Raw genomic sequence first — 1,153,433 nt, forward strand, 5'->3', positions numbered from 1 at the left:
TTGAAATGTCCCTGTTTGTCAATTTTAAAAGACAGCTTTGCTGGATACAGCAGTTCCGGTTGGAGGTATTTTTGTCTCGTGCTAGCTGGCTTTCCAGGGTTTTGTTGAGAGGCGATCGTATTCTGATTTGGTTCCCCGTATGAGCTGATTTCTTTCTCTCTTGGCATTCGTATCGTTTCTTCGTTCTTTTAGCCCCTTTAATGTGGCGTGGAAAGGTGGTTTTGCGGTCATGCTTAGAGTTCTGAATGCCTTTTGTCCTCGAATGTTATCTCTTTCCGTGGACTCGGGGAATTTTCCGTATGTAAAATGTATGTCTTCCTGAAATATTTTGTTTGCTTTTAATCTTAGCTTCTACTCTGTGTATTCTTAGGTTGGTCCCCAAATATTCCAGATTTCTTGGAAATTGTGTCATATTTGTTTATTATTATTATTGTGTATATCCATTGCGCATGATACTGTTATGTAAGGACATTTTGATATAAATATCTGCTGTATTGAGCACATTCCTTCCAACCCCTTGCCCCTGCCCTTAACCACCCCTGTCCTCTGAGTTTGGTCCCCTTTATCCCATGAAGTTTCTCTTCTAGGACGTCCGTGCCGTTTACAAATACATGATACATTTGATGTGTCTATAAAAAAAATCAGCCATGCAGTGGTGGAGCACGCCTTTAATCCCAGCACTCGGGAGGCAGAGGCAGGCGGATCTCTGTGAGTTTGAGGCCATCCTGGTCTACAAGAACTAGTTGCAGGACAAGCCCCAAAGCTACAGAGAAACCCTGTCTTGAAAAACAAAACAAAAACTAGGTCCCACAAGTGAAAACATAAGTGTGTCCCGAGACTGACTTAATTCACTTAGTATGATTATGCCCAGTTACATAGATTTTTCTGAACATAATTTCCTTCTTTGGAGCTGAGAATAATTCCATTGTGTATCCATAACCTCATTTTCTTTATCCACTATGTTTTTGGACACCTAAGTTGGGTCCACAGCTTATCTACTATTTCTGTTTTTTGGGACACTTCCTTAGTGGTTGGTTTAGCTTACATCCCCTCCATCCATGTATAAAGTTCCCCTGTGTCCTCATTCTCAGCAGGATTTGTTTTGTGTAGTTGGAGGCTATGGTCTCACGAGTACTGGAACTCGGTGTATAGTGTGGGCTGGCCGTGAACTCTCAGTGGTTAACCCGCCTCTGCCTCCCAAATGCTGGAGTTAAAGGTGTGCACCATCACACCTAGTGCGTTTGTTTTCTAAGTAACTGCTGTTCTGAGATGATGGAATCTTATTGTAGTTTAAATTCTTATTTCTTGGGTGGCTAGTGAGGCCATGGGACCTGGGAGACTGGAGCCAATAAATGAGGCGGACTGAAGTCTCATGCAGTAGCCAGCGTCATTCAGATCACCAGACAATGTATACCGTGTTGAGAGTCACGTGAGTAAGGTGTTCTGTCACAAGGACAAGCTGCATGTGCAAACATTGTTTTTCCATGGAGGCCGATAAATAACAATAGCCAGTTGTACTGGATTCTGAAGTCAACCTGCACTGGATAATCACCTGAAGTCAACCTGCACTGGATAATCACCTGAAGTCAACCTGCACTGGATAATCATCTGAAGTCAACCTGCACTGGATAATCACCTGAAGTCAACCTGCACTGGATAATCTGAAGTCACCCTGCACTGGATAATCATCTGAAGTCAACCTGCACTGGATAATCTGAAGTCAACCTGCACTGGATAATCATCTGAAGTCAACCTGCACTGGATAATCACCTGAAGTCAGCCTGCACTGGATAATCACCTGAAGTCAACCTGCACTGGATAATCATCTGAAGTCAACCTGCACTGGATAATCTGAAGTCAACCTGCACTGGATAATCTGAAGTCAACCTGCACTGGATAATCACCTGAAGTCAACCTGCACTGGATAATCACCTGAAGTCAACCTGCACTGGATAATCTGAAGTCAACCTGCACTGGATAATCTGAAGTCAACCTGCACTGGATAATCACCTGAAGTCAACCTGCACTGGATAATCATCTGAAGTCAACCTGCACTGGATAATCTGAAGTCAGCCTGCACTGGATAATCACCTGAAGTCAACCTGCACTGGATAATCTGAAGTCAACCTGCACTGGATAATCATCTGAAGTCAACCTGCACTGGATAATCACCTGAAGTCACCCTGCACTGGATAATCACCTGAAGTCAACCTGCACTGGATAATCATCTGAAGTCAACCTGCACTGGATAATCATCTGAAGTCAACCTGCACTGGATAATCTGAAGTCAACCTGCACTGGATAATCACCTGAAGTCAACCTGCACTGGATAATCTGAAGTCACCCTGCACTGGATAATCATCTGAAGTCAACCTGCACTGGATAATCATCTGAAGTCACCCTGCACTGGATAATCACCTGAAGTCAACCTGCACTGGATAATCTGAAGTCACCCTGCACTGGATAATCACCTGAAGTCAACCTGCTCCTCTGTGCTCCTCCTGCGGGGAGAGGCATGAAATGGCACTCCAAGAACAATTCTGTGTTTTTGAGGAAACTGAGGTCACAAGACTCTTGACTCGTTTTCTTGGCGATTTCTCGCAAGCACTCAGAATTCTCACATGACTATTCTTAGGCCATATTGAATATTCTTATGTTTATATTTTTTTTGAAAACTGGCCACTAGCTTATTTACTATTTTCTTTATTTCAAGGCAGTTGTGAATGGGGATTTTTCAGTGTTCTTTGTGTGTTTAGGAAGGCTACTGATCTTTGTGTTAATCTTGTCTTCTTTCACTTTGCTGAAGACACTGGTCACATGCCCACAGTGAGAAGAGAGCAAGGGATGTCTGCTGTGTCTCAAAATCCATTGTGGGTGCTGGGAACCAAACTCAGATCATCTGGTACAGCAAGCAGAATGCGCTCCTAACTGCCGAGCCATCTCTCCCGGCTTCCATTTACGCTCTTGTTCACGGCATTTCCTAATCTTAATTTTGAACATTTCCAATACAAACTTTAATCTGTGTACTCTGGGCCTGTCTGCTGATTGCTTTCTTGCTTCAGTGGCTTCGCATGAGCTATTTTCTTCTCTATTACTTTCCAACCCCCTAATTTTATTTTTCCCTAACTTCATGTTTTATGTATCCTTGGAAACAACCTTCAAAGGTCAACAGTCTGCCCTGCCTCTCTTGGACAGTCTCCCTTTTCTGTTGGCACTTCCTTTTCTTTATCCTGCTGGCATTGCTTATTTGTCTATTGCATCCTCTCCCCCCCTCCCCACCAATAGATCATACAACCTTGAATGGCTATGTGCTTTCACCCTGGCGTCTAACGTAGCTCGTCCTGCCACTAGAGGCTCAGTGGATGTTGGATGACTGAGTTCCCGAGTGCCTGGATGCTCACGGGATTCTCTTGCTTCCCCATCTATAAGGTTATTGTGAAGCTGCTGAATCACGTTGTAATCTATCACCAGTTTTCCTTATGGCCCCGTTTTTTTATCGTTGTCCTGTGACAGACACATCATTTAGGGGAATGTAAACCTTTCCTTGGATGAAAGAGGTTTGCTGCTAAATTACAGCGGATGAATAAACATATCCCCGGAGTGTTGAGGTCTGTGAGTGAGGCCGTCTATTATCCAACAAACGCTTTCTGTTATAATTTTCGTAGTGACCTTTAGAGAAGGAGAACTGACTTTCTAGTAATTCCCAGTCTCTGAAGAGCGTCGCTGGAGAAGATTGCTCGCTCGCATCGCCTCCCTGCTGAATGGTGTGTGTGTTAAGCAGTTATTAAGATGCCTGAATGGGAACCTCAGTTACTCTTGGGCTGTGAGGTCAGCTGCAGACAGAATGCCCTTCCAGGCATCTGTTCACACGGAAGGGGCTGAAGAATTAGATCAAATATGGTGCCCACCAGAGACCAGGCCTTTGAAGTCACTTAGCACTGGTGATAATTTGCTCCTGGGTCTCCCTGCTGGTATGAGAAGACTAAAACTTGGGGAATTTTCATTTATGACTCTAGAAAGTGAGTTGCCAGCGTTCATTGTAAATGCATTTATGAGGTCAGAACTCCAGGACTGGGAATACGGCCGATCACACAGAGTGAATAGGTGAATAGAGAGGGCCCCTTGCCATTTCCCATCACCTTGGACTAGGGGCATCCATGGCCCGGGTCTGGGTGTGTAGTCTCAGCAGGGCTGGGGGATATCCTAAGGAGTTAGAGACTGTGGCATCATGCATCCTCAGAAACACTTCCTGTCTGCTCCAGGCATGGCCTCTCTCACTTCATTTCTGCAGTGCTGGAGGTTTGCAGACTAGACATCCACAATCTTTTAAATTAAAATTTTCATTTTTTAAATTAATTTTGTGTGCATGTGTGCATCTTCATGCCGTAGTGTGAGTGTGGAGGTCAGAGGACAGGAGTCAGCCCATCCTGTGGGTCCTGGGGACTGAATTTAGCTCATCAGGATGGCTGGCATTGTCTTTTCTCACTGAACCATCTTGTTATCTCCCGCCCCCTTTTATGTTGTTTTGTGGAGACAAGGACTCATTCCAGGCTTGCCTCCAACTCCCAATCCTACTTCATTTTTCCAAGTGTTGGGATTGTATCGGGGCACCACCTGGTTTTTGGAAGAACTAACCCCCAGTTATCAGTGATGAAGCTGAGGCTGGCATCTAACCCAGGTTTTCCTATCTGGGGGAAGTCCAGACTCACAGGTCAGCTACAAGTTTCAGGTGGGACGTGACCGCGTTTCATGGAGATGAACTACCTGGGGGACACAGGCTTGCCTTTCAGTATCTGGGGAAGATAATCCGCCAGTCTGGTAGTGAGATGTTCTTTCTGCCGTCTTGGGATGCAGCGGCTCTCCTCTCCTCACCCGGGACTTGTTCTCCTTTAACACTTTGTTGTTTGTTTCTTTTTTTGAGACAAAGAGTTTCCCAGTAGCTATGGAGCCTGGCCTGGAACTACTTCTGTAGAGCAGGCTGGCTTCAAACTCACAGAGATCCACCTGCCTTTGTCTCCCGTGTTGGGATTAAAGGCGTGCTCCACCACCACCTGGCTCACTAACACTTTTTTTAAAAAAAGACAGGGTTTCCTGGAGCACAGTAGCCCTGGCTGACCTTGAACTCACGTAGTTGTGGATGACCTTGAACTTTTGACCCTTCTGTTCTAGTGCTGGGGTTGTAGGTGCGTATCCTTTTACATGTTTCACTCAGTGCTGAAGAAAAAAAAATCTGGGGCTTCTTTCATTTTTTTATTTTTATTTTTTATTATTTTTTAATATTTATTTATTTATTTATTTATTTATTTATTTATTTATTTATTTATTTATTTATTTATTTATTTATTTATTTATTTATTATGTATACAATATTCTGTCTGTGTGTATGCCTGCAGGCCAGAAGAGGGCACCAGACCTCATTATAGATGGTTGTGAGCCACCATGTGGTTGCCGGGAATTGAACTCAGGACCTTTGAAAGAGCAGGCAATGTTCTTAACCACTGAGCCATCTCTCCAGCCCCCTGGGGCTTCTTTCATAACAGGCAAGCACTCTACCGGCTGTACTTTTGAGAGTGCTTTGAGTGCCAAGGTGTGGGCAGGGTGCTCTACACACATGATTTAACTGGATCTTGAGACAGAGCTGTAGGATGTTAGTTACCTGCCTGGAAACACACACACACACACACACACACACACACACGCACGCACGCACGCACGCACGCACGCACGCACGCACGCACGCACGCACGCACGCACGCACGCACGCGCGCGCGTCAAGTCTCTAGGCTATCGGCAAGCGGGGAACAGGAGTTTGGCAATCTAACTGCCTCCCATGGTAACTCAGTCCGGCTCTCCTGCAGAAGCCTGGGGCGGGAGGATCTGGAAGCATCATTTCATTTCTGTACTCTGTCCATAAGCTGCATGAGCAATGCATCAGCTCCGGCCGTCAACATCAGATGACATTTTCTGCCTCTGGTCGTCAGAGTCCCCATCCTGGTACTTACCGGGATGCCCTTGGCCGTTCCGATAGGAGCCTGGTGGGCAGCAGAGATGGGAGCGCTTTGGGTCTGCAAGCGCTTGGCAGCTGCCGGCCTGCTCTCGGTTCTCATGCAACATTGAGTGTGAGAAGTCGTTAGCAGTAACCTTGACTCTTCTTCAGAGGGGCCTGTTTCTACTTTGAACCAGGCACGTGCGCGCGTATTCACGTGTGTACAGTGAACATGCACATGCGCATGCGTGTTTGGACATGCAGGCCCCAGGACAATATCAGATGTTGTTTCTCAGGTTCCATCCATCTTCTTTTGTTTCTTATGGGTCTCTCACTGGCTTGGGGTTTGCCAGCGAGCCTAGGCTGGCAGGTCATTGACTCCCAGGGATCCACCTGCCTCTGCTTCCTCAGCACTGGGATTACAGGCTACTCTACCACGGCTGGCCTTTTACGTAGGTTCTGGGACTCAAACTCAGGCCCTCAAGTCCTCAGAGCTTTTAAGGAAAGCCCTCTATGGACGGAACCCGCTCCCTAGCCCCTGCTTTGGAACTCCTTAAGGATTTATTCCAAACTGGCATCAGACTGGGGTCATCTATCTCCTCTTCCTCCCATTTGCAGCCTTACAGAGCCTTGGTGTCCTCATCCGTCAGAGAGGAAATATGCCAAGGACCCCGGGGCCTATGGGAGGCAAAGGAGAACATATCAGGCGTGTGGCATTGGCCACAGTGATGACCCAGTCACTCTTGGCGCCCGTCCTGCCCAGGGCTCCTCATCTCTCGGCCGGGCGCCTGCCGCTTCTGCACCAGGGAACTTGGCTCCATCTGAGCAGCTTCTGCTTCTTTCTCCCTGTGGCTGTTGCCTTTCCAGAGACCCTTGGCTGAGCAGGGAGGCTGTCACTTGCTCTCTTCCTCACTGTTCATTCCCTTAGGGCTGTGTGTGCACCAATGGCGCAGTCCAGGAGGATGGGGGATGAGGGGTGCTTAAGACTGGGGGCCTACCTGGCCCGTGGCTTGGGCATGCCGGCACAGGATGGCGTGGCTGGCCATTGAGCCAAGTGTTGACGGCGCTAATGTTCTAGCAGTGTGGCCCCGACAAATGGTTTAGTATCCTTAGGGATCTGCTTCGGGGGGGGGGAGGGGGGAGACCGCTGTTGTGGGCAGTTCTGGGGGACTGACGTGCTCCTCACCTCTCACCCCATCCCAGACCTTGCCCTCTTACAGGAGACGGGACCCAGGCGGTAGCTTTTAAGGTTCCTATGTGATTCCAGGATGTAGGTAGAGATCAGAGCTTGATTGGGACCTGGACAGTAGTTTTTAAAATTCCCGTGTGATTACAGGATTTCCTAGAGATTAAGGCACATCGAGCCCTCTGCCCTTGGCCGTGATGCCTGACCAGGCCGGTCTCCTCGGCACTACAGGCCAGTGCCCCTGGGTTGTGTGAGCTGCTCCTTAACCTTGCTCTGCCGCTGTCATGGTCTCCGCTGTCATGGTCTCTGGAGCCAGTGAGCACATCTGTGTGCTAGCACAGCTGAAGGGACTGTCCCCAGAATCATCACCAGCGCCCCCTACAGGCTCTCTCTCCTTTTGCCCCTTCCTGTGGTGACCGCCCCCAAATCCAGCTTCTCCCTGTTCCTTCACTAACAGCCTTGACTTTGTTGGGAGTTCCACTGGGCTCCGTCAAAAATATCAAAAACCATAACAGTTTTTATCGTCTTAGTAAGTAGGGGTGGGCCGGGAGCTTTGTAAAGTTGGAGGGTGGAGCTTTCTAGAAAGCCTCTTCCAAGGTCTGTCGCCCAGGCAACACTACCAGTCTTCAGTCCTTACCATCCTTTCCTCCTCTCTGGAACATGAACACTCAGGATAGTGTCCAGCAGCTACATTGAGACGAAGAGGTCTTAACCTCAGGGCTAGAAAGCACAGGCTTAGGTTGGCAGTGTAGGAATCTAGATGAGCCTTGGGATTCGGATGACAGACCAGCGTGGCCTGTCTCGGAAATTCATGTTGCGTGAAGGAAAACTCACCCACTCCCTGGTTGAAACCATGGCTGTGTCTGGCCTTCTAGTCACCAGATTCAGTTCATAACGGATACTTTCATAAAGCGATCAAATATCAGAAGCATTGTCAGCATCTTCTGCCGCCACCTCCCTCGCTCTCACTGCCGTGTGCCGCGTGCAGGCGTGTGGAGGTCAGAGGGCAACCTGACAGAGCTGGTTCTCTTCTTCCACCTTTAGGTGGGTTCCAGGAATGTGCCATCTCATCCTTTTCCTGGTGGGCAATCTCACCAACCCCACACTTAACTTTTAGACAGTGGGTTAGTTGCCAACATTTCAAAAGGTCTTCCTTTCCCATAAGAACCCAGCTTTCTTAGAAAGCCTGCAGAGGCAGGGTCTTCCTTTCTACTCTTGACCATGAGTTGGAGCTGAGGCATAGTTTCCTCTCAAAGGACACCTGACTCACCTCCCGGGGTTTCTGAAGATAGCACACCCCGGAAATGCTGATGAAACATGCCGGAAGTGCCTTTCTTCTGTCTCCCAACTCAGCATTCAACATATTGGAATTTCTCTCTCTCTGTCTCTGTCTCTCTCTCTCTCTCTCTCACACACACACACACACACAAGGCATGTACCTTTGAGAAATGTGCAGAAATCAGTCTCTCAAATGTCAGGAAATAGTTGATGTAGCTCCTTCCTGGGGCGGTCTCAACTTTTCCTCAGGGCTGCCTTGTGGCCTCTCGGAATGGAGAGTAGCACACACTGTCCCTGTGGGGACAGCCTGATTGAGTCATGGAGACTTCAGAGGACAGCTGTATTGGGTATTGGATGCGGATCGCTTTGATAGCATTGATTACCTCATTGTGAGCTGACTTTGAGCCTGACTTGTCGCAGCCCCTCCACCAGGTCAGAAGTAAGACCCTGTAGAGGATCTCTCTGTGGGTACAGAGAGGTGTTGGGTGGGGACTGGGTCACAGGTCCTGCTCTGCTTGGGGGCTGGTTTTTCTGGGAAGCAGGGCTCTGTTCCTGGGGTCAACCACACTAAATGTTTGTGGGGCCAAACGGGACTTGTGGGGACCAGGGCTGTAGGCGGGCTGGCTGAGGAGAGGCTGCTGGTCTAGGCTGGTTGGTCATGGTTTCTATTAAGACAGAGTTTATCACCGTCTAATTGCTCCTCATAGGAAATGAACGGCCAGCCAACAAGCAGGACTTAGATGTAATGTCAGTTAAGAGGCTTTATTCATACATAGTTCTGAACACAGACATTACATCCCAGCTCACTGGAAGCCAGACGACCCCACAGATTCTCAGTTCTTTTTAGGAATAGGAGTAACATTACTTGGGGTCCAAGTGCAAATTTTCACTGATTTTTCAAGTGTATCCACACACCCTTGCAGCTGGAACTTTTATTCCATCTTATCCAAACATCAGAGAGGCTGGCGACATTCCCAAGCAGGCCAGCTTGAGGAAAACCACTTTCATCATTTATTAACAGGCCGAGCATAATTTTCATATGGTTCAGTCATTCAGATTTATTACAGAACACCATTTAATAAGAAAAACATTAAATGGATCAATTGAATTCAAGTCTTTCTGTAAAGGGAGCGTTTAAGTTCTCTTTTGATTAATGTTAGCATTTAAGGGCTGTCACTTTTACCTTCTGGTTTGTGAATGTATCAAATATCAGGTTTTCCTTAAATAAAAAGAAAATCAGCTACACATCCTATATCCCATGCCTGAGCTGGCTTTTCTGCCCCAGGCAATGCCCCTTTCATTCCCTGCCCTGCTCCGGTCACGGGCTGCTCTTGGGCCCCGACCTTCAGTGGGTTTGTGTCATGCAGGTGGAGGGGTGAAGAATGGACAGGGGGATCAGGGTCACCCCTGCCTTCTTTCCTGGGGGGTCACCACAACTGTGTGTCCCCCCGGTCTGGAGGTGCTAACCCTGCCACGAAGCTTTCTCTGTCCTTATTGCCCCTCCAAGCGGCACCAGCACAAGGAGACTATCCCATTACACCGCTATGCAAGCCATATCTTTGAATTCCTCCCGACGGGAGAGTGCCACGTACTTCCTGCTGGAACCACCATGGTCACAAAGACACATGTGATGAACAGAGATGGTCTGTAAGAGGACTGGAGAAAAGACAAGGTCATAAAGGAGCAAACTAGCCCAGTGGAAGCCTCCTTCAGGAGAGACGTGTCCCAGGGTCCCTTTCAGCCCGGCTTTCCCTAGTTTAGCTCTCTTGGGTTCAAAGCTCCAGGCCTCTGCATGACAGGCAGAGAACACCCTAAGACTGCTTTGGGTTTCCAAGGGTAGCAGTCATGGGCTGGGCGGTGGGTGACCTGAAGGTCAGAGGACACGCAGTGTGGTGATTACTGACCTTAGGATCAGCGTGACTCTGATTGGCTCCTCACCCACTTTATAGCAGGGACAAAGGTGTCTAGTGGATGTTTGTATAGGATGTATAGAATACATGTATAGTGGATACTTTCCCAGGCAAGCCACCTATGTTGTGCTATATAAGCAGTCCATTCTCGGGGCGGGGGAGTCCCCTCTGTCTTAGAAATGTCTGTCTTAACCAATCCCCCCTTATCTGCCACTTTGAAGTGTTGGCTTATGGCTGAAATTCAAGCTCCAGAAGTTAGTGTTTCTTTTTCAGACTGTGTGAATTTGGAAATGAGCAAGTTTTTCTCAGTGATGTTGCCAATTGTAAAAAAAAGAAAGAAAAATCTTGATCTGTGGCTGCTCAGAGGGCGGGGCCTTTGGCCCCCCTCCTCAGTGGGAGTGTGTTGTGGGGGTGCTCACGGAATGATGCCAAGCACCAGTCACTGTACTTCTGTTTTATTTTGTGTGCTTTTTTTTAAAATAGGATATAAATAATGACAAAAATTACAAAATTTATAACTGGAAGCCCAAGCTTATTTACACACACGCATGTGTTTCGGCAAAGCCACAGGCTGCTTCGCTCCTATACAAGTTCCTTTTGGTACCATATTCTAGTGTTATTTTCCTCTCGGATTACTACATACATATCAACAGTGAATAGGCAAAATATATACAAGGAACTATTCAGTTCAAGTAATTTAATATTGTATTAAAATTCTCTGACACTGAACTAAAACCATATACATTTGTCAGTGGAAATGAAATTTAGTTTTTTTTTTCAAAACTCACCAACTGATGAATGTGATAATCTCAGGTTTAAAATAATATTGGTTAATAAAAAAACATTAAGACAAGTTCACAATTTATCAATATCGCTATAATGAACTTCAAAATGAGTCACAATATGATCAGTTAGAACAATATACATTAAAATGTTATTTTTCTATAATGATATTGGTACTGTTTATATAATTTGATTCTACAGAAATATACATTATGATATCATACAAATACTCCACAGAGACATTAAAAAAATTAAAATGCCTTAAAGAAACGTAAGTAAATTTATTTAATCAAATAGTAAGCAAACATTTTTTAATCTTTTTCAAGAAAAGTCTTTATTACTTTGGAATTTCTTCTTTTTTTTGTGTTATTTATTTTTTTTTCTAGAAAAAAATTTGCAATAGAATTTTATTAACACCATTCTCAAACAAGGTTTCCATGACAGAAATCTTGACAGCAGGAGCCCTAGATTATATATTTATTTTTGTTAAACATGTTCTTTAAAACACTTCGAAGGTTAAAAAAAAAAAATCCCTAAAAACCACTCGTGCGGGCTATGGCTGCGTCAGCACTTTGGGTCACCCGAGTGGGCGCGAGCCCGATCTCCTGCCTTTGGGACGGTGTCAGAGGTTGTCACAACTGAGCCGATCCTCGTGCAGTAGAGATGGAGTCACTTGAAACCAGAAACATCCCGCACAGCAAGCGCAGTGTTCTTATGAATGCATTAATGAAACATTCTTTTAATAAAAATATTTAATACAAGACACATTTTTTTCTGTGCATAATAAATTCCTCTGTTTTAAATCACTTTTAAATTTTTGAATCATTCAATAAAGGTTTCCTTTATCTGACATAGTCGATTACATATAAAATCCACAAATATAGAAATCAGGAGACGGAATTTCCTGGCAATCGTGAGGGTTGCTTTGTCTTTTTGCATGAGACTGCACTCGGTGATAACAATGATTTTACAGATGCTTTTGGGGGGGCGCTAGTACTGTCCTGACTTTCCCTTCAAAACTGCTGACGGTGAAAACTTAAACCCCAAGATGTTTGCAGACTTTTAGGCAGTACTGGAGACCCCCTCCATCACTTTTAAAAAGATTTTCTCCCCAACTAAAGCAAAGCAAGTACGGGGCAGTCGAACAGTACCTCGGAGGCGGTGGTAGCAGAGTTGGGGTGCCCCGCGCAGCCCCCTTAACCCCGCGCCTCTAGGGGCGACAAAGTCTCGCTGGCAGAAAGCTCCCTAGGGATGGCCGGTGGCCTTTCCGCCCGTGACGAGGCCACGCGAGCTGAGCAGTCTTCCTTCCGGGCGGGTGGACACGGAGGCGCGAAGGAAAGCCTGCTGCGGGGACTGCTTGGCGAGCAAGGCACCGCGAGGACGGGGCGGCGAGTATCAGAAAATCGTGGTTTCATACTTGGTATTAATGGCCCTCTTGGCTTCTTGCCCCGGCTCCACAATCCACGGCAGATTGGCCAGAGTCTTTTGCTCAGAAGGGTCCATCTGCTTTAAAACAGAAAGGCTGATGCCCGTTATCCGGCAGCTGGGCGGCGGCGCGGCCGCGGGGGCGCCGCTGGAACCCCACCTCGGGCCCCGCGCGCCCAGCCGCGCTGCGGGGCGGACCTGGCGTTCGCGCTTTCGCACCTGCACTGCACAGCGACTCTGCAGGAGCCTGCAAGGGTGAGGCGAGTGAGACCTGGCCCCGCCCCCCAGGGCTCAGGCAGCTGGGTGAGCAGTGGCGGTTCCCACCCTCCAGCGGGGTCCCTAAAGAACCCTAAACCCTCAGGAGGACCCTGCGGGTGCCCACCCACTTGCCTGCTGAACTTTCTGCCATGCTAACCTGAAGCTGGACCTTGGCCACCCATCAGCGCGCACAGCCTCTCCTCTCCCCTCTGCTGGACCTCAGACACCCATCAGCGTGCACAGCCTTTCCTCTCCCCTCTGCTGGACCTCAGACACCCATCAGCGCGCACAGCCTCTCCTCTCCCTGCTGCTGGACCTGGGCACCCAGCATTGCACAAGCACTGTCCTCTGCCCGCTGCCAGACCTCAGACCCACCCTCGCGCAAGGCCTCTCTTCTCTCCGTTGGCTCTTAGCCAGGATGGTCCAGGTCTTGACTCGGACATCTCCTAGAAGCCGTACCCGCCACACCCTTTACTAAACTGCACCTCGACTTTTCTGCTTCCCCCTTCTGCTCTCTTACTGATACATATGCCAGCCGGCTTCCTGTCGTATTCCCTCTCTACAGTGGCTGCCCACCAAGGTGGGGTTTTATGTTCCCTTGATTGCTGTGTTCTCCAAACCTGGCAAAGCTCCTGGCAGCCCAGTGCGAAGCAGGCATAGAGTAAATATTTGTACGGTCAATAAATAGTGTTAAGACAATGAGTGGGCTGCCAGGATAGGAGGAGGTACTGGGGTAGACAGAAGGCAGGCACAGATCCCTGGGGGAGATGGACTGTGAGGTTGGGCCTTGACCTCAACTGTCCTTGTCTTTTACAATGGCCAAGCAGGCCATTCCCAGGGCAATAGCTAAGGTCTGAGCTCTGACAGGCCGCAGTTAAGCTGGTTCCCTAACGTCTCTCATCCTCTGGGCATGGACTTTGCTCTGTAAATTGGGCCAAGGGATTTCTGGAAGGCATGCTCAGCCTTCCTCTACCAGCTCTTCAGCCTGCTGGAGGCTGCAGGGTTTGTCTGTGCCTAAGCGCCTGTTGGGCTGCCTTCTGCTGCGTTTCTGCTGTGTCTCCTTAGCCGCAGGGAAGGACTTCCCAGTCTTGGGAGCACTATTTCCTAACAGTAAACAGCCAGAGCTGAGGAAGTGGGAATACTGAAGTCTGGTGAGGGACTGGAACCAGAGCCAGGTAAAACCATTAGCCGTATTCACTGTGTATTTTCCCGGTTCCCAGAGAGGGCAGCTAGATGAATATTCTATGAGCCCTTACGGCGAGAAGCTCTGTGTGCATCTGGAAGAAGTCTACGCGGACCCCCGTGAACAGACTTACCCAGCCCACACGAGAAGGAATATAGTAGCCTAAGTGACAATCCCCCAAGCATGCTGTGCGTTCCTGGACACCCAGAAGCCTAGTCAGACTCAGAGACACATTTGTTAAATCCACCGGCAGGATCTCACTTCTTTAAGAACAGATGTGTGTTAAGTGGATGCTAAGGCCCTGGCCCCCGGGGTCACAGCATGCCAGTGTATGTCATGAAGTAGAGAGGCAGAGGTAAGTGGTAAGAAAACAAACTCAGTAAATACTACAGAGAAGGAAAGGGGGCTAGAGTGTGACCAGGCATCTATTTCAGTCAGGAAAAGCGTCTTCATGCAACTGTGACTCATAGGATCCCGTGGAGGGGGCCATGCAGGGCAGGGATGGGGGCGGGGGCTAGGGGAGGTGGAAGAGAGCCTTCCTGCTGTACGGAGAGAGTGGCACCGAGACTTAAGCGGCACTGAGAAGTGGATAGTCAAGGAACGGGGCGGAGTGTGGTATTTCCTGGGTGCCATGGTCTCTGCTGTGTGGAGAAAGGGAGAAACCAGGAAGGGCTTGGATTGGAGGGGCGGGGTTGATGGAGGAAATGGAGAGGAGTGGGCAGGCTGAAGGTGCACTCCTGGGGAGCAGAGAATGGCCCCTGCTCGTGGGTTGGATGGAGAGGTGTGGATGCAACAGCAGTTAAGGGGACTTGTGGGTTTGGATGCCAGCAGCGTGATGGAGGGTTGTGCCATTTACGGGGCCCAGAAGAGGGAGGAGAGAAGCAAGGATTTATGTTGATTTCGGTGGAGATGCTTAAAAATGGACTGAGCATGAGCAGGCGCGTCCCAGTTTGGGGTTTGGCGGGACTGGAGAGAGAGAGAGAGAGAGAGAGAGAGAGAGAGAGAGAGAGAGAGAGAGAGAGAGAGAGAGAGAGAGAGAGAGAGCGCGAGCTGGGAGCATGGGCTGGGGTGGTGCTGAGGCAGGAAGGTCAGGGGTAGCAGTGCAGTGTGGGATCTGAGAGGGACAACCCTTGGTGATGACCAGTCAGCTGAGGGGTCATCCCCGCGGGTGCAGAAGTTACCTAAGACAGGAGCGGGGCCCCAGAACCAGTAGCCACATTGTCACCAAAGGAAGGAACCTCTTTTGGGAGGTTAAAAATGTCTATTTCCGCATGACACGGAGGCTGAGGGCTGCTGGGAGGAGAATTTGGCAGATGGAAAGATTGCAGGGTGAGGGGGGCAATGCATTCTGGGGGCCTGCCCGGTGCCAATCCCAGAGACTCTAGGATGCAGGATGGTAGGTAGCTGGAGCAGAAAGCAGATGGGAAGCTGGTTGGGCGCCTTCCAGCTCTGGGGTGTTGCTACTACCAGAGGCGGCCGCTTTGTAGTCATACCAGCCTGTTGGGACAGGATGTCTGCAGAGCCTGTGGGAGGGAGGGAAGGGAGGAAGTTCCTGGAGGGAGGTAGATGACAGGGAGGAGGGGTGTCACCTTCTAGCAGTGACTAGGCTGCAAGGAGCTTCAGCTGTCCAGAGGGAAGGCACACAGGATGTGGCCCAGGCATCGCAAGGATGATGCCTTGGCCTCTCGAAAGACACAGAAGCTGGGGGCATCTGGCGTTTGCCAGGAGGGTACCAGAGCATCGTCACCCTGAGCCTCTGCAAACCTCTCTGGAGGGGCAGAGGCCTGACCCGGTTAGGATGGCAGGCGAGGCCTCACAGAAAGCTTCCCCCAGAATTTTCTAGACCTTCTGGGAAGCCATACCATAACAGAAGAGGCAGCCAGTATTCTGCCCTCCTGAGGCTGCGGCTGCTGCAGGTGGCAGCAAAAATGGGATTTTTCTCTCTGGTACCTTTGGGTCGGGGAGAGGATTCTCTGAGACTGCAGGAACCAAGATAAGGATGATGGTCACATGCCAGCAGGAGACCAAGGGAAAGGACAGGGGAGGGCAGGCTGGATTCTAAAGGCCTCCCCTACTGCAAACCGGGCCCTGTTTGCAACCCCCACCCCTCTGGCCGCAGGCTTAGAGATGCCTTTCTCTACTACTTACCACTGACTTGCGGATGCTAACGCGGGGCTTGGGGATGGGTTTGGAGGGCTTGTTTTCAAAGCTTTCCGGAAGCGTGGAAGAATGTCCCCCCTTTCTCGCTTGTAGGGCTAGCTGGTAAGCGACCTCAAATGCCTGTCCCAGGGTTAGGATGATTTCATAGGCTAAATTCTGCAAGAGAAGCAAACAAAGCATTTACTACTGGCAACCAGTGGACCAGAATGAATGGCTGAGGGCCAGTGTAGGACAGGAGCTAGGGAGGACCTTCAACTGCTCACTCTACCTGCAAGCTGCAGTGACTCCGGGGAAATCTATAAGAACCAGACACCCTGGGCATTGGCCACCAAGGGAGCATCTGTGTGGAGCCACACCGCGGGGTCTCCATTAATCCTCTATGTACAGCTCCCTGTGCAGCCCGCCAGCCCCAGGTGCTCTCCAGGTGGAGCTCCCATGGGGGTGGAAAGGGGTTAGTAGTGGTGTCACGCCTGCGCAGACGATCCCACACGCTCCACAGGAGGTGTTCTGGAGAAGTTTGGGTCTTTTTTCCCCCCTCCAACATCTGTGATTCGCTGGATATATACACAACACAATCAGAATCTAATTTAGGCCAGGGAGAAGTATTAGTCATTCTGGTGTGGCGTCTCTCAGCAGCAACAGCAGCAGCGAGCATGCAAACACCGCTCACACGGAGCCAATTATCTGTCTGTTTCTTAAGGATTTCTGCACTCCCCAAGGGTTCACTCTATATTTTATCATCAAATCACCAAGAGACATGAGAACCTGTCGGGCTGGGACGCCACACCAAACCTCTCCTGCGAGGTACGTGTCTTGTCTCGGACCGGTTCTCTCAGTGTGGTCTCTGCCCTTCCTTCTTCACGTACTTCTTTTGATTTCTGCTTTTTCTCCCACGTGAAGCTTTCCCCCTTCACCATCTTTCACAGGGACAGCATGACATTAGCCACTCAAAGGAGGGAGGTCAGGCTGTGCCGTAGAAGGGGATGCCTACCGGTCCACACAGAATGTGCGTGGGGACTGAACCTGTAGGCTCATGCACGCTTAGCGACGGCTGTACGTTAAGCCACACCCCGAGCTTGGGAATGTTCTCAGCCTGCAGCAGCGGAGAGCAGCCACCATCTGTCTCAAACTTTTCACTCTCTGATTGTCCCCACGGTGTTTCTGTGTGGCTTTTCAAATTTGCAGGTAGCACGCTTTGTCTTGCTGGTCTCATTCCGAATCCTCCATGCCTTCTCAGCGGGCTGGGAGAAGTGTTGGGGCTCTTGTTGTTTTTGGTACTCAGTGAAGAGGGATAACGTGGGACGGCCTTCCAAGGCCATGGGGAAGAGACTCACCAACTAAGACCAACCAGGTTTTAGGTCAAGGCCATGGTCTTTGAACCAAGTGGGGCAACGCCTATGATCTCGAGGGGCTGGTTTGACAGAGGGTGAGACAGTCTCTGAGCACCTAGCAAGTGGACATTTGATGCTGAGATACTGTCCCTTGCACAGCCAGGTCACACTCTTCCCTGAAGTACAGAGCTAAGCCGTGTTTGCCTCCGCGAATGAGTCAGCCGAGTAAATTAGCACAGCAACAATAGTGGAGGAGGACAAGGAGGCAGCTCTGACCATCACTGCACAAAGAGGGCTGAGCCCTTGCCTCTGCCTACACTCGGCACACGTCACAAGTCCTTGTTGGCTTTGCCTCAGCACTGGCGGGGGTCCTGGAGGACTGATGGGCCTCCTGGTGTCCTTAGTGTCAGGAGCGCATTGCCGTTTTTGGCTTTGTTCAGCCTTCCTGTGGAAAGTGTCTGTAGCAGACACTTGTGTTCGGGGGCTGGTGAGAATCTGAGCAAGCACGTAGGTGCAATTCCTTCACCATCAGCCTCAGACAAGTTCCTCCAAGTGAGAGCTGTGTAAGATGACAGCATCTTCACGTGGAAGCCAGGACCACTCATGTGAGCAGCTGGGACTTCCATGTGGTTACCGTGGGTTACGATGGGAAGCCAAAAGCTTATGCATGCTAAACAGATGTTTTGCCCTTTTAAATGACCGACTGAGAGACCAGATCATCCAACCCCCAACTGGCTTTGAACTTGTGACAGTCATCCTGCCTCAGCCTCTCCAGTGCTGGAATGGCAGGTGTCTTGCTTTTTTTTTTCTTTTCTTTCCGGGGGGGACAGGGTTTCTCTGTGTAGCCCTGGTTGTCCTTGAACTCTCTCCGTAGACCAGGCTGCCCTCAGACTCAGAGATCTACCTGCCTCTGCCTCCTGAGTGCTGGGATTAAAGTTGTGTGCCTCCACGGACCCCCATCTTTTAAAGGATGATTTAGAATGTTCTTTTGTGATTCAGTGAAGAATTAGCTATTGTTACCTTTCTGTCTTTCCTGTGGCCTTGATGTTTGAAATATGGATGCTGGATGAGAAAGAGGGGCTGTAGGCACTGAGACCTTCACTGTCTGTCTCAACTGTACCAGACCCAGCAGGGAACGGGTGCTGTCAGGGAGGACCTGAGGACATACGTTTACTCCGTCCTCCCCCCTCCCCCCGCCTCTTCCCAGGGGTGGAACCCAGGGCCCTGGGCAGGCAGATGCTTTACATGGAGCCACACCCTCAATGCCCGCATCTTCCAATGTATTTTTTGCAGGATCATTCTGCCTGCTTCTCCTGTGTCATCCCCACGATGGACAATGGAAAGAGAATTTTTTTTTCTTTATGAGAGCTGGACACTGTTAGGACAAAACAGAAAGCCATATTGTAGTAGGACTTAATTATACATTAAGGATATTCATTATGTTAATAGGTTAATTACCATGAGTAATGTAAAGGCAGTTTTATTGTTATACAGACTGGGAGGAGTCTTGTAGCCTCTGCCCAGGCAGCATTCGCTTTGGGAGTTAGGACTGTGTGACGTCTGACCACCCTGAGGCCACTATGCCCGGATGCCGAGTGGACCAGGGGAAGGTGCCACCTGATAAGGAGCGGGGCCGGATCAGTCCAGGCACCACACAGTTCCCAGCCGAGCCCCTAGGTATAGGACTTGAGGTGCCATTCGGCACACAGGACATGGGGGAACCCCAGGGCCTAGGCAGATCATAAGCTGAGCAATAACTGTAACCATTCGAGCTGGCCCAACCAAGACCCCAGATACTGGGGAGCAAAGAGCAGAACCTCGGGGTCCAGCCTGAATCGTGGACTTAACAGCATCGCAAAAGGCTAACGAAGCAGGTGTTGTTTCCTGCCCCCAGCTCATGTGGTGCTCATTACACCACCTATAATGGGACAGTATAAATAGCGGCTCCGCAGTGTGGAAAGTGGAGCCTCCAGCCTCTGAGCTGTGGTGGACAGTGCTTGGCATGGGAGCCCCAGGCTGGATTCATCCCACCCCAGCCCTGGCTACCAGGAAGTTGCAGTCGAGGGTCCAGCCCTGTCAAATGTCACAGTTATTCTTTCAAACAGGCTTCAGACCTTTGGAGTCAGCATGACCGGGCTCTCCTCATCTTGGGTTATTGCCCCCTGTGGGTATTCACAGGAATTCATTTAGGTTTATATTCCTTACTTCCCAACTCACAGGCTGCCTGGTTGCGACTCAGGCTCCTCCCTGTGTTGTGTGGCTTATGCAAGGACAGTCACCTGGGGCTGAGGATGCGGCTCAGTGGTAGGATGCTTATCTGGCATGTTCAAGGCTGTGGGCACGACCTCCAGTTTACCTGTCCACCATAGATCTCTAGAGACACATGGCAAGTGGCTTTCTTGTGTTTTCTGCCTTACGCAGACCAGTGAAACACGCATGGGCATGGTTGATTTGGTGTGATTGTAGGGGTAACTATTAGAAACAGCTTACTGAGACCTTCAGTTTTCTTATCTTACATAGCCACCTACCTTACTGGATCATATTGAGAGGCACTAACAACAGTATTGAACCCAATGACAATACAGACCAACATTTATTATTTACTCTGTGCCATGTACCATGCAAAGTGCTCTACATGAATTATATCGCTAAGGATAAAGACGGAGAGTCCCAATTCAATGCAGTAAAAGTGGGAGAATATATACAAAAATCTCACCTTCCCTTCCGTTTCCTCTTCCCTAAGGATCTCTAGTCAACGAGGAACTTAAGGGGCCACCCTATCTCAAGGACGGAGTCTAATGGTACCTAACGTATGCAAACTTATTTCTCCTTTGCAAAGTGCAGATGTGGAGGTCACTGGCATTTACTGTCGACTCTTCCAGACAGCCAGGGGTGCAGTTTTAACACCATCAGGATATTTACTGAGCTTGTTGTGGGCATGCCCCTGCTCCCTGGCCTGTAGACACAACCAATAGTGTCCATAAGATGCTCATTCAGTGATGGAGGAGACAATGGTTCCACCAAGCTTCTCAGCAACAAAGGGGGACCATGGAGAGATAAAGAGATGCACCCTGCACCCTAGTCCTGAGGCTGACCTGGCACATCCTTCAGTTTGATTGTAGCAAATCTGCATCATAGACTGTGGGCTGTCTGCCCTCCCCCAGGAAAAGTCCTGGGCCCCAGGGAACGGAACATGTTAGTACATGCTCTCTAGGGATTCTCCACTTAGCCTGACAATCTGTTAGGCTCAAGGATTCGATGACATTGTGTCTGAGAGCACTCATTACAATGTATAAAAATCTCACAAAGTGGGATTCTGGGTAGTCATTTAAGAGGAAAATCGATGCCAGATGGGGGTGGCACACATCTTTATTCCCAGTACTTGGGAGGCAGAGGCAGGTGGATCTCTGTGAGTTTGAGGTCAGTATGGTCTACAGAGTGAGTTCCAGGACAGCCAGGGCTACACTGAGAAACCCTGTCTGGGAGAAAAAAAAAAGAAAAGATGAAAATAGAGTCATTGGAAAGAACTGGTTAATAGGCTAAGCAAAATTTAGACATGTTGGTGAACACCTGTAATCCTGAGTGCTCAGGAAGCGGGGGCATGAAGATCCCAAGTTCTAGGACAGCCTGACCTATGTAGTGGGATCCTTTCTTTAGAAATATGTAGAAATATATGCATAAAAGCCAGGTTTATCTTGAAACATTAACACTAGCTATCATGGCTGTTGAGCTTGTGGATGACCTCCCTCTCCCACCCTCTCTCCTCTGTCCTTGTCCTTTCCTCTTCCTCTTCTCCGTCTGCAAGGGCTGAGGATCAAACCTAGGGCCTCACATCTGCCAGGCAAGTACTCTATCGCTGAACTAAACCCCCACTGTGGATGACTTTTCTTAAACATCTTTTTGTGTTCTGAACTTCATCTAAATGAAGATGAGTAATTTTTCAATTGTGACATTTTTCTAGTTTGATGCTCGCGCTCATCCTATTCATCCTTCATGTTTCCCCGTGGGCATTCTCTGCCTCTCCTTCCTTCTTTGGCTGGGAGGACTGGGAACGATTTTCCAGCACGGTCCAGGACGCATGTGCAGGTGTTAGACTGGCTTACCTCCATGGACCAGCAGGCTGGCCATCTTCTTGGTCATGAATCTTGTCTAGAGGCTTCAGTTCTCACATTGGATTTGAATTCTAACATCTGTTCGGTTGAATTTTAAAATACCTAGTACTTTCTCTAGTTAGAAACCTCCAAGACTCTTCTTTAGGTACCAAAGAGTCAAATCATCTATGGTCTAACTTCTGTCGAGCTGCACTGCAAACATGTCCCACTGTGGACCCTCACTTGTGGACACTCTCAGTCTGCCCTCACCATTGTGTGGGGTTGGAGCTTAGCATCAAGTCTGATCCCTGATGAGCTAGGACTGAACTGTATTTCCTCCATGTCAATGGAGCCTCCTCCTCATCTAGAACTTCTCAGCAATTGCCACAGGACTGTGTCGTGTCCCAGAGACCAAGCTCTGGACCAGAGGTTCTCAACCTATGGATCTGACCCCTTTGGAGTTGAAGGATCCTTCCACAGAGGTCACATATCAGATATCCTGCATATCAGATATTTACATTACAGTTCATAGGGGTAGCAAAATTACAATCATGAACTAGCAACAAAAATAATTTTATGGTTGGTGGGGGGGTCACCACAACATGGGGAACTGTATTAAAGGTCACAGTGTTAGAAAGTTTGAGAACGACTACTCTGGACTGTCTTATATATCTTATATAGAATAAATTATCACCTCCCTTTCATATATGAAGAATAACTCAGGATCAATGACTTGATAAAATTGGCCAGGTTTACACATTTACCAAGTGGCAGCGTCAAATTCAAGAATGACTTCTGGCCAGCCAGTGTTTTGTGTAACTTGGATGTCCTGCTCCATGTTCTTGCATGAGTCTGCTGGTGTCCTGACTCCCACATTTATTGCCCCCCTCCCCCCATCGTATAGCTGCTAGTGGAGAATGGGTACGAGGGGAAAGATTCTTCATGGGGACCAGGAGAAGGATGTCTTTTCCGACTTCAGTCTCGTTTGTGAGGAGGGAGGTCTACGCTCCTTTTAGAGAAATCGTGTCATTCACCTTGACCTCCAGAAGGTCACAGGGCAATCTTTGGTTCAGCCCTGATAACCATCGAGAGCTCTGTGCTGTCAATTGGTACTAGAACTGTGATGTTCCAGAACTTTGGCGTGGCTTCTAGCCTAGTTCACATTTGTGTGTCCCTGTAGAGTATCTATTGATGGGGGCTCTTGAATCTTATATAGAATAAAGCATGAGGTGTGGCCATACACTCACTCAGTCATTGCAGGGGTCACTTTGCTTCCCATCCCTGACAACGTGCTGATACGGAATGCTGCCAGCATCCACGCCATCAGGTAAATGTGACAAGGACAGAAGTGAGCTGCGGTGGGAAGGACCCCCCAGGGAAGGGCCCCTAGGCAGGCAGGGAAGCCACCCTTTAGCCACCGACCATTCAGACCTCACATCAGTACTAGAAAAACAGTGGCCACATTTTCACGACTGGAATCACAGAACAATGTGTTGGTGCCATAGCCCTGGGAGCCACAGACCTGGGCCTGGCTATTCCTTAACAGGAGCACTTCCTGAATCAGCACAAGGCTCCCTGCCACCGGGAAGAGGTTCAGAACTGACAGCAGGGATCAGAACTGTGTCTGCACCTGGGAGCAAGGGCAGAGAAACCCAAGTGTCATAACTAGCTTCAGGTCAGCTGTATCCGTGCACTCCAGTGATAGAGGCCATAAGTAGAACCCTCAGGTTTTCTGCATGGACTAAATACATCAGGGCTGAGCTCCTTATCACATTCACCGTAGAGACAGACTAAGAAGTGGGTGTGAGGGGCTGGATAGTTGGCTAGCTAGTTAAGAGCACCTGTTGTTGCTAAGGACCCAGGTTCTGTTCACAGCACCCACATGGAGGCATTACCACCTCCTCAGGCACACGTGGTGCACAGACCTACATGGAGGCAAACACTCATGTGCATAAAAATAATAGAAATAGGTCTAAAAACTGAAGAGGGTGAGATTCCAGTGGTCTTTTGGTCTCCTATCCTAGGAGTGCCTGGATTCTCAGGGAAGACACCGCCATCAGTCTTCCGCCCAGTTAGTTACTGACAGAGTCAGTAAAAGATGGCAGGCACCCACAGGGACATGTGTACAGTGATAGCCACGCCAAACAGAAACACAGCATTCCAAGGCCCAATGGTTAGTGCTTCAAGGGGCAATGACCAAGGACTGGTGTCATCTTAGAAAATAATATTTCATCTGGGCCTGGAGGTGCAGGCCTGCAGTCCTAGTTAATCAAGAGGCTGAGGCAGGGGGATTGCAGATGTAAGGCCTGCCTGGGCTAGAGAGTGGATTTAGGCCAGAGTAGGCAACCAGTGTGGCCCTGTTTCAAAGTAAAACGAAGCTGTGATGGAGACCCTGTCCAGCATGCATGAGTCCCTAGGGTCAATTCCTGATACCGTAAAACCCTTCGTTTCAACAATCACCTCCTCCAAAACTGTTCCAGAATGGCTGATTGCGTTACTCAGCATGCACCCTTTGCTCGTCTGTCCTCTGTCCCCCATGAGTTACTGCTCATCTTTGTAGACACCCTCCAGCCACGCGCTCCTCAAGGCTCTCTCCGTATCTCCCTGCCTTTCCTCCCAGGCTAAGTTTGGATCTCTTTCTTGTAGCCTCTCAGCCCTCGGGCATAATTCTGCCACCGCATGGCGTTTGTCATAATTTTCCCTCTGTAGCTCTGACCCCCTGGCTGACTGAGTGCCTTGAGCAGTACCAGTCTCCTTCAGCTTTGCAAGTCTAAGGGACTTAGTGTACGGTACCGTTGGTCCCCAACGAGGAAGAGGAAGCTACAGTAAGTTTCTAAGATAAGGGAACTTGCATCTTAGGATCAAAATAAGTCCACGGTGGATGACTGGGCCATCCCTTCATTTTATCTTTTCTCCCACGGAAAGACACGGTGAACAAGTGCCGAGCAAATGCCAGTGGAAGGCGTCTTCAGTCTTGTCAGTATGGCTTCCGACAGAAGCTGTAGTTCTCTTTGTCTTCATTTTGCTTGAGTCCTTGTGTTTTAAGAGCTGGGATAAGTTTTATCTGCAACTTGCTTCACCCACGTCCAGAGGCAAAAATAACTGAGAATATTCTGGGCATATTCACAGATCTCATTGACATCTCTACCTATAGTTAATCTTCCCAAGTACCACCTAGGAACGACCCCACTAGTTTCTAGAAATACATGTCATTGCCTACTTGTGATCTTTGGTATTTAGAAAGAAGCAGAACACCTCCGACAAGAGGCATATCTGGACCAGGACTGACATATTAACTGGCCACCATTCAGAGGCCTTCTCCGGAGCTAATTTATGCTAACTGAATGAGAGAGGAAATTATTTCCCCACCCTAATTATAGTAGGAGTATACGTAGATGATGTTGGAGATACAGAGACTGTGGAAGAAATTAGGTTCACCTGTAAAATCCCACCGTTGGGTACAGCTACTGCTATATTCTGTTGTTTTCCTTTTATATTTGTATATACCCTCACGTACTTCATAAACTCCATGAATATTTATATATGTGAATTTAAATACCAAATCAGGGTAATATTTTATGTGCATTTTTATAAGTTGCTTTTCATGTAATGCTGTATCATGAACAGATTTTGCATGCCATTATACATTTTTCAAAGACAATACCCTGGAATGTGGCAGAGCATCCCACGGTATCTATTAAGGTTTAATGTCATGCTTCACCCCAAGCCTAGGTAGACACGGCATGCTCGCCGAGTCAGGACTCCCTTCCTGGTAACACTCCAGGCTTTCCACAGAGGCCTCACACAGTGGCGTGGGGTCAACTGTGCTCAAGGGTTCATTCGCCTTCTAAGGTTTCGGGCCAGTTTGAGCTCTCACATCACCATACAGGGTCAGGACCACTAGAATGGAAGGAGGCCCTCACGTTACTTGGCAAGGAAATGGGAGAAAGCGTTTTCAGATCTCTTCGTCTTCCTCTTCAACAGCTGAAGCACTTAGTGGACGCGATAGTAAATTCCTTACTGGCTCACGAAGCCTTGGGAATGGGGCCCTCACCAAATTCAAGACCTCTAAAAGAGTCTTGCTGTTAAAAATATTTCTCAAATGGATGTGCCCATTTTCTTGAGTTAGTAAACTCAATACAGCCATTCCTCTGTGTTTGGACCAAACCGAGGATGCGTAAGTGTCTTATTTCTGATAGGGTAGGATTTGACCTCACCTGTGAACACCTCCTACGCTCTATGCCGTCTCTAGATGACTTGAAATACTGAGCAAGTGTTCATCCTCTCCAAATACATCCCCATGTGATATTGGTTAGGGAATAAATGAGAAGAAAAATCAGTTGGTACATGTTATTGAGTACATAGTGCTTTTCAGAGCACTTTTGATCTGTGTCTGGTTAGACCCGTGGATACAGAGCTTGTGGAGTGGAAAGGCTGACAGCACACACAAATGCCTTTTTTTTCTTTGTTTATTGCAGATGCCTGCCTAATGCCTCAGGCTCATCCTACTGAGTTGAATTAATGAGTTGTCATGTCTCCAAGCCTACCACATGTCCTCACAAAGTAAATGGACAGGCTTCCAGCCAAGTATCCCTCCTCTGAGAGACCCCATCCCGCTGGGCACTGGGGCAACCTCAGGATGGCATGGGTGCAGTTTTAGTGCAATTACCTGTCTCTAACCCACGTAGATCCTGAGCTCTTAGAGAGACGACACCTGTAGATGGCTAACAATAGGCACACGATGAGCACAGGTGTGCATCTGTGTGCAATTTTACTTTCCCTCTCAGATGGGAGCTACAGAGCACTAAGCTTATGTGGAAAACCAAAACCCGAGACATAAATCCCAACTCGGGAACAGATGACAAGAATATCATACCACAACTGTCCCTCCCATTCTCTACATCCTTAGCAGCCATGCTTTATTGAAAACGAGAGTTGTAAAGACTGTATGTGGTTCCTCATTGAAAGCATGGTTCTTCCCTAGGAGGTGTGAGCTCTGTCATTATCTCTGTGTGTGGCAGGAGCTTCCCCAGGAGGTGAGCACCGCTGTTATCTCTGTGTGCGGCAGGCGCTTCTCTAGGAGGTGAGCACCGCTGTTATCTCTGTGTGCAGTAGGTGCTTCCCCAGGAGGTGAGCACCGCTATTATCTCTGTGTGCAGTAGGTGCTTCCCCAGGAGGTGAGCTCTGCTATTATCTCTGTGTGCGGCAGGTGCTTCCCCAGGAGGTGAGCTCTCTCATTATCTCTGTGTTACAGAAGAGGAAACCAAGGGCAAGTGGTATTATTGATCAAACTATGACAGAATGAACCCACCTTGGACTTAATACTAGTCTGACTGCAGGGATCACACCCCTAAATGTGACTGTTACCATAGTTATTTTGGAGGGCTGTCTAAATACAATCCATTGTCTATTTTAATGATTCTGCATGTGTAGGGAAACCTGCATCTTGATGGAACATGTGTGGACTCTTTTCTATGTCTGTTTTCCAAGCAGTACACTATGGGAAGCATTTACATAGCACTGACAGTGAATGATCATATAAAGTATGCATAATATTGCATATGTAAATGACATAGGCAAATACTATGTCATTTCATAGAAGAGACTTGAATGTCAGTGGCTCTGTGAATTCTTTAGATTTAGAACTAACCCTCCTTGGATACAGATGGATTGTTGCACATATATAAATGTAGTGAAGAAATCTGTGACAAAACTCAAAATGCCTGCTTTCTAACTGTCCAAAATGAGATTGATTTAATACATCATCCATTACTATGGAGGCCCCAAAATGTGAGCCTATTTCCACCTTGTCTGAAGGCCAGAGATTCAGCTTGCTCAAAGTTGTTGCCATTCCTTTCTGACCAAAGGGACCAAAGGTCAGAGAGTTGGAACTTCTATTCCTTCAAGGTTATTGTGTTTCTACCTCCGAGGTCCCACCTAGATTTAGATCAGAGAGTTCTGCTTGATCAAGGTTATTGTCAACAGACGTGGCTAAGTCCAGACTTTGTATTTCAGGAAGAAAAGTGGATCTAGTTCTACCCCAAACAATAGTCAAAGGATCCAACTAAGTCCCCGCTCCCCTAAGAAGATAACAATGGATTCCACCCCAGGAGTGGTTTGCCTACAGAATGTTTTGGTCTAGGGCTTGAGTGTGATTTGTCTGGTTCTGGCAACAGAATATTTAACTAAGAGCGTAGGTTACACCCTTCAACTGGTCTGTTCATTTCCTTGTATCATGGTAATGCAGTTTTTTTTTAAATCTTATTCCTACCTTTTGGGGCCGGGGTATTTTAAGAAAGTGGACATTAAACACGGGCGGATTTCAGTATTCACTGGTGCTATCCTATGTTTCTGCTTTATTATTTTCACTCGCATCCTCGTTCTCTTTACTCTTTTTCTAATCCCCGTGCCCCTACCCTGGTAAGTGGTATCCTTGTTGAAGCTGGTGTCCGCTATGTTACAGAAAGGATGAGGGGAAAGGATATTAATCTCTGCATATCCGTGGTTGATACAGCTTTATGGTATGCTGCCGTGTGCCAAGGTGAACCCTTCACTCCTGAAGTTGTTTTATCAGAGCACCAACCAAGGCAACTTACCCGAGACCCCCATTTTGTTCTTGTCTATTCTTTTTACTTTTCACCCCCCTGCCGTTTGAGAAATGGTAAATTTAGTGTCGATGTAAATACTGGAAACAGGCAACACGTTATATGTATCGCCCCACATACCATCCCCCAACCCAGAAGTGCCACTGCTGTGGAAGGAACGCTCTCCAAAAGTGGCTCCTGGACCAGGTGAGCTTGGGAGACAGCACACCGTCCTCCTCCAGCCTGCATGCATCCAGGGCACCAAGTGTCCCCTAGGACACGAGCTCGGAAATTCAGTCTAGCTTCCTTAGGAAGGCCTTGCGCTCTCTTCTTAGGCCACAGGACTTCTAGGGGAAACTGTTCCGGGACATTTCACAAACCGGAAGCTTCCTGTACATCACCATCACCGAGGCTTATTCTGACAGCAGATAAAACGCATGGGATGTGATGTCAGTATGAAAAAGTACCCTGCCTGCAAAAGGTCTATGAGAAGCCGATAACCGGATACTTAGAACAACAAGGCCACCACAAAGCCCCACCCATCCATCCCACCTGTGGGGCTGAACATGCACTTGAACTTCAGAAGGGATCTGTTACTTTATTTTGTCATCACTGGTAACCCAGAGGATGGCTCAAATGGATTGTAAGGCCTTAAGATTGGACTGGGAGTTGCTCTATATAAAGAACTGCTCAGGTCCAGGTCAAGGCGGGTGGCCTTTGTCATGATTTTGGAAGTTCAACAAACTGCGTGCACTTAGCAAGGATTAAAGCACCAGATTTGGGTAAAACGAAAATCCTTTGGAGCAGACTCAAGAACTGCAAGCCCGTGAGTGTCCACGCTAAGCCAGACATCTGGATGAAGGATAAATGCTACAGCGGTTTGCCGCACGTCCTCTGAATTCATCAAGACACGCTGATCCGAAAACTAAACAGCTGCGGTTAGATTTTTCTCCCCTGCCCCTCCTGAATATTATGGAGGTGAACATATTTATCATGCCTAATACTTAGAAACGGTACCTAGAGCAACCTGCAGAGCTAACAAAGGGACAGGAGGCAGGGAGATCTTGCTGTATTTTTGGGACTAGAAGAAGGAAGGGATTTCTCTAATCTGAAAACTGGAAGTTGAGAGTTGAGTCTCAACAGTTTAGGTATAAGGAAAAATACAGAGTTCTAACTTGAACGAGAGACTGAAAATACAGGAAACTCAAGAAAGCTAAGCCTGTTAAAATACTTCTTATTTGGCTTTCTGGGTGATCGCCTTGAAAAATCCCATTTGAAGATCTAATCTCTAGGGGCCCCAGGGTGTGATGGGATTGGGAGACAGAGCTTTTAGGAAGATGGCTGAGTTAAAATAGGTCATTAGTGTGGGCTCTTATCTAGTCTAACTGGCGCCCTCAAAAGAGAGAATTTGTATGCAGGCATCTCTGTGGATGGAAGAACACAGAGAGGACTTCATGAGAAGACTGACTGTTCACACACGGGAGGGGAGAGAACTTAGAAGAAACCACGCTTACTGTAACCTTGGTCCCATACTACAGCTTCCAGAAACGCAGGCAATAAATTCCTGTTGGTTAAACTATGTAGTCTGTGGTGTTTTGTCACGGCGGCACAAGCAAACCAGTACATACATCTATGGAACATGTATCCAGAGCAGGTGGGGACTCACCACATCGAAGGCAGTAAACACGTGGCAGTAGTGGTGGTTGGACTTCAAATCTTTCGTGATATAAGCGAACGTTGAGAGGTCTTCTGGGTCCTGGGCGGCGCAGGAGATATTACGAATTTCATGCTCAGCAATTATGTTCTAGAAGAAACGACACAAACCATCACCGTTTTCCTTGGAGAACCTGCATGCTTTAGAATCAGCACGGTAATTCTGGGAACCCAGATGCTTTTCTTTTTCTCTAGGATGTTCTAGGCCAGCAGTATTCAGAGTGATTCAGTGTGTCCATCCATGGGCAGATGTACACCAGGTCTGGAAGGAATATTTGCATTTAATAATAATAATAATAATAACAACAATAATAGTAGTAGGAATAGTAATGATAATAGTAATAATAATAATCCTAAAATCATCATATCCTGGATGAGCCCTTGCCAGACGCTGTGCACTGAAGCAGTCTGGGGGACAGACAATTAGAAAATGAAACAAAACAGTAATTGCTAAACATGTCGCCATTTCTCTTCCCCACATCCTGCTGTAGACAGGCAATCTTGCCTACTGCCAATCCTGTCTGGAAGCGGTCATCTGCCACTTGCATGTGTGAGGGGAGCTGTGGGTGCAGGAGGCTGTCCAAATCCTTCACGGCTGTGTGTGTCCTCTGTTCCTCCCCACCCCTTCGTTCTTAGGCGCTGGGATGGAACCCGGGACCTGGATCATGTTGGAGATGTGCTCTACCTTTGGTTCTATGCCAACTTCTCCACTCCCAAAGCAAGGGCCCGGTCAGGACAAAGCAGGTGGGGAAGCCTCAGAGTGTGCTCTCTGTCTTTCTGTCTCTCTCTGTGCAAGGTTTTCAGAAGGCTGAGAGTGCATGGCCAAGGGAAACACCACAGTGTGATAGTCAGGCTGTGGTGTCTTGCTGGATGCAAGGACCTATGAATAGGATAGCTCTGTGCTCACTAGACCCACCACAGAATAGTGGTGTATGCGTGCATGTGTGTGTACGTGTGTGCATGTGTGTACGTGTGTGTGGCTGTCACTTTCTTACAGGTGAGGAAACTGGGCTTTAGGGGCCTCACGCAGGGCAGGTGTGAGGTCTGGGTTGTTTGGGGGTGCTGACCCTCTTGAGGACACTGCCACGTTTTACATCCCCCCTCCTCGCCTCTGAGAATAACTGGTGGGAGGAACAGGTCAGTACCATTGTCCTGAAGCACAGATAGCCAGAGAGCAACATCTTTGCTGCAAAACCTGCTGGGAGCTTCTCTTGATACACAGATGTATTTAAAAAGCCCTACAATGGTACAATCCTTTTTATCTTAAAATTTCTCATGTCTTTTGCAGTTGTCATAGATATAAAAACCCCAATGCTTCAGTTACCCTAATTACTTTTTAATTGCGTATTTTAAAGAACCCGTTGGCAATACAATGTTCCACGTCTACTCATCAATGCTGAAAAACACTGACAAAATGTCCTTCCCTGCCAGCGCCCTCCGCGAGTACTTCATGTCCCTCACTCTACCAAGCTCTGTGGTTGGGAAGCAATTACAGAATTAACACATAAGAGAAAATTAAATTAAGACATTCTTCACTGTGGCCTTGAATGCTGACACTGTGTGCAGCTGCTCTGTCAAAAAAATAACTCAAATTGAAATTGGAAACAACAAACAAGCAACATTGTACCGCCAGATAGCTTTGACATAGGAAGCCATGGTCCTCTTCGTGCACTCAGGTACCGAATCAGGAACCCATGGGCCTTTAGAAGGAATTTTAAGGTCTTTGTAGTCTTTGAAGGTACCACAGAGAGTCTTGGTCCTCACTGGATTGCTGCTGGACTTCAAAAGTCTGGACTCAGCATTGGCTTCAGCTGCCGTGGTAGGGACTGCTGTCAGCTGGACAAAAGCTACCTTAACGTGGGAGAAGGGTTTCTGGGCCTGCTCGAGGGGGGCTATCTTGATTATGTCATCGAGGTGGGGAGGCCTGGCCACTGTGGGCAGCACCATTTTATGGGCCCACTTCTAGACTGACTGAGAAGCAGAGAGACAGCTGAATGAAACAGTTGCTTCTCTCTGCTTCTCCACTGTGGCTGCTATGTGATCAGCGGGCGTAGCCCCTGCCCGCTGTGGCATCTCTGCAACCATGGGTGATGATACCTGAGCTGTGAGCCAGGGCAAACCCTCTATCCCTTCAGCCTTTTCCAATCATGTATTTTGGCATAGCCATGTGTAAAGTAACCCAAACACCTGCCCAGGAGCTACATTGAGCTGGCGAGTACCGGCTCCAGCTTTCAGTTGGCATTTGTGTCCTTGAGGACTTTGTCAGCGCTGGGGAGATGTTACATTAACAAGTGCCCTGCAAGGTTTGCAGCACTGCATTTCCCAGCTCCTGACGGTTCACTGCGACCGTGCTGTGGTCCCCGACAAAACTACGAAGCAGCTAAGTTGGGTCTCCAGTGCTCTGCCCTCCTGTCTTCTGAATCCTTCCCAGGATTTTTTTTGAAGGTCTTTTCTTTCTTATCCCCAAGAGCCCAGGAGTGGCAGAGAGAATGGAGTCATTATCACTGAAGCTCACCCCCAGGGGCAGGGGTAGCTTTGATGTTCCTTTGAGGCACCTGCGATGCTTGTGTTATACAAACGTCATTGTTCCTCTCTACTAAAAATGTCTCAGCTAGGAGGAAAGCGATACCACAAAGACGGTCTATCCTCAGGCAGGAATATACTCGCAGAGCTTTGTGAGAGATCCCTGGTAGAGCCTGGTGAGGACTGGGATGTCTGAGGAGAGATGTCGCCTCCCTCATCACCTTTGGGAATGCGAGGCCAGGTCTCGATCTGTGGAATGGCTACAAGGCCAAGGGCTCTGCAGCTGCAGGCATTATGGAAACTGGATCTCTCGCTCTTCAGTCAGGCTTCGGTTGTGGCTGCTCCGCAGATGAGATAGCTCAGTGGAAGACCAGCCTCTGTGTGTTAGCTTTCGTTCCTAGGAAGGTTTGTTCCAGGGAAGGCTCATGAGAAGAACTGGGGAGGAGCTCACCTACTCTCCTTTGGATAGAGTTTGGCCACTTAATGCTTTTCAACTTCTGCTCGACCCTCACCTTTCACTATGTGGAGAAACAGCTATGGGTGTGTCTGGCTGTCGTGTGCGGCACAGAATTGTTTGGCCCGGCCACTTAATATGACGGTTCAAAGATGGGTGTGGCTTAAGGATCTACCTCTCATATATTCTTTAGTCTTCACCCTACCACAGAAAGTCTCCCTTGACCGCTTCCTTAGGCCAGACTCTTTCCCATCAAGGGTCTGAAGTGCGCCCTCTAGAGAAGGACCAGGATGGAGGCAGCGCTCTGAGAGGCGGTTAACAGAGGATGCCCTGTGGGATGATGGATGCTGAAGACTGTAGTACCTACCAACTGTGGTCTCTCGGGACTCCCAGCTGCTTGTGAGAAGCATGTGCTATGAGCACTTATTGCCATGTTGGAGGTTGCCATTCGAAGAAAAAACAATACTCAGAAAATAAAATGAAAAGGATTCCAATCCTATACTCCTCCTAGTGCAGTCACTGGGAAGGCTAGGGAGAGAGACACCATAGGAGGGGAAATATGACCCAAGTCTCTGTCATTCCTGGACATTGGAACTGGGTCGCCTCTAAGACCCTGCTAATCTCAAGAAAGGTCAATAACCAAACAGCTGGAGTCCTGGTGGCCAGGTTCCTGCAGGGGCTGATTCTGGGATGCTGAGCTACGGAAGCAGATATAATTTCCCTCCAACATCGTAGGACTAAATCTATCCCAGGTTCCAGTTCAAATTCAACATCCCCTTTGCTTCTCCTTTCTTAAAGCAGGCTTAGTGTGTAGCTCCCTAAGTTGCTAGGTGGTACCGTTGTGTGTTTATAACCAGGCATCTGGCCCTTCCCCACGAACCTGAGCTATTCCTTATTGACCGAAAAAGAAATGCCTCATTGCATTGGAGGCTTCATCTTTGCCTTCTCTAATCGGGCCTAATAGGAAATGAAGGGTAATTAACATCTAATTCATTACCCATTGTACTTTAAACTAATCGGCAGCAGGTAGCTGAGGAGTAATAGAAAATGTATTAGGTGAGGCAGTGGGAAAGGTGTGATAAATAGGTTGTGCAGTGGGCAGACACTGGACAAAGGACAGGGACCTTAAGGTGTCCGCGTGGACTGGACAGACCTGTCCGGTTTAAGGCGGAGGGACACACACACACAATGGAAACACACTGAGGTGTGTCTAGCCCAGGCTTCCTGGTCACCAGCTTCTGAAAGGATGCGATCCTCTCACACACTTCCACTCGACAAGCGCTCTAGCCGAGATAGCACTTTCCAGTGGGGGATGTCCAAGGACTCTAGGATGCAGCGGTTGCCTTCATCTCTTCTCCCTTCCTGCAGCTCTTGCATGCCTTCTGAAGCTAGCCCCTCAGCCCTGGGCATCCTCCTCAGCTCCCAATGCAACCTTCTACTACTCGTCTTTCATTCTTCTCATCAGTCTCTACTTCACCCTCTCACACAGCAACTGGGAGCCTCTCCTCCCAGAGTCTCCCAGACTCTTTCAACACTGTCACACTGGGCAAGAGCAGTTACGTGGCCAACTGAAGTGAATGTCCTTTAAAGAGCCAGGCGTGTGTCGACAGTCATAGACAGCTTGGTGCCGCCAGCCACCAGACGCCCCGTGCCTGTGCTCCTGAACCTGGAAATCTATCACAGACCACAGCGCAAGGACCTGAAAGATACCCTGATCTCCTTTCTTCAGGGTTTTTAATTACATAAAACTACCTTGCTGATGCTTTCCAAGAGGTTGGTGAGCAGGGGTCTATGCAATCACTGGCGATTGAGCTTGAAGCCTCGCAAGAGCATCCGTGATGACGTCCCTTTGTGTGTGTCTCTCTGCGAACTGCAGCTAAACTGAGTCCCAGCTAAGCTCCCCTCCCTGTTCTGATGGTGGGGGTCTGGGCAGAGTGGATGCTACTGATGTAGGTGGTTATGACACCACTAAATGACAGACCTGACCCTTCAGACTGCAGCAACCTTCAAGGGAAAATGACTTGTGTTCGGAAATTGTCAGAATCTAACTCAGTTAGGCAGTGTTAAACTCAGCATTGCTCTTCAACTTCTTCAACTCCAACAGGGTAGAGATAGTTGCTCTAGGTTAGGGTGAAGGGTGTGCGTGTGTGTGTGCGTGTGTTGGCGGAGGGGTCAAGTACCAAAGTACCAAAGCCTTCCTTTCACATTAGCTGAAATGAAAGCAACGGTATCTTCATGAACATTTAAACATTAGAACTCTTTAAACAACTTAACTCCGATTTAAGGATAAGGCAATTTTATGTACCAGAACCGAAATTCTCCAGGAAATAAAAAAAGTCAATCAAGGGTTGTTTTGATTTGAGTCTCTGTGATTGCAAATCTGACATCATAACAGCCAATATCATACTGCACAGCTGAGTCGTCATTAAAGATAAGGTACTTAATATACTTGGGCTACTACTGTTAGCCATCATGGTGATGCTGTGGTATAGGTTTTATGCCTGAGTTCTAGAATTTTCTTCCAAATTGGGAGGTTGTTATTTAGCATAGTTAGGAACGCTTGGGCTCATTCAACTGCCAATGAAACATTTTATAGAAAACCAACTCGGAAAATTTCTAAAGGATTGTTTCAGATGCTTAAGTTTAGAGACACAAAAGGGTCACCATCCATGGGATTTTCCCTGATATCACAATCCAGTTGGCTCTGGCTCCATCACCACTGCTAGAGTTGACTTGCTTCATGACTCCCCATTCTGTTTCTCCAAAATGGAGTGTATCTAGGGGCAAGATCGGGGTGAGCAAGGCAGGGGACAGACACTGTGTACAATGGTGATGACCTCATCTCTCCCTTCTGTCCTTTATCAGTCGAAGGGACAGGCGAGAAAAATACATGGACCATTAGGGTTTTGTTGAGAAATCATTCAGGTTTTACAACAGTGACAGTGGCCATATCTAGCATCAGGATTCTGTGGTCTTGGCGCTGACAGGAGTGCGAAGATACTTTTCAAGGAAAACACAATCCAGTTGGCCACACTTGACCTCAGAGCTGCCAAAAGTTCCCACTGTGAGTACCAAGACACAGCATGTTCTCGGTTGGTTTTTTTGATTGCATCTCTTATGAAAACAAACAGTAGCAACTCTCTTCATCCCATTAGTGAGGAATAAAAGGTAGTTATAGAATATAAAAAGTCAGGATGTGCTCCTTACCCAGGTATTCATGAGCTGTACCAAAAGAGGGACAATCACTTCTTGGCCTTTTGGCTAAGATCAAGTGTAGTTTCCAAAGGCAAGAATACACACACACACACACACACACACACACACACACACACACACACACACAAACACACACACTCACTGAGAACCACAGAAAGACCAATGTCCTCACCCTTTACCTACTAACGTTCTTATGGCAAAGAAATGGCACCATGCCTTTAATAAGCGATGTTGTTGTTGTTTCAGTGTTCTCTAGATCCAAAGGGACATGACTGCTAAATGACCCCAGTCTACCAGAGGGAACACTGTGATATGGAAGAGCAAAATACTTATAGCCATCTTAGCTCAAGACCCCAAATAAATCATGCCTTTCTGTGTGTGTAAGTGGGTCCACACACATACATTCACAGCTCTGGTTGTAAGCAGGAAGCATGAAGGCAAGGAGGGGGAGGCGAGATACAAATGGGGAATGCCGGGGTTTTAGATCACATACTCAGGGCCGTGTCGGGAGTCTGAACCAAAGAGAGGATTGACACCTACCTTATTTGTTGCATCAATAAACTTGACTCCTTTATATGAGACTGAAAGAATAATAGTGGGGACTTTCTTCATTTGCTCTGTAGACTTCTGAAATTAAAATTAGAACGCTGTTAGAGCAGGGTGTGTTGCATGGCAACCGAAACGCATTGTTTTTTTTTTCCTCTTGAAAGATAAAAATGAACTGAGGCTAAAACCACACACACACACACCCCAAACACAATCAGATTTAAATGCCTGTCTCTCTTGCCATTAGCTATGCTTTAGGCTTATAAAGTATCTGTTGGCCTTGCTACTTCTTATGGGTCCAAGGGTGTCCTTTCCCCTCCCCCCAGCAGGAGGATGGTGAACTCGGTGTCGATTTCCTCGAGAAGAACAAAACCACGTTACATTTAACTCCAAAGGTGCGTTCAGCGGCAACAGAATCTATACCATCACTGTTCTATGCTCCTAGTCTCTTCATTCTTCAAGGCATAGGGATGCTCAGATGTGGACTTAAAAGAGAGATTTAAAACACATCCCTGCAAACTTGCTTTGATCCTGGCCAAATCCCAGAAGTGGATATAATATTTATAGCAGAGTCACACTGGACCACATAGGATTTCATACAGCTTGATGACAACTTAAGTCTTCCAGGAGGCGCCCTTAGCCACAGCGAAACCCTAGACGGGACAGGCGAGCTATTTTATCACACAGCTCGGCCATGTTCCTGCAGGCTAAGCTCTCGTGACGGATGTTCACACCGGCTTCACATGTGGGGTCTGCAGCTTCTCCCGTTTGTCCAGCTGCGCAAAGTTCCTGTGTAATTTAGCATGCGCCTTTCCTGCTTAGCCCTGCCATTTGTCTCCGTCACCGACAGTCTTGTTCACTTCACTTTCTTCCCTGCGTCCTCTTAATCATCGCCTTACGCATCGGAGATGGACTTACCTGACAGTTGGCCTGCAGGATTTCCCGCACAGGACAGGTAGGTACAGAACAGGAGAGAAAACACATGAGAGGGTGTGAGAAGAAGGAACCATTTCAATAACCCGCCAACAGCAGAAGGTCACTAGAAAGTAAAGGCTGAGCAGGCCTCACAGTCGGAAGCAGAGGCGGCGAGGCTTTTCACGCTGACCCTGCCTCTGGTTCTCTTCTTTCTGTGTCCTGTGTTGCAGAGCCTTAGGACGGACATACCGGAAAGGTACACCGTGGGCCTTAGCCAGCCAGCTCTCTACATTAGGGGACTCAGGAAAAGGATAGGAACTTTTTTTTTTGGTTTATTTAGATCACTCAGTCCATTAAAAAAAATTCTTAAATGTGACCAGATTTAAAGAAGGCTTTTAACGGGATGAGTGGCGCTCACGGCGCTCAGTGGTGATAATTATGCGGTATCTATTTTTTGGCCACTGGAAGAGGTGCTTATTGTCCTGACACAACATTTTTTTTTGAGAGCTACCATATCTGTTTCAGAGAAAAAGAGATTTATTAAGAGTATGACAATACATAAAGAGAAGCTCTCTTGAACTGTATTTTAACTAGTTTTAAAATTACTTAGACATGCCAATTTTTTTTTTAAAAATTACTAAAAAAAAAATCATCCTAAAAAGTGGAATATAACATTACATACTTTCGTGCTCTGAATGTTTTTCCTAACTGCTTCCGAACAATGTGCAGGACAAATCAAAGGCAAGGCCGGAAGAAATCAGATGCTCTGTGCTGGTTTTAAGGCAAAGCAGTGGCTGAATCTGTGACTAAGGCCGGGGCGGCACAGGCAATCATTTCGTGGACTGAATTTCGTGTGAAGAACTCTACAGTTTGTAAAGCGTAACAACGGATTTCAGCAAACCACCTCGCTCATCTCTTGGTGTGAGTACTTTCTCCCGGATAGACCTATTTGTAACCTGAAACAATATATAGCTACATTAAGATGAAAATACCAATATTTTATTTAGTATTAAGAAAAACCCCTTATTTGCTCAACAGTTGCATGGTTATTTCGGGGCCGCCCGCTGTGCTAGTCAATGCAAAGCTCGGGGTCCACTTCTCAGGGGTGTGAAATTGTGTGTGAATGCTACCGCTCTCACTGGCCACCCGAGTTAGCTCTGTGTTGCGGAGAATTGAAGTGGGAAACGGGGCTGGGTAAGATGGCTTCCAGGGAGAAAAGGCATGGCAGCATTGGGAGCCCATCTTGGCTCACATAGCACGCATTCTTGGCTGAACTGGGCATGAAGCAGGGCCACTGGGCTGATGGCTAGCAACAACGGCGATGTGGATAGAGTTCTTTTGGAATAGTGACTAGGAAAACATTCACCTTCAATCAAAGGGCAAGGTGGGTATTAATAAATTTATTCATTTATCAAGCTTGATTTCCTGCTGGGGGCACTGAGCTGGCTCTGCCATCTGAGTGGCAAAAAGAGGAAGAGGGGGCTGTTCTCAGAACAGAGTCACATCCATGTGTAAATGAGAGCTCTGTGGTGGTTTAGGTGTCGGTCGGGGAAAGAAGGTCGTAGAGTTGACTTGAAACGGCAGGCTTTCCCTGTCAAGAGCAGATTCACTGCTAAGCAGGTAGGGACTTGAGAAAGATGCCTTTGGCGGCTATGCAGAAGATGGAAGCTGAATGAGGGACACGGGAAGCTGCTGTGAAATCCAAGGACTGATGTAAAGTGTGGACTGCAGGGGAAGAGCCCCACCAGGGAGGGCGAAGGATCAAGAGGCTCTCTGTGACATCACAGAAGATGAAGGAGTGGGAGGCTGTCTCAGATGATGCAGCCGTTAGCAGAGATGGCACTGCCAGAGGGCAGACAGCATCCTTTCGCAAAGACGGACAGAGAGATGCTTTTGCATCCTCAGCATGCTAATCATCAAGAAATGAGAGACGGAACTCGGACTTCAGAGGGGTGGCTAAGATGGAAGCTGAAGGTGTCTTAGGGTGGAGTAGGAACCTCCGCAGAAGATTAGTCCCACCCTCAGTTTTTAGGACAGGGTTTCACTGTATAGTCCAGGTTGGCTTTGAACTAGTAATCCTGCCTCAGCCTTCTGAATGCTGAGTGTACAGGTATGTGCTACCACATTCGGTGGGAAGATACTTTCTTTTTTTTTTTTTTTTTTGAGATAGGTTTCATTATGAACCTCAGCTAGCCTGAAACTCACAGAGTTCACCTGCCTCTGCCCCGGAATGCTGGAACTAAAGGCTTGCAACACCATGCTGGGCCAAAGATGAGTTCTTAAGAACTAGGAATGGCATGGGAAGATGAACACAGATGATGTCACAGAAGCCAAGGAACAGATTGGTTAGGAGGCACAAGCAGAGCACAATCTCCTAAGAATGAAGAAGACACAAAAAGCAGTCTCTGGTTGGGCCGGAGGATTGCTTTTGTTGGACTTATGGTGTAAAATCCCAGGCTTTAGTAACAGGAAAGACCTGTTAGTAATTTTATTAGTGGTAGTTTGAGGAGAACTTGGGCAGTGGGCTGACCTGAGGGTTAATCTGATTTCTATAAGTCTTCAGACTCCCCATCACGCTCATCCAAGATCCACACTACAGAGGAAAGACAAATGGGCCAACAGTTCCCGCCCCCATGCCAAGGCAGCTCTGGGGGGTTCAGTGTTGAGGTTGGGCACAAGTCTCTGTGGTGACAATATTGGAAGGGGTCACACGTTCCAATATGGAGCCCAGACTGTCCTCTTCCTACTGAGTTCTTTGGCAAGAACATGCTGAACTGGGCTAGCCAAGACACCAAGCTCAAGGGGACCCTGGGAGGTCTGGAACATCACCTTTCTCCATCAAGGCATTGTGTTTTCTAGAAGAGCCAACAATCCTCTTTCTCGGGGAATTTCTGATGGTGTACTTTGATGGAGCTTTGAAAAGAAGTATTTTATATATAATTTTAATGAAAGATGAGCACTTGTAAAAAGAAGGCAAATATACTCAGTCTTCAGGGAGGCAGGAAATCCAGTATATACGTGTTCATTTCATGAAAGCTTTACGGGTTCAGGGAAGGGAACGCAGAGCTTCTGCCCCGTCAGGGGTGGTCTAATGCAGTCTTGACTCCACTGGTTTGTTCCCCGAGGGGCCATCATGGTTCCCTTCTCCTCTTCCCCAGGTCTGAGGACACTTGACCTAATCATTCACCCCTCAAGTAACAAAGGCTGAGCTCAGGAGATCTGGGTTTTAGGATTTAGCTTTCTGCTTTGCTGAGGTCCGTCTGTCTGTCTGTCTGTCTGTAGTCACAATGCCCCCATGTTCACGTGGAAGATGCAAGGCTTGTTACTTTGCAGATAGAAAACTCCCCCATGAGGAGCTCAGGGCAAACCTTGGTTTCTTGTTGCTTTGCTCTATCCTAAGGTCTTTGTGGCATTCCTGAGGTTTCCTGGCCCTCAGATTCTTTCTCCTTTGGTGCCAGCCTTACACCAGGGACACAGAATTGCAATGAGAGTCTCCTAACACCCAAGCAGCAGGATATTCATGGATAAGGCTCCAAATAAGCTTTATTGCATCTTACTTCCTGCGAAGACTGCTACGGGAAAATGCAACCATATTTTCCTTCTATTTTCCTAAGTTAAGATGATGATTCTTTTATTATTGCAAGAGAAGCAGTGTTTGGTGGCACAGCAATGCTGCATCTCTGCAATCTATTTGCTTCTTGGTTTAGACTGTCTGCATCAGCAAGCAGAGCTGAGTCATAATATCATATCTGGAACACTGTTCCTAAGAAGTAATTGAACACTTTTAGATTTTTTTTTTAAAAAAAAGAAGAGAAAAAGAAATAATGTTCTTTCCTATTTCCTGTTTGTGTGGGTGTGTATTCCTATATGTATGTGTGTTCCTGTGTATGTACACACACAGATGTCACATATAGACACATACATGTGCACACAGACCCATATATACACATATATGTTTGTACACACATATAGAGGCCAGAGAATAATTCCACAGCTCTCATTTTTCTTCAGACAGGACCTATCACCGGCCTGGAACCCACGAACCAGTCTAGTCTACCTGGCTAGTCAACCCCGGGGAGATCCACCTGTCCCTTTCCTTCTCAGCACTGGGGTTGCAAACATGCCCCCCATCCAGCCTTTTGTTTTAAGATTTATTTTATGTGTACTTTTCTTTTGGGCCTGCATGATGTATGTGTACCATATGCATGTCTCATTCCTGCAGAGGCCAGAAGAGGGTGTCAGATATCAAGAACTAGAGAAACAAATGGTCATGAGCCTCCCTCCGTGTAAGCGCTGGGAACTGAACCCAAGTCCTCTGCAAGAACAGTCAGCGTGACTGTCGAACCTCCCCGCCTCATCTCTCGTTTTAGCACGTGCTCAGAACCCCAGGCATTCAAGTGCTCTACCAACTCACCTACCTCCTCAATTTTGTCTTTTTTGATGTATGGAGGGTCTCAGACAGCCCAGCTGGCCTCAGTTATAGCTGAGCATAATTTAGAGCTTTAGTTTATTCTGGTCAATCACCCACATGCAGGCATGTCAGGTGTGAACCACCATTCCAACTTCTTTTTGTTTTTAAATATAAAGTAAGAACTGTTTGGTGCCAGGTCAGAAGTTATCCCTGCTGCTTTGACTTCAGCCTTAAAGCGTGCTCTGAAAATAAGTAGAATTGTCCCTCAGCATGGTGCTTCAGGAGTTCCTACAGCCAGTAGCCTTTAAGTTACCTGCCTCTTATACTATATATGCTGATATAAAGCATGCACCTGGCCTCTCTTCCAGCTGTGGGATTTGGTTGCTGTTTCCCATTAAAGCAGAGGATTGTAATCTGTGAGTCTACCCCTAAATAAATAACCCTCTATTATACTCAGTTCTGAGCTAGTGTGGGATTTCTCTTAAGTGTCTGTCTTCATCTGGTGCCCATATGACCAACTGAAATCCATTTAAAAACCTGAGAAAGCTTAAAAAGGAATTTTAGACACCAAAGAACAGAGTTAAGCATGGCTTCTTGGTAGCCAGCATTTTGCTGGCAGTAAGCTGCAGCTCCTTTAAGAGAGGTTTTCCTGATTCAGTGGTAGAAAAAAACCGCTGCTGTTTTGAAATGGCTGCAGCTTCCTGGTCTGTGCTACCAGAGCAAACCCTCATGAGGTCTGTTTATCGAGCATTTAATCGGGGTTTGTAAGCAGTGTGCTACAACTGCTTAATGGCTTGATATAGATCCGCTGCATACTTGGAACTGGGCAATGTGCACGGCTTGCAGAAGTGGTGAACGGGCTTCCACCATGTTGGACTGTGCAGAGCAAACAGGCAGGGCCATAAATACCCTAGTAAAGCTGCCCCTTAAGGTTTTAAGAAGCGCTCCTGGACAGTAAAGAATTACAGATACACAGCAGGACAGATTCAGACATAAAAGACCTCTAAATGGGTCACGGTGTTGGATAAATGTACGCAGGCTTGGGAGAGAGAAGAAAAAGAATATAGACATTTATAAAAAGAAGTAAATGGTATTTTAAAAAAGGTAAAGTCTTTAAAGAGACAGAGTACAGTCATAGATTAAAAGAAGTAAAAAAAAAGTTACATAAAGATGGAATATGCAAAGAGAGTCTGGATTATGTATATTATTATGTTTTGAGTTTTTTGACTGTGAAGGAGCTAAGTACAGAGAGACAATTCACTGTATAGGCTGCTAAGCTAAACTAATGTGAAGGTATCTTGACTTTAAAATTTGAGTCTAAGGATATGTTGCTTTGGAAAAGAGGTTCTTCTTTTGTTTCCACAGAGGATGAGAACCTGTGGGTTGCTTACAGACTAATATGGTTTGATGCACCAAGATCCCCTGAAAGGTTGCTTTGAACACTCCCCCCAAAATTACTTTGCCCAACTGCTGACTGAGATGAACCTAGCACACAGGATACACCATGAAAGACCTGATTAACAGTGCCCCCAATGAGCAGGAAGTAGTCTAAAAAACTATGCCCAAATTCCTAAATAGAGCTTATAAATGTTTGTTTATAAAGGGGGATATGCTATAGAGATTTGCATTGGTATGGATCTTGCTTTATTGATACAAACTTAAGGTCAATTTTGTTATATGTATATTTCTGCTCTTGATTAAGGTATTGACTTTGTACAACTCATTTAAAAATGTAATGTATAATTAAGAAATATAGGTTAATGGAAAGTTATATACAATAGTCAAGCTTGTAGTCATGTTAGGTTTTCTAGATATATAGCAATATATTTCAGTTATATAGGTATTCTTCAGATCTTTCAAAGACTACAGAATATGGCATTTAAAATGTTTAAGAATTTAGGATTTTTCATGACAGTGAGACACATCTGCTCCTGGCAGCACCAATCTACTTTAAGAGGAAGATGGGCACCGAAGAGGCTCCTTATGGAGTTTGCTAGCCATTTAGGCAAGAAACTGCCCTTGCCTGGACTGCTTGATGGTATGCTATATAAACGGGACATGCAGGACCCACAGAGAAATGACTGCTGAACTTTCCTAAAGGTAAGACTGTTCTTCAGGGTTCCTGCTTCATAAAAGAGTCTGTAGGACACAGAAGAAACTGACAAACTGCTAATATAGGTAGAACTGTCTTTGAAATTTCATGCTTCATGTAAAAATCTTCTGGATACTATGGGCTTATAGGCTAAAGATAGATGCTCCAATGATACAGAAGAACTTTGGGTGACTGTCCAGACAGCGAGATGTCTCTGTCCAGACAGTGAGATGTCTCTGTCAATTCTAGAGCTTTGGAAGTTGCTTACAATGCACTTCCTGCTTACTTAGGTAATATCATATCTTTCTGGAGTCTTTGATGGAGTTGAAAAATTTATAGTTTTCCTTATGATAAAAGATAAAGTAGATATAAATATTGTAACTGTAATTCTTGCTTGATACCTGTTTTGTTTTATGTAATTTTACTATGTTAAAGTTAAAACCTTCCTTTTTATTTAAACAGAAAAGGGGAGGTGATGTGGGATTCCCCTCTGTATGCTGTGAATGCCATTGGTTAGTAAAGTAACTGCCTTGGCCTGTTGATAAGTTAGAGCAGAGTTAGGTGGGGAAAACTAAAATGAATGCTGGGAGAAAAGAGGCAAAGTCAGAGAGAAGCCATGGAGCAGCCTCCAGAGACAGACATGCTGAACCTTTGCTGGTAAGCCACTGCCCTGTGGCAATACACAGATTAATGGAGATGGCTTAAATTTAGATGTAAAAACTAGCCAATAAGAAGTTAGAGCTAAGTTAGAGCAGTGATTTAAATAATATAGTTTCTGCATGATTATTTAGGTTCTGGGTGACCGGGACGAACAAGCAGTCTCCCCCCAACAGCATTGTGGTCTGAGAATGACTAATGCCAGAATCTGGATTCCCAAGGCATTAACTGCAGTAACCTATGCACATGTTCTCAGTATCTTAAATCACCACTACTTACAATACCTAGTACAATGGAAACAATATATATCATTGTTATTCTGCACTGCTTAAGGGACAACGACAGACAATAAAGTGCACCCAGCACAGCTTCAATACTTGCTGCAAATATTTTGGCAGTTGGTGGATGCAAAGCATGTATCCACGCAGACTGCCCCCTAGCTGTATCCACGCAGACTGCCCCCTAGCTGTATCCGCGCAGACTGCCCCCTAGCTGTATCCACGCAGACTGCCCCCTAGCTGCCCCACCCCCCATCTTTCTCTTCCAGTAGCTCATCTGCGTAGCTCAGGCTAGCCCCGAATTCCTAATCCTCCTCCCTCAGCCTCCTGGGATCAGCAGCTGTCTTTCATTTCTTAATTGGGACTCAAATGGAATACCTTTTCCGAGTGCATGGACTCACTGATCTCAGAGCATGCTTTTCCTGAGTGTGTGTGAGCGCAGAGCGGCTCACGATGGGGTTGGGGGCAATTCAGTGGTGAGCTAGCAGGTTCGGTGAGAGTGAGGCTTGTGTACCTAGTAAGAATCATCTGTCCCTTAGCAAGAACAGCACAAAGAGGTAAAAGAGTGCCTCAGCTAGCCAGTCTTCCTCCCTGCCTCCCTCTCTTCCTTCTGTTCATGTGTGTGTGTCTGTGTGTGTGTGTGTGTGACAGGCAGGTGCACTCACCCATTTGTGCGTGGGAGGAGGCCAAGCATCAGCATCAGGTGTCTCTCTCTGCTGCCCTTGTATTTCTTCTTCCTATTATTATTTGGAGATAGGTCGCCCACGGAACCTATAGCTCATTGCTTTGGCTGGACTGGCTGAGCAGTGAGCTTCCACAGTAGTCTACCTCTGCCCCTCCAGCGCTGGGGTTACAGATGTGCACTGCCACACCTGGATTTTAGTGGGTGCTGGGTATCCAAACTCAGGTCCTCACGCCTGGACAGCAAGCACGCACCCCATGAGCCACCTCCGCAGCCCACAACCTCCTTTCTCACAACACCTCGGTTGCTCTCAGCATATCTGAAGCACAAGCTGGGAAAGAGAACACTCTCTAACTAGACTTTGGGTCCTGAGAACTCTGGCACAAAGGCTGATGGAACAGAGACCCTAGCCAAGACCATGTGACATGAGCAATGCACAGTGACCACTCCAAACACATCTCCTTGTTGGGAGGGTGAACTGCTACAGAGCTCATCAAATCCTGCCCAAATCGAGCAAGGCCCAAAGTGATACCCTCTTTGTTCTAAGCCTGGCCCATCTCCAGACACAAGGACACAAGACATCTACCCAGAACAGCTGATCTACACAGGATCCTTGGTGGAAGGCCCAGGGGACCAAGGCAGTAGCTCTCCACCTACGGATGGTATTTGAATTCTACCTGGTAAATGACTGATTTATTGGCCCCAGTCCCAGAGGCTGGGGAAGGTGGGGTGGGGTTGGGGCTGTGCATTTGCAATGCTAACACATTTCCAGGTGCAGCTGACGCTGCAGGTCTGGGGCCCACACTTGAGGAGTGACTGCTCTCAAAATGCAGTTGATCAGTGTGGCTGAACGTCCCTGTCAGGGCTGCGCCCCTGCGCACGTCACCCTATTCGCGAAGCATCCCGCGTTCACACCAAGCAGCTAGTTTATCAAAGTGCTTGACAAGCGATTTCCAAAAATCTGCCATTAGCGTTTAGCTACAGCTCTTGGTCTGGAGAGCAATTAGCAAGGATTATTTAATCCTTTCGTGGTTCCCAGGGACTGTGAGAGCTAACATCATTCTTCCCTTGAAATAAGAGTCATAAAGAAGAGATTTACATCCAGAATAGATAACGGTAAGACTAGGCAGTACGCCGAGGATGCACGGCTTCTTGTGAAGTCCCCGGTTCTCTCAGCCAGGAGGGGGTACCCAATAGAATACGCACAGGAGCCTCAGAGACAGCACAGGATGCTTGCTTACTTGCTTACTGAGTGTGTCAGCTGTAGCGAGTTTATCAGGCGGCCGCTTGGCATTAGTTCTGCAAAGTTTCTAGATGGGAATGCCCTTTGGCTCAATTAATGACTTATCTGGGGAAGTAGTTAGCACTTTGGGGAATCCTGGAGATAATTTCAAAATCATTGAAAATGGACACAATAACCAAAGGAACTGGCTGGAGAATTGCTTTAGCCAAGGGTTGGAACAGCCACTAGAAGTAATACTGAGAACAGAGAGGTACTGAAATACGTGTTTTTATAAACCCCAAATATAACTGTGGTTTAAAATAGACCGTAAAACAACAGGTACAGAACATCTCCAGTTTTTAGTGAAAAAGAAATGCCCAGGAGTGCCTAAGTAATCACTCTGAAGGATCACACGTGAGCGAGGTGTTAACAGGGGAATGTTTACCACTTCGGAGTGGTAAAATTAGTTGTTTTCCTTTCTTCCTTCTGTTCTCTTTTTTGGAAGCCCATAACTATGGCTTTGTATTGCTTTGCAGTAAAAAGACTTATTTTTTGTTAAAATTTTAAAAAATGATTTGAGCTTAAGAAGCCAGTTTATTGAACCCTCTTGTGTGTGTGTGTGTACACATGTGTAGGTGGATGGTGTCTGACAACCTTGGCTATCTTTCCTCAGATGCTGTCCGCCTTGCTTTTATTTTTGTGTGTGTGGTATATGTGTGTATATTAGCTGTCTTACTCCATTGATTGCTCGCTGTCTTCCTCCTCCTCCTCCTCCTTGTCCCATTGTCCTCATCCTCCTTTTTGAAACAGGATTTCTCACTAGACCTGGAGCTCACTGATTGACTGGACTGGCTGGCTGGCAACCCCCTAAGATCATTCTGTCTTTGCTTCCCACTGCCAGGATTATAGGTGTGCACCACCCACACGGCTTTTTACATAGGTGGGGGTTGAAACGCAGGTCCTCGTGCTTTCAAAGCTGTCACCCTGGTGCTGGGTCGAGTCTTTAAATCTCTTATTTGCAAATAGAACTTCAGCAGTGTGTGTGTGTGTGTAGTGTGTGTGTATGCATGCATGCATGCATGAGCGTGTGTGTGTGTGTGTCCACCTGGATTTTATGATCCACTTATGAGCTCATCGTTTTGGGAGACCTTACAGTGCTGTGAACAGAACACAGACAGAATACAGAAGGATATCTGGGTACAGTAACACCTATATGCCTAGAGTCCCAACCAACAGGAGGCTGTGGTAGGAGATTTGTGAGTTGGAGCCCAGCTTGAACTACACAGTAAGACCACGCTTCAAGAACAACCAAACCAACCCCAAAGTGGCATAGGAACACATGCTTAGGTTCCTGGCTTATTTCTGCTTCTCCCTAGCTCTGGAGCTAGCTAGCCTCTCTGCTCAGTTCCTTCATTTCTAAGACGGTCCATGCCGCATCCTCTTGGTACAGACGTGAGGATCAGACCAGACAAGTTAGTGTTTGGCATATGGTAGACATAGGTGAACTTGAGGCAGTGCTGGTATTCAGAGGATCTTAGGATGTGCTCTTCCCCAGCCCACGAGGCTGCTCTGGTGAGGCTCTGGCAGCAGGGAAGAGGTTAGTCAGTGCCTGGTAGACACAACGATGCATTTGTGTCCAAGACACCTCCTTATTTATTTGAGACAGGGCCTTGAACTTGCTATATTGCTCAAGATGGCTTTGAACTTTTGATCCTTCTGCTCCAGTCTCCCCAGTGCAGGTGTTGCCAGATGTGGCCAATGATGTTCACTTAAACATATTTAGAAAGACTTTAAGACTAGTAGAGATTAAGGCAAAGGAAGAAAGAAAGACAGAAAGAAAAAGGAAACCTGCCATCTTTCAGTGTGCTGGGAAGTAGCTCATTGGTAGCTGTCAGTCTGTGAGAGGTCTTGGGCTCAGTCCTCCCCACAAACAGAGTCTAGTGGGCCTCAGAGGAAGATGGGGACCTGGCTCCACGATTCTATCAGAAGATAATGATCTAAAATGCAAACCTCAGCACTCAAGAGGCCCTGGGTTCAATGTCCGACATCAAAATTTAAAACAAGATGAAAAAAAAATGGATTCCTCCCTGAAATTTTGGTAACAGAACTTTAAAATAGATCTTTTAACGTTTCCCCATCCTGGTTCCTAAGATGTCTTTCCTGAAAACCTTCTGCAGATCGCGGTTCCCCCAGAAGGTTCTGTGCAAAGACAGAAGAACTCATCGCGGAGTACTTTTTAAGGAAGGAGGCATTCTATCTTAAAAGAAAGAAATCTCCCAGCTTCCTTCTGCTGTTGTTTCTTTGAAAGCACAGGAAAAAGCAAAGACCATAGCCATGTTTGGACCAAAGCACCGCCTATTCTCCAGAAGTTTACATATTTGGAAAGTCACCCTTTAGAGGTGCTTCCAGCTTGAAAGTTTGCAAATAATACAAATTAAGGAGACTAGATCCAGGGAGACCGGTGGTAAGCTCCAAAATCTTAAAGTGCTCCAAGGTCCGGCCTGCCTATCTATCTATCTATCTATCTATCTATCTATCTATCTATCTATCTATCTATCTATCTATCTATCTCAAGACAGGGTTTCTCTGTAGCTTTGGAGCCTGTCCTGGAACTTGCTCTGTAGACCATGCTGGCCTCAAACTCACAGAGATCTGTCTGTCTCTGCCTCCTGAGTGCTGGGATTAAAGGCGTGCGCCACTACTGCTCAGCATGTTTTGAGTTGTGAGGGAAGCAGGCTCTTTACACGCATCCTTGTATCCGACCATCACAATAAAGCAGGTGCCGCAGAGACAGGCACAGCACACCATCCCTGCTTTCAAGGGGGAGGGGCAGCATGAGCCACCAGGCATTTAAATGGTGTCATGTGAGGAAGACACCAAGAAGGCTCTGCGCTATATGGGGAACGCTGCAGAAAGGGCATCGGATCAGCACTCTGTGATTAGGAAATGGTGCTCAAGTCTTAGAGCATGGATTAGCCGGAGAATCCGACCACTGATTTAAAAAGGCAGCACTAAGTGACTGGTGGGATTAAAGAGAAATCTTTCCCCGACTCTCCGCAAGTCAGTAATATGTCTGCAGATCTGTCAGAATACAGGAAGTGAGCAGCTTGGCTACTATGAAGGAGCAATACCGTCCCTAGGCCCCAGTACCCAAGCTTCTCAGATGTCAGGCTTTTATTAAACAAAACCTCAAAAGACAAAGCAGAAATGGTATTTTTCACCCCATAATAAGTTGTCAGCATTCAATGGCAGATTCTACTGATTCTTCACTAAACACGTATGAAAAAGAAGGACATTATTTAGAGTTTGCACCCAGAGAAAAACATCTTGCAATAAATACCCGGGTACAGATGTTTCTATTAATAGCAGCTGTACAATTTCCAAGACGTGGGAGCAACCAAGAAGAAATGGTAGATACGTCGTTACCTATTTGTAGAACTCGGTTACCAGGAAGGATGAGTTCCAATGTCTACCGCGAACTTTAGTTAATACTGAACATCAGACTGGCCCTAAGTACGACAACTAAGCCACACTAACGCAGGAGTTTGACAAGAGGGGGAGCTGTAAGTTCAGGAGCTGTAAAGGGGGTGTATGCCAACACGGTAATTCCTGCACCGCTTTTCTGCCAGTCTGAAACAGCTCTAACAGAGCACTTCGGGGTGGAGAAACGACTGTGGAAGGTAACAGCAGGCACAGGTCATTGTCAGTTTGTTTAGATTTACAGGACGTACGGCGGCAGGGGTGAGGCCTGCTGTCAACTATGGGCCCTGGGATTTACAGTGTCAGTGCAGCCCCACCAGCTGTAACAAGTGTACCGCGTATCCGCTGATCATGGAGGAGGACGTGCACATGTTGGTTAGTGTGCGGCTGGTTTTATGTCAGCTTGACACCAGCTAGGGTCATCTGAAAGGAGGGACCCTCAATTGAGAAAATGCCTCCGTAAGATCCGGCCATAACACATTTTCTTAGCGACTGATGGGGGACAGCGCAGCCCACTGTGGGTGGTGCTATCCCCGGGGAGCTGGTACTGGATTTTTATAAGAAACCAGGCTGAACAAGCCAGTCAGCAGCATCTCTCCGTGGCCTCTGTATCATTACCAGCTCTTGTCTCCAGGTTCCTGTACTGACATCCTTCAGTGATGGACCACAGTGTGGAAGTGTAAGCCAAATAAACCCTTTCCCCCCCAGCTTGCTTTCGGTCAAAATATCTCATCGTAGTAACAGTAACTAACCCTAATTACAACAGACTGATACCAGGATAGCAACAGACCTGACCACGTTGTTTTAGGGAGCATCGTGGAAGGACTTTGGAGCTAGAAAAGCCATTGAGTATTGAGAGCTCAGTGAGCTGTTCTGCAGGAGCTCAGAAGGTAAGAACATTGAGACCAGCGCAGACAGCGGAACTCTGGTGGCTTGTGACGGTTTCAGAGGGAAGTAAAGACTCTACCGGGCCTTTGGTGTGAAGAATCTGTGGTTCTTATCTGCTGGGGCTGAAGAATGGGCTGTGATTCAGAAATCAGCATCACTGAGGTGGAATCTGGGAAGGGTTTCCTGAGAGCACAGAGAAGCTGGCACCCAGTCAGGTGGCGCTGGTTTTGATGGCGTGAAAGGGTCATGGAGAGCAGCTGAGGGGCACCGGGTGGCAGGGTTGGAGCCCCTGGAGAGAGCCCAGGAGGGGCCACGGGTGAAAGTGAAGCCTAGTTATAGCCGAAGACCCCACCGTTTTTGAGATGTCAGTCTCATGGGATGACCATCAAGAACAGCCCCAGCAACGGAGCCAGCCTGAGTCTAGAAGAGAAGCCGTGTGTGCTACAGCGAGCAGACCCAGAGAAGTGACCCAGGCCCCTTGGAAGAGCTCAGAAGATCATGAATCTAGATAATCGGATATTGAATTGTTTACATTTTTGGAGTTCACATTGGAACTGCATCCTGATTCTTCCCTCTTGAAGTAGGCAAGCAATTAACTATTTTTCTTAACTTTACAGGAACCCACAGTTGAGAGACTGAATTTTAAGACTTTGGATTTTAAAGACAGTGAGTTTTTAAAGACGTTTCCAATGTGGAATGTATGTGTTGTGATCTTGGGGAAGAACGAGAAAGGAAAGGTTATGACGTGTTTCTGTGACAGGTTGACAAGGGGTCAGTTAGGCTGGCTAGTTGATGTCAACTTGACACACGCTAGAGTTATCTGAAAGGAGGGAACTTCAATGAAGAAGATAAGATCTGGCCATAAGGTATTTCCTTAATTAATGACTGATGGGGGCGGGCAGCCCATTGTGCGTAGTGCCAACCTTGGGCAGGTGTCCTGGGTTTTATAAGAAAGCAGGCTGAGCTAGCCATGATGAGCAAGGAAGGCAGTGAGTGGCACCTGCCCCCATGAGCTCCGCATCAGCTCCTGCATCCAGGTTCCTCTACTCCTTAAGTTCCTGCCCTGACGTCCTTCAGTGATTGACTACAGTCTGGAAGTGTAAGCCTAATAAATCCTTTTCCCCTCAACTTGCTTTTTGGTCACGGCGTTTCATCACAGCAACAGTAACCCCACTAAGACAGTCGGGAGTATACAAGAAGCATTTGCTTTGCCCCTTTCTTGCAACTTTTCTGTAAAGCCAAGCGTGCTTAAAAAACAGTCTATTAAAAATCAACTCGATTAGTTAAAAACCTCTTAAGACGATTCGGAAGAGGAAAAAAGTTTCACCTGAGCAAACAAAGAAATTATCCCATACTGCATAATAACGCGAATTAAACTGCCATCTAACATGCTAGTTTATCACGGCAGACTTTTAACTGAAATAATACACACAGTAAAACACCAGGAACAAAATGAAAATGAACTTGAGGAGACCGTAGAGATGGATGGCTGGGTTTAGACAGACACGGAAATCAGCCAGTTGTAAATATCAAATACTCCCATGCCTCTGGGAGGGGAAACTGCTCAGATTCTCCTGATCAAGAAAGGATGCTGTGGAAGTGATGTGTGGGGGAGAAAACCAGCTTAGCGATAGGAATGTTGTTGAAAGTTTAGTTTATGTTAATACCTTGGAGTATATCCCACGTTACTAGATATATCTGCACCCAGATGGTTTAATCTGGCCAGTGCTAACATCAGGGATTGCTTAGGGTTCCTGAAGCTATTTCTTAGGCTCATAAAGGGCCCACCATTTTAGCTGGTATAAAACTCAAGACATGCTATAACCTACTGCAAATCTAGGATGTGCTTGAACCTGGAGGTTGCTGGGGAAAGTTACTAATTTTCCATTGGCTTTTGTGCTATTAACGTGTACAATGAACAACAGTAAAATGCGTTGAGCATTCCCTAATTCCATGAAGCTCCATGGACTCAAAGCCCTGATAGTTTCTGCACGTCAACATGATGGCACACATGGAAAATTTTCTGTGCAGTGGGTTACAATAAAAAGGATGGTACAGTATAAAATACCGCCTAGCGTTATCTTGGGGCTTTGTGTACAAGGTGCACGTGGAACAAAATCTCATTATGCATACATAATCTGAGAACTGTAAATCAGATTACTTCGGGGCCCTAGCATCTTGGATAAGGGCAGTGCCCACCTCGTGAACTAACCTGTGCAGTTCTCCTGGGCTAGGGGTGCAAATGCTGATGGCTGTCAGCCCTAATGAACCGACTTCAGGAGACCTCAACTTTATTTTCGGGATTATTTATCAGGATGCCTTAGGCTGGTGGCAGTGTGGAGGCACATGTTAGGTGATGATTCTCCTGGTACAGGAGAATCACGTGCTTACACATTGCTCCCCTCCAGGGAGCTCTCAATGCAGTGAAGGTAGGAGTCACACCCTAGCCATCTCTGTGAGTGAACCTCACTTAAGAAAACACTTCTCAAAAATCTAATCTTCTCATCGGGAGTTCATTTCCACTAATGTGCATACTACCGAGCAGAAAACTTTTTTTTTCCTCAATTAAAAGATTAAACTGGGTTAAGTTTTGATCTGCAGCGCTTTAACCTAATACTATCACTGTACACTGACTTTCAAGAACATCTGTGTCCTTAAAGTATGTCCCCTGGCAAGAACTCGATTAAACTGGGTCTTGAGGCCAGACCACCATCATGTTAAAAGCAAAGGAAACATTTGGCGGGGGGTTTAGACTGAAATGAGCTGCAGTTGAGGCATGCATCTCAACTCGGTGAAATTCCTAAGTCAGAACACAACACTCCCAGGCAACAGCTCTGATCTTCACTCCTAGCTTTGCAAGGGCGCCAGTGAAGGCAGGCTGCGTTACTAGATGGAGACCTGAAATTTATTCCATCAAGACGGAAAATGAGATTGTATGATATTCTAAGAAGCAATGAGGTTTCAATTCTCATGTAAATGACCCAAAATAAACACACACAGGGAGCGAACCAGAAAAATGCCCCCAAAGAACAGAGGAACGGTTTCTAAATAGACAGGGTCCCCCCACCCCACCCCGCCCAGGTTTCATTTTAGGCAACAGAGAAGTATTTAACTCAATTATTCTCTGTTGAGACTATTAAAATGGCTTTGCTATTGCTATCAGGAGGTAATTTCAGATCCATTCAGTTTTGAGAAACTGATTGATGCTCATATCACAACTCTGGTGTATCTTAATGATGCTGCAGGCACAAAGCAATGCGTTTGTTGACTGGAACCCCGCAGGAGCTGGACTCCGGTAATTCAGTGACTAGTACAAAGAGATGCCAAGTTCATTTCTTAGGCTCCTGGCAATCTCTGAAATCTTCAAGATTTGATGATGGGAAACTTTTCTCTTTTCCTCATTGTTTAGTGGCGACACATTTTAGGGCAGACACGTTCTATTCAGAACACAAGATTCCCAGAATTATAAAACCAGGAAACTCCTCAAGGTGACCCAACCTGAAGTCCTTCTCTGGGGATGGAAACAGAGGCTCTGGAGTGGCAAGGGACCCAGGGTCTGCAAGTTCCTGCTCTCCAGTCAGACGGACTTAAACTCTGTTCTGGGTTGTCAACTTCTCCTCCGTGTGACCTCGGAAGGGTATTTAACTTCTCTAAACCTTATCAGCTATCACTGTGTCCTGAATAAAGGGACTTTAAGGCAGGAAAACAGAGATTATCAAGGATCAAAATGTGTTAGTACCATGCTCAGAATTTGACTACGGATCTCAATCATTTTGCTACCTGTTTGACCAAGATATTAAATTAGTGACTGTACACCAAGGCCTTATTCTCGTGGAGATTCACATATATTTGATTCCAATTAGCACCAGACACTTCGTATCTGTCTCAAAACTGCTTTAGCTCAGTGCATGTTTTCCATTATCCAAGCTCCAAACTCTTCGCTCACATGAAATTAATGACGATATGCTGGCCACAAATAAAAGCTAGGGTTCTTTCTCTAAGGGTCTGAGATTGGATTCTGATGATTTGCTGTTCTGAACAGGTCCCAAAGTCTTAACGTTTTAGTGCCAGATATTTCCATATGATCCACATGTCAGCTCTGGAGGAAGCGAGAACGAGAGTCTCAGGGGAGAGGTGAAATGTACTTTGCTTAAAACTCAGGGTTCTAAACCGGGCAGTGGTAGCACATGCCTTTAATTCCAGCACTTGGGAGGCAGAGGCAGGCGGATCTCTGTGAGTTGGAGGCCAGCCTGGTCTACAAGAGCTAGTTCCAGGATAGGCTCCAAAGCTATGGAGAAACCCTGTCTCAAAAAAGCAAAATAACAAAACAAAACCTCCCCAAAACCAGAAACCAAACCAAACCAAAGCAACAACAACAACAACCAACTCAGGGTTCTAGTGGCCACCGGTCATGGATGTTCACGATTACACTTTGCCAGTATCTATTGCCCTGATATGTTCCACACCACTCAGCATCAAATGCTCTTCTTATATAAAACCAAGAACAGTTAAGAAGAAGCCACACAAAGTCCACTCTATCTCATACGCTCCTGGTACCTCTCTGCTTTTGATGGGTTTTGGTGTATTAGCAGACTCTCCAGCGAGCGTCCTCAGACTGTCAAATTGGTGCTGAAAACATTTTCTTGAAACAGACTAAAGATTACCCCCAATCTGGAGAATGATCAGCATGTATAGCTAACTTTCATCTTCTAAAAATGATCAAAAGCGAATGTAATAGGTTCTAAATTTAGCAGAGAGACAGCATCATTAACTACAGCCAGATAAACCCAAGTATAAACATCCACAGAGCCCAAACACCTTTTTATGTGACGCCAACGTGATCAAGAGACCAACTGCTGAAGGAAACGGCGGTCTGAAAGGTGGCAATTTGTGTGTTACACCCGGTACTTAGTATTTCAGCTACTAAGATGAAATGGTTTGGCAAACTCACCCGCATCTTTGCGCAGGCATCTTGGGTTGACTCTGTCCCCCTAAGCTCTTTTATCAGCATAGAACCTAAATACTAAAACACACAAAAATCAGAAGGACATATTAAAAGGAGAGTTACAAACATGAGTAATGATTTGAAAGCAAACCATGGGCAGGCCACCAGCTAGGGTTTCTTGGCTGTGAGCAGTTGAACACTTTGACGCAACTAGCATTCACGGATCCCTGTAAATGGGCGGAACACGGCAGGGTGAGCCGTGACTTCTGGGGGCTATAAATTGATCTTTATAAACGTTGTGGCGTTTTCTGAAGATGTCAACTTTCAAATCATATTTAACTGCAAAATGGAGGTATCTAAAAACGTTTCCCCCCCTTTTTTTTTATTTTTGTGAGGCGGCAGTGTCTGCAGGAATAAATCACACTATTCTCAGTGAAATCGCAGGGTTGTCTGCGAGAGCTGAGAGGCGAGGCTGTGTGGCCCCTGCTCAGGCTTTGCAGCATAGATAATTAAGATGGGGCAGTTAGGAGGCTGAGACGCAGTTTTGGACATTTTTTTTTTAAATTCACAGCTGTGCGCCCAGTGCTTCATCCACCCTGGGAATGCTTGGCATTTGACAGGGACAGAGCTCGCTCCCTGGTGCAGAGGGACAGACGAGGGGCTGGATGGAAGCAGAGGAAAACCTCCCCAGCACGATGCGCCATATTCATGCTCTGTGACTGAATCGCGGGTTCCTGCTACATTCTCTCGTGTCTGACGGGACAAATAAATTCAAGCAAAACTTCTTCGCTGTCTGTCCCTCTCCATCCCCCCACATTTAAAATAAAATCAATTCATTTATCAACTTTTTACATCTTCAGCTGGTTCTTTTTTTTTTTTAATTTTGCCACTCTTCCGTACCCTTAGAAATATTTTTACATGTATTTTAAAATAGGGGTTGCAGAAGAAGTTGGAAGACAGCGTCCTGTTCCCGTGGAGGCACCATGCAGGCACGGGCTTTTCTGTCAGTCCCGAGGACCAGGAGAGCACAGGTTCACAGAGAAGGTGTAAGGCAAGGTGACCAAGACTCAGTCTAGGCTCTAGACCTAGGGCCTTGTTCAAAAAGCCTCAGAGATTTCAGGTTTGAGCTTTGGAGGAAGCCATAAGCTACAGGAGAAGGAGACAGCACAGTGTAATATGCCCAGACTGGGAGGAGATTACCAGACTGCGTCTTCATCCTTAAGGAAAACAATCTTAAGCAACTTTTTGTCCTTTTACATTTTTAGGAAAGTTTGCCCTAACTGAAATATTTCTTTTAAAGAGAGTCAGTTTCAAGGTTCAGCCATCTTGCCCCTACCCCAGTGTAGTCATGACAACCACCACCTGTTCCAAAGCCTACAGGACTTGCTGAACGTTGACTGTTCACACTTCCTGGGAAAGCACAGATCCCTTTCATTCCATAAAAAGGAAAAGAAAGAAAAACAAAAAACGAAACAAAACAACACAACACCAACCAACCAGCTAATAAAACCAAACCAAACCAAATCCAGTCCTGGAATCCCATCCCATCGCCGAGGACAGCAGAAAGAATCTTGTATTTACAGAACATGCCAGACCCGACCTCCTGAGGTCTGCTTCATTCACACTCCCTTCCTTTGATTTTACTTATTATTTGTGGAGCTGTGGATGGAACCCAGGGCCTTGCAGATACTAGGCCAACATTCTAGTTAAAACTGGGCTTTATCACATGGCTTCCGAAATGCACTTTATACAGAGGCGAGAACAAAACTTAACACTAACCAGACGCAAAGGGCTCCCCAAAGCTCCAACTACCTGGGCATTTTCAGGAAAAAAAGGAAGGGGAAAAGAAACCCTTCAGAAATGGCCGTGATGGACATTCTGGTACAGTTTCAAGACTGAAAAACTGATCAGGGGACACATCCTCTGTCTCCACTGGGCTCAAATACTGGGTAACTTACAAAAGCTTTGTAGTCACATGACTGGAAGATGAGCTTTTCTGGATGATGCTGCCAGTACTGGACCGGAGTTGAGGCTGTGGCTTCATTTGGAGGTCGCAAGGTGATGGAAGGTTCTCCCCAGTCCCCTGTCTGGAAATGACATTTATTTTAGAGGCAGTATATTCAGTGAGCAGGTTCATTCTCTCTAGCTAGTCTGGGTTTACCTAACACACCTGAGCTATAAATGCACAATGCATTTAGGTAATATTGTATGCATAAATATTTATTAATTTGTTTCTATATGAACTAGTTATTCTAATTCCTAAAGCTGAGTATAAAGGTCAAAATTAATCTATTTTCAGACTAAAACCCTAGGCTAACTAATTTTAAAAACAAAACATGAAAATGTCTGTAAGCAATTTACCAATTCATAATATTCTGTTACAACAGAAAAGCATGTTTGATTTTTTTTTGAAAGACTGACTGAAAATTTCAGCTTGAATTCCCTTTAGCTTAGAATACATAGTTCAATTTCAGTTCCCAGCTATGACGTTATCATGTAACTGTGAAAAATTTTCTGTCTGTGGAGAAAGGTTTTGCAGGTAAGACACTAAAGAAGACACTAAATTAAGAACTTACTAATGGGTGACAGCTAATTTCCCTCATCGGAACTCAACCGCATAGATGCAGTGTTTCTACGAGGGCCTTGCATGTACTGAGCTGCCTTCTGCGGTACTGCAGTGGTCCACACTCTGGAACGCAGTTCTGCTCACAGGAGCATGTGCGTGTATGTGCGACCCCTGACCCTGAAGCGTGTCACATTGATGGTGTGTCCTGTGACACACCTACCCACTAAGACCGACCTAAAAGAGGCCGTGCCGTCATCCACTGTCACTTGGATTTGTTTGACATGGACGAGCCTTTATATACTCCAAGCGCTATCCTGGCAGGTCTTCCCTTGGCTCTCATCTGACCTACATGTCACAGGCAGAGTCCGTTTTATTCTTTCCCATGCTAAGGTTTCTGGCTTCTCAAAATGCAATTCCTTGTTCTCAATGGACACAAGGAAAACTGGGCTATCTAAGTGTCTCCACCGCTCCTCTCTTCTAACCCAAACTTGGCTAGTCTTACAGAATTGTAAGACATTATTTTCCTCAGGTGTTAGAAGCGTATAACAGGGCCTTATGAGCTCCCAAACCAAACGAAGCTTGGCTGGGGACCATGTTCAGTGGAGTTCTAGCGGAAGGGCTGACACGCTGTGGGGGTTTTGGGAGGAATTTTCAAGGAGTCTCTGTCTCCCAGATGCCCCATCTTGGAGAAAAACAGGAAGTGTGTCCCTAGATCCCCAGAAAGGCTGTGGTAACCCCAAAGGCTCAGAAGCTGGCGCCTCCAGGCAAGGCTTAGACCAGCGAGCACCATGCTCTCTGTGCACTGTAGAATTCTGTTAGGTGGGACAGAGGCGGCTGCCAAAGGTACAAAGTATGAGGCAAGGGCTCTGCCTTCTGGACCTTTCTAACTGGCTTTGAAAAGCGGGAAGAAAAATTCAGAGTCCAGTAGAAAGGCACAGGCCTTTTCACGGCAGCGCCCCTGGAGCCTTTCCTTTGTGCGTGGCTCACCTGGAATCACAGGTGAACCTGGTCAGCGTCCTGTCCTTCTCTGGGCTTTTCAAGGGAGTGAGCGTCTAACGAGAACTCCTTATGCCCTTGCTCTGTTCTTAGCCGCTGTCCATGTTTTTCTTTAGTAGTTGGTTTGTCTGTGTTGACTGATTTGCCTAGTCTCTGCTATTTTTGACACATGTCATTTAAAATATATAATGGCATTTAAAACCTTAAACAGTAGTATAAACACTTAGTTTTGAACTTTATGCTTTATCTCTGGGCTCACTATTGAATTTTCTCTTTATATGAGTTATTCGTAAAAGTAATAACTAATTGCAGTTAATTTCAGGATTAAGCTTTTCTCTGATTTTATATTTTGACATTTTCTTTTCCTTATTTCTCAAAGTCTGTTTTTTTTTTAATTCTCTTTCTAGTCTTTATAAAGCTGGTTATGCATTGCCCTTAAGAAACCATATAGATGTCAACCTGACGGCCCTGTGGAACTCACTACCTGTTTTAAAGTCGAGTCTAAGAACCTTTATAACCCTGGAAACACTGCAGCATGAGCTCTTAGAAGGTCTCCCCCAAATCTAGCAAACGACCCTCCGGCATCCCGTTAAGCTCCTCTCCCTCCCACCCTCCCTTGAGAAAGCGACACAACACAGCAAACAGGTATCGAACACGCAGGTCACAGGTGACGCCGTTAACAGACCAACACAAGTTTGCACGCAACTCCGTGGAATGATACAAAAGGAAGATTTGGGTGACATCAAAAGATCCTTTGGACCAGTGTCTGCTGATGTGACAACCAGCCAAGCAACAGATTTTCCAACCCTACTGTAGCTAGCTGAGGTAACCCTTGGTGGAGTGTGACAGGCGGGGGCTGGGGGTTCTGCAGGCTGTCGGGGAAGGTCTGGGACTAGGGCTGGCTAGGAGTGGGTGCCGTAAAGCAGGGAAGTGGGGTGTCTCACAGGTTAGTGCATTAGGCATGCAGATGATGGACAGGTTCATCCTTACACTGTTGATTAGGCCACACGCCTAAACCTGAATGTGGCTCTGTAGATTTAATGCAGAGCTGCAAGCGAACGCAGACGCAAATGTTTACGTCATCCTTAGAAATTGTAGCAGCCATTTTGGGCGTAACAAACCGAGGCACGCGCTTCTCTGTAATCATCAAAGATCGCTTGTTCAGCCACCGTCTGACGAAATGAGGGGCGCTGCCATCAACTGCTCTCCCGTGGCTCCATTTGGTCCAAAAGTCACAGAGCATCTGCTTTGAGTCCAGAGTGATCCAATAGGGCCTCCCAAGAAGCTATGGGGGAGATAATTCTAGGGGAGGGAAATATAATCCCTGCTTTATTTTCCTCGGAGTCTTGAAATGTTGCTCCAGTCCAAATAGTTTAAAATTCCTCACAGGCAATGCATTGACCTTTCTGGAAACAGACTCCAAATTTCGTCATGCTTAGTGCTAGTTCCAGAAACGTATTTTCAGAAAGAAAAGTGTTCTTTGGATTGGATTTATAACTAAAGAATTTTTTCTTCCTGGAAATTCAACTTCCTCTCTCTTAAAAACATAAACAAAAACCCCTCCAATCTATGACTATTTAGATGAATCAAAATGCTGATGCTCGGTGCCTTTTTTTTTTTTAAAGAGTCAATGTGAAAGGAAGAACTCCAAATGGGCTTAGTCTGCTAGCAAAAGATAGGAATGACCTTGGCCTTGGGCTGGAATTCAGCTAAGCTAGTTGACTGCCAGGAAAAGACAAAAGAGTTCAGAGAACAAGGGTGCCTTAGGTCTCAACCCAAGGTAGAATTAAAGCAGGAATGAACCTTGGAGGAGCTGGCCGGGGTAGTTAGTATATGTAACAGCAGAAAATAATGAAAGATAAATGACTTTTGCCTACATAATTTTGAAATTATATAAAACAATTTCAACTTAGCTCTTGAAGAGCGAGCTACACATTCGTACACACATACAATACCTGTATTTCTTCATGCAATTGTTTTAGATTAAATTCATTAATTTTCCAGTTTAAAATTCTGATTAAAAATTAATAAAAATCAAACAGAACTAAGAGAAGTCGTTTGCTTCAAATAAAAAAACCCCTCTGTAATGAGGAATAGTCTAAGCTTGGAAACAATGGTGCAACAACAGTTAATTAGAATAAAAATGAGGACAATTTTGGTGGAGACCCTTGTCTTATTTAAAACTGTTTCTGACACAGTGATCTTAGAGGACTTCTTCAAGTAATTACAGAAGACACTGCTTTGAATAGCTCTTAACAAATGTCTTCAGGCTCTTTCTTTAGCGCTCAGAATACTTAGAGAAAACTCTTTAGATTAATAATCGTAATATGCTAAGAATTTGGTCATGGCTTAAAACTTCATTTATTTGGTATTTATTATATGTTTTTATGTATGTATTATATGTGTATCTCTTAAGGCTTTTTTGTTTCATTTTTAAATAAATACACTGGAGGACATTCATTTAACAGGAGAAACTATACATCACTAATTAGCATTTCAAGAATTCAACCTTCTAATATTATGGAAAAATATAATTTGATATTAAAGTTTTAAACAGAGCAGTTTCTCTCCAACAGGTATCCACCAACCACCAACCATTACTTCATACTCTGGATGAGCGGGAAGGACTTAGAACTAGGCCACATAAAAAATAATGCAATTAAATTAAACTTTATTTTATACCACTAGCTGAGAAATATAATACCACTAATTGAACTTTGTTATATAAAACTCACGGGTGCCTCTTGGTAGATTTTTATTAGATCAATGACTCAAATGCTTTTGACCTCTGGCATTTTATAAGGCAGCATGAACTGACATAGAGGGAAAGTTCCAGCTTGCGCATTCTACGTAGCAAACACGGACAGGGCACATAGGAAGTGTTCTTTATTTTTAATTTTCTTCTAAAGAAAAGCTTTCCCAGAGAGATCAGCAAACAATTAAAAGCCTTGATTATGACTTAGCTTTCAAACATTATAGAGAGGTAGGATATTTTCTAAGCCTTGTATAATTCTTTTTTTAAAAAAAATTTAAAATGGAGACTTAATTGATTTTTTTCTAAAGAGAAGCTTTTAGATCTCTTCTGCTAGGAGCTACTCCCACCTACCTGCTTATAAATTTAGATCTGAATATTAACAAACATTATTCTCTATTTCTTCAGCACACCTCATGAACAGCTAACGGGATTTGAGGTGACAATTGCTACTCTGAGGTTTCACTTTCTGTAATTCTGATGCTCTTCAGAGCAGGGGCACCCAATCACACGGAAGCAATTATATTTACCTCCCACAGCCACTAAGGGTTTCTAGAGTGCCACACAGAGCTCCATGCTTGGGATCTCTCTCTCTCTCTCTCTCTCTCTCTCTCTCTCTCTCTCTCTCTCTCACACACACACACACACACACACACACACGTATTTGGACGTGATCGTAAGGGAGGGTCTCCTACCAACATTCACACATGGGAGAGCCAGGGGCTGCAGCAGGTGTCTGAAAAAGTGTCCAAGAACTAAAAGCACTACGTGGTCATGCAGCTGTTCGTTGCCGAACGTGCTCTATGGAGGAGGAGCAGGGACGGCCACGTCTGAACACTGCAAATCTGATGTTAGCGCTGTGCACTTGGGAGGGGGACTCGGGGTCACGGAGCACCAGGGCAGGCAGTGTGCAGACATCAGGGTCCTCAAGAGCCAGAAGTCCCATGCACGGGAGGATGGATGTACCTAACGCAGCACCCCCAGAGAAGCCTTTCACATGCCACCCCAAGAATTTCCAGTGATTCTCAACCAAGTGTCTCGAGCTCCCAGACCACAGACTAGCCAATGGGGAAGGTTTCGGCGGCTGTGGAGATAGAATTGTAATTTAAAATATAAAATGTAAAATCTATGCCAGAATGTTTTTGTTTCAAGTGATTTTTTTCTGAAGTATACAAATGTGAAACATGACTATTCAAATATTAAGCAGCTCAGAATAAAATGGGTCACAATTTCATATGCATTCCTAAGATCAAATCAATGCTGCCAAACGGGAAAAGGCTGAGAACCACCGTGTTGCTCTGAGAATGCCCATCCTCCTCCCGGGCTCTTCTCCCCCAACATCTCTATCAGTTGCAGGGAATCTCATGCAAGTCAAGTATTTCTCACAAATAAAGTGCATGGACCCTCAGAGTCACTGGACACAAAATACAAAATAGCTGTGGACATGAAGTACGAAAGGGGAAGAATGAGGCGGATATATACATGTCTCTCTAAGATATCAATTTACCCTTTGCCTTTTCCCTGTAAAAGCAAGGTTAAGACAGACACCCAGGATGAAAGCCAAAACTCACACAGGACAGGTTTTAATCGTGGATTACCAAACCAAGGCTGTTTCTCATTTTAGGACAGTGTTTACACGCCAACCAGTCACGAAGCACAGCGAATGGAGGGTCATAGACAAAGCATCTCGGAAGCCACCAGACAGCACAAATTTTCCGCATTGCTGGGACGCAGTACCTTGGGCTTAGTGACACAAGACCGCAACACAGCACACAGTGAGTTGAGAAAGAGAAACACAATCATCTGTGGCCTTACATTATGGACCTGATGGATCGCTGAGAAAGGAAATCCAGCGTTCTGATTCGTCCATATTTCACAGACAGACGACTGCTGGTATAAACAGAAAACTGTCTTATCTTGTCAATATTTAAAACATGGCAGCTACCCACGTCTATCCAAGAGGGGAGGGAGAACAGCAGAATACACAAGTTACATTTCTTTAAAAAAAAATAAAAGAATGCCTGGGGCATTCAAGGTTTAATAATTGACTTCCAAGTCTTTCATTTTGCTTAAAAGTATGTTGGGTTGACTGGGAGGGGGCGGGGGCAGGGGGCGAGACCATTTACGCATTAGTGCTGCATCAAGGGAAATTACCAATAAATCCACACCTCAGAAAAAGCAAACTATTTTTTACTTTTGCCATAAAGAAAAAGCAGCATCCTTTCCCTCTTCACAGTGTTATTTTCAGAAAGTAATTATTTCATTGAATTCAAGACAGATGGGTAAGGAAATCTTTAAAAATCAGTTAAACATCTGGATGTTCTTATCCTCAATGGTCAAAAATAAACAGTAAATGGCTACCAGCGGTCTCTAGGGCAGGGCCCTGGGGCTGAGGAACCACAGGAGCTTGATCCCCTGTAGCAGAGGGTGTTTTGGAAAACCCCGCCCGGTTGAGGGGGAGGGACCAGGGCTAGGGAATCTCAGCAGCCATTTAGGGGTGCAGTGAGCCAGCATCTTCTTAACTGGGCTCTCCACTACCCGAGCAGGAATCTAAAACTGTAGTGCGTGCTCAGAATCAAATGCTCCACCAACCCACACCCCCTCCCGGGTGCTGTGGCAGAGACTTCCATATAACCTGTGGTGCTCGTGGCCCGACTCTTTCGGAGTCCTTCCCGTGAATGTTGTCACCATGAGACACACTGTAACAAATAGGCTATGTGATCCTAGGACTTGGGAGGTCAAGGCAGGAGGTTTGCTCAGCTACAGAGGGAAACTGTCAAAAACCAGAGTCCTTCTCCTCCCCCCAAATAAAACCCAAAACACTGAAACTGAATAATAGGATATGGTCTGAAGTCACTTAGCAAGTCCCATGTGTGGAGCGGACAAAGATCAGTGCAGGGAGGGGACACATACACCCACAATATGTCTCTGAAACCCACCGAGGGGAAGTTTCAGCCATTAACAAACTATGGGAGCCAGCTCGTCCGTCCGGATTAAGTTTCCTCCTCTCCCACCATCGCAGAGACAGATGTCAGCATCTCTCTCGTTAAGATGCTTCCCCACCGCACTGTGCCTTTGCTTTTGGTCCTCTGCCGTCTGCCCAGTGCGCTGGAGGCAGAGTCCAGATTCCTGGTACTCCGTAAGGGAGCTACATCCCTGGGGTCTGGCCATCTCCAATTTATTGCTCCCACTTGAAGCTTCAAGCCATTTTCTCTACAAAGAGGATGTCTTCCTATTTCCCAAAAATTCATTCTCCAGCAAGTCAAGTCTTGGGGCTATTAACCCTACCTTCCCTATCCCTAATAGCTTCTTTCTGATTTAAAAGTACAGTGTCCCTCAGTCTCTATGAAGGATCGGTTCCAGGGCATAACCTACCCACACCTCCTGCACACTGGAAAGAACGTAACACATGGGTGTATACTGTCTCGGGAAGAATGACAAAGTCATGCAGCATGTTCAGTACTTTTGATCTGCTGTTAGTTGCGTCGACGGAGGGCCACCTGTACAGACTCCAGGCTTAGTTGGATTACTGTCTTTACTGGCACTAAATGTATTCATAGGATGCCCTCAACCCGGTGAACCCTCTCACCCACATCATGAGTAAATTCTGCCATGTGAGTCAAAGCCTCTAGCTCTTGTATGGACTAGGAGCTAACATGCCACCAGTCACCGAGAGGACTTCAACATCCAGAGAGACCAAGTGACTGGCTGGGGTCCCACGGAGTTGGCATATATACTAACTTCTGGGAACTTGTGTAGGACTTCACCAGAAGGCAGAGGGCCCACTGAGAGAGGCTTGGATTTCTGAGCTGCAGGCAAATACCTGGAAATGGGGCTGCTCCCCCGGACAGTCTCAACTCCATAGTTACCAAAACACGTAAAAGTTTCATTCCCTTTTCACCCTTAGTTTTTAATGGACCAGACTCTCACAGGTAGGTAGCATAGCTTCCTGGTCACTTTCAGTCATGAAGTGACTGGAAGATAGAAAAGATGTAATATACTATCTCGTTGCAGATTCTAACTTTTCCCTCCTCAGGATGGGCCAGTTTTGGGATGTAGGACACCAGAGGTAGTGAGTAGGGCTGAACTCTATCTTCCTCTAGGAGGAAGGGGTGGGAGGTGTGCTCTCTCTTGGCATGTCTTCTCTGTGTTTCGTTCAGAGGAGGACTTGGGGAAAAGATACGGTCTTTCTCTTGTGAGCTGATTGCGTCCGATAGTTGGTGCTACTGTTCAGTACACACTAGTATGGCGTGCAGGGGTGGGCTCACCACTCTGCTTTCTCACTGCACACCCATGCCACTCACGTGGCATGCACACATCCTGGCCGGATAGAACAGAAGGCAGACTTTTGGACTGCTCATGGTCTTTTCCAGGACACACCTGTCTGTCCTCTGAGGCGCAGCAGGTGCTAAGTGCATCCAAATCTATCTTGGGTAAAGATGCCCCTATGGGTGTCCCCTGAGCCCCTTTCCAGCCCTATGATGGGAAAGCACAAGGGCAGACTGCCCTGTATTCCATGGGGATGGAGGAAAAGCCTCAACCCTTTTTCAGGGACTCCGCTCTCTGCCTGTCCCCAGCACTGAGCCTTCTGCCTGGGGACAAGACCCTGACATTGGCAGGACAGGCCTCACTGATTTTGGAAAACCCTGAGCAGGTGTGAGCCTCTTGTGTCAGCAGCTTCTCTCTAGGATGTCCAGTGTTTAGTTTCTGCAGGGTAATGTCCTCTTAGTGTGCTGTTATATGGCGGTATCTTCTGATCATAATACTACCAGAGCTAAGCAATGTCAAGAGTGCCTGACGCAACTCGTATTTGACAATGTATTCTCTCTGCTCACATATACTGAAGACTTCATGCGTGATTCTGCCCATTGTAGCTGCTACAATAGCTAGTTTCTGTGGATAAGCAGTCTTGGGTGCACAAGGAGTAAAAACTTCAAGATTCCCAATACCTGTGTGAGTCGTTGTAAATGGTGAAAAGTCTGATTTTTAAAAGACATCTTAAACAAAGGGAAGTTAATTAGCTGTCTTGGTTAGGAAGATTTTTTTTTCAAGTAGACACATTCCAGAGAGCCCAGTTGTTCTGCTGGCAGTAAATAATTTGCCAGATCTACTTGCCCTCAAGGTCAGGCAGGTGAGCTGTAACAGATGACTTCCTAATATGAGATGGCCCTTCTCCTAGACAGGACCACGAGACTAAACACAGGTGAAGCCTTCAGTATGGACACTCACTCTATCTATGAAGATACAATTGCAGCACACAACACGTGCTGGGATTTCAAAGCTTTAAGAAAGAGAAGAAAGTACCAAGGACATCATTTTGTCTAGGATGGGAGGTGTTCTAAAAAACTGATGACTTAAAGCCATCTTTTTTTCAATAATTTAAATTATGCGTTTAATATATTATGTGGGTTTATGCACATGAGCTCAGTGCCCTCAAAGGCCAGAAGAGAGGATTAAATTCCCTGGAGCTGGCGTCACAGGCACTTGTCATGGGTCCCCTGCCAGAGCAGTACACGCTCCTAACCATCCCCCAGCCCCTAAAGCTAAGTTTTAATGACCCTTTAGAATATCTTCATCTGCAAAAGACAGTTCTTGGCTTACTTGTTTTATCAGGCCAACTCAACACCCACTCTATATGAGAGAGGGATTTTTTTTTTCCCACAGCTAACTTTTCAGAGGCCCAGAACACAGGAGGTATTCAGATGTATGTATGTATGGAATCCATGAGGAGCTTTTGGTAAATGGTACTGTATTGCAGAGAGAGTCAGCACTGTTATTCATTGGTCTATTTTATTATTGCCATTCGTACCACTAGTAAACCAATCCACTACCAACACACTTCCCGTAAGACGTTTCAGAGATTAACCTTACAGAGTTCTAAGAAGAAGAAAAAAAGAAGAGGAAGGAGAGGAGGAGGAAGAAGAGGAAAGGGAAGAAGGAAGAATATGAAGGAGAGGAGGAGAAGAAGAAGAAGAGGAGGAGGAGAAGGAGGAGGAGGAGGAATAGTAGCAGTAGTAGTAGTAGGAGGAGGAGAATGAGGAGGAAGAGGAGGAGGAGGAAGAGGAGGAAGAAGAGGAGGAGGAAGAAGAAGAAGAAGCAGCAGCAGAAATCCTTATTTTTTCCTGATGAAGGCTAACAAAAGGCTGCCTGCTTTGCTGGAGAGATGGAACTCTTGCCACTCTGTAGCAGAGGCTGCTGCAGAGCTTGAAGACAGAGCTGCAGAAGAACATTGTCTCTCTGCTGTTTCATTTGCCTATCAGTGTTTCCCCAGCGCCCTGTCCACATAGACTGCAAAAGCTGATTTAGTTTGTCTGAGCTGGAATTACTATGAAATCCAAATAAATGGGTTTAAGTAAAGATAAGGTAGTCCTTCAGGGTTTTGTTTTTTCCACATTTATTTGTACAAGGATGGAGGCCAGAGGACAACCCATGGTCTGTGGGTTCTGGGGACCAGAGTCAGGTCTTCAGGTTTGGCGTTAAATGCCTTTACCCTCTCGGCCATCTTGCCAGCCACAGTAGTCTTATAATTGCGACAAAAGCAATAACATAATTTTACTTCTTTGATGGCAGTTAATACTCATTAGAAGGAATAAAATTAGGCTGGGTATGATGGTGCACACCTTTAATATCAGTACTCAGGAAGCAGAGGCAGGGGGATCTCTGTGAGTTTGAGGCCAGCCTGGTCTATCTAGGAAGTTAGGACCCTGTCTCAAAAAGTCAGAGAAAAAAGAAGAATGGAAGGAAGGAAGGAAGGGAGGGAGGGAGGGAGGGAGGGAGAGGGGGAGAGAGAGAAGAAGAAAGAGGAGGAGAAGGAGGAGGAGGAAGTCGGCAACTAATTTTCTCTTGGTTCAGAACTTTCCCTTGATTCTGGCCTGTGTCCTTATGTCCTTACAGTGCACATCTAGACCTTGTTGTCTTGTACCGTGTGTTACCACGACATCATTTAAGAAAATATCAGTACAGCAGAACTGCATTCAAATCTGGACATAAAACAGAAGGAATGTCACCAATCTCCAAAGCTTTCTTCCTCGACATGACTTTCTTTTCTACTCAACTGATAGCAATCCAGTGAACCATCTCTCTCATCACCCATTAGGCCTTCCCTACTAGGGCATTCTCAAAAAGAAAAAAAAAAGCTCAAAATCTTCCATCACAGAGCAAAGCATTCCTGTTTTCCCCAGTACCGTTCTCCATGCCCAGCTCAATTCCTCGCTCTTTAAGCAAAGTAGCCTCCACCTGAGGCTGCTCTACTGATGGGGGAAGAGTCTTCTGTTTTGTGTTAATTTCATTGGTTAAATAAAGAGACTGTCTTGGCCCTTTAATAGCACAAAAAATTAGGTAGGCGGAGTAAACAGAACAAAATTTTGGGAGAAAGAAGCCGAGTCAAGCAGTCGCCATGATTCTCTCACTCCAGACAGACGCAGGTTATGATCTCCCTGGTAAGCCACTTTGTGGTGTTACACAGATTATTAGAAATGGGTTAATCTAGATGTAAGAGCTAGCTAGTAAGAGGCTAGAGCTAATGGGCCAAGCAGTATTTAAAAAAATACAGTTTCCGTGTAATTATTTCGGGTAAAGCTAGCCGTGCAGAGCTGGGTGGGAACGCAGCCCATCGCAGCTCCTCATTCAACAGAGGCGGGCAGAGACTACGTGGGCCTGTGGAGTTTAAATCCACACAGCCGCAGCTGAGGAAGGGCCCAGCTGAGGAAGGGCCCGTGCCAAACCGAGCTGGCCTGGCGGCAGGCAGCCAAGGAAAGGGGGAGGTTGTAAAACCAAACGTTCAGGCACCAGATGAAGGCGTAAGTCACAAACAACCCCACAGCAGTTTGGAATTATGATTAATAGAATGATTATTTATTTAAAGGGGAAAACTTACAGATCACCGTCCCAGACAACAGCCCTCTGCACAGTCAGGAAAGGAGCCTAGTCGCCGGAAGCAAGAGAGAGAGGAGAGGGAAGCGCCCGCTTTTTTAAAGGGAGAGAGACTACACCCCAATGGGCTGGTATCTCAGCGGCTATTGGCTAGCCAATCAGTCAGAGGCCAGCAGTCCCCAACCCAATCAGTAGGCGCCTACAGTCACCAGCCCAATCAGCCAGTGCCCACAGTTCCCTATTCCTAGTTCTGTTCTGACACTCTCTGTCCAGCAGCAAATCCTCCAGCACTCAGCTTTCACTGTCTGAGGTTCGCCACCTCTTTTCACCCACCAGGTTCACTACCTCCACCATCACTCTCTGAGCATATGTTTATAATACAGGAACCAAAGCGACCCACTTCAAACAATAGCCAGACTATGCCACTCGGCTTGCCTTTTCTGAGAAGACAAAGTCTCCACAGTGGCCTCTAAGATGCTCCATCTTCTGACCCCACCCCATATGCTTCCCCTCCTCTGGCTCATTCTGCCTTAGACAGCCGCATGCAGATAACTTGCTTCAAAGCATCCACAGCTGCCCCTCTGCTGTAGACATTCTCTTCGTCCAGATGTGGCAGGGCTGGCTTCCTCATGCCCTGCATTGTCCTCTGAGGACACGGGCTCAGAAAAACCTCCTCTCAGGCCTCTTGCATTTTCTATCTTATTCAGGACTGTGTTTCCCATATTGCCAAATGATTGTTCTTCCGTTCAGAAGTGTAAGATCTGGGGAAAGTTCAGAACGTGAGGAACAAACCATCTCCCTGATGCCCTGACATTCATCCAAAGATAGCGAGGGGCCACCTAAGGCAGCAAGGACAGGAGCAGGGATCAGCCCCGTTTTTAATTGACATTTGTGGAGATCTGATTGCTACGGACGTGATCTTTTCCATGAACACTGTCAGAGAGAGCAGTCAACTGGGGCTGAGAATCTGGTGATGGGTCTCCGATAGAGTAGGCTGTTGACAGCTTCATCTACCCAGCCATTCCAATTAGGCTCCGGAAGCCTTCGGAAGCCTTCGGGGACGGCCGCTGATGTGGCGGAGTTAGTTTAATACGGAAACTTCTGTGAATACAGCCCTCCAGTCAGATTCTGCATGTGACGAAAATTTCTCTCTTAGTCTAGCCCCGAAAAGATAAAGGACTCTCCCTTGCGTTTCTTTTGTTAGTGTAATACTTTTACACTTCAGGGCAGAGGTTGTTCAGGAAGACACATGAAGGGTGAAGAACGAAAGCTAAAGGAACAAGGAAGTCTATTCCTTCTCCCGGATGACAGTGCTTTTAAGGCAACATAAAATGGGCTCGCAGGCAGAAGGAAAGGACGCGTTGCCAGAGGAAGCCTCGGCCTTAGCCAGGGATTTTGGCAGCTCCTTGAGCAGGCCTGATTAGATCTGTCAAAAAATGGAGTCAAGCAAACCCAGCTCAGCAAAGGCCCTGGTGCAGACCTCCTTCTAAGCAGCCATGGTCCTGTGGTTCCTCCTTCTGTGTGGGCACTAACTGAGCCCCACCTGGATGGCAGAAACTTCTGTTTCCTATGAGCTAACTAGAGGCTGCGGGTCAGCAACTGATCCCTTCTGTCCATCTCCCCTAGACTGAGACTGATCCTCCTATCTTGTGAGCTTTGAGATTAAAAACAAAACAAAACAAAACAAAACATAAACTCTGGGCACCCTCACCACTGCATCTGATTCTGATTCTTCCCAGCAGCCACACTGCCAACCTCTCAAGCTCAGGGCTGGCATCTGTTTCTGGTTTCAAAGAGGGAAAGACAGGAGCAACCGCCTTGCTGACCCTCTTCACAAAAGGTTTCAGGTGAGCTATTTTGCTCGCAGAGAATGACAGACTCAAGAGAATGCCACTTCCCACCCTTTCCCTGCCTCTCCGAAGAGCCATCTTACCAAAGCGTCGTGGTCATGACCTTCCCCTTATGTGTGTGTGTGTGGGGGGCGGCGATTCTTGGAAGGAGAGAGCCGCGCCAACTGGCATTTTGCTAGTAACGCCCGCATGTGGGCCTCAAGAGTGCGGGAGTCGGCATCAGAGAAGTAGGCGAACGTAAGAGGAAGCAAACTGTGCTTCCACTAGAGTGGTGCAAGTTCCGGAACTGTGTGCTCAAGATTCTCCTTGCACCACCCACCCCACGCCTCTCCCCTCCTCTCCTCCTCCTCGTTAATCTCTCCGCTGCCAGTGTGGCCCACAGGGTTACGGTATTCCTAGCACCCTATTTGTTGCTATAATCTATAACGTGCATTTCTTAAAATGACAGTTGTAGTTGTCCTTGGCACGGCTCAATTATTTGTAAAAATCTCCTCACGGCAAAAACTACAGAGGGGGAGGAAAGCAGAAGCTATCTGTGTGCTCACTGGGCAGCTCTCTAGATGCTGGAGTTCTCTCTGCTGCTGGGAAGTTAAGACAATCAGGACCATTGTATGTGTTCTGCTTCAAGGCTGAGAGGGCAGAGCTCCTGCCACAAACATGCTTCAGACCAGCAAAAGGCAGAAATATTAATAGCTCCTTCAGTAAGGCAGCAGTCAGCTTTTTATCATAGCATGGATTGCTGCAAAGAAACTAGATTCTTGTGAAGTAATGCTTTTTTTTTTTTGCCAGTAATGTCTCTCCAAAATATACATTACAGTCATTTCTTGCAAACAGAGGCTGTCATCTTCTTTATTTCAACTCATTTGTTAACTGTATGTTCAACATTTGTTTCTTGCTTCTGGATAAAAAGGCGCATTGGCCAGAGCCACTTGTTAGGGGATATTTTCCGAGATTCTACCATGACCTCATTTCATCCTCATGGAAAAATTGGAAAAAAAACCCATCAAGAACACTAGCTAGCTGAACATTCAATCACCTAGAATGATGTCAATTTAGGAGGTCTCTGGCAGGAAGCTTGGTTTCCCTCCACTGTACTTTGATCAGTGTCTCATTTGATGCACTGGTGGAGGACCCGAGAGGTGTGTGCTTCTCAGGTTACCTTCTTAAATTTAGTCCAGCACATTGCTGGGAAGGAGCTCAGGGATGTACTCAGTCAAATCCAAGTTCCACAAACGCTTCGACGGTCTGGAATCAGTAGGCAAACAACTCGATAAGAAATAAAATAACTGGAAAAGCCCAGCACTGTTACAGGCTAAGAAAGGAGGCATGGCTCAAGCGCCTTGGAGTGGCCGGGAAGATGTCATGGGAAGTTCAGAAGAATCAGTGATAGGCTAATGGTGTTCAACAAGAAGATGCAGGCATGGCCAAAGCTGAGGAGCCAAGATGATGCGCAGCTTACATTCCATAGAAGAATGCTGCAAAGGACTTAGATGTGGCTAATAGAGAAAAGGGAAGGCATCCAACTGCCTGTTGTCTTAATCCCTTGTATATTCTCCACACAAACATTCATTCAGGTGTAACAGCAGTATCATAAATATTTTGTAAGTGAAAATATAGTTACACATTTTGAAACATATAATTCATGTTAAGATCTTGACAAGTTCAATGTATTTAAGGAGGATTATAAATCATAAATCTTTCCCCCAAGGAGCTCCAATGCTGAGCTAGCTCATTGCGTGGGCAGGAGCTCCTTGGGCAGGGTTTGCAGTCACAAGGGCTACTACTATTTCCGCACCAGTGGAGAGATACTGGTTTGGGCTTGCAAGCTGGGAAATAGGAATAGTTGTGTAAAACAGTTCAATTTTTATGCATTTATTCTGTTGCAGTTGAAAAAGCATAATGAAGAAGAAAATTAAAAAGTATCTCATCATCATCATAATTCTGCAGAGAATCCAAATGCATAGATTTGAAGTTTCTAAAATGTTTTGACAAATATTACTCTATTTGTGCTCCAAAATAATGATAGGAGATAGGTATTAGTTACACTCGGAGAACTAAGGAGCTGTCCAAGGTGGGATTTTGTTTTTCTTTCCTCCCTCCCTCCCTCCCTCCCTCCCTCCCTCCCTCCCTCCCTCCCTCCCTCCCCCCCCTCCCTCCCTCCCTCCCTCCCTCCCTCTCTCTCTCACTCTCTCTCTTTCTTTCCTGACTTTATTACTTCAAATCTGAGAGTCTAAAAGCTTATCAAATTAAGTATGGAAGCTGATATGTAACGAACTTCTATTGGATACTGACAGAATTGGAAAGTCAAGTGAGTTTTCTCAGTTGCGCACTGTGGCTATTTTTGTCTGCTTGGAAACGAAGCCCATTTCTGGTTAGAGGAATCTGACTGTCCATGCGGAGAGCTCCCCTCTCCCCGCCACAGACACAGACAAGCACACCTCTACCTCTGTGATTAGCTGAGGGCGAGACAACTGGTCCAAACCAGACTGATGTGAACGGAGAGGACTTTAACACCACACTTTCGGGATGGAAGGATCAACTCTCTGATGTTGGTTCAACCCGCCGAGGGAATGGACCTGAAACTCCCACACAGACAGAAAGCGTAGTAGAGAAAGGAGCCAATCCAAAGGAGCATAGAAAACTTCAGAGAAATGATCATGGGGGGGTTGTCAGCAAGCTGTAGGCACTATAAAAATCATAAGATTAGTTCCACCCAAATGAGGTTTTCAGATATTGTCCTATTTCTTTATCCAGTTAAAAATATGATCTTTTCTACTGACTTCAAAAAACAAAAAACAAAAGCAATAAAACATGGTCTGGTTTTAATTGGCAACAACCCCTTGGTTAAGCACCAGCATGTAGAGGGAAGGCAGAAACACCAGAGCTTAATGATTCTGGCTGTAAGACCACCTGGCTATAAGACTACCTAGCCATAAACACCTCGCTATAAGAATACATTGTCATAAACGCCTGGCTATAAGACCACCTGGCCATAAACACCGGCTATAAGAATACATTGTCATAAACGCCTGGCTATAAGACCACCTGGCCATAAACACCGGCTATAAGAGCACCTGGCCCTAAACACCTGCCTATAAGAGCACCTGGACATCACAGGGAAGTGACTCGGTATAGTCCTTGCCATGTAAGTCATCTCCAAGTGTTTGAGTCCTTACTGACATGGTACTTCAGCCAATACATCAACAGAATTAACTCTGAGAGGTGTGTGTCACCAGCCCTATTTCCTCCATACTGAAAGAAAAAAAACCCCTCTTTTATTTTTATCACTAGAAAAAGAAAAGGGAGAGGAGAATGAAAGAATTCTTCTAGCCTTTAAGTGTTAGCAAGGTCAGATTTTAACAGCCGAAACGCTGACCCACGGACTCAAGAGCTGGACTGAATATAATGAGGAACATTCCCCAAATTTAACAAGTAGAGAAACAGCCTGGTGTGTGTCTTTGAGAGCAAGCTGCTCAAAGTCAGCAAGCCTCAGGCACCATGAAAACCACAAGGTCAGTTCCACTGAAGCAGGATTTTCAAACACTGTCCTATTTCTTTATTCAGTTGAAAATAGAATCTTTTCCATTGAATTAAAAAAAAAAAGTCTGGTTTTAATTTCTCTAAAAAAATGACTGGCGGTGTTTAGGTCTGTTTGGGTCTGTTGGGACAAACTCCAGCTGTCTCATTTGCTTCTTTCATGGCTTGACAGAGAACAAGACTCTTGATATATAATACAAGGAGCCAACCTCAAGAGGCCATTCTCCCATTTCTTCTGATTATGTAAAGATTGATGAGGGGATACAAAAGGCTCTAACCATATGAACATTCCTAACCCCAAAGTTGTCAGAGCTACACTGCGTATTTTGAGAAGAGGCAATGGATTGACTAAATTAATAAAAAAAACAACAACTGCACAGCACTCCAGGAGTTTGTATCTGAGCCCAGAAGCACTGTTTTCTCCCTGTGCATGGTGTGAGGTCTTCAGTAGCAGAAGTGGTCGGTCTGGGCTCAAAGACAGCACCAACATCTCAAACCATGGCTGAGCTGAGGTGTCAGCTTGTCAACCTGGCCAGCTGTCGAACATCCGGAAGCTCCTGCTGTCAAAGGGTTTATTCCTAACCTTCCTTTTGGTTCCATGTTACCTGTCCATGCTTAAGTCCGAAGAGTTTCTCCTTAGACCATGGAAGAAAAATTTGAAATCATGGACAGGCAAAGCGTTTATAAATAGGTCCTCTCTGCTGAAAAAAATCTAAATTAAAATGGAGCCACTAAGGGATGGACATTAGAAAGTACCTGATGTTAATACAGCAATAAAAATTGTTTTTTTCCAACATAGCTGTTATTTTCTGAAAGTTCATTCTGTAGCTTCCAAAACCGCTGAGCACTGGGTAGTCTTTTTTTCTTGGGAGAAACAGGATGATATAAAGAAATAACAAGCTGTCTTCTATTTCAGAGAGGGATAAGAGCTTCTTGGGGATGTCTTTAGTTCTCTAGTTAAAAAAAATTAGGTACTACGTGTTTTTTAAAAGTCCTAAATTTCAGGGCTGATGTGATAACTCGGTCATCTTGCCAAGAAAGCATGAACCTGAGTTGGGATCCCCAGCACCCATGTTCAATGTCTGCATGCCAGTGTGCACCCTGTCACCAGCACTGAGGAGGAGACAGGTGGATCCCTGGGGCTCACTGGCCAGCCAGCCTAGCAAACTCAGTGAGCTCCAGGTTCAGGGAAAGATGGTGTCTAAAAAAACAACAAATACATTTGGGTTGATTGAGGAAGACACCCAATGCCACCCTCTGGCCTCAACGAGCACAGATGTATATGTGCCCTTCTGCACACATGCACACATACGTGCAACACACACATATACAAGTTCTAAATTTCATGTAAGAAAAAAAAGCCCTCATCTCACCTAAATGTTTTAGACAATCATGGTACAATATATTATTTCCACAGGATTTCCTTGGCTGTATTCTTTCGTGACTTGAATTAGTAGAGATGGATTCCTACATAGGCTCATTCATATATTAAGGTGCTTGGTCCCCTGTTGGTGGAACTATCTGGGAAGAATTAGGAGGTGTGGCTTTCCTGGGGGAAGTATGTTACTGAGGGGTTGGGCTTTAAAGTTTCAAAAACCCACACCTTTTCCTGTCAGTGTTCTCTCTCTCTCTCTCTCTCTCTCTCTCTCTCTCTCTCTCTCTCTCTCTCTCTCTCTCTCTCTCTCTCTCTCTGTGTCTTATAGCTGAGTCTTAAGGTATAAGCTTTAGCTACTGATCTAGTGATATGTCTTCCTGCCTGCTGCCATGCTCCCTGCCATGGTGGTCATCAACTAGCCCTCTGAAATGTAAGTCCTAAATAGCCTCTTTCTTCTCTAAGTTTCCTTGGATTTGTTGTCTTATCACAACAATAAAAGAGTAACTAAGACAATCTCTATCTATCTATCTATCTATCTATCTATCTATCTATCTATCTATCTATCTAATTTATCAGTCATCTATCTACCTATCATCTATCTATCATCTATCTACCTATCTATGATCTATCTTATCTATCATCTATCTTATCTATCCACCTATCTATGATCTATCTTATCTATCATCTATCTACCTATCAATCATCTATCTTTTCTAGCATCTATCATCTATCTCATCTATCCACTCTATCTATCCCCCTATCCATCCATCCATCCATCCATCCATCCATCCATCCATCCGTCTGTCTGTCTGTCTATCCCTCTATCTATCTATCCCTCTATCTATCTATCCCTCTATCTATCTATCCCTCTATCTATCTATCCCTCTATCTATCCATCTATCTATCTATCTATCTATCTATCTATCTATCTATCTATCTATCTATCTATCATCATTCTATTAACATCCATCCATTTAGCATTAGTCTGTCCATCAACTATATAGACTTCTATCCAGCCTTGATAGTTTATAATATATTTTCACACACATTTGATACACACAAACCTGAGAAGCAGGCATTGTCCGCACCTTAAAGCCAAGTAAATTAAAGTTCAGAAATACAAAGTGACTTGGTTCAGGTTGCACAGCCAGAATGAAATCAACTTAGAACTCTGACTGAAGACGTTATGAAGAAGACAGCTTCAGATCTGAAGCAACGCCCGGGCAAGAATGTCTGTGGACAGAATGTACTCTGCATCCACAAACAAATCTTTTCACAGACATGGGGAGACAGAGCACTGCTGGATGGAAAGGGTCTCTGCTTTGTCTGTTTGTTTACAGGACAGGGTTTCTCTGTGTAGCCCCGGCTGTCCTGGAACTCGCTCTGAAGACCAGGTTGGTCTCCAACTCACAGAGATCTGCCTGTCTCTGCCTCTTAAGTGCTGGGACTAAAGGTGCGCACCACCACCACCTGCTTCAAGGGGCTTTATCTGCTATAAACCTTACAACTTTTTACCTAACAGGCTTCCCGAGGCCACCATGACCTGATTCATAATGTTTCCACGAAGCTATTCGTGACCTTTTCTTCTGCTACCTGTACCTATATATACACAATCCATCACAACACACGGGAAGCTGATATTTGTTGAACTGTTATCAAACTATTTTATATGGACATCAGGGGCTATTGGGGAAGAAGTGTGACAGAAGGTATGAGCGACAGTGAGCTGCCATTTATTTACCGTGAGCTAACGACCTCACCTACCTCAGTGCGGACAGAGTATTTGGTGGTTAAATGAGAGAAATGGACAGGAAAACCCAGTAGGGACTGGCAGAGACCAGCAGGGACTAGCAGAGACCAGCAGGGACAGAGGTAGCAGGGTCCCTGCATGGATGCTTCTATTTCCTTCTCTTTAATAATATCAAAAGAAAGAAGATCTGTGGAACTAATGCATGCAAAGTACTTTCAAACGAGGGAGTAATTGATCTAGTCATACATATTAAGTAATTCTTCGCAGATCAAGAAATATTAGGCTTTCGACTGAATTAACTTTCTAATGAATTAGAAACAATTTGGAAAAGGTCTTTAGAGTGCCTAGTATCTGCTCTAGGCAATATTGTGGGGCTTTGTTTTCTTTTCATAACAATGAGAGCATTCAAAACACAAGGAATTCCACACTGTGGGTTTTCCTTGGTAACATCTGAGCTGATGTTGGTGCAGACAAATGTGTTCCGCTTGCTGTTCATATATTTGGGGAAAGATACGCAGCATTTCATTTTTCCCCTATGAATTCCTGCAAAGGGGAGTCTTCTACAAATGGCCACAGCATGTGGGGACTCCTGGCACTCTTCTGCCAGAGTCTGAGACTGCCTCCTGAACCCTGGAAATCCAGCCTCTTCCTTGACCCATCTCAAGTCTACACTGACTTCTCCAAAGTGTCATTCAAGAAAACTGCCAGGTGTTGTGATTAGGCCCTAAGCAGTGGGGACGCTTTCCTCCGTCTGGTCTATCTCCCATATTTACGTCTACTGTCTCAGCTTCATAGAAATTAGAACATGATGCTGCCCTGCCACGTACGACATGCACACCAGCAGTGTGCAGGGCACCTTATTTATGCTAAAACAGGTAAAACAGATGCCAGGGTCCTCTGGAAATCAAAAAGCACCACACACATGAAGGTATAGCTATCTAAGTGTGAGGGTGACGTTTATTTCTTAGGGGTAGGGAAATGGAGACCTGTTTAGTAATTCCCAGTGACAGGCTCTATCTATCTATCTATCTATCTATCTATCTATCTATCTATCTATCTATCTATCTATCTACCTACCTACCTATCCATCCATATCTCTCTCTATTCTTTGTGTTCATGCATGTGTGTGTGCATGTGTGTGTGCGTGTGTGCACGTGCATGCGAGTGCAGCATGTGTGTGTGTGTGCGTGCGCGTGCATGCGAGTGCAGCATGTGTGTGTGCATGTGTGTGTGTGCATGTGTGTGTGTGCGCGCCTGCATGTGAGTGCAGCATGTGTGTGTGTGTGCATGTGTGTGTGTGCGTGCATGCAAGTGCAGCATGTGTGTGTGCATGTGTGTGTGCGTGCATGCAAGTGCAGCATGTGTGTGCGTGTGTGTGTGCGCGTGCATGCGAGTGCAGCATGTGTGTGTGTGAGTGTGTGTGTGTGCGTGCATGCGAGTGCAGCATGTGTGTGTGTGTGCATGTGTGTGTGTGCGTGCATGCAAGTGCAGCATGCCACAGTATACGTGTGGAAGCCAGAGGAGGGGAGCGAGTTGATTTTTCTCTTTCCACATGTAAGTTCCAGGGATGAAGCTCAGGTTGGCATGCTTGGTGGTGGGTGCCCTGACCCACTAAGCCATCTTGCTAGTCCAAGGCAGAGCTATTCCATAGTGGTTTAGATTAGAAACAGGGAATTAAATACGACCCCTGGCATCGCAGTTTCCATACCCACTAACCAACGAGTTTGACAGGTGGAATGGATATTATGCTGACCTCCATTTAATTTTTATCTTAGACTTTTTTTCAAAGTAGATCTTCCGGGCAGATTTCAAGAAGGCAAAAGTCCCCTGAGCTACTGCAGCCACTTAGAACCAGAAGGTTTCTGGCTGGGGGGGGGGGGGGGGGGGCTGGCATTCCAAATCTCTGTGGAGGGGCTCCAAGGAATGGAAAGATGTAGAGGGTTTCTAAGCATGAGACACTGTTGGGGGGAATCTCCTACCAACTTCCTCCCCCCTCCCCCTCAAGAAATCGAGCTTAAAGGTGGACTTCGTATTTTATGGGAAATACAGAGGGGATTAACCCCCCTAGTTGTAAGCCTCTTGGGAGAAACCTTTGGGGGAGGGGCACCGGAACCATGCTACCGGTTGGAGAGCTGTTTCCTTAGAGGGTTTTTAACTGCTATTTCCAACCCTTTGAAACCCCAGTTGAGAAGCTCAACATAGAAGTTCAGGGGGAAGACACGGTCTGGGGCCAGTGTTTCAGACAGCTGAATAAAAGCCAACAGATTTTAAAAAATTTGCACAGCGAACGACCCCCAACTCCAAATGGGGAAGATTAAGAAACAGAACAAAACGAAGCATCAACTGAGCCGCTGACTGTAATTAAAGGCAGGTGAATGACACTGTACAAATAACGAAATCACCAAGTCCTTTAGATTTTGGACGGTTACAGTTCTGCATCGGCACTATTTTAAGCAGCACACATTCATTACGCCATGGGTTTTTGTCCTTACGAACACATTCTCCAAACCAATTCCCAAACTGAAATGAATACAGCCTAGAGACCTGCAATCCCAGAATCTCTTTTTCTTATTGATCAGATTCCGGTAGAGCCATCTTTTTTTTTTTCCTCTGCAGCTAAAGTGCTATATTGAACTGCAGGATTCTAGAAGGCGTCTAATAAGCTCCGGGCTGCCGATGGAGCCCGTCTCCATCAGCCATTCGATCACTGTTAGTCGAACCCGCGAGGTAAATAAGTGGGCCTGAAGCGGCTCTGCCGCAGCCCACCAACCTGCTAACCTGCTTTCCGCTTTCGGGTTTTCCTCCCTTGGTCGGATAAAGATGCATTCAGTTTTCTCAAGGCATGAGAACTCCTGAAAGGGATGCATTTCAGGGTGCGGAGACAGGGGGAAAGTGTGGGTTATCAGAAGTATTCTTGGCCCTGTTTGGGATTCTGGAGAAGAAAGGAAGGGCAGGATTTTGCTGGGTTACTCTGCTCTGACAATAGGCAGAAGAGGAATTAATTTCTCTTTGAAAAGACTCTGCCCTGGGTGGAGAAACTGCACCAATGATTGGGAGCTGAGACAGGTAATTTCTGGTTCCTGCAGGTGCCTCAGTCAATAACAGTTAATGCTCATTAAAGACCCATCCTGCCTCACTCAGGAAGACGAGGGTCCAGAAATGACTGGATTTTAATGACTAAAGACCACGTGGTTCAAGGCTGCAAACCACGTCTCTGAGGTGTTTCCATTAGATATATTGAACCACACATGTGTCCCACAAATACTCAGAGCAGGAAATGCAAGAAAGGCTTGCGGGAGGAAGCCTCCATCCTCCCTCTTTAAAAGAATCTCATCTGAAACAGCAGCAGATTTACAGATAAATTACCCAACCCCAGAGAACAGGAAAATTTATCCTTTTCTCCCCTCTCCCATAGTCCATTCTATTTACAAAAACCGTAAGCCCCATCACCGCCACCCCTGAGAACAGTTTAGTACTGAGAGACAACCTTGCAGGCCATCTCTCACCAAGGCTGTTGTAAGCAGTACAATCGTGGTTTCTAGAACTTTCTCGCAACATATTTCTTCCTTGAGTTACAATATAGAGTGTTTTCCAAAGACTTTAAAAAACACAACAATCTCACTAAACAGTTGAGAAAAAAATTAACGACTCAGGCAAAACAATTATAGTCAAATTTTCACCGTTGAGTTCCCAGCTAATGTGTGGGAGGCAGAGGAAGGCTCGGAGCTGCGAGCTCAACTTCCAATGAGAAGAGCTGATTCTACCCACAGCCACCCAACGAGGGGTAGAGGTGCAGAACCAGCTGCCCACCTGACATGGATATGTCGCCGTCTAGCTATGGCTGACTCAAAGTTCTGAACAGAGATCCAGGGACACAGCTGAGTAGACATTTGTCCCGAGGAGGGAAGGGGCTGACTGACAGATCTCTCTTTTCAAATACTTGTGCCAGCAGAGTTGTTATTTCTAACTGTTCATCGCGATAACGTGGGATAATGCAATGACTCCCGCTAATTGGCTGAGAAGGGGTTTCAACAACACGCGTGTGTATCCACCTCCTCGAGGGGGCTGGTTCCAGCTAGCTCCAGAGAGCACAGAGTGCAGAACGCTCTATAAAACAGCACAGGTCAACCTCGGCGTGGCGGGCCAGCGGGCGTCCGCGGGGAGCTAACTGCTCAGTATCTAGCCGCATGACCTGCTGTGGGTGAAAGGCAAGAACATCACGGAGGCTTCGAACGAACACCTTACCTGAGCCATCTGCCTCTCCAGCTTTGACCGGGGGATATCATCGAAGTAGTTTTCGTTTCTTCTCCGCCTTGCATCGCCCTGCATGATAATGTGAGGGACGTCTAGGGAGCCACCAGTAGTGTAAGTGCTTTGGCTAAGTGATGGAGACAACTGAGGAGGAGTGTGGTTACCACTGGCTTCCTGAATGGAAATACATCATGAAGTAAATACCATGCTCTCGCGGGGGCCAGCCTTTGGTTTCAAAAACTGTGAAAATGCGAACACAACAAGCTACGGGGGTAGGAGGATGGGGGGTGGGGGTGGGGGTGGGGCGGGAGTAGTTCTCATTCATCTGCTGGGATGTTCTACTAGATGGTGTCATCAAGTCAATACTCCTGCCTCCCATTGATTTCAGGTCAAAGTCTTAAGGTATAAAGAATCACATGTTGTTGTTGTTTTAACCAGGACTACGGATGATCTCTCTAGGAAAGCAGAGGTTCATCTCTGCGGGGGCACCCCATCACTCTCGCGTGTTTACCAGGGGAGGGGCTGTGGGTGGAGCATCCTCGCTGCGGTGGATGCTAACGTGGGACTAGGTGGGTCTCGACCCTCTCTACCGAAGTGCGGTGTGACAATAGGGCTGGGGAGTGGACACAGTATGGCAACATAGCATGTCACGCGACGTACAGACTGCGGAGCGATGCGTATAAATGACAGAGGATGCTTTTCCAACAGCAAAGACAGCCCTAGCTGCAGACCGGCCAGAGCGGGGTGAAGGACGGCAGCGGCTGCCGCTCTGGCCTTTTCAAGCCACAAAAACATGGGAGCCATGAGATTCTGCAGGCCACTTCTTCCCCTGACTTCCTTTGGCAGAGTTAGGCCCACTTTGGCTAGAATCCCTCCCTGCCCCCCTCCGCCCCGTCCAGTCTTTAATTTGTTATTTCATTAAGTCTCTTCTTGGGAGTCAGGGTGAGGGGCTCAGAAGGGAAAGGCCAGAGAGCTGTGTAAACTGGAAATGGCTCGCCTGAGGAGATCTCTCAGTGTGATTACGCACGTGGTGCTTGGCGCCTCCCCTCTTCCCACGAAGTAAGAGAGAGGCATGATAATGAGCCCTTTGTAGTTTAATTGTTCTGATGGACTGGAGGCCTCTTATGGAGGATAAATATGCATCCTACCTCCGCTTTCCTTACTCGTCAAACCCTGAAGTAGCTTACATCTACCTTCGCTCATCCTGATGCTCCTGGTACTCAGTTCCTCTTGTGGATTCTTGCACCTCATGGGCCCCCTTTCCTCTTGTAATCTAAATCAGACTCACCATTCTGGAAGGTTCTGTCCTGCCCAGTGCCCTGTCACACTGACTGTGGCCCATCAGGAGCATATGCACAGAGGCCCATGTTTGTGTTCATCATTTCCGGCTGCCTTTCCTGACATTTGCCGTGGGAATGAGATGCAAGTGAGTGTAGGCCTGAGCTTGTCAAAGGAGACCTGGGCTTTCTAAAGGACTTTGGAAGAGCCCACTTGAGCTTCTGGGAAGAGGGGTGGGGCTGTGACTACGCTCTCTGCCTCAACCTCTTGATTTCTTTGGGGTCTTTCCTTCTCACGTTTCCTCTTTGCTCTGACCTCTTACAGGTTTCTCTCTAGTTTCTCTACCCCAGGTTTCTAAAAACATAGCTGAAGAAAACAATTGTTAGTTTATTAAATAAAATTTTAGAGTCTATCTTTTTAAATTTTTTTTGAAGTGGGTAAAAAAAATGGTCATTTTTCATTTCTTGCAAAACAGGAGGACCCTGAGGTTAATTTTAAATTGATTCTTACTTAACTGAAGTTCCCGATCGATTTCTTTTCTGTGGGTTTGAGTCTGACAGAAAACTCATTTCCTTTCTCTTGGGAGCGGGAGTCTGGGGATGAAGGGGTGGTCTTTAGAAGATGGTGGTTAAACAAACTGAATTCCCTTACAATGTAGTTCTAAATCTCTGAATTATTTATATTGAGAAAACCAGACACAATCAAAAGGGAGACTGATAAGGCAAGCGATGAGGAAAACGGCCTGCATTTCCTCCTCCACGGCTTCTGCCATTTTACTGCACAGTACACTTTTTGAGGAGAAGGGAGGAGAGCAAAGTGGACGTGGCGGCACTTACCCTGAGCGTGATGGATCGAGGGGGCTTCTGTGGAGGCTCCTCATGCAGTCTGTCTCCCAGAGATGCCAAAATGCGTTTCCTGTGGCCAATCAAACTGATCTTTAAAACCTGAAACAACATGCATTTGGGTTAATTCTTTTATCTAAGGTGGGGGGAAGAGAATTTGTATATGTCCTACAACACAAATGGTACAAAGAGGTTTATGCAACATTAGCCTGACCCTGTGAGAGACACAGTATGAAATCAGGGGCACACTTCGGTCTAGAGAAGAGTTGGAGGGAGTAACAGCCAGTGAGCCTGGGTGGAGAAGGCGAAGGGGGCCCAGATCTCACTGTGCACATTGGCTCTGAGACCCCTGACACACAAACCGGCCCTTAGCAAAGACATCCTAAAAACTCGCTGGGTTCCTAAAGCTTTTAGAACAAAGACCGAGTGAGCTTCCTCCTTGCCTCATGGCTAAGAACCTGGTGCAGTGTGTCCCTTCACACTGGACTCTCAGTCATGGGGGCCTGAGTGATTCTGCCTGTATGCCTGAACACGCCACACACACACACACACACACACACACACACACACGCGCACACACACACATGCACAAATGCACTCATGTGTGTGCACGCACACACTTGTCTTCACCTGGGACCTGTACCCTCCCCCCCACCTCCCCCAACCACACCCCCTTCTGCTTCAGCACCGGTAGCCTTTCGAGTAGCTGTACTTCTGTCTCTCTATTCCTCAAATGTCTCCTGAGGAAGAGAACTGCTTTCACCTCGTCACTAAAAATGCTGTACCACAATTCTATAAACTCACTGTACCACAGTTTTGGTTTTTTTTTTTTAAAGCCATTCTTTGAAATGACTTTGTCAGAATGCTTGTGTTTAGGCATCAGCTGCTCCCACGTGGGGTCCCTAAGAGCAGAGCCTTGGGACTTGTTTATCACTGTTATTTCTGCAACATACCAGACAAGCCTTGAAACAAGGCAGGGGAGGGGGGTTAGGGTGGAACTCAATGAACAGGAGAGATTGGGCTTGGATGAGGATTAAAGTAGGCAAGCTAGGGTTAGAATAGGTGCTAGGGGTAGATTGAGTGTCCAAGGAAGGCACTTTCGAGGGCAGGACTGCAGACGCATCTGTGGAAGAGATACCCAAGGGAGCCTCGGCCCCGGTCCAGTCCCGTAATGTTTGCCAGTCATTACCCTCTGCCTCCTGAGCTGAATCAGGCTGTCTGAACGGTAAATGCCACGGCTTCAGTGGTTAAGAGCACCGCCTGCTCTTCCAAAGGTCCTGAGTTCAATTTCCAGCAACCACGTGGTGGCTCACAACCATCTGTAATGAGATCTGGTGCCCTCTAGAGGTAGAGACCTGGTCAGTCATCCCCATCCACTTAGATCATGAAACCCAGTATGGACAAGTTCAACAGAGCCGCCGTACACGGGCTGCCCATGCATGCTGCAGCATTGCCAGCTGTACATTTCATTCACTCAGTTTCAAATCTATGACATTTTGGGCATATCTCCAAATTATGACTACAATCATAAAAGCATTTTCTCCCTCTGTGTCTATGTGTGCCCCAGGATGTAAACAGCTCTTGACACATACCTAGCTTTTAGTTATATAAATAATTATTTCCATTCCTATCAAGATTTACAGAAAAGAAACTGAAATTTATGCAATATTTATATAAAACTGTATATATTTATAATATTAGTATTATATTTATATAACATACATAACAAATTTCAGCTATATATGCAACATATATATAATATATACTCACATATAAAATATATATTATGCTGCCTTGAATTTTGGGTGCTTGCTACCTAATGGTTGTTTGTTTGGCCTAACTGATATAGGTTTAAGGTTTTTAAAAATATTTATTTATTTATTTAATATATGTGTGTGTATATGGGCATATGGGTGCCATGGTACATACGTGGAGGTCAGAGGAGAACTTGGCAGAGCCAATCTTCTCCTTCCACCATGTGGTTCCAGGGGATTGATCCCAGGCTGTAAGGCTTGGCCGCAAGCACCTTTATTTCCCAAGCTGCCTTGCCGGGCCTTCATTTAGGTTTTAAAAAGCTCCCTGTCCTATTCTTTCACATGGTAAACGCTAATCAAGTTGAGCACCAGCATGACCTGTCCCCTGGCCCTGTGGGTTTATAAATTCTCACTCCCCTGGGCTGAGGAATCCTGACGTTTGATAAACAGTTCTTCTCGCCTAGCAGTGATTTCACCTGCGCCTTCCCCCATTTTATTGCTGCGGCGTAAGGATGCTGAAGAAACACGACTCGGGATATTCCAGCATTCAGTGAACCACGGCTGTCAGTGTGAGTGGTGTACTGTTTTCTGCTTTTAATGGCCTCTTTATAGATGTTCCTTTCCTGTCGGCCCGATGGAAGGCTGATCTTTTAGATGCAGGGTGATCATGAATATCTACATGAGACAAAGGTGCGTATTGGGCCATCAAATCTCTTCATTTTGCTGGAGTGGACAGTTCAAATCCCCGTAGTCTTGGGAGATTGGTTTGGATCGCGTCTCCCTAAACTCCTCATCCTCCAGTTGTCCACGCAGGAGCCCATCTGCCATCCTTCTGCCCACTCACGCGGCCTGGCGCTGTCTTTCTGCATTTCTATTAGCCAGCTCGGCATTTCACTACATGGACGAGCGTTCCAACTGAATCCTCCGTGCAGATTATGAATATGCTAATGAAGTAGAGTCCTGTGCTCATAACTCACAGGCAGCATTACCTACCGCAGCCAGAGAAATGTCCTTATATCCTTGTACTGTTTCATTTTCTGAGCACCAGGACCAAAGATTCCTCCATCTCAGAAAACATACAACACTCATCTTTTCCCAAGGCAGTCTGCAAGTCTAAACACACTTCATTTTGTTTTATTTTATGTGTGTGGGGTTTTTGTTTTTACCTGCCTGTGTATTTGTGTGCCACTTGCACACCTGGTACCCAAGGATGCCAGAAGAAGGAGTTACAGATGGTCGTGAAGTATCATGTGGGTGCTGGGAATCGAACCTGCAACCCCTGGAAGAGCAGCAGCCTGTGCCTTGACTAATGAATCAGCCCCCTCTGATTCCCCTTTATTCTTATTCTCTATTACTTTGCCAAGAGCTTCTATCAGATATTATTCCTGTTCCTCCTAAAATCCCCACCTCTTCTTCTTTTCCCAGCAAGTGATTGGACCCAGGGCTCATGTTGCTTCGCTGGGCCCCTGACTACTGCTGAGAAATGATCTTTGGGTATCTTTAATAAAGATACTCAATTTATGTTCTAAAAAAACAAACAAAACAAACCAAAAACTGACACTAAGCCACAACTCCGTGATTTCACTCTTGTGTTTGATTTCCTCTCTCACACTCAAGTTTAAGACAAGTGACCTGTCTCCTCTGGCCTCAGTTTTCCCTCAGTAACATAAGGGGACATTGTTGCCCTTGATGGCCAAGGTCATCAGAAGGATAAGGAGGAAGGGCATGATGCTGGGTGTGGTGGTTTCCACACCAGTAATCTTGGTGCTTGATAGACAAAGGGGGAGAACCACTCTGAGTTCAAGGCCAGCCTACTTTATGTAGTAAATTCTTGACTCTAGGTCAGAAGGCTACACAGAGAGAAATCTCTTTCTCCCTCTCTCTCTCTCTCTCTCTCTCTCTCTCTCTCTCTCTCTCTCTCTCTCTCTCTCTTCTTCTCTCTCTCTCTCTCTCAAACACGTGCGCGGGCGCACACACACACACACACACACGCACACACGCACACACACACATGGAGGGCAGGAAAGAGGGAGGAAGGGAGGAAGAAAGGAGGGTGTAACAAGAGTTGTACCTAGAACTTTCAACTCTACTGACTAGTATTCATGGTACTGGAAGGTACACTGCACACTTCCAAAAGAGAAAGGTAAACACCAATCCAGTCACAAACCCTTCAATCTATCACGGTATCCTGCCTGCAAGATGCGGTAGTGTAATAATGGCATAAAGTTTATGGGAGTAGCCAACCAAGATCTAATATGATTTAGGGCCCACTTTATGAGATAGAACCCAGCCCTGATACTGCTCAGGTGGCCGAGAACCTGAGATCAGATATGCCTGGGACCTAGGGGAAACCAAATGCTGATGTTCACTAGAGGAATGAAGCAGCAAAATGACCCTAAAGACATTCTGCTGTACTCAAAGATCAGTATTGTGCTCCACCAGCATCAGAGAAGCTTCCATCTGCAGTAGATGGGAAATGAATAAAGAGCTGGATGATGTGCAGAGAGTGAGAGACCTTGGGACACTCAGCCCTGAAAGGAATGTTTCTATCAAATGCCTCCCTTCAGGACTCAGGGAATCTTGCAGAAGAGGAGGCTGAAAGATTGTAAGAACCAAAAATTATGGATGATACCAAGGAAACAAGGCCCTTCTAAACACAGGAGGATGGATACACACGTGAAATCACAGACTGTGGCAGCATCCTCGGTGCCTGCACAGGTCTAGAAAGTAGGCCAAGTGTACTATATGTGCGCACACATGCCTCATCAAATTGTTAAGGTAACCTAGGTATTCTCATTTGCATGATGCCAAACTTGAGACTCGGAAATACTGAGGAACCCGTGGGCCGTGCTGCCCACAGGTGTCAAGGCTTGGAACGGTTCCTCAGCCCTCAGTCACTACTGACTGCTCGCCAAGCTTCTCTTCCTGCTGTTCCTTCCATACTTTCTGGCCGCAGCCATGCCATGGATCATGGCATGATTGTACTGAAGCGGGGGCTTCTAATGAATCCCAACCGCCTGAATGCATTAGAACAACTCGTTTCTTTGACAAGTCTCAGAGCAAAGAGCAAAGAGCAAGAACTTTCCAGCATTCCCCAGAATGCAACCCAAATTAGCTAATATCAGAGTAATAGAGAAGGCATGTAACTTTTGGCTTCAAAATTCTCAGGTTGATTGAGAGACATCCAACTGGCAGAGCAATTACAGAATATTCCAATGAAAGATGGTTTAAAAGACCAAGGCAATCTGGTCTGGCTTGAATGAGAACAGCTTCTCGCATCTTTGTAATTGGAGCTCGGAAGAAGTGAAATCCCAGACACCTAGGATCTGCAAGCCAACCTTCCTTTGAAAGCCTCCAGCAGTAGCTATGTTTTAGAGGAGAATTTGACAGCATCCTAGGAACATTATTTTGGACCTAATGAAAGTAAAAAGACAAAGCAAGGGAAACATTTTGGGCATCTGGTTATTTTAAGATATTGAGACAATTCAGCTCAACTAACAAAATATTAGGTTTTTGTCACAGATCATTTTGAGGATACCAAAGGGAAATTACTTACGGAGTTTCTAAGGTCGAAAAGACTGGGCAGAAAGAGATGAACTGTCAAACTATTACTGAAGAAAATAATTACATACACATGAGAAAGTGGTCCTGACTGCAGAGGAACATGGACCCAGAGGAAACGGATCTAAATAGATAAGGAATCAACGGCAGAAACGAGAGGGAGAGGGGACTGATGTTACGGTATGTTTGAAAGACAGTTATGATCACATCGGTCATTGTGTCCATAGCAAGGAATTCTGTTTAAACACCATGGGCCTCCTGGAGTTTTCTACATTGTCAGTTAAAGAGGACAGCCTCAGAAACTCTGTCCCAAGGTTGGGCAGTAGGAGAATATCCGTGCTGGATGTCAACACTGTAACATTATGTGACTGTCACTTATAAGTCCAGGGATAGCTGTGAGAATTCTGTCAGACAGACAGTATCATGACATTCTCCTTGCACTGAATGGCTCGCATCAGAATATATGTCAGAGTAGAGCTAAAAGTTGGTATGTGTAGACTTTTTCTTTTTAAAATGAATGTGATCTAAATTAAACATGTTAAATTTAATGTGGTGTAATGCATCGCTTTGTCTGCGTTTTAAAAATTAAACAATGTTTTGATTATAATAACAGTGCTACTTACCCATTCTAGATACTTTATGAAATACAGAATACAAAAAGCAAGCATATTAGTTATCCCCAAGCTATTAACATTTAGCATGCACGCCAGGCTGCCCCCTGTGTCGACAGATGCGAGAGAAGTTCAGAGAAGCCATGTTTTATCGCGGTGATGTTGTAAGGTCGCCTTTCACCTCGGTATTTTCACTTCATATCAAGTCAAGGAACTTTTCTCCATATACAAGTCTGAACAGACACTTAAAGTAACTCAGTACACTGGTTCATAGCAGAGTTTCATAACTCCTTAACCATCCCTTTGTTGGTATTTCTTTTCTAAATATCACGTACTCCACATGCTTCAAAATATACTCTTATCCTACCAATTCCATCTACATTGTCATTTTGAGTGGACACGATATGGAATATACTAATTAAAACCGCGAGAATGCACGTGAGTCACGGAGAGACGTCAAGCAACAACAGCCTGTCTGCACGGTCTGTTGAAATCTCAATCCCATCATTGCTGGCTGGACCACATTCCCCGGGGAAATCACACACCCACGTCGCGTTCCTCAGGGTCACCTCTTGCATTTGTTGTGTTTTAGAGTCTGGGTTTAGTGGACAAATGCGATAAAGAGCATGCAGCTTAAGTCCTCTAGGGATCAGATTTGATTCTGAATTGTTTTCCCAGCTACCTGGCCTTTTACACCTTGGAGATCAGACACCTCATTCAGTGAGCACTCACTGGGTATCCGGCACATGCAATTACCATGTTACATAAGCTGTGAGCCACAAAGAGGAGAGAAATCATGCAGGGTTTTAGGACACTAAATATGAGGTGGAGAAGTATATGTGTGTGTAATGTGTGTATAGCTATTTCTCTTCTCACAATTATCCATCCATCCACCCATCCACCCACCCATCCACGCATCCTTCCTTCCACCCTTCCACCCATCCATCCATCCATCCATCCATCCATCCTTCCACCCATCCATCCATCCATCCATCTACTCATCCATCCATCCATCCATCCATCCATCCATCCATCCATCCATCCACTCATCCATCCATCCATCCATCCACCCACCCACCCATCCATCTAAATGTTTCTATCTACCCAGCCTTCCCAGCCTAAATGGACTCCAGAGGGTTGGGTGAAGATGACTAGGAAGCTGCTCTAGAGACTCTGGGGCACTCTGCTCTGCTACGATTTCCGTTTAGGTATAATGGAAACTTAAAACTTTCTCTCTTCTCCTTAAATAACCCCAGGAGCAATATTTGAGTGCTATCCTTGTTGCTTCAGAGTGTTGCTATGAATTTCTCTGGGTAGATTTTAGATCAAGAACTAGGCCTTTTACTTCTCCAGATTTCTCTCTTATTGTCTCTAGCTTCCTGTATGCACACCTCTGCATGTTCTAAAACATGCTTGCTTCTCTTGTTCCAAGAGAATCTTGCAAAGATGCAATCAAGACCCAACTAAAACTTCTCTCAATGTGTATTATATAGACTGTGTTTCTGAACTTCCCTGGTGTTTGTGGGCTATTGTTGACACTAGATACAAGTCTTGACATGTACAGCTATTTCTCTGTCTCTATCTCTGTCTCCCCCCCACCCCACACACACATCTTACCTGACCAAGTACACTATAAACTTGGGGAAATCACACAAAGTACCCTTGGGCCCTAGGGTCTTTCACAGCATCTAGCACACAAGTACACCTCCTAGGTGGACCCTAAGGCCTCATCTCTGATCCCTTCCAAGGTGGACTAGCAAAGCAGGCAAGACAAGACCAAAAACAAAGAGAAAAAGAGGAAAGCATCCATTATCTTAGTCTCTTTTTTTTTCCTGCTCTTGAGAATTCTCTACTCTTAGGCTCTGGCACCTTAATTTCCATCCAGTCTCCTCACAGGAAGAGAGGCAAGCCTTCCTCACCTGGTGCCGCTCTAACTCCTCCTGACTTCCACCATTCCATCTACAAAACCCAAACTCGAGCTTTCCTCGTTTATTACCATTCAAGACCACACCTACTAAGTAGCTACCCAACAGCAGTTTGTAGGACTGATGGCAAGGGTTACTAGTAACCCGCAGGAAGGAAAGGTGTTCCCGACGATACAGCTCTGCAGAGAGCAAAGAGTGAGCAACAGGGATGTGCTTCTGAAGACAGACCGGCTCAGTAAACAGGAAATACTAATCATGGGGAAATGCAATAATCTTCTCGTAGAAAGACAGAGCGTAATGGAATAATTGCCTCAAAGCATTTAAGGGTTCGGAAGGTACAAAGCCTTCTTTGTAATCGATGGGGATCTCAGGTTTATTTGTAAAGCTCCCCGAATTACCTCTTGATGAAGGCACTAATTTTCTGATTATATTTTACCATAAACAGGGCTCTAGAAGACGAAGAAGAACCCACAACAAACCAGCCAATCAGTTTCTAATTTCCCTGTGAGTTACTTTTAAGTACACCTTGCGCCAAGTTAGCTTTTCGTAGGGAAAACTGGGCTGCCCCGTGCAAAGCCAACCATCACGGTTACTGTAAGAAAAACTAGTTTAAGTAGAAAGCGGGACTGGTGTCATGCTCCACCCCTAAGGCCGTCATTTACGTGTGCTGATGTGCTAATGGCATTTTTGAAAGTGGAAGCTGCGAATCGCTCTGTGCTTTTGTTAATGCATCTCAGAAAGCAGAGACAACTGATTTGCTTAGGTTTGTTAACCACGCAAGGTTTTACAGCTACTTCGGGTATTTCCCAACTTGCTGAGATCAATTGTAGAGCACAATCGACTCTCTCAGTTTGAAAATTAAAATGATTGTCACCAGAGCTCATTAGCCAAGGTTTGCATGTACAAAACGAACTGAAATATACAAAAGGTGAGAATATACTCATATCTGCAAAGCGAGGCTTTTAAGAGAAACTGAATCTTCAAGAGACGATTCCCAGTAAGCGAGGAGCGGTTTATTCAGTTCTTAGCTTATGAATGGTCTTTTCTGCTTTGTCTTCTCATTCTTCAGTAACCTTAGTGGCATATAACGCCTTCCATCAGAGACAGAACAGTGAAAGGTGGCAGTGAACTCAATCCTGTAAATTCCTTTTCTTGTCAGAGGCTCTGATAAAAAGAATTTGCTGAGGAGGAGATAAAAATCTATCTAATGGTAGCTAGAATTAAAGTTCCAGAAACATAGCCCAGGATTGGACTTAACCCATACACTACTGCTTGCTAGCATTTGACACTCACACATTCAGTCCGTACGTGTTGGGGAAAACAATATAAGGGTTCAACAAAAATTTGCTCTTAAGTAGATGTTGTCAGTCCCGAGGACAAGTTCAAGATGGGAAAGGACCCCTAGGGTAACGGCAGTGATGGCTTTCTTATAATCCCCTTTCTTGCATCAACCCCTCTGTCATCCCACAGCATCTTCATCTCCTGGAGATTCACAGAGTAGCAAAAACTGGGGGATCACTAAGGAGCCGCTAGAAAGACTGAAATAAAAATGTCAGACCAAGCCCAGTGCTGGTAAATCTGGGAGCCCACACAGGGCCAGTTGGAATATAAAGGAGACACAGTTGCTTTCAGAAAAATATAGCCCAGCAAGCTCACACAAGAGAAATGGAAACATGTCCGTACAAAGACTTGCACATAAACATCTAAGTGACATTTTTCAGAACAGCTGAGAACTGCAAAGAGATTAATGTCCCATCCATCGGCGAACACATCAGTAACAAATGGTGACTCAGTGGCCTGGTGTAGAAATGGGTGCAGCCACTGACTTCCAATAGGCATGAGAAGCTTTTTGGTGATGCTGAGTATGTTGACCGAGACGTATTGAAATGTAGAGTTTAAATGGTGATTTTATGATCTGTAATTAAATTGCTTAATAAAGTTGTTAGAAAAAAAATACTGGGAGAATGCATATAGTATTCAGAAAGGACAGTATAAATGAGGTCATTTCTCAAAGATGTAATTCGGGCTGCTCCAGAGACACCTCGGTAATTCTGGAATATACCACTCGTCAGTTGGAAGCAATCCAAGCTATAACATGTTCGGTACATCTTAAGGGAATAAAGGGAACCGTGAGCCAGAGGGCAGCTTTGCTCTGGACACTGGGCTGTTTAGCTGGAGGCTAATGGATGGTGAGCATATTTCTTGTTATATGTGTACAATAAATTAGCACTGATTACTTGTAAATGAGCATCTTCCTGAGGGTGTAAATCTTCCAAGCCAACGCACATTGGTAACAATGCTGATTCTTTCAAAGTGTGTATGTTTGCAGGATACAGTGATCTCTGAGGCCAACGTGGCTCTCTCTTTAGGGTAACAGGTGGTGATAATGAGACCCTCCAGTCTTAGGGTAGAGTAAATATAGTCACTGTGGCTTTCTATTTCAAGAAGAGTCACTGGGAGAGGGTGGAAGACTGACCACAACTTAATCCACCTAAACACAGAAAGCATGTGTCAGGGAAGGGAGAGGATGTGGGATGGAGGGAGACGACCGGAAAGCCAATGAGGAGACCCAGCCTTGCTAGGGTTGCTGGTGACAACCTCAGGCATCCTGCCTCTCATAATACAGAGACTATTTTGTCAGGGGTCACGTTGATCCCAACCCAAACGACCCTCAGAAATTCCTCTTCTACTGGGTTCACCATGCTAACAAGCAGCATTGCTAAGTCAGCCTTCTGGGTACCACACAGTAGGGAAGGACATTTTTTTTAAATACTTATTTATTTATTATGTATACAATATTCTGTCAGTGTATATGTCCGCAGGCCAGAAGAGGGCACAGATCTCATTACAGATGGTTGTGAGCCACCATGTGGTTGCTGGGAATTGAACTCAGGACCTTTGGAAGAGCAGGCAATGCTCTTAACCTCTGAGCCATCTCTCCAGCCCTAGGGAAGGACATATTGAAGATGATCTGTGCTGGAGTCTTTGGTCGCAGTGTTCAATCCTCCTACCATACACTGACAGACTGGGAGGCATGACATGTTCTTGTTCCCGCTTCAGTCAAATAAGACCAACACCCCTGTGGCACAGAGAGGGCACAGTTATTCAGGGCAGGTCTCGGAGTCATGGTGACTTGGGTGTGAGTCATGTTTCTGATTTTGGGTCAATGGATTAACCTCTTTCAGCGTTTCCCACGCTCATCCAAAATGAAGGTGTTAAAAAGCAGTACTTATTTCTCGGTGAAAAACCAGAATTCAATGAGACTTAGCACTGTGTCTGGAGAAAAAGGGGTCTTGGCGGACAGCAAACTTCACTCAATGTTTTGATTAAATGCAGCTGCTGAACTGGAAGTGCTGGGCCCCCTCTTAGAACTTAGCAGGTTCACTGAAATAATGCCACGGCTGCTCCACAGCAGCTCCGTGGCTGGCCACGAATCTGTGCCCTGCCAACAGCTCTGCATCACCAGCCACGCACCGTTCAAAATTTCAAGGATCTCATTAAAAATAAGTGTTGCTGAACTATGTTAATTTCCTTTTTCTTCCCCCCTGGCAGAGTTATTAGAATGAAGCTGACAGACCAGGTGAAGGGCAGAGATACGGTGTCTTTGCTTCCGATAAAGCACTTGACAGAGTCTTCCATTATCTAGGTGCGGGTGGGCTCTGTGAGTGAAAAATTAAGTGGATTCACAGCTGGGGGTACAGCGGCACCCAGGAGGCTTGATTGACGGCTCTGTCACAACCTGTAGGGGGACCACTGATTGAATGTCGCAGGGCCGTGGCCCTGGATTCTGCTTCATTCAATGTTTTTTATTAATGGCATTAAAGTAGGCATAGGAGAACCACATCAGATTTTTCAATGACATGAAACGGTGAAGTATATTTAATACGATAGGAGGCTGATACAAAACTTCAAAATTCTCTCAACGGGAGAAAGGCAAAGCTGGCGCCAGGATGAGGCAATCGAAGAGGGGCAAATGTTCTGTCCTGTGTCCGTGCGCCAGAGGCACTGTGTAGGATGGAACCAGGGAGGATGGGCCCTTGCCAACAATTTCAAGAGACATCTGGCTTCCATGAAGCTGAACACAGGAACTGAGTCTTAGGGGGAAGAGCACAGGAGCAAGGGACACATTCATAGATGATTTTTATAAAACATCTTGTTTACCTCCTTACTTCAGCCTGATGAGGCTGCTGATTCCGTGACACTTGTGGAAGGGAACAGACAGCCATGCTCAGGATGCTGAGGGAGTTGTCAGAGTGTTGCCAGCAAACTCAGGACACCGAGATGGTTCTGACGTCCAGAATGCATGCTTTTTTCTATTCTTCACAGTATGCTGTTGACTCTCTCCCAGCATTCTCTGGGGCTCAAGGGAGATGGTTTTAAAGAAAGAACCAGCCCCGTGCCTGCCTCTGCTCCCTCCCATTCTGCTCAAGAGTTGTTGGCTCCCTGAGAGACTCATTTAGATGTAAACCGGGTGCTTACCTTGCGACTGACACTTTCTGTGTTACTGTATGGACACCACAGTCTGTTCTGAGTCCTCTCAAGGTTTATCCACAAATAAAACACTACAGAAATGATTGTCGCATCTTTCCCAGCTTACCACCTTCCAAAACAGCTTCCTGCCAGAACAGTAGGCTCTGGCCAGAAAAAAGGTAATGTGGGATGCTTGAGAACAATCTGGAATCTGCGGCTGTCAGTAACGAGACCCAGGTAATTAAAACTTTTTAAAATGAAGGTAATTTTCTGGGGCTGCATTAATGATTCAGGGTTGCATATTTACATGAGAAAAGCCTCAATTACCTTTAGATAATTAGGCGGTGTGTTAAGTAACCCGACTATGATGATATGCACTTGGAATGCATGAAATTAATTCAATTATTGAATTAGTTTGTATTAGGGCTTAAATGTTACTGGCTGTCACTGGGGTCCTTACCACCCTTGCTGAGAACGCATTCTGACATCCTCCTCTCTTGGCTAGGAGCAGCGTATTCCTGGATATTTGGAGTGCTGAATTGCATCCGAGTCAGGTCCTAGGAAGACCATTTGTCTCCAGTGTCATAGCAGAGAATTGTGAGGACTGCACGGTATCCCAGAAGAGTACCCTTGCTTTAATACATAAATTCTCAGGAGCAGCTGGCTGTCACTATTGCAAAGGCTAACACTAGCTGCGTCAAATTCCAACTTACAGAGCTTAGACAGTCATGAAGGGTTCTCGGGTGGGGGAACTGGCAGCCCCCCTCTTATTTTTCTTCTTTTTTCTAAGCTTAGGCCAGCCAAGATTCACAAAGCTGGAGAATGGAGTCCTCAAACAGATGGCAAGCCACTGGCTGCTGACCGTGCTGGCCCCATCTTGATGAGAGGGGTGGCCCGCTGTCATGAGTGTTCATGATGACCTCCGCGGTGGACAAGGTGAAAACCTCCGCCATCAGCTGTCTCAGTTACACAGGCAGAAAAGGAATGACGGAGGAGGGAACTGGAAGTTGCTTTGAACTCTAAAACACTTCATCTGCAATCAAGTGTGTCAGGTCCTTGATGCTCATTTTTTTACACAAGGTCTAGCTATGTTGGTCTGGCTGGCCTGGAACTTGCTATGTAGACCATGCTGGCTTCAAACTCACAGAGATCTTCCCCAGGCTCCTGGGATTAAAGGTGTGTGCTACCAATCCCAGGTTCCTTTAGTTTCTGGGGGACTCCAGTGGACCTGACCTCCTCCTGAGCTGGGCCTTCTCTTCTCGCTCTGGGAAAACCCTGCACATCTCTTAGCATTTCAATACCAGGTTCAAAGAGTACTTCGTGAAAAAGGAAGCTTCCACCAATCCCCTTCGCCACCCACCCCTACAAACCACAGGTGGCACCGCTGAGTGTTTACTGGTTCCCTTCTTGAGGTCTGAACCTTCTGGAAGGCAGAAACGAGTATCACTTACATTGCAGTCCTTCCATAGAGCACAGTAGAAGGTTGCTTAAAACCAAACCAAACCACATGAAAACAAAGGAATCTCAGAACAGCAGACTTTTGAGTAACTGTGTCAAATTAGTCGTGTTCTGGGAAACACATAGAACATGGCGTGATGATGGACATATAAACAGCTGCGCATATTTCGTTTGCAGGACTTGATGGATTTGGGCATAAGGAGGTCTTTCTGAAACCAGAGCCACCACCTTACAATCTATTCACAAGTGGACAGAGAGGTTGACTGATTCCACACCTCCACTACTGAGATCTCAACTACAGACATCAGGTCTTGATTTCAATTCCTTTAAATACCCAGAAGACTGCTGGACCAAATGGGTTTCCTATTTTTAATATATAATCATGATAGGCAATATGAAATATTGAATCAGGTTGTAAGCTTCCTGGTCAAACTTATGATTCCAATACAGACAAGCGAAAGAAAAGCACCCATTTCTTGTTAAGTAGCTGCTGAACCATCAAATGGCAAAGTAATATCCCTGCTTGCCAATATAATTGATTACTACTTGCAAGTTTCCAATGAAAATAATGTGATGTTTGATTAGTGTTTGATTTTAAAAAAGCTCAGCATCTGACTGTCACTAAGCTCATTAGTTGTACCTCTTTCACACAGTGAGGAAATACTTTTCACTTCAAGACAATTTGGAAACTGAGTCACATAGAAAAACGGCATATGAAGAAAATCTGGTGATCCACACTTGTATCGCGATAGAATGACGGCAGCATGGAGCACGCCACTAATGAATGCCAGTCACACGTGACATCAATGAAATGTTTGGTTATCAATGAGAAGGTCACAGTGCTAGACCACACTTACAGATCACACCATGGTTTCGCCTACCCGTGGTTAAAATCTTCTGAAACTCGAGCAATCGTGACTGTTCATTGAGAATTTAAATCCCAAAGATCACTTATGATGTATGAAAAGCACCTTTTGCCACAGACTTATCCTAGTCTCAAGTTCTTTTAAAGAAAAATAATTCTTTATGTGTGTGTGTGTATGTGCACATAGGTGTTCTCTGAGAACAGAACGGGTGTGTCAGATCCCTTGGCACTGGAATTCTGGGCAGCTAGGTGGCATCTGACCACAGATGCTGGGGACTGATCTCTGTTCCCCTGGAAGAGCAGCGAGTGCTCTAAACTGCTGGACCATTGCCCTAGCCCTGGAATCTCAGCCCTTTAAAGAATTTACTAACTTTGCTTGGGGATAAATGCTTCTCATCATTTAATTCCTTGAAACAAAAGTGGCCTCCTCTCCCGAGCAGTTCTTCATGTTTACTTATATTTAGCCTTCTTTCTGATCGGGGGTTTATTAAAAATGATATTTCTATCTCCTGAACATGACAGAATGTGTTGAAGGCTTCTTGTGGGAAAACCACAGGAAGCTATAGAAATCTTTGCGGGAGGCTTAGCTGGAGTGTCTGTGGGGAGATGTTGCCTTTGAGAGAAGCTAATTAAGAAGACCACCGAGGAAAAAACTAGGTGCTACCCTTCCAAACACAACTGTGCAGACACAAGCATTATTAACACAGACTGGTTTGATGAAGCCACATGAGGCTTACATAATAATGGCTTGGTTCTTGTTTCCAAAAAAAAAAAAAAAAGACTGTTTGAACAAACCAAAAACTGAATCATTTGAATCATGAATCTGAGATTTTAAAAATTCTTCATCTAGTTAGGAATTAAATACAATGCAATTTCTCCAACATTCTTTTCTCTCTCTCTCTCTCTCTCTCTCTCTCTCTCTCTCTCTCTCTCTCTCTCTCAAGTAGGTTACATAGCTATTGCAAAATCTCTAGCCATGCAAAACCTGTAAAAAGACTATCTGGACCTTAGACTGCAACACGACACACATTTACAGGGTTTTTACAGGAAGAAAGTTCCTTTACTTTTATTGTCCATCTTTTTCCTTCTGTATGAAATGGCTTAATAAATATAATAAATAAATAATAAAATAAAGACTAACGTCTAGAACCAGAACCTGCGCCAGGGGCTGCTCTGGTCCAACAGCTACTATCTTAATATATACAAGTATGTCTCTGGTTACTTTATTTGGAAGCTGGAAGAGCCGAACTGATCGACAAGGCAACACAAGAGATAGGTTTTGTCTGATTGGCTCTGTTTACTTGATGATTAAATTATCATGCAGAAATTTTTAGTGACGTCTGAACGAGAGAAACAGATGTCCCGTGGCAGGTTCATCATTTCAGCCCCACCCTCATTAAGGAAAAAAAAAAGTAACGTTCACAATCTGTGTCAAGTATCGTCTGTCCCTTAGTCACCGCAGACCTGCACTTCGGGAAGTGGGGTGGCTTCTTGTTTCTCTACTTCTTGGTCTAGCGTCTCGTTTCCCACAGCCAGATGCTGTGGAACATTGGATAATTTGGGTTTCAAGTTGCAGAAATTCTACGCGTCTGCCCTTCCGTTAGCAGAGACTCCGAATCCAGGAGGCTCACTGGATCCTGAGCTACGGTTTAGACAGAAGTTCTGCTTTACTTACAATCATTTTCTATGGAACTCAAATGATGCAGACGAGAGAGACAGCCTCTAAAGGACGGTGGTTCTCGCTACTACCCTTATCCACCTTCACAACGCAAAAGGCCAGCCAAGACCCAATTTCACAAAGAACAAAGTTCTATCTTCTTCGAGGCTTAACACATAGAACCCCTAAAGAAATAGCCAGTTTAAAGAACCAAAGCTCGGTGTGTCAAAGCTAGTCACTGTACTCGACAGAATTCTTTCCACTCTGCGTGTCAACGTTTTCTCCGGTAAATTCTATTCTGAGTGTGGTGCCTTGGCGGAGAACAAATAATAGTGTTTACACTTGTTCCCTCCTCCACTTAACAACCCCGCCCCCACCCTGAAGATGAGTACGTCAGGTGGCATTAAGTTGTTGAGAGGGCATGCGGGAATAAATGAGGTAAAATCATAGCCGCAAGGAGCTCCCGGTCTTAGGCAGGATGGGGGGGGGGGCGGGGTACCGAGACAGACATTTGAAGGGAGTGGGTTCACAGCAAGTAGGGAGAGGCTTCGGTGGGGTGGGAGTCTGTGGATGGCCTCATGGAGGAGGAGACAGACTTCAGGGATGGCCGGGAGCCTTTCCAGGCGGAGAAGTAAGGGAATGAGCTTTCAGGAAGAGAGAGATTGTGTGTGAGATCAGAGGAACAGAAGTGAATAAGCATATTACTGCCCCAAAAGTATATCTGCTAACAGATATTGTAGAGAGGGGTTTTATCTGTGCCTGTGGTAGGACAGGGGGGCTACAAGGGTGGGCCAAGTCAGACGAAGGGTCTTCTACCAGGACGGTGGTCTTCAACTGTAAATTCTACAGTGTCAGAAGGGTACGGAAGGCTGCTGGCCAGAGAGTAACTACTTAGTGAACACAAGCCGTGGGCGTTAGGGTGAGGCTGAAGGGAAATGAAGGTCCAAAAGGAAGAGGGCCGGAGCTGGCTTGTGACCATAACCCTGTTGCTAATATTGAGAATGGATTGGGGTGGGGGTGACTATGTAGGCCAGGAAATGAGAACTCACTAGGGCGAGAGTTAGGAAGAAGCTTTGTTCACTACTGTATGTCAGTGTCCAGCGGAGCGGCAGGGTGTAGTAGGGGCTCCACAAACAGCTGTTGAATGGCTAAATGAATGGCGGCGATGGGAAGAGACAGCCGCTGGCTCGGAGAACTATCTAGGCAGCAGAAATAGCAGGGCCGGTGAGTATGGAATGTAGGAGGGTAGGAGGGAGAGGGGGACTCTGGGAAACTGGGCTTGAGGGGAGAGAAGGAAGAAGAGGGTTGCAGGGAGGAGGAGGGGGAGCCCAATGAAGACAGCACCAGCATAGACTTGTAGCACACGGCACACCCTGGGGGCAGGGCTTGCTGCCTTCCTTGTTAACGCTCTGTTTCTAGGGAGAAAGACGAGGCTCAAGATGACCTAGGACCTCAGCAGTGGAGTCCAGATTTGAGACGCGCATTCAGGGGTGGTCATGTGGGACCCAGAGATAACATTGCTGCCATCACTCCTGGCTCACGAGCCAGGCACGCTAACCAAGCAAGCCTCCTGGCCTGCACGACACACAGGAGAACCAACCGGGGCACCGCCCCTCCTCAATCTCACAGTAGGTGCCTGTTCTACTTAAATATGCAAGACACGTAAAAATAATTGCACAGACAGAAGGATTCGCAGTTGCTCAGAGTAGACCAGGGAAGGGTTTGAACCATTCGGTGGGTGGTGAGACTGCTGGGGGGGAACCAGGAATGTTCCAGGGGTGGGGATAGAAACCACTCCAGGGGACAGTGCTGTAGGAAACACTTGACATGTTTGAGGGCATAGGAGGTTCTGGAACCGCGCTTGCTCTCCTCGGCTTCTCTCACTGAAATAAATAAACTGCTGAGCACTGAAATGAGTAGATGATACATAGTGTGATGGCTGAAAACTCATATACGACTAGTTTATGGGCCCGGCTTCATGCATAATTCATCGCATTAATGTCTCGCCACCTGTACAGGCGGCGACTGCCTGCTTTACAAATGAGAAAACAAGTTCAGGAGGCTTCGTGAGCCACTGAAGCTGTTAGGAGTTTAACACGTGGGCCTTCTTCGCCGTGGAAACCAAGCCCAGAGAAGTGGAGGACGCAATTCTCAATTGCCTTTGGCCATGTCACTTCTTAGGTATTTCTCACATGCCTTTTCGAGGCAGGGAACACGGTTCTGGAAGCCGGTTATTGTGGCTAGGGTGGTGGGCGGAGACATGATCCATTGGGAAGCAGGATCAGGAGGTGGCTTGATTCTTGGTGTCACCTGGAATGCCTGTCACTCAAGCTTCAGTCATTTCCTACTGAGCAAATTTATTCCAAATAAATAGGATTTTTTTGGGGGGGCAGGGGGTGTTCTTTAAAATCCACCAATCACCTTACAAACACCCTGCTTGTAGAATACTTATTCCACTGCAAATACATTGGTCGGTCCCCGTCTGAAGACGGTTCTTGAATTTGACGTCCTGGCCACAGCCGCCATATTTGCAGCTCCAACTCTGTTCTGGGGCTGTGTTTTGCTGATCTGTTCATGCCAGAGAACTTCGGCTTTAAATATGCCCACGCTTACGAACTGTTGCTCAGTGTGCTTATTTGCCAAGTTTTGAGAATAGCAGCATATTCTGGAACCCATTTCCTTTTCTCATGCTGGAAAGGATCGCAATGGCTCATCACCAAAACTGCACGGAGAACTTGCATATCAGAGGTGAGCGGTAAGCACAGCCCTAAATGAAGACGATAAATGGAAATGGGGGGGGAGATCATTCTCATAATCCTACCCACGTTCTATTTGTAGCGATTTTCTGCCTTAAAACAAACTACGAAATATATGTAGTTTGTGTGAGAAGCTGAGTAATTCAAGATTGGATCTCGATTTATTTATTTTGAAAACAAGGTCTTCAAAGGCTTGTAAGAAGCAAAAATGCTTTCCCTACCTCTCCCATTTCCTTTTTATAACTTGCGCTGCCCGTGAACCCCTAACCCTGACACATCAGTCAGCTGCTTGTGATTCTTCAGTAGAGGGTGTCTGCTCCTACCAGCCCGTCAGTACAGCATCTTCCTCACGAAGCACAGGCTTACACTTGTAGGTCTGTGGTAGGGTTGTGCTTCAGGTCCGTCTTTCTAGAACTGTCTATTCTTCGTTGGTCCATGATTTTGTCATAGGATGTCCACGTCCTTTTGCAGAGAGCTAAATAAATCTGCAGTGAACAGCCTTCTCTTGGATGCACATGTCAGGGGGTTAGGTCTAAACCGAGGCTTAGTAAGCCACTTGTGTTTTTGTGATGTATACACAGCGTAGTTATAAATATTCTACCACAAGCTATACTTATAAGCCATGCAATCAGCTATGTTAATCAAGTCTCCCTATTTTTGAAGTCATTATATACACTGGCTTCGATGTGAGGCAGACTCAAGCTGTATGGCTTAAGGACTTTGGATCACTGGGGAGGTATTTACCTTTCCTGGCTTTGTTTCTTCATCTGTGAAGTTGTGACGATAATAAGATCTATTTCGTAGATACACAGAAAGCACTTAAGCGCACCAAGTGTTTGTTGCCGTGGTTTGTGTCATTCAGATTTCTATGTTGGAAACTTAATCCCCAATTAGTGTGTTACTGGTGCTTGGAGATGGAAACTTTGGGGGTGAATGGGTCATGCAGACTCGGCCCTCATGAATGGATTAACCTACTCATGGACTCCAGGGTTAATGTTTTTGGGAGCTTGAGCTATTTAGCCAATGACATTTGGAGGTGACTTGCCCTGGGTGTGATTTTCTCTGATACATGATCGAATAAGAACTGAGGCGGGGGTGGGTCGCACACTCTCTCTTTTGGACATGGAAGGCTTGATGTGCCATTTGGTAACCTGGTCCAGAGCCTTCTCCATCCCTCCACGGAACGAAGAGGCAATGGTGTCCCTTCCCACCGTATCCATGAGTGTACATGTTCCCTATTTCATCCCTTAATAAATTAAGAAAATACACTTTCTTCCCATGCATCTGTGGATTTCTTGCAATAGGTTGTCATGCGGATGGCTTTGATATAGAGGTGATCCTTCTCTGGTAAATCTGCTTATATTGCCCCCTGATGCCCTCTGCGATGTTACGATGCAGGAAGAACATCCTCTCTAGATGTCAGCGCTCAGCTCTTCAACTTCCCAGTCGCCAGAACCGAGTGCTAAATAAATCTCTACCATTTATAAACAATCTAGCCTCAGGTATTTTGTTACAACAACAGAAAATGGACTGAGAAAAACAGAAAATATACTAACTGATGTCCACAAAATGAGATGACTTCATACGTGCTTGAGTGTCTACATGTCTGGTATGGCCTTACTCATGTTTCCTTTCCCTTCTGTTATGATTTATTATTTATTGTGACTGTGAGGAATGTGGTCAGAGGCATCACTTCCTTAGAAGGGGATGGATATAAAATGAGGGGAAGGGCAGCCACAGGCAGCTCCTGAATAATCTCTGAGTCTAGGTGGACAGATGCATGGGATTAGCTAGGGACCAGAGAGGTAATGGTTTTAAAAAGCAATATTTTCTTCTATGGCTGGAAGAACTCATTAGAAAGTGCACCATCAAAAGCAGGTTTCTACTTGAGAGGGAACACAGAGTTTGCTTTCATTAAGTCCTAGCTGGTGACAGGAAGGAAAGCAGAATCATGGCTTAAGCATCTGTTAAAACATCAGCAACGCGAGGCAGCTACACACAGGAGATGAAATGATAACTATAGTAATACTTCATTCGTATTTAATAGATAAAGCTTGCCTAAAGATCAGAGAGTAAAACAGCCACACTGATAAGCCTTACAGACCAGGCAGCAAAGACACACACCTTTAATCCCAGGAGCCACACTAGTTTGTCATAGAAATCGGGCGGGAGTGGGGGCATGCTTTTAATCCCAGCCCTAGAGAGGAATATAAGACGGGAGGAGACAGCTCTCAGACTCAGCCTCATTCTGAGATTCCTGGAGGCAGGATCGCCAATTCAGACTGAGGTCGAGGTAAGAGCCAGTGACTGGTGTTTTGTTTTTCTGACCTTTAGGTTGAACCCCAACTTCTGTCTCTGGATTTTTATTGATCGTGCTACAGACATCTGAGACTCCCTGCACACAATGAGTCACAGGCAAACGAGGAAGCATGGAGGGACCGAATATACTGTCCTGCCTGGCTGTGGTTAGACCTCGGTGAAAATACCAGAGGGCAAGACGTCACAGAAAAGGAAGGATTTCTAAGGGGGCAGGGGACAATCAAGGGCACGACAATTTCAGCAACGTTTTAAAGACAAAGGGTGTTCTATGAAAAGGAGCCAGGGGACAAGGACATTAGAGGCCCATGTACCACCTGCATGGGTGGGCATTGTGAGCAAGGCTTGGAGAATCATGGGTATCCTGATATTACTGGGTCCGGAGATCTCAGGAGCCAGGGTTGTGGCTACACTGTTGTATGCTGGGAGAGAACTTATGGCATTTGGGGAGAAGAGACGGGAAAGGACACAGAGCACATGCCACCAGCCCTGGAGAGAAGACGGGATGGGTATTTTTCTCAGTAGGTAAGCCCAGATGGTGCCTGAGCGAATCTAGAGAAGAGGAGAGAGTACATTTGAAGAAAAATGTGTCTATGTCTTCATACTCCACACGCGGCAGGAGACGACTGCGTTTGGCTGGATAAATGGAGTTAGGGTAGAAGTAGAAGGGTAAAATAGAGAGTATCTGCAGGGCTCGGGAAACAGAACGGGTGACGGCTGGCTTCTGAACACAACGCATTTATTTGCGAGCTAGAAGGAGGTTATCACACATCCTTTTCCAACACAGAGAATCCGAAATGAACGGCTCATAACATAAGCGTGTCAGGAGGGAAAAAGTATCCTTATGAAATGGTTGGGAAGGAAATTTATAGCTACATTTTATATAATACACTATGGTATATTAAGATTTTTAGGTACGTGTTAAAATTTTTCATCGCTGCCTTGGTGACCGCAGTAAAATCTCAGTTTTATCCACATTCCTAAGAATGTTGGGCATGCAGGCAAATTTTTGTCGTGACTTTGGAATCCCCTGGGTGTACTTCCTCTCCTGTCTCCCACCCTTAGGCTCTTTAGGTCACAGATGGTCTTCTACTGTCCCCGCGAACAAGTGGGTGATTTCAGTAAGTCAGTAACAGACCACAGCTCCAAAAAGGAAGCTTATTTTTATTAGCATATATTACTTACACAAAGTAAGAGGTTGCATTTTGGCAGCTCCACATGTGCGTCTAATAAAATTGATCACATTCATCTCCTCTATTGTGTGTAACAGAAAATTCTTGAATCAGTGTAAAAACATAGCTCAGAGCACAGGACAGAGGCACTGCGATTTGGAGAAAAACTGCTCAGTTGTACAGGAAGGGCTTTTTAGCCGACCTTCGAGAGAAGGCTGGAAGAGCTAATTGCGGTTAGACTGATTCGATGTGTTACCAGACATCCTTACTCCATGGCTAAGAGGGAGCCATTGAGCAGGGATGGGGCCTTTATCTGCACTGCTGTAAATCATGATGATTGGTCTAGACTCTTCAGATTGACTAAATACAACCTTAGCACATATCCCAGTTTTCCATGAGGACAAGAGGCTTGTAAGTCATCTCTTTTCTGTAAGACAAGAGAGGAACGCACTCTGCCATTCACATGGAGATATCTGGTTGCCCTCAAGGTTGATGTCACTTTCTGAGAACTCAGGCAGGTGAGTAACTATTTTCATGATTTTCCTACCTGCCGAAGAGCACTGGGATGCGTTGCAGACAAGACTCTAATACCGTGAACTAATTCGGCTCTCCCGTTAAGCAGGGCTACATCCTAGAAGAGTTTTTTTGGGCCTAACACCAGGACTTCTGACCTTACAACTAAGAATAGACGGTAATGGGAGCTCAAGCTCCCAAAAAAAATACTTGAATAGAACAGTCACATATGTGGCGGCATCAGAGCCCCAGTCTTCAAAGAGAAATATTTTGAAAATTCTCACTGATTTTTTGGCAAGAGTAGCAAATCTTGCTCGTTCAGTTCTTTGTAAAAACAACAACAAAAGACTAACCATTTTAAACCTGGGCATTAAGCAACTGTTGACTAACGCCAACTAATGATTTGAGTTCTACTATAATTCACCATGGGGAGATTAAGGGGCGCCGAATAGCTACAAACAAGCCATTACGAACAGCTTATAGTGATTGAACACATGAGCTGTGATTAATAATGACTCACAGGCACAGCTATGAATGGTAACAAACAGAAAGGACTTGTTAGGCTAAGAATCAAATCATAAAAATATTATTTGGATGTTGATCGGACATTCACAATGGCAACAATAAGAAAAGTTATCTTTGACACATTGGTCAGATTGGTAATGAGACATGAAGCTTCACTGTAGCTTAGGCTACACAGGCTGGTGTGGTCTTTTAAATATATTGATATTATCTATGGGGATATTATATATGTGTCAAGTTTTAAGGTCATTATAAGCAGAATAGGACAGGCTTGCTAAGGTCGGGGCTTTTGTGGCAGGGGGAGGGGGCACTGTCACTGTGGCTTACACTGGGTCTACACGCTGGCATTCTGACTTGTGATGAGTTTCTGAAGCCCCACTTGGGACTTATATTTTCCTCATCACACATTTGCTTTATTGCTTTATTGCCCAGAGAAACTGCAGCTGAACTGAATCGATTTTATAAGCTGCAGTAAGAACAGCTCCCAGGAACAAATGCGGATGGAACACGCAGTCCTTACCATATGTTTCATGTAGGCTAGCCACGTTTCCCCCCAACCTAGGATGCTTTTCAACACCTGTTCTGTTGATGTATGTCTGCAATTCTGCAAGTTTAAAGATTTAAAAACCGATGCATTGCCACGGTCCTGAACACACTGATGTACACCATTTTTATACCTGGATGCTAAACCCAGACAGAGCAACATTGTCCTTGCACAAAGGGATCTGAGTGGCACCGTGGGTTTTCAGTTACAAGTTCAGGCTTATCCCATGCTAGCTACTCACAGAAAGGCCAAGTGGAAGGAAGTCCTCTGAATTGTAAGGAAAGACAATTACTGAAACCCTTGGGTTTCAGTAAGCTTGACCTTTTGTTGTCTATCTCTGCTCTTCAGAGACACAAGCATGCTCTATGCTTACTGAGTGGATATTAATGTCTTCATTAAGCCTTTCTAGGGAAGCCCACCACAGCCCTCAGTTTCAAGATGAACAAAATGAAGGGGCTGGGGAGACAGCTCAGTTGGTAAGAGCTTGCTGTGCAGGCATCGAGACCTGAGTTTGAGCTTCAGAACTCATGTAGAAAAGTAAGATGCGCCGGTATATGTTTGTAATCCTTCGCCAGGACATAAAACAGGCAGGCCCCTAGTGCTTTCCTGGGGGCCATTCTAGTCTAATCATCAAGGCCCAGGTCCCACGGAGATATTTTGTCTCAAAAACCAGGGTGGATGGCCCCTGAAGAATTACACGCAAAGTAGATCTCTGGTCTCTACATATAGGTGCACAAACATGCATGTGACACACACATGCACATGCGCGTGCGCACTCGTGCGCACACACACACACACGAACATGGCATCCTCCACCACAAATACACAAACGCAGAAGAAGCGAGAAGCCCAGGTGTTGCAGGTCTATCAAAGAATGAAGAGGCACCTGATCTATGATGCGTCCCTAGAGCTAAGCCTGCTTTCATTTCTCCTCCAATGTTTGAAGTTTGTTAGTGGTTTTAAATCAATAATCAAAAGAAGGGCAACAGATTTGTGGCAGTACAAAAGATTCGGACCAGCTTCCTTCCCTCTCGGAGTGAGGTAGCCGGGAAGCATCCCAGATTTCCACACCAGATTCTGTTGAGGTGGCGTGAACTCAGCGTCTCCTTTGGAGTGTATGCTGCTTTCTTCCCCTCTGCTGGAGTGGGGTATTTAAAGATCATAAGACATAAACACGGACGGACTCAGTATCCACTGGGTTGCCCTCCTGACTCTATCCTATGTCTCTACATTTCTTTTGTGTCTCTGTTTTTTTTTTCCTGCCTAACATTTCTAATCCACACGCCCCTACCCTGGAACATATGAACCCGTTGAGGTCGGACCCCAACAGTTGTCGTCCCAGCGTGGGACCCCCGACAGATGGCTCCTCAACGTGGGGCTTCTGACAACCCCTAGCCTGACCATTAAGCTTTCTCTTATCAAATTTCCAGGAGTCTCTTGGAGTCCAAATTCTGCTACACACACAAAATCAATCTAGTGATGCCGAGGAAAAGGGAGGAGGATACAGGAAGGAGAGGCGAGATGGCTTGCTTAGTGTCACCCTTGCCAGTTTGATGTTTCATATTTTTTCCCGACTGTGTGGATCAGAAGTGACCATACCGTCCTGGGAGAGGTGGCGTTCAGCATCCTCAGCAAAAGACCGAAGAGCTGCCGTGATGGCGGACTTGATGTGATCAATTACCAACGCTTGAAGAGAAGGGATGCTTGCCCAGCTGTTGGCCTCATCAGAAAAAAAAATCCAAACAAACCCACAATAATCATCTTATAAAAGAGCATGATTAGTTCTGATTCTAAGATAGCACAAGGATGCTGCACACCCATTTCTGCCGTGAAGACATTCACGATAATGAAGATACTCATCAGAGCTGGCAAGAGCTCCGTCACTTCAGCGGCTGCCTCTCCAGCGAAGAGGAAAAAACTTTGCGAGTTTTAAAAAACCGAGACTCAAGAAGGTGGTGTGCTCAAGGTCACTTGGAATTTGGGACTGGATCTGGGACTCTTGAGTTCACAGAGGCTATTTTCTCCCCCACTGCAAACCACACTCTTTGAGAGTCAGACTTTGAAGAACGACAAAGTAACAGTGCCATTTCTTTGGGGATTATCTTTCTCTTATGATATGATTCTCTTTTGAGAAAAAAAGGACTTTCTTGATTCCACATGTTTAAAATGCTACTAACACTTCGAATCCCATTTTCCTTTCCTTCCTCCATCCTCCCTCTCCCCCTTTTATCTTCTCTCTCTTCCTCCCTTCTTCCCTTCCTTCCTCTTCTCTTCTCCTCCTCCTCCTCTTCTTCCCCCCCCCCTCTCTCTTTCTCTCTCTCTCTCTCAACATTCAGCAATGAGTCTTTAGAGATGAATTTACTATATCACCTCCTGAAGGTAAGAGTTTAGGTCAGGTTTCTTGATCCAAACTCTGCAAGCCAGCCTTCGGTGTAATAAGATTTTGGTCTGGTTTTGCTGACATTCAAGTTTCCTTCCCTGGAGGGAAAACTCATGACTTGACCTTGGCATAGTAGAAGGGTACAGGCCAGGAGGTCAGCTAGCTGGAGGTAAGAATCCATCCTACCTTTTCCTCATCTGCTAGGTAAGAACAGGAGGTCCTCTCTCAAAGAGCTGTCGGGGTTGGAATTGAAGCCGCACAGGGACTGGCACAGGGTCAGCACTCGGCACAGGACTGGCTCCGTTATTAGCGACAAAGCAAAAGTGGTTTTTATATAACTGCTTTTTATATTAGCTGGGGCTCAGCATCACAGTGCAAACGGGTGTATGAAATTTCACCTCTAAATCTGAATAGACTTTCTTATGCAAAATTCTTTGCTCAAGTAACTTTGCAACATCTATCTCTAAGGTATCATCTTAGACATGAGTTCATATCAATGAGGCTGGCACTCTGGAACTTTGCAAAGAATAAATAACCCAAGCACATCAGTATGCTGGCATTCCCAAGTGTGAGTCAAAATGAGCGCCCTGGGCCCCTCTTTGGCTAATAGCTCTGCAGGAAAACCTCGATTTATAGATTACATGTATGTAGGACACGATTCTGAAATGTGACATGAGCAGTGAGTATCTGTAGAGAGACAGGCTCCCAATTTGTACAATAATGAAGCCCCGACTACAGACTGTTGAATGCACTGGTTCAGTATTGTAACTGCATGGAAACCGGTTGGTAATTCAACACGATGCTCAGCACACTAACCCCTGTTCACTCTGAAAAGCATCCATGCCAACCATTCTTAGATCCTAGGCTTCTCTGTAACTGAGGTGTCACAAGACACACTTTTGGGGGGCCCTTTCAGGTACACCAACAACTCCAGCCTGCGCCAACAGACTTCACCCTCCCACCTTGTTGGTAAATGTGAATTAACCATAATGACTAATAATGAAGAGGTTCTGGCCTCTCTTGCCTGGGAAGAGCAGAACAGCAGGTGTTTTGGCAGCTCAGCTGGACCTCGGCTGGCTCGGGTGACCTCCGCTGCTAACAGGCTCTCCACAGGCAATGAACAGGAGGCACCCGCTATGCAAATTAGAGCGCGGCTGCTCCCTGTCAGCTGCCCGACTCGCGGGGGCCCTGATGTGACCCACATGAGACTCTGTGCTCCGTGCCTGGCTAGGTGGAGACCCTGGGCACGGTGATGGTGTTAATCTTTTCTCTCCTCTGTGGGAGGCATGACAACTGTTGGCTTTCTAAAGGAGAAATATGTTTCTATGTATGTTCAACAATGCAGGGAGGAGAGTGTTGTTATACATGAAATAAATTCGTATGTCTCATGCTAGTTTGGTTGATTATTAAACAAAAGAGTTTTTTTTTTCATTTCAATACAGGCCATTGGGAGCTAACTGGAAAATGAAAAGCACATGGATGGATAGTGAGGAACATAATGCCCGAAAATGTAAGTGAAAATCTCGCTGGGTGGCTAGTTCACAAATACCACTAAATCCTTTTCCTGTGGTCACTGTCATGGAGGCAATTAGTGTGCGATGACTCAACAAAGCTTAACATTTGGGTAGTATTTTCTACATGTGGGCGTGGGTGGGCGCACACACATGTGCAAGGGGGTGTGCATGTGTGAGTGGGGATGTGTGGAGGCTTGAGATCCACTTTGGTGTGTTTTGTTTTTTTGAGACAGGGCCTCTAACTGGGACCCGAGGCGCTTGCACCCCCAGGACCAGCCTATCTCGACCTCCTCAGTGCTGCCTGTCATTATGCCTTGCTTTTTTTTACCGGGGGTGCCTAGGATCGAACTCAGGCTTGCAAGGCAAGCACCTTACTTATGGCCGAGCTGTCTTCCCAGGTCCCTATTTCGGTGCTATTTTATGTTACTTACACACGCATCCATGCTATCAGATTTATCCTAAAGATAAAAATGGCTTTATATTTTTGGAAGTGGCCTACATCATGCTGATCGGCATGGCATCAGTGTTGTCTGCTTCAATACCCAGAGGAGCTGTCTCCTCCCTGGGTTCTACATGCCCCAGTCGGGAGGAGCTTGCCCGTCCTTGCTATTTCCCTAGTGACAGCTGGTTCTTTCTAGATGTCTGTGCTGATTAAGTCTATAGATCAGTTCACCTCAGACATGACACCCGGGTATATTGTCAGACGTTCACAAGGGTGTGGCGTCCCTGGTTGCGGGGGTTGAATGAGAGAAGCATTTCCAACACTAGATTCTCAGTAAAGGCCATCTGAGTGGGAGAGGGCTTCTTTCAATCAGCGGAAGACTGAACAGATCGAAAGACTGACCTTCCCCGAGTAAGGAATTCTGCCAACAGCCAACCTCTGGGTGTGTCCTGCAAATCTGGGACTTGCTAGCTTCCATAATGCCAGACAGACAGACTCCATAACAGAAGCCTCCTGTTCATCTAGCCTGTTCGTTCTGATTCTCTGCAGCCCATTCTGATCCCAATCAGAATCTGCTGAGGGATGGTTACAACATGGTCCTGCCTCCCCTCCCTTCAATGCTCGCCCAGGTCCACTCCACCCTGGCTTTAGAACCTGCCCAGACCCCATCCTCCGAGTTTTTGTTTAATTATCTGCTATTTCCCTATTCACAGTTCTTTCCCTTCCCGTTCCAGGATAAACTGTAGGGTGCTGCCTGTGTCTTGGGCACATCACCCGTCCCCTGTGATCTAATCAAGCCGGTCCTCAGCTGCTAATCAGATCTCACATCTTCCTGTCCAGACGGTGTTCCTCTTTTCTCTACGAATGAAGGCTAACTGGAGCTGGGCTCTCAAACCACTCAGAACATAGTCCCAAAGTCCTACACAGGACTGAATTTCTCCTGTCATCAGGGGCTTGGATTTTATAAAGGAGAAGGAACATAAAAAAAATAGACTTACAGGGTACATTAGGTGACTATATAAAGGGATAAAAACTAGAATGTGAGGGGTGGCAAGAATTGAGGTGTAGGGAGGGCAGTGTGGTGTGCAGCCAATAACAGGCTTCAATGGAAGGTGCTCTTGGAGCCAAGCTTCTAAGGGAGAGATCACACACACACAGATGCCTGGAGGCACACATCATTTTTAAGTTACAGTAATGGCAAGGGTAAAGAGCCTGTCTTAGTCCTTTGGGGTGACGATAACAAAATACCATAGGCTGGGTGCCTTTAAACAGTAGGGTATTTATTTCTCATCGGTCTCGAGGCTGACAACCCCAAGATCGAGATGGCAGCTCACCTGTGTCTGGTGGGGGCTGGGTTCTCACAGGATGTCCTCTCTACCTGTGTCATCTCTGGGCTGGTCTCTTGCTTTCCTGGACCAACTATCACCTTTCAAAGGCTCCCAGTGTTAGCAGTTCGCAGTGTGGGAATTAGGATTTTAACAGATGCATGGGTGCACAACCAGACTCCAGCAGGCCCTAAGGCAGGCGTCCTAGCTGTGCTCATGGAACAACGGCCTTTGTGACTGGAGCTGACGCTGTGTGCTTCAGGACCAGCGTTGAGGTGAAACCTTGTATCTCTACGCCAGTCCCGCTACCATCTCCAGCCAGGCTCCAGTACTTTCTCAGCCCCAAGAAGGCGATTTGCTAAGCGGTTTTCTTATGTCTTTTCTTGTCCCACCTCCATCTATTTCCTACACGTAGGAAGAAGGGGTTCTCAAAAGTGCAGGTGCACCCAGGCTTGGAGTCATCCACGATTCCTCTCTACCTATGGATATTTGCATATACTGGGGGTTTAGCTTTCACCTCCCTGGCTCTAGTTTTCTGCTCCACCCTCTTCTCACTCAGCCTTGGAGCGTGGCTGGAGACCCTGTGTGAGGCCCTCTGAATGCACAGGCATCTCTGGTTTTTATATCTGTGTGGACGATGCTTTCTCTTTGGGAAGGACCTCTAGCTGCCTCGCCTCTCACCACACCCTCTTCATCCGGAGGTTGGCTCTAAGCAAGGGTGAGGCTCCTCGCTTTTCAAATCTCCAGTGCATCTCATGAGGCCCCGGGCGTGAGGCCCAGTGGGCCTAACCCGAGTCTGGTGACCTGTCTTTGGCCATGACTTCCGCATATGAGTGACTCAGCACAGCCCGACCTTAAACCCGCCTCTGCCCAGCCACGGCTTATGTGGCAGAATATTATTGGCCCTAATCCTTACTCCATCTCACCCCCATCCTAAGACTCCCACCCCCTATCACAACCCTATATAAGTTCCTACCTAATACAATTAAATGAAATTCTGCTTCGACAAGACTCCCAACTCAGTGTGTTTCTCTTCGGAGATCAGGGGAGGTCTGGATCACCATCCCACTCAGCCTCAGGGAGAGATGGGCAGGACTCAGCCCTATCTGATGGAGATCCTGGTAACACTTCATTTGATGCATAGGAGGGGCTGTTTAAATACGGCTCAAACGCGACTGAATGTACAAGTATAAATCACAGAGGCGAAGAAGATGGTGAAAATACATGTTGGGACTGCATATAAACTCCTCTAAAGAATTTCTTACAGAAGCCCCAGGCAGCCAGCCAGTAACTATTTGTGCTTCTGTCACTGAGTTAGAAAGAGGTTTTGGGTCAGCTGGATTCTCGGATCCCTCTTTAGAGCTGTTACAATAAACCTCATCACAAGGATAAGGCTCCTCTGTCACCCGATGTCTTCGGAACTCTCTGCTCCACACCATCGCTCAACAAAACAATCTCCATGGCTTACAGACAAGGAGGACATAATCCATTTCCTACATGGGACCACAAAAGAAAATCTAAACGGGCGTGGAGACGTAACGGTGACATTATACAGACGGGGTGGGGGAGTGGGGAGCGCAGGACCGAAATGAAATGTGACCAGATCAATCAGTGAATCGGAACAGGGATGCAGCAGCTGTCACCTCCATTCCTTCCCTGAGCTTCTTAAAGGAAATTATGTCTGGAAGAAGACAAGTCAGCTTTCTGTCTGAATATTACTTCTTAATGCTCCTGCTATGAATGGGAGGCAAAGCTGCCTTTGTAGCCTCCACATCCAGAGCTCCTTCTGGATTATTCATCAGAGTCCACCCCCTCTTAGCATAGCAGACTCCCCAGCAGCTCCATCTGATACCTCTGTTGGTCCCCCGTCACCCCTGATGAACACACACCGACAGATCGAGAAGCATGCTTCAGCAGCTCCGGGTGCTGAGGGTCTAGAGGGGAAAGGCCTAGCTAGATCAGATCTATGGCTCTGGGATTCAAATCGGAATCCATGGCTCTCGGGCCTGAGGGGGCTGCGGGAGAGGCGCCAAGTGTGGGCAGTGCGCTGAACGGGAACACTGGTGCTAGGTGTGGGCTGCCGGGAACGTCCCTGGCGCAGCCTGCCTCACGTTACAGACGAGGCATACAGCTGTCTGGAGGTGGATGGTGCATAGTGCAAAGGCGTGGCTTCCAAGCCGTCGGCAGGACGCGCACGCGCATGTTAGTCGAGAAGTCTCAAAACAATGCCACAGGAGCACGGAATAGTCAGATGTCGATCTGTGGCTATTTAGGTGAGGCATTGCCCAAATTATCTTAAACATGGATGATGCGACTCATCGCCTACTTAAAAAAAAAATCAAACACACAGAAAATTAACCACCTCATATGGAAAGGGAGAGAGGACTGAGCAGAGCTGATTATCACCAACAGTGCCATACGGTGTGATAGACACCGTGAGTGAGGCCGAGGACCCGTAGTATACCGCTTCGGTAGAGGAGCATCTCCAAAGGCTCTAGAGACATTAAGTATGCGTCCAAGGACACGGAGACGTGCGGTGGAGAAGGAACGCGGTTGCAGGCATCCAACAGCGAAACCCATCAGTGGGAACTAGAAGACGCCTTGTCGGGTCCCAGGTCAACCTGTCCTCTTACAGATTCCTCATCTGTGTCACTGTGCTCCTAAAGGCACCGTCTGCAAGCTCAGACCGTGGAGAATTTGATATTTTCTTTCTGCCTTCCAGGGAGCTCAGTGGATGACGCTTGGTGCCCTGCATCTAAAGAGGAACAAGACCTGGGGCCTGGGAGGAGTTTCTACCCCAAGCACCGCTTCCTGCTCTGTCATCCCTTTGGAGGGCCAGGCATGCGCCAACACTCCTGGGAAGGAAGGAGGCTTCTGGCTGGGAGTGTCAGGACGCCTGAGTCCAAGCAAAACTTGCCCTAACCTAGGCGAGAAAGGAACTGTGAGAGCCTGGATGGGGTTGTGACCTGAAGACAAGGTTTTGAACCTCTGGTAATTCTCAGTTCTAATGAAAATGGAAACAACTAAATTCCTTAACTCCAGAGGAGTCAAGAATTCCAACAGTTGGCCAGGGGGTGGTGGCGCACACCTTTAATCCCAGTACTTGGGAGGCAGAGGCAGGCTGAGCTCTGTGAGTTCAACGCCAGCCTGGTCTACAGAGTGAGTTCCAAAGCTACAGAGAAACCCTATCTCAGGGGGAAAAAAATGTAACAGCTATCTCTAGTGGTTATTTCTTAAATTAAATTTTATAGGATTTTTAGTTATAAAGGTAAAATTTATACCAACTTATTTTGGCCTTTCTCTCTCTCTCTCTCTCTCTCTCTCTCTCTCTCTCTCTCTCTCTCTCTCTCACACACACACACACACACACACACACACTTTGTCTCCAGCTCTTGTCTTAGTGGCAAGTTCAGTTTCAAAACAAAGTGAAGTCACCCACACTTCCATACTAATTTTTTTTTTAATACAACCATTAGCTTTCACTTCAACCTTTCTGTATCACAGGAGGAGCTTGGAATGGGATATGCTGGAGTCCTGAAAGCCAGAGTCCTTCATTCATTCATTCAGACGGCCCTGCCTGCTCTTTTCACGTTGCGTGTTGTTGCCAAGGGAATGGGCTCTGGGTCGCACCCCTGTGATTTAAAGGGAGCCTGTGTCTCTGTTTGCCTGCACAGGTATTAGGATGACTCCATGAGAAGCACTTAAAGGGGCCAGCGCACGTACTAGCTAAGATGGTTTGCTAGGAGCTTCTGGCTGCTTCCAGGGCTAGAGAGGTAGATTCTGGTCAGCTGTGTGTTTCCAGAGCAAAAGGGTCTTAGGGCAGCCCCTCTCGGGGCTGTGCGAGGGGTGTGGAGCTGGCAGACCTGTGCAGGGAAGGAGGCTGCTGAGATCATTTTACCAGACGGAGAGGACCCAATAGAGAGGGATACGTGTCTGTACCTGTACATCTGTGCTCTTGTCCCGCCTTCATTTTTTTCTTTCCTATTAGAACAAGCCACATCATTCAAGACTGCCTGCGAGAAGTGTGGGCCTCTGGGTGTCTTACTGGGAACTGGGAAGGGCACAGCCCCCCCCCCCGCTAGTCTACCCCACCCTCTCCATCCTCCCCAATTGTGGATGACAGCAGCGACATGATCCTCTGGCCTTATGTTCTCTTCCTGTCAGTGATGTTCCTACCACAGATGCAAATGCCGGGTGACCTGACATCCATCTTCCCCCATACTCTGCCTCTGTGCAGGCATCCAGCAGGCAGGGCCATGATGACAAACCTCCTTTGTGCCACACTCTGTGGGGTACCAGGCTCTGACAGTGCCTACCAAATGCTTTTGCATCACAGTAACAAGGCACGTCCCTTAGGGGGAGGATTTTGCAGAGAAGACGGGTGTGGGCCCACACCGTCCCTCCGATCACTTAGACCTGGGGCAGAGGCCGGACGGTCTCACTATTCGAGTCAGTCCTCTCGTCTCATCAAAGCTTCCTCCCACCTCTTTGACCTGGGTCTAGGTCTCTCTTCTCCCTTTAAAACATCTGCCTCAGAGACATCCTTCCCATTCTACATTAAAAAGGACTTTAACGGGCTAAATTCTAGCTTCTTTTTCGCATAATGTAAATGATCTGCAAGGCTACCTATGTCTTACGTCTTTGAATTTCAATTTTTTTCCTAAATCAATTCCATCTTGAAAAGGCATTATTACTTTCTGCTTCATAAATACTGTCACCACCATTTTCTCTTGCCCAACATAAAATATGACTTATATTGATAGTTAAAAATAAATCTGATACTTAAAGTATAAGTTCTAGCTTGCCTCTTAGTTTAGCAGTGGTCTCCACAAAGGCAAAATAGACAAGCACAGAAGAGGTGATAATATGATCTGGGTGTTGAAAGAATGAGAAACACAAACCTGATGGAATTAGAAGCCGCGTCTATATCACAAGGCAGTGTGTGGTCTGCTTGAAGTCAAAGCCAACATCTGTTCATTACATGACTTTTTCAGTCAGGACCCCTAGAGGCCACGGGAGAAAAATGAGGAGTGTTTAAGAGTCCAAACATTGGGTAGGAGAGATGGCTTAGAGGTTAAGACCACTGGCTGTGCTTCCAAAGGTCCTGAGTTCAATTCCCAGCACCCACACGGTGGGATCTGATGCCCTCTTCTGTCATGCAGGCACACACGCAAACAGCACTCATATGTATAATAAATCCGTCTTAAGAAAAAAAGAGAAGTTTAAAATAAAAAAAAGAACCCAAACATTCCAGACGCTCCCGTTTAACAAGTTTCCCCAGCAAAGTAGCCAAAAGGCAGCTCAAGATTCTAAACAGCTGATTTCTGTTCTGTTTGTTTCCAAGCTGGGGATGGAGCACAGGGCCTGGACCATTCTATAACTGAAAAACAGTCCATTCCTAAGGACTTGAAAAAACAACAAAAACATAAACTACATCCCTTATCTGTATTTGAATTTTGTACAATCAATCTAAATTAAGATAAGTGAGTTTATCCCTATAGAAGGAAGAAATTATTGGAATTGAAGCAATTTAAAGCTTGATCCCTTTGCGAAAGGTAATTTACGTGAGGTAGTTTTCTTTGCAATATATAGATTGTCACACATTCTTGGTCTTTAAGCGCAAAGTGGAGTGTTTTGTTTAAACTTTACAATATTAAAATTTTTAAAAATTATGTATAGAAGTGTGTGAGTGTGTGTTTGTGCATGCGAGCGAGGGCTCCTGTAGAGGCTAGAACGAGCTGCCGGACTCGCTGGAACAGGAGTTTGAGGCAGATGGGAAGGGAATGCTGGGAATGGAACTCAAGTCATCGGAAAGGGCAGTACTTGCTCTTCACCACTAAGCCCTCTCTCTGGCCTCCGAAGAGAAGTATTTAATGAAAAATGAGTTCTGGGGTATGCTGATTCTAAACAGAGCTCTGGAGGAAATTCTAGAACATTTACAACAATATTTAAAGTGCAAAACACTGTATCCAGCAGAGGACCTAAGAGTTCATCGAATGTCCTGTTAGTTAAGCCAGGGATATAATACTTCCAAAGATAATTCCGTAATACAAATACTTCCAAAGACTGAACGAAAACTTTATGTGTTAAACAGATTCCTTAAAAATCCCTTTTGCTGAAGCCCTCATTCCTGAATGGGGCAGTATTTGGAGACAGGGTGTTAGAAGGAGGTTGCTAGGGTGAGCCCGACTACAGTAAGACCAGTGTCCTCATAAGGTGATGGGCACACAGATGCCAGTGACTGAGCATTGGCCTTGGGAGGCTACAATGAGAACACGGCCATCTGCAAATCTAGGAGAGCTGCCTCAGAGGCAACAAACCGCCAAGGTCTTGACTGTGAGTTTCTGGAACGGTGAAGACATGTTTCTGTTGTTTGAGCCCTGCTCTGGGTAGGGACTTGGTCAGGGCAGCCCTAGTAAGCGAACACACTTCGCTAGCGTGACGCTAGCCTTCTTCCTCCAAATCTATGCTTTTGTTCCAGATGTGGCTTCTTCTTGATCTGCTAGCACTGCAAGGATAACACATCTAGGAGGAGGATTCAGGAAAAAGTATCAACTTTGTAAGACAGAAAAAGAAATGCCCAGAAAAAGCATCTATTTAGTCTGCATTGAAACCCATCCTGATTCCCCTAACCCTGTAGTTGGGAGTCTCCAGAGCCTCCATCTTTTGGGGATGGATCCCCGTGGTGGCTTACAAATCAGCTCGGACACATACGTATCACATCACGCTAGAAATGTTTCCTCTGCTGACGTCTTCACAAAAGCCCGTAGATGCCATGAAAGGCGTGACTCCTAACTGTGGTTCGGAATTTGACACTCAGGATCTATCTAGTTGACATCAGTCATCGTTGTTGAGTAAGAGACACTGACAGTGACACGGAAACTCGAAAGCATCCTAAGATCTGTGGGAAGAGATGGATGTTTATTTATGAGCGTCTGATCAGGGAAGAAAGGAAGCGAGGCTGCAAAAATAGAGCATGTGGAAGCCGAGGCCTTCCCAAGTGGAGAGGGTTGTGTCTGGTGCAGACTTGGTTAGACAAATGCTCACTTGGGGAAAGGAACCGCGGGGACCTGCCAGAGTCCAGCTTAAAAGCAACACCCTCATCACGAAGCTCAAGAACTCAAAGAATACCTCACACACTGTTGAAAAAATACACAGTCTTGGGGAGCAGGCAGCTAGTAACGACTGACTTCTAGAGGGCAGCCAAAGCCCATGATCCAATGCTCGTGGGTTTGAAGAACCAGCCTGCCTCCATCTTAGGTAGGTTTGAAAACCATTTTACAATAAAGACAAACTAGATTCGTTCCTGCTTACGGCTAAATCTCTGCTTCTTGGGGATTGGGCTATGCCTCACCTGGAACCTTAACGACAAAAGGTTCCGTACTGCCTGTTCCAGGAAACAGCAACCATGTCTTTGTTTCAAAAAGTCGTTTATAACCATCTTGCAACCTCACCTTTGTTCCAAAATGTTATATGACCACCTTGTCCTGACTACCTTGTTATGCCCACCTTGCAACCACGTCTTTGTTTCCAGAGGTCATTAGGACTAACTTGGTATGATGCTCTCTGTTCCTGGAACCCCACCTATTTCACCCACCAAATCCCCCATTAGGAAACCCCCCACTCCTAAGCTATAAAAGCCTTGTCTTCCTCATAGCCAATGGCCTCTTAAACTCCGCCTTAGGGGAGAAGGCAGCTGTGTACACGAATAAAATTGCTTGTTTTAATTAATTTGGCCATGATGATTTGGGCCGGTGGTATTTCTCCTCTCCTCTTTAGGATTAACAGTTTGTGGAAGGAGGGAAGACCCCAGAGGCCACAGAACCCTGGGACGTAGCAGCACCCCAGCTCCTTATGAGAGGATGTGAGGTGACAGGCAGAGGGGTACAGTGCCCCCTTCTCATATTGTACCATCCTAGCTTTCCATGCTTGTCCTCGAGGAAAAAAAATGAATCTGGCTAATGTAAGACACACAGTCAGCAGGAACCCAAATATTTAGTCACCACAAAACAAGGAGAAAAAGGAGAGCCTCCATGTTCAAACAATGAAAGTGACCCTGGCAATCACAATTTGGCGAGTTTGCAATATTGAGAGTAATAAAAAATATGTGCTAACATCAAGAGGTAATAAACCCCAAAGTAATAAAAAGCTGAGCTCTATGAAAGAAAAAAAAGCCACCAAATTTGATTGCTTTTCGGATGGAATTACAAGACGGCTGTTTTAAGGGGAGTGGAGCAGATGTGATGTATTTGAATTTTATTAGAGTGTTTGGGAGAACGTCGCGCACAATTTCCCTCACAAAACAGCGGACTGCGGAGATAATAAATGATGGCAAACAACAGGGCACTGCCCATTTCCCTGAGAAGCAGGGCCCACAGAGGTGATGCTAAGGGTCCCACTGTTTGGGTGGACGGAACATTCTCTTCTTAATGGTCTGTGAAGGAAGAGTCAGAGTGGTGGACAGGAAGCCTGAAGATACATCGGGCAGGGAGTAGCAAACTTGAAAAATACCCACACTTGGAGAAAAATGAAACCTAACTGTTTAGCCAGGAGAATAGATATACTTGGAAAGAAAATCACAAAGTATACGCCCAGGGCAATGGAAATGAAATGAGTAACTAAAAAGGACCCGGGGGAAGCGGTTTCCTAGGAACACGAACTGGAGGAGGTCTTGATAATTTCTATCCTGCTGATGACACATGACACACTTGGCCCCAAAGAAGCCTTTAGGATCAGAAGGGCAAGTTTTACTCCTCTTTGGGTCTAATCATCGCACATTTTAAGCGCTAGGTTTGGCAACACAATTTTCTAAGTTTAAACAAACCATCCCAAGGCAGAGGAGATACGTGGCATAAGGTTCCTGGGAGATGCTGTCTTGCTTTGGATCTGGTTCTGCCACACTGATTTCTGGGTAAATGGCCCCTCTTCCATGCAGACTTGAAGAGGTATTTGGGCATCAGGGTGGAGATGCGCTGCTGTTACTACTTCAGAAATCTCTCTTCAAAGTTAAATTTAAAAGCACTTAAATAAACGATCCTGGTTTTGTAGGTTCTGAAGAGCCATGGTCGTGTCCCGGACACGTAGGTTCATGAATTTGGAATGAAGTTGTAGTCATTCTTATTGAAGTGTTGGAGCCCTGGCCTGGGGCCAACCCTGGGTGAGCCCACTCCATTCACTTCCCATTTCAGTGCCCCAAATCCTTGCCGTAAGAGGGATAACGTTAGCGTCTACCTCTCAGGACTAAGAATTAATATGATGCAAAGCTCACAGTGAGCCCTCTATAAATGTTAGCTCTTCAAAATAGACTCGCTGTGAGTAGCTAACAATTTGAGAGGTAAGCTTCGGAGGAAAACTTTATATATAGCCCTAGTTGCTCATCAATGACGGTGCGCTGAAAACTGAATTCCATTTCATTCAGATTACATAATCGAAGGATGCGTGTCTTTAAGGCAGACAGACCATGCAGTCAGTCTAAACATCTGAGATAGGAAGAGATGATTTCAAGACTAATCCATCGCCTTAGCTGTGTTCACAGTGCCTCTGTGGCTACAGAGTTAGGACACTTTCCTTTATACAGCCTTACAGGATTTGAAGAAAAATGGTATAAAAGAGTTTTTCTTTTCTCTCTTTTTTTAAACTCACAAGACTACACAGGGCTTAAAAAGGAGTGTGAATTTGGGATAAGAAATTCAGGGGGACAAGCACCCCTTCCTGTGACAGCAGCAGGCTGTTCAGAACCACATAACCACAGAGATGTCCCCTGGAAACCGCCACCATCAGTGACCCTCCGACCTCATGGCTTTCCCCGAGTCTTCATCCTTGCTCATTGCCACACTCGTGAGGCGTTAAGCTCCAGCAGTATTGTCTCCCTGTCTCTCCTTCAGAGCTATCTTCACGGCTCCATGCCACCTATACGAACTGGGGTACTCCTTCCTGGTGCTCCATCCAATCCCAGTGTGAGAGGGAAACGCTCCCCATATTGTCCTTTTTCCATGTGCTCCTCCGCTGTCACAGTCACCTTTCCGTAGGGCTGGCCACATAAATTCTCTGTGTTTCCTGTGGCACAGGTGCAGGTCTTTGAAAACTGGGTCCCTTCTGGTCTCTAAGCTTCCTCCTCCTTTTCCATTCTTCAAGAAGCGCTTCCGGCTTTCAGCAGCTCTGTTAGATTCTTAGGCCTGGACACTTCCTCCAACCCTGTTCCTTACTTCTTTCCCAGATTCCATGCAGCGATACATCCTGAAGGAAGGCCTTCCTGGTCCCCCTTCTTTGCTTTAACGTCTACACTCTATCTGTTAATATCCTTTGACGGAATTTTTTACATGTCTGTAGAGAGGGATGAGATGGTCCTTCTCTCTGTTGATTGCCTGGGGTGTATAATAGGCCCTCAAGTATATGCTGAACGTATTGATCCAGACTACTAACACACCAGGGACTGCATCTACTCTTAAGGCAAACCCGGGCTTGTGATAACAGTTAGACTGGTTTCGTGATCAGCACACAAGAGATGGAAGTGGCCTACAAAAGCAGTACAGTGAAGACATTATGTACACATGCTGAGGGACTGTCGTGATTGCCACAGGCAACCTGTTGGCGTGTGGCTCTTAAATTCTGTTTCTGTCGTTCATCTGGACTGGAGAGCTTAGGTCAAACTTTATAAGACATACTAAAAATGAAGGGAGGGACTTGTAGTAAATATAAATAACAGCTCAAGATGAAAAAGCAGACAGATCCAAATTGACTCTTCCTAGTGACAAATACAATGGAACCAAACTTCCACGTAGCCTCCCCCCGAGTGGTTTCCTGTTACCGGGATGCTGAGGTCTGAGGGCCTCACTAGTGCCTCTCCCTGGTACCACAGAGCGGGCTTCCGTGCCTGCGGCCCTGCCTTTTTCTCACTCCAGCTCACCCCCTCCCTCATCCTGTCCTCAGGTTTCCCCAGTGAACTCCTGATCATTCCGGAGTCTTCCACCTCTGCGGAGAGGCCTCTCATGAGCTCTCTCCTCTGTACAGCTGAGGCTCCTGCTCAGTGTCACCAGGGTACTCTGGGATGACCTGTTTGGTCACAGGGCAGGACATAGGTACATCGGTATCTGTCACCTTCTTGAGTTTTTCCTCACATAACCGGCTTTATGTAACACTGTATCCTGGTGACCTTAGTACCATGCCTGTACCAGACTAAGAATTCAAATTGTACGTGAAGTTGTTGAATTCACATGGAAGAGAACACAAGCTTAGAGCCTGAAAGGTTAAACTGACCTTTGGTTTTGTTTGACAATGAGACATTGGTAGGAGGAACTAACACGATCATAACTGTGCAGAAATCGGTAACTTTAGAAGAATCAGTAACTATGAGGACATCAAACTTTTTAGCCAAATAAGCAGAAAGAACAATCACAGAAAACAGTATTTTAGGGATCTTAGGGTATAGGTACAAGTCACGCGGTATTTGCAGCTCCTTTAAATATTCTTCAAAGCACTGTGGAAAGCAAAAACAACCTTTTAGAACTAGCATTTTGCATCAGGTAGTTAAACCCTACTTTGACTATGAGTTTATTCAGAGTAACTGTACAATAAAGAAAAGCACTTGGCCTCAGGTCACTATGTATATACAGCTAAATTATGCAATTAGATGACATGTAATTAACCAGAATAGCAACACAGGCAATCTAAGGGGGGCAGTTAGGGGCTGAGTGACTCATAAAAACATTCTGCAGTTAAGTGATAAGCAAGCCACAAGGACTCTAAATTGCTGGTGACCCACAGTCTAACTATTCTCTCCCATGACTAAAGAGATAATGGACAAGGTCTCTGAGACAGGGCAGTGTTGATGCAAATTCTGCCCAAGGAGAAGATCAAGTGCCATCTTGATTCTAATTATCCAAATCTTTTGACAAGACTGGAAATCTCTTCAAACACACCACCGCCAACACTATGTGGTTGACTGCGAACACTATCTGGTTGACCACCAACACTGTCTAGTTGACCGTTAACACTATCTGGTTGACAGTGAACACTATCTGGTTGACAGTGAACACTATCTGGTTGACCACCAACACTGTCTAGTTGACAGTGAACACTATCTGGTTGACTGTGAACACTATCTGGTTGACCACCAACACTGTCTAGTTGACAGTGAACACTATCTGGTTGACAGTGAACACTATCTGGTTGACAGTGAACACTATCTGGTTGACAGTGAACACTATCTGGTTGACTGCCAACACTATCTCGTTGACAGCAAACACTATCTTGTTGACAGTGAACACTATCTGGTTGACAGTGAACATTATCTGGTTGACTACAAACACTATCTGGTTGACCCAAAGCCCAGAGTGAGAGGGAATCATTGGTAAAGCTTCGTTGGAATCAATTCAAAGAAGGCAACGACTACAGGCTGTAGCTTGGTAAGTACATGTTGCCCAAATGAATGTTCTCCTTTTTCTTTGGACGACTGGAAGCATGAACAGCCAGAGCTCAGGGCTGCTAGGTCTTTTGTACGGACTGGTGTTTGTAGCTGTGGAAGAGCCACTGATTTTGTTTGCTCATGTAAGGCATGGCCGCCATCCAGCTTGGACAGGATTCCAGATATGAGTAAGAAAACAGCCTTCAAGAATTGCTCAATTACCCCTGTGTTTATCTCTTTTTCCTCACACTATTCTCCTCTAGTCCCTCCGTCTTGTTTCTGCTCCCTCCTCACAGTTTCATGTGTATCTGCAAAGGATTCTGGGACTTGCAAAGGAGAGAACCCGTGACACTTGTCTTTATGTGTCTGGCTTGCTTTGCTTACTATGATGTCTCTGGTTGCGTCCTGCATTGTTTACAGTGAAACAAAACTGCACTGTGTGTGTGTGTGTGTGTGTGTGTGTGTGTGTGTGTGTGTGTGCGTGCGTGCCACACTTTCTTTATTCCTTTATTTCTTTATTCTGCTGACAGCTACTTCAGCTGATTCTGTAACGTGGCCGTTAGGTCCAGGGCTAAAGCAAACAAGCGTTTTCATCTTACAATATTGATAAGGAGAAAAAAGACCCCAGTTTCTCTATTCAATTGCACATTGATTCCTCGCTAACATGGGCTCACTGGAAGCACCAAGAAGACCCTCCCCCTTCCTTGACACAGCTTCCGGTCTGCCAGGGGAATTAATCTGTTACTCATTCCTTACTCCCTTCTTCAAAGTGACTCCAGCCTGTACGACTTGCTCTGATGGTGTAGACAGTATTCATTTCATACACTCTAAGTTATAAATACATACACGTGTATTTTTCCTATCTCCAGTTTCATTGCTATATAAACAAAACAGCTCACAGTATGAGAAATTGTAGGCAGGCTTCAGGCACTCTGAGTTTTGAACAAGAGGGTGCTTCTTAATATGTTATCTGACAGCAAAATACAAATGATTCTTTTTCCTTTCTCTATTCTATAATGGAGATGTACGACTTGTATATAAAGAAGAGTTACGTTATTCATAAAAGATGGAAACCCCTTTTTCTGGGTAGTCTGATATCTCATCCTACTTTTGAGTACTTAAGACTTACAGCCTGAAATCCACAAAAGGGCCATCCAGGGCTCTGCGGACAGTGAGGTCTATTACAAGCAGTGGTTCACACATCCGCTTCCCTCTTAGCAAGGGGGCCCTGGAGGAGGTGTCTTATCATGAGTTCTGCAACTCAGTGTCATATGGATCCAGCCATAGTGCATGCATGTGATTAGTATTTGGGAAGACAGGAGGGCAGTGGTACAGGAAGAGGAGAAGAAGAACTGCAGGCATACATGCTTCTGAAACCTTTTATATTAAAAAAACCCAAGTTCATGTAATCATTTTGGTGGACAAAGTTAAGGAGGTTAGAGGCACTATGATGGCATAATTTGTACTATAAAAAATAACTTCATTCCTCAACTAACTCTACTGTTGGCTAGAATGTCCCTTTCCAGAAATGTTGGCTTTCAGATTGTCCCAGGCAATAAAGCCAATATAAACACACATACATATTCATACATATGCAGATATATGTATGTGTGTGCATACACACACACACACACCACACAGGCATGCACCCGCAGGAACCTGAAGGCAGAAATTAAAGCAGAGGCTATGAAGGAGCGCTGCTTACTGGCTTGTTCCTCATTCCTTGCTCAGTATGCTTTCTTATACAGCTTGGGCCCATGTTCCTAGGGATTGCACTGCCCACAGTGAGCTGGGCCCACGTTCCTAGGGATTGCACTGCCCACAGTGAGCTGGGCCCACGTTCCTAGGGATTGCACTGCCCACAGTGACCTGGGCCCACCTTCCTAAGGATTGCACCGCCCACAGTGAGCTGGGCCCACGTTCCTAGGGATTGCACTGCCCACAGTGACCTGGGCCCACCTTCCTAAGGATTGCACCGCCCACAGTGAGCTGGGCCCACGTTCCTAGGGATTGCACTGCCCACAGTGAGCTGAGCCCACCTTCCTAGGGATTGCACCGCCCACAGTGAGCTGGGCCCACCTTCCTAAGGATTGCACTGCCCACAGTGAGCTGGGCCCACCTTCCTAAGGATTGCACCGCCCACAGTGAGCTGGGCCCACCTTCCTAAGGATTGCACCGCCCACAGTGAGCTGGGCCCACCTTCCAAAGGATTGCACCGCCCACAGTGAGCTGGGCCCACCTTCCTAGGGATTGCACCGCCCACAGTGAGCTGGGCCCACCTTCCAAAGGATTGCACCGCCCACAGTGAGCTGGGCCCACCTTCCTAAGGATTGCACCGCCCACAGTGAGCTGGGCCCACCTTCCTAAGGATTGCACCGCCCACAGTGAGCTGGGCCCACCTTCCTAAGGATTGCACCGCCCACAGTGAGCTGAGCCCACCTTCCTAGGGATTGCACCGCCCACAGTGAGCTGGGCCCACCTTCCTAAGGATTGCACCGCCCACAGTGAGCTGGGCCCTTCCACATCAATCACTGAGCAGGAAAGCCCTCCACAGTTTTGTTTTTAGCCCAATCTTATGGTGGCATTTCTCAGCTGAGGTTCCCTGCTCTGTATTAGATGTCTCTAGCTTGGGTCAAGCTGGCAAAGATCTAGCCAGCGCACAAGAAGACTTTTAGAACCTAAGTATTGAAAATGAAACAAAAATATGGATATGATCATTTTTAAGCTTCTTAAATGCAGAGAGTAATAAAACAGTTCTAGCGGTCGGGGACGTGGCCTAGCACAGCATCTAGAGTGGCGCTGGCTGGTGTTGGGATGCAGTATTCAGTCGCTCTAGGCTTGCTAAGGTATTAACTTCTAATTGTGTCTGTAATTTTGCAGATCCATATAGTCTTAACTTGGGGGACATATTATTTACCTTTGGGAAGTAGGGAAGAAAGGAAGCCTGCAATAGGTCAGGGACCCTCTTAAAATAATAGTGTTTAAAACTTTAATAAATTCCATCTATCTATCTATCTATCTATCTATCTATCTATCTATCATCTATTATATCAATCATATCTATCATCTATCTATCTATCTATCTATCTATCTATCTATCATCTATCTATCTATCTATCATCTATCTATCTATCTATCTATCTATCTATCTATCATCTATTATATCTATCAGTCATATCTATCATCTATTTATCTATCATCTATCTATCATATCCATCTATCATATCTATCAATCATATTTATCGTATCTATCATCTATCTATCATATCTATCAATCATATCTATCTATTAATTTTGTGTATATGCACATGTGTGTGTGTGAGGTCAGAAGACAACTTGTAGGAGTCATTTATTTCCCTTCCACCAAGCAGGTCCTCGGGGCTACCTGCTGAGCCATCCTTCGGACCCTACCTAGCGTTTTTTGAGCACCTAGTATGTGTCAGAGAGCTATCTGTCCACCTAGCAGATGCTAGTTCTCAGAATAAGAGTAAGGTAGACATTCTCACTGTCTTATAGATGAGCAAAAGAAGTCTTGGAAAGGCTCTGCTCCATAATTTCCAAACAGATCTGGTTAGTGAGGCACAGAGCTGAGCACATCTCAAAGGCTGTTGAGGGAGCCTCATTGTTCCTCCCGCTCCTCTGCAGAAGCACAGCAACTTGTACCAAGCATTCTGTTGACACGCTTTACAGAACGTAACCTTTCAGTTTGTTCTTTATCTAGCGCCTTGCATTCCCTCCCACCTCCAATTTCAATTCCTCATTCTCTTCTGTTTTTGTGGCATTTGAGAAATCTTTGTTGAAGATTCCTTCCTAATACCTGCAGGTCTTCCGAGAAGAACAAACGGCATACAAATAGCATTCAGATAAAATATCACATTGTATAGAAAATTATACTGAAGCTTTAAACGTTGGACAAATAAACTCTCTCAGAATCCTTCTATTCTCTCTCCCCCACACACTTCCTTTTCAATCTGAAATGTCATTTACTCTTAAAATTATTATTTAATATTCCTCTCTCCAGCCAAGATTTTCATGATGCCTGACTAGGCAAAAGGAGAGCTGCATCCTGACATGCCCTGGCCTTTGTTTTGTTTGCCATGAGAAAGTGGCTGAGATACACGTTACTAACACACAAAGCCACTAGAGACAATGCTCTGCAGAGTGCGACCTTCACAGGCCCGAGACACTGACCTCCTGACAGCTAGGGACCAAACTCATCAGCATGCTTTCTTTTCTTTGACCACAGGGCCTTTATTATTACGAGAGCCTCAAAATGAGACACAAACGCCTTATGTTTATAGAACTCTCTAGCTTCTTTTACCAGAGACAGGCTCAGGGACCAGGAGAGAAAGGAAGACCGCTATTAAAAATTTAAAAATCATCCACTAGGGATTACCAATACGGCTGTATTACCAACATGACCGCATAACCATGAGGGAACGAGAATAGCAAGAGACGAGCTAATATGGATGTGGGCGGAGGAGCCCAGAGGCCTCAACCCTCCACAAGGAGCTACAGGCAGCTAAAGAAGGCAGAGAGCTGGAGAAATAGTCTTCCTCTGGGAAGAACACACCGGCCGGTTATCCAGTGATAATGAACAGCCCCAAAACTATCACGCAAGTGACAGGGCAGGTTGTATATAGGTATTGAGTTCCTGTTTTAAAGAAAACAGCTAAAAGAATGTGGCAAACAGCAGAAGATACGCAGGGTGCTGAAAGCCCATTTCACTTGTATTTCAATAAATAAATCTGCCTGAGGATCAGAAAAGTAAAACAGCTACACTGGCCGGCCTTATAGACTGGGCAGTGGTAACACACACTTTCATCCCAGTAGCCACACCAGTTGCCATAGAAACTGGGTGGTACATGCCTTTAATCCCAGTGGTGCACACCTTTAATCCCAGCCCTAGAGAGGATTATAAAACGGGAAGAGATAGCTCACAGACACAGCCTCATTCCGAGATTTCTGGAGGCAGGATCACCATTGTGGACTGAGGTTGAGGTAAGAGCCAGTGGCTGGCTGCTTTGCTTTTTGGGTCTGCAGAATCCAAATTTCTCTCTCTGAGTTTTTATTAATCGTATTTCACCACACAAATACAAAAAACCCCTAACATGAACCTAAATGCCAATACAAAGGAAGCCAGCAGTCACCCAGAGTTGGTGTTTGATAACCACCAGTATCCCAGTTGGAGATAGAAATATAAATTACCCTTTGATGGGCCTGGTAGCACATGCCTGTAACCCTAGCAACTCTGGAGGCTAGGGCAGGATTGGTGCTTGTGATGGGGTGGGGGGAGCAGCCTCCTGGGTTTCAGGCTACCCTGTGTGGGTGTGGTCATCCAGACCTTACCTTGGAAGGGGGGGGGGAGGGAAAGAAGGAAGAAAGGAAGAGAGGGGGAGGAAGGGAGGAAGGAGAGAGATAGGTTACCCTTAGCAGGAATGCACAAGGGTATTCAGCCTTAGAGAATGGCCAGGTTCCTACTAAAACCTGTATAAATAACGTTTTCTTTTGAATTACTGAGGGGGAAGGAGGGGACAAAAAGTGAGCAAGGACTTGCAGTAAACTCTAAACTATGACGAGAAGAAAATTATCTTAAATGGAAAACGGATACCTGCTTTGACTCTGCTTTTCAAAATCTATAAAAACCAACGGTGATGTGAATCGGATAACAGCACATTTTCTCAAATAAAGGGAACCTTGTGCGTGATTCCGACAACACGGAAATCGAAGGGCAAGTCAGAGTTCCATTTCACGCTTGGCATTTGAACACCACACGGGACGCTAAACATGTGACACAAAGAGCCACACAGATTGCTGCTAAACCACTCTGTGGAGTCCCCGATCTTGCAGTCCATATCCGAGAAGACACTCGCTTTCCTCTGTCTACTCAAGGCTGCAGAAATTCAAAGTCGTCAATCATGGCGGGCGGCATTTACAGCTTCCCAAGCAGCAAGAGCTGGGTTTTATTGACTGTAGACACTTAATTAGTATTATTTAAACGAAAATTTCCATATTAAACTATTTTCTCCACAAGCTAGTGTTCTGGTGTGCTGACTTGTAATTGCAGGGTTATCTTGAGTTCACCCAACAGATGGTAAGAAATTGTCTGTTTTTTTGGTTTTTTGTTTTGTTTTTGTTTTTGTTTTTTTGTTTTGTTTTGTTTTTCTGATTCCCCAGAACACATTCTTTCTGGTATTACTGAAAAACAGCATCTGAACAAATATTTTCCATTCTTTTTTTCTTATGTGATTGTCCCATGAGCAAAATCTTTCAAAGACTAACTTGGGTGCTAACATCACATATGGTGATGTTTCTTACGTTAAAAAAAGGGACGCGATCACAACATCTAATTAGCCCACGGATGACATGCTTTCAAAGGACAAGGGTCAACAGACCCTTTTACACGACAGCACAAAACACTGTTTTGACCTTTTATGAAAAAAAAAACAGGAGAAAGCACTTTAATCCAGCATGTAAACCCTATCCTGTATAAACGTGAGCAGCGTATGTGATGGGCAGAAAATAAATCTGACATATTTCACGTGGTTCCTTCCATCCATAATGAAACATCCGTGCAAAGGAATCCGTGAGATCCAAAGAAGTGATATTAAGGAGAAAACCCAGAACCAACGGCAGAGAGTTTTCCCTCATTTTTAGAGAAATCCACCAACGGTCGTTGAAGCGGCAGGTCTTCTCTTCAATGGTAACTTTCGTTAAAAGACCTCAAACAAGACAGCACCACGGATTATGTAACACTGCCGTATTGCTATGATTTCAGCTCTGTACCTGCGGGGGTGGGGGAGCCAATACATTCTGTCAATTCTTTAAAGAATGTCTTCGAAACCACCGGCAACTTCCAGGTGTCAGCCACAGTTTCGGAGCAATTATGCTACTGGGAATGGCAAGTGATACGCAACATAATACCTGTGCTTTGCTTTTTGTTTTTGTTTTGTTTTTTATGAAAAAACCAAACAACTTCCTGACACTGGAATAGGCAGCATGGCAAACAGCATCTCTCTCCTGTCCGCTGTGCAGGAACGGGGATGCTTTTGATTATGGTCAGCCAGCTGGAAGGAGGATCAAATCAACAATCTAGCTGCTGCTGCCGTGCAAGGCAAATGATCGTTCTTGGTGGCAAAGATTAATAATTGCTTTTTAGAGAAGATGAGAGCGAAGCTAGCTGCGTGAATTACCGCACACTTTCCTGTTAAGTGCACGGTGAATACACGTGCGGTCTGTTGAGCCGTTGGCAATATGGCGTGCTTTAATATTGGATATAAATAATTGTCACTGAGAGATCATCCGCTTCGTGTTCAGAAAAAGCTATAGAGAGCTGCCTCGTTACCTAGCAACTGCCATACTGTGAAAAAAAAAGTCCCCCCCTTTTTTTTTCCAGGTAGAATGTTTATAAAACTGCCCATGAAGGTGTTAATTAAGCCAAAGTATATACCCTAGTGTTGATTATAAGAGGTTAGCTTCATCTATGGCTCCTGTTTTAAAACAACAGGAGGCAATGAAAACCGTTAATATTTAGATTTAGGATTTGAACTGGCTGCAAGCAGCAAGGTTCTGTTTTCTGTTAGACACTCACCATCATGACTGATTTCTTATTCTCATTGTCTCACAGACAAAGGAACTCGAACCACTAACAAGCGGATCTCTAGTGATACTTGCATATGTAAAAATGCAGTTGCAATTAGTTCATTCCAAGGGATCCCAAACCCTTATCTTGCATATAACAGCCTAATGTATTGAAATTATAACATTAAAAGGGATCTGACTCGATAGCTGATGTAAGTTCTCTTTCCTTTTTTCTGAAAATTTGAATTCTAAGACTGTGCATAAAATTCTCTTCAAGATAACAGTTGGGGTTAGTAACGTGACTTCTGAGATTTGAAATATGCTCATGGCCAGTCTTGTAGTCTCAATCTGAGCCCCATGACCTCAGGTTTGGATACACCAGTGAGAAAAAGCTCTACAAGGAGGAGAGATGGCTCTGTGGGCAGGCAGTACTGTACCTGACCCCAAAATGCCTGTGACATTCGATCTGTGTGGGCACAATGCATGATGCCTCATTTATTTTCATGTACAGTGCACAGATACAACTTAAAATTGCTTTCCAAGGCCTGGCACGGCAGTGCATGCCTTTAATCCCAGCACTCAGGAGGCAGAGGCAGGAGGATCTCTGTGAGTTTGAGGTCGGCCTGATCTACAGAGTGAGTTCCAGGACAGCCAAGTTTGTTTCACAGAGAAACCCTGTCTTGGAAGAAAAAAAAACAAACAAAATATTGCATGGAATTGATATCAAAAAGTCTAATTAAAGAACTGAGCCATATGGAGCATTGGCTCTGTCACACACTCGTTTCTAAGTCTCTCTTACATTACTACCAAGTTTACTCTTCTTATCAGAAGTATTGTACTGAGTGTGGTAAATAAATCAGATTTATTGATAAGCAGGAGAACGAGTCATCAGAGTTGGGTGTGGGTTTTGTGAGACAGGAGCGATGAACAAGCTCCAGTATTCTTTTCTTGACAATAAACAGTCATGCATCCAACTTCTTACTTAAAAAGAAGGGAAACGTGTTTTTTTTAATGGTTGATAAATTTCCCTTTCACCTTTATTTACTTATTTATTACTTCTTGATATGGGGCACACTGGGCTGACCCTGGTCTTGAACTTATGAACTCTGTTTCTACCTCTCACGTGCAGGGTCTACAGACATGGCTATACATATGTGTCATCTTTTTAAACAAGGACACTATGTAACCTAGCTCATTTGGCTTCCAGCTCTGTAACCCATGGAAATACAGATATGGACAGTGCCACCTGATGGGGAGGAAACAACAGCCAGTAGGTAGCTTGCCAAAAGCCACATCCACGGATAAACAACAGAACTGAGAAGCCAGTCCTGATTTTCACTTCAATTTACAAAGTTCTAGGCTTTTTAATTAGAGTAAAATAACTCAGTTAACATACAGAAGTCTAAATTTCATTTGCTGGAATGCACGCTGTACACAAAAATACAACAGCCGTTTAAAACAACAACAACAAAGTGGCATAATGCTTTGTGCTCCGACGTGTACTTGCAGATTACAGCGCAGTCATCCAAGTTACCCATCTGTCTCAAAGCAACGGACAGGATCCCAGAGAACACCGCACAGATGTGCATCTACCTGTACCAACATGGGAGGGTTTCCAGACAAGGGCTGGAAGAGTTCCACAGTTACTCTCAAGGTGCTAGAAGAAGGGATGGCATTTGGAAGGGCGTGCACAAAGGCCAGAAGGAGGATGTGTGCACTGTAGAGCCAGCAGTCCAGCATCTCTCCATGGTTTCCAATGGTGCCCTGTCATGGGATGCTTCACCCTCACTCAGTCATACCGTTCTACTTCCATTTGCTTAAGTACCACCACAAAGGCCTTTTTAGACTGCTTGGTGAGTACGTACACTTTAAGATAAATTTTCTCACATTTTTTAAAGCAGGAAGGAAAATTGGGTAATTCATACCAACCATTAACCCGATTCATTTATATTAAAAGACTTCAGGCATTTGCTGGATTAGGGATAGTCTACTCTTAAGGCCAAAAAGTGCATAAAAATAGATATTTTGAACAATGTGGACTTCTCATGCACATCCCTCGGTACAGGGCTTTGGAGTAAATGTGTAACTAGCATTCCTGAACTTTCCTGACTCCAACTAGCTGCTTGACATGATCACATTAATTCTAAGTCCTCAAGCTGAAAGGCTTAACCGAGAAGGTCTGATTCCCTCCCTCCAGTGTCCCAGTGTGCTTATCATCCTTTCTGTCACTCAAGTGAGAGACCCAAGACCCATCCTGAACTCTGCTCTTTCCCTCGTCTTTCAGACCAGCCCAACAGCAAGACCTGCCAAGCCATCTCTGAAATGCATGACATCATCTGCCTATTCCACAGAACCTTCTCTTTTAAGTATCTATGGAAGATAAGAAAAACAGCAAGCAGTAGAGGAAGAGGGGAGGGTGGGAGGAGGGCTAGAGAAGGGGAGAGGGAGAGAGACAAGAACCCATGGAAGGAGCACAAGCAAACACAGCTGACACCCAAATCAGCAGCGAAGGATGGAGGCAGAAGGTTCTAGAGCAAGACGAAGCACAGAGCTATTTTGTTCTTAACTCTGTTTGTCTTCCCTAGAGGGGTGAGTCAACAAGATTCTGACAATTCTCATTAATAACCCTAAATTTAGAGAAAAGCACACCCAGTGAATATCTTTATCCATTTCTACTCTCTACCAAGGGGCAACAGAAAGCACCACATTGGACAGAAAAAAAAAAAAAGCCAAAAGCATACTCAGTGAAACTGAAGACTTCAGGGCTGCCCTTCCCCTTGGGGAAAATGCATGAAGTCCTGGGCTCAGGAACCTTCAATTAAGTATAAAAAAAGATATTCCTGGTATCTCCTCCCCATACTCCCATTGCTGGTAAGAGAGGTATTTAACAGAATCAAAGAGGAGCCCAGGGCAACTAACCAGGGCTGTCTACAGCTTGAGCTGAGCCATGGCTGCGATTTCTTTATACAGCAAAGTAGACAGGCAAGAAATTATGACTAAATGGGTTTCCCCAAAAAAGGGGAGGGGGAGATTCAAGAAGCTGCTCCCACTATGTCTCAACCAAGCTGCCCAAGTACTAGCAAGACAAAAAGAAACAGCAAGGCAGATGTGCTAGCATTTGAAAGAGAGGATGGATGGAGAGGCAGGAAGAGGGATGGGAAGGAGGACGGAAAAGAAGGAAAAAAATACGCCGGAAGGGTGAAGCATCGAGGAAGTCCACTTACAAGAACTGTACGCAGTCGCAAGGAAGGAAATTCTCACACAAACTTCCTTCACAGAAGAATGCTTTCAATTAAAACAACAACCACAATAAAAAAAATACAAAACACAAAACCAGAACCTTAAAAACAGAAAAATGAGACGATGCGAACGAGGCGAAAAGGGCCATTACAGACCCAAGGATGCAAGTTAAGGAGCAAACAGTATGCTTGCTGAATCAATAAGCTACTTAGAAACATCAAGAAATAGGGTCGACGCTTCTGAAAACGGAGCTACCAACAGAAGAAAGGACTGAAATACCGTGAACAGCGATGAGAATGACAAAGGAGTCGGCAATGGAGGAGCAACCGATGAGGAGGAGCTACAAATACAAGAGAAGGATAGTTATGTCCCCAAAGGAGGCACCTATACGGCTGGATGAAAACGTATGTTCAAAGATACAACCACAGCAGCATTGAGGAGGATGCTGTAGCGTAGACTGTGACAGAGCTTTAATTCTCTAGACACCCCAGCTATGCTCAGAGAACCTTCTGGATCTCAGGCAGAAAACTCAACCATTAACAAAGGGTAGCCTCATGTAGGCCAAGATTAAATGTTAGCCAACCAAAATGTCATAATGGCCGCAAAACGACAAGGGGAAGAAAACGTGGCAGGAAATTTTCACCCTTGGCCACGCTATGGTCAATGATGAAAACACGGAGAGACATCCTCCGACTGTTAGGAAACAACAGACCTCGAAGAGGCAGTAGTCATGATTTTTCCTTGAAATTGGTACAAGAAACAGCTAACGATGAGATTGAGGCATAATGAGATGAACCAAAGAACTCGGTTAGAAAAGGGGAGGGCACGGTACTGAATGAGAACAAGCCAGCTTCCCGGAAAGGTTTCTGCACCAGCTACCTTCCCTTTGGACCACATTTCTAGCTTCAATATCTGTTAGTTTCCTCGCTGTTCTTCTTTTCATGTCTGTACCGCTGTGGTCATGACAACAGGTCAGAAAGTAGCCGTCACAAACGTGTCCAATAGAAATTAGTTTAAACAAGCTTGCTAGCCAGGAAGGGAGGTGGGCAGTATGTTAAAACATTCAAAACAAAGAATCTATGCAATACGTTTAAAGCTGGGGTGTGTAATTTAAAAAATGTAATAATTCCAACCCTGAAGTGTGTTTAATGTAAATCTAACAAAGCTTAGCCAGTGAGGTCCTTAGTCCACAAGGGTGGTGTGTGTATGTGTGCCGTGCCGTGCGTGTAGGTTAGGGGTCAATGTTGGATGCATTTCCCCATTGACCTCCAACTTATTTTTCTAGACAAGTTCTCTCACTGCACATAGGATCTATTGACTGGGGTAGGGCTGGCCAATGAACTCCAGGGATCGACTTTTCTCTACCGTGTCCCCTCATACTGGCAATACAGGCACTGACTGCTGTGTCCTGATTTTCATGTGCGTGCTGGGGATTTGAACTCAGGTCCTCGGGCTTGCATGGCAAACATTCTATTCACAGATGTGTTTCCCCACAGCTTACTCGCTTCGTAGTCTCTGGGAGAGACGACAGTGCATTTGAGCTCTCACTCTGTAAAACTGTAAACCATGCCCCGTTTGCTTGAAGAGGCTCACAACCTGTATCACGTTTCTATAAACTCTTAATACACATCAGTTTTGCTATGTCCATTTTTATAAATACAAGAAACTAATTTTGATGCTTTTCATTTAAAAACAGTACCGGCAACATGATCCCATTGTTACTAAAAGCATATAGATCTATGTATTTATTCATAAATATGAAACTATGCTATAGACATTCTTTCTAGGTAGTAAAATTTGAGGATGTTAAAAAAAATTTATTTATTAATTATATGTAAGTGTGTGTGTGTGTGTGTGTGTGTGTGTGTGTGTGTGTGCAGCACATGTGTGTAGTACTCACAAAAGCCAGAAGGGGGCATGGTGTGTGGGAACTAAATTTAGGTCCTCTGGAAAAGTAGCAAGAATCCTTCACTGTTAAGCCATCTCTCCAGCTCCTTAGGATAATTTTTAGAATACTTTTTTGTTATGCAAATTTCCTGAATAGTTGAATATAGCCATATTCCAAATATTTCTAAGATACTGATTTTTCTTAAAATGCCAATATACTACCACCTATTAGCAGAGAACAATTTTCTTCATAGTACTTTCTTGTATTTAAACTCTTTCAAACTTTGTCAGGTGGTGGTGGCGCACGCCTTTAATACCAGCACTCGGGAAGTGGAGGCTGGCAGATCTCTGTGAGTTCGAGGCCAGTCTGGTCTACAGAGCGAGTTCCAGGACAGGCTCCAAAGCTACAGAGTAACCCTATCTCAGAAGAAAAAAATTCACACTGTAATATTCTGAGGTTTCCCACATTTCTTCTCATTTTATTACCAGCTTTCTAAACGTGGCACCCTTCCCCCACTACATCCCTCTGGAGCACTTCATCTCACAATTTGGCTTTCAGGGCACTTATTATCACCCGAATTTATCTTTTCCATCCATCTATTGATTTGCTTCTTTTTCATGAACCCTCCCCCACTAAGCATTTGATTTTAAAAAAAGAAAAAACAAAACAAAACAGGGACACTTGTCTTATGCATAATATTCCCCGCTGGAAGAACAATGTTTAGAAGACAGCACACATTCAGTACCCGCTCTTAACTGGATGCACACACAGGGGCTGTTTCTCAGCTTGAAGGGGAGGGCTGTACTGAGAAAGCTGCCCTTTAAGATGGTGTTTAGAATTCAGAATGCACATTCTTTTAAAGAAGCCCCAGAACAAACAGTAACCATAGAACGTAGCCCACAAGTCTGCCAGACCCATACTCTACCAGGCTCCAATTCTGCATGTCGGCAAGAAAATACTAGGAAAAAAATCAGCATGATGAGTCACACCTCAGGAGAACAGAGCATCTCAAAGGAACAGAGCAACTTGCACGAACAAATTATAACTATTGCTTATCTTTCACAGTGCTGAGGGCTTTTGCAGATGTTCTGAAGGAGACTTTGGAACATTTTTTTTTTAACTGCATGTAACTTCACTCTAACTCTTTCCTCACAGACTCACCCTTGGTCCCACCAGTGTGTCCTAGTCACGTCTGAAGTCTCTGCATGGGAAGGAGAGGAGAGAAAGCCTCTGGGCAGGGGAGGGGATGTGCAATTTAAAAGCTACCTGACCTAAGGCTGCCGACTGTGCAGGCCAGAAGCTAGCGAGGTGTGGTCAGGGGAAGACGGAAGAATTCTTCTGGTCACTGACTGGCAAATTCGGTCTTCCCAGACAAGCTGGCTTTTGACTGTAGTAGCTGTGACTAGGTACAAGGAGGGAGAGTCGGTTTGTAAAACAATGTTGAAACTTGGGAGGGACCCTGTATTTCTAATTTGAGGTTTTGTCCCAAATTGGGGTTGGCATGAGCTTTTATGACTAATCTACCAGGATGGAGAAATAAATAGCATCATTCACATCAAAAGTACCAACCAACCACCCTCTGGGAGAAACTGGGTTGACAATGCCTAGTGGGGCCTCCCATTCTGGAAGGACTACTAGAGCGAAAGAAAAAAAAACCCAGTAAAATAGTTAAGACATACAAAAATGTATCAGCAGTCGAGAAACACCGCTCCTGGTCTACAGGTTTCTTTTCTGGATAAATGAATAACGTGGATGGAGAGAATATTTTTTTAATATAGTTACATGTTTATGATTTCAGTATTTTTATTTTATGTGCATGAGTATTTTTCTGTTTGTATGAAAGTGTACCATGTGTGTGACATGCCTTTGGAGGCCAGCAGAGGGAGTCAAATCCCTCGGAACTGGAGATGGTTGTAAGCCATCTCCATGTGGGTGCCGGGAATCAAACCCAAGTTCTCTGAAAGAGCAGCCAATGCTTTTAACCGTCTCTCCAGCCCCTAGTTAAATTTCATATAAATAAAATAGCTATGATAGGCTAGTGATTTCTAAAGCAGCAGCACAAGCAGACTGTCCATTGCAGCTATGACTATATACAGGCCATTCTCAAGCCTTCCTCGAAATAGAAGAAGTCATAACATACAGTTATGAAAGAAAGTGTTGTAACTGAAATACGCTTTCAAATATTCCTGAGACCCAATTTTCTATGGCCAATGAAAAGTCTTGGTTTTTAGATGGCTACAAAGCCTCGCCTCACCCAACGTTAATGGAGCGATAGGCATGAGATTCGCCTAGACGTGTGGCCAGATTATGCCGGGGGAAACCAATAATCCCAGCATTTTCCCCAAGTCTCAGAGAAGCCTGAACGTGGCTCACTTGGGTGTCTAGGAGAAGATCGATGCCGTTTCTGATTTCCGAAGTGGATTCTTGTAGTCCATCATCTGGGATCAGCAGGCCCCCCAGCCTCAAACGGGGGGTATTCCTAACACTCATTAAAAGAACAGTTCTGCTGAAAGTGTTATAAAGATCTTTAGTGACTGGCGAGAAGAGAACATGACTTCCGCTTCTTCTCCTTCATATTCTGCGTCGTTACTGTCTGCAGCCCCTCCAGTTCTCACATGAGAAAGCTACCAGCAAACCTATGCTCCGGAAGTAGAAAAGTGGAGAGATCTGCCAGACAAAAGATTTTTTTTTTTGAGAACTAATTTCGGATTTTCATCTGAACAAGCCAATAGGCTCTCACGATTTTTAAAAGAAAAAGACATGACTCAGCTTAATCATATTTTGACATCTAAAAAAAAAGACAAAAAGAAAGAAAATTCTCATGATTTCTTGAGGAGAAAGCAAAAGCCAGATGATTAGGAGTGGCTTGTGTCTCACAGGAGAATTAGAAAAAAGGTTAATTTTCCCATGAAAATTAGATCTACATGAAAATAGCTTTCTGGAACAATATGTTATTGACAGCGACGCGGGAGGATGAATGCTCTCATGTAAATGTTCTTTCTCGAGCAACTTATTAAATATTGACAATACCGCACTTTGAAAACAACCATTTTTCAGAAGCCAGATATTAATACTGGAGTCAAGATATCACAGTGGAGGTACACTTTCACTCAAAGCCATGCGCATGGGACGATTCTTTTCCCAAAGTGCGCTTCCTGACGTCCACCACAATTAAATTTAACAACAAGCACTTATGCTTCTCTGCTGCCCTCCGCCCGTGGAAGGCAACAAAAGCCAGGTAGCCAAGGCTTCGTCTGCATTCTGTGCATTGCTGGCGGCCAACGAAAGACCTGAGGCTTTGATTGTTGGTAGTGGCACCGGTCAAGGCCATTGCTCATTCGCTGCTGTCAAAGCCCAATGTGTGGGAAAAGAAAACACTCAGGGAGAAACGGACGTTAGACTCGTGACCGTCAATGATTTTAATCAGACAGATCTCCGACTTAATTCTGCTAATTGCTCAGTTACTGGCATCATGGATCCTCCTACTCCGCACGTTGACACCGACATCTGCTCCCAAACGAGGACATTAATAAACCCTACCTGGTGTTCCCGCGGCTTGTATCGGTGCCCGAAACACATCATTTCAATTCAACATTTCGCTGAATGTGTCTGCCTTTCATAAAGAGAAAGGATAAACACGGTTCCAAATGAATGGGGCTCAAAATTAAGTACTCAATGAATGGTGGAACGAGAAGGGCTCGAGACGAGGCTGGGAAACACCTGTGAGCATCTGCAGTCAGAGGGAAGCGCTGGCGATGCCGCTCCTGTGTGCACATGTCTGCTACTTTTCCTCTCTTAGAACACAGAGGACTTCAACACGTGCCACTTTAAAGGAGGCAATCCTCCAGTGTTTCTCCTCAAACGTATCAGCAGCAGTAAATAGGCAAGAGATGCTACCAGAAGTTCATAAATGTGTCCAAATTTGGCTAAACCTGCAAACTTGGAGATCGTTAATAAATGATTGCTCAGAGATTATTTTGGATTGCTGACAAGTGAGTCCACTCATAGTCTTGGGGGGGGGGAATGTTGTTCCATATGTCTTATTCAATATTGTACCACACTGTAGCTATATTTTGAAACCGTCTTAATGTCAATTTTATCTGCATAGAGAGGCCAATCGCCATTCTGGTTCTGGTCTCCATTAGGAGAATGCAGCAGTCTGTAGCAAATCTATGGTCACTATTATAATCAGGGGGGAAAAACATTGCTTCTAGTAAAAGCACAATGGAATACCATGCAAAGAAAACCATTGCAGTAAAATTACGTTTGGCAATTGGCAGGTGCAGGGCAAAGTTCAACTCCCAACAGAGATCCTTTCCCCTACAAGGTGAAGTTAGACTGGGTTTTGTTTCTTTTAAACTGTAAGGACCTTTCTGTACGACATCATCGCCCAGGCCACCAGTGAGCAGGCATCGAATTGGAATTCCATTTGCGAGCCTTCCTCCTTCCCCCCACATCTCAGCCCAAGGAGATAACTGACATCCCACGGAGCAGTACTCGGGACTGACAGACAGAACCAAACACTTCGGGAGAAAGCCCTGGCGGTGGCACAACGCCAGCACTGGTCACTGCAGCCCTATTTTGTCAAAGAACCGTCAACACTGTGGACTCAAATAACCCAGACACTACTGGAATCTCATCACACAACCTCATCTCCTGAGTACTTAGCTCAAGCTCGGGAAGGAACCTCTGGGGTTTTTCCAATCACTTCTCTCTCCCATAAGACTAGGAACTTCACGGGGAAAACCTACCCTAATTAAAGACTCCTAGAGAGGTCCTTTGCTAACTCCGTGCTGCGTTCTACCCTGGACTCCAATTTCCATGTTGCCATACCACTAATATACCCCACAGCCTGCCCTCCCAGAAGCAAGTGCCCATACAGCCTGTATTCCGGACGAGCGTTTAGAATAGTTAAGGACCCTGAAGTTCATATGCTTCCAGTTCTGTGCACCTATGCAGAAATTTAAGTCCTCAAACTAACAGCTCAATGTTGAGAAAGGAAAAATAACTGCAGTGTGATAGCCCTTCTGGCCAGTCGCTGGAAATACAAAGCTCTCGCTAGCCGACCATTTGTTTTAGGGACTCAATGTTTATAAACGACTGGTTTTCTTGGGGGAAGTAAATAAACAGATAAATAAACAGCGGTGCCAACATCCTCATAAAAACGAGCCCTTGCCGGGCTTTGGCAAGTTTCAGCCTGGAGTTAAGATACCCTGCAAGTTATAAGCACAGAATTTCACATTTCAGGTTTCAATGGAAATGCTGACCCGACCTTCCCGAAAGAAGCAAACTGCAGTCTCCGCTGCTGTTGCTGCTCTCAAAGGCGTAGCTTGAAGGGTCCATGCCCACTTCCCTCTCCGAAAGACCAATGTATGCTCTCACACGCGGAGAGACAGCAAGCTCAATGCAGTCCCTGCCGGCCCGCTGTTCCGGCTACTCAGTACCGGAGACTCTAAACACACCTGGCAATCGCATGGTTTGGCATGAATTTTTTTTCCCAGCACCGAAGACAAATGACCTTTGGAAAACACAGGCTCCTGAAAGTCAAACCATTCGGAAAGACACCCGGCACTTTACCTCTTCAAACTCCTCAGAACCCTAAGGTTGAGGAAAAGGAAATGGAGAATGAACCCAGCTCCGGGTGGTGATGGGCGAAAAAAACCCACCAATCACCAAAACGGGTTACGAAAAAGAAATCCCACACAGTAGAGACCGCTAGCCAAGGCTGCCACAAACGCCCCGCAAACCGTCTCTGCAGCCCTTCGAGTCTTTCCTGTCCGGACTTCCTCGGCTCCTGCCCCGGCTGCAGCCGCACTTCTCAGAGCCGCATCTCCGCCAACGGGGACCACGCACGGGGGAAAGAGACCGAACCCCGCGCCGCGCTGCGCGCGCGCGCCACTCACCCGAGCCGCGCCGCACCAGCGACGGCCGTGGGCTGGCCGGGATCCGGGATCCGCGAGGGCTGCCGGGGCTCCCGCCCCGAGGACGCGGACGTGCTCCTCACGCCTCTGCCGCCCCTGGCTGTCGCCTCAGAGCATCTTCTGCTGCGGACCCCCCGGTGAACGCGAGCGGCGGCGAGGGCCAGGAGGGAGCGCGCTGGCGAGGGTGGGAGAGGCGTCCGATCCCCGCGAGCTCCAGGGGCCGGCGCGCTCCCCCCCAACTCTCCCCCCACCAGCCCCGCCGCGCGCCCCCGCCCCCCTGCCGCGCGCCCTCGCTCGCTCTCCGGTTTTTCGCGGCGCGCGCTAGCGCGGGTGGCAGCGCATCCTCACCCCCCCCTCCCCATCCACCGCCCGGCGGCGTCTCCAGGCAGCGGGAGGCGCTCTCCATTGTTCTGCGGCCGCGGAGGGCGGGGGCAGTGGGAGGTGTCTGTCCGCAGCGGGGCCACCCCGGGCTTACCTTTGCGTCCCGGCCGAGTGCGGGGCGCCTGTCCGCAGGGTGCCTAGCTGGACCGGCTGGCGCGCGCGGGGGGTGGGGGAGGCTTAGTGCTCCCGCTCGCCCGCGCTCCGCGCCCCTCGCATCCTCTGTTACTATGGATATCTCGCGCCTCCGCCGCCGCCCCCTCCTCGCGCTCGGAGAGACACCGCTGGGGCGGCAGCTCCACCGGCGCCCAGGTGACCAGCTAGGTTAGCGGCAGCAGGGGCGGCAAGAGCCACGGTTACTACCACTGTTACTGCCCTGGGGAGAGGGGTAGTGAACCGAGGGGGGCGAAGACGGGCTCTGCTCCTCCACCTCCACCCCACTCCGAGGCCACCCCAGCGTTTCCTCCCATTGACCAAGACGCTTTGAGTTTGCGCCGCAGAAGCCACCCGCAGTGTAAAACTCAACTTGTGTGGACTGGAGCCATCCTGTGCGACTTGGATTCCTGCGGCACTCACAGGCATAACATTGGCCCAGTAGAGCAAAGGGTCTCAGTGAAGATTTGATAAGGCTCAAATAATCACCTCCACCCTGGCTTCCACCAAACAGTTGCACTACTACCAACAGTTGCAGAAATTTTACTCTGGCTAAGGCTTGTTTTCACAATCACGCCAAATTTAAAAGGAAGTGCTGATCTTAAAACAAGGCGTTTGTCCCATTTTGAAAATCCTAGTATGTTTTCTTTAAAGTGAATAAATAGGAATAATTTTTGTCTTAGTCTGTACAATGTCATAACGGTTTCATGAGCACATCTGCCCACCCGCGCGTCTCCGTTCTCAGATTCTTCCACGTTGAACCTGCAAGTGTTAAGTGGCCCACTTTGTTTCCTACGAAGCCATAGATTCTCACTGAGAATAGTCGTGGTCTCAAAACACCTCAGGGTCTGTGTAAAGATTGAAACGAAATGTTTAAGGAAATGGCTAACATTATGAATCCCTCACAGTGCCTGTGCAAGACAATTCACTCCCCCCCCCCCCCAACTTTACCTGTGAGCGTGTATTGCCTTTAAGCTAAGGCAGACAGAGGTTCTGGTCAGCTGCAAAAACTTGGGAACCGAAATACACACACTAATTGTTTCTTGTAGGAAGTAAGGTTTACTGAGCAACTTTTTGCTGGGGGCTGTGCATTACCTCATTTCCTCCTCAGAACCCTGTGGCTAAGTTTCACCTTTACTCTCTCTTTGCACATGAAAAAGTCTCAAAAGAGAGATGCCACGAGAACATCTTCAGAAACGAGAAGCACCTGTTCACTTTTTGTCCATTGCCCCGTCCACTACCTGCTTTTGTGGGATTCACACAATTCCCAGGGCTTTCTGCTAGCAAGAAGCAGGCCCAGGACATAAAGCCGGGCCTACATGACTTGTGAAGTATAGACATCTCAATGTATGAAATTTACATTAACATTCTCAACTACACCAGGAAAGAAATAAACCCTGAAACACAACCTCCCACCCCCACACACTGGGGAGTGAAGACAGATCCTATACATGCAGGCAAGCCCTGTACGGCTTAGTTGCATCGCCAGTCCGAAACCTTTTGTTTCTACATCTTACACAGGCAAAGAATCGGACTGGATGTTGTCTGTACGCTAATGGGGGTGACCTGTCCTCTTTTGGGAGGAGGAGGGAGATGTTTGGGATAGTTCTTTTTGAGACTAGCAAGCTTTCCGTGGCTTTGAAGATGGGTCGTATGGTTCAGTACTTCATTCTCGAGCTCAGAGACACCGTGTGCTGAGGCAAAACTGTCTCCTTGGTTTTACAGTCACAAAAACACCAGAGGAATACTGTTTCCTGGAGTGTTGCTCTCTTGTGGATAATATTTTCAGGTTCCTGATGCAGGGCAACACAGAGATGTCTTGGCTGGGAATGAACTGCAGGCTGTTAGGCGGGATGCGAACTATTTCTTTCTCCTGCGTTGAGTGCACTGCACTCTGGAAACATTGGGGACCTCTAGGTCATCATACGACTGCTCCATCTCTAGACAGCGAATGGGAACTTAATTCCCTGTCAGCTTTTGTGCCAGCGGGTGGAAACAGCTCTGAAAGGCAGCCCTGTGGGAAAGTTGCTGTCCATGGTGGCCATTGGTCCCATTCAGCTGAACTAGAGAATTCACACCCTGATGCTAAATGTCTGGGAATAAACTTCAACATGGTACTAATGGAACCTTGGAAGAACCTCCAGGTGTGCACACTAAAAGACAGAGGTATTGGGTGGGTGGGGGGAGGGTTGGAGATGGCTCAGCTGAGAGTTGCTCTTGCAGAATACAAAGGTTTGCCTCCCAACACACACACACGCAAACGCACACACACACACACACACACACACACACACACACACACACAGCACCTCACAGCTATATGTAACTCCACTTCCAAGGGACTTGATGCACACTTCCGGACTTAGGCGTGCATGTGGGGCATAGATGTACATTCAGACAAAGTGCTCATGCATATCATATGCAAATAAAATATAAATATAAATGCCAGCGTAATTCCCCACTACTTGAGGGAACATATTAAATAATCTACAGAGGAAAAGACGTTTTGCTGTGAACTCAGATATTCCAGGAAAGGTTCAAGATGTGAGACCTAGTTCCCAAAGCCTTTATATTATAGACAAGGAACTTGATTCCTAAAGGGGCTAAGTCATTTGACTAAGGGGCCATCCTTATTGGAGGCAGGACAAAGTGACAGATCCTTGCTACTTGTCCAGAAACTTGTCACAGTATTGTGGCCCTCCAGAAAACTCAGTGTCAGAATTCTTTTAATTCTTTTCCTTTTCTCTTGTAATTATTGTTTCTTCTGCTAAAAAGTCATTCAAGTTCTCATTTTAAATTTGGAGACCATAAAGTCTTATGTTTCTTATCTTTAAGGTACTCTAGTCATATCTTGAAATTTGCAGGCAAATGGATGGATCTAGAAAATATCATATTGAGTGAGATAACCCAGACCAAGAAGGACAAATATAATATGTACTCACTAATAAGTGGCTTTTAGACATAAAGAAAAACCAGCCTACAATTCACAACACCAGAGAACCTAGACAACAAAGAGGACCCCAAGAAAGACATACATGAATCTAATGTTCATGGGATGTAGAAAAAGACAAGATCTCCTGAGTAATTGGGAGCGGGAATTACAGGAGAAGGTAGAAGGGGAGAAGGGAGGGAGGGGAGTGTAGAAAAATATATAGCTCAATAAAAGCAATAAAAAATAAAGTACACATATAAAAATAAATTTTAAAATAAAAACACTCCAGTCATTTTAAATAATATAGTGTTTCTTGCAAAATGATACAATTTAGAAAGAAAAAAAATCCCAACTCTTCACGATGCCAACACTTAGCTCCAGAAAAAAGGAGAGCACTCGTTTCAATCAGGAATGCAACCTTCTCAACAGTAACTGAGTATTTAAGGACAATCATCTTCTATGGGACAGACTAAATTAGAGATACTAGCTTCTTTAATTCTTCCTTTGCATTAAAAACCAAAAGTAACCAGAGGATTGATTGATGATCCTAAAGATGGTGGCGACTTTCCCGAGAAGCGTGTCAAAGATTGAGATGAGGCGCCTTGGTAAACATTTAGATGAACACGGTCTAATACCTTGCCTGTTTGGTGGTAGCATACTGCATGGTTTGGCTCCTAAACGTGGAATTATATCTATGGATTCAAGTCATGGGTACACCACCTAAAAGTTCTATGATCTTACACACTCCGCCTAACGCTTCTGAGTCTTGCCATTCCAATTTGTAAGATGAATGTGGTGATAATGGGAGCCACCTCTGAGAGTGGTGGTTAGGAGGTAAGGGAAGTAATTGTATGTAATGGTCTTTTTGGTGTAGGAACTTGCCTGGCTGAACGTTCCCAGGCATCCAGACACTAACATAGGCATTGAAAAGGTGTTTTGTAGATGTAATTAAAGTCCATTGACCTCAAGGAGATTGGCTTAAATGATCTGGTTCAGTCAGAATTCGAAAAGCAGAGCTGAGGGTTCCCTGAAGAAGAATGTAGTTGGAACCTGCTCCCAAGAGTTCAGCCCACACGTCCGAACAGACTTCAGATTTACCTGGGGAGACCCCCCTCACATAAGCTGATCTTTTCCAATACATCTCTTAGAACATGTATCCTACTGGGTTGCTCCTCTGAATGAACCCTGACTGAGACACCATGCATGATAAAACAGTCACAATAGGGTTTGTAATATACCTGGAAAAGTTGGCTTAATTAAAAATTAAAAAAATACTAAACGCCTCTTACAGTACTGAGATTGCTGCTTGATTTTACAAAAAGAGTTCTGAGGATCTGGGGAGATGGTTCAATGGTTAAGAGCCCTAGCTGCTCTTGCTGAGGACCTAGGCTTGATTCCCAGCATCCATAGCTCACAACCACCTGTAACTCCAGCTCCAGGGGGTCTCATGTCCTTTTCTGGCCTCTGTGGGCACGGTATGCAGGTGGTGCACAGAAGTACAAGCTGGCAAAACACCAGTATACATAAAAGTAGATAAACCTTGAAAAACCTTTGGATAGAATAGGGGCAATTATCTATTCGTGTGAATGACAGTTAGCCCAATCAGAAATGGATTTAACGTTTTAGTAAAATATCCAGGACATGGAAAAAGTGCTGGTAGTGTTGAGAGCCCATCTGGAACTACGTCAGGAGAGTTTTCCAAGTAGAGGGCGAGCTTCCTGAGGGAGGAAGATAATGAACACAAAGGCAGCTTCTCCTCTCCCAACACCGCCTGGATACAAGGGGATTGGTTTCCATGAATCAAGTATGGAATTCTGTGAACTAACACAGACTCAGGCATGACTTAATCTTCAACCAACTACGATTACGTGCCTAGGAGAATGGCTTCAAGGTCTTGTCGAAAGACATGCCCACCAGTAGGTATTGCAGTAAAAATATTTCTTATCTCAATGCTAGCTTATCCTTGTATTCTACATTTCTGTGTCTTGGAATTTTTTTTTTGTCATTTGTTTTGAGCAATCTTAAAGAAGGGAACATACTTTCAGAATATCACTGGAAAACATGCAAGATACAAATGTATATATTCAGAACAGCATCTGTCCTTCAGAATTATCATGTAGAGTCTGCAAAACAAGCCTGGAAATGCATCAGATAAGCAAACAAACATTACAGAGGTGGTCTCAGAAATGCCACTAAAAAGTGAGAAAGCCACAAGAAAGCCTGCTCCGTTCAACCTTTTAGCACAGCCCAAAGCCAAAGTGTCAGTTTTACAAGTGTGTGTTTTTAACGGTGTGTGTGCACGCATGTGCTTTTCTGTGCATGAAGTACAGAGTGCTGTCCCAGGATTCTTAATACCCCGTTAGTGATTTTTTCTAAGATAGTGATTAAAAATACTTTTTACTGTTTTACTCATGCCTATGATTCAAATGATGAGGTGGCTGTTCAGTGATGGGAAGTTAAATTACAGAGGGACTCTAGTCTTGTGGAACACTTTCTTTGGGTCATTACAGTTTGTGGATTTCAGTTAACATGTAACTTTCCTTAGGAATAATTTTTTATTTCTTTTCCTCTGAATTGGCAAAGGAAGTACCTTTTTGCTGACATAGTAAGGTTTCTTCCATTAACATTGCATTTATCATATTAAATTATGATTTCAGTTATAAATATCATCGTAAGAAGGTGTGGTGGATGGTGCCTTGCTTACGTGGCCTTGTATGTATGGACAGAACTTTTGATAAATGGGCATTAAGAAATTTACAGAGCCGGGCAGTGGTGGCGCATGCCTTTAATCTCAGCACTCGGGAGACAGAGGCAGGCGGATCTCTGTGAGTTCGAGGCCAGCCTGGTCTACAAGAGCTAGTTCCAGGAACTAGTTCCTAGTTCCAAGAGCTAGGCTCCAAAGCTACAGAGAAACCCTGTCTCAAAAAATAAGCAAAACAAACAAGAAATTTACTGAGCAAGTGAAAGAAAGCTTAAGACATGATGAATTCTAGTTGCTATCCAACTAGAAACAAGGAGAAATCAGACAACATAAACCTGGGGCTCAGAAGAGAGATACAAATCTACTGTCACCCGAGTCTTGGTAGCTGGAAGGCCTGGGAGTGGATTTTCATCAACCACAGTTACTTGTAGAATAAGGTCAGGAAATGTCTGAGGTCAGAACTCTGGACAGCGACCACGCTGCCCATCTTTTATTGAGGGAGAAAAACCCTAGTAAACGAGAAAAGTGGTGGGAAATCCCACCCACAAATCTTTTCAACACTGTGGATACATTTTCAGCAGACAGATTTCCAGAACTACGCCACTGCAGAGATAAGCGTACAATCAATATGGATTTAGAATTTCCGCACTGTGGAGTTTTACCTCCCAGTACATAGGAAGCAGGGCTTGGGATTTTGAAAGGAAAAAAAAAAGAGAGAGAGATATGTTTTGATAGAGGGCACGGGATAGAAATAAGAGGACATGAAGGAGACACAAAGAGAAAGGGGGCAGGGAGAAACTGCATTGAGGGCGCAGTGGAATGAGGGGTTCAGGAGAGTCTGGCATTGGGAAAGAAAGGCTTTGGTGCTGAACAATCCTATGTGGTTTTCAGTGGTGTCTGCCCACCGCAGAAGCAGCACTGTGCTTTCTTGATTGTGAGGTTTGTTTAGGAGTAATGAGACAGATAAAGATATAGCCTGACTCCTGCTCTCAATAGATTTTTGTTATTTTTATTGCCCTATCATGCTTTCATTGTGATAATAATAAAAGGGAAATCCCTTTGTTTAGACGGCAATTTGAAGACGATGTACAGACCTGCCTATTAACTGTAGTGTAGTTACAGATCTGACTGCCAAGCTGAGATGAGCCAGCCGGAGCAGAAGAGACTGAACACTTTTTCCTGAAGGCAAGCAGGCTTGGAATCCAGGGGGAATGAATGTAGACACTGAGGCCCATCTGCTGGAAATGTTCTGCCCCAGTCTCCTGAATTAAGACCTAGGGACTTTTTTTTTGTTAACTATATCCAGGGCCAGAGCCATATGCAGCTTCACTGAGCCATAGCTAAGCCCTCTGCTGGCACTCATTGCTTACCACCAACCCCTAGGACTTAGTTTCAGCTGTAAAACACAGGTGGTAAGCACCTCACCTTTTAAACACCTTTAACAGACAAGGCAGCCATGGGCAACAGATGCAGCTACTTCCAGGGCTGGCAGCGAGACATTTCTGGTAAACGCTTTCACTAAGTGACCACCGTACACCCCAATTTCCCCAGGATGTCCCTCGTTAAATGGGTCAGACCACACAGTTTAAGGCACAGCAGAGACCCATACCGGGAATTCCCAAGGATGGAACACGATATGAAAAGGTCCCGCAGTCTTGGCTCCGTGTTCCTGGGAAGCTTGATTGTCTCTCTATGAGCAATTGCTTACCCTTCATGCACCCTCAGCTTCTGCATCTATAAAATAATGGCGATCAATCTTTAAGGGTGTTGCTCAAGGCTGAAATGAGCGTGCTCCTGTGACACCCCAACACCACACCGACAGCACAAATTACCCATCCAGAGAAGGAATTCATCCTGGTATTTATTCATGAGCCTTCAGAATCGTGAAGCCCCTCTACTTTATCCCCAGAACTCAACAACCGAGCTCACCCCCAGCACCTTCCCTCAGCTTATCAGCTGAGCCAGTGAGAAGGTGTGCAAGCACCCTGAAAGTCTCTGCACTGAAGACACATAACAAAATCTCAGGTTTCTTTTCTCACTGGGATTTGGTAGGGGGATAAAGCAGTTTTAAAGATTTTTGGTGATTGTATACAATATTGTAATTATCTAATGGTGAATATTAAATATATTAAAATATGTTAGAAGAACAAAGGAAAGGAGAGTTACAAAACAAACATCAATAGCAATAGATCTGATGCCCGGAGTGGATCTCTGATCCATCGCCAGGTGAGGCTTCCATCATTTGTGTACAGTGGTTCATCTGGGGAGGGACAGGACAGGGACTCTTCTGGCCCCATTGAGAAAGAGGATCCCTCCTTCCACTGGGTTTTCTGAGTTGATGGACGTGGCATTGCCAGGATATTGTTGACGACAATGTTGGAGTGTCTACCTTTGGGTGAAGCTGGTGCAGAATCAAGAAGAAACAAAGACACCAAGTGAGAGGCTAGGTGTGGTGGTGCAAGGCCATGACTCCAGAACTGGGGAAAACGAGGAAGGAGAATCACAAATTCCAGGCATTAGATTCAATCTTAGAGACTAATCCATCACTGGGCGGTGGTGGCGCACGCCTTTAATCCCAGCACTCGGGAGGCAGAGGCAGGCGGATCTCTGTGAGTTCGAGACCAGCCTGGTCTACAGAGCTAGTTCCAGGACAGGCTCCAAAGCCACAGAGAAACCCTGTCTCGAAAAACAAAAACAACAACAACAACAACAACAAAAAAAGAAGCTAATCCATCACAAACATACACACAAAAAAGGAGAAGGGGGTGAGGACCTGGAGAGATGGTTTGATCAGAAAAGTAGGTTGTGGAATATTATTTGAAGATGTGTTACATTCCCCATGGGAAGAGGAAATAGATAAGAACTCCAGAGAAAATTGTGAGCATGGGGGGGGGGGGATAAGGGGAGGGAGGAGCAATAATATGAACAAAGGGGTCAAGACCATGATTGGGATATCCATAGAAACAGCTGACTTAAGCTAGTGGGCGCTCACTGACTCTGGACTGACAGCGGGGAACTGCATAGGACAACACTGAACGTGGCTGACAGTTGTGTGGCTAGACCATTTGTGGGTTCACTGGCAGTGGGACCAGGATTTATCCCTAGTGCTTCAACTGACTTTTTGGAACCCATTCCCTTTGGAGAGATACCTTGCTCAGCCTAGATATAAGGGGGGAGGGACTCGGTCCTGCCTCAAAGTGATGCGCTAAACCTGGTTGATCCCCCCCATGGGAAGCCTTACCCTCTCTGAGGAGGGGATGGAAGGTGGGGTGGGTGGAAGGTGGAGAGAGCGGAAGGAGGGGAGGGAGCGGGAACTGGGACTGGCACGTTAAAGGAGAAAAGAGTGTCTGAAAAATAAATTTTTAAAAATCTGGCTAGAAACAACCCAAGATAGGGCCAGGCATTTATAAGAAAGAATAAGCCTCTGTGTGTGTACTTACTTGGGAGGTGGGTGGTGGGTCCCCCGAAGGGCCGAGATCAAAGCATAAAAAGTGAAAAACAAACTAACAAACAAACCAAAGTGCTTGCCCAAGCAAGCATGAGAACTTGAATTCAGATGTCTAAAACCAATGTAAAAGCCTGGTGTGACAGTGTGTGCCTGCAGCCCCAGTACTAGGGAGCTAGACAGTCCTTGGGGGCTGTCTAGCTGAATCAACGAGCTTCAGATTCAGTGAAAAACACTCAAAACACAGCACAGCAAGAGATAGATGAGGCATCCAGTTGGCATCTGTGGGTGAGCCCCACCCTCACCCCATATGGGATGGAGAGACTAAGGGATTCCAGTGAGAGGTTTTGGGGCTCAGGGTGTGGCGATGCTGAGAACATCCAGACATTACCCCTTATAAGAACTCGAAACATTCTCATCTTGCTTGAGCCATTTTAAGTAAGGTTTCTGGCACGGGAAGTGTCCTGCCTGAGTTGGAAGGAAACTTAAATACAAGTATGACAATCTTCTCCGGTTGCCAGGGAGTCTTCTCTTCAATTTCTAACAAGGTACACAGCCAAAGCTTGGATTCTTCCAGCAAAGGAGAGCTCATTACCAGCTGGAGAAACCTAGTATGTTTTTTTTTTCTTTTTCTGGCTTTCACCACAACAAATTTGTGTACTGAGTGAATGTTTCCTCACTAAAGTTACCACTTGTTACATATACGTCCTGGGCTGTAATAACAAGCATACTTCATTTAATTTTCAAAAGTCACCTGAAGACACAAATACTAATTTGGAAGCCACCGCAGGAACTGTTACTCAGCTCCGGGCCCACTTACCAGGTCTACTACTGGGCAGATCTCTCCACAACACGGCCGTAATGATCCCTGGCAATGCTGGCTCACCAGTGCAGAAAATGCTGAGCAAAGTGTCCTCCTCTTCCTTAGTAGTTCCTGAAGAATCCCTGTTCTCACCCTCCCTGAATGAAGCACTGTGGATGAGTGGTGGAGCCCTCTGGTTTGCTGGTGGATCATAGATCCACTCCGTGGTGAGCTTTTGAGGGAATATCAGGGGCTGAAGCAAGGACTATGGCTTTTTGCCTTCTCTTTATAAGGTGAGGATGGACTCATGTAGATAGAGGTGCATACGAGTGACTGGATGGCAGGTACGAGCTAGAGGGGGAAGGGATGCTTTCAGAACCCTAGAAATTGAACCGCGTGGAGCAGAAATGGTGAGAAACAATGTGAGCAGGTAAAGATGAATGTTCAGGTTACCCCAAGAAGTCTGCTAAGTTGAAAGTTAGGGTCAGTCATTCCAAGGTCACCTGGTAGCTCTCTATACGCCATTAAGAATTATACTGAATTTCATTCAATATGAGGAAACCATCAAGAACAGAATCTTATGCACAGCAGAAGAAATACTTTAAAAGGTAAGTTTTTGCGGGATCTTTCAGTCCCAGACCTCATCAGGATAATACGTTTGTGGTCAGCCCCACAACTGTCTTCACGCATTTACCTCCTTCCTGTACCCCAGGAAGCAGAGGAAAGAGCAGAAAACTCAGCTCGGTTCTCCCAAGCCACAGCTCCAGGATGCACAGGGCAGTGAGTACCGGCCGAAGATGTTCCCGGTGTGGGAAGGAGGTACACAGGGAAGGAACACGCCTCTTGGGTACCTGATGTGTACCAGGCCCTTCCTTCATGTGCCTTGCTCCAGTAATTCTACAGAACCTTGCCATGATTTTACTACCGCCTCTTCCCCGATGAAGAAGTTGTGGGGGACCTGAGAACGTAGGCAGTCTTTCTAAGATCAAGCAGTATACTAATTATTCCCCCCGAACAGTCAGTGGTCATGGCAGTCCCTCCTTGTCTACTGGGGAGTACACTCCGAACACCAGTGGATGCCTGGAATCAAAGCTAACACCAGCCCCATACGAATGGTTTGCTCTTCTACATACGTGAATTTATTAACTGAGCACAGCAAGAGGTGAAAAACAATAACAGTAAAGAACGCTGCAATGAAAAGTTATTTTAAACCCACTGATTGCTTATTTACGGAGTCTTCCACTTAATATATCTGGGACGCAGCTGATTGAAGGTAACTGTAACCACGAGAGAGGAGCTACTGTAGGAGATTCCCCTCCCAATTCACAACACACAAGTGTGCAGCCCATCTCTGAAATAATCTGTCAAGTTGGAGTCTTAATGTTGCTATTATATAGGTGAGGAAATTGTGCCCTAATGATGTCACTGACTCAAGGTCACACTAGGGAACCAGAAGCAGAGAGAGAGAGAGAGAGAGAGAGAGAGAGAGAGAGAGAGAGAGAGAGAGAGAGAACGAACATGCACCAGTTCCCAGTGTCATGTGTTTTCCCATAACTCCTGCCTGGGGCAAAGTGTTAAAAGCTAGTCTTCTCCCAAGCAAGGACTGTATTAGCGTGGCTGTAAAACATCCCTTCCCTCGAACCATGCCCCATACTTGGTGATGGCTGGTGTTATTCAGTCATTGTGCCACAGCAGAGAGACTCCAGAGAAAAAGTAAAACACGGATCTATATACATGGAGTTCCTAACTGTAGGTGGAAAGGGTGATCCTTAAGGGACCCCAGCCCCTTCCTACTGCACCCCAGGGTGTGGTCTGCCATTCAGGGTAGAATGGATTTAATCTCTTAGGCACATGCGCGCGCGCGCGCGCGCACACACACACACACACACACACACACACACACACACACACACACAGGGTCTCTGGAGAAAAAGAGCCTGGGGCTCTTTAGGACAATGAGGACTCTCTGGGTTGAAGTAATGAGGGAAGCCCATTAACTCTTTCAGGCCATTAGGCTATCATTTGGTAAATTACTACTTCCCTCTAAATGGTTCCTAGTGGGTATGGAGGGCGAGCGTGTCCTAATTTGCCTCTTCCATCTCTCCGCTGCGTTCTCCAATTATGACAGAGCACCAGAAGATGTTTAATAACGGCTTTCTTCTGGATCCCTGAACACACTTACGTATACGAAAAACCCGCTGCTCTACGGAAATGTGCGCCCTCAACCCTACATGTGAGGGGAAAGGGGCTGCAGGCTTCATCTGAGCAGTGGTCAGGGTGTCTCCTGCCTTAACCTTCTGGCATATGTATGATAAAAAAACCTTTTCTAATTGGGGCGGGCCAAGAGGCAGGTCTGTCTGTCTGTCTCTCTCCCTCCCTTTCCCCCTCTCTCTCAGAAGGAAAGAAGAGACAGTTCTGGTCTGAGAAGTCAGCGCCTCCCCCGTGTGCACTCCATGGGAGATGCATTTGAAGGGCAGGATGCTCCCGTCAGACCGGCTTCACCCTGTCACTCGAATGCCTGAGCGCCGTCAGTGCACTGAACTGAGAACAATCCCCTCCCTGGTGCAGAGCTGGAAGTGTTGGCACTGTCCTTTGCGCTCATAAATCTGGGGCCGCTAAGTAAAAGCCCTATAACCGTGCGAGGGCCCAATGTGATTACGTATCAACGGTTATACCCATAATACTTTGCGTTTACACAGCAGTCAGAGATTTGGAAGCCTTTGCATATTGGTTATTTTAAGAATTTGTTTTACCCCCCCTTTATTGAAATATAATTGGTAAATGAAACTTGTCAGGGTGTGTATTATGAATGAATGTATGAAATGACTTCCACAAACAAACAAATCCATCACCCTGCATGGGTTTTCTTTCCTTGCCTCTTCCTCTGTATATATTGAGAATATTTAAGACCCTTAGTGAATTTCAACTACATGATACATTATTAATGAGTCATTATGCTGTATATATAATTATTAACAAGTTATTATGTGGTATATTAGGTCTCCAAATTTGTTCACTTTTTTTTTCTGTACATGTGTTGTGTGTGTGTGGCATATGGACAGACGTGTATGCAGGTGCGCATGCCTATGTGTTTGCCTGCAGCGGCCAGAGGAAGATATCAGGAATCCTCTATTATTCCCCACCTTAGTTTTTGACACAAGGTCTATCCTTGAACTGGAAGCTCCTGTTCCAATGGCTGGCCTTCAAGATCCTGGGATCCATCTGTCTCCAACCCCCCAATGCTGGGACTACAGGCATTCACAGTGATGAATGATTTTTTTTTTATATGGGTCCCAGGGATTTGAACTCTGGGCTCCTTGCTTTACAGCAGCAAGCACTGTTACCCACTGAGCCATTTCCCAGACCCCTTACACCATCAACGCTGTCTCTTAGACCAACCTCTGATTTGAGGATTTATTGTTGTTAAGGTTGGCTCTCTGGCTATGTTCCAGGATTATCTCCGAGGGCCTGCCATGGCTGGTTTTGCTTGTCAGCATGATAGCATAGAGAATCACCCAGGAGACACACCTCTGGGCGCTTCTGGGAGGATGTTCCCAGAGATTAACTGGGGATGGCAGGGAGGCCTGCTCTCAGAGAGGTCTGAGGAAAAGTCGGTGTGGACTGCTGCCTTGCTCTCTTCTCCCCGAGTTGTCCGTCACTGAGGATGCCATCCTCCGCTGCCATTGGACCCCGGCTTCTTTGGCCTTCCTATGTGGACTCCACGCTAGCATTTTCTTCAGGGAACTCCCAGGCTCTCAGCACTGGACTGAAACTGCTGAAGCGTTCCCAAAGGGCTCTGTCTTTTCGGAGAACAGGCAGCTGTTGCTGGCCTCCTTCGACCTTATCACGCAAGCCAATAAAGGCCCTTGTTTATATTATATACACATCCAATCCGTTCTGTTCCTCCGGAGAACCCTGCCTGACACAGGGCCTGGTGTTTAGATGAAGGCTCTGAAGCTATGACCCATTTATTCTGGATCACTTCGACTTTGAATTAGTCTTTTGTACGTGAAGCCTGTTGGGACATGGGGCCACCTGCTGGCGCTTGGAGTCTCAAGTCGCGATGCCCCTGTGGTCCAGGGATGAAGTTCCAGTTACCGGTTCTCTACCCTCGCACAGCCTCTTCTCTCTAGCTTGTCCCACAACCACTGCTACTCCTTGCTTGGGTAGCATTATTTGGCATTAACAGGAGTTGGCCTGCATTCAATCCTTTTCCTTCTTCTTCCCCCACTGCTGGTACACAAAGGAGCTTTCCATGGAGGGATCCTCACCCCGTGGCTTCTTGGGTTTTCTCCCTAGGCAACTCTGTACAGATCTCTCACCCATTCTATAGGTCAGCATCCCCGAGAAGCAGCATTTGTCTACAGCAGGTCAGAGAGACAAAGGTGTGGGGAGGGGAAACTGGCTCTCTTGCCCCCCATGCCTTCACTGGACTTTGTGAACTATACAGCAAGCGCTATGGTTGACATTCATTAAGTTGTCTGCACGAAACAGACGGGACAGGGATGATGCTGGGGCTAGGTTTGTTTCTGCTATTATCATTCCCAGAGGAAGCGGCCATTGCCGTCTATGAGACTCGTGCTAGGAACAGCTCGCAATCCGTTGTCCTGTAATCCTAACGGCAAATATTCAAGGCAGGGTTTGTTCGCAGAGGTGGCTCCCTAGTGGCCCGGCGTTTCTGTTTCCTCATCTACAAAATTGGCAGAATAATGCATGCTCACAGAGACAGTGTGCGGATGAAATGTCACGGTGTGTGCATCGAGAGCTTTGCCCGCCTGTCCTATTCCATTGCTGTCTTTGTTTGGAGAAATACTCCAAACACCGATGGGAGGTGGGGTGACATCTCACGGTGACAGTGGACTGTGCACATCTGATGTGATGTTTGCATTGTTCCAAGAGGAAGGGGGCATCAGTGAGGGCAAGGTCTTCCTGGGGGGCAGAGGAAAGATAGTAATGGCAATGTAGTCTTTGGTGAAGGGAAGTTATGAATGGAGCTTTCCATGAGCCGCTCGCATGGAGTTTACGTTGAACCCTCTCTAGCCGGCCACCCTCAGGAAACCTTCAGTCAAGACGAAGAAGCTGACTGCAGCTCGGGTGTGTGATCAGGTTACCACAGGGGAAAGAAGGCTGAGATTCACATCCATTGTTGGCATGAACTGAAGGATGCGCGCGGAGCTAACGCTGAGTCAGAATCTCACCCCTGGACCACTTCTTCTCAGTGGTCTCTGCATTTAGGGGATCGGGGAGGTACTTGACAGTGGTTTCTACTCCTTTACAAGCCCCTCCACCAGGCTCAAAACACAGCAGACACTGAAGTGTTGGTGCTGACCAGTATGGGCAGTACAGTGCATGCCGACGAAAAGAAACGAACACAGTGTTATGCCGTCGTTTTGAGGACCCTGTGATGCTTATTGATCTAGGAAGCTCCAAGAGGCTAAGAAACTTGGCTGGTATCTACTGAGATAGCTAAATCATGGGACAAACCTGCTCTCAACACAGACTGCTTCCTAGTCATGCAGCCTCCAGGAGCATGTTTTATTGAATTTTGCTATGACCTGTAGATGTGTGCTTTAAAATGCCACCAAAATAACAAAGTGGAAACGAAGCGTTTGTGTGCCATCCTCCAGAGCAAAGAGTAGAGATGCGGAAGGAAGAGTAGACCCTGAAGCAAGGTCTACACAGCCCAGCCCAGCCCACCCGCACCTCAGGTGACCGCGGAACTGTATTTGTATTAATCGCTGGACTGTAATGGCACCAGAAGCGGAAAGTGTGCCAGGAAGCTGCAGCCCGCTGCTCAAGAAAAAGCTGTCTCCAACGTGTCTGGGAGCGCGGTTCTGGCTTCAGCCAAGTCAAGTTCAAAGGAGCGCATGAATAATTGGCTGTGGCTACCCTTTAAGCGGGTGCCAGCTCGCTCTGTTCAGGTTGATACATCTCCAGACCTCGGGGAGCCGCGAATCAGCTGCCAGCAGCCAGCGGTCTTGCGAGCATGCGTAACCAGACCAGGTGCTGATCCATCAAGCTAATTAGCAGCCTGTGGGCCACAGTTAGCTGGAGAGGTAGCGGCTTTTAACTCTTTTCCCGACAGACCCTGTGTGTTCTGAACAATGTTCTGTCAGGAGACACACAAAGAAGAAAGTACGTAGGATTCAAAAGGAGGGAGGACCAGGAGGAGGCACATGTTTTTTTTTTTTAAGTGAGACGGGCGGGCCAAAGAAGTAAAATGGACGCATGTGTGCACACGTGACATTTGGTAATACTTCACTTTCCTTACAACACTGGCCCTACTACAGAACAGGCAGTCAGTAGCTCTTCATTCTCACTGATAATGATATGGTGATATTTAAAACAATAATAAGCAAGAGAAAATGGGACAGAAACACAAAGGAGTAAGAGATCTCGCTTGGTGGTACCTAACATGAATTCGGTCATCTGGCTCCCCAAAGAGCAGAGGCACCGGAGTCAGCTTCCACCGCAAACAGGAGATGTGTTGAGAGTTCAGAAAATGGAAGGCTGACTTTAACTCGTTCAGGAAGCAGATGGAATACACTAGAAAAAGTGTCACTGTGAATTGCCCAGATGGATGACCCACTGCGTAGGTCAGCAGAGAGTCCAGAGGGTCTTAGGAGAGCTGGAGGGATGTTGTTAATAGTGCATTTAGAATTAGCTTTATTGTGATGAGAAAAAAGGTAAAACAGAATTCAGAATTCACAGTCAAGCCAACATGGCTCCAAATACACAGGAAGCATTTCACTGCCAATTTGTTCAATATTTATGACTTTAGGAGGTTTCGTTGATCGTAGATCCCTTTGGAACTGCTCTAGTCCATGATCTAGAAAACTGTGAGACAATGAAGTCACCCAGCCCTTGAGGTAGCCAACAGGAACATCTGAGAAAAATGGAAGGCAGGATGCTGGCGGCAGCCTTCAGACAGCGCTAACATTCACAGGGACGTCTGCATGGGCTCCGTGTCAGCATATGGAGAGCCCAGGAAGGGAGTCAACAGAAGCAGGGTTTCAGGGGCACCCTATCACCACCATCTGGAGATTAGCTCCACGGTAGATTTTTTTTTTTATAAAAGCTGTGGTATCTTACTGATGAACTTTGTATCAATGACAAGATCCTAGCCAAGGTTCTCTAGAGCGACTTACTCCGCGACTGTTTGCTGCCTGATTCTAGGGTTAAAAATAGGTTTACGCTTTGCTGAGAAACCAGTGCCATTGTATTTGCAGAATTAAAGGAGGAAGGCGATAAGGTTGAGATGATTCCAACAGCGTCAGAGACCTAGAGAAAGCATTATAGAGCCGGAGGAGGTGACGATATACGGGTAGCAATGTCGATTCTATCCCTGAGAAATTAATCTACGTGTTGAGATCACCAGCATCAATCTTTCCCCAAATATTTACTAAGTGAAATCTTATTGAGTGGTTCCTCAGGGAGAGCAGGGCTGGGAGCTGGATTCCTTTTGCTGTAAGAAATTACAGCACTACCTTGACTGTAATCAATCCGGAGACTGTGATCTTTTAAATGGACTATGGCAAGTGATTCGGGGTCAATAGACCACTGGACTCATGCCAGATGCTAATTCTGCAGAATACTTCCTGTATGCAACGCAGCTGAGGTACATCCAAGTCTGTTCTGTGACTGTCTGCTCTACCAAAAGCAGGATCCCCACATCTCCCCATCCCTGCAAACAGTCTGTGGTTTAGTCCGAGCTAACCCCTCGAGTGCTTCCTGAATAACTCATTTATTATTAGCACAAAGGAAGAACGACCACACCATACTTAGGGCCCTGTTCTAATCTACCTCTCTAGCCTCAACTCGGGGATTTCATCAGACCCTTTGCTCTGCCTGCAGGGAAGCCTTTAACTGGAAACCTTGTCTATGGGACTTTCTCTGCCTGGCCAACTGTCCTACCCTCTCCTGAAAGTGTTCCTTGACAACTGAATCGAACTCTGCCCTTGCATTGGTGCCAGGCAAATGCTCTATTAATTGCATCGCAGTTCTCACCGGGGCCCTGCGAAGCAGAGACTGTTTCAGTCTCTATTTTAGAAACAGAGACATCTGAAGACAGGGTGCTAAGACACTTATTTACAGCCACAGAGAAGGAGCAGAGCTGTGGCTACAAACCAGGGCAGCCTGGCTCCGGCACGTCGGCTCCTCTGAGCACAGGGACCCTAGGCTACCCCACAGTGGCCTGAGCACAGACCACCAGAGAACAGGCTGTCTCACACTACAGCCCTGTTGTGACCCTCCTCTTTCTGTGCTATCCAAAGCCAACCAATTGCATAGCGCTCATCTCAGGCACTGTTTCGCTCCAATGAAGCCTTCCTGATTTCACTGTGCCCCAGATTAGGGTGTGTGTGTGTCTGTCACGGTCCACACCAGACTTCCCAACACCAGAACACTTGTCAGAACACATGCTTGCTTGTCTGTCTGAACTCTTGGAAGACTCATCTGTTAGTATGCAGAGCAGTGTCTGACAACGGAGCCACCACTTAACAAACATTTGTCTGGACAATAGACGGCTTCTGTGGCGGCGACATTTTATTCTGTCGTGCTGGCTTCCAGCTTTTAAATATTTATTTTACTTTAATCTATGCGTGCCTGCATGTGTCTGTGTGGGTATGTGGGTGCCCTCAGGGGCCAGAAGAGGGTATCGGATCCCTGGAGCTGGCACCATGGGCTGACGTGTGAGTCCCTGACATGGGTGCCAGGAACTGAATTCTGGTCCTCTGCAAGAGCAACAAGTGCTCTTAACAGCTGAGCCATCTTTCGAGCTCCACGGCTTCTAACATCTGTAAGTAAATTAAGGATAAAAGGTCCGCCGAAATCCCAGGGGAATCCAAATGCTTAGCTCCAGTTCAGAAAGAAGCCAGGCTCTTGTTAGCTCATCTTTATCTCACTCCTCACAATTTGTTTCTATTTGTCTATTTTTTTTAAAATTTGAGCCCCTTTAGGCAGAGACTGCTTTATTTCTCCACATTCTGCGCTGTACTCAGTCACAGTGCCCCTTCACTGATTTGCAGCGTCAAGGCCTTTGGTATGAGATGTCCAATTCGGTACAGCCCACACTCCCTGGCCCTTCAGCAAGGCTCCCGGGTCTGTGCAGAGCAGTCTCCACTTTCCTCATTAACTTATCCCACTTAGACACACATTCCACTCTCTGACATCATCATCTTGTTGAGTCTAGTTCTTAGACTGACCCAACACCCTCAGGGCTCAGCACCATCTCTGTGGATTTCGTACATGATGCTGCAGTAGACGTGGGCTTCTAACCCAATGAAAGCAGTGGGCTTAGAAAGATACCAACGCAGAGGGGAAACGACACGCAGCAACACAAGGGGAGGCAGCCATCTATACGCCGAGGACAGAGCTCCCGAGGACCTAGCCTGCTGACACTTTGGTTTTAGACGTCTAACTTCTGAAACTGTGAGGATACATTCTGGTTGTTCTTTCACCGGTCTGTGGCACTTCGTTTGGGCATCCCTAGTAAATTGACACAGTGCTCCGAAATATTCCCAAGAAAAATGTATGGTTGAATAAACGGAGACTAATTTTCCCAGTGAACCCCAGTGATGGTTGAGAAACTTGCCAGAAACACAAAGTGGCGAATGAGCAGAAGCAAGCCTAAAATCCAGCTCCCTTCTTCTCCACCCGGCTCTCAGCAACCATGGTTTGCACGCACAGGGGTCCCCAGAGGCGCTGCCTTCCTATTGAACACCTCCACACAGTCACATATCCCTGACATTACTCGTGCATGTTTGCCGATTCTCGGATCTCTCAGAGGAAAGCCCCGTGGAAGGTTCTCCCATTATTCTGGAAGTAATGAAAGTTGTAGTCATAATATATAGGAAGAAAAGAATGATTCATCGCTGAGCCATCGAGCCACGGGGAGCAACCCATGGTTTAAAGCAGACGATCAGCAGAGATAAGTCAGGATGATGTCACAACGAAGTAGACAAATGCCCCTCTGTGGGCTGATCCAAAAGAACAGCGCAATTAAATCAGCTCACTCCTGAGCATCTTCTACATCTCTGAGTTGCTGCTCCCCATCTTGGCAGCCCTACTGAGGGTCGATAAAAGGGGTGACAGGAAGCAGCAGTCTACCAACATGCCCCACGTGGGAACAAGGGTTTTCAGAATACTACCTAGACAACGGACGTTATTTACGAAGACACGTTCTGGAAGGTTCACACATATTCAGACACCCACCCACTGAGTCAAGGCTAGAGTTTTCTTTTCAGAATGGAATTACAGAGCAACATGGGGCATGTGAGAGTAAAAACCATCGAGGCAGATTCTCAAAAGACTTCAAAATGTGACTGCATGGGCCACCAAATGTCAAAACAGGATTAGGGAGGCATGCATGCGGCTGGGTGAAACTCCCTTAGCTTCAGCCCGAGAAACGTCCTGCACCTCCCTGACCCTAAGTTTTAGCTTCTTCTTTAGAGCCCAGCACATCATCCTTCATTCAAGAGGTACAAGATCAGTGAGTGCTTGTGACTAGGTTTCTCTGCCACATGACATGTTTACACGCCATTATTATAGAAGTATCGGCACATGCTAAGTTACTCAGTCCTTACAACAGCTAAATTTAACTACTGTTGCTACCATTTTACAAAAAATAAGCCAACTAAGCCAAGTAAAGGAGGGAGAGGTGAAGCAGTTGTTCTCAGGGTCACACAGCTAACAAGGGCCTAACTGGGGCCTAAGAAGATCCAGGTGGTCATGACTGCAAAGGTTCAATTCCTGCTCTACAATAGGACATGTGATTCTCCCAAATCCCCCACACGAACTGGAGAGCCAGTGTCCCTACACGCCCAGCATTTCTGCCTCACAGTTTTAGCTAAAGGATGTCATTGGCCCTCAGTCACCAAGTGCTTTCAATTTCAGCTTAAGTGTCACCTGCGTGAAGCTAGGGGAAGAAACCAACACAAAATGTGACATTACAAGCTCGGAAGGCTGCTCTTTTGTTTGTCCTCTTAATTCACACATAGCGACTGTGTGCATTTATGGGGTTCAGTGTGGCATTTCAATACCCGTATAAACTGCAGACTGGTCAAACCACGATCACGGAGGTTTGTGTGTCCTGACCGTTTCTGTGTGGTTCCTGCCTCCAGAGCCTCTGTTTCTTCCTGAAGCACACAATAGACTGTTATAAACTACACAGTCACCCTGCGCTAAGGAACACCAGAACTCATTCCTCCTGTCACACGGTGGCTTTTTAAACAAATTTAGTATCAGCTGAGCTCATTTAATCGAATGGAGAGTCATTTATCCCGGCCAGTGAATCTCACAGTACCGAAGACGCCCCAGTGCCTGGTGAGCCGCGATGAACCCATGGCTGCCGATCACTCAGTGAGGGAAATACTGCATGAATGAAGAAGAAATGGGATTCGGGATAATACGGAGGGACGGGGGCAGAAACCAACCTTTGTCGAACAGCTACTTCATGCCAGACCCTCTCTAGGTGCCTGTTCTTCACCGTTCCCTTTAATGCTTACAGAAGCCCAACCATTCAATAAACACTTTCTGGCCAAGTGTGGTGGTGCATAACTATAATCCCAGCACCCAGGAAGCTGAGACAGTAGGAGCTCAACGAGTTCAAGGCCAGCCTGGGTTAAACAGTGAATCCCGGACTAGCCTGGGCTACGGAGTGAAACATTTGTTTTAAACGCAAGCCAACACTGTGGTCCCGGGTCCTCCGGGAGACACTGGAGTTTCGAAATGGAATGTATCGTGGTTCCTGAGCCTCTAAGCAAAGCAAAGTGAAATGAGGCGATAAAGAAAAACAGAGAAGCCATCCGATGTGGTACTTCGCTAAGAGAATGCACAGACAGGAACTGTGCTATAATTGCTAAGATGATACCTGCCGGGTCTGCAGCTCCTGCATACAGGACACCTGCGTTGTGCACCAGGCAACACCACCACCACTCACAGAGAGTCCCCGAGTCCCCTCACGGAGCTGGTTGTGACTCCACTACATGAGCGAGTCTTCCTCGTAGGAGGCTACATTTGACTAGAAGAAACATTGAACAATTGATTACAGGGGTGGGAACCAAGAAGGTGCTCAAAAAAAGAGAGCCGGAGTGGAATGAAGCGAGGCTAAGCGGACCACGCATGTGTGAACGGTACGCGGCAGCAGGAACTACAAGCGGATGAGCTACTGGAGGAAGCTAGATGGTTCAGGGAAGACAAGCTGCGGAATGAGAGGGTACTCAGTGTACCGCAGCTTATTTAAACCTGTCTCCCCGATGCTAGATCATTCCGATTTTCTGTATTAAAATGAATACCGTGAGGAATATCCTTATATATCAATATTCGTGGCTCTTCTGATTAGTTTTTCAAGGTGTCCTTGGGTTATAGGGCGTTTCCACCTTAAGTTTCCAGAGATAAACTGCATTTTTCTTTCCTGGTAGGTAGAACAGGTCTTCTACTCCTTTCAGTATTACGAGAGAGAGAGAGAGAGAGAGAGAGAGAGAGAGAGAGAGAGAGAGAGAGAGAGAGAGAGAGAGAATGTATCTGTCTATCTGTATGTGTGTTTGTATATGTGTATGCGTGCATGTTTTTGTGTGTCTGAAGAAATCTTCCTTTTTTTTCATAACAAGGAACTCACCATATCAGAGCCAAGTCCAACTCATGGCTTTTTCTTAATCTGAGTATTTCTGTAAAGATACCATATCTCTAAATCACATCATGTGCTGAAACATGGGGCTTAGAGTTCAAAAATATAAATTTAGGTGAGGACACATCTGAACTCCAAACACAGCTACACAGTCATAAATTACCGAGTCAGTTGTTCTGACACATGGATAGGATATGGGTATCTTGTGGACAGACTGTTTTCAGACTGGCTCTTACTAGATCCGTAACAGTGGGAAGCCGCCCTGGGTCTGCTTCTCCCACTGTGAGAGGGGACAGGTTGTTATGGTCAAGAGTTAACCATCTTAGCAAACAAATGCTCTCCTAGGGTCAGCTACATGTGAAACGCTTAGCATGTTCTACTTCTGTACCTGAACATGCTTAGAGCACAGCAGTAACTTACGGACTATGAAGTGAAACAAAAATACAACGGGAGAGTTTTACTTCAGTACTTTATTGCTCCCACATAAGGACCTAGTTCTGTGGTTGTGATAGAAGTATTCAAATTTGACAGGCTTGGATCTGCTTCAGAATCGGGACCACATTCAGTTTACTGTAGAGAGACAGAGGTTGAGACTTTTGTTAAAAGATCTTTAAAAGCAGCTCCGATATGTACCATAATTAAAGTAGAGGAGATGCAATGGATTGATCCCTGGTTCCCCCCGAGTATAAATGCAGCTGTAACTATAATCTTTTTACCCCATTTATGTTTACTCTTTGGGATATGTGATCCAACTTAAAACTAACCAAAAATTATGAATCAGTATTTTTAAGAAGATTTATATTATTTCTGTTAGCTAAATTTGATGTTTGATTCACTAGTCCATGTTCCCTGAAAGAACAATTAAAGATCTAACTTTGTTCTCCATGATAGGCTGGGGGATAAACCAGCAAGAAAAGTGTTTCAGATGTCTCTCAAAACTTCTTGAGAGGCATTTGCCTTTCCTGAGAGCCAAGAACCATGATTTCACTGGAAGGTACCTTCTTGGAACAATTTCTAAGGCAGCTGATTAAAACAATATATATCGTTAGCTTCCAGGGAAAGGTATTTATTTCTAAAGAAACCCCACGCATATCTTCAAACTTCTGGTTCTGGTTGGAAGTTCTGTAAATCCCTCCTCAGTTCTTATCTTCTGATACTTGGAAGATACCATGCCAAGGGGGGGGGTCTGCAGAAACCTAGTGCTCACTGGAATGCAGTCCAAAAGCCACTGTGTTGAGAGCTTGTCCTGGAGAGGAAGGAAGTAAAGGCTTTTTGCTCGGCAGGCCTCCACAGCCTGCACAGTGGGAAGGAGGAGTGACAGGAAGCAACTTTCATAGAAGAGAAAGGGAATCGCATTGGGACACATGTCCTGTGATGCCCGCAGATTCTAGCAGTGGTCTCTGATGACCACATACAGGTTTCTTTTCCACCGGGGAGGGAGGAATTGGTTTGAGAAACTGCCTAGAGTTCGCATGCCATTTTGCTACTCACTGGCAACACAAGCTATGCTTCAAATACCTTATTTACTTCTATGGTTACCAGTCATTGTCACCTAAGACTGCTCATTCTCAGCCCTGCGGACCTGAAATAACCACACGGGAACTGTGTGAATTAAAACACTGCTTGGCCAATCACTTAAGCATATTCCTAGCTAGCTCTTATATCTTAAATTAACGCATTTCTATTCATCTGTGTATTGCCACGTGGTTGTGGCCTACCAGTAATGTTCCCTCTTGTATCAGGCGACCAGCATCTCTCTCCTGTGGCAGTTACAGGGCTTCTCCCTGACTCCTCCTACTCTCTCCTCCTCTATCTGCTTGGAATTCCCACCTTGCTCTATTCTGCACTGCAATAGGCCCAAAGCAGATTCTTTATTAACCAATGGTATTCACAGCACACAGAGGGGAATTCCCACATCAAGTCACTACATCTGTATCCTGTTTCCAGATTGCTTACCTGTCAGTCTCTAGTAAGAAACTCACTGAGGACGAGGGCTATGCCTTCTTCATTCTTATAGTCCCCCAGCACGATCAAAGCCATTATTATTGTTTGAAAAGCTCCTTACATCCGTGGAGCATTTCCTGTTTGAGCACTCAGCATTTGCATGCAGTTCAGTAACAGAAACTGGCACAGAGAGGTGGCGTGGCTTACCCAGGCCATTGACAAGCAGAAGGCGTGGTTTGTCTTCTTTGATGCTTTTAGATTCCCCTTGTGCCAGGCACTTAATAGCTGCTCATAAGAGCAAGAACTTTTTCTCGAAGAGCTTATGGAATGGGATGCTCTCCAAATACGTGCAATGCAAATATTTGTTCCATGTGTGGACAGAAGGATGGTATTTCTACCTTGGCTCCCATTTTCAGGTGAGGTGGCAGAGCCTTGGGGAGTCAGGGAATGCTCCCTTAGTGACATAGCTCAGCTGTAACAGAGGTAGGTCTTGGCTCAAATTCAATCTTTTCATCTTGGAGCCCTTCCTTGGCATCGACGTATCAAAATACTCAACGGAAAGCGAGCTGAGCATCCACATTAGTGGGAGGGGGCTATAGACTGAAGAAGTCCAGAGATCCAAATTTCAGAGCATTGGTTTTGCCCCTGGTCAAACGTTTGCAAATATTTTTTTTCACATCTAATGCTCTGTGGTCCATAAGTCTTAATGTATGTGTTAACTTGGCCCGAGCGTTAGACGGCTACGTGAAGGCTGTACGATAGAGCTGTAGTGTGCTATAGGACGCCCGTGTCTGTCTCCTCTTTGGATTTCCTGCAAGTTTTGCATCTTGCAGAGCAGAGGGATAATAGCACTCTGTGCTTCCAGGTGTATTTCAAGCTCAGCATCTGCAGCTGGGTATAGCCCTGCCAGCTACTGGCTGAAGGGGATGGGTAAGAGCAGGGGGATGTACCCACTCGGAAAGCCAGGCTCCTTAAGCACACAGCACTCAAGGGGTTCTGCCCCACCCACCTCATCACCTGCTAATACGACCTCTCCTGAGATGCAGAGTTTCAATCAGTGATCTCGATGCAGCGCTTACAGATGCGGACGTGCTGTTTTACTAAGTGCTAGTCTGGTAGACTCCATGACAATTGCAAAACACCCTCAAGTGGTACATTGATAGAAGCCAGTTAACGCGGACTGCCGTTTTCAAATAAGATCCAAGGCCAGGCGGTCTCAGGGAGAGAAAATAATTTCTAGGTTTTGTTGAAAGTATTTTTCTTCTCTCCCCATCACTTTTTCTTTCGAAGATCTCTTCCCCGATTTCCTTCTTTTTTTCATATTTTCCATGTATTCACCAGACTTATAGAGAACATTTATCACACATCACGGCACGTACCCTATGACAAACACACACCACACATTCCGAAATCATAAGAGATAGCTACTTCCCACTAACTCATGATCTAAGAGAACAGCAAAGTCGCTCATCACTTGAAGGCCCCTTGTGAAGGTTAATATTGATCATCCAATTCTCAGGATCTAGGATCACCTTAGGAGGTAAGCCTTCAGGCAAGCCTGGGAGGGATTATCTAGATGAGGTTAGTCTCTGGGTATATCTGTGAAGGATTATCTAGATTAAGTAAATTAAGGTGGGAAGACCCATCTTGATTGTGGGGAGCACTATACCAGAGGCTGGAGCAAAGGAAAGTGAGCTGAGCATCGGCATTGATTGCTTTTGGCTTGGGGAAGGCAGATGCAATCAATTAGCCGCTTCCTACCCTTCCCCACCAAGACAGACTTCCAAAATAACTGAGCCAAAAGAAAACCTCCCTTCCTTAGGCTGCCTCCCCCCGCCCTACTTTGTTTCAACAGTGAGGTTGAAACACTAGTATTGTTACAAACACTATTATTGTATCAAAACACTAGTATTGTATCAAAACACTAGTATTGTAAACTATGACATCTGGGTCAAAGGACTCATCTCTCAGATGTCTTTTGTGCATTCCAAGATTTTCTCTTTTGTCCCCTCCCCTTCCTTCTGGAATTCATCGTAATAGCCTCAGTGGCACAGGACTCATCCAAGCAGCTCAGTATGTTTTCTGTCCCTGACTCAACTTGCGATGTTCTAATGAGGTTTTAAAGAAAATACTTGACCTTCTGGAGGGCATTTAGTTATCTAAGGAACAGCAACCACCCACATGCCTGTCTCGTGAAGCAGGTAGAGGGGATGACGAATGAACTAAAGGGTCGCTAGATGGCCGCTGCTGTGATCTGCTTGCCTGCTCTGATTACCGTGGACGCCTTCTCTGAGGAAATCATTTGACAGGAAGTGATTATAAATGAAGGTGAAATCCATCTCTAAAGACAGCGACTATCAGGATTAACTCGAAGAAAAGAATCCGCCTTCCAGGTTGTTTCAAGCCTCAAATTTTAATAAATGATACATTCTGCAGTAAATTTCTATACTGTGCAAAACGAATCTTCAAAAAAAAAGTACAGCACAAAAGTGTTTTCTTCTTATAACCTCAAGCAACGCGAGGGCTGTCTGCTCTTACAACTTTTATTACTTCGCAGCAGCAACACTGAGACAGTGATTGAGTTAAGCCTTTGCCTCTGCACGCATTCCGAGTCTCGCCGCGATTGCCTGGTGCTCCCATCTCACCCTCAAGTGGCAGTTCTGCTTCAGAGTGATATTTTTCATTATTTAGCGTTTTCTGTAATTTTATTGTGTGACGTTAATATTTAATATTATCACAGCCCCAGAGGCATCTCTGTGCGACTCTAAGGTGCACACATTTTGTGGTCCCCCCCCCTTCTTGTATGATTTTAACCTTTATGCCTCTAGTATTCAGAATATCTGAATATAAGAAGATTCATATGTTATTCTGGGAGGGGTCTCTCTGGTCCATAACTAGAACTTACAGCAGGTCTTCCCTTGAGGACACGACTCACTCGCGCCCCCCCCCCCATCTCTTCCTAATTACCTAATCATAGGAACATGGAGTTGCAGTAGTATAATCCTCTCAAGATTTTAACATGAACATCACAAACATACACGTCAGAAATAAACTCTGATTTATTTGTAGAGGTTTGTGTTTAAATAAGATTTTCCTAGAAATACATGACACTTGCTATTATATACAAAAAATGTGGTTCCCAGCTGCTAGATGTAGGACAATGATAGTAAACTCGAAGCTTCGTGGACAGGGTAGGAACACAATAAATTCAGAGGGAGTGTTCAGAAACTACTTTTTGGATAACTGACAGAATATTGGTTGCTAATCACTTCCTCATTGCTCCCAGCCACTGGCTGATATTTTAAAACACAAAAATCACTCCCATTTACCTTTGGGAATCGAGGAGAAACAGCAGGCTCTTTCAGCATCAATAGAAAGGCTGACCCTCTAGATTTACTTAGTTCTGGAAATCACAGCCAGTCCTCATTTTCTATCTTTCCGACTTTTTTTCAGGGCCACTTCTTGCTTTCGAATACTTTGTCCTGCTTTGTACTTAGTACCTCTGGGGGACACTGAAGAAGTCGTTTCTCTCTGCATTCAGTAAAAACGGGTTTATCCTTGCCTTCCTGACCCATTCATTATCCCGGCTAGGCATAGGAGACCGGTGTCAGAGCAAATGAGAACTGGGCATAGTGAACCCCGGCTGCGGAGGCTGTCACACTTGCCTCTAAGCTCTCTCTTTCTCCCATTCTTCCCCAGGAAAGGATGAAGAGGTGACCGAATCTGATGAAGACAGAAACAAGCCACTGAGCCATTGCCGCAGGGCTGGGATTGCATGCTGCCTCTAACATCGCACAGAGGCTTGCAACATTGTATCGAGATTAAGCGCGCCAACATTCTCTCTGCTTCCACACTGTGCGAGAGTGACCTTCAGTGTCTAAACTAAGTGCTGTTGTTGTTGTGGCTGTCACCTGTTCAACGGGGTAGATGATAAAAGCTTTAAGAAAGCGCATCTCATTCCTTGAGAGACTTGATTCCTTTTCCTCTCTTGCATTACTTAGTTTTCTTGTGCTGTGACCATGTAACTGACAAGACGGAACTCAATGGAAGAAGAATTTATTTTGGCTCCTGAGTCGAGGGCACAGTCCTTCGCCATGGAGAGGGTCAAGCTAGCAGGAAGGAATGAGGGGGCAGCAGGCGAGGGAGGGTGCCTGCGCACATCTGGGCGGGTCAGCAGAGAGAGAAGAATGGCAGGGTCTCACTGGTGTTCTCCTTTCTGTTTTTATTCAGTCTGGGACCCCCCCCCCCCACTTTTAGGGCAGGTCTTTTCCCTCAGGAAATCATCTATGGAAATACCCTCACAGGCATGTCCAAAGCATGCCTCACGAATGCCAAACAAACTAGATGGAGAATCAAAATTAATCACCATAACGCTCTATGTCTTGGTGTATTTGATGTCTGCAACCAAGTAGCTATGTTCAAATCCCCTTTGGTCTTTTTAATTTTACCTTGTCCATATATTCATCCTACCAATGCAAGGGCACACTGTGTGAGGGGCTCACACAAGGGATAGATTTGGTTGCTTTATTCTGAGGTCATACAGTTCTTCTGATGAGTATTAAAATCTTCTATGGTATCAAAAGAAAATTTCCATTTGTAAGAAGGTCTTAAGGATTTTTAGAAAAGAATTAATTCAGAATCAAGGCTAGATTTTTTCCCCCTTAATCAATTTTCAGAGAGTCTCCATCACACAGGGAAATTGTTCTCTCCAACCTCAAGCTGAGACATTATTTTGAAGTGGATTATCAAATAATAAAGGAGACTACAATTTCCGTAGTCCAATGGGTAGGAAGATAAAGTACATTATTTGCTAAAGCCAGCGCTGGACTTGTTCTGAAGACTTTCATATTCAAATTCCAGGTGGGACAAGGAGACAAAAAAAAAAGTTCTACTTAGATATGTTTCCAAAGTGACCCGTAGCACACAAAATACGGTTCCATTGTGTCCGCTGACGCTTTCTTTGTGGAGAACAATGAACTTCAGCAGAACAGCATACTGTGGCACCTCAGAGCTGATAAGCTCTCCGCAGAAGAACAGAAAGGGACCTTTCTTATACAGTTCTCTGTCTACCAATTGCCCAGAGGAAGCATGTAATGACTATTACCGTTAATAGTAACCATCTGAAGTTAATTGGTTTATAATGAACCAGGCGAAAATGCCGAAGCCGAGACTGGGTTATAAAGAGAGCGCTGAAGAATGAAACTCGTGTTTCACAAGAATCACACAAAAAGAACTTAATACTGATAGCCTTTTCATTTTTGGACAGTACGGGGGATTTAACCAGGGGTGTCACACCTGGAAGTCCTCGACCACTGAGGAGGGAAAGCAGAGAGATAAGGGGCATTCTGATTGGGAGGTGTGGGGGAGACCAATATAAAAGAAGGAGGATGGAGAGACAAATAAAATCAAGGTTGTTTGAAAAAGACTCAGGAATCATATTCCATACCTACCTAGAAGTATATACAACATATATAAGTGTGCATATGTGTCTGCATATACACACACATATTTACATATATGTGTCAAACGGTGCTTCCCCCAAGAGCCGTAGAGCAATGAAAATCCAGTGCTAAATATGAGAACACTCCAGTTGAGTTGCTGGTCAGGGTCCTCCGGGTTTGCTGCTGTCCTTGGCTGTCTCTCAGAGGGTGAGGCTAAGACCCTATTCCTGAAGACACTGCACACTTAGAATGCAGGACTCAGATGGTTTGGGATGGACCTAACCTGTAAGTCCTTCCTGTGGTCTAGCTTCCTCAGACCAGAACATACTATGCAAACTGCCAAGGGAGGCAAGCAGTCAAGAGTACTGTCCAGCTGCAGGACCTGGGAGCCACAGCAATGACCAGCCTGCCAAGCTAACCTTAAAGACACAGGAGCTAACAGCTGGCTAGCTGGGTTTAAGACTCACTTTATAGGCGTGAAACCGTGCTTGGTATTAGAGACTCAGCCAACGACAGGGGACATGAGAGCTCAAAGATCTTTGAAGAGAATCCGTTACCACCACTTCACCAGACCAGCCCCACTCCTAACCAAATTCTAAAACTCATCTTTAGGCCCAAAGGTAAGTACAGCCCTCGTTCTTCATCAACAAAACTTTTCTCTACAACACGGGGAGACCGTCACGGAATCCACAGCTGGACACAAGGTGGAAGTCAAAGGGTGACGGGGAGCCTAACCCCAGTGGACCAACCTACAGCATCAACTCCTGAGCCCAAAACTCAGAGGGCCCCTCAAAGAGCAGGTGGAAATATTTTAAGAGCTAGAGGGCCAGGAAGTCTGATGTGAGGTTGCATTTCCTCAAAATGGCTGCTTAAACAATACCTGGAACATGACAACATCTATAGACACAGTAACGCGAGCGGAGGAAAAGTCCATGGGGTCCAAGCCTGGACAAAGAGCTACAGGCAAGTAAGGGCTACTGAGAGAGGGAGATTAGCTTCTCTTCTGGTTGAATCCCATAATTATCCAATACAAAGTGGTCAGCCCTGAAATCACATACACAAACAACGAAAGTAGACTCAGCAGATTCTATTTATATATTTGTGCATATATATTTATACAACTATACATATAAAATGTTTATTACTAATACATGTGTATAAATGTATATATCCAGAATGGATATTAAAGATCCCCTCCTCAAAGATTACTTTCTTTGCCCTTCATGGACACCAGACGTGATCTGTGGCACAGACATACTAGTCAAAAATGACTCATATACATAAAATAAAACTGTCCAGATCAGCTTCTTGGGAAGGGCAGGCACTGGAGCGCCCCCCAAACCCTCATTCTGAGAGAAGGCTTGTTATTTAACCAGCTGGGGGAATCCCTGAAAGCCACATTCTGAGCTTTTTGCCTCCACTCACAGTTCGATGGGTGGGAACAACTCTATCTTTAGGACGTTTGTGGAGACAGGAGCAGCAACTGCTTCACAATGAAAGCTTGCTTCTAGAAGTAGTGGTATTGATGAAGGCGAAGGAGAGTGTAATCAAAAACCGCATAGGGAAGATAACTGGAGAAAGAGATGTCTACACGGGGTCTGAGGAGCTCTGATGTATAACTGTGATGGCCATACATATGGGCGGGGTTTTACGAGTGCCCAGGAACCCAGCAAGCCCTAATCTGCCTCCGGCTGAGTTTGAGGGTCTCTGCAAGCTTAACGAAAAGGCTGACTGTAAATTGTCTGCTAGAGCATTGGGGGTGTGCACCAATGTGCAAAGAGTTATTTGCAATGGTGCAGAGACTTCTTGGTTCAAGGCATGTAAGACAGCTTGTCACAGAGCTTGCATAGCATGCACTAGGCCCCAGGTTCAATCGCTAATAGAGAGAGGAGAAAAGAGAAAGGAAAAAGAGGAGAGAGAGAGAGAGAGAGAGAGAGAGAGAGAGAGAGAGAGAGAGAAAGGGAGAGAAAGGGAGAGAAAGGGAGAGAGAGAAAAGGAGAGAAAGAGAGAAGAGAATGAGGGAGAATGAGGAGATGGGGTATGAAGAGAGAATTGAGAGAATTGTCCTATTATATATTTAAAATGTATACATCTCAATAAGAAACTGTAAATGTGCCATTAAAGAGAAAAGAATAGCTCATGCATAGTGAAAGAAGAAACCAATGGTAACTGTCTCAGAAGATGAGCTTGCAAGACAAAGGTTATAAACAATCTACTATAAATATATTCAAGTCACTAAAGGAAACCATGATTAAACAATGTACCACAAAGAGTTAAAAAGTATACAAACAATACAACAGAAATTCTGGAGTTTAGCAGAACAGCAACCACATGAAAATGTTACTGCCACACTCGGTGGAAGAAAGGGTGAACAAACTCAAATCTAGTTCAGCTGAGATGGAAGATTTCGGGGAACAAAGAGGGAAAAGGAATGTCAGAGAAATGCTTCAAGCGCCATGACAAAGTTGACTACACTAATTAATAATGGCACAGGGAGGCCACTATTACCATCCTTCAGCAGCCTCAGGAAGTCCATTTAAGAACTTCCTACAGATCCCGGAATCAGTGGCTGCCCAAGTCCCACATATAAATGGACAGTTTGTATGTAATCTACGCACAGCATGCTATATAACCTAAACAACACAGATTACTTATAATACCCCAAATACAGCATAAATGCTACACAAATAGTCTTCTACTCTATTGCTTAAGGAATAACAGAAAAACATCCGCACACATTCACACAGGAAAAAGGCTCCCAAATATTTACAACTGATTGTATATCCATGGGTATGGGACTCAGAGACGTGGAGGATGGATTATATGCAAATATTCCTACACACTAACAGTGATCTATTTGGAAATGAAATTATGAAAAAAATTTCTCATCTAATAGCATCATGAATAGAATACCTAGGAATAGACTTTTTTTAAAAATGAAAACTTTCATATTGAAAATTACTGAATATCATTACAAGAGATTAAATAATACTTAATAAAAGAGAATTAATTTATTTTCATGTATCAGAAAACTACATGTTGTTAAAATATTGATGCTCCTCAGATTTATCTACAGATCAACCGCATCTCCACTGCCAAAATCACAGCTTCTTTTATTTCCAAAAATTTATAAGCTATTCTTAAAATTTACATAAAAATATAAAGGACTCAGGATAGTCCAAAAAACCTTGAATCAGAGAAAAAGATGGAGATCTCATACTTTCTGATTCTAAAACTTATTGCAAAGTTATAGAAAGTTAATGAAGACAGGGCAGTACTGGTATAAAGATAGCAATATAGATCAATGGAATAGAAATACAAGTCCAGAAACTGACTCAATTAAATTTCAATAAACATGTCAGGACAACCTTATGGAGGGAAAAAAGGGTCCAAAAATGTTCTGCACAAAAAAGTAGTTAAACAAAAAAGAGATAATACAATCAATAAAGGGATAATGGAAATAAACACATTTTCAAAAGAAGTACAAATATACAACGAAGTCCAACACGGGAGGTGTTGAACGTGCTTAGCCATTAGTGACAAGCAAATTCAAACGGTGTTGAGTGTTAACCATGGAGAAGAGAAATAACCACTGCCGGTAGAGAGGCGAGGTGAAAAGGGACCCTTAGTCACAGCTGGTGGGAATGAAAATTAGTTCAGTGACTGTGGAGATCAATATGGAGGCTCCTCAACAAATTGCAGTAAGAACTTGTGTACAATTTAGCATTCCTTAGAGTATATACCCAAGTATAAGTTTTCTTCAGAGAAACCTTCATATGGATATGTGTTGTGGTATTAATCATAGTAGCCAAATCAGTCTAGGTGGTTATCAACAAATCAACAGAAAGAGAAAATAACACACACACACACACACACACACACACACTGAGGTTTCACTCACCTATAATGAATACAATTATATCATTTGTAGGAAAGGAAGGAATTAGAGACAATCATGTCAAGAGATAAACCATACGCTAGAAGAATAATATGGCACGTTTTCTCTCATATGTTAAAGCTACAGGGAAACCAAGAGGGACGTGAGATTAAAAGGGGAAGTACTAGAGATCTAGAAGGGGAGTGAGGAGAGAGGTCATGTGTTAAATCAAGAGTGATAGGAAAGTGACTCTAATCAAGTACATCATACGTGGAAATGTCTCGATGAAACTCCTTACAACTAATATCCACCAGATATAAAACAAGTGGGCTGGAGATGCAACTCAGAGGGTCAAGCATTGCTGTGTGGGCACAAGAACCTGAGACTGGATTTCCAGAGCCCGCTTAAAATCCAGATATGGCACCATGTACCTATAGCCCCAGAGTAACGGCAGGGTGGAGACAGGCATAGTCTAGGGGTCACTGGGCAGGAGGTACAGCCCAAGTGGTGAGCCCCAGGCTCAGTGAGAGACTTTCAAAAGACGAGGTGGAGGAGAGATTGAGGACAGCTGCCCCAGTGCCTGCATCAGGTTCCCACAGATACCCACGTGGGCAGATGCGTCTGCACACGCATGCATACACCACATGCACACACATAAGAGCCACGGCGCTGTGACAACTGGATGGTCAGTTCAGAGGGGTGAAATGGATGCTAAGATATGCAAAAACTAATATGCAAAAATCACAACGAAGGGCTGGAGAGATGGCTCAGTGGTTAAGAGCATTGCCTGCTCTTCCAAAGGTCCTGAGTTCAATTCCCAGCAACCACATGGTCTAGTGCCCTCTTCTGGCCTGCAAGCATACATGTAGACAGAATATTGTATACATAATAAATAAATATTAAAAAAATCACAGCGAATCACAAAGTAAATCATTAGGTAACTGCTTCTTTCAAAAGACTACAGGAACAAGTGACAAATGATTAAAAAGAAATCCATAACTGGTTTTAACTAAAATTAAAAAGTTTTGGGAGTCAAGGACAAGAGTAAGAAAGTTATGACTAGAAATGAAGAAAATATCTGTAAGCAAATCTGACAAAAGATTTTACTCAGTATTTAGAGTTAGCTGGTATTGACCAGAAATCCAATTTAAAAGCAGGATAAAAATTTAGCCAAATAATTCTCTAAAAAGATATGCTAATGACCTGTTTATCTGTAAAAGCTCACCCTCACCTTAAAGAAAGACTAAATGAAAGCCACGAAGAAACAACATTTGATTTCCAGTAAAGCACCCGAAATAAAAGACAATAACAAGTGTGGACCAAAGAAGAGACATTTGAAGCCTCTATGTTATTGGTAAGACTGTAACAAAGTAAAGCCATTTTGAGGGGTTGCAGTGCTGTTCCTCAAAAAGTTAAATTTAGAATTACCACACAAGCCAGCATTTCTTCTCTTAGGCATACAACCAAGAGAATTGAAGCCAATGTCCATAAAGTAATTTATAAATGTTCCAAGCAGCATTAATAAAGCCAAAGAATGTTAGCCTGGAGGTCCACCAAACAAGAAAATGAATCACTGAGTAGATAAGTAGTATCGTATATTTACAATGAATAAATGTTTGTCAGTAAAATTAAGAGAAGAACTTATGCATATTCTAATATAGATGAACTTGGAGAAATTCTTCTGCGAAAGAAATCAGGAAGACCAGCTATCAAATGATTCTATGTCTACAAAATACCCAGTACAGGGGAGGAGAGAGGGGGAACAGAGAATGAATTTACTAGGAGGTGTGAAATTCTTTTTCAGGACGGTGAACTGGTCTAAAATCAGGTAGGAGTCATAATTCTGAAGGACAGAAGGTAAATTCAATGGGTGGTGAATTCTAGCTCATCAAATTGTTTATGGAAAACCACACGGCATAATTTGGGCATTGTTAGCTCTGACCTTTCTTTCCCCATCTATTTGGACAAGTCAGGAGGTTCTGTGCTGCTGGTAGCTTCGTCAGAAAATGATGGTGAGAGCAAGTGACATGTCAGGAGTGGCGTTTAAGGCACCAGGAGCAATAGCCCGAGGATAAATCAGAGTTGTTAGGCTACTCTCTGTCCTGGAAAGGGACGGCAACCCGATTCTGTCCATCATGGACACTGGTGACTTGAGTTGTTGACGATGTCCTCCAAAGCTTAGCATCCCTTGTTATATTTCCAGCACCCAGTCCAGTCAACAACACCCTCAGCCTCCGATTCTGAACTTTCAAATCAGGAGAATGTGAGGTCTTCCAGTCATGGGTCAAAGGGAAAATCTATTGTTTATATGTGCGACCAGGAAATTAATTTGAAAGGATTTTTCAACAGAGAATGAGGGAAAGGCAAAACCACGAAAGCTGAGGTCCTCTGACCTATTCCCTGTTAAACTTGTAGTTTAGGGTGAGCCCTGTCCAGGAATGGCTCTGCAGACTTCAGAAGTTTTGCAACAGAACATCTTGTATTGTATTTTTGTGCCAAAGTCTTGTTACAATTATGCTTTTGTCCTTGGAGGGGAAAGACCCAAACTCCTCTCGTCACGTTGTCAAATATTTTCTAGATGCTTTTGTGTGTGGTGTGAAATACCACCCCTCATCAGTCCTCCTGTTTCATCTCCCGTTTTCTAAAGCTTCTAAGCCCCTGGAAGGGATGGGAAAGGGCACACCTGTGCATTGGATCTGAGTAAACCTACATTGTGTTCATCACTTCAACAGCTTGACAGATCCCATCAACCTCAGCCCTCCACACTATCACTGGCTGCAGCCCCTTCTGCCTCTCTCTGTATCTCTCTACAAAATCCCTCTTGAAGATCCTCAAACTCCAGCAGGGGACCACAATTCATCACAGACTGGCCCCATATGCTCCTCCTGGTTTTGACTGCCGTTTTCTTTGCTCTACCCCTGCTCTTGATTGGCCTCACTACCTAGTCAACCTGCGTCCCACACAGAGAACTCTCTCTGAGGAGCGAGCTCTCCTTATTGACAGTCACTTGAATAGGAAGGGAAGTTGTTTGGTATGCAGTACAGGCGTCCATCTTCTCTGAAAGCTCACAACTGAGTGGGATCATTTAATTCCCGGATGCTCAACCAGTCCATGATACCTTTCGTTTTTCTCGTCCCGAAACAAATTTTAAATTCATGAAAGGGATGGCTGTTGGAATCATTGTCCTGGAAGAGGCTGTATAATTGTCCCTGTTCTGTGCCTGCTAAATCTTACAAAGGACTGGGAGACACAATCTCATCTGCCTTTGGCTTTCTGATAATACCGCAGAATGTACCAAATGGAAGCTATCTTACAGATTTTGTTTTTTAGGTATTTCTCAAACTTTTTTTTTTTAAACTGAATATTTATTCCTCTGTGATGTTGATATGTATTCTTAGAAGCCGGAAAGGTTTGCATGGTTAAAGAAATCTGAGAAATTTGCTCTCTCTCCTGGAAGGCTTCACAAAATCTTCAGTAATGCTAACGAGGTTAACAGGCTGTGGTAGACTGCCTTTAATTTTTTAATTTAAATGTTTAATTTAATTTAAATTTTATAATTACGATTGTTTTATTTAGTACCATTCTCTTAAGAATTAGCTTTATTTTAAAAATTCTTTGTGCACCTACCTGACGTGTTATATTCTAAAATTTCATGTCATTGTAGTACTAGCCTATAGCACAAGATCTACAGGGTTTTTCACGCATAACATCATTCTCATGACCAACAGGTGTAATGAGTAGCTGATCTCGGAACCCTGTTCATCTTGCATAACAGGAACTCTGGCCTGATGACCAGCAGCTGCCAACTTGCCTCCTGGCATCCCTGGCAAACCACTTTCGCTCACATTGGTTCTGTGCATTGGACTGGTAGGTAACTTCATGCAGACCTGGAATCTGGCATGCTTGTCTTTCTGCGATTGCCTTACTACCCTCCATGAAACGCCCTCATTACTCCTCTGCTATGTCTCAGATGGTAGAATCCGCTTTGAAAAGTCTGACTACTGTTCCGTTTATACGGCGTGTGTGCACACACCACGCTTTATCCGTTCATCTGTTATGAACGGATATGAAGACCATTTACATGTGATGGCTGCTGAGATTGGGACGGCTGCTAGCATAGATCATCTCTCTCTCTTAGATTTTGATTTCAACTAATTTTTTTTCATAAGTGCCTGGAGTTGGACTGGCTGGATCATGTTGTATTTCCATGTTTAAATTTTTGGGGAAGCCTCCCACTGTTCCACCAGAGGCTGTAGCATATTGCATTCCCACAAAAAGTGGGCATGGCTCAAATTTTTCCACATCCCCGATAATACTAGCTGCTTTTTTTTTTCTTTTGGAAGTAGCCATCCTGGCAGGTGTGAGGTGGCATCTCATGTGGTTTTGATTTGCATTGCCTTGATGACTAGTGACATGGAACATTTTTTTTCACGCACCTGTGGTCATTTGCATATCTTTTTCTGGAGAAATGTCCAGCCAAATCGTTAGCCCATTTCGAAAACACAGGCAATTTGAAAACATTGAATCATGGGAGCTGTATCTCTATTTTCTAGAACAACCCCTCCTCTGACATGTGGTCTCCCAACATGCCCCTCGCTCAGCTGGCTGCCTTCTCCTCTGCTGCTTGCTTCCTTCCCTGTGAATAAGCTCTTTGTTTGATGTCATGGTTGCGTGTCTTTGTAGGGTTCACCTGTCATTTTGCTGCCACTTCCATGAAATGATCACCGACACGAACATCAGGACAGCTCACACTTCCAAGATGTATCTTTAAGACGCTAAGCATAAAGCTGTTTTGATGTGACCTTTTTTGTGTGTGTCTCGGTGACAAAAGTCAACTTCATTCTTTTGCAGGTGGATGTGCAGTTAGGCCCGTGCCCTTTGCTGAAGAGGTTACTCCTCTTTGTATTGTGTGTTCCTGACCTACTTTGTAAAAGTCAGTTGATTATATATGTGCAGATGTATTTATGGGCTTTTTATTCCATTCTCCTGTATATGTCTGTCTTTATTCTATTATCACACTGTTTTGCTTGCTGAAGCTTTGGGAGACACTTTGACACCAGGGAGTATAAAGACTTTCAGCTTTGTTCTTGGTTTTCAATATAGATTTTGGCTATGGGGATTAGTATTATTTTATCATGTAAGAATAATACCCCTGGAATCTTTACAGGTGTTGGGCTGATTCTAGAGATTGCTTTGGTGAATACCTGTATCTCAGGAAAGTAGTGCTTTGTGAAAGAATTTGTGAAATATAAATTTGTTAAATTTATGTTGTGACCCTACTATAACATTTAAGAGGAGAAAACTCGGCAAGTAGGACTTACTTCTATTTGTTGGTCCTCTACAAATTTCCTTTGCTTAGACAATTAGCAAAAATACTCTTTTTGTTGTTGTTGCTCTTGTTGTTTTGTGACAGGGTTTCTCTGTGTAAAAGATTTAGCTGTCCTGGAACTAGCTCTTATAGACCAGGCTGGCCTTGAACTCACAGAGATCCTCCAGCCTCTGCCTTTGGAGTGCTGGGATTAAAGGCGTGTTGCCACCACTGCCTGGCTGCAAAAATATTCTTGCTGCAAATGGCACTGTAAAAGTCAAATAAAACGGTGTATACATATTAACAGAATCAAATGCACTTAGTGGGCCACAATAAATGGTACCCATTATTGCTAACAGAAAAAAAAAAGATAATTTAGCCAACTTTTTCCAATATCAAGCTAGCATGCTTTGTTTTACACTAATGATGGATTTTCTAAAATGTCTTCTCCATGGTTTAGGAAAGAGGAAACTATAGGTAATGTTCATTCCAATTTCAGTGGTTGGCGGAGTTTTTGTATTCTAGTTACTGAGGTAGGGAACGGGAGAAGAACTGCTCTCAGGAGTTCTTACAATATTCATAGGTCTGCTGGAGCAGAAATTACTCAACTCCGTTTCACTGACGAGTGAGCTTCAGCGAATTCCCTGAGTTCATGCCAGGCGTAGTAAGAGGCAGAACAGGGGTTCAAGCTCAGGTCCCCAACTTTAACCCTGGTGTTCAGCCTCTACTATCCCATGCTGCCGTCTTTCACATGTAGGAAGTAGTTCCTTCTTATGTGTACCCGAGAGTTCTCGATTGAGAACTTCATTTCTTGTCCATTTTTAATAAGCATTTCACCCACTGGATCTCAAGACAGTGACCTTAGTTCAGTCTTCACCTCAGTGGTCTTTGCTGGAATCTCTTATGTTCAGATACGAGGTAAGGTCATATAGTTGAAAGCGGAGCTGTATTTGGCTTCTCAGCAGGTTGTGGTTAGGAGCGTAACTCAGGGAAGGCAGCGTGGGTGGCATACTGGCTTGAGTTCTACCCAGAAGCCCCTGTAGGCTCTATGCTTTCACTAGCTGCACGACAAGTCGCTCTGTATTTAAGGTTTCGGTTTTTCTGTTATGGTTGGTCCCTGACTTACAACACTTTGACTTAATGATTTTGACTTTTAAATTTATGGTAGTGTGGAAGTGACCCGTAGAAACCGCAATTCCAGTTTTGATCTTTTCACGAGCGGGCAATATGCAGCACAATACTCTCTCAAGGTGCTGGGCAGTGGGAAAGAGCGGCAGTTCCCAGTCAGCCTCAAGATTCCTAGGGGAGACAACAATGGTCTACAGAGTACTGGGTTGCTAAGGTATGATCTTCCGCTGGTAGGTATATTAAACGTATGTTTGACTTATGATATTTTCAGCCTGTAATGGGCTCGATGGGATGTAATCTTGTAACAAGCTGAGGCACATTTGTATTTGCCTAGGCCTCCTTTTGCTTCATGGTCTCTGTGAAAGATAGATTAAATCTTTTATTGGCTCTCTAGGTCTGCAGAAGTAGCATTGAAGTAGAAGGCACACACTCTAGGGATAAGCAAGATGACCCACAGAGGTGAAGAATACTGAATTTCCATTTACAGTATCTGTGTGTGTGTGTATGTGTGTGTATGTATGTGTATGTGTTATGTATGCATGTACATGTGTTCATATGCGAGCATGTATATGTGGAGGCCAAAGGTCAACCTTGGTGTTATTTCCAAATACTATTCACTTTGTGTTTAAAGATAGACTTTTTGTTTTTGTTTGTTTTATTTTGCTTTCTTTTTTGAGACAATGTTTCTTTGTGTAACCTTGGCTACCCTGGAACTTGCTCTGTAGACCAGGCTGGCCTCGAACTCAGAGATCCGCCTGCTTCTGCCTCCTGAGTGCTGAGACTAAAGGTGTGCGTCACCACTGCCAGGCAAGGTAGGCTTTCTTTTTGGTATGGGCTCATCAATTGGGCCAGGTTAGTCCCAGAAATCCTGTCTCCAGCTCCTCAGAGATGGGATCACAAGTATGTGCCACCGTGCCTAGCTTTTTGGTGTAGATACTGGGGATCGAACTCAGGACTTAATGCTTGCATGCTATGCACTTTACACACTGACCTATCTCCCAGGACCCTATTTATAGTAGCCTTTGTGATTCATTTAGCTTCATTTACCAGTCTGTGTGTCTCTGAAGGGCAATTGCTTTAGCTGCCTAATTTTTCGTTTTTGTTTTACCACCTTCTATGGCTCCTGGTATGTGCTGCATAAATACTGATTAATTATGCAAACAGAAAGCCAGTTGTGAGAGTACCATATATTAAAGTCGTTATTACTAACATATGTTGAATTCCAGTGGGTGTCAGTGCAATCTTTAAAAATCTTAATCAAGTGACAGAAAAAAAATCACTGACATTGATAGGAGCTGGTTCTCAACTGGCAGCCTGTCTCACCGGGGACTTGCAAATGAAGCAAGGTCAGGCTCCACGTGTGAGAATTTTGACTCCATACGGATGAGATGAAGCCCAGGCATCTGTGGATTTTAAAGCCAGAGGATTTTTTTTTAAAATGTTCAGCTATAGCTGAGAACCGCGGCTGGAAATGCCATGGACAGAAAAAGAAAGGTGCCGGGGAAAACCCGAGAATGCAAGTGAGGTTGGAAAAGTCTTCAGTACCCTGTTTCCTTAGGGCTGATGCCTTGGGAGAACACACCCCTACATCCCTTAGAAAGAGAGAGGGAGAAAGAGAGGAGGGGGAGAGAGGGAGGGAGAGACAGAAGCAGAGAGAGTGGGAGACACACACACACACACACACACACACACACACACACAGAGAGAGAGAGAGAGAGAGAGAGAGAGAGAGAGAGAGAGAGAGAGAGATTATTTACTGAGGCCAAATAGGTCACTTAAGCAAAAATGTGAACATCTAAGATTCCCTAGCAGGGGTTCACTAAGAATAGACCATGCCGTGGAAACCTGACAGGTCCTTGGAAGGAAAGCTGAAGACACCCACAAAGGTAGACCCAGAGATGAACTTGTAAGGAATTTGATGGCCGGGAAAGGGACAACACCTTACCCATGTGTCATGAAATGGAAACGGCCTTGGTGGGAAGACAGTGGAGGTGACTTGCAGGAAGCATGCTGAGGCCTGTGAAGGATGATGCTACATCTAGAAGGAGTCAGATTCAGGGTGAGGGGGGCTTTCTCTAACACTCACTGGCAAGGAGGGTGTCTCGGTTAGATTATGTGGCTCACAGAAAGGCAAAACTTCATTGATGGAGGAAGGTCATTGGCTAATAAAGGAACTGCCTTGGCCCATTTCATTGGTTAGAAGATAGGTGGGAGGAGTAAACAGAACAAAACGCTGAGAGGAAGAGGAAGTGAGCTCAGACTGCACAGCTCTCCTCTCAGGAGCAGACACCTCAGAGACACCATGCTCCCCGCACCAGGGAAGATGCACGCTAGGAAGCTCCGACCCAGGATGGACTTAGGCTAGAATCTTCCCGGTAAGACCGGTGCTATACAGATGATAAGAAATGGGCTAGTCCAGGTGCGAGAGTTAGCCTAGAAGAGGCTAGGTAGAAATGAGCCAAGCAGTGTTTAAATGAATACAGTTTGTGTGTTGTTATTTCGGGGCAAAAGCTAGCCTAGCAGGCGGCTGGGGTGTTGGGGATGCAGCCCCACCGCCGCTCATATTACTACACTTCATTGGAGCAAACCCTGATTTGTGCAGCTGACCCCCGCCCCCTTTTCACCTTGGGGCTGTCAAAAAGTCAAGAGAGACCACAGATGAGATTCCAACTGCGTCTCTGGGTGAGCATCGGCTAATATTAGCCTGGAGGAGACAGAATTTGCAGTGTCTACAAGAATGTCTTTGAGAAACCTTGTTAGGATTGGGCGTATGTTGTCCGCATGAAAATTTCTAGAGATCACAATGGAAAGCCACTAAATAAGACAATACCAATTTTCATTCCGGACATCAAGTCCTCCTGAGTAGGAGTTACCTGTTCGCACCGCATACAAATGTGGGCATGGCTCTTGTGGGCTTGCAAACAGTTTAGCCTCCACTCTGGCTGGAGCTTCCTTTGGGTAAGGGAAGAATTTGCTGAGCAGATGGGTTGTCTGCCAAAGGCCACCGCACTTAATCTTTCTAAGGAAGAATTTCAGATCATCCCAGTGCCCCATGCTACAAATCCCACCAGTGTGCACATGGCAGGCTTGCCTGCCTGTTGAAGTCAGGCCATGGTTAGTGAGCACTTAGCATTGCCTATTGCATTTCTCTCAAGTGTTTGTTAATTTAATTCACCCTCACTCCCTTTTGTGCAGCCCAAGTTTCTGGTGTTCGAGTTGCCATGTGTTCATTCTGTGGACACGTTTCTTCGAACAGACACAGGGAGTCATTTCAAACATCCCCCTCCCCTCACCGGGTGTGGAGGCCCACAGAGGGGGATCTTGACTAAAGGTCAGAGAGTTCAGGCCTATTCTTGTTCCTTCGAGGTTTTACAACAGGAGTCTTTTGCCACACAATATTCCTGCCAATCAATAGATAACCTTCCCTTTTCCTCCTTATGTTGCTGGGGGTCACACCTAGGTCCTCACACTAGCTAGATAAGTGCTATACCATTGAGCCACATCTCCAACACTACTCATAATCTTGTTTTATGTGCACTTCTGTTTAAACATCTTATGTAGTATATATTAGTGATCCATTAGCATTGAGTCTGAACAATAGCTGTGTAATTCTTGCTTAAATCACAGATATATTTCTCTTGAAGAGACACTACAGCCTTTTTACGCTTGGGGACACTAGGAAACACGTGAGCACTATACTTGAGTGCCATTTTAATCAGTGAAATAATGAACAAACAGCACATAAGTGTGGACAGAACGGCACTAAGTCGACCACAAGGAAGACTCTTCCGGCGTAAGAGCAGAAACAGGGGAGTGCCGCCCACTTCGCCTCTGCTGGGAAGGTGAGCACTGGCCACGCGTGCTCCCCGCGGCACTGTGCACGCGCACACCCACTAACGACAAACAACACAAGAGTATTGATTTTGAGGTTGCTATTACATTTTAGTGAGTAGCTCCCTGGGCATCCTCCGATAAGACTGCAATGCCCATCGGTCGGGAAAGGGCTCGGAGATGAGCCACTCTGGAGGCGACTTCACCATTGCAGGTGAGCTACTACTTAGACAGTGGAAGCCTATTGACTGACTGGTCAGCACATTACCTCAGATTGGACAGTGAGCCTTCTCATCACCACACACAAGGCACAGCAAAGAAGGTGTGGAGACTGCAAACTCATCTGCAGGCCAGCGACTGGCTACTCAGGCTGCTTCAGAATTCGGGGTTTTGACCTCTGGGGATTCTCAGGAGCATGGTGCGCCATGCTTCTGATTTAGAAGTGCGGCGTGCCAGGTAGGCTGACTGATACGGCACTGCCTGCATTTTCTTTTACAAGTGGTGGATTTGTGAGCGTGGAATCTCCAAATGATGAGCAATGACAATCCATGCTCAAAGGAATGGCAAGGGAAGCCCAAGCTGTTCTCAGAGTAGAGGCATTGTGGTCATACACACACCGCTATGTTTCGTGTAATCTTCCAAATTCCTGAAGTTAATTTGACTTGTTGGCTAGCTGTGTGACACAGTACTTTTGAAAATAAAAATGTCAAACTACAGGTATGGTGGTTCCAACATGCGGAGTTATAACTTTGGAAAGTAGTCTTTAATTCCCTCTTATATTTTTGAATGGTTGATATAGTCAGGAACAGGGTGAGTCTGAGGATGGACTTGATTGGACCAGAAGGAGGAAACGGGAGCCTGGGTATGACTGAGCCCTGCAAACACACATCACCTATCGAATGGCTTCAGCTATGCGCCAGCCATCCCGCTCCACATGGCCCAGTGGCCCTCCACACCTAACGTAGCGCTCTCTGCATTATGTTGTAAGTTCTGGCAAGTATCTCCACCCCCAACTCAATTTTAAACCCTGTGGAGTCAAAGGACCAAATGTCACTTGTTTACTCTTGAGCTATATTGCATATGGTGTCGCTTGGTGCACAGCAACCATCAAATAAGTATTTGTTCAACACATAACGGCATGGTCATGCACCAAGCGTCCCAACAGAGAACGAGATCTGTTAGAAATGGCACTTTTAAACATGAACCCAAACCTCATATAACACCAAACCCCATGCAAAAACGCACAAGAGTTCAAATAAGAAAACTTCATAGTATTAACACAAGGCCAAGATTTTTTTTTTTAAAAAATATTTACGGCCAGGTGAAGAGCGATAACAGAAATAAGAACCTGGGCTACATCGGAAAAGCAAACACAGCTCTTATAATTGCACAAGCTGTTGGGTGACCCTCTGGCTTGTGACCGCTGGCAAGTACACAGCAATTTCAAGAAGTGACCTGACCACAGAAAGCTCAATTTCTGAAATACGCTACTATAAGGTGGGCTGGATTCAGCCTTGAATTTCCTTCCTTACGCATCTGAGGATGTTCCACTTGCATGGCATGATTCTATCAAATGATAACGGTTTTAATTGTCTGCTGCAATTGCAACAAATTGCCACAGCTTAACGGCTCAAAACCGCCCAATTTTAATCTTGCAGTTCTGTCTATCAGAAACCTGACCCAGACCTCACGGGGCCAAGATCAAGGTGTAAGCGGAGTACATGCTAATCCAGAAGGTTCTACAATGAGAAGCCCCATCCCTGCACTCTTTAGCGGCTGCCTGCTTTCCATAGCTAAGGGCCTTCATCTTTCCTCTTCACAACCTGAGTTATTTTCATAACGCCATCCCTTTGGTTCTTCGGTGTATGTGTATGTGTGTTGGTGTTTGTGTGTGTGTGTGTGTACAGGTATGTGACATAGCATGAATGTCGGGGTCGGAGGACATCTTATAGGTCTTGGAGATCCATGTCAGGTCACCAGGGTTGGCAACAGCACCTTTCACTGCTAACTCATCTGCCTGGCCCCTACCTCCTCTCTCATTTTTAAGGAAATTTTGTGGCTATACTGGACCCTCCTGGGGTAAATCAGAACTTAAGAAAAAAAACCCTTATTTTAAGGGTAGTCTTACAAGTTGGTGGTCTTCATTTCCCTCTGCAGCCTTAGTTTTCCCCCATCTCACATAATACACTCACAAACTGCTCGGATTAGGATGTGGACATCCTCAGAGCCACTGTTCCGCACACGGCACCCAAACTGTGGCTACACCATATTTCTGTGCAATCTTAGAAATACAGCAGTCACTTAAGAAGTTGTCACCAGGGTTTGGGAGATGTCTTAAGGGGGTGTTTACCTTGAAGGTACAAGGAACTGAAGCCCAGAACCCACATTTTAGAGAATCTGGGGGTGTTTGGGTGCCTGTCTCTAATCTCAGTGCTTGGGAGGTGGAGAGAGATAGAAGCCTGGGGCTCACTGACCAGTCCAACGAGTCTGCTCTGTGGGTTACAGGCCACCGAGAGGCCCAGCTTTGTTTTGTTTTTCTTTTTTAACTGGTGGACTGCACCTGAGGAGGACCAACATTCGAGGTTGTCCTTTATCCTCCACATACATATATGTACATGCACATATACACACAGGCACGTTTAATCTGTCATAAACACACGCACGCACGCACACGCAAGTGCACACGCTTCAGACTATAAGCGAGGCTCTTCCTTTGCTTAAGAACAACATGCCCAAGCACTACTTGTGTGGAAAAATACCTAGTCACAGCTTAATTCCTTGAGGTCTCCCCCCTCGGCGTGAGCAGAGAGGAGCATGCTAGCAGTCTGTCTGTTTCCTGCTGGCCTGAGTGTGTGTGCACAAATTGACCTGAAAAATCTCTTCTTCATCATCATCCCTCTCTCAGGAATTTCCCTTATCTCTCTCATTTGACTAGGCAAGGCATTCCTAGCCTCTGTTGCTTTTTCGACAGCAGAGGCAGATTCAAGGCAGTCTCGGGCTGAGGGTTCATTGACTGGAAATCTGCAGGGGTGATAAGCCTCTCTGCGCGTCTTTTATGCAAAGGCAAAACACTGTGGAACGAGGAATATCAGATTCTTTGACGCCTACGTCCCCATCGGCCCCAAACCGTACATTTAACAAACAGAACATGCAAAGGGTCCATAGTCCATCCCTCATCCCCGCCCCTCACCCCCAACCCCACCCCATCTATGAACTGCAAGAATATGCGACATTTGTTATATTTGCTTTTGAGTGGAACCGGAATCAATAGCACATTTGTTCTGCAGGCACTCCTATAAATAAAAATATATTTGTTCTGTGAATACGGATCAGTGGGGACGGTGTGAGACCGCCACGCTGGAGCTGGCCGATTGCGCAATCCACACCAGGGCTTCCATGGCTTCTCGGCAAGGCCAATAAATCACGGAGCTGAAGTGCTTCTAAATTCAGGCCTCCACCACCAGCAAAATCATTATGGTGCTTTCAACCCTCCGACTTCAGTTCTTAAACCATCCCCCCACCGCCGCCCCATTCCCTTGGCCAGCCTGTCTCAGCTGGCTAATGCTGGAGAGGGGACATTGGGGTTGTCTCTATTATCTCCCTCCACCACTGGGAGGCAATCTTGCAGGTGAAGTGACTCTGATGAATGTAGCTAAGGTCAACCTAGTCTTTTCCATCCTTCTTCCCAGAAACAGAAAGGATGGCGCACCATTTCCCAGGCAACAAAGACAGGTTCAATTTGGGCCCAATAAGGCAGCAGAGGTTTGATGGGGCCTCTAGGCAGTGTCTTTAATCAAGAGACTCAGAGATCCTTCTTCCATCTTCCTAGCTGCTCTTACAGCCTTTTTTTTTTCTTTCAGACATCTGGTAATTCCTGATGAAGTCACCGGCCCAGAAGTGTGGGGTGCAGAACTCACTCCCTAACATCCTGTCTTTGGAACTCCATTTCTGTCGCCTTAGCTTGTTGGAGTGGGATCTTTTTGCAATTCTTTCCGACAGGCAGCTAGAGATGTTTGCTAAGTACCAAGTACTGCTGTAGGTGCTAAGTACCAAGTACTGCTGTAGGTGCTAAGTACCAAGTACTGCTGGAGGCATTCGCGGCATCGCACGGGGCCAAGAGTTCCCTCCCGCTATAGTAGAGTGGTGTGTGTCTCTGGGTGGAGACATGCCCTTGCCTCCTCCCTTAAGAGTTAATCCAGCTGGGGAGATCAATCATCTGGCCAATAGACCACCTCTTAGGAAGGGAGACCCACCTTAAGCTGTGCTAGAACAAGAGCAGGGGTAATCAACCCTTTAATGAGATGATATTCTTTTCTTCCAAGAATTCCCACTCTCCAGCCTAATCCTTGTGAGTTGCCGTGAGGTTCAGCGGGGACTGCAAGCCTTTCCAAGTCCTGTCTTAGGAAGGTTCCCCCTCCTCTGTCTCTCTCTTGGATGCTGACAAGTCGAGATCATGCTTTCTTTGACCCTTTGGCTTCCTTACTCTTCTTCAAGGGGTCCCAGCTACATGGCTGCTTTTTGCTATGTGACTGACCCCTGCGGGCCTCATTCAAGTGGCATGGTTTTTTCTCCCCCACCCCCTCCATTCTTCTCCTCTAGGAAATGGCTGAAATGTATCACTTGCTGATCCTGAAACGCTAATCAAAATTTCCTCAAGCTTCCATTTCAGTCCACCCTTAAATTCTTTTACAAATGAGACCAACAGCCCCAGTGGGGAACCCCAATTCCCTGGGATCACTATCTTCTAGAAGGAAGGGAGCTTTGGAGGTCATTCTGTTTTAAGGATGAAGAAGCCGAGGTGCTGGGTGGTTAACGGGATTGCTCTTGACTATCTGGATTCTTATCGTGAAACTGTGCTTTGGGGCACCTGGAATAGGTATACAATTCATCAGGGATGAATTCTTTAAGGGCTGCGTAGTACCTTGCTGTTTAAACCGATTAACCAATGGTAACAAGGCTGAGCACGGGAATGGACCAGTGAACGCTTGTTCTGAGCTAAGAGCTTTGCATCAGAGACTAACTGATGTACAGAACCTCGTAAGACAGCATTGGGGGGAGGTAGGTGGAAGAGAGAGAGAAAGACAGACAGAGAGAGAGAGAGAGACAGAGAGAGAGAGAGAGAGAGAGAGAGAGAGAGAGAGAGAGAGAGAGAGTGTTTAATTACTTTTTTTTTCTACCATGCCAAGAAAAGAATAATAGGAAATTTTCTGGAAAGGGTAAAAGGCGAGCATTAGGTACTTTTAAGGTGGCTGTGAACATGGAAGAGTTTGGGGAAAGGTGGTTTAGCATCCTGGCCCCACAGCAGCTGTCCTTGGCTCAGGCTTCTGAACCGTCCCCTTTCCTTCTATTCCGAGCAAAGCAGATGTTGCTAAACAATGTCATCAGTCTGTTTAAAACATAAAGCTAGGAAACGCAAGACCATCACTTGGTTACTTCCTCTGAATTGAAGCATCGCTCTCTGGAGGAAGGAGGGAGGCTCACCGGCTCAGAGAGTGAAGGAGGAATGAATACCAGGGAGCTCAGAAAACACGAGAGTCATGTGACACAAAGGAGGAGGAACACCCTTTCTGGTGGAGCTGCCTGCAAGTTGCGCCTGCAAGGAGCTGCATGGGCACGGTTTCTGTGTGCCGTGATGCTCCCGCCACCTGTGCTGGGGTAGCCTTTTTGTTCACACAGGTCTCTCTGAGTCACTCATGTTCCCGTAGGTAACCCTCACTCACGCTGCCTACAAATAAATCCAATCTCCTCACTGGTTTACCAAGTCAGACATGCACGGAAATGTCTCTTTGATCAATTGTAGATGCCCTCTGCTGGGATGTACACAAATTCTTGCTTGTATCTTCTCAGGAAAAGTCACACCACAAGGAGAGAGGGGTGGAGTTGCGGACTAAAATGTCTGAGACCCAGAGTTCCCATCCCTGGGAATGAAGAGAAGAAACTATATTCATGTTTCCCTACATGACTGCATAAACATGGGTTGAGCAAGGAGGACACCAAGAGGCATGCCAAGGTGGACAGAAAAGGCCCACGGGGACCCAACCCTACACAGAGGTCTAGAGGTAACTACAGAACAACGAGAGCAGGAGAAATGGTCTTCCCCAGGGGAGAACAAACCTAATGGTTGTTTGTTCTCAAATATCCAATGATCAGCCTCAAATGTACAAATAACAGCGTTCAGACTGAGCAGGTTATATGTAGCAGGTTATACACACACATATGTACATGCGATAACATCTAATGAAAAAAGAGGACATGAATTTGAGAGCAAGGAGGGGTACATGGGGGTTGGAGAGAGGAAAGGGAAGGGAGAAATTTAGTTATATTATAATCTCAAAAAAAAGAGCAAGAGAGCAAGCAAGAGAACGAGAGAACGAGAGAGAGAGAGAGAGAGAGAGAGAGAGAGAGAGAGAGAGAGAGAGAGAGAGAGAGAGAGAACAAGAACAAGAGATCAAAAATGAGAGAGCAAGATAGGGGAAGAAAGAGGAGAGAGAGACAGAGACAGCGCACAGGCAGACAATAGGATCAGTCTCCCATCAGGGAGCTTTTACAAGATTGGTCTAAAGATCCTGAACTGTTAGCTGCAGAGGGCCACAGCCTGATATCACAGTGTGCACTTCTCAGACCTGTGACCTGAGCCCTTGCTCAGTGCTGCCCTGTGACCAACCAGGGCTGCCCTCATTCACCCAGCTCAGTTTCCGAGGTCTTCTACGATGAAGAGCTTGCCTAGCTGGAGATTCCGTGCATGGTAGTTGGCACTAACTCCCCCAAGTTACACACCGACCTCTTTGGATTATTTGTTCACATGCTGTGATTTACATGCTTAGAAAATGCACATAGAGACTCACTGTAACTGAGCAGTTCCCTCTCCCAAATGGAAAGCCCACACACATCCTTCCCCACAGGTGGGCTTCTAGCTACCATCCAGCCTGCTGCCCTGTTATGCCCTTGCAATGCAGCCAAAACATTCTTCTTCCTGTTTGGTTCTAAAGGGTGAATTCATTCACTGCCTGGCCAATCTCTTCCTGGCTACTTGTAGTGAGCTGATCACAGAAACAAGAGTTTGTTCAGTGGTCAATATTTGAAATGTCAGTTTTGATGCTTTATGGTTTGTTGGATCGGGCCTTGTACCTAGCACTGATATAAGGATGAGGTGTGAAGGGCGAAGGAATTAAGAAAGGAGAGATTCATTCTAGAGCTTACTGGAAAAGATCTTACCTGTAGGTCAAGACTGCATGGAGGTAAACAAGAATTTAACTTTGCCATACATTAGCTTCCTGAAATAAGAATGCTGCCTTCAGGGACCTGAAACGGAAGACCACCTTCTGGTGGTCAATCTCTCGAGAGGTTGGCTGAAGAATCAAGTCGCATGGAAGTCAAGGTTCAGCCAAGAAATCCATTGATTTCTGAAGTGCGGGGCTTTCTGTGTACACTCTCTTCAAATCATGATAATGCACCGGTGAGCAACCAGCATACCCCAGTCTCAAGAGGAAGCCTTTGAGGGAGCAGGCTTAGTACTAGATCCTAGAAATGAGCCCTAAAGATGATGAGCTAAAACAAGATAGCGGGAAAGGTTTGGGCTGGCAAAGGCTAAAGGAAGGAATGGGTATCTTCCAAGAGGCGTGGTAGCCGTGGTGGGTGAAGGAGAGAGTGAGCGGAGTGATGTAGATGCCTTCACCCCTGAAGGTCAGGTTCAAGTGCTTTCTCCTATGTGTTCTGTACCTACAGTGACTCCTGGGAGCATCTTGGCTACCTGCCAAGGAGGGCAACAGCCCTGGGCTTGAAAGAAAATAGCTGAGTGGCTTCAAGTCATGGTTTCTCATCAGAATAACTCTGGTTAAGTAAAAATCCAGACTTGTGAACTCTGCTTCCCAAACCCTGGTTCACCAGCAGGAACCTCCCAGGTAACGCCTTCAAGATGCCTCAAGAGGAATCACGTGGGGCAGGTGATCCCGATGTCTATAATTGTGGGTGTCTGTGTGCTACTTCTGAGATGTTTCTGGAAAATCCCCTCCTCACCCAATTCAGAGATCTTGAGTATCTGGGGCTTATTGAATAGGGCCTGGTGTGATGAGACTTTTGACGCTGTGACAAGGTATGTCATCAACAAACATGTTTGGTCTTATTTACAGGTATCTTTTCAGGTATGAGGCTCGTGGACTCGAGTTAGACATACCTGTTTAGGTTAGGGTCTGAAAAATCCCTAAAAAAATTGTCTGTGAAACTTCCCAGGAGCCTTTGCACTGTGGACAGTATCAAAGGCACCTGTGGTCCTCAGGGGGTTGAGGTGCCACTTCAACTGTCCAAGCTCTGGCTGGTCCTCTTTCCTACTGGAGACTTCCCTTTCCTGGAAACTTAACATTTAACTATGAGACATGGGTTGAAATTCAGGAAAGAGGCGATCTCTTCCATGCTTCAGTCAAAATTAATTTCTTCAGAGGCATATGCCTGCAATATTTTATTTCCACAGAATGCTGCTCTCTCATTGTAAGAAGCAACTGGAAATCTATGAGCTTCACTAAAATGCTGTTTCCTCTGTGTTGGCCCAGGCGCTCCCTTCTTGGCCAGCTGATCTTAATTCTGTGAGCCGGCTTCTCTGAGTTTTTCCTGCTCTACTCCTGCTCACTGTTCCCAGCGTAAGACCTGGCTCCTTAATGTGGCATCTGTGCCCTTTATGATCTGACTGCCTCCTGCTGTGCCCCTAATTGTTCTGTGTCCCAAGCTAACTGTGTCCCTCATTGTTGCTCAGGTCCTGCCAGTGTCCTCTTCCCTCTGGGCCTGCGTGGCGTGTCCTCCCTCTCCTCCCCATCTGTCACAGTTTACCCTTGGTTCAAGGCCTTCCTCTTGCCCATCCCTCAGCTGCTAATTCCCCCTCTCAGAGCATCAGTTGCACTGGGTTCACATGGTCGTATCACCTTCATTATGTATTGATTTGCTTTATTATTCTCAAATCTCGTTTCTCTTCTTCCTTACTTGATTCTAAATATGTTCCTGCCAAGGTCCCCGAGGCAACTCTGCATCTGGTGTATTGTTTGTCACAGTACAAAGCAGAGAGAAACTTTTATAAGATCTGAAGAGTATGTTTTTTAAAAAACCTGGTTATTTTAATTCAGAAAAACAGTCGTGTTTGTCTTGTTCCCCGGTTAAGTTGGATAAGCTTAACCACTGTGTTTTTCGTGGTTCAGAGAACCCTGCTGATGGCTTGTGGAACAGGTACTTTCAAAATTATTTATGCTCTTTCCTTTTGCATCTTATCCTCAGGAAGCCTGTCGCATTGGAGGAATTCCCCCTCTTTTGTCCTGTGAGGTGAGAGGGCAGGCAGCGCCCGGGAAGTGACAGAGCCAGGGCTGGGAGTCTGGCCTTCCGAGGACATCTTCCCAAAGTGCCGCGTCCTGAGACAGAAGTACAAATGTGGTCTCACATTGCCAAAGCCAGCTAAGACAATCACAGGTTCAAAAGTCTGACTCTGCATAGGCAGGATGCATTCAAAAGGCAAGCTGCATTTTCTCCCTCTGCCGGCCTAGGTTTGGTACCCCAGGATCATTTCTTCCCTTCTTTCTCTTCCCTAATGAACTGTAGAGATTAAACCTCAGCCTTGGCTGGAGGCATCTTCCTCCAGCCAGCCAGGGTTTATTTATTACTGCATCCCACCTAACAGGTAGACTGAGACCATGCTCAAGCCAGAGATGCACCCCCTTGTATTCCTCCTATTGCTACCACATCTCAGTTTTAAAGACAAAAGATGAGAGGAAGATGGTAAGAAATGCAAAGATCCTAGGTGTCCATGGAGATGGTCATGGCATAAAGCCTGGAATGGAAAGAACATTTCCAATTATAAATATCTCAATCTTTGTTTTCTTGACACAGGGTCTCACTCTGTAGCCTGGGCTGCTTTGTAACTTGCTGCAAAACCCAGGTTGACCTTGGATTCATAGCCAGCTGTTTGCCTCTGCCTCCAAAGGGCCAGGATTCAAGGTGTGGGCCCCCATGCCAGGCTGAGGCTTTAAGCATATTTTGATCACAGAGTGTTTACTACCAACAAACTCATCCAACAAAACGAGTGTGCCGGGAAGGACTAGAGGACAAAGCAGTCTTTATCTAGCTTGATGGTACATGTCATCCTGCACTTTCACGCTGTCTGGAAAACACCGGCTTTGCCGGGCTTGGCGGAAGGTGACTTGTGCCAGTGTATACCGATATAGTGTTACTTAACTCTTTTATTAACCTAGGTTCAATGAAGTTCAAAGAACGCAGTAGAGTGTGTTAAAGAACTCCAGCATGGACTTATCACTTAATTTCTTTTTCCCTTTGTGTGTGTGTGTGTGTGTGTGTGTACGTGTGTATGTACAGGTGTGTGAGTGTGTGTGCAGGCATGTGTGAATGTACAGGGGTGTGTCTGTGCGCGCGCATGTGTGCAGGTGTGTGTGTGTGCAGGCGCGTGGAATGTACAGGGATATGTGGGTGTGTGCGTACGTGTGTGTGTGTGCAAGTGTGTGTATATACAGGGGTATGTGTGAGTGTGTTCAGGCGCATGTGTATGTACAGATGTGTGGTGTATGTGTGTGTATAGGCACGTGTGAATGTACAGGGGTGTGTGAGTGTGTGTGTGTGAAGGACAGAGGACCTTCAGGCACCATACAGCTTATTTTAGATGGAACTTAGAACAAACTTTGTTACAAAATTATATCTGCCGATCTAGCCTCAGGGATCCAACCTGTCCCTGACTCCCTACTATCGGGGATGTGTTTGCCAACATGCCTAACCTATTACACATAGGTTCTGGGAATGAAATTCAGGTCCTTATGCTCACAAGGAGAGCAACTCCCTCCTCCCCAGAATGTGGCATATTTCTATCAATATGCCCCTGCAAAGAGGGCAGAGACACGCACTGTATAAATTTTATGCATAATTGATAACACTCCACACATACAATTTTCCTCCATCCTTTTAACTGTCTCTCCCTGTGTGCATGGAATAATTGGGATAAAATATGAAATATTATTCTATCCACAGACTAGAATATTCTAGTGCTATTAGACATGTTAGCAATACATCACTTCTTAAAATAAAAATTCTTCTCTTGGGCTGGGGATGTAGTTCAGCTGGTGGAAGGCTTGCTTGGCATTCAGAAAGCCCTAGGTTCTATCTCCAGCACCACAGAAACATGGGTGTAGCCATGAGCATCTGTAATTCTAGCACTTGGTAGATGAAGGAAGTGAAGGCAGGGTGGGGGTCAGAAGTCTGGATTCCATGAGACCCTATCTCAAAAAAATATTCCTCCTTTCTACAGGTCTTGTATTTTAGTGGAGGAGAAAAAACCCAGAGAAACAATTATCACACAAAAGAACAAGTGATTTATATAGTTTGATTGTGGTATCTATTGAAGGAAAAAAAAACCAGAGACATGGATTGTGAACTAAATAAGGAGTTTGAAGTGCCCTCCTGGTTTGAGAGGGTAAAATTTGAGGAAGAATCTGATGGGGTGAAGGATGGAGCTTTTACTAGCTGGGGGGGGGGGGAGAATCCCGAGGAGTGGACTCCAGAGCCACGGGCCAGCAAAGCGTGGAGATACAAGGCTGGACCCAGCAGCCCCAGTTCCGGCTCTCGCGCAATCTGGCGCAATCACACCTTTCCAGTTTCCACAGCTGCGGTTTTGTAACCACTTGCCTTCAGTTTGCCACCCCCTACCCCTCCCTTCACCCCATCCATGCTTCCTCCACCTACCAGCCCCTTAGAGAACGCCAATCTACCTTTTAATTCTGCTCACTCCATCTCCCTGTATTAGTGCTTTTTCTTTCTCTTCCTTCTTTTAAATTCTTTCAGGACTTCAAAGAAGGTATTTTTTTAAATCTTTATTGAGTCTTTGTGGATGTCACATCATGCACCCCAATCCCACTCATCTCCCTGTCCCCTTCCTTACCATCCTTTGCTCTTGCAACCTCCCCACCCCAATATAAAATGATTTTTTTTTAAAAAAAGACAAAAGCAAAACAAAAAAATCTTGTGGATGCTGTAGCATGTCTCAGTACAACACACACACACACACACACACCCTTTAGTCCAGGAAGCTGTAGCATGTCTCAGTACAACACACACACACACACACACACACACACACACCCTTTAGTCCAGGAAGCTGTAGCATGTCTCAGTACAACACACACACACACACACACACACCCTTTAGTCCAGGAAGCTGTAGCGTGTCTCAGTACACACACACAGTCACACACACACCCTTTAGTCAGGGAAGCTGTAGTGTGTCTCAGTACACACACACACACACACACACACACACACACACACCCTTTAGTCCGGGAAGCTGTAGCGCGTCTCAGTACACAGTCACACACACACCCTTTAGTCCACACATCTTTACTTGCAAGTGCTCACGGCAGTTTTTATCAGTCAGGGTCGAGGCCTCTGGCTTCTGCTACACTACCAATACTAGACCCTCACCCGGACTCCTCTTGGATACCCTGCTCTTACCCTGCCTTGTGGAAATCCTGGACTGACACTTCTCTTAATCTCCGCACCTTTAAAAAAGCTTCTTCCCTCAAACAGCATTACTGAATTGACTAGCGAGGCTAACCCTAAATGCACTCCAGCCCTCAAACGGCGTTATTAAATTGATTAGCTCTGCGGGCGAGGCTAGCTCTGAACACTCTCCAGTGTCTACTCAGAATGTGGGTTATTGCTTTGAACCAGGAGGTTACACCTGGGCTAGAATCTCATTCTGGAGTCTTAGAGAGAGAAAGCCTCTTTTCTCTGGATTTGTCCTAGGGTTTGCACGCAGGGCAATAAGTTCAGGAATGGGTTCAGGGTAACTGAGCCCGGTTTCACCGGGCTGTACTGACACTTGGTACAACAGGACTTTGCAGTAGACACAACGTTTAATGGTGGCACTCTGGCTGAAACTAGGTAGCTTATCATGAAGCTTGGTGGGAGGCTGTCGGGGTGGGGGAGGGTTGACGATGAAGCTTGGTGGTAGAATGCATGCCTCGCATGGGTAAGGCCGTGGAGTCTTACTCTAGCATAGACACAACTGAAGTTAATTTAAAAGAAAACTATACAACAACAAAACCTACAAATGACCAAATCAATAAATGACTAGTAAAACAGGCTATCCACGAATTATGAAATATGAAAAGCCAATAAACACAGGAAAAATGTTTAACTTGACTAGACACCAGAGAAATGCTAATCACAACTCCATAGAGATTCCACCTTAACCCCACCAGAATGCAGACAGCAAACAGCAATAAATCCCGGCATGGAAGTGGCTGTGGCTGTGGACGAAAGGGAACCCTTATATCAACGGTTCCCAAGCTTCCCAGTGCTGTGACCCTTTTTACAGTCATGTTGTGCTGACCCCGACCATAAAATTACTTTGTTTTCTACTTCACAACTATAATTCCGCTACTGTTATGAATCATAATTAAATATCTGAGATGCAGGACACCTGATATGCGACCCCCAAAGGGGTCTTGACTCACAGGCTGAAAACTGCTAACTTATGTACTACTGGTAGGAATGCAAACTAGGCTAGCCTCAGTGGAAATCAGTATGGAGGTGTCTCAAAACACTAAGAATAGGAGAGGAGTGGGGGGAAGGGGAGAGGGGTGGGAGGAGGGGGAGAAGAGTGGGAGGAGGGGGAGAAGAGTGGGAGGAGGGGGAGGGAAAGGGGAGGCTGGGAGGAGGTGGAAATTTGTTTTTTTTTTCTTTATTCTTCTTTTATCAATAAAAAAAAAATTATGTAAAAAAAAACACTAAGAATAAATCTATCATAGGATCTGGCTGTTCCGCTCCTGGGAATTTACTGGGAGGGCTCTAAGTCAACACATCAGAGAGATTCTTGCACATAAATATCCATTGCAGCATACCCATAACATCTAAGTGTGTCCAACAACAGCGGAACTGATAAAGAAACGTGATCTATAATCTTATTAAGCAAACTAAGTCAGTCTCAGAAAGAAACATATTGTCGCTTTCTCTCTCATTTATGCTTCCTAGATTTTATGTAGCCACATAAAATCATGTATGTTTATATACAATGAAGGTAGACATGACATTGTTTAGCCTAACAGAGGAGACAAACGAGAGAGGAAATACACAAAGAAAAAGGGAGAGTAAGGGACATGGAAATAAAGACAGGGGCTAAAAAAACATAAACCAGCCCTTAATGCTACCACTGTACAGGAAGATGACGGGTGAATTCCTTTATGTGCACCTGTTCGTCCTTCCTGATCTGTCGTGAGCTGTAGCTCTTAGAGCAGGCACTCAGCTTCTATCAGAAAATGCAGGAAGGTTCAGTACTCTAAGTGGATGGGCGGCGGGAAACGAGGATGGGAACCAGGAAAGGTGGCGCCCTTCCTCTTCTGTCTCTTCACACCTCCTAAGAAGCGCACACACCAAGGGAGTACTTGCGGAATGAGTGCGCAAACTGGTGGACAGAGAAGTCTCATCTCTCACGTCTGGAGTCTCTCCCCTTGCCTCCATGCTCAGATGCATACACACATACACATTCAGATGGTTCAAAAGATTGACTACATTTAACCAACACTAGTCAAAAAGCCGGAGTCAACTTCTGGGCTCCCTAGCTTTTGGCTCGCAGCGTGTGTGTGGCATATTTTACACGGCAGCCGTGAAAATGGACGTCTGGTCCTTGTCTTACGGCTGACATGATGTTAGACAGTTAACAGCTCAGTCACCAGTGAAGCATGTATGTAAGGGACAGCACAAAACCAGTCTGGTTAGGATAAGACTACAGTCTCCAGCTTCTTAGCGTGGCTTTGATCTCATGTCCCCATGCAAATGCGCATATGAACACATACCCCAAACACCACAGCAGGGTTAGCCCTCCCCTTCTCAACTGAGCATTTAAAACCGAGATTGCCACAGTGACCGGCAGTGTGTCGAAGCTATAAGGATGCTGACTTACAAAGACCGTAGCTTTACCAGAGAGCCGGGGCAGACACTGCTGATGTGTTTAACTTATTTAAAGAGATGCTTTCTCTGATAGCACTTAAAACGCAGCCGCGTCGGTGGGAAAGTGATTATGTATTAATTTGCCGCAGCATTCGGATGTATCAATGAGACATTTTATAAATTAAAATCACATCAACTAAGGAGACTGTGTTGATTACGGAGCCTTATTATGTATGATTATAAAGTGCCTTGCAATTATGGCAGTTTAATAACTCCTGCGGTTATCCTCCACAACAGAAGTCACACACTTACTAATATGGGTAAGGAAGGTCTACGGCGAGCAGAGAGGTAGAAGAGTATTGACTCCGAAGCTTTGAATTAGATTCCTATTGATCTGACGAATGAGAATTTCACTCACTGCAGTCAGTGTCTTCGTGAGCTCAGAGTCTATTTACCACGTGCCAGCAATTTCAATGGCTGTGGGCAATTGACCAATGAGGCGCCAGGGTGTGGGGATATCCAGAGCCCCACGGATAACTTTGAATCACTACTGGGGATGGCAAAGTCCTTGCCTACCTCTGTCCCGTCTCTGTTTGGGAGGCTGAGCCACATATTTCTGCACAAACTTCATACAGGCGCTCAAAGGTGGGGTGGTCCCTGCCTGCTGTCTAGTAGAGGCTAGTGGAGGTTGTACCACATTTGCTGGTCCCAAAGCCCCATCGCTCTGATTCAGACAACTGCTCCAAGTCAGTCATTTGGGAAGGGAGGTTTGACTTTGTTGTAGTTGTCATTTTGAGATAGGCTCTCATGCACCTAATTTACTATACAGCCAAAGCTGGACTCGAACTCACTGATTTTTTTTTATACCTCCCAAGTGCTAGAATTACAGGAATGTGTCCCCATACCTGCCTCAAATCCACATTATATCAGAGAACAATAACAAGGGCTCGGGAGGCAGGCACATTGATTCTTTCATTGAAAATATATTTGCTGAGCACGATGCATCATACTAGGGGAGGGGAAACAGTGAGGGTGGTGATGGCTTCATAGACGTCTACTGTGATGACTGCTTATGTTCAATCTTAATTCCCATGCCATCTTGTTTAAGATGGTTACAGACAGAGCTCCAGTGTCCTCCTGATGGGTACCAGGTTCACGTTTGTTGGGAGACTCAACTGTGGTAGTGCACAGAAAGGAAACATTATTCCCCGTTCTCTTCAAATATCAGTTACTTTTATTCTTGAGCAAAAAAAAAAAAAATCAGATGCAAGCCGTACTTATGGCATCAGTTTAATTGGCTCTGAATGTAATCCATTAGTTGAAATGCCTCTGACTTCAACGCTCTTACTCAAGTCTGGGTAGCATTTATTTACAGAATAGGAAGAGGAACACGACAATGGGAATATGATTGCTGTGTTCCTCGTGTTTTGCTTTCCAGATGCACACAAGATGAATAGCCAAGCGTCTTTCCCTTCAGGAGACTGAGAATATGAACAATTAACTTTTTTTTGTTGGTGGTGGTTGTGCGGAGAGCCATGCACAGACTGTGTGAGACTCAAAAATATTAAGGACAAAAGAAAATCTCCCAATTCAAGGCAACATGCATTTTAAACATCAGAGCCGTGGCATTAGAGCCCTTAGATCAGGCATGTTTAACTAACAGATCCTTCCTTTTGTTTGAAGAAGTTTCAGTTTTATCTTGTCATTGAAAGGATTCAAGGAGAGGAGAGGACCCCCGTTTGTTGTAGAGGCCTAATTAACTGTCGAGCTGTGTGATGTTTCCTAATAATTGAATTAGTTGCATCAAAAAACCACGAGGTACTTTCAAGTGTTGAAAGGAAGGTCCTAAATCAGTCACCTGCGTACTACACTCCTTTACCAAAACATCCAGAAATCCGTCTAGGCTGGGGGTTGCTTCTATCATGCTGCCGCAGCGACTACTGGCTTGTCCGAATCTGTTAGCTCTAAGGAGTCACCTGAGAGGCAGGCAGAGGAGGCGCTGCTTGCAATGAGCTAGGGTTAGGGTGGCTCCCACGGCGGGCATTAGGAGAAAGCAAGAGATCCTGGTGGAAGTCTGAGGAAGGATGAGTTCAGGCTGCGTTCACAGACGAGGAAACTCATTAAAAATGGGAGCCCGGTGCTTAAACTCTCAGAAAGGTTTCCGAACACAATCAAATCACCTGCAAAGAGCTCTTGTTTTATTTTTCCAAATATACATCTTAATTGGTGTGTATTTTGTTTCCACAGTGATGGGTTTCGTAAAGACCTCCTCATCTGAGTGTCTAGTGTATTGTGATTATATTCACCCCCAGACCTCATTCTGGGCATCTTTGGGGCTAGGGGCTAGGGGCTAGGGATTGAATTCTAGTGTAACCACGAGGGAAAGAAAGCCACTGCCTGGGCCAACAGTGCTCAGAGTATGTCCCTCAGATCAAGGTCCCCTTGCCAGCTGTGGAAATGCAGGCTTCAGGTCCCACCCAGACACAACAGGGTAGAAGCCAGGGACCTGTGGCTGAGCAAGCTCTGTAAACGATCCTAGTATGCGCTTAGGGTGGGAATCATTATCTGAGACCAGTCAAGTCAGACACGCCCATTCAAAAAAACAAAAGCATCAAGGCAGGTAGGAAGGGAGAAACAGTTCAGGCTGGACGTCCACTGTGATTCCCATCTGCACTTAAAAAAAGAACTGAAAACTCAGGCAACTCACCCCACCCAAGCGTGAGTGGAGAGGGAGTCTGACCTTCTATTGTTATCTCCACGAAACCTCGTAGGAGGGAATCAGAGTCATTCCAGCAGGCCACGTGATCTTAAACAGAAGGCAGAGAGCGATTCTGGAAGCCAGGGAGACCACCAGCAAAGACAGCTGCCCTGGCACCTAGCATGGACGTATTTAGTGGGGGAAAGGCTTTCCAGGCCAGGGAAGGAGAGTCTCCTAAAAATAAGAGAACAGAAAACTATCGAAAGCAAACATCTCCTTTTCCTTTCCACTTCATGAAAACAGTGGCTTTTGGGGGACATGTTTCTGCTATGCTGATAAAATGGAATAAAGTCCCCAGCAGTTAGTATTCAAGATGAACCAAGAACTGCATAAGGATATATTTTAATGACGCGTTGGTTTTCTCGGGGTGGTGCCATCCAGCCCCCAGAACATTCTCTGGCAGCGCCCACACTCTCCTGTGCTAGGGACAAGGCTGGCAGGGATAGGAGCCTCCCTCCCTCCGCCTGGGTGGAGAGGGATGTGCCCGTGGCTGGAAGCTGGGCTCTGCCGACTCAGGGTGGTGTTAGCTTCACCCAGATGAACTCAAATGCCAGAGTGGTCTGTCTAGGGCTGGGAAGTGGGCCAGGAGGCACAGCCAAGCACTGTGTCACACGGCACAGGCTCACTGTGTCTCCTTCTGGCAAATGGGCATAATGAACTCAACTAAAACCCGTTGAAGGTGAATTACTACTTGTGGGTCAAACACTTTATGGGCTTTTTTTAAAAAATTACTTTAACTAATCCCCTCATACTCACGGACTCTGTATAAATACTGTCCTTATAATTCAATCATCAAACCAAATACATTCCTATATGTGAATTACATATAACAGCTAAATAAAGATTGTCAACAAAATCCAAGAGAGTTGATTTTATGAATAGAAATTCCTCCCCCTTTTGGCCTATATTAAATTTATTTTATGAGAAAATAAATGCTACATGAGATTTTTATTTTAAACACAAATTGCATTTAACAGACAGTGTTGGGTAAAGCCTTTGGGTTGTAAGCCAGCTGCTAACTGCATTCGACTCAAGGCTGCGAAATGCCATTTCTGCGAATTATTGTGAACAGAGACCCTACTGCCAATCCTTCGGCAGCCATCGGTGGGGAGAAATGAGACCACCACCGGGTACCTGTTATTAAAGTCAGGTACTCGGTGACCCCGGGCTTATTCGAACTGTGCAGCTAGCTTCTCTGGGTTTACAAGGATGAGATTCTGAGGAGGGAAATGAGAAAGAGAGAGCCATTTGCAGACACAGAGCTAGCAATTTGAAGCTGCTGTCAGGGCTATTTTCTCTTCCGTTCGTCTCATTCCAGCCTCTGACAATGCCCGGGGACTATTTATTATTCTTTCCCGTCTAGCAGTAGCTATGTTTCAATTACGGCCTCTGCGCCAATAGTAGACTATTGCTTTTAAGACTTAGAATGAGCCTTGGTTAGATATATTTATCCCCCCATGTAAGTTCCATCATCCCCCTTTCTTCACAAGAGTGTTCTCCAATGACCTTCACTCACTTTTTGCAGCTGTTGTTTATCATATTTTCACGTGTTCGACTCTGGTCCTTAGAGTCCTCCTAACACCCCATCTCACCCTTGGGGCGCTCTCTAGAATACTGCCGAGTGGCCCACTGCCTCTTATTTACACGGCACAGAAGGGCTGTGAGTCTTGCCAACGGCAGGCTGCTCTGGTCTCCCTGGCACCTGGTAGCGAGCAGACCCTCAATCAATTTCAATGTTTAATGCCTGCCCGAACGAATGACAATAAATGAGCTCAGCAATTTCGCTGTAACCTTATACAAAATTGTAAACTAATAATGTCTGCCTCTTTCACTGTCTGCCAACTTAATTTTTTTCTTCAAATTGGCTTTAAAAGAAAAAAAAAAAAGAAAAACAACTGGTTCACGTGAACCAAAATCGACTCCATATACTATGTTGATGAAAAATGTTCCCTGATTTTGGCATCTCATCCTCTGATACTTGATTGGTTCCTGGATAGGACATGCTCAGCATACCATGGGATGGTTGGTAACTGAGTCCCTTCTAAGCGCAACTCACCAATCTTGAAAGGTTGGTTGTTACTGAGAACTGTGACTTCTCAGCTCTAGGACAACTGTCTAGCAGCAAGGGTTCTTCAAGGAAGTCTTGCAGAACCGGGGCTTTGGTAAGGGAGACTAGGGCTGAAATCCCACCTCTGCCTCCGACTGGCTGAGACTGGCTAAGACTTAAAGTCTCAGCTTCAGTTTCTTATGAGGTGATGATGAATATGTAGATGGTAGGATCTGAATTAAAACCAATGTTTTCTGGCTCTGAAGCCCAGGATCACACAACTACTGTCCTTTCATCATTAAATGAGACACTCTGCACAAAAACGCTGGACGTGGAGTAAATACTGTTAAAGCGTGTTAAAATAACAGGAGAAGAAACCGTTTACATCAAGCGGCCACAAGGACAGTCACCTAGAGATCCTCTTGTTTTTACCGTGATTGCAAAATCAACACCGGAAATTGGGGAGAGAGACGGCACAAACAGTCATGAGGACAGAATAGGGGTTCAGAGAGCCGAGGTGAGTGGATGACATTGTTTGAGTGGGGAGTAGAGGTCTCCCCTGACCTTCAGACAAAGGACAGAGTAGGTCTTCTACTCTCAGGGGAGGCTGAGCAGCTAGCCTTAAGTAGATAAGTCAGGGTTCCCACTCGGCTATGCCGCAATGGGAGTTTTGTTGGCTCAGATGGTCGAATAGAAGACTGGAAAGCTATCTTCATGGAACATGGCAGTCCTGGCGCTATCCATTCTCATAGAGGAGAGATTTAGAGGCCCAGTATAGAGGAGGCTCGTCTGGATCCTATGGCAACTTCACTATAAATATGAACGGATCTGTAGATCGGGTATTAGCTGATCCACTATATTGCTCTGACAGCGATAGGGGACCAGAGTTAGGCTTGATTACATTGGAATGATGTGAATTTATTTTTGCTTTTAACTTAGACCTTTTATGGTTTAAGATGAACTTAGTCACTGGGCTGAAGGAAGAACGATCCTGTCAGGATAACTTAGGGTCATATCTGACCAAGAAGGGCATTCCAGACATATCTCATGTGACTTTCTTAACCACAGGATATGGTTGACTGTGTCCTGATCATTGTTTATCAGATAAAGACACAGATTCAGAGCCATCTCCAAGGTCAGAACATTGTCCAGGTTGGTGAGAGATAAACCTGAGACACAAGTCCGTAGCTTCCGGTTGCCCATTCTAGTCTGTGCTACGCATTTATGTAAGAGGGAAGTGTTTTTAAAATGGCACTCTGGCTGCCTGAGGGGGATGGAAACCAATACTAAAGACAATGATATTGTAACTGGGAATCTGGACTTGCCAATGGATGTCTTTATCAGCACATAGTAGAAAGTATATACATAAGGAACATCAAATGACTTAATGTGTGCCACTTAGTATCACTGGGTCCTAGCATGCAGCAGAGACTTCATTTGTGGCATGACCAGGTGATCTCTAGCGATGTCTGTGTCATTTTTAACATCTTCAGAGATGAAGGATAGGTGTTTCATATCCCACACTATAGTAGTAAAATTATAGAGGAACCTGGGATTTCTTGTTTTATCTTAGAAAGGAAATGCGTGGCAGTGAAAGTCGGAAACAGACCTCAACATTTCTTGGCATCCATTCTTTTCGTTGACAACTTGGATATCTGTGAGGCATTCAAAACTTACATGTAGCTAAAGCGAGTAAAAATTAATTCACTGGTTATCGAGTATTTACCAGCCACGTGCACAATGCTTTTCAAAACTCTTTAACGCTTTGAGAAAATCCTTTTCCCCCTCTTTCTTTCCTTTTCCTTCCTTTGAAGCTGCCACAACAGAAGACAGGAGCTGGCAGGGGATACAAGTAGTGCAGAAAATCCATAGGAGTATTTGAAGGCATTCCCATCTGCATCTTTCTCGAGGCAGCTCACGATCAACCGGTCACAGCATGCCAGAAAACTGAGCCTTTACAGATTGTGCTGACCAATGCTTTTATTTGAAGAAAGTAGACCTTAACCCTGCAGCTTTTTCAAACAAAATTCTGCAGATAGTCTTGTGAAGTAGCCTGATCTGGCTTGAGCTTCCTAGTAGTCCAGGTTGGCTTTGAACCTGTGATTCTTCTGCATGAGCCTTCTGCATGCTGCGACTGTAGGCCTTGCCCCCTTGTCTAGCTCACCTTAGGAAACAGAAAAGACTCATCCCAGGCCCCAGAGCCAGCAGCAGAGCAAAGACAAGCATCCATGCTACCTAGATGCCAGTTAGGGCTGTTTCTGTCCAGTAGGTACTGACAACAGTTAGGAACATGGGCCTTAGAACCACACTATCCATGTTTAATCTGTCTGGATGACTGAGATGAAATTGCCTCACTGCTCTGGAACTTGGTTTTTGTCAGAGGTCAACTATCTCCTGGAGTGCATCTTGCAATGAAGAAATGCACGCTGATTGGGCCTCAGACCATTTTGGTAACCTGTGTGGTAATACAACCCCCACTCTTAGTACACTCTTAGAGTGAAGCCTCGTTTTACCTGTCTATGCCTATGCGTAGTTGGACATGTCTAAGACTAAAATCAGATGCATTATGGGAAAGGACATATGCAGCTGAAAGAGATTATGCAATTTGAAAATCGTAAGTCAAAACTGAGAACCACTCTCACTATACTGGTGCTTTAGTGACCAAAGACCTCCTTCTTTTGAACCCCATTAAAGAAAACCTCACACAATAATTGGGGCCCTTGAGAACCTCACTCATGTGGCCTGCTATCACTCTCGACTGTGTAGTTTTTTTTTTATATACAAATATAGTTCGTCTCTTTTGAATAGCTTCCTTGTTGGTTTGCAAATCTGTATGTGCCATTATTTTGCTTCTTTGAATAAGAAATTGAGAATCTGGAAACATGGGGCCCAGACCTCTACCACCAGTGACCAAATCATCAAAAGGCACCGATTCTAAGTCAAAGGAAGAATATGTGCAAGACTGAAAAAAAAAGCACGCACACTTTATAACCATGAAGTTCCTGAGCAGGTACATCCAGCAATCTGTACACACTGGGAGCAGAGAGACTTCTCTGGCAGACTTAGGTAAAGACACTTAAGACCAGAATGCCACAAAATTCACCATTCAAAAGTGCACACAGCTTCCGGAAATGGGGAAAGTTGTACCAAGCTCCGCCACAGTTACTATGGTATAAATGGAAGAACACGACTCAATAAAGTTTTGAACCAGAAAACACTTTCTCATTTGTAGTTTGAGACTATTTCTCTCTCTCTCTCTCTCTCTCTCTCTCTCTCTCTCTCTCTCTCTCTCTCTCTCTCTCTCTCTTAAATTCATGACCAAATGTATTAAATTATGTTCCCATCAAGGATTTCTGGAAGGTAGTAGCAAAAGTCGCTGAACGGAAAGGAATATTGATATTTCTGCAACAATCAATGAAACGCAGAGGCATGAACGAACATGTACAACGGAACCGACAGAAGCAAATCATACAGCATCTCCGGCTATTTGCAGTCTATGTGCACTGACCTGTAATAAAATCCTAGTGGCAGACATGGGACACGGATGAGTTTAGCTGTAAATACCTCAACATTCTAGAAGCACAGAGAATATTGTTGGTATGTGTTTAGCATCTGAAATGTGAGTTTTAAAATTGTTTTATTAGGAAAACCTTGTTCAATCTTAGAAGAAATTTGCATTTCTATGCAAAGATGGAACACAGTATCCTTGGCTGAGTTAGGAAAGTCAGCACCATTTTGTGGTATATGATTAGCACATTCGGAAGGCAACAATTCCAGAAAGTGTAAATTTAGCCGGGAAAAACCGAAGGCATTTATCTATTCATGTTTAGGCATGGGAGTGTAAGCTTCACTTTGGTGCTTAAATGCTATTTATTATCATGGAAATCCTAGGAGATAGAATTACTAGATTCTGATTTCACATTTAGAAATCACATAATTAAAAAAAAAACCACGCTGGTCTGTAAATAGCAAAACAATCAGATCTGATCAACTAAAATGGTTGCGGGGTGGGGGGGGAACCTACTTTTTTCCTTTGAAGATAAATAGTATGTAATTCTTACCTGATATTCTAGGTCAGTTAAGACTAGAGAATGCATGAAGTTTTCATAGCTTCCATAAGTTTTGAATTTTTGGAGATAAAATTCAAATACTGAGCATTGTTTTAGTTAGGGTTTCTACTGCTGTGAAGAGACACCATGACCATGACAACTCTTATTAAGGAAAACATTTAATTGGGGCTGGCTTACAGGTTCAGAGTTTTAGTTCATTATCATCACGGCAGCAAGCATGGCAGCATGCAGGCAGACATAGTGCTGGAGCATGAGCTGAGAGTTCTACATTTTCATCTGTAGGCAGCAGGGAATGAACAGTCCTACCGGGTGTGGCTTGAGCAGAAAGCCCGCCTCCCAGTGACACACTTCCTCCAGTGACGCCACACCTCCAACAAGGCCCCTTCTATGGGCCAAGCATCCAAACACTGGAGTCTATGGGGGCCATTCCTCTTCAAACAACCACACCATAAAACATTGTTCTTCATGCTAGCAGTCGGTAGACCCTGTTGGTAGCGTAGGAAAGAAATGCCTGGGTATGCATCTACAGCAGAGGTTCTCAACCTTCCTAATGGTTGTGGTGACCCCTGACCATAAAATTATTTTGTTGTACTTCATAATTATAATTTTGCTAATGTTATGAATTGTAATGTAAACATCTGACATTCAGAATATCTGATATGTGACCCCGGAAGGGATCTCAACCCACAGGTTGAGAACACTGATTTAGATGGTAAACTTAGACCCAGAAATAGTTAAATTGTTGCAATTGAGAAGTTTATCAAGTTAGGTTCTTCTATGGAGCATGAGAAAGGTATTAAATACCTATAAAAAGCTGAATAATGGCCATGCCATCCAAAGTACAGTCCTACTTCACCTGATTCACATATTTCTCACATTTAAAGTAACGCTTTCGCAGGGTAGACCTGGGTATTGCTTTACATTGCATTAATTCAATGTTTGTTTGTTCTCTATGTTGGGGACCACACCCAAGGCCTTGTCATGCTAGGTGTGTGTTCTGCTATGCAGCTAGACCCCTCCGCCCCCAACATCTGTATTTTAATTTCTATTAAAGTTATTATTAATATGGTTACGTTGAATGCTATTATGTTGTTTTCTATTCATTTATTCTTGTTCCTTTTCTGTTTTCGATGAAGTATGAGTCTCGGTGTTTCATTTCGTTTTCACTATTGGCTTCTTAACTACACTTTTTGCTTTATTTGTTGTCCCAAGGTTTACGTATGAACTTTCAGCTTATCATAATATATCTGAAATAGCTAGGCATGGACTCTGTGGGCTGTCTCACTTAGGGCCTAGGTAACTGTAGAGACCCTTTTGCAGTAACTAGCAAGATATTCAGTGCCTTCCCACCCTGCTGTCTGTTCTGAGAGTTGTTCTTATCAGTAGTCCTTGGATCTCTGTTTGGGTCATAAAGTTGCATGGACCATGCAGATTTTGTGAGCTGTAATGTTTTTTGGTCATTTCTTACTTGTTTTCTAACCCCCTTTGATCTCTACAACTTTGCTCGCAGACTTCTAGCTCTGACTTCACCAAACTCTGACTCTTTATCTTCAGAGTCAGCAAGGAAGTCATGTCAAGCTCTGTGGTCCATAATGGCAGAAACTTGGAGGCGGCTGTAGAAATCACTGCTCCCTCTTTTCCATATAGGAAGTTCAAGGCCAGTGTGGACTTGATGGGGTCTCAGTCTCAAAAACAAAACGAAGCAACGCACAAAAGAAAGAAACTCGTTTAATCTACTGAGGTGTCGAAATGAGTACAAAGGATATAAAATGGCAATTATTCCCCCCTCAATTAAACGGTGACGACATGAATGTTATGAAAGTTAGCTTCAGATGCTTCATGTTGTGGTAGTAACTTTCCCTCTCGTTTTTGATAGATAAGGTTTTAAGGTGATTATAAGAAACCTGAGCATTTAAAACATCTAGCTCCTTATAAAACCGGAGTGTGATGTCAAACATGAACTGATACTTTAAAGTAGCTTTTATTAAATATTTATTTGATACAAAAGAAAATTCACAAAATTTATGCAAATTTTAGAGCACTACTCTTCAAATTTTAATGTACAAACAAACCACCTGAGATCTTGTTAAAACGTAGATGCGACTTCAGGCAATCTGGGGTGGGCAATATATGACCCGTCTTCCCCATTCCAAACAAAATCCTGCGTTTCTGCTTTGCAGACGATCATTTGAGTATCAAGAGTAAAGCAGAGCTAACACAGCCATCACCTGTGTGCACCCGTACACTGTGCTAACACGACCGCCATTGTGTGTACCTGCACACTATCAGTCTCTCTGGCGGGCCTGTGTACCCTCCCTTGCCCCACCCATTCCTCTCCTCTAGCCTCTTGATTATGTTCTCATTATCATGTTGCTTTTGATTATTTTACTACACATGGTTGCCATCCCCTCAAATCATTTAGTCTTACATGTTATTGATTGAATGAATGAATGAATGGAATCACTTGTATATATAGGCTGCCATTTGATTACTTGTTTATTTATTATGTCTCGAGGGTCATTCATATTCCTTTATTATTGTTGTTTTTTCATTCATATTCCTATGGATAGCCTTAGCTCGTTATAGAGAATTTTTTACAGTCTAACTCATAAAGCTTGCCTGAAGATTAGAGAAGCAAGAAACCAACCGCTAGAGAGCTCTTAACTCCATGAAATCTTCAGGCTGAAAAGAGAGCAAGTTCCTGTCTCATCCCAAATATAGTGATGCTTTGTTTATGATCTAAAAAATAAAGCTTGCCTGAAGATCAGAGTGCAAAACTAGCCACACTAGTTAGTCACACAGGCCGGGCAGTGGTGGCATGCACCTTTAATCCCAGCGGTCACACTAGTCAGCCATACAGGCCGGGCAGTGGTGGCACGGACCTTTAATTCCAGTGGTCACGCTAGTCAGCCATACAGGCCGGGCAGTGGTGACACGCACCTTTAATCCCAGCACTAGAAAAGAGTATTAGGCAGGATGAGACAGAAACTCGCTTTTTTACAGTCTGAAGATTTTGTAGAGATAAGAGCTCTCTAGAGGTTGGCTGCTTTGCTTCTGTGATCTTCAGGCAAACTTTGTTAGATTATAAACAAAATATCACTATAGTTTGTTCTTTTTCATTGCTTTATGGGATCCTCTCTATGAATGTGCATATATATATGTGTGTGTGTGTTCACAGACGTGTGCATACATACATACACATTTTCTGGTTGATAAACTTTGAAGTTTCAACTTTATGTGGTCATGACGACTCATGTTCAAATTCCTTATGCACATATTGAGACTTAATCATGCTGTACACATAGATGTTAATCCCCGTTCCTAGGATATGCACATTTTCCACTTTAGTGCCAGTTCGGATGCCAACGTATTTACCCTGTGGTTGATTGCTTTATACTGCCACCAACTGTGCAGATCTGTGTGTTCTCATCTGTGTTGCTTCAAATTGCTGCCTAAGAAACTGTCACATGCTTTGGGGATTAGAACCGCAAGTACTTTTTTATGTTATGACTCTGTAAGTCGGAAGTCCAAGGGAGCTCATCTGCATTCTCGGCTTAGGGTCCACACTCAAAAGTTAATGCGTCACCTTTTTGTCTGAGGGCTCTGTGGGAGAATCTGCTGCAAAGTCTGGTAAAGTCACCGGACCAGCCTCATTTTCTTGTCACCCGTCTAGAGCCCACTCTAACAATCAGAGGACACTTTGACATCATATCCCAAACCCCCTTTAGGTCATCCACAGAGAATTTATATGCACGACCTTCCTCTTACATTCCAAGTCCCTCTTTACCAGAGAAAAGTCTCAATTTCCAACATGCTCATGGGATTAGTTAGATATCCTCAAGTAATTCCATGACATTCAGTATTCTGGAATCACTGGGAAGAGATGGAGGAGGAGGGGGAGGGAGATGGAATCCTGCCCACTACAATTCACTGGTAACCAAACTGGCCTCCACGGCTCACTAGACCCCACCCACACAGCAAAAATACATTCACCACTTCTCCAACTCACAGCCTCAGGTTGGAGCTCAGAATCTCACCCAAACCTCAGTGTACAAAAGTCCAGCTCAAGGCAAGCAGGTGGTGAAGAAAGCTGTATCAGGTCCCTGGCTGTTGCTGTGATGGACTGCCCCAAGGAAAAGTAACTTGGGGGATGGAAAGTTTATGGTGGCTTACAGTTCCAGAGGGGACGCAGAAGGCATGGGAGCAGAGCCAGGCTAGGCTTATGGTCAGGAAGCTGACTGACCACATTTTATTCACAAACAGGAAACACACACACACACACACACACACACACACACACACCTATGGACACCTGATTTTTGATTTAAAAAAAAAAGCCAGAAATACACATTGGGAAAAAGACAAAACCTTTAACAAATGTCTCCAGTCAGACTGGCTGGCTGCCCCTAAAAGACTGCAAATAGATCCATACTTGTCACCCTGCATAAAATTCAACTCCAAATGGATCAAAGGCCTCAACTTAAGGCCAGGTACACTGAATCTGATGGAAGAGAAAGTAGGGAATCGTCTTGAACTCATTGGTGCAGGAAAGACTTTCTGAACAGAACACCGTTAACATAGGCACGAAGACCAACAATTAATAAATGGGACCTCATGAAATTGAGGAGCTTCTGTATAGCAAAGGACACCATCGTTCAGACAAAGTGGAAACCTACAGAATGAGAAAATATTTTTATCAACTATATATTGATAAGGGGATAATATCTAAAATATATAAAGAACTGGAAAAATGGATAGCAAGAAAACAATTCAATTAAAACCTCTTGAAATCTGCATGCAAATGGATGGAACTAGAAAAAAAAATATCCTAAGTGAGGTAACCCAGACCCAGAAAGATGAGCATGGAACATACCCACTCATTGTTAATCCTGGCTTTAAAGCAAAGGAGAAGGAGCCTATAGTCCATGAGCTTAGAGAAACTAAGTGACAAGGTGAACCGTAAGAGAAACACACACAGATCCCCTGGGAAGGGGAAATAGACTAGATCTCCTGAGAAAATTGGGAGCATGGGGGTGGGGGAAGATGGGAAGGTGGAAGAGGAGGAGAAAGGAAGGAGGGGAGGGGAAAGAGAACTACAGGGAATGGGATGGTCGAGACGGGGGAAGGACAGAGATGGAGAACAAGGAAAGAGATATCTTGATTGGGGAAGCCATTATGGAACTAGCAAGGAACCTGGCACTAAAGAAATTCCCAGGAATCCACAAGGATGACCCCAGCTAAGACCCTAAGCAAAGAGGAGAGGGTGCCTGAACTGGCCTTGCCCTGTAGTCAGATTCATGACTATCTTTAATGTCACCATAGAACCTATATCCAGCAACTGATGGAAGTAGATGCAGAGACCACAGCGGAGCATTGGGCTGAGCTCCCAAAGTCCAGTTGAAGAGAATACCAGCAAAGAGATTAAGACCATGATGGGGACACCCACTCAAACAGTCTACCTGAGTTAAAGAGAGTCTTCCAACCCTGGCCTGACAGCGGGGGAACCAGCATAGGCCCAAACTAGGCCCTCTGAATGGGGGTGAGAGTTGTGTGGCTGGGGCAGACTGTGGGGCCACTGGCAGTGGGACCAGGATTTATCCCTCCTGCTTGTTCTGGCTTTTTGGAACCCATTCTCTCTGGAGGGATACCTTGCTCAGCATAAATATGAGGGATGGGGGGTTGGTCCTGCCTCAAAGCAATGTGCTAGACTTTGTTGATTCCCCGTGGGAAGCCTTACCCTCTCTGAGGAGTGGATGGGGGGGTGGAGATAGGAGGAGGGAGCAGGAGGTGGGGAGGGAGTGGAAAATGGATTTGGTATATAAAATGAGAAAAGATAGGTTTTTTTTTAAAAAAAATAAATTTTTAAAAAGTTAAAAAATAGGGTACAGATCTAAATAGAGAATTCTCAAAACAGGAAACACAAATGGTTGGGAAGCACCCAAAGAAATGTTCAACATCCTTAGTTATCAGGGAAATGCAGACAAAAAAAACCAGTTACATCAGACAGAGGGCTAAGATCAGTAAAGTAAGTGGCAGATCACGCTGGTGAGGACGTGAGGTCAGGGAGGCCCCTCTCCTTCTCTGCTCGTGAGAGTGCAAACTCGTGCAGGCAATGTGGAAAGCAGTGAAGACGGGAGCAGACCTACGACTTCAAGATCCAGCTATACCACTCTTGGGCATGTACCCAGGGGACTCTACCATCAACACTCAAAGTCTAGATTCGTACTTACCAATTTTGAGTCATGTTTCCTGCAGATAAAATTAGCTAGTCTAACTTTTATTTAGTCATTATGGCAAACTGTTTCTTTAAGAAGATATTTAGCCACTTTTAGTATATTCTGATTTATATTAGAAAATCTGTCGATTTCTCAACTTGTTTTTTCTCTTTTTCTTCCTAATTTCTTGGAGAAATATTCTTATAAATTTAATCTCCACAGTCGGAGAAATGTTTTATTATTTTTAGTGATTGCCCTAGGGCTTACATTATTCATCTTGAATTTAAGTCTACTTCCAAAATACGTAATAATCATGTTATCTCATATACAGTATGAAACCCTTGTAATATTAAATTTCCATTTCCCTCTTCTGATGCTTATAATATTGTTCCTCCTCCTCCTCCTCCTCCTCCTCCTCCTCCTCCTCCTCCTCCTCCTCCTCCTCCTCCTCCTCATCCTCCTCCTTTTTGAGACAGTGTTTCTCTATGTAACAGCCCTGGCTGTCCTGGAACTCTCTCTGTAGACCAGGCTGGGCTGCCTCTGCCTCCCAGGTGCTGTGATAAAAGGCCTGCACCACCATCTCCTAGCACAGCTTACTTCTAATGCATTATAAACTCCTTGAATTGTTTCTAATTTTGCTTTAGATTTGCAATTATCTTTTAAAATCAGTAACCTGAGAAACATGTTCCAAATTCATCACACTTATTATTTCTTATATTCTTCATGTTTTCTGGGTGTGAAGATACCAATTTCTATCTAGGGTCATATTTCTCTTGCCCAAAGAAGTTTGTTTGATGTTTCTTTCAACACAAACCTACCACCAACAAATTTCATCTTTGTTTGTGTGAAATGGTCTCTATTACCCTTTAGGTTTCAAAGACATTTTGCAGGTTATAGAGTTCTGAATAGTCTTCTTTTCTATGCCATTGTTTTTCGTGTTCCCCATTTTTAATGTGAAACCTATTTTTGTCATTCTTTGTGTATGTTTCTGACTACAAAACATTTGAAGATCTACAAGATTTTCTCTTTAGCATTGGTGTTTAGTTTGTCCGCAGTGGGAAGCAGCTCAGTGGCACAGTATGTGCATGTACCAGGCCCAGGGTTCAACTCCCTGCTTAGCAAAGGGGCGAAGTTCAGAAACAAAGCAAGATTCTGCATGTTGTGCTGGTGCCTGCAAGCCAAGCACATGGAAAACGGCGGCAGTGGGATCACGAGTTTGAGGCATCCTTGGAGTCCAAGGCCAGTCTCTTTATCACGTGCCAAGCCGCATGCTTCTTTCTTTTCAGTAATCTCGCTGTTTCCTATGCTTTTGGAATCTGTGACTTATCTTCTGTTAATTTTAGAAATTCGGGGCCAGTAAGGCAAGTCAGGAGTAAATGCACTAACTGGGCAAGCCTGGCGACCTGGTTTTGAGCCCTGGAATCTCTGATTTAAAAAAAAAAAGTGTGAGGAGAGAATTGACTCTGTGAAGCTGTCCTGTGCCTTCTACCCATGCGCCGAGGTAAGCCCCGCCCCCATTACGTAGACGCACAATAATACACGGTTTTTAAAAGTTCTAAAAGGTTTAAAGAGATTCACAGTTATCAACCTTTTTAGACTTTCCTCTTTATCCGTTTCCAGACAAGACGGTCCTTAATGTACCTGATCCTTATCCACACGCCTTTGAATGCTCTGCTTATGCCCTTCGGACGCTTGAGTCTCTTCACGATTTAGGTGATTTTGGTGAATGTGCTCTCGAGCCTTCTGACCGCCCCCCTCTCCCGGGTGAAGTCTGACCTGAGGTCCATCAGACGAGCTCCTCATCTCTGTCTGATGCCTTCCCTTTAAGGCGCTCCCAGGTTCCCGCATCCCCGATGCAAGGTTCCACTATTGGACTTTTCGTCTATCTTTTCTACTGGATCTTCGAATATTCGAACCCTCGTTGTTTAAAAGACCCTGTCTGATAGTTTTACTTGTGCCACCCCCAGGTCCAGTCTACTAACTTCTTTATCCTTTTCTTCCCCTTTGCTTCCGAGGATTGTGTGGTAGTTTTTAAGTGAATGCTAGGTTGCCTATAAAAGAACAGGAGAGAAGGAGGTAGAAGGTATGTTCACTTAGAAATGGATGTGCTTCACTCCTGTGTCAGGTAAATGGCCTGAAAATTATGCAAGGACCGACCATTATTTCTTAGAAGCGAAGCTACACAGAGCGTAATGCAAATAAGTTTACATAATAAAGTGAAGGTCTTAGTGTGCCGACGAGCCTAATTAAAATTAAGTAACTTTGGGAATTAAAGTAAGAATAATTCAGAGACAAACGTTCCTGAAAGTGCTTGATCACATTGAATATTTCAGAGACACGCTCGCGATATTTGCGAAGCGTCTGGACAGATTTTGATTTTTTTTCCCTCTCCTGGAAGAGCAGCAGAACAACAGCACAGACTCCTCCCACTTGTAAAGTAGATTACAGTTTACACAAGGCCTAGGAGAAACCTAGCTATCACCAAGTGTGTGACAAGATGCAGATTAAGAGAGGTAGGGTCTATGGCGACTCATGGTTTGAGGGCGCAGTCCATCACGGCGGGTAAATGGGAAGGCATGGCGAGGCCAGCAGGTGTGCGCTGTGGCTGAGGAGAAAGCTGCTGGCTCACACTGGTGGGTTGCTCAGGAAGCAGGGGACGGGAGGGCGCCAGTGTTCGGCTGACTTTCTCCATCCTCTGTTTTATTCAGCACCGGACCCTACTCCACGGGATAGTGCAACCCTTTAGATAGGTAGTCCTTATAGGTCCTTACAAGGAGAATTTGGTTGTTTCATTTTCGATACATAAGACCTGTTTGTCACATAAATTAGAGAAATCCTACGTGTTAGCATAACAAAAATACAGAAATGTAAGTTAAATTATTAATCTGTAATCTGTATTATAGGAATGCCATGAAAATTCAGTGAGTTCTAAAGAGGGCTGTAGCTCTGTAGCACATAATTTTAATTCTGATAACCCACCTGCATATCTACTAATGAATAGTTTGTACATAAGCATTAAGTATCAAGCTAATTGGCAATCTGTTTAATCCTCACAACTACCTGGAGAAGAGGGTACAATCTATCTTCTTATTTACTGATGAGAAAAATCAAATCACCAGGGAATGAGCTTGCTGGGGGTGAACCGGCTGGTCAGCAACAGCCATTAAGTAAGAAAAGACAACACCTGATTCTAGGCAGTCTGGCTCCAGAGCTCAAACTCGGAAAGACGCCTTTTCATCTTTATTGGCTGCATTTTGCATAAATGCACAAATTTAGGAACACAACACCTGTAAACAGAATTCTGTGAATCTCCCCCACCCACCCATGGTTACTGTGCTGCTAGGGAGCTTTCAGCACAGCTGGGAAAACAGACTGCTGCTATGTAAGAAGGTAATGCTAGAAGACATGCCCCAGCAGCGGACCTGTCTGTGTGCCATGGCTCCTGGGCCACTTTTCTAAACATGTCCTTCGGCCAGACACCACAGTACAGAGAGACACACAGGCATCCCTGTTCTTCACAGGCCACACTTCCTCCAGCCTCTGTGCCTTTACACTTTTGGCAACTCTCGGCAAGACTGGCTTCTTTAGCATTCGGAACTGAGGTCAAAGGCGCCCTCCTGGACGGAATGCTCCACCGCTGCCCTGTCTGCTGTTTTTAATGTTCCTTATGGTCCATCTCTCCTCTCTAGACAGCTCCATAGCAAGAATCTTCTTTCCTATCGCATATCCTTCAGTTTTAAATCTTATCAGAAGACTCTTCCCAATTTAAGTGGCTCTGATAGGACCTCTCTCTTGGACCTGTTTTTAGGTCTTTAGCCTATGCTTTTGCACATAGGGTGAAGGGTTGTGTTTTTCCTCATCAGCACCAGCGAACCCGATGGCATGCCTGGGCTCATGAAGTCTTTTTGATCTGCAGTCCTCACCCTTGGGAGTGACTGACGAGTAACAAGGAGCTCGCCTCGTTGAAACTGATCTCCTTGCAAAGATCCCTCTGCTCTGCGGGTTGCACAGTTGGCATGACCTTCACATGTCCTTCCCTATCATTCATCCACTGCCGCAGAACTGGAAGCATAAATGAACACACGAGGCTTTTGAAAATTCTCCAAGGAGGCGGCGAGCTTCCAGGAGGACTTTGCTCTTCACTTATAATGTATTTAGAGACGGAAAGAGTTGACTTGTGGACTAAGCGCTGAGAGCCACATGATGAATGGTGTAGAGCACGGAGCTGCGAGTTACACACTACTTTCATCTCCGCTTAAAAATCTAATTCACATTCATTTTACTTCATTAATTTTCTCAGTGAAGTAAACACATATAAAATGATGTTTAGTCTTTCTCCTGGACGTCTAGCATATTTATCTCAGCCCTGTTCAAAGAAGGAATGTGGTCTGAAAGGGTGAAATAAGTTATTATACTGATATTGAAATGATATTGATTTTCAATTATCAAGTAATTTTTATGCAAGGCTAATTTATTTGCTATCACATCATAATTAATTTGGCCACCCTCTTACTTGATATAATTTTCCCGCTTTTAAAGTGCTTTTGTGTGTGTGGTGGCTGTATCACAACGGCGTCCTTGGGTTGTACGACACACTTTCAAACTTCATAAAGCTTCTATCATTCTTATAGTGGGGGCAAATAATGATCCTGCCTGTGTCACAGGATATCATGGGGACGCACCAGCATACACACGCTCACAGTTGTGTATCACATAGATGGGGTACAGAGTGAAGCACTGCACCATAGTGATGGCCTGCGTGTGCCACAGCGGTCCCGAAGGATGGTCTATCACAGTGACGTCATACTTTGTGGAAGTACACTTTGATATTGTGCAATGATGGAACCTTCTAATGATACACTAGAACATATTCCCGTCATTAAACAGTACACAATTGCATGCGTGTCATCAGCGGATTCTTAGAATATTCCAGTAGACGGGCAAGATCGCTATCACTGCCCCCACAGTAGATATGGTGGATGCTTAGTGAGGTTTGAAACTCTGCTTTAGACAGAGGCTCGCAGATAGGAAGGTTGCAATGTTTTTAACTTATTAAGTTTCAATGACTTGTGTGTGTGTGTGTGCGTGTTGGTTTTCTAGGACTACTAAACGAGCTAATGCCAAATGAGGGGCAAGCTCCACAAGAGCCCGTCTTCAAACACAGTGACATTCTGGGGTTCTGGGGTTTAGTGCTTTGGAAAAATGCACTTGAGAAAATCATGAAGAAAACGGTAATCAATGTAGCGCTTGTTTTCTACTTTCCAAGCACATGAATTAAAGAGGTTATATGAAATAGTAATCACTATTTTAGTCAAGAAACTGATTTCTCAGCACATATGATTTATATTTTAAAAATTCCTTGAATACATTTTCTGATTTACCTAATTTTTAGTAACGTTGCGGCTTTTACTGTGTTGAAGATATTGTTACATACATTGAGTTTACCATCTGCTAGATTTTCTAATCATATATATTAATATCCTAACTATTATAACATTTCTATGGAATACTGAAATTATCTCTGTAATTATCTTGATTTTTTTTTTAAATTGGGAAGCAGAGGACAAAGGAGCTAAATGACTCGCTCAAGGCTTTCTGGGTATTAAATAGAACAGTTGAAATGAAATCCAAATGGATCAATGATTTCACTCTGTTCTCAAATGTGATATCCGGTTTCTTCTAAAATGGGGTAGCTAGGGCCAGATTCAGCCTCTAATCTAAACAACTGGGGAGCCCAGATATATGAAGCAATGGGTTGTTAATACTCTGGGATTTACTAAACAAAGGCCGGTGATGCCCAATAAGCAGGAGCTGAATGTTAACACATTTTACAGTCCAGGCTGAATTCCCAGATAGACTCTCAGGAAGTGGACAGAAAGTCTACACTCGGTTCCCTCTATATCTCCACCAGGCCACAAAAAGGTCTGTCAACCAGACTGCTTAGAAAGATAATATTAAACAATATGTCAGGAAAGACCTTGATATATTTGGGACTGCTGTTTGGTTGCTAGGCAGTATTTACTTGTCACATTTCTTGATATGCTGCCTGGATCATGGCTTTAATAGGGACACGGATTGATTGACGGGGGAGTGTTTGCTAAGAATCACATACCTTCAAGGATAAGCACAACCTAGATTTTATGTTCATTTTAATTAGAAAGAAACACATGACATGCTAAGGTCTTATCAAAAGCATGCTCGGCTGTGTACCAAGCGTGTTCTACACATATTTAGAATAAACAGTCCTTCTAGGATTACTGGAAGGCATATGCCCTCCATTTTCACAAGGTCATGTCTTTCTCCAGAGGTGACAACTATATGAGGAACAGATGGTGACAGAAGCACAAGGCGGCCCCTCCACTTTTCTATATGCCTCTGAATTGTTTGAACCAATCAAAACAATAATTAATTGTACCCTGTCACTAAAAATAAAACAAAGTATTAAACATAATAACCTTCCCAGTGGTCATTTCTTTCAATGCTGTTGGCTTACGTCAGAAAATGCCTAGTGCTTCTGGTCCCTACCCCCTCAGAGAGCTTTTTGTTTGGTCTTGGGCCATTCCAATGTTATCATTTAATTATTACTGAAAGGCACCTAGGCTGCTGTGCTGAAACACTTCATCTCAACATTCATTTTAGAGTTGACCATGCTTCTTTTCACTTAAAATGAAGGAGGAGGAGGAGGTGGAGGAGGAGGAGGAGGAGGAGGAGGAGGAGGAGGAGGAGGAGGAGGAGGAGGAGAAGGAGAAGGTGGAGGAGGAGAAGGTGGTGTGGTGGTGGTGGAGGAGGAGGAGGAGGAGGAGGAGGAGGAGGAGGAGGAGGAGGAGGAGGAGGAGGAGGAGGAGGAGGAGGAGGAGGAGGAGAAGGAGCCAGGCTGCTTGGGGTTGGAAGGCTTTCAAGGACAGGTGGATGTGTGTCTGCTGCTCTCTGCAGAACCTGTCCTTGGGCCACTGTTTCCAGGGTGATAGGAAGGGAACAGCTGTTGTCTGTCCTATCCATTCCGAGAACTCAGCACTGTGTTTGGCACCATGGGAATTTACCCAGAGTGCTGTGCAGGAAGACATATGACATTTCGTGGTGACCCTTAAGTGTCAGCTTGACACAGGAGCTGGAGGAATCAATGGGAAACTGGAAGATAAAGACTCTGAAGTGATGAAGTGATTTCGGAAGCCGGGGTGACCCGGTGTATCTTCAAAGCGAGCTTTGCTTACTGTTCTAGCCTAGGGTTTAATAGGAGGCTTCCTAACAAGGATTAGGAGAGGAGCTGGCAAAGCTATCATGTTTTTCAGAGATTACTGAAGATCATAATAACAACAGCTCCCGGGATCGCTAAACACGAGAACCGTAGTGCTTTGAATTGAAGGAAGGCGTCACAAGAGAAAGTATTTTATTGGAAACGTGTGCCTTTGGTATCAGCAAAGCAGTGACGAGCAAACTGTGTCATGCATGTCATCGGATATGGGTGCATAAATTGAATATGGTTTTCCTAATATAAGGTTAAAATTAAAACGTAGCCTTCATGTGTCTGTGCAGAAAGGAGGCAGAGGCGATAGTCCTCCGCCGTCCCCGTGATCTCTAATGAGTCCTTCCCACCAGTCGTCCAGCCCACGTGATCTAGACATTTTCACACTCCAAATTTGCTTTCACCTTTGCTGCCAGGAAAGATGGAGTCCGCTTCTTGGTGCCGCCTGCTTCTGGGTGGAAGAACACCAGACCCACCTAGTGGAATTTTCTGTTACTGCATGCTTTTGCTCTTGGCTGCCGCCGAGATGACGGTGCTGACAGGAGCCGGAAAGTGTGAAATCAGTGGCTGTGATTTCCTTGTGCGTGGTAACAGAAACCGTTCTAGTTGATCTTCAACAGATGCAGCTGTCCCTGGCTCCTGAAGGGAAGCCCCCGCCCAGTGAACCCTCTTCACCCAGAACTTTGCTGCAAGCCGAGGCCCAGTCAGAGTCAGCTGGCTGCGGAACAGACACCGGATTGGCATCTGGAGTGTGCAATTTCCCCTGAAAGTCAACGAGCAAGGTGAACTGCCAGGCGTGTGTGCGTGCCTGCGTTGAGGAGCCCGGCTTTTGGCAAGCAGGGTGGAGGACTCCGTAGCGTACAGCTGACAGGTCACACTATGACCTTTGCACGAATCCGTGGGTATGCTAACTGGGCTTACATTCAATCGTGTTGTTTTTTTGGAACAGAGTCGCTCATGTGGCTACAGTGTACCCAGGCCATTCTGTGTTCTGTCTCGGAGCCAGCTGGGACCTCTGTATCCTGGTGGTCACGACAGATGTTACATATATTCTCTTGTCACTTGGGTCAGAGAAAAAAGTGAGCTGGGAAAAGGGACTTCGGTGAAATGCAAAAGGCTACAAAATCCCAAGTTTCAGCGAATTCTGCTGCTAGGTCAAAGGTTATCATTCCCTTATATACATTGTTTAGTATCATGCATCAGAAGAAAAGAAGGTCGGGCCTAAGGGGAGTGGAGACTCGCTTCTGTGTTAGCCTGTGGGTAGTTGAACAGGTTGGCAGATGGTGGCTTCAGGTGAGGCGGCCGCTTTGCAGCAGGCCCCGCCTGTAAAGGACGCATGCATGGTCTGGCTGGTGTGTCAGCACAGGTGACCCTCAGACTGCTGCTCCCGGGTTGACTAACAATTCCTCCTCTTCCTTCCCACCTCCCTCTTCTTCATCGACCTCACTGTCTGCCCCTTGCTCCCCATTCTCCTCATTAGCATTTCCATTGCCCTCCGCCTCTTCCACAATTTCCCTCTTCAACAAGTCCTTGGTGGTGATCTCTGTGTCCATGGCTGCACCTGACACGCTGGGGCAGCCAGGGAGAAAGGAATCCAGAATTCTAGCTAGCTAGTCACCATAGAAGAGGCAGGCGCGAAGGTGGCTGCAGCCAGCGTGGGGGCAAGACCCAGGAACAATGCAAAGATGGTTTCTTGGAGCAGTTGGTGGGATCAATGAGCTTCTTTAAAAATTACTTAGTAATAGCTTTTTAAATTTTTTAAATTTATTTATTTGCTTGCCTGTCTGTCTATCTATCTATCTACTTTTTATTATCTTAGTACATGCCACTGCTTGTCAGGTCTGCTTCCTTAAAGCCCTTTTAAGCGCAGGACAGTATTGCTAATGAGAGGCCCAACACTTGCAGGTAATATCTAGAGTTCATTCCTCTTAAATAATTGATTAGCAGGTTCCTACTGCCATACTCCAGATCCCAGCAGCCCCCATGCTATTCAAGATCCGTATGAGTTAAACTGTAGATACCTCACAGATATTCATCTTTCGACAACTTATTTCCCTCTACAGAGTCTTCAAGGTTCATCTGTGTGTGCTGCTTCTTAAGATAGGAATTCCTTCTTTTCCAAGGCCTACTAATATTTCATTACAGTTGTGTTACACACACACACACACACACACAAACAGACACACACAAACTTTCCCTATCTATACATTCACAGAGAAGAACATTTCATTGTAAACAGGTCTGCAGTTAATACCGGAACGGTTCCCCCTAGATACCAACTTGACACAGTCTAGAAACACCTAAGAGGAGTCTCAGAGAAGGACGGTCCAGATCAGGTTGACCAATGGGCATGTCTGTAGGGAGCGATCTTGATTATATCAGCTGCTGTGGGACGACGGGTAGCGTTGCTCCCTGGGTAGGACCCCTGGATTATCTGAGCGGGGAGGACGAACTGAGCACCGGCGTGCATGCATGAATTCGTCCCTCTGCTTTCAACTGTGGATGCAGTATGACGAGCAGCTTGAAGCTCCAGCTGCAGTGACGACCCTGCTAAGCCAGACTGCAGCCTGGAGCTGTGAGCTGAAACAGACCTTTTCCTCCAAGTAGCTTTCGGCGAGGTATTTTTTATCATGGCCTTTTTGAAGGGAAACAGTTCATTTGTTTCTCTAAGATCTGTTGTCAACTATTTTGGATAAACATCTTGAAGTGGGATTATTGGCCCATATTAATCCAAAATATGTTTCCCAAATTTGTTTTCCAGCTTTATCAAAATAGCAGACAAATTAAACCTACATTTGAGGCCCACGTTGTGACTGTTTGATAAACAATGAGGAACGAATGATCACTGCAAAAAACCATCACACCACGGCACACATCAGTTTCCCTTTTAAAATGAAGAGCACACAAGATCTACCGCCTTTGCAAATTCCAAGCAAACAATCTACTATTATGAACCATATTATTGATAAATAATTCATATTGTTATATGTTAGATCCCTAAAACTTACGTATCATGCAACTGATTATTTTATTTTTTTGAGACAAGGACTCGTGTAGCCCAGGCTGGCCTTGGATGAGCATGAACTAACTTCTGATCCTCTGCCTCTACCTCCTGAGTGCTAGGGGTACAGGGCTATGCCACAGGATGGGGTGGTAACACACAGTTTGAATCACCATCGCTCTATAAGGTATTCGGAGATCAGAAAGTGCGATGCCTCTAGTGTTTTGTTTGTTTGTTTCTCAAAATCATTTTGATACCTTGTGACTCTTAGAACTGTATTTGTATATTTCTATAAAAAGTCACTGATATTTCAATAGGTATTATAATAATATTATGTATTATTATTATATTATTAAGTCTTCAATCTTTGAACCTGGCGGTAAGATTCTACATAAAGATCAGTTCCCAACATTGGCTGTAGGAGTTCTTGTAGCTCATAAAAATAATAACAAAGAATTATTAGCTATTTTTAACAATTTGAAAAACTATTTTATCTTTTAGCACTTAGGGAATTTTTGAAATCCTGTGTTTTGTGTATGTCAGTTCAAGGCTCTACGAAAGCAGGGCCATGCCTCTCTTACTCACTGAGGGACAGGCTTTATCACTGAAGGACAGTGGAGCGTAGTGGTTAGAGCCCTTGCACATGAGGAGCTCCTGGGTCCCCACCCTGTCTAACCAGCTAAGACCTACAGCATACATACTGACAACCAGCTGCCACAGCAAGCACTCTAGGATTCCTTTGAGCTTGCTGTCTTCATCATAGAGAGTTTTTTTTTTAATTGTCCTGATTTTCACTCTCCCAGTTTCTCTTGCTGCTGCTGGGGTCCTCGTGATGTGATTTTTCTAATGAAAGGTAACTGGAAAGCTGGGTTCTGGGAAGGCTTTGGATTCCAACTGAGAGGGACAAAAGCAGATGCCAGATGACATCACCCCCTTTTCTTTCCTTAACCTAAATGTGGACTTGATTCTTGGATGCCGGGCAGTCACTACTGCTTGAGAAACAAAAGGTAAGCCAGTTCTTGGAGATGCTGGCTCCGGAAATAACACTAGGAACCAGTCACTGATTGTTGTGGGACAGGAACTAAATGACTGCTTCAGCTGCTGATAACCGGGCTCTCTGTGATATTCAGGCAAATGTGATTTTGGACCAAATTATTCTACTTTGTTTAAAAATGGGTTCATGGGACTGGAGAGATGGTTCAGCAGTTAAGACCACTGGCTGCTCTTCCAGAGGTCCTGAGTTCAATTCTCAGCACCCACATGGCAGCTCACAACTGTCTGTAACTCCTGTTCCAGGGGATCCAACACCCTTGCCTAGACATAGGTGCAGGCAAAAAACACCAATGTACATAAAATACTGTAGTGGTACTTCATTTGTATTTTAATAAAGTTTGCCTGAAGATCAGAGAGTAAAACAGCCACTCTGGTCAGCCTTACAGACCAAGCAGTGGTGACACACACCTTTAATCCCAATACCCACACTAGTTTGCCATAGAAACGGGGCGGTAGTAGCGCAGGCCTTTAAAACAGGAGGAGACAGCTCTCAGTCAGTCTCATTCTGAGATTCCTGGAGGGAGGATCACCATTTCAGACTGAGGTAGAGGTAAGAGCCAGTGGCTGGTTGCTTTGCTTTTCTGACCTTCAGGTTGAACCCCAATATCTGTCTCTGGGTTTTTATTAAGTGTGCTACAAAATATGAATAAATAAGTTAACAGATAAAATAATCTGGTTCATAGCAATATCTTTCTCATGAAATTGTTGCAAAGATTGAATAAAATTCTAAATATGTGCGTGTGTGTGGTGTGTGTGTGTGTGAGTGTGTATGTGAAGAACACAAAATGGACACTACACAGATGTAAATTGTCAGGTTCGTTGTTATTTTGGTGATGGGGTCTTTGTAACTCTTAGCTGAACGAACAGATGAATAAGTACAGTAGGGGTCACACTCCAAAGGTACGAACTCAACCCAAGACAGCAAAAACGTTCTCTTTTTTATCTCCTGCTTGGAAAAAAAATGAGAAAAAGAAAAGATAAGTTGGTGGGAGGCAAGGGGCAAGGCTAAAGAGCCATCAGGTGGGTGCTCTGGGGGGGCGGGGGCAAAGGGACCATGAGAAACCTCTCTGTGACGGAGGGTCAGTGATGCTGAGGTCACACCTGCGGTCCCAGGTGGATCAGCATCAAGACACAGGATAGACATCTGCTGGTTCACTGATGAAATGAAAGAACAGTTAGGGTATTAACCAAAAAGAAATTGCTGTCTCTTCCTTAAGGCGGAAGAGCTGGAAGCGGCAGGAAGGCTTTTCTTTGGAGCCATCTGTACGCTTTTTATAATATTTGCCTGAGATTGTGTGGGTGAAGATGCACCGCTCTGTAATTGCCCGTGCCCTTGCAAGGAGCAGATAAGAACATCCGGTGGGGGCAGAAGCAGAGGCAGAAGGAACAGATTTCCCACAGAGGAAAATGTTCTGTTTTCATAAAAAAAAAGTCCCTTGCTATGGTAAGTAAAGGAGCGAAGTGGAGACCCTACAGCAGAGTGACAGATGCCACCTCATAGAGAGATACTGCCAGAGTTTCCCACCAGGAGCCCGCTGCTCATTACAGGAGGAACAAACGCTGGAGCCCGCACGGCGGCTCTGTTCCGCTCTATCCTGTGGGCTGGTGCTGGGATTGCAGTCCTTACAGAAAGGTGTCTCGCTTTCATTGTTGCAGCCCTGGGGGACAGCGGGGCTGCTGTCAGAGTCACCCTGTACAATCAGCTCCTTTTCATCTGCCCCTAACCTAACCCTGCTCCGACACTTGATGTGTTTCTAATCCCTACTTTAAAGTGTGGACCGACCGCCATGGGAATTTGAGAACTATAAAAGGCTTAGTCATGGGAATGAGAGGCTGATGTCTCCACAGGAGGATCAGCTCTGATGGCCATGTTTCTGAACATTATTTGCCTTAGAACTTAGCATGAACACTAGCTATTTTATCCTCTACCATTTTCCCGAATATCTCGCCTCTTGGGATTATTTTGGCTTTAGCTGTGTATACATCACATGTGGTAATCAATCAAAAGCAAGGCCTCATTCAAATAGGCAGTAGCTCTGCATTCTAATCGGGGTAGGCATATTTGCTCATAAAATAAAATAAAAATAAATGATGCATGCATACATGACACACACACACACACACACACACACACACACACACACACACACACACACACACGCCAGAGATGAGTTAAAAGCATATGCTGATAACTGAATTCACTGATGACATTTTGAGCAGAGAGCCCAGTCGGTACAGCTGAAGGCTTTGGCATGGTACTTCTTCATGGGAACAAATAGCTGGAATAAAACATGATGCTGAAATTCTTCCAGTGACTGGAGAAGCAGAGCAAAATTGGTATCTACCCCCCGCCCCCCACGAAGCTGCTGGCCAAACTTTATGGACGTCCAAGTGAGAGAGCTTCATGTGACTTTTTAGGGCAGATCCCAGCTTAGAGACACTTTCATGCAGACACCTTGGGGGCTAAGTAGGGTAGAGAAAACACAAACATTCAAAAGCATGGAGCTTGGACCAAAGCCTATTCCATTTTAAGACTGTCAACTGGAGATTAATTTATCGTAGTTGTAACGTAATGGACGGCACCAGCACTTTGGGAAATTAACATATTAATTTACCTAAAACAAACGCACTGAGTGTCCAGTACCGGCAACGGGCATATGGTTCCGGCTGGGAGGATCTCACGGTTCATTAGGAAACTAATATTGGTTAGATGATTCAGGTTTGATTTCATATTGATTGATACATATGAGAAGTTTTCTGCCTCTGTGTCCTCATTTCCATAAACATCTATTATGGGTCCATTTGTACATGGATTGTGTTGGGTGCGAAGCTAAGGGGCAAATGAGTCAGTAGGTCTGAGACTCGAGGTCAGAAACGGACCTCTTCTCTCTTGTTGCAAGTCCCGCCTTGAGTGGACTCATCCCTAAGTTGCTCCTAAAATCTCAGAAACAAGGGAAATCTAAGGATCCTGATGTACAAAGAGGGATGGGGAGGCTATTCACAAACACAAAAGCTAATACTGTGTCTTTATGATGTTTCAGACACCGTTCTAAACATCCACGTGGTTTCTCCCACTCCTTCATCATTTAGTAGAAACACCACTATTACCCCCCCCCATCTATATGAGGAAACTGAGGCACTGAGGTCAAGTCACTCACTTGCACTATTTGTCAGTTATCTCCATGGGGCCAGGTAAATTATATTTGTGTGTGTATGTGTAATGTGTGCAGTGTATGATGTGTGCAAATGTGTGCACACGCAGTCATGTGTGTGCTTGTGGGTACACATGTGCCTTGGCAGGTACATGGAGGTCGGAGGAGAGCCTCGGGTGTTACCTTGTGTGTGACAAGGTCTCTGTGTTTTGCAGCTGTGTAATTCAGGTTATCTGGCCTGTGAGCTCTGGGGATTCTCCTGTCTCCGCATCCTCTCTGGTCATAGGAACCCTGGGACTATACATGTGTGCTGCTGAGTCCGGCTTTGTGTGGTTTCCAGGGATTGAAACTCACTCAGGTCCTTGTGATCCTATGGCAAGCACTGTACCCACCAAGCCGTCTATCTCTCTAGCCTTATAAATTATTAATTATTGAGCTATGCTAGTCTTCAACTACCCTGCTGAAAACCTCACAAGCCAACTAGTTCTATTATTAATATAAAAAATGTGGTATGATGCAGCAGAAAAACCGGAACATTTCTCTTGTTATTGGTCCAGTGTTCATGTTCTCCAAATGAGCCCCAACTTAAAAATCCATCGTCATCATGAGCCTGTGCCGTGGGAGCTGGGGCTGCCTGCCTACCCATGAGCTATTTTTGAAGTACGATCAGGAGCGAGTTATGAAAGAATCATATTATTTAACCTGATCCTGCAGAACTTGAGAAACAATAGACTTGGTGAATTGGAAAATATGTAGGCAGAAGTGATGTCTCTATGGAAACAGAGGTGGGGATTCAAGTAACCAGAAGGCCCATTCGCTTTTCATGAAGAAGCAATAGATTTTACTTGCGTTCTTTGCTTTTCTAGAAACTGTTCATCATGGAGACCGATCACAGCCAGGGGCAAGCTGGAGACACATTCCTCTCTTAGTCACTGTCCCTAAACGTGCCTACTCTTTTAGGGAACCTGTCTCAGAGGTCTCATGTACAGGCACTAGATCTTAGTCACCAAACCTTTCGTTTCCTTGTTTTTTAAGACTTACTCTCATTTATGGAAATGTGTGTATATGTGCGCATGTGTGCAGGTGCCTGTAGAAGCCACAAGTCTTCAGATCCTTTGGGACTGGAGTTAAAGTCCCAAAGCCATCTGTGGAGCCATCTGACCTGGGCATTAGGAGGGCAAATCCAGACTTCTGAACAGGCAGCATCTGTGTAGCCGTCTCTCTGGCCTCTCCACCCATCTATAGCCTTCTATCCTATCAACGTTTTCCACTGTTCCACTGATGCCTGGACTTACTTGTGGCCTGACCTCCTGGTCTGGGGGCCGGAAGGGTGACTCTTTCACCTTCGAGTGTTCTAGGGGCTGCCTTCTCCCACACAACTCAGTTCCTCTAACTGTAGACGAATCGAGAGAGATGAGACGGGCTGAGGTCTCTACAACTCCTCTGGTTCAGACTCCCAGCTGCCTCCAGCACCCTGTCAGCATTTTCTGTGCTCGGTGAACTGCCTTGCCTTACTGACACGTGAGGTAACTGAAGGAAGGGTATGAACGCAGAAGGGAGAGTTTGGCTCCTTCTTAGTAAGCACTGTGGGGGTCTTCTCGGTGCCCTGTTTGTGATTTGAGATACCAAGTACCCCGTTCCCCCAGCTCTGGGTCCTATGTTCAGAGGCAGTTTCTTTGTACACCCTACACCCTATTATGATGCTAAACTAAGCAAACCCACAGAAGTATATAAGCATCTATATAAATATCATAGTGTTTCTCTGACTCACTCCTCCCTCCCTCCCTTTGTTCATCCTCCCCTCCCCCTTCATTCTCTTTCTCCTCTCTCCCATAGGAACTAAACTTTGAGGGATAAGAGACCTAGCAAATCATTATTGTTTAATTCCAATGAGAGAACTTCAGCAGAGTAGAGGAATCTGGTCAATAATAAGACAGGAACTGTTTCCTAAGGCTTTCCCATGCCCAGAGAAGCTGCCTTCCACCTGGCAGGTATTACCGCAATTAGCCACTGGGGGCTCTGAGCTCAGCCCGCTGTTCTGTTTAGATCTTTCTGGTGTTGGGAGTGCTTGGTGACTGCTCCAAGAGTACAGTTTCAATAAGAATGCCAAACTCATGACTTTCTTACAAATGCCATTGAAATGCTCCCAAAAAGTTAAAAAAAAAAAGAACTAGGAAAACCACGATATTCATATGCTAAACACATGAGGGAATTTCTGGAAAACTCCATGCAGAGGGCTGAGTGAGTGCAGGGCAAGCTGGATCTGTGTTTACCCCAGAAGGAAAAGATGACCCCTGCAGAAATCCACTGGCTGGGCCAAAGGTGAGGATTAGCACCAGAGAAGGTGGTGGCAAAAAAAAAATAGGGCCTATACCCAGCAGGAGACATCATCAGTGTGGAGGTTTTACCTATGGCAAAGAGAGTGTGGCTAAGATTAGAGCAAGTGGTCATTCCTTATGGGGGGGACCACTGAGTTGACTTTGCAAAGCAAAACCAAGCATTTGGGTTTTGTTTTTGCTTGTTTGTTTGCTTGTTTTTCACCTTGTTCAGCTACCTAACAATTGAGATACTGGTTGGTCAGTTGTCATAACTACAAAATCTAAAATCTGAGATGCTCCAAAATTAATAAAAAAACCCAAAAAGACTTTTGAGTGCTAACATAAAAAAATCTGCATTTGATTTTGTGTGATAAACACAGTTTAAATGAACAAAATTATTTAACACATTGTATAAAATTATCTTAGAATATACGTATATAAGGTATGCATTGAAACATATGTCAGTTTTGAGTTTAGATTTCGGTCCTATCCCAAACGTTACCACATCAGATATACATATGGACACGGTTCAAAACCTTATGTCTGGCACAACTCTGATCCGAATATTTTGAAAATGTGATACCTTATACCTTTTTACTATGTAGGCATATGGATCATGCAGGTGTAAAGAAACAAAATAAGATATAAGGGGTTTCCTCCTTTCATGCAGGCCTAACAGCTTTGAGCAGTATCCCCCTGTACAGACACCTTCAAGTACCCACATCCCTGCAAGGACAGCAAGCAGAAATGGCTGGAGAGAGGAACTGCTTTAGCTCAGGGAAGAGGGCCACCATGCACTCTTGGTTATTTATCTTCTACACTTCTTTCCCTTGTAGTTTCTTGTAGACTCAGTGTCCCTGTGGAATTCTCTCTCCTATTCTTTTAAAAATCCCCATTTTGTATTTTCCGTGTCTGGGTGTTTTGGCTGCATGTATATATGTATGTCCAGACACCATGTGCATTCCTGGTGCATGTGGGGGCCAGAAGAGGGGCTGGATCCCCTGGAACTGGAATTCCAAATGGTTTGGGAGGTGCTGTGTGAGTGCTGGGAACTGAACCTGGGTCCTTTACAAGAGCAGCAAACACTCTGAGCCACTGAGTCATTTCTTCGGCTCCTCCCCCTTATTCCTCAAAGCCGAAGCCGCTTTGGAGAGAGGTGAAATGTGTTTTGCATAACGTACCTAGGCCATCATCTCCTATGGTGAAGGGTTTCCTATCCCTCTCCCAGGCTCCCTTCCCTGCAGAACTCTTCCTGAAGGAAGCTTCTGGCATGTAGAAAGTTGTGGGAAACTAGGCTGAACTTGAAACAAGTGAAGAGAAGTGAAGGCTTCTGGGAAAGCACCCCATCAAAACTTCCTCCCCCATGTTCTTTCACCATTAGGTAACCAGCCCCCTGATTTCTAGACGATTATATCACTCTTCATTTTTTTTAATTTAAGAGTTGAGTCATCATCTCTTCAAAAGAAATACTGAGTGAATTAAAACCAGAAGTCTTTATGAGCTACCGCCTCAAAAGCAATAAGGCTGCACCATTTCAATTAGAGCGGAGCTCACTGGGAGCATGTGTAGGCTACGGAACTGTTGGAGGCAACGGCGAGGGAGACAATAAAGAAGGGCGCCAGAAACTTAGTGGAGGAACTACAGGGAGGTAGCAGGCCTCCCAAAGACTCTGCCTGTTAAAAACGGAGTGGGGCTCCGACCTTCCAAATGATGCTCTACCATACGGGCGAGATGCAGAGCGGGTTACTCAGCTGCAGAAAGGCCGCTGGAGGTTGGAAGGTGAGCAAGTGGGCTTCCTCCCTGAGGAAGCGAGAACACGTCATTTAACTCCTCCGTGCCCCAGTTGCTTCACCTTCCACACAGAAGTAATGTCAGTTCCGGCCAGCGAGGGCTACTGTAAGGATTGAAGGAGGCAACGCAAGAAAGGATGTAGGGCTGTCTACTGTACACACAGAGCCTGGTAGTTTCCTATTTCACAGAGAGACTGGCTCAACGTATACTGAATATCTGTGGTCCAGGATATTGTACATAAAATATAAGATCATTTAAGCATCCTGCCCTTATGAAATGAGTCTGAACACCCCCTTGTTTTGCTGGTAGGTGATGTGGGAGTCCCCTCTGTGTGCTGTGATTACCATTAAAGAATAAAGAAGTTGCCTTGGTCTGTTGATAGGGCAGAACTTTAGGTAGGCAGGGAGGACTGGACTGAACGCTGGGAGAAAGAAGGGCAGAGTCAGGGAGCGCCATGGACCCGCTGCCGGAGACAGACGTGCTAAAACTTTGCTGGTAGGTTTACATCACCTCATGGTGATGCATAGGTTCATGGAGATGGATTAAACTAAGATATAAGAGTTAGCCAATAAGAAGCTAGAACTAAAGGGCCAAGCAGTGATTTAATGAATACAGTTTGTGTGATTATTTCTGTTCTGGGCAGCCGGGATGAACAAGCAGCCCCTCCTGCAACAGGTAAGAAAATTGAGCATCTGAAAAAGTATCCCATGATACTTTTTACCTGGTTGTGTTTGGAAGTCATTCCATACCTGTGACTATGAGAAGACCCCCACTCTTCTGGCTGGGTCATGAGACAAAGGAGGGAAGGCTTCGCAGATATGATCTGATGAAAGTCTTCAGTCAGTTGATTGACTTAATCAGCTTGGGCTGGGAATACCCCAGCTGAATGATTCATTCAAACAGATACCAGTCGTTAGAGAGATTATTCTATGGAACTTAGTGAGAAGATGTCGTAAGATGGATAGAAAGGAATGGATCAGGGTGTTGGCTCTATCCCACAACCGCATGGGAATTTAATCCTGACAACTGCCTCTGGAGCTGGGAAGAAGGGCATGAGTTGGGGCAGGCATGGGGGACTCTCAGCCACAAGCTCTACCTTGGCAAGAAAGGCTACCCAGCTGTGCCCCAACTCAAGGAAACTGAGCCATGGGAATGGAGAAGCAAAGTTATGTGGCTTTAAGCTGCTAAGTTCGTGGCAATCAGAAGCCTAACACAGCCACCGAAAGAGCCATGTTATGAATTATTAAAGAGGGGTTACGTAAGTGGAGACTTGCATGTACCTGAGTTGGAGGAGTTGACATTTTCACATGGACAAACAGGTGTGACTGAAATGATCTTAATGTAGCTATTTTGGAGCCTATCACTTGGTTAATTGCAAGAGTGCTAAGATTAGGGTCGTAACAATGGATTCCAGGGCTTGAAATCTATTTCCTGAAAGTGCAGAAACGCAAAAAATGTCACTTTTGAGAAGCGCTGGGAGAAAGCAGAAAATAATTCAGAGCGCATTATCAAACTGAAATATTTGCCGAGCGGGTGATGAACTATACTGATGTCGGCTGTGGTTTGATGGCCCGTGCCTTCTCATTGTGAGCATGAACACTCTCTTCAGTGTGTGGGGGCAAAAGACATATCACCGTATTTCCCATCTGAGCCATTTTAAACTGAGTAGTTCTGTGGTACGGAGAACATTCACACAGTTATGTAACTCTCTAGAAAAGAGGTTCTCAACCTGTGGGCCATGACCCCATTGGGGGTCGAATGATCCTTTCAGAGGGGTCATCCAAGGCCATTGGAAAACACAGATATTTACATTATCATTCATAACAGTGGCAAAATGATAGTTATGAAGTAGCAATGAAAATAATTTTATGGTTGGGGATCACCATACCATGAGGAGTTATATTAAAGGGTTGCAGCATTAGGAAGGTTGAGAACCACTGCCGTGAAACTTTCTCGTCTTCTCTGATGGAGACTGTTCCCCTTAAACATCAGTGTACAGCATTATCCTATAGCTTCTGCTCTAGGTTCCTGCCTTAAACTCCTGTTCTGACTTCAATGAAGGACTGCGACCCAGAAGTAGAAGATAAAATTCACCTTTTCCTCCCATAAGTTTCTTTTGGTCACAGCAACAGAAACACTATTAAAACAGAAGTTGGTACCAGAAGTGGGGTTGTTGCTGTGGTGGGTTTGATCATCATGTTTTGGAGAAGATCATAGAAGTGTTTGGAATCTTGCGAAGCCACTGAGTGCTCAGAGCCTAAGGCATGGTTGTGGGAGCCTGGGAGATAAAAATGCTGACAAAGGCAGGGTAGGCCTGGCTACTAAGTTGCAGAGGTAAACAAAGATGCAATCAGGACCGCTTGTGTGGTATGTTGGATTAAGGATATATGGAAGCGAAACGTGGGACAATGGCTGCTGGTTAGCAGGAGCCAGAGAATCAGCACTGATTGACAGGAGATCAGTGTCCTTCACAGTGAAATACCCTGGCAAGTGTTTTCCTCAGCGTCAGCACACAGAGTCTGTGGTACAAATGGTCCAGGACTGAATCTCAAGCTGGTAGCGGGAACTTGGCAATGTCTACATTTCCCCTGTGATACTGATTTTGAAGTCAGGAGAGATGCAATACTGAGGGGGGTGATGGAGAGTACATGAAGCCTGGCACTGTGCGGCAGAGTTAAAGCACCTGTGGAGAGAGGAGGCTAGGGCAGCCTCGAGATGGCAGAACTGTGGGAAAACTGCCCAGGACTGCATTAGGTATGGAGCAAAGGCACGGGCCTATTGCAAACGTTGTGTCCATTGCAGATGGCAGAGTTGGAGAAGTGGGACTGCCTACTACAAGTGAATCCCAGTGCCAGACACTGAACTGTGAGATCCAGGTTTACACTGCTGGGTTTGGGTTTTGCTTTGATTGGACTGTAACTATGCCTTGATTCTTTCCTCTTGGAATAAGAAGATAAGTGACTTGGTTTTATTTTAGAGGAGCCCACAGTTAAGAGACTGGGCAAAAGAGAACTTGGACTTTTAAATCACTGGTGTTTTTCTAAAGACTTTGGGATTTTTAAAATTATATGATGTATTGCATTAATGTGCGATATTGGGGACAAACAGGAGAAGAACAGTTATAGCTTAAGGTGATGACTTTGTGTGTCAAATTGACGAAGAGTTTCCTGGTTATCGTCAACTGTCACCTGGACATGGTCCAGAATTGTCTCATCTGGGGAATTGTCCACATTAGATTGGCCTGTGGGCACATCTTGGGGTGTTTAGTTGATGCCAAATTGAAATAGGTGATTTGAAGCATCTCTAGGAAGGGGGTCTTGGGCTATATAAAAAAGCTAGTTGAGGAGAGGTTAGAGGGTAAGTAGCTTTTTCTACGACTTTATTTCCAAGCTCCTGCCTTCATATTTCTGCCCTGAATCCTGACTTCCATTAGTGACAGACTATGACTCAAGAGAAAAAGGAAAGAAACCCTTAGCTTCCCTTAAGCTACTTTTGATCAGGGTATTTATCAAGCAATAGGGACATAAAATAAGAACGTTGGGGAAACACAGTGGGTTTTTTTTGTTGGTGTTATTGTTGTTTTGTTTTTTATTTTGTTTTTTGAGACCAGGTTTTTCTGTGTAGCTTTGAAACCTGTCCTGGCATTTGTTCTGTAGGCCAGGCTGTCCTCGAACTCATAGAGATATGCTTGCCTCTGCTTCCCTAAGTGCTGGGATTAAAGGCGTGCACCACGATGCTCAGCAGGGAAACACAGTTTTAACTCCAGTAATAGTAGCAGTCTGGGACTGTGAAGAGATGTGGATTCACGCCTAACCATGTCAACAATTCACACCTAATCATGTCTACAATTCACACCTAACCATGTTTACCATTCACACCAAACCATATCTACAGTTCACACCCAACCATGTCTACAATTCACACCCAACCATGTCTACAATTCACACCCAACCATGTCTACAATTCACACCCAACCATGTCAACAATTCACGCCTAACCATGTCAACAATTCGCACCTAACCATGTCAACAATTCACACCTAACCATGTCAACAATTCACACCTAACCATGTCTACAATTCACACCTAACCATGTTTACCATCCACTCCCAACCATATATACAAGTCACACCTACCCATGCCTACAAGTCACACCTACCCCTGTCTACAGCACCAGAAGCAGCACATGCAGCACTTACTCCCATAACAATTCTCTGAAAGACACGATTTCTTTCCTTTTGAAAGATGTCATTGCAAAAGTCAGAAATACTAGGCAACTCTTCTAGATCCTCCAACTCGTGAGTGAAAAGCCAGAATTCTGACTCCTGTCTGAAACATTCTCAAACCTGTGTGTTTCTCACTACATCAAACTGAGCATGCCTCACTGCTGCCAGCAACAATAGCTCCCAAATCTTCTTTATGCCCTCTAGGGTCTGCAACCCATTCCTTGCCTCCTGTCCCTGGGAGCTGACTGCTAAGCCACTCAGCTTAAACACTTCTGGGTCTCTGAGACCTTGTCCATCCTGTCTGTAAGTCCCACTGCTTCTCTCTGTCCTGACGGTCTCTGCAATATTGGAACCCTTCCTTGGGTAGAGTTTCTGCTTGTTCCTCCTTGTCCCTCACAGCTACACTGTTCTCTGTCTCTCATCTCCCTCGTGGGGCTGACTGGAACACTCCCTATGGCAGAGTTCATTTTGTGACCCCTCTTCCCTTTTTCCTTGGATTCAATCCCTTCCCTGAACTCAGACATTCATTAAAGCCTTACTATGTTACTGCAGATGGCTTAAACTCAGTATAGTTTAATGGCCAAAACATTTGACACATTCAATTTTCAAATTTTCCCAAATCATTGCTCTGCCACTGTACAAATAAATGATTCTCCAAATCTCTTGTATCTAAATGTACAAATAATATGTCAATCAAAAGTAAAATATGAAAGTTCCTGCTTTGGCACATTCTTACTGGGTATTATCAAATGTCTACACTGCTCATAATCTAAAGAGTAAGAAATCATCTCCTGCTGTTGCTTCAATTTACAGTTTCCTGAAGACTAGCACTGAACATCTTTTCATATGCTTATCAGACATCTGATTTTTTTCCTTCTGTGAATTGACAGTTCATCTATTATGCAAATACCCAACCTTCAATATCTAATCTTGTTGGAATTTTCTAATAGATGTAAAAGTTTGGCGATTCTCTTGAAGTTTCTACCTAGACAACATGTGAAAGACAGAGATGCTTACAAAGCGAATTTCCTTGTCTTCCCATGCAGGCAGGCAGATCATATTTCCAAGTTTTCTTCCTACGTGGCTTGTCATGTGATTGACTGAATTCTAAAAGGGGCAATGTGGACAAAGATGGTGCAACAGCTGCCTCATAAGACTCATCTGTTTTCTTTCATCATCTTGCAGCTCATTAAGAGAAGACGAGGAGGATCTTTTAAAGGTCATGGATAAGACAGGAGTTTGCTGGGTTCTTGGGCAGTCACGTGAAAGGCTGCCCAACCAGGAGCTCCCATACTAGACTATAAGTTGATGGAGAAATGAACCTGCTAGGTTAAACTACTGAGAATTGGAAGTCTACCTTCCATTGTTTCTAAAGTTATTATTAATTAAATATTAACATATTATTTGTGAGTTATCGTATTTCTTCTCTTAAATACTTAATGACGCTTCTTTTTTATTTCTTTAGGGAGCCACCATGGAATGGATTCAACGTTAGATTTCAAGGTCCTCTACAGATTTCAAGGGATGTTGAAGTTTCTCTGTAGAGTATGCTTCACACATAAATACCTATATACATACATACATATATACACATACAGACATACATAAACACTTACTTAGGCTAATAAATTACTTTCATATTTCTAATTTAATACAAATATGTTTTGAGTTTTGTCAAAAGTTCATCTATTTCTATTGCTATAACTAACATTTATTTTTGGCCTTCATTGTTTCAGTGTAATAGATAACCTAATATATTTTTCTCATAGTAAATCATTATAGATTTCTGATAAGCCTGCTCATACATGTGCATGCACACACACACACACACACACACACACACACACACACACACGAGAATTATTATGGTCTGGGTAGTCCAACAGTAACTGTCTCCTGATGGAAGGGCCAAGAATCTAGTAGTTGTTCAATGAGTTCAGGAGACAGGATATCTCAGTAGTCCCAAGCTAGTACTGAAGTTCTTGAAGATTCCTAGGGATCTATTAGTCTTCAGTATGCACAGGAATCCTGCGGAAGCAGGGTTAATACTAGCCAAGGGACACATCAGCAACAGCTTAGATAAACTTGCCAGGAAGAGTGAGGGCAAGAGGGTAAAAGGTAAAAGCTTCCCTCTTCCGCATCCTTTTAGACAGGCTGCCACCAGAAGGTGTGGCTGGGATTAAAGGGAGGTCCCCTCAATACAAACGGTCCAATCAAGAAAACCCCTCACAGGTGTCCTCAGCTGCTTGGGTTTTGGTTGACGCCAGAGGTTATCAAGTTGACAATCAAGATTAGCCTTCACGCTAGGGAAACCGCTTTTAGCTTTGCCTCCATCTTCTCAGCTGGTGCCTTCTAGAGGCCCAGCACCAGCAATTGGTTGGTTGCTGCTTGGAGCACACCAGGAAACAAAATCTGATTTGGAATTTGGAATTAGCCTCCCTGAGGCATCACTAGCCCGAGATCCATTTTCATGTAAAGTTTGCAGTCCAGAGATTGCTAGATGAATAACCCAAATTTACACGAAGCCCTAACTGCCAGTGGGGGTCATGGCTCTAGCAATCTATGTTCGTTCAATCTCAACTGAGGCTGAGAAATTAACATACCCTGGTGTTTTGTTCTGCCTATGAGCGGGTTCTTTTGTCCATATCCGTATTTTGTTTATTTAATGTGGAGTTAGTTCCTCCAGGGTTGATGGTTTGCGAGTGATCTCCCTTTTCTGCCCTCTGTAGAGTTAGTTTCTGTCTCTTTGGCTCAGAAGGTTATTAAATTCTTTCAAAAAATATTTTATCTAGCCGGGCGATGGTGGCGCACACCTTTAATCCCAGCACTCGGGAGGCAGAGGCAGGCGGATCTCTGTGAGTTCGAGACCAGCCTGGTCTACAGAGCTAGTTCCAGGACAGGCTCCAAAGCCACAGAGAAACCCTGTCTCGAAAAACCAAAAAAAAAAAAAAATATTTTATCTAGATTTTCCAGCTGTCTCAAAGTTGGTATTTTTAGGCTAACCAGTTACTCTGGATAGGAAGCGATTGCTTTCCCAAAAAGAACTTAAATAAGTAAAGGGTGCCTAGCAAACTCAGATCCACAGGAAAAAAAAATTATACATACACAAACAGATCAATTAGAGGGAGGGATTTGCATAACAAAAGACTTTGCCATAGGACTACTTAAAATAGCAAGGATCTCAGGGGGCACTTCCAGCATCTGTGAGAAAGCCTATTGTGTGAGTCTGTCTGGTCTGTGGTTAAAGAAGAGCCGGGATGGATCCTTTTGTAAAGCGGAAAGGCCTTTTTACGTGTGAATGATCACTCTCTAATTTGCAAGTTTGTAAGTTTGGGCCTTTGTATATCTGAGTTTTGTCATTTGGCTTCAATAGTAGACATCTAGAAAAAAAAAGTCCTTTATCTAGAGTAAAGAATTAAGTCTCCCGAGTATATGTTTTTGTATTTTGACATTAGATAATCAAAACAATCTGCATATCTGAAGGACGGAGTAATGAGATCTTTCAAATATTGGATATATGCATTTCCACATCATTTCCCATGGGTCTTGTTAACAGAAATCCAACCAGGCCATTTCCCACTTAATGATAATTAATCAATATCAATAGAAATTTCTTTGGCTACGTTTACTTAAGCAAACAATAAACATCTTCGCCAGACCATAATCATTCACTCTCTGTGTTCCACATTAGTGATGAAATTGATGTCAGTATTAAATTGTTCTTACAGGGCGCACACACAGATTCCTTCATTATTTCGTCGCAGGCCAGTACTAGGAGCACTGAATAGAACGGAAATACTTTTCTTCCCTCTAGAGCAAACAATGATGATTAAAAAGCTTATCCCATTATCTCTGCAATCTGTTCCCTGAATTCCATTTTGATACATCATTAAATATTTTAATAGAGTAGGATATGCAATGCATGTGTTCTGAGAAAACAGGAAGCAAAGAGACACTGCTGCTGTGTGGTTGAACCAAATCTGATTCTCGGTTTGGGCTGCACATGGGAGTCTCTGGGGAGCTCGCAAGACCGCTGATGCCTGGCTCCTCCTCGGGAGATTTTCATTTAATTGGTCTGGGGGTGAGTCTGACATCGGACATTTAGTGTGTAGCCTGCGTTAAGAACTGAGTTGATTTAGTCAAATCTCCATAACTAAGACCCACTTCATTGGAACATTGAACTATCGGACATTGAGGACGAGGAAGGGTAGGCTGGGCTGCAGGATCAAGTTCTTTTTTGAAAAGGAAAAACGGCCATTAGAAAAGCTCCTATCAGCCTGAGCTGGTCATCTCCTGTAACCCAGCAAGGCTTCCAGTGGAGGGACAGGGACCCCAAGCCAGTCACAAACCCTTAGTCTTACCATTTGTCCTGCCTACAAGATGTGCTGGGGTAAAGATGCCACCTCTGAAACTGTGGGAATGACTGACTAGTGACTGGGCCAGCTGGAGACCCAGACCCTGCCCTGAGAGGGAGCTCACGCCTGAGGGCCAGGACCCAGATGCAGGATACCCCAGAGACTTAAGATAGAACCAAACACGACCACCAAAAAAAAAAAAAAAAGGCAACAAAACGATTCCTAATGATATTCTGCTATACTCAAAGTTTGATGCCTAGCCCAACCGTCATCAGAGAGGCTTCATCCAGCAACTGATGGAAACAGATGCAGAGACCCACAACCAAATATCAGGCAGAGCTCTGGCAAGCCTGCAGGAGGAGGGAGGGAGGATTGTAGGAGCCAGTGGGGTCAAGGATAACACAAGAAAACCCACAGAACCAACTAACCTGTGCTCATAGGGGCTCACAGAAGACAGAACTGACAACCACGGAGCCTGCATGGGACCGACTTCAGCCCTCTCTACATATGTTACAGTTGTGTAACTTGGTCTTTTTGTGAGAATCCTAACAATGAGATCGGCTGTCTCTGACTATGTTGCCTGCTTTTGGGACCTATTCCTCCTATCAGATTGCCCCATCCAGTGTTCACAGAAGTGGAGGTGACTAGTCCTACTGTAACTCTATAGACCATGACTGGTTAATAATATCCATGGGAGGCTGGTCCATATCCGAAGAGAAACAGAGGAGGAATGGGTGGGGGTTGGGGGTAGGAGGAACTGTGAGCAGAGGAGGGAGGGGAAAATTTGGTTGGGATGTAAAAACAAGACAAAACAAACCATCGAATAAAATCAAATAAAATAAAGGAACATCTCTTATCAGCCATTCATTCTAAAGTCTGCTGTTGGGCACAGACAGATCCCACATGCCCTAAACCTCTGAGTCACAATTCTGAATCAAGTAGGACCACAGAAAGAGCCATGGAAGCCGCTGCGTTAATCTGTCATGGAGGAAACAGAGTTAATTGGGTCTCGCTCTGCTTACTCCTGCATCCATCATGGAGAAGAGAGTTAATTTTAATTGTGTCTTGCTCTACTTACGGTTGGGTGGTTGACTCATAGATATTGATATAAAGCAAGTACATTGCATCTGGGTGAATCATGGTTGTAATATTCCAAGGCAACCCTTTCTCCCCCAACTATGACTTTCAATGTTTCTTACCTCTGGGCAGTCTTACTCACTGCTCGAGTTAAAAAAACAAAGTTAAAAAAATACTGTGATCATTTTGAATAGAAAACCAGTCTCAATTTGGTAATCAAATATATCCATCTTTTAAAATAGTGGAAAACTCCAATCTTGAGATGTTGAGGCCTCTTCCTATTCCAAGTTGGACTTTTGGAAGTGAAGTCTAGTCATAGACGGTGAGCTGGGCGTTGTTTCCTCCCCAGCTCTGACTGCCAGCCTGCCTGTACTTTAGATTTAAGTCATAATGGAAGTCTAGTGCTTCTTTATTGTGCAACTCTACTCCTCAAGGGTGTACAGCTAGCTGTTCCTGACCAGCTTTCACCTCCGTTTACCTCTGACATGGCAGTTTGATTTAAAAAAAATTATCCATTTATTTTAGATGTATGGGGTATGGGTGTTTTTCCTGCATGTGTATCTGTGTACCGTACGCATGCAAGGCCTTTGGATGCCAGTAGAGGGCATCAGATTCCCTGGGACTGGACTTACAGACAGTTGTGAGCTGTCATGTGAATGACAGGAATTGACCCTAGGTCCTCTGGAAAAGCAGCCAGTGCTCTCAACCACGAAGCCATCCCTCCAACCCCTCCCCTGCAATTTATCTTTTAAAACTACTTCAGGAGACTTGGCCAGTAAAGTGCTTGTCACATCAGGGTTTGAATTCAGAGCCCCAACAGTCACATAAAAAGCTTGGGTGGCAGTGGGCATCTGTGCCCCCACTGCGGGGAAGGCGGAGAGACAGCAGGACCTCTGGGCTTAGCAGGCTTGCCACTCTAGCTGAATCAGTGAGCTTCAGGTTCCTGGAGAGAGCCTGTCACACTGAATAAGGTATAGAATAACTGAGGGAGACACCCAACATTGGCCTCTGACTTCCATACATCTGTATACAGAAGAACACATATACACGCATAGGACAGCAACACACGCATACAGATACAGAAGCATGTAGGTGCATCCAGTCTCCATGGAGTGCCTCCTTAGCCAGGACTGTAGTAAGGAAGATGTCAGAAGTAATTCAGTAATGAGCAAACACTTATCTAGGAGCTTCCGTGGTGCTACTCGGGGTCAGAGATCCTTAGGTGGCAAGCATCCAAACCGTTCATTTTCCAGATGAGGAAATTCGTAAAGCCAAATGCCTGGCTGGATAATTTCATAGCTGCTCATGGGACGGCATGAAACTTTCAGCATATAATATTGCTTGATTGAATAGAATGGGACATCCCGCTAAATTAAAAAGGTTGTCAACTCCACGGATGAAACACTCACGTAAAGAACCAGGACTTATCTCAGAGGATGCTAGCCGAGCCTGTGGCGCCGTAGGAAGGGCAGAGACATACGGTCAGACAGGCTCATGGCTTCCCTTCATGCACCAGCCTTGGGCGATTTATTTAACTTTTCTGAACTGCAGTTTCCCTGAATGCAATCAACACTCACCCTAAGAATGTCTCGTTAGAAGAACATGAATATATGCAGATAAGCCTTGCTGTGCGCCTCCACGGGGCTTCACCATGCCAGGTGTTAAGATCATTACCACGACTGCTCTAGAAAATGTGTATTTCAAAAGTTTTACTGACTTCCATAAATATCTCGCAGAATAATCAAGCCATGTATTGCTAACAACCTGCTCTGCAGTAACAAAGAAGAAAAAGCTAGATATAATTTATCCCCCTTTGTTCCCCGCAAATTCTCTCTGTTACAGGGCATCCTCCAATTGTTCCTTCCTGAACCCAGTTCAGAACGGACTCAGTGGCTTCCATTTCACGGTCACGGGAGCTACTTGGTGTATGTTAGCTACTTCAGTTTGCAACATCACTCATTGTAGTTCTCTGTATCAAAGTGTGCTACTTAAACCAATTTCAAGGGGCCGGCATATTTAAAGCAATTAGAGAAGTGTTCCGAACACAATGGACAAAAGGTTCCCATCCCTGACGTTATTGATATATCCTCGACTTCTCTGTCCAGCCCACTCTTTGGGCAAGCAAGGCATCACTCTCCTGGACTCCACTTTCCTCGACAGTTTGAGATATCGAGGACGGTGGGCCGCTGACATCAGCTTAAGCTGCTGTCACTCTGTGGGCATCGTGGCGTTGCTTCTCGGAGTGAGATTTGCCAAGCGGTATCTGCAGTCATTCCTTTGAGTTCGAAAGAACAGTGTGTTTTAAAATACACATATGTGTCTATCTGTGCCTGCTTGGCCTTTGACACTGAAGTCCCAAACGCTTTTTAGGGAAGATGATGCAGCCACCTGTTAGAGAGAATTCTTCTGTCCCAAAGCCAGAGACGGAAAACCTTCTCCTTCTGGGTCCTGATGGTCACTCTTGAAGGCTGCTTTTTAACAGGAAGAAGACCCTTGGATGAGAACAAGCGCTCTATCTTTATAGAAGGGCCATAAAACTGTGTCTTTTCTGTGTCCAAAGCAGCCCAGAAACGACTCATTTTGTGGTCATGGCAGCTTCTTTTTACATGTTATTGAGTTGCTTCAGTATGAATTTTACTTATTTCGAAGAACGAACAGAAAAGGTACAGCCGTGGGGTTTTTATAATGCTTTTAATGAACACTAAATGGTATTTTATCTTTAACAGGAAATGTGGGTGCCTTTGATTACAATCAAGTTTATTAAAATAACAATTTTCACGTACAAAATGATAAATAAAGAAATCAGAGGGAAATCTAGACTGGGAATTGCAGTTATCATCTGTGCTCAATAAATCAAAACCTGCTTGTAAATATACCTAATTAAAAAAACAGATTTTGCTGGTGTAACCAACTGCAGGTAAATTATATTAACAGTGGCATGAAAAGTAGGTTTTTGTGTACCGACTCCTGCCGCTTCTCTTCTGGTGGAGGATTATCAGAGATGAAGACAGTCTCCACTTCCCCAGCAAGGTGCAGACTGGATAAGACACTGAACCATCATTAGCCTGGTAAATTTCCGATAAAGCCATCTTTTTTTCCCCTGTTCCTCCTGAGCTACCTGGGGAAGGGCATTGCCACCAGTTGGTAGCTGCCACTCTTCACAGTGGAGGAGGAGGGGCATGGTGATGGACAGGAAAAGGCTGGGGGGGTCCTAATGTTGCAGAGTGGTCTGCACATTACCTGTGAGGAAGGCTGGGTTACTTGCTCCGCAGCCCGGAGTCCCCTCTTGCGTGTTCACCCTGCTAACAGCGCAACCCACTCCTGTGGAGTGCTTGTCAGGAGATGCATCAGGGAAAGTTTCATCATGCTTAGCAGAAAGATAGAAGACCTTGGGCAGAAGCAGGCTCTTCCAGAGAAACCAACCCTGCCCCCCCCCCCCCTGAGATTCACATTTCTCCAGTAACTGGCAAGAAACCCAGAAGCGTGAGGCGCACTTCGTGTTTAGCAGATATTCTGGGAGATGGCAACGTTGAACATGATGTAGTTAAGTTATAAAAAGATCGACAGAAACATGCTTGGGGTCTCTGGAGAGAGACGCGGATTCCAACAGACCCGGGCTTGAGTTCTGGCACAGCCGCGTACCACATCCGCCGGGTCAGTCTCCAGCCCTTCCTCTGTGAAACCCAGAGGCATGATGATGCTACATCCAACCGATAGAAACGCTTGGCCAGTTACAGAGCTAATGAGAATGCTTTGGGGGAAGTAATGGGACCTTATCCCGCTCACCTGACCTCCAGGCAGCGGTCAAGGAACTGTAATTCAGCCCCAATATCCACACTTGCTCCCTGCATCACTAGAGAAACACTAGGTCTCACCATTTCTGTCTTGCTCTGGTTTTGGAAGAGGACTGTTGGCTGGGGTTGTCGGCCTGGGTACACCCCACAGACCCACTGTCAGGTCCCCGTGCCTTCCAGTCACGGGTGCAGCAGGGACCACAGCCTCTGAATGCAAGCGGGCAGGGCAGAGGCAGCCACAGTCCTCGGTACACAGGATATGGCTGCTTCACTTGCCTGGCGATGGGGACCACCTGGGAGATGGCTGGAACTTCGACACATCTTATGTCTGAGTTCTATTTCTGGGGCCTCGTAGTCCCACATGGCATAGTCCACGGCCTTCCCCTCCCTTACTTCATCTACCCCGGCATCTGGCATCTTACTGTAGCTGCTGGCTCCTCTCCTTTTCTGTGGGAGACAGGAGAGTTTCCGTCCCAGGATCCACCCCTGCTGCTGTTTCTTCCTCCTCGTGAGTCTGCACAGTCTCCTCCCTACCATGTATGTGAGCCTCCCCTCCAAGACAGTCCTGACCCTTTCCCTCCAGGGCTCGCCTTTTAGCTTTTTTTTTTTTTTTTTTTTTGATACAGGATTTTACTATGTTGCCCTGGCTGGCCCAGAACTCATCAGACCACGCCTGATCGCTTCTGCAGAATTTACGCCTCCACTAGTACTTCACCCTATCCCTGGGTGGAGGGAGGCCGTCTTTCCAATTCTTCAAGGAGGTCACTGCTTACAGTTGACTGGGGACTGCTTTCATTTAGCATATACTGTATGCAAATTGAGGTTTCTTGAACAACTGTGAGGCCATTACATTAAATCATAGGTACTGATTCTGGAACCTCACTGTCTGGGCTTCCTAAGGCTGTTGTACAAACAGAACCTGGGTGGATGGATGAAATCTCTCACAATATGGGTGATTAGATGTCAGGAAAGCTGTGCTCCTCAGAAGGCTCCACTGGAGAATCCTTCCTTTCCTATTCTAGTCCTGGGTTACCCTAGGTTACCCGGGTGTCCATGGCAGGACCTCCCCAGTCTGCTGTATCTTCTCTCACGTCCAGCTTCTCCCTAGCCTGTGTCTTCTCTCTTCTATGAACACTATTTCACGTCCATTTGAGCGGTGGTTCTCAACCTTCTCAAAGCTGTGACCCTTTAATATAGCCCCTCATGTTGTGGTGACCCCCAACCATAAAATTATCTCATTGCTACTTCATAACTGCAATTTTGCTACTGTTATGAATCATAATGTAAATATATGATATGTGGCCCCAAAGAGGTCATGACCCCCAGACTGAGAACCACTAATCAAGATTATTCAGTTTCATCTCCTGCATTTGTAACCTAACAAGGACTTATTTTTGACCACAAAGGGAAACAAATCCACAGATTCTAGATAGACATATCTTAGGAGGTCATTCTCACCATTACATATTTTTTCATGTTCTAGAAAAATCATTCCAATTGTCTTATTTTTATATTGTTGGTCTTGTGAACATTGAACATTTTAGCCTGTGTGAAGAAATACTTATGGCAACTTAAGTTTGTGTTGGAACAGAATTTAAGGATGTTTTAGGAAACACCAGTTGGGTTTCATGTTTTAAATATTCAAATAAAATATATGATATTTTAAAGTAATAGTTCTATTGTGTCCTATTTTTTATTTCTTATGTTAAATATGATATAGATGACTTAATTTAGACAAATGCATTCTGGGTGTGTGGGGGTGCGGAGGTTAGCATATAGTCATTAGCAAACAGAGGCAAATGAAGAGATTTGGGGTTATAGAAGCAAACATCCACCAGGTAATATGAAATATGGAATGACCTTAATCAGTTCGCAGGATGAGGGAGCCCCGGCCGGAGGGATGTGACACCTGATCCTTCTGATGTAGGAGGACAATAGGAAGATGGCCTGTGGTGACCCAGTCCTGGGACAGTAAGTTTAATGGCCCCAAGGAAAGGGCGTGTCTTAGTTACTTTTCTGTTGCTGTGAAGAGACACCTTGATCAAAGGAACTCTTAAGGGAAAGCATTTAATTGAGGCCTCCTGCTTATCGTTTCAGAGGGTGAGCCATTACCATCATGGTGGGGAGCAAGACGGTGGACAGGCAGGTGTGGCGCTGGAGCAGTAGCTGAGCTCAAATCTGACCAGACGAGAGAGAGAGAGAGAGAGAGAGAGAGAGAGAGAGAGAGGGGGGGGGGGGGGAGAACCTACCCTCGGTGACACACCTCCTCCAACAAGGCCACACTTTAATCCTTTCCACTAACAACTGGGAACCAAGTATTCGAACATAGGAGCCTAGGGGGTCTATTCTCATTTAAGCCACTGCAGACCATGTTTGGAGTTTGCAGCCAGAGGGTATCTAGCCTAGAATCATCAAGGACACCTCAGCAGGAAGTAGGAAAGGCAACGGGGTTGAGGGGTCTGGGCTTCTGCAGGGGTTTCAGGCTTTTCTGTCCAGACCTCAAAGGGCCCACCGTTCTGCTGGCTCAGCTGCACAGAGGTGCATCTCCATGCTGGCCGCGCGTCTCCCAGACAGCAGCTCCCTGATTCTTTCAGTTCCAATGATTCCCCGTGTCAGTTTCCTCTGAGTATTCCCGTCACGCAGGCCTACACCTCCATCCGCACGGGGCGGAGGGTGAGGTTTGATAGTTTCGCTGCGTGCGCGGGGACTTTAAAGCAGGAGGTACATAAGGGACTACAGCAGCAGAGGTCGCGATTGCCAGCACCTGACAGCTTCGATGACTGTATACGTCAGATCCCTGAAGTGACTTCATTCCTGATGCCACATCCTGACAGAACCCGAGGTCTCTCTCAGTATAGGGACACAATAGCATCTTAGTCTATGGAAATAAAGAATGGGAGGAGTTTCTTTTTCTGGAGGACGGGGAACATGAACTCAAGCTGTGGAATCTTCTTTCATTCACTCCCATGTCTTGCCAACACCGTATTCTATTGAATGTGAAGCACATGCTTTCTCCTTAAGAAATGACCGCGTGTCTTCTCATGGGTACCCTGTGATCGCTGCGACATGCTGATGTAGTTTGTGCACACAGACTCTGTCCTAGCTATTATGGGTTGGATATAACTGGCATGGAAGCCTTGTTAAAGCCAGGTGTGGATCACGTTTGTAATCCCTACGCTTGAGAGGCAGACACAGGAGGGGGAAGAAGGAGTTCAAGGTCACCCCTCGGCCACACTGGAATTTCAAAGCCAGTCTAGGCTACAGGAGACCCTAACTCAAAACCACACAACCCCTTCCCCCAAGTCAGAGGGAACAGCCTAACACGTCTAAACACGTTCCTTCCTGTGGAACAGGGGTAGAAGGTTGTGAAGTGGTCTTAAAAAGAGAAAAAAAAATTGTGCTTGTGTATGTTCTCTTGTGTGTACTTCCTTCCCCATGCTTGCGTGCATGCATGTGTGTGTGGGTGTGCGTGTGCATGTGTGTGTGCCAGGGAACACACTTGAGGTCAGAGGTCAGCTTTGCTGGAGCCAGTCCTTCCTTTCCATACGGTGGCAACTCGGAATTGAACTCAGGTCATCAGGCTTGGAGACAGGTGCCCTTGACCGTTGAGCCATCTTGCTAGCTCTAAATGGTCTTAGTACTAAGTAAAATAGCCCTCCCGGGACGATCATTTTAAATTCGACTTAAGGAAGTTCTTATGTTTTAGATTTCTGATTTTGAAAGCCAGGACTAGTGACCCTGAGGTATTTTGTTTTTTTCCTGTAACATATTCTCAGATCCATGGGAGGGAACAGTTTGGGAAGCGAGCCAGCTGAACCAGGATGAAATAATGCACACTCCCGCTGTGGACAAGTTGTCAATCACCGCGTGTGAAACCCAGCCTTGTTTGTCCTCAGGGTTAACGGTCATTCTCTTCTATCTGCTCAGGACACCGTCTTAATGATGGTGTCTGGGGGCTCTACAAATAGCGGGTCAATAGCTGAGGACGAGCTGCCCAGTGTGTGGCGGAGGAGCAAGGCAGCCGCTGTGCCCTGAGCCCCAGGCTGGCTGCTCTAATACCTGGCTGTAAAAACAAAGCACTTTTGCATGAAAGGAAGGCCTCCTGCAAGTTCAGGGCATGCACACTGGCTCTGGCTGCACAGTGGCTTTTTCCAGCCTTGGGCCACAGTGACTGTCGGCAACATCCTCGTTTCCAATGCAGAGAGGAGCTGACTGGTTGCGTACCCCCTATGTAGAATTGTTTCTGTATGTCTTTATTGGAGACATTTGGTAGGCCCTTCAACTTACCACATCCCGACGCGAGCCTGATTCTGACGATCCTGCTTTCCTTCTCAATCTCAGGAAACAGCTAAGAGAACACCAACCAGTTCTCAACCCCCTCCATTTCTCTTGCAAACAGTTTCTAGTTCATCAAGCCTGTCCTCATGGTAAAGCAAGGATCAAAGATTCCCCACCTCTTCTAACCAATGCCATAGGACTAAATGGTAACTTTGCTCCCACTAGCACCTGCTCCTCCCGCAGCAGCCACACCCAGGACTCACAGATAAACCAAGCCAAGAATCTCTCCCGCTCAAAACCCTTCTGATGCTGATGCCCCTACCTGGCACACAGCTCAGTCTCGGCATCCTCCCGGCCCTGGTCCTTGGCTAACTCTCTGACACCATTCACTACGAGCTCTGAGGTTCTCCTTCTTCCCTTTCCCTCGGACAGCTACCATAGGGCATCTGATCACACCGTTTCCTCAGCATGGAGTGCTGCTTGTGCCCTTACGTCGCTCAGATATTCACCTGATGATGTAGCCTTCTTCACAAATGATGTACGGTCACTTTTCTTAAGATCTAATCTATTTGACTGGGCGGTGGTGGCGCACGCCTTTAATCCCAGCACTCGGGAGGCAGAGGCAGGTGGATCTCTGTGAGTTCGAGGCCAGCCTGGTCTACAAGAGCTAGTGCCAGGACAGGCTCCAAAGCTACAGAGAAACCCTGTCTCGAAAAACTAAAAAAAAAAAAAAAAATCTAATCTTTTGTGTCTCCCACCCTACTTTTTTCCCTATCTGATGTTACACTATATTCTCCCTGATGACTGTCTGTCTTTCTTTCTAGAACATTGCACCAATGTAATTTTTTTCCTATTCCTGGGAACTGAACCCAGGGATCACACATGCTGGGCAAACACTCTATCAAGGAGCTCTAAGCTGAGTCTCTCCTTTTACTTTAAATAACTTTTTAAAAATATCTCTGTGTGTGCGTGTACACATGCTCATGTACATGCTTGGGTGTGTGCCATAGTACAAAAAGGTCAGAAGGCATCTTCCAGGAGCCATCCCTCCCCTCCTATCATGTGACTCATGTCACCAGGGTTGGCGGTGAGATCCTTTGTCCACCGAGTCATCTCACTAGCCCCCCATTTTTACTGTTTGTTTTGGGACAGGGTCTCACTGTGTTGCCCAGACTGGCTTTGATCATGTGACCCTTCTGTCTCACTCTCCCAGCAGCTGGGGTACAGGTGTGCATCCCCCAGTTTGGCTGTGTTGGTTTGGTTGTGTTCCCACTGGCGTTTCTATGGCCTAGAACAATGCCCAACAAAGCAACAGTCAGACAAACATTGTCATTCCAGCCTCACTACTGTGTATTTCACACACACACACACACACACACACACACACACACACACACACACACACCCCGCTTTGTGAACCTGTGATTTTAACCATGGTTGCTAACTCTTTCCCATCCAGAGGGCTCCTCCCCACCGGCTCTGATCCCACCTCTACCCAGGCAGGAGAAGGCCCTGTGCTCCAACCGGAGCTCCGGACACCACTTTTATGCTTGTATGCCCTCAGTTCTCTCTTTTATGGTTTGTGTCGAAGGCTTTCCTCACCCAAGTCCAGAAGCTCTCTTGAGGATAAGGGCTGGAACACAGTCACATATTTCTATCACTAACATGCGACAGATTTAAAAGGACTCCTCTCCAGAATCCTATTCACACTGCAAGATGTCTATAAACAGGTCTAGTGTGTGCTGGTGGGTAAGATATGCATTTATCAAGGAGCCGTGTCACTTCGATTAATCCGAACAGTGCAATGCCCGGCACAGGGTTTTTTCTATTTTGTTAAAGACCATTTTAGTCATGTGGTACTTGGATTTGGTGTTTGCATGTCTACAAAAGTAAAACTCTCATGAATGACAAGGAGTCAGAAACAGGGATTGGTATAAGACCAGCACAGAATAATTTCAGGTCTCTGGGTTCTTCTGCATTTAAGAACGGGGTTTTTCATTTAGTAACCTGCCCTGTACTTCAGGTATGCTGCCACCAGGTGGTGGTAGAGCGCCAGACATAGAGTCCGTAAGGTAAGCTTGCTGCCTTTTCTGAGGTTCAAGCTAACTGCTCTTTACCTGAAATCAAAAAGCATTTGAGACCACACTTTGCAGTTTAATATAATACATTTTTTTTAAAAAAAACCAAAATAGCTGAAATTAAACTCCTGGCAACCCTTACATATCTTTAAATCAGACATGAATCCCAAACGATCGCATCTCTGACCTCATTACTTCTCTTTCATTGCTAGTGCAAACCGCCTCCACACTGGCGGCGAACCTTCCCCTTTTTCTCGGACTTGATACTTGCTGCCCGTCTCTGGCATGTTAGCATGTAGATGAGGTTTCAAAACTCTTAACAGTTTTTCTTGGGGAAAAGAAATCTCTGGCTTTCCTTGTTCTTCCTGGATAATATCAGATTGTCTCTTAAAATAGAACAGAAAGGGTTTCTCCACCAGACCAACACGCACCAGTGGCTGTCTGCATATATGTGTATTTCCATGTATGGAGGCCCCCCCCTTATTTTCTGTACTCTGGAGCAGGTGTTTGGCTCTCAAGTCTACTGGGAGAGAAGCAGTTTGTCACAATTTGCCGGCGACAGAGCTGCATCTCTTTAGTAGCAAATTCCGTCCTAAACGTCTTGAAAAGAAGACTTTTTCGGAATAAAAAATTTACCTGCCCTTTAAAAAATTTGAGAAAAACATAGAAGAACATGTCGCCAGCTTTATTACTATGGTTTATAGTATGTGATGTAAAAAAAATCAATGAAAAGGGACCATGAGGCTGCAGAGGTTCCCATTGTCATGGGCCATCAAGGCTAACATTTGGGACAGATTCCAGACAGGTTTAGATTTATTAGGCTCATGATGACTTGTGTCTGAATGCACCCCTAGTTTCTGAGTCACTGCCCTGTTCTATTCCCTGTTTCAAGAAAAAAAAATCTGGGTGCCTCTAGATCAACGCTGAGGGTCAACGGTCAGCACCCACATAGCTGAGGGTAAGGGCACAGCAATCAGCAATTTCGTACCTAAGCATCAACATTGAATAAAAGGGGGTTGGGTGGGAGATGTTCAGGGACTGGAATTGGGGATGAAGGGGGACAGACACTGAGTCCCAATTCCTGAAGACTGAGGTTCATACACCAAATGATGTGACCTGTGTTTGTGGGTGGGAGAGGAAAACACAATTAGCTATGAAAGTGTGTGCCCCCATGGACCAGCTCCCAGCCTGACTCTGGGAAACACAACTAGCTATGAAAGTGTGTGCCCCCATGGACCAGCTCCCAGCCTGACTCTGGGAAAGAAATCTGGGGAAGTAAGAAAGAAAAGGCAAAAGGAACATAAAACCAGGGAGAAGAAAATCAGATGGATAAGAGAAAGCTGCCATTCAAGCCTCGCAGGAAGCCTAGGAAGCAGCAGGCCAGATATTATTGTCCTCTATTTATACATCAGCAACTGAGTCCCAGAGAGGGGAAGTGACTTAAGGCCGCACACTGCGTGGTGGATTCAGGCTTCAAAGCAAAGTGACCTGCTTCCAAAATAAAGATGAAAGGAAAGAGGGCCCCTTTGAAACCTGACTTCACGGTGTGTCTTACTCTTTATAAACAGTTAAGTAAAATTTCCATTTGACAGAGGCCCAGCCTTGGGGGGGGGGTCCTAAAAAACAGCCTTAGCCACCATCAAAAGCATCAGAGGAATATTGGCTATAACTTATCCTCCTTTTGATACGTGGGATTGTAATTATGAAAACGAACTCTATTTACAGGCTCCGAATTTAGGCATACCCTTGGTGCTAGAGGCAATGTTGATTCTTTTTTTATTACTATTATTTATTTTATTTTTGCCTCTGTGCCTGCGATAGTCATGGCTGGGAACAGCAGTGGCACAGAGTTGCTGACTCAGCTTCTCGCCGTCTGCTTTGCCTTCTTACTGCTTCTGACCATGCCATTCCTCCGGTTAAATCCTTTCAGTGGTCCCCACTGATTACAGAGGCTGCACCTGAGCATCACTTGGGACACTATCAGACACCTGATACCCCGCTGCCTCATCTGAGACGCTGGGGCAGCTCCTTGGAGGGGGAGGCCTGTGCCTAGCGGGTGTGAAGGGATCCGATTTCTGCTCAAGGCCGAGTCACAGACATCACACTGACGTCCCTGCCTGAAAAAGCCAGCAATCCAGGGAAATCTGCATGGAGTGCTGCTGGTGTTCGTGCTGGTAGACACAGCACAACAAGGGCAGTGAGGCCTGGGACACAGGAAGCAAATATAGGATACAAGTGGCCTCGTTTGCAGGAGGGAGGGCCTCAGAAAGAACTGGGTGTCTGATGAGATGAAAAGCACCCAGGGAGGCCAGCATGGTTAGTTTGCTGGGAGGAGGGGAGAGAATACTGAACAAACAGTACATGCATATAAAGAACCTACCTGAGGCCAGACACCGAAGCATCTGAAAAGACTGGCAGATATAACTCTTAGATCCCAAATCAGGCTGGTGATAGTTTCTATACTATTCAGGCTGGGAAGCTCTGGGATTTCAAAGACATGGTTCAAGCCCCCGGGACCTCTGCCCAATAGTGGGAAATACTAGCAACAGGCCGGACAGTATCCCAGTGTTTCCCAATAAACCTTACTCACAAGACCAAAGAATTTCTGAATTTGTTTCAGAACAATTTGGAAACGTATCGATGGGGATACAGAATTACCCATTCTGCAAAAGTATCCTTCAGAAATGAAGGCAAAATAAAATTTCTTCCAGAGGCACATGAGCTGGCAGAATTCACCACTGGCAGCCTCACGTTGTTTAAAATGTTACAGGAAGTCCTTTAGATAGAAGGCAGTTGATGCCAGAGAGAGACAAGGAGCCACACAACGGAATGGAGAACAGGGCTGGCTTCCTGCGTATGGGACCAACATTGTTTTACCACACACGCGGCAGCCGCCCTCTGAAACCTCCCGTGCTTGGTTTCACCTTCAGCGGTCGCTATCCTTATATTTTTAACAATTGCAAACAAGGGGCCTTACAGCTACAACATGCGAAGCGATCAAGTCATGTGACCAAAGAATGGGCGCACAATTAGCAAGTTTCCTTGGAAAACCTTCTGACCGCTGGGTTAGATTATCGCAGAACTTCCCCAGAAAGGTAGAAATTCAATCACTAACATCGAGGAAACCTGGCAAAGCAACCTGACCGCCCTCCATAAGTGCAAGCACAGTTTCAGAAGTAGTCAGGCAAGAAGCAAATGACAAATGAATCCATTCACTGCTGCTAAAGTAATTCCAGATGCTATCCACTGGAGAAGAGAAAGGGCTTTCACAAGATGCATATGGGTATTGTTGCCTTAGCTACTTTATTAACTTTTACCCAGAGGTATTAAAACCAAATACTGTATTACGTTTTAAGAAACAATTCTGTATTATGAGCGGAGATTTAAGAATGCACTAAATTCTATATATCTTTTTTCAATACGAACCTTTGCCATTATTAGTATTGCAGGGTACACTAAGCCTGGGCTAGAATGATTCCCTTGGTAAATGATGGTAAGGTCAATGGGAAGATATTAATTGTAGGTTCTACAATGAGATTCAAGAGTTAATGAATTGAACGAACAGTGTTTAGAGTTATTTGGATGTACCCAAGTCCCTTTAGTAGACACACAGAGATAAAAATATCAACGTTCTTTTTTATAATTTTGTATATTTTTATTGTCCAGAAAGTGAATATCGAGTTATTCACATGGGCCTTAGCTTATTATTTTTAATTTCATAAGTCATCTATACACACTTTATGGAGAACATATATTCCTTTCTGTCTAAAATTTGCCCCATGCAGAGCTGTGGAGGTTGGTGGTAGTAGATAGAAATATTAGTCAGACTGGCTAGGACCATATGCCGAGACTGAGAAACCTCTGAGAGGGGAAAAAAAATTAATGGACCTTTGAACTACTAACTAGTCATTAATTCCCTTAACAAGCCCTTGGAGGGACAGTAACTCTAAGCGGTGGTTCATGCAGCTAGCATTTACAGAGGAAACAATTCGCCTGCCATCTCTCTGGACACATCCACATTTTCATACTGAAATGTCACTAGAAAGGTAGGAATGTGATGTTACTAACCATGGTGGCCAGGACTTGAGCCAATCAGTCAACACTGGTGTCTGAATGCGAAGTCTCTGAGCTCAAAGGGTCAACTGTTGGCCAATATTTCATGCTCTCATCCGAGACAGCACTGGGCCTCCAGAACCGGCACCGCTTCCCGCCTTAGACGCTTCTCTGTGTTAACAATGGTGAGATCTCTATCCTTTCGTTTCCTCCTAACCCTTGGGTAGCTTTGTGTCCAAACCTCTTATTTGTTTATTCAAATAACCTTGATTTTCAAAAAAACATTAATATACACCACAAAGAAAAGGTCTTCAGGAGCTTTACAAAGGTGAGAGTTTTAAATACACATTTGTATGATTCAAGTCCAGAAATCTGGCCAGTTTCATATCCTGATAGAAATAGGTTACACAAGCTTATTGTACTCCTGAGAATAACAACAAGTACATTACCATCTACACTGAGTGTCTCATCAATGATGCTGATGCTATCGCCATGCCAACAAGTCTACTTGTCCTCTATTCTCCTCCCTCCTCCTGTTGACCTCTGCACCTCTCCCAGCTGGAGTTTGTCTGTCTTCCCTTCAGGAGGAGAAAGAGCCACCAGAGCAGTCTGGCTCCCTTTAAATCAGCTCCTCACATCAGCCATCAATGGTCCACTCCACAAAGATCCAGGAGGGAAACCATCAACTAGTGAGTGACCTCTGAGGGGACCTGGTCTCTGCAGTGGTCAAGGATGGGACTCAGCCACTCTACCTTGACCCATGATAGGACTTCCCTAGAGGCCTTCACTTTAGATCAGGATTATGGTAGTACCCTGTATCAGTCAGGGAACAACTTATTGGTACTCGATACTGTATTAGTTGAGCCATCTGCTACACAAGGGACCACCCCATACTTCTCTTCATTAGTCCAGATAAACAAAGGTCTTAATGTTGTCTTCTCTTTTTTGATGAAAGGGTTTTGAATTTGAGATTACTCAAAAGCTTTGCAAGCTCAAAGGCACACGTAGCCCTTCTCACACTAAAAAAACCCCCAACAACCTCAACTCCTTAAATGAAATGCCCCACTCAAGGAGCGATGAAGTTTCGCTTTCTAATTCTGTGTCTAAAGGTTCATTTGGCTTTTGGCTTTTTGTTTGTTTGCCCACAGTGAGCAAGTCTATTGAGTTAAATGACTTGCAGTCTCTCCTTGTAGAGTGGTAACTTCCCATATATAAAATGCCACGGAAATTTAAACCCAATGAGTTTACTTAAGAAAGATACGCTGTGTTGATGGCAGGCACACAGGTCAGAGGACTTTGAGCACACTGACTATGCCTTCAGACTTTGAAGCAATATTTCAAACTTGAACCCCTCTAAATCAGACCATAATTTAGTCAGTGCAGGACTAAAAGGGAAACCAAAGAGGCCACATAGGCACGAAGGCATATTTTTGTTTTCTTGTCGGAATTCAAAGGTGGTTGTGATTAGTCTCTAGGCCCAGGCAGCAAACCTATGGGCTTTCCAGCATCAGGACCTCCCTGTCACCCAACACGAGGGATACTGTAGAGCCTTCCCAGTACCGCTGACACCAGTCAGGTGAACGGCCCACACGCCACTTCCTAATCAGCTCTTCAGTAGGGAACAGGTGTATTCTGAGGGTCTGGCATAGGGTTAGTTTTCAAATTCTACCGTTAAGCACGACACATTTCAATGTGGAAACTGATGTGGCTGATGTATGGAAAAAGGCCTTGTTCACAAGCGAGTGCCTCAGAGGAACCATGAGACGAACGTCACGTCTCACAGAGGACGGAAGTCTTTACCCATCACAACCAAAACCTGAGGCGGCTTCAACTTGTTCCTTTGCTACAATGACTAAGAACAATGCTAACCAGAGCTTCAGGCAGTGGCCTTCTTTTGGTAAGGATGGTTTTTGGTGAGGGAGCAACAAGTTAAGAGTTACTAACGGCAAGCGAGAAGCCAAGATTCTATTAACTTCATGTGCTTTTTTGACTCAAGAACAATTTTGTAAAATGTCCCAGCAAAGATGTATTTTGAAAGATACATTTTCAAAAGCAAAACATATTGGCTAACGGTCATAATGCTCATTAAAATATTTAACGGCAGGCAACATGTAGAACCTAGACTCCGGGATGGAGCGTGACGGAACAAGCAGAAGAGAGCTAAGAAGAAGCAGTAAAAATTGTCGACTTTATTTCACTTTGCAAATGCCCTCCCAAGCATCAGGCTGTGAAGATAAACAACCCTCTAAAAGAGTGATTTATCACTGTATTATCTTAAAAAGGAACGTTCCCAACGCGCGAGCACAGCACAAATGCACACCATCATTTCCCGCTACCTTTTTACTTCATTCCTTCACCTGTTTGTATTTAGAAAAAAAAAAAATGAGAGTAAAAAGGAAGTGAGGAAGAATCGGAATCACTTATGAGGACTGAGTTGATCTCTCTGGGCTTGAATACATGGCAACATATGCTGGCCAGCGTCGACAAAAAATTTATGCCAAGCGTATGTATGCATAAAGCAGAGACAACATACGACTGGACGCCAACTCCGGGAGATAACGCTTTAATGACTACAGCAGCCCGTTTAGCAAGAGCAGAAGTCTCTCCGAGCACGGGGTTTGAATCCTAATTAAGGAACGGAGATAAAGAAACACGACAGAGTGCTAAAAGAATGTGATTAAGGGATGGAAACGCGACAATTCTGGCTTTTAATAGTGAACAGGGGCAGCGATCAGGCTGGAAGCTTATTTTGCCACCACATCCCTATGCTAAACCGACAAGAGTTTCCTAAAATGGAAACCCCAGAACTTCTTGGAAGGTTTTGTTAGATAATGCAGAAAGCCCCGAGGCTCTTCTTCTTATGTCTCAGTTCACCATCTCAAAACATTAAAAGACAACGACCTCAGAGTAACACACACACACACACACACACCTGTAAATCCTTACTAGATGTCCAAACAGTCACAGAGAAAGATAAAGAATTCTCCACCTGCAATAAAATTCACATCACATCGAAAGTAGAACAGTTAAGGTGTTAAGAGAGAGAGCAACTTACATTGATGAGTTCAACCTCCCAGATTTTTTTCAACAGGTCCATCGACGTGTATCCATTGATGAGAAAGGCTTTGGTGTAGTCCCCCAGCTCGATGGAATCCAGCCACTCAGCGACAGAGGTGGGATGGTAGCCATCATGACCAATGGGTCTCATCTGCAATGAAGAACGATACATTAGCCATTACTTAAACCAGCTCCCTTCGGTCCCAACAACAGAAAGCATCTGGTCACTTGCAAATTAATCTGATATAAAACATCAGATATTTCTGGATAGAGAAGTAAGGAGAAGGAAAAGGCTCTATGAACAATTCTAAATCATTAGTAATTTTCATGCTGAATTAGTTTTCAAAAATACACCCAGAAATTTCCAATTTAGCTGCTAAATTAACTCTGGGTTTGAGATGATGAAATATGCCAAACTTCTGTTCAGGACTTTGTTGGTGTTCTGTTGGGAAGGAATTGCGAGGGATGTCAAGTTGAGTTACCAGTGTTGGACGGGAGGAAGGCGAAAGGCACGGCATCTTCAAAATAGAGATGGTAATTCTCATACGCGCAACGTCCGAGTGTGTGAAAATACTTCATGACTTAGACATTCCAAGGGGGTTCATGCTTATGCAAGGCATGTATTGTAGGTAGGGCACACACACTGGAGAAACACACGGCTGTGGCAAGCCAGTTCAAAAGAGGCCCGGGTGCTTCAAGACCATGTGCTCCACCTCAGCTCTACAGTGTGTTAGACATGAATAGGGGACGTTCTGGCAGACAGGCTTCTATTTTTTGTCAGCTATATACAGATTTTTTTTTAATACTTCAGGGGAACAAAGACGTGTGACAGCAACATAATGTCTCTGGGTTTAAATTGGAATGTGAAAATAATTTAAGCAGGAAGAACTTCTGGGTTGAAGAATTTATATAGCTTCTTCTAAGTCCTTTATTTATTTATTTTTTATTTGAAATCTAAGCTGAATTCATGGTTCTTGTGTTTGACATGACTCACTTCTGAAACTTAGGCTGCCTGCATGCCAGGACAGGGTTTGGTACTGGAGTTCCTCAGGAGAGCGGCCCCCTCATCAGCCTTCAGTAAGGCGCCTGCTGGGAGCAGCTAAGTGGGCATGGTGCAGAAGGGGCTTTCCTCTTCCATCAGATTGAAGGAGATTATGAACAGAAATCTATAGGATCCTGGTTTGTGCGCAGAGGAAAAGATTAGTGTTGGCACCCAGGATTCAGATTTCCATCTCAGCATCGTGAGCTTTCTGTCACTGTGCAGGGTCCTCGGTTCAGAGAATCCTTACCTTTCCATTTTAAGTTGCCCTTCCCCCTACCCTCCTTCCAGCTAGTCCACTCCTCAATCTAACCTACAGCTCTAGGCTTCAGTACCCACCGTTTCAAAGCTACAGTGCAGTTCATTGTCGGCGCCAGTACCTCGGGTGTGTGGGATGCTCGTATTTTGCTTTTTTAATTGCCTGACCCCCCTTTGGGCAACTCACCAAATGCCTGTCCATGTGGCTCTGACTCAGTATTCATTGTATGGTGACAAGGAATGGTGAGTCAGAGTTTGCCAATCGCAGTCTAGTGGCGGGCACAGATAACTGAGTGCTGCATATAAACCTGGAGACCAGGACCCGAAGTGGAGGCTCGGATGTACTGAGCACTTTCCTCTTTGGTAGATTACAGACTACAGGTATGTGGTGCGTTCTCCCTGGTTGGTTAACAAGTGGGTGAACCAACCTGAACACTGACCCAAGACATGGGGTACTCATCTGATGGAATAAATGGAGAAAGAACAAAAGGGAAGAAGGGAACATGGGGTTGACACAACCTAACAGTAAGGTTACTGGTAGTCTCCCCAAGAAGCTGACCAAGCCAGCAGTGGCTACTTTGGACAGGCTTAAGGATCCTTGATTTTTTTTTTTTTTAAAGAAGAAAAGAGTCGGTTGTTCTTTCCCAGAGAACTGTGTAATAGGTTTCCCACAGGTCACCTCGGACACTCATACACAATTCCTGGCAAAGGGCAGTCATTGACCACCTGTCACACTTTGGTTTCTCAATGGTCACTGGAGGAATCTGGGGTGCCTCCCCCGACAACTGCAAAATGAACCCAATGGACCAAGACATTCATTGCTTCTTCTAATAGCTTCCATTTTGTCCTAAGACCAAGCAATTGAGGATCAAAGGGGGTGGGGTGTTAGTGTCTTGGAAAAAACTGAACTTAGGGTGTGTGTGTGTGAGAGAGAGAGAGAGAGAGAGAGAGAAAGAGAGAGAGAGAGAGAGAGAGAGAGAGAGAGAGAGAGAGAGAGAGAGAGAGAGAACTGGAGGTTTGAAATGGGCTAGAACCGAATTTCTACTGTTTTACACAATGAGAACATTACTGGACAGATCTGAAATCACACTAAGAAGTAGCAAAGGGAGTCAACGGAACTTGATTGAAGGCAGCGGCTGGGAAACACATTACACTAAAATCTCACTGCGTGTAGACTGCTCAGTAATCTGGATCCTCCTATAAAGTATGATCCACCCTGGAGAGGCAAGGGTGACAGGGATTTTGATGGGGTGACAGATGGGTGGCCAGAACGCCAAGGTGCAGATACTCTGGAAATGGGTGTGTGCGTATGTGTAGGGCAGCACCCGTGCATTTGCTTATTCAATAAATAAATACTCAGCGCTCTTTCTGGTGGATGCCGTGGACACAGCATAGAACAGATCAGTTAAAACGCCTCCTGCACAGTAATTGTAGTCATAAATCAAAATGTTTGTGAACAGATGACCACCAAATGATGAAAGTTCTGCGTACCTGACTGGAGGAGACACTGAGAGCCAAATAAAGTTGCAAAATGAACTTGAGACGTATTTAACGATATGTAGGGTGACCACTGCGCCATGCAGTAACTTCTTCCAAAGAAGCTGTCCCATTGTTCCCTTAATTTTGCTTCTACCGCCACTCCCCAGCTCAGGTTCTCATTACCACTTGTTCATATGAGTGCAAAATCCTTCCGCTTGGCCTCCCACCTCTGGTTCAGCTTATACTCAGTGTGACCTTAGCCAGGCTCATAAGTCTACCCTTGGACCAGAATCTACAGTGATTCCTTCTAGAGAAAAGTCCAGATGTCCTATCACACCATGCAAAGTCAACTAAAATCGACCCAGCCTCTCACTGTCCTGCTACATATGATACTGATGTGACCAAATACACACACATGTCAACAGTTACGGAGTTGCTACCAGCCACTTCCCAACCATGAACTGCACAAGGCACTCTTAATACTTTGCTCATATATTTTCCATGCCTGCAATGCTCTTGTCTTATGTCTAGAGTTACTTTTCAAGGACTGAAATCTTCATGAATTATAAAACACATAACTAAAATAAATTTTAAGGCCATCTCATATCTTAGAGCTATCGTCGACTGGAGTAAAACAACCAGTTTCTATCCTTCAGCTGAGAACAAAGTTCCCACCCACATTTCTCAGCCAGTGGGGAGGCATCAGTCCTTTGCCCAGGTAGAAGCTCAGGAAAGGGTCATCATAACTCATGAGGATGACACTCCCTACTGATTTGATTTCCAAGATGGCTTCCAACTCAGTCTCCTCCTTCCAAAGAGGGCTTTAGAATCTGGTAGTCCCAGAAGCGCTACTGATTGGTTGGGCTGTCTTTGGCAAATTAGATAGCTAGGTGAGTCTCACCTCCCTCTTTTCTAGAACACGCACCCCAAGTCTTGTGATATTTTTGGTATAGTGTGCAAACTGCCTGGCATGATGATTTGGATTAATATCTACCCAATGACTCTTCGTTTTCTTTGTGCCCAATTGTTTTAAATGGCACACACACACACACACAGATGGGAGCTGCACATCCTTGGCTGGTTCAAACTCTCTTGTCCGCCTTCCACCCTTCCTCCCCTGCACTCCCCATGCCTCTCATCTTGTTGCAGATAGGGTCTACCTCTGAGAATGTCTTTTCTTCTTGACCTCTCAGCTACATGTCTGTGCTTAGACATTTCCCGAACAAGGTAACCCAAGGATACAGAATAACTGATCCAAGTTCTTGCCTCTCTTCCTGCATTAGAACTGCACGTCTGTGCCCCACTGTGTCTCACTGTGGCTGGAGGTGCTTCCCAGCTCCACTGATGCTGGCCGATGGAATGGCTGGTTGGCAGCCTCTCTCTTTCCCCTGTTCCGCTCATTCTTTGGTGTTCTGCCTGTGCTAAACGTATACACATTCATTCTTACACCATCCCTGTACGAGTACTATCTGCTGAGTACTTGTATGCTAGTATAAGGAGGTCAACGAAGACTTATGAAGTTGAATTTAACCCAAAGCTTAGGATTAAATTTGGAGCCCAGGAAAATCCAGTCCGTGTTAGGTCACTCCAGCTGACCCATAGACGGATGGAGGTAGAAAACCAGACATTTTTGTGATTATCATTGCCAGCTACTGAGTTTTCGATACACAGGAAGAAAAGCTGACTAGGGTTACAAGTTTTCTGTGTTTATGAATTTGGTGTTTATGAATTGAACCTATAGAATCTAACTCAGGCTCTTTAATTCACGAGTCCGTTGGCAATTGCTGGCATGAGACTGAGGAGGAGGAAGGAAACTGAGCTAGCCAGCACCAACATCCTTCCTACCTCACTGAACTCCATCTTTACCCATCACGGCTGAAGTCAGTCTTTATTGCACATGCTTACCGCATGAGTTGGAGTACTGGGACATAGTCCTCCGGGCAGCTCATCTACCTCCATAACTCTGCTTCTGTTTTCTTCTTTAGCCGGAACCCTTTCTCGACCTGCTCTCCCAAGATTTCTCTGAGGCCACCTTACTTTCAAGGGAGCGTTAGTAGCACATTAGCTTCACTGCCCTTGGTGAAGAAACAAGGTCTTAGGAACTTCCGTGATTTCCAAGGCCTCCATCAGGACCATCTCACATACAGCAGGCATTTGCTAAGTGTTTATTGAATTATTTAAGTAGACACGGGAAACATTCATTTCAGAGGTTTGGGACTCATTTGCAGGAGACCTACATTCTGTACTCTGTGCCATAAAAATCAAGGATTTCTTTCTTTATGGCCGAACACTGGTACATTTAAAACATTTAAAACTTACATGTATCAAGAACCAAAACCAACTTCAGATAGTTTGCTTTACTATGAAATGCAATGGATTTAATTCCATCCTCTTGACTCCACCAGCTGTGTGACCCTGGGCAAGATACCTTGCCCTCCCAGGCTTCAGTAAGAAAGGTGTTAGACCAACGGCCTCAAAGTTCTTTACAGTAACCCCTAAGTGTTGTAATTCTATGATTTATAAATTAATTATAAGATAGTACCTGATTTACTCACCCAGAAAAACAACAACAACAACAAAGCCCGATTACAAAACTACAGAAAGGAGAAAAAAAATAGGAAAGGTGTAGACTGCGGGTTAGATAGCATCCGCGTTTCTTTCCTGGCTCTTTGGCAATACCCTTAGGTAGTAGTGTAAATGCTGTTCAAATTAGCAATGATTAAGCTCTTTTTCTAGCAGGAACATCTGGTGAGACCGCGTTAGGAAGCAACAGCCCCAGGGCCTGCCAGGCCAGCAGTACCGCGGAGCATGCGCAGGAGAGTCCGGCACAGGCTGTGTGGGCGGACAGCGGGCATTCCTAACAACGGTTCACAGCAAGGCAGCCGGGTTTGACTCGCTGAATTCCAAAGTCTGGGGAAAACCTTAGCTGGGAGCGAAAAAGGAAACAGCAGCCAAACTTCAGTCTCCACTAAATTCAGATATGCTAAAGCAGTTGCCACACGCCTTCCGGGTTGCTGCCTTCTGCCTGGGTGTCCTTCCAGAGCCTCTTGGAATATGTCTAGCTACTGTGCCCACCAGAGGGACAAGGTGAGCACCGGGACTTTAGGAAAGGGCTCTGGGCACTCTCGACCTTTAAGGGAGTCAGCTCTGGAATGTCCCTGCCCCTGAGGCTACCTGTACCTCAGCTAGCAACTCACACTGGAAATGTTTTGTGTAGGTATGAAAAGGAAGAAACGCTTTACTGGCTTTCAAAAGAAATGTGTAGAAACCAATTATGAGTGAGTACATCCCATGTTCATCTTTTTGGGTCTGGGATACCTCACTCAGGATAGTGTTTTCTATTTCCATCCATTTGCATGCAAAATTCGAGAAGTCATTGTTTTTTACCGCAGCGTAGTACTCTAATGTGTATATATTCCATACTTTCTTCATCCATTCTTCCATTGAAGGGCATCTAGGTTGTTTCCAGGTTCTGGCTATTACAAATAATACTGCTATGAACATAGTTGAACAAATGCTTTTGACATATGATAGAGCATCTCTTGGGTAAATTCCCAAGAGTGGTATTGCTGGGTCGAGGGGTAGGTTGATCCCGAATTTCCTGAGAAACCGAAACACTGACTTCCACAGTGGTTGCACAAGATTGCATTCCCACCAGCAATGGATGAGGGTACCCCTTCCTCCACAGCCTCTCCAGCAAAGGCTATCCTTGGTGTTTTTGACTTTAGCCATTCTGACAGGTGTAAGATGATATCTCAAAGTTCTTTTGATTTGCATTTCCCTGATTGCTAAGGAGATTGAGCACGACCTTAAGTGTCTTTTGGCCATTTGAACTTCTTCTGTTGAGAATTCTCTGTTCAGTTCAGTGCCCCATTTTTTAATTGGGTTAATTAGCCTTTTAAAGTCTAGTTTCTTGAGTTCTCTATATATTTTGGAGATCAGACCTTTGTCTGTTGTGGGGTTGGTGAAGATCTTCTCCCAGTCAGTAGGTTGCCTTTGTGTCTTAGTGACAGTGTCCTTTGCTTTACAGAAGCTTCTCAGTTTTAGTAGGTCCCATTTATTCAATGTTGCCCTTAATGTCTGTGCTTCTGGGGTTATACCTAAGAAGCGATCACCCACGGAGTCTACAATTGGCGAACCTAAAGAAGCTAAGTAAGAAGGTGAATACAAGGAAAAACATATCGTTATCCTCTTGGATAAGGGAAGTAGACAAAATTGCCGGGGAGAAAAGTGGGATCTTGGGGGTGGGGTGGGAAGGGGGTAAGGGGAGATGGGGAAAGAAAAGGTAGAAGGGAAGGAGGGGGGACTTGGGGAAACAGGAGGATCGGGATAAAGGAAGGCTGGATAGGGGAGCACGGAACCACAATTCTTAGTTAAGGGACCCACTTTAGGGTGGGCAGGAGAATTGACCCTAGAGGGGCTCCCAGGTGCCCAAGCTGAGGTCCCCAGTTAGTTCCTTGGGCAGCTGAGGATAGGGAAGCTGAAATGATCCCATCCTAGCGCAATACTGACGAATATCTTGCATATCATCCTAGAACTTTCATCTGGTGATGGATGGAGATAGAGACAGAGACCCACACTGGAGCAATGGACTGAGCTCCCAAGGTCCCAATGAGGAGCAGAAGGAGGGAGAACATGAGCAAAGAAATCGGGACCACGAGGGGTGCACCCACCCACTGAGACAGTGGAGCTGATCTACTGGGAGCTCACCAAGGCCAGCTGGACTATTACCAAAAAAAGCATGGGATAAAATTGAACTCTCTGATCATGACGAACAATGAGGGCTGATGAGACGCCAAGGACAATGGCACGCAGTTTTGATCCTACGCAATCTGCTGGCTTGGTGGGAGCCTAGCCAGTTTGGATGTTCACCTTCCTAGATATGGACGGAGGGGGGAGGACCTAGGACTTACCACAGGGCAGGGAACCCTGACTGCTCTTTGGACTGGAGAGGGAGGAGGAGAGGAGTGGGGGGAAGGGGAGAGGGGTGGGAGGAGGGGGAGAAGAGTGGGAGGAGGGGGAGGGAAAGGGGAGGCTGGGAGGAGGTGGAAATTTGTTTTTTTCTTTATTCTTCTTTTATCAATAAAAAAATTAAACAAAAAAACAAAAAAAAAGAAATGTGTAAAACCAGCAAAACAGAAGACTTTTGGAACAAAATGATCGCTATAGCCCTTTTCCTTTTTAGTCTCATTTTATCTGAAATACTCACTCAGTCTGGTACCACACATATATATGGTATATTATATAATATACCTATATCACACACATTATATATAATATACCTATATTATATATAACATACCTATATTATATATCATATATATACCTATTATATATCCAAACCATATATATGTGTATATATATACACACACACACACACACACACACACACACACACACACATACATACACACACAGTAACATGAGAGTACAAGAACGTTCTTGAAGCAAGTTGCCGCTCATCCAGTGAAATGATGCAAGTGGAGTTTTGCACCATCTTTGCCACGCAGGGGCATTTAAACGGTTGTAGCCATGCTGTCACAAAGGGGAGCTGAAGTCAGGTGTGGGTGAGATTACACGGGGTGATCGTATACCCAGGCCGTCACTCTTTATATCTGCTTCAAATGAGCTTGGTCTGCATAGACAGTGCTCCTACTTTATAAGACAAAAGAGGTAGAAAATGGAAGGTAATAAAAACTGATGATAGAGTCTACATAGCGGTGGGCTGTCTACAATTTCAGCAATTGGGAGAAGGAGGCAGGAGGATCAAGAGTTCAAGGACGGCCTGGGCACATAGTACATCTGAGGTCAGACTGATCTACATGAATACTATCTCAAAAACAACAATACCAATTCCCTCAAACAAAACAAAAGGCACAGAAAACCAACTAATAATAGATAATAGAAACAGAAAAAGAAAGACTGAATATATTGTATTTGGGATTAAAGCACAACAAAAGCAGTCTGCAGCAAGCTGCCAGATTGGAACTATGATACTAGCATGCCAGTTAGATCAATAGAATAAAGAATCTCCAAAGCCAATAATTGACTAGGTAGGCATTGCTTTTTTTTCTTTTTTATTTCAACTTTTTTTGTTTATGTTTTTTTTTTTCAAGACAGGGTTTCTTTATGTAGCCCTGGCTATCCTGGAACTCGCTCTGTAGACCAGGTTGGCCTGAAACTCACAAATATCTGCCCGTCTCTGCCTCCTGAGTGCTAGGATTAAAGGTGTGAGAGTCACCATCATCCAGCTTTTGTTTTAACAACGTCAAGTATCACACCATTGAGACAAGAGGTTATTCTGCCAAAAGCTTGTAAGTAGGATGGGCTCATGATTGTTCAATCAGACAGAAGACACATCAGCCTTTTGGGGGATGCTATTATGAGATATGTTTGTCATTTACAGGAGGCTAACAGAATCTAAGCATGTAGCTATCTTCCAAGTCAGATCAGCTTCAACATGAAAAAAGTTCTTTGCTCTGGAGTTTATTTCTTTTGAAAATCTTCCCATTGTCCAGAACATCAACGCCCACAGGGTAGCTCTGACCCCATGGGAAAAACTATACCCCAGAGCCTTCACTGCGAGGAGTCACACGGCAGCCAGCTGACCTGTGAGTCTCATTAAGTGGGGCTGGAAGGAGTATCAGGGCTGAAGGAGTATCTGAGCTGGAAGGAGTATCTGAGCTGCTGAATTTCTCACAGGCAGTATGCTGATGCTAAGGCTGCCAGTCTGTGAATCACCCGGAGTACACATGCTTTAGATGAGACACAGGGACAGAGCAAAGGTCCTGGGTCCTTCTGGGACTGCAGAACGTAGAGCCAACCTGTAAACCAGACTGTTCGTTTCGGAACTGTAATCTGGGTGAAACCAACGTTCTGTTCACTAAATTGCATTACGAAGCTCTTTGTTTTGGTAGCATAACCTTTACTTGAATATAAGCATAAGTGGAAACGGGAAAGCTGCACAGAGACTTTCCTATGGGGTCGCTGCCTTCATCTGACAGTGCATTGCAGGGCCTTTTGTTTGGTATGCCCATAAATGTTCACATTTGCTGCTTTCAAATAAGCTTTTCTTCCCTTAACTGCAGCTGTGAGCATCTTTCTGCCAATCATATCATCATCCATTTGCGACAATTACGTAGAGATAAGAATGAGGTTAGAGTTAGGGAGGGTAACCCAAGTTTCTAGCTTGGATGTTTAGTTTTGTGATGGTTTTACTGGCCAAGAAAAAAAAATACAGCAGAATGATATGGATACTTTTCTGACATGAGAAACTAAAGACCGTAGAACGGCACCTGAAAATTGGGGAAGAGTTCCAGGGAGTCACATGACCCTGGCATCATGAGCAGCACAGATGGGAGCCTTGGCTGCCACAGTTCCTAGTTGCCTGACCTTGAGTAAACTCCTTACCCTTGCCAAGCACCCGCCATCCGGTTTGTAACATGACAGACGGAAAGAATCCACGAGCATTGTCATATATGTTCATTGGAACAACGCAAGGAGAGCTTAATGCAATCCGTGGTGCACGCAGGAACTCCACAGATGTTTATCGTGGAGTGCTAGAGTCTGGTGGAGGTGGTACCGCAGGGGGATGCTGAAGTGTGAGAAGAGAATGAACCGCTCCCAGTGGACGAGGAAACTGACCATCAGCCTGAGGAGGCAGAGCCAAGATGGTCAGGACAAGAGGAGAAGTGGGGAGAAAGAGTTTCAAGGAAGGTAGGCTCAGTGGAGAAGGAGGCTGCAGAACCAATGGGAAAGATGGAGAGGAAGAGGGCACTAGGGACCTGGCGGGTAAGTCAGGAGGGATCTATCTCACTTAGAGACCTGGTTGCACCTGAGTGGGTGAGTGTTAACTAGCTCCTAGGAGGCAGAAAGTGCAGAGATGGAGGATTTAGGAAGCAACCAAAATGGCACAAGGAAGGAGAAGGAATAAAGGGTTGAGGATGATCAGTAGTCTACAAGAATGAACATGAGCCTGCGCCAGAGTTTGTGTGGGCAGGAAGAACTTGCTTGGTGGCTATTTTCTTTATTTTAGATCTATTTATTGTGTGTGTAGAGGTTTGTGTGTAGAAGTTTGTGTGTGGAGGTCAGAGTACAACTTTCCAGAATCTTTTTCCTCCTCCCATTGTGTTGGTCTCAAGGATCAAATTCAGGTTTGATCAAGATCAAGTCATCAAGCTTGGCAGTAGAGTGTATACCCACTGAACCATCCTTGCTGGCCTGCTTGGGAATTTTGATTGCCTTTCTTGAAAATTAAGGAGCCAAGGGCACTTGGAGCTAAGTCTGAGGCTAATAATCTTTGTGTAAAAGCAGTCTCTCTCTCTCTCTCTCTCTCTCTCTCTCTCTCTCTCTCTCTCTCTCTCTCTCTCTCTCTCTCTCCATCTCTCTCTCTCTCTCTTTCCCTCTCTCTCTCTCTCTCACACACACACACACACACACACACACACACACACACACACACACTCACACACGGGAGCTGTGTGGATTAGACTTGGGGTAGATTCTTATGTAGGCAAGGGTTGTTATATGAATGACATGTCATTGCCCAGGTGAAAACCCCCAAACCCACCACTTAATGGGCTACCTGTGCCCAGAGTGCCAAGCTCAGCTGCTAAACTTGTCCGTGCTGCTGCGATGGACTGGGGCTTCTCTTTTCCCACATGGGTGTGCTTTGAGTTCTCAGCCTGCCTGCCAGGGCAACACACATGGCCAGTATTGCCCCACAACTTGTTCCAGATCCTTGTTCTAGCATCCTGGGCTCTGTGCTGCTGGTACCCAAGACTCAGAATGTCAGTGGCCCTGAAAGTAAACCAGGACAAGCGGTGAAGGCAGACAATGTGTTGCCAAGTCCAAATGCAGGTCTGTGAGGTGGTGTGAGGATCAAATCCTGCCCCTGCCCCGCCCCCGCCCAGTCTGAGTCCTGGGCTTAGAGATCAATGCGCTGTTCTCTTCTGTGGTTCAAATGTGGTTGAAATTCTTAAAAAAATGATTGAACATGAAAGAGGAAAGCAGATCCACTAACCACAGGGTCCCAGAGAAAGGTCCACTTGCCAATATCCAAGAGCTTGGGCAGGGAAGCTTTGCTGCACAGAGATGTCTAGGGGATGAACACCACTTTAGCATCAAGGACACCACCTGACAGCTATATGGCACTCTAAAAAGCCTAGAGAGGCTTCCCAAGTGCCATCTCACTTGCTAAGGGTTTAGGTGATCTATAGGGTCTTTATGGAGTCTATGAACATGGGTTATGCTATTTCTTCTGTGGGACCTGGAAGCTGAGCCTCTGGCTGGGAAGCAAGGCATGCTAAGTTCTCTGTGCTGTACAGCAACAGCAAGGGGAAGATCCAAGCATAGAAGGTCCCACTGTGCCAAGCCTTTTTGTTTAGGTACAGACTGTGTTGTAGGTACACATTTCATAAAAGAATAGGGAGACACATAGGCCCCCACTGGTAAGAGACTTGTGTCTGAATGTTGCTATGGAGTGCATATACTCCCTAGCCTCATTAACGCTGGACTTCTGGGATGTTCAATTAAAGTTTAGGCTATCTATGTCTCTATGTCTCTATGTCTCTATGTCTCTATGTCTCTATGTCTCTATCTATGTATGTATGTATGTATGTATGTATGTATGTATGTATCTATCTATCTATCTATCTATCTATCTATCTATCTATCATCTATCTATCCGTCCAGCCACCACCCACCCACCCATACTTCTATTACATCCATCTATCTATCTATCTATCTATCTATCTATCTATCTATCTATCTATCCATCCATCTATCTATCATCTATCTATCCATCCATCCATCCATCCACCCACCCACTCTCCTATTATATCAATCTATCTATCTATCTATCTATCTATCTATCTATCTATCTCCCACTTATCCTCCCTCCCACCCATCCATCTGTCCATCCAACCATCTGTCCATCCATCCATCCATCTGTCTGCCTGTCTGTCTATTGGTGGAGAGGAAATAAAGGAAAGTAAAGTGCTTTGTGCTGGATGCTGTCTCTTCATGTTCCATGAAGTAAGAGAAATGAATTAAGATTTAGCCCAGAGAAAACCCCCAATTCTAATACCTTAAATCAGGGAGTAAATACTAATGGAACAATGGACAGTAAAGAGTGCATAGTGAGAAATGTTTTCAAAACACAGAGCCGACCAACTTCTAATCCCAGAGTATAAGGAGAAGCCTCAGCTAGGTGAGACGAGACTTCTGTCCTCAAGGACAGAGGAGAAACGTTTTCGTCAAAGGCATTGGTCTGATCACAAGTTCAAAGAACAGAATTGCCAACAGAGATAACTGTAAATCACGATTGGAAAAGAATGACAGTTTCCCAGGAGAATCTGTTGCCGGCAAGAGTGTGAGTGCCCTGTTCGCCAGGCTCTGGAATGTTTTAGCTTCATCTGTGCACACAGAGAGTAACTCTCTGTTGCCCCACTTGAGAAGAGCTAGCTACTTGCCATGGGAAACTCTGTGGGCTGTGTGTGGGAAGACCCATAAAGGGTGTACATGGGACACATATAAATATAGCACAAGGGTTGGGTGATTTTGCTGAATGATTGTATTGTACCGTTCCCTGAAGCTTTGTGTTAAAAGTATGTTTTTTTTTAAATTCAATAAAGTGAAATGTTTCTTTTTCCTATGATCTTTTAATTTACAAACCCTACTGAGATCAGGTTGACCCTGGAGCCCTGTGTTAAATATCTCTACTTGTTTTGAGTTATTTCCTTGGTGCGAGGCTCTTTTCTGAAGCAAGGGTTTAGATCAAAGGCAAACAGAGGGCTCACTGCAGCTAGAACAAGGCACTGAACACTTGCTGTCATTCACATTTCCCCAGCTCTCCCAGTGATGTGAATTATATTTAGAAAAAGACACGCGATCTCTTTCTTCTGCCAGTACATGTTTTCTGACATTCATGTAGCGATCTGGTTGTTAATATAGCTCACTGCTTTCCTCTTAAGACAGAAACCTTAAATGCTACAATCAATCAGGAAATTCTTTTGCATGTTTTTCGTTTCGGTGGGAAAAAAAATTCCTCAAACCTCAGATTTCAGAAAATAATAAAAACTTTGAATGTCAGTTCTATTTATTTGATATTTAAAAACCCTGTCCTTTCTTAGAACCTTCAGGCATATACATAACTTTATTCATTAGGGTACTTCAAACAGATAACGGTACCATAAAGCCAGAGTTAGCAATACACAAACGAATAACTTACGTTCTACCTGTGAAGAGCAGTACAGAAGGTATCATTTGTATGGGAGTCAAAACTAAGCATGCTCACATTCACTTAAGCAGTTACAGACCTGAGACCTACCCTCAATCCATCCATCCATCCATCCATCCATCCATCCATCCATCCATCCATCATCCATCCATCCATCATCCATCCATCCATCATCCATCCATCCATCCATCATCCATCCATCATCCATCCATCCATCCATCCATCCATCATCCATCCATCATCCATCCATCCATCCATCCATCCATCATCCATCCATCATCCATCCATCCATCCATCCATCCATCCATCCATCCATCCAACGATATCTTCACTCTTCAGATACTGGCTGTGCCTTCTGTACCCAAGGAACTCTTGGAGGCCCCAGGGAACAGAATGTCCAATATCACCAGCCCTTGTCTTTCCATTCTGAGAGTGGGAGACAGCTAATGGAGAGAGGCAAACACGCTGTGTGTTTCTTTGGAAAGTGGAAGTATAAGACGGGACTGGGAACTCTGGGGTATGTGTGAAGAGGGAGCAGCAGTAGACGGGTTGTCAGGGGAGGTTTCACTCAGGAAGTCTGAAGGGTCTGAAGACAGTGGGAGGAAGACTCAGGTAGGGAGAGCAGCTAGCATAAAGGCCCCCCACGAAGGGACAAGCCCAGTGAGCTTTCAAGAAATAACAAGACCTATGTGTGGATTCAGCGTGTAGCTGCGAATGAATGGGATTTGGGCCAGAGAGAGAACGGATAATCTAGTGCCTAGAAGGTCCTGCAAGGGCTCACTATGAGCCCGAGGGAAACAGAGAGCCAGTGCATGCGTGTGAGCAGAGGTCTGACATGCTCTGGTCTATGTTCCAGAGGATTCTGGCTCCTGTGTGGAGAAGGGTGGATAGAGAGGCCATTTCAGAGGCAGTGGAAGTCATCCAGAGGAAGGAGGAGCATGTCTGGGAGAGAAACAAGAAAAAAGGCGGCAGGAAATGGTCAGAGTCTGGATATATTTTTGAAGGCAGGTCAGCATGACCTCCTGAAATGCAAAATGTAATGTTCTTTGTTTTCTCACGTGGACCTGGAGCCTTTCAACTTGCTGACTAGAGCTGTGTGGTACAGCTCTCACCTTGAACAAAACCGTGTTTACCTATCTTGTGTGGGAATTTATGGGTGACCGGTAGGGCTTGATTTGGAAGGGATCTGTTTCAAATGAGAGATTCAGGAACATCAAAGATCTCTGCTCAGAAATGGAAGGCAAAGCAGATGCATTTGATTCAAGGAGCAGAAGATGCTCATCTGATGGGCTGGTTCCTCTGAACGCATCTCAGGTTCTGGCACTCTTAATGGGCCCTGGTCCTTACCCCACACACCAGGACTTAAGATGAAGAGGCCTCTATCATCCAAGTGTTTTGGGAAGGGGTGAGGGAGGACACTGGGAACAAAAGGAGTTAGCACAATTGGCTTCATGAGCAGAGATGGTGCCATTCTGCAGATATTGGTGCCCTCAACTCTGGGCATTGGCAGCTGGCAGTGACACCCATTTTGGCAGGCTTCAGTGGCATTGGCAGAACATCCAATTGGCACTGGTCAAGGTGCCCTTGGTAGGAAGACACTGGGCAGCACCCCAGGAGAACGGCTATTGTACTTTCAACACATTGGGTACCTGTAGCTCCAAAGCAGCTTTTGAACATAATTAGTAGTAGTTTGGGCACCACTTCTGGATTCATCCTGGTGGCTTGATTTTAAGCTTTGGTGACAAGAGATATCATCACAATAAACGACAACAAGAGAGGCAGAATAGGTCAGGTGTCCATGGACAGCCAGTTTTTCAGCTAATGGTATATGTACACTCTAAGGCAGCTGAGAAAGAGCCTTGCTAGGAGGTTCTGAAGATCCAGAACATATGGGAAAGTGTGGCTCCATTCTCAGAGCTTTAAGCCCATTGTGAAGTCCTGGTTGGGGTTCTCAAGAACCTCCCTTACACTGGGTATAGTGACAGATGCCTGTCATCCTGGCACTTGGGAGACAAATGCAGAAGGACCTTGTGTTCCAGGATAGCCCGCAATATGTAGCGTGAATCTGTCCTCCAAAACAAAACAAACGAAAACCCCAAGGGCTAGAGATGCAGCTCTAGGTGTGTCTAAGGCTGTAGTCTCATGTTTCAGCATTGCAGAAGCAAATGGAGCAAGTACTCAAGCATGCACGCATGCACACGCAGACGTCAAGCAACCCAAGGAACGTTTTTACACCTGTATTTTAAGGCTGGCCCAGGAAATGGTCCTCTCCCTGGGGTGGGAACTGTGGGCACAAGGAGAAAGCTTGTGGCTGGGGAAATTCTCAGGCCTCAGTCTTTGTTTTGTTATTTCAGAATATCTTATTTCTTCTGACAACGGACTGAGTGAGAACCTTCAGCGCTCCTGATGGAGCCACTGCCAGAGAGCTGCCGATCAAAGCCATGTCAAAAGCTGTAACTTGTTTAACTCATGGAGAAGGCTCCCATGGAGAACAGATAACACAACAAATCCCTAGGCATTGCCTAAAAACCAAAGGCTGCAAGGTCCCTGACCTCAGGAATAAATAATTTTCTTTAGTATACATTAAAAAAGATAAAAAAATAAAAATTAAGAACCAAAGTTCCTATATGTTTCAGAGAAAGAAAGGTTTGATTGATCCTGGAAATTGAGAGTTCCTTGTCTAGTTTCTCTTGGGAATAATATGTGGAGTGGGAGGGACACGGACACAGACACAGACACAGACACAGACACACACACACACACACACACACACACACACACACGTAACAACACAAGGAGAAAACACTCAGTCAGCCTTCCCTTTCTTCTTACTACCCAGTCCTAACAGGCAACATCTTCACCCAGAGTGGCTCCTTCAGTGCCCTAAAATACCCATTCATTCTTTGAGATTCGCTTTAAGCATCTCAAATCATCCATCCAGAAATCCTCCCCGGATCCCAGGCATTTAGTTTTCTCCTCTGAGAGCATTTTTTCACGTAATATTTTAGCTCTGGATCCACCCCTCTCTGTCTAAATGTAGGTTAGAATGACAGAAGCACAGACCAGGCTTTCTCTGGTTTCCCATTCTAACCTCAGAACCTCACACAGGGCCCACAGGAGTCGTGAGATGGCTGAATGGGTGGACGGATCTGCGGCTGTCTGATGTGTGTTGCAGGCTGGGTGTCTGTAGCTACACTGGCTCTTGTCCCTGGACCAAAGCCCTGGATGCTAATGTCCTGGTTATACGGTGAATTGTGTACTCTGTGACTACATCATGTAACACTGAGAAAAAGTGTTCTGTGCAAGTGGATGCCAGGAAATGCTGACAGATGAGGTGTGATTGAGTCCCAGAGGCAAGGGGATCAATCTTTTCTAAATTTCCTGTAATCATCTTTTATACACTGGTGAGGAAAACTTCACATTCCAATGTTCCTGTAATACATTTACTTCTTAGTATTTAGAAAGTCAGAAAATACAAGCCTTCACCACCAAAGCAGTGGTTTCTAAGTAAAGAAAGATTCAAGGGTTAGAACTGAGCATATGTTTAAGGTAAGGCTTTTAACCTGTCAGAACGCCCACGATTCATAAATTGTAACCCTAAAAATTATTTAAAGTGGGTCTGTTTGGCATTTATTCCATCACGGATTCTGAGAACAACAAGTAAGGCTAAAATGTGTTTTCTCTGAAAGCCATGGAAGGACACTGGCAGCTTCTTGATATTCAGTTCCTCTAAGAGCAGCAGTTATGTTAGCTTTAAAAAGGAAAGAGGAAGTGGAATTCCTGCTTATTGGAAGGGAGGTTAGTAGAGAATGAAGATAATGAAAGCAGGAAATAATAAAAATGGCAAGTGGCCTCTTCCTAGTGGCAAATGAACTGGGGAACGATCCCAGAGCACAGGGACATGATGGTCAGGTCCACAGAACACAGAGACATGGCGTTAGGGTCCACAGAACACAGAGACGTGGCATCAGGGTCCACAGAACACAGAGACATGGCATTTGGGTCCACAGGGCACAGAATGTGCCTGGTTCCACAGGGCACAGAGACATGGCGTTAGGGTCCACAGAACACAGAGACGTGGCATTTGGTTCCACAGGGCACAGAGGCCTGCTGCTGTGGTAACAGAGGTTATGGGGAATGCAGGTAGGAGTATAGACTCTGGACCAGGCAGAATGGCCTGAATTCTGACATCACCACTTACTAACTGAGTGGCTTTAGTCACATTACTTAACTTTCCCTGGCTTTAAGTTTTTACCTGTGACACAGGAACTTAAATGTAAGACCTCAGTGAGTTAATTGAAAATTAATCTGATGGTACTGACTGGCATATAGGAAGTATCTATTTAAATATTTGCTATTAATAGAAGGGTTTACTGTGGAGTATCTTTTGGGCATGCTTAGGAATGTCTTAGGACATGTGGGTTTCCAAGCAGACTGTTTATTTTGGGTCTGTAGGAGATCAGCCATCAGAGCAGAATCCAAAGGCAAAAGACGGATGGGAGAACTTCCAGTCTTGAAACTGAAAAGTCCCATGGATCACCCTTATCACTAACAAAAATAAACACAAATAAATAACAGGCATCGAGACAGTGTTTGGCTTGTGGGGGAAAGATATTCACTATGCCACAGCTGACATGCAGGTGCTTGCTTGATGAGACCGACATGCTTGACTTTGTAATACCTCGCAGGGCGATGTGACGCATGGGAGCATGGGATTCGTGGCAGGATTAGTGGTTCTAGCTATATGTTAGAGAATGGTTATTACACACAACAACAACAACAAAATAGCATCCCCATCTGGCTAAGCCAGCTAGGCTTTGGTCATTTTGGTGTTTTTTGTTTTTGTTTTTTTTTTGCTTGGAGCGTCGTGAGCTGTTTCAAAAATCTCATGACAATAAAGCTTTCAAGGCACACGGGAATAGCTACTTGAATCATCTGCTTCCTCCTGCAGAAACCCTCTCCTAACCCCTAGGAGAGGAGGCTTCCCCGCCCCCTCCCCTAGGCAATAGCCAAAGCTTGCAATTTTGCTTCTACTATAGTTCAGTCCATGCTCTGCCCTTGGCTGACACCACTGGGTAAATTCATCCGTTCTTTTCCCCTTACACTGTATCTAGGACCTACATACATGCTCATCACCTCTGCAGACCTACAGAACAATCATTTCTGCTGAATGTTAATTGATTAAAAATAAGAATGTAGTCAAACTGCATTCAACTGTCAAATAAATGCACAGAGTTGGGGCAACCAGGGCTTGACAATGGCTTATGCAAACTGGCAGGTGTGTTCTCTTCTCCAAAATTTGAGGAAGTTCACATCCTTGCGTGTTTCCATGGCATCAGAATGCCATTATCTATTCTCAGGAGCTACAGCGTCAGGGTTTGATGACTCAGCTTCTTAGTCTGCCTCCGTTTCCTCCATACCACGTACGTGAAACCTTTGCTCTGGAAGCTCTTCTCTGTCTTCTCTTGGCCTTGCTATAGGGGGGCAAGTTGCATTATCTCTACCAGGCAGAGACAAGCAGCTCTCTCGGCATTAAGCTAGCTCGTTTAGTCTCTCACATAGGGAGGCTGTGGTTCTAGCTTTGCATACCATCTCCCCTAGCTCTGATGGGTGAGGCAATCGCCCGCAATGTATTCCAGCGTGGTTAAGTTAGCAGATGACGACAAGCAGATTTACGGTTTTCTTCCTTTTCTTTCCAGATTATGGGAAATCTACTGGTGGAGAGAGGCAAGCCGTCTGTGAGACGCTATCGCAGTGACGTGCCAGTCAGAGATGCGGGTGCCTGCAAGTGCCTCCCTTCCGGGTGACTTTTTGTCCTATGGAGGAGTGTCATCGAAACGCTACTGATCTGTGTAAATGTGGATATACGGAACTCAAGTAGGCGGTGTAATATTAACTAGGCCTAAGTGCCAGGGCCTTCGTTTGTCCTGTTATATTTGTAACTACCTAAGCGTGAGACAGTAGTTACCTTATCTTCATCTAGCAAACAAGGAAACCGAGGAGCAGAGGATCGAAGTAACTCACCTAAGGTGACATACGTGGCAGGTGGCTACACTGGGCTTGAGAAAGCCCAAGATGGTTCATTCTGGAGCCCCAGGAAAACTGCAAGTTCTTGAGACACTGTCAATGGGTTATTTAACACACTTACCTCAGTATCCTTTGGCAGCCTCGATTTACTTTAACGTAGGGTGTTTAGATGATACAGAGAGGTGGCTAAGAACCCTATTAAATGGCTTTGACTGAGTATCTGCCTACATTAGCATGCAGATGCTCTCACCATTCCTTGTCCATTCCCTTGCTAGTGTCTGCCCACAGTGTTAGGTGTCATTACCCCCATTCTACAGGTTTATTTCCATTGGTAGGCAGAATATGATCTGCACGAGGACAATGACCTTGCGTCACACCAAGTGCTCAGAAGCTAGAACAGCACCTGGCACGAGGCAGGCAGTTCGTAAGTATCTATTCTATGAATAAATAATAGGGACTGTCTTGTTTATCGCTTCTGCCCAGAGTAGTAATTTTCAAGCATCCTTAATGAGCGGAAGGAATCATACACAGTTCGTGGTTCAGCTTCAACTTTCTTTAAAAAAAAAAAGGGCACTTACTAGACCATTATAGAGCAAATACACCAACCTAGGCTCTGCTTTAAGTGCCTGATTTACACTATGGAGTCCCTTAATTGGCACAACATGCCTATAGGGTAAAAAAAAAAAAACACTCATTACTTCCATTTATAGGTGAGGAAACGGGCAGAGAAAAGTTTACAAATTTGTTCAGGGTTGTGCAATAAGGCAGAGCCCAGCCAAGCGTCAAATGCAGAACCTGGCCACATTCCCAACCATTACGGCACGATGCTCTCTGGCTTAATGCTATGAAAATGCCATCTCCGTGGAGCTTACTGCTGTAAAGACGGGTCCTCCTTTCTTCTGGAGAATTCCCTTCCATCTTGCCCATTTTCCCTTCTTCTCTGCCCAGACCGAAGAAGAAACGAATGAGATGATTTACTTATTTCTCTTTATTCTGTTAGGCTTTCTTTTCTGGGTGCGGTGATGTCTGCAGCCGGTGATGTCATCTCTACGGCTGCCTCCAAGGATAAGCGAGACCTCGGAGGCTGCTGGCCAATTGACCTGACCTATGCAAGCCTTCATTCTTCCTTCTGGCTGTCTCTTGCCTGCCTTTTCAGATCTTTTGGATCCCTGCCTACCACAGTCTTTCCTGCCCAGCTTCAAGAACAGGGTTGAGAGGTCCATGGAGGTCTCAAAAGCTGCCTTTTAAGCCTGAATCCACGAATGAAGCCTGATATTAGAAACACTTTTGTCTTTGCTTTCATCTTTTGGCCCTGTCTGGTCTCCTTTTGGTTTCTCTCATGCACACTCATCTCCCAGGCCCTGGCTCTATGAAATGACACAGTATTCACTCAAGAGGCAACTGTCACAAGTGCCAGGGGCTGGGATTTAGTTCCAGGTTTGTTACAAAGTAGCAATCTATCCTGAATGCCTCTCCTTACCCGGGGAAAGGATGGATGCGTGCTGGATATTTAAAGTCCTTTCTAGATCTAAATTGTGATTGTTCCTAGAAAACAGATACAGGGAAGAGAAAAAGGCTCAGCTAGCCACACCCCTTTCCTTCTCCCCAGTGGCTACAGCACAAGTCCAAGGTGCCTACTGCTCTGTAGCAAACGGAGGTGAACTGCTCCAGGTTGGAGGGGGATAGCTACAGGAGAATAGCATTAGAACAGGACCTGTTCACTCCCCTAATTTCTTCTCTGTTTCTCTATACACATCAGGGAAAGCTTATTAGCACAAGATTTCAGCTCTCTGGTCTATGTTGTAAACTGCTTCAACATAAGTTCATTTAAAGGAAGGTATTGAGACATCCCCTCTCTTAGTTCCTTTGGAAGAATGTAGTAGCCATTTGACTTTTTGAAACCTCATGAAAACTTTGGAAAAAAAAAACAGGTGAATTTTTGACTGCACTACCCTCACCCCTAACAGTTGAATCTACTTGAATATCTATTGCCCCAATCATGGTAGCCACTTTGCGCCCTGTAAATAGTAGGATTTGCCATTTTGAAGAGAAAAGCGTTCTAGGGAAACATTGCTCCCAACGTGTTCCTAAAGAATCTACTAGTTATTGATTTTCACTAGCAAACACAAGTGGGGAGGCATTTATGGAGGAGGTCTCTAGAAAATTAAGGCCACCACTGTTACAGGTGGTTTATGCACAACGGACCTGCCCTACTCCTTTGTTAAGCATTGGCAAGAAGAGCCACCATGTCAGGAAACAGCTTTAAAAGCCCTTCCCTACCCCATTCAGGATGGATCTCTAATCTACTCCATTGTGAGGCTTCATTCCGTGTAGTAAACATGAAGGGAGCCTTATGATGGCCCAGCCCCCAGTGCTCCATGCTTAGATAAGGAAGACAGCACAGTCAAGATGCTAATCTTCACCCGTAGAGAAAAACTAATCGGGAGGATACAATGGTACCGTAGAGAGGCCAAATGGCTGTTCTTGCTCAGAGAAAGGCTGTCATAAGATTTATTATTAAAAAAAATACAACTTGGGGAATTTAAGTAAGGCACGTGAAGAAGGGGCCGAGAAGAAGTGGTGTTTTGGGCACAGGGTGGGCTGACTCTCAGGAATTCTACCATCATTTCTTGCGAAGTGAGTTTGTCCTTCTTGTTCTGCTTTGCCGTTTAGTGAGTGCCATGAACTTGACTCCTGGAAAAATCTAATGTGGTCTAAAGTGAGTGATCCACTTCTAGGTTAAGAAAAAAAATACCTGGCCAATCAGCGTCTATTTAAAACATGATTGACAGAATACAGACAATTCTCTCGCACCAACAGTCCACATCCTGGGTGACCTTCCAGCCCCTGACATCCCACATCCGGGGTGACCTGCCAAGCTCCTGACATCACACATCTGGGGTGACCTTCCAGGCCCCTGACATCCCACATCTGAGGTGACCTTACAGGCCCCTGACATCCCACATTCGAGGTGACCTTCCAAGCTCCTGACATCACACATCTGGGGTGACCTTCCAGGCTCCTGACATCACACATCCGGAGTGACCTTCCAGGCTCCTGACATCACACATCCAGGGTGACCTTCTGGGCTCCTGCCATCCCACATCCAGGGTGACCTTCCAGGCCCCTAACACCCCACATCCGGGGCGACCTTCCAGGTTCCTGACATCCCTCATCTGGGTGACCTTCCAGGCTCCTGACATCTCACACCTGGGGTGACCTCCAGGCTCCTGACACCCCACATCCAGGATGACCTTCCAGGCCCCTGACATCCCACATCTGGGGTGACCTTCCAGGCTCCTGACATCCCACATCCGAGGTGACCTTCCAGGCTCCTGGCATCCCACATCTGGGGTGACCTTCCAGGCTCCTGGCTCTTATGCTTTATGGTGGTCATGAGAGAATGGTAAGATGGGACACGTGGCAGAAGTGACCCAGGATCTTAACTGTCTGGAGGAAACACAGTAACAGTGGACCTTCTGCGAGTTCACAGAAAGAGTCAAATGTCAAACCACTGACATTCTGGATTTGCAACAGTTCATTTCCCAGCGTGTGCATCGTGCCAGGCTAAGGAGTAATGAGAAGGAGCTCAGTGGTTGTTGTTACTTCTAAATTTATAGACATCAAATTACTCAAGTTTTTGACCTTAAAGCCAATTATTCTTTCTTCCTTCTTCAATCTTCAGTGGCACCAACCCCTTATCCTGAGAAAAGACTAATTTTTTTTTACAGTATTCCAAGTTCTTTCTTTATGCATTCCATGTGTTCTATGCCTACTTATTAATTTTTCTTCATAATAGATCCTATAAGATTAACGTATATTATGCATGACTATATGTGTAATATTACTGCAGAACACAACAAAGCATATTATTGTATTTGTAAAATGCTGAAAATATTAGCGATATACTATATGTAACAAGATACATATATTATTCATGATATATAATGAAGGAATGCCATTGAAAACAGGTATATCTATTTCTATAATCTTCTTATTGGAATACATGCTCTGTGAAGTCAAGGGCTATGGGCTGTTTGTACTGCTCTTCATCATAAACCTGTGTGAAGGAAAGTATCCGGTGTGTAGAGGCTCTCTCAGTTATTTCCACAATGAATAATGCTAAATTAAACTCTGAGGTTCAGGCCACTTTTCTTTGAACATAGCCTCTCTTTGGACATGTTGAATTTGTATCTTATGTGGGATTCCTGGGGATCTATAAACTCAGAGGCAGAGGTCTGTTGGTCACTCGTGTGTGTGTGTGTGTGTGGTTTCCTGGGGAGATAGATCTATAAACGCAGAGGCAGAGGTCTGTTGGTCACTCGTGTGTGTGTGTGTGTGTGTGTGTGTGTGTGTGTGTGTGGCTGGGGATAGTAGAAACTCTAAGGAGCAGATGAAGGTGCCACACAATAGTATCTACAGAAGGAGGGGGAGAATACTAACCCCCAAATTCTGTGCAGTATCTGTGTGAAAGAGAGGAGGCATAAGAAGCCAGAAAACACCAAGATTGGAGACTTTGGAGTTCTTTTTTTGACGTGTGAGGGTACTGTGAGAAAGGAGAAGCCCACGTCAGATCTCACAGAGGGACTCAATAAAAACTGTTTATGGACTGGTATGTGTGGAGCCCTGAAGTGTTCCCACAGACATGGCCACTAAAAGTGACATCTTTTCTAACAGATGTCAGCCACTCCAAAATGCCTTTATCATACAGAATTTGGTGGCGGCGGCGGGGGCGGGGGGTGGTGCCAGGAGGCTGCTGGGCTATCCTGGGTCTTCCTTGCATTAGTCTGACATAGTAGGCTATATCTAAGTTTTTTTTCCTGGCTAAAAGATTCTTAGAAGTAAAAACTATCTAGCTGGAGATTTATTGCTAATGTAAGTTGGGTGTCAGTAAATTGTGTTTAACAGGACAACTATGGCTTACTGCCTGTTCTTGCCATTAAAGTTTTATTGAAACACACTCACATTCATTTCTGAATTTTCTGTGGCTGCTTTCGCTCTGTAACAGAGTTGAACGGTTACGAGCGAAGATATATGGCTGGTAAAGTGTGGCTTGACTTTTTACAAGAAGAAAGCTTGCCTACCCTTATGTAAGGGAGCATACTTGTTTGTTCCCAAACAATAAAGCATTTTTAAGAGAGCCTGCATAGACCCTGACACACCAATGAGCAACACTGCAAAAAGTAAAACACTCTATGAACTCAGATCAAATTGCGCTCTGCATTTTCTTGAGGATGGAACCTCCCCACACTAAAGTGATATATGTGTTTGCATGAGAGATTCCATTTCACAGTGTCCTTAATTGATATCCAGGCTGATACCGGGTGTCACAAAGTTTAGGGCACCCACAGGAGGGGAGGAGGAGGGGAAAACAGAAGTATAAAGAATGAGAGCGCAGAGAGGATGAGTGATGGGCTGAGAGGCTGAGGCTCCCCTGTCAAAGGTACCATGGGAGCATCTCATTGCTCTTCTGCAAAAGAGTAGAAGAAATAGGAACAAGCTTCTGTCATTTTTCTGTGACAGGGGAACGAGACTGAACCTTCCTTTCTAGACTTTTAAAGGAATTACATTGCTTGAACGCTTCTCCCCTAAAGCTGATACATGTCTGCCTTAGCCATCAAGACTACAACTCAGAAACACTTGTGTTTTAAAGTCCCTGAAAGAGCTCATCTTTAAGAGGAGGGACTTGGTGGAGCTAAATTGAGACAATGTTACAACTGTAACCCTCCCTTCCCATCCTAAGTCATCAGTGAGCTCACCACAAGAAGATTAGTTTTTTTTCTCTCCTTTGCTACAGGAGAAGCAAAGCAAAAAGCCATCACCAAATCTGTCCCTCAGTGCTTTATTTTGTCTTCTCGCTGTAAGTGCCACCAGTCTGTGTTGTCTTGTCCTTAAAGGTGTTTCAGCCTGACCCTCAACCAGCTGTGCTGCTGCTCACTGGTGGGGTTCGTTGTTGTTGATTTCCTTGTCATTTGTCACTTTGGTTTATCCACTCTGGTCAAACCTAGACTTAAAGGATGTTGTTCTTTTTAGCTTTGCTATTTCTCCAAAAATGTGTTTTCTTTTTTAATATCCTTAAGTCCTAGTAGACTTAACCACACTTCCCCAGCAGAGACAGGAAAAGGCAATATAAACCCAAAAATGTCCAGACTCGGGACAGAGGGGTGGGAGGTGTCTTCGAAATCTGCCTCCCCAAGACACACTTTTAAATGATATACTTCAAAGCCTAGTTCTCCTGCCTATAGATAGGGTTAAAATAGAAAAAAACCTAGCATCAACAGCAATAAAAGTCATCTTTCATGCCCTCAGGTCATCATATTAACATGAGGTGACTTAGAGGTCATATTTATGAACACTGAAAAAGGTGACACATAGTTCCTGTCTGTGTGGATGGTGATATAGCCTGACATGACACCACAACCCAGACACTCAACAGCAGGTTTGCAGGTATTGACTTTGTAGTCTACAGCTCACTGACACATATAAATCAATAAGCCCATAAGCACAACTTTTGGAAAGAACATTTTTTAATTAGTGTCTCATGACTGATAAGAGTATTTTCTAGCGACCGACTCCCAGTGAAGAGAATGTGGCAAAAGGATGGGAGCTACTTTTCTGGTTGCACTCAAGGTGACTGTGACTTCCATCTTGCTGGCGGTCCCTTGGGCTCACCCTGTTGAAGCTGACTGCATTTTGTGAGATGCTCTATAGTGAGGCCTATACAAAGGAACTAAAGAAGGCTTGGTCCAACTCCTGCTCCACAAGAGCTAAGCCCTGACTATAAGCACACATGTGAGTGAGGAAGTGAGCCCTTCCTAGTGAGTCTGGAGATGACTACGGCCCTGGGGGAGACCTTAGGATGGAAGGACTCAGTCATGCTACACTAGGATCCCTGCTCAACAGAAGTTGCCACTTGCCACTTTGGAGGTCATTTGTTATGTAGCTATATAGAATCTTATTTTTCTCTCAAAATAGAAACATTTTTAAAAAAACTAAGTCTTGTAGTGAGGAAAGAAAAGTCAGTGATTTAATTCAATTGAAGTGTTTGGTACCTGTGGTGGTATGAATGAAAATGGCCCACCATAGACTCAGGAAGTGGCAATATTGGAGGTATGGCCTTGTTGGAGGAAGTGTATCACAGGGGGGAGGGCTTTGAGGCTTCAGAAGCTTAAGCCAGGGACAGTGTTATTCTCTCTTCCAGCTGCCTGCCAATTCAGACGTAGGATTTTCAGCGATGTCTCCAGCATCTTGTTTGCTTGCATGCTGCCATGCTTCCTGCCGTGACAATGATGGACTAAATCTCTAAATCTGTAAGCCAGCCCTAATTAAATGTTTTCCTTTAAAAGAGTTGCTGAGGTCATGGTGTCTCTTCACAGTAATAGAACACTGACTAAGACAGAAATTGGTACTGGGAGTAGGGTTTTGCTGGTAGAGGTTGGACCATGGTTTTATGTGGACATTTTAAGTGGGGCTTAATGGGACAACAAGTAGGAGAATGAGAAACATTGGTGCTAAGGGTGATTTGTAATATGGGGGCCCAACTCAAGATGTTTCAGAAGAGACAAATGTTAGTATGTGGCCTAGAGACTATTCTTGTGGTATTCTGATAAAGACTGTGGATGCTTTCTACCCTTGCCCAAAAAGTCTGCCTAAGGCTAAATTAAAGTGTTTTGGATTGATTGCATTTGCAGAGGAAATTCACAAACAGCCCAGTGTGGATTGTGTCCTGTGGTTATTAGTGACCAGGTTTATACAGATCTGTAATGAAAAGAACTACTTGAGCAAGGAAAAAATACAATATGTACAGTTCAAGGAGGAAAAGAGCACCAGGAAGTGTAACCAGATTAAAGAAAGTGATCTTAGAGCAAGACCCCACCCAGGTAAGCTTCCAATATGCATAAAAGGAATTAAAGAAAAGCTTAGGGCTGGGTATAAGTGGTGCACACCTTTAATCCCAGCACCTGGAAGGCACAGGCTGGCAGATCTTTGAGTTCAAGACCAGTCTGAACTCTACAGAGAGAACTCTAGGCTTAGGCAGTGAAGGAAACCACTGAAAACAGAAAGCCAGTGAAAATGGTATTTGAACGAGGGGGGTGGGTATGTTCCAGAAAGTGCTCTATAATCCCATGATGACGACATGCACCAGCTTCATCAGAACGCTTCGAATCTGAGGTCAAGGGGCTCTGAGATTCAACTGAGGACATGACTAGGGGAAGGAGGAACAGAGCAGAGCCCCGGGAGCCGGAGCCGCAGAGCAGAATGTCAACAGGCTGTCACCAGGTCGGATTTACTGAAGTCAGTTAAATTGGGGATGGAAAGCGGCCGGGCGACTCTGCTCTGGTGGCCGCTGCCTGTGTGGCGGGGCAGAGGACTGGGTCAGACCCAAGAGAATGATGGGATGGATGACTGGAAAAGAAAAGAGGATGGTATTTGACTGCCGCCGAGTAACTCCAAAAGCCATGGTAAAATCAGATGACCCGGGGGAAAACGGGACATGATAAGGGTAAGTTTGACCGGGAATATTTTCAATTCCGGATGAGTGATATTAAGAGGATATGATATGAGCCTTGACACAGATCACCCTAAACCTTTATAAAATGAAAATCCTGTGAGTATCTGACTTTTAGGACCTCTGGTATTGAAGGGCAAGAACACCTATGCCCCTTTAAAAAGAAAGCATATTAAAGATTTATCCATGGGGTTCTTACCTGGAAAAGGGTAAATTACACACTGCAAATCAATGATCAGATAATTTCTCTGTGTCTAAGGGACAGAAAAAGTACAACCTGTCTAGCCTCTAAGAGAGAACAGAACTTCTCCCAGAGGTTTGACATGGTTCTTTTCCCATAAAGGGAAGAGGATGAGGTTTTGATCTTCAAAAGCTTTGGGAAGCTTCCAGGCTTGACGAAAGCCTTACTTGGGACTGGTGGAGGAAGTGGGTGATGTGTGAGAATTGACGGGCATGCTTTACTGCAGGAGGCTGAACAACACAAAAGACAGAGGCGAATTAAGGGGAAGAGGGGTTGACCCAATGCCAGCATTCTCCTGAAGAGGAGTGTGGCTAGAATACACGCTGCGTACTCTACTCCATGAACATAGCCACTGTGTTTGTAGACTTGAGGACCTCTGCACTGGTGTATATTCAAACTGACATACTGCAGGTGAAATCTTGCCGAAGAAGTTATTTTCTTTAAAATTCGAATCGACGGGAACGTAAGCAAACCATGCTTTGAAACAAGCCAACAGATCAAGGTTGTACTCTGAAGACCTTCATTTCCCTTTTTGGGAGCAACCTCAATAATTCCCAAATACAGTGTGTTACAGAGGTGTCTCAGATGGCGATTACGGAAGGCATCTCATGACAGACGAGGAGCACAAAGACTCTGAAGACCAAAACGGGGTGACTGAAACGAAGAGAGACATTCTGTCACTTATTCTAGCAGTGCAAAGCCACAGTGAATGCAGATGGCGCTCCCAGTACTAATGTTACACTATTAGCCATCTGAAGATGGGGCCCTTTACCTACCAAGGCTAAGCACCAGTTTGCCGCATTGTAGCTGTCCGCTGTGCTGTGGAGGATGGATTTGCCTATTCTTATAATTCTCTACTCATTTGTGTGCACGCAGTAGACGCTTCCGCGACAGCCTCTTGAGTGCCGCTTAATTCTGCATTGTCTCCTAGCGTCTCTCTCTACAATGGGAATAATATCCTTACTATAGTGTCTCTCTCCACAATGGGAATAATATCCTTACTATAGCGTCTCTCTCTACAATGGGAATAATATCCTTACTATAGCGTCTCTCTCTAAAATGGGAATAACTCGCTCTCCACAATGGGAATAATATCCTTTCTTCAAAACAAACATTTGATTTATTGTCCAAATCATTCTAGGTTAAGGCCTTCGGTTGTTGTTTCTCATGAAATTGTATGTGGATGACTACAGAATTACCCTAAAACTGAGGCATTCTGAGTCTTGAAAATATTTGAATGGTATATGAGGCAACATTTATTCACTCATCCATCCATTCTTTCCATGGTCATATTATTGGATGAAGCACGAGGAAATTTCAAGGCATTGAGTGATCTCTCCTATTAGGATGTTTATGTCATGTGAGAAATTATCATCAGTATCATCAGATACAAGCAAGCAGAAGGACATAAAAATCTCAAATAAATGAGAGATTACTGTATGTTCTCAATCCACAAATATTTCCTGGGTAGCTGCTTGGTGCCAGAAACTGTCAGGGGGCTGACTGTAGAAAAAGGAGCTAACGAGTCAAGGTCCCTGGTCGCGCGGGACTGGCTACCTCTCGGCAAGATGGAAACAAAGAAACAAGAGAACTTCAGGTAACCGCAGGTGCTGTGGGGGAAATAAAGCAGGCGCCCTTAAAGGGATGACAGCTGCCGAGGGGGGGAACTGCCAGGCTGGGTAAACCTCTGTGGGGTGGGTGTCTGAGTTCAAGCCTTAGTGATGGATGGGACTCCGAAGGATGAAATGAACTTGCCCCTTCGTATAACAAAGAGAAAGTCACCGACCAGAGAGTAGAAGGAGAGAATGATAAATAAGACCACGAGGTAGGAAAGGGCCAGATCTTACTGAGTTTTGCAGACCAAGGTGAGGGCTTTCTTCTAAGTCTGGAGGCTTAGAAAACCGCACTGGCCATGTACAGAGTGGGGTGATGTGATGGGAGTCATAGTTTAGAAGGGTTGGTGGAGACACTGTGAAAATCAATGTGCAGAGACCAAGAGAGCCATCAGGAGGGAGAAATGCAGGCCTGTGAAGGGCCCTGGGTGGAGAGGATCCGTGGAAAACCGGTTCTGGTAACCTAACCGTGACAACAGATCAGAATCTTTGTTGGCAGGCTTACTGAAGGGGGTGGGTATGGATATCAGATTTCTAACTGCTGGTGTAGTGAGAAGTGGTCACAGGTTAGGCAAAGTTTCTCAGAGGAAGTGAGCTGATGGCGTCTGAACCGAACTTTAAATAATGGTAGCACTGTGGAGTGGGAGGTTCGCTGATCTGTGGAGCACCGAGCTGTTTCCGGGTCTGGGACTACCCTGGGTGTTGGCCATGGCTTTATAGAAGCCCTTGCAGAAGGCAAGCAGGACATTTGCTAAGGGAATAATACTCTAAGTGGTGAGGTGAATAACGTGCCCATGGGAACAACTGGAGAATTAAGTCTAGAGAAACTTTCATTCTTTCCCTTGGTTAAGCTCTTGGCTCTCCTCGATTTGTTAATTTGTTAACTTTCTGTCCGCAGAAACTCAGATCGCCGTCAGTGGGCAAATTTCATTATATCACTTCCTTAGACACTATGATTAATATTCATTACTCTCTGTCTGAGGAAAAACTCTACCCTCCCTAGACAGGATGAGAGAAAAAAGGGAGAAGACACCGGAAACGCCGATGGGTGTAGGTGCCCCCGTTCCAGTTCACCTGCTCCAATCTTGCCTCGCTTCCTCTTTTCCCAGCTGGCAGACCCCGCTTCAACTTTCTCTCCTTCAATTCCTCTGGTAAATTGCCTCCAGAATTAAGCAGAATAAAGGATTCTAGTCATAGGCATTCCCCAGTGCCTACAAAACACATTCAAATTCCTTAGCCCTGAAGAAATGAAAGAAATCCACGCTTCCTGCTTTATCTCTGGCTACGGGCCACACACCTTTCAATTATTTTAAGCACCTTGCATTTTCTTCTATTCCGATGATTTTGGAAATTGTGGTAAATACACGTAAAACTTACCAACTTAGATATTTTAACCGTACAGTTCCGAGGCATTAAGAACATTTGCGCTGTTGTGCCGGTCCCCCTGGCTTTTAAAATGCCTAATTATTTCCCAAATGCTTCCAGAAAGTGATTGCCTAGGTAACACCTGTAATGACACGGTTCCTTCTGGCCTCCTGACGTGCCTTTTCCTTCCCTCACCAATTAAAATCCGACTACCTTGAAAGGCTGGTACTTACACCCTACCACTTCCTTCAAGCGCCTCTCAAACCTTTTCTGGAAACATAAGGTCAACTCTGTTGCTAGGTTACACAGCCTCCAGTAAAAAATGATACCCGGTTGACAGATCACACGGAGACTGGAAAAACTACTGATCAACTGCAAATACACGATGGGATGGGACACTGGGACCTCTGCATATGACGCCTTCTGTTATCAGGCATCATTAGAGTCCCTTGTAGTGTCTCCAGACGCTCCGTCTTGACGTTTCTACAAGAGATAAAACTTCTAATGGAGCATGAGGCTCTTCTGCCCCAATATTCTTATCAATGTATATTCGTTGCATATAGTGTTGGCTTTTATATAGACACATTCTTTAAGTATATCCTGGATTTTGACCATACCCATCTCTCCGCTTAGCCCCCTTCCCACTGTTCCTCTGATAGTCTCTTCTCTTCCCTTCTTTCTGTTTTCATGTCACTCATGTGTATGTGTGGATATAAAGAATTCTAGGACCCCAAAATGAAAGAAAAGATGCCATATCTTATTTGGCTTAATGTGATGATTTCAGCTGTATATATACTCTAGATAATGACACAATTTTACTCTTTTTTTGTGAACCTCTATCATATGTATAGATACACACATATTATATATATGTATACACACAAAAAAACCCACTAAAAATATTGATTCACACCAGGTGGTGGTGGTACACGTCTTTAATCCCAGCACTTGGGAGGCAGAGACAGGTGAATCTCTGTGAGTTTGAGGCCAGCGTGGTCTACAAAGCGAGTTCCTTGATAGCCCTGACTGTTACACAGAGAAACCCAGTCTCAAAAAACCAAAACCAACCAAATAAACAAACAAACAAATAAAATCGATTCACATGTTAATGGATACCTAGGCTGACCCCATAGCTGCAGTACACGGGTTTCTGTGTAGTATACTAACTTAGAGCTCTCTGGACACACACCCATCTGTGTCTACCTAGGAGACGAAAGTTCTGTTTGGAGTTTTAGAAGGAACCTTTGGAGCAGTAAAAGGGCTAATTCACATCCCTACCAACAGTACATAAATATTTTCTTTCCCTATATCTTCTCCAGCATTGGTTGTTGCTTATTTTCTTAATGCTAGCCACCCAGAGAGGGACGAGATGAAATCTTGAGCTAGTCTGACTATGAGTTTCCTTGATGACTGTCTTAGTTAGGATTGGTTTTCCTAATTGAGGTTCCCTCCTCTCACATGACTAGCCTGTGCCAAGTGGCCATAAAACCATCCGGCACAATGACTAAGGATGCTGGACACTTTCAACATACTTGCTGGCATCTCTAATTCATCTCTTGAGAGCTACCTCTCCGTTTCATTAACCTATCTATTGATTGGGTTGTTTGGTCTTGGGGACATTCGATTTTTTTTTAGTCCTTTATATAGTCCAGATATTAATTCTGTTAGACTTATGGCTAACGTAAGATCTTCTCCGATTCATGAAGCTTTTCTGTGAAGGATATTACTGTATTCACTCAACAAGAATCCCATCTTCCTTGGCCTCTGCTGTAACTGTACGTGAGTTAGGACTCACTCAGCAGAGGTATTCTGAATCTGTTCTGCTGCTCCACAGTGTTTCCAATATTACATTCTTATGGGTCAGTTTAAACCCAAGTGAAGCTTCTGTCAGTCTTTTGTGTCTGATGAAAGTGGGAACTAAGACCATTCTTACAGGCTGCAGTAGCATGTAGAAACACTGTATGCTCATGTAAATACTGTTCCACATTTGACTGTAAGTCACTGGGAATCATTCAAAGGTAATCCCGGTAAAGCATCCCTTACCTTTGGAAGGAGCTGGATCGCCTGTAGGATTCTCTGTCTGTGTCCAGAATTAAGGATACCAATTTCCAACAAATCCTGATCTTCCATAACATTGCTTCCCTGGAATCAAACCAGAAATGTTCCATGATGAATTCAGCATTTATACCATGTGAAATAGTATCTTTACATAAAGTAAAAACAACAAGTACTCCGAATTGTATAAATAAGAATAGCATCCTCCTCCTCGGAGTGTGAGGGAGGTGGTCACCTGTGAGGCTGATTTGAAGGCTGTGGGAACCGGCCTTCCCTCACACACAGCTCTCATGACTTACTGTTCATGACTAAAATTTCCTGCACTGAAGAGTCATTCCTGCGACTTCGCACTCTGTTTCTGTAAAAGTGCATGTGCTTCCAGGAAGGGTTGTCATTCAGGGTTATCAGTGACTTACAGAAGGATGTGAATGAACCAATCTATCTTTTAAAGCTTATCTGAAAATAGATTTTGTGAGGAGGGCTGATGGAAAAATTGACATGTGCCATGACAGGTTAAAAGTAGAAATAATTCATTTTAAAATATCGAATGTCAGATTCTTAAAATATGGGGATGGAACCATGTGATGCGATGCAAATATCTGTTAACAACTGCCGTTATTCCTTCCACTTGGATACTGCAAATAGGTACCATGTGATGCTTGCTAGGGAACCCTGAGCGCACTGGGGGCATAGTTATGGAGAAGATGATATAGCATCAAATGTCTGAAGTATGCTTAGGACCCAAAACAAGGACAAAGAGGAAACCACAGGCAATAACACAGAGGAAGACAAAAGACCCAACCAAACGGACATGTATACGGGGGATAAAATGAAGAGAAAATAAAAAAATGTAAGGATGGAAAAGTAAGCCCAGGCTAGACTAAACAGACATTGTGTGGCAGAGTGATAGTTTGTATCCATTTTGGCTGTCCTTGGAGAGCAGGCTCAGAAAAGAATTTATTGATGAAACTGTAAATTTAGGAAGATCATTTTGACTTTTATGGCTGGGCCTCAGTTTCCTTCCCTATAAGATGAAAAGGCCGGGGGCCATGCATTCACCAAGGACTAGTCTACACTTAAAAGTCTCAGGTCGCGACTGATTATTTGAAGCCCCTGACCAATATTTAAAACAAAAAACCAGATATTGCTCATTTTGTCCCTAAACTCTATTCTTTAAATCGAAGAGTTTCACATTGTAATTGTAATTCTCACTCACTTTTGGGAGCCGGAAAGCAGGAAAGAGGTTGTAAGACTATGAGGAATGGCTGTGGGCGTGGGATATTGGTAGATGGAGGAATTCATGAAAATGCTGTATCACACAGTAGAATAGCTATCTTATGTAACAGTTTAATAAATTCCAAAATTATTAGAGGAATTCGATGTTTTTCAACACATAAGAAGATTTAAGAAGATGTGATGTTAATCGACATATTTGACTATTACCTATTATACACATGTATCACACGACCATAGTATGGTTCTTAAATGAGTACAGGCATTACATTCCATTAAAACAAGAATAAAAGATCAAAGACTTGAGGAATGGATGGGAAGTCCAAAAATCTGTATTTCTGTTTTTTTTTTAATTTTTCTGGACAAACCAAGCTCCATTCTATTCATGTGTAACACAAGATACTTGTGAAAGAAGTGATAGAATGCTTGGTCATGGAGGAAAACGGGTATTAACAGATGCTCAAAGCAAAGGAAGTGAGCTAGAAAGGGCTACAAAGGGCAGTCCTGGGGTCCTGAAGACCATTGGGAGGATTGTTTTCACGTGACAGGGGCGTGGATTTAGGTAACAGCTATGGAAGGCAGAAAACCATTGAACCCATCAAGCAGTTTTAGTTGGAGATTGAACCTGTGGGAGGAAGAGCAATGCGGAGTGGGGCCGGAGATGGATCTAGCTGCCCTTTCTGAGATAAGGAAAGAGAGAGGGCGGGGTCTAGATTGGTACAGCGTGAGGTTAATGCCCTTCCTTCTAAGTGCCAGAATGGATGGATGTAAGCAGTTTAATACCAGACCGCGTTATAAATGGCCAGTTGGCTGTTGTTAGGAGATTAAAGCCCCGAGACTGGCACCACAGTTAGAGATCTAAGACGGGCATTCACTGAACGGAAGTACTCCACCTACTCAGAGCGTCGTGCCTATGCTTCAGCTACGCCAGCCGTCTCGGAGGAGGCGGAATGATCCCGGTATCTACCAGCATGATAATGAAAAGTCCAATGAAAAACAAATAGAGGTGGACTTGGCACAGTGCCCCAGGGAGCCCGGGTCTCAAGAAATCACTCACCGCACACCGTTGAGCTAAGAATATAAACGATTTCATTTTGAGAAATCGTTATTACTTCCAGAAACAGACGCATGCAGCCTGAGTGGACTACGTGGTGCCTGATCTGACTTCTAATCTTCGAGGGTTTCCCGAATCACTTACTGATCCTACGACAGTAACCACAAGACTGGCCATTTGTGGGCTAGACCACTGTCAGGTTCCCCATGTACTGAATTAACAGTCCGTGTCATCAACTCACGTGAAATATGGGGCCTGTTTTTTTGTTTTTGTTTTTTTTTTTTGTATATCAGCAAACATATCGTCAAGATTTGATGGTTTGTAGGACCGACTGTCTACAGCTAATCCTAAAAATTCGACAGCAGTATTTGAATACATTGATGGATTCAACAGCTGGAAGATCACCGCCTTTTCTTTACACCGTCCGCACACTGTCTTTTCTATTTGTAATAAGGGAGGTTTACTGTGCAAAAGTCTGACATTTTTTAAATGGGCACTAAATGCACAAAAACCTTGTCTGTTTGGGTCAGATTTTCTAGCATACAGGATACTAACAAAGCACTTTTGAAAAAAAAATGAGGGGAAGTATAATACAAAATATAAAGATGTGCCTTCTGAATTGGGAGATATAAAGGGATTCAATTCATTGTCCCTATTGAGGCGTGCTATTAGCATTTTTCATTTTGCTAATTATTCTTATTTGTTCACTATATGATGTATTCAAAAAAACACCACACTGTATGTGGCAAATATATATAATTATTTTGTGTCATGAGAAAGGCAATAAAAATTGAATGTTCTATTTTTCCTGTTTCTCTAATACAAAGCATAACCCCAAATATGCTGGTATATCTCTTTAGCCTGTCTTTTGCTTAAAATGTAAGATGGCTTGGACCTAGGTTTGGGCCATGGTTGGGAAAACTATGTTAAGTCTCATATTTTTAAGGCTTCTTTGTCTTACCTGTGAAATGAAGCAGGCTACTCAATATGCATTCAGTTAAAATGCTATTATTTCGGCCATGTTTAACTTTTGATTAGTATGATTATATATAAATATAGAGTGTATATTTTGCAATGAAATTTTTGCATTTTGGAATTTGTAACTTAATGTTAGCTCTAAGAAACTATTTCAGCGAAATTTGTGAATATGTCTTTTTTTGGACAAAGCAATCTGAGCAATATAAATTTATAACATTTCTTATTAAAGGAAATAATAGAATACCTTCTCTGTAGCATTATGGATTCTTATGGCTTTCCAGAGGAAAATATGATTTTACAATTCTTATGATTTCCTTTGGCATCTGGGTGGCAGTTACACTCTCAAGACCATAGACATTCAGATTCACGCCTTAGGAGCTAGCGTCTACTCTCGCTCTGTTGCCTGCTTTTGTAGATGCAGAGGGTTTCAGCTTCACACACTGCTTGCCCCTAACAAAAGCCAACCACAGTCCTCACCCCTTCACCCCATTGCTGGATCACTGGTTTGGGGAGCAGCGCTCCATGGTGGTCCTCTGCTTTACCACCTACCCCATGTGTTCCACCTCCTCACCTTCCCATTATATCGCTCTCTACTTGGCCCATTTGTTCATCTGACCTCCATAGTAAGCTCCCATCCTCCAAGAGCTCCACAGACGTCCCTGCCAATGACTGACCCCCACCTCCAGTTGCCAGAGATCCAGTCCTGAATCCAAGTACTTGCCAGCTCACTGGCTGGTGGCCACGGTATTGGATAATACTGATTTCCAGTCTGTCTGTCACTGTGGTGGGTTCTATGAGTCAGCGTCTCTCTGCACTTATAGATGGTGAAGCCTTAGTCAAATCACATCGATGGAACAAATGGAGGCCAAGAATAAAACATGCTCATCATTCCTGGGATGCAATTATTTATGCACCGTTTGGTCATAGTTCGTGGATATTAAATGTAGCATCTCTAGCAAATTCTCTCCTAATATTTTAGTGTTCAAAATGAATTATGAACTCGCTACACTTTTGGAGGCATTTATTTATTATGGCGTTAGAAATCCATGCCATGGGAGGATGGGCACAGTTGATAAATTATCGCTTAGCACCCTGCAGGGCACACTGCACAGGTGTTTGCGGAGGACCAGCCACAAAGAGAGTGGTTTTGTTAGCCACTGACTAAACTGCTAACTAGCATGATCAGAGGCCCGAGGTGCTGTTTTTCCAGCTGCTGCTCTTTTACTGACAAGAAATGACAGATCTGGGGGGCCCTTTATTACTTTCTTAAATCACAGAAGGAAGAGAAATCACCTAATATCTTATGCGCTAATAGCTGAAGCTGAAGTTTCTCTGACCGTGGGGAGATTGCTATGTATGGCAAGTTTTCAGTCTGGATAGACCACTGAGATGACCAAATAGAAATAGGAAGTTGCGTTTCCTACTTAATGGCCAGTTAGAGACAAAACAGCTGTTTTTTATTGAAATCGTATCTCAGAAATGCCCATACCGATGGCTCCGGCTCTCAGAACAGCTTGAGGAGTTCATGCGGCTTCATAACTTTCATACAATATTGAATTAATTTACAATCTCTGACTTCATACCCCATATTAAATCAACTGCTAGGGAAGCATGTCTGAGACCTTGGGAAGCTGCTCTCTCCCTAATACATGCTTGAGCTGGAAAACGGTTTTGCCCTTTTTCTTCATTCAGGTCCAAACTGAAAGCATCAAGAGATATTATTGGGGGGAGAATTGTTTTTGCTTTATACTGAGCTCAATTAGATTGTTCTTGGAATTCATGTGACCTTCTGTTTAAACAGGATACTTGAAACAGGGTGCATACAGAGTGAAACGACCTCAAGCTCTCACAAACGTGCACATGGAAAATAATATTTCATTCTTTGTATAATATTTTCTACAGAATAAAGCTGTACATAATTTTCGTAGAATAAAACACACATCTTAGCTTCTTACACTCAAGCTTTGGGTCAATTTGGTGTCAGTTTATAAGGAAATGCAATGCACATCTTTTCTGAATGATGAAGATACTAGTTATTGCAATAAGTAACAGGTTTATAATTTTTCTATGAAGCACAAGAATAACGCTACATTTAGCTCATCATTCAGATGCACAGTTAGTACAAATGGTCATATAATAGCTGCTGAGTATGCTCCAATTCCATCTATTATTATTATGATGATGATGATTAAGCTTTGTGTATGTGGGGTGTGTGTGATGTATAAGTCTGAATGTGGGCTCACGTGTGTCATGACACACATATGGGGTCAGTTTTCTTCCACTGTTATTCTGGAGATGATGCTCAGGCTGCCAGACTTGTGCAACGAGGGCTTTCACCTGCTGCAGCATCTTGCAGCTCACATGCTCCACGCTTCATTCCCCATCTCATACGATGAATCGGCATCCGAAGAGGATCTTGTAGTCCTTTTGTAGCCTCTCTGTCTTAGCCCTCCATCACATATTCTCTTGATTGCAACAGCATTTCCTACACATGCTTGATACTTTTAGTTTATGAACAGTTTTCTGGAATTTAAAGTCACATGGACTTTTGTTGAAGCTACAATTAGGATTTTATTTTCCATATTATTATACATTAAAGATAATATCTGCAATGCAATTTCATGCAGACATTATCTTTAAGCCACAAGATAAAGTAGAAAATACAGTGATCCATCAAACTACATTAGTCTGGAAGAATTCCACAGGTTCTCATTCTCTGTGGAAACAAAAGAAGAACTTCTTTTCTAAAGCAATAAACCCTTAGACCCAAATTCTAAAGTCAAGATACCTTTAAAATATATGTTGGTTTAACTTAGCAGCCCATACAATGAAATGTCTCTCTGTACTTAGCTCCTTAGCCAAAAATTCAAAGAAAACAAAATAATATACATAATCCAGACTCTCTGTGTATAGTCCATCTTTACGTGGCTTATTTTTCTTACTCTATTACTGTTTCTACAAGTTTAATATTTATTTTATTATGTTTACTCCTTTAATCTATGACTGTCTGTACCATTTTATATTACATTTACTATCTCTTTACTCATTTTTTCTCTCTCCCAAGCCTATGTACATTTGTTAAGCACACTGTGACCCATTGAGAGGTCCTTTTCATCTGAATCTGTTTTTATTGTGTAGCTGTAATTATTTTCTGACCAGAAGGGCCCCCTTCTTTTTAATGCTAAGAGGGTGTGGTAGGGCCAACACAACCCTGCCTGCTTGCTCTTCCCAGTCCAACATGGCTGAGGCATGTTTGCTGCCTCTGAGAGCCATGCACATTGCCCCAGTTTTAGGCACACAGTGGGTCTATGTTGCTATTAAGAAGGTTGTAGCACTCTGCTCATAGACCCCATTTAAATGATCCATAGCCAGATCCCATGAAAATTCACCATGAACACCTTGCCCCCCCCCCCCAAATTACTTTGCTAACCAAAAGCAGGAAGCAGTTTGGAGAGAACTATGCCTAAATTCTCAAATATTGTTTATAAATGTTTGTTTACATTTAAAGGGGGATATGCTATAAGGATTTGTATTGGTATGGATCTTGGCTTATTGATACAAATTTTAGGTCAATTTGTTGTATGTATATTTCTGCTCTTGATTAAGTATTGTGTTTGTGCAGCTCATTAAAAATGTAATGTATAATTAAGAAACATAGGTTAATAGAGAATCATTTATATGAGTCAAGATTGTAATCATGTTAGGTTTTCTAGATATATAGAGATATATTTCAATTAGATAGGTATTCTTCAAATCTTTCAAAGACTACAGAATATGACATTTAAAATGTTTTAAGAACTTAGGACTTTTCATGACAATGGGATTCATCTGCTCCTGGCAACACCAATCTACTTCAAGAGGATGATGGGCTCCTTATGGAGTTGGTTAGCCATTTGGACAAGAAACTGCTCTTGCCTGGACTGCTTAACGTTATGCTGTATGAACTGGACATGCAGGACCCACAGAAAAATGACTGCTGAAGCTGCCTAAAGAAGGTGAGACAGTCCTTTCGGGTTCCTGCTTCATAGAAGTGTCTGCCAGACATTCTGCAGGATACAGAAGAAAGTGACTGATAAACTGCCAATATATGTAGAACTGTCTTTGAAATTTCCTGCTTCATGGGAAAGTTTTCTGGATACTATGGGCCTTTGGGCTGAAGATGGATGCCCAGTGTTATAGAAGAACTTTGGGTGACTGTCCAGGCAGTGAGATGTCTCTGTCAATTCTAGAGTTTTGTAAGTTGCTTACAATGCACTTCCTGTTTACTTAGGTAATATTATATCCTTCTGAAGTTTTTAATAGAATTGAAGAATAGATAGTTATAGTTTTCCTTAGTAATGATAAAAGACAAAGTAGATATAAATAGTATAACTGTAATTCTTGCTTGCTACCTCTTTTGTTAAATGTAATTTTACTATGTTGAAGTTAAAACCTTCCTTTTTATTTAGACAGAAAAGGGGAAATGGTGTGGGAAGTTCTTCTGTCTATGTGTTGCTTTTATTGGCTAATGAATATAGAGGCTGCTTTTGGCCAATGGCTTAACAGAGTGTTACTAGGCTGGAGAAGATAGAGAAAGAGGGAGAGGAGGCAGAGTCAGGGAGAAGCCTTGTAGCTGCCACCAGGGACACATGCCTGCACTGGAGCCTGCCAAAACTTTGCTGGTAGGCCACGACCTCTTGGCGATATAGAGGTTAACAGAAATAGGTTAATCAAAGATATAAGAGCTAGCTAGCAATATGCTTAAGCCACTGGTCAAACAGTATTACAAATAAAATAGTTTCTGAGTGATTATTTTGTGGTCTGGGCAGCTGTGAATGAACACAGCTTTCCACCAACAATACAGTATTAGTAGAAAATAAACATATATAGACAAAATGTAATCATAACTCTTCCCACATGTCTATTATCAATTCAGCATCACAGTGAACATTTCTGGGTCCATCTCTTTGTTTCTTGCTTAGATATACACCACTATTCAATAAGTTAGAGACATTCCTACATTCAGGTTATATATTCTAATAAAATAAATTAATCTTAGATTTATTTTTTAAGTTGATATTTGACAGCTAATTTGGTCACAATGAAATTGTTGTCACCATTTTTTAAAGATTTATTTATTTTTATTTAGTGTATAGGAGTGTACCATGTATACTCGGTGCAGTGCCTGAGGAGGCCAGGAGAGAATTGGAGTTAGCATGTGGGTTCCGGAAAACTGATCCAGGTTCTCTGCAGGACTAGCAAGTACTATGAACCACAAAACCACCTCTCTAGTTCCCCCCTTTTTTGTTACCATTTTTTAAACTCCTATTTTTGAGGCCTCTTTCTCTTTTGAAGTATCTATTCTCAAGCACTGGAAAAGGAGAAGAAATTTGAGTAGAAAGGTATTTACTTACTTGAGTGTTGAGTAGGATTTGGCTAAACTATCAGTTGTATCTATGATTAGTTTGAGATACGTGTTTAAATAGATATTAGCACTACATGTATTTATAAAGTGCTGCAAAGGCATTTGTATAGTGATTCATATACTTCTTTGGCCAAAATTCTAATAGTTAGCAGAGAGAGAATCTAGTCTTGAAGGAGGCGGGTTCACAGCTTCTTGAGGTAAGAGGAAAAGTTGATGTGGACAAAATTTACTGGAGTGTTCATACTGTCCCCCAGGTACATACATAGACACAGAAAGACGGACAGGACAGACAGACTGCACTGGCAGTGTCCTCCACACCCATTCCAGTCCTGGTGCAGACTCACCTGCAGGAAAGGTCATTTAATGTACTTAACAGTCCTCTACCTCTCTAAAGATGATGTAAATCTGGCAACACTTCCAAAGATAGCTTCAAAGATGCTTATCTATCTATCTATCTATCTATCTATCTATCTATCTATCTATCTATCTATCTATCTATCTATCTGCCTGCCTGCCTACCTACCTATCATCCATCCATCTATCTATCTATCTATCTATCTATCTATCTATCTATCTATCTATCTATCTATCATCTGTCTATCATCTGTCTATCTACTGAATGTGTTCTAAATTCCTTCAGCATTTACACAGTGGCAGCTGAGGCAAACAACACTCTGTACTGAATTCTTTCTACATGCTAGCGAGGCACCATTCAAAGTGCCTTTTGTATGTGACTGTATTTCATTCTTCCTGCAACTCCATTGAACTTGGAGCTGAGGACTATTTTTCTGAGGGTAACAGGCACCGAGTCCCTCTCATTCATGACCTCAGAGCACCTCCAGGGTGGCTAATGCAGGCCAGGGGAGATTTGGTTTAACAAAACAAACAAACAAAAAATGGTTTGACTTAAGTCATTTGTATTTGTCTATTTTAAAAGCATATGAAATTACATAACAGCAGGTGCCCCAGTGTGTTTTATGTCTGGTTTTGTGGCATTTAAGCATCAGTGACTGCCTCTCTGTAGAAGATCATTTAGAAAACTGCCTGACCCATCCCACCCCCTGCTCAGGTCCTTTCTGTTCACTGAATCATGGAATCAGGGCTTCCAGGGACCCGTGGGCTTTTCTAGTTTAAGTGTTCCCTAACTAAGCATGACACTTTAACTTTTCTGTTGCGGCATGGTGTCTAGCTGGTTTCCCACCATTCCCAGAGGAGCAGCTGGTTATTATTATCTTTTCATGGTCTTTGCCAGCGGTTAAGTCTGACTGTGGGGTAACGTTGGGGTTGGAGGGGACACCTTGGTTCTACTTTTTCTGCTCTCATTGCAATGCGGGCTGAGTGTTAAAGGCGAGTCATTAGAAGAACAAGCCAAGAGCAGAGACGAAAGGAAAACAGTTCGCAGCTGCCCCGTGTCCTTTCCCAATCACAAGCTGTGAAGTTAGTTTTTTTTTTCCTTGAGTAGGCTGTACATGATCTTGGCAATGCTGAGTTTTGTTCTTCTGTTTAATATGTGGAACATTCATTTCCTAAAGCCTCTTGAGAGAAAACGGAGCAGCACCTGGCTTAGCGTGGACACTCTGCTCTTGCTCGAGGGGGAACACGATTCCTTGATATTTCCAGTGGGCTCCTCTTACACACGCCTCTGGCTGGGGGTGTGGGGGAATACTAAATGCCAATGATTACGTGTCCATGGTCTCCAGTACACTGCCCACTTGATTTGTAAATATTATAAAAAAATCTTATAAAAAAAGTTAGGTGGCATTGTTCTCATTTTAGAGATGACTCATTTTAGTCTTGGGAATGTGAAATCATTTCAAGTTTACATACTCAGCGTCTGAGGAATCCGAGATAAGTGTTTTATTTAATTGGACTTCAAGATAGTGCTCCATTTGCTCCAGAGAGAGAATCAAGTAGGAACGGGTGTTTTCTCCAGTTAATAGCTATGCAGCCATGCCCAGAATCGATTTCCAGGACCATGGATATTCTCTAAAACATTTTATTTCTAATAAATTATATACCATCTGAAAGGTCAAGTGGTTAGTTTTCCTTTCAGATTATTAAATCCACACCCAAGCCTCTTAATAAATGTAATGGAGGGTGCTGGGGCTAGAGCACCACACAACTTGTCCCATTCTGACCTGGGTCCACACAGGGAGGAGGGAAGCATCAGTTTGGTGGCAGGTTGGTGTGATCCAGCTCTCCTTGCAGATCCTTGTCAGATGGATGTCTAACTGGTCAGTCAACTGAGGAGAAGGTCTCGGATCAGAGGCATGCTTGGGTAACTCCTTTAGATCTTTTAAAGCCAGAATGAAGAAGGAGGATGTCTAGGAATGAATTAAGGTGGAGGGTGTCTGGGAACAAGTAGATGGTTTTTGTGTCCTTTGCTACTACGGTAAGGATGCAGGGGAAAGGGAGTGAGTTGGGGACTCTGAGAAAGGTGATCTAAGCTGAAGAAAGTGAGACCATGAAGGCAGACAAAGTCTTGAGAATCTAGTCAAAATAGCAACTTAATCATAATCCACAGAAATAACCATCTACAAGGAACAGACATGTCTAGGTTCAAAGGGGACTGGGTTTCCTGACACTGAGAAGTATGTTCAGATACATTTTAGTTGAAGAAACTCAAGAAGAAAGGAGTAAGAAGGATAAGAGAGGGAGGGAAGAGGAAAGGAGAGGAAGTATTTGTTCTGAAATGTAAAGGCAGTATTGAGCCAAATAAGGTTGCCGGGAAGAATACATTAATTGACATTTAAGGTGGCACCATGCTTTCACCTGCTTCGCTAGGTGGCTTTAGAGACAAATTCACAGAAAGATGGGAATGAACCAACAGAACCCAGTGCAGATCATTCATGAAGTCATCATAAACATAAATTTGTTCAACTCGGTTTTTGAGCCCTTCCTCTATCTCAGGCAAGATCTTCTGACATTAGAAGTTAAAGTCTAGTGGATAAAACAGGAAAATAATTAAATTAAACCATATGAATTATGATATAGTGGTCTTATATTTACTATGTGCCATTAATCATTTTGCTTTTTTTAATTGCACACAATAACTTCTAAAGTTGCTACCATTAATTTTGAAAAATTAAAAAAACGTGATGCACAAAGAAGCTGATCATGTGTGCACGCTCACACAGAAACTCAAGCTGCTCTAAAGAACTTAATGAAGTGCTGGGATTAAACAAAACTAAACCCAGAAGACCCATGTGCTGGGAAGACTGGGCAGGAAAGCTTTCGGAGGAATTTAAAGGATGAGAAGGACTCAAGAGAGGCACGAGAAGAGCTACTGGAAGGGACATTACTGGCTGAAGTCACAACAGGTACAAAGGCACAGAGGTGGGAACAGTGCTGAAGATGTAGGGACAGACAGAAGCAGCATTTACTGGCTGAAGATGAAGAGACTTTGGAGTAGAAACCAAGGAAAGGCGTGAGTAATCCAGGGACTTGCAGAACCCAATAACTTTCACTTTTTTCCAACCACAAGAGGATGAGTTGAAGGATATTAACTAATTTGGAACCAGCTCACCTGGTTACAGTGTAATGAATATATGAAGGACTCTGGTGACATATTTAACTCCACAACCCAAACAGAAACACAGCCTTACAAACATCAACTATCTGAAGGAGGTGAAATCTGACCTTTCAGAGAACAATGTGGATTGATTTCTCCGGGGAGTCAAACTTTCAAAGTAAATATAAACTTTCCCTGGAACCAATGAGAAGAGGCAGATGGTAAAGTAGGTCATAGGTACATCACAGTGGGTCACAGGCCCTGGGCAGAGAATCTATTATTATCATGTTGCTAAATGGATCTAGTATGACACGGCTCTGTTCTCTGTATACTCAGCTTTGTACCTATGGATTAATGCCACTCTCGGCCTTCATCAGAGAAAGCTTCTTTTGGAAGTGGACAGAGCTCAATACAGAGGCTCACACCTGGTCAGCCTGCAGAGAAGGGACCATGAAGGGTTTAGCTCTAAATGGGACATCTATATCACACATACCCCCAGCCCAAGGCTCAGGGATCGTCCTGAAAGAGGAGGCAGAAAGACTGGGAGAGCCAGAGATTATGGAGGAGGATGATAAACAGCGTTATCTGGACAGTACGGGCCTGTTGCACGTGTGAGTTCGTAGTGGCAATGAATGCCTGCACAGGACGTGCATGAGATCAAGCCAAGCAAAATGATAATGCGGATGGGGGAAGGGGATCATAAGACCCCGCCCCTAGTTGAAGAGCCATTGGCAGTTGATGGCTGCTGGAGGAAGGAGAGTCAGTTTGCTTCCGGGATTCAGTCCTGGGTAGGTTGCCCATGCTCCAGTGGGTAGCCCCATGTCATGTTCATGGTACCAGCTTCAACTAGAGCCAGTGATTGCAATAAAGAACTGCATGATGTTTGGAGGGAGACTGGGTGGGAGGAACATAGTGAGAGGAGGTGGGGGAGGAACCAGGGAGTGAATTTGGTCAAAACACATTGCGTATGTGTTCAAGATTTTAAAAAAATAAACCGGAACAGTATATGATAAAGATTCTAAGTCGATAAACTATAGAGAAAGCTTTAGCAGTACCCAGGCTGAAGACATTCACGCGAGAGCCCTGGCAGTCTGATTCCAAGGCTGTGATGCACGCTGCTGTTAGGCTGAGTCCCTTTTCATTTGCTACTTGCTGCTTCAAACTCTGACTCTGTTCAACGTCCGAGCCCCCTTGGAGCTGTGTTTGTACATGTGACAGATCTGCCCACGGAGAAACTTCCAGAAATGCATCTACACGCCCAGTGTAAAGGAAAAACAAATCATTTGCCAGTTTCTGTGCCCTTTAGAAAATCCTATGGACTTTGCTCATACAGAGGCATACTCTATGGAGAGATGACAGAGGGGAGCCCATGATCCTCTGACTGCCAGTTATGGATGGTTCCATTGGACGTCTGGAAGCAGAGGAGCCTGGGCTTTGGGAGAAGTAAGGATTCCTGAATACACAAGCTCTCTCCCATTTTCCACATTTGAGCATCTCTGGCCAGTTTTATGTCAGTGAAAATAATGATAGGAACGGGTCTCATGCTGTGTAATAGAAGTCAAGACAGAGGCGATGGATATTTACTGTTTGCCTTATTTTATTGTATACAGACTGGGATTGATGAACCCAAGTGTGACAAAGAAGGGAGGTTAGAAAAAGAAAGTTATCAGAATCAAGTGTGTGTGTGTGAGAAAGAGTGTTTGTGTGTATATATTGCAATATATGTAATAACATATATAATATATTAAATGGTGGAATATTTCCGACTTTTCCCTATATCATTACATATATTTAATAATACATCATATAATTGTAAAATATATCATCATATATTTAATACACATTATACATTATTATATACATTGTACATATATTATTACATATATTGTATATATGTATATATTATTACATACATTGCATATGTGTATATATTATTGCATGTATTGCACTGTTTCATCTCATTTTGACCTAAAATGGCCAAGTCTCATGAAGAGACTATTGAAGGACGTTTCACCTCTCAATTTCAGTTTCAGTCAACAATGGCTGGATATGATGTGGCCACGTGTTCAGAAGGTTGGCACTTTCTTATATCTGTGAGCACCTTTGAGCTGGCAACTGCAGCATCAGGTACCCAGAGGTTGTGAAAAGTCAGAACTCAGTGTGAAGCATAATTTTACATAAGCCTGGTGTTCTGTCAATACAACACATGAATGATAGACTCAAAACCCCACTCGAGATATTAGCACATTACACATACTGGGCTGAAATGCTAAGAGTATTGTGTGGTGTGGCTGTTCCCTGAGCTCTTGAGATGCCGAAGGGCATGCTCAGATCTTTTGTGGTCTAGCACACCTTCGGTGAACAGTAAATGGTGATCATGCTTTTGAAACAGTTGGCTGCTGGAATATTCCTGACTTTTCCCTATACTTATTTTTGGGTTTGGTATTTAAGATATTTTTTTCCCCTGAGATGTCTTTCGGATAAAAAATATTTTTCTTCATGAAAACTTAGTCCTGACTCATCTCAGTTTTAAGAGGTGGTGATGGGAAAATGCTCACCCCAGAGTCTTGACCGATGTGTGAGGAGATAGATCCCAGCAGAGCAAGAAAGTTGAACCATCTGATTGAGCAGTTAGCACAAAAATCAAGCAATGCCATAGACAAGAGAAGCCCTTAGATCTGTCTGCGGACTGGTTAATCACACCTTTGGACTGGAGGTTGAACACAAGAGGAAGGTCCATTCAAGGCACCTCCACCCTTACCACACATCTATAACGTGCAGGACGCTCGTATTACTTATTCATTTACTTGTTTGTTTGTCTTACCTTAAAACCTCCCTATCCTCATATCACTCAGCCTTGCTAGAGAAAGAAAAAGAAAGAAGCCCATTGCCACAATAAATATTATTACAGGTTCCCTTGCTTAATTTTCGATTTTTAATTTGATTCTTCTATTCAACTTTTTTTTTACCTACACTATATTTTGACCATATTCTTTCTCCTCTCCCAACTCCTCCCAGCTCCAACTTATCCCTCTCCACACCCAACTTCATGTTCTCTCTCTCTCTCTCTCTCTCTCTAAGAAGACAAAACAAAATAAAGAACCAAAGAAGCAATTTGCAATTGTGGTACCTGCTGGGAAAGACTCATTTTTCTCCTATGGAGAGTCGCTGGGCATATCAACCACACTCTAGGGCAGGCTCCATGAACAAGAGTACTTGGCCAACACAAAACAGACTTCAGACTAAAGGAAAAGTCCTAACACATTCCAGTGGTATCTAAACTGTCAGGAAATCAACTTCAAATGTATATTATTTAGAAATGGACACATCACATTTAGGTTGAAAAAGTGGTAAACAGCCTTAGAATTCTTGCTTGCTTTCTCCTAGGTATCAGATCTCTCGTTTCCATTACCAGTTGGCAAGCTTCTTGGGAGACAGGGACATGATTCGACATCTTTGCCTTTCCTCAATTCTTGTTTGCTGAGAGCCAAACAAAACTAATACTTCATTGAGTGCCATGCAAGCAGGGACGGGAAGTACAGGCTCATAAGAGAATGCAGTCTAAGGCTCAATGGGGGACATAAGGGTTCAGTCAAAGCACTGAAAAGTCCCAGCAGCAAACTCCAATACACCGGATGCCTGATGTGTTTTTTTTTTCTCCACTAATTGAAGGAAAGATAAAGATGCAATTGCCAGGACACCAGAACACCAAAATGTTCTTAAAATTTTTTTTCCAGCTTTGCAAATTCTCATGATTTGATTTCTATCCAGGACTGTCAGTGGAGACATCTGATAATCTAAAAGTATTCAGAGAATTAGGATCCCATATGGCTCAGAAATATTTCCTATCCGGCAGGGGAAAGAGAACATATTGTGAAAATAATACCAGTATATCCTTCGATGTACGTGTATGGGAGGGCAAATGAATTTAGATCATTTTTCACAGAATAATGATGATGATCATCAGGAATAATTATAAAAGCCAAAGTACAGAGGCTATGTTAATCATTCCATATTATGGAAAACCAGTATTTCAAAGCAACGACAGTAATGGGGTTTTGTTTTATCTAACAGAAGCAATATTCCTCAGGAATGGGCACCAAATTAAGAGTCCTGGCTTATTTGAAAAATGAATTATATAAACACGGGAAAGATCACTCAACTCTCTGAGGCCTTAGGCCTTATATTTTTCTCAACTGCACACATACTGAGAACCCGGTGAACCAGATGTTCCTTCCAAACACATCTGGAGGTCCCAGTGTGTGAGTCCTCATACAACTCCCCACTTTAAAGAAAAGATGATTCTTCTTGTTCGGGCAGGAGAGCCACTTTCTTCAAATAACTGTTCAGTCTGAGAGAGAAAGGGGACTCGGGCTCTGTTAGTAATTGCTGACTGCAAATGAGGATGATTATATGATAACAACCGCTAATCCCCGAGAGTCAACGGCACTGCCATCATCAGAACGAGTCTGTAAAACAGATGTTGCCCCGCCCCCATTCTAGGGACTTCGGAATCACAGAGATTCCGAAGCAACAACTCCGGAGACATCAGCCAAGAAGCAGAAGAGCTCCTGTGGCTGCCAAGGTTGGAGGGAAGCGGGTGTCGGGAACAGGGTCTCCCCCACTCTGCCACCCTGTGGACAAGTGTTAGTCACACGGTATTGTTCCCCTGGCGTCTGAGGATGCGGGCTTCCCCTACCAGCTTAGTGATCTCCACTCTCACCCATAATTCCATCCTAGGGCCTGTGGATTCGTAAGAAAAAGGATAAAGAGGTGGGATTCACAGTCTCAAGCACAGTTATCCTTCTTATTAGCAGTGAGAGTCTGGATGAGTGAAGGTTTTCCCCGTCTGTAGAATGGGAATAACAACTCTCCTTCCTTTCGGAGACGTGGTGACATAATCAGTATGAAGTGCCTTTATTCAACATGAAGTAAAATTGCTATAAATAAAGGGTGCCCACAGGAAGTACTTTTTTTTTTAAGAACACAGCACTGTAAATCTTCTAGTTTCGTGTTGTTTTTGCCAGAAATAGCCTCTTCTGAAAGAGGTGGCATGTGTAGTGGGGAAGAAAAATCACGTTTATTCCTAGCTCTGCCATTCACTTTGCTTTGTGGCCATGGGTGAGTCACTCAACTGGGTACTTCGCAGGGTTCCAGGCACACAGGGCCTCACACTTGGAGTTTATGTTCCTTGATTACTGTCTTGACTTTCTTTCTTTCTTTCTTTCTTTCTTTCTTTCTTTCTTTCTTTCTTTCTTTCTTTTTTCCTTCCTTCCTTCCTTCCTTCCTTCCTTCCTTCCTTCCTTCCATCCTTCCTTCCTTCCTTCCTTCTTTCCTTCCTTTTCTTTTTTTACTTTGAAGTTGTGTTTTATAAATGGAGTCAGATGGGACAATGGAGCATAATCTGGGGACTTGGCATCTCAGCCCATGAGGGGTCCCTCTTCCTGCTGCTTCCCAAGAATGGTTCAAGCACAAACCCTCTCTACTGCTTCCAATTGCCCTGGTCCCTGCCTGCCCTCCTGACCCCTGTCTGGTCATGACAAGGCTGTTATTCGTTATCCTAGCAGGGATCTGGTTCAGAGAGGGCTTATGTTGGGTATTCTTTGCACCTGGTAGAATGCCAGCTGGGTGCTACCCAGAATCACAAGCAGAGACTATCTTAGTACAGAGGCTCCAAAATTCTAGGGAGATAGATTCCCTGTCTGTTGTGGGTTTGGGAGATGGGTTCCCTGTCTGTTGTGGGTTTGGGAGATGGGTTCCCTGTCTGTTGTGGGTTTGGGAGATGGGTTCCCTGTCTGTTGTGGGTTTGGGAGATGGGTTCCCTGTCTGTTGTGGGTTTGGGAGATGGGTTCCCTGTCTGTTGTGGGTTTGGGAGATGGGTTCCCTGTCTGTTGTGGGTTTGGGAGATGGGTTCCATGTCTGTTGTGGGTTTGGGAGATGGGTTCCCTGTCTGTTGTGGGTTTGGGAGATGGGTTCCCTGTCTGTTGTGGGTTTGGGAGATGGGTTCCCTGTCTGTTGTGGGTTTGGGAGATGGGTTCCATGTCTGTTGTGGGTTTGGGAGATGGGTCCCTGTCTGTTGTGGGTTTGGGAGATGGGTCCCTGTCTGTTGTGGGTTTGGGAGATGGGTCCCTGTCTGTTGTGGGTTTGGGAGATGGGTCCCTGTCTGTTGTGGGTTTGGGAGATGGGTCCCTGAGCAAGAGATGCACCCAGTGAGCCCCCCCTAGATGCTGCTCCTACAATGTGTGGCCTGAGTCAGAAAGATCTAGGGTTCAAGCCAAGATGTCCCCTGGACCTGGCATCGGAATGCAGGGTCCAAAGTGCCTTGGGGTCTGTGTTCTCCCTCCAAGTATCTGTTGCTTGATGTTGTTTGCCACACCAGTGCCACATCTGGGGCCTTCTCCCTTCTAGCCTTCCTGGGGTTGCAATCCCTCCACCACCTCTCCGGCCAACTCAAGGCATCCGCGGATAAGAACCAGACTATACACCGTGAAACTCTGATAACACTGTAGAAGATGCTTATTTGAATATCTGTGTTTAAACACAGCATTTGCACAATGCAAAAACAAATGGCAAGGTTCATGCTAAAATACAAAATTTTAATTTTTTTCTTAGAAGATAAACAGCAAATAAAATGAACCACCATAGCTGTCTAGATACCGACCCCAGGAAAGGCTTTCTGTGTGTTCCCATGGCATCCTTCCTTGTTTGTAAATAAGGGGCCCTACGATTTCTCTTTGCACCGGACCCAGCAAATATGTGACCGCCTATGTTCGCAGGTGTAAACTTCGCAGAGCGGCCTGGTTTCTGGCCCACTGTTCCACAGACAGACCTGCTGTCATTCTGCCTGCGGGCTGGCCGTGGCTAGGGAGCACTGGCTGGGCGGACTGATTCGTGAATCGCTCATTACTAGTTAATCGGTGCCTCCTTCTTCACCTTTCCGAAAGGTAGGAGACTTGGAAGCCTTTCCACTAGATACCAGGAGAGTCATTAAATCTAACAAGGGTGGAGTGCCATTGCTCATTAGCCACACAGATATAACTTCCAGATTTACCTCCAGTGCTCGTTAAAAATTATGAGGATAAGGAGAGACACTGAAGTTTGTCTGAACTTACGGAGTTTCATCATATATTCACTCACTCATTCATTTACTCATTCACTCATTCATTCATTCACAGCACCAGTTTACAACCTCTATGAAGTGAATACAGATGGACCATGCTACATAGACTAGGTGAAGAGATCAAGATAATTTATTCTCTTTTCCAAAAGAGCTTAAAGACAGTGGAGGTGGGATGAAGCTGAGGTAGGAACACAGGACACATTAACAGATTTTCCCCCCGTGTTCCTTAAGCACACAGGCATAGATGAAGACAGACATCCTGGGCAGGGCGACTATAATACTAAGTGGCATGTACATATTAATTGGGATTCAGAGAGTGGAGCGAGCCCTGTGAAAATCAATTACAGCATGAACAAAGGCATCAAGGAAAGAAATATTGTTCTGAGAGTGAAAAATCAACCATCTTAACAAAACAGAGCAACAGGGAGAGACAAGTTGGTGGGTGAGCTTTTCAACAGCAAGGCAGAAGAGGTAGCTTGTGGCCGTCAGTTTTGCCTGGAGAGAACTGGGTTTCCAGTTTCGAGAGTATACTCCAGTGGGGATGTGAAATGCGGTTTGAAAGGACAAAGGCCATAGAGAGAACCTCGCATAAATGATGCAGGAAGCAATGAAGTCTGGATGGTCCGCAGCAGCAACAGTGGTGCAAAACCAACAGCGACGGTTATGACTGGCTGGATTTGATCGCTGAGTAACAGAGGCGTGGTGAGTGGAAGGCAGGAGCCAAAGGCGGCTGTGATGTTAAAGGGGGTGAGACAGACGACAGAAGGTGGCAGAACTTCCGGATGTGATGGAGGAACAGGAGCGGGCAGGGGATTCTGGTAGGGAGTTAGGGGGAGTTTCAGGTTGGAGCTGTAGCTGTGAGAGTGATAGGTATCTAGGTGGCGGCTGTGACTGAAACAGAATGAAGCTCCCATGAAGAAGAGCTGGGGACCTTCATGACAGAGGGGAAAAGGAGACAATGAGCCAAGACGGGAAGTATACTGTCCTAGAAGCCATGAGGAACCTTCATGACAGAGGGGAAAAGGAGACAATGAGCCAAGACGGGAAGTATACTGTCCTAGAAGCCATGAGGAACCTTCATGACAGAGGGAAAAGGAGACAATGAGCCAAGACGGGAAGTATACTGTCCTAGAAGCCATGAGGAACCTTCATGACAGAGGGAAAAGGAGACAATGAGCCAAGACGGGAAGTATACTGTCCTAGAAGCCAAGAGGAACCTTCATGACAGAGGGGAAAAGGAGACAAGGAGCCAAGACGGGAAGTATACTGTCCTAGAAGCCAAGAGGATCCTTCATGACAGAGGGGAAAAGGAGACAATGAGCCAAGACGGGAAGTATACTGTCCTAGAAGCCAAGAGGAACCTTCATGACAGAGGGGAAAAGGAGACAATGAGCCAAGACGGGAAGTGTGCTGTCCTAGAAGCCATGAGGAACCTTCATGACAGAGGGGAAAAGGAGACAATGAGCCAAGACGGGAAGTATACTGTCCTAGAAGCCATGAGGAACCTTCATGACAGAGGGGAAAAGGAGACAAGGAGCCAAGACGGGAAGTGTGCTGTCCTAGAAGCCATGAGGAACCTTCATGACAGAGGGGAAAAGGAGACAATGAGCCAAGACGGGAAGTATACTGTCCTAGAAGCCAAGAGGAACCTTCATGACAGAGGGGAAAAAGGAGACAAGGAGCCAAGACAGGGAGTGTGCTGTCCTAGAAGCCAAGAGGGACCTTCATGACAGAGGGGAAAAGGAGACAATGAGCCAAGACGGGAAGTATACTGTCCTAGAAGCCAAGAGGAACCTTCATGACAGAGGGGAAAAGGAGACAATGAGCCAAGATGGGAAGTATGCTGTCCTAGCAGCCAAGAGGGAAAGATTTCCACGAAGGGACACGAATCAGGTGCAAAATATGGCAGAAATGTCCTCAGCAAACTTGGTCAAAAATGTAGTGGCATTTCATTTGTATTTTAATAAATAAAGCTTGCCTGAGGATCAGAAAAGTAAAACGGCCACACTGGCGAGTCTTACAGACCAAGGAGCAATGACACACACCTTTAATCCCAGTAGCTTTACTGGATTGCCATAGAAACCAGGCAGTAGTGGTGCACGCCCTTAATCCCAGAACTAGAGAGAAATATAAGACTAGAGGAGACAGCTTTCAGACACAATCTCATCCTGAGGTCTCTTGGAGGCAGGATCGCCAGTTTTGACTAAGGTCAAGATAAGAGCCAGTGGCTGGCTACTTTGCTTTTTCTGAGCTTCTGGTTGAACCCCAATATCTATCTCTGACCTTTCAATTTAGTTTGGCATCCAACATGAGGTGCCAAAAAGCCTATGGTCAGAGAGGTCGCAGGCCATAAGAAGAATTCTACTAGGATGTTTCGATAAATGGATACATAGTTAAGCTGCCTATTTAGCTAGCATAGCCCTGCGACTTAGAGAAACCTCTCCTTGCAGCTGGCAGTGGCCAGAGCAGAGTGCAGCTGCCAAGTAGGGGACTGTTGAGTGCTCAGTTCTAGCCTGAACATCTGTATTCCTTCCTCCCTCCCTCCCCCCTCCCTCCCCCCTCCCTCCCCCCTTCCTCCCTCCCTCCCTCCCTCCCTCCCTCCCAGGCTCACGAATCACAGAAGAGGCCGTTTAATGCTTGCCTGTGGCAGTTAGAGGATGCAGTCTTGTCTTCTGGACACTACCTGGCTTTACAACAAACAGGCAGCAGTTGCACAACACTTACACACACAAACACACACAAACACACACACACAAACACACACACACACAAACACACACACAAACACACACACACAAACACACACACACAAACACACACACAAACACACACAAACACACACAAACACAAACACACACAAACACACACACACAAACACACACACACAAACACACACACACATAAACACACACACACAAACACACACACAAACACACACACACAAACACACACACAAACACACACACAAACACACACACAAACACACGCACACACAAACACACACACACACACACACAAACACACACACAAACACACACACACAAACACACACATACACAAACACACACACAAACACACACACAAACACACACACACAAACACACACACACAAACACACACACAAACACACACACACACAAACACACACACACACACAAACACACAAACACACACACACACAAACACACACACACACACGCCAGTCTCTAGAGTAGGAGAGGGACCAGTTGAGAAGACAGAGGTGAGCTGATGTGAGAGGAGGAATACGATAGGTCGAGGAGGGAGGCATTATCAATCACAAAATAATACTGTATACAAATCAGAAACGGTGACAGGTAGAAAGCTAAATTTAAAAAGCAGAGGAGGTCCTTTGATTTGGTAATATAGAACAGCTTGTGAGGGGCTACACAACTCTTCCCAGGAAAATTGAGAGGAGGAAAAAAAAACCAGATCAAAAATGACTGTGCAGTAGAAGGATGGAGGTAGTGGGCATGACTTCCAGCTTGAAAGAGAGGAGGTAGAGATGGCTAGAGATGCATCCTTCCCTCCCGACTTCTCCCTCCCCCTCTCTCATTTGCTCTTGAGAAGACACTTGAACTAGTTTACAAAGAGCTAGGGAACCAGTAGAGCAGGGCTGTTTCAGATGCAGGAGAGGCAAAGGCACACTGTAGAGGTCAAAGGTCTACTTTGGAGCCCAGGAGTTGGAAGAAGTCAAGCAGAGATGAGTGTGGGGACCTCTACTCCTGCACCCCACAGCACCTTGCCGCTGCCACTTTCGCACTAACTCTGTCCTAGTCGGTCTGCGCTGACTCCTCAAGCCCCTGTCTCCCTCCCCGAAACCGCGCTGGCAGTGTGCTCTGCAGACGCACATCCCTTGACTACTTATGGAATGCATTTTGCATGACAGTTCTTTTTCTTGGGAGTTCCTCATAAAAATTCCTGGTAACAATTCCCCAAGCCTCTAATCCTATCTTTATAGCCTTCAATCTCATAAGACTTCTTGCTATTTTGAGTAGTTTGAGGTTACCTGCTGTGAACTCCTCCAAGATCTTCCCCTCTTTCTCAATATCTTTAGTCCTTGCCTTGTCCTCAACTTTCCCTCGTGATAATAGCCAAAGTTCTACCAACCTTCCCAGTTCAGCTCCGGGGATATTCCTTATTCTGTTTTTGCTTTCATCTTTTACATATGCTTTAAAATTGGTTTCTATCTGCTAAGTTACCTTTTATATTGTTCTAAATACTTTTCAGAGTGAGGAAGGGATTTAATTCACCAATCGGTCAAGCAGCACGATACCGTTTCTTACCTTGTTCTCCTTCTTTATCTCTGTGACTCATATCACCCCCTACAAAGTATTAAATCTCCTACAAGCTAGTAAACATTGGATCATCAGTCTTAGTAATGTGAATACATAGTTCCAGCTAACTATAATAAATGGGTTGCTTGTACAGTCAGAGAGGAAAAGTATGTAGATGGGTAGATAATAATGTTTAGCTATATTTACATTACCTTGTAAACTATTTTAACTCAATACATGCCACATACTTACTAGCAATAGAAAGAATGAAACACAAACAACACATGACCTTAGTCTTCCAAAGGTACAGAATGGAGTGGAATAATGCTCATGCATATGTACATAACACTGTAATAGATGTTCTAATATCGCTGAGTGGTCTTCTACTGTGAGTCGGTGTTTACCAAGCAGAAGGCATGACCCGATCAGAAGAGCAGACATGTAAACATATGATATGTACATGGATGAGTGCAGAGTGATCGAGGCTAAGACTGGAAACAGTCTAGGAAGCAGACCCCCAGAGGGATTGGATGACAGATTGATGAAATTCTATGGAGGAAACCTGGGTGTCCTCAAATGCTGAAGGCAGATGATATTAGCAGATACGCGTTTTTAAAAGATAACGTTGGCAGCAGAATGGAGGATGAACTTGAACGAGTTGGCGGTGGGTAGGTCTGTGAAGAGGCTTTTGCAATCTTGTCGGGGAGATGACAAATGTCAAACGGGGGGGGGGAGGAGTTGGTTGCACAATCTATGATGAGTGTGCATGTGTGAACCTGTCGGCGGGGCGGGAGAAGGTAGTGTGCAGAAATGTTTGCTGGGCTTACATTCTGAAAGATATTAAGTGGTCAGCCGCAACCATGATTATAATGTATTGCCTACTCTGTAGCACAGTTCTCCTCCTTGGCCCCCAAGCGGTAATGTGCCTCTTTCTCCTCACCCTTTACTGTGGAGGTTGGAGTTTGCACGCTGCTTTGTGTGACCAAAGGTTCTTGTATTGTCTCAGGCCTTATGGTTTCCATGCCCTCTCAGGGCATGTAATGTTTAGAGAAGGATTCATATGTGACGAGGCAATGTTATTATGTATGCTTTGCACGGCATGGTAGAGGGTAAGGAAACGGTAGATACCAAATACATACTTGTTAAATTGATTGAAGGAAGTCACCTGAGGTGCCTTGAGAAATCATATATCATCTTTCTCCTCAGGCTTTGTGGGGCTTCCTATATATAACTGCATCCTTCCCATGTCTCTGCCCACTCCGCAATCCTCACCTAGTCTTCACCTAGCTAGTTTTCTTCCCCCATCACTTCTAGGGATTCTTTCTTGCTGCCTGTGCACTGAGCCAGCCTCTTGCTACCTAAGCTAAAGAACTGCTTTTTTAGTTTCTAAGCTCCACGGAGGGGGCCAGCCCACTCCAGTGTGCATACAGGAACTGATGTACAGTGAGGGTTCCACAGACATTGGTTAAGTGAGCATTGAGGTTTGTGTTTGTACCCATGAACACATTGAAATCGGAATCTTCCAACATGTGGATGAAAAGCCCTGGATAACACTCTGTGAAGGAAAGATACAGCTGACCATCTAGGAAAATATTGCACTCTTTGGCTTTTGAAATCTAAAAGTAGTTTCATATTTGTGAGAACCTTGATGCAATTAAAATGCTAGAATAAAGACACAAGGACTGTTCAAATTTCTCTCCATGCTGTCCTTTCTGAACACGCAAAGGATCTGTGAGCTTATTTTCTCATGAGTGCCATCCTCAGCTGTAAGTTCTCGGGTATGAGCAGTAAGCACCCAAGAATTGAACGCAAACTTGGCAGCAAAGTTCACACACACGTGCATGTATACCACACACGCACGCACACACACAAACACAAACACACACACAGGCACATACATATATATATATAGGGACACACTAAAATAAGAAAGTTAGGTTTCATTTCCAAGAACCTTAAATAAAGGAATAGTATTAGACTACCCAAGACCACAGACAGTACCGATTCCCTTGTTCTGGGATACTCATTTTATTCATACAAGACAATGAGTAGCTTTGTGGACTATGGCTCTTTGAGGAAGCAGATGTGGTTCCCAAGACAGGGTGTAGGGTGGATTTCCTTAGGGTTTCTCCCTGGTGGATCCTACCAGAAGCTCTCTGTGAGACCTCAGATAATCACTTCTCTGTAACTGCTCACTGTTACCATCTGGGGTGATTTCCCCCCGAGAGACCAGAAGGGGAATTTATTCCTGGAAGCTCCAGTCATAGATTGGGGTATTTCCCATTAGCACAGTGACTCTGCAGCCCATATCTCCCATGTGTTCCTCATCAGCCACGATCTTGCTGCAGTAGGAGAAAAATCCTGAAATATCCAAAAGACCTGTGTGTGAGGTGTTCATGTTGATGCCATTATGTGATCCAAAAATAACTTTGAAAATGACCAAGAAGCTACAAAGTCATTGCTAAAACCTAGGGTCAGAGAATTCTGGTCTTCTTACATTGATGTGGCCCAAAGCAATGGATGCCCCTAAGTCATATTTTGGATTTCTTCTTAACACATAATATATCTAAAGTTTTGAGCCCAGGTCATTATATGAAATGTGTATCAAAGTTGGGTAAGGAATGCCTCTGAAATTGTCACCAACTTCCAAAGGCGTCCTTTGATTTTGAATATTCAATTCGAAATAGACTAGAAGCAGAATCATAATTTACAATTTGTAGAACATTTTTTTTCCATTTAGCTTTTGTTTTTACGTCTCGCTGGGTAATAAAGGCTGACCAGATTAACTAAACTGGCCATGAGCATCTTGGGAGAAATTGTGAGAGGAAGAGCAAATCTCTTCTTAGTGTGATGTTTCTCCATCTCTAATACAGCATCATAGTGAGGGATGCTGCCGCTGAAGCACAACAAACCCAGATTACGAAAACACAGCTACAATAAATATAAATTAGTATTACTATAAATAATATCAAGTAACAAATTGATATATAAATTTAATTAATATAGAACAGACGGTTCTTCTTCACTCTTTTCTTGCCTCCAGCTCCCAGGAGCCATTTCTTATTTTCGAAGGGTAGGCGTTGCATTCTCATTATTGGCTAACACTTGCGGAAGTGCGGCGCCCGGGAGACTGGCATGCTCCTGCACACAGAAGCAGTTGGGACGCCAGATGATCACTCAAGAACCTCCACCACATTGCCTCAGACAAGTGAAGCACAAATTGTTAGTGAGATGTACTTGGCATCCTGTAAGTTCAGAAGGACTTTCTTTGTGAGTATGGATTTCTATAGAAAGAATGTCTGGCATTCCATTTGGCAATACTATACCAAACTGTGGAATAATTACAGCAAAGATGCCCTTTCCTAAGTTAAAGGTCTGCATTCTCAGAGTCGGTTGGAAAGTGGCAACTAATGAGATTAGCCGGATGATGAATCCCAGTCTGACAGAACCGGGCTGCAGACTGGAATGGTCTTGTAACTCAGTTCCTTGTTCTGCAGGGAAGAAATTAAGACCTGATCTCCTACACACACAGTACAAGCCAAAAGGCATGGAGAGACCTGACCGGATGAATGACACAAATGGGCAGAGAACACAGTGCTAGGCAAAGAAAGACATGAGAACATGTGTTCTCTCTCTCTCTCTCTCTCCTCTCTCCTCTCTCTCTCTCTCTCTCTCTCTCTCTCTCTCTCTCTCTCTCTCTCTTTCTCCCTCTCCCCCTCTTTCTCCCCCCCTCCCACCCAAAATTAAATGTAGAGACGTCCACTTTAACCTTTAAGATCTAGGATATGGTTAAGCGGTGGTGGCATTCACCTCTAATCCCAGCCCTCGGGATTAACTCACTCTGTGAATTTGAGGCCAGCCTGGTCTACAAAATGAGTTCCAGGACAGGCTCCAAAGCCACCCAGAAACCCTTTCTCAAGAAAACCAAAACAACTACAAAAACAAACAAACAAACCACAAAAGCCCAACAACAACAACAACAAAAAGATCTAGGATATCTATGTCTATATGTTTGCATCTACATTTTTTTCATTGAAACCATCCCTGGGCCTGGCAGGAGGAAGAGAACTTAAAGAGGGAGTTCATTACTACGATGAGACTTACAAAGCCCAATGACTGTAGTCTGGTCGAATAGTTCACTTCAACAACAGCATCGAGAGTCCCTCCTAATCTCCTACGATACAGCATGATAGACGATTGTGAGGCAGGGCCTTCAGCTTGAGAGCTGAAGCCAGGCTGAAGGAAGATGCATTCAGTGCTCTACAGTGACCACATCACACTGGACAGTGGGAGGGCCTCTGCTGCCTTTCCAGCTATGCTGTGTGCCTAGAGGATTGAAGGGGTCTAAACGTTTGTAGTATCAACAGTGACTAGCGCAGTAACTGATGAGTTGTAGGTGAACAGCCAATCTGCAAATAATCAATCCATAAGTGACTGAAAGCATGAGCCAATCTTAGAAAAACTATCTTTGGGCTCCCGGCTCTGGGAAATATGGGGAAGTTCACCAGGCAAATGACCGAATAACCTTGAGAACCATGGTCCTTGGCGGGTGTTAATATTAGGCGCATGAACACAGACTTGTGACAGCGAGGTAGATTACTCGTAGAAGAATAACACACTTGTTGCTTTGGTTTATCTGTTTACGTTAGCTTTGAGGGCTGAGAATTCAATCTAAAAGGAGGACTGAAAAGAAGGCAAGTGATTGGAGGGAGGCTGATAAGAAAGGAAACAGGACTTTTAAAACATGAAAGGGGCAAGGGAAAAATTGTCAAGGTGTTGGAGTGAAAAAGAAATAAAAATAAGCTGCCAGTGCGGTATTGTAAGATTAAAGATTCTTCTCTAGAGGTTCCAGAAGCAAAAAGGGTAGAGACGAGAACCTTGAGGCAGAGTGGACACAGGGACAGATGAAGGAGGAGGGAAGAGAAATGGCTTCTCACTTCTTCAATAAGCTATGTGTACCCATCCTGAAGATAGAGGTCAAGGTTAAGTCACAAATGGGATCTGTCTTTAGCTTCCTTTTCCCCTCGTTTGTATCCCCGCCCTCAGCGTTGCTTCCTTGCAACCCAGGGGACTTTCTCGAGCCTCTGTGATTTTCCCAAGCTCCTCTAGACCTTTGTGGATGGTTACTCAACCATCAGAACTTGCTTGGACTCTCCCTAATTTTCTCAGGACACCTATTTCTCTGAAATGACAAGGGAGGCTAATTGGTCTCATTTGGTAAAGTAATTTCCATTGCAGGCTTTGCTAGCTAAGGGCTGCCTTGCTGGCTGCATCTACCAGCAGTGCAATTAACAAAGAGCGAATGAGCGGATGGGCTGTTATTGTACCGGGCCCTGACCTGAAGCGGCTGAGTCTGATAGAGCAGCACATGGGCCCAGAAACAGACACTAGGAAGATAGACATGACCCAACCCATTCTCCTAGCCCCTTGCTCAGGGAAGTGTCTCCTCTAGACCTTGGATTCTTCATCTCTAAGAATGAAGAGCAAGTTTCTCATCCACAGTTTCATCTTTTATCAGAAACAATCCCGCCTGCTTTGCAGGGCTTATTTTTGAATTCAGAATATGTGTAATTATGATGATGATGAATTCATCATTTACTTATCCTTTCACCCTCAGTTCAATAAGAAGGAAGTGGAATGATGAGGTCCCCAAGCAGGAGGTTCCACAGCCAGTATTTACATCTAGGCATTTGCCTTCTGCTTCTTAACCCATACAGTGTCATGGGGCGGGGTTGACCAGATGTTTCCTCTACAGTTCTTCCCAGTGGTGAGATACTGCAATACTCTTTTATGTCATTTAACACTCGTAGCATTTCTGTGCAATGCTACCCTCCCTGCTTTGAGACAAGACAAACAAAACCCAGAGACTTTGATGCTGACCCAAACTTAAATGATTAGTGAGTGAATTTAAAGTCAAATACAGGACTTATGACTGAGATGTGAACTTGAGGAAGAGTCAGCCTTGGGCATGGGAGGGGTAGGTTCCTGCAACTTCTTTTCTGTATCTTATGTGTCTTTTTTTTTTTTTTTTGCTTTTAAAGATGTCTAATAACGTATCCCAAGCCTGGATGGTTGTGTTATCAGATAGATGATAGACTAGAAGTGAGGGCATGGTGCAAACACAGCTTTGCACTCTTGCTGTCGGGTTGTGGCTAGTTACCTCTCGCTGGGCACTGCTATGGCCAGAAGGAGGAGAAGGAGATTGCTATGAAGGTGCAACATTGCCAGTATGAGATCATGGAAGCCACTGTAGGCTGGGAACCAACGCCACCATAGAACTGCATCCTGCCTGATATCAAAGAAGGAGCCAAGAAATCACGCCAAGAGTTCCTTGGATGAAAACTGACATTTTCTGCCTTGGAGATTGAAGTGGAAGTCCTGACTGGAGAATTATATCATGAAGAGTTCGAAAATATTTATCATTGTTTTAGGTCATTTTTTCATTTACCCTCTTCATTCATGCTCATTTCTTCTGAGCCACTAGGTTGAGCTTAACCAACATGGGATGGCAATTCACTTTGTTTTTGTATATTAACATAAAGCAGGAAGCTTCTGTATCCCTCAGTTTTTTTTTTTAAAAAAAACAAAAGCATTTCTGAGAAATCCTAGAGCATAGAATGTTCTTTCTGAAATATGACCTTTGTCAGCAATGAGGAGGCTAGATTTTTATCTGATTGGGCTGTAAATTATGACTATAATTTCTCAGTCACTTCCTGCAGTCTGAGTATTTCAAGAAGAGGGAACCTTGATAAGAACAATTGAATTTGACATCGCTTCCATGCTCTGATGACCCTGGAGGCTTCTTTCTGGATCTGACACAGGCACCCTCCTGCCCAGGTGGCACTGTCTGCCCTACATTCCAACGAAGAGGTTTCTCCTCTCTGCCCCAATGAACCATCTGCACAAGGCACCATCAATCACTGTCCTCGGGACTCTACAGGGAAACCATCTAGCTTGTGGGTCTGTGCCCCCATGGAAGACAAGCAGGACAAAGGCCATGTCTTACAGTCACCTGGTGTCTGAAGACACACGGCATGCAGACAAAACTCAAAAAAAAATTGTTGATCAGCACTGGATTGTAAAATGACCACCCGACTACAGAGAGGTGGAATGTGGTTTCTGCCTACATGAGACTGACTGTTTCAAACTTATCAATAATATCAAAAATGCTGAAGAGGTGAGCTATCTCCCAGGTCAAATCTCTTTCCCAGGTTGTCGCTCTTCTGCTTACATAATAGAAAAGGTGTACATTTAAAGTCTCACTTGGATTTCTCAGGCTTGAAGGGTGCTTTTGTTACTGGACTCACACCTTCCTATTTTGGCTCTGCATCCAGCAGACATGAAAGAGGTTTGACTCAGCTACTGCCTAATATCACCCAAGCCTTGGAGAGAAGACTATTACATAAGATGATGTGTATTTTAAGGCTTTTTTTTTTCCTACAGCCAATACCCAGATGTAGCTAGCAAACCTCATAGAGGTGCTGTTACCCGATGTGTGGGAAAGAGAGGTCCCTGCTTGCTCTGTAGTCCTTATGAGTAGAAAATAAATAAAATAAAAGCAGTTGATTAAGGGTTAGCAATTTTCTTTCTTTTTTCTTTACACGTACTTGTAATTCATTTAATGCAGGAAGTGGGTTGAGTTTTCTCCTTCTTTCCAATTCAACTGTCAGAGAACTTTCTTGCCAGCCTGCTATGGTTACCATGACAACAGGACCATGGTGGCAGTAATATGATCTCATGGGCCTGTGTCAATAGCATCAGATCATCATGCTTCAGGATAATTTTGACAATAAGTTTCAGTTATACATACAGGATTTATTAGCATTTGACTGGTTACTGGAAAGATGGTGCAGTTATAGACCCAGGCTGCTAATAAAAGGATGCTTGCCGAGGCTAACCTTTTCCCTTAGATGTTCCCTTGAGTTATACCGCACCCTGCGATTTGTAAAGTGCTTTCAGATACTGTAGCTACTTCGGTTACTATTAGTCGAGATGGGCACCGTGCTCCGTATTTTATCAAAGAGGAAACAGGCTCCTGCGATGTGCCTGGGGGAGAAGGGAGCGGATCGACTCAAAGCTGAGGGACCCCAAGTAGAGGTTTCTGCAATCTTTATTCCCGTGCAGGGAATGAGCCATATGAAGAAAATGCTCTGAGGTGTATAAGATAGAGGCCAGGCAGTCAGAGCTCAAATAATTTAAATATGTCTGTGATTAACAGCATCTACTACTTTGAAAACATCTGTTTTGACATGTGGGTGATGTTTCTAATGTTTCATGTGCCTGCTGTGACCTCTTCCCCTGTGGCTTTCCTAACTCCATGACATAGACAGATGTACAGAATGTTAGCCCTGCTATAACCTCCTCCCCTATGGATTCCCTGACACCATTACATAGAAAGGTGTACAGCAGGTTAGCCCTTTTATAGCCTCCTCCTCTGTGGCTTCCCTGATATGGTATATATAGTAGGTTACAGTAGGTTACCCCTTCTGTAACCTCTTCCCCTAAGGCTTCCTGACACTGTTAGATAGATAGATGTACAGTAGGTGACCCCTGCTACAGCCTCCTCCTCTGTGGCTTCCCTGATACCACGTAAACAGACAGAGCTCCTTTTCCTTCTCCACCAGTTAGAGTGTGCGTCTTGTTTGTTGCTGGTTGCATTTATGCTCCCACCATAAACTCCTTGAAGGCAGGACTTATGACTTACATTCTTAGTTGATGTAAGTCCCCGTTCCTGGCACAGAACCTGGTCTATAATAGATACTCCATCAGCTCCTGTCGCTTGATAAATGGAAATCCACCCAGTCCCATGAGGTAGGTACAGTTGTTACTTTCGTATAAAGCCCAGGGCTACTTGCCTAGGGATGGTGTCATCCAAAGTGCGCTGGGCTCTCCTGTATTAATTAATAATTAAGACAGCCCCTCACATGCCTGCGGGCCAATCTGATCTATGGCCAATCTGATCTAGTCAATTTCTCGACTACTGCCTTCTTCTCAGATGACCTTAGGCTGTGCAACATTGACAGTGGAAGCCCAATCAGGACATCTATGACATTTGGCTTTCTTTTTTTTTAAATTATCACATTTTAATACTTATTATTTTATAAATTAGATTTTTAAAAAGTAAACACCTTGGTTTTATCTTTGAGATGTTGGGAATTGAGCCCAGGGCTCCAAATGCTAGGCAATTTAACTATATTCTCAGTACTCGAAATAAACATCTGGATACGCAGCGCCTCCAGTTAAACAACATCTGGATACACAGCACCTCCAGCTAAACATCTGGGTACACAGCATCTCCAGCTAAACATCTGGATACACAGCACCTCCAGTTAAACAACATCTGGGCACACAGCACCTCCAGTTAACATCTGGATATTTAGTACTTCCAGTTAAATGTCGGGATACACAGCACCTCCAGTTAAACAACATCTGGATACACAGTACCTCCAGATAAACATCTGGATATCCAGATGGAGAGGGGCATTTTATACTCATAACAGGAACTATTCATCAGGATGAAGTCTCAATCCTGAATATCTATGCCCCTAATATAAAAGCACCCACTTATGTAAAAGAAACATTACTAAAACTCAAAGCACTTATCAAACCACACACACTAATAGTAGGAGACTTCAACACTCCTCTCTCACCAATGGACAGGTCAATCAGACAGAAACCTAACAGAGAAATAAGAGAATTAATGGAGGTAATGAATCAAATGGACTTAACAGACATCTATAGAACATTCCACCCAAATAGGAAAGAATATACCTTCTTCTCTGCAGCTCATGGAACCTTCTTGAAAATTGACCACATACTTGGTAACAAAGCAACTTCCACAGTTACAAAAAAATATTAGTAACCACCTGTGTCTTATTGGATCACCATGGATTAAAGTTAGAATTCAACAACAATGCTACCCTCAGAAAGCCTACAAACTCATGGAAACTGAACAGTCAACTACTGAACCACACCTGGATCAAGGAAGAAATAAAGAAATTAAAGTCTTTCTTGAATTCAATGAAAATAAAGACTCAACATACTCAAACCTATGGGACACTATGAAAGCAGTGCTAAGAGGAAAGTTCATAGCACTAAGTGCCCACTTAAAGAAAACGGAGAAAGCACACATTGGAGACTTAACAGCCCACCTGAAAGCTCTAGAAAAAAAAAGAAGCAGACTCACCTAGGAGGAGAAGAAGACTGGAAATAATCAAACTGAGGGCTGAAATCAACAAAATAGAAACACAGAAAACAATCCAAAGAATCAATGAAACAAAAAGCTGGTCCTTGGAGAAAATCAGCAAGATTGATAAACCCCTATCCAAACCAATCAAATGGCAGAGAGAGAATACGCAAATTAACAAGATGAGAAATGAAAAGGGGGACATAACCACAGACACAGAGGAAATTCAGAGAATCATTAGATCTTACTACAAAAGCCTGTTAGAGGGCTGATGGGATTACAATTATGCTTTATAAGATGAATCCAGGAGAGAGTGTGTTAAAGTTGTAAGTCCAGGACAAGGGGTCGGGAGGGCCTGGAGAGCTATAACATTATGCGCCTCTGTGTGTCAAGGTCCTCCCATGGAGTGCTCCATTCTATAAAGATCTCCCCTTCTGTCTGTAAGGCAGAAGAAGATTAGATTGTTGTGCTGTGAGAACAGCATTGGTGAATGACATGACCCAGTTTACTGACTGAGAACTTGATGGAAGTCGGTTCAGGATCATGTGACGCTACCTCCTCTGGCAGATGCAAGTTAAGAATAACCATCCTATGGGATGGGCAGTGGCTGCTCGCCGAGTGGGGGGTCAGGGGTCAAAGACGTGAAGGGAAATAGTTGTCGTGTTGCCCCCTTGATGGAGAAGGTGACAAACGGAATGAGCCCAACTCAATGAACAGCAAAGCCCCACTGTGACAGTTTTCCCTTCTGATGCGGTGGTGGGAACAGCAGCTTTGACCTTGGCAGCCCTGACGTCACGGCAGCGACGTTTCAGCAATCATTTGATCGAGGCTCTTCAAGCTCCATCGCTAACGCAGGGTGATTTCTCAAATAGTATTTTTTTTAAAAATCATGTGAAATATTAAAAATATGTTCTTTAGATTCAGATAGATAAGTGTTGGGTGTCATTCCTATTTCTCCATGACACCGAGGAAAACGATTCAGTCTTCTTAAGCCTGAGACAAAAATGTGGGATTTTATGACTTCCTAATAAAAAGAATATTTGGCAAGTCTGAGCTGTAGAGGAACAGGGATATTATACATGGAGGCCCATTCCATATTTGAGGTCTCCATGGAATATTTGTTGACAATAGGTAGAAAGGAAGACTACAGAGGAAATCACCCAGGGATGATGGCAGAGCATCCTCTAAGAAGCACGAAGATGATTTGGTTGAGGTTATTTCGTTTGTTTAGTTTGCCACAGCTCTGTCTGAAATCGTTTTCTCATTCTGACATGAAATCTTCTAGAATTTTTAATTGTCAAGTTACGCCTTAACCCTTGTTCAACTTTAAGTTGGCTAATGCAGGTCTGCATGCATTAACAAAAGCCAGCACAATGCTCTTTAGAGGATGTTGCAAGGTACCCCAGCTTACTGTGCATGCATGGCAAGTAACTCCTAATAGGAGGCAACAAACCCAAAGCATGGATAATCAATTTCCAGAAATGTTTAGGAGGCTCCATAAACATGTTTTTATAAGTGCACGCTGCCTGCCAACTTGCCTGACTTGAAGAGTTGCCATAACAACCAGCAGCCCTCTCAGCAGCCTTGGCACTCTGTCGTCTCAGATCCTTCTCTGAGAATTATTATTATCTTGTCTTGAGCCTTCTAGTGCAATCGTTTAAAGTGTTGCACTGATAAAGCCATGGTAGATGCAAATGTACATATTAGCGACAGGATTCTCTTCATGAACCCTCTTCCAAGACAGCTTGTGCATTCATTCAAAAACAATTGCCAAATGCCAACAGTTACCCAGGTACTGTTCTAGACGTGAGAGGTGAAGCTATAAAGTGCAAAGCCAAAGACTTAAGTCGGATCAAGACGAAATAAAGCTTCAAGCCTGCACAACTCAAAATACCAACCAGACCAAAAATAACAACAAAATTGAAAATTTTCGTGATGCCTCCAACCTGGTGTGTGAGGTAGTAAGTGGTGAGATTGTCAGCCACTACTTAGGTAGCAAATAATTTCACAAGCAGGTGTCTACAAAGGGTGGTAGGCGTAGGGCCACAGGGTGAGAACTCTCTTCAGGTGGACACACCCGGACAAATATTGATTCTGAGAAATAGTATTTCAGCCAGCCCTGCAGGTGTGCTGGAGGGTTCTGGCTGGATCCAGACAGGAGGAGGATGGAATAACCGTAGTGGTGTGTTCAAGGCAAGAACACTATGCAATGAAATCAGGGAGGAAGGCACAGGCTGCTCACAAGAGGTCTCAGGTGCCATTGAAAGGATTTCAGATTTTACTCTCTGTGGGATGGGAAAGCAATGTAGAGTTCTGAGCAGAATAATAGGAGACCTCCTGTAATTCAGGAAAACCACTTTGCCTTTAGGGGGCTTTTGGGGTCAAGAAGGAGGAGGGACCAGCCAGAAGGCTGCTATGGTAGCTCAGGGATGAGGCAATGGTCGTTCAGTCCAGGTGGCAAATATTGAGCACTCATGAGTCTGTGGATATTTTTAGAGATAGATAGGAGAGTCTGCTGAGGGAACACATGTGGAATACAAAAGAAGGAATTCAAAGGTGACTGAGGTTTTTCTTTTGAGTACCAGGAAAAATGAACACAGCACCCTACCGGAAGATTGAGAAATCAAAGCATGTGTGTGCGAGTGTGTTTGTGATGTAGAACATTGGCAGAAGTTCTAGATACATTAACCTTGAAGTTTCTATGATATATCTAAGTGGGCATATCCAGAAGGCATTTGGATATTATAGTGAAATACTTCTACAGACTCCAGAGATCAGGGGGAGGTCTGAATTAAGGCTATAACTGTGACAGTCATTAGATATATATGGAATACAGGGACACAGGACTGAATGTGGTTACCTACAAAGGGTATAGACAAGGTATATAGATGTATAGAAAGGTGTAGAGAAAAAGACCAAGGAGTAAGCCCAGTGCAACCAAACAACAGAGGAACACTCAATCTCTCAATCTTATTGGCGGAGGGACATCCAATAAGAAAGACTGAAGAATGACCAGGAAGGCGGAAAACCGAGAGAAACCGCTATGAGAGAAGAGAGAAAGTTCAAGTGTAATACTGCTGACAGGCAGATAAAATGTGGGCCACAAGCTGACCCTTGGATTTGTTCCTGAGGACATCATGGTGACTGTGTTTAGGCCAGTCTTGGCAGAAGATAAGGAGAAAATGCCTTCTACTAGAAGAAGAAAAGCTCACTGCTAGAGCTCTGGAGAGGTTTTGTTTTAATGAAGGAAAGGTGCTAACTTGGGGGCAATATAGAATAACTAGGATTTTAAAAATCAGGTTAGAAGTTAATGCCATATGTGTAATATGCTGTGCATTGGTGAGGATAATCCATGGAGAAGGGAAAGACTGAGAGGAAAGGGGAAGGAGAGGGAGGGAGGGAGACAAAGAGAGAGATACAGAGAGACAGAGAGACAGAGAGACAGAGAGAGAGAGAGAGAGAGAGAGAGAGAGAGAGAGAGAGAGAGAGAGAGAGAGAGAGATTTTACAGGCTTTAGATAGGGTGAGGGAACACATGACTTGAATGAGGTTTCAATCACCCGTTCTACAAAGTTAAGTGAATACCCATAATGAACATCATATATAACTAAATGCCATGTACAGAGGAATGAATACAACATGCTTCCATTAAGAAGAGGTTTATCTGAAGGGGCATAAATGTTTTCTTAAATAATTTACATTCAATGTATATAATGACCACGCTAGAGGAATGTCCCTGGGCTTGTTTCATTCTGGCACATTGATTCTTAGGCTACCATGTTACAACGAGCCAAGAGATCCAAGACTTTCTTTCCCATGATGCAGCAATAGTTTTGGGTTGTGGTACTGACGAGGGTAAATCAGGCAAGGGTTTTGAGCATGAATCAACACTGTAGCTTGCAACAAATAAACCCATGAGGAGGAATCTGAGAAATATTTAAAGGGTAAAATCAGTAAGACTTGGTAACTGGTCGGTCAAAGTAGATTAAGATGAACGAGAGTGAGGACCAGGGAGAAACAGCAGCCTCCCTCGTCCAGCATCCCAGAGAAACAATTTCTAACAGCACAGATGGACAAAAATCCCCAGCCTCCCTCCCCTCTTCCCACTCCTCCTCCTCTTCTCTTTCCCCATCTTCTCCCCTCCCCTCCCACCCTTCTCTTCTCTTGCGAACCTGGAAATTGAAGGTAGGATATTTTGAAGGTTAGGCAAGAATGTTACCACCAAGCTACACACAGCCCTAAGCCTTTTTCTTTTCTTTTGAAAAAAAAAAATATTGCAAACCCCTGAATGATTTTTGAGAGTCGAAAGGTGGCCTATTCCTGCTGGTGAAGATAAAATGCTAGGCATGCTTTATGGATGATATTACATACCCAGGAACATAAGATAAAATCAGTATGACACTAGAATACTTTTTGATGCTACATAAAATTATAGAGAAGGAGGAAGAAGAAAAAGTAGAGGAGGAGGCAGGAAGGCACAGAGTTCTTGGCAGTAATTTCTTTATTCTCCCATAAAGCCATTGGAGAAACTCGATGAAAACTAACCTCAACACAGAATTGCAGTTCACAGAGGGCCTAGACTTTGCGGGTCTTATGAAAACATTATGACCAACCCAAGGGCTTTGGGAGATGAGAACATGGGTGATGTAAGCATCTCCTTCTGGGGTGTCTCCTCCAAGAAAGGAACCACACAGTATCATGTAGCTTTTGTCAAGTTTCCCAGGCAGGTGCTTCCATTCCCCTGAAGGATGAGAACAGGCCTCCCCAGATGGCAGGTGAGACTCAGCTGTGCCTAAGGGTAAGACCTGAACACTCAAGCTGCAAGCATGAAACCTTTCAAGTGTGTATGAACCGGAAAGTTCAGTCCTGTTGATCTGATGAGTTTTATGGCATCCTCACAACATACCGTGGATATTGAGAAGACCCGGAAAAGCAGAAAGAACACAAATAAAGATTCAGGGGGGCTGGAATCTTCTATTCTAGTTCTCTTTAGATTTTAGAATTTATTACACCCCACTTATTTATAAGAGGATTCCCGAATAGCTCTGGATGTTTTGGAAATGCACCTGCCTTGACTGCTTTATCTAGGAAAGCAAGAAGGTTAGTTTATACGTTGTTCAAATTCCTTTCTATAGGCTAACAATCTGCTTGGGTTTGGTCCATACAAAATGTTAACAGATTAGGGGGGATGACAGCTGAATGTGTATTCATAGGGCCAAATGACATTTTTGAAAATCAATGGAGTATTTATCAAAGCTTGAGTTGAGTTGTGGTGGACACTTTGAGTGTTTTTTTTTTTTGTTGTTGTTGTTGTTTTTTTAACTAACCTTTGGGTGACCAGAGCATGGAATCCATGTATTTGGCACAGCCTGGAAGAAGCTGTTTCTTGAGGTAGAATTTCAGCTTCTTTGTTGAAGGAGATATCAATTCTCCAAGCACCACCCTTAGCAAGCCCACAGGCGAACTCCCACCTCAGTAGACTGAATGATTTGCCTGTGAAATATCACATTAAGACTGGGGTGCTGAATGTGGTAGATATGGAAAGGAGAGGATGCTTGAAGGAGGTGCTCACTGAGATGCAAAGGCAACTGGACTCTCAGGGGGATCCCACACCAGCCCATCACCAGATACTTCTGTCAGATGCCAGGGTTTTTTTTAAACCTGTCACCCATGATCCTGGTATTTCCGCACTCTGAGATGGTAACAATGCTCCGAACGGATGTCCTCATTTCTCCATGGTTGAGAAAGGAGAAGCCCAGGAGCTCATCGTTTCCAGGGAGGGAAACGTCAGAACTGGAGAAGCAGAGCGTGGAGCCTCATCCAGGGGAGACTTAGAAAACTATGGCGTTCCTGCTCAGCACCAGACTCAATCTGAATTCCAGAATCATTTCCCTCGGTGACAGCAACCACTGGCAACACCAAATCAAGAAATGTCTTAGAAATTTGGCAGCACGAAGATCCACAGAATCTTGAAACGTTTGGCTTGCTTTCTTTGTCTCGAGAAACCGTGCGGACCTGACGGTCCCTTGCAGGTCTTCTCCTAATCTATTCTGGGCTTCTCTCACCAGGTGGATTGTGGGAACTTTTCTTTTTTACCATATCTTCTATTTTCCTCCACAGATCACATGTCCTTTTGTAAGATGGAATCATCTTTTGTCGAGGTAGGGATGTAGACAACTTATTTGAAAAGACACTATAAAATGTTTCATAAAAGATTCTATGAGGGAACCATATGTTGAAAACTGGAAATGAACAGCATTTATATGGAAATTCTCCCAGCCCTTCAACCAGCTGGTTGGATGACCATGGGCCAGTCTTATAACTTCCTCTGAATCAATTTCTTCACCTGGCAAATGCGCATGATACTCTCTTGTCTCTTGGGACTAATTAGAATCTCCGCACTGCGATGGATTCTGAAAATGCCTACTTCGAATTCTAATATTCTATAAATAGCATGCGGCTGGCCATGGGAGGGCACGGCGTCATTAGTGTCTGTTTGGGTTTCATGGTTGGCGGAACCAGGACACAGAGCATGAATGAGTTACGTAAGACTCTGAGTCAAACTGCCAGCGGTGCAGAAGGGAGCCTTCATCTGAACACTCATCACTTCCTGTTGGGATGCTGTTGTGCACTCTGGGAATGGAGGTGGGGACCTTAGCCCCAGTGACAGCTGATCTGACCCTGTCTGAAAGGCTCCAGGAATTCCAGGCGATAAACAGGAACCGGTTTGCTCGGCTGTACATTCCTCTAAACTGGTCGAAATAAACCCTCCACACTTGATTTTCTGACCTGCTTCTCAGCCATTCAGCGCCAGCCTGTGGTCTGGCATTATGAGAAATTTTCCAGTCTGTTGGGTGGAAGGAATCCAACCCCGCGACTGTGGAGGAGAGTATAGCGGCCAGGTCCAAAGAAACAATCTTGGTTCTGAGGCCTGAGAGAAGGAGAATTGGATGGTAGCAAGTCTGGACAGGCACAAGGAGAGGTTACTGGAACATCAGAAATAGAACATCCGGGCGGACAGGGCCACTCTGGCTCAGAACACGGAGACAGCTAAAGAGCAGAACATCCCATGTTCAATTCTTCTGGGCGCGATCAGCTGGTGCAGCAGGACGAGACAGATGGGACCATTTCAGGGCCAGGAAAGTGGGCCTCCCTCCTACCGGGATGGAACAAGGGCTGAGGAACCGATAGGAAAGCAATACTGGTAGAAGGAGGTGGTGCTCTGAGGGCAAATCAGTGCCCACGTAGCAGAGACCAAAAAACGGAACACAGTTAAAGTTGGCGCTTCCACCAGAAGCACTCACTGGAAGACAAAGAAGTACTCAAGGTTGAATAGAGATTATGCTCCCTCCTACACAGCCTAGGGGCTCTGGGTCAGGCTGCCCTCATTCTTCCAGACAGAAGGTGGCAGGCCAGTCATTTCGCCTAAAGCAAACCACCGGTTAAATTGTTGGCTAAAAAGCAATGTGTCTGTTCTATGAGCCCATAGAGACTATGGCTGCATGCACACGTACAGGTTAAAACCGTATGGGGTCTTAGCATTGAGGGAAAGCGAAAGCAGATTCCTAGCCCTAACCAAGAAGTTCTCTGAACTTGATAGCTGTTGACAAATGGGGAAAGTTTTCTCCAATGGAGTCTAACTGGGTATATCAACTATACCTTGAGGCAGGCCCAATGCCTGAGAGTAGTTGGCCAACACAAAACCAAGCCAATGGTATTTTTGAAAACTTTGTCTTATTTTGCTTTGCTTGGGCGTTTGTTTTGTTTTCTAATGTTTGTTTCTTTATTGCTTACTTTTTGTCTGTTTTATGAATTAGGTAGGAAGGAACTATGAGGAATTGGAGGAAGGGAAAACATGATCAAAATATATTGTTTAAAAAGAAATTTTCAATAAGATGTTTCAAAAGTCATGTGTTAGATGTGTTTATGCAGCGTGGAAGGTAGGGAGAGACTGAGGTCTGGGAAGGATCCAGGACCTGCCGGTTAACAGAGCTAGGGCACCGCATCCGGGCTGGTGAGCATTTCACGACCAGCTACACCTTACTAGGTCCCGGCTTGATTTTAAGAGTAGGCCAAGACTCAGGTCTGAGATTTAGGGGCACTGACCCTGCTGTAGAATGTTGGGGTTATGTTTAAGTTCAGAACCCAAACAGGGGTGGAGAATCCCGATGGTAGCTCTCCCTACTCCTCTGCCCATCCTTTACCTCTCTACCAGTCTTTCAGGACTGACAAATCAGAGTCACCCTTGTAAATGACTTTCTCCGCATCGCTGGGCTGTGGAGATGAGCAGGAGACACTGCCTGGCTAAGTAGCTAAGTAGCTAAGAAGCCACTGCCTTTCCAAGACTTGACAGTGCCCTGGTAATCCATCCCCCAGCAAAGAAAGCTGTCCCTCGTTACACTGAGATTTTAAAGAAATGACTACATCAACAATGCAAAGATGGTGGAACTGTTAAAATCACCAGAGCTCACGAATAACCCGATGACGGGTCATTCAGCATTTATTCCCGTATTTATTATGTAAATAAACTACAAGTGATGGACTGATTCCTTATTCACGCTGACATTTTATTTATGGTGGATTTGAGAGGGAAACGATCCTGCATCCTTGATTTGGGGATTTCAATGTCTGCTTGTACAATCTCTGCCATTTGACACAGCATGGTGTATTTAAGTGGGTACCAGACACGCTGAAGCTTGTCACGGATTTAGTAACTTCCAAAATTATCCTCAGGGACTTGCTGCACTTCCATCTTGACCTATAATTTTTGCTTCATGAAACACAGAAGAGGATACATTTTCTATTTAGGGACCATTTGGTAGGGAGGCTGGTAGAGTAAAATTTAATAGATCCCCCCGCCCCCCATGGCTCTTGGAGAAATAGCAAGTGAGTTGAGATTAGGTGGTGTCACGCACATTCCTGGAGAAAGGAAGTTTTACTTGCTTAGGCTGAATTCATCTCTGCGAGTCTTACCTATCTTTGATACCCCCTTGATCTTCCTCTCACAGACTAATGTTATCGTATTTCAACTGTCTTTGTGCCACCGTCTGGCTTCCCTCCTTTGTTGGTGGCCACAGGTAGCCGTAGTGTCATTACATTGCCAACAGAGGCCCTGTTCACAGGCCTCGACTCCGGCCCAGCCCCCAAAGTCAGACTGTTAGTGTGAAAACCGTCTCATGACATTCTACCACTCCCAGCATTTTGTGGAGAATTATTCACCCCAAATTATCTTTCTAACTCTACTTCCCATCCCCCACCTCCCATTCCGGCCTCACCAGCCCCTGCAGCTACAGCTCTCTTCTTTCTGGGTATTCTACCATGGTCTTCCTGTCTGTGGAAGCAGGGAGTTTTCTCCGCCTAGTAGTTTAATACTTGTGGACTCTTCAAACATTCACAGAAAGGGCTGGGTCAGAGACAAATTCCCTGACTCCCACAGTTAGTGAAGCCAGGGCCGCTTCCTGCATCTGAAGAACACCTGTGCCGATCATGGTCAATTCTGTTGTTAGTGAGGTTTTGTCTGTGGATCTGTCTCTTCTGTCTGCCTAGGATTTATGTGGTATCAGTGGCCGTTCACTGCTCACTGTCCTTGCCTTCACACAGTGTGTCAGGGTTAGGACCAACTCTAACGCACAAGAAGCGGTCAACAGGCTAGCTTGGAACAAGTGGTTATATTGTATAGGACACTTCATGAGTCCCTTCGGTTGAACTTTCTGACTTCTTGATAGGACAAATCTTTGCTTCCAGTTGTAGCCGTGGACAGTAATGTTTGGTTCTAGCTCTCGGTCATTTTGTCCCTCTGGCTCCACACTGGCTGTGTGGAAGACACTCAAGTCTTTCCCTTCGCTGCTGCTATAGGACAGGCTGAGGCTCCCAGACATTTTAATGAAACCAAACCGAGTTTCCAGGCATGCTCTGAGTCACCTGCCAGTGAAGACACTCTGTCCTTCCTTGCCCCCTTTCCGTTTCTCACATGGCCACCACCACTGTAAAGCTTTTATCATGGTTTTTAGCTTCAACTTTTCATTAGACACAGGCCATTTCTCCCTGTCTCCTCATCTTCAGAGACTGTAAATTATCCTGTTACTTCATTTGTAATGGGAACATATTTATTTTCTGTGATGATGGCTCCCCTGAGCCTTCCTTTTTCTTAGCTACATAAAGTTAACTTCCTCAGTGGCAAATTAAGGACAGATTACAAGCAGCCTGGGAACCAGGCTCCATCACCACAGGGGCCGCCTACTCAGCCTCCTTCTGTTCAGTCATCCGAGAGCTGCAGCTGCTAAGCCAGCTCTGGGCTGCTCTCCCTCTGTCTCTCTTGAGCTGAGAGACAGACAGAGGGAGAGGGAGAGAGAGAGAGAGAGAGAGAGAAAGAGAGAGAAAGAGAGAGAGGAGAGAAAGAGAGAGAAGAAAAATCCCTTTCTCCCCAGAAGGATCTGTTGGTGTCTGATCCAGAGTTTTCTAGGCTCCCCTCTTTTCCTCCTTCTCCCCCTACCCCAGCTGCCTACCATCTCCTCCTACACCCAGACCAGCAAGAGACTGCACTCCAAGACTCCCCCTCCTTCCAGCACTGCCGCTTAGTTTCCATAGCAACAGAAAATGTTGGTGGGAAGCAAAGATGCTGAACCGCAACTAGTGTTGGGGCTGGAAGGAGGAGGAGGTGAAATGTGGGCCTCTCTGGGGGCCTCGGAAGGAAGGAAAAGGAAGCACCTGGGTTTGGGGGGCTGGGGAGAATGCATCCAGGCAAGAAGACCTCAAGAAAGGAGAGAGATGGGGGGAAAAGTAGGTTGGCAAGCAGAAATTGTTTCATGTTAGAAAATAGAAATAGGAAGAAAGGGGAAGACTTATAAAAAGTGATGGGGAATCCCAGCTATACAGCTGTCGATCATGATAAGCAGGACACCGAGAACAAAGGATCTCATTTTGAAGGATGAGTCGTGGAAGGCAAAGAGAAGAGTAGGTGGTACAAACATGGTGGGGATGCTCAGAGCTTATAATAATGATAATAATAATAATTACATGGAAAACAGAAAAGATGATGGACCTGGGTTTAGGATGGGCCTATCTTTTTCTGAGCTCATGGAATTACTAGTATCTACTTCAAAAAGGCCAAGAGTTAAGATCAAGAAAGATACAGTCCATGAAGCAAATACTCATTGTGCGGAAGGGCAGACTGAGAAGCTTTATAGCACTCTAGTGAAGGAATGGTCCTTCAAATGGGGTTCAGAGCAAGAGATGCCACTCACTGTTCACCTAGAGTCCTGAATAGTCATGTGTTTTCTTTTTGAATCATTTCCAGCTTTCCCTGTCTCTAAGCATGTGTTGTCCTGTTATCATGTGCCTCAGCTTACAATTCATACATGACACCTTGCTACCGTGTGCCTAAGCCCATGGTTCATAAGTGATGCCCTGCTAATAGTGCCTAAGTCCATGGTTCATAGGTGATGTACGCATGTACCCAAGCCCACGGTTCGCAGGAAATGCCCCGCTACGATGTGCCTAAGCCCGTGGTCTCAGAGCGGTTCTCAGTGCTTGCTCTTTTATCGGTGCAGGCCACAGCAGTGGTGAACTTGTAACTTTGCATCTCTTCTCTTTCCTTGATCCAAGGGTTTGCTACAGAAACCGGGCTCCTTGCCCGTAATCACAGTCACAGCAGTCTGCTAGTCTTTTCCCCATCAACCTAGGACATCAGTTCCTCCAGGACTGCTAGGTAAGAAATGCTATCAAACTAAGTAAGAAGATGCCCAAGGACAAGGACCGCTAGGCTCCACCTCTGCTTTCCTTCTCGTGCCTCCTACAGAGGTGGTGTTTGACCATCAACTCTTGAGCTCACTGTCCCTATACTCTATGGGGATGGACTCATACAAACCCCACTTCAGCCCAGAGGGAGATGGAGAAGTCTATGATTTATATCATATCTCTTTCTATATATGCCTGCTGAGGCACAGGGATACAAAACCTGACTCATGGTAACAAGCTTGCAAGGGCTGGGCTGGGATTTGAGTCCTGGTGGAATTTGTGTCTTAATCATCACCTTGAGCTACTTCTGGATGAGAAAAACAGTATTTGGGCTCCTTGAAAAACTTGGGCTTGGAAATATTACCACTGCTTTTCATAGATAGCTGTTTTTTCATTCCAGAGTATAATTTAATGAATAAAGAAGCCCCAGCTTCTATTTCAAGGTGTGTACTGAACCTTGATTTATAGAATTGTTTTTATTTTCTTCAGATTTTGGAGAAAAGCTGGAAAAAGAATGTTATGTTCTCACAACAGTGAAGACAATTGTAGAAAACCAATACAGGTATGAAGATCTGACTGCATTCCTAATCAGGAAGAAAGGGGAAATGCTGGCCCATGCGGAGAGGTAGACGCAGATCAGATCTGAGGTGTTTGTAGATGCTTCCAGTCAACAGAAGCATCGTGGTTCTCCCACTGGAGAAGACGGGTTTCTGTCCTAGAAGATGAAGACAGCTGGAGGAAGAAGCTGGGAAGTCGTGCAGAGTCTGGGAATGAGTTTTAAAGTCTGTGATTTTAGTAGTTGCTTTTCTACCTATATCCACGCTCTTACCTCCCCGAAAACACACATGCACAAACACCCAACAGATGTGTGAAACACATACAACACATATGCACACACACATGCACACACTCAAGTACACACACACTTCCAAACACACACACACATGTGCATGTACCCACACATGAGCACACTCGAGTGCACACGAACCTCCAAACACACATATCATACACACATGCACACACATGCACAAACACACAGATGCGCACACCTAAGTATACACACACACCTCCAAACAAACACACACACACATACACAAACACACATACACACATGCAGAAACACCCAGATGCACACACCTGAGTGCACACATACCTCCAAGCACAGACATAGATGCCTGCATACACAGAAGTGCATGCACACACACAGGTGCACACTCAAGTACACACACACCTCCAAACACACACACACACAAACACACATACAATGCATGCACACACATGCGCAAACACAGATGCGCACACCTACCCCTCCAAACACACACTCTATCACACACACGAACACACATGCACATACACATGACTTCTGGTCTTGTAGAATGAAGCAGAAGCTTGTTTGCTCAAAACATCTTGTAAGGTCTTCCCGGAAATGGGATCCAAAGCAGCCTGCGCAGTGGAATCTGGGGTTCCCTGGTTACTATGTGGACATGCAGCTTTCTGCAGCGTGAAACCCGGAAATCAAAAATGTGCTATGAATAGAGCTTCCAGACGGCTTCCCCATGCACAGAAAACCACTTATTGCCAGAGGAGAGAGTACAGCCGACGAAGACAGACTTAAGAGCAAAGCACAACTCCAGAAACTGACCAAGATTTCACCATAGCACAGTGCCCGAGATGCTTGATGGTTCACAACGAGAAAAGCAAAACGGTGACCAGAGAAAGGAACAGAATATAGGGAGCTTTGTGAAATTGGAAACATTACTGAACACATTCTTTTAAATATTCAGTTTAGTGATTCTAAGCAAACTCCTAAGATATATGAGAAAAATAAAAATAAATAGCAAGGGGCTGAAGAGATGGCTCAGGGGTTAAGAGTCCTTGCTGCTCTTGCACAGGCTACAACTTCAGTTCCCAGAACCCATGTTAGGCAGCTCATAATTATTTTAAACTCTGGCTCCAGGGCATCCAACACCCTCTCTACTATCCATGGCACTAACACATGTGACATTTGCACATGGAGACACATGTACACATAAATAAAAATAAATATATATTTTTTTAAAAAGCTGGCAAATACAAGCTAAAGACTAAAGAATACCAAGAAAATATTATAGAAGTCTAACATCTGAAGAGAGAGAGAATGGGACAGAAGAGAAACTTTCAAAAAATATATCTTCATGTTTAAAGCACCTAAGAGGTGCAAACAAGAAGAAAAAGGCAGCTGCTTAGTCATATTTTAGTGACACATAAGGACATGGATGTAGGTAGGATGATCCTGACACTCCCAGAGAGGAAAATGGCCACTAAAAAAGGAACTGATATTATTGGACCTCTTATCCACTACACCAAGTTCACCCAAGAAAACTCGGGTTCACCCTGGAATCACACACCAAGCCACAGCCCTAATTAGCTTCAGGGGAAGAATTCTGGCATGCTCACATTTACAAGGACTTAGAAATTCAATTTTTGTGCACTTCTTTACGGATTTCCCTTCCATTTTTTTAAAAATAAAATTACTTGAATGTGTGCTTCAACAGTATGAAAAACAAAGAAAAAGATGCAATAGTAATAATAATAATAATAAATTCCATTAAACAGAGTAATGCCAGGGAGGGAGCTTTAGAATTGTACATATTTGGCAGTCTCAGGGGAGTCCAGCCTCATACAAGGGTCTCTTGAGGGCTCTCTATACAACAGTGTATTGGAAAAAAAGTGTGGTGGAGAATATAGAAGTCTAATAGACAAAATAATTGCAAAAATGAAAGGGAAGAAAAATAGAGTGAAAAATCAAGCAATTAAATTACTAAGCAGAAGGTAAGTTTCAGGGTGACATCCGTCTTCTTAGCGCACATAACTAAATGGTGGTGACAGTGCCATCATCTTTATTAATACCTGGCATCGGCAGGGGCAAGTAAGAGCTTTTACTCTCGATGAGTGTCCCCACCTCAAGAGTGTCACAGAGGCAGAGAAACCCTGGACAGGGAGGACTTGACCACCATGGACAATAGGCGTCCCTCTGGTCTTTATGATTCTGCTGTGAAGACAGGAGAAGCCAACACTGAAGGCAGTGGACTCTCCCGGTAGCTCTCTACCTGGGAGTCAAAGCTCTGAGTTTGTACACTGAGATTGCGCATCTGCCGCTGTACCGAGGATGGAGGCAGCTAGGTGCCCTCTCCGCTCATAGGGGAGGTCCAGTGAATACCATCAGAAGTTGATAAACCAAGAGCCCGGGGTGCACATTCCATATGAAGAAGCTGCCAGAAGGACAAGGTACAGACATGTTTGAGGCCTTGTGTCTGGAGGGTGGGGCTGTGGGGTGCGGAGAAGATGCCACGAGCTATGTTTAAGTTTGAACTGTACACTCGTTCCTGTTTCACATTTATCTAGGCTTTAGCTCAAACTGATTCTTTTCAATGGGCTCGGCTTTCCCGCCATCACTCTGAAAGTCCCTGTTGCAGTTGTCGCTGAAGCTGTCCTTGGCAATACTGCTCTTGTGTCTTGTGAACCCACTTCTGGAAGAGGTTGAGGTCATAAATCAAATAATTAGCCAGTCACAGGCATCTACTCACCTCTTGCCAACGCCCCAACCCCGCCCCAGCCTTCTCTTTTCCAAGAGTCTTCTGAGACCCTGGACACGAGAAAGACTCCACTTAGGGCTGACGCCCTCTTGGTTGTGGGACAATAGAAACCCGAACAACCTTAAGTTTCACCTTCTAGGCTTCAGCCCCAGACTGCTGTTGAACTGTGAAGCCCTGATTACAGTGTTTAGCCGAGACTGTTGTCTCTGCACCACAGAGCAGTCTTCTGAACCAGTATCAACAAAATGCTTCCTAACAGGCTCCCTGACACCCAAAGTCCCCACCAACGCTGCCGGTGTAATTATCATCCCTGGACAGAAGGCCCTTGTCAGGCCACAGGGATAATCACCTACAACTGCAGCTGGTGATTAGCCAGTCAGTCAGCTGACACCGAGCACTCCTGGGAGGTTCTGCGGAGGTGACGAGAGAGGAGAAGCCTTGGCAGACATACTCTGTGAAAACCCTGACAGGAGCCAAGGGTGTGGAGGAGGAGGTGGCGGCGGCGGCTGAGGTACACATCTTCAGGGTGGTAGGCAGCAATGGCCATTCCCTGCTACCTGGGCCTGGGAGGGTTCCAGGTGAAGCGGAACAAGAACAGACTGTTCTCTCAGAAAGCTCGTGATGACGGCCTTTTTTGTTCCTGTATGCTGACTAGACCCAGCTATTGGATCTCTGCTATCTGTAACCTGCACACCTCGGTTTTAGCACCTCCATGCTAATTGCGGGCATTTCCACTTGTCAGAAAATTTGTCCTTGTGGCTTGACTTGTCAGCCCGTCCATCTTTCCAATCTATCAACCACAAAGTGGTGTATATGTATGGAGATGGTACAATGAAAGCCACACTTTTGTAGGCCTACTTAAAAAAAACAAAAAAGACTTCAAGTGAACCTAACCTCTGCTCTGGAACTTAGCCCACATCCTTCAACTATAGCTACAATTAATTACAGGGCTGGGGGACTTATAGACTGTAAGCTTTGTGAGAGGAGGAACTGGGTATATTATCGTACTAAAATAATTCAAATGGCTAATATATGTGAAGCACATAGCATAGTAGTGCCTAGAGTAGAATTAATATATGATATTTGTTATTGTCCCTATCATGGCCCAATTCATAAGCCACAATATCCGGCCCGTGAAAGTGGCCAGAGAGCAAATATTTCTTCCTTTGGAATCTTGAAACATTCTGGAGCAACTGAGTTTAACTGCTGAGGAGTCAGTGGTCCTGGGTGCAGGGTGAGAAGGCAAGTATTTGTCGTAGTGTTAACAAAGACCAGAGATTATCTGAAAACCAAGATCAAAACCAGACGATCCGCTGGACAAGAAGCACAGTTTGGGAGAACCTAAGGACATTCTGATGGCATGAGCTACTGAGAACAGGTTTCTGCTGGCTTTGAGATAGAACCTCAGTTCTTAGGCTGGTGGGTGTGGCGGTTGATAACGCCAACCAGGCCAGAGCAAGTCAGCCAGGAAACACATATGAGACAGAGCTTTTAGACTAAGTTACTTGTGGAACTAAAACCAGCTCTGTGATTGGCATAATCCCACATGCTGGAATTCTGGACTCAGTGAAAGCGACAAGGCAAAGTGGAGGGCCAGCATTCTCTGTACACAGCTACCTAGATATGGATACATGTAACAGCCACCTCATGCAGGCCGTTGCAGTGACTTCCCTGACACCACAGACTAGACCCTCCTCCAAGGGTGAGTCCAAATAGATGCTTTCTTGAGTTGTTTTCCTCAGGCATTTTGCCACAGCCTTGGACACAATTACTAACACATTCTGTTTTGGAGAGACACCCAATGCAACCAGCAACTCCATTTCCATCAGCACTAGCTAGAAAAAGCCAGTTAATCAGCCTCAGCCAGATGTTGCCTGGCCCACCGTCCTTGCCGCCCCAGTGAAGTACACGTGTGTGTTGTCATCTGGGCAGATCTGTCAAGGAGCAGCGACGGGGCAGTAGGCTGTCTAACCACGACTTTGCCAAGCAGGGAACATTTTCATCCAGAGAAACACTGGCTGACCCCTGGGATTGTTGCCTGACCGGGATCCAGTTTGTTTTCAACATACTATCTGCATTTGGACATCTCGCCTCATTTGTTCAAGCTCCATTCAACTTTTTTTTTTTATCATTTACCCCATTCCTCACTATTGACACAAATGCTACTCAAGACCACGCCCCCTTCCCCGCCTTCCCTGAGTGCTGCAGATGACAGACATCTCTTCCTTCACAGACATAACCAGCCATGGATTTACGACCCTCACTCTTCCCATAGTTTCCTCCTAGGCCATAAAAGCACACTGTTGTCTTTCATTACTACTTGAGTGTGTATTGCTGTGGAGCTTTGAGTGTGCTAGACTTAGCTTCCCGAGTAGACTGTAGGGTCTTTTTAGCAGATACTATATTATGGCTCTCTGTGGTCCCTTCCACAATTAGCACGGGTAGATGAACAGAGTATGTACACAGTCCATTCCCCTATGACTGGATGGATAAACCTTCGCAGAGCCCATTAAAAAAGGCTTTCCTAAGAAAAATTTTCTATTTTTTACTTCAGATTGTCAACACATCGTGAAGGATTATAGATACAGTGCTGAAACATGGATTTATATTTAAGAATGCTACATATATTTCATATGCTTTGTGGTATGTGAATAGTGTGAATGCAAGGTTAGATTATTAATCCTTGTGGACAGAACTACTACATTCTTATGTATTCAAATATTCTTATAAAATTATGACAGGCCCTGGAGAGGTGACTCTGTGGTTAAGAGCACTTGCGGCTTACACAAAGGTTCAGTTAGTTCCTAAACCCACATGGTAGCTTAAAACTCCCTGTAATTCTAGTTTCCGGGACATCCATATCCTCTTCGGACCTCATTGGGTACCAGGCGTGCAATTGGGGCACACACAAACGTGCAAGCAAACACTCATCAGCATAAAATTAAATGAATAGATTTTAAATCTTTTAAAGAAAATTAGCATAATCTGAGCAGTTATATTAGGAAGACATTTTCTAAAGAGCGAGAGTCCTTAAGGGGGTCTGCGACTGAACTGGTCAGAACCGGATTGGCTCTAGCAACATGAGTGTTCTACAGTATTCTTCCAGGGATTCCTGGTACTGTAAGGTGGTGAGCGCAATGGCTCACTTCTCCAGGTGTGAGCATAGAGCCAATTAATCCCGGTCTGCAGTGAGTATGGAACCCAGCTTCCCAATGGCCCTGAACCTTCTTTGGTAGGAGGTCTCTGATGGGTTATGGATGTTTTGGTGTTCCTAGAATAAATCACGTAGCCCTCTTCCTTGTTTCCGGTGACAGCAAGGGAGTCTGGTGAGACCTCGTGGGCATCCCCGCACTCTATGCCAGTTAATCAGTGATTCTAAAGTGGTTTGCCAGCTCAACGGAGCAGATTCTCTTATCACAGTGATTCACTGCCTGCGAGAAGCACACGGCTGGCTTTCATCTAATTCTTAGCATCACCTTGCAAACTGGGCAATACTATCTCCAATTCTGCACATGAGAAATGATGCTGTTCACAAAGGTTAAGTGACCAGCCCGCATTCTCACCCCAGGTGGATGAAGAAGCCAGACTCTGGGAACAACTCTATGCCTTAAAGGGCCACTGTCTTTCCAATTTCTACATTTTCTACAGAACATGATGACTGAAAGTCTAAAATAAGCAGTAACCATGGTAGTCCAGTGCTAACCCATTTTCTTAGTAAATTTTTTCCTGTTTACTGATACCACCCTCCTTAGATAGGCCTTCATGTATCCCAGGATGAACTTGATCTACCAGTCTTCCTGCTTCCTGAGTTCTGGGATTATGTGTACCTAGTTCTATAGAGTGCTGGAGACTCAACCTAGGGCTTTGGGCTAAGTAAGCATTATACCTGCTAAGCTACACCACTAACCCTGAGTTAGCTTTTTAAATATCTTCTCTATCCTTAAGTCTCCCCCATTATTGCTATACCCAATCAGAAAATAGCATGAGAGGAAACCCAGCTGTACCTTCTTCTCAGCTTCCACACACAGGAGTGGCCATCCTCCATGCCTTCCCTTCAGTTGGAGAAGAGATCTCCTTACTACTGACCAATCCCTCTACTTGTCTCTGAATCCCCAGCCTCCTCCCCAGCTTTCTTCCAACCAGTCTCTCCTCCTTCTCCAATATGCTGCCTTTATTCTACTTCCTCATTCCATTCAATACCCAAGCATACTTCCAGCCTCTCCAAAAGAGACAGCTGTCCCAATGACCTTTTAGCTGCAAGCTTCTGTCTGGCCTTCCACCGTTCACTCTGTAGCACTTCCTTTACCAGCTGTCTGCTACCTATCCCATCCAGTGTAACATGGCTTCCCTGGCTTCCACTTAGCAGAATGTGCGTGTGCCAAGGCTCCTGTGCTCTCGACACCAGTGGCTGCCTGCCCTGCTCCATATGACTTTGTTTCCCATCAACGTTTGACCCCCTTGATTACTTTCCATGGAAGAAGGTTTAGGGGTAAGGGCATCCCCAGGTTTGGGCACTGAGTTTGGGAAGCCATGAAACTATATAAGAGGTAGCAACGTTCATGCTGGTTGCGGGGGGAAAAAAGAGCGTCAAGGGTGCAGGCAGGGGTTGGGAGGCCCACAAAGGAGACAGGGAGTGCAGCCCTGGGGTGTGAGACGCCCAAGTGTTACACGTTGGAGCAGAACAGCGGTCAAGAGAATCACAGGCCATTGGTAGATAAGGTTAATAAGGAGCAGGAAGCTGAAATTGGATTTGGGCAGTTAGCAGCACACTACTGGCCGTCACTTATAAATAACTTCAGGATCAGGGGAGAGGCCGATATCATCAAACCGGGCTCACTAAACCAAAAGGCGAGCCAGGGAGTACAGACATTTCTTCTGAGAACTTTTGTTAGAAAGGGAAAAATAGTAAGAGGACAAACCCAAGGGCGGAGAGTGCTGAGGAGAGTTTTGAAAAGAAATAGGTTACATCTGACCTTATTCAAGACCGCAGAATGGACGGCTCGCCAAATCCAAGCCATCTCTGCTACAACTAAACATAGAATCTATCTCTTCTGTCACCAAGGTTTAAATAATGCATGTAAGGAACAAGGCATATTTTGTATAGCATTATGCTTTCTGCTATGTCATAATGGCTGACCAGGAAGCCAATGAATTGCGTTTTCTGACTCTCTAGCAGACCGTTCCCTCTCCCTTTCTCAGAAGAACTTCACTGAGGCTCACCCAACAGTTCTTCAATGGTTGAATTGGTCTACATGATCTCTTGTGTCCTTCTGAAAGACAAGAGGGCTGTCTAGCACTGATGTGACCTGCTTGAATGTGAATATTAATTTTGCTCTGGGGCAGCATATAACCAGCCAGATCACATTGCTATTCAGGCCTGGGGAAGCCCAGATGTTCAGCTCCTTCCTTATGGAACTTTGCTTTTCTGATTCAAATAACATGGAATGTGACTTTTATCAAATAAACAGGGTTTATTTGATTTTCTAGGACGTGAATTCCAAGATCGTCTTCAAATATCTGGAAAAGCAAACCTACTTTATTTTTTGACAACCATCTAAAACAGACATTGGCAAATAATCACAAGATGTCCTACCGCTCTTTATATGGAAATATTCAATAAAAGGGAGATGAAAAAACAAAACCACCTGAAACTTAATTCTATGCACTGAAGAAACAGAAATCAATAAATTGATGTTCGGGAACCTGTCATAATCATTCATTTAATTTTCTCTCCTTTTTATACAACTCTGTAATCCATAACTAGCACCCTTATTTCTCAATAGTATTTTAAATCATATGGTCTTACGTGACCGAATAGTTCCTAACGTACATGACAGACATGGGTCAGCTCAGAAACTCTCGGAAGAAGGCTGGGGAATGACTGAATGAGCTACGGAAATTGATTTGTTGGAGTTATCCTAATCCCTAGTACTTTAGAATGTGACTGTATTTTGGACACAGGGTCCTTACAGAAACAATCCAATTCAAATGAAGTCAATTAAGATGGTGATGGTCTTCCTTACAAGAAGAGAAACGCAGGCACAGTCATGCAAAGACAGAAACCGATGTCAAAACACAAGCCTAAGGTGGCCATATTCAAAGAGAAAGGCCCAGAACAGATCCTTCCCTCAGAGCCCTCAGTAGAACCAACCCTGCTGATGCCCTGAGCTTGGACTTCCTGCCGGACACACAGTTAGAGGACGGTGGGTAGATATGAAGGTGAATTCTTGCTCGAAAGCACTGGTTCTGTGTTGGACAAAGCCCTGGTTTTCTTAAGAAGCAGTGAGGGGGAGCTGGAAAGGTAAGGTGGGTGAGAGGAAAACCTTCCATGGAAGAGCCAATGTATTGAAGACTGGGAGAGCTTTGAGAGCAGAGCCGATAGCCCCCGGGGGCCTGCATTGGGAACACTAGCTGAAGACTGGATGAAGGCATCCTCGCAGCTCACTAAAGTCAGAGAAGGTGTTCTCATCATGGAAAGCCAGTTTTGTAAGCTAGGCTCTGGGAATACTGTTCTTAGGCTATCTTGAGTCTCATTCTCTTTATTTCTAAATATGGATATGCTAATAATTGCTGATAGATGGTAAGAATCAAACAGGTTCATTGATAGGAACCTGAGTAGTACTTACAAATTTCATTCAACCAATGTTGAGAACTGACTGTGGCAGGCAGTGTGCTGGACTTTTAGAATACAAATTAAATAGGACCCAGGCTCTACCTCTGAGACATTGACTCTCGAGAGTAGGAACAGAGATCTGAACAGCAAAGCAACATAAGGACCAGCATCAGGCCAAGAAAAGGACACCGGGGAGGGGGCGGGGTGCACCGGGAAGGGAGAGTGAGTCCCCTAAGAGACAGGGCAGTGCTAGGAGAGCTAAATGGATTCAAGAAAACTCAAGAAGGAAGAGAGAGGAATTCCACACAGAGCAAAGACAGCCTTGCTCTACAGCTGTGTTTTTCTAGATCTCAGGCCTCTTCAGTTGGCTTGCTGGAAATACACTCTAGTGGGCAAAACCCCCTCCAGAGCTCTGTCAGACTCCTGAAGGCTGGAACTTGCTCTGACTGTCCTCAGCGGTGGCACACTGAGATTATCTTTAAAACAAACAGGCCCCCAGAATCCCTTCCTGTCGCCGCCACCTGTCTGCTGCCTCCCCCTCCACCCCCACGCCTTCCTCTCTCCCTTCTTGCTGGCTTTCTGCTTTCTTTCATTAGCTCTGGAGACACAGGGGATGAATGCTGATTTCGAATCGTGGGGCAGGGCGGCAAACTGGGGCCCGATGACTAATCTGCCTGTTTTAATAAGTTAAAAAAAATCACCGGAGCAGAATTTCACCCATTCATATCCATATCATCTACGGCCGTTTGATTGCAACAACAGAGACAGAGGGGTTTGGTCGCAGAGACCATACATCTTGCAGAGTCTAGACGATTTACCACGTGGCACTTCCCACAGATGGCCAAAGTCTGGTCCGGCATGTGTGTATGGTGGAAGGGAATGTGTGAAGGGAGTAAACGGACCATGCACAGGTGATTCAGCCCTGGAAGCAGATTTTAAGGAAGAGTCCCAGGGAAGGAGCATGCTGGCTTGAACCTGGAAGGTCAGAAGAGAGCTGACAACTGAACGATGGGATAACAGAGCTAAGAACCAAAGGATAGAAAGGAGTTAAGAGAGAAGAAGGATGCTTTTTGGTAGTGTGTGCAAAGCCAGGCAGCGGGAGAGAAGCCTGCAGCTGAGTTCCCTAGCACACAGAGAAGAAATAAGACGTGATAGAAAGGGATGGAGAATTATCTGGGTCCAGGCCAGCCGGGATCCCAGATACAAGAGTCACATTAAGGCTTTTGGAAATACCATCTCCTGCACATGAGAAGGATCTAAACCCCGTAGATGAAAGCAGACGTAGCCTCGGATCACTGGGGCTGCAGTTACAGCTAACATTTGTCGGGCATTGATCTGGTGCCAGATCTGAGCTAAATGCTTCGTATGCATACATGCATATGGAAATGTGTCGTGAGCAGTTGGAGGGCGCTGGAAACCAGGTATAAGGAGGTCTAGCAAGGCAAACAGACGTGGAACTTGGAGCATGTCTGCAAAGCAGAAGGTCCCATTTGGACCCTCATGGACATAGAGGAGAACTGGGTGGTGGAAACGGCAGGGTCATGTCCGATAGCTAGGGGTGGGGTGGGGTGGATGAGGGTAAGAAGGGGAGAGGGAAGGTGGCGCAAGCTAAGAAGGCCAAGAGGGATGAAGTGAGGCAGAAATGGGGGAGAATTTGGCGAGAAGCAGGTCACAGCAGTTAGCAAGAAAGTTGGGAAGCAGGCTGGATTATAGAGAGGCAAGGGCACTGCCTGGGAATGAGAAAATGGAGGTCACGGCCACTGAGCAAGCTGCCTGGGAGACCTGCTCTTTGAAAGCAAAGAAAGAAATGTGATTCTCTGGCTGGATTTCTTAAAATTAGTCTGCAACACAACAGTTTTAGTAACTTTTTAGGCTCATGATGCAAATTCCTCATCCCAAATATCTGGTCATTTGAAGCAATTCTGGAGATCAAATTATGCAAATGTGCTCCATGACTAAATTCAAGGCTAACTCATGTGAACATTAGTTAGTAATGGGAGTTACATTACTGGATTATTAGAAAATGGGGCAACATATTTTAATGCTTAAAAATCTAATCAGAGTAACTTCCAGATGGAGGGAAAGGCTCCTTTCCACCACCAGACTGGAATCATGGCTGACGTCGTTCCCAGGAGTCATTCTTTCAGCATGGCCATTTCGGCACATGCCCGCATTACCGATCTGCTGTGCTGCACAAGCAATCAGTGGCCTTCCCCAGGCTAATGGCATATACGGGAACAATTAATAGCTCTCTTGGCACCAGCACTGTGCCCTGCACCTTTAAACAGCCCGAAATATTAATATAATCACCCCAAGGAGCATTGTTTCTAGATTCCTCATTAGATTGATTTTTGCAGATGAGCAAACCAAATGATAGAGAGACAAGACCATGCTGATGAGACCCCTTCCTTCCTTCTGCCCCACGACCCCCTCCATGCTCACTACCTCTTATATTTCTAATTAAGCTGTTGTCCAGATAAAAATGGCTCCCCTTTGGCACTGACTGCTAGATACCAACAGATTCATATGCCAGTGGTTGAAAAAAAAATCTTTGGTAAGAGCAAATATAAAACTACTGTCCTACGTGAGTTTGGGAAATCATAGCTGATTCTGCAATACAAGGTTGCCCACTCAACGCAAGGCTGATTCAGAAACAGGAAGGTGGGGGAAATGCGCATTTTCGTCTTATATGTCCTTCAAGTCACAGAAACTTTATAAATTTGCCTGAGAAATAGTTAAGAAGTCATCACTGGAGTGATTCATCTTAGCCATTGGGGACCATTTATTTTTCTACATCACAGCTTTGACATCTTACCTGTCTAGTGGTTTGCTAAGACTTCAGAGGTCATTTTACCAGAGCAGCTACGAAGAGCACTCTATTCCAGCAAAGTTATGTAAAGTGCGAGCCATCTTTCCATTAGCACGTAGTACGCACCACAGACGTGGGAGAAAAGTTTCAGTTCAATATGTACCTGTCAGCTTTCCACTTGTTCACATCCTTTGATCAGACTGATCACCGACAAGGGCTCCATGGGTCTCCTTCAGTGTCTAATGGGCACTGCTCCTGTTGACCTCCAGAAAGCACTTTACGAATGTTACCCACTCAAGTGCACAAAAATGCCAATTGGTGTGGGGCTTCCTACGATTGACATCATAAAGACTTCATCCTGAACACCTTAAAAATGGCCAGACCATTCCAAGTCAATAGGTCAACAGGAGATGCTAAAAGGGTGACATGAAATATCATTTTATTCTTTCTCCCTTTAGGATTTAAGAATGTAACCGTTGGTTAGTAAGAATAGCAAGACTCTGAGTCAGCCCTCCTCCAGGTAACACAAGCTTTGTATTCTGGTCCTTAGACCATCAATCTGTTGTAGTATTGCTACGTGTCTGATGCTAGCACTATCTCCATTTTCCTTGACTTTGTGCTCCAACAAATGTTTTTCACGTTCCATTACGTACTATAATTTAATATAGGAAAAAATGGCTGAGTGATGCTGACTGTATAAAAAGATGAGGGGCAAGACCCCTGTGTTATAGGCTAGGTGGATGGAGGAACGCCAGAAGCTTAATTTCTAACTCTAGAGATAGAAATGAGTTCCAAGAAGCCACACGACTGTGGACTGTAGTCCTTAAGGAAAGTTATATAATCAAGGCAGGGAGACTATTGAGAAGGAAAAGAACAGGGGAAAGAAAGGAAATGACAGCACCTAAGGGGGACGGAGATGGCAGAAAGGAGCAAAGCCACAGAAAAAGGAACAGAGGATTTGGGACTCTGACAACTCAGGAAGCAATCATTTAACTTAGACAAAGCTGGTGGTAGCAATAAGCAGAGGAAGGAAAAGCATAAGCAACAGCACCCTGTGTAACAATTGATACAACCCTAAACTCCTTGCTGGGAACATAAGCAACGTTAAAACACAGTCATGCTAACATACACCGCAAAGGCTGAAGAAAGTCACAAGGCTCGGAGGACCCCACAGCACCCCCAGGTCTGTGGAGAAGCAGGTAGATGATGTTTGTGGAGGAAGCAGACCGCTGTGCATTGTGACGCATCTTTAGGGGGACAGGCAGGGCGGGGCTAGGGAAGACTTCAACACATGACGCGTGAGAGGACTTCTGATGTCAACACACACATGACTTTCCCAAAGTCTTAGCCGGCTAGAGGTCCTTCTCAAACTGTAGCCATTTCTATTTATTTTATATTCTTAAAGGCACTTTGGATCTAATCTGTGTGCATAATGTTCTACAAAGCAGGATGAATGCATCCAGCAAAAGTTTATGATTTTGTCTTAAAGATAAGGAAAATAATTCCTGCATCTGTAAACTCAAGGGGAAGTATCAAAGAGCCTGAAGGAGAAGTGATGAGAGATGATTGACACCTAAAAGAGTGTGGGGAGGAGCTTTCTTCTTTTCTAACCATGTCCAGGAATCATTATTAAGCAATCTTTACTAAAGTTAATGGTTGCCATGAGATAGAATCAACCACATATTGTGTTTGTGCTTGAGTATATAAAATAGATTTAGCAAAAAAAAAGTTTTCAATAAATTCTCAAAAGTTATTTTAAAGAAAACTTTAAACTTAATTTATCAATAAAACTTTAAACTTAAAACTTATCAATAGAACATCAATGTGACGAAATATTAGCTCTGGAGAATGTTCCCACAACAAAGCACACGGCTAAGCTGCCACATCCAACCAACATTAATTATATCCTTGTGATGTCTTCTGTCTTCTTCCCAAAAGCTAATAAGACCCACACGACATCACAGTTAATGGGAGTGTGGTGCCTGTTGCTTAGGCAACAGGAAGAATAAATGCAGGTCAGAATGTGCTACCCGGAAAACAAGAGCTAGAACATGACGCCGAATGGAGACCGAGCGGGTCTAACGGATTTTCACATTAATGAAATTTGCTTCTTAAAGCGGGCCAATCACTGTGCGCTTTAAGTTCAGCATTTAGCAGACTATGGCAATCAGGGAATAATTATCATACAGGTAGGCATCCTTTCCCTACGACATCGGCAGCAGCAGAGTATGGCAGCACATGTAGTGGGCTAATTGACGACACCGTTTCACGATTTGCTACATTTTCACAATTAATTAGTCCTTCTCCGAATTCGGTCTCTTGATGCAAGCCTTTGGCTTGTGTGAATTAACAAGGGGCTCTTATTTTCTGGAAGATTTCATACGATACTTGGAAATGGACAGGCAAAGCCACAATCTAGGATCGGAACTTGATCTTCCCACGGTGCTCGGGGCTCTTGCCCTTTGGATACATTTTGTGCACAACTTACACATGCTTGTTCTTCACACTCTGCCCTCAAGTCCTTTAAAACCTGGGTGATCACCTTCTAGTTAAATACTTTCGAAGGGGGATTACATTCGCTCATAAGCGTTTAATATTCAGAGGAAAATTAAGCAGAATTAAAGTCCTTCAGTGTGGCCGATTAATTCAGGGAAGCTAACGGCCAACTTCTCAGGGGCCAGAGTGAATTTGATAAGGGCTTGGGAATGAGACACCCCATTTGAAGGAGAGACAACAGAGAGATGTGTAGTCAATGATCTTCATTTTGTTTGCTAGCTCCTCTAATTATTAAGAGCATCTGTTTATTGCCCCAAGTCTGTCTTAACTCTGCTCAGGCTCTAACACCTTCCACTTCCATCCCATTTCAACACCCACGGGGTCTCGGCTGCAAACCGGTGACTGTCTGATGGACACGAGGAAAATAAATGCACAGCTCTTTACTGAAAGAAAAACAACAAGAAACCCATAAAGGGTTTTATGCATGTATTAGTTAAAGCTCATAGGATGGGCCAGATTTATGCATCTTAAAAAAGCTTGTAGGCGTACATATTTTTGTAAAATTTAACTATCTTAATAACCTTCAAATCTATAATAATTCTGTCAAGTTTAGAGAGAAACAATCCTGGAAAAGGAACTGGAAAGGCCTGACTAGTCCTCTGTTTTTATCATCATGCTGTAGGTGTCTCCCCAGCATTTTATTTCAGAGGATCCATTAAGTATTTCTATAAGCGGATGGTGTGCTACATGCTTATGACATGGAGCTCTCCCTAAATTTAGGGACCAAGCGACACGTGGGGTGGGACCTTTGAAGCAAGGAAAGGTGAGAGGGCTGTGGTGTGGCTTAAAGGGGCTTAACAAGAGGAAGCAGTGAGCGCTGGAGGAGGTCTCAGGATGATTAGGAAACTAGACTGTCGCCTGCACCCCTCCCATCCTCCTCCTCACCTATATGCACAGTGGGAAGTTTGCACACCCCCGGTTTAGACCGCACAGAGACCCGGACTCGGAAGGACATCGATGCATTTGGTACAGCAGCTCCTCTCTATCCAATTGATCCAAGTGTCTGTTTTCCACCCAAAGTAACAAACAATACTTCACCGCTCCTCAGTCGGCATGTGGAAGAAAGAGCATGCTCTCGCTAATGGACCAGCTGAAGCGGCTGGCTAATGAAGGGCTGGCCGCAGGATTTAAACTGCTTTATTGAGTGATTAGCAGGAAAAATGATCACCATACCATCAACAAAGCGGATTGTCTAATTAATCACAATGCTGATGTCCAAGTGAAATAGCATGTCTCTAGAATCTAAGGTTAGCTGAAGCGTGGTATAATATAACTGTGTGCTAAGATCACAGATTCATAGGGAAAAAATCACACAAAGAATGACAGGGAGAATATAAATGTTAATCTTCTTTCAGAGCCTATAAATAGAGCACTCACCGATTCATACAACACACATGTCTAAGGGATGCATATAGATCCCATTTTCTAGTCAGTGTCTACATGCATACAGTAAGTTCTGTCCTAAAGGCATTCGCTTTTCCGAGGCAGTTGCATATATAAAGCCCATCCATTTCCGTGCAAACCAGGCTGCCTCTGAGCCGTGGAAGACACATAGGAAGCAAAGACAGACAAAAGGCGGCTCCGTGGCCACAGAGAGCAATCTTACCATAAACTGTACATTGTCAAATCCATTAGCCATCAGGTGGTTCTCGTACTGAGGTAGCCCAATGCTTTCCAACCATTGTCCCACTGTTTGGACGGGGCATCTGGGTCCTGTAAGAGGATGAAGAGGGAAGCGTTTTAGCAGGGAGTAGCCGTCCACGGGGTAATAGCGGTAGTCCTGGGCTGAGAGGTGGCATTGCCACATCATGCTCCGGGGAAAGTTGTTCTCGAAGGAGCCCGCCAGCTTGACAGATTAACGTTCTCAGCGAGAGAGCGAAGTCAGAAGTAACACATAGTTTGCCGGGAGAGGCTGCGGAGTATGACTTGATCCTAGCTCCACATTGCCTACATATTAATCTTTACTACCGACCAGTGCGTCACACAGCCCCCGAAACCAGGCAGCAGAAGAAGGCATAGCAAGCTGTCAGCCTAGGCTGCTCTGCGTTCTGTGTGACGGTGTGAGTACTCCACAGTGAGCAATGCCCGGCCAGCAGCCAGAATTCTTTTTATCAAGTAACTCCTACACTCGTCAGTATGCGGCTCCATGCTCCTTGCTCCCCCTCGCTCGCTCCCCTTCATTACCCAGCCCAGGCTACACCTCGCATTTTCAATAATAGCCATCAGATAAGGCAGATTTTTTTTTTTTGTCTGCAAGCTGTAAGCCTGCTGCTGCTGCTCCCTCCTACACACCCATCCAAGCGTCAATCTTGAATGATGAGAGCCGTCAAAACAAATGCAGAAAATAGCAAGACTCAAAAGCCAACCAAAGCGCCTAAATCGGAATCGAATCTTCGTCCCCGGTTATACATTACCGAGCTATTTTGTTGTGGGATTTTTACGTTTCAAAAGACACCACCGGGAACGCGGAGCTCACAACAAGGCTCGCACTACAGGCTCCCTTTCCCCCCTTCCTTCCTTGCCTTTCTCCCTTTTAAATGCACCAGAGGGAAGTGTTTCTGATGGAAAGCTTCACAGTGTAATTGTTCTCTTTCTTCACCATGCAGCATACAAGGGAACCTCTCTTATTTTTTTTTTAATTTTTTGAATTACTGCAACATATAGAAACTACATCATAATCTGCAAGTCAAGATAATCCATTGCCTGCTCGTTCCAAATAACAACGGTATTAGGCACAAGAAAAGTCTTTCCCCTCCTCTGGTATTTATAACCCTATCCACCAGGCACCCCATTCTAAAATATCTATAAAGGTAACGCTAACTGGGTGGATAATTTTTTTAAATAAAGAAGAAGAGCCCTAACCAAAAATAATTCAAGAATAACAGATGTAAATGTGTGAGTTTTACTGAATGGCAGACAGACTGAGTAATTTATTTAATAATTGAGAGAAACCACAGATTAATAATAGAACCTGCAGAGCTACTGAGGAGAGACTCACGAGAAAAATGAGCCTCAAAGAAAACTGTCAGAAAGGCTAATTCACCCCCCTCCCCCCACACCCCCATCCCAAAGAAGGACTCGTGCCCTGTGTTCCTGGAAGGCCACCATCTTCTGCTTGAATGCTGCCTACGACAGGGCTCTCACCACCCAGCCAAAGCCACCGTTCATTGGAAAGCTCTTTTACTTCCTCCCGAACTCCCACTCTCTGGCTCCAGCTCTGACTCCAGAGCCACACAGATGGGGAACAGAGCCTCTTCCACGTCAAGAACTTTCCAAATTCAAGCTAATTCTCACCCAATCCATCCCACCCGACCCTGAACAGTGCCTGGCACACAGTATGCGCCCAATAAATATTTACTGTGTCACTGAACCCTTCTCTTTTCTTCTTTAAGTCACATCTTTCTGTTTCTTTTCTCAGTTTAAGGGCATTGCTAATCTCCCTGGCACATAGACATTTAATCTCAAAGCAGCTTCTACTGCTGACAATGGTCTTTGAGCTCTAGCCCCCTCCCCTGCCCCCTCTCCTTTGACTTTTGTCTTCTTTGTTTCCTGGCACCTGGCCTGAGGTAAAAATGCCCACTCCAATGGTCTTAAATCTCTGCTATATTTTTAATCATTAAAAATGTTTTCATACTGTGCATGCGCACGTGTGTGTGTGTGTGTGTGTGTGCACAGACCATAGTGCACACACATACGAAAGTCAGAGAACAACCTGCATGAGTTGGTTCTCTGCTTCCACCCTGTGGGTCCCTGGGATCAAACCTAATCAGGCAAGTTCCTTTGCCCATTGAGCCCTTTCTTGCCCACACCACACCACAGTATTTTAAAAAATCCAACTTACACACAGCGTCAGAATAATTTAAGAAACAGCTTTGGTAACTAACTCTTATATCAAAACCCTGCTGAGGTTTCCCACTGGATTAAAAATGAACTCTCAACTCTTGGTGACATTTTGAGGATCTCATCTAGCTTTCTAACCCTTTCCTCAACACTGCTTTCACAGTTCTTAACCAGGGGGATTTTTGACTGGGTTTTGAAGGAAGGCTGAAATGAGCTTGGGTTTTATTTCAACCCTACAACTCTTCTGCAATTTCCCTTGCAAAACCTCTTCTAGTCCTCCCAACAGAAAAATGTTTCTTCCTCCTCTCTCTTAAATGGCATAATTACCTTCTATCATAACAATCATTTTCTAACTTACATGATCATTATTTATGTCCAAGACTTGTTTCCTGAAAGCAGGGAACCCGTTTTCCTGATACTGTACACTGTATGTGATCAATTTTCACTTGATTTGTCAACATGAAACAATCTCAAGGTCCAAACTCCAAAAAGCTCTCTTATTTTCCAATTGAAAATTTTAATCGTATCATTTTGTTTTACTGGGTAGTTACCTTCTTTTAAACTCTACTACGTATCTGATTTCTTTATAAAAGGGGGGTATTTTGGGCTCACCAGAAATGGAAGCACAGAAGACAGAGAGGGAGAGGATACCCATCGCAAGATTGCATCCTGGATGGGACAGCCCTACTGCGCATGTGAACTCAACAGTGGTTGTGACTAGATGCACAAGACTTGTACAAGACCACGGCCACCAAAATCCTAGTATGGACAGGGAGGTCCATGAAGTGCTGCCACCTGCTACAGAGCTTTTGGGGACTGATGGCCACTAGTGGAAGAAGAGTCAGGTGTCTTCAAGGATGGAGCCCCTGAGAGGCTATCCACACGGAACAAGCAGAGTTTAAAAAGTGGGTTAAAAAAAAAAAAACGAAGCACATGAACTTGGGAAGGAACAGGGGATGAGGGGGCAGAGGGGAGGGGAAGGTGGGTGGATTTTATTCAAAGGCAATGTATGCATGTATGAGATTCCCAAACAAAAAATCAAGACATTTTAATTTTTAAATAGAATTTTCAGGTTGGGATTTTTTTTTTTTTTTGCATCATCTTCATTCTCTCCTTGAATGACCATGCCTGGGTGAATTGTATTATTCTTGTTTATACTTTATCTCTTTTTGCTCCTAGATCTTTTAAGAATATCAAAGAGGTAGTAGAGTTGCATGCACCAACTTTAGGAGACTGTAGTTATGCAACAAGACCCGCATGAGACGATGAGGACAAGACGCTCCTTGAGAAAGATTAGATCTAAAGCTGCTACCACGTGCAGTCTAACGGAAGTCTCATAGTTTCTTGGGTTCCCACTGACAGTGCTCTTCCGGGCCATTTTATGAGAAGGTAAATCAGCTCTGTAAAAACGGAATAAAAATAACCAGGGTATATTTTTGCTTGGCAAGGCATGTGCTGACTGGCTTGCTTTTAAAGCCCATCTCATGTTTTAAAATCCAAACCAGTGACTAAGTGACTAGCAAAAGTATCATTCAGTTATTCCGTATTAAGTCACACTCATTAAATGAATGAATGAATGACTCTAGAAATGGCTGTTGGTTTCTTAACAAATGAAAAGGGAAAATCATTCCATGACTTAGACTGGTTATATATAAACAGTTTAGAGAGATTATTTGTTTTTATCCATTTTAACATTTTTATATAGACTTTCTAAATTCTATGATCTTAATTATTCAGTTCTTTGATTTCTGCTTAATAATTCTCATATGTGAGCAAAATGTAGGGTGGGGGTGAACGGGAAGAAGGTGAAACAGGAAAGGGAGGAGAGAGGAGAGGTCCTGAGGCATGCTGGTTTCTGATTTTTTTCTGTTTTTCCCATGAGTCAGACTTCTAAAGAATCCTGATTTAGGCCTGAAGATCACATTCAGTGTCTAAATATATTCTTTATTTTACTCAAAATGCTTTCCTGGAGTTTAAAATTCTCACAAGCCATTACTGGGCAGGCACTTTTATTCAGTGAGGACCTCTGTGATTTTTCAAAGTGAGTATAGTAAAAGGGAGAGGAGGGAGTGGACTCAGGGCCACTGTGTCCCGATTTGTGTATGAATTATTGCCACTTGTGATAAAGTTCAAACTATGTGATAGGGCCAGGGACTTCCCTTTGGCACAGTTTTCTGAAAACATAATTCTAATGAGTTCCACTCCCAGAAACGACAATAATTGCTCAAAATTAGGGTGGCAACAAAACCAAAACAAACAAACTCCAATACCCCCCTCCCCCCATACCACTGGAAGATTCTACAAAGTGCGCCAAGACCACACAACACATGGAAAGATATTATTTAAAACATTTCTAAACTGCTGTGATCAGGAGGGTTCTGTGGCTGGTGGGTGATGGCTGGCTTCTACCTTCCCTTGTTCCAGAGTCCTCTCCACAGACACTTTCTGTAGGAACACACTCAGGAGAACGGCACCTTCTTTCTTTAGCTCCTGGGCCATAGATAGGGAATCTCATGAGAAGGGGCAGGCCAGCCTTTCCAGTCTCTTCTAAGTCTGCAGACATTAAATTCCGAGTGAATACAATTGAGAAGTCAGGGGCTTCCTTTGTCCACCCCACTCTTAGTCATGGGGTAGAATCTATCCTACTTTGGCTAGACCAAGAGCAGTTGGTGCAGGGCACTCAGAGGGGACAGTCCCATGCTCAGAAACGTAAAAAGAGAAGGACAATGCCAGCACCCACTGCTCACAGGACAGCTCAAAGTTTTTGTCCAAGGGGAGTTTCATTCCTAGGAATCTAAGTTCTAAAACTTCCCCCAAGGGGTCAATTTATCTGAAACACAAGAGGATAAGGACGTTATCAAAACCAAGAGAAAGTCAGCCACAGTGGTGTACACCTTTAACCCTAGACTCCAGAGATAGAGGCAGGAGGATCTTGAATTCCTAGCCAGCCTGGGGTGTGTAGGGGGAGACTGCATTAAAGGAAAAAAAAAGAAGAAGGGGGAGGAAAAAAGGAGATGCTGGTGCTAAACGATGAAGAGGAGGCTAGTGCACTTCATCCAGGCAAAAAGGAAAATGGTACCCTAGTTTCAGAGAAATAATGGGAGCCCTGCTGTCATCAGAATGAATTTCAAAGCCTGCTTAAAAAAAATTTCTCCTGCTCAAATTTAATTGAACCAAACTGCGGAGCAATTTCTACCTCAGGGAATTGAAGAAAACAATAGTGTAACCGCCTGGTGATTAAAGAAGCTTAATGTCTACATATCAACCCGCGACAGCAGATGATGTACAAGAATCAACAGAGAGATGGGGCAAAATGACAGTGCCTGGCCAGGCGACATCTGTGACCCGACAAATATGATGTGCTACATCCAGGCAGTGGAATATTACTCGGCAATAGAAAGAAATGGAGTGAGGCAGTATGCTACAACCTGGATCAAACCTGGAAACATCACACTAGGTGAAGGAAGGCTGAGGAAAAAAAACCAGTTATTCTGTGCTCCTGCTCATACCGTACAGACCAGATAGACAAGTCTGCAGAGTCAGAAAGCAAGCTGGGGGCTGCCTAGGGCTGCAAAGGGGATTTAAGGGGACTTGTAGAGTCACTGTTAATGGACCTGGGAGTCCCTATGGAGGAGATGAAATGTTTTAAACCTGCTGATAGAAATGGCTGTCAATGAATCATCAAAGGGGCTAGGAAAAAAATAAAGAAATTAAAGACTTCCTAAAATTCAATAAAAATGACCACACAACATGCCCAATTTTGTGGGACACAATGAGAGCAGTGTTAAGAGGAAAGTTCAAAGCACTAAATGCCTACATAAAGAAGCTGGAAAAATCCCACACTAGTAAATTAACAGAACACCTGGAAACTGTAGAACAAAAAGAAGCAAACTCACCCAGGAAAGCTAGATGGCTGGAAATAATCAAATTGAGAGCTGAAATCAACAAAACAAAGACAACATCAACAAAAAACAATACAAATAACCAATGAGACAAAGAGTTGGTTCTTTGAGAAAATTACAAAATAGACAAACCTTTATCCAAACTAACCAAAAGGTAGGTAGAGAGAGAGAGAGAGAGAGAGAGAGAGAGAGAGAGAGAGAGAGAGAGAGAGAGAGAGAGAGAGAATATCCAAATTAACAAAATCAGAAATGAAAAGGGGGACATAGCAACAGACACAGAGGAAATCCAGAGAATCATCAGGTTATATTTCAAAAACCTGTACACTTACCAAAAAATACCACTTACCAAAATTAAACCAGGACCAGATAATGAAATTAAATAGACCTTTAACTGCTAAAGAAATAGAAATAGTCATCAAAAGTCTCCCAACCAAAAAAAAATTCCTGGGCCAGATGGTTTCAGTGCAGAATTCTACAAGATTTTCAAAGGAGAACTAATACCAATACTTCTCAAATTGTTCCACACAATAGAAACATAAGGAACATTGCCATATTCTTTTTATGAGGCTACAATTATCCTGATACCCAAACCACACTAAGACATTACTAAGAAAGATAATTACAGTCCAATCTCACTCATGAACATTGATGAAAAAACACTAAATAAAATACTGGCAAATCGAATCTAAGAACACATCAGAACCATCATCCACCATAATCAAGTCGGCTTTATCCCAGAGATGCAGGGATGATTCAACACATGAAAATCTATCAATGTAATCTACCAGATAACAAAACTGAAAACAAAAAGAACCAAGAAACACATGATCATCTCATTAGATGCTAAAAATTCTTTGACAAAAGATAGCATCCCTTCATTATGAAGGTCTTGGAGACAGAAGGGATACAAGGAACATACCTAGACATAATAAAAGCAATATACAGCAAGCCAACAGCCAATATCAAACTAAATGGAAAGGAACTCACAGTGATTCCACTGAAATCAGGAATAAGACAAAGTTGTCCATGCTCTTTATATTTATTCAATATAGTATTTGAGGTCCTTGCTAGAGCAATAAGACAACAAAAGGAGATCAAGGGGATACAAATCAGAAAAGAAGAAGTCAAACTCTCACTATTTGTTGATGATATGATACTTTACGTAAGCGACCCAAAAAATTCTACCAAGGAACTTCTACAACTCATAAACACATTCAGCAACATTGCAGGATGCAAGATTATTTTGAAAAAATCAGTAGCCCTCCTTTACACTGATGATAAATGGGCTGAGAAAGAAATCAGAGAAACATCACCCTTCAAAACAGCCACAAATAACATAAAATATCTTGGAGTAATTTAACCAAACAAGTGGAAGACCTATGTGACAAGAACTTTAAGTCTTTGAAGAAAAAAACTGAAGAAGACGTTAGAAAATGGAAAGATCTCCCATGCTCTTGGGCAGGTAGAATTAACATAGTAAAAATGGCAATCTTACCAAAAGAAATCTACAGATTCAGTGCAATGCTCCGCAAAATCACAGCAAAAATCTTCAAACTCTACTACAGAACTACAGTACTGAAAACAGGCTGGTATTGGCATTAAGCAGGAGGACCAATGGAATTGAATCGAAGACCCAGATCTCAGTCCAAAAATAAACAAACAAATAAATAAAATGTAAAAAAGGTAGCATATTCAACAAATGGTGCTGGCATAATTGGATATCGACATGTAGAAAAATGAAAACAGATATATATATAAACTTAAGTCTAGATGGGTCAAAGACCTCAACATAAAATCAACCACTCTGAACCTCATAGAAGAAAAGTGGTAAGTACACTTGAATGCATTTGGAACAGGAGAACACTTCATAAATATAACCCTAGTAGCACAGACACTGAGAGAAACAATTAATAAATGGGACTTCCTGAAACCAAGGAGCTTCTGTAAAGCAAAGGACACAGTCTACAAGACAAAACAGCAGCCTACAGAATGGAAAAAAGATCTTTACCAACCCCACATCAGACAGAGGGCTCATCTCTAAAATATACAAAGAACCTAGGAAATTGGTCATCAAAAGAACAAATAATCTAATAAAATATGGAGTACAGACCTAAACAGAGAACTCTCAATAGAGGAATCTAAAATGGCTGAAAGACACTTAAGGAAATGCTCAACATCCCTAGTCATCAGAGAAATGCAAATCAAAACAACTTTGAGATTCCATCTTATACCTATAAGAATGGCCAAGATCAAAAACACTAATGAAACCTTATGCTGGAGAGGATGTAGGGTAAAGAGAACACTCCTCCATTGCTAGTGGGAGTGCAAACTGGTACAGCACCTTTGGATATCAGTATGGTGATTTCTCAGAAAATTAGGAAATAACCTTCCTCAAGATCCAGCAATATGTATATAACCCAAAGGATTCTCAATCATACCACAAGGACATGTGTTTAACTATGTTCACAGCAGCATTATTTGTCATAGCCAGAACCTGGAAACAACCTAAATGCCCCTCAACCAAAGAACAGATAAGGAAAATGTGGTACATTTACACAATGGAGTACTACACAGTGGGAAAAAATAATGACATCTTGAAATTTGTAGACAAATGGATGGATCTAGAAAACATATTGAGTGAGGTAACTCAGACCCAGAAAAACAAATATCATATGTACTCATTCATAAGTGGTTTTTAGACATAAAGAACAAAATCAGCGTACAACTCACAATCCCAGAGAACCTAGACAATAATGAGGACCTTAAGAGAGACATACATGGATCTAATCTATATGGGAAGTAGAAAAATACAAGATCTCCTGAGTAAATTGCAAGCAAGGGACCATGGGAGAAGGTAGGAGAGGGGAGAGGAAGGGAGGGGAGCAGAAAAAAATATATAGCTCAATAAAACCAATAAAAAAGAGTTATGAGTTCTTTACAACGGTATTGAAGAAAATAATAAACATATGGTTATGTATAAAAAAGAGAAATGGCTGCCAAATTATGTGACTATACCTAAAATCAATGCATTATATATTTTAAATGGGTGAACTGAATATTAAATTAATTATTTCTCAAGAGTTTTATGGCTATTTATAATAAAATGTAAGATAAAAATTAAAATTTTAAGTGCACAATAATTGAACACACAGTTGTATACGTCGATTATGTCATGTATCATATATATATATATTTATATGGTATCTGTCACATATATTGCTATTTTGGTGCTTATTTTCTTTTCATTTTTAGTTTTCTTGGTCATCCCTCTCCTGTTCCCTTTCTTCAGTCTGTATCAGCCATTGTTCTTGCAAAGATGTCCATTTTCATAAGCTAGGGTGCAAAGTCACACACTTCTCATTGTTAAACACACACACACACACACAAAGGCAGATACATTCAGGTATAGACAAATGTGTTGGGAATTATGGCATTGTTTTACAAAAAAGGGAATCATACCACACCCGCTTTTATGAGCCTTACTTTTCTGACCCAATGCAAATTCCACTGAAGAAATCAATTAGTTCTAATTTAGTATTCATTGGGTATTTTTTTTAACTTTAATAATAACTGCATAGGGCTAGAGAGATGGCTCAGTGTTTAAGGATACAGTGTTAGTCTTGTAGGGGACCCAAGTTGGTTCTGGGTGCCCACGTTGGACAACTCACAACTACCTGTAATTCCAGTTTCAGAGGATCCCCACTTCTGGCCTCTGAAGGCCCCTGAACTTCCATACACATACCCTCTCACACACAGACTCAAATAGACATAATTATATATACATACATACACACACATATATATATTATGACTGTATAGTAGTTCACAATGTGTATATACCACAGTTATTCAGTTTTTTGCCTGATATCTCTAGGATCATTTGTTTATTTTTTTTAATTCTTTCAGACACCTGGAGGTCCACATGTTGTTCTAAGGAATAATCATAAGGGGAGATGCCGTAACTCGGACCATCCACCGCTAGCTTTGAAACGATTATGAAATAACACAGCCAGGTAAGTGACATTGATAGAATCCACTGACTTCATTCCGGGTTCACCAGTTTCACACACACACATTTCTGTGTGTTCTTTTCCACATGATCTTATCACATGTGAAATCATGTGACCACCCGTGCACAAGCAAGAATCTCACATAACCGTTTATGGTCACAGCCATCTCTCTCCTTGTATTCCACATCCTCTGGCAAGTATGAATCTGTTCTCGGTGACTTTAATGACACATGGGTGGCACAGACAGCACAGCCTATCCTTTGGAGCTGGCTTTCATCACTCAGGGTATGGCCTTGGAAATCCGTGCACATTGTTCTGTACCAATAGCAAATTACTTTTTATTACTTAATATTATTCCATAGCATGGATAAGTCTATTTGTTTAATTTCCTATACATTTCTCAGAGTGATGAAACCATTAGCAAAATCCGACACTAAGTCACTCTATGTCCGTCCAACTCTGGTGACATCAGAACACTAATTGTAACACACTCCATCTTTTTTCTCCTTTCCTACAACCAAATGCGACCACTGGATGCTTTTCATTTACCTATCCACCTTGTTTAGAACCAGATTTTACAGTTTGCTGGTAATTGTTAAGATAATTGTGTGTCCTAGTCAAGTGTTAACATGTCCTGATAGTGTTTTTCTTCCATTTAACAAATTATCTACTGTGATTGAATTTACTATTTTTATTATAGTAAATATAATAATGGGCCTCCTTGCCTTGATGTCTCTTCTTTCCTTTCTTTGTATCTTTGTTAAAGACCAATTTCTTTCATTTTCAGAAAATATTTCAGCTGAATAAGTACAAAAACAGTGTATCAAACTAACCCTGTGAATTACAGCTAAAATGGCACTTCCGGGTCAATGTATAGCCAGGTGCCCACGTTAAAAATGGAGTGTTTCCGGTCAGTACCCACTGCATCCATTCCTAAGAAATATGAACAAAAAGGAAAGAAGCCAAGCCCAAAGTGAGTAAAATCCAGACAATAAAGATCACCAAGGAAATAAATGAAACACAAAACAGAAAAATCAATAGAGAGAAATCACTGAAACCAAATGTTGTTCTTTGACATGACCAGTAAAATTGAACAACTTTATGCCGGTAAATTCAGCAAGCAACCCAGCAGAAATGGACACGTTTACTTGAAGATGAACTACCAAAGCTCACTTAAGAAAAACTTGGTAACTGAAGAGTTCTCTTTTTATTAAACTTAATTGTACTCATAGTTAAAATGCCTTTCTATGAAGAAAACCCAGGGCGCGATGGCTTCAGAATTGAATTCAACCAGTTCTACATGAACACTTCAGGAAAATGATGTTGGGCCAACATCAATCCAACACCATAGTCAGACAGATGCCCTATCAGATGATAATACTGTGTATATCAAGGTCGACCGGACACAGACACAAAGACTTACAGACAAAGCTTGGCAAACACTCTCTAATATTATATCAAGGTAATACAGTATAATCAACACCTTTGGAGGTTCACGAAAGAGAAATAAAATAAAACATATTCAGATTGGAAAGCAAAAAAATAAAAGTGTTTCAGTTGATACATAACACAATTTTCTACTTGTAAAATTTTATGAGACTTATATAAAGTTAACCAGAATAAGTTTAACAAGATTTTGGGATGCAGGATCAATATCAAAAGAACAACAGTGTTTCTTTATAACTAACCACAGGCGATTAAAAATTTAAATAAAAATCTGCACTAAATGCAACAACACTAGGTATTATGAACTTCCAAGGAGTAAATGCATCAAAAGATAGGACAGGGTAGCATCTTTATGGTCATAAAACACAGCTGGGATAAATCACACAGTACCTCAATAAATTATGCTTACAGACTGTAAGACCCGGCATTATTAACACACATGGCTGTCCCAGATGCCTCTACAGAGTCAACAGACTCCTAATCAAAATCCCAGCAGGTGACAGAGACGGGGGTTTGAGTTTAGGCATTCCAGTCGGTCTCTGTGTTAGAGACGACGGAACTGTGCGTGAAAGGCAAGAGGTCTACAGAAACCGAATAGCAGCATAATGCTTTAAGGGAATTTGATAGATAATCAAACTCCAGCAGAAACTTTAAGTCCTGCCCTTCAAAATGTACCCTAAAATATGAGTATGTGTAAATCATTTCCCATAGTAAGCTTATATCATATATATGGTTTATTTATATCATATACGTGTGTATAGTTGAATCCTCCAAACTCAGTAGCTAAAAAGTAAAATAAATGTTAAGTGGATACAGGACTTGAACGGGGGTTTCACAAGAGATGGAACATGGATGGTAAATAAGCCTGTGAAAAGATGAAATCCACAATGGGATTGCCCTGACTGGAATGCCTAAATGAAAAACCCCAGGAAACATCAACTGATAACGACGGGCTAAGGTTGATGGTGATGTAGGTTGAGCGGGAGGCTCAAACACTGCTGGTAATGTGTAAAATGGTCCAACCACGAACACAAACAGTTTGACAGCTTCTATTCCATGGCCGTTCCAGACTGCTGGATTCTACCCAGAGAAATGAAAGCATACGCCAGGCAGAGAGACTCAGAACCAGGAGTTCAGAGCAGTTTTCTCTGCACAACCCAACAACTGAAAGCAGCTTGAAATGTCCACCAGCAGACGAATGGGCAAACTGTGGTTTATCTATACGATGGGTGTGTTTCTGCAATGAGCAGCTGAAACAGCACGTGACGATCAAAATCGTTCTGCGGAGCACATAAAACGCAGATGCCCCACCTAAAAAGCAGGTTCTGTGCCAACTCCACTTATTAAAGTCCCAGATAGTGAAAGCTTTCCTATCATGACAAAAATAAATAAAGTTGTCATCTTCTTCCTCCTCCCAGTTGTCCTTCCATCTTTATTTATTTATTGTGCAACTCAGGACCTCCGGAGACTTGAGAGCAGAGGGATTAAAACCCAGAGACGGGACTTCTTATCGTGACCAAAAAGAGAGCAGAAATATCTCAGACAAAACATAGACTGCGTCAACTGTTTAGTAAATCTGAGATAGTCAAGGTGGGTAAAGGCTTTGCCAGTGGCAATAGCGCTCTCTGTTAATTTGGGAAGAATGGAGAGCTTCTAAACAGGGGCTGAGAAGGAAGAAGTTGATTGGCTCCTCCAAACTGGAGTAAGCGTTAAATACTGAAATGACTGACGTAAGACTTATGTGTTCCAAAGAGTGTATCCTTCGAGTAATTTACGCCATATGTCAAAGAAGGGAGCACCTACTATATGTCCAGACATATTTATGAGTGTGTTCCCCAAATTAATTTGCTGTGTGGGTGCTACAGCGTTGGGAGGTTAGATTCTGGCCCCGCCCTCTTGACCGGATGTCTCTGATATTAGAAAGGACGGTGGGAGTGGTTCATTCTCTTCTACTTATCCTCTCTTGCCTTTCTGTCTTCTGCCAAGTGAGGACATCGCCCTAGGTCCCTCCTCAGATACAGGACCTGCAGCTCAATCAGGCTTCTCTTTCCTCAAACTGAGAGAGAATAAATCACCGTTCTTTATAAAATTGCTTAGTGCTCTCTAGCTGGTGCAGCTGCAGAACCATCCTAGGACAAGGTCGTGAGGTGTCACTGTGTGAGGCCAGCGGCGAATGTCTACTGAGCCCCCTACTGTGGTCAGGCTCTGTTCTAGTACACCACATCTATGAGCTCACTCTGTTTCCACAGCGACTCTGGCAATTAGGTCTGTTGTTATCACAGCCTTTGGGGGAGAGGACATAAGACCCGGCATCATTATAGATGGTCTGAAGTCATTAGTTTAGACTTGAACCCTGGGAACCTGGCTGCAGCGTCTAAGGCTTTATCAGTCACTCCGCTCCTCAGTTCTGGAAGGTGGGCTGGGGAACCGGGCCCTTTGGCGGGAACGCTTAACCGGTACAGTTTGATAATTCTCCTCGTTCTCAACATCGTTCATGATTCCCGGCCTCTACGTGGGTAGCAATGAAAACGAAAGCAGGTTGGGAGAAGGGCAAGTCCTACCCTTTGGGTATTTTTCTGACACTAACAGAGGGCTTTGCAGTGACTCTTCAGATTGCTGCTTCCATGCGGACTTAACTGGGTGCTCTGACGGTTTACTAAACATGGCTGTTTGTACCGTGGGTCTATGGAGACGGCTGCCTCAGTGGGAGTAGGGATAATGAAGGGGTCGAGAGCACAGGCTTCGGAGCCAGAGTGACTGGATTTCAGTCTTGGCTCTTCTCCACTGTTCAAGTTATTTGCTGTTGCTATTTTTGATCCAGAGCCATAGAACAAGTACCACTCTGCTCGGACAAATCCCTGTAGGTACGCTATTTTTGATTTCATGAAGGGGACACCTCATCTATCCCTCTTGTTGTAATATCTGCAGTTGTGATGAAATAAGTGCATGAGAAAGCCCCATGATACAGACAGACTATTTCAGTGCTGGAGATAGAGCATTCTTACTGCCGAGAGAATATGCACTGGGGTTTCATTTAGTCCCCAGTGAGATAAATTGGTCTGGAGACATGAGGTCTTTTCTTTGCCTTGGTCTCTTTGTTTCCAACAGAAAAAAAAGAAAGGAAGAAGGGAAGAAAAGGGGAGGGGAGAGAAGAGAGGAGAGGAGAGGAGAGGAGAGGAGAGGAGAGGAGAGGAGAGGAGAGGAGAGGAGAAGAGAAGAGAAGAGAAGAGAAGAGAAGAGAAGAGAAGAGAAGAGAAGAGAAGAGAAGAGAAGAGAAGAGAAGAGAAGCTGCATCTGTTAGCTGGCTGGCCAAATGACAGAGGAAAGCTAGTTGTGACCTGATCAGAATGCCTGAACTTGTGACACCAGTCTAGGCCTTGTCTCACCTGACACACACCCAGAGCTGAGCCCTCAGGACCAGTAAGCCTTGCCTTAGGAATCCCTCTGAAAGTGTGGCTGGGAGGAAAAGGGCGGGGCTGGGAGAGTCTAGAAAAAATGATTTCTACTCCTAGCTTTGTAATCAGCGAAAAGAGGTCAACAGCGGTTCCATCACATTCCAAATACAGACTGGCAAGGTCTTAGAGCCCGGTGGAGAGCACACTGAGCTTTTATGAAGGCTGTGCCCACATGTGGGGGAGAGGGGGCACCTTCAGCTACTGAGCAGTGAGTGCCCCCAGAGCTCCTGTCTCTTGTCACAGGAGCTAGGAGTGAGCCCTGCTCGCCCACCCCTCTAGGATGTTGTAGGAAAGATCCTGACACTTTTGTTTTTATCTAGAAAATAGCATTCTCTGATTTTTTTTCCCCATTCTAAATGTCTTCCAGGCTGAGACGTATAAACTACGTACCCAGGCTGCCCCTGGAGAAACGTGAACAAGGGAGATCAGCAGAGAAAGAGACAGTACCCTAAGGACAGGGCTTCTAATGACAAGAGAACAGCCGAAAACAAAAACAAAAAGCAGAGGCCGCAGGCCCCAGGAGAAGGATCAGTTATTCCAGGAACTGAGAAAGGCTGCGGGTCAACAGAGCTCTGGATCACGAAGCCAAGACTTAAACAGGAAAAAGCTCGGAGATCAGACACTGATGTTAAAATGCTAACAGGACTCAGGGGCTCTGATTTAATTTTCCCGTAGGCCTCGCATTTTATTTGAACTAAAAACTTCATGGAACGCTTAAGAAATATCAGCCTTTACTAAACAGATCTGACAACTTATGCACTGGGGTATGGTCTAAAATAGGAAATGGAATTTAAGCCTGAAATGTTAAAATCTTCTGGCAGGCGACAAAATTATTCATATAGGCCATACCTGACTGGGAAAAAAAGAAACCAGTAATTCTGTTGATTTCATGTTGGTTTCCCTTCGTTGAAGGGATCTGTCAAAGTTTCATTTCACATTGAGAAGAATCTGCTGTGAACATCAGTCCACGAGGCCTCCTGTGTGGCCACCTTTGGGCTAAAGCCAAAGGGTAGAGGAACGTGTCCCGATGGCAACAAGGGTCTTCTGGGTTGGTAGGAATACAGCTATCATACAGATGAAGAATGCCGTAATGGAATTGTGTACAAGGTATATAGAAAGTCTGGGAATGAAGGAAGGGATGGGTCTTAGTTGGGTTTTAATAGAGGCAGCCATCTGATCTCTAACTGGAGGACTTCCTAGGAATTTGTGAGGTCAGCAGAAGGATGCTACAGTCTCCAGCACAGGGATCTCAAGAGTTGGTATGCTCGGATAACTGAAAGAGACCCACATTGTTGGAAGTCAAAGGCTTTGCAAGCATGTGTGAAGGGGCTATCCAGGCACCAGACCAGCAGATGAGCAGGCAGGACACAGTTCGGGGGCTCGTGTGCTAAGAACAATGCAGCTCATCCAAACAGGGATATGTGATGGATTTTTTGCCATACAAGTATCTCTTAGAGGATGGAAATGACCAAACAATACAAGGAAGACGTCAGAAGCAGGGAGACCTAGGAAGCTTTCTAAGTTCCCCCTCATGAAGAGCTTACACACGACCCAACTAAACGCAGGGAAGTCTAGAGCAGAGAGTATTCCAAACATCCTCAGCCATTTAAGCTTCCATAGTGATTGCATTTGCTGTGTAAGGCATCTAGTCTGCCATGCCTCCACTCCCTGCCAAAGTAAAACCTGAGGTCGACTTTTCCCAATAGTGAAGACTTTTGTCTAACATCGGTTCAAACCTATATGGCAGTCACAGCAAACCAACACTCGTTGAGTGTTGGGAGGACAAGGCTAAAATTCTAGGTGCCCAGGCATCCTGGACATGAATCACAAAGCGATGAAAAAGACATTAGTACACAGTTTTATAGAATACAATTGCTGAGAATTCAAGACATTGATAAATATGGAAAGCACTCAGCATACCGTGGACACTAAACATTGATGAAAATCATAATAAATATAATCTATCACCATGGTGGCCACATATGGTTATGATACTTAACTGTAATAAATAAACTATAACATATATTAACATTAATAATCACTTTCTGATTGGAAATAAATTTCAACATGTATCTTTCTGAGACAAGTGGAAATCTGGATTTTGGAAGGACCCATCAATGGATTTGTGGGTTCATCTTAGAGCATTTACTGTTTTGACGTAAGTGTGTGTGTGAATGATTGGTTACTTGCTTGCTAAGACAACTTATAGATCTCTACTTTCTACTGAAAAAAGGCTCTAAATTCTTTTTCATCTCAATGTTAATGCTGATTTGTACTTCCTCGTGAATCCCTGAAAAACCAAGGGTGAAGACTTGCTTCTAGCCCTTCCTAATGACCTTTGTATTCCTTTAGGAAAGGTAGGAGACCATTTATTTTGAGACTATTGTAGCCTCAAATCCAAATGGCTCTTCCTACAGTTTTTAGCAACTTCAGATATAAAAATTTTAGCTTCTTCATATGGAGCAATGTTTGAAAATTATAACATAAATCACAAATAAAGAAAGAATGGAGCTGGCTTAGAAATGTTGAATCAACACACCGAAGTATCTTATCCCATAACATAAACATATAATTAGGTAATTTAAGATAAACATTGGGACTCATAGTGACTCAAAGCCATGGGAGTACGAAAACGCTTCCTTTCTGGTTTTCGTTAAAACTCAGCGCCAAACCTGGGACTCTGTCACAGGCGGTTGTAGCCACCATCCATCCCTGTCCTGACAGTGACATCAATTATTCCCTTCACACTCTCATTTCCTGCCCTTGGGAAGAGGTTTTGAACACCATGTTCAGAGATGGACATAGAACTCGAGCGTGGAAGAAGGTGGCTTACTAAGGTGACCTTGTCACCCAGTGTTACTTACTAAGGTGATCCTTGTCACCCAGTGTTAACGGCACTGTGCTTCTCCCATTCTTGCTTCTGACCACTGAACTATCTCAGTCTTAAAAAGATATCCTTTCCAAGGTTAGACTACAAAGTGTCAACTTTAGTCATTTTAGGACACCCTCCCTCTTGCTGGCTTGGATTTAAAAAAAAAAAAAGGTGGAATGATGAGTCACATGCCCAGGGGTTCAGGAAACTTTCACCCAACAGCCAGCTGGGAAATGTGGTCCTCGGTTGAACTACTTAGAAGGAATTCCATCCTACCAACACACAATTATGTGAGCTTTGCAAAGGTCTTTCCCCGGTGAGCACCCAGTGACTATCAACACATTTGATTAAAGCAGCATTCGGGTGACATTGTCTGAAGCAACAGTAGGCTGTTAAGCAATGCCTCGATTGCTGGGCCATGGAAACTATGAAATTAAAAACATGCATTGTGCTACATTGTTAATTTTGTGGTAAATTGTTAAAAAGAGATACGTCACTATGGCTGTTATTATAGATGGTTGACACCTGAACCAAATAAGAATAATCAGTTAAAGGTCAAGCAGGAGAATTATGGACTGTCCCGACCCCTGCAGCACACACAGGCCATGACACTGTGAAGGTGTAAGGCTGGCGGGATTGGCAGCTTTATTTGATCCACCTGGAACCTGAGAAAGGCGTCGACAAGGATGAGTGTAAAACTGAGAGATGAAAGGGGTGGGGCCCCTAAGAAACACAATTGCAGCTCAGCAACAGGTTTCCCTGGAAACCTAAATTCCTTTGGATATATGTAGATATATGCCTTCCTCATAATTTGTAAATGCAGACAGATGTTTGAAATGTGCCTTTCCCCCTTAAATTCATTTGCGTTGGAAGATTATGAAACATTATTAAGCCGGCATTTCAATTCATCTCCTGGTTTTCTCAGCAACATTTTAAACTTCAGTTTAAAATAGAAATTAATTATTGTTGGCTCTAAGTGGTGGTCAAAGTAGGAAGTCTCCACTTCAGAACCACTAGACTTAAAAATAAATTAAAAACAAAACTAAAAATCAACTCAGTAGTACCTAAGTAGTCCATCGAGAGTGAACAGCTCAGCATTGATGCTATTTAGGCTCTGTAGATCCTAAGGTCATGGTTTATTTTGGTCTTAAAAAGAGTATATAGAGGGCTGGAGAGATGGGTCAGTGGTTTAGAGTTTGCGCTGAACTTCCAGAGGACCTGGGTTCAGTTCCAGCATCCATTTCAGGCAGCTCACAATCACTTACTGTTACTCTGGCCTCCACAGCACCTGCCATAACACACACATATCCGCACGCACACATGCATCTTACATGCGATTAAAAACAATAAAAATAAATATTTAACAAAAGAGTCAGTGTCTGAGAAAATAATAATACAGATACATTTCCAGACATGTTGCTATCTGTGATAACTTATTTGATCGGCGAAATAACATTTTTAAGGTCTCATGACCATTTAAAAAGGACTGAATAGATTGTATTATTATGGTGTGAGATTATCATCAGAGTTATAAATAGAATATAGAGACACATTTCCAGTTTCAAAATGTATATAAAAATAATTCTATTAAATAGGATACACGGTTTGAAATGGAATTGAGCTTCTATTTTATTCATTTTTTGTGTATGTGCCTGGGTGCACATGTGAGCATTAGCATGGAGGTCAAAGGTCAGTTTTCAGTGGCGTTCTTTCTGCATTATCCACCTTGTCCCCAGAGGCTTTCATTGTTCTGCAGCTCCCTAGTGGGCTGGGCTGCTGTGCCAGGGACCCATTTGTCTCATCTCTTTCATGCTGGGATTGCAAATTCACACTGGCTAACGATTTTATGTGGATGGATTCTGGGGCCTGAACTCAGGTCCTTCTTTGGTGTGGCAAACACTTTACTGACTATCTCTCCAGCCACCCTCCTTTGTTCTTTATTTGTTTTAATAAAGTTGGCCTTCATATCTTTATTTGTTTTAATAAAGCTGGCCTTCTGATGTGGAACTATTTCTTCTATCAAAATTGTTATCAAAATTATCTGGCATACAAAATTAGCTGAAATACAAGGACACCTTCTTATCTCTTCTTATCTCTTTGAATAAAGTTTGTTATTGCATATGTGACAATAAGAGAAATGTTTCCCCAACGCCGTAAATCGTGTTTTCTGCTTCATTCACCACTTCCTTTTGTCAACCGTGTTAATTTGAAAACAACTTTGTACACATTGTTACCTCGTGGACTATAGAGAGGTGAATGAGGACTCCAGACCATGCCTGTGTAAAATCACAACAATGGTCAACAATGTTGCTATTTTGTCGTTATTAGATATGCTTTCAACAAAGCAGCAGAAACAAAATGTTATGAAATGAAATCCTGTCACATTCAAGGGCTAGTTCAACTCCTGACCCCCAAATCAGGCATCTCTTCAATAATCATGCCTCTTAACCATCAAGGACTCCACCTCGTAGCAGGATAATAAATCCAGCCTTTAGTAAGACACAAGAATACCAAAGAAAGAGCCCAGGTGGAGAAGGAGGCTAGCAATAAAGCAAACTTTAGGCCGTAACATTCATCTACAGGACGCCCGCGATTCTGAGCCACACATTATGAATGCCCTGAGGGAGGTCACCAGCTTAGACCCCAGGGCAGTTATTTGTAAAGGATTAATGCTGAAAAGATAAGCAGGGTACCATTCACCTGAACAAAGATGCTAGGACGGTACTGTGCATTTGCTTCTCTGCAGTACTTCTCTACTCAAGCTGTATTTTGTAATATGCAGCAGCTTAAAGCCATATAACTGATAAATTAGGACGGGGAGCTTTCTAAAGTAGAGGGCAAAAGCCTTTGGTATGTGACAGTGGGCAGAATCTCTCCTGAGCCATTTTCTAGTCTAGAGGGGGACCACTCTGAGAAGCTACACTGTATGTTCTTCAGTGGTTCATTGGATGATAATTAGAACAGTGCTTGGGATATGATCAACCTCTCAGAGCGCACTGCTACCTTGACTACTGTTATGGCTAAATCATCATCATCATCATCATCATCATCATAATCATCATCATCATCTGGCATGTCTTTGTTGTTCGGGCACACTCGTTCGGAGTCCATTCCTTCTTGGTCAAGAGAAGATCTTACACCATAGGACACAATGAAGCCTATTTGTATGATGACCTAAAAAATTAACCTAAGAAAAAGAGAAGGAGCCGGCAGGGCCAGACAAAGGTTCTTCACCCCTTTGCCTCCTCTTCCCTTTTCTGCCCTAAAGCAAGCTACCTCATTTCCTCCGTAAGGTACTCATGTGACAGGTACCCTGTCCCAGGGGATTCTGGACAGATCTTCCTAAGGCCCGTTGCTATTAGCTCTCAGAACCATTTTCTCTAACTGTACTTCTACAGAGTCGTGCCTTCTTCACTGAACCCAGGCGCCAGAACACAGCTTTCCCTGGGTCTTTAATTTTTGAGGGTTCATTTGTCACATAAAACTTTGATTAAATAAATTAGTTCTGTTTTCTTATCTATCTATCTGTCTGTTTTCCTTATTGACCTGTTCTTTGTTAAAGGAGTATCATCAATAGCCTTTGCGATAGGAAATGAGAATTCCTACTTTTTCTTCCCTTCAAAGAAAATCTTGTGGGAGGTGATGGTGATGGTGGGGTGTTCGTAGTGCTTTGGTCTTAGAAGACTAGCATTTTTCAAATCAGTGTAAATCCAAACTCCTAACCACTCACTGACCTGAGCTCCATGTTCTTATTGTTCTTAGGGGTTTCAGCTTTCATTTGGACAAAGATCTAAGAGAAGTAACTCTCAGAGCCTCAAAGGAAAGTATTTTTAAATAGCAAGTTAATTAACAAAAGGATTTCTTTTGGTGTTTACTCTAAATGCACATGATAATCACAATTACCACCATCACCACCATCACCACCATCACCACCATCACCATCATCACCACCACCACCACCACTGCCACCACCACCACCACCGAGACCGTCTTCATAAAAGAAAACATTCTTTTTCAGAATGATATTGACTAATTTATTTCAGAAGATTAAAACCAATTTAATGTTCCTAGGGTGAAATAAACTTTTATATATATATATATATATATATATATATATATATATATATATATATATATGCGAAGTTTCCATTGAGTTTATGAACTATTTAGAGAGGAAACTATATCTGTATCCATAACCAAAAAATGTCAAGGCAAAGATAACAAGATGGCCTTCATTTACTGTTGCTGTTTTGAATGGTTTCGATGTCATCTGGCATATAAAAGGGATGCATATAATAAACAGATTTAGGCTAATGTACTTTTTCCAGAGGCTTAACATGTCTATGAAATAATAAAAGGAGTCGTACAAAATCAAGTTCAGAGTTCAAGGAAGTTTGGAAAATGAAGGCACGGGGTTAAACAGGATTTTTTTGTTTGTTTCGTTTTGCTTATTTGCTGAAGCTGTAATTCTCATTATGAATCTCCAAGGAGGACAAAGACAAGAATTACTGTGGGCTTAATTTTTTTTAAAAAAAAATTAGGATCTTGTAACCTCAGCTTTAAATTCAATGGATAGATGAGGATGTGAACTTGTCCTCGAGCTTCAACAGCCAGCGCTCTCTCCAGAGGGCTGGACCATCGTGAGCTCTCTGCTCCTGACCCCTCCTTCATCAGAGCACCTTAAAGGACAGAGCACAAACGGAGCATATTTTTAGAATGTCTTGCCTAAGTACTCATGGCACTATCCAATGGAAAATCAAAATATCAAAATCTAGTACCACATAGAATCAACAAATTACTTATAAACCTAGAACGCACAAGCTTGAGATGGAAAGGACTCACCACCAAGTGAACGTCTTCTAAAGAACAGGGTTGATCCTAGATTATCAGATGCTAATCTGTTGTTTCGATCTGATCACTCATTAACACAAATACTCAGTTTTAAGCTTTTTATGAGAAAGCATTATGCCCAATATCAAGATAACAAAAGCCTTTAAGATGGCAATACAGCTTCTCATTGGGTTGTAATTTCATGGAACTGTAAAAGTATATTCACTGGAAAAATAGGTAAAGGCATAACAATAACATATATTTAATAAATTAGTCAGCCACGAAAGCTTAAAGTATTGGAAGATTAATATGAGAGAGAGAAAAGAATTTTATGAAGGATGGGAGATGTGAACTGGACCTAGCGGACTGAATCTAGGCTCAGTTTAGCTCTATTTAAGCTCACAAAATATGTCTGAAATTAAACAAATAAACAGACAAACAAAAAGAGGCTCAGGGCACCAAGTTTACAGCAGCAAGGTTTCCTGAGTGTGTGGGTAGAAGCTGAATTCCAACCCCTGTTCAGAAAGTCACTTCTCTGTCTCCTAAAGCTTCAGCTTTTTCATCTGAATACCGTGGCGAAAAATGCCCAAGGCTGCTGTGGAATAATGGTCTTTTATCCTGTCACTTGTATTATTTTCAATAAAATGCTGATTGGCCAGTAGCCAGGCAGAAGTATAGGTGGGGTGACCAGACAGGAAGTAGAGGCGGGGCAACAAGAATGCTGGGCAGAGGGAAGTGCAGTCTACAGTCGTGACCCATCCACAGAGGAAGCAAGATGTGACTGCCTTGCTGGAAAAGGTACCAAGCCACGTGACCAACACAGACAAGAATTCTGGGCTAATATAAGCTATGAGAATTCTTGATAAGAACCTGAGATACTGGGCCAATTAGTTTATAATTGATGCAGACCTCTGTGTATTACTTTGAGACTGATTGACTTCAGGACCAGGCAGGACAGAAACCTCAGACAACATGAGGAACTGTTACCAGGAATCCATATGGGTGGTATGGTAATGGAGCTACTGTCCAGTGTCGTCCTCAGCCATATCCATCAATGGGTTCATCAAGACAAACTGAAGAGCACCATATACAGTTATGTTCAGTAAATGTTTGTTCCACAAAGGACTGAAAAAAATGAATGAAGGTAGAGAGACCCGAATCTCGTTTGTCACTACCGAGCTTTGTGATGTTAGAATCACCTAGCCATTTGTCACCTAGGCTTTTACCTTTAAAGAAAGGATTAAAACATATCCTTATGTCTCAAAACCTTACATAACTTGTGGTTAAATGGAAACAATTTCCCTAATGCACTTTGCCCCAGGCTCAGTGCGTCCTTTTCATTACACAGATATTTTATCAGTTACACTATTGGAGAGTGTGCTCCGTGGACATAAAGCACAGCAACTGTGTTACTAAAGAACCACCACCAGGACAGAAGAAGTGGCATTCAATGTGTAGTTGCAACCTGGTACTTTTGGTTCAACAACGGTATAGGAGTATGAAGCTAGAGAGAAACAAGTCCCTAACTGATTATTCATAAAAACCTTAGATTAAAAACATAAGTAAGAAAACTCTGGCTCAAACGTCACCCAAAGCAGTCTCTCCAGTGTTTGTTGAGTCTCAAAGAACTGAATATAATGATTGGGAAATTGGATGTTTTCTTCCTCTAGTGGGTATAGCTTAGCAGTAACCTGAAGAAGGAGTTATGATAATACTGCCTTAGCCCATTGCCCACAGCTAGAACAAAACGGTGTCACTTGAGTAACTTACAAGCAGCAGAAATTCATTCGTTTAATGGCTCTGAGGGTTGAGAAGTCTGGGGTGATGGGACCACACCTGGCAAGGGTCTTTGGCCCATCATAACGTGAGAAAACATGAGAATACACCCAAGAGTGGGAAAGGGGGAAATCATGCTTTATACAGATGTCCGAGAACACATGCGTTTTCCTGTAATAATGACGCAAGTTTCTGAACACAAACATCAGACACACGTTCAACTCATGGTATCATTTATATATCTGTAGGTGGTGTCGTGTTCGGTTCAGAGTCAGTGGAAAAGGCCACACAGCGTGAGGCTGTCAAACACGGAGATGCCTGAGGTAGCACGTGGATTCTGACACATACCCACTCACTTTGATATGAATATTAAGTTAAAAATGCACTGGGAGGCAGAAGCAGGAGGATCTCTGTGAGTTTGAGCCCAGCCTGCTCTACAGAGCTAGAAAAAAAGTTAAAATATCTGCTTAATCTCCAGCACCACAATGAAAAATAACAAATAAGCATATAAATAAATAAGAGATAACATAATTCAAGTGTCTTTGTTGAGTTTCTCTGTTCTCTTTGAAGCATTCTTATTTGGGGGAGGGAAGGTTCAGTAAATCAATAAGATATACAGACTACATAATGAAAATCTGTTTGCTTTTTCAGACCATGAAGCTGCTGGCAGGAAATCAGGTACTTAGGATGTGTGCTGATGAACCCACCTGCACTATCTAGAAGGTGCGCTCAGTACTAGTCAGCACATACAAATATTCAGTACACAATAAAGCATTTTAAATGGTGTCTTAGTCACTTGACTTTCGAGAGCACATACGAGGACCGTGTGTGTGTATGTGTGCATACAGGGAGAGCTCAGAGGTCATGCATAACTTGGCTCTCTCCTTCCACTATAAGATCCTGGGGATTGAACTAAGTTTGCCAGCCTTGGCAGTAGGCACCTCCGTTCACTTGTTGGCCATTCAATCTCGCATTAAAGTTGTAATATCTGTAGTAAAACCAGAGCCGTGTGCATAATTAGTTTTTTTTAGCATTTGCAGATAGAAGTGGGCTCACGTCCAATCACAAAGGATAACCACTGAACAAGGTATTTGTGAAAGGAGTGCTCTTAAAACCACATTTTAAATAATTGGAAAACGTATTGAAACACCTTTTGATGAAACGAAAGTGTAACAGAAACCATCTGTGAATAATATAACATTGTATCTTTTCTTAATTCTTTGGCTATATATTATAGCTACTCTAATGAAAAAAATACCAAATTATTCTAATAGTTCTAGTGCCTGAATCATTCAAAAGTTTTGCTTGTCTTTGGCATTTAACATAATATATATATTAAGTGCAGCACTTCAAAAGGTTTTATATGATATTTCATATATAGTTCCATATGCCACTCTATTCTCACATTACTGCAAAGTAGGAATCCTTGATTTAACCTTTTTAATTGTTCTTCCTTTACCTCTTGGATAATCTGTCATCAAATCCCACTATTTCTTAGTTCTCCAGATTTCAACTTCCCTTTCATCGTCACTGCTTACTTTATCTCTGGAATAAATTATAGGTAGCATCACTATCCTTATTCCTTACATATAATAGCTATACGGAATGACCGCTCAGAGCACGATACTTCAACATATGGTACCTCAGCAACTGAGAAAACTCACCAGAACAAACTGTTGTCCTAACTTCCCCATCCTAGGGGGTTCTCCATGTACCATGCGTGAAAGCAGGTCACAAGGCCCCCCCCTCCAGAAGAGTCCTAACCTCTAAATCAAGGACAAGGAGCTGTGAGCAAAGAGCCTGCCTGAGGTACTTCTAGTTACCACACTGGCTCACACTCCCTTTGCTGTACAATCATACTTCTAGGAGAGAGAGAGACAGCTGGCCCTCTTGATAATACTAGGCATGAAAATGGATACATTTCCCTAGGTCTTTCAGTCCCTATTTCTGAAAGCTATTCTGTCACATAAAACTCTTGTTAAATGCATATGTTGTGATTTTTCCTGGTTAATCTCATTTGTTAGAGTACCCTCAGCCTTGAACCCCAAAATGGGCGATGAAGAATGTCACTTCTCTCTCCTAGAATGCTAAACATGATAGATGAATGAATTACTCTCTCAATTGTCTTCCTGTTTCCCCTATCCAGCCACCCACTCTCCGGGTAACTCATGTAAGATGGATTTTCCATTTTTTCAGGCTGTAAATGTGATGGAGTCATTATTTAAAAACATGTGTCCAAACAGAACACATCTATTCATGGGGATATCTATGCACATTTGAAAACTGAGCTACATTTGAATTGGGGGTCGGTATTGCACAAAAATATAAATGCATGCGTTCGCCTAACACACAAAATGTGAAATTCTTCAACAGATCTTTCAGTAATGGAATGGATGGTATTCTCATGCATACGGACCACCTCCTGATGACTTGAAGGGCCATGCTAGATGTTCCTACCTCAGAGTGAAGGCAGACCCCACCCTTTCCTTCACATAGTTACTTTAATGGTGTTTTTCCAAAACATGGATTTGACTTTAAAACAGAACTTCATATTTGATAAATGATACTTTTTTTCAGACTACTAAACTCATAAAAGGATGCTTACAAGGGGTAAAACAAAACAGAATGTGAGTTTATAGACTAAAAGTCCAAAGAAACTTCCAAACATTTTGTATGGGTATTATTAGCATTTTGTCTCAAACAAGAGGTTGAAAATGTTGAGACAATGGCAACAGGTAAGTATCAGGTATCTCATATGACATGATTATTTTATTTTCTAATAGGATTTTTAAAAAAGATGTTAGCAAATGAGATGTCATATCTTTAAAAAAATTTTTTATCTTATTTTATTTTCATAACAGTAATCCCAGTACACACAGGGGAGGAATGATTGTTATAAAACAAAACCATACTGGCTATACTTGATGCTTTGGGGGCTGAGTGTGTATATACACTGCCCTCTCTTCTTTTGTCAATATTTTAAACTTTGAATATAAAGTTTTTTTTTTTTAGCATGTGGGTAAAATAAAAGGGGGACATTGAACGCAGTTTATTGCAATGAAGTGACCTTCCAAGGGAAGATGACACAGCACACAAAGCACTCTAATAGTCTGTTCCTTGAATGTTTTCATACCCAGCCATGATATCATGCTGGGTAAGTCAGTATCTTAGAGGTAGAATCATAATCTGTTGCTTGCCAAGAACTCTGTATTTTACTTACTTCATGACTGCATTTTCCCCACTATAGTATTTGGTTGGACAAGCTTATAGGGCTATAATAACAAAAAGGTTTCTAAATCTACCTTTGCAGTGGTTTTGAACATGGCCTTGTAAAAACTGAATGTGATCGAGTCAAATGCTGATTTGGTCAAAGATGTTGTTTTCTGACTGGATCAAGCAGAAACACTTCCCAGAGTGCAACGGTGGTAGCACAATCTGCTATATTTGCGGGAGAGAAGATTGGCAACTTAAGAAGTTACTTAAGAAAGAACTTCACAGGGAGATGAAACACAGAAAGAAAATGCCACTGAGTGTGGAATGTGGGGCAGACTCCTAAGGAGATCACAGAGGAACAGCAAAGGCTGGGAGGGGCTGGGTCAGCAGGAAACAGGACGCCACATCTGAGAAACAGGAGGAAGAGAATTCTTTTACTATTTCAGGAATAAAAGGGAGCTAAATGACACACATTGCTCCTTCAGCAGGGGAAGAGCAAAAGCTGAGGGCTCCTGAGAGCAAAAATGATTGCGCATTTGGTCATTTCAGAAAGTCATCGACATGAAGATGATATAGAAGGAGAATCACTCACTATAACTTTGATTGGGAAGTAGGGGGGAAAGGGGGCACCAAAAGAAAATGAATAGTTAATGTATCATCATGTACTGTTTTGGTCCTGAGATTCATATGCAAAGCTATCTGACAAACCCAGCATCCACACACGATAGAATATTATGAAGCCAACAAAGCAATGTTGTATCTGGCCAGGAAGGTGCAAACGTTCCCATCACAGACATCGTCCTGGTTTCAGCTGAAGCCAGACATGCCAGATGTGTTCCAGCCAGAGGCTCTGGAATGTGCTGGAACCCTAGTCCTGCCACCAGGATGGAAAGAGACCTGGACACCTCATGGGTAGACTAGCTGTACCGATTGACCACTCAGCTCCCATACCTCATCCCCATCTCTGCCATGAGTCCTAAGTTCATTCTCTGCGAGAAGCACCACGACCAAAGCAAATTTGGGGGAGAAAAGATGTTTATTTCAGTTGATAGTCTATCATGGAAGGAAGTTGGGGCAGAAACTCAAGGAAGAGTTTAAAGTAGGGACCATAGGGAAATGCTTCCTGCTGGCTCCAAGGCAGGCTCATGTTTAGCTAGAGTTTTACACAGCCCAGAACACCTACCCCGACAGTGGTCCTGCCTGTAGTGGGCTGAGCCCTCATACACCAATTAGCAATCAAGACAACTCCCCACACCCACACAGGCCCATCTATAGACCAGTCTGATCTGGGGAATCCCTCAACTGAGACCCCCTTCTCGGGTGATTTCACACTGTGTTGAGTTGACAGTTGAAATTAATTGGAACATCCTGTGAAAAGGTCCAGACTGGCGACTCAGTGGTGACCCATTTCTTTGGACCTGTTCTTGCCGCTCAGGAGCTCTGCCTGTCTTTCTGCTCATGTAGCTTTCATGTGGGAACCGACAAGAAACTTCTTTCTAAAACATCACTCTCCCGGCGATCCGTCAAAATCATTTTTCCAATCTACCAGACAAGAACCTGGAGCTAGTACCTTATATGGCAATCGACTGCTGGCACCGTGATGCCTGGGCTAAGTCCACCTGGGGCTAGAAAGCCCCCAGTGCTTGTAAGAACCTCACTCTCCTTTGTTTCACAGTCGTTTGCTATTTTGTATGTGCCTGTTCATGTATGTGTATGCATGTTTGGGGATGCTTGTATGTGTGTGCATGTGCTCACGCATATGATGCCATAGATCTGTGTTGAGTGTTTTCTTTCCTTCATCTCTCTCTACATTTTTAAAGACAGGCTCTCCCACTGAACCTGGAGCCCACTGTTCATCTAGACTAGCTGGACAGCAAGCCCTAGGGTTCTTCTTGTCTCTCGATTGCAGGTGTATGTCACCAGATCAGGTTTTTATGTGAGCGTTGGGGATCCAAACACAGGTCCTCATTATTGTGACTTACCAGCTAAACCATCTCCCTAAAACCCACTTGTTAGACATTGTTCAATGTAAATAACTTTTATAGTCAGACATAGCAATAAAAATTATTTAAAGTGTAACTCCTAAATCCCCAATAGTTCCCTGCTAATTAGTTCATTTGAATAAGTTTTATTATGATTGCCAACCACTTTGCTAAATTAAATGGATTCTTTTGTCTTTAATTTCTGACTTCTGATGTATCAACTACTCCGAGTTAGTTCTCTGCCTACCTGGCTTGACTATTCTAATTTTAATCACACCTCAGCTTTTACCTGGACAATTACTGTATGGTGTGGATGTAAAATGTCCGTCACAGGCTCATGAGTTTGAACACTTGATTCCCAAACAGTTGTATTATTGGCGGGGGAGAAGGGGAGCTAAGGAGCTACCTGGAGGAAGTTGCTGAGTAGTAGGCTTTCAGGGCCTACTGACCCATGCCTCCCTCTGCTTCTTAATGGGCAGACCTAGATGTGAGCCCTTAAGTCCCAACCACCAAAACTGCGAGGCTTTCCTACAGCCACATCTACTCTACTGTGATGGACTGGATCCTCTTTTTCCGTGAAATTGCTTCTTGTCAGCCATTCATGGATAGCAAGAGGGAAGTAACTGGTGTGACAATGGCTGATGAGTGCAGCCGTGGCAACGGCAAGGACAGCGGCGGGTCTTCACCATCAGGTATTCTGTGGACTGCTGCCAAGCTATAAGTGATCCCCTAAAAAGCAAGGGGTGCTCTTCAGGGGTTTACTTTATAAGGCTGGTCTTTTCTAGCTCCTCTCTGAGTTGTTCACTCCCAAGAACTCCAAGTTGTACTGTTTTATCTTTTCTCAGTAAGTGGTGATAGGCGCAATAGTGGTCTCCAACGATATCCACATCCTATTACAGGGAACAGGATGCTGCTCTGTAAGACAAATAGTCCATTGCAGATGTGGTTAAGGACGAGGCCTCTGGGGGTTGGAGAGATAGCTCAGTGGTAGGAGCATATGCTGTTCTTCTAGAGGACCCAGGTTCAATCCTCAGCACCTACATGGCACCTTACAACTGTCTGTAATGCCAAGATTAGACACCCTCTCACAAATGTACATGCAGGCAAAACACCAATGCATACAAAATAAATAAATAAATAAAAAATAGACGAGGCCTCTGAGGTGGGGAGATTATTTGTCACTCTAACCATGTAAATTCTAAAGAGCAAAATCCCTTTCTCAGATTTTTTGAAATGGGGAGACAGCAGCCAAGAGGCCTCCTCCCACCACTGCAGGCTTTGAAGACGGGCAGTGGGAGTCACATATCAAAGAACGTGAAAGAGGATTAGAAACTGGAAAATCCAAGGGAACGGATTTTCCCTAATCTACCCAAAGTGATACAATTTGACAGAGATTTGGGTTTTACCTCCGTGGGTCTTTGGACCAGTTACAGAACTGGAAGATGATAAATACATATGGTTTGACCCTCTAGGTCAATGGCAAACAGTTCCAACAATGATTAAGACAGCAATGAACACATGTCATGCTCTGGTAGGCTTTCTTGGCTCTCCCACTCCAGCTGTTTCCTGCAAAGTTCTTCCTTATTGACCTGTCCCATGTGATCCCAGTCTAGGTGATGAGCTTATGACCATTGCTCAAAATACAACTCAAAACCAAATGTCTGCCCCTGTCTGGAGTACCTTTATCCCCATAGTGCCCCAGGACTGAAGCCATTTCCCTATATCATACTTAAGATACTATATGAATTAACTCAGAATAGATAGCTTCCCTCCACCCCCATGGAACTTTAAATTCATATAATGACAGGGATTATTATATCCACAGGCAAAGTGACACTGGTCACATCGCCCAGTTTTAATAACTGCTTGTGACTGCATGGGAACTCAGTGCATTGGTTACTCACTCTGGAACTGAGGGGCAGGGCAGGGTTGTGTTGGGACTCAGAAAACCCTGTCTCTACGTGAGCCCTATTGCTTCCACACTGAGAACACCTGGGGAGAGCAAACAGGAGGAGGGGCCTTCTCTGAAGTTCCCCTACCTACCTAAGAACCGATTCTGTCAGAGGAGTCCAATAGCTTCAGATCTTCTTACTGAATTCCATTAACCAAGGGAGAATAAACTCAAACCACAGAGGATGATGGGACTTGGAAATCAACCCTTTCCAGAGTCCGGAGGACCTTTGTCCCAGACCATCCTCTGTTCTCTGGGCTCGTTCATTCCTCCTTTATAAGAATGATTTCCCACCCACCTAAGACAGCCCAAAGTCCTCTTCCTCATTTCCCTCTTCCTTGGGAAGAGAGTATTATGCTTCAATTATCTGGGCCTTGAATTTCATAATTTGTATGGCGGGTCCCACGCAAATGTGCACAGTGACGAACGTGGGCCTCTTTGCTCTGCTGATCTGCCTGTTGTATGTTTTAGCAGACTCGATGACCAAATCTTCAGAGGGGAAGTTTTAACCTCTTCACTGTCTGAAACTGGAAAATGTTAAAACCAACAAAAACGAAGAGAAGCTTGTGTCATTGTAAGAATGAAAGTCAATGATTATTAGGTCAGTTTTCAAATACCTTGAAGACCGAGGCCCATTTCACAGAGTGTAAATCTTATTGAGATTACTGAATATGCTCCTATATCAGTGATGAAACCAGTAAATTTACAAGCATGAAATTCATTTAACTCAGCTTCCTTAATATGGCAAAGCTTGGCATTGAATCCTATTCACATGTGAGCTCGGAAAACGTGGTCTTTGCTACAATGGTATTAACTGTTAATCAATGATTTCTAACAGCATTGCCGGACGCAGCATTTACATTTGTGAAGCTGCACTGCACAGCAGCTTCTGAATGGAATCTCTGTATCACCCCCTCCCACACTCAATAGGGAGATGCGACCAATGGGGCTTTGTGAAAACAGCAGCAATATCTGATTTCTCAGGTTAGGCCCACGGATGCCACTGCGACCCCCACCTCAATGCTTTGAACTGCTTGGACTAGAGTAAAACAGTGGCTTTACTGTGAGGATGCTCAAAGAAGCCCGGGGAGGAGCTCACTGAAGAACTGAAGCTTCCAGCGATAGAGAGGACCAAGCTGCACTGTTCGAGTGAGCCAATTGGAGGCGGATAACTGGACCCAGTCGCTCAGAGGATGGCACCATGGCCGTACTTTTGTCTCTTTATTCATATAACTATTATCTCTCATTGTGCGTCAGGACTTGTTCCCACTAAATGAAATCAAGCAAGGCTGTGAGACAGCTCAGCTAGTGTATGAGTCCCTGGGTTTAATCCCCAGAACCACATAAACAGGGAATGGTTGTGCAGGCCTATAATCCCCCCCAAGGGAGAAATATGTCATTCTTTAATATTTTCTATATTAACAAATTATCAGATTTATGATTTGTGATTCTGTTCTTTGGGAAGGGTTTGATGAGGCAGGGGGTCTCATGTAGTTCGGGTGGCCTCCAGGGTGACCTCCTGGGAGATCACCTTTCTCCTATCTCTCAAATATGAGACTACAAGCCTGAACCAACCCGCCAGGCCTTTGCAACCGCTCTCCCCATTCTGCCAGTGCCTTCATCCATCTTGTTCTTTGCTAGGTAGAAGCTTTTAAGTTTGGTGTAATCCCATTGGTCGGTTTGTCTAATTTCATTTTTGTTGCCTGTGATCTGTGTCTATGGAGATGGCATGGCTACTTAGTTGTTGTTAGAATCCTGGGATTTAATGGTAGAGTCATATAGCAGAGTCCAGTGTTTCTAAGCAAGGATGGCAGGCTTGTTCAGGCTACTATTGGTCTTTGTTTCCTGTAATTATCAGGAGGATGTTAGCCCTATTAAATTTTATAAATATTTGTGAGGCTGCAGAAACGTTGTTGTTGTGTATGTGCATGTGAGTGTGTGCATATGTGTGTGTGAAGGCCAGGGAGAATGTCAGGTGTGTGTGTCTGTGTGTGTGTGTGTGTGGTGTGTGTGAAGGCCAGGGAGAATGTCAGGGGTGTGTGTGTGTGTGTGTGTGTGTGTGTGTGTGTGTGTGTGTGTGTGTGAAGGCCAGGGAGAATGTCAGGTGTGTGTGTCTGTGTGTGTGTGTGTGTGGTGTGTGTGAAGGCCAGGGAGAATGTCAGGTGTGTGTGTGTGTGTGTGTGTGTGTGTGCCCTATGACTAAGTGGGGAAGCTAGTGCTCCTTGCAGTAGTAAGAACCACTGGGATATAATGTAGACCCCAGCTTCTAAGGTCACAAAGATTCTGGCAATAGTATGTGAAGGTACAGCGATTAAATGAATTGAGAGTCGACAAGAGTCAACATGTCTCTGGCAGTGCTCTCCCATGCTGGACCGTACGCACTCGCTGCAGCTTTGGTTTTTAGCACACAGTCTGTATGCTTTGCCTCACATATGCCCTCCATCATGCAACACCAACGAACGCCGCCTCCAACACTGCAGCTCGGATTCTAGACGGTTGTGTGTTATGAACTGTGGCGCTCTTACTGCACACATGTAGCTTTTTGCTCTTAAAGAAACAATATGGTTTAATTAGGGAAAGCAGATGCTTTTAATGCTCTTCTACTATTATTCCTCAGCGTGCAAGCATCAAGGAAAATATGTTTCAAATGTATTGTGTAAGAATGTTTGGTTTTTCAAAATTGACAAAAAAAAAAAAAACCTCCTTAAATGACTTTGGCTTGAGATTAATGCAGAATTTCCCAAAATTTCTGACAAGGTTCTAAATATACTTCTGCCATTTTATACTATGTACTTATGCAAAGCAGAGTTCTCAGCACTCATGATTATAAAATCAAAACACTGATCAATTCTAAAAAATACTGAAGATTCTCTGTCCTGCAGTATCAAATATTCAGTCAAGGCTTAATGCCCTGTGTAAAATAAACAAGTACATCCATCTCACTAGTATGTGCTCTTACAAATTTACTAAGAGCAAATTAGTATTTACTCTTAATTTATTAAATTTGCTTTTATCATTAGTAAATGGTAAGATTACACCAAGACTTGCTTTAAGGGATATTTCTTTATACTTTATTAGTAAATGCTTTACTTGTATACCTATTTATATACCTGTGTACTTGAAGTCACATGAACATGTCTCACACAAAAGGGATCCTGAGCGAGGCAAAGTTTAGAAGCTGTGGGTTAGAGCTAGTGTCCCCTCCTCCACGAGTCTAAGTTCAGGGAAGTGGCTGAAAACAGAGGGCACAATCTCAACCCAGAGAGTCCACAAACAGACATCTTTCCTTTCTTGGTCATCTCTAGGCATCTGTGTATTCATAAGGATTTGTTGTCCATCTGAAGAGATGCATCTGAGAAGACACTAAAGTCTCCTGGAACAGTGGTACCTAAGAGGTCAGAGTTTTAATGGTCTAGGAAGCAGTCTTTGGCTCCTGATCTGCACTAGGTTCAGAACTTCATCACAAGAGAACAACTATCTGTATTCAGGAGGCCGAGGAGACAGAATCTAAATTTGAGGTCAACCTGAGCTGTATAGAAAGATCCATTATCAAAAATAAAGCTAAGAGAAGGGTATAAGAACTCCCATGACCTTCAGGCAGTCAGTGGAGGCTCCAAATCGATATGCAACATTTAGGATGTAATCATCACCACTGCCATGGTTAATCTTAACTGGCAACTTGACTGGATTTACAATCACCATGGAAACCCACCTGTGGGTGTGTCTGTGATGGTGTTTCCAGAAGATTTCACAGAAAAGGGAAGACTGTCTGAATGAGGGCAGCCCCATTCTATGGGTTGGGTTCCCAGATGGCATAAAAGGAAAAAAGTAAACAGAGACTCAGCAATTGTCCCACTCTGTTTCCTGCAGATGCAGCGTGACAGCCACTTTCCGTTCCTGTCTTCCCTGCCAGGACGGACTCCATCCCTCTACTGGGAAGCCAAAACAAAGGCTTCTTCACTTCTTCTCTTTGTAACCCGCTTTTGCATTGTTTTTGTGGCAATGAGAAAAGAAGCTAACACAATAATCTTGTGTTTTTGTGAGGTTTCTGAGTCTCCACCCGAGTCTCAGAAGAAAATGTGACTTATTGGACGTTAAGTGTCAGTCAATGGGAAATGTCGAGGTTGACAGATTCTGCATGGACTGATATTTGGGGTGATACGTGTAACAGGAAGTTGAGCCACCGTGCTACCTGGAGGGAAGCTGCCAGAAGCAGTGAGAAGATACCGTTAATGCTGCCTGTAGTGAGCTTGGCCCCTTGTAAAAGCAATATGGAGGCTTTTGTCATGTAGCAGAGGAAGAGTAACAGGAAATGAGTAGGGGAGGTAGCAAGGAAAGAGAGCACATGGAGTTCTGTCTGTCCCTCTAGTAACTTTGAGTTTTATTCTGATGATGACAGGAACACGTTCTTGACGAAACAAGATGGTTGGGTGCCAGTGTAAGCATTCAAAGCCCACGAGGGCGACAGGCTGTCTCTGACAAATGCTATTTTCCAACAGAGAAAGAAAGCCCTAGAAAGTCAAGATGCAGCTACATAGTCCATGAACAGTGAATAAATACTCTTAGCTCACCAGTCAGTAGATGTATCTGAAAATGATTAATAGGGAATGTACTGTGATTATTCAAGCTATCACAAGGGATATTGATTTAGTTCTTTCTGGAGAAGTTTGAATAAATTTATTATACTTTTCAGAGGCAAAGCCCTTAGGGATTTATTTTAGCACAATGCCAATATACTCCCATCTTCTCTAAGCTGACCTTTGAGGTACGCAGAGGTATGCATGCTAAATTGCTCTCTCTCTCTCTCTCTCTCTCTCTCTTTGTGTGTGCGCACATGCACACACAAACACACACCCTTGTCTTTGTTGCTGCAAATGAAGTTAAGCAATAAACTTCAATTAACTTGGTAGTATTCACAACAACAAAATACAACAAACCAAAAATCAAATTACACAAGATCTTTGATAAAGAGAGGATGGTGGGAAAGTTCAGCTTTTTAGCTCATGCTATTTGTGTGGTGTGTATGTGTGTATGGTCTTTCAGAGAACTTGAACCTAAAGTCTCACATATACTAGGAAATCTCCACTATTGTGCTATGCCCCCAGCCCTATGCTCAAGTTATTATTATTCTTTTGTCTGAAGAAAATAAGCTGGTTTAATTTTTAAATTATTTAATAAGAAGGTACTTATTAAGTGTTATTATATGCGATACATATTCCCAAGAGGTATAGGAAGGCTGCAGATTTGGACTTCATTTTTTTTATTCATTAATTTTAATTTCATCCATCAAACACACATCATGTATGAGACCAAAAAAAAGAGAAGAAAAAAGTTAACTTCAGCTACAAGTAATTTATAGTCTAATGAGAATTAAATTGAGTAATAGCAGATTTTTCTAATTCTAAATAAAAAGATGAGACTATTTCAGGTTTTCTTTTTCTTGAAAGACAGGGTCTCAGGTCTCCTAGGCTGGTTTCAAAGTTGCTTTGTAGCTCAGGGTGACCTTGAACTCCTGATTGACAAGTCTCTACCCTCTGAATGCTGGGACCACTGACAAGCACTACCACGCCCAGTTTTGTGTGGTACTGGGACTGAACCCAGGGCCTCCTGCCTGTTTCCTCACCTGGGAACAGTCTGTCAACTTTTAATCTCTAACCTAGGTTGGGATTTACTCTTGTCTACTGCCTTGGCTTTGCTCATAGTCAGTAAGACTGCTGAAACAGACGGATGTATTAGTTAAGAACTAAATGGACAGATGTATAATTTTCAAAGTTACTTCAGATGACTGTCTTTGGCACCTCCTTGGGAAGTGCTGTGGAGCTCACTCCCGTGGTCTACTGCCTGTAACCTCTGGGGCTCTTTGGATGTGCACGTGGGCTGGCTATTTCATGAAAATCCCTAGCCTCTGTTAAGAGAGAGAGTGTACGTGTGATAGAAGCAACCATTAGTTCTTACACGGAAGGTCAACTTTCTCTCTGAAGAGTCGACATTTCTGTCTTCTGAAATAAACTGGCAATAGATCAGAAGGGGAAAAGCTATGACCAATTTATTTAATAATATCTTACATAATACAGGAGCCTTCAGCCTGAAAACCCAAAGACAAAGAGTGAGTAGCCATGCAGAAATGGGACAGAGTCTAAGTGATTGGAAACCACCGAGAGGAAACCCAGAGCAGCCTATCTATTTAGTCTTTTTTGTCTTCCAACACAGCGTTTCTTCCTGTGTAATTTTTCTAGAATGGAGGTCTTATGAACCACTGTTGGTCAAGGATGGTCTTTATGGCCAGCTCTTACACAGAGGGACAGAGGAAGAATGCAATAGTTTTAGATTTTATATACGACTTTGGGGAAGAAAGCAGCTGGGTTCTATGTTTCACTTTGAAGAATAATTCTAGTCTCTGGCTTGCCGCAGGAGAGCGCTTAAGGGGTGAGAGACAGGAGAGCTAGAGCGGGTCAGGGAGAGACTTCATGTCTAGGCTGGGGCTTGGGTATCATCCTCTGAGCCCTGTCATTCTCACTTCAGTATTTGGGTACTGGGAAGTTAGTCCAATCTTGCGTTTTTGGATACTGGGAAGTTAGTCCAATCTTGCATCTACCGTTTGGAAGCATCCTTTCTGCACCGAAGCCAAATTTGGACAAACATCTCATCCTACTAACACTTTGGGGTTTTTGTTTGTTTGTTTATTTATTTATTTATTTATTTATTATGTAGACAATATTCTGTCTGTGTGCATGTCTGCAGGCCAGAAGAGCGCACCAGACCTCTTTACAGATGGTTGTGAGCCACCATGTGGTTGCTGGGAATTGAACTCAGGACTTTTGGAAGAACAGGCAATGCTCTTAACCACTGAGCCATCTCTCCAGCCCCCTACTAACACTTTGTTATATCAAGTAGACAACGGGAAATTGGCAATCTCTCCATCCCCAGACAGTTTTCAAACTATAAAATGTCTACTTCATTGATCGAATTTGTTCATGCATTTTGTCATCAGTTACCTTTTGTTGTTTTTGTTAAGCACCTCCAAAATTTAGGTTTAAAACAAGGATCATTTTTGTTCCTCTTGGTATTAGTATTGCAAAATGGGCAATACGCTGGCTGGGGTCCCTGGTGTGGTAGTATTTTAGCTGGTGGTAACTCTAGAGGACACAGAGGCAGTTGTCCTTCTCCTTCTTCCTGTAGGCTCTCTCTCTCTCCCTCCCTCTCTCCCTTTCTCCCTCTCTTCCTCTCTCCCCTGTGCTCTTGCCTCTAGGCTGAGGGGCTTGCCTTCAACATGGTCCTTCAAGGATCTCCGAAGTCCCAGGGATTTAGCTCCAGAACTGAAGCTTCCATTCTCTTTTAGCAAAAGACAATCTGCTGGTCAGTCTGATCAAGGTGGAGGAATGCTACAAGGATGCATAGAGGTGACGTTCCTCCTGGCTTCTGATGTAATCACTAATGATAACATAAACATGGGGTGTATAGAGGTGAGGTTCCTCCCGGCCTGTTTAATCTAGTAACAATCAGGTTGACAGAGAACCTGGGAGAGCAGGATGAGCTCCTCAGCAACAAGAAGGACCAGGACCCACAGGCTTTCCGTTCACGTCCCTAACCAAGCCATCCTTCGGGAAGGAGGTTACCCTATCTTGACTTTCTGCCTTTTCTGGAGCAGCTGTCTCCCACTTCTCCATATTCAGTGAGGTTGCTTCTCTCTAATGTGGCTCTGCGGTCACCCCCCCCCCCCCAGGAGGCCTTGCCAGATACCCTCAGATCCACTGCTAAGCCCTTGTTTCAGAATGCACCTCATATTTGCCTCCCCACCCCCAGAAGTTATTGCATTGTATTAAAGTGTCTGAGAGTTTGTTTCATGGGTGTGTTTTTTGTAGCTAGATTCTTTACAACCTAAAGACAAGATCCAAGTCTGAGTTTTGTGATCCTGCCGTTCTTACATACTCAGTAAAAATAAGTTAAGATGGAGCCAACATACTACAAGTGTGTCTCCAATGCTCCAGTATCACCATAGTATCTAGAATGAGGCAAGGAACATATCAGTAGTTCAATAAATATTGAAAGGTTGGATGAATATAGGAATCTATTTCTCTTAGTCACTGCATACAAGTAGAAACCCTGATTCTAGTGACCTGGTAAAATCTTCAGCAAGCTTCATAAAGATTTCAATTCCTCGCTGGGAAAGAAGCGGTATGCCTTAGGCATAACTTTTCAAGTAATATCAATGTTTAATAGCATAAACCTTTTGGGCAGGGGCATATAGCTAAAAATAAATCTGTATCCTTTCGAATGTGTAGGCGAAAACTCTGTAAGCATGTATTCATGCCACCAACACAATACAGTTCTCTTGCCTGTACAAAACAAAATGAAACCTATAGGAAACAAAATTGTTTTTCTATGTATGACAAGTTCAGGCTCCAACTGAAACAAGAGACAACATAAATCAATAGGTCTCCATGGCAAAAACCAAGAGTGGTTTTTAGGGGAGCAAAATCCAGTGTCCATTTTAAAGACACACTTCCTTCTTATAGATCAAGTTCTCTGTTTTATGCTGGAAGGAAAATGATTCATGCACCATAGCATCTGTCACTTGGAAACCCCAAATCAGTGTACCAGCAACAGGGTATCATTCTGCTTATTTTCTGGGGTCTCTTACATGCTTCATGGGGAGCTGTGGGTCTGTCTTTAACAATGCTCTCCCTAAAAACTGAACTCAAGATGCTGTAAAGTGCTCTTCCAAGTGGTTCAATGGGCTGTACCAAGGCACAGAGCATCACAGATGTCTCCTGCAGATACCATTTTGTTCCTGATTTTGGAAGCTCTTCTAGGACGTTTAGTGACATCTTGCATGAGGTAGAAAAGTAGGTTCATATATATGTGGGTTTGTAAGGCTGTACATGGTCTAGAGAAGCTACCAGACCTCTACACATTTTTAAGATTCCTCAACCATAAAGTAACACCGGAGGGAGCAACAAACATTCCTTCCCAGATAGATTTCTGTCATCTTCGCCTCGAAGGCTATTTGATCCCACCCAGTGCATAGCTTCAGGGCCCAATGAGAACTGAGGGGTGTCTCCTGAACATTATCTTTAGTTTTGGACTTGCTACCACCTTTGGCCAGACCAAATCTAGCCCCTCAGTTCTGGCCCCTGCAGTAATAAGCCATGGAAAAGTGAAAGAGGAGTAAAAAGGACACAGCTGAATCTTTTCAATTATTTGTCTTTCAGGGTCCTCGCCCATCATCTTAAGGAGCTGAGTTTGATAGAAGGTGCTTCCAGCTAGATATAATACTAGCTCATGTGAATCTCAGGTAACTATTTCCCCTCATTTTATAATTTTTGAGGTTAAGGCCAGAGAAAGAACCTTTCAGGGTTCACATCTCTAGGACGAGTGTGAGCAACAAAGTTATGTCCTGGCCATTCTGAATCAAAAGTCTTTGGCTACAGCCACTTTGCCCCGGCTCACCTAATCTCAGATGAACATAGAGTCTATATTGCTTCTTATGAACAATCAGTTTAAGATGCTATGTCTTCTCCCATCCTGAGCATCATCAGGAAGTGAAGTCTTGTTCCCCAGCTCCTAAAGGGCCATGGGGTATGCCTACGGGACCGGGTGGACTTCTGCCACTGTTGGCATTATTTGGATACCTACCCCATTTCCAACTTAGTCCTAAATCTTCCTGAGGACGGGGCATTTTTAGATTCCTTCTGACTTTACAGATTCTTTACACTCAGTGAGTACCCAGAAACAGTCGACTGAAACAAGGCCCCTGGTGAATCCAGATGCCCTGAAGGGAAGGTTAGTACTTATTTAACCTGGGAAGACCCCCTTGGTTAGACCTGCTTAGTTGATTCCTTACTCCTCCTACTCACCTCTGAATTCTTTAGCTGTGAGAAGGAAGCACTAAAACAAAGTGGAAGAGATAACATCCACGGGAGGGCAAAGCCGTGCTAATTTTTGTTGACTGGCCCATTGAAGTGGTAATGAGGCAGAATTTCTGCCTTTGGCCAGAACACACTCAGAGCTCTCCTGTCTTGTTATTCATCTTCTCCCTTGGAGTGATTAGCAACCCAGGCAGACAGTTCCTTTCCTAGCAGGCAAAGCCCAAACCCTCTGTGCACGTCTCCCCCCAGAAGGCCCTAGGCGCGAGCGAGCTTGCTTTCTTGGCAGCATCCAGGCAATGTAGCCCACCAACACGTGTAATTCAGAGAACTGGGCTACACGGGAAAACAAGCAAACGGAAGAAAAAAAAAATCCACTCTGCATATTGACTTTGTCTAATGTGGCATTTGCACACATGAACAACCACAGTTCTTACTGACTGCTGCCAGACTAATTCGTCCCCAATACTGCCTGATCCTGAACCCATTCCAGCTTTATCTCCAGAGACAGCTAGGCTTAAAATTAGAGGTTCCCCACTTTCTGGGAAATTTACACTTCTACCTTTCTCTTCTGTTTTCTCAGAATAGGAAGGTTTCAACCAACAATTGCATATATGGGTTCAGTACATTCTCATGCCTTGGAAAGCGTTGGATTTTCTTCATAAGTTAGAATTCTCTATGCTTCAAGTTCCAATAGCCGATCTGCTCCCCACAACAAACCTATTCTGACCTTCCCTGCTGGCAGAACCTTACCCTCTTCGGGGCTTGAACACAGATTTTCTCATGGTATAAACACATTTCTCTCTGCTGTGGTTTATGTCTACCTAATCTGTAGGACCTAGCATATAATGTTCAATAAATGTTTCTTGAATGAATATTAACGTTTATTTAATGAAGCCTTTCCACTGATAGGGTCTTCGGAAACCAGAAATAAAATGTACGGTAATTCATTACTTTTGAAGGTCAGAGTCAATTTGAAGACTTTGTGAAGCCTGAAGGGCCCACCGCTTCATCTGTGCACCCTGAGAATTTCCTGCTGTAGATGTGCAACATTGAATCCTATTAGTGTTCTCTGCGTCCCGAAAGGCCAACGCTGTCGCCTTCAGAAACCCAGTTCCTGGCGATAAAGCGAGTGACACTTCTTTTCCTAGTTTGTGTCCTATGACTGTGACAAAACACTGAGCAAATCCAACTTGGGGAGATCAGGATTTATCTCATTTCTCAGCTTTTGGTCTATTGGGAAAGGAACTCAGGACAGGAACTGAAATCAGGAACCTCAAGGCAGGAAAGGAGGCAGTTTACCATGGAAAACCGTGGCTTGCTGGCTTGTTCCCAATGACTTATTCAGCCTCTTTCCTTACACAACTCAGGACCACCTGCCCACTCTATTTTAAAATGGGGGCTTCCTCTTAAGTCATCTAATGGGCAGGGGGCCTATCTCAGCTTCAGACATGTTCTGAGAGAATGGAATTTGAACAGAAACCATGAAAACAGCCAATTAAGGAGCTGGGGAGCAGGACCATAAAATTTAACAAGGTCCAGATGTTCCTAAGAGGCATCCTGTCCTTGAAGACACCTTGTCAGTTATTAATGGCCCTTTGTTAGGGTTTTGTGCCCAAACACTGACCAATGGTTTCAGAAACTACCTTATCCTATGCCCTCCTCACCCAATCCCAAGGCCCAGGACTTGATCTCCCCTGATTATGGCGTGTCCCCTTTAAAAGTTATCTCTTTCCTGGGGCTCACTGCCACACTTTCCACACCCACCCTGCTGGGGTTGCTGGAAAGGGGTGGTCCAAACTCAAGTTTATAAAATAAAGATGCTCCTGTAATTTGCACCAGAAATCAGTCTCTGTGACTTCATTTGGGGGATGAGTAATTTAGGCCTAACAGTCCCACCCCCACTGAGCTGGCTCCTCCCACAGTGATCCTTAATCAAGAAAACACCCCACAGTTCATCTACAGGGCAATTTGACGGAAGTATTTTCTCAGGTGAAGCTCCTTCTCAGAGAGTCTAGCTGTGACACATTGACAAAACAGAACACAAACAGAAACCCAAGCAGGATATGCCTCATAGTTAGAGAAAACAGTCCACATTCAAAAGTCCCAGGCCCTTGGCCACAGTCGCATTTAGAAAGAACATCAGGCAGGACTCACATCCGGGTTCACATGGCTCAAAAGGCTCAAAATCTAAGGTGTCCATACTTTGGCTTTTGGTTTTGTTTCTAACACTTCACGTTTCTCTTGGAACTGTAGCTTTAATACAGTTTCTACTATTTCTAGTCCTTACCTGAGGTGCACTTCCCACCCCCAAAGCTTCACAAAAGGCCAGTTCTACCTGCTGGTGACCCGCTTAGTGTGACAAAACAGTGTGATCTCTGAGGAGGCCACAGCTTCCTTTCAGTGACTTCGAGGGCAACTTATCCTTCTGCAGCGCAGAATCCCCTGAGCAGACGCCTGGCAGCTGGCCACATCGGCAGCTCATTTGTACTGCCCTGTCTGCCCGGCCTCCTGTGATACACTTCGTTGTCCCTAACACTGTCTCAGAGGCCTGTGATTCACAAATCTGGGCTCCCTTAAAAAAGAGTAAAATCTAGAAAGAGCAGAGACCTTACTGGTGACTTGCTAACTGGGGACTCAAAATCTTTCGTAGCCTCATCTATTGAAGATCACCCTCAAGTGCTATGAAAAGAGACTTTTCTAGGCTTTGAGGAGCCCCATGACGCATGTGGCAAGCAGGAGAGGAGCTCTTTGAATGAAGGAAGCAGACTGATGCAAATATCAAACACTCTCTGAGCACAGATGATACCCAACAGCGTGTCATCAATTGTGAGATCTGCCCCACCCACGTTTTTAGCATCTCTGTGATTACAAACAACTGAGAGCTTTTGCAATGATTAGAGCAGAATAGCGGCCATCATAGTTATTACAGACCATGCTGCTTCATTTCAATTGTCAACTTGACGAGATTTAGAGTCATCGAGGAGAGGCGTCCAGGTGTGCCAGTAGGGAATTACCTGGCCTAGGTCTATTGAGGCAGGAAGGTCTGCCCACAGTGAGTGGCACCATTCCCTGAGCTGGGATCCTGTACTTTATCATGGGAAAAGAACGGGCTGAACACAATCACTTATCACTCTCTGCTTCCTGCATGTAAATGCAGTATGACCAGCTGATCCAAACTCCTGTCGATTTCATGTCCCCATTGAGGTGGACTACAGCCTTGAACTCGGAGCCAGAAGTGACCCTTCTCCCTTCAGTGGCTTTTCTTACTACACGTTATCACAGCACCTGGAGAAGGAAGCAAGATGCACAAAGCCTTTTCATGTGAGTATCAAATATGCCAGCAGTGAAATCCGTAAACCAGGCTGTGCATAACTGCAAAGGCAGCCCGAAAGTTCCAGAATTTATCTTTTATAAGTTGTTCAGGAAATGTTTTATCACCAACCTGAGCTTTATGACAGGGTCAAAGAAGGATATTCAGAAGACTCAGAAAAAGAAAAATAACATTCCAGGAAGTTCAGTGGAGTTCACAGTCTTAGATGAGACTAGGTTTTTCTTAAGTACTGGAGAAATACAGTCTCTGACAGCCCCCGTCAATCTCCTTCAAGAGCACGGCTTGACACAATCACCCTGCGTCATGGAATTTTATAACTAGACTATGACAGTAGAAAGTTGGGGTGCAAATGGCTATTTAAGGTAAATCTTAGCTTCTTTTGAGCTTGATGGGACATATGACTACATTTTAGCCAATGTTATGAGAGTAGATTGCAATACATCTCTGAGCATGATGAATTGGGTCTTAAATAATTGCCCACAACTTAAAAAGTAAAGACTTGTCCCCAGCTGATGGCCCTACTGGAAGGTGGTGGAAACTTAGGAGGTGGTGGGGTGGAGGCTAGCTGGAGGGAGTACATCATTAGGAGTGTGTGTCTATGAAGGACATCTTGGGCCTTGGCTCCTTTGCCTCACTCCCCTTCCTGACCACCATGAGGTGAGGAATTTTGTCCTGACCACAGTCCCTAAGAAGTGGAGCAGCCCGGCGAGGACCGAAACCTCTCACCCTGCAAGCTGAAGCAAGCCTGATTTTTTTTTTTTTAATTAACATCACAGGTTAATTCTGTCACTGCAGTTGAGAGCTGGCCCAAACATGGGCCATTCAAGATGTCTGTTAGTAGGCATGCTGATGGGGTGGAGAAATTGCACATATTTTCTTGCATTAAAGATAGAAGCCATGTTTTAAGGGAAGCAGAATGACTGGTGGCAACCGCAAGGCCATGACAACCTTCAAACCTTCATGCCCGCCTGTAACGATCGGCTCAGACTCTCATAAATTAATTCATGCAGCCATCTCTTTAGGTCATTCTGTAGCCAAAATGATGTCTACTTTTTTGGTTTATTCAATCTCATTCTCTCCTGCCCCAAACACGAATTAACTGCAGACACACACGTGTGGACCTCACAAGAAAGCTTCCTTGATCTATGTGACTTCTTGCAATCCACTTTCCTGAGGGTTGCTAGTCTTTTATCTTTGGCGAAGGGAGTCTTGCTTTTAAGCTACACTTCTATACTTCAAGGACATGTTTTTTTCCTCTTCAAAACCCCATTCCTGTTACTTCAAACTTCCTATTACAGTCTTCAGCTTCCTCAGGCTAACCTGAGGAAGTACTAACCATATCTTCTGTTGGCCTCTTTTTTTTTTTTCTGACTATGTGGCTTTTCTTATACATCATACATCATCAGAAAGTCAAATTGCGGCCTTTCTCATAGTCCAGAGAATAGGGGCTTTTCTCTGAGCTCGTTAGCTGGGGATGACTGGTGCAAACTAACTCTCATATATTGTAGAACCCAAAATAAGCAAGTTTTTCCTTTTTATACATTATCTCTGATCCTTAAAACAACTCTAAAAGAGACGAGTCTTATTCTTCTACGGAAGCTCAGAATAGATAAAAGGTCTTCTCCAGGAGACTTCACCCGCTTAAGTTCTGAGAGAGTCTAATGGGAGCCAGTCCACATGAGGCATGGCAGAGATGACTGTAATCCCAACACTCAGGAGGCCCAGCCTTGAGGATTAAGAACGCAAGGCCACCCCGGGCTATATAGGAGGACCCCGCCTGTAAACCAAGGGTGGGGGAGAAAGCACAGAGGTGAGCAGCATGAAGCCCTGGGTTCAATCCATACAGCAAAGTGAACCCCAAGTTCCAGCCTGCATTCTTCCTATTACATATACAAAGACCAGCGTTCCTGGGAAACAAGAACAAGGACTTAGTTGTTACGGCTCAGTCCAGGAAGAGTGGGACCAGGGAAGGAAAGAAACAGCCTGGTTTTCTGGCATGGAGGCCAGATTAACACAAGGATGATGAGAACCTTTTAGGCCTGCTCAAGAAAAAAAAAAAAATCCCTCCCCTTCCCTAAGCCCCACTGAAGGTGCTTCTATTTTTCTGACTTTGACAGATATTTCTCCCTAAGTTCTCTGAATTATTAAGGAATAAAATAGCTCATTTTAATTTCCCTAGATGTCTTTATTGAATTCTTTCACAGTGTTTTATGGAAAATATCTGATTACTGATTCATAGAATAGAACATTATGAAATTTTATGCTAAGTGGCTGCCACAGTGGTACTCAGGCCCAGGAGCTTTGCGACTCTCGGATGCTGACCTGGTCCCTGCAGGCTCGCAGGAGGAGCTCTAAGCTCGTGTATCTTGCATGCGCTTTCTGAGTAACTCATAAAGAGAAAGTGATGGCACCAGATTCCCAGCAAAAGCTTGGAAAGAGATAACGTAAAACACTTGAGCATTGAAGTCCAGAGCCTGGGTTGGGGAATAGGACTAAGTTTAAATCCAGCTGAGCTTCTTTTTAAATGAACGTGGCCAGCTTTCTTAATCTTTCTACCCCCCTGTTTCATGGTCTGTTTGTTAAGCGGGCATGATTCATAGATTGTTCTGGAATATTTGTGAGGATTACATGAGCTAACATAAGTGCTTAGAAGGATGTTATGGTAGACAGAATGAAACAGGCATGTCTACCATATGTAGGATGAACTTAAAAGTTAACTATATATTGTATTTAGAGGGACTAAGAGCAAAATACTGTAGATTGTGAAAGACCCTGTTTGTGGCCGTGGCTCCTAATGCTCAGTGAGGCCATGGTGCTCGGCGTGATTCTTCTCACTCGTCCTGGCTAGCAAGCGCAGTGCACAAGGTGGCGGTGCCCTGGGTGATGAGATGCATCTCTCAAGTAGAGTTGATTCCCTCCTTCAAGATCTGGTAGTAACAGGCAGAACAAGTTACCAGTGAGTATTAACCTTACGCTCACCTTCACTAACCTTAAGTTTCTCCCTGACTGCAGGCTGCTGACCTCCCTTTATAGAGAGTGACTGTCTGAAAAAGCATGGATAAATTTGGACTAGCTGAACATAGCGGAGAATGAGGAAGAATGGGAACTCAAGAACAATCGCAGTGGGTTTTTGATCCTACTGCACGTACTGGCTTTGGGGGAGCCTAGGCAGTTTGGATGCTCACCTTATGAGACCTGGATAGAGGTGGGTGGTCCTTGGGCTTCCCACAGGTCAGGAAACCCTGATTGCTCTTTGAGCAGATGAGGTAGGGTGACTTGATCGGGGGAGGGGGAGGGAAATGGGAGGCGGTGGCGGGGAGGAGGCAGAAATCATTAATAAATAAATAAATTAAAAAAAAAAAGAAATTCATGTTCTGCTTCCTTCTTTACACATAAGCTTTTTTTTTTCTTTTTCCAGCTTCTTCTAATTTTATCAGTCAAGAATGTGTTTTCTAAGGACCTGGGAGTCTTGCCTTTGAAATACAACCATCAGTAAAATAATCGCACAAGCTCCATGAAAGGGAAGGAGTCTAATTTGGTAAGTGGCAATTGATAACACAGATGGCTCAATTACATTGAGCAACCTTCGCTACAATGTCCTTCAGTACTGTCCACTGGTTTGCCTCAGTGCTTGAAAACCCTCTTCCTTCAGGGTTAAGGTCAGTCTCATTCCCCTGATGGAACAGTGTAGAATGAAGTCTTCCATGCCTGTTTCATTCTGTCTACCATAATTTGTATTATCATCACAGGACCAATCATGTTAAAAATGTTTCTATGAAAACAAAAAGAATAAAAGAAACTTCTTGTTTCCCCTCCTACCAATAAACAAGATTTTTCCTCAGAGTAAGGGAGAAGAAAAAAAAATGACTGATAGTGAGTGATGGGTATAGCTCATGTTTCTCAAGGTCCATTAGTCATAACTGAGAAACTGGAATTTTTCAACTCTCCAGAAGAACCAGCAAACTCAGTCTGTCAAGTATGGTCAGGTTCCTGGGATTGTGTGATCATCTACCTACTTAGATGGTCTTTAAGAAGTCTGTGGTTTAACAAACCACATAAAGACATTACTAAGAAAGAGAATTACAGATCAATCTCAATCATGAGCGTTGATGAAAAACTATTCAATAAAATACTGGCAAATCAAATCCAAGAACACATCAGAACCATCATCTACCACGATCAACCTGGCTTCATCACAGAGATGCAGGGATGGTTCAACAAATGAAACTCTGTCAATGTAATCCACCATATAAATAAACTGAAATGTAAAAATCATATGATCGTCTCATTAGATGTTGAAAAAGGTTTCAACAAAATACAACATCCCTTTATGATGAAGGTCTTGGAGAGATAAGGGTTACAAGGAACATACCTAAACATAATAAAGGCAAAATACAGCAAGCCAACAGTCAACATGAAACTAAATGAGAAGAAACTCCCAGCAATTCCACTGAAATCAGGAACAAGACAAGGTTGTCTACGCTCTCCATATCTATTCAATATAGTTCTTGAGGTCCTAGCTAGAGCAGTAAGACAACAAAAGGAGATTGAGGGGATACAAATCAGAAAAGAAGAAGTCAAACTCTCACTATTTACTGATGATATGATAGTTTACATAAGTGACCCCAAAAATTCTATCAAAGAACTTCTACAACTTATAAACAATTTCAGTAATGCAGCACGATACAAGATTAACTCAAAAAAATCAGTAGTCCTGGGGCTGGAGAGATGGCTCAGTGGTTAAGAGCATTGCCTGCTCTTCCAAAGGTCCTGAGTTCAATTCCCAGCAACCACATGGTGGCTCACAACCATCTGTAAAGAGGTCTGGCGCCCTCTTCTGGCCTTCAGGCATACAGACAGAATATTGTATACATAATAAATAAATATTTTTTTTAAAAAATCAGTAGTCCTGCTTTACACAGATGATAAATGGGCTTAGAAAAAAAATCAGAGAAACATCACCCTTCACAATAGCCACAAACAGTATAAAATATCTCGGAGTAATTCTAACCAAACAAGCAGACGACTTGTATGACAAGAATTTTAAATCTTTGAAGAAAGAAACTGAAGAAGACACCAGAAAATGGAAAGATCTCCCATACTCTTGAGCAGGTAGAATTAATATAGTAAAAATGGCAACCTTAACAAAAGCAATGTACAGATTCAATGCAATGCCCCTCAAAATCCCAGCAAAATTCTTCACTGACCTCGAAAGATCAGTATTCAACTTCGTATGGAAAAGGAAAAATCCCAGAATAGCCAAAACAATCCTGTACAATAAGGAACTTCTGGAGGCATCACCATCCCTGACTTCAAACTCTACTATAGAACTACAGTACTGAAAACAGCCTGGTATTGGCATAAAAACAGACAGGAGGACCAAGGGAACCGAATCAAAGACCCAGATATAAATCTGCACACCTACAAACACCTAATTTTTGATAGACACAATAAATAAATAAATAAAATGGAAAAAAGGAAAGCATATTTAACAAATGGTGTTGGCATAGCTGAATATGAACATTTAGAAGAATGAAAATAATCCATATCTATCACCATGCACAAAACTCAAGTCCAAATGGATCAAAGACCTCAACATAAAGCCAGCCACACTCAACCTCATAGAAGAGAAAGTGGGAAGTACATTTGAACGCACTGACACAGGAGATAACTTCTTAAATATAACTCCAGTAGCACAGACACTGAAACAATTAATAAATGGGACCTCTTGAAACTGAAAAGCTTCTGTAAAGCAAAGAAAGAACACAGTTGACAAAAAAAAAGCAGCCTACAGAATGGGAAAAAAATCTTCAACAACCCCACATAAGACAGAGATCTGCTCTCCAAAATATACAAAGAACTCAAGAAATTGGTCATCAAAAGAACAAATAATCCAGTAAAAAAAATGGAGTACAGACCTCAACAGAGAACTCTCAACAGAGAAATATAGAATGGCTGAAAGACACTTAAGAAAATGCTCAACATCCTTAGTCATCAGAGAAATGCAAAACAAAACAACTCTGAGATTCCATCTTATACCTGTAAGAATAGCCAAGATGTTGGAGAGGTTGTGGGGTAAAGGGAACACTCCTGTATTGCTGGTGGGAGTGCAAATTGGTACAGATTCTTTGGATATTGGTATGGCGATTTCTCAGAAAATTAGAAACAACCTTCTTCAAGACCCATCAATACCACTTTTGGTTTTATACCCAAAGGATGCTCAATCGTGGCACAAAGACATGTGTTCAGTTATGTTCATAGCAACATTGTTTGTCATAAGCAGAACCTGGAAACAACATAAATGCCCCTCGACCAAAGAATTGATAAGGAAAATGTGGTACATTTACACAATGGAGTACTAGACAGTAGAAAAAATAGTGACATATTGAAATCTGCAGGCAAATAGATGGATCTAGAAAACATCATATTGAGTGAGGTAACCCAGACCCAGAAAGACAAATATCATATGTACTCACTCATAAGTGGCTTTTAGACATAAAATAAAGAAAACCATCCCACAAATAACAATCCCAAAGAACCTAGACAACAATGAGGACCCTAAGAGAGACATACATAGATCTAATCTACATGGGAAGTAGAAAAAGACAAGATCTCCTGAGTAAATGGGAGCATGGGGACCTTGGGGGAGGGTTGAAAGGGGTAGGGGAGAGGCAGGGAGGGGAACAGAGAAAAATATATAGTTCAATAAAATCAATTTAAAAAACGAAGTCTGTGGTTTAACTGGAGCTGCCAATAGAAGATTTTATGAAGAAATCATGGCCATTCCTTACGCCTTCTGAGGATAAACTAGGCATCTCCAAACCTTGAAGAAACAGGGAGTATATGTACAAACACTAAAACTGTACCAGACAAGCAGATGCCTGGAGACCAGAAGTCTTGTTTCAACAATGTTTGGTTTTACCTGGCATCTCTAGTATCTCTTTTCCATCTCTTCTAGCTTCCAACTCTCACTCTCCTATTTGGTCCCACCTCTAGGCCATGTTCTTGCCTATCTCCTGCTTAAGTACCTTTCCTGTCTTGACCTGTCCTTTCCCCCTCCTCTCCTCTCTTCTTCCTCCTCATCTGTCTCCTCCTCTTCCTTCTTCTATTTATTTATTGAGCAAAGGGAGGATATGTGCTGGGTTAGCTGAGAGGTGATCGGAAGGCAGCTTGAGGGAGCCACTTCTCTCCTTCCACCATGCCCAGTGGTGAGTACTTTTATCTGGAGCCATCTCATCAATCCTGCCCTTCACTGCTTTCTGTGGCTGGTTTCTTTGTCTGCAAACAATGAGTTCCATGACTGGTCGGATTCATTCTACCAAGATATAGTCACCTTCATGATCAAATGGTCATCTCTAGGCCTCCTACCTGTACCCGGGTTTCTTTTTTGGACCTCAATGATATGACTTTGATAAAACCAGGGCATTTCTTCCTTAAGCTGGAAGAGCAGAAGTGCAAGGAAGTCAGCCTCCTCCTGAAAATGCAGAGCCTGGGGGTGGCTGTGTCATTTTCCAGGATGTAGTCACTGGATCAGGATGAGTGGGTAACCCATGGGAGCCTTTTTCATGCCCTGGAGAAGGATTTGCACCGGGGTTTTTGGATTTGTATACTCACACAGGTTGACATTTCTGTGACTTTCTGGAGAACCATTTCCTAGATGAGGAAGTGAAATCCATAGAAAACATTGGCAAGCACCTACTCAGCCATCATGGACTGGTGTGCCTCCAGAATTCAACAATATTCACTTTCATATACCATTTATCAAATCATCATCACCATCATCATCATCACCATCACCATCACTATTAAAATTAGATCCTTTACTAACCCTCCCAGTGACTGCCCAATGTCAGTCTGCTGCCCATACTTCAATTCTGTTCTATCTACAAAATTAACATTGAGATGAAAAGGTGAAGGTGGACATGGATAAAAATGTGAAGGCCCTTACACTAGGACATGGGTCAAAGAATGTGTCGCTGTGATCAACACTGGGTTATGGATAAAGTCTGTCTTAAAATTGTTCTGTAAATTAAAATTGTGACATAAAAATGAAACATAAGCAAGCTAATAAATCCTTTTATTGAAGCTACTCACACCCACTTGAATTCAAATCTGATAAAAATATCTGATTATGTGTTCACTAACAGAATTCAAATATCAAGTAGCTATCAAGTTATTAGCACAGATAACTGTAGAATTTCATTCAAATATGAATGTTTATCTCTTGTGTATCTGTATCTCCCTCCTCTGTTTGTCATTACACTTTTTTTTTTCCAAGACAGGGTTTCTCTGTTTCTCTGTTGCTTTGCAGTCTGTTCTGGAAGTCGCTCTGTAGACCAGGCTGGCCCCGAACAAACAGAGAACAGTTTGGAGTGTTGGAACTAAAGGCGTGCACCACCACCGCAGTTTAACAATAAATAAAAGTAATACGCATTCTCTGAAAAAATTTCAGAACTTTTAGAAGAAAAAGACGGCAAAAAATCAAAATCACTGGCAATCTTACCAAGAGGTAGAAACTATCAATGCTTTTGCATATATCCTTGTTGGGCTATGACTGTTGAAATTAGACCATGTATTTTCAAATTACTTTCACTTTGACCTCTTATTTTGCTAATAGTACAATGCCTAGATACTAACACACCCCTTCAGTATAAATGGATGCCACCTGTCAGGCCATTATTTTTAAATTGTCTATATAGACTACTTGCAACTGTCCATTGTAGATGAGCAAGAGGTTTTTCTATTAAATATCAAAGCGTTCCTCAAGGCATGCACACACACACGCACGTGCATGTGCGCGCACACATGTACGCACACACCACACACTCATGCATGCACACAAGCAAGTACACATGCATACACACACTTTTGTAATCTTCATTTTCATAGATTATTTTGTCAAATTCTCATGTTTCCTTATCTCCCCTTTGTTTTCCCTTCTTCAAACCATTCAGGGTTAGTCTGGTGTCTGTTTTCATCCTAGCCTCTCCTTTCATGTAATCACATATGGGTAGCTAGACAGATAATATATTTTGAAAACATGAATTTATGCTACATTCATTACTAACATCTAGTAATACATGTTGAAAAGAATGGACTTTTATTCATGCCTTGATTTTTTTTCTTTCAAAAGACTAAGATGGAAAAGAGAAATTAAGGACGGAAGATGTCATCTCTTAAGATTGACTATATACTAGAAAAGCAACCACTTTACTTTTCATTGGAACTTCTAAACTGTCAGAACAGTATTGCTTCTTGTCCTTTATCTAAGATCAAGACCCAACAGAATGAGCTTTAAGGGGTCTGAAGCAGCAGTTCGGTCAAAGAAGTGCTTGACATGCAAGTGCAAGGACCTGGGTTTGACACCTAATACCCATGCCCCTGCTCCAAAAAAAAGCAGAGTGTGGTGTGTGATGGTGTGTGCATCTAATCTCAGCTCTTTGGAGGGGAAAACAGGCAGATCTGAGTGCTTGTGGGCCGACTGCCTTGCCTCCCTGATGAGTCCCACTCTAAAGAGAGAGCCTGTCTCAAAATCTAAATTAAAACAAACAACAGTAACAAATCATGGGTGGTGCCTGAGGACTAGTACATGAGGTTGTCCTCTGTCCTCCACATGCACCTAAGTGCCCGTATGCACACACCCACACCCACACCAGCATGAACACGAACAAGTGTGCTCATGTGCATACACATGCATACACAATAGTAACAAATAACACCGACTGTTCTAGTGAAAGACTATATTCTCTCTTTATATTTTATAACACCGACTGTTCTCTTTATGTCTTATGCACATTAGTGTTTTGCCATGGGTGTCAGGTCCCCTGAAACTGAAGTCATAGACAAATTATGAGCAGCCATGTGGGTGCTGGGAATTGAACCCAGGTCCTCTGGAAGAGCAGTCAGTTCTCTTAACCATTGAGCTATCTCTCCAGCCCCTATATTCCCTCTTAAAAAGTAGGCTTATCATCCCAGGAAAGATGTAAGCAGGGGTTGGCTGATACTGATTTAGTTCTGATCAGAGATGCTCCGGGAAATATTCCAGTACAGGTGGCTGATGGTACATGTTCAACCTTCCAGGTCTCTTCTGGAGGACTTAATATTTCGTTGAACTGTAGCAACGTATACTCATTGTATTATTTATTAACAACTGACACATTATAAAAAGTGCAGGCCACAGAACATTATCAACTCTTCCACACTTATGGAATGTCTAATCCCACCTATGGCCATCATATGCAATTTCAAAATGAGAGGAAGATAGCCACACCCTAACACTCAAAACTTCTATGTACAAGTTACTTTACTTTTAAAGAACTACTGGGCATGTGTGGCACTAATTCTGGTGTCTGCTGTGCCAAGCACAATTAGGCTTAGGAAACAAGACGTCTTGATTAGCGACTACTAACTCAAATTCTTACCTCAATATTCTGTTATTAAGTGATTCCTTTGGTTTAACCCCTCCCAAACTACATGACTAAATCATTCAGTGAGGTGTTACATAAAATAACAATAAAAATAAATCTCCGGGTTTGGATAAAATAGTGTGCTTGTCTGCTAATGTATTCCACTACCCACCACCTTCCCCAGTTGGTTTTATTAAAAATAGTGCCATAAAGGGAAATAAAATCAAAAATAAAACATGCTGGTGGCAGAGCATTTCACAGAGAGGCTTTTATGCTCAGTTAACGGTTTGTGGGGAAGCGAACATTACTGGAGGCAAAGAAAACTCTTCCTCTGAAAAGGAGCGACTCCCAGATCATCAGCTGAGCTCTCAGGCCTTATCAGCTGTGGGTGTGGGCACTCACTTCCCAAGCAAGGGGCACAGTGAGGGCTGTGGCTCCCTGGCACATCTCGGCACTGGACTTTGGGAGCAACTTCAGGCTCCGTAGAGCCTACCTTAGGGCGATGATTAGTCTTTACCAAGAGTAAGTAAGTCATCTTTGCTGTCAGAACTCTGCACTTTCCAATAAATGACCTGAAGTTCTTTTATCCCAAATACAGTGTACTCTGTGAGCAAATTCTTTACACCCTCATCTGAGAAATTTTCATTTGTAACTAAAACTTGGATGAATTTTTTCAGGAGATAAAATGCTAGTTTCTTCTTTCCAGATGCCATTTAACTTGCAGGATATAAAATGCATCCTTAAAATATATTTTAAAGTTATTTTTATTTTATGTATATATTTGTCTATATTGTATGTATGTACCATGTATCTGCCTGGTGTTTGGAGGTTGAAGGAAAATGCCAGATCTCTGGGATTGGAGTTGCAGCTGGTTAGGAGATATCATGTGTTTCTGGGAACCAACTCCAGGTTCTCTGCAAAATCAGCCAGTGATCCCAACCACTGAGTCACCTCTCGTCCCCCAAACATATTTATGGCTTAGTGGGTGGAGATGCTTCTCAAAAGGCTGGCTGAGTTGAGTTTGGTCCCTAGGAACCACAGGTGGAAGAGAAGGGAACTGAATATGATTTCAGCAAGTTGACCTCTGAACTGTATATGTACACATACATACATGCAAACACACACAACACACATGCACACAGAGACACATACAAACCACACACAGCACACACACATATGCACATATACACATGCACATGCTCACATGTACACATATGCACATACATATACACTTACACGCACAAACACACACTAAATAAATAAACACGAAAATACAGCTTAATAAAATGCTATTTTCAGTCATAGAATTTCAACCTAACACCATCCATCCATTAATCCATTGGCAGTCTGTTTATCTGAATGGAAATTATTTAGAGGTAGGAGGTACTTACAAGCTGCTTTGTATTGTAACGTCTACTGCTTGGTTATTCTCTGTATTTGCTGTGTGACAACAGAAACACCTCGAAGAGGTGGCTGTCATTGCCACTTAAGTGGATATCAGTCTCATCAAGAGGACTATAATAGATCCTTGGAAAGTGTGAGAATTTTTTTTTTTTGGAGAAAAAATATTCTTCTTGTTAACCATCTACCAATTATTACAGTCGTAAACTGATGGCAGGTCCTAGATGAGATGAGCAGACGACACAGCTCTATGAACAGTGCTTCGATGCCAAACCCATACGCCAATTTAGGAAGAAAGTGTGAGAATTTGAAAAAGTAAAGCTTCCTTGCGACAAGGGCAATGACTCACTAATAAAGTCAAAGGACAGTTCCATAGATAACCTGCTGGGAGGCTGCTTCCTTACACTCCAGCTACAATCATCATGGGTCAGAAAGACAAGTCAGATTCTCCAAATGTCTTTCTCTGTGTGTGTGTGTGTGCGTGTGTGCGTGTGTGCACGCGCGCGCGTGCTCCAACGAGAAAGGTAAGTCATGCATGCTTAAATAAGAAGACAAGATGATTTACATTTCGTTCATCGCCTGCTACATTCTAGGCTACAGCAGAACAGCGTATAATCTCGTAGTAGTCTTATGAGGGGGCTGTTAAAAACCTGAATTGATAGGTGAGTAAGTTTATATCAAAGAGGCCACAATATCAGTCAGTTGAAAAGTTGGAATTTGAATCCAGGGCAATCTAATTTCAAAACCCAGACTCAGGAAGAATACCACGCTTGCAAGCCTAGCACGTACAGACACGACGATGCAGGACCCACTGTTTCATCACATGTCCAACATCACCAAACAAGCGGGTGTGGCAGGCGCAAGGTGGTCAGTACCATTGCACCCTACTGCCAGGCCTCATCTGTCTGGCATCTGAATCTGGCTTCAAGTGGGAAACCAGACAAGCCTGCGAAAATGCCATGCTTGTGCGTGCGAAGTAAGAACCCGAGGGCCGAGCGAGAATAAATTCAGTAAATTTCATTTGGTTTTATTTCTACCTCAGTCTTGGACAGCTGAGCTTGCTGGCTATGTTTCAAATGACTATATAATCAGCGAGGAGTTTGGCCCTCAGAAACCTGGTTTCACTGAGCAGAACTATTGCCATGTGAGTCACACAGAGTTCCCAGCTGAGCCGTCTCAGATTTTTAGGACTGATGATGAGAGCGATCCAACTTTCTTCCTGGTCTGCAACTGTAAATATGTAAATACTTGATATTGGGGAGGGGGGGTCACTTAAAAGTGCTGAAGCAGACCACGTGGGAGCAAGCATGGGGTGCCTATGCTGCTCCCTCAGGCATCTCCACTACTTAGTTTATTCGTGAAATCACCCTCTGAGTTTTTAAGCAACTAATGTCACAAATGCTCACAACCTTTATTAATGCCCAGCACTGACACTTCACTGGCCTTCCCAAGCTAAATTCTAAGGCCTGACAATCCATACTGTCGAATATAGTATTTCTTCTCACGCACTCAATCAATAGATATTTTCCTCTTTTCTTTGTCAGGGTTCTCTGGGACATTTTAATTTTCCCTAAGGTAACTGGCCTTCTCTGGTTGTCTATGAGTTGTCTAGTGGATTTTTATTTCAGTTGAGAAACTATGACAGTTCCAGGGATTATAGCAAATTTAATGTTAAGATTATAAGAATAGTTAATATCATAAGATACTTTACAAAAGGCTTAGAGGTATTATTAGTATTGTTATTGTTATTATTTTCTATATTCATCACATTAAACACAATCTTCCTCATGGTAGCTCAAGGTGAGAGCTAGAATTTAACACACATCTGCACGTATCTGGCACCATATGCTACTGCCTATGACTCTACCCCAATCCTATATTAGTGTCTTCATTTTAAGTGCACCAAGATCAAGCGGCTAGTAGACAGCAGTAATAGTCAGCAGTGTCTTTCTATCTGACTTTCATTTTACTATGTGATTCTCGCCCACACTCCTTACTCAAAATGTTATTTGTGGCATGACATCTTCATAGGGTGGCTAGCACTCCTTTAGAAAAATCTGGATTTAGTGTGTGTGCAGGTGGGTGGGGGCAGCAGGCTGCTATAGCTGTGATTTATAACCAGCCTAAGGACCAGTTGGAATGTTACATGCTATGGCCAATCACTTAGCAGATAATTGGTGTGTAATTAAGAGGCAGAACTAATGCACCTGCAGAGCCAGGCTTTGTCAATAGTAACGACTCTCTGTGCGGTCTCCACTCTCCTTTCAAAGCCGTTGCAGAAACTAGTAAATAAAGGTGGGGGTCGGACACCAAAAGTAGACATGGAAAGAAAACCGAGGGGACAGTCTGTGGATTGGTTTAATACTGAAATGTTGGGTTTGCTTTATCATTTTAAGGACGGTAAGATTGGAGCCCTTTTGTAATGTTTCAAATACGGCAATTGAGAATGTTGAAACAAGACATCAGACTTTTTAAAAATTTGGTGTGTGTGTGTGTGGCACATGGATGTGCTTTTGCTATGACATTTATGCCTTTGCTATGCAAGGTATATTATTTCCACTCTTCCTGTTTAACACGGAAATGGTCATTATGCTATAGAACTAGCTGTGGGGGCTCTAGACTCACCTTGTATCAAGGTTTAAAGTCATATGCATTTCTTGGTATGTGCTGCCAATCTCCAAGGATACTGACTTAGGTATAGAGTGATCTAATATAGAATTTCTATCTCAGGCAGTAACAGGATGGGGAAGGATCTGATGGGCAGAGGAAGTTTGCGGTTGAGCAGGAAGAGTGTCCCTACTTTCCCAACACAGTTAGCCACCCCACTTCCATCTTACCTGACATGCGACTAGGCTGCAGGAAAGCTGCACAACTGTTTCATCTGCACCCCTGGTGTGGGAGGTACTTCTGTCTATGTGCTGCTTTTATTGGTTAATGAAGAGAGAAACTCCTTTGGCTTATAGGAAGGCAGAACTTAGCTAGGCGGGGAAAACTAAACTGAATGCTGGGAGGAAGAAGGCAGAATCTGTGAGAAGCCATGGAGGCGCTGGAGGAGAAAGACACAAGCTGCCAGCCAGAACTTTGCTGGTAGGCCTTGGTCGTGGTAAAATATAAAATAATAGAAATGGGCTAATCTAATATGTAAGAGCTTGCTTAAAATACACTAAAGTCAATGGCCAAGCAGTGTTTCAAATAATGTAGTTTCTGCGTGATTATTTCGGGAGTCTGGGTGGCCAGGAAATGATAAGCGGCCTCCTCCTACACACCACTGACTGACAACCTGGCTTGCTTGGGGAGGAGCAATAACACCCCTCAATGCAACATCCTGCAGCTCTGAGAGCTAAGCAGCACGTGATTTGCCACAGCCCGTGGTTCTGCCAGTTCCCTGACAAGGCGGTGGCTGCTCTTAGCCAATCTGGGAATCACAGTAGGAGACTTTAAAATTATCCCAGTGCACTGGTAGCTTGTCTTTATTTAAATTTGTTCTCCATTGATTTGAACTATTAATTTTGAAATTTTTAAATATTTTATTAAAATACTTTGCATTTTGACGACGATGTTGTTTTGTACCCCCTAAAATCTTGTTTGCTAGGCAAGTTCCTTATTCACCTCACCCGAGGCTGTGCTCTGACAATGAAACCTAATTAATTTCTTTAAGTTTTTAAATAAATCTTAAAGTTTTAAAGGCACAGATACCTGGTACTTGGCATCATCTATCAGTGGTAAGCAAAAAGTTGCCAAAAAAGCTTCAAATGGCCTTCTACTTTGAGTTGTAATTGTACAGAAGAAAACAAAAATATGACGTATTAAATAGTAATGGTAAATGAACTCCGCAAGAGGTACTCTCCTCGGCAGTATGGGGTAGAAGGGGATGAAGGACATACAGTTTTTGCCAAATGGTGTTTAAGACATACAAGTTGTTAATTACGTTTGTCAGGATAAACGGGATATTTCACTAAGTGAAAAGCCACATATTAAATCATCAGATTTCACACCACTCTAAAGTGTTTTCTGCTGCATTCCACCTAAAGTTGAAGCTTCATTAATTAATATTTACTGACATAGTAAAACAGCAACCTGGGAAACACTCTCAGTTTGCCAAATCAATACACTCAGTGGATGTTTCTAGGCGGTTGGATCTGAGAACCAAAGGAAATAATTTACTGTTATTCATCTTAAAATGTGAAATTGTCTAAGGATTTTGATCACTTTCTGCCTATTTCTTAAGCAGATTGATTAACCATAGCACAGAAGACAGTCTTTTTACTTATGTGCTCACCATTCATCTCTTCAAGTTCACTGCTGACCGTTGTGATTCCAGCATCAATAGAATTCATTATTTTGTCAATCTGTGAAAAGTGAAAACCATGTAAGTGGGTTGTTACCTATATTTGCATCATTGCATTGAGAAACAACTGTGAAGTGCCACAAGCATATTATCTTGGTGTTACTACTACAGCAAACTGAACTTCAGAGACTAATGGCCCAAGATTTAAAGGCAAGCAAACATCCTTTGATTTTCAAAAATATATAAATTATCAACTTACCTATTTTTATGCATAGATAACTCATTAAGTTAGGAACTATGAATTCCTTAAACCCAAACAAAGAAGGGCTAAGGATGGGCTCATTGTTAAGGTCTACATTCTCCTTCTTCATTCTTCTTCTCCCAGAAGTCACGAGCACTCACTGGGGAAGGTGGGTTTCAGTTTGTGGACACGATTATGGGAGTCAAGTTCTAACTAAATGATTTGAGCAACCACAAGCCAGTTGGTGGCATTAATTAAAGAATACAGCCATCAAAACAATTTAAGTCTATAAGTTAAATGCTTTAAGCTTACCTCACAAGAAGGCATCCCAATCAAGATTTCTGGAGTTAAAATTTTAAAAATGGATATACTAATAAAAAATATAAGTATATAAGTTTGGAATTTAGATCTCAAACTCTCAATGCTAGACATCGGAAACTGCCCCTTCCTCATATTAGCCACCTGAACAAAATGGAAAGTTTCAAAAGGACAATGGACATTAACTTCTAGTTTGTTCACCATGAAAAATATGCAGGGACATCAAGTGATTTTTTCCCCCCCAAACAGACCAATTCAGAAAGTCATTATCAGAGTCAGGTCTATTTCCGGTTCTCAGACTACCATAGTCACTTCATGTACTTCAAAGCTAAATCTTCCTGGCATATTCTCCTCAGAAACAAAAATGTGACCTATTAGAATGAACTATTGATGGAGACTTGGTCCATTCTTTAAAGAAATTCAAGAAACAGCAAGAAGCATTACTATTTTATGATGTGATTTCCCCCAGGGAAAAAGAGATTGCATAGTTTTACAAAGGATCCTTTATTTTCTGAGTAATTCTGTCAGATTAAAGACTTTATCTTTAAGTGGAGTCTGAAGTAGTGAGACTTGACCCCAAGATGCGTTTCTCTTTTAATGTACCACCGAGAGCTGCAAATGGGAAATATTATATGATCTGTAGCATGGTTCTTGAGAAAGAGTCAGGACTGCCAGCTTTCCCACTAAGGCTAGACTCATAAGGATCTGTTCTGAAGATATAAGAAGGAAGGCATGCTAAGGAAAAGTTTAGCAAGTAGCATAAAAATATAAAGAAAAATAATTGTTTCTTCCAAAATAAGATTTTTTTTTCAAACTGTCAGCCATAGTTAGTGCCTTGTGGGACATGATGGTAGCATTCTCCTGTACTTCATAGCTACTTATTACTTCTGCTTAGTACCAATTTTTATGGAAACAAAGTGTCCCCCACGCGTGTGGAAATGTGCTCATTTTTCCACTTGCTGTGAAATTACTGTCTATTATCCACAGAACCTTTCCCCTCCAGTTGGAGCTGATGAGTTCATTACCCATCCAGTCCCCTCCCACTTCAAAGCTTTGAAAATCAGAACATCTTTCCTCCAAATCCCATTCAACTCTGAAGCCCGTACCAAGAGCAACGATAAAAGTTCGGCTTACTTCTTCCCATTCGGACGTGAACGAAGGCGTCCTTTCGGAATTATCTTTAGAACTGCGTTCAGCCGTGGACGACTCGCTCCAGTTAACCCTCGCTTTGTCCTTGGAAGGGTAGGCGATAAGATCAGAGTCAGACTTAGAGACATTTTTGGATAAGTGCATGTCGATCAGGGCTTTAGGCAGCGACCGTATTCTCCCCAGAGTACATGCTCTCTCCACAAAGCCCCCTGTACTTGTACCCCACTGGTCACCGCTGCGGGATCCGCTCCGAGATGTTCTTGTTCCAACGATGGTATGGTTCTCGAGTTGGTGGCTTCTTTTGTGGAAAATTGTTCTACTGACCACTTTGGGTTTAATTTTCTTTACCACCGTCTCTGACTTATTTTCTACTGCAGTTGGCTTGAAAGGCAGAGGGCTGCTTGCCAAACTGGCTTCATCTTGTCCATCTTCGCACGGATTTCTTTTCCCATACAGTTGGAAAGGGTTTTCAGGGGACTCACAGGCTGGAGAGGATCCGTGGAGAAGGCCTGCGAACTGCCCGGCATCATATTCTTTTGGAGGATCGTCATCTTCCCGTTGAGAGAGGTCATCTGTAGAAAGAGGAGAAAGGCTGTCAGGGGCCTTGCTTGCAAAGGACTCTGAAAGCCATGAGACAGTGGCAATGCATTTACGGACTTTTATATACCCTGGCAGTTGGTTTATTTACATGATATCGTATTTTTGCTTAGGAAATGCCCATGATCCTATACTGTTACATATGAAGCGCACATGAGCATGCGTCTGTAGGAGGAGCCTTATGTGTTTGAATTAAATGCCTTTGATGTACCTCAGGGTTCATTCCAAAGGCAGAAGCTGAGCAACACCATGACTATAGGTCCTTCTTGTCTCAAGGGTATATGTTTGGTATTAAATCAACAAAACTGGGTTTCTTGAAGTGGGACACCCATATCCCGGGCCTCAAAGTTAGTGTTTATCATGCCGTACGCCATCAGGCTGGCATTGTACAAACTGCTAACTATCTTCACTTCTCTCGTCAATTACATTCAAAAGGAAAATCCTGGGAAATATATTCAGTAGAAATTTAAGACTAATAATCCTGAAAGTATTACTTTAAGTATTAAGATAATAGTATTCGAGTTTTATGAGTTAAACAGAAAGAGATTTTTCAGGCTCAGTCCAGGCGAGTGGCACATCTGTACCAGAGGCACGACCCTTCCACAGAATGGACGCTGAGCTGTTCTGTCTTTCTCGTCTGAAACCTCACACCTTCTGGTTCCTTTAGATCTTTGCATAAAAGAAATCAAAGAATGGTGATTTTTTTTATTGCCTTAGAAATGTTTCTAAGATAAAACATGAAAACCTCTCTGTGATTTAAAACACATTATCTTCTTTTTTACAGCTTGATTTGTCTGATAAAGTGATACTGAGGAAAAACTTGTCCACAGGAATTAGCAAAGGAAGACAGTTTACCTTGTTTTACAGAGATAATATTAATTCATAGAGATCGGTAAATATTTGCCAAGATTGAAGCTATGTGATAGGCGAGAGCCTAGTCTTGTGAGGTCAGAAACATCCAAGGAGGGGCATACTGACAATACACTGATCGATAAGCTGATTGGCTGAGCCACACTTTGAAAAAGTTAATTATTATTACAAAACTCAATTCCCAAAGAGCTTATGAATTAACAAGTGATATTGAATGAGCATAGGTAACTCCTAGGCCCAGAATAGAGAGTTACTTTCCCCTTCTCTCATTTCACCCTCATGGCAACCTTGTGATTTAGTTAGTAACAATAAACATGATCTTTCTAGTAAAAACATCTATGGACAAAGTAACAAATTTTCCTACTTTTGAAACACTGGAAATCACAGTGAATTTCGGCTGACATTTGTTCAAGAATTGGTACACACAGATCTCTTCTTGGTACTGCGCATAGGTCCTTGGCCTCCAGGCTTCTCTCTCCCCTGCAGCTGGTAAAAGACTGTTTCTTCTTGGCTCTGCATATATCCAAACCTCATGTTGGTTCATGTTAAAGTTTTCCCGAGGAAACCATATTTTCCTACCCAGACCTATCCCACTGCACCCCAGAAAAGAAGAAAGAAAAGCACCAGGAATTGAGATCCAACTATCCAAACAAGAAGCAATTTTTATCCATCTACTTCTATGGTGACAGCCATATTGGTTGTAGCATAAAACCTTCATCCCTTCGCAAACGGTTATCCTGGCCTATGTCAACTGCATTTCCCATTCGTCTTGTAACAGATCATTCTTGGGACAAGGCAACCAGGAATTCTTTAAGGACTAGTCTTTATTGATCCTTCCTTCTACTTGTTAAGAAGTCAAAGCAAACATACAGCTTAGCTTGTTGAAGTTTCTGTGCTTAGTAGGGACTCCAGCATAGGCTGGCTAGAATACACATTACCACTGAGACAAAAGAATAATTTAGCATTGGCTTACTAAGAAAATAATCAAGGGAGCTCTTAAAAGAAAGGGCCAATGGTTTTCTTCTTCATGACTAGTTTTGGAATGGGAAGAACAGTAGAGAGAGCAGAAGTGTCTTGTTGGCTGTGTGTGCTTTTTCTCAGAGACAGGCTAATACTAGGAGGAAATAAGACCTGGCAACCTCTTCCTATTTATCTTCTCTTCCTTTTTCCTGGGTGACTTCGAGTCTCCACTGCACTTCCCTGCAGCAGCAGGCTGCTCGGAGATGACAGTAATGGCGGGGAATGGTAAAAGGAAGACCTGTGGATGGAGGAAGTTTAAAATTACATTTCGAATGTCACTATAAAGGCTAAAGTGGCTTAGTTTGGAAGGAAAATTGAAGAGTGTCGAAAGACCTATTATCAGAAAAAGGTCTATAAGTCTTAGTCAAAAGGGTTTCTGACCATGTTAGTTATCTAGAATAATGAGAATTTTAGGGACACTATATTTAAAGTTTAAAGGATTTCGTGAGTGGCGGTTTAAGGTTACAGTCACCTCTGTGTTTTGACTAAAATGACTATAATTATATTCTCGAGTGATTCATATGGACCAATCTCTCCAGTCACAAACAGACACTTCCTTAAATGAAAGGGAATTTAGTTCTCAGCTTGTAGGTTTAGCCTGTGAATAACAGTCCTTAGCTCACGACAGCTGAAAACACATTTGCCAGGAGTAGGGGAATAGTTCTTGCTTGTTTCAGGGGTCAAATTTTAAAGGTTACTCAAATCAAAGAAAAGGAGAAACTTATTTGAAACCTGAAATGACTGATGGGAATTTATCCATCCCTGGCCATAGCCACACCCCTCCCTATGCCACACCCCTCCCTATGCCACACCCCTCCCTATAGCTATACCTTTCCCCTGCTCACAGTCCAAGACACAGACTGTCCCTGGGGCCAAGGGGCATCGGCCGATTATAGAGCAGCAAACACTATGTGGGTGTGGACAGTCTAAAAGGCCTTCTGCATTTAACTAGCTGCTCTTGGAATCTTGCCAACACACAGCTGAATTGCTAGAGGATGCAGTGGTTTTGTTTTTTCTTTCCCCCTAAGGAATGCTGGAGTCAATACAGGAAAATGTTTATCATTGAAAAAAATAGACCATTACTAAAAATCTAAGAAGAGGGACATTTTTGGGGTGCCTTTTCCTGGCTTCTATAGGAAGAAACAAGTAGAGCCGAGAAAAAGGGGTTGAGATTGGCTAGCTGGGATCAGTTCTTCAGAGCAGAAGGGTGGTCTCCAGTTGTCTGGTGTCTGACCCTGGGTAACTAGAGCAACCTCAGACCTGTATGGCAAGCGATCATGGAGTAACAGTAAGTGCTGCCAGGTTGAGCTGAGGTGGCCCAAGGTGGAAGAAAACACCAGGATTCATGAGCTAAACGATGCCTATTATTTCAAGCCACCAAATTTGAGTTGGCTTAGTATGCTGTCATACAGTCACATGAAATGCCAACTTTTCCAAGATCAATACATTCTTTAAAAAAGTCCTGCAGTGTTTCCATTTCCATATCCAAGACATTATGATATCAATAGTACACACCTAAAAGGGTTGGGACCACTGAGCAAAGTTACAGATCTTAGTCCATTGGGCTGCTCTAACAAAACCCTATGAATAGAGCAGCCTACAAGTGACAAAGAGTGTTCATTACAGTTCTAGAGGCTGACAAGGCAAACGAAGACACCAGAAGGCTGTCTGATAAGAGTCCCCCACTTTCTACCTCATAGATGGCATCATCTAACTGTAACTTATAAGTTACATCATCTAACTGTGTCCTTACCTTATAAGAGGCAGAAGGGGGCTGATGAGAGACTTTTATGGGACACTAATCCCACTCTTAAGGATGTGGGTCTTATGACTCTTCAGACTCCCAAGTCCCCTCCTCTTATTATCTTCCACCTTGGGGGTGAGGGTGTTGACTTATGTATTTAGGAGGATACAAATATTCAGATCTCAGCAAGAAACAGACAATTTCAGTTGTATATAACAAGAGAATAGCATGTTTCTATAATTACAATAAACACATTTTAATCTAAAGGGGTCCCATGATTTATAAGGAATATTAATAAGCAATATTAACCAGTGGCTTTGTATATCAAATTAAGATTTGTTTTGACACGGTAACTATGTAAGATTTATTTACTTTATTTTTATTTAAACGCCTTTATAAGCACACTTTAGAGACTTTTGCATTCTGTTACTATTTCTTTTTTTTGTATGTAAAAACACAATTTTTTAAATTGATTTTATTGAGCTATACATTTTTCTCTGCTCCCTTCACTTCCTCTCCCCTCTCCTTCAACCCTCTCTCCCATGGTCTCCATGCTCTTTAGATGAAACTTAGGCAAAGGATAGAGATCAAACTGTTTTAATAACTTGTCTTATTTGATTTCATACTTCTCTTTTGAGAAAGTAGGCTTCTCGTGCCAAGGTATGGAAGTAAATATGTGTGAATTCCAATCTGATAATCATTAGCACTTCAAAGAAAAGCCAAAGTCTGTCTAGTGGTAAGCAGAACAATCCCCTTCCCACCTTTGTCCCTGATTTTTATCACCTACATAGATATCTGAATAATAGTAAATTAAAAATTTCATGTTAGGATAAAAACCAATTATCTATGAGGTTACTTCATTTCCCTTCAGAAAAAAATCTAATTTTTAGAGACTTCAGTGCTAATATTGGTATTTGTAGGAATGACTGATTGATTTCACAAATACATATAGAATACTTTCAGTGTGTTTGGTGGCACAATTTCTGTAGTGCCCAAGGCAAAATCACTCCTCCCGGCTATTACATTTCAGAAAAAGGCACAGCTATAGGCAAATAAGAAACAGTCTTGTTTTGGATGAAGTTATGGGGCTAAGATAACAAGGTAATGAGATAAGTATAAAGAGGTATGTTTAATCAGGTGGTGGCACAAGCCTTTCATCCCAGCACTGGGGAGGCAGAGGCAGGTGGATCTCTGTGCATTCAAGGCCAGCTAGGTCTACAAGATCTAGTTCCAGAACAGGCTCCAAAGCTACAAAGAAACTCTGTTTTGTTTTGTCTCGAAAGAATAAAACAAAGCAAAACAAAAAACCAAAAACCAAAACAAACAAACGAACAAAAAACAACGGAAAAAACCTCAAAGAATAAAGAGTTACATTAGAAGGTGAAAAGGGACTGTCTTTCTGAGGAGCTAACGCTGTGCAGACACAGGGATCACTGAAGAAGAATTGAACCTTTGGAATTTGGGTGATGGTAGTGAACAAGGAAAACTGGTTAGTTTCAAAATCACCGGAGCAAGTAAATAACTATAGTAAGCATAACAGAAGTCAGACTTCTCTTTATTCAAGGGGGATTTTCCAAATATGGAGAATAATCCAGAAGTGTGATGTACTGGAATGAGAAAAGCCCTGTTTTCAAGATACAGAGAAAGACAGGCAGACAGATGTCAATATGCCTTTGTATATTAAGTGTTTAGAGCAATTACCTAATCACATCCATTGGGAGGACCTGAGAAATGGATATGGCAATAAATAAAGGCCAGATTTGGATTTCTATCATATTTTCTCTTAGTACAGGGATCAGTTGCAAAGAGACAAATTGAAAGGTGAGTCCGGCACGTCCTGTGCTACCAAGGAAGGAGCCTTACGCACGCTAACAGGGTGTGAACACGCCACCTGAATGGCTTCCCACTGGTTAAATTGAAGATAATTTGAGGAAACCATTAAATAATCACAGTAATGGATTACAGCCCATTTAATACAATGGAAAAAAAAACACAAGCTCATGAAAACATACACATTTTTTTGAAAGTTTGCATAGGAATGAGGAATAATTTCAAATTGCCTCCTTGTAGAATAAATATGTCCTTGGTGTGAAGAGAAAGACTAATTTGATGATGGGAAATCTAGGAGGTGGTACCACTTTAATCAAATAATCAACGTTGTTATCATCAATAATAGAACGGAGCAAAACTACATTCTCATCAGCTAGGGCACAATACAAGAAATGCAGAATCATTTCTATAGTTTTCGGACAAAAGATGAATAACCTGTCTAGTCAACCAGAAATATCAGATAAGCCCTGTTTCTAGGTCATTCTACAACGTCATCTACCTGTAACCTTTAAAGGTGTGCACAACACAAAACTCAAGGAATGAGAGAACAGTTCCCAATTAAAGGAAACGAAGAATGCATTACAGTCTAACACAACATTTGACCCCATCTGGTCTTTCATCACAAAGCCAGTATTACTGGGAATGCTAGCAACACTTGAGTAGGGTCCGCGGGACGAACAACAGCAACAGATTAATGCCAATTTCCTGATTTGTTGCTGCTGTGCTTAAGAATGTACTTGGTGTCTTGATAAACAAAACAAAACAAAAAATGGATGCACTTGGCTATAGGAAAAGTTCTCTGAAGTTCCAAAAGTGAAGACCAGGAATATGTCAAATTTTTCAGATTGTTTCCATGAATCAAAACCATTTTAGGGGCCTACAAGATGGCTCAGTGGGTAAAGACACTTGCTGCTGAGCCTACCGACAAGAGCTCTGTTCCTCGGACCCACATAGCAGAAAGAGAAAATTGACTTTTACTCCTGCAGGCTGTCCACACCTACCTACCCCGCACTCACACGAATAAAAGTAAATTTTTAAAATTTTAAAATAACTTTTGTTCTAGGTTTTGATGGGTATCGCTTAAGTCAAATATTTGGATGTTTAAGGTTGTTCTTTCAAGGCTGCTATGAACTCTGGTTTTGGTCAGATGGAGAGTTTATATCAAATGTCCATACTTACTGATTATGTAGGTTTTAGCCTTTAAGTTGTTAGTGAATGAAGCTTACACATTTTTTGAAACGCTAAAACACATGACACATGGGACACCGATGGGATTCAGTGTGCAGATGGTGGCTTTCTTGCTATTCTTCCACACTGGGTTAACAGGTTCTCTGCTATTTCTGCATCCACGTTTATGATAAAATAGCCTTTTCTGTCACCTTTGCTACACCACCTTCAGGTTTGCCACAATGACTGACAGCCTCACAGTTCAGGTGTGGAAACTCTTCAATTCTCTGTAGAGTCTCTCAAAGCTCAATCATTTCTCTTCTATTTACTTTACCTTTAAAATCATCTAGTCTTCTGTCTTTTTGTGGGGATAGTTTAAATCATCCATTCGCTTTTACTGTTGGTCTACTGGACGTTTGTATACATTCTGATGCCTTCGCTATCACTACTTAGAATTTGATGGTTGACTTCGGCATTGAATTCACTGGTGTGAACTTGCTCGTTTCTTTCCTTGCCTTGTGAATCCTTTTCTAATAATATGTGGTTACATCCCCTTCTCATTCCTAACACGGCCTAGTCATACCTTTTATTTGAACTTTGCCTCTTGGAAAAAAAGGTCTCAGGTACCCTAGGCTTGAACTTTTTTTGTACCTAACTGAAGATTGCCTTCAGCTTTGGATATTCTTGCCTCCATCACCCTACTTCTGGGATTATAGATGTGGTTGTCCTGGCTAGTTTTATGTCAACTTGACATAAGCCAGAGTCATGTGAAAGCAGGGAACCTCAACTGAGAAAACGTCTCCGTAAGATCTGTCCATAAGGTATTTTCTTGATTAGTGATTCACGGAGGAGGGCCTAACCCATTGTAGGTGAGGCTATCCCTGGGCTTATAATACAGATAAAATCAACTTCTATAATTTCATGTTTCATGAGATAAGTTTCATCCTCAGGCCAAGTGAAGTGGATCATGCCTGTAATTCCAGCAGTTGGAGGCAAGACGATCAAGAGTTCAGGTTCATCCTTAGATACAAAGCAAGTGTGAGGTCATCCTCAGTTGTGTAAGACTGTCTCAGGCAAACAAAACCTTTCCATATGCTCTCAGATGGCGGATGCAAAGCCATATGCATTTTATGAGGTTTAGTTTATTGACTGACCTGTTGAAATCTTTGCTTGACTACAGGATGTCGAAATCTCCTACTTTTAGAACACTTAGAATGCCTTTATGATAGTTCTACTAAATATGTATAAATACATGGATATTATATGAATATTCTGTATAGTCATATAATTTTAAATGCATACATGCTTAGAGTTTTCATATTTTTTCCAGTGATTTGAACCTCATATAATTTCATAATGACCCTGAACGGAGAACAAGCAATGCCCTCGTGTCCGGAGCAGACCATGTTTTATGTGTGTGTTGTGGAACGCTCTCTGAGTACCTAGACTGATCTAGGACTTTGAAATAAAATAGGTGCACTATAGAGTGAATGTTCATAAACATTTCATTCAAAAGCATTTTTAGTGGAACTCACAAGTTTTTCCTATAACTCTGAATGACTTGTACTCTACTAAAATGTAGTTTATTAATAAATTGACTTGTCATGCAAATTTGTACCTTGTAATAAATGAAGCAATTCACATTACTAAACGATTTGAGTATACAGATAAAGGAGAGCTTAACTTCAACTACAGATGTGAATCAAGTAAATGCTTTTAAAATATGATTCTCCCCAAATATAATTTTATGGAAAGCAAAGAATAAATTTGAGGAGCTTTGGTAATTTTTAAAGAGTTCTAACTACCATATGATATTTAGTTAAAAATATTATCAAGCAAAATGACCATTTTAGTACTTTTTTTTATATAAATCTTAGATAAACTTGTTTTGATTGAAGGTTAGGAATCTAAGTCATTATAACACACCCGATCATCTCCCATCAAGTTCCTAAGGGATATTGGGTGTTATCATAAATTGGGAAAAGTGTTACTCATGGTTTTCAATTATCATGATCATGTGAACTTTATGAACCCAACTGGAGCACCTCCTTCTGCTCCTCTATTCACAGAGCTCACGTGTTCTGACTAGCATGTCGAGTTTTACCCAGCTATTAAGAAAACCTTTCCAACTGCCTTGCATCTCAGGACAGACAGACACTCAATGAGCCATTGAGGTAACTATTCAGGATTTACATTCCCTTCGTTCCTCGAGGTAAAAAACTGAGCTAAAATTCCAAAAATATGTGACAATATTTAATATATAAACTCCAGTTCCTTGCAAAGGGATTTGTTTCAATGATTACAAAGGCTAAGATTCCACAGGCGGCACAGACACAGGTGTAACATTCACCATGTGCCTTTTACGTCCAAGGTGATCCTATCTCATTTAATCCTCACCCAAGCTTCTGAAGTAGGCGATATGACGTGGGCACTAACAAGGAATCACATAGCTAGTCAACAGAGGACCTGCCATGGGATACAAGTCTGATGCCTGTATCAGTACATTTTCGAGGCTTTGTGTCTGTGGCTTGCCCAGAACTTCTATGGTGTCAGCATCGTACGCCATGTACAGAGCTTCTATCTGAATATCACTGGGCTTTGAAAACCATCCCATGAGCCCCTCCCAGGTATCAGCAACAACCTCTGGATATTTATTCTGACTGTATAATCAGCCCAAAGAGAGAGTAGGAAGCAGAACGTACTGACGGCATCAGGTAAGGTGGTGATAACATTCTCCCCTGCAAACGATTTAAGATCAATAGCTGCTTTTCTGAAAGCAAACACAGGCAAGCTCTATTGTTTCTTGGTCTATCAGCCCTACGCTCTGCCAAAATCAGCATTTAATGCAGGAGCTGGAGGATGCTGGATTCCTGGCACCTCCTGGACTAGAATAGACCATGCGGTTTGGCTCTGATTTCAAACATTTATAATCTTTTCTCTTGCTCCCTTTGCTCGATATAGGAGAGAGGCTATCAGCCAATTTCCCCACCGTTTATAGCAAATCCCAAAGCTCCTTCATTTCCAGCCACTCAGCTGCCTGGGCAGACTGTATTACTAAATTATTGTATCTTCTTGGTACAGTGCCTGATCTATCTTGGCATGCGTTGTGCATTGAAAGAAGCTCCTGTTGCAGCAGAGGAAGCTGACTGCTCTCGCTCTTCCCACGCGCCTTTCCTCTGGTACCCTCAACTACTAACCTCTTTGTTCGTCCTGTAGAAGCCAAGCTCACAGGGGCAGTTTCTCATCTATGCCTGTTTCCCCCCGGGGAGTTAGATGTTTCAAAGGATGTTCTGTGTGAGGAGGGTTTCCCACAGCTAGAGAGAGCCAGATGGGTAAGTGGCCTACAGTGGCAAGCATTTGGAACCAGGAGATTCTGTTCTTCCCTCACCAGAATGTATTCCTTTGTAGGGCTGCACTCACCCCAACCATGCATCTTCCCAGAGGGAAGACACTGCACTGAGAGGAGGGAGGAAGGAGCCCTTTAATTCAAGCCTGTTGTTTTCAAAAGTGTTGGCTCTTTGGTTTAACTTATTTTAAAAACTTTCTATTTTTATCCTATACCAACTGGTTATGAAGGCAGAAGGGGGGAGAGAAGGAGAGAGGGAGGGAAGAGAAGGGGGGAGAGAGAGAGAAAAGGAGGGAGGGAGGGAGAGGGAGAGAGAGGAGAGCTATTTTGGAGAAATGAAACAAATGAAGTATTATCTTTAAATAAAAAGAAAGTACTTGTGTAACATCAAAAGATGGAAACTGTTTCTCATGGCCCTGAAATGAATACTCATTCTACTTCAGGTTTCAAAGGACAGACCTTGGATTTGAACGCAAGTCATTTAAATATCCTCAGCTGAAGCTCTGGGAATGTAAAACATGCAAATGTGTCTTGTGAGCTTGCTATTCCTGTAAGCAACGAGCAGCCTAGATTTTCTCACACACATCCCGAGAGATGTCTCATCTTGAAGGAGCAGGAAAGTCATCTAAAGTCTGATCCTAGTGACAAGGCACAGCCCAGAAAATATACAGGACTGTGAAAGATACATTCTATCCAGCAAGTTCCATTTTAAATCAACATCACTGTTGCTATGGTAAGAAAACTGAATGTAAAATGTAAAAGTCTTCTATAAGGGTTTGGCCCTGTAGCCATGGCAACAATGAATGATACTTAACTCTGCTAATGTTTCCATTTGATCCGGGGAGAACTAGATGTGCTTTAAATTTATGTAAGATGGCTTAGAAAAAAATCAATTTCTTTATGGCTATCTTTCACATGCCCCTCAGCCAATTAAAGAAGACATCACAAAAATAGCAGCCAGGGTAAGAAAAGAAATGCAGAATGTATGGGCTTGCTTAGGTTTTTCATGATGGGTTTTCAGAGCTTCACTTTCTCCAAGATGCTAGTAAATGGGATACTCATTTAGCAAAATACTGTGTAGCAATTTTCAGGTTGGGGGTATCGTGTAATCTTCCATAGATGGGGGGAAAATGAAAAGCAATCAAACAGCAATTTCCATCTCTTTAATACAGAAGAGGAAATATTCACTTAAAGCGAGGAAATATGGAAATCAACGTTCCAGCTCTGCCAGCCGCTAATTCTGATTTCTCACCGACTTTCCAGACAGTCTTCTGATCCATGCCACCCCCACCACTGACACATCCCTCCTGGGACTGGCGGAATGCCCGCATTGCTGAAATGGACATTCTAGGTCTTCCTCCTACTCAGCCCGCCAGCTGCACATCTAATGCAGCCCATCACCCTGGGATGAGTCGGTTCCGTTAAGTCCCAAACAGTCGCGCCCTTCCAGTTTCCTGACACCCCATCATGGGCTATTTGTTTACATGTTGTTTTCCTTATTATTCCTCTTGTCTCCAAATGTCTGTATGAAAGATGCCTTAGGCTTGGAATACTAAGACTGTTTCGTCCTCTGTGGATTCTTCTGCTAGTCACTTGCAGTCTTGGGCTTACCAATCAGCCAGTTAATGACGACAGCCCAATTTCCCGTTAGCCGGATTTCTACCTCCAGGCTCCCAATCATCTCAGCCCATAACCAACCTTATCGTGGGCTGCAGTGGTTCTGCATCTGAAATATACTTATGATCTACTGAATTCTCACACATGGCTTTCCCACTGGATGGCTTCAAAAACCTCTTCACTGGTCTCCCAGCTTCTACTCTTAATGTCTTGTCACATACCCCATCCCACAGAAGTTCGTTAAAGCAGATAGAAGGTAAGAGTTTTGGCACATTAAGCAGGGAATCCACGAAGGCTGCTTCTAGAATCACTAGAATAAAGTTCACTAGTTGTGAAGCTGTGGGATTCTGTCGTGTGGCTTCCAGGGACTAGACAGTCCCAAGCAAAGGCAACCACATGTACGAAGGTTTGAATGCCTAATGCACTGGAGGAATAACAAGAGGTGATATGGCTAGAGGTGAGCAAGGAAAAGCGAAAAGTAGTGCCAGAAACTTATGCTGTGACTCACAGCAGTGTGACCACAGAGCTGGTACCACATATGCACATTCTCCATCACCATTAGTAGTAAAAACAGAGAAAAGGAGAAAATGCTTTACACCATTCTAACAACTAGCAATAATTACAACTAATAACGCATTCATATACTTTTTTCCTATTTTGTTTTCTGTACACATGTAATTTCAATTAAACTGGGACCACTCTAATTATTATTATTATTATTATCATAATTATTATTATTATGTATGTGTTGGGGTATGCATGCAATAATATAAGTATCAAGATCAGACTCTGTGGAGTTCTCTCTTTCCACCTTCACATGGATTCTGGGGACAAAATGAAGGCGTCCAAGATAGGCAGCAAGCACCTTCACCTTTGGACATCTGAAGCATGATTAATAAAAGCTCAGCAACAGATACTGGGATTCAACCTAAAGATCCAAAAAGCAAAGCAGCCAGCCACTGACTCTTACCTCGACCTCAGTTCAAAAATGGCGATCCTGCCTCCAGGAATCTCAGAATGAGACTGTGTCTGAGAGCTGTCTCCTCCCATTTTATATTCCTCTCTAGGGCTGGGATTGAAGGTGTGCACCACTGGGATTAAAGGCACGCACCATCCGGTTCCTATGTCACCTAGTGCGGCTACTGGGATTAAAGGTGTGTGTCACCACGGCCTGGACTGTAAGGCTGACCAGTGGGGCTGTTTTACTCTCTGCTCTTCAGGCAAGCTTTATTTATTAAAATACACATGAAATGTCACTACATTGTCTTGCTGGCGCCCCCCTTCTGTAGTTTTTTTACACAAACTTTAAATCTCACCTAAAATGCAAACATGTTTATTTTGATGGCTTTCGAGTGTCAATTCTAGACACAGTCATGTGATTTGTGGAGTACATGTGGCTTCTTCAAACAGTTTAGAGAGTATGTTCGTGTGTTTATTTAATCATCTTCAAGCCTATTTCTCTATTTCCAAGAGTATCGTGGACTCTTTCCCTTTAAAGTTAATAGCTAATGTTTATTGAGTGACTGGAAGTACTCTTATGTGCACCATCTGATTTCATCCCTGTACAAATTTGGGGAGCCCACGGCATCCCCACTTTACCAATGAGGAATTTAATTACATGTTACAGGGCAGTAAATGGCGGGCAGGATCTGAAGGAGGCTCCTGCCTGCTATATCTTTTGCATTCCTAAAATAAGAAAAAGAGCATACTCGCTATTTCCATTCCCAGACTCCCCATCCATGTCCGCATCCATGTCCGCACCCCATCAAGGTCTTTTTTCACAGTATTGCTCTTCCCTCTTTTTGACTGGACTCTGGAAGCTCGGCCCAGTGCTTTGCTGTGAATCTCTGCATCTGTTTCTATCAGCTGTTAGATGAAGTTTCTATAAGTTAGATGAAGTTCCAATTAAGGTAGCTATTAATCTGACTACAGGGCAAGGCCAGTTCAGGCACCCTCTCCACTATTGCTCAGGGTCTTAGCTGGGGCCATCTTTGTGGATTCCTGGGAATTTCATTAGTGCCAGGTTTCTCGCTAGCTCCATCATGGCTTCTCCGATCGAGATTTCTCTCTTTCCTTGTTCTCCCTCTCAGTTGGAGGGTATTTTTTTCTTAACCTTGAAATCAGAAAGATTTAAATTTTTTAGGAAAAGCTTATTCTTGTCTAAACTTTTGCCTATAATCAGTAAGCCTGTCATTTATTATTCAAGATATATTTTTTTAAATCATAATGGAGGAAAGGGTTCTAGTTTCTCTTCTGTTGTTTATTCTCTGTTTGGGGGGGTCTTCCTTCCGAAACACCAATCCCAGGCTTTCTGGGCACAGGTATATTCCTCTGTGTTTATCTTCTCCTCTGAAACTTTCTGTCTTCTCCTATCTGCCCCTCTTGTCTACTGACGGAATGTTTTGAGTTGTCTTCTACTTTACAAGTTTGGGTTCTGAAAATGCAGCGTATATTTTTTTACCTCTGCTGTACTTTTGAATTTGATATGAATGTAGTTCAAATGTATGAATCCTTTATTATCTTATATCTTAACTCTTCCCAACTGCTCATTCTAATTTAAATGGCCCAATTCCTCCGAAGACTGTTGAGGTCCATTTGACGTGCATATTTTGGAAACTTGTTTTTGTTAAGAGTAAGTTTATTTGATAGAATGGTAGTGTTTTTGTTCCTCAGAACACACTTTCTTTTTGTGACATATCACTTAGAGCACCGGGTGAAGCACAATTAATAAAAACTCAGAGACAGATACTGGGGTTCAACCTGAAGGTCAGAAAAGCAAAGCAACCAGTCACTGACTCTTACCTCCACCTCAGTCTGAAACGGTGACCCTGTCTCCAGGAACCTTAGGATGAGACTGTGTCTAAGAGCTGTTTCCTTCCATTATATAATCGTCTCTAGGGCTGGGATTAAAGGCATGCACAGCACGGTTTCTATGGCAACTAGTGTGGCTACTGGGATTGAAGGTGTGTGTTACCACTGCCTGGTCTGTATGGCTGACCAGTGGGCCTGTTTTACTCTCTGATCTTCAGGCAAGCTTTATTTATTAAAATATAGATGAAATGCCACCAAAACCGGGCCCTTTCCTGTTTGTCCACACATGTAGAGAGAGGTCTTAGCTTGTCTTCTCTGGGCATTGATAAGGATTCTGACAGACACTGAAGAAGTGCCTCATCTTCAGGATGCACAAGGAAGGAGAGGAGAAGAATCAAATCTCAGGCAAACTTCCGGTGTTCTGCCATGCATGCAATTCGTGGGTCATCTAGGCATGGAAGCACAAACACACCTCCCGCAATAGGATTTTCTGGAATGAAGAGACAATCTGTACCTGTGCTGTCTAAACTGGTACCCAGAGACAGTTTCGACCATGCACAACTAAAATATAATCTATATAGCACAATTTGTATACATAATTTCATCTTATTAATTTAAATCCTATTCCACACAGTTGCACACAGCATTGCTTACAATGTAGTGTACATATATTCTAGAGAAATTCTCTCACAGGGTGATCCCCAGCTCATCGGCATTAACATCTCCTGGGTACTCACCACAAATGAGCATTCTTGGTCTAGCATCTGTCAAAGTGTGCCTGACAGTCTATGTTTGCACAGATTTCCCTACATGATTCTGATGCGTGCTGACAGCCCAGACTTGCTGGTCTACCTATGGTGAGCTAGCAGAGGACTGAACGGCCATATGAGTTTTCTCTGGGTTCTCGTGTTTCTTTCCTACACTTGAAGGAGCAGCCAGGAGAGAACTGGGGCAGTGTCCTTTACTTCTCACAGCTGTCCTCATTAACAGCAGACAGTGACAATGCCTCCCTTAAGGGCTAGCCAGGAGTGAGCATGTTCCGCGCTCCTCTCCTGCCGATCTCTGGCAGCCTGCGTGCTTCCCAGTGGGCTGTGTAGATTCACTGACATCTTCCCAGCCTTCCAGGTCTCCAGGTATCAACTCCCCCCCCCCCAGTTGTTTTCACATCTTACCGACCTTCAATTCCCATCATTTTGTCTTTTATCTTGTAGTAAACTTTGAATGGTGCACCCATCATTAATTCCTTATGCTGACACAGTTTCTTTGTCTTCCTTATTTTATGGCTGTTGGTCACTTGTGAGGGGATTTAGAAGCAGCTGAAATTGACCCGGGCATTCAAATTTCTGCTCTCCCAAGAAATTCTATGCCCCTCTTAATGCCTGACTTTTTCTAGAACTCTATAATGCTCCTTTAGACTTTTAATTTCATTAGAGATTCAATGGCATTTGACATCCCTGTGATGTCAGCTCTCTATGATAAAGATAAAGTGACCATAGCTTCTGCTGTTTAATGGTCTTTATAAGAGAAATAGAAAGTACATCCACTTTGTGATGTCCCCAGTAGACAGGAAATGCTAGCTATATTTATTGAATCTGAATTCAATAAATATACAAACAAATGTTGCATTAAATGCTGAACAAATTCTGTATTAAATGTTTGTATTCATTATCTTATTTAAGTCTCATAACATTCTTCTATTTTGCAGATGCTAAATAAAACTAGACAGGTTAAATAACTCCTCCAAACTCTGGACCTATAGTAAAAAGCTCGGGAGCTGTCTTAACTATGCCCTTCCTGGACAGGTGTGTTAGTTTCTAAGTTCGGAGAAGAATCAAATGGTACAGGCCAAGTAAGGAGCACTGTGCTTTGTATCTCACCATTTGTTACACTCTGGGATGTTTGATTGGTTTTATCTACGACTATAAAACCCAGAGCCCAAATTTTTTAAACAAAATAAAATTTAACATAGAACAGAAGCAATCACATCAAAGCTGGACAGTGCAAAAGAACAGAAGGAAAAGAGCCCAAGAGAATGCGAGAGAATCAGAGACCCACTCATTCCTACACTCAAGAGCCCCATCAAAATATGAAACTGAAAACTACAGTGTGTATACAAAGGATCCGGTGCAGACCCTTGGAGGCCCTTGGAGCGCTTGCTGCTCCAGTCAGAACCCATTTTCAAGAAGTCAGCACAGAGGCAAACACATTAATCTGTCAAACTTTTAATCTTTGGCTTTCATTTTGAATGGAATATCCCTAACCATGTGAGCCTTTACTTCCATCTCCACTCATGCTAAGTATCTTTGGTGTATCTGATGCATGCCAGGCAGTCAGCTAGGCGCTGTGTTGCTGATGGGCAATGCTGTCTGTCTACCAACGGTCCCTGCCTGTCAAAAGGTTTGGGGAATGGCCTGGTTGCTTTTGAACCTTTCTCAATCGGCCTCTCTGATAACGTGCATTCGTTGATCGATTGAGTACTTCTCTTAGGTTCTCTTATTTTCTTCTTTGTAGATTAAGGATAATTTGGTACTGTTTTAGTTCCTTTTATAAGATATTAAAACATCTGACATTGTTACAGAACACCCGTTTGGTTGGACGCATCACCTCAGCTCCCAGGCACCCTTTTATCCAAAGAATCTGGAATGTTTGGTTGGGGGTTTAACCCCAGCTCCTGGCAGCCATTTTGGAATATTGGGTGGAAAGCCCCATTTCAAGCCCTCTCCCCTGGAAGTTGCCTCAGTCCATACTCCACCTCTGAAAAAGCCTGCCAAACAGTGACCCCTCCCCAGAGAGGGTCAACCACTCCCACAGGCTATTTAAACCTTAGTCAGAGAAGCAGTGAGCAGCGGTCAGTGAAGACAGTCACAACAGGTTAAAGTGCAGAGAATAAGTGAGCATGAGCTCTAAATGAGACACAGTTATTATATATGTATATATATATATAACATATATATATACACACACACACACACACATATATGTCTATGAAATTCTCAACAAATTAGGGATAAAAATTTGGCTACTTGCAAAAATGAACAGAGAAATATATACGTTAAGGTTATTGCTGAATCTTTACAGGATCAGCCTCAGTATTTCTCATATTAAATGCAGCTCGGTCTGTCTCTACACTTTCAGAAATGCAGGGAAGAAATAGCAGGGATAAGTGTTTTACATTTTGACAGGAGGGTCAGGAAGCCCTGAGTTGTTAAGCAGTTACTTATCGCTGGTCAAGTCTTGTCTGCTTTACTGTATAAGTGGAAGCGTGAATCTTAGGGGACTGAAAATCAAACCAGACATGTTCTCATCTCTAGCAACACTTAAAGCAATTGCTTTTGTTGCTGTGACCATGTCACCTTGCCCTCTTCTGTCGTGTTCATTACACAGAATTTGCGCCTATAGTTCCCGGGCCTAGTGGGTACTCACTGCCTGACTCGGAATCTTGAAGAGTTAGAGACCGAGATAGCAATCATACGATGATCTATATTTTGGTAACGATATAACAAGATATGCAATAAAAATACAATCTAGTTTTTATTCTAAATTTAAAGATTAAACTTTTACTTTGCAATTTTATGTTGCAATTGTTTCAAGGAGTAGAAAATATTTAAAATGCAAACTGCTATGACGACAAGAAGGCTGAAATCTCCAAATATTCTCCATTTTCTTATCGTTTCCATTAAGGGATCCACTTGAGTCAATGAGCTCTGTCTGTGGAATAAAACCCAGCTTAGGGAAGAGAATGGAATTTACCCTTCTCACTAATTCACTATACATAAAGCCAAGTGCCGCTGGTTGTGTTGTGTTTTAGAATGGCTTTCTGGAAAGTGTTAAAAAAAAAACACAAGTGAGTAGTTCTAATGTTACTTTAAGAATTGGTTTTCCACTCGAAACAAAACCCCCAGGTTACTGATCAAAACCTCTAATTCTTATCCAGGAAGCGCCCCGAAGAGAACGGATGATAATCCGCCCATTTGAATTGAAGGAATTCTTACTTGCCACCAAGGCAATTAGTTTTCACTCCTCAGCTGTTTTGTTTCTATCAAGCCATGGCACTTTTGTTTTTTTTCTGCTTTAAATATTATTTTCACTGTTCCATTTATTTAGGGGGAATTATCTATGGTGTATGGATGAAAGAGAAACATCCACTAGCAAATTATGGCATTCATAACTGAATGCTTCCTGTACTCAATCTCCAACACTGCTAAAGGAAGCCGTCACTCCGACATAAAATTGAATATGTTTAGTAAAAAACTGCATTAAACAGACCCTTAAGGCTTTTATTAATTCATTTGGAATGAAATCAGCAGAGTTTTGGCCACGTGTTTTCATTTAAATTCACTAATTCCAAAGCTTTTTTTTTTTCATGGTTTTTAAAAGCATATTTGAAATGGGCAAGGGCAGGCTATTGATAACTTGATAAGTGAATGGGCCATTGTATCATTTGAGAGAGAAATATGGAGATGCAGATTTTGGCATTGGATCAAAGAAGGATGAACAGTACATTTTCCCAAAAGGAATAGCTATACTATTCAAACACCTAACAGAGATATCTGGTTGATTAATGAAGAGCAGAATGAAATTGAGGCCAGGCATTAGGGAAGCTGAACGAGGCCCCAGTTATGCTGGTGAATGGGATTTGAATCCTAATGTAGGTTTTTGATTAGGGGGTCCTGGGTTCTTCCTCCTGTTTTACCCAGTCAGTATTACAGACCATCAGGTTTTATTTTTTTAAATATCTATAAAATCTCACTGCCTCATTCTTTTCAATCCATAACTGGTTCCAACTCATTATCAAACTCTCAGTATCTTTTTTTGACAGAGGCTTATTCTAATCCTCATTCAAGAAATCACTGGTCCTGGCCCTCTGCTGTGCACCCCTTATAGCCGCCCACCTCTTTCTGCCACTCTTTGATTTTCTTATTTTATTAACTTAAGATTACAAACTTTTTTTTGCTTGTTTTGTACCATTCCCCTCACTATAATATAATTTTTAAGGTCAATGGTTTTACAGGACAATCATTTTATTCTATCGTTATCACGAACAGCTGAATTCTGGTCCCTAGGCTAGCCTCTGGAATGTGGCAAGTGTCGTCCTGCCTCACATGGGTCACAATGAGAGTTCTCTAACTAGTTTCCTTGGTCCAGCCTTCCCTTCCTCCAGGTCGTGTTCTCCACCAGGGCTACACTGTTCTCTATAATTGGAGTTCACCTACGCTGTATCACTATTCTCAGTTCTTCAGTGTTTCTCTACGATTAAATAGATATCCCCAAAGCACAGGGCAGCAAGTGCTATCACTTTTAGTAGCTCACAGAAGAGCATTTAACAGTTATCTTTTATTTATTTTAATGTTCATTCTTATAAACCATCAAATAGATGGCACAGTAAGCCCATGATTTCAGAGATATTACTTAAGATTAAAAAAAAACCTATAAATCCACTTAGAGACCTAGGAAACAGAAGAAAACAAGGAATGTATCCTCAAGTGAGTCTGGACTGTACTGTTCTAGATAATAAAGCCCAGAAAGACTGTTCCAATTCCACTGCATCCCAGCTTTCCTTCCTGGCATAGTAGCTACCACTTTTTGTTCTGTGCTTCCTGTCTTAGTGAATTCAAACCATCTGCAGCTCTCTGTTTTTCGGGACAGGTTTCTCTTTGCAGCTTTGGAGCCTGTCCTGGAACCAGCTGGGCTCGAACTCACAGAGATCCGCCTGCCTCTGCCTCCCGAGTGCACCATCACCCTGGCTCTATGTGCAGCTCTTACCCTCATTCATATTTCTTCTCTTGTAGTCCAGCTATGTCATAGGCTTAGGATGCCACTGCTTTGTGGCTTTACTCTACTCTCACTTGACCAGCTCCCCTCATCCTTATGACATGGTTCAGGTCAGGTTACCCACCCAGGAGACCTTCTTTTTGTTTCTGTTAAGTCTGGAGTTTAGCTCCAGCCCCTGGCATCCATCCCAGCCCCGTGGCCTGGGAGTTGCATTAGTCTGGACTCCAAATCCCAGCATGCCAGGTCCTGACCCCTCCCCCAGGGTATTTAAGGGGGATCCCAGAGGAGAAACACATGGTTCCAGGTTTGCATGTGCTCCCCACTTTCCTGTCTCCCCGCCATGTTCTCGGCCACACGAGAGTGCTGTATTTAATAAAATGATGGCATTTTAATTTTGGTTGATCTGACCTAATTAGTTTTCTTTGTGCTGGTGGAGCCATCCCTGTTAGGATTATTTTTTCCTAGCAGTTTCCTCTACCCAAGTCTTCCCTTACAGTCTTTATTGCCATAACATCTTCCAAGTGGAACTTTCCTAGCACTAGGGTCAAAGCGATCTTTCAATTAATAGCCCCGACCTCTGCCATAAGGCATTAATGAATGCTTAGTTAGAACAACACTTACTAAGCTATCGAGAGCCATTCATTGTTAACTTTTTCCCCATCCACAATACTTCCTTGTATGATGTATATTGCATTCCTTCATTTCATTCAATCAATGGTAGAAAATTCAGGCGCTAGTTTGTTAATGAGACAAACGAAGAGGTTCTCACACTAGGTATTCTCTGTGGATGTGATGTGAATCTTGATTGTTAACTGGATGGGATTTAGAACCACCATGGACACGAATCTTGAGGCATGCTTGTGGAGGTGATCCAGATTGCGCTAATGGAGGTGGGAAGACCACCCTAGAAACAGGTGGGGTTGTTTCATTGTCTGGAGCCATGGATTGAGCGCAAAGGAGAAAGCCTTCTGCTGCCTGCGAGCACTTTGCCTCCTGACCATGGTTGAGATGCGATCAACCCCCCTCCCTCTTGCTCCTGCCTCTATCCCTTCACTGCTGGGATAACTGTAAGTCTACATAAACTCTTCTTTCTTAGAACACTGCTATCGGGCACTGTTCTTACAGAAACCACATAGGTTATTAATAGAATGGGGAAGAAAGATGAGTCAAGACTGGGGTGAAGTAAGGCTTAGGTAATGCTGAAAATAACAGGTGAATTATAGATAAGGAACGCTATGTCTCTTTAGAGATTGCATGGAAATCTATAGTTCACAAATCAAAGACTTGTATAGGAATGGTAGTGGAAGGTTAATGTGTATGTGTGTCTTGGGAAATTGCAGATCTTACGTATTCTGTTTTTTGTTTGCTTTTCTCTTTTTCTTGGAAAGTTGAATCAATAACAATCCTTGTGTACCTGGGAACGCCCTGAAGGGGTCAGGGTAAGTGGTTGGCTGGCACTGAATCAATACTCAACTTGGAATAAAGAGTAGATACTGAGGACCAGACGCCCTGGTGTGAGCGCTTTCATCCACTAAACAGACCATCTTATGTACCGAGGGCACTGTGGAGCTGGAGAGGAACAAATTGTGCTATGTAGACTCCAAAGTGCCATTATTCAGGTCATATTCAATGACAAACAACTGCAGTTGCCAAATTATAAAATTGCAGCAGCAGTTGTAAAATTGCTGCTCCCAATTTTACATAGCCAGTTGCGGGGGTTGGTGACATCTTTGTTGGGCACAACAGGCAGGTGATTATGGGAAGGACACCATTTTCAGAATACCTAGTGCTTGAGAAATTGCACGAAGCCAGCTAGAGACAATCCTGGGAAGACAGGAGAATAAGAAACATCTGAAAAGCCCATCTTTCCCTCTTGGGATGCAATCTCACTGGCCGAATCTGTCTGCCATAACTAGTTTTGGAACTCGGGAGTGTTTTGATGGCTTGAAACCTCTGGAGGGACATTTGGACTGCAAATTGGCTGATACCCAATCATTTTGAATTCTTAGACCAGTATCAATTGCTTATTGCCCATTGTCAGCTACAGGGTAGGCAGCTGTGTACTTGTTCCCGGAGCGGCTACACATGGCTTGAGAGAGCCAACGTGCATGCAAAGAGGGCTCTGTCCTCTAAAGATCAGCCGTTTGTGCTCTGGTCTCAGATGACTATTTAGGCTCTGGCAGAGGCAACAGTTCAATACTGTTGAAACATTTATACCACATTGTTGGACCTCCCCCACAGACACAGACTATGGTGGAATTAGAATGTCTCTTCAGATGCTCAGGAAGGTTCCTGAAGTACCAACAATAGGCTAGAAAACAACAGAACAGGCAAACCAATAACTGGAACACCCACTAGGAGCCCCCAACAACAACCAGAATGCTCACCAGGAACACCCACCAACACCCCGAACACCCAACAACCAGAACACTCAAGCACAAAGCACACCCCATGAGAGTGGAAGGTTGATTGCACGGCACATCAGTCACTTTCCTTATCTATTTGATAAAAATGCCTGGTGGAAGGAACGTACGGGAAGAGGGTTTGTCTTGGCTCATGACTTCAGGAGATTCTGGGTGATAATGGTGGGTAAGGGATGACAACAGGCACGGCACAATCACTGTTGGTGTTGGGCATGAAGCACCTGGCCGTACAGTGCTGGTAAACCAAGAAGCAGAGAGTGGGTCAGAAACATGGCTGGGCCCACCCAGTGACTCACCTCTGTCAGCTAGGTCTATATACTACAGTTTCTATACCAGTGCCACTGTCGGGGCATATATCCAAACATATATTCATATATTCAAACACATGAGCCTATGAGGGACATTCACAGTTAAACCTTAGCACATAGTTTCCAAAATATTGGATGCAAATATCTAGATTTTAACAAGAAAAATGGTAAAAAACCACAAGCCATACATTAAAAAAATAAAAACAGGACACAGAAGGAAGCTGTTTGATTTAAAGAAAAAACAAAGTGGAAACTGTTCCTATAAGAAATTTGAGGATAGTTCTAGTAGGAAAATATTTCAATTTTATTAAAACTCAAAGAACTAAAAAACACGTAGAAAGTGATCTGAACAAAACAGAAATATTGTTAAAGACATAAAACATTAAGAGGCTGCAAAAGGTAACTTTGAAATAGAAAACACACTTCTCTCAAAGATTTACCAGAGGAGTTCAAAGGAAGGAGAGAAAAATCAGTGACCTCAAAGACCGGACTGAAAATCAGTATCAGGAAGAAAGGGGAAGCATGTCCTGGAGGAGCTTTGGGGAGTCATAAGCTGGGCTAATCTATGCATCTTAGGAGTCTCATAGGAAGGGAAAAAGAAGAGGAGAGAAACAGTGACTTTAAGTCCCCCCAGCACACGGAGGATTCCAGCAGATAAAATAAAGACATTAGCCAGTAAAGTGGAGCTGTAACGAGGAAATTTAAAAACCCAGTGAAGGTGAACACGAGCAATTATAAATGCTAGAATTATTGTAACTCTGGATTGTAGCTCACATTTTCCTGCATATTTGATGAGTCCAGCGGAAGGCCACACATTCAAGAGTTATGGACAGCACCCACCGTACATGATGGGCTTTATAAACAACAAAAGAGGGACACAAAATTGGATGGAAGGAGAAGAGGAGGGGGGAGGGGTGAACATGACCAAAAGGTATTGTAGGAAATTCTCAAAGAAGACAAGAAGAAAGAGGAGGAGGAGGAAGAGGAGGAGGAGGAAGATGAGAATAGCAGCAGCAACAGAAAGAGGGAATGTATAGACTTCACTTTGTAACAACAGAAAGAGATGTCTGTAAAGTTATAAAGGGGTAAAGGTTTCCCATGTTACACAAAGTGATGAAAAGCTGACTTTTTCCCAACTTCAGTGTGCTAGTTGCTGTGTCCCACGATCACGGAGCAAACCAAGCCTTCCAGTCAACCCTGTGATCAGGTTAGTTCTCCACGTTATCTACCAAGCCCCAACTCAGAAGGATATGTTTACAAAGTTAGATTGTTTACTTATATAAATTTCAGCTTCCAGTGAATGGTTTGGGGGCTATGACCACATAGTAAATCAAGGGGTACTCAAAACTATTTCAAATAAAAGTGGAATAAATTCTCTAAAATAGAGACTGTCAGAATAGGTAGATAAATAAATATGCTCCAACCTATTCTGATGAGAAACTAACTTTACATCTAAAGACAGAGCAAGTTGGAAGGAAAAGATAGGGAATGGGAACTCCACGCCAACAGGAAGCAAGTTAGAGCAGGGGGACCTGTATTACTGTCCGACTATATATTTGAAAAGGTCCCAAGAAGGTACAATGTTTTACATTAGTAAAGGGTTCATTACAGTAAAATGATGAAAGACTAATGTGCACACATACAATCAATTTCAGATCCCCAAAACATATGAAGTAAAAACAGAAGAGAAGGGAGAAGTAATTCTATAAGAACAGTTGAGGACTCTATTGTGCCATTCTTAATAGTAAACAGAACAAGCAGATGAAGCCTCGTAAGGAAGAACATAATTATATCAGTGCAACAATCAGAACTAATGGAAATAACCTGAAAAAAATCTACCTACTGTCAACAGAATTCATGTCTTCCTCGTGAATATTAGATAGACCATATATTAGGAAAGACCATGCTAGGTTACAAACTTTTTCAATAAAAGATAAAAATTTATTATATAAAATATCTTTTTTGACCAAAACTAGAATAAGTCAGAAGTCAGGAATAGAAGAAAAACTAGAAAATTTGAAAATTTGTGTTAAACAAAGATACAAACAAAAAAACAGTGGCTCACAGGAAATTTGAAAATATTTAGGAAAGAACAAATATGAATACCCATCAAAATTTATGGATGGGGCACATCCATGCTAAAGGGGAATTTTGTAGCTACAAATGTTTATATAAAAAGACAAGAATCATCTTAATTCAATAACGTACCTCGGATGGGTGTGGTGATGCACACCTTGAATCCTCACCCTTGGGAGACTGACACAAGTGGATCTTTGTGAGTTCAAGGCCAGCCTGGTCTACATAGCAAATTTCAGGACAGTTGGGACTACACAGAGAGACCCTTTCTCAAGAAACAAATAAACAAAAAACCTTTACAAATTAAGGAAAAAGAAAGAACGAACCACACCCAAGGCCACATTAACGAAGGAAACAGCAAAGATTATAGGAGGCCAGCCAGATGGCTCAGTGGGTAGAAGCACTCACTACCCAGTTTGATGGCCAGAGTTTGGTTCCTGAGACCCGTATAGTAGAAGGCACCCTAACTTGTCATGGTTGTCATCCAATCTCTACATGCATGTTGTGATGTATACCAGTGGCTGCTTCATGCCCATCCAGGTGCATGTATAAACAAACAAATAAATTATGTATTTAAAAATTATTGTACATGTGTGAGCATTTTGTCTGCATATATGTCTATGTACCATATGCATGTCTAGGGCCCAAGGAGTCTAGAAGAGGGCAGTGGATCCCTGGGGACTACAATTCCAGATGTTGTGAGCTGCAAGGTGGGTCCTGGAGGTAGAATGTGGGTCCAGTGAATTAGCAGCCAAAGCTCTTAATTGCTGAGCTATCTCTCTATCCCAAATAAATATGTTTTCGAAAAGAAAGATTTGAACTCAGAAAAACCAAAATAGGAACAGAAAAACAATAGAGTAAAACCAATGAAATCAAAGGCTAGTTCATTAAAAAACAATCAAGAAAATAGAGACCATGAACCACAAGGGAGATTCAAATTGTTAAAATCAGAAACAAATCGAGGTATGTTATAGATTCCACACAAATAAAAAAGTATTTTTAAGAAAATATAAACATAGGCTTTCATGTTTTTCCAAATCAATGGACTTTTATATTCTGTACAGCATGGGCAATGGCTAAGAGTGATTGTCAAGGTGATCAAGAATAACCAAGAGACAGACTTCCGTGCAGGCATGTGAAGAATTTCCAGACTGGGATAAATGAGGTGACAAGACACACACCTTAGACATGCACCGCAGCATCTTATGGATGGGTAGACTACTGAGCCTCAGCCCTCATCTCTCTTGGCTTCCTGAATGTGGCAGCAACCTAGCCTGTTGCCTCAAGTCCTTGCTGCCATGCCTTCTCCCTCATGGTAGAAAGATGCTCTCAGACTGTGAGCCAAAAGAAGCCCTGCCTTCCTTAAGTTTCTTCTGTCAGGTATTCTGCTGCAGCAATGAGAACTTGTTAAGTACTCGTGGTGATGTAGAGTAGGAGCAATGTTGAAGTGCTGTGTGAGAATTTGACACATAAGATGATCAGGGGTGTGAGCTCTGCACTGATTGGTTTCTGTGTCCAAAGGCGATCATTTACATAACTCTAGGAATTAGCTCTGGGAAGGGCTATGTCTCCTCAATCAAAGCCATGGATGCTAGCCTATCCAGATATTAAAAAAATAAGAAAACATAATCAATAAAGCTCAGGCCTAGTTGTCATATACTTAAACATACAGTTGTGTAGGCATACAGGTGGAACAAATCTCTCCTATGCCCAAGTCCTTAGTACCCCTCAAAAATCACAAGGAGACTAGGACCCTACAGTGGTTGAGCAGAGATGTCTGTAAGATCTTGTTACTCCACAAGGGATTTGGTTTTCCTACATCCATCTGTAAGGTCAACGACCACAGTAACAAAGATAATAGTTAGTCTTAACTAGTACTTTGGCACAAGAACTTGAAGATGAGTAATTCCATTTGCTTTGTTAAGTGGAAGCAAACATGAACATGACAGATATTTGGGAAGTGGGATTGTAATGATGTACAGGTAACGACATTTGAATCTTTCTTCTCCACATTGTTCATCTGAAATGCTTTATGGAAAGAGCTCTTTGAAGGGACCCTTCAAGATGTTTTCCTGAGGAGCATCAGAAACCGTTTACAGAGGCTCACACACTGCTGCAGCGTTGCCACCGTTTCACAGAGCACCATGCAAGGCTGCCTCTGACCCCTGCGGTCTCTGCGGACAGCCTTTCACAGACAGAATAATGGCCCTGTAGAAAATTTTCAACTACTGACAGAGTTTCTACCTTAAAGCAATAATCAACAAATGTGACACCACATTCCAGTCATTCATCCCGTGTAATGCTTCCACGTGAACCCCAAGTCTTAATCTCATTACAACGTGAACCTGAAATACAGGCTGTTGCTCCTTCAAGCACATCCAGGTGTGGAACAGACTCCTCAGGTGTAGCTTCTGGGAGGTAACTCCTTGTGTACCATTTGTTGTGTCTGCTGGGAGCTTTAGGGTCCATACAGTCATGTGGGGTAATATCATACAGGCCGCAGTCACAACCCTCCGGGTGCCCAGACACGACAGACGGTGGTGTTTTAAAAAGGGAAGACGGAAAGTAAAGAGTTGGGTGTAGACTACTGAAACTCTGAAACCCAGTTGGGTGCAGGCTCCTGTTTTGTTTGTTTGTTTGTTTTGTTTTGCCATTTAGAGCTCAGTCCTGTTGCCTTAGACTGACTCACTATTGATTTTGGTTCTTGGAGCGATAGAAAAGAGCCTCCAGAACTGTTAGAAATAAATACATGGTTCTATTCAAACCATTCAGTTGTAGGGTTTTGTTATGCAAACCCTAGGAAACAAATATACCATCCTTAATATAAGTTCTAGTCTCCAGGTTCTTGGCTTTTCCTTCGTAATGATCTTTCATTGACTTTTTTTTTTTTACAAAAAATATTTTTATTAAAAGTAGATTCTTCTATATCACCACACAAAATTCTTGTGCTTTATTTGTACCCAGAAACCTCAGAGAGAACAATAACATCTTATATACTGTACTCTCTAGTTCTTCAGCACAATCTAAGCATGATTCCACCAGAATCATCCGTTCGGAAAGGCTACGGGGTCTGTGAGCGTCACTTAGGAAACTATCCTGTCCACAGATTTCTTCAAGACATGTCCTTTCTACCCAGAGTTCTCTACAATATTCCTGGGTGACTCTGTGTGGTCCTCAAGCACTTAAACAGATTTTCCCCTAGTGCGGAGGAGCCCCAGGCAAGGCCATGAGGTCCTGGGTCTTCTCTTACATCTGGAACCTCCCATGAAGCTCTTTGATTTTATTTTTTGAGGATCTAATAAACACATCTGATAGTCTTCCCACAGGATTATACTTTAAGCCACATTTTCCTGATAGCTCTCTGGTTATGAGCTTTGTCCAGATGCCGTTTTTCAAATACTCAATTATTTTGACATCTGGAAAGGTTAAGAAAGTAAGTCAACTAAATATATATAAATAAAGAAAATAAAGATAACCCTACAACTATTTGTGTTCAATAGTCCATCCTCTCAGTGTCATGAGACTTCGAGCCTTCTGTGTGAAAATCTTAGACCATGTTTAGGCACCCTATTTTATACTGGAAGCAACCCTTGCCAGAGCCCTTCCTTACAGAAACGGTGTCCAGTGTCCGTTCTGGAGCCTTTACTTGTATTTGCCTTACTCTGAAGACCCCGGCCACACCCTGTCCATCTACTACCTGTGGGACTTGACTTCTACTACTACTTGCCTTCTCAGGCTTCTACCTAACCTTCTCCTTGTGGTCTAACAGAATGTCACGAACACTTTTCCAATCTCCTCCCAGCTGTCCGGTTTAAAACGTTATTGTGATGTGTTTGAAGATCCTGAAAGGGCAGTACCATTTTTTTTTCTAGGTACTAAAATTTGTTGCAGTCATGGTTGCTGTTTAAAATAACATTTCAAAAGCACAATCAACTCAGAGGTCTGCTCCCGTGTCGGCTGGTTGGTTAATGCCCTGAGAGCCGAGAGAAAATACAGTTATGGACTTGAAACCACTTACTCCTCATATTGTTATGAGTGCCTTGCGAAACTTCCATACACTCTTTAAAATGGGGGGGGGGATCCCTACTAATGTCAACTGAATCAGACGTTTATAAAACATAATAGAGTATCTGGTAGTCTACAGGTACGAGAGGAATAAATCATCCCCGTGGCAATAAGACTGTGTATGTCAGCAATTAGAGATGGAAAATGGGAGTCTTAACAACTGAGAACTTTTTAATATATTTGTGATGCCTGTGTCCCTGAATCAGGCAGGTCACCTCTTCACAGCATCCTAATAGTGGATCAGGTGAGCACTGTGACTCCCTTTGGAGTTTATTCTAACTAATGGATGGTTTCTACCATCTCTTCCCTTTTCTCATGAGAACCTTTGTTTCTTGGCAACCAATATCAAGACATTGCTAAGATGAGGTATTAGGAAGTACTTATGTGTAAGAGGGAACTACAAGTAGAAATTCATTTGAAATGAACGTATGGCTGGGAGACCGCTTAGCTGTAGTGTCCATACTTCACATAAAGGAAACCCTGGGTGATTCAGTTCCCAGGGCCATAAAGGAAAAGGGACTTGCTGGTCCTCAGGCTTTGGAACACCCCGCCCTTTCCTCATTCATGCCTGTTGACAGGCAGCTCTCAATAAATTACAGTATTATTTTATGATTTGAGTCTGTTCACTTCTCATGAACACCTCATAAAAAGAAAACATTTTTCTATTACCCCAATCATGTCCAGAATGTAAAGAAAAAGAAAAACCAAAACAAATCATTCGGCTTTTTCACAGATGTTATCAGAGCTATTCTGCTGCCAGTATCAGTTAGGTTTCTGTGGCTGTGATAAAATAGCACGGCCAGAAGCTACTTAAGAAAGAGTTTATTTTGACCTAGGGTTGCAGCGAGCTAAGTGTCTACAGTGGCAGGGAAGGAAGTCATGGCTGCAAAAGCTGGAAGCGGAGAGACCACACTCAACTGCACACAGGAAGCAGAGAGAGTAAACAGGAAGGAGAACAAGGCTGTACATTCTCAACACTCTCCCTCAGTGGCAGGCTTCCTCTAGCAAGACTGCATCATCTTAAGAGTTCCATCATCTCTCCCAAACTGTGCCGCCAACTGGGAACTGAGTTTTCAAATATGGGAGCCTACAGAGAACATTTCCCACTCACCGACAGTGCAGAATGACGACTGCTGACCCTACTGATCCTCCTGACTTTTACCTTTTGAAGGGTGTTTAGAAAACAATGTCATTTCACAGAGAGCAATAAAAACAAACATTAGAGGTATCTATATCAACACATGAGGGGCTAGAAGCAAATATGCTTCTGAATTAGCCCAGAGTCCTTCCTTTCCTTCCAAAATCACCCAACTACAGAAGCCGCTTAAACTTTCAGTGTTGCTCAACATCTTGGGTTGCTGATGGAAACCATACCCAGGCAAACGGGATCCAGCTCAAGACACTAAGTGCCTTCAAACCGCTATGATTCATTCACTGGGCCACGTGGGACCTCAGACCGACAGGAAAGTAGATTATGCATCGCTGTATGATTGAGTGTACATTTTATTAGGTGCAACAGACCACGGTGAAACTTTGCCCTGGGGAAGACTGCTGAACAGGTCTCGTCTCACAGCCTGAACAATGCACAGCTGTCTTTGCCACTCAAGATAGAATTCTACTATTCTCTGTGCTCGTTCTCAGCACATTGCCTTGATTCGTAAACAACGTGATCAAGGTGAGAGCAATCAATAGGTGTAATTCTACTCTTTGCAGCATAAAAGGAAACTATTCAGGCGGGAACGTCAGAAATCAAGCTGTCCATAGAAGATTTGCGTCTTCCCATGGATAACGCTGGGGTGCTGGGGGGAGGGCAGCCTATCCAGGAACTGCATTTTTCCCATTGTTACCAAATTCAGCGGGAGCTTATGACAGAAATGTGGCATGGCGGATGTTTGCACAGCTGATGAACCCTCTGCCCATGCCTGCCCAGGGAAGTTTCTCAGACAGGCCTGTATTTTCACCATCACTGGCTAAATAGTAACAGCTTGGCTGATGCTGTAAGTCACAGTGTCCAAATGATCTTCTGTGACCAAGCTCTGAGCCTTGGACTTTGTATAAGAAAAAGAAAGGCTACTTGGTTAAGCCACTAAAATGATAAGGATGTGTTTGCTCCTGTAGCAAATATTTAAATGATAAGGATGCGTTTGCTCCTGTAGCAAATATTTATATTAACAAATATGTAGAGACTGGGGAATAGTTCAGTCAGTAAATTGCTTGCTGTGGAAGCATTAGGTCCCGAATTTGGTCCACAGCACCCATGTGAAAATACATGTGTGTGTGTGTGTGTGTGTGTGTATAATACATGTCTGGCGGTGCATGTTTGTGCATGTTTTTAACCCCAGGGCCGCGGAGGTAAGGACTGGAAGATCTCTGGCCCTCTCTGGCTTGCCAGGGTAGATTGATCAGCAAGCCCCAGGTACTAGTGAGAGGCCTCGCCTCAACGAATAAGGTGGATGGATCCTGAGATGCGTTATCTGTGGATGATCTCTGGCTTGCACACACATACACAACGGTACAATCATTTGTGCACACACTGGATCCTGCTGTGATAAAGCACTCTCTCCAAAGTAATGTGAGGGAGGAAGGTTTATTTTGGCTCACAGTTACCGATTCAGGTCCATCCCGGTTGAGAACTCAAGGAAGAAGCGTGAAGTAACTGGTCATGCAGAATCCACAGTCAGGAAGGAGAGCGCAATCAATGCTTGTACTCCGCTCACAGTCTACCGTCTGCACTGCCTAGAATTCGAGACCAGGGAATGGGAGTCACCCCATATCAGGAGGTGGGTCCTCCCATGTTCTTAGCTTAGCCAAGATCCTCCCAACACACACACTGGCACGGCCAGGGGCTCATATGTTAGGGGATGCTAGATCTCATCCAATTAACAACTAAAATTGACTGTCACAGACACACAGACACACACACAGAGGCAGAAACAAAGATAAAGACAGAGACAAAGTTAGAGACAGAGAAACAGAGATGAGGGGACAGACAGAGACAAAGACAGAGACAGAGAGACAGACAACAAATGGCAAGAAGTGTTCCAAATGTACCTTGTGCCCTCTTTCTTTGCCCACCTCCCTCAGCTCTTTCCTTTGGACCTCATCCTCTGAGACTGAGGTCAGGAATCACCTCCTACAAACGGCCTTTGAAACCCTTCTTCAAGCCAAGTCAAATACGGATGGTCCTTTGTAGGTGACTTCCTCCTAATGTAACAACCTTGCTTATGTGCTAATTAAAGAGACCCACACTAAAGTGAGGAATGGAGAAAGGGGAGTGCTTTAAGCACGTATGAAGTACAAGGCTTCTGGAGAAGAAGAAAGTCTTTCTTTGTCGTGGCAAATAAGATTCTCTAAATATTAAACATGTCTATGTGTCATTAGCCTTTCTTCTGCTTTGTATTGCCCCACATGTGACTAAATCGGAGCTCCTGGGATCTGCAGCACATTGTACTTCAGTCTTATTCCTTCACTAGACCATGAACCGCCTGAAGACAGAGGTCACAGTCTTTGTGTTCTTGTTTTCGGGAGCCAATACAGTGCCTCAACGAGTGAGTCCAGGCTGTGAGTAGCTGCATGCTAAGTGACCTGCTCTCTGGGTGACTGCTTGACAGACTCGGCCAAGAGAAAAGCCTTTATGAAATAGAAAAGATAAATAACCAAGTTCTATGAAGGATGATTGTCATTGTCTATGAACGACGATGTATGTCATCGATACAAAACATACCATTCAGTGATCTCCATTGGAGATCACTGTTCCTGTAATCTAATTTTGGCTCTTTCCTACCGTCTAATGAAGAAACCTTGTACCACTCACACCTCATTTACCCTCTCCCATCCCCAGCCCTAGGCGACTGTTAATTCAGTTTCTGCCTATACAGAGATTTGCCTCATTTGGATGCTTCATGTAAATGGAGTCATATAATCCATGGGGTTTTTAAAATAAGAATCGTATCTGTTGGCAAATGCTGGTTAACTTTTAAAAATACAGTTGGATATCATAAAATGTGATCTTTTTTTTTAAATATTTATTTATTTATTATGTATACAATATTCTGTGTGTATGCCTGCAGGCCAGAAGAGGGCGCAAGACCTCTTTACAGATGTTTGTGAGCCACCATGTGGTTGCTGGGAATTGAACTCAGGATCTTTGGAAGAGCAGGCAATGCTCTTAACCACTGAGCCATCTCTCCAGCCCCCATAAAATGTGATCTTAAATGTGCAAAAGCATAATATATTTGGAGCACTTTTTTCTTTCCGTGTGTGTGTGTGTGTGTGTGTGTGTGTGTGTGTGTGTGTGTGTGATGGTTAGTTAATGTCAATTGCCAACTTGAAGAAATCAAGAGAAAGATTTAACAATCTAAGTACAAGGTGGGGTTCTGTATGACTGAACGGCTTAGAACTGGCAGCTAAAGGAACACCTCCATCCCATACGCTTTCCTATTGGTTTGAGTTCTCTGCAGGTCTCTAATAGTTCAGGCCATAACCCTCCATCAACAGAGACTATGTTCTCTCACCTTCTGAATGGAGGGCGTCCTACAAACGTAGGGCAAAATGGAGCCACAAAGCAGGCATCTGGGTCCATGAATATGGGGAAAGAATATTACCCCACTTACTTGTATTGAACAGAGAAATGAACAAGACACAAAATTACATAAGAAGTGTTTATCTCCCGAGGATTGGTTTGTACCTGTTCAGGGCGGCCAGTGTTAAGGTAGTACATGTTGCACGACCCATACCAAGAAAAAGGAACATTATCTACTCCAGAAGAATGAGTACTTCCTTACTTCTGAATTTTTAAAATTATAAGAGGAAATTCTGAGTCCTTCTAGGAGGAAGGTGCTTTGCCAGTTGGTTGCAGGCTCACATGGTGATGTGCCTAGCCCAACCAGATGAATTACTAGACACTGCTAAGAGCTCAGACCTGAACATTTGGTCAAGCCCCTCTAAAAAGACAAACAAAACAAAACAAAACAAACCCAATCCCCCAACCCCCCAAAACAACAAAAACAACAGAAAAACACTTGATATCAGTTGGTGGGCAATTCCACATAAATTAGAAGAGATGAACATACTTCCATCACCTTTCGTGGCCTTTAACTAGTGCATGGACCCTCATGGCACCCAGCAAAGAAAAGCCCTCACGAGAAGCAGGAAATGTCTCACCAGAATGCAAATTTATTAATGGAGAAGTGGAATTATATATGAGGTGGGACACGGGCTTTGGACGTGGGCTGTCACAGTGAGAAACCGATCACTAAATAGAATCACGAAAATACTGATACTCAACTCTCTTTGAGAGTATAAAAATAATGTTTTAGGTTACCTTAATATAATCGATATGCATTGAACACCGTTGTGTGTGCTAGGCATTCAGCAAGCACCAAATCAACTCCTTGTTCTCATGAAGTGTATAACTTAGCAGCAAGAGAATACAAAATTAAATCAGATGGATAAAATGTTCATTGAGGACAGCATCCATTCAGAAAAACAAAGGTCAGGAGGTAAGTATACTATAAAGGGAGGCATTTGCTTCTTTACCGCACATGGTAAAGGTTTTGTATTTACTAAGGCAGTGTCCTGGAAAAGAACTGTAGAACAAGTAGGGTAGAACACTGGGCTACGTGGGGAAAAACAGAGGAGGTAGAGGCTCAAATAAGATTATCAGCACCCCCAACCAGCAGGACGTGGCCTGGAAAACTACACCCACATTCCTTAAAAATGGACTATGGATGTTCTTGTTTTCTTAAAAAAGGTGGGGGGTGGTGCCGGAGAATTCTGTATTCTGTCAATTATGTTTTAAATAAACACTGATTGGCCAGTAGTCAGGCAGGAAGAACAGGCAGGGCAGTGAGAACAGGAGTATTCTGGGAAGAAGAAAGCCCATTCCTCCGCAGTCCTGCCCCGTCGAGAAAGGCAGCTCATGTGGCTAACATTGTTAAGAATAATGAGTTAATATAAGTTATAAGAGTTAACAAGAAGCCTGAGCTAAGGGGCCAATCAGTTATAATGAATGCAGAATCTCTGTGTGATTCTTTTGGGGCTAAACAGCTGTGGAAACTGGGCAGGACACAAACCCCAACAAGCAGGCCCTCATGTTACACAACTGTGCTCAGTACTTTCTCAAGCAGAGAGTGCTTGGGAAGATTGCTGGAACTGAAGAACTTGGGTAACGGAGAGAGCAGTGAAAGGTGAGGCCAGCAAGGCTCCTGAAGACCGACCCCTGCTTTATAATGACTGCTTTTCAGTGAAAGATGAGATATGAGTCTGGGAAGTCTGTGGTGGGGGGAAGGAACACGTGTTTTCAAAGGATCGCTCACGCTAGATTAAAAGCAGATCTTTGGGAGCACAAGGTGGAACCCGGAGACAGATTAAAAGACTTTTACAGTCGTCCAGGTTGGGGAAGATGGTGGCTTGGACTAAGAGATGTGATTCAGTTTTCTTATGTGGAAATGGTAGGGTTTCCTGATTAATAAAATACGGACTATAATTTAGATGGATGCCAAGAATTTCAGAGCAAGTGGGGAGGTTGGAGTTGTCATTGCCATGCTAGGGAATGCCATAGGAGGAGCAGACTTTGGGGCTGGGAATGCTAGGTGCTCCCCTTGGGATGTGTAAAGCTGAAATGCCTAGTAGACATTTAATAGGGAACAAAAGTTGCAGAAACTCCAACTAGCAAGCAAAGTCTTGAAGACATAGGGCAGTAAGTTATTCAACACAGAGGACAATCTAGAGCCAACACCGGAGTATTCTGCTACTTAGGAGAGAATGAAATCCTTGGTGAGGTTGGTGGGGAATCCTTCTGTAACTTTTCCAGGATTCAATCCCCACGATGGAAAACTCAGGAAATCCTCCCCAGGTCAGCCACAGGTGAGACAAGGGAAAGGACCTGCCAGCGTCCGCAGTAAGCGTTATCCCCGACCTCTGGTGAGCTGCTATATAGATGCCACGTTTCTTGGGCTTTCTTGCATTTCTTTTCTGCCTCTTCAGTATGAATCCTATTTTTCAATAGCGTTGACAATGGCAGGGTCTTGTGATTTATCGATTGTTAGCTAAATGTCTTGGTCACAGATCTCACAGTTGTTAGATGTCCACCGCTGTTCTGTGCCTTTTTCCCCCCTCTGTTAGTGAATGGAGGGCTTAGGGTTTTAACTTTAACACAGGACTGCGAAGATGGGAAGCTGATGGATCTCTTCTTGGGAGGCGTTACTAGAGCACCACCACAACAGCTAACTGCTAATTTAACTTCAAGGGCTTCTTTTTTCAATGCCATGGAAGAAAGAACCTGCATAAAAATAGCTCATAAAGTACAGCTTCCACTGCAGCTGTTAAATCCTATTGTCGCAGCCAGTTACCTTGACTGATTCAAGATTACCTGTCTTTGAAGAAAGTCTATACTTTCTTTGGTGTAAATGGGGGTTCTTTTGCTCTGGGAGCAAAAAAAAGTCTACTCAGGAAGACTGGAGAAACATTTCCCTGAGTATATTAGGGATGGCTGAAAAAATACATGGCTGCAATCTTTTGGTTTTTATTCTATTTATCTACCTACAGCAAATGTCACCAGGTGATTACTGGGCTAATGGATGGAGAAATTAAATAAATAAATGAGCTAATATACCAATACATTATCTGCATTGGGGTGCAGGTCAGAATCCTCCTAAACAACTCTAAATAAGCTCTGGGTTGCCTAGGGCTATAAAAAAAGCATCATCAAGTAGGGATACTTTATCATCAAGAAGAGATAAATCTCAGAGTCTAGTCGCTAAGAAGTCTTAGGGGATGCTCGATTCTCCACATGAAGCAGAAGCTGAGTCCTGCCATGCCTACTTTGACTCTAATACTGCTGGACTCCCCAGGTGAACTGGACATCAGTGAATAAAGACGCAAGATGTTAGTGGTTTAACGTAGTGTTGCTCTATTGAGTGTCCAAGGTCACAGAACCAAACAGGCTGCCAGTAACACAGACAGGGGGCCCTGCTGCCAGATATTGAGGTCAGGGTTGGAACAGTTCTCTACAGCGAATCCTCCCCCCCACCAGTCACCAAAAATTAAAATAAATGCAGAAAGCCACTGAATTTTAATAAGGTTACATTCTCTTACGTCTCTTCTCTCCTTTTTAATCCAGCCGCTTTTGTCCAAACCATTCTATGTTCTGAACAAGGTTGAAGCTTTTAGTCACCCTCATGTCGCCTCTCTTGCTCTTCCATGTACTGACTGAAGTGACGCTTCTCCCGTGTAAATCAAATCAGAAAACGACTGAAAATCTTCCACTGGCTGCTTCCCATCGGATCCCAAATTAAGACCAAACTCTTCCTCGTGGTCTTTGAGAGCCTGGACAATCCAGGCCCTCTCTACCTGCCTGACTCCATATCGGATTATTGAGTAAAGGTATTTTGAGGTTTATCCATTTGACTATTAGTAAGGTCTATAAACTTATTCCCTTTTCTATGCCCAGTCGAACTGCATACAAATACAGGACAGCTTGTTGAGCCATTTTATCTCTTGAATAGTTTGAAGCACTTTTTTCCTAGTTTGGGACTGCTGGAAATAACTCTGCAGGACACTTGCATACAGGGCTTTGCAAACCACACATTCATTTCTCTTCAATAAATACCCAGGACTAGACGGCGAGAACATGGTTAAACATTGGTAAAAGTTAAACTTAAAACAACAACAACGAAAGCCCTGCCAAACAGCATTTTTTTTCCAAAGAGGTCAAACACGTTGTATTCCCACGTGCAACATATGAGACGTGTAGCCACCTCTTGTCCCCTCCTCATCTTTGTAATCTTTAGCTTTGTAATGGGTGTGTATTGAACTAACAGCTACTGGTGCACATTGGTGTGTGTGTGTGTGTGTGTGTGTTTTCCATCTGAATATTTTTACGCCTTTTGTGGAGAATGGTCTTGCTCAAAATGCTTGTTCAGTTTCAAATGGAAATGTGCATTTCCCGATTATTGAATTTGTCTTTATATATTCTGGATTTAGTTGCTCATCAAATACGATATTTAGTAATATACACTCACAGTGTTGGGTTTGTCTTCTCATTTTTAATAACTTGAAAAAAGCAGATATTCTGGGTAAGAGGAACACCCATCTATTGCTGGTATAACTGCAAATCTCTTCAGCCACTATGGAAAGCAGTGTAGTAGCTCTTTGGGAAGCTGGGGATAGAGCTACCTCAAGCTCCAGCTAAACTACTCTCGGACATAAACCCAAAGGACATCCTACTAGACACAATCACTCAACCATGTTCATTCCAGCTCTATTGACAATAGCCAGAAACTAGAAACAGCTTAGATGTCTGTCAATGACAGACAAATGGATAAAGAAAATGTGTGATATTTACACAAAATGGAATGTTACTCAGCTACCAAAAAATAAGTCATGAATTTAATAAGTAAATGGATAGAACTAGAAAAACTACCATCCTGGGTGAGGTGATCCTGACTCCAAGAGACAAATATGGTATATGGATGTTAGTTAGCTCCTAAGTCTTCAATAAGCAGGCTACAACTCATATAACCACAGAAGTTAGGTGTAGAGTAAAGGGACTAGCTGGGAGGGAAGGATTTCCCCAGGAAAGGGAAATAGAACAGATAGTTACGGATGGAGTTGGGAGGGGAGGGGACTGAAAGAGGAAGATTGAAAGAAAGAGAAAGGGAAGACGTGGGTAAGGAAGGAAGTATGAAAAGGAAGAGTTAAACCTGAGGGCCATTTGAGGGGCTCTTACAGAAAATAAATTAACACAGCAGAAGTTGTTTTTTTTTTTTTTTGCTGTTGTTTTTCTTTGAGACACAGTCTCACTATGTAGCCTGAGCTGTCCTGGAACTCACTTTGAAGACCAAGCTGACCTTGACCTCACAGAGACCCACTTTCTTCTGCCTCTGAAGTGCTGGGATTAAGGTGTGTGTCACCAATGCCTGGTAGAAGTTCCTTAAAATATACACATATACAAAAGAAATCTAAATTGGAATCATCAAATAACAGGGAGACAAAGCCTCAGTTGATTTTATTGGTTGATGAATAAAGCTGCTTTAGACTATAGCAGAGCAGAATACAGTTAGGTGAACTATCCAAGCAGAGATACAGGGAGAAAGAAGGTGTAGTTGGGTGAGACACCAGCAGCCATAGAAGGAGTAATATGCCAGAGTATTACTGGTAAGCCACAGGCCACGTGGTGATACACAGATTAACAAAAAGTAAGTTAACTTGTATGCAAGAGCTAGCTAGTAATAAGCCTGAGCAACTGACCAATTATAGTTAATATTAAACCTCTGAGTGATGATTTGGAAATGGCTACAGCAACTGGCGGGTGGGACAGAAAAGCTTCCAGCTACATTCTACTTAGCTGTAGCTATCAACTTGATACAGCAGAGTTCTCCGAGGGAGTTTCAATTAGGGAATTTGTCTTGCTCAGACTAGCCTATGGCATGTTTGTGAGCTATTTTCTTCATTGCTAGAAGTAGGGGCTAACCTACTATGGGTAGAGCCATCCCTGGGCAGGTGGGCCTGTGCTATGTAAGACAGGCAGCTGAAAGTGGGCCCCAGAAAAGTCTGTGTCCTGTTTCTGCCTGAGTTTCTACCTTGGCTTCCTTTGATGATAGACTGTATCCTGAAAGACAAAGCAAACCCTTGCTTCTAAGCTGTTACTGCTCGGAGTGTTTTATCACAGTACTAGGAAGCAAACTTACAGTGTGAGTTATAGATAAATACTTTTTTCCTTTTAATAAATGACATCTTATTTTCCAATAATAACTCTTTAAAATACTTTGCTTTCCTCACTGAAACACATCTTTGTTTGAAATCCATTAACCACATACTTGTGGACTTTTTTGTTTTTTAAAGTTCTGTATCCTTTGAATTCTTACAAAGGTTTGAAAATTGGTTTGCTAATTTCTACAAAGACCTGCTAGAATTTTGACTCGATGTCAAAAGTTATTATCATTCTGTATTTTTGCTCTCTCTTTACATAGGTTTACCCGAGGGTGACTCACATCATTTGGGTTTCAGCCCAAAAACAACGTCTTCAGAGATATCTTTCCCTGGCCATGCAATTTAAATTATTCTCCTTCATTTCTCAGTTTCAAACATTTTACTCTATTGGCTCCAAGCATTAATTACGATCTGAAATTAGCCTTGCCCATCTGTTTACATAGCTGCTCACCAGTCTTTCCGAACTGAGAATACAAGTTATAGTAGACTTTATTTTTCTTATTCTGTTTGTATTCATGAACCCAAAAAGCACCTTTGACAAACAAACACTAAGTGTTTATCAAATGAACCATTGGCTGCTTGACAAACATGTCTCTAAGGAAAGAACTAGTATGGAGGTACAGCATGCTAAGTAAGAACATGCTAACTAATTCAGAGCTGCAGTTCTCTGAGTGGATGCCGGTGGTGTTTGTTGGGCTAGTTACGATACTATAGAAACAGGAACTCTAAGAGCCTCTCAACCCATCGTTTATGCATCATTATTAGGGGTCTTGTGAACCAGGTGTAGTGGTGCACACCTTTAATCCCACCACTCAGGAGGCAAAGGCAGGTGGATCTCTGAGTTTACAGAGAAGTTCCAGGACAGCCAGGGCTACAAAGAGAAGCCCTGCCTTGAAAAACCAAAAAATAAAAAAGGGGAAGGGTGACTTAGGTTATAGTTAATTCTAATAGATTTTGCAAAGGGAATGAGCTTGAACAAATAAAAACTTTCCCCAAATATGACAAAGATAAACGGCAGAAAACTTGAGGACCAAGAAAAATTACAGGTCTTTTCAAAACAATGCTGGAGTTATTGATGACTTAGCCATAGTTCTACAGAGACAATTAGAAAATATTGTTTGATTATGCATGTTTAAAGTAAAAACTAAGAAAATCTATTTATTGAACCCAATCCACAATTCAAATGCACAAGTCAGCGTCTAACCTCAGAAAGCTCTTTCAACACAAATATAAAACCCAAGGGCTGCCTTGAGATCTACCACACAAGCAGAATTTTACCCACTGAGATTTTTCTCTTGCTCAGAACCTTTGCTGAACTCATTCAATCCATCAAATGTGGATGGGCACCAGCTGCAGGTTAGGAATGAGGCTACGTGACGGACATACAAAAGGAATAAAGAAGATGCCCAAATCTTCAAAGAAGACATAGTATTAATCATTGCTATACCAGGGAGGGAAAGCCACAATGGAAAAGTCACACAACACGACAATGATGATTTGGTTTCATTATTTCTGCTTTTGTTTTATGTGATTTTACAGAAGAGTTAAGCCTTGAGGTCCCAGTGGGCCCAACCTTGCTCAACCCAGTGACTCACAGGCGACAGCTACAGATCTAGTATTCGATTATCAGCTTCTTCAAACCTGATTATTCCAAGAAACGCTTTCTGCCAGCAACATGGTAATCATGTTTAAATATAACTCTCCCTGATCAATCTAAATCTCCTGATTTTCAACCAAGTTTCCTCTTGTTTGTTTCTTTAACTCATATTTTAATGATCCTAGTTGATTTCAACTTGTAAGGTGTGTGTCTGTCTGTCTGTCTATCTGTTTGTCTAAAGTATATAACTCTTTGAGTGAAGATTGATGGCTCTCCCAGTTGGGTTTCTTTTTTCCACAAATCCTGTGTGCACTTTGCAGACTTTCTAGAGCTTTGGTTGTCAGGATTAGAGCTGCTGAAAGGGGTATAGCAACTCCTGAGTCACGGTTGTCTCTACACCACTGAGCAGTACTGGACAACACACACATACACTTCCCTTAATATCTGCATCACTCCTATAAGGTACAGATTCTATCTTCTCATCTTAACAAAAAGTCTCAGGAAGGATAATAATTCGGTTGAATTGCATCATTAAGCAAAGGAAAAAGGACCATGCCTCAACCTTACCTGTCTGATCAGAGCCTATGTATTTGGTCATTCTATTAATATAACATATATTTTAAGTTAGATAAATACAAAGATTAAAATAAGAACCATTTCTATATCCTATGCAACTCCATTTTCCAGTCTTTCAGTAAAGCAGGGCAATAAGACTGCAATTGTTCACTTTCAGTCTTCATATGTATTTCTAATTTTAAAAAACAAGTCATTCATAGCCAATGTCTGCTCCTGTGAAGTTGAAAATACAAGCCTATAGCTGACCTTTCAGCTGCTTTTGCAATTTTGACCAGAGGTCATTTATATTCTATTTCATTTTTGTAGGTTTTTTTGAAGAATGAGAAGGAGCTTTTAAGTTAATATATAATACAAAATGTCAATAGAATGTGAAATATAGGCTTAGTTTTCACAAAAAACCTGAGTTTAAATTACTTTGCTCTTTCTCTTTTTTCCTCCTTCCAATCTGTAATAGAAATGAACATTAGTATAACTATGATCACTCTAGAGTTGCTCCTGGTCTTAGGCTTCTGCCACATTCCTTGGCAGGACAGTGTGTCTCTGTTGCTTTTGTCATTTAGGTTATGGCCATAATGATCCAGCGCCTAGCTCTCATGGGAAATGATTATCCAGTTTCTCAAAGAGCTTGTTCTGATGATAGAATTCAGATCTACATGCATGCCCATACTCAAGAAAAAGATAATCAATTGGCATGCTTTTTGAAAATAAGTAATTTTAAAAACCTCTACATTTTCTACATTTTTGGTGAAGCAATTGAACTTTATTTTTAATATTAGCTGTTGAAATCCCTGCCTATATAGCTCCAGGGATGAGTATTTGCTTTATTGATTTCTTGTCTTTCCTAGAAAGGACAATGAATGGTTTTCACCTATTGCTGTTCCCGTCTTCGGTGGGCAAATCAGTTCCTTCAGTCTGTTTATTGAATTTGCCTTGGTGGTCAATACAGCTGGCTATAATCAAATCAATTCTGGAACAAGCTGTATTGAATGCTGATGGCCCATATAAATGGATCAACCTAAAGATGATGGAAATCTATGCAACCGTTAGATAATCACTATGATTTATAAAATGAAAAATGCTTTAATTAATTTAGTAGGAGGGAAGAAACTACATCAAAAGGACTGAAATGAAAAAATATTACCAAGGACATTAAAATCCCTAAAGAGATAGGCCTGAGGGAAAGATTTACAAATGATGCCCAAATGACTTTATGCGGACCTACAGATCTAGCTAATGAGTGGTTGCTAACTAGCACAAATGCAGCTCATTATCCTTTTAGAAGGACACGAATTATAGATAATTATAGGTAAATATCAATGCACTCTGAAATGTGATGTACATGACACGTTGGGTCTTTTGTTTTCTCCCACAGTAACACTGAACATCCGCCAAGTTCAGATTTGCAAGTGAATAAAAAAATAGACCAAAAACCTGGTATAATCAACCCAATGGAGCACCTACAATTTGCCTGCAGAATAATCTTGTTTTGTTTACATATTTACAAATCACTCTCTTAATAAAAGAAAGCCAGAAAAAAGTAAAAAGGCTCATGTCCACCTGTTCTGCAGAATTTCAGCGAGCAAGACATGGTTTTCAGAATGAACTTGGTATAAGGTAGAGAACATGTATACACATGTACTTTTGCCTATTCGTTCTGTGGTTCATCCTCGGTCTCCTTTGGGGCATGAAGGTGAAAGTTTAGAGAAGGAGCTTGGCTGTCCAAATTTTAGACAACAGTCTGATGTGGATGAAAAGACTGGAAAAAAAATACAAGTGCTTCTTGATGATGAGACGATTTCATTAGCTTTCTCCAGAGCCGTAGAACTGATAAGACACATACATCTATATATAAGAGGACATTCTGGGGACTGTGCTATCTGATTCATCAGGTTTAAAAGTCCTGTGATATGCCAATGGTAAGCTGAAGAGCTAGGAAATCTGGTAGTACAATTTGGTTTGAGTTGCAGAAGCCTGTTTATGAGAAGAGTAGACGGTTTCTGCCCTACATCCAAGATCCATCAGGTCTGATATCCAAGGGCAAGAGTAGATAGACTTCTTCACTGAAGAGAAAACAAATTAGTCCTTCCTCTAATTTCTTTTCATTTTTTTCTGGATCTTTCTACAATAGGATGTATACCTATTCCATTGATAAGAGTGAAGAGTTACTTAATCTACTTATAAAATGCTAATCTCTTACAGAAACACTCACACATACATTTCAAAACAATATCTTGCTAATTATCTAGCCATCTAGTAATCTAGTCAAGTTGACACATAGAATTAACTATCACATCAGTTCTAAAACCTCCAGTAAAAACTGTTTTCTTTCAATGCATGAGCTATCCCCCAGACAGTAAGAAAATACTGAGCAAGAATTATATACTCATTTGTATACCTCTTAGGATATGGAAATGAGTCATGAGAAACCTATGATTAAGGGGACTTAGCCATTCATTCATTGACACATTTACTCAAAACCATATGCATTTCAGGTAAATAAGTAATGCATATACTCACTCACTGGTTCATTAAAACAAACAAACAAAAACTACTGGGTATTGGTATATACTACAAGCCAGGAATTAAGGGAACTGAAAAGACCCATTTTTCCTTTATGGAGTTTAAAACCAGTCAGAGAAAATGACAAATTTGTGGGGAGGGGAGGCATACACACACACACACACACACACACACCATCTATAATCATAAAAATCAACAAGTGATGTGGGATTCCCCTCTGTATGCTGTGAATACCATTGGTTAATAAGGGACTAATTTGAGCCTATAGCAGAGCAGGGCAGAAATTGCTGGGCGGGCTGGACCAGGTTGAATGCTGGTAGAAAGGAGGCAGAGTCAGAAAGAAGCCATGTAGCCCCGCCAGAAAAAGAAACTGGTTGGAATCTTGCCAGTAAGCCACAGCCACGTGGTGATACACAGATTACTAGAAATAGGTTAAATTAAGATGTAAGAGTTAGCCAATAAGAAGCTAGAGCTAATACGCCAAGCAGTATTTTTAAATAATATAGTTTCTGTGTGATTAATTTGTGGCTAAGCAGCCAGGAACCAACTCACAGCCTCCACCTACAAACAAGAGATACTAAAATTCATGTAAACATAATTACAGATATTTGATAACCTACATGTAAACTTCATGGTATATTACAATAAAGGGGGTATGTTAGCAGTAAAGCATCGGAGAGAGCAGGGTTCATGAGTTTAATGAAGTTGCACCTAAAAACAAAGAAAGGGTAGAATCTACCCAAGTGGAGCAGGAGGAGAATAGGAGGTACCAGGCAACCCTGGGTGGGAGCTGGAGCAGCGAAAACTCTCCTTAGGAGACATAGAGAACGAGCTATGCACTAGCTCCTACCAGTGACTCCAAGGTGACCTTGTTGTTTGTATGACAGAAGATGTGCTTGATGTGAAGAGGAGATTTTATCATTTAAAAAATATGTGAAATGCTTCATGAACTTGTATGTCAACACTGCACAGGGGCCATGCTAGTCTTTTCTATATTGTTCCAATATTAGTATACGTGCTGCTGAAATGAGTGCCTAAAGTCACATACTCTCTTATAAGGACTCCATGGTTTGCCCACCTCACCATGACAAACATTTTATTATTTATTATTATATACATGGTCTCACTGGGTATCCCTGGCTGGTGTGGGATTCCCCTCTGTACATTATGAATGTGTTTTACTACCATTGGGTAATAAAGAAGCTACTTCAGCCTATAGCAGGGCAAAATATAGCCAGGCTGGAATATATATATATATATATATATATATATATATATATATATATATGGCTTTATTCTTTCCTGCTATAGGCTGGAGTATCTTCTTTACTAATCAATGGTAACAAAACATATTTGTAGCATACAGAGGGAAATTTCACATCACCTGGCTGTCCTGGAGCTCACTATATAGACCAGGCTTCTCAGGAACCCACAGAACCCTGCCTGTCTCTGCCTTCTAAATGCTGGGATTAAGTGTGCCATCATATCACCAAGCATATTTTACCAATGCTTTTTTAAAATATCAAAACAGTAAATGCCTTTCTCCATTGAAAGCATGAAGCTATTTACTCAAATGAGCTTTGTATACTCCCCTCCCTGGAACCTCTCATGCATTATAGAAGAGAACATATCATTTGCCTTTCAATGAGACACTACCATCCTTATCATTTCATTTTACTTAGCTACTAATGCCAAGAGGGCTCAATTAAAGTAAATTACTTTTCAGAGTTGAAAGATGATTCCCTTTGAAAACATCCTTCAGAGGTCAATAGTGGTCACAGGCTTAAGAATTTGGGGCCAGGAATTAATGAGGGTTGATAAGACAGTGTTTTAGTGATTTGAGAGGCATATGGATTGCTGCAATGGTTTCAAAGAAAACAATATCCTGGAACAATCTTCACACTTCCTTTCATTTGACAGTCATTCTAGATTCATCCATTAAATAAACAAGAAGAGCCCACTGCTAAGTAGCTTGAAGGAGTGTACTTGGCAATGCCTCTGGGCCTTCCCTTGTCTTACTCCAAGTATAAAACTGTGAGCACAAATGGATTTAGTTTTTATTTGCTTTTCTCATAATCTTATCAATAAAATACGTTCTATATAATCCAAGGCACACTCAAAAGAGATTTCATTCAAAGATAACTATATTATTCTATTTGGGGCTGGAGAGAAGGCTCAGCGGTTAAGAGCATTTGCTGTTCTTGCAGAGAACTTCCATTCGGTTTGCAGCACCTACACCCAGTAGCTCACAACCACCTTTGACTCCAGTTCTAGGGGCTACAACACCCTCTTTGAGCCTCTGTGGACATCAGGCACACATATGATACACATACACATATGCAGATACTCACACATATACACAAAATAAGAACAAATACATTTTTAGAAAATGTCACCTTTCATGAAGACTTAATGTATAATACCATGAAAGTTCCAGATAGCTACTTATCATATTCTCTTAGCTACCATCAAAGTTCCAGATAGCTACTTATCATAGTCTCTTAGCTCATGAGTTCAAACACTGAGTTTTATGAAATGTTCACAAAAGGCCACCTCATTAAACCATCTTAGCAAATATACAGACTTAGCATGATCTGATATGGATAAGAGTCATGTAATATTTGTAAGTGGCAATAAATGGTGTTTTATTTCCTTGTGTTTTTATAAGTCAGAAGTGGCAAAACGCTCGTAGAGAGCCATGCCATTGGCCATGTCTTACATTTCAATTACTGTTGAGTTAAAACTGCATTTACCTGGGGAAAATATGTATATTACTGGATGGTATGAGTTTCAAAACTCTAAAGTTATAATAATGTCATCATAAATGACATGTGGGCTTTCTGATAGTCATCTTGTTGATTTCATCTTTCTTTCATGTTTCAAGGAGAAAAACAATTCTGGATGTTTTCTTAGTCAACTTCTCATTATAGGCTTTAGTGACCCATCAGTCAATCTAGGAACCACTTTCTATCTCTATTTTAAAAAAAAAACAGTACCTGGGTGCTAACACCATGCCAAATTATTGGATCTCAACAGTGAAACAAAGTGGCCGTACATATCATAGACAATGACACATTTTCAGATAAATAACACAGTGATGCTATATAAAGAATAAAGCAAAGCAGGCAGAGAGGGAGAGTTTTTTTTAATGGGAGGTTATGGAAGGCCTTCTGAAGCAGCTCCATACTTTCCATATATAAAATGCAAGTACTTCCCATGCAGTACTGATTCTTGGTTCTCCCATCTTCCCCCTACTGCTCCTTTCTACTAGGTTTTGCCTTTCAGAGAGTGAGTTATGAGGGGGCTGATAATGCTATTTCTGTTGACAGCGATACAAAGAGTCTTGGTTGAAAAGAGGCCTAACAATAATGGATAAAAAAAAGGTATCCTTGGATTCTCATGATAGACCTTTTCTACAGAATCTTGGGCTCTCATATTCAGATAACTGAGAATGACTTGGTTTTCTGATTGATTTCAGTTGTTCACAGGTTCTGGGAATCTATATGATGTTTATCATTTATAATAGATGATATACTTTTGTAGCCATTTTAGTTTGTCAATTTCTGAATCTCCTAGGTAGACATCTTGAGTCCTTAGTAATTAACTCACATTTTGGCACCCCATTAAACGTACAGAGTATTAATGTTTTCACACTGTATTTTCTATATTTCTGCTGATGATAGTTTAACATTAAATTAGTCCCTAACTCTTTGGCTTCTTTAAATCACTAAATTGCTGATAAAAAATGTGGACAATTTAACAGTTTCAAAGTCCAGTTTGTCTTATGGTGGTGTTGAAGCCTATAGGACAAAGAATTAATTCTGAAGAAAGTAGTTATAGGGACAAAGAAAAACATTCAATATTTCTAGAAAGAAAGAGAAAGAAAGAGAAAGAACATGGAGACTCAGAATCACTGAAATAAAGTCACAAGACATTGTGAGTTGTTGTGAGATAATGGTATTGTACTCTGTAAAGATTGTCACTTGTACCAGTCTAATAAAATGTTGACTGGCCAGTATCCAGGCAGGAAGTACAGGCCTGTTCTAGTACAGCTGACTAGAACAGGTTAATTCTGGGAAGAGGAAAGGTTCAGTCTGCAGTTGTCACCTAGATCAAGAGGAAGCAAGATGGCAATACCTCACTGAGAAAGGGTACCAAGCCACATAGCTAACACAAGAATTGTGGGCTAATTTAGGATGTAAGAATTAGTTAATAAGAAAGCCTGAGCTGCTAAGCCAAACAGTTTATAATTAATGTTGAACTCTGTGTGCTTCTTTGGAACTGAGGGCTGCGGGAACAGGAGGGACAGAAACCTCTGTCAACAGTGTGTCATCAAAACTCATGAGGAATTAAATGGAATTCTAAACCTTCTATCAGGGGCTAAATTTCCTTAAGGGCTCCTCCTTACACACCCTAGTCATGTAATCTTAAAAATAATCAAAGGATATTTCTAGAAATCAAATTTTAGATCAATCAGACCATAAAGCTCTCCCTGTCTAACTTCCCAAGAGCATAATCTACTGGGCAGCTCCCCTGCACTGTAGAGCATTTAGACCCAAACAAGAGCAAATTCACTCTTAGAGCAATGAACTTCTTCCACGCAAGATCATATGACTGATACGATGTCCTTTTGTTGAGTTGAAATATATCTCTACTTCCATTTCAGTAACAGAAACTCGATTACACTTTTGGGGAACTTCTTTCACACAGCATTTTAACTGTACACATATATTTCAATTCTATGTGTGTGCTGGACCTGTAATTTAATTTTCTGGAGGGCATGATGGAAGAAAGCCAGGAAGAAAAGGAGGCCTTAGCCTTGTGCTCTGATCCAGAATTTCCTCAAGTTCTTTCCTATAATGGTGATCGAGTGAGGTGTTGATAAAATGACTCTTCAACCTATATCCTGTTGTTCTGTGTGCAATCATTCAGCAACCTCACAAGGAGGGGCAGAGGAAACATGAATAAATCATTAAGGTACCCGTGGGTCTCTAGACATCAATTTATTAAATATTGTTACACCTTCATTTTTACCTAATAGAAAGACCTTCTCATTACTGACAAGCTGAGTACTTAGAAAATGGTTTCTTGTATGTTTTGACCAGCCCTTATAGCATCTATCACTGAAACATCTGCAAATTGAATAATTCATAAAAGTATTTGTATCTCTTCATGAAATCTTACAGGCTAAACATTTCTTCTGATAGCTTTCTGTGGTCCATGGTTTCTAGCCTATCCAGCCCTTGGATGCTATCTAGCCAAAGATTTAAAATACTCACATAATTACCACCAACTCAGGTAAAAGGATACTGCTTCTGGTTATCTGGTCACTGTAATCTCGGGGCAGTATAATTTTATAGACATTTAACATCTGATTGCAAATGAGGTCAATCAAACCTCCTAGCTCATTTTCACATGACTAACATTCAGGGCAAAATATCCTATGATCTGTCTGCTCTTATACAACTGATTAGTTTTTAACCTCGAGGCAGGATTTTATATTTTTCTGCAGTAAGTTTCATCCTAATGGTATTTTGTTGTTGTTGTTCAGTCTCTGAAGATCTTTCTGTACCAGGACTTTTTCATCCATCATACCAGCAGTTATTCCTACCAGATTTGCAGCACGTACAGGCTTGGAGAGCACGGCGGAATGATCATCTCGGAACCCGGCTCTGCTTTCTGACCTTTGTAGCTCTTTCCTGTGGAGGACTCTTTCCTCCAGGGGAATCATAAAACAGTTGAAAATAGCCCAGCAACAAACAATCCTTCTGTCTGCCTCTCGAACCTACTTCCTGACAACTGGTTATCAAACAACTAGCCTTACTCACATGAACTCATACTCTAAAGCAACAACCAGGGAGCCTACCTGTGACTGACGTAGGCCTCTAAATATATGTGACAGTTGTGCAGGACTTCTAACATTGGGAGCAGAAGCTGTCCCTAGTGCTTTCGCTGGCTCTTGGGAACCTATTTCTCATACTGGATTGCCTTGACCAGCTTTAATACAAGGGGAGGTGCTTAGTCTTAGGGCAACTTGATATGCCAGCTTTGCTGTTATCTATGGGAGGCCCGCCCCTTTCTGAACAGAAACAGAGGAGTGGTGGATTGGATGGGGCAGAGGGGATGTTGGGGGAGAGAATGGGAGGAGAGAAGGAAGGGGGAAACTATAGTTGGGATTTTAAATTAGTAAATTAAATTTAAAACAGAGAAAGAAAAAGAAAAATCAGCGTCCTTTTGAGGCAAACACTTTACTGGTTGAGTCAGATCCCCAGACCTTCCCTTTCCCTGCGCCTGAAACTGTGATAACTCTCTATGGTTTAGACTTGTGGGAAACTTTGTTTTAAACATGAAAATAGCTGAACTATTGTATTGAGTAGGGTCTGGTATGCAAGAATTTGCCTGTAAGTTTCCATTTCACTGAGAGCTCATTTAAAGTTCCCCTTCCCATGCCATATTCATTTCATCTCTCTCTGCACCAATTCTACAGTAGCCTGGTTGCTAATACTGTTATGGTAGAGTTAACAGCTACCAATGCTACCTTTCCATATTTTCACAATCATTTTGGATTCCTTATTCTCTTCATTAATTTTAGTGTATGCTTATAAAATTCCATGAAAAACTCTTCTGGAATAACACATTGGCTTTAGAGTTCCAACTAGAAGCTAAATGACATCTTTATGGTACCCAGCCAGCCCACTGTCGTTATGGTATAGGATTTTATTTCCTCATATCTTTGCTCATAATGGTTGTTATCCAACGTATGCCTAAAGAAGTTTATAGGAGCATTGTTTATAAAGAAAGGATCACACAGATATGTGAATATGCAAGTAACATACTATGTGCACACTCACACGTGCACACACACACGTGCACACACACACACACACTGCATTTGTAGTATTCTACACAGATATAAAGTGTATCAGGATGCTATTGGTGTCCCTATTAGAAATCTAGTAACTTTGCTGAACGCCTCAATAGTTTATCTTTGCATCTTCTATGAATATAATCTTACAGGTGACATGTAATTCACTATGCGCCTTTTGTTTCAACCATTGTGCCTCATATTTCTTCCCCTTATCTTTTCCCATTAGCCAGGATCCTATTATATTCTGAAGATAAGTAATGATATAGATTTGCCATGTTATGAAGAGATACATATCCATTTCAAGATATCTCCATTTGTAATTTGGCTAATGGGATTTACTTCTCAATCTTAGGAACCCCAATTCTACCAACTGCTTTTTAAGCACATCATGAGATGACACTCTTTCCCTCCAACAAGTCAACAGAAAGGCTTTCCACATGTTGAAACAGTCATTCATGCCTATGATTGCAGCTCATTGTTATGGCCCTCTGAGTCCTGATGGAATTAGTTGAAAGTATTGTTTGCCACAAAATTTCCAAAGTGGAAATAGCAAAAACACGAGTCTTTCCACTAGAGATCAAGGGTTTGCACAGACATACACAGTACTGGCACAAATTTAAATAAACACATATATGTAGTCAGCTACACACAAAGACATACATAAATCATTTATGCATATCTACAAAACAAAAGCTGAAGATAAAGGTATGTATGTACTTTAATTTATTTCAGGTCAATCACTGAAGTTCTCATTTGTGTTCACATCAAATATTAAAAACTGGTTCTAGCTGGCGTATATTATAATCAGTGTAACAATGAGAACAAAGTGAGATTCTACAGACTTTCAAGTGAGTCTAAGAAGCATCATGAGCAGCAGTCTTTCCGGCCAGCCCCTATGATGCCCTCTTAAGAACATTACTTAAATTAATCTCCAAAGCGCGTTTTCTCTTGAGTCATCGTGAGCTTGGAGTGAAGTGGCAATGAAGGGAAAAAATGAACCTGCTATAAATGGGATTTGAAAACGTCTTATGTGAATCCACAGTGTTGCTAGGGAACATGGCTTCTTAGCATTTGGAAAGCTAAAAAATTGAGCCTCTTACCTCTTTTGGTCATAGAAATATATATCGTGAATCTGATTTAAGAGAGTTGGAAATAAATTGGCTTAAGATATTTGGGTAACCGCAACTTCCATTTTGTGTCCAAGTTTTTCCTAAATAATTATGTGTTCAATTCACCTTAAGAAATGGGATAGATGACATATTATCTTTGTTTTCAGGATGCCATGTAAGTGAGTTGTCAGGACAGTGGCTAAGAGTTCAGTGGCTGTTGATTTTATAGTATCAGTTTTATTGAAATAAAAATAGGGTGCCCAGATATACGGCTGGTGAAAACATCACTGCGAACTCAGTCCCCATGAGACTAGAGCTTGTATTAGGAGAATGAGTGAAGTGGGCTGTTCTTCCTGGAATGGGGGTGATCCATCAGCTGATGGCCTGGATAGAACAGAACGACTTCTCTCCGTCTCTCAGGGTGGGGGGTTTTACTGCCTTTGCCCAAGAACATCGAATTCAGCTTTTGGATTTCCATAAAACACTGGGATTTGATGGTTTTTTAACTTTACTTACCTTAGAAGAGATTGCCTGGATCTCAGGTTTTCTGAGTCAGACTGAGAGCAAACCATTTGCTATCCTATGCCAGAGTCTATAGTTAAAGTAGAGCTTTGTCCCTTGTTCCTATGGGATGCTTAGTGAGCTAATTAATGCACTGGAACTTTCATTTCCTCATCTTCAAAATGGAAAAGACAACATTACCCGTTCAACTGGGTTTTAGGCAAACAAAATGAATTGTTGTATAGAAAATGCCTGATAAAATGTCTGACCATTGACATGTTTAATACATTTTACCTAATTAATATTCAAGTGATTGCAGCTTTGGTCATTCTTTTATTAGAGATTATGTTTTCAGAGAGCATTATTAAAAATTCTAGAAATGGATAAGTCACTAAGAAACCCACAACCTCCTGCTAAATTCACCTATACCATTACCAGGAACCCTAGTAAGTTGAAAAATATATACACAAAAAGAAAGTACCAAAACAAATGGAGTATCTAAGGGTGACTGAGCATACCCATACAATTAAACAGAAAGGGCTATCATTTAAATGAGCCACTGAGTATATATCCAAGAGTGTTTGTGTCAAAAGAGCAACATATATATAAAAAACACAGTATAATTTCCTCTACTTCATTAAAAAAAAAAGGCTGACCGCCGAGTGAGATTGATGCTATAAGTATCAGTGTGAAAGTAAATACCACAAAAGCTCAGAGACTGGAAATGGAGAACAATTCTGTATGCAAATTTAAACCACCAGGGGGGATCAAGGTAGGTGGAAGGTAATTATTCAGCCAGGAAAGCACCCAGGACACTAGATTAATAGCATGCCCACTTTTTTTTTTTAAAAGTGCCAGGCAGTTATAAGTGGTCAAAAGTACTCAGAAACTTCTCATTAGATTTTTATAGCCACAAACGATTCTGAAAGTATATAGAAATGTAATAGTCAAGACTGAACAGAGAGAGGGGCGGAATGGGAAGGAGAGAAGAGCGTGGTATCCTCATAGTCCATCTTTTCATAGTGCGGAAGAAGCTTACACTGAAACAGAATGGCAGAAATGAATGATTTCCTCCTGATGGGCCCAACAGTTCAGCGCATTATTTCCCCCTCGAACTACACTATTCAACTTCCCATTACATGTAAAGAAGAGAAAAGCTCTCATAATGAGTTTCATTAGAGAAATGTACTTGAAGCATTGGCCACAATGCAGAGATAGGTTTTTGACAGGGGCACTGAAATAAATCTTTGCAATTGTTTCTACAGTATTTTAGGCTGACGCTATCCGGGCCAAATGAGTCACTTCTTGAACCATGAACTCTGCACTCTTAGACAAGGTGCTCTTTTTTGTATTTAGGGCCGGCAAGCCAGGATTCTGGATCTTAAAAGATGTGATGTCAGATGTCAAGGATAGTCAACTGGAGGCATTGGCATCACTGCGGACATGAAGCAGGGACAGCATGGCTCTTTCTCAGGGTATAACGGAAACTGCTCACTGTCGCTACTCTATCTGCTGTGGTGAGCTTGGAACAAGAAGTCCTACCTCATGCCTACACAGAGGAGGGGTAAATATTTGCTTGTTCTAAGCTGTCTCTTTTTAGATCATTCTGTTCCAAGCTACAGCAAGAACAGTAAGTTTGCCTGATTTTTTCCCCCCAGTGGAATACAATTCCCAAATAACTACATAGGCCCAATTTGTATCAACTTTCTTCCAGGGGCCTTTTATCAGCATTGAGTGAATTAATTCATCTAAGACAGAAGAATAGATACCAACTTCATGAATAAAGACTATATAAGACAGTCTTGGGCATCCATGTAGTATGGAATAGGTCTATGGTGTTTGCTTTATCTCTGAACCTGCCTGAAAAGAATAAGCCTGAATTTCTGCAAAGTATCTATACCTATCTATTCCTATTTTCCTCTTCCCTGCCATGAACACTCTATGCTGAATCATGGCAGATGACTGGCCGTTCTCGGAAGGCGCCAACTTTCAGCTCCTTCCTAGCCTTCCTCTCTGCTGGGATTGTTCTTAGTTTACATTACCCAGCAAAAAGACAGTATCTCTTTGAGATTCAATGCAAGTGTCTGCTCACCTCCATGACCTTCCTTAACTTCTTGCCGGAGCCGTGCCTTTCCTACGTCACGCTTCAGTTGAGCCCCTCCCGTTTCTGTTACAGCAGACAGACTGTGCCACCACCCTTACGCATACTAGACAGGGCTCCCTGAGTGGAGACACACAGCCTTTGGGGGCACCTTAACCTTGTGTGCCATTCGCCAAGCACTTCTCTCCATTGTCTTACTATCTAGAGTTCCAGTTAGTAGCCAGCGGTGGTCACGTGTGGAACACCCTTCTCAGGTCCGGGTCTGACCTGAATGCTTTTCAAATGCATGAAGTCTGTCAAATAGCAGCTGTCTATTATTTTCACAGTGTTACTCGCCTTGTATTTAACCCTTTATCCACTGCAACCTGCCTTGCTTGTCACATTTAGACTAACCAGTTTAGTTTTTTTTTCTGTCAGCGTTAAAGTTTGAGGTTGGTTATTGAAACCCTGGAAACCGACTCTTTAAAGTGTGTCATAAGAAGAGGAAAAGGGAACACCAAAGAATGGAAGAAAACCAACTTCACAGAAGAAGCTGAAGACAGAGTGTAAGGCCCAGGAATTAGGGCTTAGAGGAATAAATACAACAGTAAGAGACAAAGAACTGTGTTGTAGATATACTCATATTCTTTGACTTTTAACCGCAAGTAGAATCCTCTGCCCTCTTTGGGCCTTATTTACACTGTTTGTAAAGTGAGAAGACCGCCCATAAGTCTTCTGTGTGCCACCAATATCATTTTTGCTACTTGCACTGAGAATTTTGCTTAATTAGAAGGTTACATTTGGTTTTATCTTCACCTTGGTTATCACCACAAATGGTCGTAAGTGATAATATCTGCATAATTGCAGCTTTGAGGAACTAGTTGCATATTTCTAAATGCACACTAAATGCATGGAATTTAAGGCATTTACAAGTGCCTCCATATACATATAGAGTAATAGCAACTCTTATTTAGGTGAAGCTCAGTGTTGTCAATGGCCAGTCTAGGCTCTTTGTTAGCATTAACTTATATAAGTCTCAGCGTGTCCACTTCACCCCCATTTTACAGATGGGGGTTATGGCAGAAGGAAGTTAAGAACTTGCGTATATCTGAGCTGTTTCTAAGTGGCAGAGCTGGGATCTAACTATCCTTGAATAACAGGGGACTGAAAGACACAGCTGTCCCTTCTGGCCCTAAATCCTCTCTGACTGTGATTTTCTGTGGGGCGCTTTTCTGAGTTCCTAAGAGCGCCCTTGCATGCCTACTTTACCGAATATCTTCCTATCCAGCAGAGCCTGCCTAGATCACAATTCTTTTTCCTTTTTAGTCTTTTTACTGTCCTGCCGTTACAATTATATGAAATTGCTCACTTACCCACAAATTCGGAAGTTAAATTTCAGTGCATTCTTTGAAACTATTTATCTAATAGTCCTGTGGGCATCATTCATTCTTGACTATCAAAGAAAATGTGAAGTCACCACATTCAATGGGATCAGTGTGTCCTAAGAATTTTATAATTTATGAACTACTGACACTAAGGCATCCCTTCCTGCCTCCCTGATGCTGACCATTCAGCTTCCAAATAAAGGTTTCTAATGGAGTGAGCAGACTGCCCCACTCCTGGGTTTTCCATGCACTGCAACTATCACTAACTTTCTTTAGAAAGTCAACTATATCATATATGAAGTAATCTCTTTTTCAACACACACAAACACGTAAATATATCATATAACATTACATTTTGGTGAAAGTCATCTATTCCCATAGTAGGAGGCAATTTAGAAAACTGAAAGTAAATACTGACTATAATCCCAGAGATCCATCACTGCTAATAACATTTTCCTATCATTTTTAATCTCAATGTGAATGCATATGCATCTGCTAGTGTTTTACATATATAAGTTCCAAATTAACTTTGCAGTGGCCATATGCTCATATTCTCTGCGTGTAATAAGAATTCTCCTGATATCACATACAGATGAATACAATTTCAACTATATTTTGGAAAACTAGAGCTATCACAAAGGTAAGAATTCTTTACTGACAAGAATGAGTAACACAGACCAAACTTATCTGCCCCTCCAAAAATAAGAATGTTAATATAAAATGTGTGAATTGATTTAAAAATTAGGAATGGAGAGCCAGAAATCTCTGAAAAATAGTAAATAACCCAATCTCTACAGATGTCCCAGTTTATTGGCTACAGAGATTTCCTGAGGCTTTGGTGAAGGAAGTAAGAATTCAGATAGAGTAGAAGACTTTCTGAGAGCCTGGGAAGATCAGGGTACATAGAGAATGGACAGGTGTGTAAATATGGCAGACACAGATAGAACCTCAAAGATACATAGCTGTAGAAAGTTTTTCCTAGGGTCTGTGACCTCCTCATCCATGTTTTTTGTTTTGATAGGGGATCTAGAGTTTACAGTACCAGCCATGAATTCTTTCCTGTGGAGTCGGCCTCAAATCCAATCAGAGAATGGGCCGTTATTCCTATGGCAGTCATGCCACTATTGTGGCCATGTCTTGGGGGGCAGGTTAGTATTCTAGTTTGTAGGGTTCATAGCGGAGGGAGATCTTGATGCCCCTAAGGGGCCTGCATAATACTATACAAGCCGGTCATCAGGGAGGAAGCTTCCATCTCAGTTTCTTTGTGATTCCTCTCTATATTGTGATAAAAGCATACAGTGTTCTCAGCAATAGAGCCTTATCCACTAGCTCTCATGAATGCTAAGAAGAATGGCAAGGGCCTATATTTCTGGAAGCTTCTCTTTGCAATGAACTACGGCAAGTACAGACTCGTGACTGGACAGGGAACTGAGAATCAGTGACAGCTGAGTTCTCACCCTTCAATGGGACATTTGTATCACTCCTTCTGAGGTTTAGGGAACACTACAAAAGAGGGGGAAGAGGAAAGTAAGAGTCAGAGAGTTTTCTGGGCAGGGTATGACCATCACAATCATCAGCTCAAAGCAGCTGCCTCTGTCTGGACTGGGCCTTTATAAGGCTAGGTCCATTACGAGTCACTCAGGGATCAGACCAAATGGAGACTCTGAGGACCACACCATATCCTGCTGAACTACTGGCTACTGGTGGATTCTGGGAGAAAGGCAGTCATGGTCTTCACCTGTGTTCCTAGAGGTGCGTCCACTGATGAATTTGAAACTCATTAGTCATACAATAATACTTGGTCAAACTCAGTGGATCACATGATAAAACAATACAATAGGACTGTGGAAAAGCAACTTCTATAGATGAGGAGCTAACGGAAGTCCAAGTTTCCAGAATACATTCCATACACGAACAAAACTGTCAGGGAAATTATGTCCCCCTCAAAAAATTCACAGAAAAATCCTTACAGATTCATTTGAATAGTGATCATCAGTATACTCAATTCTAGGAAAAGAACTTCCTGAAAGAATTAATGGGAATAAGATACCCAGTGCTCACATGGGCTATTTCTATCAGCCCAGCTGGGATTATGGCAAACACACAGAAGGGTCTTGCCTCATTAGTGGGAGATACTTCTCCTGTGATGTTACCACTGTTGTCTTCTGGCCTAACATTATTTAAAAATGAGTGTGTTTCCAAGTAACTCAACTGAACTCAAGAAAAAAGCTCAAGAATGTTTGTAAGGATACAGAAACACACAGGATGAAATAAGGTAAAAATGGACACTATCTGACATCTGATCAGAAATTACCAGGCATCAGAACAAGCTGGGAGACAATGAGGGGATAAAGTAACTGGCTAAACTCTTCAGAACTTCACAGATGTTAGAAGTCTATTCTGGGTGGTACACACAGAGTGCCATAAAAAAAAGCTCAAATCAAACTGACAGAGGTCAAAACTCAGTCTGAGGCAAAAAAAAGAGCAAACTCAGTCATACAAAGAAGTCGTTAGTAAAGCAAACAACAACTCACATCTTGTTTATTTATCTGAAACAAAACCCTGGGGAACAAGAGAAAGATGCACAGAGCCAGTGATTTGTGAGATGCAAAGCAGCTGAATATGTGACCTGAAGTCCCTGGGAAAGGCAGAAGGAGCTAGCAAAAATATATGTATAGGTAGTGACTGGAGCGTTTCCAAATCAGAGGACAATTATTATATCTTGTTTTAGCAGTATGTTGCATTTGGGCCCATTCCAGGTCTAAAATTCCACACTTTAGATTGTTTTCTCTATCAAGCATTGTAATTTCCTCCAAAGACTTTCTTCCGTGATTGCCTGTCCATGCTAACGAAGAGTTGGGTCGCAAAGGAACACATTCTTAATGGGGTGCAGGTGTTCTGCAGATGTTAAAGATACACGGCGTGTACTCATATAGCTGGATTTGAAAATGTGAGAAGATTACATTTGGAAGTTTCCAGCATGCATATACAAAGCTGCTCCATCTGTCGTGCTTCAAGGAGCTGACTCAAACTGACGGCTCCTCTGCAATGAGCGGGAGCTCTGAACTCAACGAAAGCAAGCTTCTAACCAATGGGAAGATGGAGGAAACTGTGATCCCCTTGGGGACTAGCTAACCAGACGGGTTTGTGTTTTAAATGGTATGCCAGACATTTCATGTTTAGAGGTTCAGGTTATGCACAATTTGGAGAATATGAAAGTATGTCAATTAAGACACATCAACGAGATCATTCTTAGGAGTTTAACATACATAGGCGGGTTCACTGAACATTGCTGGACACACATCCCTCTGCCGTCACTTCACCTGCCCCTAGACAATAACATTTCATGCCTTAATTGTTATAAATTTTAATTACAACAAAATGAAAACTAACAATCTACACGCTGGTATTGGTATGTGTTTGTAAAATAATATTGTATGCATTGTTATGTGCATTGAAATGCTCTCACGGCTTTCTGGATTGAATCTGACACCTCTGGATTTACTTTTTTAGAAAAGAGACAGAACTGTAATCCAGAGTTTGATATTATGAAGAAAGTAAACTAGCACAGCAAATGTCAAGACTCGCCTTCGTATGGCATATCTGATTATAAACTGACCCTACCAAAGCATTGACAGCTTCCGTGATACTGCGAGCATCCACAGGCTCCTACAGCTGCAGCCTAATCTCCGCTATCTCTCCTACATTTGCTTTTCCATCCTGACATTTGATCGGTCAACAGTGTGAGCACTGGCGCTCTCCTGAGCCACCCTGTGGTTCAGAATCCAGAACACTTCGCATCGCCCCGAGAGCAGCATGCTTGCAGAATAAGATCTGCATTTATCCATCACGCAGCAGCTGCTTGGGAGATGGCCTTTGCCGAGGTGAAGAGCGGCCTTCTCCCTGGGAAAGGAAAGCTTCTGGGGATGAAAATGGAGGGAAGACAATTTAGGCAGCTGGAAAGGCTTCCGAAAACAGGAAAGACTGGATTTCCAGGGCTCGGACAATGGAGCAGAGATGGTTTGAATGTGTGAGAAGCGAGCAGGAAAACCACTTTGGGTCAGCTTAAAAACGGAATCTGGGGAGCTCTTCCACAGAGAAAATCACACAGGCTGAGTCATACTGTGAGAGTGAATAGGGGGAAAGCCCGGCTCTGGGGGCCTCATTTAAAGAGGAACAAATACAGTAAAGACAACTCAGCCTTCCGCAAGGCCTCTGTTAAAGCTTGTGTGAATATATGCACAGCTGGAGGGACCCTCTACAGGAACCAATAACTAGTCCTATCCTTCTGTTGACTTCCTTCCCATGTCTTGGCCCTCCCTGAATGTCCCCTGTGAAATCCTCTCCCACGGTGGCCTCTGAAGAATCAGCACCAAAGCATCTCTGAGGAGCTCATCAGAAAAGCAGAATCGCTGCTGCCACTTGGATGTACGGAAGTGGCACCATTTGCCCTAGACATGTGTATGACTCTAGGGCACATTAAAGTTTGAGAAGCACTGCGTTGCAACATGCACAGCGCTCTGTCTGAGAGAGAGAGAGAGAGAGAGAGAGAGAGAGAGAGAGAGAGAGAGAGAGAGAGAGAGAGAGAGTGAGTTTACTTTTGCTGTTCACAGCTACGGCATATAGATTAGGAGAACTTACCATGTTCTATTCTCTGTTCAAATACTCATTTAGCCCAGTAAGTAATTACTTCACTGGCCTTGGGACTGAGGGGGTTTTGTGATCATGTATTGAACTCTATTCTGTCCATTCCTGTGTGAACTTCTAGGCTTATAATGATATGTAAACTTTGTTCCAGCCCCGAAGGAGACTACAGACATAATTAGGAAACGACTAATCTTAAAAAATTAGTTTCAATGTCAAAAACATGTCTTTGTCACGGAGGCCTTGTGAGAAATGAGCACTGGATGTATGTAGAAAGGTCATGTGCAAGCAATGGGGCAGCTTCTATGAAGTTGATAATCTTAAACTGAGTCTTAGAAGGAAAAGACAGGTTTTTTTCTCCCCCATGTTGGCCATGGGGCTGTGCTGGTGGGAAAAGCAGAAAGAAACGCGTATAAAGCAGAAGAAACAGTTTCAACTAAGCCTCAAGGGCAATAGTTGAGTTGGCCTATCCATATAATTTAAAGTAGTTCCAGAAGGCTGGGTTTAGGCTTTGAGGATGAGGGACTGAGGTCTGGTGGTCAGCAATAAGGATGGAGAACTTGGCACGAGCCTGGTACTGAGAGTTTGTAGACCAAACACTTTGGGATGATTCCTACGGAGTGATAAAAGGGAGCTGGGAAGAGTTTTAAGTAGGGCAATAACCAGATCCTGTTTGTGTTTTAGAAACATCACACTGGAGAATGTTTGGGGAATGGTGATTAGCCAATTTGGCTGAAGCATCAAGTACAGGGAGAGAAGCCACGGTGTCTGGAGATGCAGCTTTGGATACAGATCACGGAGGAGGCTGGCTTCCATGTTGTGTGCTTAGTAGGCAGTGGGGAGTAGGAGGATGCTTTCGACTGGGAAGAGGTTGGAGGCAGAAGGCCAGTTAGAAGGTTACTGCAATCATGGAGGCAAGGGGAATAGAACCTGATGGCTCCAAGAATAGAAATTGAGGGCTAGATTCGAGAAGCAGGTGCATAATTATAAGCGTGGCTTCATTACTCACTTTAGGGTGGCGCAATTTTATACACAAATCAGATCCTTGTAGATGCCTCTATTTTCACATCCTAATATAGCCTCACTTCTGCACCAATCACTGGGCGAGACGCTCCAAAGGTTGGTGAGCACCGAGGAAAAATGCTTCTGCTGCGCTAACTGCAGGTCCACACTTCCATTCTAGATGGGCACCCAAAACCAACACAGGAGTCTTCTTTTGGTTGCTTTCCAATCTTGATTATTCGTCTAGGGCAGCCAGGCTATCATTATTGCTTGTCTTCATTAACCTCCAAGATAGTAGTCTCTCCCTTTCTCACCTTCAGCCCTTCCAACTCCCTCCGTTGCCTTCTCATTAGAATCACTGACTTCTTGGCAGCATAGAGATATCAAAGCCCTATTTCTAGTTCCCAGTTTCTTTGCACCATTGCCACCCAGTCCACCTACCTCAGCTGATGCCAGAGTAGCTTTTATGTGCTCTGGAGCTATGGCGTTTTATCACAAGTGCCATTTCCAGAATTTCTTTAGAAAGCTCTTCCAAGTGTTTCAGTGACACATTACAGAATATTTATAATTCTGGGTCAAGCATCACGCTTGGCTTGACTTCCAAAATACAGAATTCTAAGTGGCTATTTTCTCCTCTAAAGACAAAAATGTTCTTGAAAAAGACAGGAAGTGGCACTCTATATATGTTTCCTGTACATCAGTTTGCACCATGTGACCATTTGCCTTCTGTTGCTGGATGACTGTATTCTTTCTAATTCTAGATCCCACAGGGCTAAGGAGTGATCTGAAGCAGCCTTAACATTTGGAAAAGCCTATTGTTATCTGAGCTTTTTATTTTCGTAAAAGTACTTAGCTGGAATAGGAGCTGGCCACACAATACTTGATGAAAATCAAGCTTGATCAATAGTGTTCAAACCTCCACCACTTTAGAGTGGTACAGAACTAGCATTAAGGTATGTATACATACATTTAAATAAACTTTATGATATAAAATTCAGATTTTCATAGCCATTTAAATATGTACCACCAAAATATTATACCTTAGCAAAAAACCCCATAAACTCTTAATATCCAGATATTTTCCTCTCCAGATACACTTTATTGTTATGTTAAATGAAAAGCATTGCTGATTTATGAGGTACCTCTATCTATTCTCCTACTGTATAAGAAATTGGAATGAGCTTATTTCTTGGACTTTAAAAGTCACAACCCTTTTTCCTTCATGTGTAGACTGATGATATAAATTGCCCCATAAGAGTGGTCATTCACCAGTTACCACGTGTACTCACTCATAAGTGGTTTTTAAATGTAAAGCAAAGAAAACCAGCCCACGAATCACAATCCCAGAGAACCTAGACAACAATGAGGACCCTAAGAGAGACATACATGGATGTAATCTACATGGGAAGTAGAAAAAGACAAGATCTCCTGAGTAAATTGGGAGCATGGGGACCTTGAGAGAGGCTTGAAGGGGAGGAGGGCAGAAAAAAAATATAAAGCTCAATAAAAATCAAATAATAAAAAAGAGTGGTCATTCATGCAAACTCAGAGATGAAATGAAGTTGAACAATATAGTATTTTTTTGATGACAGATCACCCTTCTCTGAGTCCTATAACCTAGAGAACTCTATTATAAAACCTCCCAAACACTCTCCATTCTCCCAACTCATAGCATGGGATGTTTCCATACATTTTTTTCTTTGTACTCAGTTCTTACTGTGGTTTTGAAATTTTGTTGCTCATAGGTCCATCCTGTTAGACCTGTTTAGCGAACAGACATTTTTAACTTCTGAACATTCTAACTATATTTCCTTTTGCTGTTGTCATTCTTTTTCTGGTTTTGATAAATAATTTCTAAAAGCTATTTCTTGGAGTAGCTCTTCAAGATTAAAAAATAAATCTGTCAGACTGTTCCCTAAAATTAATTTCATCTGGAAGGAATCAGCTAGTGAGTGTCCTGGCATCAGCTTTGCTTCTTAAATTGAGGCCTCCCTTGCATTCTTCCTGTTTTCAGAACCTTGCTTTGACTCTGGCCCTGACTCTGGACAGTTAACCCGGATCTGGTTCCCACTTCATGGAGCATTTTTTTTTTTATTTCTGCTGCCACCCAGAAGCTTAGTCCCCGGATCAGTCTCCGAGTCCTTAGGCCTGGTCCCATATGACTTGATCTCTATTCTAGGTACACCGAAATGTTATCCTATTTGTAAAGCTTAGCCATATCTTTTGGCGTTTAGTTTTGCTCCTAGTGTCTCACTGCTATGTGTTTTTATATAATGGGGTCATCTTGTATCTTCATTTTAGAGTCAGAAACCAACTAAAAAACAAAAAGGAAAAGATTTATCAGCTTCCCCCAGATTGCAAACCTAGTCAATAGTATAAGTCTGGCTCCAGCTCAAGACTTTTCATTTGATTCTGAGAATCAAACTTGATTTCATTTTTAGAGAGCTGTTCTCCATGAATCATTGCCCAATGGTGGTAAAGCGAAAACACACAAGATTTAGAAGCAAAGGAGCTTTATTCCAGTCCCAGATCTGCTAGTTACTACCTCCTCTTGCCTTCAGCTTGTCTGTTGTATAATGCTCTGCAGAGTCGCCATGAGCGTAATGTTGAGAAATAAAAATAAAACTCCCTGCACAAATGTAGCTGCCTCAGTTGCTAAACAACTTGTCTTTTTAAGATGTGAATAATAAGTGTTAATTTCCAAGAAATAACAAGATACAGATAGACATGAAGAGGAAAAATTCCTTGTAATATAATTTAATAGTGTATTCTACATTCTATTTTAGCACATTATTTTTTAAAATTGCAACTGATATAGATGTATGTATGTAATCAACTTATCAGTTAAAAAATGAAATTGATATAAAATTGGAGAAAGCGGAGTCGGGTTGTTTGCAGGTACAGCAGTGGCTGCTTGTCTCTGTTTGTTGTGGTCCCCCTTCCTCTCTCTGTCCTGCCTTTCCTCTCTTTCCCCACTTTCCTTTCCTCTCTCACTGCTCCTTCCTTGCTCCCCCTTGTTTCATCCTTCCCTTCTTTCCAGGTAGAGTTTCACTTCCCAGCCAAAGTCTAAAAGTCTCCATTCTTCTGCCTCAGCCTCCTGAGTGCTAGGATTCTAGCCCTGCACCTGATGACTCTGTCGTCCAGTCTTTATGTTTAGACCTAACAAAGAGACCCTCCCTTTCAGCAGTGGTTAACTTGTGGATCAAAACCCTTTTGGCACACCTCTAACTTCAAAAAATATTTATTTTACATTATAGTTCATAACAATAGCACAATTATAATTATGAAGTAGCGATGAAATAATTTTATGATTGGGGTCACCGTAACAGGAGGGTCACAATATTAGGAAGGTTGAGAACCACTGCTTTAGAGAAACTCTTTCAACACTATTTGAAATTTAATCTCTAAAACCTAACCTATGCAAACAAAGTACAGAATACGCATTCACTACTGGAGAAGAAGCATGTTCCCAGGATGTCAAGTATCACACAGACTCTAAGAGAGCTAGAGAGCTCAACTGTCATGTCACAACCAGATACAAGGCCTCTAGAATTAAAAGCGGTGGAAGAAAGACCTCATCTCATCACCTCACATTCCGGAAGAACTACCCATGTTTACATCTCGAGGGATCCATACTTACACCTAGATTTATGACACTGTATTCAAACTGTCCCCCAAAGAACCACACATCTCTTTGCGCATGTTTGTCCACTTCTAGCTACTACTTCCTTTCCCGACTCCTTCCGGTCTCTAAATTTGCTGAGTGGGACCAAGTTCCAAGTGGAGCCTTATCTTCAAGGGATTGGAAGTTGTTAACCCTTCAGGTTCTCATGTACGAAGGTGAGCTCTAACAGAAACGGCATAGGTATGAGTGGTCAACGTTCTCTATCCACCATAGGCAGTCCTTTTGCCGCCCTCATTTTAAAGATGAGGAACCTGAGTCTCAGGCAGATTATGCTGTTTTATTAATAATAACATTGATTGGGCAGGAAGCAAGATCTCAGCATTTGTATTCTATTCCAGTTTACCTTCTTAACCACTGTCACCTTTCATAATTACTTACCTGTGTGAGTCTCCATGAAAGAGTGTGAACTGCGGAGGAACCAGGGCTGTCTGAATCACTCATTTTCATTATCAGACACTAAATCATTCGTCTATCAATCCAAACCTCTGTATTGATTATCTACTGTGTGATAGAGACTCTTCTATGGACCAGGAACTATTATGGTCCATCTTACACACTACACATGTCTCATGGAGACTAGTATATAGTGGCCAAGAGTCACCAGGTAAAAGATGACTCATTGATTAAACACGACCTGAATGCTACATGGTAATAAGAGCACATTTAAATGAGAAACTAAGCTAATTTTGAAGAACAGGCACAGACTCCTCTTTAGGTAACCAGCTTAGGTCACAGAGACAGTCACATAAAACGAGTGTCCACCTCTCTAAGGACAGAGTCTGGAAAAGACTATTGCAGGTCTGTGAGGTGAACGGAATGTGTCTCAAGGCTGAAAGGAGGCCAGAGAACGGACAGGGAGCCAGGGTGGCCGGATCACTGACGGGGAAGAAAGGCTGGCTTGGGACCAGGCTAAGGTGGAAACTCAACACTCCGTGAGTGGGTAAGTGTGAGCACACTTCTAGGGGAGGACGCTGGGACTTGCAAGGTATTTTTCTTTCCACTGACTCCATGACTCCAAAACACCCCTATGGACGCAGTTTTAGAATAGGGAAAGTGGGGGGCAGTGTGGGAAGCTTTTCCAAACTCGTCTTGGTATGACAGCCTACATGAACATTGCAGAAAAAAATCAGCTTTGTGAAGGCGGCAGATTTTCTGCAAGGAGGAAAGTAAAAAGTGCTCAAATAACAAAATAATTTAGCATAATGGAAATAAAACACATGAATACTATCTTTTTTCTTTATATTTCCTCTGAGTTAGTATTTTGACCTGATGAATAGACAAACATCTTTAGAAGTTTACCTAGAGCTACTTTAAACCAAATGGAACAGGCACAGAAGATCTGAGTTAAGTAGACTCTAATTAGGGGAGGTGATGGCTTCTGTGGGAGGGAGAGCAAATTTTCTTCAAAAATGTGGCTCTTGGTTAGGTGATCATTTTTCAGTGGTACACTCAAAAGTATATGGGCATCACAAATTGGAGTAGAAGAATTATTAAATTTTTTAAAAATTTAATTCCTAGACATTGGGAGGGTGTCTAGGAAGTGGGGGTGGATCTAGGAGGATAAAATTTTCAGACTTAATAAAATATTTAAAAATAAAAGGAATGCTTTTTGTTGTTTTTCTTAACATGTTTTAAATCAAGGACAAAATCAAAGTGCCCTATTTCTGTCAAAAGAAAATTATAATTATTTTCCATCTACTTAAGGGAGAAACAACACCCCAAAATACTCAACCAATATTTAAATCATCTTTTCAACCCTTCCAAAGATTTGGATTATTATATATTTCAAAGTGATAATTACAAGCGTATTAACATACATTTGTATCTTCTATGACTGTTACCAAAAACATTCGGCTATTCATACACGTTATAGATAAGCAGAAACCACATACAGTGGAAAAGAAGTTAGTTTCCTTGAGATCACACTCAAGATTTCATGATTCATAATAGCTTTTAGAATAGGCGGTTTATTTCTCTATTATTTGAAGTCCATTTCCACATACATGTACTATGAACTCAGACACTATGCTTGACTGTCAGGTACCTGCCCTGATGTCACTTCTCTGAGTGTTTCACAGATCAGTAGACTAAGCCAAAGGCCCCAGTGTAAGGCTATTCCCTTTGTCTGTCTTCCACATGGCACTGTCCTGCTCCCCTGGGGGATTTAACTTAATTCCCACAACCTGTTCCCTCTTATCTCATTCTTTTCCTCATCAAATAATCATTCTCATCTCTCTTATGGTCAAACCAATCATTGATAAAACAACTCATCAAATGTGTTTCCGCCTACCTATAATACTTTATTATTTCTTAAGGTATTGCTTACCACTGGCAAGATGGTTCAGTGGCACTGAATACCAAGACTGGTGACCTGAGGTCAATCTTGGGAGCCACACATAGTCGGAGCACTGACTTTCAAGTGTCCCTTGGCATGTGAAGGTATGAGCGCCTCCTTCCCCAAGGAACATAAATAATTTAATAAACATTTAATTAAAGTTTATTGTCTAATATTGTGTATTATTTAACCACTAATTCACCCCCAAGATTTTTAGAGCCGTTAGCATTTGCTAGCCCCTATTTCTCACCCTCCACTGACCTCACTCTATCTGCTGTTCTTATTCTTCAATGAAATCATCGCCTGTGACCTCTCAGGTGCTGTATGAAGTGGGAGCAGGCAGGGTTGTCCCTTCAGCACCGTGTACGACATTAATTAGAAACTTGGAGCATGTGTTACCACTGGGAGGAGCAAGGCAATTTCCCAGGATCAAACACGGCAAGGCACTTAGCGAACACCACTCTAGTATATAAACAAATGCATTTGTGTTGCACTAAACCACTCAAGTTTATGAATCGCTACAGCACCTGGCATTATTTACGCTGACAAGCACATAAACCTTATTAGGTTTCCTTGAGTAGTCTCAAAGGCTATTCCTCCTCTGTGTACTCTATTCTGTGGCCACTTACAGAATTACTCTGTGTGCATGCATGTCTGCCTGCATGGCTGCTACTGCCCAGGCCAGCATTAATTCCTTCCATCCTTTGCTGACAGGCTTCTTCAGTCTCATTTGTGGTCTTCAAGAAAGTTTCTCTGCCCCTGCCAAATGTATCTCCTATGCCCCAGTGTTCAGCGCTCACAGCTCATGACACTAGATGGTAACCACCTCTGTCCCATAATGAACGCTCTGAGACTCAAGATATTTGGACTAGTGTTTCTACTGCCTTTGTTATAGATGACATATGAGAAGTGATGCTTAGTTTGGGGGATATGTGAATTCTAAGAATTGTGTATGTTGTATTAAAACGAGGCTGAAGTGGTACATGCTAAATTCTTACCAAAAAGTCTGGTAATAACATTAGATTCTGACAAAGAAGAACACATTTACTGCCATGTGTTTTGATTTCCTTTAGTTAAACCCTAACTGTGAAAGGCTTACAGCTTGCTTAAAAATAATCTCCTGCTACCACTGGTTTCAGAGATCACGTCCAAAAAACAAAGTCAAATATACTCTTTATCTCATTTCTTTTGAGGTGATTTTTTCATCCACAATAAATTCTTCTTGCAAATAATATTTGCATATGATCATATATTTTATATCTGAGCTGTATTAATGTTTTAATTGGCTATAAGCAATGAGAAAGAGATTTATCTAGTCTGTTGTGGAAGTGCTAACATGATTTTAAAAAACAACTCAGAACACTCACTTGGTTGTCAGTTTTATAACCTTATAATTACCTCATAAACAGGCAGCATTTTTTTTTCATGGTAATCACTGCAGTTTTCAAATGGCTTAAAAAGAAAAAAGGCATTTAAGCTAATTTTTTAGAACAGATGAAATGATTTATTTTGACATTTGTTGACTGTGGTTATGGACCATGTCCTTTCCAATTCTGAAAACGACAACCCAGAAAGAGCTGTTCGGAACACTGCCTTCAAACAACTCAAGCAGACCCAATTTGGGGACTCAGATAAGATGATGATCCTAGCCCATCTTTTTTGCAAAGGTGCTTGGCGGTGTCACTAGCTGGGGTGTTGGCACATTTGCACTGTGCCAATCACTCAGTAGAGGAGTCTAAATAGTTGGTGGATGGGAACCAGGGAGCTAGCTCCTTTCTTTGGTCCCTGCCAAGGGGAACAGTGAGTTTCAAGAGGAGATACAGGGCAATGCCAATAGGCAGGCATCCTACACGGAGGACAGATGGGTTTAAGAAATGGGTTGAAATCCACGTGACAGCTTAGAGGAGCATGAAAATCATGATCATAGAGTATATGAGCTAGAGGTTCCCGAGGCTGACCACAGATGAGGAGGGCAGGAGACTGAAAGGATGCTAAGCTGGGTCAGAAAGAACCATATAACATGAAGAATAAAGGGTTTTAGAGACAGATCGTTTTTAGTTCAAACCTTTCATCTTAGAGGAGAAACCGACCTTTACACAGGTTAAACCAGCTGACTTGGGTTGCATGGAGAGCCTGTGAGAACACTGCCTATGCGATCCTGAGGTGGCAATGGGGAAGACCACTAAGGATGGCAAGGAAGTGGGTCACTTTTCATTTTGATTCAGAAACACAAATCCTTTAAAAGGGTAGGTAGAGCATCTGAAAGAAAAAAAAGCTGACATCGCCTACAGAACTGAACCCAATTCTGGGGTTGGTACCCAAGCTAGGCCAGACAAAATGCTCTTTTGAAAATGTCTTCAGCATAAAATTAGTTCATATTCACTTTTAAATTTCTTTGCACCTGTCTAATTGTTTCTGGAAATAAATGTCCTAAGAGTTACAAAAGGTTTGCAAAATTGGGCTGCTGACATTTAAAAAATATTTATTTTTATTGAAAATAGATTTTTTCATATAATATATTCTGATTACATTTTCCCTTTATCTGGGCTCTTATTATTTTTAGGATCATTCTTAGATTTCCTATGTTATATAACTCGGTTTTATTTTTCCTCCTAAGGCATGCAGTTAATTATTATTCCCAATGCTATATTTGCTTCAATATAATCTCTACAATGCTCTTTAGGATATCATGAATTATATAAATACTTTGAAACTTTAACTTTACATTTTGACACACACACACACACACAGAGAGAGAGAGAGAGAGAGAGAGAGAGAGAGAGAGAGAGAGAGAGAGTGAGAGAGAGGGAGGAACCCCACATATATGAATAATGATAAGCTATAAGCTACGTAAGTTAGGTATGAAACATAAGATGTGTTATTATGAAAAAGTCACATGATAAGCTGTGTATAAAGAAATTATACATAGTATAAGAAGTCAGTAACTCCAAAAATATGTTCCTCTCTATAAAAACCCAAAGGCCTACATCAACATCCTACAACAACAACAAAAAGCCATTTTTTAACTTTAGAAAAGAATCAAAGGTTTATAGTAATCAAATTCAATCATGAAAAATTAAAAGAGAGATATTTGTAAAATAGTTTTTAAATAAAGATTCAGTTATGTGCTGTCTCCCTACCCCAACTTCAACTCTAAGGACATATGTAAGTGTAAAGGATGCAAAAGATATGCCACACAAACAACCAAGAGCTGGGATGGCTCCTCATATCAGATGAAATACAGTAAGTCAGAATTTGTTAAAGCCAGAAAACACTGATCATCACTACAAGGATCCATCTATCAAGCTTGGTGTGACGATTATAAACATTCATGCAACTAACAATGAGGTTCCATATTGTATGACACAAAATTAAAAGTCAAGGCTGTGATGGTTAGTTTTGTTGATGACACAATCTAGAAGGACCTAGAAAGAGAATCTCAAGGAGGAGGCATTACCTACATCAGGTTGGCCTCTGGGCATACCTGCAAGTGGGATTGTCTTGATGGTGCCCACTGGGGCTGGGAAACCCACTGTGGGGGGCACCATTCCCTATGACTAGTGGCTTCACTCTTCTGTCACCTTGACTTCCTGTACTGATGCATGATACCCTGGACCTGTGAGCTAAGATAAACCAGTTCTCTAAGTGGTTTTGTCTGTGCATTTTTATCCTATCAAGAGCAAAAAGAAAACAGAAAAAAAGAAACCTTAAGACAAAGGATAGAATAAATCAATGGAGGGTTATAAGATACAGAGGGGCATTTTAAGGCAACAGACTCATCAGGTCAATAGATGTAGATAATGCTCTGGAGTTACACAGTGATCAAAGTTACATAATGTTTCGAAAGGTACTAAAAGTCCTTGAACAGTGCACCTTAAAACAGAAACACTGCACGTTTTTGTGCTATGTACATTTTTTAAATAATGAAAAGTGTTCACTATGAATGTTCACAAGAAAACAGTGCTTCAGAAAGAGTAAACACTGTGACCTAAAAACGACTCCCAATTACTACGCTTACTGAAGCCCCGACCTCTCCAGCACGAGTCAGATGAAGAGCTCCAAGTCTCAGGCAGGAGATAAGAAGACAACAGACACTGCCCTCAGAGAAGTCACAATGGAGAGCTACAGGAATGGCTCTTCTGTAGATAGGAAAAAGAAGAATATTTTGGTCTTGTTTTCTGGCTGGGGGTGAGGGTTGAGACAGGGTTTCTCTTTGTAGCTCTGGCTGTTCTAGAACAAACTCTGCAGACTAGTCTGCCCTCTGAGCTCACAGAGATCCGCCTGCATCTTCCTCCTGAGTGCTGACATTAGAGGTGTGCACCACCACACCCAACTTGGTCTATGTTTTTTCTTTATTTGTGCGGGGGTGGACGCAAGTGCAAGGACAACGGTGGCCAGAGGACAACCTTCTGTGTCATTACCAAGGTTCCATATATCTTTTTGGGTTGGGCTTTTAAGTTTTATTTTTATTATTTATGAAAGATGTCTCTCATTGGTCAAGTAGGTTAGGTTGCCTGACCAATGAGCACCTGTCTCCTTTTCTCCAGTGCATGTGCCACCACGCTACCACACCTAGGTTTGTGTGTATATGTGTGTGTGTGTATGTATGTATGTATGTATCTATTATCTATCTATCTATCTATCTATCTATCTATCTATCTATCTATCTATCTATCTATCTATCATATATCTATCTATATCTTGGAGTTGTAAGAATTAGACTCAAGTCCTTTGCTTGCAAGGCAAGCACCTTCCTGACCGAGTGATCTCCCGGTCCAATAAATAGGATTCTGTTATAAATGTATAGTACAGATTTTTAAATAAAGAATTCTAAAAGGATTTGGTGCTTTAAGACACATGAATGCATAATTTGATTTAAAAGTAAACATCCCGAAGTGGTCTTCATCAACTGAGGCATTCCGAGACATCCATGTCCATCCACGCTCAGTGGTCACACAGAGATGGGTTGACCACAGCAATGTCTCCCTAAACGCACTTGACTGTGGCCACCTAGCTCTGCCTTTGCTTCTGGTCCCTTAACAGCTATTGTTCCAAACAGAATAGTCTGAACCGCATCCCTCAGGTGTGCCTTTCTCCAAAGCAATCTCATTTTATTTCACAAGTAATGTCTCCCCTTGCAGTATCCGAGGTGTGTGAGTCATCAAAATCACAAAGAGCTGTAGCATTCCCATTGTGAAGTCTTCAAAAACAAGCATTTGGAAAAACTCTGATGACCTCTATCTTGGAAGCCTGTGGAGATGCCAAAAGTCAAGTCACTATTGCTGAATTAACATAGTCCCCACACGGGAGGGAAACAGGTCCTGCCAATGTCCCCTTCCTGAGGAGCGGGGTTCTAAGAATGAGTCTGTCATGTGTTAAAGACAACTTTCTGAAGCAGGGACTGTTACCACTACAGAACAAACAATTCTTGTTTTCTGACCCTTTGTACTAATTAGAAGCTGAACTTTCAGTAGGTCCTGTTCCCAATTCCACCTGAATGTACCAGCAAATATTTTTAACATAAGGTTAAGGTTAGGGTTAGGGTTTATCTTGAGAACTACAGAAAGATTTAGCATTTCAACCTGTACTATTAGAAAACAAGTTCTAACATCCCATGGGCCTAGGCCTGAAATCCAAGCTGGCCCTTCCAAGCTCTGTCTAAACTTGAATCCCGGGTAATCTGTGTTGCGTAGTCTATAAAAAGACAGAGTTTACAGAAACCGAGATATTTTGGGATTCATCACACAAAACTATACCATTGAAGGAACCGTGCGCTCTCACAATGCATCAATTATTCACTTGAAAGAGGAAGTACAGCCTGTGTGATGGTGTCCCTCCCTGGACCACCTGAGTTCGAACCTGGATCCCATGGTAGAAGGGAACTATCTCCTGAAAGCTACTCCTCTGACCTCTACACACGTGCACTTGCATGTCTGTCTCTCTATCTATCATCTATTATCTATCTACCATTTATCTATCTATCATATATCTACCTACCTACCTAGTCTATCTTCCTATCTATCTATATTACACATAGGCATACTAATAAATACATTTTTAATGTTAAATATGCAGAGACTGATATTTTCACATTGGTCTCCCAAGCTTTTTATGGTACATACAGAAGCTCTTTCTCCTCGATACCCAAGTTTCTTTACTCTTCAAATTTTCTAGTGACAATCTATGATTCATACAAATAATAGTCCTAGTCATTCTTTTGAATGCTCTTCACAATGCAGTCATGCGAATGACACGTTTTACATTATAGCCAGTTTCAGATTATAATTAAAGCTTAAGATGACTCGTCACCACGCAGGAATCTTCCCCTCTCAGGTCCAGTGTAACCCAAACTGAACAATCCGAGCTCAAGCTCTCAAGAGAGACAGAGAGAGAGTTTGGATGCATGACAAACCATGAACACAGTTCTCCTAACCAGAATCCTTAGCCCTTGCTTCTCCACTATAAATGTACACTGATAGCAGACCCGGCACCACACACAATATGGTCTTTACAGTCCAATATAAGCAGATACAATTCGGAATTGGCTCCATTTTATCTGTGAACTATTGTGTGTGTGTGTGTGTGTGTGTGTGTGTGTGTGTGTGAGAGAGAGAGAGAGAGAGAGAGAGCGCGAGAGAGCGCGAGAGAGAGCGAGAGAGAGCGAGAGAGCGAGAGCGAGAGAGCGAGAGAGCGAGAGCGAGAGCGAGAGCGAGAGCGAGAGCGAGAGCGAGAGAGAGAGAGAGAGAGAGAGAGAGAGAGAGAGAGAGAGAGAGAGTTTGGATGCATGACAAACCATAAACACAGTTTGGATGTGCTGTAGCGAAAACTCTGGGTCAGAGTTTGTGTCTTTTTTTTTTCTCATGTGATGTTGAACTCCACTGAGCCTGAGTGCTCCCACGGTGAGCCTGAAGTGAGATGATATATGTACAGTGCCTGGCATATCATAAGTATTTCATGAAATGAACCATTTAGCTACAATTAGGATGAACATCCAGAAGAAACGCTTGTCATTACAATCACATCACTGGGCTGAAAAGCTAACTCTCGACACACTGAAAAGAGCTTGAATCCTAGATGGCAAAGCCATGAATCCATAGCATCTCTGTGAACGAGCTTAGATAGTGGGTGTGGGTTGCAGCATCAACTGCATAAAGATGGGACATCTGAGAGTTGAGATTCAGTTTTGTTAACATTTCATATCAAGTAGAGTATGTACACAGTTCAAACAATCTTTGGCTAGAGAATCAGGAAGGTGCAACACTTGCCCCTTCCACAGCTACGCAAGCAGCTTCTTTCCAACAGAAAGTTCACAGACATTTTGACCAAATAAATAATGTGTGATGAAATTAAAGGTCAAATTTATCTCTGTTATATTACTACTAATAACTAAGTACACGATAGCAGATATTTTAGTGCTTGCTCTGTGCAATGCGATATGCTAGATATTGCATATGTGTAATTTGTATTCATTTTATCTCAAAATCTTTGAAAACAGCCATTTCTTTTATCCCCCCATTTTAAACCCAAGCAGTGTGAGGCATGATCCCACAAAAAACTAAACGGTCACAATGATTCCTGTTAAGTAAGAGGTAAACACTCTTCAGGCTGGTATATGCAGGTTGTGATTATGGCTAGAATCATTTCCTTAGTTTTAATCCAAATTTCTCCTTGTAAGAAGACACTTAAGCAATTACTTCAGATTTGCATTAATTTTGTGCTTTCGGCAAAACTATTCCTTAAAGAAAGGTTTAGATTTAGTGTGTCATTTTTGTAATTTTCGAATTGTCCTTTAATGAAATGGCGAGCTATAGCAACGTGAGGGATTTATACTCAGAATTAGATAAGCCCCTTTGCCCTGCAAAACGAGGAGCTGGTTTCTTCTGACTTCATTTTCCATTCGGTAGCCTCTGCGTAGAGACTCGGGGTTCATTTAGCACTCACTGTCATGTTTCTGTCTTCTGCCCCCACCCCGTTTCTTGTTTGCTGACAGCTCTGCTTTCATTGCTATTTGCCGTTGCAGGGAGAATATTTTTACCTTTCCTCCACCCCTGCTTAAGAGATATTTACCCAGCTTATAACACGTACCCTGCTCATTTATTTGGAATTTCATATGCTTTAAGAGACTGTATCTCCTTTCCATATTTGAATAATTATGATTCTTGACCTAATATGACAAGCACTCTCCTCGCATCACTTTTGTTTGGTCTTTCTCATTTCCTTTCCAAAAGAATGAAAATCATAACACGATCATTTAGGTTCATAAAGTCCACGTACATTGGGCCATAAGCCATGCATGGAGATGATACTGTGATTTGATCAGGAAGTAGTCATTGTTTAGAGATGGCACACATTTGTAATGTTAGCACTTTGGAAGCAGAAGAGGAAGTATTTCCCACGAATTCAAGGCTAGCCTGGTCTCCATGGTGAGTTCTAGGCCAATCAAAGCGACATACTAAGACCTGTTCCCCGTCCTACAACACCAAAAGAATTGTTAGCTATCACAGATGATTATCACATGGAAGGATTGACCAGTAAGAAGCAAAGGGGATTCTTCAAAATATAATATACAATAAAAATATAATAATTGCAGCTTTGAGAAGAGCCACTATCCTAGGACTGCGATAGTTTTCCAAGGAAGACTCCCCCCTGCCCCCAGTCACTGAAGTAGGGTATTACAAACTGAAGATGTGGCCATGATGCATAAAATAGAAGGCACTGGAGTTGCTGAAGATGCACCTTCTAACACGTGCTAGAGACTGACTCTCCACCGTGCCAGGGAAAACCATTTATAGGGAGTTACTTTGCTGGAGTCTCTCCGCATGAAACTTCCCGAGGTGGTTGCTGGGAAAACTGGAGGCTGCTGGCTACAGGTTGGTCCAGTAGCTGTTCTCACTGACAGAAGTGAGAGGGGAGCCAGGAAAGAAAATCCTTCTTCCTTGCCTCCAACTGACAGAGCCCTAACATTATTCAGCTTGGCAAAAGGAAATCTTAAAGGGCTCATCTCCATATATGCAGAGCACGCAACAGGGTGCTGCCGAGAGACTATGAGTTGATAATTGGCATGCCAGGTAACACATATATAACAAGAACCTTGGCATATCATCTGGTCCAATTTCCTATCTTCCAACAGATCGATGCTTCTGCTATTTAGAGCAGAGGGTTGCTAATTCTGCTTAAACATACGTTCCTTTTAGAACCTGTTTCATTCCTTAGAAATACGAGGTAATTAAATCTATATATGTTTGCTGTGGAGAGTTTTGCAAACACTGAAAAATTATAACAAAGAAAGTAAGTCACAATGTCAGGGTTTAGAGAAAGCTAACGCTAGCTAGTATTTTGACACATATTAGTCCTTATCTGCAGAAGGTATTAACATCTCTGGTAGATACCTAAAACTAAAGGTTGTCTCAACCCCTTTATCACTGTTTTTTCTATACATACTAATAATGATGATGTATAGCGTGCAAATCAAACACAGTGAAATATATTAACAACTCATACTAAAACAGAACATTGTTAATGGAAGACTATGGTAATGTACCGTACACAGCCTAAGAATATATAGTGGATAAGAAAGCGGTATTTCTTTCAAAAGTGTTTTACTACATTGTCCTCTCTCCTTTCTTACGGTAACAGGACATGGTATAATGACGATGTGACGTATTCAGATGGAATAAACGTGAGCGTACAGGCACTGAGAGCTAGCATCAGGCTATTCTATGAGGTTAGCCTAGCAGACGCCTCGCTAACCTCTGAGAGTGAACAACTCAGACGGCTGTCGCGTGCCTCACAGGTGCACAGCACACCCGGCATGGATACGGCAGATGGAGGATGGCTGACATCCTGGGCAGGACCGGAGGGGGAGGACGTGAAATTTCATCACACTGCGCAGTAGGATACACAATTTATAATTCAGAATTTGTTCTTTTCTAGAAACTTGCAGCTAACATTTTTGGATCACTGAAATTGAAACCCCAGAATGGGGGTAACTGCTGTCTATTATGCTCTACTTTTTTTTCATCATTCACGCAATTAAAACTTATTTTAAAACAGCCTTATCTCCTATCTTCTAGGCCTAAGGGCTATGGGAATAAATGTCCAATGATGAGCCAACTAAGAACCACTTCATTAACTTGGAATCTCGTGAGGGGTGCAAATGTTAAGTGAATATAAATATATTTGTATACACATAAGTATGTGCACCACATATATTTATTTATAATATTTCAATAATAAAAATGAGTTTATTTATATATGCTGTGATTTGTATTCAGTCTATGTATTTTTATAACATTATATTTTCCATGGCGTTAACATTTTGTAGAAGCTCATTTTTTACAGTAAGAAAATCCATTTAAATGAAGCTTAATATTCTCAGTTGTTTATTATTGTTGGACAACTTATCATCACTTTAAATTATGTACTGTGCATTAGCTCTACCCCTGCACTATGGTTAAAATTATTATTCAGTGGGCTAAATAACCTTGAGAAAAACCACCAACCCGAAGAAACCACGATACTACCTCCCTCTTCTGATGCTAAGAAGAAAAATTAAAAATACTTTACTATAATAAAACCACTTAGAAAGTGCCTTAGAACTGAAATATTAGCTGTCGTCTGCCCTGCGTGCCCGAGAATTAAGCACCTCGGTATTTTTTTGTTCTTACATCCCTAATACCTAACACAGTCTTTCATTTATTATTTATTTGAGAGCTTAAATGGAGAGTTAGGTTTGGCCCAGTGGTAGAGTGCTTGCGTAGAATGCAAGGGGCCCTGGTCTTCAGCACCACAGTAGATAAATAAATGAGACAAAACTTAGGACCCTCAGTGTCTAAGGCAACTTGCCAATTACTTGACAGGATGAATCCCTATGTGTGGACTTTGGAAATAAGAGCAAGCATTTTGAAAAATTTTGATGCTTTCGAGTTCTTTTGTTTTGTTTTCAAGACAGGGTTTCTCTGTAGCTTCAGAGTCTGTCCTGAAACTAGACCAGGCTGGCCTCGAACTCACAGAGATCCACCTGCCTCTGCCTTCTGAGCACTGGGATTAAAGGCATGAGCCACCACTGCCAGGCTGCTTTCAAGATCTTAGCATACTTCAGAAAAAAAGGAATTTGTTTTCTAATCATAGCACTTGACAGAATGTTCCTCTTAGCCTGACAACACTAAGTCCTAGACGCTACAACCTCATGCTTCCCGGGTTTTAATAACATAAGAGACTGCCTTGCTGGGTTCATTTGTGTTACTCACTGGTCAGATGGAGCATGCCTTCCCAGCTGAATGCCATCTTCTTGACTAATTTTCTACTGGCAGGAGTATTTTCTGCTCTCAGGAGATGCTGTGTAGCTAAATGAGCAGTGAGCATCTATTTGAGAAGTGGCTGAGCGTAGCCACCTTTCATTACCCAATGCTGCTATGCAGTCACACAATCACAGTTTTATGTAGTCTGTCTCTTCCTTGTGACCAACTCCATCTTATCTCAAGTCCTTCACTTTATGGAAACCAAAATGATTCTCTGAACTCAGCTCCTGATCTAATGGAATTTATTTTACTCTCTGAAAGTCGTAAGTGTTCTCAATATTATTTGTCTGATAATTTATTTCTCCTTTGACATGCATAGATTTCACAAACTATTATTTATTTCATATTGAGTTAGAGTTCTTGACGTCTATTAAAACCCATACATTTCTACACTCCCCTATCACCACAATTTAAGTGATATGCTTAATTCATTATGTGTGCATATTTAGTAGGGTCTTTGAGTTCTCTGTAGTTCAGTGGGTTTCTAATTTCTACTTGCTTAGCAGTTTTTGAGACTGGCTCTTGCTATATAGTTCAGGTTGGACTCAAACTCATATGATTGTCCCACTTCAGCTTCCCAAGAATTGGGATCATATCCAGGGACTACAACACTTTTCAATATAATAAATTTAATATATGATATCTTACAGAGGAATTTCTAGTTCCTACTATACATGCAAACATAGTTGCAGACACACAGGGTAAGAAGGAAAGGAGGGATATGGGGAGGAGAAGAGGAAAAAAACATAGAACACACACACAGAGTTGGCACCGACTAAGAAGATTCTTCTCTCCTGATGAGCTTTTCTTGGACCAGAGAAAGGGCTGTTTTTTTTTTAAATGTTTATTCCAGGTGCTATGGTACTCAATGTCGATGCGAACTATTTTTAATAACTTTTATTTTACATAACCTGATAGTAATGGAAATGCAAATTGTACTTTTCCAACCTTGATTTTTCTGTTCTCTCAGAGGTTTGGGTTAAGTGTTGATATTTTTACTTGTAGAGCTTCAAGCAGAAGCTAACATACTTTAAATGGTCAATTAATTTTGGTGGAACTGAATTTGCGTGATTACATACTTCCAGGCTAAGGAAAGAGTTTCAGCGAGCTCCTGCTAGTGTGTACTTGAATTTTTCACTTCGTAAAAAAAACTTGTCAGAGAACATCTAGTCTAGAATATTTAAGTAACCAGTGGGAAAAAATAATGCACTAATTGTAGAAAATGGCAAGTTGGGTTTCATATCAGTCTTTGCCACTAACAGGATCCAATCATGGGTAACAGTCACTCAATGCTTTCAGGCCACATTTATTTGTAAAATGAAGCAATTGATTATAGCCTCCTCAAAGTCCCATTTATCTCTAAAAGTGCTAAAAAAATTAATTGACTCTCAACTGTACCTGAGAAGTTCTAATAATCTAACTGTGACCTGGGCTATAAAAGGTTATGTTACATGCTCCTGACCACTCATCTCAGCCTTTAGCATGGTGTTCCTGGGGATGAAGTGTAATCGTCTGGCCACTGATTCTGGGATTGACCTTGTAACTTTCTTTGACCTGTAGACCAGCATGGGAAGGACAGGATGGTAACCCCAGGAGAGGCTGTGAGAGGCAGTAGGGGCATCCTCCTTCTTACTTCCTCTTGAACCTGTCCTCTGTCGCAAATACCGCACATCCTGGGAAGTGGTTTCCTTAAAGCTGGGTCTCTGAGTGAAAATATGTATAAAACAGGATCGATCCAATCACAGTGAAGTCTACTCTGACACAACAGAGTAATGTCCTTCATTGTCAGCAACCCTGAGATTGCAAGATTTGCCACAGGAAAAGGAAATGAATCAAGTAACAGGTGTGCATCTTATGAAGCTAATAAGAAGATAGAATTTTTGAAAATCTTTTTCCAAATAGTTCAATAAGCAACTCCTCTTGTGATGTACTGTACTGCATCAGTTAAAACAAGAGTCTGCAACAAGGAGCAGAAGTACACCAGGGAAGCTGATAACGTAACTCTTGGGCTATTTCTCTAAAGTAGTGAAGGCTAACGGGTGCAGACAGGTGGACACCTTCAGTTCAGTCACCTGGCCCTGTTCTCACTACCAGTTAATGTATTTAGTCGTCTAGTCTGCTATTAGTCAATATATCATCAATATATTTTGGTTGAAAAGACATAGGAAAATTATCAAACTGTTTTTTTTTGTCTGAATGACTGCATTTGAATATCTGTAAAGAACTTTCTAACTTGTTGAAATTTATCACTAGGATCTGTAAAATTATAAACCATTGGAATAGTTAGCGATTTTATTTTGTTTTGTAACAGAATAGGGGCAGGGGAAATACTAAAGATCGGGCTACATTAAATTTCAGAGGACAATCAGTTAAAAATTTATTCTCTATCCTATCTTCCTTTATAGTCATGTAAATAAGATGATGATTAAGTAATTATATTAAGACATAAAGTATTATATTATCATGTAAAGCTTCTATGTATCAAAAAATGGTGACACTTTGTGTACATATATACATACACACAATCTGTAGGGAAGACGATAATTAAACATTGAATAAAAATAATATAAATCTGTAATGGCTATGAAAAAATCCCAACAGTGACTATCACTGTAAATAACATCATAAGCTCCACAGGGATTCTGACTCCATAGTTCACTGAAACAAAAGAGCATATGCTAAGATTTATGCAGACGTTCAATATTGAGGCCTTTTTATGTAGCATTAGCAATTTTATGTATGACTAGAAACTAAAACAATAAAACACAGTCATCATCTCCAGCACTAGATGAGCCCCTAATTGCCTGACAATCTTTCTGAGCGGCTGTTATATGTTATCTCATCACACACTACCTAACCCGATGATCATTTTAATAATCCCCACAGTTTTCCTTTAATCACAGGTATGCCAGGTGAAGACCTTGCCTAAGGTAAGAAGTGATAAACCTAAAAGTATGACTAAGAATCTGAGTTTGTGGGCGAGGCATGGCGATGCATGCTTTAGTCCCAGCACTTGGGAGACAGAGCCAAGTGAATCACTGTGTGTTCAAGGCTAACCTGGTCTACATTGCGAGTTCCCGGACAGCCAGGACTACAAAGAGAGACCTTGACTCAGAAAATCAAAACCAATAAACAGACAAACAAAAAAATCTAAATGCTTCTTGTTAAAGCCAGCTGTGGTGCGAGTCCCCTAAACACATAAGACTGATATAGAGAACTCTACACATCGAATTCAGAGTTACACAGGAACTAGAAGGAGAGATCAATCAGGAATTTGAGGTTTTGACTATGGTATTATATACTTTACCATATATTAATGAAAATACGAGATTTTTTTTTTCAGATAGGAAGGGTATCACTATTTAGACAAGGCTGGCCTTGAACTTATGGCAATCCTCTTACCTCTGCCTCCTGAGTGCTGAAATTATAGTCACATACCACCATGTCCATTCTAGACTCTTGAAATTTTATCTTTACATATGCATTCTTCATCAAACTTTCAGTATCACTTTTACAGTCCTATCTTAAGAGTATCAATTAATTTGTTTTATAATTTTAATATATTTTCTCCTAGGAAAAATAACCTTTTTGAAGATTATTTTATCCCAGTAGGGGACTGGGAGTATAAGGATAATTAACTCCCAAGATGTCCTTGCTATTTTACTCATATTTGATTACTTAATTAAGGGAATTGTGAGACACATAGCCAAAGCAAGTTGATCTGAGATTAAGTAATTACGATTTCCATTAGGATCAAATCACACATCTCAGTGATGTCTGAATATTATTAGAACCTAGAAAAGTGTTATGAATATGATTTAAATCAAGTGTTTTACAAAGATTGAGTGTATTTCCCCCCCATCTCATGATGAGCTTTGCAGATAAAAGGACCTTCCTTTAGATAGCCTTAGAAAGAAAGTGCTGGGAGCGGCGGCGCCCGGACGCGGCGGAGCGACACCGCATTCAGGAAGAGGCTTTGGGAGACCAGCGCAGCAACAGACACAAGCGGCAGGGTCAGGCGGGCAATAAGGAGAGCAGATCGCCCTACTACAATCAAATCAAAGAGGTAGGCCTTTGTTTGGCCAGGTCACTGGCAAACGGGGAGCCTGGTCCTGTCCGGAAGACCCTTCGGAGGGGTGAGAGGGTTCTTGGCCTGTGGCAGGAACCAGGAAACAGAGCGAGGGCATTTTGTAAGCGGAGCCCTGGGCCAGCAGGGAAACCTGATTGGATTTTTAAAAGACCCATTAGATAGGATTAATAGGAGGAGATGGGCAGACGCCAAGGCAAGAACTCACCCAATAATCTGAAAAACAACATGAAAACACCAGAACCCAAGGATCTTACAACAGAAGTATTTGAACAATCTAACACAGAAGAAGTGGAAAAAATTGACTTTATGAACGCAATAGAGTCCCTTAAACAACATGTAAAAAATGTCCTTATAGAAATGGATGAGAAGTACAACAAAAAGTTTGAAGAAATGAGTAAATATGTACATGATACCCTGGGAAACCAAGATAAAACGATCAAACAGGTAATGGAAACAGTTCAAGAATTGAAAACTGAAATGAAGGCAAGGAAGAAAATACAAACTGAGGACCAGCCGGATATGGAAAATCTAGGTCAACGAGCAGAGTCTACAGAAACAAGCATAATCAATAGAATACAAGAGATAGAAGAAAGAATCTCAGATGCTGAGGACACCATAGAGAAAATAAACGAACAGATCAAAGAAAACAGCAAAACCAACAAATTCTCAACACAAAACATTCAGGAAATATGGGACACAATAAAAAAACCAAACTTAAGAATAATAGGTATTGATGAAGGAGAAGAGTCACAGCTCAAAGGCCCAGAAAATATATTCAACAAAATTATGGAAGAAAACTTTCCCAGCTTAAAGAAAGATATTCACTTAAATATTCAAGAAGCATACAGAACACCAAACAGACTGGATCAAAGAAAAACATCTCCTCGCCATATAATAATCAAAACACAAAATATACAGGTTAAAGAAAGAATATTAAGAGCTGCAAAGGAAAAAGGGCAAGTAACTTATAAAGGTAAACCGATCAGACTTACACCTGACTTCTCTATGGAAACTATGAAAGCCAGAAGGTCCTAGATAGATGTTCTGCAGAAGCTAAGAGACCATGGATGCAAGCCCAGACTACTATACCCAGCCAAGCTTTCGTTCACTATAAATGGAGAAATCAAGACATTCCAGGATAAGAATAAATTTAAACAATACGTAGCCACAAATCCAGCCCTACAGAAAGTAATAGAAGGAAAATCACAACGCAAGGAATTCAACACTGCCAACACTGCCTACAATAACCCAGGCATCTAGTGACCCTTCACCAGCACATCTCAAAGAAGGGAGACACACAATCTCTACGACCAAAAGCAATAAGAATAACCGGAGTAAACAACCACTGGTCATTAATATCACTTAATATTAATGGGCTCAATTCACCTATAAAAAGGCACAGGCTAAAAGATTGGATACGAAAACAGGATCCAACATTCTGCTGTTTGCAAGAAACACATCTCAACCACAAAGACAGGCACCTACTCAGAGTAAAGGGTTGGGAAAAGGTCTTTCAAGCAAATGGTCCTAAGAAAAAAGCAGGTGTGGCCATATTAATTTCTAACAAAACTGACTTCAAACTAAAATCAATCAGAAGAGACCGAGATGGTCACTTTATACTCATAACAGGAACAATTCATCAGGATGACGTCTCAATTCTGAATATCTACGCCCCCAATATAAAAGCACCTACTTATGTAAAAGAAATATTACTAGAACTCAAAGCAGACATCAAACCACACACACTAGTAGTAGGAGACTTCAACACACCTCTCTCTACAAGGGACAGGTCAATCAGACAGAAACCTAATAGAGAATTAAGAGAATTATTGGAGGTAATGAAGCAAATGGACTTAACAGACATATATAGAACATTCCACCCAAATAGGAAAGAATATACCTTCTTCTCTGCAGCTCATGGAACCTTCTCAAAAATTGACCACATACTTGGAAACAAAGGAAACCTCCACAGATACAAAAAAATATCAGTGTCCACCTGTGTCCTATCTGATCACCACGGATTAAAGTTAGAAGGCAACAACAATGCTACCCACAGAAAGCCGACAAACTCATGGAAACTGAACTGTCAACTACTAAACCACACCTGGGTCAAGGAAGAAATTAAGAAAGAAATTAAAGTCTTCCTTGAATTTAATGAAAATAAAGAGACAACATACTCAAACCTATGGGACACAATGAAAGCAGCGATAAGAGGAAAGTTCATAGCACTAAGTGCCCACTTAAAGAAAACGGAAAATGCATACATTGGGGACTTAACAACACACCTGAAAGCTCTAGAAAAAAAAAGAAGCAGACACGCCCAGGAGAAGTAGAAGATTGGAAATAATAAAACTGAGGGCTGAAATCAACAAAATAGAAACACAGAAAACAGTCCAAAGAATCAATGAAACAAAAAGCTGGTTCTTGGAGAAAGTCAACAAGATCGACAAACCCCTATCCAAACTAATTAAACGACAGAGAGAGAACACACAAATAAATAAGATCAGAAATGAAAAGGGGGACATAACCACAGACACAGAGGAAATTCAGAGAATCATTAGATCTTACTACAAAAGCCTGTATGCCACAAAACTGGAAAATGTAAAAGAAATGGACACTTTTTTAGATAAATACCATATACCAAAGTTAAACCAGGAACAGGTGAACAATCTAAACAGACCTGTTAGTCGCGAAGAATTAGAAGAGGTTATCAAAAACCTCCCTACCAAAAAAAGCCCAGGACCAGATGGTTTCAATGCAGAATTCTACCAGAACTTCCAAGAAGACCTAATACCTATACTCCTTAATGTATTCCACAGTATAGAAACAGAAGGGACATTACCAAACTCCTTCTATGAAGCTACAGTTACTTTGATACCAAAACCACACAAAGACTCAACCAGGAAGGAGAATTACAGGCCAATCTCACTCATGAACATCGACGCAAAAATCCTCAACAAAATACTGGCAAACCGAATCCAAGAACACATTAGAAAAATTATCCATTATGATCAAGTAGGCTTCATCCCAGAGATGCAGGGCTGGTTCAACATACGAAAATCTATCAATGTAATCCACCATATAAATAAACTGAAAGAAAAAAATCATATGATCATTTCATTAGATGCTGAAAAAGCATTCGACAAAGTTCAACACCCCTTCATGATAAAGGTCTTGGAGAGAATAGGGATACAAGGATCCTACCTAAATATAATAAAAGCTATTTACAGCAAGCCAACAGCTAACATTAAATTGAACGGAGAAAAACTCAAAGCCATCCCACTAAAATCAGGAACACGACAAGGATGTCCACTCTCTCCATACCTCTTCAATATAGTGCTTGAAGTTCTAGCAATAGCAATAAGACAACATAAGGAGATCAAGGGGATTTGTATTGGGAAGGAAGAAGTTAAGCTTTCGTTATTTGCAGATGATATGATAGTATACATAAGTGACCCCAAAAATTCTACCAAAGAACTCCTACAGCTGATAAACACCTTTAGTAATGTGGCAGGATACAAGATCAACTCCAAAAAATCAGTAGCCTTCCTTTACACTAAGGATAAGGAAACAGAGAGGGAAATCAGAGAAGCATCACCTTTCACGATTGCCACAAATAGCATAAAATATCTAGGGGTAACCCTGACCAAGGAAGTGAAAGACCTATTCGACAAGAACTATAAGTCTTTGAAGAAAGAAATTGAAGAAGACACCAGAAAATGGAAGGACCTCCCTTGCTCTTGGATTGGGAGGATCAACATAGTAAAAATGGCAATTCTACCAAAAGCAATCTATAGATTCAATGCAATCCCCATCAAAATCCCATCAAAATTCTTCACAGATCTGGAGAAGACAATAATCAACTTTATATGGAGGAACAAAAAACCCAGGATAGCCAGAACAATCTTATACAACAAAGGATTGTCTGGAGGCATTACCATCCCTGACTTCAAACTCTATTATAGAGCTACAGTATTGAAAACAGCCTGGTATTGGCATAAAAACAGAGAAGTCGACCAATAAAATCGAATAGAAGACCCTGACTTTAACCCACAAACCTATGAGCACCTGATTTTCGATAAAGGAGCTAAAAGTATACAATGGAAAAAAGACAGCATTTTCAACAAATTGTGCTGGCAAAACTGGATGTCAATCTGTAAAAGAATGAAAATAGATCCATATCTATCACCATGCACAAAACTCAAGTCCAAATGGATTAAAGACCTCAATATCAGTCCGAACACACTGAACCTAATAGAAGAGAAAGTGGGAAGTACTCTACAACACATGGGCACAGGAGACCACTTCCTACGTATAACCCCAGCAGCACAGACACTAAGGGCATCATTGAATAAATGGGACCTCCTGAGACTGAGAAGCTTCTGTAAAGCAAAGGACACTGTCACTAAGACAAAAAGGCAACCCACCAACTGGGAGAAGATCTTCACCAACCCCGCAACTGACAAAGGTCTGATCTCCAAAGTATATAAAGAAATCAAGAAACTAGACCGTAAAAGGCTAATCAATCCAATTATAAAATGGGGCACTGAGCTGAACAGAGAATTCTCAACAGAAGAACTTCAAATGGCCAAAAGACACTTAAGGTCATGCTCAACTTCCCTAGCGATCAGGGAAATGCAAATCAAGACAACTCTAAGATATTATCTTACACCTGTCAGAATGGCTAAAATAAAAAACACCAATGATAGCCTTTGCTGGAGAGGTTGTGGAGAAAGGGGGACACTCACCCATTGCTGGTGGGAATGCAAACTTGTGCAACCACTCTGGAAAGCAGTGTTTCAGTTTCTCAGGAAATTCGGAATCAACCTACCCCTGGATCCAGCAATACCACTCTTGGGAATATACCCAAGAGAGGCCTTATCATACAACAAAAGTATATGCTCAACTATGTTCATGGCAGCATTGTTTGTAATAGCCAGAACCTGGAAACAACCTAGATGCCCTTCAACGGAAGAATGGATGAAGAAAGTATGGAATATATACATATTAGAGTATTACTCAGCAGTAAAAAACAAGGACTTCTTGAATTTTGCATACAAATGGATGGAAATAGAAAACACTATCCTGAGTGAGGTAAGCCAGACCCAAAAAGAGGAACATGGGATGTACTCACTCATATTTGGTTTCTAGCCATAAATAAAGGACATTGGGCTTATAATGCATGTTCCTTGAGAAGCTAAGTAAGAAGGTGAACCCAAAGACAAACACATAGGCATCCTCATGAATATTAACCTTCATCAGGCGATGAAAGGAGACAGAGACAGAGGAGCATGGGACAGAAATCTCAAGGTCCAAATCAGGAGCAGAAGGAGACGGAGCACGAGCAAGGAACTCAGGACCGCGAGGGGTGCACCCACTCACTGAGACAATGGGGAGGTTCTATCGGGAACTCACCAAGGCCAGCTGGCCTGGGTCTGAAAAAACATGGGACAAATCCGGACTAGCTGAACATAGAGGACAATGAGGAATACTGAGAACTCAAGAACAATCGCAGTGGGTTTTTGATCCTACTGCACGTACTGGCTTTGGGGGAGCCTAGGCAGTCTGGAGGCTCACCTTAGGAGACCTGGATAGAGGTGGGCGGTCCTTGGGCTTCCCACAGGTCAGGGAACCCTTATTGCTCTTAGAGCAGATGAGGGAGGGAGACTTGATTGGGGGAGGGGGAGGGAAATGGGAGGCGGTTGCGGGGAGGAGGCAGAAATCCTTAATAAATAAATAAATAAATAAAATCAAAAAAAATGTTAAAAAAAAAAAAGAAAGTGCTTAGGATATAAATATCTAATGGATTTCGGGATGGGACAGGAGGGGTTTTTGTCTATTACTTTTCTTACAGAGGGTCCCCCACCCATATGCCCTTCAGGGCATACAAAACCCCGATCTGCTTTTCAGCTTCAGTTCTCATAGAATAATGCCAGCTGCCCAATTTTGATCCCTTTGTCATTGATGGAACTTTCACATCAAATGAGGAAGAATGTGAGACAGAAGTTGACTTTGTGTAAGTGGGTGGCATTCATCCCAGGTGACTGTATGTGTTTGCATGTATGTGAGTGTGTTCCCTCTGACAGCGTTGTACTATTTTGCATTCTGAGAAGTAATGGATAGTTCACAGGGTGCTTAAAATGTTACACCATGTGCTATTCAGGTAAGTAAGACATAAATGTGTATTTTTGTGTTTAGTTTCTTATGAATGAGGTTTAGTGAACTTTTATGTTCTCTGTTTCTTGTCAAATGTTTTCCTCTTCACTTATTTCCTGTTGAAGTTTTGAAATTTTCACTGCTTAAAAATATCTCTCTCTCTCTCATACACACACACACACACACACACACACACACAATTAAATAAAATATTTATAAAAAGATGGGTAAATATTGCAGAAAAGGGGTCTGAAAGATTGTAAGAGCCAGAGGAACAGGAAGTAGGAAGTTTGCTGTGAGATTATGTCTTTTCCTGACAACATTAGAAGCTACAACCAGCATGACTGTCTAAACATGAGCTGAACAAGGAGGACACCAGAAGACACGTGACTGTGGATGGGGAGAACTCATGAGGGCCTAGTCCCACACAAAGAACATAGGCAATTAAGGATGCTGAGCCAGGACAAATAGTCTTCTCTGGGAAAGAGCATACCCATTGGTTATCCGATACCAAGTAACCTATCAATACAAGTAACAATATACAGATTAACAGGTTGTAATTACATATTTAAGGCAATATGTGTGTTACATATATGCATCTAAAAACAATCAATGCTAAAAGAGGCCATAAATTTGAAAGAGGGTGCAGGACATATAGGAATATTTGGAGAGAGAGAAAAGAAGGAGGAAATGGTATAATTATAAATTCAAAAATAAAAACGTAATAATTTAAAGAGCTAGGTAAATGGATGAATGCACAAACATATAGGTGGACAGATAAAAGATAATTAAGTAGGATGATAAACAGGAGACAGAAAAATTTCCGCTGCTAAATGGTAGTTGAATATTTCTTGAGTTGTTCTTCAACTGTCCTTCATTGTTTAGGTATTTTTATATTAATTAGAATATGATTAAAAATGACAAAGAAGCACACATATAACTTCAAGATAGATGATATCTTGGAGATGTTAGAGTGTAACACGATTAATAACCTAGAGACAGATGATTGGGTTCAAACTGAAGGTCAGAAAAGCAGAACAGTCAGCCACTGGCTCTTACCTCTACCTCAGTCCGAAATGGCGATCCTGCTTCCGGGAATCTCAGAATGAGACTGTGTCTCCTTCTCTTTTATATTCCTCTCTAGTGCTGGTCAGAGTTCAATAGCTAACTAGCATGGCTACTGGGGTTAAAGGTGTGTGTTACCACTGCCTCGTCTGTAAGGCTGACCAGGGTGGCTGTTTTACTCTCTGATCTTCAGGCAAGCTTTATTTATTAAAATACAAATGAAATATCACTACATTTCTAGAGTCCCCTTCGACCAGGAAGGTAGTGGGATAGCTGTGTCAGCTGCTACTGGTAACGAAAAAATCAAGTACACAAAAGCCTTCCCATCTAGAGTCCATGTCATGACAGGTTTAGTTGGTGATACTGGTAAGGAGTCTACTACAGCTGTTACTGTTATGGCTTCAGAACACTGTGATGGATACGGCACAGAATCCAGAGAGTCAATAGCTGTCTTAGGGAGACATTTCCATAGGAACATTGTAGGCTAAAAGGAACTAGAGAGAAATCTAGGATGGCCAGTAGAGCCAGGTGCATTCCGGGGATTTCTTTAACAGTCAAGCAACCCATATTCAGTATATTTACTTAAAGTTATAAAGTCAGGGCACACTGACATTCCTGGTTCACAGTTTTGTCCTAGGGCAGAAGGTATAGTCTGTTAACAGATGCCCAGTTTTGTGACACGCAGTAGTTTCGGGGTAAAAAGGGAATTATCACTTTAACTGACTAGTTGAGAATTCACAGACCTCAAATTTAATTACCTCTGGAACCGATTCCAAGATATAAGAGTTTCCAGGTTCTGGCTATTACAAACAATGCTGCCATGAACATAGTTGAGCATATACTTTTGTTGTATGATAGGGCCTCTCTTGGGTATATTCCCAAGAGTGGTATTGCTGGATCCAGGGGTAGGTTGATTCCGAATTTCCTGAGAAACCGAAACACTGCTTTCCAGAGTGGTTGCACAAGTTTGCATTCCCACCAGCAATGGGTGAGTGTCCCCCTTTCTCCACAACCTCTCCAGCAAAGGCTATCATTGGTGTTTTTTATTTTAGCCATTCTGACAGGTGTAAGATGGTATCTCAAAGTTGTTTTGATTTGCATTTCCCTGATCGCTAGGGAAGTTGAGCATGACCTTAAGTGTCTTTTGGCCATTTGAAGTTCTTCTGTTGAGAATTCTCTGTTCAGCTCAGTGCCCCATTTTATAATTGGATTGATTAGCCTTTTACGGTCTAGTTTCTTGATTTCTTTATATACTTTGGAGATCAGACCTTTGTCAGTTGCGGGGTTGGTGAAAATCTTCTCCCAGTAAGTGGGTTGCCTTTTTGTCTTAGTGACAGTGTCCTTTGCTTTACAGAAGCTTCTCAGCCTCAGGAGGTCCCATTTATTCAATGATGCCCTTAGTGTCTGTGCTGCTGGGGTTATACGTAGGAAGTGGTCTCCTGTGCCCATGTGCTGTAGAGTACTTCCCACTTCCTCTTCTATCAGGTTCAGTGTGTTCGGACTGATATTGAGGTCTTTAATCCATTTGGACTTGAGTTTTGTGCATGGTGATAGATATGGATCTATTTTCATTCTTTTACAGATTGACATCCAGTTTTGCGAGCACAATTTGTTGAAAATGCTGTCTTTTTTCCATTGTATAAGAGTGTCATAACACTTTACTGCTAGGCAAAAATGACTCTACATTATCTGAATCTGGGGAAAGAAACTGAACATTGTGTAAGGAAATATAGAACTCCAGACTCTAGGCAATTCCAGGGCTGATGGGAAGACTTACTAGTGCTTAGATGAACCACAAGTTTGTCTTTTTAGGTGAAAAGACATATTTTTTTAAGTAACAATAAACCATACTTCAACACAATGTATTGCCTTTGACTGAGTGATATAGCCATTGGTGTTGGATACCAAGGCAAAAGTGGATGAAATTCTTTGCCAAATTGTCTATTCCATGGGTTAGCTCACTCTACATGGCCCTTAGACTCTGTGTGTCATAATCTAGATATTAACTATGGAAAAAAGCTGTGGATGGCTTTTCAGGCTTTAACTCGAGTTCCCCCTTTCCACGCAGCAAGACTACTTGGACAGCATTGCACAGTGTGCTGTTTCCGTACAATTACTCACAATCTTGATTTCATGGGGAACCCCAATCACGAGACCTTGATGGAAGAGAGTAGGTGGAAGGGTTTCTCACTTGCTCAGCTTTGAAGATCCCTGTGTGATCAGTTTAAGGGGTCAGAACCAAGAGCAGAGTTGCATTTCGAAAGGGAAAGATTAAGAATAAGATTAACCAGTTGTTACTCTATTAATATATATACACATGGTGTTTTCTGGTATATGTGATTATGTATAAAGTTCTTTAGGCAATGGGGCATGTTTTTTTGGCAACTACCAGTCTAGATGTTTGTTCGATGGTACGTGTCAAACGTTCAATCACAAGACAAGAAGGCAGCAGATGGCCCACAATGATGGTGATGGGCCTGAAGCTAGCATCTGAAGTCTGGCGTAAGTGCAAAGGTTATGAGGAAAAAGACATTCTGCAATTCAAGTGTAATACCAAGCCTTCCAGGATCCTCTAGCCTTCTATCCTGGTCCATAAAATACAAGCTTACTCACTTCCACGTGCAATAATTATCCAATGAAATAACTCCCTAAAATTAACTAACCACCTACCTAAAATTAACTAACAACCTACCAATCCCAACCTCCCTCCATCTACCTATCCACCCACACACCCATCTATCCATCCTAGACTGATCTCCTTTTCTCATGTTTAAAGAAACCTAATACAATTCTTTTCTTCACTGGTAAGCACTTCCAAAACTTCAGCCTTGCAATTTTGCGTGTAAAGAACAGATTTTTGTTGCTAAATTCCTTACTGAGAACAGCAAGCCCTTCCTTGTTATTAAGGGGGAAAATTTGTCTGAAAATAAAAACACTTTCTCTTTCTGTTGATAATGCGAACACAAATTCTATCAGTATAGCAATATACTGCTTATGGGTGACACCTGAACGAATGATTAATCCTTTGCCATTTAGTATAATTTGGCACAGTGCTGAAGATACTTACTTACTTACTGGCAAGTAAGAGACTCAAATAATCCTAGTATTATTTCCATGAAAATGATGACATGGGTGTCTTAGTTTCTTTTCCCATTGTTGTCATAAAAGGTCCCAACAGAAGTAGCTTCCAGAAGAAAGGGCTTATTGGGGCATACAGTTCAAGATACAGTCCATCACAGTGAGGAAGTCAAGACAGCCATTGCACCACGGTCAACAGAGAACAACAATGCTCCCTGGTGCTCATTTCCATTCCCCATCCCATACTGCCCAGATTCCTTGTTGAGGTCCATATCGCAGATGATTCTAGATTGTGTCAAGTTGACAATGCAACCATTGTAATGACTAAGACACAACACACTTAGGATTTGGGGCAGTGAACATGTTCTAAAGGATACTATAATCATGAATACTCGACACCTAAATATTTTCACAAAGGGACAGAGTCTAAAACAGGAACCCCAGCACATACTGTGGACTCTGAGTGCTAATAGTTTCTGTGTAGGTTCACCATTTTTATAGTGACTGTGTTTCTTCACTGGTAAAAGATATTGACAATGGGAAAAGACCACTCAAGTGCATGGGATAGGAGACATGAAAATATCTATACTTATATATTCAGCTTTGCTATAAAACTAAAATTTCTCTAAAAAAGGTGAAGTCTTTTAAAAATTAATGGCCTAAGTGTGAATAAAACACGAGCTGTACAGAACATCAGGGTTTAAAGTCAACACGTGCCATACTGATAGCACTTAGGGTTCCTATCACACTGCGTTTCTTACGGCTCACTTGTAATTAGTCAGAATACACTGCAGCTGTTAGTGATTTGGGGAAGAATAAGAGTTTTAGAAAAAGGTACTGTTTCATTATCTTTGCTTTCCAAAAATCCTTTCTTTGTAAATGGTGTTTTCTATGTTTTTCCATTCCCCACTTCCAACTCTAAATAGAGTTGTTAGGTGGGGTTCTATCTCACATGATAAACTACACATCAGTTTTAATCTCCTCTTCTTGCCTTAGCTCTGTGGATGCTCTTTCTACACAGTTTTTTGTATGTGATGATCTCTGACTCCCCGTAAGTGTTAACTGCTACAACATAAGATCAATGATTTTTTTCACCTTTCCACATTTATACTCTGACACCTTTGTCAGGGTTTTAGATGTGCTATGATGCCATTTGTGTTTCCGATCTTAGCAATTATTTGAATTTAAATAGGACTTTTTATTACAATATTTGAAAGTATGCATTCCCATATAAGGTTTACCCTCTACATTATATTTAGTTGGACTTTCTTTGTAAAACCTATAGTTTCTGGGATGTGGTAATACATATTAACATAATATTATAAAAATTATATTTCTTATAGATGTAGCAAGGGACTTTGAGATACCATAAAACATGGTGTATTTATAACAAGAATCTCTTAAAATACCCAACGGACCTGCACAAGCATAGGTTCACCCTGATTTTACTACTTTCACATATAATGTATCTCTAGAAGTTATAGTAGATTCTCCCACTGGTAACAAACTACTGGGTAAACTAAGGAAAAGGCAGGAATAGGCTTTTAAGAATGGGTGGTGGTAAAGAACCAATAGAAGATTCAGAATGACAGTTGGAACATCAGAAACATTCTCGGCGGTTCATGATGGTCAGGGGATCAGAAGACAGGCAGTAGTGTGCTGGAGATCTGGCACCCAGAAGTAGGTCCTCAATGGAAGCAGCTTCTGTCTTGGCGCAGAAGGATTCTAGTCAACTGAGAACAGCAGATCTCCAGCAATAAGAGGCTAGAGCTAATGGGCAAGGTGGTGTTTAATTAACACAATTTACGTGTAATTATTTCGGGTATAAGCTAGCCGGGCGGCCGGGAGCTGGGCAGGGTCCAGCCTGCGCCTCTTACAACATCAGCTAGTGTCCCTTTCTACTCCTGCTTAAAGGGGAGATTTGATGAGATGCAGGCAAATGGGATTCCACAGGGTGGGCATCGTTTAAGTGCCACGGGGACTGGAAACCTCTGAAGATTGTTTAGCTGGATAGTGGTGTTTCATGGGTTGCTCTAGATATTCCTATTTGCTCCGGCCACTGTTTCTGATCCTTGAATATTATTATCCTGCTGTTGTGTTACAGCTGGAAATAACGCTTCTGACCAAGAAACTAGGTCTCTTTGGTAATCTGGAGAAGTTATAAAAAAAACAAAACAGAACAAAACAACTTAGCATAATAAAAGGTAGATTGGGTTTTTATTCTTTTTTTTAAAAAAAGATGTTTTACAAAAATGTGGAGGAGTTGTTTACCTAGACATTTTGGAGAACTCTGGGTAATCTTGAAACAAGACTAAGTTAGAATGTGAATCAAGACCCTGCTGCTTCATCAAGAGAAATGATGAAATAACTTCATCAAGAAAAAGTGGCAGCTGCTTGACAATACATTCATATTATGCTACACTGACAATTCCTTATACTCTTTCAATGTGACCACCTTTCATGTGGGCTAGATAGAATGTTTCAAGTCAAAAAAAAATTAACTGAGACCTTTTGATAGGCTATCTAGAAATTATTATATGATTTATGCAAGTATAGAACATCCTAGAAAACACAAAAGATGTGGGTTCCTAGCTGCCAAGATGGCTCAGTGGGTAAAGACAGCTCCTGTTAAAATGGTGATCTGAGCTGGATCCCTGAGACCTATGTGATACAATGAGAGAGACAACCCTCATAGGTTGTCTTCTGACCTCCACAGGCACACAGGTCTGCACGCTTTTGCATACACATACACATACATACACACATACAGACACCCACACACACACACACAACGCATGCACGCGCGCAACAACTTTTAAGTAGGCTTTTAAATTCAGATAACTTCTTCAAATTTTTCTATTATGGGTTTTAGATGTGACTTTAATTTAGCTTTGGCTTAGATTCTTGTCTTTGATATATTAGGGTAGATCAGGTTCTCTTTGCATTGATGTGATGCTCATTTCAGACTCGGGTAATTCCTTGCTAGGGATGAACACCCTCCTACTCTAACATTTTTACCCTGGTATCTTTCTCTAGGTACCAACAGCAAACTCCCAAGTGTCTACTGCCAGAAAGGGCACATTCTCCTCTGTTCAAAACCACTGGAGTATACCATTGTAATTACTGGCGGACATCTAGTGCCTGATAATTCTGAGTCTATCATTCAGGAATGCTACCATTTTGTTACTGACTTAAAAAGTTGCTCATTTTCTTTATCTTGGAAAAGGTGATGCTGCTATGTCTGTAATCTTATAGAGAGTAGATAAGATACTTGGTGACAAGCTGCTAAAGCCATCACTGCTGATAATGGTACCATTATCATAATTCCTAAATCCTAAATGCACGTTTTTTTCTGACCCAAATCTAAGTAATGACTAAGCAGATTTATTATTAAGTTGTCTGACAATGATTGACAAAGAACTAAACTAAAATAACTGAAAACAACTACAAAGTCATACTAACCCCCTACCATCTACATAGAGTGATTTCTCAATATAATAAGGGAAGCTTCTGGATTTAATTCTTTGAACTTAAAACTATTTTAAAAAACAAGTAATGTTGCTTCCCCTGCTCAACAGAATGTAAAGACTGGAGAAATCTGAACAATAAGAATTATATGTCCAACACTCTGATTCTAGGAATAACTTCTTCCTTTCTCCAGAGAACTGGTTCTCAACCTTCCCAACACTGTGACCCTTTAATACTAATGTTGTGATGATCCCCCAACCATAAAGTTATTTTTGTTGCTACTTTATAAGTGTGATTTTGCTACTGTTATCAATAGTAACATAAGCATCTGATATTCAGAATATCCGATAAGCGACCCTGTGAAAGGGGTCACAACCCACAGGTTGAGAACCACTACACTAAACCCTAAAATGTTAGGAGTGAAATGGGCTATGAAAATCAGTAACAACCGTGTGAAATATTGTCACATTGAACTAGCCTAAGAAATGCTGTCAAAGCCAATATTTTAAAGGAAGGAGTTCATGCATGAGCATTTCAAATCTTCTCAAGCACAAAATAGAGACGCGACAGATGAGAACATGAATTATCAAACCACTTTCTGTACGAAAATAAACTCTTGAACTTCTGTGCTTTGCTTTATAGAAAATCTTTTCTTTCCTGACTTGGTTATGACCTCAGACATGGATCAGAACCTGACTCGATTATGACTCAGACATGCATCAGAACCTGACGCAGACAGAAAAACAACTCCAGGGGGAAACTGTGAGCATGCCAGAAAAACAAAGCACAACCAAAAAGCCCACCCGAGAGACATTTCAAACCCTTCACGTTTGCATAACTTCCAACCGCCCTGAGATTTCCTGCCTTTTCCTCTTAGCTCCTCCTGCACACTCAGGTGAGTTACAGCTCTTCCCTCTACACGAAAATGCCCTTCAAATAGGACACACAAAGTTCACTTTACAGGTACATTCAGAGAGCGTTGGCTTGGTGAGTGTGGTGGAGCTTCAGAAAGTGTAAGAGATGAAAAGCACAAGAACCTATTATCAGGTTTTTTGGGAAGTAGGATCCTGATCCAGCAAGTCAGAGGCAGGGACTCTCTGAAGGAAGTCAACAAAGAACTCAGATCAAACCCAGCAGTCTAAGAAATGTCTTTGCAAGAAAATGGCATGGCTCAAATATATGCTAAGTCTCACTATGAATCGAGCCATAATTAAAATTTATTTACCACTACATTGCACAAGGGGGCCTTGTAAATAGAAGATATTTAGCAAATATTTCTTGATGACAGTCCAATGTCTCCTTTATTGCAGTATACTAAGATGAAGGGACGGATTTAATGAAGTCACACAGGGCTAGTTAGAGTTCACCCAGGAAATTTGTCCTCCTGAAATCCCAGTCCAGCTATGGGTTGAACAATAGACCGAGGACAACTTGATATTTTTATACCTGCATATGTGTTATAAACATGTGTATGTGTTCATATACACTTAGGTGCATGTGTTTATGGGAGGCAGAGGTGATGCTGGTTTCCCCTCTGTCATGTTGAACCATATCTTCTGGAGACACTTAATCTAGTACTCACTGATTCAGCAAGACCAGCAGGTCACCCAGCACCTAAGACTAGAGGCATGTGCCATCATGCCTGGCTTTTTCTGTGGGTACAGTGGGTAAGAATCCATGCCCCCACACTGATGTAGTAGGCACGTTGCTGACTAAGCTCTCTCTCCAGCCTCCACATTGAGGTCTCAATGAAGGTTTACCTGTCTACTTAATCTAAGACACTCTTCACCACTGCTCCACATATCTTTGCTTAGTTAATAGGTTGACTAAAATGTGCAGAGATTAAGAGAACCATTTGTTGGGTTTTCATGTGCAAGGTTAATCATACCAGAAGAAACACCTTCACAAAAACACATTATAGATGCTCTGCTGCCTGGGATCTAAGAACACCAATAAAAAAGCCAAGGTAAGGAACTGAAATCAAAGATTATGCAAGACAAAGAAAATGAAACATTGAGAAGATGTTCTTTCTCAACATCTGCCACAGTAGCACCAATGCTTTCAGCCATCAGGAATCTTCTAAGCTTTTCGAAAGCAGTTCCAGAGCTGGGCTCCAGAAAGTGGTTTAGACAAAAGCAAATGTATAAGAATGAAAATGTAGCTTTCCCAGGTCAACTTCTGCACATTTAAACACTGATGTCTGTCTAAAAACATTTTATCATGTTACAGAGATTATTAGCATCTTCCAAAGAAGGCTCCAGTTGAATTTTCCATACCATTTTTTCTCTACAAGTTTTATAAATTCCCCATCAAAAGTATAGACTAATTTCCTGTCTCATTAAATCTAGATGGGTTTGAGACATCTTTGGTCACCAGTACAAACAAAACACAACACAACAACAACAGCAACTAAGTCCCCTTTGCTAGATCTGGTAATTTGCCTCTTGTGCCGCGGAGCTTTCAATCCATTGCTACCTCCCAGATCGCAAACACAGAGAATCCTAAAGCTCAACACAAAATCTATGATAAGACTGCAAAATCTGCTGGAAAGCCAGGAAGACCTCACAGACTATTACAAAGTATAAAAGGCTATCAGGGGAGCTCAGAACATGCAGTCTCTGTCAAATATTATAGGTCTTCTAAGTATCTAAGGGTACATATGCCAATCATCAGCTTCATAGGGAACTTGAAACATGGAAAAGATTCTCTTAAGTTATCTGTGACTACGGCTTTTGTTCACAAGGGAGAAACCTAGTAAGATTCACCCAAAAATCCCACTAAGTTTTTCATATCTATGTGAAAAACATTGCCAGGTTGAAGCTAAATGGATCAAAGGCATTACCACAGGAAGACGGGCCTTTGGGCAACAAAACTACTTTAAGTAGGAAGTAAATGGGAAAGTTACTTAGTTTTATACATAGATAACTCATTATGACAAAGGAAAGGTTATTCAAAGGGGATAGGATCCCAGATGGCAGAGCCAAAAACCACAGGATCCAAACCAAGAGGAATGAATGGTACTCATAGAGGGTTTGCCTAAAGAAACACACCTAAGGAAAACAGTTGAGCCTTGAATAGACAATGAACATCAGGAGCCAGACTAATGCTGAAAGGAACGAGTGTGCATGTGTGCGCGCATGGGTATGCATAGATGCTCATGTGTGTGGAGTGTATGTGCATGGGTGTATACGTGTGTAGAGTGTGTGTGTGTCTGGTGTGTGTGTATGTTTGTGTGTGTGTGTGTAGGGGTCTCTGGAGAAGGTGAACATAGTTTGGTTGTAAGATAGAGGATGGATTGCCTATACTATCTTTGTGAAGATGGCCACAGCCCTATCCTCTTTTCTGTCTGTCCATCTACAATACTGACACGTTGCCTTCCAAGTCCAAATCTTAGCTCTTTAGTCTGGGGAGGCCTGTGACTCTCTCCTAACTGATAGAATGGACGGCAGTGACTCTGTATGGCTTCTGAGAGTAAGTCAGAAACGTAACTCAACGCCATATCGCTTGCCCCTGAAGACTGGCGCTGGAGGCTTCCCCCAGTCCCCAGCTTCTCCCAGTCCTCAGCTTCTCGTAGTCCCCAGCTTCTCTTCACCCCATGTGGTTCATCTCCATCCACTTTTATTGAACAAGAAACACTGGCAAGACTGATCAGCTAAACCTGTTCTGAACTATGTAACCTGTAAGATAATACAGTGATTCTTATTGTAATTGCACCACATTTAGGCTGGTTGCTATGGCAACGGATACAATGCTTCTGGATTCAAAGGGCATTTGATTTTCTTTTCTTTCTTTACTTTTTTTTTTTTAAATAGGAGAACACACGATTTTTAGACCATGATTACTTTGGTTTAAGCCTATAAATAGAATAAAAAAGCAGTTCACTAATTACCACAAGAAACTCTAAATTTGGATCAAAATAGGTCTAAATGATTTTTAAAAACCATTCAGTACTACAGACTATAGAAAGTTGCTTTGTCCTTCTGCTCCCCATCTGCCGATTAGGAATAATTAGCACACCGATTAAAATGAATGAGTTATGTAGGAGAAAGAGGCCTAGGGTGGAAGGGTGGTGTCTGACACAGAAATGCCCGAGTCAGTGCCAGAGTTCGCCTGGTGACTATCCACGGGGATGGCTCTCAGCATCACAGTCAGTCAGAAGGACAGCGTCAGCAGTGGGATGAGGCCTGGAGAAGACAGGGTGTTTCTCCAGAGCCAGCACTTCAATCCTTCTTTTAAAGAAGCAGACACTCGTTTTACCGTCAGTAGCAAGTGAGAGCCACTGTGTTGTCCTTCCTGGGCTCACATTCTTCCTAGGGACGGGCTCGGATACTCATCTCTGGAACTCAACCACTAAAAGAGCCACCGTGGACACTGAGTGGATAAGGAGGAGCTAGTTCTCTAAGACAGCTTCTTCCTAAACACGCACAGACATGGCCAACATCAGCGAATACAAAGATTTCCTCTCCTAGACCTACTTATCCTTTGAGAAACTCCAAGTACATAGGGGGTCGTGTGTAAATAACAGCCACTATATTAAACAAAAGTGATGTTGCTTTCTAAAGCACATTATAGCATGACTCATAGGATTACTGAGAGGCAGGGAAATGTCACTATGCCATGGTCAAGGGCCCAGACTCTGAGTCAGATTGCATGGCATCCAAGCCCTACTTGACCCTCCTTTAGTCAGGTAAACATGGACGAGTCAGACAAATGCTCCAAGGCATAGTTGTAATCAGAGATAACAGTGTGGATCCAGGGTTAGGGCAAGGGTCAAGTTAGCACTTTCGGAATAGGGATGATTTACATAGAGGAGTCTAACGGACAATGACATCTCTTATTGCTAGAAAGGAGGAAATTGTTACAAATTCTTTAAAACTTTTGAGGATTAAAAAAAGGATGAATTATTTAAATGAAGAAAATTGCTACATAAAGCTATAGAGGCGGTTACATAAGTACCTAGAGGCCCCCACACAACACGGTAAAAGCTAGAATCTTTAGCAACTTGTCAAAATGAACTAAAGATAGAAGAATAATAAATACTTAAGCTGTTAATGCCAGTGTCTACTTGGGATAATTTAATGACAATAAATCTAGGCAGCCCCACTGGGCTATGCCGAGATATTGTTCTAACTGTATCTAACTTGGTTGACTTTTCCTGTTTAATTAGTGAGTAGTATAATTATGTGTCTGAAAGTTCTTGTGAATTTAATACCTTCACTAATGCAAAGTAGAGCAAAATAACGAATCTTAGATTATTCTTTGCGGTCTTGCTTTCTCACAGAGAACACAATTAACTCCCTGGAGTAACCCTGATTTGCTTACAGAATGAGTGCTGGCGGGTAGAAGGCACTTCCACATGGCTCCTCGGCGACACCTGGAAGACCTCGTCTGATTTAGCTGAACTGAGGTCATGTTTAATAATCATAAGCATGCAGGCATGAGAGTCTATTGAAGATCTGCTCAGGAAAACCTATTACTGCAACCAAAGGAGATACAGTTCTGCATGTCTCATTCCTTTTAATTTCTTGATTGCCAAAATAATCGATATGACCCCTTGCCAACCAGCTCTCTGTGCAGAGAAGCCCACATGCCTTCGAAAGCGAATGGATACATTGATTTAATATGATGCTTTCTTTTGTTCTTTCAGGCTGACATACGGAAATGTTTTGCCGAGCTATAAGGATTATATTGATTTTAATCTTTTTTTTTGTAATTAGAACGCTGCTCATTGCTGATCCATTTTGGAGAATATAAAGCATTCTGTGCTCTAGAAATATTTGAGAAAGGATATGGTATCCTATAGTATCAGCAAACATGAGAACTTTCCATTAAGAAAAACAAGTAAAATGAATGAATTCTGACAAAAGCATTGAGGAATACAAATACCTTTTCTTAGGTTCATGGAAACCAAGGGGCTTTGTGGCAGTACAGAAGGTTTATGAATAACTTCCAATAATGTTTTACTGTTACTTAATGTATTTTTAGTATGTTGATTAGAAAAATAATATTGAATCACACTTCAAAATTTCATGCCTAAACCTAACTTATAAGCTTGTTCACTACTTTTTAAGATTAACTAATTCTTAATTGCCTTCATTCCTTCCATCCTGCCTTCCTCCCCCTTTCCCCCCTCCCTGCTATCCCCTTTCTCTGCAGTCAGTATTCATTAGGTAATGATTTGTGTACTACAGCAAGCAGTAGGCCTTTGAAATCCCATCAGAAAGTCATAATCTCTGCGCCATTAATTTTATGTATATGCAACATAAACAAATTTTTAAAATCACTTAGGGTGTTCCCCAAATACAACAGCTGATATAAGAAAGAAAACAGAGACCAAAGAGAGCAGAGGCAGAGAACATAGTCACAATGCTCTCAGAGCAATACCTGGATGTTGGAAGCGTGTGTACATGCATGAACATGTATGTCTGTACATGTGCATATGTATGTATGTGTTTATGTGTATATGTGTATATTTATGTATGTGTATGCATGTATGTGTTTTATGTACATGTGTGTATGTGTATATCTGTGTCCATGTATGTGTGTTATGTATTTGTGTACATGCATGTATGTGTTATGTGTATAAGTACGTGTGTATGTATATGGTGTTTATGTTTATGCATATATGTTGTATGTATATTTATGTGTGTGTGCATGTGTGCGTGTGTGTAGATTCTTCCCGCCTAACTGCAGAAGGAGCATGGGCCAAGCTTCTGGCACGCAGGACAATGAATGATAATTTCTGTTTCAAGTCACTGTGTCTACAACACCTTCTTGGGGCTGCCCTAGGAAATCTATATAGACAGGTGTCTCTAAAGCCTTGCGGATGGTGCAGGTAGAGCCATCTGGGACAGAGATAAGCTTAAGGCTTTGGAACGCCAGCTTAAACTAGAGAGAAAAGCTAGCAGAACAACAACACAGAGCTAAGTAATGAGGCCATGTATGCGACTGAGATTCTAACAACGTGTGGCTAAGCAGTGGAGCCATAGACGTGACTGAGAGTCTTGAGGGGAGTACGCAGATAAGAGATCCAGAACTCTGAAGAACAACCATCAGAGGGAGAGGCGCACACTGAGGACAAAGGGATGGATGGAGACTGGGGGAGTGCAGTACCCAGCGCCACCTGCAGAGAGCGCTCCAAGGAGAAAGCAGGACAGACTACTCTCCATAGCTAGAAGGACACCATTCTACAAAGTCCAGCAAGGGCAGACAAGTCATGCACTGGTCTAGAGGCCAGCAGAGATTCCGGGCGGGCTTTTCACATGCCTTGGCCATCTCTACTTGAATGCCCTTTCACATGACTGTGTGTTCATCCGATGAGACACTGATGTTTCCAGAGCGGTGAGAGGACGGATCAGTCAGCCCGTTATCCTAACTACTGCTGGCCATAAAGCTGTGCCCTGAATTACAGCCCCGCACTACAGTGCTTTACAGAGGCACGTCTAGACATCTGTTTAGAACCTGTTGTTGGTAGAGGCCCCTGCATAATTTATAAGGAGGGGAATTGGAGGCAGGATGGTGTTTTGAAATATAAAACATCTGACTCATAGCAGAGATGAAGAGCAGGGGATGGCCCATGAGAGGCACTTAGCTCATTGTGGGCACACTGGGCAGCCCACTAAGACATCAGACTTCTCAAAGCAAGACTGCGTTAATGAGGGTGAGTCACCGTGCCACCCCGGGAAATGAATCAGGTGCCCACACGCCTGGGCGGCTCCATCATTACAGGTTTCCCCTCCCTTTTAAATTAAAATTGAAGCCAGGTAACGAGCAGCGTCCCCACAGAACAGACTAAGCCAGATGGAAATATGCAGAGGCCTAAAAAGTAAAATGAAAGTATTAAAGGGAAGGAGCTTCTCCAGCAAGGAAAAGGAGGAAGGAAGGGAGATGGGGAAGAATACGTTGCTCTAAGAAGATGGCCGTGCCTGCTGGCCTGAAGACACTTTGAAATGCTTTTACTGCACCCTTGATTCCAGCTCATCCTGGAACCTTCGGCCCGTGGAGTAACCACAGCTGCTTGTTCTCAACGTTAAACTTTTAGGAATATGATCAGAGTTTCCTATGGTTTCCTGCTCTAGTTAAGAGAGTGAGGATTACTTAGCCCCCTCCCTCCCTCCTTCCTCTCTAGCTTCCACAGCTGATGAGGAGGAGAAGGAGTCCTGTAAAACCGTACATCTTGAATGTGTTCTTCCCCAGAGCCCGATCTGAGCAGGCAGTGACTCACCTCTGCCAGCCTCACTTCCTGTCTAGGGCCCTCAAAGCAGAGTAGAAGCAGAGTGGAAGGGAATAAGGGACACTGCAGAGCAGACGTCATGAGCTGCTTGAGACCTGGGGTCGTTTCCCACCAGGGCCAACTTGATCCTAACAATATCGGTGTGAGAAATTTGAAAACCCACGTGGGTCAAGCAGAGAATTAATCTGATGTTTGAGAGTGATTTGCTCTGTGGCTAGGGTCTCTATGCTGTACAGAAAGTGTAGCTTCTTTTTCCTTCAAAGTCTACACTCACACACACACACACAAACAGAGAGAGAGAGAGAGAGAGAGAGAGAGAGAGAGAGAGAGAGAGAGAGAGAGAGAGAGAGAGAGAGAGAGAGGTGTGTATGTCACGTATGTGTGTAGTATATGAGTGTATGTGGGTGGAAGCCAAAGGAGAATATTGGGTGGGCTTTTCCCTTTCTGCCTTACTGCCTTGAGACAGCTAGAGCTCAAGAGCTGGTGGTAAGTTTCAGGAAGGATGTGGGGGAGACGAGACTGATGACCAGCCAACACTGGTGAACCTGCAGCTTTTATGTAGGTGTCAGGGGATCCGAACTTAGATTCTCACATTTCTGCATCAGCCGTTCTTACCTACTGATCAACAAGCATTCTCACATACGCCCTCTACACTCTGGGGGCATTTCTATCATCGGTTCCAATCGTCCCACTCTTTAGAACAATAGTCTCTCCTCTCTGTGCACATGTCCTTATTTACTCTCCAGGTCTCGGACTCCCTATAGCCCCTTGACGAGAATACATCTTGCCACACTCTCCCCGCAGAAGACCTACATACATGTGCTCTTGCACGGAACTTGGTAGGATTATTGCAACTGCTACTATAAAGTCTACCTTGCCTCATGGATGATCAGCTAGCGAGAGCAGAGACTTGGTCCCTTGCAGTATCACCTAAGCACAATAATATGACGATGCAGTCACTACTCAGAAAGATACCATGATGGAATAAACCGTTGGAGGGAGAAGCCTGGCCTCTAGGGGGCAGTACACCAAGAGATGGTCTTGTCTTGTTTCTGCCACTATCTAAGTTGTGTGATCCGAGCAAATAGTCAAGCCAATGTTTTAGTGTCCTTTCTCGCTAAAAATGTGGCTAATACAATCTGTGCTAGGCACAAGGCTGTCGTGAGCCTCGGAGATAGAGAAAACAAGCATTCAGTGGGGCATTACCAAGTGCATAGCTCTAGGGTAGGTACTGACATTCTTTAAAAAAAAATACTCTCTGAAATATTATTTAAGATGTGGAAAGTAGTGAAATCGGGACTTAGGTTGAATTATTTTGACTCAAGAGGGTGTTCTCTCTCTCTCTCTCTCTCTCTCTCTCTCTCTCTCTCTCTCTCTCTCTCTCTCCCTCTCTCTCCATATACTGATTGTTTTGTTAACTGAGTCCTTACTCAAGTCATAAAACAAGTAATACCCGAGACAAGTATCACCTGCTTATGAAACCACCCCTAAATAGCCTAGACATATTTAAATGTTGCTTTCTCTATGTTTATATCATAATTCATATAAGAACATTAGATCTTAATTTATTTGTTTACCATAGAAATTTGGGGAGCATGGAGCATGTCTTTCCATCATTATATTCCCAGTATCCTGAGTGGATATTAATAATAGTGAATAGCAATAATAGGGTATGAGTATTAGCTAAATGAATAAACACTTTACCTGACATTTCCAGAAGATTCAATAATACAATTAATTTTATTTAGAATATCTAAGCTTATATTTGTGTCTGTTAATTTTCACTGTCAATTTAGTGGCTTTAGAGTCACCTAGGAGATACAGCTCTGGACGTGTCTTTGGGGGGCATGCTCAGATAGGTCCAACTGAGGACAGTAGAACCATGTGGGGAACATCACCCCATGTGCTGGGGCTCCAGGCTAGATAAAGAAGAAGGACCAGCCCTCATGTCTCTCTGCTTCTGACTTCTATACTGACAGTTTCCGGGAGGTATGATGTGACCAGCTGGCTCACACTCCTGTCACCATAGCTAGAGCTGCCTGGGAACCTCTCCCACCATGATGGGCTGCACCCTTAAACTGTCAATCAAGATGAACCCCTTCAGGCTGGAGATGGAGGTCAGTGTTTAAAAGCATTTACGGCTCCTAGGCCCAGTGTGGTGGCGCAGGATTTAATCCCAGCATTCAAGAGGCAGAGGCAGAGGTAGAGGCAGATAGATCCCTGTGAGTTCAAGATTAATTTGGTCTAGATAGCAAGCTCCCAGCCAGGTCTACATAGTGAACCCCTATCCAAATATATATATATATATAAACAGAAAAGGAACACACGCAACTCTTGCAGAGGACCTGGGTTCAGGACCTGGTGCCCTGTTCTGGGCTCCATGGGCCCCAGGAATACATGTGATGTGCACATATATATGAACGCAAACACTCATACACATGAAGCAAAAATTAGCTTAAAATTAAATTAAGCCCTTAAGTTGCTTCGTCAGGTATTCTGTCAGAATAATGAGAAAAACAATGGATACATATTTATATCCAACCAATAATTAAGTATCCAACCACAGGATTTCAGGCTTAAGGTTGTTAAAATAGAATAGCAGGTCCTATTTAAAAATAGAGATCCAAATTTATGTAAATACATCAAGATGAATTTTAACGTTTACAAAATAATTGCTGCTGCAAAGGTACTAGACCAAATATGAGGGATAAGAAAGTAATTCAGATTCCCTTTGTATTTGATTTACACTAGTTAGAAAACTAGTATTCATTTTTGTTATTGACAATTTCCGGGAGCAAATGTATTATTAGTAAACGGCAAATTACTTAGAGAACTTGACACATATATTATAATGTTGCCCTTTCTAGAAAAGTATAACTAATAGCAAAAATAAAACACAGCTGCAAATTGATGGTCTCCAACACATCGTTGGACCAGGAACAGGCCAATGATAAGAAACTAAAATAGAGCAGTGGTTCCCTTCAAATTCAGACAAGTACTGTTTGCTTATTACTCAGAAGAAATACAAAGCAACTGTGAAGTTATGTGATATGTGATCTAAATCCTTCCTCTAGGACAACAGCTTGTCAAAAGGATAATCACCAGGAATAGAGAGATTTGTTCGATGAATAACAACTCTTCCTTTTGTGTTTGCTCCTGTGCTTTCCAGAAAGGGATCGGAAATCTATACTTAGCTTTATATAGGCAACTTCTGATCATGTGACTTTATAAACCACAGATATCTGTGGTAGTAGAGGAGACAAAGACAAATGATAGACCTGATTGGTATCTAAAAGAGTGTGGTAATATAAAAATTATAACCTAGGTTCTGGAATAAGTGTGATTCTTTGTAGCCTATGTGCTTTCCTCATACCCCATTAGCTGATATAAATCAGAACCATGGACAGCTCAACAATATTGCAGAGTTAGTGTTAGCCCTAACCCTTGCAAGCTGCTGGTCAACAGGTGGGATTCTTCTCAAGTCTCCAGGTCCCAGTACAGTACATTTCCAACCTTATACACCAATGCAAAGAGAGAAACAAAATAAAGAAGTCAATTCAATAAAATAAAATAAAATATAGCCATCCTATCCTGTGCTTTGACCTTGTGATAAGACAGGGATGGCTAAAATCCGTTAAAGTTTGAGGAGCAGAAGGAGGGAGAACATCAGCAAAGAAGTCGGGACCACGAGGGGTGCACCCACCCACTGAGACAGTGGAGCTGATCTACTGGGAGCTCACCAAGGCCAGCTGGTCTGTGACTAAAAAAGCATGGGTTAAAACTGGACTCTCTGAACATGGTGAACAATGAGGGCTGATGAGAAGCCAAGGACAATGGCACGGGGTTTTGATCCTATGCAATGTGCTGGCTTTGTGGGAGCCTAGCCAGTTTGGATGTTCACCTTCCTAGATATGGACAGAGGGGGGAGGACCTAGGACTTACCACAGGGCAGGGAACCCTGACTGCTCTTTGGACTGGAGAGGGAGGGGGAGAGGAGTGGGAGGAGGGGGAGAAGGGTGGGAGGAGGGGGAGAAGGGTGGGAGGAGGGGGAGGGAAATGGGAGGCTGGGAGGAGGTGGAAACTTGTTTTTTTTCTTCCTTTTCTCAATAAAAAAATAAATTAAATAAAAAGTTATTTTTAAAATTAAGCCTTTACACAATAGTCCACTAAACAGAAAGAAAAAAGAAAATTAGTACAAATTATCAGATATATTACTTTTTGGAGTGGTTTTTATATTATGGGAGCACCGGGTCAACTATTTTACAACTGTCTAGCAAAGCAGAATATCGTCCCATTGTAAAAGAAATCTCATCTGTCAAACAAATTATGGAAGAAGGATTTACATTACAATATCATATCTCTGGGGTCATTTTTTGAAGTAACAAAGGAGAGCAAGAATCCAGGGCCAAGGAAGACCACTGTCGTTAAGAAGGAAGCTGATGTTACCTTGTTGTAAAGATGAGGTTCACGAGCTAAGCAGCATCACTCTGGGGGTCAGGTTCCAACAAAAGACACTTAAGGTCGTGCTCAATTTCCTTAGCAATCAGGGAAATGCAAATCAAAACAACTTTGAGATATCATCTTATACCTGTCAGAATGGCTAAAGTCAAAAACACCAAGGATAGCCTTTGCTGGAGAGGCTGTGGAGGAAGGGGTACCCTCATCCATTGCTGGTGGGAATGCAATCTTGTGCAACCACTGTGGAAGTCAGTGTTTCGGTTTCTCAGGAAATTTGGGATCAACCTACCCCTGGACCCAGCAATACCACTCTTGGGAATTTACCCAAGAGATGCTCTATCACATGACAAAAGCATTTGTTCAACTATGTTCACAGCAGTATTATTTGTAATAGCCAGAACCTGGAAACAACCTAGATGCCCTTCAATGGAAGAATGGATGAAGAAAGTATGGAATATATACACACTAGAGTACTACGCTGCGGTAAAAAACAATGACTTCTCGAATTTTGCATGCAAATGGATGGAAATAGAAAACACTATCCTGAGTGAGGTATCCCAGACCCAAAAAGATGAACATGGGATGTACTCACTCATAATTGGTTTCTAGCCATAAATAGGGGTCACGGAGTCTACAATAGGTGAACCTAAAGAAGCTAAGTAAGAAGGTGAACCCAAGGAAAAACATATAGTTATCCTCTTGGATAAGGGAAGTAGACAAAATTGCCGGGGAGAAAATTGGGATCTTGGGGGTGGGATAGGATGGGGGTAAGGGGAGATGGGGAGAGAAAAGGTAGAAGGGAAGGAGGGGGGACTTGGGGATAAAGGAGGATCGGGATAAAGGAAGGTTGGATAGGGGAGCACGGAACCACAATTCTTAGTTAAGGGACCCACTTTAGGGTGGGCAGGAGACTTGACCCTAGAGGGGCTCCCAGGTGCCCAAGCTGAGGTCCCCAGTTAGTTCCTTGGGCAGCTGAGGATAGGGAACCTGAAATGACCCTATCCTAGAGCAATACTGACGAATATCTTGCATATCATCCTAGAACCTTCATCTGGTGATGGATGGAGATAGAGACAGAGACCCACACTGGAGCACTGGACTGAGCTCCCAAGGTCCCAATGAGGAGCAGAAGGAGGGAGAACATGAGCAAAGAAGTCGGGACCACGAGGGGTGCACCCACCCACTGAGACAGTGGAGCCGATCTACTGGGAGCTCACCAAGGCCAGCTGGACTGTTACCAAAAAAGCATGGGATAAAACTGGACTCTCTGAACATGGCAAACAATGAGGGCTGATGAGATGCCAAGGACAATGGCACGCGGTTTTGATCCTATGCAATGTGCTGGCTTGGTGGGAGCCTAGCCAGTTTGGATGTTCACCTTCCTAGATATGGACGGAGGGGGGAGGACCTAGGACTTACCACAGGGCAGGGAACCCTGACTGCTCTTTGGACTGGAGAGGGAGGGGGAGAGGAGTGGGGGGAAGGGGAGAGGGGTGGGAGGAGGGGGAGAAGAGTGGGAGGAGGGGGAGAAGAGTGGGAGGAAGGGGAGGTAAATGGGAGGCTGGGAGGAGGTGAAAATTTGTTTTTTTTTTTATTCTCCTTTTATCAATAAAAAAAAAGGAAAAAAAAAGAATCTGGAGCAGCCAAACATTAAGTCCATAGCAGATGCCTCCTTTCTTAGCCTTTCCAGAGCCATCAGTTTTTACAACCAAAGTAGGCTCACGGCGGGTGGCGGGATTCCAAAAAGGCAAGTATCCATTGGCTTATTCAAGTATTTGACATCTACTGTAGAACAGGTAGAGTCACCATTTTAGGCTCTAGGGATACATTGCATTTGAGACACAGTCTCTCTCCTTAAGTGGCTCACGTATACAAATGCATGCATTTATATAAGATTTCCCAGAAGTACATGAAGAGTATGAAAACTGGCGGAGCTAAGAAAAGACACACAAAAAGATGGGAGCCACAGGACCCCATTAGGTCATGGAGGTGGGGGGCTCATGAATGGCACCTGTGCCCCTAAAGGAGAGCCTGGAGAGAGTTCATTTGCCTCTTCCTCCCTGTGAGACACAACGATCTGTCTGAGAACCCAAAACCACCACCAAGTCTGATGACACCTTGACATGCACCTCCCAGCATCCAGAAGAGAAATAACTTTCAGTTGTTTAAATTATCCAGTGTACAGCTGGGTGTGGTGGTGCACACCTTTAATCCCAGCACTTGAGAAGCAGAGACAGGCGGATCTCTGTGAGTTCAAGGCCAGCCTGGTCTACAGAGTGAGTTCCAGGACAGCCAGAGTTATGTAGAGAGACCCTGTCTCAAAAATAATAATGGCAATAAATAATAATAATAATGATAATAAATTATTCAGTTTACAATGTTTCAATATAGCAGATTTAATAGAATAAGATAGCTACCATTAGTCAAATTATCTGACAGAATTATGTGCTATCAGGTGGATTGGATGGGAAAACATTTTAATCTGACAGAATTGAGGTTCTGTGGGCACAAAGACAAATATGCTTACAACTTAATGGCAAAGTTGGATGGAAACAAGAATCATGATCTAAGTAAATAGAAGTTAGAATTAAATTTTCAAAAGTTAAGTTGGATACGATGAGACCTTTTTATTCATGCTCATATGAAAATTCTTTTCTTCTAAAAGGGACAGATACAATTTTATTAATATTAAATGACATAATGGTTAGTCAAATCATAACATATTGTATTAAAAGTAATTCTGTAATGATATCACATTATTAAAATAAGTAGTAGAGATCCCTATCAGATGAATAATGAACCACTCATAAAGAACATTGGGTTATGCATGTCATACAATGTCCCCAGACATACATATTTCCTGGGGCATCATATAGATATTCATGTGTGTTAGTTTTTCACATTGCTTCAGTTTGTAAGCCTCTGCTAAGCCAACAGCTTTCAGAAAGACTTTCAAAGTGATGTATGTTTAAATTTTGATGTGTTTTGCTTGAGACAGGGTCTAGCACAGTAATACAGGCTAGTCTGGAAGTCATGATATCATCAAGACTGGCCTCAAACTCAAAGTGATCCTCCTGCCTCAGCTTCCTGAGTACACAGGGATTCGAAGCAGGAGTCACTCAGGTTCAAGGTGACTGTCAAACCTGAAAAGCTTCTTCTGTTATACAGTTTTATGCATGCACATACGTTTTTAAATTTCCTTTTTTAGGCAGCACTAAAGATCCAACCCAAGGCTTCCTACATAGTGATGAGGTATAACAAATAAGTAAATAAATAAACTGAAAAAAGAAAAAAAAAGTTCTTAAGCTGTGGAATATTATGATCTAATATGTGCTTGAGAAAACAAAAGTTCTGCTGACATTAATGAATAACCCAGTCTTCTAGACAAGAAGCTAAGGTGGAGGCATCAATAACGCAGGGATTTCAGCCTGGATGGTCTCTAATATAGTGTTCCATTTTTTGTCTTACATCTTAATATTTCATTATTTTAGCATTAGCCTCATGCTTATTTCTTATTAATATAAAAACATATTTTAAAGGGAAAAGTAGGATGATAGAAATAAATCCATGATACTGAGGTGGGTTTGGGGATGCCAGGTAGAATCCTTCCCTCTCAATTGATCTGAAGTGTGCCTCAGGGCTAGGGAAGATGGAGAGCTTCCTTGCCCAAATGAATAGACTATGGGCCATTGCACTAATGTTCTACCTCTGCACACGTTACAATGAGCTTAGTGGCTATGACAACATACATTTATACTTACAGTTTACATGAGCTAGGAGTCTTAACTGGGTTCTGATTAAGGTCTAACTAGGCTGTGATCCAGGTAGTGGTAGAAGCTGCGGTCCCATTTGAGGTTCAGGGTTCCCGCTCCAGAGTTCATGCTTTTGGCAGGATTCATTTCTTCACAACTATAGAATTGTGTGACCTGCTTCTCCAACACCAACGGCATGGAGAGAAAGACTGTTGTTCCCAGTCACTGGCCTCCAGGTCACACAAGTGGAGTGACTTGTCAAGGAGACCCTGTTAGTGGCTGAGTCTGAACTGTCTGTCCCTTAAACGTTCATATCCTGTCTTGTTTTGTTTTAACACATGCTTCCAGCAGGGGCGCTGTTTTGAGTGTGCACAACCTTGGTAAGGTTGGCTGGTGGAAGTGGGTCACCTGAAAGCAAGCAAGCTTCACCCCCCAGCCCCTCGCTCAAACTCAGGCTCTCCGTTAAGTTATTTCTATCAGGAGTTTGTCACAGGAATGAGAAAGGTAACTGATAGAATCTTTCCTTTGACTAACTTAAAGTCAACGATGGAGACCTTCACTGAATTCACACCTCCCTCCAACTTTGCCATTAAACACGCAATGGAGTTACGTCCCTGCGCCTCTGTCAGCAACTAGCATACATCACAACTCACATGGACTCGAAAAGAGGACTAAGGCTCAGAAAGCAGAACGCCAAGAGTCAACTAGAAGAGCTAAGGCTTCCAAAGTCAAGGCGGCGAAGCAGTGAGGAGCTATTCGTATCCAGTAGGAAGCCACCTGGAGATTCTCGCTCTGCCGTAGGTCCTCCCTGGCATGTCACACAAAAGCAAAGCCTCTGAAAAGCAAGCGTCAGGTGAGCACACAGACCACCTTCCCATCACAGTCAAGGATAAAGAACAGACGGGGAGGATGCAGCGACAGATGTGACCAGAGGAACGGAGCTAGTAGTGGTAGAAGTTCTTTTCCATAGTGGTAGGGCGGGGATTTCTCCCCAGCCAGCATTATGGACTCAACCCCATGGAGATTCCCCCAGCTCCTTCTTCTGAAACATTATCATCATATTTCTTCTTCTTAAACATTATCATCATATTTCTTCTTCTTAAACATTATCATCATATTTCTTCTTCTTAAACATTATCATATTTCTTCTTCTTAAACATTATCATCATAGTTTCTCCCTCCCCATTTCACATTTTGTTATAATGATCACACGCATATCCCAGAAATATAACTGATAATGGAGGATGGGGAGGGGGGGCGTCAGGTCAAGTGATGAAAGCAATCTCAGCAGAGGAAAATCAAATGAGAGGGGAACACTATTCATAAAACCCAAACAGGACGGGTAACCGAAGAGAAGATGAACGCTATGGTGAATTGGATTCTCATAGAAAAATCGAGTTAATGAAATAGTTATATTTTCACCTGTATTAACGCTGGGTAAAAGCAAGAGAAAACTGAGTTAATAAAATGCAGTTTGAAAGAAAGGAGGACTTCTCAGAACATCATGTCTCTGGACCTGCATCCCCCAACCACTGCTACCTCGCCTCTGCTGGGATCTTCAACACTGGCTGTCCCCCAGAGTGACACACACCCAGCTTGGGCTGCTCTCCCATCCTAGGGCACACCAAACGGGGGGCTAGTCAATCTTCTCGCTCCGAGTCACCATAGGAATTTCAGATTCTGGTGCCCAGCTAGACTCACTTCGCCTGGATGCTCCCGATTTGTACTGGAGGTTTAAGGGTCCGAGCTGTGACTGCCACCTGGACTCACATTAATACAGTGATATAAAAAAGTGAATCTATTTATGAAGCAATTGTGCTACTGAATCAATTAAGCATATATGTTGCTCTCAGATATTTTTTAAATTTAGTAGTGCTAGTCCAACATAAAAGGAATTTCAGAGAAGAAGGGAAATCTTGCTACGCCTAAATCCTTTCTGCTCCCAGTATATTCTGGAGGCTTGTCCTCATGTAGGACAAGGTAGCTTAGCAAGCCAGCAGACTTGAAGGCAGACTGCTACGTATGACACACAGACTGGGGTCTGAAGGATGACCTACAGACACCCGAGAAGCTGGACCCAGGTGAGAAAGGATCTAACCACGTTCTGGTGCAATTTCCACAGGAGAGGTGAGTGGGAGGTAGGAGTGCATTTCCTGGGGTTTCCTGCTGGGCTCTGGCTTTGCAAGGAAAACAGGCAAATAACTGGGGGCCTGGCTTCCTAGTCTCTTAGAGACTCTGGGCATGGCCACATCCTGTTAAGCTTGGTAGTTCTTCACGGTAAGAAATAGTATAACCTTGGGGACATATTTTCTGAACCCTTTTAATTTCCTTAAGTGTTCATGAAATCCACAAGTTCCTACGACTTCCTGAAGGGGGCCTCAGAAGGCCACTGAGCTGAAAGCTGGGTGGGGTGGCATGCAGCCAGCCCCCAACATGTACATATCGACATCACGCATGGGTCCTCGCTGTTTTCACAGTTTTCAACTATTGCAACACAACTTTTCCTTTCTTTGTCAAGCATCAGGGGCAAACATCCCACCTTCCTGTGTGACATAGTGGGCTACAGGGGGAGAGGGAGAGGGGGAGGGGGAGGGGGAGGAGGAGGGGAGAGAGAGAGAGAGAGAGAGAGAGAGAGAGAGAGAGAGAGAGAGAGAGAGAGAGAGAGAGAGAGAGAGAGAGAGAGAAAGGGTTTGGGAATAAGAGAGAATAATAGGGTAACCATGATCAAAGCACTTTATATAAATAAAATTGTGAAAGGATAAAAAATGAAATACTGGATTGTTTCTGGAAGTCCCAAAACACATAATTATACATCACGCTCACAAACTCCTAACTTCCTTCTGTCCATGCACACTAAATCTTAGTTTGGAACTTAAAGATTTTCTAGGTTGCCTTTGGTTTTCTTGTCATCCGTGGGCAAAGTCTCCCTCAGCAAGCTGTGTCCAGCAACTGCTGTCATAATGAGGTCTTGACTTCAGAGGGTCTAGTTCACATCCCTGTGAACTAATTAGAAGGCAGGCCTTTGCCTCCCTTTCTGGCAATCTCTACCCAGTGGGAGCGCGCATGCCACCCTCTCTATTCTGATTTTGCGTCTCTGGTGTTTCCTCTCTGCAGAATACTGAATACCTCGTGGCTCCTGGGTTTTGTTTTTCCTTCCATTTGGAAGGAAGCACTTTTCTACTTTACTTAAAAAAATATTTCTCCTCTCCCCCATCAGTTTTCTCCAGCAGGAGGTAGATGGTTTGAAACTACAGGAGAACTGGAAGTAATTAGTTACCCAGGATGGCTGATTTGCCTGGCAGGTGCCCTTGAGACAGCGCTAATTCATAGAATGCTTTATATGGAAAGAGCTTTCTGGATTAGCTTTCTAGAAGACAGAAGAATCTGTCAGGATTTGTTTTTCTCTTCTCCCCCAGCTCCAATCCACAACACCAGTGTCTTCCTACTGACAAACGTAGTCCCCTACTGTAGGCTAAGCCTTCTTGAGCTTTTAAATTTTTACCCTTTGATTTTAATGATCATACAATTATTACATGGTTTCTCCCACTCTGCCTCAGCCCGCTGACAAACCACTGTCTCAACTACCTACTTAATATAACTCTTTTGATACCAAGTTTAAGTTAAAATGTCCGAACTGAACTTTCCCCATCTTAACTATGATAAACTCCATCCTTTTAATGATTTAAAAAGGTCCAAAGTTCTCGAATCATATGTATCTAGTTTTCATTTTATCATATCCTGTATCCAACCACCAAAATCCATGTTATCTCTACCTTCAAATAGACCCCAAATTCTACCATTTAAATTCCATCACGACTTCTACTAAAAAAGAAAAAAAATCATCCTGATCATGTTGGGGGGAGCACATAAGCCAGCAGCCACTCTAAGACTGAGATCCTAAGGAGATGGGTTCTCAGGTCAGGGATGTGGTCCATATGAGAACAAGATACTTGTGATGTATGGCGTCAGGAGCTGAGAGCTCCATGGGGGTGCAAATTTGGAAGAAATCCCCACCTCAAGAGGATCCTGGAAATCCTGGAACACAATCACCGTTCTTCAAGAAAGAGTGGGACAAAGTACAGGAGAGGTAGGTCCAGGAAACGTCCACCTATATTATAACTTACTGAACAAATGAAGACTATGTCAAATATTTTGAACAGACTAATATATATGTAGATATGGCCCTGAACACCAAGTATCTCCTCTTGAAAACCATACTGACCTAACTACAGACACTGTTTTGAGGGGTACAGGCTAATACCAGGCTTACTACCACGGTCTCAAGATCAAACCACTCCTGGGCGCATGTCCATTCCCACTGCAGACTCCCCGCTTCCATTCCAGCTTTCTTCAGTTTTGACTATAGAAGTCTTTGCCCTCTGGGATCTTCAGCCCTCAAGGCCCCCTTGTGTTTGATTGTTACTCATCTCTTTGTTCTTTCTCTCCCTTCTCCATATCCATTCTGCATCAAATTTCTATCCTTTCTTTCATTCCTATTTTCTTGCTCTTCAATTGCTTACTTCAGTATACCCATATAGAAAATCCAGAACTTGTCTAGAGTTCAGTTTTCTGCTCTTGGGTCTCCAGTTGACTAGAGCTGGAGGAAACACAGAACTGCACTGGCTAGTCTTTTCTGTGGTTTGTGACACAGCATCACTTGGGCCTTTATGTTGGTTGGGGAGGGGGTGGTGGGTCACTCCCTGCCTGTTTTCTCCTATGCACCTATTTCACCTCTTCTCAGATGCTGTGCTCTAGCTGTCTCTCTTCCCAATGGGAGCTACTGCTTTCTGCCTAACAGAATATATACACTATCAGATATCTGTAGACTGCTGCATGGGTGACCTTGCCTGCATTTTCACCCACACCCAACACATCCTTCCTGCTGGCAAGATACTCCTGTCTGAAGTCAGTCTTTCCCCTTATTTCACAGACCCCTCCCTGTTTCTCCTTCTTCAGCAGAAGTTAGCAATTCTTTTGGAAAGAACACCCTGGTGAGACTGACAATGGTCTATCCTTGCCCTCTTTAAGTCCTCACCTCTTGTTTCCCTGCACACCTTATGTTGATGCTTGCCCCATTAGTTCTAATCAGGTTGGTCTTATAAAGGTCATCAATAAGTTCTATTCTGTTAAATTCACCAGTAACTAGTCCTCTTTGTAGCCCGTGTAGGAACTATGGTCAACAGAGCCAATTAGCCAATTGCTTATTTCTGCTTCTTCTTCTTTTATTCTCCTCCTCCTCCTTCTTTTATTCTCCTCCTCCTCCTCCTCCTCCTCCTCCTCCTCCTCCTCCTCCTCCTCCTCCTCCTCCTCCTCCTCCTCCTCCTCCCTCCTGAAGATGAACACTAACCTCCCTAGTTAAATGTAATTCTGTCCATAGGATTCCCACACTTACTGCCAAAGCTTCTCCTTTCTTCAGCCTTGCTGGATGACGTCTAAACTGAAGCTTTAATCACAGTCCAGGAGGCTTTTCAATGGCTGTCCCTCAAAATAAATCTGTTGGTTCACCTAGAATTTTGTTATTTGACTTTAAAGCTAAAATAGCTTGTTGGGGGCAGGGAAGGGTATTCGATAATGCTGTGAACCCCTAATTAGCATTTGCTTTAATTAAGTAAAATTAACATTGGAGCGGGAGGATGAGTTAGCAACTAGTTGACAGAAAGTCATCAGAGGGCATCAGAGAGCACCTGGAGAGACAGAGAGAGGCATGGGAAATGTTAGAATAGGGTTTTGAGTGACGTGGCTATTTTCGTTTTTGCTGAGCTGAAGCATGGCCCCTTGCAGGAGAGAGGGCTAGCTGGTTGCTACTCAGCCCCTCTGAGCTAACAGTGTTTCACCCCAGCCTTTGAACCTCAAGTCTTATTTAGTTAAAGCTGCCTTTAGCACCAGCAGCAAAGCCAGTGCCTGGGGGAACAGAATTCCCGCCAGGCTGTGGCCAGGTCACTTCTAGAGAAGCAGACCAGTAACTGTGGAGTCGCAATTTCTGGCTGAAATAGCAGTAGATTAAGGTGTAAGCCACTGTGCTGAAAATAAAACAACATTCGTTCTTGCTCTATTAAATGCCATTTTTGTCAAGATTAATGTTTTGTACCATCATTTATAAAATGAACTGCACATGTACAGTTAATTAAATTATACTTCAAAGTCAAGAAAAGGCCACAAAAAACGCTTCTGCATTTAAAAAGTTGGCATATTTCAAGTATTAATATTAAAAAGAAAGATAAAAACTGAAAATATTAAAGAATATTAGTTTCCATAGTTTACAAAAATGAATTAACTCACATATCATGGATATTGAAGGAAGTCATTTTACTTTCTCTTTTCCAAAGAGCAAATTGAAGAATGGAAAAGAGATTTGATAGGAGATACTGAAAAACTCCAGGACGGAACACACAATACATGCCACTCGGGAGGGTCTGCGGAGGGAGGTTATTAAGTCCAAAGCATAACAAATTAACCCTGTCTCTAAGGTAATAAACTACTACTTTTTCAACTAGACAAGAAAAAAAACTATCTTAAAAAATCTTAAAGTTTTACCTTTTAATTTAAAGCAAATTGGCATCATCTTTGCGCACTATTACAAAGTACCAGTTTGCTGCTGAGGTTGCAGTGAACTGTGCGAGTGAGCCCTGAAGGATGAAGTCACGGCAAGGCGGCTGGGACCCATCTGGGGAGCAACAGTCAGGTTTCCGCTCAGCTGAAGGCAGACAGAAAGCATCCCAGGCTAACAACTACGCTACTCATTTTGGATGATGCAGCAAAAGAGAGTTCTTGCCCTCTCCTCTTGGGGTTCAGGGCTTAGGCTCTATACCTACAGCTCTGACTTTTAATGGCAAAAAACTAAAACAAAAACAAAATACAAATGAGCACAATCTCGATCTACCTCAAATATAACTGCAAGATTTGCATCCTTGAAAACCTTTGTGCTTGAAATAAAAGGAAGCTGGTGAAGTAGAGCAAATCTTGCCACCCCTCCCACTGGGGGCTTCAAGATCTGGAGCTGAGCATCAAGTAAGTTCTGGATGAATAATAATTGTATACACCCCGAATCCTTTCCAGGGTCCAAATGCCCTTTCTCTTTAGGAGGCAAATCCCACTTCCTCATCCTATACCATTTTCTTCTATACGGGAAACAGTATATACTCATTGAAGAAATGTGGGGTTTTGAGTAGGCAAAGGGGAGCTATGAGAATATTGCAATTCCTGCAACTACTATGGACAGTTACTAATATTTACTGAGCACTAATTTAGTACCTGATAGGATGCGATGTTAATCGCGGCTTCAGAAGCACTGTTACACTGTAGGCTAAGGAAATCTAATCAGTTCCTTTTTCTTTAACTCTCTCTTTAGAGGAGAAGACCTGTAGCACCAAAAGCTGAGCTTACCCCATAATTAGTAATCAGTTTAGGCAGCCTGACTTCAAGGCTTATGATGTGCCAAACCCATCTACCATAGTATACGTTCTAGAAACATGAGAGTTGCTAAGCAGAAAAGCATGACATGTCTAGAAACATGACAGTTGCTAAGCAGAAAAGCCATCGGCATTATTTCATATGCAGATAAGACCACCGAAGAAAGAAAGGAGAAAATTTGATAGAAGTAACTAGAACAAGCCAGATATTGTGCTACACACCTGTAATTCCAGCACACAGGGAGCTAGGGTAGGACCATGAGTGTGAGGCTAGCCTGGGCTACACAGCAAGGCCCTGTCCTCCTCCAGATATCACCAAAGTGAACATAGCAACAGAGGAAAGTGTGGGAACAGGGAAACTGGCACCAGGTTTGAATGCCAGCACTGTTTGGATGGGAGGCTGTTATTGCTCTTTGTGTCTGAATTTCCTTCACTATAGAAGCTACCACTCAACCTGTATGCCCACCAAGATTATGATGAGCTGAGATAATGGAAATACCAAAAACACTGTCTCACCAAGCCCTAAGTATGTGCTTTTTTTTTTTTATTATTGGAACGGTTGCATTTATTTTTGCTTCTTTCTTACCACACTCCTCATCATATTGAGAACTTCTACTCAAGATAGTACACTCTGAAGATCATGTGAAGAAGCATGACCAAGTCAAAACCTAAGTGATGCTCCGTAACATCAGCATTAAAGCACACAGCTTGCAGGTGGGAAGAAGCAGAGTGCCAAAGTCCCCGAGCCTGGGTCCTGCAAAGGAGGCCTGGGTGAGTGTGCTGAAGGTCAGGTCCCACAGCAAGTTTGGAACCAGGTGACAGATGGTTTCATTGGACATACAAGGACCCGAATCCCTCGGCACACAGCAACACACCAATGGTGCAACTTGATTTACATTTTATAAATATCTCTCCAGCTGCTATGAAAGATTGGATTATGGCTTCTACAGAGCATCAGTGTTATTACTTGGAACCCCAGAGAAGATAATTCCTTAGCTTTATATTTTTTACAATGTTTGTTCTGATGCTTTTAATAATAGTGTTGGTGAAAAGACTTAAACATGTACGTATACATACATATATTTATGTGCAGACAGTTTGAACAGACACATGGTAGAAATAACGGAACTGACTTTTGTTTAGGATTCTAAAATGAATGTAACCATATCTACTAAGCTTAAACTATTTGAATGGAAACAACTGGGCAGTGTGTTTGCTGAGAATTAGACAGAAAAGAAAGATACTTCTCACGTCCTAGTCCGCATCTGTTAGCTATTGGTTCATTCTTCTCTGAAGAACAGAAACACTGTGAATCTGATTGGCTAGAACCAGAAAGCTTTCCCTAGTGGGCGGGACTACTTCCCTCTTACACCCCTCCTTTCCAAGTTCACTTGGGTTTAAGTGGGTGACATCTATCTTAGCAACAGTGCCGAACTCAGTCTTAACCAGATGTCCTTGGTAAGGGTTTTTCAGTCTCAAAGCAGCTATCAACAGCTCCACTGTCGATTAGCTGATAGAACTGCGGGAGAGTAGTGAATGACAGTGGACAAAAAAAGCATTTCTAGGCCCTTTTTAATTATAACCATAATAATATTAAATTGTTACATTAATGTCAACACTGGAAAGACCACTATTGTATTAGAAACAATATTACACCCTTGCCATAATAAAAATATGAATACCCTATATTGTTGCTCATAAAATGTGAACCGGAAATAAAATTTGGATGAAGATTTCTCTTAATCACCAAAGCTCATAAAGACTTTATTAAAGCTCAAAAGTATACTTGCATAAAGTGAACTGTTTTACCTGTGTGCTCAGCTCCCTCATTCTTGACTTCTGTGGTTCCCACGGAAGAGGTGGGCGGACTAACTGGAGGACTGGAAGGAAAGCTGGCGCACCCTGTAGACGTGCTGATTTCAAAGTATTCTTGGTTATGATTCATTCGCTGGAAATCCAGAGAAGACACAATAGATGTTCGTTGTTTTGGCTAAAATAAACAAGACGACAAGAGTATTAATACAATCATTCCTGCCTTTAGCCATACCTCTCTTTCTAAATAATTTGAAGAGGAAAAGGTTTATTTCCCCCACAGTTACATATACCAGTTTTTCAACAAAAGCAGCAAGGACCAGAACACAAGCAGGGCAGGAACATGAGGCAAGAGATGATTCAGAGGGCAAAGAGGGGTGCTGCTTACTGCCTTGCCCCCATGGCTTGCCCAGTCTGCTTTCTTATAAAACCCAGGGGCACCAGCCCAGGGGTAGGCACACCCACATGGGCAGGTCTTCCTTCATTAACTACTAAGAAAAAGCCCTCCAGGCTTGCCTAGAGCCTAATCTTATGGACGCATTTCCTCAGTCAAGGCTCCCTCCTCTCTGAAGATTCTAGTTTGTGTCCAGTTGACATAAAACTAGCCAGCATAGCAGAGAGAGATAGCAGTCAATCAGTTGATGATAGTGAAAAGCTGTATAACTGAAAATCTTATGACACCGTTAATATGCTACTTTAGGCTATCTGGTTTCCACAGAAGATCACAAAATCAAACGCACAGCATTTCTCGCAATCATCAATTTTTGAAAGTTACAACTTTAAGTCACCTTCCCTTCAACCAACATTCATTAAACATCTGTCATTCACTGGACCCTGAGGAGACAGAGACAAATATCAAAAGGTCCCTTCAACATTGAAGTATAATTAAGGCAGTTCTATTTTTTGCTTTTTTTATATAGTCCAAGGAATTGGTGGCATTAGATGGTATCCCCAAGTACCATATGCTAGAATTAAATCACGAGAATTAAGTGAACTTATATGGAACATTTTCTAGGATCTACGAATCTACTTGGTATTTGTAGTGAACTTTGATTTTCTTTCTTAAGGATTTTAATTAATCCCCAAATAGCAAGAAAAGTCAATTTAAACATAAAAGTTAAAATCATGGAGCAATTGCAGATATAATCTATGTTCTCTGTCGGTCACGGATTACTCCCCATAGGAGGCTTCTGGGGTTTTTCTACAACAGTATTAATAATTTCCCATTCTTCCTGCCCACTAGAGCTTAGAACATTGTAGTTAAGAAAAAGTAAAACCCTTTGGACCTCAGATCTATGTACTATTTCCAAAAAAAAAAAAAAAAAACCAATCCAAGTTTTAACTTTTAATTATTCTTGTTGATAGAAGTGAAATATTCTTTCGTGCAATAAATAATAGGAGTTAAGTCTTATTCAATAAGTTTATTATCCATTCATTTCTCATAGGACAACAACCTTTGTTTTATTAGTGTTTTCTTTGTTCCAACATGTTTGGATCACTGCCTTCAGAGATCATTTCCTTAAAAAAAAAAAAGACCTCAAATTCTGTGTCTCTTCTACATCACTGTGTAGAAGTAAATTATCTAAAAACATAGAGAGAGCATGAAATGATCTCGATGCTTTACTCTTTCATACTTTTATTATTTAAAAAGCTTGAGAGGCACAATATTGTTATACAGGAGCAGGCACGTCATTTATTATCGCGACACCACTTGGGGACAGAATTCAGATTAGTACCCACACAAGATGCAGTTGCTTCTGAAGGATGAAAGATGAGGATTTAATGTCAGGCTTGGTTTCTCATGACATGTCTGCCCTGGGGGCTACTGAATCTCAGTTTCACATTCAATGTCCTTTCCACTGTTCTCTGGAGCAGCCATTAAGGAGGCACACGCTATTACAGGGGCACTAATAGAAACAGATATGGCCATTAGTCAAGAATTTGCTTTGTTGTTTTGTATTGTGCTTTGCTTCCCTTTGTATACAGGCAATGGACTGCCTTCCCACTAACGCTCCTTCCCATGAGCCTTCTAAGGGTCAAGACCACTGATGCATATGGTCTCCACCTAAATGTTTCTTAAATACATGTTTCTAAGCCTCGGCTGCCCACAATTCTAATTGCATTAAAATACAAGTTGTTATGCAATTATGAAGATAAATAGGCTAATTTGGCGGCATTAATTCATCCTACAAATATTGCTGAGTGTACACTAATTGCAGACACCAGGGCAAGTGCTGCCAGAGCAATAAAGAAGTAACATTATAGCTCTTCAGTGGGAGGAGAAGTGATGCATGGGGAAGAAACGGAACCATCTATATAGAAGCTGCAGGGAACACAAAAGACAGTACCACACATAAAGGAGCTACAGGAAGGGAACGCTAAGGTCAGGGAATCCACTGTTGGGTTTCTACTTGAGGGAGGGTACCAAAAAAGCAGTACTCCCCCCCATACCCACCATTTCCCATGGTCTCTTACTACAGGATATTTTCATTTGTTATCCATGTTTTGGTCCCTAAAGCATGGGGCTTTTCACAGCATGATGGTTAAACCCTTCCTGGCAGTCATTAGGGTGGATGGGTGTATCAGGCTTAAGAGGGCATTGGTCAAGAATCCCACCCTAAAGGTTGATGCCACCACAGAAGGCAGGATAATAGGTGAGTGACTCCAAGCCAAAGCAGAAGCTCTGTTGCCCCACAGACCTCATTGGCACAACAGTCAGACACGAAGACATGTTTTAGAGCAAAAGGGGGCTATATCCAAGCACAGGGCACACTTATAAGTAGGGTCCAGTGGGGTTCACTTGGTACAAAGCAAAGAAGCCAGACTCTAAGAAATGCCCAAACGGAATTATGAGTGACTGTTCTATTGCCAGAGTGAGGGTGATATGTATGTGTTATACTTACTTTGAATTATCTTCGCCAGTCAGAACCCATTCTAGGAGTATTGTGGAACATAAAGATGTAGGTGGAATAAATTCTGATACAACAGTAGGAACAGCATGTCATTATGGTGGAGCACATGCATGTGATCCACTTAGGATTGAAATAAAAAAGAACTCCTGGAAAACTTAAAAGAAACGGACAACTTTCTGAATAAATATCACTTACCAATATTAGATCACTATCAGAAAAGCAAATTAAACATACCTATAACTGCCAAAGAAATACAAACAGTCATCAAAGGTCTTCCAATAAAATAAAAGACCAGGATCAGATAGTTTCAGCATAGAATTCTACAAGATTTTCAAAGATGAATTAATGCCAATACTCCTCAAACTGTTCCATACAATAGAAACAGAAAGAACATTGTCAAACTATTTTTATGAGGCTACAATTACCATGATACCCAAACCACAGAAAGACATTACTAAAAAAAAAGAATTATAGACCAAACCTACTCATGAACATTGATGTAAAAATACTCAACAAAATACTGGCAAATCGAATAAAAAAAACACATTAGAACCATCATCCACCATGATCAAGTCGGCTTCATCCCAGAGATACAGGAATGGTTCAACACATGAAAATCTGTTAATGTAATCCACCATATAAACAAACTGAAAAAATAAAAACCACATGATCATCTCATTAGATGCTGAAAACGCTCCTGACAAAATACAACATCCCTTCACGATAAAGGCCTTGGAGAGAGAAGGGATACAAGGAATATACCTAAACATAATAAAGGCAATATACAGCAAACTAACATCAAAGTAAATGAAGATAAATTCACAGTGATCCCTCTGAAATCAGGAACAGGACAAGGTTGTCCACTCTTTCCATATCTATTCAATATAGTTCTTAAGGTCCTAGCTAGAGCAATAAGACAACAAAAGGAGATCAAGGGGATACAAATCAGAAAAGAAGAAGTAAAACTCTCACTATTTGTTGATGATATGATATTTTACATAAGCAATCCCAAAAGTTCTATCAAGGAACTTCTACAACTCATAATCACTTTCAGGAATGCAGAACAAAACAAGATTAACTAAAAAAAAAACAGCAGCCCTCCTTTACACAGATGATAAATGGGGCTGAGAAAGAAATCAGAGAAGCATCACCCTTCACAATAACCACAAATAGCATAAGATATCTTGGAGTAATTCTAACCAACAAGTGGAAGACTTGTATGAAAAGAACCTTAAATCTTTGAGGAAAGAAATTCCAGAAGGTGGAAAGATCTCCGAGGTTCTTGGATAGGTAGAATTAACACAGTAAAAATGGCAATCTTATCAAAAGCAATCTACAGATTCAATGCAATACCCATTAAAAGCCCAGCAAAATTCTTCACAGACCTTAAAAGAATAGCACTCAACTTCATATGGAAAAGCAAAAATCCCAGGATAGCCAAAACATTCCTGTACAATAAAAGAACTTCTGGAGGCATCACAATCCCTGACTTCAAACTCTACTACAGAGCTGCAGTACTGAAAACAGCCTGGTATTGGCATAAAAACAGACAGGTGGTCCAATGGAACTGAACTGAAGACCCAGATATTAATCCACTCATTAGTGGTTTTTAAACATATAACAAAGGAAACCAGAATACAAATTACAATTCCAGAGAACCTAGACAACAATGAAGACCCTAAGAGAGACAAAGATAGATCTAATCTACATGGGAAGCAGAAAAAGACAAGATCTCCTGAGTAAATTGGGAGCATGGGGAAGGGTTGAAGGGGAGGAGAGAGACAGGGAAGGAATCAGAGAAAAATGTAAAGCTCAATAAAACCAATAAAATAAAGAAAAGGAGTTGAGCTTTTGGGCTTTAGAATGTATCAAAAAAAGAAAGAAAGAAAGAAAGAAAGAAAGAAAGAAAGAAAGAAGGAAGGAAGGAAGGAAGGAAGGAAGGAAGGAAGGAAGGAAGGAAAGAAAGAAAAAAAGAAAGAACTCCTGACTAGGTAATATGATTCTTCCTTCCAAACTTTCCTTAAGCTTCCATTTTATGTTTCCTTTATTCTTTTCAAATCACTTAAACCAATAGGCATTTGAAAAAGCCTCTTACTTAAATTTAAGTTGATTTCCAACCACTTGAAATTGCCTAATTCAATTAGAAGGGGTTTCAGACGCTGTCCTAACCAAATGTCAAGCTGATCTAGAGGGACACACTGGTGTCAGGGCAGAGATGTGGCACTAGCAAAAGTCAATGGTCATATTAAATAAACCAGTCAGGTGAAACCGGGATGCAGAATGAGTTCTCGGGAAAGATTGCAGACTATCAGAACACTCGCTGCGACACTCACAGGACCCCGAGAAGATGACACACTTTCTAGACACCTCCCCACAGGCTCCGTGTCTCAATACAATGAGGTGTTTTCATATGTACTTTTTTTAAAAGTTAGATGGTAAAAATGAGCAGCCAGAGTATTTGCTTTGAAGGCTTTCTTCAACCTTGGCACATTCTGAGTATACAGTATTTGGGAAGTGGGATTTAATTACAAATATTTTCCCCAAATGACAGACTGTTGTACCACTATCCTGATTTCTGCACTAATGTGAAATGTCCATTTATCATATAATACATTTCTGGATGTAGACTGGGTTTGTGTGGTGGTGTCGTTCGTCTTTATTCCTATGCTAACAGGGCACTCCCCAATGATGGCTTTAAGTCTTCTACAGCCCTTTATAAATGGCTATGCTGAGCCTTCTTGTGTTTAGTCTGGGAGCATTGAGAAGCTTTATTTACTCTACTTCTATTGGTTCATACAACAGACGAACATTAGCCCTTGGCTATGTGCCAAGCCCTTCTCTAAGCTCTGGAGACAGTGCAGAAGACCTGAAGGAAAAGAAACCATTTTCAGGCATTTTAAAGACAAAATTTGCTTTGCCTTAAACTTTTAAATGCCCCCAAATAATTTAATAGCCCGTTTTTACAAATGCTGCTAAAGGTGTGAAAAAAGGAATCCTTACACACTGTTGAGGTGGGAAAGAATGTAGCCACCATGGAAATCAGTATGGAGGGTCCATTTAAATACATACCCAAAGGAACGTAAGTCAGGATAGACCAGCAATACTGGAACACCTATGTTTATTGAGACACAAACACCTAGCAGTCAAGTTATGGCTTGATCTCAGGTGTGCATTCACAGATGCACATATAAAGAAAATACGGCACGAATATACAGCATCTTCTGCAGACTTAAAGAAGAGCAAAAGTATGTAATCTCCAAAAAAAAAATGAATGGCACAGAGAAAATCAGTGAAGTGCCTCCATTTCGGAAGGACAAATGTCACCTATTTTCTTTCCTATGCTGAATCTAGCTGTCTGCAGGGCCTAGCATAATAGCCATCAGAGGCTTCATCTAGCAGCTGATAGGAGCAGATGCAGAGACCCACACATAAGGCAGAGTTCAGGGAGAAGGCGAGAAAGGGTTGTAGGAGCTGGAGAAGTCAAGACACCACAAGAACATGGCTTACAGAATTAACTAACCAGGTCTCATAGGGGCTCACAGAGACTCAGTCTCAACAACCAGGGAGCCCGCATGGGTCTGACCTAGGTCCTCTGCATGGATGTTATGGTTGTGACAGGGCGCTCCTGGGGGACTCCTAACAGTAAGAACTGGGCTGTCTCTGACTCTTTTGTCTGCTTCTGGGATCCTCTGCCTCTTACTTGGTTGCCTCATCCAGCCTTAATATGACAGAATATGCCTAGTTTTATTATGACTTGACATAGCATGTTTGGTTGATAACCCTGAGAGGCCTGCCCTTTTCTGAAAAGAAAGGAGAGGATCTGGGGGAGATGGAAGTGGGGGTGAGAGTAACTGGGAGGAGAGGAGGAAGCAGAAACCACGGTAGGGGTGCAATATATGAGAGAAGAAGAAATTCTAAAAAAAATAAGAAATTAATTTAAAAAAATTAACCCTAGCAGTGGGGTGGGAATCTAGGTGTCTGTCATTCTTCAGGTGGCTCATTTTGATCACCAGGGTGTGGCGCCCCAACCCCTCCTGCTACAGTTCACTCCTTAGGAGCTTCAGAGGCTCCTTTAGCACCTAGGCAGTAACCATTACTGTTGGACAAACTGTGAAACCCACTGCTCATATGCAAGGTGCTAATGTTCTCAGCTGCTCTGACCACTTCTAGCTGGCTTTGATAACCATGCCCTCAAGATTTCCTTCAGGGCTCTGAGAACATCAAACTCATTTCCGACTCCTCTGATGTCCTCCCTCCTGCTTGACTGTGCATTTCTACCTTTGGTTTTGTCTAAATCAAACAATATTGATTTTTTGAGAATATCCCATAACAACACTGCAATTTTCAGCACTTCTGTAGATTTATTCTTAGTTTTGTTTATTTTACTAAGTTAATTGCATGCAAGGAAAAGGAAATGACTGATCCTCTCATCTTAGAATTCTCGGTGAATCCTTTCTCTTTCTTCCTCCCAACCACTTCCTGCCTCTGTCTTCACCAGGGATCACACATGGGTTTCATACGGGCCTATCAAGCCCTTACCACTGAACTATATTCCCGGCCCTGTCCTGAGAGTTCTGAGAACAGCACAGAAAAGGGACTTGAAGAAAATCAACAGTGTTTTTGTTAGAGAAGCACGAAAACTAAAAACATCATCTACCTTCTTTCTTTTCAAAAAGATAGAACTTGCCCTCGTGAGATGTAGGGTGTGTGTGTGTGTGTGTGTGTGTGTGTGTGTGTGTGTGTGAGAGAGAGAGAGAGAGAGAGAGAGAGAGAGAGAGAGAGAATTGCATACAATGACTAAAATTTGTCCTAATAATGTAGAATTATAGTACTCAGGTTTGTAAAATACAATTCTTCTATTTTCCTGATCATGGTAAAACATACATCTATAATTTCCGCCCAGGAGTTGAAATAGATGTAAGTAAATGTCATGTACTTAGGAGTGGATGTTTTATGCACTTTAGATTCGTTTTCTTTTAAGGATTGTAACGTTGGTATTATAAGTAGATCTAATGCAGGCATAGTAGAACACCCTTCACTCCAAACTCCCAAAGCAGACACAGGTGGATCTCTGTAAGTTTCAGGACAGCCAGAGCTACATAATGGGCAGTGGACTGTGTTAAAAGAAAGAAGGAAAAAGAGAGGGGGGAGGAGGAAAGGAAGCAAGAATGAAGAAAGGAAGGAAGAAGGAAAATAAAAACAATTTAGCTCTTATTCTGTTTTGTGGACATCAGATGCAGGTATGGTCTTAGAGTCAGCAAGAGAGTATGCCAAAATTAAAACAGGTGTATGGAATTAAAAATGAGTGATCCTCCCATCCTGACTCTAGGACATAATTATTACACAGATTAAAAGGGAAGTGAATATAAAATTACAAGTATGGCAAGGAGCTTACTATTTCTCGAGCCTCATCTGTGCATCAATAGGACATTCTCCTCTTCACTGTAAGAAGAGCATTGACTGAAAATACTGGCTTTGCTTCAAAAGGTGTTGAAAGATAAGACAAGTGGATAGAAATTCAACTTTTACAGATTGTATTCTTTTTTGAATTTAATTAAGTTAATGAGTGCATATAATCTAGGTTCTCTAAAGGAACAGAACCAATAATGAAAAGTTTTGCTGTAGGAAATTCTACCACCAGTAGCCTTTACGTTCCCCACCCACTTGGGCGTGGCCTCTTATACTATATATGCTCATGTAAAGTGCGTGTCCGGCCTCTTTTCCAGCTGTGGTTGCTGTTCTCCATTCCAGCAAAGGATTGTGACCTGTGAGTATACCCCTAAATAAATAACCCTCTATTATTCTCAGTTCTGAGCTAGTGTGGGATTTCTTTTAAGCGTCCTTCTTCAATGTGTGTGTGTGTGTGTGTGTGTGTGTGTGTGTGTGTGTGTGTACGTATGAGTGTGAGTGTGAAAATGGGGATTTATTAGAGTGGTTTACAAGCTATGGTCTGGTAGGTAGTCCACCATGGCTGCCTCCTGTTGGAAAGCTCAAGTATCCAATAGTTGCTCAGCCACGAGGCTTGAATCTCTGCAGGTCAGCCTGGTGCTAGAGTTCAGGGTGATCCCTGGGCTGCTGCTGGTTTTCAGTCTATGCTGGAATCTAGTCACAGAACAAGATAAATAAACTTGTCAACAAGAGGGAGGACAAACAGACAGAAAACAATGTTTCCATCTTCCATGTCCTTTTATGTGGGCGGCCCAGAAGGAGTGGCCCAGATTTAGGCTGAATCTTCCTGCTTCAAAGAATCTGATTAAGAAAACCCCTCACAGGGGAGCCAGAAGCTTGGGCTTAGTTGATTTCAGATGTAGGCAAGCTGACAACCAGGTTAGCTATCACAGTATGTGAGTGTGTGCTTATGTGTGTGTGTGGGGGGGGCACATGCACAAATATGGTTGTGTATGTGTCATAGTGTGCATGTGGAGGTCAAGAAACCACCTCAGGTTTGCGCCCTCACCTTCTGCCTGGTTTGGCACAGGGTCTTTCTTGGTAGCCACCATGTAGGCCAGCTGGCCCACAAGCCTCCAGGGATTCTCCTGTCTTCACTTGCCATTTCCTCAGCTCCAGGACTACAGACACTTACACTGCACGTCTGACTTCTACATGGGCTCTGAAAATTGAACTTAGGTCTTCAATCTTGTACAGCAAGTGATTTCACGGATAAGCCGTGTCCTCAGCCCTTATAATCTGAGTTTCTGTAGTCACTAAATATAGAATTAAGAGTAAGGCAGGAAAAAATTAAGAATCTTATTCAATTCTAGCTTTAATCTCTTTGATTTATTATATTTTGCATAGAGATACTTAGCTATGGATTAACACATCTCATATTTTATTAAAAGGGACAGATTATAAGACTACTAGCCTATCCCCTTATATTTAGCACATATAAGCATGAGTGTAAAGTTTTAAGAATGTTTCCTTTTATGAACTTGCACTGGAATGTCATATACATATATGAAAGATTAAGTTTCAGACCTCAGTTTCAGTCAGTAAAAATATTAAGTAGCTCCAGGGCCTATGTAGACAGTGAGGAACAAGAAGACATAGTAATGAGCTTACCTCCTAGAAGCAGCTCTACGCACATGAAAACACACAAAGCTACCTTGCAAACATTATTTTAATTATTTTAAATGTTCACACATTAATATTTCAGAGATTTTCATGCCAAATTCACTGTCCTAAGTTAAAAATAAATATAGCCAGCTTTATTTCCCGGTTTGTTTTTAAAAATAAATTTTGAAATGATTTGGTTCATTTTCAGACCAGCAGGAACGTAATTATGCAACTGATTATAGAAGATATGTTCTGAGCAGCCGAAAGAGGAAGTACATAGCACTGTGTGGGCGAAGGAACTTTTACACAGAAAAGTGCACAGTACTTTATAAAAAAAAATCAACAGCTTAATGTTTAAATTAAGATTACAATTTTGAAGAACTGTAAATTCAGATGTAATTCTAATAAGTACTTAGAAAGGAGCTCGTGTGACCTTTTCTGGTTTCCCCAGGGGTAGCATCTTACCAAAATCTTGCATATCACAACTGGGATCAAGAAACAACAGCTTTCTGTCTTCCCCAGGGTTCCTTTGGTGCCTTTTATAGCCACACTCATTTCCCTCCTGCCTCACCTCCTCCTCAGCTCCAGGAAACACAAATCTGTTCTATAATCCTGAGATGCATCATGTCAAGAACGTTACATAAATAGTCCCATCCAGTGTGTAGCCTGTGCAAAGAGGCCCTTCTCAGTTGAGACGGGTCCAAGGTCTAGGAGCATTTCCATAGCTTCTGCCCTTTATTTGCTGGGTAACATCAGGGTTATAAATGATGAACTCTTCACAACTGTGTGGTGATTGGATTGTTCCAGGTCCAGCTGTTGGTTAATGATGTCACTCCACATTTTATGTGCAGGTTTTGGTGTTAGAATGTTTTCATTCAGCCTGTCTAAGCTCCCAAGGGTACACATTATGGATTGTTGGATAGTTTCATGTTTTAAGAAATATCAAACTTTTGGCGTTTTGTTTGTTTGTTTGTTTTTGTGGGTTTTTTTTTTTCAGAATGATGTTGCTATTTTACTTTCCTAGCATCAACATGGGAGCTCCTCTGTGGTCCTGCTAGCATTTTCTAGCTGCCATGGTGTTTCACTAAAGCTTTGGTCTACTTTGCCCTAATGAATAATAACATTAGGCATCTCGTGTGCTTCTCATCTGTATATCCACTTCAATCAATTTGGGGGCATATTACAGTTTTTGCTTTCTTTTGAGGGTTCTTTATAGATTCTAGACATTGGCTCTTTTACAGATAAGTAGCCTGTCTTTTAGTCTTTATAACAGCATTTTCTCCAGGGCAAGAGGTTTTCATTTTGATGAAGCCTATGGATCAATACTTCTTTCTATGGGCCATGCCTTTAGTGTTCACTATAACTCTCTGCTAGATTTAGATCTTAAAGTTTTGATGGTCTATATTTTCCAAAAAAAAAAAAGCTCCTTCATCAGCCTGAGTTATTTTCACATAAATTGTGAGACTTAAGTCAAGTTTTGTCTTGTCCAGGTATCCCTGCTCTGGATACTCACTTTCTGATACATTTGAGCCTTTGGAATTGAACATCAGAGGAGCTATTTGGAGTTTCCAGTTTATTCCACTGATCAACACAAATGTCCTTTCACTAATAATACATTAATATCTTAAGTAATGTGGCTATGAAACAATCCTAGCATTAGGGGACTTATTTCACCTGTTCCTGCTTTTGAAACCCTTTTTCCTCCTACTGGGTTGCCTTGCCCAGCCTTGATATCAAAGGTTTGTGCCTAGCGTCATCATAACTTCTTTTGCTATTGTGGTGGTTTGAATAGGAATGACCCCTATAGACTCATGAACTTGAATAGTGCCATAGGGAGTGGCACTATTAGGAGGTGTGGCCTTGTTGGAGGAAGTGTGTCACTGTAGGGGCAGGCTTTGAGGTCTCATGCTTAAACTCTGCCCAGGGTGGCACACAGTCTTCTTCTGCTGCAGCCTGCAGAGCAAGATGTAGAACTCTCAGCTACCTCTCCAGCACCATGTCTGCCTGCATGTGGCCATGTTTCCTGCCTTGACGATAGTGGACTAAACCTCTGAAATGGTAAGCCAGCCCCAATTAAATGTTTTCCTTTAGAAGACTTGATCCTACTGCATGTACTGGCTTTGGGGGAGCCTAGGCAGTTTGGATGCTCACCTTAGGAGACCTGGATAGAGGTGGGCGGTCCTTGGGCTTCCCACAGGTCAGGGAACCCTGATTGCTCTTCAAGCAGATGAGGGAGGGTGACTTGATTGGGGGAGGGGGAGGGAAATGGGAGGCGGTTGCGGGGAGGAGGCAGAAATCCTTAATAAATAAATAAATTAAAAAAAAAGACTTGACGTGGACATGGTGTCTCTTTTCAGCAACAGAAACCCTAAGACAGTCATGTTTAACTGATAATCCTGGGAGCCCCGCTTTTCTCTGAATGGGAAAGGAGGAGGAGTGGATCTGGGGGAGGGGGAAAGTAGGGGAAAGAGGGACTAGGTATGGGAGGAGGAGAAATGATAAATGTTTGAGAGAAGAATTTGAACATTTTACCTCTCTAAACTATCCTTCAGAAATGAGACGGAAATAAAAGGTTTTCCAGACACGCAAAAGCTATGTGAGTTTATCATTTCTATACAGGAATTAGTGATGGGAACTTTTTATGCTATATCAAAAGCCTCTAATTAAAGACACAACACACATGGAAGTGAAAATTCAAATTGTATAAGAAACACAGAGCCATGCTAGACTAGACTACATGCTAAATAGTAGAAAAACATAAACATATTTAATGGAATTTTATCTATGGTATAATGGCGTATCTCTTGAAACAAATATGGCTAAAACTTACTTTTAGGGAGTGAAAATCACAAAGCTGTAGCAGTCTTGACACTAAAACCACAGAGCGTAAAAGCATTGCATCTACCATACAACATTAGATTTGTGCCTAATACTCAGCTTATACTCAGTTTATTTCTGATTTTGACGCATTATTGTGACTGTAAATAATATTGTATTTTCTAGATTTCTGTGTCCACTCGTTCATTACTACTACATAGAGATATCATTTGTTTTGTAACTATATTTGGCATCCTATAATTTTGTGGAAATCATCTATTTATTTGTTTACTCCAGGATTATTTATAGTGACTATACCACTGAAGACGACAACTACCCTTCACTCAGCCGTCATTAGCTGCCACTGGCACTCCAGAGAGAGGTGGGTTTCATGAGACCCTCCTCCCCCTCAGACGGCAAGTCGACATATGTTGACATATGCTGACGTGCCCATGTGAAGCGCTTGTGCAGGTAGCCACCGGTTTTTATACATTTTCTTAGAATTTTCCAAGCAGACAATTAAGTCATGTGCAAATGGGCATGGCTTTATCACTGCCCTTTAAAAATAAAATATTGTTACTAATTCTTCGAGCATTTTAGACTCTTTCTTTTAATCTTTGCGCGTGTATTTCCCTCTTTGCCTTCATTCCACAAGCTAGATCTTACAGCAGTATGTTGAATACCAGTGGGGAAGAAAAAGACGCTCGCTCTGCTCCTGACCGGGGAAGAAACACATTCAGGTTTTCACTGTGAAGAACAATTCTGACTGAAGCGTTTCGTTAACACGTGTGCTCCTTGTCACTCCGAGTGTTCACCCACATCCTATTCTTTAGAGAGTTTTAGAAACTTGAATGTACATTTAATTTTGACTGTGTTTTCAATTAATATGATTTTATGGATTTTCTTTATTATTAGTTTTCAATATCAAATATAGTTATGAAATAAATTTGATGAATTCTACTTTTTAATATTTTGTTACATTGTTCTCTATTATCATAAGGGTTACCACTCTCCCAGCACTAGTGTAGTAAGTATTACTATGTACGTGTGTGAGTGTGCACCTATACAAATAGGCCATTTTGAGAAACAAAGGGGGATTACTAACTTCATAAACTCTACTCGGAAACTTTCTTCATTTCTAAAAAAAGATTTCTTAAAATTGTTGCTAATTCTTTCTAGCACAATTAATAAAAACCCACAGACAGATATCAGGGTTCAATCTGAAGGTCAAAAAAGCACAACAGTCACTGGATCTTACCTGTATCTCAGTCTGAAATGGTGATCCCGCCTCCAGGAATCTCAGAATGAGACTGACTGAGAGCAGTCTCCTCCCATTTTATTTGACTGAGAGCAGTCTCCTCCCATTTTATTTTATTTTATTATTATTTTTTTTTGGTTTTTCGAGACAGAGTTTCTCTGTGGCTTTGGAGCCTGTCTTGGACCTAGCTCTGTAGACCAGGCCGGTCTCGAACTCACAGAGATCCACCTGCCTCTGCCTCCCGAGTGCTGGAATTAAAGGCATGTGCCACCATTGCCTGGCCTCCTCCCATTTTATAATCCACTTTAGGACTGGGATTACAGGCATGCACCACTACCACCCTGTTCCTATGTCAAACTAGTGTGGCTACTGGGATTAAAGGTGTGTGTCACCACTGCCTGGTCTGTAAGGCTGATCAGGGCAGCTGTTTTACTCTCTGATGTTCAGGCAAGCTTTATTTATTAAAATACAAATAAAATATCACTACAATTCTTTAAATATTTGCTATAATTCCACACTTAAACTAAGGTGTTGGATACTTGATTCTTTTAAGAAAGACTACTAGATTACTAATTAAATTCACATTCTCCATTTCATATTGGGTGAATTGTGATAGTTTTATTTGAAAAAAAAAATGGTTCATCCTGAAATAAGTTGTTAAATTGATATGTGTAGAATGGATTTTCATACTCCTTCATTATCTCCTTGATGTTTCAGGGTCTGCTGTGAGGTTCTCTGCTCAATTCTGATGGTAGTAATTTCTGTCATTTCAGTATAAGAATGGCATAAAATAATAATTTAATGATTGACAGATGGCATTCTCTCAGAAGCCCCCAGAAGTCTACCTCTGTTTCTATGTCTTAGGAAATGTCTTTGATGATAATGACACGCATTGAGTACATGTCATGTCATGTCATGTGTGCTATATGTCTTTTCTAATGTAAATACCACAACTCTGTGAGGGTGTTATTGATCATATTTTATACCTGGGGAGAGGGAAGCTTCATGAAACATTGAAGGTCTTTCAGATAGTCCAGGCTTGCTCCACAGTCCAAAGCCATGAGTAGTAAATTCATTGTACTTTGTTTTGCTGTAATTACTTAAAATATCTTTCTATGTAATACAAACAACCGGGCTTTCTTATGAATAAGAAAACGATAGTTTAAGAGAATGTTTTCCCCATGGTATTTATAAATCAGTTGCCAGTAAGGCTATCACTAAGGACTATAGTAATAGGAGAAAGTAAAAGCTTAAGCCAGGAACAAGTGACAATTCTAAGCACTTCTGGATAGCCGAGAAGGCATGAACTTTGAGTACTTTTTTCTGGATAACTGAGATGGCATGAACTCTAAGAACTTCTCTGGGTAATCGAGATGACATGAAGTTTATACTACTTACATATAAACATTCCTTGAAGTAAACTGTAGCCAGTGCCATAGCATTTGTTGCCATTGGATGATAGATTATTAAATGAATATAATATTGAAATTAATTGTGGCTAATGACTTCCATTTTTTTCTGCTAAACATTTCCCAAAAATACTTAGAAAAATACCTACTAAAAGTCTTTAATTTCTCCTTGAACCATGCCTCTTGAAGAAAAAAAACTCAAAACACATGTCATAAAGATATAAAGTGAATTCAAGAAAATATTCATAAAGCAATCAGTTTCTAAACAATCAAAACTTTGCAAGACTAATTCATAACTTTGTGTGAATTTTTCTTAAGAAAAAAATCTTATTAAACCTTAAAATAACCTCTAGCTCTAAAATCTGTTTCTTTACTTTTGCATCAATGAGCAAAGAGAACACATATCTAATTCATTTTTGTATAATTAATTCAAATGATATGAATTTTATTTTCTGTAAATTCCTCTCATATTTAGCTCATCTAATCAGATTTGGAGCACAGTAAAATTAGGTTCAAATCTTAAAGACTTATAATTACAGTTGGGAGTAATTGTATAGCTGCAATGGAGGTCATAAGATAACCTTTCTCGAGAAGTCACTGTCTAACTGGGTTAACACAAAGGAAGCACTAGGCTTACGTCTAATTTAGAATAAAAGTGTTTGTTTTCTTTGTTGTAAGATCTAGCACAGGCAGAAACTGAGAGACCTACATATGTTAAAACAACACATCCCTCTTCTGAAAGATCAATAGCAGAACTGCTTACATCCACGAAGATCAACGTCACTGAAGCATTGTAATCCCAGACGGGAAGGAATAAAGGGAGAATCACTGGGGTTAGGAGGAAATAAAAAAGATAAAATTATTTTATCAAAGTTTCATCATTGCAGCAACTGTTTCAAGAAGAAACCTGCAGCGAGAATTTTTCTGGACTAAGTGTCACAGGTTCTGGAGACTGTCTACAGCTCTGTTTCTCATCTGGGGGCGTGAAGACTGAGGGTGGTAGATACCAGAAGGGAGGGAGAAAGAAAAGTATAATTTGTTAATTTCTATTATGTGAGCGAATTAATTTTTAAGAATTGCTTAATATTTTAATTCTATCTTGCATTTAAGAATTTTGCTGAGAAAATATTGCTCCAGTGAAAATATTTTAAAGTTTATTTCCAGTTTTTCTGAGCGTTTTATTGGTGCAGGGGACGAATTACTAGACTTAAAAGTGGTAGAAATCTCTTCTGCAATCATTCCAAGCCTGGCTCTACCATGCATTTACTAAGCACGGGACATACGCTCATTTAAAAAAGCTTTAAGCACTTTGTGGGTTAAGTGCTATTTCAGGCAACATTTATTTCTTTGATATTCAGGACTGGTAAGCATTTCTCCGTTCATGTTTTGGATATTTCTCTTTTCCGTTCTGATCTTAGCCTGTTTCCTTCCATCGCCATGTTAGTATTTACCAGGCTCTTTTGAAAGGCTTTTATGTAGTAAGCATTGGTTCTTTAACAGTTTATTTATTACAAACACCTCTAACTCATTTTCAGTTTATTTCTATTTTAATTGGCATTTTTTGATGCTTTATAACATTTACTTTATTGTAGTCGAGGCTCTTTGATTTTCCTCTGGGCTCATGCTCACAGTTTTTGTGTTAGGTAAATATCTCTGAGATTCAATTTGCAATACTGACAGCCTGAGGCGCTATCTTTTCATACTTCTCGTTATTTGATAGAAAAGCGACTGCTGAACTAATCACTAGCAACTGTTGTGACAGGAGAGAGAGCACGCAAGGATGAGAAGATAGGAAAATACCTCTCAGGGCTGTTATTAATCACTGTCAATATTTTGTAATAAAGCATTGTCTAATATCTGTTTTTATAATTTGATTTATTTTAAATAGTCCTTACCCCACATATTTTTACTAAATTATCATCATAGTATATTATTTTATGTATAACTGCAGTTATGTGGGTTTATACATGATATTTGTGTTACATTTTAGTGAAATTCAACAGAAAATATAAGACTTAATGTCTCTCATATTTAAGAAATATATGAAAGAATAATAATCTAATTTAAAATAATAACATGGTTTGGCATTTGACTCAGTTTAATTTAGTATTTAGTATTTAGGGCTATGGGTCTCATATAACTCTTATTTTCAGTGTACATGTAAATTTTCATGTATGTGTATGTGGTGTGGTGTGTATGTGTGGGGTGTGTGGTATGTTGTGGTGTGTGTATGGTGTGTGTGTTTGTGTATATGTGGTGTATGTATGGTGTGTGTGTTTGTGTATATGTGGTGTGTGTATGGTGTGTGTGTTTGTGTATATGTGGTGTGTGTATGTGCATGGTATGTGTGTGGTATTATGGTGTGTGTGTCGTGTGTTTGTGAGTGTGTGGTGTGTGTATGTGTGTGGTATGTGTGTATATGGTGTGTGTGTGGTGTGTGTTTGTGTATGTGTTGTGTTGTGTATGTGTGTGCATATGTGGTGTGTTGTGTATGCATGGTATATGTGTGGTGTGTGTGCTTGTGTGTATATGGTGTGTGTGTGTATGTGGTGTGTGTGTGGTGTATGTGTTTGTGTGTATGTGGTGTGTGTGTGTGTGTGTGTGTGCATGGAGGTCAGAGGCTGATACTGGCCTCTTCCCTACTTGTTCTCCACCTTAGCTTTTGGCAAAGTTTCTCACTGAACCTGGGGCTTGCAGATTTCGTCACACAGGCTGACCAGCAGTCTCCAGAGGTCTTTCTGTGTCCACCTCTCCAGCACTGTGATTACAGGTATGCACAGCTCTCCCAGGCGTCTTTATATGGTGATGCTGGAGATGCACGCTTGGTTGTCAGGCTTGTAAAACACACGCTTTCCTGACGGAGCCATCTCCCCAGCCTCACAGAACTCTTTTAAGAACTCATGCCAAATTTTCAGTTATTCTTACGGCCACTTGAAAAATATTTATTGTCAAGTTCTTTGCTGAATGTGAAGAATCAGAGGGCGACTGATTTTTTGGAGTTGATCTTGTATCCTGCCACATTACTAAAGCTGTTTATCAGCTGTAAAAGTTCTTTGGTGGAGTTTTGGGGGTCGCTTATGTACACTATCATATCATCTGCGAATAACGAAAGTTTAACTTCTTCCTTTCCAATTCGAGTCCCCTTGATCCCATTATGTTGTCTTATTGCGATAGCTAGAACTTCCAGCACTATATTGAAGAGGTATGGTGAAAGTGGACAGCCTTGTCGTGTTCCTGAGTTAAGCGGGATGGCTTTGAGTTTTTCTCCGTTTAATTTGATGTTAGCTGTCGGTTTGCTGTATATAGCTTTTATTATATTTAGGTATGACCCTTGTATCCCTAATCTCTCCAAGACTTTTAACATAAATGGATGTTGAATTGTGTCAAATGCTTTTTCAGCATCTAATGAAATGATCATATGGTTTTTTTCTTTCAGTTTGTTTATATGCTGGATTACATTGATAGATTTTCGTATGTTGAACCAGCCCTGCATCTCAGGAATGAAGCCTACTTGATCATAATGTATAATTTTTCGGATGTGTTCTTGGATTCGGTTTGCCAGTATTTTGTTGAGGATTTTTGCGTCGATATTCATGAGTGAGATCGGCCTGTAATTCTCTTTCCTGGTTGAGTCTTTGTGTGGTTTTGGTATCAGAGTAACTGTAGCTTCATAAAAGGAATTTGGTAGTGACCCTTCTGTTTCTATATTGTGGAATACATTGAGGAGTATAGGAATTAGGTCTTCTTGGAAGTTCTGGTAGAATTCCGCATTGAACCCATCTGGCCCTGGGCTTTTTTTTGGTAGGGAGGTTTTTGATAACAGCTTCTAATTCTTCGCGACTTACAGGTCTGTTTAGATTGTTCACCTGGTCCTGGTTTAATTTTGGTAAATGGTATTTATCTAAAAAAGTGTCCATTTCTTTTACATTTTCCAGTTTAGTGGCATACAGGCTTTTGTAGTAAGATCTAATGACTCTCTGAATTTCCTCTGTGTTTGTGGTTATGTCCCCCTTTTCATTCCTGATCTTATTAATTTGCGTGTTCTCTCTCTGCCGTTTGATTAGTTTGGATAGGGGTTTATCAATCTTGTTGATTTTCTCCAGGAACCAGCTTTTTGTTTCATTGATTCTTTGGACTGTTTTCTGTGTTTCTATTTTGTTGATTTCAGCCCTCAGTTTGATTATTTCCAATCTTCTACTCCTCCTAGGTGAGTCTGCTTCTTTTTTTTCTAGAGCTTTCAGGTGGGCTGTTAAGTCTTCAATATGTGCTTTCTCTGTTTTCTTTAAGTGGGCACTTAGTGCGATGAACTTTCCTCTTAGCACTGCTTTCATAGTGTCCCATAAGTTTGAGTATGTTGTTTCTTTATTTTCATTGAATTCAAGGAAGACTTTAATTTCTTTCTTTATTTCTTCCTTAATCCAGGTATGGTTCAGTAGTTGACTGTTCAGTTTCCATGAGTTTGTAGGCTTTCTGGGGGTAGCATTGTTGTTGAATTCTAACTTTAATCCATGGTGATCTGATAAGACGCAGGTGGTTACTAATATTTTTTTGTAACTGTGTAAGTTAGCTTTGCTACCGAGTATGTGGGGAGGGGTGTTGGGGGGGCTGGAGTGGGAAGGGACTCACGAGCTCCCATCCCTAACTGGAAAACTATGGACAGCTGAAGGTTTCTGAGGAAAGGGATGCCAGTTTTCTCTAGCAGGGTGGCTCCTAGGCCAACCACACCCCAGTGAATGGCCCCATACCCTGCAGTATGTGGGCATCACAAATTGGAGACTTATGGTTCAGGAAATACATGAAATTCAGGGTATGGGGATGTGGGGTAGATCTGGGAGGAGTTAGGAGAAGAGAGGGGGGTCAAATATAATCAAAATACATTGCTGGAAATTCTCAAAAAGTTAAAAAAATTAAAATAAAGTCCAACCATGCCACATTTTCGCTTAAAGCCTCTAGTGACTTCTAATGCCCTTGGAGGAGAATGGACAATTCTTATCCTGAATGCACCGGCCCTGTCTCATGGTAAACTGCTGAGCCCTGTGCTGTTCTTACATATACTTCTTGTCTACTCCTCTACTGTAACTCTGACTCCCTGTCAGGTCTCTTGTATTTCTCCCCTAAAAACATTGCCCCAAGGAATCGCTTTGCTCACCATTTACCTTCCTTCATATTCAAGCTCAAACACTACCTCTTTGTAGAAGTCTTCTTTGATCTCAAGTACTGGCCCCTGACTCCCAAGTACCATTTTCTATTTAGTTCATTCCTACAATTTACCACAATCTGTGGTTATAGTAGTATTTATTTGTTGTTGTGTGGCCACTGACTCTCCACCTCTTCTGGAATACAGGCTCCTAGAACATATCAGATGATCAGTGGAATGAGTGAGCGAAGAAGGCCATCTCGATAGGGACGCATGGGGAAGGAGTCTATTGGTCAATGCTTGCAAGTTATGCTGAAGGAGAAGCAGAGGTCAACAAGGTAAAGTAAGAAAGATGCTGTACACTGTATCTGGATGTGCGAGCGCTCATGTTTCTTGGGTGAGTTGCATGAGTTTAGTGTATTGGGGATGGTCATCACAAAGAAGATGGAATCCACGTGAGGTTGTGCTAACCTTAGATAGTAAAGATTAACTGAGAATCAGACATGCTCAGAGAGTCAAATACACCCAGGATGAGGGAAACTTGGTTTCTGGTTGCCAGGGAACAGAATTACAAATATGGGAATAAATTCTGCAGTGTTTAGGTCAAAACTGCATTATCCCATATGAATTCATAGTTTTCAAGACATTAAGAAGATGTATATATATATATATATATATATATATATATATATATATATGTGTGTGTGTGTGTGTGTGTGTGTGTGTGTGTGTGTGTGTGTGTGTATAAACATATGTGTTCATGTGTATATATCTTCATAACTACCTCCATATGCATGCATAGACATACTGTGAAACTATAAATATTCTCTATCTTTGTCCAGTAAGCAGCCTGGTGGGAGTAACAGCTAAATAGCACATGATAGGTACCTCAATCTTGGTGTTCACAATTTTACACTAGAAGGAAACAAAGGTGATTGGGAAAATAGGTGAGTCCCATATCTGTGACTAGAAAAGTATATACAAGTCTTAAAAGTAAGGTAGGGCTCCAATAATGATAAAGAGATGTCAAAAGTACACAAGGAGACTTGCTTTGACAAAATCCTAAAGAATTTGAGTGCTAAAATAATGATAGTGGTAGATTATAACTCACTGGACAATATAGAAAACCTATGGCTCCCTGTATATAAAAATATGTTTTAAAGAATTGTATTCCTTTAAAATGCAATATTAGCATAATTTCAAAATATCTTTTCATAAAAATTTTAAATTTCAGAAGTAAATGAGTAACTAACTTCACGTGGAGAAAACCTGAAGATAACACTATAATTACATGATAATGGTGATGTCATAATGACTAAGACAAATCAATGTTCAAGTCACACCTGATAGGATTCAATAAAGAAGCCAGAGAGGATTCTTCTTCTGATAAAGATTCATATCCTGGGTTTAAGAAGAAAATACCAGGTAAATTTAAACCAAGAGCCATTCTATCAAATTGCTGGCCCATTATCTTTAAGCATGTAAGGGTTACAGAAGTCAAGACAAGACTTAGCATTTGAATGGAGTCTTAAGATTAAACGTTAATAATATGCTAAAGGTAATGATCTGGTTATGATGACACGCTTTCTGTTGACAGATAAACACCCATTTATAGGGAGTAATTCACGACTTGTAGCTGATGAGGCATTGGGTCTGTAACAATTTGCATCAATTCTGGGAGAAAGAGCCTTTGTATTATAGCTCCAACTTTGTTATAACTTTGCAAATATTTTAAAATATAAAACAGCAATAACAATCATAGCACAAACAGTACTGCATGGAAAACATAGAATATAAATCCTGAGAGGGAGAGATAGGGAGCCATTAGGGGAGCTATTTCAGCAATAAAGTCAAAAGCCCTCAGACGGGCAGGGAGTGTAGAGGAGGGAGGTTCTGAGTCATATCGAGGGAGTAAAACTGACAGGCTTCGGTGACTAATTAGATATATGGAGGGGAGGAATGGGAGAGGTCCTGAGTGACTCAGGGTTCTGGCTTGCAATGCAGTGGATGGTAGTGCAAAAATAATCGACACAAGGGAAAGAGGAACCGGTTTTAGAGAAATACTTTGGATGCTTGGCAAAAGGACAAGTCTGGCATGTCTCTTCCAGAACTCTGGGTTATCTGACCCAATGGGATGCATTGTCCTCTCATTGTCAAGCTCAGCTGCTGCTCTCTACCTTCAGAGTTCCACAAGAAGAGTAATACTCTTGGTCTGTTTTCCCAGTCTTCATTCACTTTTCCCTACAGAGCGAGAGGTATTTATCTAGAACATACCCTTGGGGTGGGTAGAAAACAAGCATGGTCACAACTGCTTGTTTTGGTTCTTCGCCATCCACAGCAAGTCTAACAGGGTGATGAGCGTGCCCTCTGCTCTTCCATCGTAAAGTCACCCATGGTCCAGGTATGCCCATGACTGGGACATGTACATAACTCAAGAGAAAAGTTACAGCAAGCACATTTATCCACATACCTGGAATGATATTATCCAATCAGTTCTAAAAATGCTAAAAAAAATTGACATTTGTTATTCTAATGCGGACATCTCAGCTCTCCATTGGTTTGGAATCCAGGAGATTTGGGTGGTTCATCTGTCTCCTGCACTCAGTGTGCAGTTTTTTATTCCTCATACTGTATAATAATGTATTTAGGAAAACTTATCAAATTAATAAAATAAGACAGTGCTAAGATAATACTGTTATCTTATAGATTCCTGTAGGGGAATCTATAACTCCTTCTAGCTACTTGTTTTTCAGTTTTAGGCATTTAACAAATTTGATTTAGAACTTAGTTTTCAACATGGCATAATTACTCCACATACTTTTGTACCTTTCTTCATATATAAAATTGGAATCATAATAGCTCTATCTATATTCCATGGCTGTTCCAAGGATTTAAGTATAGATTACATGCATACCACACTGTAACATATTAAATAAAGTACGTATTTGTTACTGAGTCAGGCTGCTCCCTTTCTTAAGAATGCGAATGTGTGCTAAAGTGAATAAGAAAAATCAAACCAGAATAAAATTGTTAAGATTGGCAATACAAACACAACTGTTTTTTGTGGATCACGACTTGTGAAATATACCAGTGGGTTTCCAGAGTCAGTAGTGGGGGAAGGGTATGAAAAACTCCTTCATGAGAAACTTTAATCCTTTACATCTCCAATAGAGGCGACCATGAAAAGTTTTACCAAGAGCATTACTCATGTAATAAATAATGCTAAATAATAGGGAGTTTGACTGAGAGGAAGGGGGTAGACTGCCAATTTATTAGGTCTTCTTGATTTATTGGGAGTTCTAGTAATAAATTCTGCACTGCATTAAGCCAAAGTACTTCAATTTACCTTGCTCATCCTATGCTTCTTCTGTGGGACACACACACACAGAGTCGCACAGGCGCTCTCTCTCTCTCTCTCTCTCTCTCTCTCTCTCTCTCTCTCTCTCACACACACACACACACACACACACACACACACACACACATTCACCTGGCTAGCCCCTATTCAAACATAAAATCCAATTTGAGTGCACAGAATAGTTTTCTCTGCCATTTATTCAACTACGTTCAGTAAATTCAAAAAACACTGAACACCAATTATGTATAAGGTGGTAGTCTACCTGCTGCAGTTGAGGATTTAATTTTTCTCTAATTAAGAATGCAGTTCCAATTCTCAAGGAACATCCATTGAAACTGGAAAGAAAGGTAATAAAAATACCATGCTAGCTCAAACGGAAAACGCCATGAGGACAAATAGCACAGAGGAGACAGAGAGTGACATATAGCCAGCCTCCTTACAGTCAAGAAAGAAGGCATTGCTTACAAGGTGGCATTTGAGCAATGGTCTGAAGGAAGGATAGCAGTGAGCCATGTAAGTTTCCGTGTAGGTGTGCCATAAAAATCCACAACCGATAATAAGAACCTAAAGTAGGAGCTGCTTGGCCATTCAGGAAGGACGGCATGTCGGAGTGAAGTGAGCTCACCAGAGTGGAAGCCAGCAGAACAATATGCTACGGAGGGAAGGAAATTATTCGGGGTGCTATATACATTTATCTTGAAATGAAAGAATGGAAGATTGATCAGTTTGTAAGACTGGCTGCTGAGTTGTAAAAAGACAGTAAGGGCACCATGACTAATGCTAACATACAGGACAGAAAGATTTTCCAAAGTTCTAGATAAAAAATGCTAATGGCTTATAGAAAACTAACACAGGAAAGAGAGGAAGAAGGGCCTGGTTTAAGACGTATATTTAAATAGAGTGCTGAGGTTAAATTAGAGAACAGATGAATTAAAATATGCTCATTAAACTTATCACTAGTGCGCAATGAGTGTACTAGGTAAAAGTACTATAAAATGAAAGAAGAGAGTTGACTTTAAAACCATTTGGTTTCAAGCTACGTTCTCACCCACAGAGGTTCCTGAGAATACAACAGCAATTTTGTTCACAAGGACTATATTAAACTGATATTTAGTATACTAAAACCAAATACTGAGCAACTTATAAAACCTAAGTGCATAGGCGAACATGCCATGGTCACCAGAGGCTACGCATACTGTACAGCTTCTGAAAAACTCCACTTTGCACTCATATGGAAAAAAGTGAAACATTCTTATACTAATCCTAAAACAGTTATGGCATCACAGACTACCAAGTAGACTGAAGCACAGTCTGAGAACAGACACCCTAGACAATTTGCTGTTGGGTTGGCTATGAGATGTAGAGAAAGAAGGGAATTCAAGGCAGGGGAAAGTTGTTCAGATGGGGTGCCATTGACTACAGTATGAAGCCTAGCACCGTTTCTCTTTAGAAGCGTATTGGGCACCTCTACTAGCACTTAGAGGCACCCGTGGACCATGGAAATGGAGTTCAGGGAGGCGGTCAGGGCTAGAGGTAGAAACTCAGAGCAGGCAGACAGCCTTTGTGTTGGAAAGGAGAGGAGAGGACTGTGGGATGGCACAGACTGGGAGGAGAAGGGGACGGAGGATGACTCCTGGGTGTTTGGTCGATGGATTCCACTCACGAAATCTAAAAACCCCGCTCTAAAGAACAGGCTCGCACTCCATTCATGGTTTTCTTAGGACAGAACCCACATTTTAGTCACCGTCACATTCAAATCCTTTCTTCAGATGCCTAGCATATGGTCACATTCATATGCTTCGTGAATGAGGGAATCAAGAATAGTGTCCACTGGGACACTTTCATTGCTAAAGTCCAGGCTTTCCTAACAGTTACAATCGGGAGCTAAAATGATTAGCTACAGGTTCATCTATCAGATGTACTGCTAACCGAGCTGTCACATTAGTTCCTGTGACCTTAGGGGCAAAGGTAACTGGGAAGTTTAAAATTTACTCAGAGTCACCAACAAGTTACCAAATGGGAGAGACAAAATTAGATTTCAAATTGTAATCGGCCACCTATGCCATTAAGGAAATAATGACAACTCTTCTTTCTAGACATTTTATTTTTTTCAAGGATAACTCTGTTATCTATGCAGACTGCCTAGAGATACTCCAGTGAAAAAGGCATGCAAAAAAAAATGTCATCCACTGAGATCCTTATGCACATGGAAGGAAAAGTGCTGAGTAGGATGAAAAATTCTTTGTTAATGGCGTGTTGCAATCCATGACACTCTGACCACAAAATAAAAGTAACTTAGGAAAGGAAATAAGTATTTTTTAAAGGATATAATATATATATATATATATATATATATATATATATATATATATTATGCATAGTGTTCTGTCTGCATGTGTGCCTACAGGCCAGAAGAGAACACCAGATCTCACTATGGATGGTTCTGAGACATCATGTGGTTGTTGGGAACTGAACTCAGGACCTTTGGAAGAGCAGGCAGTGCTATTAACCACAGAACAATTTCTCCAGCCCCCGAGGTAAGTATTTTTAATTTGTGCAAAGTATAAATAATAAATAACTCCCCATTTGGTTTTATTCACACTCCTAATTCCTGAAGTTTATATTTTGTGAGGCTTTCTTGTTCTGATACTGTTAAAAACTGTGATGTTGGAAGTCATGACCATGCCGTATTTAGTTAGCACCCTTTTGGGTAGACTCAAATGATCAAAAAAAACTCAGAAAGGCTCTCAGACACGTACTCTAAAAGCTGAAGTTATTATATATGTATATTACTATATATTATTGTAACCAATATTTCACTAATAACGACTCTGAGTCTTACTGCAGCCCTGAGGAGTAGGCAAGGAAACCACTGCCCGCCCTTTGCTGACAACCACACGGAGGGACAGAAAGGTTATGCAGAGGACATGTGACAGGACACACCCTCTATCAGTTATAAGAAAAAGGTACCGAGGGACAAAATTTCACATGGATATGCCATGAATGTCCTTTGTATAACCTACCTTGGAAACCTGGGTTAAACATATAGACCATTTCCAACTTGCAATGGTTGGAACAAATAACTTCTCAATTTTCTAACAACACGATTAGAAGCCATACCTAGAACGATGAATTTTCAACTGTTTCCAGGTATGGCATGACAGTCCCTCAAGAGACGAGGAAGTAACAGCAGGTCATAAGTCTGAGTCAATTAGTCACACATGCCGAACGCTAAGATGTACAGCTCCCTATGCTCAATGTAGTCAGTGGAGTTCTGCTTTCTAGTTTCCATTGGAAAGGTTTATCAGTCTGTGCTACACTGCAGGTCCAGGACCTTGTGTGCTAGCCCTCCGAAGGATTTAGCTGGCTTTGGAAGCAGCTTAAGTATGTTTTACAAAAGCTTGCTGGGCAATCCTAATTTGTGGAGAATTGCTGGTAGATTGGGGGTTCCAGTGACTTCTTTTTCCACTTTTTTGTTTCCAAACTTCTGGTCTACCTAGGGTTATTAGGTTATTATTTTCAATAGTAGAGTTATCTCCCTCCTGGCAACCTTCTTTATCCACACAGCTTTTGCTGTAAGCCTTCAAATGAAGGACATGGCCTCTTTGTTTGCCTCCTTTGGGCTATAAACTTTGGTCTTCCATGTTTCTGCTCATCTTTCTTTCTTCCACTTCATTAATCTCCTCCCAGACTTCATCCCTCTGGACTCTGAATGCGCAACCTTGATCATTTTCTCCCCAATGAGCTAATTAACATTAATAGAAAGATTATTGACATTAGGAATTCAGAGTCCTTCCAGTTAGTGGCTGTGTCACATTGAGAAAATTATGCAACCTCTCTAAGCCTTAGGCCCAATTACTAAAATAAAGAAAAAAATACCAAGCTCATAGCATTTTTATAAGAAATAAATGAAACATGTGCTCCATAATAGACATAGTTCAATATTTAATAATAATTTTGAGGCTGCGTCTTTGACGACCTTTTATTCTTTATCTATTTTTGTTGTAATCCGTTGCAATATTCTGGGATTTCTTTTCTGAGTCATATGACTTGGCTTTCTGCATACCCACTCTAATTTCTAATTTTAAGATTTAACATATGTATTCTATAACCCCAGAGTGACCAGTAAAATATTATTCTGGATTTGACAAGAGCTTTATTGTTAACTTGATGAACACACTGAATCTCCAAAAATATTTATTTCTTTCAGGGTGCGATGCCACCTAATCCATCATGAGCAGGTGCACAGGAGTACCTATTGTCCAAACCACCCTCTGATCATATCTGTTCTTATCTCTCTTAAAATGATTTACAAACACCAGTCAGTCTCTCCAAATTACATCTAATACATCTGTCTACTGTGGATGCTTTATCCATTCATACCTGTATTCGGCATTACGGCAATAAAACACCAGATCACAATCATGATTCCATAAGTGAAAGTTATGTTAATGTGTTTTTAAAGAAGTTAAGATACATGCAATGGAGATATACTTCAGTGAAAGAAATCTTGATCGGTGTGCTCAAGACCCTGAATTCGAATCCTAGCACCTGAAAACAAAGACTTCCTGAAGGTTGTATTTTGCTGTATCGTTGAAGAAAGGTGGGGTGATGGAATTATATGCTTATCACATACAGACAAAAATACTTGGGGAAATGTCAAAATTCCCTTACATTAAAAATTCTCAGTAAGCCAGGGGTAAAGCCCCATAAACTGTATGTTATAGTGCCTGTGGAGATAAGAAATTCTTTCTTCCACAGTACAGAACAAGGCAGGCATTTTTAGGGTTAACACATCACCATATAATTTCTACCACAGTCATAATAAGAAGAAAAGGAAGAGATATTCACAAAATGAAAAGTGAACTACCATTATTCTAAACTGACATAAGAAAACCCAGTGAAACATACTGTTTATAAAGCAAAACAGACTATATCTTTAAATGAAACACATAATATAAAATTTAATTGATTTTCTAAGTACCAACAACACTTAGAAAGTTAAATAATTAACACTTACAAAGTATCAATTTAGCTTGATGAGCAGACTCTTTATCTTTGTAGTCAAAACCAAATCTTGACCCTAATTCACACAGCATATAAAATAACTTGAGTACATTATAAATGTGAACTTAAATTAAGCAAGAGAAAAAATTCTTCAAGGATGAAATATGAGAGAGTTCATTCATATCCTGGACAAGAGAAAACCCAGTACCATAAAAGAAGAATAAAATGATACAAATTGTATCTCATCTAACTGAAGCACCCTAGTCATCAAGAGATACACATGAAAATGCTTAACCAAATTTGAGACTGGGGGGAAATATTCTCCACGCATCTGTCTGACAGTGAATCCAAATCCCTAGGAATTTTGAGAGAATGAAAACAGAATTACTGTAAACCAACAATTAAAAAGCTGAAAAATTCCATTAAAAACGAGAAGTTTCTCATAAGAATGGGCATTTGCCATAGAGAAGGCATCCAATGTCACTAGTCATCAGAACACTTAAACTAAACCATAATGATAAATCATTTCACATCAATAAGGATGGCTAACTAAAAGCGATTGAGAAGCTCAGGTGTCGAGAAAATGAAATTGTCATGTTTTGCTCTTGGAGGCTCTACAAAGCAATGCCTGCTTTCAGACTAGAGGGAAGTCTATATAAAATTATCTACCTTAAGATCCAACCATGCCACTCAACATACATCTATAAAAATACACAAAGACATGCACATGTCATGGCAACGGCACAACTCCCAGCAGCCGTGATGACCTGCACAAGTCCTGCATGGCTCCCATTGGCTAAAATTTCCAGTGTGGACTGGGAGTGGCTCCTTAGTCTCCACCCCTTGCTGAGGAGCAATTGACAGTGGATGGCTACTGTGGGAGGGAGGTCGCCTTTCTCTGTAGCAGAACAGCTGGTAGGTTGCCCAGCCCCAGTGGGCGACCTCGCACGCATGCGTATATGGGCACCACCACTTAGACTCGGTGTTTTATATGCACGCACACACAAATATACACAAACACACACACATAACAAAACAACAAACAAAAACAAGCACCAGTCACCAAGAGAACTAAGAAACAAACTGTAGTGTATTAATACAATTCATTTTTAAAGCAGAAATATGCAAGAAATTCAAAAGCATATATAGAATGAAAGAAGTGAAGTGATGATACACACCAGCCAACACGTGAGTTGTAGGATTCCATTTATATAAAGTCTAATAATATATCATCTATATCTGTGACATAAAAATGATGCAGTACTCATCTGTGAGGCAGAAATGAGGGCAATTTCTTGGCTATGGTCAGGAGGAAAGCAGAGTGAAGGCCGAACTCTTGCTTAGGGTGAGATTTACACCTACAAGTACAACAGAGCAAGTGTGAAGCTGTTCACTTAAGATCTGCATGTTTTAATGGAAGGGGGTAGGATTCTCTACCAGGAAACATCAAAAATAAAACCATCTAACTTACTTCACTTGACATCCCCAGGCCATGTGGGCCATGACAAAAGCATGATTTTCTACTTCTGGATGGCTGGCTGTTTCTCCGCTGTGTGAATGAACCACGTTTTCTCTATCCATCCATCCACTGTTGAATCCTTAGGTTATTCTATATGCTAGCTATTTTGACCATTGCTGCAATGAGCAGGGAACACAGGTCGCTCTTTGACAGAGTGGCTTTAGATCTGTGCCCAATAGTAGGGCTGCTGGACCATATGGCGAGTTCTATTATCTGGTGGTCATAATTTTAGCTTCCTAGGGGCCCCCACACAGCTTTCCATAATAGCTATGCTAATTTACATTTCTACTCAGACTGTGCAAGGGTTCAGTTTTCTGCTATCTTTGCCAGTGCTTATTATCCCTACCCTTTCTGATCACAGCCATTTTTAAAGGAACGAGATGCTATCGCATTACGGTTTTAATTTGCATTTCCCTGACAATTAGTGATGTTAAAGCCAGACACAGAGAGATGACAATGGTTGCATCATTTCACTTCCCTGTGGAATATAAGGATAAATAATCTCATAGAAGTAGAGATCAGAAGAGTAGGGACCAGTGGCTGGGGGAGAGAGGAGAGAAACAGCTTTGAAAGATGCTAGTCAGAGACAGATATTTATAGTTAGATAAATAGGAGAAGTCACTTCAAGAAATCTCTGTACTGCTTGGTGACTATGTGGGTGGTAACATATTGTATACACAATGCTAAGAGCGAGGATGCTAAATGTTCTCAATACAAAAATGGCAAGAGGGAATGCATTTACTAGTGAGATAGAGCTTCCAACTCACAAAGTATGTATTCATCTGCATACGCTATTGTACATTACAAATAAATACAATTTTATATGTCAGTGTAGGAACAAAAAGCCAAACTCAAGCAATATGCAATTATTTAGTAGAAGGAAAATTGGCATGTCGATACACCTACTTAATTTTTCAAGAGAGATTTCTCAAGTATTTTTTAAGGGTAATAATCGATCTGGCTTTCAGGTAGAAGTCTGGGGGTTATTCTAAACAGAAAAACTCGGCCTTACAGGTTAATATTCTTGAGAGAAACAAAGAGAAGCCAGTAGCATATAAATATTTCAGCTCTTATTAATTAAAAATAGGATGTTTGGCAATCTGGAGGCCTTTAAGACATGAAAGGACCCAAAGAAACAAAGGTGAGGAGATCAAACAGGGATGGGAAGCCAACAGCTGCGATTTAGCCAGTTAACAAACACGCGGAACAAACACAAACCCAACGGAGCCCTGCAAAGTCTGCGGCCTGCAAGTAATTAAGACGCTACTCAGAACACGCGCAATGCTGCATCCACTCCATCTCTCCCCGGAAGCCAGGGTTCCATGGGTGCAATGGCTCTCCACATAGAGGCAGGATAAAGAGACTCAGCTGGGAATGCAGCAGAAGGGGTCCAGCTTGTGCTACCCGAGCAACATCTACTTTCAATGAATACGGCAAAGCTTACCCGCCACCTCACCTCTTCACACATCCTTCCCATGGGCAAAGAATGCACAAGTAAAGAAATGTAAATTAGTTTGTATTCTTTCTTTTAGTTTCAAAGCTTATGTTTTTAAGTGTGTGTATCTATGTCTGTCTTTCCCTCCCCCCTTCTCTCTCTGTGGTATACATGTGTGATTATGGATATGCATGTGACATGATATTCATGTGGAAGTGTGTTTGTGTGTACGTGTGTGAGGTATGTACTTATGTGTGGGTGGTGTGTACATGTGTGTGGGTGATATATACATATATGTGTATATGTATGTGGTTTAAACATGTGTGAGTATGTATTTGTATGTGTATAAGGATGAGTGTATGGTGTGCACACAGGTGAGTATGTGTGGGTGTATATGTGTGTGGTAATGTTCATGTGTGTGTCATGTGTTCATGCATGTGTATGTATCTGTGTGTGATGTGTTCATGTGTGTGCATCTTTGTGTGTATGTATGTGAGTGTATGTGTGGTGTAACAAGTCTGAGTATGGACGTGCATGTATCATGATGTTCAGTAGAGATCAGAAGACAGCTTTTGGGAATCAGTTTCTTCCACCATTATCTGGGAACTGAATTCGAAGTTCTCTCATTTCTAGTCTTAAAAGTGAAACTACTTTATGTTGTTAATTTATTATTTCAGTGCTAAGAATGTAGCCCAATGACAGAACCATCTCCTGGCATTAGCTAGGCCATCGCTTTGATTTCTAAATTTAAAATTTTCCTGCTAGTATAGGGACACGAAGCACATCTAACCAGTGATTCTAACCAGCTTTCTTGTATTTCCAGACAGAAAGCTAAGATCTGCAAGCTCTTGAGAAGATTACACTTGTGCCCCAAATAAGGCACTTATTTAAACCAATCAAGAGTTGTCTTTTCCTTGGAACAGGAGCTCTACACTGTCTCATCCCCACTCTGACTACTGGAGGGCACACTGGGGAATCTTCTGTTCCACCACCTATCCATGTTCCTGGCATGTCCTCATCTACTGTCTACCCGTGCTCCTTGCATGTCCCCTTTTACTACATATCCATGTTCCCTTGCATGTTCTTGTCCACCACCTATCCATGCTGCTTGCATGTCCTCAGGTCTCCAAGTCCTTTCTTGAAACCAACAGTTTTCTGTTTAATTCGATGTTAGCAAGCAGCTTGCTGTAAACTGCCTTTATTAAATTGAGGTGTGTCCCTTTTATTTCTACTCTCTCTGGGACTTATCATGAAGGGTGTTGAATTTTGTCAAAGGCCTTTTCTGTTATAGAGAGACAATCACTTAGATTTTTCTTTCAGTTTGTTTATATAGTGATTACATTTATTGATTTCTATATATTGAAACATTCCTGCATCTTCAGATGAGCCGACATGACCATGGTGGATGAGCTTTTTTAGGTATTCTTAGATTCCTTTTGCAAATATTTTATTGAATATATTTTCACCTATGCTCTTAAGTGCTGCTTTATTTATAATAGCCCAAACTGGGAAACAACCCAGATGTCTCTCAACAGAAAAACTGATAAAGAAAATGTGGTATATTTACACAATGGAGTATTACTTAAAAAGTGACATCATGAAATCTGCAGGCAAATGAATGGAATTAAAAAAATCATCCTGAGTAAGGTAGCCCAGACACAGAGAGATAAATATGGTATGCATTAATTCACTATTATGTGGCTATTAACCATTAAATAAATGATAACCAACATACAATCCATCTTATACAAAGACCTTTTATAAACTATACTGGATATGTGAAGATGAAATGCTATTGTCTGATGAAGATAAGACTTCCATATAATAATCTAAAGTAAGTTATAACAAAGAATGTTATTTATTAAACAAATCATTGCTTATACTGTCTTAGACATAAGATTACACTACAGATTGGCTCAACAATTTATTCATGCCCTATGTCTCAGCAGAGATGCTGAAAGGCATTGGTTGGATCTTAAGTCCCCCCTTTTTGGATTTTATGAAGCTCATTCAGAATGAGCCAGGTTGAGAACACCACCAATTCCATGTTCTAGGTCCATCTGTTGGCAAAAACTATAATGCAAACAGCTTTATACGTGCTATTTTCAATGAAATATCACAGAACAGCTTGTCCCAATGATATTTCTAAAGCTTGCCTGCAAACCGCCTACTGGGAAACCCAACAGAAAGAGAAGAGGGATGAGGAAAAACATACAGACAAGTGACAAGAATGGAAAAAAAAAAAAGAACAAAAGGTAAAGACGGATTACCAAGAATGAGAACACTGGAGGACACTCCGCAGATTAGTAGTGCGGGATCTAACATGACAGCATGAGATGCCTCGAGGGAGAGGCAGCTGGAAGCAGCTGTATACATTTCAGAGAAAAAGCACAACAGCGCATCTCACCCAGAAGAAGCTTCAGAACACAGTAGCAGCTACAGACCCACAGCACCATTGCTAGAATACCGAGGAAAATGCACAACGACCATTTATTTTTCTATGCTTCATTTAATCCTTCTCCTAATATAAAAGTTCATTTTCCAAGAGCTAATAGAGATCTCAGCATCTATTATGAACTTTGTGGGAAGCAAACAGCCGGTTTTGAGTCTTCTTCTTTTAATACACAAATCTATTATAAATTACACAACAGCCCCAGCGTAGAAGTGAAGCGTTTACGTGTATCAGTTCAGAAACATTTACCGTGAAGATGACGTCATTCTAGGTACTTACTTACCTGTGGTCGGATAACTTTTACGATGTTTTTCAGGGCGGTGTCGGGGGATGGAGGTGAGCAGTCAGGTGTTGGGCCTGTAGAGCTGCTTCTGTGGTGACCAGCTCCTGGAGCAGTAATTGCTACCTCAGAGGCATTATCTGCGAGGAAAAACAGAACATCCATGAACTGAGTCAGTTTACCTCACAAGACTTAAAATTATTTTTTGTGTGAATAATTTGTGAATATGAGCTGAGATTTTTAACATAAAACTGGTATTTGAAAAGAAATACATACTGACTGTTCTGTTTTCTTATAAGAGGATGAATATTCATTCTTGAAATATTGTTCTAAACATGAATGAGCAATATTCAATTTATGGTGGCAGATCATCATCCACAGTTGTTAAGACTACCACTGCTATATGGAAGATGACAACCTTACCTTGATAATGAGTATAGTTTTTCAATATGATGGGTTTGGCCAACAATTCCCATAATCTTTTTAATGAAAGTTCATTTTTATTAAGTAAGAATTTCATATCTACTTGGTTCCTAGAACCCACACTCAAGCCCATAAAGTAACTTTGCCTAGCCATTCTTAAATCTGAACTTTAATAACAAACTGACATTTGTAGAAAACAAACAAATTTATCACTACTAGATAATCACAGAAGCCTGCATGTTCAAAATTAAAATAGTTGAAATTTCAAGCTCTAAATGAACCTTCCCTGGTGTTCAGCATTTGACAGTGGGAGGAACAGGGAGTTTAAAAAAAATATCTTGGAATTCAGCATCTTGTGCAATATTTTCATTTTCAATTTATACTTAAAGTAACACCAGAGGTACAGTTTGGAAATGTCTGAAATACCTTGAAATGGACGGAAAATAACAGAAGTCTAGTGAGCACACAGAAAGCTCATGTGCTTGATAATAAACTGGAAGTCTTTCGTGGCTTTTAATGAAAACTATTGCGAGTGGGAGTCTGCAAGAAGTTCATTTCTGTTATGTTTATACATGTGTGTCCAACAATTTTACATCCCAGACAAATGAGCTAATGCAAATTAGACTTAGACTGTGTTTGCTTCAGATGAGCACGTTTCTCTGCTTTATGGCCACTGCTTATAGGCCCAAGGGAGCAGGGATCATTTATAAAGACACCTGTGTTCATAAAAAGAAACGGGCTAATTCCCTTAAGACTGTGTCCACCAGAGAGAAAAACGCGATTCAGGACCTCGGGAGACGGGTTAGTCAGTAAAGTGGTTGCTGTATAGGCATGAAGTCCCCACTTCAGATTCCCAACATAAAAGGTGGGGTTATAGCATGTGTCTGTAATTCCAGCACTTGGTTGGCATCAGGGAAGGAACAAAGGGTCCCTGAGGATCACACAGGCCAGGCAGCACAGCCAAGTGATGCGATTCAGGTGCAGTAAGGGACCGTGTTTCAACAAGGGAGGAGGAAAGTGATTGAGGAGGGCACCTGAAGACAAGCTCTGGCCTTACCATACCTGTGCACACATATGAACACTCATCCCCCTGCACACATCCTCATAAACACACACACACACAATTAATTTAGTTTCACTGGAGAATCATGAAACAAAAAGCAAATGTGGAATATTTGAATTATATAGATCATTCATAAAAAGTTTTGAACTGTATGGAGCACCCTTCTAAGATTTAATAGATACTGTAGACTGTGGAAAGATGGCAAATGGACAAAGCATAGAGGACCCCTGCAGCAGAGAACCATGCTGTAGGTATTATTTGGGTAGGTTAATGTATTTTACATTTGCCTAAACCAAAGATGTGAATCTCCAAAGGTGAAGACCAGATTAGACCATGAGCTTTGGGCAATCACGCAGTATCTTTGCAGGCATTACCACGCAGAGTGAACGCACCATTCCCGTGAGGGATGCTGATGGTGGTTGGAGACACAGGGATATATGGGAACTCCATAAGTTTGCTCAGTCTTCCTGTGCATCTAGTGTGATAGAAAATATCAAATCATTTTCCCAATCTAAGCTGATTTTCTTTTTTAAAAAATAACTCTGTGATGTACTGAATACTAATAGACTTCTTTCTTAGGCTGAAAGAAGTCTAAGATGGCTAAGGTCCTGTCCCAGAGAGCTACAAGGGACAGTTAGTATCAGGAGAAATAAATAAGGCTATATGAACACACATACTTTATTTTATTGCTTCTAACACTGACTTTTATATTGTGCCTTATTGTCCAATGAGTTAATATTAGATATATATTATTATTATTATTATAGCCTATGCTCTATTGTTCATACCGTTTCTGTATTACACTTACAATTGCTTTTTATATTTATTTTCCAGTTTATCTTTTCTCTCTCCAGCTGTATCTATTCTGCTGGCAAACCCCTAATTTCAATTATATTTTTAAATTCTAAAATTCCTATCTATTGCTCACTAGCTCTCCCATATCACTACCTGACATTGCTCACTTCCCACATTTTTTAAGCTTGGCTTTTATTTACTTGAAAATGGCAAGTATTGATTGTTTTAGTGTATGTGTTTAGACAGAATTTTTAAAATATTTCTAATTCAGCATGTAAAAACTGTAAACATTTATAGGGCACACGGTGATATTTCAGGATCTCTACACAATGTGCAGGGCCTGGATTCGGGTAATTAGCTCATGAATCATCTCAAACATTTATCATTTTTTTGTGCTGTGAGTAACTGGAGGTGGGTTGGAAAAAGGAGGATGGAGAGAGGAAATGAACAGATGCTGAGGGACAGATAGGCAGGACAGAGAACTTCTAAACGTGTAAAAGTCTGAGTCTGATCGCCACAATACCAAAGTTTTCAATGATCTGTGAGTTACACTCCTTAGCATCACGGCTCATCTCCACAGTCATTTTATGTTTCACTCAGGTCATAAAAGAAAAAAACCGAGAGCATTAAACATAAATTATTTTCCTCCTCCTCCTCCTCCTCCTTCTCTTCCATCACCTATTAATTCAAAATAGCATCCAGGTTTGCATTGTAGTGCTGATGCTGAATTCTGCAAAAAGCATACCTGCATACCAAACACAACGTACTTTATCTTTCTAGTTTTTGGTATTCTTTACTATAAAAAAGAGAAAAGTTACAATTATTTTCTGCGGCCTCTGTGTGCAGATGAAATGAAAGACAGCTAACCTACATGTAATTAGGCCTATACAAGTTTAATAAAAGTTTGTTTTTCTATCAAAGTGAATGTCATAGTCAAAGTGAGGAAGATGAAACTCCACAAAATAAGAAGACACCTAAATATGGTATCTACAGAAACAATATTGAGATGTTGGGGCAGCTTTTCAATCACATCTTTTATTTGTTAATACAGATTAGTAGAGACAAAATGTAATTTCAGAAGCAAGAGATGGTCTCTTGAGGGATTTCCAGAGAAAATGTACTAGAAATGTCTACACATGCAAAAAGATTTTTCTGTCAAGATCACAGATTATGAAGGCAGAGGGCTCAAGATCGGCAGCTGTTGGCTAGGAATATAGAAGAGCCAATACAAGATTCTACTTTGACTCCAAAAGACAGAGAAAAAGGAAAACTTGCAGGCTATGCTCTATCACAAAGGCTAACAAGCTCAGAACCCTAGTAGGGCCAACTGTGAAGTCCAGAAAACACAAATGCTCTCCCTCAATTCCTCCCACTCAGCTCTTCAGTCAACTGGATAAAGTCTACACACTAAGAAAGACAAGTCTGTTTGTCTACCGTTCAGATGTTAAGTTCATCCACAAACAACCTCAGACAAACCCTGAGAAGTGCTTTGCCAAGTGCGGGCCCCTGACGGGCATTTAGGTTGACACAAAATTAGCCGCCATAGAAATGACTCACTGCCAGGACTCTGGCCTTAGTCATTGTTTCTGCTGCTTGTTTGGTTTGGTTTATGTTTTGGATTTTTGAGCATTAAAGTCAGGATCAATGCTGAAAGCTTCATACAAACATAAACCAAAAGATTCTCCAGTGTTTGCAATGGTTTAGCAAAATAGAAAACACTGGGTAATCAAGGACTAAATGACTTAGCAAACACAAGTACAAGTATCTACATTTTCTGAATCTGTGATTGCCTTAGCCATTTGATTTTATACTACATCGATTTTGCATTGTTTATCGCACAGACTCATTTCTCTTATCCTCTGTATGGCTTACTTCAGTGCAGTCTTTAAGAAATATTCAGTGAAATAAGATGGACCAAGCAAAACCTGTGCCAAACATAAGCATCACAAATGTTCTTAGTAATAGCAGAGAAAGATGATCTGGCTTCTCTGGTTCTATGTTCATTCTTTCAGGAGAAGAAAAAATCTAAATAGAGGGTATTCTAGACTTCTGAAGTATACATAAAATTATGGGGAATAAATTTCATCCTAAAATACCCTTGATATATCATTTAGTTACTTATCCAGTGGACTCTGCAATATGGAGCCTAAGTCCAAAGCCAGTGTTCTGTGTTCTACCTGCAGTTGGTAGCAAGGATAAAATAAGATGGGGAAAAGCTGCCTAGAGGGAATCGCTAGGTGTACCTGGAGTTTCAGATAGAAATGAGACTCTACTCAGTCTAAGTTACTACACAGTAGGTTAGACATTGTGACTCTCAGTTTTCTCCAACATGATAATCTTAGAAATAGTAGTTTATTTAGAAGACAAATACCTTACCAATATAAAATAATCCATGTGCAGGGTGTATGTGCCACATCCTTCTCCGGACTATACTGAACAGTTAACCAATGCAAAGGACAACGTTTGGGACATACACCTGACAAATGACACTGAGGTTTCCTCCCACTGGGATTTAGGAAAGATACCAAGAGGTAGGAAGATGAATGCTACAAACTGTAGCTTCTATAAAGAAGATAAAATGTTGGTCTTATATAAGTAGAGGCAGACTATCAGAGGCTTGGCTAGATGAAGGGGGTGGAGAGTGGATGATTAATGAATACAGAATGTAGCTAGATATATTCTACAGCACTGTGGGTCACTTTAGCTGACAGTAAGTTATTGCATGCTTCAGAAAGCCAGAAGAGAGAAAACTCAATGTTCCCAATAGAAGAAAATAACAAATGTTTGAAATGATAGTCAATGACCCTCATTTCATCGTTATATACTATATGTATTGAATTGCAATACTAACCCCATAAATATGTAGTTATTAGATTAATAATTTGTCAAATGCTGTCTGATTCATCCGTAAACTTTTAACAGAAGGAAATGGCAAGGAAGGGCATTCCCAGAGATGGAAGAGGAAAAACAATAAATAGAAGGGAAAGAGGAATATTGTCAGAATTCAGGAAAGTTCAATTTGAATAGAATGCAATATTCTTACAGGAAATACTTAAAGGGAGACTATATAAAGAATTCAGGATTAGTCAAATCTATGCTGGCATCCTGAAATATTTAATCTGTCTTCTCATCTATGAAATGACACCTTTCCTATAGTGCTGTTAAGATAACTGAGACATGTATGAACAGAATTGTAGGTACATAGTAGGTAATAACTATCTATGAAAACAAACAGTGGATCATACTTATTTATAGGTCATAGACTATGGGGCCTTGCCTTAAGTACTTGAAATGAAAATGCTAGTCATTTTATGGTGAACCCTAGGAGTGTGTTATATGATATAGATATCTAATGTTTGCAATACATATGAATAATCTTCCCACATAATTAAAAATTAAGCTTGGTCTTTTTCAGACAAAAGAACCCATAGAGCCAATGAGGTGTCACTTCTGGAAAGAGGTTATAAAGTCACTGGGTTCTCTGTGGGATGTGTCCTCTTGGGTTTTCCATCTCTCAGGATCTCTTATACTGAGAGAGGAGGTAGTCACACACGAAGAACCTTATCAAACACCAGTGTAACGTGGCGAGGCTCTGAAGCCATCAGTTCAGCAATTCACCAGGACCTGAAATGTGTGTAGCACCACACAAACCAGCTTGGAAGCAAATCCCCCAGCCTTCTGCTCAAGCTTTGAAATGACCATAGTTCTACTGAACAGACTGACTGTACCCTCATGAGAGACCCTCAGTCACAGGCATTAAAAAACAAACCTTTCATTGCTTCCAGATCCAGGGAGATAGTATATGCTTGCTGTTTTCAGACACATTTTTTGGATGAATTTTCTATGCAACAACAGATGACTAGTTTGTTAGATGCTTGGCTAACATTTATAGTACGGCCAACATGTTTGCTGCCCAGGCTGCAATAATAAGTAGATTTCTTTAAATCTTTTTGGTTTTTTTTTTTTTTAGAAATTGGCCACTATGTAATGGAAAGTGTATAGAAACAAATATAAGTTATAAAACCGTGTTACTTATGCTCCATACTGGAGTTTAGATGATGACAACAGGGACCCTTTAAGTGGCAAGGCAAGTATTATTTGGCCCTAATGTACTTTCAAATAAATTACTTGAATCCATGTGGTAATTTCACGTTTAGAATTTATGCAGTTATTTACACTGGAGAGTATGCTGGTAAAATATTAAGCCATACAACTACAGAGTTATGTAGTTTTAGATAGTTCACTTCCTGAAATATTCTCTTAAGTTTGTTTAGCCTCAGTTTTGTCTGTTTATTAAGGTTTGATAAAACTATCCGATTAAATTATCAATGCCATCTATTTTTGCTTTCAATTCTGCTAATATCTGTTGAGTTATGCCTGGAAATCACTATTACACAGAATATTATATATTTAGCTTATGTCCTAGTCATTTTAATAAAACAATTCATTATATCATTTTATGTTTAAAATTTCTTCTGTAAATTTAATTAATATATTTAACTTGATATTATTTGTTTGTATTTTATTTTCTCTTGGTCAGTCTTGTTTGAGCCTTTTCAAGTGCAGATTAATTTTTTAATTGAACTTATGTTAGTCCTTTACTTTAAAATTTATTCCTTCTTTGTCTCAAAACTTATGAGTAAGCTTTCTAGAAAGATGGTAGCTTAGCTGCATTTTCTATTTACTGCAACCCATTTGCTGAGTCAAAAACACCGTTCTTGGGCCAATGTGTTTGAAATGAAGAAGAAAAAAGTAGTTAATTTTGGTATCTGTTAAATTGCCAAGTTCATATCCTAACTAATACATGGGGCAAAAGCAGTGTTAAATGACTTAGCTGGGTCAATATTTGATAGATAGTTTCCATATACCAGAGATATAGATATTTGACAACAGACATGTGGAAAGATAGCCATTTTAGTATAATGAATATGATAAAAAAAATTCCCAATGAGTAAAAAGAAAATATTACTAGCAATTTAATGAAATAAGAAAAACAAATGGGTATGGATGAATTAATGAATAAAATAAATAAATAGATAGATTAAAATAAGAAACCTAATGATGAAAATAATTAAGGAACAGTAGCTATTATGCTAAACACAAATGGAATTTTCTTAAGTGAAAATAAAGATGCAAGCATCGGACCAGGTTTTTGTGGGAAAAGCTATGTGTCACTTGGGAGAAACACAACTGAAAGAGAATGATAAAGAAAAAATGGCACTAGTAAGTGCAGGCAAGTGAGCGTAGTGGAAGGAAGCCCTGCACACTGCTGATGGGACTGAAGATCAAAACAGCCTGGTGGCTCCTCAAACATCAGCGAGGTACCCTATGATCATCTAATACCACTACAAGGCTTACACAGCCAAAGCAAAGGAAACCATGTATCAGAGGGAGATCAACGGTGATACATTTTTATTCTTGGCACCATTAACAACACATTCTATGCAACCATCAACCCGAGAACTGATGAAATTCATTTGTGCTACCTGTAATGCATCTGGAAATTTAAAAGTAAAGATTCTGAGTGTTTTCACATAAATAAGAAATATCCAGTGACAGACCCTGCAGCCAAAAACATAATAATAATAGCATGGAGCGAAACAGAATAAGATATTTGATAACACCCTCCGGCTCCCCACACAAAATTACAAACTAACAAAACCCCTGTGCCAGCAGGGGAAACGTCCCTTTGAGGTGTTGATAATGTATGTGCAGGAGACCCCTAAAACAACATAGTCCATTGCCATTTCTCTCAGTTGCATTCTAGAAACAGAAGGGAAGAGCCCTTATCAGAAGAAACCGCACTCCTTGGACAAGGACTAGGAGGACTAGAGCTGGAGCTGACAGGGATGCCTCTCCCTGGAAACCAGCTCTCACTGTACTAGAAGGGGCCATGCGAGCTGTCGATGGAGAAAAACAATCAATAGCCCACTTAGTTTTAATGCCATGACAATGATCGGCACGGCAAGGTAGCCTTGAGTGGCATTTATATTCTAAGGGCAAACAACAGCTATCAAATTGGACTTAGGTCTCACTTAACAGGAAAGAATTCATGCCTCACACTATAAACCTATCTCATTACCATGACTGATAGGGCAGACTACTGATAGAATCAACTACTGCCAGTTTCCTAAGCTAGCATACTTTCTAATTGCTTCCCAAATACCCCTGTATCCACAGGGAAGTGGAGCTCTCCCCGCTCATCCAAGAAGCTGCAGATGGATATCATTAGAGAAGGCCACGGCTGGTCAAAATGTAGAGAGGAACTGACTCCTAGGTACCCAGCTCCAGTTGATAAATGAACAATACAGCTATTGCATCTAAGGCTCAGAGAGTATCAAAGAAGAGGATGCGCAAAGAATCCGAGATCTGGAGGGTAGAGAGGTTGCCTGTGGCATAGTGTCTTCTCTATGTGTTGAGAAAGCTGTACCCATGAAAACTCAATACACAATCAAACCTAAAAACAACACAACTGGTTGACATGATGTGGGGCGGGGAGAGGCAGTCACAAGATCCTACCACCAGATAAAGGCAAGTAATGAAGGTCGCTGAGAGAGGGAGAAACAGTCTTCTCCAAGGACAAACCCCCAATTGGTTATCCAAGTGCAAATGGGCAACCATAAAAAGGCAGACATAAGAGCAACAGTAAAGAGACTCAGAGAATTGTATTTATGAGTATATTATGATATATATGTATATATATGTAGCAATAATAATTAAAGAATAAGAGGTCTTAAATTTGAGATAGGATCACAAGAGGAGTAAAGAAAGGGGTGGGAGGGAAATGACATAAATACAGTATTCCTACATGAAATTCTCAAAAAATAAATATGTAAATAAAAATATTTCTAAAGATAAAATTTAGAGGAAAGTGTATAAATGTCTAATACATGTACAAGACACGTTAAGAAAGAAACATAAATAAAATATATGAATCTGAAATGTCTAAAAGATTTTTTTCATATTGGGTCATGTTTTAAAAAGTGTCAAATCATTATAGTTGACTAGTTTTTATACTGTTAATCCAACCAGCATTTCATTTCCTTCAATCTTCAAATTTAGTTTCTTCATGTATTAGTTGAGATTAAGGAAGTGTACCTGCATTGCTAACTTCTTTACACATTAAGCAAATTCAACATACTTGCTGTGGATTGAAGAATAAAGGAAGAATTGGAGTTTCATTCTAAAAATGGAAGACATTGGGCATAGCAAGAGCTATGACAGAAAATCATTTTTATTACATTTCTACTTGAAACCTTTAATTCATTGACATAAATTTTTAAAAATTTCTTGGATGATTCTATTTATACTATAAAGTGACATTAGTTTAGAAATTTGGGAGTTCTTATAGATAAGAAATATCCAAATTACTAATCAAGCATTGTCTCATATGACATGCACAATTAACAAGAAAATAACTGTTACTTAACTTTTTGAGTCAATTAACATTTGCCATCATTTTTAAGAGGGTCCTCATAGCCTATGAGTAACTGTTTGGTAGTTTAATTAAATGAATTTCAGTTTAGGTAAAATATCTTAGTGTTCATCTTAGAGTTTTTCAGCAAAAATTTTATCTTCTACCAGATCTTACTTAGAATAAATTGTTTCCTATTCAAGAATCCAATATGCTTTATACTTGGTACCAAGCCCCCCATAATGTTTATTAAAATGTGTTAATTATATTAGTAAAAGTTCTATATTCTAATATGATTTCATGCATCAATATTATGAATATTCACCAATATTATAAAAAAGTATAACAAAACCTTGCATGAAGTGTGAGTTTTTGTTTCCTTTAAAGTCCTACCTATTTTGACTTTTAATGTTTCAAGCTTATGTAGAATAAATTATTACATGTAAAATTGTATGGTGTTATTCCTTAGTATTATGTTTCCTTAGGTTTATCATTTTATTGTTTTGTTGCATAATATCTAACCTCCAATTAAATTTTAACTGGTGATACAGCTCTTCAATGCCTTTAATTAAGTTGACCTTGCTTAATATATACTCTTGTGTGTGTGTGTGTGTGTGTGTGCGCGCGCGCGCACAAGTGCGGGTGCATGTGACCATGTATGTGCACATGTGGAAGACAGAGGTCACGATCTGCTTTATTTCTTCAGACAAGGTTTCTCGCTGACCCTGTAGCTTGCCAGTTCGGATAGACCAATTGCCAGAGAGCCTCACGGATTCTCCCATTTGTGCCTACTTAGCTCGGGGCACAGGCACACGCTGCCATACCTGACTTTTACCTGGGTGCTGCGATACAGACACATGCTTCCATACCTGACATACCCAACTCTCACATGCATGCTGAGCATGGGGATCCAGGTTTCCATGTGGGCACAGCACACGTCTTCCCAGCCAAGCCATCTCCCCAGCCCTGTATTTTGCTCTATTGTTCTGTTGCTCTGTCTTACTAGATCAATTTTAAAAAATACAAATAGCAACAGTTTTAAAAATTACATTCCACAACGTCATCTCTTTAATTAATTATATTTTGTGTGTTTTTTGTTTTATTTTTTAATCTTTTTGGTCAATTTTCTACTTCTTTTTCCTACTGTTAGAGATATTTTAATTACTAAGTATTCCTTTGTTCCTTTATTTTTCCACTACTGGCTGAAAAAATACAAATTATGTTTCTAATTTTCAGCGGTTTAATCTTAAAAATATTTTATAAAAACACATTTAATAAAAACAAAACGTTCCTTTCTATCTTAGTTTCTCTAGCTCATTTTAAAATCCGTCCACTCTATGACTATGAACCACTCTCACTCAGTTCTCACGGCCCGAGATTCTAACATACCCTGCTGCTCGCTCTCATTAGTGGGGCTGACTTTTGGCCCGACCTCCACTGAAGCTCTTTTAGCCTCCACTCCCTGTAAGTATGCATTCTGTCCATGGCTGTCTCCAATTCTTGGCCATTCGGGTCCCACCTCGCTTGTGTTTCTGTTCCAGGCAAGCATGCAAGTATCTTGCTTTTCAGAATGCTGGACTCTAACATTTTGTATTTGCCCTTCGCTTTTGGGCTGATGCACTAGGTGGTAGAAAACAGGGGCAAGGGTTCTGCTACCAAAATCTTTTACAGACCTTGCCGGGCTAAGCATGCATATTTTGGTAATCAGAACCACGTTTACTTTAAAAGTGAACCCAATTATAATATATGTATACCAAGTCTTCATATGCATGTAAAACTATGGACAGAAAAAAATAGAAGAAAAAGATGTATACTAGATTGCTAGTTATTCTGATACGTAGGATATAAAGAAAGTATATTTTCTTCTTTTTGCTTTGTATGTCTTAGGCAAAAGTTTTATTAAGATAATTTATTCAGTTTTATAATGAGACTGTAAACATTCATAAATGCTACTTAGAGGAAAATAAGCATTAATTAGCAGCAGTGTTAAACTTTTTAAAATAGCAGCACAAATCCAACAAGATTTCCAAGAAAAATAATTAAGAAAAAAGTACATGGATTCATAGTTTGGAGACATTCTGAATCATTGTGTCTCAGGATTGAGACAAAGTGTTCTCACCCACAATGTATCAGCGTGTTTCAGTCCTAACAATGGCCCTGGATCCCCACACACAGTGGTGAAAAAACATCAGTCAATCTCTACAAAAGAAGTGAACTGCTCACCTAGTTCACTGTCCTGTGCGTGACATAGCTTTTTGCATCTCACTATTCTCATTTCACTTTCTCTATGCACAGGCAAGAGACACAGACAACAATAATATATCGGTAACGAGTTAGATGGTTCTATGGAAATTAAGAGCACTGAAAATCATGTGATTAAATGGTGTCCAGTTTTCCCTCATGCTCTCTATATAAGTGGAAGAATAAGCTGTCCACAAAGCATGGGTGTGGCGAAATCAGGCAATGATAAACATTGTTGGTTATACAATGATGGTCTGCCTGGATGCCTATTGTGTCTATTATTTTATGCAATGCATTCAAGCTAAAATTTCTATTATTTTATTTGATTTCATTTTGTGTGAATCTTTTTATTGTTTTTATTGAGCTATATATTTTTCTGTGTCCCCCCTCCCTTCCTCTCCCCTCTCCTTCTACCCTGTCCCATGGTCCCCATGCTCCCAATTTACTCAGGAGATCTTGTCTTTTTCTATGTTCCGTACAGTTGAGATCCATGTATGTCTCTCTCAGGGTCCTCATTATTGTCTAGGGTCTCTGGGATTGGGAATTGTAGGCTGGTTTTTCTTTGCTTTAATGTCTAAAAGCCACTTATGAATGAGTATTTATGCTATTTTTCTTTCTGTGTCTGGGTTACCTCACCCAATATGATGTTTTCTAGATCCATCCATTTGCCCCCAAATTTTAAGATGTCATTTTTTCTGCTGTGTAGTATTCCATTGTGTAAATGCACCATATTTTCTTTTCCCATTCTTCAGTAGAGGGGCATTTAGGTTTTTGTTTTGTTTGTTTGGTTTTTGTTTTGTTTTTCAAGACAGGGTTTCTCTGTGTAGCCCTGACTGTCCTGGAACTCACTCTATAGACCAAATAGGGCTTGAATTCTGAGATCCACCTTCCTCTGCCTCTGAGTGCTGGGGTTAAAGGTGTGTGTTACCATGACCGGCTTTTTTTGTGTGAGTCTTGCACGACTACTGAGCCTGGAGGCACAGAATCTTTAATAGACACTTAGATGAGTGAGTGGTTGTACAGAAAGGGAAGCAACCCAAACAGCAAGAAGAAACACGGAGGAAGACCTGGGAAGCAAATATACAAGAGACAGATGGTTTCTCGATTAATGTCAGTACTCAGGCATCTGGACTGGCCTGTCCTTGGGGTCCTGATAGGATTCATCCTCAGCTGCAGCCACTAAGAGCACCTGCTGTGCGCATTCACTACATTCCCTTTTAAAAGGTGGACCCTGCCCACCTCCAGTCTCTTTCTCCCTCTCTTTTTCTCTTCTGCTATTCTGGCCCCCAGGCACCAGTCCCTGTCCCTCCCGACCCTCTCTTTCGGCTCCCATTTCTGCCCCTTCTCTCTCCTCTTCCAGTAAACCTTCTATGTGGATGCCATGACTTCTCTTTGTGGCGTTTTTTTTTTTAATTCCAACAAAATTGTTTTTGAATTCTCATTCCTTTCAACAAAGTATTGATGACTTTTCTCAATTGCAATATTATATATAATGACAAATGTGACAGTTTGATAAATTTGTAAATATGTTGTATTCTTAACTGAGGTTAAATAATTAAATATTTTTAACTCCCTACTTTTAAACTATTTAAGAACACAAATAAATTTTATCTATTTCATATTTAAAATTTTTCCTCAGAGATACTAACAGAACCATCTAGTCTGGATTTCTCAGATGTGTGTATTCTAATGCACATATAAAATGTAATTCACTGGGTAGAATCTCGAGTACAGTAAGGACTGATATAAAATTATTCCCATGTCAATGTATAATGTGACGAGAGCTGTATGCCAGTTAATTGGGTTAATGTTTCTTAAGTGGAGTGTAGGAGTGCATAAAGGGAGAGCAATCTTGGCATCATCTGAAGTGAACGAGAGAGAGAGATCATCTATATAACAGAACCTGAGGTGAATTACTGAGCTTGCAGTACACATATCCGGCATGTCTAGACAACACAGGGATGGGAATACAGGTGTTAAATACAGGTCTACAAGCACTAGGAAAGACTTCCGCAAGGTTATATTTTCAGAATAAATACTATTGCCAGTTTAAAGCAGCAGCGACTGAATAGGAGAAATTTATAAGAGTAATTCCATGCAGTGACCGCTTCACCGTTAGAACAGGCTGAAACTCAAACTGTGAAGTCCCATGAGCTACAGTGATGTGGCCTCTTTTAGGGGCATTTCAGATGGTTCTGTCACACAACAGTCAACACTCTGGACTCTGAAAATGACTCGCATCAAGGCTTCAACTCACACACAAAACAAGATCATCAAAATGAGGATATTCTTGGAACATACCCAAAAAGCAACTGTGCACTCTGTCTAGAGAAGCTAGAAGAAAGGATTTTGAATGCTTCTGCAGTAAAAAGGTGGGAAATGTTTAGGAGACAGATAGTTTTAATCTAATCACATGAGAGATCTACATATCGATGTATCATGTGGCACCAAATTCACATGCACATTTTTTGTGTTTATGTATAAAATTTGAATATTCTAAAGTTTAAGCAAAAATGTTCAAAATTTGTGTCTTTTCGTTTTCATTGAATTATACATTTTTGCCTGCTCACCTCCCTTCATCCCCTCTCCCTTTTTATCTTACCCATGGCCCCCCTACTCCCCCAATTTACTCCTTCCTATGTACATCCATGTATGTCTCTTTGCTGTCTAGATTATATGGACTTTGTGGACTGTTTTTTCTTTGCTTTATGTTTTAAAGCCACTTATGAGTGAGTACATATTTTATTTGTCTTTCTGTGTCTAGGTTATCTCACTATATATGTCTTTTTTCTAGATCCATCCATTTGCATGGACATTTCAAGATGTCATTTTTTTTAACCACTGAGTAGTTCTCAATTGTGTAAATATACGACATTTTCTTTATCCATTCTTCAGGTGAGAGGCATCTATGTTGTTTCCAGGTTGTGGCTATTATGAATAACCCTGCTATGAACATAGTTGAGCATCTGTCCTTATGGTATGATTGAGCATCCTTTGGGTATATACCCAAAAATGTTATTGCTGGGTCTTGAGGTAGATTGTTTCCTAATTTTCTGAGAATTTGCCATTGTGATTTCCAAAGTGGCTGTACAAATTTGCACTTCCACCAGTAATGGAGGAGTGTCCCCCTATCCCACACCCTCTCCAGCATAAGCTGTCATTGGTGTTTTTGATCTTGGACATTCTGACAGGTGTAACATGGAATCTCAGAGTTGTTATGATTTGCATTTCTCTAATGACTAAGGATGGTGAACATTTCCTTAAGTGCCTTTCAGCCATTTGAGATTCATATATGTTGAGAGTTCTCTGTTTAGGTCTTATTCCATTTTTATGGGAATATTTGTTCTTATGATGTCAAGTTTCTTGAGTTCTTGGAATATTTTGGATATTAGTCCTCTGTCTGATGTGGAGTTGGTTAAGATCTTTTCCTATTCTGTAGGCTTCTGTTAAAAATCTCTGGACAGCCAAAACAATCCCATACAATAAGGACCTCTGGAAGCATCACCAACCCTGACTTCAAACTCTACTACAGAGCTACAGTAATGAAAACAGCCTGGTATTGGCATAAAAACAGACAGGAGGACCAAGGGATCCGAATTGAAGACCTGGATATTCATTCACACACTTTCAAACACCTGATTTTTGACAAAGCTAAAAGTAGAAAATGGAAAAAAGAAGCATCTTCAACAAATGGTGCTGGCATAACTGGATATCAACATGTAGAAGAATGAACATAGACCCATATCTATCACCATGCACAAAACTCAAGTGCGAATGGATCAAAGACCTCAACATAAAGCCAATCACACTAAACTTCATAGGAGAGAAAGTGGGAAGTCTACATGAACTCATTGGCACAGGAGATCACTTCCTAAATATAACCCTAGTAGCACAGACACTGAGAGCAACAATTAATAAATAGGACCTCCTGAAACTTAGATGCTTCTGTAAAGCAAAGGACATGGTCAACAAAATTTGTGTCTTTAATAGATGAAATATTATTGCAGGAGCTTCAGGGTTTTATAGACCATACTCATTCTAAGTATATTTTGCATTCTTCAAAGGAGGAAATAATGTACATATTTAATATGAATGAGATAGAACCAAACTGTTTTGGTGAATATAAATTCAACCTTGTGAATGAATAAATTATTCTTAATCATTCTCTAATTATTATAGAAACAATTTGCATTAGTTGTAAAAAGTTTGGAGAATATAGAAATTATGCAAACAAATAAGCAATGCATATAATTTTACCAATAAAGACGGTAATGCAATGTAATATCTTCCTGGTTTCAAGCATGAACTTGCATATAATATGACCACTAAGAGGCATGAAATGTAAGTATGCATTGATTCACTTGGTAGATATTTACCAAAGGGAAACTATGTGCCATAGTGAAAATCTACATAATCACTATGCAAAAATATTACCTTGGGGTTGGGGAGTAGCTCGTTTGGTAGTGTTGCCTAGCATTCAGGAAGCCTTGGGTTCCATTCCCCAGTTCCACACAAATGAGGTGTGTGCCTATAAGTCTAGCACTCAGAAAGTACAGGCAGGAGGATCTGAAGTTCAAGAGCATCCTCGGCTGCACATAAGAGTCAGGCAAGTCTGGGATATTACGTCTCAAAACAAAACAAACAAACAAACAAAAAAACCGAACACCTTTTCATGACTTAAGTGACCCTTCTTTTTAGATGTGTCATTATTAATTTACCATCGCTCACTTTGTCTTCTGAGTTGCTCTAACTCATTCATTTACTTTAGAATGATTAGAACATTCTACAGTGTCTACAGGTGGGCTCATACAGGTTCGCTCATGAATAGTAAACAACTTCCCAAAGCTTCCTATTTTCCTTTTGAAAAGAAAAAAAAATTCCAGATTTATCTTGTGGATCTAAAGCAAACAAACAGAAACCTCAAGACTGCAGGGTTCGTTAATTGATTAATTAATTGCAAATATGGTTAAGAATATGGCCAAATCTTCTGTTTTCAGATTCTAGTGCTCTCACTGGTTAGCAAGTTCTGCGCCATTTTATGACTTGACCTTCTTATCTGTAGAATGGGAATGAGAGAGTGCGGTCTTACAAACTAGTTTAAAATCAAGCTAATATGTATCAACTATTCTAACACATTACTTAGTTTCTCTTTTACATGAATTATGGCCGGGGAATTGGGTAGAAACTATGGCTGCAATGACGAATAGCAAAACTTAGGATAATAGAAGTCACACAACAGAAACCTTAAAATAACTGTATCATTTTGGTCATAAGATTTATCGAGGAAAGGAGTATTGGAACGCACTAGAGGGGTTGAAAGGAGAAGCATTCACATTTTTTTCTGGGGCTCAGGGTGTGTGGGTGCCAAAGGGGTTTCCTGAGGAAGAACATGAGCTAACCATTCTAGAACACCTGAAGTAACTAAGAGGGTTGGTACCTTAAGTTGGAAACTGGAGAGGCCAAAGGTTAAAGCTACTGAGTGTCTAGAAAACCAAAACTATCAAAACAATAAAAAAAAGTCAGAACTCCTCATTAAGAATTTGGGCCATTTTTCCAAGACCAGTGGCAAACCACAAAGGGGTTTTACCTGGAGGAGTAGTGCAATCAGATTTGTACTTGTGTTGTTAAGGCGAGAAGACAAATTAGTGGCTGTTAATATAATCCATAAGAGTGAATGGCTATGGCAGAGAGTAAGAGAAGTCAGTAGATTCCAGAGAGAAAATAAGGACTGGAATCATCCTATCACTGATTCCTCTAAGAAAAGAAAAAAACCCTAAGATTTGGTGTCTGGATTAGAGTGTTGATGGAGAGGTAGGTAGTAAGATTGACACTTGGGTTGCTGCTATTGGGTAAATGATTAATCCTTTTACCAAAATCAGAAACATGATTCCAGGAAGAGATTGGAAAGCTGAGGTTGGGATATATGCACTAATTTGGGTGTCTTTGAGGCATAGGTATTGCTATTTAATGGATTGTAGATGGACAGGAAAATTGATATGTGCATGGGCTTTAAATTAAGAGAACTGCTTATAACTATAAATAAATATTTTCAGATCCTCAGCATACTGATTGTAACAAAAGCCACGCCACACATGAAATCACCTATGGGGGAAGGGATAGGGAGAGAGGGAGGGAGGAAAGCAGACAGACAGAGAGAAACAGAGAGAGAGAGAGAGAGAGAGAGAGAGAGATTCATTCATAAGAAGTTCTGTGACTCTAGAAAACCTTGACTAATACAGATAGACAGGAAAGAGTAGCTGAGTGTCCAGTAGGTTCGAGGAATTCTTATCAGTCAGTTGTTTTCAATGTCAATAGTGTTTTGCTTTTATTTTCTAAAAGAAAAGAGAGCATTGATCCACATGTTCAGGAGAAAAAGACAAAGAAAAACTCAAAAGGTAGGGGCTGGTAGGCATCTCAGTGGTAAGCGGTGTGACCAACTTGTGGAAGGACAGACGTGGGTTTGATCCCCAGAATATTGTGTGTTTAAGAGGGCATACCACAAATACTACTTTATATACAAACACACCAGAGGGGAGAAGATTGAAAAAATGATAAAACTGCTAAGAAGTCAGAGACTGGAGCACAGAGGATACAGCTAACAGGGAGAGATCACCCCCAGCTATATTAACAGGAGGGACAATTAGAGGAGTCAGGGGTAGTTCTCTCTGTGTGTGCAATTCTCTCTGTCTCTGCCTCTGTATCTTCTCTTTCGTCTTTTTTGTTTGTTAGAGACAATCTCAGGTATCTTGACAATCTCAGGTATCTTGATCCTCCTGCTTCCATCTCAAAGGTGCTGGGATTACGGCTGTATGGATTCTATGTTCTTTGTGAATTAAAATATGAAATCAGCTACCGAGACAAGGAAGGAGAGCACCTGGAATCGGAAGACATCAGAGAAGCAGTGGGGGACTGCCTGAATTTCAAGGGCATGGATTAGTGAATTCAGTAAGACTTCGCTCGTTACTATACACAGTCTGACTTTATAGGGAAGCGTGATCCCAGAAGGTAGGCAAACCATAAAAGCCGATGCCTTCATCTTAGCGAGAGTTCACTGTATTTTCAGAAGTCTTAATCTACGACGTATGTTACACCATTCAAAGAACAGGTGAAACTCATTTGGGGTGATTTCCTTTCTGTTTAGGATGTTGTTTTCGAAGTGCAGCAAGCTTCCATCAATGCAAGCAGACACATCTGCCTTGTCAAAATGCCCACATGGATAAAGAAGGTGGCTAATGGACCAGGACTTCACAGTGCACATGGGATTTGTGGCTTCCTTGCTGTTTCCCTCTGTTAAGCCCCTTGTTACCAATTTACCATGTAGATATCTGACTTAATAAATGGCTACAAAACCACTGGGCACCGAGCAAATGCCAGATAAATAATTGCTAGCTGATAAAAAATGGTTCTTATCAGAAAAACCAATATTTGTATGTAAAAGGATGTTTCCAAGGGCCTTAAAAATAGTTTGTTCTTTTAAATGAGTTAAACATACCCACAGAAATCCTGTTGACATTGCTCACTTCCTTAGCAGAGATAAACGTCTGTCCTGGTCCAGCTGGAATTCTTTTAATTTAAAAACTGTGGCATTAGAGAGAATCTTCACTATCTCAAACATAGATACATATGCATATATATAATAGATTTGTAACCATATAAATACCTTCACATTTGTGTATAAATACATGTGTAATCATTTAATATAAATACATTTTACATATTAGATATATATTTATATATCATTTATAATATTCAACATATATTTATCATATGTTATGGTTATGTATTCATGTTTATATGAATACAACATGTAATTATAAATATAAAATCTATATATAATATATATAATACACACAAATACATGTTTACATATTATAAGTTTATAAATAAATCTTTAAATATACTATAAGTACATATATGTGAATTTATATATTTACATACTAAGTATATAAATATAGATATTTCCATGGTTACAAATTCATTTCAGAAACCCTTGCCCTCCATCCTGCCTATGTCAGTTGACAGAAAATGTGTAATGGGGTGTGGAGGATTACTTACAGGTGACACTTCCATTTCAGGCAAACCATGGTCCAGTAAGCACATTAGCAAATCGAACAGCGGTAACTGGGACCCCCACTATGCTGGCGTGTCACTATTGAACATGGCCTTTTTTAAAAAAAAAAATCAGAGATCATCCATTCTCTCTCAACAGGATTGGAAACAGTCTTTGCTAGTGTTGTTATAAATTGCTCATTAATCAAAATGGATTTATTGAGCACCCATACTGTGCAAAGCCTGCACTAAGTGATTCAAAATAACAGGTTGCTTAGTTACCGCAAAATGGAAAAATTCCCCTGTGAAGGATAAAATTAAATGAAAGGCAGACAGCAAAACATCTTCTTTGATGGCATCTGACTATTACATAAGGGCTTTTTACTGCTATGCCAGCCATTTTCTTTTAAAGATAACTCATTCATTAATTCCTTTTTGTTGCTGTTGTTCATTTATATGACTGATTCCCCACCATAAAAATCTACCGTCCTCTGCGTGAGGAGAAGCAGATAATTTAATAGTGGCAGCACAAACGGGAATGTGATCCATCCTTACTTTAGGAGCCCAGCATTATTGTTCTTACTCCATATGAAACCCATAGTCATTGAGGTACTAGCAAAGTATTCCTTAGAGAAAAACTCAATTTATTGGTTGAATCATAAAATCTGGTTGAATATAGATAAACTACTGATTCACTTTCTTATTAAAATTAAACTAGTAGCTATGGTTAAAAAAAAGTTTTGCTTATCTGCTTAACAAATACAGAAAGGGGACAAATATACATACTTAACTGTTATTTTCAGAAGAGACACATTTTATCTCTGATTGGCATTGCCAGTTACCAGCCAGGCGGGATTTGGACTGTGCAGAATGACCCATACATGCTAATGCGTGAAACATGTGTGCTCAGTTACAGAGCTCTGTATTAGACACACAGGACCATTGTAATATAGCAGAAATGCATGGCGTATACAATCAAACTTTCCTTTCTTTAGTTCTGTTGGCTGGGGGGGGAGGGTCTCAGAAAGAGGCATGGGTAGGACAGATCTTATGAGGTCCATGAAAAAACTCTCCTCATCAGACCTCTTTTCTTGGCTTGTGGAGGGCCATCTTCTTCGTTTGCCACCTACATTGCCTTTCCCTTTGCCTGGGTTTCTGACAGGCCTGCCCCATCTTTTGTCATTGTGGTATCACATCGTTGTCATCTACAAAATCGACACCAGGGAACCACACAATCCAGTTACTCCCCCGCCAAACACCAAACAACACAGCTCCTGATCTTTGGTATAAGTTGTCAACTCCCTCATGTTTACGCTCAGGTTCATAGCTGTCTCCTACTGCATGTGCCATAGGTTGGACATGCCTGATAAGGCCTACTTAATTACTGTATTACTTCTATGAAGATGTCATCTCTAAATTCTGCTAAGTTCCTAGGGGTTAGGATGCAAACTTTTAAAGCCCTCTTGGTGTGCAGGATAAACAATTTGATCTCTAGATGTTCCTTCAAGGAGCTAACTATCTATCTTCCGTGGCTCTCTTGCCTCTTCCCCCTACATCTATCTAACCTTTCCTTAGTTGAGGCTGAGATCGGACAGCATCTGCTGGAAGTAGGTTACACCTCATATCCCTCTCCTACAACCCAGGAATATGTGGATCTACTTCTTGTGCTTACTAACCTTCAAATTTCCTAATTTTTAGGACTTGCAGGTCAACTCTGTTTCCTTAGCAACACTAACACCATGCCTGGAACTGGAAAACTGGTGGAACTCTGCACATGTTTATTGAATGAGCAAGTAGGTCATTTCCTCCTCATTCAGTTTGGTTCTTGTAGCATCCTTGCTATGTGTACTACAGTCCTTTAGCACCTATACTACGTGTACTACGGTACTACGCCTCACCTGTACTATGTGTACTATGGTACTACGCCTCTAGCATACCATGCTGGGCAAGGGGCTGGAGATTGAAATACATACACACAGAGAGACAGAGACAGAGGCTAGAACTTTATCCAGTAAGCCACAGCCTTGTGGCCATACACAGATTAATAGAAATGGGTTAAATTAATATGTAAGAGTTAGCCATAAGAAGCTAGAGCTAACAGGTCAAGCAGTGTTTTAAATAATGCAGTTCTGTGTGATTATTTTGGGAGTCTGGGCAGCTGGGAAACAAACAAGCGGCCTCTCTACAACAATTGGCACTCCAACATGTGCTAGCAAAATCCACAGAAAACCTGAGAAAGCTTGGGAAGGAATTCTAGACACAAAAGAGCAGAGTTAAGCAAGGACATTTCCAGGTGGAGTCCCTCAGTCAGACTGGGAACTAGGGACACTGAGAGATCACGCTCGGGAATGGTGAGGGTGGACTGAAGATGGGTATGTGTCTGTGTGTGCTTTCATGCCCAGACTCTTGCCTGATAGTGGTTCCGGGTGGTGCAGGAGGCACAGTTGAGATCAAGAACTAGAGACTCTCTCTGAGGCATGCCCTCCAGAAGACTGGCCAGCCGGAAAGTAATAAAGAGGAGGGTGGAGGGTGAATTGAAGGCCTCAAAAAGATGGGATGTGCACAGATGTATACTGTTGTGTTTTCTTTCTTTTTTATTTTTGACTGGAGAAAGACATTTGATTCTGGGGACTGCTAAGAAAGGTATCTTGATTTTAAAAATTTGTTGCTTTGGAAAAGAGGTTCTGCTTTTGTTTCCACCAATGAACCTGTGGATTCATTCCAGACTAACATGGTTTGATGGACCAAAATCCCATGAAATGTCACTGTGAATACCCCCAAAGATACTTTGCCCAATAAACAGTAGGAAGTAGGTTACAGAGAATTATGCCCAAATTCCCTAAATGATTGTTTACTGGAGGTTGTGGGCTCGAGGAGCGGGGACAAGCGGTGTGCAGGCGGCAAGCTTTGACACACCCCCACCTCCACTATTCCTGAGTGTGAGCCTGCTTCCCGGAGTCCCCGTGGGTGGAGAGGTGGCAGCTTGAGCAGAGCTTCATGGGTGGCAGTGGTCCCTGGCTCTGCATGCCCAAAACTTTGTGACGAGAGGCGTGTGGCCACAGCCCAGTGGGTGCCCAGCCTGGTGGAGCTGCCCAGCAGAGAGACACTTTGGGATCACTGCTGCGGCCTCCTCCGTGGCAGCCAGAATTGCCATCAGCAAGATGGTTGGTGTGACTATCTTGTAGCCTCTACCAGCATTTAATATTATTCATATGGAATGTAGAATGCGCATGTTTGCTAGGGCATTTTCCAACTTACAAGAGCAACTGGATTTTTGTGGGCTTTGCATGTGGTTAGTTGCTCTCCTTTTTCCCATCATATTTGTGCCCCATCTGGGCCAGTTAAGATCGAAGAACATTAGGTCTAATTATATAGAAAAGGGGGAGATGTTGGGGACTGTGGACCCCCAGACCCTAAATTTCCTATAAACACCTTGTTTTTCCTATGCGTGCAGCTGCTCTGAGCAAACAAGAGACCCTCCCTTGATGGCAGGGGAGTGGTTTCTGGTGGCCTGCAGCTGAAGGATCTCCAGAGCTAGGGTGTGGCTATTGATCAGGGAAGGCACTACATAAGCTGCCCTGGAACACAATAGAATTGGCATTCTTGTTTCAAGGATGACCCGTGTTTCTGTCTGTGCATCTATGTGTTTCCATCTCCAGCCCCTTTTCCCGCCTCACTAACAATCCCATAGCATAGGCGCTACAGGAACTCATCTACATTAGGAGTTGTCCTGCAAGTCCTTTCTTTGCTCTCACAGTGGGAAAACATCAATAACTCCAAGAGTGGTCAGCTCCTCCCCCAAGTTCACCAGCTCACCAAACTGCTCCCAAAGGAACAGCACAAAGCTAATCATAAGCCATGAAGTACTCAGAGCAGTGAGAGACTTGGAAAGGGTAGGATCCATGAAACCTAGAAATCCAGGTTAGCTGAATGAGCAGAATGGAGCAGCGGTGGAGGACGGGGTGCACACAGTTTCCTGACTAGTCAATGAAGACACAGCTATGCTGGTGCTGTCTCACCAGCTGTGGTGCTAACAACTAGAGAGCAATCCTTTGGGTGCCCCTGTCAGGAATCTGCATCCATGTTTATTCCTATAATTTAAAAAACACATAATTTCCATTTTAATTCTCGACTCCCCACTGGTAGAATTCATAAACACAGCCCAGAGCGCAGAGCACAGGTCTTAGGAATTCAGCTGGTTCAGCTGGTCAGGCTGATTTCTGTACAAGCCTAAGTATCAACGACAGTAGTGGGAATCATATATCCATGCAAATTAAAATCTAGCTCCATTTAGAATAAAATAAAACCAAAACAACAGCAACTCAGATAGTCGTAAGAATCTGTGTTTTCCAAAAGCAGCTGGATGGATAACTTCTCATGCTGCTATTTAGTCAGCACTCTTGGCAAAGGCCAGAGAAAGAAAATTCCTTCTACTTAAATGCGGGCAGAGTCTTGGCCACAGCAGAAGTGATGCCTAAGCCATAAAACGGAGTGCAGCTTCTGCCGATTTTCCTTGGGGTTTGTTCTTGGAATCATATTCACATTTACCCAACATATACCAAGAACAATCCAAGCAGGCCATGGTAGATATGGAAGATAGGATGTTTGTTATTTTTTATTTATTTATTTGAAATTAGCCCAGACTGATGTGGAACTCACAGTGTTGCCAAATTCACAGTGATCCTCCGGCCCCAGCCTCCTAAGTATTAGGATTATAAGTCTGAGCCACCACAACTGACGTGAGGGAGAGGGTCCCCCTCGGAGTCAGTTCAAGACACATCCAGCACAAAGGAGATTTAATACTCTGGAGGGGCAGGCAGATAGGGGTTGGGGTGGGATGGGGGGCTGCAAAGACAGCAGCAATAGAAAGAAAGCAAGCAAGCACCAGCAGGATTTTTTGTTTGTCTTTTACAGGAGTGGGTTTTTAAGGAGAAAGGGGGGAAATCTATGCTAGGGTGAGTTGGTAAATCCTGACTGGACACATTAACCAAATAACAAATTTTGATCGTTGGACCTTGGTGTTTTGTTTCAGGAATGAGTCAGTGGCAAAATGAAGGAATAGACCTTGGGGGCTAGCTTTGGGAATGTAATCTAACAGTCGGGGCGGCAGGTGGGGGGGGGGAGGGTAAAAGGCAAAACCTGTCAGAGCCATGTTTGCCATTCTGGGCCCTGTGTTTGCCGAGCTCTGGTCGGTTAGAGCCCTTCACCTGGCCTAAGAATGGATCTTGTACACAGATTCTATTACACTGTTTAGTCAAGATGCCCTGGCATAATTACTTGGAAGCAAGCAAGAAACTCCTGCAGAGCCATCTCAGAAGTGCAGCTTTAAAAGAAAAATAAATGAGTGTGTGTTGCTATTGTTGTTGTTAACTAGGTCTTAAGGTTGGTTTGTTCTGTGTGGTGGTCAATAACCAGAGGAGACTTTGACACCTGGAAATGGGGTGCTCCAAAACCTGTGGCTTTAACATTGTGACTTCTCAGGAGGCAGGAGCTGGGGACCCTAAAAACAAGTGACAATGAAAGACGAAAAGCTCAAGGGGAGAAGCTGTGGGGACCAAAGCAGATATTCAAAGACAGAAACCATGACTGGAAGCTGGGAAGACAGTCCTGACTCCTCTGGTGTCTTTTCCTTAAGTATGGTTCCTTGTCAGGGACAAAAATGCAAGAGTCGCTCACTCAGCACAGACATAAAAAACAAGCAAAAGCACACAGTGAAATGTCAGCCTCCCACGAGCCAGGAAGAACGCCCTCACCAGTAGCCTGGTCATGCTGACATCCCAGATTCCCAGAGTGCAATATGGTGATAGAAGGGAAGAGCTAGACTTTCCACTGGTAATGGAGACACTGATCTTAGAATCCAGCCTGTACTTCACGAGGAGAAACATGCCAGTCACGGAAGGCAAGCAAGCAATCCCCACGCCAAAACAAAGCTCCCGGTTTATAGACAGCTTGCCAGGTATCCAGCTAGACCCCCATGGACACAGTATCCTTAGAGTCAATTGTTCTCCATAGGCTGGAGAAGGAGCGCAGAGTTAGGGGCACTTAGCATGCACAGTGCCCTGGGTTTGACTCCTACCACAGAACAAAATAAATTAGTTAAGGTTACTTTCCAAATTCCCTAAGTGAGCAATGTGGTAGAAAGGCGATCCTCACAAAACGGAACCAGCTAGACTTGCAGATTCAGGAACAAAATCAATTACTGCTTATTGATTAAACTTATAATCAGTATAAGTTTAGTTGTGTTCAGATAGCATTAGACACACATGCAGGTAGTCTCTCTTCATAAATTGATTCTTATGTTTCCAGGACGCTCTTTCAGGTTACTTCCAAAGAAATCTATGAAATATTACATCTTCATATATTACACAAACTAACAAATTTTACTCTTCATTTATCAACCCCCGTACATCTATCAGGGCAGGGCTCTCTGGGACAGGTTTTCCTCTAACATATTGTTTCAGACCTCTGCAGCTTTGGTCAGACATGTAAGATAGATGTTCTTGATAGGAACACTCCGTGCCATGCTCCTGTTCCACCCTCTTCCCTTCTACGCCATGTTCTGACATTTTCTTCTTCCCCTCTTTCCCATTCACTAAAACTTCCTTCCGCTGAATTTAATGTCTGATAACATCTGCCCATCTGTAACATCCGATTTTGTGTTACACCCTCGGTATGGTTTGTGTGCCTTTGTACCATAGGCAAGTTGAGCAAGGGCCTGGAGATTGAAAGAACACACATACAGAGACCAGGGTCATTTGAAAGAAGATCAGCTGAATGCCAGTTTATTCAGGTATGGGGGAGTCCTTATCTACCTAACTGCTGTACAAGGATCTCCGCCCAGGCAGGTGGGAAATGACCATGTTAACAATGGAGACAATGCCCTGCAGCTAATCACCAGGCGGGGGCAGGGAGAGCACAGAAACACACAGGAAGCTTAGTTAGCTGGCCATAAACTGTCCCCGCGAATGCACCCCAGGAATAAGGGCAGACCAGGGCCCTACACCCATCCATTCACATGTTGTGTGGACCATCTTTTTCCATTCCTAGAAGGTTCCATTTTCATCTCAGATATACCCTGGTGGTTTCTTTCCAAGCTTCTCCCTTCCTGAAATTACGACATTTGACACTCTACATCTGACATCTGCAGTAGGTGAAGTCCCCTCAGGTGTGTAGATTTCCCCTTATTCTGCTGGCTCTTGGTTGAGGCTCCTTTCTCTTCAGGCTTAATTATTTTAAACTGCAAACCATAATAGGGAAACTATTCGATGGAATTTCTTGGGGCCTAAAGATAATAGAGTGTCCTGCTCTCCTTTCTGAGGGTCATAATTTTTTTTGACTGGTCCCTGACGGAACTGCTTTTAACCTAAATTCAGTTCTCGGAACTTCTGTGTGAGATGAATTTGAGGTGCTAACCTGTGTAGGGGCTAGTTTAAAGCATGAATTCCTCAGGAATCTCCCCCTTTGTTACCCATGATGAAACAAGATGTTGAAGTCTTTGTGGTGGAGGTGTGAGGCCGCCTTACTTGTGATTACTCTAACGGTGTACCCTTGACATCTAAGCCTATGGAGGACAGTGTTCACTGTAGCATGCTCACACTGGGCTGTCATGGAGATCTCTGAATTTGCTGCTTGAAGCACCACTTCTCAACAGTATGTCCAGCAAATTCCTTAGGACCAAAGCAGCTTTAACTGCTGCACTGGCTTACCACACAGGCCGAAGCTTTGTGGCCTGTCTCTCTAATGTGCTGTTAGAAGGGGCTCCAAAGCCAGGTGTGGTTCAACCCATTTAATTTTCTCACCAGGTTTTTGGTGCCATTCAGAAGTTTTTCTTACCTATATTTTTATGCAGAATTCCTTGTTTGCAGCAGAGAGCTGACCGGATCCTAGTCAGTCTTGATACCTGGGGACATCTCTCCTTTATCCTAACGTCCTTAGTTTCTAGAATACTTGTGTCCCATCAAGGGAACCTGTTAGCCTTTGATGGATAGCTAGGAGAAACCCACCTTCCATGCTTGGACTCCTTCCTCTAGCGTCACTCTTGACCCTTCCCTGTGCCTATGCCTAGGTAGAGTGCCCGTACAGTTTTGCACATTTTGCCTATATTTTCCTACCTCAGTGGGTCGTTCTCCTCAAGTCCACCATGTCCCTTGTTAGCTCTCTTGTAAGTTCTGGTGCTCACCCACTTCTATATACGCTATGAGCACTGGTCTTCTCTATGGTGGCTTGTCAACCACTCATTAGTCTCCCTTCACCCATAGCCTGTGATCATCTGATCTTCGGCCACCCTTACATCTTTTCTGATTGTCAAGGTCACATGAGGACTATCTGACATTTCTTAACACCCTGTTCTTTGTTCACAGTTCCTGCCTCTCCTCATCGCCTGACATAATGTAGCACTATAGCACACAGTGAAGAACCACTCAGACTCAAACCCCAGAGCCATCCCTAGTAATACACTCCTGTGCCATCATCTGATGTGTCAAGGCCTCCACTTCCTCGGTTTTAAAGTGATGGACAATGTTAATAACTCACCGCATCCTAAGAGCTACATGACATTATACACATAAAGCACTTAGAACACACAGTAAGTACCTCATAATTTTTAACTACTTTCATTACCATGTTTTTACCTTATCCAAAAACTAACTTCCTTTTGTATGGTTATGATTTACACAGTACCCCTTCCTTAGCACGACTCAAAGTCTATTTGTCCATCTCCGTGAAATCTTCTAGTCTATTATCTATAATGGGTTTTCTGGATTTTACTTCAACCCCTCTATAATTTTTCCATTCATTGCCCCCAATACATGCCAAGTACTGGGGCCCAAACCAAGAGCCTTGCACATACTAGACAAGCACTCTGCCATGGAACTATGCCTCACCCAATTTGCCATCTTAGGCAGAAACAAACCCATTTGGAAATGCAATAGAGTTTGCCTATAATAATAAGCACACTCTCCTCCTTCCATATCCAGGCAAGGAATGTCGGCATTTACCTAGACTATCGCAATGCCAGCATCCACCCACCCTGTTCTTGCTTTGGATGCTTCATCTTCAGTAACTCCCTCCACCAGAAAAGACTCTCAACCTTTAAACTAGACCAAGTTATAAAAACGTAAGGTAAATTTAGTAACCAAATATAATTTGATGAGTTAGAAACAAATAGGATGTCCAAAGGTCTATATAAAGACTTCTGCTACCAAGGACCCAAAGCATGACATCTCATCAAGGTTCCTAATGCTTCGTCGAACAATGCAGGGCCATCTCCGTGAAGAGCCCTTAATATTAGACTTCACATCGAAACCCACAGCTTACCTGTACTCACTTGAAATGCAAAACTGATCACTGGGACTACCCTGGGACACTTTTATGTTGAGATAATATAGTATGACATAAAAATATTAATGATGCGTCTTCAGTTATGTGAGTATGCAAATCGAATTGGCCAATGGTGAGTAGGAAAAATTACCAGTTCTCGGAGAAGGTGCCCTTGCGATTTCTAGGGAGCAGGGTTTCTTTGTAACGGCTGTGTCCATGAGATCACAGAGAAAGTTCTCATTTTCCGAAGGAAATGTCTCCAGAGAGGCCGATGGCACGATTTCCATGGTGTGATTCCTCTTCTTTGGATAAGACTCCTGAAAAGGAGAGGTGATGACGAGCTTTTTAATAAAAACACAGCCTTGTCTGATTTATAGAAATCAGAAGGGTAGTTGGGTCCACCAGCTGTTGCCAAATTGGCTAAGAACTGATGCTCTATTTGAAAAGGTCCTATAACTATATGTTGTTATCACTGGTAGCTTCAAAAAGTTCTTATCATTTGGTAAGCCCAAGTTTCCATTAGACAATAACAGTCTGGATCTTCCTCTGCTATGAATATCTACTTTCTAGCCACAGAGTAAACAGCTTCAATCAACAATCATTTCCCAGGCCCTCCTCCTTGCCTGCCTCCTAGAGATAGCCATAGAACTCACCTTCGGCCTGTTAGACACAGCAGAATTCTGGCGAAGGCTTCCAAAGGAATAGTTCTCCCCCAGAGAAGATTGTAAGGGGGCTACTCCCCCTAGGCTCCTCTCTAGAGGAAGGGAAGACTTTGTGTTTTACTATAATGCAAACTCAAGAACAAAATGATAAAAAAAACCAGAAGCTACAATATTAAGATAAAAGTGCCTGGTACCCTTATGATATCGTTGAGTTGCTAGAACAGACCTAGAAAAAGCTTCTTCAGGCTTTGTAAGTAAATATCAGCATCCTTATAATAAGTTTACACTCAGAATTGTAAGTATCCCATCCATCACATTAACATATTTCTTTGTAAATACTGTCAACTATATAACTAATCCACTATGGCTAAGACTTTTTAAGGTAAGGATATAATTTATATCCAGATTATTCAAATTTTGTTACTAATTCCTCAATATATTCTAAAAAAAAACACAATTCAATTAACTGTATAACATCTCAATTTCTTATGAATGATGAATTAACTAGTTACCAATAATTACTGCCCCTTCCGTGTGTGTGTGTGCGTGTATGGGGGGGGGTGCTATATTAAGCAGTAAAAGCTAAGCATGCATGTTCTTTTCTTAATTGGTAAGACATGGTCCTAGCTCAGAGGGAGTTCATAGTCTACTTGAGAAGACAAATTACCTGCATGATGGATTTTAGAATGAATAACATTTTGTTTTTTTCTATTTGTTACTTTATAAAGTACACTTCATAACTGGGAAACAAATAACAAGAAAATAAACTCATTTTCTGAAAATCTTCCAAGATCCATTCCATGGTTGATAGAGATTTAGTACGAGCGCCCACTTTCTCTATAATGATATTTACAGTAAGTGGAATTCAAGGTCAGGGTAATTGCTTTCAGACCACACCAGACCCTCACACATCAAAGAGTCAATTATGTTCACTCTACTCCACTGAAAGCAGGAAATTGGGAGTAATTTATTTTTAACAACAAAGGGTGACAAAGTAGAAAGCATCCAGAGGAAGCAATCAAGAGGGTATTTGCTTTAAAAACCCATGTCAGAGGAGAAACGATGAAAGGAGTCGCAGGGTTCTGCCCAGAGAAGCTGTGCAGCTAGAGAACACGTTTCCCGACATGTCTAAAAGGCTCTCCCTCAAGTGCAGCCTCGCAAAGTGGAGGGAAGGGTAAAGCTCTTAAAAGGCAAAAAAAAAAACTGAAAGAAGAAAAGACTAATGTTTAGAAGATAAGAAGGGGAAATTTGGGTCAAAACTCAAAATAAATTTATGAATTAAAGCTACTACTTGTTTTATAAAATAAATACACACTGACAAAGTAAGCCAACAAATGGAACTGGAAAGCAACAGAATAGACCCCCACTGCTGAAAATCTCCAGCTACTTCTCTGTGGCTAAGATAATGGATGAAGCCGATTTCATGGTTAGACCAGATGACTGTGCCGTCCTCCGTGTATTATGTCTTCTGCACCACCCTGTATCCAGAATCTGCTGGCGGCCCTGCCATGCGGCAGGAGTTGAATATGCCCTGTGCCTCAGTTGGACAGTCTCTTGTCCTTTAAACAGATAAAACTACTATCATCTAAAGGATTTGAACTTTTTGTTAGTTTGTTATTGCTTACTTCGTTGCTTTTCAGAGCTGAGAAGCTGTGGTGTACACATGCCATCCTGGATACGTATGAAGCTGAGGCAGGGGTATTTTGAGTTTGAGGGCAGCAGCCTGGGTAACACAGTAAAAGAAAGGAGAATGAAAGAAAGAACCTAAGGAAGGGAGGAAGAGAGGAGCGGGAGGGAGGGAGGGAGGGAAGAATGGAAGAAAGGAAGAAAGGAAGAAAGGAAGAAAGAAGAGAAAGCTGAGATTACAACAAAATCAAATAAAGTCTAATCAAAGAGTCTTCAATCTTATCTGAGTTGGAAAGGCGAGTATCAACAAAATAGGGGACAACAAATGCTGGAGCAAGTATGGGGTAATAATAATAATAATAATAATAATAATAATAATAATAATAATAATAAGAAGAAGAAGAAGAAGAAGAAGAAGAAGAAGAAAAAGAAGAATAATTTTCAACCTTGAAAATAAAATAGATAAATGAAGTCTCCAGCTAAAACCCTACATTAAATTTATCAGAACAATTCAAGGGTTTGGTAAAGTTGTGATGTCACTGTTTGATGAAACATGATTAGGATTTTTAAATGGCTTGGAGGTTTAATTACTAAGGATGGGCTAATTTACTTTCTCCATTTGTTGGCACACAGACTGGTTCCAAACCTTGATGTCTGTGAATAGGGCTACAATAAACTTGGGAGTGCATTGTAACATACCAACACACTGATTCCACATCCTTTGGGAAGATGCCCAGTAGTGGAACGAATCATTCTCAATACATTTTAATGTTTTTAGAAACTCTATACAGTTTTCCAGATGGCTACATCAACTGATCTTCCATCCAGTGGTGTTCACAACTCTCATTTTCTCCATATCCTCCCCAAACTATTCATATTAGCCGTTCTAACAGCTATGAGAGCTCACTGTAGCTTGGATGTGCATTTTCCTGGTTATTAGGCAGGGGTATTATTTAAACCCATTGGTCATCTTACATATCTTCTTTAAGGAACAGCTCTCCAGGTCCTTCATCCGTTCTAAAGGGTAAATTGTTTCCAACTATGGAGCCGAGTGCCCTATATGATGATGACGAGTGCCTTTCTATGATGCATGGTTTACAAATGCATTATCCTGCTTCAGAGGCCGCCTTATCAATTCACTGTCCTTTGCTGTTGGAAAACTATTTAGCTGATGTAATTCACTCTCTCCTTTGTTCTCGTTAATTATTTTGTGCTTCGATAAAAAGTGATTTTCCTGGACAGATATGGATATTTTTATTTTGTTTTCTGCTAGTAGCTTTACAGTTTCAGGTTTTGTGTCTCAAGTCCATTTCAAGTTAAATTTTACAGCTAGAGCGAGATAAAAATTTAAGATAATTCTTCTGTGAGGCCATCAGCTTTTCCACAAGAATTTATTGAAGAGGCAGCCCTGTTTCCTGTTTTGAGTATCTCTGCATCTATAATTATTTTAACCTTCAAATATTTGCAACAGTACCTTACTGTGTAGCCCAGGCTGGCCTCAAACTTTTCAGTCTCCTGCCTCAGTCTCCCATGTGCTAAGATAATGAGCATCAGCTGCTGTATCTAACTTTCTATAAATCATATATTAACATAAATTATATATAAATTTTATAAACTAAGTTACTTCCAACAATGTCTCATGAACTATTGTCAAGGGTAAATATAAACATACTGTCTTTGATTTATGATGTTTGACATGGGTTTCTGATTCCATGTTATGTAAGAGCAACATACATATATGCACAGGGATGATACTCAAATTTTGAGTTTCATCCTATCTTAGGCTAGTGACATGTAGTGGAACACTCCCTTATGACAGTCCTCGGTGGCAGCAAATCACAGGTCCAAATGAAACACGTGATCACAGGAATAAATAAGTGATATCTTATTGCTAAACTGGGATGCCTACAAGATTAGGTGAAGTAAATGCACTTTGAGCTTAGACTACTTTTAACTCACGATGGATTTATCAACATATGACTTATGCTGAACGCATCTGATTATGTTCAAATGATAAATTAACATTAGCTTCCCATATACATAATTTAGTAAGTTCTATCATATTGAAATTTAATGTTTTGCTCTTTAAAAATCTCTTATTTATACAACTTGTTTATATGTTCTACTCTTTTGAAATAGAATTCCCACAACAAAGGGTATCTACCATATGCTTACCTAAAGCCAAATCTGTTTCTGAACTTTCAGACCCGTTTCTATGTCATTCTGTTCTCTCTCTGGTATTGCACAGTTTTGATTACCAAACCTTAAAATTAATTTTCCTACCTGGTAGGATAAATCTCTCTTCACATTCATCTATGTCAAACCATTCCCGGTTATCCTCAGGTTTATTTGAATGTATCGACATTTTCTAAGTTCTTAAATAAGTCCCTATCCTTTGTCCGCTACCAATAAATGACACTCCCATCCAGCAGGTCACCTAAACAAGCTCGCCTTCATTTCTTATGCTTCCTCACTGTGATTCCCAGTCAGTCAAGGGCTAGACTTGAGCGCTACCTCAAACACATTTATTTCTCTCCACTCTGCTTTGTCTAGATAACCAGTGTGTCTCATTGGAACTACCAGAACAACTTTCAAACTAGCCTCTTATCTCCAAGGCTGCTTGTTTTATATAGTTATTATACTTCCGAATACCGATCAGAGGGAGTTGAGGGTTAGTCATGTTCCAATTAGTGTTCTTGCTTTTGTTGTACCTTCAAGAGGGAATAACAAATGCTATGCCATTAGTACATGTTGATCCTAAGCAGAAATCATAGCACAAATCAGAATCTTCTTACCGAGTGATTTCGTTGAATAAACAGTGACCTGCACAGTAATCACATTCATATAACAAGAGCTAGACAAATAAGCCGAGGCATCGTTTAATAAGTTGAAGCATAATCCTATTATTATGATAAATAGTCTTCATATTTAAAGTGTTTGCCTAGCATTTAGTGAAGCTCCATGTGGACGGCAGGGCAGTGAACGCATGCTGAGGAAAATGAGTGCATAAAATAACTCTTCACTTTGTGTCCTACGGTCTGCTTCTTCCTCTTACACAAGTCAAGGCCATCCTCTTTAAAAGGTGTACAAACACTTGAATAAAGTTTGGTTTATGTAAGTCTGAGACAACAACACTCAGGAAAATCATACATTGAAATCTTTTGTGTTCTGTGAAAAGAACCATATTTTATTTACCCAAACGATTCTCATTTAGTGCCCACAACGACTGATCTAATCTTCATTCCGAAAGTGGTTTTGGGAGTGCGAAAAGACTTAGTCAGTACAAGATCTGAAGAGTGGAAGGACGGGGCTCCAACCTAGAATACATGTGTTTGCATTGTGATAAAGGCACTAACACCCAATCTTTACCTCCAAATACAAGGAAAAGAAAAGCCATACATTTGTGAGTAGAATCCGGCCCTGATGGGTTTTTAAGCTCCTGAAACTCCTCCTCCTACAGTGAGAAATATTGGCTTTTGTCACAAGTGTATTGTCAATATATCATTGACAACTAACCCCAGAAATGAGCCACAGAGATGGAAACAGGAGTGAGTGATCCTGAGGACTCCACTCTACCTGATCTAACTAAACTGGGCTCTCGATTTGAGGAGCAATTGCCCTTTTCATATTTTGCCTCTGTCTTTACTTGAGATTCTGGATCCTACCCTTATTCCTGCTCTCACATTCCTGTAGTAGTAGCATAACCCCTGTGTTCTGGGGCATCGTCAGCAGCTCTCTTCCAAGGAATGGAGTTTCCGCCCTGAGTTAGAAACAGATCCCTGGGCCCTGCACTGTCTAACTTAACTGAGGAAATACATAACTTTGATGCTCTGTTGTCCTCAGCCTGCTCCATCTCATCTTCCCTATTCGACTATGAAGTGTATGGTCCAAACACTGCTTCTTCTGGATGATAAGAAACATGTGCAGAACACGAACTAAATTAGTAGGAAGTTGTGTGCTCCCGTACCTCAAGAAAAATAAACATTAGAAACCAAACCTCAATAGACTATGCTTTTAATATGCTGCTTATGTTGTATTTCCACAGAAGTAAAAACTGCTGAACAAATCAAAAATTATAATTAAATATAAGATCTTTTAGTAATGAGTAAAGAATTTTAGTCACAGTAAATAATTGTAGCTATTGGTAGTAGTCAGAATGCAATAAATCAGCTAAAGACATTAACATGGCATTGGCTTGATTTGATACAAGCATGAAATTCATACTAGAGAGAGTACCTGGCCTCTTCCCTTCGGTGCTAATTAGGAATGATTTTCTTTGGTAATTGCATAAAGGAAAGTCTAACTGGATTATGCTGACCACAGTAAGGAAGTTCAAGTTTTACTCATTATAGAGACTGGGAGAGACTTGGCCTTCTGACTTAGGAGAATCCATCACAGTCATGAAGAAACCAGGTATGGGCACAGCTGCTTCACAAACACTTCAGTGATGAGTTTTACGATCAGAAACAGGGGGCACTGGGGCTTTCTGGAGCAGCTCTGACAGACCGTACATCACCATGAATCTTTTCCTGCCCTCAACTCAGAGCCACACAAGGAGACCCGGGTGTTTAAGGAATGAAGGGTTGGCGATCGCGGGGGGCACGTGGTCTGCTGCTGAGACCCACATGTGAGGAGGGAAAAAAGCCAGACAGGGTGTTTCCTTTGGACATGGATGAGCAAAACAACCATTTGGTATTTAGCAAATGTCACGCACAGAAACGGTGAAGAAAAAAGTTACAAGGAGATATTGTGCCTCGAACACGTGAAAGGCAGAAGGGAGGTTACAATGGCTCTGCCTCTAGGACCGAAGATGGCAAACATGGGAAAATGGCAGCAGGAAGAAACGCTTCATCTACACACCAAATTTCTAACAGCCGAGTGCATTAGGTTGAACTTGGCTGCTCCCTGTAGAAGGTTCTTTGCCCGTAGAGTCGTCATACCGGGCCTGATCATCCCCAGGGTGGAGAGAATGGCAGTCAGATTAGATGAATTTTCAGATGGTGGGTGGACTAAAAAGCACTGTGTCAATATCATGAGGCCTGTGTGCTTTCACTGCTTTCTGGATTCTTTGGCTAACAAAAGAAAAAATAACCCTAAAACTTGGGAGTGTGGGTTTGTGGCTGTTTGGAAGTTTGAGATGATTCAGAATCCCAAATGACTCAAAGCAAATAAAAGCTTTTGGAAGTAGCCTGCTTTACTTTGACGTACCCACAATATCGAGAGAGAGAGAAAAAATCCTCAAAAGATTTGCAATGACATTCAAGTCAGGAACATCACAATACAAATATAGAACAATAATAAAAGAATTTTAAAAGAACGGCCATTGGCTGTAAGAAAAATTTGATGCCCACAGGACAGCCCTAGAAAAAAAGCAACACTGGCTACCGTGCTAAGGAGAATAACTCCTCCCCTCCCGTGCAGAACCATATTCCAATCACTATACCGCCAACTATATGGTGCTGCATGACCACGGGGCTTTGCAGACGCATATATAAATTAAAGGTCTATAAACAAGGAGTCAATAGTGGACTAACCGTTACACAACAGTTTCCGAGACCCAACAGGCTGGTTGAACTCACAGTGGCCGAGGCTGCATATGTAAGACCTGCATACCATCAAGTCAGGCAAAATTCCAGCATGGATAGGGCAGAGGCTCACAAAAGTCCTAACTCGATAGGAACAGAAACGGGCAGTTGACGGCTTCTGCGGAAGGGAGAGTCAATGAGGAATGCGGACCCACTTAGGATGGCCGAGGATGGCCTTGCAACCACACATCTACCAGCAGCACTGATTGGATTTGGGGGAGGGGACAGAGACAGAGAGAGGCACAGAGAGAATGAGACTGAAGAGGTGCCAGAGCAGTTAGGAGCATTTGCTGCTCTTCCAGAATGGTTCAGGTTCTGGCAGTTACTTCCAGTTCAGGGCTCTCTGTAACTTCAGGTCCAGGAGAACCAATGCCCTCTTTTGGCTTCCACAGGTACTGCAAGCACTAAATGTGAGTGAGTGAGTGAGTGAGTGAGTGAGTGAGTGAGTGAGTGAGTGAGTGAGTGAGTGAGTGAGTGGGTTTTTGATCCTACTGCACGTACTGGCTTTGTGGGAGCCTAGGCAGTTTGAATGCTCACCTTACTAGACCTGGATGGAGGTGGGCGGTCCTTGGACTTCCCACAGGGCAGGGAACCCTGATTGCTCTTTGGGCTGACGAGGGAGGGGGACTTGATTGGGAGAGGGGGAGGGAAATGGGAGGCGGTGGTGGGGAAGAGACAGAAATCTTTAATAAATAAATAAATAATAAAAATAAAATAAAAAAAAGACTACATGAAGTTGGAAGTAAGGTGTGGTAGTAGAAACCTGGAAAAGTTGTAGACGTGGCACTGGGGTGGTTTTGATAAAAAGAAAACATTGCATATTTGCACAAAATCCTCAATATATATTAAAAGTTCCTTTTAAATAAAGAGGAAGGAAGACGAGTCGATGTTATAGTAATGCGCCACGCTAGCCTTGGATCTAGGGGTCAGCAACAAGAGAGCAGGGAGATAGTTCCTTCCATGACAAGCCTTTCCTTACACGCATGCGGACCTAAGTAGAATCACCAGAAGTGCTAGATGTGGTGGCACCCCCCGTGACCCCAGAACTATAGCACTGAAGGTGGAAGACAGGCAGATCCCCGCAGCTTAGCGGGCAGCCAGCCTAGGCAACCGTGAACTTCAGGCTTAGTGAGAGACCCTGTCTCAAGGTAGAGGGCAACAAAGGGAGACACCAACATCAACCTCTGGCCTCAAGACTGTCACACCCATGCACCCACACACATGTGCATGTATCATGTGACCCACACACATGTGTAAGCATGATACGCATAAATAAAGAATAAAAATTCAGCTAGGAACCAAAGAACGTGGGCAGTGCACAGACGATGGAGAGGATGCAAGGCCAGAGTCTCCACTAGAGACTGCAGGGAAAGCAGCGTGGTTTGCTTTATTTCATCCTGCTTAAACAGGCTAAATAGGTAAAATAATAACTGTGAAATAATAAAATTGCTTTTAACCTACTAAATCTGGGGAATTCGGTACAAGAATAACAGGAAATTCGTGACGCATCAGCTGAAGAAATAAAAAAATAATTGTACCTTAATGGAAAAGAAAGTGCTTTGCGGTCAATAATCAAAGCCAGTGATTTTTATCTCTCTCAAAGTCAGTGTGGTACTGTACCATCTGCGTGCCTCCTGCTCACCTGGAGTCCTGACACAGAATCCAAAAGCGAGTTTGAAAAAAATAAGTGTCTGCCAATAACCAGGTGAAAGAGAAAACCATGGGAGGGAAGGAGGTCAGCCTTTTCCATTTTATGTTTAAATAAACATCAATGGTCTCATATAATAACTGAAAGGCAATAGATTATAAAAAGATATGTGAAAAGAAACAGTTACAATGTTTGTGGGATTTTTTTTTATATTTAGAAGATGACAATTCAAGTCAAAAGGGATACAATGGATAATTTAGTAATTGCTAGTTTGGAACAGAACAGTCATTAAAAAATAAGAACTCTGAAAAAGATCTGAAACGCTGTATCCATCTATCTTTTTTAAATATAGTCTCCTTATGTAGTCATGTTTGACCTGAAACTTACTACATAAAAGAGGCTGGTTTTGAACTTGTGGTTCTCCTTCTGCTTCTACCTTCTGAGCACTGTATTTCAGTAAATTGATATTCACTATATGACCACGAAGATTGATCCCAGGTAAATGTTTAAATAATGAGAAAATGCATTTGTTATTATAGTAACCTTAAAGAATGACCTCTGATTGAAAGATCTAACAAGACCCATAACCAGAACTGCAGAGGAAAAAAAGGTGACCAACAAATAGACATAAAGATGAATTTGTATGTGAAGAAATAAATAAAAAAATTTTTAACAAACAAGACTAAGGATTTGTATCTTTAACATGTAAAGAGAATTATATATTAAAATTAAGCAGATGAAAAACCAGGGGGAAAAAAGCAAGTGATCAGAGCAGATCATGAAAAATAACTAGAAATACCGTGTAAGTGCCGGTGTCTGGCCGCTCTTATAACTTAATATGTGTGACTTTAAGCAACTATGCTTAATCAAACTGCTAAAAAACAATGCAAAGGGGCTTTAAATGGACACTGCATATTTTTTGGTGAACATGTGAGCTTAAACATCTTTCAGCCTAGTGTGTCAGTCACTAGTCAACATGGACTTAAAACTTATATTTAACTTTTTTCCTATTACCTGGGAGTAGATGGAATCAGAAATTCCCATGTCTGTTTCTAGAGCATATCTGTTCATATGCATCACATAGCTGTTATTATTTTCCCATCACTATGTTTTACTGAAATGGAGGGCGAAAGAGCACAGCCTGCCTCTTCTCATCAAGGATGTGGAAAGCGATAACATTGCTGGGAGCAATAGTGAACACCTTTAATCTCAGCGCTTGGGAGGCAGAGGCAGGTGGAGCACAGTGACATCAGGGCCAGCTTGGTCTATATAGCAACTTCCTGGCCAGTCTGGGGCTACATAGTGGTGGCAAGTTTCAGGTAGTCTGAGCTACCCTATTGCAGACAAAAACAAAATAAAACAAAAGACAGAAGAGAGAGAGTCTTTAAAAAGCCATAATGAGATCTTACCCTTATCAACCATTTGATTATAAATATTAGGACATAATCCCCTTTGGAAGAAGTTGTTAACATGCAGGGAGCCAGATCCATTGCAAATTTCCCCTCTTCAGAATGGAAGGTTTCGATCCTCCAAACTGTTTCAAAGGTTTCCCACTGCAGAGAAACCAGGTTGCTCCTACCCAGGGCTGTTACTTTGAGTATGGCATGTTCTTGTGTGCATCAGCCCAAAAACGCATGGATGGGAGCCAGAGGCCCCGGTACCTCACAGCAGGACCTTATTTGGAAAGTGGACCTTTGTAGGTGCCTAATAGGTTTGTTAAATAAATGTTCTTGTAAAATCTGAGTGATTCTTTAATTCAATGACTGCTGCCAACTCCTTGTTTCCAACTTGGAGCTTCTAGAACCGCCAAACGATAGAACAATTGCCAGATGCCTGTGCTTTAGACAGGCAGTTATGGTAGACAAGCAAACTAATACAGGGGGCAAGGTAGAAGAGAAAAACATATCATTAATGGCCATATATTTACAAAAAAATTAAAGGATTAGTAAAATACTTGACTCGTCATTTTTAGTATCTGAAATTTTCTGTGTGGGAAGAAATCAGCAACTTGGGATTAGCAGGAGAGGCTATTATCTCTGCTCATCACAAAACTCTCAAGTCAAAAAAACAATTAAAATTCTAAACCCACATATTGTGTGGGCCACAATTTCTACCGGAAAGAAAATTCTTTTCTAGTATTAAACCTAAAATTAAAAATTCAATTTTAAGTATGTGCAGTGAATCACAGTTTATGTCAAAAGACTAAAACTTATTTTTGTCTGGATTGAAAAGATTAATGAATATCATTGATAGAAAAAAGCAATGCAGTGTAATACAGGGTCTATAGACTTGAAGCTACATAAAATCCTAGTGGGTCTCTTTTAAATAATGCAGACTTGAGACATTATCACTAAATTCTCAGTAAATCAGAAATTCTAACAGTGAGCTCAGAGGTCTATGTTGTACAAACCCCCAGGCCACTCTGGTACAACGTTCTGGTGACACACGCTGGAAGAACAGAGTACCAGTTAAAGACTAGGAGGCCAGAGGAAGAACCCAAGCTTTTCCTTTGCAGCAAATTCCCAGTTCTCTCATTTGAGAAGTCAGGAAGCAATGATATCTACTTCAAACTTTGTGAGAGTTGAAAGTGCAATAATAAAATCATTAACTTTGATCTGTAATGAGATATACTACATAAACTACACAGTGTGGTGCCCTAGGGCCTATGTGGTCCATGGATACAGTCATTGTGACGACTCATTTTAAAATGCAATGACTACAGAAGTACCAAGGCGGGTGTGATGTCAGCTCATCGTAATCCCAGTACACAGGAGGCTAAGGCAGGGTGATCATGACTTCAAGGCTAGCCTGGACCACGTAGTGAACTCCTGTCTCAAATGCAAGTAGAAACTAGGGGCATTTGTGCCAAAATACTGTGTCTCTTGAGTGAAGGATTAGGCACACCTTTGAGGGTTAACAATGGGAAAGAAGACGATATTCTCTTTATTTTGGTCAACCTTTAGAAAGCTATAAGTTCTTTTCAAGAAAATAAGTCTGTGAATATATAGGCCACCTGAAGAAGATGATGAAACAGTTACAAAAATATGCAACTTTTACTTTTGTTTCTGGTATGGTTGTGAAGAAACCTGCCTACCCAGGTGAAATTGTAAATAGTGAAATCCCAAGAATAATCTCCTTAAGGAGGCAAATAAATGCAACTTAAAATATGCCAAACACTAATCAAAACCAAACAGAGATCATCTCAGTATGAATTCTCAACAAAAACCCAGATGATCTACTTAGGAAGCAAAAAAGGAACAAATGTAGTTTACCGATGGGATAACAAAAAGGAAACGCATTCTGCGAAACACCCTTCCCGTGAAAAGATCAGAGGGCATTGCCTATATAGTATATGGTATTAACTGTAGTAGGGGGAGAGCAATCCCAGATGATTTCTGCAATGACAGCAGTCAATATCCCATCCTTTCACGTGGGTGGGGAAGGAGAAATACTAAATCATTAGAATAGTGAATTTAAAAACTGAAAAACAATGGAATATTCAAACATAAACAAACAGTCTTTACAATTAGGTATAGCAATCCAGGAAAGGCCGGTCAGTTTAAGAAACAGACAAAATACAGTACATTCAAAGGACGAAGAGCATAATTGAGTTCAAGCAAGCGATGCTGGACTGGTGTAATGTTGCAGGGACACATGTTTCCTGTTACCATGGATGACCAAGAAAAAGAGGCCAGGTCCCACCTGATGGGGTGACCAAGCTGGGGCCATTATTCTGGAGGACGTGTAGTTTGAAGGGCCAGAGCAAAGACAGAATACAAAACACATTTTCCAGTTTGCTTCCTCTTCTTTCCACCCCATCTTTTGATCCTGTGAAGAAACAGTCGGCAGCTTGCATGCCAATTTTTCCTTTGTCACTCCTGCTAAGCACACCAAGACTTCAAGTCACTCAGCTAGGAATTTAGAGAGTACAATAAGTGACTGCCTTGTTTTCTTTTCAAATTATGAATAAAAGCCCGGAGCTTAACAAATCTTTCCTACAAGGAACCGACCGGTCAACACTGTAAGCTCTGCAGACTGGGTGGCCTGTCCCCACTGGTCAGTGCTGCTGGGACAGCAGGGGAGCAGCTGTGGTGACAGGGCCACACAACGGCGGGGTGAGACTGGGCTAGCAGGAGGTTCAGATTTTCTCGGGAAACTGCCCACCTATAGACAACACAAAGAGGTTAGGCCAATAGGATATATGTCAGTGGGGCTGGGCAGACAGCAGACACCGGCTCAGACATAGAGAAAATGGGAACCCCACGATTTGGTAGATTGGTACTAAGTCTCCCAACTGGGTTCTTTATGGCTAAGCTTTCTCTGCATGCATTCTGCACCATAAAGCAGGTGACACAGGCTCAGTTAGTTCCTGTCCCAAATTTACAAGCCAGTAATGTCCCCTGAGGGAGGTAGGAACAGAGTAGTCCGGTTGCAGTGACCAGGTTACTGCAGGAAAACAACTCACTTGGCCTGTTAGATAGCTGTAACAAAAACTGTCAAAAGGCAACAGTAAATTTCCTTTTTATTATTCACAGAGAAACTAATAAAAATTTTAAAATAATAAACATGAATATAACGTGTAACAACTATTATTAATTTAAGCTCCAGATAAAGCTTGGCTCTTCATGAACAGTATGCTTTTAAAGTACTAAATTGCAGGTAAGATGAAAATATACACTGCGCTCTCTAGTCCCAAAATTTGTTAGAATTATCTAAAAAAATAAATGGCTGAGTAAGACATGTTCACAAGTTAGAGTTCAGAAAAGTTCAGAAGTTTTAATCTCACATAGTAATTAAATGTGACAAATCAATGTTAATTCCCTATCTATCTATCTATCTATCTATCTATCTATCTATCTATCTATCTATCTATCTATCTTATTCATTTACTACCTTTTCTCCTCAAAGGCGGAAAGAAAAGAAGGGGATCACTGGGAAGATAATGCTGAACCTCCATGCTGGTAGAAAGCACTGTGTTTAAGTACCCAGGCCTCCTTCATCCGGGCTATTAATAAACACTTAGTGCTGTGAACCAATTATCTCATGCAGTGATGCAGTGCAATGAACTCCTGCTTCTAGAAACTCCTGCATCCCCCTCTCTGCCTTCCAAGAGCATCACCTGCTCTAAGTACATGTGCAAACATAGCACAATGTCGTGAAACCTTTAGAAAACACCTTTCCAATGATTTACAAGGTTTTCATTCTTGGAGTTAATGTGATTTAGGAGGCAACTTGAAGATGTTCAGCTTTAGATAATATTAAAAACTGTTGGCTCGAATAACCAATAGCAACAACTAAATCGTTGGAATCATGTGTCTGCAGGCAGCTTAAGAAACTATTGGCTAAATCAAGGAATCTTTTATGTCAAAATAAGAATTTCCCATATGTTATTTATCTTAGTTACTTTTCTATTGCTGTGGTAAAATGCCATGATCAAGACAGCATATAAAAGAAAGCACTGAATTTGGGGCTTAAAGTTCCAGAGTGTTAGAGTCCACAATGGTGGATCACAGGAACAGTTGTGAGCTCACACTTAATCCACAACCACAAAGCAAAGAGAGACACTGGGGTTGGCACCAAATCCTCTGAAATCTTAAAGTCCACTTCTAGTGACACACTTCTTCTGACAAGACCATACCTTCTACTCCTTCCCAAACAGTTCCACCAACTAGGGGCTATGCATCTATGCATTCAAAAATATGAGCCTGTGGGAGCCATTCTCATTCAAACTACTCTCTGGCACCTAAGACTCAGGGCCAAATCATAATGAAAATTCATTTGCTCCAACTTTAAAAGTCTCCTAACGTTTTCACAGTCTCAACACTGTTTTAAATACAAAGTCTCTACAGAGACTCAAGACATTCTCAATTTTAACCCACTATGAAAATTTCTTTTAAATTTACATGCTTCCAGCATGCAATGTTGTGGAATATACATTACTATTCCAAAAGGGGGTAATGGAGACAGTGTGGGGAAATACTGGGCTGAAGCAAGACAGAAACCCCGCAGGGACAATTCCAAATCCTGCAGCTCCATGTCTAATGTCAAAGGGCATGAATGGCTCCACCCTTTGGGATCTGCTGCTTGAAGCATACTTCTCTCTTTTGGGTTGGTTCCACTCTTCCTATTCTGTAGCTCTCCAGCACAGATGTCTCATGTATCTGGTATATCCAAAATCTTGAGATCTCCAAAACAATCTAGGCTTCATTTTCTCAGCTTCACACAATAGCCTTCCAAGGAATCCATTCAGGGGCTCCCCTGCTAGAAGCCTGGCCTCAGTGGCTTACCTTAGCAGTGGAAGAAGAGTCCATAACTCCTTTACCACTGTATCTTTAAGATTCTAAACTCGAACCATATGGGAAACACTTTCAAGTTCAACTGCCCACTTGGGATGGAGCCTAGCCCCACTGAACCACATTTGCCAAAGCTTTCCAGTTTTTGTTGCATTTTGAGAGCAGAAAATTCCCCAGACCTTTCCTTTTTGACAAATTGGAAGCTTTTCTGGATGGGGACTTTCCCTGAGAACGTCCCTCCCTCTTTGTTCTATTTCAAAATCGGCCCTTCCTTTCATCGTCTCTTCCCTTTCAGCACAAGTCTAGATCCCAACACTAAACTTCCTACTGCCCCTTCCACTTTGAACCCCCTATTTATACTTCCTTTGTCCTCCTTGCTCTTTTCATCACAGGCCTGTATAACAGTCGCACAACAGAGTCAACATTAGGCTGTTTTGAAATCTCCAATAAGGAAATTAATCCAAAGCTTTCCAATTAGCAAATAATTAGGCAGAAAACAGCAACATTCTTTGCCAAAATATCACAAGGATAGTCTCCAGCCTGGTTGCTAATATTGCTCCCTATTGAAATCTCTTGATCTAGATTGTCATAGCCAACATAATTGTTCTCAGCGCGATTATCTTCCGAGATCCTACAAGGATGACCTATCGAGCCTCATTTATACCATTTACCTGCTCCTTAGTCCAAAGTCTCCAAGTCTTCCCTGTTCCTCCAAAACAATAGTATGATCAGGACGGTCACAATCCCCCACACTCCTAGTACCCCACTTCTGCCTTAGTTATATTTCTGTTGCTGTTATAGAACACTACAAAAGCAACTTATAAAACAAAGTGTTTAATTGGGCTTGTGGTTTCAGAGGATTAGAACCTGTGAAGGAACAGCTGAAAGTTCTCATCCTGACGCGCAACCACAAGCCAGGAAAATAGGACTAGGAATGGCATGAGTCTCTTCTAAAACTTCAAAGTTCGTCCCCAGTAACACACATTCTCCAGCAAGGTCACACCATCTAATTCTTCCCAAATTATTTCACCAAGCTGGGAACCAAGTGCTCCAACATATGACCCTTTGGGGGCTATTCCTTTTGGAATCACTGTATCATCTGTCTTCGTGATTCTCATGCTTACTCTGGTAACTCAAGCTCCTTCCACATTCTGTTATTCAAAACCAGAGTCTGTGTCATCTTGGAAAATTGACTTCTTTACTTCACTTTCCAGTTAATCCCATGACAACATTCTGCTTCATTTGCTGGTTCAGCTGGCTTCCTACTGACTTTGAGCAGATCTTTACTCATAACTGCCTATTCAAATTCTCCATCTATTTAAAGGACAGCGAAGGGAGACTTTAACACTGAAAAGAAAGTATACTATACAGCAGCTCAAATCTACTCTAAAAAATAAAGAGCAAGCAGAACTAGGGTTATGTATTGGCCTACCCCAATATCCAGTCCATCTGTCACCTGCTGCAGCACGTGAAGGGACCAGGCCTGAAGACAAAAGCTGCAGGATTTCTATGACACAGGGCAACAGCAAGATAACAAAGAGGAGTTCCATTGAAGGTCCAGCATCAATAGTGTAGCAGAAACCAGAGGCCTCAAACCAGACCAATGGCCCTTTGCAATGAATGAATACTTGCAAGTTAGAAGGTGAACCCAAAGAAAAGCATGTAGTCATCCTCCTGGATATGAACCTTCATCAGGCGATGAAAGGAGACAGAGACCCACATTGGAGCACCGGACTGAAACCCCATGGTCCAAATCAGGAGCAGAAGGAAAGAGAGCACAAGCAAGGAACTCAGGACCGCGAGGGGTGCACCCACACACTGAGACAATGGGGATGTTCTATCGGGAACTCACCAAGGCCAGCTGGCCTGGGTCTGAAAAGGCCTGCTGTAAAAATGAAAAGAGGAGAAAGAAGAAGAGGAAGAGGATGCAGGGGCCAGGACAGAGCTCAGTGAGAGAGCCCGAGCCGGCTATGCAGTAGGACCTCATTGTGATCCCAGCATGGTGACAAACATCCCCCTCCCTCCCAAAAAGAGAGCCTTGTGTTCAGCCTTGTACCATCTACCGCACAGTGGTACCCGAGTCAATAGAAATGATAGACGAGCGTGTGTGTTGGCATGAACAAATGCTCAGTTTTCCCTCCTTAATTCTGGCACTGGTGACGGTCAACATGGCAGGTTTGTATTTTCTATATGCTGTTGGTTCTGAAATCCATTTTTCCAGAGCACGTTCTGATGCCTGGCAGTCTCCAAACCTAATTCTAGTCATGTGGATTCCAATGTGTGGCAGATCACTGAGCCTTTGCAGCCTGCTCACTGCCTCACATGTGGAACGGGGTGGCAGCATCTATCTAAAATGGTCATGGGGGGAATGAAGCAAACGGTTGTTGCAGAAGATTGACCACCACCCCAGAGCACAGTTGGGAATCTTTTGAAATCAACTAGGCCCTCTGAATGTGGGAGACAGTTCTGTGGCATGGGCAGTTTGAGGGGCCACTAGCAGTGGAACCAGTGTTTATCCCTAGTGCATGAACTGGCTGGCTCTTTGGAGCCCATTCCCTATGGTGGGGTACCTTGCTCAGTCCTGATACAGGGGGGAGGGCCTTGGTCCTGTCTCAAGTGAGGTGACAGATTTTTGTTGACTTCCCGTAGGAGGCCTCACCTTCTCTGAGGAGGGGATGGGAAGTGGAGTCAGAGAAGATGGGAGAGGGAACTGGGATTGGTATGTAAAATAAGATTGTTTAAGATAAAAGAAAGAAAAGAAAAAGAAAAACCAGAGATAGGAGTCCACACCCTCACAAACATTCTACTTCACTAGCTCTAAGGTAAGTTGGAACTTAGGCATCTGGAGATGCTAAACATCTGTCTAATTAGATACACCATGCTCCCACGCTAACAACCTTCACACTGCATGAAGTCTTTTACAGTTTTCAAAAACACTTTTAAAAACACTCAGTATTTTTCCTACAAGTGCTTAAAAATGCTTGCTATTTTAACCATTCTGAAAATGTTTTCAGAATTATTTGGTTATTATTGCATCTCTCCTTTGAGCCTTGATAAATTATCTGTCTGTCCTGTTATCTGGGTCCATTTACTAGAGGCGGCCTTATAGGAACTGAGAAGGAAAGGGATCATAATTGACAGAGCAGTGGATATATCTCTAAGATTCCTATCAATTGTATGACACATTTTCCCCATTTTCTTCTTTGGAGAAATAAAAAGGGGGGATAGGCTCTTAGGTGAGCATTACCACTAAGTCTAAAAAGAAAACTGAGTGTCTTCAATGTCTTTCACTATTTCTAATCAACATTGCTTGATTCTTGGAGAGAGGCTGTCAGGTAACCCTTGACCTTGCTATGCCGCTGAGGCTGCTTTGATATCTAGATCCTGTTGGTGCACCTTCAGGGTGCTGGGATCACAAGCATGGAGCACCACACACAGACAACTGTGTTCTTTCCTTCAGGGGGGGATAAGGAGCTCTAGTCTAGCCCTAATTCTAGAAAATGAACTGGACTTCTTTTTAATATTTATTTATTTATTATATATACAATATTCTGTCTGTGTGTATGCTTGCATGCCAGAACAGGGCACCAGACCTCATTACAGATGGTTGTGAGCCACCATGTGGTTGCTGGGAATTGAACTCAGGACCTTTGGAAGAGCAGGCAATGCTCTTAACCACTGAGCCATCTCTCCAGCCCGTGAACTGGACTTTTAAAAATGCCATTTCTCTCCTAAATTAAATTTATTAACGCATTTAAGTTCTGCTGGAGTTTAGCAAACCCATTCAGCACTCGACCACCATTTATTAACATTTTTCCACAAAATAAGAAAAAGCGTAGAATGCTGCTTTTTGTCTCTTAGATTTGTGCCTAAAGAGTATAAATGAGCTAAAACCAAAATGAAAGGCAGACACAGAAAGGGGGAAAAGGCACAATGCAATGAATAGGAGTCTTAGAGTTATAGCCCTCGCTCTGTCAGTTATGATCCCTTTCCTTCTCACGTCACTGCAGCTACTCACAGTAACCCGTCTCGAGCCTGCTCACCACACTGTTGGTGGGCACCCTGTGAGATGAGGTCGTTTCTTTTTGCGCACTTTCTCAGATTATTGCACAAGTGTACGGGGGAAGTGTAACTGGACCCTTGAACTATTTGCGCACTTTCTCAGATTATTGCACAAGTGTACGGGGGAAGTGTAACTGGACCCTTGAACTATTTGCGCACTTTCTCAGATTATTGCACAAGTGTACGGGGGAAGCGTCACTGGACCCTTGAACTATTTGCGCACTTTCTCAGATTATTGCACAAGTGTACGGGGGAAGTGTAACTGGACCCTTGAACTATTTGCGCACTTTCTCAGATTATTGCACAAGTGTACGGGGGAAGTGTAACTGGACCCTTGAACTATTTGCGCACTTTCTCAGATTATTGCACAAGTGTACGGGGGAAGCGTCACTGGACCCTTGAACTATTTGCGCACTTTCTCAGATTATTGCACAAGTGTACGGGGGAAGCGTCACTGGACCCTTGAACTATTTGCGCACTTTCTCAGATTATTGCACAAGTGTACGGGGGAAGCGTCACTGGACCCTTGAACTATTTGCGCACTTTCTCAGATTATTGCACAAGTGTACGGGGGAAGTGTAACTGGACCCTTGAACTATTTGCGCACTTTCTCAGATTATTGCACAAGTGTACGGGGGAAGTGTAACTGGACCCTTGAACTATTTGCGCACTTTCTCAGATTATTGCACAAGTGTACGGGGGAAGTGTAACTGGACCCTTGAACTATTTGCGCACTTTCTCAGATTATTGCACAAGTGTACGGGGGAAGTGTAACTGGACCCTTGAACTATTTGCGACTTCAGGTCAGAACTCCTGCTAGTTGTTCTCTGGCCTCCATATGTACACCATAGCATGTACACACACACACACACACACACTCACACACTCACACACAAACACGCAATAAAAAACAGAAATCAGAAAAGATGGGAGGAAAAGCAGCCAAAACCCCAAACAGGCTAGCCACCATGATCAGGAAGCCCCTGCCGTTAGACCTAAGCGTCTTTCACTGTGTCTGGTTTTCTCAGCCCTCTTCTGTTCTAGAGCCCATTCCCTCTGTCCTCGTCATCTACAGAACAAGGTGTGTGCAAAATTCAAGAAGTCCTTGTTTTTTACTGCTGAGTAATACTCTAATATGTATATATTCCATACTTTCTTCATCCATTCTTCCGTTGAAGGGCATCTAGGTTGTTTCCACGTTCTGGCTATTACAAGCAATGCTGCTATGAACATAGTAGAGCATATACTTTTGTTGTATGATAGGGCCTCTCTTGGGTATATTCTCAAGAGTGGTATTGCTGGGTCCAGGGGTAGGTTGATCCCAAATTTCCTGAGAAACCACCACACTGCTTTCCAGAGTAGTTGCACAAGTTTGCATTCCCACCAGCAGTGGGTGAGTGTACCCCTTTCTCCACAACCTCTCCAGCAAAGGCTATCATTGGTGTTTTTTATTTTAGTGATTCTAGAGGTGGGCGGTCTTTGGGCTTCCCACAGGTCAGGGAACCCTGATTGCTCTTACAGCAGATGAGGGAGGGGGACTTGATCGGGGGAGGGGGAGGGAAATGGGAGGCGGTGGCGGGAAGGAGGCAGAAATCCTTAATAAATAAATAAATTTAAAAAAACAAAAAAACAAAACAACAACAAAAAAAAGAACAAGGTGTGGTCTGGTTTCAGAGCTGTAACCCATAGTCTAGGACCCTTGCATGGTATTGTCATTTACTCTTATGACAGGAGAAAACACCTCTCTTCCCAGGACAGATACTCAATTCTTATTTCATTTTTATGAACAAGAACACAGGAACATACATGAGAGGCCAGGGCCACTCTGTGTATCTGTGAGACACCGACCAAAAAGATGAATCCCAGCCCCAGGACCAAGGCCAAGCAATAGTACTGACTGAAGGCAGAGTCCTTAAAATGGGATCTCACCCTAACCTGACCAAAGTCTTGCTGTTGGGTAACTGTGGCCTGAAAGTATCTCTTAAACTGGGAGGCAGAATAGGAGCTAAGGAAATGGATCGCAAAGAGGCTTTTATTTTTCCCGTACCTAACTCTTCAGCACTGAATGTTTTTAAACTTAACCAAGAATTACCGAGTAAGTGAATTATTCTTATGCCCCATGCTTACAACAAATCTGCTGCAAATATGTTGTTCCTATATTCTAAAATATCAAGTATGTTTCTTGTTTTTTCACATTCTATCTCCAAGAATTATAACCCAAAGAAGTAGTTCTCAGGGATAGAAAAGGCAAAGCTACTCTTTTTAAAGTGATAACTTGATGTGAAATAAACAAGTAATTGCAAATTATAAAAACAGAGTCTGTAAAAAGAGTCTGGTTTGTTTTGGAGCTGTGATTTTATGGCTGTCACTGACACTGGCCTGTTTATCAGAGAACTAAAATAAAAATCATGTGCAAAGCCTTGGGCTTTGTCCCCAGTGCCGCATGAAACAGGGCATGTTTGTGCCACTTGTGACCATGGCACAGAGGCAGAAGTGTCAGAAGTTTAGGATTATCTTCAGCTGCAAATTGAGTTTAAAGCCAGGTTGAGAAAAGGACAGACATATATACACACACTCCCGATAGAAATGATTTCACCAGTGTTAGCTAAGTAACTTTAGAAATTTAGCTAAGGACAACCATCTCCTTGTGAAAGAATCTCAAACTGAAATGATTTTGCCTCGTCCTCAGGGATTCCCCATTGAATGCCCCTCGGACCTTCCTTATAAACCATGTCTTTTTATAACTGAGATGAAAAAGATTTGGGTAACAGAAGGCCTCCACCATTGCTGATACTCTTGCTGCACTAATACAGAGCATTAAGTAGAAAAAGGTTGGGTGGATGGATTGGCGAATAAAGAGCTTGACGCACAAACACAGGGACATGAGTTTGGATCTCTAGAATCATAGAAAAAGCTGGGCATGGTACCTCATGCCTGTAACCCCAGTACTGGAAGCAGAAAACAGGAAATACTATGAACTTATTGGCAGCCAATCTAGCCAATCAGTGAGCTCTAGGTTCAACAAAAAATCTTATATCAAAAAAATAATATTTAGAACACATCAATCCACATAAAGGCCAAGTCTATTCAGAGAACTAAATGCCAGGGTAATAAAACAATTTACATATATTCATTGCTTTAGAGTTTGTCTATAAACCTTCAAAGTTCAGGGACAGTAAGAGAGCTGAGAGAAAACTACAGCTAGCCAAACCATTAACACGGTTTCCAGAACAGCAGCTGAAGCAAAAGACCACGGAGTTTAAGGCTGGGCCTTGCCAGCTTCCTTTGCATTAAGCAGATGGTCTGTGAGAGCTCAGTAAATAAATGAAAAAGATTTGGTAAATCAAGTTATGTTAAGATACACTCACCCGTCCCCCCATCTTTCTTCTGTCATTCTAAGCTCCTTCTAGCATTGCATCTTAGCTTGTGGTACGTAGCAAGGATTCAAGCTGTCTCTAGGGTTCCATGACATGAAGGTAGCCCAGTCAATATCTAACAGAGCTTTGCATACATGGTGAAGAGACTGAGCTTAGCAACAGGGACCAGATAAGAAAAAAAATTACCTAAAGAAAATGCAAAGACTGTTGCTAGAGGCTTTTATAGCGCTGTGTCCATTAAGCCCCCTTGTGAAAGTTCTGTAAGCGAATCCATTAGGTTCTCCGAGTCATCAAGCAAATGAAGACAAGTGGCAGCATCAGGACCTAGAATGCTGCTAGCGATCCATATTCCTAGCGGTGCCAAATTTTACTTTAACAAAACCCTGAAGTTATATATGAATCTGCATTTTCTATTAACCTCACAAGTAATTACTTTGCACGCTGAGATCTAGGGATCCTCACCAAAACACTTGAGGCACAGATTCCACCTTTGGCTACTCATCCTACCTGTCACGAAAATAAGTCATCGCGCTTCCAAATCTCGTCAGACTTCAGAGTTCCAATTTAATAACTCCTGGCCTCGGGGTGACTGCTTCCTGCCCCAACAAGCACGGAAGTGGAAAACTGTGGTCCCGCCTTTGGTGGCGAGAACAAAGCATTGGAAACACACAGTCCCTGACTAGCTTCCATCCCATTTTGTCACTTTTTCTGCCATGCTTCTATCATCAAGCCATGTGATGTCACTTGCAATTCCTTGACTGCATTATTAGACTGAAAAGCTACCAAGATGTCCTTCAAATTTTCTCGGAGCTCCAACTTCCCTTTCGGGACCCCAGCTTGGTCACAGTGGGGTTCTGGAGCTGCCCTGTCTCTACCAGAGCAGCGCTCATCTACAGCAGGAGCTGTGCATGAGGGCACCGTGTACTCCTGTAACTGGGGGCAGGGGCAGATTCTTGGGGTATGCTTATCAGGAAATGGAGGGAAGGACCGTGGGCCAGATGGATGAATCAGGAGAAGCTTCACAAAATATGAAGCTTGAATGTCGTGGACTGGCAGAGATGTTGCCTACATATTTTTCCTTATCAAAGTAGCTAGCATTGAACCAGCTATCTCCTGTAACCAGCAAGGCTTTCAGTGGCAGGACTGGGACACCAGCCCAGCCACAAAACCTTAAGCATACAAGCTGTCCTGCCTGCAAGATGTGCTGGGACAGTGGTGGCTCAGAGCTCGTGAGAATGGCCAACCAAGGACTGGTCTAACTTGAGACCCAAGCCAAGAGAGGGAGCCCATGCCCGACACTCCCTGGATGGCCAGGAGCCAGAGGCTGGATGGCCTAGAGACCTAGGGTAGACCCAAACATGAATATCCAAAAATAGAAAAAGAAAAAAAGCTAAGCACAGAGCCCACTTAAAACAAGGACTTTATATGCCAGATCAGATCAAACTCTACGATATTATATATTTTTCTAAGTTAACCATATGAGTAGACATGAAATACAAAACAGAAATTTGGTGTGGCGTTCTATAACTAAGAAAGCTCTTCCAGGGAGGACTGGGATGACATCATTCAGCTAGCTCATAGCGGTCCTTATTCTCAGTCACTTACTTGTGCTGAGGATCAAACCCAGGGCCCTGTGCATGGTAGGCAGGAACTCCACACTGAGACCTCTCCTTAGTTCAGACGAAATGTTCCTTACACATATCTGAAGGCTTTACTAACAGCCTCTTAAGCAAGAGTGTTTCAAGACGCAATCCCCTTTATCTAACCCGACGGTTGCCTATTCCCCGTGAGCTTTCATCTTTGTTATGGAGACCAGGAGAACAGGATCAGGAGCCGCATGGTAAACATCTTGGCTTTTGCAGGCCATCCGGCCTCTGTTGCAGCTCAACTCTGTGGACACAGCAGGAAAACAGCCATAGGCACGTATAACTGAATAGATATGGCTGCGTTCCAATAAATCTTTATTTACAGAAACAAGCAACAGCAGGTTTGGTTTGCAGGCCAGTTTTCTGATATCTGCGAAGTAGACCATTGCTGTTTTAGCTGCCTAGCGTCCCCTGCCACTGCATTCGGCAAAGGAGCTTTGGGATTATATGCAGGTTTCTCTCTCCTCATTTCCTAATGCATGCAGTCAGAGGGAACAGACCCAGCCCAGGGGCACAAGGGTTAGGGATGTGGCTCAGGACAGTACTGACTCCTTTATGTTGCTATCAGGTATTTTTGTCATAGTAATGAGAAAAAAACAATACATAGATAGGGGCAAAGGGGGGCAGAGGGAGAGATGAAATAAATATGGCTGCCTCATCGGAGCCCTGAACCCAGTGAACCTAAACATATCTCAGGACACACCAGCTACAACAGAAGAGGGCCCGCACTTCAGTGTATGCATGACATTGTGAGCAGCCCGAAAGAAGTAAAGTGACTTGAATGAGGTGCCTGTCAGTTATGTAGTGAAGTTCGAGTTCTCAGCTGGTGGAGAGATGTTAGGCTATTAAGGGAGACTAGACAGTCACGGGCTGAATAGGAGGTGGGAGGTTTTCAAAAGCCACTGGATATTATCGGTTTTGAACCTCCATGTTAGCCACAAAGAGGTCTCTAACTATGAAGTCAGCAATTAGTTCCACAACCAGGAGGGTAAATGAGAAGTAAACACAGCGACTGTAGCATTCCGAATGCCCAGACAATACACAAGATCTCCTTAAGGGTGCCATGCTAAACACCTGTGACTCTGTGGCGTGGTATGGGGCCTCCGGTACTAAACACCTGTGACTCTGTGGCGTGGTACGGGGCCTCCAGTACTGAAGAGAGCTTAATGTTCTTTCTATACTATTGCCAATACACAGAAAAGGGGGACTCACGACTTCTATGGAGTAAGCATTTTAGATTAGCTAGGTTCAAGACAGATACTCATTTTAGGAGAATCCCATCTCAACTGAGACTTAGGCAAAGCTCAACTTGAAGATGCCACTTTGTAACTCTAGAAGGGGAGCAGGCAGTATCTATCCCCTTCGCACTGAATCACTCTGAGCTGGGCACTGATTTGAAGAACTTAATTTCTCAAGAGCCTGTGAGTCTTCTGAAAGGAATTCACAGTGGCTCGGACAGCAAGGGAAAAGCCCTAGCCACAGATTTTCTCAAGATTCCCCTTCTCTCCACTGGCCTTCTGAGAAACTCAAGGTTTGCTTGAGAAATTCAGGGAGACACATTCTCCATTTCTCAAAAGGCAGCAGTGTGACTCCAAATGCCAAGCCTCAGTCTCTGAGATCCCAGCAGCCACACCTTGGTGGCGGCCATCTCTGACTTTTAGCAGCTTCTGCTGCCTGGAGACGAAATTTTCATTTAGTCAAACCTTGCTCGTTTGACTTCACATTTCTTCCTTTAATTGACCTCCCTCCTCTCACACCTGATGAGTAGCAAGAGGAAGAGAAACAGAACTCTTGACTCTTTGCCCCCAGATCTCCCTATCATGGTATATAAGTACACCACTTACAAGCTTTGACGGCAGAGCATACAATCCCAGCCCTCACCTCGGAGACCTGAACACAGCGTCCTCCAGGTTCACATTTCTATTAAGTCTAGTCAGGGTGAATGCATGTCCCAGCCAAAGCTGCTCGTATATCCTAAGACTGGGTGATAGCAGCACCCTTGCTGGTCCCAAAGCCCCTGGCAATTGCCTGCTAAACAGCTGCGTCTTGATTTACCGTGGAGTTAGAAACTTGAAGCGGCATTCAGCTATTTTCTCCTAGCTTGGGAAACCAGCCATTGCTTAGCCTTCTGTCTGGGGCATCAGCAGCTACTCATCTACAGCTACCTCTGCAGTTATTGGGAAGATTTGGCTTCTTGCAGCGTGGGACCGTGGCCTGTAGTTTATCTATAATAGCTGCTCGCCTAGGTAGGTAGACGACAACTTAACTCTGATCCCCCCTAGGTTGCCGGGACAACATCTTCTTAAAGGGCTCACCTCATTTGGTTAAGCTTGTCAAGTAAAAGCTTTCCTTTTATTAAATTAAGTCAATGTGTTAGGGACTTTAATTGCATATGAGCACACACACACACAATTTCACATTAAGAAAAAAACCACATCAGTCTCCAGTTCCCACTTATCTCTCTCACACACACCATAGGTAATCACAAATTGCAAATATTTCTAAGACACACCATATGATGGCATACTCCCCGCCCCCCTAGGAGTGCTAAACACCCTGGATTTAAAAGCAGAAGGGACTGCTAGCAATGAAACTGAGAGAAGGGGAAAGAACAAGGTGAGTGATTTAAAGTTCTCGATGCCAAGGAGACATTCAGAGGTGTACTAGGGGTCTCCGTGAGCCGCCCAGAGTGGTTAGACCTTCCCTGATGTCGCTACCTCCACCAGGGCCAACGTGACACCATACTAAGTGACAGACAACCACCTTATTATGCAGAAGAAAGCCCAGTATAAAGGCTTCTCTTGCCACTGCAGCTCTTCGAGGGGCAGGACCGCTCTTCCATGCTTTAATGAAGAAACGATAGTCAAACGAGCCTTCCCAGTCAGATACTGTGAAGACAGACTGCGCTCATAGGGAGATGAACAGAGGCAGCTCAAGCACGGGAGTCAGCCCCCCCCCCCCCAGTACAATCTCCCACTACGTGGTTCTCCCATTTGATGAGAACAGCATATTACTTTATATTTTAAAAGCCCTGTTGATGGAATGGGATGGCAGTCCTACAATATGAGTTTCCAATGGCTGTCAGAAACTAATTACGACAGATGTCCTCCAAAAACAAAGGCATTGTTTTAATGCTGAGTAAGTCAGGACGACAGACTCAAGATGTGATAAATCAAGACGTCCAACAGGGCAACAGTTTTCTTTGAAACCTCCTGCGGAATCTGTTTTCTCATCTTCCTCAGCTTCCATAGGAGGAATGTTTTTCTAGCTCAAAAAAAAAAAACTACTTCTGGCTTCAAGGCCAGCAGTGAAGCACCCTCAAATATATTTCCTTCTCTGGCATGCTACCTCCATGTTGCACATATGATTGTGGCTACCTGGGGTCCACCTAGACTACCCAGGATAGCCTTCCCATATCAAAGTCCTACATGCCAATTTCTGATGTCGTCTCAGATAATATTTTACCCGTTTGGGGGTAACGGCATAGACATCTTTGGATGGTCATTATTCTGATAATTATTTGGCATAACTATCCAAGATCTTCCTAATATTCAAATCCAACCAGTTCTTTCAGCTACTGATTAGCATAATATTGGTGAGTTTGTTTATAAAGTTCATTTACAACTTAGTTCTATATTCTCATATCATCTGAGATAATCAAGGAATCACAGTGAAGACTTTTGTTTAGGTAACATTGTTAAGTAACAACATACTCTTCTTGGGAGACGGCACTGATGCAATAAAGTTTTACATGTCAAATTCCTCAGAAAACCTTAAAATCCTCATGTCCATGTCCCAACTATAGTGGCATCTTATTTGTATTTTGATACAAACTTCCATCTACACCCAACTCTTGGAGGTCACAAGAGGCAGTAGCAACTTATTCTTGGAGTTGCTTTAATGCATTTAAAGCATCTAATGAATTCTTTAGCGATCACTTAGAGCAAGGGAAAGACAGAATATCATCACAGAGAAGGAAACTAAAGCACACCGCGGGTTAAATGACTCTCCCAAGACAACTCCGTGAGGACTACGGAGGGAGTTATGAAGAGAAGTCTGCTTCCCGATACTCCCATTCAGTAGCTAAAAAGGCCAGGATAATGATACCAATGAGTCATTGCGATCACCCGGTGCGTGGTCTCCAAAGCACTGCTAACGCATGAGAGAAACCATCATCGAAACAGTGAATCGCTTTTACTTTGTTTTTCAACCTAGCAGTTTAGCAAAAGCTTTAAGTGGAAGTATAGAAAACACTCAATGACCTATCCGTTATGGCTGCTTGACCTTGAAAATTTTCCACTTGGATTTCTAATAGGTTTGGAAGGTTTGCAGTTAACATGACTTGAAAATTTAAAAACAAACCAACACATATTGCTATCCTGACTGGTAAAATCAGAAACTGAGGAAAGAATAGATGTACTGTCTGCAGATTCTAATTACAGGTGCTCTGAGAAGTTTGACGAGAGGCTGTGCATTGCACAGTGGAGAAAATTATCAAGACATTCCGAAATTGGTTGAAATCTCAGCTCTTCTGCTTATGCCAGCTGTGTAGCCCAGGACAACTTACCAAACCTCTCAAGAGTCCTCATCAAAACCACTAAATAGCTAAATCCTCAAGTTGATCTAATTATAATCTATGTAAAATACCTAATGCACAAAAACGTTTAGCATCTTTTCTACTAAGGGGGAAATATTGAAATGGATTTCCCTGCTAAAATTATTTGTAGTGGATGCTCTGGTGTGCTGTCTGGATTCTCTCTGCCAGGAACAGGACTTGCTCTCCAAGCCACTGGGAATACTGTGTAAGGAGAGAAAGGCCTTTGTTATCAGTTCATTACGGGGATTGTTCTGGCCTCCTCTCCTGCTGTCCATGTCCTTCACAATGCCCTTCCCTCCAGGGCCCCACCCAAAGAACCAGCATCCCAGAGCAGAATTGGTCATAGGACTGCCTGGGGCCTCTTCCTAAGCCTCTTATCTCAGGGCTTCTCCACCTTCCTTCATTCGGTTTCTCCCTCACTGATGCTCTCCGCAGAGACACAGCTAAGCTCCCACGTTCTCTATAGTCTCATCACAGGTGAGTCAGCACTCGGTACCCAAGAGTCCCAGAGAAAATCCAAACAGGACTTTAGTCTTTCCACACAAGTGCATGTGATGTAACAATTGTTTTTCTTTGTTCTCTTAGGATTCAAGAGTAAGGATTCTTCCCAGCCAGGAGTCAGCATAAGCCCTCTTCCTCAGCTCTGGAACATCTGTTACTCAACACTTTGTGCACGTCCAGATCGTCACATTGGGACTGCTGATTATCTCACCACCGAGGACACGTTCATATGTGTGCGGTGGGTTGGTGGGAATAACGCCTAATGTTGATGCCCTCTAGCTCCCTGATATTAGAGAAGAGAGGGAGGCTATCTCAGATACGCTTGGCGGAACGTTGGGGCGGACGAGACTTGGTGTCAGGTGCGTGCTACCCTGGTTTCCCTGCCTCTGCACACATCTTAACTTTTGCACACTAAAATAGTCTATTCACTTGCCTATGAAAGGGCATTGAAAGCATGCTGTAAAAGTACACGAAATGCAAGCACTCGAACAATTTTACAAGGATTAATAATGTGCTTAGATTTGGTTTTGCTACTGCTAAGTAAACAGATCTATCAAAACGTACAAAATTCATGTTTTTCTAAGCAGATAAAGTAAGTTTCTGAAAAAAATGATTCTCAAAGTTAATCTTTTTAAGTTACTTAAGATTCTCTAAAAGCAAGCTTACTAAGTTACTTTAAACTCAATGTTTACATTAGAAGACTCACCCCGCATGTAGGTGTTCTGCACACTATATGGACTAGATTATAAAGACATTTTTACAACGGACTACAAAATTATTTCAATTTCACAAAGCTCTACTTTCTAAATGTTGTCTCTGACAATAATAAAATGAGCTATAAATGTGTTTATGAAATGCCATGCAGACTGGGGATGCAGAGCATCTCTTTGCCTGGTTGGTAGGTACCTGGGTTAGATTTCTAGCATTAAAACAAAACAAACAAAAGTAGACACAATTAAAATGCAGCCAAGGAACATCTTTATCCGTCCTTGATCCTTAAAGATGACGTTGAAGACTCAACAACTGGTACCACTGGCACCATTGGTACCCACTTAAATTTGGAGCAAAAAACCTCCGTCCTATTTACACGTAATGGTTGAGAACTGGGTCATAACTGCAGTGAGAAAGTAGAGTAAGATCTGAGTACAGTTTTATGGCTGCGTAGAATGGTGGATCGCTGTGGAGCTCTCAAGTATTTTTAAGCATGCAATGAAAAGGAAACTAAAATATAATATGTGTGTTCCCTATCTGTCTATTCCTCTGTGTTTGAAACGCTGAATTTTGAAGTCTCATCTGTCAACCGTGATGGCCTCTAGCACTTTGGGAAATGCTACTGTTCAGGAGATGCTTTTCTCTACAACAGACTCGATCGCTTCAACCATCATAAAGGTGATCTAGAGGATTTCTACATCGGGTCATTAATAGACCCCGGCTTCCCACACATGCATAAGGCTTGGTGCATCTGAAACGAGGAAGGGGCCGGAGCGCTCTGAGGGAAAAGATAACTGCTGTGACCAGGAGATGTCTAAGGGCCTGTAGATGCTCGATTTTCCAAGCTTTTCTGTTACCTCTCCAGACCTCCCCGAACAAGTGAACAATGCAGAAAATATGCTCATATTGAGCCCAGTCCTGTGAGAAAGAGGACAGGTTTAAGAATTTTATGTGAAATAAGATGTCTGAGCAGGGGTGACAATCAAGCAAACTACTTTCCAGTACGGATTTGCTACCAATTATTTCTGATGACCCTGGGAACTCTATCTTTCTGACCTTGGTTTATAAACCTACAATATGAAGGCTCCTTCTAGCTATTGTATGCCAAGATTCATGAACCAAGTATTACATTTTCAATATTAATAAGCAATCATAAAAGTTTTATGTAACTGGAATAACATAATTTTGAGCAGAAATGAAAAAATTGATGACATTTTAAAAAAGATTTTTCTACAGTTGAAAATGAATGTTACTTTTTACATAGGAATTTAGGTTTCCGAGTTACATGTGTTCTATCTACTATTACCATATTCCCCTGAAGCTTTCTAAGTTAACATGAGATTGAAATTATGCCAGGCAGTATAGGGCACCCTGAAAACCTGCCTGTAAATACAACCAATAATTCATCATACGCCATCAAATTTTGTTTCAGTCAAGACTGTCCAATGTGTGTATACACAGAGACACACAACACACAAATATATGTAAAAATTGCATTATATTTATGTGTTAGATTATATTGCATAAGTATATTATATGTTAAAATTATCATCTTAATTATATGTTAAAATTTAACAACTACAATCTATATAATTATATATAAATTTCAGCTTTTCCACAATCTATAAAATTTTAAACTGTTCTGTGCTGCGTACTTGTGGGTTTATTAACAAGGAAACTACTTTATATTAATGCAGTATAAGACTGCATACTGTAATGTAATTTTGAGGCAAAGCTAAATTGGTAAAACTCAGGTAGTAAGCCTGAAATTTCAAGATCATAATAATCAAATGCAATAGAAATAATTTCTATATCTGTGATGAAAATAATAGCAACTATGGATCTGGATCACCAAGTTAAAGAAGCAATTAATTCTATTGCAAAGAAAACCAAGTATATAATAAAGCTCATATTCTCACTCTTCTGTACCATAATTTGTGTATTATTACTTCATTCATTTCTAACATCTGTTTTGCAGTTAGAGAACTTAATCAGATAAAACTCATTAAAGAAATAATAGGTTTTCAGGACTGGATAGAGAGAATCAAAATAAGGCAGCTTGCTGGGATTTCCATACTGTGGCATCTCAGCAAGAATGCCAAGACAGAAAAATAATAAATCAATGAACAGGACAACCCCCAAAGAGTGGGAGAAATGTTTAGCCAACTATACATCTGATGGAGGAATATGAGCTCGAAAACATAGCATCAAGGAGCAAAGAACCAAAGGAAAACAAAATGAACTCTAGAACGGAGGAGACAGCTCTCAAAGGAAGCAGCTGGTAAGTACTTTAAAAGGTACTCAATGTCTTTAGACATCAAGGAAATGACAAGTAAAAGGACTTGGAGATGCCATCTCAACCCAGCCAGAATGGCTGTCATTAGGAGAAGCTTCGTGCACTCTCATTGGGAAAGTAAACTGGTGCAGCCACTTTGGAAATTAGTCAGAAGGTTTCTACAAAAATAAATAAATAAATGAACGAATGAATAAATAAATAAATAAATAAATAAAGCCACCACCACATGGCCCAGCTCTACTAGTCTTGGACATATACCCAAAGGACACCATAGTCTACTACAGAAACAACTTTACATCCATGTCCACTGCTGCTCTATTTAGAAGAGCTAGGAAATAGAACCATCCACACTCCAGTAGATAGCAACACTTTTATGACCATGTAGATAGAGCAGGCTAAACTTGGTAAACCATAAAAAACAAAACAAAACAACAACAACAAAAAAACAAATTACTTGGAAGTGGGAGGGACAATTGTAAGGAGCAAGCAGGAAGGACAGGGATAGGGTGGGTATAAGAGAGTAGATATGGACAGAAAGCTATACTATATACATGATGAAGTTGGCAAAGAATGAATTTGATCTGAAATAAGAGGAAGTGTCAAGTCCTAAGTATGGCTTAAAGATATGTTTAAAGCACACACACACAATCCATACATCTGATAAAGCATCTTCATTTAAAATGTAAGTACTTGGTCTAACTAAATAAAACAAACTGGCTAGTTTTAAAGGAAGGAGTGAAGCTATGGAATCATCTTCGTTTCCAGGCAACAAAGAAATGAGTGATGGAAATTTGACTGTGCATTCGCTACAGTGGATTTATTATTCAGCCATAAGGAACAATGAGATCATATCATTTGCAGGAAAATGAAACTGGAGGTCACTGTGTTATGAGAAACATGTTAGATACGGGAAATCGAGCATATCATGACTCTCATGTGTAGAATTTAAGACAAATATACATGTCAATCTCAGACTGAAAAAGTAGTTAATAGGAAAGAAAACTGAGGGGGTGGGAGAGGGTATTTCCTAGGAGGGGATGGTGTGGAGGAGAAGCATGATGTACGTGTTATGGAAGTAAGAACAAGAAATCCACTGATCTCAAAAACAGATATTTTTCTCAAAAATATACACTCATTGTAAATCAACAAAAGTAAGAACGCTTACCGCCACTGGTCACTAGGAAAATTGAAAGGACATTCGTCAGCACACCCGTCAGAAGAGCCCCAAACTAAGAAGACAGGCAGTACCAAGTCCTGGAAAGTATGTGAAGAAACTGGAGCTCCTGCTCCTTTCTGACATAAGTCCACGGTGCTCTTGCTATTTGGGAAAATACTTCACTAGTCTCATAAATGTAGACATATATTTGCCATCTGCATCACAATTATACATGCAAGTATCATCTCAAAAGAATAATAAACATTGCTTTCATAAAAAAGAATTGCATTTAAATGTTCAAGCTAACTTTGTTCACAATAGACAAAACTTAATCCAAATATTCACCAACTGATCAAAAAAATTTACTTTGTCCAAAAAATTTAATGTTACTCGGTTATCCTCAAACCACAACAATGTATACATTGTTGTGCCTTTAATATGGCACTCAGTGTTGTTCAAACCACAATAATGTATACACTATCTCTAACCTTTGCATATGGCACTCAGTGTTGTTTTATTTGAGAATTGACAAAGTTTTGCATTTCCTTCTCATCTCTGTAAAGAGAAAAGAATCCTAACACTGGTCGAGCAGCAGTGAGAATAGAGTAGAGAAAGAGCTAAGACCTCTAGCTGCGGAGCGATGGGCAGTGTTGCCACCAGACCATTAATGGCAATACACAAAAAGTTTCTCATCTGGGCATGTTGTCATACTAAGGGCTTCTGCTGTCGTTCACTGAAATCACCCCACTGTGAGGGGTTTCAGATAGGATATTCACCTCCCAGAAGGGGACCCGATTGGAAAGGAGCTGAATCTATGAAACAAATTGAGGTGAATATCAAATGCAGGGACTGGAATGAGGAGGAAGTCATTCAGCAGAGCAGTGAGAGCCAAGAAAGAAAACGCGCTAAAAAGACAAAGAGCGAGAGCCGTCAGAAATGAGTAGTTACTTGGCATCGATTTATCAGGTACACTGTTGGATCCACACAGCGACTCCGTTTTACCTAGCCCCTTTTATTCATTTTAAATACCAACCACAGTTTCCCCCCTCCCACCCCTCCCCCTGTTCTCCCCACATCCTCCCTAACCCACCTCCCATTCACTCCTCTGACAGGGTAAGGCTGCCCATGGGGAGTCAACAAAGCCTGGCACACTAAGGCTAGGCAGGACCAAGGCCTCCCTGCTGCATTAAAGCTGAGCAAGGCATAAGGAATGGTCCCCCAAAAGCTGGCTCATGCACCAGGGACAGATTCTGGTCCTACTGCCACGGGCAGAATGCACAGTGATTCTACAAGAACAGATACCTGAAGGTGTCTGCTCCGGATGCAAGAGAACAAGCAGAATGCTAAGCTAAGTCTTAAAGATAAATTACCATGCACATAAAAACGTTCTGAGCTAAACACTCCTGGAATTAATAAGATGCATGGCTCCTCAACATTACTTCACATGATTTATACCCAAGACTCATCTACATTCCACAGAGAGGGAAGAATCCATTTTGCTCCTCTTTGTTCACGACTTCTGAACTGCCAGAGAAAACCTGCGGTGATAAAGAGAGGACTGCCAGGACTTTGTGTTTAGAGGGAAAAAATGAATCTTTATACATAAAAATGATATTTCCAGCAAACTCCCGGTAAAAATACCTTTTGAGGGCTTTTGTTTTTCAGGAAAATTACAAGTTATTTTGGATTTTTCTAGACTTTCTAGTGAAATGTCTCTCACCCTAACTAAGTGATTAGCTGGAGGGATGATCCGAGTATTTGGCCGGCTTCAGGCTGCCTCCAATCTCAGTTCACCTTGACCTAATATCATGATAAGATATCCTAAAGACCCTATCTAGTAAGAACTGACTAGGGATCGTATTCAGGAACCATTAAACCAATATATTTTCCAATTCCCCCTAACTTAGGACACCCTGAATTTTCATGCCTATTTTATCAAATATTGTATCAGATAATACCAGATGCATCTGGCAATGACCATTTCTCTTCTTTGTTCCCTGGCACAAAGCAGAAACATTAAGACTCTCCTGAAAAGAATGCCGTGTCTAAAATGAGAATATTTGGGTCGTGGTTTAGAAATAGTTCATGGAGCAATCTGAACATAGGATGCAGAGAAAAGCACCTCTCGGGTATCCTGCAGTCAAGGAGATGGGAGGGAAAACCAAAAATGTATTCAGGTTCCAAAAGTCCTTTTGAAGATGAGCAAAGACAGCCATAAAGGACCAGACGTGCCTAAGGTTCCAGAGTCACTCATTCAACTCCGGATATATTTGACTCTGAGACTGGGTCCTATCATAGCTCTTAAATCACCTATTTAAGACTCTGAAAATCTCCTACCTTGCTTTGAAGCTGCCTTGAGGAATTTCAACCTCATCCCCACAGGCACATGGCCCGCTCCTCAGTTGTCATGCCTCTGTCAGTGCCCTTGCTCTGAAAGCCTTCTCATTAGCTGGAAGACACTGTTAGCTTCAAAACTCAATGAAATTACTTAGAGTGCCCTCTAACAAAGCACAACTTTTTGGCAAACAACTTGTCAATCTATACATGGAAGGAGCTATACCTTCATGCTTTGTTTATTATGTTTCATATAACGATTGAAAACTCCACGATGCATATTGAATGTATAGTGCAAGGCTATTGCCACGAGAGCTAAAAACAAAACAAATAAATATTTAATTTTTCTGGCACCACACTTTAACAACCTCAGAAGAAATATTATAAAGGCTGCTTCTAGAGCAGCACACTAGGTTTGCTGTAATAGGCCGGATATTGCATATTAATGTAAAGACCGTTTGAAACACAACAAGATGATGTTTATCGCATTATACCCCTTGTATCCGCAGCATTTACCATGGGGCACAAAATCATAGCAATTCACGAATGTAAATGAAACCTGGAGTTTAAATGTGCACATTTGAGCAGCAGGTGCAGTAACAATTTAGACAGCTTTCTGCTTGAGAGACTGTACAGCTGCTGAAAACGTGACCCCATGAATGAGTCCGAGTGGGTGGGTGAAGAGGACATGGAAGCCGGCGGAAGACGGCACCAAGTAGAGATCACTACAGGCGAAAGACCATGTGAGCACGGAACCCGTATGTGTGAACAGTGACCATCCCGGCCTAAGGGTGGATAGCAACACCCTTTACAAATTTTTCCCCAGTTGATACCTTTTTGCCGTGTGCACAGTAACAGCCCTCTAAACAAATCAGATTTTAAAACTCCAAGTTCTTGATAATCACCCTGAGTCTGCGCATCTGCTTCCTTGAACTCTCTCCGCCATTAGGAGATGTTGGAAAAACAGTGAAAATTCAACGCTCTGATCTAGAAATAGCGTGCATTTCCTCCCGAATGTTTAAGTTAGATTGTGCTGTGCACCATGTGCACTGCAACCAATTAAACAATGATTGTGTGGCCACGAATAGTAACTGAACCACTGACACCTGTCATTTCAATCTACTTATACGATGACTCGCTATATTATTCAAATAATTTCACAAAGTTCCCGAGAAGTTTCAAGATAATTATGAGATTTCCTTCTAGATGTTATTTTATTAAAGAAGGTATCTCGTTTGAAAAAGTACTTTCGATCTGAATTGAGATAAATTGGTGTTATTTATTATCCTAAAAACCAAGAGGCAGATGTTTTGCTTTCTTTCCAGGATAAAGAAAGGGGAGGAGGGTATTCTAATGATCCAAGTAACCATGACAACAGTTTTCAGATGCATTACAAGTTTTATTTTCATATACTCTCTGTTGGTTAAAATAATAATCTATTCCTGTAAACAAAATCTGCTTCTAGCAAACTTTCCTTTCATGGTATAACAGAGTTCTTAAGATTATTCATCAATCCAGTAGCAAGTGACATTCAGGAATAACTCTTTCCCCTACAAATACCACAACACATAGCAAGCTCTCAAAAGACCAGTAATAATTTGTGATCCCCAAACACACAGGATTGCTACATTGGTCACTATGAAGGTCATTATTTTTCCACACTGTTTTCTCTCATCACAAGGGTGGGAATAGCTCTCAGCTTCACCATTCAGGCACACCGTTGTAGGGGCACCAAGTACACCCACAGTCGCAAGACCCCAGCCCTAATCAAAGCTGATGGCTCTCACATTTCCACATAAACAGAACAGACTCTCATAGCCAAGACTAAACCCTAAGCAATTAAACAATACCCCCTCCCGTGCTATTGATGCTACCTGAAACTTAAAACTATTTTAAGGAAATATTTTGGGTTTTGTCATGACTTTTCAAAACCAGAACAAAGACTGTACGTTGTTATTTAAACTACTATTCAACTGGACTGAAAATTGAACCACAGTTTCAAAGAGCATGCTGTTTTTTTAAAGCTGACTCTGTACATCCTAAGGCGATGCTGATTAACATCTTCCCTATCTGAATGGCCTTAGCTTTTTTTTTTTTACTTTTTGCAAAATTGTACACTTAGAACCATGGTGGGGATTATGCTACAGCACATGAGATGCCCCTGAGTAGCAAGACGCATGTGCATGTGCCTTTCTGTGGCACTCGGGGTGATATGTGTGGTCCTGTGATGGCTAAGCACCATGGGAGGAAATTGATCATTGCTGAATACTGGGTGGTAAAGGCATTCATCCAACAATTGCCCACGATCCAGGTGTATCAAACAAACCTAATATCTGAACAGTGACTAGAAAAGAAAGCAAAGGGAAAGTCATTTTGTATTTTAATTTTATCCTTTGCCAGAAGTTAAACTATTATCTATACCACAGTCTCTCCAGAGAAGGCTCTGAGAAAGACAGGAAGAGATGATGGAAGAGAAGGAGAAAATGAAGATGACAGGCATGACAATGGTAAGGTCTACTTGTGGGCCTCCTGATAATGGGAGCAGAGAGTGTCCCTAATTCTTTGGCTGGCTCTTGGGAACCTATTTCTCATACTGAATTGCTTTGCCCAGCCTTAATACAAGAGGGGGTGCTTAGTCTTACTGCAACTTGATATGTAATGCTTTGTTGATATTCATGGGAGACTCGTCCCTTTCTGAACAGACACAGAGAAGAGAATGGATTGGGTAAGGGTAGGGAGGAGGAGGGAATGGAAGGAAGGAAGAAAGAAGGAAGAAAGTAAGGAAGTTAGCGTGCGGACTCTGAGGACGCTCATGAAGTGGAACAACATTGCAACTATCAAAGAAAATGTTAATTTTATTGCTAGAGACCATCAACAATTTCAGCCACAATTTTTGACAAAAGCCTAATGAGAAAGTTTATTTTAAAATAGGTAAAATTATCCCATTAATTAAATAGGTAGGAATCAAAGAAGAGCTAATAGCCTCTGCAACAAAACTACACAATAGTAAATTATTTGCTGAAAAATAATTAAAAATTCTTCTCATGATTACTAAATACTAGCATATTGATAGAAGACTAATTGACTTTCACAAATAATCCTTAGTTAAAACAACTCAAGCAGCGAGGAGCAATCATAAACATGAATTACTAAGTTAGTGATAGCACTGTATTTAATTTCACCCATTAAATTAAGCAAGTGAGTAATTTTGCTTCAAAGGAGACTTCAAGAAATACATCAGTCGTATTAAGATATGACAATAGTATTTAAATTCCATAAACCTATTACAACGAAAATGCATACCCTGACATTTCCTTCATAGTAAACAGAAAGCATCCATAATAACTAACTTTTCTGTCATTTCCAGCAAAGTGCCTATAACACATCATTTATGCTAATATTCGGCCGATGTAATACATGCTATTTATCTCCATCCCACGGAAGGCAGTTCTGCCCACAGGCATAAACGCTGCAGCCCGTGTCAGGCACGTGGGAGCTTGCGACTTTGGGCAGTTATGTAAACTTGTCTGAATCTCATTTTCCTCATAGGTAAAGAGTATTTCTCGATTGTTCCCGAGTTGTTACGAAACTTAAATGACTAAAGGTCTGTGAAATGCCTGAGTAGATTGTTAACAAGGATTTCTGCGGATGAAGCGGAAGCATTGGTGGAAATGCAGGGGAAAACTGGGGCATTAGCGTGGTGATGGCAAGATCATGAAATGGAGGATGTTTTGAAAGTGCTGCAAAAACCGAAAGCAGAACTACCTTATGACCTAGCAATCCTGCTTTAGACTATTCGTTCCAAAGAAGTGTGCTAATCCATTCGTGGACTCTGCAGCACTCGTCACAACTGCCAAGAAATGCAAAGTAAATGGCCACTTAGCAGATCATTAGGACCTCACTGAAAGGTGTGATGCATGCACACAGTGAATGTGCACACAGGAAATACCATGTAGCATTCATAAGGAAATCTTGCATTTGGTGACAATATGGGTGAACTTGACATACAAATGAAATAACCCAACTACAGAAGAAGACAAACTGCATGGTCCTACTTACATATGGACTTCAAATGTGTTGAGTTAGAAGCTGAGACGTGGTTGTCAGAGACTTGGAGAGCAGGAAATCGAGAGTTGCTGCAATCATATAAAGGTTTTGTTTTGTTTTTCTTTTCTTTTTTTAGTCTTTTGATACAGGGTTTCTCTATGTAATAGTCCTGGCTGTCCTGTAATTGCTTTGGAGACCTGGCTGGCCTCGAACTCACTGAGATCCTCCTGCCTCTGTCTCCCAAGTGCTGAGATTAAAGTCGTGCACCACCACTGCCGAGCATAAAGTTCTAACTATGCACGACAAATGAGTGCTAAACCTCTGCTGTCCATGCTGGGCCTGGGGTTAGCAGGTCACCATTTAATGGTCCACATCCTCAAAGCCCTTTTTAAGAGCACATACCATATAAAATTAAAGTTCATAAAATCTGAGTTAATAAACAACACAGTCGGGATTGAGATCCTAACCTGTTACCTAAGATCCAGTGATTTTAACAAGTGTTCAAATGAATTAAGAAAAGCGACATGATATTCCTGAAGGACCGGAGATTCTGAGGCAGACTTGGGCAGAAATATCAGTTCCACTACTTGGGCAGGTCACATAAGAGTTAGACAAAATTTTACTGTTAAGCCAATTATTGTGTCAAAATCTAAAAATGGCCTGTCCAACAAAACCACTTGATGACTTCATTGTCGTAAAACATCTATAGTTTACTTTTATCAGAGCCTGTGCCAGACTCTTCATACCTGGCGTAAAACGGGGCCAAGCAATGCACATTTCTTCTCTCGCCGTTTGGGGCCCTAAGACCCCTGAAGGGTCTACAGGAGGATTTTTCTTTTCTTCTTCACTTCCTATGGTGATAATACCTCTTGGTTCTCCTGGGATTGAAGCTTCACAGCCCAAACTCTCCCCCCATCACTCCATGGTCCTTTTCCTGGGCACGTCTCTGCATCTCTTCCTCTTGACATAAGAATTCAAGCCACACTGCATTTAAAATTCATAGCAGTCCAGTATGTCTACGCTTTCAGTACTTTGATTTGCAAAATTCTATGGCTAAAGAAAGTCATACTCAGAGTTGCAATGCCCTTGAATTCGGAAAGGGGATGGTATTATTCAATGTACTATAGCAAATTTCTATTTATTTACAATTTTGAATGTTTGAAATATATTTAAGCTATAAAGTTCCATGATTCCATAATTAGGTTACCAAATGAACCTATGTCTAATACAAATACAGACATTGTATTTTCCAAAATTATCAATTTTCTAACGGATAAAATATTACCAAACAAAAATCCAACACACAAAAATGTCAGTATCACCTTGCCTTTCTAAAGCTGTCCAAGTAGACCATTGTGACCTAAGCCTAGGGAAGAGTAAGAGATGAAATGATCTGTGTGTTGTGTGCATCTACCTAGGGATTAGAGAGCACTGGTGGACAAGGAAGAGCAAACTCATTCCTCATAAGTAGAAAACCTAGCGTGGACCTGCTGAGTCACACGATAAACTTACACTTTGAAGCAATCACGAACTGTCTCATAAAAGTGACTGTAATTTTACATTTCTGCCAATAACGAATGGGCACTGTAGGTTCTCTATACCCTTGCCAACACTTGATATTGTCTTTTTTTATTATGTCCATTAAAATTACATTATAATTGTAGCTTGCATTCCCCTGGTGACTAATGATGCACCAGGTAGTCTGCTCGGTGCAGATATTAAAAACTGAATAATACATAATCCCTGGCCTTAATGCACTATCAATATTATGAAGATACAGCTCATTCCAGAGAATGTAAGACTAATCGTGTTCAATTAACCGACTGGCTCTGTCACAGTCTAGCTAAGCAGTCCAGGAGCCCTTCTTCAGATGATACTGTCATAGATTTATATTAAAAGAAAAAGGCCAAGAAAATCTGATGATTGAAAGCTATCCTTGTTGTTGTAGGGCCTTTCAGTACCTATAAATAAATAGAAATTTTGTGCGTAGTATACGCACACATGTTTACATCAGTGACATCTAACTCTTAACCCCTTTGGTAAATTACTGAGAACTCTACGAAAGAGTTGAAGATAACCAAAGCACACAGCTATATCATATCTTATCCTAAGTGGCTTTAGAAAATCTGAATATACTTCCTATGAACAAAGAGCTTTGCTGAGATCCAACTAAACAAATCCCAAGGTTGTATTCAAGTCCTCAATTTATCAAGTATTCCTTCAAAACACTTCAGATTTTTAAAGCAATCATGGAAGACATTCATTCAGCGACTTCATTGTCTTTGAAAGGCATTTGCAGTAATAGAGAGTGTAACTGCTTTTAAGTTTCCTCAGGGGAAAAATGACCACTATTATTTTAGAAGAATTTCCACAAAGATGATTTCGACACAATAGATTTTGCCAGAGAATGATATCAATCATTTTGCTAGTGGATCCTGCAAAATGAGGTGAAGGCGGATGGGTGTGGGGAGGTTATCCAGTAGTCAGCAATCCTGAATACTCCTCTTTGGTAAAACTGAATCACCTGTGATTACAAAGCCATACAAATGAGTCACACACATCAATAAGTTTTCTTTAATACTTAGTTAGAGATAACTTTTTATTCCCTCAGATAGTCTACCATATAGAGTCAAACTAGAACAAAAAAATCTAAAAATTATATACAAAGCCAAAGAATATTAAGTCCCTATCAAGAAGAGGGGATACAGAGTCTATGCCCATAAGAACCCCATTGCAGACACAATATCAGACAATCCTCTAAACTCCTAGAGCTCTGCCTATACATCACTGCCGCCCTCAGACCTCAACAGAGAAGTTTCTTCATGCAGTTAACAGCAGCAGTTAGTGCAGAAACCCACAAGAGATCAATGTAGAGACTAAACATCGGCAAGTGTTCAGCCACAGAGAGAACCTTTATCAGTCCCTCCCCAACCTTACTCGCAAGGCCTATAGTAAAACCTCATTTTCAGTCATTTATCCACTACAGTCTACTTAAACAGAAACTGTCACCCTCAGATAGGCTGGTATTTCCTTGAAAAGAATTCCTTTTTCCTTCAAAAAAAACGCTTCTGGTTTAGTTAAGAAAAAAAAATATTAAAGTTTTCTAAGAACAAGCAGCTAACACTTGCTGGTCACATACTTCCTGCCAGATATAATCTTTACATAGATTATCTCAGGAACGGGTGCCTTGTTATTACCATTTTATAGATAAGGAAGAGACTTAGAGACCCAACTCATGCTATCGCGCCAACAATCTTGAACTGAATCACCCGGCCCCCATGCCTAACCTCCAGCTATCATGCCTTCTGCACTATAGCTATAAATAAAGGATGCACCGTAAACAGAAGACAAAAGACTTCCAGCAGGTATGCTGGAGCACGTTGGCTTGCCCGAGTCAGGGAAGGTTTCACAGATTTGCTCTGAAAATAAGCAGGGATTCTCCAGACAGAAAACAAAGAAGGAACATTCCAGGTTGTGGGCAAATGTGTTGAAACACTAAATGGTCAGGGAAATAAGGAAAGCAACAGTTGTATCTGTTTTCAATAGCCATGTAATAAGATAGCGAAAATCTCCTGACTTACAACAGAAGTAATTCTCTCACAACTCTGACAGATATGTATCAGTTTCCAATAGCTGCTGTAACAAGTTAGCACAAATCTACTGGTTTACAGCAACAGAAGTAATTCTCTCACATCTCTGACAGATTTGTATCAGTTTCTGATAGCTGCTATAACAAGTTAGCACAAATCTCTTGGCTTACAGCAACAGAAGTAATTCTCTCACATCTCTAGAGGAAAGATGTCTAAAATTAGTATACTCAGCACAAATCAAGGTCATTCCCCTTCTAAAACTTCAGAAGTTCATTCCTTGACTCTTGTAGCACCTAACGGATGTCAGCATCTATCATCTTTGGACTAATTGCCCCCGTTTTCAAGCCTAGCACTTTGACATTGCCCTGAGTATATAAAAATCAGCCTATGCCTCCCTTAGGTAAAGGTACAGATGGCTCCAATGAAAACCCACTCAGATAACGTAGCGCAATCTCACGAGGTCCCCTGCAAACAGGCTAACAGTGTTTAGGCTGTAAGGATTGGCACCTGGTACAGAAGGATACGTTTTTCAGTCTATCTCATGGGAAGGCGTGAAGCAGTGACAGGTAGGAAGACACCCAAAGGCACTGAGGTTAAGCAGGAGATGAAACCTGCACTGGTTAAAGAGAAGTGTTTGTTAGGATCCTAAATTATGGGAAAAATTGAAGGGTGTGGATTCACAGTGATGATAGTCGTAAGTCACTTCCACAGCTGTTGGGAATATTATTTTCAGGTGTGTGACTTTTGTTTACGCTGCATTTGTTTAACTCTGTGAAGCTGTGTTACTGTACCTGTCTAAACCACCTGATGGGCCTAATAAAGAGATGGACAGCCAATAGTGAGACTATTGTGTATGTGTGTGCGTGTTGCATCAAGAGGAAATCCTAAAGGCACTGTAGAGGGTAGAGATAAGCATCCCTTCAGATCTGCTAATACGGAATTGTCTATGTTTCCCCCATCTGAGAGACCGATAGATGATCAGACAGGTAAATACGGAATACAAGAGAAGAAATTTAACACATATACATATAAACATGGAAATGTACACTTACAATTGTGTATCTTTGACTACGAATAGGCTGAAGACATGAATGAGATAATTCTAGCAACTACAGTGCTCACAGATAATAACACGTTTTAAGAAAGTCCTTCTAGAATGTGTACATTGTTCGGATGCCTCAAGCTGGTCACTGAGGAGCTACCGCCAGCCAGACCACAGCTCATCAGCTGCTTTTCCTTAGACATTGTGTACACCAATTTAGAAGTTTATCTTATTAAAATCATCCCATAGAAAACGGTGGTTGGTGGTCTATTCGTCTGATTATACACACTGAGGGTCCCAGAACTAGGGACCTCATAAATGCTGAAGAGAACCGCCAAATCCCAAAAGGCTTTGAAGGAGAAAAAGATCTTATAGGAATCTTTCTAGGGGGATTTTCTGTGAAATAAAAAAAAGATTATCTTAGCTAGTGGTCCTTAGAACTTTTTTTTTCATCCCACGACTGCCTAAACTGCACCACTACTTTTACAAAAACGACATGGCATAACCACAGTAATTTAGGGCTGCTGAAAGAGATTATCACTTCTCTGAGAGTACGGTGGGGGACATTCAATAAACGCTGAAAGAGGGAAACACCAGGCAAAGCCTGGAGAACAAGAAAGCTACAGGGAGGCTGCAGATCCTGAGGGTTTGACAAGCAGGTGCTTCTGTGACCATCACATCGCTATTCATAGATGTGTGTTCTGGGCCACAGAAGCCCGCTCTGGGAAACAATGCTTCAGCCATTAGCCCCAGGAGACATCAATCACAGCCTCCAAGACACAGTTAGCTCAGGAGGGAATTCAAAACTTAACTGGGTCAAAAATTGCTTCTAAGCAGGTTTCCCCCTAATCCAATCGAAGCTAAAACTTGAGAGAAACCGAAGGAATTCTGTGTTCCTTCAAACTCTGGTCTCTACCTACACCTTGAAACCTATTTTAATCATTTTTATTTTTCAAGTACAAGGCTTCTGGTCCAATGTAATGCAGTTATGGATTGCTTTTTGTAGGACATTTGAACGCCTGCCTACATTCTGACATTACATCTACCTGGATCTTCTTTTCTTTATTCGTTGGCTTAGGTCCTACTTAGCTCCCGGGAACTTGATGTATCCATGCTGGAAAGTAGACATAATTATCTCTTCAAATAATCCTGTCATTTCTACAGTAGGTAGGAAAGATGAGGAACCTTTCCTCGTGTTGGCTTTGAGTCCCCTGGGAGCACCAGAAATGTAAACATCAGTTTTGCCGCTTCTTGCATGGGATAAATCCGGACTAGCTGAACATAGAGGACAATGAGGAATACTGAGAACTCAGGAACAATCGCAGTGGGTTTTTGATCCTACTGCACGTACTGGCTTTGGGGGAGCCTAGGCAGTTTGGATGCTCACCTTTGGAGACCTGGATAGAGGTGGGCGGTCCTTGGGCTTCCCACAGGTCAGGGAACCCTGATTGCTCTTTGAGCAGATGAGGGAGGGTGACTTGATCGGGGGAGGGGGAGGGAAGTGGGAGGCGGTGAGGGGAGGAGGCAGAAATCCTTAATAAATAAATAAATTAATTAAAAAAAGATTTTAATTAACATTTAATTGACATTTTAATTATCTTATACAAAGCTAGAGGTATCTGGGCTTTCTTAAAAGAGCAAGATGTTTCTTCTGGGTAAGAGAAAGGGAATCTAAGTTCCAAGTCTGGCCCTTGGCAGAGACCTGACCTTCTTAACAACCCGAGACATTACGCACTTTTGTTGCCTCAGTTTTAAGTCCTAACACCGTGCCTGCAGAGACAGCACTAGCTGCTTTTAACCAGGAGAACCTGGGTCTGGTTCCTAGCACCCACACGACGACACACAGCCAGCTATCACTCCAGTTCCAGAGGACCTTGTCGCCCGCCTCTGGCCTCGACAGGCCCTACATGTATGTGCGTGGTGCGTAATTTTTAAAAAAAAACAGAAAAAGAAATTTAAGAAGAGAGTTAATCCAGCTGGGCCTATCAATCACTGGGTCATGAGTCCCCCTCCCCCACCGTGACAATTCACCCGAAGGCCTGCTTAGAACTTAGAACTAAGTCTACCCTCTTAAGGCGTCACGAATTTACCAGCGTTTCCACCGTGCAGTGCCGCTGCGCCTGCCAGCTCTTCTGAGCCCTAATTCAGACAAGTCAGAACTCTAAACCACCAAGTCCGAACTCAGAAAAGAATAACTTTGCCATTACCTTCTTTCGACACGTGAGAAGCCTTTCCGACGCTGGCCAAAGTCTAACCGTGCTCGCTCAACCACTCTGGACTTCTGGTTTTTCTGAAGCTGCCCCGCCCACTCGTCCCGTGGCGCAGGTTGCCAGGCTCCAGTACAAATGTCCATTTTGAGCATGCGTAGCGCTTACTGATCAACCCACTGGAAGTTCCGCGGACCCCCTTGTTTACAACATTAAAACCACTGAGTCTACTGGAAGCTTCTGTGACAAGACAGCAGGCGCTAGGGAGCTTGAGCCAAAGCGACTAGGTTTCAGACTCCCGCACCTCATTTAGAACATACACAGTTATACCGCAATGACTTGTTTATCGGACTATTTTAAATACCAATTTAAAAAATAATAGTGATTTTATGAAGACATTAGAGACAGAATCCTCTACGAGGTCCCACAAGAGTGGGCTGGATTCATAAGGAAGGCTGGTGTGGCCGGAGGAATGGCGGGATAAGACTAAGACGTGTCCCAGGAACTTAGTATTTAAAACAAGACTAATGAGTGACTCATTTTTGATTTTCAAGCCAAACCACTGTTCCTTAAATTTTCATACACGAGAAGCTCTCATTTAAATTTTCTGGCCATCTAAACTAACTGTATAGCGCTGGCAAAAGCATACTATATTATTCATGATTTAGCACTCAGGAGGCTTATAGAAGATGATCAGAGACAAAAAAAATGTCAATTAAAAGATACCAGCAGTATTTAGTTGGATTTGGGGAGTGTGTTCCGAACAACTTTCCTTCAGCCCAAAATAAATGTATAAAATGTATGGGTTTGAATAAAACAGAAGAGAGGTATAAATGAGCCAAGTTCTTATCTTAAATTTGATAGCTGTCACTTCAATAAAGGCATGATGTACTCCGACTGGCACGGCTTTCTTTTTGCTTCATTCTATGACAGAAAAGTGGCCAATGGCTTCTTTAGTAACAACCCCCTTTTCCTCGCTGCCCCCCTCCCAGAACCCATCACCTACTGGGCACAATTCTAAACACGTCCTATGTTATCTCCCTAACAACTTCATGAAGTGATACATGTCTGCAGCCTTCCTACCAATGCTAACCGCTCCCACATCAGAGACTGGTCTTCATACTAATCTTCTGGGTACCACAGAAGACATGCCCAGTAAAGAGTGTCGGTGACCTTCTCACTAAGTAGAATTGGCTAGTACATGTTCTCAGCTCTTTTTAAACACTCTCTTTAGCGTTTAAAAAGATAGCACGTCTATGACATCACTCCGATTGGCTCTGTCTGCTGTATGTGTCAAACTTTAGGTGCTCTGTGGGGACCATGTCCATACTTTTCAGCTTCTTCCATGGTTCGTTTTCTTCTTCCCATCAAAAACTGGGAGCAACACACTCGGGCACTGCAGAATTCGCAAAGTGAAAGTGTGTGTGTGTGTGTGTGTGTTGTTGATGTATGTGTGTAAGAGATGTTGCATGTGCACATCCATACACGTGTGCCAGCCAGTGATGCACTTCCATTATTTCCATCAACATTTTTTAAGACAGAGTAAATCAAGACATAATTTATCTCCCTTTTAAAGCACTTTAATCGTAACAGTGCATTCAATGTAAAGTCACATACATAAGTACATAGGTTGTTTTTTTTTTAAAGAAAGCTAGCATAAGAGGAGCGTGTTCACAAAGATGAACATCTAGTAATATTTCTGGACCCCGCTGGGGTCAAATGACATTTTCACAGGGGTCACCTAAGACCACTGGAAAACAAGGATATTTATATTATGATTTGTAACAGCAGCAAGATTACAGTTATGAAGCAGTAATGAAAACAATTTTACAGTTGGGGGTCACCATAGCATAAAAAACTATATTAAAGGGTCACAGCGTTAGGAAGGTTGCAAGTCAGTGGATATAGAAATCTTACTCATCACTGACAGTGGAGAGTAAGGGAAGACATAGGAATTGAGTCTGATGAGCATAAGAAAGGCAATAGACTGGTGTTACATAACAGAAACCTTAAAACTGTGGCTTCCATAGTGGCTAAGTCCTAAAAGATTCATCACAAAAAAAAAAAACCTCCCTTCTTGTGGGAGGTGGATACTTGGCTCTATGATCTATATGACATGGCAGGCAACTTCTTACTCAGCCCAGAGAGGAATGGTTGAAATTGGAGCATTTATGATCACAACTAAAGTAAACTAAATTCTTTCTAGGAGGTATTTGATTCCCTTTGTTATTTGGACTATATGGTGATATATTTCTTTCCATAGCAACATGAGATGATCTGACTTGAGGTGAGGGAAGCTTCATTGAGAAGTTAAGTAAGTCTTGGTGATTTCCTAGCTACAGCATGTTGCTAAAACATAACACAAGCTATGAATAAATTACAAACTTCATTATCAAAACACAACCTATTCCCTAAGCACCGTATGCAGCATATTTTAGGTAGCCATCCGTCTACCTGTTGCGATGAAAAATGGCACAGCAAAGACATGTAAGGTTTCGTAATTTTCTTTCCACATTCAAGTGACAGTGACAAACTGCTCAGGTTCCCGCCTTGTATTCCCATCATGACTACACGTTTGAAAAATCGATACATCACTTGTAGTCGAGAATTCCAAATGCAGCCTACAACCATGGCATTTTCCTCTACCTTACCACTTACTTTCATTATTCTCGCCCACTTTCTCTCTCTGTTCACTCATTCTCTCTTAATAGTTGGAAGCCATCCTCATGTGACCATACCTATTTCTCACCTCAAACTTAGTGAGGTGTGATTCTTTTGAAGTTTTTCTAGTAGGATTCATAGTAAGTCATCAGTGTTATTGATCTTAGCCCTTCTGACAGCTGTAAGGGTCCTTTGATGCGCATTTGTATTTGCATTTCCCTGATGACAAAGGATGCTGAACAATTCCTTAAGTGTATTTCAGCCATTTGAGATTCTTCTGTTGAGGAATTCTCCGTTTGGCTCCGTAGTCCATTTTTTAAATTGGATTATTTGGTGTTTTGATGCCTAGTTCCTTGAGTTCTTTATATATTTTGGAGATCAGCTCTCTGGCAGATGTGGAGTTGGTGAAGATCTTTTCTCATTCTGTAGGCTGCTATTTTGTCTCATTTATTGTGTCCTTTGCCTTACAGAAGCTTTTCAGATTTAGGAGGTCCCATTTATTGTTACTCTTAGTGTCTGTGCTACTGGTGCTATATTCAGGAAGTAGTCTCCTGTGCCAATGCGTTCAAGGCTACTTCCCACTTTCTCTTCTATCAGGTTCAGCATAACTGAATTTATGTTGAGGTCTTTGAGCCCCTTGGGCTTCAGTTTATGTTGGAGAGGATATGGATTAAGGGGAACACTCCTACACTGCTGGTTCAAGCGCAAACTTGTACAGCCACTTTGGAAATCAATATGGCGGTGTCACAGAAAATTGGGAATCAATCTACCTTAAGACCCAGCTATACCAACCTTGGGCATATACCCAAAGGGGGTTCAATCATACCATAAGAAGACTTGCTCAACTATGTTCACAGCAGCATTATCCAGAAAATATCCAGAAAGTGGAAACAACCTCGAGGCCCCTCAACTGAAGAACAGATCAGGAAAATGTAGTACATTTATTTACAGAATGGAATATTGCCTGCATGCGACCGAGGCCCTCTGCATGTGTGTGACAGTTCTGTAGCTGATCTGTTTGTAAGGCTCCTAGCAGTGAGATCAGAACCTGTTCCTGGTGCTTAACTACCTTTGGGAAACCTGTTCCCCATGTTGGGTTACCTTGCCCAGTCTTGATGCAGGGGGAGAAGCTCAGTCCTGCCTCAACTTGATGTGCCAGGCTTCGTTCAAGCCCCTGGGAAGGCTGCCCTTTTCTGAATGGAGGAGGGATAGATGGGGAGAGGGAGAGATAAGAAGGGAGGGGAAGGGACAGGAGGAGAGGAGGGAGGGGAAACTGTGGTTGGTATGTAAAATAAATGAAAAAATTCTAATTAAATAAAGAAACACAAAGAGCTCCCAATAAGCCAGTCTCGTCGCTATGAGGTTCTAGATTGGCATGCCTCCAGCCTGGTGGAGAACCATCCTGCGAAACTGAGGTTGGCCAAAGAGCAAGAACATGAAGAGGTGGATGGGAGAAGAACAGAAACAGGTCTTGGTCAGTCCTGTATTACAGAACCATACAGAGGGACATTGTCCTCCTGAGGTCCAGCGGCATGCAGGAAATAAAGGAGAGAGGAAGGGTGACAGCACCCATCCTGTCACAGTTGCTGCTTCTCCCTTTCAGAAAAAGCTACAGTTCCACCATTGCCATGGCAGAAAATAATACGAGTTGTAACTCTCTTTCCTTATGTGAGTCTTCTCTTGGTTAAATTAATTTTGCCTGGATTTTGATATGTTGGAGCCTGGTAAGTAGAACCAAATTTAGATTAGACACAAAACCAAACAGAAAGCAAAAAAAAAAAAAAACCAAACAAAAAGGTAACAAACCAGGATTCCTTGGAGTTAATATAAATGTGGTTTTAATTTTGCTGCCATGGTGAATGTAAAATAGACACAGTGTCGAAAATAGTTGTCAGCAGAAGTAGAAATAACATAACCCTCTATTGTTCACTACACGCCACATTGAGACGCTGTGTGCTTTTTACTTGGTTAGTGTCATGTATCAGTGCTTCTAATAATCAGTGGCTTTTACAGTTGCATGATGTGGTAGTAAGTGCAAATTAGAGAGACAAACTAAACACATACCTTGGCCAGTGTTCCTGGGCTGAGCAAACCCACACTGTCAAAAATGATTTAATATCTACCAGTTTATTTAATCTTCTCAAGAAAGTGGCATTGGAATTATTCTCATTTTACAGGAAAGAGAACTGGTTCAGAGAAGGTGAATGCATTACTGGAAGTTGGCAAAGTGAGAAGCAGAAAGCCCCCTTCCTAGGGTGACACAGAAGAACAATCTTGGGATTCAATACACAGTCTAAAGGCATAATGCACGTGGGACACAAGGCCAAGCGAGCTGCAGATGAAGGCGTTTCTCAAAAAATACAGAGAGCCCATAATCTAAAAATATGAACCAAACAAAACGGCTTCCGAAGGAGAGGTAACCACACATGTCAAAAGCCCCTTGGTTGCTAAGACAAATGCAACCATCTCTGGCCGGGGAAGATTAAGTTGGACTTTCAGAAGGAAACAGCATTTGAGTTAAGCCTGTTAACCTGGGCAGCTGGGCAGCAGCTTGTGGCTCACCAACATTTGGAAGAAGCTGCCATCTCACAGACGACAGAGGCCGCACATCCAATTCATTGAGAAGGTAGTGTCTAAGAATAGAGAGGTTGTACAGCGACCTTCCTGCAGGCTTCAGTTTCTGAGAAGGGAACTATTGAAGCACCTACAAGGTATCTGTGAAATCCTGCTATCACACTTTCAGCTAAAGGGTGCAGGAGTTGGTACTCTGGAATCTCGTCCACATCTCAGCCAGAAATGTTCTCCTGTGATTCTGTGCACTAGAGTTGACCTTTACCGGGAGTCGGACACATGTGGACCCTATGTTAAGCACATAGTACATGTATTCCTCAGTTTTCCTCTAGAATGTAAGACCCTCGAGTCATATAAGTGGCCCCTCCCCAAGGACCTCTAACTGCCAGGTTCCACACACAGAATACTCTGCCCGCGCTGCAGGACCCTGCCCCACCCTACAGAGTAAAAAGTCCAATCTCTGGACATGAAAGCGCACCAGTCTCCACCCTGGAAAGCTCCATCCCCTTCCCAAAAAACTCTGTGTGAGCTCTGTGTCCTGTTCAGTTTGCCATGGTTTCTCTCCCAATGAGAGGCAGCCACCCTCCTGGCTTTCTCTCTCCCAATAAATCTCCTGTGTGAGGTTTGCTGGGTGGTGTGATGTTGGGGAACATTATTTTAAGGTGTGTTGCTTTTGCTTACGCTGCATTTGTTTACCTCTGTGAAGCTGTGTTACCGTGCCTGTCTAAAACACCTGATGGTCCTAATAGAGAGATGAACAGACGAGATCAAAGAAGGAGCAAGGATAGGCAGGGCTGGCATGCAGAGAGGATAAATAGAAGGAATCTGGGAGGAGAAAGAAAGAAGGAGAACAAGGAGAGGAGGACATCAGGGCCCAGTCACCCAGCTACAGAGCAAGCCATGGAGAGAGAAGCAAAAAAATATACAGAAATAGAGAAAGATAAAAGCCCAGGGGCAAAAGTTAATCAGAATAATTTAAGAAAAATTAGCATGAAACAAACCAAGCTAAGGCCAGGCATTCTTAATTAAGAATAAGTATCTATGTGTGATTTATTTGAGAGCTGGGTGGTGGGGCCCTCAAAAAAGCCAAAAGAATAAAACTTCACACAACAGTGTGACTTTGTGGCATTCCTTGGCTCCCAGCTGTCAAGATACCTTTCCATCTGTGCTGTAGTGCTTACAGCTGGTATTCTTCCAGATTTACAAATGAGGACATTAAGACTTAAAGCGATAGATGTCTGGGATCCTACAGCCTATACTGGGGAAAGCTGGGAGTTTGGGGGATATGCTTTTGTTTCAGGACATAGTGAAATTAGATTAGGTGACTTCTTAAAAGGTGGATTGGATTCAAAGGGAACAAAATAATAACAGGAACATAACTACCATTTGTTGAGTCTTATTATGGGCCTGACTTTACTATATGCGATTAAAGTGCATTCTCTTTCATATCAACTCTTCAAATAAGTATAAAGTTTCTCTTTTGAAGATAACTAAAAAGCAATAGACAGGTTATATGACTGAAAAAAGTTACAAAGCTAAGGTCAAATCCTAGATTTCCCTAACTTCTTTCATTATTCTGTGTTATTCCCATTTCTTTCAAATGGAAGGGTCCTTCTGCAGTTCAGGAAGCCAAGCCAGATCTTAAAATGAGCACAGAAACCAGGTGTGGTGAACTCCTGTAAGCCCTGCTCTCTGGAAGACTTCAAAGCCTGGAATGGCTACATAGAAAGGCTATGTCTCCTAAAACCAAAGGACATGATGGAGCAGCAGATGTTCAACACCTGGAAAAGGAAACAGCCAGAGTGCAAATCAAGGGAGAACTACCTATGTGATTTAAACAGCCCGGAGCTGAAGAGGGGGCTCGGAGGTAAGAGCACTTCCTGCTCTGCTGAAGGCCAGAGTCCAGTTCCCAGCACCTACGATGGCTCAAAACCACCTGCAACTCCAACCCCAGGAGAGCTGATGCCCTCTTTCTGGCTTGCACCAGCCACACAAAAATACACATAACTATAGATAACATAATATTATATAGTCTGTATTCCCTTTAGAGGATGAAACAGGATGCAAAGGCGAGGCTGATGGCCAAAAGCAGTTTACAGACCCAAATAGACAAAGACCACTGGGTTCACAACCTATTGAGAGTCCTCTAGTGCCCAGCCCCACCCTCCTTCCCTTCATGTTTAATAAAGGTTGGCATATGTTCACGCCTAAGAAGATTTGTAAGCCTGTTTCCTGTCTGTAGAAGTTTGGGGATCCATATTCTTTATTTCTTTCTGCCCTCTGTCTCTCCCTTAGATCCTAGCTCTGAGTATTTCTGCCATTACAACATTCTCAAAAGCGTTGTAGGGCTAGGTACACCACACACATTTCCCGATAGTCTCCGGGTTATGTTGAGATACCTGAGGAGACCTACAGATGATAGTTCTAATCCCTTCAAAGAGCTGTGAGTTTTAAAGCCTCCGTGTTGTTTTTCTAATCTTACCGAGGCAGCAGAAGAAAATTATCTAGGCAGACCTTTGGCCTTCTCTCTGCCGTATCCTTTCTTGATAACGAATCTCTAAATATTAGCATTTTTTTCAAGTCTGGAGAGCTTAAGCATATCCTAGTCGTAAATGCTGAGTTCCTTTTTAGTTCAAAGCTTATTTCTTATCTCTTATATTCACTGTGGGCAGAGGGAAGAAAGTGGGCCATGTCTTCAGCCCTCTCTAGCATTCTACCCAGCTAATGAGCCAAGTTCATCATCTACCTGCCGCCTGTAAAACACCATCCTCCTATGCGTTAGTTACAGCACCGCAAGTATCTCTCTCCCTTCTGTAAAACACCATCCTCCTATGCATTGGTTACAGCACCACAAGTATCTCTCTCCCTTCTGGTTTTGACGATGCACCTTTCATTACTTCCGAGAACTTACGATAGCACTCTTAACATTTGCATGTCTAGCAATATCCTGTCGGCGGGGGTTCATATCTTCTATAAGGTGCATCTCCCCTAAAACTTTCCCCGGTTTCTTCTGAATGCTAACCTATAGAGCCTTTAATATCCATGCTTCTACAAGCTTTCTACTTGGAGCAGTTTGGGTTTTGGAAATACGGACTTTTCTCCACTACATTGCTTTACAAGTTCATAGCCCACAGAATGTTTGATGCTTAACTATTTCTGCTCCAGAGAACCTAGGCTTGAGCGTGCTCCACATTTCTTCTAGGAGTTTATCTTGTGTTCAATCTCAAAGCCATTCCTGCTGGGAAGGGGGCATTTTTATAATCATGCACTTAGTAGATTAACAAAAATGCTAACATGCTCTCTTAATGGTTCTCAAAATCAAAAACCCAACAGTTATCAGAGGGCAGGTTTCAAGGTGTTGGCAGGGTTAATTCATTCAGGACGATCTACTAGGTACCCCACTTCCTGCTTCCCTGGTGTCTAGAGGTTGCCTTTACTTCATCAATGGCTACATCACTCTGACTTCTCCCCGCTTCGTCTCTTCTCTGTCTTTGGTCTCCTGATTTCATCTATGAAGACCACCGTGAGTACACTCAAGCTCAATTCAACATTCTTAACCTCCTACAAATGCCTTTGCCACATAAGAAACATGGCATGCATCTTGTGAAGGGGAGGAAAGTGACGTCTTCGGTAAAAATTATTCTACAACAGCCATGTTTATTATCAGTGGGCATATGTTAAAATGTTCAACTCATACAATCAAGTCATGGTCATCTAGGTACTGCCCCCATATCCAACTCATCGTATAGAAGTAACATCCTGTCATTTCTGCCTGTTAATTTTTGATTCCATTAAAAATTTCTGTAAAAGGAGTTCAGAAACAGAACAGGATTCTATTATTATATTACTGAGCTATACAATCTCCAAAGCTATCGCTTGAGTAATATCTTGATGCTTGATTGTTATTCAGAAGGCCTCATCATATTAAAGTTTCATTTCAGGAGGGATGAAAGTACAAATGCCATGGTGAACCTGTAACTATTCTGGAATGCTATCTAACGGGCCATCTCAATTTGCAGGATGTAAAACATAGAAAACTCAAAGACGTTCATGATGGAGCCAAAGACACAAATTCTAAAGGAGAGGAAAGCATCATTATGAGACTGTCTAGTGACTAGCCACATGAAACTCTGCTCCGAGTGCGAGACTGCCTCTGCCTGCATGTGAGCTCAAGACACATTGGTCAGGGCGCTGCGCGTGACGGTTATCAGGTCAAGCGAGAGAAGACATACGGTCTTCGGTCAAGTTCTTGGTTTATAAAATCTACACAAGCAATGTGCTTCTGTTTCCCTGCAGAGGAGAAAGCTAACTCAGTGCTGTTGCAAATCCTGAGATAAATGGTCTCACATTTCTACATGATAGAAGTTATTCCAAGAGAATCAGTACTTCTATAATATTTTAAGACTATTAATTAGCCAACACCCAGTGCTATTGTCCAGTTATTCCTGTGTAAAAAAAAAAAGGAGCTCTGATGTTTCAAGATGTCAACTTAGTAAGTGTATAGCTGTCTTATTGTTCTTGTTCATTATAAGGTAAATAACAGAATTCAAGAGGAACTTTGAATACGAGGACTTTGGAAAGCCCAAGAGGTATAATTGTTGCTATGTGAGTAAGCCCCACACTAAGTAGAAGAAAAGTAAGTACTTATATGATCGGAAATAACCATATATTTCATCAGGGAAGAAATCATGTTGTCTTCACCTGTAGAAGCAAAATTTCAATGAAGATGGTTATTGGCATGCATGGTATGTGCTCATGAATGCTACCATGTCAACAGAAACCTGACAGTTATTTAACTGATAGTATCTGCAATAGCGGGCAAAGTTCCTCAGAATTTTTAAAAACCTGACAGTTGGGGAATTATGGAGGACAGATATGATATTCAACTCCCGTTTTCACGGTGTAGTCAGGGCACGGGTGTCTAGATAAAAATCTTTAATATATTAGCAATTTGGTGGCAAGTCAAAACAGAAATGTATATTGATTGTAAGAAAATGTATTGCTAATAATTATAGCTTTGTTATTCCCTGTACTTTTTTAAAATAAAATAGAAATTATCAAGATGAAAATAAAAACCACACCATTGCAAGACAAACACCCCACTGAACATAAGTACACATCCAAACACAGATGTGGGTGATTTTATGTAAATCCAATTATATTTATATTGCTAGTTTGAATCTGTTTTTATTTTTTAAAAAATTGTCAATAAATAGGGAGCTGCATAATCATGTCTATGGCTACAGATACTCCATAATGGAGAGTTCCAAATTTATTTATCCAACCTCCTGTTGAGGATACAAATCTTGGTTATCACGCTAATCTATGACTATTCCATTATAAACACTGATGAAATTCTGGTATTCTGTCCACCTAATTCTCCAATTGTCTCTACGGTACATGCCCATGACTAACGGAGTTGGATAAAACAATATTTATAATATATGTTTTATTCCAATAGAATATTTACACCTCATAGCTCACCTGACCCTTCTTTAAAGACATGTGCAGCTTGAATTAAGACATCCATATAGATATACTTGGGCGAGTCTGTTAGGTTATAAATGGGTGTTGAAGTGGACCAGGCCACAGTAATCTGTATGATTGAATGCCAGAAGACAATGGAGGGGCCACTGGGTGACAGAGTCACAGAGTGTGTGACAAGCACAGGTCACAACTGACAGGGGGATAGAAGCAGGAGCTGGACAGTTCATTCATGGAGGAACTGGACACAAAGTGTCAGAGAGGAAAGAGTAGAAATGCCAGTGGAATTTGGGAATCAAAGTGCAGAGCTATCAGCAACCAGTATTTTAGCTCCAACGTTGGTTCTGCTATTTGACGATCACATTCGCACAACAGCCTACAGCAGCTCCGCCATGAGCGTGTTTTATGCCTCTGCATAGAAATGCATCAGGAATGGAGGAGTGTTCCCCTTACCCCACATCCTCTCCAGCATAAGCTATCATTGGTGTGTTTGATCTTAGCCATACTGACAGGTGTAAAATGGAATCTCAGTGTTGTTTCGATTTGCATTTCCCTGATGACTAAGGATGTTGAAGATTTCCTTAAGTGTCTTTCAGTCATTTGAGATTTTTCTGTTGAGAATTCTCTGTTTAGTTCCAGACCCCATTTTTTAATTGGGTTATTTAGAATTTTGATGTCTAATTTCTTGAGTTCTTTATATATTTTGGAGATCAGTCCTTTGTCTGATATGGAGTTGGTGAAGATCTTTTCCCATTCAGTAGGCTGTCTTTTTGTCTTACTGACTGTGTTCTTTGCTTTACAGACGCTTCTCTCAGTTTCAGGAGGTCCCATATATTTATTGTTGCTCTCAGTGTCTGTGCTACTGGGGTTATATTTAGGAAGTGGTCTCCTGTGCCCATGCATTGAAGACTACTTGCCACTTTCTTTTCTATCAGGTTCAGTGTGGTCAGATTTATATTGAGGTCTTTAACCCATTTGAACTTGGAGTTTTGTACATGGGAATAGACATGGATCTATTTTCATTTTTCTACATGTTGATATCCAGTTATGCTAGCATCATTTGGTAAAGATGCATTCTTTTTTCTAGTGTATAATTTTAGCTTCCTGTCAAAAATCACGTGTTCATAAGTGTGTGAATTAATATCTGGGTCCTCGATTTGATTCCATTGGTCAACATCTCTGTTTTTATGTCAACCACCAAGCTGTTTTCTGTGAAAGAGCTTGATGTCAGGAATGGTGATGCCTCTAGAAGTTCATTTATTGTACAGGATTCGTTTGGCTATCCTGAGTTTTTTTTTTCATATGAAGTTGATTTTTGTTCCATCAGGGTCTGTGAAGAATGCAAACTTGTACAACCACTTTGATAATCAGTATGGCAGTAACTCAGAAAATTGGAAATCAGCCTACCTCAGGACCCAGCAATACCACTCTTGGGAATATACCCAAAAGATACTCAATCATACCACAAAGATATTTGTTCAACTATGTTCATAGCAGCATTATTTGTAATAGCCAGAACCTGGAAACAACCTAGATGTTCATCAACCAAAGAATGGATAAAGAAAGTGTGGCACATCTACAAATTAGAATACTACTCAGCAGTAAAAAACAATGACATGTTGAATTTTGCATGCAAATGGATGGAATTAGAAAACACTATCCTGAGTGAGGTAACCCAGATCCAAAAAGATGGAAATGGTATGTATTCACTCATAAGTGGATACTAGCTGTAAACAAAGGACATTGACCCTATAGTTCATGATCCTAGAGAAGCTAAATAACAAGGTGAACTCTAAGAAAAACATATATAGATCCACCTGGAAAGGGGAAATAGTCAAAATCGCCTGACAAAATTGGGAACATAGGGGTGGGGGAAGAAGGTAGGGTAGAAGGGGGAGCCATACAGACACTATCACCCGGGATACCCTGAATACCCATGTTTGACGAAGAAATCAAGAACCCAGCAGTCTTTGTACAGAATAGAAAATGAGACCGCAGTGCTTTGGGAAGAGGATTTAAGAGTCATGGAAAGCCTTGAATGCTGAGAACCCTACCCCTACTTCTAGACAGGCATGATAATTGGAAAGACCCAAGGTCAAATGAGTATCATTTGGAGACCATTAACTTTGTGAACATTGCTAGCACTTCAAAAGAGAAATGATGTCTGTGAAATGCCTAGCACGCCGTACACAGTATTAAGGGCATAGCTGTGAAATCCTAGCACGCCGTACACAGTGGTAGGGGGATAGGAATCACTGTGGTCAGCACTGTTGAGGCACAGATTCAAATGTGGGCACATTTTCCAGAAAGGGCTTCGGTAGCTTCTCTTCTACTTCACTGTCCAACTTATCTTACTGGTTTTATATAAAACTCCTGGCTGCAGCAAATCTCAGTGTTGTTTAGGGTTCTGAACCTTCATGAGTTTAGGAGGAATTTTGTTTGCAGAGGTGCTGGTCCAGTCACAAAGAACAGCTAAAACACCGCATGATTCGCTCACAGGTGTGGACTTGAAAGAGCCCATCATTTAGCCTGTTCGGTCCATTTTTAGTATTCGAGAAGGAAACAAGAAAACTAAATTCTGAAATATAAGTTGGTTCAAAACCTGGACCGAAACTGAGATTTAGGCTTATGTTCTCATTTTACAAGTTAAATTATTGCTCGAGCTTAGAAATATTGTAGGATTAGATGTACGGGTAACATGGGCACTGGGGGAGTCTGCATTCTCTTCATGAAATTCAAGCTCTGGAAGCTCGACTCGATGCTTTAAACATACAATATATTTGATACATATGAGTTAGAGTCAATTAAATTAAGTAGTAGAAATATGAAATACAAGCTGTTCTGTACATTGAATATAGTCTTTACACATCTGGGCATGTAAAATGTATAAAATGTCATTTAATGGCACCAACCACAAAGTAACCCATAGCAGACGTTAAGGAAATAGCTATTTATTAAGCTTGATATGTATATACTGACTTTAATGGTCCTCAAAATATGCTGTAAATATGAAAAACATCTTCTAAATAAAATATTTTGTAGGTTGGATGCTTTCATTTTAAAAGCTCCAAGGTTATATTATTGAGAAAGTATATCTAATCATAGGTTTCTTTGGGCAAAGTACCCAAAATGGAAAGACATTAAACACCTTAATAGTTTTACAGTGAAAATTGTTTCAAGTGGCATGTTATTCCATTTCAATACATCTCATTTGATGCTTGATGGTGCTCTAAAGAGTTTGAAAGCAATCATACCGTCAGCTCCTCACAAGTGGGGACCCAGAGCTCACTACAGAGTGAGTCCTGACTAACCACTGAGTAAATGGTTATCAAGACTCTGTGCATTCTCTATTTTCTTTTTTTTACTTTTTTATCTTTATTTTATTTATTTATTTATTAAAAATCTCCACCTCCTCCCATCCTCCCATTTCCCTTCCACTCCCCATCCCTCTCGCTCTCCAGTCCTAAGAGAACTGCCCTGTGGGAAATCCAAGCTCTGCCCTCATCTAGGAAGGTGAGTATCCAAACAGACTAGGCTCCCAAAAAGCCAGTACATGCAGTAGAATCAAAATGCGGTGTCATTATCATTGGCTTCTAAGTCCGCTCTTATTGTCAGCCATATTCAGAGAGTCCAGTCTGATCACAGCCCAGCTGGCCTTGGTGAGCTCCCATTAGAGCATTCTCTATTTTCTCAGGCTTCTCTGAAACAGAAATACTGGCTTCCTGAATCTGTGTCTTTTCAAAGTTTATACCCTTCTGGTGATAAAGCGTTATCTCTTTCTGCTTCTGAGCAGAAATCTGGATGCTCATTGCCACCTTAGAGTAACTCACAAAGTCTCCTTAAAGTTCTGAAATAACACCCGTCCTCTCGCCTCTTAAAAAAAAAGCTAAGAAATACTGAATAAATTAAAGATAAACAGTTTTAAAATATTTAAAATCTAAGATCTCTGGATGGCTAAATCATATGCTCAGAACATCCTGTGTAGTGGCTTGAAGATGATGCCAGTTACAAACTATATAAAGTACACACAGGACCCAAGAGATGGCTTAGTGGGTGAAGTACCCGCCATGGGAGCCTGGCAGTCTGAGTTCTAACCTGGAATCTAAATAAGGACAGAGGGAGAAAACCGACTCCTTGGAGCTGCCCTTTAACCCCCACACAAGTACAGTGGCATATGCATCCACACCCACTGATAATAGAACAATTTGAAATATGTGTGTGTATTAGCTGTAAAACTGTACAATTCTTTCAGATACTTTTTGAAATAAACACACACACACACACACACATATATATGTATATATATATGGCTTATTTATATGTATGTAAAGGTGAGCCTATGAATAATCATACCCAGACACACAATACCCATTCTCAAAAACTTACATGAAAAGAGCATTAGTGAGAGCCCCATTTCAGGTTTGCTAGATTAAATCCAATTTAAAAAATACTGCACCACGAGTAAATCCGTATATTTAATATTAAAGCGATTAAAGCCAAATGAGAACACTTTTCAAACTAGGCATAGTAATTATAAAATATAAAAGTTAAAAAGCAAACAATCAAATCAGGTAATAGTTTTAATATAATAACATGGGGTAATAGTACCAACACAAAGTCATGATGTTTACACACTAGGAAAGCAGAAATAAGTGAGCTCTGAAAGTAATTCCAAAACATAAGGATGAAATATAATAAGAGGAATGTGTTATTGCTCATAGGACAGTTTAGGAAAACTAGGTATTAACAAGCAAAATCCAATTTAGAATAGTATTTGTAATTGAAGTTAAAATAATTCTAAAAGCAATAAATTAAAAACAGCTTCAAAAAGTTTAATGAATTTTATATTAAAAAGCCACACAATGTACTTGTGCACATGCATGCAAATTAAGACAACAGAGGAGCTGACGATTAGGAATACTGTGTGATGAATGGATGGGGGAGAGTCTTCTGTTTTGTGTTAATTTCATTGGTTAAATAAAGAGACTGCCTTGGCCCTTTAAAAGGACATAAAATTAGGTAGGCGGAGTAAACAGAACAGAATGCTGGGAGAAAGAAGCTGAGTCAAGGAGTTGCCATGATTCTCCTACAGGACACAGACGCAGGTTAAGATCTTCCCTGGTAAGACACCTCGTGGTGTTACAGGGATATTAGAAATGGGTTAGATCGCTATGTAAGAGCTAGCCAATAAGAGGCTGTAACTAATGGGCCAGGCAGTGTTTAAAAGAATACAGTTTCCATGTAATTATTTCTGGGCATAAGCTAGCCGTGTGGGCGGCCGGCTGGGAAAGCAGCCCCCCGCTCATATTACTACAAATGGAAATATTAGTATCTAGAACATCTAAGAAACATACTGAAGCAATACCAGTCTTCGCAGACAAATAGCCAAAGAAAAATCCAACATTTAAAAGTTGTAAATCAGGAAAAAGTTACTACTAATACTTAAAAAATAGAAAATACTCAGAGCAACCATTAGTAAAGTGTTGGGTAACCAGATATAATCATGGTATTAATGATTTGAGGGTCAGAGCGTTAATTTAATGGCTCTGTAACTTTATTTTAGGAGTCCTACTTTTTAAGGTATACAACCCAATTTTTAAAAACATACTTTTACAAAGACTTGGACTTTAATAAAAATGGGCAAAGATGTCCATTATTAAAAATCTGTTAATCGGGTTAGGATATTCATAAAACGAAAATGTGTGCTTTCTTCCTTCCTCTTCACGCACGTAAACATGGGTATAGATTTTTATCCTGTGCAAGACATGACTGCTGGCTCAACACTATTCTGACTACAAGGACCTCGCTGCTATGATTCACAGATAGTGACCATCCAAGAACTGATTTTCCCTCTTCACAGAACTCACAGCCCATTATTTATTAATATCAGATATTACAAATTCCTATGGAGAAATGTTTAAATACTATATATCAAGTAGAATAAATATTTAGCTTTCCACATCAATTCTTATGGGATTTAGAAGACCACGGTCAAACTCTGTGACATAGCCATGAGGAAAACAGTGGTTTCCAGACACAGGTGCAAAACATAAAAATTATATTTGTGATATACATTTTTTAGACAAAGTGATTTTGTCTTTCCTAGACTTCTTTTCTACTTATTTTCAACACAGCTGATCTTCTTTTAGCATTATCTTCATCTGTATAAAGTTTATCTCATCTCAGATAGAAATGTTTCAGCTTCAAATTTCCTAACTCTATTATTTAATTTGGGAAAATTAGGGCCCATAATAGAATAAGGATGATTTAATAAATAATAAAATGTTTACAAATATATAATCAATATTTTAGTGCTCTGTCTCATTTTTAAAACTTTCCAGTAAGACATAGGATATATTCATATTATTCCATAATGCTTCCATGGTGCTAAGAAATTATATATCATTACTGATGTTTTTAAAACAGCGTAAAACAGCCTCCTCTAACGACATTGCACCATACTATTTGTTAAAATATTATTTTTAATGGAATATGTATAAATCAGTAACATTAAAATGTATAGGAAAAACTGAACATCACAAACAAAATTAAAAATCATAAAAATTGTGAAAATTCCCTATATGCTGCACTGATACACACAGGAAACTAACTAAATACATTTCTGAAAGGAAAAGATGGAATCACAAAAAAACTATTCTACCATCTTACATTTACCTTAAGAGAAGCAAACCTTTACCTGTGCAAGCATGGGAAAGCCAAGGTTCCTACATCCGTTACAAGGAGTTAGTGCTTCCCAAAGTCCTGTGGGCCCACAAGTGTTTGGATCCTCCTCCTCTTCTTCCACTTCTCCTGGTGACAAATTTATTGTAGATGAAGTTCTCTGAAACCAAATTTATATATATTATACCAATATATTATATCAATGCTACTTATACGTCATAACATCAATGAAATCACAATTGACATGCTTGCAAACCTTAGCAAGCCGGCTGCCTTCTAGGCTTAGTTATCAGACCTTGCCATCTTGCATTTTGGCCTTACTAGGCCAAAAATACACATAGTTCAATTAAAGTTCAAAAGTGAAGAAGGTGGGTAAGAAAGACACAAACGAATGAAGTTTGCAATGGGTAACAGGACATGGCAATGACCCAAGAAAATGTGTGAACAGCAACGAATGAGAAAAACCTTATGGTGTATCAAGAATCTAAGCTTGGTCATAGAATAAAGGGAAGTGTAGAAAGGAGGCTAATATGAAATGGTTGAATGAAATAGGAATTATTGTAAGAAATCCTTTAAGGAGGCCACCCAAAGCAAGCCCCACAAAGTATTTATGATGCGTGTGACAAGAATAAATAATACTTTAAAATTTCACCAGCAGATTACATGCCGCCCATACACACTTACCCTCTCCATGTTCCCAAATCCTACTAGAGTGACTGCAACGGGTTTATACAAATTCTTAAAATGATGAGACAAAGGCAACGAGATCGACAGAAGCAGATGAGAAGTGTGAAGAACACGTGTGGACAATGATGGGCAACTCAACTAGAGACAGGGAGGGATTAGCTAGGAAGGAGACCTTGAAAGAAAAGTGATTGCATGGTTGAGTCGTTGGAGAGATTGACAGCTCGTGAAGCTGTGAGTGGATGGCTTGAAACAGGATATAATCTCCGCTTCAGGAGGGCTATACCCTAAGCCCAACTTCTCAAGAAGGGAACTGGGTTAACAGCTATCTCTTTGTAGTAAAGGAAGACCCACAGCTTGCCAGAAGTGCCTCATAATCCACGATAGCTAGGTTTATATTTCCCAGGGAGAGGACAAGAGTATGCTTGGCTGTAGACACTAATTTACCATGGTCTGAATATGGTTTATCACCTCCCCAAACTCATGTTGTAGTTCAATGCCCACTGTGCAGTATTAAGAGGGTTGAAATTTTATCCACACATGGAGTCTGGAGGTGGGGCCTTGGAAAGGCGAATAGACAGGGTCGTTAGGGTAGAGCCCTCTGATTGAACACTGGTGGATTTGCCAGCGAGAAGACCATCACCAGATATAGCATCTCAACCTTAAGCCACTAAAAATGAGCCAATATATATCTCCCTTCTTTAAACGTTATTTAGCCCATGTTACTGGGCAACTAGTAACAGAAAAGGGACTAGCAACCTTCCTGAGAAAGATTATCTGTGACAAACAATAAAGAAATGGTAAAGTTGATATTGTTATCAATACTGTGAACTGTCCAATCATAAAACATTTCTTAATGTTTCAGCTACATATAAACAAGGGTTGTCATCAATTTGAAGAAACTGATTTTTAATTACATTTTCCTCTGGGGGATAAAGATATCCATGAAACAAGAACAGAAGAATACCATCAAATACATGCATTCGCAAATAAACACATATGTAGATACATACACATAAGTACAAACTCACAATGCAGAGAGAAGAACTGGAAAACCTGATGAAATTTCAAAACAGATAGAACACAAAAAGAAACTAGAAATTAGGAAAACTAGGGGATTTTTTGAAAGGCCCAAAACTTAACAATGTGAGTTTTATAATCATTAGAAAGAGAATATAGATAAGAAGATCAAGGAAATGACAGATGAAACTTTTCAGGAATTAACTAAAAAGTCTATTACCAAAGACCCCGCTAAATGCTCAATGGACTTGATTTTAAAAATACATACATACATATATATATATACATACATACATATATGTATATATATCTTAAATATATATATATCTTAAAAATACACATATATATATCTTAAAAATAACAACAAATGCTGGCTTGAACATGGGGAAAGGGGAAGAGTTATTCACTGTTAGTGGAGTGTAAACTGAGGCAGCCACTATGTAAGTCAGTGGGGGAGGTTCCTCACAAAGCAACATCGGGTCTACCGTAAGTTCTGGCTGACTGTTCCACTCTTGGGCATATACCCAAAGGACTCTATATCCTACCATAGAAATATTTGCTTAGCCACACTCATTGCTGCTCTATTTACAAAAGTCAGGAAATGGAAACATCCTAGATGCCCATTGATGGATGAATGAACAATGTAACTGTTATACGTTTACATAATAGAATATCATTTAGATGTTAAAATGAAATTATTAAATTTTCAAGTAAATGGATGGAGCTGGAAATATTCAGTCTGGGGAAAATAAACTCCAGAGCCAGAAAAATGAATGTTACATATTTTCTCTCATTTATAGACGATGGCATTGAATCTTTAGATGTTTATGTTTCATTTGAAATACACACAGAGGTCAGTAAGGGATCTTGAAGGAACTTTTAAGGGAGGGGAGATAGAAAGAGTGGCATAAAGGGGGAAAGATGAATAGCAGAACAGAAAGGATTAAATGGGGTGAGGGGAGGGAAGGCAGGATAGAGAAGGAGACAATAGAGGCTTCAGTCCTAGTGATTAGCTTTCATAGTGCTATATGGTACTATGCATACTACCAGAGAAGAAAATTAATCATCAGTTTTACCCAACTGTAAGCCCTGTGAGTTAAAATAATAACCTGCGTGACAAGTTATGCCCACTGGTACAATATTGACATGACAGTAATGAAAGTAACCAAGCACTTTCTCATGGTGTTTAAGACCTCATTCACAAGACGGAACTATACTTGGCACCATTATCAGAACTAGAAACCTGTGGATAGATAGATCATAGACAGGCCCTAGGAAAGAACCTACCATTCTTTTACGTGGATATAGTATTTAACTAACTCCTAGTGTCTTATTATTTTACCTGTAGATCAGTGCGTCTCTCAGACCTCATCGTCAGAGCTTCTTTCTGCAGTAGATGGTAACTAACACAGAGACCCACCCACAAGTCATCACGATGAAGAGAATTAGCACTGCACAGTGCTCATCTCTACATGGTACTTCTATAACACAGGCCATCTTCCCAAGGTTCGGGATTTTTTAAATTAAAAAATTAAACTTTGTGAAGGTCTTCAGAATGCAGTATCCAGGGGGATACTGACAGACCATGGTTGTTAGGATTGAGCAAAGACATTGGGTTGTAAAGTTAAAACTATTCTTCTCTTCCCGCTATAAATGAAACTGATTTTTCTGCACCCACATTTTAGTTCCCCCTTTATCGATTGCCAATAACTAGGAAATAGAACAATTAAACATTCTCTTAATTTGTTCTTGCCTCACATTGTTATGAAAACTTGTTATGTGGCTTGTATCATCATGGTACCATTTTCTGTTAATTATGCTATTCACGAAGCAATTGTTGAGGCAAACACTATTTACTTTTCTTGCTTTATGAACAAGAAAACCAAGGCAAAGAGAACTTGAGTAAAACCCAAAGTCACAAAACTGGCAAGTGCCAATAGATAGATAGATAGATAGATAGATAGATAGATAGACAGACAGACAGACAGACAGACAGACAGACAGAGGATAGGCCAATTGATAGATACATAAATAAGTAAAAAGTTTAATCCCAACTGCCAGCTGGAAGGCCTTCTCTTACCTCCTTATACATAATCCCGTAAACAGTAAGTAATTAAAGAACTAGGCTGTACTTTAAACAAAATATACACACGAACTTTCTCACTCTGAATACCAAACCCTCTACCTTGCAAAGTCGAAAACATTCATCTAATGCATGGAACTAGAAAAAAAAACATCATCCTGAATGAAATAAGTCAGACCCAGAAAAACAAACATAGTATGTATTTATACATGGATGCTACCTGTTAAACCATTGATAAGCATGCTCTAATCTGTATAACCACAGAGGTTAGATAGAGAGTAATGAACTAGAGGGAGGACGGTGCATCTCCCTAGGAAGGGGAAATAGAATATATAGATGTGAGTGGATGGGAGGAAAGGGAGACTGTGATTAGAGAAACAAACAGCGACCGGAAGTAAGAAGGGGTGAGGAAGGGGATACAAAGAGGAACAGCAAAACTGAGGGCCATTTGAGGGGTCATATGGAAATCTAATATAGTAGATGCTTTCTATAATAGATACATATATGAAGGTGCTCTAAATTAAATCTCCAAATAATGGAGGAGACAGAGCACCAGCTTGACATCTCTGGTCACCAAATGAAGCTTCCAGTGCCTGGAATGGGTTACATCTAATTGAGTTGTTGGCCAAAGGGGTACTATGGAAACTCGCAAACAAATCAGGTTATTGCCAAGGCTCTTGCCAAACTGATGGTGAAGTCCTCTTACTGAAGACAACACCTACACAGCTCACTGAAGATGAAGAAGTTGAACCTGTGCCTACCAAAAACCCTCACCACTAAGGACTAGTGTTCATGGTACCAGAAGGTACTCTGCAAACTACCAGAGGAGAAACGTGAACACCAAGCCAGCTACAAACCCTTCAGTGCACAAGAGTGACCTGCCTGCAAGATCTGCTGGTGCAATAGTGGCACAAAGCGTGTGGGAGCAACCAACCAACATCTGATTTGAGTTAAGACCCACTCTAGAAGATGCAGCCCATGTCCAATTCTGCTTGGGTGGGAAACAACCTGAAACTAAATGGGCCAGGGATCTAGGGGGAAAATAGATACTACTGTTTGCTAAAGAGACGTGGCAATAAACATTTGCTATAATTATATATCCAAGCCTTGTTCAGTCATCATCACTGTTCTTCCTGCAGTGGATGTGAACAAATACAGAGACCCATAGCCCGACCATTTGCAGAGAAGCAGAGAACTTGGAATACTCAGCCCTAAAGGGGATATGTTTCCATCAAATCCCTTGCCTTAAAAGCTCAGAGCACTCAGTGGAAGAGGAAGTGGAAAGAGTATAAAAGCCAGAAGGTACGGAAGACATTAAGGACTCAAGGACTTCTAGACAGAACAAGGATGACAGGCATATGAACTCAGAGACTGTGAGAGCAGGCACAGGACCTGCATGGATCTGCACTAGATGGGGTTCTAGAGCTGAGAGGAGAATGGACACATGTCCCCATCCCTAAAATTGATAGCCACTTGCAAATAAAAAAAAAATAAGTTTTCTCAAGGGAGTCTCATGAGAGAAACAAACCAGTCTTAAGGATAGACTCCATGCCTGAAAATAAACACAACAAAATGAACTCTACAGCATTTCAGGGATTATTTATCTCTTAAAGTTAAGTCAAGGCATTTTCCCCAGATATAAGTCTTTTGTATATATAGCATGGCTTCCTGCTTGGGGTTTTTAGTGGGACTTCTAGTGTGTGAACATATGTGTCTCTATCTCGATGCATGTCTTATACTTTTCCTTTGGTTCTTTTTCTTGTTTTTGTCATATCCCATTGTTTGTTTTTAAAAGATCTTATTATTAATCTTTAGACGCCTGTTGGTTTTCTATCAAGAGACAGAAGGAGTATGAACCAAGGTGGGAGGGCAGGTGTTGGGGAACTGGAAGGAGTACAGGAAGGCAAAACTTAATCATAATATACTGTATGGAAAAACCTTTTAAATAAAATAAAAATAACTTTAATCTAATAGGAACTTCTTACACACACACACACACACACACACACACACGATGAGTTAAGAAGTTCAAAGTCATCTGCCTCACCAGTTCACGATTAGTTTATTGGTTTGGGCATCAACAGGGATCCCTCATGTCACTATAAAATGTTGCATAATCAGCTAAAAATCTGTCACTATTCATAGATCAACATTTCACCACATTGATTATTTTTGGGTGCTGCAATATAATATATTATAATCAATTATACAGTCAACTTCTTCCCCATATATCTTCCTCATCCCTGTTCATATGTCTTCAATTATTTCCCGATGAATAATAGACGAATTATTCAATTTATCTTAAAGGTCCTGTAATCAGATTATTCTTTAGCTTTTTTTCCCCTCAGGACTGGAAATGAGTTTAGAGTTCTTATTTGCTGAGCAAGTATTCCTCCATGAAACTACCACTTCCAGACCCCATTTTTAAAATTAAAAAAAAAATGTGTTGCTTATCCTGTCTATTATTTGCTGTTTGTTAGCAACTTAGCATTTCTAGATGACTTGGATTCTTTTGCTTCTCTTTTATTTACATTTTTATAGAGTATATTTTAATATTTTCCCCTTCCTGAATTCCTCCAAGATCCTTCCCATCTCTCTGCACAGCCAACTTCAGGGTTTCACTAAGTGCCCAGGCTGGCCTCAAACCCATGTCGTAACTAGCTGGGGTTACAAATCAAGCACCAATCCCCTCCTTTGGCGTTAGCATTCATTCCATTCTAGCCCAGGCTACAGTCAGGTAGAATTGTTTAGCTTGGCCTGATCATGCTCTACACTTTTATCCACACCTTCCACCTTACTTCTCTATTCAGTATATAGCAGGGGTTAAGATTACAGCTTCTGTCATTAGACAGTTCTAGATTCAAGTTCAAACTGTACCATATTCAGGAGATCTGACTACTCTCAGCCTTGCTTGACTTATTCATAAAACAAAAAATAACACCCAACAGTTCTTTTTCCCCATAATCAGATGAGGCAATAGATAACAGAGCGCTTGAAATATAATAACATTTCAATAAATATTAACTATTATTTTAGCTAGTATTTTCTTATAACCCCACTGATTCCAATGTAGTTCAGATTTTGCCCTTTATGTAAAATGTTCCAGATTTCTCACAAACAGAAATTACACCACTCTGTTCTGCATGTCTGTTCTTCCTTATGCAAACATGTGTATTATGGGGTTTCACAGACACCTTGAAATAAGAAACGGCACAGCGCCAGAATGCATTGGTTTCTTTGAAGTCAAACAAGAACACGTTAAGTCCTAGCTCTGTGCCTCCCAAGCTAAATGGCTTTGAGTAAATACTTGATCCTATTATTAAACCTCAGTAACCTTGCTTGCCAATGTAGATACAATAAGAATTCCTTTCGTAGGGCTTTATCAGGATAGAATTACTTCCCTGACTAGCATGTAAAATAGTCACCACTGATAGCTTCATCATCATTATCATGGAAGAGTCGTAAGTGCACACAGTATGCTCCAGCCTTTACACACATGCACAAGGGTGGCTAACTCCCCTGTTTAATTTTAATTTATTTAAAATACAGCACAGCCTTCCTCGTTTCTGCATCATGTACAATGTGTTGTACATAATAAACTTAATAAATATTTATTAAGTGAAGTACCGGATGAATGAACTATTATTCTAATTTTACTACCTAGAAATTTTATTAAGGGTTGTACATAATTGTATCACAAATACCATGACTGATATTTCAGTTTTATTTTATATTAACCATTACAAGTGGCTATACTGGAAATAAGGAAACAATAGTGGTTGAGCACTGCCCTCTAAAGTCAGGATAGAAATCTGCTATGTAAAAGTGTATTGTGAAAAAAAAACGTTTTTAGTAATTCTTTGAGAATTTGATATAACATTTTGATCCTATTTACTCCCCAGTTCCTCTCAGATTCACACCCTCCTCTCTACCGCTCACTTTGTGTCCCCCTTCTTTTTAAGAACAGACTCTAGAACAGCAAATGCCCTCGTCCTTTGGTTTTTCTCAGTCTTCCACGCTCCTCTCCTGAGATCCTCTCTAGCCTTAGCGAGGGTCGTCAATGGACTAATTGGGGTCGCGCATCCCATGCGAAATTGATCCCTGCACTTTGACCAGAGGCAGCTTCAAGAAGCAGCCTCCATCTGCCGCAAAACCAGGTTTCTTTGATGAGGGACGACAGCTCCACTGATCTGTGGACAGAAGGAGAGGAATTCAGAATGCAGTTGATTATACCGGTGTAGGAACCTAGACGCTTCTCCTCCGGGTTCCACATCCTTAGTGGCCTCGAGGAAATGACTACGTTTACATTGCCAGGCATGACTGTCCTCCTAGTGAGTGGCTAGGACTGTTTGAAGTGAGTAAAAGGTACCTTGGAAAGTCTTTTATCAAACTAAATAAACGCTTCAATATATATGTCAAAGAAACCATATGAACACACATCGAGGCAGAAGGTGTCTTTGTTTCCCTGCAAACTGGCATCATCTTATAACAGAGGAGGTCTTACATGGACTTGTTATTGTTTATCAATTCGAAAGAGGGCAGCAGTTATATAATAGCATGACATGTCACAATATTTTATTTTATGCTGTCTCAAAGTGGGCAATAAGAGACTTGGTGGAAGCTATACGGACGGAGAGCAACCACCGCCCTAGAAAGGCAGCAGGCACGTTTATCTCCAAAACAGCCCTGAGAAACAGATAGCAAGCCATGGGTTAAGAATGTTACAACATCAAATGTAAAGTTTTCATCATCAAAACACGGAGCATCTGCTTACAGTTCCCTGAAAATTACTCTGAATGGCCACCTACACTAGCCTTTCCCATGACCGTGACTGTGCGTGCCCAGGCTAGGGACAGTCACAATAATTACATCCTCTGAAAAACATAATTGCTCCCCGATTCATTTGAAGTTAGCCATAAATCCTTAACCACAATTAAATCTGCAAGAAACAAAAACAGAGGAGGAAAATCAAGCCTATAAGGTTCACTGGGTCTACATCCTAGCAATCATGAGCCAAATGATATTGCTGTGTTTTGTGATTACTCAAACTTAGGACCAACTGTATTTCATACTTATTGGAAATTACTTCATGTGCAGTAGCTATGAAAGAATAAATTAGGAAGAGCTAGTCTCTTTTATAGAAAAAGCTCAATTCCAACATATTTACTCCACTTGCTGTTTACGTAGCTGAAATCTTTTGCCAAGCCACTTTGGAAACTTCAAAAATACACTTACTTTGCTATTTAATTTGAATACAAAGGATTTATTTGTTGTTGTTATCTCTTAAAACTTTATTCAGTCTGACTTTGGCTTGATAATTTATTTCAAACAGGGAAAAAAATCAGATTTACATACAATATGCAAAAGCTAATTTCAAAATTGCTAAGGCTATTTTAGAAACGTCAGTGAAACTTTAGTTTTTAGTAAGACTACATAGAAGGATAAGTATGTAATTTTTGAAAGCAAAATTATCCTTCATGATAGGCCATTTCATTTGAATACACATTATTTTGCTAAAGATTTATGATGTTCCTAAAATCAGGTTTCTTAAGGCATTATTTGCATGCATAAGCCTGCTCTCTGTTTTAAACTGTGCTCATGCACGGTCTCCCCAGTCCAGCTGTGGAAAGCCTCCATCATCCCTGCCAGTATTCCTCTCCCTAAAGCACAAGTGGGTTTGTCTTTTTTCAAACCTCACAAAAAATAGAATGATAAGGTACACATTCTATGTGAACTTCTTTCCTTCAACTTATTTTTGAGATATATTCACCTCTATGTATTTACATATCAGTAGGAAATTCCTATTTATTAACTATCATCATCGTCATCATGATCATCATCATCATCATTTTGTGGATCTGGGGATTGAACCCAAGGACCTTATGCAAGCTGGATAATCACCAGCTACATCTCCAGGCCACCTCATAAGTGCTTTGTAATATAAAATAGTACAAATTTTGTTTACATAATCAGCTACCAAGCATTTATGATGTTTTTAGCTTGGGAATGCCATGAAATAACATAGTACATGAGTTTAAAGGACAAGACTGTGTACCATGATTGAAAGAACAGTAGATTTGTAATTATAAATCAATCTCTCAAGTTAAATATATATATGTATATAAATATTCAGATTCTATGTTTATTAAGTAGATTAAAATTATAAATCAATCTTTTAAAGTTAATATATATTCACATTCTATTATTGAGTTGTTTTTATAATCTGTAAAAGAAAAGGAAATGGGGAATTGATGTAATTACATTTTAATTTAAAAGCAGATTAATTTAATCTTTACACCAGAGTTAGTTTAGACTCACCACTCAGACTTAAGCTTCCTTAATAGATCAGCAAGATCTCACCAATGGGCTGGTGGTAATGGATAATTCTTGACACCAGATGAACTCTGGGAATTTTTATAACATTTCCCTGGTATTGTTCTTTCCAAGGAGGTTCTTCTTTACCTGCCTTCACGAGTTTTTCACTCTATGTCTGTGGAGGTTAATATTCTGTTACAATTTAAAGAGAACATTAGGCGGCTTCCAGCCCTTCTTCTCTGTGTAGCTTCTTCATTTACAATCTTCTGCCTGAATATCATATTGGGTTAGGATGCCGCAAACCCTATTTACAACCTAGTGAAACTGTATCGCCATCTTGGATTCCCCCTTCCACTCTTTAGGATATTATATCTATGCAGAAAGCAGGGGTGTCTGGCAGGTCTGTCCATAGTCTCTTCAATTATTGTTCACAGCCTTGTCTTTCAGTGAAGTTCAATAATGGATGTTTTATTTTTTCCAGTATTCTGGTAGTTTTGATAAGGAGCTGTTCTATGCCATTATCACTCTATGTAAGTCTGGCATGAATATTTTTTCAAATAAGACATATTATTTATACCTCTGTCTCTGGTGGATAGCTCTCTTCATTGCTTGCATTCTGCTGGCTGGGTCCATTTCTTCTATTTTGAACAAATCCTTTAATTATGTTAATATCAACTTCCTTCTTACTGTACCTGCACTTTATCGCTTGAAATTACTCATTTCCTCTCAGAGTCAAGCTTTCGCCAGTTTTCCGATCTCTAGAAAAATTAGTCACCTCTCATAAAGTATTTGTTCAGTTATTTTTGCACCAATGATGCACATACTAATATATCCAAAACTAGGGAGCGGGTGTGTCTCTGACTCTTTTGCCTGCTCTGGGGACTCTGGGGACTCTTTTCCTCCTACTGGGTTGCCTTCTCCAGCCTTGATAGGAGGGCTTTGCCTTGTCTTATTGTATCTTGCTTATCCTGTTTGGTTGTTGTCTCTTGAAGACCTGATTTTTTTTCTGAAGAGGACACGGAAGGGGAGTGGATCCAAGAAGAGGAAAGTGGGAGGAGTGGAGGGAGGGGAAACTGTGGTTGGGATGTACTGTATAAGAGAAGAATCTCTTTTCTATAAAAAATGAAAAATGGAAGCAGCAAATAAAACCTTCCTCTTTTTCAACAGCAACAAACTATCATATTAACAGGAACATAATTTCACTACCACTCCAAAGAAATTTATTTAAAATTATGTTATCTATATCCACCACTTTAAACAAATTCATTTACATTTCTTAACTGTTCGTTGATCAAGAACAGCAGATAAGGACAAACAGTCTACATTATAAAGGCACATCTAGACCTCATTTTGCAGGAAGGACTCTATACACACACTGCTCAAGGTTTGCTTGTTCTGTGTCAACACTTCATCTAGATGCAATCCAAACCCACGATGAATAGAAGATTTGGTGGCAGCATCGCTTGTGAATCCTCTGCCTGCCACTGAGAGAGATGACAAGGAGAAAGGCACCAACGCCATGAGTCTCAGAGACAAGACCGGCCGAGCCTGACTGACAACTCGTTCCCCTCTCTGGATAATCTGCTGGCTAGAGACAAGATGGAAAGCAGATCTTAGGACATCAACCCACTTTCTCCGCAGACCCCTGGCTCTCGGAATGAAGCACAGTTAAAGATGCAGCTCCTGGCTCTAGCTGTGTGTCTGTCCAGTAATTACTCAATTACAAAGCTGCTGTTTGTAAGCTTAAAACTAAGGATTGAAGACAGAGAAACAGGAAACGTAGCAGGACCCCTGAACTGGAAGTGTAGAAGGGCACACACATACAGCTAGAGAGTAAAACTAGACCCATTTGAAACTAATTAGAGACAAAACAAGGTGCTGGAGAACGCCATGTTCTTGCGTTTGAGTACCAATCCTTCAGGAGATATGCGGTGATTTTGTTTGTGCTTTAATAAATTAAGCTTGCCTGAAGATCAGAGTGTGGAGCTAGCCCCACCAGCTAGACATCGAGGCCACGCAGTGGCAGCACACAACTTTTAGTCCCAGCATTCAGGAGACAGAGGCAGAAGGCTCTCTGTGAGTTCAAGGGCACCCTGGGCTACATGAGATTGAATTGGTCTAAAAAAAAAAAAAAGAAAACAGAGACAAAAAGTGTTGGCTCACATCTGTAATCCCAGCACTAGGGAGGTGGAGATGGGAAGGGATATGGCTGGGTTGAGAGAGGAATATAAGGCAGGAGGAGACTGGAGCTCAGGCATTCTGTCTGCGGACTTGTAGAGACAGGATCGTCCATTCAGTCTGAGGATTTCGTAGAGGAAAGAAGTAGTGGCTGCCTGCTCTGCTTCTCTGGATCTTTCAGCTTTCACCCTCAATATCTGACACTGGATGTTTATTACTAAGAACAATTAGAATCTGCGCTACAGAGACAGAGTTCTACGCAGAGAGGGAAAGGAGGATGAGAAGGAAGCTGGAGGATCACTGTGCACGGCAGTAGAATGGAATAAGAAGGAAGCTGGAGGATCACTGTGCACAGCAGTAGAATGGAATAAGAAGGAAGCTGGAGGATCACTGTGCACAGCAGTAGAATGGAATAAGAAGGAAGCTGGAGGATCACTGTGCACAGCAGTAGAATGGAATAAGAAGGAAGCTGGAGGATCACTGTGCACAGCAGTAGAATGGAATAAGAAGGAAGCTGGAGGATCACTGTGCACAGCAGTAGAATGGAATAAGAAGGAAGCTGGAGGATCACTGTGCACAGCAGTAGAATGGAATAAGAAGGAAGCTGGAGGATCACTGTGCACAGCAGTAGAATGGAATAAGAAGGAAGCTGGAGGATCACTGTGCACAGCAGTAGAATGGAATAAGAAGGAAGCTGGAGGATCACTGTGCACAGCAGTAGAATGGAATAAGAAGGAAGCTGGAGGATCACTGTGCACAGCAGTAGAATGGGATGAGAAGGAAGCTGGAGGATCACTGTGCACAGCAGTAGAATGGGATGAGAAGGAAGCTGGAGGATCACTGTGCACGGCAGTAGAATGGGATGAGAAGGAAGGTGGATGATCACTGCGCACAGCAGTAGAATGGGATGAGAAGGAAGCTGGAGGATCACTGTGCACAGCAGTAGAATGGGATGAGAAGGAAGCTGGAGGATCACTGTGCACGGCAGTAGAATGGGATGAGAAGGAAGCTGGAGGATCACTGTGCACAGCAGTAGAATGGAATAAGAAGGAAGCTGGAGGATCACTGTGCACAGCAGTAGAATGGAATAAGAAGGAAGCTGGAGGATCACTGTGCACAGCAGTAGAATGGAATAAGAAGGAAGCTGGAGGATCACTGTGCACAGCAGTAGAATGGAATAAGAAGGAAGCTGGAGGATCACTGTGCACGGCAGTAGAATGGGATGAGAAGGAAGCTGGAGGATCACTGTGCACGGCAGTAGAATGGGATGAGAAGGAAGGTGGAGGATCACTGTGCACGGCAGTAGAATGGGATGGGAAGGAAGGTGGATGATCACTGCGCACAGCGGTAGAATGGGATGGGAAGGAAGGTGGATGATCACTGTGCACGGCAGTAGAATGGGATGAGAAGGAAGGTGGATGATCACTGCGCACAGCGGTAGAATGGGATGGGAAGGAAGGTGGATGATCACTGCGCACAGCGGTAGAATGGGATGGGAAGGAAGGTGGATGATCACTGTGCACGGCAGTAGAATGGGATGAGAAGGAAGGTGGATGATCACTGCGCACAGCAGTAGAATGGGATGAGAAGGAAGCTGGAGGATCACTGCGCACAGCAGTAGAATGGGATGAGAAGGAAGGTGGATGATCACTGTGCACGGCAGTAGAATGGGATGTTTGTGCCGACAAAATCTATAGAGGAAGGCAAGAAGGAGAAAGGCAGAAAGACCATGTCAGGGCTCTGCCTCCAGTGTCCAGCAGATTCTTAAAGGTACTGAACACATGTCAAGGCACAATTTCTCTCTCTAGTGGTGCTCCACTAGAAAAGAAACCAGAGAGCTCCCGAGCTGCGTGCAAAGCCTTCCGGGGCCACTTGCTCTCTGAATTCCCTAAGTATGGATGGTCCGGTCAACTGACTGCATCCTTTTGAACTATGTGCTAGATGGTACAAAGATGATTCTTTCTATCATTTGTGTAGCCTGAAGTTCTAGGAAATTAATATGCACATATTCTTTGCTGGACAACTCGTAGCTCTCCTTGTTTTCTGCTTCCATTTAGACAACTGTAATATAGAAATGTCCTTGGTGTTACCATATGTATAAATATGTATGAATACATGTGCACATGTATGTATTGTACTGAAAAACAGAAAAGAACAGGCATGCTTAATGAGGTACATGAAGATTTTCAATATTCCTATAATAAAAATTGTACTACAAAACACTATTACATAACAATGCATTCTTTGCCATTTCCATAATTATATTTATAATTTTTCTCCTTCTTGGGAGGCAATAGCTATTCAGTTATATGAAAGTAAAATTTAAAACAACAAAGTATACGATTGAAATATATAGATGTTAACTAAACTTCAACAAATGAATAAAAGTTGAAATATTTTACACTAAAAAGTACATGAACACAAGTTAGAGAGTAAATCTGTGAGGTCAGCAGGAAAATGGCAACTCCGGGCTATAATAAAACCAAACAGATATAGTAAGAAAATAAGTTGAAGATTTTTGAGCAGTCTGTTTTAATATTAATGCAGCCAAGGGAAGGTTCAGGGCATAGAGCTCCTGCAAACTGTGAAGCAGATGGTTCATACTAACGATTTGAGACTTTTGGGTGACTTCGACAATTTGCATTTTTGGCTAGAAGAAATGACACATTAAGGATGGTTGTCAATTTTTTTCTAAAGTGGAGTAACATATTACTATGGAATTTAAGAAATCATGTAGCTACAATTTTTATTTCTCCCAGCTCATACACAGTCAGGCTGAGCTAATCCGGAGTGCAGTGTTCATGTAAAGATAAATGCATAAACACAACTAGAACGTGGATCACAACTTGATTAGATCATTACTTGGGAAATTAATAATAGCAGGGATAAATAATATTTTCAAACATTTAAATATACCATGACTCATTCACAAAAAGAAGATTGGAAGAGCATTTCAGAATAATTTGATGTCAGTTAAGAAATCCGATCTCTGCAGAAGGTATTTTGCTCTCCTTGTTTATCCAATAAAATATCCGCTTTTTTGTTTTCCAGTGAAGCGAAGTTGAATGATGATAAAGAATGTATGAGGCTCCTAACGTGATACACATTAATTTGAATATTAATGTGCAAAAATTACAAAATAAAATAAAGGTTGTATGTTTCTATTAGGAATCATCCAGTTCCGTGGTCTTAGCTTATATTTGTGTTCCATACACAGATTTTCAGTAATTTTCTAATCCAAAAGTATCTTCAGCTACGCCACTGATCACGGGAGCATTGTGGTGTGGACCCTAGGAAAAAGGAAGGGGACCTGGGTGTAAGCTTATGAAACAAAACTTACACATCGGTCTTTATGTCAAGGTCCAACTTTGGCAAGAGAGATTCCAAGGAAATAGTCCAAGTGGGGATTAAAATTTGGGGAGGGGAAGAGCTCTGTCTCGTGTTTGTGTTACAGCATCTGAAGCAGCGTGTGGTACGCAGAGAGTAAGTACTCCAATTCTGCGTTTACGTTTCCTAGTTCAAAAGCATTCAATAAATGCTTCTTGACTGAAATATTTTATTAATTTACACTATCCAAAGGAAACAACTGATCATATTTCTGCACCCACCAAAATCGAATCTTTAGTCAGTAAGCGGGTTAACAATGCCAGACAGTTTTTAAATCCCATGGCTTTCTTGGAATTTTAAAAAATAAAAGTGGAAAAGAGCCTTCCAGAAACACCAGGATAAGTTTAAAAGCCACAGCACTGGCGTCCAGCCTGTCCAGCACTTTCACCATATGCCAGAATTTAATGAAATGTTCGTGTTCCAACTTCAAACATCTTCATTGGAATACCTAAGCCATATCCTGCCTCCCCCAAGGCATTCAACACACGCTTGGCAAGTCATCTGGCTGAGAAGTGAAAAGCACCCAGGACCAATATAGCAGCACTTTGTGACTTAACAGAATTTGCTGTTGGTTCGCTTCCCAATACCTACCTTGACTTTCTAATAGTTAACAATTTCATCTCTTAGGAGAGAAAATTTCCTGCTCCTCCGCTACACAGTTCTACTATCAGACAATCGCTTAAAGTGTATATAACTCTGGTCAGAAAATATTTCAAATGGATCTGACCCTATGCTGCTAAGTCTGCCACATCACCTAGAACATCATTCTGTTTAAAACTCAAAGCCCTTTCTTCAGCAGCCTGCATCTAGCAACTGGTGGGTGATGTCTAAGTACCTCCTCAAACAGGCCAAAGCTGAGGACCACCGAGCATCCAGGCTCCCAACAAGGCTGCTCAGGCAGGCAGACCATCCAGTGGCTTCTCCTAGCAGGTCTGAATCCCACTGCTGGGGAGTAGGGTTGTCTCCTAAAACCATCCTTCCTAGGGTACTCTTACTAGTCAGAGGTGGCCTCTATAGCTTATTTTACATCTTTATAATAAATTACTCTCCATCCGTAGCTAATTAACCAATAATGCTAAACTTTACGCTAAGCAAGAAAGGGTAAGAAATGTCTAGAGTCAAAACAAAGGCACAAGGTTGAGATAAGATAACAAACAGATTAAATGTGTTTTTTTTAAAGATTTAAATGTGTTTTTTTAAAGATTCTAATAGCCAAAGAGATATTACATAAAATTAAGCTAGCATTTCGGGGAACAAATTAGGGAAACTGAATACTCCCACTCCATGCCAAGACTAACATATGAAAAGAAATACCTCTCTCTCTCTCTCTCTCTCTCTCTCTCTCTCTCTCTCTCTCTCTCTCTCATCTATAAAAAGAATTGAAATGATGCTCTCAGAACTGGAGAGGTCGCTCAGTGGTAGGGTGCTCTGAGTTCAGCCAGGCATTTGTGTTCATTACAATAATAATCAAACCCGCTACAGGTTCTCTAAGTTGTAAGTGAGAACTTAAATCACGAGCTAAAATCACATCGCAGATGACATTCAAATGATGAATACTTCAAAATCAAAGGCTAAAAATAATAAATCAATGCTAGCTGGATGTGGTGAGGATGGCAATCTACTAGAAACGCACTAAAGCAAGGATGGATGAAAACATGTTCAGTTTTACGGCAAAGCCTGGGATGCGCCTCAGTGGGTAGGGAACTTCTCTAGCGCGAGCAAAAGCCTTGGCTTCAGTTTCGAGCACTGGAGAAAATGGGCATTGAGTGGGCGCTTGTCATTCCAGCACCAACAGAAGTGGAGGCAGGAGGATCAGAAGTTCAAGGTCATCTTCAGTTACAGAATGAGTTCGAGCCTAGAGCACATGAGACCCTGTCTCAGAGAATACGGAAAACTGTGAAGCAGAAGACAGGTACTGTAAAAAGGAAAACACGAAATACAAAAGGCTTCAGTGGGAGAGCAGGGGGAAGGTGCGGATGTCATTGAGTGGTGAATATGAGTGAAGCTAATGATACAAATGCATGAAATGACACGGCCATTTCGTGCACCAACTAAAAGGAATAAGAAAGGAAAAAAACATTATTCCGCTTGTGAGAAAAGTAATAGAAGAAATAGTAATGGTTCAATTACTATTAAATAGCACTTTAATATTACCAAAATCCTATGAATAATCTTCACTACATAAAGACATGAGAGAAAGCATCAAAAAAAAAAATTCCCCAAAGAATGAGAGATTGCCCAATAAACTGTCGTTAGCCATAAGCTTACGTGACTGGGAAAAAAATAGCATCTTTAAAATTCTCCTTACGATCAGTGTTTATCAGGGGAAAAAATAAGCAATTTCTTTTAAAGAAGTTTCTAGCCAAAAATAACAGTAAATGTAATGCAAAAAAAGTTATTTATAGACTTTACTGCATAAGAGTTTAAAATAAAAAAATGAAATGAATTCGGGTTAACGATATCTATAAAAAATAGTTTAAGAGATTCTTTAAGTTTCTAAAATATTCAAAAGGGCTTTTAAAAAGTGAACCTTTAGCTCGTTTCTAAGCACATTTTGACCCAAAATTCATTTTTCTCTCTTACCTCTGCCATGACTCAGCCCATACCTAGTCCCTCCTAAGAGGTGTGACCATGGGACTTGGGCACCATCATCAAACTGATAAGAACATTCGTTACTCTCAGATCTTTGGGTTTTTATTCTTAAGGCTGCTCTTGCAAGTACCAAATAATACACTCTAGATAATACATAAGCTGAGAAGGATTTTTGGCCAGGACAGGGGGAGAGGCATTTAAATATAGAGTGATGGCTATATTTAAAACTACACCAGCTGAAAATAATTTCTGAAAGTCTTCCATACATTGTTGAATGAGAGCCTCCCCTGGGACCACTAGAACTTCCAACTGACATCACAGCTGCTGCCGCGACGGCTGTGGAATTGCAGATAACTCCTACCAGGGATCAAAATGACCGAGCCAGATCTCTCGCTGCTTATATTATTCTAAATAAATTTTCCAAGTTTTAAAAATGCATCCATCAGAGGAAAGTTCATTTAAACGTTTTCCACTCAAACTAAGTCAATCTTGGCAAAAATGGCCATGCTTCAGAAGAAGAAAAAGGAAGTAGCTGATATAGTATGCTAGGTTTTCCATGATACTCCTTGACAGGGGGACTAAGAAAGAGAGGACTTTGCTGATGCTGAGGAATTAAGACAGTGACTGTGCTACAAGCCACCCCTGCTTCCTCCTCCCACCTCTTCCTAAATGTCTGTGGGCTGACCTTGAAAAGAACCACAGTCTAACCATGCCAGCTGAAGAAGAACCTGGCATCTGAGATCTCAAATCCTGAAACAAGGGACTATTACTCTTCCCTGGCATTTACTGGTGTCTTCGAGACTATTCTGTTGATGTGAAGAAGCATCCTGGCTAAGGCAACTCTTGTCAAAAGAAAGCTTTTATAGGGGATTCATATTCTAAGCCCAAATTCCATATAAAGTACTCTGGTGGCAAACCCTGATTTTTACTTACCTTTTTGTCTTATATTACTACTTCCCAAGAGATTTACATAAAAACTAAACATCCGGATAGGAGGAGCCCATGCCAATGATAACGAACAGGCAAGAAAAGACCAACAAGTCACTTAAGGTGGCGAAAGCTGAAAGGGAGGTGGCTTGGTCGACAACGGTAGCAGAAGTAAAAATAATGAAGCATACTGAAGAAAAATATACTGTGACATAAAATTAAAATATTTAAATACAACCTCTAGAACTAAAATAAAGTATACTTGACTTTTAAAATTCAGCTAAGAAAAAGTCAATGGAAAAGATGCAATTTAGGGTTTTAGAAAACAGGAAAAAGCAACTTAGAGAAACAGAAAGGAAGGAAGAAACTAGCAACCCTAGTAGGCCTCCAGTTCAGAGTTGGCCCATTTTTTAAGCTAGTTAAGACTACAATAGAACAAAGGAAGATGTGACAGCCAAAGACATAATCAAGGAACACTTTCGTATTCTTCATTTTTGCTCAAATCAAAAGGGCTTGCATGATTTTAAAAAGAACTGAGTTTAGGCAGTGCATTGAGAAAACGTGTTAATTGTTTTTGAAATCTGAGGTTAAACCAGACATTTTCTAGACATGAGCTGCAGGGAGGCAGGTACACAGCAACCAGGTTAGCAACAAGCTTCTCAGCTGTGACATTGGAAGCTAAAAGACAGTGCTCCAGCTATCACAGATAATGCAAGAAAAGAACGATAACACAGAATCCTATTATCTATGAAGATACCCTTTAAATATCATGAAAAATAATACTTATAGAAGTGATGGGGTCATCACAGAGTACACATTTTAACCGCTTGGCACATAATATGGAAAGCTAACAGTGGTTTACTTTCATTGGCTCCAGTCATTTTTATACCATGACTATATAAAATTCTACATGTGCTATAGACTACATAATATACTGTAACAATTTTTACTTGAAATAGTTAAATACCTTGAAGGTGACTTTAACACGATGATAGGTGTTGGGCCTTTATGCCATACAATAGGTAAATACTCAAAATCAGATGCTTTTAAAATTCAGTCTTTTTTTCTACTTAATACTTCCTTCTATAAAGGGGTAGTTATTTCTTCCAAATAAAGAACTATGCAGCTAGCCATTATTGGGTCTAACTAATAAAACAGTGGTACAGAATACACTTCTCAGACATTATGTGAAGAAGCATGTTGGGGATGTTGGCAAGTTTGATGCCCTGGAGACAATTCCAGCACCAGAAAGAAGATAAAAAACGTAACATAAGACAATGATTGTTATTGAAACCGTATAAGATATAAATGCAAACAGAACACTTTCTTGAGGCACACACACAAAGTGAGGACACAGGAGACCCCCAACTTGTGATGGAACAAATACAACTAAACTTAAACAATAACTTGTGACCTTGAAAAGAGTCTACTTGGATTCAAGAAGATAAGCACTTGAAGGTAGTTTCATCAGTTTTATACCTTGAACATGCTAAGCATGTGCTCTGCCTTTCATAATTTATCAGTTAATGAGTATGTGGTCCATTGTTCATAACATAATAAACTCACAAAAAATTCAAATTTCATTATGAAGATCTCTGTGCAGTGATATCGCGCCATTTCCAAGATATGTGTTGAGTGAGAAAACAGAAGAGTCATTGTTGGGTCTTCTTAGCTTTAAGATGGTTTATAAAGTGAATTAATCAAAGTACTATATAATTAAACAAGGAGCAGTTGGTCCCCATCTCCCCTGGACAGAGCAGTAGGGCACAGCAGCTGGATCGTAGCGGCGACTAATCTGTTTATCCCCATTTTATACCTAAACAAATTTTTGAGCCCCTTTAACAGACTCTCGTGGGTTCATGTAATAACTTTCAGTCACTGAAATGAAAACTACCTATTCAAAAGTGGAATATTCAGCACTAAAATGAAATGAGCCATCAAACCATGAAAAACATCAAAATACCTATGCATGCTGGATACTACTTTAAGAGAAGGTGACCTGAAAGATACATTCTATATGACTTTCACTGTATGTGACATTTTGCAATAGAAGAAAACTGTCTATCAGCTGAGGAATGGTTGATAAAAATGTGGTATATCTACATAATAAATTATTATTCAGTTATTAAGAGAAATTGAGGGGAATGGAGAGATGGCTCGGTGATTCAGAGCACTACTGTTCTTCCAGAGGACCCTGATTCAATTCCCAAGAACCATATGGCAGAGCACACCTGTCTGTAACTCTAGTTCCAAGGGATCTAATACCCTCACACCAATGCACATAAAATAAAAAAATTAAATAAATTTAAAAAAAAGAAAAATTGATAGTATGGGATTCACAAGCAAATGGATAGAACTGGAAATAATAATTCTAGGTCGGGGAACACAGACCCAGAAAGACAAATCTCACATCCCTGGATGTTAGCATTGAATCTCCAGATTCAGATATAACCAAGTTATATATCAAATGCATGAAAAACATAAGAAACTTAAAATAAATTAATCCATATACCTTTGGAACTCTGCAATACTCCCATTATCAGTGGCAGTATTTGAGGACAAAAATAATTGAAAATGAACCTTGAACTTCATCAGGTAGATTTGGCGTAGATGGCACAAGAACTTAAGTGCATACACACACATGCCAACATACACACTCACCAACATCAGCCTTGGTCAGATGGGTAGTTGATACACACACATGCCAACATACACACTCACCAACATCAGCCTTGGTCAGATGGGTAGTTGATACACACACATGCCAACATACACACTCACCAACATCAGCCTTGGTCAGATGGGTAGTTGGTACTTTTGGGTATCATGGTGCTCACTCTGAGAGCAAAGAAATAAAAATGTGGATTGATAGATGAAGGTAATGAGCCTTGTAAGTATAATAAAGGAACCATGGGAATCAATATATGAGTTTTGCGTCTCCTTTTGGGTTTTGTTACTGTACTAATGCCTACTATTGTCTCCACTGCAAGACTCCCTTGCGGCACCAAGTTGCTCTTCTGAGTATTGAAGCCCCAGCTTATGAAGCTAACACTCTGCCACCTGCAGATAAGATAACTTCCTTTTCACCACTTCTAATCTGTGTGGTGCTGACTCATGCATCAAGTGTCAGTTAAATGTGACCTCTTCTGGAATATAATAAACCCCTCGCCAATCTCTACTTCAAAAAAGTTATGATGGCTCCCTTCTACTTGCTAGCTCCCCGACAGACATGCTCTGCTTGGGGGAGGGGGTGTTTCAGCAAACTTGCTAGGCTGTCTTCCAAGTCTGGGTCCCCCTCCTCACACGCTTGGCCTCTTACTGTCCTTTATACCTCATCAAGCAGATCTGTTCGTTATTGAGATTTCATTAATTCCCTGTATGTTCATCCTGACTTCATCAGGATCGAGGGGCTCTTGCTCAGTGACAGTGCATGTCTAGCAGGCATGAGACCTTTGGCCTAATCCTAGCTGCAGCACCCTCCCAAAAAGGGTCAGAAAAACAACAACAACAAAACCAAAATCAAATTCATCTCATGACACAGATGGTACATGTGCAAGTTTCCCACGTCAAACTACAGCTGTGAACACATCAATGGGCTCCCACCCCACTTCACCATGAACACACGTGTGCTTGGGCAGGCACAGCGCAAACAAGCACTCACTCCTCAAATTCTATTCCCTTCTATGCATTTTCCACTCTTTAACAAAAAAGGTTCTTTCCTTTCTTCCTTCCTTCCTTTCTTCTTTCATTCCTTCCTTCTTTCCTTACTAAACTACCCTATCAATGAATTGACCTTACTAACAAGCGATTGTTTTGGTGAATACTTTTATTATTTCTTTAATCTCTGTATTCAGGAATTTCTGTATTGCCTGTTTTTTTTTCAGCTCTGTCTCTTTGATTCTTCCTTTTTCAAGCAAGAAAAAAAAAGCCCTGGAAAGTGAGAAAATATAATTCTCACCACCTTAGCTGCTAATCTAACAACGCCCTTAAGAAAGACTCGATGATGACAACACACACTGGCTGCACAATAAACGTGGACGGAGTAAAGACAACGTCCTTGACAAGTGTTGAAGGACAGAGCCTTCGAACGCTGCGGTTTTAAATACTCAGCGAGTTCTTGCAAAATCCCTTTCCTTGTTAAAAAGATGCAAAAGAATTAAAACTTACATTTGGAGGCAAGAATGTAGACTCATCAAGTCACGGAAACACAGAAAACAAAATGCAATCATCTTGATAAAGTCACTCGATGCTCATTTCTGTGCACAGGTGCTAGCACTGATAAACGCAACCTGAAGGCTAAGTTCAGTGAAACCTTTCCCTCCAAGCAAGTTTTAAAGGCAAGCTGCTTGCTTTCCCTGCATCCGATTATTCTGACCCTGGGAACACCCTTCACATATGGCTTATAAAGCCAGCTGCCTTAAAATGTAGCTAAAAACGTCTCCTTTTCCCAGGCTTTTTATATAAGTATGATGGATGCAATCAAACTGTTCGGAGCTTAGATGGTTAGGTCTGCTGACTAAATAACTCACTTGATTTCTAAATATATTAATGCATTTTTAAAGTTTGTACAAAAGGTAACGTTAAAACTATGAAAACACTTTAACGGTGTTAGACTTTTGTGTGCTCTCGTCTTCAAGAGGAACATCTTACAAAAGGGGGGTATTGATGAGGCAAATGCTATTATTATGACTGTCTCCTACAAAAGGGAACATGGATGGGTGCATGACCTGAGTCCCATGGCCTGAGTCCCAAGAAATACCACCTTAAAGTTGAATTCTGTCACTGCATTAACTGGGATAGAGAGCTTAACTGGATTCCTGATCCACTTTCCTCTTCCAGGCTCTGGAATCCACTGGTCATGTCTTTACGTCCAGAAACCTGTGAGAACACTTGGAGGAAACAGGAGACAAAAATGTGACCATAAAGAGAAAACCAAGCTCAATCAAGTGTCATCATAAACTGGAACCCAGGGCAATTTTAAACAATAGGCAATAGGCAATCAGTAAAAATGATACCATGGCTACGCTGCAGTCAAGACTTGATTCTGATTGCACATATGTAGTTTAACATGGTCACAAACCCAAACATCCTGACGTTTTCAGTCATTAAAATCAATGTGCCCTCGACGTTTCCATTTTGAAATATGTCTGACTGATAGGATTTGAATTGGATGAGTCTGAAACAGTCTCCCTTTGAGAAGGCATGTGACCAATCATCCTGGTGTTCCTGGCATTAAGGAGTTTCTTGGAACACAGGATTCTTATCGTGCTGAAACCCAGATAAAACAGGACAAGCAGGAAGTTGGTCACCCCAGGTCAAGTATAGGATTGATATTTTCATTTACAAGAGAGTGAGAAGGAGGGTACTGGGGAGTCCCTGTGACTACACAGACAACAGCTGTCTACTAACTGGGAAGTGGTAGATCAAGTTGATGTTAGTTCTTTGAGGCCACTCCTATCAATACATAAGAGTTTGTTTCTCTACCCTTGACACTGGTTATTTTTATGATACTAATTGAAGTAAAAGTCAAGCCTGTGTTGCTTCCAAATCTGTTTCTCCCCCCACACCTTTGTTTTTTTTGTTTGTTTGTTTTGTTTTTTGTTTTTGTTTTTTGAGGCAGGGTTTCACTATAGCTCTGGAGCCAGTCTTGGAACTAGCTCTTGTAGAACAGGTTGCCCTGGAACTCACAAAGATCCACCTGCCTCTACCTCCTGAGTGCTGGGATTAAAGGCCAGGCTCCAAGTCTATGTTTCTTGGATGTTTCAAACATACATGTATGTCTTCAGTGTCTTAAGAACTGAGGCTACATTAGGAAACAATCCAGGTGACTTGCTAAGATAGTGTATGACTTTTGAAAGTAACGGTACGCATTCCTGCAGCTAAGAGGTGGTCATAAATGATCTATCAGCTGCCATGAAGCACCCGTTCATTAGGTGCCCTCAGATAAACAAGACCAGCCAAGATTAGCCAGAACCACTTTACTGGGCCCCCATCTAGATGGACAAATGGCCAATGATGGGCTTTAAGTCATTAAATCAGTGGTTGTTTTAAGTCACAAAGTGAGCTGGTAGTACAAAGTCGTTTTAATTTGCTGACCAAGGATGCTGTAGAGTGGTATGTTATTAAAAAAAAAACAGAAAAAAAAACCTAGAAGAGTCATTGACCTGTGAGGTTACAATTGATTAACTGATTGGTTAATTTTGACAAGAAATACAGCATCATCTCTAATGTGTTCTGGGTGCTGAAACAGCTTTAAAAAGAAGTTGAATTAACTAGCTAATTTCTACCGCTAGCCTCAGAAGTTTCCTGCATGTGCTTGGCATCTACAGTGTGGGCAATCTTCTCTTTGTGCTCCAGTGTTCTTGAAACACTGTGCTGTTCCGTGACTCACGACTTTCCGTAGCAAACCCCTGAACCTCCATGCTGTTCACGCACTATAACCCCCTCTTCCTTTAAATCGTAAAGCTCTTCTGGGAGATTTAATCATGTGCTGTTTTGTTCTTTATCCTCCAGCTATATTTTCCATAATTCTGTCTTATAACACTTTCTCTACAAATATCTCCCCGCTATATCATAAGATCAGTCCGGCATCAGGCATGTCTTTTTGTTCCAAGTACTCATGACAATCCTGGGACTGTTTACGCTTGTTCTTAGCCTAAATCTCAAAAGGCAATATCTGGTATAGTTTAAATAAACATTGTAGCTTGGAAAATTAAAAAAAAATCAAAACTTTGATAAATTGAATAATAAATCCAAATGGAAATATTTTAATGTTGTTTTGAACAAACAGCATCACACATCTATTATTTCTGTCTCTGCATAGCTACCTTTATATGTGGCATATTTATATTAATATTTAGCTTATAAAGAATTGATTTATTTTTTAAAAGCAGCAATAATTTTGCCCTTTGAAAAAAGTTAATCACAAGCCTAACTTTTCTGTGGGCCCAAAGTTTACACCGTGTTCATAAACAGGAGATAAATACATAAAAAAAACAGTTATACAAGTAAGAACAGAATCAGCCCTGTATTCTGACAGGTGTGTTGGAGGTTGGGACAAATACAGGACCAAGGCAAGTCATCTGTGACCAACTTGGAGAGAATGGTTTGGCTTTCTCTCTTCACGGACAGATGGAGGCTTTCCCCTGCACAGGTTCTGGGCGCTCGGCGAGAAAGGATGCCTGGAACAAGAATGCTGTTTTATTAGAATGAGAACTAGATGTGCCAGCTGGGACACTACACACCTGTAATCCCAGCACCTGGGAGGGTAAAGCAGGAGATTATGAGTCGGAGGCCAGCCTTGGAAACAGAACAAAACTCTGTCTCAATAAAATTAAAAAAAAAAGAAATTAGCTACAGCAAAAAACAGGATGGCACGAATATTTCCAGGGTAAATATATCTAGACTCATTTCCTTGATGCAGTGGTACATACATACACAAAACAGGATAGAGTACTGATACATAGGTTAGGTGGATAGATGTAGAGAATAGATAAATAGATTAGATGATAGATACAGATAGATGATAGACTAGATAGATGTTATAATAGATGATATATAGATATAGATCATTGATAGATGATATAGATAGATACATGGATAAACATAGATCATAGAAGATAAAAAGGTAGATGATAGATAGATAGATAGATAGATAGATAGATAGATAGATAGATAGATAGATAGATAGATAGATATAGAATTGAAACTATCTAGTTAAAAAGTAAAAGTACATTACTCCAGCTTTGTCTCCTCTCATCAGGAACAGCTCTCTAGACTAGAACTGGCATTCTCTGCCCAGGTAATAAAGTAGGGTCTTAGACATTATCTTGTAAATCTACTAAACTTCTAGACAATTGGGAGCATCTGATATTTTTTTCAAAGTATAAAAAAGTCCTAGGACTTCCTAGGAAAAATACAGCCGATTGAATATATGCATATCTTCTTTCTTTCTGCTTCAAATGCCATTAAAACTGTAGAAATGTATTTGTGCAGACAGAACACACAGGCCGGCACGACTCAAGGGACAGCTAAAGTAACAGTTCTCAGAGCCACATGTGACAAACGACTGAGCAGACTCGAGAACTGAGTAAAAGAGGACCATGGGAAAAACTGACAATACCAACTTCATATGAATAGAAGATGAGAGAACTTCACAGTAGATAGAAGCATGACAAGATGAAAACATGAGCTGTTTGAAAGCATTTAGTAAGCAGTCAGGGTCCCATGCATTTCTAGACTCTCTGCCCTGATGACTGCCCCTTCCTTAGTCACTTGAGGATTAATTCATACAAAGGTGAGTTAGTCCCTGATAGTTTAGAGTGGAGTGATGTACTGAGAACAGGTGGTATGAAGGCAAAGGCATAATGTATGACAAACATCCACCAACATCATTGTCTTTCCCGTATGATGACATCCAGCAACATGGTCAGGCCCTCTTTCTGTAAGGCCTAGGAATTTAGCCTTGGTAATTTCTCACTAGGTTGTTGAAAGAAAGATTCCCAAGATGTGGCAAGGTCAAAAACAAAATTCTAAATAAATTAGTATTAAGTTCACCATGGTAGTGATATTTAGAAGATAACATGCAGCCGGCTTTACTTTCCTTGGGGGAATTTATCTTCAAATCTACAACTTCACACCCAGCCTAACTATCAAGCAAGGACAGAAGTAGAAGATAATTATTTTATAATTTATCAGGATAGGCATAGCACAAAACAAGAGAAGGCGTGAGATACAGAAAGCAGGATAACATACAAAAGAGGGGTGATAAACAGGGCTCTCAGGTACAGGAGCAGAAAGCCACTGGTTAAACTCTGAAAAATAGAAAGGCCCAGATAAGATCCCTCAGATATGAAATTCATAGATTAGATGGAAATGAATATGTTGACAAAGGGAATTGTATTCACACAGAGAAGTACCAGTCACAGTGAAAAACAAGAGACACTTTAAACTCTAGAGAAAACAAACAAAACCATGGTGATGGAATGGAAGAGGAATCAGAACTTTGTATAGAGTAATATTATATGGGTCAACAAACACAAGCAAACACAGAACACTGATCTAAACCAAACTATGAAAAGAATGGACTACAGGGACAGTGATGGGAGCCAATGCATGTTTACTTAGGGTGCTAATGGGGCAAATCTGGTCCTCCATATGGAATTTCAAGAGATAGTATCTTAAGCCAAAAAACTAAGAAGGAATAAAACTGTTTGAAAGCATAAAGATAAATGCCTGATGATAAGAAAAAAAGGAAATGAAAATGATTAGGGAAAGTAAGACACCAAGGAACTACTTATTAAAATATTAGTATGACAGAAATATGTGATACTTTAAAGAAAATCCTCTAAAACAACAGTTTTAGCCAAGATAATAGACAAAAAGAATTTTAATGATGATAAACATGGCAGAAAGGGCCTAAGAAATCCTACCTGACTTGGGTCTACTCAACCCACTGCCTTCAAAGACTGTATGAGAAAATTCATGGCAGGAAGTCACCCGCTGTGCATCCCAGGTCTCACAGGGACTTGTTTCCTGGCTGAGATCTGCCTCTCTAACATGAGGATGCCTGCCTTCACCCCCTCACAGAGCTATTGTGAGGAAGAAAGCAATTTTAGTTAAAGGTCTTTATGCATAAAGAAATCTCAAAATATAGAATAGACCCTATACCAATTACTGAGTTCCTACCACCTGCTGGGCATAGTTCACAATGTTATTTCTCTTCGAGTGGTATTATATTGACCTAACTTTAAGGTATTAATTCTTAACATAACTACTCCAGTTAGCTTTTAAAACGGGATGGGGGTCATAGTAATCCCTTTTGACTTGCTTCTGGGTTAGGACTCTATGAGACACACTAGGTCTTAGATGATCCCTGCTCCCCATTATTTTTATCATCTTGTATTTATGCCCTGTGTAATCATTCCCCAGAGTGTAAGCAGGAACTGGTTCATTCTTCTAAGTAACCCAATTTGTCAAACATGATGGATGGCAAATCCAAGATCACGATGCATAAGGTCCGTACTTAAAGCTCACTAATAGACAGTCTTTGTTGATTTTCTTCTTCTCTGGCTGCTATAGAAGAGGTCTGAAGAAAGTCTCCGAATTGAGACTCATGATTCAAGGAACTGAGGGCAGTTGGGAAGAGGCAGAGTCTCCCAGATAACAGAGATAGTCCCACAAGTAACAGAACCCTGTCTACAGGAGTTTGGTACTGGATCCAAGTCAAGTTACAGATGTCACCCCAACCCCCAGATGAAAGGACTCAAGGTAAGTCTAGATTTGTGACCAGCAAAACAATGAGGAAGTGAACTGTGTTTATGTCACACAATTTGTAAATTAGAAGGAAACATTAGTTAAGTCTCTCAGCAGCTCTTGAGTACTGTCAAAGATTGCTGCTTTCTGTTTGCCACAGAGGTACGAAGCCTAATAAAGTTCAACTCTGAGTCCGTTGGCATCAAATCCCCTCAGCTGAAGCCAATGTATTTCATTATCAGCACCTCAATCTCAGATGGCATCATTCTGTCTACGCCACTTAGAAGTCATCAAAGTCGCTCTTAAATCCTAAAGAATTTAAACATTGTTACTATTGTTAGCAGTGCCAATCAAATGTAACCCACAAGATAAAGTCAGTCACTTCATATTTCATAAAATCATAAGGTATAATGCAGGATGGGTGTGTTCTATTTAATAATGGAAAGTAAAATAAAAAAAATCAACATTTTTTTAAACTCTTCCAAAAGTATACATGATAATTCTAACACATTAAATATTTAACAAACTCTAGTTTCTGGGTAAATGGGAAGGAAATTTCCTTTTCTGTTAATCTAGAACAAAAGTCCTCTGTGGGTGGTGAAGCATCCAGGGCCTACGTTATGGTCCAGACGGGAAAGGCTGCAGGGAGGAGCATTAGAGGAGCCGGGGAAAGAGGCACAATGACCAGGCAGTGCGAGCCACCTGGCTCCCCTCCTCAGCCCCACAGACCTTCTTGCTTTGCCATCTCTGTATTGTTAGTGAAGAAGACAGCTCCTTTTTGTTTCGCTGCTCTATCAGCCTGACTCAGAACAGTGTGCGTGTGTGGGAATGCCTTCAAAGGGGGACCCACATACTGCTGAACCGGCGCTCGCAGAGGCAGCCTGTCACTCATACTTCTGGGAAGTGATGCGGAGGTTAGCGCGGGGGTCTGAACCTGTCAGCGCCGAGATTTTTGCAGCTGCCACGATTGGAAAAGCTGCCTCCCTCATGAACTAGGCCTTACAAGCTAGACTGGACCGAGCGGGACTCATAAAAGAGATCTGAAATTTGTCAGCAGCAGTCTTGGTATGCTTGGTAAGATGGCTTCATACCAACGCTGCTTGACAAGCGACTGGCAAGGACAGGAGATATGTACTTGGATGACAGCGGCCATGAAGAGAACATGACAAAGGACTGAACGAGGGTGTTCTCTTGAGCTCGCCATTAAGTGCTACAGCCGACGTGATTTCTGAACAGACCCCCTCTGGGTTTTCTATTGGTTTTAACCGCACTCATAATGATTAGAAACTTACTAATACAACTTAATTGTTTATAGTTCTGGAGGCCAGAATTAATATACTGTTTCACTCAGCTGACATCTAGGCATCAGGAAGATTGCTTCTTCTATAGGCTCCCGTGAAAACTCCATCCCTGCCCACCTCTGTTCCAGTCCTAAAGCCTGCCAGCATCAATTGCTATCTCTGATTCGTTGTCCCTTCCTTGGTCTTCAAGGCCAACAATTCAGGGCAACTTCTAGTACTGACTGTAGATAGAGCCAAACCATTTAATACAAAATTTTATTTGTCTCAAAATCTTTAACGAATAGTATTTACAGAGTCTTTCTGACATATAAGGCAACATTCGGTTCCCAGGAACTGGACATACATATCCTTAGTTGCCTGCTCAGCCTATCTCAGAGACTATTTCATAAACATTTCAATAAGAAACTGACTGGGCCAAGGGGCTTATTGTTCATATATAAGACCATCCAAAAGTATAATAATAACGAGTTCTTGGGAACTTTCAAAGTCATTCCTCCTGGTAAACAGAATGTGAAGAATGGAAGGAGAGAGCCCAGCCAAAACTGTCCTGGAGATCTCCCGAGTCGAGACCACACACATGAGAGGATGTAGGTGTGGGCCCACAGATAGCATATCAGGGAACTGGATGAAAGTCTATTAAGCACAACTAAAAGATTCCGATGATACCAGGAAGCTGTACTCACAGGATGGTTCACACTGTAGTAACCATGGGCACTCAAGATTACAGTAGCAAGCAAGCATCGGGAAAGTTTAATCCAAAATTCTCTGCACAGACTTTGGAGCAGTACTCTGACCCAGAAAGTTATACTCTCTGGTATGAGGGATGCTTGGAGGTTTGGATGTTTAAAGGTTCCAATGTTTGCAGGTGTGGGGGATGTTCAGAGGAGAAAGCTAATTTTTATTAAGTGGCTATTATGGATCAGACACGGAGTAACTGGCTCTACAATGTTTAGTATTAATTCAGTAACTTATCACAACAACAGAAGATAGAAGATTAAATGAAGAGGATAAAGAAGAGGAAAATAAAACCAAGGACAAATTAGGTAAGTTTTTTTTTCTTATTTACCAACTAACAAATGATATAGCAAAATTCTGACCTGTGTATGTTATATATGAAAACCAGTGATGGTTTTTATTTTCAGCATATTGTAACATACAGAGGAGTCAAGAAAGCAATGGCCCCAGGGAAGAACTTTGGGGGAGGGGAGAATGAGATAGGGGGAGCTTAATATTAGTAACTATCCCATTAGCTGACAACAGCAGTCCATTGCATGGATGATATCACAACCCACAACCTTCAGTAAGCAATGTTTCATCCTTCCAGGTCCACAATCTACTGTTCAGAGCCTTCCTTGCTTGTTTATCAATAAAATCCATCTATCACCGTTCCCATCAAATGGGTTCTGCATGGGCTAAGGAGATGTCTAAGCCAATAAAAGCACTTGTTGTTCTTGCAAGGTACCTGAGTTCAGTTCCCAGCATCCACATGGAGGCCCACAACCATCTCTCACTCCAATTCCAGGGGATCTGATGTTGTCTCAGGCATCAGGCAAGTCTACGGTGCACATAGATAATCCATGCAGGCAAAATACTCCTACATATCAAATAAAATACATATGCAAAGTCTTCTCAAAGAGTTCTATATGCAAACCCAGTTTCTGACCTCATTTCAGATGAAACCGTATCTTCAGTTGAACTAAGACCAAGTACATGGCTCTTCCATGATAGAGTTCATGCATCTTCTTTCCTATGGTATTTACTTTGTAAAGCTGGTTCAACCTAAGAATATAGGCCAAGCCAGGAAAATTTCTTAAGACCTATCAAACAGAACTAAAAGGCAAGTTTTCTTTTCTTTTATAATGATCCAGGAACATAAATCACCTCGCTCATCAAGAAGGGTCCTTCCAGATCATGCATAAACTACAAGGAAGAATGCATCTCTGAACCTTTCAGACAAACATCAAATGAGAGCTGAAACAAACTTCTCCAGTTCCTTCTTGTTTCCGCATATATATATACCAATACATACTGAACACAATCTGGCGTAAAAGTCAGGCAAAGCTATTTTCACCAAGTGTCCATCGTGGGCAAAAAAAATCCCACAATTTTCCACTATCCAATTAATCCACACCTTCCACCTCATCCTTCCATTGGAATTCGGTTTTCTTTGGTTATATCTTTCTTCATAACCTCCAGATTCCTCCTGCTGCCTTTTTCCTTGAAAAAAAAAACTAGAAATCAATAAATAAAGCCCTTCTCCCTCAGTTCACATAACCAATGAATCACTCTGTGGAATTTATATCCAACTTCTTTATCCTCAATCTGTTTTTTTCCAACACTGGTTATATTTGTATGTATAATCTAGAGGGATCAGCTAAGAAAAGAACCAACATCATTATAATGAAGCCACTTTACAAACTAAAATGTACTGTGTGCCAATGTTATTATTTTTATCTTTACTTGAAAAGTACATATTGATTTATTTATTATAAAATACAGACTTTGGTAACTGGGGAGGTGGTTCAGTGGGCAAAAGAGCTTGCAGGCAAAGTATTAGGACCTGAGTTCGAATCCCTAGAACCCACATAAAAACTGGATGTCACAGCACTCAAGTATCCTTAATCTCAACACTCCTACCAATAGATAAAAGACACAGGGATTCCTGAAGGTCACAGGCCAGCTAGCCTGGCGTATGCAGCAGCAAAAGATAGAAGAGATCTTATCTAAAACAATATCTAAAATAAGGTATAAGGCAAGGACAGACACTTAAAGTTGTCTCTTTCCCTCTACACACACACTGTCATATACGCATGTCCACATTTACACACACACACACGGGGATAGAGACAGAAATTAAACAATCAATTCTGTTTGTATTCATTAAAGACTTTAGATAAACAAACCTCTTGTTGAAACAGCCAACTCTTTAAAAAGAGATGATTAAATATGTGTATAACATGACAGTTGTGTGAAATCTAGCCACGATTGGAAAGAGAGAGAGAGAGAGGTTACCAAATTCTCTAAAATTAGCAAATAAATTCACAACTTGTCTTTTGCCCTTTCTTTGCTGTTCCCATGTTTTCTGGCACACTTCACATGCTGTAACTTCACATCGAGTCAGGAGAAGCCAGATTTGGAAGCCCATTCCTGTAATCCCATCATTTTAGAGACTGAGGCAAGAGGATATTTTGTCCAAGGCCAGCTTGGGCTTCCCAGCTGGGCACAGCTTCAAAATATAAAACAACCTACGTGTAAAGTGTTCAATTAAACAGATACACAATCCTATGTATACACATTTATGTACACTACAATCAACATACCAAATCTATCAACTGAGGTAAAATCATGGCACCATTTCAATGTCACATTTTCTTCTCCTCCAGCCCCTGCCCTATCCCTACAAGACAGACAACCATTGATAAGTTGTCATTGTAGATTAATTTCCATCTTATAGAGTTTCAAAATGGTGAAACTGTGCAGTATATTCCCTAGTTTGGCTATTTTTTTTCCTCAAAAAATATTCTGAGTTTCTCAATAGCTCATAGTGCTGAAAAGAACATCACAACTTGATTATCCAATTCAAGACTTGTGATCGAGTAATAGCCTTCCGAAGCTGCACATCTCCACCAGAACCTAGGAATGTTTGCCTTATATTGAAAAAAACCATATGCAGACATGAATAAATTGAAGATTATGAGATGGAGAGATTATTCTGATTTTCTATAGAGAGTCAATGTGCTCAGAGTCCCTATAACAGAACAGTAGAAAGGTAAGAAAAAAAACCAACATTTTAAGAAGGAAAAGCACTTGAAAATCCAACCCGATACAACCCCAATTTAATACAAAATGTCAGTCAAATTTCATCACCTCCCACATCCCAAATCTCATCATCTAAATCATCTATGGATATTGTTCTGATTTTTAAAACATTTAAAAACAAAATCTCTCTCCCCTTGGGAATAGGTGAATCTAGAAAACAAGCTATTGACCCAAAAGCTGGTGCAATGGTGGCAGAGGCATCAGAGAGAAAATGCGGACATCATCATTTGAAAAGGGAGAAAGGGGAGTCCCTAGTCCTAAGAAACTAGGAGACCAAACTGTACACATCCCATTAAAACTTAGGGCATAAGAATAATCTTCTGTGACTCTGCCCTAATAGATGCAGTCTCTGATCCTGGTTTCCTTTTTTTCATTAAAGATAGTCTGTATTTGCAGCTGAGTTGTTTAATTGGCCTGTAGGAGATATCTGACATTCATTAATGTTTTCTGTTTGTTCTTTTTGTATCTCAGGCCAAGCTTGTACTATGTCTACTGAGAGAATGTTCCCTAGATTTTGGTGCACCTCCCATGTACGGCACGGGAGTCATCCCATTAAACAGGTAACTCTTCACACATATGCAGGATGATATGATGTATTCCTGGCTTCTGTTGTGATGCGTGAGAGCTCCCACGATACACACACTTCAACTCTTGACATGGCTCTCTGTCCTGAAGAACTGGTCCTTATCAAGTCCATCCACAGTCCTAGCCAAGGCTGGGCAGCCACCTGGCTGGCTTTCTCCCCCGGGGCACACTTCCTTGGACTTTCAGCATCTTTGGGATGCTGAAGAGAGGTAAGTTGTCAGATAGTGTAGTCCCAATTCCTCTTTGCTTAGCAACACTTTTTTAGAACCATTTCTTTCTCCCCACAGTCAACAACAAAAATATCAAGCCATAGCTTCAAGTCATAGCTTTTTGTATGGAAAAGCTCAACTTTCCAGGCACCTTCATAGATTACAGATTCTTCTCAGTCACACTAGACATTCTTCCATTATAAAATAACCCTTTGCTTCCTCCTAATGAGCGCTTCTTTGACATTCATATTCTACAGTCATTGATAAATTCTCTAAGACAACATAGTCTTCTTTACAGGGTCATCATTCTCCTCTTAGCCTTTACAGCTGGAACCCTTAATAACCATGTTTTCATGAGTCATCCATTCATAGAAATTTAGGCATTAAAGACATCATGCTTCTCAAAATGACTCTAGTCTCTATTGCCATATTTCAGTGCCATTACCATAGTTTTCCATATTTGTTAGATTAGAGGCTCATTTCTGGCTATGCACAAATGAGAAACTAATAACAGCTCATTTCCGAATATGAGAGCTCATTTCGGCATTATTAAATATATCACGAGTGACTTAGAACATTAGAAACGTAACTTATGGCATAGGTTATAAGTCCAAAAAGAATTTGAAATACATCCATGGAAATCACGAGTCTGGCAAGACTCACAGGGCTAAAATTAAGGTGCCACATTTTCTTTCCTCCAGGGTGCATTTGGGAAAAAAAAACTCATTCCTTAACATTTCAAGCTTCTAAGGGCTGCCCACACTCTATGGCTCATGGAGGCATCGCTCAGGTACCTGCTCATGTCAGTTCCTCTCTTTGGCCCCCCTGGGCTTCAGTCATTGCACCTTCCTTTATATAAGCACCATCAGCTAACAAACTGCACCGTTGGGGCTCCTTTATGACCCTAAACCTCATATTCCTCCTCACAGGGACCTGCATGCATACACTGAGCCCACAGAGATCACTAAAAATAACTTCCCCTTCTCAAAAGCTTTAAGCACACCTGCGGCAACCCTGCTGCTATATAAGCTATAATATAGTCTCAAATGCTAGGAATCAAAACACAGACTTCAGGGGGAAAATACAAGTAAGTCGTTTACATGAGTTTAGTATTCAAAGTTTTTGTTTGTCTTTATGTTTACTAGATTGTTTTCTGACTATAAAAGTTTAGACCAGGCCAGTAATGAAGTCCGGTGACTGAAGACCAATCTAGCCTGTACAATGCTGGGCCCTAGCATTAGAAGACAAGGGAAAGTTTAGATTGAGAGCTATAGCTCTTTTTGGACTTTATAGATGGTTCACTGGCTACCACAGACGGCAATAAGAAGGGATAAGGAGTCTGTGATCCGCCCCCACTTTCTTGGAAACCCTAAGCATTTTTCTCTTATTATATGCATTTTTTACAATCTCATACCTTTTAAATTTTTACTTTGATATACATTGAAGTGTTTTTTTCTGATTAAAGTTTATTTCCCTTCATGGATCTTCGTTTTAATAATTTTCATCAGAATTGGGGAAATTCTGGCTGGTATTTCTCTAATTATTATTTATCCTATGCCTTATATAATGTTATGTTTATACCATTTCTATAGTACTCTATCCAGCTATTAAAGAAGACATATTGTACTCAAATGTACATTTAGTATTTATCAGAATAGGCATGTAACAACTTTATGAAACCAATTTTCTTCCCAAGTTGGGGTTTTTAGAACTTTATAACTTCTAAACTCTGCTTGGGAAGGATTTGGGGTTTACTGTATAAGGAGTCTGCTCCTTCCAACGTGCAGGTGACGGCGCTTTAGTTCACTTGAAGAACTTTCAGACATCGTATCTCCAAGTATTTTCCTGCTCCTTTCTTTTGGCATCCCCATGGTAAGTGTGCCTTGAGTGTGTAACCACAGACTGCGTTTCTGGGCACAGCTGTTCATTCCTCTGTATTCCCGTTCTCGCTGGTCTTCAAGCTGCTTCATTTCCCTCGCATCTTCAAACCCACTGGTTCTTTTCCTTTGATAATTCAAACTGGCTGTTGAGACCCCAGAGGTGAATTTTTCATTTTAGTTATTATACTTTCCCAAACCAGAAATTTCTATGTCTGTTTAATCATTCCTCGGGCCTTGTGGACAGTATTCATTATCAAAACCCGCCATCCTAAAGCTTCTCCTCCTTTGGTTATACATTAAGTATTTGAACATGGCCATAACAGCTGCTTTGAAGTCTTGGCTAATCTGAAATATGACAATTCTCTACCTATTTTGCCTACTTTTTATTTATATTTTGTGCATCAGACTATCCTATTTCTTTGCACACCCATGTAATTTTTTTTCCTTAGGAACTGGATGCTTTTCATAATTCACAGGAGCAACTCTGAGTAAATCTGCTGCCCAGTTGTGGCTTACAGGCCCGCGGGATTATTTTAGTGAAGTCTAGCTCCCTTGCAGCGCTAAGCCTCTGGTGCTGCTGCCCAACGGGTCACACCTTTGCATATGTTATTTCCACGTCACTCTCTTCGGAAGGTAGATATAGCATGACTTTGTCGCTGTCCTTGAGCAGACACAGCAGGGAAGCTTCAGTACTTTCTGACTGCTTGTATTGTTTTCAACAACACTTGGATTCCCGAATGTTATATAGACTAACCCAACAAATTTCAGTTCCCTTGAAGAAGTGATTTCCAAGGACAATGTCTGAGTTGTATTTTTTTTTTTTTTTGACCTCAGGTGGCTTCTCCGAGCTATTCATTTCACAGATTTTTCTGAGTTTCTCCTCAGGCTAAATCTGAGTCAAGATGCTGTGGTTATGAGTAGAGATGCTGGCTTACCTTCGCTTTAGAAGCTGAATGCTCAATGGATGCTAAGAAGGTAGATAGGGAACAGTATCCTCTGCTTTGGGGGTACCTTTCATATCCAGATTGCAACAGGCCAAGGAAAAGCAATTCAAGGCTTGCAGGACTCTCAGAGGTGTCTCACCCAAGATAGACCCTGCGAAGTATGAAAGGGGACCGGATAGAGATGAGGAGTCCCTGTGTCATCCACACTCCCTTGGAGTTCAGTCTCATCATCAGGTTGCTGTGCTATGATGATTAGAAGCTGATGCTGCGACTCTCCCTTAAAACAGCCCTCTGCTGGGAGTTGTCAGGAATAGGAAGGTGGATCTGTGTTCTTACTTAGCCTATCTGCAATGGCGTTCCCATCCTATGGAGTTGGAGGTGGGTAGGGGAAGAGAAAGTATCAGTTCACAGTCCCAGTGGTCTGACAGGAATGAAGGTTTTCTCGCTTTAATTATTACTTCAGTATTTTCAGGGACATTCTTGGACACACTAAGTCCAGCCTTGGTTCTACTGCGAATCAGGTCCTCCAAGCATCTCGTGGGCTCTCATAACAGAAGCCCCCAGTATACATGGTTAATAAAGGTGGAAAGAAATTCAGTAAAGAAACTGGGTCTTTCTGAAAAACTGGAGAGTAGATATGGAAAAAATGAAACTCTGCCTTTTCTTATACCATCTATAACATAAATCGAAATGGATTATAGACTAAAATATGAAACAATGTACGTTCTAGAATAAAATACAGGAGATCTCTTTGCAACTACAACTCTGGAATAAGCAAACTAGGCCACAAAAAGCAAGAAATAACTGTCTGTGTGTGTGTGTGTCTGTCTGTCTGTCTGTCTGTCTCTCTCTCTCTCTCTCTCTCACACACACACACACACACACATACACAAATATTAGATTGGAAGTCATCAAAAAGTTTTAAATCTTTGTCCTTTAAAATATATTGTTAGAAAAAATTCTTAAGTGTAAGCTATAGAATGTGAAAATAACTTTACAAATCATAAATCTGATAAGGAGTTCATTTTTAGGTATACAGTCTTTTAAATGAGTAAGAATATATACAATCTAGTTAGAAACAAAAAGTTAGAACAGACTATTTCACCAAATAAGATGCACAGAAAGAAAATAAGTAAATAAAATAATAGACAATAGTTAATTTTCAGAGAAACACAAATTAGCATTAGACACCTACTAAAATGGCTTAACCTTAAAAGACCGATGATGCCATAGCAAAGGCATGGAACAACTGAAATACTTGTAGATTTCTTATTGAAAAGAAATACGGCTGCACTGAAAATTAGTTATGCAATTTCTCAAAAAAGTTAAACATAGAAATAATATACCACACATCAATTCCAGTCCTACACACTTACCCAAGAGAAATAAAAACACAAAGACTTGCATGCAAATGTTCACAGCTTTATTAATTTAGCCAAAACCTAGAAACAACACAAATATCCATCAACAGAAGAATGGGGAAACATGTTGTGGTGTAGCCAGACAATGGAACTCTACTCAGTAATAAAGAAGAATAAACACCATCAGGGAGAGAAGCCAGGAACAAAAAAAGCTGTACAATTCTATTTATATAAAATATTGAAGACAAAATTATAGTAATAGTAAATAAATATGTGACTTTGTTGGGTATGATGAAAAAGTAGGAGCATTGTTGTAAATCAACTACAAGAGGATATGTGGGATCTTCTGGAAAATGACGGAAATATTCTATAATTCTAGTTTCTATATATATGTGTTACTATTTATATACTACTCATATAACACATATAATGTGGTTACATGTTACCATACATTAATATACATTTGTCAATTTCAATTAACTCTACCCTAAAAGTACACAACTCACAACTATTATTTTATGTACAATATACCTCAGTAAATTTTTTTCAAAGAGGAAAAGAATAATATTCAATAGGTGCATAATAGGAAAAAATTTTAGGGGCACTCAGTCAGAGTATACTAAGTCAAAACAGTAGATAGGAAAGAGTCCAGAATTAGGTTATATAACAATCAAAATGTTCTTTATCACTATTTTCATTAAATTATAAAATATATGTCTCTTATGCCAGTTTTGTAAAAATGAGATTTTAAAACAATCATCCTTTTAAATCAAGATAGCATTTGAGAGAGAAATCTTGATATTCTGCGTGAACTGGCATCTTATATCTAACAAAACTACGATGAACTAAGATTTAGCTCAGGCATGTGCATTCTTTGGATTAGATTCTATGTCCCATCTCTATTGCCTTCACGTAACCACCTGGCTTGTTTGGCCAATGAAATATGACCATACAAGAGGTACATACACATAGCTGTGGGTGTGCCTACCCAATTTGGCTTGCACTAGACCACATACGACCCACCATGTATAGAGTCTTTAAACGGACCAGGGAATGGCTTGAAAAACAAAGCTGAACCTGCCTCAAAGATGGAGCCACAGAGAAGAAAGTCATTTGTAAGTAAGAAAATTAAAAACTTGCCAAGATACACAAAGGATTTCATAGATGTTTGTTATATATACCATGCCTCTGGGAAGAGTTGATTAACATACAGCTGACATTTGGGGACAAAATATTTATGTGTGCTATTTCCTTAACCTTCACAGTGACTTTTCAAGAGAAACAACTGTAACAACACTTTAAAAGTACGTGATGATGGAGCTGAAGACAGAGGCCAACTTCATTACGTAAAGTCTCTCAGTTACAAAGTGACCAAAAACAAAAAAACATTCTCTCTCTCTCTCTCTCTCTCTCTCTCTCTCTCTCTCTCTCTCCACACACACACACACACACACGCACACACATGCCACCCTTTCCTTGATTACATTCTATTGGCCAAATGGAGGGTTTCATCAGTACCCCTAAATCAATGCTTTTGAAAGAAAACTGTACCCTGCTTATCAATTTTCCATATGAAAGTAACATACTATCAGACCACAGTGATAACACTGGTTAGCAAGACACACTGAAGTTAAAGATATTGCAGTTAGTTTGCTAGATATTGATGGACGTGTGTCAATTCTATATATTCCTTCTTTGTCCTGCATCTAACCTACCGATCTTATTAACTGTGTCTAAACCATCACAAGTCTTCTGGTTCTCAATGGCTGAAAACCCACACTGTCATGATTCACAAGGTTATGGTTTCAATGCTGAAGCCCTCAATGCTGCTCTGTACTTTTGTTTTTATCCATGTTGATTCCATTTTTAATTCCCCGAATGTTCCAAATCACTAGCATAAGTGCTAATTTTAGTGTCACTCTGCCTAGGGGATCTGCCTCCAACGCCACAGAAAATGAATATTCCTTGAGCTATCAAATTCGCAACTTTTCTCCCTTTCCGTACACCTATCTTTGCCTCCCATTGCCCTTTAGCTCTCCTGTGTTGATGACTAATCCCACCTCCATATTCCAGCATCTCTTCCTTCCTGTACCTTCCCTCTATCCACGTAACATCAGCCCCTTTTCTCTCTACCAGGCAACCCACATCCTCATCTCTCTCCCACATCTTAAACGCTTCCCTGCAACCCTTGCTGCTCCATGAACTACCAACCTCTCTCCTTGTTTCACTACTAAACTTCTTGACAAAGTAGGCTCTTCGAGTTATTTTTTTAAATCCTTGCCTCCGATTCATCCTTTTTAGCTCTATCATCAAGTGTCACTTTCTACAAACTTTTTCTGAGTTGTTCTCCCAAGTGACAGGTTCCGAAATGCCCAACAGTCTCCTCTCAGCTACATTCTGACCAAGTCTCTCTGTAGTTTTACATGATCCCACGCCTAACTATTCCTCATTATTGGTTCTCTATTATGGTTAATGGTACCACATTCAGTCACTCAATGCAAAATTCTATTTTCTCCCCTTACCACACACAGCCACTTAATGTCCTCAATATTTTGTCCCTACAACTTATTTCAACTTCCTTTACTCCCTCCTGATTGATCTATTCAAACAATCTGCCAACTTATTTTTTGGCAACTGGTCTACCATTCAATCTACCCTTGAAACCCCGCAAAATAATAATTAAAAAGCAAATTCCATCAAATACCTCCTCTCCTCTTCCTCCTACGTCATTCCCTGATGTTTCAAATTCCTCAGTGGGAACTCAATGGTTATCCATTGTGAAGAAAATAAGGTATAGTGTGTTACTAGGGAATACAGAGACTTTCTGGGACCCTCTGATGCCTCATGCTACAGCCCTTTGTCTGTATCCTCATTCCACTGATATAAAACATGTATAACTTCTCAGAATAAGTTGTCATTTGCTGCACTGAGGCTTGGCTTTCTATTGCTTTCCCAATGTGAGCTGCTAGCCACACCCTTCTTCAACCCTGTTTGCAGAAACCTAACATCCTCCAGTCCTCCCACCAAGTACCATCCTCCTGTGATATAGCCTTGACTTCCTCTCCCCTGCCTGTTTCAGTTTTCCTTCACTTGGATCTATCTGCACATCTCTGTAGAGAAACATTTGCTTTACAAGCCTGACTCAATCTGTCAAACTTTAAGCTTCTTGAGAGCTATGCTTTTATAACCTGCAAACCTCCATTGATTTGTATCCTATCTAAAGCATAGCCCGTGCCTGATAGTTCTTGAATTCTCTTCTTGGCTCCTTCAAAAGCACTTTTACTATTTCTGACCTACCTACATGCTTCTTTTTTTTTTTTTTTTTTTTTGGTTTTTCGAGACAGGGTTTCTCTGTGGTTTTGGAGCCTGTCCTGGAACTAGCTCTTGTAGACCAGGCTTGTCTCGAACTCACAGAGATCCGCCTGCCTCTGCCTTCCGAGTGCTGGGATTAAAGGCGTGCGCCACCACCGCCCGGCCTACATGCTTCTTTTCAGTGTCCCAGGTCTTCGTTTCTTCTTCTCTTTCTGTTATACCAGCTCAGTTACCCTGGGCAGCATCTGCCATTCAAGCACATCTTGTGCTATCCAGTTTCCAGCTATTTATTAATAATTTTTAAACATCAACCTGCAACCCACCGCTTCTGCACTAATCATAACAGCATAAGCATTGTAGTAAAATAAATATGTAGATCTCATTTAACTGCAAAATGCTACACACCAACAGGAGTTGTAAATACATGTTATAATGTATATTCATTTAATCATGCCAACACACCTAAACTAGGCACAATTACTCTTTCCTTAGTAAGCACAAAAGCATGGGAGGTTATGTGATTCCCTGGTATTCTGTAGTGATGAGATGCTGAGGCCAAGACTGAGCCAGTACCAGCAAAAGCCCATTGTACTAAAACACTCACTACTGCTTATCAAACGCCTTTCGATCAGCATGCTCAACGCTCATTCTGTTATCTTCAAACACACATAACTCCCGCTTCTATCAGTCTCACCTCTATGATGTTACTGCTACCAAGGTCATCCAAGTCACTGCTAATTCCACATTTAACTTCTCCACTGTCACTTGTTCACTTAGCCACACTCCCTGTCCTAAGTTCTCTTGAATTTCTGCTCCTCTAGCACAGGATACCCCTACTTGCCTCACTGCTCTCTGCTGTTTCTGTCCAATGTGCATCCTAATCTCTTTCACTGACCTGTTTCTTTATAAATTAAACCATAATGGATAAGACAGCTAAATGCGGACAATTATTTTCGTTATCTCCAAAGATTCAGTTAAAATGATTAGTGAAACAATCCTTCACATGATATTCTCACACGACAAAAATCCAAAAAGCTTTTGCCAAAGAACTCGACTTTCAAATACTTAACCCTAAACAGGAGTTCACTGAAGAAAGAAGAGTCCCAGAACCGCCTCCACTAGTTAAGAAGCAACTTGTCTAGAAAACAGCAGAAAAAAAAAAGCAGAAACCCCTTAACTCAGATGTGGAGGTGCGAGGCTGCAGGGGAAGGCAAACCCTGAGGAACTAGAGATGTAACACGGTGTCATGGCTGAGAGCTCCGGCAGACACGGGATGCCAGCTTTCTGGTCCTCCAGCACTAGCATGAAGATCTCTGCACGAGCTGGGGGTACCTTCTGCTGGATGTCAGGAGGCACACTACTCCCTCATACGATTTGGAACGGGAAGTCATCACACACTCCAGCACCTGTCTCTAAAGTTCCTTTCCTGACTTCCACACTTTTCCATGTTTTTTAATCTTCAAACCATTTAAGGCTAAAAACCACTGCCGGAACAAGTATACATTAATTTTATAAATCCCAAATTACTGTGGCCTTCCGTATAACTTTGGAAGACAGTATCGCATTCTCCTGGGTTTTCACTAGGAACTTCAACTTTAATATCCATTTATATTAATACTCTGGGTCAAATACTTGTGTTTGTTTCAAAGGAGAACTGCCAGGGCATTACTCAAAGGCAAGACCAACATTTCCCAAAAATCCTTGCTTCTTTAAATGCCATCTCAAGTAGACTGGCTAATTCAAATCCTGACCCCAATTTAGTAGCATCATAAGTTTCAATTTTCTATTAATAATAGGCAAATAAGTGCTTGTAAGATTTTAAATTTTAAATAGAATTGCTTCTTTTCCTCTCCTGCAAGTGATTTCTAACTGCTCTGCCTGGGTCCTTCTGTTAGGTTGTCCCAGAGAGTCCCATAAACTTTACCCTCCTGATACCTATGCTGGTCCTCGAGCCTCACATGCCTTACATTTTTTTATACTTCAATTTTACTTTCTTCCTCATTCCCTTTACAATCCAAGTTCCATGAAGAATACTCTGATACATAAGTATCAACCAGTTAATAATTAAGGGCTACTATTTCAATAGTTACAATATATTAATAATATATCACAATAATCATACTATATGTAAATATATACTACATATGTAGTATTATAAAGTAGCACCATGCAAAATCAGGAACCAGACCCAGCTGTTAGCATCCAGGCACATCTGGTCCCACCCCTTGGGGCAGTGCAGAGTGCTTCATGCCTAAGTCACCCCTGCGCACCAGGCAGGCAGTACCCTGTCCCTTTATAAGGTGAAACTCGGCCTACTTCTACCTTTTCTTCCTCCTCTTCTTCCTCTCTCTCTCGCTCTCTCTCTCTCTCTCTCACTCTCGCTCTCTCTCTCGCTCTCTCTCTCGCTCTCTCTCTCGCTCTCTCTCTTGCTCTCTCTCTCTCTTCCCCCCTCGCCCCTCCTCTCTTCTGCTGCTCCTATCCCAGAGGCCTGTCTCCCTCCTCCCTGTAATATTGTGACTGATGAGTAAGTGCTGCGCAGTAAATAAGAACTGGAGAAATGGGCGGGACATAGCACCTATGCAGTCCTTACTGGCTAATGTAGATGGCAGAGAATTGTGCCTTAACACAGTTCCCTGCTCACTTACACAAGGTTTTTTTTTATTTTTCTTTAAAAAAAATCACTTAATACAATAGTACATATCACAAAAGGTGTTGGTGTTGCCTTGTCAGACAAACATTATTAAAAATAATAATTTATAAATATCTACAGAAATACCCAATTAAATGTTCCAATCTCTCTTGTAGCTCAGTATTTCCCTAAAAGACTGCAATATATGAAATCAAGTTATTATGAGTTAACAACAGGGCCAGAAAAACTTAATCTGAATGTATGCTGTTACACTGAGAATTGGCTTTCTCTTAGGTCTACGGACGCATCTTAGATACTTCGGCATCCCCAATGGCTCTGACAAAAATGTTTTTACCTTTAAAGACAAAAATGGTTATTTACAAAGTAATGAAGCTATGAGAGTGGCGAAAATAGCCTTCTTCAAGTTTTTCACCGCAAAATTATGGAAGCAAGTACAAGGCGCTGAGAATAAATGGCCGTTAAATGCTCGCCCTAAACAAAACAGTCATGTCATCACCTCCCAAGCTCAGAGAACACCAGAGGAGAGGGAGCAGGAAGATAGAAATATCTGGAAGACAGGGAGAAGGGAAGGGATGCCATTTTCTAGGCGATACACAGCCACTGCAACCATAAACACTTAAGAACCGTGGATGAGGACAATGGTTCTGCACAGAAGAAGCCATAGGTAGGTAGGATGGAGGGGTTGGGGGACCCTAACTCTCACTGAACTATTCCCCATAAACAGATCCAGGGAATGGGAGGTCATTGCCCACTGGTGACTAAACAATAGTCTCAATTCAATCCAATGAGCACACAGATACTTCCATTTAAACTCAATGGCTCACACAACAAAACCAAAGTCATGAATCTGGGACAAGGGCAGGTAGGAAGGAGAAGGCCTGGCAGGAGTGGGGGACAAAACAACCAGATTGCATTATATGCGTGCATAAAGTTGACCCAGAGCTAACTGGATCGTTTTTTTTTTTAATACAGCAGAAAGAAAAAAGAAAGATTTTGAAAACCATTTACTTATAAACCAACCCCATTTTATATGTATTTTCAAGTATTTCACTGGAAAATTTAATTGGTCAAATTAAAAGTTTACTATTAGTCTAAGGGAGATAGTAAATAAATAGGTCAACGATTACAATAAACAGTTATGTATCGAAAGCAAGTTCTTCAAATTGTATTCAGTACTTCCATGTACTTGGCTACAACATTCAGTAACTTAGCAGGACGAACTGTCACTTTGGTGCTGGTTTGTGTGGGAAATTCCAATATCCACTGAAGGCATTAAACCCTAGACATTGGAGCTGAACTTGACAAACAACATGATAAGGGCTGTGCCAAGACAACAGACACTATGATTTTAATCTAATTATTATGCTGTTTACTACATTCATAAAAATCAGACTGGCCAACAGGCACCTAGCACTCTCGTTTTCTAGTTGATTTTTCAGCTCCTACATTAAGACCCACTTCTAGAACATCTCCATTCAGAGCCTTGTCTTTTCCCCAGCAATAGCCACCAAGATCTTCCTTTCTTTTCCCAGAAGCCTCGGTAACAATTTCTTTTGACCCCATAACACTCTAGGAGCCTCCTCACGTGATTTCCTTAATTTATCATAAGCCTAGAAGGCAGAAACCACCTTAGTCATTCAGATAATGTTTGATTTAAGCAACCTCTTCTAAGAGAGTACTCAATTATACCAAATGACGATGGTCAGAGTCTCTCTACAAAGCAGGCTTTTACTGTTGAAAACCTGTGACTATTACAAGAAAAGGCTCTGTCCCCAGCACAACAAACATAAAAGTTCACTTAGCCACTGCCATCAGCAGGAGAGGAAAAGAAGGCGAAGGCAGTAAGCCTTCCTCTCCCACAAACTGGGACTCTATGAAGTACATCTGGGCTGAATAGCTTTCTGTGATTTTATTCTGAACTTCTGTTGCCATGGGTCTCTCCATAGTAGGTAAAATATTTGTCACCAACCATTACTGGCTAAAGAAACAAAGCTTATATTGAACAAAAACCTTTCGTGGACAAATAATTAACATCTGCTCAGTAATGTGGAAAGGAAGATGAAAGCCGCACACACCTGCGCAGTTGAACGTGACCAACTGGGCTCGCTTGTCCATTTATAGTGACTGATTTCTCACGGACCGCTGCCCGCACTGTGGCGGTACTCACTGGCAGGCAGTCTAAGTGGACATCATGCTTAGAACTATTCGTTAGTTCAAGCCATAAAGGGCCAGTTGATCAAAGACAGAAACAGCACTGATGTTAAGCAACGCTTGGCAGGAAAACATAACAAACCAACTACTAATAGGCAAAAACACAACAAGCCTTGTCTAAATTTGCCTCAGATTCTTGTCCATCTGATCTGGGGTGACATTATTCTTCTTAGACATCATTAATGAGATACAGAACACTGGCAAGCAGCCCATCAATGACAGCAATAGATGGTAATATGGCAAGGTTTCTATCCATATGGCTTTTCAGTTACCAAAAATCAAGGCTCCCCAGGCTTGCAATGTGCAGAGAAGTAGAAATACATAGTTTCAATTTTCTGTTCTATATGGCAGACAGTACTAAGGGCATTTTAAGTAGTCAATTTAAGTAGGAAATTTAAACACCAAATTGCAAAAATAAATAACAGAACAATGTGTATTTTAATTAGGAAAATTAACAACCAATATGTAATTTTAGTCTCATTTAAAAAATAATTTAAGGCAAATGTCAGGAATAATTTGTCATTTAAAATGAAAATTTATCATTAATAATTATATCAACTTAATGATAAAAAATTTACTATTTGTCTATATATAATCATCAATTGATATGTAAAAACTGGACATATATTTCTTATATATCTTGTGATATTTTTCTTCTTATTTATTCTTCTCTTACACAATATATCCCAACTGTGCTGTGGCCTCCCATCATTCCTATCCTCCCAGGCTCCCCACTTCCCCTCCCCTAGACTTATTGCAACTCCATATATTTTAATACTCCATAAGCTTCTTTCTCCTGAAATATCATTTTTTGGTGGCAAAAAAAAATCAAAATAATTTTACTCCTTCCTAAAAGCACACAGTAATGCTAACTCAATGTTCATTGGTCAGTCTGCCCTGACCACTTCCTATCAACCCACTCTTCCCTTGATTTCCATTGGATTCACTTTTTTTTTTGGAAGATTCTACACACATATGATCAAGACTAATGGTTATGAATCTTTAAACTTTAAAATGCATTCCAAAAAAAGCTTAATATGACTTTTCTGAAGGTCTGAAGGTGCTGAAGAAACAACACACAGAAACATATTTATGAGTCATGAAGGGTTAGAAATGTGTGCTCCCCTGCACACACCTTTAATCCCAGCCCTCCGGAGGCAGGGGTGGGCGGATCTCTGTGAGTTTAAGGCCAGCCTGGTCTACAGAGTGAGTTCCAGGACAGACAGAGATATACAGAGAAACCCTGTCTTGAAGGAAGGAAGGGAGGGAGGGAGGGAGGGAGGGAGGGAGGAAGGAAGGAAGGAAGGAAGGAAGGAAGGAAGGAAGGAAGGAAGGAAGGAAGGACTCTCCCCATTCTCCCAGTAATGAAAAAGACTCAGGAATCTGCAGCCGAGCTCCCAGAGCTCATGAGTGACACTAGGTTTCATAGCAGGGGCTCTGCGGAGCATGGTGGTGCTCCATCGAATCCCAGCACTCACAATGTCCTATAACTTCACCGCCAGCCTGATCAACACAGCAAGTTCTGGGCCGGCCAGGAATGTAGAGTGAGATACTTTTTCAAATAGAAAAGAGAGAAGAGAGAGAGAAGAGAGAGAGAGAGAGAGAGAGAGAGAGAGAGAGAGAGAGAGAGAGCAGAATTGTGAAACTAGCTTCTTCTGTGACATCAGAGCATCAATGAATGAATTGGTGAATTTATTTTCCCCTGATTTCCGAATAGGCAGCCATTTCTATATACTGGTAGACACCTTTTACTCTGTCAACATCAAATAATGACACTGGTTAAATTCAATGAATAACTCTGCTTAACAACTATTTTCTTTAGTCTCCATTCATGTTTTTAGTACCTAGCCACCACCATATTAAACAATCTCATCGCTAAGAAGTTAAGCAAAAATTAACCTCCCCAACATCACCAGTGGCCCCTATGAATGATTCCAAATCATTTTCATTAATTTTGGTAAAAACCGTAGATCATTTCCTCCCCCAAACTATTTTTATTCAGTTCTTGTTTTTCTAACAAGGATTTTTCTACTTCTTCATACTTTTGTCTCTAGTAAGTTGCCATACTAAGGTAAGTATAACTATTACCAAAGGATCTTAATGCAACAAAAATGTAAGTAGGAGGAGAAGGAACCATATAATCAGGATATATAATGTGCGGGAAAAAATCTATTTTCAATAATAGAAAAAATAAAATTAGAAAATGTGTAAGTTCTACTAATCAAAAACTAAGCAACCTTGCAGATTATCAGCAGACAGCATTTATTGTGGGGGAAAATCTACCATTACTTCAATAATTAAAATACAGGAAATTTATTAAAAAAAACTATTCAGACAATAAATACAAAAATGATGATACTAAGGATAAGATAGTTTAGAATATATGAATGCTTCTCCATTCATGTTATCTTAGAATTAAAACTATGCATATTTGAGTTTTGATTGATATTTACTGATTTCAGGTCACACATTTACTTTGAAACAATTATTTGCTCTCTCTATATACATATATATATGTATATATTACATATAATGTTACCACTTCCTAAAGACAAAGAGCCGATTTGCATACGAATGAACAAAGTGTAGCAGTCAGTCACACTACTCAACGCGGAGAAAGGAATAGACCTCGACAGCACCCACCTCCCGCACCGAATTCAGACTCTACATCCAAACCTGTCTCATAGGACAACGAAATATGGAATTAGAAATAGTGTCACGCTGAAACAGAATTGTAGCTGTTAACATAAATAATACTGGCATGCAGCGTGAACGTTCTCTCTGAAGAAGGCCGTGCTCTGGAAAGGGTGAATCCCAAAGAAACGTGAGGGGTAAAGGGTCAGCAAGGGCACAGGAGCAGTAAGCGGGGCTTCCGGTAGACCTGGGCGAGCCGAAAAAGATAAAGACAAGCGTGGGATTTAGAAAACCTCTCACGATCACCCAAATAAAGTTCAGTATGGTGATAGTCGACCCGCCAGAACGCAGTCTTCAGTTACAGCCTCTGCGCATGCCTGTGAGAGATTATCTACATTGCGCGAGCTGAGGTGAGAAAACCCACCCCAATGTGGGCAGCACCATTCCAGGGGCTGGAGGCCCAGGCTGAATAAAAAAGAGAGAAATGGAGTGGAGCAGAAGCTTTCGTCACTCTCTGCTCCCAACTGCAGCGACAATAAAGGAGCTGCCTCAAGCCCCTACACCGTGGTGCACCGTGCCTTCGTGCTGTGCGCCCAAATAAGTTGCTTTGCTAGGGTATGATATCACAGAGGTGGGGGAAGTAATTAGTAAGTCAATCGATCAATACCTGCAATTCTCCTGCCCCAACGCTGCCCGCGTTCTCATCTATACTTGTTGATAAACTATAACTTCAAACACAGGGAAGGGTTCCTGTCTAGTTCACATCTCGAGGCCGGGGGGTCAAACTTGACACATAGATGCATAAACAGAAAGCTGCTGACGCACATTACGAAACAGGGTGCAAACATTACATTAAAATATAATTAGCAGTGAGTTTGAGGAGGTACGGACATTTCAGCATGTTCTCGGGAATCAAATCATATTGCCGCCCTGATGAAAAGCCTTTGGTTAAGACAGGGAAAGGCGCTAGAGCCTCACGCCTGTCTCTCAAGCTCCACGGAGTGTTGAAGCAGGAAAAACTCGGGTTGGGAAGGAGATAGAGAAGAAAAAGTAAAAGAGGGGATGAAGGGAAAGAAAAAAAGGTGGAGGGGGCAGAGAGAAGAAAGGAGAACTCAAACAATTTTTATTACCTCCACAACTCCACACAACTTTCTAGTCCTGTATCTGCTGGTGTGGAGGCCAGAGGCCAACATCCCAGATCTCCCTCAACAGCATCCCGCCTTGCTTTTTGAGATAGGGTCTCTCATTCCATCCTGTTCTACTCTGCCTCCGTCCCTAAACTTTAGCCTATCCCAGTGGCCTCTTCCTAACGCTTCAACACATTCAGCTCATTCCTTTTCCTTTTCTTTTCCTTTTTTTTTTATTTCCTTGGGAAAGAGTATTTCATTATATTCCTATTTTTTTTCCTGATGTTTAATATGAATGTAGCGTTCTGCCATTCTAACACTCTGGACCTGAATTTTGCCCAAAGGCCCATGTATCGAGACTTCTTCCCATAGACTCTGGTGATATGGGGAGGTGGGACCTAATGTGACAAAATCAAGTCATGGGGTGTGCACCAGGCCCGTGTGGTAGATATCGCATCCTGGACCCTTTTACATCTCCCTCTTTCTTGCTCTGCTACCATGAGAGGAACACCTTCTTCCGCCACACCTTCCCACCATGCTCTGGTGCCTCACGGCAGACCCAAATGCGAGAGAGTCAGCCCACCACAAGAGACAAAATGAGTCTTCCTTCCTTAAAAGACAGTTCCCTCAGGCATACTGTCCCCATGATGGAAAGCTGCCCCGTACACCTTCCTTCCAGTTGTTGCTTCCCCAGAGAAGCTTTCTCTAGTGACCTCATAGAAGCAACCACACCATACATCCTTCATATGTGCTCATCATTACGTGTGGATAGAACCTCTGAGCTGAGCAAATATGCTCCCGGGATTACAAACAGAACACATTAAAAATCTGGTTTAAAGACAATGATTCCTGGTTTTCACCCAGGCGGACCGGGTTCGACTCCCTGTGTGGGAACCAATAAATAAATAAATAAATAAATAAATACAATGAAAAAACTGAAATATTCTGTCTCCTAGTTGGTCTGGGAATACAGAATATGTTGAGTACTTTGAACTGTGCCATTGCTGTATCTACAAAATGTCTAATTCTTCTGTTTATGGTGGTAGTCTCAAAAATAGAATATATCAACTTCACCCAAACACTAAGAAAAGTAGGGACCCTTAAGCTTAAGAGCAAAGATACTAGTGCTCGCTGATAAGGCTGTATACTGTTTTTCCCTGTCCTCCATTCTCCCTTCCTCCCTGTATGCACGACACCACACACACACACATGCACACATACATGCACACACACACACACACATGCATGCAGGCACACATGCTCGTATGCTCACACACACAACTTTATATGCAATGTATTTGTTGTATAATCTGTTGGGAAGAACTAACCCCAATGGACTTGAGCACATGGAAACATGAAGCACACCTTACTTCTGTGAACATCCTTCTTCCTCATGTGGTCCTCTGCTCATCTTCCATAAGACATGCTAAGGAGCCAACTCAAACCCTTTAAGATCATGCTAAAGCTGAGAGTGAAGCCTGAGTTAAGACACAGCATCAAATCATGAGGCTGGCTTTGTGTGGCTCGGTATCCCAAGGACTGTAACTGTGAGAGGACAAAGCAGTTCTTACCAAACAGAACAATGGCTGAGAAGGAAGGCAGAAACAGCAAAAGTTAGGAGTAGCTGAACAAATCGTTCATTATATATACATATATATTTACTAAAACCTTTCCAATTGATGCAATGGCGACAGACACTTGGAAAAGATAAGAAACTTACAATGCTGTTTGTGGATCCCCTGCATAATTTTTATAGAGTTTTACTTGAAATTCGATAGGACAGGGAAGGAAACAGACGAGATAGGGGATTAAGAGGGAGACAGAACTCAAAAAGTAACTAAATAATGCCGTACCATTGAAACTGGAGAAGTGGGCAGGGGGACGATAGTGAGTCCCATACCTGATGATTTACCAGATTAACGTTTCAAAATATTCTTCTGCAGTATGCACGGAACACAGTGGCAGAAAAATTACCTAAGGAATGTATTAAAAATCATCCACCCCCGGACAATGATTCAGAGGGCTGAAGTGAGACTAACTTTGTAAAAGCACCATTCCAGAGTGAGGGGCAAGCATATAATAAGGACTAAGAGGATATTTTAACGGGAAACAACGGGGAACTAAGACAGATGGGAAAGTCAGCCAGAACGTGGGGGAGCCTTCTGATGACTCACAGAAAACTACACACAAAGGACTGGGTGGATGAGAGCATAACAATGTTACCGTTTGCTCCTCTGCGGCGGGAGCCACGGCGAGCTGCTCTCCATTATTTAGCTTTATTTTCAGAATAAACCTGCAAATTGTTCGTTTGAGAATTTCTATTTTCAGACATAAAGAAATCTGAAGACAACGGAAATTTTTATTCTAAAGCATTAAGATTCAAACGCAAGTCTGTTTGAATTCAAGTTCTTGTTTCTGCGTTATGAATGCAGCCCCGAGTCATGAATGTGGATTACCGAGGAAACCGCAGGAGTGACTAATGCGGGGGCTCCGGAAGGTAGCGAGGACGGCAGCACGTACATTAGGGGAAAGTTGCACCGGCTCTGTGCGCACGAGCTTCCCGAATCAAGGCCAAAGGGAGCATTTCTGTTGGGTTGGTTAGTTTTTCAAGACAGGGTTTCTCTGCAGCTTGGAGCCTGTCCTGGAACTAGCTCTTCTAGACCAGGCTGGTCTCGAACTCACAGAGATCCGCCTGCCTCTGCCTCCCAAGTGCTGGCATTAAAGGCGTGCGCCACCACCGCCAGGCTCAGCAGAAGCATTTTCATCAAGGCTGAAATTTATTTGTTCAACAACCAAGTGTGGGCTCTAGGAGTGGGTACCATTCGAAAGCAGGAGGCCTCCACCTCAGGGACAGACACTTCTCTCTGGCTCACTCCCTTGGCTCCATTTTTGAGACTTTCCTTTCCTGCCGCCTGCATTTTCTTCTCTACTCATCTTCGGACCAAATTAAGAATCTGGTTCTCATTATTAATAAGTTGACAGTAGGCACTGGAGGCTAGCTACTAAATGGATCTGTTCTGAAAGGGTAAACCAGTGGTTTTCATCCCGTGCCTGGCAGCTCCCTGGAGGGGTCAACTGATCCTCTCACAAAGGTCACCTAAGACCATTGGAAACACAGATATTTGCATCAAAATTCACATCGGCAGCAAAATTACAGTTACGAAGTCACAACAAAAATAATTTTATGGCTGGGGTCACCACAGCATGAGGAACTGTATTTAAAGCCTCACGGCATTAGGAAGGTTGAGAGCCACCGGTGCAGACAATCAAAAGGTTTTTTTGTTGTGTTTTGTTTTAAATACATGCGGCAGAAATGAGAACTCCCACAAAGCTGGTGAAGATAAAACTGTTACTTTTCAAAATCTAAGCCTGAAATTGAAGCCACAACAGTTACGTTTCTCCATTTGCCATTACTGACTTCAATTCCATCACAGTCGATCCCAAGTCTTCTGCTGTTATTGCTATGCGGATTCCAATATTTGTTAGTCTCGGATTAAATGGTCTTACGGTAAGATGTGTTAGAAGCATGAGCAGTTCCATCAATTTTTTTTCTGGGTTGTCGGTCTACTGTTCTGTTGAAATTAATTTACTCCTCAAGGTGAAAATCACTTCCCTGGACAGAGCAGCAAGCGATTATCACAGTGACATATGCTTGAGCTTGGGCCCAGTGCGGATTCCCTTCCATGTCAGGCAGCAAAATGAGATCATTTCATAATGGCAAGCTGTCCGAGGCCTTCATCCCAAACTGCACTAAGATTTCCCAAACGTGCGCCTTGAAATAGAATTACAAATAGGGTATGTGACAGCCAGTGAACAAAGTCATTGTGAAAACTGGCTTCAAGTGGTCACAAATTACCATAGTTATTTTCTGAAAGGTGAGGATAGGAGAAGGCTCAATTATTTTAATTTTTCAAGAAAACATTACAATAATGTCAAGTGTAGAAGGAATTAATTTTTCAGGGCCATTGTAATAGCTGATAATTCTATAGGTAAGCTTAAAACCAAGTCATAGATTAGACATAAGAAAACCGTAAACAAAAATTAGTGAAATTATACAAATTAACTTCAAAAACTGCATAAAATTTAAAATACAAAACTTTAAGCTATTTTCGAGGTTTTTCTACCCTAGGTTGCCTTAATAAAGTGTTCTAATATTTAGAAATAGTTGCATGTCAGATATGTTTTAAACAAGCTAGACTAGGCAGGGTGCCTCATTTCTGTAGTCCCAGCACTTGAAGAGTGTGGGACAGGAGAATTACTGTGAGTTTTGGACTAGCCTATGCTACAGAAGGTGAAAGAAAAGACACACAATGACATGATGAGGTGCACAATAAAGAACAAACACAGTGACATAGTGAGGTGCACAATAAAGAACAAACACAATGACATAATGAGGTGCACAATAATGTGAAAAATCATTCAAATTATAGGGAAAAGCAGGATGTTGATTGGCTGGAAAATTCTTTAAACATAGCATGAAATGATAAAAAATAATTCATAACATGTTGGGGAATCTGAAATTAACAATATAAAGAATGAGACATATTTAAATGCTTATAGTAATTTATATAAGTTATTAAGAATTGAATAAAGTACTTACATTAGATTTCATTACGTTTTATTTGTAATTACCTAAAATATGACTTGACCCAAGATATTAATGATTTATACTGTGAAGGAGTCAATGATATAATTTAGCTGAGTATTTAATTTTACCTTCAAAACAGACTTGTGAGCCACTCATTACTGAAAAAAAAAACAACAGACTAGATTCTATTCCTAATTTTATAGCAAAATCAGATATCAAACATACTTCTTTATTCCTATAACATGTTCAATTCCACAAATATTTACGAAGTATGCGAATATCTATGCTAAGCACATGCATACAGCTTAATAATTTCCCAAAATTCAAGCAGATTATCAAACAAAGCCAAAACAGAAGAGAATAATCCAAAGAAGATTATAGAATTCACATAACAAATTTATAAACATTAATATTTGATCCAAGTGTCAGAACTAAATATAGAAGGATTATAAAAGGTATTAGGAAGAATAGTTTCAATTAAGTGATGATGGTATGAAAATAATTATTTGTAGATAAAACACTGAACACAGAAATAAAGGCAAACCCAATTAAGAGTGATGCAGCTTACTGAAGCATTGCACTTACACAAGAGATTCCTAAGAGATAAGGTGGAAATGCGTGTTGTAGCTAAAACAGTCAGGCCTTAAATGCGTCAGTTAAAGGTTGGGATTATTGCAGTGAGGATCCGTGCGGAGTTTTGAAGAGTCTGCTTGCCTAGACAGTTGGAGGAGAATGCTTGGCTAACATCGCACTTTAGGCATATCACGCTCACTGGGTGCCAGCACTCAGAAAAAGTGGGAGACAATGGGGAAAACTGAAGTAAGTGGGCAGGATGAGAAGCTCCTACAGTAACTGAGGTAAGAGGTGAAGAAAGTCTGAGGCCAGGAAGATGACAGCAATAATGACAAGCTGAGGATAAGTCGTCTTTGAATATACTAGGGAAAGATGGGGGTCATCGAAAGGTAAATCATGGGCTTGGAAGACGCTGGCCAAAGCTTTTTGCAGGAACCACTCACCCAAATTCAACCTCCCTTGTTGCAGAATAATTGTTTAACTGTGCAAAGATGTGTTGCGTTTGTTTATGTTGTAGAACAATTGTGTAACTACATCAAGATGTACCACATTTGTTTAATTATGTGATGATGTGTTGCTGTTTTACCTTGCCTGCCTAAGTCACCTGATTGGTCTAATAAAAAGCTGAATGGCCAATAACAAGGCAGGAAGTATAGGCAGAAGTAGGAGGAGAAATTTAGGCTTGGGGAAAGAAGAAAGAAAGGGAAATGATAGGAAGACACCAGGGGCCAGACAGACACAGAGAAAACAGGAAAAGTAGGGCATACAGAATGAAAGAAAGATAAAAAGCCCCAAGGTAAAACATAGATGAACAGAAACAGGTTAAATTAAGTTAAAAGAGCTAGGGGGACAAGACTAGGCTAAGGCCAAGCACTCATAAACAATAATAATAAGTCTCGGTGTCTTTATTTGAGAGCTGGTTGATGGCCCAAAGAAAATGCCAACACTGCTCCCTCATCTTCTGGGTATACCACTGACATTTCAGGAACTGAAATACGGGGTGAAATTAACTCTCATTGAATTCTGCACCTGTGTTTGAGTGAAGGATTCCAGTAAGTCACACCATTTGTCACGTGTGCTGTCCCTAAGACATACTGAGCTGCTTATGACTTCTATGAGACTGGTCCAAGAACAGAACATTTGACATACCAATAGAGAAATCCTCCACAAATACATGAAATAACTATTCAAAAGTTTGAACCAACTTGGTCAAAGTCTGCAAGACATAAAGATCACCATGGGATATCTTTAGCAACACAAAAGACAGAGAAGCAGATCTTTTATGCAGCTGAGAGAAGGTGGTGACAGAATTTTCTGATAAAGAAAATTACCTTTTGGGAATTTCAAGTCATTCCCTGCTCATAAACCAACACAACAGGCTCATAAATCCATATAATTTCATACCCTACGTGGCTAGATTAGTCCCTCCATAAGAAAGATGGCTGGGATCCTGTGCTCCAAATAATTGAAGACGTTTTCTACTTATGATAATCAACCACAGCCCTTCTATTTGCCATGTTTTCCTTGTGTGTCTCCATTCAGTGACCCTTTGCTGAGAGACTACCACAAGAAGGACGCTGTGTTTGGCAGGACAAATTAGAGATAAACCAAACATGGACCCTCTCATCACGGACTCCATCAGACGCAATCTGCCAATGTAAACAACACAAGAGGAAAACAACAAACCTTGTCAAAGTGAAGACCCGTGAGGTAGCAGCTCAGCGGAGTGAGTGACTAACGTAGTGCCTGTTTTCCTCAAACATCTTCCTAGAAATACTACAGATTTTTAAAGTTCTTACAAAGGTAAAACTGGGGTCAGAAATTTGCCATTCTGATTCTGGGCTTTTCCTGGCATGCATTATATATTTAATATGCATAGGAGCTTAGTGATACCATTTGGGGGCTATTAATATAATTGTAGACAACAGAATCTAGCGTCTACATTTTTTAATTCCTAGAAAACCTGCTAGAAAAGCCCACACCTGGCTGAATCTATGGCAACTCTGAGTCCTACTTCTCACAACCATTTTTAAGCAAAAAAAAAAAAAAGAAAAGAAAAGAAAAAAAAACCTAAATTATAGTCAGAAATTTTCTCCGGATCACTATCTATGTTACCACTACTCATGACTTAATATCACTACTAAAAATGTAATATATGTTAAAGAATTATTTACAGCCCTGTAAGAAGAGCCCTCTATGGACAGTTCAGAAACTCAGAACAAAAAGTCCCCTGACAGCCACTGAGGCCTCTCTCTCCTAAAACATATTAGAACATGTCTGAAAGTAAGCTTCATTGTAGAAACAGACTGTACGATGCATGTGCTCGCATGTGTGTGCACAGGTGTGTGCCTGCTCGTGTGCACAGGTGTACCAGGGTGAAAGGGTACAAGTGCACACATCGACATAGCCATGTAGAAGTCAGAGGTGAAGCTGTGCAGTTGTCCACCTTTGGGAAACAAGAGTCTCTTGCAGAAACCTGGGGCTTTCTCAGTGACTAAACTAGGTGAAGAGTGATCCCAGGGCCCTCCAGTCTGTCTCCATAGCACTGGGACTTTAAGTACACCATCATGCCTGGTTTTCTCGTTTCCTTACAAGGGTAATGGGTCTGGGGAATGGACTCCGGTCCTTGCATTTATGTCACAAGCATCTCACCAACTGAGCTGTATCCCCAGGGCCAGCATCTGACTTTTAGACCGTCTAATAGAACAGCTCACACTTCAGAATCCGACCTGGAAATGAAGATTTTGCTATAGTGTAAAGTGACACAAGAGAGAGAGATCATGGGGACCGCTGAGCAACGTTACACAGACCATGCCGCCGCATCCCTAGATAAACGACAGCATTGGATGCATCTGTGTCCAGGTTTTCCTTTGGAGGAAACGCAGAGTAAAACATGTCTTCCCTCGACTGTCTTACCTGTTTCTTTTAAACATAGGCTAATGAGGCAATAACGCTTTTTCTATTTAGACCTAAGCTGAATGATTTCCTGATTCAATCTGCTGTAATCCTCATATTACATCAGAGTTCCTACAGCCGGGTGTGTCCAAATCTAAGCCCTGTGCATCTTGTTTATATAAGTGATTAAAATAAGACAACAGAATAAATAAAGACGGTAGAGAAATTTTATATGATTTTATATTCTTTTGAAAACAAACTTCAGGAGTTGGTAAAGAATATGAAAATATTACTTCAAAATTCCTATCCTAGATTATATAACGTTCTGATTCAACTTGGAAAATGGTCTCATATGCATGTTATAAGAGCATTCAGAAACAATTAACTTGTGAATTAAAATGTAGGCAAGGTAAAATATAATTTTAACTTGAGTTGGTTTTTAAATATAAAATCTCTAGGTTAATAATAATAAGGAATTAATTTTTATTTATTTATAATGGTAAAATTATTTGAATAGAATCAAACATCTCTGATTTAAAAAAAACGGAAGTTCTTACATAAGATATCTTATTTTGTGTCAAATTCCTGAATCAGAGTGCCCTCTATTGGAAGAAAATAGGAAATAAAAGTTGTACTGAACTAAGGAAAAAGCAGTCCAAGTTCAAGTTACATCACGAAAATTTAAAATACATTTATGAATGATATGATGTTACAGAGCATATTTTCCTTTTATTTTGTAATTTCTTAATTAATTTTGAAGTTATGACTAGTACTAAAACAAACAAGTCAGATATTTTGGCGCAAAACTGAACTGCACGTCGTATTGCTGGAAATACAAACAACAAAAAATGTTTTCTATATGTAAAGCTTTGAAACAGCACAAAAATAATTGTAAGTTTGGACTGTTGTCAGAGTATAGCATAGTTTAAATTTGTATCATGATAAGAAGACAGCCTCTGTCCTTTCCAGATATACATACTGATATGTCAACCCCCAGAAGAGCAGAGCAAAAAACTCTGGAAGGTACCCAGGTGATAAGCACATAGCCATTGGTGGTGAATAATGCCTCCATGCCAAGTCAACCGAGAGCCTGATTTTCCTCTCTGTCCTCAGTCATGTGGGGAAACATGAGAAGACAAAGACGGGCACCCGCAAATCAGGAGGCAGGCTCTTCACAGATGCCAGCTTGGCATGCAGCCTATGGAATTGTGGGAAATAACCCTTCTCTTCAAGCTACACAATGGGTAATAACTTGCTGAAGAGTCAAAACCAAGATATTCCCTAGTTCTAGAACTTAAACAAAAAAATGAACAAGTTAGAGAAGTGAAGAAGTTAGCCACGACAAGACCTACAAGATTTGTTCGAGCGCAAAAAAAAAAAAAAATCATATTGTATGGTGTTATTAACTCTGCTCTCGTGTTAGGCCTGAACTGGCTTATAAAGATTCTGGCAGGACTTTGTTTCAACAAATCAACTAGATGCCCGTTAAAATAATGTAGGGGCCTCTCTAAACACAACTGGTAAGAGCAGCCAAGATGTCTTTTTCTAACATGGACTTGCTGTGTAACCAGGGCTGGCCTCAGGTTGTTATATAGCCCTTCGTAGTTGTGATCCTCCTGCACCGGCATCCCAGATGCTGGCATTCACAGATATCCACCATCACACCCAGCTCCCTCTCAGCTGGTTTTGACTTAGGGGCTAGGGCATATGAGCACTTATTCTTTAAAGCCTTTCCTCATTTCTCTAAGGCAAACTCATTGATGAGAACCACAGTCTATCCCCAGAATACCCAAGGACTTGTCACCTTTAATTTTCCAAACTATCAAGGGAACTCCCCTAGAGTTAGTCTCCTGATCTGTCTCTGTTCCCTGATGATACAGGGAGTGATATACAATACAACCCGACTCCAGAGTCAAGATCTGAGGTCTAAGTATTCTGGTCATGTGACCCTAAAGGGGAGAAACGATCAAAGTTTCTGAGCCTTCACTGTCTCATCTGTAACACAGGAGAAATAATATTGCTTACCAGGTGTTATCACTATTCATCTAACCTTTATTTTCATCTTGGTAAACCATTCTTTCCAAGTTACACATGGATTCTGACCTCTGCGTTTGCATGCACTATTTTCTCCAGGCTGTAAACCTCCCTGATTCAATCATTTCAAGAAAAGCACAAGGTATATCCCACCTCCCCTTTCTCCAGGAACCATTATAGTCTTAACCCACACCCAGGAAGCTCCCAGGGAACACCAGTAGATCCCTGATCTCTCGCTTCTTAAAGTTTCTTTGGCCACAGGGTAACGTGCGATAAGAAATGCAGCTGAGAATTTAACATACCAGTTCTTGGTTTAAATCTTCAGCGTGGCAGATGCCAGATGAGTCCTTTCCCAAATTTATAATTTCACTATTAGGACTGTTTAGTAGTGGTTTGAATCACATAAAACATTAGAATAATAGGTAGCAAGCACCTGTTAAGTATCAATTCATAATATACATATTTATTTTATGTGTTAGTCTTGTCTACAAACAGTGACTGAAGGCTCCATGAGATGGGAGTCTTGAACTCTCCGAAGTCAACTGCAGTCTTGCATAGTGAATCTACATACCTATAATTTTAAACACGACGATGGCCGCCTATACTAGGCGACCTAAAAGCACTTAATTAAGCTGTCCGTATAATGAGGGGACAATCCTTAGCAATGCTCGAGGAAAGATACTTCAACAAATGGAAACAAACAAGAGACAGAACAGATGAATACAGATAAGAAATTTGCTAGATTAGGTCAAGGTAATTGGATGGCTTTTTGAACATTCAGTGATGTTTCTGCCAGATTTATCTTCTGAAAGACCAGTTCCAATGATGGCTTTTATCTGACCAAATTTTTTTATGTTTTTCTCATTTCCTAAAGAGTAAACATCAAAACTCTAAGCCCAGTATTCAAACCACCTACACCTAACTAACTACATTAATCCCTTTAATCGTATTTCTCATTCTTGCCCTCAGTAAATTCTATTACAAATAAATGGAATCTCTTGCTCCTATGTATACTTTCTGCTACTCTGCCTTACTTAACCTTTGGTATTTTTATAAAACAGTAATTTCAAGGAATATGGTTAGATTCTTTGTCACCAGAACTAAGAGTGCAGGAACGTCTGGGCTCAACTAGGGAAGACTTACTTTCAACCATGAGCATTAGTTTCTCCCTAGCTGCTACCACAACGCAGTCTTCAGTTAGCGAAGCAAAGTAGCCACCTTCTCCAAAACGTATGTGCGCCAAGAGCCCCTATCCTCACTCCCTAAAATGTATACGCCTACATCACACTCTCCAAAAAGAACACAGAGCCCAGGCACACAGGATGCAGGGTAAAAGAAAACCATTTAGAGCTTCTGCTTGACTTTGTCTCTGTTTTCCTAACTAAATTTCTTGATTTCATGTGAAGTGAATCTCTCTTGGTTTGCATATGTAGCACGCGGATAGTGTGTGTGCATGTATGTGCATATAGACAGATATTAGTGGTGTGTGTGTATATCTATATCTACATCAACACATATATATATCAACACACGAGGAATGTTTGTCTAAGTTTGTTTGTGAACATATTTAATAAAAAGTCTTTAGAAAGCATTGACCTAGAACATTAGGGCTTTGTGGAAATCTGTGGGTTTCAAAGGATGATCTAGAATTTGGCAATTGATAGAAAGCTTCAGGGATGGCTATAAAAATCCAGGCATCCTGTATTAGTTCTACGGTTCAACTATGCTCCAAGTTCTAAGTGGCTTTCCAATAGATGTTAGGCTATACAATAATCTGTACTTTGAAGACAGGTTTTGACTTCTAAAAGGGGCATTTTATGAATATAAATATCTCATTAATAAAAGATTTTTATTTTGTAAAACCTATAAACTTCTGGTGTAAGTTATATATAACTATTCCAGTTATTTGTAATGGACTGGAGGAAGGGCAGTAATGGGACAGCCGCAGAGGAAAAAAAATGGAACAACAACCCAAAAAAGTAGGGCTGGGAGGTAAGTTTAGCTGTTGAACTAGATCAGCAGGTGCTTTCCGGAGAAACGGTGTCACGCCTCCCTTCCAGGAGCAAAACGAAGTACAAGTTCCCGAAACGGACAAGCACCATACTTAGAATTGTTTTGAATTTTTAAAATAATATGACATACTTATCACGGTGTACTCTATTATACACTCTCGAGTAATGTGCGGGACTGCTCTAGCAAATCAAGTCCTAAAAGTGAGTAAATAGTTTGTATCAAACAACCTGTTTCCTTCAATCCTCTACAGACTATGAATCATGCCTTCAAGGCCAAAAGTGGGCTTATAGCCCATAATTTAAAACTGATCAATTACATTTTTTTTGCTCTTGTTGATAGAAAAAGCCACAATGAACGAGGATATCTAACTCATACTTTAGATCCTGAGGTCACAAATGGGACTCCCTGGGCATGTAACGTCATGAAAACACATAAGCTGAGCTGTCCCACCGTAACTAAAGAATTATACGTGTGGTTTTGCTGTATTTTGTTCTTAAGGAGGAGTTATAGAGACAGCAGAGAGGACAGACAAAAGAAATGTGGGGTTTTTTTTCCTTCAGGAGTCGAGGAAATGATGCTCGACTAAATTAAATATCCATTCTCAAAGAAACTGCAACTTGCATGTCCCAGAAGGAAGTCTAACCCTAGTGACACCATGACAAAGGATTCGCCCTGGGCCACCCCCTCGGTCCGCCCCAGCATTCTTCTTCCCCTGTACCCGCTGCAGAGAGACAACCCCGGGAACAGTAGGGAAAAGCTCACAGGGAGACTGACTGACATTCGACATAGCGAACCTGATAACCTAGTGAGCCGACCATTCCCATCCCACGGTGGCACGCGCCACACTGCAAAGACAGACGCGGAAAGACAGACGGACGCACGCGTTGTCCTCATGCCCCCCTTACTTACTACACTCTGGCTCCCATTTTTCCCAAGTTCTTCCTCTGAAATCTTGCTCAAATTATCTAGGTAGTGGTCTGAAATCGTATGGCACAAATCTTCGAAGGAATAATCCTTCTCCTGACAGAGCTTTATTTCATCCAGGAGTTTTGATAGTTCCCCGGTGACAGTTTCGCCTAGAAGAAAACAATGTTTTTTTTTTCAGATGTTGCAAGAAATAGTATTACTAAAGTGTAATGTTAAATAATATAAACATTATATAAATAATATAAATTAACATAAATAATATAAATGAGACTGCTATGTTGACAGAAGACAAAACACAGCAAGTAAGTAGGTAGAAAAATCTGGCCAAAGCAAGGTCCTAAGCATAATTAACATATTTGCATATTCATATATTTACATAATACATAGCCACATGTTTACATAATGCATATGATATATTAACATAAAGTAAGAAATGAGCATGCTAACAGACAGAGGAAGTTCAAAGTTTGGCTACAGCTATTCTTTGTCAAAACGGAAATCAATATTGAAAGTTTAAGGATAAATGGTCCTAACTAACCACAGCTTTACTTATGATAGGATCTGACTTTCTGTGGGCAGAATGGGCAGTGAACTCAGGGCTTCACACAGGCTAGGCCAGAGCTAACTGCTGACACTTGGATCTATTTCTCCGTTCTTACTGGCATTTTACTGCACTGACAGGATCCATGACTCATTAACAAGCTTAAAATAATGTCAAAAACTTACTTCCTATTTTCAATGGACATAAATAGTATTAACTTTTTTAAACAAATAATTACACATGTGGACAATTGGAATTGTGATATATGAAAAAAGGGGGGAAACGGAGGAATAGACAATATTATCATCTGTCAATTGACAAATGGGCTAAACGCCTAGACTTCTATTTCTCCAAAAAAAGAAATACAATTGGCCCGTGGATACATTAAAAAAAAAAATTCAGCATCACTGACAATTGGGGAACCAGGAATTAAAATCACAAAGGGATCTCATATCTAGTGGATATCATCAAAATGATGGATGAGAGCAGGTGTTGGTGAGGCTGTGGGTCAAGGAGAGCCTGCACGCGGCTGTGCGAATACACGCACCACTGTGGGAAACACACGTGTTCTTCGGTACCAGCATCCTACTTCTACTGCTGACCTCAAGTAAATGAAGTCAACATCTTTACGAGAAATACACATAGCCCCATTTTAGCTGAAACCCTACTTAGGATGACTGAAATATGAGGAAAAGTTAAACGTCCATGGTTGAAGAGATGGATAGGGAAAAATAGAAAAATAAATAACAGACCATTGTGAACGCTTAAACAAAGGGCCCCTTTCTTTTGAGAAGCACTAACGAAACCGGAAGTGATTTTGCTGAGCTGAATGAGGCTGAAATAAACAAATACTGCTTGATCTCGCATACATGGGCAACATATAAAGGTTAACTTAAGGCAGACAGTGGGACAGTGGTTACCAGGGGCCACTCTTGGTGAGAAGGGAATGATGGATCTAGTGATTAAAACATTCACGGTTTCAGTTAGGGGTGAACAAGTCAACTCAGGGCATCTAATGTATAGCGCAGTGCAGTGAAGATGGGTAAAAATACTATCGTATGTCCCGGAATTCCCCAGGACATTTGATATTGTTCTCACCACATAAAGCTGTCATTTTGCAAAGTGATCCATATGTTAATTAGCTTGAATGCGACAGTAAAGTCACAGTGTGTGTGTGCATGTCAAGACTTCACATTCTATGCTACAAACATAAAATTATTATTTGCCAGATATGCCTCAATAAAGCTAGAGAAGATACATTCTTGAAAATAGCCATTTCTACTCTACGTAAACTTTATTTCGGCAAGGATTGCTAACTACGCAGATCAGTGCCCTATGTCAGCGCCACGAGCCCTCCCAAGCAAGCAGCAGAAAATCTATAAATGTTGACTGAGTAAGTAAGTATACAAAATGCAAAGCACAGGCCACAAATAACTAGACTGGAAAGGTTCACTGGTGTTGGCCCATCTACTGCACTTTGGGAGATCTGACCGGAGAAGTCTGGTATGACTGTTTCCGGGGCTTTCGTCAGCTACGCACTTTTACTCTTTTGGGAAGGAGACTCGGCGGGAGACGAAAGGTGTGTCTCTTGCGGCGTGTCTTCCTGAGCATGCTCTCCCAGGACGGCTGATCTTCCCACACCTTCTAAATAGTCTGGAAATACAAATTTCAGAGGTTATGCACTTGGATGCGTGTGTAATAAAAATCAATAGCTATCACGAGTTCTTCAAAAAAGAATAAAACGAAACTGAACCAAACCCAGAGAACTTCAAGGAAAGCTTAATAAAAGGTTTAAGTAAAAACGTGTGTTTCCTTAAAGATAAACATGTTCATTAAAGACACAAGTGCCTCTTGCTCTTGTTAAATATTTTCTGTTTCGCAATTTAAAGTCCCCCAGAAGACGTTTCAAGTAGACGCTGTCACTAACACAGAGACTTCAAACAAGATGACTATAACCAACCTCTTGAGTAACAGAAAAAAAAGGTGGTGTAGGCTTGAAAGATAAGCATAATATCTGCGCTACATTTTACTTATATACAGAAAAAATACTCACCCCTGTTACTCTTGAAATAATGTCCTGCATGCAACTTATCTTTTGCTTTTTCTATAAAGTCATAATAGTAACAGCCTAGTTCTAAATACTTAATATGTTCGCCTTGTAATCCTTACGAAACTGGCATGTTCACTATTGCTAGCTCAGTTTGCATAGGTCTGGGGCATTGATGTTGTATCTGAGATCTGAGACAGGGACCCATTATGTGGCCCAGGCTAACCCTGAACTTGTGACCCTTCTGGCTTAGCTTCAGGAGTTCTGAGATTCCAGGTATCCATCACCACACCCAGCTCTACCTCAATCTTAAAGACGACAACTTAGAAGAGGAGTGTTATTAATTCATTCTGCTAACAAATGGTAGAGCCTGATAGACACAGGACATGAAAACATGTCACCTTTATCGTAATGCTAAGGGAAACTGCACTGGATACCCAGATAAATGTCAAAGAATATTCAGCCTGGCTAACACAGGAAGCACAGGGCATGTGCAAGACATGTTTAATGGCAGGTGCTCCATCTAAAAGTTCGGCACTTACATAAGCCAGGAGCCTGTATTTTCACAGATGCCAAAATTCTAAAGATTTAGCTATAATTCTGGATTTTTTTAAATGCCAGCAACTAATTTTGTTCTTCAGAGAACAGTGCTTGTAAAATATGTGTGACCTAAAGGAAACATATCTGCCACACCCCAAAAAAGTTCAGCCTGTTTAGGGCTGGTTTATAGCCCTCTTCTGATGGAGTGAATCAGATCTCCCACTGGGGTCCTTTGCTTGTATTCTTTATTCAGAAAGAATCTGCTTCATGAGAATCCACTTGTGAATATGTGTGTTGTACGCCAGCCAATTGTGTGCCCACACCCTTAGAATAGTTTAGATCAAAGGACAAGTCTACAAGGTAAATTCGATCAGGAAAAGAAAGTAACCTGCAGAATCATGTCCTGAAAATTTCTGGACCATGCAGTAACTATGTAAATTTAACAGCAATATTAACAACAACAACAACAATCCTTGTAATTTGTAATTACAAATTGGCAATTTATAATTGGGAAAGCCATTGATAGATTGACTTTATTTCAATACCACAAACATCCAAGAAAGGAAATAATATAAGGTATTTTCCAGTGATAGGAAATACTAAAAATTCTCCTAATACACCCCAGTGCAAACTGATATACTTAATCAACCTTGGCCTTTAATGAAGCAGACAGTTTGCTCCGACAGGATATTTTTATCATACTGAACCATGTAATATGTTTGAAAACCCCAAAATTTTATCTTGCCCCCTTTTAGTAAGAAAATTTTATTTTGCTTTCTCCAAAAATATAATATCCACAAAAGTCAGGATTTTTAAAGTTCCGTTGAAGGCAAAAGTCTAACCTGAAATACAAATGCATTGAGGGTAGACGATAGATAAGAACAAGGTATGCCATTTTTCTTTTTAGTGTTCATCCAACTTGACTTAATTAGAATTAATATGAAAAGTCATACTTGGATTCTCTGATTCATCTGGAGGTGTTCTGACTTGCATTCATCTTCTTTATTGACAAAGAGACAAAATTATAGGGGCCTAAGCTTCCAGGAAAGGTTTAGAAGTCAGTTAAAAAAGGAGCATGGTGACCATTTAACCTCCATACCCATACGACTTTCCCTGACCCCTGTAACCACATTTCCATAGCCCCATCTGGTTTTCATTCAGAAGTTTTCTTACAAAGCAATGCTGTTCTTCACTTTCCCATCTGATAAGGAGCTGTCTTGCTTCTTTCTCCACTATTGCCCTTGTGACCAATCTACCTGCAGGAGAAATGACTGGCGTTCTTTCTGCCAACTACACTTTCGGCTGTTGGCAGTTCAGCCTTCATGTACTATCTCTGCTACACGGCAAAGGGCAGAAATAGGACTGTGAGCAAGCAAAAAAAATCTATCAGAGCTCCAGTGTCCCTCGTGAGTAAGGCTGATGACACATAGCTACTTCATAATTGTAGAAATCAGACAAAATTATAAAAAAGTCTCTGAAAAATATCTTATGGTGTTATCCAAAGGGAAGATAATATTGGATCATTACTAGTTCCTAGGGCCTATTAACTTCAAGCTAGCAGGTTCCACATTTACTACATGATTTTTTTAAACATTCTTATATCAAGTAGTACATGAGTAACTCTTTCAGTACAGAGTAAACACAGAACGAAAACATTTAAATGAATTATTATTCATCTTAAAATATGCCAGGAAAAATATAGAAATAATGAGCTAATTAAAAATCAAACACTAACTCAAAGCCCCCATTAAAACTTATGACAGCTTCAATTTAACCGTGGCTGTAAGGCAAAGTCATCCACCATCCGATATTGCTTACCTTGCAAGAGCGTTGCAATCTGGAGAGATTTCTGGGACGGATGCTCTTTCAGAATGTCTAAGACAGTTCTACCTAAACTGTCCTTGATGTTGGCATCAATTCCTGGAGGAAAACGAGAAACTAGATGTACCCCTGGAGTGTCCTTGGATGATACCGCCAATATGTAACTGTTCTAATTTCACACGCATATAGGCCAAGCACTGAAGGTGCCTTAGAAACTAAGTTACACACATAAGACTTTAACAGGAGAGAAGGCAGGGGCCGAATGTTGCTAATGATGTGGAAAATTCTTGATAATGAATTGACTCTTAGAGTTCTCCGACACTGTTATAAAGATTGCTTTGCAGGACCACACAGTCTCTTTGGGGTTGTGGCTAGTATATTAAACAAATAGCATACTATCAAAGTAAAAAATATTTCTTACTTATAAGCTAAAATTCTAAAGCATAATGGCGAAGTGATTTGAATAATCTGAATAATTTAATTTTAAAATGTTAATAAATGATAATCATACATATTATGATGTAAGAACGCTTAGAATATTCAGTGTAAGCAAATTTGGAAAAGTCTAATTATTTCAAGTGTCTATGGACTGTATACTTCAGATACCCTGGATACTCATTTCTTTCAGATTATCCCCAGGGCCGGCCACACTCATAAGCTATTTCAGCAAACCGACTTAACCGTGTGACTGAAACATTTCTGATTTGATTTAGTTCCAAAATTATGTGTCACACTAAAAAAAAAATATTTTGATGCAGCCATTAGAGTTCCAGCACTCTAATGCAGTGTGTGAACTTTCTGAATACCTGATTTCAAATGAAGAAAGTGTGGAGTATTTTACCCCAGATGCTGGTTCACTGTAAGATTACTAAACACCAGCTTAAGTTTATGTGAGAACATAGGTAGTAAGTATTTAATTGGTGTCTCAGGTCATTTATTCTATTACTATGCTGCATGTCAAAATTAAGTAACACGAACATTTAACATAGTGAACACAGGAAAAAGGCACGATAGCCTGACCATGGCTTCCGTTCACAGAGCCAATGAAACACACTGCACTACAGACCATGGCTCACATCAGCTGTGTGGAGTAATGATTTGCACTCATATCTTTCTAGTCTCAAAAGTCTGACCTCGATTTCAACTGATCCCATTCCAGTCAGAATATATATAGATGAAAAGTAAGCCTACCTTTGTTTTTCCTTCAAAATATTCCCTCTAAAATGCTCCTTTCAAAAATAAACCTTTACAGCCAATAAACAGCTACTCAGCCAAGGAGTAGCGAGAAGGAGAATTTGCCCTAAGGAGCAGGGACCCAAATCTGTATGGCCACGAGTCACAGTGGAAAAGACCAAGAGTCCACACCACTGCCATAACTCCTCGGGGGCCAGTCCCTCCATCTTGCTGAAAGCAGAGATCTTCCTTCTCCTCTTGGTGGTTTCTTCAGCACGCTTGGATATTTATATCAACCTTATCTGAACATCAAAGCCCAGTTTTACACGGTAGGACTCCCTCTCTGCAATCTGGAGGAAGGGGTCATTTGTGAAGAAGGCCACCATCTTCCTTCAGCTAACCCTGAAACAGCCACAGTAGCTGGCAAGGACAGGCTCCCGGGAGCACAGATAACTACCTGTTTCTAACAGGACTCGCACCACGTCCACCTTCCCAAACAAAGCCGCTTCGTGGAGAGCACTCCCCTTTTCTGTCTGAGAAGAAAAAGAAAAAAAGACAGAGCTGCATATGGAATTCCCACAGACTGTACAAACAGCCACTCTTACAGATTCTGTACATTCTCAGCACTCTGGGTCAGAGAAGCAGCAGGGAAGGAGGTGTTCCAGGAACAACGTCCAGAGACCTGTGTTTGAATAGTTACGCTATGTTAAGGAAGTGACTCACCTTCTCCTTGTCTTAGCTGTGCTCAAGCATCAACTAGGAGCTGAACGCCCTTTGCAGCAGGCTCTTGTGAGTGCCCACGAGTTCACTCAGCGGACATCTATTAAACATGATTACATGTCCATCGAGCAAAGGGCGTTCTCAACGCAGAAATATCTCCTGGACCTTGTATATTCCCACCGCATTGAAGAAGACAAATCTGCAGATAAGCGTCTGTGGTAAATGAAATCTAAACAGTTTGAAGTGGCTCTCAAATCCGGGATGACCTCCATTTTCCTCTGCACACTCTCTCCTTTACCCATAAACCTCCAGCTGACCCATACTCTGCGCTCCAGGAACACTGACCTTATTCATTCTCAACGCTGTTCTCTGCTGTTCCTGCCAAGGATCTCAGATCCATTCCTGAACAGGCAGCTCCAGCTCTCAGCCCTCTAGATTTGGATAACGCTCAACTAACTGCTTGTTTTTCAATGGTCCACATGAGTTCTTGGACTCACTAGGAGAACTTGTTAAAAAACATAATCCTAGCCACGCAGGGTGACACATTCCTGTAATCCCAGCATTTGAGAAACTGAGGGAAAGGATCACTCCAAGTTCAAAGGCTCACATAGCCAGCTCAAGGCCAGTCTGGGACACATAGAATGACCTGTGACTTCATCTAAAAACTGAAAAAGAAGAAAGACCGCAGGACTGAAAAGAGGATGATGGCTGAGTGAGCTAAGAACACTGGCAACTCTTCCAGAAGACCCAGGTTCGATTCCCAATACTCTCATGGCAGCTCTCAGGCCTTGCAACTCCCATTCCAGGGCATCTGACACCCTCTTCTGTCCTCCTCAGGCACATGACACATACGTGCTCTACAGACACAAATACAAGCAAAACACCCACACACATAAAATAATAATAATGATGAAATGAAGAAAAAAAAGAAGAAAGGCAGGAGTAGATAGGTAGGAAGAAAGACACGGAGAGAGGGAGGGAGGAAGGGAGGGAGGGAGGGAGGGAGGGAGGGAGGGAGGGAGGGAGGGAGGGAGGAGATATAGTAAAGGAGAAAAGGAAGCTGGGAGGGAAGAAGCAAGACTCCTAGAACCCCATTCCCAGTTTCTGCTTCACTGACCAGAGATGAGGTCCAAGAATCTCAGTCTCTAACAGGTCCCCATGATGCCCCGAGTCCAAAGGAATATACTTTGAAAACAGTCAACTACATGACAGTCAGAATCTTAGCTTAACATTATTTCACTAAGGAAACCATTCTTTGCCCCCAGAAATCCATGGTTTTTCTGTGTACTTCATATCCATATGTATTTTCTTCCCCTAGCATTTATAATAAATAACACATCATAATTATGCTCCCCGAATCAACCATAGGCTTAGTGGAAAGGCAAACAGCATCTCTTTTTTCCAATATTCTTCCTTGAGGAAGATCAGGAAAGACTTCAAAGAGAAAGGGATTTTTAGGCTAACACAAATGTCCTCTGTTTTGATTTTTCTTTCTCTCCTAAGAATCTAACGAATGCCAATTAGTTCCTCAGTGTTTGCTGTGAGTAAGGTTAATCTGGCAACTTTGTCTTTCTGCCTTATAAGGTAGCCACAAAGTTGATGTTAAAACCTCGATTTGAAACACACTATCACTCATGATAACGTTAAGATGCAAATGTTTCTTTAATTAATAAATATGTATTTTGTAGTTAAAACAACCCAAAATAAGCATATTGGGGAAAAGGATTAGAAAACATGGAATATCAATGAGATCTGTATGTATCTTCAAGAAGTATGACTCAAGTTCTCTGAATTAAAATGTGATAATATAAAAGGAAATAAAAAAAGTGGTTCATAAATATACAGCTCTGAACTGAAGAAAAAACTGTAGAAACAGCTTCAACTCTTTAAAAAGTGTTTCTATGTGGACAGATGCATTTTCCCCAGTTCTTGAGAGTAGATAATAAGTGTCCACTTTAATCTGTGTGTTGCAGTTTGGGTATCAAATGTTTCTCCAGGGCCATGTGTTGAAGGCTTGGGCACCAGATGATGACCTTTAAGAAATGGGTGGTAATAAAGATGCATTTGAAGGATATTGTGGGACCCTGGCTTCTTTAACTTCTTTTTTATTTAAAAAAATAAAAAACAACTAATAGAAGTTTCTCGTGTGTGAGGGGTATATGCGCACCTACTGGAAACAGAGGTTGATGCTGCCGCGTGTTCCTCTTTGGCTCTTCCACCAGTCTTTTCGGCAGGGTCTCTCACTGAACCTGGAGCTCACTATTTTGGCTAAACTGGCGGGTCAGCATCCCCCGGACCCACCTGCTTCCGCCTGCCAGCTCTGAGGTTGCAGATGTGAACAGCCAGGTCTGGTTTTAAGTAGATGATACGCATCTACTCACATCCTCCTGCTGACACAACAGACACATCGAGCCGCCACCCCACCATGTTTCTGGTGCTAGTCACCACGAGGTGAGCATGGTTTGCATGTGAGTCTCATTGTGGTATGCAATCTTACCACTATCCTAAAACAAAACGAAAATAACCAAAGACGCTCCCTGTGAACCTGCTACTGCTTCAACCTTCTCCCCAAGATCTTACTTCTCTTTACTCCACTCTGTCAAGAGTCCCCTTCAAGCACAGCGGAAGTCCCTGTCTAGTTTTCTTGCTGCTGCATCCCTGATGCATGGCAGGCAAGGCCTGGTACTCTGCTCACACTCAGTGAACACATGTGAACACACGACTGCATGAAGCTACACTGTTGGTGTGCCTCTTGTAACTTTGTCACGGGGAGCTTCTCCACTAAGAATAGAGCGCTAATCTGATGGTACCAGGGTCCTTCTAAGATGATGCCACAGCAGAGAACTCACTCTGCATTTCTATGTGGAAGAAAGGTCACGCAAAGGAAGAAATTAACAAGGCAGGAGGAGATTGCTTACCAAGAACTAGTTTGGCTGAGACCCTGATCCTAGACTTGGTAACCCGTGGGGGAGTGGGGGGATGAATGCCTCTTACCTAAGCTACTCAGCCTAGGATATTTGTCAGAGCAGCTTGAACAGTGAAGAGAGGCCAGGGGAAACCAGAGAAACATAGGAAGCGAGAGATGGAGAGGATGTGGGCTAAGGTGGTACTGTGGACGGTACCGTTAAACACAGCTTAACCTCGGAGCCTGGAGGATGTGCTCTGAGGAAACGAAGGCAACGCTTGAAAGATGCCCAAAGTCTGGTGACAGCGGAAGAATGTCCCTGGCTGAAATAGGAACGGGCAAAGACTTGGCAGCCGTAGAAAGAAAGGGATATAACAGCTAAACGTTCGGTTTGGGAAATAATGAGTCCGCGATGCTCGTTAGCCATCCAGTAACACATCCAGGAGGTAATTACACACAGTAGTTTAGAGTTCAGAGTAAAGTCCAGGGAAAAAAGAAATCAAGAGAAAGGGAAAGGGAGACAGGGAGAGAAGAAGGGAAGGGGGAGAGAGAGAGGAGGGGAGGGAGAGAGAAGAAAGGAGGGAGGGAGAGAGGAAGGGAGGGAGAAAGAGAGAGAGAGGAAGGGAAGGGGAGAGAGAGAAAGGGAGGGAGAGAGAGGAAGGGGGAAGGAGGGAGGGAGAGAGAGGAAGGGAGGGAGAGAGAAGAAAGGAGGAAGGGAGAAAGGAAGGGGGAAGAGAGAGAGAGGAAGGGAGGGAGGGAGGGAGAAAGGAAGGGAGAAAGGAAGGGAAGAAGAGAGAGAGAGAGGAAGGGTAGGGGAGAGAGAAAGGGAGGGAGAGAGAGAGGAAGGGAGGGAAGGAGGGAGGGAGAGAGAGAGGAAGGGAAGGAGGAAAAGAGAGAGGAAGGGAGGGAGAAAGAAAAAGGGAAGGAGGGAAAGAGGAAGGGAGGAAGGGAGGGAGGGAGGGAGGACAAAAGAAAGGAAAGAAATTTGGTACTTAGGAGATAAATATGTCTTTGGAGCTAAGAGGCTAAATGAGGTCAACACAGAAATAAGAGCAGACAAAAAGGAAGCATGTCTGCGTGTCAGGTCTTGGGATACTGAGCTGTGGAGATCAGATGGCAGCAGGGAGCAAGGGATGAGGTGAGAGGCTACCGTTTGGCTCCTCCTGCTGTATGCCTTCCACAATATGAATTTGCGAGTCTGCATATGTTACATGGAAACCACTAAGAAGACGGGACTACTCACACATGTGTCCTCCATGCTCCTGACAGGACCTTAAGCGTTAGGCCACCTTGATTTTTAAGGGTTTTCCTCATTGCACCATCCCATGAAAACCTACAAATGTCTGTCTCTGCTGCCAGCTCCCACTCTTCTTCCATACGCTAGAGCCTCTAAGTTATTAACTAACAGTTCTCAATCGCTCCTGGCCACAGCCAGTTGATTCTGCATTACTACGCTGGGATATGGCCATTTGTGTCCATCCCAAACACATACTAGAACTTGTGTTTTCCTGTTGCAGCTAGACCTCAAGAATTATGGGATATGTAACTTAATAATACTGAGTTCGGGCTATCTTATTTTAAAAAGTAATCACAAAAATAAACAAATATAAATCAAATCGGAGACAGGGGATAACAACTAAAAGGAATTGTGAGGTCATGAGCGTTCGTTTTAAAGACAAGAAATATGCTAATTTTGTTGCGTCCTTGTGTGGATGATAGAGTTGAGAAGGAAAAACAAAGTTAAGGAGAGCAGGACTATTGCCGGCATGACCTCTCCCAGTAGACGGGGGAGCCAGACCCAAAGGTACAAGTGTAGTGCTGAATGGTGATAAAGAGGAAGTTCACTTAAAGGACCAGGAAGGAGAGACGGGTCTGTGAGATGTCTCAGCGGAGGAGTACTTGCTGCCAAACCTGACCGCCCAAGCTCAATCCCCTGAACGACGAGGTAGAAGGACAGAGCTGACTCCTCTGACTCCTTGCAAGTTCTCCTCTGACCTCCACACCTGCCATGGTGCACACACAAACACACACACACTCACACACACACACACACGCAGGTAAAGCAACATAAACATAAAACAGAATCTTAAAATTTTTTAGTAAGTTGAACCGAGAATACCCAAGAGTCTGAGAGAGGTTTAAAGAATTTACTGAGATGTATAATAGAAGTGAAAGACTCGCTGATACAGGGCAGGTTAGATGCTACCATACATAGTCAAGGGAAAAGAGCACCAACAGCGAGCTGCCTGCTCAACTCCTACCATCCATACTAGCCGGAGAGCAGCATCACCTTTGAATGCACGGAGGGCTAAAACACTCACCTGACAGCTCACATCCATTCCTGCCTCCAGCAACACCTGGACCACCGCCTTGTGACCATTGCGGGCAGCGAGGTGAAGCGGCGTGTGCTTCCGGGTGTTACAGCTCATCAGGTTTGGGTGTGCGGTTATGATCATCTTCACCACTCGCAGCCGTCCGTAGAGGGCCGCCAAGTCCAACGGGGTCTCGAGCTTGCTGTTCCTAATCGTGGGGTCCGTGAGCTCTTCCAGGAGAACAGCAACGACTTCCGAGTGTCCGTATTGAGCGGCACAGTGCAGGGCGGTTTCGTTCTCATTGTTCTGTTAAGGGCAAAGGTACAAAAGGCATGTCTTCAGAGATGTGATTAGCTATCAGAAACGATTTAAAACTTGGCATGTGTGGGAATGTAAATTTAAATGCAATATATTTGGAAAATATACCTGGTCTTATTATATTTGATAAAATAATCATCATGTTTTAGTCTTATCAATTCAATGTGAGAAATTAAACTTTTCTCTACATCACATAGTCCAACTTCCAAGAATGATGATTTAGCCATGATAGTCAGTCCCCCTGCTGGGTCCAGATAGTCAGTGTTCCCTGCACTGTACATGCCTCCATTATATTTGTTAATAAGGAAGATTAATAACAATTATAACATACTTTTAATGCCTGACTTTGCAGACAAGACTTGAGATGATAAATTCTTGATGATGAGAGATTTACAGAAATGTTACCCAACTTTCTTTTTATTTTAGATAAGTAAAAAAACATTGCTTTCATTATCAACATGGTCAGTAATAAATATAAACCATTGCTTCTCTTCTTGACAAAAAAGAATGAAGAATCCTGTCCTTAAGATAAGATCCTTTCAGAAACACAGGTAAAAACCAAGCCTAGAACCACAGTCAGGCAAGCAGCCAAGAACACCAGAGTACGGCATCTCCCCCGACAGCAATTCCTATTGAACAACCAAACAGATTTCTCTAGAAATTTAACAAGGTTTCTGTTTTTGTTTTTTAATGAAGTCAGTAACAAGGCAAATTGACCCGTCATCCAATTGGCACAGATAGATGGGGGTCTTGTCAGTCAGGAGAACTGTGAAGAAATATTAACGACAGAAGTGAAGTGATACTGAATAAGGGCTCTAGAGAGAAAGCTCAGCTGCCCTTACCATAGTTAACGCTAGGCATCAGACACAGGCGCATCTCGTGTCTCTACTCACTTGGTCCTCGTTAGAAGATGGGAGCAATCATTATCATCACCCTCACCTGCAGGGTGAGGTAACTAAGGCACCGAGCAACTGGATAGGAGGTCTTTGATTCCATAGCCATTCCATGGTGTGTGGGGGAGCATGAAGTTAGACACTATGCTTCAAGTTTCTTTGTTTCCCTACAGCCTGTGGTGGGACAGCATCACTGTCAATGTGCAGCCAAGACTCACTTGAGAGCTCACAGCTCTTCCCACAGGACCCTGAGGACAGCAATGTGAGGTTGCATGTAGCCCAGGATTTAAACAAGTAGCCCCGACCTGAAGTCTGAACTACCAACATATACCACCTTCTGTCACAACGGTGGGGATTATACACACTGGCCAAACAGCTACAAACTATCATAAGCTGTCTCATTAACTCCTAGAGAAATCTTACAAGTTTGGTACTGATATACAGGCTTCACGGAGAAGGAGACTAAAATTGAAAATGTCACGCTGCATCGAAGAAGAATCGGGATCTTTTGTATCTGTCAAAACCTAAAGCCCACACTCTCGCTGCCTCCATCTGGGGCTACAAGGCAATCTTAAAATTTTCCAGAGATTCCACCCAAAAAGCACTGAGTTGCGAGAAAATGGCTTCTTAAATAGTCGCTCCTACAGAAACAAAAAGAACAATTCAAACCCAAACAGATCTTAATCTTCCAGGAACAAAAAACACCACCCCAGACTTGTGCCGGACCAAAGAAAAATGTAAACCAGTAAATTAAGGGGCCAGAGGAAAGATTTGAAAACATAAAGAGAAGTGGAGTGGGGTGGGGTGGGGTGGGGGGGGTGGGGGAGGTGCACTGGGAGAGAGAGGCTCCTGACTCTGTGTGTCTAGTATCAAGACAGGGCAATGGGAGGAAAAAGAACATAGAGGCAAGCTACTCTTGAGAGACAGTGGACACGTAGCTGGGGTCAGACAGATGGAAGGGAATCTTCCTGCAGGTGTTTCTCCCATTGTTTCTAAGAATTAACCTTGTGTTTAGTTTGGATGGTCTAGTAGCATTTCCGTCCTCACGGAGACTGACTACCTACAGTTTTAGACTTCCTAATTTTCTAATCTCATCATTCTACCAACTTGACAAGAGCCCCTAAGCTTATTACTTTCACGCATGAAAATATGACAGAAAAATATGCTTCCTGACCAACCTAATTTCCCCTTGGTCTGAAAAAGGACTGAGGCTCATTTCTCAAACTGCAACATCTCTCTGGGAAAGAGAAAGGCCAATCATGAAGTAACGGCTCCTCAAAGGTCTACATTTCCACAGCCCTTAGCCTAGAAAAATAAGAGCAAAATCCTAAGTCCTTCTAATAATACCAATTAGTGCTATTCAAATCTCAGGAGAAATCATCTCCATCATTAAAGACCTATTTAGGAGACAATGTTCACAGATTTTTATCCATTATCAACACATGCTTGGGTTTTCTTATCAGTGGAGATTAAAATTGTGGAGTCTTTAAAAAGATAGTGATGATGTATTGATTATCAATTGCTCGTGTATCTATAGAGAATGCTCTTCAAAGGTTCTAGGTTCTCCATCTTTAACCAAATCGGTGTTCTCTGAATACTCAAGAGTGTGACAATGAGTGACGGAAGAAAACGGCCAACAAAACCCATGTACCCAAAGACCTGATTTTAAAGTGAACTACCCACCACAAGGAGAGCTCAGGCTCCAGGAAACGGCAAGGACAAAGTCCTTTTGAGATGAGGGTCCTCTAATTTTTTGCCCCAAAAGTAAATTAAGGAGGAAAATAAAGACAAGGTGAAAGGAGAGGCAGGTGAACGGGCATAGACCACAGGGCATGAGAAAAAAGATAAGACCATACTTTCTACATTATTGCCATATAGTACCAGAGTTTGTCTTACTCTTAATTAATTGTGGAGAGCTTCATTCATGAGCACTGCATCTACAGCATCCTACCACCCTTCCCTTCCCATCTTCAACTCTTCCCCACTGCCCCTCCCTACAAGTCCATCCCCCCATTTAGCACTGGCCTGTATGTGCGTGAGTCCGGGGATGTCCTTCCCCGTTTTATTCCATGGCCGTCATTTGCATCACTGCTTTTGAACAAAACAGAATGGCAAACAGGACTTACCTGGAAGCGTTAGCAATGCCCTCATCCACAACCCATTTGATCCCGGAACCATCCTCATCTGTGTAACAAGAACATTGTCTTCTCTACAAACCATGCAGTGTGGTTCACAAGCCAAACAATCACATGTATGGATTCTTTTTCAAACATTAAAATGTAAGACTGGATTATTTTTAAACATGGACTCCCTGATATTTTTAATCTGGATGTTTTATGAGCTCGGTAGGAGCCCCAAAGTTATTTTAGAGCATGAGAATACGACATAGAAAACCATGCCCTGCTAACTGCTGTTACTAAACGTACAGTGAGTGCATACAAACCAATGACGTCACAGTCCGCAATTCCGGTCAGTTATTCTCAGCAAAGGTCTGAAATATTAAACGGAGAATTCCAGAAATAACTCGTACGCCCTAAATCACATGCTGATCTGAGCATGATGGAGTATTGACCATTCCACGCTAGCTCAGTCCTGACATGCATCATCCCTGACCACACTTACTGGTCATCTCATTCATCAGACCCACCGCGCTACTGCGGAGCTCGTACGAAGTCGCCCACGGCACGGAAGCAATGATGCAAATGAGGACCATGATGCGAAATGCAGATGGACAAGCAAACTCTGGCACAGTGTGGCAACGCAGCAAAAGTATGAGAAAAGCATTAAGTGAGTGAAATCATTAAAAAAAAAGTGGGGGGGGGGGATAACTAGTGAAATACAACATAAGCATTGGTGCTTTTCCAAGTAACGACGAAAGCATTTTGAAACGGAATAGCTTACAAATGCTTTCCAAAGGAAATCTGTCTCCTCAGTTGCCCATGGTACTAGCTGGGGACATCTTCCTGGACACCTGCAAGCCCCTCTAGAGTCAAGTCTCTTGCCAACCCTAAGATTATAGGATTATACTTCCCTGCTCCCATATCCATCCTTCCTTTATCCCAACCATCCCATTCCCCAAGCTTTCCCTATCCTCCCCTTCTCACTTTCTCTCCCCATTTCCCCTTACCTCCATCCCACCCCACCCCCAAGTTCCCAGTTTTTGCCCAGCAATCTTGTCTACTTCCCATATCCAGGAGAATGACTATATGCTTTTCTTTGGGTTCAACTTCTTATTTAGCTTCTCTAGGATCACAAATTATAGGCTCAATGTCCTTTATTTATGGCTAGAAACCAATTATGAGTGAGTACATCCCATGTTCATCTTATTGGGTCTGGGTTACCTCACTCAGGATAGTGTGGCACTAGGTTTTGATCCTACTGCATGAACTGGCTTTGTGGGAGCCTAGCCTGTTTGGATGCTCACCTTCCTGGACATGGACGGAGGGGGGAGGACCTTGGACTTCCCACAGGGCAGGGAATCTGGACTGCTCTTCAGACTGGAGAGGGAGGGGGAATGGGGTGGGGGGAGGGAGAGAGGAGTGGGGGAGAGTGGGAGGTGGGGGAGGGAAATGGGAGGCAGGGAGGAGGCGGAAATTTTTTCAATAAATAAATAAAAAGAAAGAAAATCTAAAGGGACATAGGGAATTACTGGTACCAAGACTTCCACCAGGGGTATTGGACAACAATGTACCCCACATAGAGAAAGGGGGTCAACCATATAGGAAGTCAAAGGTCCTCTTCAGAAACCACAGTGAAACACTATGGTGCATAATTTCAATGTCATGACTGTGTGATTGGCTAAGGAGCTGAAAACCCTTTTTAAATATCGACTGCGTTTCTCAATAGATAGATCATGGGCAGATTCTTCTTCTCTAAGACCACGGCCCTATACAGACAGCAGGAATGAAAATCCCTACTTGACTAGGCCGCGATATGGATTAAGGTAAGGCAGATACGGTCCTCTGCCCAGCTCCTGCCACACGGCAAACGCTCCGTAAGTAATAAGATGTATGATGGAAACATTAGAGTGAAGCCCTGGAACCCGAGTTCAGGCTTGGGTCACCCAGGGCATGTGGCCTTAAACAAGTTACTTAGCTTTACTGAGCTTGGTTTTTCATCTATAAAATAGGAAAGGTAATTTCATTCCGGAAAATTACTGTAAGAATGAAGTAACACTGTGCAGGTGAACTCACTCACAACAACGACTGACTTCCCTTACTAAATGTGGGGTTTTCTTCTTTCTCGATGCTGTGTGAATACGTAAATGTTTCTAATTAGCTAGAACACTTCTGTGCCATTGGGAGGGAGCTAAAATTCAAGTTACATATAAGAATAAAATCCTCACATCTGACTCTCGGGAATAGAGGTATGGAGGGGGAAGATGGATTTCGAATTAAACGTCCCAAGGTGCAGGGAGGACAGTTCAGCTGAGTAACATCCGCACAAGCATGGGGCTCTAAGCTCCATCCTCAGGCTTGTAGTCCTGGTGCTGAGGGAGCGGACGCAGAAGGGTCCCTGGCCTCACCAGCCAGCCAGAAAATCCAGTCAGTGAGCCCCAGGTCCCAAACAAGGTAGGCGGTACCTGAGAAATAACACCTGCCTCCGCTTCTCTATGCACATTTACACAAATACCTGTGCACTAGGGCAGGTGGGCACACACACACACACACACACACACACACACACACACACAAGACACACTGGGCTATACATTTATACCTGCATGTGCCTGCACAGACACCAACCACAAAACAGTCTCAAGAAATGTTCAACTTGCTACCAACAAAACTACAGCACACAGTAATAGAAATGCAAAAAAAAAAATTGAATTCCAATCTCCTTAAAAGGAAAATTTTTCATAATTGGATCAATGTTCAATATAACCAAAAACAAGTGTTTCTCTCAAATCCTACCAATATAGTTATATCATCTAAAAATTTCAACTTTTAATTATAGGTGGATACTGGATGCTTCTTATTTTTGGTCCTTTAAAGAACAGTTGTTTAGCCGGGCGGTGGTGGCGCACGCCTTTAATCCCAGCACTCGGGAGGCAGAGGCAGGCGGATCTCTGTGAGTTCGAGACCAGCCTGGTCTACAAGAGCGAGTTCCAGGACAGGCTCCAAAACCACAGAGAAACCCTGTCTCGAAAAACCAAAAAAAAAAAAAAAAAGAGAAAAAAAAAAAAAAAGAGAGAAAAAAGAACAGTTGTTTATACGAACTAACATCCTTTTCTTTAACCTCGGATTGTTTTTCCACTTGGTTCTTTCAGGCTGGCCTTGTGCCATGCTGACAGTTTTAAGGAAAACCCACCAGATGGCTCATTCTGCAAAGGAGCTAAATTCTAACTTCTCAGGAACAGAAAAGAATTCTCACGGACTTCCTTTTAGCCTAGGACGATGATAAAGATATTCATATCTGACATTTTTAAAAATATGAACACATTCTAATTTCGAAATCCTGCATTTGGGTAACATAACAAACCCCAAATATTAATTGGCATAGAAATTAATAAGGTACAAATAAAATACTTTTTGCTGATTAATCCTTCCAACATTATATCTGATTAGAAAAAAAAAATTTCTTTACCTTTGTTATTTAAAGCTAGTGTTATTTTGCATTCTTACTTACTCTTAATTTCAGCTGAAGGTCTGCGAAGTCTACAGCTATTTAAATAATATGGTAATTGTCCTTTAATTAGAAACGTTGGCACTACAGTAATCTGTTTACATCGGTACTGGACAACCGCCAACCTGCCGCTTAATACCATCGCTGTAGCTCAGTTGTCGGACTGCATGCTGATTTCAGATATAGTTTTACAAAATGGGAACAGTAGGGGGCACGCGGAGCTCGAGATGTCTATTATACTGTATTAGGAGGCCTGTTTACTCTTTCAGATCTACACTCTTATCTGTTTCAATGCTCTCAAGGTTGAATTCCTCTTTAAGTATGTTCATTGTTTATAATACAGACATTATGTTCTGCAAAAACTCTGCCTTTCTCTGCCTTGATTATAATGCTCTGTGGTGTTCAGCTTACTCTAGACAACTCTATCTCTCTCTCTCTCTCTCTCTCTCTCTCTCTCTCTCTCTCTTTCTCCTGTGTGTATATATGTACATGTGTGTATTGTGTGTGTGGCGGGGGGGTGGGTAGAGGAAATTTTTAACTATGAGTCTAGAAACGGTGTACATTGCATTTTACATACTGATTCCCAAAAACTACTTAACTGTGAAAATACTATGTAAATGGAAAGCATTATGCAAATGATCATTGTAAACACTGTGTTTACATGTGAGAATTTATTAAAGAACACTAATTCTCGTTACAAACACAAATACTGTTCTATCTTTAAATATTCAGGAGATAAAAATGGATGATTGTGTAAGGCATGCAAAAATTGTGCAGTGATTTCCTTTATGTGTGATCTTTTCTAACCAAGTATCTTCCCAAATGTGTTAGAACCTATGCATCATAGCCAAACCTGTAGTTTCTGTTCATCACATCCAAACCCAAAGAATTGTTCCAATTTCTCCTTAAGGGAGTTCAGAAGTAGAATGACTTGGAACAGGTAAAGAACAATGTATTCATTATTTCAACATGGCTTTGCCCTTGCAGAATGAGAGAGAAAGTGACAAGGTGAGCAAGCGTTCGGCGAGGGCACCTGTTCATTGACTCTGGAATGGGAAGGTCCGTGATGGATGAGGATCTTCACGATCTCCACGTCTCCTCTCCAGGCAGCCAGGTGGATGGGGAAGTAGCCTTTGTTGTCTGCTACGTTTGTCGATGCCTCGTACTGAAGGAGCTTGAGAACTATGTCCCTGAGGGAAAGAGAAAACAAAAGGAGAGAAGAAAACAACAGAAAAGAAAAGAGGCTGAACAACGCAGATTTTCTTAGATAACCAGGTGCGCTTACTAGAGACTAGCTGGCTCTTATAGCAGTCATTCAAGGCACTACCATTTAAGATGGGGATTAAGAGTCCACATAGTGGATATACTATTTTACTTATGTAGAAAGTACTCAAAAGCCCTCCCAAATCACACACACACATGCACACACAAGCACATACATGCACGCACATATCATACACACACACACATGCACGCACATATCATACACACACACACAAGCACACACATGCATGGACATATCATACACACACACACAAGCACACACATGCATGGACATATCATACACACACACATATACATGGGTATCCATATATCTAGAACATTGACTAAGCAGTTAAATTACGTAATAGAATCCATTTGGACAACATATATCTTATTTCATAAATAGATGAGTTAAGTCAATGAAACATCACATCATCACCTCCTCCCATTCTGTGAATGATTTAGAACCTAAATCTAAGGACCGGCCTGAACCAACGCTGAATTTATAAGCAAATCCGCTGTTTCCCAAAACTACCACATACCAAGATGAATTTGGGGGACTTAAATGTCACCCCTAGAGAAAACAGGAGTGAAGGAGTTAAAATGTATGTAAGAGAACTTTAGGTCCACGGGTAGGGGAGCCAACAACCTAAGTACAGTATTAGACACGATTCAAAAGCAAGCTCTGCTAGCTGTTCACACAGAGCACACAGTGCGGTTGAATGTCTGATCCATCCTGCTTTCCTTTTTCTCCTTCAAATCCAGGAAGTGACCCCAAGAATGGAATTCAGGTAAGAGAGAAGTTCCATTAGTGGTGTTGTCTTGGGACAGCTCACATGCTACCCATAAGGCTTCTTTATTTCAAACCCACCAGACTCCCAGAGTAAAAACCTTCATTGACATAACCTCAGAAAGAACTGATTAATAATACCTAGTATATATTATACTGAACTTTGCATAACACGATCCAAAAATGTAACTCTAAACCAAAGTTGCATTTTCATTTGGCTGCTTTTGGACACAAATTCTAATCATTCACTAAGTGAAACCCCAGACAGACTTATGAGTAAAGGCAGGCAAAAATAGTTATGTATGTACCATTATAAACTGAAGTTTATCTTTAGGTTAAAAAAAATCACCAATAGAAAGAATGAACATAACAGAAAGACCTGAATTTAAATTTTTCATGAGGTTAAACTAAGAGTCATAAATGAGAAAAATGAGCGACTGTTTAGGAAGAAATGAGGTCAGAATCCCATTAGTTCACAAGAAATGGATGTAACACAACATAACAATAAATGGTAAATCACACTGCCCAAAATGCAGCCTAGACAGCAGCTGCAGGACATGCGAAATTGCCATGACGAAAGAGAGAATGCGTCATAGAAATACATATGCGTTCCAAAGAATCTTAATCTTCTAATGGTGAGATTTCTGAGAAACAAAGACACAAATTCTATCTCTTTTAAGAGCTGATTGTATTTTCACATGTGTGGATATGCGTGTCCGAATGTGCACAGTATAGATGGGGTGACTGTGGAGACCGGAATATATCAGATCCCCATGAGGTGGAGTTACAGGCAATTATCTGCCGCCCAGCGTGGGTGCTGGGAACAAGCCCTCTGGAAGTGTTCTTAACTGCTGAGCCCTCCTTCCAGGCCCATAAATTATTTCCTGACATGTCCTTTAGAATTTATTATTTAACAGGATCTGAATTTAGAAGGCTGGGATTTGTGACGCGGCTATGCAAATTACCCGACTCTTAATTTTGGCGGCGTTCTCTCTTCCTTTCTGGAAAAGACTCTGGAGCAACAAAGCAGTCCTGACAGCTGCAGCCTGGTAAGGCTACAAAATGGGATGACTTGGAACCCACTGTGTAAGCATGAGGATTGTATCGAATAAGAACCTAGACAAGGAGAAGTGGAATCAGACTCTGAGACTTTGACTTGGTTCCCATGATTCTCCTATCGCTACCACGTAAGAGCTGTTCTGGAGTCTTCGATTCTGAGATAAGTAGATGACCGGTGAGAAAAGAGGATTCAATCAATAGTTCTGAGTAAGAAAAACCCACTAAGAATCTAACTTGAAGTCCCAAATCTCTACCAGTTAAAAACTTAGTTACTTGAAGCAAACCAAGTCTTTGCTTACCTCTTTGACTGCTATTATGGAATTTAGATATTACATTCTGCTATCAGTTCCAAAGGGCTGCGATACAAACCAAACGAGAAGGCTATGGCTGTGGATGCTACACCATCCAAACTATTCTCAGGACAGGCTGTTGTCCTGTTGAACAATTCCAGTGATTCTTTTAAAAACGGGTTGGGGGGGTGGAGGTAAAAAAAAAACCAAAGGAGGTGGTCAAATTAAATACCTAGTTCTAAGAAGAAAGTGTCCTCGAATAAAATCAATTTCTCCAAATTCATGGTAAAGACAATTATGAGAAAGCTTTTAATTTCATTTCTTATTATCTATGCAAATAAAAACAATCTTAAAACTCTTTGTAAAAAAATGTTTCTTAGTTTTGATATAGATCGGTTTTATGCCCAAGAATTTATAAATCAAATTTACTTACTATTATAAAATATTAAGACAGTGGAGACCCAATCTAACTATGCTGTCTAGAAATGGGCCCTAGGAGACATGAATAGAAATGGGTAAGGTAACTGTGGTAGAGCCTCCTATGGATATCACTGGCTCTCTAAGAAAAACAGGAAGAAACAAACACGCACATCCACTAGCCTTGTGGTAACGTGCATCACCTTGGGACTCTGCCATCTAGAACAGCATCACCAGATGCGGGCCTTTAATGCCACACAAAATTAAATTTCAGGCACTTTCTATAGCTCCTAAATTAAGGTGTAGTAGAATGCATACTCCGTATTTTTATTTTTATTTAGTTGAACCATTCTCATTTAGAAATATCAGCAAACGAAGATGCTGACAGTGCTTCACCACCTGGAATAAAATCCTGTTATATAATTGACATCTGCAGAATCACTGGCAGCAAAATGATGCCTGCGTTGTCCCTCTCTTTCTAAGGTTACCCAGCCTTGGATAGCTCATCACAGCAATGTAACACAGGCTGAAACACCTTTCAAGGGGGAGAAAACAAGAGGAAACATCGATGGGAACAAAGCTTCTCTTGTCTTTAACTCCCACCCAAAATTCAGAATTTGTTTTTTAACTCCAGTTTTGATAGGCCATGAGCACTCATTGTTTGCCGCGAAAATTTATGATACACTGAAAAGTGTTTCTTTCTAAACAGTGATTTATTCTAAACATCTGTAGTGTATACATAACATTGTGATTATTTAATACCTAAATCAGAAAGGGATAATCTATATGCTTATAAGTTACAAGGTCATAACCAAATATTATCTTTTTAAGTTTATTACATTCGTTTATTTGATTGGGGGATACCCATGTGTAGAGATCAGAGGGCACCTTGCCAAAGTAGGATGTCTCCTTCCATCGTGTTGGCACTGGGGATAGAACCCGGGTCATCGAGCTTGACAGCAAAAAGCCTTTGCCAACTGAGCCGTCTTGCTTGATGTCTTAGTTGTCTCGGTTGCTGTCTCGATTTTTAAATGTGTTCATTCAAGTTCTTATTTTTCTACAGTATCAGGGGATTGGATCCAGGACCCTGGATGTGTAAGCAAATGCTTTAGCTAACATGCCTGACATTTTTTACCTTATTCTGAGAAAAGGTCCTGCCCAGCTAAAGGATGCTCTTCAATCTGGGATACCCTTGTGTCAACCCCCCGAGGGCCTGGTAGTAAATATGTACCACTCGATAAACGTGCACACCTTTAAATTTAAATTTCCCTTTAAACCTTTATTCAAGTTGAGTTTTATGACCTTATCCAGACACGTTAGCTAGTGAACCAGCTGAGTTTAGGTTCTATTTGAAAACACACTTATTAGACTTCTAATCAAGTAAGTACCTGGCGGTTTTACTGAACTGTAAACACACTGAGGAATTAATAAACTGTTATTAACCCTTTTCATGCTGTATCTAGATGTATCAAACCTAATTATAATTAAATAGCCTTTTCATACAGGCTTATAAAGAGCGAATTAAAATTTGAGTACTTTTTATATTATTTAAATTTGAAAAAATCACAGAAATACTAGCTCAATGTTATGACTTTTTATTTTCAATTAGAGTGTATCTAATCGTGTGTTCAGAGGTGCCAACAGACTGTGCTGAGCTTGCTTCATTCTTAGGATAAGATATTAAGTTCACTGATGATGTCTATAGACTAGCAAGTAGCAAAGCAATCCCTGCATTTTACAAATAAAGTAACAATGTTTCTTACAGTCACCATTCAATAGTGGGCTGTAAGATACAGTCAGCATCTGATAACTGACTGTGATCCAGGGTTAAAGGTGTGACTTGTGACAAAGTACACACTTAGCATGTACAACATGCTTGCGATGCTAGCCCCAACACACACACACACACACACACACACACACACACACACACACACACACACAAGACGTTCAGAAATCCTAATATAAATGTGGTGGATGGGGTCACAGAGAAAGTAATTTTATTGCCAGAGGCAAAATAAAATATTAAATCAAAAAGTAATCCAATTTAGATAATTTCATTCTTTTGTGGCTTTAAGGTAATATATGTAAATTCAGATAAAAATACAAAATTTTAAAGTACTGGCTTTTTCTACTTTCATTTGTATTTATGTTCTGATAAATATAAAAACATTTCTGATTAGTATTAAATAGCTTTGAAAAACTTCAGAATAAATTCTAAGCAAAATTAAAGTAGTTGGTAGGACCAACTTTAATTTTTTTCCTTTTTTCTTAACAAGATCCCATGTAACTACATTACAGCCAACAATGCTTTTTTGTCCTGCTGCTTGTCAGTAAGTCTCAGAATAGCAGCTTCCTCTAGCTACAAAATTAACCAAAGAATCGCTCAAAGTCCATAAGGCTAGATCTGAGACTTCCCCGAGGCTATCCACTTCTCTTCACAGCTAAGTCTCAGGTCTGTGGCGTGCCCAGAAGACTTGGGGACACACACTCCACTCTCACTGAAGTTTCTTTATAGACTGAATTCACACTTACAATTTCTAGATTGTGGGAATAAAGACAATAAAATCGAAGGTGCTTCTAGTTATACCAACATCTTCAGATAACCGATTATAGAATTTTAGAATATTCCTTTCATTTAAAAAAAACTAAAAAGGAAGTAAAAGCAAAACTATAAATAACTTACTCTTTCAATTCTAGCCACAATTTAACACAGAATTTAGATTACAGATTCTAGAGTCTATAAAGTATTAAATCCTAAAAGAAATAGAAGAATAGAAACTATTTTAACTCTACACATACCATATCATATATTATAATTATTATATACAATATATTATATATTTCCAAGGAATAAAGAAATTCATGGACACTTTTATTTAGTATCCAAGCAATATCACAACACAGCCAACATAGTTTGAGAAATGACTGAAGACAAATAAGAAGCCATTTCCTAATTAAAGAAAGGAAATAAAAGTCCTTGAGTTTAATTTTGAAAAACATTATTGAGAAAGATAAAATTATTTTTTGAAAAATAGCTAGGCATGCAATCCCGGCCCTTGGAAGATGGAGACAGGAGAATAATAAGTCTCTCAGAATCAGCTTGTAAGAATCGCCCCTCCCCAAAGAAAAAGACAAGAAAGCAACAACAGAAAAGAAAGAATAGAAGGGGGGGAGAGGGAAGCGCCTATTAAGGGAGCTGTACCTGTCAGTAGAGAGCTTGCCTAGCGTGTATGAGGTCTTGATTCTCACCCCAGGTATTAATTAACTATTTAGTTACAAAAATAAGACAACAGTACAGAAGGGGGAAGGAAAATCAAACAGGAGAGAGGCATGGGTGCGAGAAAGCACAGGGCAGGAGAGGATGGAAAGAGAAGATGTGGGGAGTTGGGGGGTGAGGGGAGACTGGGAATATTACTCTGTTCTCTTCTTCTCAGAAGAGAATGAAGGGATTCGTGTTCGCAGTGTGAACTGTTGACAAGCATTCCAGTAGATTTTGTTCTCTTGACCATGATTTTTCTGTCATTTGAAAATAATAACTTTCCATTTTGTCATTTTGCCAATGATCCAGGAAACCACCAAGAGAGCACAGTTTCTGTTGGCTCCAGCGTGGCTGATTGGAGAGGAATTGCTCTGTAAGAAGCAACACATCACAGGGGAGGAGGAAATGCTTGTCCCTTTGTGGATTAACAAGGACCCCCAGGGAAATGCTCCAACGAGGAAGAAGTGGATTCAATTTGCAGGGTGAAGGCTTAGGGCTGGTCACATGTTGGGAATGGGGGAAATCTGTACAGAAAGGAAAAGAATAAAATACAGGACCCTGCAACATTCTCCCCGGCTTTGTGAGTCATGAACTTTAGCCTAGAGATTACATGTACAGAAACCATCTAGGAACCACAACAGCAACAAGAACGGAAAATGCTTTGATATTATCTGCTCAGGTTTACTAGAGAAAAATACTACATAACAAAGTGTTAATGGCCTATACTAAGTAACACTAGCCAACAAAAGAAGTGTCGTTCTTTTATACCTTCGATGATAATTTTATCTCCTTAAAATATATATATATATTTTTTTACTTAAGACAACATTATTTAGAATACCCACAGGATATACTAATTGATAACCCTGAGAGATATCTTAGAAATACATAATGTGTCATAGACAAGCCAGGAAGAAGTTAAACACTGGGGGACGTAGCATGGAGAACTGACAAGGGCATACACATGTAAACGGAATGCTGAGGGTCTCAGTACACACCCGCCTTACCATCAATGTGGCCACCGCATCGTTTATCCTGAATGGCCCGCTTTGTCCATCTATCCAGTAAGAGGGATTCGGTGGGATAAGTGGTGTCTAACTGTAACCGTTTATAGGGACATTAAACATACCAGACTCAAGAAATGGCCCTTATAATCCAACTTTCAGAACTACTGCATCATAATACATAACCAAGAAACAAGCAATGCATAATGTATATATCAAAAATGGAAACAATGGAGACTATGTAGCCAAAGTGTTTGATACACACTGAACTGAGGCCTAAAAATGTTACAGTTAACACAGCTTAAAGGCAAGCAGCTAGCAAGTTAAATATTTCTGTGCTTTTCCCAAAGCACATTCTATGAGATGATATTGAGAAAATTGTTACTAGAAAGTATTTGAGAGATAAATGAGCTCATCAGATAAAAATAAAAAACAAATAAGTAAAGAATTTCTGCATTGAACAGGAGGCTTGGAAATACCGAGCTGGACCCTATTTTCTTTATGCCAATCTTAGTGATTACTGTTCAATTCCTTTACATTATCTTCTTCACTTTATATACAGATAACAGGAACAAACAGTTATATTTTCCAGGCCATCATGTGCAAAACAGCAACGTTCACTAAATAAATCTGCTGAAAATTGAGAAAGTGTCCGAGTCCTAACCTGCTTTCATGCAGTCTGTAAGTGTTTATAGTGAGTGACCCTGTAAGAAAGCAAGAAATGAATGTAACTCAGAGTCAGGCCCCAGACACTGGATACATCAGGCCCCATAGACTTTCCCTTCATCAGAAACCTAAACTCTGAATTAAGTGAAAAAGAAACATTATTATTTGTGACTTCACCTGATTTACATTTGCCTTGGAATCATGCAGATACAATAAGGATAAATAATAATTTCACCTTTTTAAGGAGAAGTGTGGTGTGAGCAGAGCATGGTGACTCAGATCTGAAATCTGCTTTTCCCAGGTACAGGAGGAGGGTCACGAGACTGAAGCAAGGTGGGACCGAATAGGCAAGAGCCTATCTTCCAAAGGAGAATAAGGACAGACAGACAGACAGACAGACAGACAGACAGACAGACAGACATGCAAACGTATTTTCCATTCTATAGAAAAACAATTTAGTAATAAAAAAAATCCTGTGAAAACAAAACATTCTAAGATAGATGGGATATGATTACACAATATAAAAAATTAACACATAAAAATAGATGTAATGTTGCAATCTAGTACTAAGAATCCAAATAAGAAAACATTACACTTATAATATTTTATGCAATTCAAATGATTGTTTAAATGTCCTGATAACATTAGATTTACATAGTAAGTTTTAATTAGCAAAACTGTTGTAGTAATAAATAATGACAAACTGTAAATCTTTTGAAGTTGGAGCTTTTCTGGTCACCAGGCAAATCAAGTATAAGTAAGGCCTGCGTGATTCAAATTTAAATAAATATTTGGTGGGAGGGGAATATACATATGCCTTTTTGTTTTATTGTATTGTGTTTTTTTTGCTATAGGCTCTAAGGTAGCTCAGCCTGCCCTTGAACTCATGAAGTAGCCAAGGACGATCTTGAACTCCCGATTTTCCAGCTTGGGCTTCCCAAGTGCTGGGATACAGGCAAGATTTGACTAGCACACTCCACCCAAAACACTAAAGTGAAATGAGAAGAGCCAAACCTGGGGAAACTAACTTGCACCATTCCTGCAGAAGAAAGACAAAAAAGGAAAGGGAGACACAGAAAAGGCAACTTTCTTCTTCTGGTAGCAAAAGACAGAACATCTGTGTCCCCGAGATAAGACAGCACATCTTATCACTAAACCATTAGGTTACCTCGATAAAATACCAGATATAAAGTACTGGTTGTAGCTGTATGTTCTCTCGTGCACCATAGCATAAACTAGCACAGCAATTAAAACATTAATTCTGTAGGATCAAACAGTTCAGAGCTGAGACACGTGATTGTGGATGATAGAGAAAATATCACGTAAGTGCCCATGGCTTATAAGGGCAGGACTCTAGCAAGAATCTACTTCAGTGTTGAGTGGATATAGGCAAATGTCAAGAGAAGATAATCAGTGGTTTTTATCCCATTCTTTCCCTAAAACCACACAGGATTGACATGTCCTGTCTCTGCTTCCTACCACCCCTGTGTGATATGTTTTACTACCTCTCAGACTGCTTCTTTGAATTAACATTCTAAATACATTCATACTCAATGATATTCCTCCCAAGCTTAATTCGTCAGTGTTATCCTCCCTAAATTGCCTAAGACCAGAAGAGAGGCATGAACAGACAGAACTAATGTTATCAGATTACACGTAACTAAATACATGCAACTTCCAGTCCAGACAAGCGGCACTTACTTATGTCCATTTAAGGCTGCGTGGTGTAAAGCGGTGTAACCCGAACTGTCCGTGCAGTTCACATTGGGACCTCGCCAGATGCTGCAAACAAAACACAGGCACAGGGTTAACCGCTGTGCAGAGTCACGCTTGCAAGAGCCGCACAGTCCCACAGCAGGCGGTATAGAGCACAGGAAATCCGCAGTTCTGAAGGAAATGAATGCCATCTTTCATGCATACCCCAGAGGGCAACTGCATTTATTTGACATTCATAGAGAAATTCAACAGCCAATGTAACCATCTTCGAAAATTATTGGTGAGTGTATGTTCACTGCCACGCATTAAGTTTGGGTCCAATATTTCCCCCTTACTCCCTCTTATCACTTAAGTGTTAACATTCAGATATTATACACTAAAGAATAAAGATCGTGACACTTGTCTCCACTCTTCTATGGCACTCATCCGGCGTGGCAGAGATTTGTGCGCACTATTACACATTTTTACATCCTGGAAGGAACATAAACTCTTCTTGATGTCCCATTGCTACCAAGAAAGTGTAACTCATATTTTCTAAACTGCAAATAAAATGGAAGATTTGGTCCATTGCAAACCACAAGATCCCAACAATTATGTACCTACTATGGGCTTTACTATGCAATATATTCTGGAGCTAACACGGAAATAGAAAAGCTCTTTCTATAGTTGATCACTGCAATTAAAGAAATTGTTTTTCGCCTTTGGAAAAAATAAAGCATTGGAAGATGCTTTTCTAAGATCAAGATGAAAATGACTTTATCTGTTGTTCATGCTGACACTGAAATTATAAAAGATACTAACTAATGACAAATTTATATTCAAGAAATATTTAGAATGCATTTTCTCTTCAAAACCTGGTCCTGTTACCTTCAAGGAGTGGTTTTACAGAGCTAAACAACACCCCTCTGAAGTTCAGCTCTTCATTTGTAAAATGGGGGTGACGATATTAACCCCATTTTACAGTGTCCTTGTGAGGATCAAACAGACCAATGCTGATAAGGCCCACAGGAAGTCCGTTTGCTGGTAGAGACCTCTAATCTTAATAGGATACAGAGAGAGGACAGTTAGACAGCCAGACTCAGTTATACAGTGAGTTCCAGACCATGCCAAACTACAGTGTAAAATATGGTCTCAAAAAAAAATAAACAGCCGGTTGTGGTGGCGCACGCCGGTAGGATTTGCTCACGCCGGTAGGATTTGCTGAAGGAGGCAGAGGCAGGAGGATCACGAGTTCGAGGCCAGCCTGGGCTACACGTTTTTAGGCCGGGCGGTGGTGGCGCACGCCTTTAATCTCAGCACTCGGGAGGCAGAGGCAGGCAGATCTCTGTGAATTCGAGACCAGCCTGGTCTACAGAGCTAGTTCCAGGACAGGCTCCAAAGCCACAGAGAAACCCTGTCTCGAAAAAGAAAAAAATAATAATAAAAAAAAAATAAACAAACAAAAACTTCAAAAAAAAATCACATGCAACCTTGCTAGAACAAAATACTAGCATATACAGAAATGCACAAATGAAATATAGCAATATTTGTGGGCTAGAAAGATGAGTCTAGGGTTTAGACCACTTGCTGCTCTTGCAGAAAACCTGGAATCAGTTCCAGCACCAACAAGGCAGCTCATAGCCATCTCTATCTCCAACTCCAGGGAGGCTGGTGCCCTAGCTTAATCTTCATAGAAACACTGTGCATAAGTGCACACACACACACACACACACACACGAAAAAGAAAACGATACCGTAATGATTTCCTTCACAAAGAATGAAAAACTGTTCCAAATGAGAGCTCGCAACATAGTTAAACAAAAGACAGGAAGGGTCATTTCACAGCGATTAGGAACCTGATTTGACAAGAATACAGAATATTTTAAATGGTTTTTTTTTTTACATATAACAAGAGATCTTCAAAATAAATTAAACAAAACCTGACACCACTGGAAAGAAAAAAACAGACCTACACACCTTTATCCTTAAAAAAAATTAAACGCCTCAATTGATAAAATAAAAATAAAATCAGTAAGGGATTAAATAATATTATCAACCAACTTTACCTAACTAAAATATATGGAACAGTCTATGCAATAACGATAGCACAATAAAAATATTTTTTTGCAATAAACTCAGGATATTTATCAAAACACAGCAAACTCTGAACCATAAAACAGTCTCAGTATATATGAAAGTATTCAGATCAAGCTGCATTCTCTAATTACAGTGAAATTAAATTAGAAATCACTAGCATAGAGGTATCTGGAAACCCCAGTGCTATCAGCTAAATAACATCTATGTCAAGGAGATAACAAAAAGGAAATTGCAAAGTATTTTAAACTTAAAGAAAACACAACAAACAAAAACTCATATGACAGTGTACTAAAAGGAAAGCTGGTATCACTAAAATACCTAGTTAAGTCAGAAGAAAGGCCTCAAATTGATCCCCTCAGCTTCTACTTTAGGAAACAGAAAAACAGAGCTAGAGAGATAGTTCAGCCATTAAAGGCTCTTCTACAGGACATGAGTTGCATTTCCAGCACCCATGTAATCTAAGCCTGTCTTTCCAGGGTCCCTTTTCTGCCCTCCAATGGCACCTGTGCCACACACGGCAGAAACATGTGCACGAACGCATGCATATGTGTGTGCACACACACAGAACACACCAGTAAAAAATCTTTTAAATCATAGAACACTTTAGCAAAAAAAAAGAGCTAAAATAAGGATAAATCTTGAATACCTATTCTCCAAAGGAAATATAAAAATATACAAGAGGCATATGAGAAAGCATATAATTTCTTTAATCACCAGATCTCACCAACAATCACTTTCACAAGTCAAAAACAGTATGGACTATTAACACCAGCATTAGGATGGTTGTTCTCATCCTATTCATAGCTGTTTCTACAAAGTCAAAAACAGTATGAACTATTAACACCAGCATTAGGATGGTTGTTCTCATTCTATTCATAGCTGTCTCTACAAAGTCAAAAAGTACTTCCAAAAGTTTTGGGACTAGAAAGTGTCTGTATACGCTAGCAATGATACAGTATCTATGAAAACACTACGGAAGATTTAAAATAAATTAAAAATAGAACTTCAAAGGGCCCGGCAATCGCATTTCTGAACATATACCAAAAGAAATAAAATTACCATTGTGGCACTAAAGATAACACTCTTGTGTGCACTAGCATCACTATCCAAGAATAGCCGAGCTAGTTAAACCACCTAGATGCCTCTCAACCAACAAATGAATAAAGCAAGTGTGGCATAAACATATAAAGGAAAACCACTAGTGTCAAAGAAAGCACAGCCTGCCATTTGCTACAGCGTGGGTGACGACACCCCAAGAGAAACAGTCAGACACAGGAAGAGAAGTACTGTACATCAATGTTGGTTGAAACGCTATTCACAATGCCTACGTGGGAACCAGCCTAGGTGTCCAAGGACAAAGAAAATGTGGTCTAGATACACAAGGGAAGTTGTTCATTCAGAAAGAAGAACGGAGTTACATCACTTGTAAAAAGATGGATAAAACCTCCAAGAACAGTATCAAGCAAATTAAGTCAGTCACAGAACAACCAGTATCAAGCTTTCTCTACTTTGTGGTTTCTAGATTTTTAGAGAGACACCTAAAAATGTGTATTTAATAAAAATACACACACACACATACATATTTATATAAGAAGAATGTTCAAATGAAACTAAACAAAAGAGTAAAGGTAAGGAAGGTATGGAGCAGAGAAATGTGGAAGATTCTGCTCAACATACATACGTGTAAGAAAACATTCATATATATGTCCATATATATACATATATGTAAATACCATACATCTTAAAAATATCATTTATGATAAACAATGGAGGAAACAAAAGACGCCATTTTATAGGCTGCTAATTGAATTCAACAACATTCTTAGAAGTTATCATGACATAATCCAAATTTCTTTCAAATACAAATATTATTCAACCCAACAACCCACCTCTGGGGAACTGACACACATGACATAAAAGTATTGATATAAAGACTGCAAATATGATTTATGGCTTTAATGATAGAACGAGAATCATATGAGCACCTTCAAGAAGAGAACAAGGATTTATCAGCACTGTGGAATTGGTTCCCTGCGGAGTCTCTGGACTATGGAAGGCTGCATAACTGCTAGGGTAAATAACTGTGATCTCTTTGTGTGCACCTCAAAAGTTAACAAAACCATAGTAAGTGAAAAAACAAACTACAAAATCTTTTACTTGATTCAGAATTCCAAATGCTTTATATGCAATAACTCCTTTGCATCTACATACAAATGAGCAATATTAGCATTTTTTTAGAAAAACACATACCATTCCTTCTCGGCCTTTTGGTTAAAATCCTTGGTGGAAAAAAATGCATACAAAGATATATTCAAGTCATTTAAAGTTTGAATAATATCATCGAAGGAGGGGTAAAGGTTAGGAGAAAAGGCAGGTTCACTAGCCACTTTTCTCACCTGCAGCCAAATATCTAACATATAAAAGAGAAGTTTACACTGGGGGACAGCCCATCACACTGAGGAAGGCATGGCCGCAGGTGTAGCCCGTGGTTGAGGCAGCAGCCACTTGCCCACATCTCAACAGCTTAGGAAATACAGAAAAGACAATGTCAGTATTCATCTGGCTTTCTGCTTTTTCCTTGTGTAATCAGGTCAGGAACCTACCACATGGAATGCTGCCACTATAGCAAGGTGAGTCTGCCCTCTTCTGTCATTCCTCTCTGAAAATACACTGATAGACACGCCCCAGGGGTCTGTCTATGAGACGATGCTAAATCTGGTCAGGTTGGCAACAAAGAATTACCACCACGGTAGGTTTACTCCAGATTATGAGGAGACTCATAATGCTCCGAGAAACTTGGAAATGATTCTGTAGTCAACTTGAAACTGAACACTTCTGGCATAATAAGATCAGCATCTCAGAGTGACAGCTCGGCTGATGGGTTTTGGAAAGTGACCGAAAAGGGAATTGAGTTAACAGTCAATTTTAATAGAACACAAAGAAAGAAAGAGGAGTGGAGTGAGGGAGGAAAGGAAAGAGGGAGGGATAGAAGGAGGAAGAGAGGGAGGGAGGGAGGGAGGGAGGGGGGAGGGAGGGAGGGAGGGAGGGAGGGAGGGAGGGAGGCGAACTAATGGAAACATAATGGCAAATGAAGAAAGACGAGGGAGGAAATTCAAATTCTTAGCTCTAAAAGAAAAGCTCTGAGACATGGTCACATGTGGGAAAGAGTAAGCACGGCAGATGACTGAGGTCCCTACCGTGAGCGGCACGGCTGTGGTGAGATAGCTCTGCTAGCAGGACCTTCAAGGGCAGTGGTACCCTTGGGGAAAGCCCAATTTCAGAGAAAGCTGCCAGGAGCCCTGTGCTGTTCAGAATCCCCTCACAAAGCATGGAAAACAAATTACAAGACGCTATAAATAAACCAATATGTTTTTAATTTCCTGCATGTTATTAGATATTATGAGTATTTAGCGGGGAAAGACATTGATATTTATTACTAGCACAAGATTGAGGTCCCTCTTGCATCTAGCTTCCATTCTATCAAATATATATATATTTATTCATTGTAATAGAAACCTGGAAGAATGTCTCTTCTTCTAGGCAGAATGAAGATAGGCACATATTCTCATAAACAAGGAGGTTCGGAATAGAAAATTGGCGTATGTGCCAGGAAGCTAAATTCAGCTGCACCTATTGACAGAGCCTGTGGGCACACATCCACAGAACATCTCTACACATTGGGAGGCTATAAATAAGCCAGGCCCCAAACCTCAAACTCAAAACTGAAAAAGAAACCTTGACTTTTAAAAGCTCATGTCTTGAGTCAACAGCCCATTCATTCCAACTTTTTAAAAATACATTCCTCCTTTACTCAATTATAATAAGTACTTTTAGGAGATGTGCTGAAAAGATTTCAGAAGCTCATTATATATCTGGTTTTTTTTTAAAGAAATCCCAGATTCTTGGTCTTATTCTAATAGAGCCTCAAATACCATTTATAAATATTTTAAATTCTTCCTGTCAGCAATCTTCCCCAAAATGAATGCCTTCAATGACAGCCAAAATTTCCAAAGACACCATTTCCTTGGCTATAGCACATGCACTAATGTAGCCAGATTCCTATGAAATAGGATTTCGCCTGAACTTTCAAGTGGCCAGGATATACATGAGACTGTTTTATTCCCTCGGCTTTTACAAATCAAAGAGGTTAATCCTTAAGGGAAATGCAACCCCGAGTTTCTTGGACTGATACATACATGTATAGCAAATACGTTTTAAGTAATAGCTACCGCACAAGTTGGTCATTGTTATAGTCTTCACGGATCTATGAGGGAAATCCATTCTTAACTAGGTAAGAGCGTCAGCTTGTTCTGGAGCGCTTGAATGGAGCTGAGGAAATAGGCCACTGGAGAGAGAGCCCTAGATGCTCTTAGACTAGCCACGTTCCCAGTGATTGATAGCCTAATGTGGACAGAGACTACCCCGGTAAACGGTACAGGGCAGCTCTATATTATTATTGAGGGAGAGAAGGAAGGAAAACTCAAGGGTACCGTGATGTGATTGGTTTTCACAGCCACGAGGAGACACACTAGTGCTCTCAGTGCCACATTCCCAGGCAGGATCAACTGAAGGGAGTGAGATCCACTCCCAAAGGGAGCAGCCCAGAAGTAGGAATCCCAAGAAAACGCAGAATGTGTGCACTCCCTCACACTACTTCTTGAGCGGACGCCCCTAACACCAAGGCAGCTGCTACATTCTCCACGACCATCAGACTCCATCTTCCTCAGCCTTCGATTCTCCTCCTCCATCAGACTCCAGCTTCCCCAGGCTGCACTCCTCCTCCTCCATCAGACTCCAGCTTCCCCAGCCTGCACTCCTCCATCAGACTCCAGCTTCCCCAGCCTGCACTCCTCCTCCTCCATCAGACTCCATCTTCCCCAGCCTATACTCCTCCTCCTCCATCAGACTCCAGCTTCCCCAGCCTGCACTCCTCCATCAGACTCCAGCTTCCCCAGCCTATACTCCTCCTCCTCCATCAGACTCCAGCTTCCCCAGCCTGCGCTCCTCCTCCTCTATCAGACCGAAGCTTCCCTCAGCCTGCCCTCCTCCTCCTCCATCAGACTCCATCTTCTTCAGCCTTCTGGTGTGGTCTCAATACCAGCAACTCTCTAACGTCTAGACTTTCAGGATTAAACTGGAACTGCTGAGCCATTCACTTTTTGGCACTAAAAAGATATCAAATTCTCTGCTTCTCCAGCCTGCAAAATGTCAGTTTTGGACAATTCAGTCCTTATAGTATAAAACAATCTAATAAATTCCCCTTTATAAAATATATTATACATATATATTTGATACAGACATATATTTTATAGACTCTATATTAGTATTAGTAGTAGTAGTATCTCTTCTTCATTTTTGTGTTCCAGACCAGGTCTCACTGTGTAGCTCTGACTGTCTAGGAAATCACTGTGTGGACCAGGCTGGCCTTGAACTCACAGAGATCCTCCTGCCTCCTCCTCCTGAGTGCTGGGATTAAAGGTGTGTGTCACCTCCGCGGGCATAGCACAGCTTCTGAAACAATATGGCATAACCTCATATGGGAGCGAGCACACAGCTGGACTACAGTGGGTGGGGGGTGGTTGGCAACAGTAAACATTTCTGAATGTGACAACAACCAAAAACGAATTCAAAAGGACACACAACGAACTCCAGGTGTCCCGGCACTGCTCTCCCATGATGCATCTCAAGACACTTGGTTCTGAACAAACACCGCGTACTGCTACTGTGCATGCTCTCACACCACACCCGCCCGCACGCGCGGTCTGAAATACTCTGGTTCAGACTCACAGCTGAGGTAGTGTTTTTACTGAATAGATGAAGTTTTCCGCTATTACAGAAACATGATGGTTTAGTTACAGAAAACAGAAGTTGAGAGCCACCGCACTAGAACGAGGGAAGAGCAAGAAAATGGACTTCCCGGAGCATTCCCGAGACAATGCGGCCCCACTGACCCCTTAGTTTTAGCCCGCTGACACCTCCTGACCTCTGTGACTATAACACACCAGATTCACACGGTTTAAACCACTAAATCTGTGATAATTTACTACATCAGCAACAGGAAACTAATACAGGAACTTATTATGGGGGAAAAAAAAACCCTAAAACACAAGGCACTCAGATACGTCTAGATACTCGGGCATGCTGCACGCTATAAAATATATAAAGTGCTTATATTAGCATCGATTTTTGACTTCCATAATTACTACTGGGGCTTTTTAAATGAGGAAGTAAATGACAAAACGGCTCTTTTCCAAGATTACACAGGCAGTTAGCACTGACAGCCAGGTTCGAAACCAAGCCGTCTGTCTCCAGAGACCTCGATACTCACACACTCCACTCCAACCACCCAACCACACTGTCGTAGAGTACCTCTTCATTATTATAAAACGGAGACTGGCTACGCTTTGAGTCCGACTCTATTTCTTCTGCGAGTGCCTCATTTTTCCGTTGTGTTTTCCAATATGTTATTGTTCTTAAGGATGTGAAGGACCCATTTTACTTTTTCAATAACTATTTACTGTTCCTGTTGCTCTGTTTCCTTCAGCTAAAGCTTCCATTGACTTCGCTGTGTCTTTTCCTTACCATAGACATTGACTGAATCGAAATCTGTGCTGTTTCTCACCATGATAACACAACAAAGAAGTGATTTTTTATTAACATTCATACCATAAATTGATCTCTTAATATAGAAGTTACTTCTTATTCAATGTGATTTAATTGACTAACTTATCTATACTTTATACCATTCTTTAAAATATCCTTGAATTGTTTTCTTAAACACACTTATATACTTAATACTAGTGTGAGTCGTATTCCTAAATCTATTATTTAAAAATATGAATTCATTAAATCCTCATGGTAAAGCTATTAAATGAAGACTATAATTCTTCCGCTTTACAGATTACATAAAGAAGGCTCAGAAACATGAACTGACTTGCATGGGGTTGCATTGCCAACAGTAAGTACAACAACATTCCTCTTTCGCAGCGGAGGTTCTCAACCTTCCTATTGCTGTGACTCTTTAATACAGTCCCTCATATTGTGGTGACCCCCAACCATAAAATTACTTTTATTGCTACTTCATAACTGTAATCATATTGCTATGATTTGTGATGTAAATATCTGGTATACAAGACATCTGATACACAAACCCTGTGAAAGGATCATTCAACCCCCCACGAAGGGGACACAACCACAGCCTAAGAATCACTGCATTATGGGCTGGGTCTACTGGTTGGATGGTTGGTTGAATGGCTGGCTAACTAGTTTGTCCTTAGCTCTTCTGGCATTGGGAATCAAGGTCTTGAGAATGCTAAGCAAGTGCTCTACCACTAAGTCATATCCCCAACATTACCTGGCCATTTAAATTCCAAACAAATGATATTTTGTTGCTTTCTGCAAAGTCTCGTTGCCTTACACAGACGGTCCTTATCCTCCCGAGTAGTGGGCACTAAAGGCATGTATCACTTCTCTAAGCCTAATAAGTTTAGTTGCTCACTGCTATTATGGACATCTTAGTTTTCATATCCTTCCATTATTGGGCTAATTAAGAAATCTTGTTTTTAATTAATTCATGCAAAAACTCATTATTGAATACCTCCTCTGCAGAGGCAACGTCCTCGCTGTCCTTGTCACTAATGGCACGACGGGGGAAAGGGACGACAAAGGCAAACTGCCCCGTGCTCCTTAAATCTCAATACTCGAACACATAAATACACCAGACAACAGGTCATAGCAAATAAGAGCAAAATACTGCAACAGAAAGAACCAGAGTGCTATTTTATATACTGTAGACAGTGAAGACTCTGAAGAGAGCATTTCATGCAGAAAGGGGGCTTTGACATGTTCCAGAATAGAAAGAGGCCAGCATGGCTGGAGCAACAAGGCCAAGGGGGAAAGGAATTCAGAAACCCAAGGCCAAGTCATGTAGGATCTTATGGCCTTAAAGTCACTTAAGGGTTGTGAACAAAGAAATGGAAGGATACAATATACACACTTTAAAATATCAGACTGGGGATGCAGCTCCGTGGTAGAATGCTTGCCTACTATGAACACTGCCCTGAGTCCCGTCCCCAGCACTGTGAAGATAAATACATGAAAAGGTCATTCAGCTACTCTGCTAAGAGTCTGGGGGCTAAGTAGTTAAAGCACATAGGGTTTAAGGGTAAAGAACTGGAGCTCAGATACAGAAACCTGTGTAAGTGTGGGGTGGACTTGGCAGTCTACCTATAATCCCATCCCTGGAAGGCAGAGATGGGTGAATCCCTAGAACAAGGTGAGCTTGAGTCAGACCGAGAGACCCTGCCTCAATAAATAAGGTCGAAGAATGATTAAGGATGACCCCTGGCTGGGAGCTTGGGCTCCGCCTGCATGTGCCCACGCATGGGCACATGCCCCATAGATGTGAATATACACACATGCAAAACACATATGTATGCATGTATGTTTGTGTGGGGGTGCACACTACAAGTTGAAAAAAATAATAAAGAAGGACATCGGCTAGGAAAGTACAGCCATTTATGAAAGAGATACTGAGAACCCAGGGTGTATGTGTCCGGCTGCGGGGGCGGGGGCTTGCTTTACAGATCTAGACATGCTATGTGGTAGAAGGCTACCAAGTGGGTTATTCTTTATTCCACTTTACAGAATGAGGGAAACAAGTCAGATTTCTGCCCTACACAACCAGAAAGCCATTTATAATTATTTATGAGTTATGTTACATAAAATTATATATGTGTATGTATTCATACACATATTCTATCATCTGAGTAAGACCCAGAGGAGTTTCTCTTGGATTTTCTAGATGCAGCAACTACAAATCTTTCTTTCTAATCATCATTCCATTGTTTTTCCTTTGTTAACTGCACTGGCTAGAATCCCTAAAGTAAATAAGAGATAATTTTGTCCTGCTAATGAATTTAATGAATTGAACGGCGTGCCTAGCAGGGTTTCATCATTCGTTACAACAGCTACTGGTGGAGTCTCATAAATAGCTCTTAAAACACTAAGGACCCTCAGTAAGGAACAAAGAAACAGAAAAACACAATGCAAAAAAGCATACATCTAAACTGTCAACATTAAATGCTGCTTCTCCCTCTGTCTTACCAGTCAATATTATCCTATATAAGTAATTTACATTATTCTGGGAAATTAACTACTTTAATTTTCCTAATGTATGTTAACGCTGTATAAACTTCATAGGAATTGTCATTTTCTGTACTTAGAGCTCTGCCCCCATCATGATACCTGAAGATCTGTGCTCAGTGTTTCCCTTTGCCGGCCTATGTGAGTCTGTTCTATTGACCGACTCAGAGATTTCAATATCTTTATTTTTGTATCAAATGCATGTTAAGTGTGTCCTTTATTAGTTTGAGCATATATTTCTTTACTTTACTTTCTACTCTTAAACTAAGAAAACTCATTCGGCCAACTATTGTGTTCTTTCTTCCTGTAGTTCCTTTAGTTTAATGCTTAATTCGATTAATTTATTCTTTCTTGCCTACAAGTAAAAGACTACAGGCACTGACGTTCCTGCTGTGATTTTGTCCACATCACTTGGGTCTTGACAAGTCATATTTCCACCCCTATGTCTAAGTGTCCTGGCAGGGACGAAGAAATTCTACAGAGACAGACACTTGTGCCCCCTGGCTCTATGGAGGCAATGGACCCCAAGAAACTAGAATTGAAGGGCTGAAGCTTCTTGCCCAGCCCCGGATGAGAAGCCTGCTTCACAGAAAAAGATTTTACTCGGTTCTGACAACCTGTCAGATGGGCTTGCATGAGAGTCTGCATCCCAAATGGGTCAGGGCACCTTAATTATCATGTACCCTATAGATAAACCAAACCCTCATTTGGGGGGGAGTCACTGACCGTGTTATTCCTTTCCCTTCCCACTGTGACAATGACAACAATGAGTAGCTACCCTCCCTCCGCTTTTCACACACTTGTCCACTTGGCACACTAGGGACAGGTGCCCAAGACTACAGGTTGCCAGGACCTCAGCCCTGACCCTAACAATTCTAGTAACTCCATCAATATATAATCTGTAATTCTGATTTTACTTCCTTTTGCCCTAAGAATTTAGTGTTTTAAAAAGTATCTAAGTGATATGATTGATCACCTCTTAATATTTCTAGTGCAACCATATTATAGTCAGAATTATCAACTTTAAACAAATTCTTTAATTTTTCACTGAGAACAAGTATGTAGAACATTTTTGTTGTATAAGAAGGCTTCTTAGCTTGACTGAGTTTTTGTTTTGTTTTATTTTTTGATACTATTTATGGACTCCAGCCCCCTGGCATCCGTTTTTGGAATGTTGGATGGAAAGTTCCATTCCAAGTCCCCTCCCCTGGGAGTGGCCACAGTCCAGACTCCACCTCCAAGAAAGACCCCTACCCAGGGAAGGTCGAGACCACAGACTATTTAAACTGTCCCCCAGAGAACGAACTCGTGGTCTCACAGTTTTCAGTGTACTTTCAGTTCTCTGTTCTGCCTCTCCACATTTCCCTGGGGTGGCCACCGGGAACTATTGCCATCCATTAAACCTGGGTGTCTTCTAATTCAGTCTGATTTGGTCTGATGGGAATTATGGCGGGGAGGCTTGTTGGTTAAGGAAACATACTTAACATGTACAAGGTTTCTCTGTGTGACTTTGGAGGATGTCCTGGAACTCGCTCTGGAAACCAGGCTGTTCTGGAACTCACAGAGATCTGCCTGTCTCTGTCTTTCGGGGGCTGGAATTAAAGGGGTGTGCCACCACCCAGCACTGGAACTCACAGAGATCTGCCTGTCTCCGTCTTCCGGGGGCTGGAATTAAAGGGGTGTGCCACCACCCAGCACTGGAACTCACAGAGATCTGCCTGTCTCCGTCTTCCGGGGGCTGGAATTAAAGGGGTGTGCCACCACCCAGCACTGGAACTCACAGAGATCTGCCTGTCTCCGTCTTCCGGGGGCTGGAATTAAAGGGGTGTGCCACCACCCAGCACTGGAACTCACAGAGATCTGCCTGTCTCTGTCTTCCGGGGGCTGGAATTAAAGGGGTGTGCCACCACCCAGCACTTGACCAAATTTTGATCATTCTCCTGAGCCCTCTCATGGGCCCATCTGAGTATTTCCTTAGAAAATCCAGTTTAAGGAAGAACCCTGATAAACCACTTTAACAGAAATCCCCACTCAATAGCTCATCACCCTCGATAATGGATCAGGTTCCTAATCTTCCACCATCCCCGCAATGATGGCTGCCCACTACAGTATATCCTCAGCTGGAACCCTGTTAGGACCACCTGGTAAGGATTTACCTCATCCTTGCTGCTTTTTTTTTCACGTACTGCCCTGTATCATGCTCCTGGCTATGAATTAATATTTATCCAGTCTATATTTAATAGGTGAGGTCAACTGTTCAGTGCAGTAGTCCTCATGACTCTCTGAAAACTCCATAATGAAGTCATCTTACCTCTAGCAAACGATGTAGAACACATTTATAACACACACGCATTAAAAAGCACATTCCGCTGTTTAGGGCGAAAGGCACACTTTTAGCTTAATTGTACAATTAAAACTACATATGACCTGTTTTAGTTCTTTAGTCTTATCCTCGAATTCCAATAAATGTTGCTAGACACAGTATAAAGTGTGACTGAACTATTAAGAGACTTCCTTTATATTTTCTAAATTTGTTTCAGGTGTTTTACTGTTTAAGTAAAGCAAAGCATTACATTTATGGTTACATATTTTTCCACTTAGCTCTACTGAATGTTCTTTACCTTGTACGATACCTTATGCTACCCCTGTTTTCTCTTTGCTTTCATTTAAACTGGTATAGTTCTGCCTGAACATTTAATTGTCTTCTGTCTCTATCATACCATCTTTAAAGGGTCCTGCAGGTATTGCCTGAACTCTGGCAGCCCCTGAAAATTTAAACTTAGCCACTCGTTCCCAATATACACACTTCAAAGACCGGAGAGTTACTCAAGGAGGCCACACTGAGCAGAAAACAAAATAAAGAGACCCAATGACCCCCAAATGAATCTCCAAGGTTCTGACATGGAGTTTACTTTAAACGGGGGGGGGGGGGGGTCTGGAACAAAGTCCGCACGATGAAGGTGCAGAATGGTCATTCTCTCATTCTGGTCCTGTGAGGGAGTGTGAAGAAGTCCTTATAGGAATAATGCTGCCTGAGGGGGCCGATCTGGCCCCAGGAAATAGCTGAGTTTACTCCATCGTGCAACCTACTATCCAAGACAGTTCTGACATGCGGGAAGGGGCACAGTCTGTCTTAAGAAGTTTTGTGCTTCTTGGAATCCAGAGCCACCACAGGTTTAGGGCAATGGTTTACCTTTGAACCTCAAGCCAAAGCAAAGCAGACAGAGAAACACAAAAGGAATTCAGAAAGGTCAGGTTTTTAATTCTGCGTCTCGGTGTCTGTTTCACAGGAAGATGCCCTAGAGACTGAAAGAACTGTCTCCCACCCCTGCACCAGAGGAGGTCGTTTACTCTGAAAGACATTAAAGGACTAGAAAACCTATCACATTTCGGGGAATGCAACTCGCGTGGAAAGTTTCTCTGCTCCTTTCCCCCGTAAGTTGCAACAGTCTTGTAGGACTGGAGATATTCTAGACACACCTCTGCCCTTTCCTTCAAGCTATAAGACTACTGAGACGATGGATCTCCCCAAATTGGAACTTCTCTAAGTTTGAAGCTGAAAAAGGAAAAGACTGGGGTCCTGGGATCAGGTAGAAGAGGAGATTTTCCTCCCAGTAATGATTTCGCACAGTTCTGATAATTGTTCTCATTATCATTGCCGACAGAAAAAAACCACAGCTTTCATCTTAAAGGAATCTTAAAGACATAGTTTATTCTGGGGCCATTCTGAGTGACCAAGGCCAGAGAAAAGAGATTTATCCAAAAATACAGATTTGCTCCAGAATAGAGGTTACCCCAAATTCTATGTCCCAACATGTTTTATGAGGTTTTTTATAGTTGTATAGGGCAGATAGAGTCATAAATCAAGACCAGAGAGGCAGGTATGAGATGGAGTGGGCTCTTCTATAGCCTGAAGATGCTATCTGATGACATTTTTAGCTTTTGGATTGGCCGAAGTTAGCGTTCTGTTAAATCAATAGGTTCTAAAAGGTTTTTATCTATTGTCACAAGATGTCAGCTCCAATACAAAATGTAGCAAGAAATGGCTGTGCTGGAAGGTTAAAACTAGCCAGAGATGAGGCAGTTAACCTTTGAACCGGCTAAATCCCAGTCTCTCCACACACGGTACTGTAATTCCACTTGGCCCATCAGTCTCTGCAGACAAAGACTCCTTCCAGGAGCTTTTTGTTCATGCAGACACAGCTTCTTGTCAGGAATTTTTGTTCAGAGCTTGTAGGGTAGATCAGGAGCCCAGGTAGCCAAGCATGGGCAGGAACACATGATGACCAGGGCTGTGTACTTAAGCATCTCTCTGTGCTCTGTTTAAACTTTAACCTCATGCCAGGACCCAGCTGACAGACGTAGGGCTGTGACACAGCACCATCTAAGGTCCCTTAAGGGAAAACTTCCGGCCAAGAGGAAACTGAGTTAACACTAGCCAAGGGACCATCCCTATGAAGCTGGGTTCTCTTTACGCCATGCTAGCGAGACAGGTGGAATCATTGTCTCCTTAATGAGTTAACGAGCTCCTCCTTCACAGAATTCCCACCTCGCCAGTGCTTTACAGGTGTGTCTGCTGCCCTTCTGAAGTCCTCAAAAAAGCATGACTTTCCCTTTTCTTCTTTCTGTCTCTCGGCCAGGCTCCCTTTTCCCTCACACATGGGGCTTGAGCTGCCTTCCCTGCCATACAGTTGCTTTCCTGCCATCCAGCTGTCCTCCACGCTGGCTTGACCTCAAAGAACGTGGCATTGCTCTTTCTTTCCCATTCTCTCCCTCAGCTGCCGAAACATGAACCTTGAGCTTCTGTTTGAGTCTGTTGTTAAATTATTTTCTTAATAAGACTAAAAGCCCCCCCCAGAGGAGACCCCAGTTTGCCCAATATCAATTGACCTCTTTGTCTGTTCCTCTTCCCAGTGTAGACACATGGGGTGGGGAGGTTCTTTCTCTGCTTTTTCTAATACTTGCCCTTAATTTGCATACTTGAGGATGAGTGGCAGAGTCTATGCTGTTAGGCTCTGGAATATAAGGAATTTAAAACCACTCAGTGGGTTTCCTTTAAAAAGAAAACCAAAGTTTTTATTTGTTTGTTTGTTTGTTTTAAGAACAGTGTCTAGGTTGGGAAGGACAAACTCTCAAGTTCAGCCATGCTCTGACTTTCTCTTTGCTTAGGCTACCCTAGAACTCCTGAAGTTGGGACAGAGTATAAATAAACGTAGGGAGAAAGATAGAGAAACAGGCAAAAGGGACCCACCACTCCTGGTCAGAAAGTGCAGTTTTTAAAATGTATGGAATATGGATATTACCCAGACCGGGAGGAGGCTGAATTGGGGCAGCAAATTGTAGATGAGATTGGGAGCCACTGGCTAAGCCATCAATCAATGTGCAGGAGGTAAACAAGCAAGAGAAGAAAACAGCCCAAGGCTACTGACTGGGCTGGCAGCTTCTATCAGTGGGAGGTTACTGACCAAACTGCTCTGGGTCTGGGACAAGGAGAAAGGGTCAGCAGCAACCTTGCCCTGGGCAGTTTGTGGAAGAAGACAGCCCGGTTTCCCTCTGGACCATCTTCCCACGGAGAGCAGGGAGGAGATCAGGGGCAGAAATGACAGGAAAATGAAGAGGGAGAGACGGAAGCGAGGAGTAGGTGCTCTGTTTGGGCAAAGAGAGGAGACTTTAGATGAAACACGAGGATGGTGTTTTCAAATGGGTCTGAAATATTTAAACTAAAATATGTCAAGCTGGCTTGTAGCTAAATCAAAAATGGTCACAGAGAAATATAAATGAATGCAACAAAAAAAAATAAGTCTCATTTTTTTCCCCTATGTCTATGTGAAGGGTTCTCTAAGCCAGATTGGCTGGTGAGAACTTTGTGACCTTGGGTGGTTGGGATGGTGCAGATTCAGAACTGAGTTATCTTGGGCTATCGTGAGTGCCTGTAGTAGCCACTCACTGCTCATCTGACCTAAAATCTTTGTGATCATCAGGCAAAGTCTTTCAGGGCGTATTAACTCTAAAGACCATAAGAGTCCACCAATCCCATAACTAAAAATGGCATCCCAAAGCATCTTAGACCAACAGAAGTGATTTTAATGCTTGGCCTAAACCCAGCTAACTGATGTTTCTACCAAAGTATTTGAAAATTAACCTTCCTTCATTGTGTTCCAAAACTATAAGAGCTTCGTGAAGCCATGTCTACACTGAGGTATGGTATCTGGGGGTGACCTGAATCCACGTTCCCGGGCCATGGTCACTGGTATTTGGCTCAAGAATAAACCATCTATTTCCTCTGAGATTAGAGCTGTGTTTTTACATTGACAATGGTTCCTTGATTTGTGGAAAATCTAACGTGGAAGCATATTGAGTCAAAACACATCTTTTCCTTAACTGATCCTGAATCAATCCCACATCTATCTGTATGAAAGAACTGACCTTCAATGCCTGCCATTAGTCACATAAAAAACACAGTAGAGACCAAAAGAAAAAGAATAAAAGCATATATGTTGGTACCTGATACCCACAGAAGGTAGAAGAGGGCATCAGACCCCCTAGAACTAGTGTCACGGATGGCTGTGGTTGCTGGGAACAAAGCCAGGTCCTCTGGAAGAGCAGCCAGTGCTCTTAAGTGTGAAACCGTCTCTCCATCCCTGACTTGAGGTTTTTTGGGTTTTTTAAATCTATAAACTTATCATTATTCTTCCATTATTCTTTTTGTGTCTTTTCCTCTGCCTTATGAAACAGTAAATCTAATTGATTTTAAATAACTGGTTAACTTTTAAAGTGTTTCATATATTGTTTCTGAGTTCCTTCTTTTTTTGTAACATTTATTCTAGATCTAGTCACTGGAAAGTTCCATTCACTAGTTAGAACCTTTGTAAGCATAATATCATTGACTTAGGGTTTTATTGATGTGACGAGACACCATGAATATGGCAACTCTTATAAACCCTTATAAAAACATTTAATTGGGTCTGGCTTACAGTTCAGAGGGTCAGTCAATTATCATCATGGCGGGAAGCAAGGTGGCACACAGGCAGACATGGTGCTGGAGAGGTAGCTGAGAGTTCTACATCTGGATCTGCAGGCAGCAGGAAGAGAATACCACACTGGGTCCGAGACCTCAGAGTGGGTCCCCAGTGACACACTTCCTCCAACAAGGCCATACTTCCTACTAGGGCCACTCCCTATGGGCCTATGGGGGCTATTTTTATCCAAACCACCATACATATAATAAACCAAATTCTGTTAACTAAATCAATTTCTCACGCTTAAAACACACCAATAATTCCATGCTTTTATAAATAAATACTGTTATTGTTGCCTTTGTTCTTTTGAAGTCTGTATAAACCAGTATGAACTAGAAAATTGGAATTTTCTCATCCTAAACTAAAAGACTCTAAGTATGCTTCTGGTTCGTTATACCGGCTGCCCTGGCTGCCCAATGAGCTCCTGGGATCCCCCCGTCTCTGCCTCCTTCATGTTGGGGTGATGACAGGAGCACATCACTATAGACAGGGGCTTTTAATGGGTACTGGAAACCCTACCTTCTGACGCTCGTACAACAAATGCTTTTACCTGCTGAATAATCTTCTCAGGCCCTCCTACTGCGTTTCAGAGGGCATCAAAGATATAATAATAATAATAAAACAATGAAGCTCATTACAATCAGGTGTATGTTGCATATCTCAACACACAAAGGAGACAGAAATATAATGCTGATTATTTTCAAACCAGTCTCGGCAACTGGACTACACTGCTGTGTGTGTGCACGTACACATGCATGCACGCACACACTCCCACACACAGTATAAAAAAATCAAAACTATAAAGAAAGGCAATTTTCTTCAAAAGAAGGAGCACTGCATCTCTTAAAAACCTTAATCACTTTCTGGAGTCTTATTACCCCTCCGATCCAAACACACCGACAACTCGAAATATCTCAGAACTGATTTTAATTGTCCTCATTGTTATTTTTCTTCCAGATTATTTTGGGCAAAGCTGTCCATTATGGAAACCTCTATGAATAATAAGCAGTCTTTCACAAGTCCCCAAGTTTTGTGTTCCGCCTCCCCTATCATCCCATTGCTGCTGCTAATACTATGCAGATTTTTGTAAACAATGAAATCTGTGCGCACGCAAACAAATTAGGTTTCCTCGTGAACAACCATAAAGGGGCGCACACACTTCTTTCATGCGTTTTATGAGCTTCCCATGCTCCTTTTAAAAGCATAGTAGTAATGTGTGCTATTATGTATTCCAAAGCAGCTATGCATAAATGGATATTCCTTTCAAAATTCTTTTGACATGCCACTGGAGGAGCTCCAGGAAAAAGATTAACACTTCTGGGGAATTCTGCTGCATGGCTTTTAGTAGCCAAGTGGGGATAGGGGATACAAAGATTAAAATAAATGCATTATTCATTTTAGCAAAATTTTCCCTCTTGTTCTTCATTTTAATAGCTCGAGAACTAATTTTACTGTTAACCCTGAATCTTAAGGGTAGTGCTGTATTAAATTACTTTTTTATAAAAATGCTGGGAAGGTTTTCCACTCACCATCAGTACACAGAACTGAACAACTGACGATCTTCACACACAATATGCTTTCAACCAGCACGCTCTTAGAGGTAGAAGAGAAAACAAAGGATTTCTGGATTGTGTTGGTAAAATATATATATATATATATATATATATATATATATATATATTCTCTTAAAACACAGAGCAAGTTTTGTGGCATAAAATCATGAGAGAATCTCCAAGAGCTGAATTCATCACTGGATATTTTCAGGCTCTGTCTAAAGCAAGTTATCTGTTGCTAATATACAGTCAGAAATACAAAGTTATCTGTTGCTAATATACAGTCAGAAATACAAAGTTATCTGTTGCTAATATACAGTCAGAAATACAAAGTTATCTGTTGCTAATATACAGTCAGAAATACAAAGTTATCTGTTGCTAATATACAGTCAGAAATACAAAGTTATCTGTTGCTAATATACAGTCAGAAATACAAAGTTACCTGTTGCTAATATAAAGTCAGAAATACAAAGTTATCTGTTGCTAATATACAGTCAGAAATACAAAGTTCTTTTTCTAAGCTAAAGAATGTTCCCTTTGTGAGATATTTACATTTATCTAATGGTCACTTGAGAAGGGTGCTATTATTCTGCAAAGACAAATGTACACTAATATGTGCATTTATATCATATTTATTTGGCTAATATTTATATGATGCCACTAGTCTAGCTTATTCATGTCTTCACTAATGCTGATAAAATTTGTTAAGTGATATTCCATTATAAAAAATAAGCCCGCCATTCAAGTTTAGGTAATTATTAGGATCTCTAATACAAATGATAAATTATTCCTTGTATACTGCTTTCATCTTTCCACTCAATATCCAAATTTATATAACCCATATTATATAAATTTTATATTTTATATAAAAATATTTTTTTCTTATTCCACCAAAAATTTTGCTGTAAACAGTAAGTATGAGTCTACATAAGTCCAAGTGGGCGAGAAAGGAGAAGGGTCAGTGTTCAGGAGGAAAACCGATGGACATACAGAAGGAGAAGGACTCGCATCCCTGAAATTCAGTTACTGACCCAGTAACCTAAAGCTAGATGAGAATGATATCAGAGAACAGAGCCCTCTATGATAGATCCAACCGTCATTAAAGGGAGGAGGGGCTACCCCAGGGTAGAACACGTGTCGTGCTTCACATCACAGATGTCCAATCACTAACTTCACGTGATTTTTGTTGCTGCTGCTGCTGGTTGGTTGGGGTTTGGTTTCGCCCTGGTACTCTTCTCTGCATGTGCTTTCAAATTTCAACCGATTTCTGACTCCCACACAACCCAACCATTCACTTGCGGGCTTTGCCAGAGACGTCTTTAAATACTTTTAACTCAACAGCCCCCAAACCAAATTTTCTCCTAAACCTTAAAATAGAGAATCCTACCACTTGATTTTTTTTCCCACTGTGGCTAAAATCCCCTCCTCCCAGTTCAACAATCTTTAAATTTCAATGTAATAATAACTTTCCTTTCCTTCTCTTTCGTCAGACCAAGATATACTTAAATTATATAAATTCTAAGAGCAAAGATCATATAAATCCAGATATTGTTAGCATTGTTATTATTTGTCTTTTCCCTTCCATGACACTAATGTTGTCAAGGTCATCAACACCTTTAACCAAAATTATAAAACAAACCAATAGAACTTCCCCACATTGTCTCCACATTTGAATTCACACTATTGGTAACCTTTCATACTGATCCTTCATCCTTTTCAATGGTTTGACACTTATTTATTTGTGTATGTGTACTTATAGGTGTGCTGTGCAGGGACACCCATGTCATAGCACGAGTGTGGAAGTCAGAGGACAACTGGCAGGTATGGGTGTTCCTTGTACCACGTGACTCACGGGGATTTAACTCAGGCTATCAGGCGCCACAGCAAGACCTTGACCTGCTGAGCCATCTAGAAAACCCCTAAGATTTTAGGAAATATAACAGTTGTATGATACCTATGCTCCTATAGGAGGAAAACCAGCTATTTTTTCCAAACATGTTTTTTTAAAAGCAGAATCATGTTGATAGCAAAAACTTCCATGATTGTTGCAAGACAGCATTTGTGATAAATAATGCTCTTGAACATGGGTACAAGGCCGAAATATCAGGATATCAAATCCTGTGACATATACTTAAAGAATAATAAATCATGATCACACTGGCTGTAACCCAAAACAACGTAATTTGCTATACTATATGAAAGGAAAACAACTAAGCTGATAAGGAAAAGATATTTTATAAAATTCAACATGAAAAATGGAACTGCCTCAGACTGCCGGATGCATGAAGCTGTCATGGGAATGGCCATCCTTTGGGGAATAAGAGAAGAGCTTCAGAAGAAATATTTCTGGATCTGCATATTTAACATAAATGCATCCACTTCACGAGAATCCACTGAGTTGCACAAACAAAACATATGCTCTTTCCTCTGTGTGTGCTTCTATAATCAATCACAAATAAGCCCGTGGGAAATAGTGAAGACTTTCCTCTTGAGACTGGGGATTAAATGGGGATGCCATTCAAACCACCGCTCTTCAACAACTGGCTAGACGCCCTAATCTTTTTTTCAATAAAAAAAATAAAAATAATAAAAAAAGAACAGTAAGTTAAAAAAAATACATGAAAAGTTCTCTTTCCCCCAAATAAAAAAGAAACAATAATAACAACAAAACCAGTCAACAACAAAAAAAATCTCTAAATAGTATCACTTATAACAAAAAAAAAAAAAACAAGCATGTAGGAAAAAAATTAATGAAAATACGTAAGCTCTGTAGTAAATACTAAAATTTTAAATTTAAAAATAGGTATAAAATATGGACTTGATCCTCTGTTGTTACAACTCCCCCAAATAAAAGTAGACATTGGGCTGGAAGTATGAGTCAGTGTTAGAGGGATTGCCTAACATACACACACGCACACACACACATATGCACTCACGTGCACGCACACACACACACACACACACATGCTCACACGCACACACACACATACACACACATATGCACACACGCACGCACACACACATATGCATGCACACACATACACACACATATGCACACACGCACACATACACACACATATGCACACACGCACGCACACACACATATGCACACACGCACACACACACATGCACGCATACACACATATGTACACACGTGCGCACACACATATGCACACACACATATGCACGCGCACACACACATATGCACACACACATATGCACGCACACACACATGCACACACACATATGCACACACACATATGCACACACGTGCACGCACACATGGCCCTGAATTCACTCCTTAGCCCCACAATAAATTCATTAACTAAAGTATACTTAAAGAAATGATGAGACAGACCATGATAAAGAAGAATTACATATTGACAATGTTAATATCCCCAAATTTTGTAGAGTCAATGTAATCAAAATTTCAAGCTATTTTTTTGGAAGCTGACAAAAATTAGTCTAAAATTTATATGGGGAAAAAACAAGAGCCGTTTGAAGAATTGAGAAGGCTACCAGCTAAGTGTAGTAATAGAGGTATTGCTGCAAAGACGAGAAGAGAAACGTAGAACAACCATCACCTTTCCTAAGTTTCACTGAAGAGTAGTAGAGAAGCAGTGACCTTTTCATAAACAACACTTTGATCAAATGAATACCAATATGCGTATTTGTAAACATATTGTAGAACACAAATGTAATTATTAAAAAATAACAGGTGTACCATGAAAATAATCGACTTCCATACAGGAAACATAATACATACAAAAATCATAATCGCTAGGTAAAAGATTAACTTGAATTAATGAAAATTAGGAAAGACATAATCAGAAAGTAAAGGCAAACCAAAGATGGGGAAGAAATATAGCTGTTAAGATGGTTAAAACTTAAGACTGCCAATAACAAGCGATATATTCTTTTTTTTCTTCTTCTTCTGGTTTTTGAGCCAGGGGTTCTCTGTGTGGTTTTGACTGTCCTGGCACTCAATCTGTAGACCAGGCTGGCCTTGAACTCAGAGATCTGCTGTCTCTGCCTCCCAAGTACTAGAATTAAAGGTGTGTACTGCCACCACCCGGCTCAGAGTGATATTTTCAACACAAACTACTAAGCCAGGGGAAATAGCTAAACAAATATATAACACTATAACCTAGCAATATCTTTACTAGGTATATATTCAACAGATTGTGTGTGTGTGTGTGTGTGTGTGTGTGTGTGTGTGTGTGTTACTACCATTAGAAAAAAGCAAAGGGCATGTGTGTTTCTTAGTGCTGGCAATCCTGTTTCTTGCTTTAAGTAGTTCTTACACTGGCTTTGCTTCTGCAGTGATTCATAATGCTGTGTACACTTACAATGACTGTCCGTTTAGTATGCACTGTGTTCCCAAGATTTAAAAAGTAAATCAGGGGGAACTGAAACAAAGAGGAGAGAAAAATCACTAGTGTGAAATGAAGTCAGAAACTTCCACCCAGGCTCTGGAAAACCATTTATTACTGGCAGTAATGAGTGAAGAAAGGAGCTGATTTGTCAGCGAAAGTACCAATGATGTGCTCACTTGACCCTCATAAACCTAGTAAATGTACAATGATTTTAAGGTATCTGAAATGCTCCTCAGCTTGCACAGACCCTGGATAAAGAACTAAAGAATGAGTGCCCAACCCTGAAAATTGTGTCGAATCATCAGCCAAACACTCCACAGTTTGCCCCTTTCTCTATGTTCTATTGGTTGGGCTTATATTGCTTTTTAGGAAAACTGCACACAGCATTACACAAATCATAGGCAAACTTTAAAAAGTAAAATCATGACATCTCATTCTCAGTTATCACAAAAAGTATACACATATTACAAGATGAAATGTCTTCCTCACAAGCCCCAGATCTATAAATCCGTTGTCAGTGGGACAAGGTTCAAATACTAGCTTGCTTATCAACACACTTCATTCTTGAGTAAATTTCTTAGTCTGTGCTTTGGTTTCCACATCTGGCAAATGAGGATGATGTCATTAGTGCCCATATCGGAGGGATCAGATGGGTGCCATGAGAAGTAATTAAGGAAACACTGGAGGATAGAAGGCTATAACCAAAAGGAAGGGATTCTTGACACAGACTTCCCTTGTGGCAACACTGGGAAGTTACACCGCCTTGGCGGACAACCAGCTACCAGAAAGTTTAGAGTTATCATCGGCAGATGTCTGATATTTCTATAATCTTGGCGGTTACTTTCGACGTTGGTTCAAATACCATTTTTAAAAGATATTTTTCTGTCCTATTTGTAATAAGAATTGCTGCTTTGCTGGGTTGGGTTTGACTAATTCCTTCTTAGCTCTCCTTTGTTTATGCCTTTTAAGAAACATATCTTTTCCTGAACTCTTCTGTTCGTAGACATCTTCCCTCCCCAACGGTGTGCAAGATTACTTTAAGTATCCAACGTTAGATCATCGTCATGAATCGCTTTAGTTTGTGCTTATAGTAGAATGCCTTTATTTCTCCTTAAAATTTAAAAGATAGCTGTACTTCATTAAAGTCATTTTGGTTGGCAGTCCTTACTCTCTTGGAATGGAATATATCATTCTGTACTTTCCTGGCTTAAAGTTACTGCAGACAGGTTTTTGTTATTCCGATACGTTAGCTCTTGGAAATGAGTTTGCATTGATTTCCATGCCCCCTCATCTGCCTGTTGCATCCTCTTGGATACTACTGATCAATTTTGCAAGTCAGTTGCTGAATTCTCTGTCCAGGAGTTGAACCATTTTAGCATCTTCAAATTGATTTTGAACTCCATTTATGAGGGAGCTAGGATATTTTATAGGAATCATATTGTCTTGTTTTTTCATAGTATTTATGTATTGGGCTACTATTTATATATCTGTTAATACTCGATTGGGATCTTTTCTTAGGGATCAACCCCCAAATCACTCAAATAACAAACTGCTCTATTAGTAAGAATACAACACACAAAATATAAATATATATTTAAAGTTAAAGCTTGTAAGCCGAGAATGCTTGTTCATTTCCTGGCCGCCCAGACCCAAAAAAATCACACAGAAGCTGTATTAATAATTACAACACTGTTTGGTCAATGGCTCAGGCATATTCCTAGCTAACTCTTACATCTTAAACTAACCCATTTCTATTAGTCTGTGTATTGCCACGAGGCTATGGCTTAATGATAGGTTCTGGCATCCTTCTCCTTCAGCAGGTACATGGCATCTCTTTGACTCTGCCTCCTTTCTCACTATATATTCATCTCTGTTTGGATTTCCCATCTGGCTTTACTCTGGTAAGCCATAGGCCAAAACAGCTTTATTCATCAATCAATAAAGCAATGCATATACAGAAAGACATCCCTATCAGCCATGATCATAGAAACAAATATGGCAAAAATGACAATGAGGGAGCCATGAAGGCAAATAGTAATTGGGATAAAGGTAAAGAAAAACAAATGAAGGGACAGAAAAATGGGGAAAGGAAGAATATGTACTACTTAAACATGAATACATAGTTATATATTATTAGAAATTCTTTATAAACCATATAAACAATATGGTAAGGTAAAAAAAATAATTTTTTTAAATGTTGGTAAAAGAGAAAAGAACAAAAGATTTTTAAAATCTGTGTAACAACTGAGCCTGATAGAAGAAAAAGTGGGGAACAGCCTTGAATGCATTGGCACAGGAGAAAACTTCCTGAACAGAACAGCAAAAGCACAGGCGCCAAGATCAACAATTAATTAATGGGAACTCATGAAAGTGACAAGCTTCTGTAGTGCCAAGGACACTGTTGTTCGTACAAGACAGAAGCCTACAGAATGTAAAAAAAAAAATTCACCAACTTTATACCTGATAATATCCAAAATATATAAAGAACTCAAGGAACTAAATATCAAAACACCAAATAATCCAATTAAAAATGGGATACAGATCGAAATAGAAAATCCTCAACAGAGGAGACTCAAGTGGCAGAGAAACACTTAAAAAAAATGTCCGACAACCTTAGCCATTAGAGAAATGCAAATCAAACTATGTTGAGATTCCATCTTACACCTATCAGAATGGCCAAGGGCAATAACATAAGTGACAGGTCATGCTGACGAGGACGCGGAGCAAGGGGAACCTTCCTCCACCCCTGGTGGGAGGGAAAAAATTGTACAGCTGCTATGGAATTCAGTATGGCATTTCCTCAGAAGGCTGGGAATTGATCTCTCTCAAGAGCCAGCTATACCACCCTTGGACATTTACCCAAAGGATGCTCTATCCAACCACAAGGACACGTGCTCAGCTGTATTCATTGCTGCTTTGTTCGTAACAGCCAGAACCTGCAAGCAACCAAAATGACCTTCAACAGAGGAATGGATAAAGAAAACGTGATACGTTTATATTTATACAATGGAGTATTACTTACCTGTTAAAAGAAATGAAATTTACAGGCAAATGAATGGAACTAGAAAAAAAAATCCTGAGTGAGATAACCCAGACCCACAAAGATAAATATGATATTCATTCATTTACATGTGGATATTAGCCATTAAGTAAACGATAACCAAGCCTAGACTACTTAGGTACAGAGGAAAGGCGGGAAGGTACATGGAATACAGATTTTGTGGGTGGACTGGGGACATGAACGGGAGGATTGTGTAGGGAGGGGGCTACAGCAAAGGGAAAGAATGCAGGAAGAGACATCTGGAATTGAGAGGCACTGGAGGATGGAGATGGAAACCCAGCGCAGTGGAAACTTACAGAAACACATGAAGGTGATCCTAACGAGGTCTTCTAATAATTGGGGATAGGAGTCTCAACTGGCTATCTCTTGTGACAGAGAGTATTATGAAAAGAGTAGGGTGCCATAGGCTCCCTGACTTGCAATTGCTCTTTGCTTTCTGGGTAGTTCAGTGTCAAATAAAACATTTCCTCTCAATATGATACTTGACAATAGCTCTCTAAGGATCAAGAAAAAAGCAAAATAAATTTGTTTTCCAGTGTTGACCTTCACACACAGAAGTCACCACCACACCAACTCCTCCAACTCAATTAAAGTTTTGTGAGCATTGTGGATTGGTTCAGATCACAGAGTCCCCCCAAAAACCAACAAGAAGACCAAGTAGCTTATGTATAAGCAAAGAGTCTTTATTCTTATTCAAACTCGAACTTGGACTCTCTCTGTGTTCAATGAATTGGCACAATCAGAGAGCCCTGAGCTCAATTTGGGTGGTTGGGGTAAGGAATTTGTAAGGTTCAGGACCCCTGATTAGCTGATATTTGTTTAGGGGTGCCCCGGTGAAAAGCAATGGGTATGTACTGGGCTAAGGGACATCAGGTGATCCTGTCTACAGTTGTTGGAGCATTAGGTATTTCCTTTGGATTCTGTTTAGTCCATTCCTGGGTGGTCCCAGTTTGTGGTCTTCCCTGGAGTCAGGTGTTGCTTCAGGGTAAACTGAGACTCAAGACTACTTTCTAGTTGGTCTCTATAGAGCCTGTCTTGGTCCTACATTTCCCCCTTCTCAAGTACCAATGACGGGACTCAATGGTACAAATGAGACTTTGGGTGACTGTTCAGGTAGCCAGCTAGTTCTGTCATTTCTTCCACATTCTGAAAGCCCCTTGCTTGCACTTCCTGCTAAGTCAGATAATATTATTTTCCTTCTTAGGTATTTGATGGGGCTGAAGACCAGAGAGTCACAGCTACTTTCCTCTCATAACTTAGCTAAGACATTTCAGGTACAAGACTTAGACTCCTCAGGATAGGACAACTATTGAAATAATCTCTGTTATTTGCTAATGATCTATAGACTGGACATTAGCATGGGCTTCTTGCTTGATGTTGTTTATGTTGGTTATAGTTCCATTTTTGTGTAGATTTTTACCTTTTCTTTCTCCCAGATAATACTTGATATTTGTTCTTATCATATGTAGTTTTGCATTAGGTTTAGATAAAAGGAGAAATTGTTGTGGGAATTCATTCAACCAACTAGCTTTTGGACTATCAGCCTTTTGGGCATGGTCTGCAGTGGGTGGGGGGCTAGGTATGCTGCAATAAGAAGTGTGCTTGCTCACTTTCTCTGGTTCTTACTTAGCATTAGGGGAGACCCAGGATGACGGAGAGACAGCACAGGACCTGCAGTGGCTTCAGCCTTTTCTCTGTATTTGTGGGTTTGTCCCCTTCCATTGCAACCCCTTAATAAATCGGTTTCATTTATCTCTGTGTGATAATGCAACATCCTCCACAGAGGCCTGGCTTACTTTGTGAGTGAGGTTGCAGCTTACTTCCCCACCCTGGAAGTCAGGACAGGCACCCCAGGCTTCATTTCATAGCATACTCTTTCTGTCTCTGCACGATATTTGGTAGTCATGTTGCTTCTCTTGTGGTTTCTTATCTTCCTCACTTTTATCCAAGTCAACCCTTTATTATCCGGGCTCTCCATTAATAGCTGTCACGCAGATGTAACTACTTCTAATCTACCATCTACATCTACCCACGAGTCCTTGCAATTGATATTTTAAGAGCTGAATATGTTGACTGTTTCTGGAAAGTTCCTACATGGTGATACCTATGCACAGGAATGAAGAGAGGTCTGTTTCATGCCTAATTTTTCCACCCACTTCACTTCTGCCTGAAGACTCGTGTCCTACCTAGAATCCTATTTAGTATAGTATTGCCAAGTTCTTCAGATATTTAAAGACAATCATTATTTTATTCAGAGTCTTCTCCCATTAGACATAACTATCTCCTTCAACTATTTACAGGTTTTTTTAAATCAACATATCCACATCTGCTATCATCAGTTTGACTAGAGCATCATATTCAACATCTGGCTGAATACTCTAGATGTTTCTGTGATGGTACTTCCAAGACGATGTTGGCAAGTGGACTTACATAAAGTGGATTACGTCCTATAACCGGGAAGGGCCTCGTCTAGTCAGCTGAAGGTCTTGCCAGACTGACTGCCTTAAAAAGAATCAAAAAGCTATCACCATGCACCTCTGTACCATACTTTCCTGGGTTCTCAGCCTCTGTACCATTCCCTCCTGGGTTCTCAGTCTCTGTACCATCCATCCCTGGGTTCTCAGTCTCTCTACCATCCATCCCTGGGTTCTCAGTCTCTGTACCATCCATCCCTGGGTTCTCAGCCTCTCTACCATCCATCCCTGGGTTCTCAGTCTCTCTACCATCCATCCCTGGGTTCTCAGTCTCTGTACCATTCCCTCCTGGGTTCTCAGTCTCTGTACCATCCATCCCTGGATTCTCAGCCTCTCTACCATCCATCCCTGGGTTCTCAGCCTCTGTACCATTCCCTCCTGGGTTCTCAGTCTCTCTACCATCCATCCCTGGGTTCTCAGTCTCTCTACCATCCATTCCTGGGTTCTCAGCCTCTCTACCATCCATCCCTAGGTTCTCAGCCTCTCTACCATCCATCCCTGGGTTCTCAGCCTCTCTACCATCCATCCCTGGATTCTCAGTCTCTCTACCATCCATCTCTGGGTTCTCAGCCTCTGTACCATCCATCCCTGGGTTCTCAGTCTCTCTACCATCCATCCCTGGGTTCTCAGCCTCTCTACCATCCATCCCTGGGTTCTCAGCCTCTCTACCATCCATCCCTGGGTTCTCAGTCTCTCTACCATCCATCCCTGGATTCTCAGTCTCTCTACCATCCATCCCTGGGTTCTCAGTCTCTCTACCATCCATCCCTGGGTTCTCAGCCTCTGTACCATCCATCCCTGGGTTCTCAGTCTCTCTACCATCCATCCCTGGGTTCTCAGTCTCTGTACCATCCATCCCTGGGTTCTCAGTCTCTCTACCATCCATCCCTGGGTTCTCAGTCTCTCTACCATCCATCCCTGGGTTCTCAGTCTCTCTACCATCCATCCCTGGGTTCTCAGCCTCTGTACCATCCATCCCTGGGTTCTCAGTCTCTCTACCATCCATCCCTAGGTTCTCAGGCTCTCTACCATCCATCCCTGGGTTCTCAGTCTCTCTACCATCCATCCCTGGGTTCTCAGGCTCTCTACCATCCATCCCTGGGTTCTCAGTCTCTGTACCATCCATCCCTGGGTTCTCAGTCTCTCTACCATCCATCCCTGTGTTCTCAGTCTCTCTACCATCCATCCCTGGGTTCTCAGTCTCTGTACCATCCATCCCTGGGTTCTCAGTCTCTCTACCATCCATCCCTGGGTTCTCAGGCTCTCTACCATCCATCCCTGGGTTCTCAGCCTCTGTACCATCCATCCCTGGGTTCTCAGGCTCTCTACCATCCATCCCTGGGTTCTCAGTCTCTGTACCATCCATCCCTGGGTTCTCAGGCTCTCTACCATCCATCCCTGGGTTCTCAGTCTCTCTACCATCCATCCCTGGGTTCTCAGTCTCTCTACCATCCATCCCTGGGTTCTCAGTCTCTCTACCATCCATCCCTGGGTTCTCAGTCTCTGTACCATCCATCCCTGGGTTCTCAGTCTCTGTACCATCCATCCCTGGGTTCTCAGTCTCTCTACCATCCATCCCTGGGTTCTCAGTCTCTCTACCATCCATCCCTGGGTTCTCAGTCTCTCTACCATCCATCCCTGGGTTCTCAGTCTCTCTACCATCCATCCCTGGGTTCTCAGTCTCTGTACCATCCATCCCTGGGTTCTCAGTCTCTCTACCATCCATCCCTGGGTTCTCAGCCTCTCTACCATCCATCCCTGGGTTCTCAGTCTCTCTACCATCCATCCCTGGGTTCTCAGTCTCTCTACCATCCATCCCTGGGTTCTCAGCCTCTCTACCATCCATCCCTGGATTCTCAGTCTCTCTACCATCCATCTCTGGGTTCTCAGCCTCTGTACCATCCATCCCTGGGTTCTCAGTCTCTCTACCATCCATCCCTGGGTTCTCAGCCTCTCTACCATCCATCCCTGGGTTCTCAGCCTCTCTACCATCCATCCCTGGGTTCTCAGTCTCTCTACCATCCATCCCTGGATTCTCAGTCTCTCTACCATCCATCCCTGGGTTCTCAGTCTCTCTACCATCCATCCCTGGGTTCTCAGCCTCTCTACCATCCATCCCTGGGTTCTCAGCCTCTGTACCACCTGTCCCTGGGTTCTCAGTCTCTGTACCATTCTTCCTTGAGTTTTCACCCTCCTTTCACACCCTGCAGATTTTTGACTTCCAAGTTTCCACAATAGTGTGAGCCAAGTCCTTAACACGAACCACCCTTTCTTCCCCTCACTTCCCTTCCCACACTCTTTGTTATGTTTCTTCAGAGAACTTTGAACAAGAGTTAACTTTTAGAAATCCAATACCTACTTCTGTGTATCCCCTTGTCTAAAACCATTTAATTATGTCCACATAACTTTTTAAATTGTTAAACCACATACGAACTAACCAGAATACATATATTGAAAACTATATGCTTTTCAACTAATTCTAAGCTAATATAATTCTTAGAATGCAGCCAAAGTCCAAATCAATCCATATTACCACTTACACTGAATTATCCCAGTAAAATCCTCCAAACTTCAAAGCCTAACAAGCAAAGATGTCACGATATCACATCTCACCAATTCAATACCTGTTGCAATTGTCTTGAGAAACATGCACAGTATACATAATATTTTGCTATTAAATTATTTTTGTTTTCAATTTTTTGTACAACATATTTTGACCATACTTTCTCCTAACTTCTCCCAGTTCCTCCCCCACATCACCACCCACCCAACTGCATGTCCTTTCACCCTCTCTTCCTGCTAAGTTTTATTCTTTGAAATTTAGTTTCTTATCAAATCTCATCAAAAAATCTTAAAATCCTTAGTTTCTGGTTCACTATAAATAAGTACTTTCTACTTTGTATTAATAAAATATTAATCCTTGTCAAACAAAAAAGACATAGTTGAGAGCAGGAGAAATATCTAACACAGTCAACTGTAAATGAAGCCTTAATTCAAATAGTACTGATAAAAATATAATTCCATCAGCATTCTCAGGGCGTGATTTATACGCAAGGAGGGATACGCTGCTCCAGACAGTCCCAATCTCAAGTGTTGGTTCTAAACCTGGGAGTTTTAAAACAGGATAAACTGCTTACTCCTCAAAAGAGTTTCCAATTTCCTTTCTAGTAAAACAGGAAACATGAAACATTAACATCACAGGATGGGTGTGAAGATTAAAATACATGTAAAGCTCTTGACACGCGGCCTCGTACACAGCAGGAACTGATGTGTGTCTACTTCGAAACACATGATAAGAACTCACCCAGAGTTAGTGCTAGTCCTGATTCATCATGTTCTCTTAAGTCAGCCTATAGGACTAAAACACAGTGTGTGTGTGTGTGTGTGTGTGTGTGTGAGAGAGAGAGAGAGAGAGAGAGAGAGAGAGAGAGAGAGAGAGAGAGAGAGAGAGGTCAGTGAGTAGATCTTAGTTGCTGTAAGAAGCTGCTATATAAATAACTGTTGAAGGCTGAAGGTTCTTTTGAAGACAGCCAACGGCTTAAAAATACACTTTCATTCAGTCTCTTGGCAAACTGCAACTTCTGGTCAAAAAGATAGAAACACAGTAATGTCTGGGATTTGGGTAAAGATTCAAATTGCATTTCAAATCGTTGTATTTGGCAAAATCTAAAATAATTTTTTTTGCCAAGTCTTTAACTATTTTACTTGAATGTATCCAAGAAAAAGCCAGCTTGTAGATGTGAATCATTCAGATTAGAAACTCATTAAAATGTACGAAGCGCTTTATCCAGGCACACAAACTCGACCCCAAATCATTACGGTTTAACATTTGGGAGATTAAAAAAAAATACCTTGCATAAACCACTGCTCTGCACTCTAAGTTGCTGAGACTCCAAAGATTAAGTCAGAAAGACCTCGTGAAAGAAAAACCAATTGAGGATGTAATGAAATGCCTGAAGTAGCTCTAAACACAGGAAACAGAAAGCCCTGCAAGATTGCTGGGAGCTGATGCTACCTAGCAGCTGACAAGGACAATATGCAAACACTAGTGAATGAATTTTGACTTGAATGTAACTTTCTGAAATGTCTTGAATGACTGGACTTTCAGAGATACCCAGAACATAACATCAGGGGGTATTTACTCCATGTTGTGTGTCCACCCAGGCCAGGCTCTCAACTAAATCCTGAGAACCAATGCTAAGTACGGCGGACATGTCCTTACCCTCGGAAGCTTATCAGATCAAGGGTAAATATATTTTAGAGGAAGGAAATTGAGGGCTCATGGCACAAGCTGCAATCCTAGCACCTAGGACGCACAGGTGGCAGGGTCAGGAATTCAAGGTCATCCTCAGGAATTCAAGGTCATCCTCCGTTATGTGGCAAGTTTGAGGTCAATTTGGGGAACATCAGACACGGTCTCGAAAAATAAAATAATAAAATAAAGCCACCAAATATTTACAAACTGTATAAGAGTTGGAACAGATCAAGTACTAAAAGTCGTCTTCTCTTTGTTTTTCAGGTAGTGCTGGGATAATGTAAATGTACCTCTGTGGCCAGTTTGTGTGCACATGCCCTAGAGACTGGACCCAAGGCTCTGTGCACACTACAACTAAGCTACTCTCCCAGATTAGACAACAGCCTTATTATCAATGACTTTAAGTTGTAAGCTTAGAACCATTAATAAAATAGAATGATTTAAAGAAAGATTTTTTCTTTTTATTGTTTTTATTGAGCCATATATTTTTCTCTGTTCCCCTCACTTCCTCTTCCCTCCTTTTCTACCCTCTACCATGATGACCATGGTCCCAATTTACTCAGGAGATCTTGTCTTTTTCTACTTCCCGTGTAGATTAGATCTATGGATGTCTCTCTTAGGATTTTCTTTGTTGTCTAGGTTCTCTGGGATTATTAATTTAGGCTGGTTTTTCTTGCCTTTATACCTGTAAGCCAATTATGAGTGAGTACATATGATATTTGTCTTTCTGGGTCTGGGTTACCTCACTCAATATAATGTTTTCTAGATCTATCCATTTGCCTACAAATTCAGGATGTTATTATTTTTCTGCTGCGTAGTACTCCATTGTGTAAATGTACCATATTTTTCTTATCCATTCTTTGGTCAAGGGGCATTTACGTTGTTTCCAGGTTCTGGCTATGACAAATAATGCTACTATAAGATAGTTGAGCACATGTCCTTGTGGTGTGATTGAGTATCCTTTGAATATATACCCAAAAATGGTATTGCTGGATCTTGAGGTAGATTGTTCCCTAATTATCTAAGAAATCGCCATAATGATTTCCAAAGGGGCTGTACCAGTTTTCACTCCCACCAGCAATGGAGGAGTGTTTCCTTTACCCCACATTCTCTCCAGCATAAGCTGTCATCAGTGATTTGATCTTGGCCATTCTGACAGGTGTAAGATGGAATCTCAGAGTTGTTTTGATTTCCATTTCTCTGATGGCTAAGGATGTTGAACATTTCCTTAAGTGCCTTTCACCCGTCTTAGATTCATCTGTTGAGAGTTCTCTGTTTAGGTCTGTACTTAATTTTTTTAATTAGGTTATTTGATTTTGTGATGACCAGTTTCTGAGAAGGAAATCAGAGAAATATCACCCTTCACAATAGCCACAAATAGCATAAAATATCTTGGAGTAACTCTAGCCAAACAAGTGGAAGACCTGTATGACAAGAACTTTAAATCTTTAAAGAAAGAAATTGAAGAAGACACCAGAAAATGGAAAGATCTCCCATGCTCTTGGGTGGGTAGAATTAACATAGCAAAAATGGCAATCTTACCAAAAGCAATCTACAGACACAATGCAATGCCCATTAAAATCCCAGCAAAATTCTTCACAGACTTCAAAAGAACAATACTCAATTTCATATGGAAAGCAAAAAGCCAAGGATAGCCAAAACAATCCTGTACAATAAAGGAACTTCTGGAGGCATCACAATCCCTGACTTCAAACTCTACTACAGAGTTATGGTAATAAAAATAGCCTGGTATTGGCATAAAAACAGACAGGAGGACCAATGGAACCAAATAGAAGACCCGGATATTAATCCACACACCTACAAACCCCTGGTCTTTGACAAAGAAGCAAAAAATAAATAAAACAAAATGAAAAAAAGCATATTCAACAAAAGGTGCAGGTGTAACTGGGTATCAATATGTAGAAGAATGAAAATAAATCCATATCTATCTTCCTGCACAAAACTCAAGTCCAAATGGATCAAAGCCCTCAACATAAAGCCAGCCACACTGAACCTCACAGAAGAGAAAGTGGGAAGTACACTTGAACACACTGGCACAGGAGACCACTTCCTAAATATAACCCCATTAGCACAGACACTGAGAGAATAATCAATAAATGGGACCTCCTGAAACTGAGAAGCTTCTGTAAGGCAAAGCACACTGTCAACAAGACAAAACAACAGCCTACAGAATGGGAAAAGATCTTCGCCAACCCCACATCAGACAGAGGGCTGATCTCCAAAATATACAAAGATTTTTAATTCTTAAAGACCTTGAGGATTATTACAACCTGTTTTGTTAAGAGAAATCTAAGACACTGAGATGCAAGATGATTTTGATCAAAGCAAGGAGCCAAGAAAGAAACAAGGCCAGGCCTTTCTGCAGGTTTCCCAGCTCATGTCCAGTGAGCCACACTACACAAGATGAAACAAAGTCTGCAGCAGTGAGATGGGAGGCCCTAACCGTGCTGAGGAGGATGACAGACTCCTCACTTCATGTCTGGTAAATCCCACACGACGACTCCCAAAAATACAAAAGGAAGTCGAGCATTGCAGGGAGAAGAAAATGTACACAGGACTCTGTAAGCTCAGAAGGACAGAGGATTAAAAGTGAGTTTCCTCTATTTCTGAGATTTCTCTTTCTTATCCTTTTATGAAACAATCATATCCGTAGACTGAAAACCCGAACGCCCTACAGTGGTCCCTATGCAGGTCTCTTATCATCAAGGTCCTGTCATTCACAGTAAACTGCTTCGGAGTCCTTCCGGCACTCATTCTCCCCCTCTAAAGCCGTGTGCGCCGAGGCAGGGAGGCATCCGTTATCCACCCTGTGTGCATCTCATCTTCCACACCCGTGTTTCCCAGTGTGGTGAAGACAGCGTAGGGCTCCCTACACAATGGCTGTGACTAAATGTATCTTACTCACCGAAGTGGCATGTGTGTGCTTCCTTTCAGTTTTACTTTTCCCTGTAATACCGCTCATGTTGGTTTGCTTACATTTTATTCCTTTTTAATCTCTTGTTAAATCCTTCTCTCATGGTCCAGAGTTTTAAAGACATTTCAAAAAAAAAAAAAAAACAATGGTTATGTGGGACAATAAAATGGCTTGGAAGTGAAGGTGACACCTACCAAACCTGACGATCAAAGTTCAATCTCTGGGACTTACATGGGGTAGGGGGAAGACAAGCCGCACCCGAAAGCTCTCTTTTGACCTCCACACACATGCATTCATGAGCACACACTCACATACACTTGCACAAACTCACACACTCAAACACACTCGCATACACACACATTCACAAACATGAGATAGAGACTCACAGAGGTACATTCACTCACACACAAATACACATGTGTGCGCATAAATGAATAACACTTAGTATTATTAAAATCAAACCTGCATTGTTATGTTCTCCCTGTAGTAAGGACCCCTAGAAGTCTGTTCTCGGGGCAATGGCCTCTTAGGCTATTCCTGTGCCTCTCATCTCTATGACAGCCTTCCTTTCCTGGATTCTGTGCCTTCCTGTTTCTCGTTTCGTATCTCCACCTTGGTAGACACCGCCTCCCACTAGCTTCCCAAGAAAGGTGTGTTAGAGGTAATATTTAAAAATTTACATATCTCTGTCAATCAAACCTTACTGTATTTTGACAATGTAAAAAAAATTCAAGGCTGAAAATTACTCTTTCAGAACTACTGTTCAGTCACTACTATTATCTTCTTTTTTTTTTTTTTTTTTTTTTTTTTTTGGTTTTTCAAGACAGGATTTCTCTGTGGCTTTGGAGCCTGTCCTGGAACTAGCTCTTGTAGACCAGGCTGGTCTCGAACTCACAGAGATCCACCTGCTACTTTCTAATATTGCACTAAAGAAATCTGGAATCACTCTTATTCCGAGTTTTAGATATGACTTTTGTAGGGTGTGTGTGTGTGTGTGGCACATTCCTCTGTTAGTATGAGGTTAATCTATATTTATTTGTAGCTAAATTATTTATTATTTAAATTTTTCTTTAATTTTATATACTAGCCCCAGTTCCCTCTCCCTCCTCCTTTTCCACCCCTCCCCCACCTCAGCCCTCATCCACTCTTTAGAGAAGGTAAGGCCTCCCATGGGGAGTCAACAAAGTCTGACATATCAACTTGAGGCAGGGCTAAGTCTCCCCTTCACCCCCATATCAAGGCTGAGCAAGGTATCCCACCATAAAGAATGGGCTCCAAAAAGCCAGTTCGTGCAACCAGGATAAGTTCTGGTCCCACTTCCACCGCACCCCAACAGATCAAGCCACATAACTGTCACCCACATTCAGAGGATTTAATTCGGTCCCATGCAGGATCCTCAGCTGTCAGTCCAGACAAATTCTTAACACAAAATATCCAGTAAATCTGAGAAACCATAAAAAGGACAAACCTAAGGATAATAGGGAGAGAAGAAGGGGAAGAATTCCAGCTCAAAGGCACAGAAAATATATTCAATAAAATCATAGGAAAAAAAACTTTCTCAACCTACGGAAGGATATGCCTACAAAAGCAGAAGAAACTTACAGAACGCCAAATAGACTGGACCAAACAATAACAAATAAAATACTCCCTCTCCCTGATAATAATCTAAACACTAAACATACAGAGTAAAGAAAGAACACTAAGGGCTGCAAAGGGAAAAGGTCAAGTAACATATAAAGGTAGCTGGAAAAAAAAATAGAGTGGTTCAGCCAAACAGGGAACTTTCTGCAACATGAAACCCAGAGGCAGCTGCTGATGTGGATTCTCTAGGTCAGAGAATCAGAGCTGAGAATCCCATGGCTTTCTGCTGTAAAGATGACCAGTGTGGCTGTGACATTTTGTGGATGGGGGATGGAAATGGGGGAGAGGAACAGGAGAAAGGGAAGGAGGGGGAACTGGAGTTGGTATGTAAAATGAAAAGTAAATTTTTTAATAAAAAAATCAAAGAAAAAAACATTCCTGACAAGAGATGTTAGAAAAAAGATGATCACAAAGAGATAGAGGTGCTGAGCCAGGGCAATGTTCCTTCTTCTGAGTAATTTAATCAGCAGACCCTGCTCGCACTTGGAATAACAAACAGCACTGTGTCACAGAACGTGACCGCTGAGTCGCTTAGCTTCCAGCCTCCCATAGATCGGCTTTCAAAAAACAGAAGAGGAAAAATAGAGAGGGTCCACAACGATAACAAGGGCACGGTACAGAATTCTGCATCCACTGTGTAAATCCTTCACAAATGTAAACCACGTGTTCCCAGGTCCTGGCAACTTTTCTAACTTATTTGGTATTTTCCCTCCTTCTGTTTTCTTCATCCTCTCTCCTGTCAGCTTCAGATGGGCAGGAGAAAGGCCTCTGGTATTGATTAGCCACTTAAACATCTAGAATTTTAGAACCTAGTGCTGGGTAGGCAAGGACTAAACTCTAATCCCAGACAATTGATTTCTCTTGATTCAATCTCACTGTCTTTAGTTCTACTTCCTGGGAGACTTCCTTATTAGCTTGGCTATTGAGTAATAATCTTTTCTCATTCATTTTTCACGGCAATATTCTGACTTTATGCATATAAACCTTACTACTTTCATAAGAATTACTTTTGCTTGAAGTATAAGGACATCAAGGCTAGAAACCTTATTGCTAGTACTGTATAGCAGAGAAGGAAGCTAAAAGCGTTTTATTTATTTTTCTATTGTTGGTAAGAGATGCCATGACCAAGACAACACCAAAAAAAAGCATTTAATTGGAGGCTTACCTACAGTATAAGAGGGTGAGTCCGTGACCATCATAGTGGAGAGTGTGGTGACCCTGGAACTAAGAATCTAATCTCTAAGTCAGAGGCAGATAGAACTTGCACTGGCTTGGGCTTTTTGAAGCCCAAAGCCCAGCCTCCAGTCACACACCTCCTCCAACAAGGTCACACACCTCCTCCAACAAGGTCACATCTCCCAATCCTTCCAAAACAGTTCCCTTAAGCATTGACATATGAGCCTATGGGCACAGATAGTCCATTCAAACCACCACAATCAATACATAGATATCCCTTCAAGCCCTCCTATTCCTATGCCCTACTTCAGACACTCACACATTCTTCACAGATGCTACCTTCTGTGGCGCAAACGGGGAAGTGGTTGTCAAGAATGCCAGAAAAGGGTAAGGACCGGAAATCAGAATTCATTCCCAGCAGCCGCTGCGTCCATCCCATCCACCTCACCTCTCCCCCAGAGCCTCCCCCACCTTCCATCCTATCTAATCCCTTGGGTTCTCCAGTTCTCAGATTGTGCTGGATGACTCAGCCCGCTTACCACTGGCATGCACCTCTGCAGATGGGTAGATGTGACATTCTTGCTGCTGAGCTAGCTACACATCCTCCATCTGCTTCCCATGCTCCTGCACTGTAGATGGCAGCTGGAGATGCCTCCTAAACTCACTGAAGATGAAATACGTCATTCCACTGTTCTTGTTTATTTGTTACTTTAGGGAACGTCTGACAAAGGTCAGAAGGAAGTCCTTTGGGGGCCATTTAGAAACAGTCAACTGTCTATGAATATCAAAGTTAAGAAACATCCATACATTCAGAAAAAAATATATTACAAGCAAAAATTCCACACATCATAGCAGACTATCCTGGTGCTCGTACAACACTGATTTAGAACAGCTCTTTCACCACTGTTTATGGTCCTACTGACGTGATATTGTATCTAAGTTATTGCTCTGAGGCTGAGCTTCTGGAATGCAAATCCTATCTTTAATACTTGACTGTCCAAGAGGCCTGGACAAATCATGATGGTGATCTCTTAGACCACAAATGCGCAGCTCTGACAAAAACTCACTGACTAAAAGCCCCTGGTATTCAAAGCGTAAAAAGAAAGGCTATCACAAACTATAAATATTTGTCCTCCAAAAGGATTTGAATGACAGTTAAGGGTAACCACTTGCTGAGTCTTGTAAATCACATTATCAGAAAGACACAATGGCCAGGCCAACGTTTTTTAAAAAGGAAATGATGTAATAATTAGCTTGGTAACTTGCCTAAGATCTCATAAACAGAATAACTGAGATCCAGTTCCAAAGAATGTGGTTCACCACATACATATACAACCCCTTTGCCCTTTTATACTATACCTCTTAGGTTTTATTTTAGTACTAGAGACAAAGAAAAATTCCAAAGTATCACTATAAAATTTGAATAAAGTCAGGCCCCTCTATCTAGAAGCAGTGTTCCTGAGGACAGAACACAACCTGTGGGGCTGGAGTACTGAGAACAGAAATATGCTTGAAATGACTGGAAAGCTGCAAATAAATAGAAGATATAAGAAGAATCAAATGAAAAATTTAGAACTGAAATAATAATAACCAGAATCTAAAGAGTCACTGAAATAATTCTGTAACAGTAAAAATGGCAGACGAGCCCCATATGGCGGTACACAGCTGCCATCCCAGCACTCAGCAAGCTGGCAGGAAGCCAGCCTGGGCTACAGGGGAGCCCCGTCTCAAGAAAAGTGGCAGGAGTAAGTGTTAATAAACTCAGAGACAAATTATCCAATCTGAACAATAGAGAGAAAGAGGTATATTAAAAACAAGTCTCAAGACTTACAGCACAACACCAAAATGTTTAATACTTGTATCACCAAGTCAAGGGGAAAAAAAGATTGCAATAAAGCAAAAAAATTGGAAAGAAAATAGCTAAAGATGTTTCCAAATTTTTCAAAAGGCATAAACCCAGAGATGAAAAAATATCCTCAATGAATCTATAAATGAACCCAAAATATCTATATCTAGACATGTGATAGTCAAATCTCTAAAAACTCATGTCAAACAAGTGCATAGTAATGCACTCCTTTAATCCTAACACTTGGAGAGGCAGAGACAGGAGGATCTCTGAGTCTAAGGCCAATCTGCTCTACATTTCAAGTTCAGACGAGCTAGGCTTCCACAGTGGGACCCTGTCCCAAATTTAAAAAAAAATCAATAATAAAGATTGGGTAAAAAGAGATACATTAATCAAAGCCAAAAAAAAGCTACACATTACTGTTAGGGAAGCAGTGACTTCCAAGATGAAGTATCTCTCGTCAGGATATAAAAGCCAGAAGGAAAAAGGATATCCTCTTAAAGGGTTGAAAACAAAGAGCCATGAAAGCAGCCATACTTATCAGGTCTAAATACAAAAGAAAGGCTTTCCTGGGTGAAGAAAATCTGGAAGGATCCATGAGGAGCAAACTTTTCTAAAGGATCATTAGCAGGAAGTTCGTCAGACAGAAGCAGGGATACCAAGAGAAAACCTGGAACCCCATGAATGGGAAATTACAGTACACTCTTTTTCCATCTTTACCTCTTTAGATTGTTCTGTTGAGAAAAACAAACAAACAAAAAAACCCAGAACATTATCTGAGGGAGTTTTCAAAGTATAAACTGAGTCCCAAAATCCACCTTTGTATGATCAATTGACATTTGACAAGGACACAAAGTCAAATCAACCGAGACATAACAACCTTTTCCTAAGTGGTACTAGAAGAAACGACGTGGAGAGGAAAAAAGCCAGGTGGCAAGATGGTTCAGTGGGTAGAGGCACCTGCTTGCAAGCCTGATGACCTGGGGCTCTACTGCTGGATCTCAAAAAGTTGACAGGAGAGAACTGACTCCCAAAACGTATCCTATGACTACACACACAGGTTATTCTTAAAGTTGTTTAACTGGTCTGTGTGATGTTCGAATGTGTCCATGTTCATGTGTGTATGGATATGCATTCACTATACGCGTGTGAAGGACAAAACTAAATGTCAATCACTCTCCAGTTTATTTTCTGAAGCAGGATTATTCACTGAACCTGGAGCGTCCTTGCTGATACAGACAGACTGGCTGGTCGGAGCCCCAGGAATCCTCCGGTCTCCATCAACATTGTACTGGAATCGCAGAGGAGTGCCGGAAGCCCTGACTTGTCCGTTACACCTAGATTGATATGTCTATTTATTAACATTTCCTCGTTGATAATAATTTACAACTGGTATTAACTAAACCTGATAAAAGTGATATAACTTATTGATTGAACAAAGTAGGTGCTACTAAGGAAATCATGTCATTTATTAATTGCTGGTGGCACAGCGCACATGAATCCATCTTCCAGGCATGACGTGACCTTTGCTCTCAGGAAATCACAGGTGCTGTGACACAAGGCTTGCACAAGATCAGGAGAGTCAAAGTTCTAGTACAGATAAGTGAGGGTCTAAGCTAAGGAGGAAGTCTAAACAAAAATGAGAGAGAGAGAGAGAGAGAGAGAGAGAGAGAGAGAGAGAGAGAGAGAGAGAGAGAGAGAGAGAGAGAGAAAACAGAGTAACAGAGTCAAGGAAATGCTATGTAGTCTTTGGGGAAGCAAGATGTAAGGTAACAAGCCATGGTAAAATATAAACTAAAAGAAACAGGTTAATTTATACTTAGAGCTAGCCAATAAGAAGCCTGACATTGGCCAAACAATTGTAACTGATAATAAGCCTCAGAGAGGTTATTTCATAAGTGGTAGTGGGGACCTGGCGGGCGGTGGGTAGACAGAAACCTGTCTAGTGGGACCATGAGACACAGAAGAGCCGTATGTCTACAAGACACCAAACTATCTAAAGAGCTGTCAGTAGTTGATGACTCCTAGGCAAGGAAATTACTTTTTGGGGAAGGAGGTAACCATTGGTTGGTTGCCCAGATTCCAGTGGAGGGTCCCGCCTACGTGTTTATGAGCAGCACTTGGACTCAGCAGTTCATGTTTTAGAAGAAGGACGAGGTGTGGGGAGGAGAAGAGCAGGAGGACATGACGTTGCCTGCAGTACTCCAAGGGCAGCGAAGTTTACCATTGTAAGGCATCCAGAAGCAGATGTGGATGTACCCCTCAGACTCCAGCATACACGAACTGAGTGAATCTATAGAGCGTTACAGACTACTCCTAAGATGAAGTATAGCTTAGGATATTAAATTTACACTCTAGTGATTTCGAGAAGATATGATACATAAAAGATGTAAAGTATGTCCCACAATCAACAGCCACTCAATATTCATTCCTATTTCCTTCTCTTTTCCAGTTCATTTCCAGCTAATTTAAGCCAAGGCTAAACCCACATAATGCATACATTAGTCCTGAGGCCAATTGTCCCTGATGTTTCCATCTAGGTTAGCACAACCCCGGATAGGCAGAAATGTGGCCAGAGGCTATTCTGTCCCACCCGCCAGTACCACAGTCACTTATAAAATAGCCATCCAGAAGCTTAATATTATTATTGTTTGGGTAATGACTCTGGCTTATTTCTGGCTAGCTCTTACATATAAATTAACCCACTTCTTTTAATCTGTGTATTATCACATGGCCTATGGCTTACCAATAATGATCTGGCATCTTACTCCTCTAGCAGTGGTTGGCACCTCCCTAACTCTGCCTTCTTTCTCCTTGTATTCAGTTTGGCTTTCCCACCTAGTTATAGTCTGCCCTACCATAGGCCAAAGCAGCCTTATTAATCAACCAATAAAAGCAACACTTTTTCACAGCACACAGAAGGGCATCCCACAAGAAAGGCAGGCAGTGGCTGGTAGGCACTGATTACCAACACGATTGATCCGATGACAAAGCGGGCCCGAATGGTGAATCAATAACAACTTTTAGGATCACTTCTATCTGATCCATGTGGATTTCATCCTAGAAGCAGACTAGCAAATATCAAGAAGATAATGCATAGAGATAATAAAGTGATACTGAAGAATAAAGCAGAGATCATAAAACAGAGACAAGCCATTGATCTGTTTACCTCACAATACGGTTTATTTATTATATGTTATATGATCCAGAAAGATCCATTTTACGGTTCTATTCTACAAGTCTCTTCACGATAAGGGTGGATGAAGGCTTTATTCTTTGAACACAAAATGACCTACCAGAGCTTCATAAAGGAAGAAACTGAAGAAAAAGAGAAGATAAACTCAGTCCCGGTTTAGAAAAGCAGCCTCTCACCACAGTATAGAGTTCCTTTCCCAAATATGACAACAGAAAATGACAACTGGCGAGGGCAGAGCAAGGACACTGACCTTAATGCTCCTTCAGGAAACCACTACCAGAAACACACTTTTAAGTGCCTTGCCTGTATTGCATAAAAATATGTAAGCAAAAAGAGAAAGGTCTGCCATATAGAACTACAGACAGGAAGTAATTTTTAAAGACTTTTTCCACAACACAAATGCAATCAATTATATCAGTTTTCTGGTAATCTACAGACCTCTCTAAAATGGTTGAGACTCTAAAGCAGGAGAAAGAGAGTTAACTTTGATCAGTCTTGGTGTATTAATAGATAGGATTTATGTCATGGCCAGAGAAGAAGTTATTTAATAGACAACTACTAGTTATTTCAAACTACCTCTTTCAATAAAATATCTTCCTGAACTAGAAGAAGAAAAGGAAGAAAAAAGAAGAAAAGGAAGAGAGCAAGAAGGAGGAGAGGGAGGAGAAGGAGGAGGAGGAAGAGGAGAAGGACAAGAAGGAGAAGGAGGAGAAGAAGGAGAAAAGGGAGCAGGAGAAGGAGGAAGAGGAGGAAGAAGAAGAAAAGGAGGAGGAGAAAGAGGAAGAATATTATGATGGTGACAGAGAAAGAAGGAGAAAGATGAGGAGGAGAAGAAAAAACAAAAACTCACATTAAATAAAAGTTCAGGATATGATTCAATTGTCAAGTTTTATTTAAAAAAATTCACACTAAAGAAGGAAACTGAGGAAGGCACTAGAAGATGGAAAGATTGCTCATACTCATAGAGTCGAAGAATTGGCATTGTGAAAATGGTTTTCCTACCCTATGTAATCTACAGGTTCAATGCAATTCCTCATCAAATCCAGCCGCATTCTTAACAGACATAGAAAAGGCAAAGTTAACATTCATGTGACAACACAAAGACCCCACCCAAAATAATCCTGAATCAAAGAATGTTGTATGTATCATCATACTTGATTTCACGTTACATTGCATAATTTAAAAAATCAGCATGACGCTGACATAAAACTTGTATATCAATAGAGCAGAATGAAGGTAGAATGAAGGACTGGACCCAGATGGAAGCTTACGCATCTATACCCACCTTGATTATCATAAAAATGCCAACAATGCATTTAGGAGAGCAGAAAGTTACTGAACAAATGTGTTTGGAAACTTCACATCTACACAGGAAAGAAGAAAACTAGATCCCTCTTCTCTCCCCATGCACAAAAATCATCTTTTAACTGCATCGAAGACCTTCATGTGAGACCTGTGACTCTCAGCAAAAAAATGTAACGAAATACTTCAAGATATGGAAACAGTAAGCTATTTCTCATAAGATGTGGAAAGAGAAGGATAGATGAAAAAGGATTATGAAACAGCCATAGAGAAACCTAATGTTGGTAATTTAAACACAATTAATTTAAATTAATTAATTAATTTGAAAACAATGCTAAGGCAGGCATAGTGATCCTTTAATCCCACACACCTTTAATCCCAACCCTTAGGAAGAAGAGGCAGGTGAATATCAGTGAGTTTGAAGCCATCCTGGTCTGTATGGTGAATTACAGGGCAACCAGGGCTACATAGTAAAATCCTGTCTCAAAAAAAAGAAAGAAAGAAAGAAAGAAAGAAAGAAAGAAAGAAAGAAAGAAAGAAAGAAAGAAAGAAAGAAAGAAAGAGAATTTTAGTTTGAATAGCAGTGCCTACCCTGCATGAGTAGAAAAGGCTATTCCCAGAAATCAGGTTAACAAAAATCCCAGTGTCGGGATAGGCTATCTCTCCTTAAGCTATTGATTAGAGGCTTCCTAAAAGTACAGGCAATTTCCACTATCTGAACTAGATGGCAAGACTGCATCGCTGAAGACATCACAAGATGCAGAGAAACCACGATGAAACTGAGCTCAAAGCTGCCTTCCTACAGGCTGGGACTCACAGTACAGAGAGGCCTGTGTCATCCAAGCTGCTGGAAGAAATTGTTCCCAACAGTCAGACTCAGCTGTGAACCCGGTGCTGCCCCACTAACCTGCAAGGAAACCGTGCCTACTGGTCCACACGTGGCAATCTTGTTGTGGAAGTAACCAACCATTTTCTGATTGTAACGGAGGAGCTCTCGACAGAAGAAAATTCATACTTGGTGCTGTGAACCTCTCAAAAGCCCACGGATGAGGGGGTCATAATCCCCAGTGGAGAAGCTGTGGCTGTTGTTTCACTAAATGGACATGATACGCCCATCAAATTGCTTTCTAAATAACTGTATCTGTACCCACAGATTAATGCCGCTCTTAGCTTTGATCAAAGACGCTTGTCGCTCTAATAGACACTGTAGACAGTACCGGTCAAATTATTGAAACTGGGTAACTGTTGAATGGTCAGCATAACTAAATAGAAAACTGTAACCTCCCTACAAGGCTCACAGAATGGTGCAGAAGAGAGGAAAGGGGGGAATATATGTTCAGGTTAAGTGGTGGAGTCCTGTGGAATGCTGTTTCCCATACAAGACGCGGCTGTTGCGTCCTTGAATCCACAGACGCTTTATCTGCTCAGGATCCGCATAAGATTGGGTCCATAAACTTCTGGTCACAGATGGAGAGGGGCTCGTAAGGCCCAGGTGGTTAATGGCAGAGGGAGGAAGCAAAGACATTTTCTCCAGTGACTTAATCACTGGTAAGGTCCCCACTGCCCTGAAAAGAAGCCTCTCACTCACGCTGCCATAAGCAATCCTAGAAAGTTTACTGAGTCTCTCTCTCTCTCTCTCTCTCTCTCACACACACACATACACACACACACACACACGTAGTAGAATTAGTTGGAAAGAGGGGTGATTGGTGGTAGTACAAAGATAACAGTAGATTCCTAGAGGCAGGATCGCCATTTCAGACTGAGGTAGAGGTAACAGTCAGTGGCTGGCTGTATTGCTTTTCTGACCTTCAGGTTGAACCCCAATATCTGTCTCGGGGTTTTATTAGTTGTGCTACAAGTGATGTTACTTCTGTCAGTCTGACATAACCTAGTATTTCCTGAAGAGTCTCAATGAGGGACCGGCCTGTGGGCACATTTATGGAGTATGTCTTGATTGCCCTAATTGATGTGGGCACGCCAGTCTAAAAGTGGGTCACACCATTCCCTGATTGTGGGCCCTCAACTGTTTTAAAGAAAGCTACATAAAAACATGCATGTATTCTCATTTCTCTCTGCCCTTGACTGTGGTGTGACTTCAAGCTCCTACCTTGAATCTTCCACAGTCATGAACTGTTACTGGGAACTGAGAGCTAAAATAAGCCTTTTCTGTGCAAGTTGGTTTCCATTAACATGCTACATCACAGGAACATACATGAAAGTAGAACACACACATATGTCTTTATTATTATTCACAAAATTATGAAGTCGGGAAGTTCTGTGATCCGTCGTGCACAGGCTGGAGGCCAAGGTGGAAGAGTTCGAAGTCCTGAATGCCCGAAATAAGATGGAACCAGTTCTCATCTCTGAAAACAAGGAAGGCAGGGGAAAAGCTATGTTGGAATGCAAGCAGTCACATCCCTCCTCAACCTGTTTGCTCCATTCAGTCCTAACATAAATAAAAAATTCTCTGAGAAACCTTCACGGACACAACCAGAATTATGACTTAGGTATGGGTCAAGTTCACGAAAGAAATTAATGGCTCCAGACAACAAGTCCACCTTGAAGATTTTGTATTTGTTTAATCTTCTACAAATCACATGGGCCAATTTCTAGATATCAACTTTCCCTCCTTTTCCCCCCTGTGCACATCTGTTTCTCTAGGAAACCCCACCTTAACACAGACTGACTCAGGAAAGGGAAGACAAGAAGAATGAAGGGCAAAGCCAGGGCCGCCTGAATAAATGAGGTGGTGGTACACCTTTAATCCCAGCACTCAGGAGGCAGAGGCAGGCGGATCTCTGTGAGTTGGAGGCCAGTCCAGTATACAGAGTAAGTTCCAGGACAGGCTCCAAAGCTACACAGAGAAATTCTGTCTCAAAAAAACAAACAAAACAAAAAGAGGAAATCCAAGAAGAGAGTACTGAAAAACAGCACTGACTAAATTTAAAACCCACCCCACAATCATAACATATGAATTTCTAGGTTGAAAGACACCCTCCACACACACACACACACACAAACACACACACACACACACACACACACACACACACACAGAGTACCAAGCACAACAGATTAAAAAGAGAGAAAGAGAGCCATCTTTCCAATTTTATACATTAATCTAACTCTCGTACAAGACCAAAGTCCATACTCAGAGTAACTAACCTAGAACTCCAATCACTTTCTATAAAGTCCTTGGGTTCCAGGAAACACTAACACCTCTAGGAATGAAGGGGAGGGGGGGAGAGTAGGCAAGATGCTAGGCCATCCACCGCTGCATCCTGTAAAGAAGCTTTGTCTTCTTCATTCTTATATATTAGACTTTTGATAAGAATTTGTTTTGCTTTACATCAGTTATCTTTTGGCTGTATATAATTAAGGCATGTCACATAATGTATATGGTTAGACAAACACTTGCACACCAAAATGATTGTTACAAACAAGAAAATCAACATCTGAATGACATTAAAGTAGAGCATGTGTATGTATGCATGTGTGTGTGTATGCATGTGTGTGTGTGCATGTGTGTGCACGCATTACACATACCTAAAATACTCTTACCTAGGCATTCCTCGCAAACCAATTATCCATATGGTAATTTTTAATTTCTTTGTTTCTATGTTTTCAGGTTTTATTTTGCTCAGTTTCCCCTTGGAAGTGAGATCACACAATAGTTTTCTTCATCTTGAGCATATTTCATATTTCACTTGAGCATAGATTTGTCCAAGGCTTACGGTTCTGGCAAATGGCATCAGCTCCTTTTTTGTGGCTAACTAGGGTCCTGTTATTCTTTATCTGTTCACCCATCAACGGCCATTGGGTTTTTCATCTCTTTGGCTGCATGAACAAAACTTCTTTCCACCAGCTCTGCAAACACACAGTCAATGCTGCTGCAAATACAGAAAGTTGTCATCACAGAGACTCTCTGGCTAACCCCGAGAGTCTACGCATCACCTTTCTACAACCCCCCAAAATGTCATGGAGGTTATTATTCCAGGCTGTCATCTAGTCTTGAATTTAAAGGAAATGTAGGTTAAGGTTCCAAATTAGCAACTTTTGTTTTGTTTTGCTTTGTTTATTGAGACAGGGTTTCTCTGTGTAGCAATGCTGGCTGTCCTAGAACTCCCTTTGTAGACCAGGCTGGCCTCGAACTCACAGAGATTCGCCTGACTCTGCCTCCCGAGCGCTGAGATGAAAGACGCAGGCCACCACCACCTGGCCCATAACAAGCAACTTTTAGGCAACTTTCTGAAGGTGTGTTGTACTTATAAGTAGAGGCTGTCTATACCCATGGGATGGGAGAAATTTCATTTAGTAAAAGTCCCCAGGCCACAGGTAATAAATGCAAAACTAACCTGTCTCACTGAATCGAGAGCCCACTGATTTTGACTAGGATGCCTGGTTGAATAGCTCTAGGGATCCGCTGTCCACACCTTTCCAGTGCAGGGTTATGGACATTTACCACTGAGCCTGGTTTTAGGTGGGTGCCAGGTATGTGAGCTCAGGTCCTCCTGCTTGCCTGACAAGCACTCCTAATTCTCATCTTCCCAGCCCGTACGTAGTTCCCTGAACACAAAAATAGCAAAAATATGTGGCATGTATTTAGAAAGCTATCATATGCAGAACCCTTTTAATCCTTACCATAATCCTGAAAGGCAAGCAGGGAAGATTATATTATCCTCATCTCACAGTCAAGGGAGACCGTGCATGATTCATAATGAATACTTGTGCCAGCCAAAAATTACAGTAATCAAGAGACAGAACCAGAACACTTGTGTCTGACTCCTGGGCCCTTATTTCTTATGTTAGAAATGCTAATAGCTTACAAGGGAGTCGATGAAATACGGGGGTAAGTCAGAGCTTTTCAGAAAGACAGCCCTGAACCTCTGAATTCCCGGCCATCATAATTAAACATGGTGTAACCTTGTCCCTGTATTTATACTTTTCATTTCTGGGAACCAAGGCATTTCTTCCTCAAAACACAGTATTCTGAAAAATGATTTATCCTTGACCCGTTAAACAGCTGATAGTCAAAATAACTAATAGTTTCCTAACAAAAATACACATATACACACACGCATATGCAAACAATAACAATATTTTAAGATGTAAAAAGTCTATTCTTAGGAATGTTCAGTACCAGAACAAATGCTTAAAGCCTTAGCACTAGCTCAGAAGCCTGCTACCGGAGAGTCACAATTAACACTAGGCACACTTTCTCCATTAATGAAGTCATTCATACTAACTCAGGAGAGAAGACTCCCAACACACTGTCCATCCACGATTCTGCATCTATTAAAAGAATAGGATATTATCATATTCTCACAGCTGTCAGTCTGGGCTGTCAGACTTCGCATTTAGCAATTATCTTGATGCCAGCTGTCCCCATAATTTCATTCCAAATTTAATATGGCTTAGAAAATATTGCATTTCAGAATTTCAAGTCATTCGCAAAGGATGGTGACAAGAAGCAATGTCTCTGTAGAGACAGCATCGCACACCGTCCCAGCAGAGTGGGGTCATGCCAGGATGGGGGGACATTAGTATTTGCACCCCCTCACCACAGGGTTATTTCTGCTTGTTTTACATAGCTCCCGACTATCATTTGAATAACACCCTACGCCCCTGTCTCAGACCGAGTGCAATGGTTGGGGCTCTGCTCACACTACCCAACGGAGCCTGAAGTGAGGATAAACTTCCTTAGACAGCCGCTGTACTTTCTATACGATGTGACTATAGTAGACATCTATTGCTGCCTGGGTAGAAACCGGTTTCCATCACTTCATGCCGAAGTGACTAACCAATCTGATGGACTTCAGGCCTCATTGCTGTCATTTATGAAATATGTAGCCACATATTAAATACATGTTTGCTGAACATCTCCCATGACCTAGGCGTTATGCTGCTGATGTCATAAGAACAGTGAGTGAAAGAGACAGGGCAGGGATACTTGGGGAGCTCGTCCCTTGCTGTCACAGGCAGATAACAGACAAGAAGGGTGGATTATGAAAAGTCCCAGAGAAGGAACAGCGTGGTGAACGGGGCTTAAGAGAGCAATTTCAATTCCTCTTTCACAGACCATCCGGGGTAAAACCTCTCTACGGAGAAGATATTTGACCTGAGCTAGAAAGAATAAGACGATCAAACAGAGAGACGGACGTCACTCCAGGAGGACATAAGAGGCTTAGCACATAGGATTTCTACACAGCAAACACAAGTTATGGTAAGTGCTACAATAATATTGAATTGGAAAAATAACCAGAAGCCAGACCATACCAGGTTTGGACGGGGGAGTGTTTCGTTTTGTTTTCATATTTTTTAGTTAAAAATTTACTTTTCATTTTACATATCAATCCCAGTTCCCTGTCCCTCCCCTCCTCCCATCCCCCCACCTCCCTCCCCTCCCCATTCCCCATCCACTCCTCAGAGGGGGTAAGGCTTTCCTTGGAGAGTCAACAAGGTCTGGCTTACCAACTTGACATACCAGGTTTTTTAGACATGGGGAGAAAAGTTTCATTCTAGAAGTAACAGAAATCTACTATGCAAAAAAGCACAATAATTAATACAAGAAATGATAACTGTTAGGTATTATTATTGTTTTGAAACTAGAAGAAAAATCTCTCCTAGTCGCCATATAATTCTGGTAATAAATATCCACTTTACCTGCCCGAGATTCAGTTAATCACAGTGTGTTAGTAATTGTTCTTATTACTGTTGCAAAATACTGGAGGAAGAATCTATTTTGTCTTCCACTTTCAGAAGGTCCAGCCCATTGTGGTGGGGAAGGCACGACAGGGTTCCTGAAATGGGGAGTGTGTCGCAGTGGTTCCTTACATCATAGTTGATCAAGGAGCCGTTCATACAGGCCAGAGAAGGTGGAGATACAATCATTAATGGTCCACCCCCGGTGACCTCCCTTCCCCAGCCCCAAGCCTTAAAGACAGCAAAGCCTTTTAAACAGCATTGCAAACTAGGGGCCAATCACTCAGAATCTGAGCACGTGAGGGACATTCAGATTCAAACCATAACACACAGTTTCATAATCTCCTTCAACATGGACGAGTCCAGGACACCAGCGGCACCAACTAAGAATTTCCCTTGGAGGTTTCAAAATACGAGCCAAGAGGGACATTTCCTTTCCTCTACAGTACTGACCGAAAGGGTAGACCCACTGACAACCTGGTTCCTGTTACTAGGACAAAAGACATCAATAATTAGAGTATATGGGGTTGACATCTAAAAAGAAGCAGAAACGAGAGAGTTCTAGAGACTTCTGTTTTGCTACTTGAGAGTAGAATCATATTTACCACACCCAATGCAATTAAGTTTCAATGAACCCCACATTTGAGCCTTGGTTGCACAAGAGTTTAACAAGCATGGAATCAGCCAGATGTAATAATAACACACACCTGTAATCTAGCATTTGGGCGGTGAAGCCAGGAGAATCAGGAGCACAAGGCCCACCTTGTTTAGAATAAAACCCTGTCTCAAAAACCAAAGCAAACACACAAAACCCCACAGAATCGATGACCTATGCATGAAAATTCTGCATCAAATGATCTAAGCAAGGAACTCTGAGGATTCGTGGTCTAGATATTTTCTTAATAATCCAGATTTAAAACTCGTGAGCTGGATCAGTTCCTACATTGAATAGTTACTTGTTCCCTCAGCTTCTATGCTATCGCTAAAGTATAACCTTGCAGATTTACTGGATTTAAACTTCGTGGGGATGATGGAGACTCTCGTACGACTTAAGTCTTAGCCCTACTACACCTGCCTACAGCTAGGCAATTTCAATCTCACACAACAATATACCATAAGCTTAGGTGGCTTAAATAACAGGAATTCTTTTCGTAATTCTAGAGGCTCTGAGTTCCAGATCAAAGTTTTAGAAGCGATGTTTGCGCTTAGGCCTCGAAGGTGACTTGCAGATACATTGTTCTTCCTGCGTCCTTACAGGGCTTTTTCTTCGGGCTTCTCGGTGTCTTAACATTGTCCTATGGAAACACTGGTGATGCTGGCTCTACCCAGCTAGGGTCTGCCCTAATGACCTCATTTCCATATCATCACCATCTTCAGAGCACCACCTCCACACACAGTCGCCATCTAAGGCAGTGGTTCTCAACCTTCCTAATGCGACGTCCCTTTAATACAGTTCCTCATGTTGTGGTGACCCCCCAACCATAACATTCTTTTGTTGCTACTTCATAAGTGTAATTTCACAACTGTTATAAATCGTCATATCAATATTCGATATACAGGATATCTGATATGAGACCCCTATTTGGGGTTATGACCCACAAGTTGAGAACCACTGATCTTTCAGACAAGACTTTGACATATTAATTTGAGGAACATATCCAACCCTCTAGATAGGTACTTTCTGACAGATGTTTGAAATGTTGAAGAAAGCTGAATCGTGAAGAGCCAAAATTTTATCCCAGGAATATATGAAACATATCCAAACCATCACTTTCAACAATTTGATAGAGACAATTATTGGGTATATTACCAAGTGGGTATCTTTAGGCCATACTCAGAATGCTTAAGATTAGACAGTGTATTTTTCATTAAGTCTCAATGATTCTCGCATACTTTCTAAAACCAGTCATTTTATTTCTGAACTTCCCTCATCATAAACTCCTTACGCCACCCCTGCATCCACCCAACACTTACGCTACACTACAAGTCATTATGCCCAAAGCGTGGACTCTTACAGCTTAGCCCCTGCCCTTCAAGGAAATAACACCAAGGATGGGAAAGGCAAAGCTGTCTAAACCACCAAGTTCATGAAAGTGTGCCAGAAGATAGCAAAGGTATGTATGTGTAAGATGTCAGTGACCTCAGAGGCAGAGCGGATAGACACAGGTGGAAAGGATCCAGGGAAAGAGATGCAGAAACCGTGTGTGTCCGCATAAAAATAGATCAGCAGAACAGACTATAGGACCCAAACACACACACAACACACACACACACACACACACACACACACACACACACACACTCAGCTACAACCACCTAATATCTCATTTTTAACAAACATACATTGGAAAAAAAGAAAGTCAAGTTCTTCAACAATTGATGCTGACGCTACATGTCAAAGAAGGAAAGTAGACCCAGGTCTCACACCCAGCACAAACGTCATATTCATAACGAAAGACCTTATTACAAGACTTGAGACTCTGAAACCACTAAAGGAAAGTAAATTCAAGACATGGGCCCAGGCGGGGGCTTTTTGAGAAGGTCTCCAATAGTACAAGCATTGGCAAATAGGATAATGTAAAACTAAACATTCCTTCACAGGGGAAGAAAACAGCAAAAATGAAGACTTCCAAATGGGAACAGTATTGGGCAACTATGCAATGTGGTTTTTTTGAAAACTACATAATTAAACCACAAAACAAAAATCATCCAATCAAAATCTGGCCTCATATACTGAAAAGTAGTTTTTTGAAGAAGAAATGCAAGTAGCCAATTAAAATTTGAAATGATTATCAATACCTTTAGCTCTCAAGAGATGCAAGGTAAAAGTGCTCTGAGGGCCAAGCTGGCTCAGTGCTTGCCACATAAACCTGGCAATCTGAGTTCAACTCTTGGATCCCACAGCAGAAAACCAGCTACCAAATGTTCTCTTCTGGTTTCCATGTGCACATAACGGCACGAGTGGACTCACGCATCACATATACACATGTAATAATAATAGTAAATAACATTTAAAAAGCAAATTTCTTAAAAGATGATTTTAGATATCCTCTCACCCCCGTCAGAATGGCTATCATTGTGAAAATAAACACTAGCGGAAATGGAGAGAAAAAGAAGCATTTACACATCGCTGACAGGAATACAAATTGGTAGAGATGTTGTGGGAATCAGGTTGAAGTCACAAAAAAAAAAAAAAGACTAAAATAGAACTACCCTAAGACCCAGCTATGCCAGCCCTGGTATCCAAAAGTCAACATTCCACAGAGATATTTGCACATGCGTAATTATTTCTTTACTACTAACCGTGGCTAAGAAGAAGGACTGGCTTAGATGTCCGTAAACAGATGGATGAATGGAGACAGTGTGATACATATACATATGGTTTCTTCAGTCATAAATAAAAATGAAATGACATTTACAGGGGGAAAAACTGAATGGAACTAGAGATCAAAAAGAGATTAAACTGGATATATACACATGTCCACACACCATAGTCACGCCCACGCATACACACACAAATGTATTTTCAATTTAAAGAAACACGGATGAAGACTAATAATGCCATACATGTCTTCTTTTATGTGCAGCATTTAGATATGCGTGGGGGGGGGTAATAAAAAGGAAATCAAGAGAAGGGAGAAAGAAGTCTTTTTTTTTACATTGTATTTATTTATTTAACATCCTGACCACTGCAATTTCCCCTCCCTCCTTTCCTCCCATTCTCTCCCCCACCTCCCCTCTGCACCCCCCCCATTCACACTTCCTCTGTTTCTATACAGAAAGGCACAGGCCTCCCATGGGTATCAACAAAGCATGGGATATCAAGTTCTGATAAGACTAAACACCTTCCCTTATATTAAAGGTAGGCAGGGCAATCCAGTATGAGGAATAGGTTCCCAAGAGCCAGCCAAAGCATTAGGATTTAAATTAACCCTTGTTCCCATTGTTGTAAGTCCCACAAGTAGACCAAGCTACACAACTGTCACATATACGTAGAGGTCCTAGGTCAGTCTTGTGCAGGCCCAGTGGTTGCTTGTTCAGACTCTGTGAGCTCTCTTCAGCTCAGGTTAGGTGTTTCTGTGGGGGGTTTTTTGTGATGCCCTTGATGCCTCAAGCTCCTACAATCCTTCCTCCCTCTCTTCAGCAGGATTCCCTGAGATAGACCCAATTTTTGGCTGTGGGTCTCTGCATCTGTTTCCATCAGTTACTGAAGGCTCTCTGGTGATAACTGGGGTAGGCATCAATCTATGAGTATAGCAGAATATTGTTAGGTATCAATTACATTGACATCTTTTTCTTCAATCATGATTAGTTCTACCCTAGGTCTCCGGGCCATCCAGCCTCTGGGACCTGGCCCACCAGGCAGGCTCAGTCTCAAGGTATAGGTCCGAGGATGGGCCAGTCATCGGTTGGCCACAAGAAAGAGTTCTTAAGGGAGAGGAGAGGAGGTGACGGATAAATGTGACATAAAATCAGAAGAGAAGACCATCTAGGGTAGGTAGGGAGCCAGCAAGAGTGACATGAAATCAGAAGAGAAGACCATCTAGGGTAGGTAGGCAGCCAGCAAGAGTGACATGAAATCAGAAGAGAAGACCATCTAGGGTAGGTAGGCAGCCAGCAAGAGTGACATAAAATCAGAAGAGAAGACCATCTAGGGTAGGTAGGGAGCCAGCAAGAGTGACATAAAATCAGAAGAGAAGACCATCTAAGGGTAGGTAGGCAGCCAGCAAGAGTGGGAAAGAGGGAAATGTAACAAGCAATGGGAAAATGGATCCATCTTTTAAAATACTGCATAAATGGAAATGCGAAAATGAAACCTACTGCTTTAAAAAATTAATAAGAGGGCTGGGTGTGGTAGTGTATGCCTTTAATTCTAGCACTTGGGAGGAAGAGGAAGGGAAATCTCTGTGAGTTCAAGGCCAGCCTGGTCTACATGGTGAGTCCCAGGACATCCAGGACTATACATAGAGAGACCCTGTCTCAAAATAAATCAACAAGAAAGCATCCAGGCAAGGATATGGTACTAGAACAGGGGAAAGAAGAAAATAAGGGGCACCACTACACAACAAAACATGTATGGTGATCATAACAAAAGGCTAGGAAAAGTTGAAATCCCAGTAGGCCTTTTAAAAATGTTTATTTTTACTACTTTTATTTATGTGTATGTATGAGTATGTGTTATGATTTATGCTATATATTTATTTTTTACTATTTTTATTTATGTGTAAGTGTATGTATGAATGTATGTTATGTATGGATGCCCTCAAATGCCACAGGAGGGTATCCAATCCCCTGGACCTGGAGCTAAAGATGATTATAAGCCACTTGATATGAGTGCTAGGAATCAAACTTGAGTCTTCTCTCAAATACTAACCACTGAGCTTACTCCAGCACTGGGCCTTTTATGTGATGCTAAGCATCAAATAGCTGAATCCGCCAGAGAAAGTCACTGACAGTAGAGCAGCATCAGATCTGTGCCGAATGTCCAGTTGGCCAACCTCTTCCTGATACTGGCCACCAGGCTGCTACCCCTATCCAAATGTCACGTCTCCAGCTCCATAGCCCTGAGCTGACTTTGCTTTAGCAATCAGAGCTGATGATGGTTCTTTGCATCTCATCCCGTCACTGACTGCTAATAGTGAAAGCAGGAATTGATAAATAACTGTAGGTGCAGTAAGAGCACTGACAGCAACTCTTTCCTAAAATGCCCCGCAGATAACAAGAAACACACTATGGGACCATTTGTCATCCCTGCTTCGAGGAAATGTGTCCCAAAGTCATCATTAGTAGGAATTGGTGCATTTTCATAACCATCAATGCATAGGGACTCTACTCTGCTTCCCAGAAGTTTAACGACAATGGGTTGCATTTAAAATGTTGTTCTAGGGATTGGGCAGATGGCTCAGTGGTTAACAGCACTGGTTGCTCTTTCTGAAAACCAGGGTTTGGTTCCCAGAACCGATGTCACACCCACAACCATCTATAACTCCAGTCCCAAGGGATCTGATGCTCTTTGATGATCTCTGTGGACACTGCACATGCATGATGTCCAAACATATGCAAGCAAAACACTTATACATATAAACTAAAAATTAAATTAAATGCTGTTCTCTTTGTTATTTCTATTTTTGTTTTGGTATTCTTTTCATAAAATTAGGCTTTAGTTTTAGCAAAGTGTCAGATAAATTATCCCCTTTTGCTTTTGATAGCACCTAAAAACCATCTGGTCTCTACAAAAATTCTTAAGAAGAAAAATCCAGCTTTGGTAAGGCAAAGGACACAGTCAACTAGATAAAATGGCAACCAACTGAATGGGAAGAGATCTTCAACAATCCCACATCACACAGAGGACTAATCTCCAAAATATATAAAGAACTCAAGAAACTAGACATCAGCATACCAATTAATCCAATTTAAAAATTGGGTACATGAAGACAGACGCTTAAAAGAAATCCCATACTATCTCAGAATTGAGTATAATAGAGGGTTATTTACTTAGGGCTAGACTCACAGATTACAGTCCTCTGCTCGAACAGAGAACAGCAACCAAATCCCATAGCTGGAAGAGAGAGGCCGGATACGTGCTTTATGTGGGCATATATAGTATAAGAGGCCACGCCCTAGTGGGCCAGTAACTTAAAGACTACTGGCTGTAGGAATTCCTGCAGATCTAAACAGAGAATCCTCAACAGAAGAATTACAAAATGCCAAAAGACACTTAAGGAATTGCTCAACATCCTTAGTCATCAGGGAAATATATTTCAAAAGGACTCTGAGATAACATCGTACACCTGTCAGAATGACTGAGACCAAAAACACCAATGATAGCTTATACTGGAGAGGATGTGGAATAAGGGGAACACTCCTCCATTGCTGGTGGGAGTGTAAATTTGTACAGCCACTTTGGAAATCAGTAATGGCTGTTTCTCAGAAAATTAGAAATCAATCTACCTCAAGACCCAGCAATACCACTCTTGGGCATATACCCAAAAAAGATGCACGCTCACACCACAAAGACATTTACTTGTTCATAGCAGCATTATTCGTAATAGTCAGAACCTAGAAACAATGTAGATGTCCCTCAACCAAAGAATGGATAAAGAAAATGTGGTACATTTATACAATGGTATACTATTCAGCAGAAAAAGAATGACATCTTGAAATTTGCAGGCAAATAGATGGAACTAGAAAAAAACATTCTGAGTGAGGTAACCCAGACCCAGAAAGACAAACATGGTATGTACTCACTCGAAAGTGGATATTGGACATAAAGCAAAGGATAGTCAGCCTATAATCGATGACCCCAGAGAAGTTAGGTAACAAGGAGAACCCTAAGAGAGACATACATGCCTATTTCCCCTTTCCCTGAGAAAATTGTGAGTGAGGGGGTGAGAATGGAAGGTTGAAGGGGAAGGAGAGGTGAGAAGAGAAGGGGGAAGGAGAAGATGAAGGAATGGAATGACCTAGATTGGGAAAGGTCAGAGAGGGAGAACAAGGAAAGAGATCTTGATTGAGAGAGTCATTATGGGGCTAACAAGAAACCTGGCTGATGTGGGAGTCTCCTCTGTGTGCTGAGATTACCAATAATGAATAAAGAAACTGCCTTGACCTGTTGATAGGACAGAACTTAGGTAGGTGGGGAAAACAGAACTGAATGCTGGGAGAAAGAAGGGTGGAGTCGGGGAGACGCCATGGAGCCACTGCCACCAGAGATAGACGTGCTGAATCTTTGCTGGCAGACAACGACCTCATGATACACAGATTAATGGAGATGGGCTAAATTAAGATGTAAGCGTTAGCCAATAAGAAGTTAGAGCTAATGGGCCAGGCAGTGATTCAATAAATACAGTTTCTGAGTGGTTATTTCAGAGCTAAGCGGCCAGGAAAGACCAAGCGGCCAACAGCAACACCTGGCTCTAGGGAAATTCCCAGGAATCCACAAAGATGAACCCAGATAAGACCCTAAGCAATAATGGAGAGGGTGGCTGAACTGGCCTTGCCCTGTAATCAGATTGATGACTGATTATTTTATTATAGCAGAAACTTCACCCAGCAGCTGACAGAAGCAGAAGCAGAGGTCCACAGCTAGCACTGGGTTAAGCTCCCAGAGTCTAGTCAAAGAAAAGGAAGAGTGATAATATGAGCAAAGGGACCAAGACAAAGATGGGAATTCCCACAAAAACAGCTGACCGAACTAGTGAGAGCTCACTGACTCAGCAGGGGAACCAGCGCAGGCCCAAACTAGGGCCTCACAATGTGGGTGACGGTTGTGTGCTTGGAGCAGACTGAGGGGCCACCAGCAGTGGGACCAGGATTTTCATGTGCCAGACTTTGTTGACTCCCCATGGGAAGCCTTACCCTCTCTGAGGAGTGGAGTAGGAAGAAAGGGGGTGAGCAGGAGGAAGGGAAGGAGTGGGAAGTTGGATTGGTATATAAAATGAGAAAATTAAAAAAATAAAATAGGAAAAAATGAATAAAAGAAAAACCCCAATAAAACCCTACCCTATAAACTATGTTTAGTTAACAGGAGGATGTTTGCCTTATAGCTCACTCAAAAGAGTGAGGCAGGAAGCAGAGGGATCACACATCACAGATGCTTAGACCTGAAAGAACTCAAGAGCCAGGGTAGTGCTGTGTTCAAAAAACCCACTTTGAAGTTAGGATTGGCAAGGGTCTGCTAGTGCTGATCACGTAGTATCCTAGGTGGAGATACAGCCAGCAGAGGTTGAATGACATCTCCGAGAGTATAGAGAGGTATCCCGCATCGTTAACAGTTGTCAGTGTATCTCATTTCTAAAGGAATGTATTTTTGAGGAAAAGGAATGTGAGCTAAATATTTTGCTGCAAATTCTCAAGAGTAATTTTTTTAAAGACTTGAAAACTATGTAATTAAATATGTATTAAATTCCTGAGAATTTCTTTTTACTTATTCTAGTAAGGTCAGGAAAAAAGGCATAGCAGCCATTACTAAATTAATTAAAAGGTGATTGAATGAGTTTTCCAACTCCTTGAGTAGTTAAGAGGACATCCACTGTGAGACTGACATGTAGCCATCCAGTCTCTGCTGAAATAAACCTTTGCATTATATGTTTAACACAAACATGTTTCAATGTGTTTACAGTGAAACAGTCAAAGAAATTAATATACATCATTTCTTTGTTATCTTCTAGTGGTTACGGAAAGATTTATCTCTTCTTTTACTGGTGAGTGATAAAATCTACTCTCAGCAAAGCCCTATATTCATCCTATATAACTGTAACTATTTTTTACCTACATCCAGCTCCTTGCTTTAATGCTATCAACCATCACTGTAGTGTTTCTATGTATTTGGTTTTATCTTTTTAAAAGATTCTACACAACTTGGGGAAACAGGATGATTGGGATAAAGGAAGGTTGGATAGGGGAGCACGGAAGCACAATTCTTAGTTAAGGGAGCCACCTTAGGGTTGACAAGAGACTTGAACCTAGAGTGGCTCCCAGGAGCCCAAGGCAATGTCCCCAGTTAGTCCCTTGGGCAGCTGAGGATAGGGAACCTGAAATGACCCTATCCTATAGCAATACTGATGAATATCTTGCATATCACCATAGAACCTTCATCTGGTGATGGATGGAGATAGAGACAGAGACCCACACTGGAGCACTGGACTGAGCTCCCAAGGTCCCAATGAGGAGCAGAAGGAGGGAGAACATGAGCAAAGAAGTCAGGACCACGAGGGGTGCACCCACCCACTGAGACAGTGGGGCTGATCTATTGGGAGCTCACCAAGGCCAGCTGGACTGTGACTGAAAAAGCAGGGGATAAAAACGGACTCTCTGAACATGGCGAACAATGAGGGCTGATGAGAAGCCAAGGACAATGGCATGGGGTTTTGATCCTACTTCATGTTCTGACTTTGTGGGAGCCTAGCCAGTTTGGATGTTCACCTTCCTAGACATGGACAGAGGGGGTAGGACCTTGGACTTTCCACAGGGCAGGGAACCCTGACTGCTCTTTGGACTGGAGAGGGAGGGGGAGAGGAGTGGGAGGAGGGGGAGAAGGGTGGGAGGAGGGGGAGGGAAATGGGAGGCTGGGAGGAGGCGGAAACTTTTTTTTCCTTTTCTCAATAAAAAGTAAAATAAAAAGTCATTATACCTCAAAAAAAAAAAAAGATCCTACACAAGACGGTATGATTCGTCTTTCCATATCCAGAATATTTCACCCCGTATAATGTCCTCCAGTTTCAGTCACAACCTAGTCTGCAAAATGAGTTCCAGAACAGCTAGAGCTGTTATTCAGAGAAACTGTGTCTTGAAAAAAAAAAAGAAAGAAAGAAAAGCAGTATTTGTCTGTCAAAAGATTAACACATTTATAAAAACGGATGTGTTTTGTATCTAACAATGAAGAGAGGATAAACACGGTTGTCGACTTGACAATATCTGGAATGAACTATAATCCAGAAATAGAAGGAAAATGTATGATCTGGACCTTGAGGCAAGAAGACCACGTGCATTTAATCCAGACCTTGAGGCTGGAAGGCACACGTTTCATCTAGACCACACCTCCTATTGGAAGCCTAAATAAGGGGGACCGAAGAAGGGAGGGTTTGGTTTTTTGCCTGCTTGCTCTCCCCTCCATCATAATCACATTCATTTCATCTTCAAAACCCCAGCAGACCAGCTGAGACACCCAGCCTCAAAGACTGAGCAGCTACTACATTCTTGGGCTTTCCATTCATAACTGGCCACTGTTGACGGCTGTAAATAGAGACTGTGCTTTCGCTTCCCAGCTGCCTGGACCCGAATAATCCCACACAACCTATATTAATCACAACACTGTTTGGTCAATGGCTCAGGTGTATCCCTAGCTAGCTCTTACACCTTAAATCAACACATTTCTATTCATCTATGTACCACTATGAGGCTGTGGCTTACTAGTAATGTTCTGGCATCTTTCTCCTTCACGGGCTACATGGGTTCTCTTTGACTCCACCTACTACTCTCTGTCTCTCCGTTCAGATTTCCCACCTGGCTTTACTCTGCTAAGTCACTGGCCAAAACAGCTTTATTCATCAACCAATAAAAAGCAACACATAAGGACATCCCACATCAGATTTGCAGCCTGTAAGTCATTCCAATAAAATCCCTTATAGTGTGTGTGTGTGTGTGTGTGTGTGTGTGTGTGTGTGTGTGTGTGTGTGTGTGTGAAAGAGAGAGAGAGAGAGAGAGATTCATTCCACAGGAGTTCTGTGACTCTAGAGAACTTGACTAATACAGTTTTGCATATAAGAGAGTAATGAGCTATTGTAAGCTGAAATAAACCTTCCCTCTATGTTGCCTTTTCTCATTTTTTTGAATCATGGCAACAAAAAAGATACGAGGACATAGAGCTACAGAGTAAGAGGCAGCTCATACACCTTCCCAGTGCTCCTCAAGCTGCTAACGATTCATGAAGCAAATTCAAATATTTTTCTGCTTTGTTTGGTTGATATCCCTGGGAGGCCTGCCTTTTTCTGAAAGGAAACAGAGGAGTCTAGGATAGACGGGAGGTGGAACAGTAGACTGGGAGGAGAGGAGGGAGGGGAGACTGTGGTCGGGGTGTAATATATTAGAGAAGAATAAGAAAGAAAGAAAGAAAGAAAGAAAGAAAGAAAGAAAGAAAGAAAGAAAGAAAGAAAGAAAGAAAGAGAGAGAGAGAGAGAGAAAGAGGAGGAGGGAGGGAAGGAGGGAGAAAGAAGGGAGTGTGAAGGAAGAAAAGGCAGGCAGAAGAGAGAGAGAGAGAGAGAGAGAGAGAGAGAGAGAGAGAGAGAGAGAGAGAGAGACAGAATTCAAATACCCTAAACATCAGATCATCAAAGGTAATATGAAACTCTCTCTACACCAGAGAAATCCAGAATTCGTCAGGTAGACACAAGCTCTTTCAAGATTGAGGAGCCAATCTGCAGATGATATTGCCTGTTCAGGATGTTCAGCATAGATGCCTCATTAACCAATCAAAACTAAAGATCAGCTTACTCTTGCCTTTCATCATCTTGGAAAGCAAAGACCTTGGATGTCCTGGCTAAAGGCTCAGAGTGACGGGGCACGGAAGAAAAGACAGGAAAACTTGAAGGGTCAAGAATGTCACAGAGATCGGTGAAGCAGACAAGCTGAAGGTAAAGCATTGTTCTTACTTATTCAAACATAGTAAAACCACAACTCCAAATAAAACACACCTATTTTATTTCATATCTGAAAACCACCTTTTCTCACATAAGAACGGGGAGTCAGAGCAATCCCACACTCCACCTGAAGGCTCTTAGCATCATTTCTCCAGAAGCCCCCTCACCACAGACTAATTACAGCACAAATACTTTCACACATGGAAGGGAAACAATGTTTAAGACAATTTTATCAGGATCATAAATACAGCTAAAAACCACCAGTTAGCAAGGTTTTATAATTTAAGAAAGAAAAGAAGAGAAGGCACTGAATTTTCAATGTACTTATTTATTGTTAACCGTTTAAAGTGTAAAGACAGTCATTTGTTGTTAAAGAAAATGTGTGATGAAATCTGTGTCTGGGACAATGCATTCTTCTCCTTTGTTTAAGGAAATCCACTACATCGCTCCATTTCATTTTGCTGCAGAAGTGGAACGAAATCAATAACCTGTTTCCAAACGGGCAGCTTTTAACCTGTGTGGGGACAGGCCAAACTTAACTTTGACTGCACATTTAAAGAGAGAATTATTTTAATTCCTTTTAATTATATACAACGTTAGGCCTTTTGCAAAGCATTCCCTGCTGAGATGCACTTTCCTTGACAATTTCGGAAGATAAAACACTCATGGTTAACTGAGAAAATTACTCCTAAAACGCGGCTAAGCGAAGAAGCACATTTCCAAAGCTACGGGAAATAAAGTCAAAACAAAAGTGGAAAATATGCATTTGTTTCCTTAACCTGGAGACAAGAGTGCAAAGGGCAGCTCGCCAGCAATGCGCCTCAAGGTATGTCTCTCGGAATGCGCCATCTGTGAGCATCTAGGTCAGTCTCACGGCTGACCAAACAGTGGCCTAAATAGGGCATGAAAATAAACGAAATGTGTTGTCGTGTAAGCCAATCCATCTTCCAGATACAGGGCAGTACGACATATAGCAGTGTTTCTGAGACAGCATCCAGGCACTGAAAACAAAAGCACAGGCGATATTTACAGGGAATTTCGAAAATAAATACACAAACTAACTAGGCAGAGCAGATGAAAGGCAATCGGCGAACCCCTTCTGATGCCTCAGTCGGGGGCGAGATTCACACGCTAGTATTCCACCTGCTGTTACACGTAATGCCTCGTCAGTCGAACTCACAAACACAGGTAACAATAAAGCACAAGAAAGTGATGCTTAGGACCCAGGCCTGCAAAGAAGGATCCACGGCAGAAGTTGTCACACCAAACTGACTGTGAAAGACGCTGACATACACAAATCCATCCCAAAGAGTGGCTCAAATTCCACTGACGATGTAATTACCTCGTCAGAGAAAGCACATCCACACACAAACACAACAAAAAGACCAAGAGTCAGGAGAAGACCTAGAGCAGGGGTCCTCAACCTGTGGGTCGAGACCCCTTAGGGGGAATCAAACGACCCTCTCAACAGGGTCGCTTATCAGGTATGGTGCATATCAGATATTTACATTACAATTCATGGCAGTAGAAAAATGACGGCTAGGAAGTAGCAATGAAATGATTTCATGGTTGGGGGTCACCGCAACCTGAGGAACTAAGGGTCGCAGCATCAGGAAGGCTGAGAACCATTGGTCTAAAGAGTGGGACGAAAGCAGAGAGAACTTCAGTTGTGACTCGGGAAGGTATCACAGAAGAGGAGTATTCGAGTTGGCCTTTTAAAGACTATGTGTGAAGTGTGGAATATCATCATAGGCTTTGTTTCCAAAAAAGAAGGAAGGAGGAAAGAGGAGAAGGAAAGAAGGAAGGGAGGGAGGGAGGGAGGAAAAGGAAGGAAGGAAAAGGAAGGAAGGAAAGAAGGAAGGAAGGAAGGAAGGAAGGAAGGAAGGAAGGAAGGAAGGAAGGAAGGAGAAGGAAGGAAGAAAATAAAAGCAAACACTTTCAAAATGACCACAAAATAATTGTCTGTGCTAAACTTCAAATTCTGAGACACCTAAGAATACATCTCCCTGGAGGTAGCAGACTATCTGATATATGGGCAATGCTCAACAGACATTAAAGGAATCAATAAACAAAGGCAGTAAATAAAATTAATGACTCAATTTGCATGGCAAAGAAAAAAGATGTAAGTATCAAAACTCACAAAGACTATGAAAATGAAAATTGAGAACTTTTATTTTGCTTGCCTGGTAACAGCAAGTCCCTGATGATCTTTGGAAAGTACAACTAGGGATGGCTTTAACAAGCATGTCTAAAGGCAAAACGTGCAGATAATTACAATAAGAGACAATGGAGATAATCAGGAGACCATTACAAGAGTCCAGATCAAGCCTAACACAAGGCTGGACTGCAAAAAAATAAATAAATAAACAAGAGTATAGAAAGAAAAAAGATACCCTCATAGAGACTACACAAATCAAATCAATAGGGCAATCAGTCACTCATTTAGCAAACAGCTTTTAACTATGCACTACAGATCTACCAAATCCTGCTAGGAGCGAGAAACAGGAAGAATAAAAATAAGCCATACAGAGTCCTTTGCTTCAAAAGAACTGACGGTCTCAGAGCTGTCTCAGTGGGAAAGCAATTGAAGATACAACCAGTGAAGACAGGTTGAGTCCAGCAGGCCTCACACGTTCTGAGTCTAAGATACCAAAGAGGAGGCTGCACCATTTATGACCAACTTTAAAAACACCTGCTGTGGCCCAAGATGCAAGTTCATCAGATAATTTCAAATTCGAGTGCTGGAGAATGAAACAGAATTTGGGACATATTATCTGGAAAATATCCAGATCTAAAATCGAAAGTGGGAAAAAAACGTAAGAGAGTTGTGTAGACCTAACCTTGAAGCCTACTCACAGGTAAAGAGGGAAGGTAAGTAAGAGGGGGGAGGGTAGGAAGCACCAATGTCAATCAAGCCAAGACAGAAGAGGGCAGGGAGACAGATCATCCAGAGAAAGAGAAAGAATCAGAGACGCGGACCAGCAATGGCATGTTTTCCAGCAAAGAAACCACAGAAAATTAGGACCAAAAAGACACTAGACTTGCGAACAGAACAAATGCACTGGTAACATTTGAGACAATCCTAGGAGAGTAATGATATTAAAGCATCAGTTTAAGCATGAGTTTGTGCCCAGCCTGGAGTACAGAATGAGATCCTGTTTCCAAAGAACATTAAAGCATAATCGAAAATACTTTAAAGGTCAGAACCTTATATTGAACAAATTAAGAAGGAAATGAATAAAGAAAAAGCATCCTACCCTCTCTGTAGCATTTTAAAAGATACCTTGGTTTGGAGATTAGAAGAATAAAAGAGACAAAAGACAGCATTTATGCCAGTTATTTACTTTGCCAAAATTAGTATCATTCTAATTTAGCCAGGGAGCCATGTATTCTCCTATTGTGGCTTCCTTGAAAAAGCTCTTCCAGATGGTTACACCTCCCTGGAGTGACAACACCCAGCGTCGCCTTGCACATACTGGGAATTCAATTAGACGCTGCTGACCTTCATTGGAGAATTCCGAGCCTGGAGTAGCTGACTCAGTATAAACATATGGCTTAGTTCCTACCAAAGGAAAAATTAAGTCCCTGTGCTCCTCTATCCCCAATACTGTACCTCCTTTGAGATACAGAAGGAAACAGATGTAGTGGTAAGACCATGTAACAAAGATTAGAGAATGGGCAAATTTCAGAATTCAGATTGTCTCTAATATAAAAAGAAATCAGAATTGTCCAACTAAGAATCAACCGTGCAGACATACCTTTCTTAACTTGCTTCATTCAGGCCAACAGACACTGAGCACAGTTTCAGAATACTGAAGGGGAGGGCGTCGCATTCTTTAGACTGTCTGCTAAGGGTGGGGGTGGTGTCCGAGGACTGGAAAGATGTCATGTGAAGTTCAGCGACCTTAACCCTTTACAGCAAGGATGAGAAAACAACAGGGAATGACTGTAAGCCACGTGAGAAGGCTAGATGGTGTTAGCAGATGGAAAGATAAAGACCTGAACAAGCTTAAAATGTTCTGTGATTATTTACTAAGAATAAGGTGTAGACCCAAATTCCAGAAAGACTCCAACACTCGCCCTCTCCCAAGGAAGGGGAGCAAATCACCACTGCTTGGTTAGCTGAATTTGGAGCCTTGTGGAAAGAAACCAGGAATGGCTTTTCAGAGGAGCGACGGTTTCAGACAGAACTTGGAAGCATAAAATTTTGTCAAACCAAGAGGCTCAAAGAGAGTATTTCTAGCAAAACAGAGGAAGGCACAGACAAAGGAAATCAAGGTCAATGTCAGAAGAATGGTGAATCGTTGGCTTAAATTAAGAGAAAAAAATTACGAAATAGAGAGAAGCTGGAAGCATGCCCTGGAAGTAGAACACTGAGTTAAGGGGCTACAGTAACAGGCTAGGCAACTTGGCTGGTAATTAACAGTAACAAAAGACAGGCAAGCAAGTCCCCCCACCCAAAAGAATGAGTTTGGGTTAGTAAGAGAAAATCACCCCTGCTCTACCTGCTCTACCCCTTTAGCCCAGAGGTTGGAAATTGCGGCTCACAAGCCAATTTCAGACCACCATCTGGTTTTGTAAACAAAGATCACAGCCACGCCCATTCATTCACGGGCTGTCATATCCATTCCACCCTATAAAAGCCAACACTATCCAGCTCACAAAATCTAAAACGCTAACCTTCTGTCCCTTTACAGGAAGACACTGCCGGCATGTCTCCAATCCCGTGTCTTGTACAAGGCACTGCCCCAACTCTTTCAGCAGTCTGTTGGAATCTAAGTGTTAAACATCATATGTGGGTATTTCTATATTCAAGGTCATAGCTTGAATTTATATTGTAGTATCTGAGACTCATCAGTCCCTTCCTCCCTCCCGGCTCCCATCCCCCAACTCACAAGCTTTCTTCTGAGATGAAAAAAAAAAAAACAATGTAAATCAGTAGTCAGTACTCAAGGCATATTAAGTAGATAGTGCTTAGGATACTACAACTATATACTCCTTGCCAAGTCATAATATGGCCTTCCATTCTTATAAAATGCATTCTTATAGCCGGGCAGTGGTGGCGCACACCCTTAATCCCAGCACTCAGTAGGCAGAGGCAGGCGGATTTCTGTGAGTTCAAGAACAGCCTGGTCTACAGAGCTAGTTCTATGACAGGTACCAAAGCCACACAGAGAAACCCTATCTCGAAAAAAATTAAATAAAATAAATAAATGAATGAAATGCATTCTTGTTATGAAAAGAACAACTACCATTTGCTTTGTTTGCTTAGTTTTTTGTTAACCTACCACTGTTTTCCCAAGTTCAACGTGGCATCAGTTTTCTTCTAAATACCCCAACACGCCCAGCATTCCATGTTCCTCTTCAGTATCCCCTCCCCAGACTTTTACCACCCCCCCATCATTCTTCTCAGTCTGGATTAGCTGCTCTCACAGCCCATGGATGAGCTGCCTTCCTGGAATTTCTCTTCTCTGCTCTCTCATGTTGAACCCGTTGTTTCTCGTTCTTTCTCCTTCTTCTCGCCCTTGCTCTCTGAACACTCATCTGCCAGGAGCAAGCCATGCAGGGACAAGGAAGACATTTTTCAGTCCTTTCAAGTCGGGCAATGCCTTTCTTCAGGCCTCATCTCTAATTGATAGCTTGAGCTAAATGGAGAAATCTAAGTTCAAAATTCCTTTCCTCGAGATTTTGAGAGCATTGCGCCACCATCGTCCCCCACTTCTGCTTACAGGAAATCTAACAGAACCCACCATCTGGTTCAAGACCTCCAGCCCATTCATCCTGCGGTGGTCCCTCGCTCTCCTGTGGTGCCTAACCCTACACGTTTCTTCTTATTATCCCTTCAAGAGCCTCCCCCTTCTCAGTTCTGGATCTTAGAGATGCCTTTTTCTCTATCCCTCTCAGTCCTCAGTCTCAAAATATCTGTGCTTTCACCTGGGCTGGTCCTGACCTCTCCACACAGCTCACCTGACTGTCCTACCCCCAGGGATTTCTGGATAGCCCACATCGATTGGCCAGGCTTTAGCTTCTGACCTACTCTCCCTGTCTCTCCCCAAATCGAAACTCATACAGTATGTAGACAGTATTTTACTTTGAAGCCTGTCCTTAGAAATTAGCCAACCTAATAACTCTGCCCTTCTAAATTTCTTGTCCAACAGAGGCTATAGAGTCTCACCTCCCAAGGTCCAACTGTCTACTACTCAGGTCATCTACTTAGGACTAACCATGACCCCAACTCACAAAGCAATTACCTTAAACAGAAAAAAACCTAACCCAGTCTCTTCCAGTCCCTTCTACTAAAGAGGAGATTTTTATCATTGCTAGGAATAGCTGGCTTCCTGTGTTCCTGGATCCCCTGTTTTTCTCTCCTTGCTCGCCCCTTTTATGAGGTAGATCTTGGCTCTCTGCATGAGCCTCTTCTCCATCCCATTGCTAAACCCTTTCAGAGGCTCCAACAGGCTCTTCTCCAGGCTCCAGCTCTTCATCTCTAACTTGGCTATGCCCTTGGGGTCGTGGGCCACCAGCTGGGACCTTCCTTTGCACCTGTAGCGTATCTGTCAAAGAAACTAGACCTTACCCCTTAGGGCTGGGCACCCTGCATATGTGCATTAGCGGCTGCTGAGCTCCTTACTTGTGAATCAAAGAAACTAGACTCTGGGTCCCCCCCTCTCTCTTCTCCTACCACAAGGTATCCCATCTCTTAACTTATAAAGGCTTACAAACTCTACCTCCTTTCCAAGTTTTCTCCCCAAGTGGCACTAGTAGAAGATGCCTCCTTTACTTTCTAATCTTGCCCACCCCTCAATGTCTCAAATCTCCCTTAACCTAATACTGACTATTCCCCCATCTCATTCCTGCACTGAAACCTTAGAGGAGCTACTGCCCCGTCCTTCACACATACAGGAGGGCACATAGCCTCAGGCCACTTATACGTGGTACACAGACAGCAGCTCCTTTTTACACGAGGGGATCCTTAAAGCAGGCTATGCCATAGTGTCAGATACTGAGATGGTGGAGGCACAGGCACTCCCTGCCCATACCACTAACCAGAAGGCTGAATTAATAGCTCCCACCCGCGCTTTCCAATTGGCACAGGGGCAATCCCTAAATGTTTACACAGACTCCAAATATGCCTTTCATATCCTCCTGGCCCACGCTGCCATCTGGAAAGAGCGTGGGCTTTTTACAACAAAAGGAGGATCCATAACTAACTCAGGCCAGATTATGGCCATGCTAAAAGCCTCCCATCTCCCCAAAGTTGTAGGAATTATTCACTGCAATTCTCATCAGACCAAGCGTTGTTGACAAAGGTTTCTGTCCTGCCCGGACCTACAGTTGTTCAGTCCCAAAGAAATACACAGATGTCTACGTTAATTATCCTCTAATTCTCTTTCTTTCCCTATATTGCTGCCCTTTCATTTACTTTCTCTTCATGTTGTTGTTGAACTGCGTTTAGAGTTATTCAATGTCATCTTAAGATGTGTGACTTCCAGATATCTCAAGGTTACAATATCCTCCCTTCTACTCTAATAAAAATTAAAAGTTTTTTCCCCCCAAAAGTTGAGTGACAGAGTGCCCAATTTACCACACGGAATTGGGGGAAGGTCCCCAGGTGATTGATCTAAAGGTTCCGGCATTTCCCATCAAGCTCCATTTTCTGTTTTATATTTTACTCCTAACTTCTGTGATACCAGGAGCTTCCAAATGTATGTCTCCAGGGGGCTTGCTTCTCATCCGCATCCCATCCACGGATACATGAGTCCTCTCTCCACTGAGTCAGTTGTCATTCTTCCTCCTGTCTTCCCTCTTGCACAAAGCTCTCTCAACAGCTGCCCCATTATCTGTGTCTCTATGTTAATATTTTTAATTCCCCATTTCAGCGAGATCTGGGGGAAGAAAATAGGGTAAATTTGCACAGTCTATGAGACAAGTCTAAGACTTTCATTTGACTTAGACACGGTGTATTTCAAGTAACAACACAATAACAAAGCAGACAGATAGCTAATAGTTGGAAATACAAAGGAGAAACTCAAGATAATGGATAGAATTAAAAATACAAGCTGGAAAGTTGTTTTTACTATTTTGCTCTTTTGGGATCCCACCACCTAAATCCCAAATTAATGACACACAGAGGCTTATTACTACTTATTAATGCCCAGCCTTAGCTTGGCTTATTTCCAGCTTTTCTTAACTTAAATTGTCCCATCTACCTTTTGCCTCCAGGCTTTTTCCTTTTCTTACTTTTGTGTATCTTATTTTCACCCTTCCTCCATGGCTGACCGTGAGGCTGGGTAGCTGGCCCCTAGCGTCCTCCTCTCCTTGTTCTCTGTTCCTTCTTTTTCTATTTATTCTCTCTGCTTGCCAGCCCCATCTATCCTTTCTCCTGCCTCGCTATTGGCTGTTTAGCTCTTTATTAGACCAACCAGGTGTTCCAGACAGGCAAAGAATCACAGCTACACAAAGTTAAACAAATGCGACATAAAACAATGCAATACATCTTCGCATCATTAAACAAATGTTCCACCGCATAAACAATTCTAACACATCTTAAAATAATATTCCACAACAGTTAGTTGCTCATACAGAGATGGTTTCTGCAACTACAAAATAAAACAATAAAATATTAAAGACTACATAATCAATGATAGAATCTATAGAAATGCCTACAGCAGATAAAGGAAGCTTTCAAAGTCCAAACAAGAGTAATGATAAAAATAGAAGGGCGTGTAAATTACTATCAAGTTACAACTATCAAAATAGTTAAACATCTAAAAGAATAGACAGGCTAGGCATTGTGGTACATGCCTGTAGACCCTACACTCTGAGGGCTGAGGCAGAAGGACCCTGAGTTCTAGAACAGTCTGGCTGCTTATCCAGCTTTAGGGAAGGCTAAGCCACCATGTGAGACACTGTCTCAGGCAGGTGCAGGATCAGAGACAGCTGATGATCTCACATGCAGGTAAGAAACACAGGAAATGAGGACACAGGGGAAATACCATCTGGTGACATTTAGACAGCTGTTTCAACAGCATATGGATGCGAAAGGTAAAAGCAGGCAGAAAAGCAGGTTGCACTGAACCTTCTTCTTTATCAAGCTATCAAATAATGTAGAAATGAAACTGAAGATAAAAAGTCCAAGATGAGGAGGAAGTAGGATTCGAACAATGCCTTCAGGGCAAGGAAAAAAATAGAAGTCTTTTTTCGTTTGCTGCTTGTTTAAGAAAAAGAAAAACTTGAACAGGACTATAGGAGGAAAGACGTGAGAAAAGACAAAGATATAAAACAGTAAAATTAGATCTAATTATTAATGACTTGGAGGACGAAATGAACTTTAAAACAAGAAACGTAGGCACAAAGGAAAGGCCAGGCACTCGTAGTGTGGTGCAGAAATGGAGAGAGAGAGAGAGAGAGAGAGAGAGAGAGAGAGAGAGAGAGAGAGAGAGAGAGAGGAGACAGGTGGAGGGGAAAACCATGGGAAATTCCAAAACCTGAAGTCCAAATGTCCTCAACTTCAGCTAAACATGAAATCAGGTGAACACTGAGAGTGACCACGGCAAACACGGAATTTATGGAGACTGGGAAAGGCTTGGAACAGCTGTTCTGGTGAAGATAATAGGGATATCATGGGAAGCTCGCTTGTTCAGTGTTTATCTACGCAATAGCAGCGGCAGGTAAAGTTTGCATGCAACCAGCCAGGATTTGCAAAGATTCAACTGTTAGCAAAATGCGCTTTGGGAGGCAGCAGGCGTTCCATGTTCCTCGACAGGGATGACCCCACTAGAGACTGTTTGGTGGGTGTGAAGTAGATAATGGTGGGTGATTGAGGTAAATTATCACTATAAATATTTTTTAAAACTTAGAACTTTTTTTAATTTTTTTTATTGAGAAAAGGAAAAGAAAAAAAAAACAAGTTTCCACCTCCTCCCAGCCTCCCATTTCCCTCCCCCTCCTCCCACCCTTCTCCCCCTCCTCCCACTCCTCTCCCCCTCCCTCTCCAGTCCAAAGAGCAGTCAGGGTTCCCTGCCCTGTGGTAAGTCCTAGGTGCTCCCCCTCCTTCCATATCTAGGAAGGTGAACATCCAAACTGGCTAGGCTCCCACAAAGCCAGAACATGAAGTAGGATCAAAACCCCGTGCCATTGTCCTTGGCTTCTCATTAGCCCTCATTGTTCACCATGTTCAGAGAGTCTGGTTTTATCCCCTGCTTTTTCAGTCACAGTCCAGCTGGCCTTGGTGAGCTCCCAATAGATCAGCTCCACTGTCTCAGTGGGTGGGTGCACCCCTCGTGGTCCCGACTTCCTTGCTCATGTTCTCCCTCCTTCTGCTCCTCATTGGGACCTTGGGAGCTCAGTCCAGTGCTCCAGTGTGGGTCTCTGTCTCTATCTCCATCCATCACCAGATGAAGGTTCTATGGTGATATGCAAGATATTCGTCAGTATTGCTCTAGGATAGGGTCATTTCAGGTTCCCTGTCCTCAGCTGCCCAAGGAAATAACTGGAGACCTCGGCTTGGGCACCTGGGAGCCACTCTAGGTTCAAGTCTCTTGCCAACCCTAAGGTGGCTCCCTTAACTAAGAATTGTGCTTCCGTGCTCCCCTATCCAACCTTCCTTTATCCCAATCCTCCTTTTTCCCCAAGTTCCCCCCATCCTCCCCTTCTCCCTTTTCTCTTCCCATCTCCCCTTACCCCCATCCCACCCCACCCCCAAGATCCCAATTTTCTCCCCGGCAATTTTGTCTACTTCCCATAGCCAAGAGGATAACTATATGTTTTTCCTTTGGTTCACCTTCTTACTTAGCTTCTTTAGGATCACCAATTGTAGACTCCGTGACCCTTATTTATGGCTAGAAACCAATTATGAGTGAGTACATCCCATATTCATCTTTTTGGGTCTGGGTTACCTCACTCAGGATAGTGTTTTCTATTTCCATCCATTTGCATGCAAAATTTGAGAAATCATTGTTTTTTACCGCAGCGTAGTACTCTAATGTGTAGATATTCCACACTTTCTTCATCCATTCTTCCATTGAAGGGCATCTAGGTTGTTTCCAGGTTCTGGCTATTACAAATAATACTGCTATGAAGATAGTTGAACAAATGCTCTTGTCATATGATAGGGCATCTCTTGGGTATATTCCCAGGAGTGGTATTGCTGGGTCCAGGGGTAGGTTGATCCCGAATTTCCTGAGAAACCGAAACACTGATTGCCAAAGTGGTTGCACAAGATTGCATTCCCACCAGCAATGGATGAAGGTACCCCTTCCTCCACAGCCTCTCCAGCAAAGGCTGTCCTTGTTGTTTTTGACTTTAGCCATTCTGACAGGTGTAAGATGATATCTCAAAGTTGTTTTGATTTGCATTTCCCTGATCGCTAAGGAGGTTGAGCATGACCTTAAGTGTCTTTTGGCTATTTGAACTTCCTCTGCTGAGAATTCTCTGTCCAGTTCAGTGCCCCATTTTTTAATTGGGTTAATTAGCATTTTAAAGTCTAGTTTCTTGAGTTCTCTATATATTTTGGAGATCAGACCTTTGTCTGTTGCGGGGTTGGTGAAGATCTTCTCCCAGTCAGTAGGTTGCCTTTTTGTCTTGGTGACAGTGTCCTTTGCTTTACAGAAGCTTCTCAGTTTTAGTAGGTCCCATTTATTCAATGTTGCCCTTAATGTCTGTGCTGTTGGGGTTACACATAGGAAGCGATCTCCTGTGCCCATCTGTTGTAGGGTATTTCCCACTTTCTCTTCTATCAGGTTCAATGAGTTCTGACTGATAGTGAGGTCTTTAATCCATTTGGACTTGAGTTTTGTGCATGGTGATAGATATGGGTCTATTTTCATTCTTCTACAGGTTGACATCCAGTTACAAGAACTTTAAGGCATTGAAGAAAGAAACTGAGGAGTATACCAGAAAATGGAAGGACCTCCCTTGCTCTTGGATTGGGAGGATCAACATAGTAAAAATGGCAATTCTACCAACGGCAATTTATAGATTCAATGCAATCTCCATCAAGGTCCCATCAAAATTCTTCACAGATCTTGAGAGGACAATAATCAACTTTATATGGAAAAACAAAAAGCTCAGGATAGCCAAAACAATCCTATACAATAAAGGATTGTCTGGAGGCATTACCATCCCTGACTTCAAACTCTATTACAGAGCTACAGTGATGAAAACAGTGTGGTACTGGCATAAAAACAGAGAAGTTGACCAATGGAATCGTATAGAAGACCCGAATTTTAACCCACAAACCTATGAACACCTCATTTTTGATAAAGGAGCCAAAAGTATACAATGGAAGAAAGAAAGCATCTTCAACAAATGGTGCTGGCATAACTAGAACTTTTATTAAAATAATAGATTTTTCTTTCTAGTTTTACTTTTAAATATAAAGCAGTGCCCACGACATAAGGATGCACTTCACCAGTGTGCACGGGCATGGGTTTAGTTCTCTGCGCTGAAATCTATATAAAAATAAATCTCCATAGAGACAGAGACCCACACTGGAGCACTGGACTGAGCTCCCAAGGTCCCAATGAGGAGCAGAAGGAGGGAGAACATGAGCAAGGAAGTCAGGACCACGAGGGGTGCACCCACCCGCTGAGACAGTGGGGCTGATCCATTGGGAGCTCACCAAGGCCAGCTGGACTGTGACTGAAAAAGCATGGGATAAAAACGGACTCTCTGAACATGGCGAACAATGAGGGCTGATGAGAAGCCAAGGACAATGGCACGGGGTTTTGACCCTACTTCATGTTCTGGTTTTGTGGGAGCCTAGCCTAGACATGGACGGAGGGGGGAGGACCTTGGACTTTCCACAGGGCAGGGAACCCTGACTGCTCTTTGGACTGGAGAGGGAGGGGGAGAGGAGTGGGGGAAGGGGGAGAAGGGCGGGAGGAGGGGGAGGGAAATGGGAGGCTGGGAGGAGGCGGAAACTTTTTTTTTCTTTTCTCAATAAAAAAAATTAAAATAAATAAATCTCCAACTCAAGCACTCTTTCAACATTTATTCCTCCCTTGTTCTAATTCCAAACTAAACACTTCGACCTTCAAAGTTCTCCCCATCTATGCCTAACTCTATGGGCTCCAATCTCCTTCCTCCACTCCTTCTGGAATGTGGTTTTAAATGGTGCATGTTCCATGCACAGTAGTGTCTGTTTCCACGTTCTATGCATAGTAGGGCATGTTTGCACATCCCACGCACAATAGGGCGTCCTGCGCATAGTATTGCATGTTTACATGTTCCACGCATAGTAGGGCATGTTTGCACGTCCCACGCATAGTAGGGCATGTTTGCACGTCCCATGCATAGTAGGGCATGTTTGCACATACCATGCATAGTAGTGCATGTTTACACGTTCCACGCGTATTACGGCATGTTTGCACGTCCCATGCATAGTAGGGCATGTTTGCAAGTCCCACGCATAATAGGGCATGTTTGCACGTCCCACGCATAGTAGGGCATGTTTTCATGTCCCACGCATAGTAGAGCGTGTTTGCAAAGCACAGAAGTTGCTGCCTCTTGGAATTTATTGCATCGCTGCCAACCAGTTTTCACAATCAGGTTATTTTTAATCCTCATTCATTTTGGAAACCGTATAAAAAGATGTAACATGTACAGGGCTACTTAGAATTATGGCTCAGTCGCTGTTTGTTTTTGTTATTGTTTTTCACACAAGGTCGCAGCATATGCCCGGGCTGACTTCAAATGCATGCCCTTCTCCCCTCAGCGCCCTGAGGACAGGGACTGCAGATTGCACCATCACACAAAATTTTATTCTTTTCTTTGACCAGCGGCAGCCACTTGATGCAAATATCTCTAAAAGCAGTTTGCCTCTCGGGGGATACTTAGCGAGGTCTGGGTTTTTTTTTTTTCTTATGTCTTTTGTTTTGTGACTTTATTTTTCGTTATTGTTCTGGTTTTGCTTTGCTGTTCTTCCAGCATCCATGTGACACTGCCCTGGCATGCTGCAATCCCACAATGCAAAGCACAGCCCCACCATGCCCAAAAATGAGTTATCTGGACCAAACTTAGCAAAATCAAGGTTGAGAAATTCTGCTCGAAAACTATTATACTTCAGTTGTGCCTATAAACAGCTCAACGACCAAGAGAAAGCTGCCTTGGCTTAAACCCACTCTTCTGCTTTGTTACCCTGTGTGTTCTCAGGCTCTTTGTCTAGCTAACCATTGATATTTTGCCTTCTTTTTAGCAATGCTATGGCAAATCGATCTCCAGCTCCTTAGTACCTTCTGATGCCTGGCACTTAAGACACATGTTTCCGTGCGGTCCCTAAACTCCCTAAGCTTGTGTGGCACCATAGAAGCATGTGAGACTCTCGTACCTTATTTTCCAGGCTTGGATCTTTTCACAGTCTGGTCTCCAAGCCAGCCTGATCGAGTCGTAATCACCTATTGCTCGCAATACCCGCAGGTGGCAATACAGTTTAACACTGTCCTCCAAAGCAACCTTAAATGGCCTGTTCCTGTCTTAACTCTGCAGTGCTAACATTCCATCTTTTTCTTCAGTCACCCACGGGGCTGTTGCTCTATCTCTACAAAGGAAGTTACAGGTTTTACACTTTATTATATGGTCGCTAAAGGAATAAATGAACCATAGCTCAGGTCACCAAGAGCACAGCTTTAAACTGACTAAATTCTAGAACGCTCACACAGTTACAAAACTATTTATCAAGTACTGTGCTGAGCATGAGAGTTAAGAAAAAAGACATAGTTCCCTACTCTTAGATAGCTGGCACCTTAGTGCATCCTCACACATGTAAATGATGTGTAGTTAGGATGATAAGAATAAGACTGTGGTTATTCTAGAGCTTTAAAATGATTCTGAAACATGGGGCTGGAGAGATTGCTCAGAAGTTAAGAGTATTTGCTGCTCCTTCCAGAGGATCCAAATTAGGTTCCCAGCACCCACCCGGCAGCTCACAAGCACCTGTACCTCCAGCTGCAAGGGATCCAATACCCTGTTCTGGCCTCCCTGGGCACCTACCTACAAAGCGGCATACATAACAGATACATATAGACACCCATACATAAAAGTAAAAGATCTTTTTAAAAAACAAAAACAAAAGAAAGAAAATCCTTCTCAAAACATAGCTAACAGTCTCAAGACTGCGCTACATGGATCAATGAGGAAATGGGTAAAAGAGGTGTCAAATATCAGACAAGATTTGGGGGAGCGACACATTGAGCAAGGCCATCACGTGAACGAAAGCTTCGGGGTTCTATTACCTCTCCCGTCTTTTCTTCTCCTTTAAGCGCCCTTCTCACTCTGCGTGCTAATTGCTTAGCGTCTGTAACTAATGAACCGAAGTGGTGGGAATAACTCGACAACACAACCCATGCCGAAAAGGCTTTACCTCACACTTTTGCATTTAATGAAACTTCAAACAGACACAGCCCCCTGGTCTACATAGCCCAAGACTGATACCAGGCTTTGCAGCCTCTCCAGAAGCTTCCGTCTGTGTCCTTCTGACTGGTCCACACCAGTGTTTTATAGCTAGTAAAATGGCTCTATAGTTTGGAAGAATGGCCCCTGAAAGTCCATGTGCCGACTTAGTTGACAGCCTGTGGTGCTACTGTGAGGTGATGGAACGTTCAAGAAACAAGGCTTAATGTGAGGAAATGAGATGAATGAGAACATACCCTTCAAAAGAATATTAAGATCTAACACACACAGTTACTGAGAAAAAAAAAATCTCATAATCCCTTATAATGGCTTCTCTTTTGCTTAAGTTTCTCTAGTTCCCTCTATTTCATTAAAAAAAAAAAAAAAAAAAAAAAAAAAAAAAAAAAAACAACAACTTTACCTACTCCTCCCTCGCCTGCCTCTCCGGCCATGCTCATCGCGAGGAGTGTGCTCTAGATTTTGAGTCAAGTGATCTGGATTTTAAATCCAACGCTGTGACATGGTCCAGTTATCAAACTCCTCTAGGTCTTGGTGTCCTGTAAGCTAATACACGCATGGCAGCGAACACAACTCCCAGTGTAGAACAGGTGATCTAATCGACTCTCCCTATGTGTCCTCTCCACTGAAGCTGCTGGACGAAGCCATGTTCTCGGTCAACAATTACTGTCGTAGGATTCATAGGATATAGTCCAAATCACGTGTCATTGCTGCTTGTCATATCGCATACTTCATCGCTCATCTATTTATTCAACAAATAATTTTTCTGAGCATCTTACATCATTTAGGCATAAAACAACATACAGAATTTTAGCAGATGAACAAGCCAACATATTGGGCCCGAAGGAACTCAAGCTCTAGCGAGAGGGCCAGCAATTCTAAGCTCTAAAAATAGAAGTGTGCGTACAAAGGGCCAGGGAAGCTGCCAAAGACACGGGCCAGGCAAAGTTTCCCAGGGGTGATGACACCAGAGGAGTCCGTCAGGATGGATGAGCTTCGCTGAGCGGACGTCAGAAAGATGGCTGCTCCAGGGGAGCGACCATGGAAAGCCAAGGACTCCTGCTGAACCTTGTCGAGCACGGTGCGCGCGGTTGTTCGCAGAAAGTCACTGTGAAGAACCAGTGAGAAAAAGGGGGCGGTATTAGATTGTCCACGTCACAAAAGGCCTCAAATAATGAGCCAGAAAGCTTGGACTTTAGCCAATGGAGAGTCGCGAAGACATCGCTAAGTCAGCTAGCAAGATCTTCGAGCAGCTCCTACAGAGGCGAGAAGGGAAATGGTTCTTAAAAGTGGTGACGGCGAACGGGTGGATGTGGGAAAGGAAAGGGTCAAGCAACGCCCTGCTGTGGAATAGAGTGTTTGTTTAACTTTGTAAAGATGTGTTTGTGTCGCAGAATAATTGTTTAACTATGTAAAGATGCGTTGCTGTTTTACCTTGTCTGCGAAACGCACCTGATGAGGTTAAAAAAAAAAATCTGACTGGCCCATATCTAGGGATAGGTGGGCCCGGATGGCAGAAAATAAAGGGGGCAGACAGACAGACATGGAGGAAGCAAGAAAGTAGGACGGACCATAGGTGCACACAGATGAGGTCAACGAGCCTAGGGAAACACAGAAGTTAACAGAAATGGGTTCATTTAAGTTTAAAAAAAAAAAGCTACCTAGAAACAAGCCTAAACTAAGACGAGCGTTCATAATTAATAAGTCTCCGTGTCATGATTTGAGGTTGGCAGTCCAAGAAAGCCTGCCCCAAGGCGCTGGGGTTTCTAAATTAGACAAGTAGTCCACCGTAGTCCCCTACCCCAAGGTGTCACGCAAGCGGAAGAGCAGAGAGGTAGGAAAATGATGAACATTTTGAGTTCCATACATTCATTTAGAGAAGCCATTCTCAACCTGTGGGTCAAGGGCCCTTTGGGGGTCAAACAAGATTTTCACAGGAGTCGCATAGCAGATACCCCCCGCATATCAAATATCTACATTATAAATCAGAACGGTAGCAAAATTACAGTTATGCAATAGCAAAGAAATAATTATATGGTCAAGGGTCACCACAACATGAGGGACTTTATTAAAGGGTCACAGGATTAGGAAGGTTGAGAATCGATGATTTAGAGGGAGACATTCCAGAAAGGAGCGGAAAGAATATGTCCATGGTACAAGAAAAGGAATGGAGCCAGGCAGTGCTGGCGTACACCCTTAATCCCAGCACTCGGGAGGCAGAGGTAGGTGAATCTCTGTGAGTTTGAGGCCAGCCTGGTCTACAAGAGCTAATTCCAGAACAGGTCCCAAAGCTACAGAGAAACCCTTCTCAAAAGAAAAAAGAAAAAAAGAAAGGAATAAATGTGAGACACAAATTTAGGATGGATTTTTAAGAAAAAAGTTTTTTTAACGATTTTTTAAAAGAATTATAATTCCAAAAGATGTGGTGGTATAAGATTGTAAACCCCAGCACTGTAGAACCTGAGGCATGGAGCTAAGACCTGCCTAGGCTAGACCGAAACCTTGCTTAAAATACCAACAGGTCATTTCTAGAAAAGGTAATGAAAAATTTTAAACTCTCTTCCCAACTTCAGATTAAAAATTGTAAATTAAAAACTTTAAATGACTATATAAATAATCCACTGTATCTGCATAAAGCTTACCTTAAAAGGAGAAAAAATATCAACACTCTGAACGGAGGATATAATTCATTGCCATAGTACGGTACTATACACTCCTTTGCTCATGACTTTTCTAAAGCAGTCTACAAACTACTATCAGGAACTTTCTATGTCTATAAAAAACAACATGGGGAGGCAGAAGCAGAGGTAGGTGGACCTCTGTGAGTTTGAAGCTAGCCTGGTCTACAAGAGCTAGTTCCAGGGCAGGCTCCGAAAGCTACGGAGAATCCCTGTCTCCAAAAACAAAAACAATAAGCAAATGGTTTCAAAACAACATTTGCATGGCAAAAGAAAAAAATATAGTCGGTTTCATTTTCTTGATGTTTAATTTTCTGAGTAAACATGAATGCTGAACGGAATCCAAAACCACCAGAGGAATTCTGATTTCCAAAACTCCCACGAGCAGCGGAGTTCACCAGAAGAATCAACTGCAGAGCTTACTGGGAAGGACTCGGAGCCAATGTCACACCAACATTTTAAATAACGTCATGCATCCCTCCATTTAATAAATTATTTCAAAATCAGGTCACAATTGACAGACACATTATCTTGGTGCAGACGGGAGAGAATAGATAAGCAGGGGAAATTTCCTATTCTCTCCTGAAGCGTGTCCACCAACTGCCAGACCTGGACGACAGCCAAAACCAGTACATTATTTGAGAAAAAGAGAAAAAAGAAAGAAAAAATTTAAAAAAGGAGGAGACTTGAAATATGAGCAAAGTGTGTGTGGATAAATGTAAAATATAGAGAGTTCTTTCAAGGTCCGCATTTATGGGTCATGTTTCAAATGCAGATTAAAAGCACAAGTTCACCCATAGATCAAGTTCTGAGAACCTCTGGGAGAGCTCTCTGAAGTCCTGTGGGTAATCTTCCCTGGGTCTAGGCTGCGGCCATCTATGCAGGGGCAAGTCTTTACACTCCAACAAGACGGATGGTCTTGCCGCCTGGATATCTGACTACACTATATGAGCCACGTGAATTAAGTTGAGAAACCCAGAACGAGCCATGCTCGTTCCTTCTATTTCCTCCTAACTCACACAGCACTTCCTGCTTCTCCTCCCACGGGGAATACTTGCAATGCTGGCACAGCTGAGCTGTGGCAGGAAAATAACCAGAACATTAAGGAAGAGTCGTGGAAACTGGGGATGTTAACTACTAGGAAAAAGGAAATATCTTGGACTGTGTAGGAATCTACACAAACTTTGGAATTCAGATTAATATTCTGAACTCCGGTTGGGGCCCATAGCCAACAAAGAGTCTGAAACATGTCTCCAAATAGAATTTTCATTGATCTAAAAATACATAATATAATTAATTAAACCATCTAGATAATGTCTATAGGCAACAACCAGGAAGAGCAGAGGGGTAGACATTTATTATTTCCCGCTCTTGGCAACTCCCTGACAGCTCTTACACTGCTCTAATACCATGCTTGCATGGACGGCATGCCCAACTGTGTTATGTTGTATTCTGATGTTGAAGTGTGTGTGTGTGTGTGTGTGTGTGTGTGTGTGTGTGTGTGTGTACGTGCGTGCTATGTACCTGGTGCTCTTGGGAGCCAGAAGAGGGTGCAGACACCCCAGGACTGGATTTCTTGTGGATACGGGACATTATTAAACCCAAGTCCTTTGAAAGAGCATCCAGTGCTCTTAACCACTGAACCATCTCGACAGACCCCGTGTATTCTGTTTGTTTTTTTTAAGTAAAGGAAGTATAGCAGACGTGAGTAGGTGGTGTAAAGAGAAAGAAGCTTTCTTGGATGAGGGCATTCTCTCAAGAAATGTCCAGAATAAGCCTTGAGGGGATATCTCAGTGGGTAAAATGCCTGTCGTGCAAAGGTTTTGGCTTGAGTTCAAATTACCAGAGCCCACAAGAAAAGCCAAGTACAGCAGCGGTCTGTCTGTAGTCTCAGTGGTCCTGTGGAGAGATGGAAGGTGGAGGCAGGAAGATTCCTTGGAGCTCAAAGTAACCTTATCTCAAACAAGGTGGAAGTGGGAGAAGCAACATCCATGGCTGTCCCCCAACCTGCACACACATGCACGCATGCACATAGAAACTCATGGACACACATACAAAAAGAGATTTGCAAAACAGTTCAAGTGATAAGTACTTTGGGGGGGGCCTTTATTGATTGATTGAGTGGGTGTTTGACTGACTTTGATTCTTCCCAGTTCTCTCTCCACTGCAACATTGGGTAGAACATGCCAGGAAGTCCTTACGCTTTGGTACCATAGCCTCTCCTTGAGATATTTCTGGGCTCTGATTCCTGACCTCTCCAAGAGCCTAGATGATCTATTGATGGTAAGAAAACAAAGGTATAGGGGAAAGAAAAAGAAACATCGTATTCCACTCTAAATGCAAGCCTGTTGCTTTCCCTTCTTCCTAAGTACTACAACTGAAACTCTGTGGCAAGATTAATAAAAACCCAGAGACCAGATATTGGGGCTTAAGCTGAAGACCAGAAAAGCAAAGCAGCCAGCCAGTGGCTCTTACCTCGAAGTCTCAATCCAACAATGGCGATCCTGCCTCCAAAAATCCTCAGAATGAGACTGAGTGAGAGCTGACTCCTCCCACTTTATATTCCTTTCTGGTACTGGGATTAAAGGTGTGTACCACTATTGCCCAGTTTCTATGGCAAACTAGTGTGGCTACTGGGATTAAAAGTGTGTGTCACCACTGCCTGGTCTGTAAGGCTGACCAGTGGAGCTGTTTTAGTCTCTGATCTTCAGGCCAGCTTTATTTATTAAAATACAAATGAAATGTCACTACAAAAATCTGATCATCTTTCTACTGTGCTTGTTTTCCCAAACCTAGGGAAGAGGAACAGCAACTGTCTGCTGTTTATGTTTTCTTAAACTTGGCATGAAAAGCAGAATGGTCTTTTAAAGTACGGGATTAACTGAAACGGATTATGTCTGCGAGGCTCCCAACTATTTTTGCCCACTTTTTGCAAATAACGATGTCATTTTTCAGCTACACTAAATGTTTACTAATGAGTTTCCTGGAAGTTTCTTTGCTTAGATTTGTTTCTAAGAATTGTAGATTCCTAGTAATAATTCAAACTCTGGGAAATCCCAGTATGAATCCAGTATAAACGACAGTACTCACTGTCCTGCTTCATTTGAAGCAATAATCATTTTTATAAGACTTGTACTGGTTTACCATTTTAAAAAATACATCTTATCGATTTCCTGACATAACATTAATATGGCATCTTAAAAAATCATAGTGGCAATATCGTATAACAGAAACCCGCTTGCTGAAATCCTTCTCCTATCAAATTCTGCAAACTCAAGCTCCTTGTAAGTGACAGCTACATCTCCAGGCTTTCCTGAGTTTTTTTTTGGCATTCTCCTCAACTTACTGAAGTTCTTCAGCATGCATCTCACTGACAATTATGAAAGGGACCTTCAGCTAAGCAGAGAAAAAAACTACACAAAGATTTTTCTCTCCCGGTCTGGAAACTACTCCATATTTATAATAATATATATTTTTAAAGTTTTTTTTAAAAAGCAAAGTGCTATCTGCCTTATTAAAATATCATTCTCTGTCTTCCGAAATGTAAAAAAGAAATGTCTAGGGAAGCTATACAGTATTCAAACATTGATCACAATCTAAATATTACCCAAAAGTCTTAGCTGTGCATTTCACCAACATCATTATCCTTATCATCCATAACAACAAAGGCATTATGTTACTTTCCTCTTCTAGGACTTCTCCCTCACCCCCTCTTTTTTTCTCTCTCTACATTTCTCCTTTTTAATTTTTTTCAGGAACAATTTAGCCTTAACATTAGGAAGTAGTGAAGAGAAATGTTGGCATTCACAACAGAGACAGAAACAAAGTTGCCATGGTCAACAATCGCATATCAGAGTCCACACCAGGATTAGAAAATGTCATCTATCCCCAAGACAATCGAGAGCAGAGTACCAGAGCCTAAGTCAGAAAGAAAGCATCCTTCATGGGGGGCTGGACAAACAGGAGAGCCTCCCACCCCCAAGAAAAGGATACTCTATGGTGTTGATGGAGGGGAACGTCCTGGTGTAGAGAGTTCAAGTAGTATAAGACAGCATCCACATGCAGTGGTAAAGTTTGAGCCCATGCTGATTGAAATGGGTATTCCCCTGCAAATGTGGATCAGTACATGGAGTTACAGCCGCAAAGACAAGGGAAGGTATCTATTCAGAAGAGCAGCCAAGCACAGGGAAGCAGAGCCTAGAACAAATAGGAGACCATTATAAAAGGAAGAGGATACCAGAGGAGAAGGTTGCATTAGACAAGAGGAGTCCTAGCAAATAAGCGTATTTACAAAGAAAATAAAACCCTGGAAAAGATAAAGGAGGTTACGAATACAGGAAGGGAAAGTTAGAATTGCTTTTGTTTGGGGAGCAGGGCTAGAGTCCATATTAAAAATTCCAGGTGTGGGTCTATGGAGATGGCACAGCCATTAAAGCACTTGCCACACGAGAAAAGGAATACGAATTTGTATCTCCAGGACCCACATAAATGTGTGAGGTTAATGTGAAGGCTTGCTTGTAATTCCTGACTCAGAAGGCGGGGACAGGGAATCCCAGGATCAAGCTGGCTGGTGAAATTAACCCTAACGGCGAACTCTGAGTTTGATTAAGACACCTACCTACCTCAGAAGAATATGGTGGAAAGTGGTGGAGGATTGTTACCAACATGGACCTCAGTCCACACACACACATGAACAAATATGCATACAAAACAGCATGCACACATGCACCGTGTATGTGAACATCCATATGCACAAACACATGAAAAGAAGGAAGAGTTTCAGGGGTTTTAGCCACTATAGACAAATATAGATGTTCACTTCTCTGTATCAATAAACATATGTAATTTTTCACCCATTTGAAAAATGTCACCTCTCCTAGTTGCTCAAGTCATGAATATACCAAGTACTAAAATCTGCCCTTCCAATTATCATCTTCCAGCAAAGGCACTGAATCCCTGGAAGAAGTCATAGATTCCAGGACTCAGGAGGAACGTCTTGGCATGTGAAGATCAAGAAAATGCTCAGAGAATGATTCAAAGAAGACACCCTAAAAGGGTTGCTATTAAGTCTAGCACAATTAACATGTCAATAGTAATGACAGGAATGCTCTATAACATATAATAAAATAATAACCTGTGTAGTCCATTCAATACAAAATTTTTAATGTTTGATAAAAAAGATATTTACCTAGTTTAAAAGCACAACCTCACAAGATGATTGTTGGAAGGAAAACCTGTAACTGTGTAAAATGGAAGTCTGACAGTATCCACCACAAACAGGAGACTGAAAGTCATCGGTGGAGCAACAGACGGAATCATAGACCACCCACCAGGAAGCAGTGGAAAGAACACAGCACCCCTTAGAGACTCTCCTGTCAGACTCAGAGACCTATTCCAATCATGAGAGAATATCACGTCAACCCCAAAATGATGGAATTGAGTAAGATAACTTATCCATGGTCGTGTGAAAATGGACAGTGAGATGTCTCAGCAGATAAATGACCTGTGACCGAGTCTGAGGACCCGAGTTGGATTCCTGGAAACATTAAAGTTGTTCTCTGACCTCTGCACACACATGCATGCACTTGCACAGAGTGTATACAGACACACACACACTAGTCTAGTACAATAAAAATATCCCGGAGTTACCCACGCAAATAAATGTGTAGAATTAATCATTAGGTTTATAATTATAAATACTTCTTGACTTCTTCTTTATACACTCATAGATGCACCCTGATGCTTGATCTAAATTACACTATTCTCCTTATCTAGGGCAGACGTGTTCCAAAACAGAGAATGCCTAAAATCTCAAATGGTACCAGACATGCCTACGGTAAGACCTAATTTGTAAATAAGGAGCAGGAAAAATTGACAATAACTGATTAAGTAGAATAATGATAGACTTTGTAAAAAGTTATTCAGAATTGATGAACTGTCTATTCCTGAATATTCCATCTAATGTTTTCAGACCAGATCTGACCACAACTACCTGAAACTATAAGGGTGTGTGAGTTAATCCTGTAACAGAATGAGATATATATTATCATCTTTCTCCTATGAATACAGAAACCCAAGCACAAAGAAGTTAAATAACGTAACTAGGGCTATCCAATGAGAAGAAAGCTTACGTTGAAAATCAGGACTCAAGACTTTTTCCATACCCTTCTCCCACCCCTTGTTACTGATGTAAGTGAGTGTTATGATCGGAATTAAAATGTCCCTTACACTGAAATGCTTCTGTAAGTAAAAGGACATCATTAATAGGACAAAATGGCAGCCTACAGGATGGGCAAGATCTTCCCCCAATTTCCCATCTGATAGAGGGCTAATATCCAAAATATATAAAAAACTCAAGAAACTTACATCAACAAACTAAATAATCCAATTTAAAAATGGGTAGAGATCTAAACAGAGAATTCTCAACTGAGGAATCTCAAATGGTTAAGAAGCACTTAAAGAAATGGTCACCATCCTTAGTCATCAGGGAAATGCAGAGCAAAACAACTCTGAGATTCCATCTTAAGCTGTCAGAAGGGCTAAGCTCAAAAACCACAAGTGACAGCTCAGGCTGGTGAAGATGTGGAGCAAGGAGAATATTCCTCCATTGCTGGTGGGAGTGCAAACTTGTGCAGCTACTTTGGAAGTCAATATAGAAGTTTTTCTGAAAATTGGGAATTGATCTACTTCAAGACCCAACTATACCACTCTTGGGCATATGCCAAAGAATGATCAACCATACCAAAAGGATACTTGCTCATAACTATGTTCAGAGCAGCTTTATTCATAATAGCCAGATATGGGAAACAACCTACATGTCCCTCAACTGAAGAATAATAATTTTTTTAAAATGTGGCACATTTATGCAATGGAATATTACTCACTGTTAAAAGAAAAATAATACTATGAAATCTGCAGGTGAACGGATCATACCGAGTGAGGATAACCCAGACTCAGAAAAACAAACATTTAATATATTCACTTACAAGTGGACATTAGCTGTGAAGTAAAGGATAACCATGCTACAAGACACACACCCAGAGAGGCTAAGTAACAAGGAAGGTTCAACGGGGGGACATAGGAATCTCCCCAGGAAGGGGAAAAAGAATAGATTTTGAGTGTGGATTGGTAGCATATAAGGAAGGGAACAGGAGGGATGGAGTGGAGGAAGAGAGTATTGGGAGAGACAACTGGAATTGGGGGGGGGCATTTTGTGGGCAAAGTAGATGCTCAATACAATAGGAACTCCTAGGAATCTATAAAGGGACCTTAGTGAAGTCTCCTAGTAATGGGGATACAGAACCGGAATGAGTCATCCTCAGTAACAGGCAAGGTTTCCTGTGGATGAATTGGGACCCCAAACCAGCCACAAAACCTCGACCTACAATGTGTCCTGCCTACAAGATGTGCTGGAGGAAAGGTGGCACAAAACTTGAGGGAGTAACCAACCAATGACAGGTCCAGCTTCAGCCCCTTGCCATGAAAGCAAGCCCATGACTGACACTCTTGAGGGACTAGGAACCAGACGATGGCTATCCCAGAGACCTAAGATAGAACCAGGCACAACTAAAAAAAAAAAATCCTATTAACACTCTGCTATACTTGTAGACCAGAGCCTAGCATAATCGTCATCACAGAGGCTCTATCCAGTAACTGATGGGAGCAGAGTCAGAAATCCACAACCAGACATGAAGAGGTGGAGGAAGGATTGTAGGAGCCAGAGGGGTCAAGGACATCACATGAAAACCCACAGTCTTAACTAACTAGGGATTATAGGGGCTCACAAAAATTGAACCCAAGATTAGGAAGCCTGCACAGAACTGACCTAGGCTCTCTGCATATGTTAGAATTGTGCAGCTTGATGGTCTTGTGGGACTTCTAACAGTGTTTACAGGGGCTGTGTCTGACTCTTTTGCCTATTTTTGAGACATTTTTCTTCCTACTGGATTGTCTCATCCCGCCTTCATATGAAAGGATGTAACTAGTCTTAATGCAACTTGGTACATTAAGTTTGATTACTATCCCTGGGAGGCCCACCCTTTTCTGAAATAGAGGAGGAGTAGATCTGGGGGAGAAGGATGAGGGGAGGGGCTGGGAGGAGAGGAGGGAGGGGAAACTGTATTAGGGATGTAGATATTTGAGAGAAGAATAGAAAAAAATGTCCCTCACAGGCTAACGTTTGGAGCACGTTATCCTAAGCTAATGGCTCTGTTTGGGCAGTTGTTCCTACTACATATTTATTACATCAACCCAAAAGTGGCTAATAGGAGGATATACTCCTTGAGAGGATAAAAACGAAATACAGAAAAAGCTGCTGATACAGCATAAAACTTAATGTTAGCTCCACGTCTCTGCTAACAGCAGCCAAAGAATGCTCAGGAGCAGTCAAGTTCAACCAAACGCACGAAAGAGCATCCAAAGAGGAGATGAGGAGGTTCCAAGGATGCACTGCCCGGTTCTCTGTTTTACTAGACTCCCAGATCTATTGGCTTGAGAACAATAGGTCATAAAATGAAGACCTGAAAGCTCCATATTCTCCTTCTTCATGCAAGCAAGAGAAAAAGAAAAGTCAACACCACTCAAGTGGAGACACAGTGGACGAATTGTAAAGCCATTTTTGAAGACAACTAATGTTCAATAGCATTAAAAACCCAAGAAACTTCATGGAGAAGGGGGAAGATTAGGAACCCTGCACCTCCCTGAGGACTTACTTCTTATAGGTAACTAATTCTTTCAAAGGACAGGGAAGGATGTTCTTTAATGGTGTAGAAACTGGCAAGATGCCCATGCTCCTAGAAATAACCCCTCCCCCATTCATGGTCCTGTAAGAAACCCTAATTAAACTCATAGGTTCACACACACACACACACACACACATACACAAAAGCCTACATACAAAATATGAAATTTTAATAGGACAATTGCACTATTTTTAAATAACATGGTTCACAAAGAACTATTTTGAAACTTAACTTACTCAACATTTATTTTCCAGTTTGTGTTTATCAAGAAAAAAAATATCAAAGCAAACTATCGCCCTTATTGTATAACTGTCCACAAAGAGAAGCAAAACAGAGAACTGTGTTAGCATGGAGATGTGGCGCTGTCATTTACAGGAAAAGGACTATTTATACACTAAAGTATATCGCTATTTTTATCCTTTTACCCAGAATAGATGGTGATCCTTATGTAACTAAGAAGCAAGACGGCACATGAGAAAGACCTCTGGGGTCAGCAATACCTGAATTTGAATCTTAGATCTGGTACCGACTAACTAGAACCTTGGGCAAATTATTCAACCTTCTAGATTTCCATCCTGTGGCTAAAGATGAGGTTAGTGATGACCTTATGGGCTGTTAGGAGGACAGGCTGTAGGTCACATAAAACAGTGTATCTGGGGTACATGGTCTAAGTAGTTCTTCTTCTAGATGTGTATCCTAAAGACGTGTGGAGGCCCAAAAATGTGAGCCTATTTCCACCTTGACCAAAGGTCAGAGAGTTGGAATTTACTTCTAGCCCTTTAAGGTGATTGTGTTTTGGCCTTAAACGAAGGTCCCACTTGGACTCGGGTCAGAGGGTTCTGCTCTCTCAAGGTTATTGTCAACAGGTATGGCTAATATCCAGACCTTGTATTTCCGGAATAGAGAGGTAGAGAGGTAGAGATGTTTCTACCTCAAACAAAAGTCTAAGGATCCAACTAAGGTTCCATTTCCTTTCAGGAGATAACATTGGATTCCATCCAGGGAGTGGTTTGCCTACAGAATGTTTTGGTCTAGGGTGTGAGCATGACTTGTTTTGTCCGAGCAACAAAATAAACTATGGCTGTAGCCAGTGATCTTCAACTGCTCTATGTATTCCCTTGTTGGCCGTGTTAATGCAGTTTTTTATCTTACTCCAACTTCTTAGGGTCAGGGGTATTTTAAGCAATTGGGAATTAAACGCGGGCAGTTTTAGGATTCACTGAAACTCCCCCCCCCCCCAGTATCATTCTATGTTTTTCTGTTTTATTCTTTTCAGATGTTCATACTCTCTGCTTATATTTCCAATCCCCACACCCCTACCCTGGCAAGTGGTACTTTGTCGAGGCTGGTCCCTGACAAAAAGGCAGCTTATGGAAATGGTGCCTTGCATGAAGACATTCAGACCATTATATACACAAAACAAGTAAGTCAAGACTTGCCCAAGTCGCTAACGCTAGAGAAATGCTTAGTAATAGTATATATTTCAGATCAGTGGTTCCCCCAACCTTAGTGCGTGTATGTAATTATCTGGGGAAATCTGTTCAGTGCATATTTCTAGGTATTAAACACAGAACTTCTATGGATCTGGGGTAAGATCAGGAAATCCATGCTTAACAACCATGAGTTGTCTGGGTACAGGGAGTCTCTGAAAATTCTGCACTAGACAGCCATAAAAATTACGATTATGAAGACCTTGCATTCACACTGGAAATATGTGATAGACTACCTCAATGAAAAATTCAGAATCCAGAATTGCATGCTGGAGCAGATAAGTACATAGAACACACTAAGAGAGGAAGCTTTAGCCAAAAAAAAAGATTGTGAGTAACTCTTAATTTATCCAAATTTTTCAAACAGTCATGCTATTAGCATAAGTGAATAACTGATACATTACCTAAGAAAACCAAAATGCTCATACAGAGCCACAACTTCCAAGGTAAGTTCAAACTCCTTAGGGAAACACCCAAAGTCCTTCGATCTCTTCATCTGCTTCTTGTCCATCAACGCAAACTGCTTATAACAGCGCCAATTACCGTCTATATTTCCACACTCTGTTATCAGATATACTGCTCCTTCTGCTTGAGACATCCGCCTCCCAATCACGTCCGTCCTGTAAATTTCTATCCATCCTTTAGAATTTATGCAGCGCCTCCTCTCTCAGATTCCCTGAGTACCCCCCTCGTAGAATTAAGAAGGGCTCCCTCCGGGGTTAGGGAGAAACCTGGCACTAGGGAAAGTCCCAGGATTCCACAAGGATGACCCCAGCTAAGACTCTAAGCAATAGTGAACATTGAAATCAACTTGCAACATGAAGTATTTTTTAAGGAAAAAAGTCTACCTAAAATATTTTGGTTTGAATCTCAAACCACATGAGATATTAGAACTGTTTGCATGATTCTATTCCACAGTCTGTTACCTGTAACATACAACACATGCAGACATCTAGGGAATAACTTCTGGAAACAGGCAATGAAATACGGACACTTATATATGGTTATTAATTCAATCAAAACTTTAGGGGTGTATGTAGCTCAGCGGTAAGGTGCATGTCTAACATGCCCTGTGTTTGAGCCCCAGTGACACATGCACACCGTTCTAGGGATTAACTAAGCAGTAAATTCTTTAAGAGCGTCTCTGTCAACAGCCAAGTCTCCAATAAACCCCTTTCTTTGCAGTCTTATAAGAAAGAAGGACAATGAGTTCCCTTATTTAACCCCATCCTAGGTGCCAAGCAAAGCCTACTCCATTGGTGCTGCACACCACAGCTACGCTTTTGTGCATGCCTAATGTTCTGCTGTCTCTTTCGCCAAAACAGTAGGTTTGCCTTCTTAAAACCTACTTACCAGTTGTTCACACCTCTAACTGTCAGCTCCCCAAAGCAGTTCGGAGTGAGGGGAAAGACAAAAGCACAGGGCGCTGAGTCACAGGTTAAAGGAGATAACACTGAGAGGGACAGGGCAAGGAAGATGCTGGAAGCCCACGCCAGACTCCTAACCCAAAGGTCCATATTTGTCCTTAATCTACTTCTCACAACGCAGCCCAGCTCCACTCCCCACAAGACCCACTTCCCTCTGCGCCTGTTCGCAAACACCGACCCAAAAGTGATTGGTGAACCCTTGATTCCGGTTTATGAGCTATAGTGCGTCTTTAAGGGAAGGCAAGTCGAGAACTCGAGGCATGAGCCTGAAACAGAAACTGCCGGAAAGCTGTGGAGGAACACAGCTGACAGGCTTGCTCTCCACGCCTTTGTTCAGCTTGCCTTCTTATCCCAACACAGCCCAGGGCCACCTGCCCAGGGGTGGCACAGCCCAAAGTGGGCCAATCAGTAATCCAGAAAACTCCCTCCCCCCAGGCATGCCCACAGGTGACGCTAGTTGATGTTAATTTGACAAAAAACTAACCAGCCACTTTTGCCTCCCTGGATGAGTCTGTGATAATTAGAAAAATAGAAGGCATATAATTGTTTTCTAGAAGAAAGATATGTGGGTAAGGAAGCATAAAGGAAATGAGGCACGAGGAACAGAAATACCGAGAAGGCAGCAAGACCTGAGGCTGCCTGTGTCGGCCCAAAGCCATCCGCCGAGCCTTGATCGGCTTTGGTCAGACAGTTAACCAGCGTGTGCAGACCGGAAACAGGAGTAATTACCCATACTGAATAAACTATTCTCACAGTACAACAGAATCCAAACGGACACAGCATGAAGAGAATCAACATTCCATTTTACAGCTAGATACACAAAGACACACCGCTAAATAAGAAAGCTCGACTCAGGAAACAGTTTCCGAGACTAGCACGCTGTGGACACTGTAGTAGAGTAAACCAAAGAAGACAAAATGTATTCTTTAGCCATTCTTCCTCCTCAGAGAATCCGTTCCAAAGTTTCTCTTAACTTTGCAAAAATGTAAAATCCACTTGTTAGCCTACTGGGGGAAAAAAAGAAGAAGAAAACTGAACTCTAAGGAAAGTTCCTAGAGATTAATTATTACACCGGAGATTCATTAGGTCTTCGGTGGCATTGTGCCTCTGCCTGCCTAGAATCCTTGCGTGACCTGGTTATCACACACACACACACACACACACACACACACAAGGAGAAACAAAATGCAGGTGAGTCTCCTCATATGCATTCTGCCCACACCCTCTTTTTGGAACATGAAATCATCCTTCATACTGACATATGAGTAATCAAAATATCATATTTTAATTAACTGAAATAATTCTGCAATATGATCAAACTGGAAACCAGAGACACCGAAATGTAAGAAATATTTTCCAGGTCTATAGATGGAAATTAAACCTTTTCTGCCCTTTCCTTTACATGACAGTCGGCTTCAGTGCCTGGACTGGACTGTAACATTCTCTTAGAAAGAAGACTTTGCCAAAATGACCCCAAATGCGAAACAAACTGTTTCAGGATACCACTAAACTAATCAAATCGTTTACTGTCACCTAAGAACTTAGATGATGCCCTGATGAGCATTGTACAGTTCTCCTTGAAGTGAGAGTTGCTCCCGCCATCCCGTGCTGGGTAAGAAACCACGGAGGTGCATGTACCCTAGGAACTGTGCAATGCAAAACCAGCCAGACGCAGAGAGCACAGGTAAATGGCAGAACTCTTGCTCAGCAGGTAGAAGGCCCCGGTTTTAACCCTTAGCATCACAAGGACACAGGGTGGAAAGACGGGATAACTAACAATCACTAGGCTAGCTGCACTAGCCTACTGCCACGCATCAGCCCCCACCCCCGTCATTTTAAAGAGGAAGCTAAAAACCCTGCTTTGTAGAGAAAGAGGTCAATACCAAAATTCCCTCTCCTCTCTCCTCACACCCCATCCTGCAGCTGGCACGGCTCACTCTGGCAGACACTGCTCCCTGAACATAATGGCGCAATCACCGCCTCAAACATCATTACTATCTAAAATAGATAACCCCCTCGAAACTCGACGATTTCTATAGATATAACATTTTCACGAGGTTGAACTGCTCTCTTTGTGATTTATCCCACTTAACAAATTCAGCATCTCTAAAAGCAAGTTTCTTATATAAGATTCCGAAAAACCTAACTGCCCAAATAGGTGTAAAAATTACAGGGCTCTTCCCCCCGCCCCCCTTTTTCTAGTTGCCTCTTATCTCCTTGTACCTATCACCAGAAGCTTCAGGAGTTGAATCCTAAAGTTGAGGAACTATTTGGTGACCAGAAAATTGTTGCTTCCCATCTCTTACTGATTTACTTTTTCACATGGGGACCTTAAGACCTGGATCATTTATGTTCAACAATAATTTATAAAATGTGCTCCACCTAACACCCATCTCTGTGAAGAATTAAAAAAAAAAGTAAGAAAAAATATTTAGAGTACAGTGAAGGATTCTACTGGTTTAGTAAAGTGCTGAGTGCAGGCTCTTAGCCAAGATGGGCTGTGGACTAGCCTTCCAGCGCCAGGCATGAGTTCCTTCTTATTGAGTGGATCCTAAGCCGAATCAGAGAGCTGTTGGTTACTGCCAAGACAGGTTCCACTACTGTACTCTGAGGGTCAATGCTATCATTCACAGGTGCCGTAGCTGTGTAGAACTGTTGGTTGCTTCCCTCCTTTAGACAGTCACATGACACCTTCTGGTACCATGGAAGCAAGCCCTCGGGGAAGAAGCATTCTGGTGTCTCTAGCGACAGGGACTTAGCTTCCACCTCGTGGGGGCAATAAGGACAATAGTAATCACGTGTATGTTTGGGGAGTCTCTTGGACAATGTTGACCAGCAACTCAAAAGATGATTTCTCATCCCTGGTGTTAGGGGTTTTGTAAGATGGTCTCTACTCTTAGAGAGAGCATCATCAGCCCGAATGAGAATATTTTAATTTAAGCAGATATGAATATTTATATACAAACTTAGGTATATTATATAGTCTCAACAACATGACTGCCAAAACATGAGTTCAACAAGGACAACAACAACCGGACTCGCTGAACATAGCGGACAATGAGGACTACTGAGAACTCAAGAACAATGGCAATGGGTTTCTGATCCTACTGTACGCACTGGCTTTGTAGGAGCCTAGGCAGTTTGGATGCTCACCTTACTAGACCTGGATTGAGGTGGGTGGTCCTTGGACTTTCCACAGGGCAGGGAACCCTGATTGCTCTTCAGGCTGAGGAGGGAGGGGGACTTGATTGGGGGAAGGGAAGGGAAATGGGAGGCGGTGGCGGGAAAGAGACAGAAATCTTTAATAAATAAATAAATTAAAAAAATAAAAAATACAATAGGTGTGTCAAGGAAGAAGGGGAAGGCCTCAACCCTACGGGAAAATACCATAAGCATCTAAGGAATGCTGCAAGTGGGAGAAACTGTCTTCCCCAGGGAAGACTACTCCAATTGGTTATCTAATACTAAATGATCAGTCCTGAAAACACACATACAAGTAACATTATACCAGCTGAGCACGTTATAGTTAAGAATGTATATATGGATGCATGTAACAACTAATGACAAAGAAGCCATAAATCTGAACGGCAAGGAGGGCTTTGGGGAAGGAAAGAAAAGGGAGAACTGATGTATTATATTCTCAAAAAAGAAGACCAAACAAATCTAAGGTATTAGCAAACTTCAATTGCTATATTAAAATATGAGAAATTCTTGATGTCAGTGAAAACTTAACATACATCATAACTGGTAATTACTTTTCTTTGGAATATAGGGTTGTATCCAAAAAGACATTTTTAAGGTTTTGCAAGTAAGTTTTAGAAAACAAAATTTTACATATATAAGCTGAATAGAAAAGGAGGGAGGGGACCTCAGATTTCTCTGAGAATTAAAGAGGGTGTTGAGAAGCATAATAAAAAAAGATACGTTTTCTTCTCCAGAGAAAAGGCTACTAGCTCTTTCGGGTGAGTTTGAAGAACAGAGTGTAAGAATTCACTGACGTAATCTTATGCTCTGCAGTGGGATAATGCTCTTCTACACTATAAAGATTTGTCACTCATATTGGTTTAATAAAACACTGATTGGCCAGGAGCCAAGCAGAAAGTATGGGCAGGGTGATCAGACTAGGAGAATTCTGGGAAGAGGAAAGGCAGAGAGAGATGCAGTCGCCAGCCAGACACAGGGCAAGAAAGATGAGAATGCTGCACTGAGAAAAGGTACAGAGTCACATTGCTAAACATAGATAAGGATTGTGGGTTAATTTAAGTTGTAAGAGCTAGTTAGTAATAACCCTGAGCTAAGAGTCCAAACACTTTATAATTAAGCCTCTGTGTTTCTTTGGGACTGAACAGTCACAGGACCAGGCAGGACAGAAACTTCCATCTACAATGCTCTGATAGTATAAATCTGTAGCTGGTTTTAGTCCAGTGGTTCTTAACCTCTGGGTCGTGACCCCTTTATATCCTGAATATCAGATATTTACATTACAGCTCATAAAAGTAGCAAAATTACAATTATAAAATAGCAACAAAATAATCTTATGGTGGGGGGGGTCACAACAACATGAGGAACTGTATTAAAGGGCCACAACATTAGGAAGGTTGAGAACCATTGTTTTAGACCATAATAGTTCTTGAATATATCTGACAATGCCAAGTATTTGGTTCTTTCTAATGTCTGTCTTCTGACGTCTTCCCTGAGGAGGATCATTTTCAAGCTGAAGGAGACAGACAAGTGATGCGATACATTAAGGTTCCAGGGACAAATTACAAGAGACATTAGTTTGCTTTTACAATGAGCCGTGTGGATCACTGATATGGTTAAAAGAGTAAAGGCGCTCACCACCAAGTCTCACGATCCGAGTTCAATCCCCGGGAGCAGTGGCTCTCAGCCTTCCAAATGCAGCCATTCTTTAACACAGTTCCTCACGTTGTGGTGAACCCCAACCATAAAATTATTTTCCTTGCTACTTCATAACTGTAATTCTGCTACTGTTATCGACTGTAATATAAATGTCTGATATGGAGGGTATCTGATATGCGAACCCTGTGAAAGGGTTGTTTGACCCACCCAAGGGGTCATGACCCACAGGTTGAGAACCATTAGGATCAATGTGGTGGGAAAGAAGTAGCTCCCTCACATTGTCCTCTGACCTCCACATGCAGGCACCCATGCACATATATGCCCAATAAAGAAATACATACATACATACATACACACATACATACATACATACATAGAATTTAAACTTTTAAGAAAAATAAGTATTAGAAATCCAGACCCAGAAGGTTTAGACTCAAGAAGAAGGAATTTTCATTAAATTAGGAACTACCAATGGCTCACCCCCAAACAAGCTACTGTTAAGTATGCTCATTTTTGTTGGAATTTGTAACCATACAACTAACTAATCGGTTGGCTCAAAGGAATGCCATAAACAGGCTATGAATGGATTTAGAAATTAACTAGACAATAAATACTTCACAATACTCTTACTGGTATAACAGAGAGAAACAATCGGTCTATTGATCGACTCCAAAGCAAGAATACCAGACATAAAGGCTGCCCCTTCAAGTGTATAAGACAAAAAGAGGTTCTTTAGGAATATCTTACAGAGGGTTGGATTCCAGTTATAATGTGTGTTTATCTACAGCTGATGCAGAATGGGAAGTTAATACTCTGATAAACAGACTCCAGAGTCAAAAAGACAGGCATAGGCTGCAAATACAGGGTAAAACAAGATGAAACGCACTAAGGATATCTTAGGTTCAACCAACACTTTCACGAATACCAGATGGGGGAATTATGGCTTCACGGGTTTTTAAAAGGAAAAATATTTGGAAGTTCTCATTAATAATATGAGTCAACACCAATTTTATGGCTCAGAAAATCTTGACCTATAGCAGGGTCTTAGAGCAGTAATACAGGGGTAATAATTTAATTGTACTATATTTTAATAATGCCACCTATCTTCATTACACAATCTATGAAAGCACAGATAAAGAATAAACAACCCACAGTCCCATCGCTCAAAAATGAACATTGTCTCCATTTCTACATATTAATATACACTATAAGTCTTTGCCGTTACTTTTTTATAAAAGTAGATTCAAACTATGAATCCTCTTTTACAATCAGTTGGGCTTTTATGCATCAATATATCAGCCCCCACTCCATGCTCCACTGAGTGAGACCTGGTGCATATTATTCAATTTCTTACCTCTTCTTCACATTTCAAAAGGTCATTTGGGAATTTGAGAAAAAGGTGGTTAAAATATGCACGTTTGCATTTGAACACCTAAGTGCCATTGTCCTGTAACAGCAAAGGACAAGAGCGGTTCTTCCGTGAAAAAGAACAAATTTCCAAGAAAACAATACAGTTAAATGCATGTTCCTGCAGAACTGTCTTGACAAATGAATTCAGCCACTTTTATATTGACCCATGCAGCCAAGCTACTACTAGTTGCTAGGAGCTATAGCAAAGTGGATTTCAGTTCAATAAAAAAAAATAGAATTTTTTTTATGATCACAGCTATCAAAAAGTGGAGCAGAATGAATAGAAGGCAGGCTCAGTGGAGCAAGCCTGTAATCTAGCACTGGGGAGGTTGAGGCTGGAGAGTGCTCAGCTCAAGATCAGCTGCAGAGAGAAAAAGAGCAAGAGCTCACCTCAAAAGCAGGGGAGTGCTGGGGCTGAATCTAGTCGCTGGGAATGTTAATAGTGCTGGAGATAACTAACTGGAAAAGGATTTTGCAGAGAAAATTCACACACCATGTAAGAACTTGGATTAAAGGTCTTTTTGTGCTTAAAGATTCTGATCCCAGTGAAAAGTTTACTATGGTGATGTACTACAATAAGAAATCAAGTCCACAGAGTCTCGTGTACCTTAGAGCAATGAGAGGAATCCTAACACTAATGGTGAACACCTATGTAGTCAATGCTTTTCACTTATTACTTTTTGCATCATTTAGTCCTTAACAAAACCCCAGGAACAGATACTATTATTATTTCCTTAACAAAACCCTAGGGATAGATACTATTACTATTTCCTTAACAAAACCCTAGTTACTATTACTATTTCCTTAACAAAACCCTAGTTACTATTAGTTTTTCCTTAACAAAACCCTAGATACTGTTACTTTTTCCAGCTCACCACATTTTGCAGTGTGACTCTTTGTAGCCATTTAAGGGCATTATTCTATGCACTAAAAACTACACTGTCCCTCAAGCACACCCCACAACACAGCCACAGCTTGTGTAGTAAACCACACACAAACAAAAACATCTTCTGCAAATTTTTATCTAATTAGGTCTCAAACGAGCAGTCAATGGATTTTTTTTCTTAGCAAAATAAATGCATTATTTATTTCCAGCTAAAAATCATTGTATTGTCTAAATTGACCATATACCTTAAACTTTGGAAGCAAAATAAATTCAAGCATATAACTGAAGATCAGTAAAGCAAACTGGAGTTTCAAACCCTTGTCATTGCTAATTAAGTGACCTTGGACAAGTTATTAATCTTCCAATGTCTCTTTAGCCTTTCATCTGTGAAATGAGTATTGACCTCCGGATGAGGCGTGCAAGCATTTACCCCAATCAGACACAACTGCTACACTACACAAGGAATAAAGCAGGCAGAAAAGACTGATTAACCTAATCCACAATTCAGCCCAAAACATTAGGATATTTCAAAGTGCCATTATTCAAAGTGATTGCTGGAGAAGAACACACCTCTTATTACCCTACAAGTTTCTGATTGACAATCATTAGTGAAATAAAGTGATAGCCACATAAAATATGTCTTTGAAATTCCATTTTATGCAAAAGATCATCTAAATAAAATTCAACTCCCATTTCCTTTATTCTCTCTCTCTCTCTCTCTCTCTCTCTCTCTCTCTCTCTCTCTCTCTCTCTCTCTCTCTCTCTCTCTCTCTCTTTCTGTGTGTGTGTGGGGGGGGTCCAACTGTCCTGGAATTTGCTTTGTAAATCAGGCTGGCCTCGAACTCATATAAATCCACCTGCCTCTGCCTCCCGGGTGCTGAGATTAAAGGCCTGCGCCACTACTCGGCTCCATTCTCTTTAAAGGCATGTTTTAGTGGCTAATCCAGTGTGAAACAGGTAAATGTAAGTCTGGTTTTACAACTTTATTCAAACTTTATTTTCAATATGTGCTCCTGTAAAGCCACCAGGACCAGCCAACAAAACCATAATAAAGAAAACTCACTCTAGCTGAACACTCTGGATCATGTTTTTGCTACTTAAGTATTTACTAACATGAAACACTTAGTGTTTTATCCCTAAAATGTGTCATCTATTTTTGTTGCAAAAATAACACAACTGAGGAGTGTTCAAAAGCACCATTTGTCTCCATTTGTGTCAATAAAATTAACTAAATTTCTTATTATTAATAAATTCTCATGTTTCCAAAGATACTAATTTTGAGGAACTTGGTTTAGCATAGCATCAGAATAAATTTATAATTGATGGACTGGGTGCCTTTGCAAACCCACTTTTTCACTTATAACTTAAAACTGTCACTGAACTTCTTTTCCATAAACTATCTAGGGGTAAATATTAAAACTGTAGGCGAAAATATATATAATATCTACTTGCGTTTGAAAATGAAAGAGAGTACACAGAACAGCCATCTTTTCTAAGGCCCACATAGAGAAAAAACTTCTATAAATAATCATTATTCTGAAATGAAATATTCCAACGGCGTCACTGTCACCAAGTATATATAATCGTATATGGATCTTTAAATCTCACTATTTTTTATTTCCTCTCAATTCACTGTAATATAAACTCCTTTTCCCTATAACCACCATGGTAATTTACTGGACTGTCTGATCACAACCTATGAGAACCTATGTATGTAACACATTTTCATGCAAAAGTTTGTATCAAACACTTATCAAGATCAGCACAAGGGTTCAGAGAAGCATTTCTCAACACATGGGTGGCCCCTTTGGGAGTGGAATGACCCTCTCACAGGGGTCACCTAGGACCATCAGAGAACATAGATATTATTTACATTAAAACTCAAAACAGTAGCAAAATTACAGTTAGGAAGTAGCAACAAAAATAGTTTTGTGGTTGGGAGTCACCACAACATAAGGACCTGGATTAAAGGATTGCAGCATTGGGGAGGTTGAGAACCCCTGGTTCAGAGGGTGAAAGTGCTTGCTCTCAAACCTGAGAACTGCACCATTTCTTGGATCCACATGGTGAAGGAGAGAACAGACTCTCACACACACACACCAAATAAATGTAATCCTTTTCATTTTTATGAACAGTCATACAAAATACTTTTAAGCAAGAAAATCAGTTCAGCTTTTAAGATTTTTCAATAAGCGTCATTGGGTTGCCTAAGAGATGCTTTAAGGTAAAGATATGAACGATGACAGAGGCTTCCAAAACATGTGCAGGACAAACTGAATAACCACGACCTGAGAACTAAAGAGTTTTCTTTGAATTCATCTAATGAGTGCTTTTTCAGGTTTCCTGCCTCCTCAGTGATTTCATTCGTTTAATCAACTTTCTATAGTTTCTCAAATATGCAAATGAAACCAGCTATCTCTAACTTATATTTGCTGAATAAAGATCCAGACTTTCTTTTTAACTGTCACCTTAGAGAGATTCTCTAAGCAACAGCCGTCTTACCTACCACATGTTCATCTTCTAAAGGCCTCTACTGGGTTCCACACATACTTTCTTTCCCAAGCCAGACTTCCCTGCATCCTGAGTTTCACTCAGGTAAGTCAGGATAACTGAAAGGAAGTACTGCTAACGCTGGCTGCCTAGCCAGCCTCAAGATTTACAGGCTCCCCTGTCTGACTGACAGCTCCTCGGAAGGTTCACTGTCTTTGTTTTGTGGGATCATCACCCACTGCCAATGTCTTCTGCACGAGAAAGTAGCAGCAACCCACGGAGGCTGTGGCTTTGGCAGGATAACTGCGTGCAGCCAAAACTCTCGTGTAAATAGCCCGATGGTAGGGATGGGCTTCAGGGCTGCAAACGGAAACAGTGCCGGACATGCGGGATTTTCTTCTAGCAACACCAGGACACGTACAAGTTCTGCACCAGAGCTCAGAGAAAAGTAGCTGATGGACGCATTGATGGAGAGCTAGCTATTTTAAAATTACTCAAAGAGTCTAAAGCCTCAGTCTGGCTGGGAGGCTCTTCCTCTTCACACACAAGGTCTGTTTTCCTGCCTAATTTAAGAATGAATCGCTGACACCTCCAGGTGCAATACCCTGAGGGGAGAACGTACCCATACAACGCTAACGCGGGTACACACACACACACACACACACACACACACACACACACACAGTGGGTGCCAATTCTTACCTTAGCAGATTAGACAGGGGCAGAGGTCCGGATCCACCGCCCAGGATCCCTCCTTTCCTGCCAGATAGGAGTTTCTCCACCAGAGCCACATTGCCAGTGCGAGCAGCTTCCAGCAGCTCCTGGTCCTTCCCCATAGTCTCTCACGAGTCCCCTTACAGAGTCCTTTCCGTGCTCTGGTCCTCCTCCGGGTCCACTCTCCAAAAGCCAGGGCCCTCCCCGCCCCACCCTAAGAGGATGCCAGGGCTTGAGCACGCTGTGATCCCCGCAGCAGCCCCGCACCGGGAGCTGCACGCTGTCCTCCTGTCTGTCACACGGTGCAGCTTCTACAATGGGGAGCAGCCCGTGTTTGGGTAGAGGGGCTGGCCGAGCGGCGACGCGCCCCCACAGCCACTCCCCTGCATTCCCGAGGCCTCCTTCCCGCGGGGTGGGGTGCGAGCGGGTGGGGACCGGGCCCCGGGTGCCGCTGAGGAACGAAAGGAGGACGCTGAGCTCTGAGGAAGATGCCGAGCATGCACTAAGGGAGGATGCACAGGGAAGAGGATGCTGAGCTCTGAGCAGGATGCTCGGGCGCCCAGAAGGACGATGCTCCGCACTGGGAAGAATGCTCCGCACCGAGGAGAACCCTGAGCGCGGACGAGCGGCCGCAGGAACAGTCGAGCGCGTCCTCCGGGGGGGCTGGAGCGTTAGAGCGACCGCGGCGAAGACTCGTGCGCCCGCCCGCCCGCCCGAGTGCCCAGCCTGGACTCGCCTGGGTTCCGCACCGGGCGGGCTCGGCGGTGCCGCGGCAGCGGCGATGGCGACGGCGGCGGCGGCTGTGGTGGCTGCGGCCCGCGCCAAGGCTGGGCTGTGCGAGCGAGCCGCCGCGGGTGCGAGCGGAGGGCGGCGACGGAGGCTCGGCGGCTCGGCGCGCGGGGGGCGTGTGCGCGCGGCAGGTGCGGCCCGGGGCCCGCCGTGGGGCGGGGGCGGGGGCAAGGGGGGGCAGCCCTGTGCCAGTGGGCGGGGCTCTCCTGCTCCCTCCGCTCTCCTCCCTCCTTCCCAGCTCTGCGTCCTCTCTCCCTCCTCTCGGTTCCCTCCTCTCCGCTCTCTTCTCCCCTCCCTCCCTTCTGTTCACTTCTCCGTCTCCTCCTCGGAAGAGGTTTAACTGTCTGAGTACTGGAGATGACTCTGCTGGCTGCTGAGGCGCCTTCTGTGCCTGGAGCCCCACTCAGGGATCAAACTTGAGGAAAATCTCCCACTAGGAGGTGGTGGAGAACCTGATGCTCTGAAGAAGAGCTTTGGTTGAGATTTCTGTCCCAATCCAGGATATTTCATCCTCTTGCCTTACCTCCGGTGAGAGAGTGATACCCATCCTTGGAACAGATCCAGAAGGTTTGTTTTATCCTAATTTCTGAACTACAGAATAGCTTGTGACTTTTGCAGTTTTTGTAGCGTCTTTAATCGGCCTGAATTTTAGTTGGGCTTGTGAGATCTGCTGACTTGAGCAAACACCAGAAAAAGGCTCTCATTGAAAATTCCTCCACATCCACACTAGGGAAAACATAAATGGGCATGGATGCGAGAGTTGCCTTATCTGCATGTATCATCAGCGGTTCATTGTGTGTGGCTGGCTTCATTTTGTTGGATGTTTTCCTTGCTCCCTAGAGAGAACGTACTGTTTTCTCTTGAAACTTGCTGTGGCCGCTTGTGGTCAGATGGTGGGAAAGGATGTGGTAGGTGCTTTGCTTGTGACAACTCAGTGAGCCTGGTACTGTTACTGTATATTACTCAGAACTAAAGCAGAGGTCCAGTAAAGGACAAAATGCCACACAGAGTCATTGGCTGACAAGTTATTCCTGGGTGCCAGGGAGATGGCTCAGCAGGCAAAAATGCGCTTATGCCAGGCAAGGGCCTGAGTTCAGCCTCAGGAACCCTCATAGTAAAAGGAGAGAACTGGCTCCACCAAGTCCTCTGGCCTTCACACATCATGATACATGTTTATACACAGAGACATATACACACACACTGTGTGTGTGCTCCCATAAGCAATCACATATAAATAGATGGATGGATGGATAGATTCATAGATACATAAATAGATGAGATAGATAGATAGATAGATACATAGATACATAGATACATAGATAGATACATAGATAGATACATAGATAGATACATAGATAGATACATAGATACATAGATAGATCAATAGATAGATAGATAAATGGGCTGGAGAGATAGCTCAGCAGTCAAGGAGAGAACCAGAGCTCAGTTTCTAGCACCCATATCAAGTGGCTGACAACTTTCTTTAGCTCCAGCTCCAGGGAACCCAATTCCTCTAACCTCCTCAAGCCATGTATTTATGTACACCTACCCACATGCAACACACACACACACACACACACACACACACGCACACACTTAGAAATAGATCTTTAAACAAGGTGTGTTAGTTCGTGCCTTTAGTCCCAACACTCATAAAGCAGAGGCAGATGAATGTCTCTTAGTTCTAGACCAGTCTGATCTACAGAATGAGTTCCAGGACAGAAAGAGAGAGCGCGACAGAGACAGAGAGAGACAGAATAAAGAAAGAAAATAAAAAAGAAAAATAAATAAATCTTTAAAATAAATAATAAATGCAAAAGAAAACATTTTTTCTTTTCTTTTTTTTTGAGATTTTATTTATTTATTATGTATACAGTGTTCTGTCTGTGTGTATGTCTGCAGGCCAGAAGAGGGCACCAGACCTCATTACAGATGGTTGTGAGCCACCATGTGGTTGCTGGGAATTGAACTCGGGACCTTTGGAAGAGCAGGCAATGCTCTTAACCTCTGAGCCATCTCTCCAGCCCCAAAAGAAAACATTTTTAAGAGCTGGATGCTAGAACTGTCTTACCCCAGATCCCAACTTCAGCTGCCATTGATCAGCAAATGACACGGATGATAGCTCTTATGAACATGTGATGAGCCGTTACCACATTGCTTCTGCGTGTGTATCAAGGGCTTTCCATAGTCTTATTACAACACTCATGAAACTTCTGTAGACTACGAGGCTATCATCTGGGCCTTTTGCTTTTCTGTAGGGGCAGAGGTACCACTTTTATCCCTAATGAACATATGAAGAAACTGACGGGCTCAGAGTCATGCGGCTGGAAGTTAAGGCAAGACAAATCCAGACTGCCTGCTAGCTAGACCAAGACTTTAAGTAAACAACAGGGAAACTCAAAAGACACTTGGAAATTTAAAAAAGGGGGGGGGGGTAAGATGTTTTCGTGTAGCTCATTAGTCTATGATTTCACTTCAATGGCTCAAAACATTAGTCAATTTTACTGTGTTTTCTCCTTGCAAGTTTCCCAAAAGGCACAGTTTGACAAGTGTGACGCTTTGTTTTTACTTTTCAATTTTAATGAAAAGATGATATATGACCCCTGACATAATGGGACTAGCAGAACAGTTTGTGCAACAAGAAATGAGTAGCCACAGATCGATTTTAAAAATAGCGTGGGGAAATCCTTTTTTCCCTTTACTGCTGTTGCCACCTAAGCAAAATAAGTTTTCCCTTTAAAATAGCCTTTAAGTATTTGCGGTGGTTTGAAAGAAAATGGCCCCCAAAGGTAGCGGCACTATTAGCAGGTATGGCCTTGTTGGAGGAAGTGTGTCTCTGTGTGGGTGGGCTTTGAGGTGTCCTATGTGCAAGCTACCTCCAGTGTCACAGTTCACTTCCTGTTGCCTCTAGACCAAGATGTAAAACACTCAGTTCCTTCTCCAGCACTGCCTACCAGCATGTCACCATGTTGCCCCATGACAGTAATGGTTTAAACCTCTGAAACTACTGTAAGCCACCCAGTTGAACTTTTCCTTTATAAAAGTTGCTGCGGTCACGGTGTCTCTTCATGGAAACAGAACCCCTAACTAAGCACTCAAATGAGCAAAGCTGAAATATCACCCATGATTGAATCATAGATGAGATAGTGTTTAGAGGCTCCTGACTCATCCTTATCAAAATCATGCAACTTCCAGGGAGGAAACCATTAAGAATGATTTGCTCTAAGGATCAGTTCCAAGTTCCAGGCACTCTGCTGACATGGGATATTCAATGGCAATTTTTCCACTCTACACTTTTTATTTTAGTCAGTTCCTAGCTTCATACTGAGGAGGGCAATGGCTTTCATTTAATGAGGATAAACATGAAAATTAAAAGTGGAAACATTATTCCAAATTCTGAAGAAACTAAATATCCAGAATTCTTTCAATGTCCAGATTTCAACAGTTTTTGCATTTCAAAAATTTGCATCTGCGAGTGGTGGAAAGAACCATTATATCTTGGGATCCAACTAGGCAATCTGGATCTCAGTTTGTTAGATGAGAATTTGGAGTTCATAATTTAGTGTGAGCTTACTCACACTAATAATAGTAACAGTGAATAATAGAGTAAATACTTGTGAGCTATTGTTTATGGATGATTTACATTGGTATAGTTTCCTGTATATTGATACAAGTTCAAATTATATCTGTTATTTCTGTCTACAATATTTATACACCTATACAAAGTTATTTTGTCAGGTTGTATACATGCATGTTTCTACCTCTGTTTAAGACATTTTGTATGTTGATACAATTTTAAGGATGTATTTATCATATTGCAATATACATTTCTACCTCTGATCAAGATACTTATACATTGTTTACATTTTGAGGTCATTGTCCTCCTTTACTGAACAGCTGTTTAAAGACTGTTTAATATTCTGATATAAAGTCTTAGTCTTTAAGTTATACAGGTATTAAGTATTATAGGCCAATAATCACTTATGCTTGATATATATATATATATATATATATATATAAATATATATATTCAGATTAATTAGGTTCTTTAGATACATAGAGATTGTATTCTACATAAATAGATCATCTTCAGCTACTTCAAGGATCTGTAGAACATGGCAGACTTAATGACTTTCTCTAAAACCTAGCTAGAGAACCATGTCTTCCTCTGGGCTGATTGCTTAGAGGTGGGGTGTAGAGGAGAGGCAGAATAAATTGCCCCTTAAGCCATCTCTCCCACTCCAGACTAGACTTATAGGAAGTCTTCCCATCAGTAAATTCTAACCCGCATGTATCTGGGAATGGCTATCAGGGTCTCTCTCATCGCTCTTTTAGTGTGCCTTTTTTTTATGCCCTCCTTGTGTCCTCCTTTGCCACATTTACAGCAAGCGTCTTGAAGTAGGAGCCCTACCAAGCCATGTCTCAACGGATGAGGAGAAGGGTGGGGTGGCGCTAGTATTATAGACCAAAGACAAGGGGCCCCCATGGGACTGGGATCCCATCCTCTTGAGAGTGGGTACCAGCTGGTTGATGCTGATGTCTGAGAGGGTGATGTGGGAGTGTCATATATCAATCTGTTGATTTCATTGGCTAAGCAATAAAGAAACTGCTAGGCCCATTGGATAGGCCCACCCTTAGGTGGGTGGAGTAAACAGAACAGAACGCTGGGAGGAAGAGGAAGTGAGCTCAGACTCCACAGCTCTGCTCTCCGGAGCAGACGCAAGAGAGACGCCATGCTACCTGCTCCAGGGAAGACGCACGCTATGAAGCTCCGACCCAGGATGGACTTAGGCTAGAATCTTCCTGGTAAGACCGGTGCTACACAGATGATAAGAAATGAGCTAGTCCAGGTGCGAGAGATAGCCTAGAAGAGGCTAGATAGGAATGGGCCAGAGCAGTGTTTAAATGAATACAGTGTCTGTGTAATTATTTCGGGGCATAAGCTAGCCGGGCAGGCGGCTTGGGGTGTTGGGGACACAGCCCAGCCGCCCCTATTACAACAGCCCCGCCTCCGCTCATATTACTACAAATGGCGCCCCACGTGATGGACTAAACCCACTTAAAAAACCTGAGCAGGCTTAAAAATAATGGAGAGAGAGTTTAACACAGATTTTTGCTGTTTGTTCGTGGCATGCCGTAGAGAGATTTCCTGATTCAGCAACAGCAGCAGAAAAAAAAGCTGCGTTATCTTAAAGCGCTGCTTCCTGGGGCTGTGCCACCAGTGCAAACTCTGGCTTTATGTTTGTGTTCCCGCTTGGGATCGGAAGGAGAGTGCTCTGAGACCATGACGATGACTCAGAGCTCCCCGCCTGCTCCTGGGCAGAAGGCAGAATCAGGCTTAGGCAGGCGGAAGAGCATGGCGGATTCCTGCCGCCATACAGAGACGTGTTTTCAGACTGCACAGTGCTCTGCGTGTAACTTGGATGAAAAGAATTTCTGTGCTGTGTGCTCAGTCTCAGAATTAAAGTGCTGAGTGCCGCTCCTACCTGGCGGCCCCAGAGCTAGCACAAAATGGTACGTCCTCCATTTTGAAATTTTCCTGACTCAGCTTCAGCTGCAAATCCCTGTAGCTCATTAAGAGGTCCTGCCACGAAACACTTAAATGGTGTTGACGAAAAGATGAACACATGCTTTTCGGTTTTCAGCCGTAGCAGGAAAAAAGCTGCCGTTTAAAAATGCTGGCTTTCTGGGCCATCCTGCCAGGGCAAACTCTGACTGTTTGAGGCAGGAGGGCCGGCTACAGAGAGAGGACTTGAGTGTTGTCTGTTGTAGTTCGCTGGCTGGCAGGGACCTTGAAATGCTATAAACATGGCTACAGCCAGTACCTCAGCCATGAGGCTGAAAAGCTAAGGAATGGGCTACATCTAGCCGTCAAAGCCACGCCTTTAGTCCTACTGAGTGAGATTGCTTGGTAAACTAAAGACTCATGTGGTCAAAAAACAGAGAGATATACAGTAAAGAGAGATTCAGAGACAAAGAAAATTTCTAAATGGTTTACTGTGTGTTAAAAATATATGCAAGCTAAAAGTTGAAGTTCTTAAAAAAAAAAGGAAGAGAGTTGTTGTGTGTCCTAGTACACACCTTTAATCCCAACACTTGGGAGGCAGAGGGAGATAGACCTCTGTGACTTCAAGGTGTGGTAGCACACGCCTTTAATCCCAGTGCCTAGAAGGCAGAGACGAACAGATCTCTGTGAGTTCAAGGTGTAGTAGCAAACACCTTTAATCCCAATGCCTGGGAGGCAGAGACAGGCGGATCTCTGAGAGTTCAAAGACAGCCTGGTCTAAGGATATACGCTCAAAAAGCAAAAAGTTAACCTAGGAATGTCACAGCTTAGATTCTTAAGCGTCTAGTGATTTAAAGGCGTAAATCAAAAGTGCTCCTGGATAGTAAAAAATTGCAGATTCACAATAGGACAGATTCAGACCGCTAAACGAGTCACACTGTTGCATGGATGTACGTAGGCTTGGGAGAGAGAAGAAAAAGAATATAGAAAATAAAGTTAATGGTTTAAAAAAAAAGGTAAAGTCTTTAAAGAGACAGAGTACAGATAGTTAAGAGATTAAAAGAAATAAAGAAAAATAAGCTACGTAAAAAATGGAAAATTCACAGAGAGTCTGGATTATGTACATTGTGTTTTCTTTAAAATTTTTGACTGTGAAGGAGCTAAGTACAGAGAGACATTTCATTACCTGGGCTGCCAAGCTAAACCAGAATGGATATAAGGGTATTACGATTTCAGAATTTGGGTCTAAGGATATGATGCTTTGGAGAGAGTCTTCTTTTGTTTTCACAGAGGATGAGACTCTATGGATTTCTTCTATTCCGATTTGGTATGATGGACCACGTCCTCCTGAAGGGTTGCTGTGAACATCTTCAGAAAATTGCTTTGCTCAACTGCCAACTGAGATGAAACTAGCACACAGGTTATACCAAGAAAGACCTAATTAACGACGCCCCCATTCAGCAGGAAGCAGTTTGGAGAGAAAAAACTGCGCCCATGTTCCCAAATATAGTTTATAAATGTTCTTTTACATTTAAAGGGGGAAATGATATAGGTATGAATAATTTGTATTGATAGAGATTTACGGTCAATTTTGTTATATGTATAAATGTTTCTGATGTAATTTTTACTTGATAACTGTTTTGTTATATGTAATTTTGCTATGTTAAAGTTAAAGCCTTCCTTTTTTGTTTAAACAGAAAAAGGGGAAGTGGGGGCTGGCGAGATGGCTCAGTGGTTAAGAGCATTGCCTGCTCTTCTGAAGGTCCTGAGTTCAATTCCCAGCGACCACATGGTGGCTCACAACCATCTGTAATGAGATCTGGTGCCCTCTTCTGGCCTGCAGGCTTAATAAATAAATAAATACTTAAAAAAAAAAAGAAAAGAAAAAGGGGAAGTGATATGGGAGTGTCATATATCAATCTGTTGATTTCATTGGCTAAGCAATAAAGAAACTGCTAGGCCCATTGGATAGGCCCACCCTTAGGTGGGTGGAGTAAACAGAACAGAACGCTGGGAGGAAGAGGAAGTGAGCTCAGACTCCACAGCTCTGCTCTCCGGAGCAGACGCAAGAGAGACGCCATGCTACCTGCTCCAGGGAAGACGCACGCTATGAAGCTCCGACCCAGGATGGACTTAGGCTAGAATCTTCCTGGTAAGACCGGTGCTACACAGATGATAAGAAATGAGCTAGTCCAGGTGCGAGAGATAGCCTAGAAGAGGCTAGATAGGAATGGGCCAGAGCAGTGTTTAAATGAATACAGTGTCTGTGTAATTATTTCGGGGCATAAGCTAGCCGGGCAGGCGGCTTGGGGTGTTGGGGACACAGCCCAGCCGCCCCTATTACAACAGCCCCGCCTCCGCTCATATTACTACAAATGGCGCCCCACGTGATGGACTAAACCCACTTAAAAAACCTGAGCAGGCTTAAAAATAATGGAGAGAGAGTTTAACACAGATTTTTGCTGTTTGTTCGTGGCATGCCGTAGAGAGATTTCCTGATTCAGCAACAGCAGCAGAAAAAAAAGCTGCGTTATCTTAAAGCGCTGCTTCCTGGGGCTGTGCCACCAGTGCAAACTCTGGCTTTATGTTTGTGTTCCCGCTTGGGATCGGAAGGAGAGTGCTCTGAGACCATGACGATGACTCAGAGCTCCCCGCCTGCTCCTGGGCAGAAGGCAGAATCAGGCTTAGGCAGGCGGAAGAGCATGGCGGATTCCTGCCGCCATACAGAGACGTGTTTTCAGACTGCACAGTGCTCTGCGTGTAACTTGGATGAAAAGAATTTCTGTGCTGTGTGCTCAGTCTCAGAATTAAAGTGCTGAGTGCCGCTCCTACCTGGCGGCCCCAGAGCTAGCACAAAATGGTACGTCCTCCATTTTGAAATTTTCCTGACTCAGCTTCAGCTGCAAATCCCTGTAGCTCATTAAGAGGTCCTGCCACGAAACACTTAAATGGTGTTGACGAAAAGATGAACACATGCTTTTCGGTTTTCAGCCGTAGCAGGAAAAAAGCTGCCGTTTAAAAATGCTGGCTTTCTGGGCCATCCTGCCAGGGCAAACTCTGACTGTTTGAGGCAGGAGGGCCGGCTACAGAGAGAGGACTTGAGTGTTGTCTGTTGTAGTTCGCTGGCTGGCAGGGACCTTGAAATGCTATAAACATGGCTACAGCCAGTACCTCAGCCATGAGGCTGAAAAGCTAAGGAATGGGCTACATCTAGCCGTCAAAGCCACGCCTTTAGTCCTACTGAGTGAGATTGCTTGGTAAACTAAAGACTCATGTGGTCAAAAAACAGAGAGATATACAGTAAAGAGAGATTCAGAGACAAAGAAAATTTCTAAATGGTTTACTGTGTGTTAAAAATATATGCAAGCTAAAAGTTGAAGTTCTTAAAAAAAAAAGGAAGAGAGTTGTTGTGTGTCCTAGTACACACCTTTAATCCCAACACTTGGGAGGCAGAGGGAGATAGACCTCTGTGACTTCAAGGTGTGGTAGCACACGCCTTTAATCCCAGTGCCTAGAAGGCAGAGACGAACAGATCTCTGTGAGTTCAAGGTGTAGTAGCAAACACCTTTAATCCCAATGCCTGGGAGGCAGAGACAGGCGGATCTCTGAGAGTTCAAAGACAGCCTGGTCTAAGGATATACGCTCAAAAAGCAAAAAGTTAACCTAGGAATGTCACAGCTTAGATTCTTAAGCGTCTAGTGATTTAAAGGCGTAAATCAAAAGTGCTCCTGGATAGTAAAAAATTGCAGATTCACAATAGGACAGATTCAGACCGCTAAACGAGTCACACTGTTGCATGGATGTACGTAGGCTTGGGAGAGAGAAGAAAAAGAATATAGAAAATAAAGTTAATGGTTTAAAAAAAAAAGGTAAAGTCTTTAAAGAGACAGAGTACAGATAGTTAAGAGATTAAAAGAAATAAAGAAAAATAAGCTACGTAAAAAATGGAAAATTCACAGAGAGTCTGGATTATGTACATTGTGTTTTCTTTAAAATTTTTGACTGTGAAGGAGCTAAGTACAGAGAGACATTTCATTACCTGGGCTGCCAAGCTAAACCAGAATGGATATAAGGGTATTACGATTTCAGAATTTGGGTCTAAGGATATGATGCTTTGGAGAGAGTCTTCTTTTGTTTTCACAGAGGATGAGACTCTATGGATTTCTTCTATTCCGATTTGGTATGATGGACCACGTCCTCCTGAAGGGTTGCTGTGAACATCTTCAGAAAATTGCTTTGCTCAACTGCCAACTGAGATGAAACTAGCACACAGGTTATACCAAGAAAGACCTAATTAACGACGCCCCCATTCAGCAGGAAGCAGTTTGGAGAGAAAAAACTGCGCCCATGTTCCCAAATATAGTTTATAAATGTTCTTTTACATTTAAAGGGGGAAATGATATAGGTATGAATAATTTGTATTGATAGAGATTTACGGTCAATTTTGTTATATGTATAAATGTTTCTGATGTAATTTTTACTTGATAACTGTTTTGTTATATGTAATTTTGCTATGTTAAAGTTAAAGCCTTCCTTTTTTGTTTAAACAGAAAAAGGGGAAGTGGGGGCTGGCGAGATGGCTCAGTGGTTAAGAGCATTGCCTGCTCTTCTGAAGGTCCTGAGTTCAATTCCCAGCGACCACATGGTGGCTCACAACCATCTGTAATGAGATCTGGTGCCCTCTTCTGGCCTGCAGGCTTAATAAATAAATAAATACTTAAAAAAAAAAAGAAAAGAAAAAGGGGAAGTGATATGGGAGTGTCATATATCAATCTGTTGATTTCATTGGCTAAGCAATAAAGAAACTGCTAGGCCCATTGGATAGGCCCACCCTTAGGTGGGTGGAGTAAACAGAACAGAACGCTGGGAGGAAGAGGAAGTGAGCTCAGACTCCACAGCTCTGCTCTCCGGAGCAGACGCAAGAGAGACGCCATGCTACCTGCTCCAGGGAAGACGCACGCTATGAAGCTCCGACCCAGGATGGACTTAGGCTAGAATCTTCCTGGTAAGACCGGTGCTACACAGATGATAAGAAATGAGCTAGTCCAGGTGCGAGAGATAGCCTAGAAGAGGCTAGATAGGAATGGGCCAGAGCAGTGTTTAAATGAATACAGTGTCTGTGTAATTATTTCGGGGCATAAGCTAGCCGGGCAGGCGGCTTGGGGTGTTGGGGACACAGCCCAGCCGCCCCTATTACAACAGCCCCGCCTCCGCTCATATTACTACAAGAGGGGAAGAAGTAACCGTGGGTTAACTGCAATTTCTGAAATAAGCTATCACTACCCAGTTTGAGGACAAGCGACTGGAGGAAGCGCAGTCTCCTTCGAGCGCCCTCTTTCGATGGATCCCAACAGAACCAGGGGGCAACGCAGTAATGATGGTTTGCAAAACTTTGAAAGACAGTACAAGCACACCCCCACTTAACAGTCTCCCTCCAACGGAGCTTCCTGTTCACAGCAGTGCTCTCATGAGCTCACACTGCCTACTAACATAGCTGTTACAGATCGTGTGGGCATGCTACGTAATGGTTATGCAACAGCAACATTGCCTAACCACGCATTTCCCAGAATGCATCCCTGCCATTAGCGACACGTGAGACATACCAAGAATGGGTATAAAGTTAAGAGGGAGTAGTACAAAAATTGGCATAGCTGGTCCCTGGAAGTTAATTTCCGCTCTTCAGACCATCATTGCTGATTTCACAGCCAGTGTTCTATCCCCAGCTTCTGAATATTCCTGACTTTATATTTGCATTCCCAAGACTCTTGGACATCCTCCTCCACTCCACACGAAATTCACAGCGCTTTTAGATCCAACTTCCTTGTCTAGGACAGAACCCTACATACCCCTTACTTGTTCTATGGGAAATCTAATCGCTTTCAAAACACTTAAGAGTGATACTTTTTTTTTTTTTTTTACAAAATTTCAGCAGCCATCTGCAAAGCTATTTATATTTCTCTTTGGTCAGCACTTTCTGCATCACAGAAAGGCTGCTGCCCAGAGGCTTCTGGGCCCAGCAGTTGAGGAAGGGACCCTTGAAAACTGTGGTCCAATTGTAGCCCAGCCCATTCCAGCTGTTTCTGGTTTCCATGGGTACACTCTTTTTGTGCTCATTTGTTGTTGTTATCGTTGTTGATTTGTTTGTGGCAAGCCCTTGATGTGCAGCCCAGGACACCTCAAACTCTCAATCCTCCTGCCTCAGCCTCCTGACGGCTAGAACTGTAGGCTTGCACCATTGTGCTCAGTTTCCTCCTGTAGTCTGGTGGGTACAGTTTTCATTGTTAACAGGCTGGGTATGAGTGGTGCTCATTTGCAATTTCAACACTCCAGAGGCAAAGGTCAGAAGATTGCCACGAGTTCAAGAGCAGCCTGGACCTAGCACTGTGAACCATCTCCAATGAACCCATCAAGGGTAGACAGATGCACAGCAGACCAGCATCCCAGAAGGAGAAGCCAGGAGGCTCATGGGAAATAACTGTGAATCACAGAGGGCTAAATAAGTTAACCTTTCCACTCACGCTACTGCACCCAACATTTATGCTGTATTTGACTTACCTAACACACACACGAGAGAGAGAGAGAGAGAGAGAGAGAGAGAGAGAGAGAGAGAGAGAGAGAGAGAGAATCAGACAAATTTGAAACTAGAAGAAAGAACAATGAACTTTCTAGTACTTTCTAATACCTTTCACAATTCCTGGGTTCTTTTGTCTGCATTTTACTCTTCATTATTACCTAATATTACCCTTTCTTGGTCTTTCCAAGTGTAACACTATACCTGAGCTTGCAACTGTTTGCCTGTAAACATGAAGACCTTATGTTTAGAACCAGCATATGAGGGAGAACATGTGAGTTTGGGTGACCTCACTTCACATAATACATTCTATGTCCATTCACCTTCCTGTATCTTTACATAATGTCACTTCCTTTTTTCTTGTCCCCAAACTGTCATAAACATGTGCTGATTTGGCTGATGGTGTTTGATAAATCCCTGAGGTTCTGTTCATGTTTCTTCAGTACTATCTCATTTGTTCTTTTGATACCTTTTTTCAGCAACCTGTCTTCCAGGGCCTTATTCTTTATCCCTCCTCTTTGTGTGGCTGTTGAGCGCCTTCTGTAATTGTTTTTCAATGTAGCTATTATCTTTTTCTGTACCAGAACTTCTGTTTATTTTTTTAAATAAATTTCGATTCTTTCTTGATATTCTTTTTTTTTCTTTCTTTCTTTCTTCTTCTTTTTTTTTTTTTTTGGATTTTCGAGGCAGGGTTTCTCTGTAGCTTTGGTGCCTGTCCTAGAACTAGCTCTTGTAGACCAGGCTGGCCTCGAACTCACAGAGATCCGCCTGCCTCTGCCTCCCGAGTGCTGGGATTAAAGGCGTGCGCCACCACCGCCCGGCTCTTTCTTGATATTCTAAACTTTGCTCGTGTCGTTTTCTTGGTTCCCTTTGTGGATATTTTTTCTTCAGCTATTTGAGTATATTTAAGACGGTGTTTTAAAGCCTTTATCCACGAGTTTGATATTAATGTTTCTACAGGGACATATTCTAAGATGTCTGCTTTCTTTAAATGCATCATATTTTCCCGTTTCTTTGTATGCCTTGTGTTTTGTCAAAAAATGGACATCTGAGAAAACACAGCCATAGCCACTTCTTCTAGTCTTTGAAGCTTGTCTCTGAATCGGAGAAGTCCTTTGCTAATTAAACGAATATAAATGCTTATGGTCTTCTCAGGCCTCTTCATAGCATACATTCTCTCTCTCTCTCTCTCTCTCTCTCTCTCTCTCTCTCTCTCTCTCTCTCTTTCTCTTTCTGTGGTATGTGTTGTTGCATTGTGGTGTGTGTTGCATTGTGGTGTGAATGTGTGTATCATGTGTGTATGTGTGTGGTATGTGTGTGTATGTGTGCATTATGTGTGTCTGTGTGTGGTGTGTAGTGTGTGTATATGTGTGTTGTCTGTGTATATGTGTGTGTGTGTATGTGTGTGGTATGTGTGTCTGTGTGCATTATGTGCATATGTGCGTGTTGTGTGTGTGTGTGCATTATGTGTGTCTGTGTGTGGTGTGTGTATGTGTGTTGTCTGTGTATGTGTGTGTTGTGTGTGTGTGCATTATGTGTCTGTGTGTGGTGTGTGTAGTGTGTGTGGTGTGTGTGGTGTGTGTATGTGTGTTGTCTGTGTATATGTGTGTTGTGTGCGTGTGTGTGTGTGTGTGTGTGTGTTCTTTTCTGACTCCCCCAATGTAGAGGACTGATTTTAAAGATCTTTTCTTTCTGGGATTTCTCCTTTACTTATTATTGAAGCCTCAACTGTTGTGTTGTATTCTTCAGTCCATTACCCCTCACCCTAAGTGTCCATGAGTCTGTGGCTTTATATTTCCATGAACCGTTTGCACTGACTGCTTCATGAGGCTCTCACAGCCTGAAACCTAAGCTGTTCTACTTTTGGTCATCTGAGCTCTGAATTAGGTAACAAAGAGACTAAGCAGGCAGCCTCTAGACAGGCTTGAGCCTTGCTTTTAAAGTCCGCTGCTATCTCCAGCTTGCAGAATGAAGTTCAGAGCCCTGTTTCCCCAAAATTTTCTGAGCTATGTCATGCTAGAAAGTAGGCTGGAGCAAGTGAGTGGAAGGAAAAGAAAGGAAGGAAGGAAGGAAGGAAGGAAGGGAGGGAGGGAGGGAGGGAGGGAGGGAGGGAAGGAAGGAAGGAAGGAAGGAAGGAAGGAAGGAAGGAAGGAAGGAAGGAAGGAAGAGAAATTCTTTTGCTTTCTGACTGTGCCCTTACTCTACTGGGCATTTGCTTCATTGCTATGAATCATCCTTAATTCCTAGAGAACTCTGTTCTTGGTTGCCAATTTGACTAGAATTAACTAGTGACTGGGTACACCTGTCGTAAGTTTTTTTTTTTAATGAAATCTTTTGAAGTGGGAAGAAGACTCACTTTTAATCCAGAGGTGAGCAGATTCACCTTTAATCTCGGTCACACCCTCTGATGCTAGCCTGTATCAATGACGTGGAAGAAAGAAGCTTGCTCTCTTTGCCTGCTTGCTCTCTGTCTTGCTTACAGATCCATTCCTTCACTGGCATTGGAGGCTACTTCTTTGGGATTCCAGCATAAACTGAAGACTGCTGAGACATTCAGTCTCGTAGGCTGAATGACTACCAGATTCTTGGACCTTCCATCGGAAGACTCACTGTTGAACTAGTTAGACCAAGCCTATTAGCCATTCTAATAAATTCCCTTTACATATTGTCTTAGTTAGGGTCTCTATTGCTGTGAGGAGACACCATGACCACGGCAACTCTTATAAAGGAAAACCCTTAATTGAGGTGGCTTACAGTTTCAGAGGTTCAAACCATTACCATCATGGTGGGACACGGTGGCATGCAGAGAGACATGGTACTGGAGAGGTAGCTGAGAGTTCTACATCTTGCAGGCAACAGGAAGTGGACTGAAGCACTGGGTGTGGCTTGGTAATTTATGAGACCTCAAAGCCCACCCCCCACAGTGACACACTTCCTCCAAAAGAAGCCACCTCCTACTAGTACCACTTCCTCTGAGTTTACAGAGGACAATTACATTCAGCTACGATATATAACATATCGTATATGTTATATGTGGGGCAGGGGCTGTGTTTGATGCTCCGGAACCCTGTAAAAGCCTGATGGAGCAGTGTGCCTGCAATTCCAGTGTTCCGATAGCAAGACGGGAGGTGGAAAGAGGGAAACACCGGGAGTACACAGGCCAGGTCGCCCAGTATGTGCAGTGGTGAACAGCAGAGACTGTCTGAAAACAAGCTGGAGGGTGAGGAAGCCCCTGAGGTGTCCTCTGCCCATCCCATGATCTGTGGCCGATGCATGCCTACCGTCACAAGAATGTGCACACAGATATACATCCACATACATCACACGCATCTCGAGTGTCAGGGATCCCAGGAATAACAGAGAGAAAACTCCCATAAATATGCCTGTGATCTCAAAATCGCTGCTGCTATAACGGTTGTTAATAGCCTATTTGCTAAAGTGGATCAGGCCTGGGTTTGAAGTTTGGGGAAAGGGGGAACATGGCAAAGTTGCACAAAAAGGCAGACATATGGATGGGAAGAAGTCACAGGCACATTCTTGCAGCAGAAAGGATAACTATATGATGCTATCTATCACAAAGTGTGCCTTTTTAAAAATTATTTTTATTTTATGTTTATGACTGTCTTGTCTGTCTGTCTGTTTGTACACCACATATATTCTTTGTTCACTTGGAAGCTAGAAGAGGACCATGGGAATCCCCTGCAACTGGAGTTGTAGAAAGTTTTGTGAACCTTTATGTGGGCACTTGGAATTGAACCTGGGTCTTTTGGAAGAGTGACCAGTGCTTTTAAACACCGAGTCAGCACTCCAGTCCCAAGAAGTGTGCTTTTTAAGTGCAACAAAATGCTGGCACGGGGCTAAGGAACACGTGACCTTTTCCATGAAGTATGGCAATCTGGGACTTCCTGGAGTGCAGGGGCAAGCTCTTGCTGCTCAAACCCACGTGTTTTGAGATTTCATTACCTGGTCTCTAGGGTAGATACAGCCTTGAGACTTATGTAGACAGTTGGATGTTTCATTAATGTGACCCAGTGTGCTCTACTCATAGTTTAACTGTGAACAAAACAACAAATCCAAAATCAAGTGGTGCACTTCAGAACAGGCAAATAAGGGAGCTGGTCTTCATACTGCTTCTTCCTTACGAGAGTGCCGTTTTCAATCTAAGACTTGAAAGTTAGGGATGGTTTGGTTAAAAAAGAAGAATCCACGTGGAATGAGTAACTAGAAAGTGACAATTTGTTCATATTGAAGTTATGATCTATAAGGAGCTCGAAAGTCACCAAAACTTCCCATCATTTCAAGGGAGAAGCCTTGGAAACAAAAAACAATGATATGTCTTGAATCTACTGAAGAATTGAAGTTGCCAGGCAAAATTCTACCCAAATCTAAAGAAACAGTTAAGTATAGAGAAAAAGAACCCAAATTATCTTACCTGGCACTAGTAAGTGCTTTCCCCACTGAGCCCTCTCTCCAGCCTTGTGGTCAGACTTTTGTTGATTAGATACAGCAGAAGGACTAAGACGCCATGATACTGAACATCTGGGCAAGATACACACTCTTTAGGTGATCCGCCCAAGAGAATAACAGACGAAGCCTTTTTAGAAACATTGAATGTGACCAGACATGTAATGCGGACTGTTTCATCTCATGCTTACGAGGTTGGGAGGCGTGTACATGTAAAGCGGCATCTGAAGTGCCCCTCCCCCACCGCCTCGTGCACACCAGGAAACCTAAGTCAGGTGGGAACCTCAGGACTGTTGCGCTGTTAGCCAACCCGGTGCAGATCGGCTTTTATCAATCACACTCCAATGTCATTGCTTTTGCTGTTATCAGGCCCAGGACATCTGCTAGCCTGGAAGAGGCAGGACTGTTCCTGGGAACCTTCCTCCACTACTCGATTTAGTGAACTCTTTATGAAGCCTCGCATTTGCAAGTAAATTAGCTAAACTAGGAAAGATTGCTTAAGCGCTAGGGGAATGCCCTTTGCTGATAACAATAACTGAGCGGTTGGTGATTTCTCTTTTCATCTTGACTCCGAGGAGACCAACAATGGAAGGTTTGACATCCTGTGATCCTTCTCCACATTATGGCCTTTAATCTTCAGCTGACATATTTTTGTCTTCTTGTCTAGAGCTGTAGAGCTGATATTCGATGTCTTTGTTATTAGAGCAACATCTTATCATGAACTTCCTGTCTTGCCAGGCTCTGCTCTGGATTACAGAATGAACAAAAAAAATCAAATATCTTCCTTATCCTCAAGGTACTTCTATCAGAAGTTATATATTTATATATAAAAAAAAGTCAGTAACCAAAAAGCATAGCCCACCCCTGGTTTTGGCTAATTTTTATTTGCTAACACAGAAGTGGAGGCACAGAGCATCTTGGAAGTCAGTTCTCCTTGCAGCAAGCGTGTTAAGAAACAAACTTGCATTGCCTTGATGATGTAACAAGAGCACGGATTTCCCAGGGTATTCATTCAACCCTTCCTGGATGCGTGCTATGTCCTAGGAAGTCTGCCAAGTGCTGGCGATTCAACAGTGAGCAAGCCGAATGTGATCCCAACCACACAGAGCTCACATTCTCTTCAGAAGAAGGGCTGTGGAGCAAGGACCACAAATGTCACCAGTGTTGCAAGTGTCCTGCAAAGCCCCGTGACACTGAACGGCAGGTACATCAAACTCCGTGCCCAAGGAAGATACTGAATCCGGGACCTGGGAGATGAGCAGACGGGAGAGGGAAGGAGGGGAGGGGAGAAAGAGCATCCATCAGCACTGTGTGTGGAGCAACTGATACCAGACACACACATCGGCCTCTCTTCCTTTGCCTCTGCTTCGAGCTTGCTTAATTCACTCCCGGTTCCCCTCTGTGCCTGCACTGCTCACTGAATTTTCTTCTTGTCATTCAAGCTTCTTAGTTTCAAAAATACATAAGGTTTTTGGTTCTTGTTTTGTTGTTGTTTGTTTGTTTTCTTGTTTTGTTTTTTTCCCTCTGGAATTCACTATGCAGACCAGGCTAGACACAAACTCCCAGAGTTTGTGTGCCTCTGCTATGCCAGGGCTGGGATTAAAGGTGTGGGTCACTACACCTGGCAAAAAAAAAAAGCCTTTTCTGAAGGTAACATAAAATTCCTTTTCCATTTGCATGTGCCCCCTGATTTCATTTCAATTGTATTTGCACTGTGAGGGAAAACAGTAAGTAAAGCATGGCTTACGCTTTTCAAAGTGCCTGCGTATATGTTACAGATCAGGGAGTGGCAATGGGAACAGTTTCGACAATCGGAGAAGAAAGCTAAGCTAAGTATAAAAAACGAAGAGTTCGTCCTAGCTATAACTTTTCACCACGCATATGCTTTTCAGCTCCCGTACACTAACAGAGAAACACGTGCAAACTCATTCTCTATTTATTTGCTGCAATCCAGCGTCCTCCCACCTACCATATTCATGGGCTGGCTTCCTCCTGGTACCCAGCTGAACCGAAACCTGCCAATGTGGGGGACCAAGCTGGACTCGATCCGCAGCCAACAACAGAAGGGGAATCGTTGTGAGGTTTTGCTGGGCTCTGTAGTTCTCATCAGGATAAATGTATATGTTTTATTCTGCATTGCTACAAATGCTTCCCAAAGCATTCGCCATCCTCTTGCAGGTCGCGGTTTCTGTTGTCAGAAAGTCGTGCGCGGAAAACCTGGGGGTGCATCAGAACGTCTGGATTCAACCCTGGTGTAACCTTACCTCGGCTTCGAGACCTTGGGCACATGTGGGACTGTGCTGCACACTTTCGGAGGTGTTTTAGGTGCCTTGGATTGGAGTCACAAAATCCTGCAGAGCCGATGATGGGAAGAGAAGTGTGTTTCCCAGAACTCTGGAAGCTCGATGGTACGGTGTTAGCGTCCTCTGGCCTCTCTGGTTGGCCATCTTCCCTGTCTCCACAGGTCTTACTTCCATTCATCTTTAAATTGTATTAGATTTGTCTCAACTCGTTTGTGTCTTTAAAGACCTCTTCTCCACTGAAGTTTCTTGCTGATGTAACGGGGATTGGAATTTGACGGATGACCATGAATTTAGAAAGACACTGTTGACTCCACAAGAACAGAACACAGTTACTGTTGTTTGTCTTGTCTGTCTGTCTGTTTGTTTGTAACAGGTTTGCATATCTCCCAGACTGGGTGAACTTCCTCTTTAACTGAGCCTGGACTTGAACTCCTCCACCTCCCTGGATGTAGGGGTCACAGGCACGCAGACCATATCCGGCTGCTTAGCTGTCTTACACATCAGATTCATTAAGACACTCAGCTCTAAGTAGATGTTCAATAAATGCTCTTCAAATCTAAACAAGCACGTTCTTAAAGGTATTATTATTTCTAATGATATCTATATATCTCCACTTGGTGGATAAATTGGTGGTAAAGCAAAATTTTAAATAACACAACAATATCCTCATAGGAATACACAGCTCTATCTTGTTTTTAGAACTAATTTCATGCTTGAACTAATTTCTTTGCTTCTTTTGAGATTTAGCATAATTAAGGAAAAGTTATTTCACTTCAATATCCACAAGCTCATATGCTCATTGGAGTCATAAGAATTTTCTCATCGGGGGAGTTCTGAGTATTTTCAAAAATTTAATTTTAATTGGAGCTGACTTACATTCTATTCTAAATTACACATTTTTGGTTTTTTATTTATTATAGTGTGTGTGTGTGAGAGAGAGAGAGAGAGAGAGAGAGAGAGAGACAGAGAGAGAGACAGAGAGAGAGGTACTGGATTATATGTGGAGGACAGAGGACAACCTTCAGGCGGTTCACTCCTGGAGACCTGATGCAGGCCACCAACACTTTAACCTGTTAAGTCACATTACTAGGCCCCAAACTACAAACATTTAAGTTGATTGTTCAACTCCTAAGTTCAAATATATAAAGGCGTGTGTGTGTGTGTGTGTGTGTGTGTGTGTGTGTGTGTGTGTATTCCTACTGTATATAGTAAAATTGTAAAAGGAATGAAATGGTAGCTCTATTAATAAGTATATTAATACATACTATATTAGTGAATGGATTTGTCATTAATAATTGAAACATAAGGATAAAGAAACCTTCTGATGCTTTTTTGGGAATAAATTTAGATTAGAATTAGAAGAAGGTGACCTCTTTAATATCCTCAGTCATTAAATTACTTTCCCTAAATCAGCTCAGTCAGTTGAGTGCTTACCCAGCATGCATGAAGCCCTCGGTTTGACCTCCAGCACTGCACAAACAAGGTGTGCACATGCCTGTAATCCCAGTAATGAGGTGTAGGCAGGAGGACCCCAAGTTCAAGGCTATCATCTTCGGCTGCTATATAGCAAGTTCAAGGCCTACATAAGACTATCTAAACACAGAACAGAAAGTGCCAGCCTGTTTTTATAAAGATATTCAGTAACTATGAAGTTTCTAATAGAACAGACATTTACCTGACCCTATAAATTTTGTGTAAAAATGAAAAAATTAAATTATGAATAGAGCCTTCAATCAAAAAAACAAGCAAATTATTTTTTGTTATTTCTTAGTTGAAGTATGCCCTTTTAGGTTAAAGAACCTATATACAAAGTAACTCATTACTGCCAACTTGATAAATGTCTCTAAACACTCAGAGTCTAGGAAAAGGTAAGAAGATTATGATAAATGAGGAAAGAGAAAAGTTCCAGCGTCTGGGGGGGTAATAGCTTTTGTTGTTGTTGTTTTAAGCATTGATTTTCTAAGCTTTATCATATACAAAACAACTTGCAAATGTAAAATCTCACACCAAAATTAACCAGATCTAAAGTCTACACAACTCAATGAACTTCTACACCATTTTCCTTACCCTTGGGAGTAAGGAAAGAAAGTAATAAAATATTTAAATTGCTAGGATAAGTAGGAGCTTGTTGGACTACTTATCTTTAAGTACTATGAAATAGATATGAAAAATACCATCCACATAAAGTACTAAAGACTCATTCTAAACTAAGAATGTTGGCTCATGACACCATAATCCTATAATCCCAGCACTCAGGAGGCCTGGGCTGCATAATGAGTTCAGGCCAGACGGAGCAGCAAAGTGAGACCCTATTTTAAAAGAAATCTTGGTCTTCTCCAGATATCCACCACTTACGTTTGTAAGAGTGTGGAGAGAGAAAACTTAGAAATTCTCCTTATGGTGTGAGATGGTTTAGCCAGGAAGAGTGTTTACCACCATGCCTGCATTAAATGCCTAAAACATAGGTTGTGGAAGGACAAACCCCCACAAGATGTTCTCTGATTTCCACATGTGTAGTGTGGCATGGCATTGAGGGAGTAGGAATAAAAATGGCCCCCACAGACTCGTAGGGAGTGGCCCTATTAGGAGATGCAGCCCTGTTGAAGTAGGTGTGACCTTGTTGAAGGAAGTGTGTCACTGGCTTTGAGGTTTCAGAAGCTCAAGCCAGCCCCAGTGTCTCTGTCTTCCTGCTGCCAGCCGATCCGGGTGTAGAACTCTCAGCTCCTTCACCCTGAACCATGTCTGCCTGCGTACCCCCATGCATGATGATAATGAACGAAACCTCTGAAAGTATGACCAGCGCCAATTCCATGTTTTTCCTTATTAAGAGTTGCTGTGTTTATGGTGTGTCTTCAGAGCAGTAGAAATCCTAAGACAGCATGATTTCACACATAAATACACATAAAGAAATGCAATAAAAATACACAGATAATATATAATATGTATAACGTGAAACTAGAATGGTGAGTGTTTGGGTAGAGAAAGGAAACAATGGAAGATGGGATTATAGGTCAGCAATAGGGAGGTGAATATGACCAAAACACATAGTACACATGTATAAAAATATACTAAGCCAGGTGAGGTGGCACATGCCTAGAATCCCAGCACCTAAGATGTAGTTTCAGGTGGGTCAGGAGTTCAAAGCCATCCTCAACTACTTAGTGATTAAAGGTCAGACTGGGGTACGTAAGACCTTATCTTTTCAGACTCCCCTAAAGTCATAGCACATACCAATATCTGGCGCAATGAACAAATGTCCATGAAAACAGTTCTAATGGTGAGTATTAAATTGACAAAGTGGGATCCAGCTGTGTCTTAAAGTCCTTATACAGAGTTGCATGTCATGACCCTGTGTTCCATGGCCCAGACCAAGCTAAAGAGAAACAACAGCAAACTGCAAAAAGGTGTGCATACCTCAGGGGCAGTGCAGGATAAACCAGTGCCCTGGTTTAGGGAGAAGGTCTGCATACCTCAGGGGCAGTGCAAGATAGATCACAGCACTGGTTTAGGGAGAATGTCTGCATACCTCAGGGGCAGGATAGACCAGGGCCCTGGCTTAGGGAGAAGGTTTGCATACCTCAGGGGCAGGATAGACCAGGGCCCTGGCTTAGGGAGAAGGTCTGCATACCTCAGGGGCAGGATAGACCAGGGACCTGGCTTAGGGAGAAGGTCTGCATACCTCAGGGGCAGGATAGACCAGGGCCCTGGCTTAGGGAGAAGGTCTGCATACCTCAGGGGCAGTGCAGGATAGATCACAGCCCTGGTTTAGGGAGAAGGTCTGCATACCTCAGGGGCAGGATAGACCAGGGCCCTGGCTTAGGGAGAAGGTCTGCATACCTCAGAGGCAGGATAGACCAGGGCCCTGGTTTAGGGAGAAGGTTTGCATACCTCAGAGGCAGTGCAGGATAGATCACAGCCCTGGTTTAGGGAGAAGGTCTGCATACCTCAGGGGCAGGATAGACCAGGGACCTGGCTTAGGGAGAAGGTTTGCATACCTCAGGGGCAGGATAGACCAGGGACCTGGTTTAGGGAGACAGGAAACCTCGGGAGAATGTAGCAAGAGTGATAAAAACCCAGGGACCGAAATTGGACTTCAAGCTGAAGATCAGAAAAGCAAAGCGGACAGGACACTACAGAGTTCTTACCTCTACCAAGGCTCAGACAAACAAAGGAGCATCCTGTCCTCAGGGAGACTGTAGGCTGCAATGCTCTCCAGCAAACCTCAGACTGCACCAAGACTTCAGACTGAGACCCTGAGCTTCAGTCTCCTCCCATCTTCTCTAGTGCTGGGATTAAAGGTGTGCACCACCACTGCCCGGACTCTATCGCTAACTAGTATGGCTGCTGAAATTAAAGGTGTGTGCCACCACTGCCTGGCCTTTATTGCTAACTAGTGTGGCTAGTTTTGCACTCTGATCTTCAGGCAAGCTTTGTTTGTTAGATCATAAGCCAAATATCACCACACGAGAGGGTATGATTGTATCATTTGTCTAAGGCTAGGTGTCTTAATTAGGGCTCCTATTGCTATGCAGAGGCACCATGACCATGGCAACTCCTATAAAGGAAAACATTTCATTGGAGTTGGCTTGGAGGGTTAGTCTATTATCAACATGGCAGGAAGCATGGCAGCTTGCAGGCAGACATGGTGCTGGAGAGGAGGTGAGAGTTCTATATCTGGATTACTCCAATAAACTGTATGTACTAATTTTATCAGTCACCATGGGCTAGCTACAATAACAAAATTAAGTTCTGAGACAATAAAAATGTATTTTCTCACAGTTCTGAAGCCTGGAAGTCCCAGGGCTTGGTGCCAACAAGCCATGCCCAACAAGGCCCCCTGGCGGCCACCTTCTCACTGTCCTCACAAGGTCACCCCTCACTGTTTGCTCTGCTCTCTCTCACAGGAAGACAACCTGCCCCGTGTCTTTTCTTATAAGGGCACTGACCCAGTTAGATTGGGATCCCTTCTCATGGCCTTAACTCACCCTATTTACCTCCTCGGGCCTTACGTATTAGGTACAGTCAGGTGGGCACTCATGTCCTTTGAGAACTAACTCCAAGGTCTGGGTAGCCGAAGCTGGCCTTGAACACACGATCCTAAAAGTCAAAGCCTCCTGAATGCTGGGATTGATTGCAGCCGTGTGCCCATCTCAGGGTGTGGTCTTCAACATGAAGTTTAATAGGAACACGATTCCATCTGTAGCATTTACATGTCAAAGGCCTTCGAGATGTGCCAATGTTATAGGACCAAAGACGCGGACTGTGCTTTCCCTAACTCATTTAGCTTGCTTTACATTTTTAATCCAAGAGGCAAAAATGACAGTGCACTTACCTACCAAAAAAAAAACCAAACAGTTGTATTTAATTTGGAAATAAAGATGTATTTTTCCATCTATCTCTGAAATGTATTTAAAATTGCAAATGACGGTTACACTTCTTGATAAACGATGGCAATTGGAGTGTTATCGGTCCACAAAACCGTCTGGGAAGAGCATTATCAATGGCTGGCAGTGCCCTGGTTTCTTCATTCACTGGAACATCATTGTTTGGACTCCACTAAAGCCATAGGAGTAGAGCTGATGCAGAATCAAGAGTAAGAATTTCCTTCTTTCATGGCAGAGGACAGGGATGGAGAAAACAGAATGGTCCAGGGTAGAGCGTTGATCTCGACATCATTATCTGATGTGCGCTTCTCATTTTGTCACATAGCATCCTACGCTACTGACAGTGACTGGACATGGCTGTAACACTAGTGGACAGGCACGACAGCCTCAACGTCAGCTGTCACGTCTGCTTTTTGGTTACTTCCACACTCCAAAATTTGCTCCAGCCCTAGGAGTTTACAAAAAGATTAACCATCAAATGATGGAATTTTGCTGAAAACCGTATTATATTAATAATCCTACAATTCGGTCTATATTGCTCACATAATAGCTATTATTAAAGATACAATTGTGTGTTTTTAATATTATATCTCCTCTGGGGAAAGGCAGTTCTGTTGCACAGGAAATGGATTTCTAGGCATTTTAAATTGATGCTTATCGAGTACATTTTATTTTGCGACTAGCAATCTTTTAAAAAAAAAACACGTTGGGATTTTATTAATGTCCCCTCAAAAGCATTATTGGGATATAATTTATATATCATAGTGTATCTGTTTTAAGTATAAAGCTGTAAATGTATATAGAATTGTGAAAATGCCACCGGATTCAGGTGTCAGAGTGTTTTAGTCAATCATCCTTGTACCCCCTTGTGCCCCCTTGTGTCCCCTTGTGCCCCCTTGTGCCCCTTGTGTCCACTTGTGCCCCCTTGTGCCCCCTTGTGCCCCCCTTGTGCCCCCTTGTGCCCCCTTGTGCCCCCCTTGTGCCCCCTTGTGCCCCCTTGTACCCCCTTGTGCCCCCTTGTGTCCCCTTGTGCCCCCTTGTGTCCCCTTGTGCCCCTTGTGTCCCCTTGTGCCCCTTGTGCCCCCTTGTGTCCCCTTGTGCCCCTTGTGTCCCCTTGTGCCCCTTGTGCCCCCTTGTGCCCCCCTTGTGCCCCCTTGTGCCCCCTTGTGCCCCTCTTGTGTCCCCTTGTGCCCCCTTGTGCCCCCTTGTGCCCCCCTTGTGTCCCCTTGTGCCCCCTTGTGTCCCCTTGTGTCCCCTTGTGCCCCCTTGTGCCCCCCTTGCGCCCCCTTGTGCCCCCTTGTGCCCCCTTGCACCCCCTTGCACCCCCTTGTGCCCCCTTGTGCCCCCTTGTGTCCCCTTGTGTCCCCTTGTGCCCCCCTTGCGCCCCCTTGTGCCCCCTTGTGCCCCTCTTGTGCCCCCTGTAGTCAGGCCGTCCCTTATCTGTGACCTATACCTTCATGATCAGCTACTTCTACTTCTCTCATAACTGTATATTTATATTTTATCTCTACGACTGATTTCTTTTACTTCGAGAAGCAAAGTGTGTTCTTGCTGTGCTATGGCTAACGCCTAATAATGATTATTTATCTTTCTTTTTAAATTTTTTAAGAATTATTTCTTTTCCATGTATGATTGTTCTGCCGACATGTATGTCTGTGCCCCCCGTGCAGGCTTAGAGCCCATGGAGACCAGAAGAGGACATCGGATTCCCTGGAATGGGAGGTGCCGGTGGTTGTGAGCCACGATACGGATGCTGGAAACCAAAGCTACAAGCTCTTCCCTGCTAAGCCCCTCACTTATCTTTCTTAAATGTGAAATGGGAGTACTAAGATACAGCAAATCAAACCAAGCAACAATGGACCCAATCAGAACATCTGTACAGGCGCTCAGCAGAGAGAAACTGAACTTCATTGGCCACTGGAGAGTTTGGACTAAAGCCACATCACACTACTGTGCTCCTTTTGAATATCTCTGAAGAGCTGCACTTCCAAGTACTGGAGAGGATGTGGTCAAAGAAAATTAATCTTTCTAAACAACGTAGCCTTACTACACATGTATAAAAAATACAAGTCAAGTTGGATGTTTTTTACTGATAGAAAAAATTAGAAGATGGGCGGCGGAACGCAACGCGGCCGGAACACCGGGCGGCGGAACGCAACGCGGCCGGAACACCGGGCGGCGGAACGCAACGCGGCCGGAACACCGGGCGGCGGAACGCAACGCGGCCGGAACACCGGGCGGCGGAACGCAACGCGGCCGGAACACCGGGCGGCGGAACGCAACGCGGCCGGAACACCGGGCGGCGGAACGCAACGCGGCCGGAACACCGGGCGGCGGAACGCAACGCGGCCGGAACACCGGGCGGCGGATTGCAGCCGGAGGACGCCCAGCGCAGCCGGCGGGGACCCACTGGGACCAGAGCGGCAGCAGAGGACACAGGCTGCTGGCGGCGGGAACCATCCCAGCAGCAGAAGCAGGCTGCAGGGACCGCGCGCAACACCAAGAACAGATCGCCCCACTACAATTAAACCAGAGAGGTAGGCCTTCGGTTGGGGAGGTCCGTGGCAAAGGAGGAGCCGGGTCCTATTCCTGAAGACCTTTCTGAGGGGTGAGAGGGATCTTGGCCCCCGGCAGGAACCAGGAAACAGAGCAAGGGCATTTTGTAAGAGGAGCCCCTGGCCAGCAGGGGAACCTGAACCAGTTTTAAAAGACCCCTTAGATAGCATCGATAGGAGGAGATGGGCAGGCGCCAAGGAAAGAATTCACCCAATAATCTGAAAAACAACATGAAAACACCAGAACCCAATGATCTTACAACAGAAGGTCTCCAACACCATAACACAGAAGAAGTGGAAAAAATTGACTTTATGAAAGCTGTAGAGTCCCTTAAACAACATGTGAAAAATGCCCTTATAGAAATGGATGAGAAGTATAACCAAAAATTTGAAGAAATGAGTAAATACGTACATAATACCCTGGGAAACCAAGAAAGAACGATCAAACAGGTAATGGAAACAGTTCAAGAATTGAAAACTGAAATGGAAGCAAGGAAGAAAACACAAACTGAGGACCAGCTGGATATGGAAAATCTAGGTCAACGAGCAGAGCCTACAGAAACAAGCATAATCAATAGAATACAAGAAATAGAAGAAAGAATCTCAGATTCTGAGGACAACATAGAGAAAATAAACGCTCTGATCAAAGAAAACTGCAAAGCCAACAAATTCTCATCACAAAACATTCAGGAAATATGGGACACAATAAAAAGACCAAATCTAAGAATAATAGGAATAGAAGAAGGAGAAGAGTCACAGCTCAAAGGCCCAGAAAATATTTTGAACAAAATTATGGAAGAAAACTTTCCCAACATAAAGAAAGATATTCCTTTGAATATTCAAGAAGCATATAGAACACCAAACAGACTGGATCAAAGGAAAACATCCCCTCGCCATATAATAATCAAAATACAAAATATACAGGTTAAAGAAAGAATACTAAGAGCTGCAAAGGAAAAAGGCCAAGTAACTTATAAAGGTAAACCGATCAGACTTACACCTGATTTCTCTATGGAAACAATGAAAGCCAGAAGGTCCTGGATAGAAGTACTGCAGAAGCTAAGAGACCATGGATGCAAGCCCAGACTACTATACCCAGCCAAGCTTTCGTTCACTATAAATGGAGAAATCAAGACATTCCAGGATAAAAACAAATTTAAACAATATGTAGCCACGAATCCAGCCCTACAGAAAGTAATAGAAGGAAAATCGCAACCCAAGGAATCCAACATTGCCAACACTGCTTACAATAACTCAGGCATCTAGCGACCCTTCACTAGCACAACCCAAAGAAGGGAGACACACAAATTCTTCTTCCAAAAACAATAAGAATATCTGGCGTAAACAACCACTGGTCATTAATATCACTTAATATTAATGGTCTCAATTCACCTATAAAAAGGCACAGGCTAAGAGATTGGATACGAAAACAGGATCCAACATTCTGCTGTTTGCAAGAAACACATCTCAACCACAAAGACAGGCATCTACTCAGAGTAAAGGGCTGGGAAAAGATCTTTCAAGCAAATGGTCCTAAGAAAAAAGCAGGTGTGGCCATATTAATTTCTAACAAAACTGACTTCAAACTAAAATCAATCCGAAGAGATCGAGATGGACACTTTATATTCATAACAGGAACAATTGGTCAGGATGAAGTCTCAATCCTGAATATTTACGCCCCTAATATAAAAGCACCCACGTATGTAAAAGAAATATTACTAAAACTCAAGGCAGACATCAAACCACACACACTAGTAGTAGGAGACTTCAATACACCTCTCTCAGCAATGGACAGGTCAATCAGACAGAAACCTAATAGAGAAGTAAGAGAACTACTGGAGGTAATGAAGCAAATGGACTTAACAGACATCTATAGAACATTCCACCCAAATAGGAAAGAATATACCTTCTTCTCTGCAGCCCATGGAACCTTCTCGAAAATTGACCACATACTCGGAAACAAAGGAAACCTCCACAGATACAAAAAAATATCAGTGTCCACCTGTGTCTTATCAGATCACCACGGATTAAAGTTAGAATTCAACAACAATCCTACCTCCAGAAAGCCGACAAACTCATGGAAACTGAACAGTCAACTACTGAACCACACCTGGGTCAAGGAAGAAATCAAGAAAGAAATTAAAGTCTTCCTTGAATTCAATGAAAATAAAGGGACAACATACTCAAACCTATGGGACACTATGAAATCAGTGCTAAGAGGAAAGTTCATAGCACTAAGTGCCCACTTAAAGAAAACAGAGAAAGCATACATCGGAGACTTAACAGCACACCTGAAAGCTTTAGAAAAAAAAGAAGCAGATGCGCCCAGGAGGAGTAGAAGACTGGAAATAATCAAACTGAGGGCGGAAATCAACAAAATAGAAACGCAGAAAACAGTCCAAAGAATCAATGAAACAAAAAGTTGGTTCTTGGAGAAAATCAACAAGATCGACAAACCCCTATCCAAACTAATTAAACGACAGAGAGAGAACACGCAAATAAATAAGATCAGAAATGAAAAGGGGGACATAACCACAGACACAGAGGAAATTCAGAGACTCATTAGATCTTACTACAAAAGCCTGTATGCCACAAAACTAGAAAATGCAAAAGAAATGGACATTTTTTTAGATAAGTACCACATACCAAAGCTAAACCAAGACCAGGTGAACGATCTAAATAGACCTGTTAGTCGCGAAGAGCTAGAAACCGTTATCAAAAATCTACCTTCCAAAAAAAGCCCAGGACCAGGTGGTTTCAATGCAGAATTCTACCAGAACTTCCAAGAAGAGCTAATACCTATACTCCTTAATGTATTTCACAATATAGAAACAGAAGAGTCATTGCCAAATTCCTTTTATGAAGCTACAGTTACCCTGATACCAAAACCACACAAAGACCCAACCAAGAAAGAAAATTACAGGCCGATCTCACTCATGAATATCGATGCAAAAATTCTCAATAAAATACTGGCAAACCGAATCCAAGAACACATTAGAAAAATTATCCATTATGATCAAGTAGGCTTCATCCCAGAGATGCAGGGCTGGTTCAACATACGCAAATCTATCAATGTAATCCACCATATAAATAAACTGAAAGAAAAAAACCATATGATCATTTCATTAGATGCTGAAAAAGCATTTGACAAAATTCAACACCCCTTTATGATAAAAGTCTTGGAGAGATTAGGGATACAAGGGTCATACCTAAATATAATAAAAGCTATTTACAGCAAGCCGTCAGCTAACATTAAATTAAATGGAGAAAAACTCAAAGCCATCCCACTAAAATCAGGAACACGACAAGGCTGTCCACTCTCTCCATACCTCTTCAATATAGTGCTTGAAGTTCTAGCAATAGCAATAAGACAACATAAAGGGATCAAGGGGATTCGTATCGGAAAAGAAGAAATTAAGCTCTCGTTATTTGCAGATGATATGATAGTATACATAAGCGACCCCAAAAACTCTACCAAAGAACTCCTACAGCTGATAAACACCTTTAGTAATGTGGCAGGATACAAGATCAACTCCAAAAAATCAGTGGCCTTCCTATACACTAAGGATAAGGAAACAGAGAGGGAAATTAGAGAAGCATCACCTTTCACGATAGCCACAAATAGCATAAAATATCTTGGGGTAACTCTGACCAAGGATGTGAAAGATCTATTTGACAAGAACTTTAAGTCTTTGAAGAAAGAAATTGAAGAGGACACCAGAAAATGGAAAGATCTTCCTTGCTCCTGGATTGGGAGGATCAACATAGTAAAAATGGCAATTCTACCAAGAGCAATCTATAGATTCAATGCAATCCCCATCAAAATCCCATCAAAATTCTTCACAGATCTGGAGAAGACAATAATCAACTTTATATGGAAAAACAAAAAACCCATGATAGCCAAAACAATCTTATACAACAAAGGATCGTCTGGAGGCATTACCATCCCTGACTTCAAACTCTACTACAGAGCTACAGTATTGAAAACAGCTTGGTATTGGCATAAAAACAGAGAAGTCGACCAATGGAATCGAATAGAAGACCCTGACATTAACCCACAAACCTATGAACACCTGATTTTCGATAAAGGAGCTAAAAGTATACAATGGAAAAAAGAGAGCATCTTCAACAAATTGTGCTGGCAAAACTGGATGTCAACCTGTAGAAGAATGAAATAGATCCATATCTATCACCATGCACAAAACTCAAGTCCAAATGGATTAAAGACCTCAATATCAGTTTGAACACAGTGAACCTGATAGAAGAGAAAATGGGAAGTACTCTACAACACATGGGCACAGGAGACCACTTCTTACGTATAACCCCAGCAGTACAGACATTAAGGACCTCATTGAATAAATGGGACCTCCTGAGACTGAGAAGCTTCTGTAAAGCAAAGGACACTGTCACTAAGACACAAAGGCAACCCACCAACTGGGAGAAGATCTTCACCAACCCTGCAACTGACAAAGGTCTGATCTCCAAAATATATAAAGAACTCAAGAAACTAGACCGTAAAAGGCTAATCAACCCAATTATAAAATGGGGCATTGAGCTGAACAGAGAATTCTCAACAGAAGAACTTCAAATGGCCAAAAGACACTTAAGGTCATGCTCAACTTCCTTAGCGATCAGGGAAATGCAAATCAAGACAACTTTAAGATACCATCTTACACCTGTCAGAATGGCTAAAATCAAAAATACCAATGATAGCCTTTGTTGGAGAGGTTGTGGAGAAAGGGGTACACTCATCCATTGCTGGTGGGAATGCAAACTTGTGCAACCACTTTGGAAGGCAGTATGGTGGTTTCTCAGGAAATTCGGGATCAACTTACCCTTGGACCCAGCAATACCACTCTTGGGAATATACCCAAGAGAGGCCTTATCATACAACAAAAGTATATGCTCTACAATGTTCATAGCAGCATTGTTTGTGATAGCCAGAACCTGGAAACAACCTAGATGCTCTTCAATGGAAGAATGGATGAAGAAAGTATGGAATTTATACATATTAGAGTACTACTCAGCAATAAAAAACAAGGACTTCATGAATTTTGCATACAAATGGATGGAAATAGAAAACACTATCCTGAGTGAGGTAAGCCAGACCCAAAAAGAGGAACATGGGATGTACTCACTCATATTTGGTTTCTAGCCATAAACCAAGGACATTGAGCTTATAATTAGTGATCCTAGAGAAGCTAAATAAGGAGAACCCAAAGAAAAACATATAGGCATCCTCCTGAATATTAACCTTCAGCAAGGGATGAAAGGAGACAGAGACAGAGACCCAAATTGGAGCACAGGATTGAAATCTCAAGGTCCAAATCAGGAGCAGAAGGAGAGAGAGCACGAGCATTGAACTCAGGACCGCGAGGGGTGCACCCACACACTGAAACAATGGGGATGTTCTATTGGGAACTCACCAAGGCCAGCTGGCCTGGGTTTGGAAAAGCCTGGGATAAAACCGGACTCTCTGAACATAGCGGACAATGAGGACTACTGAGAACTCAAGAACAATGGCAATGGGTTTCTGATCCTACTGCACGCACTGGCTTTGTGGGAGCCTAGGCAGGTTGGATGCTCAACTTACTAGACCTGGATGGAGGTGGGGGTTCCTTGGACTTCCCACAGGACAGGGAACCCTGATTGCTTTTCGGGCTGGGGGGAGACTTAATTGGGGGAGGGGGAGGGAAATGGGAGGCGGCGGCGGGGAAGAGACAGAAATCTTTAATAAATAAATAAATAAATAAATAAATAAAAGCCCCCCCCCAAAAAAAAGAAAAAAAGAAAAAATTAGAAGAGAAATACTTATTGCCTGGAGGAATAAACTATTGTTAACAACTACTATATTGCTTATATTCATCTAGAGACAATATCATACTTAGAAAGGATAAATGAACACTGCTATAAGACAACTCTAGCACAGCGAGAGCATACCTAGTTCCTTGAGAATTGGGTCAAGTCTTTAGCCAGCAGCAATCACGGTGATGGAGACCAAGCATGAGACTCAGTGACTGGCCCAGGGGACAGCTCGATGTTTACACAGCATGCACGAAACCCTGGGCTCCATCTCAGCAATGCCTGTAATCCGAGCATTGGGGAGGCAGAGGCAGATGCATCAAAACCTCATGGTCCTTCGCAGCTACACATGAGTTAAATGACAGCATGGGGTAATGATATGCACCTCAAAAAAAAGTAAAATAAAGAAAAAGGAAGAAGGAAAGAAAGACTCACTGACACAGCCAAAGTTATTGCCAGAAATTGTGAGTGTTGGGAAGGGGAAAAACACAAGAGTTGTTACCGGGTTGGAGATTCACAGATGTTGTTTCTAGTTTCAAAATATAAGAAAGTGAACGTTAATAAGCGCAATATGGAAAGCAGACAGTCACGGGACAGATGAAGCACAATGTATCAACATCTGTCAGCAGAAGATAAACGTTTGTCTTCACGAAATAACTGGAATTGCGTATCTGAAAATCTGAAAATAGCAGACAAAAGTCCTCTATCATTTTAAGTAGTCGATAAGTATGTCTTTAAAACAAACAAACATAGTCAATAAATATATCTTTAAAACAAGCAAACAAACAACAAAAGTCCCTCAAGCCTATCTCTGGAAAAAATATATACCACAAATAAAAGCAGAAGTATAAAATCAAAAATACAGAAAGATTTGTAAATTGATTTTTTTTTTTTTGCTATGCTTAATTCTGCACTTAAAAGAATTGAAAGTCTTCATGGCATGAATTCATCTTCAGACATTCAAAATGACCCTCTTCTCCTGGTGACTGGACTAATGACACCAAGGATGGCCTGGATGATACCCAAGGCCAGGTTAAATATATGTGTTTAGAGCTCAAGGAAGAAGCCAGAGCTAGAAATATGAATTTGGGGATAATTAATACATTCTTGCTTCTGGTTATTGCTAGTTGTCAACAGAGTCTAGAATTAGCTAAGCTAGGCTTCTGGGCCCATGAAAGATCGTTTTGACTGCATTCAATGAGGTGTGACGATCCACCCTGTGTGGGAGCCGGTCCCTGGCTAGACCCTGGAGTGTGTCAATGGAGAAACAAAGACGAGAAGCAACATCCTTCATCCTTCTTTGTGCCCTGGCCGTGGATCCGATGCGCCAAGCTGCTTCAAGTCCCTGTTGCCTTGACTTGCCCTCCACGAGGGAACTGTACCCTGAGCCGGAAGCTGAAATAATCCCCTTCTCACTTGAGTTGCCTTCCTCAGGGTACTCCATCACCACGACCACAAAGCAGCTAAGATCATCTTTAGTCATGAGACCGGAAGAGAGTCCCATCTTGAATGGAAATGGAGAGACTTTTTCTTTCAGTCTCTGGCTGGCAGGGGAGAGGCGGGAAAGGGAGGGAGTGGTCACTGGAGACCCTACCTTGAACCCCGAAGGCCTGAATAGCTGGATGTGTTAGCCATAAAAGGAAGGGAGCAGTGAGTGGACAAACTTCATGTCTGACACGACGTGGGAGGATGTAAATTTGCCTTTCGATTATTTTCCTTTTCACAATAAAATATTAGCTAAGTGTCTGGCTTGAATGGGACAAAAGGAAAGAGTATGGAAAGTCTGTAGCAAATATATGTTAGTTATTATTATATATAATATATAACTATTATATATTATATTAATATATATAATAGCTGATTGAGGCATATTACAATGAAAATAGAGGCCTGCTAGCCAGCCCTGATGGCTTATTTAACAGCACTTTGTATTCATAAATTTTTATCAAGATTAGTAGATGAAAGATCAAGAGAAAAGACAATTAGCGGAATAACTAACGGAAATGTTTAGAGCGAATGCCAAAAATAAATAAACAAACAGGCGAATGGCTAAACATACTGTAGGAACAGTTAAAATTATTCTTTTAAAGTGACCAAACAATCAGCTCATGGATACAGGTCGCAGGTGCAAGAACATATACTGTTGCTAACTTAAACACAAATTGAAAACCTCTTGTCAGGAAGCTTTTGGCCCTGAGAACCAGAAAAGCCAGTATAACTAACGCAACAGTAAGACAGACTTTTCACCTCATGTTAGAATTCCTAACTTGTTTCTTGAGTCTGCACGATCTATTGGCTTAAAAGCTCACAATATGAGCTGTGCCCTGGGTTACTTCTGATCTGGACCAAGAGACAGTTCTTCAGATCCAGGCATTGCATGTAGCCAAGACAACATCAGCAGGAGAAGGGGGTGTCCCTTGCTACAGCTGAATTATAGGCCTGTTCTCTTTTTCTTTTTTTGTGATTATAATTTAATTACAACATTCCTCCCTTCTCTTTCCTCCCTCCAAGCCATCTCATACACCTCTCCCTATTTTCCTTCAAATTCATGCTCTTTTAAAATGATTATTACATGTATATATGTATTTTTATATACATATGTATTCCTAAATATGACCAGCTCAGTCCTCATAATGTTACCCGTCTGTATGTTTGCAGAGCTGACCTTTGGCACTGGATAACCAAATGGCATGCTCTTCCCCTGCGAAGGTCGCCGCTCCGGCTCCCAGCTTTCCTCTGTGACCTAAAGTTGAGGCCTCAAAGGCTGTTCTCCACCCACTTTGGCCTGTTCACTGGTACCATCCTTATTCAGGTCATATTTGGGAAACCTTCAGCCAACCACTTTGAAAGAAAGTGGAGATGGCTTAGGAAAGAACATTCTGGGTAGAGAAGCGCCAAATGCTCAAACAAAGCCAGACTTTCCTAATAAGGAAGAAGGGAAACTGGCTGAGGGAGTAGTCAACCCAGCAGGACCTCATTGACGAGGGAGAGAAAACGTTCCATTCGCATACCCTTCCTGAGAGTTTTCTACTCAAATACGTTCCCAGCGTACCCAGGGTTAGCGTCCAGGCACACCTGGTCCACTACTTGGGGGATGTGACGGCCTGACACCCCGCGCATGCGCAGCAGGTAGCACCTGGCCTGCTGTGTGATCTCATGGTCTCGCCCCATACTTTTAAAAGGTAAAACTCCACCTGCTCCTTCCTCTTCCTCTTTCTGCATCTCTGACTTGTTATGCCCAGATCCGCAAAGTCCCCCCAAAAAACAACAAGGAGGCCGAGTCCAGTATGTAAAAGCAAAGAACCTTCATTCTACCACAAGTTAGATTCTGTGTGCCCCTCTCATGCCAGCTTCAAGAAATTTCTCCCAAATTCCCCTCTGCTCCTCTAGCACAGGATGTCTCCTGTTGAGTCACTATTTATCCAATATTTGACATTTAAAAAAATCAAACCATAAAAAAAGCAATATTTTTAGCCCACTTCCCCTCCAATCACATGTACCCCCTTTCTTCCGTGGGGTGACATTTACTCCAGTTGATAATTAATTAACTCATGGCTTAATTATTAATGGTGCCCTTTTCAGATGTTTCAGTCAGGGTTGTAACCACGTGGTCCTTTTTAGTGTAAAACGTCTTGAAAGGGATCGTTGACCACTCTCTCCCAGTTTGTCTGCTTTCATCCTCCACGGCCCCACTGCAAACAGAAATCCCCCACAGCCGCTCCATGGCGACTGATCTTTGCGTGGCGTCAACCACGCTCACACCGTCAGATGGAACTGGTGCTCTTGGCCTTGGGCAGCAGTCAACAAAGACGGTCATCCCCCTTCTTCCGTCCCAGCCACTGGCTTTCATGGCTATCCCACCTTCTCTGCTCTCACTTAGGAAGTGCCAGCTGGTGGAAAGGAAGAAGGAAGTGAACTTCCCACATGCAGCATGGAGCTCTCCTTTGTAAGCCTGGCCGCCACAGCTGCACAAGAAGCACATGTGTGCATGCATCTATATGCAAATACATTTTCATGTATACCCATGCTCCAGAAAAGCACCTAAGCACAGGGGGTTCCATTATTATGGGAAAGCCAGAGAGAGAAAATATTAGTTCACATAAGAGATATCAGTTCATGTAACTCCAGTTACCTGCTTTTGCACAAAGGTGCCTAAAATCCACACTGAAGAAAAAACACCATTTTCAACAAACCATGCTGGGGAAACGGAATTTCAGTGTGTATAAAAAGAAACTAGATCCTTATCTATCACCGTACACAAAACTCAGCTCCAAATGGAACAAAGACCTCAACGTAAGACCCAGAACTTCGGAGGGAGAAGCAGAAAGTGGACATCAGCCTCCAGGCACAGGTAGGGACATTCCTAACAAGACTCCCGTAGTCCAGGAAGGAAGACGGACAATCAGCAAATGGACGTCAAGACACTAAGATCTTCTTCTGTGCAGCAAAGGGAACTGTGAAGTAAGTCCACACACAGCCCACAAAACCGGAGAGAATCTTTGCCAGAAACTCACCTGACACGCTTGAGTTTACATAAAGAACTAAGACACTAAACATTAAGATGATAAGCAACCCAATTAAAAACTGAGCTATGGAACTGAACAGAAAACTCTCAAAAGAAGAAATGTAGATGGCTAGAAAACACATTGAAAAGTATTCCGCAGCCTCAAGCACCAGGGAAATGCCAACCAAAACTACAAACTTTATCTCACCTGAGTACGAATGGCTACCATCAGAAACACAAATTACAACCCTTGCACACTGATGGTGCAAGCGTGAACCAGTGTAACCACACTGGAAATTAATCTAGAAAAAAATAGAACTGTCACGTGACACAGCCATAACACTCCAGTGCATGCAACCCCAAGGAGTTTGGAATCAACTGCAGAGACTTTGTAATCCATGTCCACTCACTACTGCTCTATGTAGACAGCGAGGATAGGGAATCAATCCAGATGCCCACTGAGAGATGAATGTGAATAGCTGGGCGTGGTGGCGCACACCTTTAATCCCAGCACTCAGGAAGCAAAGGTGGGTGAGTCTCTGAGTTCCAGGCCAGTCTAGTCTACAGAGCAAGTTCCAGGCCAGCTAGTGCTGCATGGAGAAATCCAGTCTTGCACAAACTCCAGGACGGGGGCGGGGAGGACTAAGAGAAAAAACGTGATATATGTGTGCAGGGTCACATTTACTAAGCTGTAAAGAAAAATGAAAACATAAAATTCACAAGAAAATGGATGGAAAAATGGATGGAACTGAAAAAAATTATGCTGATAAAACTGTGGTCCGGAAAGACACATGTATGTTTTCTCTCCTACGCAGATCCTAGCTTTCAGATTTTTTTTTTATTTTTTATTTTTGCATTTAACTTGGACACAAGCAGAAGGCAGGAAACTGGGAAGAGGCTTTTTGGAGGACTCTTAAGGGATGAAATATAGCGGAGCATGAGGAAAAGGAAACAGAGATGTGGAATATTGAACGGAAAGACTTAAGGAGGACGCAGCATGGAAATATGTTGTGGGCTATTCCTTGACACTGCATGAGGAGGTGTCACACAAAGCTCAATGGCCAACAGCCAGGCAGGGGGTCTAGCAGGGACTTCTGAACAAAGCTCTAGGAAGAAGACAGGCAGAGATGCCAGGAGACACAGAGAAAGCAGGGGGGCAGTATGAAGATGAGATAATAAAGTCACAGGCGGAAAGTAAATGACTAGAAATGGGTTAATTTAAAAGTCTTAGGAGCTAGTTAGAGACAAGCCTATGCTAAGGTCCAAAGCAAAATCAGTCTACAGGAACTCGAGGGAAAGCGGAGGAGAGAAGGAAGGGCTGACTCAAAGGCAGGATGAAAAGACTTGTGAAACCAACTGTCTCACAACCAAGTTAAAAAAGTAACTGGACAGACCATAGGATGCATGTGAGGAGAAAGGAGGGGGTGTGGGAGTTGGAGGATTAACTGGGAATTGTTGCAGGTGTGTGTGGGGAACAAAGGGGAAATTGGTGGGTTAACCAAAACTAAGGACATATGAAAAAGCTTTACGGAAACCTACTAGCTAGGTAAGCTAATTTCAAAGTACAGCTTTTTATAAAATGTAGAATTGAAATTACCCTGCACGAGTAGATGATAAGCCTTTAGAAGATAGGGGTTGTTAAATGAAAATCACAATGCAAGGCGTGGATACTTCTTATGAGTTATTGGTCAGGGGGCAATTCCAGAGTTTTCCCAAACAGTATCCACTATTGCCATTTCCTTAATTACCCTCCGTAAGTACGTGGTAAGATCTACTGCTGCATGCTCATAATGCCTTGGCTGCAGGTCATAGAAAAACCATTATCAAATCCTCCAGGAATCCTTCCCTGTTTGCTAGCATCCATAATGCTGGAGGAAGGTGTTATGCAGGCTGCTTGGGGAGGAAATCCGGATACCTATACTAACACCCTCTGCTTACTCCAGCTCAGGGAACACTGCAGGAGCAGGGAAGGTAAAACTGGAGGATTTGGGGGTGGGGGTGGGGCTGAGAGAATGCTATCCTCTGGAAGTAGCATGGGCATAGCACTCATGAGCACGTGGCTGTTGTGGTTAGCTGCATGAGATCAAGCCGGACAAAATCCTTTCACGGGTGGGCTAAATGATCTCCAAGCTCCACACTTGACTGAGGAGCTGATAGCAGTCGCTGGTTGCTCTGGGGCAGGAGGTTCGCTCTGTGCCACTGGTAGGTTCTCCATGTCGCCATGGATGGACCCACGATCATGCGCATAGAGGAAGCACTAACTAGACTTAGCAGGTTATAAAAAAAAAACTTCAGTCTTGTTATAATTTTTCAAGACAGAATTTCTTTGTGTAGCCTTAACTGTCCTGGTCCTTGCTCTGTAGACCAGGCTGGCCTCAAACTCAGATATGCCTGTCCCTGCCTCCCAAGTCCTGGGATGAAAGCTGTTCACCACCACTGCCCAGCATTTTAATCTCATTATTTCAGAGTTCCTTTTCCTTCAGTGAAATTTAAAAGCATCAAATGTGTATGGAATCAAATTTTCTAGAGAGTATGTCTAGTCAAAGTGATGGTGTGTACACTGCATATATAAATAGTTCACACAGCAAAATATGTAGGTCTCCAAAACAAGTAACTCGCAAAATATGTCTGTCTTATCCTCAGTGGCAGTTATGGGAAACAGACGCTGAGCAAGTTTAAGAGCTACCATACTACTTCACAAACTCTTGGTTTTTAATGGCACTTTCAGCTGCCCTCCCCACCTCTGAAAATGACCTTCATGAACATTCTAGAAAGTCCTCTCTTGGGAATAATGATATTACTTGATGCAGTTGTTATACATTTGAAAATAGAACCTAAAAGGTAAATTCAACACACATACTCTTTTGGTACAAATACGTTCATTACAGGCACCGGGAGCACCCACACAATTAATAGTAGAGTGATTGATGAATTTTATTCCACCCCATGAAGGATTATACAATAATTATAGAGAAGTCATCATATAGGAAAATGTTCATATGAAAAAATGTTTTGTGGTTGAATAAATGCAAATGCTAAGTAATTAGCATAATTAGGGAATAAGAAATGGGAAGCAACATTCAAAATTCTTAATATGCTAAAAACAATATGAAAGTAATATTTCCAATACAAGCAGAGAAGCCACCACTTGGGACACTGTCCAGGGAGCAGAAGAGTCAACAGTGACAGAATGTGTCCTGCTACTGCCCCAAAGACGGAGGGAGCTGAGGGCGAAGGCATGCCTGTGGTCTCTAAAAGCTGGGCGCCTTCCATAGCCAGACAGGAAACAGTCTCGGTCCTGAAGCTACACAGAACTGATTTTAGCCGACAGCCTGAATGACGTTGGAAGAAAGTTCACCTTGAAACCCCAGAAAGCAATGTAACCTTGCTGTCACTTTGATTTCAGCCTTTGTAACTAGGAGATGGGCCCAGCTGAGCCACACTACCAGAAAATCGTACCATGGAATAAACTTCTGGTAATTTATTATGGCAACAATAGAAGCTAATAAAGAGCGAAATGTAGCCTGTTTAATGGATGTCTGCAGTAGATAAAAGGAATACCTTTCAGCTTTAAGAATGGACATATAATATACAGAACCTGGAAGAAAACTTAGTATTGGGCTTATACACAGGCAGGACTGAAAAAGGTGAAACACTGCCAAGAGCACCGAATCACTTTTTGTTACATAAAAGGTCCCCCACAAAAGCCTCACCTGTGGTGGGGGGGGGGTAGGCATGATGGGAAAAGGGACCTTTTCCTTGTTCTGGGTATAAGTCACCCTGGGACTGGAAAAACATGGGTAGTCTGGATTCATTTCCGGGTGGTAGATGACGCCAGCTGCCTTTCTGTAGATAGTTTCATCGAACACAGTGCGAGCATTCATTAATGTGTTGCTTATAGCTGACTTCACTATGTGGCAGAGTTGGGTATCTGCAACAGAGACCTTTGCCCTTCGCAGGACAAAAGCGTGCTGACTTCTATCCTAATTGCTGTAACTACTAAGCACCCCTCTCCAAGTGAACTAAATTAAAGCTACATTAAACTTAAAACTGAAAACCCAACCACAATTACAAATACACATAACAAACACATATGTATATTTAGGGAAGCCTGTTATCAATCATACAGAGGGCAAACAGCTGAAACCCAAGAAAACATAGTCTTTGGAGACCCTAAAAGAAGTATCTGGTCCAGCAGCTGCATCTCCTGGATCCAGCCACAGGCCCAGGCTCCACCTTGCGCTGCCGCACACCTCTGGCCTGCAGGCGGCGCTTTCCAGACTTCAGCTCCAGTGACATTTTGAGAAGTCTTTAATCCCCCAAACTGGATTACATGGATTTACCCATCAAAGCATATTGAAATTGTCCATTTATCCCCTCCTCTAGATTAAATCCGCATGGGAAGGGAGGGCTAACACGCCTCAGACCACTGTCACATAGATGTTAGAAACATGTCTGTGGGTCACATCCCACTACGTGTCTTCTGTGTCTTTCTGGTAGGCAGTCTAAGGTTTTGTTTGTTTTGTTTTACATTTATTTGAAGGGCAGCGATGGTGCAGCAGGCTTCAACTCCAGGTGTTTGTTACCTTCTGCTATGTAGCGGTTTCCTTTGCGACTCAACAGTCCGTCCTGCGGGGAAGCTCATTGAGACAGATGATAAACAAGTCCAAATAGCTTCAGGAAATCACTGACGCTGACAAGATTCACTAGGCCCCTCCCTCCCAACAGTAAGCAATAAAGACGGCTTATTCACTGTTGAACAAACCAAGCTGCAAAGAAGACTTCTGAGACCAGACCAGCTTCCTGGAAGAGGCAGAAACCAGCCACACTGCCTGGAAGATGGTAGAGCAACTGAGTTAGTTGGAAAGGACATTCCCAACCCATTGAGCTGCCTGCAGGCTGGGCAGTATGCTAGTATGCTCTAGGCTCCCACCTTTTCTGAGTCATTTCTGTTCCTGTAAATAACCCCTCCCCCATATTCCTATCATATTCCAATAAAACTCAGGACCCACCAAGTTGGACTTAGATGGCATCTGCGATTTGGCCTGTCATGGGCTCCTCATCTGGGGTGAACAGACCTGTGTGCTGTATCTCCCCAGGAGAAGCCTTGTCACACACCTTCTTCCCCAACTGGGTTCTTAAGCTCTAACTCGGGTCATCAGGCTTGACTGTGACGTCATTACCTGTGGAGATAGCTCAGTGACGCCAGTACCGTATGTGGCCATGTAATCTAATCAAAGTCAAACCAGTGCTCTAGACCTGGGTGATGCACCTGGGCCAATAACGGTTGGAGCAGATCTGTGATACATTTATGTTCAGCAGAATGGAATTAGTCTCATGACAAATCTCTGGGAAAGAGCTTACTTTAAAAGGTCTGTGTTCACTTGGTATCAAACCTGATAATATTCACTTGAGTATACACACACTAATTATTTTAAATAAAATATTTCAGAATTGAAAAAAAAGATTAGCCCTAAGTGATTTTTTTCTAGGACTAAAATGTATTTCAAACATTTCATAAGGCATAAAGGCCAATTTGTTTTCATATTTCTCAGGAATCTTTAAATGCTTCAAATTCTCAAATGAGCTGGCCACATATATGCTAATTCCAATATGCCAGCATTCACATGAATTGTCCTCTAAGCCAGTGGGAATTCATAGATTATCTCTAATGGTTCATAAAAACCATTATGCTTATGTTTTATATCATATTAACTTTGGACTTCTCAAGAACCAAGCAAAAATGTACCAAATATAACTAAGTGAACTGACTGCATAAAACATTACTTAGTATTTAAAATAATAACATTGAAACCAGAAAGATAGCCCAGCAGTTAAGAGCATGTACTGGTCTTCTAGAGGGCCTGAGTTTAAGTCCCAGTACTCACACTGGGTGACTTACAAGCACCCTTAACTCTGGCTTCTGCAAGCAAATACACTAACATGCACCACCCATACAAAGACACACACATGTTCAACATCCTTAACCACCAAAGAAATGCAAATCAAAACAAGTCTGAGATTCCATCTTACACCTGTAAGAATGGTCAAGATCAAAAACACTGATGACAACTTATGCTGGAGAGGCTGTGGGGTAAAGGAAACACTCCTGCATTGCTGGTGGGAATGCAAATTGGTACAGCCCCTCTGGATGTCAGTGTGGTGATTTCTCAGAAAATTAGGAAACAACCTTCCTCAAGACCCAGCAATACCACTTTTGGGTATATACCCAATGGATGCTCAATCATGCCATAAAAACATGCGCTCAACTATGTTCATAGCAGCATTGCTTGTCATAGGCAGAACCTGGAAACAACCTAAATGTCCCTTGACCAAAGAATGGATAAGGAAAATGTGGTATATTACACAATGGAAAAAAATGACATCTTGAGATTTGCAGGCAAATGGATGGATCTAGAAAACATCATATTGAGTGAGGTAACCCAGACCCAGAAAGACAATTATCACATCTACTCACTCATAAGTGGCTTGTAGAAATAAAGCAAAGAAAACCAGCCTACAATTTACAATCCCAGAGAACCTAGACAACAATGAGAACCCTAAGAGAGACATACATGGATCTAATCTACATGGGATGTAGAAAAAGACAAGATCTTCTGAGTAATCTGGGAGCATGGGGATCATGGAAGAAGGTGGGGGGTAGAGAAAGGGAGGGGAGCAGAGAAAAATGTGTAGCTCAATAAAATCAATTTTAAAAAATATACCAGGCATGATGATGCCTATTATGTAATCCGGGAAGGCAGGTGGATCTGTGGAGCTCACTGGCTAGTCAGCCCAGCCAAATCAACGAGCTCCAGATTCAGTGAGAGACCGTCTCAAGTCATCTTGAGAGGACAGTCAAGAGCAACCTGCAGCCTCCACACACATGACCACACGTCTCAAGTCATCTTGAGAGGACAGTCAAGAACGACCTACAGCCTCCACACACACGACCACACGCATCCAACACACACACATACACACACACACACACATCATAGCGCCTCTAGGCACTAAAGATAAAGAGTGTTTGTGTGCTTTAAGGAATTAGGCACAACTGAAATTCAGAGTACCCATCACTTTCCCAAAGGGAAAGCATTTCAGACGCTGCTCCCCTTGGACTGTTTCCACTCTGTTTAGCAAATGGGTTTGGCAGATCTCAACAGCCACAACACCATATGTCACAACAAAAGCCAGATGACACTTGGAGTAGCAATACCACGGGGGTGCGCTGCTTATTTTCCACCTTGTGACAAATCAACTAGAAATTCAGATAGTCCAAATTCTGAGGATGGTATGTACGGTCCAGCTTCCCACAGTGCTTGCTACTTTACATTTTCCCCACGGTGACACACAGAGTCCCCACCCCCACTTCTGGTAACATTTCTCTGCCCATGTTCCATCTCAAATCCAACTAATGAAAAATCTAATACCTGGAAAGAAACCTTTTTCAATATCTTATTTTATTCTTTCCATAAATTTACTAAGCACCTATTTCCAGTACTGTATAAGGCCCAAGAAATACAAAGTTTAATAATGACAATGAAAAATCTCACAGAGTTTACAATCTTGTAGACCAAACACCAAACAAACAGATACATTTAAAATTACAAAGGCATAAAGCAGAGAGAAGGTACAAAGCCAGTCTTAGAGTAATCAGGGAGTGTTTCCCTTAAGAAATGGGGACAGGCTAAGATCTGAGAGACAAACAGGAATTGGCTAGGCAATGAGAAAGGACATGCACTTCAAGCCTCTGAAACACGTGTGCACAAAGCATGGAGTTCTCATTCCAAAGGCTTAGATCAAGACAACAAGGACAGAGGGAAAAGTAAAAGATGGTTTAAAAAATGAGGTTAATGAGAACAACAGCTAACCTCTACTTCAGGTGTGTTTTAAGTTTAACCTTGTGAATGCTCAGAATTAACTCACTGAACAGCAGAACTTTCGCACAAGGCCAAAGACTTACCATTGTAACAGTTATGATAAGCTACTAAAGGGGTTTTTTTTTTTTTTGGTTTTTCGAGACAGGGTTTCTCTGTAGCTTTGGTGCCTGTCCTGGAACTAGCTATTGTAGACCAGGCTGGCCTCGAACTCCCAGAGATCCACCTGCCTCTGCCTCCCAAGTGCTGGGATTAAAGGCGTGCGCCACCACCGCCCGGCCTACTAAAGGGTTTTTGTTCAAGGAACTAAAACAACTTTGATTAAAATTGCTTAAAAGTCAACACATGGTATTTAGTTGGGCATTATGCCTCACTGTAAGGTAACTCCACTTAAATTACTCTTTACATGAGAATATGCATATATTTTAGGAAGCTCCTATACTAGTAGGTTTCCATATGGCTTTTTCAAAAGGCTTTGACTGTTGGTGATCCCTCCCGATAAGATACCCATATGAGCTCACAGTGATTGTGAGGGCATGAACTAGTCACACAAAACTCAAGAACAGGAAAGGGAAGTGTCAACCAAGACCCACCCCAAGCCATTGTCAGTTGGCTGCTTATGGGAAAACCAGTTTTGCTTCACAATATAATCCTGTCATACTGACCATACTTCGAAATGGGTCCCACATCTAGGAGCAGCTGGCCAGCACAAACTGGATTTGATGGGCAGACAACATAAAGTTGTGTGGGTAGGGAGGCAGGAAGAGCTCTGGGGGTGGGGAGATGGGGAGGAGATGAGTATTATCAAAGTACATTGTATTAAATAATCAAAGAATTAATAAAAATGGTATCAAATGGCAGAGACGATTCTGTTTAGAGTAAAGATCAGGAATCCAAGGAGAATCAGAACGACTATAGCAAGGGCAGTGAAGAGACAATGGGGACGATGCGGAATGAAATTGGCGATGGTCGCTTGGGTAAGAGAGGGCTTCAGAAACGAAGCAGACAAGTCAGCCAAACATCAAGACCTGGTGATGAAATGCAGGAAGGTGTCTTGGTATGAGACCTAGGACTGGACATACACTGAGACACATACCTTGGGTGTTGTGGCAGTTTGAATAAGAATGCCCATTGGCTCACATGTTTGGATATTTAGTCTGTGGTTGGTGGTGCTGTTTGGCTAGGTTTAGGGAGTGTGGCCCTGCAGGAGGAAGTATTTCACTAGGTATAAGCTTTGAGATTTCAGAGCCAAGCATCATTTGTAGTTTTTTCTCTCAGCTCCCTGCTTACAGCTCCGACTGTGAGTTCTCAGCTATTCCAGACACCGTGCCTGTTGCCTGCCTGCTGCCTCTGTTCTGTCATCATGGATTTGAACCTTCTGGAATCCTGAGCCTAAATAAACCCTTCTCTGCTGTGGGACAATGGTTTCAAGGTCCCTGCCATCACCAAGAAGCATGCGATGGGCTACTCATAAACACCATTTAAGTATTTGGTGGTGAGGCCTCTTAAAAGAACTGCAAGGTTTTTGCTGCTAAAGCCTAGTCGGGAAGTCTCTCTTAAATGAGGTGCACTTGCCTTTAGCAAATAGAGCCCACCCAAGAAAATGCTACCAGGAAGCCGTGCTTAACTCTGTTCTTTTTGTGTTCAGAATCCCTTCTCAAACTCTCTCAGGTTTTATGTGGATGCAGTTATTCAGGCTGACACAAGTTGTTGACAGGTTTCTGTCCTGCCCGGTCCCGCAGCTGTTCATCCCAAAGAAATACACAGAGGCTTACGTTAATTATAAACTAGTTGGCCTATTAGCTCAGGCTTCTTATTAACTCTTTCTTACATCTTAAATTAGCCCTCAGTTCTTGTCTATGCTAGCCACGTGGCTTGATACCTTTATCAGCGAGGCATTCTCATCTTGCATTCTCTGCATCTGGGTCAAGACTGCAGACTGAATCTGTACTCTTCCCAGAATTCTCCTGTCCTCATTGCCGTAACTCTACTTCCTTCCTGGTCATCCCTCCTATACTTCCTCCCTAGCTACTGGCCAATCACCATTTTATTAAACAAGTACAAGAAACAAATCTTTACAGGGTAAAACCATTGTCCCACAGCACTTCTCTCTACAAAGTGCCTTGCCCATGACATTTTATCACAGGGACAGATGTGGAGGAATAAGGGGAAGGAATGGGGAAGAAACATGATCAAAATCCATGTGAGCATGCATGAAAGTATCAAAAAGTAAAAATTTTATATGAAAAAGAAATAAATACTTGTATTAAACTAAGTTAATAGAGTATTGCTGGACAAAGTATAGCTCTCACACTGACAATACTACCCTTGTACAACTAATATCAACTGGTGGTATAGCTCTCACATTGACAATGCTACCCTTGTACAACTAATATCAACTGGTGGTATGTTGTATTTCTAAGAGATGAGAAAAGAACAAATATACAACAAAATGTTCTTAACATGTTAAATTAAAAAGCAAAGCACATAAGGGACTGGCAAAAGAAAAGGCACAAACTCAAATGTGAAACCCAGACATAAGCCTACAAATTTATGACCAATTATAACACCAAGAATATGGCAGAGAGCCTGGCAGTGGTGGTGCACGCCTTTAATCCCAGCACTCGGGAGGCAGGGGCAGGTGGATCTCTGTGAGTTTGAGGCCAGCCTGGTCTACAAGAGTTAGTTCCAGAACAGACTCCAAAGCAACAGAGAAACCCTGTCTCGAAAAACCACAAAAAAAAAAAAAAAAAAGAATATGGCAGAGAAAAGACAGCCACTTTAATAAATTGTGCTGGGAAAATAGTTGCACAAGAATGAAATCAGACCATTATCTTACACTAAATCCAAACATCAATTCAAAATAGATAAAATACTTTTTAAAAAATCAGAAGCTGTAAAAATACTATGAAAAAAGGGAGGAAAAACGCTATGACATTAGCCCACAAAAAAAAAGAAAGGAAGGAGGGAAAAAAGAAAGAAAGGAAGGAAGGAAGGAAGGAAGGAAGGAAGGAAGGAAGGAAGGGAAGGAAGGAAAAAAGAAAGGAAGGAAGGAAGGAAGGAAGAAAAAAAGAAAGAGGAAAGAAGAAAGGAAGGAAGAAAAAGAAAAAAGCTTAAAAATAAATTTTGTCAGTCAGGAGTGATGGCCCACATGTTTGACCCAGCACTAAGGAGGCAGAGGCAGGCAGATCTCTGAATTTGCAGCCAGTCTGGTTAACAGATCAATTTCCAGGACAGTCAGAGCTATACAGAGAAATCCTGTCTTGAAAAACAAATAAATAGAAAAATAATAAATTATATATGTCAACAGGCAAGACAGTGATTCATCCCTCTCCCCTGCCTTGGAAAAGTCTGCAAATGAAACATTATGTGAAATCAGGAGACAGAATAGCTTGCTTTAAATCAAAGGCACATTATTAATTACTAATGTGCTTTAGTCAGCTGATCCTGAGCATCCGTTCCCTCCTTTCACACCTCCAGCAACTCAGTCCTGCCGACCCTCCGCATCCACAGTGGAGAACACACCAAACACTCTGGAGATGTTTCCTGAATCCTAAACCACCACAAAACCAGTATTTTATAAATAAAAAAACAATCGGACAAACCATATGGAATGCTCAGAATATTACCACCTCCATTGTTTATATGATTTCTTGGGAAGGCCAAATACATTTTAAAGGAATAAGGAAAACATTCAGTGTCTAGTAACATTAAACAATATAACATTATACCATAGAAAAATTTTATATTTATAGAGAATAGGTCGATCCTGAGAAACAGTGTCAGCTCAGAAGTTCATCCTGTACTAGTCGCTGAATACATACCTAGACATCAAAGGTTAGCAGCCTATACATTCCGAAGCTCTAATTAGACCTTTGTACTTAATCTAAGGCTACATACAGTTTAGAGTAACATAGTTTAATGTGATGTTGTAAATACTCTGAGGTAAGATAGTAACAGTTTTATTTGTTCTTGGCTGTATGTTGGCTCCCAAACAGTGCCTGTATTTTTTAATGACGTCAACTGAAAAGGAAGATATGGGGAAGCGGGGAGGTAAATACTGCTCACAATAAAATTTAAATCACCCTTACACATAATGTAATAAAGTCCTCGGATACAGGGATGGCTGTAAGTTGTGCCAACGGCAGAGCACCGTGAGTGACAGAGCAGGGCGAGGGTTCCCAGTACCTTTAGGAAAGAACAGTCCAGCTGACTCGGGCCTATCCTAGACACATTTCTATTTAGGAGTATGAGGTTTAAAATAGACACCACTTGTTTTAATTCTACCAGAAATATATTGTCTTCAAAAACCTGTTTCTTAAAATACTCATGTACTTTTATTTCATAATGCATAATTAAGATTCTCTCATGTTGTTTTCAACCTTAAGCCCTAGAAAATAGAATTCAAAATTTACCAATGACTCTTATAGAAGACTGTGTGTGTGTGCATATGCATATGGAAACACACATAGACACACATCACAGAAATGTAATCAAAACTAGCTTTATATTTTTATATGAGCAAACATGTGTGTAATATGATACTACAGGAATGGTATGAAATTGTTTTATGTGTGTGAAAAACAATTTCTCTGAAAACATTCTCCTTAAAGAGGTAAGATAAAGAAATATTAAAATAGTATGAATTCAGACTTTTATAGTTACAAATACTGCCAACTATAGCAAGATAAATTGTGTTTTACGTCTAATGATAAGCATTTAATGGAATGTACAAGTAATGCTTTTAAGTCACTTGTTCACATACGCTAGTATTTGTGCTTTTTATTTTTACAGTTGTACCTTATTGAAACCTTGCCCATCATCTAAGGTGCCTTTCTTTTCACATTTTCAAGTTCCTTTATAAGCTCGGTGTGGTCAAGAGTTTTCAGTTTGTAAACTCAGTAATTATATAATTTATTAATTTGATTGGACTTTTTACAGCAATTAAATAATTATAGATTAAGTACATAATTTTAATAACATTTAAAATGTAATCCTTCTTTTACATTAGCCCTAAAGGCATCTGATTTTTTTGTAAATAATAGAAAATTATTAACAAGAAGAAATAAATTCAGCATCTGCATGAGCTCAACAGGTCTTCACTTTTCTTTTTAAATGTTGGTAATGCGGTCCTGACATCTTTTCGCTGTCTTACGGGGCCTGCGCTGCCCTCCCTGGACCACAGCAGCCGACGGCCCCGCGCGCCCAGTGCTCTCTAAGCCGGGTTGGAACACTCATCACTTCAGTACACTCGGTCTCACTTTATTGTCATGTTAAGGAAAATCTCCCACTAACTGGTTACAGCCATGTTTTAATCACAACCTTCCTACTCCAGAGCTGCGAGCCGAGTTCTCGCAGCCACCGCCGCTACTGGAGGGCCATCTGCTTCATTTGATGGAGAAGTGCATCTCTGGCCAAGTGGGCCTCTGCAAGAGCCATTTTAGCTTGAGCCAGCTCCTTCTTAAGAGACTCGTTTTCCTCCATGAGCTGAAACGACACATTTGGAAGTCAAGAGACTATAATCACTTCCAGAACACGTAACTGTTTTATGCAGCGTCACTTAGGATATAAGCCACCCAGTGCTGGTGAGGGTTCACTTGAGCTCAAAGTTGCTTCCAGGAGCTATTTGAAAGCACTTACTATACAATTAAAAGTGTTCCTAAATTTTGACCCAGTAACTCAAAATACTAGCTAACTTCTCAATTCCGACTGTAGCAGTGATACTGTCTGGCTGCAGCATCCTTGGATAATGTCTTCAGCCACAGCTGACCTCCCTTCTCTGTTAGGACCTCTGTCCTCTGGCTGGGATGCCAGTTTTTTCTACTTCACACCCTCCCACCTGTCCTCTTTTTCTCTCTTATGAAGAACCCTGAGTTCTCAGTCTATTGGATTTCAGGGTCAGTCACTTTCTCGTTTACGTAAGTCACTCTCTTAGATGGCCTTTCTCTCCATGTGGTCCAAGTGAACCACTGACTAGAGAGAACCTGACCTCCAGACTCACATCCTCGACATTCCCATAGGTGTTTCCTTATGTGGGCAAAACTTTCTAAGGCTTCCTTCAAGATTCTGTCTCTCAGAGCCACAGCACATGAAAATACAATAAAACTAGGGACGGCCTGTCTTTACAAGCAGCAATTACAGTGCTGTTTCTGTACACAGTGAGAGTGGTCATCTGGGGAATCCTTGAATAGATCAATAAACTCCTTCACCCTTTAGAGAACTAAAACTCGGCAGGATATTTTGTTTATTTATAATTGCAAACAATCAGAAGCAACTTGGATGTTAAGAAATGTCAAACAGAAGGTTCAGAAATGATAATCCATCCACATTCAGCCACTGAAATGAGCTTGAAGCAAAATGTAATATAAGAAATATCTTATATAGCTAGGCAATGGTGGTGCACGCCTTTAATCCCAGCACTTGGGAGGCACAGGCAGGCGGATCTCTGTGAGTTCAAGGCCAGCCTGGTCTACAACAGGTAGTTCCAGGACAGGCTTCAAAGCTACAGAGAAACCCTGTCTCGAAAAACCAAAAAAGAAGGAGAGAGAGAGAGAGAGAGAGAGAGAGAGAGAGAGAGAGAAGAAAGGAAGGAAGGAAGGAAGGAAGGAAGGAAGGAAGGAAGGAAGGAAGGAGAAGGAAGAAAAAAGAAAGATGTTATACAATGCTAAGGACAATATATATATATATGTATATATATATACACACACACTTGAAAATTGATTTTTAAAGAATGAGTAAGATTCTAGAAGGACAAGAATACTGACAGTACTTCAAGAAGGAGAAGGAATCAGAGTGTTCTCTTACCTTGTTTAGCATCAATAACCCTCTTAATGCTTACGTACAGTCAGTCATCAACATGCTTTACTGAAAGACATCACAGGGGTTTTGAACTATTTGTGTTTCAGTAATTATGAAATGCTACAATTGCCTATTACCTGTTCCCTTGTAAAGTTGAAGGAGCGTTCTGGACAGCCGATGGACTGAGAAGGCCAAGGGACCTCTGGGCTCGTCTGAGTGGCCTGGGTGACACCGGGTGGCTTCCTCACATCACACTTCCCACTGCTCAGGACCACTGAGTCACGGCTGGCATCGTCTTGGAAATCAGTTCCAGTGTTAAACACGTGGGAATCTGATCAAACAAATAAGCACTCAGATAACAATTCCAAGTCATTTGACTAATCATTAAGATCTATTATGAAAAATTTAAAGGGAAAATATGTTGTTAGCATGAGGATAGAAATATATGATAGAAAAATAGGGAAAGGAAAAACACAGCAAAATCAAAATCTCACTCATTCAAAAGATCCCAAAACAATAACAACATGCCAAGAAACTGAAGATAAAATCAAGATGCTTGTAACAGAGACACAAGCTGTACAAAATATTAGCAAAGTGAACATATCACATACAAAAATATAAATAGACCCGAGGCAAGTAGTAAGGAATGCAAGATTGCCTTACATTTTAAAAACTTCAAATAATTCTATATATACAGAGAAATAGAGCTATGTGATTACTCAGAGCCTATAGAAAGGCTCCAGAGGGCTGGCATGGTGGCACGTGTCCTTAATCCAGCACTTGAGAGGCAGAAGCAGGCAGATGTTTGTAAATTCTAGGGCAGCCTGGTCCAAATGTGAATTCAAGGAAAGTCAGGGCTATGTAGAGAAAAACAAACAAACAAACAAAAAGGAAAAGCGACAATTGAAAAATCCTACTCCTTACCATAATAAAAGTTTAGACAAACTGGCAACAGAAGGGAACTCCCTCAGTGTGTCATAGGGTATCAATAGACACCCTACATCTGTATCCTCAATGTGATGGAGGGCATATATGCTCATTGTGACAATGGGTACTGATAGACACCCCACAGCTGTATACTTAGTGGTACTTTTCCTCTTTGCCCAAATCAGGAACAGGGCAAGGATGTGTGTTCTTACAACCTCAATATTTCCCAAGAGGTTCTTGGCCATTGCAACTGGGCAGAGAAGGAAATTAAGACATCCAAACTATAAGGGAGGAGCAAGACACTTACAAATGATATGATCTTACACACATACACATACACACATACACACACACCAAAAAAAAAAATAATAAGGAACTGGCTTAAAAAAAAATTGGAGGTCTAGAGAGATGGCTCGGTGGCTAAGAACACTGGTTGCTCTTCAGAGGTCCTGAGTTCAATTCCCAGCATCCACATAGTGGCTCACAGCTGCCTATGAGATCTGCTGCTCTCTTCTGGAGTGTAGATGTACCTGAAAACAAAACACTGGTATACATAAAATAACTAAATCTAAATAAATAACTAAACAATTGGAATTAATAATTCTGTTCAGCAAGGTTATAGGATTTAAAAAAGATCATCTTAGCCAGGCGGTGGTGGCGCACGCCTTTAATCCCAGCACTTGGGAGGCAGAGGCAGGTGGATCTCTGTGAGTTTGAGACCAGCCTGGTCTACAAGAGCTAGTTCCAGGACAGGCTCCAAACCCACAGAGAAACCATGTCTAGAAAAAAACAAAAAAAATAAAATGAAATAAAAAAGATCATCTTGCGTTGTGGGCCAGATGTAACCCACGAGGGCTTTAATTTGGTAGCATATTATGTCCAGTTGGGGTATTGTCTCCCTCAATACATGGTGACTATGTTTAACTTCCTTTTATATGTGTACATATTTTAGAGACCTTTTCCAGTACTAGGTCACGCAGCTTTCGAGGGGCCTTTATCTTGTTAGCGCCACCCCGCATTCTCTCCTCTACCTGCCCTCCCATTCCTGCTAATCCTCCATTGCAATTTTCCTTTTATCCCTTTATATCCTCGAAGAACCCTCCTTCCCTGATCCCTTACTACCTATGTCACCTCTGCGGTTATTCTAAACAAACACTCAAATCTAAAGCAAAAGCTAATGTCTGCATATAAAACGAAGCATGCAGTGTTCCTCTGTCTGGGACTTGGTTTCTTCACACAGGATGTGTGTTTCTAGCTCCATCCATTTATCTGCATCTTTCATAATTTCATCTGTCTTAACAGCTGAATAACTGTGTAAGCCCAGTGTTCCTATGGGGAAATGGAAGGCAGAGAAAGGGGAGCTGCTGGCTTGCAGGCCAGGTGGCCTGGAGTAAAGAGTGTCAGGGACAGAGAGATTCGGGCGGCAACAAGATGGAAGGTGAGGACGAACCAATACCTGAGGTTGCCCTCAGACATTCATGTGCTCACTGTGGCATGAATGTGCACACGGACACACACAGACAGGGGCAGGGTCACACGAAACCACAAAGGCCTTTCTTCTTTTCATTCAAGACTTATCTGCAGAGCAGATATCAAGCTAACGACTGAAGAGTTACTTCCAGGGTTTGCACATAAATACTGAAGACTAAAGCCAAAGGCATTCCTCAGTCATTGCTACGGCAAATCCCTACAAAGTAAACAAGCAGTGACAAAGACAAGCGGCACGGAACCAGCCCAGTGTCAGCACGTAAGGTGCTCCTCTGTAAGGTGTACCTCTGATGTGGAAACTGCCATCATCGTTCCTCTCCACCACAAGGTGATCAATATGCACAGTCACAGGGCTTGGCTGCAGGGACACCGTGCTGCTGCGGGGACTGTCATCCTAGAGGTAAGGGACAAAATATTGGCATGTTCTTATTAAAATAGTTAAGGCAAGCCTTTAATCCCAGCCTGGTCTACAGCGTGAGTTCCAGGACAGCCAGGGTTGCACAGAGAAACCTTGTGTCAAAGGGGAAAATATTAAAATGATCAACTTAAATAAACATGACTTTAGTTCATTCTACTTTTAGTGACTTAAAAGTTTATATAATTTTAGTTATTATGTCAAAAACATTGCCGGTACTATTCTCCCTTCTCGAAAGGATCTGTGAGCTGCACTGTAAAGACTACTCTCCCTTCTCGAAAGGATCTGTGAGCTGCACTGTAAAGGATATTCTCCCTTCTCGAAAGGATCTGTGAGCTGCACTGTAAAGGATATTCTCCCTTCTCGAAAGGATCTGTGAGCTGCACTGTAAAGACTATTCTCCCTTCTCGAAAGGATCTGTGAGCTGCACTGTAAAGACTACTCTCCCTTCTCGAAAGGATCTGTGAGCTGCACTGTAAAGACTATTCTCCCTTCTCGAAAGGATCTGTGAGCTGCACTGTAAAGACTATTCTCCCTTCTCGAAAGGATCTGTGAGCTGCACTGTAAAGGATATTCTCCCTTCTCGAAAGGATCTGTGAGCTGCACTGTAAAGACTATTCTCCCTTCTCGAAAGGATCTGTGAGCTGCACTGTAAAGACTATTCTCCCTTCTCGAAAGGATCTGTGAGCTGCACTGTAAAGACTATTCTCCCTTCTCGAAAGGATCTGTGAGCTGCACTGTAAAGACTATTCTCCCTTCTCGAAAGGATCTGTGAGCTGCACTGTAAAGACTATTCTCCCTTCTCGAAAGGATCTGTGAGCTGCACTGTAAAGACTATTCTCCCTTCTCGAAAGGATCTGTGAGCTGCACTGTAAAGACTACTCTCTCACTTTCATCAGTTCCAATGGGGGGCATAACGTGGAGAAGGCATGACCTCACCAGAAGAGGAAATGCAAACATTTACGAAAACAAAAACTCAGCTCTTAACATACTTTCAAGTTTATCTTTGTATTGGAAACTTGTATCTTCATTGGCATCACAGTTGCAACAGTTTCATCTTCCAAAAAATGTTGAATATTCAAAAGAGAAGATGTTAGAAACTCAGTACTAAAGTTCTCTATGTGGCATTGGAGAAATCCGTTTTTCTCTGCAAGCAAAGAGTGTATTACAGCACCGGGTCCGCTTTCAAACCTCAGAGAAATCTCAGGAGAGGACTTGGGATGGAGTCCAGCTTTCTGGTCAGAACCTAAGAAACAAACATACAAACTGTAACTTTGTTACATTACTAAAAAGAACATTATATGCCATTAAGATTACAGTAGAATATTAAATACACTGCATATTAAAGGAATATATGAAACAGCTTTAATATTTACTATTTTAAATGATTGTCTAACATAAATAAGATATATCATAAGAACCACAATTTCACTTTTTCTGGGTAATTTTTAAATAAAATACTGGCAGCTTTTCTACATTTTTTACTTTTTCATAATAGGGAAATTCATGATACACTCTGAAAGGATGCACTCTTCAGATCCAACACCCATGTGAGCACCCAGCTAGGTCTCTGTAATAAGACAGACAACCATGGCAAAGAGGCCACGGCATTTAAAAATCATTCTTAGGCTCTGCACCTTCTGCATTAAATAAATCAGGGCCTTGAACAATGTGAATGTACACAGAGAAGATGCTATTGCAGCAACCCTAGAGAACACTTAGAACTGAAATTAGAGTAAAGAACACATGTAATTCATAATTACATTTTTTTCTGGATTGACCTTGTGCCAAGAAAGAATTTGAGTTGGTTTACCAAGATAAAAACCAACATTTAAAAACAAAATTTAAGCTTCAACAAAACTTTTAGAGAACATCCTATTTAAAAGGCTGCTAGTAATGGAAAGACTGAAGTCAATTAGCTGTGAACAGAAATTGTGGGATATTTTGCTTGTTTATTTTATGACAACTAATGTCAGCAACAAGCAACACACACACGGGGCGTCAACCACCCCAGCTGCTGCAGGCTTCCATCAAAGACTACAGAAAGGCCAGGAACCTCTTTTTTTTTTTTCTAAACAAAATGGTATGTTTATCTCTACCTCCCAGGATAGGAAGTAACAGCATACCTTCCGATATTATGAGCCAGGCACAGAACACAAAATCAATTTACAGAGTCTTAAGAATCTCATGTGAACGGTGGTTCAAGGAGAACCCTTACCAAGTGGCCGACTCCCGAGGTAATGGCGCAGACTGATGTTGCCTAGCTGACTGGGTGTCACCTGGTTCACCTGAAGGCAGACTTCCGTGTCCTCTCCCCGGATGTCAATCTCCCCATGAATGCCAGTAATGTTAAATACCACAACTGACATCTATCAATGATTGTACAAATGTTGTTAGTGCAAAATTAAAGAAATAATAAAAGAAACAGAGACTAATCTCTACAAATACCATTCTGATGTATCCATCAAACTGCCCTTATAGCCCCCAAAGCCTAGCTATTGTATCGTATGATTCAAACTTAGAAATGGACTGCTTTTCAAGTGACAAAGTGATGCCACAGTAAGAAATTCCACACCTTTGAGCTGTTTCACAGACTGTCACAAGCTGTGGAAAATTACCCGTAGGCTATGCATATACGGAATCTAAGAACGATACCAGCTCTGGGTTTAGAACTGGACTTTGTACAAAAGACACCTCGTACTTACATGTAAAAAATCCAATATTCAAAATTTTCTTGAGGCCTTCTGTACTTCCGTACCCAAGAGCTTTGGACAAAGGATGCTCAATCTTTGTAGAAAAACCCTAGCTGCTTTTGTTTTCAATCCACAAAGATAAAGTATTTTGGCTACAAAGACCAATAATATGACATTTTCAGCTATGAATCAATGTTCATCAAAAGTAGGGTATGTCTAAATTCTTTCATAATATTTCACTGTATCAGAAAGGTCTAAAAGAAACTAGCAACCTATTTCCTTTGTAGAAGGACCTTCACTGTAAGGACTGGCTACCATCTGTGCCATCAAACTTTTAAAAAGTATCCTCAAAGGGAACTAAAATATTGGTCAAAATATAAATGGGACAGAGATTGAAAAACGAAGAACAGATCTACTCCCTCCCTTCTTCAAAACAAACAAAATGCCAGGCAGTAGCACCCCTTTAATCCCAGCACTTGGGAGGCAGAGGCAGGCGGATCTCTGTGAATTTGAGGCCAGCCTGGTCTACAAGAGCTAGTTCCAGGACAGGCTCCGAAGCTACAGAGAAACCCTGTCTCGAAAAATCAAAACAAACAGACAAACAAACAAAAAAAAACCAAAAAACAAAACAACACAAACAGCGAGCCCGGGAGCAGCGGGTTTCTAGGCGGAAAGAGCACTCAGGAGCAGCAACACAGAAGTGACCAGCCACTGCTTAAGCTGTCATCATGTGAATGAAGGCCTAGAGGTGCACGGATCCAGCATGAAGGACAGTTGGCATTTCTTCAGAGAACTCTGAGATGCTTACCAAGTCATCGCGGCTCTCTGGAGCACCCTCAGAGTTGGTGCTGACGGCGTCGGGAGAGGCTTCCCCGCAATTCTGCCTGTTTGCACTGGTGTTCCCACTCTCTGCTGGGCTCTGGCAATTTGCATTGGAGTTCCTCTTAATTGCTGAAATAATACAAAAGTAAATTAATAAATTAAAATCTGTTTATATATGTTCCAGCAACATTTATTTTTATCAAAAATAGACTACTCCCTTTAACTCTTTCAAGCAAAGCCTTGTTTAGTAGCACTAAACAAACAGTCAATACGGTCCCTTAGCACAGCAATAAACTGCCAGAGATTTCTTTTGCTGGCCAGATGTGTATGAACTTGACACAACTATAGCCATTTGAGAGAAAGAAACATCAATTGAGAACAAGCCACCATGAGAGAGGGCTGTGGGCCAGCCTGGAGAGCATTTTCTTAATTAGTGATTGATGGCGGAGGTCCAGCCCCTTGTGGTCCTGGGTTCTGTAAAGAAAGCAGACTAAGCAAGCAATGGGGAACAAGTCAGTAAGTAGCATCCCCTCTACAGCCTCTGCATCAGCTCCTGCCTCCAGGTTCCTGCCCTGTTTCAGTTCCTGTCCTGGCTTCCTTCACTGATGGCAGTGTCCTGTGGAAGGGTAAGCCCAATAAACCCTTTCCTCTCCAATTTGCTTTGTGGTCATGGTGTTTGAATGAAGCAATAGAGACCCTAATGAAGACAACATACTAAAGCCCTAAATCTAGTAACATAACAATGACAATATCACTAAGCACTAATAACCAAACAAAGCTCCTGCTGCTGTAGAGGCACTGCTGTGACGGGAAAGCCCAGCCAGCTTTCCACCCTCATCTACCCACACTGCCTGACCTCTCACCGGCTAGAGTGAATCCCAGTCTCCGCTCACCTGGACTGAATACCCTACGACTCTTCTCCATTATTCTTAGCTGCCTGAATATTTCAGTATGTTGTGCTTCAAAAATACCTCAAGCTATCTATAGTAAATGAAGATAATCATAAATACACATTACAAACATGATAACAGAAGTCAAGAACACGAACACATCAGGCCCAACTCAGCACTGTGTTAACCACTATGGAACCGTCTGGTTTCTACCTGGCTGCTGGTCTATGTAATAGGCAGTAAGCTGTCCGCCAGACATGGCACAGGGAGGTGCTATGACGGTAACTGCGGTCTATGGAGTTAAGAGAGCATGTCAGAGTCTTCCTCACGGTCCAAGAATTAGGGGTTCTATGAAGAGAATTTTGGCTAAATGGCAAAAAAGTAAGACCACTTTCCAAGCACAGTGTAAGGCTCTGAGGTAGAAAACATTTGTCACAGTAGAGAGAATGAGACATGGCTCCAGCAAGATGGCTCAGTGGCTAATTTGCTACCAAATCTGACTACTTGAGTTCGATCCCTGGAATTCACATGGTAGAAGAGATGAACAAGTCCTGCACGTTGTCCCCTGACCACTACACTCATGCCATGGAATATGCGTGCTAACACTCGCCTAGACCGAACATGCGTGCTACCATGCCCACACCCTCCTATAGACAGAACATATACTACCCTGTGCACACTCCCATAGATGGAACATGTGTGCTACCCTACCACACACTCGCATAGACCGAACATGCGTGCTACCATGCCCACACTCTCCCATAGACAGAAAATATACTACCCTGAGCACACTCCCATAGACAGAACATGCATGCTACCCTGTACACACTCCCATAGACGGAACATGCAGGCTACCCTGCCCACACACTCCCATAGACGGGACATGTGCTACCCTGCTCACACACTACCATAGCTAGATAAATGTAAAGAAAGAAAAAGAAAACAGACATGTAGAAAAACTAGGGTCAAAATATAAAGAACATTTTCAAAAAGGATTAAGGTTTCTAAATTTCACAGCCTTAAAGCATGAAAAGTTCCTGAGATTAAACTGAAAAATAACATGATCAGATTTATATTTGAGGAAGCAATCTATTTATGGAGTGAAAACAGAAAACAAAAACAACCAACCAACCTGCAAATGAACAAAAGCAGGTGTGAGGAGGGCCATTAGAAAAGCCACTAGGAAGTTACGCTCTAGGAATACAGGACAGGACGTACAGAAACTAAGTCGTTCTGGCTGGCTGGCTGATGTGATTAGCAAGCACTGGCTATGACTGTAAGGACTCAGGTAGCCCTGTGGTGAGAGCGCTCATCTCTAGTGAGGACGCCGCTGTCCTCCTTACCTTTCCCCAACAACACGTGGCTGTCACTGCCGTCGCTCTCTTGCTGCTCTTCCAAGGCCATGCTATCCAGGGAAATGGTGTCCAGGGAGATCTGGGAGGCGCTCCTTCTCATGTTCTTGTAGGAAACACGGAGTGGGGCTGGGGCGGGTGGGCAGCGTTCCTTAGGTTGTATACTGTTGGCAAACGGAAATAACAGGAAATTACTGCAGGCAGAGCAAAGAAGTTCATCCTAAAGTCCTCTCAGTAGCTGTGGGGAGAGCGAGTGCACTCTGTAATGCTGGGGCTGGGCAGGCAGAGGCCAGAGGAGCAGAGGACTACTGCCCAGCCAGGACACAGAGGTGCAGGCCATCATGGAGACAATTTGTAGTAAAGCTAGTGTATCACACAGCACCAAAGGACACCAAAATGTAGAAGCTCGAAGGCGTCCTCAGACTCGGGGAACGGACTCTTTCAAAGCCACATTTTGTCACGAGGTTTTCTGCTCGCAAACGAAGAAACAACAAAACTAAAACCATTTACATCCCAACAGTAGCACTACCTTAAAGATGGCTGGGACTTAAGTGCTCTGGCTGTGGAGACATCTTCTTTACTCTCCTCCGAGTTCTCAGGGACTGAAGCCGCTTCAGGAAGGAAATCTTCGGCTCTGAAGATTGACTCCACGGTTCCACTTCCTTTACCAGCTAAAGCATTTGAAGGCATGTTTGGATTGCCGCCGTCACTCAGAGAAAACCTGTCTGCGTCATCTCTGCAGTTCAAGACACTGTTCGCGCCTGTGCAAGACACATCCTTTCTGTGACTGACTTCTGACATCATTTCTCCCGAGCCACTCTTGTAACCAAGCCCACTACTCTCATCTTCACTTATTTTCCCTAAATGTTTGTCTGATAAGTAGTCCAGAAAAGAAGTGCCCTTCTGCAGATTTGTGTCACTGGCTGATTTAAAAAGCAAAGGATCCTTTAAAGGGACATGGCTAAGGTCAACGCTCATGGATCTGTTGTCTGACATGTGATTGAGGGCTGCGTTTCTAATTCGATGCATACCACCACCATGTTTTCTCTTGGAAGACAGACCGCTCCCATTTTCTGAGGGCGGGTAGTCAGGAAGCAGCGGGCTCATGCTTTCAGAAGCCGGAGAGTGCAGAGTGCCCGCGTGGTCCACGGGATGTAGCAGCAGGGCCAGCTCCGCACTCCTAAGCAAAACCCCGATGCAAATGGAAGTCTGAGAAGCGGGGCTGCCGGTCACAGCTTCCACATCCTTCCGCAGGGTATCTGAAAGCAGAATGAGCGACTCGTGTATGAAGAGCAGCAGCAGATACTGGTAGTGGTTGATCTGCATGCTGATGTGTTTATGGACACGAACCAGGACGTGGACATCCGCATCTGAAGACGAAGAGGAAAGCTGTAAAAACGTTTCTGATGCAGGCCTCCGCCCGCCGTGTGACCAAGGCTCGGACTCCGTACTGTAGTACTCCTTCAACAGTCTCTTCCGCTTCACCCGGCCAGCCAGACCACTGGACTCACTCTGGGAGGTGTTAAGAGACACTTGATCACAAGTCTGGAGTTCTTTCTGTAATTCTGCATATCTCGTTGGTTGACAAATCCAGACAGACAGAGGGAAAGAGTCTACAAAGCTTATTGGCCGTCCCTTTCCACTTTTCATCCCCTCGTAGTCTATCCAAAACTGGGAAAAGTACACCGCCCACACATCGGTGGCGGCAGACATCTTAAGAGTGTTTTTATTCAACTGGGGAATAATATTCCCTTTATAAACTTCATGCATTTTGGTATCTTGCTCATGAGCGTGTCTCTGGAAGATCGGATGTAGAAGATTAAAACTGTCACAGGATTTGGGGAATCTAGTGTAAGTTTTGCTAAAAAAGTCACAGTCTTTGAAGTCTTGAAACAAAGCCTCTAGATCCGAGTGCCGGCAGTTCGGGCAGTGCCTTGTGTTGGTGGCGGTCATTTCGGAACTCTGGATAGATACTGTGTGGGGCTGATCTTGATGGCAGCCTGCTTTCATTTCAGAAGGGATGACAAACTGGAAGGGAAAACAATCTTGTTCAATTTACAAATCTCTATGTCTGGATAAAATATGAGAAAGACATGGAATTATTGTTATTGATACTTTCCCCGACATACTTCTTTCCTCTATTGATATAAATCACAACTTATCCCTCTGTTGAATCTTCTAGTAACTTCAGTTAAGGAATTAGCCACTAAAGAAGAGGACACACGCCTTACAGGACATCACACTGTTTTAACAATGCTCAGATTTATGGCTGTTCTGTGTTTTTTTCTTCCTCGAGACTGGATTTCTCTGCAGCTTTGGAGCCTGTCCTGGAACTACAGACACATTTTTCAAAACTTACTATTTAAGGAGTACTCAGAATAAAACTAAATCTGAGAAATTATATTGATATTTTTGTTAAGATTTTAAATCCAAGTGTTTTAAAAAATGAACCAGACAAATGACAGTGATTAGACAGGCGGATGGCATTGGATTCTGTTGCCTGGGCTGGGTGCGAGAGCACACACAGACCTGAAATCCCAGCATCCAGGAGAAAGAGACAGAGAACAAGCTAAGACAATGGTCAAACTTACTGAGATAATTCTCAGGGGTGAACTAAATCTAGTCTTGGAGAGTTCATATCAAAGAGTGCAAAGTGGTTTCTGGGTACTGTTAGTACCCAGAAAATAAAATGATCATTATTTAGATCTGTCTGAAACACAGTCATAGAACATGTGTCTTTATGCTAAATTGAAAGGATTTTTATTTATGACAGGAAATGTGGAATACTATTTGTACAGTTTTTTAAAAGAGGCTATAGTACATAATCCATCAACAACAGATCTTGCAATAAATTTTCAGTTATGTTCAGGACTTTATTAATTAAACTTTTAATCTTTTCCCTTTAAAAACCTAAGAGTGTACACAGCTCAAACTAGAAGTTACTCATCCACAATAAAAAGCCATTTTTGTGTGAACTTTGGATATAAATAAAGGGAATAATATGAACAAATACAACCCAGACGATTTGAAAATTCTGTTGCATATTTAACCTCTTTTAGAAGAAAAAATATATAAACCCTGTAGCAGGACTGAAGGAACTAGAGATTTTTAAAGACCTTTCTTGTAGCATTTATTATGTATTTACTTACTTATTAGAGTTAGTATCACAGGGAGTGTGGAAGCCAGAGGACATCTTGCAGGAGTCCATTTTTCTTCCATATGTGGGGCCCAGAGATTGAGCTCAAGTGATAAGGCTTGGCTACAAGCACCTTTCTCTGCTGAGCCATCCCACTAAACATTTACATTTTACTGCTCTATCTTACTTCCAATGAACAGAAGTTAGAGAAAAATTAAAATCATAAATATACAAATGGGGAAAATGCAGTCTTTTAGATTTTCTCTGTGAGTCAAAATTCAATCTTAAATTTCAACATAAAAATTAAGATTATAATTAACTTTATTCCTATCTGAACACCATGCTATATCTTTGGTATTATAATACTGTCAGTTTTTTTTTCTATAAAAACAGCTTTGCTCTTAGGGAGATGTAATGGCACATGCCTTCAATTCCAGCACTTAGGAGGCAAAAGCAGGTTGAGGCGTCTGTATGAGTTCCAGGCCAGCCTGGTTTACTTAGTGAGTTTCAGGACAGCCAGAGCTACATAGTGAGATTCTGTCTGTCTTCTGTCTGTACCAGGACAGCCAACCCTGTCTGTCTGTCTCTGTCTCTGACTCTCTCTCTCTCACACACACACACGCATGCACACACACACACACACACACACACACACATACACACAAAGGAAAAAAAGCATTGTTTTTACAGCCACTTGTTTATACAATACCTTTAGCATTAAGCCATCAACTCGAATATCAACATGCTCATCAGATTTTGAATTGTTATTCAGCTTGTACACAGCCATGAACTGATTAAGACTCTGTTTTAAATCTAGTAGAAACTGATTTAACCACAGAATGCTTCTTTCATCTACAGTAAACTGTAGAGCATTTAGCTGGCTATATAGGTTGGGTGATGGAACTGTGGAGAAAAAAAAATTAAGCACCATTAATGAACATATAGTTATATTTCCCAAGAAAAGCTATTCTTAACAGGTTGCATTCTTTCTTAATAAATATCATATATGAAGTTAGATAGATATGTGACTAACAGCATATATAGACACAAGACATTTTTCGGTGCTTCATTAACTGAAAAATACAGTTCAATGTAAAATGAAATGTATGAACAGGAAGTACTGTCAGATTCACATCACCCTTTAAAAACACTGTGTCAAAGTCATGACCCGTGTGACCTGCCACAGTATCTTTACTGCCTGCATTGCACTAAGCATCCTCTAACTGCCAGTTTCATGAGACAGCAACTACCCAAGAGCAAGAAGCACAAGGAACTCATTCCTCTTTAGTAAAGTCCTGGAACAGGGCTTCGGGCAAAGCAGTAACTCAATAATCGGCTAATTTATACTCAATTTGTTCTCAGTAAATGAATGCTGATAATTAGAGGGTATATCACTTCTGAAACTACAAGCATATTAATCATAAAAGCTACAGGCTCCAGAACAGCTCAATAAGGTCTTTAGTCTATATGACTATAAATCCTGAGAAAGGACCCCAACTTTCCCAGTAACACATGACACACCAAGTGAGGCTCCCCAGTTTCTGGTAACTATGGTTCACAGTTACGGTAGCTATAACTAATAGCTCAACAATTGAACTATTCTTTCAATTTAATGATACTACCTCCTACAGAAACAACTCAAGTTCCTAGCTGAATGTATTGAGGGAGAGAGATAATACATGTGTAGAATTTCAGACCAAATTAAAAAAAAAAAAAGAAATCCCAACCTGTAGAAAACCAAAAGAAAGAATATTTCACCAACATGTATTTGATTTGGGGGGCTTGCGTTCATCTCTTCACTCAATTTACAAAAGCAAAAAAACATCCACTGAAGGTCTATATTTTATGCATTATGCTAGGGACAAAAAAAATAAGAGAAATAAAGCATGGTCCAATTCCATTAAAATTTCTATACGGCAGATAAAATGAAATGAAAAAAGTGACTCAAGCCTCTCAGAGACCAGCTGTGATGCCAAGGTGTCTGCCTTCAGTAATAAGAGAAAGAAGAGCGCAGAGGAGAACGCTTCACTGTCCAGAAGGAAGGGAAATTTCTATTTTAAGACGGTGATGGCAGTAGCCATAGAGAAGACTAGAGAGCAGAGACTGTCCCCAAGCTGGGCACAGAGAGATGGAACACTGAGCAGCAGAGGGCTCTGTGTGGCATTTCTAACAGGGTTTCCGGATGACCGTGTAGCTCAAAGATATTACTGTGCTTATTTGCTGTTTTGGTGGACATTTGTTTGTCTGGGGTTGGGGTGATGCTGAGGGCTGAAACCAAGCATTTCCAGTACCAAACGAGCATTCTGATACTAAGCTACATCTCGGCCCTAAAAACAGATCAAACTAGCTAGCAGAACCCTTTACTGGGCTCATAATATTAAGGAAAGGGGGCAGTATACAATTAAAATATGAAAAAGAGGCACACGTGTTAAAAACAAGATCAAAAATACTATACTTGTTTCTATGAGCCAAACTGCACATTCTACACAATGCTCCAAAGTCCTTTTGTTAAAGTCTTTAGATTCAGGACCTCAGTGACTATTTGGAGATAGCGCTTCAGAAGAGGAAGCAAGGCAAGGAGAGTCCATGTGAGTGCCCTTGTCCACTGTGGCTGATGCACAGTGGCACACACTTTTAGCCTGCACTTAGGAGGAAGAGACATGAAGCCAACCTGTCTCAAAAGAAGAAGGAAAAAGAGGAGGATGAAGAAGGAAGAAGAAGAAGAAGAAGAAGAAGAAGAAGAAGAAGAAGAAGAAGAAGAAGAAGAAGAAGAAGAAGAAGAAGAAGAAGAAGAAGAAGAAAAGGAGGAAGAGGAGGAGGAAGAGGAAGAAGAAGAGGAGGAGGAAGAGGAAGGAAGAAAGAAGTAGGGGAAGAAGATGAAGAGGAAGAGGAGGAGGAAGAGGACGAGGATGAAGAGTGCCCTAGAAAACAGGGCATTACTACAGGAGGAAGCAGTGGGTAGACCATGCTTGGGTTTCAGCTGTGCCATTTCAGTACTCAGAAGACACTGAGGACATGTTCCAACCCTACCTACTGAGTCAGAAGAACAGCCAAGGGAAACAAGGAGTGAGTGCACACACAGAGAAATGTTGGAAAACAGAAAACCAAGGATTAGATGTCATCAGTTTGGAACAAACAAGGAAAAGTATGATAAAATATGTGGACATTTCTCTAACGTGATTTCTAGAATGCCTCATTTTATAAAAAAAAAAAGCAAACCAATTTCAGGAACATCAAAAATTCCTGTTGAAATGAAAAGCCTACATTCAAAAGTCCACACTGGGCTGGGGAGATGGCTCAAACTGCTCCTGCAGAGGGCCTGGGTCTGATTCCCAGCTTCCATGTGGCAGCTCACAACCATCTGTAACTCCAGTTCCAGGAGATCTGACACTTTCCTGGGTTCCTCACATTCTACATGCACAGATATATGTGCAGGTAAGACATCCATGTACACAAAGTAATAATTTGTAAATAATTAAATCATCATTAAGGAGGCAGGCAAAATATTGCAAGGATGAGGACTAGGGTCTGCAGGACCCATGCAACAGAAGCCAGGCCTGCCCACCTGTGACCCCAGGACAGGGAGGTAAAGACACAGGAGCCCGTGGGGCGACTCAGCCAGCTGCCTAACATACTTGGAGCCCGGCCAGGGAGACATCCTTCCTCTAAAAGCAAAGCGGGTCGAGCTTGGTGCCGCACACCTTTAGTCTCCAGGAGGGAGAAACACGCAGATCTTTAGTTCAAGGCCAGCCTGATCTACACAGCAAGACTACCAGGTCAGCCAGGGCCACAGAGTGTGATCCGGTCTAAAAAAGTCAAAGCAAAAACCAAATAAACATAAACAAAGTGGACAGTGCATAAGAAAAATGACACCTGAAGTTGGTGTCTGACCTCCACACACATACATCTGTGTGCCTAAAGACACACGCACACACACACACACACACACACTATGTGTGTGAAGATCACAATTCAAAGGAAGACTTTAATTTGAAGACTTATGGTGAAATGAAACAAAAGTGTATCATTTTAATATTCAAATAAACAAATATATAATCATTTTAACTTGAGGAAGCCAAAATAGCTTACAAGAGTCAAGACAAATTCTTTATAGCTAAAAAGAAAACCATGACTATTCATTTTTAGTAAACCAGAGTTTATAATTCCAACTTGCCAATGGAATTTTACAAAAGAAAAAGATGACAATTTTCTTCAATAACATTCATTCATATTTCATTTAACAAGGAGTTAGTAACACAAAAAAGCAGGCTAAAAGCACACAGAATTAGTCATAAATGCCACAAGATTCCTGCCATCAAAGATGCCACAATGGGAAGGAAAAAGGATGTATGAACAACTGTTGACAATGTGCACAAATCTAGAATAAAGGTATGTCCTAAACACAGAGAGAAGAGTCAATTTTCCTGTTTAAATTAATAAAACCCAAAATGTTCATCCACAAAAGTCAGTAATAAACAAACAATAACAAAGTAAACTCTCTTACTTGGAAAGTCTTTCCCATCTGGATAGTAATATTCCGTGAACTCTATATAGACAGCTGACATTTCTTGTGGAAGATACAGGGATTTTTTGTTGCAGGAAATCATACTTTTGGGGGAAGAGCGACATTGTTCTGCTGTAGAGACCTGAGAAAACAAGTGTGCGTAGATTATACAGAATAAAGCCCTTTCCAAAGACTTTTTACAATGTGCATACACATCACTTTCATCTTGAAATCTCGTCTGGGCTCGTGGGTAAACGTCCTTGCTGCCGAGCCTGAGAGCCACAAGGTAAAGAGAACTGAGTCCTCCAAGCTGGACTCTCACGTCTACACATGTGCTGTGTGCCGGTGACACACTAAACACATAAAGGAATGTCCAAAAATAACATCCAAAATGAAATATCCACCAGTCACTCAGGAAACTCTAGAACCAGCTTTAAATCTTTATCTATTAAAAACTTAACTACACAGAGAAACCCTGTTCTGAAAAAAAAAAAGGAAAAAGCTTCACTTTGTACACCATCTTCAATGAACTTACTATTTTGAGCCTTAAAAATGACAGAAAAATAGCAATAATCATATTTTATTAGTTAATATAGAGAAATGAGTGGCAGATTGAAGACACAGAGTGGAATCAAGGCCAGAATATTTTCCCAGGATGTTCTCTATAATTCGCCATAGATTCTCTATTATATTATTTTAGCATTTTAGAGTTTGCAATACAGAAAAAAATCCACAGATAGAGGTGGTATAGTCGCCCAATGTGTATGTATTTAATGTCAATGAATTATAATTTAAGATAATTATAATGAGAGCTGAAGAGATGGCTCAGCGGTTAAGAGCATTGGTGGCTTACAACTACCTGTAATGAGATCTGCTGAACTCTTCTGGTCTGTAGGCACACATACAGATAGAACACTGTATACATAAAAAATAAATACATTTAAAAAATAATATTATTATTATAATGAGTTGGGTGGTGGTGGTGCACGCCTTTAATCCCAGCTCTAGGGAGACTGAGGAAGACGAATATCTGAGTTTGAGGCCGGCCTGGTTTACAAGTTAGTTCCAGAACAGCCAGGGCTAATCAGAGAAACCCTGTCTTGAAAAATAAAAATCAAATCAAATAAAAAAAATTTTTAATGGGAAAATGTGTCAATTTTACAGAAATAATTGATGCAAAACAAAACATAACTCTAAATAGTTCAGTCAAATCATTTGATTCCTCAATTATTTCCAAGAGGACTACTGTTTTAAGGTCCTGGATAGATGGTTCACTCTCTACTAATGACTCATTTGTAATTACATCAAAGAAATGTACACCTTGGGGATGTATACAAAATCCAGAGTTCAGTCTTCATCACTGTACAGTCCTGGCATGGTGGCACATACCTGTAGTCCCAGGACTCTAGAAGGTAGAGCCTGAGAAAAAGGGAGTTCAAGGTCAACCTTTGCTACTCAGCGGAGCCCAACAGAGCACACTAACTCTCAGACAATAACGTCTATCAATTTACTGACGCTAAAACAGTTGGTTTGGACATTGTTGAACTGTTTCATTTGTTCAACAAATGTGCATAGTTCTCTTTCCTTTATTATTGCTATTATTATTACTACATTTGTGTGTGTGTGTGTGTGTGTGTGTGTGTGTGTGTGTGTGTGTGTATTTAAGTGCACACGTGCCACGACATACATGTGGAAGTAAGAGGAAAACTTTAGGGAGTCAGTTCTCTTATCCTATCATGTGGGTCTCAGGGATAAAACCCAGGCAAACACCCGCCATGGCTGAGCCATCTTGCCAGCTCCACATGTATCTATGGCCTGTATGGAGTATTAAGAGAGTACACTCTTTTGACAATGTTTCTTCTTAAAATAATCAAACATAAACATGAGACAGTTTACATTGTATAATTTAAAAGCTCTCCTGCACATACAGAAGCAACCCCTTCTCTATTATGTCACCTTAATAAACAAAAGCATATTTTTAATTGTAAACATTACTAAAGTTAAGATGAAATATCACTATTTTCTGCCACTTTTTATATTTGTGGTTCTTATACTGTTTTTGGCTGCAGAGCTTCTTCACTACACTAACTACAAACCATCTGAGATTATGAGTGATCACTCTCCCTCATTTCTCTATGGCTTTGTTTAAATGTTAACACTGAAAGTTTACTTTAAAGCTAGGTGTGTAACCCCAGCACTCAGGATGTAAAGGCAGGAGTAAAAATAGCTCAAGGTGAGCCTCAGCTACATAGGAAACTCAAAGTCAGCCTATGCTACATGAGAGCCTGTTGCAAAGGAAAAAGTAAAACAATAACAAGTAAATAAGCTGCATTATGAATAGTTTGTACAGAAAGCTATTGCACAATGAAAAAATAATCATATAAAGTACACTTAAATGAAAACTTTTCAGATAAGAAATGAACTTACCACAATAAATGAGGGAAATTTATAAATAGTTTTAAGAGTCTAAGTGTTTTTATTTTTACAAATAGGTCAAATAGAACCTTGTTGCCCTTAGATTCTGCTATTAGGCTATGTTACATGGCCACAGCTTGAGTAAAACAGTCTATAAAGGTCGATTCACAGCACCGCTTCATTTCAGGTTCTTCCACACAGAACTGCACTGGTCTCCATGAAGAACTCTGGGCTTTGCTAGTGCTTGCAGAGAGAACAACAAACTATAATTTCCTACTCACAAAGCCAACTGATGGATGTACACAAACCAGAAGACAGCAGGTTGGGCTGGTCACACTTGATAGTCAGTCCTGTTTGTGGTGAGAGGTCAGGAAGGTGCTGGGTCACCCCACCAGTCTACTCCAATGAGCTCAACCATGAAGGCAATACTTGATGTCTGCTGTTCACCTGCTCCATGGGGCAAGGGAGGGGCCTAGAGCCCTCTGAAAGCTAAGGAAGCTCTCTACCATGGAGCTACAGCAACAGCCTGAATTTTACATCCAGACTGCGCCCTGTGCACTACTTCCATGGCAGGCTCTACTCTGTGTCCTCTCTTCTCATACTCGAAGTGAGTGCTCCAGCGAGCTCTGTGACAACCTGCACCACTGTTACCCTGACTTCACAGCTTATCTAATTCAAGACAATCACACAAATATAAATCAGTAGACTGATATTTTTACCCCATATAATTTACATTTCATAAAATTAGTCTAGAGCTTTAAAGATAAATGGTGGGATTAATTAGCTGGGTTGCCTGTGATGAGATCTAACACATACCTGGTATATATTGAAATCTGCAAGTCTAACCACGACAGAGCTAGACATCAGCTTCGCTGTGGATGGCTGCGGTAACACTGAGGGTGCTTTAGGAGTTCCTTTCGGAGTGGACTCTTTCTCTGTGAGAAACAAAAGCCCTTTCAACCCATTGTGAAAACACTTTTCCCAGCTACTCTTCTGCTGTAGAGAAAGTTACTACAACAGATGGATGCTAAGATTCTCAAACAAGATAATACTTAAGGATAAAAGTATGCTGTTGTAATGACTATTTTTTTCAAAACAAGAACCATTTTTAATTATATTTTAAGTCACTCTCTTGCAATGTTAAAAGTGAAAAATTAATGAGCCACTTAAGAATCTAAATATTCTAAGAAGATATTACTATTATCGGTTATGCTAATCTGAGAAGCGTTGAGGCCCAGGGAGCTGACTCAGCAGCTAAGAGCTCATGGTTCTTGCAGAGGACCTAAGTTTGCTTCCCAGGACCCATGTCAGGCAGCTCACAACTGCCTGTAACTTCAACTCCAGGGGATCCCATGCCTTCTTCTGTCTCTGCAGGAATTGTACTAATGTGCATGAACCCATACGCAAACATGTATGCATATGCATTTTTAAGAATAAAACCATTGGAGCTGGAGAGATGGCTCAATGGTTAAGAGCATGGGCTGCTCTTCCAGAGGACCTGGGTTCAATTCCCAGCACCCACATTGCAGCTCACAGCTACCTGTAAATCCAGTTTCAGGAGGATCTGATGCCTTCACACCAATGCACATGAAATAAAGTTAAATAAATTTAAACAAACAACACCCCCTTAAACCACAAACAAACAACAATAACAAACAAAAATAAAATAAACCAAAGGCAAGGTGACAAATGAAAGTTATTATTTAAAAAAAAGAATAAAACCATTTAAAAGTGTGTTAGTCTATATAACTATTAGTCAACATCTTTAGAATTTAAATAATGCTTAGAAATAATATTTATAAAATATCTTCTCACTCTCGCCTCATCCCTTCCCCTTGTTTGAATATCAGGGGTGTCAGTAGGAGAAATACCTGTTTGCGTGTTCTGGGGAGAGCCATGTGTTGGGGACTTAGGTGGTGAACCTACATTATGATCCTTCATGGCCTGCTTAAGCATTTCAACATTGCACTCAAATTCATGCAACAACTCATTAGCCCATCCATTCTTTGTTTTGGTTGCATCACTAAAATACATCCAATGATTACAACTATCTCCTGTAAAATAAATGAGAGAACTTTATTGCATGCATGATTTTTCATTCCATTACAACAAAGGCTTTTTAATAAAACTTAATCATTCTCTCAAGAGAATCAGTTTTGTCCTATTTTGAGAGAGGGTCTTGATTGCAGGAGAGCTAACCATATATTTATGGTCTTTAATCTTCTCTAACAAAACAAGAGCAAGACACAGGAAAAGAGTATCAAAAGCAAATAATCTAGATGACTTTCTATCTAGAACCTACACCTGGTGAAACGATGCTCGATTCAAAGCTACAGGTTCGGGCAATTTTCACAGATGCTCAACTACCCGGCAAACAGCTATGTAGAGAATCTCAGAAAAATACCAAGGGGAAAACCTTTCACCCTCTGCACCCCTGGTGCTGGACTCGCACGTCTGTGAGGGCACAGTGAGCAGCTGAAAGGTTTTGTCCCTTCCCTAGTGGGAAAGGCCCAGAGACACAGCCCCCACAAAAGACCCCGAGACAAACAGTAGTTTCTAACTCTGTCTGTGCCCACAGAGAGGAGACAGGCACTGAACAGGGGAACCTGAACATAACAGTCTTATGACTTTTTAAAAGTCCTGGAAATTTTATTTTATTTTGTTTTTTGTTTTTTCTTATAAGCGTAAATTACAAAACAAAAACAATCATATACTACCAAAATTCAGAGATTGGTATGATGGTCAAATTATTTAATTTGGCAATAAAATACCCTATTTTGCTTTTGTTATTTGAAAGAAATGAACATATCAATGCTTGGTGATTAAAGAGCCTCATAAATCTTATTTTCTGATAAATTTAATATATATATAAAAGTAAAAAGTTCCAATATCATTTAAAAATTTAAACTGTTGACTAATGATTTGCCACAAATAACAAAATAATACAAATACATGTTGCTATAGTCAAAATTTTTATGTTTTAAAACATGAATTTAGTATTTATTTAGATTTTTATTTATTTATTTATTAAAGATTTCTGCCTCCTCCCCGCCACCGCCTCCCATTTCCCTCCCCCTCCCCCAATCAAGTTCTCCTCCCTCGTCAGCCCAAAGAGTAATCAGGGTTCCCTGCCCTGTGGTCAGTCCAAGGACCACCCCCTCCATCCAGGTCTAGTAAGGTGAGCATCCAAACTGCCTAGGCTCCCACAGAGCCAGTACTTGCAGTAGTAGTATTTATTTAGATAATTTTAATTCTCTCTTCTCCCTCCCTCTCCCTCCCCACCCCTTCTCTGCGATGCTGTGGCTCAAACCTACAGCCTCAAACATGCTATTCAAGTTCTCAGCCAACTAATGTTGCCTGAGCCCAAACTGGTTCTATTTCTAAAAATTTCAGTTTCTAGTAATCTACATGAACCTCAATATATTTTGGAGACAATTCTATATTCTTGATAAAATGCTGTCATAGGAAAAATAGTAGCAATATCTTGATCTCTTTTATTCTTAATAAGTTAAATAAACAATTTTTTTAAAAAAATGGCTTCGTCATTTAAAAGCATGATTTGCATCTTTGGGATAACTATTATACACACCTGCTTTATGATACGGATAATAGTCTATGGTCAGCTGTGTGAAAGAGAGCTGCATGGCGCCTCCACTGATGCGTCTGTTTGACTCTGGGAGGAGAAGGAGAATTGAGGGAGGGAAGGAAGAGAGGGAGAGAAACACTAAGCAAATATTTGAAACACTGAGTTTACCATTAAAAAGCTTTACAAAACTCAAATTGTGAGTAGCAATAGCAAGTACACCCACCCAATATAATTGATTAACTCTGGTTTACATCAACTAGTGCAACTTTTAGCATAGCAACACAGTCCTCATCTGAAGCCTTTGAATCCAGCCCATGGGATGGCAAAGCAGGCTAAAACACTTGTCAGCAAGCTGGACGACCCGAGTTCAGTTCCCAGCTCTCACAGTGGACAGATTCCCAAATGCTGCCCTCTGATCTCCATGTGTTTGGAGCTAGCTGTTTCGGTACTCAGAACTTTTTCTGGTTTTGGTCATTTGAAAGCACATCTGGATACTTCCTGAGGTAGAGATACGCTATGTAGAAAGCACATCTGGATACTTCCTGAGGTAGAGATACGCTATGTAGAAAGCACATCTGGATACTTCCTGAGGTAGAGATACGCTATGTAGAAAGCACATCTGGATACTTCCTGAGGTAGTGCTCAGTAGTAAATAGCATGCTGCAGAAAATGTGCCAAATGGGTGCAATAAACACGATGAGAAAGGCATCTTGGTTAGTTTCAGCATCAGATGAGATTTCTGCTGAGTATTTCGGAGTCTTTAGGATTTCACAACAGAGAAGTCACTGCAGAACTCTCCAGTGTGGGAGACATCACCCGGCATACTTATGAGGGAGAAGTCACTGCAGAACTCCACAGTGTGGGAGACATCACCCAGCGTACTTATGAGGGAGAAGTCACTGCAGAACTCCACAGTGTGGGAGACATCACCCAGCGTACTTATGAGGGAATAACATGTTTTATGCAGGAATGCAAGCTTAGAAAACACTAAGAAAATGCTACATTTTCCCATCTCATTTAGTTACTATGCTTTAAAGGTTTTTTGTTTTTTTTTTCCTTTTCAGTCACTGAAGCAGAAAATGACAACTATAAACCAAAAGACACAAAGTGGGCAAAGAAACAACAGCAAATTCCTTTACTCGCCCAAATCTGCTCTGCTCTCCAGTCCCGCCCCCACTTTTTGGCAGCCCTGGGGACTGACTGAACCTAAGGGCCTCTCACATGACATACAAGTGCGCTATCACAGAGAAATCCCTCCAGTCTTAAAGAACGTTGAGAGAAGGTCTAATTAAGTTGACCTACACTGGCTTTGAATTTGCTCGCAATTTGCCTTGACTTTGTGATCCTCCTGCCTTAAGGGTCCAGTGGCTGGGATTATAAGCCTGTACACTAGGTCAGTTTCCTCTACCCTTCTACTTGTTAGCCAATTCTTCCCAATTTCTCTGATGACTGTACAATAATTTCTTCTCCTAAGTACCTAGAATACTCTCTCAGCTTTAAAAACAATAAAATCCAAAGGATATTCTGATTCAGGCCTGAAGAACTCAGGTCAAATATCTCGACTTTTAAGGGATCTTCGCTTTGTTCTAACACTCACCAAAATGATACAAACACTGTCCCTGAGGTAAGCCGGCCTGCTGAACTCTCCCATCACTAATGGGCCACTGACACTGTGACAGAGAAGCAGAAACACTAAGCACTCAAAGCCAGGAACCTGGATTTTCAAAATGGCAGGAGCAGCTCCCTGCCTGCCCTATCACCCTAGTCTACTCAATAAACACAGGACACAGACTAAAACAAGCATCAGGGTCCTCATGGAAGGCTGGGGAGACAGGGCAGGGGAAACAGTGTTAGGGAGCCACCCAGTTGTCTTTATGTGTACAACGAACACAGGTTTGGGGTCAGAGAGATGGCTCAGAGGTTAAGAGCACTCACTGCTCTCACAGAGGACCTGAGTTCAATTCCCAGTACCCACACAGCAGCTCACAACCATTTGTAATTCTAGTTCCACAGGATCCACATCCTCTTCTGGCCTCCAAAAGGACTGGGCACACACCAGTGCACAGACACACTTGCAAGCAAAATACCAATACAGCACAATACAGGTTCAGAGATAGGTGAATTCATTACCAAGCTTACCACATGTGCATACTTATGAATGACCACAGGACAAAATGCATAATTTCAAAAGACAATTCTAAGTTATTTTATTCAAGGATGTCATTTATTCAGTCTTCGTTATGGTTGCTGTTTTCAGACAGGGTCTCATTATGTAGTCCTAACAGGCTGGCCTCAAATTCACAGAGATCTGCTTGTCTCTGCCTCTTGAGTACGAGAATTAAAAGTATGCACCACCACGTTGCCCACTCTTAGATTTTCAAACCGAATTTCACTGCTAGCATTGAAAGCCAACAATCAATTAAAAAGGATTAAGTACTAAGGCCAAATCAAACTTCAGACCAAAAAAAATGCTTCAAATGTTTCATTTATATAGCAATCTGAAGGATGATATTTTAATAGATGCTACATATAGTAAACAATATAGTTTTGTAGTCAATTTGTAGAAGAGTCAAATAGTTTAACGTAAGATTACCTTTTTCTTTTGCGTGAATATCATCACAGATATGCAGATCTAGATGAGAAATCACTAGATGATGGGATGTTTCCTTAACATCAAAGTCATTGAAGAATTTTACAATTGCATCGTTTAGATCGGGAGCATTGGCAGCCTGTGGGGTCTTCACGTGCTGGGCAGATGAGGCTACAGTAGAGCTCTAAAGATTCCAAACCACATTGTCACTGCCCGGTCACATCCTTGGATGTCACACATAAGCAAACCTGAGTACTTCCAGCAATAAACTCATGAAAAATGAGTATAATTCAGTGGATTCTGTATCAGTAACCCTGCTGCCTTAAAATACCTTTTGAATTATATAAAAATTAGATTAAACAACCAGAGAACTAGACACAAACTGACTGGAAGCCCAACACATTTCAGTAAATATCTGCACACACATTCTTAGTGTTCTTCTCCTCACCTCTTCCATCAAAGCTGCTTCCTCCTCCACATTTCTTTTCATTGCTAACAAAACTACGTCTTATCATTCTTATCCGTAACTTCTGGAAGATGTAGGTATTGCTTTCTAATCTGGCTTGATATGACTTTCAAGTCTGATGTGGGATTACCCTCTGTATGTTATAAATATGTTTTATTATTATTAGTTAATTAAAAAAAAGTTGCATTGGCCTATGCCAGGGCAGAATATAGCAAGGAGGGAATTCCAAACAGAGATAAAGGAGAAGAGAAGGTGGAGTCAGGGAGAAACCATGTAGCTGCTGAAGGAGAAAGATGCCAGTAAACCACAGTCTCATGGCAATACACAGATTAATAGAAATGAGTTAATTTAAGATGAAAAAGCTAGCTAGAAATATGCCTACACCAACAGCCAGTGTTGTTATTTAATATAGTTTCTGTGTGATTATTCGGGTCTGGGCAGTCAGGAAATGAAAGTATATTCTCTGTTTACACAGCCAATTTTCTTTTTTTTAAAAATATTTATTTATTTATTATGTATACAATATTATGTCTGTGTGTATGTCTACAGGCCAGAAGAGGGCACCAGACCTCATTACAGATGGTTGTGAACCACCTTGTGGTTGCTGGGAATTGAACTCAGGACCTTTGGGAGAGCAGGCAATGCTCTTAACCACTGAGCCATCTCTCCAGCCCCCACACAAGCCATTTTTCAAAACTCGTGGACACACTTCCTCCAGACTTGCTCCATTCTCTGTCCTCCTCTTCAGCTCATCCTCTAAGATGCTGTCATCTATCTGATATATCCCTGCTAGTGCCCAGATACCAAAAAGTACAAGGTCCCTCTTGTCTACCAACTGCAGGTCTGCTGCAGCTCAGGAGGCTGCTCCTAAACTTAAAATTAGGCTGCCAGGACAAGTCATGGTGATACCCACCTCCTAGCACTCAGAAGGCAGAGGCAGGTGGAGCTATATAAGTTTGAGGCCAGCCTAGTCTACAAAGTATGTTCCAAGCCAGCCAAGGTTACATATTAAGATCCTATCTCAAAACAAAACAAAGAAAAACAATAAAAAGTAAAAATAAATAAACTGAGCTCAGCCATGGAACTCAGAAAGTGCCACTTGTTTAATCATTACAAAGCTGGCAGAATGCAGGAAGCCTCGTCGTCAACGTGGGAGGCACCTATTGGTTTTCCTAGCTGTAAGCTCTATAAAACTTTGTTCACACCAACAAGCAGAGTGGATGAGGGGAATTTGTTTTTAAAATGGAATTTAGTACTTTCCACTCCAAGTTACAAGCTAGGATTCACAATGTGCTTTACCATATGAAATTACTTCCAATAACCCAATCCTATTACAGTTTATCCTAAGGTATATTAGCTCCGCCTTCAAATGTATTCAAAACAAAATAGTGGAAGTCACTTGTCAACTTAGTCATGAGAATCATTCATTTCTGGTAGCAAGTACTTTAAATTTCCTGTCTTGTTCCCAGAAGTATTTGTTCTTCCTGGACAAATCCATCAGACTGGAGATTTATAAGAGGGTGCCTTCCACTTCTTAAGTAGGGTAAATGGAATTCTGGCATGGGTGAACACGTGTTAAACATCCAAAACAAGCATATTCTCAGGCAGTCAGAAGAAATAAAGAACACATGAAGGTAGAAGGTGTGGAACTCAATTTCCTTACAATAAAAATCTCGGAACCAGAGTGCAGGGTGTGTGTACTGTGTGAATACAGGTCTTTGCGTGTCCGTGTTCGTGGAGGTCAGAGGACGACCTCACCTTCCACCTAATTTGAGAAAAGATCTCTCCTTCATAACCAAGCAAGCTGACTCACAAGCTTCCTGTCTCCACTTCCTTCTTGCCACAGGTACACTCCTGTCCCAGGAGCACTACAGTGCTCAAGAGATGGTTACATTACATGGCCGCTGTTGGTCCTAGGGACACAAACTTGGACCCTAATGATGATTCAGTAAGCACTTTCCCCGCTGAGCCATCTCCCTAGCTTCATTTTCAGACATAATCCCATTATGTTCCTTATTAAACCTCTACAAACCCTACCAAGGGTCAGTTTGAAACATCTGTGCTCCTTTCCTTCCTCCACATCCTTCTCTTGTGTTCTTCCCTTTAGCATATATGAACACCTCAAGTTGTTTACATTTGACTCATAACACTGAGCTTCTCGAAGGCAGGGTCAAACCTTTGTTTTCCCACTAACGCAGGAACCTATGTAGTCTTGTAAGCAGGTAGGCAGTGAACAGCACTGTGAACAGCACTGGAAGGCAGTGAACACCACTGCCTTCTAGTCTTGTAAGCAGGTAGGCAGTGAACACCACTGTGAACAGCACTGGAAGCCTACAATGCAGTCACTTCCATATACCAAGCTCCACTATCAATAAGCTAAGACTGCTGACAGATATTAATGCATTGAAAAGCTTTATGGAAACATGACTTTAAAACATCCTCATGAAATTTTACAAAGGAAGTTGTGAAACTTATTTCTACTTTTAACAAAATAATCAAATATACAATCAAACAATCAAAATAATCAAAAATTTTACATGTCCCTTCTACAAAGATGTTTATGATTAGCAATTAGAATTTAATGTTGGGAAAAACTGAAAAAACGCTTTTACCATTCAGATAAATTAATGTTTCTGATTTCCTATCCCCAATCCACCACCAGCCATCAGAGAATTCTAAAAGGAGTTCTGTTTTCAACTTTAGTGTCTCCAAACACTTCTAGCTATCAATGCAGTCATCCTTTAATGCCTTCTCTTATAATATCCAGGATTTATTTCTATTTCCCTCTACCTCAAAAAATTCAAACTGTTTCCTGAAAAGGATCATTGGGCTAGGAGATGACTAGTGCACAAGGGCACTTACTGTATGAGCACGAAGACTTGAGTTCCAGTCTCCAGTGCTAATGTGGGATTCCCCTCTGTATGCTATGAATACCATTGGTTAATAAAGAAACTGTCTTGGGCCCGTGCAAAGCAGAAGAGAGGTAGGCAGGGAAAACTAAACTGAATGCTGGGAGAAAAGAGGCGGAGTCAGGGAGAAGCCAGAGAGCAGCCACCAGAGACAGACACACTGGAAACTTGCTGGTAAACCACGAGCCTCATAATAAAACATAAAATACAGGAAATGGGTTAAATTAAGATGTAAAAACTAGCCAATAAGAAGTTAGAACTAGTAGGCCAAGCAGTGATTTAATACAGCTTCTGTGTGGATATTTCAAGAGTCTGGGCAGCCAGGAAATGAACAAGCAGCTTCCTAAAACACAGTACTCATGGAAAAAGTGGAACACTGCCAACCACAACCTCAGCACTGGGAGAAGAGGAGAGAGGATTACTGGGGCTGGCTGCAATTCCAGCAGCAAGTTCGGTGAGAGACAGAATTGCAAGGAAATAAGGTGCAGGGAGATGAAGCAGGTCTCAATAAACTCCTGTGTCCTTCATGCTCACATGGGCATGCACGCACAATCATTTGCCATCAAATACTTCCACATTGTCAAGACTCAATATACTCCTGAGTCCTCCATGCCTGCATGGGCATGCACAGACAAGCATTATGCCATCAAACGCTTCTATACTGCCAATCATTCTATACCCTGCACAAAGAGCTCCAAACAAAACAAGCAATAGACACACAGTAATATCATGTATAACATTACACTGTAACGGTTTAGATAAAGAAGAAACTTGGTTTGGGTGATACAATATCATATAAAGGAAATACCAATTCACCAATCTGTTTAAACTAAGTTACATATTGTCTTTTTTCTGTGAATTTGTAGCATACCTGTGCAGGTTCAGGAGCCATACTCTTCCTTTGTTCTGTTGACTTTTCTATTGCTTCACTAAGAGACTTTGCATACTGCACCATAGCCTTCAACTGGGAATCCGTTAAAACCCATAACAAATCATCCAGTATTAGAACTAACTTTGTTGCAATGACATTGCAGTCCTTTAACTGTAATAAAAATGATTGCAAAAATTAATCCAAGAATAAAACTTACAACACACTTATTTATTAAAAGCAAAGCTTTTAATAGTATTAATGTGGATATGGATACTGTCTTAATTTAATTAAGTTCTTAAGCTTTCAAGATAGCTCAGCAGGCAGTCACTTGCAAAGCCTAAAGACCTGAGTTCAAACCTCAGAACCTACATAGTGAGAAGAGATTCCTAAAACACCCTCTAACCTCCATACATAGCATGCCATACGTCCGCTTCCAATGAGATAAGGAATAATGAAAATGTAACAAATATTTATGGAGTTCCTGTAAGAGAGAAGGACTATTTCCCAAAGCTGGGATGATAGTGCTAAGAAGACCGACAAGTCCCTGAAGGACAAATTATATAACATGTATGCAGTTTCTATGTACAGCTGACAGATTCTCATCACTTCCATTAACTGAACTCGTCCTACCTCGGGAAGTGGATTTACAATTCATCAACTACCAAAAGTCATTTCCCCCACATTTCGCATTTCAGGGAATCTGTTAAGCTCAGAGAAGATTCCCTTCCAGATTCCCACAGTTATTTATGCAAATACACCAGTGACACAAAGCACACAGCAGGCTGCGGGGTCTCTCACCAGGCCTCTTGTTCAAACTGTCACCTCCTCATTAAATTTCATCACCAATCCCATGGACTCTCAAGCTCCAATACTCTTAATGCTAGTTTCTTCATTTATGTAAGTTACCGGCAACATCTTTTGTTGTCTGTTTGAGACAGGGTCTCAACGTGACTGGAACTGGAACTCTGCCTTCCAAGTGTTGGTCTAAAGGTGTGTGCTGCCACATTTGCCCCATGATTTTAAGATTTTAAGCAAAATCTTAAAAAACTTACTAACAGTTAAGTGTTGGCTATCAATAATTTAAAAAAAAAAACATTGTTGAACAAAATTCAGTAAGAGAAATTTCTTCTTCTTCCTCCTCAACTTCTTTTTTTTTTTTCCTGATGGCATTTGAGGACTAAACTCAGGGCATTATTCATGCTAAGTAGGCATTCTACCACAAGTTACACTCCAGGCTGTGCAACGGAACTTAAGACAGTAAACATTCAACAAATATCTGAATAGAAGAAAGGAAGGGAGGGAGGGAGGGAGGGAGGAAGGGAGGGAGGGAGGAAGGGAGGAAGGGAAGGAAGGAAGAAATCATGCTGGAGAGATTGTTAAGTGGTTAAGAGCACTGGCTGCTCTTCCAGAGGACCCAGGTTCAATCCCCAGCACCCACACTACAGCTCACAAAATCTGACACCCTCACACAGACTTACATGCAAGCAAACACAATGCACATAAAATAAAAATAAACAAATGATTTTTAAAAATTAATAAAAAATCTATTCAATTTGCTAAGAATACAAACCTTGGAGCACTTAAATACTCATCTATGGGATAAGGGTGCTGTAACTACATGAGCTTCCCCCTCCACCTGCCAACACCGCTCATGGTGTCAGGGCCCCTGACACCCTGCCTGTTCTAACCCTAACACAGGGACCGAGATGACAACTGCACTTACTCTTCTTTTAAGCGTGACTCTGATTTTCGACTGGTTAGTTATTAACCGGACAGGAGCGCACATAATTTCCAGATGTGAACTTTGGGTGGCATCTGCTTCAATTCGAATCATCTGCCAATTTATTTCTTTAAATGTCAGCACCTAAGGAGAAAACAGAGATTAGGAGTGTGCACTTGTGCAAAATGAGAAAGTAAACATTTATGAAAGCAAATAAAAAAGGTACCTTCTCAATTAATTTTTGTGACATTTGAAAAATACTTAGCACTGCTTTTACACTTCATCAAATTCAACAGCATACATTCAGAATTATACTCATCTATTAAGACTCTTGGTACTTTCATTTGGGAAACAACATAAACAAGGAGCATTAGAATCATGACTAAAGCAGTGGCTGAATAAAATTAAAGGGAGGGAAAGGCGCTTACTGTGAAATGCTGACCTGAGTTTGAACCCTGAAACCCACATAAATACAGGAGAGACGTGACTCCACAAAGTTGTTCTCTGACCTCCGCATGCATGCCATGGGGTATTCACACAAACACAGAAAGACAAAGACGCACAGGCATAGATACACACACATGCAGACACATGCAGACACACATGCACACGCCAACACAAAATTTAATTAAAAAGTAGGACTCATTACTTCCATAAGGTGAAAGATGTATATAGTCACACATTAAAATACCAACATTTTATAATTAAATTACTTAGGTTAATAGAAAAGCATACTTTTAAGTCTGGAAGAGAAAATCCACTAGAATGCAGTTCTGGGCAACCATAAATGCAATTATTTTATTTTAGTGTCAGTGTCAGTGTGTGTGTGTGTGTGTGTGTGTGTGTGTGTGTGTGTTTACATGCACATCTAAGTGCATGCATGTATGCATGTGTACCTTATGTGCATGTGCCTACAGAAGTCAGAAAAGGGAGTCAGATGCCCTGGAACTGGAGTCACAAGGCTGTGATTCTCCCAGTGCAGGTTCTGGGAACCAAGCTCGGGCCTACTGCAACACCACCAAGTATTAGCTGCTGAGCCATCCCTCCAGTTATTTTTTCAATGGATTTTGTGTGTGTGTCTTTACATGTACATGTGTATAGTCACCCATGAGCCTCAGCAGGAAACAGCTCTCTCCTTCCACCCTGTGGGTTCCAAGGATGTAATTTACGTTATCAAGCTTGGCAGCAAATACCTGTACCCACTGAGCCATCTTGATGGCCACTGATGTAATTCTTTTAAATGTCTCTGATTATTTATTCATTACGAAAAAAGCCTTCTACCTCTCCCCTCTGTGGATCTTGAACACGAGTGGACCTCAAGTCTGAACGTTCCCAGTGTGCATTGACACTGTAGATTCGGAGCTGAGAAAGTTCAAAGGAGGCGTTGAAGGCTTTCGCTCCAATCTTGATGACAATAGAATTGACAGAAACAGTAATTCCCTCAACAACTTTTTCAGCAAAGCCATATTCACTGGAAAACAAAGCAAAAACAAAATAAAAAAAATGAATAAAACACCAAAAATGATTGCAGGTAGTTTCACACAACTCCACATATACAATACCCTAATATCTAACTCATATGTTTCCAAAGCAAAAAATGCAAAAGAAATCAATCTTATTATAAATTTCCTACTTTTCTTTCCCCTTTTCAATAATCTTAAAAGTGTTTCTAACTTTTCTCTAATTCTCTCTGACTCTAAACAATCTAAAAACCAATTACTCTACATAAAATTTAATCCATAGTATAAAAAAAATCTCAAAAGTTTCTAGACAGAGGAGAAATTCTAAAGTTACCATGACAGCCGTTTGTTTTCCCTGTCATTTTTACTCTGAGGTCCAAGACTAAGCTTTGCAGCCAATGAGCAAAGCTCTCTGCTATCTCAGCACGGGACAGATGACATCATACAGACACACAGGAAACAGCACATCAGACTGAGCTGGTTCCCTGGAGCCCTCATCTCTTAAGCCAGTTCACCAGCTCCTAAACAAGTGATATTTTTAATTTAAGCACATGAGTATTTTGCATACATATGTAAGTACGCAGAGGCCAGAAGAGGATGGTGGAACAGGAGTTTCAGAAGGCTGTGCTTGGCCATTTGCGTGCTGGCAATCAAATCTGGATCCTCTGCAAGGGCAGCAAGTACTTCTAATTCCTGGGCCACCTCTCCAGCCCCATAAACAAGTAATTCTTAAAAATCTATTTCAACTTTTCAATAAAGTTTTATGAAGTAGTCCACATGCTACTATCTTTCTTTCTTACTTCTTTCATTCCTTCCTTCTCTCCTTCCTTCCTTCCTTCCTTCCTTCCTTCCTTCCTTCCTTCCTTCCTTCCTTCCTATTTTTTTAGTTTTTCAAGACAGGGTTTCTGTGTAGCCCTGGCTGCCCTGGTATTCACTTTGTAGACCAGGCTAACCTCAAATGCACAGAGATCCGCCTGCCTCTGCCTCCCAAGTGCTGGTATTAAAGGGTAGACCACCATATCCAGGTATAAATTTTATAGTATATCCGAACGGATATAATTTACAAAGACATCATTTAACTTTTTGTTTTGGTTTTTAGACACAGGATTTCTCTGTGTAGTCCTGGCTGTCCTGGAATTAGCTCTGGAAAACAGTCTGGCCTCAAACTCATAGAGATCGACCTGCTTCTGCCTCCCACATCATTTAACTTACAGGAACAACAAAAGTTCACTGATGCATAGAAAATGAAACGCAGAAAAATATTAATATTCCAAGACCCCTAATGGTTGCCTGAAATCACAGACAGTACCCAATTGTATATACTATTCTTCCTAGACACACATACCTTTAATAACATTTAATTTATAAGTTAGACACAAGAGGTTAACAGTAACTAATAATAAAAGAATAAGTATAACAATACACAGTAATAAAAGTTATGAGAGTAAGGACGTTCTTAAGATAGTTTTGTTTTGAAACAGGATCTCAGATAGGTAGCCAAGGATGACCTTGAACTCCTGCCTCTGCTTCCTGAGGGCAGGGATTCCAGTCATACACAACCACATTTGTTGTACTAATGCTGCATAAATCCAGGGCTTTGAACACGCTAAGGAAATACTCCATCTACTGAGCTACATCTCCAGCTCAACACACCCTTCTTGTAATAATTTAAAAGCAAGAGGCCTGTGTGATGAGATAAAATAAAGCAAGCCGCTTACCCACTGTGATTTTTGTGAGCATCATGACGTAAAGGTTACTTGAGAACAAGCCCTGACACCCAGCAGATGATCAGAGGACCCAGGCAGGGCTGAAGGCTAACTGCCTACACAGCATGAACACGCTGGACAAAATGATTAACATCCCAGCTAAATTTCAATTTTTCATGACACTCATAATGGCATAGGTTTTCAAGCTTATGAATTGTTTATTTCCAGAATTTTCCATCTAGTATTTTTAGACTGTCACTAGTCAGTTAGCTGAATAGGTGGCAAGTGAAACCACAGTGAACTCCAATAATAAAGAATTAAGAGGGCATCTGATGTATAGAACATCTAAGCTCTGCACTGCCCTTGGCTACTCAGCACAGTTCATCAATAGGATAATATAGAGAGGTGACGAGTCTAAAATAATCTGCACTAGCTAAACGTGAGGACTGTAAGAAACAGGTGGTCGGGGCACAGTGCATCTGAGGTGAAAGGATTTTATATCCCTGCTGGCCTGCTGCAGCAGAGAGGAGAGCCACAGCCACAGGAAGGGACACCCTGAGAGAACCACAAGAGCGGAGGACATGGTTTACCTCTGTCCTGAAGCAGTTGCAATCGGTGATGGACCGTTAGGGGCTCGTGGCTCTTCACACGTACTCATTTCCATTATGACTTTATCTAGAGTCTAACAAAAAGTTAAATAATTAGACATATGCACTGTGAAAGTATGAAGTATATTTTCTCTTTTGTTTATTTAGGACCACAGCAAATGGTCCTTTGCTGAGGCACTGGTCTCCTGGTGGAAAAGGTTAGATGCACATTCTATGAGTTTGGGGAAGAAAATACAGAAGCAGCCATTAACTGATGAGGTCACTAGATTTAATGGAAGCATAATCTCCAATCCTACTTGTATAACTGATAAATCATATATTAATGAATGGGACTGAACTACATCTAAAAGTCTTATCTTGAGACCAGAGATATAAGAGATGAACTAAGAAAATTATGAAATGAGCAGGAGAAAACACTCCCATAAGAGGAAAATTGTATTTCCCAAATAATTTTTTTCTTGAAGATAATGTAATGCCTTTAACCGTGAGTATATCTATCTACAAATCCATAACTTCTTCATTCTCCATTTTAAATATAGCATTTATCACTATCTAAAATCTTCTTATTTTATTGTGTATTTGTTCAGACAGCCTCTGTTAAAATATAAATTCTTCAGATCAAGGAAAAAGTGATTTCAGTCAGGTGGTAGCGGCACACATCTTTTATCGCAGCACTCAGGAGGCAGAGGCACGCAAATCTCTGTGAGTTCGAGGCCAGCCTGGTCTACAGAAAGAGTTCCAGGAACAGCCAGAGCTACACAGAGAAACCCTATCTAAAAAACGCCAAAAAGAAAAAAAGAAAAAAATTATAAAGAATATTTATGGAATGAAGCTAAATGTAATGTAAGAATTAACGTGTTCAAGTACATGAGATCAGTCTAGAACACCACCGCAAAATTACAGAAAGAATGACTCCATCAGTAAAGAACCCAGGCCGGTGAGAAGGCACAGTTGTGTGCAGCAAAAGTTGAACAGCATGGGTTCCCTAGCTCGAACATATGGGAAGGAGAGAACCAGCTCCTGCAAGTTGCCCTTAACTTTCACATGCCCGCCATGACACTTATGCACACACAAGTGCATGCGTGCACACACACACAAATGATAAAATAAGACTTGTTGCAATGAACATTTGCTAGTAAAGCTGACTGCACAAAAGGGTCTGCTCACTCCCAATGCCACAAGGACTAAGGTAGAAGTCTCAGAGAGGTGAGAAAAATGGGGAAGCAAAGAAGTCTTTTTGTTTTGCTTTCTTGTTTTTGTTTGCTGGCTTTGTTTTGCTTTGCTTTGGTTTCTTAAACTTTCTTTGGGGAGGGCACTGCAGGGTTGAGAGGAGGATATAGAGAGAGAATGAGAGGCAAGCGGAATTAGGATGCATGATACGAAACTCTCAAAGAATCAATGAAGAAACTATTTTTAAAAAGGCTTAAATGATTTTATTCGATTTTCGTGAAAAAGTGAAGTACAGAACATATGACCAAACTTACTAGACCAAGGAGAGCAGAAACACAGAAAGTCTGGGCCAAAAGTTAGTGAAGCGGTTCTAAAATATGGCATTGAAGAATTAAGAGATACAATATGCCAACTAGATATAAAGTTCTAGAAATAAAAACTTTAAAATTCCTTTTAAGTTTAAGCTTTTCATATAACAGCAGAAAAAAATAAGTCCAATAAAAATAAAGCAGAAGTTAATAAATAAAAAGTCCAAGAAACAAAACATTAATATTTATATAATAAATAATTTACATGTACATGTGCAAATGATTATTTTGAGACAGTTTCTCTACTCACCAAACAGATGGGATGTGTTTTCAGTTTTGTCCATGGAATCTACAAGTAAAATGTTTTTCTTTAAAATGAATTATTAAAAATATGAAATACTATTCAACAGACATCTCTGTATATAAAAAGACGGGCAGCAAGTTACATTATCCATCTCTCTCAGACTAAAAATTATTCATACTTATTGAAATCAGGGTACCTATGTCACTTAAGAAAATCATTTAAGTTATCTAAATAAGATAATTTTCATGTTTTTAACAGTCCTTAATATACATTTTAATTACACAATTTAAGAATTCTCAGTAAAGCATAATCACTATTCTGTTTGTTAATTTGTTTAACTTTAGAATTCCAGCCAGTATTTTTGCAGCTATTCAAAATAAATTTATTGGTGGAAATGCCGACAACAACAAAGAGACAATGTTCAAATACACCCAGTCACAGTTCTGTTAACGCTAAGTACCAAGGGATGCAGAACCCTGTCCCAAAGGAAAGGCAAACTTAATTTCTATAAAAACAAAGCAGTAGCAGGCACTGCCTCTCCTGAGCAACCTCTCAATCTAAGCCTGGCTGGTATCTAACAGCAAGAAGCTACATGAACTGACCTAAGATCAGAAACAGAAATCAGCAGACTAGTAAGAACAACGTTAACAACGACATAGTAAATAGAAACCCTTAAATTTCACAGAATTACAAAGAAACAGATGAAAGGAATGAAACTCTAGAATAGCATGAGAGCACGATGTCTACAGTAACAAAGGGCAATTCTTACCTTTAAAATAAAGGACTATAAATTTAAATCATTGCAATTGACAATAAATCAATCCTAAGGGAAGAGGGGAGATGATCACTGAATATATGCCAAAGTGAAGTACCTAATTTATAACAAATTAATTTGATTAAAATTTCAATAAAATAGTTTTGAAAAAATGTAAATGTAAGTTATTAATACATCACCCCAATTCCACTCATAAGGGATGGACAATCATCTTTGCAGCTATTTTCCGGGGTTTTTCTTTTGGGTTTTGTTATGCAGGTATTTTCTATGTAAGCTGTAGGAATAAAATGCTTCTTCGTGGAATGATGTGAAGCTGAGGATTTAGGCTAAAGGACAGAGAACAGAGACTGACAGCTTGAGAAGCCTTACCCTGATGGATGCTTTGTTACAAAACACTTTGTTGATGGCCAGCCACGTGGGCAGATCCAGCATGTTCTGGAGCACCTCCTCATCCAGCTCCAGGTTCTTCAGCTCGCCTTCTCCTTTCAGGGTGCTTAGGTTGATCTTGTCAGGAGATAAGTTTTTGGTAAATCTGAAAGAGAACAGAAGTTACATTTATTCTAGTGTCAGTGTTTGTACCCAAGAGTCATCCTAGCAAAGACAGAACTTTAAAGTGGGATGGCAACACTAACCACCAGAAGACCACAGTGATGGAATTTACTTTATCCTTGTCCACTGTCTTCCGTTGTTGTGTTGGACTCTCATAGCCATAGCGCTCTAATATTGAGTCTACAACTTAGGGGCACAGACGGGAAGGTCATGTTCCCATAAACAGCTGAAGTCTGGTTCTTACTTCCTGTCAAACTGGACAGAAACGCAGCAAGAATATACCGCCGTTTTCCAGGCACTCTGACCCATTCCCTGCCACGTTTTGTTCACTGTAGGTTCCGTCACAGAGGAGAGACAATACTGTGCTATTAACCATGGCACAAGAAGGTAAGGGAATCACGGGGGCTCTAACAGAAGCTGACAAGGCATCAGATGCCAGTCAGCATCCTAAGAACGACGGCCAAAGGGCACACATGATATTCTTCTTAGGCTCACCTGGCTACTCCCAGTATTAGAACCCAACCCAACTATTTCAGAAATAAATTCTGGCACATACATGGTGTTCTTAAAGTTTCTGAGGAAGAAGGAAAGTACACAGTTCCATCTAGGAGTTGATTGTCCTCTGGGTAAGTTTTTAAGGCTCAATTATTTAGGCTCTGAGTTACCTCTCTATAGGTTTAGCTCCAGGAATTCAGAAAACTGAAATGTAAAATACTTCAATAAACCTTGAACTGTAATTAAGACTCTCTACCATCTTTTTCTAAGAAGCAGTCTTTAAAGATTTAAGGGCTGGGATGTAGCTCGATGCTGATTTGTCCAATGTGGCTTTACAATCGAGTTTTTATAAGGAGGCATCTATTAGGGGCTATCTTAGAAGACCTCTCCTATGTTCAGTTTAATTTCATCTCTGCTTTTTAACATAAACATACTGCTTAAGATAATTCAACAAAGCATTTTCTTGGTGTTTCTTAATTAGAAACAAATTAATTTAACAGTGAATGTGTTACAAGAGTTTACACAAAAAAGGAGAGAAAGGATAGCAGCTCAGTGACTAAGAACACATACTGCTCTATCAGGAGGAGTGGGTTCAGATCCCAGCACCTACATCACATACACACATATACATATAAAAATTAAATAAAGTCTTTTTAAAAAAAATGTGTCTGTCTGTGTGTGTCTGTGTGTGTGTGAGTACATGTGTCTGTCTGTCTGTGTGTCTTTGTGTGTATGAGTACATGTATGCACGCGCCTGCCGAGCCGAGAAAAAGGCATCAGATCCCTTCTAGATGGAGTTACAGACAGTGGGAACTGCCCAGTGTGGGGGCTAGAACTGTCTAGTGTCTTTAGTCTTAGCAGCTAAGCCATCTCCCTAGAGCAACGGTTTTCAACCTTTCTAATGCTGTGACCCTTTAATACAGTTCCTCATGCTGTATTGATCACCCCAACCATAAAATTCTTTTCATTACTACTTCATAACTTTAATTTTGCTACTGTTATGAATCATAATGTAAATATCTGATATGCAGGATATCAGATATGCAACCTCCAAAGGAATCACAACCCACAGGTTGAGAACCACTGCTCTAGACCCTAAAATAAAATATTTTTAAAAGATTTTACCCTGTGTGCCAGACAGAATGAGAAACCTGAGCTTACATGCTTGATATCACAAACAATAACAATAATAGTAGTAGTAAACTATAAATATATTTTCCAATACTTTCAGGTACATACTGAAACCTGAAAACAAGCCCCTCTCCCAAATGAAAATTTCTAATTTTACCCGGTTACACTTTAAAAGTGAATTACTAGGCCTGCAAGATGGCTCAGTAGCTAAGGGCACGTGCCACCAAGCCTGATGACTTGGGTTCAGTCCCTGGAGCCCACACAGGAGGCAGGCGAGGGCTCCACAACACTGTCCTCCGACTTTCACGTCTGCACAGTGGCTCGAGTGTGCCTCTGACGCATGCACCTGCACCACACGCAATAAGAGTAATAAAAATGTTTTTAAAGCCTGTGACTGTGGAGACCTGGAATGGTACAGCTGGAGCAAAATTACCTCGGGCTCGCCAAGTCTCCTACATGTCCATTCATGGCCCACCTCTGCTTCACTTAGCGCTCTGTAACTATTAGGTAGGTCCACGGGAACGTACACAGAGGCCTCTCCATTTCACCCACCCAAAGACTAAGCATGTCATCAGACGTTATCTGGGGCCTGCAGCAGAGATTTCCTCCACCTGTCTGTAATCCGCCTGCCTAGGGTCTCCAATGTATTTAATTTGTCTTGATTCATGATTTTCTTTGCTTTTTTACTATAAAAGCTTCAGGTAATTATACCATGTTGTAACATGGTATTTGGGGTACTCTGAGTCTGTGTTCCTGACACCTGGGATTTGCTTGTCGGCGCCAGGAAGGTCAAAGTTCACAGAGACCAAAATCACTAATCACTGTCATAAACGTGTTACATGTCACATTCAGAATTTAGCGCTTAGTCTCAAGAACAACCAGCAACTGTGAACAAGGACATGAGGACGGAAACCTGCTTGTCATACACATCTAAGCGCATCTCGTCCTTTGGAGCAGCTTTGCCAGACTGGCCAACAGCAGCTTCTAAGAACACAATTCTTGGAATTTCCCTGTGTAGCCCTAGCTGTCCTGGAGCCTCACTCTGTAAACCAGGCATCAAACTCATGGAGATCTGTCTGTTTCCCGAGTGCTAGAACTAAAGGTGGTTAAAGGCTTGCACTCACCACCACCTGGCTACCGTTCTTCTTCCCATATCTGCCATCACAAAGTCCCAAAATGTCTAACTCTTCCTCCTCCAAGCAAACTCCTACTTCTCTTTCATGGTGTTGTGCTGTAGTCTGGATGGTGGGTGTTCCCCAAAGAACCCTGTGCATAAAGGCTTGGTGTGATACTGAGACATTAAAGGGGTGGGGCCTACACTGGGTTGTGGTAACACATGCCTTTAATCACTTTTAATCTCAGCACACTGGAAGAAAAGGCAAGTGGATCTCTGTGAGTTTGAGGCCAGCATGGTCTACAGAGTGAGTTTCAGGACAGCCAGAGCTACACAGAGAAACCCTGCCTCAAAAAAAAAAAAAGCAACAACAAAAGAGGTGGGGGCAATAGGAGCATCACACTTAGAGTTGCTTAATTAGATGCATGCGCATGCACACACACACACACACATGCCTGCAAATGTCACAATAGACAGCTAAAAACAGGATAAACCTGACAAATGGGCCCTCATTTTACATCTGTCTCTGTCTTCGAATTTCAGATGAGATTCCTGCTCATCGCATATCGGCAAATTAATTATTTACGGAGTCTCTGCATAAAAACTGGTAATACAAGGTTGATTAGCTCTAAATATACTTATCCTATCTCAACTCACTTCCAGATTAAGGGCACCAAAAAAAAGAAAGAAAGAAAAAAAGAAAAAGAAAGAAAGGAAGAAAGAAAGAAAAGAAAAGAAAAGAAAAGAAAGGGCATTCAAAGGTTAGTTTTTACCCCAGGTTCTACTTGTCCTGGAGCAGCATCTAGAAGCTTCTGGCCTTTGTTCATAACTTGCAGTCACCTCAGAACTCAGGGACAGAATTTTTGGCAGACCACTTCATGGTGAGACTGCCTCTCTCCTCTCCTACCTTCACCCCCCACCCCATCCCCACCAAATGGGGGTGACAATCTCTATTGACTTCTCTAGAACCTGGAAAATCCAGACCTGAGATGAGGCCCAGCCAGACCACAGCCAGCATGACAGACTCCTTAATCCTTGCCTACCTCTCACCCCTGAGCCAGTTCTTCCTGGTGAATGCTTGACCTCTTGTCTTTACCTGTTGGCCGCACTGATTCCAGCCCCGCCCCACCTTTCTTCCGCTGTTTTTTTCCCTTTAATTCCTGGAATGATAGCTGAGTCAGGCCTCTGACCTATGACCCTGTGACCGGTTCTTAGGTCCTTAGGGATGATAGGGCTCTGGTCTGTCTCTTTCTCACTCCCCGTCTCTCTTGCTCCTGGTTCAAGATATCATCACGTGTGTGTTCCCAATATATTCTTCTGCCATTGCTATCTGCCATTTGCACCTGGAGATACAGCCAGGGATCAAGCCTGAGCCATGTGAACCCTGAGCCGTCAAAACAGTGATCTAAATACCTCTCACATAGCCTGTGTCAGGTTCTCTAATACAGGGACAGACTGCCAGCTAATATCCAGGTCAAGTGAAACTCAGAAACTCTCCCGACTTCTCCTAGAGGAAAGCTGTTCTTTTCCGCCTATTTCCGGACTGTTCGTATTGTAACAATGGCTGGCTGTTATCAGAAGTTGACACTTCCGTCAAGGGCTGTTTTGAAGAACTTTATAGACTGCATCTCAGCTAATAACCCTCTGAAGTGTGTATAATTACAGCCTTCATCCTAAAAGTGGGGAAACTGGGCTGGCAAGAGGGATCAGCAGGTGAAGGCATTTGGCACCAAGCCTGAGAACCTACATGGTGGAAGGTGAAAACCAAATCCTGCAAGCTGTCCTCTCCCCTCCATACTCACTCTACAGCACATATGCATGCATGCACACAGTAAGTAAATAAATTTGAACTGGAGAAACTGAGTCATTAAGATGTTAAATAATGGGCTGGGGAGATGGCTTGATGTTGCTCTTCCAGAGAACCCTAGGTCAATGCCCAGTACCCACAGGGCAATTCACAAGTACCTGGACCTCCAAAGCCTCACTGAGCACCGGGCATGCACATGGTGCACAGCATACATGTAGGCAAAAGTCAATACATGTACAAGAATGAATATTTTATTTTAAAAAATTCAAATAACATGCTCACAGACATACAAAGAGCTAGGGCCAGGAACTGAACACAGGCACTCTGGTTCCCAAGCTTTAACGATGATAAAGAAGCCAGAATAAACACTGGAAAAAAAAAAAACTTCAACTAACGGTGCTGGTCAAACTGGATGTCTGCATGTAGAAGAAAGAGCCACACTTATCGCCTTGTGCAAGACTCAACTCCAAATAAATCAAAGACCTCAACATAAGAGCAGATACACTGCACCTGTTATTAGCTTTCCTAGCTGTGTTCACAAAGGTGAGCGAGGAAATGCCAGGTCTTAAAGGGACAGGAAATCAACAGAGAGCTCTGCCTCCTAGAGACGGCAGGAAAAGGCTCTTCCACTGCCACACTCAAAGAGGACTTTTTTCACACTTCAGAACACAAAAACGTTTCCCCTTGGACAGGAAGAGCAAATACCTCCAAGAAATAGCTTCCTGTTACTCATTTTATGGTGCACTTTTCTAGACTATAACACGTTCTCAATTTATAAAACTTGTGAACTTAATTTTTTTGAGACTATATCATACAGTGCAGACTGGTCTCAAACCTCTTACGTAGCTAATTTCGGATGCTCCTGAATGCTAGGATTCCAGGCAGCATCAGTAGGTCCAGTTTATATGGCATGGGGTCCAGGGCTTCACACATGCTAGGCAAGCACTAGACCAATAGCAACTGAGCTACACGTTCAGACCCATATTGTTGAATTTTTCATACGTAGGCTGGAGAGATGGCTCAGCAGTTAAGAGCACTGGCTGCTTTTCCAGAGGTACTGAGTTCAGATTCCCGGCAACCACATGGTGGCTCACAACCATCTGTAATGTGATCTGGCGCCCTCTTCTGGCCTGCGGGCATACACGCAGGCAGAACACGGCATACATGATAAATAAAAATCTTTGAAAATGCCATATGCTCAACTTTCAGAGTTTATCCCTGACTGGTCTCTGGCCGACGAAATTCGAGAGAAATATTTTGTATGTGAGTCACCAGCACATATAAATGATTACTCTCTGTACATGTTTTCTGTCAGGCCGAACTGTCTCCGGAAATCATTTTAAGCGTAGTTTTCTGGGTTTTTGTTTTCTTTTATTATTTTCTATAGGTATTTTATCTGCATGTATGGGTACCATGTGTTTGCCTGGTGTTCAAGGAGACCTGGGGAGGTTGTCAGAGCCGCTGGTGATTGTGAGCCACCATGTGGGTGTTGGGAATCAAACCCAGGTTCTCTGGAAGAGCAGTCAGTAATCACAACTACTGAGCCATCTTCCTAGCCCCAGAAAAATCAGTTTGTGTGTATGCTATATATTGTGTGTGTGCACTTTGACAACCTAGAGTGGTGAGGGTGTGCTTAGCTCTCCATTTTCATACTTCTCAGTACGCTTAAGTGTTCTGGAAGGGGTATTTATAGTTCTTATAAAGACAAAAACTTCATCAGAACACAAAAAGTCTGACAAAAGGTGAAGGAGGAAAAAGATCTAAACATATGTAAATATATAACAGCAAATTCTGTTCTCAATTTGGTTCATAATAAAGGGTGAAGTTATGCAAGAGCTTCAATGCAACAGAAAGAGGTGTGAGCCCCAATTCAGCCACAACTGGGTCACCTTGCTGATGCTCCATTTGCTCCCTGTAGAATGGAAAATAAACTGGACCGATGGTCAGCACGGCTTAAGGGTAGGTGCTATCCAGAACACCCGGTACTAGACAGATGTCAGTTAAGAACTCCTTGTCTTAACTGGCTATACATCTGCTACCAATGCAGTCTGAACTGGAGAATGTCAGGAGTTCCCGCTTGCCTAAAGGGACTTTAAAACTACCGAGCTCTGAAGCTAAGCTTGAAGACATTAATATTGCTCATTCTTTAAACTGTTCTCAATAGGTGGAGACTCCCAGACAACTGTCACATTCAGTTATATGGCAGCTGGTTTCTTTGACTAATAGCCATTGTATAGTCTAAGCTATATATTTTCTATTATCCATACATATGGCTTATTTTTTATATATTGCGTTTACATACAAATGCTTACCAACCACTTAATATCATGCTACAAGAAAATGGTTTTTCATCCATATTTATGTGAGACTGGAAGAGGAAAGGTAAACTTTCATTAAGTGTATATTGTGTGTTTTCCGTTTGTGAACATGGGAAAACATTGCAATAAAGTATCACTATATGAGAACAACATGTCTACTATGCTTTTCCAAGTGTTGCTGCAGTCTCTTTCCTAAGCTTCCACTTGAAGTTCCCAGAGAATGTAGTAATTCTCATGAACAGTATCAATGAAAGAGTTGCCAGAGAATGTAGTAATTCTCACGAATAGTATCAATGAAAGAGTTCCCAAAGAGTGCAGTATTTCTCACGAACAGTATCAATGAAAGAGTTCCCAGATAGAGTAGCAATTCTCACGTTCCCACATAGTGTAGCAATTCACACGAACAGTATCAACGAAAAAGTTCCCAGATAGTGTAGTAATTCTCATGAACAGTATCAATGTTCTGGCTATAATAGTAGACTTGACTCAGAATATGTTATAATCTGAAATCAAGTAAATTGTTTTAGCTTACTGAATAATCACTAAATATTTGAGGTACACAAATATTTTAAAACTACAGTGTAAAGGGAAGGAGTAAGAAACCTAGCCCAATGACTTAAACTCGTGAATATTTATCTGGAAGACAGACAGAAAGAGAACAGAATCCAGAAACTCAACTGATAAGAAAGGGGAACCTGCCAATAGTCAAAGCCGGAATGGCCACACCACACGGTAAAGATCAAATCAACAAAACTCTTCCTCTTTTCTTCCTTCCCTCCCTCTCTCCCTCCTTCCTTCCTTCCTTCCTTTCCTTTTTTCTCAGTATTGGGGCCATAGCCCAGTCCCTCACTTATGCTAAATGAGTGCTGTAACGACTCTCTCCATCCCCAATAATTACTTAGAAAAACTCCAAATACAGACCAAAATTTCAATACTATGTCAACATTATGTCGTGTAAAGGGTCTTACTTTGAACCTGTATGGCCAGGCTGAAGAGATGGCTCAGTGGTTAAGAGCATTGGCTGCTCTTGCAGACGACCTAGGCTCTGTTCCCACACAACGGTTCAAACTGTCTGTAACTCTAGCTCAGGGGAATCCAACTCCTCTTCTGGCTATAACAGACACACGTTAATACAAATGTGTGTATTTTATTGGCTATCACATTTTTAAAGATTTATTTATTTTTTTACATGCAGGAGTGTTTTGCCAACATGAATATCTGTCTATCAAATCAGTGCCTGATGCCTGCTGAGACAGAAGAGGGTGTCGGGCAATGGTGGCACACACCTTGAATCCCAGCACTCAGGAGGCAGAGAAAGGCGAATCTCTGTGAGTTTAAGGCCAGCCTTGTCTACACAGCGAGTTACAAGACAAGCTCCAAAGAAAACCTGTCTTCAAAAGCCAAAAAAAAAAAAAAAAAAAAGACAGAAGAGGGCACTGGGTCCCCTGCCAGAGTAAGAAGTGTTTTTAACTGCTGAGCCATCTCTCCAGCCTGTCTATCATGTTTTTAATATAGAAACTTTAAAAATACTCAAAAATAGCTTCCATTTCAACAAGTATCTTCTTTAATCACACATAATACATGAAAACAAATTTACTAGCTTAGTAACAAAATATGAAATCTTCAGCAATAAAAGTTACAAGCAAATGAATTTTATTTAAATTACATTTTATAATCAATACACAATTATTATCATCTAATTATGTCTAAAACACTGCAGTACATGATGATTCAGAGGAAACAAGGGAAAGTTTTACATAAACGAAGATCAACCATTGGTTTAAGGGAGCACATCATAAAGACACTGCAGTAAGACCCCCTTCCCTACCTGTGGATGCCTCAGCCTCCTCAGGGTAAAGGAAACGAGAACATCTCCTCAGGTAGGTGATTCTGAGCACTGTAGCTCAGAAGCCACACATTTTATATCTGATATTATACACTGTAAATTTTAACCATATTTATACCCATTTTCATCAAGGTGGTTTTACAGTTTCATCACAGAAACGAAGCTCTCCCGGTGGCACAAGCCTGTAACCATGTTGAACACCTGAACAGTTAAGGTGCAGGATGACGAATTCAGAGACAGTCCAGACAGGAAGACTTATTCTCAAACCATGAGACGGGCTGGGGAGAGGGCTCAGTAGGCAAAGGTGCCTGCCCCTACACTTGACACCTTGAGTTCCATCCCTGGAATGTTGGGGGAATTCATGGAGCCAATAGCCTTTTGGATACCAGCCCAAGTCTGAGATACTATAAGCGCAGACAGGAATCGTGCCCACTACTTTTCTCTATTGGTTGGTGATGGGAGTTCGGTTCACAACTTCCAGCGCTCACAGAGCAGAGGAATGCAACGGCTTTCTTACTGTGAGTGTTCCCCAATAAACATGTTACCCTCTCATGGACCTCCTTCATTATGCCTACACTGGGACCCACAAGGTAAAAGAAGAGAGCTCACCCCCACAAGTTGTCCCTCATCTCCATGAGCACACACATGTTCCAACACAAAAATGAATAAAAAGTAATAAAAATTAAAAGTAAAAACACAAACAAACTTCCAATATCATATAGTTGCTTATTTGCCAAAGCAACATAAGACTGTTACTTGCGAATAAATAAATAACCATATTAATTTAAACATAATGTATGAATGTATAACCTAAATTTTTAGCACTAAAAAGAATATTAGAAGGCAGTGGTGGCGCACTCGGGAGGCAGAGGCAGGTGGATCTTCTTAAACACTCAGCACTCACAGGCATGCTTCCGACTGCTGTGTGTGTTCTTCTTAGTCACACAGCTGCGTTAGTCTTCTAAAGAGTGTGCTCTACATCTGGAAAATATGCTATCAAACAAGAGCTGTCATTTCAAACAAACACTTGCCTGTGATTGTGTTCCATGGGACAGCGTGGAAGCCTATGTTTGACAGAGAATCTAACAATACATGTTAAACTGTTTAATTAAATACTTTTTTCTCATAAGTATCCAAATGGCAGTTCTTAGATGGCATCCATACTCTTACAAACTGTTAAAGGTTTTACATGGAAAAGGCAAATAACCACTGCACTGAACAATGATTAAGTTTAGCCACACAGAAAATAAAACCGGACAGTTAAAGCAGCACACGCCTTTAATCCCAGCACTTGCAGGGAGGGAAAGGCAGATCTCTGAGTCTGAGACAAGCCTAGTCTACAAAATAAGTTCTGGGACAGCAAAGGCTACATAGTGAAACCCTTTCTCTAAAAATTTAAAATAAATAAAATCATCTCAAATGTGTTAGTTTATTTTTGCTAAACATTTTAAGTTTGCTATTAATAAGTAAATATATCTTAAGTAGCTGCCCACCACTCTTCTAGGAAGCACCACGAACATGGAAAGGCAAACATTAAAACACTGTGAAATATAACCTTAATTACATCTCATTTATCTAGAGGTTGGCATGACCTAGGCATGTTCAATTCTGTCCTTTCCTGATGAAACACTAATACATTATCTCAGGATCAAACTGACTAATAGCAAGTGTGACTGAGAACGAATCAAACCAACATTTTAGGACAGAAGTCTTCAAAATGATTTTTCTCAAGATTCTCAATTCTCCTCAGCAGGACATACAAACACACACACACGCACACACACACAAATCCCAAACTTGAAATAAATGAGTACAAAGTGCAATCATTACCAAAATTGGTTTTTCTCGTGTTTACAGGGATCAAACTCAATACTGAGCTCCATGGCAGAGCTCTTGCCTAACAAGCATGAGGTCCTGAGTTTGATACCCTAGCACCAAATAATAATAATATTACATACGCAAATTAAAGCCATCATTGTTATATAAGCTTGTATGTCACTATATTTCTTACGCCATTTCTAGAAAGATAAAGCTCCTTCAAGCCATGGTCTTTTGTTTTTCTTACATTGGGGTGCCACTAGAACTCCCTTCGTAGACTAGGTTGGCCTTGAACTCACAGAATTCTGCCCTCCTCTGCTCCCCAAGAGCCACCACACCTGGCTTACAATACCACATTTTAAAGACAGCAAGAGAGGGCATTTTTGGAAAGACTTCCAAATCTATCAAGACTGCCAGATTACTGTCTAAGAACATTAAATTCTTAATCTAAAATTAATTATATCTTCTTGTCGTCCATGAAATGCATTATGCAGCCGTAAGTTCCTCCACTGGAGACTAAGAAACAAACGAGGCTCTTCTAGAGCATCCGCGTTCCTCTCCTTTCCCAAAACCACGCCTGTAATCTGATCACAGCATCCTCTACCCCAGCACTGTCGTCTCAAAGGTTGCTTCCTTCCTTCCCTTTAAAGAGTTTGTTTTACTATCCTTATGTGCATGCATGTGTGCATTCATGTAGTTGTGTGCAAATGCACCCATGCAGATGTTATAAGACAAATTTCAGCAGTTGGTTCCCTCCAGAAAGGGAGCTCAGGTTGCCAAGCAAGGTTGCTGGGATTACAGATGTGTCAACACCTGACTGTAAAAAATATGAAATTTTGAGGTATAAATTTAAAAGGGTAGGGGCTGGAGAGATGGTTCAGCGGTTAAGAGCACTGACTGCTCTTCCAGAGGTCCTGAGTTCAATTCCAGCAACCATGTGGTGGCTCACAGCCATCTATAATGAAATCTGGTGCCTTCTTCTGCCCTACAGGCAGGATACTGTATAAATAAATAAATTTTAAAAAGAGAGAAATAATTCCATGTCTAAGATTTATTCTTTAAAAAAAATTAAAAGGGTATATAACATGTATTAATTAAAGAGCTAAATAAATTTAAGTGGCTCCATGACTCAGTATTGTTAAAAAAAAAAACCAATTCTCCACACATAGGCATAAATTTAAGATAACTAAAAGTAAGGTTTCATAAGGATTTGTGATAGAAATAGCATGCTTATTTTAAAATTCATACCGAAATGCTGAAGGCCTAAAATAGCTTTCAAAAGGATGAACAAGGTTAGCAGCATTACACCAATTCAATATTTCTCAAAGAACAGAGTAATCACATTAGCCTAATACCAGTGTAAATACAAAATGGGTCAATGAACCACACTACAGCATTCGGAAATAGATCCAAATTTATAGGATACTGATTTCCAACAAATGGACAAAAGTAATTTCCAGGACAGGTTCCAAAGCTACAGAGAAGCCCTGTCTTGAAAAAAAAACCACATAAATAAGAGAAAGTTTCTGTCTAGAGAAAGACAGAGAGGACATCTTGACAGAGGCCACAGTGTGTTCAAGGTTATGAAGTGTCATACATACTGTGACCATAAGCAGATCTATTACAATACAGAGCATCATACTGGAGTATAACACATTTCATAGGAAAGAAATGGTTTGCCTTGGGTAAAAACAAACAAGAAGGGCTCTTCCCATGAATCAGTGTTCTCATGCCTCAAGTACACTGACTGTGGCTCAGTCCAGGTGGGAGAAGAGTCAAAATAAATAGGACATGCTATCTGACTCACAGTTCCATTGTCAATACAAATCAACTTTCATCAACTTTATGAACTGAAGTTCAATCTGAAGAATTCTTTGAGGCCAGATGTGATAGCACATGCTTTTAATCCCAACAATCAGGAGGCAGAGACAGGTGGATCTCTGAGTTTGAGGCCAGCCTGGTCTACAAAGTAAGTTCCAGAATACTCATAGCTATGTAGAGAGACTCTGTTTCAAAAAAAAAAACAAAAACAATGCTTTGGGGGTAAAAAAAAAATCTGAGACTTCTCAGAAAATTAGGAAATCAATCTACCTCAATATCCAGCAGTACCACTCTTGGGCATATACCCAAAAGAGGCACACTCACACCACAAGGACATTTGCTCAACTATGTTCATAGCAGCATTATTCGTAATAGTCAGAACCTAGAAACAGCCTAGATAACCCTCAACCAAAGAATGGATAAAGAAAATTGGGGGGGGGGGGAGTGGAGAGATGGCTCAGTGGTTAAGAGCATTGCCTGCTCTTCCAAAGGTCTTGAGTTCAATTCCCAGCAACCACATGGTGGCTCACAACCATCTGTAATGAGGTCTTGGTGCCCTCTTCTGGCCTGCAGACATACACACAGACAGAATATTGTATGCATAATAAATAAATAAATATATAAAAAAGAAAATTTGGTACATTTACACAATGGACTGCTACTCAGCTCTTAAAAACAAGGACATCTTTACATTTGCAGGCAAATGGACAAACTAGAAAAAAACATCCTGAATGAGGTAACCAATACCCAGAAAGACAAACATAGTATGTACTCACTCATAAGTAGATACCAGGCATAAAGCAAAGGATAACCAACATACAGTTCACAACCCCAGAGAAGCCAGAACCCTCTTCCAGAAACAGATGGAAGCAAAAACAGAGATCCACAACTAACCACTGGACCAAGCTTCAGGCAAAGAGAGGGACGAATGATAATACAAACAAAGGGATCAAGATCATGATGGGGAAACCCACAGAATTAGCTGACCCATGAAAGATCACTCCAGACTGATAACTGCACAGGACTGAACCAGGCACCCTGAACACAGGTAACAAGGGTATGGCTTGGGCAGTATTTGGAACCACTGGCAGTGAGACCAGTATAATCTGCTGGCTGGTTTGTCACCTAGGTACCCTGTCCCTTTAAGAGACAAGCCCCACCCACTCCCCCCTTCTGCCAAGGCAAGCTGATCTCTTCCCCTCCCCTCCCCTCCCCTCCCCTCCCCTCCCCTTCTCTTCTCTCTCTCTCTCTCTCTCTCTCTCTCTCTCTCTCTCTCTCTCTCTTCTCTCTCTCTCTCTCTCTCCCCTTCTGAAAAGACAGCTTCTGCCTCTCTCTCTTCTCCCTACCTTCTTCTCCTCTTCCCTTCCCCCTCCATAACCCACTAAATAAACTCTATACCTAAACTCTCTCTGCATGGTGTATCAGTCTGTCTCCCACCGAGGCCTCAGGCCACCCACCAGGGGACCTGCCACCACACCTCATGGGATCGGTCCCCCACCATCTCTTTATAAATGATAACAACCAGGCTCTAACCATAATGCATGGACTGTCTTTGTGGAGCCCATTCTCTATAGAGAGATACCTTGCTCAGCCTAGGCATGGGAGGTGGAGGGGGTTGGTCCTACCTTAACAAGGTGATGGGACAGACTTAGTTGACTTCTCAGGGGAGGCCTTAACCTCTCTGAGGAGCAGATAGGGGTGGGGTGGGAAAAAGAGGGGAGCGGGAGGAGAGGAGGGAGAGGGAACTGGGATTGCTATGTAAGAAAGAAACAAAGGAAGGAAGGAAGGAAGGAAGGAAGGAAGGAAGGAAGGAAGGAAGGAAGGAAGGAAGGAACAAAGAAAGAAATAAAGAATTTAAGAAATCTGTTATAGACAAGCTTGATGTGGGATTCCCCTCTGTATGCTGTGAATACCACTGGTTAATAATGAAGCTGTTTTGGGCCTATTGCAGTGCAAAATAGGGCAAGGTGGGAATTCCAAGCAGAGGAGGGGAGAGCAGGCAGCATCAAAGAGAAGTCATGTAGCAATTGCAGGAGATAGGCACTGGACACTGGATAGAACCTTGCCAATATGCCCCAGCCTGGTGATGATGCACAGATGTAATAGAGATGTGTTGATTTAAGATGTAAGAGTTAACTAGAAATGTGCATAAGCTAATAGGCCAAGCAGTGTTTTAATTAACATAGTTTTATGTGATTATTTCAGGTCTGGGCAGCCGGGAAACAAATAAGCAGCCTCCACCAACACAAGCTTTTCTTTAAAACTTCAACATGAATCACCAAAAGATTTAGTAAGAAATTAAGATTAGCGTTTGAAACAGTTCTGGTAATAGTGCTAAGAATAGAATAAAGAACTGTAAAATAAGAAGGAAATGAAAACATTTGATTGTTAAAAAAAAGAGAGAGAGAAGAAAAACTGATAATTAAATCTGGGTAGTGAAAGCAGATGTTCAAATGTGTGCCAAATAGTCTGCTTGCTATGTCCTGACTTCAGAACAAGAAGATAAACTCAAGAGTCTCACTGGAGAGATGCTCAGTGGTTAAGAGCACTTGCTGATCCTGCCGAGGACCCAGATCCAATTCTCTGTACCTACATGACAGCTCAAACTGTCCTAACTCTGTTCCAGAGATTTGCTGTCTCCTCTGCGACCACAGTCACTAGTGTACATCCATATACATAGAAAAAACACTCACCTAAAATATAATACATAAATGTTTATAAACATAAGGCACATTTAATAAAAAGGAATCATGACTGAGTCAAATGGGAGCTAACCTGGGTCTGGGGACACAATTCGTTAATGCAGCTATGCAAGAGGCTGCACCAAATTCAAGTCCTGCCTAGCATGCAAAGTCAGTTCAAGGCCTGCCTGTCTAGGAAACTTAGTGAGACCTTGTCTCAAAAACAGAAACAAACTTACAAGGGCTGGGGATACAACTTACTGGTAAAGCACTTGCTTACCATGTACCTGGTCCTGGGGTCCATGGCCAGGATTGGGAAAAGAAAAATATAGGAGGTAAAGAAACAAGAATTAAGCCTGGAAATAACCTAGTAATGATACACGAAAATGGTTTAAACTTAGAATATAGTTCAGTTAAGTCCAATTCCAGGATATCTAATGATCTCTTCTGGCTTCCATGGGCACACACATGGTTCACAGACAGACATGTAAGCAAAACAGCCATATACATAAAATAAATGCATCTTACCAAAAATAAAAAACAACAGAATACAATCATAATGCCTCATCTCCAATAAGATAAGCACTGACCAGAGCAAATCTATGCTGAAGAGGTGCAATGGGGAAAAAATGCAACCAACTGCAACTATATTTCTTGAGCACCTGTCCCAGATGATTTACTAGATATATAGAGAAAATTAGAATCATCCGTAAATGCCAACAAAAAAAAAATCTTACCAACAAAAAAAAAAAAGTTACCAAGACACTTCAATGAATTTCGAAAGTGACTAAAAGTTTGACAATTTTGCTGTGAGATACGGACTCCTAACTGCCTACATGGAGTCAAGATGGGCAAGCATGGTGAATGGGCCAGGCCATTGCGTCAAAATAACTGCTGAGGAGCAAATGGACACAAGCTTACTAACCGCTGCATTACCCTAAAGCAGCTAAGTAACTAGTTGTGAAATTTCACTAAGGTTACTTTTTCGTCTTTCGTTTGGACCTGATGTGTATGTGTGTGTGTGTACACTGCCCAGGTCATCCTTCAACTCCAGATTCTGCAATCCTTTCATTTGGACCTGATGTGTCTCTGTGTGTGTGTGTACCCTGCCCTGGTCAGCCTTCAACTCTAGATTCCGCAATCTTTGTTTGGACCTGGTGTGTGTGTGTGTGTGTGTGTGTGTGTGTGTGTGTGTGTGCGTGCGTGTCTGTGTGTACCCTGCCCTGGTCAGCCTTCAACTCTAGATTCCGCAATCCTTGTTTGGACCTGATGTGTCTGTGTGTGAGCTCGTGTGTGTGTGTGTGTGTGTGTGTGTGTGTGTGTGTACACCACCCAGGTCAGCCTCCAACTCCAGACTGCAATCCTTTTATTGGAGTATCCCAATTAGCTGGAACTATGTGCAGGTGGCACAGTCCCCACTGATAATGAATCTTCAAAAGAGACACAGAAGGCAAGAACAGAGTGGCAAAAAGGCTGCAAAACTGCAAACTGATTCCATTTCCACAGTTAGAACTCTTGATTTAAATGATAAAGATCACAATTAATATTAAACACAAAATAAACTCTTTCGGCCTCCAATGAAGAATGAGAAGTTATCAAAACATTTCTATGATTAAGAGTCTTCAGACCTCAGTAATCACATTAGTCTATGAAGTCATACCCACTAAAACATCAAATGCCAGCTGCTATTGCAATATACTGGCTACACACCATGAAACTCCCTTGTGCAACATCAGAAAAGGACGGTTACAACTTTCTGAGTTGCCAAACCTTGTAAATTAAAAAAAAAAAAGACATTGTAAAAGAGGATAAGAGGATTTATATGAACTTGTAGCTACCTACTTTCAAAAACTGAAATTTCTTTATGTGGGGTACAGTACGCGCTTCTAGAAAGGAAACCAGAACTGGGGAAGAGAAGTATTACCTGGGCAGGAAATTCAGACAAAGGGTCCCTATTCCTGGTGAAAGCCAGCAGCCAGCTGCCAGGGCTTCTTAGCCTCTTCTGGTACTCACTTAGGTGAGTGTGCAATTCACAGCGCACCAATCTCCACCACAGCCAGCAGGGGATGCTGTAGGGAATGGGGACACAGGGGATACAGAAGGGGGCAAGTTTAAGGGAAGGAAGAGGAGAGGAGTGAAATATTCAGCTGTGATGTGCTCACAAAAACACAGTTATATCTCATACCAGATTACTTTACAGCCAGACACTACTTCCATTTGAATACACATGAACCCCTTAGGAGTTCCTTATCCTCTGGACCACTGCCATTACTCTACTATGTATATCCTTTATTTATTTATTTATTTATTTTCTATTTTATTTATTTACTTACTTACTTATTTATTGAGACAGGGTTTCTCTGTGTAACAGTCCCAGCTGTCCTGGAACTCGATTTATAGACCAGGCTGGCCTCAAACAGAATCACAGAGATCCACCTGCCTCTGCCTCCCAAGTGCTAGGATTAATAGCATGCACCACCACACCGAGTCTACATCCATTTTTAATCCATTTTTATTTATTTGTTTGGTTGGTTGGTTTTGGTTTTTGAGACTAAGTTTCTCTGTGTCCTGGAACTGGCTCTGTAGACCAGGCTGGTCTCTAGTGTATGTAATAAAAAAGAGATAGCTATGTAACATAAAGGTTATACAAAGGCTGAACTTAACATTAAATAAATAAATTCAGACATTCAAAAAAGCAAGCAACCTACAAATACAAATTACCACATCAGTTTAACTGCACAAATCAAAGAAAACTGTAGTTTTCATTTCAGAGAATACTGAAGCATAACGTTACCTGTGAAAAATAATCCTGTCTAGCGTGGCGGCTCCCATCCGTACTGCCAGTACTCAGGAGGCAAAGGCAGGTGAACTGCTGTTTGTGCTCAAGACCTGTCTGGACTACAAAGTGAGTTCCAGGCCAGCCTAAGGCATGGTACTGGACCCTGCCTCTAAAGTGAAAAAGAAAGAAGAAAGGAAGGGAGAGGGAAGAGCAGGAAAAGAAGAGAAGTAACTTACAAACCAGAGAAGATCATTCCTAAAGGGATGTAAAAAACCTAGTTTCCAAAACAAGCCAATTGGATGGCCTCACCAATTCATCCTGTAATATCATCTCTTCATAAACCAAAAGATAACCACACAAAAACACTTCCACTGTTCTTGCCAGACTTAAATGGCAGCACGGTCTAATACAGGTTATATATTTAAAAAAGCATGGAGGCGTCTCCATCCCACACAAACACAGATTCAAATCACCAATCTCTGATAGCCTGCTTCCCTGTTGTAGCCACACACTGTTGGGCTCCAGCCTTGACGGGTTTGATTGTTCCAGGGTAGGGGTGTGTGGATTAGAAATGTTAGGCAAGAAACAGAGATGTGAAAGAAACACAGAGACACAAGATAGAACTGGGAGGGCTATCCAATGAATGCTGACTCCTGAATACACCCGCATTGATTTTCCATATGCTTATATACCCTAATCCAAAAAGGAGGAAGAAGGCAAACGACTGCTTTATCATGACACAAAGGACAAACAGAACAATTACTTGCTTCAATACTTGAGTCATTAAATCACTATTTCCAGAGTTAAGAATTTTGTTGATTTAGGCAAGACATGCAGTGACACCTTAGACCAAGTCTCCTGTAGGTGCTTTAAACCTCCTGTCTTAAACATGAAGGAGAAGCAATAGGCTTAAATTCTCTGACTTCCGGTCAGCGTGGAGTGGATCCACCTCTACGGGACATCTTAATATCCAAGTTACCAAGTAACCACACTGTAGGTGAGGATCTCTGGTTTGTAGCCACTCCTTAGGTCAGACCTCTTGTCAATAACTTTGAAAGAGCAAGAGTAGGCTTAAGTTCTCTGATCTTCAGTCAAGTTGGAGCCCCACACTTCCGTGGGCCCCACACTCTCCCAGCAGTATCTCCAGTTTAGTTAAAGAGAATTCCATCTGTCAGTGAATCCTTTACTGCTCTTCTGTCTTAGGCAGTATCTTATCTGTCAGACAATGCTGGCTCTGCTTCCAAAGTACAGCCAGAAACTGACTCTCAGCAACTCCAAGGCATCTGTCTACCTGGCTAATATTTTTTTAAACTGAATAGTTAACCCTCTTCATTGGCTTTTTGTGTCTTCTCTTGTCCTGTTTCTCACATGGTTGCCTAGGTGACCCTTGGCTGCAAACCTGTCACTGGTTTCCAACCTCACTTCAGCGTGAAAGCTAGTCATTACCAGTTCCCACTCTGATACTGGATATAAGGAAACTTTGCCCCAGTAATTTATGAAATAAAACCTGAAACTAGCTGAAGAAGGCTCGATGAAGAAGGCTGCTCTTCCAGAGGACCGGGGTATGAGGACCTACAATTTCTACCTAGTCAACACTGGCCTCTAACCCACAACGTAGCAAAGAATGATCTTGAACTTCCAGAGTTTCCTTCTCCACATCACACGTCTACGATTACAGGCATGTGCCACCACGCCTCCCCATTTCAAACGGAGTCTATACAGAACTCCGGGCTCTGTGCCCAATCGCCAGCATTTTACATCCAGAGTCGGAGAGGAGATCCTACATCTTTAGCATCTGTCCTTCGACATGATCTGGACTTGGTTGTTGTTGACTGGGGATCAAACCCTGGGCTTTTAGCAGGCCAAACAAGTGCCTCGTCATTGAGGCACGTGATCCGCAGCCTTGGCCTCTAGTTCACCTCAACACATTTCAAAAGGACGTGTGAGTGACCGCCTGGGCGGCTGTCTGCATTTGCCTCCCCCCTCCCCCCCGCCCCGCCACCTCTTCCGGGAGTCCTGTCAAATACATCCCAGCTGAGCACTGCTGACCAGCATACCCAAGACCAACTAGAAACCCCTCCCTCTCTTCCAGCCCTTCCATTACTTCTTACAATAGCACTTAACACACTGTTACATGTTTCACTAATTACTGTTTATTAAAATGTCAACCCCATGAGTGAGGGGATTTTTATCTACCTTTCTTATTGCTATAGTCTCAGTGCTAGAGAGCAGCATTTCATATAAAGCAGGCACTCAGGAATTTATTTGTTAAAAAAATTAGTATGACTATTATTAACATACATATCACTAGGGATTACATTAAAATTATTTATTAAGTAATTAAAAACAAATGCATAAAAAAACAAAATTACTTTTAAGTAACCTCAAAACTTATAAAAGTAAATTCATTTGTTCAAAAAGTAACTCAGTTTTCTCTCAGTTGCCTGCTCTAAGTCAGCCAACTCCCACAAATTTCATACTGCAGCACAGTTTAGAAACAGGCTAAAAACCCTCTTACGCTTCCTTGACCAGAATATAATCCATTAAAATCACCTTTGCTTCCATAGTGCTCAATATGTGGTAAATGTAAGTGCTCAGGACCTGGGACACATACGGTCCCACGGGTTAGGAAGCTTTATCACAAAAGGGAGGCCTATGGGCCAGAGGTCAAGACCCACGTCTGAATTCTCAGCACGTGGGAACTGTAGGCAGAAAAGCCAAGAGGCCCAAGCAAGGGCTGATGAGGTGGCTCAGTGAGTAGAGATGTTTGCCACCTAACCTGATGACCCAAGTAACACTCCTGGGACCGATTCTCACTGGTTTCTGCTAACTTTACAAACGCACACATGGCATGCATGTACCTCACACACACAATAAACAAAAATGTTCAGAGTTCCAGGCAAGGCTGTGCTATCTAGCAAGACCTTGCCTCAGAATTTTAAAAAAAAAGCAACAACAAAAAAAGCCTATGAAAACTTAGTCTTTGAATAGTGAGATAATTAACTGAGAAAGTAATTTCAGCCGGGCACTGGTGGCACACACCTTTAATCCCAGCACTCAGGAGGCACAGACAGACGGAGTTCTGTGAGTTCGAGGCTAGCCTGGTCTACAAAGAGAGTTCCAGGACAGTCAGAGCTGTTACACAGAGAAACTCTGTCTTGAAAACAAAAAAGGACAAAGAGAAAGTAACTTTGTTTACATATTTATATGAGAATACACACATGCGGAGGTCAGAGGATGATACCTGATGTCTTCCTCAATCACTCTCCACCTTACCTTTTTTATTTTATCTTCTGAAAAAGAGGGTCTCACTGGACCTAGAGCTCACCAATTCAGCTAGATTCACTGACCAGCAAGCTCTAGGAGCCACCTGGCTCGACCTTCCCAGCCCTGGGATTACAAAACTTGTTGCCCCTTCCAGTTTGTATGTGGGTGCTGGGAAACAAACTCAGATCCTCGTGGCTGTGCAGCAGGCACTTCACTCACAAGCCATGTCCCAGGCCTGCAGTCACCCCATAAACTGTCCTTTCCCCCTAGTTTACAAAACATCCACACTGAGACACAGAAGGCTCTCCTTCTATCCTCGAAGCTGACCTGGACCCAGGACCTTTGCAAACCTGGTTCTGCAAACACAGAGATACTAGGTTCTGAAGAACCTCAGCATCCTTTCAATACATCACTGTACAACCTAAGTTACCCCAAGTCCATTTATGGATGCTGTATTTCCACTTTAGATACTGTTCCTGGACCTAGACTCTACAAGCAAGACTTTTTTACTAACTACATCCTCTATTAGCTAGAATTTCTTATTAGCAGTCATCCAGCCCCAGGTAGGAAGTTCAATTTCCTTAACATAGCAAATGAGGCCCGTGAAAATCTAATTTAGTTAAGCCTATTACTGACATCAAAATGAGTAGCAATCTTGACTCCAAATAATTCTCTCCATAACCAGATCTTTGCTGTCAGTGGTGGTTTGAATGAGTATGGCCCCTAAAGATTCATATATTTGAATGCTTGATCCTCAGTTGGTGGAACTACTTGGGAAGGATTAAGGAGTGCGGTCAGTCTTATTGGAGGAGGTGAGTCACTGAGGGTGGGCTTTATAAATAACAAAAGTTCTTGTTATTTATTCCCAGCTAGTTTTCTCTCTGCCTCCTACTTATGGGTTAGGATATAGGCGCTCAATCAGATCTCCAGTGCTGTGTCTGAGTGCCTTCTGCCATGCTCCCCGCCGTGATGTTTGTGAACACATCCTATGAAAATGTGAGCCCCCAACTCAGTGATTTCTTGTATAAGTTGCCTTGGTCATAAAGTCTCCTCACAGAAACAGAAAGACAACTAAGAACTGTTCAACACTTTGTCATAGCTAGAACTGGGCCAGAAAGATTTTCCCTCCCAAGAATTTAAAACTTGGCAGGAGAGATCAGAGAGTAAGCATCCTAAGAAACTGCTCAGTGCTCCAAAGTTGCAGTTTTCAGCCAGGAGCAGTTGTAGCCCTCAAGAACCTTTGGAAATTCCTAGAAACATTAACCACACCCACACTGCGTGGAAGTGTCTGGTCTCAGACCTGAAGCTGACAGACCTTAATCTAAGATAAAAGACAGGGGCATCTCTCAGGGAGAATCAGGGAGCCTCACTGACTTCCGCCTGTCTCAGAGTTTGTGGTCAGATCTTCCGATGAATCTGGTGACCCACCCCTGAAGCCTCAACTAAATTTCCCTTTTTACATAAATAGCCACATTTCTGTTATTTGCAGACAAAATAACCTTAGCTAGCTAAGTGATCTAGCTCAATCATTTGATACACAGCTACATGTTCTAAACCAGTTTCTCTGCTTTTCAGCTGCTGACATTGGCCCCGATGAGTTTTTAATTTTAGAGGCCTATGCTGGGCGTGATAGTGTCTAGTTTCTCTACCGACCAGGTGCCAACAGAACCACCTTCCAAGTCATAATAATCAAAACCACTGTCAAATGTCCCCCGAGGAACAGAGTGCCAGTGATGGATAATCACTGCTTCAAACAAGATAAAGGCTCCACCCAGACGAGGTGCAGTCTACCGGGAGAACCATCTCCAGACAAACCCGTGCAGAATACACTGTCCTGGGGCTAAGGGCACAAGGGGAGCATTTCTACCTGGAGCTTTCTTATCACTTTTCTTGTCCCAGCTTAATTAATTAAATTTGAATCTTTTGTCCCTACTTGTGGACCTACACACCTGGACACAGACAGACACAGAGCAACAAATCAAAAGGTCTAAGGTGAAACAGGAGGCAGTTCCTGTTCTATCTTCCTTTCCTGTGTGTGTTTGGGCTTTTTAAAGAACTTCCTAGTTCCTTACTGGGGGAAAAAGTAAAAAAGATTCCCCTGTAACTACCTTCAACACATACCCTGTTCTAGTCTAAAATAGCTGGGTAATTTCTTCTTGAAAGGCTTTTCCTGTTTCATTTCTCTTAAAAACAGAACTTTTAACCTCTTCCTCTCTCTCATCACACTCCCCATAGTTCAGATCAGTCAAGTACATAAACTTTTCATTAACGCAAGAGGCACTCAGAAAACAAACATTAGACAAGAAACGGAGAAGTGGACTTAAAAGTCCATTCCATATTTACTTGAGAGTATGTGTCAGCCTCTTATTTATAAAACAACTCCTCATGCACACTTTCCCAACAAGCCAGCTTCAAAAGCACTGCCCAGTCTCCACCACTGCTAGTTTCAGTCTTAAAATCTGAAGGTTCATTCAGAGTGAGCATTCTAGCTTTCTAGACCACAAGTTCTCAACCAGTGGGTCGCAACCCCTTTGGGGGTCAAATGACCCTTTTCACAGGGGTGGCAAATCAGATATCCTGCATATCAGCATAGTTACACTACGCTTCATAACAGCAGTAAAGAAGTAGCAATGAAAATAACTTTATGGTTGGAGGTCACCACATGAGGAACTGTACTAAAGAGTCACAGCGTTAGGAAGGTTGAGAACCACTGGTCTACATAAGACTTCTTCCTTCCTGCAAGCGTCCCTACAAAAGAGCCTATAAAGCGCTTATACATTTTCCTAATTCTTCCTTTCTATGACAGGACAGGTACCAACCTCCCTCCCCCAATGTATTTCAGTATTCCAGGCTGGCCTCAAACTCAGTCTATGCTAAGGATGACCTTGAGTTCTGAGGATGCCCTTGAATTTATAACATCCACCTCCTGAGGGCTGAGGTTATAGGAATTTGTCAACACAGTCAGTTTATAAAAACACTGGGGATTGAACCCAGTGCTTCTTGCATAATACGCAGGCACTCTGCCAGCTTGGTAAACTGACTACCATCTCCAGAACCCACATGGTGGTAGGTGAGAACCAACTTCTTCAAGTTGTCTCAGACTCCTGTACATTGGGTGGATCCGGCACACATGTGCACACGTGGACACACACGGCAAGTGAGTGTAAAATAACAATCTTACAAAAATAAACTGCAAATGATTTCTCCATCAAAGAAGAAAGAAAACACCAGTGTTCTGGAAACTTCCTGATTTGAAAAGAAATGCTCATTACTATTTACCACACAGGCGGAAGAAATCACGAAGATTCTAAGTAATCCTAAGTACTTAACTCTAAGTATGTGGGTGCTATCTATGGGATAAAGTAAGCCATTACACTTCTGCTCTTCCTCTTAAGAGTTCTTCCCAAATGGACCCGTACAAGAGAATTAAAGGATAAAATGCCCTAAGGCACTTATCGATTGAATTAAATTTTCCTCTAGGCACACAGTGGTATAATACCATCATCCTTGGGAGAGAAATAGGCAATTGAATCATTGTCCATGGATCTGAATTTTCTTAAAGAACTAGGGCTAAGAAAGGGGACAGTGTATCTCATATGAATCCGACTTACCTAAGTAATAGACAGTATTTTAAAGAAATAAAACTTTCTTCCAAAATAAGACGGTTCAGTATTGCACTGTCTATGCAATTAAAAAAAAAATTCCAACAAGGCGTGGGAGCACAGACCTCAGGAAGTACTCAGGAAGTTAAGGCGGGATGACGCTCAGCTTGAGGTTAGCTGGGGATTTGTCATGAGTTATGGGACAGCCTGAGCTACATAACCTGTTTCAAACACACACACACACATACACACTTTCCAATTAGTGACATTAAGAACCAAATACACGGTCACAAACTTTGCTATAGTTCGATACCTTATGCATATATATATACTATATGTATTAAATTTTATCCAGTCTAATGTCAGGGAAACATCTGCTGAATCATAGTATGGGTTTTGTTCGTGTTCTCAATGTATCACCTGCAATATAAATAAATCGGGTGAATGAAGGCTTCTGTTTAGTATAAAAGTCTATCATTATCTCTGAGTACCCTCCTTTAATCAGTTAAAAGTATTCATTAACTGAGAAATAACAGAGGGCAGGAAGAGATCATAACCAGGAGCCTTGAATTCCCTGTCACCAACTTGGAACAGGAGCCTACATTTAGCCTGTGTCTTGAGACAAATATGGAGAAGCCCAAGAGCTGTAACAAACTGCCAGTTTACTGAGTCATGTTCCTGACTAAAACTGTGTTATGAAATGGAAAGAATGACAGGGCTTAGGTTCAAACACCAGAGACGTTCAACTCCCTGAATTAAAGGGGTCTCTCGGTAGCAAAACCAGAAAACTCTTCAGAACGCTGCGGGAACTGAAACGACTCCGTCAAGAACTTGCCAAAGCTGAGAACTTTGCTTATTTACCTAAAACAAATCCCAACTGTGCAAACAAGCACACCCTCCCGTGCAGCCGAGAGGGAACGCCAGGTAGGAGCAGGGGACGGGGACACCGAGAACAATCGCAAGGTTAACGTTTCCCTGGGAAGGCAGCCTCAGCCCCAAGAGTCCGCAAACACACACAGAGACACACACACCCCAGCCGTCCTCGGTTAACGGAACCGCTCGCCTCCGAGCCCCGGGAGCTCCCGAGCCGGACCCGGGGCCAGCCCACCCCGGCACTCAGCACCTGGGGGACGCCAGGGACGTCACTCGGGGAGACCCTGGCCCGCTGAACCCCGCCACCCGCCACCCTCCGCGTGCCTCCTGAGGCCGGTCGGGGGCGCCACCAGCGACGGGAGAGAGAGCCGGGACCTGTGGCCCAGCCCCGGCGGCCAGCGGAGGGAGGGGACCCGGCTCGCCCGCTCGCTGACCTGGAGAGGTGCTTCAGGATCTGCTTCTTGATGATCCCAGCCATGGTGCCTGCGGGGCTCGAGTGGTCCTCACAGCCTCCTCCTCCCTTCACGGCGGTCTCCTCGCGGTCCCGTCTCACCGGGACGGAGGAGAGGCGCCCGAGCGCTCACTCTCGGGAGAGACTCGAGGCCCTGGCCGAGGCCACCGCCGCCGCAGCCGCCGCCGAGAGCCCGGAGCATGACGCTCAGGCCGCCGCGGCCGCCGCCAGCGCCATCTTGGCTGCAGCATCACCTAAGAGACCGGGGGCGGGGAGAGGAGCCTGGGGGCGGAGCGAGGTGGAAGTGGGCGGGGCCTGTGGAGGCGGGGGTGGGGGGTCAGCCGCGTGTCCTTCGGACTCGGCCAGCATCCTCCGCTGCCCTGCTTCAGCAGCATCCATAGACTCCTATTCTACTGGCGTTTTCATCATTTCTTCACCTCCCCCTTACCGTGCCTTTGCCTCCATCACTGATTTTCTCGTTCACGTCTTACTTCATTTCCTCCGAACTCAACTTTTCCGCTCTTGACGTTGCCTTTTGGACCATCTCGGCTTATTACCTCCGTTTCTTTTGCTAAGATCTTTCCCTTAGCCAGCAGCTGTAATTTAATGTTTTCCCTTAGTCTCACCCCGAAGGAAGTAAAATTGACAGCACGTCCTATTTAATAGGATGTATCTAAAGACCTGGAAATTAGAAGGTCTGGGGCCAGCGAGGTGGCTCAGCCAGTTATAGATAGCTCTTGTCATGCAAACCTGATGACCTGAGCTTGATGCCCAGACCACCAGCAAGGAGAGAATTGATTCCCAAAAATTGTACTCCGGCCTCCACTTGTGCGTGTCTAAACACACACACACACACACACACACACACACACACACACACACTGATAAAAGGAATGACCAAATTGCACTCCTGGTTCCAATACTTTTCTAACTGTTGTGAACCTGGAAAGACTGTTTTTCCTTTTAGCTTCACTTGGTGTTTTGTGTGTCTATGTATTTGACTTTGGGCACACAGGTGGAGGTCAGGGAACAGGCAGGGTTCCTCACCCTCTATCTCTTTCTTAACAGCTACTTGCAGACTCCAGGTTAACTGGCTCTCCTAGGATTCTCTTGTTGGTCTCTTGTTGCTTCTCCCATCTACCCTAAAGAGAGCTGAGAATACAAACACCTGGCTTTATGTGGCTTCTGCAGGTTCAAGTTCAAGTCGTCAGGCTTATATGACAAGGGTATTGTCTGCTAAGCCAGTTCCCCCAGCCAGTTAGCATCACTTTTAATCATCTTTAAAATACAGAGTCTCCTCCCGTAGATGCTTGAGCAGGAGCCTAAGTAGGCACTTGGTGTGTCTGGGCTGTTTTGCTGGTCATCTGTTACAGAAGCAGGTTTTGGGGGAAAGATACAAATCATGAGAATGTTTCATATCGAGTTGACAGATAGACAATGCAGCCATTCGAGGTGGGGGGACAAAAGCCCTAGTATAGTTAGCAGCGCATGAAGCATGCCTGGTTAGCAAACGAATACTGCGTATGGATGAAAGCAATCTGAGATATTCGAAAGTAATCAAGCTGAGTATGGTGAGCCAAAGGTCATCTCAGCACTTTGGAGACAGAGGCAGGAGGATTGCTGTAAGTTTGAGGTCATCATGAGCTACATAGCAACACCCTCTCAAAAAAATCGGGTTTTTAAAAATTAACTACAAAGCAAAAATTGAACTGCTTGAATATATGATCCTTAACAGCTCATTATAAAAATGCCTGTTGTGGGACTCATCCCTCCTTGAGGCCTAGCATGACAGCCAATAACAGTCATGTGTCCTACTTTAGGGCCTTACTAGAGAAGGTCACTAGAGCTGGCCACGTCTGTGTTCCTGGTCAGGTGACTCATCCACCGTCTCCACCCAGAACGCTGCATTTCTCAGTCCCTGTGCTTCAGTCAGATAATGTCACTTGTCCCCAGGCCCACAGTGTCTTATCTTCAAAGTAATTTGTAGGTGGAAATCAGCATTATGTATGAAAGAATAAATGTTAAAAACAACATTTGATTAAGGTTTACAGGTAACAAAAGCTGGGCTTTTTTTTTTCCTCTTTTTTTTTTTTTGACTGGCTGAACCTTTTGCGTTGTCCAGATTATGAACGATTAGAACAAAGAGGAAACAAACAAGTGTAGAACAACAAAGCAGAATACAAGGAAGTTAAAATATTCCTAAGGCCCAGGTCACTCTCTGAGCACAGAACAGACTGGATGGACTAGTGTAATTCAAACTGCCAACACCCACAGGCCTTTTCTCTGCTCTGGGCTTCGTACAGAGTCATAATCTCTCTGATTATGATATGATGATATTATAGCAGTGCTCTGCCCACATTAAGTTTTAGTTTATGCGCATTCAGAGTGCACTCGTGTGTACATGACAAAGTTAGGAAAGAGATGGGTGAAATTAATCTTTGGCCTCTTCAACATTTTGGGGGGCCACTTTGAGTTTTAAAACATACCTAGATACACTATTTATCATCTGGTTAATTAAGAGAGATGCCTGTTTTGTGTGGACATATAACTCAAATGTCAAATATAAGTCTGCTGGAGTGTGAAAACTTAAAAGTTTAAGATGCACGATGGTACATGCCTATGACTAGTCAAAAGACAAGCCCAAGGCCAGAACTGAGCAGCCTGGTGAGATCTGGGCTCAACAGAACAGAACAAAGCCCGCAAAGGATTGGGCATGTACCATACATAGCATGTACCAGAATGCTATCCTCCATACATAGTTCATTACTATTCATTTTTAATCAGCATTTTAAAAAGTTTTAGGCAGATACAGGTATTCGCTGTACCTTCAGCTAACTCACATATGGCTATAGATCTGAAAGGCTTGTTTTCACAATCACCTAGAGAAAATGAAAATAAACTAGGGAATTACAAAACTACAGCTGAAGCCGGGCGGTGGTGGCGCACGCCTTTAATCCCAGCACTCGGGAGGCAGAGGCAGGTGGATCTCTATGAGTTCGAGACCAGCCTGGTCTACAGAGCTAGTTCCAGGACAGGCTCCAAAGCCACAGAGAAACCCTGTCTCGAAAAGCAAAAAAAAAAAAAAAAAAAAAAAAAAACCCAAAAACTACAGCTGAGATACAAAAACATTAAAGGAATGTAGGGTCATTGCCTCGGTTCATCTACACGGCGAAGCTTTTGTATCTGAATAAATGAGTATGCAAACGTCATTTGAAATTTTCTCTATCAAAAAAAAAGGAAATTGTTGAAATAGGAAAACTGTCACATTCTGTGCCTCCATGTCACCCAGCCACAACTCAATGTTTCTCAGAGGCAAAGGTGATGACAGAGTTATGTCTAAAAAAGGAAAAGAAATTGCACTACCTCCTGAGGGTGTACCAAGAAGGTATTTGGGTTGGGGGCACAGTTTATGCATAACCAAAGAACCTGACCTGTTTTGAAGGACGAGGATGTGGGATTATGATGGTTCCACGAGCCTGTAGTAGTAATAGCTAATCAGGAGGGTGAACAAGAGGACCATATGAGACCGGGAGTTTGAGGACAATGAGAGAGGGAGGATGGAGAGAGAGAGAGAGAGAGAGAGAGAGAGAGAGAGAGAGAGAGAGAGAGAGAGAGAGAAAGAGGAAAAGATAGCATGTGGGTTGACTTTCACATCTAATCATATACTATAAAACAAAGCCTTTAAAAATATCTGGGGCTTTCTGGTGGTGACAGCCTCCTCTAAGAATACACCTCTTCGAAGGGACGCCTCCATCTCTCCAGAAAAGAGAGAGGAAACAAGAAGTAGCTTTTCCTGCAGAGCCCCAGCTCCCAGCTCATGGCTGGGAGAAGTCCAGGCTGCTGGGACGTCACCACAGCCCTTAGCCGGATGCAAGGACGTTTTCTATTTCGGCTCCTCGGTTCTTCTCTGCCTGCCTCTAGCAGGAAGAACAAGGCCGACAGAAGGCTGGTCCTTCTGGAGGAAGCAGGATTTAGAAAGCACCCCGAGATAAGTGGAAAACCACCCCAATAAACATGTTTTGGATATTAAAAACAAAACAAAACAAACTAGAGTTGCTTGAACTAATAGGTAAAAAATGTTCTTGAGGCTGATGTCCTGGTGTGGATGGAGGGTCAGGTGACCAAGACCCAGAGCTCTAGGCTAGCTCAAGTGTTGCCTCAGGCGCTTTTGTTGTGTAACCGTTGGCAAGATTTTATGTTTTTAATGCTTTTCCAGGCTGGTATCTCACCCCTTAGGAGATAATAGTATCTGACTTCGGTAGTTTGTGATGGCTAAATGAGATAGCACAGAGTTTAACAATGCACACTGGTGCTACTTTTTGTTATCATTGTGAGATAGAAGCAAAACATTGTGAGAACAGATTCGCGAAAACATGAGGACTTACAGCAGAGGTTGCTAGGAATCAAAGGAACCCACAAGTCTCGCTCAGCATCAGTGGTCCTCCCAACACCTTTCAACCTCCCCTACCCTAAATCTCTCCAGCTCAAGGGCTGGACTTCTGTTTCCCTCCCCAAGCTACTGATCCCTATATAACCTCAGCGACTTTGGGCTCAGATTTTGTCTCTTGATTCTCCCTGTCCCTGTCTTCTCTCCTGGCTGTGCTCAGTCTGAACCCTCTGGCTATCTTCTTCCTTGTCACCACAACAAAGCTCTCCCCTCAGCCGTACCTACAATAGTTATGTCCTCATTCCTCATTTTTTTCACCCAGAGATATTATTTCAAAAGATGAACAAGCCACTTCAATTTGCTTGAAAAAAAAATTAAATAACTGGCTTTGAAATCAAAGACTTGGGTTTGAAAGACAGCTTGTCGGCATTTTATACCATGGGGAAGGAAAGACACTGCTCCTTTTGGAGCCCAGCGGTGGCCTAAGCCTTCTCCATGGGGTAGAGATCACTCATGCTAATAGAACCACCCAGAAAAGGGCCCAAGACAACAGGATGGGAGCTATTGGTAACTCACTAGTCAGAAGAGAGTGATTTAAGCAGATGGGACCCACGCGTGTCAAAACACCGGCGTGTGAGAGTCAGAGCTGTTTAAGTGGTTGGTGATCTAATGTGGTGGTTAGAACAACAGAAGACTTCATTTCCAAACAAGTCTTATAGAACCCAGGCTGTCAGTGAGACTCACAGTTTTGTTGTGGAAAAGAAACGCTAACAGTTTCCCACTGGCTCTTCTCTGATAGAGATGATGCACAGTACCTCAAACTAGAATAAACCCAGTAGAGCTTTAAAATTAGCAGATTTGGTAGTTGGCATTCAATTTGCAAACTATAATTTTTTTTTTTGCCTTTTTGAAACAGGGTTTCTCTGTAGCTTTGGAGTCTGTCTTGTAAAGCAGGCCGGCTCAAACTCACAGATATCCGCCTGCCTCTGCTTCCCGAGTGCTGGGATTAAAGGTGTGCGCCACCACGGCCCAACTGCAAACCATAAATTTTAAATTCAGTGGCAACCCTCTCACCGAGAATACATAAGGCTCTGGGTTGATCCATAGAACCAGAAAAGAAAAGGGAAAAAAAAAGTGTAATTTTTTTAAAGGTTGGAACCATGATTGTCCTAAAGAACTCATAATGAGCATTGTCCTAATTTTTCTCTCTGCTGTTACGATTAAACACTGACCACAAACAGCCTCTGGGAGCAAAGAGTTTATCCGGGTGAGAGGTCACAATCCATCATTGATGGAAGCCTGGGCTGGAGCTCCACAGAGAAACCTAGAGGCAAGATCTGAAGCAGAGACCACGGAAGAGGAACACTGCTTACCAACTTGCTTCCTCCGGCTTGCTCAACTACTTTTACAACGCAGGCCTACCTGCTCAGGAATGGCACAATCCACAATGGGCTGTGCCACACACACACCTCAGTCAGCAAATGCCCCACAGACAGGCTCATCAACTGGTCTCACAGAAGCACTTCCTCAATGGAGACTCCCTCTGCTCAGGTGACTCCAACTTAACCGGCACCAAGATGAAAAATTTGTTACGTCATATTAATATAAGAACTTTGGTCTTCTATGCATTCATTATAGGCTTACATGATGCTTATGCTTAAACACTCTTTTAAAAGGTTGGGTTTAAATTCCTTTAATCCCAGCAGTCAGGAGGCAAAGACAGGCAGATCTCTGTGAGTTCGAGGCCAGCCTCATCTATAAAGCAAGTTCCAGGGCTGCCAGGACTGTTACATAGAGTAACCATGTCTTGAAAAAAATCAGAAAAAAAGGAAAGGAAAGAGAGAGGAAGAGGAAGAGAGAGAGAGAGAGAGAGAGAGAGAGAGAGAGAGAGAGAAGACTGCATTTTAAAAGGGCTGGAAAGATGGTTCAGTGCTGAAGAGTACTAACTGCCCCTCCAGAGGACCTGGGTTCAATCCCTAACCCCCGCATGGCAGTTCATAACTGTAACTCCAGTTCCAGGGGCTCTGACACCACCACACAGACATATGTGCAAATAAAACTCTAATGCATATTAAAAAATAGTTTAAAATGTAAAAAAAATAAACAAAAAAAGAAAAGTTGGGTTTGCACTCTTTAAACCATTTTTTTCTAAGGGGTGGGAAGGGAGTGAAAAGCGTGAAAGCGAAGAGCGTTCTTATTGAACAATTTGTGCTGAAGCTGGTCAGGCTGGCTCCTAAGACTCCACTGTCTACATCTTCCCAAATGGGACGCCTGTTTCATAACTTCAGCACGGTTTGAAATCAGCTGTGATAATGGTAGTCTAGTCACCCAATAAAAATTACGACACACTACAAACCAAGACTTAGGCCCATCCTTAGAGATCTAGTTGTTAGGCGTTTACTATCCTGCTCCTATCACTGGATGGATTGTAAATTATGATCGAGGAGATGGCTCAGCAGATAAGGCATTTACAGACGCATGTGCATGGACACTACATAAATGTAATGACAATTATCTTGAGACAAGCTTTCTCTGTCTAGCCTTGACTGTCTTAGAACTCACAATGTAAACCAGGCCGGCCTTGAACTCACAGAGATCTGCCTCCCCCTATCACTCAAAGGGGTCAAGACCCATGGGTTGAGAACCGCTGTCCTTAAGGAATTCTTTCAGTAGCTGTATCAGTGTGGGCTCTCATTTCAGATGGATGCATTTTAACAAGACAGAGTCTTCAGTGGGCAGGGGCTTGCCCTCGAAGTACCTTTCACAGTGCAAAGCTTCCTGGAAAAATGCACATTTTACAAATCTTTCAAAATCACCCCCCTCTCTCTTACACACACACACACACACACACACACACACACACACACACACACACAAAGTGAGAGACATAAGCAGTGATCATTCACAACCTGAATGTTAACCCATCTGGAAAATATTTCTGCAAACCAATTAGCACATTACTCCTGTATTCTTACTCACATCAGTTTCGAGAACATGGGTAGAATATAGCTAGGTTATTTGTCACAAGAAAACACGAATAACTTTAGCTCCATCCCCTCCCAGTGCCCTTGTTTCCTCCAAATCCTCATGATCTGGGGCACCACTGCCTGCATTTCTCGTGATATTTTGGTCTTCAAAAATTCTCCAAGAATGGCCCATCATGTTCTACTTATAGTATGCGAGGACTTTTTGACTCCAAAGTTGCAAAACTATGCACATTCCTCTTGCAAATCCATTCCAAAGGCCTAGAATTACACGGCTAGGTTATCGCAGGAACAGTCCCACTTCTTGGTGTTACTATTCTGTATTACTTACCTTTATCATTGCTGTATACAATATGTGACAAACTTCAGTTAAGGAAGACAGTGTTCATATTTGGCTCACAGTTGGAGTGTACAGTCATGGCAGGGAAGTCATGGTGGCCGGCGATGGCGGCAAATGCGGTATCCATCCACATGGTATCCACAGTCAGGAACCAGAAAGCGATTACTCACTTCAGCCTGGAAGTTAGGATGGGTCTTCACATCACAATGAACCAAACTAGAATAACTCCTCACATATACGCCCAGAAATTTGTCTCCAAGGTAACTCTATATCCTGTCAAGTTGGCAGTCGATACAGATCGACACAGGAGGCTGATCGGATCTGTGAGTTATAAAAAGTGCTTGCTAATCACTATGCTTTCTTTCAGAAAAGAGAACAGAGGCTGCAAGGGCCTTGAGGTGGCGGTGGCGTTATTCCAAGTGAGAGATAAGGAAGTGTTGGCAGAGATGAAGCAAGATCAGTCAAACACTACAGAGATTTACTCTGTAAAGATGAGTTGATAGTAATTGCGGTTTCTCATTTGGAGCACCGGGTGGAATTTGGAGGAACACCAATAGCTGAAATGGGTAAATGGGGTGGAACAGTTGATTATGGAAAGATACTCAGTGTTCAATTTTATAGAAACAAGATAGAAAATTCAGGCTTAAAAAGCATCTGTACTCGATGATAACCAAAGCCAAGAGCAAGAAGAATCTTGCTCAAGAATCACGTAAATAGTGAAGAAAGCCAGACAGAAGATTCAGTGAGAAAGGACGGAAGCACAGTAGAGACAGGGTTGAAAGGGCGTGGTTTAAAAATGAGAAATAGAAATGATGGCTATTGGATGACAGAAGGTTTAAAGATAATGTGTCACTTGACTGGAGGAAATTAGCTGATCCCTTTTTTGTTTGTGAAAGTTTCTCTTTTGTTGGTTTTGAGACTAGGACTCTATCTACATGTAGCTATGTAGCCCAGGTTAGACTGGAGGAGGTGATCCTCCTGCCTCAACCTGAGATCTTCTCACTTCAGTGTTGAGTTGGATAAAAGAAAATGATGAAGTTGAACAAAATTAACTTGATACATTCAATAATGTTTTTCCCTTTCTTTCTTTCTTTCTTTCTTTCTTTCTTTCTTTCTTTGGTGATCAAAACCCAAGGCCTTTGCAAACATTCTACTGCTGAGCTTCATTTCCACACCCTAATTAAGCTTTGTTTATTTATTTATTTATTTTGGATTGTTGGTTTTCAAGAGAGGACCTCGTTTTTTTGTGCAGCCTTGATTGTACTGGCACTCGCTCTGTAGACTGGGGATCCAACTGCTTCTGCCTCCGAGTGCTAGGAGTAAAGGCATTCGCCACCACGCTGGGCTCCAAGATCTTAACATCATGACACAGGAGTTCTCCGTTTTACAGAAGCACGCAGGAAGGACATCTAATTCCAGGAATCAGAACGGAGAGGGAGCATGTCAGATGTCAGGAAATCCTTTGTAGATAGGATACTTTAAGTCCTGGAGAGCAAGTAGGGCTGGGGATTCGTTGGGGAGTGCGAATGTGAGTTTAAAAAAAAAGAAAGAAAAAACATAAAAACTAAACAGCGAATAATTTATTATGACCAAATCCTACAACCTGATGACAAGAAATGAAGGCCAGGCTGGAGAGACCTTATATCCAATTCCACACTACATACGGTTTTGTACTCTTGAAGAATATCTCAACAATTCTGATCGAACACACGCATCAGGCACGCACAAGCAGTCCACCACAGAGGTTACAAAAAGCTTTCATTCGCCAGTGTTCGCCGTAAAGAAACATGAGAAACGGGTGAAAAAGTACTGGTCGCTGCTGCCTAAAAGACCAGGATTTGAAAACTGGACGCTAGCGGACGGGAAAGGCCGTCCCCACTGCCTGACTTCCGGCGTCGTCCGTTGCCACAGTAACCGGAAGCTGACGCTACGGCTCCGCCCCCATAAAAATCATAGAGTTCCGGAAGGAGCCTGAGCAGAGGCGGCCCGAGGGGGTTCGAGCCGCTCCGCTGTGGGGCGGCTGGTGCAGAAATGACGACCTTAGTCCTGGATAACGGAGCCTACAACGCCAAAATCGGCTACAGCCATGACAGTGTGTCGTAAGTGTTGGTCGTCCCCGAGGGACAGGACGCGTACGCCTTGTGGCCTCCACAGGCTGTGCTTTCCGACTTGAGCGGTCTGCAGACGCCCTCGCGCGGCGCCAGCCCGAGTCGAGGGATGCGGCTCGGTTTGGAGCTGGCTGGGTGGGTTTGATGCTCCGAACCGAAAGTGGTTTTCGTTAGTGGCTGCTGGGCTCCGGAAGTGGCATGTATATTTCCTTTGGCAACAGGAAATAGGTTTCTCGAGATGGACCGAGGGAACCAAAGAGAGAGTTTATGAGATTTCAGAAATAGTGGGCAACGTTTGGGGGCATGCTCGCCTTTTGGAGAAACGCCAGTTACGGGGATTTATCGCATCCCCCAAAAGGTTCAGTGCCCACCAACGGCTAAGATTGTAAAACTAACATTAGAATCCAGGGAGTTTGAAGACGTTGGGCAGCCAACCTACTTGAATGGCTTGGTTGGTAAAACCAGGAGCGCTAAAGTGGCATATCTTAAGATGTGCTTCATAAAATGTATGTTTGAATTAGTAATACACCTTTCTCAGTGCTTGAGCTCAAACCAGGACCTTGCACCGGTAAGAAGAGCCACACCCCCAGAGCCTTGTAGCACTAAGTGTAATCCAGGATGACCTTAAACTTAAGATCCTCCAGCCTCCATCTTCTGAGTGCTAGGATTACTGATGAGGGCTATCCCTTCAGGCCTAAGTGGGCATTTGACTGAATTTTTTTAAAAATATTTATTTATTTATTATGTATACAATATTCTGTCAGTGTGTATGCCTGCAGGGCGCATTACAGATGGTTGTGAGCCACCATGTGGTTGCTGGGGATTGAACTCAGGACCTTTGGAAGAGCAAGCAATGCTCTTAACCTCTGAGCCATCTCTCCAGCCTCTGATTTTTTTTTTTTTAATACTAGGCGTTGAACCCTTGTATTTTGAGTAGGCACTATATTACTTAGCCCAGCCTGTTTTACTGAATTCTTACAACTTCAGTGCTATTGAAAGACATTTATTAAAATAAGACTTCTGCTACGTAAATTTTTTTTCCTTAAGTGAGAACCAGGTACCTGGGGCTGAAGAGATGGCCTAATGGTTAAGAGCCTTTTCTGCTCTTCTAAGTTTACTTCCCAGCACCTACATGGAAGCTAACTGTTACCTGTATCTCCAGCCCTAGGAGATCTCACATCCAGAAAAAATACCCAGACACGTAAACAAACAGATGCATGCCAATAGCACATACATAGAAAGGGATTATTTTTTGTTTTGTTTGTTTTTAATGCAATAGCAGAACCACACCTGCCCCCAAGGGTTCTTTAAGCTCCCTGAGAAAGCAGAGGGTCTGTTGGACCCCAGCACTGTAAACACGACAACCTAAAGGTACTGTTTTAGTTCCTCGGAGACAATGAGAAACACTAGTTTATGAATAAAGTAGTCTTAGCACACGGGTGTTCACTGAGTACAGCTGCTTTTTAGGAACTGAATAGTTGGAAGATGATTCTTATTTCTTTGCACCTAGGGTCATTCCCAATTGCCAGTTCAGATCAAAAACAGCGCGTCTTAAAACGTTTACTGCCAACCAGATTGATGAAATAAAAGACCCTTCAGGACTCTTTTACATTCTTCCTTTCCAAAAGGTAACACATTTATGTTTTATTTCTGATATTATAAACCTATAATTGTGTGTGGTGGGGGGACAGGGTCAGAGTTGAAACAGGTCTCGTTTCTCCCATTGTGCAGTCTTCTCTGGGCTAGCTGACTCTGAAACCCGAGGGATGCTCCTGTTCCCTCCCGTCTCTCCAATAGGATGCGAGGAGGAAAAGTGTGTGAGCCACTGCAGGTCTGGGCATCAGACTTGCTATTTTTATACATGTGTGTATAAGCGCAGGTGAGACAGTTGCTGACAGCGGTCAGAGGTTTCAGATGCTCCTGGGGCTGGAGCTATAGGGTGCAAGTGAAAATATTTTTAGATCTCTACAAACTTTTTTTTTTCCAGTTTGAACTAAAATGACAAATTGGAATGAAATTGTTTTAGTAAAAAATAACCATGATTTAGTTACTCTTTGTAATACTTTTTATTTGTATTACATTTTATTTGTATTAAAACAGGTAGCATGCATGCCTTATGTATTGGTGTGCTGTTTGAACCATTGACATCTTAGTTGTTATTCATTGTAAGCTTTTGAATGTTTAACAAGGAGAACACCACCTCTATAACTGATTGACGGTTGTACAGCACAGAAGGTGACCATTCACAGCTAGAGCCCAGGGATTTAGAACATGTTGATTGTTTTGTTTTTTAAGTTTGTGTGGGGATGTGAGATAACAGGACCTCACGCCGTCCGGTGGGAGGGTGTGGGATAACAGGACGTCATGCTATCCTGTGGGGGTGTGGGAGATGAACAGATGTCACGACGTCCCGTGGAAGTGTGTGAGATGAGTAGACGTCATGTCGTTCCATGGGGCGTGGGTGAGATGAGCAGACGTCACGTCGTCCCGTGGGAGGGTGTGATATGAGCAGACGTCACATTGTCCCAATGTCATCCCAGGACTTGGGGGTGACTCTAGGGTCAATTCTCCTCTTTCGTCCTGTCAGTTCTGGATAGAACACAGGTCCCCAGGCTTGTGAGTCTAGCTCCTTTACTCTTTGAACCATCGCCCTTAACCTTACGCTTAAAAATTATTAAAATAGTCTTGATTATTAAAGGGCTTTTTTGTTTTGTTCTGTCTTAATTTTAGGGCTACTTGGTGAATTGGGATGTCCAACGACAAGTTTGGGATTATCTTTTTGGAAAAGAAATGTATCAGGTAACAAGTTAGAGTATGTATTAAAATTCTATTTCTGCATCTTAATTCAAATGAAGAATCAGATTTACATTTATAAAGTTTTATGTGAACATTTAAGACTTACATGCATTTAAGGCACTCAGATGTAGGTTTTCCTGAATCTTACCTATTTATTTAACTTGGAGGCTGGGTCTTACTGTGTGTTCCTGGTTGGACTGAGCAGAACTGACTAGCCTCAAACTCTTCCTTCGGAGTGCCCTGCCGGTGGTAAAGGCATGCACCACCACCCCTAGTGTGGTCTCTGAATAGTTAGAGAATGCGAATAACTACAGCCTCCAGGTTGAAGACTTAAGTGCAAGGCAGATAATCTGTGTGAAGCTCAATAGTAAATTTTTATTTCCTGTTTCTACTCTCCTTTTCCACAGCTAGGGAGTCAAACCTGTGATGTGTTTGTGTGCTAGGTGATTGGTTCCTCCCTCTCTCAGCTACTTCCTTAGCCTTTGACTATATTAGACATATACATGCATATACATACATATGCAGACCTATACATATCCTTTCTGTTTAACCAAAAGATATGTTTGCCTGGGGCTGGAGAGATGGCTCAGTGGTTAAGAGCACTGCCTGCTCTTCCAAAGGTCCTGAGTTCAATTCCCAGCAACCACATGGTGTCTCACAACCATCTGTAATGAGGTCTGGTGTCATCTTCTGGCCTGCAGACATACACACAGACAGAATATTGTATACATAATAAATAAATAAATATTTTTTTAAAAAAGATATGTTTGCCTACACATCTGAATAGATGGCAGTTATAAGAATTTTATGGTTTTTTTAAAAAAGATTTGTATTATTATTTGTTATTTGTGTGTGTGTGTGTGTGTGTTTGTGTCTATCTGTGTGAGCGTATGCCCCGTGTGTGTAGGTGCCCACAGAAGCCATGGAAGATCTTTTGGAGCTAGAGTTACAGATGGTTGTGAGCCATGATGCGGAGAATTTACTTTGTGTGTATGGGTGTTTTACCTGCATTTGTGTCTGTGCACCACAGGCATATACTATCCATAGAAGTTAAAGAGGATGTCAGATCCCCTGGCTGGGATTCGAACCGGTGCTCTCTGGAGGAGCACCCAGTGCTCTGAACTATGGAGCCATTTCTCCAGCCCTGATTATGTATGGTTTTTAACAACTATAGTGTAACTGTAGCCCGGCTGAGAGTATGCTCAAGTTTTAATCTACCTCGAGACTGTGGTGTTGAAAGGACAGAAAACCCAAGGGAAAATCCAGCTGAGATGCCTAGGTTCCAGGAAGCTGCACCACCGTCTCCTTCACTCAGGCTCGCACTGAAGACCAAGGAGCCCTGGCTAAGCTTGTAGACACAGTCAGAGCATAATCATGAGAAGGGCGTCCCTGGGGAGGGTGCCCTGGGCCCAGATCCTGAACTTGGAATTGCCAGTACGGAAAGGGAAAGGAGAAGAGACCAGACACAGCCATGAATCCTGCTGAGTTTTCTGCAGACCTTTCTCTAGAGAGGTCTCTGGAAAATTCTTGCCTTTTTTTTCTTTTCTGTGAATAACGAAGTAGCAATGGCTGCACTAATTGGGTTGCATCTGCCCTTATTTTTGTCTCTAAAAGTTTGACACTTTGGCAAGCCTATGTTTTTATCTTATTAAGGTAAGATTGTGACTAGACTCTCCGAGTTCAAATATTAGCTATGGCCCCAAGTGGCCATATGAATCTGGGTAACATATTTTTTCTGTGACTCAGTTTATGTATTAAATGAGGATTACTGTCAGTATTAGTAATACGAGGATTAGACAATTTTGTTTATTTTATACTCACACACATACATACACACACACACATATGAAACAAATTTGATGATTATCAATATAGATTATAAAACTTGGATTTTTTTTCTCCCATAGGTTGATTTCTTAGATACTAATATTATTATAACAGAACCATATTTTAACTTCACTTCAATTCAAGAGTCAATGAATGAAATTCTGTTTGAAGAATATCAGTTCCAAGCAGTGTTAAGAGTGAATGGTAAGTTACAAAGTTGTATTGAAATTTCACTAAGTGTGGTTATGAACGGGGCAAAGAAACTTAAGATCCTGAGTAGTAGGTGTAGTTTTTAGCTCTGAGGGAAATAAAACCTAGAATTTTTATTTTAAGCATAGAACTTTAGTTTGGCCTCATTGGCACAGGTCTGTAATTCTAGCAGGATTGAGAATTTACAGTTTGCCTAAGCAATTGAGTAACAGTCTGCCATGAAGAAAAAAGTGGCTAAGTAGTGATTTCCAGGTCTCCCAAAACTATAGAGTTAGATTCTAGCTCGTTCACCTTCCAAAAGAAGGCCCGAGTGACTGAATAAAAGGTCGTGTTCTTTTCCTGTTTACTGTGTAAGTGTGAGTTTTAAAAGTTTCAACATTGAGATCTGAAGACAGTTGTAAAGGGACCAGAGAAGGCTCAGTGGTTAAGGGTGCCCATGCTCTTACAGAGGACCCACTCATAACTCCAGTGCTTTGGGCTCTGCATGCACCGGTACTCAAACACATTCACACACAGACACATACATGTAATTGAAGATAAAATCTAAACCGGGTGGTGGTGGCACACACCTTTGATCCCAGCAAAGGGGACACAGAGGCAGGCGGTTCTACGCAGCGAGTTCCAGGACAGCCAGGGCTACACAGAGAAACCCTGCCTCAGAAAACATAAATACACTAGTCGGTCAGTCAATCCTAGAAAAGAGAGAGTTATAATACTGTTAGGAGTTCGCAATTTTCTTAAAAATTAAAGGCTTTTTTGTTATTGTTCATGTGGTTCTGTTGTCGTGTGTTTGTTTGGAGAGAGGGTCACTATATGTAGCCCTTGCTGCCCTGGAACTCCACTGCTCGTGTGCTAGGATTAACGTCGCGCGCCACCGCTCTTGGCATAAAGGCAGTTTTTGTCGTTTGTGTTTGCCTTAGTTTACTGCTTTTCCTTATTAGTTTAAAGTCATAGTGTATTTTCGTGTGTTCACTTTTCCCCCATCACCCTTTGCCCAGCCGGCGCCCTGAGTGCACACAGATACTTCCGCGACAATCCTTCTGAGCTGTGCTGCATCATCGTGGACAGTGGCTACTCCTTCACACACATCGTCCCCTACTGCAGAAGTAAAAAGAAAAAGGAAGCAATTATTCGGTGAGCTGTGTGTGGTTTTTATCTCATTTCCCATCTTGTGTCAGTTTCATGTTATGTCTTAGGATGAAGTGTGTGATGACTGAACCAAAGTTGAATTCTCTCCTTTTACAGGATAAATGTGGGCGGAAAACTCTTAACGAACCATCTGAAAGAGATCATATCCTACAGGTAATCACTGACTTTGAACTTGGGGAGGATGCAGTACCACACGCCCAGCTAGAGGTTGGCTTTTCTTTTCCTTTTTATATTTTGGATTTTTAAGATAGGATTTTTCTGTGTATCTCTGACTGTCCTGAACTCAATCTGTAGACCAGGCTAGCCTCGAACTCACAAAGATTCACCTACCTCTGCCTCCGGAATGCAAGGATTAAAGGTGCGCACCACCCCTGTCTGGCTTTATAACTTTTCTTAACTACCGAGTTTATAGCATGTTACTTGTGCTGTGGTTAAGCCTGTCTCCCCTTTCTTAAAGTGTAAGTCTAAAAGTTCAAAACTCGTGAACAGCGTTCATAATATTATGATTATGTAAATACTATGTAGTATTGGACCAGGTCAGCTGGGCTTGATTTCAGAATGCTGTGATATTTAATTCCCTTCTCTAGCCGTGAGAAAAAGCAAATGGAAAAGGAGAAAAAGGTTAAGAAAAATGAGGGTGTAGGGTAACAGGGACAGGCACTGGGCACATACCTATAATCCCAGCACTTGGCCTGGCCAGCAGATCAAGAAAGAGTTCAGTATTAGTCTGGGCAACATAGTGAGTTCATTGGCTATCCTTGGGGTACGTAGTGAGATGCTATCTGAACTACATCCTCCACAAAAGACTTTAAACTATACACACAGAGGAAAATATTTAAAGCAAAAGCAACAGTATGCAAAGTATTTATTTTCCCAGGAACAACTTAAAGTAATTGGGTAGAAGTGTACAGTAAAGTTTGCAAATCGTGAATGCAATACAGTAAAACATAGACGTGAGCACATCTGTGACTACTTCAGGAAGCAGCTGAAGCAGAAGGATAGGGTAGGTTCTTCTGAAATACATTTTGGGCTGACAAGGAAGGTTAACTCGGGTGGTAAGGATGCTTGCCTGCAAACCTTAGATAACCTGAGTTTGATCCCCAAGACCTGATGATGAGGGAGAAAACCGACCTCACAGAGTTGACCTCTGACACCCATGCCATGGCACACCTGTGTGTGTCTGCTTGCACACACATAATAAACAAATAAAAATAAATTTAAATGACATTTTAAAGCTATATATGTTAGCTAAATACATATAAAATAGTAGACACAATGTATTATTTTAATACATGTAGATGACATATATCATTATTTGTCTTTATATATATAATTATGTGTACAATGTATGGATCAGATCAGGATAATTAGAATATCACCACAGACATTGTCTCACTGGGTTGGGAATTTTTTTTGGGGGGGGGGTTGGGAATTTTTTAAATCTTTATTGACCGTTTTGAAAAACGGAAGTATTTTGGACTATAGCCGTCCTGGTATCCTAGAGCATTAGAAATCACTTCCCCTGCCAAGCAGCACCTCCACATCCATTGTCTGTACTCCACCTCCTGTGTGGGAACCACTCTCAGGGTAATAGATTAATTTATGTGCGTGCGTGCGTGTGTGTGTGTGTGTGTGTGTGTGTGTGTGTATGTGTGTGTGTGTGTGTGTGGTGTCGGGACAGCTTTTTGGAGTCCTATCTCTCCTGTTGTTACGTGTGATCTCCAGTTGTTCTCAGGTTGTGGTGTTTGCCCAGCAGGTATCTGTTTGCTCACCGAGCCATCGCAGTAGCCCTCAGGAGAGATTTTGATGGCTTTTACGTATAGGAAAGCTTTAAATCTCATATATAGTCAAAAGCTTTAGAAATGCAAAGGACTGAGCTAGCCATAAATCTTAGAAGCAAATGCAGGGCATTGTGTTGGTCAGCTTTGAGTTAGTGTAGTTAGTATGCAAGATAATCGATTTCATTGGGGAGGTTCCTTCTGACTTCAGTTCCCAGAAGTTGGCTCCAGTGGCCTGGCTCTACAGCGATAGGCCAGTGGCACAGGGCAAAGTAACTGGGCATGGAGGTGCATGCACTCAGGAGGCAGGGACGGGTAGATCTCTGAGCTCGAGCCAGCCTGGTCTACACAGTGAGTTCTAGGACAGCCAGGGGTACACAGTGAGACCCTGTCTGCAAACACACAAACAAAAAGAAATAATAGCATAGGAAAATTTTCCTGGGATAATATTTAAATGAAAACATAAAATAGACTGTAAATTGATACTGCACATTCATTTCCAGGCTGCCCAGACCCGAATAATCACACAAAAACTATGTTAATTACAACACTCTTTGGCCAGTGGCTCAGGGGTATTTTTAGCCAGGTCTTACATCTTAAATTAGCCCATTTCTGTAAATCCATATATTGCCACAGGCTGTAGTTTACTGGTAGTGTAATGGCATCTTTCTCCTTCGGTGACTACATGGTGTTTTATTGACTCTACCTACTCTCTCTATATATCTCTGTTTGGATTTCCCACCAAAACAGCTTTATTTATCAACCAGTAAGAAGAAAACTTACAGGTGGAAATCCCACATCAATAGTCGTATAGCGTATAATAAAGTCTGTGTGCAAAGACAAATATTCGAAGGAAGGGACCTCGTTAAAAACAATCCCATTTTCTGCATTGTTTTTGATTTTACTCATCAGATGGCCTGTGTTCTGTGTACTGCGTGCTGACACATAATACTTGGTGATCAGAAAAGACAGTGTTAGAGAAGGCGCTACGGTGAGAGTCCGTAGTTCACTCTGGTCAGCAAGACCACCTGACACCCTTCCTGAGTTTCTGTCTCTGCAGCTGAACTAACACTTGTCCTCTACAGAACAACGTACAGATGAAATATGATAAAGTGAGGACGTTCTGTCAGGTTAAGATTTGGTTTACACATTCAAGAATTTAATATTCCAAACTGAGCATGTTGGCCCAGACTTAAAAGTCTGACCTAGGAGGATTTCCATGAGCTCAGGGCCAGCCTGGGCTACATAGTTCTGTCCTGTACTGTACAGGCTGGTTTTGTGTGTCAGTTGGACACAAGCTAGCCTCATCAGAGGAAGGAGCCTCGGTTAAGGAAATGCCTTAGTAAGATCCAGCTGTAAGATATCTCCTTATCTAGTGATCAATGGGGGAAGGCCTAGCCCATGGTGGGTGGTGCCGCCCCTGGGTTGGTGGTCCTGGCTTCTATAAGAAAGGTGACTGATCAAGCCAGTGGGTACAAGCCAGTAAGCAGCTCCCTCCATGGCCTCTGCATCAGCTCCTGTCTCCAGGATCCTGCCCTGTTTGAGTTCCTGTCCCGACTTCCTTCAGTGATGACAACAGCAACGCTTAAGTGTAAGCCAGTGTAAGCCGAGTAAACCCTGTCCTCCCCACCTGCTCTTCAGCCATGGTGTTTTCGTTGCAGCGATAGAAACCCTAAGACAGGTGCCAACCCGGACAACATTGTAAGACTGTTTGGACACCTACACACACACACTTAGAAATGTAGTATTTAATGCTTCCTAAAAACCATTTCTATATTAATTCTGGATTGTTTTGTCTGTGTGTTTGTGTGTGTGTTTTCCAGCCCTAGAAAAATGACTTAGGTACCGGAGGGATGGCTCAGTGGTAAAGAGCACTGGCTGCTCTCCCAAAGGAGAGATTTGGTTGCTAGCACCCACCTGTAGGCTAACCACTGTTCATAACTCTAGTTCCAGTACTCTTCTGGACACTGCACACAAGTTTACAGACATACATGCAAGCAAAGTACACATATGCATAAAATAAAAATAAATCTTTAAAGGGAACTTAAACGGTGCTTTAAGGTTATGTTCAATTGCTTCTCATTTCTAGCTTTATTACGAACTGCACTTCCTTTTGTTTGGGGGATGGGTGGTAAATATGCACGAGCATGCCTGCATGAAGGTCAGGGGGCAGCTTGGGGGAGTTGATTCTCTCCTGCCAGCCGCAGGGCTGCATGAAGGTCAGGACAGCTTGGGGGAGTTGATTCTCTCCTTCCAGCCGCAGGGCTGCATGAAGGTCAGGGGGCAGCTTGGGGGAGTTGATTCTCTCCTGCCAGCCGCAGGGCTGCATGAAGGTCAGGGGCAGCTTGGGGGAGTTGATTCTCTCCTTCCAGCCGCAGGGCTGCATGAAGGTCAGGACAGCTTGGGGAGTTGATTCTCTCCTTCCAGCCGCAGGGCTGCATGAAGGTCAGGGGCAGCTTGGGGGAGTTGATTCTCTCCTTCCAGCCGCAGGGCTGCATGAAGGTCAGGGGACAGCTTGGGGAGTTGATTCTCTCCTTCCAGCCGCAGGGCTGCATGAAGGTCAGGGGCAGCTTGGGGGAGTTGATTCTCTCCTTCCAGCCGCAGGGCTGCATGAAGGTCAGGGGACAGCTTGGGGAGTTGATTCTCTCCTTCCAGCCGCAGGGCTGCATGAAGGTCAGGGGGCAGCTTGGGGGAGTTGATTCTCTCCTGCCAGCCGCAGGGCTGCATGAAGGTCAGGGGCAGCTTGGGGGAGTTGATTCTCTCCTTCCAGCCGCAGGGCTGCATGAAGGTCAGGGGACAGCTTGGGGAGTTGATTCTCTCCTTCCAGCCGCAGGGCTGCATGAAGGTCAGGGGCAGCTTGGGGGAGTTGATTCTCTCCTTCCAGCCGCAGGGCCCAGGGATCGAACCCATCTCATGAGGCTGAAGGCAGGAGTCCTAGCGTGGTGAAGCCCTTGCCAGCCCTCACATCGTCTGTGTTTTGTCTGTTAGGCAGCTGCATGTCATGGATGAAACCCATGTGATTAATCAAGTGAAAGAAGACGTGTGCTATGTGTCTCAGGATTTTTACAGAGACATGGATATCGCCAAGTATGTATAATGTAATCTCTTATGTGGGAAGCTAGTCTTCAGGTGGTGTGAGCAATTAATTTTGATAAATATTTTGTTTTTCAGGTTAAAAGGAGAAGATAATACAGTAATGATTGACTATGTTTTGCCTGACTTCAGTACAATTAAAAAGGGCTTTTGTAAGGTAATTTTTAAATTTCTTTTTTGTTTCGTATATTTTTATTTAGTGTATGTGGGTATTTTGTTCACATGTATGTCTGGGAAGCACACATGTGCAGTGCCCACAGAAACCAGAAGAGGTAGTCAGATCTCCTGGAATTGGAGTTATGGATAGTTGTGAGCCCCTGTGTGGATAGGTGCTGGGAATTGAACCTGGGTCCTCTAGAAGAGCAGCCAGTCTCTTTAACTGCTGAGTTATCTCTCCAGCCCCTGTAAGGTAATTAAAACAAAATTTTGCATAATATCTCCTCAAGTGACAGCATCAACCCGATTTGCAAAGCATTTTACATTTAGCTGAATGGACAGGGTCTTACGGTGACAGCCTTCTTTAATGTGGTCCTTTTGTAACCTTTTCTTTAGGCACACGTGGATAGATTTAATTAATGAGTTTCTCTAGGAAAAGAAAGTCAGATGATAGCATACATGATAAGTCTTAGAGATAAACAGGTCATTGTCTACATTATATGAAACAATTTGTTTAAGAATTATTTTAAGACCGGTGGTGGTGGCACACACCTTTAGTCCCAGCACTCGGGAGGCAGAGGCAGGCAGATCTCTGAGTTAGAGATCCTGGTCTACAAAGCTAGCTCAGGGCTGCACAGAGAAACCCTGTCCTGAAATACAAAACAACAAAATAGTTTCAATCCAGTTAGAAATTGGTTCTTTTTCTGTTGTGAAAATGAGTGTGGATAATCCAAGACTGAACTGACTCATGGCGGTTCCTGTAGAATCACAGTGTAGTGAAGGGCGGGCGAACTCCGCTGCACCTTCCAGTTCATCTTGAATGTAAAGGCCATTTCCAGAAAAAGGCGGCTCTGTGTTTGACTGAAGGCTGACCTTCTAGTTAACGGCTTGTAAAGGACTCTTGGGAAGTTAACATTTTGTGCTGAGAAGTGTAAGATGTGACAGTATCCGTTTAGAGTAGCGGGGAACTGCACAGCCCCAGTATCGGCTATAGGGAAGATCATTTTTAATATATTGTTGTAATAAATAGTAATGAAAGTGAAGTAGACTACATGATGAGCATGTAGTGTTCAGTGAGAAGCAGTCTGTAGGAAGATGCGCACACCTTCAGTCTAAGCAGACCACAACGCTAACCCAGTTATGTTTACGTGGTTTCAGAAGACAGGTGAGCGATGAGCATCCTGTTTAAAAAGAATGATAACTTATTTGTAAATTGCATCAAGCTACTTAATGGGCATTTATTTTATGTTAGTGTTTGTATTTAGCAGGCCTGAAATTTTTTCCATATTACAGAGGTCAAATACAGATTGAAATTCACAGAGGAAAATTGTCCTAAACATGTAGACTGTGGAGCTGTCTCAGACACTTGATCATCTACACATGTTTCTGTCTAATTATGGTCACAATCCTAAGATTAACGTGATGCTGTGGAGAATGTAAGATAGAGCGGTAAAGTTGTCTGTTTCCACAGAGGCGGGCCTGCATAAGGTCACAGTGGTGTCTAGTTCCTCCCAGCCTGACAGATCACAGAGTCAGGAGAGATTAAAAATGTGTATGGTGAGCCTGGTCTACAAGAGCTAGTTCCAGGACAGGCTCCAAAACCACAGAGAAACACTGTCTCGAAAAACCACAAAAAAAAAAAAAATGTGTATGGTGGGGGCTGGAGAGACGGCTCAGTGGTTAAAAGCATGTACTGCTCTTCCAGAGGTCCTGAGTTCGATTCTAGCACCCATGCCAGCTGGCTCACAGCTACCTCTAACTCCAGCTTCAGCAAATCTGAGGCCCCTGGCCTCCTTAAACACCTGCATCCCTGTGCGTATTCCCCTGACACACCAATACACATAATTTAAAAAGTAAATAAATATTAACATCTGTATGTTTTCTCTTCTTCGTCCTTGGGGATGGTCAAATAGGAATTTTTCTTTCTAAGACCTGTTTTCCTGCGCTGTGAGGGACTAAGCTCTGCCAGTTTCTTCCTGACCAGCACCTGCTTGGTGGGCCTGCCTTGTTGAGTCGCTCTCACGGTCGAACAGTATTTACTCCTTCTCTTTGCAGGGTGTTGGGGGAGTGGTGTATGATTGTTTGCAGGTTCTGCTGACCTGTGACCTTGAGAACAGAGTCTAGTTAGAGCTTGCACTTCTTTAACTTGCTGTGACTCTGTGGCTTGGCGCCTGGTCCTGAGTGGGTTGGCAAGGGAGTGGAGAAGGTGCAGAAATCCAGCTGGGTGAGGTGGGCTGTATACACTCTGATGGAGTGGCACCAACTGCCACAGCAGTCTGGAGCCTCAGCGTGTTTGTTACAGCAGGGCTGGAGGAGACAGGGAGTCTCAGCTGGAGGCATCTGTTACAGTTGTCTCCCGCTGGGAAGTTGCTGGTTTTTGCACACAGTGGTCAGTCGTTAGGAAACACTCCTGCTTGGATCAGAGGAAGCTTTGCCTTTCCAGCCGTGACCCTTATGGGGGAGACTTTGCCTTTCCAACTCATGTGTTGAGGCATTGGTTCTTGATGTGGTTGCGTCAGGTCCACAGAACACACTCACTCAGAGATTCATCCACTTTTTACACACTCAGGGCTTCCTAGCCCCCCAAACTAACTGTTAGTAATTTTCATATGTAATATACACTTTATCAGATGAGAATATAAAGTTGGTTGAACTGGGCTCTTGCTAGACTAGCTATTACAATAAGTATATGTATAAAAAGAATGGTTTACTCTTCATTGATTAATGTTAAAATTTATCCTCTACATGTTTAGTCATTTATGTGAACGTTATTATATCTACAGTAAGTTTAATTATAAAATTTGAGTTTCTTTAGTACTTCATTTTGTTGTTTCCTGCTAGGAAAACAAATATTGATGAAATTGGAAAAACGTTGTATGTAATGACAGAAATGTTTGTGGGTCTTCATACTTAGCTTCTTAGTCAGTGTTCTGTTGCTGGGAAGAGACCACGACCACGGCAGCTCTTACAAAGAAAGCATTTAACCGGCGCTGCCTTACAGTTCAGAGGTTCAGTCCATTATTGTCCTGGTGGGAAGCATGGCGGCAGCAGGCAGACTTGGTGCTGCAGAAGGAGCTGAAAGTTCTAGATCTGGATCACAGACGACAGGGAGAGAGAGACACTGGGCCTGGCTTAAGCCCATCCCCAGTGACAGACTTCCGCCTCCCAGGAGTGCCACTCTCGGGCAACAAAACATTCACATTTATGAGCCTGTGGGGCCGTTCCCATTTGGGAAAACTCAAAAGTGCTGATTTCCTCCTGCTGGTAGAAGGAACAATAACATACAGACGGATAAGGTCAATAATATCAATGACAAACAACAGAAATATAATTTTATTTCTTCTCAGAAAGAGGCTGCCTGCTAAGGTGTGAATTGTCAGACCTAAACTGATTAGTGATTACCACTTTCTGCAGAATCATATGAAACAAACTGATAGTTTCTTTCATGGTCCTGGAAATAAATGTACGAGGCCCATTCAGTAAGTCATGGGTTTGGCTGACCAGTATCCCACGGTCTTGAAAAATCTCTTCATCTGTCTGTGTCTAACAATGTTCTGGAATTGTCCTCTTGAGCAGAAAAGACTTGTACTTGCAGATTACACATTAACGGCTGGTGCCGACATTCGGCAGGGACACTGAGTGCTGGCTCTTTTCCCAGGCTAGGTGTTTGGTCAGTCAGCCTGATCCTCTTCTGTGAGTCAGGGCTTTAAATAAACTAAACACCTTTCATGTCCTCCAGTCCGTGCTGGTCCCAGGTATTGTCTAGTATCTACAAAATGAATTATGCATAAGCTGAATCTACTGTCTGTCTGCGTGCGTGCGTGCATGTACGTGTGTGTTTAGTTTCATTTTGCTTTGAACAGGGTCAGGGTCTCATACTGTGGCTTAGGCTGGCCTCAGACTTGCACAGCACCCCTGCTTCAGCCTGCCAAGTGCTGGGATTACAGCTGTATACACCATACCAGGCTTAATGTTAGTTGTAAGCTAATTTGTAAATTTATAAAGAATATTTCCCATTCCACCTTAGACAAATGATCATTCTTCTATGGAGAATGGTACTGTTTTTCTTACTACAACGATTATTTAATTGGATTAGAAGTGGTTTATATTTATAGCTTTATAGTTTTCCTAGTAATGTTCTATAATTATCTGGAAAGTTTTGTTTAAAATTTGTGTTATGAGCAGAGTGTTCCCAAATGTTAGCAAACTGAAACATTCTTATCATGGTTACACTGTGAATGTAATTTCTGCTGTTCTTTGGGCTGGTGCGATAGAGCGTGAATAAGTCACATGACCTTCGTAGGCCTAATTATATCATGAATGAAACGACAATATGCCTGTCTTAGTGTTATGTGAAGTTTGTGGAATCATGCATATCAGATGTCTATGCAGTGAATGGCATGTGTTATTTTGCATGCCGTTGTCCAGGAAGAACATGGTCCCTCTACTAGTATCGTATCTTCCTATCATTTGTCATGTGAGCGCGATAATGCAGCCCTAACTCTCTTTCTTTGCTTCCAGCCGAGAGAAGAGATGGTGCTGAGCGGCAAGTATAAATCTGGGGAGCAGATTCTTCGCCTCGCCAACGAGAGGTTTGCTGTTCCAGAAATACTCTTCAACCCTTCTGACATCGGCATTCAGGAGATGGGGATCCCAGAAGCTATTGTCTATTCGATTCAAAACCTCCCTGAAGGTACGTTAATGATTCCAGTGACATGCTGAAGAGAAATCATAGCAAACACTGGCTCCTGTATGATTGCAGACAGTTCCAGACCCTGGAATGCACTTGAGTAGTTCTTGGCCGATTTGGTCTGGGTCATAAATTGTATTTTGCAAAAGTCATTGTGGTCTATTTAAACATCAGTACATCCTTCCGTAAGTATTAAATTGCTCTATTCATTTTAGAAAAGTTTGGTTTTTTATTTTTATTTTTGAGGCACAGCCTTCTTATGTAGATCAGACTGGCCTAGAAATCACGACTTCCCTGCTCCAGCTTCTGAATGTTAAAATCATAGGCACGCACTTCAAGGCTCAACTGAAAGTTTTAATCCAAATTTGTACAGAATTAAAATGACTTATTCATTCTGCAATATTATAGAATAACATACAAGCTTACTTTTAATAATATAGATGGTAAGATGGCCCAAGCCTGTGTGTACAATCCTGAGAACCTGGGTTAATTCCCCAGAAGTTATGAAAAGGTGGAAGGAGAGAACCAACACCATAAAGTTGTCCTTTGACCTCTATTCTTGCTCTGAGGCGCGACTGCCACTCCCCCCCCCCCCCATGTGTATGCGCACACAGGAAGAATGAGTGAGTGAATGACAGAGTGGAGGTGAGTGGAGTAGTGTTCATGGGGACTTCTGCACTCTTCTGAAGCATAAGTAATTAGTGTCTTAGGGTTGCAGAGTTCTTTTCTATCCTGCCTTCCTACCTTAAAGGTGTGTGTGCTTGTGTGTGTGTGAGAGAGAATGTGTGCCTGTATGAGTTATGTGGACCACATGCATGCAGGTGCTCTCAGAAGCTGGAGAGGGCTTTGGATGCCCTGGAGCTGGAGCTACAGGCAGTTTCAAACTGCTGGATATGGGTTCTGGAAATTGAACCCAGGTTCTTTACAAAAGCAGTAAATTCTCCAGCCCTCCCTTCCTTTTATATTTATTTATTTGTTTATTTTTTTTTTATTTTTCAAGACAGGGTTTTTTCTATATAACAGCCCTGGCTGTCCTGGAACTAGCTCTTCTAGACCAGGCTGGCCTCAAACTCAGAGATCTGCCTGCTTCTGCCTTCCGAGTAATGCTGGGATTAAAGGCATATGCCACCATTTCTGACCGCTCTGTAGGTTAGTACCGGTTCACTGTATGATGCCTGGTGTCGGCCATCACGTACCTTTAGAATCCATTCACACCTAGGCTCTTTATGTAAAGGCTGTAGACTGAGTATTTTTCCCCATCAACAGTAAGTGTTATGTAGTTGATAAATTGGTTTTAGTTTGAGAACAGGAAATTTGAACTAACAAGTTAAAAATACCAAGGAAGGCGACCCCCGCAGTTTGAGGAGAGGAAGATGATAAATGTGATCCAGCGTAGTCAGTAGTTCACCCACCCTGAATTTTTGTATCAAGGATTTGTGAGGTCATATTTGCTGTCTTGAGTGTCTCCACCAGTGTTAATTATTGCCTTATCACACACAAATCTTGAAGCGTAGCAAGGTGTGCTGGTGCATGTCCATAACCCCAGTGTTCTAGAAACGAGGCTGTCCTGCCTTTGTCTCAGCAATAGCAACAAGAAAATCTCAGTAGTGAAACAATCAAAGAATTTTAAATCTTAACAATGGATGCCAGGGTAGTTTCCCAGCCCTAACCCCGATTGCTGCTTGCCTGCCTGCTCAGCTGAGCCTTTCCAGGGACAAGTACGTTTTCTAACACTGTTTTTCTTCTTTTTCTCCTTTAAAGAAATGCAGCCACATTTTTTTAAGAACATCGTCTTGACAGGAGGGAACTCACTTTTCCCAGGATTCAGAGACCGGGTTTATTCAGAAGTCCGCTGTCTGACGCCAACAGACTATGACGTGTCTGTCGTGCTGCCCGAAAAGTAAGTGCCGGTTTGTAAAGGAGCAGAGCCGTCCTGCGGGAAGGTGGTCTGCGGGAAGGTGGCCTGCGGGAGGTGTGAGTTCACAGCTTGGCTCTGTGTAGATTTATTCCCCAGTGGGAGCCTCGTTTTCTTTCTCTCAAAAATGAAAGTTTAAGTCGTAAGTGACTTAGAAGAAACGTGCCGACCACATTTGACACGTGATAGGTGATCAGTAACATGAGCTCTTCCCACTTGTGTCAGTGCTGGTTCCTGGGACTTCTATAGGTGAAGAAGCCGAATTCTTACTAGATTTATTTTTGCTGTACCATCTTGTGATGAGTTCTGAAGAATGGAAGTGTAAGAATTGAATTATTAAGATAAGCTATATCAGTTCATATCTTTTGGAATTTTTTAAGTTCTAAATGTTCTCAATGAACCTTTATTGTTAACTAAACTGGGTATTTTTGTTGTTGTTGTTGTTTTTTAATTAAAAATTGTTGTGAAGTCAAGTATGGTGGTGCTTGCCTGTAATCCAAGCTTTGGGAATTTAGAGACAGAAGAATCAGGAGTTCAATGCCAAGCTCATCTACTTAGCAGTTTTGAAGCTAGCCTGGTCTGTGTGAGACTGTTCTTGGAAAAAACAACAACAAAAAACTAAGAGAAATCTTTTTTAATGTCTACGATGCTTTTTATGAAAAAGAGCAGATAGTATAATTTCAACATGAGCGGTTAAGGTAGAACTACAGAGCTGTGGGAATAGTTTCAAATCCCATCTTACTCAGAGCTTAGCATTGGACATTGCAGAGAGAAGGCCTGTGGGTCCCTGGTTCATGTGGTCAGTTCACAGCAGTGGCCAGAGTAAAGCCCAGTTATGTTAGCTGAATCAGACGGTCTTTAATTTTATTGGGGTGTGTGTGTGTGTGTGTGTGTGTGCTACAGGCATGTGTGTGGAGGTCAAAGGACAACTCTATGGAGTTGGTTTTCTCCTTCTATCTTGACATATGTCTCAGGGATTGAATTCAGGTTTTCAGGCTGAGGTAGCATGAACTTGTCTAGTAAGTCAGCTATATCAACTGCCCAAAACAATAGCTCTTCGTTTGTTTGTTTGAGGTAGTCTCACCAGCTAGCCTGAGACTCACTATTTAGACCAGGATGGCCTCGAATGCGTAGACGTTACTCTGCCTCTGTTCCTGCCTCCTGGGTGCTAGGATTAAAATGTGTACCACCATAGTATGGCTAACACAAAGCTTGCCTAGTGTTAATGGCAGAGTTACAAATAAGATCCTAGTCTAATTAAATCTAAAGGTTTTTTTTTTTACACCAAAGTATTTTTTCAAGCCTGTAGTAGTTTATAGAAGGCTCTCATTGATATTGCTTTTTGTTTTCCTTTGTTTCTGTTCTTTGGGACCTAGTGTTGCTTGATATGTAGCCCAACAGACCCTGAACTGGCGATCATTATGTCCATGTTCCCAAGTGCTGGGATTACAGATATTCACCACCTATAAAACTTCCATTTGTAGTTTTAATTGTTGTTAACAGTTAAAGAATCGTTAGATGCTGGAATAATTTTTGGTCAGCAGTAGCGTTCATGTACTTCTTAACGCTGGGTTTTTCATCTTGCACATACATGTCTGAGACCAAGGGAGTAACCAGAATAGCTTTTGTTCTTTAGTTCGACTGTACGGTTTTCCTTTCAGAAGGAAAATGCAGGCACAAATATACAGACATAAATAATCCATTAATAAAAGGTTGCACATGCGGTAGGTGAGACATTTCTCTTTACCTCCTCTGATCTCAGCTGGGGAAGAGGAGAAGTAGAGTCGAGCCAGCACAAAGCACTGGTGGCTGGAGACAGCAGAGCCAAACAGAGTGTTCTGCTTAGATCTTACCTCCTGTCTGTTCCGTGTGATGTCAGCGGTGTTCATAGCAACAGCACAGACTGAAAGTGGCGCTGAGAATGTTGCTAGGTCTACAGTACAGCTCAGGGGCAGGGTAGCCTTGGAGCCTCCTGTTCCTACCTCCAAAGTGGGACTGACCCATAGTGTCCATGGCTTGCTGTGAGAATCATTAGGTTAACACATCCTGGCTTTGGTTTTCCGCTTACTCCTCTCCAGCTTTTGTTTATGTTCTGGGGTTTTCATAGAAGTAGAGGGACCATAAAATAGGGGACATGGCGGGAAACAATCCACTGGTCTGTACTGTTGAGGAAGAGTTTATGTCTACACCATAAATGAGATTCGCTACGTCGAGCAGAACCTGCAGTCTTGTAGTTCACAGTCAACATTTGATCTATAAACCATCAGTTGGTGACTATGTTTATTTATGTGATCTCTATTGCAGCCCTATTACTTACTCCTGGGAAGGTGGAAAATTGATATCTGAAAATGATGATTTTGAAGATATGGTGGTTACAAGAGAAGATTATGAAGAAAATGGACATAGTGTCTGTGAAGAGAAATTTGATATTTAAGAAACATTTTTGAATGAAAGTCTTGGAAAGTTTAACTTCAAAGTTCCTTTTTTTTTTTTTTTTTTTTTTTTTTTGGTTTTTTGAGACAGGGTTTCTCTGTGGTTTTGGAGCCTGTCCTGGAACTAGCTCTTGTAGACCAGGCTGGCCTTGAACTCAGAGATCCGCCTGCCTCTGCCTCCCGAGTGCTGGGATTAAAGGCGTGCGCCACCACCGCCCGGCTCAAAGTTCCTTTTAAAGGAGGTTAAGGACTGTTATTTTTCATCATAAGATAAAGTCTTCAGTTTATATAAATATTCTGAGTCATGGTTGATGTTCACAGACTTCTAAGGTGAGCTATTGCCGTCAAGAGTGATTCAGTCCACGTTTGAGTAGTTAGACTACTATAACAAAACCTGCACTGTTTCTGAGAATAGATTGTTTGTCATGAGACAGTAAATGTTTAGTTCTTCATACTTGAAAACACAGATTTTGTTATCTCACCAGTCAGTTTGGCCTAGAGATCTTTTGTGTAGTTTTGACTGTGATCAACTAAAGTGTTTGCAGACCATTAAGATTCTGCTCTCTTAGAACTAAGTATTTTATTTAAAATTTGTTATTCTTATTTGTACATAATAAAGTTGGAAAGACCAATATTAAATATGTATGTGTAATGTTCATTTTTTACTTAGTAAAAGTTTGAAAAGATATTTGTAGTGTTTGTGGTCACCATTGTTCTACAAACACAGTGTTGTGTTTTAGAAGTTCTCTCATGTGACCCACAGTCAACATTAAGATACAAAGCTTAGTACAGTACACTTGCCAACCACGCTCCAGTATAAGGAATGAGCTGGTGATTTTCTTGAGTTAAAACATGCCATCTTGAACTAAAGAGGCTCAAAAGGCAAGCAACTCAAAAGTCTCAAAAAGTCCCTAAAACTTAGCAGATTCACAAGGCCTCTTCCATCCCAGCATGTGTAAAGAGTAATGCCTGCTGAGAAGATACTTTCTTACCTGCAAGTCAATGTGGAGCACTCCAAGGTGTCAGCTTCTTCTGAGTTGTCAGACAGGCTGGCGTGAGCTTTCAGTGACATAGTTACCGGAGATATCCCTGTTCCTGTATATGTCCCTCACCCATATTCCTGTAATTAACCCCAATAAACTCACTGGTTCATGAGGTTGGACTTTGGCAATATTGTTACTTTGATATGTTGTTCATTCCCTATCTGGGTGACTAGACACTTGTTTATCCCTTACCCCAAATAGCATCACACAAGACAGTGACAATATGGGTCTAATTGGTCAAAGATGGGATAACTTTAATTTAGAAGTTGAAAATACAAAACTGAGGCTCAAAGAGAAGATATTTGCCCAAAGTATTGGCCAAAGGGTCTGTCAGTCATAGTGATGACGAGCAATTCTCCACCAGTTCGTGTCGAGACTCCTGCTCTCCTTCCTTTGCAGTGTTCTCCTGGTTGATGAACTAGCCTCTCAGAGTTGACCCAGTTGGCAGTATATTAATAACCTTCCTAATTCTGAAAATAACCACACACACACAGGTAGAGTTCATCTTCCATTGTCAACGCACCATCAGGCTTTGTTGTCTGCTTCTTTTTCAAGCTGGGAGAAACACACAAATCCCATAGCTTAATGTTCTTATTGTAACAGAACTTGCGGAATAGTAGAGTAATAATTTATCTACAAAGTAAAAACAGTTTGAAAATATATACACGTCAGTTTGGACCTTTGTTGTATCTCCGAAGAGACCACAATGGTTTTTTTTGTTTTGTTTTTTGTTTTTTCGAGACAGGGTTTCTCTGTAGCTTTGGTTCCTATCCTGGAACTAGCTCTGTAGACCAGGCTGGCCTCGAACTTTCAGAGATCTGCGCCTGCCTCTGCCTCCCGAGTGCTGGGATTAAAGGCGTGCACCACCACCGCCCGGCAAGACCACAATGTTGACGTTAGCCCAGTCCCAGTCTCCATTGCTAATCTGGGTGATAGTATGGGTCTTTCCCTAGAAAAACGCTTATGCACAGATAGGCACGGTATTCACAACATACACCGGGGGGGGGGGGGGGGGGGGGGGGGGGGATGGTTTTCTGGGAAGACCACGTCCTTCAGAGACTGAGCTTTTGCCGGGCATTAAAAGTTAACTTTTGAGACCATTTAAAACTATGTACCCAATCCATTTCCCCACTGCGGATGCAACTTGTTTAACTGGCCTTTCAGAAAACAATGTAACCAGCCTTGGATGTTTGGACATACCAGGTTTTACAGCCTAACAGCTTTTACAACCTAAGCTAAACGCTTAGCTTTAATCTTTAACTATGTATTTACTCTGACATGTCCGGACTTAGAATAGGTGTGTGTGTGTGTGTGTGTGCATGTGTGGTTTTTGCACATGTGTGTTATGGTAATCATTTACTGAAAGTGGTCAATAGGTTGAAAACAATCTTAAAGTAAGCAAAAATCCTCCATAAATTTTGGAACCATCACGTGACTCTAGGTTGATAACCTTTTTTGAATCTGTGAGAGCAATTCTGGGTCAGTAGCAGTCAGTCCCTTATAAAACTGTTACATTTTTTTCTGGAAAAAATTCCGCATTTTTTCCTCATACTGTGTTTTCTGGACTGTTCAATAACCACAGAACAAAATTCTTTGTTAGGGCCAGATAGCGAGGCAGATCCCTCCTACCATAGACAGACTTCAGACATATACACACCAGAAAGATGAGAAAGACACACATAACAGACAGCAGAGACAGGACGGTGACACCATGGAAACCGAAATGGAGAATTCAAATTTGTGCTCACTGTTGTTCTTAACCATCCCAAGACAAAGAGTCTTTTTCTTTCTTTAATGTGGCATCAGTACCATGCACTAACTATACTTTGGTTGTTTGGCATCTCTTCATAGGCATCCCCTTGAGACAGGATCTGTCACCAAACCTGGAGCTAGGCTGGCAGCTAGGGAACCCCAGTGATCCTCCGCTCTCTGCCCCTTTTTTTAAACATGGAAACTAAGATTAAGGTTTGTACAGCAAGCACCCTTTCCTGCTGAACCATCTCTCATCCCTTCATTAACTTTAAAGTTAGCATACAAAGAAATGGATTTCACTATGGTCTTTCATAAATATGTCTCTAGACTTTTAACGAAGAGTTTGAATCTAAGCACTCAAGACCAATGAAACAGCTTTTGTCTAAGAAGATGAAACTGATACCAACTCAGGGTGTTTATTAAGCACTTATATTTTATACTCCATTTTCCTCGTGACTGGTGACAGAAATATGATTACACAATGCTTTCCTTTTTGTTTAACCTATGCCATATTTGGAGAATGGTGCCCTCACTTCCCTTCTTCCCAGCATTCTGTTCTGTCTACTCCACCTATCTAAATCCTGCCCTATCAAAAAAGCCAAGGCAGTTTCTTTATTAACCAATGAGAGTAACACATAGACAGATAGATGACCCTCCCACATCACTGAGTGGTCCTCCCGACCCCACACCCTTTCCATACTCAATTCTTAGCCTTGCAGTTGTCTGCTTTAATCAGTCATAAAAACTGGTAGTGGGCGTGGTGGTGCACACCTTTAATTCCAGCAATCGGGAGGCAGAAGCAGATGGATCTCTGTGAGTTCAAGGCCAGCCTGGTCTACGGAGCGAGTTCCAGGACAGCCAAGACTGTTACACAGAGAGACCCTGTCTTGAAACAACAACAACGAAATCTACCACCAACATCACTAACACCACCATCAAAAAACAAGAAACAAAACAAAAACAAACAAAACCAAAACTGAGTGTTTTATGGTAGCTGCTGTTCTAGGTGACGAATAAGTTTAATAAAATCACAGTCTCGGAGGACAGAAAGACAATGAAAAATACATCTGCAAATGCATAATTTCAGGTGTGGATTTATGTGCCAAAATATAAAGCAGGGCAGAGGTTAGAGAAAAGAAAGCAGCTAGATGGTTAGTCAAAGAAGCTCCCACCTTCCTGAAGGGTAACATCGGGGCAGGGGTCCAAACAACCATGAAGAAGTGGCCCCTGGGTGTATTTGGAAGAAAATGGCTCTGGACGATAGAAAACCTGAGTAAGCAATCCTGTAACAGGAGCATGCATGCACCCTAGTATAAAGACTCCTACCTCGGGCTCCCCGAAATACCTCATAGTCTTATCTCTGGAGACCCTGCTTCCTGGATTCTACACCCCAGTTTCCTCTAGCTTATATCAAGTTCCCTTCCTCTCATGGTGGCATACTACAGAAAGTGAGGCAATGCGTTTCGTTACAATACTGCCACTTGTGATCGAAAGAACAGTAGGAAAAAGGAAAACGAAGGAGCCCCGCCAATAACCATGCCTTTTTAAAGCATTCATGTCGTATATATGAACAGGCAAATTCACTGACACCTCCTGCCTGTATCATTTCAATGCCTCCTAAAATGTGTTCTTGCCGTCGTCCCTTCTCTTCCATCTGCCCTCTGCACGAACACCAGAGCTGTCTTCATAAATGCCAGCTGAGCCGCGCACTGTGTGGCTCCAACTCCTCTCCAGTGTTTCTCATATGACAGCCTCACTGGGCCTTGGGTACCCACTGCCATCTTTCTGATGTCATCTTATACCATTTGTTCTGCTTTCTGATACTTGCTGTTTTCGGTACCCAGGCATCCATCACACTGAGGCCATCTGCTCTGGAAACGATTCTGTCATCCTAATCCATCCCCCCCTCCCCCCCCCCCCCCGCAGCTTGCTGGACTCTCCCCCTTCCAGGAGCTGCTCAGATTTGTTCCCTCTTGAGCTCAACCTTGGCTGCACCAGTTAAACTGTAAGTCCCTGGCTACCCCTTCCCCATTATCCGGAAATCCTCATAAATTATCTTCCTTTTTTCTATAGCATTTATCACTTCTTATCATACTGTTGAACTTGATACTGTGTCTTCATTATCTGCCTTCCTCCTTTTAAGTATAAATTCCCGGAGGGCTTGGATGGTTGCATTTTATTCATGGATACATTTACATTCTAAGTCGGAAGAACAATGCTTAGCCATGCATAATAAATGGATTGACTACATTAATCAATATACTTATAAACACCAAGATTACTTTAAGTCTGCTTTCTTCTCTTTACTGGCCATGAGGAAGCATTATTCATTCTTTAAGGCTTTGCACATTATAAGTGCTTAGTAAATTAAGTAAACGATTGGCCTTATCTGCTTAACACAAAAAGTTTAAAAATAAATGTGCCCAGGTAAAATACTGAGATACACTGGTAAGCTTGAAGGGTTACTCCAGCAGAAGCCAGAGCATTTGTTCAGCCTGCACTTGAAAATGGCGATTTGGTTTGCAAGACCTTCATAAGCGTTGCCATGGCCGTGGTGTCTCTTCACAGCAACAAAAAGCCTAACTACCACACGGCCCCAGCGATTGTGTGTTTCTTTCCATGATCAGTAGCATTACAAGGACCGAAACGCAAGTAGATGAAGAGGAGACATGAGCGAAATAGCAGATAGCTTGGATGCATTGCTCCAGGAAAAAGAAAGAGCAATGAAAAATTTGGAGGACTTTGTAGAACAGACAGTGGATCTATTCACAAAGATGGTCTTGCATCACAGATATTAAAATCTGGCATAGAGAGTTCGAGACCAGCCTGGTCTACAGAGCTAGTTCCAGGACAGGCTCCAAAGCCACAGAGAAACCCTGTCTCGAAAAACCAAAAAATAAAAAAATAAAAATAAAATCTGGCATGGAATCTGTTTCTTTGGGAAGTATAGACAAACCATACTTCCAGTTTAGCTGGTTATTTTGTTGTTAAAACACACTGGAGGTATGTTGCTTCATTTGTGTTGCCTGATGTAGTCACTACGTAGGGCCCAGAAGCAGAATCCGCACATCACACATGCTACTTTTAGCCCATACTAAGCAGTAGAGCATTTCTGGTTGTTAGGAGCTAAGTGAGGAGAAGCATGGGTGGGTGGAGGGCAGAAGACTGTTAGGACAGTGGCACGAATGTCTGTGGGAGCGTAATGATGGCTACACGTCATTTTATATTGGCTCACATCCATACGACATAGAATACCAACCACGGACTCTCGTGTGAGCTATGGACCTTAAGTGATAACGATGTTCTCTGTAGTTCACGGTTGTTAACAGATGTGACACGCTGGTACAGTATAGCGTATTGTAGCTTGAATAGGAAATGTCCCCTTCAGACTCATGTGTGAATTGCTTATTCCTCAAATCATAAAACTATATTGGGAGGTTGTTGCAATGGAGGGGGCCGCTTGTTGGTTCCCAGTCGCCCAGAACCAAAATAATCACACAGAAACTGTACTAATTAAATCGCTGCTTGGCCCATTAGCTCTAGCTTCTTATTAGCTAACTCTTACATCTTAATTTAACCCATTTCTATTAATCTGTATATCACCACGAGGTCATGGCCTACCAGCAAAGCTTCAGCACAGCTATCTCTGGGTGATGGATCCATGGTGTCCCCTGACTCTGCCCTTCTTTCTCCCAGCATTCAGTCCAGTCCTCCCCGCCTACCCAAATTCTGCCCTATCAACAGGCCACGGCCGTTTCTTTATTCATTAATGGCAACAATCATAGCACACAGAGTTGACTCCTACATCAGGAGGTACTGGGAACTTTTGAATGTTGTGCCTAGCTAGAAGCTATTTAGAGACCCTGTCTGAAAAAAAAAACAAAAACAAAAACAAAAAAAACAAGGCCAGCTTGCTGAGCAACAACCCCTAAGGCTAACCTCTAGCTTCCAGCATGCCTGGCATCAGTACAAACAGTTGTAACCACACAAACGTGTAAATGCACCTGGCACCACGCGCGCATGCACGCGATCCATCGTCAAATTCTTCTTAAGCTATTTTAGCCTGAAACACAGACAGAGCAGAGGCAGGGGAGACCGAGGCCAGAACGAGGGTGGTAGGACTACCGAGGAGCTACCTAAATGGGTAGCGGGGAGCTTGAGAGGCTGTGAGCAGGGAGGCCCAGGTATGTTTTCTGAGCAGTGCGCCTCTTCCATGAAGCAAGTAGGATAAATAGTCCTTGTTGCTCTAATTGTGGAGCAGCGGCACTGGGGTAGTCTGAGAACTTCGTAGAAATGCAGAATATCCGATCCCACTTCTCCATTAGAATCGGCATTTCAACATCGGCCCCGTTTGAGAAGCCTGGCTTTCCTAGGTTCGAAGGGCTCTTTACAAAAGAGAAAAACCTGAGTCCTAAGTACCCAGTCCCTAGACACAGGTGGCCTGGGAAATGGGAAGGGAAAGAACCAGAGCGGCAGAGTCCAACCAACCAGCCGCTTCTGTCACCCATCTCCATTATACATTTGGGTACCTGTCCTCGTTTTCTTGGAGAATCCCTTTCTATGGCTCCGGAAACTCGGTCGGCTTAGCCTGGGCCCGGGGAAAGCTCGTCCTGCCTGCAACGTCTTCTGAACCAGACTCAAAGGCAGAGCGGACGCTCAGGCTCCGCCCACGACCTTAGAGCCCCGCCCCCACCGCCCCGCTGGGGGCGGAGGAACGTCCAGCTCCGCCCCTTCCGAACCACCCGGAAGTGACGTCATGCCGGACCGGGCAGGTCTTTCGGTGCTCTTTCCCCTCCCGTGCTCTTCCTCCCCAATCCCTTCCCTCCCTTCTTCCCCCTTTACTCCTCCGTCTCGGGGTTCTGCGGCCTCGGGAGCGGCGGAGGAGATGGAGTAAGCGTTCGGTGGCGGCCAGGCGCGCGGTCTGAGCAGTCACAGCCCGGAGGCCTTCAGGGAGCCGGCGAGGGGGTGGAGGGGGGACGGGTCCCAGCACCGCCCCTCCAGGTTGCCGGCTGCGAGGTGAGTGAGTGACCGGCCGGTCGAGGGCACCGGGGGGGCCAGGGTCTGCGACCAGCAAGTGGGCGACGGCCCTCCTCGATCCTCGCGGCTGGCGACTGTTGCCTGGTGACGGGCCGGGTCGAGCGGGCCGGCTGTGGGTGGCCCGGGGAGCCGGACCCAGGTAGCGACGAGCGGTAGGGAGCGGATCTCAGAGGCCGGTGACTCCAGGCGAGGCCTTCGGGCTACGGGAGACTCGCTGCCCAGTGAGTTCCCCGAGAGTGAGCAGGGGCTCGAGTTTCCGCGGTGGAGATCGCGGTATCCTTTTGGGAAATTGGACTCCGCACCGGCACTGGTGAGACAGCCCCCCCGCGTCTTGTTTCTGAGACCTGGGGTCACCAACTAAGGCCCCTGAACTCCGGTTGCCCTTCTCGGACGGTAGTTGTCTTTCAAGACTGGACGGTTATTGTGTGTGAGGTGGGTGGGGCAGATAAGGTTTGTGAGAATAAAATCCCCTTGGGGTCTCCAGTGCGCTTGTTTGTTTAAGCTACAGAGAAAGGAGGTTTAGCTAGATGAAGCTTTCAGAAACTTCGTGGCATTCAACTGGACACATTGCTTGTGCTCCGTAATTAAGGGCACCACTGGTATCAAATCTACCTCTCTAACAGGACTGATGAGACTCCCGTGCAGCGACTTAAGTGCCTTGATTGTGAGTTCCAGCTGATCAGATCCAGAGCTTGTATGATGGCCCTTTAAAAAGCGGTATTTAAGTTTTCTAGGTAGTATGCCTCTGTTGCAAGTCAATCAGCCATTATAGACCCCGAGCCTCTCTGGTGATTGCTTCAAAGACTCCTTTCCGACTTTGAAAGCTTAACTCCCCCACCCCCTTTAATAAAGGTTGTAGGAGAAGAAGGGGGTGTGTGAAGGAAAGGAGCCTAATTGAAGATCTGGGGCTTTATTCTGTTCAGATATACCTTACATGTGAAAATTACTCATTTTGTCTGTAAGACCGAAAACAGCTGATAGAGGTGTGTTGTAATTTCACACAGTAGGACATTGTCATACAAACTCACTCTGTATTTGGAAATTATATCGTGTTGACAAAATTTATGATCTATCCTCTCAAGGAAAAAATCGGGTTTTCTTACTGTGTTTCCATCCTTTTCTATAGGAGCTGAAACTTGTCAAGTTTCTGCCATGCTTCCTTCTCCATTTCTTATGAAATCCTATTGATTTTTGCCTTTTAAATGTTTCTTGCGTCCTGATTTTCTTCATCTTCAGCATTACCTTCTTCTTCCAGCCACTGTTTTTTCTCTACAGCTTCATTAAGTCCCTTTCATCTAGAGTTGTTAACTCCCAGAGTTTCTATTCTAGGATTAATATTTTCAAAATAAAGATCCGGTCACAATAGCGTCTTCTCATTGGTTCTAGGATGAATTGAAAATTTTAGCACGCTCTGTAGAGCCCTGCTCAGTCGTCTCCTCTGTGTGCTCCTTCAGCTTCTTTCCTTCAGGGCTTTGGCATTCTTTTCCTCTCCTTGTCTCCCCCCCCCCCCCCCCCCCAGTCTGCCGCCTTCTTTCCATTCCTCCTTCCGGTACATGGTATGGGTTATACTTCCTGGAAGTGTCCATGAGAGCCTGGAAATGCTCTTCTTTCCTTTGCTTCTTGTTAATGCCTGTTTATCATACAGTTCACCTCAGACTTGTTTGATCAGGGTGAATTCTCCTCATTAAGTGTTCTCAGAACACCGCTGCAGGTTATAACTGTGTCCCTCATCTCCTGATACTGGGTAAATGTTTGTTAAGTGAGTAAATTCGTTTAGTGCTTATCAAGCGCCCTAGAAATGTACTAAGTATTCTAGATGTATCTATCATCTTTAATTCCTACAGCAATCGCTTGGAAGTCTGGGTGACTTCCCCTCCCTTTTTATAGATTAGATATTATGTTAGGTAGACTAATGTATTATAAAATAGAATCAAAGTCTGTTAAAGAGGACTGTTAGGTTGGCTTCCACAGTAGAAGCAGGTGAGGCCATCATTGGCCCTCTGCATGCTGGAGTGGCACACCTGGTAGCTGTGCAGTCCCCAAGGCCGCCTGTCTCCGTAGGCCCAGTCTGGTGTAGAGGGTTTGGCGTTTTGGTGGAGAGCCGCTTATCTTCCGTCTGTGTTGGGAGGCTGAAGAAGCTGGGTTCTGCTGTCAGCAAGGACAGCAACAGCAGTGACAGCCACAGGGTAGAGTCAGTCCCCTGCAAGGACTGAGCAGGCAGGTGAAAGTCTACTTTATCCTCAGATCTCTATCAGGGCTGCCTCTGGAAGGAGTTGCCTACTCTAGGGGGCAGTCTTCACCCCTCAGTTCATTCTTCCAAGAAAGCCCCCCCATACCCACCAGAAGTGTGTCCCTTAGCTGATCCCAGGTCCAGTCATGTTGACAAGCAGGAGTGACCGTTGCACAGATATTTGGACTGGGCTGCAGTGTCCGTGTTGTTGGGTAGCTAGCGTATGCATAAAGCGCTTGGTTCTCGGACATTGCCGTGGGGTCAAGCCCCACGTGGTCTAACTGCAGTGGCATACATTGCGGTTCACAGATTCTGTTCCTTAGAGTCAGGACGGTCCATAGGTCTGCGGTTACCAGGGCGTTTAGATGCTTCCCAGTCAGGAAGCTTTGTCTCGTGGAACTTGTGTTTCATGAGTTCATTTTCACATGTTGGGCTCTGCTGCACTTGGATTTCTCTTTCGTTCCTTCTGTTTTCTTCTCTTCCCTTCTTCTTTCCCTTCCTCCCTCCCTGTCTTCTTTACATTGCTTCCCTTCTTCCCCTTCCTTTCCTCTTTTGCTTCCATCTCCGTCCCCCCCCCACCCCCCACCCCGTCCTCTTTCTTTTAAGTTTAGGCATCATTTTTTTTTTTAAATTGTGTTTATTTGCTGTGCACTTGCGAGGGTACTTGTGCTGTGGCGTGCATGTTGAGGTCAGAGGTCAGATCTCACAACACATCCTTTTCTTCCACCGTGGGGTCCTAGGGTGGAACTCGGCTCATCAAGTTTGGCAGTAAGTACTTTTACTTGTTTTGCCATCTTAGCCTCCCTAGGTTTTTAAGTTGGGACTAATATAGACCAGACTGGCCCTGAGCTTAACACCTATGTAGCTGAGGAGGGTCCTGAACTCCTGATTCTGCCACTGGGCATGATGGGTTTCTCATCTCTTCTTCTGTCCCCTTTCCTTCCGTTCTTCTATCTGCTCCTCCCCTTTCCCCTTCTTTCTTATATTTCCTGATACTTTGTAAATATAAGTATTTTAATTGTCAAATGTATTTGAGGTAACATTTTTATTATAATACCTTGAACAAAATACAAGCTAATAGTTTTTAATATTTGTGAACAATAAGCGTCTTTAATTATTTGAGATTTAAGAGTTAATTGAGCATAAATGTAATTTTACATATTGCATTTTTGTTTGTATCTAGTGTTCATGATCAATTAATTACCCATGTAACGTGCTACTTACTTTTGCCAGCTGTTGTACAATCTAGTATTACGGCAGATTCACCTGTTGGTTCCTTTGATCGCCAGATGAATGCTGAGCCAGATGGCAGAGTGAAATGGTCGTGAAGCAAGACTGAAGTTGCCTTCACGTGTGTTCACTGCCTTTCTTTAAGCGGGGAGGTGCCTGAGGTTACAGCTCTTATGGCCGCTGCTGGTAGAGGTGGTGTTGCAGCTCTTGACTAGGACAGCTGTGGTTTAAAAGGCAGACAAGCTAGAAAAGAGGACAGTACGGATCCAAACTGAGTTCTTCCTCTCCTGAAAACAGCCGCTACACACGTCGTGGCCTACTAAATGGTTTCCTCCACATGTGGATTTGAAACTGGCGGTGAAGGTGAAGAGTGGGAGCCCCAGCTTTGTCCTGTTCCTTTGTGAAGTCGCTAAGCTCCTGTGCTCTAAGGAGAACTTGTTTATCTTCGCTTTGATCTCCTTCCTCGCTGTTGTTTCCTTAATTGAACAATTTGAAATGTGAAGTGTAACGAAATCGCATAACATAGGTATTTCATAATTACAAAACACATTTCTCTGTAGCTAGTCGTCTGTGTCTCTGTCTACATGTGCTTTCCTAGGTGTTCTTAGCTTTCGTTTTCGAGATTGTTTATCGTCTCTGGATGTTGGTGAAGTTCTCTTCAGTCTTCCATGCTCCCAGCCTCCACCCGAGTCTGGCTTCCACTCTGTTCCACGAACTGATTAGTCATCTACTCGATTCCAGGAAGCCTCCTGTGACTTCTTCAGCCCGGTGCACGCTCATCGCTCTGGGTAATCTGGATTGCTGGTGTCGTCTGCCATATTTTCTTCCTGCCGTTGTCTGAATGGCTTTGTTTCGCTCCTACATCCTCCCCTTTTCGAGTCCTGGCCGTGCGCCTTAAACACGAGCATCTTCAGCACTGCTCTTCGTTCCTAGTACTGTGCTCTTGTAACACTGTATCACTTTATCCGAAGAATAAATCCTTTCTAGTTTGTTTTCCGTTATTTCCCTTCCCTCGGTTACTTACAGTGATGTCAGGCACATCAGGGGTTTTCCGTAATAGCAAACTGATTAGTGTCCATGTCTCCCACCTGTGTAATTAGTGCTGCTTCTCTTTGGATGCTCAATAGGTATCTCAGATTTGAACATCAATTCTGAAACTCTTTTGTTTTCATCCTAAATATTTTTTTTATCATTTTCAGTGTATATTATAATCTTTTCTGTATCATGGCACACAGTAATCCCTTCTTTAATATTCTATTCCTTTTTCCTGTTTCCACCTAAACATTTTTGAGCTCATCTTTTTTTTAGGTTTTTAGATTTATTTTTATTTTATGTATTCTAGTATTTTCCTGCATGTGTGTATAGGCATCATGTGTCTGTCCATGAGGGAGAGGGGAGGGTGGTAAAATCTGGAATTATAGATGACTATGAGCTACCATGTGGGTACCAGGAACCAAAGTTGGGTTCTCTGCAACAGCAACAGGTGCTCTTTTTTTTTTTTTTATTTGAAATGAAATGTGAACATTTAGTGGGATGCTCAGAAATGAACGACATTATTATCACTCTCCTCATGTGATAGAGAATACATTTGACCCATGTTGTGGGAGGAAAAGGATAAGGGCCCCAAAGTGGGTGTCAAACAGCTCCAGAGGAAATCCCATTCAAGCAAGGGCAGGGTGTTCCTGACAGCATTGTCTCTGCTCTAAGTTCCAGCCCGGGAATCCTTTACCCCAGCACGAGTTGACTATTTTGTCTTGTCACTCTTCAGGACCCTTCACAGAAGGCCCTCCGCTAAAGCTGCAGATCAGTCCACTCGGCTGTGGGCCTGTGTAATGATGGGCGGAGCATGCAGTGTGGAGCTGCTCTGGCAGGGCCACAAGAGTGCATGGGTTGACTTTGAATAGGATTTTGTATCCTTATACCTTATCAAGTCAGCAGAGAGCAGCTTGGCACAGCAAATCAGTTTTTTCGTCATGCCAATAGCAACATTTTCTGACTTCTTACAAAATGCAGCATTACATTAGGGAGAATGGGTCTATTTCCACTTAGATTTCTCAAATCTTTGATAGCAGAAAGTAGGTTATATTTGCATAAATATAACTAACAGAGCGAGCAGAATGCGGGCAAATGCTGCTTTACTCCAGTGGTCTTCAAGTATTTTGCTTATCCATTAAATTTTGTATGTTTTTAGGTTGATGGCATCTGAAGAGTCTAAGAGCTGAAATAGTGGAAAGACTTAATTTCTAGATTTCTATGCTTTATTTAATCCAAACCAAGGATTTATGTAAATATTATCACAGAGATGTGCAGGACCTATACATAGTTTTTCTTGTGTGGAAGCAGAGATTGAACTCAAGGCCTTGAACATAGGTACACTGGCTGCCAGCAAGCTTCATGCTCAGTCATGTGTTACACAGTTAACAGCGTGATGTTTCTCTTTATCTGGTCTGTTACTGAGCTAGATCTCTCTCTCTCTCTCTCTCTCTCTCTCTCTCTCTCTCTCTCTCTCTCTCTCTCTCTGTGTGTGTGTGTGTGTGTGTGTGTGTGTGTGTGACTAGGATAGAATAATCTAGGGCCTTCCACATGTTATATAAGCTTTTTGCTTTGGGGCTGTATCTGTAACCCTCTTACGTTTTAATTTGAAGTAGGTTCCCACTAAGTTCACCAGGCTAGCCTTGATCGTGTGCTCCTCTCCCATAGCCTTCTGGGTAGCTGAGCTTACAGCCTGTGCCTCAAGGCCAGGCTTAAGAACTCTTTATGTCTCCAACAGAATTGGTGGTGTTTTCTTTTACTTCTGTTTTGCTGCATCTGTTTCAAAGGTGGCTTGTTGGGTATCTAGAAACAGTGAATTGATTGCTTTGTTATAAATAGATGATTAATTGGTTGCTTTGTTATTATAAAGTGTCCTATTTGTTTTTCAATCTGTTGTGCCTGTATTAGTATATGCTGTTTTGTTAAATTTTCACACACCTTTGTATCTTTACTGTATTTTTCTCTAAGCAGCTTACAGTTGAAACTTCCTTTTTAAGTAGTTTGATATTGCTACCTCTTCATTACAATTTAACATTTATTTTTCCTTGATGTCTTTATTTCACTTTGATTTTTGAAAAATCAAAAATCAATTTTTCTCCTAACCTACGTAGTTTGTGGCTAACTATTACTTTTTTTCTTTTAAATAAGATTTATTTTGTTTTATGTGAGTGTTTTGCCTGAATGTGTGTATGTACACCATAAGCCTGACTGGTGGCCACAGATTCAGAAGAGATTGTTGGGTCTCCTGGAACTGGAGTTAAGGATGGTTGTGAGCCACCAGGTGGGTGCTGGATACTGACCCAGGTCCTCTGGAGGAGCTGCAGCCCTCCGAGCCATCTCTCTAGCCCCAGAAGACTATGTCAACACTTGACAGGCCTCATCCTGTTATTCCCGTAAATCCAGGGTACGTGGTGTGCCCTCTGAGACATGTGCTGTCTCTGTTCTGTCTGTGAGTGACTCCTTTAAGACTTACTCCCTGGTTTTGAGTTACTCAGTGTGATAGTTTTAGGGATGTTTTTTCTTTGTGTTTGTCCTTTTCTGTGGTTTATGGAATTCCTTGGGACTTTGTATAGTTTGATGAGATTTGAAAAAGAGCTACATATTATTTTTTGAAATATTTTTCCATCTCTAAATTTGGATATCACAGGTCCATGCTGTCTGGAAATTAAGAGGGCAGATTCATTCTTTGTTCTTTCTTCCATTATCATCAGCTGATAGAGTAATAGTGATATACAGAATAAAATACATAGGGTTAGAAAGGAAACTGAATTTGAAGCAGTTTTTAAAAAGCTTTAAAACTATGCTGAGGACTCTCTCAATGCTTAAATGAACAGAATCTAATGTGGGGCCTCAGGAAGCCTCCAATTGTCTCTAAATTCCTTTTCCTTTACCTTTTTCTTTTCTTTTCTTTTTTTTTTTTTGGTTTTTTTTTGGTTTTTTCGAGACAGGGTTTCTCTGTGGCTTTGGAACCCGTCCTGGAACTAGCTCTTGTAGACCAGGCTGGCCTCGAACTCACAGAGATCCGCCTGCCTCTGCCTCCCGAGTGCTGGGATTAAAGGCGTGCGCCACCACCGCCCGTCTTCCTTTACCTTTTTCTTTTTCTCTTAAGGACAGGGTCTCTGTGTAGCTCTGGCTGCCCTCAAGCTCTCAATGTAGACCAGGCTGGCTCAGACTCATAGAGGTCCACCTTCCTCTGCCTCTCAAGTTCTGGGAATAAAGGCATTCACCATCATGTCTGGGTTTCTCTGAATTCTTTCTCTGACTTTAGGTTAGAAACCTCTATTCTGAAATGTCTAGGCCCCATGGATTCTGAACAATTTTCCTCTAACTATAGACACAGGGGTGCTCCAGTCTGAAGAGAATTACCATAGACAGCAGATACCATCTTTAAATGAGAAGAGTTAAACGTAACAGTTGCTAATCATTAGCAAAAAGTTACTGATGATTGTTTACTAAACAATTACTAATAAATGATCATCAAAAACACCAAATTATATCAAATCCTCATCAATTTTTAAGCACATTTTATGAGCTCATGCTATCTGTTTGTGTGTGTGGCTTGCAAGAAAGAGGGAGGAGGTGTGAGGGTTACGGAGAAGAGCGAGAAGGCCAGCCATGGCCTGTGCCTGTGGTGGTCAGAGGAGCCTCAGTTGCTTGTTCTAGTCTCTGTTCACAGTGTGCCAAGTTAGCTGGGTATCCTCCTGTCTGTGTCTCTCCGGTAGGGGTGCTGGAAGTAGGGGTGCCTGCTCTGGTGTAGCAGTCCTGCATATGAGTTCTTGGTTTACCCACTCACCCATCTCCCTAGGTTTTGTACGTTTCTTTTCTGTTTTAATTTTCCCCACTGCTTTCAACGTTTTGCTGTTCCTGCTCCTCATCATTGCTCTCCTCTTCCTCTTCCGAGACGTCTCTCTGGAGGCCACAATGGCTTCCACTTTCAGTGGCGCTCCTACCCTAGCCTTCCAAGAACGTGATTTATACGTATGAGCCGCAGACACGGATGGTTTTTGTTTGTTTTGTAAGATGATTTCAAACTAATGCTGCTGCTCAAGTTGATTTTTAAACTCGTAGACTAAAGGGTCCTCCTGACTCAGTGTCAGGGGTAACTGGGACTATGGCTACCCATCACTGTAACAAGCACTGTGCTTCTTTTAGAAAATGTTCTCAGGTCATTTCAGGTGCAGTAGTGACATTAACTTCAGTAGTGCTGTGTGTGTGTGAATATAAACGTTAGGGTTTGTTGCTGAATAAGACATTGTGTCCTTTAAGCTTTTTATTTTGTTTTTACTATGATGAGTGAGTTCGGGACTAAAATTTCTACTCATGGTTACATTTTTCTGAAGATAAAAAAAAATCAACTTTGATATGGTGTTATTTTAGTCTTTTGGGGGAGGGGTACATTTTTAAAACAATATGAATGCGTGCCCAAGTCAAGTAAAAAGCATTCAGTTTTTCCATATCCTTTTGTGCTTCTAGGTAACTTGAACCACCAAGTACTGCAGCCATGGAGTCCATGCTGAATAAACTGAAGAGCACGGTTACAAAAGTAACAGCTGATGTCACAAGTGCTGTCATGGGGAACCCTGTCACTAGGGAATTTGATGTTGGTCGGCACATTGCCAGTGGCGGCAATGGGCTGGCATGGAAGATTTTTCACGGCACTAAGAAGTCAACAAAGCAGGTTAGTCACTAATGTGACCTGGGAAGTAATCATGCCAGATCCTACAGAGTGAATTCGCTTTTCTAGTAAGAAGGCCCAAAAGTTCTTAAGTGGATTTCCCTGAGACACAGTTAGCTCAGGCTGTCCTCATACTCCAACTGTGTGGTTTTGGTTGCCCTTGAACTCGAGTGTTCTGTCTCTGCTCACCACGTGGGGACTAGAAGAGCTAGTGCCAGTGTTTTTGAAGAAATTCTTTGTGTGTGGGTTTGGCATGTCTAGTTTTGGGTGAGTGTGTGTATGGAAGCTGAAGGTCCACATTGGGATGTCTACCTCAGTCATTCTCCTCAAACCCGGTGCTCACAGATTGTCTGGACTGGCTGCCCAGTGATCTCAGGTCACCAATCCACTTATCTCCTCCTGGCGGGCACATGTTTCTGTGGGTGTTGGGACTGTAGACATAGATCCTCATATTTGCACAGCAAGCACTGTGCAAACCTGGAGCCATTTTTCCAGCCCTTTAATAGACACTGTAGGTCTCGCTTTGTTTATGACATGAAAGCAAATGCTTTTAATACCCACTGTGTCTCCTGGCTGCAGAGTCATCGTTTGACATATCATCTTGCAATTTGCTCTTTTAGCCTATAGAATTATAAAAAATAGGTTTCTCTGATTTTTATTTATTTTGTTTATTCAAATTTATTTATTTTGGTGTATTATTAAACCTGATAGCTTTTATCACCACCAGAGAGGTACAGTTGTGGGATATAGTAAGTTGTATATTTTGGTATATTTATTTTATTGTTTTTAAACTTTTCCAAATTAACTATTTTTAGTGGAGTTGAATGAGTTACATTGAAAAAATTGGCTTAAGAAATGTAAAGGCTGATTAATTAATTAACTAATTGATTAAGTGTACTTGGGGAGAGGGGGCTGTGCACATGAATGCATAGACCTTTAGAGGCCACAGGCAACAGATCCTCTGGAGCTGGAGTTACAAGTGCTTGTGAGCCACCTTGTGTGGGTGCTGGAACCGAATTAGGGTCCTCTGGAAGAGCAAGCAAATGTGCTGTCAAACACTGAGCCGTCTCTCCAGCTTGTGTTAAAAATTTGAAATTTTTTTCCCCACATGTACAGTTGTGTGTCTCTGGTGGAGGACGGCCTGGAGTGGATGGCTCTTTCCTTCTGCCTTGTGGGCCCTGGGGTTGGCGAGTGCCTTCACCCACATCTCACTAGCCGGTTAGTGTTGCAGTTTGTTAGCAGTTTCTGTTGGAATTGTCAAGGTTAGAAATATCCAGGTTTAGCCAGCAGTGGTGGCGCATGCCTTTAATCCCGGAACTCAAGAGGCAGAGGCAGGCGGATGTCTGAATGTGAGGCCAGCCTGGTCTACTGAGCAAGTTCCAGGTCAACCAGGGCTAGACAGAGAAACCCTGCTTTGAAAAACAAAAGAAAAATCCAGGTTTAAAATTCTGTAGAAATATGATTTTCCTGTTTTTATTGCCATTTGGTTGGAAATCTATTGAGATCCAAAGTTGATCTTTGTCTTAAATGGTGGTTGATTTAAATTATCAGTTTTGAACCTTGTCTTCTCTTTCAACTAGGTCTATCTAAAGAGTGAGTGGTTACTAATGTGGACTAGGGGGAAATGGTTGATGCCGCTGTGAATGGATAGCCTGCTGTTGCATTAGTAGAGATTGCGTCTGTTGTCATTTTCAGCCATACATTGCTGAATGACTAAGAAATACTGACTTGTTCATTGTAGGAATATCGCAGTGTGTTATTAATAAACTGTGAGAACTTTGATACTGTTAGTCAGTATAATTTGGGGGCATGGTCATGTGCTTGATGACTAACACGTTGTTCCGCACTGACTATGAATAGGTGAAATTCCACGCCACACTTACAGAACGCATTCTTGTTAAAGCCCTGGAGGTAAATTGGTGTCTTTATGCTTGACCAGAGAGTTTTAGTGGCTGGCGCTGATGTCAGAGGTCCACATGTTAAAATACTGTGGTAGGTAAGGTAGAAGTTTATACTGTTGCTCATAGAGCAGGAGAGTCAGGCACAAATGCTGGCCACAGCCTGTTGTCAGCTGTTGACTGAAAGTGTGAGCTGGCTTCTCTCCTTAAGTGTATTGCTGTGGGGAGTGGGAAGTAGCTGGATAAACCTGGGGTGCTTGTGGGCAAAGTTTTTGTTCTAAAAAAAAAATAGTTAATGTTTTTCATATACTATGTTTTGATTGTATCCCCCTCAACCCAGATCCTTCTACCCGCCCAACTTATGTTCTCTGTCTTAAATAACAACAGCAACAAACTCCACGAAAATCAGAACAGAACAAGCAAAAGACCAATAAAGCAAACAAAAATTAAAACAAAGACGCAGTTTGAATTCTTTTCTTTGGTTCTTGTGACCCCATGGTCATCACCCTGTAGTGCTTCTCCCTCAGCCTTCTGAGTGCTGGGATTATTGGTGTATGCTGTCATGTGGGGCTTCCAGCTGGATTGTTCTTGGATGTTGACTTAGTTGGAGTTTCTATTGCTGTGACGAGACCATGATCATGACAACTCCTATAAAGGAAAGCATTTAATTGGGGTGGCTCACTTATAGTTCAGAGATTCAGTCCATTATTGTCATGGCAGGAAACAATGCAACATGTAGGCAGACATGGTCTTAGAGAAGGAGCTGAGAGTTCTTACAACCTGATCCAAAGGCAACAGGAAGTGAACTGAGACACTTGGTGTGGCTTGAGCACGTATGATACCTTAAAAGTCTGTGTCCACAGTGACACACTTCTTCCAACAAGATCACACTCACTCCAAAGAGGCCACACCTCCTAATAGTGACACTCCTTTTGGGGACCATTTTCTTTCAAACCACCACCGGTGTGCCTCTCATTTCTGTGGAACCCTACAGTACTCTGTATGTTCTGCTCCGGCTTTTTCAGGTTGGATCCGCATAGACTTTCACCAGCTTTTAGCTCCTCTACATCCCTACCAATCTTGTCACAGTTATCCTTCGCAGTTTCAGATATTTGGGTGGAGTATCTAAGTTTTGAAAATTCAGTGAAGTATTTCTTTCTTCCCTCCTAAACTTTGAGGCATAGAGTTTATCTCCTTGAGACTCTGCGTAGTTCCATAACTGAGTCTCTAGAGTTTCATGTTTAGCGTTAAAATGACTGTCTGGACATGGGTATTCTTGTCAAACATGTAACATACTCTAAAGAGAATATTTGAATATTTGAGAGGTTTTCTGAAACAGCTACTTTTTTTTATTTCATTGGCTTTCTGATTTTTGAACTATACTTTTTAAAAAAAACCGATAATTAAGAATGAGAGTTTTTGGACCAAATTGTATAAATGAGAAAAGTTTACCATACGCATACATCCTTTAAAATTGGTGTACTATTGCTTCATGTGTTAGGGTTGTTATAACTTTAAAATTGGTGTACTATTGCTTCATGTGTTAGGGTTGTTATAACTTTAAAACTGGTGTACTATTGCTTTATGTGTTAGGGTTGTTATAACTTTCAAGGCTCCCAATTTAAAACATGAGACAGTTTTTGTTTTATTTATATATCTAACTTCTACTTAACATTTTAAAAATTATATTTAGAGAGAGAGAGAGAGAGACAGAGACTCTGTGTGTGTGTGTGTGTGTGTGTGTGTGTGTGTGTGTGTGTGTGTGTGTGTGTGTGTGTGTGTGTGTAAAATCAGGGAAGCTTGAGGGAATGGCTTTCTCTTTTTACCATGTGGGACTTAGGTTTTCAGTCTTGACAGCACATGCCTTATCCACTGAGACATCTCTCACTCCACCTCTGCATACTTTCAAGGAGGCAGAGGCAGGTGGATCTCCATGAGTTCAAGGCTAGCCTGGTCAACAGCAAGTTCCAGGATAGCCAGGATTGTTATAGAGAAAGCCTGTTTTGAAAACTCTGGGTGAGTGGGGAAATTATTTGAGTTTGAGCAAACATCTCTGCTTGCTCTGAGACAGTTGCACACTTTACTATATAATTTAGATTTATTTCTTGAACTATTTTGTTTTTGGCAGATTTCATCTTTACAGTAAGCAACTAACTTTAAAATTATAAATCAGGTTCTCCTGCCTCAACTTCTGGGATGCTAGTATTATAGTATGTTATTACACTTGGTCATTTTTTAAATAATTTTTATAGTCTTTTTTATTTAAAGTTAGGTTAGTAAGAAAATAGTATTTTAAAAAGATGTTTTTAGTCTATGAGAATTTCATACAATGCATTTTGGATATATTTATTCCCTCAATTCCTCTCATAGCGATCCCCTCCCCCCTCCCATTTCTTCCCTCCCAACTTTGAGATTCTTTTTATTTCTCCATTCAGTCCAGTTTCCCAGCTGGTCTGGGCATGAGGTCTGCTCTGGGAAGAGGCTGACCTCCCAGGAGTCACACTTAAAGGAAACTGACCCCCCTGCCTGCAGCTTTCAGTGCCAGTGGCTCCTCAGCTAGTGCAGGGTTTGATGCCCACTTCCTGCTCCTTCCCTGTGATTTTGTCTGCCTGGTGTTTGCATAGGTCTTGTGCACGTTGTCACAATGGGTCTGAGTTCACATGTGTGATGTCCTGCTGTGTCTGGAGAACACTTTCCTTGGTGTTATAGCTACTATTGACTGTTACAGCCTTTCCACTGTAATGGCTGTTCTTAGTTGTCCACTTGCCTATAGCTGGAATGAACTGTAATCCAAAATGAAGGGCACACCTGTGGTCCAGATCTCAAGGCCGGAAGTCAACTTCCTTTGATTCAGATCTTGAGGGGGAGGGCACACCTTTAACCTGGGCTGCACTTTCTGCTGGAAGCCTGTATTAGGGCAGTGGAAGAAGGAAGTTTAGGAACATTTTAGGTTTCAGATCTTCAAGTTAGGGTTGCTCAATATGACAGAAAATAATAAAAATATGAGCTGAAGATGACATTGATATACTCTAAGCATTTAAAAGTGCAGAGTTTTAATGTCTTGAAGTGGTGAACAATACAATTTTGTTGTCATTAGCTGACTCAGAGGGAAAGTTTTAAAGATAGTTGATAACTCTTGCAGTCTAGGGAGGAGGAATCTGTCATCTTTTACCTAGAGCAGTGCATCCAGGATCCTCAGATAGAGTTGTTCTCTTTCCTCATGAACTGTGAAAAGCGTTCCTCTTTAAGAGCAGTGAAATGGCAAGAGTGCCAAAGCCATCCCATGTGATCATTTTTAAAAGCTACTGCGAAAAACACATTCAAATTAGATGCGTTTACAGAAGGTGTCGTAGAAGCACTTACTAAAATAAATGCAAGTGAACAGTGAGGTAGGAACCTGGACTTCAGGGTCACTTGTTTTTAGATTTAATTAGTAGCATATGAGACTTTTCCCTTCTGCTTGTGCTATACTTCTTAATAGTCCAAGAGGTAAGATGTGTATAGATAGTGTGAGCATCCCTCACCTAAAATCTACACTCAACATGCTCCACCTCTAACAGTTTGAGTGACATGATGTGTTAAGTAGAAAATTCTACACCTGATTTCATGTAGCAGGTTGCATTCAAAATACAAGCCTTTAAATACAGTTTAAAGAATTATCTTCAGGCTGTGTGTGAAGTGCACGTGAAACAGGATCCTGTCCGCGAGAGAGTTCATGCATCTGTAAACGTGTCTGTCAGGAACAACCCTGGTCCCAAACAATGGTCTTTGGTTAAGGGTTATGCAGCCTGTACATAAAGGTAAAGCTGTCACTCAACTTCATTGACGCCTACCACAAGGGTATCCATCGGAAATTCTCCTTGTTTGTCCTGTGCTGTTTCTGAGCAGACAGGATGGTGTATTTGCTCTGGAGCCAACGACCAGATGCTGAGTTTTGACTCTTCGTCTTTGTTGTGTTCTTGCACAACATTCATTCTCCAGTGTCATTGTTTTTAATGGGGTGACTATGAAATAATGTCCGATGTGAAGAATTGGATACTCCCCAAGAAGGATTTAGCCCAGTACTTGGCACATGGCTGCAAACGTTGCCTGTTTCTGTAATTGATCAGCTGACGTGAGAAACCCTTTATTTGTTCAGCCTTTATAGACTGCCTGCAACTGTAGCTAGAGGGCTTGTTGCCTAAGTTTACTCCTTGCCTGACTTCCTTTTGTAGCGCTGTGGTTTGAAAACAACAAGAACCGGGGTTTGGGTTCAAGGTCGGTGTAAGAAATGGCAAAAGTGCTCTTCCAGTTTGGACGTGGATGCTTCAAGAAATTGGATTCTTTAAAAAAAAATTTTTAAAGTTCTATTTGCTTAAGGGAGGGATGACAGACAGTGAGTGTGGGCACACTTGTCCTGGCACACAGTGCAGGTCAGAGGGCATGTTGTGACAGCTCTGTTCTTCCACCCTTGGAAGATCCGGGTGTCCTTAACCACAGAGCATCTTACTGGCCCTGGAAATCAGACCCTTAACCACTGGTAGTTACATTTTTGGGTGTTAAATGTCTCTGACATTGGAGTGGCATTAGATTTCTATTGTAACATTTTACACAGTCCTAATGAATTAATGTCCCCTACTGAACTGACAAGATAAGGCGTATCTGTATTTTTCACAGATGCTATTGATCATGAACGTGCAGATCATTGATCAGGTGTATAGCATTGATCAGATGGGTATTAGCAGAAAATGGGTACTTAGAGTAGAAAAGAAACAAAGTGTAGGTGTTGGCGTTAAGTCAGTGGTATGCCAAGATGCCCAGAATTGAATGTCTATAGTGTGTCAGGAATTGTGGGGCATTAATTATTTGTTTATAGACTGTTAGGGCACGTAGATATGATTTTACTGCTTTTATAGATTTCCTAATAAAATTGGCTACTTAATTTTTTTTAATTAGGAAGTGGCTGTTTTTGTTTTTGATAAAAAGCTGATTGACAAATATCAAAAATTTGAAAAGGATCAAATCATCGATTCTTTAAAACGAGGAGTCCAGCAGCTCACCCGGCTACGCCACCCTCGACTACTTACTGTCCAGCATCCCTTAGAAGAGTCAAGGTAAATTTTGAAAATTCCTACAGGATATGTCCTCGATAAATAGTTAACAATAACTGTTTGTTCTATTTCAAATATTATCAACAAAATTTCTTGAAATGTGTTGAGATCTTATCGATCATTTATTACCCTGAAGCTGATATTATTATGCACACATGTGTCTATTTATTTTCATATGTATGTGTGTTTGCCTGTGAGTTTGTGTGCGTGCAGCCAGAAGCCAGAGGTGGTGTCATCCTGGAAGTGGAGTTCATGGTGGCTGTGTGTCACCGTGTGGGGTTGGGAACAGAGCCTGGTCCTCCGTGGGCGCAGCCAGTAAGCTCCGTGCAGCCTCTGCGTGTGTCTGACGAGGTGTCGGCACCTTTCACGTTGTCACGGCTCTCTAAGTGCCTGCAGCAGTCACTGCCTGAAAGGAGATGGCCTTGCCATTGGGCTAGAATTTCCCGTCTCCTTCTCGTTAATTCTTTGGTGACCACTTTTCCGTCTGTGTGAAGTGCTGTTCTAGACGTTGTGCCCAGTGTGTCCGTCTGTGGCCCTCAGTTGATTTAGCATCCATTTTACTTAAGCTAAGCTTGGGAAATATTGCTGAGATAATCAGAAAGAAGATATAGGCATCTTGACTGGACCAATCTTTTAGATACCCTAGCTTTGCAATTTTTCTACATTATTCATAATCAGTTATTCAAATTTGTTTCTCCTCCTCCTTGGCCCATTGTTCCGTCTAAATTTAGGTCTGAAATTGTCAACTCCTTGTGGTCTGCCCTTGAGGATGTGAAGGATAAGGCAGGACCAGGCCCGTGGAGGGCACCAAGCTTCCTTGCTCCCTTCAGCTGGGGCAGTTTTGCTGTTGTTGGCTTTATATGTGATGTTTCTGAAGGTTCCTCGTAGGAAATCCTCAGGAACTCTCTCTCCCCAAACAGCGGCACAAACATTTACCGTGTGTACGACTGTGCTAGATGCTCTGCGTCCCTACTGCATGTGAGCTTCGTCATTGTGCAGAGCAGAGGGCTGGAAAACTGTTTCAATCTGGCGTGGATGCAGACCTGGGAGTTTTAGCGGCTTGGTTCCGAGCTTGTGCGCGCTCTGTGTACTGTACTATGTGGTGCCTACCAAGAAGCATGCTCACATCTCTTATTATAGAAATGTAACTTTGTTAGATGAATTTCATCAGTTTGTCTTATCTCATAATACGTTTGAAGTTTCTCGAGCCAAGAGGGGCAGTATGCTTTGCTGTCCTCCTCCCCATAGCTGCTCATAGGTGATTTAGACATTCTAGAGTTAGGAGCTTAACTTGGGTATATGTGATGTTTGTATGTGGGCACACGTGTTATGGTGCAGGTGTATACGTGCCTGCGTGTGTGTGTGTGTGCATTCATGCATGTGTGTGTGTGTGCATTCATGCATGTGTGTGCATTCATGCATGTGTGTGTGTGTGCATTCATGCATGTGTGTGTGTCTGCATTCATGCATGTGTGTGTGGGTCAGAGGGCAATTTTGTGAAATCAGTTCTCTCCTCCCAACATCATGTGAGTTCTAGGAATTGAACTTGGGTCAAAGTGAAATCAGGGACTTGCATGACAAGTTCCACCTGTTGAGCCATCTTGCTGGCCTCAAAGTTAGGAATTTGTCTTCAGGAAGAGACACAATTCAGAGATTACTTATTAAAAATTTCAGTAAGCATTGATGATAGGAGGAGGGACACTTTAAGGTCTAGAAAAATAACTTCCTTTTAAATCTAGTATTAAGAGTAAGATGATGGGTTTCGAGTCCACATTTCTTAGGTTCGGGGCAGAAGGAGGTAAGCAGTACCTTGCAGACATGTGAGACAAGAGTGCATAGCTGCTGATAAGTAGCTGGCGTCTGGGGACGGAGGCCGGATTCAGCCTTGGCACTTCGCAGGTTCTCATTGCTAAGCCCATAGACAAAGACCTAAAATGCTGGGCCTGGGGATCATGACGATGGCAGTGCTGCATTTGTTGAGTGTGCGCACCAGACAGTGGTGCTCTGCTTGTGATTTGCATGATTCTCTCATTTGGTTCTTACCAGCACCTTCCAGGGGCATCTCAGCACTGTGTTCCAAAGTGATGGACAAAGTGAGACTCAGTGTGCAGGAAATAGGAAAGCCAGGGCTTAGGGCAAGATCTCAACTGTCTTCCAAGCTTGAGGCGATTGTTGTCATGAGCATAGACTGTTGGTATCCATGATAACATTGTCTGACATGGACACATACAGTCGTTGGTATCCATGGTAACATTATCTGACATGGCCATATAGACTGTTGGTATCTGTGGTAACATTGTCTTACATGGGAACAGACTGTTGGTATCCATGGAAACACTGTGTGAACATTAAATCTTATAAATCAAGAAAACAGTAATTAAAACTTAAAAACTGTTAAATCCTTTCAAAATGATGTGCAGAATAGATAAAACGAAGCTGTTTGGTTGAAGACAGACTGGTACCTGTCTCCCCAGTTTGCTCCCGTGGCATATGTGAGGAAGCTGCAGTTTTTTTCTGAGCTTTTCTGAAAATTACAGCCTTATAAATAAGTGTAGAATAGGTTTCACGATACAGTTTTTGAGTCTTTTTTTTTTTGGTTTTCAGTCAATCATTTACAAACAAAATTGAGATATTTATCTCCTCTGACTTTTGAATGTAAAGTAGACTGTACACAGACTGTAAACAGTGCTTGGTTTAAAAGATGAACAGTGTGTCCAGTGTGATTTGTGTGTAGACGTGACTTGATTGGCCGAGGGTGTCGTAATCATGCTGGCTTATAAACCATAATATCTTACTGATATAGATTATCTACTATTTCATATGTATTTAATTTTTATAATGTGTAAAAATGTTAGTAACTCCTCTTCTTTTTTGAAACAGGGATTGCTTGGCATTTTGTACAGAACCAGTTTTTGCCAGTTTAGCCAATGTTCTTGGTAACTGGGAAAATCTACCGTCTTCAATATCTCCAGACATTAAGGATTATAAACTTTATGATGTAGAAACGAAGTATGGTTTGCTTCAGGTATGCAGCTTTATGTATTTAGTAATGTGCTTTGATCCTGTTCTTCCAGGACTCTCCTGTCTCTCTGCTGCTGATCCTCCTGCAGAAGCCCAGAGGAGGGCATCAGATCCCCTGGAGCCAGAGTTACAGATGGTTGAGAGCCGCCATGTGGGTGCTGAGAATTGAATCCAGGGCCTCCATTGCTCTTAACTGCTGAGTCATCTTTTTAACTAGTCTGTCTTCTGCTTTAAAGTAGTTCTTTAGTGACCCAGTGAGTTTAATTAGAGTCACTTACAGAAGCCGGGGACCTTAGCAATGGCCACGTCAATGAAGAAAATGTCTCTCCCACTCTCGGCAGTCATTAAACTGCCTGTAACCGGCAGGGGAGATGGGGAAGTCCCTGTTCACCCTACGGTGAATGCGGACAGGTCCAGTCTTGTGCAGGTAATCTTAGCGGCTGTGAGTCTCTGCAGACAACACTGTCAACTGTAGAGAACCTTCCGACTGAAGGAGACAGATGTATTCAGCAGTGGACACAAAGTACTTTAGAAGGCAGTTTGACAGGTCCTTCATGTCTGTTTAACAAAACAACGTTGTCCTCCCTACTAGGGACTACAGCCTCACCAGCCATAGGCTTTTGAGCAGATTTACAGCATTGTGAGTGAGTTTCTCCCTATGGAGCCGGCTTCATTCTGGTCAGAAAGCGGTAGGTCACCCCATAGCAGACTTGTCCCTGCTGCACCAGTGCACATTGACCCTCCAGGGTGTGGTCCACAGCCGAGGCCACTAATACTCATTTCCCCAGCGCCTTGCATGGCATTTTTGGGAACGTTGGTGCACAGCCAGCAGGTCGATGCGTCCAGTGTGGTACCAGCTTTGATTTCTCTATGTCTAGAGGTCAAATGTGTGTTACCTTCTGCAGTAAAGTCTTACCACCTACTTCTGGTGGACAGTCAGCAGAGGCAGTTACTTGTATTTTGGAGGGCCTTTTTGACCAGCAGCTCAAAGGAGAGTACCCTACCACTGGCTGTGGAATTTTCATTGAATTTCCTATGGCTTCTGGGGACAGTTATAAATGCTGGCCCCACCCCTGGCTAAGAGAGGAACTTCTTTGTAGAGAGTTGTATTTCAGTTTTGTTGCAGGATTTCCCTCACTAGTTTGATTGCTCGCTGACTAGGAGAACCAACAGGTATTGTGTTCAATATAAGAAGTCATTTCTTTTCAAGAGTTTTTTTTCACTTTCAGGTTTCTGAAGGATTGTCATTTTTGCATAGCAGTGTGAAAATGGTTCATGGAAATGTAACTCCTGAAAATATAATTCTGAATAAAAGTGGAGCCTGGAAAATAATGGGTTTTGATTTTTGTGTATCATCAAGCAATCCTTCTGAACAAGAGGTAATGACTAAGTGTTAATGTTTGGATTTTTTTAAATCGTGGAACTCTGTGGTCGTATCCACAGTGGACTAGAAGATGTCACATAGTCTGCTAAAGTGTGAGACGCGGTGATGGTGTACTGACTGGTACATCTTACTGTCTAACGAGAAACTTCCTAGTGTAGGTTGTGCCTGAGAGTGTTCTCCAGATGATTGATTCTGTAGATGTCTCGAGCAAAGGGTCAGCTTAATTAAATAGGAATTTCTTTCTTCGGAATCCAGGTGTACAAACTGATGTTGTGACTTTAACACCGTGTCCCTGCTGTGAGAATGTGGGGTCTTCCTTGGGGATCAGTGTGCTGACATTTATTAGGGATTTTATTAATTTTAAAAATTGGTTGAATTTGTTGTTTGACAGTTTCATACATGCATATATTACATTCTGTTTAGTGTCCCCCCCTTTTGTTTTCTAAGGTCTTCCCTGCATCACCTATTTAATCCTTATGGCACCTCAGTGTGCCGTGGAAGCACTGAGTTTAGGTGTGTGCTGAGTGTGCCACCTGGATGTGAGTCAGGACACCTGCCGTTCGTACTTAGAAACGCTGCTGTAGGCCACACTCTACATCGATTGTGTCCATAGACTGTGCTAGGGCACCAAGTACAGCTCAGATGTTCGTTGCTCCCATTTTCTGGATTTGGTGATTTGGGAATTTTAGCATTTTCATTTTGCTTGACTCAATACAAATTCTTGCTGTTTTATTTTTTGAAACAGGGTCTCTCTGCATAACCCTGGCTGTCTTAGAACTCATTGTATAGACCAGACTGGCCTGAACATACAGAGGTCCACCTGCCTCTGCCTCCTGAGTGCTGGGAGGAAAGGCGTGTGCCACCATACCTGTCCGGGTTAATGCAAATTTAAAGATAGCTATAGCCTGTAGTGGTTTGCTGTTACTTAATGTTCTAACCTGTCATCCTGTTTCTGTCTTCTTACAGCCCAAGTTTCCTTGTAAAGAGTGGGACCCAAACTTACCATCACTGTGTCTTCCAAACCCTGAATACCTGGCTCCTGAGTACATCCTCTCCGTGAGCTGTGAGACAGCCAGTGATATGTATTCTCTAGGAGCTGTTATCTATGCCGTGTTTAATAAAGGGAAACCTATATTTGAAGTCAACAAGCAGGACATTTACAAGAGCTTCAGTAGACAGTTGGATCAGGTATTTGCCTGCTAGTCCTTGTTTGAAATGTCTCCTTGGCCTTTTTTTTTTAATGTAGACAGAAAATTTCTCTTAAAAATAAGTATCTTGCCAGCCTGGTCTATAAGAGCTACTTCTAGGAGATGCTCTAAAGCTACAGAGAAAGCCCTGTCTCGAAAAGCCAAAAAAAAAAAAAAAAAAAAGAAAGAAAGAAAGAAAAGAAAACAAATATCTTTATTAAATCTTTAAAGAATCTCAGCCAGGCAGTGTTGGTGCATGCCTTTAATCCCAGCACTCAAGAGGCAGAGACGGGTGGATCTCTGTGAGTTCGAGGCCAGCCTGGTCTACAGAGTGAGTTCCAAGACAGCCAGGGCTACACAGAGAAACCCTGTCTCCAATAGCAAAAAAGAAGAGGATTTTATATGTGCATATCTTTTGATCATATTTGTCCCTTTCCTTCCCCGAATCTTTCAAAATCCACCCCATCTTCTCAGCTGCCCTCCCAACCCATGTTCCTTTTTTGGGTTTTTACAACCCATCAAGTTTAGTCTGTGCTAAACTCAAGGGTGTGTGTGCTCATCCGCTGGTGTGTTACAGACCTGTCTTTCCCAGCAGCCTCAGCTACCAGGTGAGGGGGAGGGGCGAGGTCTTAGGAGTCTTTCTCCCACGTGCTGGCATGTTGACTGCCTCCAAGTCGTGTATTCTCTAGGCATTCACAGCTGCAGAAATTCCCTAATAGAAATGAGAACTTCAAGTTTGTGTAAAATTCAGTTAAAATGATTTGTATAAAGCTTACTAAAGCTGGTTATTACAACTTTCATCATAGCCTTTCCTAGACTTTCTAAAATTCTCCTATTTACTTTAGAAATGGAAATATTTTAGTTATGTCGGAAGAATAGTATTTGTGCAGTTAACTGAGAATAGTATTTGTGCAGTTAACTGACGCGTAGAAAGGGTTCGTAGCCTTTTGAATGTTTTCTACTCATATGTGTTTGTTCTTTTGAATAGCTGAGCCGATTAGGGTCTAGTTCACTTACAAGTATACCTGAGGAAGTTCGTGAGCATGTCAAACTCTTGCTAAATGTGACCCCAACTGTGAGACCTGACGCGGATCAGATGACAAAAGTGAGTGCCTCCAGGCATTTGCGTGAGATGATGGACAAAAACCAAAATAGAGGAAACTTAAAATGCATAATTTTATTCATATATGTGCTCTGTGTTTTAGAATGTACTAAAACTTCGGCTTTTAATATTAAATAGCTAAATAATTACTTATGTATATTTGGTGAAGAAAATTAAGATTTCAAATCAACAGAGATCCTGGAAGTCACCATTAGGGAGGCAGACATTCTAACTGCCCAGAAAAGTCAAAGCATTGTCTTAGATAGTGAGGACTCATGCTTCTGAGGTATTTTATTTTTAGACATATTATTTATTTATTTTTAGTGGTGTATTAGTGTGTGTCCATGTGAAGGTATATGTATATGAATGCAAAAGTTGCACAATGTTTATGCTGGCAGTTTAACACCTGCTCTTCACTGCCGAGCCATCTTTCCAGCCCCAACTTTGAAGCTGTTTGAAATTCTCAGTACTTTACAAATCATGTTAGTGCTCAGCTAACTCATAAGTGCTGGTGATTTGAATTTGAAAAGTTAATTTCTTATTTGGAGTTTTCTAGTTAGAATTTTAATGTATATAATATATGTATGTAATTACATTTTTAATAGAAATGTACTGTTTAGAATATCGCTGAATGTTTCTGAATACGTTTTCATTTTGTTGTGGTAATTTTTGGCTATGAGTAATTTTAACTGGATAGTTATCAAGATAACTGATTTGCATACTTGTAGATTCCCTTCTTCGATGATGTTGGTGCAGTTACACTTCAGTATTTTGATACCTTATTCCAAAGAGATAATCTTCAGAAATCCCAGTTCTTCAAAGGATTGCCGAAGGTTCTGCCAAAGCTGCCCAAGGTTTGCTATCAGTTTATTTACATAGTCAGGAGATTTTTGTTTCATGTTACTTATTATAATAAACCACTCCTCCAAAGATGCAAAACAGCTTTACCCGAGGGACAGATATGACAGTAATGTACTGCAAACTATAGCCAAAGCTCAGTTACTACGCAACAATCAAAGGACTTTGAAAAATAGGATGACTGTGGCGGACATCGTGTCCAAAAGCTGTCCGTGGACAGCCGCAGTGGAGCTCACGCCTCTCCAGCGTTAAGGAGTGCGTGGTGTTGGTGCAAACCTTCCCGGTTCCTTTACTCAACAAGGAATGCAAAATAGTGTTAAAGATGGCGAAGAGGCCGGGTCTAGTAGCACACACCTCCCAGCACCTGGGAGGCAGGGCCGTGGGTCTCCTGAGTTCTAGACTAGCCAGATTGTGTAGTGGCACGGACAGAAACAAAAACAGTTGATGGATGCTAACGAAGATATTGTTTGTAAAGCTACTCATTCCAGAGCTTCTCCAGTCACAGCCATTGTCTGTCCACCCCTTTACTCAGGTGGTTTGGAGAGTGGACAGAAAATAGAAATATTGCCATTCCTCCCAAGCTGTTACACTAAACAGGCATGGTTGCCCCCTGTGGATTACCAGTTAGAAAGTCAGGATAATGCTTTGCTAGGTGGCAGGAATCCTAAGTAGTGACAGGATTAAGTGGAAGAACACTATCCGTGAGCACTAAAGATTTGCTAAGGTGGTGTGATCATGTATCCTGTTTTATTTGGGATATGCTGGCCCTGTGCTGTTTGTTTTGTCGTAACAAGCAACAGAATCTTATTTTTCTCTAAAAAAAAATATTTCAGTTTCAGCCATGAACTTTATGGTCACTTTAAAGTCCTGAAATACTTTTGTTTTTATGAATTTTTCATTTTTCCTTTCAGCGTGTCATCGTGCAGAGAATTTTGCCTTGTTTGACTTCAGAATTTGTAAACCCCGATATGGTACCTTTTGTTTTGCCCAATGTTTTACTGATTGCTGAGGAGTGTACCAAAGAAGAATATGTCAGATTAATTCTGCCTGAACTTGGTCCTGTGTTTAAACAGCAGGAGCCTGTACAGGTATGTTACGCGTGCTTCTGAGTATCATACGGTTACAGTGATAATGACTACCACTAAAAACAAACCAGTGGCATTTTGAGCTTTTAAAAATGGAGTAAGTTGCCGGGTAGCACACCTTTATTCCCAGCACTCAGGAGGCAGAGGCAGACAGATTTCTTTGAGTTCAAGGCCAACCTGGTCTACAGAGTGAGTTCTAGGACAGCCAGGGCTGCACAGAGAAACCCAATCTCAACAAAACAAAATAAAAGATGGGTAAGTAGAGGCTAGAGAAATGGGTTAGTACTTAAGAGCCTGTTTCTCGAGGACCTGGGGTTGGTTCTCAGCACCCACATGGTGGCTCATACCATCTGTAGCTCCTGTCCAGTGGATCGAATTCTGGACTCCAGGAACCAACACAGGCACACATTCAGGCAAGGCACCATATACACTAAAGAAAAATGAATTGAAAATTTTAAATGTTTAAAACATTGAGGTAAGTATATTAGATTTTTTTTCACTAGACAGAAAGCTATTTTGCATACATTTGAATTGTTGACAAGATTGTGATTAAACTTAGCAAATGAGTATCTGTGACTCTCCATAAATCATTGTTTTAGAAAACAAATTGCAATCAAATTTTGCATGTGTTGCACTGTTCCTAATGGAAAGGTAGCAGTTTGGTAAAATAATAGTCGTATTTCTGGTTTGATATAGTTTTATTCAGTTTGCTCTTCAGTAGTTAATTTGCAGAGGATTCTGTCGGTTGTTTCTTTATTTTCTTGGTAATAAACTTTCATTAAAAGAGGAAAAAGTGTAAAGCATCATGGAAATATGCACATGAAAAATGCACATTCTATATGTAATATGTATGTGTCAAGTGAATTAAATTATATAGGTTTTGTTATAGTATGTATTTGTCAGAAACAGTTGTCCTGAGTTTAAGAACACTGGGGTTACATGCCTGGATTAGAATCTGGGTTTATCTCTTGTCTAGAACTTTGTATTGGTCATTCTCATCTGAAAGCTTTTTATGCCCATTTCTCAATGCAGAGTTGCTGGCACATGCTGAAATCATTAGGTGTTTCTACTGCTGGCTGATGGGAGCTTAGCAGTCAGCTGCTATCAGTCTGGTGCAGTGGATTGTGGTTCTTTACAGTTCTTCCCTTGAAAATGGGGATTTATTTTTTAATTTATAAAAACAAGCATATAAGGTGTTACATATCGTTATGACATCTTTGTGTAGCATGCGCTTGAGCAATTCTCCTCCTCTTTCATCCCCCTGCTATCCCTTGTCCCTACTCCTCTCTCTGAGAGGGGTTGCACCACGTCGCTCTGACTTGCTTGGCGCTTGCTATGTAGCTCAGCTAACCGCAAAGTTGCTAAGATTCACCTGCCTCTGCCTCCTGAGTGCTGAGATTAAAGGCGTGTGTCGTCAGGGAATGGTCACAGGACAGAGCCATGAGCTTTAAAGCAGGGCTCCCTGCCAGTTGTCGCAGCGTCCAGAGGAAAGGTTGGTGGCATCGCACTGCCTGATTCTTCATCTGCTGTGATAAAATCCCAAGATACATGATCTCGGTTCCCATTTGACCCCGTTCTTTTTATGTTGGCAAAGTTTGGTTGTTGGCCGCATACTGTGTAGGATCTCCTGAGAAAAGACTCTGACTGTGTAATTGTCAGGTCAGGTTGTCCCATGGCCGTGCTCGTAGGAGAGAGCTGAGCACTGGCAAGTAGAGGGAGCGAGCGAGGGGGATGGGGTGGGGAGTGTGTGTGTGAGCGCGCCTGTGAGTTTGCATCTCCAGCTGCTTCAGATTCCCTCTGCGTGGGACTTTGGTCCAAATCAACCTTTAGCCTTTAAGTTGCTTTGTCATGGTATTCATCCCAGGTAACTAGGTATTTTCTCCCTCTCATGGTTTCAGTTAATAAGCCCTTCTGAAAAGTTTAATTGAGCATTGGCAAGTCTAAGTGTTCTGGACTTGGAGAGGTGGCCCAGCAGCTGAGAACGGCTGCTCCTCCAGAGGACCTGGGTTCAGTTCCCAGCACCCACATGGCAGCTCACAGCCAATCCTAACTCCAGTGCCACTTTCTGGCCTCCGTGTGGTCACAGACATCTTTGCAGGCCACACACTCATGCACATAAAAGTAAATAATTAACATCTCACCTCAGTATTTTGGTTTGTTTCTTACAATTTAAGTATGTAGAGACTGCTAGGGAAAAAAAGATTAGGGACAATTAAAAATGTTTATTTCTAGAATTTTTCCTTACAGATCTTTTCATTTCTATACTTTGATAGAAACCGAATGATACAATTTCCCCTTTGAGACATCTTTGTTTCTCTTTGGCTTTTATTTTTTTTAAGCGCAGTAGCTTTCTGGATAGTTGGAACTTGTAGTGAAGTCCTGTGTTACTGTAGACATGTTGGAAGTTTGCTTATTTAAGTAAGGTGAAAACAGTTAAGGGTTGTGCTTAGAGAAATGTAAGAGACTTGATGCCTGTGTTTTTGTCTTCCATGCCTTCAGGCTAGCAACATGGTGAGTGTCAAAATATACAACTTATTCTTCTGAAAACACTACATTTTGACATATTGAATTTCTCAAAGATTGTAGAATTTTAGTACATCTTCTCTTTTCTCCCACAGATTTTGTTAATTTTTCTACAAAAAATGGATTTGCTCCTAACCAAAACCCCTCCTGATGAGATAAAGAACAGTGTGCTGCCCATGGTCTACAGGGCTCTGGAGGCACCTTCCATTCAGATCCAGGTACAGTGTCTGGGTTGATCTTTTTCATGATGGTCTTTAGGCAAGAGAAAGAAGTAGTAAGGCATATTATAAAATTGTCTTAACATTCTGTGTGCGCTCAGTCGTTACTATGTTTATCGCATTCCCTCACTGACTCACTGTGTCCGTCTATACTAACTTGAGCTAAAGGAGGGCTGGGGAGATGGCTCAGAGGTTAAGAGCAGGTGCTGTTTGTTTGTTCGGAGATGGCCTTATTGTGTAGCCCAGGCTGGACTTGTTCACAGAGCTCCATCTGCTCGTGCTTCCTAAGTGCTGGGATTAAAATGTACGCCAGCGTCGCCCCCCGCACCTCTTCTACAGAACACAAGTTAGGTTCCCAGCCCCCGTGTCAGGCTGCTCACAACTGCCTATAACTTGAGCTCTAGGGGATCTAATACCTGTTCTGGACTCCCCCAGCACCTGCAGGAATTCAAGGCTAGCCTGGGTTACATGATACCCTGTCTCAAAAACACTGTGGCTGGGACTGTAGGTTTGTACTGCCTTGTATATATCTGCTTCTACCATGTATTTAAAATCACATTTTTTTATTCATTTTTGTCTTCCTCTAAGTTTATTTAAGAGTGAGGTTGAATTCTTTTCTCCTTATAATTAGTCACAGGATAAGCAGGAGCTGTGTTCACCTCTGCTTGTCAGCTCTCTAGAGTTAGAGCCCTATACCATGAGCGGTACTGGCCTGCAATCCCAGTACTTAGGCTAAAGCAGGAGGGCTGCAGACTGAGGCCAGCCTGGGCTACATGAAGACCATGTCTCAAGGGAAAGCACAACAGTACAGAACTGGTTGTAGTTACAGCCTCTTAGACACTACCGCAGGTCCTGTGGAGCCTTGTCATTTTTACAGTATCAGGACTTTGTAAACACATGGAAGTTTATTTATACAGTGGCAACTAGCTGAGGGTGCGAGCGAAGATGGGAGCCTTTCCTGGACACTGACAGATTTGTTTTCCAATAGGAGCTCTGTCTGAACATCATCCCAACTTTTGCAAATCTCATAGACTACCCTTCCATGAAAAATGCTTTGATTCCAAGAATTAAAAATGCTTGTTTGCAAACATCTTCCCTTGCTGTAAGTATTATAGTTAATGTTTGTCTCTCACTGCTCAGTTGGCTTCATTTTTCCATTTATTAATAACTAGCTTCTGGTTCATTTGTGGACTTTGTCTTAGTTATAGGTGACCTACATACAGTATTTTACATTTTTTCATCTAACTTATTTATTTTTACATGTATTTGCCCTTTGCGTGTGTGATCATGCATGCATTCATGCATGTGTTTGAACATGTGGAAGTCAAGACAGTTTGTTCTCTCCTTCAACCACATAGTTGCAGGGATCGAACTCACACGCTCAGTTTGGCAGCTGCTCTGCCTGCTGAACCCTCTTTTCGGCCCTGAAAGACATTTATATTTCCCAGAACTTACTAAATTTGCCTTTTATAAAGCTCGATTATTGGAAATCCTCATCCATCTTTTCCTTGCGGTGTGTGAATTATACAAAAACAGTAGTGTACCAGACTTGAGGCCAAAGCAGTGCGACCTAGTTTTACCTGCTAGACTTCCAATCCGTATCAGTCGGTGTCCCTTGTGGAAAGGCTCTGAGACGGAGATAGAATACTGAACGAAGTAGGAGAAGCGTCATCACTGAAGTGCAAGCATGGAGTGAAATGGGCTTTATTCTGATTCTGTAACTACCGCCCATGGCCTTGAGGATGTCCTCATACTTAATAGATGGTAAAATTTCAGTTTTTAAAATGCCATTTCAGAAACCTTAATGCTTTATTTATGCTGTTATAAATTTATGTTAACACAAATCTTAAAGTATTTATTATACAGCCCTCTACACGTGCGGGGTAAGTGCATGTAGAGTGCACAGACACTTGGTGGTCTTCTGAAAACGCTAGCTGGTCCTGGACCTTCAAGACAGGGTCTTATGAGGACGCACAGGCATACATGTTAGAATAGTAATTCTGAAATGGGTTTGCATCTCATGTCTCACTTTAAAAAATGCGTTTTAGATGGGACTTTCAGTGCTTCTAGCTTGCCTTGGAGAGGCTGATAGGAATTTCTGTGGTGAATTTATAGACTTACTCTCTAGGGTCTGGCAGTTTGAACTAGGAAATGCCAAAACCATAAATCATTGATTAAAATTGCCTAAAAATTAAGAAAAACAGAGCATAGCTAAGTACAACATTTCAAGAGGTATATTTGTGATTTATCTAATATTTTATGCATCAAAGGAAAATAAAATTAAACCAGCACTATTAATTTATGTCCTGTAGATACATTAGTTCTTTACTCTAATAAACTGACTCTGAGAACAGGTTAAACATTTAGATAGTATTTTGAATTTACATTATTATGTGCTTAAATTTCAGAAAGTAGTTGAACAAATAGAAAAAAAATTTTCATTTTCCTATAAACTATTATTCAATGGAATTATTTTCTGCTTAATTTTTTTAGACTGAGTTTTGTTGATATGTGTAGCCCTGGCTGTCCTGAAACTCAGTCTGTAGACGAGGCGGGCTGGCAACTTAAAATCACCTGCCTCAGCCTCTCTAGGGCTGGGCCACCACTGCCCATCAAATTTCTTATGTTAGTAAGGCCATGCCTATACAATCTACTTTAGTAAACCTGTTTTTATTGAGATTTTTAGCATGTGTCTATTTGAAGATTAAATTTATACTAAAGTATTTTATTTTACACCATAGAAACTTCTGACAAATTTACATGTAATTTATTTTTTTTAATAGGTTCGTGTGAATTCATTAGTCTGCTTAGGCAAGATTTTGGAGTACTTGGATAAGTGGTTTGTACTTGATGATATCCTACCCTTCTTACAGCAGATTCCCTCCAAGGAGCCTGCGGTCCTCATGGGGATTCTAGGTAGCTGAACTTAATGTCATTTGGTATCATTTTAACCTTAATTCAGTAGTTTTTTTTTTAGTAAAATGCTCATTCTATAAAGCCATTGCACTTCATTTTTATGTATATGACATTATGCAGTTGTAGAGTTATTAGATAAATGCCACATTATAAACTTCTTCCTCTTTAACAACAAAAGAAGTAGACTCTGACATTTATGTACTAGAAGGCTGGGTCCATAAGGGAGCGCTTGACTCATGGGCATCGGCATTTGATTCCCAGCATGGGGGAGCGGGGAGAAGTAAGATAATTTAGGCTGATGTGATAGTGTATAACTTTCTTCTATAAAGTAGTATAAAGAGGCAAACCTGCTGTGCTGAGTTTGACTGTCAGAAGTGAACGTGTAGCCTCTACTCCTCACTGTGTCTGTATTTAAACATCTTGAAATGGAGTTCTGAAATAGATGTTTCTAGAGTAAGGAATTGTTCTGTAACCTGGTTGTTGGGTTATCGTAATCAAGCCTTTAGTTTTGTGTTGTTATTAAGTGTGCTCTCAAACCAAAAGAGTGCAGGATAAATATGCCATAGTATTTATATGCCTGGACTGGGGGTGCAGCTGGTCCACATGGAAGAGAGCATCCTCAATATAAGAGGGCGACATCTGTGCCATACCCATTGCAAAGGCTTTTCATAGATACAGTAAGTTCTTGGTTTCTGTGCACTTGGTGCCAGTTCCTGACGTTCATCGCTTTGTCCCCTCAGGTATCTATAAGTGTACTTTCACTCATAAGAAACTGGGAATCACCAAAGAGCAGCTGGCTGGAAAAGTACTGCCTCATCTCATTCCCCTGAGCATTGAAAACAATCTTAACCTCAATCAGGTGGGAATATTTTATGTGTATTTGATTTTTTTTTCTTTTTGCTACTCGTATTGTGTGCTTGTATTATATTACAGATATAGGTGGCCAAAAAAGTAAAACATGCCACAGAGTTAGTTAAGTTATGGAGTAGAAGGATAGTCCTCAAGGGCCTCATTGGAGGAGGTAATGAGCAGGGTGCTGAGATTGCATCTACTTTAAATTTGGGGCCGTGTGTTGATGTGAGCAAAGTGACAGTCGGTTTGGATGTTATTGCTACATAAAAATTACCATACACAAGTGTTTTAGTATTTTTAAGCAATGCTTACTTACTAATCGTACATTTTCTATGGTCAGCCACACCAGGACTCGGCTTGGTTGAATTTGTTCCAGAATGAGAGTTTCTTACCGTGCTATAATCAAGACCTTGGGTCTCATTTGAAGGTCCATCTGGGCAATCATCTGCTTCTTAGTTTTCTTAAATGGTTGTTTTAGGATTTGGCTTCTTCTGGGCTATTGGGCTGAGGGTCTTAGTCTTAGATGTATGTTATCAATTCTGTACACATAGCTCTCTCCCAGACAGCAGCCTTGTTTTGTCAGACTGAAGTCAGGGTCTTGTTATGTCCTAAAGGAAGTGATGGTCTTCCCCACTCATCATAGGCGAGCACACAGTGACATAAGTAGTAGAAAGGAGGCGGGTGGTGGTGGTGCATGCTTTGATCCCAGCACTTGGGAGGCAGAGGTAGGCGGATCTCTGTGAGTTCGAGACCAGCCTGGTCTACAAGAGCTAGTTCCAGGACAGGCTCCAAAACTACAGAGAACCCTGCCTGTCTCGAAAAAAAAAAAAAAAACCTAAATAAATAAATAAATAGAAAGGAGGATAGTTCAGTGACGGGACTGAAGAGATGAAGTGAGATGACAAGGGATGGACTTGAATACCTATTTGCTTTCGGTATTGAACTGTGAAGATGTGGTAAATGAGCACAGGAGAAATGTGTGTAGAAAAGTTGGTACAGAATTGTTTCTGCACACCCCTGTTGCTGTAGTTTTTACAGCTGTGTGTGCACTGAGACTGTGGCACTATAGCTTCCTTGAGGCTGGGTCTTCTGCTTATTCTTCACTGTAGCCCAGTCGTAATGCAGTGCCAGGAAGAGAAATCGAATCAAAAGAAGGCGGTAGGAGCCTGGTGTCTAATGGGACGTGTAAAAGACTCAGCCAAATTACTGTTTAATTGAGGACCTGTGGTAGGTGGGCAGGGAAGACCTAGAATTAGGTGGAAAAGTGAGTAACAGCAATGAAGAATGACGAACTGAGAGGGAGGAAGGGTTGAGCATTGGAGAAGAGTTCTTAACGGGAGAAAGTTAATCAGACTCAACGTTGCTTCTGAAGTAGTAAGGTGAGCCTTTATCCTCTGCTCCTAGATTTAATGCTTTGTGTTTACCTGGGCAGTCAGGTTAGGGCTTGCAGATGGGAGACCCTGACTGTGAAGAGGAATATGCCCAGAACAGTTCTTGAGTTTTCGTTGTTTTCTCTGTCTGATTGAGGATGTTATAAAACATTTCCAGGGAACTGGAGAGAGAGCACTTGTTGCTCTTGCAGAGGACCTGAGTTTGGTTCTTTGTACCCACATTAGTTCATAACCATCAGATTCAGGGGCTCTGATGCCCTCTTTTGATCTCTGTGAACATCACCATGCGCATAGTGCCCATACATGCGTGCAGACCAAACATTCATACACATAAAATAAAATAAATTTAAAATACCAGAACCTAAAATACCAGAACCTTTATCAGCCATACTGCCCCTCCATACAAAGACTGAAGGCTTTGGTATTCTGCGTTTAAATGAACTGCGCTGTGTCTGGTGCAGTGAGTCCTGTTCCACAGGGAGAGTGCAGGCCGTTAGTATTAACTACGGAGTTGTCATGATTGACGTCCTCACCATCTCTGTCTCTTACTGTGCCAGTTCAGCTCTTTCATTGCCGTCATAAAGGAGATGCTGAGCAGGCTGGAGTCTGAGCACAGGACTAAGCTGGAGCAGCTTCACATGATGCAGGAGCAGCAGAGGTGAGCAGCTATGCACGTGCGGCATGCCGGCCAGGGCAGCACTCAGTAGGAAGACGGATGGCTCTTTCATTTGCTTATATGTGATGCATTTTAAAATTTTCCAATAGATTAGTCCTGCAGACTCTCCTGTTGGGGTTGGCTTCAGTCTGTCTTGGTAGGATGAGACATCCGATTCCCCCAGAGTTCTGTCATCCATTCCGTGCAGGGACAAGGTAGCTGATGGGGTGGAAGGCAGCTTTTTGCCGTGTGGGTGGCCTTGCCACATCCAGAGCCTCCAGGAGGTTCTCCAGCCATGTTTCTTCTTGTAGGAGCACAGGATGCTACAGGAGCTAGCGTGTCTCTATCATAAGAAGTTTTGTTTTTTAATACCATACTCTTAGAGTGTGCACGTGAGAATCAGGGTACCTTTATCTGTCTGATATTTTTAAATTAGACATAAAAGTTAAATTTGGATAAACAGTTTACCCAATTAGTTGCAGTGTACCAATGTCGCAGAGGCAAGAAGATTAGAAGGAATATTTTAGTCTCTAGTTTTTAGTTGCAGTGTACCAATGTCGCAGAGGCAAGAAGACTAGAAGGAATATTTTAGTCTCTAGTTTTTAGTTGTCCTGAGACCAAGAGCATAATTTTAATCTGTGCAAGGCAAAACGAAGTTTTAGTGTTGTAAACAGTTTAGTGTTTTAAGTTAGCATCAAGGGGTTTATTCTTAAGTTGAAAAATTTGTCTGCCAGCAAAATTTACTTGCATACATGAATGTAGAGATGCACCTTTAATATCTCAGTAAATCAGCATTGTTATAGGACAGGACAGGAATTATCATATAGATAGATATCCTAAGCCAAAGTATATTGGAGTGGAATGACTCCGTGGTGGGGCCAACGCACACAGGTGGGTGTCCTTAGTAAAGATGGTGCTGACGTTTTTGTTTTGACCTCAACTGAAATGGTAGCTGTCCATGTGTTTATATTTTTCCAGAGCAGTTGTAATCTGGAGTTACAAGTTTTACAGATTTTAAAACAGCATTCTGTAGCTACATTATTTGTACATGCACTCTGACAGATGAACAGAAACTGTCAGCTGACCCACTTAAAAATCCCAAAGATAGATAGAAACCATAAGAATGAAAGGTGATTTATGGTAGTAAGGCAGCTCTTACCAGGTTGGGCCAGCCTGCTGCCCAGAGCATGGAGAAGGCTCTGCAGGAACAGGAGGAGGAGCGTCAGAGGGGCTCGGCCATGTGGAGGATACAGCAGGTTGCAGCTTAAGCTGGGGAACACAGGCAGAGTTAAGAGTGAGCATCCAAGAAAGGCTAGGGACAGCAGAAGAAGAAGGGGGCAGGGATGCAGAGCTCAGAAACTTGGCCAGGGTAGTTCAGCCCCAGTTTGGATAAATTTTATAGGGTGTTTGGGGAGCAAGCTTGTTCCTGGAAGTACCCATTCATAAACCATTAGCCAGAGACCCGAAGACTAAGACAGAGCATCCTCCGAAAATAGCCTAGGGTCAAAGCAGTAGGAGGTTTGGGGTACACCTGTGCAGGACATCTCCCATACACGGGCCCCAAATGGTAGAGACTGTTTCTACCCTAGAACAGGCCAGCCATCTGTCACTGCAGTGCCTTCACAGACAGGAGAAGGCAGAAAGTCTCCTGGACCCCTTCAGAGGCTGCGGCATGAAATTGGATAACTCGCTGAGCAAGTCTGACCAACAGTGGGGAATGAAGAGTGATTTTCTCACAGCCAGCTGGTAGCCAGAAAACTCAACGTTTGGTGAAGTTTAATTCCTAGTTAAGGGAACTCCCTGCCGCTGACGTAATAAATAATCCAGGTTTATCTGAGCAAAGCACTCCTGGGTTGTGTTGTTGGAGGCCGCTTGTTAGTTCCCACTGCTCGGCTCCCAAATAACTGCACAGATGCTGTATTAATTAAATCACTGCTTGGCCATTAGCTCTAGCGTCTTATTGGCTAACTCTTACATATGAATTTAACCCATTTCTATTAATCTGTGTATCGCCACGTGGCTGTGGTTTACCGGCTAAAGTTCCCAGCGTCTGTCACCAGCGGCTCCATGGCTTCTCTCTGACTCCACCCTTTTTTCTCCCACCATACAGTTTAGTTTTCCCTGCCTAACTAAGTTCTACCTTGCTATAGGCCAAGCCTTTATTAACCAGTGGTTTTCACAGCATACAGAGGGGAATCCCATATTACCTCCTCTTTTCTGTTTAAATAAAAAGGAAGGTTTTAACTTTAACACAGTAAAATTACATATAACGAAACAGGTATCGAGCAAAAATTACAGATACAATATTTATGTCTACTTTATCTCTTATAACTAAGGAAAACTATATTATTACGATCTACTCTTCAATTTCATCAAAGACTCCAGAAGGATATATTACCTAAGTAAACAGGAAGTGCATTGTAAGCACCTTCCAACACTCTAAAAATGACAGAGACAACTGACTAACTGGGCAGTCACCCAAAGTTCTGTACCATTGGGGCACCCAATCTTCAGCCCACACGCTCATAGTATCCAGCAGACTTTTCATGAAGTAGGAAATTTCAAAGACAGTTCCACCTGTGTGGGCAACTTGTCCGTCACACTTTCTGTGTCCTGCAGAATGTTTGGCAGACTCTTTCCGAAGGATTGTCTCACCTTTAGGCAAGTTCAGCAATCATTTCTTTGTGGGTTCTGCATGTCCAGTTTATGCAACAGTTCAGGCAAGAGCAGTCTCTTGCCCAAATGCCTAACCAACTCTTTAAGGAACCTCTTTGATGCCCATCTTCCTCTTGAAGTAATTGGTGCTGCCAGGAGCAGATGTGTCTCACTGTCATGAAAAGTCTTAAGTTTTTTTGTTTTTTTTTTTTTTTTTTTTTTTTTTTTTTTTGGTTTTTCGAGACAGGGTTTCTCTGTGGCTTTGGAGCCTGTCCTGGCACTAACTCTTGTAGACCAGGCTGGCCTCGAACTCACAGAGATCCGCCTGCCTCTGCCTCCTGAGTGCTGGGATTAAAGGCGTGCGCCACCACCGCCCGGCTAAGTCTTAAGTTTTTAAACATTTTAAATGCCATACTCTGAAGGTCTCTGAAAGATTTGAAGAATCCCTATCTAACTGAAATATATCTCTTTACATCTAGAAAATCTAACACAACTACAATCTTGACTTTTATAGTTGAGTATCTGTTAACTTACATTGCTTAATTATACATTACATTTTTAAATGAGCTATATAGACACAATACCTTAAACAAGATCGAAAATACATATACATATAATAAAATTGACCTTAAATATGTATCAATAAGCCAAGATTCATACCAATGCAAATTATTGATATCTATATAATATCCCCCTTTAAATTTATAGGTAATATTTCGGAATATGGGCATAGTTTTCTCCTGCTGATTGTTGGGCATAGTAATTTTTGGGGGTGTTCATGGCGACCTTCCAGGGGTCTTGTTCCATCAAACCACACCAGTCTGGAAGCAATCCACAGGTTCTCATCCTCTTTGGAAACAAGAGAAGAACCTCTTTTTCAAAGCAACATATCCTTAGACCCTCATTTGGAAGTTATAATACCTTTATAGTATACATGCTGGTTTAGCTTAGCAACCCATACAGAATGTCTCTCTGTACTTAGCTCATTCACAGTAAAAAAAAAAAAATTCAAAGATAACATAATAATATACATAATCCAGACTCTGAATTTTCAATTTTTACGTGGCTTATTTTTCTTTACTCCTTTTAATCTATTACTATCTGTATTCTGTGTCATTAAAGACTTTTTTAAAATAACCAATTTAATGGAGATTTAGAAATATCTGTACTTTCTTTATAGTATGATTTTTCTACCACCAGTTTCTTCCTTTAAACTAGAGAGGAGGAGATGAGAAGATGGCTCGGCAGGTAACAGAGCTTGCTATGTAATGATGATGACCAGATTTCAGATCCCAACATTCACATAAAAAAGTCATACTTGGTAAAGACTTTTTTTTTTTTTAAAACAATTTACTTCGTTTTCAACTCTCTATACTCATTTTCCTCTCTCTCTCTCTCAAGCCTACGTACATTTATCCAACACTTAAAGACCCAATTAGAGGTCTTTTATGTCTGAATCTGTCCTGATATCTGTAATTATTTACTGTCCAGGAGTGTTTCTTATCTTAAAACTTCTGCTGCGGCATTCTAGATCAAATACGGTACCGTCTGCTTGCCCCAACCAGTCCAGCACGGTGTGGCCGCTCGTACCTCTTGGGAGCTATGCACATAGCCAAGCCATAGCACACTGCTCAACAAATCCCATCCAAATACTCAATCTCCTGAAAGAGCCAGAGATCACGCTGGCAGCACGTCCCAGAAAGCCTACATTTCAAAATGGCACGGCTTTTTTTCCTGCTACAGCTGAATCAGGAAAATCTCTCTTAAAGGAGCTGCGGCAAGCCACCAGCTGAAAAAAAAAACCCTGCTGTTTGTGTCTAGAGTTTTTTTCAAGCCCTCTCAGGTTTTACATGGATTCAGTCCACCATGTTGTGTCTAGAGTTCCTTTCAAGCCCTCTCAGGTTTTATATGGATTCAGTCCACCATGTTGGTATGCCAGTTGTTGGAGGCCACTTGTTGGTTCCCAGCTGCTCAGCTCCAAAATAACCACACAGAAACTGTTTTAATTAAATCACTGCTTGGCCCATTAGTTCTAGTGTCTTATTGGCTAACTCTTACATATTAATTGTTGAAATAGGAGCGGCGGGGCTGCGTCCCCGGCACCCGGCCGCCCACATGGCTAGCTTAGCTTATGCCCCGAAATAATTACACGGAAACTGTATTCTTTTAAACACTGCTTGGCCCATTATATCTAGCCCTTTCTCTGCTAACTCTCGCACCTGGACTAGCCCATTTCTTATAATCATCTGTGTAGCCCACGAGCTGGCTTACCAGGAATGATCTTAACCTGCATCTGCCTGGAATGGGAAAATCATGGCGACTCTCTGACTCAGCTTCTTTCTCCCAGCCTTCTGTTCTGTTTACTCCACCCACCTAAGGGTGGGCCTATCAAATGGGCCTAGCGGTTTCTTTATTGCTTAACCAATGAAATCAACAGATTGATATATGACACTCCCACATCAATTAATTTAACCCATTTCTATTAATCTGTGTATCGCCACGTGGCTGTGGTTTCCTGGCTAAAGTTCCCAGCGTCTGTCACCAGCGGCTCCATGGCTTCTCTCTGACTCCACCCTTCTCTCTCCCACCATACAGTTTAGTTTTCCCTGCCTAACTAAGTTCTACCTTGCTATAAGACCAAGCCTTTATTAACCAATGGTTTTCACAGCATACAAAGGGGAATCCCACATTACCTCTCCTTTTCCGTTTAAATAAAAAAGTTCTAAGCCTAATACAAAATTATACAATAAGAACAAATATCAGGTATAAAAATTAGAATTACAACCTGCAGAAACAATATCAAGCCAGAAACATGACAAATGTTTCAATAATTATCCTAATGAGTTTAAGTCTTGTATATAAATAACTTGGCCAAGTCATGAGAGGAAAGTAACTACAACTATCTAGTCTTCAACTCTATTGAAGAGCCAAGAAGGGAAAATAATATTATTTAAGTAGGAAGTGCAGTCAAGCAACTTCCAAAATGTGCAACAAATGACAGAGACAACTGGCTACCTGGGCAATCACTCAGAATTCTGTACCATTGGGACATCCGTCTTCAGCCCACATGCCCATAGTATCCAGCAAACTTTTCCATGAAGCAGGACATTTCAAAGACGGTTCCACCTGTATTGGCAGCTTGTCTGTCACATTTCTGTATCCTGCAGAATGTTTTGCAGACTCTTTCATATGGCAGGAACCCCAAAGGATTGTCTCACCTTTAGGCAAATTCAGCAGTCATTTCTCTATGGGTTCTGCACGTCCAGTTTATGTAACAGTCCAGGCAAGAGTAGTTTCTTGCCCAAATGGCTAACCAACTCCATAAGGAGCCTCTTTGATACTCGTCTTCCTCTTGAATTAATTGGTGCTGCCAGGAGCAGATGTGTCTCACTATCATGAAAAGTCTTTTAAGTTTTTAAACATTTTAAATATCATATTCTGGAGGCCTCTGAAAGATTTGAAGAATATCAATATAACTGAAATATATCTCTATACATCTAGAAAATCTAATATGACTACAAGCTTGACTATTATAGATGAGTATCTATTAAATTATATTTCTTAATTATATATTATATTTTCAAATGAGCTACACAAACACAGTACCTTATTCAGGATCAGAAATACATATAAATGTCACAAAATTGACCCTAAATTTATATCAATAAACTAACATCCATACCAATGCAAATTATTCATATCTATATCAGGATTGCCCCAAGTGAAGTTCAGGAGATCACGAGGGGAACCCACGAGGTGGAGGCTTTTAATGTCCTGGGGGATGGAGCCACTGATTGTGGGCTTTTTGAGGGTGGAGTCTGGACTGAGGGGACTCCAGAGGAGGGGGTTAGGACAGGAGCCTCTACCCAAACATTTTGGTGTTTATTCGTTAATGTGTATGTGAGGCACATGAGCCATGCATGCATGGCATGTGTGGGGTCAGAAGAGTTGAGCTCCACTTGGCAGGCTTGGCACATACAAGTACTTTTACCTGCTGAGCCATCTCCTTGATCTAAATATTTTCCCCATGGTGTATTTATCTATTGTGTGTGTGTGTGCGTGCACGCGCGCATGTGTGTGCATGTGTGTGGGTGACCTTGTAGTCTGGGGCATTGGATAGCTCTGAACCTGGAGTTACAGGTGTGTGGAAGTCACCTGATGTGGGTGGACGGAAGCCTATCTGGAAGAGCAGCAAGTGCTCTTAACTACTGAGTCATTTCTCCAGCCTCTTGCCCCAAATCCTAAATGTTGAATTTAAAAAAAAAAGCAGAGATATTTTCAAATAGTTTATTTTGAGAGAGGGAATATGAGTGTGAGTGTGTGGTGTGCATGAGTGCAGATGCATACAGCCACTGCTCAGACGGCAGCTTTCAGGAGGGGCTCTCTTTCCGCTGTGCTGTGCACTACAGGAGAGCTGGTAGCTGGCTCTGGAGCTTCCAGTTGATTCTCTGCTCTTTGCCCCATGTCTTGCTGTAGGGTTTCTAGACTTACGGATGCGTGCCCCCACATCTGATGTTGTCACGTGGGTTCTGGAGGTTGAATTCTGGTCATCAGACTTTTGTGGCCCAGATGTCATCATCATAATCATTTGGGCAGACAGACTAACCGCAGATAATAGTGGGAAATCTGAGCTAAGGAATGAAGTTTGTTTGATTTAACTGCCTTTCCATAATTCTGCCCATCTTGTAGGTCTTTGGAGATTGGAAATCAAATGAATGCTTCCGAGGAGACAGGCGTTACACATGCCGGAAGTCAGGTAAGAAGACACCCATTTTCACAGAAGATGCCTGAGAGTTGGCCTTACTTAAGGGACAGAAGGGCGTTTTTATTGGGGTGTCTTCAAGTGTTGGACTTGTATCTCGGCAGATTGACAAGGTCTTCAACAACATTGGAACAGACCTTCTAACTGGGGGTGAATCCGAAAATAAAGAAGACGGGCTGCAGAATAAGCAGAAAAGGGTAAGTTTCTCCACCTTAAAAGGAAGCATTTCTGTTGTGAGACTTCCATAAACCACATATATTTGCTGGGAGTCGTCTCTAGCTGTCTGTGCACTGTGTTGGGAAGGAGTGTGCATAAGATGTTTGGGTTCCTTTGTTATCTCCCCCACACCCATGGTGCCTTGTCTCCACTATAGCTCTGCCTGTGTGATCCCCCACACCCATGGTGCCTTGTCTCCATTGTAGCTCTGCCTGTGTGACCCCCCACACCCATGGTGCCTTGTCTCCACTGTAGCTCTGCCTGTGTGATCCCCCCACACCCATGGTGCCTTGTCTCCACTGTAGCTCTGCCTGTGTGATCCCCCCACACCCATGGTGCCTTGTCTCCACTTAGCTCTGCCTGTGTGATCCCCCACACCCATGGTGCCTTGTCTCCACTTAGCTCTGCCTGTGTGATCCCCCCACACCCATGGTGCCTTGTCTCCATTGTAGCTCTGCCTGTGTGATCCCCCACACCCATGGTGCCTTGTCTCCACTTAGCTCTGCCTGTGTGATCCCCCACACCCATGGTGCCTTGTCTCCACTGTAGCTCTGCCTGTGTGATCCCCCACACCCATGGTGCCTTGTCTCCACTGTAGCTCTGCCTGTGTGATCCCCCACACCCATGGTGCCTTGTCTCCACTGTAGCTCTGCCTGTGTGATCCCCCACACCCATGGTGCCTTGTCTCCACTGTAGCTCTGCCTGTGTGATCCCCCACACCCATGGTGCCTTGTCTCCACTGTAGCTCTGCCTGTGTGATCCCCCACACCCATGGTGCCTTGTCTCCACTGTAGCTCTGCCTGTGTGATCCCCCCCCACACCCATGGTGCCTTGTCTCCACTGTAGCTCTGCCTGTGTGATCCCCCACACCCATGGTGCCTTGTCTCCACTGTAGCTCTGCCTGTGTGATCCCCCCCACACCCATGGTGCCTTGTCTCCACTGTAGCTCTGCCTGTGTGATCCCCCCACACCCATGGTGCCTTGTCTCCACTGTAGCTCTGCTTGTGTGATGCCAGCACTTGCACTTATGCTGCCTGTCTACTGAGGAATTGCCACTTGTCAGCAGTTAAAATTTATTTTTTACTTTTTCCCATCCACCCACCTACCTACCTACCTCTCTACCTATCTATCTATCTATCTATCTATCTATCTATCTATCTATCTATCATCTATCTATCTATCTATCATCTATCTATCTATCTATCTATCATCTACCTATCTATCTATCATCTACCTATCTATCTATCTATCATCTATCTATCTACCTATCTATCTATCATCTATCTATCTATCATCTATCTATCTATCTATCTATCTATCTATCTATCTATCATCTATCTATCATCTACCTATCTATCTACCTATCTATCTATCTACCTATCTATCATCTATCTATCTATCTATCTATCTATCTATCTATCTATCTATCTATCTTTGAGACAGGGTTTCTCTGTGCAATAACCATAGTTGTCCTGGAACTCGCTCCATAGACCAAGCTGACCTCAAACTCGCAGATATCCTCCTGCCTCTTCCTTCTGAGTGCAGGGTTTAAAGGTTTGTGCCACCATGCCTGGCTCTTATTTTTTCAACTGTGTGTGTTTGTGGTTAGAGAGGGCTGTACACATGAGTGCAGGTGCCCACAGAGGCCAGGAGAGGGCGTCAGATCCTCCCATGCTTGAGTTGTAGGGAGCTGTGAGCTGCCTGATACAGGTGTGGGAGCCGAACTCGGGCCCGCTGGAAGAGCAGGTGCACCATTCTAGCCACCGAGCCCGCTCTCCCGTCCCAGCTTTTCAGCGTCTGAATTCTCTTCTTACTACATTCCTGTCAGTTTGCATGCTGAGTTGTTAGATGTTCTTTGTTAAACCAGCAGCCTTGACTTTCTTTGGTTTTTATTCCATGGCGATACCTAACTTTTATGGCCTCAGATATTCACTCAGGTTGATTTTTTTGTTTTTGATCTTGCTCAGGCTAGACTTGAACTTGCTATATAGCCAGGAGCTAGTCTGGACCTTCTGGTCTTCTGCCTTCACCTTTCTGCAGGAGTTACAGGCCTGAGCCTCCACATCCCTCTTACCCTGACGTACGCATAGGTTGATTACCTTGTCAGGTGTTGGGGAACATGATGCTCAGATTGGAACTGGCTGATGTTTCCTCATAAGTAGGCTAAAGTTATATGTTTATTTTACTTATTCTCTTACTCTGTGTGTGCATATGTGAGCGTGCACTTGCCATGGTGTGCACTGGAGGTCAGAGGACAACTTTAGAAGTTCCCTCGAGTGTGAGTCTTGGGATCAGTACCAGTTGTCAGACTTGATGGCAAGTGCCCACACCTGCTCAGCCACTTCCCCAGCCCAGGTTACACAGTTTTGGCAAGAATACTAAAAATATGATGTGGGACCCATCTTGATTTATTTTATTAAGAATATATAATGTTGATATACCTTATTAATGTGGAATGCTATTTTAAAGATCTCAATTGGATGCAATTTTACTTTACAAGGACCTAAAATCTGAGTATAGGTTTTGTTCTGTTTCCTTTTTAAAGATTTCCTGTCCTTATGATTTTGAATAGTAAACCTTAAGATAATACTTCCTATTGAAATTTTGGTTTCTATCCAATAAGTCAAAATAAATTTCTTACTATTGTGGCGTCGTCCATTTTTATATTGATTTACAAAATACGATTATCTGTATATAGAGCTAATGACAACACAGGGGCTCACAAAACTGAAAAAGAAAGTCTTGTGAGCTTGCTGTTTAGCAAACTAGATGAATGCAGAGACAGACACAGCCCTATGCAGCACCCACAGTAAAGGAATGTTTGTTCAGTTCTTCCTTGGCCTTTTCTTATACATTTTGTGGTCTTGAGATTGAACTGAGGGCCTTGGAAATTCTTGGCAAACACTGTAGCACTGAACTCCAATCCCAGGCCACGTTTTACTTAAATTTATTAGATTTATTTATTTTCTTATTTTTGTATGTGGTTGTATGTATGCATGCGTGCCCGCCAGGGCATTGTGTGATGGTCTGAGAAAAAGTAGGAGAGTCATTTGTTGCCTTTCCAGCAGGGAAGACCCAGGGATTGAACCCAGGTCATGTGACCGGGTGGCAGGCTCCTTTATCTGCTGAGCCTTCTCACCTGCTGCCTTTCCTGTGTGTGTGCATGTGTGTGCTCACAAGCACGCACCTGTTGTGTGTATGTGGCGGTCAGGGTAACTCAGGTGCCAGTGCTTGCCTTTTTATTCACAGCTGGGAGCCAGGCTGGGATCACAGGTGTGCTGTGTCTAGCTTTACTTGGCTCTGGAGCCTAAACTCAAGTCTGCCATTAGTCATCCCTGTAGCTCCTGTTTTTTGTTTTTTGAGACAGGGTTTCTCTGTGAGGCCGTCCGTGAGTGTCCTAGAGCTCACTCTGTAGAGCAGGCTGGCCTTGAGCTCACAGAGACCCTCTGCCTCCAGCGCTAGCACACTGGGCTCTAGCTCCTCTCTTTAGTTGTGTTCTGAGCTACAGTGTCTGTGAGTTGGACTGACTGGCCTCGGACTCACTGGAACCCAGGCAGTCACTAAATTCTGGTCCTCCTGTCTCAGACTTCCAAATGGCTGGATCACAGGTCTTTGCCATTATGTCTGACTCATGAGCTTTTTAGACTGAGATTTAAATTTGAGCAAGAATAAAATCAGTTACTCTTAAAGAACAAGGTAGTTCTAATGAACTTTGGGTGAGATTTCACCTGAGTCACCAGCGCCGGATCGCTTGCTTGCCCCTGACGTAGTGAAGCATTGCCAAGTGTGCTCACACCTTACCAGAAAAGAAACATCACTCTACAGGTGGAGAATAAAGTTGTGGGTGAGTTTTCTTTTGTTTTGTTTTGCATTAAGGCATCGCTTACACTTGAAGAAAAACAGAAATTAGCAAAGGAACAGGAGCAGGCACAGAAGCTGAAAAGCCAGCAGCCTTTGAAGCCCCAAGTCCACACTCCCATCGCGCCCAGCAAACAGGTGCGTTTCTTTTGCATCAAGCGTCCTCGGTGGTAAGGAGCAGAGTGGTAAGCAGCTAGTGCTCGGGCAGAGGCGTTTAGAGACTAACATGACAAAGCAGTGACTCAAAGGTGCAACTTAGGCTGTCCAGCAGCTCCTGAGCACCCTGCCCCATGTGCAGTGTTTACCCAAAGAGGAAACGTAAGAAAGACGTGGATTAATAGTGCCATTATCAGGAATATTCTCTTCACACCCTTGAGTGTTTCTCAGCTGGAAGGAGCTGCTGTTTCTGACTTTTCCATTCTATCTGACTTTGTAGCTTGGGTTTAGAAGAGGCACCTACATCGCCTGAGCATATTGATTCCCTCTGCGTTCTGGGCACTGTTCCAGATGCTGGCGCTGCCCCCCCTGCTGATGCTGCTGCCCTGGGCGGCCCCTGCTTGCAGAGTGCAGGCTCGCTGGTGCAGCTCAGCGGTGTTCAGCTCACTGCTTCCTGGTATTCAGTCACCACGGCTCTTCCTCAGGAAGAAAATGTTGTGGGCTAAGGGGCATAGTCGAGAATAACTGTTAGCTTCTTACAGAATAGAGGAGTTAAATTCCTAAAAATGTTGGTGAAATTCAAAATAAAAAATATAAAATTATCCTGTTTATGACACAGTTCTGCCTCGGGAGCATCTCACTTACCTGTAGTTTAGATTTCCCGTAACTGTCGTCAAATGATTGCCAGTATTCGCTGCCAGGAGCTGTACTCACATTAGCGGTCACTGTGTCGCTGCAGGCCATAGCTAATCGACTGGGTGGAGATCCCTGGCCTGACTGGCATTGTGCTTTATCAAACTCTGTCCATGCTTACTAATTGGACAGTCATTTGCTCCTCTTTTTCAGACCAAGGACCTGACAGATACGTTGATGGATAACATCACCTCCTTGACCAGCCTTTCCGTTAGCACTCCTAAGCTTTCCGCTTCAAGTACCTTCACGTCTGTTCCTTCCACGGGCCTCAACATGATGTTTTCTACACCAATTGATAATTCAAAGAGAAATTTGACAAATGGCCTGAATGCCAACATGGGCTTTCAGACTTCAGGATTCAGCATGCCGGTCAACCCGAACCAGAACTACTTCAGCAGTTCGAGCACCGCTGGAGTGTCCACGATGACTCTGGGAGCGGCTCCCACGCTGTCAAGCTATAGCCCTTTGAGTGTTCCTCCCGCTGCTGTGAAGGCTCAGCAGAGACCGGCCGATATGTCGGCCCTTAATAACCTGTTTGGCCCTCAGAAACCCAAAGTTAGCATGAACCAGCTATCCCAGCAGAAACCAAATCAGTGGCTGAATCAGTTTGTCCCTCCTCAGGGTTCCTCAGGTATGGGCAGCGCAGCCATGGGCGTACAGGCGAATGTGATGGGACAGGCTGCCTTTGGTATGCAGGGCAACCCTTTCTTTAACCCGCAGAACTTCGCACAGCCACCAGCTACCATGACCAGTAGCAGTTCAGCTAGCAACGATCTGAAAGATCTTTTCGGGTGAGGTGTCACGTCTGCTCCTCGGAGGTCGCTGCAGTTCAGTCATGGGTGAGCAGACTTAGATCGGCGTGCAGCTGGCTTGAAGAAACTGCTCCTGGGGGCAGTGGCTTGTTTCTGTGATGGAGAACACCTGCTTCCATGCCAGCCAGCGCAGGAGTTGTGTGGATCCTAACCAGTTCAATTTTTTAAAGTGTTGAGGATTTTCTCCTCTACAAAACCTCCTCTTCAGGTTTTTAAAGATCCAGTCCTTACTAGTCTCAAAGTGCGAAAGGACAACCGAGTTATCTTGAATAACAGTTTTTAAATCAGATGTTTATTTTGGCTTGTAAATCTTCATGTTATTAAAGCCTTGTGTTGATGGTAGCTGGGCGCTCACCTGTTCCCTCACCTTTGTATTCTCTTGTCCTCACCAGTGGGAAGAGTCTGGGTTCTGTGTCGGTTTGTTCGCCCTGTGTGACAGGGGATGGTAACATGAAGGGGAAGCATCGGGTCCTTTGCTTCTTCCAGTCTTAGTTTTCAAAGGAACTTACGCTTCGTGCAAAAGACAGTAAAAATGCTGCAAATCGTAATTTACGTTAATTTCACTGGTTTAAAAGCATTATTAACCATCTTAAATGCAAACTAATCATTGTGAATTATATTTTAGCATGATCTGCCTCAAATAGCAATGTATTTCTGCCTTTACTTGAATATCTTTAGGATCACCTTTTTCCTGTTGTACCACAGGAGAGCCATTGTACAGAAACCAGACAGAGCCCCTGGACCCGGCTTCCCTGCCACTGCCTTCGTACTTGAGTTTGAATTCAAACTTCTGAAGTTGCAGCACATATAAATTACATTTTCAAAAGGAGATTTGTAAAAAAAATAATAATAATTAAACTATATTTAATGAGTAAACTTTTGAGATTTCTGCCATGTTGTTTCAACTGTAATAACCCGTATAAATGAGTGAGCCGTTGGACACCAACAGATTGAATGTGAGCTTGCCATGAAGTCCAGCCCCCGTTAGGTACCCACTACTGAAACTCAGTTCTGTTCTAGGAGTTCCAGAATCTTTGTTTGGACATTTAGTGTCTGTAAAGCTGTCACTGTTAGGAGGGAAGTAGTTCCAGTAGGACGCGTCTCCCTCTCCAGAAGGCTTCCCTGGTGTTTGTCTTTAATCTGCTGATTCTACCACAGAGCCTTATGCTACAAACATCATTTGTATTTTTAAAACTCATATCCCACTGTTATGTGATAACTAAAGAACTCTTAAAAAACTGTGTATGTGATATAGTTGCTGCCATACAGTTTGTGGTTTTTAATTATCTGGAACCAGCAATCATTTAAAATAAATCATATAAAGTTTAGTGTGCTGATACTAAGTTTATTAAATGACTGAATGTTCATTAAAAAAATACACACATATATATACATACACATATATAAACATACACACACATCACCCCAGACGCATATATTACATATGCATATATACAGCACTTATTACAAGGTACCATTTCATGCCATTACCAGTGCTAATAACATCCAGTTAAAAGCACACTTAAAAAAAAATGCAAGTCAGTGTTCACACCTGGCACTTGTGTAGCATGACATCAAAAGAATTTCATTCAAGAAATGAAAAGGCATTTTTGTCAAGTACATTTACAACTTCACCAGACTTGTTTATAAACACAGTAGTAATATTTCTTTTGGGAAATGTTTTATATGGAATAAAATTGTTGAACATTTCTTTGTAACAGTTCAGTAGCTGTTTATTGAGAAGTTCTTTTTAATTTTTATGTGTTGGGGGTGGTTTGCCTGCCTGGGTGTAGACATACCATGTGCGTGCGATGCCTTTAAAGGCCAGAAGAGGGCACTGGACCCTGCTTCAGTTATTTGACCATGGCAAACTTATAAAAGGAATGATTTCTTGCCGGCTCACAGTCCCCCATCATGATGGGGGGAGCATAGTGCTGGAGCAGTATCTGAGAGCTTACGTCCTGATCCACATGCTTGAGGCAGAGACGGGTAGTGGAAGGGAAAGAGAGTGAGCACACACGGAATTAAAAAGTGAACTCTCAGAGCCCACACCCCAGTGACACACCCCCTCCAACAAGGCCACACCTCCTAATCCTTCCCAAACAGTTCCATCAATTGGGGACCAAGCATTCAAATATGGGAACTTTCGGCTGCCATATTCATTCAAGCTGCTACAGATATTCTGGGCCTGGAGTTAGGATGTTTGTGCCACCATATGGCTGGGATTCGAACTCAGTTTCTCGGGGGAAACAACCACTTAGTCACTCTTAACCGCTGAGTCATCTTCCCAGCCCTCTTTATAAAGTAACTTGATATTAGTGTTGAATTCCTCATTAGAAGGAAATGCTATACCCATCTGTATGTAGCTTAAGCTTCAAATATGCCAGTGGACTACTTGAAAAGCCCAATATCTAATTCTTAAGTAGCTTACAAGTGTTTATTGCCACCCCTCCCTGAGGACTTAGGCATAACCAGTGAGGGAGAGAGACTTTGCATTAGTTAATAGGGAAGGAACTCTATGGTGGGGTAGCTGGTACAAAGTCCCACATTCCTGTAAAGAAGTCTAATGAAATAAACACACGGGTATGGTCCAAGAAAAGGGGTATTGGGACAAAGGAAGGGCATTAGGAGTGGGGTGGGCGAGAGAAGGTAATGAGGGGGTAAATATGACTGAGCTACATTATGTATACGAATGGAAAGTCACAATGAAAGCCGCTATCTGTAATTAATATTTGCTAGTCAGAATGCTGGTTATTGGGATGGGAGTGTGACTCTACCAGTAAAGAGCCCGCCTTGAAAGTGTGAGGGTCGGCATTAGATCCCCAGAATGCACGGACAATCCCAGGTATCTTGGTCCGTGTTGTCATGGCAGTAGTGAGGAGGTGGGACCAGGAGGACCCCTGGGGCTTGCTGGCCAGTCAGCCCACCCTAATTGGAATACTAGGCCCGTGAGAAGTCCTGTCTCAAAGGAGGTGGCTGATGCCCCTGAAGATGATACAATTGCCCCTCTTCTGTTCCTATCTATACCTACCAGTGCAGGTGTGCCCCCCAGAAACATTAAAAATTATTTTTAAAAGTTGCTGTTTGGGTTGGGGCTCAGTTGACAGAGTATTTAATGTACACAAAGCCCCGGGCTTTATCTCCATTATTATATAAACCTCTTGTGGTGCACGCCTGCAATCTTATCAACCTGGATTGGAGGCAGGAGGATTAGAACTTTGTGGTTATCCTCAGCTGCAAGAGTTCAAGGCCAGAGCTGCAAGAGAGCCTGTCTTGAAAAAAAATTATTGAGAATTGTCCCTCTAGTTCCCCCATGTTGTCAATGGGGTTTACGTTATCTCTGCCAATCGAGTTGGTTTCCTCGCATCTGCTGTTAGGAAGTTGCCCTGTGTTTAGGCTAATGTGTTTCTTTGTGAATCCAGTTTTAAACTGGTGGACATTCTAAAGTCCATGTCATATCTCTTGTCTTAAAATAGGAAGTTGGTGGGCATCTGTAGGCAACAGTTGCAGTAAATTGATTTTGGGGGAGGGTTCCCCTCAAAATTGAAAATGAGCTATGCACAGGATGTATAAACAGAAATAGATTGTTTATCATGTTTTCTTGTGTACTTTCAGATTGTATAGGATGCGTGTGTGTATGTGTGAAAAGATCTGGTAGCAAACACAGGACGTATCAGGTTAACCTGGGCAAACCGTGCCGTGTTAAATTCTGACTCCATATTTCTTGTCCTACTTGAGAAGTGTCTGTTCAGTTGATTTGCCCCTCCCCCCATTGTTTAGGATTATTTGCTTTATAACTGAGTCTCACTATTCCTGATTGGCCTTGAATTAGTAGGCCAACCTACCTCTGCTTCCTGAGGGCTGGGATCAAATGCCAGACACTTGCTTGTTCTTTAAATTATCCTCTTTTCTTTGATGAGTTCATACATCTATACAATGTCTCTTGACCCAGCCACGGCTGATTCTTCCTTCCCGTTCCTAGTAGTAGATTTGTAATATTTTAGGACAAATGGATCTGTAACAATCCAAGTTGCCTAGGACTGCCATGTCTTTCAAGCTAGAACATGGAGTAAGACCTTGGTTTAGATGCATGAGCTCACAGTATAGCCAGGTCAACATCAGACTCCAGCTCCTGCCTCAGCCTCCTGCAAGACATAACTCAGTATGCACCACCGCACTGGCTAGAACACGTTTTCTACTGCAACCTCTACGTAAAACACACAGAACAAAAATTGGAGAAAATGTCTTTAGTAAGCATAGTACACCTTATTTTATAGTTAGTAAAACCCTAGAAGGGTTTCACAAATTGGTTAGAAACAAATGGAGTTCTGCTCCGTCTCCCTTTCTCTGAGTGAATGTGGAAACAGAAGGCCCAAGACTTGCATGGCTTACGAGGTCAGATGGGGGTGGACACTGTGTTCTTTTCCTTTGTGAATTGTGAACACTGATTTAGTTGAGACTGATTAATGTAGCGAGTACGCATGCTGGAAAACTGCGGGGGAAGACTGGGGAGAGGAAGATGTCCGAGACCCACACAGGCTCAAGTGTCAGTGACCCGTGGACTGGGGGACCCAGTGGTGCTGACAGCACCCAAATGTCATGGGATTAAAGCTGGTAAACCTGGGGAGGAGAGAGTACAGCGAGAGCAGCCATTTCCCTAAATGGTGCTTGCTGGTTCCTAGAAATGTTTTCTAGCCCTAGCTCCCGGTGTTACTGCAATCTGGAGTACACACGTACGCAGGCTGCACATACCTGTGTAGTTTCAATGTTCCCGTTTTAAAAGCAAAAATTCATGTTGCTGTATCTTATTTAACTTTCCCCAAAATGCTGTTCGGGTTTGGATTGATATAACAAATCAGTGAGATACTCCCATTGCTTTATTTGGGGGGGGGGGCTCTTTAAGAATTTACATATGTTTGACATTTAGCACGTCTCAGTTCAGACGACTCGGTATCCACGCACAGCTGGTAGCTGCTGTATTAGGCAGTGCGGTATGCGTGGGAGCTGCTGTCAGCAGTAAACTGTGGCACCTTTCGGCTTGGCTCCAAACTCCACCAGAGCTGGACGCGCTAGACTTACTCTTTGCTGACAAGCATTGAGCTGCGTCACTAGAGGGCGCCGGAGCTCAAGGCATGGGAGCCTAGCTGTAAGGGAGGCGTCCTCAGCAGAGGAGGGCTTGTCCCTTAAGGGAACCTAGCTGTCTGAGCAAGGCAGCTAGGCTGCCTCTGAGCTACTACTGTGAACAGATCCAACTCAGCCACTCTGGTCTGTGCCCTCCAGCAAGGTCTTCCTTGTGGTGGAAACAAGTTGGGAGTGTGGGGTTGAGCCCCCCTCCCCCCGCAATCTCTGGAACCCTGTTTTAAGACAAAGTTTTTCTTCAAAGACCCTGCTACGTGGGTGTCTTTTTGCTTCTTACTCCTCTTTAGTTGATGAGCTTCTAGCTAATAACTATTAAATCGTTTCCCATTGATGAGGTTTTCAGGTCCCTTCCTCTCCTTGGGAAAGTACTCATGGATGCTGGGGAAGGGGGAATTGTCTTCAGTTAGTGTAGGCATTGGATAGCTCCCGCCCATCTTCTGTGAATGGCCCTGGTTAAACTCAGTGGGACACAAAATAAAACAACAGCAACAACAACAACAACATCATGGCTGTGGGAACGGGACTTTAGGGTTTGTTGGGGGTGAGAGTCATGGATACATTATACATGAAGTTGTCAAAGAATAAATGTAATAATTTTTTTCCTCTTTGTATCGTGTGATTTCTGTCTCCTGTGTGACCCTGAATCTGCTACAAAACTATTTAGAAACAGGACTGAAGAGAAGACTCTGTGGCTAAGAGCAGTGCCTGCTTTTCCAAAGGTCCTGAGTTTAATTCCCAGAAACCACATGGTGGCTCACAACCATCTGTAATGAGATCTGGGGCCCTCTTGAGGAAGAGACCTGGTCAGTCGTCCTCATCCACTTAGACCATGAAAGCCAAGATGGTAATTTCAACAGAACCGCAATATACGGGCTGCCCATGCATGCTTCTGCATTGCCAGGGCATAAATTCCATCATTCATTCGTTCATGGTATACACACACACTCTAGCAACAGGCATGGAATAGTATCTGCATGTTGTATATTAAAACTTACCCTTTGAGAAGTTCTGAGTTGGGCATGGTGGTTCAGGTATGTAGTCCCAGCATTTGGGAGGCTGAGACCAGTGGATTACTGTGTATGCATTGGCGGCCAGCCAGGGCGGTGGAGTGATGCGCACTTCTAAGGAAGAACAATTTTGAAATTGTTTGAAATGTGCTGATGATAGTGGAAATAAAGTGTGGCTGCTTGAACTCTATTTGATGCTTTCAACACCACCGCCACCCACCACCCTGCTCCTTTTTCAGTATGTCCCCTTGTGCAGTGGCCTAGGTTGCTAATAAACTCAGTGTTTGACATTTCTGCCAAGGCGCGGTGTCTGGAATTCAGACGTAAGAATCAACAGTGATGCAAGTTTAATCCTACCGATGCCTCTAAGCCTGCTAGCCTTTCTAGCTGCAGCGATTAAACGTTGCCCAAGTGACGCATGCAGAAGGCATGCTAAAAGCATGCAATTCATGGACTTTGGAGCCAGACAAAGGTGGATTTGTGTGCTTTTGGTTTTTTGTTTTTTTTTTAAATTATGCCAGTTACTTGTTTGTTCATGAGTTGAAACAGCCAAAACTGTGCAAAACAAAACGACAACAAAAATCCCTTCTCTTTGTGTTCAATTATATGGAGCCAACTGTGCTGCCTTGACCCTTCCCCCTCAGCCACTCGGGTTTTGGGGTTACAGCTTCCAGCATCAAGCCCAACCGGTCATTTTTGTAAATAGAGGGAAATGTTCCCATGGCAGCAGGTACCCTCCCAAGACTGCTCCCGTCTGAGGAGTTACCGGCTGTTTCGGGTTCAGCGATTATGGTTCTGTGACTGACATTCTATCGGCATCCATCCACACACACACCAGAGAGCAATCTGCAAGATCTCAGTTTTCGAGAGGTCTATGAATAGGCTCAAAGTTGAGTACCCACTTCTCTAGGAATTCTGAACTAAACCCACTTGAGCCCTCTGTGCCTGGGTGGCTGAGTTTGGACCATGGCTGTCACCTTTGTCACATTTGAACCGTGTTATGAAATCAGTACTGGTGCCAGGAAGGACTGACTTACTCTAACATGGAATATAGCTGCTTTGAGTTTATGAAGGACAAATGCTAGGTCGCGGGTAGCAAGATTGGTTTAATGTCAACTTGATAAACCTCAAATCATCCCGGCTGATGAGTCTCAGTGAAGGATTCTCTACATTTAATTGGCCTATGGACATGTTAGGGGTGTCTTAAGTCAATGGCCTGGGGGACTCAACCCACTGTGGGGAGCCCCAACCCCTTGGATGGTGTTAAGGAGAGAAACTGACTGAGCAGACGCAAGGAAGGAAGCATTTGTTTCTTTCTGCCCCTGACTGTGGATGTGTGACTAGCTGTTTTCAAGATCCTGCCTTAGCTTCCCCTCAACGATAAACTATAATCTGCAACTGTAAGGTGAACAGACCCGCCCCCCTCTCTGTCCCTTGCTTTTTGCCAGAGCATTTTATCACGGGAACCGCAGAGAAACCGGAGCATGAGTAAATGTGCTTCTAGCCAGCTGCTCTGCTCTTTGGTGTCGGAGGTCCTGTGTATGTGCTGCTTTCTTTGCTTAATGCATAATGAAACTTAGAATCTTCAAATAGCAAATCAGAAGGGGACAGCCAAATTGTCAGGGTACTACACCAAACATACAGGGTGTCTCAAACGACAGAGTGTAGTGCTTACAGTCTGACTGCAGCTGTGTGTGTGTGTGTGTGTGTGTGTGTGTGTGTGTGGTGTTTGTGTTTAATCTTCCTTTGCTGTGATTTCCTTTTTTTATATCAATATTTTAAATTGTGCATATCTGTGTGTGCCTGGGTGTGTTTGTACACATGTGTGCAGGTGCTGTTGGAGGCCAGAAGAGTATGTCATATCCTCTGGAACTGGAGTGTAGGTGGCTATAAGCCAGAACTGTGGGTGCTGGGAACCAAGCTTAGGTCCCCCATAAGCAGCACGCTCTCTCAACCACTGAGCTGCGTCTCCAGTCCATGGTTTACTGTCTTAAAAACAGAGTCACGTGACTCTCGTGGACACTCCTGCTTTGGAATTAGAGCAAACATTTACTCGAAGTGGGTTTAAACGTTTTTTCTTTCACAAAGCAGGATGAGTTTTCTTGGGCAAATCGAGGGTCACACCTCCCAAGCACAGGCCGGGTGGTGGCATTTGTGAAGTCCCTGGCGTGTGCCCTAGATACAGCTCCCTCACAATGGATGCACACCTTCAGACCGCTGCCATGAACCTGGCGTGTGCCCTAGATACAGCTCCCTCACAATGGATGCACACCTTCAGACCGCTGCCATGAACCTGGCGTGTGCCCTAGATACAGCTCCCTCACAATGGATGCACACCTTCAGACTGCTGCCATGAACCTGGCGTGTGCCCTAGATACAGCTCCCTCACAATGGATGCACACCTTCAGACTGCTGCCATGAACCTGGCGTGTGCCCTAGATACAGCTCCCTCACAATGGATGCACACCTTCAGACCGCTGCCATGAACCTGGCGTGTGCCCTAGATACAGCTCCCTCACAATGGATGCACACCTTCAGACCGCTGCCATGAACCTGGCGTGTGCCCTAGATACAGCTCCCTCACAATGGATGTACACCTTCAGACTGCTGCCATGAAGAATAAATGTGCCATTGAGCTCAAGGCGAATGCATTCATTCTTCAAAGACTAAGCCTCCAAGCTGTGACAGACTTGGACCGGTGAGAATCTTGGGGCACGAATATGAGCAGGCGGTGGCCTTGGCCTCAGGTTTGCCCTGCTGAGTAAGCAGGCTGGGAACTGCCACATAGGCTGTGGCTGGGAGCCAGGGAGCCGGCACTCGGTCGGCCTAGGGAAGCTCTCCAAGATCAGGCAGAGCCTGAGCCCAAGTAAATGGAGCCCTCTTAGGAGGGTTTCTGTGCTGGCAGATGGTTACCAAGGAATCAGATTAAGCTGGAAGTATTGAGGATGGGATTCGTCTAGACAATTCCCAGAGTCTTTCTGAAATCGGAGGTCATGTTAATATTGCTTAATATTGCTATCTTTAAACACAGACTATGTATTCTATATATGATCCTCCTGCCTCAGCCTTCTCAAGTGTTGAGGCTGCTGTATTGGTCAACTGAATAACTTTTGTTTAACATTATAGCCCAGGGTGCGCACCGCACCCCCATGTCTGCGCCCTGTGCGCTGGCACCCAGTTTGCGAGCTTCGGGCAAGGGGTCTGGAGGTTAAAATACACACACACACAGAGACAGAGAGACAGCGACACAGGTCATCCTTGAATTCCCCAAGAATGCCTCCTTTATTGTGTTCAGGGGCAGATTATATAGAGATAGCCACGCCCCAGCCAAACCCACCAGAAACCACTCTCCTGCCATCAGCAACTCCTGAAGGTCAGAGAAGCTGTAGGCACTCAGATCAGGGGATTACAAGAAATACAGGATCTGGGGTCTCACTGCTCCCAACAGGTCTTAAAATCCTAGCAGGGCCCCTTGCTTCCATCTCTCAAATGCTGGGATAATAAGCATGAACCATGACTTCAAACAATTTTTCTGTTGTGTACATTGTGTGTGTGTAGCATGCATGTGTATATGTGGGTACGTATAGATGACAGAGGATGTTGCGTGTCTTCCTCAAACACTACATATTGAGGCAGTATATCTCACTTTAGAGAGCTTGCTCAGGAGTTATCCTGTCTCCAGGTGCGGGGTTCACAGGTGGCCACCATGCCCTCTGGGTGTCAGAACTCCGGTCCCCATGCTTGGGTGGCAAGCACCTGTATCAGCTGTAGCTCTCTCCTAATAACTTTAGATGATAAAGGAGAAGGGGAATTAATGTTAGCTTAAAAGATTTTGTATTTAGACCAACAACAAAGCAAATAACAAAATAAGTAATCGACAGTGTTACTTGTAGCTAACCGTCGGTAATCTGAGTATTTTGGAAGTTGAAGAATTCACAGGAATTTGATGTGTATGTAGAATACATAACCTTATTTGAAGACAGTGGCTGATTTCTGCGAGGGGAGGAATGTTTGCTGTGAATGAATCTGTTTCATCTACAAAGCCCCAGAAGATGTCACTGTTTCCCAAATGGTCATCATATTAGCCTCTTCTAGGAGCATTCTTGGGACATAAATAGGCAGGGGACAACCTTGTCAGGGATGTTTCACTTGTGGTGAGAAGAGCAGGACCTCAAGAGGAAGGCAACTCAATGAAACAGTTTGGCCACTCAGGGTTCTGCCTGCACTGCAGTCATGGTAAAGGCGGGCCAGGAAGCTGGCTTAGCCCGTTGAAGGTGCCTGATAGCCTGATCCCAGGCATTCACAGGAGAGAAGGAGAAACCCAACTCGGGCATGTTGTTTTCTGATGTCCATGCTCATGGTGTCTGTCTGTCTGTCTCTCTGACACACACACACAAACAAACACTAAATTGAAAAGATAAGGCGATAAAATAGCCCCATATGCCTTGTAATATTGACTTGTTTTAGCATTTAGGTTTGGATTATTATGATACAACGGAATTCACTAACTTTACTAGATTTTATCATTTATTTTGATTTTGGATGCCACCTAAGTATCTCTGACATTTTAACGGTGGTTCTTTATGGAGTATAATGCAAAGTCAGATTTTTTTTTCTATGGCGTAACAATTGCATGGTGAAAGGAACCAAAATCTTCCAATTTTCTCAGGGGGGGCAGGGAGGGGCTCAGCATATTTCTCAAAGCCACCCTGAAGACCCCCCCCCCCAAGAATAAATAGAGCTTCAGTTCTGGACAGTCTGGTTGAAAGTCCTTATTAGCTCCTATGGTAAATAGCGAATGTAACCAACTAATAAACGAGACTGTCTAGTTTGGCTTCTGATTTTGGATGCATTAGTTAATGATCAATGGACCCTTCTCCTTTGGCTTCTGATGGCATGTTATGGTGAGCGTATGTATCCAGTCAGCATCATTTATCTTCTGGCTGGGAAACGAAGGAAAGGAGGAAAGGACTGGGGTTCCACTGTAAGACCTCCCGTTTGGCCCCGCCTCCTCAAGGACCTGGCAACACCAAGCAGAAGAGGAAGTCTTTATTTGCCACATGCACGTTTGGATTGTGGGGGAGGAAAGTGTTTATTCAATCTTCCATTTCTAGGTCACAATTCATCCCTGGGGAAGTCAGAGCAGAACTCCAGGCAGGAACCCAGGGGCAGGAACTGAAGCAGAGAGGTAGAGAAAGGCTTTTACTGGCTTGCTGTGTAGCTCTCTGTTTAGCTGGCTTCGTTTTCAACTTTCAACAGAAATGTTAGCATCCTACGGCAAGAAAAAGATACGAAGTGGAATCAGCAGCATAAATACGTGACTTAGAACGCACACAAGCAATCTTGAAAGATAATAAGTTAAAAATTAAGTCCCATGTGTCATAATGAATGGAACGTGGTGGGACAAAGGAACAACTCTTTAAGTATTGAACTATAGCAAGAAAGACAGCCTGGGGCTCACTGAAATCCAATATAACTTGTAAAAATTTCATACATCACTGGATGGTGGTGGTACATGCCCGTAGCCCCAGCCGTTGGGAGGTAGAGGCAGGTTGGTTTCTGTGAGTTTGAAGCCAGCCTGGTCTGCACAGTGAGACCCTGCCTTAAAAAATTAAAAACAAAAAGTTCATATGAATTGTATTTGCCTTCAGATTGAACTCTAACATATATAGTCCTAGCCATACACAGACTAAGCTTTTCTACATCTTTTTTTAGCAATAAGTGTTAATGATGTGGAAGCTTGTAAGAGAAATATTTTCCTGTAGTGTTTATGCAGTTATAAAACCTGCTAAAGATTTGGAAATTCTGTCAACACCATCCAGTGCTTCATTTTAATTAGGTCTATTTTAAATATCTCTATTTTTTGAGGCTATAATTTAATTACGATATTTTTGAGGACCCTTCAGATCCAAACTAGAACACGGCCGCATATCTAACAACAACTCTGGCACAGAGTTAGGAGACAAGTTCTAAAACCGGGCTTCTTATCCCATCAGGTACATTTCTTAGCTGTGTGAGCTTCAGCTGGTCTATTTAACCCCTCTGTGACTCAGTCCTCTCATTGTGTGTCACCTAACAATAGAAGCTACTCAGGGTCATTGTGGGGATTAAGTGAGCCAGCGGATAGTAAATGCTTGAAGCCTGGCACCTGGGAAATGCTCCCCAAATCATAGTGATTGTTGTCATCAGCCATTCACAGCACCAACAGACTCATGCCCAGTGCTTTCTGCAGGAATGGCTGGTGCCCTCAGCAGCCACAGACCCTTGGAGACTCAAGTGGTCTTTGCTGAGTTCTGCTCCCAGCGCAGGAGGTAATATATAAGTATCCTGAAACTGGGAGTTGGAGGATGGATTAGAAGCTCTGTTAGGGGATGCTTTCTGTGAAAGAGACTGCTTCTCATATTTTATTGACTTGCATCATTTTCTTTGAGCATGTGAGTGATCTTTGAGGGGATAGGGGGTAGAAGAACTAGACATGGGGTTTCCTGGGGCTTTAGGGTTCTGTATCATGCAGAGTTGCATTGTCGAGGTTGGCAGCAAGAAAATATTCCTTAAAGAGTGCAGAGCTGGGCAGGTGTGTGTGAGTGTGTGAGTGTGTGTGTGTGTGTGTGTGTGTGAGTGTGTGTGTGTGCGCATGTGTGTGTGTGTGTGTGTGTGTAAACTGAAAAATTGTTCCTAAAGCTCATATGAAAAATATGTAGGATGAACCAAAGTTTTTTAAAAGAGCAAAGTTGAGGAACTTTCATTTTTCTCATCCAAAGCTTATAAAGCTATAGTCAGAGAGTGTGATACTGATGGATTAAGCAGGTATATAGATTGATGGAACAAGATTCAGAGTCCAAAGATCTTCATGGTTTTGTTCAAAATAAAAGTGCCAATACAATTCACTGGCAAAGCAAAGATAGCTTTTCCAGACCGAGGGGATGGTTCAGTCACTAAAACATTTGAATATTTGTCTTATAGCACGCATAAGGATAAACTCACCATGGGCCATAGACTTAAACTTAAGTGCTGAGACAAAGAATCCCTTAGTATAAAAGACAGGAGAAAACCCGTGAGGCTTCAGAACAGCTTAAGCAAAGTTCATAAAAGGAAAAAAAAAACTGGATCAGTTTTTACCTCATCAAAACACAAAAGATCTGCCCTTCAACGCATAGAAGGAAGAAAGTGAGGAGACAAAGAGACCAGGGAAACATTTGCAAAACTGACAAAGAACCTGTGCCCAGAACACATGCCCGTGGTATCATTAATCAGCAGGCAAAACCCACTTAAAATGTGCAAAGTGTCTGAATAGGAATTTTATGTCCCTCCCTCCCCTCCCCCCCACAAAGCGATGCCAATGGCTCCTAAACAATGGAAAGATGGCAATGTCGCCAGTCATAATGCAGATTAAAAGCACAGTGGCATGTGTTATACCCACTACAATGGCTACACCGGAAAAAGCCAGCAAGTCTTGGCATGGATATGGAGGAATGGGAAACACCGTATGTGCTAGAGGGACTGTCAAATACTGCAACCACTTCAAAAACAATCGGGCGGTTCCTTCAGAAGTGAAGTGCGCATTTTCATATGACCTGCTAAGCATTTACCTGAGAGACATAAAAACAGAAAGCCATATACGAATGCTCATCATAGTTTTCCTCATGACAATAAAAATAAAAATAGTGAAATGCGCATCAATAAATCAGTGGATGGACAATGTGTGGTGCACAATGACATGTCACTGGCATGTGCAGTTTATCCACACAATGACATGTCACTGGCATGTGCAGTGCAGTGTATCCACACAATGACATGCCACTGGCATGTGCAGTTTATCCACACAATGACATGCTATTGACATATGCAGTGCATCCACACAATGACATGCCACTGACATATGCAGTGCATCCACACAATGACATGCCACTGGCATGTGCAGTTTATCCACACAATGACATGCTATTGACATATGCAGTGCATCCACACAATGACATGCTATTGACATATGCAATGTCTACACACAATGACATGCTGTCGACATATGCAGTGCATCCACACAATGACATGCCATTGACATATGCAGTGCATCCACACAATGACATGCCATTGACATATGCAGTGCATCCACACAATGACATGCCATTGACATATACAGTGTATCCACACAATGACATGCCATTGACATATGCAGTGCATCCACACAATGACATGCTATCGACACATGCAGTGCATCCACACAATGACATGCCACTGACATATGCAGTGCATCCACACAATGACATGCCACTGACATATGCAGTGCATCCACACAATGACATGCTATCGACACATGCAGTGCATCCACACAATGACATGCCACTGACATATGCAGTGCATCCACACAATGACATGCCACTGACATATGCAGTGTATCCACACAATGACATGCCACTGACATATGCAGTGCATCCACACAATGACATGCTCTCGACATATGCAGTGCATCCACACAATGACATGCTATTGACACATGCAGTGCATCCACACAATGACATGCCACTGACATATGCAGTGCATCCACACAATGACATGCCACTGACATATGCAGTGCATCCACACAATGACATGCCACTGACATATGCAGTGCATCCACACAATGACATGCCACTGACATATGCAGTGTATCCACACAATGACATGCCATTGACATATGCAGTGCATCCACACAATGACATGCTATCGACACATGCAGTGCATCCACACAATGACATGCCACTGACATATGCAGTGCATCCACACAATGACATGCTATCGACACATGCAGTGCATCCACACAATGACATGCCACTGACATATGCAGTGTATCCACACAATGACATGCCACTGACATATGCAGTGCATCCACACAATGACATGCTGTCGACATATGCAGTGCATCCACACAATGACATGCTATTGACACATGCAGTGTATCCACACAATGACATGCCACTGACATATGCAGTGTATCCACACAATGACATGCCATTGACATATCCAATGTCTACACACAATGACATGCCACTGACATATGCAGTGTATCCACACAATGACATGCCATTGACACATGCAGTGTATCCACACAATGACATGCCACTGACATATGCAGTGTATCCACACAATGACATGCTATCGACACATGCAGTGTATCCACACAATGACATGCTATTGACACATGCAGTGTATCCACACAATGACATGCCGTCGACATATGAGGTGTATCCATAAAAATGATGATGTCAGTATTATGTCATCCATAGTAATGAGATGTGAAAGGAACTGATACATGCTATGAGTTGGATATCTCTCATACTGAAAGAAGCAAACCACAAGAGACCAAACTACACATGATTCTATTAACAGGAAATGGCCAGAAAATGGCTATTCTATAGAAACGGTACATGTGTGGCTGCCAAGGGCCAGAAGGCCGTATGTGTGACGATTAACGGTGATTATGAGAGCGCTTGGAGATTAACCCTGAGTATGTGGGATCTAAGCAGGTGGACGAAATATTTGAAAATGGCTTTATGGAGATGATTGTGCACGTTGGCAAATTTGACAAAGCCTCATTGCTCTGTCCACTTTGGAAGAAAACGACAATGTTCTTTGGAAATGCTAATAAACAGCTGTGTGATCTCAGGCACAGCTAACTTCTTCTTGCCTCAGTTTCCAGGCAGTAAAATTGGGAAAAAGAAGAAGTCACTAAACATAAAGTTACAATAGGGCGATCGCTATGGTGTGTGGAGAGAGTATGTAGCACAGCCTTGACTACAGGAAGAGCTTGGTAGGCGCTAGTTCTACTGAGCTTACTAAGACCCAGTGCTAATTTAACTCAGTTCAGATCTGGAGAAGGGTTTGGACTGCTCTGTGTAGAGAACACAACTAGCCTTGTGGAAATAGTTTCGGGGATCCTGAAGGTCTAGATATGAACAGGATATCTCACAGCAATCTTGGGCTTGGAGTCTCAGGCTTCCAAGACAACGCTGTCTCCTCAGGGCAGCTTTAGTCACGGAGACATCATCTTGAAGCCTGTAACATGGAAGCAGCTGACTATTTTCACAAAGGTCCAGCAGGTGCCTAGGTCACAGTCATTATCATCCAGGTCCAGGCAATTTGGTGGCATGGAAGAGGGCCAGCTTGCCCAGTGATGGAGTGATGCCTTCGTGAGACCGGAGCCTCCGGAAGCTGTGGAGATGAAGGGACAAGGAAAACTACCCACGCAAGGAGTATCTCTTGAGGAAAGTCCCAGAAGCAACAGGGAACTTGCTGAGTTGAGCTAGTGTTGTCGTGGAGAGCAGAGGGAAAGGAAACAAGGGGCAGCGTCCCCGGAGAAGTTTCGGGTGCCGCACAGGTGGTAGGAAAAGCTCAGGTGCCCTTGCTTAGTCCTAAAGGTGCCAGGGTGTCATCCCTCCTGGATGCTGTCGCCGGGAGTATGCGTTCAACCAAAAGTACACAACATCCAGGCTTGTGCCCGCTGAAAAACTGCCTCCCTGCTACTCAGAAGGGAATAAAAGGCACGAAGCGGTGGCCGAGAGCCCGTGCATGGGGCTGGACCTCAGGAAAGGAGAGGGCTTGTAAATGTTTCATAAACTTCCCTCTGGGCTTCTGCCCTGGCTGGGAGCCCATTAATAAGCCCAGGCTGCAGAGGGGCAGGTGCTGTCTTGGTTTCTATAGCATCACCCGGGGAGGAAGCTGACAGCACCATCACCGGCCAGCTGAGGGAGGCAGGAGGGGCTGGGGCTGGCCTCCAATGCGGCTGCTGCTGCTCTCAGGACCCCCTGCGCACTGGAGCACACTTTAACTTCTCCAGCAGCTGCCAGAGAGACGGGCTGTGCTCAGTCTGAGCGTGGCTGCCCGAGACAGCGGCCACAGGCTGCTTGCTGTTCAGCCGGTAGACGGTGCAAGGGGCTGGATTCCTAACCAGCAGCCCCTCAGCTTTGCTTATTTCTGGAGCAAAAAGAGAGGGGTTTCTCTTCTCGGAACACCTGGACTGGCCTTCGCCTTATTTTTGATTTTTAAGTAGTTTCTCCCCGCATGAGAACTGAATTTCGGGGGTTCCTCAAGGGCAAGCAAACACAGTGCCCCCGAGCTGGAGATGAGGAAGGACAAGAGCTCCTGAGGCCGCCTGCCAAGGGCTCAGAGGTGCCCCCCACCATTCAAAATGCCGTTTAAAGCATTTGATACCTTCAAAGAAAAAATTCTGAAACCTGGGAAGGAAGGAGTGAAGAATGCTGTGGGAGATTCGCTGGGGATCTTACAAAGGTAAACGCTAAACTCAAACTTGAGGTTTATTTCTGAGTACCAACGTCTAACATATTTTGAATCGTGTTGATAAAACTGCATTTTAATGGGAAGGGGTGTGGGTCAGGTTAGCTGGTTTCTGGAGTTTCTTCTAGAGCCAAGGCTGTGCCTGGAGACAAAAAGATACATCGAAAAGTCCCAGGTCTTGCCTAGCATGCGCAAGTCCCGGGGTTCAGTCCTCAACTCCGGGATTCAGGTGGGAGTGTTAACAAGTGAGAGAAAGGCTCTGTTTATCTGCACTCTGTGTGTCTGTTAAGATTAGCACGCACAGCTGGTGGTATAATACACGGTGTGGTGTGCTTGTCATCGAACCAAACAGAAACTTTGGAGGCAGTATTTCATGTTGATTCGTAGTAATGAGAGAGTTTGCCTGGAGCTGAGATACCTTGAGATGTTCACTATTGTAGTCAAATACTTTCAGTAATGTTTTTTTCTTCTAGGTTTAAACACAAAATACACAATACAGAGTCTGTAAAATGGCTCTTTGTCAAAAAAGAGAGGGGTTGAGACAGCAACTTAAAACATTAGGCAGAAAACTGTAGGTAGGGGCAGTGGGAAAATTCAAAGGCTGTCACTGAATTCAAAGAGGTTTTAGTCTGTGCCCCCTATAAATATTTTAATGTAAGTTATACTCCTAATAGCAGGAGAGTTTGCTGTGTATGATAGAACTGGTGTTACGTTTTAATCTGTCCAGGCTTCAGACAACAGGGAAAGTCTTCTCAGGTTTATCAGTAGTCCGTGTGTGTGCAGTAAAATTATTTTATTTCCCGATATAGGAAATGGGAATAATAGCCTTGATATACATTGTGTGTGTTTGAATAATTACTTCTAACCCTAGCATGAAAAATGTGATTTGGCTTCTTCCTTGAACATAAATGTTAAAGCTTTGGTGCTTAAAAAGACCGCATCTAGGTAACCTGGGTGAGGTCTCAGATTCTTCCCCTCTCTCGTATGTTATACCATATCTTCCTCTTGGTGCTGAGTTTGTCTCTCCGGATCAGGGTTCATCCCAGAAGAGGATGGAGTTAGCAACCTTCTTGCTTTAGTAACTAAAAACAGAAAGACTTCCCTCTGCAATGTCTGGCCATCATGTGCAGATGGAAATGCATACCCATGATAGCCTGGGAACCAGCCGAACGTGCAAAATGATTATAATATTTTCTAAATGAGTGTTTCATCCCCTTGCTTGCTCTCTCTCCAGGTAGCATCTTATTGGGGTGGCAGTCACTTGATTATAAACGTGAAAAAAAAAGCCATTACACATCACACTTTACACAGTGTCCTGGGCTTATCCAAGGGATGACAAAGAAATCTGGCAATGTCAGGAACGGAAACCCTGGCTTTGGGCCAGGGCCACCACTGGGGCCACACCCTCTACTGAGTTTGTGAAGACTTGACAAGTACTTAGTCATCAGAAATGGTACCTTTGAACCCCACTGAGGCTGTTATCAGCCCATTCCTCCCATGGTTCCATTCGTCCCATGAGTGACGTAGGGTCCGATTTTGTCCTCACTTATTATACGTTGGATCTCATCAATAAGAAGAAAGAGTGTTTATTTTTCCATCTTATTATAAGCATATTTAATCCGAAGCAACTTTCCACTGATTGCTTTGTTTTTGAAAATTTATCATTTATTTAGAAATAGGAAATGTCTATCTTTTTTTTTGTTTTTTGTTTTTGTTTTTTGAGATAGGGTTTCTCTGTGGCTTTGAAGCCTGTCCTGGAACTAGCTCTAGTAGACTAGGCTGGCCTCGAACTCACAGAGATCCGTGTGCCTCTGCCTCCTGAGTGCTGGGATTAAAGGCATGCACCAGCACTGCCTAGCCGGAAATGTCTATCTTAAGAGCTGTTTCTACCCTTTGGCTGGATGATGCACGTGAGGAGAACTCTGTACCAAGTCGGCTGGCCCAGGTTCAGAACTGAGTTAGTAACCCCCAAGTTACACAGCCTTAACTTCAAAAGGAACTGTGCATCCGAGGCTCTTTGGCCAGCGCCTGGAGCAATGGTCCTCAACCTTCCTAAGGCTGTGACCCTTTAGTGCAGTTCCTCATGTTGTGGTGACCCCCAAGCATAAAATTACTTTTGTTGTTGCTTCATAACTGTAATTTGCTAAGGCTATGAGTCAAAATGTAAATATCTGATATGCGACCCCCCAAAGGCTCACGACCCACAGGTTGAGAACAGTTGGTCTAGAGACTGGTACCCTAGAACAGCTAGCACAAGGCTAGGTGGAGAGTACCTAGACGTATGCTGGACAGTGTCATTGTTGACATAATATGGGATGGCTTTAGAATAGACAGACCAAACCCAAGATTCAGAGTGTTCATTGGTGGGCCTTAGGTAGCAGTTGCTGGGAGGGACAGAATACTTGATAATAATCATACTTGATAATAATCATACTTGAGCAGCAACCTAGCGGACCCTCAGCTTCGTGATCTTTGCATCAGAACTATCCAGACCAGCTCTGCCACAAGTCTATAAGATGATTATATGCAAAGTGTCCTGCCAAGAATCCGGCATACAGGGGACATTTCCCCCTTTCCTTGTGGCTGCTTGCATAAAACCAGGTGCTATCCTCCAAGCTTAGCAATTAAACACAGTGTTTAATTGTTTTCTGTGTGCAAGGCATAGGGAAGGTAGAGCCCTGCTGTCCACTCCACGGGGGAAGGGAGTTATGGGCACAGTCTTTCCTAATTTTTAAGACCCAGAGTGCCGTTTCAATGGAATTCTTGAGGAGTTTTTTAAATCATGGATTGTTCCTCCTGGCTAGGGGCGTGGCCGCCAGGCAGGGAAGCCTTTGAGAGTTCTCGCATGGGGTTGATTACAGGCAGGCATCATCAGCCCTTCCTGGAGGAGAAGCGGCTGAACAATTGCTCAGCTGATGGCACAAAGATAGTTCAGAAGTGAGTGAACCAAGATGCCCGCTCTTATAGTGGAGCCTTGCACTGATCCAGGGATGTGCGCCCTGAAACGAGCAAGCAAATTTGTTCAGCTTTGAGTGACGATGAGGTCATGATTGTTCATCTGTGAAAATACAATGATTACGGCAAGTGCATAGCATATTCCAGACACTGTAATTTATTTAATACTGTTTAAAAATCCATGAAGAGGAGACTATGACCTTTGCAGTTTTATAGGTGAAGAAATCAAGGCACAGAGAGGTTGAGTAAGCGATCTGAGGGCACACAGCTTAAAGTGCAGGTTGGGCTTTAAACCAGAAGTTCTATGAGAGAGGATGGGAGCCTGGTGTGAGCTTTTGAAACCTCAAAACCGGTGACATACCTCCTCTAACAAGGCCACACCTCCTCTAACAAGGCCACACCCCCTCCAACAAGGCCACACCTCCTCCAACAAGGCCACACCTCCTCCAACAAGGCCACACCTCCTAATCCTTCCCAAACAGTTCACCAACTGGGGGCTAAGCATGCAAATATTTAAGCCTTTCTCGTCCAAATACCACACCATCTCTCCAGCCCTACACATTCTGTTTTCATAGTTTTGATTGTGCCAGCTCCTGAGAAGTATTTTTGGCTACACGGTCTCTTGATACTCTGATGTGCTCCATCTTCACCCAGCATGCCAGGAGCTGGGTCTAACCTACTAGGGAGGCATGGCTTCTTTCTAGAATGCATGTTGTCTTTGAGATTTTGTTAGGAAGCTCACCCGCAGCTTCCCCTCACATAGTATTATGGGTATGTTAGATAATATGGCTCTAGCAGTTAGATGGCCCTTCTTGTATCCTGGGTAAGTTGTGGGCCATGTTCTTGCCTTTGGATCTTATTTAAAGTGGGGTTTTCAGTGTAGGGTTTGATCATGGAAGAAATATGTCAGAACAATATTTTCTAATGTGGAACACAGTGTCTCCAAAGCTCAAAGAGGGTCGCTAGGCTCTGTGTGTCCTTAAATAGTAGCAAATGCCAAGTGAAGTAGTTTTTCCTTTACTTGGGAGGGAATGCTCTGGAATGCTCCAAATCAAGCTTGTGTGTGTGTGTGTGTGTGTGAGTATGTGTGTGTGTGTGTGCGTGTGTGTGTATGTGTGAGTGTATGTGTGTGTATGTGTGAGTGTATGTGTGTGTATGTGTGTGTGTATGTGTGTGCGTGTGTGTATGTATGTACATGTGTACCTATAAATCTTTAAAGCATTTATTTCTCATACATGTGTTTTATGAGGCATTCAGAGTAGTTGTCATTTTTTGCTAATGAGCTCTAAAAACATGTTATCTATTAGTTGTACTAGATCCCTGCGACATTCCACAGATGTCTCTGACTAGAAATCATCATTGATTTCATAAGATCTCACCATTGAGCTTCCTTCTAAGGATGTGCCTCAGGAAGTAGGGTCCTGATTTGAACCTTTAAGATTTGAACACTCAGGTCTCTTTTCTAACCATAGGCAGAAACCTCTTCCTCCCTCCACTTCTCTCCCTCCTCCTGTCTCTCCCCTCCTCTCTCTCATCTGTTTTCCCTCCTCCTATATCTTTTCTCTTGTCTTCCCCTCCTCCATTTCTTTTTTCTTTCCTTCCTTTTTCTTTTCTTCCTCCTCCCCCTCCTCTCCTCCTTCCTTTTCCCTCGTCTCCCCCACCCTCTCTTTTTTTCTTTCCTCCTCTCCCATCCCCCCTTCCTCCTCTTCATTCTCCACTTTTTTCCTCCCCTTACTTCCTCTCTAGCGACCCTCTCTCCTCTCTTCCCCTCCAGCTGCCCCCCTTTTCCTTCCTCATTCTTCCCATTGGCTCTCCTTCCTCCTCATTCTCTTTCTAGCAAGCAAACTCGGGGCCTTGTTCCTGGGAAACCCGTGTTCTATGCTAGGGCTATGCAACAGTCCTGGAGGTTTGTTGTTACTCTGCTTCCGAGACAAGGTTAACAGCCCAGGCTGGCTTTCAACCCAGCCTTCTGAGTATCTGGGTAACAGGCTCATATGACAGGACCTACACATAGATCTCCCTGTACTGTGGCCAAGTCCTAACCTCCTGTGCTCAGTCCTCCTTATCAGTCTTTTGAGTACCTTCTTATTAAGAGGAGTGTAGGCCACTGTTCCTGGCTTTATTTTCTGGTCTCTTTTATATTTTTATACTTTCCGGATTCTCTTTTATATTTTTTCCAAATCCCCCAATACATACGTCTAATAGCTAAATCCTGTAAATTCTCCTAAGTGCAATGCCTTCTTCCTTCCCTCCTCCTCTTTCTCCTCCTTCATCTCGCTCAAGTGTTTCTGATGCCATAGAATGTACCTGGAACTATGCAGGTCACTCTCCGAGATTCTAGGAAAAGCAGTTTTCTTTGCAAGATCGGAATCTTAAGAGGCAGTTAAGACACTGGGCGCCTATGGATAACATTTGTTTGCTGAATTTATTTGCTCCTAGATGTGATTTTTAAAAAAAAAAATTTTCTACTTTTGATAGGGAAGTGGCTTAAAAGAGCTAAATATATTTTCTTCTTTTGAGTTTCAGCTGTGGGTATTCTGCAAGTCTGTGGAGTGGTAATAGAGATTGGTGGGGACTGTCACAAACGGGGAGACTCATTTGCAGCCAGGAGAAGAGTGTGGACTTCATAATTCTAGGTCTTCAAAATTTGACCAAAACTCCATTTATTTCCAGACCAACGTCAGATTTTTAACCTCTGGCGATGAATCCAGATTGCCTAAAATCCCCTCTCCGTGAACACACCAAGCCCAAATGTGGCCGCAGATCTGCTGGTGTGTTACCAGTGGCCTCGAGGTCTTGGGATGGAAATCAGCGATGACTGCACAGGGACTCAGTTTTAAAAAATCTCACCCTGGAGCAGGAAAGGGGAAACTACAGAACAGCACGGACGGACCTCCAAACCTCTGAAATGGCGGGATGTTATGGTGGATCCTGATCCAGTAGGGTTGGTGTCCCTGTAAGGAGACATGTAGAAAGACTTAAGAGACCTCGACCTCGAGGGTGTAGAGGAAAGGCCGTGTGAGGACACCAGGGGTAGCAGTCCCTCTGCAAGTCAAGAGCAGAGGCTGCAGAAGAGACCAAACTGGCCAAAAGCTCAACCTTGAACTTGCAGCTTCAAGACCTGTTACAAGATACCCTTACTTACATCCCCCCCGTGTGGAATTATGTCATGAACGTTCTACCAAACAGTGTTCTTGCTTGCAGAGTCACATTTACTTCAGAACGGGTGTTGTTTTTTTGTTTGTCTTTCCCATATGTTCAGTGAGGCCTGGCTGGTTGCTGAAATGGAAGGAAGTTAAAGGCACGGACCATGACTTCACTTGAGGCACCTAACGAAGCTTCCCTTTTAAAGTATATGCCTTGCTAATTGAATTATTGCTGTAGCCAAATACCTGCCAAAAGACAATACAAATGGAGGTGAGGTCAGCGTTGGCTCCTAGCCTGAAGGGACATAGCGGGGAAGGCACGGTGCCAAGAGTGGATGGTGGCTGCGGAGGTCCGAGTGTGAGGCTGGCGGTGGCTCACATCTGGGTAGACCAGGAAGCAGCGGTGGGTCGGGAAGCAGGGCTGGGTTATAGACTGCAAGGCTTAGCCCACTTGGTGAACCTTCTACTCCACTGGGCCTTCCAAAGGTTCTTCAACTTCCCTAAATGGCACTAACATTCAGGGACGGAATGTTTGGACATATGAGCCTGTGGAGAACATTTTACATCTAAACAATGTGTGTGTGTGTGTTCACATGCACACACTCCTTTAGTTCACAGCACAGACCTGAGACCACTTACCCTCATCTTACTTGGGACCTCGCCATACATGTTTGCTCAAAGCTGGCACGTGAGTGGAATTTAAACACTCTGTGTTCTGCTCGCAGCGTGTGAACCATATTAAGTGATTTCCTCCCACGTGAAAACCCTTCTCCATGGTCCGTGGAGCCCTTGGCGTTACTGACAAGTTAACTGCTCTGAATAGAAGTCTGGTCGGAGGATCCTGAGCTTAGATGCTTACTAGACAATTGATCGTCCATGAGGACAAGGGAAGGAGCCTCCCTAGTGTGGAAAGGGCCCCAGCCCAGTGTGCAGTTTTCTATATTTGGAGAAACAACAATGCAGGCTGTCATCCTGGGAAGAAAGAGGATTCTCTCATCAAAAAGAGGAACCGTAGGCAAACATGGCAAGAAACCCGAGGGGTATAAACATCTATTATGGGTAATTAGTGTCCTCTGTTTCTTAAGAAAGGAATTCTTTTTTCTTGACCAAGTGTACCCCTTCTCCTTTTTAGGGAGATTATTTTGGGGGCAGGAATGGATAGATTCTCACCCTGTCTCTAAGGGCTGCCAGTGTGTAGTGTGTGCGCTAACCTTCAATTCTCCTCGGCGAACACTGGCGATAAAGACAAGGTCATGGGGCTTGCCTTCTGCAGGTGCAGAGCCACCAGGTGGGCCCAGCCCCATCCATTCACGCACGCATGATGTGGAACACTTACGCTTCACCCCCTATACTGAAGAAGGAAAACACCGTCTCTAACTCAATGTGATAAGCATCCAGACAGAGGAGTAGAAAATCTTACAGTGGCGGGGGCTACAGAAAACGTGCTTCATGCAAAACAAATGAACCAAAGCCAAAGCAACACATGGCATACCAGGACGGCAGAGAGTCCATCACTGAGTCAACGCTTACCCCCTTACTGACCGCAGTGTCTTAGTCTTGGTAGCGGAAAATCTTAACAGCTCTGTAATGTCTGATAGTTATTGTGCAGACGAGGAAATGGAGATTCGTAATAGTCAAGGGACCTGCCTAAAGTCACAGCCAGTCCCCACATATTGGCTGTCTGGTTATTGGCAGTGTGCTTTGTCTCTCGGTCTTCCTCTTTGAGCTTGCCTGTCTCTGCGCTTCAAATCTTACCTAAAGCCGCCGTGCAAATCATCTTCCGTATGCATTAGCAGAGAAAAGGAACTTGTTTTCGAAAGCAGCTGATTTGTTCATAATTGTGCTACTTATATCAATTTAGTATTTATGAAAACCGAAAATCATACTCAGGATTATGGCCTCACAGGCTATAAATAGTTCTTCTTTGTGTTGTAGGTGTATACATATTTGTGCATGTGTGCACATGTGTGTGCATGCATGTGTGTATGTGTGCGCGCATGCCAGAGTGGAGGTCGGGTTGATTTTGAGTGTGCTCTTCAATTGCTATCCACTTTATTCTTTGTTTGTTTGCTTATAAATATCACTGTGTATATGTGTGCATGTGCATGTGTGTGTGTGTGTGTGTGTGTGTGAGAGAGAGAGAGAGAGAGAGAGAGAGAGAGAGAGAGAGAGAGAGAGAGAGCATCCACGCACATGCGTGTGCTTGCCACTGTGTAAGTGTGAAGTCAGGAAGGCAATCTTTAGGACTTGGTTCTCTCCTTCTATCATGGGACTTAGGATTTGAACTCAAGTCTTCAGGCTTGCCTGGCAAGGACTTTTCCCTTCTGAGGCTCCTTGTCTGCCTTATTTTTGAGGCAGAGTCTTCAATGAACCCGGAGCTCACCAATTTGTCTAGGTCGCCTTTACCTCCTACCTCAGCATTGGGTTACAGACATGCACTCCAGGGCTTAGATTTTTATATGGGTGCTGGGAACCCACATTTGTCTCCTCATGCTTGTATGGCAAACGCTTTACTAACTGAGCCATCTCTTCAGTCGCCCCCCCCAAAAAACTCTTCATAATTGACAGTGCTGTTTGCTCAATTACTTTTGTTGCTTTAGAACAGTGTTGCTCAGCCTTCCGGATACTGTGACCCTTTAATACAGTTCCTCATGTTGTGGTGACCCCAACCATAAAATTATCTTCATTGCAGCTTCATATCTATAATTTTGTTACTGTTCTGAATCATAATATAAATATAATATTCAGGATATCTGATATGCAACCCCATGAGAGGGTCATGACCCACAGGTTGAGAAGGTAATTATGAGGATATACCATCCCTTGAACCTACAGAAGTCAGTGAAAAAAACCTGCAAGTGGATTTTCCCCCCCTTCATATAATCTTAACAAGCTTCAAGTGACTTTAAACTAAAGGTTTTGTTACCCAAATGGTTGGTTCATGTCATGTGGCTGTACCATTTTTCTTTCAGCAGGAATACAGTACAGCATATTTATTATTAAGGACACAGAATCGGAATCTGGGCTTGCAAACCTTCTTATATGAAACTTTCTCCTATATAAAGGGCATGAGGGCAACACTGAGTTTGTACACAATTTTTTAAAAAAGATTTATTTATTTACTTATTATGTATACAGTGCTTATTTATTACACATACAGTGTTCTGTTTGCATGTGTGCCTGCAGGCCAGAAGAGGACACCAGATCTCATTATAGGTGGTTGTGAGCCACCATGTAGATGCTGGGAATTGAACTCAGGACCTCTGAAAGAGCAGTCAGTGCTCTTAACCACTGAGCCATCTCTCCAGCACTGTGTTTGTATTAAATTTAAAGCCGGGCCGTGGTGGTACACGCCTTTAATCCCAGTACTTGGGAGGCAGAGGCAGGCGGATCTCTGAGTTCGAGGCCAGCCTGTTCTACAAGAGCAAGTTCCAGGACAGGTTTCAAAGCTACAGAGAAACAGTCTCGAAAAACCACAAAATAAAAAAATAAATAAATAAATAAAAGAAGAAGAAGAAAGAAAGAAATTTAAGAGACTTTTCCTTTTGTCTATAAGGGCTCACTCTGCAGTCCAGGCTGCAATCACACTTGCTATGTTCATCGGGTTTGCACTTGAGACTCTCCTGTCCCCACGCTCCGTGCTGGAATGACAGACAGGTGTACACCGCCAACTCCAGAAGGTCTGAGTGACTTGGTGCTATGGAAACCCGACACAATATCAGAACCTTAGTCATTTCAGCCACTATTGTCTCCTTTAATAATGATGGTGGTGATAGTAACTTTTAAAATACAAGATGCGCCCTTCTGTAGGTTTAATAATAGTGATGATAGCAACTTTTTTTTTTGTTTTGTTTTGTTTGGTTTTTCGAGACAGGGTTTCTCTGTGGTTTTGGAGCCTGTCCTGGAACTAGCTCTTGTAGACCAGGCTGGTCTCGAACTCACAGAGATCCGCCTGCCTCTGCCTCCCGAGTGCTGGGATTAAAGGCGTGCGTCACCACCGCCCGGCTGATGATAGCAACTTTTAAAATATAAGCTGCACCCTTCTGTAGGTTTTCTTCCTCTTGTTCCTTGGCAACTTCTTTTTCTTTCTTTTACTTTGTGCATTTTCCAGCACCTTGAATACTGGCTTATATTCTCCATTTATTCTTTTTTTGATGCAGAAAAATCGATGGGACCAATGAAGAAGGAGAAGATACCATTGAGCTGAATGAAGACGGAAGGCCGGTGCAGACACCCAGGCCACGGCTCCCAGTCTGTGACTGCGGCTGCTGTGGCATCCCCAAGCGGTACATCATCGCCATCATGAGTGGCCTGGGATTCTGTATTTCCTTTGGCATTCGGTGCAACCTTGGAGTGGCCATTGTGGAAATGGTCAACAACAGCACCGTCTATGTGGATGGGAAACCGGAAATTCAGGTCGGTACGGAGCTAAAGCGGGAGGGTATACGTGCGTGTGTGCGGGCATGCGTACATACGTACGTACGTACGTGTGCGCGTACATGAGTGAGTGCATGCATGTGTGTGTTTATGTGTGTGACAGTTGTGTAAAGGCGAAGAGGACAATTCATTGATGTAACAAACGCGTAGAGTGACAGCCTCATGCTGGGTCCTGGACATGGCGATAGGGATAGAACGCTGAATAACGCCGAGAGGGACCTTGAGCTCCAGGAGACAGACAGTCCAAGTGACAACGTGGTGTGCCAGTTGCTGGGTCAGTATGGCTTCATTAGACTCTTGGGCGCCTGTAGGAGTGAGCATACCATGATTTTGGTCTTGTGACTTTTCAGAGAAAGTGATGGCTGAACCTGACAGAGATTTGGTGGGGTAGAAAGAATATTAGAAGAAGAATGAGCACTGTCTGTAAAGGTCTGTGAAGGAGACAGATAGACAGGTCATGACATGTTGGGAAGCGAGACATGGGGCTTTTTTATGCCGTAAACCCCTTCGAACCCTGTGAACAACCCGGTGAACCATTGATCAAAGCTAATGCCTGAAATTCTTAGCCTAATAGACAAAGGATTCAAAAGGCAGGCAATTATATTAAGGTGTAGAAGAACATATTTAAAAAAATCAAATTTATGGTATAGATGCACAGACTTCCTGACTAGTACATCAGATAACAGAACCCAGCAAAGCTCCTGAAGTCGCTATAATTTTAATAGGCATAGAAGCAACACGTGACTCTGATAACAACTATAATATAATTTGGACATGTTTCTGGCTGTCACCCACGTCACAGTAGTAGGACTGATTTTACCATGTTTTTACACCGTCTTTATCGTTGCAGAAACCCTGAATTGCAGTCAGCAGGCAGCGAAGATAAAAACACTAACTTTTCTGTGGTTTTTTAGATCCCCGTGAGTGCGACTTCACCACATTACCCACTGACATGGAATTCCAGGGGAAAGGGCCTGTTCTAGAGATGCAAGCCAAAGCAACTCACCCTAGAATATTCTATTCCAAAGTCTTACCCTAGATATTATACAAAGCAAGAAATTATTTTGCAAAAATATTTTCATGAATGCAAACTCTTATTAAAAATATTATATGTTAAAATAAAAAAACCCTAACTTTCCCCCCCATCTAAGTTTATAGACACACCGGACTCTTCCGCATATCCCAGAATCATTACTGCCTGACGGAAAGAGGCCTGGTGAACTCTCTCAGGCTGGTGGTGTCGTGTGTTATTCCATAAACTGTTTTATGCACACTGGAAACGTAAACATAGTTTTATTTTAACCTAGGTAGGTAGAAGAGATGGCTCAGCCATTAAGAGCACTGCCTGCTCTTCCAAACATCCCGAGTTCAATTCCCAGCAACCATATGATGGCTCACAACCATCTGTAATGAGATCTGGTGCCCTCTTGAGGAAGAGACCTAGTCAGTTGTCCTCATCCACTTAGACCATGAAACCCAATATGGACAAGTTCGGGTTCAACAGAACCACCATATATGGGCTGCCCATGCATGCTTCAGCATTGCCAGGGCATAAATTTCACTTTTGAAAAAAAAAAGGCCTCATAAATTATGCTCATAAATTATGGGATAAATAATTGAAAATGTGTCCCTGTAGACAGCCCCATAACTGTCTGCTTCACTGAACTGAATGTGGGCACAAAGTGACTGTGGGAGAGAATGGTCTTCCTCAGAGAGGCCTCTGGTGGTTCTCTGGATGTCTGTGTATGGATTCTGTCTTAAACCTGAGTTTCCATCTTGGGGTCTGGGAAACCATGATGTTGCTTGGCATCATTGTGCATGTGAAGCCTGGACTGTTTCTGAGCGCTGTGTGACCCCGAGGCAGGGTCATGGAGGTACTATTTCCCCAGCTGAGAGCCTGGCAGTCTTATTTTTGATACCACATCTGTTAGCATCACCTAGAACAGTCTTTTGCCAAGAACTGGCTTGGTTCACGGAAAAGAGGTCTTCAGCCGGCACGCAGGCTTTCCCCTTTCTTCCTAAGAGATTGTTCTGCCGGAGCAAACCAGCACCATGGAGATGCATTAGCCTGATTTATGCCTCAGCTGAGTCTGTCTGAGAAAGATATTCTGTTCACTGGGGGGGGGGGGGGGATGGTGGTGGAGGGGGAGGTGAGACAGGGAGAGAAGCATTCGATGCTTTCAGAGAGGAACACCAGTGGGGCTTCAGATGTGTGTCACTTGCGTCCCCTCAGCCTTTTGTGAGCAGGGCTAGCCGATTAGAACTTGCCTACTGAGGCACAAATCAAAATGAGATTCTGTTAGCGTTTGTTGCCTGCAAAGCCAATCGGTCAATAGAGCCCGAGAAATTAGGGCAGAGAAGAGACACTTTGATAAAAATGAAGGAGCAATGTTCCGTGGGCTCGCCAGTTTCTACGATGTTGCTTAGAAGCTCTGATTAGGATATAAACCCTGCTCTATATCATTCTGCCTAGCAAAGAGCAGGAGTTGAGGACTAGGCATGGTGGCTTATGCCTATAATCAGCAGAAGACCAAGGCAGAGGGGCAGGATTGAGTTCAAGGCCATCTTGAGCTAAGTAGTGAGTTTAACGACCAACTAGGTTACAGAACAAGACCCTGTCTCAAACTAACCAAAGAAGAAGGGGCGGGAGGAAGGGAAAAATCTAATCCCCAAATAGGACCTCATACAATAGTAATCCACTTGATAACAAAAATAAAAGCCTCGCCCAAAACAGAACAGTGAATGAGCACGCTCTAGTGAGGAAAGCTGATTCATGGCAGGCTGTTCTCTCCCCCACACAGAACAAGTTAGGTATCAGCTGGGTGTGACCAGTAGGGTGACAACTGGCTCTGAACGGTTGGCATTTCTGTCTCTGTGTTTTGCTTCGTGGGAAAGCATGAGTATTTTGCGCAGATATTTTTGGAAACCTCGTTTGTGGGGCAGGGTAAATGCCATGGGCAGGTCAAGTCTTTCAGCTACCTGTGTGACATGCTATCTACAAGTGGGGCAAAGGACGATTTAGTTGACGTGTGGACAGTCACATGTTAGTTAGTTCAGCATCATGAGTTGCTGTTAAGTTGCCGCTCAGTGGAAGAGCATGCACTTAGCGTAGGTGAAGCCCCAGGTTCAACCCTTGGAACATCTCCCCGGCAAACTTAGAAGTTAAAGCGTTCACAGCCCTTAGTATCTGGCACATGGTGAGGGAAAAGAACGACTGAAGGCTGAGAAATTCTCAGCAACTGTTTCTCAGGACTCACGAGGCTCGCAAGGGTTCAGTGACGGACTTCAGGATTGACTGATCTTAATAAATTGATAAATCAAAGCCGCCGCTTTTATACTTAATTGATTATTAGCTCTTGGGCCTTGGAAAAGACGTCTTTGTGTCCTTCCTGGTCAGGGATCGCTGGTTGCAAACGGCAGAAGTTCAGTGAGAACAATTCATGTTAACAAGGGGATGCAGATGACTCAAGTGGGATTCCATGAGAGCGAAATACAGAAAGCAGGTTGGCTGGGGAAGTCGGTGTAGATGCGCCATTTTGGGATTAGGGATCTGAGGTCCAGGATGCCCTCTCCCAAGGGAGCAAAGGCATCTCGGGTAATTCTTGAGACAAGGATACAGTCGCTATGGGAGGTAGACTATTTTACCCCGAGGGATCTGGAAAGGTCTTTGCTAAGGTCTCCAGCTTGTGGGCCCCACCGGCTCTCACCTGCTTCTCCCAACCTGCCTCAGTTTCCCACATGTCCTGACAGACTACCTTCTGTCTTTTACTACGGCTTCGCCCTGTCCCCGCAACCGAATCCTGTGAATCCCATGGTGTGGTTCTCTTTTCTGGTGTTTATTAGCTGTGGTAGACAGAGGGGTGTATTCTGTCACGAGGGAGACAGAATGCTCACGGAAGGAGGGTAACAGGAAGACACAAGACAGCATTTCTAGCAACCTTTTGCTGACCCTCGTGGACCTTATTATAATGGGATGAGGAGTGCTGGGCGGCCCTGCTGGTTAGAAATTGCAGTCTGCTTTGGCCTGGTACTCTCTCCCAGCTTGCCTGGCGACATGGTTGACTGCCTTCCCCTTCTCCCCCAGAATGCGCCCTGCTCTCTACCTGACCTTATTTGGAGACTGTCCTAGGCCCGGATACCTGACTTATCTCTAGTGTGACCCTGGACGCAGTTCTCTGCAGAAGCTTTTCCCCACTGCTGCTCGTATGGTAATCAGACACTGTGCTAGGAACATTCCCATAGGACCATGCTTCTACAGATGACAGCTAAGACTGTCCTAGGAGCTTTCTGATAGGACCGTGTTGTTTAATGCAAGCCAGCTACCATCCCAATGCTATCTATTTTCTGTACTCCAGACTGAAGCTGAGCAGACTCACTGAAGCTGTCTCCTGGAGGGCTGTCTCCGTCATACTCATGGACTGCACAAGGCCCTGTTTACCTCTTTTGCCTCCATGGCCTGGTGGCCAATGGACCATGGGGGAGGAGGGGACTGCTTGGGAATCAAATAAGATGCTTTCAATTAAGCACCTATATAAGCATCCTAGGACAGCCATCACCTGCAACTTGACATCTTAAAACAGCCCACATTCATTCTCTCATAGTTGTGGGGAGACTAGAAGTCTGAAGCCAGAGGGTTGGCAGGACCTCACATCTCCACATCCCTAGCAGAGAATATCTCCTTGTTTTGTGATCTCTGGTGGTAGCAGGAGCTCTCGGGCTTGTGACCGAATCACCCAACCACTGCCTTCATCCTCAGAGATCCCCCCCCCGCCCCGCCATGTTACTTTTCTTTTGACTCACATTCCCCTCTGCTTCTGCTTCTCCTCTCCCCCCTCCCCCCCACCTTTTAAGGACTCTTGTCTTTAGATTGAGGGTTAAGCAGAATAATTCTGGATATCTCATTTCAAGACTCTTGGCCTATTCATATTTGAACCCGTTTTCCACCTAAAGGAGTATTTTCAGGTGGCGAATCTTTGATAGGGTTGGCTTTTGGGGTAGAGGAAGTGCCCTTCCTCTAAGCTCTATTTCTTGCCTTTATTTTACTCTATACTGGAGACGGGGGTCTCACTAAGTTGCCCAGGCTAGCCTTGAGTTCACTCAGTAGTCTGACTAAGTCCTGAGCTTGATCCCCCTGCTTCAGCCTCCTCAGTCGCTGTGACTATAGGCCTGTGCCCGCTGGTCCAGCTGAGAGCAACTCTCTTGATAAAAATTGAAGTGTATGATGCATTGTCATTGAGTGTAGGTGCAGTGTTGATCCCCAAAGCTCATTTACTGGCTTGAGGGAAATATTTTATCCACTGATTGATAACCCTCCATTACCCTCCCCCAGTCTCTGAAAAACCGCTGTCTCCTCTTTAATAGTATTAATTTGCTTATCTCAGATACTTCCTCTAGGTGGAACTGTACAGGATTTCTCTTTCCATGGCTGGCTTATTTCTGTCTTCCAGGCTGTTTAATATTACATAATGTCTTCTTTCCACTGGAAGTACATGACACTCTGTTCAAATTCCATTGTCATCCAGGTTGTTTTCGAATCTCAGATGTCACGAACAGGAGAATACAGATGTCTTTGAGATTCTGATATCTTTTGGAGACACACTCCACCGCACAAATGTTGAGTCACATTTTTAGCATTTTTTAAGTTTGTGGGGAACATTCTATACTATTTCCATGAGTGACTGCACCATGCCACATTCCCATCAGCAACACAGAACATTTCATCCTTCACGTCTTCACCAATTCTCTTTCACCTCCTCTTTTTACACACACACACACACACACACACACACACACACACACACACACACACACCCTTGGGGCCTTATACACACCATCTTGACAGATATGATGAGATAATTGTATTTCCCCGAAGGCTAGTGATATTTGCAATTCCCCAATCGTTATCTGTATGGCTGTTGGCCATTTGGTAAAGTTTCTGTTTGAGTTGCTTCACCCCTATTATTCAGGGGGGCTCAGGCGATGCTCAGAGTCACTTCTCAGTGCTCTTTGACAGGTATCAGTTCATTCACAGACCATCTGCTCAGAGAAAAGTGTTGGAAGGAGATGGTGGCGTGGACATTTAACAGCTGGGTGGTAGAACTGAGACTCAGCTAGGCGGGTGGTGCATACCTATAATTCCCGTACTCGGGAGACTGAGGCTGGGAAGTCACAAGTTTGAGGCCAGCCTGGGTTACATAATGAGACCCCATCTCAAAACAATGACAAAACAAAGTATTTGTTTGTTTATTATTTATCCTAGGGATTAAACCTGGGGCCTCAGACAGCACTCTACCACTGAGCTACATCCCCAGCAAATATATTTGGTAATACAATGCTAACTTCTTTTTCTATTTTCGAGATTGAGTGCTTTAGCCATTAAACTACATCTGCAGCTCTTAAAAATATTAAAAAGAATGAAAAAAGGTAAAAGGACTTGAGAGACTCGAGACTGTAATTATTGGTAGGCTCTCATCACCCTGACATCTGAACAAAGCCCAGAACTCGTCTCTTGCTTCCTTCACAGTTTGATTTTCTCCTTAGCACACACGGCTATTTTACACGTCACATTTTACACACATGTGGGTGTGTGCTTACATTTGTGCATCTCTTCCCTCTCCCTGGAAGGTAAGTTTGTAAGACCAGGGACCCTTTGCTTCACGTTCCCACCACTGTAACCAAAGTAGTCATGGCGTCTTCTAGAAATCTCTGCTGAGAAAGGAAGACGTCATGACACTGTCACAGGCTGACAAGTGGTGTCAGTTGTCCCTTACAAAACATGACCGCATCTGATTCTTGATTTCAGGTGGCACAGTTTAACTGGGACCCGGAGACAGTGGGCCTTATCCACGGATCTTTCTTCTGGGGTTATATTGTGACACAAATTCCCGGTGGCTTCATTTCAAACAAGTTTGCCGCTAACAGGTAAGAGCAATGGACACGATAGTACTGCCACGGCGATAATGGGGTCTTGTGCCTCAGTCACACCTGTGTGCTTGTTCTCAGCATAAGGGTGGAGAACGGAGAACAGGAGCCATGAAGGCAGATGCGATTCAGAGACATTGATCCCAAATGGCGCCTTTTTATTTGTCCCCACCCCCCCCCAAACAGTGTAATTTACCTGGTAGCTCATTAAGTGATTCTGTGGTAAAAAGAAAAATTATTTATGGGTCAGGGGAAGTGGGGCTCACTGAATTGCCTCTCCTGAGCCACTTCTACCCTACCAGGGGAGTTTTCTCGTCTGAGAAATGAAACATTAGATTAAGTTGTACTTTGGAGCAGTGGCATTCTCTACTTCCTGGTGTTTATGTCAACACCACAGTAGGAATTCTGTCATGTGAGCACCAAGGACTCATCTTTACTCCACAGGATGCTTTTAACATGTAACACGCTTAAATCATCCCGCAGTTGCGGGAGGTCTAACTCCCCAGAACAGGGTGAGCCATCTGAAAAGGAAGTGCGTTTTCTGTCCCTAAACTTGTTCCCTGTGAAGAATGTGTGTCCATCTGGGGGAGACCCTGTAGACCGAATCGTGTTCCAGAAAAAGAGCGAACCAGGTATCCAGGTCCTTCCAATATGTTTGTTGTGAGACATTGCAGAAGTGAACTTCGTGGAGTATATCAAATTTTGCAAGGCTGTTTTCCCCCCCAATCTCTGAAATTGGCACTTACACGGCTGTGAAATCAGTATAGCGGTTTACCAATGGGAATCTTATTTGGAAAAGAGAGTAACAGAAAAGAATGCAGCCAAAGAAAATAGAGACAATGAAATGTCTAAATATATTGTTTATGAGAGTAAGTATCAGTTTCCGAAACTGGCCTCATTTACACGCATGTATGTATATAAGTATAGCCTGGACGGTTGTATGAAATGTATATGTATACCACATAGGTATGTGTGTGCGTGCATGCGTGCGTGCACGCAAGTGCAGGCACATGTGTGTAGGAGCCAGAGGTTAATGCCAGGTGCCTTTCTCAGCCACACAACCTTAATTTCTTGAGACAGGGTCTCTCACTGAACCTAGAGTTAACTGACTGAACTAGACTACCTGGCCTGTAAGTCCCAGAAATTGTTCTGTCCTGAGCTCTCTGGTCCTGGAGTCATAGGCTTACACTAGGATTGGTTTTTTAAGTGGGTTCCGGGGCGTTTGAACTCGGATCCTCAGGCTTGCATTCAAGCACCTTACTCATTGAGACCTCATCTCCCAAGCTTAATAGGAAATGTATTTTTAAGGGTCAAGGTCAAGGTGCTTGAAAGCCAGTGTCATAGGACGTGTGTGTGTGTGGGGGGGGTGTGGGTGTCTACCTCAAAGAAAATTATGAGAATTGGTCCCAAGCCACAAGCTATTTCCTGGATTGTCAGTACCCTTTGTCAGTATCCTCTTCTTGTCTATTGAGAGCAGAGAGGGAAGCAGGAGACACAGCCCCAAACACACAGTAGGAAAGGTCACTTGGATGAACCCAGGCTGGATGCGAGTCTACATGGAATTCACCTCAACACAGCCGTCCTGTCGCCTTCTAGGGCTCCGTGCATCTCTGTGCTTCCATGGGTGTGAGCACAGATGGTCCATGGACTGGGAGTTGAGAATCAAAGCAGCCCAGGAGACTCCTGGGGACACAGCCGATATAGTGTACTCCATTTCTCTGAATGAATTTCTCTTCGTGTCCATCATGGTCTTGCATGCACCTTTAAGTTGTCTCCTGATGTTTAACTGAAGGATGTCAGCCATCGTCATCCTGTCCGATAATACAGTGCTTTGGTCCCCTAGGGTCTTCGGAGCCGCCATCTTCTTGACGTCAACCCTGAACATATTCATCCCTTCTGCAGCCAGGGTCCACTATGGCTGTGTCATGTGTGTGAGGATATTGCAGGGTCTGGTGGAGGTAGGAGAGACATTTTCTTTGCGGTTTTCTGCAAGGCCAGAGAAAGCTTGGTGCTTTAGCACATTCAGGTCTCGAAGAAAATCCCCTTTTCTCAGTTTTAAGGTTTCTCTATAGGACCCCCTTTTCGCAACTTTGAAATCACAGATTGGGTGGGCTGGTTACATTTTAATGTAAAACACATAGGATATATGTTTGCCAGCAGTAATTAAGAATGTAGTCGGACTCAGTGGCTCAGGCCCATAATCTCAGTTACTCAAGGGGCTGAGACAGGAGGATCTCAAGTTTCAAGGTTTCCTGGGGGAACTTAGGAGGCCCTGTTGCAGAATAAAACTTAGAAGGGGAAAGAGCATAGTCGGTAGGATTCTTACCTAGCATTTACAAAGCTCTATGCCCAGTCTCACTTACTCTCTACGCCCAGTCTCACTTACTCTCTACAAGGAGAAAAGACAGAAAAATTTAGATTGCTGCCGGGTCTCCAGTCCAACTTCAGACCTGTTGGAAGGACTCGTGCCGAACTTTGGGGACTACTGATGCGGCAGAAAGAATGTGACAGTCATAGTTGTGACACCAAGGCTAAAACCATGGTGGTCTTAACGACTCTGAGCATCAGATCCTGTACCCAGAAATGAGGAGACAGATTGGCTGACTGCGGAAGTCACTTTCTACACCCAAATTCTCCAATAACGTGAAACACAGATACAGCGTCTTTCTGACTCTCCTTCCAGACGTACATTAGAGCTATAGCTTTGAATGTCCGGAGCAGTGTTATGAGTCAAAATCCGTTAGATTTAAAAAGAATGGAACTAATTAAAACCTGTTAGGGTGTCAGTAACATAGCAACACAGGCAACAGGCATTCATCTCTCGTGGTTCTGTAGGCTAGGCAGTCCAAGACCTCTGTGGTCACCATGTTCGGTCACTGACAAGGGCCTGCTTCCTGGGTCGTAGACTGACGGTCCCCTCTGTGTTCTCATGTCACAGGGAGGGCAGCAGTGCTGCAGGGTCTCTCCTGGAAGGGCACTAATTCTATTCATGAGGCCTCCGCCTCTGTACTTTTGGGATTTCCAATGCCCACATTCAAGCACCGCCACACTGGGGATTCAATTTCAACATAGAGATTTGAGAAGAACATAGGCTTTGTGTTTGGCCATGTATACAAACTGTGCTTTTATATTTTAGCTTGTGGGAATCAGCGGCGTTTGCATCTTAAACACAGAAGGGAACTGGAATAACATTTGGTCATCCCTGTCTCATCTTTCTGCCAGGGTGTGACCTACCCAGCCTGCCACGGGATGTGGAGTAAGTGGGCGCCCCCCCTGGAGAGAAGCCGATTGGCTACAACTTCTTTTTGTGGTAAGCGTGTTAGCATCATACGTTGGTTCAGGAGTGCTTTTTGGTTTCGGGTGGCTGAGAAGTCTACCGAGAATCTTCAAAAGAACCGACTTTCCCACGCGACAGAATCCCTAGAGTAAATAGTTGCTGGGGATGAGTCTAAAGCTCACTGAGCTGTCCCAGGCTCTAGGGCTGTGTGTTAAATCACTGGGACCCACATGGTAGGAGAAAGCCAGCTTCCATAGGTTGTCCTCTGACCACCAACCTTGTGCCATGGCTTGTGTGGGCCCTTCATATGCACATCAAATAAACAGGAATATGATAAAATATTTTTGAAGTAGAAGAGATGGGATTACCAAATTCTGCCCCACCCCCTTCATTTTCGCATGGAATAAAAAAATACAATGCCTTGTGTAAGATTGCAAAGCTCTTCGGACCTAGAGCTGAGCTGAGACTGCTTGGCTCAGGATATGGGACTTTCTTCACTAAACATAACTACCATGTTGCTACCGTCACCGAGGGACCTATTTGTGAGCATTATATTCCAGATAAAAAATGAAACAGGGTCCATTCATCTTACCTGAAAGCAGACCAGAGGTCCCCAAGTAGTGACATGACTTCAATTCTTGGGTCTCTGAACTTTATATTGTCAAGGTTCTCTTCTAAGCACGGCTGGGAGGAGTCAGTGTCCTGACAGGTTTATCGCAGAAGGGACCAGCAGAAGAAATGAGAACCACCAGCACAGATAAAAAACGCATGTAAAATGTATTTTATAGAGGAAGGGACCCAGGCGGGCAAAAGTCCCTTCCTCCACAGAAGTTACAGTATGGCCAGGCAGTTGAGATTAGAACTTAGGGGGCCGGAGAGGTGGCTCAGTGGTTAAGAGCACTGCCTACTCTTCCAGAGGACCCAGGTTCAATTCCCAGCATCCACATGACAGCTAACTTCAGTTCTAGTGGATCCAATGCCTTCTTCTGGCCCCCTATGGCACCGGACATACATGTGGTTCATGCTTGTGTAGTAAGCCCTTTGCCCACTGAGCATCTCCCGGCCCTGCTCGGCTTTTTCGAGGCAGAGCTTTTTCGAGGCAGTTTCACATAGCCCCGCCTGACCTTGACTTCTTGATCCTTCTGTATCCATCTGCAGAGTGTGGGGATTACCCCGTGTTTCTCCAAGCCCTGCTTCCTGGCTTTTATTCTAGAAGGATATAACCACCCCAACCCCCAACTTGGGGTTCATTTTCAATAAACAAGGGAAGACTGAGTTACTGAGTGTTAATTACCATTGTGGTCTGGGTAATCCTTGGATTTTCAATTCTCACCAAAGGAACTGAAACCCTTTCCTTGGTGGAGCTGGTTTGTGAGATGGCCGAATTCTCACCTCACTCCCTCTGTGAGCCATTACTTTATCAGCACAACCCCACACATCAGATCGTTTTGTTCAGAATTAAAGAACCGTTAAAGCTGCTAATTTCTCTCTTTACGCCTCCTTAGTATTTCCTTGCATAGCTCAGCTGGTTTCTTCAGTTATGAAGATGGTTTGGCACGTAAATAGCTGTTTAAATTGTCTGTGGGAACTTGAACTTTGGAGGCTTTTTTTGAGACAGGGTTTGGTTATGTAGCCCTGGCAAGCCTCCCAGCCTCCAATTCATAATCTTCCTGCCTATGGTCTCCTCGTGCCGTGACTGCAAGGTATGCACCACTACACCTAATAATCTGATTTGTTTTTAAAATTATAATTTATTTATTTATTTGTGTGCGTGTGTGTGTGTACGCGTGCGCGCGCGCACACACACGCATTCCAGAGAATATGTTCAAATTCTCTCCTGTGGGGTCAGGGGATTGAACTCACGCAGTTAGGCTTGGTGGCAGTTGCTTTAGCCTGCGATGTCTACCCAGTTCTTTCAACTGTCATGTCTTTCCTAGGATAAGCTGATCGGAACTTCTTCTCCAAGAGGAGAAATCAACCCTCCTCTTTATTAATATGGATGTTCTTATTTTTTCTTTTAAAAATTATTTATTTTATGTAATAGCTGTTTTGTCTGCATATATGTTTACATGCCACATGTACGGCGTATGCCTGGTGCCTATGGAGACCAGAAGGTGGCAATGGATTGCCTGAGCCTGGAGTGATAGATGGGCTTCAAGCTGCCATGTAGGCACTAGAAACTGAACCAGGGTTCAATCTCTGGAAGAATAGCTAATACACTTAACCTCGAATCCATCTCTCTAGCCCAATTAATTCTCTTTCTTATTGTCTCCATATCTCCTTTAAATCATCATTAGTGTCATAAACTGTTGCCCGGGAGTTTGGTGGGAGACAGTGCCTGAGCCCCTGTTTGCTTCTAGTTCAAAAGAGTGAGATGCCTTTACCTTCCTGTCTGCCCTCTTGATTGCCAGGGTGTAGCTCCACCCTACAAAAGTTACCACCAACCTCTGGAGACGGAAGAGTGCCCTCTCACCATGGGTGGTGTAACCTTTGGCCTTCCTATTCTCCCCAGTTGATTGGCAAGACCTTTCATTTTGATTTGCCAGCAAAATGAGAGTGACTAGTAGCCGCTCCCCATTCTCAGAGTGGTTTTATAGCCTTAAAAGGGCTGATTTAAACATGGCTCGCCTCAAGGAAAGACACCTGGTCAAGGCCGCAGGCCTTATTATATTTCCCAGCTAAGGTGTGGCTTTCTTTCAGAGAACAGTCTAAGGAAAATGGCACTAAAAAGAAACTTAAGCTTGAGGTTCATCCGTTCTTAACTTTGTAAGATACTGGAGTTGGAAGACTAGAAAACATGGGATCACAGCCCGTTGTTTTAGAGTTGAAAACAGGGAAAAGAGGTGAAATGTCTAGAGAGAGAGAAGAGAACTCAGGAGTGTCTCCCACCCTGCGGCTTTGTCCCCATTAATGACACACCACTCCCTGAGGGCTTCACCTGCTCTCAGAGGTGAGTGCATGGAAGTAAATGTCCACTCTGCTCCCCAGGGTAACCTGAGGCCGCATATCTGTCCCACTGGGAACAAGCTGAAGGGGCTGGGAGTGCAGGATAGGAGATGATGTTGACTGAGAAAACAGGGAGTTCCACAGACAGACAGGGAGTTCCACAGACAGGGAGTTCCACAGACAGACAGGGAGTTCCACAGACAGACAGGGAGTTCCACAGACAGGGAGGAGTTCCACAGACAGGGAGTTCCATGGACAGGGAGTTCCACAGACAGACAGGGAGTTCCACAGACAGGGAGGAGTTCCACAGACAAGGAGTTCCACAGACAGGGAGGAGTTCCACAGACAGACAGGGAGTTCAACAGACAGACAGGGAGTTCCACAGACAGGGAGGAGTTCCACAGACAGGGAGGAGTTCCACAGACAGGGAGGTGTTCCACAGACAGACAGGGAGTTCCACAGAAAGGGAGGAGTTCCACAGACAGGGAGTTCCACGGACAGGGAGGAGTTCCACAGACAGGGAGTTCCACGGACAGAGAGGAGTTCCACAGACAGGGAGTTCCACAGATAGGGAGTTCCATGGACAGGGCATTCCACAGACAGGGAGTTCCACAGACAGGGAGTTCCACAGACAGGGAGGAGTTACACAGACAGGGAGTTCCACAGACAGACAGGGAGTTCCACAGACAGACAGGGAGTTCCACAGACAGACAGGGAGTTCCGCAGACAGGGAGGAGTTCCACAGACAGACAGGGAGTTCCACAGACAGGGAGTTCCACAGACAGACAAGGAGTTCCACAGACAGGGAGTTCCACAGACGGAGGAGTTCCACAGACAAACAGGGAGTTCCACAGACAGGGAGTTCCACAGACAGACAGGGAGTTCCACAGACAGGGAGTTCCACAGACAGGGAGGAGTTCCACAGAGAGACAGGGAGTTCCACAGAAAGACAGGGACTTCCACAGACAGACAGGGAGTTCCACAGACAGGGAAGAGTTCCACAGACAGACAGGGAGTTCCACAGACAGGGAAGAGTTCCACAGACAGACAGGGAGTTCCACAGACAGACAGGGAGTTCCACAGACAGACAGGGAGTTCCACAGACAGGGAGGTGTTCCACAGACAGACAGGGAGTTCCACAGACAGGGAGTTCCACAGACAGGTAGGAGTTCCACAGACAGACAGGGAGTTCCACAGACAGGGAGGAGTTCCACAGACAGGGAGTTCCACGGACAGGGAGGAGTTCCACAGACAGGGAGTTCCACAGACAGGGAGGAGTTCCACAGACAGACAGAGAGTTCCACAGACAGGGAGTTCCACAGACAGGGAGGAGTTCCACAGACAGGGAGGAGTTCCACAGACAGACAGGCAGTTCCACAGACAGGGAGTTCCACTGACAGGGAGGAGTTCCACAGACAGGGAGTTCCACAGACAGACAGAGCGTTCCACAGACAGGGAGTTCCACAGACAGGGAGGAGTTCCACAGACAGACAGGGAGTTCCACAGACAGACAGGGAGTTCCACAGACAGACAGGGAGTTCCACAGACAGGGAGGAGTTCCACAGACAGGGAGGAGTTCCACATACAGACAGGGAGTTCCACAGACAGACAGGGAGTCCCACAGACAGGAAGGAGTTCCACAGACAGACAGGGAGTTCCACAGAAAGACAGGGAGTTCCACAGACAGGGAGTTCCACAGACAGGGAGGAGTTCCACAGATAGACAGGGAGTTCCACAGACAGGGAGATACACAGACAGGGAGTTCCATGGACTGGGAGTTCCACCGACAGACAGGGAGTTCCACAGACAGACAAGGAGTTCCACAGACAGGGAGTTCCACAAACAGGGAGTTCCACGGACAGGGAGTTCCACAGACAGGGAGTTCCACAGACAGACAGGGAGTTCCACAGACAGACAGGGAGTTCCATGGACAGGGAGTTCCACGGACAGGGAGTTCCACAGACAGACAGGGAGTTCCAAAGACAGACAGGGAGTTCCACAGAAAGGGAGGAGTTCCACAGACAAACAGGGAGTTCCACAGACAGGGAGGAGTTCCACAGACAGACAGGGAGTTCCACAGACAGACAGGGAGTTCCACAGACAGACAGGGAGTTCCACAGACAGGGAGGAGTTCCACAGACAGACAGGGAGTTCGAAAGACAGACAGGGAGTTCCACAGACAGACAGGGAGTTCCACAGACAGACAGGGAGTTCCACAGACAGGGAGTTCCACAGACAGACAGGGAATTCCACAGACAGACAGGGATTTCCACAGACAGGGAGGAGTTCCACAGACAGACAGGGAGTTCCACAGACAGACAGGGAGTTCCACAGACAGGGAGTTCCACAGACAGGGAGGAGTTCCACAGACAGGGAGGTGTTCCACAGACAGGGAGGTGTTCCACAGACAGACAGGGAGTTCCACAGACAGACAGGGAGTTCCACAGACAGGGAGTTCCACAGACAGGGAGGAGTTCCACAGACAGGGAGAAGTTCCACAGACAGGGAGTTCCACAGACAGACAGGGAGTTCCACAGACAGACAGGGAGTTCCACAGACAGGGAGGAGTTCCACAGACAGACAGGGAGTTCCACAGACAGGCAGGGAGTTCCACAGACAGACAGGGAGTTCCACAGACAGGGAGGAGTTCCACAGACAGACAGGGAGTTCCACAGACAGACAGGGAGTTCCACAGACAGGGAGTTCCACAGACAGGGACTTCCACAGAGAGACATGGAGTTCCACAGACAGGGAGGAGTTCCACAGACAGACAGGGAGTTCCACAGACAGACAGGGACTTCCACAGACAGGGACTTCCACAGACAGGGACTTCCACAGACAGGGACTTCCACAGACAGACAGGAAGTTCCAAAGACAGGACGGAGTTCCACAGACAGACAGGGAGTTCCACAGACAGACAGGGAGTTCAAAAGACAGGGAGTTCCACATACAGACAGGGAGTTCCACAGACAGGGAGTTCCACAGACAGACAGGGAGTTCCACACACAGGGAGTTCCCCAGACAGACAGGGAGTTCCACAGACAGGGAGTTCCACAGACAGATAGGGAGTTCCACAGACAGGGAGTTCCACAGACAGGGAGGAGTTGCACAGATAGACAGGGAGTTCCACAGACAGGGAGTTCCATGGACAGGGAGTTCCACAGACAGGGAGTTCCACAGACAGGGTGTTCCACAGACAGGGAGTTCCACAGACAGGGAGTTCCATGGACAGGGAGTTCCACCGACAGACAGGGAGTTCCACAGACAGACAGGGAGTTCCACAGACAGGGAGTTCCACAGACAGGGAGTTCCACGGACAGGGAGTTCCACAGACAGGGAGTTCCACAGACAGACAGGGAGTTCCACAGACAGACAGGGAGTTCCATGGACAGGGAGTTCCACGGACAGGGAGTTCCACGGACAGACAGGGAGTTCCACAGACAGACAGGGAGTTCCACAGACAGACAGGGAGTTCCACAGACAGACAGGGAGTTCCGCAGACAGGGAGTTCCATGGACAGGGAGTTCCACAGACAGGCAGTTCCACAGACAGGGAATTTCACAGACAGACAGGGAGTTCCACAGACAGGGAGGAGTTCCACAGACAGACAGGGAGTTCCACAGACAGGGAGGAGTTCCACAGACAGACAGGGAGTTCCACAGACAGACAGGTAGTTCCACAGACAGACAGGGAGTTCCACAGACAGGGAGGAGTTCCACAGACAGACAGGGAGTTCCACAGACAGACAGGGAGTTCCACAGACAAGGAGGAGTTCCACAGACAGACAGGGAGTTCCACAGACAGACAGGGAGTTCCACAGACAGACAGGGAGTTCCAGAGACAGGGAGTTCCACAGACAGGGAGGAGTTCCACAGACAGGGAGGAGTTCCATAGACAGGGAGGTGTTCCACAGACAGACTGGGAGTTCCACAGACAGACAGGGAGTTCCACAGACAGGGAGTTCCACAGACAGGGAGGAGTTCCACAGACAGGGAGGAGTTCCACAGACAGGGAGGTGTTCCACAGACAGACAGGGAGTTCCACAGACAGACAGGGAGTTCCACAGACAGACAGGGATTTCCACAGACAAGGAGGAGTTCCACAGACACACAGGGAGTTCCACAGACAGACAGGGAGTTCCACAGACAGACAGGGAGTTCCACACACAGGGAGGAGTTCCACAGACAGACAGGGAGTTCCACAGACAGGGAGGTGTTCCACAGACAGACAGGGAGTTCCACAGACAGACAGGGAGTTCGACAGACAGGGAGTTCCACAGACAGGGAGGAGTTCCACAGAGAGACAGGGAGTTCCACAGACAGGGTGTTCCATGGACAGGGCGTTCCACAGACAGGGAGTTCCACAGACAGGGAATTCCACAGACAGGGAGTTTTATCGAGAGGGAGTTCCACAGACAGACAGGGAGTTCCACAGACAGACAGGGAGTTCCACAGACAGGGAGTTCCATGGACAGGGAGTTCCACAGACTGGGAGTTCCACAGACAGACAGGGAGTTCCACAGACAGGGAGTTCCACGGACAGGTAGTTCCATGGACCGGGAGTTCCACAGACAGACAGGGAGTTCCACAGACAGACAGGGAGTTCCACAGACAGACCGGGAGTTCCACGGACAGGGAGGAGTTCCACAGACAGACAGGGAGTTCCACGGACAGGGAGTTCCACAGACATGGAGGCAGATTGGTGAATGAGGCAGGGTTGAAAAACCACAGAGGCCAAGCAGTGGTGGAGCCCACCTTTAATCACAGCACTTGTGAGGCAGAGGCAGGAGGATCTCTGTGAGTTAGGGTTCAGCCTGGTCTACAGAGTAAGTTCCAGGACAGCCAGGGCTACACTAAGAAATCCTGTGTCAGGGGGAAAAAGAAAAAGAAAAAGAAAAAAAGAAAGTAAGAAATAAAGTAAAAACCACAGAGTTTGGTCTTCTCTGTGTTTTTACGTAAGTGTCACCATAGGGAACTCACATTTCCCCATGGTTATTTTTTCCCTATAAAGGGGAATAATTTTTTTTTTATCTCCCTCATTAGGTTGAAAGAAGCTAAATAAAAATTACCGGTTGGGATTGTTGGTCCACCACTTAGCATATAGCATGCATAGTAGCTGGTCCTTAACTCTTTCTGACTCTCTCTGTCTCAAGCACACTTTTTTTTTTTTTTGGTTTTTTTCGAGACAGGGTTTCTCTGTGGCTTTGGAGCCTGTCCTAGAACTAGCTCTGTAGACCAGGCTGGTCTCGAACTCACAGAGATCCGCCTGCCTCTGCCTCCCGAGTGCTGGGATTAAAGGCGTGCGCCACCACCGCCCGGCTCAAGCACACTTTTGCATTATGAGAACTTCATCCTACTGCTCCCTGGGGCAAAAGACCACTCTACACACACACACACACACACACACACACACCACACATGTGCGCTCGCACATACACAATGTTCTCTCTCACACATGCATGAGCATACACACATATGCACACATACACACGTACGCATGCACACACACATGTAGATACACATGCTCTCTCACACAAACATGTACACACATGCTCTCTCTCACATGCATGCACACACATGCTCTCTCTCACACAAACATGTACACACATGCTCTCTCTCGCATGCACACACAATCACAGATGCTCTTTCTCACACATGTGCTCACATACATGCACACACATGCACACAATGCACAGATGCTCTTTCTCACACATGTGCTCACATACATGCACACACATGCACACACATGCACAGATGCTCTTTCTCACACATGTGCTCACATACATGCACACACATGCACACACATGCACAGATGCTCTTTCTCACACATGTGCTCACATACATGCACACACATGCACAGATGCTCTTTCTCACACATGTGCACACTCACATGCACACATACTCATGTTCTTTCTCCTTCACACACAGAGTGAGTAAAGGAAACAGAAACAGAGAAAGATAGAGAGAAAGCTTATATCTGCTCTGGAGTGCTTGTTTTATTTCTGTGAAGAATTTTGAGCTTGAAAATCAGTGTGCCTTAGGGCTGGGGTTGTGGCTCACGTGTGAGAGCACCTACTTTGCAGGAAGACCTGGGTTATAATCCCAGGACCACCTGGGAACAGATGTGGTGACACAGCCTACAAACCTGGTAGGTGGAGGCAGGAAGATCAAAGGTTCAAAGTCACACGTGTGGAGTTCAAGGCCAACTTAGGCTACCCCAATAATAACCTGTCTCAATTCTGTAGATAACAAAGGCAGCAGCAGCCAGCCTTTAGAGACCATTTCCAGCTTACAGAGCATCTGACACCACAGCACAGAAAACACCCCCAAGAGCCGAGGCCGCCCTTCTATCTTATCTCTGAATGAGTCTCCCTGTTCCTCAGATCTCACAGCCACAGTCCCGCTCCCAGGCCACACCTGTCTTAGGGACCAGGCCGAGTTTAGGCAGGTGCGATAGTTTCCTATTTCCCTACTTTCTGAAGATCTTTCTTGGTGTCGGATTTGGGAGACAGACTTCCTTTTCTGCTGCTCACTGTTCTTAAGGAGAAGTGTCTCATTCATGGCCTGGGAGGATTCAGTTAGTGTTTACTAGGAGTTGGCAGGGCCTCTAGTTTCCCTAGCAACTGCTTCTAGGGAAGCACAGCAAGACAGATGTTCTCACAACCTCACAAAATTCAGAATTCACAAAGCAAGAAACATCAATGGGCAAAATCACCCAAGTCTAAGCCTAAAGAGTTCAGCTGCCTTCATTTTTCTTTTCTCAAACCATCAACAGTTCAGTCCATAAAACAGAATTATGGCTGCAAAAGCGACAAGCAGGAGAGGGTGGTTCCTGGGCAGAGAAGGGCGACAAAGGGCAGAAGCTAAGAACAAAGTTTAGTGATTTTCCATGCATGGCCGCAGGTGCAAAGACCCAGGACAGTAGAGAAATAACCCGTTCCCAGTTAGCATCAGGTGACACGTTTAGTGTGAGGATCAACGTAGAGATACCCAGAAGTCTCTTGTCACACCCTGGAACCTAGCTTGTTATTTTCCCTGGTTTCTAAAAAAATCTGGTTTTAGCTTAGCTTTGCCTTGGTGGTGAAGAACCCTGGAACTACTGACTCCATCTTGATTTTGTTGGGGCCAGCGTGAGAATTCACAACATCTAAAACACTGGTCTCCTGTGATGCCTTGTCTTTTCTTTTTCTTTTCTTTTCTTCCTTTTTTTTTTTTTTATTATTGAGACATGGTTTCTTTCTGTGGTTTTGGAGCCTGTCCAGGAGCTTGCTCTGTAGACCAGGCTGGCCTCGATTTTACAGAGATCGCCTGCCTCTGCCTCCCGATTGCTGGGATTAAAGGGGTGCGTCACCACAGCCCAGCTGGTCTAACCGGTCTCCTGTAATTTGTATTCAATAGAAATGATCTTTAAAATGTATCCATTTAGGAAGTGGATGGAGAAAAAAGTCGTCCTGCCAGACTGGAATCTTGCTGAGTGGTGTGTGACCGTGCGTGCGTGTGCGCATGCGTGTTCTTCTGTTTTTGAAAAGGTTCTGAAACCATCTGGGTACGGTCCTCTAAAGTAGGCTCCAGATTCCTGTTCTTTCTGCCTTTAGCACCCAGCGCTGTGCCTGGCTGTACTAACTTTTATCTCATACTTTTCTCATCTCCGGGTTCTGTTTGCGCATGGAATTCTAAACTGTGGTACCCAAGCAAACTTGGTCTAATCCCTGGATGTGTCTCTCAGTGAAGTTGAAGAGCATCAGGAATACTCCCCTCTCCTAGACTCTCTGTTTTACAACACGCTTGGGGGCTGAGGTATAGCTCAGTTGCAAGGTTGGGACTTTAGTCCCCTGCCCACTAACATCAGCAATAATGTTCACTGGGAACCCCTGACTGCTGTCACGGAGACATAGGACTTGGACTTCATCGCGCACACAGTGCCTAGGCTAGCAAGGCTTGTATGATGGTTGGTCAGTGTCCCTCAGGTTTTTTCTGCTTCCAGGTTCCTATGCTGGGGCAGTCGTCGCTATGCCCCTGGCAGGAGTGTTGGTGCAGTACATTGGCTGGGCCTCTGTCTTTTACATTTACGGTGAGTGATTTGGTTTCATGAGTTGACACACATAGATGTATTTTATAATACAAGGTTATTATATAAGGGTTTGCTATGAGAAAATCGAAATACAAAGGTAAGGTCATTATACAATGGGGAAGCCTGCTTGTGATCAACTTGATACTTACATTAAACTTGGCAGTTTAAGCAAGCAGAATAGTGCCTTTCTGTAAGACTCAATCAAGGAAGATAAAAACTAGCAAGATACTTCTCAGTGAACATAAATTATTATAAAAATGAGCAACTGTGGAGATCGAAGCAAGTGAGGTCTTGCCACTGAGCCATCTGGTTTCTCATCTGCAGGTATGTTTGGGATTATTTGGTACATGTTTTGGCTGCTGCAGGCGTATGAGTGCCCAGCAGCTCACCCAACCATATCCAACGCGGAAAAGACCTACATTGAGACAAGCATTGGAGAAGGGGCCAACTTGGCCAGTCCGAGTGTAAGTACACACGGAAGGTAAAGTCTGGGCACTTTCCTTTATGATTGTGTTATCTTCTTGGTGGGGGAGGGTGTCCCTGCAAACACTACAGCTGGCAGAGGGGTGATCCATGAAAGGCAAGAAGGAAATCCGGTTCGGCACAGTTTAGTTAGCCATTGCTGGTTCAGAATTCTAATGTCTGACATTGGGCAGCTTATCTTAGACCTGTTAGATAGGACCATTTTGGAAATAGGTTTTCTGGTAGCAATTATCTTAATACCGTGGGCGCAATAAAGCCGAAGGTGTGACTACGTGGGAACTCTTTTTGCAAAGTACGCGTGACCTCTACCATGAAGATGGGTTGTGTGGCTTAAGGGAGTAGGATCTGGTGTGGTCTCAGTCATACAGATAGTGCTGAAGTTGCGGGGTTCTAAAGTACAAGTGACATCTTCCTAAAGGACGGGTTCTATTGACTGAGAAGCAACGCTCAAGACAATGGTCTAGGGAGGGAGAGTCTGTGATAAACATTATAGTCTGGGAGATTTGGGTGATGCCTGGCCCTACAGATAGCAAAGGCCACCAGGTTATTAACCACATCCACTCCCAGGCTTCTGGGTAGAAAACAGGTCTACACATCCCATCCATGGCAGAGACAAGCCCGCATGCTTCACATTCCTGGTTTCCTTGTGCTTACCTGTGAGCACAAAGACCTCGTGCTCTGCGTGCCTCCTTACAGAAAGAAGAGGTCAGCATCTTCACTCAAAAGCTCGTGGTCTTTTTCACCCCCTAGAAATTCAACACCCCATGGAGACGGTTCTTCACATCGCTGCCTGTCTATGCGATCATTGTGGCAAACTTCTGTAGAAGCTGGACCTTTTATTTGCTCTTAATAAGCCAGCCTGCCTACTTTGAAGAGGTCTTTGGGTTTGCAATAAGTAAGGTAAATATACAGAGGTTTCTGATGCTCTTGATCTGGCCAAGAATAACCATTACATGATAAAATAATTAAAATGGCTGTCACTCACAAAGTTCTGGAACGCTTCGCATCCTAGAGCTCAGACAATAGTCTTATGTTTTAATTTCTTTTTAGTATGGATCAAACATGTATTAATCTGCATTTAAAGTCAGTGCCTCTTAATCTAATCTCAGGATGTTTCTGAAACTAATGCAAACATTAAATATTAGTTCAAAGGTAAACATATTTGATGGGGTGGGTTTTTCTCTTTCTAAACCTCTCATTATGGGCTAGTGAGTTGGCTCAGCAGACAAAAGGCTTACGTCTATAACTGGAGGTTTCTTTCCCACCCACCAATTCCCAAATAAGCACTCTGAGGTTTAATATTAATTACAAACTCTGTGGCCTGTTAGCTCAGGCTTATTATTCACTAGCTCTTACAACTTAAATTATCTCCCATTTCTATTATTTCATATTTGACCATGAGGCTCATGGATTGTTACCTCATATCTTGCTTTTCCAGTGGCTGCTGGCATCTCCCTGTCTCCATCTTTTTGTTTCACTCTATATCTCTTTTTGGATTTCCTGCCTGGCTCTATTCTGCCTGGCTATTGGCCAAATCAGCTTCTTTACTAACCAATGGTAATAAAACATATTCACAGCGCACAGAGGGACCTCCCCTATCAACGGTCAAGTGAGATTACTTAGGTTTGGTCCCCAGGACTCAGATGGTAGGAGGAATGAATCAGTTCTTGTAAACTGTCCTCTAACCTCAGCAATGTGTGCTATGACCTTCTCCTTCCCCCCAAATAGATAAATGCAATAAACTACTTATTGGGTGGCAGAAAGAACACTATGCTTCAGACCAGCTTCCCCATTTTTTTCATTATGGTGCATGTAACAGTAACAATAGTTGCTTTGGATAGTTTAGAAAGAATCTCCTTGAGTGTCTCCAGTCATTGTCATGGGGTTGCCTGTGTTTTAGGAAGGAAACAATGTAATCAACATGAAACATGAAAACATCCTTTCCTCAAGAGAAAGCGCTGCAGCCAGGCACAGGTAGATGTCCGACTAGCTGCAAGCATTATTAAGCAGAGACTGGAAGAACCAGCACAGTAGTGTGATGGTGGAGACCGAGTATGGTCTTCCTCTGCTAGGCCTTATTCTGGATACCGGGGCCTTGTGATGAGTCACAGTTGTCTGTGGGCCGATGAGTCGGGTGGGGAGGACAGTCGGTCCATACACAGAGTCATTCTCTGCGTTCATTGTTTAATGACCATGAAGTTCAGACCTCCTGAGATTGTGCATTAGATAATTGAACTTGGTAATGGCTGTGGGGCTGTGCAATGGGGGTGAGCAGGGACTTGTAAAGACCTCTCAGTAGAAGTTAAGTTGGGATTTTGCTTCTTTGCCTCCAAGGTGGGTCTGCTGTCAGCCGTCCCACACATGGTGATGACAATTGTGGTACCTATCGGAGGACAGCTGGCTGATTATTTAAGAAGCAGGAAGATTTTAACCACAACCGCCGTCCGAAAGATCATGAACTGCGGAGGTACTGTGCACTCCAAAGACACGCCAATGGCTCCTATAGGATTAGAGCTAACAGAATTACAGAGCCTACATTAGAGCCAACCCAGATGTTGTCTCCCATCTAAGTTCTAACTCAGGTGGCCCTGCTTAGTTAGCTTCTGAGATTGGGCTTGTCAGGCTCAGTCAGGCTGAGTCTAGGCATTGGAATGGATCTTGAAGACCTGAGTCCATCTCCTTGTAGATAGTTGAGCGTTGTACGCCATATACCTGCCACGTGGTAGGACAACTTAGTTGATGGATGATGGATCAGGACACACTTAAAACCCAAGAAACACTTCTTCCTTCTATTCTCAAGCCAAAGTAATATAACTTCTGGTAATGTATTTGCCTGCTATTTGTCTTTCCATAATTCTTCCACTTACTATTTGCTTACAAGGCTTATTTCCTCCTTCTCCTCTTCCTCTTCCACTTCCTCCTCTTCTTCTTCTTCTTCTCCTTCTTCTTCTCCTCCTCTCCTCCTCCTTCTTCTCCTTCTTCTTCAACTTATGTGTACATACATGTTTGGGTAAAACACAAAGGACAAGTGATTATGAATGAGGTACATGAATACCATCCCCTCAACTGAACTCAGGTTCTTATGCTGCGCAGAAAGTACCGGACCCACGAGCAATCTCTCCAGCTCACAAATCTACAGTTTTAAAGGCATGATGCTTTCCCCTTTGGTGGTACCCATAAGATATCCGTCTAAAAGAAATATTAATGCTTCGACCTTCTCTTTAGTAGTTTTGAAAAAAACATAAATTTAGAAAATCAATTAACAAGATTTCATTCTCTCTATACAAATATTTTTTTTTCGAGACAGCATTTCTTTGTAGCTTTGGAGCCTGTCTTGGAACTAGCTCTTGTAGACCAGACTGGTATCTCGAACCCACAGAGATCCGCCTGCCTCTGCCTCCTGAGTGCTGGGATTAAAGGTGTGTGCCACCACTGCCTGGCCAAAAAAAATCCATTTTAAAAGTTATTTTTGGACATTTTCATACAAATGTATAATGTATTTTGATCAAACTCATCCCAATTCCCTCTTTTATTCATGCCTCACATCTCAGAAATCCTTCTGCTTTCTAACATGCCTTCTTTTTCACATCTTTTTCAAAGATTCTGCTGAGTGTGATTATGGTTGCTTACATGTGTATGGGTGTGAGTTGTTTGCTGGACCATGGACAACTTGCTAGCAGCTACACTCCTGAAGAAAAATGACCCCCCTCTCTCAGAAGTCGTTAATTGCCCGCAGCTTTTCAGGCAGGACTACCCCTCCCCACCTACTTTGGAATGTTGACTGGCTTGATCTTGTGAATACATTGTGCAGGTAGCTTGAGCTGGGCCCGGTTTATCCGTGCAATGGCCACAACACGTCCAGAAGACAGTGTTTCACAGTCTTCTTCCTGCTCCTCCAGCTCTTGGGTTGTTTTTTTTTTTTTGTACCCTCTTTTCTGTGATGTTCTTTGAGACTTATGTTGGGGTAGGTGGGGTGTGACATACTGAAAAGCAAAAAGCTTTTCTGACAAAACCCAGCACTAACCTATGGCTATAAGCATGAAACAATACAGCCTGGTAAAATGTCCATTTTGCAAAGCCCCCGTAATAAGCTCCTCCCCAAGGCCTATGAACTTCTTAGTGAAGTGCTTTGACCAGATTCAGACATAAATTTCTCTCCATGGAAAAGGCCTCAAATACAATCAGGGAGTCTTAATCTGTAACATTAATGGCACTCTGCACCAGTAGGTGGGTCTTACCTGTCAGGCCTTATTGCAGCGTGTGGGCTCCACTTCTGGATAAAACCATTGATGACTCCCTCCCCCCACCCCCATTGGCCCAGTATACAACTTTGTATTTTTATCCCATTATCTTTCCTTGGCATCAATTAATTGTTGCTTATTCAGTTCCTTTTACATGTTAGCTTGATTCTGTGTTAAGAGTGTTGTTTTAGGATGGGGAGATGGGTTAGTGGGTAAAGTTCTTGTCATACAGTGTGAGGAGCAGAGTTCAGATCCCTCTCACTCACATTAAAAAAATTAGCTGGGCAGGCGTGTCTGCTTGGCAGAGGATCCCTGAGACAAGCTGGCAAGCTAGAGTAACTGAACTGTGGGCTCTAGCAATGAGACAGCCTGCCTCGGTCAGTGGAGAGGGATCTAGGAATACACCCAGCATCAGCCTCAGTGGAGAGGGATCTAGGAATACACCCAGCATCAGCCTCAGTGGAGAGGGATCTAGGAATACACCCAGCATCAGCCTCAGTGGAGAGGGATCTAGGAATACACCCAGCATCAGTCTCAGTGGAGAGGGATCTAGGACTACACCCAGCATCAGCCTCTGGGCTCCACATACCTGTGCACCTGTGTGTGCCCACAGACATGTGAATACACACAAACGTGTGTGCATGCCATGCGCAAATCATATACACACATGCCAATAAGAATACAGTCTTGTAAGCTGGGTGCTGTGAAACTGGGTGCAGGAGAGCATCAGCTCAGCTTGGGCTACCTATCAAAACCAATCTCAAAAAGCCAAGGATTAGGGCCATAACATAGTGGTGAGGGCCCATCTAGCTTGTCTAGCATGCGCAAAAATGTACAAATTTGTAGCAGAGATAAAATGCAAATGAAATATTTATAAAGCATTATTGATAAGTTCTAGAAAATAGGAGAGAAGGAATAGGAGAAGGGAGGAAGCTGGCTTTAGGGGTTGAGGATGCTGTGGGTTGGGAAGCAGCCAGAGGGCTGTGTTGCTACTACACAGAAAGCTGCCTTTAGGATTGGGGGGAGAAGGGAGGTGAGGCTGGCAGAGAGGGAGCTAGAGGAGCAAGAAGCGCTGTCCCTAGATGGTGCTACCAGTGCGAGGCCGTTGACAAACACACAGAGTCCCACTGAGCATGTGGTTTAGGAAGACTCTGTGGCAAATGCATCAGTAGAAGCCAAAGAGCGAAGGTCACCAGTCAGGTTAATTGATGCAGGTGGCAGGGGGTGGAGCCCAGAATAGAGACGAAGGCAGAGATGGAGAAAGCAGAAGTAAGATTAGATAGTGACTTCTAAGGCTGAAGACACCTAATTGCATGTGAAAACTGAAGATTGAAGTCTGCAGTGGTTCTGAAGTCTCTGCTGGGCTTTCTGATGACCACATGGGCACCCATGTGCGGCTTCAATGTCTTGTATCCCTTTCCTTTTCCAGTGTTCCTTGAGGCTGTCTGATTAGCTCTGCTTTTTAACACGAGGAGTTGAAGCGCTAGGATAAACTATTCCAAGGTGACACGAGGCATGGTTTTGAGGCAGAATCTGAAGTCAGGCTTTCTGACTCCATAGTCTAAAGCCCCAAATGCAGCTAGGCTGGAGACGAATCAGAGACAGGGAGAAAGACGTAGGAGGGGTGGTGTGCTTTGGGTTCTTAGGTGTGAAAACAAGAGGAATGGACACTCGGTTAGTCATGTTGCCCTGAGAGTAACTGTAGGACCATCACGTGGAGATACGTGGACTGACAGCTCGTCTTCAGAAGTCTCCAGAATGAAGCCTCCTCTCTAATTAATTATCCCTCACCCTTGGTGGGCGCAAGTGGTAGTTACGTCATCTCTCTGTCTGCTGTTAGATGAACGATCTCTCTCTCTCTCTCTCTCTCTCTCTCTCTCTCTCTCTCTCTCTCTCTCTCTCTCTCTCTCTCTCACACACACACACACACACACACACACATCTGGAATAGATGTCTTTTTAATTATCTCATCTTTTTGATTACACTGGAATCATTTATTCTGGATGGAAAGAACAGAAAGTATGCTCCCCCTCCTATCCTTTCTGTGCAACCGTCTCACACTTTTTCAGAGGCCTGAAGACTTGGTGAACTGGTGAAGTGGGAAAGATTTGATTTATGCTGCCCCAGCAGTGGGGCATTACTTTGTTTTATTTATTTATTTATTTATTTATTTAGTCCTCCCCTTTCCCGCTAGAGATGGAGCCTAGAGTCCTGCATGCCAGGGGAGCATTCAACCACTGAATTCTCATCAGCCCACTCTCCTCTCTCCTCTCCTTCCTCTCCTCTCCTCTCTTCTTTCCTCTCCCCTCCCCTCCTCTCCTCTCCTCTCCTCTCCTCTCCTCTCCTCTCCTCTCCTCTCCTCTCCTCTCCTCTCCTCTCTTCTTTCCTCTCCCCTCCCCTCCCCTCCTCTCCTCTCCTCTCCTCTCCTCTCCTCTCCTCTCCTCTCCTCTCCTCTCCTCTCCTCTCTTCTTTCCTCTCCCCTCCCCTCCTCTCCTCTCCTCTCTTCTTTCCTCTCCCCTCCCCTCCTCTCCTCTCCTCTCTTCTTTTCTCTCCTCTCTTTTCTCTTCTTCTCCTCCCTCCCCCACCCCTTCTTTTTTCTTTTTCTTTCCTCCCCCCTTTCCTTCTCCTCCTCTTCTTCCACCTCCTTCTCCTCCTCCTTCTTCCTCTCTCTCTCTTTCTTTCTTATTTTCGAGACAGGGTCTCACCATGTAGCCTTCACTTTTTAGACCTGGTCTGGCATTCACTTTTTAGACTGCAATGTAGACTCTGTAGACTTGAACTCACAGAACTCTACCTGTTTCTGCCTTCCAAGTACTGAAATCTTCTTGGTCTCATTTTTTAAAATTTGAAACAGGGGTTCACTATGAGATAGACAGATTTTAAATTCACTTTCTAGCCCAGGCTATTCTTAAATCTGTGATCATTCTAACTTGGCCTCAGTCAGTCTCCAGGCATGAGCCGCCATACCTGACTGAGGATCTTTTATTTTAGGCGATTACTACAGATTTTGTTTTTATAAGAAAAATATTGGACGAGTGTTGTCATGCTATTTGTATGTAGAAGGCCAAAACTTACATATACACAAGGGGTCACTGGCTGTCTAGACAGCATTCAGACTGGCAGGAGCAACTTCCCAAGGATTATCTACTCTTTTCTCTCATCCAGGGGTTGTTTGTTCTCGAAGGTGCCTCAGGGTACAGTGGAAATTTCACAAAACACTGAGGTAATAGCATAGTCATGCAGTCATGAGTATTGGGGAATATTGTAGATATTGAATTAAGATGTTTGCACTGAAAACTGTGCTTTATGATATGTGGGTTCATGTGCCAGGTCAATAGCTTTGGCAGACTGACAGGCATATTACTCTTCTTCTGATTCTATTTGCAGGTTTTGGCATGGAGGCAACCCTGCTTCTGGTGGTTGGCTTTTCCCACACCAAAGGAGTGGCTATCTCCTTCCTGGTGCTTGCTGTAGGCTTTAGTGGCTTTGCTATTTCAGGTAAAACATCTTCCGGGTTTCTGAATTGAGTATGGAGATTCACTAAGTCTTAGGACGGAGGAAGGACAAAGAAATTGTGCTTCATTTAGTAGCCCAGGGATCCCCAAGGGACAGGGCCAAGACACAGTTTTACCAAGTGGGGTGACATAGGATCTACCAGGGATGTGCTTAGACTCCATTAGAGCAGGGGTTGTCCCTCTTGACTCCACCAGAGGAAAATATGTAAGTGCAGCTGATTTTCCTGAGGCAAAAGCAGAGGCCAGGCATGTGTCCCAGGCTAGTCCCCAGTTCACCCTACCTGGAAGACTCACTTCCTTTTAAGGGACTGCTCATTCTAGCTCAATGACCAGGTTATTTGACCCTTGGTCACAAACATATTGAGCGTTTAGAGTGATTTCTATAGCTTTCAAGGAGTTCTTATCTACTTCATTGCTTTAATTTTCCAAACAAGAAGGTGCAGGTCTGGAGTGGGGTTGAAGTTCCTCAGAACAAGTAAGAATGATGATGATGATAATGATGATGATGGTGATGATGATGATGATGATGGTAATGATAATGATGATGATGGTGATAATGGTGATGATGATGATGGTGGTGATTATGATGATGATGGTGATGATGATGATAGTGATGATGATGATGATGATGATGGTGATGATGATGATGATGATAGTGATGATGATGGTGGTGATGATAGTGATGATGATGGTGATGATGGCGATGATGATGATGGTGGTGATTATGATGATGATAATGATGATGATGGTGATGATGATGATGATGAGGGCTTACTGTGATCAAGCACAGATTCAATTCTGAGGACACTCAAAACCCTTTGTGTGTTATTCACACAACTACCCCCAGGGTAGGTCATGGGCAGGGACAGCCTGGCAACGTCCAGCCAGGCCTTTTTGGTAGAATATCCATTAAACATATCCTAGAGAAGATCAAACTGATCCGTGAGCCGTGGGGCAAGTAACACAAAGGGTATTAAGAATTCTGTTCTCAACTCTGATACGGGGGTTCTGGCTTTACCACAGGTTTTAATGTCAACCACCTGGACATTGCTCCACGCTATGCCAGCATTCTCATGGGGATTTCGAACGGAGTGGGGACCCTGTCTGGAATGGTTTGCCCCCTCATTGTCGGAGCCATGACCAAGCACAAGGTAACAATCTGCTCTGTGGCTGTGGGCTACACTATTAGGGTAGAAGTACTGCCCAAACTTGAGATCTCAGTGACCTTCTCCAGAATGTAAGTGTGTGGCCTTGTCCTTGGAGCCTGAGATCTCAGTGACTTACCCCAGGGTGTGAATGTGTGTCCTTGTCATTGGCTGAATCTTGGACAACTGCCTTCTTCTCTTCTTTCTTCTTCCTCCTCCCCTTCCTTCGCTTCTTCTGCTCGATCCTTTATTGATGGCACCAGAGCTGATGGTAATCTAGTTCCACATCTTCTCAGCTGAGAAATAATGTCTGGAGGAGAGAAGTAAAGGCTGTGGAGACTGTTTAAAGATACAAAGAAACTCAGGCAGCCAGCCCAGAATGAACATTTTATTTCAGATTGTTGTATGATTTTAAGGGCTAGATCTGGATAGCCTATTTCCACCCATTATTAGACTGTCACACATAAAGTAGTGGTACAGTGTGCCTCCTTGTTTAGGAGAAAATAAATGAGGCATTAGTGACCTTTCTTAAGAACCAACTTGGCCAGCCTTGATGCAAGGGGAGGAGCTTGGTCCTGACTCAACTTGACATACAGTGGTTTGTTCTAGCCCATGGGAGGCCTGCCCCTTTCTGAATAAAGATGAGGAGGAGTGGGGAGTGGGGCAGGAGGAGAGGAGGGAGGGAAAACTGCGGTCTGTATGTAAAATAAGTGAAAAAATGTAATTTAAATAAATGAAAAAGGACCCACAAGAGAGCAGAGAGCAGGGGAGATGATTCAGAGGCTCAGAATGCTTGCGGCTCTTTGAGAGGCCCAGGATTCTGTTCCCTGCTCCACATGGCTCACAATCATTAGTAACCCCTGGATTATATCCAGATCCCCTGGAGTTGGTGTTACAGATGGTTGTGAGCTACCTGTGCATGCTGGGAATTGAAGTTGGGCCCTCTACAAGAATGTCCAACACACTTAGCCACTATACCCTCTTCTGGTCTCCATGGTTACCAGGCACACATGTGTGACACAGACAAAACACCCATAAACAGAGTATACAAACCCCTGAATCTTCAAGGATGTGGTACTTAGTTTTCACTGGACCTTTGTGGCTTTTAAACTTATTTTTATCTTAAAAATTGTATTTATATTTGTTCTATGTGAGTGAATATTTTGCCTGCTTGTGTATATGCATGCCACATACATATCATGGAAGCCAGTGAGGGGCATCGGATGCCCTGGAGCTGGAGTTAAAGATACTTATCAGCTACCGTGTGAGTGCTAGGAACTGAACCTGGGTCTTCTGTAAGGACATTCAGGGCACTTAACCCCCCCTCCCCCGCCCCCAGCCATCTCCTCAAGCACATGTGACCTGTATTTTTTACATATTTATTTTGATATGTAGTTTATATTAAAAGGGCATTTATGGTCGTCTTTTGTGTTCAAGTACTCAATTTTTTAAAATTTATTTATTAAGGATTTCTGTCTCTTCCCCACCACCGCCTCTCATTCCCCCCCCTCCCCATAAAGTCCCCCTCCCTCATCAGCTCGAAGAGCAATCAGGGTTCCCTGACCTGTGGGAAGTCCAAGGACCACCCACCTCCGTCCAGGTCTAGTAAGGTGAGCATCCAAACTGCCTAGGCTCCCACAAAGCCAGTACGTGCAGTAGGATCTCAAGTACTCAAATTAAGTGGAGATTCTGGATGTTGAGTCTATCAACAGAAGCCCAGTGTAGCCTTTGGAATGTTTTTATCCCAGTGGAGGACTTTAGGGCTCTCTGTCAACCTCTGTTTTTGCTTAAAACAGTAACTGAATAGTAACTGGATATATCCTTTGTTAGACCCGCGAGGAGTGGCAGAACGTGTTCCTCATAGCCGCCCTGGTCCACTACAGCGGTGTCATCTTCTACGGGGTCTTCGCTTCTGGGGAGAAACAGGACTGGGCTGACCCAGAGAGTCTCTCTGAGGAGAAATGTGGAATCATTGACCAAGACGAATTAGCTGAGGAGACAGAACTCAACCACGAGGCTAGCGCTAGTCCCAGAAAGAAGATGTCCTACGGCGCCACCACTCAGAATTGCGAGGTCCCGAGGAGCGGATGGAGGCAGCAGAGGGAAGCGGCCTTCGATGCCTTCGAGGGGGAAGAGGCATTGTCCTACCAGAACGAGGAAGGCAGCTTCTCAGAAACATCCTAACGCCCACCTTCTCTTCAGCTTACAACCGGAGATAACCCATTCCCATTGCCTTTCCCATACCTCGGCTTGCCAGGGGGCCAAATCATGGGACACTGGAAGTACGGGAGGAGGAGATTAAGTCAACAGCAGAGAACAGAGAAACACCTTCTTCCAGAGATAGGAACGTAACTATTGCTCTCAGCTGATAAAACAATTGGTTGTATTTTTTGCAGGGTCGGGTAATTGAGGCGGACCCTCTCATTTGCGCCTTCTCTCGAAGAGCTAGTTACTCAGAAATCGCTAGAAGTCTAAGGAGTAGTTTGCTGCTCAAATAAACATTGAAATAAATCCCTCTTTGGCCTAGGGAAGAGTACATGGTGGGTGGTCTCCTAAGATACTCATACAGAGGAAAGTTTCCTCAACCCGACAAAGGGAACCACTCACGGAGGCCCTCTGTTGTGCGAGGTGCTTTATGGACATGAACATACTTATTTGACCCCTCCATCCTATTACATATAGATATTGCACCCATTTTACAGCTAGGGACACTGAAGGAACAGAGTGACCCACCCAAGGTCATCTTCTTGGGGCCAAGACTGACACTGGCAGATGACAGGGAGTTTTAGGAAGAGGGGTCCAGCTCAGTGTGGGGACTTTTTCCGTGACAAAACCTGAGTCAGCTGTTTTGTGGGTAATTCCATGTTTGGTCAAGGGTGTGTGTATAGACTAATGTGGCAGGGTGAACTCAAACTTATGAAATTCTGGACTCAAAATTCTTAAGGTCCTGTATTACCTGAGGAACCAAAGAATTTGGTGAACAAGAGCTTTTTTTTTCTTTAAAAGCCACCGACTAGTAAAAAAATAAATAAATAAATAAAATAAAGCTAAGCAAGCTAGCTCAATTTCCAGAAATGATTTAAAAGAAGTATACAAAGAGTTGGCTATTAAATTAAAACCCTCTACAGCATAAGAAATGTGGTTAAATAGTGTCCCGAGTTAAATATAACCCCATAAAACATTTAATAATCTAAGAACTAGACTCAGGAGAGTTTTAGCCACTTGTCTCTTGAAAAAAGTCTAAACAAAAGTGTGTCACCAGCTTTCCCTGCCTGTGGGTATAATAGGAAGTATGGCCAGATGATAGGAAATTATGCTCAAAATATTCAGAATGTCTGTACTTAGAATGTTCATTAAAAATAAAAAGATACAGTAGTTTCATAGAGAAATGCTACAGTCAGAATGTCTGAGACAAGCAGGCCTGTAACTGGTGTTTAAAAATTCACCTGCAGTCGTGTTAGGCAATGGAATGGGTACTCCCACACGTAATTAAAACTGCAGTGTTGGCACATAAGAGGCTATTAGAAAATAAAATGATTTTCCTGCTCCTTGGTTTTAAAAACTGTTGATATTTTCAGAAGGAAACTTAACATGATGATAAAATACAGATTTACTTGTATATTAGTGTATAATATTTGTTCTCTAGTTTTTCCTATTTCATTTCTGGTCCCTTGTTAGACTTAAGGAACTGTAATGTACCTTCTAAAAAGTCTAATGTTAGATCATAAAAGAGAGTGGCTGACTTCCCGTTAAATAATATTCTTTCTGTTATTTGTACATAATTTGTGTTATCAGACATTAAATCTCCTTATTGCGTGAATCCATGTAAGTCTCCTAGAGGAGTTCCTGGCGTGAAGGAGTTCTTAAGAAATAGCTGTCCCATCCTCATCACCTTAAACTCTTGTGTGACCATGTCACTTGTAAAGAAAGAAGTTGTGTTATTTCATTCATTGGCCACAGAGTTTATAATGAAAATTGCACCGTTTTCTAAGTAAAAAAGAAAAGAATCACTAGTGTTTATTTCTTTACGTGTTAATAAAGCATAGTAATTCCATGTATGAAAAAGCCTTATGATGATCATGAAGCCAATGTGGTAGATTATGACGCAATCCACAGTTAGTGTTGACATCATGCAGAAACACTACATTTTGCGTATAACTTGCACGTGCAGTAAATTTTTTAATGGTGGGCTGGATCATACCATTAAACATTATAAAACATGTTGCCTTGTAGTGATCTTCTTTCCACACACAGGTTGCACGGGGCCATTAATTTCCCTTAAACAGCATCGACAAGTGACAGCCACCGGTTTCTGTGCATTTTGCCCTTGGGGTCTATTTGTAGCGCTACCCTTTGGAGGTGGAGTGTTGATTCCAGTAGGAGGGGTCCTGAGGAAGCTGGATTACTGAAATAAAGTCTGGATCACACTTTTTTTAAATTTATTTATTTATTAAGGATTTCTGCCTCCTCCCCGCAACCGCCTCCCATTTCCCTCCCCCCCATAAAGTCCCCCTCCCTCATCTGCTCGAAGAGCAATCAGGGTTCCCTGACCTGTGGGAAGCCCAAGGACCGCCCACCTCTATCCAGGTCTCCTAAGGTGAGCATCCAAACTGCCTAGGCTCCCCCAAAGCCAGTACGTGCAGTAGGATCAAAAACCCACTGCGATTGTTCGCATCCTCATGAATATTAACCTTCATCAGGCGATGAAAGGAGACAGAGACAGAGGAGCACGGGACAGAAATCTCAAGGTCCAAATTAGGAGCAGAAGGAGACGGAGCACGAGCAAGGAACTCAGGACCGCGAGGGGCGCACCCACACACTGAGACAATGGGGATGTTCTATCGGGAACTCACCAAGGCCAGCTGGCCTGGGTCTGAAAAAGCATGGGATAAATCCGGACTAGCTGAACATAGAGGACAATGAGGAATACTGGATCACACTTTTTCAAACAATCACAGTTTGGGCTATTCTTCAAAGTGAGAATAAGAATTAATAATGTTTTAAACTCAATGGGCTATTGTTATGTTTCCTTGGTCGCTAAATCCAATATGGAACCCAGTATTTCTGTTTCATGCCACGGGCTCTCAAACTCAACAAACTTGCTTTCTTTTGTCTTTTCTCTGTTAAAAATGTCATCATTCAAGCTAGAACTCTCAGAGCTGTCCTTGACTTGAGAAAATTTCCTGAGTTTTCTCTTTTCTCTACCAAATTTCTCTAGTTTATTTTTTCATCTATACTTCCATGTCCGACACAGTTTTGGGAAATCGCCTCTCAAGATACTGCTTTATTTTTTAAAATTATTTGCATATATTAATTATTCATAACAATGGGTTTCATTGTGTCGGTTTCAGTAACACACACATACAGGGCCTTTTGCTCATCTTCACCCCCATTACTTTGATTATGCCCCCTTTTCAAATGATATTTATAGTGTATTAGTGGAAAGCACTAGAACTTAATTATTCTATATCCATATATCAATTTTTTTCTCATTAACTATGATACTTTCTACTCATGTTTGTGTAAAATGCCAATTTCCCCTTTATGAACATAAATAAAATTACTAAAGTGACAGACAATTAAAAATAAAAATTTACCAATATAGATGCCACCATATGAAATACATTATGAAAATACAGAAGTCACTTTGGAAAATTCTCTTGAAAATGATGTCTTGAATATTTTATTTTTTAGGGTTGCTTGAGCTCCTCCCCAATGCCGGTTTGCTGCTGACAAGTCCACTCTAGTGCAGGCTTTATGGGTAAGCACAGTGACTTGAATTCCTGATTGGGACGGCTGGTCTGCCCATCAGACAGCATTCCATAGCCCCCTCTCCATCATCTGGACCTTACAATCTTCCTGCTCCTCTCGTACAGTGTCTCGTGTGTTTTGGAAGAGGTGGTCTAGATCTCTTCATGGTTGAGCTCTCCATCTTCGCTTCCTCTCTGTACCTTGCATAGCAAGGTGTCTTTGTGTTCACTGCCAGTCACTGCAGAAATAAGCCTTTTTGATTAAGGTTTACAGCAGCATTTGCCTATGAGTATAAACTAAAGACCTTTTTGAATATCGTACTTAGAGCCAATTCACGTTGCCAAGAAGATGTTTGTACTGGTGCGGTAGTGGCATCAGTATTTAGGGGGTAACCAACTGCTTTCTGATTGGTTTTGAGAGCAGCTCTATAGTCAATATATTATTGATTTCTAGGATATTCAAGCAACTAAGAACAAAAGCATCACGAAACAACTCATTACAAAAATGAGCCATAGCTCTGAGGAGAATTCTGAAGAGAAGAAATGCAAATGGCTAGTAAATATTTCACCAGCCAGCAGGGCAACGAGAACCCAAACAAACCACCCTGAGGTCTCTCGCACCAGGGTCAGAAAGGCTGTCATCAAGAAATGAAAAGGAGCAACTGTTAGTGAGGATGTCTGCAGAAGGAACCCTTCTCGCTGCCCGTGGGAATAATGCTCTATGACCTTGGGAGTCTTGAGACTCACTCTGTAGTCAACACCAATCTTCAACACATGGCAGTCCTCCTGCCTCAGTTTCCTAAACGCTAGGATAAGAAGCATTCCCCATCACCTCTAGCTCCTTAATTTACAAATGAGATTAATTCATTTTGGGCTGGAAATGTGGCTCAGTGTTAGGAACGTTTCCTACTCTGGCAGAGGACCAAGAGTTCCTGGCATGCTCGTTCATGGCTCATTACTTCCTGTAACTTCACTTCCAGGGATCCAACACCATTTATTGGACGCTGAAGGAAGCAGGCATCCACATGGTACACCTACACACCTGCACATGCTCATACATAAACATAGAAGCAAACACCTTTTAAAAGATTAATAAATTGGTATTATCAATTTTTCATGCTGAAGACTGAACATAGAACCTCATGCATGTAAGCACATGCTACCACTGTACTAACCAGCAGCCCCAACTCTTCATTCAAACTAACTAAATATGCGATTTCGCCCAATGAGTGAACTAATTAAATATCGAATTTAAGATTAAATTCTTATTTTAGTCTAATTTTAATTTATCTCCAGCTTAGTTCTTCATATGTGCTTTGTTCTCAGCTTCTTCTCTAGGGCAGTAACTCCAGACCAAGGTGCTCCCAGCGTCAGGATAGAGTCTTGCTAATCTTAGTGTGAAGCCAGAAACCTGAGGGAAGGAGCTGACCGTTTAGGCCAGGCCCCAGAACAGCACAGGAGAAAACCAGTTGAGCCATTGACCTTGCCTCTCACCAACTGCTCAGCTGGAGTGAGGCATGAGAACCAGGGGCTCCGGTTTCCTGTTTCCCTGTCTGCACTGTAGTTATAGTAGTTGGGGGGACGTGGGGGCGGGGGGGGGTGATTACTGAAATTTTTTTCCCTCAGGCGGCTAGGGTCACATGACCTGCAGCATGTACGGGTGCCCAGTGGGCTCATCCTTCAAAATCTACTGTGCTATATCTATGGGGAATTATGCCGCCGTCCAGGTAGGCTTGTTAAATACGACAGATCAGATTTAGGAATTTATATCTGCTTTTTAATTGTAATTAGAAGTTTAAAACCATGTGGAGAAGAGCTATATTTAGGATGTTTTAGGGGTGTGTGTGAATCTTCCCTGACTCAGAAAAGGAGGGAACTGCCTTGGGTCGCAGTCAGAATGAGAGCAGCAGGCATCTTCAGTAAGAGCACGTTGGGACCCATCCCTACCATTCCATACGGCCACAATAAGCCAGTAAAATTACAAGGTTGAACTCAATTAGAAAGTTCTGGCAATAGTTTCCTCTCAATCCATGCAACACTTGATTCCAATGTGTACCCAAGCAAGATGACCAACATTCCAGGGTAGTGATGCTCAACCTGTGGGTAGGGATCTCTTTCAGGGCAGGGGGTCGCATATCCGATGTCTTGCATATCAGATATTTTTCATTGCAGTTCATAACGGTAGCAAAATTACAGTTACGAAGTATCAATGAAATAATTGTGTGGTTGGGGGCCACCCCAACACCAGGAGCTGTATTAAAGGTCGCAGCATTAGGAAGATTGAGAACCACTGCTCTAGGGAGATAATGTTAATGTCTTTGAGAAATTAATGCAAAATCCCCTGAGGGACTGGGGATAAATAGCCATAAAGACGGGATAAACACTACTACTTAAATAATTGCTCGAAATAGGCCTATTTATATAATCAAAGCGAATCTTGATTCTCTCTGGATTAAATGATTACGCCCAGCACGAATACACTTTTTACTAATTACATGACTTTTGTGTTTTTTTTTTTTAACAAAATAGCTTTTTGTGTTTTAAGAGTTCCACTTGTTCAAAGTTGTTTCCAAGATTTCATGACCAAAGATCATCAGTGAATCTGCATTTTTAAGGATGATGCAATGCTTCCTTGGTTATTTCAGCCTCGTGGGATCAGAGAACCGCGGGGTTCACAGATGCTTCCTTTTAAAACTCTTCTTTGGGAGTCAATTTCATAGCAGTCCTGATATAAATATTACCCTGATTGTTATCAGAATTTTAAAATCCTTTGTAGGAATGGGGGCCAAGACAAATGATTTTTTTTTCCTAGCTTTTGTAGTGGTTTGACTATGCTCAAGAGGAGAGCTCGCTCTGAGCAGGAGAGTTTCTAAGGTCCGTTGTTCCAACACAGCCACGTGAGCTGCTCTTTCTCTCTGATATATATATTGATATATATATATATATTTATATGTATATGTATATGCTTTGCAAGTATAATGAGTTTGAATTTCCAGAACTCACGTAAAAAGCTGTGCATAAATGTGCTTGCTTGTAACCTCAGCTCTGGCTAGGCAGGGGCTGAGGCAGGTAGGTACTGAGGACAGAATTACCGAGAGCTGGATCCTGAGAGCTTGTCCGCCCGTTAGCCCCAAAGAGCTCTTGGTTCAGTTAAAGACCCTGCCTCGAGGCAATGAGACAGAGCAATAGATGAAGACAGGAGGGTCCTGCTCTGGTCTCTGCATGGCATGTGCACACAAGGGTACATGCAAGCATGATTGTACAGACCACACACACACACACACACACACACACACACACACACGAAGGTTGGGTTATGCTTTATTTTTTTATTTTCCTTAAAAACCTCCCAATGGTTTTTTTTTCATCCAGAGTAAAAGCTGGTCCTCACCACATCCTCAGACCCTTCTCAGTTGATTCTGAATCCATTTCTTTGTGTTTCTCCTGCACATTATTTTCCTTGGGCTTCTATTTGATGCTCAAACATATGCCTGTGCTCCCCTTAGGGCCTTCCAGTATATATCCCATCTTCTTCACGAGAACACAGAGCACGCGGAGGGGAGGGATCCCTTGTGTGTTGCCTTTACTACTACATCTATGGCACATAGAATTGTGCCCAGCAGAATATGCAAAATGACTGAGTTTCTAAACCGACTGGCTGGCTCGGACTATATAAAACTCCAGCTTTGTTTGTGCTTGGCTGGAAGTGTGGCTGATCAAGAGTCCTAACGAGTATAGGTCTTTGACCAGGCCCATCAATTAGAACCTATTAAAAAAAAACAAAAATGATTTTGTAACACATCAATGCATTTGGTAGGGAGAAAGGGGTTGGAAGCCTGGGATTTATGTGGGGGAGATGGCGGGGAAACAAAGGGAATGCCTGGTGATGAGAAGCTTCGGGTCAGCTGCTCCGCATTTCCAGCTAAGAGGGTCTTGGAACACTTGGGTAATTACTGAGAAGTTCCAGGAAAAGACACTTCGTTCTAGATAAGCATTCATCAGCACATACCATTTGCTGGGCTGTTCAAAGGTTCTTGTCGCAATTCATTTTGGCAGCTCTTGTCCTAAACTGAGGCAGCAGAGAGTGGCAAAGGTTTTATTTATCTCCCGTTATTATCTGTTGACTTTTGAAGGGCTGAGTGACGGACAGCTATAGATTAGCTAACCTATCAGGAAGGGTGAAGCAATGACTTGGGAGGCCCAAGGTCCTGTCAGCCCCCTTTTCATGAAACAGCTGTCTGAACAGTGACCAGGGAGCAGAAGAACAGACTCAAGACCTCTATAAAGTAAAGTCTGGCTGAGGTAAACAGGAATTGCTGGTTTGAGAGACTGAATGCTAAATGTTCTCAGTTCAAAGCAGACCTTTGGCACTTTCGTGTCAGTACGGCCAGGGCTGAAACCCGATGAGACAGGTTTGATCATTCCCATGTAACAGTCAAGAGATGAAGACACACGGAGGTTAAACCACTTGCCCAAGGTTTCAAGTACACGGCAGACCCAGGATCTTAGTCACGTTCGACTATGATAATCTTTGGCCTTTTTTAAAATGATGATGTGTCTAAGTGGGACACTGTCTCCCAGGACCTGGTCATTTCAGTCCCTTGACTGTAGCGCACAACACCTGTCTGCGCGCTATGCGCTACCATACTTTCCGAGCTTTGGGCAAGGGGCTGGAGGTTGAAACATACAGAGACAGAGAGACAGAGACACGGACCTCTAGTCACTGGTAAGAAGCCCCTTATTCAATAGCCCCACGGAGGCTTATTTACCCTACATTCAGGTGTGCCAAAAGGTGAAAACCTTCTCCTCTGATCCTCAAGGCCAAGGCAACACGCGCTCGTGAACACGCGCTCGTGAAGCAGAGCTGGTAAACAACTTTGACACAGCCTTTAGTAACTCAAATCAGAAGGAAAGGAAAGATCTCTAGCAGGGAAGAGCAGCTGGAGGCCAGGACTCCAAATGGTCCCCACACTTGACAGTCACCAACAACTGATGATGTCAGGAGGGTGACAGCGTCTACTTAATAGGCGCTGTCTAGCAATAGCAGGCATCATACTCTAACTTCTGGGAATGTATAAATATTTAAAAGAAGAAAAATTCCTGCATTTGTGGAGAAGTAGAGATAATAAATGCACTGCTCATTTTTTTAAGGGGGATAAATATGGTGGCAAAATGTTGAGCAAGTGAAGAGGCTTTCAAAGCACCCCGTGGCCAAAGATCAAGAGCCGTGGTCACGGAAGGCAGCCTTGGAGGAGATGTAGACATCCTGGATAAAAACCGTGAGGTAGAAAAGAGAGAGGCAAGGGCTGTGGGGCAGAGAAATCTCTTTGCATGTGAGGGGCACCAAGCGGAGATGCTTACTAGAAACATGGGCACAAAGGGGAGCCTCATGGGTGGGCGGGGAGGTGAAGTGGGTGTGAGGTAGTGTGAGGCCTTAAAGACCGCTGTCCAGACAGACATTGCTTCCTCCGGTGAAGAGGGAGCCTTGGGAGGTGTCTGGAGGATAAATTACAGAATCCAGACTACATATTAAAAGGATCCGCGGGTGCTGGCTGAGTGGACGGTAAGAAAGGAGGGCGGGGCAGGTCAGAGTTGTCAGTAGTGCAGAGGAGAGCTCTTGCAGCTGAAACCAAGCGGTAGCAGAGGCGCGTTTTTGGATAAGTTTAGCTAAGAGACTAGAGGGAAAGAGAGGACTCAAGGATGCCTATCCCACTCCTGACAGATCCACCTCTCTCCCTGGACTGGATCTTCCAAGCGCAACGCCACAGGGGATGGAGGCTTCCAGAACCTTCACAGAGTTTGTGACGCATTAACAAGTAGTTTGTAGTCAGAGAAGAAATTAAAATACTATAAAGTGGTTTATCAAGACTCTCCATTATAAGGTATAACCTTGAAAGTAGCAAGAGTCAGAACCTAATTCCTTTAGCTCTCTGCTTGGGCATTCTTGAGGCTGTGGTCAAGCAGAGCCCTCAGCCTCCCTGGGCCTTAATTTCTGGCACGGTGAAATATTGGTTACTCTTCTGCCTTGATGACCAGCCGATAGGACTTGCATGAGAACAGTGGCTTTGTTGGGAATACCACTGGCCGGGACTCTTAGCGAAGGTGCCTGGCACATAGTAAGTTCTTAATAAGTGTTGGGGTGACTAAATGAAAGAGAATGTTCTCAAAGACATTTGAGAAAAACACATAGATCTACATCAGGTTAATTATCATGAATCAGGAAGCCGCTGAGGTAGGCAGCTTGCAGCAAGGCCTGGATTCACCAGATAATTACTTTGCTTCAGCTCAGCCTGTCATTCTGGTTGTTCATGTAATAGAATAACCAGAGATGCCTTCTGGGGGTTTCTAGCCCATGGTGCCCCCCCCATCCTTTTCATTAGCCAACAGCATCTGGACAGCAGACGTAAGAGCGGTTTGATGAATGTAATTTTTAAACATTAAGAACATCTGTCTTCTTACCAGCTTTGTTAGAGGGCCTCTGCCCAGAGACAGACAGCAGGGACACAGCGGGGCTCAGAAGCTAGGGAGCTCCAGGTGTGTCAATGCAGTAGAACACATAGACTAGGGACAGCCAAACCCGGCAAGTCCCAGCCATCCCTCCTACCGCTAAAACTCTCCCTCTCTTTCCCTGACCACTTACCTCCTAAATGATCTCTGACACCTGCTTGGTGGCAGAGGTTCGGTTACCTGTAGCGGACGAGGAATGAGAGACCGCTCCTGTTCACGTGATCTTCACATGACGGCAAGTTAGAAAACAATGCGGTAGTCTGGGGCCATCGTTCAGTGACAAACCCCTTGCCTAGCAGATGTGAGCCTCCGGTTTCAATCCTTAACACTGAATAAAACGGTGACGTTGGCAGCTTTCAACCTTTGCCTTGACATTATATTTCTAAATGAATGTAAATAAAAAGCTTGAGGGACCATCCTTAAGTTCCCTAGATTTTTCAAGTCCTCCCCCCCGAACTACTTCTAAAATGTATTTAATACAATATTTAAATATCTGGGCTAATAATACATGTTTTTACGTGTGAAAATGTCAAATGTATTCTTTGGAAATTTCACGCATGTCATATCCATACTCCCCCTCCCCCTCCAACTTCTCCTTGGTCCTCCCCCACCATGCCTGCTCCCCACTTCATCTCTTCTGTCTCCCTCTCCTTCCGCTCCTCCTCCTAGACTTCCTTCTTAAACAACCCACTGGGGCCAATGGGTGCTACCCAAACGTGCAGGGTACAGAGCCATCCACTGGGGCTTGCGCAGCCTACCAGGGGCAACACGCCTGAAGAAATGGACCCTCTTTCCCTCGGCAGTCAGTACTTGCTGATGGCTTTTCAGCTAGGAGTAGAGTCGTGTTGAACCCCATCCCCTCCATGCTGGCGCACCGGCTGGCTTGATCTTACGCAAGCCTTGTTCAGTGAATCCAATGACATTCTCATGACAAACTGCTAAATGTGAAAGACCTGGTTGATATTTGTGGTGGTTTGAAAGAAAATGGTCCCCATAGGGAGTAGCACTGTTAGGAGGTGTGGCCTTGTTGGAGGAAGTGTGTCACTGTGGGGGCGGGCTTTGAGGTCTCTTTTGCTCAAGCCACTTTCACTGTGACCCAGTTTTTTCTGCTGCCTGCGGATCAAGGTCTAGAACTCTCACTTCCTTCTCCAGCACCATGTCCTCCCACCATGATGATAATAGACTAAACCTTTGAAACTGTGAGTGAGCCCTAATTAAATATTTTCCTTTATAAGAGCTGCCACGGTCATGGTGTCTCTTCATATCAATAGAAACCCTAACTAAGACAATATTCTCTAAATGAAAAAAATTTTGATTACTGATCATTTTTCTATATGGTGACTGTCATGGCTATTCTTGGTTATCAACTTGACTACATCTTGAATTAACTAAAACCCAAGTGTCTGGGTATACTTGTGAAGGATTTTTTTTTCGAAGACCCAGTTGAATCTGAATCTTTTGAGATGAGAAGAGCCACCTGTAATCTGGGTCACATCCTCTGCTGGCAGCCTCTATCTTATAAGGACATGGAAGATGGGAGCTTGCTGTCTATGCCTGCTTGCTCTGGCTCTCACTGGCAAATCCATGCCTTCACTGACATTGGAACCGACTTCTTCTGGATTCCAGCATATACTGAAGACTACTTGAGATGCCCAGCCTTATGGACTGAGCAGCTACTAGATTATTGGCCCTTCTGTTGGTAGACAGCCATTGTTGGGCTAGCTGGACCAAGCCTGTAAACTCTTTAGCAATGGGCGCGCTAGGCAGTGGGCTAGCTCTTGAGAGGCACAATCTTAGTTCACGGAGCAGTTCTCTGGAGCTGATATTTTAATTCTCATCTGACTGATGGAGAGCAGACTTAGGAAAATGAGATGCTTACTTAATTTCAGTTTTTAAGTGGGGTCAAAATTCAACACCAAACCCTGTCTATCTTCCTTCCCATGCCCTTTCTTCCCCCTTGTGCTAAATTAGTTTACCTCAGGCATTTCCAGAAGTCCACAACTATCTCGCCTAAAGCGAATCCTGACCTCATTTGCCGTTCCCCCTTCCAGCAAGAGCATGGCTCCTTGAAGACACCACGGAGCCACAGAAGAGGAGACGCGTTACACATACAGTGCAATGTCAGAGAGCGTACAAATATTTAATTCTAAGTGACGGAAGAGGGCTAGCTTATCGTTTCCCTGCACAATTAAAGACTTGGCAAGAGCAGGAGCTAGAAGAGGGACGCGAAGCTGGCCAGTTCACTAACTCGGCGTGTGACGTTGTCACAGTTATTCATCAGCCTAGCCGGAGGCTGAGAAGCAATTATCCTTCCAGTGCCAAGCGAATTCCATGAGCGTGGATGCTAAAGATGCTCGTTCTACCCAAATGACTTCAAGCGGATTCTTGATTCAAACAGTGTGGTGGTGGTGGGGAAGTAAGTATGATGGTGGTTTCCAGAAATTTCGAGAAAAACACACATTTTCAAAAACCTGTGGTCTCGATGTTCCCAACTTCCCCCCAGTGCCTTTAGCTAAATATTGGAACAGAGTTGCGATTGAAAAGTTAAATCGGTAATTTCAAGCTGTATTTCCTTTAAATGACTTTACGGTTTGGGGCAGTTTGGGCATCGCAGTGACATTGAGAGCGGGCTGTAGAAGCTCGCTGTATATACTTCCTTCCCTGATGTGGCAGCCTCCGCCATCATCGGTGTCCCCCACCCGACGCCACCTTGGTTATACCTGAGGAGCCCACACAACATCACCGCCTGAACTCCGTAGGGTTTACGCCTGGAAATGCACTATCTGTGAGTTGGGATGTGCACACGAGGCTTCGTGTCTTCTCACGCCACCACACGGCGTTTTCAATGCCCCGTTTCTTCCCACTCTTTCCTTTACCACAGTGCTCTCAGGACCTGCGGTGCTGTGGAGTGCTGGTATCCCCTGGGCGAATCTTTGTCATAGCCCTTGCCAGATTCTTCTCTGCCTTTTAACGTTGGCATTTTTTTTCCCCTGACTTCTTCAAAAAAAAAAAATTGAATTCGGTGCCACAAGGGTCAGGTTTTGATGAAGTCACAGGGTTTTATGAATGAGCTCGCAGGTCAGTTTCTTGCCTCCTTGCTCCACATTCCCCGGTTCTGAGGAGTAGCGATTCCACGCATTCACCCAGTAGCTGTGCCACATCAGTGAGCGAGCATTGGCAGTCAGTATCCTCTGTCATGGAATTTTAGTTTAAGACGCATTACCTTCATTTACGTGGTGGGGTATTTGTCTAATGATACAAAGATGTGCTGCATTCTTTTAGGGCACATTTGTTTAACACTGCAAAACTGTTGTTATCCTGCCTGTCTTTATTAAACCACCTGATTGGTCTAATAAAGAGCTGAATGGCCAATAGCAAGGCAGGTAAGGCATTGGCAGGGCTGCCGGGCAAGGAAAGAAGGACCTCAGGGGCCAACCACCCAGCCACACAGTCAGTCACGGAGTAAGAATAAAGAAGGTATAGAAGAAGGAAGGGCAAAAAGTCCAGGGGCAAATATAGTTAAAGAGAAACAGGATAATTTAAGTTAGAAAAACTGGCTAGAAACAAACTGAGCTAGGGCCAGGCAGGAAAGAATAAGTCTCCACGTATTTACTTTAGAGCTGGGTGGGGGATCCCAAAGAGTTCAAACAAACAAACAAACAACTACACTCACCCTCTTGCTCTTTATAGTGATAGTTCATTTGGACAAAAACGATCGGCTTGGAGACAGTCTCCGTGGGTCTGTCACAGTAAGCCTGTGCTCCATGCCCAGACCTTATCTCTGAGGAGAGAAAATTGGAAACAGTAGGGTATGAGGCGACGGTGGCAGTGTCTGGGACACAAGCCATCTCTGTAACTGCTGCTACTGGGCAGAGAGGCAAACAGCCAAGGCTGGAGAACCCATGAGGGCGGACGGATCTTCAGCAGGGCATGGAATGATTTTAACACAAGCACCAAGCATCAGTCGGGTCACGTGAAGAGTGGGGATCCTAAGGGGTTTAAAATTTGATGTAAGGAAAAGTCATACCAGAGAGAGAGAGAGAGAGAGAGAGAGAGAGAGAGAGAGAGAGAGAGTGAGAGAGAGAGAGAGAGAAACAGACAGACATATATAAAGACACACACAGAGAAACAAATACACACAGAAAGACACACAGACACATACACAAAAATACACACAGAGAAAGATAAACACAGAAAAAGACACACACAGGCACACAACATACACACAGAGGACAAAATTCCAAGTTATGTTTGGTTTCTGTTTTCTTCGGTCATTCCTACTTTTTCAAAAATTTATCATTAGTTTCTCTTTTAATTCCTCAAAATGCCATCATCTGGTGTACTTAGAATTAGAACTTTTACATTTAAAATTTTCATTTATTTCCCCTCAAATCAAATCCCTGTATTTGAAAAGTAAAAGTTTAAAATGATTGAAAATAAGAATGTTCTCATAAAGGAGGATTTCCTAATCAGAAGACAGAATCTGTAACTCAGAAAGAAAAAAAAAATTAACACCCAATATTAAAATTAAAAGACTAGAGAGATAATGGTATCAGTTCACACAGCCAAAAAAAAGATATAAAGAATAACTACACATCAGCCAAGAGTCAAACAACCCAGTGATAAAGTAGGCAAAAATCAGAGGAAAAGAATAGAATAAAAAACCTGGCCAGGCGTTGGTGGTGCACGCCTTTAATCCCAGCACTCGGGAGGCAGAGGCAGGCAGATCTCTGTGAGTTCAAGTCCAGTCTGGTCTACAAGAGCTAGTTCTAGGACAGGAACGAAAAGCTACTAAGAAACCCTGTCTCGAAAATCAAAAAAAAAAAAAAAAAAAAAACTGAACAGCAAAGAAATACAAATTAAAATGAAAGGCATGTTATTCTGAACCTATTCCATTGAGAAAAATAATCTAAAACCTGATAATACCATATGCTAGAGAAGAGGCAGTGAAGGGGGGAGCATGAACTGGTGGAGCCAATATGAAGAGTCACTTAATTTAAAGTTGAAAATGTGTGTACACACAACTCTACAACTTCACAGTGTGTGTACACACAACTCTACAACTTCACAGTGTGTGTACACACAACTCTACAACTTCACAGTGTGTGTACACACAACTCTACAACTTCACAGTGTGTGTACACACAACTCTACAACTTCACAGTGTGTGCAACACAACTCTACAACTTCACAGTGTGTGTGCAACACAACTCTACAACTTCACAGTGTGTGTACACACAACTCTACAACTTCACAGTGTGTGTACACACAACTCTACAACTTCACAGTGTTTGTACACACAACTCTACAACTTCACAGTGTGTGTACACACAACTCTACAACTTCACAGTGTGTGTACACACAACTCTACAACTTCACAGTGTGTGTAACACACAACTCTACAACTTCACAGTGTGTGTACACACAACTCTACAACTTCACAGTGTGTGTACACACAACTCTACAACTTCACAGTGTGTGCAACACACAACTCTACAACTTCACAGTGTGTGTACACACAACTCTACAATTTCACAGTGTGTGCAACACAACTCTACAACTTCACAGTGTGTGTACACACAACTCTACAACTTCACAGTGTGCACACACAACACTACAACTTCACAGTGTGTGTACACACAACACTACAACTTCACAGTGTGTGCAACACACAACTCTACAACTTCACAGTGTGTACACACAACTCTACAACTTCACAGTGTGTACACACAACTCTACAACTTCACAGTGTGTACACACAACTCTACAACTTCACAGTGTGTGTACACACAACGCTACAACTTCACAGTGTGTGTACACACAACTCTA

The 1,153,433-nt window shown here is 42.7% G+C and overlaps 5 protein-coding genes and 1 non-coding gene across 35 annotated transcripts; 3 read left to right on the plus strand and 3 right to left on the minus strand.

The window, feature by feature from the left end:
* Positions 1-9,186: 9,186 nt before the first annotated feature.
* Positions 9,187-877,020, minus strand: Anks1b (ankyrin repeat and sterile alpha motif domain containing 1B). Of its 27 annotated transcripts, none has more exons than XM_075954274.1 (27): positions 876,366-876,593; positions 771,363-771,443; positions 761,944-762,100; positions 754,084-754,380; positions 748,595-748,670; positions 746,962-747,063; positions 744,096-744,209; positions 741,998-742,164; positions 677,529-677,672; positions 612,887-613,052; positions 583,436-583,572; positions 548,793-548,973; positions 425,299-425,885; positions 423,597-423,666; positions 362,640-362,746; positions 299,953-300,051; positions 266,138-266,290; positions 85,261-85,368; positions 83,141-83,218; positions 64,327-64,398; positions 58,156-58,284; positions 56,204-56,275; positions 37,546-37,557; positions 36,622-36,708; positions 29,842-29,979; positions 16,158-16,325; positions 11,632-12,649 (listed from the first exon to the last, which is right to left on the minus strand). In XM_075954274.1, exons 1-27 carry the CDS (start codon positions 876,497-876,499, stop codon positions 12,539-12,541), a joined length of 3,747 nt encoding a protein of 1,248 aa, XP_075810389.1. In that variant the 5' UTR covers positions 876,500-876,593; the 3' UTR covers positions 11,632-12,538. The 27 variants fall into 27 exon arrangements, 23 of the variants coding, with proteins under 23 accessions (XP_075810389.1, XP_075810388.1, XP_075810380.1 ...); XM_075954273.1 differs by having other exon boundaries at positions 64,327-64,401; XM_075954265.1 differs by having other exon boundaries at positions 83,141-83,320; positions 876,366-876,592.
* LOC142839059 (U6 spliceosomal RNA) lies at positions 471,293-471,399 on the minus strand. The gene has a single exon (XR_012908672.1). It is a non-coding gene; the product is annotated as a U6 spliceosomal RNA (small nuclear RNA).
* Positions 877,021-925,744: 48,724 nt separating the features above from the next.
* On the minus strand, positions 925,745-992,861 carry Bltp3b (bridge-like lipid transfer protein family member 3B). Of its 2 annotated transcripts, none has more exons than XM_075954674.1 (21): positions 992,584-992,861; positions 966,418-966,580; positions 965,280-965,318; positions 963,474-963,565; positions 960,999-961,188; positions 959,721-959,861; positions 957,998-958,168; positions 953,755-953,935; positions 951,165-951,248; positions 949,447-949,629; positions 948,392-948,510; positions 945,161-945,302; positions 941,366-941,559; positions 938,050-939,548; positions 937,512-937,684; positions 935,265-935,407; positions 933,982-934,132; positions 932,756-933,009; positions 931,634-931,742; positions 929,071-929,264; positions 925,745-927,622 (listed from the first exon to the last, which is right to left on the minus strand). In XM_075954674.1, exons 1-21 carry the CDS (start codon positions 992,625-992,627, stop codon positions 927,503-927,505), a joined length of 4,386 nt encoding a protein of 1,461 aa, XP_075810789.1. In that variant the 5' UTR covers positions 992,628-992,861; the 3' UTR covers positions 925,745-927,502. The 2 variants fall into 2 exon arrangements, with proteins under 2 accessions (XP_075810789.1, XP_075810790.1); XM_075954675.1 differs by lacking the exon at positions 992,584-992,861 and adding an exon at positions 983,553-983,678.
* A 9,402-nt stretch (positions 992,862-1,002,263) lies between these two features.
* Positions 1,002,264-1,023,104, plus strand: Actr6 (actin related protein 6). 2 transcript variants are annotated; one of them, XM_075954376.1, is made up of 11 exons: positions 1,002,264-1,002,410; positions 1,003,930-1,004,047; positions 1,005,150-1,005,231; positions 1,007,123-1,007,246; positions 1,008,251-1,008,386; positions 1,008,498-1,008,554; positions 1,013,168-1,013,266; positions 1,013,351-1,013,429; positions 1,017,950-1,018,121; positions 1,019,880-1,020,018; positions 1,022,338-1,023,104. In XM_075954376.1, the coding sequence occupies exons 4-11, from the start codon at positions 1,007,192-1,007,194 to the stop codon at positions 1,022,465-1,022,467; spliced, it is 867 nt and encodes a 288-aa protein (XP_075810491.1). In that variant the 5' UTR covers positions 1,002,264-1,002,410; positions 1,003,930-1,004,047; positions 1,005,150-1,005,231; positions 1,007,123-1,007,191; the 3' UTR covers positions 1,022,468-1,023,104. The 2 variants fall into 2 exon arrangements, with proteins under 2 accessions (XP_075810491.1, XP_075810490.1); XM_075954375.1 differs by having other exon boundaries at positions 1,002,270-1,002,410; positions 1,005,150-1,005,218.
* A 6,890-nt stretch (positions 1,023,105-1,029,994) lies between these two features.
* On the plus strand, positions 1,029,995-1,078,124 carry Scyl2 (SCY1 like pseudokinase 2). Of its 2 annotated transcripts, none has more exons than XM_075954030.1 (18): positions 1,029,995-1,030,276; positions 1,039,263-1,039,467; positions 1,046,298-1,046,455; positions 1,049,333-1,049,477; positions 1,050,703-1,050,852; positions 1,051,824-1,052,045; positions 1,053,033-1,053,149; positions 1,053,875-1,054,000; positions 1,054,916-1,055,092; positions 1,057,708-1,057,830; positions 1,058,819-1,058,932; positions 1,060,614-1,060,746; positions 1,061,487-1,061,605; positions 1,063,547-1,063,647; positions 1,070,989-1,071,055; positions 1,071,166-1,071,258; positions 1,075,154-1,075,273; positions 1,076,138-1,078,124. In XM_075954030.1, exons 2-18 carry the CDS (start codon positions 1,039,291-1,039,293, stop codon positions 1,076,777-1,076,779), a joined length of 2,784 nt encoding a protein of 927 aa, XP_075810145.1. In that variant the 5' UTR covers positions 1,029,995-1,030,276; positions 1,039,263-1,039,290; the 3' UTR covers positions 1,076,780-1,078,124. The 2 variants fall into 2 exon arrangements, with proteins under 2 accessions (XP_075810145.1, XP_075810144.1); XM_075954029.1 differs by having other exon boundaries at positions 1,030,001-1,030,276; positions 1,070,989-1,071,054; positions 1,071,162-1,071,258.
* A 15,488-nt stretch (positions 1,078,125-1,093,612) lies between these two features.
* On the plus strand, positions 1,093,613-1,139,569 carry Slc17a8 (solute carrier family 17 member 8). Its single transcript, XM_075954152.1, has 12 exons — positions 1,093,613-1,094,204; positions 1,104,472-1,104,727; positions 1,111,551-1,111,669; positions 1,113,513-1,113,627; positions 1,114,892-1,114,979; positions 1,125,876-1,125,962; positions 1,126,287-1,126,426; positions 1,127,196-1,127,345; positions 1,128,780-1,128,912; positions 1,134,075-1,134,185; positions 1,135,226-1,135,353; positions 1,137,178-1,139,569. Exons 1-12 carry the CDS (start codon positions 1,094,104-1,094,106, stop codon positions 1,137,529-1,137,531), a joined length of 1,782 nt encoding a protein of 593 aa, XP_075810267.1. The 5' UTR covers positions 1,093,613-1,094,103; the 3' UTR covers positions 1,137,532-1,139,569.
* Positions 1,139,570-1,153,433: the final 13,864 nt, after the last annotated feature.

Source organism: Microtus pennsylvanicus, chromosome 20 (assembly GCF_037038515.1).
Source record: "Microtus pennsylvanicus isolate mMicPen1 chromosome 20, mMicPen1.hap1, whole genome shotgun sequence".
NCBI classification, from domain to species: Eukaryota; Metazoa; Chordata; class Mammalia; order Rodentia; family Cricetidae; genus Microtus; species Microtus pennsylvanicus.

Bases quoted from the DNA above. Each gene is read 5' to 3' on its own strand.
- Anks1b (XM_075954264.1), bottom strand. From the start codon at position 876,499: ATGGGGAAGGACCAGGAGCTGCTGGAAGCTGCTCGCACTGGCAATGTG. The intron at 425,886-548,792 runs GTAAAACAGTTC...CTCTTTCTACAG, and splicing joins TGAGGGAGCTGAGCACACAG to ATGACCTCTCTCAACGGGAA. The intron at 423,667-425,298 runs GTAAGCCGAACT...CACTTTTCACAG, and splicing joins TCACGTCCGAATGGGAAGAA to ATTGACAAAATAATGAATTC.
- Bltp3b (XM_075954674.1), bottom strand. From the start codon at position 992,627: ATGGCTGGGATCATCAAGAAGCAGATCCTGAAGCACCTCTCCAG. The intron at 958,169-959,720 runs GTAAGTGCAGTT...TTTTTATTACAG, and splicing joins GAGTCACGCTTAAAAGAAGA to TTAAAGGACTGCAATGTCAT. The intron at 948,511-949,446 runs GTATTTCTCCTA...TGTTTCTCACAG, and splicing joins TCCCCAGAACACGCAAACAG to AGAAAGAGTCCACTCCGAAA.
- Actr6 (XM_075954375.1), top strand. From the start codon at position 1,002,343: ATGACGACCTTAGTCCTGGATAACGGAGCCTACAACGCCAAAATCGGC. The intron at 1,002,411-1,003,929 runs GTAAGTGTTGGT...CTTTGCACCTAG, and splicing joins TACAGCCATGACAGTGTGTC to GGTCATTCCCAATTGCCAGT. The intron at 1,020,019-1,022,337 runs GTAAGTGCCGGT...TCTCTATTGCAG, and splicing joins TCTGTCGTGCTGCCCGAAAA to CCCTATTACTTACTCCTGGG.
- Scyl2 (XM_075954029.1), top strand. From the start codon at position 1,039,291: ATGGAGTCCATGCTGAATAAACTGAAGAGCACGGTTACAAAAGTAACA. The intron at 1,050,853-1,051,823 runs GTAATGACTAAG...GTCTTCTTACAG, and splicing joins GCAATCCTTCTGAACAAGAG to CCCAAGTTTCCTTGTAAAGA. The intron at 1,071,055-1,071,161 runs GGTAAGAAGACA...ACTTGTATCTCG, and splicing joins GTTACACATGCCGGAAGTCA to GCAGATTGACAAGGTCTTCA.
- Slc17a8 (XM_075954152.1), top strand. From the start codon at position 1,094,104: ATGCCGTTTAAAGCATTTGATACCTTCAAAGAAAAAATTCTGAAACCT. The intron at 1,111,670-1,113,512 runs GTAAGAGCAATG...TTGGTCCCCTAG, and splicing joins AACAAGTTTGCCGCTAACAG to GGTCTTCGGAGCCGCCATCT. The intron at 1,113,628-1,114,891 runs GTAGGAGAGACA...TCTTTCTGCCAG, and splicing joins TATTGCAGGGTCTGGTGGAG to GGTGTGACCTACCCAGCCTG.